Consider the following 1,153,433-nt stretch of genomic DNA (forward strand, 5'->3'; position numbering starts at 1 on the left):
CTGCCCCCTCCTGCCGCAACCTCAACCTGCTGCTCACACCAACAACAGCTCTTCCTCTGATGCCACTTCCTAGGTGCGGGTCCAGGAAGTGACATCAGAGGAAGAGCTGATGTAGTTTGGGGTTGCTGCTTGCGCCAGTAACATTAAAAAGATACGGGGAAGGGAAGGAGCACACGCATGCTGTAGTGGGGGGATGGGGAAGGAGTGGGGGGCCGAAAGGAAGACGGGTGTCAGCTACTGGGATAGTCTGATTCCCCCCCCTTTACTAAGCCACTGCAGTAGAGTACTAAACAAAGCAAGAACTTTTCTACAACCTAGACATTTTGGGAAACAGGTATAAATCCTAATATTGATCTTTTTGGGGGGACACATGCATTTCCTTTCTGAAAAGTGGAATGCACCTTTACTTTTTCACCCCTCACCAAGTTCCACCCAAACATGCCCAAACCATACCCTCTTCCTATCTGCACATTTGTTGAGTTTTAGATGTACATGTCCCGGCTTTGTAAAATTGAGATTTAGACGTGGATGCAATATCCATGTCTAAGTGCTGGGTAATACCACACCAAACAAGTTCTTATACCCCGCATGTTATCTGCAAGGATTCACTGCGGCTTACAAAAGATTTCCAGGGTTTTCTGTGTAATTTCAGTAAAATTCCTAGGTTAACGAAAAATACTAAGCTTGAGCATTACAGAAGAATAGGAATGTTTTTAACATTTTCCTGAAATGGTAACACAAAGTGATCTGGCAGAGACATAATGGTTGGCCATTCCATATTTTGGGACCCTGATATTCAAAGGTGGATTCAAATAACTTTTTCTGTTGAACTTGGTAGGGAGATAGAAAGGTCAGTTTGAAGCATTAGGTAGTTCTTATATTAAGGAAAGAGCTTATAACCTTTATTTCAGTTCTCTTAGAATTGACTCCATATATTGCCTTGAAAACATGCAGGTAATCTTGAACTGTGTTATTTTTGACTTAGTCTCTATATCAACCTGGCCGCGATGCTTTGGAGTCACTGCAATCTCCTGTATTCCCAGTAGTCAAAAAATGGGAGCAAAACAGCCTATGCTACTATTCTGAAACTAGTTTGGCTTAAAACAGGTTTTATTGCTCTTAATTGTCTTAACCTGAAGAAGAATTTTTATGACTAAGGAATCAATCTGGTACGTTAGGAATCCAAAACAACGCCTGGAACGTTTGACATTCTTTCAATCTTAAGTTTCTCTCCTCTTATCAGTGTCAGATCTGTATGTGGCAGAGAGTTGTAGTTACCGAACCAGAGCACCTTGCTTTTTAGTTTATTAAATTAAGGAAATTCCTCTGTGCCCAGGCATTCAGGTTTTCAATAATCCTCGTTAGGTAATATGCATATGGCTTCTAGAATAAGCACCATTTAAAATAAACCCTGCAATCAATTTTGAAATGAGGCTGAGATCATGAAAAAGTCAGGGATATTATTCAGTATGAGTTAACTGGAATGAGCATGAGTGCCTCCTACCTGGTTAACTCACACTGACCAGGTCCTGACTGTCTGCTCAGATGACCTCAGTACTTTCCCATTAATGGGTGATGGTGGGAGTTACCCAGTTAGTGGCAATTTTCAGCCTGCTAACTGGGTAACTACATGGGTAAAGTTAGGACAGTAAAAAGTAGGGCAATACTGAATATTTGTATTTGATTTGGCCTCAAATAGTGCCAAATCCAGGGCTCTACTGATTTGGTCTCAGTACAAATAATCTGGGACTCTACTGTGCTAAATCCTTCTGAAATAAATACTTTTATTATTTGCTATGTTAAAACTCAATGCCCATTATTTGCATTTGTGCATTTGTTCCAGTCTACTGGAACAACAGACTAAATCAATCCACCTCAACCAGACACAAGAGAACCCACGCACCAAAAACGTGAAACGAAAAAAGCTGTACGACAACCTCCTAGCCACTCGAGCAGCAAAGCTGGACCACCAACTCTCCAGTCTACTGACTTCGACCATGGACTACAATACCTTCAAAAAAGAAACAAAAACCCTACTATTCAAAAAATACATAAAACCAAACTAACACACCTCAAACATCACCTGCAATACGCTCCATTCCTTGGCAATCTAGAAAATATCCAGACCACTCCTTATGTACTTCTAAATGTCCTGACAATTCATATGTAATCCGCCTTGAACCGCAAGGTAACGGTGGAATAGAAATCACTAATGTAATGTATTTGTATTTAACCGAAGAGTAAAATCTGTTATTTGGTACAGCTCTGGTAAAAAGATTGTTTTAACTTTGGTTGGTTATCTGGGTACTGGTCTCCATATCACCAGTCCCTGGATAAAGGCCAGCAGTCACCCAATCCTGTAGGGGTGGGTGGGATAGAAAACTAAAGTAGGCCCTGATCTAGGCTATCTGTTAATGTTATATGACAGTTAAGTTTCTATCTCTAGCAGAAAGTTCAAGTTTAAAACTATGGAGAAAAGGCTTTTATACTAGGAATACTAGCTAATAAGCACAAAGGAACCTACAACTTATCTTTTGTCCCCAAATTATCCAAGCACAAAGCAAAATATTGTGCACTTACTAGGAAGAATATCCTCTTCTCTACTTTCTTCTGATCTCAGAAAGACTCTTAAATTTATTGACAATGTCAACTAATTCATGGTACTGCCAACGCTTTGTTTTATTTGCAATTCAATGAAGAAACCAGACTATTTGCAATGCTAACTCTATATTATAATTTTGCTCAAATTTGAAAATACTTTTGGTTTTTGTACTTTTGGAAATTGTAAATAATTGATTCACTCCTCTTTCCTCATATGAGAGTTCCATCCCCTTTATTATTTTGGTCACTTTTATTTGAATCTTTTCTAATTCCACTATATGTTTTTTGAGATACATCTACCAAAATTGTGTACAATACTCAAGGTGAGGTCGTACCATGAAGTGATATAGAAGCATTATAATATTCTTGGTCTTATTTACCATCCCTTCCCCAGTAATTCCTATCATCCTGTTTGATACATGAAACAAAAATATATATACAGGTACAAACGTGAATAAATGTGAATATGAAAATATAAATATAAGAATACAATGTTATCCTGAAAGCATAATGAAATAAAATGTGTTCTGCCCCCATATTACTGGGAGCAAACTAGTTATACTGAAGTATATGTTTAATATTATTTTATTATTGGCATGCCTTTAAGAATGAGTCCTCCAGCTCTCCCTGTGTATTATGGGATGCTTCCTAGGTGGCTACTGACCTTCTAGCACACTGGACTGGTTGCCTCTGTGTTATTCTCTATGCTCCCTTTCTCTGTTGAGTGGGGCAGACTCCATATTCAGGCAGCCACATGTAATTTGGTTTGTGTTCATGCAGGTGTATGCTTATGGTATATGGTTTGGAGAGAAGATTGGCTATATCTGGTGGTGTAGTCTTGATATTACTGTGCATTAAATTAAATTACAAGTAGTGTGGATACTAGTGCTGCCCGATTCGTGATTCTAATCGATTCACCGATTCACTTTGGATAAGATTCACTTTGAATGAATCGATTCTAATCTATTTGTTTTGGCAAAAAATCAAACTTACCGATTCATTGGCCCCCCTTTGCTAGAGACCTGTTTGGGCTTTCCCTCTGCCACTGGAGTCCTTCCATCTAATGTAACTTCCAGTTTTGTGAAACCGGAAGTTACATCAGAAGCAAGGACTCCGATGGCAGAGGGAAAGCCCGTACAGGTCTCTGCATGTAGATTGGCGGCAGCAAGGTTCTCTCCTTCACGGCCAGAAGTATTTCTCCTCTACTCCCCGGCCAGGCAAAAGTGGCGGTAGCAAATGCGATTCACTACCCTGCTGCTATTCCAGGCGTCTTCTCTCCATTCGGCCACCCAAGCGGATACAGAAAGTTTTCACTGAGGGCAGACCACAGTGGAGAGAAGATGCAAGGAGTGGTGGCAGGAGTGAATCGCTAAATAACTACCACCACTGGCAACATGTAACGTCAAAATAAAGGTAGATGGGGCAGAGGAGAGATGGACTTGGGGGAGTTGGTGGATTGGAGGAGAGATGGATGGGAGAGATGAACTTGGTGGAGGGGGAAGATGGATGTGGAGGGGGGAGATAGACTTGGGGAAGATCATGGAGAGGGGAGATGAACTTGGGGGAGGGAGAGATGAACTTGGGGGAGATCATAGACAGGGGAGATGGGGAAGGGATAGAAGAAATAATGGATCTAAAAACAGGAGAGGGAGAGAGATGGTGGAAAATAGGATTTAGGGAGGGAAGGAACAGAAAGGGAGAGAAGTTGGACACAAGGGATGGTGTAGATGGGAGGGTAGTGATACTGGATAGGAGGGTAGTTAGAAAGAGAAAGGGAGAGCTGGTGGGGAAGGAGGGAGAGATACTGGATGAAAGGGTAATTGAGAAAAGGGATGGTGGGGTCCATCGCTCCAGCTACAGGAATAAAGATAAAAAAAGAAAGATGCCAGACCTCCGGGGGAGGGGAGGGAAACAGAAGGGGAGGACAGAGATGGAAGATGGATGGTTAGCACAGAGAAAAAGAAAACGACAAATGGGCAAGAGACCCTGTCAAGCAAGTTATCAAAAGAAGTTTGTTGCAGAGCCTGGGACCAAAATGATTTGAATAATGAACAGACAACAAAAGGTAGAAAAAATAATTTTATTTTCTGTTTTGTGATTACAATGTGTTAGATTTGAAATGTGTATCCTGCCAGAGCTGATATTAGACCATGAACGTGAGCTAGGATTTAACAGAGAGAGGAAAATTCTTTTTTGTTTGTTTATTTTGTTTACACCACAGTGCCAGTATGGGTAGGAGAGGGCAAAGGGGGTGAAGAGGCTATAAAATAAACCCACCAGGATGTTTGAAAAAACACCCAATTGGGCAGGAAAATCGAATCGAAAAATCGATTCAATAGGCTGAATCGAATCAATTTTTTTTTCCTGAATCAGGCAGCACTAGTGGATACACTTAGGGCCTGATTCTGTATAGGACGCTGGTCTCAACAGACGCCTAAATGGTGGCTGAGAATCACATACTGGCATCCTATACAGAATAGCATCTGCCCACTCCCTCATGCTGGCACCCTCATCATCCCCGGCAGGAGGGATGTCCACTCTCTCCTGCCGGCACTCCCCCGATCCTGACAGGTATACATATTTGTGCATATGAGGGGCTGCTGAAAAGTTCTCAGCCCAATCAAGCAGAACATGATGTGGAGTCATGAAACCTACAAGTTGTTCCACACTTTTCTTGATACTTTTTGTTTCAATGATATGAAATGAAACAAAAAAAAGTGACAAGAAAAGTGTGGAATAACTTGTAGGTTTCATGACTCCACATCATTCTCTTTTTGGCTGGGCTGAGAACTTGTCAGCACCCCCTCATACATATGCTAGTTTTCTGCATATTTGCGTACATCATTGGCTTATATATTCTACTTTAAAGAAATACTCTCAAAATATATTTCAGCAAGGAAAACCATAAATCATTTATGAATAACCCCAACTTCATTGTAATGTCTCTCCAGCACTGATATACCCAGTTTCTCCAGCACTGATATCGCCCTTCTGGCTGCCCATAAATAAAAAACTGCATTTTCAAAGGCCTAGTGTTTGCAAATAAATCCCTCTACAACAGGGGTGTCCAATGTCGGTCCTCGAGGGCCGCAATCCAGTCGGGTTTTCAGGATTTCCCCAATGAATATGCATGAGATCTATTAGCATACAATGAAAGCAGAGCATGCAAATAGACCTCATGTATATTCATTGGGGAAATCCTGAAAATCCGACTGGACTGCGGCCCTCGAGGACCGACATTGGACACCCCTGCTCTACAACATGACACCCAAATATTCCTCAGACAAACTTCCTCTCTATATCCCAAAGAGAACGCTACGCTCCCAAGATGAAATTCGCTTTACATACACTATCAGGACACTCCCTCCAACTCCAGACAGCATACAGATTTGTTACTCAGGAAACTACGAACAATTAAGAAATATTTTGATAGTTTCCTTTCGTCTGTTGGTTCAGTCATCGATATTGAGTATCCTTGACTATTGCAATATAATTTCCTTGGGTGCCTATAAGACAATATTCAAAAAACTAAGAGTGGTTCAAAACACTGCTGTTCGGTTGATTTTTGGTTTGAAAAAATGGGAACATGTTACTCCCTATTACCAAAAATTATGTTGGTTACCGAAAGAGGCCAGAGTTTTATTCAAATTTTCATGTATCTGCTTCAAATCAATTTTCGGTATGTCTCCAGGTTACCTTGTTTCCTCTTTCTCCTTAAATTACTCAAACAAGCCTACATGTAAAGTCCAGTTATTTACATACCCTCCTGTCAAATTATGTCGTTTTAAGATATTTTTAGAGCGCACTCTCACATTTCAGGCAGCTAAATTGAATACCTAGTTTGGCAAAATTATGCTAGTTCCATCTTACTATAATTTTAGAAAATTACTAAAAACATAACTATTTGATAAATTTTTAACTTAAGTGTTCTTATGTTAATGCTTTTAATCTATAAGCATTATTTATCTTCTAGAAATAGCTTTTCTTGTATTGTAAATTGGCTGGATGTTCAGCCTTATCTTGCTGTGAACCGCCTAGAACCTTTTACTGGTCTGGCGGTATACAAGAAATAAATTATTATTATTATTCCCATTTCTTACCAAACCTTTGGAACAGCCTGCCTCCTTATTTCAGAGCCCTTAAAGGACTTCTTAACTTTAGAAAAGCTGTAAAACCTCACCTTTTGGCCTAGTCATTCCCTCAACCCTTTATCAGCATCAGTAAGTAATCCTATATGAAGATATATTGCAACACACTGTATGTAAACCTTATATTGTAACACTGTGAATATAAACTATAATCCATTCTGAGCTCTTTGAGGAGTATGGGATATAAATTTAAATAAATAAATAAATACATGTCTGAGACTGAAGACATCTTTAGAATATAAAAATCGCAGGATTCTGCAACATAAAAAGGGATTCAGCTGAAGGCCCAGAATTGTTTTGATTGGTGTCCACTACTGCTTGGTCCTTTCTTTTGACCATCATATCTAAGGTGGCAATTCTAGAACTGGGCCCCACAATGCTGGTGTCTTGATAAAGCGCCCCGAGTGCTAAATTTTTATGCGCAAAATCTTTGAATATCTTAATTCATTCATTAGTAATCTCCAAAATTGATTATTGTAACGCATTGTTTAAGGGTCTACCACAAAAAGAAATCAGACGTCTTCAAATTATCCAGAACGCCTCTATTAAAATTATCTATAAAGCCAAAAAATTTGATCACGTCTCCCCATTACTTAAAAAGGCACATTGGCTCCCAGTTGCACACCGTATTTTATTCAAATTATGCTTGCTTACTTTCAAATCATTATTATTTAAAACCCCTGCTTTTATTTTTAGAGTCCTAATTCCTTATATTACCTCTAGACAGTTGAGATCACAAGACCAACACTTGTTGGCCATTCCTTCGTTAAAAGTTATCAATACGAGGCGTCACACTATTTTCTCAATAACCGCTCCTCAGTCTTGGAATGACCTCCCATTATTTATTAGAGAGGAAAAGAATTTGGAGAAATTCAAGACCAAACTTAAGAGTTTTCTTTTTATAGATGCTTTTAGTGAATAAACTTAAAGATTCTGTCTCTTTTTATCTTATATTTTATGACAAACTATATTTGTTTCCCCTCCTACTGTTTTTTCCCTAAACATATTTAAACTAAATATTGATTGTAATACATTAATAATTTTCCCTTTGTTTTGATATTATATGTATAGGATAAACTATGTATAGGAATGCTCATATTAGTGATTTTAATTTGACATGATTTTTGTATGTTTGATTTGTTACCTGTATTTGATTATTTAAAAACTGTACATCGCCTAGAAATTGTAATAGGCGATTAATCAAATTATATAATAAACTTGGAATGGCATCTACGAGGGGTGCTGAAAAATTCTCAGCCCAACCAGCTTCCTAAATTCTGAGCGTTATTTTGCCACTGAAAAAAGTGTTTATTTTGTAAAGTGCCAATTTGCAGAACTGTAATGCTATGTTTTGACACTGTTTCAGATCATTGATTGAACCATGTCAACGAAACGTATGGAATTTTCAAGTGAGGAGCTCTGAGCCATCATGAAGTTCCTATTCATGCAGAAGAAAACTCCAAAGGAAATCCATATGTATGATGTAAACACCGAGTAACAAATGTGTATCATACTACACAGTGAAGAATTGATGTGCAAACTTTCAGTGTGGAGATTGAGACTGAAGATGCAGCAAGGTCTAGGAGGCCTCAAATGTTGTCAGCTCCTGAAATTGTTGACCATGTCCATGACCTGATTTTTGACAGATCAATGAATATTGGCTAAAACAATTGTTGATCCACTACAGGTATTGAGGGAACATGTTGGGTGTATATATAGAAGCTGTCAGCTAAGTGGGTGCCTAAATGTTTCAATGCCGATGAGAAATGACATCGAGTGAACACTTCCAAATTGATTTTGCAGCATTTTCAGAGAACTGGCCCCAACCTTTTGGAGCGACTACAGTTACTGTTGATGAAACATGGTTACATCACTATGGTCCTTAGACAAAAACAGCCAATCCAATGGCAGCACTCAGGTTCTCCAAGGCCAAGGAAATTCAAGACCCAAAAGTGTGCAGGAAAAGGTCATGACCATAGTGTTTTGGGATCAGGAAGGTGTTGTAATGACTATCTTCCAAGGTGTCAGTTAATGCAGAATACTACTGTAACTTGCTGGGTCGATTAAAGGAGGCATTGAAAGAAAAAAAAAGAGAGGGAAGCTGCAGAAAGGAGTCTTCTGTTTGCAAGACAAGGCACCTGCTCACAAAGCTGGTAAAACGATGGATGTTTTGATACAGTTGGGGGTTTCAGTACATAGACCCTCCACCCTCTCACCAGATCTTGCTCCATCTGACCATTTTCTGTTTCCAAACCTTAAAAAGAGTTTGAAAGGATGACAAGTTTCAAGTAATTCAGAGGTGACTGCAGCAGCCAAACAGTATTTCAGTGACCAGACATCAGCGTATTTTTTGGAAGAGTTACTGAAAGTTCAGACACGATGGGCCAATTGTGTTAAACTTAGGGGTGAAAGTGTGGAATAACTTGTAAGTTCATGGTTCCACCTCATTCTGTTTTTGGGTGGGCTGAGAACTTTCCAGCACCCCTTCGTAGGTACCCAGATTATGTTACAGAATACTAGCCTATGTCAACTTCAGCGTGCTTACTTATAGTTACACTCATATATGCCATCTCCGTAGCAAGCATAAACGAGCATGCCTAAATGCACCACTTAGGAATTCAACTTACAATATTCTTTAGATTGTGTACATCAGTTGGAAAAATTCCCACTTTCCACTCACTCTGCCCACATGTATGCCCCCCTCACATTTATGTGCTAGGGTACTTGCACACTCACTCAGAATACCACAGAGTGCACAGATCACACTTACACACATAATTGTGCATTACGGGCAGGATTCAGTAAATGGCATTCAAAATTTGGCACTGTAAAAAAACACACAAACTGGCAATCACATAGAGTAATGCTTAGTGCCAATTCCCATCTCTAACTTTAAGTGCCAGACTTCCACCTGCTGAAACCTGGTGGCACCCTGGTGTAAACTTTGGCATTAATGATTGGTTGTTAACATCTATTTATTGAGAGTTAAGGGCTTGTTAATTAATTTGCACATGCAAATCTAGACACCATATAGGGAATACAGGGATAGAGGTACATATATGCTAGTCTATAACATTGTGACAGATTAAGGGGGTTTCCCTCTCCCATACAAATATTAGACCCCCCCCCCGGGCAGCAGGGGCCACTAATCAGAAAGATAATGGACTACATGTCCCAGAATACCCTGAACTTTGGGGCTCAGTGCTGAGTCAGAGGGGCGGGATTCAGGGAGGAGTATTTCTGCCCAGACTTTAATCAAGGAGGAGAAAGTTCCAAAGGAGAGGTCCCTGGAAGAGATAGGAGCTCCCCAAGTTTTTCCTGGATGTGGGCTGAGGCAGAAGCCCTGGGGAAGCTGACTGAACGTGAGCTGAGAAAGAGAGACTGTCCAGGTGAGACAGTTACTGATAGCCCGGCTGAGCTAAGCCATTTGCTATATTCAAGTTGTGGATTGCATTATATTGGAGTGTGAGGCAAAACTATAATAAATAAAACTTTTGGTTCAGTTACAGTGTGTTTGGGCTGTGTGTGTGAACCAGTTCTGTTACAAACATAAATGCACAAAAGGCACTTAACTTTAGGCCAGTGGTCTATCCTTTGATGTAAGTCAGGACATAACCGTATTCACAGAGTAGATAGATTTTGCAGTTTGTTTTATTTGTGCTTTTTTTAATGTTTATTGTTGTTGATATATGAATTTTTTTTAAATGGAAGTTTTTATTGCAATCCACCTGGTGTTTAGGCAGAATATAAATTTATGAAAAGAAATAACTAAACAAACCAACCCACTCCATAGGGCACACCTATCTAGTTGGATTTTCAGAATATCCAAAGTGAATATGCATGAGAGATTTATATGAATGCACTACCAAGGAGGTAGTGCATGCAAATCTGTCTCATGCATATTCATTGTGGTTATCCTGAAACCCCAACTGGCTAGGTGTGTCTGCTTTAGGCACCTTGATATAAAATAAGAGGATAAAAATACAAATGAGGCATTGGGGTATGTAAACTGGTGTCTTCTAGATCAGTGGTTCCCAACCCTGTCCTGGAGGACCAACAGGCCAATCGGGTTTTCAGGCTAGCCCTAATGAATATGCAAGAGAGAGATTTGCATATAATGGAAGTGACAGGCATGCAAATCTGCTCCCTGCATATTCATTAGGGCTAGCCTGAAAACCCAATTGGCCTGGTGGTCCTCCAGGACAGGGTTGGGAACCACTGATCTAGAAGACACCAGTTTACATACCCCAATGGTTGGGAACCACTGTTCTAGATCCCCTAGTCTGCTGCAATAAAATTGTTTCAACTGCGTAGGTAAAATATATCAGTCTTGTATCTGAAAAGCAGTTCCCATGTTGGTAGAGGGAAAGCAAGAACAGTTATTAGCCTACCTAAATATCAGGTACCTAAGCAAATCTTTATAGAGTGGAACTTTCTATTTCATCGTTCATTATACTGTATATTAGATATTAAAGTAAGGTGGTGTGTTACGAATTTAGGAAGAAGAAACCCTAGTATAATGCAGCTCTAGGAGATTTGACAAAAGTACAAGTTTGGCTTTGGGGAGATGTACAGAAACCTATTTCAGATTCATCCATCAACTATTATAGGCAATGTTACATTTTTCCTGCACATTATTTACTATTAATAGAGTATGGGAGTGTTTTTATTTATTTATTTATTCAATTTTCTATACCGTTCTCCTAAGAGAGCTCAGAACGATTTACATTAATTTATTCAGGCACTCAAGCATTTTTCCCTATTTGTCCCGGTGGGCTCACAATCTATCTAATGTACCTGGAGCAATGGGGGGATTATGTGACTTACCCAGGGTCACAAGGAGCAGCATGGGTTAAAACCCACAACCTCAGGGTGCTGAGGTTGTAGCTTTAACCACTGCGCCACACACTCCCCAATTTCTGGGAGTAAGGCTGAAGTGGGGACCGGCAATGCTGTAATTTTTTTTTTTTTTTTTTAATTAATTTCCATGCACTTTACTTTGATAAGAAACGTACTAGCGTCCTCTCCACAATTTTACTGCCTTCAACCGTCAAGTTTATCCCGACAGTTACTTTGACTGTCAAAACACCAGTGTTCAGCTCTTACATTAAACCGTGTTTGTCTTTTTAATGATAAAAGAGCTTCCAGGGCTTCAGCTGGCATAAAACATGAGGAAATCTCCCAGTAAAACCCGGGAGGAACAATAGGGACTAACATGCAAGAAATAGAATGCAATTGCTGGCAAGTGGGGGTGGGGGGATCATGTTCAAATTTGAAAGAACAATGTAAGTCCAATTTGGGAAGGGGTAAAACGCGGACCTCACGGATCTAAACAATTTAGTGCTGACGGATCCGTCTCAGCATAGGGAGGGAAAAGTATTAGGATCCGTCAGCGCTACAATGTCACCGAGGTCTGTCAGAGCCAGAAACTAACTACAAACGGCACTGACCTCAGATTTTTAAGGCCGTGCGGGTTTAGATCCGTCAGGTCCGCGTTTTACCCCTTCCCGTCCAATTTCTCTGAGCAACATTCAGTTGTGTGCAAATCCCACTTCATATCATGCTCACCGCCTCAAATAAAATGCTTTCCATACTGATCAAATTACCTTACAAAGCTCATGTGGGATTTATAAAACGAGGTAAACTTTTATAGTCAGGAAGCATGTATATAAATAACGTTATGGTTTTATTTGTAGTTCATCAAAACGAATATATCTCACAGCACTGCATTCGAGAAAATATGGTCTCAATGTTCGGTAGGAGGGGGGGGACCTCAAAAACAAAAAAAGCAAGCAAAATACCTTGTCTGTTTACCTGATGGATTCATTTTAAAAAGATGGGATTATCCTGAACTGTATTAGGAATGACAAACGCTGTCTTTCTTGAAATGTATTTTTTTTTAAAAACGAACTTCTTCTGCTTTAACTTCGGAGAGATCAGAAGATGAACTTTGAAAAGAAACAAGGGAACCCTCGTTTAGATATGAAAAAAAAAAGTCCTAACAAAAAAACCCAACCAATTTTAGAATTCGTCAGCCCTCAGTTTCCGAATAGGCAGCGCTGACCTTTGCTACAGTTTTACGTTACTGATGATAATTATGGAGGAGTTTTTTTTTTTGTTTTAAATTGGCACAGCTCAGTGAGACTCTGACATGCCAGCAGTCTCTAGATCCCAAGGCGCCAAAGTCTGCCGAGCGCGGAAGGACACCAGACGAAATAGCGTCAATAGCGTCGCTCGGCCGAGCTGCTGGGCAGGAGGTCGTATCTGCTGTTGTACATGGCCGCCCCGGGGGGGTAATAGGCGAGGTCGGGCTCGGCCGGGCTCAGGGGCACCATGCAGTGCGCCTGCTCGTCCTGCTCGGGCTTGGTGGTGGCGGTGAACGGGCGCATGTTGGTGAGGGAGGGCGAGGTGATCCTCCAGAAGAGGCTCTTCAGCGCTTTCCTGAACTCCCGCCTCATCAGGCAGTAGAGGATCGGGTTGAGGCAGCTGTTGGAGTGGGCCAGGCACACGCTGATGGGGAAGAAGTAGGCCTGGCTGGCGTAGAACTCGTCGCTGAAGCGCACCGCGTTGAGCTTGATCAAGATGCCCCACGCCGTCAGCGCCTGGTTGGGGAGCCAGCAGACGAAGAAGGACAGCACCACCACGGTCACCGACTTGGTGACCTTCGACCTCCGCCGGGTGGTGGAGGCGCACGCGCTCTTGTCGGCGATGAAGCGGATGAGCATCAGGTAGCAGGCGGTGATGATGGCCAGGGGCAGCAGGAAGCCCAGCAGCACCTTCTGGGTGTGGTAGAGGCCGAGCCAGAGCTGGGCCCGGTCGCGCTCGAACGGGAACTTGACCAGGCAGAGGACCTCGTCGGACACCGTCGACGCCGTGGAGAAGACGGCGCTGGGCAGCGAGGCCAGCACGGCGGCGAGCCAGATCAGGGCGCTCGCCCACTTGGCCGAGCAGCCGGTGGGCCGCCTCTTGCTCTTCAGGGCCGAGGCGACGGAGTGGTAGCGCGCCACGCTCATGGCGGTCAGGAAGAAGACGCTGGCGTACATGCTCATGGCCGTCGCGTAGGACACGATCTTGCACATGGCGTCCCCGAAGAGCCAGGCGAAGTCCAGGGCGTTCTCCACCGCCCAGAAGGGGAGCGTGAGCACGAACTGGAAGTCGGTGACGGCCAGCACGGTCACGAAGAGGTTGATGGGCGACTTCTTCCAGCCCTGCTTCGCTTTCATGAGGTAGAGGACGAGCACGTTGCCGACCAGCCCCAGGGCGCACACCACCGAGTACACCAGGGAGATGACGATGCGGACGGCGGCGAAGCTGTCCCCGTAGCCCTCGGCTTTGTCGTAGTCGAAGAAGTCCCGCAGGGAGTCGTTGGTCCGGTTGGGGTGCTTTTCGGGAAGCGAATTCGGCCACGTCCCGAACAAGTCCCTCCGCTCCGTCTCTTGCATGCTTGGCGCTATGGAGGAGTAAGTGTGGTTGCGGTCGCCGTCCATCCCATGGTCTGAAAATCAGGGCACTTTTTGCTCCTGGGTTATAATATGTCAAGGTAGCAAAAAACAACCAAAAAAACCCAACACCCCAAAACAACCCTCCCCCCCAAAAAAACCCTAGCAAACCCGCAGTCCGATGTTGCTTGGAAGTAATAAACCTGCGGTAGCAACCGTCTGATCCCCAAAGCAATAGATAGATGGCAGCTGAATTGAGTTGTTTTATAATCTCCCCAAATCAAGTTTCCGTTCGAGCGCACAGTTGGAAAGCTCAGGTTTACCTCGATGAAAAAGAGCAGGAGAGCACGAGGACAGACCACAAGAGCCCTTTTGGCTTGTGCGTTTGCTTTACTGACACGAGCTTCACTTTTCGGCTGTCTCTCGCCTTTTGGGAGCTTCCGGCTGAACCGTTTCGGAGTGCTTCCATCCCTTTATACTTCTCGTACTGCTCGAGACCCAACTGGCCATCCCTCCCCTCCCCCCCCACCCCACAAGTCGGCGTTAGGGGTCTGGAGAAGCATGCGCCGTAGCGCGATTGGGAGCTCGCCGTGGTGCTGAGGACCAGATGCGTTGCAATTTGTCGCCAAATCGCAGCATAGGCATGAACTTTGGGCGCTGCGTTACCTTTTCAATTCGGGAGCAGTGGGTTTCATTGTTTTAAGCACTTTAAAGTTTTGTGCACTCATTAAAATGCACAGGAGTTCCTAGGATGTTTCGCAGATGATATACCATTTTTGGGGGGTACTATTGTGGCAGCAGTGCTTCAAGGAGGGTTTTATTGATCAATTTGGTGATTTTGTCCGCTGCTATCCGCCTTGAAAGGGGTTGGGGAGATTTTCTAGTGGGGCAATGCAGCGGCTCTAAAACGAATCCTTTAAACTGGTTTCCTGCAGCCCCAGTAAATCGGCTCTGACAGATCTCGATGACATTGTAGCGCTGACGGATCCTAATACTTTTCCCTCCCTATGCTGAGACGGATCCGTGAGCGCTAAATTGTCACCGAGGTCTGTCAGAGGCAGAAACTTAACTACAAGCGGCACGGACCTCGGATTTTTAAGGACGTGCGGGTTTAGATCCGCCAACTGTTCTGATTCACACACAATATTAAACGCTGGTATATCTTTTTGCTCTCTGTGGTCAGGATACTGGGTTGCATAGGAGTCGACTCTATGGGTGCCAGTGGGTGCTTGAGCCCGCCTAATACTGAGCAACCCCTTCCCTCCGGGGTTGCGGTTGGCAGTCCCGAGGCTTTCAGTAGCGGTTTGTGTGAAGTCTGACAGCTGCCAATGGTAAGGAAAATCCCCAAGGGAGCAAAAATATCATTAAATGGAACCTGAAAGTGTTTTTGCTACTGCGGGGGGAGGGGAACAAACCTTCATGTGTAGTGCTGTAGCTTATTTTCTTGAATTTCGAATTAAAACTTAAGATGTATCTTGCATCCTGGGCTTACTGAAAATACTTTAAAAAAAATTAAATGTTGGATTCTTTTTCGTCGAATAATGCACTCAGTCAAATACTGTTGCTGACATTATCTACCCAGATATTAAATCTTAGTTAATAGTAGCAGAACTACGGGAACTTTGAAACTGTCAACTAAAAACCAGCAACTTGTAAATGCTGAGATCGTGATAACCATACTAATTAGAAAAAGAAAGAAAGACAGAGAAAACAAAACAAAAACCAACCACTAGACTGTGTGTTTGCAACTGAGAGTTCAGACATTTTTGTGAAACGATTCTTTTATAATAACATTCAGGTTTTGGTTTCAAGGAGACTACTGTATTTTGGAGGGCAGTGATTAAAAGAAGAAAGTTATAATATTGACCACTAGAAGGAGCTAATGTTCGGTTCTATAGAGTGTGATCTAGTATTAGCTATTAAGAGTATTCTTTGAGGGCAAACACATACAGTACTTTTTTTATTTTTTACTTTTTTAAAATGATATTATACAGTACTAGCTGATGCCCCGGCGTTGCACGGGTATTTAATTATAGCAATAACACTGTAAATGGAATCAAATAAAGATACTTTATAGTGGTGAATGAAATTATTTTTTAACAGCTTTATAAAAAGTACAATATTCAAATTATAATGTGAAATATTTGACAAAATGAATACAATACAACTAACGCAAAACTTGATTATAAACAACATTTTTAGTTTCACCTCCAGGAGCAAGAACATATAAATTCTTGGGTGAACCCACCCTTGAGCAAGCAACATAGAGTTGTCCATGGGAAAAACAGGGGGATCTTAAATCCACTCCACAGTATGTAATAGTCTGTCCCTGTGATTTGTTGATTGTGATAGAGAATGCAAGTCTCACTGGAATTTGCAATCTCTTAAACTGAAAAGGAAGATCTGTTGGAATAAGTGGCATCCAAAAGTTTCAGTATTGATTTAAACAACTCAATATGTGGAAACTCAGGTTGAAAAGAAACTCCATGCAGTTTTTTCCCGGTTCTGAATGGAACCTGTGTTCCTAGTTCAGCATATGTGAGTACTCATGTAATGTAATAACATTATGAACTGGGGTGCATGAAGGAAACAGTTATAAACACAGTTAGAACATACAAACTCTATATGTATGGTGTCCGTGGTAGAATAGAAACGATGTCCCTAGTGGTTATAGTGTCATAGAAAGTGTTTTATAGTTGGAATTACTGTGAGAATGGCAACTTTTTACATCCTTTCCATTGACATGAATGGGTGAAATCTGATTTTATGTTTGTAGCTCCGCCCATGTGTGCAGGTGGGCCGCGAGACCCCCAGAACATATCACCCCAGGTAGTGAGGGATCTGCATACCAAGTTTCGTTCAAATCGGTCAAGCCGTTTTTGAATTACTGTGAGAATGGCAGCTTTTTACATTTTTTCCATTGACATGAATGGGAGAAATCTGATTTTCTGTTTGTAGCTCCGCCCACGTGTGCAGGTGGGCCGCGAGACCCCCAGAACATATCACCCCAGGTAGTGAGGGATCGGCATACCAAGTTTCGTTAAAATCGGTCAAGCTGTTTTTGAATTACTGTGAGAATGGCAGCTTTTTACATTTTTTCCATTGACATGAATGGGTGAAATCAGATTTTCTGTTTGTAGCTCCGCCCACGTGTGCAGGTGGGCCACGAGACCCCCAGAACATATCACCCCAGGTAGTGAGGGATCTGCATACCAAGTTTCGTTCAAATCGGTCAAGCCGTTTTTGAATTACTGTGAGAATGGCAGCTTTTTACATTTTTTTCCATTGACATGAATGGGTGAAATCAGATTTTCTGTTTGTAGCTCCGCCCACGTGTGCAGGTGGGCCGTGAGACCCTCAGAACATATCATCCCAGGTAGTGAGGGATCTGCATACCAAGTTTCGTTCAAATCGGTCAAGCCGTTTTTGCGTGATCGCGGCACATACACACACACACACATACATACATTCATACATACACACATACATACCTCCGATTTTATATATATAGATTTAGTTTGTCTAGTCCATTTCAATACCTTTGATACTGGCAGCTTGAACAGAGGAACAGTTTCAACTGTTTATTTAAATATTTTGTTATTCAAAAGTTTTTAATAAATATTGTGTATGCCATAACCCCCCCCCCACACACACACACATGAAAAAACAAGTCCTTAATACATTTTAATTCTTGATTCTGTAATGGCCCTCCCGGTGTTTATCATTCCCCCCACCCCTCCCTTTCTAATCTTTTTCTTTCTTCACCATTCTCTCTCTCCCCCCCTTTTTTCTCCCTGCCCCCATAACCCCTTCTTTTTTTTCCCTTATTGATCTAAGCTTCTTATTAACAAATAACAACCAATAATGACACACAAGTTGTAGGTATAAAACTAGGTCAAACTTTATTATGATAACAGTAAATCATAAACTTTGATACAAAACAGATCACTCTACCCAAGCTACAACAGTGTAAGAATGATCATAAGTAAATATCCTATTCCCCTAGCCCCTGACGGGTTTAAGGATGGCACAAACCTCAATGCCCCCTGATGGGTCACCTGACCCATCTATCCCCTGCTCAAAGAGCTTCAATAAATATAACTGTTCATCCCCTGAAGCTCACATTTCTTCCACAGGCCAGTAAGGAAAATGACTCCCCGGCTCCCCAAGTTCCTACAAAGCTGCAGCCTAATATACAGAAGGAACACAAACTCTTTCCAACAATTCTCATAAGTCATTTAAGAACAAATCCACATCAGAAGGAATGAGCTCTAAACCTAGCTGGATCTTCCCCTATCACAACTAATGCCTTACGCCAGGGGTGTCCAATGTCGGTCCTCGAGGGCCGCAATCCAGTCGGGTTTTCAGGATTTCCCCAATGAATATGCATGAGATCTATTAGCATACAATGAAAGCAGTGCATGCAAATAGACCTCATGTATATTCATTGGGGAAATCCTGAAAATCCGACTGGACTGCGGCCCTCGAGGACCGACATTGGACACCCCTGCCTTACGCAGAATGGCCAGGTAACAAGTGGGGTGCAAGCTGTTTTCATGAACAAATAGAGTGAATGAAAAGGGTGGTAAATACATGGAAATGCTTCTCGGTGGAGGTTAAGGGGACAAAAAAGTGTATCGAGAGGAGGGGATAGTAGATGGAATGATTAGACAGACTAGATAAGCCATATGACCTTTATCTGTCTTAATTTTGCTATATTTCTGTGCTACATCAGCCCATTCGTGTCGGTTGCAGCTGCCCCCTGTGCCATCAGCCACAGCCCAATTTATCTATTAATCCTGATTAATCCCCTGCCCCACTTCCTACTGGTGAAGCATTGGGATCTTGGAATGATATCCAACCACACAAGCGGTCTCAAAATTAACCGCAAGTTGTCCACTGTATTAATAAGTATTTTGCCTGTCAATGAATCTATATATATAAAATCGGAGGTATGTATGTGTGTATGTATGTATGTGTGTGTGTATGTGCCGCGATCACGCAAAAACGGCTTGACCGATTTAAACGAAACTTGGTATGCAGATCCCTCACTACCTGGGATGATATGTTATGGGGGTCTCGCGGCCCACCTGCACACGTGGGCGGAGCTACAAACAAAATCAGATTTCACCCATTCATGTCAATGGAAAAAATGTAAAAAGCTGCCATTCTCACAGTAATTCAAAAACAGCTTGACCGATTTGAATGAAACTTGTTATGCAGATCCCTCACTACCTGGGGTGATATGTTCTGGGGGTCTCGCGGCCCACCTGCACACATGGGCGGAGCTACAAACAGAAAATCAGATTTCACCCATTCATGTCAATGGAAAAAATGTAAAAAGCTGCCATTCTCACAGTAATTCAAAAACGGCTCGACCGATTTGAACGAAAGTTGGTATGCAGATCCCTCACTACCTGGGGTGGTATGTTCTGGGGGTCTCGCGGCCCACCTGCACACGTGGGCGGAGCTACAAACAGAAAATCAGATTTCACCCATTCATGTCAATGGAAAAAATGTAAAAAGCTGCCATTCTCACAGTAATTCAAAAACGGCTTGACCGATTTGAACAAAACTTGGTATGCAGATCCCTCACTACCTGGGATGATATGTTCTGGGGGTTTCGCGGCCCACAACTCTATGTTGCTTGCTCAAGGGTGGGTTCACCCAAGAATTTATATGTTCTTGCTCCTGGAGGTGAAACTAAAAATGTTGTTTATAATCAAGTTTTGCGTTAGTTGTATTGTATTCATTTTGTCAAATATTTCACATTATAATTTGAATATATGTGTGTGTGTGTATGTATGTATGTTCCAGCATAACTCTTCAATGAATGGACAGATTTCAACCAAACTTGACATACACATTACTTACTATCTGAGGACAAACACTGTGGGGGTGGGAAGGGGGGATATGTAAAAATGATTGAAAATGACAGATTTTAGTTTCTACCCCATAGTGTTTTCAGGCTCACAGATGTATACTCAGCATAACTCTGAAACGCATGGAGATATTTCAACCAAACTTGGTACACATATGACTTACTATCTAGGGAAAAATATTGTGCAGGTGGGACGGGGTAAAATACTGTGGGGGTGGAAAGGGGGTGATATGTTAAAATTATCAAAAGCGACAGATATTAATGTCCAACCCATACTTTTCGGGCTCGCAGAGATGAATACCGACACTCCCGATGCCGTTTAAGTCTAAGTTCAGCCCCATAGAGAGGGACATTCCTTTGGGACATGTGGAGGGTAGGGTGTTGGGACATGGGGGTGGGGCATATGGGACATGTGGGGGGGGTAACGTAGGGGGTGGGACATGTGGGACATAGGGGGGTGGGACATGTAGGGGGTTGGACATTTTGGGATAAATAAATATCCGGGCAACGCCGGGTAATCAGCTAGTTAATAATATTATTACCCCCTGTATGCAAAGATCTGGATGCCATGGCATGCAACTTAGATAGTAGAGCAAAGGTAGAAGCTGGGACTAGTGCATGTTGCACTTTCCCAGCCAGGATATCCATACTCCGCGATGTGCCATTCCTAGATGTAGTCCACCTGGGCGCTGAGATGATTTATGTCCTGCCCAATGGACATTAGAATGACTGATAAATTAATAATCCACACAGTGAACACCTATGCAGCTGGAAGAAAGGAATATGACTGGGCTCTATGTTTGTCCAAATAAAGAAGAGAGATCGGAACTGGCAGAATGCACGCCAACAACCAAATGGAGCAATGGGTTCCTAAAAGACAAGCAATCAACACACACTTCCACTGCAGCTAGGTCCAAAGCTATACTGCTAGCCTGCTATCAACCCACTACTCCCTACAGACAGTGTTCCAGGACCTAGGGACAGAATAGCTGCTCATAGCCTGACTAATTAAGTCCATAAGTTTAAGGCCACTTTGACAGACACAGACCTGTTCCATTACCAGTTATCAGGGCAAATAGAACATCTATATGCCTGCAGCTTCCATCTCCTTATATTTTGAATCACCTCAGCACCCAAACCTGCCTCTGGAATCATTGCAGCTTCAATGTGAAAGAATAGCTGGATCTTCCCCTATTACAACCAATGCCTTATGCAGAATGGCCAGGAATTGGTAAGGCGTGAAGTGTGAGCTGTTCTCATGAACAAAGTGTGTTTTGCAAGCTATGCAGCTAGAGCAGTAAGCTGCCGTACGTCTCATGCGTCATGCCTCTAAGTTTGATCATATTACACCAATTCTTCGAGATTTTAACTGGTTGCCAATCGGTGCGCAGATTGAATTTAAGGTTATCCCAGGACAAGCAGGCAGCATATTCCCACACATGGGTGACGTCACCGACGGAGCCCCGCAGCGGACAGCCTCGAAAGCAAACTTGCTTGAAGATCTCGAGCTTTCGAGTGCTGCATCGCGCATGCGCGCGTGCCTTCCCGCCCGAACTAGGGGGCGCATCTCCTGTGAGGATCCTCAGTTCAACGTTTTCCGCGGAGCTGAGCAGACTTGTCGACTTGGTCTCCGTAGCGTTGTGCTTTCTCTTCACCGCAGCTGAGTAGTGTTTATTTATTTTCGGTCGCTGTGTCTTTTCTTCTTTTATTTATCAAAAATAAAAAAATATATATATATTGTTATATTTTCTTTGCCGTCAGGTTGGGAGATTGAGGCCTAGGCCTCTCTCCCTCGTTCTCGACACGGACTTTGTCCTATCTATGTCCCGGCCTGTTACCGGGTTCAAAAGGTGTTATCAGTGCGGCAGAACTATCTCAATCACCGACCCCCATAGTCGGTGTATGCTCTGTTTGGGGACGACTCATCGCCCAGAAGATTGTCTTCGCTGCCTCACTCTTCAACCTCGTGCCTTTAAGCGCCGCTGCGACAGGTTCTTCGAGCTTTTCCCTCGAATGGAGCCTGATAAAGCTGTGGCCTCGGCCGAGGCATCTGCTAAACCCTCGACTTCGGGACAATCCTCGAGTGCCAAAACCTCGACATCGCCTCCTCTGCAGGCCTCGGCCTCGAAGACCTCCGGGTCCTCGGCCTCGAAGGCTTCGGCGGTGTCCTCGAAGCCTGACTGGGGGGTAATTCTCCTGCTTCCTTTTCAGGTACCATTCCTAAGAAGCCGATGGAGTCTACTTCCATGCAGCCTGGGGCTCCAGGTTCGACTCCATCTTCTCGAACATCCTCGAAGCGTGCTTCCAAGTCCAGGGAATACTCTCATTCGAGGTCGCCCTCATTGGAACGCACGAGACCGCCTGGGACTCCGAGTCCCTTGGTCTCTGTCCCCATGTTTGAGGATATGCTTAAGTCGATTTTGACTAAGCAAATTTCCTCGATAGTGGCTCAGTTGGTCCCGGCCTCGACCGTGTCTTCGCAAGTCCAGCCTGAGCAGCAGCATGCGTCTCGTCGGCCGTCTCCTCGCCACAGGTCTCGGACTCGGGTCTCCTCGTCGGACTCTTCTCCTGAACGAGCTTCTAAGATCTCTTTGCCTCGATTGAAGCATCGGTCCAAGTCTTCGAAGATCCCTCCCTCGAAGAGTTCGAGGCCTTCGGATCTTCCTTCGAAGCATGTGCCTCGCTCTCAGAGTACTGTTGCCTCCTCTGTTTCATCGAGGCATTCGAGGTCGAGGACTCCGCCTTCGAGACTTTTATCTCAGGATCTGTCTCCTCTTTCTAAACCTCGCACTCCGCGCACTTCTCCGTCTCGGAGTCTTAAGCGGAAGCATTCCACCACTCCACCTCTGACTGGCAGTGGAGCATCCTCCATCACTTTGCGTCTAGACTCGGAGCCAATCTCTCAATATTCACGTGAGGCTTCCCCATCATTTTCAGTGGCGCCTCGTTCTCGTTCGGCCTCCCCTGAGGAAGCCTCAACTTCGAAGTCTTTTTCCTTTGCGAAATTTGTTTTCGACATAGGGCAGGCTCTTAACATCGACTTGCATTCTGATTCCAAGTACACGCCGGAATATTTGGCGGATATGGAGCTTTCCCATCCTCCTAAGGAGACTTTGCGTCTGCCCATGACACCAGTGCTGAAGCAGACTTTCCTGCGGAATATGGAAACTCCTTATTCTGTGACGGCGATCCCGTCGAAGCTGGAGTCTCGGTATCGCACTGTCCCCTGCAAAGGGTTCGAGAAATCACAACTTTCTCATCAGTCTTTAGTGGTGGAATCGTCCCTAAAGAAGGCTCATCCTTCTAAGGTGTCTGCAACTGTCCCCCCGGGGCGTGAAGGTCGCACTATGGACAAGTTTGGGCGCAGACTATATCAAAATTCGATGATGACTAACCGAATTTTGAATTACAACTATGTCTTTACTTCTTATTTTAATTACTTTTTGAAGCAGTTGTCATCTTTTTGCCCAGACTGGCCCAGAGAACGCCTTTCTGAATATAAACATATTATACAATCTCTCTCTCAATTGCGTCTCTTCATGTTGCAGGCATCTTATGATGCTTTTGAGCTTTCTTCTAGGGTCTCGGCGTTTGCAGTGGCCATGCGCCGTCTCGCCTGGCTCAGAATAGTGGACATGGATCCCAACTTACAGGATCGTTTAGCAAACCTGCCGTGCCAAGGTTCTGAACTTTTTGATGACTCGATCGAGGCGGCTACAAAACGGCTCTCCGAGCATGAACGCTCCTTTGCCTCTCTTCTTCGTCCTAAGCCGAAACCCTCTGCGACTTGAGCTTACAAGCCCCCTGCTCATCGCTATCCTATGAAATCCACGCCAGCTTTCTCTAGGCCTCCGCCTAGATGGCCCCAGCAACAACGCCCTCAGAAGTCCCAGGCGCCTGCTCCAACCAGTGGTGAGCATTCCAACCTCCTTGCATCCAAACTCCCTACCCATCGGAGGTCGTCTTTCCCTTTTTACATCTGTCTGGGAAACCATTACATCGGACCTCTGGGTTCTCACAGTCATCTGCGAGGGATACTCTCTGCGCCTACTTCAGGTGCCCCCAGATCACCCTCCAGGAGAGTGTCTTTCCAGTTTCTCGCAACTCCCCCTTCTTCTTCAGGAGGCTCAGGCACTTCTTCACCTTCGAGCGGTGGAGGAGATTCCTCCTTCCGAGCACAATCTGGGGTTTTACTCCAGATACTTCCTGGTTCCAAAGAAGACGGGGGATTTGCGACCCATTCTGGATCTCCGAGCTCTCAACAAATTTCTAGTCAAAGAGAAATTTTGCATGCTCTCGCTTCCAGTCTTGTACTCCCTCATGGATCAGGGAGATTGGATGTGCTCACTAGACCTCAAAGAGGCTTATACTCACATTCCTGTCCATCCGAATTTTCGCAAATATCTCCGGTTCAAGGTGGAGAACCTTCATCTTCAATATAGGGTTCTTCCGTTTGGCTTGGCGACCTCTCCCAGGGTCTTCACCAAGTGTCTAGTCGTGGTGGCTGCAGCCCTCCGTGCTCGGGGTCTTCAGGTTTTTCCTTACCTCGACGATTGGCTTATCAAAGCCCCTTCTCTTCCAGGGGTTACTCAAGCGACCCTTCAGACTATTTCTTTTCTTCAAAGTCTGGGGTTCCATATCAACTTTCCAAAATCTCAGTTGGTTCCAACTCAATCGATCCAATTTATTGGCGCCGTGTTGGACTCTGTTCACATGAGAGCTTTCCTCCCCCTCAATCGTCAAGAAACTCTCTTACGGCTTTGTCATCGCGTAGCTTCCCTTTCGACTCTCACGGCTCGTCAAATGATGGTCCTCCTCGGGCATATGGCATCTACGGTTCATGTGACTCCCTTTGCAAGGCTCCACCTTCGCATTCCTCAATGGACCCTGGCGTCTCAGTGGCAACAGGCCCTAGATCCGCCTTCTCGTCATATAGTGGTGACTCCTTTATTCAAGAAGTCTCTCCGCTGGTGGATGCTCTCTTCCAATCTTTCCAGAGGTTTGCAGTTTCACCATCTTCCTCATCAGAAAGTGCTCACAACAGATTCGTCCGAATACGCATGGGGAGCCCACGTAGATGGTCTCCGTACACAAGGGTTGTGGACGACCACAAATCGTTGATGTCACATCAATCTGTTGGAACTCAGAGCGATATTTCTTGCTCTCAAAGCTTTTCTTCACCTCCTTCACGACCAAGTAGTCCTGGTTCGGACGGACAATCAAGTAGAAATGTATTATGTCAACAAACAGGGTGGAACGGGATCCCACTCCCTTTGTCAGGAAGCTTTGAGGTTGTGGCATTGGGCGATTTCTCACAACATCCTCCTTCGCGCTGTCTATATTCAGGGTCAACAGAATTGTCTTGCAGACAAATTGAGTCGTCTGCTTCAGCCTCACGAATGGACGCTCAACTCCCCCACACTTCGTCAAGTCTTTGCTCGATGGGGAACTCCTTGGGTGGACCTCTTTGCGTTACCCGACAACTTCAAACTACCTCTGTTATGTTCCCGCATTTTCTCGCTTCTTCGTCTCGAGGTGGATGCTTTTCTTCTGGACTGGAGGAGTCAGTTTCTTTATGCCTTCCCTCCATTCCCTCTGATTCTCAAAACTCTTGTCAAACTGAAGTCGGACCATGCCACGATGATTCTCATAGCGCCTCGGTGGCCCCGACAACCTTGGTTCTCTCTTCTTCTTCAACTCAGCATCAGGGAACCTCTTCTTCTACCAGTTTTTCCTTCTCTGCTCACTCAGAGTCAGGGTTCTTTACTTCATCCCAACCTGCAGTCTCTTCACTTGACAGCATGGTTCCTTTCTACATGACAGATCCTTCTCAATTCTCTCAGTCTGTTCAAGATGTTTTTCTGGCTGCCAGGAAGCCGTCCACTTGTCAATGTTATGGCCAGAAGTGGACCAGATTCTCGACTTGGTGTTCCAGTCGTAGTCTTCAGCCGAAATCTTCCTCTTTGGCTTCAGTTCTGGATTATTTGCTTCATTTATCTCAGTCAGGCCTTCAATCCACATCTATTAGAGTTCATCTTAGTGCGATTGCTGCTTTTCATCAACCTCTGGATGGGAAACCGCTCTCGGCACATCCTCTGGTTGCTCGTTTTATGAAGGGCCTTTTTAATCTCCATCCACCTGTCAAACAGCCTCCTGTTGTATGGGATCTTAATGTTGTTCTGGCTCAACTGATGAAACCTCCATTTGAACCTATTGACTTGGCTCATTTTAAATATCTTACTTGGAAAACTGTATTCTTGATTGCCCTCACTTCTGCTCGTCGAGTCAGTGAGTTGCAAGCTTTGGTTTTGGACCCGCCTTTCACAGTTTTTCACCATGATAAGGTGATTCTCCGTACTCATCCAAAATTCTTACCTAAAGTAGTGTCAGATTTTCATATCAATCAATCTATTGTGTTACCGGTATTTTTTCCTAAGCCGCATTCTCACCCTGGTGAGGCGTCACTGCATACTTTAGACTGTAAACGTGCGTTGGCGTTTTATCTTCAACGTACTCAACCTCACAGAACATCTCCTCAACTTTTCATCTCTTTTGATCCAAATAGGTTGGGACGTCCTGTCTCGAAGCGTATCATCTCCAACTGGATGGCTGCTTGCATTTCTTTCTGCTATGCTCAGGCTGGTCTTCCTCTGCAGGGTTGAGTGACGGGCCACAAAGTTAGAGCTATGGCGGCATCTGTCGCTTTCCTCAGATCAACACCTATTGAGGAAATTTGCAAGGCTGCCACTTGGTCCTCGGTTCATACTTTCACCTCTCATTACTGTCTGGATACTTTATCCAGGAGGGATGGCCATTTTGGCCAACCTGTTTTGCAAAATCTTTTTTCGTAAATTGCCAACTTCCCTCCTCCCCTTTTATTTAGCTTGGAGGTCACCCATGTGTGGGAATATGCTGCCTGCTTGTCCTGGGATAAAGCACAGTTACTTACCGTAACAGTTGTTATCCAGGGACAGCAGCAGATATTCCCACAACCCTCCCACCTCCCCTGGTTGGCTTCTTGGCTTGGTATCTGAACTGAGGATCCTCACAGGAGATGCGCCCCCTAGTTCGGGCGGGAAGGCACGCACGCATGCGCGATGCAGCACTCGAAAGCTCGAGATCTTCAAGCAAGTTTGCTTTCGAGGCTGTCCGCTGCGGGGCTCCGTCGGTGACGTCACCCATGTGTGGGAATATCTGCCTGCTGTCCCTGGATAACAACTGTTACGGTAAGTAACTGTGCTTTTTGTGCATAATTTTCAGATTGCTACAGAACAACTGTCTGGTGGATTTACGTTCTATTTTGTGGCTTTACCGCCCTATACATGCGTTATGCACTTCAGATAGGATGTGTTTGGAAGTGCCTTCGTTGATTGCTGTTAGGTTCTCAGTGAGTCGCAAGACTATGCTATTGGTACGCTTTACTGTTGGAATTAAGACAGCTTCCTACATTTCTGCAGTTCAGAAAAGAGTTGAAAATGGCTTTGTTTAAGCACTGCTTTGTGCAGTGACAGGTGAGAGTGTGGAGGGAATGTATGATTTTTCTAAAAAAAAATTTCCAGTGCGCTTGATGGGCATTTTTAAAAGATTTTATTTTGTTGATTTTAAATTTGTTTAGTTTTGACAATACCACCAGCAAGGACACGATTGAATTTAATAATTTCCGTACCTCTCTAGATTTCCCCTCACCTACCTCTTCTCCAACCCACGAAAAGGGGCACACACTAGACTTCACCACTTTCTTCGATCTTACCGCCTTCAAAACTTCAACCGATGACACTCGTTGGGAACAAGTCCCTTGGTCTGACCACTTCTTAGGGGCTACCTGTCTCCCCATTTTCATGTCACACCTTGAATCCCTATCCCGCTCCTCCCATTCCATAACCTTCTGCAAAAAAAAAACTTCAAGCGATCTATTCTGGTCCAAATTCCTCAACCAACTCTCCTCCAATCCTAAGCCTACAGACTCTGAATCCTAAGCGTGCCTCCTCACGTAGGAAATACTCTTCCTCGAGGTCGCCCCCGAAGGAGCGCACTGCTGCATCTCTGACTCACCTACCTATGGTCTCGGTGCCTATGTTCGAGGACATGCTTAAAGCTATTATTACCACACAGCTTTCCTCGGTGGTGAGCCAATTGGTCCCGACTTCGACGCCTTTGACTTCGACCCAGTCGTAGTATGACCAGCATTTGAGTCCCCTTGATTCTCCCTTCTGTTGCAACTCAGTTCCAGGGAGCCTCTTCCTCTGCCTATTTTTCCTTCTTTGCTTACACAGAGTTAGGGTTCTCTGCTTCATCCCTATCCTTCCCTAGTGCTTTCTGCACTTAACAACTTGGTTCCTTGAGACTTAATGCCCTCGTTCCAGCTCTCCCAGCCTGTGCTGGATGTTCTGGAGGTGTCCCGGAAGGAGTCCACTCACCATTATTACCATCAGAAGTGGACCCACTTTTCTTCCTGGTGTGCTACTCAACAGCTGGAGCCTCTGTCGGCCTCCTTATCTGCTGTCTTGGATTATCTGTTGCATTTGTCTGGCGCTGGCCTCAAGTTCTCTTCGGTTCGAGTCCACCTCAGTGCTATCGCAGCTTTTCATCAGCCGATTAATGGGATGCCCATCTCGGTTCATCCTGAGGTTTCCTGCTTCATGAAAGGCCTTTTCCACATTCATCCACCCCTTAAACCTCCTCCGTTGGTTTGGGATCTTAACGTGGTCCTTGCCCAATTGATGAAACTGCCCTTCGAGCCACTGGTGCAGGCTCACTTGAAGTTTCTTACTTGGAAAGTGGTGTTTCTTATTGCTCTCACTTCTGCCCGTCGGGTCAGTGAGCTTCAGGCCTTGGTTGCGGACCCACCTTTCACGGTCATCCATCACGATAAGGTGGTCCTCCTTACCCATCCTAAGTTCTTGCCTAAGGTTGTGTCAGAGCTTCACATCAACCAATCCATTGTTCTTCCTGTATTTTTTCTGAAGCCCCATTCTCACCTGGAGAAGTGGCTCTGCATTCTCTTGATTGTAAGCATGTGCTGGCCTTCTACTTTAAGCGCACCGCTCCTCATCGTTATGCTCCCCAGCTGTTCCTCTCTTTCGATCCTAATCGCATGGGTCGCTCTGTTTCTAAGTGGACCATTTAACTGGTTGGCCGCTTTTATCTCTTTCTGTTACGCTCAGGCTGGTCTCTCCCTGCCGGATCAAGTTATAGGCCACAAGGTCCGAGCGATGGCGGCGTCTGTTGCTTTCCTCCACTCGACTCCCATCGAGGAAATCTGTAAGGCTGCCACTTGGTCCTCGGTTCATATGTTCACCTCACATTACTGTCTGGATGCTTTCTCCAGGCGTGATGGCCATTTCGGCCAATCTGTTTTGCAAACTCTCCCTCCATCCCCTTTTAGTTAGCTTGGAGGTCTCCCAAATGTAGAGAACACGCTGCCTGCTTGTCCTGGGATAAAGCACAGTTACTTACCGTAACAGGTGTTATCCAGGGACAGCAGGCACATATTCTTGCTACCCACCCACCTCCCCATGGTTGGCTTCTTTGCTTGCTATCTGAACTGAAGACACGCTGAGGAGACGCATAGAAACATAGAAAATGATGGCAGAAAAGGCCTCGGCCCATCAAGTCTGCCCACTTTAATGACCCACACCCCAACTTCACCCCCCAAGAGATCCCACATGCCTGTCCCATCTTCTCTTGAAATCTGGTACACTGCTGGCCTCGATCACCTGCAGTGGAAGTTCATTCCAATGATCAACCACCCTTTTGGTGAAGAAATACTTTCTGATGCCACTATGAAATTTCCCGCCCCTGATTTTCAGCGGATGCCCTCTTGTGGCCGTGGGACCTTTAAGAAAGAAGATATCATCTTCCACCTCGATACGGCCCGTGATATATTTAAACGTCTCAATCATGTCTCCTCTCTCTCTACGTTCCTCGAGTGAGTATAGTTGCAATTTACTCAGCCTTTTCTCATATGGGAGATCCTTGAGTCCCGAGACCATCCTGGTGGCCATTCGTTGAACTGACTCAATTCTCAGCACATCTTTTTGGTAATGTGGCCTCCAGAATTGTACACAATATTCCAGATGAGGTCTCACCATGGATCTGTACAATGGCATTATGACCTCGGGCTTCCGGCTGACAAAACTTCTGCAGATACAGCCCAGCATTTGTCTAGCCTTGGAAGAAGCCTTCTCCACTTGATTGGCAGTTTTCATATCTTCACTAATGATCACTCCTAAATCTCATTCCGCTGCAGTCCGAGCTAAGGTCTCACCATTCAGGGTGTAAGTTCTGCATGGGATTCTGCTGCCAAGGTGCATGACCTTACATTTTTTAGCATTGAAGCTTAGCTGCCAAGTTGAGGACCAATGTTCCAGTAAGAGTAAATCCCGCGTCATACTGTCGGGCAAAGTGCTTTTATCTACTATGTTGCATAGTTTGGCGTCATCGGCGAATAATGTTATTTTACCTTGAAGCCCCTGAGTCAGGTCACCTATGAATATGTTAAAGAGGATTGGGCCCAAGACCGAGCCCTAGCGGCACTCCACTGGTCACCCTCAACGTTTCAGAGAGGGTACCGTTAACCACCACCCTCTGAAAGTCTACCGCTTAGCCCAGTCGTTGACCCATGCAGTTAATGTTTCTCCTAATCCCATCGAATTCATCTTGCCTCAACAACCTGCGGTGTGGGGACACTATTCAAAAGCTTTACTGAAGTCCAAGTACACGACGTCCATGGACTCCCCCATATCCAGCTTTCTTGTTACCCAGTCAAAGAAGCTGATTAGATTGGATTGGCAGGACCTTCCCTTTGTGAATCCATGTTGATGGGGATCCCGTAAATTCTCCTCGTTCAGGATCGTATCCAATTTCTGCTTAATTAGTGTTTCCATGAGTTTACTCACTATTGATGTGAGACTGTCTGTAATTTGCAGCCTCCGTCCTGCAACCCTTTTTGTGGAATGGAATGACGTTAGCTGTCTTCCAATCCAGCGGGACTTTTCCTGTATTCAGGGAAAGATTGAAGAGTACAGATAACGGTTCCGCCAGGACATCACACAACTCTCTAAGCACCCTGGGGTGTAGATTGTCCAGTCCCATGGCTATGTTCACTTTGAGTTTTGATAGCTCACAGTAGACGCTGCTGGGGGTAAACTCGAAATTCCGAAATGGGTCTTCCGAGCTTTGCCTTGACTGAACTGTGGACCGGACCCCGGTGCCTTGCAGGTAAAGACTTAGCAGAAATATTTATTTAGTAGTTCGGCTTTATCGGAATCCGATTATACATATTTCCCGTCCGGTTTCCTAAGGCGTACTATCCCATCTGTGTTTCTTTTTCTGTCACTAATGTACCTGAAGAAGGATTTATCCCCTTTCTTAATGTTCTTTGCTAGATTTTCTTCTATTCGAAGTTTGGCCTCTCTGACTGCTGTTTTGACAGCTTTAGACCTGGCCAGATAGTATTCTTTTGTCTCCCTTTTTCCTGATCGTTTTGCAGGATAATAAATGCTTTTTTTCTTTTCTTTAACGAGGTCTGAGATCTCCGCAGTGAACCACTGGGGTATATTGTTTCTTCTCCGTCGTTTGCTTACTGTTTTTATATAGCGGTTTGTAGCTTCGTGTAGGGTAGATTTCATGGTTGACCACAGAGCCTCTACATCATCGGTTTCAGCTTGGTTTTGCAGTGCACGATGGACGAAATCTCGCATGGTTTGAAGTTAGTGCCCTGAAAATTGAGGACCTTTGTTGCTGTGTTTGATCTAGTGAAGCCTTTCCTGAGGTTGAACCATACCTTGTTGTGGTCGCTGGAGGCTAGCTTATCGCCTACCGAAACCTCTGAGACGCTTTCTCCGTTGGGCAGGGCAGGATAGGAGGGGCCACGCACATATGCGCGGGGCCAATCGCAAGCCTGAAGGTCTTCGAGCAAGTCTGCTTGTGAAAAATGTCCGCTAGGGGGCTCCGTTGGTGACGTCACCCACATGAGAGAATATCTGCCTGCTATCCCTGGATAACACCTTTATGGTAAGTAATTGTGCTTTCTGAGTTGGATGTCCTTTCTAAAATGCCCCTCCATATATTGCCACTAAATGGGCAGCTTCCAGTTCTGTGCAAAGTCTGCCCCTGGACTGTCCCAGCACTGTTCACATAGTGCTAAGGCAGTCCTATACCTTTCTGCCAGATGGCATGTTATTTTTATGCTGTTAAGGTAATTTAAACACAAAAAGAAATGTTACTCAATCTGATAGAAAGTCTTTTCCAATTCAGATGAATAAAGTAAAAGCCTGAAAAGCAAACCATGCATGAAATTAAGTTTGTCTAAATACTGGGACAGATGGTGTATTTTGAACAAAGTCAGTTTGGATAGTATGAGCAAAATTCCAGATGAAATTTTATCTTTAAGCTTGGATTTTAGATAATTACTCATTAGAGAAATAGTTTAAATAACCCAGACTCCAAAATATTTTAAAGTTTTTAATGATCACAAAACTAGCCAATCAATATAGTTGTCTTCTGAGATTCAACAAATACCTGTAATAATAATGAGCTACTAAGTTTGTTTTTTTTTTTGGGGGGGGGGTTTGTGGGGGAGGTGGAGGGGGACAAATGTTTTATAAAAAAATATTTGGAAATGTAATAGGACCAGAAGTGTTGATATAAAGTTCTTTTCCACTTTAAATTAGAATCAAGACAGCCGGTGTTCAGTTAGTGGCAGTCAGTGGTTTTTTAAACATTGGCCGTTGCTGGTTACATCAGCCCCGGATATTCAGTGGCAGGCTAGTGAAAATCTGGGCCTAACTGTAAGGGTCCCGGCTGATATTCAGTCAGGGTCTGCATAAGACAATTGTGAGCGTCTTGGCTGAATGTCAGTCTGGACCCTTATAACTTTGTTTTGTTCTTTTAAGCTCCTCATTCAGGTACTCTAAGGGCTCCTTTTACAAAGCCGCGTTAGTGGTTTAAAGTGTGTGTTAGTGTGCACTAATTTGCCGGCTGCGCTAGCCACTACCGCCTACTCTTGAGCAGGCGGTAGGTTTTCGGCTAGCACGGGGGTTAGTGCATGCTAAAAAGTTGCGTGCGATAAAGCCGCTAACGCGGCTTCGTAAAAGGAGCTCTAAGTATTTCTCCCTGTCTTTCCCAGCAGGCTCACTATCTAAATCTAGTACATGGTGATGTATCTTCGCTAAGCTATTAGCGCTGGCCACGCCTACTTTCTCTCCCTAAACACGTCCCCGGTGCTAAAAAAGAAAAAGTATCTTATATGGGAAGTGCGAGCAGATCTGAAAACTTCTGTGGGATGCTTGAGCATGCCCCCCGGTAGTGGATTTTAACCTATGGTAAGCACACTTTAGTGCTTACTGCAGCTTAGTAAAAGGGCCCCAGCATGGCTGCACTTTTCAAGACTGTATCTTTTGTTCCCCTGATGAGCCAAACATTGGTGAAACAAGGTCACTTCTTGGGAAGATTGGAGAAGACGTGACAGCTTTGGAGCTCAAGTCGTCTTTTGTCAGCTAAGTCCTTGATTGTGCCTCCGGGTGACTTTGTCCTTTTCTAAACCTGAGCTGTTCTGTGAGGGAGTTTTTTGCCAGTGAAAGTATCAAAAGCAGTTTTGACTTGTACCTTTTGGTTCTATACTGCTACATTAGTCTGAGGCTTTTTCTCTCTCTTTTTGGGTGCATGCTGGGTTTGAAGAGGTGGAGACCTCGGTGCCACGATCACACAACATTTTGAATCATTATATGAACATATTATATGTTGTGCATCCTTGTATAATTTGTTAACACATATATATTCCCTTGGAAACTACACTACATTGGCAACAGGAAGATAAAATTTAACATTGACACTCAGGAATATGTGTACCAGTGTCGTAGTGAGGGTGAGAGGCACCCAGGGCAGTGGCGCCCCTGCCCTTGTCTCCGCTCCCCCTGCTCCTTCCCTGCTCTGCACATGCCCCCTTCTCTTCTCGCATACCGCTGTGAGCAACAAGAACTTCAACATGCTCCTCATGACCCCAATGACTCTCTCTCTGACGTTACTTCTTATGCATGGCTCTCAGAAGTGACATCAGGGGAGAGACAATGTGGTTGTGAGGAGCATGTTGAAATTGTTACTTGCAGCAGTGAACAACTAGAGGTATATTGGAAAGGAAGGGGTCACTCGTGTGGCGAGGGGAAGAGTGGGAAGAGATAGGGGTGGAGAGGAGGAGGGGAGCTGGCGCCCCACCAATATGATGCCCAGGGTGGACTGCCCCACCTTACTATGCCACTGATGTGTACCGTATATATAGACACAGTGGCATCATGAGAGGGGGCGGACTGCCCCAGGTGCTGTCTTGGTGGGGGCACTGGCACCTCTCCCCCATGCTATGCTCACCTTCCCTTTCCTGTCCCCCTACCTCTTTAAAATTTTCATCAGCGCGAGCAACTACTCTGGCCTGGTTCCCTCTTAAATCACTTCTGGGTTGCAGGGCCAGGAAGTGACATCAGAGGGAAACCCAGTGCGAGCAGCAGGCTGGAGAAGGTGCTCACACTGGCGAAGATATAAAGAGGTACGTGGTGGGAAGGGAGGGTGCAAGTGGGGGAGGGTGATGGGTATGGCGAGGAGGGCATGGGGAAGTGGCGTCACCTCCCTGGGTACCTCCTATCCTTACTACGCTACTATTTAGACAGATTGTTGACTCACCTGTAGTGACACGTTGCATTGAGAAAAACGTGGTTCCTTTTACAAAGCCACAGTAGCAAGTTCCACGTGGCAAATGCGACACAGCCCCAATATCAAAGGATTGCATGAAGAGGGCAATACCCTTAAAGAGCTGTGCAGTGTGCAGACCGCATCTTGCTGTGTATACAGAATAGGGAGTAAAGTTGAAGGCTTCTGCAGCATTAAGTGACCTGACTTATGCACGATTTTATTTATAAAAGGGTTAATTTTGTGCATACCGTGACAGGGAGAAGGGTTAATCCATTGCATCCAACAGACACTGCACAATACTTGGACAATACTTCAGTTAAACAACACATGGTAAAGCTTTAGACACTTCAAAGAAGGAAACATCTGGACTACAGGTTTAAGTGCTAATGGTTTCACAACATATGCAAGCCTCCATGCTGTTGCAGAAGTACACTTTTGGAAGCCTTTTGGTCCAATCAGGGGAGGAGGTTGAATGGACAGCTTCAATCCGGAGTCAGATAGACATGCAGGTGTCGGCATGCTGCATACCCAATCAAATAATTTAGGACTGCTATTTGGGCAGTCCAACACACCCGATTAGCTATGTGGGGGCTGTCGCTGAATATTACTGGCATCCATATACAATCCATTCTTGTTATTCACGCATTCCTAATGCGTGATTTTGCGCATCTACAGTTGCACCTATTGTGACCAATATTCCCCATTCATGCGGCAGTGTTTGCATATTCATGGACCTGCTCTTGGAAAACAGCTTCCTTTGCTTCTGGTGTTTGTTTCCAGATATGGCCCCCAAGTGCCCAGAGAGTGAATTACAAGCATCTACAATGCAGTTCCATGCAGGAACCTAACCCTATTTTCACAATAGGATCCACAATTTTGAGGCACAGCGTGTACTGCTGGAACCTAACATTTATTTTCCCATAGACTTATCATTTCATTATTCACGGTTCATGAACGTTATCAGGGACTATACTACCGCGAATAACGAGAACAGACTGTAACTCCTGGCTTCTGCTCAACTCTGCCCCTGGAACATCCCAGGTTTGCCCACTTTCAAAATGGCTGCTAGTACCAATATTCAATGAGACTGCCTTGTGCAATTTAAATAGACAAAAGTCTCTGCTATCCTCTTAAACTGATTTGAATATTGGGCTCTATGGGCCCAATATTCAGCCTTTGGGAGGCAGCCTGGATAACTCTCTCAATTAGCACTGACCACGGATATTCAATGCTGGACCATTTCCGATGACTGGCATTGAATATTTGGGGATCATTTTGACTGCTACAAAGTTAACTAGCTAAGTTAATATTGTGACTAGTCAGGCACGGGGACTGATGTGGCCCCTGTGAGAGCGGGCAGAAGGGGTGACAGGCCCAAAAAGAGGGTTGCCAAGGCCAGTTCCCAGCATCAAGCTGGCCCTCCTGAAGATGACACAGACCCGGAATGGGGAAGTGAGGAAAACTTACAAGTACTACCATTCACATGGCAGAGCTAAGGACACAGGTTTTAAACCTTCCAGGGATAGTGAGGAAGGCTATTTCCCTAGTGTCCACCGGGGGAGCCAGAGAGAAGCCCAGGTGAGAGCAGGCTCAATCATAGCAGGGTGGGGCTCTCCTCTTGAAAAGCCAGTAGATGTTAGTAAGCTGCTAGCTGGAAGCAGATCAGGAAATGCCAATGGAGTTGCCAGGAGAGCTGGTCCCTGAGGATTTGTATGTAGCTCCTGAGCTGATGGAAGTAGGCTTGGCAACCATTTTCAAAGAGTGAGCAAAGAACTGTGAGTTTTTTCTTCTGTTTGTTGTTTTGGCTGAGTTTTTTCTTTCTCTCAGTCAGTTGCATTGACTGCCTGAACTGTGGGATTTTTCTTTGCTATTTTGATTATGTGCATAGTTTGTTAAGCTGGAAGTGTTTTTGTGGGGAGAAGTTTGCCAACAACTGGGAGGGATTTTGTAAGCTGTTTTTGAGCTTTTGTCAGGCAAACTTGAGGCACTCCCTTGGACCCAACAGTATTATAAGCTGGAGGCTTTCCTATTCAAGACTGATTGAATACACTTCTCCCTCCGGATTCGCGGGGGATAGGGGCAGAGCTGGACCGCGAATGGCGAAAAAACGCGAATATCCGGCTCTGACCCACCCCCCTTTCCGGCTTTACCTGGTGGTCTAGCGGGCTTTCGGGGCAGGAGCGATCTTCCTATACTCCTGCCCTGTGCAGATCGCCATTAGGAAATGGCTGCTGTGAGTTCCCGTAGTCTCTCGAGACTACGACAGGAACTCCCTACAGCTATTTCCTAATGGTGGATGCCCTCCTGCCTGAAGGAAAGCTTATCAAAACCTGGACAAAGCGCCGAGTTTTGAAAAGCCGTCCAGACCCGAGGACATGTCCTCAAAAGGAGGACATGTCCAGGGAAATCCGGACGTCTGGTAACCCTAACAATTGCCCCATGTGACTCATGATTCTCCCACTCATGGGCTGCTTCAGGAATATAATACTAAAAATGGGAAGGCTAAAGGGGGAGAATGTGGCACAGTGGTTAAAGCTACAGGCTCAGTACTCTGAGGTTATGGGTTCAAACCCATGCTGCTCCCCGTGACCCTGGGCACGTCACTTAATTGCCCCAGGCACATTAGATAGATTGTTAGCCTGCCGGGACAGACAGGGAAAAATGCTTGAGTACCTGAATAAATTCATGTAAACTATTCTGAGCTCCCATGGGAGAACAATATAGAAAATTGAATAAATGAATAAAGGATTTGCAGTCCCAACTAAAATGTATAAAAATGCTGTTGTTGGCAGTGAGAATAGGGTTACCATATGGCTCCTGAAAAAGGAGGACAGATTGACATATCCAGGTTTTACTTCCATTGAAAGCAATGGAAGTAAGGAGGACAGCGTGATACATCTGGGCTTTATTTCCCCTGAAAGCAATGGAAGTAAAACCCAGATGTCTCAGTCCTTCCTTATTCTGGAGCCATATGGTAACCCTAAGTGAGAACAGTCTGCGTCCGTGCTGTTTTGATCATTGAAGGCTGCTGAGCATTTTTGTATATTTTAGCTCGGATCAAAGATCCTTTAACCTTTCCACTTTTAGTATTCTACCCCCATAGCAGCCCAAGAATGGGTGAAACACGGAACACGTCGGGTGATTGTCTTAATAAAGAGATTTTGTTCTGGAGCATTCCATCAGGGATCTGTTTCTTTTGCATCATCGCTGGTGCAGATCTGAAGAGCCTCTCTGTGGTTTCCATGAGAAGAGTATGCATGCACTGAATGAAAGAGGGGAGAGGACCTGGAAAGAAATATGTTATTTAAAAAATACCCTTCAGGGTAGCACTTATATAAATTAGGGATAGGGAAGTCATTTCAAACAAATTGTAAAACATTTCTTTAAGGTGTGTTTAAATTCAGGTATCAATTACATGTCAATGTTTATAGAATACTAGGAAGATTGGTGCCCTTAATTGATAAATACATGAGTAATTCTTTTTTTTTTTTTAAGAATATTTTAAATTTGTATTAAAGTTAATTTTTATTATTGATATTTGATTGTTACAGAATTTTATGTATTTGGGAATAAAAAGTTCTTTTTTTTACTTTCCTTTTCTTTTCTTGAATGGAGTTCTTTTCTACATTGTTTTGTAATATATATTGTAAACCGCTTTTTTGGCTATTATGCAGTATATAAAGTTTTTAATAAACATAAACATTGCTATACCAAGAATACCAAAGCTTAAAATTAATTAAATGTTTAATTTATTAATATTTTTAATTTAATTCATATCCTAAAAACTAACACAATTTATTTCATCTACATTTAAAATCTACAATGACAAGTAATACAAAGTGCAAAATGCTACTAATGACAAAATCATAGGCTAGGAAAAGCTACAGGTACTATCTAAAGCTTTGAAATAGTGTCCATCAATCAATCTTCAAGGTTCTTAATGATGTTAAGTGTTGAAACCATTGAGACCCAATGAAGCTCACTTAACTTGATGATGATGATGAGTCAATTAAAGTCCCAGTATCTCCTTGAGTTGTAATCTGTCCAAACCAGTTGTTCATAATCCAATAAGAAATGCTAAATCAGTTCTGAGGTTCTCTCTTCTTAATCCTTATTGTTTTCCAGTTTAAGTATTTATATTGTTCAATCAGAGTAAGCCTCCAACTCCAGCTGAGTTTCAGTTGAATCCATCATCAGGGAGGTTGAATATATAAGTACTAAGACAATAAGAAGAGTTTTCTAAATACTAAAAGCTACAACTAGTGCATTTACTATAGTCAAATACACTCCAGTAACCATTAGTCCTCAGTTCCTAGTTATGAATACTTATCTTACAACTATTTAATTAATTTTAAGCTTTGGTATTCTTGGTATAGCAATTTAATGAATTGAATATCAGTAATTGATTATATTTACCCTATTTTGTATAGTTGAATAAACATAAACAAACATAAGTGCTAGACGTGCATGTAACTAATTGCTCAAATGCAAGTAGGCTGTACCCGTGGGCATTCCACCTAGCGATGTGAACAATTTATAGAATACTGTGCATCGCATCCGAGGTGGCGGTGCTATTCGGGACCGCTCCGTTATACGAGGTTGATGGCTTCATTGTTTAACCATCGCCCTGCCAGCTGACAGCTTCATTTGGCCTGTTGCTTTTTCATTCATATGGATCCCCGCTCCTGACGAAGGTGACGAAACGGAGCTCTGTTAGTGGAGATTTCTACCAGCAACAGCAATATTCGCTATTTCTTGTCAAGCTAAGTATTCATTCTCTTGAATCTTGGGGCTAGCGTGCAATAAGGTTGAAACGGGTGTTATTTAAAACCCTTTGAACTGTTACAGGACACATGTACTATCATAATTCGAACCTGAACAGGTGTTCTCTTTTGATTGAATTGATTTCCTTCAAGTTCTCTTCAACCATTATCTAATGAACTGCTAGTCCTTTAAGGCATTGACTTTGTATACTTGGACTTATTTTATACTCACAGGTTTATATATTTTTCTTTTGGGCAACTTTATATTTATTTTTTATTTTTTGCAATCGCTATTGTGTATTTATCGATTGATACACTGCTTTTTAACCGTAGCACAGGCACTTTTTATGCCATTGTCACTTTATCAGGACAAGCACTACTGTCTCAAAGCTCAGAGACTTGTAACTCTGAAGAGGGGAAGATAATCCTCTCTTAGGAGAAGAGTTTTGCATCCAATCATAGCCAGAAATGCAGTAAGGGCAAGTCCAACTCAAGAAGGCAACTGTTTGTAATGCTTTCAATGCTAATATATAAGTTGATTCGTTTTTTGAAAAAAGTACAATAGGAGATTGCATTCAGGTTGTACAGAAAGTGAACTTATCTTGTAAGCATAAAGCTATACTCAGGGTCCCGACGCGGCCCCGTTTCGGCGTCTGCTTCAGGAGACCCCCGCCACACACACAAAATGCTTGCAAAAGAATCACACTAATAAAGGTGTTCAAACTGCGGTCGGTCAAACAATAGAAAAATTCTGTGCAACCAGAATTTCTGTGGTTGCACAGAATTTTTCTATTGTTTGACCGACCGCAGTTTGAACACCTTTATTAGTGTGATTCTTTTGCAAGCATTTTGTGTGTGTGGCGGGGTCTCCTGAAGCAGACGCCGAAACGGGGCCGCGTCGGGACCCTGAGTATAGCTTTATGCTTACAAGATAAGTTCACTTTCTGTACAACCTGAATGCAATCTCCTATTGTACTTTTTTCAAAAAACGAATCAACTTATATATTAGCATTGAAAGCATTACAAACAGTTGCCTTCTTGAGTTGGACTTGCCCTTACTGCATTTCTGGCTATGATTGAATGCAAAACTCTTCTCCTAAGAGAGGATTATCTTCCCCTCTTCAGAGTTACAAGTCTCTGAGCTTTGAGACAGTAGTGCTTGTCCTTCTCATATGTTGGCTTTACTGAGTGAGTCAGTCTTTATCTTGCTATTTAACGTTTTTTCTGACTGGCTGATACATTGTCCCTGCTGTTGTGGAAACATTGTCACTTTATTCAGCACAGGCACTTTTTGCCATCGACACTTTATTCAACAAGTCTCGGGAGATTACTTACTGTATCCCAGAAGCAAATGGTTGAAAGGGGTTTTGTTTATTTACTTAGTTCCACAGATTTTAAGTCTCTTTCTTTATATTAGGGACAACATGATGTATGAGGCAGCCTTTATCTAGACTTTGTCTAGGTGATGCAAGTCATCGAAAAGTTACTGCCTGACCCTTTAACACTTACTGGGCGCCTTTTAAATGGCTCATGCTGATGTCCATTGGAATAACGGGGTTTAAATCAGAGGTTTGTTTAACAAACCAATTAAAACTCTTCCTTTCAATCTTTTTCTTTTGGGAAAAGTTTGACTGCCAGCCAATTCTTTTTCTTTTCTGCAAATAAACATTGACATGGTTGCAATTGCATCCAGATATCAAAGCACTAAGCCTGCTTTGCGCTAATGTTCTATAATGGTTTATGTGCACCCTAATGCTATTATAGAATTGGCGCTATGTGTACCCTTTTGTAGTGCCTATATTTTAGTACAATTTTATAGAATTACCGCCATGGTGCACACTTGCGCAAAGAGTGCATGCTATGTGCACAATGTGCGCACACTTTTCTGACAGCATGAGCATATGCTCACATGTGCGATGGTTTGGCATGCGTGCTGATACGCATTCTTATTGACATTCATTTTAATCCCCCTCCCCCCAAAAAACAAAAAATGAACATGGAAACAAAATATTTCTGGGTGTCCATCCTTGTAGTAGCACTAAGAAGTGGTGTAATTGCCCTAAGGCAGGGGTGTCAAACTCAATCATATAAGGGGACGAAATCTAAAACATAGGCTAAGTCGCAGGCCAAATTTTTTATTAAGATACTTAGGGGTCCTTTTATTAAGGTACGCTAACCGATTTAGCACGCGCTATATGCGCACCTTAATAAAAGGACCCCTTAGTAGAAGTGTAGGGTTACAACCTCTCCAACCCCATGCCGGCTCTGTGATGTAAACAAAATAAATAAAAAAGACTTTTCCTCTCTCTTTTAGGTCCTAGTACACGCTTGCTGTCTAATACCAGCTCTGGCAGGATACACATTTCAGATCTGACATATTGTAATCACAATCACAAAAAGTATTTTTGTGATTGTGACATATACCGCTGGGTTGTATGATTTTAGGTTTCATATTGTAATCACAAAACAGAAAATAAAATTATTTTTCTACCTTTTGTTGTCTGGTCATTATTCAAATCATGTTGGTCCCAGGCTCTGGTTGTCTTCTGATAACTCACTTGCCAGGGTCTCCTTCTTTCTTCTTCCCTTCCATTTCCCTTCCCTCCCCCAGAGGTCTGGCATCTTTCCTTTTGGCTCGAGATTTGGCCCTCTTTTCCTTCCCTCCCTCCATACCGGATTCCCACTCTCACATTAAAGCAGCCTGCAGAGGATTGCCGGTCAGCTGTAGCGATCCTAGCAGGCTGCTGTTGCCCTCCGCAGTGCGTTCCCTCTACCGCGGGCCCGCCCCTCCTCTGACATATGGGACTGCGTCAGAGGCAACCAGCGATTCTCTGCAGGCTGCTTTAATGTGAGACCAGGAAGCCACGTGAACCTACAGCTGATGCGGCGCTTGTACCTGATTGGGTAACAAAAATGTCTGCCGGCGGGCCAGCTTAAGTGCAAATTGGTAATTGTCTGGTGGGCCAAATTTTATTACACTGTGGGCCTGATTATGACCTGTCTGCCCTTAGGAATAATTAGCACACAGAATGGGCTACATTTAGTAAATGGCGTTCAAAAGTCAGCGCGTGCACTCGCACACAAACCTTTACAATGCCACAAAAAAACACGATAGTCTCCAAATTAGGCTTCTAGGGAATGCCAGATTATATGATCATATTATGCCTCTATATAAGAGATTTCATTAGTTACCCATTCAGTTTAGATGTAAATTTAAACTGTTATGTCTAGTCCACAAAGTGTTATGGGAACACAAACCAGTCTATCTGAAGAGATGAACTACTTTGTGTGCACATTATAGAATATTATATAGCAAGATGTGCATGCAGATTCAACTTGGTGCCAGTTAGTGGAAATTAGCACACAATTATTGGTACTAATTCATTAGCCAATTTAGATGGACACGCATTTTGGGTTGGTGCCCAAATATCAGTGCCCAATTATGGATGCCATATTCAGAATCCAGAAGCATACGCCTAGGACAGGGGTCTCCCAAAGTCCCTCCTCGAGGGCCGAATCCAGTCAGGTTTTCAGGATTTCCCCAATGAATATGCATTGAAAGCAGTACATGCACATAGATCTCATGCATATTCATTGGGGAAATCCCAAAAACCTGACTGGATTCGGCCCTCGAGGAGGGTCTTTGGAGACCCCTGGTCTAGGGGTTTGTTTGTTACCTTCTATTTTTCATGGATTTCTATTTTGAATTCATTGTATTGTGAACCGCCTTGATTTGGGTGGCATATCAAGTCCAATAAATGATAAAAATAGGAGTATTCCCTGTTCAGATAAACATCTGAACTAAATGCAGACTCGTATACAGATAGGCGACTGCTCAACATATTGATATTTCTAGCCCTTAAAAACATATTACATTGCTGGAAAGACATGTCTAAGGTGAATTACAACACATGGTGGAATACGCTGTGCCTTACCGTAAAATATGAAAGTGTTGTAGCCGAAAAACATAAGGCCATAAGTTCCTATACTAAAATATGGAGTCCGGTTAACTCCTATTGCAACACAGGCTGACGACATTCAGTTCATGTGCTGAAACATGGATATCATCATCTAAACCTGGCTCTTACTTTATGGCTCACTCCCAGTGTTCCTATAGGTGTATGGCTCCGGTGTCTCTCTGTGCTCTGTGTGTTTGGATTTTACATGTACTTTTGGCTGCTTGTTGTGCTGCTATTTTCCTCCTTATAGATAGGCATAGGTCTGCCTGCTGTATTACATTATATAGATAATATTTTGTGAATCTTTGCATGCATGTTTCTTGCCTTGTTAACATTTATTGTACTTCATCTACTAAACTCAATAAAATTTTGGGAACTGAAAAAAAAATGTATCTGATTTATTGTAGATAATTATCAGCAAAATCTGCATAAGTTAACAGAGAAAAATCATTTTCTTTGGCAACAAATGAATTCTACAAAAATAGATCTGATTTGTTACACTGCACTAATGATTACTGAGATTTATAACAGCTGGATAATTCCTAACAGTGAATTCTCACATATAATAATAATAATAATAATAAAAAACCCATTACCAATGCAAGTGAGCTACTGTATATCCCAAGTCAATTAGTCTACTAATCCTTCACTTGGCAAAGAAACATGCCCAAACCATAGGAGTGATCCAGTCTCACCTTTGAGGGTTACTAAGGGCTCCTTTTACTAAGGTGCGCTAGTGTTTGTAGCGCACGGAAACCCTATGCTAAATGAAAAATAAGAACGCAAGCTCTATGGAGGCGCTAGCGTTTAGCGCACACGCTAAAACCACTAGCGCGCCTTAGTAAAAGGAACCCTAAGTAAAATAACTGTTCACTTCTTTAGGTCAGGTGGGACCAATCCTCGGCTTCAGCTGGTATTAGAACAGTGAGCCCTGATTGCCAAAGCAAGATGGTCAGGAACGCTACAGACACTTCTTTTTCCTCTGCAAAGAATGACAGATTCCCTTGGTGCTTGGGATTAGAAGCACAGCAGTAAATCTCCTTGTCTTGTGCTAACAGTACTGGTAGTCATCTTCTCGCCCAGAAATAGCTAAGAAGAAAAAAAAAAAAAAAAATTTAAATTGAATCAGGTTGGGCAGACCGGATGGACCATTCGGGTCTTTATCTGCCGTCATCTACTATGTTACTATGTTACTATCTTTTACTCTACAAACAGTCTTTACCAAGAGGCTGGAATCTTATTTATTTATGCATTCATTCATTCAATTTTCTATACCGTTCTCCCGGGAGAGCTCAGAATGCTTACATGAATTTGTTCAGGCACTCAAGCATTTTCCCCTACCTTTGCTAACATCAAAACCAGATATGTTATGTTGGATGTTTATTGATGATGTGAATGTTTTGGAGTGGGTTTTTTTTTTTTTTTTTTTGCCTAAAGTTGCATAAAATCCAGTAAGTCAGCGAGCTGCAAACACCCCCAAATCCACTTGTAACTCCTCCAAATACCTGTCAGATGACAAGCAAGACAGAAACAGCTGCTCTGACTAAGCTGAGACTCTGGATCTCCTCTGCTCCAATAAGGTGTCCGAAAGCAAGCCCCTTGATGGAGAGGTACAGACGTTTCTCCAGGGTAGTCCAGTGTGCCAGCACTGGTTCTAGCTAGTGCAGATACAGTGTTGCCTCTCGAAGCTGCCCAGGCTATCCATGGCTGGGAGCCTCACTCACCCCTATGTCCACACAGTGAACAATGGACAAAGATGGTTTTTGGTCAACAGACAAACAGCATGTCCTTGATGGACCATCATAACGTCCCAAAAACTATGTCAGTGAATCTTGTAGAAACCATGCGAGTATGGCTCAGATCAGGGGCGTAGCTACCATTGAGCGAGTCCAGCAAAATGCTCAGGGTCACCTGCAGCTAAACACTCCTGCATTCCCAGCTTTGGCACCTTCCTCCCCCTCCAGCATCGGTGCTTATCCGCCTGCCGGGCCCTCCAGATACTACAGTGGCAGAGACAGCACTAAAGGCTACCTCTCTGGCTGTTGGGGGCCTTTCCTCTGTTATGTCTCATTGCTCTAATGCAACTTCCTATAGGCGGGACATGGGAGAGGAAAGGCTCCACAGGCCTGAGAGGCAGCCTTTAGTGCTGTCTCTGCCGCTGTAGTATCTGCAGGACTCAGCAGGTGGGTAAACAGCCGAGCCCAGGGGTAGAGGTGCCAGACTCGGTGGGGGGCCCAGGGCCCAGCAATGCCACTGGCTCAGATAATGGTTTAAGGCATAAGGAAGGCCTCAGGCCCACAAAAATAGCCTAAAAACATCCTTGCATTCCTAATAGCCTACTTTGAGAACCTTCCCCCCTTTATTTTATTTTATATTTATTTATTTTCTAGGATTTGGCTCACACCTTTTTGAGTTATGGTTCAATGTGAGCTATTTTTAGGTTCAGTAGGTATAACTGTATTCAACTGAGAATAGGGTTATCAGACGTCCGGATTTACCCAGACATGTCCTCTTTTTAGAGGACTGTCCAGGTGTCCGGATGGCTTTTCAAAACCCGGCACTTTGTCTGAGTTTTGAAAAGCTTTGAGCTCGGGGCTGCGTCTTGAGGGCATCTGTGCATGCATGCAGTGCAGTGACCTCACAAGCATGCGCGCATGCATGTGATAATAATAATAATTTATTTCTTATATACCGCCAAAGCCAATGGTAGTTCGAAGCAGTTTACAACAAAAAAGGGCTGGACAATCAGTGAATGGTACGATCAGAGCAAAAATAGGAACAATCAGCGAATGGTACAATCAGAGAAAATGGTAAATCAGAGCAAAAGATAGGTACATCACATCTGTGCATGCTCGGAGGCCTCTAAAGCTTGAGCTCCGAGCTTGAGGAGAAGAGGATCTGGGGGGTAGGTCTGGGGCAGAATGGGGTATGACATGGGTGGAACAGGGTGGGGGCTGAGTGGAACTGGTCGGGGCTGGGGGGCGGGATCACGTGTCTTGATTTTACAGGCCTAAAATCTGCTAATCCTAATCATCTATGCATTAAAGTTCATTGCTTTCCTCACGCTCATGTAGTAAAAAATGGATAACAGTAGGCATGTGTGTGTCAACTCTGTAATCACAGGGTCACTGTGTTAACTTCTGTTGCAGCCTCTCTGCTATAGCAATAAGAAGCCTGCACAGCAATGTTCCCTCTAAGGATTGGCTGAGTGCATGCACATTTTTTCTTATGTGAACAAGTTCAAAAAATTTTTTTTTTCATATGAGCAATGAGTTCTAAAAACCAACAATTTTCCAGATTTGCAAGTATTTTTGTGAGTGACCATGTAAAATCTGTGAGCAACGCTTCTAGAGTGATTGCTCATATACTCAGCTTAGAGCAGTGGTCTCAAACTCAAACCCTTTGCAGGGCCACATTTTGGATTTATAGTTACTTGGAGGGCCTCAGAAAAAAAAAAATTAATGTCTTATTAAAGAAATAACAACGTTGCATGAGATAAAACTTTTTATACACTTCCCACTCCGTATTCGCGGAGGTTAGGGGCAGAGCCGGTCCGCAAATATGAAAAAACCGCGAATAATATTCAGGCCGGTTCTGCCCCTAACCCCCGCTTTCCTCGGCTATTTTAAGCCCTTAAAGCCCCCCCTTAAGCCTTACCTGGTGGTCTAGCGGGTTTTCAGGCAGGAGCAATCTTCCCGCGCTCCTGCCCCATGCAGATCGCTCACAGGAAATGGCTGCTTTGAGCTCCCGTGGTCTCTCGAGCCATTTCCTGTGAGCGATCTGCATGGGGCAGGAGCGTGGGAAGATCGCTCCTGCCCCGAAAACCCGCTGGATAACCAGATAAGGTTTAAGGCGGGGCTTACAGGGCTTAAAATAGCCCAAAAAATGAAAGTAATTTTTTAAATTTATAACCGCGAATAAGCAAATCCGTAGAATCAGAATTCGCGAATACGGAGGGAGAAGTGTAATTTATAAATCTTTCCTTTTGGCTTAGTCTTAATAATAATATTGTAATTTATAACTAAAGAGACATATGATCAAGAAACTGTTTTATTCTACTTTTGTGATTATGACAAACATACTGAGGGCCTCAAAATAGTACCTGGCGGGCCGCATATGGCCCCCCAGGCAGCGAGTTTGAGACCACTGGCTTAGAGGGAACATGGCCTCACAGACCCTAACACCCCTACTGCTTTCCCAGCCAAAGAAGGTGGCTGCCAAGAGCTCCTGGAAGTTTCTAAAACCTTCAGTATTCTCTCACAGCTCCTGGTAGTCACAAGAAGAGGTGCTTGTCTTCTGCTGGCTTGCTCAGTCTCTGTAAATCACGCCAGCTCTGCACTGCCTCATACTTTGTCCACATGCACCTTGAAGTGAATCAATACAGAGCCACAAATCTTTTTACAGTGATAGGCAAGGCAGTGGGGAGCTAAGCACTTTTCTTCGTACTAGTAGGGCGAGAACAGCTGTTCAGCAGGCTGGGACCTAAGGACAGAGGAGGGAGTTGACAGCTTGCCAGTTGTGCTAGATATTCCAAGTTTAGATTGTTTATGTACTCGTATGTTAGGTTTCTTTTCTTTTTTTGTAAATCTTTATTGATTTTAACACTTTGATAGTGCAATAGAAATGATAAATCATACAAACTACATAAAAACACACTATCAATTATACAATTATTACATTAAACACTCATTTTCTCCCCTTCTTATCTTAATTATTAAAATAATAATACATATGATATGAATTCAATATTATAATGAAATAATTTAACTCCACAAAATACATTTCCCTCCCCCCACCCACCCACCCTCCCTAGATGTGTAAGGAATCTAATGAAAAAACCCCACAAAAACAAGCAACATAACCCTAATTATAATGCAATAAAATTAGTCAATGGACTCCATATATCATTAAAGGACTTACTAGTCCCCAAATGTTCTGCCATCATCCTTTCATATTTATACGTAGTACACACAGTTACCCACCAAAAAGTAAAATTAATCCTATCATGGTTTTTCCAATTGTGAGTAATCATTTGAACCCTTATTCCTGTCAAGATCAAGAAAAGGTAACTTTCTCATGTCTTATGTTTGTGATAAAAGCCAAATAGAAAGAGTTGATATGTGATATACAGATATTTTAAAGTAAATAAAGCCCCCCCAGGACCATTATAAAAGCAGGCTTTTCTTAATTATGATAGGGATAGCCATGCAAATGGTAACTCGCAATTAGAAAAATTGTGATCGCCTTAATTTTCCTTTTTGGTGGCAAGTTTATGTTTAAGCTATAGATATGAGAAATGAATGCTGATATGGTGGGGTATAGTAAGTTATTTAAATTGGTTTGAGGCCCGTTCACATCTTTTATTACATCATTATAGTTGTCTTTTGTTTTTAATTTAGTTTATTTCCATACACATCCAGTACAGGGAGGGGGGGGGGGGGGGGGAGACACACGTCTCTTTGGTTTATTCTTTGATTAAATGTGTTGGAAGGGATGGGAGGGATATTTTTCTTCTGCATTGTTATTGATTGAATATGAGTGCTTATTTTAATTATCAATGTTTGTATAATTTCCTGCACTTTGTATTGGATTTGAAAATTAATAAAGATTTAAAGAAAATAAATCAGTGAATTTCAGAGAGATAGGAAGAAAAGAAAATGTTGCTGGGTCATAACAAATCTCTTTCTTGGTCACCAGAGCTAAACTTTGGAGCAGCTTTACTTTGAATTCTGTTTAAATGCCTATCAGTGTTTGATGGAAAACAGAATGGCTTTGGTACTCTCTGCCTTTTATTTTACAGAGTTACCAGTTGCTCTTAAAAAAAAAAAAAAAGAGCAGAAGAACATAAGAATAGCTTTCCTGGGTCAGACCAATGATCCCTCAACCCAGTAGCCCTTTCTCACGGTGGTCAATCCAGGTCAGTAGTACCTGACCAAAACCCAAGGAGTAGCAATAATCCATACTACCAATCCAGGGCAAGCAGTGGCTCCCCCCCTATCTTTGTCAATAACAGACTGTGGACTTTTCCTCCACTGGTCTTACAATTCATTAAAAGGCAGTAGGAAAGAGGGGAATCAAGCAGGGCCCACAGGCTTACAGTACAGTTTTCTTTTATTGAGACTGGATGGAAAGGACGTAGCTAGGAAGTACTGTTACTTAGGGCTCCTTTTATGAAGGTGCGCTAGCGGTTTTAGAGCTGGCATTAGTATTTTCCGTGTAGCGTGGGGTTAGCGTGCGCACCTTGGTAAAAGGAGCCCTTAGTGCTACTGCAGCTGCCCAAATTTAGCTCAGTGCCGAGGTGCAAATTCTTTAAATGGCACCGTTAGTTAGGCGGTGGTATTTGCCCTACTGTCGCCTAACTTAATCGGTTTAATTGGCTCAATTGGCGCAGTAAGTGACCGTGCTGATTAAAAAAACAATTAAAATGCTGTTAAATTTGAGGTGCCCTTTAGCACCTCCAAAAATGGTGCCTTTGTCTCGACTGAGGAGGCGCCTTGTGGCACGTAGGGCCACTGTAGGCATGGCTAACGCCAGAAGTGGTCTTAGGCCTGTAGATGCAATTCTTTTGAAAGTTAGGCACCGGAAATGTAGGCCTTTAAAATCCTGGCCTACATTTCCGGTGCCTAGCTTTCACGTAGCCGCAATTCTCCAAACAACGCTATTGCATGATTGACATGCGATCAGTGCTACTTTTGTAAGCGGCTGCCAAAGTATGCGCTGTTTTGGAGATACTGGCCCTGAAAATCTAGGTGGCTAAGTTTCAGTGGCTCAGATGTGGGAATTGACCTAAGTTAGACACACAGAGGGGCATAATCGAAAGGGACGTCTAAGTCTGTTTTCGTCTAAGTCATAAGTCTGCGACTGCATGTACAACCTGTTATTACATGACTTGTCCGGTTAATGACCAATTACTGTCTATTCCTACATGACCTGGTACTACTTGCACAACCAGTCTCAGCTGTCTTTCTTCTTATACTTAACCTGTTACCACTAGACCATACGATTATCCTTCTACCCAGATATAATCTTTCTCTACCTTCACACTGTAAGTTCTCCCCATGCTTAACCTGCTCTCGCAACTCAACTCAGTCCCTTACACTCAACCTACACTGACTACTCAACCAGTTTGTCTTTACCTCTACCCATTTCTTTTGATCGCTGACTGTCCCTATCTGCCACACCCAGTCAGGCAATAATCCCCTCTTCTCCCAACCCGAACTGCACATCTCATCTCACAACATGGCAACATACAATAAACAGCATCTACTATTAGGGATACTATACCTCCTATGATCTAAATGCTGGGCAATGAAGACAACCCCCCCAACCTATGCACACCTACCCCATCTCCTGGCTCAGAACAGTTGAACTAACTAAGCCCTCCAACCCCCTCCAACTCCTACAAAACCAGCCAAAACAAGATCTGCAGCAAATCACAGTATTAAACACCACCCGCAAACACCGCAAACCACACAGGAACAAGAACTGCAACAGAAACATAAAAAAGCTAACATACACCGAAATCCCTACAGCAAACAGTTACGAAAACATTAAGGGATACTACCTAAATATCCGTTCCGTGAGAAACAAAGCCCACATAATAAATGACTGGATACTACAAACAAAACCTGACCTCCTGTTTCTGACAGAAACATGGATGATCTCTGACACTGACACCATAATGAAAGAAATCCTACCTCAGGGTTACAAAATGATCCCACTATCAAGAAACTGGAAAAAAGGAGGAGGACTAGCAATCATCCTAAAAGAACACTTCGACTACATCAAGACCGACTCCAAATCTTCAGAAAACCTTGAAATACTAACTTGCAAAATCACTAACGCACAGTTAGAAGAATCACTAATCACAACTTTATTCTATATCCCACCCAAAAAATGGTCAAACGCAAAAGAGGAATTCGCCGAATTCCTTACCTTATCTACCCTAAAAGGATCATACAACCTGCTTCTGGGAGACATAAACACTCACCTAGAACAAAAGACAAAACCAGAAATAACTGAAATCGCCAACTTCCTAATGTCACTGGACTTTCTTAACCCAGACGCAGAAATAACCCATGAAAAAGGACACAAACTAGACTTACCGGTAATCACCTTCTCCCACAAAGAAACAATAGACCCCAAAATACAATATTACCCAGGACCCTGGGAAAAATGTATCTGGTCAGACCACTACATTGGCAAGTTCAATCTACACTGGCTAAAACAGAATACACAACAAAAACACAAAAACGTCAACACGAACACAATAACCAGCCGCGACATTATTAACCCAACCGAATTCTGGACCCACTACGAGTTACAGCCCATAACCAATGAAATTCAGGACTTCCCCACAAGATGGGAAACTTACAGCAAAGAACTCCTAGACCAAATAGCGCCATATAAAACATACAAAAAGAAAAATAGACCACCAAATGAATGGTTTGACTGTGAACTATTAACCACCAAACAGGAACTAAGAAAATTGGAGAGAATCTGGCAAAAAAACAAACAATGAGTCAGACAAGACAAGCTGGAAACAAAAAATGAAAATATACAAAAATCTGAACAAAGAAAAACGCAATAAGCATTATGCAAAAAAAATTGGTACTTCAAAAATAAACAGCAAAGAATTGTTCAAACTAGTAAAAACAATAACCGATACAACACAAATACTGAAAAAGGACAACGAGCCCACTCCATCGGCACAAACCCTAGCCAACTTCTTTCAAAATAAAATCGCTGAACTAAGAGCAACTCTACCCACAACCACAACAAATGCTCTTCAATACCTCGAACCCCACGACCAAGACACCAGAGTAGATATGATATGGGACCACTTCGAATACCCAAACTGGCATCAGTTCCTAAATTTATTCAACAAGTACACCAAATCTAACTGTATACTTGACGCATGTCCCCCCAAAATCATGACAGTTGCCCCTCCAGAATTTAAAAAGGAATTATTCGCATGGCTAACAACCGCCCTTACAAGCGGAACATTAAACAAAAAAAATGGGACACATACTAATCACTCCAATCCCTAAAGATCAGAAAACCTCTTCAGCACTGACATAAACTACCTGGACAAATTTAACATCCTTAGTGAACACCAATCAGGATTCAGGAAAGGATACAACACAGAAACTGTCTTAGCCTCCTTACTGAACCACCTCTATGATCTCTTTAGTAAAGGCAAAAGCGCACTGATTCTTCAATTAGACCTCAGCAGCGCGTTCGACCTGGTAGACCATGAAATCATGCCTTGAAATAATGGGAATTTCATGTGCCTTGAAATAATGGGAATTTCTGGAAAGGCAAAGAAATGGTTCCAAGAATTCCTAACAAACAGATCCTACCGAGTAATCAGCAATGGAAACTACTCCAAACCATGGAAAAACCCGTCAGGCGTGCCTCAAGGCTCCCCACTATCGCCCACCCTTTTCAATATCTATATCGCCTCCTTAGGTCACCTCCTAAAAAAACTAAACTTAATACACTACATTTACGCAGATGACATATCCATTCTAATCCCCTTAAATGACATCACAAAAGAAATTGTAGACAACCTCTCAAACATAATGACCGAAATCGATAAATGGACCACCAATTTCAAACTGAAACTAAACGCAGAGAAAACAAAAGTCTTTTTGGCGAGTCCTAACGACAAAATTACGAGAACATCGATAAAAATAAACAATCACGAATACCCAATATCCAAAAACATAAAAATACTCGGTATCACCCTAGACACACACCTAACTATGACTGACCACACAAACTCACTAGTGAAAAAATGTTTTTTCACACTATGGAAACTAAGGACCATAAAAAAATACTTCGACCCAACATCATTCAGGTTGCTGGTACAGGCGCTGATCCTATCCATTCTTGACTACTGCAACATCATCTACCTGGGTATCCCACAAAAAACACTAAAAAAACTGAGACTAATACAAAACACCGCCGTGCGCCTAATTTTCGGACTAAGAAAAAAAGACCACATCAGCCCCTTCTATAAAAAGCTGCACTGGCTACCAATAGAAGCGCGAATATTATTCAAATTTGCCTGCACCTGTTTCAGACAAGCCTGGGGACTAGCACCTTCTTACCTACAATCTCACTTCACCCTACACAACCCCACTCGAATAACCAGAAACAAAAACATCTTTGCATACCCAAAGATTACAGGCTGCAGGTACAAATCATTCCTGGACAGAACCTTTAAGTTCCAAGCGAACAGACAGCAAGTTTGGCTGAAAAACTACATAAACGAACCCAATCTGACATTTAGTGCATTCCGAAAATCGATTAAAACCGCCCTGTTCGCCAAATTCATTGACTAAAACTGTCCCCTCACTCACTAGGACTTCCCCCCTGTAAACGCCTTTTTCTTCCTCTCAAGAAGCTCCTCTCATGTATTCAGGTATTCTCTACCCATAGAACCCCAATCAACATGTAAGTACTACAGTATTCAGGTACTCACTAACCATAGAATTCCAATTAATACGTAAGTTTCCCTCTTAGATTATTGTTTGTATTTAGACCCATTGTATGGTATTGTACTTAGACTCATTGCATTGTATTGTATTTAGACTCATTGTAATGTATTGTATTGTATTGTATTGTATTTAGACTCATAGTACGGTATTGTAAGTTGACTTATTGTACTGTATTAAGACCTTTTGTTATTCGCTGAATGTCCAGCCTTCTTACAATGTAAACCGCCTAGAAGTCGCCTGACTATGGCGGTATAGAAAAAAAAAAAAAATAAAGTTATTATTAAGTTGTCCAAAGTAAAAAAGACACATTTTCAAAAAATACATCCAAAAAATTTTTTTGTTTTGAAAATCGTCTAACTATACGTTCTGTCGATCTGATTGTCCAAGTAGCTAAATCGTCCTTCTTTATACCACATTTTCGTCCAACTTTTCGTCCAAGTCAAAAATGCCTAGAACAAACCCTGTTGGACATGAGAGGAGTCTGCAAAGTGATGGACTGAATACCCAGACATGCCACCTAAATAGTGGGGTACTTTACAGGGCACTGCTGTGAACTTCACAAAAAGGATGCCATGTCTTCTCCTCACTACAGCTCCCTTATAGTTTATGTGGCACCCTTTCTGTGAAGTTGACAGCAGTGCCCTGTAAGGTGCCCCACTACTGTGTTGCCATGTCTGGGTGTCCAGTCCACCACTTTGCTGGCCCCAGCCACGTCCAAAAGGTCTTGTTCTAGACGTTTTTGACTTGGACGAATTTCTGGATGAGAATGGGGTATAAAGCGGTCTGGACGATCAAACGGCTGGACGTATAATTAGACGATTATTAAAAAAATATATATTTTGGACATATTTTTCAAGACTGTACTTTAGACGCTGCCAACTTTGGGCGACTAGCGACTTAGGCCCAAAACGGACTTAGACATATTTTTTTATGATGACCCTCTGATTGCCTAACTTAAAAGGTCAAATCAAGCCATTGAAAATTAGCCACCTAGACTTCCAGTGCTCAGCTAAATTCGGACAGAAGCAAAGAGATCTATGTCTGGAATCCCCCATCTGGAGAAAATCTGACCCAACACTGCCGTATTGAGAGACCACTTGTCGGGTTGAAGGAGTTTGCTGAGGTTGTCTGCTAATACGTTCTGTTTCCTTCCTAAATAGACTGCTTTGAAATCTGAATTGCCTCTATGTAGAAGGGTTAAAATCCTGTGCTCCCTTGTTTGTTCAAATGAGGACCACTTGCTGAAGGAGACGGTCCTGGAATGTCTTCAGAGCATTGCATATTGCCCAGAGCTCGAGGAGATTGATATGGAGAGTTTTCTCGTGAGGCAACCAGAATCCCTGAGTACGGAGGCCATCCAGATGAGCCCCTCCCCCTCCAACCTAACACTGAAGCATCTGTGGTGAGGAGTTTTTGATGGTGATGGGGGCTGAAAGGGAAGACCTCGGGTGAGGTTGAAAAGAACTGTCCACCAATAGAGGGAGCAATGGAAGTTCAAGGTGACTTGGATTGGAGCAGACAGAGATCCTATGGTTTGAGACCATTGGGTCAGCAGAGTCCATAGAGGAAATCTGAGTTGGAGACATGCAAATGGAATGACGTGCACTGTGGAGACCATGTGGCCTAGAAGTCGCAGCGTCTGACACACTGTTATGCATAGAGCTGTCAAGTTGCCTATTTCCAGGATCCTAAAGCAGTGTAGTATTGAAGTCACTGATTCTACCTATTGAAATTATGCTTCGGAGCCCATAAAGCAGTGGGCTAGGATTGTTAGAAATTCAGGATTGGTTTAAAAACACCCTCCTGGAAAGAGGTGATGAGAGTGATCAATGAGATCAGAGGAAGGATTTGTGGTACCATCAGAGGAGGACACTGTCACAAACGAAAAGGGTGGCAGATTTCCCAACTCCCGAGGTAGTGTTTCACAAAACTCAGCATAGGACTTGGGTGTCAGGAATCACGTGGTAATACATGACAAGGCTGTATGGATGGCTGGAGTTGCAATTATATCACTGTTGCTCAAATAGTGTTTACTGTTCTGCAACAGTGAATAATGTGCACTATTGAAAATACATGACAGAACTCCATATTTTGTTTTCGATCTTGTTGTTTGGATTAAAAAAATACATGAAATAAAGTGAGGAATATCCTTGAATGCACATCCCATTAAGAACACAAAAACATAAGAATAGCCTTACTGGGTCAGGTTCATCAAGCCCAGTAGCCCGCTCTCACGGTGGTCAATCCAGGTCATTAGTACCTGGCCAAAACCCAAGGAGTAGCAATATTCCATGCTACCGATCCAGGGCAAGCAGTGGCTTTCCCTATGTCTTTCTCAATTACAGACTATGGACTTTTCCTCCAGGAAATTGTCCAAACCTTTCTTAAAACCAGCCATGCTGTCCATTTTTACCACAACCTCTGGCAACGCGTTCCAGAGTTTAACTATTCTCTGAGTGGAAAAAATAAATTTCCTCCTATTGGTTTTAAAAGTATTTCCCTGTAACTTCATCGAGTGTCCCCTAGTCTTTGTAATTTTTGACGGAGTGAAAAATCAATCCACTTGTACCCGTTCTACTCCACTCAGGATTTTGTCAACTTCAATCATAATCAGCCGTCTCTTTTCCAAGCTGAAGAGCCCTAACCTTTTTAGTTTTTCCTCATACGAGACTTATCATCTTGGTTGATCTTCCCTACTAAAGAACTGCAGAACTGGAAGGCCAGTGGGCAGGGCCAGAGTCCAGTGGTTAGAGTGGAGCAGAGCTGGCTGTGTCCAAATTGCATGGTCAGACTTCATCCCCAGTTCTTCTACTCACTGCTATTTCCCTGTGCTTTATACATAAACCGCTTCGAACTTCACGGTATATATATTATCTTTCCAACCTGTGAGGTTGGAAAAACATTTAGGAAGAGGGATTGTGGGGCAAGTGCAGAAGGAAGGCACAGTTTCCCTCTGCATTGAGGGGGAAAATGATGGAGCACCTCAGTCTGCTTTGGAAACTAGAGTATACTTGCAAAGTCAACATTAAAATCTCAGCACCTAACTGAAATGGAATTTCATTTGGACATTTCGGTGGGTGGAATAATATAAGATGGAAAACGAATCAATTAAATAAAAAGAGTTAGCCAGCTGGAAATATGAGCTTTGTCCCCTGCTGCTGCTGTGCTTATGTGGACGGTCGGTTGATATTAAATGCCTTCCTCCCTCCTAGCCCTAGAAAATTCGTTCTGGCTGTTTGCAGACCAGTTCATTGAAATGAAGGTTAGAGCACCCAAGTGGGAATTGCTTTATGTTTGGTGGCCAAAAAGCATTTCCGTTTCTTGCATGTACGACAATGAAATATAACACTAGTCTGTCAGCACACAGGATGGATGAGGGGAGATTCTTGAAACGTCCTGCCTAAACACTCCCTCTCCTGAGAAATAAGACACTGTGAGGTTTAATCACTCCCCCTTGAAGAAAAAACAGAATGAAGAAATCCTGAAACAGTTCCTGCACTAAAGTTTCCTCGAGTCAGGCCACTGTGCCTTCTTTGTTCTGTCTGCCTGTAAAAAGATTTGCTCAAGTTTCATGCAGACTATCATTTTGTTTTGTTTTACTGAGCTAAAACCATGTTACTGGTCTATACTGAGAGAGGTTGGATTGCAAGCATTCACCTCTTGGTACAGCTCCTTTATGGATTAGCTGTGTGTCATGGCAGGGATCTTCAGTCTGGCAAGTTCTATTTTCCAGACAAGAGGCAAGGTTAGTGGCTTTCTGCATGCCTGTTAAAATGAACCGTTATTTTCAAGGGTTTTCACTGTTTTTTCAATTTTTTAAATAAATTTTACGAAGTGCTTTTAAATGTACTTTTTTAAACGTCTTACCAGTTATAGTCGAGAGTGCATGATAACTAAGGGCGCTAGCGTTTTTAGCGCACGCAGAAAATTAGTGCGCGCTAGCCCAAAAAATTACCGCCCGCTTTTAAAAAGGAGGCGGTAGCGGCTGGCGCGTGCGGCAATTTAGCGCGCGCTATTCCGCACGTTAAGGCCCTAACACACCTTTGTAAAAGGAGCCCTAACTTTGTGGCTTGGCTTCAACTCTGCAGCGTTCAGTAATATATTTCCTTTTTGAACAAATCCACGCTTCTAGGCTGCAGTTATATTTGCACCCTGGTAGCGCTTGAGATGATGCATAAAATAACGCTGCCCCTTTTCATTGGCCAAGGGCTCCTTTTATTAAGCTGCGTTAGCGGGGTTAATGCGCGTGACTTTTCATCACGCGCTAGCCTAATAACTACCGCCTGCTCAAGAGGAGGCGGGAGTGGCTAGCACGGCCGGCAGTTTAGCGCGCGGTATTACACGCGTTAAACCGCTAGCGCGCCTTTGTTAAAGGAGCCCTAAGTGTCCTAGAAATGCGGACTCTACGGTCAGTGCAAGTATCCAAATGGGCTAATTTTGCCCAGATGATGATGATGATGGGAAACCTACAGGGGTGCTGAAAAGTTCTCAGCCCAACCAACCAGCACTTCCCAAATTCTGAGCTTATTTTGCCACTGCAGCTGAAAAGAGCGCCATCTTATTTCTAAGTGCCGATTTGCGGAAACGAATTTCTCTGTTTTTGACTTAGGGCTCCTTTTACTAAGGTCCGCTAGGGCTTTAACGCGCGGAATAGCGCGCGCTACACCTTAACGCCAGCATTGAGCTGGTGTTAGTTCTAGAAGCGCAGTGCGCGGTAATTTCCTGCGTGCCATTCGGTTCTCGGTTGGGCTGAGAACTTATCAGCATCCTCTCATATGCAAGGGTAGGTTGATGAGAATACAGTATTGCAAGTTTCAGTCATGTTGATGACATTTCTGACAAAAGCCAGTCTGCAGCTTTGAATTGTCAGTAATGAGAAAGAACAGCTCAGACCTCTGATGCTCCTTCTAGGATGCCTGTTGCCTGACCCTTCTTTTGAAGACCTAGAGGATATTATCTTGAACTTACTAACCTTTCGATTGTAGCCTAAACATAAGCAGAATTGGTGGTTTTTTGGGGGGGTTTTAAGACTCAAGCATTTTGTTAGTCAAATTTGTTACAATGCTTCTTTCCTGGCTTGGAGCCTGTTACACAGCAATTGGAGAACATAAAATACCGTATTTTTTGCTCCATAAGACACACCCCAGATTTAGAATTGGGAAAACAAGAAAAAAAACATTCTGAACCAAATTCTCCCTGCCAGGCTCTGCACCCAACTCCACACTCCTTGCCAAGCTCTGCCCCTGTCCTCCCCTCCCTGCCAGGCTCTGTCCCCTGTCCCCTCCTCTGGTGGTCTAGTAGTAGACCAGGAGAGGGCACAGGGCAGACAGGGACATGGCAGGCAGGCCTAGTTGCTGGCAGGCAGATATGGACAGGGCATGCACACAGGCCTCCCCCTCTCAGTACTTCCCCCTCCCAGGCATCCCCCCGAACTTAGTTCTTGCGGGAAGCGGCGCGGGACCAGGCAGGCAACCTGGTGCGCCGCTATGCGAGAGAACGGAAGAGGAGTCAGCCAGCAGTTCTTGGAGGAAGCGGCAGGAACCAGGCAGCCAGCCTGGTGCGCCGCTCTCAGCGAGGTGCCGGGTCCAGAAGTTAAAAAAAAAAAGTACGCTCGGGAGGCGTCAGGGAGGAGGAAGAGTGGCCGTGCCTGCCTTGTGCGCCGCTTCCAGCAAGGGAAGGCGGCCACATTAAAATAAGGTAACGGAGGGGGGGGGGGCATGCTTTGGGTATTCGCTCCATAAGACGTATCCTAATTTCCACCCACTATTTTGGGGAAAAAAAGTGCATCTAATGGATTGAAAAATATGGTAATCTATCTATATATACAGTATATAAAATTGGATGTATCTGTGTGTGTGTGTGTGTGTATGTATGCATGTATGTTCCAGTATAACTCTGAAATGCATGGAGAGATTTCAACCAAACTTGGTATACATATCACTTTCTATCTGGGAAAAAATGGGGTGGGAAGGGGGCGACATGTAAAAATTATCAAAAACAACAGATATTAGTGTCTAATCCATAGTTTTCGAAGATAACTCTGAAACGCATGCAGATATTTCAACCAAACTTGGTATACATATGACTTACTATCTGGGGGAAAATACTGTGGGAGTGGGAAGGGGGTGACATGTAAAAATGATAAAAAAATGACAGATGATTGGGATAAATAAATATCTGGGCAATGCCGGGTGATCAGCTAGTTAAAAAAAAAGAAAGGGCGGATTTCAACCAGGTGATGGAACTATGCAGTACATTTTATTGCATCTTCATTATAATGTTCAGAGAAGTAGTCTCCTTATATCCCTGGATTTAAAAGAAAGAGGGACTGTTCTGTTTCATTATGCACAGTAGTATCATATTTTCTTGAAGACATGAGAGTCCACACAAAATAGAGACAAGAATCTGCCACAATATGCACAACAAAAACCAAGAAGCTGATTAGTCCAAACTGAAGACGTATGATTTATTTGCAACAAAGATCCGATGTGGCCACGTTTCTCCCTCAAGCTACATCAGGGGAAAATAAGACAGCACTTCCAAACCACAATGGAGAATAGCGAAAACCATTGTGTGAAAGAATTGCTGCCAGTTTAAAGGAAGACAGATTGATTTGCTTTGTGATTTGGAAGTGCTGACTCGTAGGGTTTGTGTGTCTTATTTCCCCTGTTGTCTTTACCCTGATATAGCCTGAGGGCGAAACACGAACACATCAGGTCTTTGTTGTTAATAAATCATATGTCTTAATTTTGGAATAATGTGCTTCTTGGTTTTTGTAGTCCACATGGGGGCAGGTTTTAAAACTGTGCAGGCAGACGCAAGTGCTCCTGGCACTTTTAGCATCAGTTCTCAAAAGGAAAGTATTCACATATTTTCCCTTTAAAAATTACTCAAGGGAAAAGAGCCTGCAGATATTTGCACCTGCTTTATCCACAGGTACTTTGTTTTTGTTTTGGCTCAAACTATGCACATTGAGGAAAATTGTCAAAATTGTCAAAAAGACACTTACCGGTACTCGTATATGTTCGACATGTATAAAAGATTTTTGTTTAAAAATCTGGTGGTATTGCTTAAATTTCTGACTAGTATGCAAATTTGCACATGCAAGTTATAGAATAAGGCCAGTCGGGCACATAAATTAATTCAATAATTGGCTGTTAATTGGAGTTAACAGTCAAAATTGCATTTGCACTAATTGACACCAAGTACCAGTTATGCATGTAAGTGCTTTTAGGCCTAGATTCACTAACAATAGTGACTCAATTGCTGTTGGCTGATTCTCTGGCCGATTTTCCAACAGCGATTGATTCATTATTAAGTTTGCAGGCAAATGCAAACCCACCGACTCAATTGCTCAGTGAGCAATTGACACATGCACAGAGCCCTAACAGTAGTGACAGGGGAAGCAGCCTCCTGTCAAAGCTGTCAGGGCTTCTGCCAGAATGTTGTTTTTTTCATGGCACAGATATTTTGCATGTATTACACACGCAAAATATCTGTCCCATAAAAAAAAATAAAAAAAATCCCCCACCACCGACCCTCCCCCAACGACCCCCGACAAACGCGCACCCCCTGACAAACTTGTGCTCCCGACCCATGGCGACCCACAAATGGCAGGAGGGATGCCCTCCTGCCATTGGCCCTCCATTGCGCCGAACTTAGATATGGCAGGAGGGATGTTCACTCCCTCCTGCCATCAGCCCCCCTGTCCCGCACCGATATGGCAGGAGGGATGCCCAGTTGCCCACCATTGCCCCCCATACCTTTCAGTCGGGATCTGGAGGGGTGTCAGGAGCAGCGCAAGGCATTCAGTGTACCAGCCTGCACTAAAAACTGCTTTTGCAGTTTTGTAAAAGGGGTGTGTGTATGTTTAGAATAGGTTTCCTACTTGCTTTCATTGTGTAGTCCCATCAAATATAGCAAAATACGTTGGGATGATTCAAGCAGCTCTGTCTTGAAGTAGCCATAACCTCAACGGTATTCGATCATTCACATACCTCTTCTACGATCATAACTATTATACAGTTAAGTTACTTACCTTTAACAATCCAATGTTTTGGATGTAAAAGTACAGATGGAAATATGTAAACACTCTCACTACATCTGCTAACTTTTATATGCAAAAACACAAACCAGGTATCAGAAACTAAACTAAAACTTAATTTTATAGACCAGGTCATCAACCAAAAGTCAAAGTTGAAAAACTGTTAGAATTTAAATCTATGTGAAACAGATCAGGTTGAGAAACCTTTGAAATACAAAATTATGTAGTCTAAGGGCTCCTTTTACAAAGGTGCGTTAGGGCCTTAACGCGCAGAATAGCGCATGCTAAAATGCCGCAAATGCTAGCTGCTACCGCCTCCTCTTGAGTAGGGGTAGTTTTTCAGGTATCGCTTGCTAATCTGGTGCATGCAATAAAAACACTAGCGCACCTTTGTAAAAGGAGACCTAAGTAACCATGCTTATTACCATCTAAAAAGTTTTTGTCATTTGATCTTTACATTTTTATGCCAGTGTTCATTATAGGAAAGGAAGTAGACGAATATTTGTGAAACAAAGGTCATTATGCACAAAAAAAAGTGGGTACTTTAAATACATAAGTTTCCCTTTAAAAAAAAAAAAGCTTATGACATCCTGATTCTGCAGAAGAGATCTTTTAAATAGCGGTAAAAAAAATCAATAAATTCAACCATATCTAAGAAACTAGAGCGGATACGGTCTATCCAATGCAATTTTCTGAATCAGCGCCTCAAATAACCCCAAGAACAGGTCAAAAAAAACCAAGGGACCAAGAAAAAATTTGCTTTTTTTGTTGGCCTGTGTTATGAATGTTATCTTGCACTTCTCTTAGATATAGGTAGAATAGATATTCATAAATCTTAAACCTGAACTTTATCCAGATAGAGGGTTGGCAATTTTCAGAAAGCCCTTTTTGTCCAGATTAATAGCTATTTAATCCCTCCCCCTCCCTTTCACTAAGGATTCTACTGCGACCCGAAGCGCTGAATGCTCCAATGTTTCTCTGATGCTTATAGAATTCCTTCTCTTCTGAAATACGATTACAAATTTCTTGAAGCAACATTATGTACATTTGTTATTCCTTTTCACCACCCTCCCTCAACTAGATTTTTCTACCATAAAAATATTCTTCATATGTTAGGGTTATTATGGTTCCATTTTTTTTCTTTTTCAAAATTTAGCTCCTCTTTGTTCTCTGGTCAGCTATTCTTACTGTAGTTGTAATTTGGTTACTTAATGATTTTAGCAGCACAATTTTTTTTTTTTTGTTAACTACAATGAGTACACCATTGCTGAAAGATTCACACAGATTATTACTGGCAATTTCAGGGAGCTTTTGTGTGACCGATCACAGTTTCCTTTGGAACTGCAACTTGAAAGCAGTATTTTCAAAACCATTATTGTAATCGACCTTTAGAGTTCAATGGAAGCATTGTGGTTAACCAGGATGGAGCGTAATTTACAGTCAATCTCTCTCAGGTCAAGTCGGTAGTGGGAAAAGAATAGCTCATGACCTAGATCACGGGAGTAAATGATTTTATAAAATGCTTGTGTTTGAAGGCTAAAAATCAAAGTGAGAGATTCAGAAAGAAAGCACATAGAGCGGGATGCTATGAACGTGTGTAAATAGTGGGACCTGCATTTAAGAAAGCTGCAATAGAGAAGGGAATACTCCCAAGACTTAAGAGCATAAGAATAGCCTTACTGGGTCAGATCAGTAGTCCATTTAGCCCAATATTCTGTCTTCATGGAGGCCAATCCAAGTCACAAGTACTTGGCAAAAACCCAAATATTCCATGCCAGCAATCCAGGGCAAGCAGTGGCTTACCCCATGTCTGTCTCAACAACAGACTATGAACTTTTCCTCCAGGAACTTGTCCAAACTTTTTTTTAAACCAGTTACATTAATTGCTCTTACCACATTCTTAGACACTTCTGAAACAGGTCTAGCTCAGAATGTCTAAATTCTGTCCAGGATATCTTGGAAAAGGTTTGCTTATCGCCGCAAGACATCCAAGTTAAGCATGTCCAAAGCCCACCCAAAACATGCACTACCATGCCTCCCAGCACGCACCCTGGAACTCTGGATGCACAGTAAGAGAAACGTCTCACTAGGCATCCAGGAATTATCCAGGATTATCCAGGATTATCGGCCCTGGATGTTCCAGCGAGTAGAATGTCCAAGTGCCGATTTAGGTGGGATTTTGGATGTTTTAGTTTTGTGATTATGAGCCCCAAAGTCTAATGAATTGTTTAAGATGTATATTTACACTTTTTATAAATCCCTATACTGTTTGTTTGGGATTCTTTTAATTGTAAATCACTTTAAGAACATAAGAATTGCCACTGCTGGGTGAGACCAGTGGTCCATCATGCCCAGCAGTCCACGCGGCGGCCCCCAGGTCAAAGACCAGAACTCTAACTGAGACTAGCCCTACCAGCGCATGTTCTTGTTCAACAGGAACTTGTCTAACTTTGTCTTGAATACCTGGAGGGTGTTTTCCTCTGTGACAGACTCCGGAAGAGCGTTCCAGTTTTCCACTACTCTCTGGGAGAAGAAGAACTTCCTTACATTTGTACGGAATCTATCCCCTTTCAACTTTAGAGAGTGCCCTCTCGTTCTTCCTACCTTGGAGAGGGTGAACAACCTATCCTTATCTACTAAGTCTATCTCCTTCAGTACCTCTCAATCTCCTCTGTTCAAGGGAGAAGAGGCCCAGTTTCTCTAATCTTTCGCTGTACGGCAGCTCCTCCAACCCCTTAACCATCTTAGTCGCTCTTCTCTGGACCCTTTCGAGTAGTACCGTGTCCTTCTTCATGTAAGGCAACCAGTGCTGTACGCAGTACTCCAGGTGAGGGCGCACCATGGTCCGGTACAGCGGCATGATAATCTTCTCCAATCTGTTCATGATCCCCTTCTTTCTTATTGGCATAGTACAATACATAAATATAAGATTAGATTAGCAACAAGCCAAGAAAGTCAAGCTTTCTATGCTAGAAAGTGGTGAACAGAAAGCAGGAGTACCAGGAATGCCATGATTCATTGTATTTCCTGGGTATTCAACTCGCCACCAGTAAGGCCCTCTTGGTGAGGTTCAATATTCAAAATTCAATCTTACAAAATATGAGTGCAAACCCCCCCACAGCAGGGTAAAAAAAAAGATTGCTCCCTTGCAAATCCAGCAAAGGAGTAGGGGTCTGACACAATATCTTCCAGCCAATGTAAAGTTTAATGAAATTGTCTTTTTGAAATCTAGTGTAAAGTTTAATCAGATCAAGACTCGACACAAATTCTTATATTGCTGCTTCATAGTGAAGCATATTGAGAGATTTTCAAATTGGTTTTCCTGTTTTTATTGGGATCATTTAATTTTTACATGATATAAGAATTGCTCTGTGTTGAGTCTTGATCTGATTAAACTTTACATTGGATAAAGAAAGACTTGATTTTATTAAACTTTACATTGGTTGGAAGACATTGTGTCGGACCCCTACACCTTTGCTTCTGTCTCACAAAATATACCATAAAATCAGTTATAAATAAAACATTGTAAGGGCTACTAAAATGCAATTAAAAACAAAGGAAGCCAATATTGAAAAGAAATTACACACCACACAGCTGAACTGACCGCATAAGTACTTTAAAAGAAATCCTGGGTGCTGAGCAATTAATTTGGACGTACAGTATATATTTTTATATGACAAAGTTAACTGTCCAAAGGGGGGAAGGGTTAGGATCTCTCTGGAGGGCGAAGGAGCGGGCTGCACCATTTAGAAGTGTGAAGGCAGATTTTATATATAACGTACACATCAGAATTGAGACATCTAGGTTGGGATGTCTTAGATTCTAGTAGAATTTCAGACATAGACCCCCCTGATATTCAGACTATGGAAGATCGCTGGTGATCTCCTACAGTCCGTGACGAACCCGGAAATTCAATGCTGGGCACCATATCCGGAAACTGGCATTGAATGTCCAGTCTATTTTTGGCTGCCCGAGACATAGCCGGCTAGGCCAATATTCAGAGACCATTTTAATGCATGGCTAAGTCTCAACAGTCAAAAAGATATACAGTACTTTTGTCCCTGTATCATGGCCTTCTGGAAATCAATTTGGTCACAAATTAATTATTTATTAGAAAACCATGTAGCTCTATCATATGATACAATCCTATTTGGAATGTCGATGAGGAAAAAGAGTCCAATTTCATCAAATAATAATAAACTTTTATTAATAATGACAGGAGTCGCCATTCAACAGATCACCAGAAATTGGAAAAATTATACAAGACTTAATCACACCTTCTGGTGGAATTCATTATGCCATATATATATAAGATGGAAAGAATAATTGCTATTCAAAAAGGGAATTATAATAATTTTAAGAAGATTTGGGGGCCATTGACAACTTATTGCAATGATTAGACTCCTTTTTACATTCAAAGCACAATTATAATTATGGGAGGGGGGTATATAGCTATAATATAGGTTTAATCAATATGTTTGAGTATAGCATATGTATGTTAAATTTTGATTATAATATCTGTGAAAAGGGTGGGTGGGAGAGAGGGAAAATTTATGTATTTAGAGGATAATAGAAAGAATTTCAAGTGATGTGTATGATGTAAAATTGTATACTTGATGAAAGATGGAAAAATGAATAAAGAATTGGGAAAAAAACCCCAAAAAGATAGAGCTGCCTAAAAGGGTGGTTTATCTGGCCAATGAATTTAGCCGGTGAGCTGCTGAATATTGTTTATTATTTATTAAATTCATTTTCTATCCCATTCTCCCCAATCAGCTCAGAACAGGTTAAAGGTTAACGTACATAATATACAGTTACAATTTGCCAGTTACAGTATAAGTTTTTATCCTAACTCGACACATACTAGGGATTAGAGAATGACACGGTGGTTGTTACTGCAGCTAGCCGCGGGTAACCCGCCAAAACGGTGACCAAAAAAAAAGGTCACCACGTTGCCTGCTGGAAAAGTCTCCTCCGACGCAACTTCCTGTTTCCGGTTGCATCGGAGACTTTTCTAGCAGGCAACCCGACGCGACTTCAAGGCTCCGGCTGTAATACAGCGCATAGCCTTATAGAAATCGCCAGTTTCAGCAAGAGAAGGTAAGGGAAAGGGAGGGAGGGAAATGCACAGCTGGCCGGCAGAAGGGAGCTGCTGGACTGCATGGAGGGTGCTGGGGGTGGGGGATGGAGAGGAGAAGACACTGAAGACGGGGACGGGGTGGTGAAAAGGACAGCGGGGACGGTGACGGGGCGGTGAAGGGGACGGTGGGGACGGGGCGGTGAAGAGGATGGTGGTCCGGGGACGGGGCAGTGACGGGGACAAAATTTTTCCCCGTGTCATTCTCTACTAGGGATCACACAACATAGTAAGTCACTGAAATCCATTAAGCTGGATATTCACTAGGAGATAGCAGTTTATCCCTGACTGAATATCTGATGGCAAGATGGTGGAAACAGAGTATCCAAGCTGATCACCTGCTTTGGCTGCAAAGTACACTTAAAAACAGTAAAGAAAGCACTTCAGACTGCGCCAACTACAGGCCTATTTCAAATCTTCCATTTCTATTAACAGAGGAAATAGTATTCAATCAGTTATCCGATTTCTTTGACCATACCCATGCTTTACACCCCAATCAAACTGGTTTTCGCAAAAATCATTCAACGGAAAATGCTTTACTAGGTCTCACCACTTCTATAAAATATTATCTGGATCAGCACAAATCTGTCATTCTTGTTTCATTAGACCTCTCAGCCGCTTTTGATACAATAGACCATTCATTGCTTCTCCAAAGACTTGCTGCTGTTGGAATTTCGGAACAAATCCTTGACTGGCTCTCTTCTTATTTTTCAAACCGTACCTCATCAACTGTATTTAAAAATAACTTCAGCATTCCTCAGGGATCTCTACTTTCCCCTCTTCTTTTCAATATCTATCTGGTCCCTTTGCTTACTTTATGCCAATCCATCGGTCTTACCGTGTATGCTTACGCGGACGATATTCAGATCATCTATCCCATTGACGCATCCGATCCTAATGACATCAATCTCATCAATTTAAAACTCGATAAGATCAGCCAATGGCTTTGTGATAATATGCTTTCACTAAATATCTCCAAAACCAATTGATTGCTCTTTCCATGGAAAGAAAATATTCACTTAACATCCCCAGTTACCATCAATGGCACATCAATAGACTTCGTTAGTTCAATTAAAATTCTTGGTGTAATGATTGACAATAAACTCTCTTATCACCTTCAGATTAGTGAGGTTGTCAAGAATTGTTTCCGGAAACTAGTGCTGCCCGATTTCCGATTTGAATCGATTCACCGATTTACTTTGGGTGAATCGATTTAAATCAATTCGTTTTAAAAAAAAATCGGCCTCCCGATTCGGTGACTGACCCTTCCCCCTCACCCCCTAAATCAGGAGCGGCTAGCCGGCCGCTGCCGCTCCTGCTTTAGGGGGCGAGGGGAGAGAGTCAGTTGGGAAGTGCTGCAGTGACCTCCGGCTTCCCCCCTGACCTCCCGCTCTTACATTTAGAACATCTGGATCTCCCGCAGTTCTTCCTGTACATCTCAGACGGACAACCGAATTTCAGCTGTCTGCAGTCCCCGCTAACTCACTTTCACCGTTTCCCCCAGCCCAATCTCCTTCCGTCTTGAGGGGGAGGGAGCTAATTGCTGCAAGAAGGTGGGGTTGGAGCGTTCAGGAGCTCTCCGAGAAAGAAAATAAAAGATAAATGGCTTTTCATCCAACCAGAGGAAACCTCGGTGGACGAACAGAAGAAAGCCACCAATTACTGCTCAGGTTCTCCACCGTCCTACTATTTGCAACCAATGGTAAGGGGACAGAGTAGGGCTACTACTGCTCCTTGTTCCAGGATTTTTACCTAGTTACAGCAGCGGAGCAACCTGTAGAGAGGATCACCGATACTGTAGCGATCCTTGCAGTCTACCACTAGCCTCCGGAGCTGTTGTTCCCTCTGCTGCGATCCTGCCCCTGACGTCAGAGAAGGGGCAGGACCGCAGCAGAGGGAACGACAGCTTCGGAGGCCGGTGGTTGCCTGCAAGGATCGCTACAGTACCGGCAATCCTCTCTGCAGGATGCTTCACTACTGTAATTAAGTAAAAGTTTGACCGGGAGGCCAGGGGGCAACATGCAGGCCTTTTTTTATTTTTTGGGGGGTGCAGGCCTTCAAGGGGGCGGCAGGCCTTTGGGGGGGACAGCCCTTCAGGGGAGGGACAGGCCTTCAGGGAGGGTTCAGGCCTTCAGGAGGGAGGACCCTTGTGTAGAAGTACATGCATGGAGGGAGGGAGGGAGGGGGGGAGTTCAAAAAGATGTTCATATGCTGGATTGGGGGGGAGAAATAATGGGTCTAAAAACAGAGGAGAGGGAGAGAGATGGTGGACAATGGGATTTAGGGAGGGAAGGAATAGAAAGGGAGAGAAGTTGGACACAAGGGATGGTGTGGAGGGGGATGGGAGATACAGATACTGGATAGGAGGGTTGTTGGGAAGAGAAAGGGAGCGATGGTGGACCCTGGGGTGGTGGGGAAGGAGGGAGAGATGCTGGATGAAAGGGTAGTTGAGAAAAGGAGAGATGGTGGATCTGGGGTTGATGGGGTCCATTGCTTCAGCTATGGGGATGGAGATGAAAAAAAGGAAAGATGCCAGACCTCTGGGGAATGGAAAGGAAATGGAAAGGGAGGACAGAGATAGATGATGTATGGTTAGCATGGAGAAAGAAGAAAGAAGGAGGCCCTGATCAGAAGACAACCAGAGCCTGGGATCAAGAAGATTTGAATAATGACCAGACAACAAAAGGTAGAAAAACTAATTTTATTTTCCATTTTGTAATTACAATATGTCAGATTTGAAATGTGTATCCTGCCAGAGCTGGTGTTAGACCGCAAATGTGGGCTAGGATTTAAGAGAGAGAGGAAAAGTCTTTTTTGTTTGTTGATAGCACCAGTATGGTTAGGAGAAGGCAAAGAGGGTGAAGAGGCTGTAAAATAAACCCACCAGGATGTTTGAAAAAAACATCCAATTGGGAAGGAAAATTGAATCGAATTGAAAAACCAATTCAATAGGCTGAATCGAATCGAATCAAAATTTTTTCCCCTGAATCGGGCAGCACTACTGGAAACTCAGAATGGTCAGATCCTTAGCCAATATTCTTGATCCATAGTCTCTTAACATTTTAATTCATTCCCTTATAATTTCCAAACTCGACTACTGTAATTCCTTATTCAAAGGTGTCTGCTAAAAAGACATCCAATACTTACAATTAATACAAAACACTGCCATAAAAATTATAACTAACAAGAAAAAATTTGAACATGTCATTCCTTTACTAAAAAGTGCAAACTGGTTACCAATCAACCACCGCATTACTTATAAAATTGCCTTAATCTCCTTTAAAACTATGGACTCCAAGGAACCTGCTTTTATTCATAAGTTCCTTATTCATCATGATCCTCTGAGAACTTTAAGATATGCCTCTCAGCACCTTCTTCATGTCCCATCCTTAAAAATCGTTAGTACACCTAGGGCAACTTCATTCGCCACAATAGCCCCTACAATATGGAATTCGTTACCATCACATTTAAGGTCTGAGAAAAATTTAGATAAATTTAAGGGCAGTCTTAAAAGCTTCTTATTTAAAGATGCTTATGATTGCCAAATGATCTCTGGTCCTTCCATGCCAAATTCTGTTTTACTTAGGGAGTCCAGAGAAGAGCAACTAAGTTGATAAAGGGTATGGAAAATCTCTCATATACTGACAGACTAAAAAAGTTGGGGCTGTTCTCCCTGGAGAAGCGGAGACTTAGAGGAGACATGATAGAAACCTTCAAGATCCTGAAGGGCATAGAAAAAGTAGACAGGGACAGATTTTTCAAATTATGGGGAACCACAAGTACAAGGGGGCACTCGGAGAAATTGAAAGTTCTTTTTCACCCAGAGGGTGGTGGATACATGGAATGCGCTTCCGGAGGCTGTGGTAGGCAGGAGCAAGTTACAGGGCTTCAAAGAAGGTTTGGATAGGTTCCTAGAGGACAAAGGTATTGAGGGGTACAGATAGGAGTAGAGGTAGGTTATAGGGATAGGAGTAGAGGTAGGTTATAGAAATAGTCAGGGACCACTGCTCAGGCAATAGGCCTGATGGGCTGCTGCGGGAGTGGACCGCTGGGCGAGATGGACCTCTGGTCTGCCTCAGCGGAGGCAACTTCTTATGTTCTTACTTATATTCAGCACTGATATGACTCCTCTCATTTCCCTCTTGTTTTTAACCTTAATTGTTATCTTTTCTTTAAAAATTGTATTTCTCCCTACCATCCTGTTGTTTTCATGTAAGTACTGTCGTGTCACTAATAAGTTTGATAATTGTTCCCCATTTTAATTTAATTTTTTTTTCTTTTCCAAGAAAGTTTATTGGTATTTCAAAACTGCAATGAACAATAAAACAAAGAAAACATAAACAAATCATATAAAGGCATATTGCATATACAGCATTGTATAGTGAAACAATAGAAATTTACATTAGATACGATCAATGTGTAAATATGTTGATAGAGGGGACCAAGTTACTGACATTTGCCTAATCTGGCCCCTATATCTGGATAGCACCAGTTCAAATTTATGATGTTGGAGCACTAAATTCCACCAATGTTGAATATGAAGGAGGTTGGATGATTTCCAATTAGAAAGAATCAACTTTTGTGCCAGAGTTAACAGTATATCAAAAAGTTTTCTATGTTTATCTATCAAAGTTATCTGAGGAGATTGCGATTTGAAAATCACTATCGAGTAAGACAATTCACAATTCAGATGGAAAATAGATTTCATAGTGGACCATATATCAATCCAAAAAGATTGAACAAAGGAGCATTCATACATCATATGTTTGAGGGAACCTTGATCCGCCTTGCAATTCCAGCAGGTGCCGGAAGGTAGCAAGCCAGTGACGTGAAGTTTATGAGGGGTCCAAACAGCTTTATGATATAGAAAGTACATAGACTGTATAGTACTAGCAGATGTTACAGCACGTAACGATTTAGACCAAAGAAGTGTCCATGTCTGAGTATTTACTTTAGAATTGCAATCTTCTTCCCATATACCTTGTAGAACAGCAAGAGAAGATACATTCCTTGCTATAGAGTGTTTATATATTTTAGAAGCAACATGTCCTAGGGTTAGGTATTGCATAGCTAAATTAGGAAGGGTAGGTGGATGTGAAGATAGTAATGTAACAGTCTGAGAACTAGACAAACAGTGGTGAAGTTGCATCCATTTAAAGAAAGCAGAATATGGTAGACCAAACCGTTCTTTAAGAATATTAAATGAAAGCAGCTTATGGTCAGAATCCAAAACATCTTGAAGCAAGAAAACACCTTTATCTATCCATTCCTTCCAGAGAAATGCTTTTTTATTGATAAGTATGTTAGTATTAAACCATATAGAGAGAGATGCTGAGTGAAGGTATGAGTGTTCAAGATGCGAGTCAAATTCTAGCAAGCATTTAGAGGTTGTCATTAAAATAGGGTTAGTAATAGAAGTAGGTGGAGCTGTCAGATATGCAGACGGTTGAAGAGGCTGCATCAGTTGTTTTTCAAGTTCAAACCAGACTGGCGAATAATCATCAGTATTTTCAAACCAGTGGAGGCCTTGATGAATAATGAAAGATTTATGGTAGGTAAAAAAATCAGGAAAGAGAACTCCATCATTCTCTTTATTCATTTTGAGTTTTTGTAAGGCTATACGTGGTTGTTTATTTTTCCATAGAAAAGAAGAGAGAAGAGAATCGAGTTTTTTATAGAAAGTGGCTGGGAAAAGAAAGGGAATCATAAGTAAAATGTAATTTACTTTGGGCATAAGCATCATCTTCAGTGCTTCAAGCCGTCCCCATCAGGATAGGTAGAGAGGGTGCCAGGAATGTAGCAGGGTTTTGACAAGATGAAAGATATGGTGCATATTGATATCAATAGTTGTTGAAAGAGAAGCTGTAAGATCAATTCCAAGGTATTTTAGTTTGTCTGGAGTCCATTGGAGGTTATAGGGTTTTATCATAGAAGAGTTGGCATAGTGATTTAGATGAAGAGACTCTGTTTTATCTTGATTCAATTTGTAGCCGGAAAAAGAGGAATAATCAGTAATAATTTGAAGAAGCTCTTTAAGAGAGCTCTCAGGGTTGGATATATAGAGAAAGACATCGTCTGCATATGCAGAGAGTTTTATGTCAATAGATTTATATAATATGCCGGAGATATTGGAATTTTGACGAATGCGAAGAAGCAGGGGTTCAAGTACCAAATTGAATAAGTATGGGGATAGGGGACATCCCTGCCTAGTTCCCCGATGTAAACGAAAGGAAGCCGAAAGTGTGTTATTCGCAATAATTCTAGCTGAAGGATCAGTGTACAGAACTTTTATAATTTGAATGAAGGAAGATTGTGCACCGAACCATGCCAGAATATGAAAGAGATAATTCCATTCTATTCTATCAAAAGCCTTCTTGGCATCTAAGGATAAGGCTATGATAGGATGTTGAGAGGATTCCACAATATGAGCCAGATGGAAAAAGAGCCTAGTATTATCAGCTATAAGCCGACCAGGCATGAAGCCTATTTGATTGGGATGAATAACTTTATGTATACAAAGTTTGAGCCTATTGGCCAGAATTTTAGCATAAAGTTTATAATCGACATTTAACAGCGAAATAGGTCTATAATTTTGTACCAGAAGAGAATCTTTGTTAGGCTTAGGAATCACTGTTATTATTGCTTCAGAGAAGCGACTTTGATGAACATTAGTAGGAGTCAAATACTGAAACAGATGATGAAGATGTTTCAATAAGTCACTCTGAAAAAGCCTATAGAATTCTACTGGAATTCCATCAGCTCCAGGAGATTTATGAGGTTGTAGTTGCCTCAATGCAGTCTGTAATTCTTCAAGGCTAATAGGTCTATCAAGAGCAGAAGATTCTGATAGAGTCCAGGTTGGCTGATCTAAGTCCTGTAGGAAGGAGGATAACAAGGAGGGTGTAGAGGGTGAGTCAGATTGGTATAATGTGTGATAGAAGGCCTGAAACTCCTCAAGAATGCCAGAGTAGGAAGTGACATTGATGTGATTACGATTTTGAATAGCAGGAATCTGAAGCTTATTTTTTTTCCGTTTCAAGTAGGAAGCCAACAATTTGCCACTTTTATTACCTTCAGCATAATATTTAGCTTCAGTCATGAAGATTTGCAGTTGAGCTTGCTTAGAAAGAATTGAGTTATATTGATACTTAAGTTGACATAAGGTATTATATTGATTAGGATCCTTTGAAAAGGAAAATCTTTTTTCCAGATCGGATATCCTGGTCTCCAGATCTACTAAGGCGGCTTGCTCTGATTTACGCTTAAAAGAAGCGATAGATATAAATTCTCCTCTCAGAGAGGCCTTAAAGGCTTCCCATGTTATTAAAGGGTTAGTATCTGTAGAGGGATTTTGTTTAAAATAATTTTCAATAAAGAGTTTAATACGGTGTACAATCTGGTCATCTTCCAAAAGGGAAGTTTGCATTCTCCATAAAGGCGAATTGGGTATAGGATTAGCATTCCAAAAAAGGACACTTGATATTAGAGCATGATCAGATATAAGTATGGGAGATATGGAAGTACTGACAAGTGAAGTCAGGAGTTGTTGAGAAATAAAGATATAATCAAGACGTGAGAAACTATTATGAGGAATAGAATGGTTTGTATACTCCCTAGCTGTAGGATGTTGAAGACGCCAGGAGTCCGCCAGTTGTAGTTGTGTTATAAGCGAATGGAAGGATATATGAGATTTTGGGTGTGTTGTTTGGAGTGTGATTGTTTATCAAAATGAAGATCAAAGGGAAGGTTGAAATCTCCAGCCATTACAATTGGTAGAGGATCAAAAGACTGAATCGTCTGTAGTAGGTTAGTGAAAAATTCAGGGGAGTCACCGTTGGGTGCATAAACATTAACCAATAGGAGCTGAATACCACGCATCTCAATCTGTGCTACTATCCATCTCCCATTGGAATCTGATTTTTGACTAAGGATACGAGGTTGTAATGATTTAGAGAATAGTATGGATACACCACCTTTTCTCCCTAGAGAGGGAGAGTCTATACCTACATCTAACCAAGGGCAGGATTTAGTCAAAGTAGAAGTAGATGAAAGGTGGGTTTCTTGCAGCATGACTATATCCGGTTTTTTCCGTTTGAGATGTAGTAAAACTTTCTTTCTCTTAATGGGATTATGCAACCCATTTATGTTCCAAGAAACAACAGTGAGTGGCGAGTGATTAGTCAGGGACATACGGAGGGCATGTTAATGCTGTAAAACAATAGTAGGATTAAGAAATTATGTTCAGGAGCACTAAGGGTATAGGAAAAAATGCAATATGCCCAATGAAAAAAAGGAAAAACCTCTGCAAAACAGAGCAAACTGCTCAGATCAGAACAATAGGCATAAAGGACTACAGTAGTCCAGCCAAAAAGAACACTCAAAAAGATCGGAGCCATTAAGCAAGAGAACAGAGGCACACAGAACTCCTCTCCCAACATGAACAGTGTAACATCACGGAGCAAGAAAATGAATTATAAAACTTGAATTAGTCATTCTAATCAATTAGATGAACATAGTTATGATATTCAAATAAGATTATATAGCAATTCTTACACATATCATAGAAGTGATGAATTATCAGAGGGAAAACAATAAACCACTAACAATAAGGCTACCTGACAGAAATGAGAGAAGGACTTGAATGAGCGGGTCAGTAGAGTGACAGTATAATTACAATTATACTTAAGAAGTCAGAAGACCTAAGAGGGTGGGTAAATAGTGTGGGCAGACTTGATGGGCTATATGGCCCTTATCTGCCGTCATTTTTCTTTGTTTCTATGTTTCTATGATGTATAATATTATGAGATAAACTGAACATAGTTGTGACAGCCGGCACTTTGTGTTTACTAGCCAGTCAAGGAGATATTATAGAGAGTGAAAAGACAATGAGAGAGCAGATAGGTCAAGTGCATATATATGGTAATAGAAAAAAAAAAAAGGCTGCAGATTACAGTATTAGAAGTGAAAGGAAATAGAAAATCAGCTAATACCAAAGTTCCATCAATATAGAGGGAGTAAAGGAGAAGAGAAGAAGAGCATAAATCTAGAAAGATTCAATGACAGCAGTATATAAGCATTGATCAGTCAAGAAAATGCTTCAGAGAGTGAGAAGGCAAAGAAACAGTAAATGACCAATTATAAATGTAAATATTGAATTGTAGAAGACTGTAAATTATCTCCTAGTAGGTTTAAAAAAAAAAAAAAAGGTAGTAAAAAGTAGATATTATATAAAATCTTAACAGAAAAAGGGTAAGAGACAGGTTTCATCTAGGAAACAACATAGGATGGCAATCTGAATCCAGTGGTCAAAAGTACTGTAAAAGGCTTTAAAGTACATTCAGTTAGATGAGATCAAACAATACCATTAGTTAGTAAACAAGGTCTCAGTATAAAAATAAAAACAATCTCAGGTTTTCAAAAAGCATAATAGAAAGGCAGTCTGAGTTCGTTGAAACAAAAAAGAGAAAAAAAAAAAAAAAGATTGCGATTTACAGTCTTGCAAGTAAAACAGTCAGTGAAAAATTAGCTAACACACATAAAGTCTGCAGAGATGATGGAGACCGTAATCATGTAAGAAGCAAAATAGAAAATCAGTTTAAGTCCGATGATTGAAGGATCTAATGAATTCAGTACACACAGCTAGGTTGGTCAGTTAAAGAATCTTTCAACAGAATGAAGAAACAAAGTCAGCATCTAGGTAGTAGAACAATACAGGAGAAAGCTGGTGAAGTTCAGTTATCCAATATCAGGAGGAGAAAAAGCAGGCAGCAAGAAGTATTTTCAAATCAGCATTCAGGTGGATGACATACCCTGTGACTGGAGGTTATCCAAAAATGATTGAAGAAGCTCTGGTGATTCAAAATGCCTCGTCGAATTATTAAGAGTTACAATCATTCTAGCCGGATATTGTAAGCCATAGCGTGCCCCCATCGCTTTCAGCCGTGCTCGCATATCTAAGAAGGATTTGCGCTTCCGTGCCATGGTCTTTGCAAGATCGGGAACGATGAGAAATTTTTCGTCGGCAAAGGTCAGATCTTTGATAGTTTTGGCAGCATTTAGGATTTGAAGAGCTTGAGGGTAACGTAACATTTTCGCCACTATCGGTCTCGGTCTTGTGAGACCAGGTTTTAGGAAAGATGGCGTTCTGTGCGCTCTCTCAAACTGAAGCAGGAGGCCCGTTGTGATGTTAAGCAGTTTCGGCAAAGAATCAGTGAGGAATTTAATTAAATCAGAGCCCTCAGCATTTTCCTGTAGTCCGATTATTCTAGTTTCAAGTTTCAAGTTTATTAGGATTTTATATACCGCCTATCAAGGTTATCTAAGCGGTTTTACAATCAGGTACTCAAGCATTTTCCCTCTCTGTCCCGGTGGGCTCACAATCTAGCTAACGTACCTGGGGCTATGGAGGATTAAGTGACTTGCCCAGGGTCACAAGGAGCAGCGCGGGGTTTGAACCCACAACCCCAGGGTGCTGAGGCTGTAGATCCAACCACTGCGCCACACACTCTGATGTTATTCCGACGATTACGGTTACAAAGATCCTCAAGATCCTGATCCAGTTTTTTAAATCTTTATTGAACTTGATTTTCAAACTGCGCAAAAGAGAGCGCCGCCATGTCAGCTCTGCTTTCCAGCGAATCAACACGTGCCGCACAAGTAGCAAAGGAGGCAGTAAGAGAGTTAATTTCGGCTTTCATTTCACAGGTAATATCATATTGTTTAGTAATGAGCTCTTTCAAAGCCCGGAGCTCATCTAGAACCGCATCGGAGGAAGCCTGCATGGACTTACTAGTCGATGGTTTCTCCGGTGAAGGAGGATCATGTTTGGTACGTTTAGACCCGTTAGATTGAGTCGGAGAGGTCTCATTTTTGGTAGATTTGTTGGTAGACATCTCATCTAATGTTAAAGGCAATTTTTACCAAAGGAAGCAGATTAGAAAACTTGCTCCGTTTCGATAATCTAGATCTCTGGATAGGAGAGAGGAGACTATGCGGCCATCTTGTTTCCCGGCTCAATAGCGCCCCTCCCCATTTTAATTTTTTAATTGTCAAACATGAGAATCTATGATTAGCGTTTTAATCAAATTTTAATAAAACTTGACTTGAAACTTGAGGAGAGAGACCCTCCTCCCCCGACTTCAGCTCCTGAAGACGCATTGATTGTGAAACATAGAACTATGTCGGGCTGAAATGATTGATCTGTTCTTGAAGAGGAAAAAAACAGAGAATCTAATAAAATGGCGAGACTTGAGAATGTATTCATGATACAGGAGTGAAACCGGAGGACTGTGGTTGAAGAAAAAGGCAAAGATTTGCAAAAGGATCTGAACAGTGAAAAAGTGAACTTTGGGGTGATTGAATTGGACAGGAGGGTTTCATTTATAAGAGTAGGGTGAATGGTTATTATATTAAGGGCTCCTTTTATGAAGCCGCGTTAATGGCTTTAGCGCACGCACCTTTTTAACGCGCGCTAAACCCCGTGCTAGTCGAAAAACTACCGCCTGCTCAAGAGGAGGCGGTAGCAGCTAGTGCGGCCGGCAAATTAGTGTGCACTATTACGCGCGTTAAACCGCTAATGTGGCTTCGTAAAAGGAGCCCTAAATGTGAATGTAATGATGTAGTAATTTATTATAAATATATTAAACGTTGCCAGAGGATGTGGTAAGAGCGGTTGATGAGCTCAGCAGTTGGGGCTGCCACATCAGCTGGTGTGTGGGCCAACGTTTAGAGGGTCCCAATGTCCCTCTTCCTCCTTCTTGTCGTCACCCTCTAGGACAGGCATGTCACTCAAGGGGTCCTCCTCCTGCTCATTGTTCACTCTTTGCTCCTGGAGTGGCACCTCCCAAACTCCGGGGTCCACCTCCAGCTCCTTTCCTAGGCTGCCGCCCTATCTGTGGCCCTCCTGTGGTGTGGCGGGCTGCTCCTGAGCAAACTGGGGTGCTGCAGGCTGCTTCTGGGTTGACTGGGGTACGGTGGGCTGCTCTTGAGCCACTTCCTGCTGCTCCTAAAGTTGGCCTCTGTGTGGGAAAGGTTTACAGTTTGGGTCACAACATGATACATGGGTTGCATCATAGTACAGCTGAGGATCAAGAGGAAGGGATGGTGGGGACAAGTTTGTGTTCTTGTTTTAGGACTAAGGAAACAGGTCTGAGGGCTGACATCAATGAGATGACATAGTAGGGAACCCTGGAAAGCAACGTGGTTGAGATTGTTAGGCTTGGGAATATGTATGCGTGAGGGACTCATGCTAGCTTTTGGGGAGCAGAGTAGTGGGGTTGGCTGCACATGAGGCAGTTGATGGGGTGCAGGGGGAAGGGGACATGTAGACATAGATGGGTGTTCCTAGAGTATGGAGGGAGACGGAGAGGGAGGTGGGTGGGTTTTGGGAGGCCCTGTGCTGGGGACATTTAATGGGCCCCGGGTTTGTGTCTCCTAGGCATGTCTCCCACAGCAGCATCCTGGCCTGTGAAGCTGACAGTGGTCTCTCCAATGAGTGTGGGTTAGGGGGTGTGAGCAGGTATCTATTGGAGGGGCCAGAGATGCTGTGAGAGCGCTCTACGACCACTGTGCGGTCCTTCATCAGTCTCCTGTTTGTCAGATGTATATATGGTGTAGGGGTTAGGGCTGAGGTGCAAAAATGTAAGGGTGGTGGTGGGGGGTGGGGTGGGGAGTGTATGAGACTCACTTGGTGTCTGTGGGGACTGCTTTTGGTTTTTTCCACAACTGCTGCTGTGACCTTTTGGATTGGTGGCTGCTGGTGGGCAGATGCCACCCCCCTCCCCTGAGCCATACCATGTCATCTAATTGCTTGGGGTTCTGGGGATTGCAGGCACACTAAAAGGAGGGTTACTGCGCACTGATGGGGGACAGATGCTGTCATGTCTTTAGACAACATATCCAGAGCAGAATGTTTTTCTTGTTCACTATCTGTGTTTAAATAAAGAATTAAAAAAAAAAAGAATACTTATAGATAAACTTGTACAGGTAAACAACATTGGTAGTTCAGAAAAAACCAATTGCCTGTATTTTAGCAGTAAAATAGACCTGTCCCTCTTCAGTATGTGTCTCCTTAGGTTCTTGAAGCAGATCAAATAACGTCTCGGAATCTGAGATTGTCCTTTTCTCCTACTTTCCTCAAAACAAAGTGAATATAAAAGTGTCTTTCTTCTCAACAATGATTCTTTTCAAAAACAAAAATACGAGGTATTATATAAAGAAGCTGGAGGCAATGACGAGGAGGCTTTGGCACCAATCCTAGCCTCTAGTAGTCCTGTCTTGTTTGCAATCAAACCTTTCACCCTTTGAAAGTGAGATGAATTGAGCATCTTCACTGTTTAAACACCAGAAAGAGGACGGCGCTGTTGGCCCCTCATTGGCCCATACCTTTGAATCCTTACATTGTGTACTTCTGCAGCAATTGTAGCCAGACAAACGCCACGGAAACACACGCAGAATTCTGCGCCAAGCTAAACAGAAATGGATATTTCTTCTTGATACAGTGCAACCCCAGGGTTTAAACACAATGAGAGCTTTCTTCTAGAAATACTATGCTAGAGTTTGAATATTTCAGCTTGCTTTTGAGAATATTATGGTAGTGCTGAGATGCCTGATTAGGTGTACGCCCCCCCCTTTTTTTTAGTCTTTATTAATTTTCAAAACTAATACAAAGTGCCAGGAATTATACAGACATTAATAATCAACGTAAGCACTTAAATTCCATCAATAACAATGCAGAAGGTGTATGCCCTTTGAAGAGTTTTGGAGGATTGTTTCAGTTTGCCCCCCCCCCCTCCCCGGCCAGGTTAGAAGCCAGTATACTGCCTGCAAAGTGCTTGTGAATTCCCTGATGCAGCTGGCCGAAGGACGAAGAGTACAGTCAAATGTCGTTTTCTTCCTCACGTCCCTGTGGATTATGTTTACTGCTCAGATGTCTATGGATTGGGGTGGCAGATCAAATAAGTCAAAGAGGAGAAGAAAATGTCATTTTGGAGAGATCACGTGATATATTAACATTGATTATTTAGATTCCTGAAAATGCGACTCTTGCTACACCAAAAAAACATGGCCTTCGTGAAGCCTGTCCTTTAGATTTCTGCTAACATGCAAGCTTGAATTGCCATGCAATTTCAATAAAGTAGAGACATTAAAAAAAATATATATAGAATTTTGAGCTGGAAGGCCAGGAGTTGAGTTGAAAATATAGCTGAGTTTCTAAAACAGGAAGACATGAGCAACTTTCAGAAAGATAAGTGCAGGTATCTTTACTTGTTTACATTTTGGATTGAATGCTCAGATATAACAACTTTGCAGAGAGTCACTGTTGGTTTGAACTGCCTTGCTTGGATTATACTGTAATTATTTGTTAAACCTTTGCAAAATGAGTGGCATTTGTTTTTCCTGTGATGTGTTGCTTTGCTTTAAGCTTGTTTAAGCTGATATATGTAAGCTCTTTGAATTACGCTAATGCTGAGGTTTTTCCTCCACTATAGTTTCTTAAGCATATGGACAATCAAATGCACTTCTTACTAGAGAATGACACGGTGACAAAATTCATCACCGTTCCCGTCCCCGCGGATAACCGCGGGAAACCATCTTCATGTCATTCTTTAAAGAGAGAGGGAAGAATCAGAGTATGAATGGCCACAACCACTGACCCACAAGCTTTGCTTTGAAGAATGCTGATGTAGAAGGACTGAGGTTGAAATAGACACTAGAAAATGACATGGGATTATTTCCCGCAGTTATCCGCGGGGACAGGAATGGTAATGAATTTTGTCACCGTGTCATTCTCTACTTCTTACCTCATTGGCTATTGAATTAGAAACAATTTGTATTTATTGATTTGCTGTGTCTGATATTATTTCATTCCAATTTGTTTTATTTTAATATTCACCTATATTTTTGGTTTCGGCAAAAAAAAAAAAAAAGCCATGTGTTTTTTGTAGAAGTTAAAAATGTATGCTTTGCCAAATTTGTCTTCCTCCCCCTTATTCCCCAAACAGGGCTTGCTCTTCCTTCCAGAACCCAAGTGCCTCCCTCCCCCACCCATAAGCCCTGGACCTATCTTATAATCCCTGGAGGTCTATGGATATAGTTGGAGCAGGAACGATCTTAGCCATTTCAGCTCTGCTCTCAAAATGGCTGCTATGACACAGGCATTCCTCCTGACCTAACTGAACCACTAGACCACCAAGTGTGTGTGTGTGTGTGTGTTGGGGGACAGCTACTCTTTGAATTCTTTTTTTTATACTGTGATTGCAAGAGTGCTCCAAATAAATGCTTCAAAACAAAGATGTCAGCAGGAACAGAACATACGCAGGTAAGGCTAGACTAAAATAGAGCAATGGTCTTTGACCTAAGGGCCGCCACGTGAGCGGACTGCTGGGCGAGATGGACCACTGGTCTGACCCAGCAGCGGCAAATCTTATGTTCTTATGAATGTAAGTCTGTACATTTGAGTTAATGAGCTCCTTAGGAATGAGCTTTTCCATGGAGTTATGACGTCAACTGTCACTCCAAATGTGGTGCAGTCAGCCACTGTTAAAACACTGTGGCTTTTAGTTTCAGTTTTCATTACCTGTGATCCATGTGTGTGTGTAGTAGGGTTAGACCCGCCCCCAGGCTCACCCAGTTCCACCCATTCTCACCCCGTTATGCCCCGTTACAAATGCGCAGATGCCCTCCTGCCTGATGCGATTTGAGGAAGCTTCTCAAAACCCGGACAAAGTGCTGGGTTTTGAAAATCTGTCCGGACCCCGGACATGTCCTCGAAAAGGAGTACATGTCCAGGGAAATTCAGATGTTTGGCAACCCTACTGTGGAGGCTATTTTGCTCGATGGTAAAATATAATCTTTCATTACTTAAATTTATATTCTGGCTTGGATAATGTTGGCCCAATATTCAGACTGCAGGAGATGGTGAAACTGGAAATTCAATGCCAGCACTGTGTCCGGTGACCGGCATTTAATTTTTTGGCCAGCTGACACATAAGCTGATATTCATTGGCTGGTTAACTAAATCCTAGTGGCCAAAGATAGATCTACAGCCAGCTAAATTCAGCAGATAGGTGCGTGTATCTAGCTGCTGAATTTAGCTGGCAAGCCAATGAATGTTGGTGATGACCAACCAATCCACCAAACAGGCTATTCAGTGGGAGATAACTTGTCGTCTCCTAATGAATATTGGCAGATAGCTGGCTATGTGCTATTTGGTCAGCCAGGAGCCATTCCTGATATATGAGGTATGATGGTTGAATACTGCTGTTTTTGAATTTAGAGAACTGCTATTGGTGTGTATTGGCTACAATTTGAGTTCTCCTAAAACCCTATTTTATTTTGATATAGTGGATTCAAATAACACTGAATATCAGGTGGTGTGGGTTTAACAGAAGGATTCAGACTGAAAGCTCAGACAATCCCCAACAGCTCTACAACTTACAGCTACCAGATTTGTGGTCTGGAAAAAGAGGACGTTTGGCCCTGCCCCACTCCACCTCCAGCGCCACCCTGTTCCGTTTCCAGCCCCGCCCCATTATGCCACAACCCCATAAAGCCTCGTCTTTCTTCTCTGACCCCCGGGCCGCATCTGGAGGGCCTCTGAGCATGCGCAGAAGCATGTGACATCATCCATGCATGCTCAGAGGCCCTCCATATGCGACCGGACAAACTAACGGGTTTTGGAATGTCCATCCGGGCACCCAAACAGTCCTCTAAAAAGAGGACATGTCCAGGTTTTCCCAGACATCTAGTAAACCTAATACAACCAAAATTGAAGTTTCAGTTTTAGCTGCGGTCGAAAGCAGGTGAGGAGTTTTATCTTCAGTTCTGGTTTTGGCCAAAAGCTTGCAGACCTCTTAGGTTTCAGCCCAAACTGAAAAGAGCAATTTTGGTTGGCCTCTAGTATAAACCTGCATTGATATGCCTAAACCAGCATGCAATACATGTTCAAGTATTCTGTATGTTATGCGTGCAAATGGGAGACCTACCCATATTCTTCAGTTTCTCCCTTTCTCTCTTCTTCCCCATGCAATTATGCACTAAAGCACTTACATGATCCCTTATAACAGTGTATCGTAAACTGTGTGCCGGAGCACACTAATGTACCTCCTGAGATTTCAAGTGTGCCACAGCACACTGGGGAGGAGGAGAGGCGCCGACGCTGGCTAACTGCTTATAGGACATGCCTCTCGTGAAGCGAGACATGTCCTGTAAACAATTGGCTGGCACCAGTGCCTTTCCTTCTCTCTAGCTAGCCCTTTTCCTTGCCAGTAACCCCCACTGCCAATGCAGGGCCCATTTGAAGGGCCTTTGCGTATGCGCGGATGTCAACGTGATGATGTCACGTGCACGCGTGATGTCATTATGGCGACGTCGCGCAATTCCGGGTGTCTCGAGCTGTGGACATTAGGTTTAGTGTGCCCCAACTCAAGAAAGATTGCGAGACACTGCCTTATAAAATAGCATGTTCTATACTTAAACACAAGTGTCGCTTTTCTGTGCAGTGACCGAGGGGTCTTTCACGCCATTTATGCGTTCCTTTATAGCATGTTGCTTTGGGCACTCGTCTGTATTGTTGTTGTTAGGTGCCATTGATTGTGCTCGAGTCCTAGCGACTTGATGAATTGCAGATCTAAAAAGAAATCGTTTCTTGCAGCTTTTACAAATGCAACACACATGGTTTATGGTTTATTGACTTATATTTCGCTTAGTACAAAGCGGGTTCCAACTGGTACATACATAGTTAAAACAGCTTCACATACAATACAGACAAGCTTCACATACAATACAGACAAATCAAACAATCAAAACCTATCAGCGGCCAGCGCTTACAAAATAAGAACTTCTTCAATAATTTATTAAAATTGTTCAAATTTCCCTGCTCATGTATACCTTGTGGGATCTCATTCCATGCCTGTGGGCCTCTACAGGAGAACATGTTTGCCCTAGATGCTTTCAATCACAAATGATTAACATCAGAATTAATATTAATAAAAAAAACAACAACAAAACAGTTCAGATCGTTAGAACACAGATGGCGATCTAATAAAACACCAGGAAATTTAATTAAATACAAAGAACAAGGGAAATACTATAGACATAAAATCAACGAGGCCAAGAAAAAATATTATTCTAATTGCATCTTTAAATCAAGAAATTTGGCAACTTCATTTTCCATCTTAAGATCCTTGACAAATTCTAGTCAAAAACAGGATGACGAATAAAGTATCCACCTTAGTGCCCAATCCCTACAAACTATTTCATGAAAAAGGTAGAAAAAAATCAGAGTTGGCATTAAATCAAAAGGGCCTACCCCATCATACAGGATCAAGATCACCAAATTCTGCTGGCTTCAAGATGCGCAAATTTCAATATACCTTCATTAGGGTATGTATTTTGGTCTTGTGTTTTTAATGCACTGTGTATATTATTTTGTTACCCGCTTAGATTTGTAGATAGGCGGGTTATAAATAATTTTTAAATAAAAATTAAAAGAACTAGAAAGACTCTTTCCAACTATTAATAGCAAGAGCTCTAAATTAGACCCAGTTCCACCTTCAATTATTAAACATTTCTTTTCCATTTTCGGACCTATCATACATAAAATTATCACAAGTAGCCTTTCTACAGGTACAATTCCAAAACTATGGAAAGAATCAACTATTTGACCCATTATAAAAGACCAATCTGCTTCCCGAGATGATGAAACAAACTATTTGCCAATTGCCAATCTACCATTTCTTTGTAAGCTTACTGAAAAATTGTTTTTCAATCAAATCACAGATTACATTGAAAAAATTCAAGCACTTCATCCAAATCAGACAGGTTTTAGACTGAACCATTCAACAGAACACTCAAAGTTAGGATTAACAACCAGTATTCTTTATTTCTTGGATCATAAGTCAGTTCTCTTGATCTATCTTCAGCTTTTGACACTATCGACCACTCTCTTCTCATTACTAGAATTGCCTCATTAGGGATTTTGGGTAATGTACTAAATGGGGTTCATTCATATTTCAAGGATCGATCCTCTTCAGCGATTCTCAAAACATCATCCTCTAACTCTTCTCCTAATACCTTTGGAATTTCCAAAGGTTCAATTCTATCGCCCCCTCCTTTTCAATATTTTCTTATCACCTTTAATGACACTCGGTCAGTCAATCGGATTAACAATGTATGCCTACTCCGACGACATACAAATCTTGCATCCTTTAGATACCGATAATCCATATGACATTACGACAATTATTGCTAAATTCAAACAGATCAGCCAGTGGTTGAGTGACAACAAGTTAGCTTTAAATACCTCAAAAACAAAACACAATACTATTTCCATGGAAGGAAGGATTTTCTTTAACAACACCGATAATTCTAAACAGCACTATTCAAGCAGTAACAACCATCAAAATTCTAGGATTAGTGTTAGACCAAAAACTTAATTATCATGCCTTATGACTTATGATGAACAGCTCAGTAGTTAAAAACTGTTGCTTCAAATTAAGGATGATAAGATCACTTTCAAAAGTCCTTCAACCAGCGACATTAAATGTCTTAATACACTCCCTAGTAATCTCATAATTAGATAACTGCTCCCTGTACAAAGGCATATCACAAAAAGAAATAAGATGTTTACAAATAGTACAAAACATGGCAATAAAAATTACTACAAACGAAAGGAAATTTGATCACGTCACTCCACTTCTTAAAAATGCACACTGGCTGCCGATCTCTTACAGAATCACTTATAAAATAGCCCTTTTAGCCTTTAAAATTCAACAGTTGAAATTACCATCTAACTTGAATAAACTTCTAATTCCACATTCAACACCAAGGACACTAGGATCTACAAATCAGCACCTTCTTTCAATTCTATCATTAAAGATTATAAATACAAGACGAACAGACTTTTTTCCCAGTTACAGCGCCCCAAATATGGAATTATTTACCATTTCATTTAAGAGAAGAGACTACTCTGGAGAGATTTAAAGGCGCCCTTAAGAGCTTTTTGTATATAGATGCTTTTAACTAATAAAAAGTTCAATTCTGACAGACAGATCCAATCTCCACAACCTCTGGAATCTTAGGCAGCGTTAACCCCACCCTAAAGTTTTAGCCTTTCTATGTTCCTTTCTTGAAAATTGTAATTCCACCCCCATCCTCCCTCTCAAGTCTGTCTGTGGTCTTTATTAATTGTCTAAATGTAACAATGTGTTTATTTTTTATTGTTAATTGCTTAGAAATTTCATATAAGCGTTTTATCAATTTTTAAAATAAAACTTGAATCAGCACGTTCCGCAGAGAGGAGTTTCGGGAGCGGAACACATGGAACTCCAGGTGCTCTATCAGCACCCAATAAAATATTGCCTTCCCTTCCTCATGAGGGTTCTGTTAACAGTTGCGGGGACCGTTCGTCCTGTTGAGAATCCAGGATCACTCTTCTTTTAGAAGACACCAAGAGGCTCATTTTTGAAGCACATAGACTTACAAAGTTATATATGTGAGTATAGAACTTTGTAAGTCTATGTGCTTTGAAAATGAGCACTCAGGGCTGAGATGTCCTAATCAACATCCAATCACAACTTCCACTCAGTGCAAACAATTCTTATCCAATGGGAATTCTGATTCCACCTACTCAAACAGAGTCAGTGGTAATGGGATTCTTCATTATTCCCCACTATTGGATAGATATTATTGTTATATTCTTATTTATTTTGAGCTTTTATAACTTATTTTATAACTTATTTATAATTTATTAAATAGATTTAAAAGTGCATCACTTATCTTAAATCCTTATCGGTTCCCCTTCCCCTTCCCCTTCCTTTGGGAAGGGGAACCGATAAGGATTTAAGATAAGTGATGCACTTTTAAATCTATTTAATAAATTATAAATAAGTTATAAAAGCTCAAAATAAATAAGAATATAACAATAGTATCTATCCAATAGTGGGGAATAATGAAGAATCCCATTACCACTGACTCTGTTTGAGTAGGTGGAATCAGAATTCCCATTGGATAAGAATTGTTTGCACTGATTGGAAGTTGTGATTGGTATTTCTGTTTAAGTAAAAGTAGTGAGTCAATTGTAGTTGGTAGACTAATCAACATCCAGCATACTGAAATCACCTAACACCCCCCCCCCCCAATACTTCATTAGGTGTAGTTTGCCTGCTTATTTTGCGGGGGACAAGGGATAGGGAGTTCAGATTAGTGGCAGATGGATAATTTTCTCCACTTCATAAAACCAAAAATCCCACTGTAGAAATTCAATGTGTGATGAACAGAAGGGAAAATGATCTCAGAAACCTGCTCAGTTATCAGGAATGAACCTTAGCCAAGACTTAATTGGTTTCACGTTTCTATCATTGATCCTGAAAAACCTCTCTGTTGATTTTATCTTTCTCTCAACATATGTTCATATGATTTTCTCTTTTTTTTCATAATTTGGCAATCTATCACCATTCCTCACATTGCTATTATCAAAATGGCGTTGCAATTCCGTGTGAGAAGCGATGATAGATTGCCAAATTATGAAAGTAGCCTTGAAAAAGCCCCGAAAAAGCCTTGAAAAAGCTGGTGAATTAAGGTGAAATGGGTCCTGCCAGGTAAAGGCTGTCTGCAATTCTTAAGATAAGTGTGGGCTGTTATAAAATTAATAATACGGTTGGACCTCTGTCGGACAACACTTTTGGAAAAACCGATCACTGCACCAGTGATTTTGTGGTAAGAATACCATAAGGGAACTTCAAAACAATCCAAGAACGTAAAACCTTTGAAACCAAAATGATAAGGTATTTTGACATCTACCAGACAGGGCTTTAGACATCTGGGTTTTCTTTTCCACTCTAAAGACATTTAAAACTGCTCTGCCACCTATCTGTCTCCTGCCCACCCACCCACCCCTCCCTCTTCCTATCCTCGAATTGCTTTCATGTTTTCCATATACAGATATCTGTCAACCTTTGCTTTTTTTCTGATCTGAGGAAGAAGGGTTACCTTTGAAAGCTCATCATAAATTACATTGAGTTAGTCCAATAAAAAAGGTATTACCTTATTTCCTTTTTCTTTTGTTTTATTTCTTCAGATCACATTTTCTGCAAGTAAAATCAGCTAATCTATTTTCTGTGAAATCAAATGCTCCCCACTATGATTCCCTGTGTGTAGGCCTGTGTCCAAGCTCAAGCATTATGGGGTATGCAGTAGCTTTTCTTACCTTTCTAAGCTATAACATTTATTTTACGCAGTTATGAAGTGTATAGCCAGGTATATTTCCTTCTATAGAATTGTGTTGCCTAGGATACAACATAAGAAGAACACATATTATGAATCGAGCTCCCCCTGAAATTTACTTCAGTGTTCTGTTTTCACAAATGACCAACAACTGATCTAAATTACCTTTTCATTCTTTCCTTCTAATCAATGCCAAGTAATTCTGACTAATCCAGTGAGTCAGACTATAGAGAAGTATCAGAAGGTTTGGCAGGTGGGAGGGAGGCACTGATCCTGGTCCTGAAACATCCTATAGTTTATTTTTTGGAATTATGAATGATGTCCCTCTGTTATTTGTGGACTGAATAACATTCAGGCATGATTATTATATACCTCTTTTCCCTAGTAGAGTTATTTTCTATTCTTTTTTTAATTTATAATTCTTGTGCTATTTTCTTTGTAAGTTTGTTCGATTGTTCAATTATATGAATTCTTAAAAATAAAATATAGATTGTGGTGATAATGTATTGATTTTTCCAGATGTGGCCCAAGCCACGCAATTGAGGAGAAAAGCTTTTTTAGCTTTGAAACCAAGAGTGTTGGCTTTGGGAGCCACCTTTTACTTAAAATTTCCTTGTAAATGCTTAATTACATTTAAAGATATTGAATATGTATATTGGGACTCGATTCAGTTGGAACAATTTTTACAACTTAATGAAGTTAGTTAGACATCACGTGAATTAATATTTGGAGTTTAAAGTATTGATGCACCATTAATGTTGATCTTTGATCAAGGATTATATTGATATTGATTGATTTCTTTAGATTACTAGGATATTTTCTCCCATTTATGTGGACTTGAGGAACTAGTGAGATGTCTTATGTTAGTAATAGTTATGTTTTACTTGTGATTTTCCTTTCTTTATTATTATCTGTATAAATGATAATGATGAAAACTTGATAAATAAAAAAAATAAAATAAAATATAGAGGAGGTTCCAAAGAAAACCATGTGAGTCCAATTCATGTTTGTCTTGAGCACAGTTCAATGGCAGTATCTCAGATTTTGATGTATTCATCATGGCCTCCCGCATGCGCTGCCTGATCACAATGCGCGACTGCTCAACATATATTTCTAGCCCTTAAAAATATATTACATTGCTGGAAAGATATGTCTAAGGTGAATTACAACACACGGTGGAATACGCTATGCCTTACAGTAAAATACGAAAGTGTTATTGCGGAAAAACATAAGCCCATGAGTTCCTACACTAAAATATGGAGTCCGGTTAACTCCTATTGCAACACAGACTGACGACATTCAGTTCATGTGCTGAAACATGGATATCATCATTAGAGAATGACACGGGGAAAAAATCTGTCCCCGTCACCGCCCCGTCACCGGCCCACCATCCTCTGCACCGCCCCGTCACCGCCGTTCCCTTCACCGCCCCGTCACCGTCACCGCCATCCCTTTCACCGCCCCGTCACCGCCACTGCCATCCCATTCACCGCCCCGTCACCGTCCCCGCTGCATCCATATAAGCCTTAGTACTGTAATATTTAGCTTATTCCTTTCTTATAAATCAAAGTTCCTGCTGCTGAACTAGAGAAAGAGATGTTCAGCTGGCAGGGCTTTGTTTATAAATTTTTATCAACACAACTAAAGCAAAAAATAAATAGAATTTTTTTTCTACCTTTGTTGTCTGGTTTCTGCTTTCCACATCTTCTCATTCAATTCCTTCCATCCACTGTGTGTCTTCTCTCTGCGTCTTCCATTTGCTGTTACTGTGCCTCTCCCTTCACTCCCCCCCCCCAATTGGTCTAGCACCCATCTTCTTCCCTCCGCTCCCCCATAGTCTGGCATCTGTCTTCTTCCCATTCTGTCTTCCACATTTCCCTTCAGGGTCTGTTCCTCTCCACCCTCCTTCAATGTCTGTCCTATTCCTTTCCACCACCACCCTTCCCTCCCTCCTTTACCATCTGTTCCTTTCTACCACCCTTCAGCTCCTCTCGCGTGGCCTATCTATCTACCTTCCTCCCTCTTATTTTCATGGCACGTTACAATGTAATTTGTGCAAGCCACTGGAGCCTGTGAGCTCGGTCCCTGTCCCATCCCCACAAACCATCTCGCTTCTGTGCTCCTATTTTCCCCATTTCTAATATCTCCCCTATGTATCTGCCATTGCCCCCCCCCTGTGTCCATATACCATCCCCATGGCATGTCCCCTTTATGTCTCTGTCCCTATGCCCCATGCACATAATTTCCCCTCTTTCTGTTACCTTCCTGTGTCCAGATTTCCCCTATCTTCCTCTTCCATACCAGTGTGTCTCTTCTTTTCAACCCCATCTAGCTTTTTTCCCTCTTTCTTCCCTCCCCCCTGCTTCTAGCATCTGGCTCACCTGCCTGTCCTTCCCTTTCTTTCCTGCTGTGGATTTTTCTTCCGTTTTCATCCCCTTGGCCCAGAATCCTTTTCCCTTTCACTCCCTCCTTCCAATTTGAGCCGGGAACACTAGCGATCACACGGTCCCCGCAGCCACTACCTGCCTGCCCAATCGATCCTAGTGTTTAGCCAGCTCTCTCCCTTCTCCTCACCTTAGTTTGTAGATTTTCTTTTTCGGCGACCCGCACGCTATCAGAGAGCCGCGCACGCGCGGCTGCTCAGTGTTCAATCTTCTGCTCTGCTGCAACTTCCTGTTTCCGGTTGCGTCAGAGCAGAAGATTGAACACTGAGCAGCCGCGCGTGCGTGGCTCTCTGATAGCGTGCGGGAAGCCGAAAAAGAAAATCTACAAACTAAGGTGAGGAGAAGGGAGAGAGCTGGCTAAACACTAGAATCGATTGGGCAGGCGGGTGTGAGCTGCGGGGACCGCGCGATCCTTCATGCCTCACTGCGGGGGACAAGACCATTCACCGCCCCGCGGGCGGTGAATGGCCTTGTCCCCGTCGCCGCAGCGACTGCTAGTTTTCTTCCCTGTTTTCGGCGGGTGACCCGCGGCTAAAATGCGGTGGCCGCGGGTAAACCGCCACCGTGCCATTCTCTAATCATCATCTAAACCTGGCTCTTGCTTTCTGGCTCACTCCCAATGTTCCTATAGGTGTATGGCTCCAGTGTCTCTCTGTGCTCTGTGTTTTTGGATATTACATGTACTTTTGGCTGCATGTCGTACTGCTACTTTCCTCCTTAAAGGTAGGCATAGGTCTGCCTGCTGTATTGCATTATGTAGATAATATTTTGTGAATCTTTGCATTCGTACGGCATGCATGTTTTTTGCCTTGTTAACATTTATTGTACTTCATCTACTAAACTCAATAAAAATTTTTGAACTAAAAAAAATATAGAGGTGGGTCTTTTACTATGGCTCGCTATCTGATTTAGCGTGCGCTAAATGCTAACGCGTACATAGAATATAATAGACGTGTTAGCATTTAGTGCACCTTAGTAAAAGGACTCCAGAGTCACTAAGGGAGCATTGAAATATCATGAGGTGAGTTTGTGGACAAAATGAATGAATTAAACTTATCCCTTACTGTTTAAATCTCTGGCAAGGGGGAATTGGCGTAATAGCGCGCGTTAAACCGCCGGCCGCGCTAGCCGCTACCGCCTCCTCTTGAGCAGGCAGTAGTTTTTGGCCAGCGCGGGGGTTAGCGCGTGATGAAACGTCGCGTGCGTCAACCCCGCTAGCGTGGCTTGATAAAGGGAGCCCTAAGTTCCTTGGTGGGGCAGGTTGCCTCTCTGAAAATTTTTATACCTTGGTCATATTCGTTTTGGCCATCCTTAATAAGATGCTAAGGAAATCGACTAGGAAGATGTTTAACTACATCTGGAGGAGGAGGCTATCCAGAGTTGCCCACCATTTTCCACATGTCGATGAGGCAGAAGAGGGTACAGGGGTATCTGCTTTGGCAAGATATTATCAAGCTGCTCAAGTGAGGGCAGCAGTGGAATGGAAGAAAGAACTTAAAAATGGTGGGCTCTGATAGAGCTGTTGAAGAAGATTAAAACAGGCTTGCCTGTACAATCTTTGTCCTTGAGAGCCACAACCCAGTTGGGTTTTAAGGATTTTCCCAATGAATATTGTACCGCCAGCTGTGGCTTAGGCTCCTGGACAGCTGGTTAGGCACAGGATTGCCATCCAAAATAAAGCATCAACAGTTCAATAATAGCTAGCAAAAGAAAAAGACAAAAATAATTGTCAGAAAGGTCACATAAAGTTTTCTCAAACTGTTACCTTTTATTTTGAGCAAAGGATCAATAACCTTTATGGCATAACATGATGGCGCCTAGCCCTGGGCTGTGCATTCAAATCAGCCTCTCCAGCAGAGAGAAAAAAAACATAGAAAACAAAACAGTCCGCTCGTGGTCCACTGGTATATCTCAGAGTTCTCTATGCTCCCAGCACTTCTCTCAATGTGAAAATACAAAAGAAGGGTACAGACAAAGCCCCGCTCTTTAGTTCATTTGGTGCTTTCCTCAAAAGCACACCAGGGAAAAAAAAAAGTCCATTAAGTGGAAATTTTATCTTCTCAATCCTCAAACAGAACAATAGCCCCCTCTCTGGGAAATCTCAGCTAATCAGAATATCTTCCTTCTCTTGTATTTATCCGTACAGCCCTCTCTGATGCCCCGGGTGCTGCAGTCTAAAACAGCACCGGGGTGGGAAAGGAGTGGATAATGAACCCAAGTTTTTACTGTGGGTGGGCAGACTAGATGGGCCATTTGGCCTTTATCTGCTGTCATTTATCTGCTGTTTCTATTCCCTCTCTCCTAAACTGAATTACTCCAGCAATCTCACTCTTCCCCCACTGGAGTTTAGGCGTGATAGGGACAAGCAAACTATTTCAAGTGAAACAAAAACACACTCTAGTGCTGACTTAATGGTTTCGCATTTTAATGTTCCTCCATTGGCACTTCACTCCCTTCTTCATTTGGAACACTGCAATCCCATTCCATTTCAATCTCTGTAGGAGAAACCTGTTCAGGTGGGGACCTCCTGTAATCATCTTTCTCCTCAGGCATTTCTATCTCAGAGCTCTCTGAGTATCTGTTGCTCCCCTCTAAGTCCTTCCTCTGGAAACCCTTACCTTGACTTTTATGTTCCCCTTTCTGGGTGGAATGTGGATCCTGCTGGTAAAGCTTTCCTTGTCTAAAGGACATGTCAGGTGTATGTCTTTTACAGCTGCCTGGTTCTTTGGGCAAACGTGTCCCTTTCTTTCTCATCCCCTGGGAAACTACTACCAAGGGCTTAGTCTGGGGAAAAGGCTTTTTCCTACCAATCAGGTGTTCTCCGCATGCTTCCCTTTGTGCTTTTGTGGAAAAATAGGCTTATTTGGACTAGGATTGTAGGACATCGTCTGGACTTTATTCCTAGAAATTGGGGTCTCAGCCACCTTTGTACTACCCCTTTTGTGACAACATGCATGAGATCTATTTGCATACAATGGAAGCAGTGCATGCCGATAGATCTTGTGTATATTCATTTTGGAAATCCTCAAAACCTGACTTGATTGAAACCTTCAAGGATCAAGGCTGCTCATTCCTGCTGTATAGAGTTAACAAAATTGGATATCAGTTTAAACGAGGGTGATAGGTGGAAAGTTGCTATCCCCCATAGCTAGCTTACAGATCATCTCTGTGGTGTTTCCAGTTTTAGATTGGGTGAGATTTGGGTAATGGATCTGGAAGTCTTCATAGTGGGATGTTTATTGGAGGGGAGATGGAGAGGGGTTGGAATTTGGGGAGTGGCATAGTGATGTCTCAATTTGTCTTCAGAAAATTGAAAAATTATATATATATATATATATACTAGTCTTTAAGCCCGTTACATTAACGGGTGCTAGAATATGTGTGTGTCTGTCTTTCTTTTTCTTTTTCTCCCTGGCCACTTTCTTTCTCTCTCTTTCCTTGGCTGTCCACTACCACCCCTTGCCTGCTCCCCCTGTCCAGCAGCACCCCTTCCCTGTTCCCCCTGTGCAGCAGGAGCCCTTCTCCCTTCTTTTTAAGTCTCCCCCTGTCCAGCAGCACCCATTCATTCTCCCCCTGCCAAGCAGTAGGTCTTCTCCTTTCCTTTTATCTCTCCCCCGTCTAAAAGCACCTCTTCCATGCTCCCCCTGTCCAGCAGTAGGCCTCCCTTCCTGTTACCTCACCCCTGTCCAGCACAACCTCTTCCCAGCTCCCCCTCACAGCACCCCTTACCTGCTCCCCCTGTCTAGTCCAGTGATCTCTAGCCTTATAGCCCGTTACATTAACGGGTGCTAGAATATGTGTGTGTGAGTGTGTGGTTTTATTTCTTTTTCTCTCTCCTTAGCCGCTTTCTGTATTTCTGTCTTTATTTTTTTTCCTTGCCTGTCCACCACCACCCTTTCTCTCTTCCTTTTTCCTCCCCTGTGTCCTCCACCACCCCATCACTGCTCACCTTATCCAGCAGCAGCCCTTTAATTGATCTTTTTATTTCATTCTTATTTCTGTTTCCGGGTTCAACTCTTAGTTTCCATTCTTTTTTCTCCAACCACGCTTTCTGCGATTACATTCTTTTCTCCTTCTAAAAATGCATTTCCTGTTGCCTGTCTCCATTCTTTTAATATTCACACCAGACCGTCTTCCTTCCACTATCCTATTCAATTTTTCCCCCTCCTTCTAGTTTTTCCATTGCTGTCTCCTAGTTCCATTTCTGCCTTTTCCTTCGGCCTCACCATCTAATTTCTCCTTCCTTCCTCATTTCTCCTTATCTGACCCTTTATCCTGGTCTTTTCTTTCCCCTACTTCATTGCTTTTTCCTTTTTCTCCATCTTATTTCTCTCCCCCTTTCCTTACCTCATCATCATTATTACCCCCAAGCCAATTCTCTTCCTCCCTTCCCAGATCGGATCCCCAATGAAGCGTAAGAGTGCTTCGTTACATGTCTGCCTTTTACAGCTGCCCAGGCCACAATTTCACTTTAACCCTAACCCTTCTGGAGGGGGCGGGACAGGCTGGTGAGGAGCTTCGGGGGCTGCTACTGTTAGCCCCGGCAGAGACGGAGCGGCCAAGCTGAGCCGGCGGCAGAGCCCTCGTGTGTGTCCCTCCCCCCTCCCTCCTCGGTGCCAGCGCCGCTCTCCCTCTCAGCGGGCCGGGCCGGACCGCGGCTTCTTTGCTCCAGAGCTTGGCAGTGGGGCGGAGCGCCCCCCTTCCGACCTGCCAGGAGTATTTGAATTCGACCCGATGCGCAGGGAGCCTCATTCCTACCCTGTCCCCGCCGGGTGTGCGAGCCTGCTCTGCTCTCTCCCGACCTGCCGGGAGAATTTGAATTTGGGTGCGCCGGGGTGGGGGGGAGCGACGACGGCAAACTCTGCCAGACATCACGGGGGCTTTCCCTCTTGCTAAATGGCTATAGGCTCTGCCGGTCTCGATCCCGCCCCTCAAAATCAGGAAGTAACTTCAGAGATGGGCGGGATCGAGACCGGCAGAGGCTTTAGCAATTTGGCAAAAGGGAAGAACCCATGGCATCTGGCTTTGTTATTGGCAGCCGGTTTAACAGGGACAGGACCGAAGGCAGGACTGGTGAGGAGCAGAGGCCGGAGTCGGGCAAAGGAGGAGACTTACGTTTGAAGGACGGCAGGACTCCGCGTTCACTCCCTCTATGACGGTTTGACTTCTGCCAGTGACCTAGTAAGCGCGCATGCGCACTCGTGCGGCCACATCCCGACAGAAAAGGGATCAGGGAACACGTTTGTCGCGAGTGCGCATGCGCGGGCTAGCATTTTATTATTTAAGATATATATATATATATATATCGTATTTTCACACGTATAACGCACACCCGTGTAAAACGCACACACAGGTATAGCGAACGGGAAAACAACATTTATGTAAATAAATTGACATATAGCGCGCATATGCGTATAAAGCGCATGCTGCTTGCCGCCCCGACTCTCCTCTCGCCGCCCTGCCCTTGAAGTCCTGTCCCCTCCCTGAAGTCCTGTCTCCCCCTGAAGTCCTGTCCCCCCCCCTTGAAGGCCCGCCCCACCCTGAAAGCCTGATGCCCCACCCCGAAGGACCGCTGGCCCCCCTACCCTGAAGGACCGCTCGCACCCCCCGACGTCCGATTCATCCCCCAGCCCCCCCGCACCGTTTGCGGTGGAGAAGCAGCCTACCGTGGGTTCGCGATGCCAGTGAGCCCTGCGCTGCTTCCTTTGCTGCGGTCCCGCCCCTTCTCTGAACTGCTTCCTTTGCCGCAGTCCTGCCCCTTCTCTGACATCATATATATATATATAAGAAGTAAATCACCTCCATACTTGTGTATTGTCAGTATACACACTTTATACTTGCTTCCTGATATAGCATATCTTGTATTTATCTTTGCAAGTGACTTTAAGGCCATATTAAAATTTAACAAAAAAGAATAGCTTAAGGGACTCATTTATGAGGGGCTCCCTCAAAACTGAAACAGCCATCGATAATGGCTCCGTTTAGAGAATCAAGCCCTTATTGTCCTATTTTCTCATGACCGTTGTTGGATAAGAAAAACATACTGACTTTCAGGAGGGCTACAGGACTGAGACTCATTTGCTTCTATTCTTGACACATGATTATCAGATTTCAAGACACAAGAGGGAATAATCATTGCCTCTTTGACTCATCTACTTTGGATTCTTTGATGCTTGCATAATTACAGGCAATAGAGATAATTAAGACTGCATTGAATTGGTTTAATTCCTACTTAAAAATCATTATCAGCAGGTTAGAGTTGAGGATGACACCCACTGCCCAGAGGAGTTCCTCAAAGTTTTGCATTATCAGTGGTATTATTTAGTATTTATCGTCAGCCAATGTGTGATTATACTGTGCAAGTTGCAGGTGAAATTTTCTTTTTAAGTAGGTGACATTATTTTGTTCCTGCCAAAAACAGGGAGCAGTGATATAACTCTTCTTGTATGCTTGGCACAGTGTAAAAATCCTTTGCTGCTAACTGGCTGTAAGATAATGGTATGCTCCTTAATTTTTATAAAACTGAGCTTATGGTGATAACATAAGACTCAAACTTAGTTGTCACTGCTTTGGCCAATGTCATAGCTCTGCATCCAGAAATGCTTTGGTTTGGCTTAAAAGGTTTAAAAACCTTATATTCAAGATTTAGTTTGTTGAGTTCTTCATTTTACAACCTGCAATCTTTGAGACACTGGTGGATTTTAGAATGATAGTTCAACAAGTTGTTCTTAAATCATTAGATTATTGTTATTCCATCTGTCAAGGGCTTTCTTGCTTGTTCATCAAACCCCTCCAGGTAATACAAAATGTTGCTGCTCAGATACTTATTGGCAGTAGGAAGTTTGATTTGATTACACCTATTCTTCCAGCATTGCGTTGGCTCCCAACAGAAAGGAGGATACAGTTTAAGATTCTTATGTTGAGATTTAAGGGTTTGAAATTCAAAGTGATTTAACCAGCCCAAAAACAACTCAAGACTGGTTAAATCACTTGGCTGGGGCTAACTGCTCATTTTAAGCAGCATTTACTGTAACTGGTTAGTACCAGCAAAAATGTGTCTCAAATTGCACAGCATGCAACTTCAAGAGGATATGAACCTAGAATGGGCATGGGTGAGTTGGGCCCGTATTCTCTAAACGGTGCCGTTGTCGGCAACTGCCTTAAAAGCGGCCGCCGAATGCAAGTCAATCACGCAATGGCATCGTTTAGAGAATTACGCCTCTGGTAAAGGTAGGCGACGGAAATGTAGGCCAGGGTTTTCAGTTGAATGTCAATAAAACTGAGGTGATGATAGTGAGGAGTGATAAAGAGAAGAGAGATTTGCAATGTGTAAATGTGATGGGGATTCAGTTGCCAGTGAAAAAGGAGATGTTGGTGTTAGGGGTCTGGTTAGATTCTTCATCAAAAATGGGATATCGGATAGGCTATGTGCAATTGCACATGTTGCATAGATTGAAGCCGATGTTAATACCATATAATTTTTGAACTGTGTTGCAAGTGTTGATATTAGGTAGGTTAGATTATTGCAACATGTTATACTGACCACAATGCCCAACTACAAAACATTCAGGAAAGAACTGAAACCATACTATTCAAAAAATTTGTCAAATGATCTAACCAAACCGTGTCAACCATTTCCAGATCCCAACGCATACTATTGCTATCAACCTTGTAATCTCCCTGGGAATGCCCAGGCTAATTTCTCGTTCTAAATCGCCTAGAACTGAAAGGTATTGGCGGGATAGAAGACATCAATGTAATATTTAGGTGTTGTAAAAATGAAGAGTAGGACATTGTAGTTTTCTATGAACTCTGTAGCAAGATTGATTACGGGTGCTTCACGAACGGCCAATATTATGCCGATTTTGTAGCAGCTGCATTGGCTTCCTATACAGCAAAGAGTGCAATAGAAAGTGCTATCAATAGTTCATCAGGTTCTGTATTAATTAACCCCTGGATGTTTTCAAGGTTTGTTATAGTTGTATTGTCAGGAATGGAATTAAGATCTGAAAATAGCATGAGACTATCAATGGAGAGAGAGAGGAATGTGAAGCATGCTAGTGTTGGAATTCTATGTTTTCAGTACCAGGGGTGAAATTTTGGAAAGCATTGCTAGTCTGCTGCGTTTATGCAAGCAAGATTAGAGCTATCTTTAAAAACTTTTGAAGACACAGTTATTTGTTGATGTGTTTATTTGAGTAAAATAAAAATAGTCAGTAGGGTAGGTGGCAGGACAACTTTTAATGAGCGTGTGATGTGTTGTTTTTAACTACTTTGTATGTTGATTGTATACTGCCCAGGATTTTTAGGCAGTATATATACATTTTGAAATATTAATAAATAAATATCTTTGACATGAATTGCGCCTCCATAGCCACTTTATGACACCTAATGCCACTTTGAGCATTAGCCATGCCTACATTGGCATTAAGCACCATAAAGTGTCTACAAAGACGCAATTTCAACGCCGTTGTTGTAGGTTCTGCCAGGCGCCTTGAAAATCATTTTAAAATGTCGTTTAAATGGTGTTTTTCATTTAGCTTAGGTGCCTAAAATACTGGCGATGTTTATAGAATATGGACCTTGGGTTTTTGAATAGTAGCATTTACACACGTAACAGCCTACGGTTAGGCGTGAGCATTTATGCCTTCCATTGAGCTAAAGCTCAGTTCGTAAATGCAGACTTACACCAATATTCTATAATGAAAGTTGTAGAAAGTTCTATAATGAAAATTGTAGAATTCATGCTTAGCTCACATCATCCTGGTACCTAACTTTAGGTGATCTACAGAGAATTACCTCCAAGATGTTTTAAGGCAGGGGTGCCCACACTTTTTGGGCTTGCAAGCTACTTTTAAAATGGCCAAGACAAAATGATCTACCAACAATAAAATTTAAAAAAACACAAAGCACACTGTATGCAGAGAAAATGTTAATTATCATTTATTTTCCGCGGGTTTTCAAAGAGGTCAAGGCAGCTGAAATTATGCAATGTCACCTCAGTAGCAACTATACCTTTTGGGCAACCCTGTTTTAAGGGGTATCTTTGCTAAAGGGGATTAAGCCCTCAATGCACACTAACAGGGTTATCGCATGATCACATTAAGGGGTTCTGCGGTAATATACTTGTTAGCGGGCACATTAGGGGATTTTTCTGGGAGAAGGAGTGATGTGGGCATGGCATGGTCATCTTTGCTAATGTACACTAATGGAAAAACAGCTAAGTTAATGCTGGATTATTTAGGGCCTCCTACATAGGAGTTGCTAACTGCTCCTGTGTTCAGATCTTATAGTTATCGCATTCTAGTGGTTACATTAGTGCATGACCTGCTTAAAACATTCCACCCACCCCCCCAAAAAAAAATTGTGTAGATGCATGAATCGAGTCTCTTTCATTTGAAAGGAAGATCTGAAATGAGAGGGCATAGGATGAAGTTAAGAGGTAATAGGCTCAGGAAGGATTCAAGAAAAGGTTGGATAAGTTCCTACTGGCACAGATCATTCGCAGGTGAAGCTAGACTCAAATAGGGCACTGGTCTTTGACCTAAGGGCCGCCACGTGAGCGGACTGCTGGGCACGATGGACCACTGGTCTGACTCAGCAGTGTCAAATCTTATGTTCTAATGCATGAAACAGTCTCCTGGAAGAGGTGTTGGAGACAAAAACTGGGATAGGCACAAAGGATCTCTTAGAGCAGGGGTGCCCAACGCGTCGATCGCGATCGACAGGTCGCTCGCTCAGGCGACCCCAGTCGATCGCAGAGCGGGTTCCCTTCTCTTTTTTCCCCTCCTGACTGGCCTGCTCCTGAATTCTGCTGCTGCCTCCGCTGCTCAACATAAAAAAAAAAAAAAAAACGGCTTGGAGAATTTATGCTCCGGGGGCTAACGTGCGCTTGTACTGGCTTCCCTTCTCTTTCCTCTGAAACCGGAAGTTATGTCAGGGGGGGGGGGAGAGAAGGGAAGCTGGCACGCACATGTTAGAGCCCCATTCGCGGGCTAAAGCGGGAGACTGGTCAGTGAAGCTTGCGATTTGCTCTTCTTGCTGCCAGGTCCTGCCTACTTTCTGTTTCCTCAAAGGCAGGACCCGGCAGCATTTCTCCCAATAGGTCGATCTTGGGCCGATCAGCCTTTCTCTCCCCGACATCAATTCTGCCTCGGAGAGGAAGTTCTGGCCAGCGTAACTTCCTCTCCGAAGGCAAAATTGACGTCGGGGAGAGGAATGCTGGTGCGCCCGAAGCAAGGAGAGCTTGGCCGGCGGCGGGCGGCTTTGGGGGCCTGTTATCCGGCGGCAGTGGCAGTGGCTTGGGGGAGGGCAGGGAGGGAGAAAGAGGGCAGGCAGGGAGACAGAAGGAAAGAAGAGAAACAGAAAAAAAGAAAGGGGCATGAAGAGAGAAAGAAAGAGAGGGCAGGGAGAGAAGAAGAAAACGTTTGGGGTGGGGAATGAAGTCAGGAGGAGAGGAAGCAAACAGGCTAAAAGAAGGGAAGAAAGATTGGATGCACAGTCAGAAGAAGAAAGTGCAACCAGAGACTCATGAAATCACCAGACAAGGTAGGAAAAATGATTTTATTTTAAATTTAGTGATCAAAATGTGTCTGAATTTATATCTGCTCTCTATATTTTACAATATGGTCCCCTTTTATTAAACCGCAATAGAGGTTTTTAGCGCAGGGAGCCTATGAGTGTCGAGAGCAGCGCTGGGCATTCAGCGCAGCTCCCTGCGCTAAAAACTGTTATCGTGGTTTAGTAAAAAGGGAGGGGGGTGGGTATTTGTCTATTTTTGTATGGTTATTACTGAGGTGACAGTGCATAGAGTCATCTGCTTTGACCTCTTTGAAAAAACCCCGGAATAGGAATGATAATTGACAATTCTATGCGTACAGTATTTTTTTTAAATTTTATTGTTGGTAGATCATTTTGACTTGGTCATTTTAAAAGTAGCTCGCAAGCCCCAAAAGTGTGGGCACCCCTGTCTTAGAGAGAGGAAGAGATAATGGTTACTGGATGGGGCATTTGGCCTTTATCTGCTATCATGTTTCTATTTATAGCAAACATGCACTTATATCCATGTTAACTGCAGTTCCTAATGCTCTTTAATAAACATACCCTAGGTTAGTGTCATAAAAAGTTATCATATACTTTTTTTTAAAAAAATTAACCTTTATTAACACGCTCATTCCCGGGGTCAGTCACTGCCTACCACCCCCTTTTTTTGGGGGGGGGATCCTTTCTGCTGTAGTCCATGGGCCACCAGAGTACAGGCCTATGGAATCTGTGAGATCTTTTGGTCGTTTTTGTATATTTTCTGGAGGGGGATCCGGGGGAGGGGGTTGCATTCAGGGATTCTGGTGGATGGGTCAGGTTTGGGAGTTGAGAGGATGGGTTTTCTATTTTGGCTATTGCTGGAAAACAGTGCATTGTTGGATGTTCTTTTCCTTGTTCTTGTATTCTTTTGTTCTTTTTGCATTCGCAATAAAAAAGATTTGAACATAAATCAACCTTTATTAGTCTATATTCAAGTAAGTTAGCATGACACCACACTATGTAACACAAAGAAGTTGTCCTAGACCTCAGAGTTCATTCTGCTGCCTCTCAATATCTTTTCTCTCTTCTCCCTTCTTACACTTTCCAGAGAACTCTGTTCTTCAGATAAGCCACTCTTAGCTTTACCCTTCTCCTCCACTGCCAATTCCAGACTTTGTTCCTTTCATCTAGCTGCCCCCTATGCCTGGAATAATTACCTGACTTTGTCTGCCAAGCCCCTTCCTTTACCTTGTTTAAAAGCAGACTGAAAACCCACCTTTTTTGATATAGCCTTCAATCCTTAACTCTACTCCTCTGCCCTCCAACCCAGCCAGCTGATTAACCGTTCCCCTTAACTGTATCCATGACATCCTGTTTGTCTATTTAGATGGTAAGCTCTTTTGGGAAGGGACCGTTTTCTTCTTCGTTGTGACTCTGTGCAGCGCGGCGTGCGTCTGGTAGCGCTATAGAAATAATAGCAGTAGTAGTGGTTCACCATTTCTAAACACTAAATTGTTCCTTGTGATTATTTTTCAGAGCAATTTATCAAGACATTGCCGGGATATGAGGTGGTCACACCTGTGAAAGTAGACGAAACTGGACATTTTTTGTCTTATAATTTGTATCATCACTTCTCAAGGACCAGAAGGAAGAGAGAGCTTCATGGAAAAGAAAGCTTGTATTACAAAATTAACCATAGGGGCAAGGAGCTGATTTTCAATTTAACACTCAATGAAGGCTTACTCTCCAGTCATTACATTCTGGAGAGACGTTTTGGAAATCATACTGGTGGAAAGATTATACCTCACTCAGGAGCCTCATGTCACCTCACCGGCACTGTACTGCAGCCAGGTGTTGGGACTGGGTCTGCAGCCATCAGTTCATGCAAGGGCCTGGTAAGTACAATAATCTGAGACAATGCAGTAGTCGGCCACATAGATAGGAAAACGTGCAGCTTGTTTTCTATAGAAATAAAGTCATGTGTGTGTTCATAGAGGAGAGAGAGTAGGATAGAAGGATTCTGTTATTTTCTTGCTCTGGATTCATTTTTTACGGCTTATCTTGTGAAACTGGGATTGTATGAGGGATCTTCAAAAAGTCTTCATACTTTTATTTTCTAAACATTATTTATTTAAGGCTCCTTTTACTAAGCCGCGTTAGAGCTTTAGCACGCGGAATAGCGTGAGCTACATTGCCGTGCCCGCTAGACCTTAATGCCAGCATTGAGCTGGTGTTAGTTCCAGAAGCGTAGCGTGCGGTAATTTCCTGCGTGCGCTAAAAACGCTAGCGCACCTTAGTAAAAGGAGCCCTAAATATCTCAAAAGCAAATGACATTACTTTTGCATATAATCATCCTGTTTTGCAATACATTTTTCCCAGTGTCCTATTAACTGCTTAATGCCACCAGAAAAGAATGTTTTTGGTTGAGCACCAAAATATGAAAGCTCAGAAACTTTTTGAAGAACCCAACTGCCCAACGTTGTCCTGTAATCTCGTGGTCACAGATGTTATCGGTCGTTTGCGACTAGCAAATTAAAATGCATGACCACTTTTTTAAAAAATTTAATGCTATAGTAAGTATCATTGGGCAAGACAACCATACATTTCCTCAGTGGCGTACCTAGCATATGTGACACCTGGGGCCCATCATTTTTTGACACCCCCCCTATCTGTACGAAAAACAAGCCACATGTCACACATTAGTACCTAGGAAAAGGCAGCATCTTACATACTGCAGTGAGCAGTACAACATCTATACACCCATTGTAAAACTAAACAAGCCAGACTAGTACAGATCAATACTGCAGTCAATCCTAACAAAAAACCATGTCTTTCGAACACACAGAACACAGAAAACACCTTTGCCTAGTATGGAATATGTCATCACAAACTAACCCCTCCCCCTTTAATAAAACTGTAGTGTGAATTTTAGCCATGGTGGTAACAGCTCTGATGCTCATAGAATTCTGAGCATCAGAGCTGCTACCACCACGGCTGGCGCTAAAAAACGCTCCACAGTTTTGTAAAAGGGGGGAAAAAATAGAAATACATAGACAAAGGTCAAATTGAACCAGCAAGAAGCTGGACTCTGCATACAATGCAACACCACAGAAACAGTGACACATGTCTCCTAAAGCAATAAATAAATAGAAAATTTTTGTTCTACCTTTGTCTTCTCTGGTTTCTGCTTTCCTCATCTTCTTGTTACTCTCTTCCTTCCATCCACTGTCTGCCGTATCTCTGCCTCTCCCTATATGGCATCTTCTCTCCTTCTATGCCCCTTCCAGAAACTGTATGCCTCACCCTTCCATCTCTCCTTTCACCCCCATTGGTCTGGCATCTCTCTCCTCTCCTTCCCTCTCCCACACCTATCCTCTGCAATCCCTTTCCCTTTTTTCCCTCATTTTCCTTTTCAATTTATTTTCTGCTTCTGTCTAGATTACATTCTTACTACCCTCTCATCAATGTCCTTTTTTACTGTCTACCTAAAGCTTGCCACTTCTTTCCCTCACCCCTCCAGTGTTTCCCTAACTCAATCCTTTTCTCCCCATCATGTGCCCTCCTTTTATTTATCCCCTCCATCCATCAATCCATCATGTGCCCTCTTTCTCCAACCCTTCCATCTAGTACCTTCTCCTCTCTCTGTCCACTTCCATCCAGCGTCTGCTCCCCTCTTTCTCTCCTCCCATTTCCTTCCTGCATTTGCTTCCTTATCTCTCCCATCTGCACTTCCATCCAGCATAGGCTCCCCACTACCATCCAATGTCTGCCCTTTCTCTCGCCATCCACCCCTCTTCAGTCAGCATCTGCCCCCTTTCTCTCCCTCCAATATCCTTCCCCCTTATGTCTCTCCTCTTTCTCTGTACATCAATTCTATCAGCACCACTCTTCCATATCACCCTGCCCCCTTTCTTTCCCTCCACCACTCTTCCATTCCAGCAATCCTGCTCCTTTCTCTACCTTCATACAGCAAGGTCCCACGATGATTGTAGCTGCCCGCTGCCAGTCCACCCCACTCCGATGTACTTGCTCTGGAGCGAACTCAGCAGCCGCATGCTGGAAGGTCCCGAGATGACTCGTCTGCTGACTCTGCTCAAGAAGAAGTAAGTTACGTCAGAGGGGGTGGACCCGGCAGATGCAGAGAGTTGTGGCAAAGTCCCGCAATGACTGCGTCTGCTGGGTCCACCCCCTCCGACGTAACTTACTTTTTCCAGAGCAGAGCTGGCAGACGAGTCAGCACGGGACCTTCCTGCACCTCAGCACGGCTGCCGACTCTGCTGCAGCGAAAGTAAGTCAGAGGTAACGTGACAATTTATTTTTTTCATCAAAAGGGGACATCTATTAATTGACTGTCTATCCTTTCTTTCATTTCTTTCTTTCTGCACTCAGGCCCAACAATTGTCCCTTTCTATTCCCTCCCTCCTTCCTTCGTGCTCCCAGTGCCCCCGGTCTGTGTCCTTAGTGCCCCCAGTGCCTCCGTCCCGTGTCCATGGTGCCCCCAGTGCCCCTGTCCTGTGTCCTTAGTGCCCCCAGTGCCTCCATCCTGTTTCCATAGTGCCCCCAGTGCCTTCTTCCCATGTCCATAGTGCCCCCAGTGCCTCCGTCCCATGTCCATGGTGCCCCCAGTGCCTCCGCCCCATGTCCATGGTGCCCCCAGTGCCCCTATCCTGTGTCCTTATTGCCCCAGTGCCTCCTTATGTCACCCCACTACCTTCCAGATTTTGGCCACCCCAAAGCCAGCCTGCCTGTCTATCTATCTCCCTCCCTCCCTGCTGCGCTAAAGCCAGCCATCCTGCCCTCCCATCCTGCCCTCCCTGCCTTGGGAAAAAAAAAGCGCCTCACCCCTTCCTTTCCCCCGGCCCGCACCGCTACGATCCTACCTCCCCCCGCCGACAAGAAGTCTTTCCAATGTCAATTCTGACGTCGGAGAGGACGTTCCGGGCCAGCCAGTGACTGCCTGGCTGATCCGGAACGTCCTCTCCAACGTCAGAATTGACGTCAGAAAGACTTCTTGTCGGCGGGGGGAGGTAGGATCGTAGCGGTGCTTCTTATAGAATTTGCCCTTCTGATCCTCCAGTGCCCACCACTTTGAATACCAAAGTCACAAAATGGCAGTATGCAATTCCTACATGTTCCCTTCAAAGAAATGTAGTAGATTAGTGAGTCAAGATTTCCCCTATCTAAATCCATGTTGGCTATGTCTCATTAATCCATGCTTATGTAAATATTCTTTAATTTTGCTCTTTATAATAGTCTCTACCATTTTACATCAGACTCACTGGTCTATAATTTCTGGGATCACCTCTGGGACCCTTTTTAAAAATTGGCATTACATTGGCCACCCTCCAGTCTTCTGATACCTTGCAGGATTTTAAAGATAAATTACTAATTACTAACAATGGCTTTGCAAGTTCATTTTTCAATTGTATCAGTACTCTGGGATATATACCAGACAATTTGCTACTCTTCAGTTTGTCAAATTGCCCTATTACATCTTCCAGTTTTATAGAAATTTGTTTCAGTTTCTCTGACTCGTCAGCACGGAATACCATTTCTGGCACTGGTGTCTTCCCTACTTCTTCTTTGGTGAAGTCCGAAGCAAAGAATTCATTTAATCTCTCTACTATGGCCTTGTCTTCCCTGAGTGCCCCTTTTATCCCTCGATCATCTAGCGATCCAAATGATTCTTTTACTGGCTTCTTGTTACTTTATTTGCTAAACATTTTGAAAATAAATTCTCTTGAAATTTTGTCATTATTCCTTATGGTTTTTTTCTGTTAAGTTAACTATTTTAAACCGAGTCGAGCTTTCTTAGAATGATGACTCGGTATATAAAGCCAAGCCTTAGATTAGATTAGAATATACCTAAAAAGGTTTTACTATGTTTTGTTTTTTGCCTCCAATGCAATCTTCTTTTCAAGGTCTCTCTTTGCCCTTCTTATCTGCGCTTTTCATTTGACTTGCCGTTCCTTATGCTGTTTCCTATTATTTTCAGTTGGATCTTTTTCCTCTTTCTGAAGAATTTTATTGTAGCTTTAACGGCCATATTCTATAACGGCACCCTATTTAGCACCACTGTCTAGGGACATCTAAGTTGGGATCGACACTAAACTTAATTTTTTAAAAATTGGCTTAATTCGTGTTTTCAGCCAATCAAAAAAAAAAAAACCAACCCCAAACAATTTAAGAGTTCAGCGCCAAACTCTTGGGATGCCTAGCAATGTCTAAGTGGAGGTGCCATCCAATACCTAGGGATGCCTAACGATGCCTATGTTAAAAAGTAGGCATGGTTGATTTGAGCATTATTAGGCATCCAACATAGATGCCACCAAATTAGTGAAAAGCTGGCCTAATAGCATGGTGCCTATGTCTAGGATGCTTAGTGATGCTTAAATCTGCTTAGGCACCGCTAGGTGTGATTCTATAAATGGAACCTTTATTGATTGACAGCTGCACCGAACAGCGCCTACAATGTAGGCACCGCTCAGTGCCCTTTGTAGAATTTGGCCCTAATAGCTTCCTTCTTCTCACTTGTTAACCGTGCTGGCTGTCATTTTGTTTTCCTTCCTTCTTTTTTAATACATGGAATATAGGTGGTTTGAGCTTCCAGGCGGAATGGGATTATTCATCATGGCCATTTCATCATGGGACATTTTGGCACAGCTGCGATGAAACAGCTGTGATAAATCGTTCCATGTTCCAAAATGGACTTTATTTGAAAGTGTCAAAGTTCCACATCCACATAAAATAAATTCATCCACATAAAAATAGGTTATCCACATAAAAGCCTTAAAGGACCTAGTCCGCTAGGGATATAGGACCCAACACAGTCCGCGTTTCAACAAAAAGTCTTTTTCAGGGGTCCCTGAGGGGTCCTATAAAGGTGAATACGTAGGAAACAAGTGAGACACTGCTTGCATGGTTTTCTCTGGATTTTCTTCTCTGTGGATATTTTGGGGTCAATTCCTTTCATAAATCGTTCCATTACATCTTCTTCACCCAATAATAAGGCAGACTGCACTTATTATTAAAGGGAGGGGCTTTTGGCATCTGAGCCAATCAAGGCCTTAGGTCCCTCCCTGTGCATCACTTGATGCACCGGGGAGGGGAAGGCCCACCAATTTGGACAGGCGGGTTTTGGAGGAGGAGTGACTGAGTATCCCTCCTGTTCCCAACTTCCTTGAAAGATGCAGGGGTTTTCGGGGGACCTCTGGTGGCAGAAGAGAGTGGACATCCCTCCTGCCTTTTTTGTAGGGGAAGGGGGGAGGGGAGGGGCACATGGCAAAGGGGTGGGCCTTTGGTGGCAGGAGAGAGTTGACATCCCTCCTCTTGTTTCACTTCCACAGAGGGGGAGGTGGTCGACATGGCAGAAGGGAGAGGACATCCTTCCTGCCATTTTTTCTCATGCAGAGGGTAGGGTGGGGGGTGGCATGGCAGGAGGGAATGGGCATCCCTTTTGTTGATTTTCACCATGAAGTACATCTTCGGAATCGGCGGCGTTACCAATGATGGGAAGACAACTCTTACCAACAAACTTGTCAATCAGTTACCAAACTGTTGCGTAGTACATCAAGATGATTTCTTTAAGACTCCGGATCAGATAGCAGTTGAAGATGGATTTAAGCAGTATGATGTTATCAATTCACTGGATATGGAAGCTATGATGAGTACCATCGAAGCCTGGATAAAAACCCAGTCAAGTTTGAACATTCACATGGAGTCAATAATACTGATGTTTCGCAACAGTCAGAGAAGGAAGATGAAACTATTCATATTCTTATTGTGGAAGGTTTTCTTCTGTACACTTACAAGCCACTAATTGATATATTCAACCAATGTTACTTTCTTTCTATTCCCTATGAAGAATGCAAAAAGAGAAGAAGTTTTATTTTTTAATATGCTTATTCACAATTATTTCTCAGTTCAAGAAACTACACTGTTCTTTAAACATAAGAAGATAATGGAAGATCTCAGTGTTGATGTGGTGCAATTAGATGGAACAAAATCTAGAGAAGAACTGCTTGATACATTGATTATACGGAGACATCCAGAACTGCTGAACATAAAGATTTAAGTGCTACACTTCAGCTTCTCTTCTTCAAAAAGATGTCTGTCGCAAGTTACAATGTGTTGTTATCTATTTACACTCATCTTTTCAGCTTGTGTCTATGTTTTATGTGCGATCGAAGGCGTCTCTTTTTATTCCTAAGTTTTTTTGTTCAGATAAATGGAATGGCAACTAGATGGCTCTCTACTAAAAAGCACTCCACATCAATAAAGCACCTGTAAAAAATAAATAAATAATAATATACAAAAATAGAAATATGAATTTTCATAGGCCTGCTCAAAGAATTAACTTACATTTTCAAAGACCTTTTCATAAGCCTGCTTTAATCTTTGTTCTAAATCACAGCAAGTTGTTCTCAAAAGACACAACTGAAGAGGTAAAACTTTCCACAGAAGAGGTGCAGCATAAGAAAACACACATATTTTAATTTCTACTTTTTAATTTCTACTAAGCCTTGGTTAAAAAAAAAAATAAAAAAAAAGCATGGGGGGAATTCATCAACGGGTACTAACCAATTTGGTGCATGCTAAATGCTAAGATGCCATTTATATTCCTATAAGATATTACAGAATAAAGCCTTAAAGCATCTTCCCAATGTGAAACATTGAATAGTAAAGAATGGGGCAATTAGATGATAAACACAAAAATTCTTATCAATCTCTAAACAATTTTTACCGTTATAATAACAAATATCATTGTGTATTATCCCATATGCTACTTCTGTATAGATTCTTTTATATATCGTTCTGATTTTTACTTTGAGCAAATGAAACTTGGGGTGGGCATATCATAGTTATACAGATGTCTGTGTTTAAATAAAGAATTACAAAAAAATAATAAAAAATTTTGCTGGCCTCATGCTAATTTTTCAATTAGAAAAGGGATGGTTAACATAGAAACATGATGGCAGATGAAGGCCAAATGGCCCATCTAGTCTGCCCATCCATAGTAACCATTATTTCTTTCTCTATCCAAGAGATCCCACATGCTATAATGCCTTTGTATTGCTCAATGGTGAGACCTCACCTTGAGTATTGTATTCAGTTCTGGTATCCTTATCTCAAAAAAGATATAGCAGCACTGGAAAAAGTTCAAAGAAGAGCAACCAAGATGATAAAGGAGGTGGAACTCCTCTCGTATGAGGAAAGACTAAAAAGGTTAGGGCTTTTCAGCTTGGAAAAGAGATGGCTAAGGGGAGATATGATTGCAGTCTATAAACTCCTGAGTGGTGTAGAACGGGTACAAGTGGATCGATTTTTTACTGCATTGAGATTTACAAAGACTAGAGGACACTCAATGAAGTTACAGAGTAATACTTTTAAAACCAATAGGAGGAGATATTTTTTCACTTAGAGACTAGTTAAGCTCTGGAACACATTGCCAGAGGTTGTGGTAAGAGCGGATAGAGTAGCTGGTTTTTAGAAAGTTTGGACAATTTCCTGGAGGAAAAGTCTATAGTCTGCTGTTGAGACAGGCATGGGATAGTAGCAAGGAATGCTGCTACTATTTAGGTTTTTGCCAGGTAATTATGACTTGGATTGGCCTCCACAAAGACGAGATACTGGCCTAGATGGACCTTTGGCATGATCCAGTAAGGCTATTCTTATGTTTTTATGTTCTTAAATGGCAAGGACCGTATGAGATAATAGAAAAGATGGGGCCCATCAACTACAAAGTGTCCTAACCAGAGAGGGATAGGACCAAGATCTTCCAGGTCAATTTATTAAAAAAATGGGTTCCAGTAACTGTGGTGCTAATCCAGGAGGACAGATTGAACCCAAGGTACTGACACTCCCACAGCAACTACAAGTGCCATTTGGAAATCAGTTTTCAGTCACACAATAAGCTATATAGTAATCCATAGGGCCTCTTCTATCAAACTATGCAAGCAGTTTTTAGCGCAGAAAGCCGTGCTGAATGGCCCGCACTGCTCCCGACGCTCAGAGGAACTCTATGAGCATCGGGAGCAGTGCGGCTCACCGTGTTACAAACTGCTAGCACAGAAGAGGCCCATAGTAAATGACAGCAGATAAAGACCCGAATGGTCCATCTCCTTGGAAACAAAATGGGAGAAGGATCTTAGCACATAGTAACATAGTAGATGGATGTAGCGGTATATAAGAAATAAATTACATTACATTACATGATGGCAGATAAAGACCCGAATGGTCCATCCAGTTTGCCCAACCTGATTCAATTTAAATTTTTTTTAATTTTTTAATTTTTTTTTTTAATTTTTTCTTCTTAGCTATTTCTGGGCAAGAATCCAAAGCTTTACCCGGTACTGTGCTTGGGTTCCAACTGCCGAAATCTCTGTTAAGACTTACTCCAGCCCATCTATACCCTCCCAGCCATTGAAGCCCTCCCCTGCCCATCCTCCACCAAACGGCCATACACAGACACAGACCGTGCAAGTCTGCCCAGTAACTGGCCTAGTTCAATATTTAATATTATTTTCTGATTCTAAACCTTCTGTGTTCATCCCACGCTTCTTTGAACTCAGTCACAGTTTTACTCTCCACCACCTCTCTCGGGAGCGCATTCCAGGCATCCACTATCCTCTCTGTAAAGTAGAATTTCCTAACATTGCCTCTGAATCTACCACCCCTCAACCTTAAATTATGTCCTCTGGTTTTACCATTTTCCTTTCTCTGGAAAATATTTTGTTCTACGTTAATACCCTTCAAGTATTTGAACGTCTGAATCATATCTCCCCTGTCTCTCCTTTCCTCTAGGGCAGGGGTGCCCACACTTTAAGGGCTTGCGAGCTACTTTTATAATGACTAAGTCAAAATGATCTACCAACAATAAAATAAAATAAAAAAAAACACAAAGCACACTGAAAGGCAGAGAAAATGTTAATTATTCATATTCCGGGTTTTTTCAAAGAGGTCACGGCAGATGACTCTATGCAATGTCACCTCAGTAACAAAATACAAAAATAGACAAATACACCCCCTCCCTTTTTACTAAACCACAATAGTAGGTTTTAGCACAGGGAGTTACGCTGAATGCCTCGTGCTGCTCTCAATGCTCATAGGCTCCCTGCGCTAAAAAACGCTATTGCGGTTTAGTAAAAGGGAGCCATAGTGCAAAATATAGACAGCAGATATAAATTCTCAAAACCGACACATTTTGATCACTAAATTGAAAATAAAATCATTTTTCCTACCTTTGCTGTTTGGTGATTTCATGAATCTCTGGTTGCACTTTCTTCTTCTGACTGTGCATCCAATCTTGCTTCTTTTCTTTCAGCCTCCTGTATGTTTCCTCTCCTCCAGACCTCATTCTCTCCCCCAACTTTTTCTTTCTGTCTCCCTGTTCCCCCTTCTTTCTGTCTCCCTGTCTGCCTCCTTTCTTTCTTTCTCCATGCCCTCCCCCAAGCCACTCGGTTTGCTGCCACCGCCATCGGGGAACAGCCCCCAAGCCACCGCCGTCCCAAGCTTTCCCTGCAGAAGCATCGCACTGACCAGCATTCCGCTCCCTGACGTCAATTCTGACGTAGGAGAGGAAGTTCCGGGCCAACAAGACATTTCTCCTCATTCCATCCAGCCTGAGCCCCATCTCTCCTTGATCCAGCATTTCCCTTCTGTGTCTGTCAGAATTACCATTCCACCTATTTTCCAGCATCACCCTTCTTTGTGTCCATCTCACCTATATCCCTATCTCACCACTTTTTCAGAATCTTCATTTGTCTCTGTCCTTGTCTTTACCCCATGTTCACCATTTGCCCTTTCAATGTCTTTATCTCCCCCCCCACGCACACTTTTTCAGCATTACTTCTATGTCTCTATTTCACCTCCTCTTCATGTCCCCTCTGTATCTCTATCCTTATTCAGTAGGTCCTGCTTACTCTTTCTCTTCTTTGTGTCACTATCTCCATTTTCAGCTTTCCCCCCTTTTCCTTTGTTAATGCACCCTGTAGCCAGAATCTTTCCAACCAGAATTTTTCCACCCTCCCCCCACTCCGGCCCAGCCCAGTATGAAATATTTCCTTTTGTTTCCCTCCCCTCTCTCTTTCTCTCTCTCTTCTGCTCCCTCACCCACGAGTCCTGCATCTGGCCCTCTCCCTTCTACCTGCACCTGGCAAAACCCCCCTGCTCCGCGGCTCTCTTAAGCAATTCATCAGCAGCGGTGATCAAGACAAGCTGCCGACATCGAGGCCTTCCCTCTACGAGTTCCGCCTTTGTGGAAAAAGGAAGTTGAAACAAGCGGGACTCGCAGAGGGTAGGCCCTCGACGTCAGAAGCTTGTGTCGATCGCTGCTGCTGAGTTGCCGAAGAGAGCCGCGGAGCAGGGGGTGTGGCCAGAAGCAGGTAGAAGGGAGAGGGCTGCTGGAAGAGGTAGAAGTTCCGGAGTATGACACCGACACGGGCCAGGATGATTTCTTTTTCAGGCTGTTGCTGCTGCTGCCGCCACGCCCCCCCCTCCCCGAAATGACAAAAACAGCCTAATGCCCGGCGTCGGCGTCTTTGACGTCGGGGAGAGGAAGGCTGATAGGCCCGGTAGATCGGGACGGCAACACGAGTCTATCACAGAGCCCGGGATGGGCTCTGCGATCGACTCACGTTGCCTTCCTGAGCTACTGGTCGATCGCGATCGACGCGTTGGGCACCCCTGCTCTAGGGTATACATATTCAGGGCTTCCAGTCTCTCCTCATACGTCTTCTGGCGCAAGCCTCCTATCATTTTCGTCGCCCTCCTCTGGACCGCCTCAAGTCTTCTTACGTACTTCGCCAGATACAGTCTCCAAAACTGAACACAATACTCCAAGTGGGACCTTACCAATTACCTGTACAGGGGCGTCCACACCTTCTTCCTTCTACTGACTACGCCTCTCTTTATACAGCCCAGCATCCTTCTGGCAGCAGCCACTGCCTTGTCACACTGTTTTTTCGCCTTTAGATCTTCGGACACTATAACCCCAAGGTCCCTCTCCCCGTCCGTGCATATCAGCTTCTCTCCTCCCAGCATATAAGGTTCCTTCCTATTATTAATCCCCAAATGCATTACTCTGCATTTCTTTGCATTGAATTTTAGTTGCCAGGCATTAGACCATTCCTCTAACTTTTGCAGATCCTTTTTCATATTTTCCACTCCCTCTTCGGTGTCTACTCTGTTACAAATCTTGGTATCATCTGCAAAAAGGCACACTTTTCCTTCTAACCCTTTAGCAATGTCACTGACAAACATATTGAACAGGATTGGCCCCAGCACCGAACCCTGAGGGACTCCACTAGTCACCTTTCCTTCCTTCGAGCGACTTCCATTAACCACCACCCTCTGGCGTCTGTCCGACAGCCAGTTTCTGACCCAGTTCACCACTTTGGGTCCTAACTTCAGCCCTTCAAGTTTGTTCAACAGCCTCCTAAGAGGAACTGTATCAAAGGCTTTGCTGAAATCCAAGTAAATTACATCTAGCATATGTCCTCGATCCAGCTCTCTGGTCACCCAATCAAAAAATTCAATCAGGTTCATTTGGCACGATTTACCTTTTGTAAAGCCATGTTGCCTCGGATCCTGTAACCCATTAGATTCAAGGAAGTACACTATCCTTTCTTTCAGCAACACTTCCATTATTTTTCCAACAACTGAAGTGAGGCTCACCGGCCTGTAGTTTCCTGCTTCATCCCTGTGACCACTTTTATGAATAGGGACCACATCCGCTCTCCTCCAATCCCCAGGAATCACTCCCTTCTCCAGAGATTTGTTGAACAAGTCTTTAATAGGACTCGCCAGAACCTCTCTGAGCTCCCTTAGTATCCTGGAATGGATCCCGTCTGGTCCCATCGCTTTGTCCACCTTCAGTTTTTCAAGTTGCTCATAAACACCCTCCTCCGTGAACGGCGCAGAATCTACTCCATTTTCTCGTGTAACTTTGCCAGACAATCTCTGTCCTTCTCCAGGATTTTCTTCTGTGAACACAGAACAGAAGTATTTGTTTAGCACATTTGCTTTCTCCTCATCACTCTCCACATATTTGTTCCCAGCATCTTTTAGCCTAGCAATTCCATTTTTTATCTTCCTCCTTTCACTAATATATCTGAAAAATTTTTTATCTCCTTTTTTACATTTTTAGCCATTTGTTCTTCCGCCTGTGCCTTCGCCAAACGTATCTCTCTCTTGGCTTCTTTCAGTTTCACCCTGTAGTCCTTTCTGCTCTCCTCTTCTTGGTTTTTTTTATATTTCATGAACGCTAACTCTTTCGCATTTATTTTCTCAGCCACTAGGTTGGAGAACCATATCGGCTTCCTTTTTCTCTTGTTTTTATTGATTTTCTTCACATAAAGGTCTGTAGCCATTTTTATCGCTCCTTTCAGCTTAGGCCACTGTCTTTCCACTTCTCTTATGTCCTCCCATCCTAACAGCTCTTTCTTCAGGTACTTTCCCATTGCATTAAAGTCCGTACGTTTGAAATCTAGGACTTTAAGTATCGTGCGGCCGCTCTCCACTTTAGCCGTTATATCAAACCAAACCGTTTGATGATCGCTACTTCCCAGGTGAGCATCCACTCGAACATTAGAGATACTCTCTCCATTTGTGAGGACCAGATCCAATATCGCTTTTTCCCTTGTAGGTTCCGTCACCATTTGTCTGAGCAGAGCCTCTTGAAAGGCATCCACAATTTCCCTACTTCTTTCCGATTCCACAGACGGAACATTCCAGTCCGCATCTGGCAGGTTGAAATCTCCCAACAGCAGAACCTCCTCTTTCCTTCCAAACTTTTGGATATCCACAATCAGATCCTTATCAATTTGCTGCGATTGAGTCGGAGGTCTGTAGACTACACCCACGTAGATAGAAGTTCCATCTTCTCTTTTCAGAGCAATCCATATCGCTTCTTCCTCTCCCCAGGTCCCTTGCATTTCGGTCGCTTGGATATTGATCTTTACATAGAGAGCTACTTCTCCACCTTTATGACCATCTCTGTCCTTCCTAAAAAGATTATATCCCGGTATGTTTGCATCCCATCCATGTAATTCACTGAACCATGTCTCTGTGATAGCAACAATATCTAGATCTGCCTCTAACATCAGGGCTTGCAGATCATGAACTTTGTTGCTTAGACTGCGAGCATTTGTGGTCATCGCTTTCCAGCTATTTTTCAGCGATAATCTCCTTTTTCGTATGGATTTTTGTGTCGTTTCACTTTCCGTTGCAATACTAAGAAATGAGTTGCTGATATTGCTTATGTTGCAGCCTTTACTACTATCACTTCTTTACTACATCTTTTCTTTTGCCGGGGGTGGTCTCTATAATTGTCCTTCGTACATACACCTTCTAGTTTAAATGCCTAGAAAAATATTGTCTAAATTTCTCTGCAAGGTTTTTTTTTCCTGCTGTAGTAATATGTAGCCCATCAGTGCAATATAGCTTCTTGTCCTTCCATGTATTTCCCCATCCTCCTATGTACCTGAAGCCTTCTTGATGACACCAGGCTCTGAGCCATCTATTAAAGTCCTCTGTGTTTTTCACTCTTTGCTCTCCCTTTCCATATGCAGGCAGTATTTCAGAAAAAGCTAAAGTCTTTACAAAAGGTTTCAAGCCCTCACCAAGCTCCCGAAAAGCTTTCTGTGCTGCAAGTGTGGAGTTATTGGCCAGGTCATTTGTTCCCAGATGGATAATAATAATAATAATAACAGCTTATATACCGCAATACCGTGAAGTTCTATGCGGATAACAACATCAGTGTTAAAATCCTTAGTTTCTTTCTTAATTATAGTCAGTATTTGCCTGGAACTCCTGGTAGCTGAGGATCCTGGAAGACATTTCACTATTTTGGTCTCCTCGCCCTGTGTTCCAAGGTTAATGCCTCTAATGATGGAATCCCCCAACAGTAATAGTTTTCTGTTTTTGGCTTTTTTATTTGTACTTAGGGTGCGCTTGTTCTCTTGAGTTACCTTCATTGGTTCCAGTCCCACCTCCCTTCTGTTTTCTTGAGTATCGCAGTGCACTAGTGGAGTGAAGGAATTCTGTAGAGGTAATATTAGTGAAGGTGGATGTTTCTGTGTTACATGTCGCAGTCTTCCTGAGCCTACTGTGACCCATTTATTCCTGGGCTGTTTTATTCTTTGAGATAGAGGTGGTAAGTTGGTATGATTTTGTGGAGTAATGGAAGCTGCTTTAATTGTATTCAATTCCTGTTTAAGTTTGCAGAGCTCCTCCTTAATACTGGCAAGTTGAAGACAGATGGGGCAAGCCTTAAGCCTCCAAATAGTATGTCTTGGAATTAAAGCACCACAGTGATTGCATAGAATAAAGGTCATCTTGATTGGTTGTGAAGTGACTTGCTTTGAGTAGTCCTGATTATATGGGTCTCTATATATGAATAATATAGTCCTGGGGTTGGTGGGTTATAAATCTTACCCTTATTCCTATGAAGGGAAAGGGAAAGAGGAAATAAGATTTAACAGAGGAAAGAGAAAGGTTTATTTTTTTTGTGCTTTTTTTTTTTTTTTTAGTAAGAAACAGGGATGAAAAGAGAAATTAAGCAGATATAATGCTGAAAACCAGTGAAAAGAGCAGAATATGAAATGCAGAGCAACTTATCTTATTTAAGTTCCAGGGCAGCCTTGTTCACAGCAATGTCCCAAAGATAATGCAATTAACCTTAGAAGTAAAACAGAGCCCCTCCCTTCTCCACCTAATCAGCAGAAAACAATGGCTGAATACTAGTAAGACAGAAATATAGGCTCTATACCACCTAAAACACAGTATTTTAAACAAAAATGCAGGTTCTATCAGTGCTACCCTAAAAGATAGGATTTATAACAGGATTTTCCCTACTTTAGTCACCCTGAGCCACAGGCACCAGGATTTAATTAGAGTTAACAAAGTCTTACCCTTTTTCCTATGAAGAGGAAGAGGAAATAAGATTTAACAGAGGAAAGAGAAGGGTTTATTTTTTTGTGCTTTTTTTTTTTTTTTTTTTAGTAAGAAACAGGGATGAGAAGAGAAATTAAGCAGATATAATGCTGAAAACCAGTGAAAAGAGCAGAATATGAAATGCAGAGCAACTTATCTTATTGAAGTTCCAGGGCAGCCTTGTTCACATCTGGCCCTATGTCTGATCTGATCACAAATGATTTTGCACAGCCACAGAACAGGATATATTCTTGACATGAACACCAATGAAAATTTGCATTTTCCATTCATTTTGATGGCTTTTAAAACTTATGAGCATTCATTAAAAACATATTTTACAAAGAAATCATGCCTTTAACTAACGGCTTTTTTTTCTGTCCTGCTTTGCATTTTGAATCAGTTAGTAAATCAAAGCCTAGTTTTCAAGAGGAAGTGTCCTCTTATTAATTAAAAAGCTGTAAATATTTTTTTGTTTGCCTGTTTGGCTTGTATAACTTTGTCTGTATCCCAGGTGATTCTCAGATATTTTGCAATGCAACAATTCCAATGATCTTCCCAAAGATACTGATGAACGAAGCTGCATAAAGCAGTTGTGATAGCTATAAATCATGGTGAACTGATCAAATTCAATGGAAAACATACCTGGACATTTTTTCAGATTCTCCCATGAGCAGGAGGTTTCATTTTTTTGACTCAATATAACACTGCATCCCACCAGTAACAAAAGTGCAATCCGGTCATGAGTGTTATTAAAAATTTGATTAAACACTTATATAATTTCTAAGCGATTTACATTAAAAATATTAAAATAGTAATTTACAAAGAAAACATATAAACAATACTAATATTGATACTGACTTACAAGAAACAAAAGGAAAGAAAGGGAAAAACTATAATTTTTAAAAGCAAAGAAACATTCAAGGTAAACACATTAAGGGTGAGATTTTTTTTTTTTTTTTGCCTTATAAGGCTAGTTTCTGGTATTTGAAGAATCTATCTGAATATCCCTGTTATTAAATAATTTCAACTGTTTCTGAACTTAATGCTAAAAAGCATCATCCTATATAATAAAAAGCTAGCCGCGCATGCGCACTCCTATTTGCGTGTTCCGTGCGCTGTAGGTCTGTGGCCGAAGGAGTGCGCATGCGCGTTTATACGTCACCAGCCGATCGCCTCCACAAGCCGGACCGCAGCCAGCCACCGATCTCCATTCCTCCTGCACCATGGCACGCCAGGCATGTCCCTGCCTCCCCCGCCGCCGGCCTCGGGCTCCTGGGGGCCGGCGGCGCAAGCCACCCGGCCGGTGCTGAGGCCCCGCCTCCCTGCTTCCGCCCTACACAGCGCCGCCAGACCCGGACAGCTTCCCACAAGGAAATAACAAAACGGCCCTACACTCACAGACTCGCGAGCAGGGTTGCCATGGAAACCCAGCCGGAATAACATGCAGTCGCAAGGGTCAGTGAGAGGGGATCAGGAGCTAAAGAGAGATTGAAAAAACAAACAAACAACAGTGGACAAGGAGAGACAGACACACAGACAGTCACAGAAGGACAGGGGGCTAAAGAGACAGATTGAAAAAATAACAAAACACAGAGGACAAGGAGAGAGAGACACACAGACACTCACAGAAGGACAGGGGGCTAAAGAGACAGACTGAAAAAATAACAAAACACAGAGGACAAGGAGAGAGAGAGACACAGGAAAAAAATGAGTAACAGACATACAGCAGCCAAGGAGACAGACAACAAAAAAAAAATACAGACATACTTACATACAGCGTCCAAGTAGACAGACAGAGAGACAGTGGGCAAGGAGACAGCAAAAAAAAAATACAAACAGCCAAGGAGACAAACAGAAAAAATAAGAAATACAATGCCCAAGGATAAATTCAGGAAAAAAAGACATACAGAAATACAGTGACCAAGGAGTTAGACTGCAAAAAAGACATACAGACATACAGCAGCCAATGATACAGACAGACTGACAGCGACCAAGTAGACAATCAGCAAAAAAACACAAACAAACACAGAAAGCAAAAAAAAGAGAAACATACAGCGGCCAAAGAGACAGGCATGCAACAAATAGGAAAAATATAAAAACTTTTAATAAATCAACCATACGTGAAGAAGGAATAAAAAAAAAAAAAGGAAGAGACACCTACAGGGAAACACAGGATCAAGAGCATACAGAGAAAACAGAAGTTTGCAGGAATCAGGAACATATAGAGAAAGGAGAGCAGACCCCTGCAAGAAGAGAAAAATAGCAAAGAGACTGGGGATGAGAAAGAGAGCAGAGATGCTTGCAGGGAGAAAAAGCTAAGCAGTAATGTTACAGCTTGAGAGTGCAGAGTGAGGAAGAAAGCAGAGACAGCGCTACACAGGGAAATGGAGGGAGGAAAGAGACAGAAAGAAAAATACAGACAGACATAAATTCTAGCACCCGTTAATGTAACGGGCTTAACGACTAGTTAAATATAAATGTTTTGAGAGCGGTTTTAAATTTATCTAATTGTCTTTCTTCCCTCATGAAAGACGGAAGTCGATTCCAAATTTGTGGAGCTGTTATAGGAAAAATCTCTGTTCTTCTCGTATTTATGATTTTCAATGATGGAATTGTCAAAAGATTTTGTTCTGCTGATCTAAGTGTTCGTGAAGGAACATAGGGCAATAGGAGTCTGTCAAGGAAGATAGGTTGTTGTGTTTGCCGAATTTTAAATGTCAGGAGTGCTAATTTATAAGTTATCCTGTGTGGAATTGGTAGCCAATGGGCACTTTTTAGAAGGGATGTGACATGATCAAACTTTTTTGAATTGGTAATAATTTTTATTGCCGTGTTCTGAATAATTTGTAAACGTCGTATTTCCTTTTGAGGCAAGTTATTGTATAAAGCATTACAGTAATCCAATTTAGAAATAATCAGAGAGTGTATGAAGACCAAGAGGCAGCTCTGTTTTTCTCTGCTTTAAAACTAAGGGCTCCTTTTACTAAGGTGCGCTAGCGTTTTTAGCGCACGCTAAAGATTAGTGCATGCTAAACGAAAAATACTAACGCAAGCTCTATGGAGGCATTAGCGTTTAGTGTTCGTGGCATTGTAGCTAAAACCTTAGTAAAAGGAGCCCTAAGTATCTAAAGCCACAAACCTAAATGAAGAGAGAAGCAACCCGGTCTAAACCAAAAATCTACTCTCTCATTAGGCTTTAATTCTGGCTCTATGTGTTATACAGTGGGTGTTGTGCCGTCATTTGGTCAGAATTAAAGCCTAACGTGAGAGCAGGTTTGTGGTTTAAACCTGTGTTCTTCAACTGCCGGTCCATGGACCAGTGCCGGTCCACAGAAATTTCCTGCCGGTCCACAGGGCCGGCATGTGCATCAGTCCCAAAACAGTGTTCATCAACTGCTGGTTTGCGGTGCGACTGATGCGGCGTTATCTTTGGGCCGGCTCCCTCTTCCTCACTGACTCAGTGCACAAAGCCACGGGCAGCGGCTTCCTACGCACGTCCTGCGCCTGTTGCAACATCAGAGGGAAGGCTTCCAGATGGCCCACAACTTAGCTCAGTGTTCTTCAACCGCCGGTCCGCAGACTGATGCCGGTCCACCAAATAATTCTTTTATTTCTGCCGGTCCATAGGTGTAAAAAGGTTGAAGAACACTGGTTTAAACTAAGTATCAGCATCAATTTCATTTTTTACAGGGGGAAAAACTCATTAAAATTGCATATGCCTCTGATAAGATGAATAGAGACACCATGTAGTGAGTAATTTTACCTTCTGCTCATCTGAGAACTCTGTGCAATACAAACCTATTTTTAAATTGATCTTATACCAAAATGCTTTCATCAATCATATAACACAGCTGGAATAACACTGGAAAAAAAATCACATGTAGATGTGAAGCTTGCTTCTATACTAAGCATTTTGCTGTTCCTCAACTCAAGTGTGGTAAGTTTTTGCACCTTTTTTTTTGCTGTTAAAATGCAATAACATATGCAATTACTACACAGCCTTTGAACTTACCATGCTCTCTGCCTCTCCACCCTGAAAACTGCCCCACCCCAACAAATCTTTCCTTATAGCTCAAAAACCTCCCCACCACCCCAGTCTTCCACCTTGACCTAAAAACTACTTCCCACAATTGTGCCGCCAATTCGTAACTGTCCCTTCCAAAAGGGAAAGGGACTTGTATACTGCTTTTGGTAGTTTTAAAACCCACTCAAAGCAGTTTACATACAGGTACTTCAAGCATTTTCCCTATCTGTCCCGGTGGGTTTTACAGTCTATCTAGGTAGGGAGAATTAGAGGGCACTCTCTAAAATTAAAAGGTGATAGATTCCGTACGAATATAAGGAAGTTCTTCACCCGGAGAGTGGTAGAAAACTGGAACGCTCTTCTGGAGTCTGTCATAGGGGAAAACACTCTCCATGTATTCAAGACAAAGATAGATAAGTTCCTGCTGAACCAGAACGTATGCAGGTAGGGCTAGTCTCAGTTAGGGCGCTGGTCTTTGACCAGAGGGCCACCGCGAGAGCAGACTTCTGGGCACGATGGACCATGGGTCTGACCCAGCAGCGGCAATTCTAATGTACCTGGGGCAGTGGAGGATTAAGTGACTTGCCCAGGGTCACAGGGAGCAGCGTGGGGTTTGAACCCACATCCTCAGGCTGTAGCTCTAGCTACTACACCTGGCTGCCTGACCCCTGGGGATAATACTGTGAGGGGTTGCTGGTGTCATTTTGACATTAGGACTTCAACAGAGCAGGAGTGACCGGGGCTCCCTCGTGCTCTCAACTAGACGCCAGGGATCTCCAAAACTATCCCTTTGCAACTGAACCAGAATGCTGAAATTGGCCCATCCTCACCCAACTGCCTCTCAGCCCAATTATTCCACAATCCTCAACTACCCATAACCACAAAACTACATCTATACAACTACCCCATCACTCCACAAACTGCCCTATTCCCATAAACGAATCCCGCAACTGATCCCTGGAAAAGACTGTTATTTGCCACGCAAGAAAAAGAGAAAAAGATATTTTTATGGCTGAAGGTAAAATGGCTCTAGCGTGAAGAAAAGACTCATGTAGGGGCATGCTAAGACCACTTTTTATAATGGTGATTGAAATAATTTCTTAAAAGGGGCTGTGCAACAATTTTTCAATAAGCCACCTTGGCACCAACAGCAATGTAAAAATTAAATTTTTTTTTAAAAACCCAAAAAACAGAAATTATCAAAAGTTGTAATTCAGTATAATGATTGGATAGATTTTAGTAAACCAAGTTGGGAAATCTGCAAAAAATCTCACACGGGGACATAAATGCTAAAATATAATCTTCATGTTTTGGTTGGTTGGTTGGTTGATTTATTTATAATCAGCCTTTCACAAAACAGAGCACAACATAGCATACATAGTAAAATCAACATACAACAATTAAAAGTTCCACATAGTAATAGGACATAAAAATAAAAACATAACAACAAATTTGATACAGACATCAATCTTTCCTTACCAAAGCCTACCACACTGATCATATAGTGAAACAACTCCACTCCAACTGCCCAATCAGCTCAAATATTTCATAATACAGAACAGGTGGCGTTTCGACAGTTTCTTAAAAGCACCCAAATTTCTCTGCTGCTTGATGTAAGATGGGAGCTTATTCCATTCTTCAAGTCCTAAACATGAAAAAGCTTGGCATTTCCTCTAAGGGCTGTAGAATTTCCCCTGTAGCCTTTGGAAATCTCTCCCCTTGAGATGCTGAGGGTTTGTTCTCTATTTTGGCGGCTGCTGCTTCTATCCTTCCTCCCATTGCTGCCCCTAATGGGGCATAGGGAATAAGGAGTTTGTCGAGAAAGGCTGGAGAATTTGTTTGTTTAATCTTAAAGACAAATAGGAGAATTTTCTATGTTGTTCGATGTGATATGGGGAGCCAGTGTGCTTCGCAGAGTAAAGGAGTGACGTGATCATATTTTCTTGCCCTAAGTATGAGTTTGATGGCCATATTTTGAATGAGCTGATGCCGTGATATAAAGAATTACAGTAGTCAATTTGCGAAATGACCAGTGAGTGAATCAGAATTTGAATAGAAGAGGGGTCAAGGAGCGATGTAATTGAGCAAATTAATCTGAGTTTATAGAAACATTGTTGGGTTATCGCACTAATTTAATCATGATAATTGAGGTCTGTGTCGAGGATGACCCCCAAGAGTTTGATTTTAGTATCGGTTTGAATGGGGCTGGAGTCTGTTCAATACAATAGCTCTGCTCAGATTTTCTTTGTCAGAGGCAGGGAATAAGATAACCCTTGTTTTTGCTACATTTAGATAAAGTTTATTGTGGATCAGCCAAGACCTAATTTTGTCAAGTTTTGTGTTTATTTCCTGGATATCATCTGTGATTGTTGGGTTGATAGGGGTGGAGTAATTGGATGTTGTCAGCATATGTGTAGACGGTAAATCCAATTGAATGTGCCAGAGTTAGTAGGGGATTTAAGAATATGTTAAAGAACAGGGGGAAAGAATAGAACTCTGTGGGACTCCGTATGTTTGTGAGATGGGAGCAGAAGTGGAATTGTTGAAATTGACTTTGAAGTTTTGATCAGAGAAGTAGAAGGAGAACCAGTCTAGTACAGAGCCAGCGATTCCATTACTTTGTTACAGTATCCAGGGATATTTTAGGCCTCTGAATGCTGCTGTGCACCCCAGAACTGGTGAGATCGAAGAAGCAACGGCTTAGTGAGTAACATCATTTTATATGATTATGGACACAAAAGTGAAATACCATTCATTAAATTATTTTATAGAAGTGTGAAAGGCAAATGAAAGTCTGGGAGCCCTGAAGAAATGGCTAGCACCCGTGAAACGTTGGCTGCTTGTGGGACATCATAAAAATCTAGCAACACACCAATCAGAACTGTTGTTTAAAATCTCAGTTCCTATTAAGAACCTTAGTGACATAGGGTCATTCTAAAGGGAAGTTTTTTGAGCCAATGATGTGGGCGGAGATGGTTTGAGCTTTAAACTCTACCAGATGAGACCTGAGGCTTTATCTTCCATTAGATTTGACCTTTCAGCTAATAAAGTGGAGAATCTGTTAATTATTTATGATATTTAATCCCACTTTCACCTAATGGATATTTATTAGTCTACTTCTCAATCACAGCATGTTGTTGAAAATGCCCGTCTTAAACGGTAGTAAATTTTTAGTATTTCACACTGTTTCACTTATCTTTTACTCCATTGCTGGGTTCTGACATGTTTTGTCAAAGCTGCTTCAGAAAACCCAAATCCCGAACAATTCTTCAACCCCCTCCTCCCCCAGTTTCACTCTTAGAAAGTTTGCAGCTGTTCGGGATTTGGGTTTTCAGCACAGTGAGCTACTGCATTATTGGGCCATTTTATTAAGCTGCACTAGTAAATGGGCTTAACACACCCTTTTCCAGGTGCTAAGCCCATTTTTAGCAAGGCCATAAAAAAGCCTTTTTTCTAATTGTTGAATTACTGTTACCATTAATACACATCAAATATATAAACCACCATTAGTCAAAATAATACAGTCTTTTATAGATAAGGGAACAAGCCTCAGATCATGGAGTTGCACCCATTTCGGGTTTTCTCAAAGAGACAAGCCAAATTGTTCTCTTACTCCTGCTTACATCACCGGCTTGAGCCTTGAACCCATCCTACCTACCTTTTAAACTCAATTAATACTTCAATACTTTAATTCATTACTTTTTCTTTTTTTAAAATATTGCATAAAATTCATCTAATGTAAATCTTCTAATTCATACTAAATTCACTTGCTCAATCACCTAACAGCTCATTTTGGAATTCAGAACCGACAGAAAAAAGTACTTATCTTAAGAAAGTGCACTGGTGCTTTAAAAGTGCTGTGTTGTAAAGTGCATTCGTGCTGTAAACTTCTTTAATTCATTTCTGCTTGTAAAGCTCCTGCTTTAGATAACCAAGGCCGTTGCTTGTTACTTTTGATCATCTGACGTGGCCTGCGTTTCACGGGATACACTACGTCCCCGCTGCATCATGGAAAATATCTCTAGCAATGCTTCTTTTGGCTGAACGCATACTTAATGAATTAAAGTACTGAAGTATTAATTGAGTTTAAAAGGTAGGTAGGATGAGTTCAAGCCGGTGATGTAAGCAGGAGTAAGAGAACAATTTGGCTTGTCCCTTTGAGAAAACCCGGAATGGGTGCAACTCCATGATCTGAGGCTTTCAGTATTATTTTGGCTAATGGTGGTTTATATATTTTATTTAATTAATAGGTAACCACCGGGTTTTTCTAGTTTACCATTAATACACAGCCATTTTAAAATATTAACTTGGGAGACCTTACTATGCTCCTGATTTAAGTCTGCAATATACAGTGGTGCCTCACACAACGAACTTAATTGGTTCCAGGAGCAAGTTTGTTATGCGAAAAGTTCGTTATGTGAAACGCGTTTTCCCATAACAATACATGTTAAAAAAAATAATTCGTTCTGTAGCATAAAATATGCTAAGATGACATAAAAAAAGATAAATTTTTTGTTATTATTTTTATTTAGATACATCTAAAAACATAATTGTTTTTTAAAACAACACACATTTTTTAAATTTAAAGACAGACTAAGTAGAGTCTAATTTTACAGTGAGAGAGGGCAGAGTCTCAGCGGCAAAAACTGGGACTTAACTGTTCATTTTTTTTTTTTTCTAGCATCGGGGAAGCGGCGAGAGTAGCTCCGCCCCCCCAACGCATCAGCAGTAGGCGCCGGGCCCCTGCGAGCCGACGGTCCGCCACTGCACAGGGAGCCAGGCGGAGAGAGGGCAGTTAAGCGCAGTGCCTGCACGGAAGGATGCAGCTCGGGCGACTTCGTTGTGTGAAATGAAGTTCGTTGTAGGAAGCAAGACATGAAGTTCGTTGTGCGCAGCGTTCGCTGTGCGAGGCGTTCGTTATGCGAGGCACCACTGTACTTCCCCCCTCCGTATGTGTGATTTCATTATCCGCGGTTTCAGTTATTCGCGGTTGATTGAACGCAGTCTCCGCCCCCAAATTTACATCACAGGAAATTAGAGGAATCACCTGAAACCTGCAGCCGAGGTGGAGGCCGATGAACTGATAGGATCCAGCGCTGTTCCCAGAGGCCCTAGCCCGCCACCGAGTGCACGCGTTGACTCTGTACCTGGCATTTGCCAACGCCAGGTGCGCAGTCTGATCCGGAAGTCCTCTGCCATACCACAGCAGGTTACTGCTCTCTCCCTCCTGCAGTGGTAGCCCTGCGCTCTGTTCTGGAAGCAGTTCTCAGGATCCAGACCCATACTTTCCTTTACAGTCGCACAGTAACGGGTCAGGTTATTCACGGTTTTGTGCCTTTTCTAGGGTTTTTTACAGAAAACCCGCGAATAGCATACAAAAAAGTTATTTGCGTTTTTTCTGTATTCGCAGCCATGCTGTTCCCCTATCACCGCGAATACGGAGGGAGAAATGTGTTCAGTTAGTGCAGGGGCAGGCAATTCCGGTCCTCGAGAGCCATAACCCTGTCGGATTTTCAAGATTTCCACAATAAATATGCATGAGATTGATTTGCATACAATGGAAGCAGTCCATGCAAATTAATCTTGTGCATTTTCATTGTGGAAATCTTGAAAACCCGACTGGGTTGTGGCTCTCGAGGACCGGAATTGCCTACCCCTGAGTTAGTGTATGCTAATATCAATGTACTAGCGGAGTAGCACTTCCGTGCCCATTCTCTTCCCCTGACGCGCTCCCTCCCAAAAATAAAAATAAATGAATAAATGCAATGCATTTAGGGCCGGATTCTACAGGCGGCGCCAATATCAGCGGCCACCTTTAAAACAGCCGCCGATCGCATGTCAATCATGCAGTGGCGCCATTTGTAGAATCACGGCTAGCTCAAAGGCGTCAGAGCTGTAGGGCAGAGTTTTGAAGGCCATACATTTCCAGCCCCTATGTTTGACATGAATTGCGTCTACGCAGGTGCCTAAGAACGCCTAAGATTGTGGCGTTAACTATGCCCAATTCGACCTTAGGCATTCTAAGGCACCTCCGTGGACACGATGAAGGTGCCATTTTTGTAGGCGCCTACATTTTTTAAACAATTTTTAAATCATTTTTTCTTACAGCTTTGTCAATTGCTAGGCGCCATAAACTTAAGCACCGTTTATAGAATTTGCCCTTTAGTGCATGCAGATGTCAAAACTAATGCAGAACATGCACATCAAGTTTCAAGTTTAGTTAAAAATTTGATTTGATCGCACTATCATAATCCAATGCGATTTACAAAGAGTAATAAAATCAGGGTAAGAAAAGAAAAAAACAACAAAAACAAAACCCACACAATTGTTAAAACTACGACACTACAGGACACGAGGAAGATAGGTTTAATTACAATTCATAAACAAATAAAATGAACATAGGGGTTAAAACAATAGGATGGGAAATAGTTACCCACTTAATTTTCATTTAGAGGATTTTAGTCCACTATAGGATGTTTGAGTTATCTAGAATAGAGAATGACAAGGTGAAAAAATTGGTCCCCGTCACCGCCCCGTCCCCGTCTCACCATCCTCTGCACCGCCCCGTCACCGCCATTCCCTTCACCGCCCCGTCACCGCCACTGCCATCCCATTCACCGCCCCGTCACCGCCACTGCAACCCCATTCACCGCCCCGTCACCGTCACCGCTGCATACATAAAAGCCTCAAACGGGTACGATTTTATATACTTTTTTTTATTTACGTATAAAGGAAACATTCTGTAAAACTTTAAAACTTTAAAACTTAGTTAAATATTAGTTAATAACTATACAAAAACACGAATATAGGTGAAGCAAAATTCATCGTGCCAATTTCTCCACTTCCACGATTCTTTCCCTACACTCACCCCCAAGCCAGCAGCCGATTTCACCCTGCTCCTTCCTCGATGTCCTGCCAGCAGCATTCACTATTCACTTCTGTTGCCCGCTTCAGGCCTTCCTCTCTGTCGGGTTCTGTCTTCATGAAAACAGGAAGTAGGCAGGACCCGGCAGAGAACAAGGCCGAAAAAGAAAACCGGCAAACTAAGGAAAGCTGGAGAGCAGTAGCGTACCAAGGGGGGGGGGGGGCGGGAGGGGCGAAAAAGGTAATGGCGCCAGGCCTTGGAGCACCGAGGCAGACCGAACCCCCGAACCTCCTCCCAGCCGAACCCCCGCCGAACCTTTCCGACTTTCCCAGCGAAAGCAGCAAACCTCCCAACAGTAGCGTCATCAGTGACGCGTCAGAGGGAGGAGAAAGCCGCGAATGAGGTTTAATTACAGGTGTGGCAGTAGCGATTGGTCCTCTTCTTAGGGGGCGGAGTCAATGCGGCAACGTGCAAGTCGGGTTGAGGAGACAGACCACGCGAAGACAAACATGGCCGCCGGGAAAAAAATGACACCCGGTCACGACCAAAGACTCACGGTAAAGACACGGTAAATAGCGGTTCTTTGAAGGGGGTACATTGGCCTGCGGGGACAAATCTTTTCACCTGCGCCTGCGGGCGGTGAAAACTTTTTTCCCCGTGTCTGCGGCGATTTGAGTATAGAGTCTCTGAAGCCCGCAGCCAAACCGCAGGCTCCCCGCGGCTCACTGCGGGGATCTCTCCCCGTGTCATTCTCTAATCTAGAATTCAAGCAACTCAGTTGAAAGCGTCCTTAAAGGGCCAGCTTTTCGAGAGACCTTTGAACTTACTAAGGGCTCCTTTTACGATGGCGTGCTAGGGCCTTAACGCGTGGAATAGCGCGTGCTAAAATGCCGCACGCGCTAGCTGCTACCGCCTCCTCTTGTGCAGGCGGTAGTTTTTCGGCTAGTGCGCGCTATAGTGCGTGCTAAAAACACTAGCACACCTTCGTAAAACGAGCCCTAAGTGATTTTTTTCTTCCCTAATATAAATTGGAAGCGAGTTCCAGGTTTGAGGTGCTGTAACAGAAGATCACGTCCCTCCTCGAGTAAATGAATCTAAGTGAGGAGGCTGAGAGGAGAGATTTCTCCTCAAATCTTAAAGATCTTGTTGGAACGTAAGGGAGTAGAAGTCTTTCTAAAAATGCAGGAGCTATTCAGTAAAGTTTTGTGTGTAAATGATGCTATTTTGTATGTAATTCCATAGTTTATGGGTAACCAATGTGCTTCTTTTAGTAGGGGAGTAACATGATCAAATTTTTTTTCTTTTGGTAATTATTTTTATTACGTTAGGCCATTTTTGCTGCATTAGACACATGCTAGCGCTTAATGCAACTTAGTAAATTGGCTCCAATATTATGGCAGCAGGGAAGAAAAACAGAATTGGTTTATCATGAGAGCTGGATCAGAAAATATGAAAGAGGTGTTGCAAGAAATAATAAAATAAAGAAAAATACAACTATAAATTACTGTTAGACAGGAATAGAACTGTTATCCTATGGGAAAGGTGCCATCTTATTTAAACGTATGATAATGATGTATTAGGATGATAAAATTTATTTTTCTGTAAGAATTATTTTTTTTATTTTGCTACAGCCTGAACAGATTAATCACATCTGGCAAGATTCTTGCCCAAAAGTGATTGAGTATTATTTGAAGATGGCATTCATTTGTCAAAGAGTAAATATCTGTCATTGTACAGCCTGAAGCTAAGGTGGTGATTAAGGTTTCTGTTTGCACCTCTGAGCATAAATTTCTAAAACTGATGGATTTTTAAAGCCATCTTCCCATAATCTTTATCTAAACCAAATACAGTATAACCTTCGGCCAAATATTTAAATGCTTATACAAACAGGATTAATCTATATATATAAAATTGGAGGTATGTATGTGTGTATGTATGTGTGTATGTATGTGTGTATGTGCCGCGATCACGCAAAAACGGCTTGACCGATTTGAACGAAACTTGGTATGCAGATCCCTCACTACTTGGGATGATATGTTCTGGGGGTCTCGCGGCCCACCTGCACACGTGGGCGGAGCTACAAACATAAAATCAGATTTCACCCATTCATGTCAAAGAAAAAATGTAAAAAGCTGCCATTTTCACAGTAATTCAAAAACGGCTTGACCGATTTGAACGAAACTTGGTATGCAGATCCCTCACTACCTGGGGTGATATGTTCTGGGGGTCTCGCGGCCCACCTGCACACGTGGGCGGAGCTACAAACAGAAAATCATATTTCACCCATTCATGTCAATGGAAAAAATATAAAAAGCTGCCATTCTCACAGTTATTCCAACTACCTGGGGTGATATGTTCTGGGGGTCTCGTGGCCCACCTGCACACGTGGGCGGAGCTACAAACATAACATCTGATTTCACCCATTCATGTCAATGGAAAAAATGTAAAAAGCTGCCATTCTCACAGTATTTAAAAAACTGCTTGACCGATTTGAACGAAACTTGGTATGCAGATCCCTCACTACCTGGGGTGATATGTTCTGGGGGTCTCGCGGCCCACCTGCACACGTGGGCGGAGCTACAAACAGAAAACCAGATTTCACACAGTCATGTCAATGGAAAAAATGTAAAAAGCTGCCATTCTCACAGTAATTCAAAAACGGCTTGACCGATTTGCACGAAACTTGGTATGCAGATCCCTCACTACCTGGGGTGATATGTTCTGGGGGTCTCGCGGCCCACCTGCACACGTGGGCGGAGCTACAAACAGAAAACCAGATTTCACACAGTCATGTCAATGGAAAAAATGTAAAAAGCTGCCATTCTCACAGTAATTCAAAAACGGCTTGACCGATTTGCACGAAACTTGGTATGCAGATCCCTCACTACCTGGGGTGATATGTTCTGGGGGTCTCGCGGCCCACCTGCACATGTGGGCGGAGCTACAAACATAAAATCAGATTTCACCCATTCATGTCAATGGAAAAAATGTAAAAAGCTGCCATTCTCACAGTAATTCAAAAACGGCTTGACCGATTTGAACGAAACTTGGTATGCAGATCCCTCACTACTTGGGATGATATGTTCTGGGGGTCTCGCGGCCCACCTGCACACGTGGGCGGAGCTACAAACATAAAATCAGATTTCACCCATTCATGTCAAAGAAAAAATGTAAAAAGCTGCCATTTTCACAGTAATTCAAAAACGGCTTGACCGATTTGAACGAAACTTGGTATGCAGATCCCTCACTACCTGGGGTGATATGTTCTGGGGGTCTCGCGGCCCACCTGCACACGTGGGCGGAGCTACAAACAGAAAATCATATTTCACCCATTCATGTCAATGGAAAAAATATAAAAAGCTGCCATTCTCACAGTTATTCCAACTACCTGGGGTGATATGTTCTGGGGGTCTCGCGGCCCACCTGCACACGTGGGCGGAGCTACAAACATAACATCTGATTTCACCCATTCATGTCAATGGAAAAAATGTAAAAAGCTGCCATTCTCACAGTATTTAAAAAACTGCTTGACCGATTTGAACGAAACTTGCTATGCAGATCCCTCACTACCTGGGGTGATATGTTCTGGGGGTCTCGCGGCCCACCTGCACACGTGGGCGGAGCTACAAACAGAAAACCAGATTTCACACAGTCATGTCAATGGAAAAAATGTAAAAAGCTGCCATTCTCACAGTAATTCAAAAACGGCTTGACCGATTTGCACGAAACTTGGTATGCAGATCCCTCACTACCTGGGGTGATATGTTCTGGGGGTCTCGCGGCCCACCTGCACACGTGGGCGGAGCTACAAACAGAAAACCAGATTTCACACAGTCATGTCAATGGAAAAAATGTAAAAAGCTGCCATTCTCACAGTAATTCAAAAACGGCTTGACCGATTTGCACGAAACTTGGTATGCAGATCCCTCACTACCTGGGGTGATATGTTCTGGGGGTCTCGCGGCCCACCTGCACATGTGGGCGGAGCTACAAACATAAAATCAGATTTCACCCATTCATGTCAATGGAAAAAATGTAAAAAGCTGCCATTCTCACAGTAATTCAAAAACGACTTGATCGATTTGAACGAAACTTGGTATGCAGATCCCTCACTACCTGGGGTGATATGTTCTGGGGGTCTCGCGGCCCACCTGCACACGTGGGCGGAGCTACAAACAGATAATCAGATTTCACCCATTCACGTCAATGGAAAAAATATAAAAAGCTGCCATTCTCACTGTAATTCAAAAACGGCTTGACCGATTTGAACGATACTTGGTATGCAGATCCCTCACTACCTGGTGTGATAAGTTCTGGGGGTCTCGCGGCCCACCTGCACACGTGGGCGGAGCTACAAACAGAAAATCATATTTCACCCATTCATGTCAATGGAAAAAATGTAAAAAAAGCTGCCATTCTCACAGTTATTCCAACTACCTGGGGTGATATGTTCTGGGGGTCTCGCGGCCCACCTGCACACGTGGGCGGAGCTACAAACATAACATCTGATTTCACCCATTCATGTCAATGGAAAAAATGTAAAAAGCTGCCATTCTCACAGTATTTAAAAAACTGCTTGACCGATTTGAACGAAACTTGGTATGCAGATCCCTCACTACCTGGGGTGATATGTTCTGGGGGTCTCGCGGCCCACCTGCACACGTGGGCGGAGCTACAAACAGAAAACCAGATTTCACACAGTCATGTCAATGGAAAAAATGTAAAAAGCTGCCATTCTCACAGTAATTCAAAAACGGCTTGACCGATTTGCACGAAACTTGGTATGCAGATCCCTCACTACCTGGGGTGATATGTTCTGGGGGTCTCGCGGCCCACCTGCACACGTGGGCGGAGCTACAAACAGAAAACCAGATTTCACACAGTCATGTCAATGGAAAAAATGTAAAAAGCTGCCATTCTCACAGTAATTCAAAAACGGCTTGACCGATTTGCACGAAACTTGGTATGCAGATCCCTCACTACCTGGGGTGATATGTTCTGGGGGTCTCGCGGCCCACCTGCACATGTGGGCGGAGCTACAAACATAAAATCAGATTTCACCCATTCATGTCAATGGAAAAAATGTAAAAAGCTGCCATTCTCACAGTAATTCAAAAACGGCTTGACCGATTTGAACGAAACTTGGTATGCAGATCCCTCACTACTTGGGATGATATGTTCTGGGGGTCTCGCGGCCCACCTGCACACGTGGGCGGAGCTACAAACATAAAATCAGATTTCACCCATTCATGTCAAAGAAAAAATGTAAAAAGCTGCCATTTTCACAGTAATTCAAAAACGGCTTGACCGATTTGAACGAAACTTGGTATGCAGATCCCTCACTACCTGGGGTGATATGTTCTGGGGGTCTCGCGGCCCACCTGCACACGTGGGCGGAGCTACAAACAGAAAATCATATTTCACCCATTCATGTCAATGGAAAAAATATAAAAAGCTGCCATTCTCACAGTTATTCCAACTACCTGGGGTGATATGTTCTGGGGGTCTCGCGGCCCACCTGCACACGTGGGCGGAGCTACAAACATAACATCTGATTTCACCCATTCATGTCAATGGAAAAAATGTAAAAAGCTGCCATTCTCACAGTATTTAAAAAACTGCTTGACCGATTTGAACGAAACTTGGTATGCAGATCCCTCACTACCTGGGGTGATATGTTCTGGGGGTCTCGCGGCCCACCTGCACACGTGGGCGGAGCTACAAACAGAAAACCAGATTTCACACAGTCATGTCAATGGAAAAAATGTAAAAAGCTGCCATTCTCACAGTAATTCAAAAACGGCTTGACCGATTTGCACGAAACTTGGTATGCAGATCCCTCACTACCTGGGGTGATATGTTCTGGGGGTCTCGCGGCCCACCTGCACACGTGGGCGGAGCTACAAACAGAAAACCAGATTTCACACAGTCATGTCAATGGAAAAAATGTAAAAAGCTGCCATTCTCACAGTAATTCAAAAACGGCTTGATCGATTTGCACGAAACTTGGTATGCAGATCCCTCACTACCTGGGGTGATATGTTCTGGGGGTCTCGCGGCCCACCTGCACATGTGGGCGGAGCTACAAACATAAAATCAGATTTCACCCATTCATGTCAATGGAAAAAATGTAAAAAGCTGCCATTCTCACAGTAATTCAAAAACGACTTGATCGATTTGAACGAAACTTGGTATGCAGATCCCTCACTACCTGGGGTGATATGTTCTGGGGGTCTCGCGGCCCACCTGCACACGTGGGCGGAGCTACAAACAGATAATCAGATTTCACCCATTCACGTCAATGGAAAAAATATAAAAAGCTGCCATTCTCACTGTAATTCAAAAACGGCTTGACCGATTTGAACGATACTTGGTATGCAGATCCCTCACTACCTGGTGTGATAAGTTCTGGGGGTCTCGCGGCCCACCTGCACACGTGGGCGGAGCTACAAACAGAAAATCATATTTCACCCATTCATGTCAATGGAAAAAATGTAAAAAAAGCTGCCATTCTCACAGTTATTCCAACTACCTGGGGTGATATGTTCTGGGGGTCTCGCGGCCCACCTGCACACGTGGGCGGAGCTACAAACATAACATCTGATTTCACCCATTCATGTCAATGGAAAAAATGTAAAAAGCTGCCATTCTCACAGTATTTAAAAAACTGCTTGACCGATTTGAACGAAACTTGGTATGCAGATCCCTCACTACCTGGGGTGATATGTTCTGGGGGTCTCGCGGCCCACCTGCACACGTGGGCGGAGCTACAAACAGAAAACCAGATTTCACACAGTCATGTCAATGGAAAAAATGTAAAAAGCTGCCATTCTCACAGTAATTCAAAAACGGCTTGACCGATTTGCACGAAACTTGGTATGCAGATCCCTCACTACCTGGGGTGATATGTTCTGGGGGTCTCGCGGCCCACCTGCACACGTGGGCGGAGCTACAAACAGAAAACCAGATTTCACACAGTCATGTCAATGGAAAAAATGTAAAAAGCTGCCATTCTCACAGTAATTCAAAAACGGCTTGACCGATTTGCACGAAACTTGGTATGCAGATCCCTCACTACCTGGGGTGATATGTTCTGGGGGTCTCGCGGCCCACCTGCACACGTGGGCGGAGCTACAAACATAAAATCATATTTCACCCATTCATGTCAATGGAAAAAATGTAAAAAGCTGCCATTCTCACAGTAATTCAAAAACGACTTGATCGATTTGAACGAAACTTGGTATGCAGATCCCTCACTACCTGGGGTGATATGTTCTGGGGGTCTCGCGGCCCACCTGCACACGTGGGCGGAGCTACAAACAGATAATCAGATTTCACCCATTCACGTCAATGGAAAAAATATAAAAAGCTGCCATTCTCACTGTAATTCAAAAACGGCTTGACCGATTTGAACGATACTTGGTATGCAGATCCCTCACTACCTGGTGTGATAAGTTCTGGGGGTCTCGCGGCCCACCTGCACACGTGGGCGGAGCTACAAACAGAAAATCATATTTCACCCATTCATGTCAATGGAAAAAATGTAAAAAAAGCTGCCATTCTCACAGTTATTCCAACTACCTGGGGTGATATGTTCTGGGGGTCTCGCGGCCCACCTGCACACGTGGGCGGAGCTACAAACATAACATCTGATTTCACCCATTCATGTCAATGGAAAAAATGTAAAAAGCTGCCATTCTCACAGTATTTAAAAAACTGCTTGACCGATTTGAACGAAACTTGGTATGCAGATCCCTCACTACCTGGGGTGATATGTTCTGGGGGTCTCGCGGCCCACCTGCACACGTGGGCGGAGCTACAAACAGAAAACCAGATTTCACACAGTCATGTCAATGGAAAAAATGTAAAAAGCTGCCATTCTCACAGTAATTCAAAAACGGCTTGACCGATTTGCACGAAACTTGGTATGCAGATCCCTCACTACCTGGGGTGATATGTTCTGGGGGTCTCGCGGCCCACCTGCACACGTGGGCGGAGCTACAAACATAAAATCAGATTTCACCCATTCATGTCAATGGAAAAAATGTAAAAAGCTGCCATTTTCACAGTAATTCAAAAACGGCTTGACCGATTTGAACGAAACTTGGTATGCAGATCCCTCACTACCTGGGGTGATATGTTCTGGGGGTCTCGCGGCCCACCTGCACACGTGGGCGGAGCTACAAACAGATAATCAGATTTCACCCATTCACGTCAATGGAAAAAATATAAAAAGCTGCCATTCTCACTGTAATTCAAAAACGGCTTGACCGATTTGAACGATACTTGGTATGCAGATCCCTCACTACCTGGTGTGATAAGTTCTGGGGGTCTCGCGGCCCACCTGCACACGTGGGCGGAGCTACAAACAGAAAATCATATTTCACCCATTCATGTCAATGGAAAAAATGTAAAAAAAGCTGCCATTCTCACAGTTATTCCAACTACCTGGGGTGATATGTTCTGGGGGTCTCGCGGCCCACCTGCACACGTGGGCGGAGCTACAAACATAACATCTGATTTCACCCATTCATGTCAATGGAAAAAATGTAAAAAGCTGCCATTCTCACAGTATTTAAAAAACTGCTTGACCGATTTGAACGAAACTTGGTATGCAGATCCCTCACTACCTGGGGTGATATGTTCTGGGGGTCTCATGGCCCACCTGCACACGTGGGCGGAGCTACAAACAGAAAATCAGATTTCACCCAGTCATATCAATGGAAAAAATGTAAAAAGCTGCCATTCTCACAGTAATTCAAAAACGGCTTGACCGATTTGCACGAAACTTGGTATGCAGTTCCCTCACTACCTGGGGTGATATGTTCTGGGGGTCTCGCGGCCCACCTGCACACGTGGGCGGAGCTACAAACATAAAATCAGATTTCACCCATTCATGTCAATGGAAAAAATGTAAAAAGCTGCCATTCTCACAGTAATTCCAACTACCTGGGGTGATATGTTCTGGGGGTCTCGCGGCCCACCTGCACACGTGGGCGGAGCTACAAACAGAAAATCATATTTCACCCATTCATGTCAATGGAAAAAATGTAAAAATCTGCCATTCTCACTGTAATTCAAAAACGGCTTGACCGATTTGAACGAAACTTTGTATGCAGGTCCCTCACTACCTGGGCTGATATGTTCTGGGGGTCTCGCGGCCCACCTGCACACGTGGGCGGAGCTACAAACAGAATTTCAGATATCACCCATTCATGTCAATGGAAAAAATGTAAAAAGCTGCCATTCTCACAGTATTTAAAAAACTGCTTGACCAATTTGAACGAAACTTGGTATGCAGATCCCTCACTACCTGGGGTGATATGTTCTGGGGGTCTCGCGGCCCACCTGCACACGTGGGCGGAGCTACAAACAGAAAATCAGATTTCACCCAGTCATGTCAATGGAAAATATGTAAACAGCTGCCATTCTCACAGTAAATCAAAACCGGCTTGACCGATTTGAACGAAACTTGGCATGCAGATCCCTCACTACCTGGGGTGATATGTTCTGGGGGTCTCGCGGCCCACCTGCACACGTGGGCGGAGCTACAAACAGAAAATCATATTTCACCCATTCATGTCAATGGAAAAAATGTAAAAATCTGCCATTCTCACTGTAATTCAAAAACGGCTTGACCGATTTGAACGAAACTTTGTATGCAGGTCCCTCACTACCTGGGCTGATATGTTCTGGGGGTCTCGCGGCCCACCTGCCACGTGGGCGGAGCTACAAACAGAATTTCAGATATCACCCATTCATGTCAATGGAAAAAATGTAAAAAGCTGCCATTCTCACAGTATTTAAAAAACTGCTTGACCAATTTGAACGAAACTTGGTATGCAGATCCCTCACTACCTGGGGTGATATGTTCTGGGGGTCTCGCGGCCCACCTGCACACGTGGGCGGAGCTACAAACAGAAAATCAGATTTCACCCAGTCATGTCAATGGAAAATATGTAAACAGCTGCCATTCTCACAGTAAATCAAAACCGGCTTGACCGATTTGAACGAAACTTGGCATGCAGATCCCTCACTACCTGGGGTGATATGTTCTGGGGATCTCGCGGCCCACCTGCACACGTGGGCGGAGCTACAAACATAAAATCAGATTTCACCCATTCATGTCAATGGAAAAAATGTAAAAATCTGCCATTCTCACTGTAATTCAAAAACGGCTTGATCGATTTGAACGAAACTTTGTATGCAGGTCCCTCACTACCTGGGCTGATATGTTCTGGGGGTCTCGCAGCCCACCTGCACACGTGGGTGGAGCTACAAACAGAATATCAGATATCACCCATTCATGTCAATGGAAAAAATGTAAAAAGCTGCCATTCTCACAGTAATTCAAAAACGGCTTGACCGATTTGAACAAAACTTTGTATGCAGGTCCCTCACTACCTGGGCTGATATGTTCTGGGGGTCTCGCGGCCCACCTGCACACGTGGGCGGAGCTACAAACAGAATATCAGATATCACCCATTCATGTCAATGGAAAAAATGTAAAAAGCTGCCATTCTCACAGTAATTCAAAAACGGCTTGACCGATTTGAACGAAACTTGGTATGCAGATCCCTCACTACCTGGGGTGATATGTTCTGGGGGTCTCTCGAACCAAAACTTTATGTTGCTTGCTCAAGGGTGGGTTCACCCAACAATTTATATGTTCTTGCTCCTGGAGGTGAAACTAAAAATGTTGTTTATAATCACGTTTTGCGTTAGTTGTATTGTATTCATTTTGTCAAATATTTCACATTATAATTTGAATATTGTACTTTTTATTAAGCTGTAAAACAATAATTTCATTCACCACTATAAAGTATCTTTATTTGAATCCATTTACAGTGTTATTGCTATAATTAAATACCTGTGCAACGCCGGGGCATCAGCTAGTAGCTGATAAAAGCTGCATGGCACAGAGGCTCCTGAAACTGTCTGACAAATCACTCATCATAATTTCCCCCAGGCTGCCCAGTGAAACTACCTTGTGCTCAGATCACTGTCTTTTGGTCTGTGCTGGGACAACTACTTTTTAACATTTTTATCAATGATCTAGAGATGGGATTAACTAGCGAGGTAATTCAATTTGCTGATGACACAAAGTTGTTCAAAGTGGTTAAATCGCAAGAGGCTTGTAAAAAATTGCAAGAGGACCTTGTGAGACTAGGCTTCAAAATGGCAGATGACTTTAGGGCTCCTTATACTAAGGTGCACTAGTGTTTTTAGCGCACGTACAAGATTAGCGCGCGCTAGCTGAAAAATTACTGCCTGCTTAAAAGGAGGTGGTAGCGGCTAGCGCGCGCTATTCCACACGTTAAGGCCCTAATGCACCTTTGTAAAAGGGGGCCTTAATGTGAGCAAGTGCAAAGAGATGCATGTAGGAAAGAGGAACTCGAACTATAGCTACATGATGCAGGGTTCCACATTAGGAGTCACCGCCCAGGAAAAGGATCTAGGTGTCATCGTTGAGGATGCATTGAAACCCTTGGCTTAGTGTGCAGCAGTGTCTAAGAAAGCAAATAGAATGTTAGGAATTATTAGGAAAAAAAATGAAAACAAAAATGAGAAGGTTATAATGCCCTTGTATCGCTTCATGGTGCAGCTGCACCTCGAACCCTGTGTGCAGTTCTGGGCATCACATCTCAAAAAAGATATAACAGAGTACATAGAATGGTGACAAAAATAATAAAAGGGTTGGGATGATTTCTCTATGAGGAAAAGCTAAAGCAGCTAGGGCTTTTCCGCTTGGGGAAGAGATGTCTCAGGGAAAATACGATAGAGGTCTTTAAAATACCGAGTATAGTAGAATGGGTAGATGTGATCGCTTGTTTACACTTTTCAAAATTGCTATGACTAGGGGGCATGTGATAAAGCTACTAAGTAGTAGATTTATTATAAACTGGAGAAAATAGTTCTTCACTCAATGTGTAGTTAAATTCTGGAATTGATTTCCTGAGAATGTGGTGAAAGCAGTTAGCTTAGCAGGATTTAAAAAAGAAATGAAAACAAAAATGAGAAGGTTATAATGCTCTTGTATAGCTTCATGGTGCAGCTGCACCTCGAACCCTGTGTGCAGTTCTGGGCATCACATCTCAAAAAAGATATAACAGAGTACATAGAATGGTGACAAAAATAATAAAAGGGTTGGGATGATTTCTCTATGAGGAAAAGCTAAAGCAGCTAGGGCTTTTCCGCTTGGGGAAGAGATGTCTCAGGGAAAATACGATAGAGGTCTTTAAAATACCGAGTATAGTAGAATGGGTAGATGTGATCGCTTGTTTACACTTTTCAAAATTGCTATGACTAGGGGGCATGTGATAAAGCTACTAAGTAGTAGATTTATTATAAACTGGAGAAAATAGTTCTTCACTCAATGTGTAGTTAAATTCTGGAATTGATTTCCTGAGAATGTGGTGAAAGCAGTTAGCTTAGCAGGATTTAAAAAAGAAATGAAAACAAAAATGAGAAGGTTATAATGCTCTTGTATAGCTTCATGGTGCAGCTGCACCTCGAACACTGTGTGCAGTTCTGGGCATCACATCTCAAAAAAGATATAACAGAGTACATAGAATGGTGACAAAAATAATAAAAGGGATGGGATGATTTCTCTATGAGGAAAAGCTAAAGCAGCTAGGGCTTTTCCGCTTGGGGAAGAGATGTCTCAGGGAAGATACGATAGAGGTCTTTAAAATACCGAGTATAGTAGAATGGGTAGATGTGATCGCTTGTTTACACTTTTCAAAATTGCTATGACTAGGGGGCATGTGATAAAGCTACTAAGTAGTAGATTTATTATAAACTGGAGAAAATAGTTCTTCACTCAATGTGTAGTTAAATTCTGGAATTGATTTCCTGAGAATGTGGTGAAAGCAGTTAGCTTAGCAGGATTTAAAAAAGAAATGAAAACAAAAATGAGAAGGTTATAATGCTCTTGTATAGCTTCATGGTGCAGCTGCACCTCGAACACTGTGTGCAGTTCTGGGCATCACATCTCAAAAAAGATATAACAGAGTACATAGAATGGTGACAAAAATAATAAAAGGGATGGGATGATTTCTCTATGAGGAAAAGCTAAAGCAGCTAGGGCTTTTCCGCTTGGGGAAGAGATGTCTCAGGGAAGATACGATAGAGGTCTTTAAAATACCGAGTATAGTAGAATGGGTAGATGTGATCGCTTGTTTACATTTTTCAAAATTGCTATGACTAGGGGGCATGTGATAAAGCTACTAAGTAGTAGATTTATTATAAACTGGAGAAAATAGTTCTTCACTCAATGTGTAGTTAAATTCTGGAATTTATTTCCTGAGAATGTGGTGAAAGCAGTTAGCTTAGCAGGATTTTAAAAAAGGTTTTGATAACTTCCTAAAAGAGAAGCCCATAAGCCATTAGTAAGATGGACTTGGGGAAATCCATTGCTTATTCCTAGGATAAAATTTATTTTACTCTTTGGGATCTTGCCATGTATTTGCAACCTGGATTGGCTACTGTTGTAGTAGTCCACAGAAAAAAGGAAAAACACAACCCCATGTATAATAATACAAAACAAAAAAGGAGTGGGGAAGAGTCACAGTCACCCAACTTGAAGGGCAATCAATTTATTGATAACATATAAATAGCTAAAACAAAAACAAAAAATGATGCAAGCTTAACAGAGAGTATTTTAATCCTTTTAGTGCTGGATCCCAACACGGTCCATGTTTCGGCTTAGAAAGCCTTCCTCAGGGGTGTGTAAAAGAAACCCAGTAGATGGTATCAAAGTACTTGTTAAATTACCAAAAAGGAATGCTCTCAATATGTAATCAAAAGCATGGAACTCAACGTGATACCAAGCCATTCAGCTTATGCTATAGCTTGGAGCATTTTCAGATTGGAATCACGTTGAGTTGTAGGCTTTTGATTACATATTGACAGCTTGGCTTTCAAAACCTCCTTCCCACATTTTCCTATGTCATTGGTACCTACATGTACCAGGACATCTGGCTCCTCCCCAGCAATATCTAAAATCATATCTATGTGACGCGTGAGGTCTGCCACCTTCGCACCAGGCAGGCAAGTGACCAGGCGATCCTCACGCCCACCAGCCACCCAGCTATCTACATGCCTAATAATCGAATCACCAACTACAGCAGCTGCCCTAACTTTTCCCTACTGGGTAGAAGCCCTAGGAGACACATCCTCGGTGCGAGAGGATATTGCATCTCCTGGTGGGCGGGTCCTAGCTACAGGATTATTTCCTATTCACCAGGGTGATGCTCTCCTTCTAGGAGACCTCTCTCCTCCAAGGCAGCTCAGAGACTACCAGACTGGAGGTGGGACTTCTCTACAACATCCCTGTAGGTCTCCTCGATGTACTTCTCTGTCTCCCTCAGCTCCTCCAAGTCTGTTACTCTAGTCTCAAGGGAATATATTTGTTCTCTGAGAGCTAGGAGCTCTTTGCAGCAAGCACACATATACCATATATACTCAAATATAAGTCGATCTGAATATGTCGAGACCCCCCTTTCCCCCCCAAAATGAGGAAAAATGGTTGACTTGAATATAAGTCGGGCGGCTTAATATTCAAATATCCTGCCCCATCAAGCTGTGTACCCAGCCCCCTTCCTTCCTCCTCTGTCAGGCTCTGCGCCCAGCACCCTTCCATCCTCCCCTCTCCTGTCAGGCTCTGCACCCAGCACTCTTCCCTCTCTCCTCTGTCAGGCATTGCACCAGCCCCCTTGCTTCCTTCCCTCCCCTATCAGGCATTGCACCAGCCCCCTTCCTTCCTCCCCCCCGTCAGGCATTGCACCAGCCCCCTTCCTTCCTTCCTTCCCCCCTCCCTGTCAGGCATTGCACCAGAGAGACCCCTTCCTTCCCCCCTCCCCTGTCAGGCATTGCACTAGCCCCCTTCCTTCCTTCCTTCCCCCCCTGTCAAGCATTGCACCAGCCCCCTTCCTTCCTTCCCCCTCCCATGTCAGACTCTGCACCCAGCACCATTCCTTCATTTCCCCGTCAGACTCTGAACTCTCCCAGTAAGGATGCCTCTCAGTACCGAGCAGCAGCGCAAAATCGCGCTCTTGCTCGTGTTGCTCAGCGGCTGAAGAAACTCTGGCAGCCAGTTAGCAGCAGGGCAGAAACTTGGAAAGTTCGCTCCTGCCCGCTGCACCTCCACCGCGGATCCCCAGATCCGCTAGGGCAGGGAGGGAGGCGGAGTCAGAGCCTGGTGGCAGCCTGAAAAAAATATTCTGGGAGGGGTCATTGACCTGAATATAAACCGGGACCCCAAAATTGGCCCTCAAATCCCGGTTTATATTTGAGTATATACGGTATAACTTCTCTCCAACCGGGAGAAAGTCATACATGTGTCACTTAATGCAAAAGACTGGATAGCAACCCTCTTGCTGCTGGACTACTGTCTGCATCTTGTTATTGAGCTAATTAATTCACCTTACTAAGCTACTAGGAATATATTAGACTAATATAGAGAGCCTTAGGATTTTATTAAAAGTTTGTTCTTTTAAGATAAACTGTCTTTAGAAGGGAACCTACAATTGAGCTTTTCTCCCCAAGCCTATCAAAGCTCAGAGCAAAATAACGTATACTTACCCAAAGATATGTCTTCTACTTTTCTCCTCTCCTGTTAAGCTTGCATTCAAGTTTCAAGTTTCAAGTTTATTAGTTTTTCATATCCCGATCATAAAGTAAATATCTGACCGGTTAACAATAAAAATTTAAAATAGAAGAGTAGGAACGAGTTGGTAGTGTATTAAAGAGTATAGGGGAAACATATTAAACATATACAGACAAACACGATCGTGAGGATAGATGGGGAGGAGGGGAAAAGTTACATGATATTAGAAGAAATGATATAGTGGGAAGGGAAAGAACATGAAGGGTAATTGTGCGTGATGTTATGAGATGCCCTAATGAAGAAAATAAGAATCGAGAGAGTGTTGAAAGATTAATAGATGAAGTAAGGATTAGGATTTGGTAAAGGCATCTTGGAATAGGAAAGTTTTAAGATTGGTTTTGAATTTTTGTAGATGATTTTCGTCACGGAGAAATTGAGGGAGAGAATTCCATAAGGTTGGAGCAGTAATAGAAAAGTTAGTTTTCCTGGTATAGTAGGACTCTTTTAGGGACGGAACAAAAAGAAGTTTTTGATCGGTGGATCGTAAGGATCGGGGAGAACTTTTGGGAATTAATAATTTATCGAGAAATAAAGGTAAGTGAGATTGTTTGATTTTGAAGATAAGCAGTAAGATTTTGTAGGTTATGCGATGTGTGACTGGGAGCCAATGTGATTCTTTGAGAAGAGGGGTGACATGTTCAAATTTACCTATTTTGTAGACTAGTTTTATTGCTGTATTTTGAATAAGTTGCAACCGTCGAAGTTCTTTTTGAGGTAATCCATTTAACAAAGAGTTACAGTAATCCAAATGTGAAATGACTAGGGAATGAATGAGGATGTTAATTGAATCATTATTTAGAATAGAACTAAGTGAACGGATAATGCGTAATTTAAAGAAACAGGTTTTTACTATTGAGCTTATGTGGTCATGAAAGGAAAGATCTTGGTCGATAATTACTCCTAATAGTTTTACTTTAGTATCCATTGCTAAAGGTGTGGATTTGATATAAACAGTTCCAGGTAAAGTTTCAGATTTTTTGATAGGGAGCAGAATACCACAAGATTTATCAATGTTTAGTGATAGTTTGTTAGAAAAAAGCCAATCACTTACAATATCTAGTTTAGTATTTAGATCTTTTATTTCTAATGGGTTTGAAGTGTTTATCGGGAAGAGTAACTGTATATCGTCGGCATAGGCGAAAATTGAAAATCCCAGTGATTGGGCGAGAGAAAGAAGAGGGGAAAGAAAGATATTGAACAGTAGTGGTGACAAAATAGAGCCTTGAGGAACTCCAAAAGTTTGAGTTATCGGAGAAGAAGTTTGATTTTTAGCGTGAACTGTAAAGCTACGTAGATGAAACATTATCTTTTGTTTATGTTTTAGCTGTTTATATGTTATCAATACAACTCTTGCAGGCTGTCCGTCGACTGCCTGCCTTTCGTAAGTACACTACCTTTTGGGAACAGCATTTTAAGTTGATTTTTCGCTTATATGTCTCTCCTAAAAGGGCTTATTTGTCCCACTTTCGTCTTACTGCTGCCTGCCTTCGCTGCCAGGCTCCAGAAGCGGGCTTGGGACACATGTTTTGGTCTTGCCCTAGGGTTCAACTTTTCTGGACTGCTATCTTTGCTTTTGTGGAGGGCATTTGGCATTCGCCGCTCCCCTTTGCTTTTATTTGGGACTGTTCCTCATTACTTTCCTCGCTCGAAGGGAGTTGCTGCTTTCCTCAAGTGGACTGTCCTGATTGCTCTGAAATGCATTTTGTTGAAATGACTTGAGGCTGATGCTCCGGACTACTCCCTCTGGTGCTGCCGAATGATTTCTCTCCTGATGTGGGAGAGGAGGGATGTGAAGGATCTTTCTTCTCTCCCAGGCCACATTTTTCAGCGCACTTGGGAACCTTTTTGGACTACCTTGACCAATGTTCCCTCTAAACTGAGCGCATGAGCGATCGCTCACTATTTTCAGTGGCGTCGCTCATACGTTTTCTCGTGTCGCTCAATCGAGGGTCTGCCCTGCTCGCCTTAGTGTATTTTAAGTTGAAAGATGCAGCGGCGGCTCCTCTCAAGATCCCCGACTGCATCGGACTTCCAACGCAGGTGGGGATTCGTGAGAGGAGCCGCTGCCACGTAAAGATACCAGAAAGCTGGCGAAGCAAAAACTTTAAGTAAATTGTTATTCTTCTAAGTTTTGAGTATTTAACCCTCCCACAATCTCACGGGCACTCGTCCTCCGCGCCTGCTCATAAATTTGTGGAGTATGTAACTTGTCGCTCATGCACATTTTTTTTTGCACACACCTCATCAATCCTTAGAGGGAACATTGACCTTGACTCCTCTGGCTCGTAGCTGAGTGCTTAACTGTTGATTACTGTTTTGTGATTCCTTCTGTTTTGATTGGTACATTAATTTTCTTTTCTTTTCTTTGATACTGTGTATTTGGATGGAGGACCCGGGGGGTGGGGGTGGGGTTGCTTGGGTTGGGATGGGGGCGGGGATGGGGGGATCTTTGGGGGTATTCTATAAACTGCTGAGCTGTTTTGGTTTCCTGTATCATTGCTTTGTTGCAGTCTTGTTTGCTCAATAAAATATATTTGACTATATGTTATCAATACATTGATTGTCCTTCAAGTTGGGTGACTGTGTCCCTTCCCCGCTCCTTTTTTGCTCTGGCTACTGTTGCAAACAGGATATTGGGCTTGAAGGTCCTTCGGTCTGTCCCAGTATGACAACTCTTATGTTCACATGTACTGAGAAGGCGCTAAGTGAATCTGCACTAGATACAAAAGAGATGGTACTTGAACACAGTACATTTTATCATTAAGGTTTTCAAGGCTAGTTAGCAAAATATTGAAGTTTATGGTTTATTTAGCTTACTTAATATAATGTCAATTTGTATATACTATACAGAAATGCAGTTTACAATACTAAAAATGACAAATACACTGCAAACCATTTATATATTAAAAGAAAGAAACAGGAACTCCTTTGCATATTGAAAGACTAAAAGGATAGAAAAATAATCAGGAAAACAAAAAAACATAAATGGCCGATATTCAGACGGTGAGAGGCAGGCTGGCTAACTGCCATGCTCAGCACTACTCCCAACCCTTCTGCAACATATTTTCTTCTCCTCCAACCTCAACCCCAGTCACAAATATGCTTTTTCTTGCTTCAACAGGCCAATGGCGATTTCTACAGTTGCCTGCCACTAACCCAGAAGCCTCTCTTCTGTCATGTCCTGCCCAAGCAGAAACAGGAAGCTCTGACAGAGGGCGGGACATGGCAGAGGAGAGTCTTCCGAGTTAGTGGCAGGCAGCTGTAGGAATCGCTGCCACTAACCCATTGAAGTAAGAGAAGAGCCACAGTCACGTGCTGAAAGAGCCGCATTTGGCTCACAAGCCGCGGGTTGCCGAACCCTTTTCTAAGCCCATATGTTGCCACTGCAGGTGATGGACTATTGCCAAAGACATGAACTTTCATTGTGTATTCTACAATCTCCTGATTGAGGTCATGGTTTTGATACCACAGGAATCTCAAGTAGTTTCTGTAATTTGAATGCACCAGAAAGCAGTAGAACATTTGCTGGATGTTTGCTGTTATGGAGATAGATTCTTTCCTGAAGCGATTCAAGACTCCCAGTAAGCTGTTGATCATGTCAGGCCTAGAAAGAAGCACATTGTTGAAGGAGACTCCTTGGAATTGAGCACTGGAGTATATGCCAAAGACAGGTAAGTACCAGCATTCTTCATTTTCTTTTAGTGGTGGAGCTAGTTCTGCATGGTCATTAACATAGTAATTGATGGCAGATAAAGACCCTAATTGGCCATCCAGTCTGCCCAACCATACATGCTCCATAAATTAATTTAGTTTAAATGGTCTTTTTTCTTAGATATTTCTGGGCCAGAAACCCAGAGCCCTGCCCAGCATGTTCGGCATGAATGTTAAGAAGTGCTGTTTTGTCTCTGGTTTCTTTCACAGGGTCTTCTTCAGTGAAGCAAGACAAGATAGAACTTGCTCCCTGTTGTTGGAAAGTTGTGTTCTGGATGTCCAAAAGGGCAGAGGAACCACCTAACTGTTGGACTCATCTCTGAAGAATTCCTGGTCCATGCTATTCAGGAACACCCTATCCTCAACTGAAAGAGCTGGTTTGTCATCATTCTTGGTGACTTGGAACACTGTATCACCCAGATGATCTTCTGGCTCTGATGGTGAAGTGTTCTGATAGGTGATGGAGTTAGGTTCTGGTTCTTCCCCAGCTGTAAAGTTCTTTTACTTGCAGATGGCTCTGCAAGACTTTCCAATGCAAGTAGCCCAGATGTCCTAATCCACCCTCCTTTTTTTGGAGCCATATTGTAACCCTACTCTTTCTTTCTTTCCAATCTGTCTGGGCTGAGAGAATCTTCTCTACCTACCAATTTGTCAAATCCCACTCTGATTGGTCTAGGACAGGGGTAGGCAATTCCGGTCCTCGAGAGCCGGAGCCAGGTCAGGTTTTCAGGATATCCACAATGAATATGTATGAGATGGATTTGCATGCACTACCTTCTTAAGATGCAAATCTATCTCATGCATATTTATTGTGGATATCCTGAAAACCTAACCTGGCTCCGGATCTCGAGGACCGGAATTGCCTACCCCTGGTCTAGGACACAGACAGTACAATCCTATGCAGTAATGACAGACTGAGGCAACCATGAGGGTGAGAATGACAGGTAAACTGATGCCACACTTCCACAAGATTCTGCCTGCACCTTGATGCCAGGCATGACTACAGGTTACAGAGTGCAAGTGAGGAGGGTTCACCATTTGAGTGTGTATACACAACTTACCTTGAGATATTGAAGACAACATTTGGGCCTTCACTCCTGCTACCCCATACTCCATCCAGCTGCTTATCAGATGCTGGGGAAGTCTGCAGCCCATCTGCATTTTCTTCCAATTATCATCCAGGGCAGTGTTTCTCAACTCGGTCCTGGAGTACACCTTTGCCAGTCAGGTTTTCAGGATCTCCACAACAAATCTGCATAAACTCGATTTGCATGCATTGCCTCCTTCATATACAAATTTCTTTTATGCATTCATTATGGCGATCCTGAAAACCTGACTGGCAAGGGGGTACTCCCAGGATCGAGTTGAAAAACTCTGATCTAGAGTGACTCTTAGGTTTTTCTCAAACCACACTTGCTAAAAGGCAAGTGCCTGACAGCACGTAGCATATCATGTTAGCTTCACAAATTTGTATTTTCCTTTTTTAAAAAATTTCCTATGGTTTCACTACACTTTGTGTTCCTGATCATAGCTTTCTCCTTCCACATCTCAAACCACTACATAGTGTGTGCTTCAAAACTTCACTGTCCATTCTCTACTTTCATCATCTCTTCAGCCATTTTGTCTTATAGCTTCTCATCAGCCATCTCTATTTTTCTCTGAGTATATCTAATTTTTGTCACTGCTGTCATGCCTCTCTCACTCATTCCTATATTCTCCTGTCTTTTTCCCTCTCAGTTGGAAATATCAATAACATTCCTGGCTTTCCAAGGCAGATCAAACTAGAAATCGGGTTGAGTTGAAATAAAGGCAACAATGTTCTTTTAATATTATTGGACCTGACAGCAGTATTTGACATTATAAATCATCATCAGTTGCTAGTAAGAAGATTAGTGGATTTAGGTTTTCATGGTAAAGTTTAAAATTGGATTATTTCATTTTTGTCCCAATGTTCTCAAGCAGAATATGGAATTTTCTAAAGAAACAGATTTGAGCTTTGGTCTCCCACAAGGATTATAGCTTTCCATGTTGCCTTTTAATTTATATTTGAGTCCGATTATTGACATTGTTGAGAACTGTGAAATTTCTAGCCATGATATATGTATTCAGTTATGGATTGAGGTGGGAAATGAAAAAATTGAGGATTTGGGCATTTCATGTACTTATTTTGCTAAGTTATCTGTATGTTTTTAAAAAAAATTGAATTAGAAACAGAAATATGATGGCAGATAAAGGCCAAATGGCCTATCCAGTCTGCCTGCCCACGGCATCCACCATCTCCTCCTCTACCTAAGAGATCTCATATGCTTGTCTCATGCTATTTTGAATTCAAAGGCTTTGTCTTCACCACCTCCATATATTTATAAATGGTCGGCAAATTGTAACAACAAGTGAGGTAATTCAATTTGCAGATGATACAAATCTACTCAAAGTTGTCAAAGCACATGAGGACTGTGAAAAGTTGCAGGAAGACCTTAGACTGGGCATCCAAATGGCAGATGAAATTTAATGTTGACAAATGCAAAGTGATGCTTATCGGGAAGAATAGTCCAAATCATAGTTACCTTATGCTAGGGTCCATCTTAGGAGTCAGCATCTAAGAAAAAGACACTATGCTGAAATCTTGTGCCCGAGTGTGCAACTGCAGCAAACAAAGCAAACAGGATGCCAGGAATTATTAGGAAAGAAATGGTAAATAAGGCCAAGAATATTACAATACCTATCAGGCTCATAATCAAAAAACAAAGGCATCTAAAAAGCATCCTAAACTGGCACTTGGACGTCCTACTCAGATTTGGATGTCATATCGAAAATGCCCTTCCACTTCACTTGCGACCACCTAATAATTTCTAAGGTCAGAGGTTAGGTTAAATTCGATTATAAATTGTGATTCAGTGCTTCAGACAGAACTTAAAATCATTCTTTCCCCTTGTTTTCTTTTGATCTAGATCTCATGTGTAAATATCAATCCCAAGCACAGAGCAGAATGTGGTTCATGTTAAAAATAATCTTTCTTAGGTCCCTATCAGTGCATTTGCATGAGCAACAGTCTCTTGGCATGGTTCCCAAAAATAATACCCCAGTTATCATTCATGTTGGTTGTTGGTTGATAGAAGAGTCACCTTGCATCACTTGCTGATGTAATTGATAGAATGGTTTCACTTATATTTGTCTTACAGCAATAGAACTAATATACTAGGGGAAGGCATGGTAAAATCAAGCTTTCCTTCCTGTTGCCTAAGACTTTAGAAATAATTATCTCAGTACAGACGTCAAGTCTTTGAATGGATTGTGCCCTACTAGTCATGTTCAGAATTTGAATTTTTTTAGGTGCCTGCATGCTTCTTGTTTTAACATAACATTTAGATTGGTCTTTCTCACTATGAAGAATGTTTGTTGTAAATCAAAGTTGGAACATTCTTTTTCTTTTCAAGATTCTAAAATTTGGAATACTTTTCCTATTAAATAAGACAAATTCAATCCTATTTAAGTTTTCAAAAGGCATTAACATCCTATTTTTTCTGATTGGATTAATAATTGTTTAACAATTAGTATCATTTAGGTATGTGCGACTCACAAATGGAAGATTAGATTAGATCATTGATTTATTTAAGCTTTTTTTAAAATACCGTTTACAATAAAACTAAATGGTTTGCACCAACTAAAATAAAAACAAACCATGTCATAAAACAATTTCTTCTCTTCAAATGTCACCTAATAAATCACAAGATTACAATAGCAAACATGATTAAACAGATTCTGTTCTTCAAATACCTAATAGATCACAAAAATTGAAGTAACAAACAGATGAGTTTTTAACTGTTTCTTAAACTGAAATCGATTTACACACAGTCGCAATTGCCCACCAGAGCATTCCACATTTTAACATCAGCAATGCAGAAATACTTCGCTCTAGTGTCTGCTTAATTTCCCTGTGCTATTGGAATTAATAGCTTTTGATTTTCAGATCATAAAGATCTGTTAGGTTTATAGAGTGCCACAACTTGTCGAAAGCACAATAGGGTGGTTGATGGTAGATAGTCTGGTGGACCACAGAAACAACTTTATTTTGCATCATGTTGGCTGATGTTTCATCTCTTTGTTAATCTGTACTCCACCTTGAATCTTCTCATGGAACTAGGAATTTATTATACGTAACATGGAATTTATTATACGGAACATGGAATTTATTATACGTAAATTGCTGAATAGAATAGAATTGATTGCTGAATAGAATAGAATTGATTGGAATGAAAAGTTGTCTCAGCTGTTTGTTGTAGTATTCATTGTCTAGGCTTGTGGGAGAGGGTGAAGATAGGGATAAGACTAATGGCAAATTCTCTGTGGTTGAGATATGTACAAGCAGACGTTAGGACAGAGCCAACTCCCAGTGACAGAGACCGTCTGTTTTCATCTTCCTTTGTGTCTGTCTGTCAGTACTGGATAAGCCAGTGGCAGAAAATGTATGGTTAAGGACTAACCTTATCTTTTGTTCCCCCGACCTTGAAAAAGATCCGAAACGCGTCGGGAAGGGGAACCGATAAGGATCTTAAGCTAAGTGATACACTTTTAATTCCTTTTCGATATATATGCTTTTTAAGCTATTATAAGTTATTGGGATGTAGAATATACAAGGATGTAAAAAGAAAAAAAGAACAAAAATGTATCTCCACAAAAAATATTTTTCACTCTCCATGTAAAGGGAATGGTGAAGAATTCCAACACCACTGACTTGTTCTGAGTACAGTGGAATCTGAATTCCCATTGGAGTGTGTAAGGTTTCCTGAGCACTACTTTTTGGTGTCAGTACTGTAGGCATGTCTGATCTCTCTTGTTGCTATGTGTCTGAATTCAAGAAAGCCTGGGATAGGGATGTGGGATCTCTTAGAGAGAGGGGGAAATAATGATTACTGCAGATGGGCAGATTGAATGGACCATTTGGCTTTTATCTGCCATCATGTTTCTATATAGAATGTGACATTGGGAATTGACATGTCCAAGTCAGGACATGGAGAATTCTCACTATTTTACAGGAGCTTCTTGTAACATAGGCTCAAGACTGCATGGCAAAGTCCCTCCATGTACAGAGGGAGGAGTAATTTCAGAAAGATGCATGTGGGGGAAAATGTAGACATCCCCTCAACATAGATGTGGAAGCAGCTTTCTAAAATCACTGCTCCATTTTCAAAGGGCCCTAATTCCAGCATCCTGATGCAAGCCCTCCTACCAATTGTGGCTCTGCTTCAGTGACATCCCTCACCTGAATCAGGGTCTTTCCATAGAACCTTGCTCTCCTCCTTCTATAACACACTTCCTCCTGATCATGCCCTCCTTGCAGCATATTCCATGATCAAGGCCTTCTTTTTGGCATAGACCTCCAATCAAGGATCCCTCTCTGGCACAGATGCCCAGTCAGGATCCCTCCTGCAGTGAAGACCCCATGTGTGAGCAACCAGTGTAAATGAACTTCAAACATCAGCCCCCTCTCCCACAAATCCAACCTACTCCCTGGTCTTACTAGGGTTCCTTTGGGTTTAGTGTGGCAATCATTTTGGGTGACCCAATCCTTGAGGAGGGGGGGAATGAGTGAGCATTGTTCTCGTTCTACTAGACCACAGACATCTCCAGTAGGCCTGAGAAAGTGGGTCAGATGCTGGGGTAGTAGGTTGCTAGGGTAGGGCCCCATTTACATTAATTGAGGCTGTGAAGTCTAGGGAGAGGCTGGCGGACCTTAGGAAATTGGAAGACTGGGCTTCCAAGTGGCAGATGAAATTTAATGTGGACAAATGCAAAGGGATGCACATTGAGAAGAATAACCTGAATCACAGTTACCGGATGCTAGGGTCCATCTTGGGGGTTACCGCCCAAGAAAAGGATCTGGGTGTCATTGTAGACAATACAATGAAACCTTCCGCCCAATGTGCGGTGGCAGCAAAAAAAGCAAACAGGATGCTGGGAATTATTAAAAAAGGGATGGTTAACAAAACTAAGAATGTTATAATGCCCCTGTATCGCTCCATGGTGCAACCTCATTTGGAGTATTGCGTTCAATTCTGGTCTCCTTATCTCAAGAAAAATATAGTGGTGCTAGAAAAGGTTCAAAGAAGAGCGACCAGGATGATGAAGGGTATGGAACTCCTCTCATATGAGGAAAGACTAAAATGGTTAGGACTCTAGTTTGGAAAAGAGACGGCTGAGGGGAGATATGATTGAAGTCTACAAAATCCTGAGTGGAGTAGAACGGGTACAAGTGGATCGATTTTTTGCTCCGTCAAAAATGACAAAGACTAGGGGACACTCGATGAAGTTACACGGAAATACTTTTAAAACCAATAGGAGGAAATCTTTTATCACTCAGAAAATAGTTAAGCTCTGGAACGCGTTGCCAGAGGATGTGGTAAGAGCAGACAGCATAGCTGGTTTTAAGAAAGGTTTGGACAAGTTCCTGGAGGAAAAGTCCATAGTCTGTTATTGAGAAAGATATGGGGGAAGCCACTGCTTGCCCTGTATTTGTAGCATAGAATATTGCTACACCTTGGGTTTTGGCCAGGTACTAGAGACCTGGATTGGCCACCGTGAGAACGGGCTACTGGGCTTGATGGACCATGGGTCTGACCCAGTGAGGCTATTCTTATGTTCTTATGCTACGTTTGCCAGTTATCCACACATAGAGGCCTTTCTTGGGAGTAGGAAATGGAGCCTTGACTAACAGGATCTATACACAAAAAGACCTTGATTGGAGGGATCTGGGTCCCAGGGGCCCTTCATTGGTGGTTTTATGCCACTGTGTAAACCTTAATTAGGGGAAAGTCTGTGTCATGCGAGGTACTTAGATTGAAGGGGATCTGTGCCATTTGGGGGTGACTTGACTGGGGATTATTATTGTGGTGGGGGGCCTTGATCTCTCAACTTCTGCAAATGTATAATTTCCATTTGGCTGGTCCAATGTCCAGACCTCATGTTGCTATCAAAGCTCCCAACCTTATACTTTTCTTTGGATTTTAAATGTAGGTTTATTCCAAAAGGACATTTTGATGGGGTAGCAATCATCTTTGTTGATCATTGATCCTAGTATCTGGAAGACCCATCAGAAAGGCAACAGTACCAATGTATTCCTACTTTGAGTAGGAATCTGCATTCTTGGGGCCAGATCTATGAGAAGAGGAGTTAACATGCTTCTTCCAAAATCAACTAAATTGGAGACTTTCAAAACCCAGCTTGGGAGGAGCTTGCACCTATAGTGTTGGCAGTCAGGACTGAAAGAGGCTAAAAAAGGCCAATTCTCGGTAGATGCTTATCCAGATACAGTTATCATATCACATTTCCAGGGAGTTTTGCTTACTGGTTTTCATCAAGTATTCCCTGAATAAGTCATAGTTCTCAGAAAACAACAAACAGACTGCAGACAATGTACAAGATGCAGGCGTTGTTTATTAGTAAATGCAGTAACATATACAACCTTATAGCCAACCAAGGGACCCGACACGGTCCGTGTTTCGGATGACGCGCCTTCCTGAGGGGTCCATGGTGGTTAAGGTATAAAGCAAACTGCGTAAAAGATAACAAACACACGCCAATCACGATCAAATGGGGTCAAGCAAGTCTTACACAATGGTTAAAAAAGTTGTGTAAGACTTGCTTGACCCCATTTGATCGTGATTGGCGTGTGTTTGTTATCTTTTACGCAGTTTGCTTTATACCTTAACCACCATGGACCCCTGAGGAAGGCGTGTCAACCGAAACAAGGACCGTGTCGGGTCCCTTGGTTGGCTATAAGGTTGTATATGTTACTGCATTTACTAATAAACAACGCCTGCATCTTGTACATTGTCTGCAGTCTGTTTGTTGTTTTCTGGTTGCTGTTGTTTACTGCAGACTACGTTGGATTTTCTTTCTCCCTTTTGTGCATAAGTCATAGTTCTGCCAGAACATGGTAGGTCCAAACCACATGTTCACCTGATTGCAGGTGCCATTTCAGACTGATTCATAATGCAGAACAGACTTGTTTTCACTGCCTGCAGACTGGTTTTATGAACCATATGATTTATTACATTGTCGAACAGATGAGATGTGTACCTGAGCCTCACTGCAGTGCCCTTATAGGGTGTCCCACTGCTCTGCTGGAATGTCTGTGTGGCCAGTCTATTAAAAAATGCTGGCCCCTCCTACATCCCAATGGCTTGTTTTATATGTTTTTCTTTTGGATGTGGGTTTCCCCCCCCCTCCTACTATCTTTTTGTTTTCATGTAAGTTATGTCTTGTCTATAACAAGTACGGTACGTTAGTTGTGCCCCTTTTTAATTTTTAATTGTTAAACACTTAGAATTATGATTAGTGTTTCATCAAATTTTAGTAAACTTGAAACATAAAAATTGCCATACTGAGACAGACCAAAGGTTTATCAAGCCCAGTATCCTATTTCCAACAGTGGCCAACCCAGGTCACAGATACCTGGCAAAGTCCCAAGGAGTAAAACAGAAAGACACACTAAGAATAAGCACATCTGAGAAACTTATTTATTCAATCTTTACATTACATTACATTACATTACATTACATTAGTGACTTCTATTCCACCTGTACCTTGTGGTTCTAAGCGGATTACATTGGAAGATAACTGGACATTTCTCGGAAGTTACATTACATTGGAAGATTGCTGGACATTTCCAGGAAATTACATTACATTGGGAGCTCAGATCTTTACATGAATTTTTTCAGGTACTCAAGCATTTTCCCTGTCAGTCCTGGCGGGCTCACAATCTATCTAATGTACCTGGGGCAATGGGGGGATTAAGTGACTTGCCCAGGGTCACAAGGAGCAGCATGGGTTTGAACCCAAAAACTCAGGGCGCTGAGGCTGTAGCTTTAACCACTGCGCCACACAGACATTTTTCTGTTTTGAAAATGGTCATGTTTGCTGCTGGATTTTTGTGCATGTTTTGCCAAACGTCATATTGAAAATACCCCTCTTAGTATGTTTTTCAATAGATGGTACAACATTAGAGTCTGACATACTGTCATCCAGACATAACATCTCCTACTAAATGCCACCTTTAAATTCTTTGATGCAAGACATTATGTACTTTGAAAAAATTCCAATGTTTCCTTAAAATAGTCATAATGTTTTCAGTCCCAGAAGAATGCCAACGGACACAATTAGATGTCCATTCTTCATCAGGAAATCTTCCCCATATAAAACTGAAAAGTTCTCCTGGCCTCCCAGCACATAGAGAGACTTTTGAAGAAAGCTCGAATATCTGCTATTGGAACATAAATTGTATACAAACGATATTAAACCCCAGCTTCCTATAATTGCAGACAAACCCAAGGACCCTCAGTATCAGACAGTTGAGATCCTACTGCCACTTAGTAATATTGCTACCCTGTTCTTATTTACCACACCCGCTGAGAAGGATTTGTAGATATGTTCACTTATAGTATGTACATATGTTTTTAGTATATACCATACCCCTGAGTCTACAGTGTCTATGGGACTCGTAATTGAAACAGAAATATCTCTAAAAACCCACCCAAGTTGGCACTTGGATGATCAGAAAGACAGGTTGTCCAAGTACCAATAATCGATATGGGTTTTTAGACGTATCCAGGGATTTTTTAAGCCTCTGAACCTGCTGTGCGCCCAGAGCTGAAAGGGGCATTTTTGAAGGAGTGGTTAGAGTGGGAGGTGGGCCGACCTAGACTTAGTTACTGCAGGGATAATAGAAAGTTTTATGAGGCTGCCTGGACGGAACTCAACCTGTCATATGCGGACAGGTTGAAAAAGCTGGGGCTATTCTACCTGGAAAAGCGGAGACTTAGAGGAGACATGATAGAAACCTTCAAAATCCTGAATGGCATAGAAAAGGTAGACAGGGACAGATTCTTCACACTGTAGGGAACCACAAGTACAAGGGGGCACTCGGAGAAATTAAAAGGGGGCAGGTTTAGAACAAACGCTAGGAAGTTCTGTTTTACCCAGAGGGTGGTGGACACGTGGAACGCGCTTCCGGAGGCCGTGATAGGACAGAGCACGTTACACGGCTTCAAAGAAGGTTTGGATAGGTACCTAGACGATAAGGGGATTGAGGGGTACAGATAGGAGTTGAGGTAGGTTATAGGAATAGTCAGGGACCACAGCACAGGTGATAGACCTGAAGGGCCGCCGCGGGAGCGGACCGCTGGGCAGGATGGACCTCTGGTCTGACCCGGCGGAGGCAAATTCTTATGTTCTTGTGAGTTAAACGATCTAAAACCAGGTATAAGTGCCCAGAAGTTATCCAAAGTGACCAGATACCACTGCAGGGACAAAGTACAGACCCCTACACACTCCTCCAGTGATCACTGACCCCCTCACACTTCCATAAAAATTGGAATAAAAACATACATACCTGCCTCCAGAACATCAGCACCTGCTATAGGAAAGCCTAGTAAAGCTTCACAGAGGTGGTTTAAGTAGTCTGGGGGGTGGGCTAGTGAACCATAGAGAGGAGGTCCCAGACCCATAAGCAACTCTAACCACTGCATTTATAGTTGAAAATGTGAGTCCACCAACCCCCCCCCAAAAAAAAAATACAACAACCCTACTGTACTGCCATATAGGTGCCACCTGCATCCATAAGGGTTATTGGGGTTATAGACAGGTGGGTATAGTGGGTTTTGGGGGGGGGGTCAATATTACTTATATTGGAGGTCTGGTAAGATGTTTATGTGGTACTCTTTTTGTGAAGTTCATAGCGCCCTGTAAGGTGCCCAATTGCTGTGTTGCCATATCTGGGTGGCCAGTCCAACACTTTGCAGGCCTCTCCCATATCCAAAAGGTCTTGTTCTAGGCGTTTGGGACTTGGACGAGAATGTTGTATAAACATAGACGTACTAGTAGTCTGGACGATCAAATGGCTGGACGTAGACAATTTTCGGAAGAAAATATTTTGGACATATTTTTCGAGAATGGACATTTTTAAGCTGTAGACGTTTCTTATGATTATACCCCTCCACATATTTTGAATAAACTTTGCTTTCTACCGTACTGAAATCTGCATGTTGCTTTTTTTTCTTCTGATTTCTCTGGAACAAAACTCTTTATTGTTTGCTTGCTAAACTATTTTTTCTCTATGCTGGACATTTATTTTCCATAGTTTTATACTGCTATTACAGGTAGATCAACTAGTATTTCCTCTTACCTGGCAAATATTCACTAAGCGCTGGTATCTGTAGAGAAAATTGTACATGTCTTTTAAATTTTGTGAGGAGAAAAATAGATGGAACACCATTTTGCCTTTTAGAAAATATTTGAGGCCATTTTATGGAGTGGAAGCTGAACTTTAATCTTCTCTGAGTTGATCACAGATTAGCAATCAATATCTCTTTCTGGTTCAACTGTATAACTACTTTAACTTTTGAAAAATATAATTTTCTAAGTATATTGATCTGCTTTAGCAGAAAAATAAAAAAGGTTTAATGGAGGTGATTTCAAAAGCTTTAATGTCCCTTGAGGGTTTATAGTGTAAAACCATTCACAACCTTGGGTCATTTCTGGTTAGAAACACCAAAGAACCCTTTCCGCTGACTGTGCTTTAAGGGTACTAAGCTGTGTTATTTGCCAATTAACATGTTAGAGGTCTCAAACAGTTTGTGCTCTGTAATGCAAGGCAATTTTGGACACTCCAATGTACACAGTAATGAGATGCAAATGCAGGCAAAACACCTCATTGCTATATAATTTATATAAGGCAGATTTATTGCAAGCCATGTTATAGCCAGAAAAATAACCCTAGCATCTTAGAGGGACTAGCTTCATTCAAAATTAGTTAATTCTTGCGAGCTCCCCCCCCCTCATCGCATACTCGCCTCCTGAAGAGTTCTCCCCAAAACAGGTCCCACCTAGCAAGCACCCTCTCAAACAAGCCCCTCCACACCAATCAGGGTTTCTCAAGGCAATAACACCAACCAGAATTTTCATCCAGAATTCTCCCTCTTTCAAATAGCCCTCCTGCCACTGATAGGCCTCCAAATATAATAATGGGTGATTTTGTTGGAAAGTGAATATCATTTACCCGGGTAGTTACCTCCCCCCTCTTCCCCCCCCACCCCCGTTCTTAGTAGGGGAATTCTCACTGAGTTGCTAAGAGAGAGAGGCATACCAGGCACACACAACTAGAATCATAGAAACATAGAAACATAGAAATAGACGGCAGATAAGGGCCCATGGCCCATCTAGTCTGCCCACCTTAATGTCCCTTCCCTTACCTTTGCCCTGTGAATAGATCCCATGTGCCGATCCCATTTGGCCTTAAAATCAGGCACGCTGCTGGCCTCAATCACCTGTAGTGGAAGACTATTCCAGCGATCAACCACTCTTTCAGTGAAAAAGAATTTCCTGGTGTCACCTCGTAGTTTCCCGCCCCTGATTTTCAACGGATGCCCTCTTGTTGTCGTGGGACCCTTGAAAAAGAAGATATCTTCCTCCGCCTCGATGCGGCCCATAAGATACTTGAACGTCTCGATCATGTCCCCCCTCTCTCTGCGCTCCCCGAGCGAGTATAGCTGTAATTTGTCAAGCCGTTTTTCGTATGGTAGATCCTTGAGTCCCGAGACCATCCGGGTGGCCATTCTTTGCACTGACTCCAGTCTCAGCACATCCTTGCGATAATGCGGCCTCCAGAATTGCACACAGTATTCCAGGTGGGGCCTCACCATGGATCTATACAATGGCATAATGACTTCCGCCTTACGACTGACGAAACCCCTTCGTATGCAGCCCATGATTTGTCTTGCCTTGGACGAATCATATAATAAATCGTAACTGAAGCTTCAGGGAGATTTCTATCTGATGCTTAAAGCATCATCATCAAGAAATGACTCCCCGAGGCATACAGCACTGATTCCTTTTATTGAGAAATTTGGAGGCAATGTTGGTAATGATTACATATGTCACAAAATGCAAGCCATAGATCATATAGTCAGTGGACAAAAGATACATTACACATGTCATAAATCACAAGGTCATAACGTCATAAAACCCTTTATCTTCAAGCAAGGATGTTTTCTAGGGCAGAGTGCAAGCTTTCTACCATAGCAAGGCTTAGCTGATATATCAGAGCAATATTCTTTATACCTATATTTCAGTATATAGGTTTTCAGGGGGGGGGGGTGTATAATCCTCACATAGCCCCTTTCAGGTTCTACAATTTCAACTACCAGAAGGAAAGAAAAAAGATTATGTTTGACACTGTCTTGATTGCCCCCACTGAATCCTTTATGACTCGATACAAACTGGGAGAGTGTTGCTGTATAATAGAATGAGCACAAATACTGTGGAGAAAAAAGCCTCAGTTAATGTTTCATGGGCTCAAAAACACTCTACAGAGGATTATTCTGTAAAGGTATCCCACAGTCAGTGTATTTCTAGGTCCACAGATTAAATCGGCATCTATTCTAGCCAAAATACTTCAAGACAAGCTGGAAGGCCCAAAAGCACCCAAGGAGAGCCCACTCAGCAGCAAGATAGGCTGGAAAGCTCTATTAAAGGTTTTTCCCAAATTTCTTAATGCCTTTAACTTGAAATATCACAAACTTAGATCCAGTTGCTGCATGAAAACCAGAACATCTTGCCAACTGCTTTTTTTCCATTTTTAAACTACAGTGTATTTAAATCCATAGACTATTTTCACCCTCAGCTATATAAGGAAATATATCTGTAGCACTGATATACCTGTATACCAGCTTTGCATATCAGAAGAAGGCTGCACTAAAGAGTCATAGAAAAGCTGCTCATGAATCACATCCAAATGTGTTGTGTATGTTGTTTAGGAATTTCATTAGGCTACAAATGATATGGGATAATGAAAAAGGCAGAGGCATGTCTGGGTTTCTCGATACTATGATTATCTGTTTTCCTTTTTTTTCTTTCAGCCTCTGTTAATAAAAATGCAATATTGAAATCCCTTAAGCTGCTCCCAGACCATGCTTTTTCACTCCAGGGAGCAGATCTGATCAGAGTGGTATTTCAAATGGCCTCACACCGAAAAGGATTTGATTAAATGATTTCATACACTCCAATCTTGCCTATTTCTTACATATAAATATTTATGTCAGCAGTCCTATAGTGCCACTCTCGCTGACCCAACCAACCTGTTCTCTAGTTTCCATTGTGGGAACTGTTATCCCTGTGCACCAAAACTGATTAATAATAATAAATAATTTCTCCTGGCTTCTCTCTTCTGCTGCTGCCTGAGCCACTTTGGCTGATGCTTAATTGCATTCAAACTCGGCTTGCATGCGTGTTAGCAATGTTCAGTTCAAAACCATAGCTTCTAGCACAGGGGTGGTCAACCGTGATCCTCAAGCCCAGCCAGGTTTTCAAGATTTCCACAATGAATATGTACAAGATTGATTTGCATGCACTGCTTCCATTGAATGCAAATAGATCTCATATCTATTCGTTATGCAAATTTTGAAAACCTGACTGGGATGCGGCCCTCAAGGTCTGTGATTGCCCACCCCTGTTCTAGTATTGCAGCTTTAGGTCTGCAGGATAACAGACAGCTGTGTTAGCATAGCTTACAGATGTGTCATAATATAGCCTTGGAAACTGTTTGTATTAATTTGTCCCTGAAAACCCCATGTATGCTCTAGTTGTTTTAGCTGGTCAGGCTGTGTTTTTACTGGAAAGATATATAAACTATAAAGAGTTTTACCTTATGCAAAATTGTCATTTCTTTAATAAGACATTGACTATTTTTTCTGCGGCCCTCCAAGTACTCTATTTTTTCTGCAGCCCTTACATTAAAGTTTAATATCTTTTCTTTTTCAAAACTGACACATTTCAATCACTATATTGAAAATAAAATCATTTTCCATACCTTTGTTGTCTGGTGACTTTATTTTTCTGTGCTTTCAACTATGTTTCCAGGCCTTCTTGTCCTTTGACTGTTTTTCTCTCCGTCTTCACTTTCTGCCTTGCATCCATCTTTGGCATTAACTTAATATTCAATTTTTCTGCTTTCTTTTCAAAATCTACGTTTCCATGTCTTACCTTCCCTTCCTATCTCTCTCTTCTTCCGTCCTATTTCCGTGATCTGGCATCTCTTTCCTTCCTTTCTCTCCCTCCCTCCATCAGAGAGGCTTCCGATGCAGGAGTGGATAGCGCGAGGAGCCGCCAACCCGCGGCTTTGAACGGAACGATCGACTGAGCCGGCCAGACACGCTGCTGCTCCAAAAGGAAGGGAAGGGGGAAGAGAAATGCTGTTTTGATCGCGTCCAGACCGCGGGCCGCAAAATAGCACCTGGAGAGCTGCATGCGGCCCGTGGGCCGCGTGTTTGAGACCGCTGCTCTACAAGGTAATGCAGGGACAATAAAAAACCAGTTCTGCAGCAATAAAAAAGGAAATCAGATAAGGATGGAGTCAGCATCCACAGCAGGTAGCTATATCATTCTTAAGTTATCTTTTTCCCTTTAAAATCTTTTCTGTAGGGCATTACATTTTTCTGACACCTCCAAAATATGCTTTCTAATATTTTTGTTACCATAAGATTAACAGGAAATGTATTTCTAGTACAGTGGTGCCTCGCATAACGAACGCCTCGCACAGCGAACGCTGCGCACAACGAACTTCATGTCTTGCTTCCTACAACGAACTTCGTTTCACACAACGAAGTCGCCCGAGCTGCATCCTTCCGCGCAGGCACTGCGCTTAACTGCCCTCTCTCCGCCTGGCTCCCTGTGCAGTGGCGGACCGTCGGCTCGCAGGGGCCCGGCGCCTACTGCTGATGCGTTGGGGGGGGGGCGGAGCTACTCTCGCCGCTTCCCCGATGCTAGAAAAAAAAAAAAAAAAATGAACAGTTAAGTCCCAGTTTTTGCCGCTGAGACTCTGCCCTCTCTCACTGTAAAATTAGACTCTACTTAATCTGTCTTTAAATTTAAAAAATGTGTGTTGTTTTAAAAAACAATTATGTTTTTAGATGTATCTAAATAAAAATAATAACAAAAAATTTATCTTTTTTTATGTCATCTTAGCATATTTTATGCTACAGAACGAATTATTTTTTTTAACATGTATTGTTATGGGAAAACGCGTTTCACATAACGAACTTTTCGCATAACAAACTTGCTCCTGGAACCAATTAAGTTCGTTGTGTGAGGCACCACTGTACATAGAATAGTGAACCAAATTGTGGGTAGAGTGTTGCGCAGTGGTTAAAGCTACAGCCTCAGCATCCTGAGGTTGTGGGTTCAAACCCACACTGCTCCTTGTGACTCTGGGCAAGTCACTCAATCCCTCCATTGGCCCAGGTGCATTAGATAGATTGTGAGCCCACTAGGACAGACAGGTAAAAATGCTTGAGTACCTGAATAAATTCATATAAACCGTTCTGAGCTCCCTTGGGAGAACAGTATAGAAAATTGAATAAATAAAATGGCATGCAGGAACTGGTCCAAATTTCCTGCAGCTAGGCGTTGCCATTGAGGAAATATGGAAAAGGTCTCAAAAATCATTGCATGATACCATGCTTCCTTTTTCTCCCAGATAGTTCCTCTCTTCCTTCAGTGGTATATGGTAACTAAGTAAGGGGCACGCTAATAATAATTTTTTTTTTTTTATATACCGCCCTACCAAAAAGGTTCAAAACGGTTCACAACAGGAAAAGTTGGTACATACAGTGCAAATAGATAACATACAGATAAAACAGGCAGATATTATTAAAATACATCAATTAAAAAGCGAGATAGTTTAAAACAGAATGCATTAAGATGTCAACTGATTTAGTGCGCACTAAATGCTAAGGCATCCATTATATTCTATTAATAGATAATTTTACATGGGTGTCTTAGCATTTTAGCGCATGCTAAATCGGTTAGCACACCTTAATAAAATGACCCCTAATTGTAACTAGTTAGTTGGGGTTTTTTGGGGGTTTTTTAAAATCATGTTTAGTCTCAATACCATTACTGAGTACCTTGTACTTAAGTTAAAGTTTTGTTACTTTTACTTGTGAAGGCGTGCAGGATAACGTGTGTTACTTTTACTGACTTAATTTTACCCATTTTTTTCTACTTTTTACTCAGTTACATACGATGCTTGCAATTAAAAATAAAAAGTAAAAGCAGAAGCAAGATATGACAATTCCACAATAACCCCAAATCTAACAGCACTTAACCAGTTAAGATTACCACATAAATAGTACGGCATAAAACACAGCTCTGTCTTTATGTGTTTCTTCATAGTTGATTAAGGGCTAGATTCACTAAGCAAACCGATCATGTACCGATCAGTTTGCGACCCGATTTCCCTCTGACCCGATTCACTAACCTCTCCTCCGATCCGATTCTGATCTGTGCATGCAAATGAGAGGAAATGGGACACCGACTGGGCTGGCCGATCAACAGAAGAAGCGACTTCTGGGGACCAGTCGCACACATCCCTGATGACTCTCCTGCTCCATTACCATCCTGAAATCACCTGCGTTTGTTGTGGGGGCGGGGGGGGGGGGGCATTTTTTTACAGGTCTGCCTGTCTTATCATTTTTTTTCCCCCATGGCACAGATATTTTGCGTGTATTACACACGCAAAATATCTGCCCCATAAAAAAAAAATGTGAAAAGACAGGCTGACCTGTCAACCCAGCAACTGCTGGGGACCAGTCGTTCACATCGTTTCCGACTGCTCTCTGCTCTGTCCCCTGTCGAATCTCCTGCTCTCTGCTCTGTCCCCTGCCTCCTGTCTGCACCATAAAAATTAAAAAAAAGACAGGCAGACCTGTCAACCCAGCGACTGCTGGGAACCAGTTGTTCATGTCGTTTCCGACTGCTCTGCCCCGAATTTCCTGCTCTCTGCCCCGAAGCTGCGATTCTCCTGCCACCCTGCCCTTTCCCACTGTGCAAGCCCACGAAAAAGTAAATAACAGTAAAAAAAAAATTTAGCTCTGCTGGGCATGGAGGGCCAGCGCATGCGCAGACCATCTACAGATGGTCTGCGCTTGCGTTGGGATCGCTATAGAGCGATCCGGGCAGGCGGTTGGGGGCGTGATTCCAATCGCCCTCATTTGCTTGAGGGCGATTCGTGAATCAGCCCTCCGGACACGGATCAGATCGAATCTGTGCCCTTAGTGAATCTAGGCCTTAGTTATCTCTCTTCTTGTTTTCTATTCTCATGTTGCAAACCACTTTGACATTTACATGAATTGTGGTGTATCAAGCCAGTGAATAAAAAATAAACAATATTCTGCAGTTGCAGTAGTTTAGGGAACAATTCTATAACTAGGCACTTCCATTTAGGTGTCCCAAGGCCACGCAGTAGGAGCCTATTGTATAATGGAGTCTATTATATAAAGGTGCCTAGGTTCCATTATAGAATATTAATGTACCCCAGTATTGATGCACCTAACATTTAGGGATCCATAATTTCATCAGCCAGAGCAGTATTCTGTAATTTACATACCTAAATGGAAGCTCCATCTCATGCTCCATTCCTGTGAATGCTCCCTCTTGCAAATAGGCGCTGTCTGCATTAAAAAAATGTATGAGTAAATTCTTGAAGGTAAGGTCCATAAACCATGATTACAGAGATACCAATATATACTGAGCACAAAAACATATAGGCCTCTTTTAATTAAGCTGCGTTAGGATTTTTTTTATCATGAGTCACTGCAGTAAAAGCTCCAGCACTCATAAGAATTCTATGAGCATCGGAGCTTTTACCGGAACAGCCTGTGATTTTTAAAAAAAAATCCTAATGTAGCTTGATAAAACATAGAAACATGATGGCAGATAAAGGCCAAATGGCCCATCCAGTCTCTCCATCCGCAGTAACCATTATCTCTTCCTTTCTCTGAGATCCCACATGCCTACCCCAGGCTTTCTTGAATTCAGACACAGTCTCTGTCTCCACCACTTCTTCCAGGAGACTGTTCAATCCATCTACCACCCTTTCTGTAAAAAAGTATCTTCTTAGATTACACCTGAGCCTGTCACCTCTTAACTTCATTAACTTCATTCCAGAACTTCATTAACTTCATCCCAGAGCTTCCTTTCAAATGAAAGAGACTCAGCTCATGCGCATTTACATCATGTAAGTATTTAAACGTCTCTATCTTATCTCTCCTCTCCCGCCTTTCCTCCAAAGTATACAGATTGAGATCTTTAAGTCTGTCCCCATACACCTTATGGCGAAAACCACGCACCATTTTAGTAGCCTTCCTCTGGTGCTAGAGGTTTTTAGCACGGGCTGGCGAGGTAAATGCTCTGACGCTCACAGGCCACTCGTCTACTCCGTTTCTGAGACGATCCCTGCTCATTAGAACTTACAATCTAATCAAACAGGAAAACTCTGAATGCCAGACTAATACCTGCTAAAACCTGAGGTAAATTCCAGCACCCAAATTGGGCACAGAAACCCAATAATTTATAACACTGTGTGTGTAACGTTTTAGAATGACTCTTCCGTGGCCATGCCTGCTATTGTGTTGCATGTTTTGTGATTTAGGTTCCCAGTGTTATAGAATGCACACAGCAAGATGCACGCAAATCCTAATTGGTGCTGATTAACATCAATAATTGGTTGTTAGCGGGTAGCGTAGCTGGTTTTAAGAAAGGTTTGGACAAATTCCTGGAGGAAAAGTCCACTGCCACTGCCACTGTTATTGAGACAGACATGGGGAGAGCCACTGCTTGCCCTGGATCGGTAGCATGGATTGTTGCTACTCTTTGGGTTTTGGCCAAGTACTGGTGACCTGGATTGGCCACTGTGAGAACGGGCTACTGAGCTTGATGGACCGTTGGTCTGACCCAGTATGGCTATTTTTATGTTCTTAATTTGCACATGCATCTTAAAAAGTGCACCTACGTAGAATCTGGGGATTACCGTAGTACACCAATTCTGAACCCTGTTGTAGAGTCACACCTATCTGATGAGTTTTTCAGAATATCCATAGAAAGAACAAGACTGATTTGCCCATCTCTGTTATAAAATCCTGTTCAGGAATCCTGTAAGTCAGACCAGTTAAGTGTGTTTCCAGGACAGGGTTGGGAACTATGAACTCTCTAGCCATACTGATGAAATCCAAAACTGTTCTCTTAGTGCAAAGGCAGCTCATCATACTTCTTCCCAAAGGAGCAGGATGAATTTGTTCCAGAATAAACCAATGTAAATCACCAAATGAATGGCACCGTTCCACACAATGTGTAACCAGTGGTGCAGATGTTGACCGTGAACTGAGGTGACTCTTGTGTTCCATAGGGCTGATTTGCATAGGACATGAAGTATGACTCAACACAGATTTTCTGGCCAAAACTAATAATACGAGTATAGAGATGAAGATGTAGTGTCGCTGAAAAGAGGTTTTTTTTGAGCTGTAGGATTAGTCTGCTCAGTGCAGTGATAAGCCTGAAGGCAAACGCAACATTGTCCACAAGGGTAATGCTACGATAAATACTAGTTGACAAATGTCTGTATGAATCAGAAATTGAATGATCCAAAATATCTCATATTTCTGTTCTGGGAAGAAGATGTGAAGTTCATATTTGAAAAGAGAATAAAACCAAGATGTGCCATTATTCACGTAACATCTTGACTGCAAAATTACTTGCTTTTTTTCTGAGGTCTTTCAGCAGTGGCAACAGTATTTTTTTAGTTCAAAAATGTTTTATTAAGTTTCCATAATTGATAACTTTAGCTGGCACAAAGAACAACAGAGCTTTTGTTCTGATTAAACAGCAAGAGAAAGGTAACTTAGAAGGCTGTGTTCTTTGCTGTAAACAGGGCATATTTTAGACTTGCTCTGTGATTTTAGTCTGAAATACCGGGCATGTCAAGTCCCATTTATACCACAGGAAAAACAGAGAAACAGAAACATTGACATTTTCTCAGTGGAATGGAATTTCAGTATCACATACGTTGACAAATAGTAAGCATTGTACAGAGGTCTGTTTCCATTCATCACTTCTCCTGCCTCTCATCCTTGTGCGCCAAGGGGTGAGGGACATAAGCAGAGAATTGAAGCAGCAGGCACAACACCTCCCACTGGCAGCTCAGCTTAGAAGGAACTGTGTATTTTGCCTTATAAATGACACTAGTGAGTGCATATGGCACCTGTTGCTCCATGCTATATGCACAGTCTCCTACTGCTCATAAGAACATACTGGGACAGATCGAAGGTTCGTCAAGCCCAGTTTCCAACTGTGGCCAATCCAGGTCCCAAGTACCTAGCAGAAACCCAAAGAGTAGCAACATTCCAGAGCTGAGATTGTGCTGTCATAATGCCTTGTTCCACCAATGCCTAAGAGTCAACTTCATCAGTGATGTAACAATCCTATTCTTGGCTTACATAAGAACATAAGAATCGCCATATTGGGACAAACCGAAGGTCTCTCAAGCCCAGTATCCTGTTTCCAACAGTGGCCAACCCAGGTCCCAAGCACTTAGCTAGATCCCAAGTAGCAAAACAGATTCTATGCTGCTTAGCCTAGGAATAAGCAGTGGATTTTCCTAAGCCATTTCGATGGCCTATGGACTTCTCTTTTAGGAAATTATCCAAACCTTTTTTAAACCCCGCTAAGCTAACTGATTTCACCACATTCTCTGGAAACAAATTCCAGAGATTAATTACACGTTGTGTGAAGAAATATTTTCACCGTTTTGTTTTAAATCTACTACTTAGTAGCTTTCTTCGCATGTCCCCTAGTCCTAGTATTTTGGGAAAGAGTGAACAAGTGAATCACATCTACCCCTGCCACTCATCCCAGTTTTGTCCCAAATCTCCCTTTGCTTGACATATGGCATGCGACATGGTGAGAAAATTCATCACCATTCCCGTCCCTGTGGATAACCGCAGGAAACCAGTCCCATGTCATTCTTTAAGGAGAGAGGGAAGAACCAGACTATGAACGGACACAACCACTGACCCTCAAGTCTTGCATTGAAGAATCCTGGTGTAGAACAACTGAGGTTGAGATAGACACTAAAGAATGACATGGGATTGTTTCCCGCAGTTATCAACGAGGATGTGCCATGCCATGTGTGGCCCTTTAGCAAGGGCGAACAATTGCACAGGTAAACTCCATAGAGGCATTTGAATAATAAGACAGACAGACATACGGATGCACCCTCCACAACTTGTGTGCTTAATTTAGTGAAATATGCCAAGTAAAAAAAGAAAATTTGTAAGAAACACACTACTTAAAAAATGTATTTGCCTAGGCACTGGCTCTCAGACCTCTCGCAGAGGACTCCAAGTCAGTCATGTTTGCAGGATAGCCACATCAAATATACATGAGATAAAATAAAATGCACTGCCTCTGTTACATGCAAATTTATCTCATGTATAGGCAAACAGCGCCATAGCGTGATTGACACATGATCAGCGGCATTTTTTAAATGGCGGCCACCAATGTATGGCACCGTTTGCAGAATCTGGGCCTACGTATGCACAAGCCTTTGCACTGCTTATGAGCTTCTCAAAAACAATTGTTGGATATTCCTTCTTTTAGACAAATTAAATTATTTATTTATAGACAATCAGTGTTTCAGATTGAAGGAGCAAGGAGGTGGAATGAACTGCCTGTGGATTTACTTGCTTTGGTAAGTTTTTTTTTTACATTTTTGGAAGCAGCTAAAAACATTATTATTCACTCAAGTTTATTTTCCTCTAGTATATTCCTCTAGTTTCATTATAGTACAGTGCTGCATGCCAGACTGCATGATCTATTTAAGTATTAGTTATCCAAAGCAGTGTAATCTTTTGATTTTTTTTTTTTTTTTTGTACGTCTTGTCTTGTGTATTGTTTTATTGTGTATGTATTAATGATTTCTACTCCGCTTAGAACTGTGAGGTATAAATATTTTTAATAAATAAAATATGCAGTTGACTTAGAGCAGTGGTCTCAAACTCACGACCATATGCGGCCCACCAGGTACTATTTTGAGGCCCTCGGTATGTTACCATTGTTCTCAAACGTTGTCCACCTCACGCAAGCGTTTTCCTGCATCTGTACGCGATTGTGAGGTGGAGTGGAGAGGACAATCGCGTACAGATGCAGGAATGCGCTTGCGTGAGGTTATAGCAGTGAGGCGGGCAACATTCCAGAACGTAAGGTCACCATTGGAGGCAGTGCAGCTTGTGCGCGTGTACGTAATCTCGTGAACGCTCGTGAAATTTGGCACCTCTCCCGGCAGTGACTGCTTGATGTAAGATGGCGGTCGTGTCTGGTGCTGAAGGAGGTGAGGGCTGAAGGCGGTTGCGGACGCGACCACCGGACACTTAAGCCACAAGTTTTCCAGGCACAAGTGGGATATTGATTCTCCCCTCTACAAAAAAGTCTAGAGGACTACACCAAAATCTTGTCTCTTGCAGTTGATACTTTAGAATCTAAATCACACTTTTGCATGAGGTAAAACTTTTTATAGTTTATAAATCTTTCCTTAATTGCTTCTGATAAGTTCAGCTATACACAGTTGAAAGCAGTGCAACATGCAGAAAGTGACGTTTAGATAGTTTTTCACTATCCGCACGTTGCGCTGCTTTCAGCTGTATATAACTGAAATTATCAGAAGCAATTAAGGAAAGATTTATAAACTATAAAGAGTTTTACCTCATGCAAAGTTGTCATTTCTTTAATAAGACATTAACTATTTTTTCTGCGGCCCTCCAAGTACCTACAAATCCAAAATGTGGCTCTGCAAAGGGTTTGAGTTTGAGACCGCTGACTTAGAGCTTATCCTGACCCTCTTCGGCTGAATCGTAGCATATTAAACCTATGTCTGAACGGAGTTGTCCAGTGGCTAGTTCAGAATAAACTTGAATTTCATCCGGAAAAGTGTGAGGATATTTGGTTTTCCAAGAAATCTCCTGTCCCCTCCCCCTCTCCAGGTATGCAGGGCTCTTCCTTAACCTTGCACAGCTCAGTTACTGACTTTGCATTTTCATCTTGACTCTTTACTTTTATTAGATATTAAGATTTCCTCAGTTATGAAATCTTCCATTTTTGTACCCCGTCAAAGTAATTTTATGAGATCATTTTCGGGCATCAAAGATATTCAGTTATTACTTTATGCTATGATATTAAACCAACCTGACTTTAAAATGCCCTTTATAATAGCCTTAAATGTTCCTCCATAACCTGATTAATGTTAATTCAGAACACTGCAGTTCATTCACTTTATGGTGCTCATAATATGAACTAAGGCTGGTTTCCAATTTTCTTTAGAATTAAGTTTAAAATACGTATTGCAACACACTGGACCTTTTACTCCTGGTGGAATTCTGTGCAACTGCGCAGTACAGAATTTGCGTAGAATCCCCATCTGTGCAGAATTCTCCACATGCTGTGCAGAATTCTGCATAAGCCTTCTGTTCTGTCCCTCCTTCTTCCCCGCGTGGGTCTGGCCTATCTCCCTCCAACTGACAACCCGCTGTGAGATTCAAAATACCTAAAGCCTCCCAAAGAAGCAGCAGTGGCAGCAGCTGGCCAGCAGAGGCAGCACTGTGAACAAGCAACATTACTTCCTGTAAATGGATGACATGGTAAAGGTAAGGCTCTGGCACAGCCAGCCACGAGCAGCCTGTTCATGGCACTGCCCCTGCCGGTTGGCTGCCGCTGCTACTGCTGCTCTGGGAAGCCTGTAGGTATGTCGAATCTCACAGAGTGGGGGGGGGGGTCAGTTGGAGAGAGGCCAGACCCATGCGGGGGAGCGGGAATGGATGCTAGACCACCATTTGAGGGGGGAGGAGAGAACATGGATGCTAGGTCCAGTGGGGGGGGGGAGGAAGAGGAGGGTACATGGATCCTGGACTGCAAGTGTGTGTGTGAGGGGGGGGGGCAGAGGAGGAGGAGGGGACATGCATGCTAAAAACTGCAGGGAGAGGAGAAGGGATGTGGATGATGGACCAGTAAGTAGAGGGGAAAGAGGATGAGAAGGAAACCCAGAAAGAGAGGTAAGAAGGAAAAGAAAGAGAGAGAGAGAGAGAGAGATGTCAGATCATGGGGAGTGGGAAAGGGATTCAGGGTGCAAGTGAGAGAGGTGGTGGGTGGGGTGAAGGAACATGGATGCTTTACCCGCAAGGGGGGGTTAGGGGTGGTAGAGAGAGAAAGGCAGAGTGACCAAGACCAGAACCAGGGGGGTTGGGGGGGGAGGGAAGGGAGGAAGAAATTCTTAGCCAGTGAAGAGAGATGCCAGACTATGGGTGGCCAAGTAGGAGATTCAGGGTGCAAGTGAGAGAGGGGTGGGATTTAGAGGGAGACAGAACTACAGTTGGAGTGAGAGAGGGAACTGAGGAGGCTGGAACCTGAGAGAGGAAAAGGCAGGAAGGAATTTCAAGCCTCAGGATGGGAGAATTTGACGCAAAACACTACAAATAAACTGCAGAATTTTTAAATGTGCGCAGAATTCCACCAGGAGTAGCATTTACACAGACCTTCCTAAACATGTGAGCTAACTCGCTTACTTTCTGCCTAGTAGGGATGTGCACACAACAAAGACTTTTCAGTTCATTTTCAGTTTGTGTTGACTTTTTTATGATTTTTCACCATATTCAGTTCATTTCAGTTATTCATTCTGTAATTTTTTTAATGTAAGTTTTTTTTTTTTTTTTTTAACATGCGCACATTGGCTTTGTTGTTAGAATCCAGTGACTCATGTTCGGGTCCTAGTGATTCGATGAACATCATCAAATTTATGTGGCAAAATGCAGAAGTAGATTGCTGGGCCTTCTGCGCAGTATAAATTCAATGTTGTCGCCGTTGTTGCACCAAAAGTGATCCCCCCTCCCCCGCCTCCAACACTGCCCATCTGCTGCTGCCCAGATGGGTGGTACATCAATAGTCTGGTACCTCGGCTGAAACCTGTCCGCCTTGGGAGGCCCTGCTGGTAGTGAAAGTATTGAAGACATAGTTTTCAGCTTCTCGGAGGTGTGTACACCCCAGTGGCATGACAAGCCCATGTACTATAGACATCAGCTTTACATGCATTCATTTGAAGGTTGGAATGCACTAAATTGACATACTGCTCACAAATTTTTTTTCAACGTGTACTGCCAAACCAAGGGGCAGTGGCATAGCGTGGATGGGAGTAACCTAGGGCAGTGGCGCCCCCTTGCTCTCTTCAGTGCCCCCCCCCCCGCTCCTTCCCCGCCCCCTCCTACTACGCACGCTCCCTTTCCCTTCCCTTATACCTGTTTAGCTTCCCTGGCATGAGCAGCATCTCTGACTTCTGCCTGCACCAGCATCGGCTCTCCTTCTGATGTCACTTCCTAGTCGTGGGACCCGGAAGTAGCGTCAGAGGAGAGCACCGAGGCTGGCATGAGCAGCAGGTTGGAGCTGCTGCTCGCGCCGGCAAGAGCTAGAGGTACGATGGTGGGAAATTGAAGGCGCATGCACGACAGAGAAGGAGTGGAAAGGGGCAGAGAGGAGGAGAGGCACTGGCGCCCCCACCAAGATGGCACCTGGGGCACTCTGCCCCCACCCCCCTTATTACGCCACTACCAAGGGGTAAATTCTCTAAAGTAGATGCTAACTTTTACAAATTAGTTATGTGCTTAAATGTTTAGAATACTAGTATATACATGTGAAAGTGTGCACAGACAAACATATATGCTGGATATGAAACTAGAAAAACAAAAAACTTATGGAGAATTGATGTCCAAGTTGATGACTTTATTAAAACAAATAAGTAATCCATATAAATACATCTAGAGCCAGAACTTCTAGCGCGATTTTCTGTCTGTTTGAGCGCGTCAGTTTCCCGCAGAGACTATTGCTTTAATCCACAAGTTCATTTTTAGGACCAGTAGGGACCCCTGAAAAAGACAATTGTGTCGAAACACGGACCGTATTGGGTCCAAATGTTTCTAGAGATTCCAGCCCTAGATGTATTTATGTGGATTACTTATTTGTTTTAATAAAGCCATCAACTTGTGTAATGTATGTTTTGTGTGGGGTTTTTTTTTTTTTTTTTTTTACTATGTATGTGTTTTTGGAACCCGCTTTGTATAAAGCAGGATATAAATAAAAAATATAAACCGCAAACTATTTAGTGGGAGATAGCAAGTTATCTCTCACTGAATATTGCCAGTTAGTGCTTAGCAGATAGCTGGCTATATTGCATGATATAACGTCTATCATTCGATATTCAGCGCATTACTGGCTAACCTCCCTCCCCCCTTTTATCAAGGTGTGCTAGAGGTTTTTAGCGTGGGCTGGCGAGGAATATTCTATATGCATCGGAGCATTTACTGCGATGGCTCACGCTAAAACTTCTAGTGCAGCTTGATAAAAGGGGCCCTAAGTTTGGCACCCAAATTAGGCTGTTAAAATAGCTGGACTATTTATTTGTTCATTTTTTTTTTAGTCCATCCTCCCAAAGGAGTCCAGGACGGGTTACAGGAATACATACACAGTATAGGTCAGGACATGACAGACAAGACATATTCATGTAGATAGAGACACACATCTGGTTTACAGATGGTACAGTTGGGTTAAACTAAGAAGAGCATTTGAGTTCTAGTGGGTCAGTTTATGGAGCTACTGAGTTCTTTTAGTTGCGGGACCTTAAGGCTCTGGATTTATAAAGAGGAAGGTTTTCACGGCCCTCTTGAAGTTTCATTGTCCATCTTGCATTTTGATGAAAGAAGGGATGATGTACCATAGTCTAGGAATGTTTGCGTGCAGTTTCAGTCTTGAGGGAATGTCCTGCTGGTAGGATCAGATGTCTCTCTCCTTGAGATCTCAGTGGTCGGTTGGGGCATAGGTTTGTAGATTTGTTGCCATATAGCCTGGTATCATCTTATGGAAGTATTTGAAACCAAGAACCAGGGCTTTGAAGGTGCAGCGTTTATTAATAGGTAGCCAGTGCTTGGAAGCTAGTGCAGGGATAATGTGGTCATGGATGCCCAGGTTTTTCAGAAAGCGAATTGCAGCATTTTGCACATATTGGAGGTGGGAGAGGGTTTTTGCAGGTAGGCCCACTAGTAGAGTATTTCAGTAATCCAAGTGTGATAATACAAAAGCGTGCAATAGTTGGGCGAATTCGGGTTCTGAAAAAGTATGTACGGATGCACTTTAGCTGATGGAGGTAGAAAAAGGATGACAACACCAATTTGGAGACATGGTCTGTGAGTGTTAGGCTTGAGTAAAGTGGTTTAGGATATACAGTATCATGTTAACTAAGACTAACCAAGTGGGTGTGGAAATCACTCGGTAATTAGACAACATAGGATAGTAAAATCATTTAACACCTTGATTAAGTATAAATGAATTCTGATAATGGACAAAATTTGGTGGTCGGCTATCAGCCCAGATATTCAATGCTGGGCCATTTCTGGTGACCATCATTGAATATCCAGGTGTTTTTTTAGCTAGTTTAAATTTAGTCGACCAAGCCGATATTCATCACTGACTTGTTGGGAGGCTAGGAGTTTCAGCAATTGCGGTTTCGATTATTCATGGTTTTTAGCTTGCTGTCTCCTCCCCCCAAATTACATCAGCTTGCATTGAGAAATTGCTGATTTCAAGTGTTTACAGAGAAAATTGCTGATTCCCAGCACTTTTTTCGCCCTGTTTTACCTCTCCTTCAGGAACAGGTCAGGTCTCCTACCATGTTATTCATGGTTTCATCATATTCACAATGGTTTTTAAGAGAAAACAGCGAATAACATATGAAAAAGTTATTTGCAGTTTTTTTTTATTCGCGGGTCTGTTAATCCCCTATCACAGTGAATACGGAGGGAGAAGTGCAGTATGGATTCTCCTCTAAGATGAGTTGGGAGTGAGTTCCATAGCTGGGGAGCAGTGATTGAAAAGATCTCATTACATCTGCTGCTGATGATTTTTAGTGAGGGTACTGAAAGGAGATTTTGATTCATCCCTTACTGACACACAATTCTCTAAAAGGTTGGATACATTCAGGACTTTCACCTGAAGTCTCAACTTCCTTGCTCGTAAGTTAAAAGACCTGATAATTGGAGGGATAGATTCTGGAGGCATGTTAAGTACCTTCCTGCAATATCTTCACAGCATTTATAAGGGACACACTACTGTTTAAGGGGGTCTAGGCCACATAGGGCCCTCACCAAAGACTCATACAACAGCACTATCATCTCCTTTTTTCTACTGGCCATTCCTCTCCCTATGCACCCAAGCATCCTCCTGGCTTTGAACTATTTCTCTAACTAAGCCCTTATTTTTAGCCATAATTTCAGTTTAGGGAGCGGAATGACAGTGCACTAGATATATGGCCAATCAAAGCAACATCCGTCCCTAAATCCTCTCCATTTTAGTTCATTTTAAGGTCCAAATATTTGTTACCATGTACAGTACTTTCAAATGTTAAATAAGTCCAGTTTATGCATATGTCTGCCTGCTTTGCCTTCTTGTTCAATTGTCATAATCAATGTTTAATTATGGGGCAAATAAGTGATAAAATATTGCACATCATAGAAACACAGTAGTTTATTATGGCATAATAGACGGTGAAATTGTCAAAAATAGCATAGCAGCCATATTAGCTCTGGTATGATTAGATAAAGTAGCTCCTAAGCTTGAGCTGGATTATCATGTGATTTCATAATTGTGGTAAGTGCTCTGTTTAAAAGAAATTGCAGAGGAAATAGAGAGTGATTTGTATATCTGTCTTTCAGTCTAAATGTATGTGTATATATCAGATATGTGTCCTCTTAATTTGATGAAAGGGTCATCATAGCACTGGATATTTCATATTTGTTGAAAAAGCATGATTTAATCTAGAGCTGGATGACTAATTATCTACTTGCTGTTGATATTGTTCCTATGCTGGCATTCTTTGATGCTACATTGTTTTATAATAACAGAAACTTTAATTTCAGAGGAAGAAATAAAAATGAATTCCACGTTTTGTTTACCTTCAGGCATGTAATTAATAAGGACATTATATATAACTGATTCAATACAGCATCTGCAATAACTGATTCAACACAGCGTCTGCACCATTTTCCCAAGACAAATAAACAAGACATTCCACACAGAGATGAGCCAACTTTCTGGAAAATGCATATTTGAACATAAGAATTGCCGCTGCTGGGTCAGACCAGTGGTCCATCGGGCCTAGCAGTTCGCTCACGATGCGGCCCCCAGGTCAAAGACCAGTGCTCTAAATGAGAGTCTAGCCTCACCTGCGTACGTTCCAGTTTAGCAGGAACTTGTCCAACTTTGTCTTGAATCCCTGGAGGGTGTTTTCCCTATAACAGACTCTGGAAGAGCGTTCCACTTTTTTACCACTCACTGGGTGAAGAAGAACTTCCTTACGTTTGTACGGAATCTGTCCCCTTTCAACTTTAGAGAGTGCCCTCTCATTCTCCCTACCATGGAGAGGGTGAACAATCTGTCTTTATCTGCTAAGTCTATTCCCTTCAGTATTTTGAATGTTTTGATCATGTCCCCTCTCAGTCTCCTCTTTTCAAGGGAGACGAGGCCCAGTTTCTCCAATCTCTCACTCTCACTGCTATGAATAAAGTATAATCTCATTATAACAGACTCGCTTATAACAGAATCTTGCCTATAGCAGATGAGGTCCACTGGTCCCGGTCGTGCGCCATTATAAACATACAGAAAATCATCGCATATAGCGGACTCGCATATAACGGACTTTCGGATATAACGGATATAACCAATTTGGTCTCCAGAGCCACTTTTTGCTGTAATTTTCTTTGGCTATAACTGACATGCAGGCTCTGCCTACAGGGCGCGTGGCATGCTGGTGATATAGTATCAAAATGCAGCCCAGAAGAAAATGACAGAGTATTTTTCTTTCCAGTACAGTATGATATAATGCTTTAGAACATCTTTTAGTGTTCTGGTTTTGCAATCATTTCATGCCATACCAATGTTTTGCTGAGTTTTGTTCTTGATGTTGCTGATATGGTTGTGCAGTGACTGTTGTTCATTGATTGAATGTTGTTTCAAGTTGACCCAAATAAAGTTTAAAAAATGCAACTCTGGATATAATGGACCATTTTTCCAGGTCCCTTGAAGTCCCTTATAACAAGATTATACTGTATATCTTAAAAGAACTTCACTCATGGTGGAATCCTCATGCTACTTCACCACCATTGCCACCACCACTTTTTACCATGACATATCCTAAAAAATTGGTGTGGATAGGAAACCATTTATAGGAGGAGGGCTGCCATCTGTGAGATGGCATAACTTGGTCTGGCAGGCAGAGGGGAACCCACAGGGGCATTCTCTGGAAGTTCCAGCAGACTGTGGAGGAGAGTTGTGAGGTGACTTGACCTCTGTTTTTGATAAGATATCGCAGCAATCTTACACTTGCCAGCAGGAATAAAACCCAGTCTCCCCAAAAAGGTTTGTGAGGAGAGCTTCCTTCTGTGAGTGGACATACCCTGGTATTGAAAGTGTACAGAAGCTGACCAGGGTATCCCAGAAGTTCCAGCAGACTATGGAGAAGAGTTATGAGGTGGATTCACCCTTGCTTGAGATGTCAGCCACCTGCTGGTGGTAATAAAACCCAATATCCCTGAAGCACAGCTGGTGCTTGCATGGCCAGGCTGTAAGTGCATGCTCAAAGGGTATATGACCAAAAGAGAACACACCTATTTGGTACCCCTTAGATGTCAGTTTGGGGCAACCAATTTCTGATCCATCCATGTACGTCTCCTTCCATCAAATGGTTCTTCAGTTTCCGAAGTAGGCGTTCATGGGGATACCTTGTCAAAGGCTTTTTGGAAATCTAAGTATACGATGTCTCTGGGGTCCTCTTTGTCCATCCATTTATTAATTCCTTCGAAGATGTGCAATAGGTTCGTTAGGGATGATCTCCTCTTGCAGAAGCCATGTTGGCTTGTTATCAGAAGTTTATTTCTTTCAAAATGCTCATCGATGCTGTCTTTTATCAGCGCTTCCGCCATTTTCCCCGGAACCGAGGTCAGACTCACTGGTCTGTAGTTCCTCAGGTCACCTCTCGATCCCTTTTTAAAGATGGGCATAACATTGGCTATCTTCAAATCCTCCGGGATCATGCCTGTTTTCAGGGATAGATTGCAAATTTGCTGTAGTAGTTCCGCTATTTCCTCCTTTAGTTCTTTCAGAACCCTTGGGTGGATTCTGTCTGGGCCCGGCGATTTGTCAGTTTTTAATTTTTTTATCTGCCTGTGTACGTCTTCAAGGCTTACTTCCATGGATGTTAATTTTTCTGCTTGGTCTCCTTTGAAGATTTGCTCAGGTTCCTGGATGTTGGATGTGGCCTCTTTTGTAAATACAGACGAAAAGAACATGCTTAGTCTTTCTGCCACTTCTTTCTCTTCCTCTCTTGGTTTCTAATGTAGTATTTCCATCTTACAGTTGTATTATGTGACTGCTCCTTTAAGTAATCAAGCCACTGCTGCCTCAGTGGGAAATGATCCTTCTGTTTCAAATTTAACTGATTTTTTGGATTCTTTTCTGGATCTGATTTCTTTAAGGGCAACACTGGTTGTTACTTTTATGAAAGAGTGTGATAAAATAACAGTTTTTAAGGAATATTTCTTTTTAAAAGATTTTCTTTATTGTAGTTATAAAGAAACACATTTTCAAGATGTCTCTAAATTGGCTTAGTCGAGGAGGAAGTAGTCCCTAAAGATGCTTCCTTTTTCTTATGTTTCCCATCTGTTATATTTCCTTTTAGGTACTAATTCCGGCATATTTTTCTTGATCATACCCATCTCAAAGCCTTTTTGTTAGATAAAGTGTCTGTTATTAGTTGAAATTGTTTATTTCCTTGTTCTAGGGCTGCTTTATGTCCCAATTTGAGATTATCTTCACCTTTGCCTGTAACTCCTTCCAGTTTGGGTTTGGGGAGGGGGGAAAAGGCTTAGGTGTTGTTAGTTCAATCCAGGACACCTCCTCCTTTTTTGGTTTCTTCCTTTGACACCAGAGAGGAAGCCATTTCCAATTCTTATTATCTTTCCAGTAGATTTGGATGGACATATGGGGACAGACTTAAAGATCTCAATATATATACTCTGGAAGAAAGGAGGGAGAGGGGAGATATGATAGAGACGTTTAAATACCTACATAGCATAAATGTGCATGAGATGAGTCTCTTTCATTTGAAAGGAAGCTCTGGAATGAGAGGGCATAGGATGAAGTTAAAAGGTGATAGGCTCAGAAGTAATCTAAGAAAATACTTTTTTATGGAATGGGTGGTAGATTCATGGAATAGGCTCCCGGTAAAGGTGGTGGAGACAAAGACTGTGTTTGAATTCAAGAAAGCGTGGGATAGGCATATGGGATCTCTTAGGGAGAGGAGGCGATAGTGGATGTTGTGGATGGTCCATTTGGCCTTCATCTGCCATCATTAAACCCAAGGTATTTTTATATAAACATACAGAGGTTCTGGAAAATAACATCAAGGCTAAGAATTTGAGACTGCTTTATTTCCACAGAACTTTTCTTATTTATCTGTGGACAAATGATTTTCAGCATGGGTACCTGGATAGCTATCCAGGCAACTTAGGATAACAAAGACTGTCCTAAGTATTGTTCCCTCTAAGCTGAGCAGTGACCTCCACCTACAGTCCAACCAGTGGGATGGGTTGTTTCACTACCACATTTTCAATAGTGAGGGACAGGCAATCTCTCTGTCCTTAGCAACTGAAAACACCACTTCATACTATCAACAATTCAGTAGGAGGATTTTTTAAAATTAATAATTTATATTTTGCTTATACTACAATTCTATGCGGATTACAAATTATTCAGGTATTCAAGCATTTTCCCCTAACTAATGCACCTGGGGCAATGGGGATTAAGTGACTTGTCCAGGGTCACAAGGATCAGTGTGGGATTTGAACCCACGACCTCAGAATGCTGCACCATTGCACCACACACTCCCAGCTTAGAGGGAATAGTGGACTCCTAAATTGTCTAGTTAGCTGTCTGGATTTTGGTGCAGTATAGTGCGAGCAGTCAGGCAATGCCAGTGGCCACTGTTAGATATTGGCCGATTGATGAATATTCAGGTATATCCTTAAACAGTACGGTCACAGAGTTATCAGCCCATGACATTTTTATTTCATCTTAAATATTCCTGGGGACAATTTCTTTGATGTTAGGAGAGGAAATTAGTGGGATTTTGGCACAACTGTTGTAAAATGAGAATATTTGGTTGGTATTCTTCGAGAAAAAAAATTGACATGGCCTGAAAAAGATATTTAACCACAAAGGTAGAAGAACCACTATCATTATGAAAGAAGTAGATTGGTGGAGAACAGAAGTGCAGAGCACTGCCACTTGGTTAACTTAGCTGCTGTTTTATAATTTTATAATTTATAGTCAAGTATCCAGCCCCAGAAAGCAGAAGAATAGTGACAGAGTCTGGAAGAAGATGTAGAAGAGCTTGGGCCTTTCCTCCTCTGCACAGGCCTACACGTGTAGCTTTAGAGAACAAAGATCCTCTCTTATGTCCTGCAACATAGGTGGATCTCAAGATATATACACTTCTGTGATAGGTACAAACTGTGATGTTTGATATATTGAGTTTTCATGGCTATAGTTAATGGTGCTTGTGAGAGGTGAGAGGCTAGAGGCAGATGCTGACAGATGGAGAGATAAAGAGGGGCAGATGCTGGGAATAACAGAGAAAAACCTGGGGCAAATGATGCTGGAGGAGGGAGAGAGGGAGAAGAGAGGTTGCTAGAGTAGCCTAGTGGTTGGTACAGTGTACTGAAAGCAGGGGACCCAGGCCCATCTTCCATTCCAACCGATACACTTGTGAGTGCCCCCAATACTACTACTATTAATTATTTCTATAGCGCTACCAGATGTACGCAGTGCTGTACAGAGTCACAAAGAAGACAGTCTCTGCTTGAAAGAGCTTACAATCTAAACAGTACCACAGAATATCTACTGAACCCACAATAGGTGACACCTATACAGTAATACAGTAAAGGAAGACAGACAATGACCTTCATAGTCCATCCAGACTGCCCAACAAAGTGACCAGAGCTTTGCCTACCACACTCTATGTAGACTCGGGTCACCCGTGTTTAAATGCTGACTGTGAAGTCACCACCATGCCAAACATGATTGGAATGATATCTGGTATACTGCTGACAGTATTCAACTTGCCAGCCAAGATGCCTTCCCCTCCATCCAAAGCTGCACAGTTCCCCCACTTGCAGTATATTGCAATAAATGATCCAAGACTGTGGAGTTTTCAAACCTTCACCTTTGTCTCTCTATTTGCGGGACATGGAATATACAAGTCTATCCGGCATCGAGCTCCACTCCCCCTGCTGAATTTTCATTTTCTCTAACCATGTGCGGGACCCAGACCTGCCAGGCACCGGCTCTGCTTCCCCGTGCTGGATTTCGTTTTCTTTCACCACATGATGGACACAGACCGCACAGGTTTGTCTGTCTGGCATCAGGCTCAGCTTCCACTATTCTCGCTCAAGGTAACACCTCAACAGCCATATTGCTTTTTCATCTTCTTTTTTAATTAAGCGTCCCCTGTGTCTGTCCCACACATTTTTTAATTTATTCACAGTTTTAGACTCTACCATCTCTCTCGAAAGGGTGTTCCAAGCATCCATCACCCTCTCTGCAGGCATAAGGGCTATTGGTGGTATTCCGTTAGGTGCAGTATATTTTTTTGCTATTCCAGAAGGGCTAACCATTCAATATATGGGGATAACAGTGAGATGTATATCTGGGACCCTTTATGTGAAGTTCACTGAAGTAGTGCTGCCCGATTCGAATCGATTCACTGATTCATTTTGGGTGAATTGATTCAAAACAAAAAAAATTGGCCTCCCGATTCGCTTACTGACCCTCCTCCCCTCGCTCCCTAAAGCAGGAATGGCAGCGCTGCCTCTTGCTGGCCGGCCGCTGCCACTTCTGCTTAAGAGGGCGTTGGGGAGGGTCAGTCGGGAAGTGCTGGTTTCTGGCTTCTCCCCTAGCCTCAAGCGCATCCAGGGCTGGATTAAAGGGTGGGCCCGATGCACTGATACGATGACTGCAGGCCTCGATAAATGCTTCTGTTGGTCCTTGCCTGCTTGCGACCCGCCCGCCGGCTCCATTTAATTCCACTTGCTGCCGCGCATGCAGCGATTGCACGCCGCCGACCCATAAGCCTTCTCTTCATCAGAATTGATGTCGGGGGAAGGCTTATGGACTGGCGGGTGCAATCGCTGCATGCGCCTGGCCCTTTTGGAGTTGCGCAGCAGCAGGGGGATGTGTGTTAAATGGATTCAGCTAGCAGCGGCAGCGGGCAGCGGGTGAGTGGCAGGAGGCTGAAACGGTGGCAGGTCGGCTTGGAGGAAGGCAGGCAGGCTTCGGGGGGAGGAAGGGAGGCCATAGAAACATAGAAACATAGAAACATAGAAATAGACGGCAGATAAGGGCCCACGGCCCATCTAGTCTGCCCACCTTAATGTCCCTCCCCTACCTTTGCCCTGTGAATAGATCCCATGTGCCGATCCCATTTGGCCTTAAAATCAGGCACGCTGCTGGCCTCAATCACCTGTAGTGGAAGACTATTCCAACGATCAACCACTCTTTCAGTGAAAAAGAATTTCCTGGTGTCACCTCGTAGTTTCCCGCCCCTGATTTTCAACGGATGCCCTCTTGTTGTCATGGGACCCTTGAAAAAGAAGATATCTTCCTCCGCCTCGATGCGGCCCGTAAGATACTTGAACGTCTCAATCATGTCTCCCCTCTCTCTGCGCTCCTCGAGCGAGTATAGCTGTAATTTGTCAAGCCGTTTTTCGTATGGTAGATCCTTGAGTCCCGAGACCATCCGGGTGGCCATTCTTTGCACCGACTCCAGTCTCAGCACATCCTTGCGATAATGCGGCCTCCAGAATTGCACACAGTATTCCAGGTGGGGCCTCACCATGGATCTATACAATGGCATAATGACTTCCGCCTTACGACTGACGAAACCCCTTCGTATGCAGCCCATGATTTGTCTTGCCTTGGACGAAGCCTGCTCCACTTGATTGGCAGACTTCATGTCCTCACTGACGATTACCCCCAAGTCTCGTTCTGCTACCGTTTTTGCTAGGATCTCGCCATTAAGGGTATAAGACTTGCATGGATTTTGGCTGCCCAGGTGCATAACTTTGCATTTTTTGGCATTGAAGTTGAGTTGCCATGTCCTAGACCATCGCTCCAGTAGGAGTAGGTCGTGCATCATGTTGTCGGGCATTGAATCTTCGTCTGTTGTGCATTTGCCCACTACATTACTCAGTTTGGCGTCATCGGCGAATAATGTTATTTTACCTCGAAGCCCTTCTGCCAAGTCTCTTATAAAGATGTTGAATAGGATTGGGCCCAAGACTGAGCCCTGTGGTACTCCACTAATCACCTCCGTCATTTCGGAGAGGGTGCCGTTCACCACCACCCTTTGGAGCCTACCTCCAAGCCAGCTCCCAACCCATTTCGTCAATGTGTTACCTAATCCTATAGAACTCATCTTGCTCAGTAACCTGCGGTGTGGTACGCTATCGAATGCTTTGCTAAAGTCCAGGTACACGATGTCCAGGGACTCCCCAATATCCAGCTTCCCTGTCACCCAATCAAAGAAGCTGATCAGGTTGGATTGGCAGGATCTCCCCTTAGTAAATCCATGTTGTCGGGGATCCCGTAGATTCTCCTCATCCAGGATCTTATCTAATTGGTGTTTGATTAGAGTTTCCATTAGTTTGCTCACTATCGATGTTAGACTCACTGGTCTGTAGTTTGCTGTCTCCATCTTTGAGCCTTTCTTGTGCAGCGGAATGACGTTAGCCGTCCTCCAGTCCAACGGGACGCTGCCTGTACTAAGGGAGAGGTTGAAGAGCGTGGACAGTGGCTCCGCCAAGACATCACTCAGCTCCCTAAGCACCCTGGGGTGCAGGTTGTCCGGCCCCATTGCTTTGTTAACCTTGAGCTTTGACAGCTCACCGTAGACACTGCTGGGCGTAAACTTCTGCTGCCATCAGATTGCTACACGATAAAAAAAAAAAAAAAAAAAAGAGAGAAAGATCAAGTGTAGGCAGCCTGAGAGGAAGGAGGCAAGGAGTGAAAAAGTACTGAATGAAGGATTGGAATGAGAAAGGAGACAGGGAGAGAAATATAGAGTTGGAAAGAGGATAAAGAGTATTTGGAGAGAGGGATGGAGTGAGCAGAGGAAAAGGTCTGGTGGGAGAAAGGGAAAGAAAGAGAACAGTGAAGAGGAGAAGTAGAGAAGCAAGAAGGGGAAAAGAAGTAAATAAGAAAATGGGTACATGTGGGCAGGGCATGTTGGGATAGCCTGTGCAGGGGGCTGCAGGCCTAGAAGGGGGGGCAGACCTTCAGGGATGGTGGCACAGGCCTTCAGAGGGGGGGACAGGCAGGCCTTCAGGGGGGGCCCTGGTGTAAAATTACACAGAGGGAGGGAGGTGGGTTCAAAGAGACGTGCATATGCCGGACTTTGGGGGGAAGAAATAATGGGTCTAAAACAGAGGAGTGGGAGAGAGATGATGGACAATGGGATTTAGGGAGGGAAGGAACAGAAAGGGAGAGAAGTTGGACACAAGGGAAGGTGTGGAGGGGGGATAGAGATACTGGAAAGAAGGGTAGTTGGGAAAAGAAAGGGAGAGATGATGGACCCTGGGGTGGTGGGTAAGGAGGGAGAGATGCTGGATGACAGGGTAGTTAAGAAAAGGTGGATCTGGGGAGGGAGACGAAAAAAAGGAAATATGCCAGACCTCCGGGGGAGGGAAGGGAAAAGGAAGGGGAGGACAGAGATGGAAGATGGATGGTTAGCACGGAGAAAGAAGAAAGAAGGAGACCTTGGCAAGCAAGTTATCAGAAGACAACCAGAGCATGGGACCGACAAGATGTGAATAATGACCAGACAACAAAAGGTAGAAAAACTAATTTAAATTTTTGTTTTGTGATTACAATATGTCATGTTTGAAACGTGTATCCTGCCAGAGCTGGTGATAGACCACAAACGTGAGCTAGGATTTAACAGAGAGGAAAAGCCTTTTTTGTTTATTTATTTTGTTTACACTGAATCGGGCAGCACTACACTGAAGTGCCTCCAAGGCAGCCCCACTGCTCTGCTGGGATGTCTGTGTGGTTAGTCTAGTAAGACTGCTGCTCTCAGACATCCCAATACATGTTTATTGATATTTTTTTTTCTATCCCATTCTCCCCAAAGAGCTCAGAATAGGTTACAGGTTGACATACATAATATAAAGTGAACAGGTTACAATTTGCCATAGTTTGGACAATTTCCTGGAGGAAAAGTCCATAGTCTGTAATTGAGAAAGACATGTGGGAAGCCACTGCTTGCCCTGGATCAATAGCATTGGAATGTTGCTAACTGTGTTTTGGCCAGGTACTAGTGACCTGGATTGGCCACCATGAGGATGGGCTACTGGGCTTGATGGACCATTGGTCTGACCCAGTAAGGCTATTCTTATGTTCTTACAAGTTTTTTAAATATGTTTTTTAATCCTAATTTGACACATACTAGTAATATAATACCAATATACATAATATAGAGTTTACATGATGAATCTGACATAGTTACAGTGCAAGACTTATGAATATAAGTTTTTGTTCTAATGTGACACATACCAAGGATCTAGTGCCAATACACATTAATATTTCTTTGTAATCTATTGGCCTTAGGCAGGAGCCATCAGGATGTCCAACTTTAGAATGCCTAACTTCCCCCTTTTTTACGAACGCATAGTGCAGAATTTAGCACCGGCAGCGGCGGTAACTACTCTGACCCTTGTAGGAATTCTATGAGCATTGGAACAGTTACCGCCGCTGCTGGCGCTAAAACCTGCACTATGAATTGGTAAATGAAGGGGTTTATTTGCCATTTTCGACCACAGAAACGTCCAAGAAATGTCCAGTTTTTTTTGCATTTTTCTTTGGATGTTTTTTGTTTGATAATGACCCTTAAAAAAAACACTGAGCATAAAAATGTCTAAAATAGGATGATTTTTTAATCAAAAAGATAAAATGTTTTGGACGTGTTTTTTATGGTACAACAAGTTTTATTGGTTTTCAAAATAAAGTACAGACACGCACTCAGGGCACTGCAACAGCAATTCCAAAGAAAACCGACATCTCGAAGAACCGAACTATAATGCCCCCACCCAATTCCATCTCAAAGTGTTACCTTAGCAAAGAACTCAGAAAACTATGGACTCTGCTAGTCTTTTTTGGACGTGTTTTAAAAAACATCCCAAATCGGATTTGGATGTCATATCAAAAATGTCCCTCAATAGTTATCGTTTATTATTTATAAACCACCTTTATCCAAGGCAGGGTATAAAATTATATACATTATCATAAAACAAATACAAACAAACAGAAGAATGGCTTGTCACAAAACCATCTAAAATAAGGGCCAAAGTCTCTTGTCTTACCAAATAGGCTTTTCTTTGGCAGCTCACAGGTTCTATTTAGCTCCAGAGACATCTGTATAAGAAGCTCGAATTCTCTGAAAGGTTTTCAGTGTTCCGGTTTATTGGGAAAGAATCCAACTTCAGGACCAAATGTTTAGAATCACAGGCAGAGCAGAATATTCATAACTGACACCAGAGCAACATACAACAATGTTTGAATAATATAGTAAATGTTTTCATCTTGGTATTTTTAAATCACATACAAGCTGTTGTGAATGAATTTGATGTGATAGAACAGCCACAGGTTAATTGCTAGTTGTTTTATCGGTACATTGCTGTGTGCTCTGTCTTTCTATTATGCAGAATGAAAAGCCTAAAGATCATAAGAGTGTGTTTTTCAGAATATGTGGCAAGAAGCAGACCTGTTTTATGTAATATTTCACTTAGGTTCATTTTAGACAAGTACATATTGTATGAGGTTCAAGAAGAAGTGAATATTATTTTTAAGAGGCTTTTTGAAAACTTTCTGGTCAGTTGTTAATTGAAATGTATGTATTAAACAGATGTATATATTAAAAATCTAAAAAAAAAAAACACATACACAGTTGCACAGCATTCTATTAATATAGGAAATATATACAAGCTGAAGTGTATAATAAGTAAGCCACTGAGGAGCCTTTTACCAAACAATGGTATAAAGTGGCTGTAAGGCTGGTTGAGAAGACAATGGCATGTTGGATACATCCTGAGGGGGGGGGGGGTGTTGTTGTTCCTTGCAAGTCTGTGGATTTATTAGGGCAAAGTTTTTTTCTTTTTCTTTTTTTTTTAAGTTTAATAATGTTTATGGATCCTGGTGCGGTTCGAGAGAGGAGTCGTGGCGGCGGCTTGAGCATAAGCGCGATTGTTGTCCCCCTACCTAGCGGCGAGGCTGTGGCGGCCTTCCTCTCACGGCTGGCGGCCGGCGAACCCTAATGCTGACATTGAATCCAAGTAAACAACCGGGGCTGCCTAAAGAAACATGGTAATCATATTCTGTTCTGAAAGCCCCCGCCGCAGCTCCTAGGCGGTTGAGGGGGGAAGGTTGTGGTCGGAGTTGCTAGGCTGCAGCGGATGTGTGAGTTGCGAGTGTGGGGCCTGTAGCGGCGCGAGGTGGAGAGCAGGCTGTGGTGACGTAGTAGGCGCGCATGCGCACTCGTGTTTCCGCTACGGGACCAGAGAACACGATTTTTTTAGTGCGCATGCGTGTCCTACCATTTTATTATATTAGATATTCATATGAACCAAGAATAAAAAACAAATATAACATTAAAAACATTCTTAAAGTTTTTAAGGTTTTTAGCAATCATATCCTATACATCATATTAAAAAAACAAAATAAATACATAAAACACCAGGAAGAGAAAATATGTAAGCCTGAAAAGCGTTATAATGACATTGTCCATACAGGAAACAAAAATGTAAGTACAGGAATATAAAGGAACAATTATGTCAAAATGAAAATATACTGCCGAAGACACATAAACTTGTAAGGATCCGTGCATGCCTCATATATAAAGACAAACACTAGACAAGATCTAATAGAGAGACTTATAAGCTGAAAACGTTATATGAGAATGCACATACCTTAGGTTTTGCAGAAACACTGATAAGATATACCAATTCAATAACTTGGCCCACTATATTTGATACATAGACAAAGATGTGATCAACATTGTCTACTAAATCAGCAGTGTAAAACACAATTCCATTAAGTCATGATCATCAACTAGATGAAAGGTCTTAAGTCCATTTCCATATTTAGTCCATTGGGTATTACAGTATTAAACTCGTGTATGAAATGCTGTTCCTCTTTAAGTAGAATTGTATCGGGATTGCCACCTTTCCACCTCATTTTAATCACCTTCAAGACATAAAAAAGCACAGATCTTCAATGGAGTGACCCTTTTCATACCAATGTTGGTCAATAGGGGCAATCTGGATATTTTTACTAATTCAACTTCTATGTTCAATTATACTTGTTTTAACCATTCTTTTCGTCTTACCAATGTACCAATTTTTACAGGGACATATTATGGCATAGACGATGGTGCTTGAGTTGCAATCACTGTAGTCTCTGTAGACCATCTATGAATTGTTATATTTCTACTGCTGCTCCTCCAAGTGACAGTCAGAAACCCTTTCTTATTTTCTGATGCAACACAGAAAGAAAAATGTTTTTAACTCTCCTGTACACAAACACCTTTCATAAACCTACCTTCTTTGGGGTGGGGGGGGGGGCGAGGGATTTCAACATTCTCAATCTAAGTTTATACTTTGGTTCAATGTGGATATGTCATTCTTCAGAAGTTGCGGGCTATTGGGGGCTAGTTTATCAGAAGTTCTTTTTGACTGTTTTATGTGCTTTATTTATGGTACAGCTAGATTAGGTTAATGCCATTTTGATTGGATCAGCAGCTGCGGATCTGTGTAAACTTCAGACATCTCAGAACTCAGCAGTTAAACTTTCAGGCGGTGCAAGTCAGTATGATCATGTCATTCCATTATATATTTTTTGGTTTGTTTGTTACTTTTACCATTGATTACCTCTATACTTTAGGATACAGTTTTAAGATCTTGTTGGCCCATAAGGTGGTCTTTCCTCTGCACTAAGACCATTTTTACCACTAGGGAAAAGTGGCTCAATTTTCTATTTTATTTTTTTTATTATTATTATTGATCACACACTAATTTTGTCATTAGCATGTGGTCATTAGCACTGAGTCCCTAACACCACCCAATATGTAGACCAGTGTGTCGCAAACTGTGTCCTATGGCACACTAGTGTGCCACCCAAGATTCCAGGTATGCTGTGAGACACCGAGGAGGAGGAGAGGTACCGGCGCCTCGTCCCCTCCCCGACATCGCACGGCAAGAGGCACATCCTGTAGGCAGTCAGCCAGCGCCTCTCCTCTTCCGCGGTGCCTCTCTGTGCCTCTTCCCTTCCAGCACCCCTCACTGGTGGCTTAGGGCACCATCTGGAGGGCCTTCATGCACGCGCGGATGTCGATGTGATATCGCACATGCGTTGATGTCCATGCACTTCCAGATGCCCTTGAGCCACAGCCACCGGTTTAGTGTGACATAGCTTCACAAAGTTTGGAGACACTGATGTAGATAGAAAGGGTTCACATTCTAAACATACGCTAATTGGTTAGCGCAGAACATACCCACTCTCTGTCTATCAGACATGCCCCCCATTTAATTTTTTAGCACATGAATAGTGCATGCACTGTGGGATGCCTCAGTGTGCCCCGCAGTACACCATTTTTTGTTGTGGTAAACTTGGGTTAGTACTTACCATGGCTTTGTAAAAGGGCCCCTGAATGTTTAAATAAAAACTGATTAACCAAAAGTTGAAAGATGCCATGTGAAAAGCCTGTTCTTCCATTCTATCAGTATATTTATTACCCTGTGACATCTCATTTAAATATTTCCAGGCTGGATTTTTCCGTCTACCACATGGAGAATATTTTATTGAACCTATCTGGAGTTTTCCAGTTGAAAAGGGACAACATCAACCTCATATCATCTACAGGAGAGATATATCCCAGGATTTCCACAGACAGCGGAGGAGCTCCAGAAAGGACACGCATTTATGTGGAGTAACGGGTATGGCATTTTAAGTTTTCCATTTTACCACTTTTATGCTTATGTGTTTGTCATTTTCTTTACCACAAATCTATTGCTGTCTGACTTTTTTCAGAATATTGTAATCTGAAAATCTTATATATATTATAAGTGAAATATCAAGATGTGTGTTATGTGTACAGTATGACTTCGGATTTTAAGTTTTAACCAATAAACAGTGATCAAACACCCTGATTGAAAAAAAAAAAAAATCAAATAGGTGTTTGCTGGACAAACCCTGAAAATACATTGCATTAGCTAATACTCTCTCTCCTTTTCCAAGCTTGTTTTGCATTCTTTCTCAATTTTGATGTCTTTTATTTGCCACAAAGCTTAAGTGATGCAATGGATATACAGTAAAACCTTTGTTAGCGAGCATAATTTGTTCCAGAAGCATGCTTGTAATCCAAAGCAAATTTCCCCATAGGAAATAATGGAAGCTCAGACGATTCTTCCACAATCCAAAAATTTTAATACAAAATACATACGTACGTATTTTTATTGCAAGACCTCGCTTGTTTAGAACAGTTACTACACTCCTGCAGCGTCAGAGAGAGAAGAACCATCGGCTCAGTTGTGATGTGTGTAGACTGTATGTACTTGTATTGCAAGACATTGCTTGTATATCAAGTTAAAATTTAATAAAATGTTTTGCTTGTCTTGCAAAACACTTGCAAGCCAAGTTACTTGCAATCCAAGGTTTTACTGTATTTAATTTCAGCAGAAATTGTAAGGGGGGTTGCCCCAGGGCACCGGCACCCCTCCTCTCTGCCCCCCTGCTCCTTTTCACTCCTCTCCCCCTCCCCCCCCGCCGAGGCACACCTTCACTTTGCTCCCACCTTACCGCTATCTAAACACTGGCATGAGCAGCAACTCCAACCTGCTGTTCGCGTCAGCGTCGGCTCTCCCTCTGACATCACTTCCGGGTCCCGCACCTAGGAAGTGATGTCAGAGCGAGAGCCAACCCAAGCAGAGAATTGGTGATGCTGCTCATGCCGGGGAAGTTAAAAGAGGTACGGGGTAGGGAAGGGGTGCAGACACGCTATGGGTGCTTCTCACCCTCGCTCGCTTCGCCACTGCATCAAGGAGCTGGAGCAGTGCTTGTTAACTTATTTATAAATCTGGAAATGGGAACAATGAGTGAGGTGATCGGATTTGCAGGTGTCTCAATAGTATTCCGAGTTGTTAAATTGCATGGATGCTCCTTTGGGAAGTCATTTCACCCTCCATTGTTTCAAATGCAGATTTTCAGTTTGATACGTCACGGTCAAGTGGTTTTATTGTTCTAAACATCAGCCAAAGCGTTTAAATAATTCTGGATGCATGGCACTGCTATCCAGTGTCACTGAATATCCAGGGAGATTTGGCCATTTTCAGACAGCCATCTGGATAAAGTTAGGACAGCTTCATCTGGGTAGTTTTCTGTATAATGACATTGTTGGATAACGTGATCTTCTGTCCTTGCTCCACTTACACGCAGCTCCGGCACTATCCAGATAATGGTGAGGTGGTAACTGTAGCAGGTGACGCTATAGGGAAAGTTCTGCCTGTATCTGCAACGTAACTTGCCTTGAATTTGACTTTGGAAAGGCAAGTTACCATATTCAAGCACCTAGGAAACACAAGTAGCCTTGTTTTCTAAGGTTTCCACGGCTGGCTTCATGATTGTTGCCGTGTCTGAATAAGTGGAACCGTTTCAGCTATCGTGCTGTGGGTTTCTTCAGGGTATGCTGTGAGGTTTACAGTTTGTCTTTATATGTAGTGCATCCTCAAACCTGATTGGCTGGGGTTTGAGCTGCTTCAGTAGTGATTTTATTTTGGCGGGAAACTAGCGTTGTTGACCTTGAGTTCTGTGACATTTAACCTTTGTACCATTGTATGGCTGGCTGGCAGGGTTTGCCACAGTCAACTTCCATCCTTTCCTCAGCTTAAAATGTATTACTTTCTGTGGTAAAATCAAGTCCTGCTGCCCCACTGCACAGACAATGGAAACTTAAGCATGCAGCAGCAAACAGTGTTTGATGGTTAAAATACAGATCTGTAGCCCTGGAGATTCTAGTTTACCTGTCTGAACTAGAAAGTCTTTTAAATCCTTCACTCCCAAGAAGATTTGTCAGTTTTGTAGCCTGCGGGTTAAAAAAAAAAATTTTTTAAAAGAGGGTGTGTGGGATAGTAAAATAGGGATAGGCAGCCCCAAACTTTTCAATTCAGTTTGGTTTGGTTTGGTTTCTCTTCATTTTTTGCTTTAGGGGCAATGTTGTCAACAGTGCGCCCTCTTTGCAAAAAAGGCATCTGTATAGATAGGTGACGGCATAATCGCAATTCGGCGGAAGACAGAAGCGTGGGGGAAAAAATAATTTTTAAAGAGCTCCGACTGGGGATTTGGGGTGGCAACCCCCCCACTTTATTGGTTAGTGTTCGCGCTGCTGTTGCAGGGTGGTGTGGGGGGTGAAACCCCCCCCCCATTATAGAGAAAACAGAACTTTTCCCCCCCAAAATCAGAAAAAGTTCTGTTTTCACTATAATGGAGGTTTCCAACCCCCTGAACCCCCCTCCAACAGCAGCGTGAACACTAACCAATAAAGTGGGGGGGGGGTTGCCACCCCAAATCCCCCGTTGGAGCTCTTTAAAAATTACTTTTTCCCCCGCATGCTTCTGTCATTAGGTTAGATGTTTGATATATGATATGGAAGTTTTGTTGACTGTTTTAGTTTAATGGATTCCACTGCCAATTTTATGGTTTGATAGCATCCCCTCAGTCATCATTGATCATTACTTGGGCTCAATTGCCCATTCGTCATACGACAAGAAATGGATTTTATGTTTACTTATGTTGCTAAGCACTTTAATATATCAGTCTGGAAAGTGTTAAAAGAATGGAGGCTGATTGTGTCTTCACAGCTGCACAAACTCTTACTGCACAAAACAGAAATATTTTAGAATGCACACAAGAGAAAGGTTAAAAGTTACAGGAGCAAATGACTACAATGTCCCCAAAATTTGGATAAAGATATAATTGCAACATGCTAATTGCTTGTAATGTTTGTGTGTGTGTGTGTATATATATATATATATATATCTATAATAATAAAATGCTAAGCGCGCATGCGCACTAAAAAAAACGTGTTCCCTGAGATGTCCCGAAAATACGACTGCGCATGCGCGCCTACAACGTCACCACAGCCTGCTCTCCGTCTCCACCTCGCGCCGCTGCAGGCCCCACACTCGCAACTCACACATCCGCTGCAGCCTAGCAACTCCGACCACAACCTTCCACCCTCAACCGCCTATGCCGGCTCAGGCTGGCGCGTTGAGGAGTCGGAATGCAGACCTGGAAGAGCGAAGGAAGCCTCACACTGAGCAACTTCTGCCACGGTCCCGGGTTCCTCTAAGCCTACCCTTCTCGCGGTCTGGCCGGTTACCTTAGTCCTTTGCCGCCGCCCGCCACCCCCCTTCCCTTCCCTACCCGCGGTCGACAAAACTCTTGCCTCCAGCAGCCGACGCAGCACTGTAAACACGCTGCTTCGCGGACTCTACTGCCTTCATTTGCTCTTCCGTTTCTCTGATGACGTCATCAGGGACATAGAAGAGCAAATCGGGGCAGTAGAGGCCGCGAAACAACGTGTTTACAGTGCTGCAGCGGCTGCTGGAGGCAAGAGGTTTGTCGACCGCGGGAAAGGAAGGGGGTGGCGGCGGTGGCAAGGGACTAGGGGAGCTGGCCAGACCGCGAGAAGAGAAAATCGCGTGGGCCACGAAGAGACAAGGAGGAACTGGGAAGAAGGAAGAGGGAAAGGGGCCTGCTTTGGGGTAAGGGTGTGCTTGGAGGCACACAGCTTTGCTTGGGGGGGAGACAGAAGGGGGCCACGGAGAGACAGGGAGGAACTGGAGCTGGAGAGGGAAAGGGGCCTGCTTTGGGGAAGGGCTGTGCTTGGAGGCAGACAGCTTTGCTTTGGGGGGAGACAGAAGGGGGGGCCACGGAGACACAGTCAGGGAGGAACTGGAGGGCCAGAGGGAAAGGGGTCTGCTTTGGGGGAGGGGTGTGCTGGGAGGTAGATAGCTTTGCTTGGGGGGGAAAAAAAATGGGGGGCCACGGAGAGACAGTCAGGGAGGAATTGGAGGGGTAGAGGGAAAGGGGTCTGCTTTGGGGGGGAGGGGTGTGCTGGGAGGCAGACAGCTTTGCTTGGGAGGGGAGACAGAAGGGGGGCCACGGAGACACTGGCAGGGAGGAATTGGCAGGGTAGAGGGAAAGGGAGCTGCTTCGAGGGGGCAGATCATTTTGCTTAGGGGGGAAGACAGAAGGGGGGCTACGGAGAGACAGGGAGGAACTGGAGGGGGAGAGGGAAAGGGGGCTGCTTTCTAGCACCCGTTAATGTAACGGGCTTAAATACTAGTATATATATATATATATATATATATATATATATATATATATATATATATATATATATATATATATATATATATATATATACACTAGTCTTTAAGCTCGTTACATTAACGGGTGCTAGAAATAGCCTCCTTTCCCTCTCCCCCTCCAGTTCCTCCCTAACTGTCTCTCCATAGCCCCCCTTCTGTCTTCCCCCCTAAGCAAAATGATCTGCCTCCCAGCACATCCCTCCCCCCGAAGCAGCCCCCTTTCCCTCTACCCCTCCAATTCCTCCCTGACAGTGTCTCTGTGGCCCCCCTTCTGTCTCCCCTCCCATGCAAAGCTGTCTGTCTCCCAGCACACCCCTTCCTCCCAAAGCAGACCCCTTTCCCTCTGCCCCTCCAATTCCTCCCTGACTGTGAATCCGTGGCCCCCCTTCTGTCTCCCCCCAAGCAAAGCTGTCTGCCTCCAAACATACCTCGCCCCCAAAGCAGGCCCCTTTCCCTCTCCCGCTCCAGTTCCTCCCTGTCTCTCCTTGGCCCCCCTTCTGTCTCCCCCCCCCAAGCAAAGCTGTGTGCCTCCAAGCACACCCCTCCCCCAAAGCAGCCCCTTTCCCTCTTCCTTCTACCCAGTTCCTCCCTGTCTCTTCGTGGCCCACCCGATTTTATCTTCTCGCGGTCTGGCCAGCTCCCCTAGTCCCTTGCCGCCGCCACCCCTTTCCCTTCCCGCGGTCGAAAAAACCTCTTGGTTCCAGCAGCGGCCGCAGCTGCCCCGATTTGCTCTTCCGTGTCTCTGATGACGTCATCAGAGACACGGAAGAACAAATTGGGGCAGTAGAGGCCGCGAAGCAGCGTGTTTACAGTGCTGCGGCCGCTGCTCGAGTCAAGAGGTTTGTCGACCAAGGGAAGGGAAGGGGGTGGTGGCGGCGGCAGCGGCAAGGGACTAAGGTAGCCGGCCAGACCGCGAGAAGAGAAAATCGAGTGGGAGGCTCAACGGGGATTGGGGGGAGGGGCGAAGACGACGACGAAGACTGAGGCCTTGCTTTCTCCCTAGCTCCCAGTGCCCTACCGGTCTGTACACCGCGATCTGGAGAGCAGGGAGTACAACGGTTGTGGCTGGCAAGCAATGCGGCTGGGAAGCAGTAAGCATGCGCATGTCTGCAAAGCCACGGACATACATCTCAGGGATTTCAGATCACGCAGATCTGAGTGCGCATGCGCGTCTAGCGTTTTATTATATTAGATATCCTATATAATAAAAGCTTACCGGCGCATGCGCTTTGAAAACAGCATGATCCCTGCCGCTGTGGTGTGTGATCTGTGGCCGTGTTCCATTTTAGAACCCGGCGGCAGGGAACATTCTGGCTGCTCCCCTCCTCCTGCCCTTACTCACCAACCGCTGGAGGAAGCCAGCCATATTCGGCGGCTTGAGGAGGCGGTGCGGAGCGGTGCTGGCGGCGGCTGCCGGGAGGAGGGCTTTGTGCAGCGGCGCTGGCGGCGGCTGCCGGGAGGAGGGCTTCGTGCAGCGGTGCTGGTGGCGGCTGCCGGGAGGAGGGCTTCGAGCCACTGAGGGTCGGGCGCTGCTCCAGTGAGGATCGTGGCCGGCCCTACTAAACTTCGCTGGTGCACAGCACCTCAGTAGAACGTTTCCTCTGACGTACGCAATCGCGTCAGAGGGAACGTACTTCTGAGGGGCAGAGCGGCCTATGAAGTTCGCAAAAGCCGGCCGCGATGCTCACAACGCTGCATACTGGACCGGGGAAACAGGGAAGAGGTGCTACTGGGCCAGGAGAGCAAGGAAGAGGGATAGGGAGCAGGGAAGAGGTGCTATTTGACTGGGGGAGCAAGGAAGAGGGACAGGGGGAGCAAGGAAGAGGGACGGGGAGCAGGGAAGAGGTGCTACTTTGCCGGGAGAGCAAGGAAGAGGGACGGGGAGCAGAGAAGAGGTGCTATTGGACCGGGGGAGCAAGGAAGAGGGAAAGGGGGAGCAGGGAAGAGGTGCTATTGGACTGGGGGAGCAAGGAAGAGGGACAGGGGGAGCAGGGAAGAGGTGCTACTGAGCCAGGAGAGCAAGGAAGAGGGATGGGGAGCAGGGGAGAGGTGCTATTGGACTGGGGGAGCAAGGAAGATGGACAGGGGGAGCAGGGAAGAGGTGCTACTGGGCCGGGGGAGTAGGGGGCAGGAGGGGATAAAATTGGTTTGGAGCTGGGGCTGAAAATAGGGGACATGTGAGGGAAGGAGGCTTTACTAGCACCCATTAATGTAACGGGCTTAAACACTAGTATATTTATATATATATATATATATATATAAGTGTTTAAGCCCGTTACATTAATGGGTGCTAGTAAAGCCTCCTTCCCTCACATGTCCCCTATTTTCAGCCCCAGCTCCAAACCAATTTTATCCCCCCCTACTCCCCCAGTCCAATAGCACCTCTTCCCTGCTCCCCCTTTCCCTCTTCCTTGCTCCCCCGGTCCAATAGCACCTCTTCTCTGCTCCCCGTCCCTCTTCCTTGCTCTCCCGGCAAAGTAGCACCTCTTCCCTGCTCCCCGTCCCTCTTCCTTGCTCCCCCTGTCCCTCTTCCTTGCTCCCCCAGTATATATATATATATATATATATATATATATATATATATATATATATATATATATATATATATATATATATATAAATATACTAGTGTTTAAGCCCGTTACATTAATGGGTGCTAGTAAAGCCTCCTTCCCTCACATGTCCCCTATATACATACACACCAGGGTTCTTCAGAACGTTTCTGCAGTTTCATAATGGTTGGGAAATGGTTGGGGTGTGAGAAGTGGTAAGAAGGCATGTCATAGAAACATAGAAACATAGAAACATGACGGCAGATAAAAGCCAAATGGCCAAATGTCATGTGACGTCAGGCAAAAGGGTGATTATGTGGAAAAATGATGTCATTTGCTTCTGTATTTCTGCAAAGCAAATGCACAAAACTAAAAAGGTAATTCAAAGCATTCCTGGTATGCTGCCCAAGCCTTCCCCAAGTACTGGGCACAATCCTGCCCCAAAACAGCTGCACAGCTAAAAGACCCATAGACAGCATTGGGGGACTTTTGCTTCTAACATCTTGCTCTCAGAGTTTTAGCATCAAACATAAGTGAGAAATTGACTGACTTACTTTCTGCCTGGTGATACAACTTATTAAAAATGAATTTCCCCCATTCTGTGTTTGTGGAAACAAGTTCATGACTAAGGCACCATACAAATTACTCTGTCATATATTCACCTGCCTGACAAAAGGATGTGAAGCATGCAGCACTAAACACACAATCAATTGGCACAAACAGTTGGGTGCAGTAGCACTGTAGAGAAAGCACCCACTGTTCAGCCTCATCTGTATTTACATATTAATTACTTACCTATCTGTCCCACAGCTGCTTTCCCTATCTCACTCACATGCCTGTTGTTTTTTTCAGCAATTAGGTCCTGAAACTGAATTCCAAGGGAGATCTTGGAAGTCGGAAAAAATATTTTTAATCTTCTCGTTTTATAGACCTTGGCAACATCCGTAGAGAGCTCTCTTTTTGTTTTCTAGATCAGTGTTTTTCAATCTTTTTATACCTATGGATCGGCAGAAATAAAAGAATTATTCTATGGACCGGCATCGGTTCGTGGACCGGCGGTTGAAGAACAATGGGCTAAGTCGTGAGCCAGACCCCGTCCATCTCTACCCAATCTCCACCCCAGACCCCGCTCCCATAATAGTACTAATTGTAGCACTATTTTTTCCATTCATTTTTCACAGATACACAATATAATCTTATTAACAACACATAATGGTTAACCACAAAATTAAACTACACAAAGCACACTGACAGCAGATGTAAATTCTCAAAATTGACATAATTCAATCACTAAATTCCAAAATAAAATCATTCCCCCCTACCTTTGTTGTCTCCCTCCCTCCATGCTATGCCTTACCTTCTGGCCTGTTCCCGCCTGGACATTTTATGCCGCCCCCGGTATTATCTTCAAGCCGGCTCCCTCTTCCTCACTGATGCAGTGCACAAAGCTGCAGGCAGCAGCTCCTTGCACGTCCCGTGCCTCATCTGGAAGCCTTCCCTCTGACATTGCAATGTCAGAGAGAAGGCTTCCGTTTCAGGCGCAGGATGTGCGTAGGAGCCACTGCCCGTGGCTTTGTGCACTGAATCAATGAGGAAGAAGGAACTGGCTTGAAGATAACACCGCATCGATCACACCATGGACGGGCGGTTGAAGAACACTGTTTTGGGCCTGATGCATGTGCTGGCCCTGTGGGCCGGCAGGAAATTTCTGTGGACCGGCACAGGTCCACGGACCGGTGGTTGAAGAACACTGTTCTAGATGACACCTTCTGTTTATACTGAGGTAATTATTTAGCTACAAGGTGACATAATCACTTTAAATCAAGGGTTCTCAACTCAGGGCCAGGTGCATTAAAGCCAGCAATCGTTGCTAAGCCTGTTTTAACAGCTTTAGCGACGATCTCATTTGCTGACCTGGTGCAGAAAACAGCTTACTGCCTGGTTTTCTGCACGATCGCTCATTCCCTGATCCGACCATGCAAATAAAGCTAATTAATATTAATATTAAAATCCATGTAAACTAGTAGAGCGCTTGAAGCTCTAACATGACGTCCCAATACACTAAAAAAAAGTGTTCGCTTTTAGCAATCCAAAAAAAAAAAAAAGCGACTGGTCAAGACCAGTCTCTTACTTGTCTAACCTTTTTTTTTTAAATGGGCACAGATGCTGTGCACATTACACATGCACAATATCTGTCCCAAATAGAAAAAAAGAAAATAGCACCCTCTCCCCCCCCACACCGATGACGGCCCTCCCTGACGAACTGGCATCACGAACTGCTCTCCTTCCCTGCACCAGTGAAAACGGTAGGAGGAATGCCCATTTTCTCCTGCTGTGCCGAACCCACCCCTGCTAAAGAAAATTGGCAAGAGGGATGCCCACTCCCTCCTGCCATGGCAACACCCCTTCCCCGCGGCAGCAAAATGGCAGGAGGGGAGCAATTGAGGGAGCATACAGATACAATTGCTCCCCTCGACCCTGAAGAAACTTTCTTTTGAAACATGCATGTCGGGAGAGGTGGTAATGATGAAATTTGGAGAAACCAAAATTGAAGCTAAATGGTTTAAACTCAATTTTATGTGAATAGTTGCACAAATATAAAAAAAAACTTCATAGAAATACATAAAAATAAGAAAAAGCTTGAATTATGAAGACTGCTGGGTATGATGGACCGCAGGTCTGACCCAGTGGAGGCATTGCTTATGTTCTTATGTTAATATATAAATGTTTTCAATAAAAGTTGGACTGACGAAGACTTTAGCAGTTGGAAGGACACATTGCCCAGCTGTACTCTGGAGGTCCATACAAAAATTTCTTACACATGCAGCTGCTATATATTAAGCAGTGTACATGAAGGTCCATGAAAATATAATAAGATGGCAGTATGTAAATTAGTATTTCTATTGGAAAGTCCTACAAAGATAACATCCTGGTTGATATTGCAATGTTTAATATAATATATGTGTAGATTGATCCTAGTCTATAGCATCTGGCTTGTTTCTCCCATGTAACACTCTTCTTTACACTTTTTGCATTGAATGATATTTATCACATTAGAAGATGTGCATGTGTAGAATCAATTTATGTATCTACTACTATTATTGCTATTTATCATTTCTATAGTGCTGAAAGGCATACACAGCGCTATACATGTGACATTGAACAGATAGTCTGTGCTCAGAAGAGCTTACAATCGAATTTGGACAGACAGACTCAGGGTTGGGGAGTTCCTAGCAGAAATCCTTTGATTATGTTAGTTAAAATCTTACTGCTCCATTCAGGATCATCTGTAGTGAAGTATTTCGTGAGGAAATTATTAATATCGATGATAAATTACTAGTTGTCTCAAACTCAAACTCTTTGCAGGGCCACATTTTGGATTTGTAGGTACTTGGAGGGCCTCAGAAAAAATAGTTAATGTCTTATTAAAGAAATGACAATTTTGCATGAGGTAAAACTTTATAGTTTATAAATCTTTTCTTTTGGCTAAATCTTAATAATAATATTGTAATTTATAGCTAAAGAGACATATGATCAAGACATTGTTTTATTTTACTTTTATAATTATGATAAATATACCGAGAGCCTCATAATAGTACCTGGCGGGCCGAGTTTGAGACCATTGGTAAATTATTGTTCCAGGTCTTTTAAAGTAGGATATTGCCACATTCCTTATAAGGAAAATTACTCTGTCATGCATTACAAAGTAGTTTGCTGAGGTATATATTACAGAGGACATGCTGCTGAATAAGAAACATCAGGAAAGCAGGGTGGCTGTGTGAGTGTTGTTAGCAAAGCAGCAGTAGTAAGAGAACACTGCTTGTGCTGCTCAGATTATAAATCAATTCTTCTATTGAAGTGAAAGGGACCATCAGACTAAAGGGCAATAATAAAGCTGAAATAATCAGCCCAGAATTGGCAATCATGAATTCCAATAAATTTTGTGAGAAAAAATGTATAATTGAGTCCATTAACCACATATTATCATAGAAAATCAATCTCACTAACAGCATCAAACCACTGTGAATTATCCTGAGTTGAAAACCTATTATATGCTAGGCGCAGACCATAAAAAGAGGCACATGCAAAATATACCTATATAAGGAACAAAAATAAAATGGTGTGTGTAGTAATCTCGCACTGATGTAACACAGTCAGCTATAATACCTGCTCATGGGATTCTATAGGGAGCACTTACTGTAGAGAGAGAGGTTATTTTTTTTATTGATTGATTTAAAATATTTATAATCTGCAGGCCTGCTGTTGATACCTTAAGCCAGTGTTTCTCAGTTTGGTCCTGGAGTACCCCCTTGCCAGTCAGGTTTTCAGGAAATCCACAATGAATATGCATGAATGAGATTTACATATAATGGAAGTTGTGTATGCAAATCAAGCTTATACAATATTCATTGTGGATAACCTGAAAACCTGACTGCCAAGGGGGTACTCCAGGAACGAGTTGAGAAACACTGCTTTAAGCTGACTAGTTTCAGGCCATGTTCTACTAAGTCAGTGGTCTAAAACTTAAACCCATTGCAGGGCCACGTTTTGGATTTGTAGGTAATTGAAGGGCCCCAGATAAAATAGTTAATGTCTTATTAAAGAAATGACAATTTTGCATGAGGTAAAACTCTTTATAGTTTAAAAATCTTTCCTTTTGGCTAAGTCTTAATAATAACATTGTAATTTATAGCTAAAGAGACATATGATCAAGAAACTGTTTTATTTTACTTTTGTGATTATGATAAACATACCGAGGGCCTCAAATAGTACCTTGGGGTCCGCATATGGACCCCGGGCCGTGAGTTTGAGACCACTGCTCTAAGTTGAGCTGGAGCCCTCTTGCAGGTGGCGCTGTTTCATAATCACATTTTCAATAGTGAGGGACAAGCAAGCTTTGCAGTACTCCAGGGAACTTGCCTGTCCCTTGCAATTGACAACACATTTAAGCGCCTCCCCCGACTGGCAGCAATGCAGTTGGAGGACTCCTGGATGAACTTGTACTGCTTTATTCTTGAATACTGGTCTTTGTGCAGTGCCATATTTGGATCTGGGAAAGATCTTACCTGTGTCTTGAGACAATTGTATTGCCTCCCTTTCCTAGTCACTTGAAACACCTGTTCTAAAATCTATTGATCAAAAAGATAATCTCCCCTGCACCAAAAATATAACAGAATGAGAGGGAGAGACAGCTCAAAACAATACAGCGCTAATGAAACCAAAAATTATAATAAAGGAAAAGCCCTCAGTCATACAGTTTGCACGGGGTAATGGCCCCTGAGACTTCAGCTGTCACAAGTATAAACCCAGAAAGGGTATTACCGGTAACTGTGAAACATCCCTGGGCTAACCTTATATAAATTAAATGTGATAAACCAGTGTACTAAAAATGAACCTTCAATATTGCTAAATATACTGTGATTGTAAAAGCTATCTCTACCCCTCATTCGGGGAAGGTGAGCAACCAGAATCAGCTGAGCAGGCGCAGGTGCAGACAAAATCAACTGAAGGAAGTACTTAGCTTTTCCAACATGTCAAAAAAGGATAGCCAGCCAAGATGAAATTCTGAAATCTATTGAAGCATAGAATAAAGCAAAGGCCCTTGAGTGTGTCGGCTTTCAGTTATCTATTTCAGTACCATATAGACCATCCTTGATCCTTGGTATTACTTTCCTTTTATCCATAATTCCAGTTGAGGCCTCACCAATATCCTCCAGTAACCTTTCAAGAATCATTCTCGCCTTTCCAGTCAAGAAGTATTAGCAGAGCTACTAAGTTACCCAGTTTGAAGAGGGAAATTATAGGCTAGCTCTAGCTTCCTGATAATCTTATCTTGGCAATTATGAGGCCTGCGGCATAGATTTCAATGGATAGAATCAGGGACTTTAAACCATACCCTGTGTTGAGGTGTAAGCTCAAAAGGTTTCCCTCTTGTAACTGGTAACTTAGCAGTTCTGCATTAGAGAGCTTCCTTTTTGCAGCGTTTCCAGTGGTTTCTGGCATATCATTAGGAGGTTCTTAAAGAAGAGGCCCAGGTGGGTTTTATTTGCCTTCTCTTCAAAGGGAAAAAAAAATGATGGTGAGTTACTTCCCTGCTGAATATGAATAGTTCACGTCTGTGTGTCCTGAAAGACTTTGAACTGCCATAACCTCAGGTTTGGAATGCCCTCACCTTCTCCAAAGATTTCTAAGTCTGTGGCTTTAAAGCAGTGTTTCTCAACTCGGTCCTAGAGTACTCCCTTGCCAGTCAGGTTTTCAGGATATCCACAATGAATATGCAAGATGAGATTTGCATACAATGGAGGCAGTATAAACAAATCAACCACACGCATATTCAGTGAGGATATCCTGAAAACTTGATGGCCTGGGGGTACTCCAGAACTGACTTGGGAAACAGTAGTGTAAGGGTCCAGCAAGGTAAACAGATATTGAGGTGTGCCTGTATACAAAGCATTAGAGTGGAAGAGTTGACTAATGGATAGTGCAGGTTCAATTCCCACTGCAGGTCCTTGTGACTCTGGGCAAGTCACTTGACCTTCCATCGCCTCAGGCACAAAATAAGTACCTATATATAACATGTAAACCACTTTCATTGTAGGCAGTATATCAAATCCCATCTCCTTTCTCTTAAAGGCTCAAAACAAGGATCTCAAACTTAATCCTATATAAAACAAGAAGCCAGGTTTCTCATCTAACAATGAACATAGAAACACAACACAAACGGCTCCAAATCCGCTTCATGGACACCATCCTGTGGTGTTCCACAGGGCTCTCCCCTATCCCCTATTCTCTTCAACATATATATGACCTCCCTGAAGCTCCTTAAACTATCCCCCCTTGAAACAATTTACACATATACAGACGATATCCTCATTCTCCTTGAAACAGATCCAAACCTTACAAACCTCCAAGAGAACATCACATTATGCATAATGAGACTTCACACCTGGTCCCTCTCAGTACAGATGAAATTAAATGAATCAAAAACAAAATTACTCTGGCTCGGCCCAAAATTAGCTCACCTGCCCGCCCTCTTCACCCTACCCACAGGCCCTGCTCTACACCTTGAGTTCTCAAGCAAGGTCCTTGGCATCACTATCGACTCCTCCCTTTCCCTCAATGATCACCTGAATTCCCTGGCAAAATCTTGTTTTTTCAGCCTCCACATGCTGAGGAAAGTTAGATCCTATTTTCACTAAAAGCATTTCACCGTCCTTGTACAATCCATCATCCTATCCAAACTCGATTATTGTAACGCCATCTACTTAGGCCTAACGAAAAAAAGTCTTCGCAGACTCCAGCTTATCCAGAACACTGCGGCTAAGCTGATGTTTGCTAAACGCAAATATGACCACGTCTCCCCTCTACTTACCAATCTTCACTGGCTCCCAGTACTTTCCAGAATTCATTTCAAATGCTCCTGCCTGGCTTTCAAGATCATTCACGGCATCCTTCCGCCCCTAATCCCTCTATCCTTCCTCGCCCCGACACCAACTACCACCAGATCTTTCCACAGACATAAACTATCCTTCTCCTCTCTACACGGCATCCTCCACGCAGGTAAACTAGGTAGATCCCTCCTCTCCAAAATCACCGGCCTCTGGAACGACCTCACTGTCCCGCTGCGGAACCTGGACTCCCTCCAACTATTCCGAAAACAACTGAAAACCTGGCTTTTCTCTAGCATATAATAATCCCTTCTCCTGATAACATCCCCTCTTTTTATGCTTTGTAAACTCTTTCTCTTCTCTCTTCCCATATTTTTTAAACTCTGTAAACCGTGTCGAGCTCCACTTCAGTGGAGAAGATGCGGTATATAAACCTAAGGCTTAGTTTAGTTTAGTAACAGAAAAAATGACAGCAGATAAAGACCGTATGGCTTTTATCCAGTCTGCTCATACATACTATCCACTATCCCTTCCTCACTTTTAGATTTGCCTCTTTGCGGATGATACCAAAATCTGCAATAAAGTAGACACCCCGGATGGTGTGAATAACATAAAGAAAGATCTGGTGAAGCTTGAAGAATGGTCTGAAATTTGGCGGCTAAAATTTAATGCTAAGAAATGAAATGTCATGCATTTGGGTTGCAAGAACCCAAAGGAACGGTACCGTTTAGGGGGTGAAGAACTTTTGTGCATGACAGAAGAGCGAGACTTGAGTGTGATTGAATGTGATGATCTTAAGGTGGCCAATCAGGTAGAAAAGGTGATGGCGAAAACTAGAAGGATGCTAGGGCACATAAGAACAGGTATGGCCAGTAGGAAAAAGGAGGTGTTGATGCCTTATGATGAAGACCACACACCATTTTAGTAGCCTTCTTCTGGACCGACTCCATCCTTTTTAAACCTTTTTGAAGATGTGATCTGCAGAACTGTACACAATAATCTAAATGAGGTCTCACCAGAGTCTTATACAGCTACAGCCTTAATGCCCTGAGCATTTGGGTTCAAACCCACGCTGCTCCGTGTGACCCTGGTCAAGTCACTTAATCCCCCCACTGCCCCAGGTACATTAGATAGATTGTGAGCCCACTGGGTCAGACAGGGGGAAATGCTTAAGTAGCTGAATAAATTCATGTAAACTGTTCTGAGCTCCCTTGGGAGAACAGTATAGAAAATTGCATAAATAAATGGTGTGAAAAGTTTCAGCCTCTGATAACCAGAACTTGTATTGTGATATCACAATGTCTCATTCCACCATTGCCTAAGAGCCAACCTCATCAGTGATGTCACAATGGCTTGATTGTCCTGTACTTGGCTCACTTTTACTGCACTTTCATTTCTAGAGTGGCATAGTGGCTAATGTTATAGCTTTAAATGCCCTGAGATTGTGGGTTCAAACCCACACTGCTCCTTGTGACCCTGGGCAAGTCACTTAATCACACCATTGCTCCAGGAACATTAGATAGATTGTGAGCCCACCGGGACAGACAGAGAAAAATACTTGAGTATCTGAATAAAATTCATGTAAACTGTTCTGAGCATTCCTGGGAGAACAGTATAGAAAATTGAATAAATAATAACTGCTGTAATTTAGCTGTTTTGAAGACTTTTAGAGCTCCTTTTACTAAAGTGTGCTAGCGTTTTTAGCATGCGCTGCATTGCCCTGCGCGCTAACCCCGCGCTACACACCAAGAACTAATGCCAGCTCAATGCTGGCGTTAGTATCTAGCGCACGAGGTAAAACCGCTAACGCAGCTTAGTATAAGGAGCCCTTAATATCAGAAACACTGAGACCACTATCGACTGAATACAGGACTAACATCAGAAAACTATTCTATAGATAAAGGGTGGCAGTAGATGCAAGAGTACAGTAATGTACCGTATTTGCCGGCGTATAAGACGACTGGGCGTATAAGACGACCCCCCAACTTTTAGTTAAAATATAGAGTTTTGTTATATACTCGCCGTATAAGACTACCCCTTCTTCCGCACACCTTCTCTACCGCCCCGGGTGCAGCACAGCCGGCCAGGTCCCCTTACTTTTGTGGCACTTCCCCGACCGACCGATAACAGCCCGGGTCCGACAAACCTCCCTGCCCTTAACCGCGAATCTAAATTACCTTCTGACTACCCCTTCTTCCGCACACCTTCTCTACCGCCCCGGGTGCAGCACAGCCGGCCAGGTCCCCTTACTTTTGTGGCACTTCCCCGACCGACCGACAACAGCCCCGGTCCGACAAACCTCCCTGCCCTTAACCGCGAATCTAAATTACCTTCTTACAGCTGCTGTAAGAAGGTAATTTAGATTCGTGGCTACAGGGCAGGGAGGATTGTCGGACCCGGGCTGTTATCGGTCGGTCGGGGAAGTGCCACAAAAGTAAGGGAACCTGGCCGGCTGTGCTGCAACCGGGGCGGGGCGGCCGCCCCTCTCCCTTGGTAGCCACTCGAACCGCGAGGCTATTCTCCTTCTCCTTATCTGCCCTGCCTGCAGCACAGAGCCGAACGGAAGTCTTCCCGACGTCAGCGCTGACGTCGGAGGGAGAGAGGGCTTTGTTTAAGCTTTGTTTAAGCCCTCCCTCCCCTCCGACGTCAGCGCTGACGTCGGGAAGACTTCCGTTCGGCTCTGTGCTGCAAGCAGAGAAGGTAGGGAGAAGAAGAGCCGCGTACATCCAGAAGACTGAGCATCCAGCCCCGCAGGAGCCCCGCGACCCTCGGAGGCGTCTCCATGGGATCCCCGCGACCCTAGGGGGTGTCCCCAGGGGTCCCCGCGACCCTAGGGGCGTCCCCGTGCAGCTCTCTAAACAGTACCCGGCGTATAAGACGACCCCCGACTTTGGGGAGGATTTTAAGGTACTGAAAAGTCGTCTTATACGCCGGCAAATACGGTAATTTTTAAAAATGCCATTAGCAGGGGCTAAGTTAGGATTTCAATCAAGTTATTTGTAAGAGCCTGAACAAATTGAGGGTTAAACCTTGGGAACATCCAGTCCTATAATTGTGGTGTCAGTGAGGAAGTACCCCTCACTCCGTACAGTATTATATTAGAGTAGATAAGTATAAAGATAAATAGTTGTTTTCATCTGCTGTTAATTTCTCTGTTTCTATGTAATTTTTCTAGTATGGTTATCTAATAATTTGCATGAGTTTACCGAGTCATAACTTGGAAGTTTCACTGAAGCTACATAGATTATGAGAAAGGGCAGGTTCCCTTAAAAACTGGGTAAGGTTAATGGCAGAGGCCTTCTTTTAAAAATCAAGGTAAGAGCTTGATTGTTGACAGCTGACATTTATTAAACTATTAATTTGTGAAGGGATCTATAATTTGTTTTCCTTGGCACCTTACATGCTGACTGATGTTCTGTCTCAGTGAGGGGCAATGCATACTGAATTGTTGAATTTTCAGCCTTCAGCCAGCAGGCTTTCAGAATATAATTTCTAAAGCACAATTTCTTTCTGATAAATATTTTATTTGATACTGTTTTATGTTTAATTTCCTCCTCAAAGGATATATCTTATGAGTTGTACCAGTATGTATTCCTGGGTTTTTTTCACATGCCCTATCATGGGCGTCAACATTTCAAAATGATTGGTGATATCAAAATAATTAAAAATTATCTTCCCATGGAAACACTTAAGGAGCATGCTCAATATTGGGGGTGCTCAGCCTCCAATAGCACCCATACTGTTGGCTCCTGTATTTCCTATAGGGATGAGAAGGGCCCAGTTCTGTAGCCTAGTTACTTGGTAATGTCATCCCTTTTTCCAAAGATTAGGTGGGACGCTGGTGTACTGTTTACTTACTTTATAAATTTAAGTGGATACTTTGCTCTGAGTTTCTATGCAGGAACTTTCACAGTCAACATTTTGGCTTCCAGTGTATGTTTTAGACAGTAATGTACAAATCAATCAGTTACTATAACTCCAGTAGTAAATTTGCGCTGGTAGCATAAATGCTCAAAAGCTTAACCCCTTATGGTCACTGGACATATTTTGAATGAACTGCAAAATTACACATATAATGGGGGAAAACGCCTCAGAAGTTGCAAGGCAAACGTTGCTCTGGAGCTATGAAGGGGAATTTAAATTACTCATTAACTCCCCTCTAGTCATCTGTCATAGGCGAAGCAACCCCTTAAATGTGACTTAAAAGATAGTCCAAAATCAAAAGCAAACAACACTTATCTTTGCTTTAAAGTGGAACAAAACTTCACATTGTGATGCTAGCTTCTCTTCAGCTTCCTCACTGAATTAATATAAAGCCGACGATGGCCAAGGTTTCATGATCTGCCAATCATTTCTTCAGGGCTCTTAAGTGTTATTAAAATAAAACCCACATGTTTCTAAGTATATTCCAAACTTAATATACTGCTTATGACAAATCTATCAAAGTGGTTTACAAATTTGTTAAAAAAGAGGAGAAGAAGAAGAAAGGAACTACAGTGGTATAGGAAAGAAAAGATTAGACACCATAGAGGAGAACAAATGAGATGTGGAAGAGGCGGGTAGGAGGGGGGCAGAGAAGAGGAGGGATGCTGGTGCCCCCATTGACATGGTGCTTGGAGCAGATTGCCCCTTCACCCCCCATTACTACGCCACTGAGTCTATCCACTTAGGTTTAAGTGGTATATGAATACTAAATAAAAATAAATAAAAAAGATACAGGCCTCAACAGGAAGCCAGGGTAGGCTGCATAGCACTGAAGACGAACTATCTTGTTTCTTAAGGTGGAATAGAAGTTTGGCAGCCCTGTTTTGAAACAACTGAAGCTTCATGCATAATTTAACTGGAAATGAGGAGTTAAAACTATTACAATAGTCTAAATGAGGTAAAACAAGTGATGTAAAATATTCATCAGTTTAATATTGTTTCTGGTTGCACAGTTGATGGAGCCTGAAAAGTACAGTTTTTACCACATGGTTTATCTGGGTTTCAAAGAACAGGCCGGAATCCAAAATAACTCTTAGAATTTAGTTGTGTGATTTTACTACCAAAGCTTGCTCTGGAAGCCATTTTACAAGCTTAGATATAATGAAATCAGTTTTTACAGCACCAACTTCTTGATTGCACCTTTGTGGGGAACTCAAGGTTCTATACAAGCTTTGTTCTCCAGGCTTCTATAATAGCCTTCTGGCTGGACTCCTGGATTCTGCATTTCTTTCTCATTAGCAACTTCAACATGCTGCAAATCGTGTCCTTTCTGATCTTGCACACCACTCATGTTATTCCTCTAATCCAGGAGTAGCTCAAGGCAATATGCTGCCTGAGGCGAGGGATGAGCTGACGCACCCTCCCCCAAAGCATGATGGACCTTTGGTCTGTCCCAGTATGGCAATTCTTATGTTCTTATGTCTTTTCCTCCAGGAACTTGTCCAAACCTTTTTTAAACCCGGTCATGCTAACCACTGTTACCACATCCTCTGTCAACAAGTTACATGACATAACATAATAGCAGATTTTTAGACCGCATAGCCATGAGTTCAGTGCAGTTAACAAAAGATTATACTATGAAACGATACAAGGAATAATATAATATACATAAGGTCTAATTGGTCAGAAATTTAGAGAAAATAAAGGTTTTCAACAGTTTTCTAAAATGTTCACAAGACATGGATCTAATTAATAATAAAACGAGAATCTTTGTCATAGTAAGCTACTTGGTAAGAAAGAAAATGCCCATGATGTTTCTTACTTTTACAGTTCTTGACTGACAGGAATGTAAATAGAGCATGATATTTTCTACTATTCTTATGCGCCATAATAAAAAAATCTGTCGACAAGGTATAATGGGGCGACACCAAAGGCAACTTTATAATATAAGCATCATAACTTAAAGATCACCCGGGCCTTGCCCAGAAGCCAATGCAGCTCACGATAATAAGGGGTTACGTGGTCATACTTCCTCAGACCATAAATAATTCTTACTGCTGTATTGTGAACCAAGGTCAATCTAGCCAAATTTTTCTTAGTACTCATCAGGTATACAATATTACAATAGTCCAGTAAATTCAGAAGTAGTGTCTGAACTAGAATTGTGAAAGCAGCGGCATCAAAATAGGATCTGATGGTACGCAGTTTCCATAAGGTATAGTACCACTGCGTCAATCTGATTTTTCATGCTCAACAACTCCCTGGATTTAATTGTAGGACTTATTTTATGTGACATTGAATTGATCTTAATTATTGGTTCAAAAATGATCTTTTGTGATGACACAAGGAAGAATTTTGTTTTTTCCTGGTTTAATTTTAGTTTAAATTCCTGCATCCAAGATCCCATCATGTTTAGCACAGACTCAATAAGTTGGGTAATGTTGGATAGCGTTTCACAGCATGGGATGACTATTGTGATATCATCAGCGTAGCTGAACAACCTCAGACCTAGGTTGCTCATCCAATGGCCTAGTGAAAGAAGATACACATTAAAAAGTGTAGGAGAAAGTGGGGAGCCCTGTGGGACTCCACATGGGTTTTTCCAAATAGCTGAGATTATATCATTAAATTTAACCTGATGAAGTCTTGATTCAAGGAATCCTTTAAACCATGAAAGTAGTTTACCATGGATTCCTTAAGAATCCAGAAGTTCCAACAGTTTGTGGTGGTCTACTAGATCGAAAGCACTACTCAAATCAAACTGAAGTACCAGCGCATTGCTACCCTTGCTTAGAAGGCTGTTCAAATAATCCAGTAATGTAGCTAATACCGTCTCTGTACTATAGTGGGATCTAAAACCTGATTGAGAATCGTGTAACAAAGAATGGGATTCTAGATATTTTGTTAATTGAATTTGCACCATCCCCTCCATGATCTTTGTAAAGAAAGGGATGGACGCTATCAGTCTATAGTTTGAAGGTAAATAAATTGATTTCTTATTGGTTTTAATAATAGGTGTAATAATTATATTACCCTCTTCTTGCAGAAAAATGCCTTTATCTAAAGAGTCGGTAATCCATTCTAACACTTTCATTTAAAATTCCAGAGGTGCACAGGACATAAGGTTAGCAGGAGAAGAGTCCAACATGCAGTAAAATTTAGAGTATCTGGAAAATTATTTTGAAGAAATCTGTCCAATCTGGGTTGTCAAAAGTGGACCATATTAGGTCTACTGGAACTTCTTCTTGTGCCCTCTCCAAATAATCTCTTATACTTCCTTGGCTTGGTGGGCATGAGATTTGTAGACCCGTGATTTTAGATCTAAAGAATGTTGCCAGGTCGTTTGCAGTTGGTAATGACATTTGAGATACTTGTAAATTTTTTGTCGTATCAAACACCTTATTGACCAAATTAAACAATTTTTTGGTGTTAATGTTAGTAGTGCCTACCTGAATTGAATAGTAGGCCTTTTGTTTCTCTTTTATTTTTAATTTATAGCTTCCTACCTCCTTTCGCCATATTTTTTTATCTGCAATTAGTTTAGATTTGAACCATTTTCTTTCAAATTGTCTCACTCTCCGATTCATTTCTAATAATTCAATATCATACCATTTGTTTCCATCATCTAAGCGTCTTTTTATGGTATGTTTAAGGGCAATTTCATCTAAGATGGAGTTAGATGCACTTTTCCATTCTGATGGAAATTCATTGACATTACCGATTGGAGTTAGATCTACATGTTTCCAAAATTCAGTTGCTTCTAGTCTTTTTCTAATTGAAAATTCTTGTTATGTCAATTTAGGCTTTGAAATACAATTTTTAGCCCAATTCAAGTTAAAATAATAAATGAAATGGTCTGACCAAAGTGTAGGTTGCCACTTGCATCCTTCAGATAGATTTTTGCTGCGATTTCAGATTTGGAGGCAAGCGAAACTAAATCTAAATGATGACCTCCTAGCTTAACTATTCATTGAGTGAAAAAAAAAATATTTCCTCCTATTTGTGTTAAAGTATCTCCTTATAATTCCATTAAATGTCCCCTGGTTTTTGTTCTTTTTGAAAAAGTGAAAAATCTACACCACTCAGGATTTTGAAGACCTCAATCATATCCACCCTCAGCTGTCTCTTTTCCAAGCTGAAGAACTCCAGCTTCTTTATCCTTTCCTCATATGAGAAGAGTTCCATTCCTTTTATCATTTAGGTTGCTCTTCTTTGAACCTTTTCAAATTTTGCTACATCTATTTTGAGATACGGCAACCAGAACTGAATGCAATACTCAAGATGAGGCTGCGCCATGGAGCAATACAGAAGCATTACACTGTAATGTTCTTGGTCTTATTTGTCATCACTTTCCTAATAATCCCTAGCATCCTGTTTGCTTTTTGGGCTACTGCTACACAGTGGGCAGAAGATTTCAGCATAGTGTCTACAATGACACCCATCTTTTTCATGGGTGCTGACTCCTAAGGTGGACCCTAGCATCAGGTAACTAATTTGGATTATTCATCCCAATATGTATCACTGCATTTGTTCACATTAAATTTCATCTGCCATCTGGATGCTCAGTCTTTCAGTTTCCTAAGGTTTCCTAAGCACTAGGGGTCACTCGGAGAAATTGAAAGGGGACAGGTTTAGAACAAATGCTAGGAAGTTCTTTTTTACCCAGAGGGTGGTGGACACATGGAACAAGCTTCCGGAGGAGGTGATAAGCCAGAACTCTGTACAGGGGTTCAAGAAAAGTTTGGATAGGTTCCTGGAGGATAAGGGGATAGAGGGGTACAGATAGAACTTGAGGTAGGTATGGAAGTGGTCAATAACCACTTCACAGGTCACAGACCTGATGGGCCGCCGCGGGAGCGGACCGCTGGGCAGGATGGACCTCTGGTCTGACCCAGTGGAGGCAACTTCTTATGTTCTTATGTCTTCCTGCAATTTTTTACAGTCTGCATGTGTTTTAACAACTTTGAATAATTTTGTGTCGTCTGCAAATTTAATCACCTCACTTATTGTTCCAATTTCCTGATCATTTAGAAATAAGTTAAACAGCGCCTGTGCCAGTGTAGAACTCTGTGGCATTCCACTATTTACCCACCTTCATTGAGATAAATGACCATTTAACCCTACCCTCTGTTTTCTGTACAATAATTAATTCCTAATCCACAAATGAGCATTGCCTCCTATCCCACAATGTTTTCATTTTCTGAGGAACTGCAAATGCAGTAATCTTGCATAGTGTTCATTTTCTAACATTGAAAATGAAGTGATTAATGGAAATAATTTGGCACACGGCCTGATAACATTTTAAAGCAAAAGCATTTCAATTTAAAGAAGTTTCATGCCTCAACTGGAAGCTAATGCAACATCCAGTAGGACTTTGCCACATGCTCTGATTTTTTTTTTTCAACTTGAAAATCAGTCGAACAGCTGTATTCTGGATAAGCTGCACTCTTTTGATATTCATTTTATGTGAGGCTAAATAAATAATATTTCAATAATACCATTAGCACTCACCAAGCCCATTTCCTAGCGCCCTTAAGTAGAAATACTCGTCTTCAATCAAGTTATCACAAACTCCGTTTTGCAACCCAGAGTTAATGAGCTTTTTCTTGTTTTCAGGCTTTTTCTCTGCTAGCACCATGTATGCAAGCAAACTCCTGACTGATGTTCAAGAGGCCCCTTCCCTAGCCTCCTTCAAAAGGAAATTAAAACTCATTAATTTAACTAGCCTTTCCATGTCCCTAAAGCTCCCTATCATTTATTCTAATCATATTCATTATATTATGCACTTTAAAAAAATCATTATTATTACAGTAAGCTGTTCTGGGCAGTGTGCCATTTAAATATTGTAGTAAATAAAATAGATGAAAATTCCAAATGTGCAATTGGCCTTATATGGATAACTGCTTTTGAATATTAAACTCTATAAGTTTGCTATTCAAAAGCAGTTGTCCATCTAGGGCCAGATTCTATAAATGGTGCTTAAAATTAAGCGCTGGAAAAAAATTGGCTCTGAGCACTATTTTGTGAAGGGCACACATGCTTTATAGAATAAGAACATAAGAGTAGCCTTACTAGGTCAGACCAGTGTAGGGTTACCAGATGTCTGAATTTCTCCAGACATGAGGACATGTCTGGGGTTCCGGTCAGCTTTTCAAAACCTGGCACTTTGCCCGGGTTTTGAAAAGAAATTGCATCGGGAGGGAGCATCCATGCACGAGCGTGACATCATTGCGTCGCATCCGTGCATACGCGGATGTCTTCTTGCCTGACGAACGGGTAGTGGGGGGCGGAGCTGGGGTCGGGTCTAGGGGGTCAATAACAGACTATGGACTTTTCCTCTAGGAAATTGTCCAAATCTTTCTGAAAATCAGCTACGCTATCTACTCTTACCACAACCTCTGGCAATGTGTTCCAGAGCTTAACTATTCTCTGAGTGAAAAAAATATTTCTTCCTATTGGTTTTTAAAGTATTTCCCTGTAACTTTGTCAAGTGTTCCCTATTCTTTATAATTTTTGAAGGAGTAAAACATTGATCCACTTGTACCCATTCTACACCACTCAGGATTTTGTAGCCTTCAACTATATCTCCCCCTCAGCTGTCTCTTTCCTCATACCAGAGGTGTTCCGTCCCCTTTATTATCTTGGTCGCTCTTCTTTGAACCTGTTTTAGTTCCGTTATATGTTTCTTAAGATAAGGCGACCTGAATTGAACACAATACTCCAGATGATGTTGCACCATGGAGCGATACAGAGGCATTCTAACATTCTTAGTCTTGTTAGACATCCCTTTTTTAATAATTCCTAGCACATTGGGTCGAAGGTTTCATCATATTGTCTATGATGACATCCAGATCTTTTTCTTGGGTGCAAACCCCCCAAGGCGGACCCTAGCATCTGGTAACTATGATTTAGGTTATTCACCTAAGCATGGATTTTGCATGTAACTTTGGGCACCAGAGTTATACCTGCTCAAACCTGGTGTAAATGCTGGCGCCCAAGTTAGGCACTCTGATCGAGTATTTTTTAACTATGCCTATAACTTTTTAGAAGGCCCCTGACATACCCACGCTTCTTCCACGACCATGCCTCCTTTCAAAATACATGCTATGGGAGTTTGGCATACTGTCTTATAGAATAGCATGCAGTCAAATATTAATGAATGCCAATTAACATCAATAACTGGTTACTAGCACCCAATTATGGATTTCATTGAGCTCACAACGCCATTAATTTGTGTTGCATCTTGGCTGCGCAAATCTGGGCACCATGACTCTTTTTATAAATGGTGCCTTAACTTAGGTGAATTTCATTGCCTACCATCGCCTAAAAAAACAGCACAGGAATTGCGACTACAGAGACGCTTTATGGTGCCTAATGCCTTTGTTGTAGGCATGGCTAACATCAGAAGTGGCATTAGGTGCCATAAAGTGCTTCTGTAGATACATTTCACATCAAAGGTAGGCACCGGAAATGTAGGCCTTGAAAACCCTGGCCTACATTTCCGGCACCTGTCTTTGCCAACGGCACAATTCTATAAACGGAGCTGTTGCGTGATTGACATGCAATCAGCAGCCACTTTTAAGGCAGCTACAATCAATGGCACCATTTATAGAATCCGGGGGGATAGTGACAGTTGCTCTACATAGAAGTGTCCTATCCATGTATGACTTTTCAGAACTATCTGGATAGTGCTGCTTAAACTTCTAAACAGATTGCCCGAACTAGGGTTACCATATGGCTCCAGCAAAAGGAAGACGGATTGAGATATCCGGGTTTTGCCTCCATTACTCCATTACTCCACTACCTGGGTAGCTCTGGGTGGAGTGAATGAGGAGTGTGGATGCGCCATTTAGCATAACAGATAGTTGGCAATTTTCAGATGCTATCTGTATAGCTCTGGTTTAATTTAGGTAAAAAAAAAAAAGACTGCCCTAAATGAAATTGTGTAGCTATGTTAATAGCAGTTGAATCGTCTCACTAACTGTCAGTACGTACAGTCGGTGCCATGCACCCAGTGGATAACCACACTGAATATATGTAATTATTTAAATTCCATGGATAGTATTTAAAAATACATATCACAAAAGAGTATTGACTTGTAGCATCTATTGTTTCTATTGCTGTAGTCTTTCAGTGGTGACAAGGATACTGAGCTGAGCCCTGAGAAACTTCTTGCAACTTGGGCAAATACTTATACAATCTGTTTTTATTATTTTTTTTTTACATGAAAGTACATTTGTACCATGACAAACTCATGCTGTAGTGTTTATGCTTAATGAAAATTTCAAAAAATGGGTGATCAAACAGGTCGATAGAGGAGGGACGCTAGATGTAGTGTACTTGGACTTTAGCAAAGCTTTTGACACGGTGCCACATAGGCGATTGATAAATATGCTGTATGGACCGTAAAGTGACGAACTGGATTAAAATCTGGTTAAGTGGAAGGAGACAAAGGGTAGTGGTAAATGGAGTTTGCTTGGAGAAAAAGGATGTTAGTGGAGTGCTGTAGGGATCTGTCCTTTTTGTGAGTGATACCAAGCTCTCTAAATTATCTCTCTTCAAGTGTATTAACTTAGAAACGTTGAAAAATGAAGACAGCTAGAGACCATATGGCATATCCAGTCTGCCCATACATGCCATCTACTATTCCTTCCGCTCCCCTATGTACCTGTCTCAAACTTTAAGGAATTCAGTTACAACTTTCATCTCTCTCTCTGGTTATCTGTTGCTGGATTACAGGATGCCCCTTTGACTGTTATGTAAGATGGAGTTTCAATTCCAATACATCAGGAAATTAAAAGTTCAGGGGTGCTCCTTGATTTAGCTCTGTCTTTCAAAGGGCATATTGCTGCAGTAGTGAAAACAGTTTTTTTTTTTAAGATTCACATTGTATTACACTGCATAACTCAAAAATGATCTGGGGCCAAAACGAAGTCAGAAAATGTAGCGAGGGCTGCAGGTAGTGGACACAGCTTGAGGCACACGGAAGAACGCAGATATTGCCGTGATGACATCACGCGCATGCGTGACATCATCATGTTGACATCCGTGCATGCACAGAGGCCCTCCAGACGGGCCCTGAGACACCAGTAGGGGGTGCCAGCAGGGAGAAGGAGAGGAGAGGCACTGGCAACAGCTGATTGCCTACAGCAGTGTTTCTCAACTACTGTACTTTAAGCTAAGTACCCCCAAACCACAGACCTCCCAAGCTCCGCCTTAAACCCACCCAAGCCCCAGATCCTGCCCCCTTTACTAATTGTAATGCAATTTTTTCCTTTCATTTTTCAAATACACAGCAGATATAAATTCTCAAAACTGACACATTTCGATCACTAAATTGAAAATAAAATCATTTTTCCTACCTTTATTGTCTGGTGATTTAATTAGTTTCTGGTTGAACTTCCTTCTGACCGTGCATCCAACATTTCTTTCACAATCCAGCTCAATCCCCTTTGGGTCCAGGTCTCCTGCTCTCTCCCTCCTCTGTTATGATCTTCCATCTCTCTATTCTTCCGCAGGGTCTCTCCCACTCTGTCTGCACCTCCCATAGTTCAGCATCTGCCTCCTGTCTTTCCCCTTTGGTCCTGTCTTCCTTCTGCTTACAACCCCTCCCCCCCTAGCATTTGTTCTCCATTCTTCCAGGTCTTTCTCTGTTTCTTCTTCCTCCCTCCCTCCCTTGTCCAGAATCTTTCCACTTCTCTGCAGTCTTTCTCTCTCTCTCTCTTCCCTCTACAGCATACACCCCCCCAAGTCCAATATCTGGCCCCCCTCTCTTCTGCCTCCCCTTTGTTTCAGGTTTTGTCCTCTCCTTATCTTCCTTCTGCTAACATTTTAAGTCCTCCCACCTTTGATCCAGGTCTTTCTGTCTCTCTCACTCTCTTTGTCGTCCCCCTCCCCAGGGCCTGGCATCTCTCTCTCCTTGGTTCAGAGTGTTTCCCCTCTCTACCTCCTCTAGTCCAGCATATGCCCTGCCTTTCCCTGATTTCAAGTGTATTTTCCTGCCCCTCCTCAAGGTCCTTTTCTGTCTGTGTGTGTGTGTGTGTCTCTCTCTCTCCCCCCTCCCTAGTGTTCTGATCCAGCATCCCGCTGGGGCCCTCATGACGGGTGGAGTCTTACTTCTGTTGCTTTCCGCACCCAGCGAGAGAAGTCATCTTCCATGGCCCACCGCTAAGCTAATTATGGCAGGCTGCAGAGCAAACCTAGCAGGCTGCCGTTGGCCTCCAAACCAAGTTCCTTCTGCCACGGTCCTGCCCCTCCTCTGACATCAGGGGCGGGACTGCGGCAGAGGGAACATGTGTGGAGACTGACAGCAGCCTGCTAGGTTCGCTCTGCAGGCTGCCTGATTAGTTTGTTGGTTCTCGAAAGCGGCAGCGGCAGCACTTTTAAAGGTGAGACTAGGAGGGAAGAGCAGGAGCAGGAGAGTGGAGTGAGAGCTGGGCTGGGCTGCAGTGAGAGCTGTTTTGGACCACATACGGCTCGGGGCCATATGTTGTGCATTGCTGTATTTTTTTATTTTTTTTTTAATTATTTATTTATGAGATTTTCCATTTTAATACAAGCATTACTTTTTACAATGCAAAAGATCCAATAACAATATTCAACAAAATTTATAAAGAAAATATAATATCTTATTTAGTCCACAATTTGAAACCACAATTAAAAGGTCAAGAAAGGAAATAAACATCTAAATATAATCACAAATCAACTAATCAAGGTCATGGCATTAGCTTCCCCAATTACAGCCAGCTGGCAGGTCATACATTACTAGGCATGGTTACCATTTTCTCCTTTGATTCAATAAATTCCAAAAGTTGTTTGGGCTCAAAAAAAAGAAAATTTTTATCTTGTAAAGATACATAACATTTTGCAGGAAATTTAACAAGAAAAGTAGCCCCCAGAGCCAGGGTCCTTGACCTCAAGGACAAAAACTCCTTCCTACTTCTCTGGGTCCTCTGAGCTAAATCTGGAAAAACTCGTATATTAGAACCCAAAAACTTATCATTTATATGTCGAAAATACATACGAAGAATAAATTCCCTGTCACTCTCCATGGCTAAAGTCAACAACATGGTAGTTCTTTGAGTGACAACCTCAAGGGAATTTTCCAGAAATGAAGACAAATTTAAGTCCTCAGCTTTATCCACTGGGGTTTCTGTAGGTGTGGATTCCCCTTGTGTTGTCCTTAAATTCAAATAGTAAGCTCTAACAATTGGAGGTAAATTTTCTGATGGGATGGCTAAGGTCTCTCGGAAATATTTTCTAGCCATCTCAACTGGTGAAATAACAGGACATTTAGGAAAATTCAAAAATCTTAAATTATTTTTCCTCAGTTGGTTTTCAAAATTTTCCATCTTGCGGGAAACATAAGATCTTTCCTTAACCAATTCTACTTGAATCTTTTTTACTTCACTCAAATTATTTTCCTGTTTCTCCAACCTTTCAGTAACATTAGTTAGAAGCACCCCTTGTTGTTCCACCTTGGAGAAAACAGTTCCATAATCTGTCTTAATTGTAGATAAAGTCAATTTGAGATTGGAATCCATGACTGATATGGCCTGCCATAGCGCTTCCATGTCTATCTTATCTGGTTTCTTCATCTCCCCAAAACAGATAGTATTCCCTCCCGAGGCACCTCTCACCTCTTCTTCTAAAATGCAGGGGGATTCTTGGTGGTTTCCGTCTCCTCCTTCCAATGAAAGGCTTGAAAGGGATGTCCCTCCGATGCTGGAATCACTCTCTCCCTCTCGGGGCTGTCGGTTTCCAGGCAGTCCCTGCACTTGTGCACTTCCGGGTTGGGGAGGAACCAGCCTCTGGTCCGGACTTAGAGTAGTCCGACTCTCTGCGCTGAGGTCCGCCGAAAAATCCGGGTTCCCTCCCGAAGTAGCTGGGGTCGCCTCACCCATGCGAGCAAAAGCGCTCATTATCGAAGTCTGAATCAACCGTTGAAGAGGTTCAGCCGCCGGAGGGACAACGCGGGAAACTCCTTTTCTCTTCCCCATGTCACCGCCAGAGAAGAGACTACAACTCAGATTCAGATACGAACGAGCGGAGAGCTCGCTCAGGCGTCCGCTCCCGACGCCATCTTGATCCCCAGTCGTGCATTGCTGTATTAAAGTTATGTAAGTTGCTTTCTTCAGAGAATTTTTGACAAGTCATGCAGTGCTTTGTACTGCCACACTTGGATTATTGGAATGCCCTTTTCTGTGGACTTCCAAAGAAATCTTTAAGGGCATTGCAAGTTGCACAAAATGCAGCAGCGAGCATAATTGGTGGCATTTCCTGCTATGAGCATGTAACTCCATTTTTGGCCAAGTTACACTGGCTTCTGATATCTTGGAGAAATCAGTTCAAGATCCTGATGCTTCTGGCAGAATTCATTTGAAGATCCTGGTGCTTCTGGCGGTTCTGGCAGCACCTTGATAAAACCATCACACCTTCGGTCAGCTTGTCTCAAGTGGTGAGAAACAAAGAGCTGGTAATTTTCGAAGACGTATAAATCACTTCTTCACATAAGAGTATGTATGTAGACACCAAAGGCAATCAGTGGTTTGGGGATCCTTTTACAAAGCCGCGCTAGCTGTTTTAGCGCACACACCGGATTAGTGCGCGCTAGCTGAAAATCTACCGCCTGCTCAAAAGGAGGCGGTAGCGGCTAGTGCGCGGGGTTATTTAGCATGCGCTATTCTGCGCATTAAGGTCCTAGCGTGGCTTTGTAAAAGGAGCCCTTGGTGTCTACATCCTTGCCCTCTCGAACTTTTAGGTTGGAGTTGCAATATTTGTTGGAAACTCCTTCATTGAAGTAGAAAGGCCAGCTGCAAAGAGCCCTTCACAGAATAAATAGTGACCACACAACGCCATATTACAGTTCTCGAATTCAAGTGCTTTATTTTATCAAAGGAATGCAGTCAAATACAAAAAGCAAATGAAACGTTAGTAATTCAATAAGCCATAATAGGGGAGGAAGTTTTTATCCTTGCAGCTAGCATACAAGGCACAGCATATTTCTCTCTATCCCTACCCTCTTACACATGGTGCTTTATAATAATAATAATAATAATTTTATTCTTATACCAGTGGTCTCAAACTCAAATCCTTTGTGGGGCAACATTTTGGATTTGTAGGTACTTGGAGGGCCGCAGAAAAAAATAGTTAATGTCTTATTAAAGAAATGATAATTTTGCATGAGGTAAAACTCTTTATAGTTTATAAAACTTTCCTTTAACAGTTAAAAGGAAAGATATATAAACTATAAAGAGTTTTACCTTATGCAAAATTGCCATTTCTTTAATAAGACATTAACTATTTTTTCTTCAGCCCTCCAAGTACTCTATTTTTTCTGCAGCCCTCAAATTCTTTGACCCAGCACAATTCAGGCTAATTGTCCAATCCCTAGTCATAGGTCTACTGGACTATTGCAATTCCCTCTATCTACCTTGTCCTGCCAACATGATAAAACAACTTCAGACTATACAAATCACTGCCCTCAGACTGATCTACTCCCTGAGAAAATATGATCATATTACAACTGCCTTCCTAGACTCTCAAGCCCTGAATCTACATAGTGCGTCCCGATTTTAGGCAGCTGTAGGCGTCCTACAGCTGTTTAATCAGCCAATCGGGATGCACTTTTTTTAAAAAAATGCTCCCGAGGCAGGCTTTCTATATTGAAGGCGAGGCCCGCAAGACACCTAAGCTCGCCTAAGGGCCTTAGACGAGCCTAGGTGGCCCTACGCGTCTCCCTAGTAGAGGAAGAGACGCTTACAATGTAGGCCAACAAAATGCTGGTCTACATTGTAAGTAGACGCGGCCGCTATACTTATTGCAGCAAGGGATCTCTCTGCTGCTATAAGTATACCGACCGCCCCCCCCCCCCCGACACTACCGATCGCTGGCAGGAGGGTGCCCAATCCCTCCTGCCAGAAGATGCCCTCCCCCCCGACACTACCGACCGCCCCCCCGACACTACCAATCGCTGGTAGGAGGGTGCCCAATCCCTCCTGCCGGAAGACGCACCCCTCTGCACCTCCCCCCCCCCCACACTAACAGCTCTCATACCTCCCCCCAACCAAACTAACCATTCCTTGTTGGCCAGACGGGACTTGCCCGTCCAGACGGCAGGCCCGTCTCGTCGAAATGAGGCGGGCCCGCCCCTTCCCGGCCCATCCTGCCGAAGCCTAAGGTCTGATTGGCCCAGGCTCTAAGGCGCCTGGGCCAATCAGGCCTTAGACTTAGTGGGGATGGGCGGACCCGCTATGCCTAAGGCCTGATTGGTCCAGGCTTCTAGAGCCTGGGCCAATCAGGCCTTAGGCTTCGGAAGGATGGGCCGGGAAGGGGCGGGCCCGCCTCATTTCGACGAGACGGGCCTGCCGGCTGGACGGGCAAGTCCCGTCTGGCCAACAAGGAAAGGTTAGCTTGGTTGGGGGGAGGTTTGAGGGCTGTTAGCACGGGGGGGGGGGGGTGCGGAGGGAGTGCGTCTTCCGGCAGGAGGGATTGGGCACCCTCCTGCCAGCGATCGGTAGTGTCGGGGGGGGAGGGCGGTCGGTATACTTATAGCAGCAGAGAGATCCCTTGCTGCAATAAGTATAGCGGCCGCGTCTACTTACAATGTAGACCAGCATTTTGTTGGCCTACATTGTAAGCGTCTCTTCCTCTACTAGGGAGACGCGTAGGGCCGCCTAGGTTCGCCTAAGGCCCGCCTAAGGCCCTTAGGCAAGCTTAGGTGTCTTGCGGGCCTCGCCTTCAATATAGAAAGCCTGCCTGGGGAGCATTTTTTTTAAAAAACGTGCATCCCGATTGGCTGATTAGACAGCTGTAGGACGCCTACAGCTGCCTAAAATCAGGACGCACTATGTAGAATCAGGGCCTCACTGGCTACCTATGCAAGCACGAATTCAATTCAAATTCTACTGTATATTATTCAAAGCATTAAACGGCTCCGCCCCCCCATCTAAACAACCGCCTAAACCAGATCCTCACCTCAAGACAAAGAAGAACTCCGAACCCTTTTGCCTTCCCTCCACTCAAGGGCACTCAGCGCAAAAAGATGTTTTATAACCTTCTGGCGACTCAAGCAGCAAAACTTAACCACTCCATCTCCAACCTGTTGACGGCAACGGGCGACTTCAAAACTTTTCGATAAGAAATCAAAACTCTACTTTTCAAAAAATTTATCCAGATATCTTAACCCAACCCTTCCCCCTCCTCCTAGATAAATTCTTCCCCAAAACCTCCACTTAAATAATCTCTTCCTCCCCAAAACACCAACCAAGTATTCAGATCCCTGAAATGTAACGTAATCTTATTTGTACTCTAACTGTAATCTATTTGTTATATCACACAGTAACGTACAGTCAATTTAATATCCAATTTGCAAGTTCTTCCGGAATTAATCCAGCTACCTCTCCTCCCTTGTAACCAAAAAAAAAAAAAAAAACTGTTGTAACTTCACTGGAAATGTCCAGTTGGCTCTTTTGTAATCCGCCTTGAACTGCAAGGTATGGGCGAAATAGAAGTCCCTAATGTAATGTAATGTCATTTAAAGTTTAATATCTTTTCTTTCTCAAAACTGACACATTTCAATCACTATATTGAAAATAAAATCATTTTCCCTACCTTTGTTGGCTGGTGACTTTATTTTTCTGTGCTTTCAACTATGTTTCCAGGGCCTTCTTGTCCTTTGACTGCTTTTCTCTCCGTCTTCACTTTCTGCCTTGCATCCATCTTTGGCATTAACTTAATATTCAATTTTTCTGCTTTCTTTTCAAAATCTACGTTTCCATGTCTTACCTTCCCTTCCTATTTCTCTCTTCTTCCGTCCTATTTCCATGGTCTGACATCTCTTTCCTTTCTTTCTCTCCCTCCCTCCTTTCCCCTGGTCTGGCATATGTCTCCTTCCCTCCCCCCATGCCCTGGCATCTCCCCCTCCCCCTCCATGGTCTGGTATCTCCTTTCCTTCCCTCTCTCCCATGAACTTAGCATCTCTTGTTTCTCTCCTCTCCCTTGTCTTCCTTCTCCTTCCTTCCATTTCTTTCCCCAATTGGGTGCAGCAGCAACAGAAGCAGCATTTCTCTTCCCCCTTTCCTGTGCAGCAGAAGCATTTCTCTTCCCCTTTCCCTGTGCAGCAGCAGCAGCATTTCCCTTCTCCCTTTCCTGTGCAGCAAAGGCATTTTTCTGCCCCTTCTTTCCCTCGCCTTTTCCCTGTGCAGCAGCAGCAGCAGCATTTCCCTAGGATCCCCCTTTCTTATGCAGCAGAAGCATTTATCTTTCCCCTCCCCTTCCGTTCCCTTCCTTGTGGAGCAGCAGCGTGTCTGGCTGGCTCCCTTGCTCGGTTGATTGTTCCGTTCAAAGCCACGGGTGGCGGCTCCTCGCGAGATCCGCGCCTGCGTCAGAAGCCTCTCTGATGTTGTGACGTCAGAGAGGCGTCCGATGAAGGAGTGGATAGCGCGAGGAGCCGCCACCCGCGGCTTTGAACGGAACGATCGACTGAGCAAGGGAGCCGGCTAGATATGCTGCTGCTCCACGAGGAAGGGAAGGGGGAAAAGAAATGCTGGTGTGGATGGCGCGAGGAGCCGCCGCCGGCCGCAGCTTTGACTGGAACAATCAACTGCAGCAAGGGAGCAGTTGATCATCGTGTCCAGACTGCGGGCCGCAAAATAGCACCTTGAGGGACGCATGGGCCCGCGAGCCATGAGTTTGAGGCCGCTGTTATATATCGCCAAACCCAAAAGGTTCTAGGCAGTTCACAACAAGTAAAACTAATACATACAATGCAAATAAAATACATCAAATTATTAAATGAAAAAACTATAGAGAATTAATACCGAATACTTTAAGATACAAATAGTTGTGTCTAACAATTTTCTAAAATCAAAATAAGAAGAGACCTTTTACATAATTTTTCCAAGCCATACATTCAGTTTGGCGGCCTGAAACGAGAGGGTTCTCTGAAGGAACTTCTTATAACGACAGAATTTTGTGGAGGGATATGTAAACAAATGCACCCTGCGTGTACTCTTATTAGAGTGGCTCAAAGAGAAATGAGAAACATTTATCTACTTTATTACATAGAAACATAGAAAGATGACGGCAGATAAGGGCTACAGCCCATCAAGTCTGCCCACACTATTGACCCACCCTTTTAAGTCTACTGACCCTCTTAAGTATAATTGCAATTATACTGCCACTCTACTGACCCTCTCTTTCAAGTCTATACCCTAGTGATCCTATCCCTTGGCATGACTCTCATAGGGATCCCACATGGGTATCCCATTTGTTCTTGAAGTCTGGGATGCTGCGTGCCGCGATCATCTGCACTGGAAGCTTGTTCCAATGCTCAATCACTCTTTCCGTGAAGAAGTACTTCCTGGCGTCTCCATGAAACTTCCCTCCCCTGAGTTTGAGCGGATGTCCTCTTGTAGTCGAGGGTCCCCTGAGAAGAAAGATATCATCTTCTACCTCGACCCGTCCCGTGATTTACTTAAATGTCTCAATCATGTCTCCCCTCTCCCTACGCTCATCGAGACTGTAGAGCTGCAGTTTGCTCAGTCTTTCTTCGTACGGAAGACCCTTTAGCCCCGAGACCATCCTGATGGCCATCCGCTGAACCGATTCAATTCTGAGCACATCCTTACGGTAATGTGGCCTCCAGAACTGCACACAGTATTCTAGATGAGGTCTCACCATGGCTCTGTACAATGGCATCATGACTTCAGGCTTCCTGTTGACGAAGCTTCTCTTGATACAACCTAACATCTGCCGTGCTTTAGATGAAGCCTTCTCCACTTGAGTGGCAGCCTTCATGTCGGCACTGATGATTACTCCTAAATCTCGTTCTGCCGTAGTCATGGTTAAAGTTTCTCCATTCAGGGTGTAAGTTCTACATGGATTTCTGTTACCGAAATGCATGACCTTACATTTTTTGGCGTTGAAGCCAAGCTGCCATATCGAGGACCAACTTTCTAAAGTATGCAGGTCCTGCTCCATAGTATCCTGTAGATTGTAGCTGTTTACTATATTGCATAGTTTGGCGTCATCAGCGAATAAGGTTACCTTACCTTGAAGCCCTTGAGTCAGATCCCCAATGAATATGTTGAAGAGGAGTGGGCCCAGGACTGAACCCTGCGGCACTCCGCTTGTCACCTCCGACATTTTAGAGAGGGTACCGTTAACCACCACCTTCTGAAGTCTGCCACTAAGCCAATCTTTAACCCATGCAGTTAGAGTCTTTCCTAACCCCATCGATTTCATCTTGTTCAGCAGCCTGCGGTGTGGGACGCTGTCAAAAGCCTTGCTGAAGTCCAGGTATACGACGTCCAAGGACTCTCCTGAGTCCAGCCTTCTTGTTACCCAGTCAAAGAAGCTGATAAGGTTGGATTGGTGAATCCGTGTTGACTGGGATCCCGGAGATTTCCCTCGTTCAGGATCGTATCTAATTTATGCTTAATTAGAGTTTCCATGAGTTTACACACTATTGAGGTGAGACTCACCGGTCTATAGTTCGCAGCCTCAGCCTTGCAACCCTTTTTATGCAGAGGAACGACGTTGGCTGTTTTCCAGTCCAACGGAACTTTCCCCGTACTTAGTGAGAGATTGAAGAGCACTGCCAACGGTTCCGCCAGAACATCTCTCAATTCTCTGAGCACTCTTTGGTGTAAATTGTCCGGTCCCATGGCCTTGTTTACCTTGAGCCTTGTCAGTTCGTTGTAGACATCCCCAGGTGTGAACTCAAAATTCTGAAACGGGTCTTCCACGTTTTGTTTTGCCTTCAACTGTGGTCCGTGTCCCGGTGCCTCGCAGGTGAAGACTGAGCAGAAATATTTATTTAGTAGTTCGGCTTTTTCGGAATCCGCCTCCGCGTAGTTTCCATCCGGTCGTCTAAGGCGTACTATACCGTCTGTGTTCCTTTTCCTATCACTGATATACCTAAAGAAGGATTTGTCCCCTTTTTTAATGTTTTTTGCCAGAGTTTCTTCCACTCGAAGTTTGGCCTCCCTAACTGCTGTTTTGACCGCTGCAGATCTGTTCTTATATTCTACTTTAGTTTCTCTACTCTGCGCACGTTTGTAGGAAAGAAATGCTTTTTTCTTTTCTTTAATGAGGTGCGAGATCTCCTCAGTGAACCATTGGGGTTTGTTGTTTCTTTGCCGTTTATCTACCGATTTTATGTATCGATTAGTTGCTTCGTGTATGGATGATTGTTCTGCTGTAACACAGGATAGCACACAGATTCTTAGGGTGTGCCAGGTGACCCTAAAGGACCAATCAGACCTAGACCAGCAGTGGCTTTTTTCATGCAGTGGAATAATGAATAATGTTTTTGTGCAAGGTCCTCGGTAGACGACAGCAAGACGGGCTAAAGATAAGAGCATAAAACACAGTTCATAACCATGATGAGAAACTAACTCTCCTCCACATTCACATGGCAACGGACATCCAGAGATGGTAAATGTCCTTGGCTGTACACACACAGATCCTGTAAACACATCCAGAATGCTTTGGGGCAATCAAAGATGGTTCTTGGCCTAACACAACTCTAGTTTCCTGACTCTAACCTCCCCTACTTATATTACTATATTAGGTTTGTTATGTACACATTTCTTCAGTGTTTTACAGCACGGTACTATTCCTTTTGCATTTACAAAGAGACTACAGGGGTGACAATTAAGGAAATGTGCTTTCACTTGACAGCCCCTGTTCATAGTTTACATCTGTAATTCCCTGCGGGTCAAGTTCCTCTTTGTCTGTTTCAAAATGTTCCAGTCTCAGCCAGTTTTTGTCAAACCTTGCTGTTAGATTGTCTTTGTCTTTCTGTACATAATCAGATCACATCCGTCACCTGCACTCAAACTGCACACAATATCTCATATTCAACAGGGCCACTAGTCAAGTGACCACTAGGCCACCTTGCTCAAAGTCTGTCGCCAAAACTATAATACATTTGAGAATTTTTTGTGATGCTGGACCGCGCATGTGAAATTCTTTACCTATTAATATTCATCAGATTCCGTGCTATTATACTTTCGCAAGTCATTGAAGGCTTATTTTTTTTCAGAAAGCTTTTGCAAATGGAGATCTGTTCAACTGAGCTGTTAAATCATTAGTTTTGCTCTCTTAAATATGATTCTAGCGATTTTAAGAAATTGTGCTGTTTTATGTTTGTGGGATTTCTCAGAGAGAGAAAGAGATAATGGTTACTGCGGATGGGCAGACTAGATGGGCCATTTGGCCTTTATCTGCCGTCATGTTATGGATAGGCACGTGGGATCTCCCAGAGAGAGAAAGAGATAATGGTTACTGCGGATGGGCAGACTAGATGGGCCATTTGGCCTTTATCTGCCGTCATGTTATGGATAGGCACGTGGGATCTCCCAGAGAGAGAAAGAGATAATGGTTACTGCGGATGGGCAGACTAGATGGGCCATTTGGCCTTTATCTGCCGTCATGTTTCTATGTTTCTATGGATAGGCACGTGGGATCTCCCAGAGAGAGAAAGAGATAATGGTTACTGCGGATGGGCAGACTAGATGGGCCATTTGGCCTTTATCTGCCGTCATGTTTCTATGTTTCTACTGATTTGTGCATGTAGTTTTGTTTGATTGTTTGGCTATGCGGGATAAAAGTGTTTTTAAATAAATAAAATAAATCTCCCCCACTTCCATAGGAGGCCATTCTACAAATTTGCCACCCTTTCTATAAAGAAGTTGTTTTTTTTTTTTTTTAGGTTACTTCTGAGTCTGTCCTTTTTCACCTTCATCCTATTATCCTCATAATATGCTGGTGCTGAATATACAATTATGCTTAGTAGAACTTGCTAAAGCTATCAAACTTTCTTAGTGAGTCATGTTGCTGTATCAAGCTGTAGTAAATTGAGCAATAGCATTTTAGGAATGCTTTCATTTTGTTACAAATGTTCAGTGCTTATCTTGTGCTCCAGAGAGAGCCAGACATCTGCAGCCGCAGATAAGCTGTCCATGAGGAGGTAGAGAGACGGACGCCAAGCACTAGATGAAGAAGTGATTTATACGTCTTCGAAAATTACCAGCTCTTTGTTTCTCACCACTTGAGACAAGCTGACAGAAGGTGTGATGGTTTTATCAAGGTGCTGCCAGAAGTCCAACAGTGCAAGCTCATTTTGAAATAAAACTGTTTCATTGCACTTTTAGTTGGAGCTTTGATGTTTTAATAGTTTTACTAAATGTTTGTCTATACTTTTTTTTTTTTTAAATAAATCTTTATTGAGTTTCAAAACCAACAAAAATGCAATACAGTATCTATACAAATAATATTAATCATATATGCATTTATAATCAATCAAAATCCATACAACAATAAAAAAAAACCCCACCCAACCAACATTTCATAAGGGAATAGAACAGGGGTCTCAAAGTCCCTCCTTGAGGGCCGCAATCCAGTCGGGTTGTCAGGATTTCCCCAATGAATATGCATGAGATCTATTTCCATGCATTGCTTTCAATGCCGGGAAATCAGATCGCAGGAGGATAGAGAGAAACTCCAGAGCGACTTGTGTCGGTTAGAAACATGGGCGGAGAAATGGCAGATGAAGTTCAATGTGGAGAAATGCAAGGTAATGCATTTAGGCAATAAAAATAAGGAATACGAGTATACAATGTCAGGTGCAACTCTGGGGAAGAGTGAACAAGAAAGGGACCTGGGTGTACTGATAGATAGGACCCTGAAGCCGTCGGCACAATGCGCGGCAGCGGCAAAGAAGGCAAATAGAATGTTGGGCATGATAAAGAAAGGAATCTCGAGTAGATCGGAGAAAGTTATAATGCCGCTTTATAGGGCAATGGTCAGACCACACTTGGAATACTGCGTCCAACATTGGTCTCCCTACCTAAAGAAGGATGTAAAACTACTGGAGAGGGTGCAGAGACGAGCAACAAAACTGGTGAAGGGTATGGAGAGACTGGAATATGAGGATAGACTTATAACACTAGGATTGTTCTCCCTTGAGAAAAGGAGAATGCGTGGGGATATGATCGAGACCTTCAAAATACTGAAAGGAATCGACAAAATAGAGCAGAGAAGATTATTTACACTGTCCAATTTGACACGGACTAGAGGACATGGAATGAAGCTAAGGGGGGACAGGTTCAGGACTAATGTCAGGAAGTTCTGCTTCACTCAGAGAGTGGTTGACACCTGGAATGCCCTCCCAGAGGAGATTATTGCGGAATCGACCGTCCTAGGCTTCAAGAGCAAACTAGATGCATATCTCCTTAAGAGAGGCATATAAAGATATGGTGGACTATAAATTACGCCAGGTGTACACCTGGCGGGGCCTCCGCGTGTGCGGATCGCCGGACTTGATGGACCGAAGGTCTGATCCGGAGATGGCAGTTCTTATGTTCTTATGTTCTTATTGGGGAAATCCTGAAAACCCGACTGGATTGCGGCCCTCGAGGAGGGACTTTGAGATCCCTGGAATAGAACCATATAAAGAAATACCTCCAAACCCTCCCTCCCACCCCCTGGGTGTGTGTGCAATATACCAACAGGAACAAAGGAAAAGACAACTACAATGAATCCATAAAAGATGTCAAAGAGCCCCAGATTAACTTAAATCTCTTAGTATGTCCCAGCATATCCTTATAGCATATGTCTATGCTAGGTTATAGAAACATAGAAATAGACGGCAGATAAGGGCCCACGGCCCATCTAGTCTGCCCACCTTAATGTCCCTCCCCTACCTTTGCCCTGTGAATAGATCCCATTTTGCCTTAAAATCAGGCACGCTGCTGGCCTCAATCACCTGTAGTGGAAGACTATTCCAGCGATCAACCACTCTTTCAGTGAAAAAGAATTTCCTGGTGTCGCCTCGTAGTTTCCCGCCCCTGATTTTCAACGGATGCCCTCTTGTTGTCGTGGGACCCTTGAAAAAGAAGATATCTTCCTCAGCCTCGATGCAGCCCGTAAGATACTTGAACGTCTCGATCATGTCTCCCCTCTCTCTGCGCTCCTCGAGCGAGTATAGCTGTAATTTGTCAAGCCGTTTTTCGTATGGTAGATCCTTGAGTCCCGAGACCATCCGGGTGGCCATTCTTTGCACCGACTCCAGTCTCAGCACATCCTTGCGATAATGCGGCCTCCAGAATTGCACACAGTATTCCAGGTGGGGCCTCACCATGGATCTATACAATGGCATAATGACTTCCGCCTTACGACTGACGAAACCCCTTCGTATGCAGCCCATGATTTGTCTTGCCTTGGACGAAACCTGCTCCACTTGATTGGCAGACTTCATGTCCTCACTGACGATTACCCCCAAGTCTCGTTCTGCTACCGTTTTTGCTAGGATCTCGCCATTAAGGGTATAAGACTTGCATGGATTCTGGCTGCCCAGGTGCATAACTTTGCATTTTTTGGCATTGAAGTTGAGTTGCCATGTCCTAGACCATTGCTCCAGTAGGAGTAGGTCGTGCATCATGTTGTCGGGCACTGAATCTTCGTCTGTTGTGCATTTGCCCACTACATTACTCAGTTTGGCGTCATCGGCGAATAATGTTATTTTACCTCGAAGCCCTTCTGCCAAGTCTCTTATAAAGATGTTGAATAGGATTGGGCCCAAGACTGAGCCCTGTGGTACTCCACTAATCACCTCCGTCATTTCGGAGGGGGTGCCGTTCACCACCACCCTTTGGAGCCTACCTCCAAGCCAGCTCCCAACCCATTTCGTCAATGTGTTACCTAATCCTATAGAACTCATCTTGCTCAGTAACCTGCGGTGTGGTACGCTATCGAATGCTTTGCTAAAGTCCAGGTACACGATGTCCAGGGACTCCCCAATATCCAGCTTCCCCGTCACCCAGTCAAAGAAGCTGATCAGGTTGGATTGGCAGGATCTCCCCTTAGTAAATCCATGTTGTCGGGGATCCCGTAGATTCTCCTCATCCAGGATCTTATCTAATTGGTGTTTGATTAGAGTTTCCATTAGTTTGCTCACTATCGATGTTAGACTCACTGGTCTGTAGTTTGCTGTCTCCATCTTTGAGCCTTTCTTGTGGAGTGGAATGACGTTAGCTGTCCTCCAGTCCAACGGGACGCTGCCTGTACTAAGGGAGAGGTTGAAGAGCGCGGACAGTGGCTCCGCCAAGACATCACTCAGCTCCCTAAGCACCCTGGGGTGCAAGTTTTCTGGCCCCATTGCTTTGTTAACCTTGAGCTTTGACAGCTCACCGTAGACACTGCTGGGTGTAAACTCAAAGTTGCTAAACGGGTCAACTGAGCCAACCCTTGTCTGTAGCTGAGGGCCGAGCCCTGGCGCTTCTCGGGTGAAGACTGAGCAGAAGTATTCATTTAATAGTTGGGCTTTTTCCGAATCCTTTTCCACATAGTCTCCGTCTGGTTTCCTAAGACGTACAATCCGGCCTGAGTTTTTTCTTCTATCACCGATATACCTGAAGAAGGATTTATCTCCCTTCTGGATGTTCTTTGCTAGAGACTCCTCCATGAGGAATTTAGCCTCCCTGACTGCTGTTTTGACGGCTTTTGATTTGGCCAGGTAGTCTGCTCTAGAGTCCTGCTTCCCTGATTGTTTGTAAGAGATGAATGCTTTTTTCTTCTCCTTGATCAGGTCTGAGATCTCCGCAGTAAACCACTGTGGCTTATTGTTCCTTCGCCGTTTACTTACTGATTTTACATAGCGGTTTGTTGCTTCTTGTATGGTTGCTTTCAAAGTCGACCACATGTCTTCCACGTTATCGGTTTCTTCTTGGCTTTGTAGCGCATGGTGAATGAAGTTTCCCATTTCTTTGAAATTTGTGTCCTTGAATTTGAGGACTTTGGTTAGTGTACAGTTTCTTTGGTTATACTGTACAGTTTCTAAGCAACGTGAATCAGAAAACATTATAGAACTGTGGCAAGTAGTTTTCAAGCTTTTCAAGTTTTATTAAGTCTTGATATACCACTTGACCTCCCTAAGCGGTTTACATAATACAATTTTTTAAAAAATTAAGAAAATTAAAAAGGGATTAGACATACAAGATTCAAATATTAAAAAGGACAACTGCACGAGACATAAAAGTAGATCTTCTAGGTAGAAAAAAAAAAAATCATGAAATGAACATGCTGGTGCCATGTCTCATTAATTTGTGAAACAGAGAAACCAACACGTTCGATACTATCCCCTGAGGAAGGCGATGCTGTCGCCGAAACTTGGATCCTAGTCGGGACTTTGTTTGTTTTTACATATTTTAGAGACTTATTTTTCAAATAAAAGATTCGTGACCATCAGTTGGCTGTGACATCTACGGTGTCTCTTTTTTGTTCTCTTCATTCATGAGGAAAAAAATAACTATTAACTTGTTTTGAACGAATATACTTTTAAATGTTTCTGTTCAGAACTTAATATTTCTTGAAAAAGGATGATCTTTATCTAATACTAAGAGACAGTATAAGCACAGGAGTCAAAACATTTGTGGCATACAAAATCCCCACGCCTGCTGGACCTTTGAAGTCATTGGTAATGATTTCTAGATGTGACATTCACTATAAGAAAAGGGTTAGATTGACTTGTATGAGGGAGCCACTGAAAGGTTCTCAGCCCATCCAACAAAGTTGGGGCAGTCTCCATCAAGGGCTATATACTTATCCCTCCTTTGACTACCATGGCCCTGCGTGCTATGGCCCAAATTCTGTAACCGGCGAGTGTTAGGCACCTATTTTGGAGGTGCCCAACTAGATAAGCGCCTATCTAAATTGAATAATTAAGCATTTTAATCAGCAATAGTTGAAATTTAGGCGCCTTTCAAGAAAGCGATTCTGTAACAAGGCAACTCTAAAAATTTAGGCGGTTTTCAAAAAAAAATAGGTGCTATATATTTTAGGCATGGGCGTAGCTTTGTGCTAGGCGCCTTGTTACAGAATCGCTACTCTTAATCCTACTTAAGTGCTCGCATGGCCACCTAACTTTTAGTTGTGCCTAGAACTGGCCTATTTATTGGGCGCCTCCAAAATAGGTACCGCTCAGCGTGATTCACTAAACAGCACCCGATTTTACTTGAATCGCGCTGAACAGTGCCTATGTCGGCACCTAACTTTTGGGCGCTTCTTATAGAATTTGCCCCTAAATGCTCCAATGCTGCTCAGATGCTCATAGAATTCTTATGCGTGTCGGGGCAGACTGGGAAGACGTGAACATGTGTCAGAATACTAGATTAAACTGTATTGGTTGAAATGCTACAAACCTAATAGTATTCTGCCATATGTTCCACTTCCGAAATTGCGTTCTGGGAAGCGTGCTGACCTGTTTGGTTCACCTGGTAGGTAATTGCAGTTGAAAGTGTCCAGGGTAAGCATATTTTCCTGTATTGGACCACAAGCATGGAATGAGATTCCTAAATACATACGTGAACAGGGAAATATATGGAATTTTAAAAAATTACTGAAGAAGTTCCTATTTTGTAAGATGAAATATGGGAATTGAGTTTTTATGATAACTTTAAGCGCTGGTCGCTGAAAGGTTTTTATTGTCTGATTTGTTTATATTGTAAGTAAAGCTGCTAGAATTGTGTATGTATGAACTGTAACCCGCTTTGTAAAATGCGGGATATAAATCAATAAACTATTTGCTCATTTCTGATCTGAAAAAGAAGGGTTGCCTTCGAAAGCTAATCAAAAATGTATTAGCCCAATAAAAAAAGGTATCATGTTGTTTTTTATGTTTTGTTTTATTTCTATTTATTACCATTAAACTCTACAGTGAGCACAGAATGCGGTGATCCACCTCTTAAAAAATCTCTGTTTCCTTGATCCTGCTTCATCTATATTACACATAGCACACTGGCTACCAATCAACAAGCGTTGTGCCTTCAGGGGACTCATACTAGCCCATAAAAATCTCTACAACAAAGCACCCTACTAAGTAGCTGCCAAATTGCACCCCTATATAGAAACATGACGGCAGATAAAGGACAAATGGCCCATCCAGTCTGCCCATCCACCGTAACCATTATCTCTTTCTCTCTCCGAGAGATCCCAGGTGCCTTTCCCAGGCCCTCTTCAATTCAGACAGTCTCTGTTTCTACCACCTCTTCCGGGAGACTGTTCCACGCATCTACCACCCTTTCCTTTAAAAGTATTTCCTCAGATTACTCTGGAGCCTATCACCTCTTAATTTCATCCTATGCCCTCTCATTGCAGAGTTTCCTTTCAAATGAAAGAGACTTGACTCAAGCACATTTATATTACATAGGTATTTAAATGACTATCATATCTCCCCTTTCCCGCCTTTCCTCCAAAGTTTACAGATTGTCCCCATACGCCTTATCACAAAGACCACACCATTTTAGTAGCCTTCCTCTCGACCGACTCCATCCTCTTAATATCTTTTTGAAGGTGCGGCCTCCAGAATTGTAGACAATATTCTAAATGAGGTCTCACCTGCGTCTTATACAGAGGCATCAATACCTCCTTTTTCCTACTGGCCATACCTCTCCCTATGCAACCTAGCATCCTTCTAGCTTTTTGCCGTCACCTTTTTAACCTGTTGGGCCACCTTAATATCATCACATACAATCACACCCAAGTCCCACTCTTCCGTCGTGCACATAAGTTCTTCACCCCCTAAACTGTACCGTTCCCTCAGGTTTTTGCAGCCCAACTACCCCCTCCGCTCCGAAACAGAGAAATGACTCGACAGTCCCCCAGGAAGAACCGTTTAACTGGAAACTGCACGTAAACGCTCCTACAGTCACTTCATCCCTAAGTTATGGAATCATTTGCCCACACAACTCAGACCCTGGACTCCCTGATGACCTTCTGGAAGGCAGTAAAAACCTTCCTCTTCTGTTAACTGCCCCAGACTTGAAATGAGGCTCTGGTTCCCCTCTGTACATGATAACAAGTTATCCATGCACCTGGATCCCTGCCTACTGTTCCTTGACTATTATTTGTTATCCTTAATTATTGTACTAGGTTCCCTCCGTTTCTATCACCCTCCCAGTTTCTCTGTTACCCCGTTCTCAAAAAGTGTGCTTGTTCTACTGTTACTGCCCTGAGCTTTCAGGGAGGGTGGGAAAAAAATTTGAAATAAATAAATAAGCATGCCCATTTACGCCAGCCATTGACTTACTGTGAGTAGGTGCACATATATTTTGGTACACCAAAGCCCATTTGCACTAGTATTATATGACAGAATCTGGGCATCCTGATGACATTAAAGAATTGGCATGAACTGCAGTGTGTCGAGTCACCAATTTACAGTAAAACCTTCAGCTGTCATCAAAAAGAAGCCTGCATTCCAGAGAAGACCTAGAACAAATGAAAAATGATTTGCATAATTGATTCCGGACTGCGTGCATTTCAACGTTTTGCTCCAAAAGGCTAAATCAGCCAATTATGAAATCTCTGGCAAATAAATCTGAGATGGACAACATTTCAGTTAAAAGCTGGTTCAGCTTATAATAAAATAAAAAAAATGTAAAGAAACTGAGCCATTTCAGAAAAAATATAATCATAAAAAAGATTTAAAATAAATTGGGAACTTTATTCACGTAGCTTCTACATTTCCTCCTCTGCAATAAACTTATAGCATTGCCTTCCACAGACTAATGAGTTCAAGTTCTCCTAGGGGCTACTGTTCAGAGCTGTGGAGTCGGAGTCGGAGGAAATTTCGGGTACCTGGAGTCGGAGTCTGAGTCGGAGTCAGAAGTACAAAAAACTGAGGAGTCGGAGTCGGAACATTTATCTACCGACTCCATTTTTGAACTTGGCATACCAATCACAAGCGATTCTTTCAGCTATAGCACCCGCAATATACACAGCACAAATGTTGCGAGCAGCTTCTGCGGCCTTAGAACCTTGATTAAAAGCAAAAAGAAGGTGGTGTCGAAAATGCTCATTTCTCTCAACTTGACATTCCATTTTAACGATCTGAAAATTAACCAGTGCTGTGGAGTTGGAGTCGAGGAGTCGGAGTCGGAGGAAATTTCGGGTACCTGGAGTCGGAGTCGGAGTCTGAAGTACAAAAAACTGAGGAGTCGGAGTCGGAACATTTATCTACCGACTCCACAGCCCTGCTACTGTTGCCGTGGAATGTTTTGTTCTTTGGATAAAAAACAAAACAAAGAAAAGCAGAAGCTATAAAATGTGTATTGCCATTAACAAGCTATTGCACGATAAACTCAAAAAATATGTTCTGACCTTTCATTTAAGGAAAGCAACAGAAACTGAAAATAAGTTTACATAGAAATCTGTGCAATTGACTCTGCAAGGTAGTAGCGTTAAGAGCATTAAAAATGAACCTGGAGTGCAAACAAGAAAATAGGACTGTCCTTCAGAATATTGCTGTGGAAAGTCTGATGGCACGTAATTGAGTGATAAGACTTCACGATCAGGGGAGAAGGCTAATCTCACGATCCCTACTACATACTGTATAACCGCTTTTATGACTGCTGTTTGTCAACATGAGAACAACAAGAGGAAGAAGAAGCTGTCCAAAGGAGAAACAAAATAGAGCAAACAATGGAGGCCAACCGATGTGCTTTCATAAAATTGATGGCAAAACCCGAAGGCATCTCCACAGTTTTTCAGTGAATAGATTGGTTACAGGAATCACTCTATTTACCAGTACGTGACTTCTTGATGTGCACTGAATAGTTGATTCATTAATCTTCAGAACACCTGAGGCAGGCCTTTTGGCTGAAACAGGGCCCGTATTGGGTTTTGTCATCAATGTTATCAATGCGCAACAGTTGGCCTCCATTGTTTGCGTTGTGTTGTTTGCAAACATCTATGTCTTGGCCACACTCACAACCAGGCAGCATGCGGCCCAGATCTCTCAGATGAAGCAAATGTGCAGAATGGGGGTAAGGAGAAGACTGTAGCCAAATGGCTAGTAGAGAGATACGCAGTACTGAAGGAGCTAAACCGTGGGAAAGATGAGGTAAGAGGGACAACGTCTAACTTGGGGATGGGTGCTCAGGAGAAAAGAGGAGAAGCAAAAAGGATTGGAGCGTTCAAAATGACAAACTTAGGCCTCCACTTATATCCATTGCTTTCTCACTCATGCCCCATGGACATATTCTTCCCACTAATTCATAACCTTTCACACATATATCTAATGCACACATCCCATACATATATAGTCTTACTTTCACTGCCTCATCCTTATCTCTTGTACACACATATACCCCACATCCATTCACAATCAATGCCCTCCCTAGCCACTCGCAGGGTGTCATGGGCTCACAAATAGTCACATAAATGAATTATATATTAAATGGGGGTCCCAGTGGACAAGATTAGATTTCTCATTATTTTTCCACCTATTCACCCCTCCCTCCTCTCCCCCCCCCCATTCTCCCATACATGTTTTCCATTTTTGACCTAGTGGATCACTATCTTCTGATTTCTCAGCTGCAAGGTTTAGGAGTAGAGGAGTGGCCTAGTGGTTAGGGCCGCAGCCTCATCACCTTGAGGTTGCAGTGATGTGTTTATTCAGCTTATTATTGTAATCCACAATGAACTGGTGGAATAGAAATAGATATATTGAATTATATTGTATTGTATCCATAGTATCAGTTCTGTATCTTGGGTTGGACCATTTTGCTATCTTATTTAACCCCCTCCCTTTTACAAGATTGCACAAGTGGTTACTAGGGCTGGCTGGCGTGCTGAATGCTCTGCGCTGCTCCTCTATGGAGGCTCAAGCCCAGCAACACTCCTTTTGACCCTGAGCAAGTCACTTATTACTTCATTGCCCCAGGCGCATTAGTCAGATTGTAAACCCACCAGGACAGATAAGGAGAAATACCTGAATGTAAACCACTTAGGTTAAAAGCGATACAGAAATACTAAAATTAAATAAATAGGCATCTCACGGTCAGTTTTAGATTTGGTTTATTTCTTCTTCTTTTTTCTGTTAATGGCAGATTTCATAAGCACGCAAGAGAAAATTATTCTGTGGGTCCCTAAAGGGGTAGTTCTCTCTCCCTTTCTCTAATTCAGTCCCGAGGCATCAGTTCATATTTTTATATTTTGGGTTTTGCTGAGTTTTCACCTCCTGGAAATTCCCTCCTTCAGAGACATCAAATGCAAAAGCATCAGGAAAAGAATGTTCTCAGTGATGGCTCCAAGGTGGTGGAAAACCCTCCCGAAGGAACTAAAACTAACAAAGAATACCGGAAAGTTCAAGAAAGGGATAAAGACCATCCTCTTCACAGATTATTTTAGCCAGTATAACAACGTAGAGGAGACATTTGGCTAGTCCCCACTTCCCCTTCCCCCCAATCAAGAACACAATAGGATGAACACAATAGGGATATAAATAGACAAAGCCCAGAAAACTAGACTGAGAAAGATATTTCAAAGATAAACATAAAACACAATACAGGTACGTGTATATAGATTATAGTTAGTTGAATTGGCCAACCTCCTTAGGAGGTGTGTAAATATTGTGTACTTGGCTGCAAAAGTGAACCTAGTATTATATGTGAATATACGTAGGACAATTGATTTGATATAAACATATGTATAGAAGTAGGATGATCAATGTGCCGGTAACATAAGTAGGATGATTATGGCATAATTAAGCCAATATTAACATCTCTGTATTGTAACACTGCTACAGAAGCCCTTGTAACTCTATATAGAGCCCTTGTATTGTAACACCTCTACAGAAGCTCACTTATTGTAACACCTTTACAGAAGCTCATGAAAACCGCTCTGAATTGACTCCCCAGTCATTAGTAGTGGTATAGAAGCTCACATTAACACATGAGTGTAAAATTCATGTCCATAAATTCTAGTATTCTATATTTTTAGCAGGCAAATAAAGCTTACATTTGGGAACTAAGGTTATAGAATTAAGCGGATAATGTCTATATTAATTTTTCCAGGTGATATGCTATTCATCTGTGTACACGCTGTTTCTTCTTCCAAGAGACTTCAAGCCAGCCTGATTGAGGAGGGAAAAACAGAAGTGTAACTATTAGTATAATCAATGTCTTTTTTGTTTCATGGTTTTAGATAATGGAAATGTTACCTTACAACAGGAAGATCAGAGAGAGAAGTGGGAGAGACAGCAACCAAAAAGGAAAAAGATTTTCCAGCGCTCAGTCAGTAAAGAGAGATGGGTGGAAACACTAGTAGTTGCAGACTCTAGAATGATTGAATACCACGGTACAGACAATGTGGAATCCTATATCTTCACTATTTTAAACATGGTAAGTGTTAAATTTAAACTAAATTGACAAACGAGGTTAATAGGGAATTTCTTTTAAAATATTTTTATATTCAGCCAATTTCCTTTTGCCTGCTGGAATTTGGCGACCGAAAACTTTTTTAACAAGTGTATTTTCACTGGAGTGATAACACCTATAAACTAGGGTTGGGTTGTCGACGTATTTGCTCTTTCTCAAATATAAAGCATAGGAAGCTTAGCGAAATGAATGCAGGTCACTGTGAACATCAACTGATTGTGCCACAGGGATCACTAGCCACCTGGCCAGGAAAAAGAGGCCTAAAACATATTTAAGATCTATTTAATGTGTTGTGAGGGGCCTAAGCTCTGCAGCACAGGAAGGTCTAGGGCAGGGGTAGGGAACTCCGGTCCTCGAGAGCTGTATTCCAGTCGGGTTTTCAGGATTTCCCCAATGAATATGCATGAGATCTATGTGCATGCACTGCTTTCAATGCATATTCATTGGGGAAATCCTGAAAACCCGACTGGAATACAGCTCTGAAGCACCGGAGTTCCCTACCCCTGGTCTAGAGACTCGATGCACTAAAGCAGTGGTTCCTAAACCTGTCCTGGGGTACCCCCAGCCAGTCAGGTTTTCAAGATATCCCTAATAAATATGCATGAGAGAAATTTGCATACCTGTCACTTCCATTATATGCAAATCTCTCTCATGCATATTCATTAGGGATATCTTGAAAACCTGACTGGCTGGGGGTACCCCAGGGCAGGTTTGGGAACCACTGCACTAAAGTCAGTCGGTAATACCGACTGGATCGCTGTTGGCTGATTCTCTGGCCAATTTTGGCTGAGTGATTGATGCACAACCGAGTTGACATGCAAATTATTTGAGTGGAGGTTCACCCTAAACTCATTCGATTGATCACTTTGAGAGTGATTTAAACGCATGATCAGAATATTCCTGTTGGTTCTTGCTGCATGCCCCTGCTGCAGTCATAGGTGTGGTTTATTTGTGCGTGTCATATGTGCACATCATCGGCGCATGTCATCGGCCGCAAAACATTGTTGTTGTAAAATGCAATATAAAGGAATGCCGGTAGAGATTTCCCTTGTTTTGGGAGTTGTTGGAGGTAGCTGTTCAAAGCTGTTGGTCAGAGCTATTGAAAGGAGCAATTGAAAACCGTTGGATGGCGCTGTTGTAAAAGCAAGCAGTGAGGCAGTGTTTCAACTTTCCCGCTAAGTTCCACTGCATATCTATGTTTGGTTTTATAGTATAACTTCGATACAGATTCTATTACTTTCAGAGCAGAAGAGCCGACAAGGATAGTGAGGTACTGGTCTTCACCAATTGCTCTTTCTTGGATCAGCAAACACAATCGGTATTTCTTCTACTGGCAGAAGCCATTTTGTGCATCAGTCATTCGACTAGTTTGCATGGCATTTCAATACTAATCCCCTCATTTACATGCTCGGATCGGAGAATGAGTGATCACTCAGAGAAACACGTGGACAGCAGTTTTGTGCATCGGGTCGGGGAATCCGATCAATCGCAAAACCAAACTGGTTTAGCGACGATTGCTAGACTATCGGTAAGTTTTAGTTCATCCCCCTAGTGAAGATCAGATGATTGTGTTACTGTGATCCCAAGCCTTGTGGCACAGGATGAAGAGACTTGGATCATACAGAACCACACCCTATGGCACAAAAAAGTTGGTCAGCAGTATTCAGAGCTGTGGTGAATAGCTGTGCATTGTGGGAAGCCAAATCTCATTGGCGGAATAAAGTTGCTGGCTGGACCTAAAAGTTAACACTAAAGTGGGGGGAGGGAAAAGGGAAGGATTTTGGATTTACAGTAGCTCATAGTAAGGGAAAGGGAGTGGAACTTGTATACTGCCTTTTTGTAGTTTTACAACCACACTCAAAGCGGTTCACTTACAGGTACTTCAAGCACTTTTCTATCTGACCTGGTGGGCTCATAGTCTAATGTACCTAGGGCAGTGGAGGATTAAATGACTTGCCCAGGGTCACAGGGAACAACGCAGAGTTTGAACCCACATCCTCAGCGTGCTGAGGCTTTAGCTCTAACCACTACGCCACAGTCTCATCTAGTAGGTATTTTCCTGTCCCTGAAAGACTTCCAGTCTAAGTTTGTACCCAAGGCAATGGAGAGTTAAGTGATATGCCCAAGATCACAAGAAGCTGCAGTTGCATTTGAACTGAGCTTCCCTAAATTCTCAGCCTGCTGTTCCTTGAGAGGGCATTGTACAACCCCAAATAGATACCCAAATCTAGTGGCATAGTGAGGGTAGGAGGTGCCCCTCCTCTCCACCCCTGCTCCTTCCCTCCACCATGCCCTACTCATCAATCAGCACACTGAATATGTCAAATCCTCCTCTATACTGCACCCCCATTAAACACTTTCTCCACATCTTCACATACTGTACATGTCCTTACATATTCTCCCCATCCCACTTCTTTGCAGCCATTTCCATCTCACAGAACCCTCCTAATTCTCCCTGACACCCACATGCACACCTGTCATAAGTACCTATGAAAACAATGCAGACACAGTACTCAGAGACTTACCGTATTTTCACGCATATAACGCGTGCGTTATACACGATTTTACAAACCGAGTATAACCATGCACGTTATATGTGTGAGCGCGTTACACAATTTTTTTTTTCTCAGTGCGATCCGGCATCCCCCCTGCGAACCGGCATCCTCCCCCCCCCCCCGCTTGCATCACCCCCCCTCCCTCTCAATCCTACATCCCCCCCAGCACTGCAAAGACATCGCTTACCCGATTGGGCACCAGCACTAGCACCAATGCACAGGACGTGCTAGTGCCAGTGCCCGAAGATCCTCCCTCACCTGGGCTGGGCTGGGCTGGGCTGGGCTGGGCTGGACTGGGCGGTGCGAGGGAGATCCTCCCTCTTCCCTGTGCTGGGCTGGTCTGGGCTTTGAGCATTTGCGTATGCTCAAAGCCTTCTGGTCTCGCTCTCTCCGAGATTCTGAATCTGAGAATGCTCAAAGCCCAGACCAGCCCAGCACAGGGAAGAGGGAGGATCTCCCTCGCACCGCCCAGCCCAGCCCAGCCCAGGCGAGGGAGGATCTTCGGGCACTGGCACTGGCACGTCCTGTGCATTGGTGCTGGTGCCCAATCTGGTAAGCGATGTCTTTGCGGTGCTGGGGGGGATGTAGGATCGAGGGTGACGCGAGCGGGGGGGGGGGAGGATGCCGGTTCGCAGGCCAGAAGAGGGAGTAAGCGGGGGTGGCGGGAGGAGGTTATAGCAGCATGTGCGGTATACACGTGTGCGTGCTATATAAATTTTTTTTTTACAGCAATGCTTTGTTCCCGTGCGCTATACGCGTATGCGTGTTATACACGTATGCGCGTTATATGCGTGAAAATATGGTATATCAGCAGTCACAATGCACAACTTCCATATTCTTATTCCCACCCATCAAAGCTGTCCCTGGCACATTATTGAGACCTCAACACAGATGCCCGAGCCTATGAAAAGAGGCAGGAGATATGTCATTGTGTTGCATTGTAATAGGGAGGACAATTTTCCAAGATTTTCCATTGGTAAAAAAACTGTTTAAGTAGAAAATGTGCATCTCTTGTTTGGTAAATTCAGAAGCGGAAGAGCAGGAGGAGAGTGAGAGCCTGCCACTCACCAGTGGGAATTTTATTTTGAAATCTCCACAAGTCTTTTTTGGCTGCAGACTCTGTCCCTGCTGAAAAACAAGTACTGTACAAAGCCCAAGGATGTGACTACGTACTTTTAGTTTGTCTGACCCCCTTCAGTTTCAAAAGGATACCCTGGCATGGGATTTCCCTTGAGTATGAGCTAGCACTTCCAGCAGGATCGCAGGCTCCTTGTGGAGGTTTCAGAATCTATTTTTTATCTTTATCTTTATTCACATTAACTAGGCCTTCTTTAGCGGCATAGACATCAAGGTGATTTATAATACTAAAATAAACACAGAGCAGGAAAGGAACTCCATAGTTATGATGGGAAAATAATCACAAACAGAGCATGGAAAAAATATAGCAAAGTATGATCTCAGTCATGTGACTAAAGAGTTGGAATATCCATTCGCAGAAATACCCCCTCCCCCAATCTTACTAAATTACAGAGCATATGCATAAGCATGGATTAATAAAACAAAGCCAATGTGGATTTAGTCAAGGGAAAATCTTGCCTCACCAGTCTACATTTTTTCAAAGGGGTGAATAAACGTGGATAAAGGTGAGCCGGTCGATATTGTCTAGCTTGATTTTCAAAAGGCATTTGACAAAGTACCTCATGAATGACTTCGGAGGAAATTAGAAATTAATGGAATAAGAGGTAATGTCCTATTGTGGATTAAGAACTGTTTGCCTAACTTTAGGCAGACTTTATAGAATCAGAGCCTCAGTGTCAATATTCAGTATTCCTGTGGATATCCAGCCATAAGCAATTTAACCAGGCAGGAGCTTATTCTGCCCAGTTAAATCACTCAATATCAGGCCGTATATTTTTATTGAGTTGTTATTTTTTAAAAATGAACAGGGGATTTCTATAATGTCAGCTAATTAATACAAGCCCAGGGAAAACACATTGGGCTCCTTTTATTAAGCAGTGTAAGAGCATTTTACCGCGGGCCGGTGAGGTAAATGCTCTGACACTCATTGAATTCCTATGAGCGTCGGAGTATTTACTTTGCTGGCCCGCGGTAAAATGCTCTTATGCTACTTAGTAAAACCCATCGATTATGATCTATAGATTCATTAAAACACAGAAGATAAATTCAGATTCAGTCAGTCTATTTACTGCAGTATGGCAGACTCTACTTGATCTAATATATGATTTTTTTTTTCTCTAGCATATGCTCTTTTGGGTCTTAAAGCATCAATTAAATTCACACTTCTGGCATTTAAACAGGTCACTGGATTATTTCATGATCCAAGCATTGGCAATGCAATTCATATTATGCTGGTCCGACTTATTCTACTTGAAGAAGAAGAGGTAAGGTTTCTGGAATTATAAATTATAATTAAAGGCACAAGCCTGGGACTTACTGATAATACATTTGTCCTAATTTTTTTTTATAAATATGATCCATGGAATGCATTTTTGAATAATAAAAATATTGATTTATTTTGGGTATATGAATAATTACCAAGTCTGAAATGTTCCTTGCAACTCACGACTGCTTAAGCTAAAGCATTAGTTGATGGCATATGCTGTTGATAATTCCATTGTACAATATTCTAATGTATGCCATTTATATTGTCATCATATTTTCAGAATAAGAACATAAGCCGTGCCTCTGCAGGGTCAGACCTGAGGTCCATCATGCCCACTAGCCTTCTATCCCCTTTTCCTTCAGAAAATTGTCCAACCCCTTCTTGAACTTAAATACTGTCGACTGTCGGCTTTCCCCTTCTTCTTAGTTTAAAGCCTGTTCTATTCCTCTCTTGACGTTGTTTGCCAGAAGTCTAGTTCCCGCCGTGCTCAGGTATAGTCCATCTCTCCTGAAGAGCTTTTCTTGCTCCAAAACGTTGTCCAGTTCCTCAAGAAGTGGAACCCCTCTTCCTTACACCATCTCCTCATCCATGCATTTACTGATTGTAGTTCTGTCTGCCTCTTCACATTTGCCTTCGGTACTGGTAGGATCTCTGAAAACGCTATCCTCTGAGTCCTCATTTTCAACTTCCTTCCCAGAATCTTGAACTGTTCTATCTGTGCACTTCTGCTATAGTCCCTCCTGCTGACATCATTTGTTCCGATGTGGATCATTACTGCAGTCTCTTCCGTCTCTGCTCCTTCTAGGATCTTTCCAATTTTGTCCGCAATGTCCTTTGTTCTCGCTCCTGGGAGGCAGGTCACCAGTTTATCCTCTCTCCCACCTGCTATGTGGCTGTCCACTTGCCTGAGGACAGAGTCTCCCACTAGTATCATGGACTTCCCCTTCTTCAGTTTTCACTCCGGTCGCAGGTCTATGTCCTCGGAGTGCTTCGCTGCTTCTTCTTCTATGTCCTCGGTGTGCTTAGCTGCTTCTTTTTCTGGGCATCGACTAGACCATTTCTCCCCTTCCTGCAGGATTCCTCTGTGAGTATCTTCCTTGGAGTCGTCTTCCACTTGTTCTCCCTTCCATGTTGACGTGTCTTCATCTTTCCTCTGATGCTCATGTTCTTTCACCCTCCTCCTGTATGCCTCTTCAATGAATTCCTCGAGTTCTCTGACTTCTTCTTCAATGTGTCTCCCTCTCATGAAGTCCTCCGCTGTCCTGAGTGGGTCTTCTGTGATGTAGAGTCCTTCCAGTTCATGAATCCGGTCCTTCAGTTGCCTGACTTCCCTCTTCAAGCTTTTCAGCTCCTGACACCGACTGCATACATATGACTGCCTCCCCAAGGGGAGGTAGTCATACATATGACAGTCTGTGCAGAACACTGGAAAGCTCATCTTCTGGATTCCCTCTGCTTCCATTGCTGTCCGCCTTTCTGGAGTACTCTCTTTTCTTTTACTGTTCCTTATTGCTTGTGTGAGTGTGTGTTCTCTTCTGTGCCTGCTGCTTGCTACTTCCTTATTTCCTTGTTATATGTTTTCCCCTGTATCCACTCCTAATGTGCCGCGTTTGTCTAGTGTCGACTAGTGTTGTGGTGTTCTGTGTTGGTTGGTGTTCCTAAACGTAGGATAGCAGTTTGAGTCCTGCTGTTACATATATATGTGCACTTGTTTGGTTATTTGTTAGCTTCCTTACCCTGATTGCCCCTCCTTGGTGTCCTTGGGTGTGGTGACTCTGCCCTTCTTGAGGCCCTTCGCAAAGGCGCTCTCGCTAAGACAAGAGCTTTTGCCGCTCACCTTTGCTGCGAGCCAAATGGCTGCGCGCTGTTGGCTCCTCCCCTTTTAAGGGGGAGCTCGCATTATAAGAAAAGAATTATTGAATTCCTTTTTCTGCTTGTCTTTTTCTTGCTTAGTGTGACACTTACTTTTAATTCATTACTTTTTCCATTTGAAGGTAAATCTATAAACTAGTAATCATCTTTCCATGGGCCTAATATGCATTTGTGTTTGTGTTTATAAGATTCTTAATATACTGCCTTTCTGTGGTATGACAAAAGCAGTTTACATATTACATACAGGCAGTGGCGTAGTGAGGGTGAGAGGCGCCCAGGGGCGGTGGCGTCCCTTCCCTGTCCTCTTCTCCACCCCCCCACCTCCACACACTCCTTCCCTGCCATGCGCATGCTGCTTCCCTTCCCTCGTGTCTCTAATGTTCCTGGCGTGAGCTGCAACCCCCAAGTTGCTGTTGCGCCAGCATCGACTCTTCCTCTGACATCACTTCCTAGGTGTGGGTCCAGGAAGTGATGTCAGAGAAAGAGCCGATGCTGGTGCAACAGCAGCTTGGGGGTTGCTGCTCGTGCCAAGAACTTTACAGAAGTACGGGGGAAGAGAAGTGGTGTGCAGGCGCAGCAGTGGGGTTGCGGGGAAGGAGCAGGAGGATGGAGAGGAGGACGGGTACCTGTGCTCTCACCAAGTCGGCATCGGGGGTGGACCACCCCCCCACCCCCACCCCCACCCCCACCCCCTTACTACACCACTGCATACAGGCACCATAGGGATTTTCCCTTCCCCAGTGTGCTCTGTGACCAGCCAGGTAGTCTCCCTGTCAAGGTCCCAGCTAAGTTAAAAGATAAGGTAAAAATAAAACCCCGGAAGGAAGATTCCAGGATCTCCCAAGAGGGTATGTTAAGGGATAATGTCACTGTCCACCAGGAGGAGCCATACTTAGCTGAAGATGAAATGGGGGAATTGTGTGTAAGTCACCACCGGGGGAGCTCTAGAGGTCCCTGGGCTTCTGCTGACTCACCTAGACCAGGGCACGCCCCTAAGGTAGATAAGCCAGCAGTGGCATTCAGACCAGCAAGCCGGTTAGGGAGGAAGCTTAAGCTTTGTCTCCCTAGGGATCCTACCGAGCCAAACAGGGGCGACTGGCCCCAACCTATGGAGTTGTCTGAGGTTGAACAGACAGAGGATTCGTCTCACCTGGATGAAGAATCTATGGACTTCCAGGAGAGTTGTGCTGGCTTTGAGGATAATTTGCCTGAACCAATGCAGGTGAACTTGACTGTGAGCCACAAACAGTGAGTGTGTTTTGGGAACTGTTTGTGTGCTGTGTTTTCTTTTGAATGCTGTTTTTTTTGTGAGAAAGCTTTGAGAGAGTGGGGAGAGGTTTTGCTTCCAGCTGGGAGGGAATTTGAAGCCTACCTGAAGGCCTGTATTTTTGCAAAACCTAATACTCTCTCTTGTTCCTGGCTTCCATGCACTGATTGCCAGAGGCTTTCTTACCTTTTTTTTTTTTTTCCTTCAATGGACTGAAAATTAAGGTAAAACTGAATGCTGAACTGTTTTGTTTGGATCAAGTGAAATATCTGCTTTGCAGCAGGCAGAGTAAGCGCTGCAGTGAACTAAGGTCTCAGAAATTTGTGAGACTTAGGAAGCAGCATAAAGAGAAAGTTAAGAGTTAATTGTGACTGCTTTATTTTCTTTGCCTTTTTGGCAGTTTTTGGTTTTTGTTACTTGAATGCTGTATGGAATCCTGACTGTTGTGCCTAAGTTGTGGAAGGCATTACTTACCTGTTTGGAAGACTTAAGTAAAGAAAACTATTTAGTTAACATATCCAATTGTTGGGACTTTATTGTGAGTTTTTTTAATATAAGTTTCAGGACTGCTGGAAACCCAATCCTGCAGGGTGACTCCAGGCCGGGTCACACGTAAGGTACTGTTTGTTGTGGTCATCAGGATTTCTTCCAAGCCCTATCCTGGGCTGTACTGGAGGCCACAGCTCGCAATCTAAGTTTTGTACCTAAGATTGAGCAGTAACTTCCAGATAAGGAATAAGGGACTAAGAACATAAGAAATGCCTCCGCTGGGTCAGACCTGAGGTCCATCGCGCCCAGCAGTCCGCTCACGTGGCGGCCCAACAGGTCCAGGACCTGTGCAATAAATTTCTATCTATACCCCTCTATCCCCTTTTCCAGCAGGAATTTGTCCAATCCTTTCTTAAACCCCAGTACTGTACTCTGCCCTATAATGTCCTCTGGAATTGCATTCCAGGTGTCCACCACACGTTGTATAAAGAAGAACTTCCTAGCATTTGTTTTGAATTTGACTCCTTTCAACTTTTCCGAATGCCCTCTTGTTTTTTTATTTTCTGAAAGTTTGAAGAATCTGTCCCTCTCTACTCTCTCTATGCCCTTCATGATCTTGTAAGTCTCTATCATATCCCCTCTTAATCTTCTCTTTTCCAGGGAAAAGAGTCCCAGTTTTTCCAATCTCTCAGCGTATGAAAGGCTTTCCATCCCCTTAATCAGTCGTGTCACTCTCCTCTGAACTCTCGAGTAACGTCATATCCTTCTTAAGAAGTAGCAGATGTAGACACCTTTGTTCATCTTGGAAGAAGGAACTTTCTTTATGATGTTGGTGTTCTGGTTTTCTTGAAGTTCCATTTAAGAACAGGATGCTGATCAGTTGACTAAAGGGCTCATTTTCAAAAAAGAAAAATGTCATATGGACATTTTTCTCGACTAACCCATCCAATTCACTATACAGTGTTCCTCCGTGAGAAATGGCCATTTTCGCAAAAAAATAAAAATAAAAAAAAGCAAGATAGAAGTTTTGCAGTTTTGAAAATGGGCATGTTTGATACTGGATTTTTGTGCGTCTTCTGCAAAACATCCAAACTCCGATTTGGACGTCATGTCGAAAATGCCCCTCCACATGTGGTTTTATGAACACAAAGGAGGGAATTCTGTATAGGCTGTCCAAATTAGGCGCTGGGATGATCGGCACTAAGCTAGTATTCTATACAAGTCATTCCATGTGAAACAGTCTTTATAGAATACTAACTCAACGTGCATGTTCATGCCTGGGCACAAGCATTTACACCTGCAAAAGACTGGTGTAAATGCTCACACCCAACTAATAACATCAACTACCAACGGATCTCAATGTTTTTGGTTGGTTTTTTTGGCTTTATGTATGTTCACATGGAAACCGTGGCATATGAAGTTTTTAAATAAATCAATCAATCTAATATACAGAGTAACACTGTTCATTTCTCATCTTATCCGCCATAACCACCATAGCGGAGGAGGCAGCAAATGTGGTTAAAACAGGGGTGTCCAATGTCGGTCCTCGAGGGCCGCAATCCAGTCGGGTTTTCAGGATTTCCCCAATGAATATGCATGAGATCTATTTGCATGCACTGCTTTCATTGTATGCTAATAGATCTCATACATATTCATTGGGGAAATCCTGAAAACCCGACTGGATTGCGGCCCTCGAGGATTGGACACCCCTGGGTTAAAACAAACTCTTTACTACCTTGTGTTTGATAAACAAAAGAGTGCCGCTTCTGATGGGAATGCTGCTTTTTAACATATTTATCAGTGATCAATATTCATCGGCACTGTTCAGTTAAGTGTTGCTAAATATCTGTGGTTGAGTGGCCCCAGGAGATTTAAGTGAGCTGGAGCCTCTCCTACCCACTTAATTCACTTTGAAATATCAGGCCTGTAGTGTTTAAGAATGAATAACATTAACTTCTTTTTTTTTTTTTTTTCTTTTATTCTAGCAAGGGTTAAAAATTGTTCACCATGCAGATCATACACTAGCCAGTTTCTGTAAATGGCAAAAGAGTATCAACCCAAAAAGTGATGCCCATCCAGTACACCACGATGTGGCAGTACTGCTCACCAGGTATTCCAAAAACTTTATTCAGCTGTTAAGTTGATGTATTTATGAATAAGTAGAAAAAGTACTGTTGCAAGGTATTACCATTAGTTTGCTGATTAATTTAAACATCTCTGGAATTTCTTCCAAGGATTATTCTTGTTGTAGGAAATGAGAAGCAATGAAGCTGGATATTGTTGTGGTATTGAATGTAACATAAATTATGATATTAATTATATCATGTATTTAATGATTTATAAATTGTACTGTAAAGAAAACTCAGGGTGCTTGCTCTTTATATGTGAATTAACAAATAGGGGTAATATCATAGACACAAAAAATTCAAATCAAGACAATCCAAAAACAACCCCCCCCCCCCTCCCCACACACACACACACACACACACACAATATAGCAGAAACACTATGCAAGAAGGAAAAATATCTCAGTGCTAGGGCTGAACTGAATCAATTATAGATATAAAACAAACTCCTTGCTCTTTACTATTTTATCAGCCTTTTAGTCCAAATAAAACACACTTAGCTTCTGAAAGATGTTCTGCTCAAGTACTATGAGACTACCACTAGAGGGCATGGAAGCCATTTTGTAAAAGGAGCTATGACAGGCAGCAGTGAGTGGGTATACCCCCTAGACCACCAGGGCTCTACTAGGTACGCCAGGGTTCTACTAGGTACGTCCGGGGGGATAAGGTGGGAGGTGGGCCGACCCAGACTTAGTCGTCTGGTAGCCATACCCCAAAAGGTTTGACAGGTTGCCAGATGGAACTTATATGTTTTGACTTAGACCAAGTCAAAACAAGTATAAGTACCTAATCGGGCCGCTGAGATGATCGCGGCTGCTGCAATCAGCTCAGCAGCCCAGGCAACCTGTCCCCCCAACACCAGTAACAATCATGGCAGGAGAGATGCCTGATCTCTCCTGCCGTAATCCCCTACCCCCATCCGAAACTCCCCAGCAGGAGAGATGCTCAATCTCACCTGCCGACACAACTCCCCCCTGAACCTACGATCTCCAACAAGAGGGATCCCAAGCCCTCCTGCCGACACCCCTACCCGAACCCGAGATCGCAGCAGGAGGGATCCAAAACCCTCCTGCTGACACCCCTCCCTGAACCCATGACCATGGCAGAAGGGATCCCAAACCCTCCTGCCGCCAAATCTCCCCCCCTGGAAACAACCCCGAACCAGCAGGAGGGATCCCAAGCCATCAGGGGTAGTAGGGGGAGGGTCTTGAGTAGTAGGGGGGGGGGGTTTCCGGGATTGGGTATGGGCCGATCCAGGGGATCCCTCCTGCTGTTGACGAGTTCAGGGGTTGTAGGTTTGCTGGCAGGAAGGCTTGGGATCCCTCCTGCCAGTTCGGGGTTGTTTCTGGGGGGAGGTGTGGCGGCAGGAGGGCTTGGTATCTCTATCTCTCCTGCAGGTTCCGGGTTGTTTCCAGGGTGCGGATCACAAGCCCTTCTGCCGTGATCTAGGATTCGGGGAGGGGTGACGGCAGGAAGGCTTGGGAATCCTCCTGCCAGCGATCGTGGGTTCGGGAGGGGATGGGTGTTGTGTTGGTAGGAGAGATTGGGCATCTCTCCTGCCGGGGAGTTTTGGGCGAGGAAGGGGGATCAAGGCAGGAGAGATTAGACATCTCTCCTGCCATGATTGGGGGGGGGGAACAGTAACAGGATTCTGTAACGGGCGTTGTTTATGACAGACGCTGGTTACAGAATCCTGCTTTTAGGCGAAGGACTGTCCCCTCCTTTGCCTAAAAGGTCTGGTTTTGGGCGTTTGGGAGTTGGGCGATATTTTGGTCAGGAATGTGTTGTAGGGATAGATGTAGTGGCAGTCTGGGCGAGTAGATTGCTGAACATGGAGGTAGGCCATTCTCAAATAAACCCTCATTTTGGATGTTTTTTTTGAAAATGGACATTTCCCTGCTGCCTTCTTTCAGCGTCTAGTGACTTAGGCCAAAAGGAGAATTAAGACTTTAAAAAAAAAAAAATTATGCCCCTCTTAGCGTCCTTTCTTCAATTCCCCTCTAAATCAATTTTGCATGCAGTAAAATGTTAAGGTACCTTAAAGAACCTAATGAATGCATATTGCTATTCTCCTCCACTAGCTCTTTCCTCTACTTTTCTACTGTTTCTCCTCCACCCTTCTGCTTCTTCTGCGTGTTCCTGATGTCCTTGGCTGTTTTAGTATGTGTGGTGTGAACAAACAGAGAGACAGAATAACCTTCATCAATAGGTGGTATTGCCTATTATAACAGTATTAGAATAATTTATGAAGCAACCTTAACAAAAGAATGTCAACAGATTAGTATCCAGAGATCATAAGGATAGCACCAGAATTCAATTATTAATTAGGCCTCAAAATCCAGAGGATAAAGGCTCAGGAAGTAGACACTTCACTAAAGAGTATATATCTATCACAGGTCTGTTCCGGAAAATAACCAGAAGGTAAAAGCTGTTTTACAGGAGAAAAACCATTCTAGCAAAAAACAAAACAAAACCCCAAAAACGGGCATGTAATAAAATGCTCCAAATTTCCTTAGTTGACCACTGAACACTGAGGGCCTGTTTTATAAAGCCACGCTAGCGGCTACCACGCGGCAACAGCCCTGAAGCCCTTTAAATCTCTATGGACTTCGGGGCCGTTACCGCAGCAGCCTGCACTAAACGACTTCGTAAAAGAGGCCCTAAAACAATCAAAGAGAGGGGCAGAATTTAGTTAATGATCTCTGGATACTAATCTCTTGACACTTTTGTTTATTGCCTATTATAAAACATGACTATATATATAAAAAAAGAATAGTTAAGACCCCCAAGTATGTAGCTGCAAATGATGGCTCATGGCACTTTTGCTCCAGCTGAGACATCGTCCAGTTGAGATGAAAGCCCAGATTAGAAAAAGAAGTTGACATTTGAAAATGACATTTTAAGACTTAACATACTGCTAAAGTAGCACTTTTTTAGTAGAAGCCTGTTTTTCTGGAATACCAGTAATTTATTTCTTTGACGTACATAAATATTTGTCAATATGAATATCAGTTTGTCCTTAAAATGTTATTTTCTTAGGGCTGTGGAAGGATACACTGAATTTAAAATAACATCCTAAAGCAAAGAATAAAAACTGATTGAAGAGGTGTCAGGGTGGATGTGGAATAACAATTATAGTCTTCATATATTTATAAGAGATTGTTTTAAATTAGGGCAAGAGGGAAGAAAGAGAAGAAGGTGCACATGGAATGCACATTAATAAAACAAGATGCAGGGCAATTTTGTACAAGGAGAAAACTCCAAAAAACTGCCACAAAAACTTAGAAAGAAACCAACAACAAGGCAGAGCTAGTCAAAAGGTTCGGAGAGTGGTAACTCAATGACAGAAATCCTCTGTGATCACAACACAAGTATAGCGTAAATAATAAAATAATAAATGTGGGTGTAATAGGGTACCCTCAGAGTGAAGGAACAGCGAAAGGAGAAATACTCCAGCGCTTCACATTATCAGACAGAGGCAACCATGCCCCCGCCTACACACCATCATCGAGTAACTCAATGTGTGCTTTAAATCAAAAAGTGTGAATCAAACCACAAAATAACAAGTGAAACACAGGTGAAATCAATCAAAGAGACCACTCTGAGAACCCCCCCAGCCAACTCCCAAAAGCAAAAAATCAGGGCAGCGAACTTAGCTTAAAGGTCTTTACAAGTCATCCACACGAAGCAGGGCGGGCCAAACGATGGAGCACCACTGGATACCAGGTCCAACCAAGCCTGGGTTCGGGAACACAATGTCCCTTCCTCAGGAACCCATGAATAAAGGAATCACTGGCGCAAGTCCGAGCCAGCTGGAGGGAGGGCGGAGCAATTTTGTACAGCAGGCATTATTTGCAATGTGGACACGCTAACACACATGCATTGTCATGAGTTTTTAAACAGAAAACTTATGCTGGCTTTTACAAAGCAGCGGTAGAGGTTTTTACTGCGGGCTGTCACAAACCCTCTGCAGCGGCGGGCTGTCGTGTGACAAACACAAGGATTCTGGCGTGTCCCCTCTAACCAGGGGTACCTTCAGGACTTTTCAGGTGGCTCTAGGCGACCGCCTAAGCCTATGAGAGACAAGGCAAGCAAAGAGTTTCCAAATATCACCAGTGAAACCAAGTTCTTCAAATAGGAATATGATGTTTATTCTGACCCAGAGGTCAAAAAGATGCAGCATAAAACAAAAATCACTTTTGCATTTCATTCAAAAATAAAGTCAATTGTAAAATAAAGATATCACAAAAACAGCAATCTCCTGTAGTTGATTATTCCTGAGGTCATGTGCTCTGACTCAGGATTGCTTTACACTGGTGTTCACTCATAATTCAAACTTTCTCTCAGCATTAATATCAAAGGCATGTAACAGCAGATTTCAGCAGCCAAATAAAGTTTGAAATAAATCTTTGTTGTAAATCCAAATTAAACCAAAACTCTTTAGGCAATATAGCTCTTGCAAACGGATCAGCTTTTCCCTCAGCTCCCTGTGCAGACAAAACAAACAGCTGAGAGAGATAAGCTAATTAGCTTCAGGAACAGGAGTCACAGCAAGATTTCCAAAGTTCAAAACCACAAACTTAAATATTCTCTCTTGAGCTTCTTGTTCCCAAACTTGACTTTAAATCACTTCCATAGTTTAGGATTCCGGTAAGTATTATTCTTAAACTCAAAAATACTCATAAAGCCCAAACATATCTCACATTCTTCAGGCTTGGTTTGCAGAGAAGGAAAGCACAGGCAAAAAGGAAGAAAAAACACCAAACCACTAATTGTTTCCCAGTTACTCACTTCCTTCATTCAGTGTCCATACATTCTGTCTGGCTCTCTAGCATAGGGTCAGCTACTTGTACCTCCATGCCTTCCACACAATCTGGACTCTGGAAGTTTGAAGTGGGGAGGATTTCTTCCAAATCCTGCATGGGCCAATCTGGCACGGTTGTCTCTGCTGCTCTGCTCCACAGCTCCTCACCTGCCTTGGGCTGTGAGAGTGATTCCCCCTGGTCACTCGCACCTCCTCCTCCTGTTTGTCTCAGCTTGCTTTTAAACAGCTCAGAGCCAATCCCCTTCAGCCTGTAGCGGGGGATGGGCTTTGGCTCTAAAGCAGCTTTTCTCTGCCTGGGTTTATCTAATGCAGCTATATTCCTTGTGGCTTCTCTAGCTGCCCTAAAGCCCGGAGGCTGCTGTTGACAGTCTGCCTGCCTCTGCTCCAGATCACTACTGCTCTGATCATAGGGGCAAGGGAGGTCAGCCTCAAGTTGTGCGCCAGAATCAATCTGATCAGCTCTTCTGCACCCAATCCTATTAGGGACCGAACTAGTACTGGTGCTGGGTTTGTCACAGGGCCCACAAGGAAAATCCTCCGACGCTCATAGAATTCCTCTCAGTGTCTTGCTTTAAGAATTCCACTAAGTCAGAGGCCTGATTTACAGAGTTAGGAAACTTAGGTTCTACAGCAAGGATGCCCACACTTTTTTGGCTTGCGAGCTACTTTTAAAATGACCAAGTCAAAATGATCTACCAACAATAAAATTTTAAAAAACACAAAGCACACTGTACGCAGAGAAAATGTTAATTATCATTTATATTCGGGGGTTTTTTTTCCAAAGAGGTCAAGGCAGATGTCACCTCAGTAACAACTATACTAAAATAAACAAATATACCCCCTCCCTTTTTACTAAACCATGATAGCGGGTTTTAGCGCAGGGAGCTGTGCTGAATGCCCCGCACTGCTCTCAACGCTCATAGGCTCCCTGCGCTAAAATCTGCTACTGGTTTAGTAAAAGGGGGCCATAGTGCAAAATATAGACAGCAGATATAAATTCTCGAAACGGACACATTTTGATCACTAAATTGAAAATAAAATCATTTTTCCTACCTTTGTTGTCTGATGATTTCATGAGTCTCTGTTTGCACTTTCTTCTTCGGACTGTGCATCCAATATTTCTTCCCTTCTTTCTGCCTCATGCATGCTTCCTCTCCTCCAGACCTCATTCTATTCCCCAAACAATATCTCTGTTCTTCCATGAGTCCAACTTTTTCTTTCTCTCTCCCTGCCTGCCCCCTTCCACCCGACACACTCCACTCCCTCCCTCAACTTTTTCTTCCTCTCTCCCTGCCCCCTCCCCTTTCTTTCTTTCGTTCTGTCTCCCTGCCCCTTCTTTAATTCTCTCTGTATGTCTTTCTGTCTCCCTGCCCTCTTTTCTTTCTTTCTCTCTGTCTCCCTGCCCCCCTTTCTTACTTTCTGTCTCCCTGTCTGTCTTTCTGTGTTCCTGTTCTGCCTCCCTGTCTTTCTGTCTCCCTGTCTTTCTTTCTGTCTCCCCTTTCTTTCTTTCTCTCTGTCTGTCTTTTCTTTCTCCCCAAACTACCACCGGGGCCGTTGTCTGAGAACAAGCCCCCAAGCTGCCTTCTCCACTGAGTTCTCCCTTTTCCTCCTGGCCCGATGTCGGCAGGGGGGTCGCGGCTCGCTGGGGCAAGAGGGCTTGGGCTCCCTCTTGCCCCGATCATTGTCAGTGGGGCCAGGAGGGCTTGGTCTCTCTCCTGGCCCAATCGGATCAGGGGGAGGGGTGTACCGCTACAGGAGAGATTGGTCCTCTCTCCTGCTGCTTTAGCAATCCCAAGTGCTGTGTTTGGCGACACTTGGTGGTATTGCTATTGTGACAGGGGAGATGAGGCATCTCTCCTGCCCCGATGGTTGCGGTGGGGGGTGGGTAGGTTGCCGGGCCACTGAGCTGATCGCGCCAACCGCCATCAGCTCAGCGGCCCCTTTTTCGGCACTTATACCTGTTTGACTTGGTCTAAGTCAAAACGTATAAGTGCCGACTAGGCAACCTGCCTAAACTTTTGGTTATACCTGCTGTACGCCTAGGTGTAGGTCGGCCCACCTCCCACCCTTTCCCCTCCTCTAAAAATGCCTCTTTTTGCTTTATGCGTTTAGAGGCAGGGGAAAGGCCTAAGCTGGTTTTAGATACGTCTAAAACTGAAGGTACCTTTTAGGATAAGGCCCTCCGTTAGTAGTGCAGAGACTTGAGCCAGAGACTGAAGAGATTTAAAAAGGCTTTTATTAAACAAGCATATATGCTGGACTTCTGGGCAGAACTGGCTGCATAAACAGAAGACCCTGAGGATCTCGGACACAAAGGTTATATAGGGTCCTAACCAGTCCAAACCAGTCTAACCAGCTCTGACCAAAAGGTAAGAGCAGAGAGAAAAACAAAACCATAAATCCATCCTATAATCTATACATCAAGGCTAACTAACATCAACATCCTGTTGCCTCCTGGCCGTGCCTGGCACTAAGACAGATACATAGAACAGGCCTGTATGTATACGTGATTTCTCAGAGCAATAAAATGGAGTCACAGGTTGTTCTTTGTACTAATTATGACCCACTGATCTAAAATGGAGTTTCTTCATCTACACCGTGACCCAGCTATGTCAGCTAGCTAGGGATCCTTCATTACGCCTAGGTGTAGGTCGGCCCACCTCCCACCCTTTCCCCTCCTCTAAAAACGCCTCTTTTTGCTTTATGCGTTTAGAGGCAGGGGAAAGGCCTAAGCTGGTTTTAGATACGTCTAAAACCAGCTTTGGTTATGGGTACTTGGACGATCAGGCTTTTTGATCGTCCAAGTACCCATTTTGGCCACTTTTTAGACATTTGGTTTTTTTTATTATGAGCCCCTTAGAGTATATATTTTTTGGAAATAAAATATAAACAGTTTAAGAAATAACAAAAAAAATCCCCAAACAATATTAAAATATTCGGAGTAACTGGGAGGTGGAGGTTGAAACCAATGAGGATAGTCCCACTGTGGTTTGCAGACTTAGCCAAATAGCCATCAGCAAACTGGGACCTGAGGTTCTTCCTCCGAAATATGAACATATAACAGTTGTTCTAACCAAAGTAGAATCGTCCCATTACATCTGTTTTCACTTATTAAAAAATAGTGAAAAGAAAGTAAAGGTGAAGAGAGTATTTTTTAGAGGGATTAAAGGGCAAATTTTATAAGAAGCGCCCAAAAGTTAGGCACCTAATTAGGCACTGTTCGGCACGATTCAAGTAAAATTGGGTGCTGTTTAATGAATCACGCTGAGCGGAACCTATTGTGGAGGTGCCCAGGAAATAGACCAGCTCTAGGCCCAACTAAGGGCTCCTTTTACAAAGGCGTGCTAGGGCCTGTGGAATAGCACGCGCTAAATTGCCAGGCACGCTAGCCGCTACCGCCTTCTTTTGAGCAGGTGGTAGATTTTTGGTTAGCACGCGCTATGGCATGTGCTAATCCGGTGCACTAAAATACTTAGTGCAGCTTCGTAAAAGGAGCCCTAAAAGTTAGGCACCTAGCCGAGCGCTTAAGCACGCTTAAGAGCAGTGATTCTGCAACAAGGCGCCTAACATGTTGCCATGCCCACACCCAGGGCCGCCATCAGAAATTTCTGGGCCCCTTACTGAGCAATCCTATTGGGCCCCCCCCCCACGCACTCCTTCCTCCCCCCTTTTGTCCGGGGGGGGGTGCTATCAGGAAATCGGCAGGGGACAAAAAAAAGTATGACAGCAGTGTTTATTGTTTATTGTTGTGCACAGCAGAAGCATAATACAGGAATTTGTGCTATGGTGTCCTAGGACCAATGTTTCCTCTAAGGCAGGGGTGTCCAATGTCGGTCCTCGAGGGCCGCAATCCAGTCGGGTTTTCAGGATTTCCCCAATGAATATGCATTGAAAGCAGTGCATGCACATAGATCTCATGCATATTCATTGGGGAAATCCTGAAAACCCGACTGGATTGCGGCCCTCGAGGACCGACATTGGACACCCCTGTTCTAAGGATTGATGAGGTGTGTGCAAAAAAAAATATGCATGAGCGACAAGTTACATACTCCACAAATTTATGAGCAGGCACGGAGGACACATTTTTAAACAAATGTAGTTTATCCTTTTACTCCTTATGTATTTTTAATAATCTATGGATATGTTTGTATGTTTATTGTTCAAATGGTTTTATTTATTTCCCCAAATTTATTTTTGTTATACGCATTGAAAATATTTGATATTGCGTTTAAATCAAAATCTCAATAAACTTGAAACTTGAAACGAGTGCCCGTGAGATTGTGGGAGGGTTAAATACTCAAAACTTAGAAGAATAACAATTTACTTAAAGTTTTTGCTACGCCAGCTTTCTGGTATCTTTACATACAGTGGCGTACCTAGCATATGTAACACCCGGGGCCCATCATTTTTTGGCACCCCCCCCCCATCTGTAAGAAAAACATGATTTTTAGTAACAAACCACACGTCACACATGAGCACCTAGGAAAAGGCAGCATCCTGCATATTGCAGTGAGCAGTACATCAATACACCCATTGTAAAACTAAACAAGCCAGACCAGCACAGATCAATCCTACATCGTCAATCCTAACAGAAAACCATGTTTTTCAAACACACAGAACACAGAAAACACCTTCGCCTAGTATGGAATATGTCATCACAAACGAACCCCTCCCCCTTTTTCAAAACTGTAGTGTGGATTTTAGCCACGGTGGTAACAGCCCTGAAGCTCATAGAATTCTGAGCATCAGAGCTGCTACCACCACGGCTGGCGCTAAAAAACGCTCCACAGTTTTGTAAAAGGGGGGATAAAATAGAAATACACAGTTTCAACGCTCTAGCTCAGAGATGCCCAAACTTTTTGGGCTTGCGAACTACTTTAAAATGACCAAGTCAAAATGATCTACCAAAAATAAAATAAAAAAACACAAAGCACACGCTGAGAAAATGTTAATTATCATTCCTATTCTAGGTTTTTTCAAAGAGGTCAAGGCAGATGACTCTATGCATTGTCACCTCAGTAACAACCATACAAAAATAGACAAATATACCCCCCATCCTTTTTATTAAACCACAATAGCAGTTTTTAGCGCAGGGAACTTCGCTAAATGCCCAGCGCTGCTCTCGACGCTCATAGGCTCCCTGCACTAAAAAACACTATTGTGATTTAGTAAAAGGGGGCCATAGTGCAAAATAGACAGCATATATAAATTCAGACACATTTTGATCACTAAATTGAAAATAAAATCATTTTCCTACCTTTGTTTGGTAATTTCATCTGGTTGCACTTTATTCGTCTGACTGTGCATCCAATATTTCTTCCCTTCTTTCAGCCTCCTGTATGCTTCCTCTCCTCCAGACCTCATTCCCTCCCCCAACTTTTTCTTTCTTTCTCTATGTCTGTCTTTCTCTGATTCTGTGCCCCATTTTTTTGCTTTGTTTCTGGTTCCCTGTTCCCCCCTCCCCCTTCTTTCTTTCTTCCTTCCTTCCTCCGTGCCCCATTTTTTGCTTTTTTTTCTGGCTTCCTGTCCCCCCCCCACACACACCTTCTTTCTTTCTTCCTTCCTGCCTCCCCCATGCCACCACCGCCACGGAATAGGCTGCCACAGCCGCTGCCGCAATTGGGAACAGGACGAACTCTCCCTGCTTCTCTTCTGCACTGGGCCGATCAACTCTCGCCGCCCGACGTCAATTCTAACGTCGGAAAGGACGTTCCGGGCAGCCAGGCAGCGATTGGCTAGCCAGAACATCCTCTCGACGTCAGAATTGACATCGGGCCGCCGCGAGAGTTGGTCGGCCCAGTAGGGAGATCAAAGACACGGTGCCGGCCTGATCCCCGATGGCAGCAGTGAGAAGGGAAGGGAAGCAGGTTGGGCACCACTGCTCTAGACGAGCCGCACGCTAAGGAGAACAGTTGACCGCCCCCCCCTTGGTACGCCACTGGAGCAGCAGCGTGTCTGGCCGGCTCATTCGTTCAAAGCCGCGGGTGGCGGCTCCTTGCGAGATCCGCGCCTGCGTCTGAAGCCTCTCTGACGTTGTGACATCAGAGAGGCTTCCGATGCAGGAGTGGATAGCGCAAGGAGCCGCCAACCCGCGGCTTTGAACGAACGAGCCGGCTGCTGCTCCAAAAGGAAGAGAATGATCGCCTCCAGACCGCGGGCCACAAATAAAACCTGGAGAGCCACACGTGGGCTGCGTGTTTGAGACCGCTGCCTTAGAGGGAACACTGCCTAGGACCCTGGGGGAGCCCGGGCCCCCTGTCACCTCCGGGCCCCTGAATGCAGGACTGATAGTACTGCCCTGATGGCGGCCCTGCCCACGCCTAACATGCATGGCGCCTTTTATTTTTTTTTTTTGAAGGCCGCCTAAATTTTTAGAGGCATCTTGTTACAGAATCGCACTTTCTTGATAGGTGCCTATGTTTCAATCAGTGCTGCTTAAAAAGCTTAATTGAGCTTGTTATTCAATTTAGATAGGCGCCTATCTAAACTAAACTAAAACTTAACCTTATATACCGGGTCTTCAACCAAAGGAAGTGCGACGCGATTAACAATAAATTTAAAAAAATTAAGTGAACTGAAATATAAGAGAGTTAGTTTTCAAAATGTTTAGCGAATAAAAAAGTTTTTAGAAGTTTATGGAAGAGTTGGCAGGAACTGGGACACCTCAAAATTAGGGGAAGTTTATTCCATAACTGGGGAAATTTAAACACCAGAGAGCTGCTAAAATTCTTAACTTCTTGAATTCCTTTCCTAGAAGGAAGAGAAAGTTTAAATCGATGAATGCCCCTCACATATGAAATTCTATAAACATTCTGTAGCAGAGGAACAAGAGGAGCAAAGATACCTTGTAAAATCTTAAAAACTATACATAAACACTTAAACTGAATTCTAAAATAAACCGGGAGCCAATGGAGAGAGAAAAGCAAAGGAGTCACATGGTCGAATTTGCTCTTTCCATAGATCAACTTCGCGGCAGTATTCTGAATCGGTGTCAGGTCAAAAGCGCGCTGGGACAAAGGCGCGCCCAGACAATTGAGCGCAGCGTGAAGGCGCGCGCCGCTCTAAATTACTATTTTTAGGGCTCCGACGGGGGGGGCGTGGGGGGGAACCCCCCCACTTTACCTAATAGACATCGCGCCGCGTTGTGGGGGCATTGTGGGGGGTGCGGGGGGTTGTAACCCCTCACATTTTACTGAGAACTTCACTTTTTCCCTGTTTTTAGGGAAAAAGTTAAGTTTACAGTAAAATGTGGAGGGTTACAACCCCCCAAGCCCCCCATAACGCCGGCGCGATGTCTATTAAGTAAAGTGGCGGGGTTCTCCCCCCACGCCCCCTTGTCGGAGCCCTAAAAAAGTAATTCAGAGTGGCGCGCGCCTCCGCGCTGCGCTCAATTATCCGGGCGCGCCTTTGTCTTTCGCGCCGTTGTCTATGAACCTTCTGAATCAATTGTAGTCTTTGAAGGCAGTTCTAGTTGGATGCCTCCAAAATAGATGCCTAACTTTAGTCTCTGGTTACAAAATTTGGGCCTAGGAGACTTGTCCATGGTCACAAAGAATGGCATGGGATTTGAACCCACGGCCTCAGGGTGCTGAAGCTGTAGCTCTAACCACTGTGCCACATGTAATTGAGATTAATGAAACATGATCACTGTCCCTGTGTTTAACTTGCTACTTCCAGGAAGGATATTTGTGCTGGCATGAATCGACCCTGTGAAACCTTAGGTCTGTCGCATCTGTCTGGAATGTGCCAGCCACACCGCAGCTGTAATATAAATGAAGATTCTGGACTGCCTTTGGCTTTCACTATTGCACATGAACTTGGACACAGGTATCTGTATGAGATGTCGCATTTATATAATGTGAAAGCCTTAATGGAAAGGGTTTATTCTGAGTTTTTGGTTTGCGATAACTGTATTTATTTATTTGGTTTTATGTCCCGTCCTCCCAGAAGAGCTCAGAATGGGTTACATACTTAATAGAGCGCATTTACACAAAGTGATGGCAAACATAGACCTCTTTTATCAAGCTGCGTAATGTTTTTTTATCGCAGACTGTTGCAGGAAAAGCTCCGATGCTCATAGGAATTCTATGAGCATCGGGGCTTTTACCTCAGTTGCTTGTGATAAAAAAAACCCTTATGCAGCTTGATAAAAGAAGGCCATAGTATGGTTAAAAAAATAACATGGCAAAACATAGTTAAGAAAGCATGGTAAAACATAATATGACAAAATATGGCATGGTGAGACATAGCATGGAAAACATAGTATTACTGTATCATTTTCAAAATGGGTACTAAAACCTCCCTTATCCTATATCATAGAAAATCTTTTGTTTTCTGTTATAACACCTTTACAAAATATTTCTTCTAATAAATTTTTCTGTGGAACATCCCCAAGCCCCAAAAAGTATACTGTATTTATATGCAAAGGAGATGAAATGACGATGAAGGAGAGAAACATCAGAACTTAAATTGGATTGGGATCATGGGGCCTCTCATAGCACACAGCTATTTCAGTACCCACTTCACCGGTCTCAAATTTGTTTAATCATTTGTTTCTCCCCTCCACCACCCTACCCTTTCTTCACACAACTTGAATAAATATAATATCAACTTTCACTGCAATGGACTCTAAAATGGCAATAAACAACGTATGAGTCTTAACTTAATTGTCCTCAAAGGCTCCAGCGCTGCTCAAATTATTCTCTCGACGCTTGGGTACAGCTAATATACTGACCCTCTAGAAGTGTTTCGGTCAATGGACCTGCATCGGGGGATTCACCTGTACACACGTCTGCAAAAACAAACAATCTCCTAAACAAGTCTCAAACCAGCCCATAATTTTTTTTTCACTCGGAGAATAGTTAAGCTCTGGAATGCGTTGCCAGAGGGTGTGGTAAGAGTGGATAGCATAGCTGGTTTTAAGAAAGGTTTAGACAGGTTCCTGGAGGAAAAGTCCATAGTCTGTTATTGAGAAAGACACAGGGGAAGCCACTGCTTGCCCTGTATTGGTAGCATTGAATATTGCTACACCTTGGGTTTTGGCCAGGTACTAGTGATCTGGATTGGCCACCGTGAGAACGGGCTACTAGGCTTGATTGACCATTGGTCTGACCCAGTATGTTCTTAAATAAATATTAGCATACCAAACTCTCCCACTATACATAAAACCCGACACCCATATGCACTCACATGTTAAATGGCATCTCGCTCAACAAAAGAACTTGCTTCCAAACGTGCTGTAGCAGATTCAATGTTCCGCCTTATCCGCTCAACCATTCACACTAAATACTCTATACACCAGTGGTCTCAAACTCGCGGCCCGGGAGCCACATGCGGCCCGCCAGGTACTATTTTGAGGCCCTCGGTATGTTTATGATAATCACAAAAGTAAAATAAAACAGTTTCTTGTTCACATGTCTCTTTAGCTAAAAATTACAATATTATTATTACGACTTAGCCAAAAGGAAAGATTTATAAACTATAAATGCAAAATTGTAATTTCTTTAATAAGACATTAACTATTTTTTCTGCGGCCCTCCAAATACCTCCAAATCGAAAACGTGGCCCTGCAAAGGGTTTGAGTTTGAGACCACTGCTATACACCCATTAGTATAATCCCAAACAGACGCTCCACTTCAACCCAACATGCACCACACCACTGAAGTAACTCAAACTAACCTAATCACCCACTCTAAATGTGTCGCTTAGACGACCGAGCTAGAGCACGCCCACTTGTGATGTACAAGGCACTGACCCAGACTACCAACCAAAAATTCAAAACCAGAGTCGAAAAGAAGAAAACTTCACAACCTAAGGCCATGGAATACACGCCTCCCACAGTTACTCACAAAAAGCTAACTCCTCCCTCCATGCCAGTCGTCAACAAAGCAGCGCTTACCAGGGTCAAAAGGCACCAAACTTACACCCACTAAAACCACTCCATGCTCCGCCCCTCAACCCTGCGAACGATTATAAATTTTTTTTACTCAAAATAGTGGCATAAACATGCACAACAGCTACTGTAAAACGTAAATCATTATATTAATGACCAAAATCCAAACAATGGGATACTAAAGGGGCATTGATGTCCTGCTGTTGTATACGTCCACGGTGTTCTATCATTCTTAATTTCAGCATCCATACAGTTTTGCCTATAAATACCAGAGCACAAGGGCACCAATTGGCATAAATCACCTGAGAAGAAGTACATGACGTTAAGTTTCTCAACCAAATAATCCACCCATTAAGCATCAAAGACTCATCCCCAAAAAAGGCTCCGCACATACTACATTGACCACTACACTGATCTGCCCACACTACATTGACCACTACATTGACCAGGAAAATGTCCTTCTCTAACAGTGCCATCTGGTGCCTTTGTGCTCTGGTATATATAGGCATAACTGTACAGATGAGGGGCATGGAGTGGTTTTAGTGGCTGTTTGTTGTTTGAAGGTTCGGTGCCTTTTGACCCCGGTAAGCGCTGCTTTGTTGACAATTGGCGTAGAGGGAGGAGTTATCTTTTTGTGAGTAGCTGTAGGATGCGTGTATCTAATTTAGTGTGTTCAGCAGTTCATAGCCGTGAAGAGTCCTGCTTTTCAGTACAAAACCTGAGGAGATTTCAGTGAAATTCTGTGGTAAAGATTGTACAGTATAGCTGTTTCCAGTGCAGTGAAAACCTGGGTTCAACATAGGAGTGGACTTGGTTTGGTAGATCATTATATGATGGGCAATACAATGTAAGACAGTAGAAGGTCAGTGCCCTTTCTCAGAAGGTCTAAGGAATTTGGGTTAGCACACTCTCATAGAGGGTCAAAGGAAGAGGCCCTAGCTCTTCTCTCATGTACCTGTCTCTTTTTATGTATTGTACCATCAATATGAGATCACCAGCAGCCCAAAATTTCACATAAGCGCAGAATTGAATCAGTTCAGCGGACGGCCACCAGGATGATCTCGGGGCTCAAGGGTCTCTCGTACGAAGAGAGACTGAACAAATTGCAGCTCTACACTCTCGAGGAACATAGGGAGAGGGGAGACATGATCGAAACATTTAAGTACCTCACGGGTCGTGTCGAGGTGGAAGATGATATTTTCTTTCTCAAGGGACCCTCGGCCACAAGAGGGCACCCGCTCAAACTCAGGGGCGGAAAATTTCATGGCGACACCAGAAAGTATTTTTTCACAGAGAGAGTGGTTGATCATTGGAACAAGCTTCCAGTGCAGGTGATCGAGGCAGACAGCGTGCCAGACTTTAAGAATAAATGGGATACCCATGTGGGATCCCTACAAGGGTCAAGATAAGAAAATTGGGTCATTAGGGCATAGACAGGGGGTGGGTAAGCAGAGTGGGCAGACTTGATGGGCTGTAGCCCTTTTCTGCCGTCATCTTCTATGTTTCTATGTTATAGCTTTACACCAGCTGTTTATTTTTGTTAGCATTATTACAAGTGACTGCTGCTGCAGGAATATTTAACAAACATATGTCTAACAATTGATATATTTTAAGTAGTTTTTTGCCTTATATACTAAACATTTCCACATAGATATAGAAGGGGAGTAAATAGGCCCCTTAGAGAGTGATTGCAGCATGGAATAAATCTCATTACATGCACTTAAAGCAAGATGAAATTAAAAGAAGCTGTTGTAATGAGTTTGGAGATTCATTCTACAATTCTTTCCAGAATTTGCTTAAAACGTATATGTGCAAAGTTACAAACGTATATGTGCAAAGTTAAAGGGATATTACTAGCCAAAAAGATTACACAAAAATGCCACTGGAGAAGTGATGCTATTTGCAAACTGAAAATTTGTTCCCATAATGCTGTGTGGCAGAGAGTAAGAACAGTGAGTAGCTGGACTTTGGTCCTCAACACTGCACCGGCCGAGCAGATTCTGGAGTAGCCAGATATGATTGCGATCTCAAAATAAAAAGTACTTCAATGTAAAAAGTGTGAATTTTTATTTTATTTTTCTCCACTCAGGGTCATTCGGGAAAATCAGAAATTCACTAAGGTGTCTTCACATTGCACCAGCTTAGTTCAAAAACCTTTAGCTTCAAAAATCAAATCAACAACTTCCTCCATTATTATAAGCTGCTTCCCCAAATAGCAGTCTAAACATAGTCCCCAAAAATAAACAATTTCTTCTGAGCTTCACAAAACAGTAATTGAATACAGTTCCCTCAAATATTGGGTTCTTTAAACACTGTGGCTTCTGGCCAATCTCTGTTCAACAAGCTGTACAAAACAGTTCACTATGGCTTTCAAACTCAGCCTCTTGAGGTTCCAGGCTTGGTCTGGTCTGATGTGTTCCGTTTAGCTCCTTTTACTTTCTTAAAGGTAACCTGCCGCTATCTGAAACTGCAGGGCATTCCTATGCTCAGCTAAACATTCTTTCACCATAATGTGCACTGAGCCTAAATACTCTCATTTCATACACTGACAAATCAGTGACCACTGAGCCTTAATGATATCTCTGAGCTCAGTGGGAAAGGGGCAAACCTCCCAAAGATGTGTTCCTCCCAGCCTCTCTAATGAGATTTGGAATCAAGTGTTAGGGTTTGTATTCTTAAGCCTTAGCACTGCTACAGCTAACACAACAGAACTAGAGGTGGGAAAGAGTTAAGGATTCCCTTCCCCCCACTATGTAGCTTCCAGTCACGTAACTGAAACACTTTTGGAAACGTGTTAGCCTTACTTCAACATAGCATAACACTATTGTATAGCATTTATACTGAATACAACCACACTTCATATATTAGCTTCTGGCTCTCACTGCATTTCACTATTTCCCTTAGAGCTTATTGAAGCACATTCATCACAACTCATACATTCATCAAACCATGGCTCAGCTGTACTTCCTTCAGATACTGATAGCATGTCTATCTAGTAATAAGTTTATACCTTGGATAGACTTATCTGCTGGACTGGGTCTTGAAAGTTTCTTAGCCTGGTTTTCTTTGTCAGCCTTTATCCCTTCAGTGGCTGGAAATGCTGAGACATATGGCAACTGCCCTGCTGCTTCTGTTCCATTCTAGAAATGAAGCTTTGCCTCGGAGTGAAGCTTCCTCTCCCTGGCTTCAGATTCCCATATCTGTTTAATTATACCCACAGGTGCAGTTTCTCCACCCCACCCACCCCCTACCTTGTCTCTACCTGGACCAGGACATGTGGATCATGGGAATGGATTCTGACTTACAGGATTCTCAAACAAGGGCAAATAAGTTTTTGGGACAGGAATACTTTTGATTCCTGTAGCCTTTTGCTGAGCCTGAGTGATACTATTCTTGGGCTTCTCCTCAGTGACAGGGGTTGATTCTTTATTCTCAGGCTGAAATCTGAGCATTATGTTGGTTTCTGGCTTTTCCCTATTACAACACACATTATTAGTATGCATGTTAACCCCCTAACCTTAGCATACATATGTTGTATCATCTAATCAATTGGCTCCAAATGGTTCAGAACGTTGCTATCATGTTTCTCTGCCATGCTTCAGAATTCAGCCATGTGAGCTCTCTTCTTTGCAACCATCATTGGCTTCCTATCTTTTATTGCAGCCATTCCTAACCCAGTCCTTGGGACATACAGTACCTAATACCATACCAGATTGATTCTTGTATCCCACAAATATCAGCTAGGAATCATTGCAGCTTACATAATATTAGAAATGAAACACAGGCATAGACATCATACAAACAATTGCATAAGAATAGGTCTAATCCCATCAGGTTTTCTTGATATCCACAATGAATATGCATGAGATAGATTTGCATGCATTGCCTCAATTATACGCAATTGTAACTCATAAATATTCATTGTGGATATCCTGAAAACCCAGTGAGACTAGGCATGCCCCAAGGACTGGGTTGGGAATGGCTGTCAGAGGTGGTGGTGGTTTGCAATAAATATACTTGTAAATACTTGTATATAGTAAGATAGCATTAGAGTTGCAATCACAATGTGCATAATCCTGACTGTAGTCCTTTGACAGATGTTGACTGCAGATGTTAGGGCTCATGTTTTTGATGTGTTTTCTAGTTTTGGTATCCAGCATGATGGGCAGGGAAATGACTGTGAACCTGTTGGAAAGCGTCCATATATCATGTCTCGTCAACTGCAGTATGATCCTTCACCACTGACCTGGTCCCAGTGTAGCAAACAGTACATCACACACTTCTTAGAGTGAGTAGCTGCAATACCTGTTTGAGTTTAAAAGGCATTGGTCATCAGCTCTACTTAATCCTAAACAATAATACTGTATTTGTTGAAGCACTATGGACTAAATTCTATATACTGCACCCAAAAAAATGGGTGCTGAAAAAAACCTCCTAAGTGTTATTCTATAAACGGCACTTAAAATTAGGCATGGTTTCTAAAATAGCACATAGTAACATAGTAAATGTTGTCAAATACAGACCTATGTGGTCCTTCCAGTTTTCCCAACAGTCACATTTATTATCAAGGCAATGTTGAATCAACGATCCAGTATATTATTACATTTTACTTGATAAGATCCACTATAAGATACATAAGACCTGTTCTCAGACAGTACTTTCTTCCAATCCATCCTAGCCATTTCCAGGTCTTAGTCCATAAAAAGTCAGCCCTGCACTGGCCCTTTTTCCCTAGCTACAGAGGTGCCATCAAAACCTACTCCAGTCCCTCCTGATCTATCTTCCCACATATGGGACACAGACCATAGAACTATAACTCCAGCCCTTCCTGATCTATATACAGCTAATCAATACTCCACTAAGATATCAATAATAATAACTTTATTTGTAGATTGCAATGCCTCACAGTTCAATGTGGTTAACAACAAGAGGGAAACTACAAATACAGCAATAATACAACAAATTAACATTGTCAATATCACCAATACAATAAAATTGGGAAAATCTTTGCACAAATTTACCAAAGAGATTTTCAGTGATTTTCTGAAGTCTTGATAAGAAAGAAAAGACATAAACAGACCACTTAAATTCTTATTCCATTTCCCTGCTTGGAAGGCTAAAGTCCATACCACTATAAAGACTGTTTCACAAACTGGTTCTATTTATAAATTACATTACATTACATTACATTTATAAAAGGAGGAAAAGATTTCAAGTGCTCATAGATACAAGTCTTTTCTTTGCCTTGTTTCCTTATTTATGAGCTATCATTAGTCATAAAAACCTCCTTTACTTATGTTGTATTTTTTCTTATGGCTTGCCGAAAAATGTTTTTAACAATACACCATTCTCTCAATTGAACTTAGGTAATATTACCCTCACCTATTGTTTTCCCTCTTACTGTGCTCTTTTCTTTAAAGATTGTAGTTCTTGCCCTTTTTCCCATTTGTGTGAAGTAAGTTTATATGGCTTGTTATGTGTCTTATTAAGCTACCCTGGTCTTGTTTAGTATTTCTAATTTTAATCTGTTTTTATGGAATTTTTTGCATTGTACACAGCCTAAAAATTTGATTAAGCGGTATAAAATTTTTTTATAAACTTGAAACTTGACATTCCACTTAACTGAACATGGGTAATGCATGCTGTGCCCTATGGAGTTTCCCCGTTTCACTTGTTGCTTCCTCAGGAGCTCATCACCCAAATTCAAATTTAGTAAGAACCAGACATGAAAGCAATAATAAATAGTCAGGCTGTTACTACATAGATAAAACCAAATTGAATTGAAATGCAGATTAAACATAGATTTTAATTGGTAGATTTACCTGCTAGCAAGAAGATTATTACTTCTTTGTTTATTCTTTAACTTTTTCATTTCTGTAGGCATTTCAAGATGGCTTTGCGGTGTTTTTTGAAGCTAGATATATTGCTGGTGGTTCACGTAGCTGGCATCATCAGGTGTTGATGTATTTGCAATATAATGAACTGTATTGAACATCCATTCTCAATGCTGAAATCACATTCGATTTGTAGTCGTTAATTCCCGGAATGCTTTTAAATAGATTTTTTTTTTAAAGAAACATTCATCTAATGCGATCTGCCCATGACTCTCCCATTTCCACAACTCCTTTTTGACATGTTTAAATTTTAGGCCTGGATCCTGCATCTAAATTTATGCAGATAAATTTAAATTAAAAACAATTAGCGCTAATGGGCTTGTTGTTCAATTAAATTGTATGCACACAACTCAGTGCCATTTATAGAGTTCTGGGGGTATATAGCCTGTTTTTATACAAATTACCAAAATAATTCCATTTCATTGATAGATGGGTGTAAAACAAGTTCTAAGCCAAAGAGATAGTTAAAATGGTCATCAAACAGTTGTACTTTGGTCACTTATAAATATAACAAACTTATAAGAATGCATTATTTAATTCCCAACTTTCCAAGTTAAGTAGCGAAGGGGAATCAAAAACCTGTTAGAATTTGTTACAATATTTCTGAAATAGAACAGAGAAAATTGGATGCAAGTCAAGTTGAAAATGTCACTGATTTTTGGAGGTGATTTATGGCCCCCTCTTCACTTTTGAAAGTGTTCAGATCTAATCTATTCCAGAGAAAGGAAAATGGTAAAACCAGAGGGCATAATTTGAGGTTGAGGGGTGGTAGACTCAAGAGTAATGTTAGGACATTCTTCAAAGAGAGGGTGGTTGATGGTGTGGAATGCGCTTCCGAGGGAGGTGGTGGAGAAGAAAACGGTGACAGAGTTCAAACAAGTGTGGGATGAACACAAAAGATCTCTAATCAGAAAATAATGGGTATACATTGAAGGAACTAAGGCCAGTACTGGGCAGACTTGCATGATCTGTGGTCTGTGCCCTGTATATGGACATTCAGTTGGGGACAGGCTAGGGAGGGCTTCGATGAATGGGATGGTTAAGGTGGGCTGGAGTGAGCTTTGACGGAGACTCCAATAGATAGAACCTAAGCACACTACTGGTCAGGGCTTTGGGTTTCTGGCCTAGAAATATCTAAGAAAAAGGACCATTTAAATTAAATTAATTTATGGAGCATGTATGATTGGGTAGACTGGATGGACTATTCATGTCTTTATCTGCCGTCATTTACTATGTTACTATGTAATCTGAACTGATTCAGTCCCAAAGATCATCAGGCATTAAAGGATATTTATCAGTAGGCATTATATCTTAAATCTGTGAAATAAGTATTTTTTTTTTCAAAAGTATCCTAATTATATTCTTAAATAACAGATGTTTCTGTATTATGTAATAATGTAGATGCCTCCAGGAGTTTCAATAACACGTCACCTTGAAGAAGAGAGATTTTAAAGCTATTTAAAATCTCTGTTTTCTTGTATCAGTAGCAACACATTTTATGTGATGTACTGTATATTTGGCTATTGTATAAGAATACTTTATATTCCAGCGTCATATAGCAGCAGCGTGTTGGTTAGGAAGATACCATATTATTTAAAAAAGGAAACAATATGATCTGTGAATTAATTTAGAATAAAAAAAGATGCAAGTTTTCTCGGGGGTCAAGGATCTGCTGAAATAGGTTTTTTGTATCAGTCTTGCAAAGATAAAAAGCACTGCTATCTCAGTCATGAATGGAATGGTCTTCCATTTAGTGATATAGAAATTTCTAACGAGACATGAATATGACTTCAATATCTTTTCAAACATTACTGCTGATATTTAAGCACATTGTTTCATTTGAATTATTTCAGCCACATCCTAACCACAAATGAAGAGCTATCTAGTCTATTGTCACAAAAAGGCAATATCAAATAGCTGTAGAATAGAACTAAAATATTTTTACATTCAGGATTTTATTTCCTCCATGCCATTCTTTGTATTGTAATTTGAATATTTTTACTGCTGCAATTGTCTATTGCATATGTTTGACTTATTTTTGCTGTACGCCACCTTGAGTAAATTCCTTCAAAAAGGTGGTAAAAAATCCTAATAAATAAATCGCTCACTCAGGGTAATTTGTGTGCAGAGATCTTCTATTTCATTTTCAAAGGGAAAGTGCAAGCATAATTTTCCTGTGAATATTACCCATGGATATATTTGGATATGCTCTTTCTATCATTGGTTTTGTTGTTTGTTTTTAAAAAAAATCATTTACTGTAAAATAATGCATATACATTTAAAAATCTAATTTGCTTTTTTTTTCTTTTTTTCAAACTTCACTCTAAATAAATTCCCAGGAACAGTTTCCTTCATGGAATTTTATCTGTATCGACTCAAGTAGATTGCTATTGAAAATACATGATCCTTTATGGGGGTAATTCGATATGTGTTTTCCACTTGCAAAGCATGCTTTGCACCCTGAAAATAACTCTTATAAAATTGCACAGGAGCATACACTCATAAAAAAGCAGGGGCACTTGAATCAGTGACCTTTAGGTTAGAAAGTACCTGTCTTCCAGAAGGAGCTGTTCTGACTCTTATGAATCTGATTGTAGCCAGCCCATGTGCCTTATAATTCTGGTAGTCTTAGTAGTTCCTGTGCTCTGGTTATTTCTGTTCCACCTCTGGGGTTGTTCTCTGCTGCTTCAGGTCAGGTTTTTTTTTTTCTGGTCCAGGTTTACAGTTGGTTGGTTCAAATCACTTAGATAAAAAAAACTGATAGAAGGACTTGGCTAAATGCGAGTGCCCAGAGCAGAGCTGTCAAGTTGCTCAGTTCCTTGACCTACCAAAAGGCTCCCAAATCAAGCCCCCTTGCTATTTGCATAGTCTTCATTTTTAGATGTGTATATTCAGCTTTGCAGAATTGGAACTTGGATGTTTATGCGAGAGAAAGTACTGGCTTGTGAGTGAATGGTACTTCTAAAGTAAGCACCAATGTGTTCTAAACTTCCTAGTGATAAATTTGTTCTGGAAATATGAGGGTTAAATGAAATGTAATGCTTCCATCTCCATAATTCATCAACTGATGTGCTACATGTATTCGCTGTACTTTGAAATCTCTTCCTTCGCCTTAGCTGGCGAGAAATGTTTGTGCAAAGAGGCTGTTTTGCTTTTGCTTGTGAAATGGAAGCAGGCAATGAGCATTCATCAGCGCAATTTAAGCAATATATCACGGTAGAATTTCTAACTATTGGAGTCCCTCCATTAAAATTTACCACCGCATGCATGTTATTTATGGTGATTGATTGATTTTATTCATTATATATTCCGTCTGCCCCAGAGAACTCAGAACGGGTTAACATGCATAACAATTAGACAAATCAAGTTTTATAATAATTAGTCAAACGGGTTACAGTGATATTCATACAATATAGTTTGTTCATCTGTACTTGATCATGTGATTTAGGAAAGATAAGATGCAAATCTGTTTTTGTACCGTGCTCTTTTATAGGCTCTCTTAAGTAACTTCCTAGAGTATCTTGTCTTTTCTAACTTTTGCATCAAATTGTGTGTTTGAATTTTTAAGTCCTTCAAATCTGAACAGTTTCTTCTAATTCTTAACATTTGTGAAAATGGCAAGCTCGGTTCATTTGATAAGGATGACAACTTGAATAGGACAAAAACTCATTCTTATCTGTCAGATTCTCAAAAGTTCTTGTAATGAACTCTTCATTCAATGTTGTTTTTATGCCCAGAAAATGGATTGCAACAAACTGATTTCAATTTTCACAGCTATTAATCCAAGCTGTGAACTAATGCAATTCATCCTGAATTGTATCAGCATTCTCCCCTTGTTAAAAAAAAAGCCACAGTTGGCAGAGAGACATTGATACAAAATCCCAGAACAAAAGCAGGAACTATTTATGATCCACTATTTTGTAAGAACTGTTTTTTTTTAAATTTTTTAGAGTAATTAAGAAGAGCCAACTTATTAGGCAGTTCAGTCATGGAACAGTCTTCCTTTAGAAATAGGAAGCATGAATTTGTATATTATTTTTTGTAAAGTTTTAAAGACCTACTTTTTTCATAAAGTTTATTCTTTGTATTTTATTTCTTTGTACAATAATTTTTAAGGTGTATATGCTCCCCATAATGTAGGGTTCTTTTTGTTATAATCTGCTCTGAATCTGAATTGAAAAATAGCGGAATATAAGATTGCTGATTACATTAGATTAGAATAATCAAAAATGCTAAATTTATGTCTATATAAAACATGAAATAGAAACCCTCAGACCGAGCGGATAAAACAACCTTTGCACGGCGCTATATGTAGGATCTTCGAATGAGATTATAGGGTGATAATTTCTTTTAACGGGACTATTACCATGAGTTTTTCACAAGTTTCACTTTTTGGACTGTGGTTAATTTGGAATAAGCAATCCACTGATGTATCAGAGGCTGTATAAATCCCATTAGGAGGTCTTACATATTGTCACCACCACTGTAGCCCAGGGCTGGGCTCTATAGCACTCCTGGTGGTTACAATAAACAGTGCACTAGCGTGTGACCCGGCATGGAGTCACCCTGCAGGACTGGACACTCAGCATTAATCCAAAATTCAAGTCAAACAAAATAAAGTCCCAACAATTGGGTTTATTTATAAAAATAGTTCATTTTATTCAGTCCTTCATGTAGGTAAGTAATTCATTAGACTTTTGCAACATTAGTCAGGATTGCACACAGCAATAAAGAACTACTGTCAAAAATGGCAAGAAAATAAAACAGTCCAAAATAAAGTCCAAACTTTCTTTCAAACTTAGTTAAGTCTCAATTGCTCTTGAGACCACAGCTCTCCACAGAGCTTGTACTGCCTGTTACAAAGCAGGTACCTCAGCAAATCAAAATAAAGTTCAGCATACTGGTTTCCACCATTCCCAGTCATTAAGGAAAATGAGGAAAGCCTCTGGCAACATTTATATGCTTGCCAGGAAAGGAGAGTGACACAGGTTTTGCCAAAAATAAAGGCCTTAAGACAGGCTTTCAAAATTCCCTCCCTAGGTGGTAGCAAAACCTCTCCCCACACACTCCTAGCTTTCTCAAAACCCACACCAAAAAAAAACCACGGCAAACAAACAGTTCCAAATAATCCACACTCACTGTTTGTTGCTTGAAGCCAAGTCCACCTGCATAGGCTCAGGAGAATTAGGTTCACAGCCTGCACAAGCTTCTTGACAGTCCATAGGCTCTTCATTCAGGAATGACAAGTCTTCCGCTTGTCCAGCCTCAGTCAGCTCCATAGGCATGGGTCTGTTGCTCCTGTTTGGCCCAGGTGGATCTTTAGGAAGGCAAGGCCTGAACTTCCTTCCTAACCGGCCTGCTGGTTTGAATGCCACTGCTGGCTTACATACCCTAGGGGTGTGGCCTGATCTGAGTGAGTCAGCAGAAGTCCAGGGGCCTCTTGAGCTCCCCCGGTGGTGACTCGAAGAAAGCTCACCTACTTCCTCTTCAGATGAATCCAGCTCCCTCTGGTGGTCAATGGCATTATCTCCCAAAATATAACCCTGGGAGATCTTGGAATTTCCCTTCCATGTTTTTATTCTTACATTTTTCCCTGGCTTAACTGGGACCTTGGCAGAGCCCGGGTCTGACTGGTCACAATATAAAGACATGTTTTATCAGCTTGGTCTCTGTTACTGGAGGTTTCTGTTCCATTTTTTACATGCACATATATTTTGCATTTTTGATTATTCTTACGAAATAGTGGATCATAAACAGTTCCTGCTTATTTTCTGGGATTTTGTTTATTTTTGTGAATCTTTCTTGGAATTTGGGTTATTAAGAGTGGAGATACACTGATGCCATTTTTATGTTGTGGACAGGAATCCGGGATGAATTGTACCAGTTCAAAGCTTGGATTAATAGCTGTGAAAGTTGTATTCAGTTTGCTGAATATCATTCATCTTTTGAAATGCATTTTTTTTGGACATACAAATAACATTGAATGAAGATGGGTTCATTTCGAGAACTTTTGAGAAGGAATACCTTTTTGTTCTATTCAAGTTTTCATCTTTATCATCTGAAAAAGAGCTTGCCATTTTCACAAATGTTAAGGATTAGAAGTGTTGCTCTGTTTGGCCTTGTTGGGACATGTTGTGGGCTCCTTTTACAAAGCTGCAGTAGTGATGCTGCCACGATAAATGTACTGAAGCCCGTAGGAATTGAATGGGCTTCAGCCATTTACCACGGCAGCATCACTACTGTGGCTTTGTAAAAGAGTCCCTATATGAAGACTTATATGATATTTAAGGTTTCTTAATGCAGCACTTGTTAAAAAAAGGTGGGAGTTATTTATAGACCGATAATAGAGATACAGCATGAATCGGGAATGATTTTCAGCAATAATCTCCCAATAAGGCCTCTGAGGTCCTTTTCTCCCATATAGAATCAAAAAAATCAGCTTATCAAGTTCAGAGTTCTTCCACTAGGTGGCACCTTGCTTTGTATTGTGTACTGGTATATATTTTTGCACCAGTGTTTTCCTGTCTGTTTTATAGGCATCTCACAGTCTTATCTCATGTGCTATATGTCATGGGCGTCGGAACGAGGGAGGCCACAGGGACCAGGGCCTCCTCAAAATTTGGTGGTCAGATGAGTCAGTAATGGTTGACTTTATTCCCTCACCCACCTCCTCCTAGTCACTGTTATTTTAAGTCTTTGGGCTGCTGCGGCACAGAATCAATGAGTGTCACTGCAGAATGAGCACTTACAAGGCAGGCCTACTCATTGATGCTGCGTGGTGGCTGCCCAAAGACTTAAAATTACAGCGCTCAGGAGGAGGTGGATGGGGGAGTAGGGAGCTGGAGAGAGACATGCTGCAGAATTCTGCTGGGCAGAGCCTTTGGGGCCCCCACCCAAACAAAAAAAACGTTCCGCTGCCTATGCTATATGTTGTCTAGGCTTAGCACCAAGCAATTTCCATTTCTTTTCCAAAATTGAAGGAACACCTTTGAAGGACTTTGTTTGATTTGGATGAAGAGGTAGAAAGGACTGTGAGTGACTGGTTAAAGAGACACGATATGCAGTTCTTTTTGTGACGGCTTTCAAAAACTCTTCCATTGTTGGCAGAAATGTTTAGTGAACAGTGGTGACTATATAGACAAGTAAATAAATGTATTAAAACAGCAAGTTTCAAACAATATTTTTGGTTTTTTTATTCATTAAAATATTTTCATTTATGCAAAAGTTATGCAAGTGGAAGCATTGCTTTTCATTTAACCTTTGTACATCCATCAACATCCATTTATTTGTTCAAGCTTTTTTAAGCTAATATTCTGTTTCTTGAGTTAATATTTTACTTTCTGAATATCATTTTTTGCAGGTTATTAGATTTATGCACCTTGATTGTAGTAATGTGGTAAATGAGCGGTTGAGATGTAATTTATAGGTTGAGATGATATAATCGTATGATTTTTGCTGATGTTTGGGATCTTTATGTTATGGAAATCCTGAAATATGTATGTAATACTGTGAGCCGCCTTGGATAAAGGCGGATTAAAAATGTTTTAAATAAAATGTTGCTGAGAATGGAGAAGTCCTGACCTGGATGTCTCCACTCTGACTTTTATGTCCTTTCTAAATTTTGACTGTAAATATGATTTCAGTGATTTTGCAATTAATAAATAAACAATTCCTTTATTGATCTTAAGCCGAGGCTGGGGATCCTGTCTTGATGATGTTCCAGCGAAGAAAGACTTGAAGCCACCACTCGTTGCCCCAGGGGTGATATATGATGTGCATCACCAGTGTCAGCTACAATATGGGCCCAATGCTACCTTCTGTGAAGTAGTTGATGTAAGTTCTTGTTTTAAAGTTACTGTATGTACTTGAATATAAGGTGATCGAGACCCCCTTTTCCCCCAAAAAAAGGAGGAAAAATGGTTGACTCGAATATAAATAGAGCGGCTTAATATTCAAGTCCCCTGCCCTGTCAGGCACTACACTCAGCACTCTTCCCTCCCAACCTGTCAGACATTGCACCTAGCCCCCTTCCTTCCTTCCCTCCCCTGTCAGGCATTACACCCAGCCCCCTTCCTTCCCTCCCCCATAAGACTCTGCACCCTTCCTACCTTCCAGGCTCTGCAACCTGCCGCCCTCCCTGCCGTAGCCTCAGGCTCATACCTCTACTGCTGATTGACGGTGGAGGTGCAGCGGGCAGGAACAAACTTTCCAAGTTCCTGCCCTGCTGTTAACTGGCTGCCTGTGAACATCTTCGGCTGCTGAGAAGAAACACGAGCAGGCGTGCGATTTGTGCTGCTGCTCAGTGCTGAGTGGCTTCCGTAATGGCTCCTGCGAATTCTTGCGAGATCAATAATAGCTTGATATGTCATGTGAAAAATAAATATGTGAAAAAATTATTTTCTACTAGCAAAACTTTCTATCGTGAAATACAGATTCTAATCAGAATCTGGGTCAATGATTTTTTCGTGGCGTTCTGCCACTGCTTCAGGCCCACAGAACCTGAGACAAGCGCCAACGATAGAGCATTATGTTTTTTGCTTCTTAGCTTAGAATGCTAAATTTTATACCACAATACATTTATCTGTCGCGGAACTAGAGAATGTGTAGGGAAACTTAAGAATTCCCAAGTTGGGACATGGGCATGCCTTTAGGCGTGTTTAAGTGTCCCTATGTGTCTCTGTAGGTGATGGACAGTTGCTTAAAATGTAGGCTTGCAAAATTCTGACCTACATTTCTCAAACATAAAAGTAGATGCCGCAGCCGGCTGAGATAATCGAGGCATGGAAATCCATGGTAAGCTGACATGACAGGACTCCCCAAAAACATGGCTTCATGGAGTCCTGCCAGCTCAGTTGATCAGGGGGAAATTCCCCTGCTTCGATCAGCTCAGCCAGTTATGGCAGGCAGAGGACCCCCCCTGGCCCCCTCCCCCTGAGATCAGCAGGAGTGATGCCCACTCCCTCCTGCTGCTGAGCTCCCTCAAACCCCCAACATCCCACCCACATATCAGTTTAATAATGAGAACATAATATAACAATAGCCTTACTGGGTCAGATCAATGGTCCATCAAGCCCAGTAGACTGTCCTCACAGTAGCCAATCCAGGTCACTAATATCTGACAAAAACCCAAAGAGTAGCAACATTCCATGCTACTGATCCAGGGCAAGCAGTGGCTTCCCCCATGTCTTTCTCAATAACAGACTATGAACTTTTCTTCCAGGAACTTGTCCAAACCTTTCTTAAAACCAGCTACGCTATCTGCTTTTGCCACATCCTCTGGCAACGCGTTCCAGAGCTTAACTATTCTCTGAATGAAAAAAAATTTCCTCCTATTGGTTTTAAAAGTATTTCCGTGTAACTTCATTGAGTGTCCCATAGTCTTTGTAATTTTTGACCGAGTGAAAAATCGATCCACTTGTTCTCTGTTGAAAATAAGTTTTACAAGTTTTTACTTTGGAAACTATGGGGCTCATAATAAAAAAAACCATCTAAAAGGTGGCCTAAATGGGTACTTGGATGATCAAAAAGCCTGATTATCCAAGTACCCATAACCAAAGCTGGTTTTAGACGTATTTAAAACCAGCTTAAGCCTTTCCGCTGCATCTAAATGCATAGAGCGATAAGAGGCGTTTTTAAAGGAGGGGAAAGGGCGGGAGGTGGGCCGACCTACACCTAGGCGTACAGCAGATATAACCAAAAGTTTAGGCAGGTTGCCTAGTCGGCACTTATACGTTTTGACTTAGACAAAGTAAAAACAGGTATAAGTGCCGAAAAAGGGCACGCTGAGCTGATGGCGGCTGCTGCAATCAGCTCAGCGGCCCGGCAACCTACCCACCCACCCACAGCAACCATCGCGGCAGGAGAGATGGCTCATCTCCCCTGCCGCGATGGCAATCACCCCTCTACCCGAACTGCCGCGACCCGCAGCAGGAGAGATGCGGTTTGTGGTAGTTCGGGTAGAGGGGTGATTGCATTGCAGCAGGGGAGATAGCCAATCTCTCCTGCCGCAATAACAATCCCAAAGTGCTATCTCCCCTGCTGCAATGCGCTCACCCCCCCCCTCGACAAGATCGGCAGGAGGGAGTCCAAGCCCTCCTGCCCCGGCGAGCTGCGACCCTCCCCCGATAGCATCAGGGCAGGAGGGAGCCCAAGCCCTCCTGCCCCAGAAAGCCGCGACCTCCCCAACAACATCAGGGCATAAGGTAGCCCAAGCCCTCCTGCCCCAGAGAACTGCAACCACCCCAATGATCGAGCCAGGAGGGAGCCCAAGCCCTCCTGGCCAGGCGACCCCCCTACCCGCCACCCTCACTAAGATCCGGGCAGGAGGGATCCCAGGCCCTACTGCCCTCAGCGCACCCCGCTCCCATGATCGCCCCCCGAACCCCAGATCGGCCCCCACCCACCAACCCTGTGACCCCCTGCCGACCCCTCGAACTCCCCCACCCCCATCCCCCTCCCCGTACGTGTAAATGCATTGGCCGGACGGATGGGTCCCTAGCCCATCCGTCCGGCAGGCCTGCCATCCGTCGAATGGTAGGCCTTAGGGCCTGATTGGCCCAGGCACCTCAAACCCTGCTCACAGGTGGGGCCTGAGGCGCCTGGGCCAACCGGAATCGGCCCAGTAGCCATAGGACCCTCCTGTAGACGGGGCCTAGGCACATGGGCCCAATCTACAGAATCCAGCTTTTAGGCGAAGGACTGACTCCTCCTTCGCCTAAAAGCTCTTGTGTTGGGCATTTAGGACTTAGGCTTTTTTGGGATGATTATATGTTGTTAGTGTAGACGTAGTGGTGGTCTGGGCGTTTAAACAGCTGAACGTAGAGGCAGGCCATTATCAAAAAAACCTCCTTTTGGATGTTTGTTTTTTTTTTTTTGATAATGGACATTTTCCCTGCTTCTACTTTCATCATTTAGGGCCTTAGGCCAAAAGGGGACTTAGACTTTTTTTATTATTATTATGCCCCTTCTACGTCTTATTGTCTTATTTTTCCCATCCACAGAATATCTGTCAGACACTCTGGTGCTCTGTAAAAGGTTCCTGTCGTTCAAAACTTGATGCTGCTGCAGATGGAACAAAATGTGGGGAAAACAAGGTGAGAATGAACTTTTAAACGGTGGATTAATGAGTTTGCATTTTGTTACTCGTTTGCTTTCATTTCCTTACAAAACTGGCACCAGTCAATGAAAGCACTGGCACTATCAACTCTCTTGCTTGTCACATTCTCATTTTCCAGAACATAGATTGTACTTACCAAGATTTATAGGTTTGGGTTTAAACTTTCATCTTTCTGTGCCATGACAGATCTTGCTTAAAGAGGGTAGGCTGAATGATTCAGTGATGTGCGCTTTTAAAAAATCTGTATTATGAACATAAGAGCATAAGAATTGCCGCTGCTGGGTCAGACCCGGGTCCATCGTGCCCAGCAGTCCGCACACGCGGCGGCCCTCTGGTCAAAGATCAGTGCCCTAACTGAGACTAGCCCTACCTGAATACGTTCTGGTTCAGCAGGAACTTGTCTAACTGTCTTGAATCCCTGACAGGTGTTTTCCCCTATGACAGACTCCGGCAGAGTGTTCCAGTTTTCTACCACTCTCTGGGTGTAGAAGAACTTCCTTATGTTTGTACGGAATCTATCTTCTTTCAATTTTAGAGGGTGCCTTCTCGTTCTCCCTACCTTGGAGAGGGTGAACAACCTGCCCTTATCTACTAAGTCTATTCCCTTCAGTACCTTGAATTAGCCGTGTTGGCCCAGAGATAATGCTAATGCTTGAACTGTATGTGATAATTAACATCTGCGCATAAGCTCTCAGTAAAGTTCCATGACTAAAAGATATAGTGGCACTAGAAAAGGTTCAAAGAAAGGCAACCAAGCTGATAAAGGGGATGGAACGCCTCTGGTATGAGGAAAGACTGAAACGGTTAGGACTCTTCAGTTTGGAAAAGAGATGGGGAGATATGATTGAAGTCTACAAAATCCTGAGTGGAGTAGAACGGGTACAAGTGGATCGATTTTTCGCTCCATCAAAAATTACAAAGACTAGGGGACAAAACAGCAGTTAGCGTAGCTGGTTTTAAGAAAGGTTTGGACAAATTTCTGGAGGAAAAGTCCATAGTCTGTTATTGAGAAAGACATGGGGGAAGCCACTGCTTGCCCTGGATCAGTAGCATGGAATGTTGCTACACCTTGGGTTTTGGCCAGGTACTAGTGACCTGGATTGGCCACCGTGAGAACAGGCTACTGGGTTTGACCTGACCCAGTAAGGATATTCTTATGTACCTGATGAAAGATTTTTTTTTTTTTGGGGGGGGGGGGTGGATAATTCATTTAGAAAATAGCAGAATACATTACTTACTGTAGATGATTCATCTCAGGGATGGCCAAAAATAATCACTGTTCATATCATCTGCTACTGAGGTATAAAGAAGTTACTGATGGTGATAAATAATAAAATAATCGTGGTATATCAATTACAATGAAAAATAATTTATATTAGCATTGGCATAAGATCAAATATTAGTTTCATGAAAAGTGTTTTAAATGATCATATGTTCCACTTATGGTACACTTTTTTAAATTACTGTATTTAGCCAACAAAAAGTTAAAAACACAACTGATATAATTATTGAGCTAAGATCCTCTGACACATATGCACATCTGGAAGCATAACTTCCCTTATTTCATAAGGTCAACTACTACTACACAGGTACTTTCTCTGTTCCTAATGGGCTCACAGTCTAAGCCATTTTTTTTTTGTAGCCGGAGCAATAGAGAATTAAATAACTTGCTCAGGATCACTTGAAACCACTTCCCCAAGATCAGAATTCAATGTGCTAACCATTAGGCTACCCCTCCACCCAAGTAAAATTGAATAATTTTCAGAGCTTAGGTGACATATATGCTGCCATCAATGTAATTGTCTTCAAACTACACAAACATTGTCCATCTTTTTCCACAGGAAATTTTTCATTTAAACATGACTGTAATTCTTGCTTTTAACAGACAGCAAGCTTATTCTTCTTCCACATCGGCAGGCACAAAATTGGTGTGCTTGAAAGAAATTCTTACTTGAGAACACAGAATATTATATGTGTCTGTAAAACTAGGAGAGATGGCAGTTTGCGAAAAGCTATCTGTAATGCTGAAATATTTTGTCCTCTGACAACAATCATTATTAATCTGATGCGGGTTGTCTGTACCTGCCACAAGATTAATGACCCATAATGATATCTGTGACAAGCTCTATCTACCCTTTCAGATATATGAGTTGCTCACTGTCCTGCTATCAGTCTCATTGATAAAGTAGGTTCACAGGATTGCAGGTACACCAATAACGGCTGAATTCGATAAAATATTGCCAAAGCTCTTTGTCATAATAATAAATTATTTGAAACGAGGAAGAGCCCTTATATCACTAGAAGCTCCTTTCCTGCTGCCACCATTTATCCTAGATGTGCCTTTGCCCCAACAGCATGGTCACTGCAAAGAAACATCTGGAATCAACAAATAGCACTGTGGAAAATAGTACCAGTGGGGCAGGAGTGTCTGGTAAGTATGAGGAGGGCTGTAGAGGTGGGGGAATGTGTTCTAGTGGAGCACAGGTTTTTTTTTCCAGAAAAGGGGAAAGCCCTTAAAAAAAAGACACCATTTTCTTTTATTTATAGATTCAGATGGTAATGCAAGGAAGAGAACAAGAGCTTCCTCATATGCCATCAAAGCAGTCTACCGTAATTTTAAGACTGTAAATATTGGCTAAAAAGTCTTTCAGAGGGTATAATCACAAAAAATAATCAAATGTGTAGCAAAGGGATGCTGAACTCATGTGTGCAATCCACTATCACAATTAAAGAAAATCCACTTGTGAGTGAACAAAATCTGTAATTGGTAGCCACAGTTCACTTAGGGCCTGTTTTACAAAGCCGTGTGGCAACAGCCCCGAAGCCCTTTAAATTTCTATGGGCTTTGGGGCTGTTACCGCGCTGCAGCTGCTAGCGCGGATTTGTAAAACAGGCCCTTAATAACTGCCTTTTGAGTCAAGGAACTTCCAGACATGGCTCTGTCCCACAAATTATGGCTATCTATAGATAGATATGGATACAGTCATATGAAAAAATTAGGACACCCCATGAAATACAGTATTCAGTTCTTTCTTAATAAATGTTCACATATCAATGTCAAATCTTTTTTTTTTTTAATTTGTCTCTGGAAAAGAAAGTGATTGTAATTGCAAGTAAACAACAAAATTTTCCTTGATTTACTCATGAAACAAAAGATATCAACACAAATGTATATTCTAACTGAGGAATAAATTAGGACACTTTAATAACTAGTGTTACCCCCTTTGGCTGAAATAACTGCAATGAGACGCTTCTTGTAGCCATCTACCAGTCTCTGACATCGGTCTGAGGAAAGTTTGGCCCACTCCTCAATGCAGAATTCTTTCAGCTGTGAGATGTTTGAGGGTTTTCTTGCATGTATAGCCCGTTTCAAATCACCCCACAGCATCTCAATGGGATTAAGATCAGGGTTTTCACTTGGCCATTCCAGGACCCTCCATTTCTTAGTTTTCAGCCAGTCCTTGGTGGATTTACTACTATGTTTTGGGTCATTGTCATGTTGCAGGGTCCAGTTCCGCTTCAGCTTTAATTTTCTTACAGTTGATCTAATATGTTCCTCAAGCACCCTCTGATACACAATAGAATTCATGGTGGATTCTATGATGGTGAGCTGGCCAGGTCCTGCTGTAGCAAAGCACCCCCAAACCATGACACTTTCACCTCCATGCTTCACAGTTGGTTATGAGGTTCTTTTCCTGGAATGCTGTATTTGGTGTACGCCAAACATGTCCTCTTTTCTAGTGTTCAAATAATTTAATTTTACACTTATCTGTCCATAGAACATTATTCCAGAAGTCCTGGTGTTTGTCTAGGTTCTCTCTGGCAAACTTCAGTCTGGCCTTAATGTTTCTCTTAGAGAGCACATGTTTCCTCCTTGCACAACTCCCATGCAGATTAAATTTGTGCAGTCTCTTTCTGATTGTAGGGGCATGTTCTTTCACATCAACAGTAGTAAGAGCCTGCTATAGGTCCCGTGATGACATTTTAGGGTTTTTGGAGACTTCTTTCTGAAGGCCTCAGACAGCTCTTTTGATCTCACCATGGTGTTCACTCTCACCACAGCCATGAGCACACCAAACTAAATGTCTGAGGTTTAAGTAGGATAAACCTCCTTCAAAATGCTGAGTAACAATGTTCTAATCATGTGCACCTGATGTGATACACCTATGTGTATTTGAGCCACTTTAAGTGGGAGGATATGTTGAGGTGTCCTAATTTATTCCTCAGAATACACATTTTTGTGAATATCTTTTGTTTCATGAGTAAATCAAAGAAACTTTTGTTGTTTTCCTGCAATTACATCACTTTCTTTTCCAGAGATAAATAAAAAAATGATTTGACATTGATATGTGAACATTTCTTAAGAAAAAACGGAATATTTCATCGGGTGTCCTAATTTTTTCACATGACTGTATATAGATAGATATAATTGAAAGGGTGGTAATTCTGTCATTATCAGGTTGTGTATGGGGGGATGGGGCATATCTTGTTCATTGTTACTGCGCTGGAGTTCACACGTACATATTTTTCCTGAGGGATGGGAGGGGATGAATTGTGCATTTTAAGTGTTATATTCTGGGCTGGGTTGTCAGTCAGCATGTACTTTAATAATGGCAAAATTTATATAAATTCTGAAACCTGTCTGTTCATAGGAGCTCTCCATAAGGTTCCGTGAATGTACATCTCATAAATAAAGCTAGTTCATCTGTTTACTCATTAGTCTTAGTAGTAGTAATGTGTCAGACCTTTTTCATGGCTTACCCTTCAAATGGTCCCAAAAATATTTTTATTAATCTTTGAGGGATTTCTATAGTACTCTATTGTAGTGTTGATCCTTATTGTCATTGTAAACATCTATCTATCTATAACCCCAGATTCTATATACAGTGGAACCTCGGTTTGCGAGTAACCCGGTTTGCGAGTGTTTTGCAAGACGAGCAAAACACTCAACAAACTTTCGTCTCGCAAAACGAGTGTTGACTCGCTACACGAGCTCTCACTATGGTGGCCCAGGGGTGGGTACCTGCCTGTGGGTGCTGCAGCCCTTGCAGTGTGGTGGTTTCCTTTCCCCGGGGTCCCCGTGTGGCTCTCCTCCCTCTTCGGCCGATGCCTCTGCCATCCACCAGCACCTCCCGGCCTCCGATTCAAGCCGGCCATCCTCCAGACGCATGCGCAGGACCTCTGAACTCCCCCGTCAAGCAGGACGTCCTCTGTGCTTGTACGTGGTGCGCGTGTTGTTAGAGTGGCGCCGGCTTGACGGGGGAGTTCAGAGGTCCAGCGCATGCGTCTGGAGGATGGCGGCCGGCTTGAATCGGAAGCCTGGAGGCGCTGGTGGATGGCAGAGGCATCGGCTGAAGAGGGAGGAGAGCCGCACGGGGACCCCGGGGAAAGGAAACCACCATGCTGCAAGGGCTGCAGCACTCACAGGCAGGTATCCATCCCATAGTAAACCTTGGTTGTGGAACAAATTGTTTCAGTTTACATTGTGGCCTATGGGGACATGTGCTTTGATATACGAGTACTTTGGATTACGAGCATGCTTCTGGAACGAATTATGCTCATAAACCAAGGTACCACTGTATATATATAACACCCAGATTTGGGCACTTAAATTTGTCCACAATCCTGAGATAGGTGTGCAACTTAACTGGCTAGCTGTTAATGAGCGATAATTGGCCGCTAACAACCAATTTTTTACCCTAATGAGCACCAATCAGGATTTGCATGTACATCTGGCTGCATGCTGTTCTATAATGCATACCAAATAGTATTTTCATGTAGCCAATGTTTTAAATACTGTCATTAATCCATGCAAATATTATCAAGGCAGCATCACACAATTTTCATATAGGTCATAGATGTTTACATTTTTTTTGTATTTTGTTCAGGGACTTCAGAAGTGCCAGTAATAGCCAAGTGTTTTCAATAGCTAAAGTACTTTTTCGGCACTGGCCTCGTCATCAGACTCACTTTAGTTTTATGTGTATATCGCTATTTTTAAAGTGCTCTGTGCTCATTAAAGTTTTCAAAGTGTATAAATACTAAAACTTATCACTTATCTTTTCTTTTTTTAAGTTTAAACTTATCTTTTGTTACATTGCTCGTGCCAGTTCTTTTCATTATGAGTGTGACGCCCTCTGGAAAATGTCTCTGCCATCAGAACAATGGTGTGGGATTTTCCAGGGGGTCTCCAGGGCAGGATTCACTAACCTGCCTGATCGGGCCGATCCAGGTAGGTTTGACAAATTCATGAAACTCTAGCATGCAGATGAGGGTGATCGGAGGAACGTCCCCATCTGAAGGCACGGATCACGCTATAGCGATCCCTGCGCATGCGCAGACCATCTGTAGATGGTCTGAGCATGCGTGGGACCCCTGGGTCATTGGAGTTGTTTTGGGTTTTTTTTTTTTCTTCTTCTATTAGCGCAGCCAGGGAACCTCACTGAAGCCCTCGAAAAAGACAGCCAGCCACTTCCTTCCCTGTTTCAGCTGAATGCTTCCTTGCCTTTTAGTACTAGCCAGTCTCAAATTATCCAGCTGAAATACCTGTTCTCTCCCCCCGATGAGAGAGTTTGCTTTGCTCCTCTAGATCCCTCGAACTGACACACCACCAGGAGCTTTCGCTCAAACAGAGCTTTCACACATGACTACAATGCGCCCGAGACCTCAGATTTTTTTTGGGGTGATCGAGGAACTTTTGGGAGCCCGTGGTTTTAACCAGCTTAAGCCCGCGGATTAAAACCATGGGCTTGCAGTGCGGAAAGGGTAGGAGAGTTGGGGCAGGCAGGCAGGGTGTTTGGGTTTGGGGCTGGAAGGCAGGCGTGTTCGGGACAGGCAGGCAGGCACATTCAGGGCTGCAGGAGGCATTCGGGGCAGAAGGAGATAGGGGCTGACAGGGCAGAGAGCAGGGCTGCAGAAGGCAGGGCAGTCGCAAAGGGCTTCAGCGACTGGTCCTCAGCATTCACTTTTTTTTCATCGACCAGCCCAGTCAGTGTTGCAGGGTTTTGTTTAGTGAATCGTGTCCCTGCCTACATTTGCTTGCCGTTGCCCTCATTTGCATGTGCGGATCAGAGGATGGGCGGAAGACAGGTAAGTGAATCAGTGCACGATCGGTTTGCTTTGTGAATCTAGCCCTAAGTTGGAGAACTAGACTAGGAGAGTCTAGTGGGAGGAGTAGGAGGTCTCTTTTCCCAGGAGGGAAGGGGGAGACTTTAAAAGGGAAGGAGGCTTCTGGATGTTCCTTTCTCCCGTCAGAGCCCTGAGACCAAGGGGGACTCCTGAAGAAATTTTGGAGGGAACTGAGAAGAAAACAGGCTTTTGGTTATCCTTTTCTCCTACCAGAACCCATGTACCAAGGGAGACTCCTGGACTGAGAAAGTCCTAAGGAGGGAAAAGTCTAATAGCAAGAGTCTGCCTCCTGGTGAGGAGATAGAGGGAACCCAGAGTAGTTCAACAGAGGAAAATTGTAGAGACTTAGCTTTGTAAAAGGTTTCCCAGGTGAGGACAGAGATTATTAAGACATTGAGATTGATTGCTGATCTAAAACCCTTTTGAAACTTGCTGACTGCCAACACACTTGAGCTCCGATTCTCAAAAATTTAACACGGTCTCTAAACTGATTTTGGATGGTTTAGCCCAGTGGTTCCCAACCCTGTCCTGGAGGACCACCAGGCCCTTCGGGTTTTCAGGCTAGCCCTAATGAATATGCATGAGAGAGATTTGCATATAATGAAAGTGACAGGCATGCAAAACTGCTCCATGCATATTCCTTAGAGCTATCCCGAAAACCCAATTGGCCTGGTGGTCTTCCAGGACAGGGTTGGGAACCACTGGTTTAGCCTGAAAGCATTTTAGTGGCGGATTATCAAAACGGATTATCTCAGACTTTAGCAAGTTTCCTAGCAGTCTCCGACACTGCCAAGCAAATGGGCTCTTCAACATTGAAATGAGCATTCCAGTGTATTCTTAAAAATCGCCAAGCCATTCTCCAAGAGTGGCATCGGCTTTTGGCGACAAAAATCAATGACTGGTCCGGGAGTTCCTGGGACAGTGACAGCACTGTTAAAGTGCATCTTGTGGCATATGGTTTGACTGTACACTGTAGCTCCCTTTGGCAGCAGGAGAAATGCTGTCTCTCCTGCTACCAACTGACACACCACCGGCACCAACCAACACCCCCCCTCAGCAGTGGGAGAGATGCCCAATCTTTGCTGCCCAACCGACAACCCACCCACGCAGCGGGAGAGATGCCCAGTCTCTCCCGCCCAACTGACACCCCCCAACTCCCCTCAGCAGCGGGAGAGTTGCCCTCGCTCTCCCGCCACCAGACAAACCCTTCACCGTGCCTCCAACAACCCCCTACCTTATTTTCAGATGGCTAGCTGGAGGGATGCCTAATCCCTCCGGCCATCTGGCCCGCCTCTTCAAAATGGCGGGCTTTCCCCTTCCCAGTGCATCGTGGGCCGTATAGTCTGCTAAGATAAGTTATTGAATGCATAAGTTATAATACTTGGAGTAAAGTACAGGGAGACCGATGAGGAGGCTTGCTACAATAAGCTCGAACTTTACATGAAATATACTATTCGAGTGTAGCCGTTGAGGTCATGCTTAGAATAATTTGAAAGCTGGCCTAATCGATGTATACAAATAAGAGAGAGAGAAGATTTAAATTAGTCAAAGTAGATATGGAGTGAAGCTGTCTATGTGGTTGGATTACAAGTTTTGCTTCACTTTGATTATAGTATAATATTTGACAATGTATCTGTTGACTGTCTTTTTATTATCAGGCACCTCTAATCTGGAATGATTTACCATTTTTAATTAGATCAGAAGTTCGATATATGGTTTTTAAGAAGTTTTTAAAAAAACATTTTTATTTAAGAAATTTTTATCTTGAAATTAGATTTTGATTTGTGTTTATTAAGGAATTTACTGGCATTGCACTGTTTAACTGGGTCTGTTTCCAGTAGCTAACTTATTGTGATCTGCCATGAACTCATAAGGGCTTTGGCGGAATACAAATGATAATGTAATGTAATGCAATCAGCACTCTGTCAATATTTATTAGCACAACAAAAAACTTTAAAATGTTGGGATTTGTGTTTTTGAAACTAGATAGCTATCAGCCTTTTCACTGTGTCCCTAAAGCAGACTCAAAGAAGCATTTGGCATAGAAAGCATTTGAATGGCAGTGCTTTTGACAACAGCACAGTGGATTAATTTGAGCAACACGAGCTGAGGAAAAAATGAAGTTTCAGAGACGTTTGACACATTTGATGTCATTGTGAAATTGATTGCCCTTGGGACTGAAGAAGCTGCATTTAAAATATTGAGATATGGATCTAAGTACTATTGATCAAGTTTTATATAAAAAGATATTTAATTAACGCGATTCTCAAGTGAAAGTGTTGTGCTTAAACTTTTACAATATTAAGGAGGAAATTGATTTTGTGAAGTCTGGATTTAATTTACAGTAGCTGAATGATAAAAAAAATATGTATGTAAATAAAATTGTGGCTTTCAGCACTGATGAGTGACAGTGCAGCTCCAGTATAACCCCCCTTTTATGAAGCCGCGTTAGGCTTTTTTATCACCGGCCATGGTGGTATTAGCTCCGACGCTCATAGGAATTCTGTGAATGTCAGAGATAGTATTGCTGTGGCCGGTGATAAAAAAGCCTAACACGGAAAGATGAGACTGAGGAGGGGACTGAGAGGGGACATGATCGAAACATTCAAGATAATGAAGGGAATAGACTTAGTAGATAAAGACAGGTTGTTCACCCTCTCCAAGGTAGAGAGAACGAGAGGGCACTCTCTAAGGTTTAAAGGGAATAGATTCTGCACAAACATAAGGAAGTTCTACATCACCCAGAGAGTGGTAGAAAACTGGAACGTTTTTCCAGAGGCTGTTATAGGGGAAAACACCCTCCAGGGATTCAAGACAAAGTTAGACAAGTTCCTGCTGAACTGAAACGTACGCAGGTAAGGCTAGTCTCAGTTAGGGCAACAGTCTTTGACCGCAGGAGCAGACTGCTGGGCACAATGGACCACTGGTCTGACCCAGCAGCAGCAATTCTTATGTTCTTATGTTCCTATAAAGGGGGGGAGGGGAGGTAATGTTAGCTGACTTGGATATCCTATGTTCTATTGGTCCATTTTATTCATATATATTCCAGGAAAGGAGAACTCCCCTTTTTATGTCACATATATTAATGTGATGGTTATTCAATGAGATATTCTGTATAAAAAATAAAAATTCTAGGCATAATATTTGAAAATTCGGCACACTTTGGGACCTTTTAAACAAACGGCAGTAAAAGGTGGTCTTAGCATGTCCTTATACAGGTCATTCCCATGCACTGAGGTCATTTTTTTCCACTAGGATAAAATGGCCAATTTTTTCTATTTTCTGTATTAATGGCCATGTGCTCATTTTCCCATTAGCATGCCACTGTTAGCATATTGAACCCTTATTGCCACCTTTTGAATAGGCAGTAAGGGGCTGGTTCTATAAGTAGCGCCTGAAGCGGAGGATGCCTAGAAAAATTGTGTCAATCCTGTTCAGGCACCACTTAGAGAATTGTAGCTATCGGCAACTAATGATGAACTTAGGCGCTGGTAATGTAGGCCATGGTTTAAGGCCTACATTTCCAACCCCTAGGTTCACTGTAAAATCGTAGCTCATGGTGCCTAGTGATGCCTAAATCCAACTCCACCTCTAAACACGCCTGCTTATGTAGGTGTGCGGCATCACTAAGCACCCGAATATTAACCACTTGTCCTGGGTGGCACCTAGCAGCGCCTAGGTTTTTTTTTTTTTTTAATTGTTTTTAGATTAGCTTTTAATGGCACCATCAATTATTGCGCTACTTAAAGCCAATTAAAACAATTAAGTTAGGTGCTGGCAGGCCGCGATCTAGGTGCCTGCTGGCACCTAACTGTAGTGATCCTGTATTTTCCAAAGTCCTAGTCCTGGCATTCAAAACCTTCAAGAAATTGGTACCAGGCTATATGATTCCTAAGCTACCAATCTATAACCCAAGCTGACCTTTAAGATCACAGAAAGAAAGATGGCTGTCCCTACCCCCTAGACGCACCCTCAAAACAGAATCAGCCCGCAGGCATGCCTACTCACACTTCATGCCCAAACTATGAAACCTCCATCCCTCCATCTATCAGATCTATGGAATTTTACAAAGGCAATGAAAACCTTCCCGGAAACGAGGATAGACATCTACTACCGACCCCCAGGGCAGTCCGAAGAAATTGATGAAGAAATGACAGATGAGATGAAACGCAAGGGAGGCAATGCAGTTATCATGGGTGACTTCAATTATCTGGGGATAGACGGCACCTCCGGCTGTGCTAGAGCAAGTTCCTGGAAACGGTAGACGATTGCTTCCTGGAACAACTTGTCAAGGAAAATACGAGAGGAAACGCAATTCTGGATCTAATTCTAAATGGATTGCGAGGATCGGCACAAGATGTAGAAGTAGAAGGGACCCTGGGAAACAGCGATCATAATATGATCTGCTTCAACCTGGAAACAGGGGCAAAACGTCGGTCCAGAACGATGGCCATGGTGCTAAACTTCCGAAAAGGGAATTATGAAGGGATGAGATGCATGGTGGGGAAGAAGATTAAGAAGAGGATAAACATTGTAAAGACGCTAGAGCAAGCTTGGTCTCTTTTTAAGGATACGGTCACCGAGGCGCAAAATATATATATACCGCGTATCAACAAGGGATCAAAGAGGAAAAAGAATAAAGAACCAGCATGGCTCACTGTAGAGGTAAAGGAAGCGATCAGAGACAAAAAAAAAACTCATTTAAGGAATGGAAAAAATCAAAAACAAATGAAAACTGGAATAAGCCCAAACAGCATCAACGCAGGTGCCATAAGGCGGTAAAAGGGGCCAAAAGAGACTACGAGGAGAAAATAGCCAAGGAGGCGAAAAACTTCAAGCTGTTCTTTCGATATATCAAAGGGAAACGACCCGCAAAGGAAGCGGTGGGACCGTTTAATGACCAAGGAATAAAAGGAGCGCTAAAGGAGGACAAAGCAATCACTAACAGACTGAACACGTTTTTTGCGTCTGTATTTACCGAAGAGGATATACACAGCATACCGGAACCCATTAGGCTATATGCTGGGAGTGAAAATGGGAAACTGACAGAGTTAACGGTCAATCTAGAAGAGGTATGCAGGCAAATTGATAGGCTTAAGAGCGATAAATCCCCGGGACCAGATGGCATCCATCCGAGGGTCATCAAGGAACTGAAAGGGACCATAGCTGAACTGCTTCAACTAATAGCCAATCTGTCGATCATATCGGGAAAGATTCCGGAGGACTGGAAGGTGGTGAATGTTATGCCAATCTTCAAAAAAGGTTTGAGGGGAGACCCGGGAAACTACAGACCGGTGAGTCTGACCTCGGTACCGGGAAAGATGGTAGAGGCGCTGATAAAGGACCGCATCATTGATCACCTTGACGAACATGGGCTGATGAGGACCAGCCAGCACGGTTTCAGCAAAGGCAAATCTTGTTTGACAAACTTGCTGCACTTCTTCGAGGGAGTAAACAGGCAGATAGACAAGGGCGACCCGATCGACATTGTATATCTGGACTTTCAGAAGGCGTTCAGAAGGCGTCTGCATGAACGACTACTTCGGAAAATTGCAAGCCATGGAATTGAGGGTGAAATACTCACGTGGATTAAAAACTGGCTGGAGCATAGGAAACAGAGAGTGGGGGTAAATGGACAATACTTGGACTGGAGTGTTGTAGGGCATGGTGCTTGGACCCGTGCTCTTCAACATCTTTATAAATGATCTGGACATAGGTACGACGAGGAGGTAATTAAATTCGCGTGCGATTCGAAGTTATTCAGAGTAGTGAAGACGCAGGGGGATTGTGAAGATCTGCAACGTGACATAATCAGGCTCGAGGAATGGGCTTCAACATGGCAGATGAGGTTCAACGTGGATAAGTGTAAAGTGATGCATGTAGGTAACAAAAATCTCATGCATGAATACAGGATGTCCGTGAGGGGGTACTTGGAGAGACCTCCCAGGAAAGAGACTTGGGAGTTCTGATCGACAAATTGATGAAGCCGTCCGCGCAATGTGCGACGGCGGCAAAAAGGACGAACAGAATGCTAGGAATGATAAAGAAGGGGATCACGAACAGATCGGAGAAGGTTATCATGCCGCTGTACCGGGCCATGGTGCACCCTCACCTGGAGTACTGCGTCCAGCACTGGTCGCCATACATGAAGAAGGACATGGTACTACTTGAAAGAGTCCAGAGAAGAGCAACTAAGATGGTTAAAGGGTTGGAGGAGCTGCCGTACAGCGAAAGATTAGAGAAACTGGGCCTCTTCTCCCTCAAACAGAGGAGATTAAGAGGGGACATGATCAAGACATTCAAGGTATTGAAGGGGATAGACTTAGTAGACAAGGACAGGTTGTTCACCCTCTCCAAGGTAGGGAGAACGAGAGGGCACTCTCTAAAGTTGAAAGGGGATAGATTCCATACAAATGTAAGGAAGTTCTTCTTCAACCAGAGAGTGGTGGAGAGCTGGAAAGTTCTTCCGGAGTCTGTCATAGGGGAAAACACCCTCCAGGGATTCAAGGCAAAGCTAGATAAGTTCCTGCTGAACACGGACGTATGCAGGTAGGGCTGGTCTCAGTTAGGGCGCTGGTCTTTGACCTGAGGGCCACCGCGTGAGCGGACTGCTGGACATGATGGACCACTGGTCTGACCCAGCAGTGGCATTACTTATGTTCTTATATTACCACTACTACTACTACTACTATTAATTATTTCTATAGCGCTTCCTCTTCATAAATCCAGCTCTATGAAAAGACCAAGCCTAACTGATCTCAGATAAACTTTTCAACTAGGCCATAACACAAGTTCCTCACCACAATATATGTAGTTAATTAGAGTATTTAAGACGTTTATATCTACTATAGTTGATTAGTGTATCTCGGAGGTTTACTATAGCATGTATAGTTAATTAATATATCTCGGCTGTTTATTTCTACTATAGCATATATAGTTACCTAGGATATCTTAGATGTGTTCTATTTACCATAACTCGGTCATTGTATCACTAGCTTCCAAATATGTCTTGTCCATATTTGTCTTGACTATACTGTATATGCACTCCTGTAACTCATTCTGGGCTCTTTTGAGAGGGCGGGCCAAATAATAGGTCATTTTATTAAGGTTCGTTAACCGATTTAGCACGCGCTAAAGATTAGCATGCCCTAAATGCTAAAGCATCCATTATATTCCTATAGGCATCTTAGCATTTAGCATGCGCTAAATTGGTTAACGCACCTTAATAAAAGGACCCCTAAATAAATGAATAAATAAATTTCCCTCTAAGGGTTCATGTGCTAGCCCACACCCACTCTTCATCTCCAGATCTGCCCTCAGCACTAAAAAACACATTTTATTTTTTAGCATGTGGATAGTGCATGCTAATCCCCAAATTACTACAGGACATAAGAACATAAGAATTGCAGCTGCTGGGTCAGACCAGTGGTCCATCCCGCCCAGCAGTCTGCTCACGTGGTGGCCCCCAGGTCAAAGACCAGTGCTGTAAATGAGTCCAGCCTCACCTGTGTACGTCCCAGTTTAGCAGGAACTTGTCCAACTTAGTCTTGAAACCCTAGAGGGTATTTTCCTCTACAACAGACTCCGGAAGAGCGTTCCAGCTCTCCACCACTCTCTGGGTGAAGAAGAATTTCCTTATGTTTGTATGGAATCTATCCCCTTTCAACTTTTAGAGAGTGCCCTCTCCTTCTCCCTACCTTGGAGAGTGTGAACAGTCTGACTTTGTCTACTAAGTCTATTCCCTTCAGTATTTTGAATGTTTCGATCATGTCTCCTCTCAGGCTCCTCTTTTCAAGGGAGAAGAGGCCCAGTTTCTCCAATCTCTCACTGTACGGCAACTCTTCTATCCCCTTAACCATTTTAGTCACTCTTCTCTGGAACCTTTCGTGTAGTACCTGAGCATGCCCCACAGTAAGGCATTTTTAGGTGCAGTAAGCTTACCATCACTTATTAAAAGGACCTTTTTATATGTAATTTTCTTCCATTATTTATAATTCCTTCCATTATAAGAGCTGGCTTCTTCCTAGGCATGAAATACCCCCATTATTGTCACCATAATTTATTTCTTAGCTTATATTCCTTCATTTCTCTCTTAGCTTATATTCCTTCCCTTTCTTTCTCTTCCCTGCACCCCAGAACATTCAGCTCCCAACTTTCTCTACCCTTTATTCCAGGGTGAATATCTCACAAAATTTTTCCCCTCCCACATCCCCTTTCTTTTCACTTCGACCCTCTAGCAGTTCACTGCCCTTCCCATTCCCCTCCCCCTATCCCTCAACATTAAGTATTCTCTAAGTCTTTCTAACTCCCAGCGAGACTCCTGTTCTGGTCTCTTACAAAGTCTCTTCCCCCCTCCTCCAGTCAACTCCTCACCTTACTTTTCTATAACTAGGGTTACCAGATTTTTGGGAATGAAAATTTGACCTATGGTTTGTGTCCCCCTCCCTTTCCATCCAGAATTTTTGTCCCCCCCCTATCTCCCCTTCTGTCTAGGCTCCTCCTTCTCTCCCCTCCTGCATCCAGCTACTCCCTCCCACCTAACTATGGTGATGCCCCCACTGCTGTCACAACTACCGCTGCTTATCCCAACTAACAGCAGTAGCAGTGGAAGCAAAACAAAAATAAAACCGTCGTGTGACTGTTCCTTTCATCCTCATGGCCGCTGGACTTGCCTCCCTCTGACATCACTTCCAGTTCAAGGGCAGAGCCGGCAGCCATGAGGATAAAAGAAATGGCCCCGCAATGGCTTTATTTTTGTTTTTTCACCACCACTTCTGCTGTTAGTTGGGGTAAACAGCAGCAGTACCAGTGACAGTGGCAGATGCTTCCCCATTACTGTGGGAATGTTGTGAGAATAGTTCTAGTTCCCATGGCACTACCACTAAATGGCCCACAATTCCCATGCCATTCCCAGGGGACTTTCCAGGGTTCTTCTCATTACCGTGGTTATTACTAAGGTAACCTCAGTGTTGCCACGGTAATGATCCCCGTGCCACTTTCTAATGCAACCATCTTGATCTAATCCAGTTTGTTATTCCAACAGAGCTGAACCACATAGAACATCAGTGTACCAGACCACTGTCAAGACAACAGTACATAGTTCGGAACAAGGTATTTTTGAAAGATAACACCAAAGCAGGAAAGTTAGGGCATTCCCAATAGTGAGGTTGCAAGAGACCATAATAGACCAGGTATCCTTAAATACAGAGCAGACTGTTTTCAAAGATTGAAAATTATCCTTTTCATATGCTAAGCAAATAGTAAATAGAAATGACAAACATTGTTTGAAATGTCTGTATGCAAATGGAAGAGTTAAAATATATTGCACTAAATGAAAAAGCAGATATAATAGGCATCTCTGAGACCTGGCTTGAAGTAAGATAACCAATGGAATACTGTGATACCAGGATACAAATATCATAGTAATAGGGTGGATCAAATTGGTGGAGACATAGCATTATATGTTAAGGAGGGCCTTGAATTTAATAGATTAAAACTTTTACAGGAACCACAACACTCCTTGGAATCCCTATGGGTAGAAATTCTATGTGTAGAGAGGAAAAGTATAGCAATAGGAGTGACCTTCTGCTTGGCCAGGATGAACATACAGGTGGTGTTTTCAGAAATTAAGGGAGGCTAACAAACTGGGTAACACAATAATAATGGATGATTTCAATTACCCTGATATTAATTGGGTAAATGCAACATCAGGGCATGCTAGGGAAATAAAATTATTTAATGAAATCAAGGACTGCTTTATGGAACAGCCGGTTCAGGAACTGATAAGATGTGAAGCAATTCTAGACCTAATCCTTAGTGAAGCACCTGATTTGGTAATGGTGCTGGGACCACTTGATAACAGTAATCATGACATGATCAAATTTTATATAATCTCTGGAGTAAGTACACACAAAAAATCCAATACACCACTCTAAGAGGTAAAAGTGGAAGTACACTATGACAACTGAAGATATAATGGACATTCCTCTTAGAGTAGTGAGCAGGTCCCTGGAATTGCCTAGTGGTCATTGCAGTGGACTGTAATGAAGGGAACCCAGGCTCATATCTCATTCTAACTGATACAGTTGTAGTGGAAAGTTTAAGTGCCCCAGATACCACAAGAAATCTACTGAACCCACATATGTGTAGGCGACACCTGCAGGCAAAAGGGCTATGGTAGTGGTAGTGAGTACATTACATTTTTTTGGTTTTCCTGGAGGGCTCACAGTACACTATAAGAGGTTATGATGTGATATATCCCTGGTACTCTTTATGTGAAGTTCACTTCAGAACCCCAAGACTGCCCCACAGCTCTGCTGGGATGACTGTGTGGCCAGCTTCTCGTAGTAAGACTGCTGGCCCCCAAACATCCAAATGGCTTATTTTTGTGCATTTTTTAAAAATAGCCCTTAAAGACACACTGAGCACAAAAACATCTAAAATAGGGTGATTTTCAAACTAAAAAAGATAGACCTTTTACTGGTTTGAAAATAATGTTTTACAAAACATCCAAAACTGGATTAGGATGTTATATTGAGAATGCCCTTCCGCACGTCCTCATAATTATTGCAGTCCTGTGAGATGTACTCAGAATTCAGTTTAGGCTTGTCAACTGTCTGCAAGAAGTAAGAAGAGTTTTACATTAATGCCTTCAGACACTGGGAAGATAGTGGGGGGCAGAGGATTTGCAGGCTCTCTAGTCACAGGAAGGGAGAAAGTGACTTGGAGGAAAAGTATCTGTGCTATAGAAGTGAAAATGTTGCTTATGATGGGGAAATGGGAAAAAGAGAAATGGCACTATATACCATAGTGAAAACATTATCTACATAGCAGAAAGAGTCACAATTGACTGTACAACTACTCTCTGCTCAAGCCATTGCCTCTTATTTTATTATGAAAGTTCAAAATATCAGAAGATGCATTCCTAAAACAAGTGCTGTCAGCTCTCCTTGTTCAGTGGACTTTGTTAATAAGTTTCTAAATAAATCCAAATTTACAAACTCTTCTTTTAATCTGGCTGAAATTACAAACCTTCCTCTTTCTAACTGTTCAAGATTTAACCTATCTACTCTTCAGGATCTACAGAGAACCTTAAATACACTAAACATAAAAGGTTCCAAATCAGAGATTATTCCTCCACTCTTTCTGAAATGCTTTTTTTCATTCTTTGGTTCAGAATATTTTAAATCTGATATGCACTAGTTTAACTACAGGAACATTTCCAAAAGCTTGGAAAGAAGCAATCATTTTCCCAATAATTAAAGACTACAAAATTAGTGCACATGAAGTTTCAAATTACCAATCCATTTCAAATACTCCTTTTTTGGCTAAGCTTACAGAAAAAATTGTTTTCCACCAAATCTCAGACTTTGTTGGACAAACAAATGAATTACATCCAAACCAAACAGGGTTCCGCCAACATCATTCCACAGAACTTTCACTTATTGGGTTGACTACTAAAATTCTTTATCATCTTGATCACCATCAGTCTGTGTTGCTCATTTCCTTAGATCTATCATCTGCATTTGATGTGATTGAACATAAACTTCTGCTGGCGCATCTGTATGACATTAGAATCACAGACCAGGTCTTGGATTGGTTCTCATCTTTCTTTACAGATCGATCTTCCAAGGTAGTTTTCAATAAAACATTATCAGACCGATTTACAACTGATTATGGTATCCCACAGGGTTCGATTTTATCCCCCTTACTGTTTAATATTTTCTGTGCACCCCTTTTAACATTAGGGCAATCCACTGATTTTACAATGTTTGCCTATGCAGGTGATGTGCAATTAATTCATCCTATAGACTTAAACAACTTAACTGAAATAAATCTGGTAAATAAAAAATTGGAAAAAATCAACTCCTGGTTAGATTTACACATACTCTCTTTGAACATCGAAAAGTCCAAACTAATGATTTTCCCCAACAAGTAAGGACTTTCTTTATTAACTCCTATTACATTTAAAACTCAATCTCTTCAAGTTGTGCCTTCTTTAAAACTATTAGGAATCACTTTCGATAGTAAGCTCAATTATCATCTTCATATCAGCACAGTGGTCCAGCGGGCTACGAATGATTAGGTCCATATCCAAATTGTTAGAACCCACTTCTCTGAATATTTTGATCCACTCTCTTGTGATTTCCTGTATTGTTTATTGCAATGCGCTCTATAAGGGCATAACTAAAAAAGAAATAAGAAGACTCCAAATTATACAGAACACGGCTGTAAAGATTATATTTAATGCAAAGAAGTTAGACCATGTCACTCCCCTCCTTTATAAAGTTCATTGGTTGACAGTAGAACACAGAATCACAGTGTGACAAGGCAGTGGCTGCTGCCAGAAGGATGCTGGGCTGTATAAAGAGAGGCGTAGTCAGTAGAAGGAAGAAGGTGTTGATGCCCCTGTACAGGTCATTGGTGAGGCCCCACTTGGAGTATTGTGTTCAGTTTTGGAGACCGTATCTGGCGAAAGACGTAAGAAGACTTGAGGCGGTCCAGAGGAGGGCGACGAAAATGATAAGAGGCTTGCACCAGAAGACGTATGAGGAGAGACTGGAAGCCCTGAATATGTATACCCTAGAGGAAAGGAGAGACAGGGGAGATATGATTCAGATGTTCAAATACTTGAAGGGTATTAACGTAGAACAAAATCTTTTCCAGAGAAAGGAAAATGGTAAAACCAGAGGACATAATTTGAGGTTGAGGGGTGGTAGATTCAGGGGCAATGTTAGGAAATTCTGCTTTACGGAGAGGGTAGTGGATGCCTGGAATGCGCTCCCGAGAGAGGTGGTGGAGAGTAAATCTGTGACTGAGTTCAAAGAAGCGTGGGATGAACACAGAAGATTTAGAATCAGAAAATAATATTAAATATTGAACTAGGCCAGTTACTGGGCAGACTTGCACGGTCTGTGTCTGTGTATGGCCGTTTGGTGGAGGATGGGCAGGGGAGGGCTTCAATGGCTGGGAGGGTGTAGATGGGCTGGAGTAAGTCTTAACAGAGATTTTGGCAGTTGGAATCCAAGCACAGTACCGGGTAAAGCTTTGGATTCTTGCCCAGAAATAGCTAAGAAGAAAAATTAATTTAAAAAAAATCAGGTTGGGCAGACTGGATGGAACATTCGGGTCTTTATCTGCCGTCATCTACTATGTTACTATGTTACTAACCTTTAAAACTAGACAAAATAGTCAACCTGAATTTATTAATAATCTTCTTATTCCCTATAGTTCTAAGACTTTAAGATCGTCTTCTAAAAATCTTTTATCTATCCTATCTTTGAAGTGTATCAACACAACGAGATCTACCATTTTTTCTGTTAGTGCTCCATCTCTTTGGAATAATATTCCGGCCCACTTATGAGAAGAATCAACTCTTCACCATTTTAAGACAAAATTAAAAACATTTCTTTTCCTTGATGTTTTTGAGATCTAAATGTCCTTTTCAGGGCTACATAGTTTTATTCTACCTTTTAACACCCCTCCTTTTGTCTTTTCCCTATATGTTCTTTCTTTTTACTTGATAATTGTAGTTCTACCCTGTTTCCCTTTTTGTTTCTGTTTGGTTTTAAATTGTTTTTAATAACTATTATTATTTTAAATGATGTATTGTTATCTCATATATGTTTTTAAGACAGTGTACACCGCCTAGAAGGCTGATTGGGCATATACATATACACGCACTTACATGGAGAGGTGTTTGAAAGAATTTCATGGGCTCTCCATGCTTTTCCCACTTTTGGCAAATTGCAACCTTATCTAACATAGTAAATGATGGCAGATAAAGACCATCCAGTCTGCCCAATGTACCCTCTCTTTAAATTACTGATTTAATTTAAATTGTCCTTTTTCCTAGCTATTTCTAGGCCTGAAACCCAAAGCTCTGCCTGGAAATGGGCTTAGGTTCCATCTACCGGAGCCTCCCTCAAAGCTCACTCCAGCTCATCTAAACCATCCCAGCCATCGAAGCCCTCCCCAGACCATCCTCAACCAAATGGTCATATTTACAGACCCAGGCCTTGCATGTCTGCCCAGTAATGGCCTTAGTTCTTACACAGTGTTGTACATAGTATATGCAGGTACTTTGTCCCAAGAGGGCTCACAATTGAAGGTGTTTTTTGTACACGGGCAATGGAGGGTTAGGTGATCTGCCTAGGGTCACAAGGAGCTGCAGTGGGAATTGAACCCAGTTTCCCAGGATCTCGGTCCACTGCATTAACCATTAGGCTACACAGGTACAAGGAAGAAAATGCCTGTACAATTAGCAAGGAATTTGGTAAATGGCACTGAAAAATATAGATCCAAGAAAAGGAGCAAAGTGTGCCTGGTCTTCTTTATTGGTAACAATTAAAATATGTGCAGTCTAAAAAAGTCACATAAATATGGCGGATAATAATTTCAAATCATGTTTCGGCTATAGTGCCTGCATCAGGAGTCCCAAGTAATAAAAACAAACCATTAATGATATCCAAATTCCACCAAAAGATATAACTAACCGTAAATAAAATCCAAATGCAGAATGATAGTTGTGCCACCCTGCTCCTTTTCTTGGATCTTGCTGCTGCGTGTGCAGAGGGGACAGTCTCTTTTGAGGTGAGAAATAAGACCTGCATGAAAATATAGGCAATGAGGAAGAATCAGGAATAAAACCTGCATGAAAATGTAGGCGGAGACCACACAAAATAAAGTTATACTTCTAAGAGAGACATTGTGCTTATGAATTGAAGCCTCTGGATAATCATATTTCTGTATGTCAACAGGAGACAATATGCTCTATGAGAGAATCACCTTTGCTCTAGTAACTGGCAGAGATCTGCTGACTGTGACATCATTGGATAAACTCAAGCAACAGTACAGGATAAAATGTCCTATCAAAGAATTATCAGAACTATTGACAGCTCAGGACAGAGGAGGCCTGTCCTCAGCAATTATTGCCTTAGTATTAAGAATGCAGTGTCAGGGAAATAGAAAGGTCAGTTTTGACATTAGGTGATGTGATGTTTCAATATGGCTCCATGATAAGTGTATACAGCCAATAGAAATGATGCATGTGACAAACCAATGGAAAGTGAGTATGTAATCTGTAACTAGGTGATACCCTAGGCTACTGAACTAAAGTATATAAGTGGCATGCCAGCTGGCATAGCCCGGAGAGGCGGAGGGAGGAGAGAGGGAGAACGGATCCTTGAACAGAAGCTGGACACTTTTAGCCTAATGTGCTGTACTTTGTTGTTTCATGTGAGCTGCCTTTTGCTTATTGCTAATAAACCTAAATTATAATAGCAATTGGATTGTCACGAAGTCAATTTGTTTATGAAAAGATTTGCAGCCTGTCTTTTCAGAGGTTGATGAAAAATTTAGCACTCTATTAAAAGGTGCATGCCTTATGAAGAATGGCGTTTAGCATGGATCCCAAGCCTAACTTTTGGGTATAGGATTTGCACCTGCTGTAACCTGGTGTAAAATGCCAGCAGCCAAGTTAGGCCTAGATGGGCAGTATTCTATAATTCTATGCACAACTTTTAAGAATGTCCTTGACCTGCCCATGACCACACCCCTTTTGAGATGCACGCTAATGGAGTCAGATGTCATGTCTTACACAATAATACAAATTTTAATGAGTGCCAATTAACATCAATATTTGGGTTTTAGTATCCAATTATTGATGGTTCAGAGCTCATTCTCCAAACTGGGTATACAACTTTAGGCGCCATATTTAGAATCCAGGGGTTAATGAATATAAGTTTGTGCATGTGCTTATCCTTCTCAATTTTCTGCATGTAAAATACCCAGAACCTTTACTCTTGTGTGCATAGCTGTCCCATTGGATACAAGTAGAATTGGGGGGGAAATATTTGGATAACTTTATTGAACAGACAAAAATAACGTGCTGCCCATGACACCCAGATTAAGTTGTATTTGTTGCCTTTATCTCAGTCTGAAATGAGAGTGACTTACTCAAGATCATACAGAAAATAAATAGTACAAAACAAATCTTGAAATCAGGTCCCTGGATTTCTCCTAAGTCATAGGAGAATGTTGTCATACTTCTGTTTGATATTAATCAGGACTTTTTTTTAACCAATTCATTTGCCTCCTTGTTCTGCAGTGGTGTTTGTCTGGTGAGTGTATCATTGTGGGAAAGCATCCAGAATCTATCAATGGGAGATGGGGTGCATGGAGTGCATGGACACACTGCATGCGGACCTGTGGAGCAGGAGTTCAAAGCGCAGAAAGATACTGCAATAACCCAGAGTAAGTTCAGATAATACCATAAATTCTAAATAGGTTCAATCTGTTTTTAAAACTTCCTTCTGTAATACCGTCAAGTTTTAAGAGACTAGGAACCAATTTGGTTTCACAGTTTTATTCATTGGCTTCAATTGGGTAGCTTCAATTGGTATTTTGAGGGTTCTACTTGTACAGTTGCTGCAAATCTTGCCATGATTTCAGTGGAAGAAATTTCTTTCTGCCATATAGAACAGGCCATATGCTTGATTTATTCTCTGTTTCAAGAACAGGAATATCATACCCTTTAGTTAGGCCATGTAATGCTGTCTTTTGCTTGGTTTATATATGTCCTCTGGGACCCTCAACAACTTGGAAAGAAACTGATTTTTAGTAGATGTCCCACTGGTCTCATTGACTTTAAAGAACTTGTTTTGTTAGGAATAGAGAATATTACTGCTGAATCTGTGAACGATCAAGTTTCCAGATGAAATATTATTACTGATTAATTCTTTCAGTGTATTAGCCTATGAAAAAAAATTACATATAGAGTATGCAAGCAATTTCCCTTCTGGTTATCAGAGATCTTGATTCATCCAAATGTAACCAGAGGTTAAAAATAAGTTTTTATTGTACTTGGGGAGGGGGAGGTGCAATTGTGGGTCTTGCGATTTTTGTGGCAGTCATGGCAACTGGAGGCCAATTCAGGCCATTTCCAAGCAGCAGAAGGCTCATTGGAAGGCTCATTCCGAGCAGCAGAAGGCCTCATTGGAGGTATGGGAGAATAGCAGGAAGCAGCATCATGGGGTAAAGACCTAGAACAATTGCTTTCGCCCACTACTTATGAGGAATTTAGGAAATGTCTGAAAACACACCTGTTCCTAAAGTATCTAGACAACTGATCCTCTCTTCTCTCTCCCCTCTATAGCGATTAACTTGTTCTATTGATCACTCTCTCCTCAAAAATGGATTTCCTGTCCTATTAACCCTCTTTCTTCCTCCCCTCTTAAAGTCAATCAATTTGTACCTTTGCTTAATCTTTGTAAACCGCATAGAACTTCACGGTATTGTGGTATATAAGCTGTTATTATTATTATTATTATTATTATTATTATTACTTGAGCCTCAGGGCCAGGGTTGGTGGTCACCATGCATGCATGTGATGTCATTGCGCATGCATAATAATGATTTCACAGACCACACATGTGCATGAGGCCCAAGATTAGGCCCAAAGCTAAAAAGGCCCAAAAAGAAGATTTTGGAGGGTCCAGGGTCCAAATAGTTAATATTTAATGGCACCAGCAGGGCAGTGGAGCAGGAGAGGCATGAACAATAGCAGCATGGGAGGGCCATGATGAAATTGTTATTGGACTGCACATGCGCAATCGCGAGAGCTATAGCTGCAACAGTCTCAAGGGATACTGGGAGAAGAAGGGGGTTTATAGAGGGTGCTAATAAAGCCAGTTTCTGGTGTAATTTATAGATCTTCCCACCTGCCATTACTACCACACATAAACCAATGTTAAATGACTTCTTTATATACAAAACATAGACAGGCATTTACCAAATACAGAACCAAGGAAAAGACCACACCTGAGAGGAACACACAGCAGCAGCCATGAGCAGCAGTAGAATTGTAAACCTGCTAGCAAGCCACATTTGGTTAGGAGAGCAAATTCAGTTTCAGGAGAGCAGCAGAACAGACCACATTCAGAATCACAGGTAGAATTCCATGTCTCTGTACTTAAGAATTCTGAAGCTATGGAAATAGATGAAGGCTTGGGCTCTTATACTAGCAATTATTTACCTACAGAAAGCACTATGGGCATGGACATTGCTTAAATGGTCTAAAAATTTACTGCTGAAAAGAGAAGTAACTTTAAATGCGGCATGTTTTCCTTGACCTAGTGAAGGCAAAGTTTGAGAGGGAGAAGCTTCAAAAGGAACTGTTTTTGTGAATAAGCTAATCTTGAGAGGATTGTATTTCAGTGCCACAATGTAAAAGTAGCACTTTTAATCTAGTGGCAAGAAGTAAACCATTGTTTCTTCCAGGGAGAGAAGAAAGACTGCTTGATAACTTTATTGAGCAACGTATGCCATGTCAAGCCTGCTACAGTGAATATAGAAATATAGAGTACACTGAAAGGAGAAAGAGAATGAATGGGATATTTTGTGTGGGATCATTGTAAGCTGATCATTGTGAGCGGTTAGATCCCATGTCACTGAGTTCAATCCAGTAGTTAAACTCAGTGGTCCACTTCAGATGCTATACTGCATGGATTGTGACCATAAAAGCAGTGCTTAAAGTTAGTGGTGATATTAAGTAGAGGTGTGGATGAAGTATAGTGGCCTGGAGCAGCTGGTATAGTCCAGGCCTCAAACCTGCATGAATGTAGGAAAGTATTTTAAACAGATAGAGGAATGTGGAGGTTATTTTTTTCTTTTTCTGTGCTGTTTGGAATTCAGACTGAACCAAAAGTCTATGAACTTTATTAGGACTTACTGGTCTTAAAATACTTGTGGTAGAGAAGATCCGATTCATTATTTTTGTTATGATATGATATTTTGATGAAGTTCATGAAATGCCAAAAGGGGAAAGATACACTTTAAAAAAAAAAAAAAAGCATTTTGTTCATCAGATCTTGGATCACCTATTTTTGTTCACAGTACCTGGTTCCTACCAACTCTACAAATACGCTCGGTCGGGTTTGTGGCCTGGCAAGTGCAGGTTTGACACTAGCTGCAAACCCAAACCCGGTCACAATATGTATTTCTTTTTGTACTAAACACACAGGGGTCCTGGTCCCTTGCTGTGGATAAGGATCCTGAAGCCCTTTTAGCTGAAGATCACCTCTTCCAGTCCCCAAGCTGCCACCAGCTGAAGAGCTTGGAGAGTTCTGGCCACCAGACTGGAAGAAGAGGTCTTCAGCTGGTAGGGCTTTGGGATACCCACCAGCTTAAGTATCAATATTTTGTATTTGGGCAGGGGGTATGGGGGAGGGCAGGGGAAAAAATTTGGTGCCTACCTATCCACTGAGCACAGGGCCACTGCCTTCTCCTTCCTCCTCCATCAGCTGTCTGGTAAGCCACTGAACACAGTACAACGATTTGTGATGCAGATATCCCAAAGTTAACATATTCTAGTTAATACAGTCAAATAAAAAACCTTTTTCTACCTTTGTTGTCTGGACATTTTATTTTTCCATCATGTTGGTCTCATTTTGTCTCTTCTGCTTTCCTGTGTCTTCTGATAATTCCCTTTCCAGTGGTCACTGTCCATTTGCTGTTTCTCCTCTCTCCTGTCATTTTTCATTCCCTTACTACTACTACTACTAATAATAATAACTTTATTCTTATATACCGCCACAATCTTGCGACTTCTAGGTGGTTTACAATGAAGAGAAACTGTACAGACAGCGAATTAAAGAGAATAGCATTGAACATCCAGTGATAGTAACAGGAGAGTTACAGGGTCTGTGTATTACACGGTTTCACAATGAGTAGCATTATACAATCGACGGTATTCAGAGCATAAGTAGGAGAAGAGAAAGGAGATTGCGCTTTGAGTTACAAAGGTGCAAGACTGCAAAGGTGAAAAAGATAACATAAGATGTTGATGAGAAGTAAGTTGTTAACTTGGTACGTTTGAACGAAGGACGGGCACCAATGGGAAAACTGGTAACAATTAAAGGTAGAAATTTTGGTGGACTGGTAACAATTAAAGGTAGAAATTTTGGTAGAGAGAGGGTAGACGGACACCTTGGGATGGGAGAAGGCTCCAATTTTAGGGGAGAAGTCTGGTTAGGTTATAAATTTCTTAAACAAGGTGGTTTTTAGTTCTTTCCTAAAGATACACCGGTCTCTGATATACTGATCTTTCCTTTTTAGCTCTTCCCTCCCTTTTTTTATTTTCTGCCTCACAATCTACTCAAATCTCACCCTTCTCCTTTTTACTTTTCAGCTACCTACCAACTTTCCATCTCTCCTTCTCATGCTCTAGTTCTCCCATTTCCTATCTCACTCTCTCCCCAGCTTCTTATCCCCTTATATCTTTCATTTACTCCTCATTACCAAACTTCTACCTCTGTACTTACTATCCACCTCTCATTCATTTCCTTGCTGCTACCCCTTCAGGCTCTCCCATATGATTCTACAATTTCTAGTATATCCCCTCCCTCCATTCTTATAGCCCAGCAGCCCAGCATGTCCTCTCCCTCTTCCCCCTCATGACCTGTCTCCCTGTCCTTTTTCCTCCACTGTCTTCCTCTCCCTTTTCTCTTCCCTTCTGTCCCTTCCCCCCACATTCCATCATCTCACCTCCTCTCTCCTCTACATCATGGTCCAACATTGTTCCTAATCTCTTTCTTGCTGTTCTTCTCACCTCTTACCCTATGATCTAGCATCTCTCCCTCCCTCCCACCCACAGACCAAACATTTCTCATTCTCGCCCTCCCTTTCATCCCCTGTTCCAATATATTTCTCATTTTTCCTGTCAGTTCTTCCAAACAACATCTTTCCTTCCCAAGGCCTCCCTCTCTCCTCCCCTTCTCTTCCTTCACCCCATTGTCCACCATCTATATATCTATCCCTCTCCCCCCACTGTTTCTGGACCCATAATTTCTTTATCTAGTTGCCCACTCCAACTCTGCTCTGGCTTAGAGAGTTGCACGGGGACAGAAATCCCACCCATCCCCGCCAGAATCCTCTCCGTCCCTGCAAGGAATTACCTCCATCCCCGCCCATCCCCATAAAAAGCAGCAATTACTTCTGACAGGATCATCAATTCCACAGTTTCTTTTGTGTTTGCGCTGCTGTTTTCCTTGTGGAATCTCTTTGGTGGAACCATTTTTTTGTTTTCTGTTCAGGTAATTAACTTATAAACCCCCACTTTTACTAAGGCTGACGTGTCCATTATATTATATGGACGAACCCTGCTTCCAAAGCCTTCCATCCGCTGGGAGTCCCATGGGCCAGAGGGGGGTCCCCGTGGGAGTCCCGTGGGTTAGGAGGGTTGTGATTTTGTTGAGACTACTTTTTGTGTACAAAATGTTGGAAATCAATAGTCACCCATTTGGGAGTATTTGGAGTATTACATAATTCAGTGAAGCACATGTTTGGGACATGATCTCTGGGGTTTTTAAAGGAAAAACAAAAGTTTTATATATTTATTTCTATTTAAATTACAGTAACAGAATGTATGTTAGCTTGAGTATGTTTGTACACTGTGTCCTGACTGACTGCAGTGGTCAGAAAAGGAACCTTGACAGGAAACATTTGGGCGGGAGAGCAATGGACACCGTTGGATAGAGTAGAAGTGCTGCTGAGAGTGTGAGAGATTGACTGGTGTGACAGAAAATATTTGAGATTGAAAAGAAGGTGTCTGTAGTAAAATAATCAACTTTGAAGTGTTTGACATCTGAATGAGATATTTTAAAGAGAATGTCTGAAGATTTAAAATTGAGCTTGAGGAAAGTAAGTTTCTGAGAAAAGTACCTGAAACTAGATAACTCTGAATCTATTCATGAAAAGGAACAAGGAAGGGATACATTTACTGGGAATCTGAACTGTTGTATAATTTTCAGTTCAGAGAAAAAATATTCCCTCATGCCATGCGGCTCCCCCTCCCCCACTTGACACACGTTTAGTATGCCATGGCTCGACAAAGTTTGCGGGACACTGTTCTAACCCCTAGACTCCTCCTCCACTCTCAAGCTGTCATACCCATCACAATGGAATATGTAGATATTTTTTGTAGGCTTTGTTATTGTTACTTCCATGGTATTGCGGTATACAAGAATAAAGTTATTATTATTATTATTATTATTATTATTGCTCTTTATTTGGTTTAAGCAGTTCTATATGCTTAACGATGGTGTATCCTCATTTTAATTTTTACTGAACTCATCAGTATTGGATATAGTATAAATTTTGAGGACTGTTTCAAGAATGATTTGTGTGAGTAAAAATGGTGTTTGCCTATGGAAATTCCCTTTGAAAATTACTCTGTACCTTCCACAGGTGAAACTTGAGAGCTCTGGGGTAAGGCTGGGGCTGAAGTATGTGCAGGGTTTTATTTCTAATATCTGCACTTATTTCAGACTCTTCCCTCCCCCCCGCCAAAAAAAAAAATAATATATATATATATATAAAATGTTCCTTCAAATGTATGCAAGGGTAGCATTGCCACAGTACCCACAATTAAGCAAATTTTGACAGAAAAAAAACTCCATGGGGACTTTTCCTTTCATAATCGGCTTGCAAGACCTCAGTGGTGGAATTCATTGCCCCAATACATAAAAATTGAAAAAGACATTTCCTCCTTCAAGAAATCCCTGAAAACATTTCTTTTTAAACAGGCTTTTAATATATAAAATTTATTTTATTATATCAATTTTTTTTAAGAATCCCCTTGCTCCTCAATGTTTTTCCCTTAAATGTGTTTCTCAATATAACAAATGTAACTTTAACCCCCCTTACCTTCCAATTGTTGTTGGTCTTGTCTTACTTCTAATGTTTATATATATACTGTATGTATTTTAACTTAACTTATTTTATTATTATGTACATCGCTTTGTATAAAGATATAGCGATTCATCAAATATTTAATAAACCTTGAAACCTTGATACAGGTGACAACTGCCTTCTTGTGCATTTCGTTACAAGAAGCTGTTAAGAAAGCAAAAACATTTGCAACTGTCCAGATTCGGTGACATTTCATTGTCTCTTCCCAGACCTCGGTTTGGCGGAAAGTATTGCACTGGTGAAAGGAAACGGTATCGAGTGTGTGAAATCCTTCCATGTATCAAGGAGACTTCATCCTTTCGGCAAATGCAGTGCAGTGAGTTTGACACTGTTCCCTATAAGAATGAGCTACACCAATGGATTCCAATTCTTAATATGGGTAAGAAATGAACACAGGGCACATAATGATTGACTTCATCCTCTCTGTTGATAATAACTGGATAAAATAAAAGGATTTGAACCTGTAACCACACCAATGAGAGGTGGATGTGTTACCAGGTGTGTTTACATATATCTGAACACATTTATTTATGTTTATATACCACTTATAGCCTAAGGGCTCATTTACAAAAGTGCGCTAGCGTTTTTAGCGCACGCACCGGATTAGCGTGCGCTAGCCGAAAAAAATACTGCCTGCTGAAGAGGAGGCATTTTAGCGCGCGCTATCCCACACGTTAATGCCTCGTAACGCGCCTTCGTAAAAGGTTTACATTCAGATACTCAAGCATTTTTCCCTATCTGTCCCAGTGGGCTCACACTCTATCTAATGTACCTGGAACAATGGGGGATTGAATTCCTTGCCCAGGGTCACAAGGAACAGCATGGGATTTGAACCTGCAACCTCAGAGTGCTGAGGCTGTAGCTCTAACCATTGCACCACTGTGCCAAATGAAAAATAAGATTCACCTTTCTGAGGCTGTATTTAAATCCTCCTTATGTTCATATCAAATTTAACCAATATTAAAATAGCTCAGGGCAAGCTACATTCAGGTGCAGTAGATATTCTCCGGTTCCTAAGTGACTTACAATCATGAAAGGCAATCGTATAACCATTAGCATGCCAAAGTTATAGAATATTAGCACTTGGGTAATTGGTGCCAAATGGCAAGAGCAAATCAAGATCTAGAATGCATATACCATATGCTATGATATTATCTTGTTGGGCAGACTGGATGGATGCTATAGGTCTTTATCTCACATCATCTACTCTGTTACTACAGTATGTTGCTATGCAAAAAGCACTAATTACCTGTGTAAGCGCTAGCTGCTATTCTCTAAATTTTACACACAATTTGCTTAGTTTGCAACTGAAAGTGGGTGTATACATGGATGGAGCATGGGGGCCATGGACGTGGTATTGACTTATCTATATAACTTATAGTTGCATGCATTATATGATGTACTTAGGCATGCTCACTTATGCAAGCTATCAGCAATCTAGACAGGGATTCCACATGTACAGTAGTTCTTTGCATGACTCTTTAGCAAGGAGCAAACAAATCCCCATCAGATACCAATTGCGACTGAAAACATGTATCACATTGCAGCAGTCTCTTGTCTCCTCCAAATATTTCTTCTGCTCTCTTCCACTTCCGACCTCTGTCCTCCTCTTTCCCCCATCTGCAATGCAACATCACCCCCTCCCCCTCCCCCCTGTGCCTACTGTCTTAAAGGTGGTCTTCTGTTGATCCTCACCAGGATTGCACAGTAAATGATGCTCAAAAATCGATGCTGAAAAACATTGGCTTGCAATTCTATTCCATAATAGACACTCAAAATATGAGCAAACGTTATAGAATTAGCATTGAGTGGTGATTTTTGTACACAAATTTGGGCACCAGGATTTATGCCTATTGAAAATGCTCTAATCCACCTTCGCACCTTCCATGGCCACACCCTTTTTTCAATAGCGTGCTATTTGGGCACACATTATTACAGAATAGCACTTAGCAAGATGTGCATACAAATCCAATTTAGTATCAATTATTGGCACTATTTGGCTCATTAGCCAAATTAGTTGTGTGCACATCTTAAATCAGTGTCCAAATATCGGCATCCCCAACTGTCACCTTCCCTTCGCTCCCATTGGCACCACTAAGGTCTTTGGCTTCTCGGGTTGACGGCAGTGTCAAAAGCAAATGCGAAGACATGGAGGGCCAACTTTCTCCGTCCGTCACCACTAGCTGTGCTGGTCACACTTCTTCAATACAGGAAGTTTACATAAGAGGGTGAGGGTGAGCTTGCAGAGCGGTGGCATGCAGAGCAAGCTGGTCCTGCACTTTTTCACATTACTTTTGACATTGATTGCTCTGACCTGCACCTAAGAGACAACTCTACAAGAAGGAGAGGAGAAAACAGGTGATGCTGGACTGGGAGGAGAGGAAAAATAGAGAATGAGAGAGAGACGTGCAGAAGAAGATTAAGAAAAAGAAAACAGGTACTGCCAGATGGAGAGTAGAGAGAGAAAACAAGTAATGCTGGATGGATGACAAGAGATATACAGAGAGAGAGAGACAGGGTAACATTGGATGGGGCAAAAGACAGGGAGAGAAAGAGAGACACGGGATAATGCTGGTTGGGGAACAAGAGATGCAGCGGCCAGTAAGGGAGGCATTGAGAGCGGGCAAGCACTGAACCTCAGATGGGGGTAGGGGAGTGAGCTGCATAACCATGAGAACTGGAGGGGCCACCAATGGAAGTTATGGCTGAAGCAGTGAGCTCCAGCAGCCATGAGAAGACCTTGGTGCTGCTCACTACCAAGTTTGTTTTGCTGTTCATGGAGATGAGGAGAATTGGAAGGGCCACCGATGGAACCTAAGGCCGAGGCAGTGAGCACCAGCAGCCATGAGAAGAGCATGGAGAGCTTGGTGCTATGCACTGCCAAGTTTGTGTCGCTGCTCATGGAGATGAAGAGGAGGGAGGGGGAAGGGAAAGAAAGAGAGAGAGAAAGAGAATGGACCTCAGGAAAGAAAGAGAGATAGTGGACCTAGGAGACAAGGAGAGGGAGTGAAGAAACAGAAAGGGAGAGATATTGGATCTGGGGGTGGGAGGAAGGGAGATTATCAGCCCATTAGAGGAGGGAAAAGGGATGGAATTTGCTATACCACCTTTCTATAATTATAATCAAGTGGTTTACATATTACTATTGTACAGGTACTTTGGGCAATGGAGAGTTAAGAGACTTCCCAGAGCCATAGCCTGGTTACCCAAACAAGAGTCACAAAACGCTAACAAGCAGTCTGGGGAGGAAGGAGAATAAACTTTTATTTACACAGAATTAGGGGTCTGTTTTCCTCACAAGTCTCCCTTCACAGAATCCAGCTGCTTTCCCAAAATATACTGCCCCTCTCAATATAGTTTAGTCAGTCCAGAGTTCTGGGTGACAGTCCTTCGGATCCAGCCAGAAGCACAGTTCACGCAACCCCGCCTCTGAGAGTTTTAAGATGCAGCCTTTTTACTCATTCTGTATAACCAAAAAACCTTCAGTTCAGTGGGTTCATCGTGGCTGGCTATTGTTTCTATTTATTGATGAAGCTAAGTACTTCCTATAACTGATTTAGCGTGTATCTGTGCCTTTTGGCTGATTTTGATAGCTCCGGCTCCCCGGATGAGGGGCAGAGACAGCCTTTACAACTTATTAACTCACATTATTTATTAATTTGTTCACTTTTAGCACCCAGGTTTGTGCACTGGTTTACATATTTATTGTACACAGGGTTAGCCTGAGGATGTTTCACAGTTATTATCCGTGAGTGGGTTATACTTGTGACAGCTGGTGCTTTTGGGGTATTTCCCCACTGCAAGCTGTGTGACTGAGGGCTTTCTCTCACCACTATTATTATTGGTTAGATATAGTTGTTGGTGCTGTCTCTTCCCCCCTCTCCCCACACCCTTTTCTTTCCTGGGGCAGGGGAGATTTGTTTTTGTTTGTTATGTAAAAAGACAAAGCATACAGTATGGATCGTACTTTTTTCAGACAGGAGCTAATCAGAAAGACAGAACCATGAAAAAAAATTGGTTTCAACAGACATGCAGGCTGCAGTGGGAAAGTAGAGATATTAGATGAAATCAAAAATAGGGAATAACAGACAAATTATCATAAATACAAAAAAAACATATAGCAAGCATGGTGTCACACATTTCAGCCACAAAAAGAGGGAAGAAAATAGTTAAAAATGCTCAGAATCCTGAACTTTTTTTAATGCAAAAGCTTCAGTATGTCAAAGGAAATCATGTTTGGCTTATCCCAAAATAGGTTTTTTCTCCCCAAAAAAGCAGAGTCAAAGAAACAATAAATAGGAAATTTAAAATTTTTTTCATGTATCAGAGCGTCTTGGAATAAAAGGTCAAACAAGACAAAAAATAAATAAACCCTCCATAGAATGTGGCACCACATATACTCAATTTGTGTTCTCAAAACTATCCATAATTGTGCCTTGTCACCTTACTTAGAGCTAGCGCTAACACATGAAAACACTGAAAGCTGGAGAGATCAGCAATAATAAACAAGCTATAAAATGCACTTATCCCATCAGTTGATCTCTTTAAACTCACAGATGCTGCTTTTATAGAAGGAAGTGTACCTCTCCAAAGGTTATTTCACTTGGTTGCCTTTATCTAGATTTTTAGCTATTTTGAAACAGCTGATTGGACAAAATGTATCTGGAGAGAATTTAAGAACATTAGCGTTGCCATACTGAAATAGAGCATTAGGCTCTATTTCAAGCTGCTTCCAACAGTAGCCAATCCAGGTTATAAGTACCTGGCAAGATCCCAAAAGAATAAAACCAGATTTTATGCTGCTTATCACAGTAATAAGCAGTGGATTTTTCCAAGTCCATCATAATAATAGCTTATGGTCTTTTCTTTTAAGAACATGTCAAAAACCTTTTTTTTTAAAACCCTGCTGAGATAATTGCTTTTACTACTTTCATTGGCAATGAATTCCAGAGTTTAATTAAATATTGATAGAATAAATATTCCTCCAATTTGTTTTAAATTTACTGATTAGTGGCTGCATTGTTTGACCCTCTAGTCCTTGATTCATGTCTACCCTTTCTACACTATTCAGGGCCCCTTTTACAAACCTGCGGTAGCAATGCACCAAAGTCCATTCAATTCCTATGGGTTTTGGTGCATTTAAAGCTGCAGTTCTGTAAAAGGGGCCCTCAGTGTTTTATAGATTTCATATTATATCTCCCCTCAGCAATCTCTTCTCCAAGCTGAATAGCCCTAATCTTTTTAGTATTTCCTCATAGGGAAGTCATCCCATCCCCTTTATCACTTTTGTCACCCTTCTCTGTACCTTTTCTAATTCTGCGATATCTTTTTTTGAAATACAGTGACCAAAGTTACGCCCAATTTTCAAGGTGCGATTGCACCATGGAGCAGTACAAAGGCATTATAATATTCTCTGTTTTGTTCTTCCTTCCTTCCTTAACAATTTGTGACATTCTATTTACTTTCTTAGCTGCCATTTGCACACAGAGCAGAGGATTTCAACGTATCATCCACAATGATACTTAAATCATTCTCCTGGGCAGTGGCCCCTAATGTGGAACCTTGGATCGTGTATCTATAGTTTGGATTTCTTCTCCCTACATGAATCACTTTACACTTGCTCACATTAAGGAATTAATTCTATAAATGGCACAGAAAAATTGGTGCTGCCTATAAAACCACACCAAGCACTATTTTATAAGTAGCACTCAAAGTTAGGTGCTAGTTATACAATAGCACCTCGCAATGGGATCCATGCCTAACTTTAGATGCAACCATTTACAGCAACTAAACCCTGGTGTAAACCTTTGTGCCCAGACTGGGTGCAAATATCTCTTATTCTACTATGACAAGGAGACATTGTGATGGTGTAGAACAGTGTTCTTCAACCTTTTGACACCTATGTACTGGCGGATATAAAATAATTATTTTGTGGACCGGCACCAGTCCGCGGACCGGCAGTTGAAGAGCACTGGGCTAAGTCGTGAGCCAGACCCCGCCCATCTCCGCACCAGACCCCGCCCCCATAATAGTACTAATTGTAACACCATTTTTTCCATTCATTTTTCATACAATATAATCTTATTAACAGCACATAATGGTTAACCACAAAATCAAAATACATAAAGCATACTGTATGCTTCTCAATATTCATTCCTACCAGAACACAGATAACCCCATGCAAATACGGGACCATAAACTAAAAGTACTAATATATACAAACAAACCCTAAGGTGCAAGACTCTGCATGCAGTACAAGCCCAGAGGAAAAGAAACAAAGGCATTTCTTCCTGAACAGACAGCAGATATAAATCAATCACTAAATTCAAAAATAAAATCATTCCCCCTATCATTGGTGTCTCCCCCCCTCAATGCTGTGCCTTGCCTTCTGGCCTGCCCCCCGGTGTTATCTTCGGCCATGGGCACAAAGCCATGGGCAGCAGCTCCTCGCGCGTCCCGCGCTTCACCTGGAAGCCTTCCCTCTGATGTTACGATGTCAGAGAGAAGGCTTCCGGTTCAGGCACAGGACGCACGTAGGAGCCTCTGCCCATGGCTTTGTGTACTGCAGTACTGAGGAGGAGGGAGCCGGCCCGAAGAAAATGCCACATCGATCGCACCACGGACCGGCAGCTGAAGAGCACTGTCTGGTGCCTGACGCACGTGCCGGCCCTGTGGACTGGCAGGAAATTTCTGCGGACCGGCACCAGTCCACGGACCGGCAGTTGAAGAACACTGGTGTAGAGTCACTGTCACCCCAATCACCACCGAGAGAAAGCTGCACGGAGAAGCCCTATGCTAAAACCTGCTGTTTATAGGCTCTTTCCAGCAGGTCAAAGGGTTTTGGAAATGCTGAATTTGAAATGAGAGTTAAAGGTTCAAGAGACTATAAACCAAGGGTGTGAATATCTGAATAGTATATAAACGCTGCTGAATTAATTGCACAAGTATTGGTTTAAGTGTGGAAGTATTGGAATTGTTGAAAGCTATTCTTGACAATTTGTTTTATGCTTAGGCCTATGTACATAGTTCAAATAAATCAGTTTAATTTATTAGCTAGCCTTGTTCACAGAAGCTTTTTTGGATTTTTCCTGGGGAGGCACTGAGCTCTAACTGAGTGAGGGACCAAAGGAAACTGCCTTCAGGGAACTCCAGCCAGGTTGGGACCCAGAGCCGCCCTAAAGGCGATGTTACATAAAGAAATAAAAACAAAAAAATTAAAAATAAGGAAATACCATTTTATTGGACTAATCTATTTTTCAGTTAGCTTTTAGAGGCCAAACCCTCCTTCCTGCTGTTACGGAATCCTGTCCTGACTTGAGGAAGGAGTTTTTGGTCTCCAAACATTAGTAAAAAAATGTATTAAAATTGGTCTAATAAAAAGATTACCTTATTTTCATTTTCTATTTATAAATGGTTATCAATACAGCTACAATGTTACTTTATTCTAAAGCAGGGGTCTCAAAATCCCTCCTTGATGGCCGCAATCCAGTCGGGTTTTCAGGATTTCCTCAATGAATATGCATGAGATCTATTTGCTTCCATTGCTTTCAATGCATATTCATTGGGGAAATCCTGAAAACCCGACTGGATTGCGGCCCTCAAGGAGGGACTTTGAGATCCCTGTTCTAAAGCAACAAAAAAATTCTTTTTTCTACCTTTTGTCATCTCTGGTTTCTGCTTTCCTTATTTTCTCTTCACTCTCCTTTCCATCCAGTGACCGTCCTCTTTCTCTTCCCTTCTATTCACTCTCCGCCCTCCCTCCTTCTGTATGGCATCTTCCCTTTTTCTGTGCCACTGCCATAAACTGTCTCTCCTGTGCCTCTTCTCTCCTTTATACATGATTCAGCTTCACCCCCTCTCCATTTTACTCTTTCTGTCTCCACTCCTTCCCCCATGCTCTGGCATCTCTCTTCTCCTTCTTTCTCTTCCCCAAGGTCTAGCATCACTCTCTCCTCTCCCTTCCCTTCCTTCTACCTCCCCTCCAATTGGACAGCTTTCTTCCTTACCCCTCCCTCCCTCCAATGGGGTGCAGTATTTCTCTCCCCCACCCCAATGGTTAGCTCTTTCTCTCTCATCATCATCAACCTTCACAACTCGCTGCTTTGCTGGCATTGGGCCTTCCTCTCTGCCAGATCCCGTCTACTTCCTACTTCTGCGAAGACAGGACCTGGCAGAGAAGAAGACCTGACGCCGTCAGAGCAGCGAGTTCTTAAGGCTGCCACTGACGGAAGGGGAAGTTCCCGGAACCACAAAGCTGACCCTGGGAGCACCCCTTATTGTCTGCATCTGGTGCGAACTCCCCCTCCCCATTTGGTACTGAGTAGTGGTGGTGAAGCACTTAGATTATAATACTAACAAACTGACCATGTAACTATTTAACATCAAATGCCAAATTCATTCAAACAGGTAGTGTGATAAAATACTAACGGAGTTAATGGATCAGGTAAGCAGACATTTCTAATGAATTAGTTTCAATAGAAGATTAATTATGAAAACAGATTTTTTTTTTTATTGAAGCATGCTAAGACAAAGACATTCGTTACTGAGCTCATCAGTCCATTTGTCCAGACATTTGTTCATATATCATCAAGTCCAGGAGACTACCATCATGAGTGGTAGATAAATAAAAGTGATAAACTTCCACAGTTACCTACGTCTATCTAGAAGAACTTCATATTGCTTTTGTTTGTTGCAATTTGAGATTATCTCTTCATTCTTGCATTTAAATCTTTTTCTTCAGTATTAATTCACTGAACGTGATTGATTATATTTCCCAGTAGTTCTTTGTTCTTCTTTCTTCCCAAAATGAAAATTTAATATTTAATGTTCCCTTGTTATTTCAGGCAGTAGATTGCTGTTATGAATATAGACTCGTTTATCTGACTTTTCAGATTGTGCTTTGAGGTTGAATGTTGTTATAATTATTTCCCCTCTATCTTTGTTATTAATTTTTAGCAATTAGCCCCCTTGTCCACCTGGTTGTTCCTTTCCACACCAAGCAGATATACCAATGTCAGTTCTCAGAGTTGGATTACATGTAGCAGAGCGTTCTTCCTTATCTAAGTCAAGTTGTATTTATTTATTGGGATTTACTAACAACCTTTATGAGATTCACCCAAGGTGGTGTACAGCAGGTTACAATTTTGTTAACAGCATAACAATAATAAAGTGACCAAATATGAACATAAATATAGGCAGTCCTTGAGTTACAGATGCCCGACTTAAGTACGACTCGTACTTAAAAACGTGGCTGTAGTTTCATTTGATTTCACTGCGCAGTAGTTCCAGTGGCATAGACTCCTACACTTCTCCTGCAGCAGATTCAGGAATGATGCATGGCCACATTAAGAACAGTGTGTGGTTGTGCATGCTGAACCTTAGAGGGAGCATTGGTAGGGGCAGTTGGCCCTTTTGTCAGCAGGGAGCAGAGGTAAGCAGCAAGAATCTTAAAATCTACAAGTTCTGAGTTACATACATATCTGACTTAAGAGCAGCTTTAAAAACGTAACTCGTTCTTAACCCGGGGACTGCCTGTACATTAAATGAAATAAACTCAAAATAAGCAAATTGAAACTTAATAATAAGACTACTATGAATCAGTGAAGGGATGGGCTGTTTGCCAAGACGTACCCAAAGTCATGGCTTGTTGTGATTACCAAATGAAAGTGAATAGGAAAAACTATTTTCTCATGTTTTGTTGTTTGCTGATAATAACATGCCCTCTTTGGAAACAGAATGCACTATGGGCCAGATTCTGGTTAGTGCTGAGTTTTTAGGCACCATATATTCCATTGGGGGTATTTGGAAAGAGGACGCATTATTTTGGGGAAAAAGTGTGTACTCTCTCCCAATAGTGGAACCATGCTTGTGCAAACTATTGTACATGTGTTACTGGGAAAAGAGTGCACTCTCTTTCCACATAGCGAGCACCATTTCCAAAGACTGCACACTATTATCACCAACTGACAAAATGACAACATGGCAAAACAAAAAAATGAATAAAACACGCATTCCCATAACCAACATAAGAACAACATGGAATAAAATATCCTGACTGCCCAGTCCTATTTTTTACTCTTTGGTTCTGTTGGTTCATATACAGTAATTCTATTTGGCTATCTATTCTATTTGACTTTGTATTGCCCTATACTATGTAGTTGAGCATATGGAATTGCCATACTGCAGTTAACAGTCTATTACATCGTACAGCAACACAGTGAATGACGGCAGAAAAAGACCCTCATGATCCATCTAGTCTGCCCAGCAAGGTGGCAAGAGCTGCACCTGGCACTCTGTGCAGGCCTCAGACACCCATGTTCAAGTGCCGGTTGTGACATCACCACTATACCAACCATATAGGCAGCCAAACATGATACGTGATTATAACCAAGTAGAGAATGGCATGGTGACTGTTACCTGTGGCTAGTTGTGGGTAACCCGCCGGAGCAGGGGAAAAAAATCAATTGGTTTCTGCAGGTACGGGGACAAGGCCATTCACCGCAGTAAAGGATCTGCCGCGAGCTGCCTCCCTTCCCACTCCTCCGGGTCAGCAGCCCCCCTCGCAATCGCAGGTGCAGAAGCAACCCCCTCGCAAGTCCAGTAACCAATCCCTATCATGGGTCGAACAGTCCCCCACCCTCGCACCCAATGTGTTCGACGCTGCTGGGGATTCCATTTATAAACAGGCCCCCTGCCACTGAAGCCGACCCAGAAGGCTTCCCTCCGATGTCAGAGCTGATGTTGGAGAGAAGCCTTCCAGGTCAGCTGTTGATCCCAGTTACCTCAACAGTCCTCCTTCCAGCTGGGATGCTCCTACCTGCCTTCAGCAGCTCTTGCACGCTGCACGTGGCTGACCCTAAACCCATCTCTGTCATAGATCTGTCACTAAGACTCGAGCATGAGTTGATGGCACCTAACCAATATAACTGTACAGGAGAAAATGTGAGGGGACACTTTATGCGATTAATTGTGCAATTAAAAATTGTAATCATGTGGGGAGTGTGTGGCACCGTGGTTAGAGTTACAGCCTCAGCACCCTGAGGTTGTGGATTCAAATCCCTCAGTGCTTCTTGTGACTATGGGCAAGTCACTTAATCCCCTCATTGCCCACCAGGACAGAAAGAGAAATATGATAAAGTACCTGAATGTAAAACCACTTAGGATATAAGTGGTATATAAATTTAATTAATTAAAAATCTTAATCGATCTACAGCCCATATAGCCCTAATATATTCTGGTAGTAGGACAATGGTTGGTGGAGATGAAGGAGAAAGTAAGATTTCTGGTAGTACAGCAGGCAGACAAAACTGGGTATATGCCAATGCCTTCCTTGTGTCTAAAGACTATCATTAGGGCCCAGAATATGTCTAATACCACTTTAGAGATGATTCATAGTAGTAATAGTAATGTGCTCGGCTGAAGCCAAGGTCATCACATGGGCTGTCCTACAGCCTGACTGAAGGTTTCTGATTTTTGCTTCAGGAAACCCATGTGAACTGCATTGCCGACCCCTAGATGGCCACTTCTCTGAGAAAATGCTGGATGCAGTCATAGATGGCACGACCTGCTTTGAAGGAAACAACAGCAGAGACATCTGTATTAATGGCATGTGTAAGGTATTGGGTATGTTTCCTTCATTACAATTTCATGGTGTAATTTAATCCTCCCTCAAAATAGTATTGAACTATTATTAATCATATTAGGGAGCAAAGCAAAACATACCATATGAAAGCAATGTATGATTAAAATTAATATTTTAAGTTTTCTATATTTTCCAAAACGGTGTGATAACAATAATTCTTATTATAGGTATAAACCCACATCTTTCAGGATTTACAACATAGTTATGATCATCTCACAGCAGCTTTATTCTGGAAGAAATGTTTAGGTAACTGTATACACTCTATAGCAGTGGTCTCCAACTCAAACCCTTTGCAGGGACACATTTTGGATTTGTAGGTACTTGGAGGGCCTCAGAAAAAATAGTTAATGTCTTATTAAAGAAATGACAATTTTGCGTGAGGTAAAACTCTTTATTGTAATTTATAGCTAAAGAGACATATGATCAAGAAACTGTTTTATTTTACTTTTGTGATTATGATAAACATACCGAGGGCCTCAACATAGTACCTGGCGGGCCACATGTGGCCCCCGGGCCGCAAGTTTGAGACCACTGCTCCATAGGCATTGTGTATGTTTTCCTGGAGACATGGTTAATAATGATTCAATTCTGTATTTTGTGATTTGATAGACAGATTGTTCAGTATGACGTTTCCCTAGTTTATCTATCTATCTCACCCTAGGATGCATGTCTTGATGACTGATTAAACAGAGTGGATGGCTCTGAAGGAGTCTCACTCAGTTATGGCTGGTACTGAGAGGGAACAGCAGTCTTCCAGCTATTTCTAACCCCCCCCCCCCACCCCCCAAGAATTAGCACAACTTAACTCTATGAGAGCCTTTTCCTACAATAACTGCAATTCCCACCATTTCCCCTAAAAGCCAAACTTTTACTGTAGTTATAACAAACAGAAAATACAAGGCTTAATTCCTTGTGTCTCATTAGAGGATTTCAATAATACATAATAGGCAAACACAAAAATCCAACAGAACAGCAGTGATATATCGAACAAGGAACAAAGAAAAAAACCCAGCAGGAATGGTGTACATGACGACAAGCCTTTAATAAACAAACATTAAATGAACATGAAACAGTTTGTATCCAAAAGGGTTAGAAAACCCGGACCCAACACGGTCCATCTTTCAAAGAAACACTCCTTCCTCAGGGGTCCAAAAAGTGTGTCATATACTGGGGAACCTTATGGATAACAACTGAAGACAACGATGTGTAGAACAACTGAGCAAGCTGGGTGAGCTCCTACGCAGTACGGGTGCGAAAGCGAAAAAACAAACAAACATAAATAGCAAAATAATAATATTTCCCCTTTTCTTTACAGACAGTAGACATCAAGCATGTACCTGTGAGAAACCCCTACTACCAATGTTCCCTCTATGGTTCCACAACACTAAGTGATTTTAGGCACTCCACTCCTCTTTCAGGTTCAGCTTGCCAGTGCTGCCTCTTGCATTTCTCTTTTCCTCCTTCTCTAGGGTTTCTATTTTTGTGAAGACAAAAGGAGAACACATGACCCCTGCCCTGAGTTTCACCCATAGCCCACTCATACCCAGCCTATGACCCACCCCTGCCTCCCACCAGTCCCACTCCTCCACCTTTCTTCCATTTCCTTAGTCCCCCCTTTTATCCTCTATATCTATACCCTTTTAGCCGTCATCTACCCTCCACTGCGTCTCATCACCCTATCAGTACCAGCTCCATCCCTAGCTCTCCTTCCTTGTCTTGCTTCCAAGGCCATTCTTTTATCCCTGTCCCCATATTCTGTCCCTTGTCCACCTTCTTCTCCTTCTTTCTCCTGTCTCCTGCACTTCCACCTCAGGACCAAAATCTCTTTCTTTCCTTCCCTCCCCCCTCCCCATGGTACTGCATCTCTCTCTCTCTCCCATCACCTCCCTGGATCCACCATCTTTCTCAATCTCACCCCAATCCCAGCAACTGCCTCTCTCTCCCTCTTCACACTCTATTCCCCTAAAGTTTCCCCATGGTAGCATCTTCCCTTCCCCCCAGCTATGTGTGCTTCTCTCTTTCTCTCTTTCCAGCCAACCCCCCTACCCCATGGGTGCTTCTTTCTCTCTGTTCCTCCAACCCCTCCCCCCAGATGCTTCTCTCTCTCTCCCTCTAAACCCCTCTCATGGGTGATTTTCTCTCTCTCTCTCCCTCCTTCCAAACCCCCTCCCATGGGTGCTTTCTGTCTCAGGTCTGATAAGCAAAGTAGTCATGGGGAATATAACAAAAACATAAATCCAAATACTAAAGCAAATTTGACCTTCTTTTCCAATAGTTCTCTCTGATTCTCCTGCTTTCTTCCTATTAGAGAATGAGATGGGGAAAAAATTATCCCTGTCTCTGTCCCGTCCCCATGAGCTTGTCCCTGTCCTATTCCCCGCGAGCTCAGTCCCCGTCCCCGCGAGCTCAGTCCCCATCCCAATGAGCTCGGTCCCCGTCCCCACACACCATCTGATCCCATCTACACAAGCCTCAAATAGTTTTTTACTGACCTTATTTTATTAAAGTATAAAAAGAAACAATATTCTGTACAATTGTCATTTATAAATCAAAGTTCTGGCTGCTGAACTAAAGAAAAAGATATTCAGCTGGCAGGGCTTTGTTTATAAATGTTTATCAACACAACTAATATACTAATTTATCCTAAAGCAAAAAAAAAAAAAAGAATAGAAATAGAAAATTTTGTTTTCTACCTTTGTTGTCTGGTTTCTGCTTTCCTCATCTCCTCCTCATTCAATTCCTTCCATCCACTGTCTGCCTCTTCCATATATTCTGTTATCCCAGGACAAGCAGGCAGCATATTCTTAACGCATGGGTGACGTCACCGACGGAGCCCCGGTATGGACACTTTTAACTAGAAAGTTCTAATTGGCCGCACCGCACATGCGCGAGTGCCTTCCCGCCCGACGGAGGAGTGCGTGGTCCCCAGTTTCTTCGTTTCCGCGGAGCGAAGAAGACGCATGTGTTTTCAACGACCGTTGAAAACTCTACTTTTTGCCTTCCCGCTCGCGAAATTCTACACTTTTTTGATCTTCTTCCCTTCGGGTTCCTTTTTCGTTCTAAAAAAAAAAACAAAAACAAAAAAACACACTTTGCTTTTGTTTTTCCCTTATTTTTTAGGCCGGCCCCGGCGGGGCCTGTTGCCACCATACAGGCCTCCGGTTTTGATTTTGCGGAGGCCGTGTTTCCCTTCATGCCCCCTCAGCCGGGCTTTAAGAAGTGCCAGCGGTGTGCACGCCCGATCTCTCTCACTGACCCACACAATTGGTGTCTACAGTGCTTGGGTCTAGAGCATCGGGCTGACACCTGCACCCGCTGTGCTACTCTTAAAAAACGCACATTAAAAAATAGGCAGATCCAGCAGAATATCCTTTTCGGTATCGGATCTACCATGGAATCTGCCGCGCCGTCGACGGCATCACAAAAGTCGGCACCGACTACTTCGACGACGCCTGATCCTTCCTCGGGGTCGCTGGCACCAGGTAAGCCGGCTAAGAAGCCTTCCACTTCCCTTGAGCGCCCTCCTGCCACAGCGGCGACGCCGGTCCTCCTGGCATCACGCCGATCCCGCAAACGCTCCGCCCCGATTTCGGTGAGTGCCTCGTCATTGGCCTCCTCATCGCCGGGGCATGGAGCGGCACCTATGGTACCGAAAAAGAAAAAAGCGGTACCGGTGCCTCCTCTGGACGACCGCATTGCGGCCATACTCCAAAGCCAATTGCAGGAGCAACTACAGCAGCAACTCCAACACCTGTTGCCAGCAATGTTGGCCCCACTCCTTCCGGTACTGGACCGGCCCGAGCCTCGCACCATACCACCGGTGTCGACCCCATCGGTACCGTTGAACACGTCCATGCTGGTGCTCGCGGCTGAACCACTCAATCCTCCCGTGCAACCACGCTCTGATGCCGACCCTCCCCGACATCAAGAACGACACCGGTCCCACCGAGACCGGGACCGGCACCGATCTTCCTCCCCCGGTATCGTCTCCATGCGCTCAGGCAAGTCTCTCTCTAAGACTCGCCACGCTGAGCCATCCACACCACCGTCCCGTCCTGCACACCCCGACGTCCGGGACCTTGACTTGTGGGAAGAATCCCCACCCGGTACCGAGGATGAGGCTTCGTCAACGGACGAGGAATCCTCGATGGTCGATACCGGTTCCAAACCTGAACAATCCTCATTCACCAAATTTCTTCGGGAAATGTCGGCGGCTCTTTCTATCCCATTAGAGTCCGACTCTAAAAAGTCCCAGGCCTTTCTCGATGCCCTAGACTTTGAACAACCCCCCAAGGAATTCCTTAAGTTACCCGTCCACGACATCTTACGGGAAACTTTTTACAAGAATTGGGAAAACCCTCTCACTGTACCGGGAGCCCCTCGAAAACTGGATAGTTTGTACAGGGTTATTCCGATCCCGGGGTTCGACAAACCTCAACTACCCCATGAATCTCTTCTAGTCGAGTCAACTTTAAAGAAGACCCAGGGCTCCAGTGTTTATGCCTCCACCCCTCCTGGCAGAGAGGGCAAAACTATGGATAAATTTGGCAAGCGACTTTATCAAAATGCAATGCTTGCCAGCAGGGCTAATAATTACACCTTTCACTTCTCCTTCTACATGAAGCATTTGGTGCAACAACTTTCATCCTTGCAAAAATATATCCCTGAGCGTAAGGTCCCCCTTTTTCAACAACAAATTTCCAGCCTACTTCAACTACGGAAATTCATGGTTCGCTCCATTTATGACTCCTTTGAGCTGACCTCTCGAGCATCTGCCATGGCTGTTGCCATGCGGCGTCTGGCCTGGCTGAGAGTTTCTGATCTCGACATCAACCATCAAGACTGCCTGACGAACGCACCTTGTCTTGGTGATGAACTCTTCGGGGAGTCTCTGGACTCCACAACTCAGAAACTCTCGGCTCATCGAAGAGGTACCCTCAGACCAAAGGGGTCAGGGATTCTACTCCCGCTACTTCCTGGTTCCCAAGAAGACAGGAGACCTCCGTCCCATCCTCGATCTCCGGGACCTCAACAAGTATCTGGTCAAGGAAAAATTCAGAATCCTCTCCCTTGCCACGCTTTACCCTCTTCTCTCTCAACACGACTGGCTATGTTCCCTAGACCTCAAAGAGGCCTACACTCACATCCCAATCAATCCGACTTCACACCGCTACCTACGGTTTCAGATACAGCACCATCACTATCAGTACAAAGTGCTACCCTTTGGCCTCGCATCATCACCCAGGGTGTTCACCAAGTGCCTTATTGTGGTGGCGGCCTCCCTCAGGTCTCACAACCTCCAGGTGTTCCCTTACTTGGACGATTGGTTGGTGAAAGCACCTACGTCTCCACTTGTGCTACAAGCCACTCAACACACCATCTCTTTCCTCCATCTTCTGGGGTTCGAGATCAACTACCCCAAGTCGCACCTACTTCCCACACAGCGACTTCAGTTCATTGGTGCAGTTCTCGACACCACTCTGATGAGGGCGTTTCTCCCCTCCGACCGCCAAAGGACTCTGCTCCACCTCTGCCGTCAAGTGCTCCTTCATCACTCCATTCCAGCTCGGCAGATGATGGTCCTCCTGGGCCACATGGCATTGACGGTCCATGTACTTCCTCTGGCGCGACTCCACCTCAGGACACCTCAGTGGACTCTAGCCAACCAATGGTCACAGACCACAGATCCTCTTTCGCATCCCATCTCTGTGACATCGTCTCTTCAGCTATCTCTTCAATGGTGGTTGAACTCCTCCAATCTTTCCAGGGGTCTACTCTTTCATCTACCCCCTCACTCCATGATCATAACCACAGATGCCTCCCCCTATGCATGGGGAGCTCACATGGGAGACCTTCACACCCAGGGACTCTGGACCCCTCAGGAGCGTCAACATCACATCAATTTCCTGGAACTCAGGGCCATGTTCTATGCTCTCAAGGCCTTCCAGCACCTCCTCTACCCACAGGTTCTTCTCCTGTGCACAGACAACCAAGTCGCCATGTACTACATAAATAAACAAGGCGGCACCGGATCTCCCCTCCTTTGTCAGGAGGCCATCCGCATCTGGACCTGGGCCACGGCCCACAGTCTCTTCCTCAAGGCTGTCTATATCCAGGGCGAACAGAACTCCCTGGCCGACAATCTCAGCCGCATCCTTCAACCTCACGAGTGGACTCTGGATCCTCCCACACTCCGCTCCATCTTTGCTCGGTGGGGCACTCCTCAGGTAGATCTCTTTGCAGCTCCTCACAACCATCAGCTGCCCCAGTTCTGTTCCAGACTCTTCTCTCCTCATCGTCTGACACCAGATGCATTCCTGCTCAACTGGACGGATCGATTCCTCTATCCCTTTCCCCCGCTGCCTCTGATGTTGCGGACGTTATTCAAACTCCGCAGGGACAGAGCCACCATGATTCTCATCGCCCCTCGGTAGCCTCGCCAACACTGGTTCTCCCTCCTGCTCCAGCTCAGCTCCAGAGAACCCATTCCTCTTCCTGTGTTTCCTACTCTACTTACACAGCAGCATCAGTCTCTACTGCATCCCAATCTGTCCTCGCTCCACCTGACAGCTTGGTTTCTCTCGGCCTGACCTCTCCAGAGAATCTGTCTCAGCCTGTCCGTCGCATTTTGGATGCCTCCAGGAAACCGGCTACCCTCCTATGTTACCATCAGAAGTGGACCCGGTTCTCCTCTTGGTGTCTACTACATCACCACGACCCCACCTCATTGGCGGACTGTACTGGACTATTTGCTCTCTCTGTCCGACGCTGGCCTCAAGTCTACCTCAATCAGAGTCCACCTCAGTGCCATCACTGCGTTCCATGAGCCTATCCTCGGAAAACCTCTCACAGCTCATCCCCTAGTTTCCCGATTCATGAGAGGCCTCTTCAATGTCAAACCACCTCTGAAGCCTCCTCCGGTCGTCTGGGACCTGAATGTGGTTTTATCAGCCCTCATGAAACCTCCTTTTGAGCCTCTTGCCACAACATCGCTCAAATTTCTTACATGGAAGGTGCTTTTCCTCATTGCCATCACCTCTGCCAGGAGGGTTAGTGAGCTGCATGCCCTGGTTGCCGACCCACCTTTCACTGTTTTTCACCATGACAAGATGGTTCTGCGTACCCATCCTAAATTCCTTCCCAAAGTGGTCTCGGAATTTCACTTCAACCAGTCCATTGTTTTGCTTGTCTTTTTCCCGAAGCCCCATTCTCATCCTGGGGAACAGGCGTTACACACGCTGGACTGTAAGCGTGCCCTTGCATACTACCTTGACTGTACCAGGGCTCACCGCTCGTCCCCTCAGCTCTTTCTGTCCTTCTACCCTAACCGTCTAGGTCGTCCTGTTTCTAAACGGACGCTTTCCAACTGGCTTGCTGCCTGCATTGCGTGCTGTTATGCTCGGGCCGGTCTCTCACTGGAAGGTGCTGTCACGGCCCACAAGGTCAGAGCTATGGCTGCTTCTGTGGCTTTCCTCTGCTCCACGCCCATCGAGGAGATCTGCAAGGCTGCCACTTGGTCCTCAGTTCACATGTTCACTACCCACTACTGTCTGGATGCCTTCTCCAGACGGGATGGACACTTCGGCCAATCTGTGTTACAAAATTTATTTTCCTAATGGCCAACCATCCCTCCTCCCTCTCTGTTAGATTGGAGGTCACCCATGCGTTAAGAATATGCTGCCTACTTGTCCTGGGATAAAGCACAGTTACTTACCGTAACAGGTGTTATCCAGGGACAGCAGGCAGATATTCTTACGTCCCACCCTCCTCCCCGGGTTGGCTTCTTAGCTGGCTTATCTTAACTGGGGACCACGCACTCCTCCGTTGGGCGGGAAGGCACTCATGCATGCGCGGTGCGGCCAACTAGAACTTTCTAGTTAAAAGTGTACGTACCGGGGCTCCGTCGGTGACGTCACCCATGCGTTAAGAATATCTGCCTGCTGTCCCTGGATAACACCTGTTACGGTAAGTAACTGTGCTTTACTGTGCCTCTCTCTTCTGTCTCTTCTTCCACCCCACCCCCCATTGGACTGGCACCCATCTACTTCCCTCTGCTCCCCCATAGTCTGGCATCGCTGCCTTCTTCTATTCCATCTTCCCTTCCCTCCCCCAGGTGGTTTTTAGCATCTCTCTACTCCTTTCCTTCCCTCAGATCTGGTATCTATTTTCCTAATCCAGCATGTGCCTTTTTTTTTTCCTTTATCCCCTCCTACCATCCAGTTCCCTTAAGTGTCTGTTCCTCTCTGTCTTCCCCATTTCCCTTCAGGGTCTTCTCCCTTCTCTCTCTTCTCCCATTTCCCTTCAGGTCTTCTTCCCACTCTCTCATCCTCATTTCTCTTCAGCTCTTCTTCCCACTCTTTCATCCCCATTTCCCTTCAGTGTCTTCTCCCCACTCTCTCGTCCCCATTTCCCTTCAGCGTCTGTTCCTCTCCACCCCCCCTCTCTCCACCCCCCTTCAGCATCCTTTGTGCGGTCCAGCAGCCCCATCCCTCCCTCTGCTCGCAGCAGTCTGAGCTTCTCCCTCCCTTCCCCTTATCTTCGCTGAAAATATTTTTATTTTCTCTCAACAAGCAGCCAGAGCCTTAAAGTTGCGTGTGGCTACCGAAAAGTTCTCCTCTGATGCAACTTCCTGTTTCTGGTTGCATCAGAGGAGAACTTTCTGGCAGCCGCATACGACTTCAAGGCTCAGGCTGCTTGTTCAGAGAAAATAAAACATCGCCAGCAGAAGGGGAAGGGAGGGAGGGAGATGCCTGGATGGTGACGATCATTAGGAAGGAGGGAGGGGGCTGCTGGACTGCACGATTGGTGACCGCGCATGTTCATTCTCTTAACTGCGGAGAAAAGTCTATTCACTGCTCCATGGGGAATGGCCTTGTCCCGTACCTACTTTTTTTCTCACACCGTTTCGGCCAGTTACACATGGGTAACAGCCACTGTGTCATTTTCTACTTCCTATCTTGCTTTCCACTTTATCTTTTTACTAGACCATAGGCATTCTTTTCCAGAAGAAGTGTGAATGACAAATTTGCAAATGGCTTTCCGTCCATGCTAGAATTTTTCTGCACATTATTAAAACCCAAAAGTCAAGAGGAGTCATGAATATTTTGATTTGATTTTTCAGGCCTGGTAAAAAGAAAATCCTATGAATTTTGAAAGATTCACACACCTTTAGAGACAGACACAAATAATACAGATTCTGTCCTGAAATCTTTAGGGGTAGTTTTATAAGTGAGTGTGTACAGATGTGGAATATATGTACTTTTTTGAGGGGGGGAGAGCAATAGCTCCAAATAATTTAGGGGTCGTTTTACTAAAGCGCACTAACCGATTTAGTGCATTCTAATTGTTAGCGCACGCTAAATCGATTAGCATGTGTTAAATCAGCTAACACGCCTTAGTAAAAGAGGGGGTTAGTTTCACACATACTATGGGCTAGATTCACTAAGCAAACTGATCATTTACCGATCAGTTTGCGAGCCCTTTATGACCAGATTTCCCTCATGCACTATTCACTAACGCCTGTAGCGAATTACTCAAAAATAAAATTGTAGGCCTACTATTAGTAATTTGTAAACCATCATTAAAATAGTCTGACCTGACAATTTGAGGATGACAATTGACAATTTGAAAAAGGGTTCCAGAAGTGATCTGTTGAGTCTCACAACAGTGCCAGGCAAAATGGTAGAAACTATGATAAAGACAAAATTATCGAACGTAAAGATAATTCATAATTTAATGCAGTGTTTCTCGAGCCGGTCATGGAGTACTCCCTTGCCCATCAGGTATTCAGGATATTCCCAATAAATATGCATGAAATAGTTGCATACAGTGGAGGCTTCCTCATGTCTTTCTCAATAACAGACTATGGACTTTTCCTCCAGGAAATTGTCCAAATCCTTTTTAAAACCAGCTACGCTATCCGCTCTTACCACAACCTCTGGCAATATATTTCCCTGTAACTTCGATTGTCCCCAAGTCTTTGTAATTTTTGACGGAGTGGAAAATCGATTCACTTGTACCCGTTCTACACCACTCAAGATTTTGTAGACTTCAATCATATCTCCCCTCAGCCATCTCTTTTCCAAGCTGAAGAGCCCTAACCTTTTTAGACTTTCCTCATACAAGAGGAGTTCCATCCTCTTTAATATGCCTCATACAATTTGCCATGGCAAGTTTGAACTACCCAAAATGGAGCTCTATATTGGCTTAAATCTGAAACAACATCAGATAAGTTGTAAACATATATCAACATGGTTCTCATTTATTATTTGGTATTAAAGATGAAATTATCCATCAAAATTATAGCTGAAGATAACTTTCACAACTGTACCCGTCAAAGGAAAGGATCTAAAATGCCAATGAATGAACATGCTTCTAATTAAAATAAGCTAAACCCTCTAAGCCCACTGATTTATGTCGACTTTTCAAATGAACATTATTTCTGAATAAACACGTACTATATTATTAACCTGCACCACAGAAATAGTATAGCATAAAACAAGATGTTAGAGCCTTCTGTTCTCCTCCGCAGAGAAAAATTATTTACAACGAAAAATGCTAAGGAATAACTCAACATTATGAAATCAAGGCTAATATATATTACTGGGCATTCAAGGACTTGAAAAGGTAAAATATATCCCAGTATGTATTACTACCATGAGACCCGAAGCGTCTAACAATATTGCAATGGATAGTTTGTGAAAAATGAGATACTCAAAACATTAGAAAAAAGGAGGTGGAATGGTAACTTCTCAGTATATGGCGCTTTTACATAATAAATTACAAATCAAACTATCTATTTAGGCAGAGAGTGGGCACCATGCAATGATGGTCATTATCATTCATCATTTGGCAGCATATTTCTGACTTGACAGCTGATGAGTTCCAAGATGTCAGTCAGCTCAGGGTTCTCTCTAATTATACAGCTATCATGAGACCTGCAGCCTCTAACAATATTGCAATGGATATTTTGTAAAAAATGAGCACAAATAATTTATAACCAGTGAATCCTGATGTATTAAAACATGAACCTATTGCTTGTAAAGTTTTAAAACTTTGGCGTATGTTTACTAAGGAGTGATAATAATAATAATAATTTTATTTCTTGTATACCGCTATACCATGAGGTTCAAAGCGGTTTACAGTAGATACAGAAGAGATGCAATTAAGTAAGATAATTAAAATGAAGAAAAAGTACTTAGAGTTGACTGTCCCAAAGGCTCACAATCTTGCTAAAGTACTTGAGAAAAATAAATTAACTAGGCTAGAAACATAGAATAGAAGAAGGCAAGAAAACAGTACATAGGAAAATTAATTTAGAATACATTATATAGGAGTTTTTTTTCGGATACGATATATGGGAAGGATTTAACATAATAAACATAATAAATTATGTATCATTAAAAAATTAAATCTAGTAACATTACAAAGATTCTAAACTGAATTCCTTATATTGATTGAGTAAATGGATTAGTAAAAGAATTTAGAAATTGAAATTGGTTACATTGATTAAGAAAATTGAACCAGGTAGTAGACTAAACTTGGGAATATAAAGAGGAGATAGAAGGAGAAGAGTTTAGGTAGATTGAATATGCTTAGTGAATAAATGGGTTTTGATTTCTTTTCGGAAGGCTTTGAGATTAGATGTTGTGATCAGCAATTTAGAGATTGAAGGATCAATTTTAGCTGCATGTGTCGCTAGGAGGCCATGATAAAATTTCTTACGCAGGGTGCCTTTGAATGATGGGTAGGAGAATAGGGTCTGGGACCTCCTTGTTCTGGTTGGAAGTAGACAATTTAGGCGATTGTAAAGATAGGAAGGTGCCGTACCGTAAATTACTTTGAAGAGTATACAGTATAACTTGAAATGAATTCTGGCAAGAAGGGAGCAATTCTAGAAATGTAGACACCTTGATGCTGTGTGCTAATTTTGGGGCCGTTTTATTAAGGCGCACTGATTTAGCACACGCTAAATGTTATGGCATCCATTATATTCTACGGGTGCCTTAGGATTTAGCACACGCTAATCTTTAGCGCACGCTAAATCAGTTAGTGCACCTTAATAAAAGGACCCCTTTATAACAGCATCTGAGTGCCAAGATGCTTACACAAATTGACATGGTATAAGCAGGTGGCTACATTTTGGCGTGTCTGCCTATACCATGTCAATTTGGCATAAATGGGCACATCTCAATGTAGCAAACTACACACAAAAGGGGAAATTCCATACATGGCGCCTAAACTTAGATGGACACATGCAAAGTGATGCACATTGGGAAGAATAACCTGAAACATAGTCACTGGATGCTAGGGTCCACCTTGGAGGTTAGCGCCCAAGAAAAGGATCTGGTATCATCGTAGACAATACGATGAAATCTTCCGCCCAATGTGCGGCGGCGGCCAAAAAAGCAAACAGGATGCTGGGAATTATTTAAAAAGGGATGGTTAACAAGACTAAGAATGTTATAATGCCCCTGTATCGCTCCATGGTGCGACCTCATCTAGAGTATTGTGTTCAATTCTGGTCTCCTTATCTCAAGAAAGATATAGTGGCGCTGGAAAAGGTTCAAAGAAGAATGACCAGGATGGTAAAGGGGATGGAACTCCTCTTCAGCTTGGAAAAGAGACGGCTGAGGGGAGATATGATTGAAGTCTACAAAATCCTGAGTGGAGTAGAACGGGTACAAGTGGATCGATTTTTCGCTCTGTCAAAAATTACAAAGACTGGGGGACACTCGATGAAGTTACAGAGAAATACTCTTAAAACTAATAAGAGGAAATTTTTTTTCACTCGGAATAGTTAAGCTCTAGAACACGTTGCCAGAGGATGTGGTAAGAGCAGATAGCGTAGCTGGTTTTAGGAAAGGTTTTGACAAGTTCCTGGAGGAAAAGTCTATAGTCTGTTATTGAGAAAGACATGGGGGAAGCCACTGCTTGCCCTGTATTAGTAGCATGGAATATTGCTACACCTTGGGTTTTGGCCAGGTACTAGTGACCTGGATTGGCCACTGTGAGAACAGGCTACTGGGCTTGACCCAGTAAGGCTATTCTTATGTTCTTAAGTTAATTGAGAAATAGTGTTTAAAATGGCAAAAAACATTAAAGTGCCTACTGGCGCCTAAATAAAAGGCGCTGGAATCAAACCTACATAGGAGCTTTATGATGTTCAATGCCACTAGGGTGTGGCTAACACCGATCGTGTCATTAGGTGCCATAAAACACCTACGTAAGCACGATTCACAACGCACCAGAAATGCAGGCCTGGAACATCCTAGCCTACATTTCCAGCACCTATCTTTCCTAGAGGCCTGATTCTTTATATGGCACTATTGCGTGATTGACATGTGAGCAGATTCTGCTTTTTTAGGTAGCCGCCAATATCGGCGTCGCATAAAGAATCCAGGTCACAGCTTATAGTACAGCAAATCACAAGGCCATGTTTCGGCCCCCTCTTGGGGCTGCCTCAAGGGCTGAATCACACCAGAAAATGCTAATCCAAGATCTCATTAATCTGGCAGTAACTGGCTGTTCTCATATATCTGTATGTTATATAAATTAGGTAAAAATATACCTTCAGACTATCTTTCTTTTTATTTAATATTTCATAACCTTTTTATCTTTTATATACACCCAGTTACTAAACCCTCAAATGATAAACTAGGAGGATGGTATATTGAACACCAATGAAATATAGGCACACATCACTAAAAGAAATGTGCCAATAAATAATCAAATAAGGGAAGGTATGGAGGTAATGGTATAAGGCAGTGGTTCCCAACCCTGTCCTGGAGGACCACCAAGCCAATCGGGTTTTTAGGCTAGCCCTAATGAATATGCATGGAGCAGATTTGCATGCCTGTCACTTCCATTATATGCAAATCTCTCTCATGCATATTCATTAAGGCTAGCCTGAAAACCCGATTGGCCTGGTGGTCCTCCAGGACAGGGTTGGGAGCCACTGGTATAAGGGATTAAGTATAGATTTTAGTGTGTGCTAACATAAGCGCTGGACCCTAATGCGCATTAAAACAGCCACTGAAATAAAAGTTTGATGCTAACTACTTAGGGACAGATTCTGAAAATGGCATCTAACTCATTAGGCACCTAGAAAAGCAGCGCTTACCGCATGTTAATCAAAGTTAGGTGCCATTTGTAGAATCACACCTACTGATGCCTAAATTGGCTGGCACCAGTAAGCACTGGCATATTAAGCCAGGGTTTTCTTGGCCTACAATACCAGCACCAAACTCAATTCATGCCCAAACTCTGCCCCACATCCACTCCTAATCATGCCTACTTACCGGTAAGTGTCTTGTTGTAGGTGCCTACCTCAAAGTGGTAAGTGCCTACCAGCTAATTTGCCAATCATTTTTAATTGGCTTTTAATGGAGCTTTCAATTAACAGCATCAATTAAGCCAATTAAGCCAATCTTGGCACATAATTTTAGGCATCACTTATAGAAACAGGGTCTTAGTGCGGAATGGGGCAGGAAGTGGCAGGGTATGGGCTGCGTCTGGGAATACCGTGGTCAGTGTGTGCAGTTGGTATTGTGTGCAGTTGACACAAGTTCATGTAATGCTATCTCAGTTGCTAGCATTAGGTGCATCCAGCTCTCAGCACTTGAAAGTAATGCATAGATACCCCTAATTGTATGCAGAACTTTTTTATGCATATTCATTAGGGGTACGAGTGCGCATGTTAGAGAGCTTGTCTGTGCAGAAATTGAACAAACCTCTAGCAGCTGTCACAGACCCTGTGCTCTTAAGACATGTTGTTTTGGCTGTTGGCTCACATTAAGCACAATAGAAGTTACGAGGTGATAGGCTCAGGAGTAATGTAGTGAGGAGTGTGTGGCGCAGTGGTTGGATCTACAAAGTGAGGAGTGTGTGGCGCAGTGGTTGGATCTACAGCCTCAGCACCCTGGGGTTGTGGGTTCAAACCCCGCGCTGCTCCTTGTGACCCTGGGCAAGTCACTTAATCCTCCATAGCCCCAGGTACGTTAGATAGATTGTGAGCCCACCGGGACAGAGAGGGAAAATGCTTGAGTACCTGATTGTAAAAACCGCTTAGATAACCTTGATAGGCGGTATATAAAATCCTAATAAACTTAAAAAACTTAAGAAAATACTTATTTACAGAAAGGGTGGTAGATGCGTGGCATGGTCTCCCAGTGGAGGTGGTGGAGACAAAGACACTATTTGAATTCAAGATAGCATGGGGCAGGCATGTGGGATCTCTTAGGGAGAAGAGAAGATAATGGATGGTGGGGAAGGGCAGACTGGATGGGCCACTAGGCCTTTATCTGCCATCATGTTTCTATGCTTCTATGTCCCTTCGTTATGTCATTCTAGCTAATGCTATTTCCTTGTTCAGCTAACAAACCAAGTGCTCCAGCCATCATAGGGTGTTCAGATCCTAATCAACTCATCAGCGTCATCCTGTTGGCATTTTACATATTGTTCTATTTAGGACTAGACAAAACGTTTGGTTTGATCAGTTCATATTTGTTCATTAAATTCTCAGCCTGCATTCATCAGAAGGATTTTTGATTTGGTGGTATTTAGTAAAGGAGCAGCAGTCAGTCTAAAGGTCTTTCCTATTTTCTTTACAGAATGTTGGATGTGACTATGAATTAAATTCCTTTGCAACTGAAGATCGATGTGGAGTCTGCCTTGGAGATGGTTCTACCTGTCAGACAGTGAAGAAGACATTCAATCAAACTGAAGGATCTGGTAAATAATGTAGATTGTGAATCTTTTATTTATTTATGTTATTCATAAGCCACCTTTTAACTAGGCAAGGAACAAAATAACATCTACCGGTAATCAAATGTTTTCTTCAACATAGCAGTAAAAAGAAAGATTAAACCTGGGTTCCCCTGATCCCAAGGGTTCCTGGGCTGCAACCCTGTAAAACAGACTTTATGACCTTCAGTATTGTGTCTGTAGAGATTCCTCTTCTCCCTGAATATGAATCTCATAAGAACATAAGAATAGCCTTACTGGGTCAGACCAATGGTCCATCAAACCCACTAGCCCATTCTCATGGTGGCCAGTCCAGGTCACTAGTACTTGGCCAAAACCCAAGGAGTAGCAATATTACATGCTACCGATCCAGGGCAAGCAGTGGCTTCCCCCATGTCTTTCTCCTTGTTATACTAACTGGTCAAGTCAGTGTACTACTTTTTTTTCCCAGTAAAATCACAGTGGATTGCCGTATGGGTTCCAACAATCTGGAATTCATGTTCCAAGAAATTCTTTCCCTCCCTGAAAACTATTAAGCCAATTCTTGTGATACTCAAACTGCTTCTAGTCCTCATTTTTGGAGGTTAATGAAAACTTTAGGAATGGAAAGGTTCTGCCTTATATTTCCATTTCCAGGAAGCACAGGTAGGCAAATCCAATCCTTGAATCTAAAGGCTGGTCAGGTTTTTCCAGTATCCAAAGAGAATATGCTGGAGATTCAATTGCATACATTGGAGACGGTGCATATGAATGCATCTTGTGCATGTGCAGTCTACATATTTTGAATTTTTGATTGGCTTAGGATACTTGAGAATCACAGTTCCCTACCCTTGCCTCTGAACCTGCTGCTGCTGCTTCTTCTAATTGCTATGGAGAGAAACTGACTGAACTGTCGAACACTAGGAGGCCAGCATTCATCTGCTTAGGGATTGGCATACTTAGGGGAAAGTTATCAACATGGGCTACTGTTATGTCAGGTTATTTTACTTTAAGTTAGGTTATTTAAGCACAGAGTCTCTCACTGCATAAAATGAGACCCTGTGGTAAAATTACCTGACTTAACAGTAGACCATGTTGATATCTACCCCCACCAGGTATCTTTATCTGGTTAACTTTGCAAAACTGTAGAATATGTGATAATTGGTTAATGTTAACCAAATAAAGATACCTTTGGCATGACCAGAGTGGCCTGCTTACATTTAGTGAGATGTTCTGTACTGCCCAGTTAAACTGTTACCATACTTCTGAAATGCCTCTGACTCTGCTTCATTGGTGGAGACTAGACAGTGCCAGGCAAAATTTAACTGGTCAGAAGGGGAAAAAATGTTAAAATCTAAGATTTGTCCAGATAACTCATGAAGGGCCCTTTTTACTAAGCTAAACAGTTTAGCAGTTGACCGTGATCTACACATCACCCTACTAAGCAGCCAAGGTCCCCTGGCAGGCAGGTAGGGACAAGGCATGCATCCCCCTCCCAGGCAGCCCCCCAGACAGGCAGGCAGGCCTCCCCCCTCCCAGGCAGCCCCCCCAAGCAGGCAGGCAGGCCTTCTCCCTCCCAGGCAGCCCCCAGGCAGGCAGGTAGGCCTCCCCCTCCCAGGCATCTCTCCCAAGGCAGGCCTCTTGCTTCCCAGGCACCCCCCAGAAAGCAAACAAACAGGCCTCCCCCCTTCCAGGCAGCCCCCCAAGGCAGGCATCCCCCCTCCCAGGCAACCTCCCCAGGCAAGCAAGCAAATAGGCCTCCCCCCTCCCAAGCAGGCAGCCCTCCCAGGCAACCCCCAAGGCAGGCCTCCCTGTAGGCAGGACTAGCCTCTCCCTGCTCGCTTCCTATTTTTAATTTGGCAGGGCAGCGGGAAGGCAGGCAGCTGCATCTAACGAGGGAGGGCGATGGCATGAAAAAAAGGTAACAGGGGGAGGTTGGGTATTTGATCCATAAGACGCACCCTTATTTCCACCCCCTTTTTTGGGGTAGGAAAAGTGCATCTTATGGAGCAAAAAATTTGGTAATTATTATTCAGCTTCAAACTAAAAAAAATATTTTTATGTGCTCAGAAAATATTTATGCGCCAAAATCAGTTTTATCAATTGTGAGGTAATCTTTATTCTATCATCTCGCATAAGCCCCTGAATTCTAAAAATCCTGGTAAAACTTGCATGCAAAAATTTGGGTACAATTTAATTGAATAATTAGTACCAATAATAGCGCTCAAACAATTAATTATCAGTGCTAAGTGTAATCAAATGTTACATTCGTATATTTGTGTGGCTTCCAAAAGGGGGTATGGCCCTGGGAGGGTCATGGATGGATCATAGGCATGCGCGGATCGGAGGATGAACAGGACACAGGTTAGTGAATCGGGTTGGAGGGAAATCGGGTCGCAAAGGGGTCGCAAACCGATCTTTACATGATCAGTTTGCTTAGTGAATCTAGCCCTTTGAATGCCCTTTAAAGAATAGAATTTAGCATGTTTTTTAATTGGTGCTGATTTTTTTTTTTTTTTTTTTTGCACCATTTATAGAATTTAGTGCATGCTGCAGAGTCCAATAGACTTTCACAAATATTATACAAGCAGTCCCTGGGTTAAGAACAAGTTTTGATGTGTAAACCTTTCTTAAGTTGTACAGTACACAGTCTATAAAAACATTAAAAAACAGTCTTCAAAATAAAGTACAGTACTGTAGTTTAAATAGAAAGAAAAGATAGGAGGTTTACACTGTTTCTTTTCCACCACCACATCTAACATTTCTCCCTCCCATTTCTTCCCCATGCATCTGTAACTCACGCCTCTCCCACCATCATGTCCAGTATTTCTCTCTCCCTCCCTTTGTCCAACAATTCATTGCTTTATTAATTTCCCCTTGTGCACCATCTCTCTTTCCCTCTCACTCAGACACCCATACCCAACAATTGTCCCTTTCTATTCCCTCCCCACCCCAGCATCTCTTTCCCTCACTCCCTCCATTCTTCCATCCTATGTCCCAAGTTCATGCTTCCCTCCTTCCTTCCATTCTGTGTCCCAAGTTCATGTTCCATCCTTCCTTTCTTCCTTCCTTCCATCCTTTGTCCAAAGTTTGTGCTCCCTCCCTTCCTTCTGTGTCCCTTCCTTCCTTCCGAGTCTGCTTCTCCCTTTCTGTGCCTCTGTGCCAACGTGCCCCTTCTTCCTCCCTTCCTTTCCCAATACAACCCTCCTCCTCCCTTTGGTGTCCCAACATGCCCCTTGTCATCCTTCCCTCCATTCTGCATCCCAAATTCGTGCCTCCCTCCCGTGCGAATAAACATGTGGATAAAGGTGAGCTGGATGATGTAGTCTATCTAGATTTTCAGAAAGCTTTTGACAAAGTTCCTTATGAGAGGCTCCTAAGAAAATTAAAGATAGGTGGCAAAGTTCAGTTGTGGTTTAGGAATTGGTTATCAGATAGAAAACAGAGGGTAGGGTTAAATGATCGTTTTTTTTCAATGTACCATTTCCACTGCTGATATTATCGAGGATCTAAAAAAATTCAAAACTCTCAAATCATTCTTCCTCTGATAATTTTCCATATATTGCAGCTTTTTTTTGTATTAGCTGTCCTTCATGCTTTTCAGTACTCTCACCTTGCACCCACAAGGTCTCTCTTTGTGTATCCACACTGTAGGCGATAGTTCCACAATCACTTCTCAATACAGAAACAGCTTTCTTAAGGTTAGAGTCCATGGCCTCAATAGCCTTCAACAGGACATCCATATTAATGATAGCAGGCTTAACCATCTCCCAAAATTGCAAGATTTTACCTCCAGAAGCCTCTCCTTCTCCACCCTGAATGCAGGATGACAAAACCATAGCCTCATCATGACACTCCTCCATGGGCCATCTCACTGCTAATCCTTCAGGGCTGACTGCTTCTAGCTCCTCATGGGAGAGCAAATCTCCAACCGTTTCTGCACAGGTTACACTTCCAGGTTGGGGGGTAGTCTGTCTCTGATCCGAACTCAACAAAGCTCATTCAACACTAAGGTCAGCCGTTACATCCAGCATACCTCCTGAAGCTGGCATCGCCACCATCTCTTCTCGAGTTATTGCTCCTGGGATGATCATCTGAACAAGGCACCTCAGGGCCGCCGACACTGGAGGACAAGTCTGCAGCATCTCTTTCTGCTTCCCCAAAGCGAACTTCGCAGAGGTAAGCCAAACTGCCAAGTTAACTCCAACCGAGGAGAGAGCTCCATTCATGCATCCGCCCTCGATGTCATCTTGGCCCTTTGAGTTGATTTTTACACTTGTTTTGTCTGTATTTTAAATGTGATACAGACCCTTGGTGCAAGCACTGTCACTGAAACATGGGTTGTGTCGGGTCCTATGTAAGTACAGTTGTTATAGTTCACCAACATTTTCCATATCTCTCACCTTCCTTCCTATTTATTCCTGTGGACAACTTCCCTCTCTTCTGCTGATTTGAAAATTGTACTCCTTGAAGACAATTTTCATATTGTTTGCATAGCCACAACTTATGGGCTTTGACATTTTCCTGAGGAAATCTCTGTTTTTGTGGGTCCTTTTTCCAAACAAAATAATGTATTTTTGAACAAAACAAGAGTGATAATGTGTGAATCATTTTAATATTCACTTTAATCCCATCTCCAGAAATATTTCCACTAAATGTCAAGAAAAGTGCATGTATTATTTGACAACATATGTACTTTTGTCTGTGCATATTGGAGAAATTTTTCACACAGCCCATTTCCATAGGTGAAAAAAAATATTTTTCTTACGGAAAATTGTTCCCTCCCCCCCCCATGTACCAATGTTGTTGCTGTATTTGTTCAAGGCAAGCAGATAACAATTTCTCCTGCAAGAATTTAATAAAACTGAGGACCAAAGGAAGTTATAGATCAATAATACACTATTTGTTGGTGAAAAGATCATGAGGATCTTTAATTGAAAAGTTCTTTTAGATTCAGTGGAGCAGTCAGGAGTCATCATGATATTAATTGTGTTCATGACAGATGACATTGATTCTAATTATAATTTCAGCACCACTGCTTCTACCAAAAATTATATATATCAAATTGACTTCTAGTCACTGTCATTGGAACAGCAGTCTTTCTCCTGGCATAGCTCCCTAACAGCATACCAGTGAACTTGGCATCTAGTTTTAGTACTTTTTGATGTCTGGTATAGTAAAGTTACTTTTCTAGAACTTAAGATTGATTCTTTTGCAGCAAAATCAAGAAATATAAAGTTACTATTAATAAAACATAGCTAACTGGATTAGGGAAAAGTGATCAAGCTGCATTAGGGCTTTATTTGTCCATTAACGCAAGTTGAAGGACACTAATGCAGCTTGTCTTGCCTTAACATGGCAATATTTAAGTCACCATGGGTTACATAGTAATGAGATGCAAATGCATGTAAAAGAACTCTTTACTATATAAATTCTATAACACAGCTTGCAGTGAACTTCGTGTACCCACTGCAAGTCGCATTGTGGCCCTTAAATATAGTAAATCAACCCCAGCTTTTAGAAAGGACAGTTTTATCACCTAGGAATATTGGGCCACCAAGCACTTATAATAATAGGCAAAAGAAGCACTTGTTTGGGATCCATTTTGGATCCCGACACTGGCAAGGCAGGAGTGACTGGGATTACTCCTTCTGCCCCAAGACCACTTTGGACACAGATATTTTAAGGCACTGTGAGAAGCAGTCATGGGGGAAGGTGTTGGGGGTCTTTCTGAACTTGGGGGAAGGATATTGAGGGAGGCCCATGTGAGGTCTATTGCTATAAGTGCTGCCTCTTTAACAGATGGTCCAGAAGCATCAGAATGTGGCTTGGTGGCCCGATGCCTTAGGTACCTGCTGGTTGAGATATTACTTTTGCAGAGGGTGAAAACATTAATCAAATATTTCCTAGGGGTATGAGGTATAGAAAAGGTTGGGAACCACTGGTCTAACCAATTAAGCAGATATCACTATATAACAATTTATTTATTGTTCCTGGGTAATAAGTGTTCTTTCTTCATTGCCTATGCCACAAAAGTATAGAAAATAGCTATCATTCCTCTCAAACTTTGCTTATGTGACCAGGACATTGATATTTTGAAATTTACCTTTTTTGCAGAACATTCCAGATTGATTCCAAGCTGAGTAAACTTAAGGGCCCGGGCAGTAAAACTCACCGTAGCTGTGGGCAGAGATGGGCGCTTTTAAGTATGATGAGTTTGGCTGGGAGGTCATTGAAGACTTCAAAACGGTGGCATTCCTAATGTGTCTCCAAGGCAGTTTTACAAAGTTTTCCTGCTATCTCTGCCTTTGGCACAGCAGGGACACAAAGGCGCACTACTAAAGGCGGGATTGGCCACAGTGGACCGAGTTCTGTCTGGGGAGAAATAATGTCAGATGGGAACCACTGGTGGACCCCCAGAAGGGTACAAATCTAGGCTTAACAGTGACAGGTCCAAATGGAAGGAACTATATGAAGAATATTAAAAAAAACCACCCTAGAGGCTAAAAAGAAGTACTATTCTGAACAACTATTACAGACCTCCAATAGATCAAAAAACCTTTTTAAACTAACAAAAAAGATACTCACAACATCAGAAGGAGACAATCCGTACCTTAACACTGAACTCGAAGCGAAACGTTCTCAGACTACTTTGCTAACAAAGTTGACAAAACATGATCTCACCTTGACTCCACCACGCTACAGACATTGTCCCCCAGCGACTCAGACAAAATAATTAAAATCACAACTGAGAACCGAACTTCAAAACTGTCTCCCACGGCGACATCACCTGGTTATGCAGCCAGATGCTGCTCTCCAGTAACTAACTTTGAATATCAGGCCCTAGCTTTTCTCTGTTTATTAACCTAAGTGGTTTGCATTCAGGTGCTCAAGCATTTTTCCCTATCTGTCCCAGTGGGCTCACACTCTATCTAATGTACCTGGGGCAAAGGAGCATTAAATGACTTGCTCAGTGTTACAAGGAGCAGCATGGGTGCTGAGGCTGTAGCTCTAATCACTGTGCCACACACTCCCCTAGATGCTGAGATTTTGATAAAGGTGGACACACCTGAAGGGATAGATAAAAAAAAAGTGGTAGCTGAGTTTTAAGGCTATGATTCTAGGAGTGAGATAGAAAATTTTAATAAACTTGGAACTTGGATTTTATGCACTTTGGGAGTCTTGTACAATGCTGCCACGGTAAATGCACCAAAGCACGTTCAATTCCTATGGGCCTTGGTGCATTTGCTGCGGCAGCATCGCTACCATGGCTTTATAAAAGGGGCCCATTGGTTACAGAAATCCAAGGAGGGGATACTAAATAAGGGAAGAGAGACCTCAAGGTGATAATATCCATCGATATCAAGACAATGACTCAAGGTAAAAATCAGAGCCAAAGGGAATAAAAGTAGTAGAAGAGAGGAGCTAATGATACTGTTGCACAAGTCTTTAGTGAGTCCTCACTAAAATTATGGGGTCATTTCACGACAAGTGGACCAATTTTGAAAATTCTCCACGCTTGACCTCCAAATTGAATAAAATTTTGTATGGGCACTCACTAGGGCCTCAAACTAAATCATGAAAAAATTTTCAGTTCGATCTCTATTGGTTTGAGACTTACAGGTAGCTAAATGAAGGTAAAATGTTACATCTCTAGCTCGTTTGCATGTTGCACAATAGGGCGCCATAACATATTGTACCTGCGCATGCATACGATGCATGTTTTGGAGACCTTAATTCTGATCAAAGCAAGGCTGGGTTCAAGATGAACAGGGTGACTTTTGTAGCAAAAAAAAAGATGCTGTTTCAAATTATATTTAAAAATTGCACAATAGAGATATTTATACCTAAACAATGGCAAACATTTACATAAAAAGTGACATCACATCTTTATGTTACTCTGTCTTTGCTTCCAGTTGGCTGCAAAGCCTTCTAGTGCAAATCCTAGATGTACATGGGCCATGACTACTGGTCCTGTTGTGGCCTGAATCAAAGTATAGGTCAGAAGCAATGAAGGGTCAAAGTAGGCCTTAAATTTCTAATTGCAACAGTTTTCACATAGTTTTCTGGCCCATAAAAAGGAAGGCAAGCTCATGTTAGATTCCACACTTTGCCCAGGAACTTGGTACCAAGTGTTGTACTAATCTAAAAAATGACATTCCACTGACAGGTTTTGTTGGGCTGTAACGCTTAGACAAAGAGGTTGTTTTGTGTTATGTGGAACATAGTAGCACTCTGAAGGTGACCATGCAAGTCTCGAACCAATAGAGATCCAGCCAAAAAATTTAGCATGGTTTTGTTTGAGACCCTAGGAAACATCAACATAAAATTTTGTTCAATTTGGAAGAGGATGAGTGTGAACCCCTGGTCCACTTAATATGGAATGATCCTATTGTATCTAGTTCTGGAGGCATTATCTCCAGAAAGATATATAAAGAGTTAATACAGTTCAAAGAAGGGCTACCAAAATGGCATTGGTGTAGTATTTATCGGAAGCTGTATCTAAACATGCATATCCTAGTTACTGAAAGTGGGGAGAGCCAAAATTTGACCTAGCAGCATGTGTTTAAGTGCTTACAGATAAAGAATGTTGGCTTTCACCAGAATATTCCCTGGAGGGAGGAGCTTTATATAGTCACATAATTAAGCCACACCTGGGTGGGATCGCAGGCATTGCTGTGGCCTTGAACATGTGGTTATGGCCAGAATAAGATTGGGTAACACTGATTTAACTGATTTAACCAGCACCATTTTAGATAGAACATAGAAATCAGAATTGATATATCCAAATCAGGATGTGTATAATTCTGGTAGTATTTTAGAAAAAAAAAATCTAAAATATATGTAGGAATGTATGTGCATTGGGAACAAAATTTTACAAAGATACATGCTGAAAATCTGAACAAAGGAAGTTAACAACTTACACATATAAATAACGCATTCACGTTGGTGTTTCACAGCTTACACATGCTGGTTTGCAAAATGGCAATCATGCATGTGTCACAAGTTGTGAAACACCAATTTGCATGTTTAACTTACACTTGTAAACTGAGTATATGTTTGTCTGCCAATTTGCAACCCTAAGTAAGCATAGACAGGTCGCTAATTAGCAAGAGAAGCTGCAATCCTTTTTTTTATTTTGGAGGGATAGGTTATTAAGGAGTAGAATTCCCTTCATTCCTCCACAAGGAGTGCTGGAAGAAATGAACAGTATTTTACATAGTTACATGTGAAGGGGAACAGCTGTAAATCCTGATATTTTATATTGTGACATAGACGTGCATTCCCTTTTTGAAACGGGAAATACACATTAGAGAATGACACAGTGACAGAATTCATCTCCGTCCCTGTCCCCGTGGATAACCATGAGAAACCATCTCCCTGTCATTCTTTAAGGAGAGAGGGAAGAATCAGAGTATGAATGGACACAGCCACTGACCCTCAAGCCTTGCATTGAAGAATGCTGATGTAGAAGGACTGAGGTTGAGATAGATACTGATGAATGACAGTCTCTGGTATCCAGAGCAAATATTGTGATGTCATAATGCCTCATTCCACCAATGCCTAAGAGCCAATCACATCAGTGATGTCACAATGGCTTCATTATCCTATACTTGGCTCACATAAGAATCAGAGTAGGAATGAGCACAGCCACTGACCCTCAAGCCTTGCATTGAAGAATGCTGGTGTAGAAGGACTGAGGTTGAGATTGACACTTAAGAATGACACAAGATGGTTTCCCGCAGTTATCCGCAGGGACGGGAACAGTGATGAATTCTGTTACCGTGTCAATCTCTAATATACATGCAGATTTTGGTTTTGCCCAAGCCCCACTCAAACTCCTCCCGATCCATGCATCCTTGCAATCCACACAAGGGCAATTGACAACCTACTGCCCTTCCGGAAGGCAGTGAAGACACTACTATTCACGAATCAGCACGCTCCTGGTCTCAAACTTTAACTGACCATGACTTGGTGCACCTGTAATTCAGGACATCTGAGTGTTTCTGTCAGCCAATACTTGTTCTCTTATGTACCGCGGCCATGTTGATACCATTCTTAGATTCTATAGAACAAGTGTGTTCTTAGATTCACTAAAGCATGTGTGTTCTTAATTTCGCCATAGCATGTGTATTATTGATACCCGTCTTCAGTTTTCCGCAGAATATGTTATTGATCCTGATGACTTCTGTGTACGCATCTTTGTAGCCCGTTCTCAGCTCCTAGGGAGGACAGGCTATAAAACGAATTAAACAAATAAATAAATAAATACAGGGAGTGTGTGGCACAGTGGTTAGAGCTACAGCCTCAGCACCCTGAGGATGTGGGTTCAAATCCCACGCTGCTTCTTGTGACCCTGGGCAAGTCACTTAATTCCCCCCATTGCCCCAGATACATTAGGTAGTGTGAACCCACCGGGACAGATAGGGAAGAATGCTTGAGTACCTGAATGTAAACCACTTGGGCTATAGGTGGTATGTAAATATATATATACAGGTATACACACGTAAGTTAACTTTCTAAAATTGGGGTTTGCATGTGTATATTCACATGTAAATGCTGAAATTTACATGCGTAAATATGAATAGGATTTCTAAAATAAGGGCCAAAGTCTAGCATCATTCTAGAAGACTGTTTATGAATATCTGTTTCTGCGTTCTTATCAGCATGTTTTATTTTATTCTTTGAAAAAACGAAGAAGCGCAATTAGCATTTCCATGAGATGTAGCAAACTTTAAGTTGCATTATGGTATAGTATAAGGGGCATTTAAAAAAAGGGCATCTAAGTCCCCCCCCAAATAAAAAATGTCCTGCTCATAACGTCCAAAAAAACTCCTGTTTAATTATGGCTGTGAGATGAGCATTTTTGCACTGAAAACGTCCAAAATGAATAGCCATTTTCCAAAGTGAAATGTCCAAATTTGAATGGCAAAAAACCCAGCAGATTTCTGTAACTCAGTGGTCATGGATTTGGACTTGGAGGATGAGATGTACAGCGTCAGCATCTATGAGACAAACTTGGTTCTTTTTGTTACATAGAATTTTTTGGACCCCCAATTCATTTGCAAAAGTTAGATAGTTCAAAGTCTAATAGATGCTGGCACTGTCATCTTGATGTAGGGACACTGGATCATTTGTTGTTCTATTGTCCCTTGATACTCAACTTCTGGAAATTGATATGGGCACAAGTTAATTTGATACTGGGAACTAGGATTACTGTGTCCTATGAGGTGGTTATTTGTGGGACATTATTGTATGCTAAACCTATGTTGGACAGATATAAATGCAGACTTTTGATTATTATGACAGGGATTACCATACAGATGATTACGAAAAATTGGGACCGCCTTAATTTTTCCTTTTGGTGGGAGTCCTTGTGTCTATGCTATAAATTCGAAAAAATGTATTCAGAAAGAGTGGGACATAAATTTTTTTAATTAACATGTAGCCCATTAATTGAGTTTATGAGATCTGATTAAGTGGAAGAACCCTAAATTCCTATAAGATTCCAATACACATCCAGGGAAGGGGGATATATATTTTATATTATCTCCTATTTGGTTGTAAGTGCTGTTTATTATGTTATTTGTTTAATAATTTTCTGCACTTTGTATGCATGTTGAAAATTAATAAAGTTAAAAAAAAAAGAAATGTCCAAATTTGATTGACAAAAAAACCAGTGACATGAACGTCTGGCTGGCATCATTTTCCAAAATATTACCATACAGGTATTCCTACAGAATAGAGGGTCAGCCTGGTGGTTAGTGCAGTGGGCCATAAATCAAGGGGCACAGGTCTAAACCCCACTATAATTCTTTTTTTGTAAAGGTGATCCCTCCAAGGCCTCAAAAATACCTATTGTCCTGAATGGACACCATTTCAATAGCCTTCAGGCTTGCAGGTGTGTTATATATTTAAATACAGGAGGCATTTTTTCTATTCTGGAAGGCTCAGCATTAGTTTTTCTATTTTCCATGCTTTATTATATTGACATTGTAGGCTAGAATTCTACAGAATTAAGTGCATGTATTTTTTTTTTAATTCTTTATTATTTTTCAAATTGAATAGCAAGTGCACAAAAGAATATATTATACAAATTATTCCACAATAGCACATTAATATCTACCACATAAAAATCTAGTGATGCAATAACTCCCCCCAACCACCCATCCTTTATCATATTTTCAATAGGAATATACACATATTATATAGCATATTATAACATATTATGTAAAATTATTCCCAACTCCCTCTCCCCTTTAGTGTGCTAAAAAAGAAAAGGAAAAGAGAAGAATTGATGACTATTCACCACAATATTTTGCCAATGGCCCCCATATTTTTATAAAGTTAGTATATGTCCCTCTTTGTACTGCTATTGCTCGTTCCATTTTAAATATATGACATAATGAATTCCACCAAAATGTGTAACTAATGTTTCTGTGATTTTTCCAATTATTGGTTATATGTTGGATGGCAACCCTATCATAACTAATAAAAGCTTGTTGTTATATGATGATATTTGACTCTTTTTTCTCATCATCATCATTTTCTCATCATCATCAAAACTGTATCGTAAGAAAGTGCAACATGATTTTCCAATAATGAGTTTACTTGAGACCAGATTGAATTCCAAAATATCTTAATATAAGGACAATAATAAATTAGATGATCTAATGTCTCAGGTTCCAGATTACAGTGCCTGCATTTATTGGACTTAGAACTATCTAGTTTTTGTAACTGAACAGGGATCCAAAACACTCTATGTAACAAAAAGAACCAAGTTTGTCTCATAGATGCTGACACTGTACATCTCATTCTCCAAGACCAAATTTGTGGCCATTGAGATGCAGAAATTTGATGCTTGATCTCAGTGCTCCAGATGTCTCTCAGACCATTCTTTGGTTTTTTATTCAAGTATCCAGATAATAATTTATACCACAGTGCGGCTTGATGTCCTAGGAAATCTGCTTGGAGGCATAGGAACTCCAGACTATATTGACTTTTCAAAGTCTTCCATTCAGGGAACCCTACCTGAATAACCTGCTTCAACTGCAACTGTTTAAAACTTTGTGTTTTACTAAGACCAAATCTATGTTGCAGTTGTGAAAATTTAAGCAGTTTACCATCCGAAATAACATCATTCAGAGTTCGAATGCCTGCAATAATCCAGTTCTTCCAAAGGACTTGGGCTCCGCCGATTTTAATCTTGGAGTTTATCCATAAGGATTGATTAGTTGACTTATTAATTAGGATAGGTGTTAAATTACTGGTATATCTCAATGTTTTCCAAGTATCCATTAAAATTTTATTATTTTTTAAAAAAACAAAAGAGTTGAGAATCTGACCTCTGACCTGCTTGCTGCATTGTTCAGAATGTTCTTAATACTTCCAGCTGACCTAGAGCCTGGTTTCTCTTTCCAGTTTCTTTCAGGGGGAGAGGGAGGGGGACAGCGATCACAGGGGGGTTAAGGAGAGATCATGCACTAATTCTTCCAGTAGTTAGCTGCTCAATTACAGCAATGTTTTGTAACTTGGATGTGACTGAAACAGTTCTAGATAAATGCATCCAGTTTTTAGACATGGATGTTTCTTCCCATTCAGAAATCCCTGTTGGACCTCCAACTTTTAGGCCCTCCCTAGTCCCACCCACAACATGCCCACAACACGCTCCCTTTGCAATTTGGACAAACTGCAATGTGAACTGTCAAAATTCTGACTTTCCAAAATCAGGATTTGGACATTTTTAGCAGATGGAATTTTTTTTAGGCATTTTAAGATATCCATCTGCTTTGAAAATGAGCACCTATATCTATAAATGTGTTTGATATTTTACAAAAGTTAATTCAGTGAAAAACTTTTTTCTTTTCATTTACAAAGGTTATGTTGACATTGGACTGATTCCAAAAGAAGCAAGGGATATTAGGATAATGGAGGTAAAAGAAGCAGGGAATTTCCTTTCAATAAGAAGTGAAGATCCTGAGAAATATTACTTAAATGGTGGATTTATTATTCAGTGGACTGGAGATTATAAATTTGCTGGAACAACATTTCAGTATGAAAGAAAGGGAGATTTGGAAAACCTTGCTGCACCTGGCCCAACCAATGAATCACTGTGGCTACTGGTAAGTGCAACATTAGAAAAACTTCTCATTCACATATGTGGTGAAACATACTATCATAGGGCCCAATATTCAAAGAAAGCTAATTGTGAGCCCTATTTTCAGCCAAACGTACGAACCTAAGTTTTCAACTGAAAATTAATTTTAATTTAGGAATTTAGAAGTTATGCTTATAAAGTTAGAACTGCCTTTCATTTGCTTAGGCTTATGAGCCAAGTGTTGAAAATCAGTGCTAAGTTACTAACCTTTTTCCCTTTCCTAAATCTGCCTCTGTTGATATTCATTTTTTATGTGCCTAAATCGCCTGTCCAGGGCTAATGGGGGATATTCAGCAGCATCTAACCATCGAGTACCAACGAATGTCCCATCTGACCACTCATGCTGAAAATGGCTACTGTATGGGCAGTGTGGAGGTGGGGTTAGGGCAGAGCAGGATGGCGTGGAAGGCTAGCCAGTTAACAGAGATTTTCAATCTGCTAACCAGCTGACCAACCACATAAAGTTAGGACAAAAAAAGTCTGTCCTAACTTTATGCTGTGAAGGCAACCATGCACCGTTCTGAATATTGACTGGTGTCTAGTTACCTCCTGGGTAGTGGCTTCAACTGCCCCCTAGCCAATCTCCCCTCCCCCTCTCCTCAGAATGGCAACACTTTCCTGACCCCGTAACCTAAATACCTCCCTCCCACCCATCCCCAATGACCTTCTACCCCTCCATCTTGGTAGGCCCCCAGGTCCTACCTCCAATTCCTGGTGGTCTAGTGGGGGTGATGGGGGCAGGAGTGCACCCCCTTGCTTCTAACCCTAGCAGCAGCATCTGGAAAATGGCTGTCATAGTACCATCTAGCCCAGTATTCCGTCTTCACGGAGGCCAATCCAAGTCACAAGTACCTGGCAAAAACCCAAATAGTAGCAGCATTCCATACCAACGATTCAGGGCAAGCAGTGGCTTCGCCCATGTCCTTCTCAACAGCAGTTTATGGACTTTTCCTCCAGGCACATGTCCAAACCTTTTATTTTAACCAGCTACATTAACCACTCTCACCACATCCTCTGGCAATGCATTCCAGAGCTTAACTATTCTCTGAGTGAAAAAATATTTCCTCCTATTGGTTTTAAAAGTATTACTCTATAACTTCGAGTGTCCCCTAGTCTTTGTAAATCTTTGATGCAATAAAAAATCGATCCACTTTTACCCATTCTACACCACTCAGGATTTTGTAGATTTCAATCATCTCTCCCCTCAGTAGTCTCATTTCCAAGCTGAAGAGCCCTAACCTCTTTAGTCTTTCCTCATACTATTCAGGAATGCTAGGATATGCTATGTAAAGTTCTGTTAACAGTGTCATATAATTTAAATGTAACACACCAGCACATTAGTAACGAATGTAATGAAGAAAGAATTGCTTTAATATGCTCAAACTGAGAGGCTCCAGTTAGCAAACAAGCAATGGAATTCTGAATTAATTGTAATCCGTTAAACACAGATGAGGTAGGCCTAAAAACAAAGAATTATAGCAATCCAAATGTACTAAGGTCTGTAAGAACTGCTCTAAAATGAACAGATGCAAGAATTATTTATAATTGCCTGCAAAGATGTAAAAATATGAAGTCGATATCAGGTGTTCAGAAAAAGGCCTCAGTACTTGATATACGCATTGCCAATTCAGAAACCCATTCAGAGCAGTTTACATCCTAAAAATTCAAAAGTAGGAGAAAATGAAAGGAAATTACATCATAAATAGGAAAGGAGAGAAGAGGTGCAGTCCAAGCAGTGGGTGATACTCTCAGCTACCCTACCAGGGAGCTGGCAAAGAAGGGGGTGCTTGGTGGAGGCAGAATGGTGCACCTTATGAAAGCGAGTCAAAATTTTTGATCGGTAACCAATGTTCAGCATGAAGGGGGTCATGTGATCATATTTTATAGAATTGGTCAATGTTTCAAGGCAACATTTTATAGAATTTGAAATCTTTTGATATCCAAAATGCATATCCCATTGAGTTTGGCTTTACAGTAGTCAAGGTGGAATACCCACCAGAGAATAAACCACTATGTGAAGTGCAGACTTGGTAAAGAGGTTCCTAATTGAGGAAATATTCTACTTGTAAGTTTAAAGAAGCAATACTACACCATGTTGGACACAGGTTGGCTTTTTAGATGCTGTTCTAAGGTAACACCCAACAAGCATAATATTGTTACAAATGGAATATTAGCATTCCCAATCAGAACTGAAGCAGCCAAGGCTGAGGTCTCTTTTCAGGAGAGGAGAAACCCTTTTGTCTTTTCTGGATTCAACTGTAATCTGTATCTTTGTAACCAATCCATTATACTTCACAATTTATGATTTTGGACAGTTGGAGAGGCATTTTTAAAAAAAGCGTCCAAGTCCAACTTGGACATTTCCAGCTGACTGTCCAAAGTTGGAGATTAAAAAATGGCCATTTTCGAATGGCAAACTGCTGGACGTCCAAATATAATTTTTTTGAAAATCATCTACTTAGACATTTTGGATACGGGGACGTCTAGGCCACCAGTAAGTCTAACTTTATACTGGAAAAACATCCAGGTTGAAAATGTCCTAATCCTGACCATTTAGACATGGGTGAGGCCAGAATAGTAATGGACTGGCCACATAGTCATCCCAACAGAGCAAAGGGACACCTTAGAGGGCACTGCTGTTAACTTCACATAAAGGGTGTCAGCTGTACTGTATATCTTCCTTTATAATTTAGGATGATCCCCCTTATAATTTAGGATCTCCCCATATAATTTAAAATGAGCCCTCCAAAACTTACTATACCTTCCTGAGTACCACTCCAATAGCATTTGGCTGCAGGTGGCACCTATATAGCAGTATAGTAGGGTTTGGGTGGGCTCACATGTTCTTCCATAAATGTAATAGTTAAAGTGGCTTATGGGCCTGGGTCCTCTCTATAGTTCATTAGTCCACCCAGCAGGCTACTTAAGCCACTTGTGTGCAGCTTTACTAGGCTTTCCCATACCAGATGCTGCTGTTTTAGAGCCAGGTATGTACCTTTTTGATCTCATTGTTGTGTGGTGGAAGGGGGTCAGTGAGCACTGGAGGGAGTGTGGGGTTGTCTTATCATCTTGATGCATGCAGTGATCATCTGGTCAATTTGGGCACCTTTGTGATCCCTAGACCCTTCAAAAACAGGTTTAGTTCCAAAAGTATAAGTTCCATCCAGGATATCTTGCAAAATGTTTGATTATCGCTGCAAGACATTCATGTCTAACCCATCCTTGAGGCCGCCCAAAGCCCGCCCATAACATACCTCTACCACGCCCATCTCATGTTCTGGACATGCAGAGGCTGGAATACCTCGCTAGAAATACAGTATTGATTATCGGCACTTGGACATCCTGGCGATTAGGATGTCCAAAGTGATGATTTAGGATGCTTTTTGGACGTCTGTTTTTTTATTATCTAATCTAATCTTCTATTTCTGCATCGTTCATACCTTGGTAGGTTCAAGGTGACTTAAAGAGGGTGCAAGGAAGGAGAAGGGGGGAGGAGGGGTGGGAGAAGAGGAGGGTAGGAGGGGGTAGGGAGAGGATACAGGATACAGGTGATTAAGTGTCAAATAGATGAGTTTTCAGTTTCTTCCGGAATATGGTGTAGTTAGGTTCTGTCCTGGTCATTTCAGTAAGGTGAGCATGGAGTGGAAAACACGTTTGTAATGCAGATTTTTTGTGGAAGGGAGATTTAGAAGTATTCTGTTGAGGGTTCTGCGGGAAGTAGACCATGCCTTGGAGAAGAGTTGGATGAGAGGAGCCGCGGAGTTTCTGTAAAGTATACAGTGAATGATGCATGCAGTTTTGAAGGTTATTCGTGATGGGATAGGTAGCCAGTGCAGTTGCCTGATGAAGTCAGTAATCGAGTCATATTATGAGCCCGATAGCATTTTTGTCACTACAAACAAGTGAACCAAGAATATGGATGTCATCTGCATAGAATGTCTATTTTTACCAAATTAATCACCAACCAATAATGTACTGTATCATCCAGGGTGGATTTGATTTATGAAATCAAATTGATTTAAATCACTAGTCTGAAAGACCTGATTTAAAATCATAGTTTTCTATCAAAAGATTCATTCTTGCTGGTATAATCTGCCGTCATACTCTATGTAATCTATGGGGAAGGGTTCTTTTAAGGGGAGGGTTCTTTGAGTGGGCAGACTTTTTTGCCATCATACTCTATGTAATCTATGTAATATTTATAACTAGATGAAGGTTTCATTTTTTGAAAAATAACTTTACAGTTATATCAAGAAATTACTGATTTGGTTATACTATTAGAAATACATAGATAGATTATTGCATGGTGAACTGTCTCCAGTTTAATAGGTTAATCATTCATATTTGGACAACTTTTCAGCTGTACTTTATTGAAAGGAGAAAATAATCATTGCCTTAATAACAATTTAAATAGTTTTATTTAACTAAAACAATAACAATATAGCATAAGTATTCTTACATTTTTTTTATTTCAATATTTTTATTGGTATATATAACAATAAAACAGAAATGAGATAAGTAACAAAGAGAATAACATGATAATATACTCATTGAACCAAAGTCCGAAAGGCAATGGGAGAGAAAAGAAGAACACTGTATGTACATCAGTAAAATAAAACAAAACGACCAAGTACTGAAGAGACAAAGCAAATAAAAAGTAGATGAAATAAGCTATATAAGTAGGTAGTACATATCGTAACAATGAAGGAGCTAAAGAAGTCGGAGAAATACCATTCATGTGTATACAATGAGAACAAAAAATAATACCAGTAAGTATGGATAAGGTGACAGAGCAGGACTAGCTATGGAAGGTACATAAGGTTCAATAGTCAGACAATGCATCCCATATCTCATGAAATATCCTCAGAGAACCAAATTTTTCTGTATATATTCTTTCATATTTAAGGGTAATGGAAACATAAGACCACCATACAGAGTAATTAGCAGAGGATAGATCTTTCCAGTTGGATAATATGACCTTTATAGTCATGGTCAAGAGGGCATTTAGCAACAAAGAAGCGGGTTCAGAAATGGGGCGAGGTATCACCGCAGCACAAAAGATAACCAAGGCATAAGTCAATGGTTGACAAAGTTCCAAAATATCTTGGATGGATGACCACACCTGAGTCCAGAACTGAGAGAGCAAAGGGCAGTCGAACAACATATGACGGAGTGTATCGGGCGAGCTCCTGCAAGACCAGCACTCATTAAGATGAGATGAACCAAGTTTGGTTACCTTAGTTGGAATCCAGAATGCTTTGTGCAAGGTGAAAAATGCAGATTGCATCAAAGAGGACGAATGAAGGGCTTTACCGACATTGATCCAAATTTTCTCCCAGCAGTCATCGTCAAAATTCAGGCCCAGTTCATCGTGTCAAGATTCTCTGACAGAAGCGATGGCCTTATATTTATGTGAACGCAGTAGTTTGTACCAGCGGGATGCGACGTGCTGCTGAGTCGAGAACTTATCACAGTAGGATAAATAGGAAGGATAGCCAGAGCAGGAGGATGATGGAAGGAGATCCTTTTTGATAGTGTGAGTAAGTTGAAGCCAACGAAAGAACTGTGAAGGCGGTAGGTGGAAGGACCTACATATATCAGCAAAGGTATGCCATTGACGACCATCATAAAGGTGACCCACAGCCCAGATGTTATGATCCTGCCAAAGTTTTCAACAGCAGGGGAATACAATACTGGTAAGGCCAAGGGAAAGATAGTTTCATGGAGTCAGCAGCAGATAGATGTGATTCCTGCAAAAATAAGACATCAGGTTGTAATCTAATAACATAGTCCCATACTTTTGTTTTTTCAAGGGGCTATTCAGTCCTTTCACATTTAAAGAACAGATATTAAGCGACATAACTACACATGATGAAATAGTAGGCAAACAGTAGATCTAGAGGTAATAATGTAATGCAATAGGAACGAGAATAAGGAGCTCCAGAAAGAGCATAGCTGGCAGAGAGTACCTGGCAAATAAAAGCAAAAAGGTGGGCCAAAGAGCCATGGTAACCAGAGGAGAATAGTCAAGAAACTAAATAGTGATCCTGTCTCAAAGACTGCTGAAATAAAAATAGTATCATCCAGAAGCAGAAAAGAGGAGAAATCAGACATAGGTTCAGGACAGTATTAGAGTGGGTTAGTAAAACCACAGGGGCTGCAATGAGTAGAGCCAGCCAACAGTACAAGACAAAAAATAAGAAATGCTAATGTAAGCTGCAATCAGCAGAAGGAAACTACAGGAATGTAGAAAAACACAGAGTAATACTACAATACTCCTGCCATGAAAGCATATACATGAGGGTGGAACAATCATGCATAAATCATCAGGAGCAGATATAATAATATCCTAGTATAGGGGCCTGAATAAGGTATAGTAATTATGAATAACAACAAATTATATAACAGTAAAACATAGATCGTCTAATAGCAGTATAAAACTCAGTCCAAAGGAAAAGCCAAGGATGATCCCGAAGCCAGAAAAAGCGGTGAAAAATGCTTCAGTAAGTAGTGAGTAGACACAGCCATCAGGTCTTGTCAATAGCGCTAGGAGCAGCACGTTCGATGTAATCGGCTAATTCCAAGGGATTCACAACATTCTTTGTAGTATTATTGAAAGTGACCCACATCGTGGCAGGACATAGGAGGCCAAACGTGGTGCCGATAGACTTGAGTCTGGGGCGATACTCCAATAGCAACTTTCGCCTCTTAGCGGTCTGTTTGCCGGATTGTGGCGGAGGGGTACGACATGAGCGGGGGGGATGGCGGATCAGCGGGGGGGCCTTCATAGGTGGGGGGGGGCAATGTCGGTTCTTGGGGGGGGGGGGTAGAGCAGCGCCGCTACCCTCGGGGGGGAGATGGAATGAATCAAGTGAGTTTCCCTTAGATCCTATGATATACAAGTACTTTGGTTTACGAGCATGCTTCTGGAATGAATTATGCTCGTAAACCAAGGTTCCACTGTATTTACAAGAAAATGAGCTGGAGACAGTGCTTGTCCCATTCATTTTTTAATGCTTTTAATTTAATTCTGTCATTGTGCAGTTCTGTTTGTAAGTGCTCACTCAGTCCCCTTTTTATTAAGCCAGGATCCACACCCAAGGGGAGAAGTGGCCTAATGGTTGCGAGTTTGATCCCAGCCTGCCTCCTGTGATTCTGGGAAAGTCACTTAACCACACCTTGATTTACCATGGGAGCCACCAACCTGCAATATCTGAGTACTGCAGGATGATGACTCCCACGGTAAATGCATAACACATATTGTGATTAACCTAGAAAGCAATGTTATGCCACGATCTCAGAGCCATAGGGCTGCAAATGTGCTCCTGAGCCACTTTTTTCAAGGGCTCCCCCATGATGAACCCGTTACCCATCTGAAGTGCTCCCCAAACACTCCTCTCAGATCTAGACTGCTTTCCAAGGAGAAGACCCTCTCAGCAGGAAATAGCCCCAGGGCCGCCATCAGAAATTTCTGGGCCCCTTACTGAGCAATCCTATTGGGCCCCCCACACACCCCTTTCCCCCCCGACCCCCACTTCTTCCATGGGCCGAATACACACATACTTTTCTCTGTCGCCGCACTCTTTGACCAAAAGATTTGTAAGCCTGCAACCACGTCAAGGTAGACTCTTTCAGCAGGGCCCTAACCTAACCTAAACTAAACTAATCTATACCTATCTACTCTAAACTAACATATGTCTAATACTGAACTAATAACAAACTAACAAACATCTGCATAATAAATAACTAATAAATAATAGTGCTAGTAGCTATAATTCACTTTTGAATGTAAAATCTCAATTAAGGATTTCTTTTGACCTTTGTAGGCCAGAAGTAGATCACAATTGCACAATATTTTTTGTAACAAGTATTAAATGTGTTTTTATAAATACTGTAAGCTTAATAAATATATCAGAAAAAACTACACATCTGAGCGCATATCTGAACATACACATCTGTATGATCCCATCCTCCTCAGCTTGACTATAGCTGCATCATGCATGTTAAAAATGTACGATATGTTGATATGTGCACCTTCCTTCCTTCCCATCCATCCTCCTCAGCCTGTACTTACACATCCACAGCTGCAAGTTAATGATGATGTATATGTTATGATGATAAATAAGTGCATATGAGCACATCATTAACATGCAGCTATGGATGAATATTAAAAAGAAACAATATTCTGTACAATTGTCAATTTATAAATCAGCGTCTTCTCCCCACTCTCTCTTTCCTATTTCCCTTCAGCGTCCTCAGCCCACTCTCTCTCCACTTTCCTTCAGTGCACGCACATAAAACCAAGCAAGTAATTTATATCATTTTCATTCCATTCATTCATAGAAATTAAAGTCTAAATAATGCCAGTCACATAACAAAACATGATTTTACAAAAATAATTCCCTGCACAGTCAAGCCTGCAAGGATTACTAGATGTCTTTCAGCAGCTCCCCTCCCTCCCTCCCCCTTACCTTTGTGGCCAAGTCAAAATGATCTACCAACAATAAAATTTTAAAAACACAAAGCACGCTGTACGCAGAGAAAATGTTAATTATCATTTATATTCCGCGAGTTTTCAAAGAGGTCAAGGCAGATGACTTTATGCAATGTCACCTCAGTAACAACTATACAAAAATAGACAAATATTCCCCCTCCCTTTTTACTAAAACGCGATAGCGGTTTTTAGTGCAGGGAGCTGCGCTGAATGCCCCACGCTGCTCTCAACGCTCATAGGCTCCCTGCGCTAAAAAATGCTATTGCAGTTTAGTAAAAGGGGGCCATAGTGCAAAATATAGACAGCATATATAAATTCTCAAAGCAGACACATTTTGATCACTAAGTTGAAAATAAAATCATTTTTCCTACCTTTGGTAATTTCATCAGTCTCTGGTTGCACTTTATTCTTCTGACTGTGCATCCAATATTTCTTCCCTTCTTTCAGCCTCCTGTATGCTTCCTCTCCTCCAGACCTCATTCCCTCCCCAAACTTTTTCTTTGTTTCACCCTGCCCCTTCTTTTTTTCTCTCTCTCTCCATACTCCCTTTCTTTCTGTATGTCTGTTTTTCTCTCTCTCTCACCCTGCCCCCTTTTTTCTTTCTCTCTCCACACCCTCTTTCGTTCTGTATGTCTGTCTTTCTCTCTCTCTCCATGCACCATTTTTCTTTGTTTCACCCTGCCCCCTTTCTTTCTTTCTGGCTTCATGTCCCCCCCTTTCTTTCTTTCTCCCTGCCCTCCCCTATGCCACCACCATTGGGAAAATGCTGCCACCGCCACTAGGGAATAGGCTGCCACTGCCACCATTGGGAACAGGCCGGCGCCGAGTTCGCCCTGCTTCTCTTCCCCGCTGGGCCGACCAAATCTCGCCACCCGACGTCAATTCTAACGTTGGAGAGGACGTTCTAGGCCAGCCAGGCAGCGATTGGCTGGCCCAGAACGTCCTCTCCGACGTCAGAATTGACGCGAGTGGCGAGAGTTGGCCGGCCCCACAGGGAAAAGCAGGGAGAACTTGGCGCTGGCCTGTTCCCGATGGCGGCGGTGGCACTCAAGTGGCTAAAGAGCCGCAGTTTGCCGGCCTAGGGAGAACACTGGAGGGTGGCCAGCTGTGCACCCCCTTGGGACGTAAACCCGGGCAGGGCGGACCTCCCCCCCACCCTCCCCCACCTTGGTATGCCACTATCTGTACCTCACTCCCTCCCTATGACCAAAAATTCTCCTTTCTTCTATTCCCCGTGTACACAACCATCTCTTTCCCTCCCTTCCTCTCTCCCAAGTCCATGCTTCTGTGTCCAAAAACCCATTCCCTCCTCCACCTCAGCATCTCTTTCCCTCCCTTCCTCTTTCCCAAGTCCATGCCTTCTGTGTCCAAAAACCCATTCCCTCCCCCACCTCAGCATCTCTTTCCCTCCCTTCCTCTCTCCCAAGTCCATGCCTTCTGTGTCCAAAAACCCATTCCCCCCCACCTCAGCATCGCTTTCCCTCCCTTCCTCTCTCCCAAGTCCATGCCTTCTGTGTCCACAAACCCATTCCCTCCCCCACCTCAGCATCTCTTTCCCTCCCTTCCTCTCTCCCAAGTCCATGCCTTCTGTGTCCAAAAACCATTCCCTCCCGCACCTCAGCATCGCTTTCCCTCCCTTCCTCTCTCCCAAGTCCATGCCTTCTGTGTCCAAAACGCACTCCTTCCCCCCTTTTGTGTTCCGCGTTTGCCTCCTAGCCCATCTTTGCAACTTTCTCAGCAAAACGGAGCTCGAGCCGCGAGGCTTGTCTTCTGTTTCCTGCCTGCACAGCCGCGCACAAATAGCAGACCGGAAGTATTCTCCAACATCAGCGCTGACGTCGGAGGGTAGGCTTTGCTTAAGCCCTCCCTCCGACGTCAGCGCTGACATCGGGGAACACTTCCGATCAGCTATATGTGAGCGGCAGGGCAGGTACGAACAGAAGATGAGCCTCGCGGCTCGTATTGAACTCCGCGGGTTCCCCGTCCAGCTCTCTCCTGTGCACCTAGGGCGGACCGCCCCACTTAGACTATGGCCTAGGACCCTGGGGGAGCCCGGGCCCCCTGTCAGCTCTGGGCCCCTGAATGCAGGACTGGTAGTACTGCACTGATGGTGGCCCTGAATAGCCCACAGCTCAAGGCTCCCTTTGACCTCTCTTTCTCTATCTCAATTAAGGAATAGCTTCACTACTTTGAAAATTCTCACTTCTGGCTTCAGCTATGAATTCTATTTCTCCAGATAAGGCACATCTTCAGCAAAGCACAAGAAGCATGAGAGTTGCTTGGATTGCATCTTTTATAACATTGTGTTCTCTTAATCACCAAATCTTCCCTTGAGATTCATTTGAACTGCAAATTAACTCCTCTCCTGGAGGTCCAAGTGCTCCATTCTTGATCTCTAGCATACTCCTGGATACAACCCAGGAAAAGGATGAGGAAAGGAAGAACAAGGACCAAAATTGGCTACTGGATTTTATAAAAACATACTCTTTGAAAAATAAATTCTATAGGGGAATGTCTTAAATACCATACATTCCTCCTTTCTGACTTCATCAACCCTGATGTAACTACCGTGTTTCTCCGAAAATAAGACCTACCCTGAAAATAAGCCCTAGCATGATTTTTGGGTGGGTCTTAATATAAGCCCTACCCCATAAATAAGTTCTAGTCGCCGGCAGCAGCGCTTCCCCTGCCCCCCTCACCTCCGCCCCTGCTGCACAGCCAAACCCCCATTAACTCTCCAATCTTTCCATCTCTCTATCCTGTCCGAACCTTACCGACCCTCTGACCATGAGACCTACTACCTCCTCCACAGAGCAGCATCAGCAGCACTCTAAACAGGCGACTTCATGGCCTTCTCCCGCCGGGGCATTCCCTCTTCCGCATCACTGATGTCATCAGCAATGCAGCGCACGGAAGGCCACAGTAGGAGAAGGTCGTGAAGCAGCCTGTTTAGACTGCTGCCGATGCTGCTCTTTGGAGGGAGGTATGTAGGTCTCGCGGTTGGCGGGGTTCAGATGGGAGGGAGAGATGGAAAGATGGGATGGCCAGTGGGAATTCGTCTGCGCTGCGTGGGGGAGAGAGCTGCTCAAGGGTTCTGCTGCAGCTGCATGGAATGGAGGGATAGAAGCTGGGCAAGGGTTCTTCTTCACAGGAGGATGGGAGGGAGGGATAGAAAGATGCTGCAGAGGGAAGGTACAAGGGGATGGATGAGAGGGGAGGAAAGATGCTGCACGTGGGGGATAAAAAGTAAAGAGGAAGAATTGGGGTGGAGGAGAGGAAGGGAGAGATGATCATTGTAACGTACATGAAAAAAATAAGACCTACCCAGAAAATAAGACCTAGTGCGTTTTTTGGGTCCAAAATTAATATAAGACACTGTCGTATTTTGGGGGAAACACAGTAGTAAAGGACATTTCTGTGACATAAAATGCCATGGCTTTAACAAAAGGAAGAGGTGGGTAGAGGGTATGAAAGGGAATATTATTCTAAGGGAAAAAGTAGATTAGAATAATTTTCACCAAGGTTAGTTAATCCTACTATTAATAAAAGGAGAATCCTTTGTGAATATCAATGATTATCTTAAAGATCACATTTTTCTGTTTCACTTGAGTCATTATGGTGGAATTTAGGTTTTGGAACAGCAAAGATTCTGATGTAGGTTTGTTTATTAGATCAAGAATATTATATAGCCATATTTATGCATGACACTTAATAAAAACACATCTTTTCTATTCAGCTTCTTTTTCAAGAGAATAATCCAGGAATAAAATATGAATACACTATACAAAAAGACAGCAACACTGAAAATGAGATAGATGACCAGGAGTATTACTGGCAGTATGGAGGATGGACAGATTGTAGTGTAACATGTGGGACTGGTAAGTAGAATATTTATCTCCATATTTATTATCCTTTTCTATTTTTATTCCATGATTCATCTTTTTTAGCTTTTACACTAATCTGGGTGGCCAGGATTTGGCTGAGAAGGCAATTAATTAATATTTTAATACATATATAAATAATGATATTTAAAATGAATTTCCCATCCCTTAATTGCCAGATTTAAAGACAGATTCAGATTTTTTTATATTGTTTTTGCAAATTCACGATTGAGAGACGTTTTAAAAGCAGAACAAGGCAATTTCATGAACGGCAGAGGTTTTAAAAGCAGAACAAGGCAGACTACTTAAGTCAGTGGTCCTGATTTATAAAGCCATTACTTTATAGTTGCTGGAATGGGAAAAAGCTTATAAACTAGGCCTAATGATTTGATAGGTCATTAGGGAATGTACAGGGTGAGGGAAAAAATGTACGGTAATCTCCTACAGGTTTTTTTGCTGGTTTCATAGCAACTGCTTTGAATTTCAATGAGAAATTTTACATATGTGGAGGGGCATAATCAAAAGAAATGTCTAAGTCCCCTTTTGGTCTAAGTCCCTAGATACAGAAAGTAGGCAGCAGGGAAATGTCCATTATAAAAAAAAAATGTCCAAAATGAGATATTTTTTTTAGAATGACCTACCTCTACGTTGAGCAATTTAATCACCCAGACCACCACTACGTCTATCCTTACCACACATTCCCGACCAAAAAATTGCCCAAGTCCCAAATGCCCAGAACAAGACATTTTAGGCAAAGTCCTTCACCTAAAAGCAGGAATCTGTAACTGGCGTCTGTCATAAACAATGCCGGTTTCAGAATCCTGGAACTGCCCCCTGTGATCACGGCAGAAGAGATGCCTAATCTCTCCTGCCGTGATCCCTCCTAACCTCCCCGGCAGGAGAGATGCCCAATCTCTCCTGCCGGACACAAAGCATCCCCCGCAACACCTGCGCGATTACCGGCAGGAGAGATGCCCAATCTCTCCTACTGAAGAACACCACCCCCCCCCTCATCGGCAGGAGGGAGCCCAAGCCCTCCTGTCGAAGGAAACCACCACCACCCCGATCCCCGCCAATGACCGTCAGAAGGGAACCCAAGCCCTCCTGCCATTAGGAAACCACCCCCACTGAACCACCACAATAACTGGCAGGAGGGAGCCCAGGCCCTCCTGCCGGAAGGAAACCACCTCTCCTGAACCCCCACGGTGACCAGCAGGAGGGAGCTCAAGCCTTCCTGATGGAAAGAAACCACCCACCGAACCCCCTAACTCCCCAACTGCGCACCCAATCCCCCCGACTCCCTAATCTTCACCCTCCCCCAGACCTCCCCCCTCTAACCTCAAAAGATGGACGGACGGATGGGTTCTCCCTCTGGCCGGCCAGCAGGAACCGCCTTCCTCCAAATGGCAGGCCTGCCCCTTAAGATTCGGTTGGCCCATGTGTCTAAGACCCTGTCCATAGGAGGGGCCTTAGGCAACTGGCCCAATTTCGGTTGGCCCAGGTGCCTAAGGCCCTTCCTATGGGTGAGGCCTTAGATGCCTGGGCCAATCAGACCCTAGACCCCTCCCCAGTGAATCCCACAATGCACTGGGAAGGGGCAGGCCTACAATTCGGAAAGAAAGCAGGCCTGCCGGCTGGCTGAAGGAAGGACCCATCCATCCGTCCATCTTTTGACGTTAGGGGTCCAGGGGGTTTTGGTTGCGCAGTCGGGGGGTTAGGGGGTGGTTTCTTTCTAGAGGAGGGCTTGGGTTCCCTCCTGCCAATGAGCCATGTGGTGGTGGTGGGGGAGGATGTTCTTTGGCAGGAGAGATTGGGCATCTCTCCTACCAGGGAGTTTAGGAGGGATCGAGGCAGCCGCGATCAGCTCAGTGGCCCGATTTGGAAATTATACCTGTTTTGACTTGGTCTAAGTCAAAACATATAAGTTCTGTCTGGCAACCTGTCAAACTATGGCTGCCAGATGTCTTAAGACTAGGGTGGCTCACCTCCCGCCCTATCCACTCTTCCAAAAACGCCCCTTTTCATTCTAGGTGTACAGAGGCAGGGTTAAGGTCTAAGCTGATTTTAGATACTTCTAAAACCAGTTTTGATTATCGGTACTTGGACTATCTTCTTTTTGACCGTCTAAGTACCAACTTAGGCCACTTTTTTGTACTTTTTTATTATTATTATGAACCCCTTAGTCATACTTACATATTATTATTATTATTATTATTAAACAATATTTAATTATCTTAAGCTATATTCATGTTTCTGACATTTTAACATTACTACCTAGCAATTTATGCATGTTAAAAATGTTCGAGCTAAAACATAGTAAAATAACATCATTCAAATGATAGAATTAATAACGTGTCCACCCCCAGCTTTAACAGATGCTTTCAGTTGCTTTGGGAAGCTTTTAACAGCTTTGTCGATCAGTCCCAGATCATCTGCCCGTGATTGATAATTTACAGACAATTTATTTAAAAGCATTTTGGATCAGAATAGCATATTAATTTCTATGAAATATTCTATGGCATATAGGAATTTTCCTCGAAATATTCTAAACTAAACTAAACCTTAACTTTGTATACCGCATCATCTCCGTAAAGATAGAACTCGGCACGGTTTACAGGTAAATTCAATAAATGAGGGAAGGACATAATAAGAAATTAGGTTAGCTAGCTTTATGCATGCTTCTCTCTTCTCCACTCCTTCCTGCCCTCCATAGTCCTCCCTACCCTCTTCTAACCCCTTCCTCTGTAATGTTGCCTAGAGCTTGTATAGGTATGTGCGACGCACAAATGGAAGAAATAAATATTAAATACAATTTTTTCAAATTTAAAATTATTGCTTACAAAAGTCTGTCACTGTGACTTCATTAACAGTAAGCTGGTATCCTATTTTATTTAGATAATGGTAGTTTTACGGTCCAACATTTTATGAATGTACAAAAATCTGTGGATGGTCATGCTAAAAAGTCTGTATCACAGATCAGATCCCTTGAAGGTCTCCTCAGCTTTAGAAAAACAATAAAAACTAGAAAAACAATGAAACATACCTCTCTACCTAAACCCCTGCTGTTGTCTGATGGTCTACAAAGAAATGTAGATTGGTACCAGAACCAGTATGTGTCACATAAGGAAAACTTGTACAGCAGACCCTCAATATTCACGGGGATTAGGGGCAGAGCCAGCGCCAGGAGCATGCTGCAGAAGCCACTTGCGAAGATTTAGAGGTACGGGGGAGGGAGAGTGTGAAGTGGGGGTGGGCAGGAAGGAGTGGGGGTATGGAGAGGAGTGTGCAGGGGGGACATGGGGGGCACCACCTTCCCAGGCACCTCCTTCCCTTACTACTACTACTACTACTACTAATTATTATTTTATTTTTATATATCGCCAAAGCCATGAAAAGTTTGAGGCGGTTTACAACAAGAAGCGCTGGACAATCAGCGAAGAGGTCAACAATTCAAAGACATCTATACAATCTTATATAATGGAAGAAGTAGAAACCTATATAGCTTGGCGATCCCAGCAATCCCTCACCTGCCCGACATTATCGGGGCCAGGAGGGAGCCCAATCTCTACTGGCCCAGCGGCACCGCGCTCCTCCACCCGTCCAACATAATCAGGGCCAGGAGGGAGCCCAAGCCCCTTCTGGCCCAGCGATCCCCAACCCCCCTCCCCCCCCCGCTGATTCTGATGGGGCCAGGAGGGAGGCCAAGCCCTCCTGGCCCGGTGACACCCCATATTCCCCACCCCCACTAAAATATGAACCCCCCGCCGACCCCATGACAACCCCAATCCCCCCTACCTTTAAATCGTTGATTGGACGGACGGGTGCCAAGCCCGTCCATCCGACAGGCCAGCCATCCGTTGAATGGTTGGCCTTAGGGCCTGATTGGCCCAGGCGGCTCAAATCCCGCCCACAGGTGAGGCCTGAGAAGCCTGGGACAACCGGAATAGGCCCAGTAGGCTTAGGCCCCTCCTGTGGGCCCTAAGGCCAGCCATTCAACAGATGGCTGGCCTGTCTGACGGACGGGCTTGCCACCCGTCTGTCCGACCAATGATTTAAAGGTAGGAGGGGATTGGGGTTGGGGGTGGTCATGGGGTCGGCGGGGGTTCGTATTTAGTGGAGTTGGGGGGCATAGGTTGTCACTCGGCCAGGAGGGCTTGGGCTCCCTCCTGGCCCCATCGGAATTGGCCGGTGGGGGGGTGAGGGTGCTGCCGGGCAGGAAGGCTTTCCCGATTGTTGTAGGGGGGAGGGCTCATCGCTGCAGGAGAGATGGATCATCTCTCCTGCCGTGATGATCGCCCACCCCCCTCCGAACTGCGGCACTTCGGGGTGAGCATCACCGACAGGGTAGATGCCCTGCCCCGATGCTCACCCTGAAGTGCCGTGGTTCAGATGGGGGTGGGCGATCATCATCGCGACAATAGAGATGAGCCATCTCTCCTGCAGCGATAGGCAGGTTGCTGGAGCCGCTGAGCTGCAGCGATCAGCTCAGCGGCCCCTTTTTCGGCACTTATACCTGTTTTGACTTGGTCTAAGTCAAAAAGTATAAGTGCCAACTAGGCAGCCTGTCAAAGTCTTTGGTTATACCTGTTATACGCCTAGGTCTAGGTCGGCCCACCTCCTACCCACCCCCATCCTTTCCCCACCTCTAAAAATGGCTCTTTTCTCTCTGTGCATTTAGAAGCAGGGGAAAGGCCTAAGCTGGTTTTAGATACGTCTAAAACCAGCTTTGATTATGGGTCAGGCTTTCTGATCATCCAAGTACCTATTAAGGCCACTTTTTAGCCGTTTTTTTATTATTATTATGAGCCTCATATAGTATATAGTTAACAGGTTACAATTTACAATAGATTTGCCATAATTTCAGTACAAATTTCCAATACAAGTTTTTTCCTAGCTAGACACATATTAAGGGTCTAATACTAATATACATAAAGCATAGTTACTTACCGTAACAGTTGTTATCCAGGGACAGCAGGCAGCTATTCTCACATACGGGTGACGTCATCGATGGAGCCAGGATGCGGACGCCTCACAAGCAGACTTGCTTGAAGAAACTAGAAGTTTCAAGGAAGGAAAGGGCCTGAAATAAAGATAGGCCTATACTATCGTCCACCCGGACAAACCGGAGATATCAATGAAGAAATGGAAGCCGAGATGAAGCGAGAATGCAAAAGCGGTAACACGGTTATTATGGGAGACTTCAACTACCCTGGGATAGACTGGAGTCTTGGAAGCTCAAGATGCGCTAGGGAGACAGAATTCCTGGAGGCTGTACAAGATTGCTTCATGGAGCAACTCGTTAGAGAACCGACGAGAGGAAATGCCACTCTGGATCTAATCCTAAATGTACTAAGAGGACCTGCAAAGGAAGTGGAAGTAGTGGGACCGTTGGGAAACAGCGATCATAATATCAAGTTCAAGGTGGAAGTAGGAATTCTGAAAGGAAAGAGAACCATAGCGACAACTTTTAACTTCAGGAAGGGAAACTACGAAGCAATGAGGGGAATGGTAAAGAAGAGACTTAGGAACACTTCCAAAAAATGGCAGACGGTAGAACATGTCTGGTCCTTTTTCAAGGACACGGTGAGCGAGGCGCAAAATCTGTATATCCCCAGATTCAGAAAAGGTGCAATAAGAGTCGAACAAAAGACCCAGCGTGGATAACTAAAATAGTGAAGGAAGCGATAGGCAATAAGAAAAATTCATTCAGAAAATGGAAAAAGGACAAATCTGAGGGAAACTGGAAAGAGCACAAAGAATGTCACCGTGTGATTCGAAAAGCCAAAAGAGAGTATGAAGAGAGACTAGCCAGGGAAGCACGAAATTTCAAACCGTTCTTTAGATATGTTAAAGGGAAACAGCCGGCTAGGGAGGAGGTGGGACCGCTGGACGACATTGACAGGAAGGGAGCAGTGAAGGAAGAGAAAGAGGTCGCAGAAAGACTTAACATGTTCTTTTCGTCTGTATTTACAAGCGAAGACACAACCAACATACCGGAACCTGAGCAAATGTTCAATGGAAATCAAGCACAAAAGTTAACATCCATGGAAGTGAGCCTTGATGATGTGCGCAGGCACATAGAAAACTAAAAACTAACAAATCCCCGGGTCCGGATGGAATCCATCCAAGGGTTCTGAAGGAACTAAAGGAGGAAATAGCGGAACTACTACAGCAAATTTGCAACCTATCTCTGAAAACAGGTGTGATCCCAGAGGATTGGAAGATAGCCAACGTTACACCCATCTTTAAAAAGGGATCAAGAGGTGACCCAGGAAACTACAGACCGGTGAGTCTGACCTCGGTTCCGGCGAAAATGGCAGAAGACCTGATAAAAGAAACCATCGATGAACATTTTGAAAAAAACGAACTTCTGATAACCAGCCAACATGGTTTCAGCAGGGGGAGATCGTGCCTGACTAACTTATTGCACTTCTTCAAGGGAATTAACCAACAGATGGACAGAGGAGACCCCATAGACATCATATACCTAGATTTCCAGAAAGCCTTTGACAAGGTGCCTCATGAACGTCTACTCCGGAAACTGAAGAACCATGGGGTGGACGGAGACGTGCATAGATGGATCAGAAACTGATTAGAGGGTAGGAAACAGAGGGTAGGGGTGAAGGGCCACTATTCAGACTGGAGGAAGGTCACAAGTGGTGTTCCACAGGGCTTGGTGCTCAGGCCGTTGCTTTTTAATATATTCATAAATGATCTAGAAACAGGAACGAAGTGTGAGATAATAAAATTTGCAGACGACACCAAACTATTTAGTGGAGCTTGGACAAAGGAGGACTGCGAAGAATTGCAAAGGGACTTGGACAAACTAGGGGAATGGGCAGAGAGATGGCAGATGAAGTTCAATGTTGAGAAGTGTAAAGTATTGCATGTGGGAAGCAGAAACCCGAGGTACAATTATACGATGGGAGGGATGTTATTGAATGAGAGTACCCAAGAAAGGGACTTAGGGGTAATGGTGGACATGAAAATGAAGCCGACGGCACAGTGCGCAGCGGCCGCTAAGAGAGCGAATAGAATGCTAGGTATAATCAAGAAGGGTATTACAACCAGACGAAAGAAGTTATCCTGCTGCTGTACCGGGCAATGGTGCATCCGCATCTTGAGTACTGCGTCCAATATTGGTCACCGTACCTTAAGAAGGATATGGCATTACTCGAGAGAGTTTAGAAGAGAGCGACACGTCTGATTAAGGGGATGGAAAACCTTTCATATGCTGAGAGATTGGATAAACTGGGTCTCTTTTCTCTGGAGAAGAGGAGACTTAGAGGAGATATGATAGAGACTTACAGGATCATGAAGGGCATAGATAGAGTAGAGAAGGGTAGATTCTTCAAACTTTCAGAAAATAAAAAAACAAGAGGGCATTCAGAAAAGTTTAAAGGAGACAGATTCAAAACGAATGCTAGGAAGTTCTTCTTTACTCAACGTGTGGTGGACACCTGGAATGTGCTTCCAGAGGACATTATAGGGCAGAGTACGGTACTGGGGTTTAAGAAAGGATTGGACAATTTCCTGCTGGAAAAGGGTATAGAGGGGTATAGATAGAGGATTACTACACAGGTCTTGGACCTGATGGGCCGCCGCGTGAGCGGACTGCTGGGCACGATGGACCTCAGTTCTGACCCAGCGGAGGCATTGCTTATGTTCTTATGTCCACACCGCGCATGCGCGAGTGCCTTCCCGCCCAGCGTAGGGCGCGTCTCCTCAGTTCAGATAGCTAGCAGAGAAGCCAACCAGGGGAGGTGGGTGGGTTGTGAGAATAGCTGCCTGCTGTCCCTGGATAACACCAGTTACGGTAAGTAACTGTGCTTTATCACAGGACAAGCAGGCAGCCTATTCTCACATATAGGTGACCACCAAGCTAACCAGAATGGGATGGTGGGAGTGTTGGCAATTTAGGAGAATAAATTTTTTTTAATACTGTTTGGCCAAACTGTCCATCCCGTCTGGAGAAAGTATCCAGACAATAGTGAGAAGTGAAGGTATAAACCGAGGACCAAGTAGCAACCTTATAAATTTCCTCAATAGGTGTAGATCTGAGAAAAGCTACTGAAGCTGTCATTGCTCTGACTTTATGGGCTGTGACCCTACTGTGAAGGGGTAATCCAGCCTGGGCATAGCAGAATAAGATACAAGCAGCCATCCAGTTGGAGATGGTACGCTTAGAAATAGGATGTCCCAACTTATTTGGATTGAAGGAGACAAAAATTTGAGGAGCAGTTCTGTGTGGTTTGGTGCGTTCCAAATAGAAGGCCAAAGCACATTTACATTCCAGAGTATGAAGAGCAACTTCTCCAGGATGAGAATGAGACTTTGGAAAAAACACTGGAAGAACAATGGATTGGTTGAGATGAAATTCCGAGACCACTTTAGGTAGGAATTTAGGATGAGTACAAAGAACCACCTTGTCATGATGGAACACCGTGAAAGGTGGATCAGCAACTAAAGCTTGCAGCTCACTGACTTGTCGAGCAGAAATGAGGGCTATGAGAAACACCACTTTCCAAGTGAGATACTTCAGATGAGCCTTATCAATTGGTTCAAATGGAGGCTTCATCAGTTGAGCAAGGACAACATTGAGGTCCCAAACCACAGAAGGCGGTTTGAGAGGAGGTTTGACATTGAAAAGTCCTTTCATGAATCTGGAGCAGAGAGGAGTTTCCCTTCAGTAGGCTGATGGAAAGCCGCAATTGCACTGAGATGGACTCGGATAGATGTAGGCTTGAGGCCAGAATTGGATAAGTGCAAAAGATAGTCCAAAACAGAAGATAAGGAGGAATGCTGAGGCTCCTTATGATGAGAAAAACACCAAGTAGAAAATCTAGTCCATTTTTGGTGATAGCATTGTCTAGTGGTAAGCTTCCTAGAAGCTTCTAAAACATCTCGTACAGATTGAGAAAACTGAAGAGGGGTTATGTTGAGAGGTACCAAGCTGTCAGGTGTAAAGACTGCAGGTTGGGATGAAGCAGAGATCCTTGACTCTGTGTAAGCAGAGAAAGAAAAACTGGTAGAAGGTATGGCTCCTTGCTGCTCAGCTGAAGTAGAAGGGAGTACCAAGGTTGTCTCGGCCACTGAAGAGCAATGAGAATCATGGTGGCATGATCGTTCTTCAACTTGACCAGAATCTTGAGAATGAGAGGAAATGGAGGGAATGCATATAGGAAGAGATTCGTCCATTCCAGAAGAAAAGCATCTGCCTCGAGGCGATGAGGAGAATATATCCTGGAGCAGAACTGAGGCAGTTTGTAGTTGTGGGAAGCTGCAAAGAGGTCTATCCGAGGCGTTCCCCACTGTGAAAAAATGTAATGAAGAGGTGAGGAATGGAGTGTCCATTCATGAGGTTGCAGAAGACGACTCAAGATGTCCGCCAGGCAATTCTTCACCCCTTGAATGTAGACAGCTTTGAGGAAGGTTTGTGGCGGATTGCCCAGTCCCAAACCTTCAGAGCTTCTTGACAAAGGGAGGCAGATCCCGTCCCTCCCTGTTTGTTGATATAATACATGGCGACTTGGTTGTCCGTCCGAATGAGGACTACTTGGTCATGAAGAAGATGTTGAAAAGCGTTGAGAGCTTTGAGGATCGCTCTGAGTTCCAACAGATTGATATGACACTGACGATCCGTACTGGTCCAGAGGCCTTGAGTACGGAGGCCATCGAGATGAGCGCCCCAAGCATAGGTCGAAGAGTCTGTCATGAGGACCTTCTGATGGGACATTTGAAAAAGCAAGCCTCTGGAAAGATTGGAAGAGAGCATCCACCAATGGAGAGTCTGCTTCAAAGAAGGAGTGACTGTTATGCGTCAAGAAAGTGGATCGCAAACCTGCGTCCATTGAGAGCCAGAGTCCACTGAGGAATTCTGAGGTGAAGTCTGGCAAAAGGAGTCATGTGTACTGTGGAGGCCATGTGACCTAGAAGTACCATCATGTGTCTCGCTGAGATGGTAGAGCGGGAAGACACTGTAAGACAGAGTTGAAGAAGAGCTTCCGGTCGTTGTTGTGGGAGGAATGCTGGACAGTGTCCAGAACAGCTCCAATGAATTGTAGATTCTGTGAGGGCTGAAGGTGAGATTTGGGAAAGTTGATTTCGAATCCCAAACTTTATAGGAACCAGGTAGTCCGTTGGGTCACTACAATAACCCCTTGAGATGTTGAATCTTTGATGAGCCAGTCATCGAGATAGGGAAATACCTGCAGACCATGATTCCTTAGAGCTGCTGCTACCACTACCAGGCACTTGGTGAACACTCTGGGAGACGAGGCCAGGCCGAAGGGTAGTACTCTGTATTGATAATGCAGATTCCCCACCCGAAATCTGAGATATTGACGTGAGGCGGGATGAATGGGGATATGAGTGTAGGCCTCCTTGAGATCCAGAGAGCATAACCAGTCATTCTGCTCGAGAAGGGGATAAAGGGATGCCAGGGACAACATTCGAAACTTTTCTCTGACTAGAAATTTGTTGAGAGCCCTGAGATCCAGAATGGGTCGCAGATCGCCCGTCTTCTTCGGAACAAGGAAGTAACGGGAGTAAAACCCCCTGTTCTACTGTTCCAAGAGAACTGGTTCGATGGCTTGGAGACGAAGCAAAGCTTGAGCTTCCTGAAGAAGAAGGGCAGTCTGGGAAGGAGTGGAAGAATACTCTCTTGGAGGAAGCTCTGGTGGAATCTGAACGAAATGAAGATAGTATCCTTCCCTGATGATGGTGAGCACCCAGAGGTCAGATGTAATAGTCATCCATCGGTGATAAAAATGATGGAGACGACCTCCTATAGGGGGAAAAGAAGACAGAGTCAGAATGGTGGAGGTTATGCTCTGTTGTAAACAGTCAAAAAGGCTTGAGTAGCCTTAGGTGCAGCAGAAGGTTGAGGTTTCTGTTGCTTCGGAGGTTGCTGCTTTTTAAGAGGAGGGCGATTGTAAGGAGCCGTCCTTGGAGCAAAACGCCGTTGATAGATAGGAGCAGGGCATGCAGGCTTGGCAGGAGCTGGCTTTGGCTTAGGTCTGACAATAGAAGCAAAGGATTTTTCATTGTCAGACAATTTCTTGGTGGCTGCCTCGATAGATTCATCAAAGAGGTCATTGCCCTTACAAGGAATATTAGCTAAGCGGTCCTGAAGATTAGGGTCCATGTCAATGATACGAAGCCAGGCAAGGCGACGCATAGCTACAGAGCAAGCAGCTGCCTGGGCAGACAACTCAAAAGCATCATAGGATGACTGGAGGAGATGTAATCGGAGTTGAGATAAAGAAGCAAGGACTTCTTGAAATTCAAAGTGCTTTTGAGTATCTAAATAAGTCAAAAACTTCGGTAATAGAGAAATGAGGAACTCAAAATAAGTAATAAAATGAAAATTATAATTGAGGACTTTAGAGGACATCATGGCATTTTGATAGATGCAACGTCCGAATTTGTCGATAGTTTTCCCTTCCCTTCCAGTAGGAACGGTGGCATAAACCTTGGAAGGATGGACCTCTTCAAGGAGGACTCGACAAGGAGGGATTGATGAGATAACTGCGAGTTGTCAAACCCCTTGCGATGCACAGTTTTATACCTAGAGTCCAATTTTCCTGGAACAGCTGGTATGGTATAAGGTGTCTCCAGGCATTGACCAAAAGTCTGATTCAAAAGCTTATGAAGAGGAAGCTTAAGTGACTCTGCCGGAGGTTGAGGAAGATGCATGACTTCGAGGTACTCTTTAGAGTATTTGGAGCCAGTATCTAATTGAAGATCCAAGTCCACAGCCATCTGACGAAGAAAAGATGAGAAAGATAGCTGATCCGCCAATGCTTTGCCTCGAGAAGGACTTGAGGACATCGAGGCAGCCTGGGTCGAAGATGAAGCTTCGGCAGGAAAAAAGGTATCAAAAGAATATGGAGACTTGGACGAAGCAATCGTAACCGCTGCATCTTCGAGGTTCGGCATTGGAGATCTCGAACGAGGAGTCGGTAGTCTAGTCGAGGTAGGGGTAGAGCGAGGCTTAGTTGAAGAAGTTCGTTCTTTAGAAGAAGAACCATGCCTGGAAGGATGCCTCGATGAAGGCCTCGATCGTCGGTGAGAACTGTGCCTGGAAGCAGATCTCGAAAATTGAGGAGACTTCACCTCGGAGACGGAAGCAGCCGATGCTATCAAAGAATGGATAGGACTGGAAGCTGTAGAGCGAAGCTCCAGAGGCTTGGTGGAGGAACCTCGATGCACTACCAAAGACTCTGTATAGAGTGTGAGGATTCCTGCCGAGGCACTTGCAAAGATTCTGCTCCTTGCTTTACGTGCTTGGATGCCAGACCAGACACTCGCAGAGACTCTGCTCCCTGCAAAGTGTGTAAGCTCAGACTGAGGCAGGGTAAGCGGCTTGACCTCGCGGGAGTCTGCTGAATGCCCAGGCTGGATGAGAGGAAGAAGCTTCGGTCCCATATAAGTAAGGAACTGAATAAATTGCTTCTCCAAGAAAGACGCCGGCAAGGATGGGTCCGTGTCTGAAACCTTACCACCTGCTCTGGCTGGAGGTTCCAAAGAGGCAGTGTGAGTGTGCTTCGACTTGGAAGTCTTAGGCACTTTAATCGCTACCGCTGGAACTGTCTACTGAGCTATCTGACCTGAGGAAACAGGGGAAGATATAGCAGATGTCGTCGAAGAGAGAGTCGCTGCAAATGACGAAGGTCTGATGAGGCTTGAGGTGGAAGCAGGAGGGGCCTCGGTCGAAGTCGAGGCCTCAGTCGCCTTTGAAGTCGAGGGATCAGAGGAAGAATCCATCTCAAAGAGTTTATCCACCAAAATACAACGACTATTGAAGGCTCGAGGCTGAAGCGTAGCACAGCGCAGGCACGACTTCGGATGATGTTTCGGCCCAAGGCACTTGAGGCAGCGACGGTGTGGGTCTGTAAGAGAAATCGCACTCTGACACTTGCTACACTTCTTGAAGCCCGTAACAGGCCGGGATATAGAAGGAAAAATAGCTGCCGCAAGATCGAAGCTCTCGGGCTGCGGCCGAGCGGCCTGTCCCAGCAAACGGACGGAAGATGAAAAAATTTTTTTTTTAAACAAGAAATAAAAGAAACACAGCAATTCGTGAAGAAATAACACAAAACTGCAGTGAGAGAAGGCACAAAATTAGTTAGTTAAACACAGAGAGTCAAAGACGGACTTCTCGACTCCGCAGAAAACTGAGAATTGAGAAAACAAGCCCTACGCGGGGCGGGAAGGCACTCGCGCATGCGCGGTGCAGTCGACTCTGCTTGTGAGGCATCCGCATCTGGGCTCCGTCGATGACGTCACCCATATGTGAGAATAGGCTGCCTGCTTGTCCTGGGATAATATACAGTTTACCGGTTATAATTTACCCTGGTTATTCTTACAGTGCATGTTTTCCAGTACAAGTTTATCCTACTTGACATACAGACAGTGTATAGGTTGGATTTGCCATAGTTATAATACAACGAGATGGCCGTAGACTGTAAAGTCTGGTATTGTCCTAGGTTCCAAATGCTGAAGTTGCCGTCCAAGCTCACTCCAGCCTATCCAATCATCCCGTTGTTTGCAGGATATCTACCGTAAAGTCTGGCCAGTAGTATCCTCATGTTCCATATTAGTGGAGTTCCCATTAATGCCCACCCCACCCCCACCCCAGCGCCCTCTGTTTTGTTTTCTTCTGAAACTAAGGGCTCTTTTTACTAAGGTGCGCTAGCGTTTTTAGCGCGCGATGAAGATTAGCGAGCGCAAACCCCCGCGCTAAACGAAGAATACCAACGCCAGCATCTAGCGCCTGCGGCATTGTAGCGCATGCGCTAAAACCGCTAGCGCACCTTAGTAAAAGGAGCCCTCAATCTTTAAAGCGGCCTGTTATTGACTCCATCTGTATCGGAGTTGATTTCGGCTGGGAGCTCACTGAACGAGATATATTGAGTGGACAGTTCAGTAGAGCTACTGCGGTGAAGGCAATCTTACAGTATATAAAACAGTTAAATCTGATTGATATAGGGAGAAAGAGCCTTTCAAGCGAATGAGACTATTCCTTCAACTCAGCTGCTCATAAAATTTACTAACGGATAGATTATTGGCTCATTTCTCAGGGCCTTATGTATGCCATAGGGCAGAGTAATATTGGGAATATCAGTCTTTCAGACTGTGAAACTGTAAGTTTTCATCTAAAAGATATAAATGTAGAACGTAATCCCCAAGAGTGGTCCATTGACAGGCAATTACGGACTAGCCTGCTGTTCATGGAAAAGCTGTCAGCTGCCTGGTCAGAATATATTTAATTTAACTACACTAAGGATACCCATATTTTCACAATATGGGAGACAGCAAAGCTAGTCCTTGGAGGACAAATTTCTGCAATGTCAGCTCAGATAAAACAACAGAGGGCGGCAGAAATCTTAAGCCTGCAATTTGACCTTGCTAGGCTTGAACAAAGTCCTAAAAATGACAGAAGGGAAGCTATTGTGCGACAGCTGGTTTGTTGTTTTGGTTTTTTTAAAATCTTTATTAATTTTCAAAACTAATACAAAGTGCCATGAATTTTACAAACAATAATCAACATAAGCACTTAAATTCCATTAATAATAATACAAAGAAAAATATCCCACCCCCCACCTTTCCAACAGTTAATCAAAAAATAAACCACAAAATATCCCCCCACCCACCAACCCCATCCTGGATATGTATAAAAATAGACAGAAATTAAATAAAGACAATTACGTTAGAAACATAGAAATAGACGGCAGATAAGGGCCACGGCCCATCTAGTCTGCCCACCCCAATGACCCTCCCCTACCTTTTTCTGTGAATAGATCCCACGTGTCTATCCCATTTGGCCTTAAAATCAGGCACGCTGCTGGCCTCAATAACCTGAAGTGGAAGACTATTCCAGCGATCAACCACCCTTTCAGTGAAAAAGAATTTCCTGGTGTCCCCGTGCAGTTTCCTGCCCCTGATTTTCCACAGATGCCCCCTTGTTGCCACGGGACCCTTGAAAAAGAAGATATCTTCTTCCACCTCGATGCGAGATACTTGAATGTCTCGATCATGTCACCCCTCTCTCTGCGTTCCTTGAGTGAGTACAGGTGTTTGAAGTCAAAAGAAAACTAGCAACTCTAAAAGCATCTAAAATAGCTTATTATGGGCCCCTTTTACAAAGCCGCAGTAGCGAGTCTTGGTGCAGCAAATGCGATGCAGCCCATAGGAAATGACTGGGCTGCATCACATTTGCCATGTGGGAATCGCTACCACGGCTTTGTAAAAGGGGCCCTATACAATTTAACTAACCCCCCTCCTTTGCAAAGCTGTGCTAGCATTTTTGGTACTAGCCGCCGCGGTAACAGCTCCGACGCTCAAAGAATTCCTATGAGCGTCCAAGCTGGTTCTGCCGCAGCCGGCACTAAAAACGCTAGCGCGGCTTTGTAAAAGGGTAATTGAGCCTTCTACAGAAAGACCAATATAGCTAACAAGATCTTACCATGGCAACTGTATCATAACGAACAAACAAAAAAAAAACCCCAAACGATTTACTAGTATTTAAAAAAAAAAAAAATCAATCTTCTGCTCTTGTTTAAAGGCCCCAAAATTCTCTCTCTAAACAGCAATCCATTTTTGCTGTTTTCCCCTTTCCTTATTTATAATCAAGCTTGACAAGGTGTCCAAATATTCAGCAATTATTAGGCTCTATCTGAAGTTGTCCTATAAGTAAAGGCGGGAGAGGGGAGATATGATAGAGACATTTAAATACCTACATAATGTAAATGCGCATGAGTCGAGTCTCTTTCATTTGAAAGGAAACAGCAATGAGAGGGCATAGGATGAAGTTAAGAGGTGACAGGCTCTGGAGTAATCTAAGGAAATACTTTTTTACAGAAAGGGTGGTAGATGTGTGGAACAGTGTCCCGGTAGAGGTGGTGGAGACAGAGACTGTGTCTGAATTCAAAAGGGCCTGGGATAGGCACGTGGGATCTCTCGGAGAGAGAAAGAGATAATGGTTACTGCGGATGGGCAGACTAGATGGGCCATTTGGCCTTTATCTGCCATCATGTTTCTATTTTTCTCTATATATGGTATCAAGACAAGTGGCACAGAAATTTCTATTAGTTGCTATGATTTTATTTTGAAAGTGACTTGTGACGCATATTGTAATGAAATTAACTTATTTACCTATTAACTTACTATTGCAGGCCCTGAATTATTATTTGAATATATTTACTGCTATAATTATCTGTTTCCTGAGTTTGATTTATTCTTGCTGTACATCGCCTTGAGTGAATTCCTTCAAAGAGGCAGTAAATAAATCTTAATAAATCTTATGCTATTACATGCGGACGAAGCTGCTCTGAACATAAGGGGATAAACATTTTTCCTGATATTTACAGGGCTTTTCAGTCACTTCTAATTATTTCATTTTGGGGGTCGGGGGGACAGGGAGGAAGGGAGATTTGGCTTTTTCATCCTGTTGGACCAATGCAAAGAGCATGCTACAAAAAACGGTTTCTAATAACTATTTAGCTTTGTTCTCAACAGAATATTAAAGTGGAATAAATGTATTTTGTGATAGCTATCTAGTCTCAATCATTCCATATACAGCTCTCCCTCCGTATTCACGTGGGTTAGGTGCAGAGCTGGCCCGCGAATTGGAAAAAAAAAAAAAAAATCGCAAATAAGTTTTAGGGATGGCTCTGACCTACCCCCGCCTCCCTCCTGCATCTCTAGACCGTGAGTTCCTATTGTAGTCTTGAGACTACATTGGGAACTCACGGCAGCCATTTTGATGATGGCTCTGCACGGGGCAGGAGCATAGAAAGATCACTCCTGCCCCGCATCACCGCTAGACCACTAGGTAAGGTCTGGGAGACTCAGACAGCCTAAAAATAGAATAAAACTTAGACAAAAAAATCATGAATAACCGAATCCGCGGATACTGAAACTGTGAATTCGGAGGGAGAAGTATACTAGATAAGGGTTGTCAGCACTTACCTTTAGAGCCAAAATTATCCTAAACTATAAATATCAAATCAGTTCAAGTTGTACAGGATGGCCATGTACCTACCACAACTGCTACATCTATTTGTTCAAGAATTATCTCAACTGGTATCTTGCTAGCTACTAAGGCCCTTTTTTATAAGCTGTGGTAGAGGTTTCTACCGTGCCCGGAATACGAAATACTCTGACACTTCATTGACGCTCATAGAAATTCTATGAGCATCGGAGCATTTAGCACTTTTGGCTGCGGTAGAAACCTCTACCATGGCTTAGTAAAAAGGGAGGGGGTAAATTAGAAACTGAAGGTCTCTATAATAGACATTCTCAGCAGGGATGGCTCTGTTACTAAGAAGAGTCTGATTTGCTTCTTTCTGTGTCCTATAAGAGGCTGACTCACTCTTGAATGATTTCCACTTCCAAGCAGGGTTTTATTGTGCTTAGAGGGCTTCAATCTGCTGCTCAGGTAGAGTATATGTGAGTCAATATTGAACTTCTGTTTATTCAAATCAGCTTTTCTACCTTCTTAAAAACTATTTCTTTTTCTTCTTGAAATATACAGGTTAATTATTGAAAAATCCAAAAATATCACTCCAAGACAAAAGCACCACACAAGCCAAGAAAGCTAGCTTTTTTACTTAAGCAAAAGAAAAGCCTCAGACAAACGGAGAGGGGTACCCCCATACTCTTCCACCCAAGCATCATAGGCAAAAAACTTTTGCACAAGTTTCAAGCAGCAGTTAGGATCTGCGTACTGATAGCCTGGATTTGGCGCTAAGACCCTAAAACAGTGGTTACCAGCCATGAAACAATCGTCGGCCTGGGCCTGTTTGTGTTCAGTGATTTTTACCATTAATCATTCTTGGCTATTTTTTTGCTCCCACCTGCTAACTTTAAACTTGTGTGAAAGTATTTTTGCCTATGATGCTTGGGTGGAAGAGTGTGGGGGTACCCCTCTCCATTTGTCTGAGGCTTTTCTTTCACTTAAGTAATAAGCTAGCTTTCTTGGCTTGTGTGATGCTTTTGTCTTGGAGTGATATTTTTGGATTTTTGTACTACACTTCTCCCTCATTATTCGCGGGGGATAGGGGCAGAGCCGGACCGTGAATGGTGAAAAACTGCAACTATCCAGCTCTGACCTACCCCCGCCTCCCTTCCACCTTCCCCTGGCATCCCGGCCTTATCTAGTGGTCTAGCTGGTTTTCGGGGCAGGAGCGATCTTCCTACGCTCCTGCCCTGTGCAGATAGCCATTAAGAAATGGCTGTGGGGAGTTTCCGTAGTCTCTCGAGAGACTACGGGAACTCCCCACAGCTATTTCCTAATGGTTATCTGCACGGGGCAGGAGCATAGGAATATTGCTCCTGCCCCGAAAACCAGCTAAACCACCAGGTAAGGCCAGGATACCGGGGGGAAGACAAAAATATGGGGGGGGGGGTTCCCTCCTCCCCCCCCAAAAAAAAATCACGATTATATGAAATCGCGAGTAGGGAAACCGCGAATGGGGAGGGGGAAGTGTACACTTCTCTCCATTCCTCCCTGTTTTTTGTGGTTGTATACAGGTTAATTATTCTACATACACACACACAAAAAGGAATACATGCCTTCAGAAAATAATATTTATAGGTTTTTTTAAGAGGACTATCAGAGTTAAATCCTCACTGGTTGCTGAAAACAACTAAACATGTGGTTATTGTAATGTTAAACAATCAATCTTATGACAATTGAATAATTGGATATGCTGTTACAGGGTGCAGTGATGCACAATGATAAAATAACCTTCAATTTCCCAAAAGAAGAGAGTGGAGGTTATTTGTAGCACAGCAGCTTTATTATATCAATAACTTAAACAACAAAACACAATCTATGCACAGCCTGATGAGCTGAGCCACAGAGGATGGTCCAGGAGACAGTTGGAAAACATGTTTCAGGAGACAGTTGGAAAACAAACATTGTTCTTGGACCAAAGAAAAAAAATGTTCAACTAAGGAAAACAAAAAGAGAAAAAGGAAAATCATAAATACACATATACCCTGTAAATTAAACCAAAACAAAATATGCTAATTTTAAAATAGGTTAGCCCTACAAAATCCAATTTGACTGTATAATCCAGGGGTAGGCAGTTTTGGTCCTTGAGAGCCACAGGCAGGTCAGGTTTTCAGGATATCCACAATAAATATGCATGAGATAGATTTGCATCTCAAGGAGACTGTGCATGCAAATCCATCTCATACATAGTCATTGTGGATATCCTGAAAACCTGGCCTGCCTGTGGCTCTTGAGGACGGGAATTGCTTACCCCTGGTATAATCAAAAGGCAGGAAACATTTACCTTTATCAAAAATGGAGACCCTTCATATATAAATACTCCAAATCTAATATAATCAAGTCTGGTCTTCGGTTTATATACCGGGTCATCTCCTGAAGGAGCTCGACTCGGTTCACAAGTGATTAAGATCAGAATATATAATAGAATATAAACCTAAAAGAATAAAAATGCTATTAATGCATCACTTACATAAATTCACTAATAATTAAGATCGAGATATAAAAATGAATTGGAAAACTATTAATGCAGTACCTCAGTAGGTAAGACAGTAAGGGCTCCTTTTACTAAGGTGTGCTAGCGTTTTTAGCACACGCTGGCATTAAAATCTAGCACGCGTGGCAATTTAGCGTGCGCTATTCTGCGTGTTAATGCCCTAACGCGGCTTAATAAAAGGAGCCCTAAGGTATTGCGAGAACAGCCAAGTTTTTAGATCTTTTCGAAATTGTTGTAACTGACCTATCAGTCTTACAGAGTCAGGAAGTATGTTCCAAATTTCTACCAGTTTGAACACAATAGATTTGCTAAGCTTCCCAACAGATTTAAGTCCTCTAGAAGAGGGAAACAACCACATATGGTAAAAACCTAAAAAAAAAAAAAAAAACCAACCATTTCAAAACATACAGTATATAGATACTAATGCCAACCAGAAAAGCAAAAGAGCCAACTATTAAAAATTTATAGATATGTAGAAGGGCAAAATAAAAAAAATACATCTAAGTCCGTTTTGGGCCTAGAGCGCTAGTTGCCCAAAGTCGGAAATGTCCAGAGTCCATTTTCGAACAGTACTTCCCAAATATCTTTTTTTTTTTTTTGAGAATTGTCTTCTTAAACATCCAGACGTTTGCCACTAAGTCGTCTATCTTTATACCCCATTCTCATCCAAAAATTTTTCCAAGTCCAAAATGCCTAGAACAAGACCTTTTAGGTGAAGGAGGGGCCAGTCGGTTAGAGAATCGTGGAACCATCTGTCCCCCCACAATCGATTACAGCAGGAGAGATGCCCAATCTCTCCTGCTGCCACCTGCTGCAATCCCCCCCCCAACACATCTCTCCTGCTGGAACCCCCAAACCGGGGTACTCTTCACCTGCAGGACAGATGCCCAGTCCCTCCTGCTGGACATGCCACCCCCTTCTCTCCCCCCCCCCCGAACTGGCGCACTCTTCACTAGCAGGAGGGATGTCCAGTCCTCAAAAGGAGGACATGTCCATGGAAATCTGAATGTCTGGTAACCCTAGATTATGACTGCGAGATGGCTATTTTTGCACTGAATGGTAACTCTATTCTAATTAGCTTTCTAGAAGCCTGTGCCAGAAAAGCATGTGATTTCCTGGTTTCCCTGAAGTCAATGAAACATATTTCAGATCCATGCATTCAAGTGTTAGCAAGCTGTGAAAGTAAATTGAAGTCTTCTGCATTAAGAAAGGCAACAGCTTCAATTAAAGTATCTGACCATTCTTTGAGATTTTTTGGAGCACCTTACAATCCAATTATCATCAAGAATGCTTTAAGAATTACACTATTACATTTAGATATACTGTAACTCAGGGCTAGCCCAAGGTTATTATATGATGCCTTAGGACAACATGAGGGAGGGGACGGGGACAGAAACATGGATGCTGGACCACAGTTTAGGGGGAAAGGAAACTTCCAACTACTCACCGAACATGAAAGATAGAAACATGATGGCAGATAAAGGCCAAATGGCCCATCTAGTCTGCCCACCTGCAGTAACCATAATCTCCTCTTCTCTCTAAGAAGTCCCTTGTGCCTATCCCATGCCTTCTTATATTCAGACACAGTTTCTCCTGAGCCTATCACCTCTTAATTTTATCCTATGCCTCTCATTCCAGAGCTTTCTTTCCAAATGAAAGAGACTCGACTCATGCACATTTACGCCACGTAGAATTTTAAACGTCTCTATCATATCTCCCCTCTCCTGCCTTTCCTCCTAAGTATACATATTGAGATCTTTAAGTCTGTCCCCATACACCTTATGTTGAAGACCACACACCATTTTAATAGCCTTCCTCTGGACCGACTCCATCCTTTTTATATCTTTTTGAAGATGCAGTCTCCAGAATAGTACACAATATTCTAAATGAGGTCTCACCAGAGTCTTATACAGGGCCATTAATAACTCCTTTTCCCTACTGGCCATACCTCTTCCTATGCACCTTAGTATCCTTTTAGCTTTCACTATCTCCTTTTCAACCTGTTTGGCCATCTTAAGATAGAAACATAGAAAATGACGGCAGAAGAGGGCCATGGCCCATCTTAATCTGCCCACTCTAATGACCCACCCCCTAACTTCCTCCATGAAGAGATCCCACATGCTTATCCCATTTTTTCTTAAAATTTGGCATGCTGCTGGCCTCAATTATCTGTAGTGGAAGATTATTCCAGCGATCGACCACCCTTTCGGTGAAGAAATATTTTCTGGTGTCACCATGAAATTTCCCACCCCTGATTTTCAATGGATGCCCTCTTGTTGCCGTGGGTCCTATAAGAACAAATATGTATTCTTCCACCTCGATACAGCCCGTGATATATTTGAACATCTCAATCATGTCTCCCCTCTCTCTGCGTTCCTCAAGTGAGTATAGCTGCAACTTACCCAGCCGTTCCTTATACAGAAGATCCTTGAGTCCTGAGACCATCCTGGTGGCCATTCTCTGAACCGACTCAACTCTCAGCACATCTTTTTGGTAATGTGGCCTCCAGAATTATACACAGTATTCCAGATGAGGTCTCACCATGGATCTCTACAACGGCATTATGACCTCGGGCTTATGGCTGATGAAACTTCTATGGATACAACCCATGATTTGTCTAGCCTTGGATGAAGCTTTCTCCTCTTGATTGGCAGTCTTCATGTCTTCACTAATGATCACTCCCAAGTCTCGTTCTGCTGCAGTTCTTGCTAGGGTCTCACCATTTAGGGTATAAGTTCTGCATGGATTTCTGCTGCCAAGGTGCATGACCTTACATTTTTTGGCATTGAAACTTAGTTGCCAAGTCATTGACAAAGGCTCCAGTAAGAGTAGGTCCTGCATCATAGTGTCGGGCACTGGGCTTTTGCCTACTGTGTTGCATAGTTTGGCGTCATCGGAGAATAATGTAATTTTACCTCGAAGCCCCTCAGCCAAGTCTCTTACGAAGATGTTAAATAGGATCGGGCCCAAGACCGAGCCCTGCGGCACTCCACTGATCACCTCCATCGTTTCGGAGAGGGTACCGTTTACCACCACCCTCTGAAGTCAGTCCTTAACCCATGCAGTTAATGTTTCACCTAATCCCATCAAACTTATCTTGCTCAATAACCTGTGGTGTGGGACACTATCAAATGCTTTGCTGAAGTCCAAGTACACGACGTCCATGGACTCCCCCATATCCAGCTTTCTTGTTACCGAGTCAAAGAAGCTGATCAGATTGGATTGGCAGGACCTTCCCTTTGTAAATCCATGTTGATGGGGACCTCGTAGATTCTCCTCGTTCAGGATCGTATCCAATTGGTGTTTGATTGGTGTTTCCATAAGTTTATTCACTATCGATGTGAGACTCACCGGTCTGGAATTCGCAGCCTCCGTCCTGCATCCCTTTTTATGGAGTGGAATGACGTTAGCCTTTTTCCAGTCCAACGGGACTCTTCCTGTACTTAGGGAAAAATTGAAGAGCACGGATAACAGTTCCGCCAGGACGTCACTCAACTCCCTGAGCACCCTGGGGTGTAGATTGTCTGGTCCCATAGCTTTGTTCACCTTGAGTCTTGATAGATCATTGTAGACACTGCTGGGCGTAAACTTGAAATTTCGAAATGGGTCTTCCGAGCTTTCCCTTGTCTGCAGCTGTGGGCCGGATCCCGGCACCTCGCAGGTGAAGACTGAGCAGAAGTATTCATTTAATAGTTTGGCTTTATCGGAGTCCGATTCTACATAATTCCCGTCTGGTTTCCTAAGGCGTACTATCCCATCAGTGTTTCTTTTTCTATCACTAATATACCTGAAGAAGGATTTATCGCCCTTCTTGATGTTCTTCGCTAGATTCTCTTCCACTTGGAGTTTGGCTCTCTGACTGCTGTTTTGACTGCTTTCGACTTGGCCAGATAGTCTTCCTTAGACTCCCGCTTTCCTGATTGTTTTTCGCCGTTTACTTACTGATTTTATATAGCGGTTGGTTGCTTCGTGTATGGTTGATTTCAGAGTTAACCACATTACCTCTACATTATCTGTTGCGGCTTGGTTTTGCAGCACCCGATGGACAAAATCTCCCATGCTTTTGAAGTTAGTGCCCTTAAAGTCCTTGGTTGATGTGTTTGATTTAGTGAAACCTTTCCTGAGGTTGAACCATGCCAGGTTGTGGTCACTGGAGGCCAACGTATCGCCTACCGAAACCTCTGTGACACTTTCTCCATTGGTGAGTATCAGGTCCAGTATCGCCTGATCGCTAGTGGGCTCTAATACCATTTGTCTGAGTCTTGCTTCCTTTATGAAGGTTAATAGCTTTCTGCTGCTGCTGGTCATAGCGGAAAGTTTGTTCCAATTAACGTCAAGCATATTGAAGTCATCTAACAATACTGTGTCTCCACGCAAAGTGATATTCTTCGATTAATTCTATATCCATGTCATCCTGTTGTCTTGGAGGTCGGTATACTACGCCAAGATACAGGCATTTGTCATTCCCCCTAGCCAAATTCACGTAGAGGGATTCCCTGGTGTACTTGACATCTGCGATTTTGGTAACTTTAATATCCTCTTTAGTGTATAGTGCTACCCCTCCTCCCATTTTGCCCTCTGTGTCTCGACGAAGTAAATTGTATCCCGGTATAGCCATATCCCACCCATGGGAGTCCGTGAACCAAGTCTCGGATATTGCCACCACATCTAGGTCGGCGTTCCTCATTTCCATCTCCAATTCCAGAATTTTATTACCCAAACTGTGAGCATTAATGTACATAGCCCTCCATACCTTATGTTTGCTAGGTCTCTGTGGAGATTTTCCCGCTTGCGTTAATTTGACTCCTATATTACTGTTTGCAATGTGTGTACATACCTCAGACTCAGAAATGGAGTATGTACTTACCTCGCCAGGTTGGTTACTTACGCTAGTACGCGAGTGGGTACCCTCTCCCAACTTACCTAGTTTAAAGCCCTACGAAGCAGGCGGACTAGTCGGTGTCCAAAGACGTTCTTTCCCCTTTTGGTCAGGTGGAGCCCGTCTGGTCCCTGTAGTCCTTGCAGTGCCTCTCCATGGTTCAGGAATCCGAAGTTCATCTCCTTGCACCATCCGTGCAGCCAGTCGTTTGTCCTCTAGATACGATCCTCCCTGGCTCTTCCCTTACCCCTCACTGGGAGGATCAAGGAGAAGACCACCTGCGCTTCCATCCTCCTCAGCTTCTCACCTAGGGCTCCAAAGTCTTCAGGTATGTTCTCTGAGGTGTTCCTGGCAATGTCGTTCGTTCCAACATGGATGAGAAGCATGAGGAAGTGGTCTTGGGGCTTGATGAGCTTGTTTAGGCAGGTGGTTACATCTCGGATCCTGGCTCCCGGCAGACAGCAGACCTCTCTTGATTGCATATCTGGTCTGCAAATTGGTCCCTCAGTGTCCCTCAGCAGAGAGTCCCCAATGACTACCACTCTGCTCTTCTTTGGGGGGAGCTGATCTGTTGTCCCCGGAGCCGGAACCATCTGTTGGACAACTTCTAGTACCTCATTGGCAGGTCCTTCCTGTAACAGCTGGAATTTATTCCTCAAGGTGATTTGTGGAGTCGATGTAAAACTGCCCTGTATGCAAGAGAAAAAGACAGAAGAAGAGGAAGGTCTTCTGTGTTTGCCTGTGGAGGAGGTTACCAGCTGCCAGGAGTCAGCGTCTCCAGCCTCTTCTTGTACCCCAATCATTGGTTTCAAGGTTGCAGGTTTGGTCAGTTTGGGCGTCTTGAGGATGGTCTTGTCTGGCTCCTGCTCGGTGATTTGGGACAGCTCCTGGATGACTCCGTCGATGAAGGCCTCGTCTTCTCGGATGCTTCTCAGCTCCTGCAAGATGTCTCCGTCTAGCTTGTCCATCTCTTCTGTCTGTGTGGAGACTGTAGTCTTCTGCTTGGGGATGGCCTCGGTCTGTACAGAGACCTCTGTCCTCCGTCCTGGCTCTCCCTCCGTCTGCACGTGGACTGTGGCCATCCCCTGGATCCCTTCGGTGACTGGACTGCCGTTCATGATTGTAGTCTTGGTGCTTCTAGTTCTTCCTGCCATTTTTTTTTTTTTTTGTTAGTTATTTGTTAGTTATGTCTGCCTGTTCGTCAGTTAGTTAGAAAAGTCTGCCTGTTAGATAGTTTGAAAGTCTGCCTGTCAGATAGTTAGAAAAGTCTGTCTGTCAGATAGTTTGAAAGTTTGAAGGATAGAGTGACTGGTAAGATCTGCCTGTTGTTTAGTTTGAGAGGTCTGTCCTCTTGTTGACTAGTTAGAAAGGTCTGCCTGGTTTGAAAGTTTGATAGAAAGTTTAAAAGATAGTCAAAAAGTAAATTAGCTAGTATGTGCCTGGTGGTTGTACTCCTTACCTTGGCGGTTATCTGGAGCCCTTCCCTGAGGCCCTTCTTGAGGCCCTTCGCAAAGGATCATCACATACAATTACACTCAAGTCCCACTTTTCTGTTGTGCACATAAGTTCTTCACCACCTAAACTGTTCCTTTGGGTTTTTGCAGCCCAAATGCATGACCTTGCATTTCTTAGCATTAAATTTTAGCTGCCAAAATTTGGACCATTCTTCAAGCTTCGCTAGGTCTTTCTTCATGTTATTCCCACCATCTGAGGTATCTCTCTGTTGCAGATTTTGGTATTATCTGCAAAGATGCAAGTCTTACCTGACAGCCCTTCAGCAATATCACTTATAAAAATGTTAAAAAGAACAGACCCAAGAACAGAACCTTGTGGCACACCACTGGTAACATCCGTTTCCTCAGAACGATCTCCATTAACCGCTACCCTCTGTCATCTTCCACTTAACCAATTCTTGACCCAGCCCTTCACTTTGGGGCCCATCCCAAGGGCACTCAGTTTATTTATTAGACGTCTGTGTGGAACACTGTCAAAGGCTTTGCTAAAATCTAAATACACCACATCTAGCGCACTCCCTTTATCCAATTCTCTGGTCACCCAGTCAAAGAAATTGATCAGATTTGTCTGACAAGACCTGCCTCTAGTGAATCCATGTTGCCTCTGGTCCTGTAATCTACCGGATTCCAGAAACTTCACTATTCTCTGATTTAAAAGCATTTTCATTAATTTGCTAACCACAGAGGTCAGATTTACCGTCCTGTAATTCCCTACTACTTCCATTTTTGTGTAGAGGGACCACATCCACCCTTCTCCAGTCCTCCGGTACCATTCCCGACTCTAGAGACTCATTGAAAAGGCCAATCAGCGGAACCACCAGAACGTCCCTAAGTTCCTTCAGCACCCTCCGATATACATCATCTGGCCCCATCGCTTTGTCTACCTGTGGAAATACAGTGTCAAAAGTCTCATTAAATTGGTTTTCCTTATTTTCTATAAGTACTTAATTCATATACAGTATACCATATCACTTTAAAAAATCGTATCTTAAACTCCCTCCTCTACTCATTGTGGTTCTTTGTATGTCTTGGGTCAAATATTTAGGATAAAATGGCTCTTTGCTCTAGAAAGTTTGCCGACTCCTGTCCTAGACACTATAGCTAGGAAGATTAAAGCTACATCATCTTGTTTTGTGCATAATTGTTTGAGAATTAATCTTTGTAAAGCTGAGTTAACAGTTATGGAACAACATTAGCTTTTAGATGTGCTTGAGTGGATGTCTGTTGGCAGCCAGAAAATTGAAGATAAGTTATCTGTGAGTTTTACTAGAGAATATTATTTATGCCACACAGATAAATAACTAATAGGTTGTTTTTTCAAGTTTTGCTTACTTAAAAATCTAAAATATCATCTAGGGTCAGTTGATTTTTGAACAGTTTTGCAGATAGTTATTTTGCTCTCACTATGAAAGATCTTGTGACCGGGCGCAGCTCAGCAAGTGACCTTACCCAGTGCATACAAACCTTGGCTGAGCGGTTTTGCGAGGTTCTTTTTGTAGCTTAGTATTGGTATAAATAAAGAGCTCCAAAAACAATGATGCAGTTTCTTTGTATCATTTATTGTTCATAAATTATAAAACAAACTTTCAGACAGGCTTTTCAGGTTTGTATCACCTTGTGTATTATTTCAGCATTCAGAAAACAAAATAATTTTCAGTTCCAAGCTCTCAATCTCAGAAAAGAAAAAAAAAAGCTTGTCCAAACTGCAACGTTTTCTTCTGCCAGGCACAAACTCCCCTTGAGGTTAAGCTTAGTGGCCCAATGAAGAGATCCTCTCCTGTAGTTCCCTTAACAAAAATGGCTGCCTGGTGGCTTGGAAGGATTCAACAAAATTTCAGCCTTATATTGATCTGGTGCACAATCCAATTTCTCCCAGCCCTCTTTATCATGAAAAGATTAACTTATCTCCATTCTTTCCATGCTGGGCAAATCCATTTCTTCTACCTCCATATTTCAAGCAAGGTCATCATCAGCCATCTCACTATCTTGCCAACCTCTGCCTGGGCTGGTTGTCATGAGGTGGACTGTGGCTTTCTGGTTCTCTGCGCTTGCAATCTGTGGCTTGCAGCCTGCTAAATGGCTCTGGCTTGCTGGGTCTGGAGAAGGTGTGTACTCTAAGGCTGGCGCTGGAACTGGATCTGGCTCTCGCGAGTGGGGCCGCACCAAATACTTCACAGGGCCGCATGCAGCCCTGATTTAGGCTTTCCCCTCCTTATATTATTCTCATGAGATAGAGTATTATTGCAATTTGCATTAAAGGATATTTTCTAGATGTTTTGATTTTTTTTTTCTGTTTATCTGTTAACTCTTCTTTTAATTTTTGATTTGGGATTTGATTTAATTAAAATATAAACTTAATAAAGATAAAATTAAAAATGCATGGCTGATCAGCTCTTTTTTTAATATTTAAATTTCTTTATTAAAAATGATACAAAGTAGAAAATGAGCATTAAATTGCTTCCCCCCCTTTTTTTTTCCACCCCAAACATGAACAGAACCCCTATCCCTGCGAAACCATTCAACTCCAAACTAGAATTAACTGACATAGATCAAATTTAACCAATCAGGTATAGATAGTTCAATCCCCTACTCTTCATACCATTTCAGCACTTGCCTGCTATAATCTTTTTGGGGCAAAAAGATGTTAGAAACATAACTGACATAATTCTGAGGTCCTTTTTGTAAAGAAATCTTCAGGCTTTGAGAATAAGCCTAATGTTGGGTTCTCCCTATGTAGAGTTACCATATGCCTGCACAGCCATGTTATTTTTTTTTATTTATTTCAAATATTTATTACCCACCTAATAACTAGGCGGTTCACAATAAAAACTTTCACAATCACAAACAATAAAAATACAATCTTCAAGACTACATAATTCAATGAAAGCAGACATTAACTCTTCCTTCAGTATGTTAAAAGCTTTGTCCGGACCACAGTTTAACCACTTTAGCAGAATGCTTGCACAAAAAAATTAAGGGTCCTTTTACTAAGGCGTACTAACCAATTTAGCATGTGCTAACCATATTGGTTAACGCGCCTAAGTAAAAGGACCCCTAGGTTTTTACAATTTCTTATGGTATCTCCTTGGTTTATCCGAAGGGGTCTGAACTATAGATATATAAATGCCACATTTAGGAATTAATATTTACACCTGGTGTAAATGTTAAGGTCTAAATGTAGGTGCAGTGATGCTGACTTACGACAGATTTGAATTAGCTAGTAAATGGGTAATTGGCTTCTAAGAGATTTTTAATTTAATTTAATTCTTATATACCGTTAATAACCGTGAGGTTTCGAAGCGGTTTACAGAAAATATACATTAAGGAATACAATAAAATAAAATAAGTAAGATAGGTACTTAGAAATTCCCTTACTGTCCCGAAGGCTCACAATCTAACTAAAGTACTTGAGAAGAACAATTAGTAAATAGTATAGAATTAAAAATAAAGATAGTGGTAAAATAAGATTTGAAACATCCTAACAAGAATACATTGATCTCTCTTCAGCTACACTTTTAAAGCAAAATGTACATCCTTAACAATACAATGGAAAAAACTAAAATTAAATTAAAATAAAAATATAATAGTCCGTTAGACAATAGAATTCTAAAGAAATTTGAAATGAAGAAAATAAACTTTAGAATTTCTAACAAGAAGTGTATACGAAAGCTCTTTGTTAGTGTTTGTAACAGTGGACATGAGATTTAATTATAAGATTTGCGCTGAATGTTCTCTTGCTTTGAGTCTCAGAGTCACGAAGTAAGACATTTTCCTCTCAGCCGCTGCCAGACAGGTGAAGGTGGTCAGAGACGGGTCTGATGCAGGTTCTGGAGCTTCTATTAATATTGAGGCGGTCGTCATGAGAGTTTCCAGAGCAATGAGACACCTGCCAAAAATAGGGACCCAGAATGTGACCTCCAAAGAAGGATGTCCGGATGAGGCCACTGAGGCCAAGTGGGCCCAAGACAGCAGTCCTCTCCCGTTTCCTCCTTCTGGCTCCCCGGTCCTGAAGCCAAACCTGCACTCCAGACCCTGCCATATCCAGGCTCACCGCCAGTTCCTCCTCCCACTCCAGTACAATCCAGCAAGCACATCCGGACAGTGGATCTTGCGGAAAACTCCCTCCAGCTCCTCCAACTGCAGGCTGTCGACAGTAGTGCGGCATCTGCGCTGCCCTCGCTTCAGGAGCCCGGCTCGATCGTAGCTTCCGGCCGCCCGCCCGGGATCCGCCTCCTCCTTCTTCGCTCCCAAATAGGGGCAAATTGCAGCACGCAGTCGTCGGCACACAGGAGCAAAGGATTCAGACCAGGTCTTCCACAACCTCAACCAGGACAAGGTCTCAGTCCGGTCTCTCCCAGCCGCCACCATAAAGTCCATCGAACTACAAGTGCAGGGCCCTTCAACTGCCGAGCTGGATCCAACGGTCAGATCATAAAACAGAAAGTAATTTGAAAAATAAATATATTACAAAGGAAAAGAAACTCAGAAAAAGAAACTTAAGATCAAAGACAAAAGCAAAAATTAGAAATCAACAATAAAAATTATATAAGACAAAAGAAAAGAAAAAAAACAAAAAAGTAGTCAGAAGGAGACGGAACAGTAGATGACTTAATTGTCCGCCATCTTGTTAGAATTGTTAGCATTGCATATCAGTAGGGTATAAGAACCATACAGCTATATATGAGTTTGACAAGAATCTAAGGTGAATTTGGTGCTTAGATCTAATCACTAAGGAGAAACCCCAAAAGGCCTTTACGACAAGGACAACAATCCAAATAAGAGAGTTGTGAGGAAAAGATGTTGATCACTCAGCAGTGGACTATTCAGCATGCTCTCTTATTTGGCTTAGATCTAATCAGCATAACCATCTTTAACAGAAATGAGAATTTCATTTGTAAAACCAAGTTTAGATTCCAGTTATTAGGCCACTGAGCGTGGATAATTCTGTAGTTTTAAAGCTCATTAGTAATCTGCTTTGTTCCAGAATCTGAATTCAATGGTTTGACTTTAGTTGGCTTTAGTAAGCAAACCAAAGGAAGTCATTTTGGAATTTCCATGCAAATTCTTGACTAGTTTGCCAAGTGTGCAGGGAGTATGATAATTTCTCTGAGCAACTTTCTTGCTTAGTCTTCAATTTTGGCAATAAGCTTATAACAGTTAGACCTAGTGAGAATAATTAAAGAATAAGCTATTTAACTTAAGTGGCGGGTATGCACCCAAGTTACATCCATTTTATGAGGAAAACTATTCACACATTAACCAACTTAATATATGTTCACCCATAAAGTCAATTAAATCAATTTATCATGCTCTAAATTATTTAAGATGTGCTAATGAGCTGAATGCACATTACCAAATAAACATCCCTATTTAAAATCCTTGTTCTTGCATTTAAATGCGTGCACACCACACTGCCTCCTCAATTTTTCACTATGTTGATTCCACATTCTCTTCCATGTCTTCTACAATCTCAGGGTGACACATTTCTTGCCATTGCTCCTCTATGTCAAGCTTGTCTTGAAGAAACTCACAACTTTGCTTTTACGTTTTGGTCCCAAAATATCTATAAACTAAAGTTTCTTTGCTTAGAGTCAAGTCAGGCCTTAAGGCCTATTTTTTCTCCCAAGCTTTTGGGGACTGAAAACTTTGAGGTGGCACTAGGTGCCCATGGACTTGCAGCTTTTAGCTACCTTTGATGTTTTTCATCTAATTTTAGTATATATGGGACTCATAATCAAAACATCCAGACACCCACCTAAGTCGGCATTTGGACGTCCTAATCAACAGGACATACAAGTGCCAATTTTTGAAACCACCATTCTGGACGTCCAGTAGGACTTCTAAGTCACTGTGCATCCAGAACTCAAAGGGCTACATTAGGAGGAGTGCTATGGGTGGCCTTTGGTCAGGCTTTTAAACTCAGACATCCTGCAGGGATAATCAAATGTTTTGGCAGATGTCCTGGATGGAACTTAAACATTTTGAATTAGACCTGTTTTAAAAAGATATGTGTTAAAAAGTGACCACATAACCATTGCAGAGATAAAGTAAAGATCCACACGCACTTCCCCAGAGCTCACTGACTCCTCACACCCCAGAAAGATTAAGAACATAAGAAGTTGCCTCCGCTGAGGCAGACCAGAGGTCCATCTCTCCCAGCGGTTCGCTCCCGCGGCGGCCCATCAGGCCTATTGCCTGAGCAGTGGTCCCTGACTATCCCTATAACCTACCTCTACTCCTATCTGTACCCCTCAATCCATTTATCCTCTAGGAACCTATCCAAACCTTCTTTGAAGCCCTGTAACGTGCTCCGGCCTATCACAGCCTCCGGAAGCTCGTTCCATGTATCCACCACCCTCTGGGTGAAAAAGAACTTCCTAGAATTTGTTCTAAACCTGTCCCCTTTTAATTTCTCTTAGTGCCCCCTTGTACTTGTGGTTCCCCATGATCTGAAAAATCTGTCCCTGTCTACCTTTTCTATGCCCTTCAGGATCTTGAAGGTTTCTATCATGTCTCCTCTGAGTCTCCGCTTTTCCAGGGAGAACAGCCCCAGCTTTTTCAGTCTGTCAGTATATGAGAGGTTTTCCATACCCTTTATCAGTTTAGTTGCTCTTCTCTGGACTCCCTCAAGTACTGCCATGTCCTTCTTGAGGTACGGCGACCAGTACTGGACACAGTTCTCCAGATGCGGGCGCACCATTGCACGATACAGTGGCAGGATGACTTCCTTCGTCCTGGTCGTGATACCCTTCTTAATGATACCCAACATTTTGTTTGCTTTCCTTGAGGCTGTGGCGCACTGTGCCGATGCCTTCAATGTTGTGTCTACCATCACTCCCAGGTCTCTTTCAAGGTTACTTACCCCTAGCAGTGATCCCCCCATTTTGTAGGTGAGCATCGGGTTCTTTTTCCCTACATGCATGACCTTGCATTTCCCTATGTTAAAGCTCATTTGCCACTTTTTGGCCCACTCTTCCAGTGTCGTTAGGTCCCTTTGGAGATCTTTGCAGTCTTCCGTGGTTTTAACCCTGCTGTAGAGTTTGGTGTCATCCGCAAATTTAATAACCTCACATTTTGTTACCGCCTCCAGGTCGTTAATAAATTGAACAGGAGCGGTCCCAGCACCGACCCCTGCGGAACTCCGCTCGTGACCCATTAGAATACAAAAGTACATACGGAACACCTGTCTCCAGAACAGCAGCATCTGGTTTAGGAAAGCCTAGTATACACAAGTGTCTTAAGTAGCTTGGTGGGTGGGCTAGTGAATCATAGAGAGGAGTAGCAAGGCCCATAAGCCACTCTAACCACTATTTTTATGGTGAAAAGTGTGAGCCCCACAAAACACACACAAAACCCACTGTACTGCCACATAGGTGACACCTGCAGCCATAAGGGCTATTGGGGTGGTAGACAGGTAGATATTGTAGGTTTTGGGGGAGTTTGGGAGGGCTCATCATATACTAAAAGGGGATTCTGGTTAAATATGTCTGGATTAGAATATTTTGAATTTGGAAGGTTTTACGATCAAAAATGCAAATAAAGTTGGACATCCTAAGGGTTGGACATCCTGGCAGCCCAGACATCTAAGTAGATGATTGTAGTAAAAAAAAAAAAAAGATTTCTCCGCTTTTGACTTTGGACTTCTTGCAGGAAATGTCCAAAGTAAGACATAGATGTCTTTTCATAAATGGGCCTTTACATCTTTTTTGAAATGCGGTGACCAGATTTGCACACTCATTTTTAGGGGTATAGCACAGAGGTGGGCAACCATGGTTCTTGAGGGCCACAACCCATTTGGGATTTAATGATTTCCATAGTGAATACGGATGAGCTTGATTTGCATGTATTGCTTCTATTATATACAAATAGATCTCATGCATATTCATTGTGGAAATCTTGAAAATCCAGTTGGGTTGCCCGCCCTTGGTTATATCTGCCAAAATGCTTTAGAAAATTACCCCTTTATATATAAGTGCTGAGCTCCATAATTGAAGTTATAAATGGTGAAAAGGACTTTGAAGTTGTCATGGACAATACAGTAAAATCTTAAGCTCAATGTGCAGCAGTAATCTACAAACAAATAGGATAGTAGGAATTATTTGAAAAGGAATAGAAAACAAGTCTGAGAATATCCTGATACTTCTGCATGGTTCTGTGGTGTAACCACACCATGAGAATTGGTTATGGTTATGGTCCTCACAACTTAAAGAAACAGGAGAACTAGAAAAGGTGATGATAAGGTCATTCCATAGCCTTTATGTTTTTGGTAGCCTGAGTTATGAAGAAAGGTAATTCGATGAAGAGACAGCTGAGAAGGGGATATAACAGAGGTTTGTAAAATCATGAGTGATGCTGAAATAAATTAATATGGAATGGCTATTTAATCTTTTAAATAGAAGTAAATGTCATTTCATAAAACTAATGGAGAGCAGATTTAAAATAACTTTCAGAAAATGTTTTTACACTCAGAGAACAAGGCTAGCAGTGTATCTTGCTCTAAAAAGGTTTGGGAATATTGTGAAGGACAACTTCATCAACAATTAGTCAGGAAAATTTAGGAATTAATATCGTATATTTCTGAGTAAGCAACTGGCAATGTGCTTTTTTGTTTGGATCCATTGGGTACTTCCAAGTCATTCAGATTATCCACTGTCAGCTACAGGATGCTGGGTTTGATGGGCCAATAGTCTGACCTAGTATGACACATTCCTCATAATCAAAAAACAAAAAAGAACTGTGGAAAAGATGTTCCTGATATGGTCATTTATACAATCAATCAAATGTTGCAATGTTACAAACACAAAGCAAAATCCATATATGAGATGGTGCAGACCCAACACAGCTCGTGTTTCGACTAAGATGCCTTCTTCTGGGGTCCAAGTGGATGAGCAAAATGTGGAGAAAGCTTAAATATATTGGACCAACTGGTCCTAGGACAGCACATGAAAACATTACAAGACCAGGCAAAGTTGGACACTCCTTATTTACTCCATTTTAATAGGCTTCCAAAAAAATCTTGTGTATTAGAAAATATAAAGAACCGAGGACAGCTGCAAAAATACATATGTCCATTAGATTTCAAATATTGACGGTTTCTTGAGTTTTTAAAAAAATAAAATCTAGAAGCCTGTTTACCCAAAAATAGCACTTGCTTCAACAGTGTAAAGTAGATTAGCTGAAGATATTGTAACAACCCCAGCCCTAGAGCTAGGTTTGTCCCAGGTAGGAATCCCCAAACTACTAGACTGCAGCTAAAAAGAGCAGATCAGTGCAGTAGTTCTGTTAGCCCCAAAGTTGCTGAGCATAAAAAGTCTGACTTTGTGCAGGGACTCAGGGGGGAGGGGGAAGGTCATAGGAACAGCCTCAAGGAACCTGAGATAGCCGGTAGGAAGGAACAGCCCAGAAGTCAGCCTAATGCTGGAATTGCTCAGCTGCTGAAACTAATTAGGGCTCAGGAGAAAGCCCAGCAATCCAGGAAGCTTAAATTAGTAGCTCCTGAGCCAAGGGAAGAGGAGGTCTTCAGAGCCAGTTCTCCTCCCTCTCACCTGGAGAATGAGATTGAGATGGAAGAACTAGAAACCTTCCCCTGGCTCCCAGCGCCAAGCCTAAGACCGCCTTCAGTACCCCGCATGGCTTATACCAATTTAAGCGGATGCCATTTGGACTCCATGGCGCTGCTGTGTGTGACATGTCAACGCGGAGTCACGGAGGTCCTAAGGGGACACCACCAGTATGCAGAGGCCTACTTGGATGATATAGTCATATTTTCCCCAAGTTGGACTCAGCATCTGGAGCATGTAACAGCTATTCTAAAATCACTGAGGAAAGCAGGTTTCACTATTAACCCAAAAAAATGTTATTTGGGACAGAGGGAGGTGAAATACCTGGGTTATGTGGTGGGGAGAGGTCAGGTCAAACCTCTGATAAATAAGGTACAGTGTGTGAAGGACTATCCCTTACCAAGAACCAAAAAGCAACTCCGGGGTTTTCTGGGGCTCATTGGTTACTATAGAAGGTTCATACCTGCGTTTTCTACGAGGGCAGCCCCTCTCACTGATATGTTAAAGAAGGACAGGTCAGATATTCTCTGGTGGGAGGACAAGGGGAGACGGGCTGTGGAGGACCTTAAGGAGGCCCTATGTACAAACCCGGTGCTAAGTTCTATTGACGTCACTAAGCCTCTCATTTTGCAGACTGATGCTTCGTGTAGCGGGTTAGGAGCAATACTCAGTCAGGAGGGGCAGGGGGTTGAACATCCGATTCTATACCTAAGTCGTAAACTATACCCCAATGAGAGAAACTATGTGACCGTTGAATTAGAATGTTTAGCAGCCAAGTGGGCAATGCAGACCCTTGAGCACTACTTACAAGAGCGTGAGTTCACCCTGGTCACGGACCACGCCGCTCTGAAATGGCTCAATACCATGAGAAATAATAACGCTCGACTGACTCGTTGGTATTTGGCCCTTCAGACCTTTAGGTTTAAGGTACTGCATCGACCAGGACAGTTAAATACAAATGTTGATAGTCTGTCCAGGATGCAGGACAACCCAGAGGTAGACGTAAAAGTAAAAGACAACCAACATTTAAAGGTGGGGGTATGTCACAAACCCGACACCAGAGTGAGGTTTGTGCCAGAGAAGGGACAAAAACCCCTGTCTGTTAGGAGAGCAGATCAGTGTAGCAGCTCTCCTACAAGCAGATCCCAAAGCTCAGTCATGGGTAAGGGCGCCCAAGAGCAGAAGTCCTGGGGAGGGGAAGTTGAGAGTGGGAATAGCCCGGTGCAGCAGGAGGTGCCTTTAAAGAAAGAACAGCCTAAGAGGCAGGCTCACAGCACTGCTAAAGCACAACTGCTGGACCCAATTAGGGCTAATCAAAAAGCCCAGCAGAAGCCCCAGATTGCCCCTCCCCCTTTCAGGTTAGGGCGTAGCCAGCTCAGGACTTTAGAGGCTGCACTAAGGAGAAACAAATCAGTCTACCCTGGGTCAGCCCAGGAAGGAGACTCGAGGGACTGGGCTCCTGAAATCCCACCAAATCAGGACATTGAAATGGCAGATGTTACTAGTGTCCCTGAGGCAAACCAGCCAGCCAGCCAGGATGCCAGAGAGCTGATGGATACCTCCATGGAACCTGAAGAAATCCACATGGATGAGAGTTAAGTGGAATTTCTTGACTGTTTGTGATTTAAATTTTTGGTTTTTCTTTTGGGCTGTCTGAAAGCACAAGTGTGAGCAGTGCTAGGCTCACTGCTGCAGCTGTGCCTTATTTTGGGAACAGTGAAGAAAGTGTTTGGTGCATTTTTACTTTTGCCTTTTTCTATTTTGAGAGGACTTTGTGATTGACTGTGTGAAAGGGGTAGTAGCACAGGGAGAATCCACACAAGATCCTCAGGGTGGGATTGTGGGGCCAATTCTTTGGCAAGCTTTAAATAAAGTGGATTCAGCTACTCCCCTCCCCCACCAACTGCCTGTGAAGTTGGCTGGGTAGGCTTGCTAAAGACTAGGCCTAGGCAGCACGTTCTGAGAGTGTTTGCAAACCATAGTGAATGACCAGTATAAAGGCTGGGTAATTCTTGTAGCCATAGTTTGCCCTTTTGACTGTGGAACTGACAGGGCAAGGCTACACTAGAACCATTTGGACTCTTACCTGTCAGAAAGGTGTGGGCTGTATTTTTGTAAGCCCAAATTTTATGTTCATGTTTTGTGTGCAAAGCCTAAACCGTAGCCGTTTGCTACCTAGGAAATAAAGTTGGACACAAGTTCTTTTGCTAAGCTTTATTGTTCCTGACATTTATTTTTCATTATACTCATAAGAACCAGCAGGACCTTCAACTTCCTTTGAAGGCACGACAAGTTCGGTAATTGCTGAGCACTGGTCGGTGGCCATTTGCAAATCCCGGCACCGGCAGGCTCACAATATGCAAGAGCGAAGTTGTACATAGTACAAGGATTATGAGGCTTGCAGGGCAAACTTTTCTTGTCTAAATCCAACATATTTTGTATTTCATGGGAGATTTTGTCTTTTCTTTTGTTTGTGTTTGGCAGTTAATCAAGAATTGTGCTATTTAATCTTTATCGTTCATGACTATTATGAATAATTCCAGTGGGTTTTATATCAAACTCATACATTTGCATTGTCTGATTTGCTTTTTGAAAGTTTGCTTTTAGGAGATAAAAGCACAACCAAATATGAATAATTGTATTTGGCCACAGGTGTTAAGCGACAAGCTGCCCGTTGTGTGAAAAAGGGGAGAGGTGTAGTTAAGAAAACGTTCTGTGATGCAGAAACACAGCCCAGCACAAGACAAAAGAATTGTCATGAAAAGGATTGCCCACCCAGGTAACAACTTCCAGACAAAAGCAAATTAGCAGTGTGTGCATGCGTTCCCTTGCATGCTTTGTGCAATAAAAAATGCAGCACCATGTGTGCAGGTGGAAAGGATGGATAGGGCTTTCTGTGCATAGTGAAGAGTGAGCACCTATCAAGCGTCTGCTGGAAGTCACTGATTTGTATCAAAGTATAGTGATGTACTCTTAGGGGATGCAAATGGCCAAGAGCTATGAATGAGACGACACTGATGTGTTAGTGATAGCCTAAATGGTATTTTCTAAAAGATTTCAAAAATGTTTGGCTGAAAATAAACCAGAGAAACTGCTACATATGTGACTTAGTTTTTAGTATATAGTATATAGCTCACAACTTGGGTCCATACAGTGGTGCACCCAGCTTGCTGGCTACCCGAGGCGGCGTACTCCCTCCTCTGGTTGAATTTCTCCCTCCTCCAGGCTATAGGAGGTGCATGGATTGGTGGCGTGGCTAGAGTCCACATGCAGGTGGTCTTCGGTTCTGTCAGTCCCCTCCCCCAGAAAAGGAAATTGATGCCAGAGAGAGTGGTGGAACTGATGGCCGCAGGCATGCAGCACCTTAACTCCCTTCAACCGGGGTGAACTGCCTCTACCACCCCACCCTTGGTAAGCAAGAGGGTCTTCATGTCCTAAATGTTCTCACCCTTTACATAACTCCTTCCCTACCTTTATTCCATAATAACATACTAATAAAGTAAATGTCGGCAGATAAAGACCTTTACAGTCCATTCAGTCTGCTCAACAAGGTGGCCAGAGTTGAATTTGACACTCTGCATAGGTTCCACTTCTTTGTGATTAAACACTGGGAGAGCCGGATTACAGGATAGGCCCAGCAAGCACATGCCTAAGGCCCAAAATACCAGGGGGGCCTCAGGGCCGGCTTTGGGAGAGGAAAGCAAACAGGCAGGGGACCTACCGACTGCCTGGTGAGGACAGCTTCCCTCCCTTCCACTCCCTCACGGCCCTGTTGCCCACAAGCAAACTGAACTCAGGCTGCGGGGCTCTAACACTGTCCCTTCTGGTGTTGCATTGTATGCATAGTCTTGCATCTTAGGGTTTCATTTTTATACATTAGTACTTTTAGTTTGTGGTCCCGTATTTGCCTAGGGGTTAGTCTGTGTTCTGGTAGGAATGAATGTTTAGAAGCATATAGTGAGCTTTGTATAGTTTAATTTTGTGGTTAACCATTATATGTTGTTAATAAGATTATATTGTATGTATATATGAAAAATGAATGGAAAAAATTGTATTACAATTAGAACTATTATAGGGGCAGAGATTGGGTGGAGATTGGGGCAAGGTCTGGGGCAGAGCTTTTAGACCCCACCAAACAAAAATGGTATTAATCTACAATAAAGGCTCCTTTTATAAGGTGCGCTAGTGTTTTTAGCACATGCACTGGATTAGCGCACGCTATAGTGCACGCTATCCGGAAAACTACTGCCTTCTCAAGAGGAGGCAGTAGCAGCTAGCACACGCGGCATTTTAGCGTGCGCTATTCCGCGCGTTAAGGCCCTAACGCGCCTTCGTAAAAGGAGACCTAAATCTTTTCCTAAGACGGAGAAATGGTAAAACTAGAGGACATAATATGAGGTTACAGGGTGGTAGACTTTTTCATGGAGAGGTTGGTGGATGCCTGGAATTACCTCCCTGTAGAGGTGGTGGAGGCAAAAGCAATGACTGGGTTCAAAATGCGTGGGATAAAAGGATCCTTAAACAGAAAGAGGAACATATAGGCACAAAACTCAACAGATCAACAACTATAACTTTGCTTGTGTTGCACAGGAGTAGTGCTTAAATCAAAGCCCCAGCAGTGGGAAAGTAAAGTTGATGTCCAGTATATGGCAAGACAGATTGGCACTGGCTGGAGTTCGCTTTGATAGCGACTCCAGCAGTGGGGTAGGAGCACACTTAAATTGAAGCCCCAGCAGTGAGCAAGTGAAGCTGATGCTGGATGGACTTATATGGTGTCTGCTTCCAGATTGGGACAGGCTGGTGTAGGCTTTGACGGTGACTCAGCAGTGGGGTGGTATAGCTGATACCAGATGGACTTCTACAGTCTGTATCCATAGGCGGCAAGATGGATCTGGAGCAAGTATGTGTATTTTATACTACAGCTGTATATAGTAAATCACCATTCAGTGAGCCTCAGAACACCACCCCGGGCTCACACAGTTCACAGCCCTAAGCTTTATGTGTATGTCCCTCACAGGTTCCGAATGTACTTTATAAATATGTACTTTTAACATTAAATATTATTTAAAGGTTTTTAAAGTGCAAACAGTGCCTAATTTCATTGTAAAGCTGTTTTAAAGTACTTAGCTTAATATAGAACTGAAGTGATCTGTGAAGCTGGCGGAAAGTTAAATGGGGATCTTGCCATGAAAAAGCTCCAGCGAAACATGTCAGCGGCCTGAAACGATCCTGATAATTTGAGATCACATATTAAGCTAAGTAATTTAAAACAGCATGGTTTTAGCAAAGGCAGATCGTGTTTGATGAACTTGCTGCACTTCTTTGAGAGAGTAAACAGACAGATAGACAAGGGCAAACCGGTCGACATTGTATATCTGGATTTTCAGAAGGCATTTGACAAGGATCCACAATAACGACTACTTCGGAAAATTGCAATCGAGGGTGAAATACTCATGTAGATTAAAAACTGGCTGGAGCATAGGAAACAGAGAGTGGGAGTAAATGGACAATACTCGGATTGGAAAAGCGTCACCAGTGGGGTGCCATAGGGCTCGTGCTTGGACCCGTGCTCTTCAAAATCTTTATAAATGATCTGGGCATTGGTACGATGAGTTAGGTAATTAAATTTGTGGACGATACGAAGTTATTCAGAGTAGTGAAGACACAGGAGGATTGCGAAGATCTGCAACGTGACATAATCAGGCTCGAGGAATGGGCATCAACATGGCAGATGAGGTTCAACATGGATAAGTGTAAAGTGATGCATGTAGGTAACAAAAATCTCATGCACGAATACAGGACGTCCAGGGCGGTACTTGGAGAGACCTCCCAGAAAAGAGACCTGGGAGTTTTGATCAACAAGTCGATGAAGCCGTCCGCGCAATGTGCGGTGGCGGCGAACAGAATGCTAGGAATGATAAAGAAGGGGATCACGAACAGATCAGAGAAGGTTATCATGCCGCGGTACTGGGCCTTGGTGCGCCCTCACCTGGAGTACTACGTCCAGCACTGGTCGCCGTAAATGAAGAAGGACACGATACTAGTCGAAAGGGTCCAGAGAAGAACAACTAAGATGGTTAAGGGGCTAGAGGAGTTAAGGGGCTAGAGAAAGATTAGAAAAACTGGACTTCTTCTCCCTCAAACAGAGGAGATTGAGAGGGGACATAATCGAAACATTCAAGGTACTGAAGGGAATAGACTTAGTAGATAAGGACAGGTTGTTCACCCTCTCCAAGGTAGGAAGAACGAGAGGGCACTCTCTAAAATTGAAAGGGGATAGATTCCGTACGAACATAAGGAAGTTCTTCTTCACCTAGAGAGTGGTAGAAAACTAGAACTCTCTTCCGGAGTCTGTCATAGGGGAAAACACCCTCCAGGGATTCAAGACAAAGTTAGACAAGTTCGTGCTGAACCAGAACGTACGCAGGTAGGACTAGTCTCAGTTAGGGCGCTGGCCTTTGACCAGAGGGCCGCCGCGTGAGCAGACTGCTGGGCACGATAGACCACTGGTCTGACCCAGCAGCGGCAATTCTTATGTTCTTAAATGAAATTAGGCACTGCTTGCACTTTAAAAACCTTTAAATAATATTTAATATTTAAAAATTAAAAATTAAAGTACATATTTATAAAGTACATTCAGAACCTGTGAGGAACATACACATAAAGCTTAGGGCTGTGAATTGTGTGAGCCCGGAGTGGTGTTCTGAGGCTCCAAGAAAACCTTTTGATTGGCTTGAAACTTGGTACTCACTGAGTGGTGATTTACTATATTCAGTTGTATTGTGATTATTCAAGCTAAAGAATTTTATGTGCCTAGAATTTTGGTTATTTTATACTACATTCATAGCATCTGAGTACAGGTCCTGCCTATCTCGGGGGGAGGGGAAGATATCTTATAGGGGAACTTAGCAAGTAAAATGAATAATTATTTGATTATTGGTAGAGGATGACACGGTGACAGAATTCATCACTGTTCCTGTCCCCAGTATATGAATTAAAGATATAAAAAATATTATCAAGCAGGGCCTCCACTATTTTCTCTCTTGTATCCACTCAGGAATACAGTTTTAATTAGCTCCCCAATGTTCCAGTTGCAGTTTCTCACTGCTAATTTTCAACATTTTATGAAGCCTTATTAATTTATATCACAAAAACCTCTTCTTATCCATAGGCTTGACCATACTACAGAGCAATGAATTACAGTTGTTACTTGATCATCAAAGTTCCAATCCATCTTCCCAGATTCATGCTGCCGAACCAGGAAACCTGGCAGAACCAGATTAACTATCCTATATACATATTAGTTCTGAATTGGATCAAACAGGCTAGAAACTCTGATTTGGTGTGAAGAAGCTTCTGAATACCATTTTCAATGCATAACGAACATGAGCTTTGACCAGTGGGTTCTTCACCTTTACCCACAAGTTTTGCAGAAGGAATCATCCACAGCTTTTCAGTTCTGCTTCCTTATGTCAGTGGGTATTTCCCCATCTCCTCAGTTTTCCCTTCTGCAAGTGAGTTGAGAAGGTGTATTTTCTTCTGCTCTGCAAGGGATTTATTATTTTCAGGTTTTAATCTTTACACTGAGTTTAAAAACAGTTTCAGGTGCATTCCGAAATAAAGGACACCTTAGATTTCTAGCTTAAAGCTATTTTGAACCATCTTAAAAATTATAGGCCTGGATTCTGTAAGCGGTGCTTGCGGTGGCAGGTGCCTACAAAATAGGTGCCTGTTAGTATGTCAATCACCAACAGGTGCCAGTTCCAGAACTGCGGCTCCAAGGTTTTACAGGCCTACATTTTTGGAGCTAGGGTCCTTCCTGAATTGTGACTAGCACCGCCTAGTGACGCCAAAGCTTGGCACCGCCCCTAAACATGCCCATTTCTGGGCTTCAATGTCACTAGGTGACGCTAGGCATCATGGACCTAGGCACCAGTCCGGGAGGCCACCTAGCATTGCCTAATTTTTTGTTTTGATTGGTTTTTAATGGTGTGACCAATTATCATGTCATTTAGAACCAATCAAAACCCTTAAGTTAGTCACCGGTAGGCACAATCTAGGTCCTACCGGCGACTAACCTTTTTGAAAATCCGGACCATAATGTCTAAATAGGCTCCATAAATGGTTTATCATGACTTATTGTAGATTCAACCTTTTTCCTTTTTGATGCTCTTTATTCTTAATGGTTTGCTTATAGATGGTGGGTGGGAAATTGGCAGACCTGTTCAACAACATGTGGACCCACAGGTGAGAAGAAGCGAAACATTCTGTGCATTCAGACAGTGGGCTCAGATGAGCAAGCTCTGCCTCCTAAGGACTGCCAGCATCTTCCTAAACCCAAGGCCCATTTTTCATGCAACAGAGACATTCTGTGTCCATCCAATTGGACAGTAAGCAACTGGAGTGAGGTAAGACACGCAGAGGATTAGCCTAGTGGTTAGAGCATCAGACTGACAACTAGGAAAGCCCAGGTCAAACTAAGGGAAGATTTTTTTCAGCCGATGAGTTTACCACATTAAAAAAGGGACTTGTATACTACTTTTCTGTGTGGTTTACTTATTTTAGACAAGTACTTCTTTTGTACCTTGGGCAAAGAAGTGTTAAGTGACTTGCCCAGAGTCACAAGAAGCTGCAGTGGGAATTGAACTCACAACCTTAAGGTGCTAAGGCAGCAGTTCTAACCACTAGGCCGCTTCTCCACTCCGCTTCTCCACTATCTTTCCCCTTGCTTAAAGGCGTTCTCTATGTTCGAAAAATTAGGGAAATCTCTTAACTTCAAAATTACTGAGCTTTGGAATCATTTTCCTGCCCAGCTGTGAAATTTGGGTTCCTTCCAATTATTCCAAAAACATCTGAAAACTTGGCTATTCTTAAAAATGTAAATCTCGCTGCTCTCTATACAATCACTAATTCTTATTATGTTTTTCCTTCTTTTAAAATTTTCCTGTAAACCGTGCCGAGAGAAGATGCGGTATATAAGCTTAAGGATTAGTTTAGTTTAGGGCTCCTTTTACTAAGCTGCGTTAGGGCATTAACGCATGGAATAGCGCGCGCTACAATGCCACACGCGCTAGACGCTAATGCCAGCATTGAGCTGGCGTTAGTTCTAGCTGCTTAGCGCAGGGTTAGTGCGCGCTAATCTGCTGTGTGTGCTAAAAACACTATCGCACCTTAATAAAAGGAGCTCTTTGTTTTCCAAACTGGGCTCTTGATGCTTTTTCCTTTCCTTGTTAGTTATATTGAGATAAACTATCTATTTCAAGTACATTGTTTATGATGGTGTATTTCAGTGGAATATATTGATTGCATTGAAGCCCAGTTTGAAACCTATGGCTGCTCCTTATGATTTTGGGCAACTCACTTAACTCACTATTGCCTCAGATAAAAACTTAAAACTCAATTCTATAAGCAGGTGCCAATAGTGTGTCTGGTTTATATTTATTCAATTTTCAGAACATGAACTTATTCAGGTACTCTACTGTATGTGATTGGCTGTGCTCAATGGCCCTTAGTCACTTGGCATACACATGGGTGAAGCATGAGTGTATTGCCAAGTGTGTCACCAAGCAATGCACACAACTTATGGATCAGTTGTGCACGTTGCATGACATGCATAGGTATGCCAGCCACAGATTTATGTATTTCTTTCATTTTCTATCCCATTCTCCCCAACAGACATGCTTAACATTTGGAATGCTACTGCAGATTTAGGGCTAGATTCACTAACCTGACTTCCAGCAGGCCCGACCAATTCACAACAGCAAAAAATTCAAATGAGGGCAATCGTAGGAACGCCTCCCTCCGACCGCACAGATCACTAGTGTGCGATCCTGACGCATGTGCACACCATCTGATTTCCCTGCAGATGGTCTGTGCATGCGTTTTGTGTCCGTTTTGGGGTTTTTTTGCTGGGGGGTTTTTTGGGGGGGTTTACGGGCCCCGACTCCTGCTCTCCCAGAGAAGGGCTATCCCCGGCGGCAGCAGCCTCTTCCCTTTCGCTGACACTGCCATTCACTGGCCCGTTTACTGTAAACAGGATATAGGGGAGGGTCAAGAAACATCGCTGCAGAAACATCCCGAATTCATCTGCTCTCTGCCCCTTCCAGCCAAGCCCTGCTCTTACCATCCTGATTCTCCTGCTCTCTGCAGCCCTTCCCTGCAATGCAGCCCTGCTTTAAAACCATGAGCTTGCACTGTGGGGAAGGGCGGCAGAAAGCAGGAGAGTGGGGGGTGGCATCTGCATTATCGTAGTGGTCTGCTATCTTGTTTCCACTGGCGCTGCTTTGGACAGGCCTTGCTTCCATTTTAAGGACATCTGCCCAAGCTGAAGACCACTATTCTTGCTTTTCTTTAGCGTTGTCTGCTGGTTTTTTGCAAGTTCCATGGAAGGGGCAGAGACCAGAGTAGAGCAGAGAGCTGGGATTTCAGGCCGAGGACAGTGGGAAAGGACGTTTGCGACTGGTTCCCAGCAGCCGCTTCTTGTGTTGATCGGCCAGCCCAGTCGGTTTCAAAAATTTTTTTGGTGAATCGCTTCCCTGCGTACTTTGCAAGCCATTCCCCTCATTTGCATGCACAAGATCGGAATCGGATCGGCACAGAGGTAACTAATCAGGCCGGAGTAAAATCGGGTCGCAAAGGGGTCTCAAACCGATCGGTACACGATCGGTTTGCTTTGTGAATGTAGCCCTTATTGTAGGATACTACAATGGCTTGAGTATGTCCTTAGGCCATACGGAATTGGTGCTAAATGCGCCCCTTTGTGATGCCTAAATGAAATGTCAATTTATAGAATTGCCACCTTAAATTGTAAGTCCTCCGAGGAGAGGCAAATACCTAGTGCTTCACCTTGAACTACTACTGAAAAAAAAGGCAATGCAATAAATTCAAAGGGCCTGATATCGAGACTGCGGGAAGCAGCCTGGCTATCTTCTGCAGTTGGCGGTAAACCCTGAAATGCAATGCCAAGCCATATCTGGCAACCAGCATTGAATTTCTGGGTTAATTTTGACCATGAGAAATAGCTGGTTAAGTCGATATTCATTGGCTGACCAGATAATTTTTAGTGACCAAAGATAGACCTGCTATTTATGGGGGTTTCCGACTCAATCGCAGCAAATTGATAAGGATCTGATTGTGGATATCCAAAAGTTTGGAAGGAAAGAGGAGGTTCTGCTGTTGGGAGATTTCAACCTGCCGGATGCGGACTGGAATGTTCCGTCTGCGGAATCGGAAAGAAGTAGGGAGATTGTGGATGCCTTTCAAGAGGCTCTGCTCAGACAAATGGTGACGGAACCCACAAGGGAAAAAGCGATATTGGATCTGGTCCTCACAAATGGAGAGAGTATCTCTAATGTTCGAGTGGGTGCTCACCTGGGTAGTAGCGATCATCAAACGGTTTGGTTTGATATAACGGCTAAAGTGGAGAGCGGCCGCACGATACTTAAAGTCCTAGATTTCAAACGTACGGACTTTAATGCAATGGGAAAGTACCTGAAGAAAGAGCTGTTAGGATGGGAGGACATAAGAGAAGTGGAAAGACAGTGGTCTAAGCTGAAAGGAGCGATAAAAATGGCTACGGACCTTTATGTGAAGAAAATCAATAAAAACAAAAGAAAAAGGAAGCCGATATGGTTCTCCAACCTAGTGGCTGAGAAAATAAAGGCGAAAGAGTTGGCGTTCATGAAATATAAAAAAACCCAAGAAGAGGAGAGCAGAAAGGACTACAGGGTGAAACTGAAAGAAGCCAAGAGAGAGATACGTTTGGCGAAGGCACAGGCGGAAGAACAAATGGCTAAAAATGTAAAAAAGGGAGATAAAAATTTTTTCAGATATATTAGTGAAAGGAGGAAGATAAAAAATGGAATTGCTAGGCTAAAAGATGCTGGGAACAAATATGTGGAGAGTGATGAGGAGAAAGCAAATGTGCTAAACAAATACTTCTGTTCTGTGTTCACAGAAGAAAATCCTGGAGAAGGACCGAGATTGTCCGGCAAAGTTACACGAGAAAATGGAGTAGATTCTGCGCCGTTCACGGAGGAGGGTGTTTATGAGCAACTTGAAAAACTGAAGGTGGACAAAGCGATGGGACCAGACGGGATCCATCCCAGGATACTAAGGGAACTCAGAGAGGTTCTGGCGAGTCCTATTAAAGACTTGTTCAACAAATCTCTGGAGACGGGAGTGATTCCTGGGGATTGGAGGAGAGCGGATGTGGTCCCTATTCATAAAAGTGGTCACAGGGATGAAGCAGGAAACTACAGGCCGGTGAGCCTCACTTCAGTTGTTGGAAAAATAATGGAAGTGTTGCTGAAAGAAAGGATAGTGTATTTCCTTGAATCTAATGGGTTACAGGATCCGAGGCAACATGGCTTTACAAAAGGTAAATCGTGCCAAACGAACCTGATTGAATTTTTTGATTGGGTGACCAGAGAGCTGGATCGAAGACATATGCTAGATGTAATTTATTTGGATTTCAGCAAAGCCTTTGATACAGTTCCTCATAGGAGGCTGTTGAACAAACTTGAAGGGCTAAAGTTAGGACCCAAAGTGGTGAACTGGGTCAGAAACTGGCTGTCGGACAGACGCCAGAGGGTGGTGGTTAATGGAAGTCGCTCGAAGGAAGGAAAGGTGACTAGTGGAGTCCCTCAGGGTTCGGTGCTGGGGCCAATCCTGTTCAATATGTATGTAAGTGACATTGCTGAAGGGTTAGAAGGAAAAGTGTGCCTTTTTGCAGATGATACCAAGATTTGTAACAGAGTAGACACCGAAGAGGGAGTGGAAAATATGAAAAAGGATCTGCAAAAGTTAGAGGAATGGTCTAATGCCTGGCAACTAAAATTCAATGCAAAGAAATGCAGAGTAATGCATTTGGGGATTAATAATAGGAAGGAACCGTATATGCTGGGAGGAGAGAAGCTGATATGCACGGACGGGGAGAGGGACCTCGGGGTGATAGTGTCCGAAGATCTAAAGGCGAAAAAACAGTGTGACAAGGCAGTGGCTGCTGCCAGAAGGATTCTGGGCTGTATAAAGAGAGGCGTAGTCAGTAGAAGAAAGAAGGTGTTGATGCCCCTGTACAGGTCATTGGTGAGGCCCCACTTGGAGTATTGTGTTCAGTTTTGGAGACCGTATCTGGCGAAAGACGTAAGAAGACTTGAGGCGGTCCAGAGGAGGGCGACGAAAATGATAGGAGGCTTGCACCAGAAGACATATGAGGAGAGACTGGAAGCCCTGAATATGTATACCCTAGAGGAAAGGAGAGACAGGGGAGATATGATTCAGACGTTCAAATACTTAAAGGGTATTAACGTAGAACAAAATCTTTTCCAGAGAAAGGAAAATGGTAAAACCAGAGGACATAATTTGAGGTTGAGGGGTGGTAGATTCAGGGGCAATGTTAGGAAATTCTACTTTACGGAGAGGGTGGTGGATGCCTGGAATGCGCTCCCGGGAGAGGTGGTGGAGAGTAAAACTGTGACTGAGTTCAAAGAAGCGTGGGATGAACACAGAAGATTTAGAATCAGAAAATAATATTAAAGATTGAACTAGGCCAGTTACTGGGCAGACTTGTACGGTCTGTGTCTGTGTATGGCCGTTTGGAGGAGGATGGGCAGGGGAGGGCTTCAATGGCTGGGAGGGTGTAGATGGGCTGGAGTAAGTATTAACAGAGATTTCGGCAGTTGGAACCCAAGCACAGTACCGGGTAAAGCTTTGGATTCTCGCCCAGAAATAGCTAAGAAGAAAAAAAAAAAAAAAAAATTTTTAAATTGAATCAGGTTGGGCAGACTGGATGGACCATTCGGGTCTTTATCTGCCGTCATCTACTATGTTACTATAGGTGCTAATCAACTATCTCATATGGTGAACAGTGGGCCACTGACTGTGAATATTCAGCAGAAATAGCTGTCAATCTCCCACTTGTACCAAGCTGCTCACTGGAATTCTGAATTCGGGCCTCTGATCAGACAATCTATAAATTATATTCATTTTAGAAAACTTGTATAAACTTATTTATTTTTTGTAGACTATCCTTTGTTACTGTAATTGATCTAAATGTAATTTCCTGTTCAGTTTTTTTCTTTTGTACATCACATCAAACGGCAAGGTATTTGCAACATAGAAATACATTTTAGGGCTCCTTTTACGAAGATGAGGTAGCGGTTTAACGCGCGTAATACCGTGCGCTAAACCGCCGGCCGCGCTAGCCACTACCGCCTCCTTTTGAGCAGGCGGTAGTTTTTAGGCTAGCGCATGATGAAAAGTCACGCGGGTTAAACCCGCTAGTGCGGATTTGTAAAAGGAGCCCTTAATATTTTGCTTCTTGCTTCTTGTTATTCGCTGACTGTCCAGCCTTCTTTCATTATGAACCGCCTAGAAGTCGCTTGACTATGGCGGTATAGAAAAATAAAGTTATTATTATTATTATGTTTTGTTATATGTACAGTTGGCAGGCTTAGCACTATTGAACCAGCCAGGAGCCATTCCTGACCGGTTAAATAGCGTTGAATATTGGGCAGAAAATAAAGGGGTCCTTTTACTAAGGCGCGCTAACCAATTTAGCACGCGCTAAATGCTAAGGCCCCCATTATCGATTAGCGTGCCTTAGTAAAAGGACCCCAAAGAGCTTCTCTTCAATCATCTTTCTTGTAAAGTTCTCAAACAACTCTTAATTGTGGAATCTTCGGTAATGTTGCCTATTTTTTGAAGAGAGAAATTCAGAGCCTGTTTTTCAAAGCCGCGCAGCAACAGCCCCACAGCCCATAGAGATTTAAAGGGCTTCGGGGCTGTTGCCGCGCGGCTTTGTAAAACAGGCCCTTAGTATAATCCTCTCTGTTAAAAAACAATCCATCAATCAAAAAAAAACAAAACCAAAAATCACCAAACACCAAACAGACTTGTTTGAAATCTTGCAAGCTTTGTTCTAATTAAAATTGTCCATTGTGGTTTTAAGTGCTTATAAATAGCTCATAATTGCTTTATGAAGAATATATTTATGTCCTAATTTAGCTTTTCTAAGCAAGAGATTTTACACTAATGAATTCTAAATGAACGTTGCTTCTTCTTTGATATATAGCTATTAGTTCCAACATCATGTTTGTAGCCCCAGGAGTGAAGAGTAGCACAAAGTTAGAAACTTAGAAATATTCGTTCATGACAGTCAATGTATTAAAGTTTGATAATGTGTATTTTTGCATAGTAAATACATTGCCCAAAATATATCTATTACATTTAGTAAGCAGCAATTAATGAGATCTTCAGAACCAAGCTAAAGGGCACAGCGACATGGGTAAATATGTTCTTCAGCCCTGTTAAGCAGAATAGTGTGGCTGGAAAGGATCCCCAGTCTCCACCAGCCACAGAATGAAAGAGGCAGGAACCTGTACTGTGTCTCATCAAGACTCCATCTTCTCAATGTGACAGGAAGGCCCATAATTTCAGCCCATTTAATACAATGCACCCATCTTCTCGTACTCACCCAACTGCCAAGATTCCATTGTTCAGTCAAATCTCTACTTAGTCTCCATTTCTCCCCTCCCCCCATCCCACTTTGGCTGCCTACCACTGGCATTAATCCCGGATATTCAATGCCAGGTCATTTCCATCAACTCTCATTGAATATTTGGGAGCTTTTTGGCTACTACACATTTAACCACTTAAGCTGAAATTCAGCTGCTATTTATGCAGTCTGACTTAGGGCTAGATTCACAAAGCTTACCAATCGTGTACTGATTGGTTTGCAACCCCTTTTCGACCCCCAACCCGATTCACTAACCTCGTGGCCAATCCGATTCCGATCCACGCATGCAAATGAGGGAAAATGAGGAGAAACGGCATGCAAAGCAGGAAGGTTGCGATTCACTAAACTTTTGCAGGAACACCGACTGGGCTGGCCGATCAAAAAAAAAGCAACTGGTGGGGACCAGTTGCTCATGACTTCTCCTGCTTTGCCGCCTGGACTTCTCCTGCCTTTCAGCCCCGACTTCTCCTGCTGTTCAGCCCGGACTTCTCCTGCCTTTCAGCCCCGACTCTCCTCTCGTTGCACTGCTCTCTGCCCCAACTCACCACCCTGCACCCTGAATCTGTCTTCCCGCCCCAACTCTCCTGCCCTTCCCCCGCAGTGCAAGCCCATAGTTTTAACCCGCGGGTTAAAACCAAAGGCTCGTGAAGAATTAAAAAAGGAAAAAAAGAAGAAAAAAAAAGCAGCTTGCAGCTCTGTAAGCATGCGCAAACAATCTACAGACATAGAAGATGGTCTGCGCATGCTTCAGGATCACTCACTAGCGATCCGTGTGGTTGGTGGGGGGCGTTCCTCCAATTGCCCCCATTTGCATGACGACCCTTGGTGAACTCGTTGGCCTGCTGTGGATCGGCCAGGGATCGGGCATGATCAGGCAGCTTAGTGAATCTAGCCTTTAATGTCTAGTCTTATCTGGTCTGGTGCTGAATATCTGTACTTAGTCAAATAAATCAAGCAACAAAGCCAGTTTAGTGGTAGATGCTAACCACAAATATTCAACAGGAGATAGCAGTTATCTCCTATTAAATATTTGCAGTTAGTCATAAAAATGCTATTAAAGGGCTAGATTCACTAACCTGCCTCTCCGTGCCCGATCCGTGGCTGATCCGCAGCAGGCCGACCAATTCACGAAGGGAGATTAGTCAAATGGCTTGGATCTGTCACAAACACAGTCATGCGTGCAGGGTTTGCAAGAAAACTGAAAAAGACTTCATTGTTATGACTCAACATGTGCACCTACATTACCTCAGAGGCTTTAGTCCAGCACAAGCCCAGTCTCTAGTTCCCTCTGGTTCATCACGCTTCACTGTCAACACTCTCCCTCTAAGGCAGGGATCTCAAAGTCCATCCTTGAGGGCCGCAATCCAGTCGGGTTTTCAGGATTTCCTCAAAGAATATGCAAGAGATCTATGTGCATGCACTGCTTTCAATGCATATTCATTAGGGAAATTCTGAAAACCCGATTGGATTGCGGCCCTCAAGGAGGGACTTTGAGATCCCTGCTCTAAGGCTAGCTCCTAGCCTAGCCCAATATGGTGTAGTGCTTAGAGCAGCAAAGGAACAGGGGAAACAAAACCACAAACACAAATAGACAAAATAAGGAGTGGAATTGTCCTAAAACGACTGGTGAACAAAAGCTGTTGTAAAAAGTCCTTTGATTCATCCAATGATTCAAATGGCTTTATTCATCCAATACCTCAATGACTCAACATGTACATGTTTCGGCCAAACTGGCCTGCCTCAGGAGTCTAAAAATATACATACGTGAAAAACACATTAAAAACACCAAAAAATGCATTAGATCATAAATAACATGCATATGAATAAAAATAAATTCATGCAACCAAAACATGTCATTAAAAAATACAAATAATATACTTTAAGAAACTTACATAACCGGAAACAGGAAGTTGCAGCAGAGCAGAAGATTGAACACTGAGCAGCAGTGGGTGCGCGGCTCTCTGATAGCGTGCGGGTCGCCGAAAAAGAAATTCTACAAACTAAGGTGAGGAGAAGGGAGAGAGCTGGCTAAACACTAGAATCGATTGGGCAGGCAGGTAGTGGCTGCGGGGACCGTGCGATCGCTAGTGTTCCCGGCTCAAATTGGAAGGAGGGAGTGAAAGGGCCAAGGGGATGAAGACGGAAAGAAAAACCCACAGCAGGAAAGAAAGGGAAGGACAGGCAGGTGAGCCAGATGCTAGAAGCAGGGGAGGGGGAAGAAAGAGGGAAAAAAGCTAGATGGGGTTGAAAAGAAGAGACACACTGGTATGGAAGAGGAAGATAGGGGAATAGAACAGATAGGGGAATAGAACAGACATTGAAGGAGGGTGGAGAGGAACAGACCCCCAAGGGAAATGTGGAAGACAGAGTGGGAAGAAGACAGATGCCAGACTATGCGGGAGCGGAGGGAAGAAGATGGGTGCTAGACCAATTGGGGGGGGGGGTTAAGGGAGAGGCACAGTAACAGCAAATGGAAGACGCAGAGAGAAGACACACAGTGGATGGAAGGAATTCAATGAGAAGATGTGGAAAGCAGAAACCAGACAACAAAGGTAGAAAAAAAAATTATATTTATTTATTTATTTTTTGCTTTAGGATAAAATAGTATATTAGTTGTGTTGATAAAAATTTATAAACAAAGCCCTGCCAGCTGAACATCTCTTTCTCTAGTTCAGCAGCAGGAACTTTGATTTATAAGAAAGGAATAAGCTAAATATTACAGTACTAAGGCTTATATGGATGCAGCGGGGACGGGGACGGGGCGGTGAATGGGATGGCAGTGGCGGTGACGGGGCGGTGAAGGGAACGGCGGTGACGGGGCGGTGCAGAGGATGGTGGGCCGGTGACGGGGACAGATTTTTTCCCCGTGTCATTCTCTATTGGGAACCACTGCTCTAGAGTCTAGATGTACATCAAGAGTTAGTACTTTCTGAATATAATTCAAGGTTGTCTCCTACCTTCAGTCTTCCCACACAGATTTTCGACCCTTAAGCTTGAACCACACCATTTCCCTGGTCCCCTCCTCTGGTACTATATCTCAGCTTAGAATGGAGTCCTCTTCCCTCGGAACCTCTCTCCTGGAAGCCCCTACACTCAGAACTTTTCTCAGTCTACACCAGTGGTCTCAAACTCGCGGCCCATGGGCCACATGTGACCCACCAGGTACTATTTTGAGGCCCTCGGTATGTTACCATTGTTCTGGAACGTTGCCCGTCTCACTGCTGTAACCTCACACAAGCGCTTTCCTGTATCTGTACGCGATTGTGAGGTAGAGTGGAGAGGACAATCACGTACAAATGCAAAAAAGCGCTTGCGTGAGGTTACAGCCTGGGGAGCATTTTTTTTTTTTTTTAAACGTGCATCCCGATTGGCTGATTAGACAGCTGTAGGACGCCTACAGCTGCCTAAAATCGGGATGCACTTTGGAGAATCAGGCCCTTAAGGCACAAGTTTTCCAGGCACAAGTCAGATATTGATTCTCCCCTCTACAAAAAAGCCTAGAGGACTACACCAAAATCTTGTCTCTTGTAGTTGATACTTTAGAATCTAAATCAGAATTTTGAATGAGATAAACGCTTTATAGTTTATAAATCTTTCCTTAATTGCTTCTGATAATTTTAGCTATACATAGCTGAAAGCAGTGCAACATGCAGAAAGTGAAAAACTATCTAAGCTTTACTTTCTGCATGTTGCACTGCTTTCAGCTGTGTATAGCTGAAATTATCAGAAGCAATTAAGGAAAGATTTATAAACTTTAACAAGTTTAACCTCTTGCAAAGTTGTCATTTCTTTAATAAGACATTAACTATTGCTTCTGCGGCCCTCCAAGGATCTACAAATTCAAAATGTGGCCCTGCAAAGGGTTTGAGTTTGAGACCCTTGGTCTACACTAGTGCTGCCTAATTCAGGAAAAAAAATTTTGATTCGATTTGATTCAGCCCATTGAATCGATTTTTCGATTCAATTGGATTTTTCTGCCCAATTGGGTGTTTTTTTCCAAACATCCTGGTGGATTTATTTTATAAATAACTCAAAAATTATCACCCAAAGTGGCTCAAGAAATATTCTACCAAAAATATAAGATAATACCACTTATGAAGAAGCTGCAACCACCAAAACTTATTTTCCCAAACTTTTCTTCCCAACTTTTTCACAGAACTTTTTTTCTTCCAAAATAATTCACTCAGGAAAAGGCCTCAGAATAGGAGCCCATGCTCAGTCCTATCACAGACTTAACTTTCAGCGTGGTTTTTATTTGCTCCGTAGCTCCAATCATTGGCCAAAAAACCTGAGAGTAAATACTTTTTATAATAAATAGTTCAAATAATTTTTATAATAAATATCTTTACATACTTTTTAAATAATTTTTATAAATAGTTTTAAATATTTAAGATAACTGCTTTTTTATAGCAATGGATGCAACACTTCCTTAGTCTGAAAAAACTAGCAACTAGGCTACGGAGCAAATAAAAACCACGCTGAAAGTTAAGTCTGACCATGCCTCACCACTCCTTGCCAAACTTCATTGGCTCCCAATAATCTCCAGAATCCATTTCAAATGTTTCTGCCTGGCTTTCAAGATCATTCATGGAATCCTGCCTCCTCTTATCCCACTGTCTTTCAACTCCTCCAGTCCCGACTCCTCCAGAACTGCCCAAAGGCTTAAATTAGCCTTCCCCTCTCCACGCAGCATCCTCTATTCAGGCAAACTGGGAAAATCCCTTCTCTTCAAAATCACAGGTCTTTGGAACGACCTCACCACCCCGCTGCGGAACCTGAGCTCCCTTCAGTTATTCCGCAAACAACTGAAAACCTGGCTTTTCAGCAAATTGTAGCTCTATCCTTCCCCCCCTTTCTCTTCCCCCTTCTACACATAAGTTCATGTAATCCTTTTTCTTCTTCTCTACCCACTATTTTAAGTTCTTGTAAACCGTGTCGAGCTCCATTCTCATGGAGATGAAGCGGTATATAAACTTAAGGTTTAGATTAGATTAGATTAGTCTGTGATAGGACTGAGCGTGGGCTCCTATTCTGAGGCCTTTTCCTGAGTGAATTATTTTGGAAGAAAAAAAGTTCTGTGAAAAAGTTGGGAAGAAAAGTTTGGGAAAATAAGTTTTGGTGGTTGCAGCTTCTTCATAAGTGGTATTATCTTATATTTTGGGTTTATTTTATAGCCTGTTCACCCCCTTTGCCTTCTCCTAACCACACTGGCGCTGTAGTGTAAATAAAATAAACAAACAAAAAAGACTTTTCCTCTCTCTGTTAAATTCTAGCTCACGTTTGCGGTCTATCACCAGCTCTGGCAAGATACACATTTCAAATATGACATATTGTAATCACAAAACAGAAAATAAAATTAGTTTTTCTACCTTTTGTTGTCTGGTCATTATTCAAATCTTGTGTGTCCCAGGCTCTGGTTGTCTTCTGATAACTTGGTTGCCAGGGTCTCCTTCTTTCGTCTTTCTCCGAGCTAACCATCCATCTGCCATCTCTGTCCTCCCCTTCCGTTTCCCTTCCCTCCCCCGGAGGTCTGGCATCTTTCCTTTTTTTTGTCTCCATCCACAGATCCACCTTTTCTCAACTACTCTTTCATCCAGCATCTCTCCCTCCTTCCCGACCACCCCAGGGTCCACCATCTCTCCCTTTCTTTTCCCAACTACCCTCCTATCCAGTATCTCTATCTCCCCTCCACACCATCCCTTGTGTCCAACTTCTCTCTCTTTCTGTTCCTTCCCTCCCTAAATCCCATTGTCCACCATCTCTCTCCTTCTCCTCTGTTTTTAGACCCATTATTTCTTTCCCCCCAAGTCTGGCATATGCACGTCTCTTTGAACCCCCCTCCCTCCGTGTAATTCTACACCAGGGCCCCCACTGAAGGCCTGCCCCCCACCCCTGAAGGCCTGCCTGCCCCCCGTTAAGGCCTGTGCCACCATCCCTGAAGGTATGTCCCCCCCCTTGTAGGCCTGCACCCCCATGCACAGGCTATCCCACCATGCCCTGCCCGCATGTACCCATTTTCTTATTTACTTGTTTTCCCCTTCTTGCTTCTCTACTTCTCCTCTTCACTGTTCTCTTTCTTTCCCTTTCTCCCATCAGACCTTTTTCTCTGCTCACTTCATTCCTCTCTCCAAATACTCTTTATCCTCTTTCCAACCCTATATTTCTTTCCCTGTCTCCTTTCTCATTCCCATCCTTCATTCAGTACTTTTTCCACTCCTTGCCTCCTTCCCCTCAGCTCTCGTCTCAGGCTGCCTACACTTAATCTCTCTCTTTTTTATTTTTTTTAAATCGTGCAGCAGTCTGATGGCAGCAGAAGAAATGCTGTGCTGCTGTGGGTACAGTCATGGCCTTCCTTCCTCCCCCCGAAGCCTGCCTGCCTTCCCTCAAGCTGACCTGCCACAGATTCCGCCTCTCGCCACTCACCCGCTGCCCGCAGCCGCTGCTAGCTGAATCCATTTAACACCCCCCCCCCTGCTGCTGCCGCAACTCCAAAAAGGCCAGGCACGTGCAGCGATTGCACCTGCCGGTCCATAAGCCTTCCCCCGACATCAGTTCTGACGGAGAGAAGGCTTATGGGCCGGCAACGTGCAATTGCTGCACTGCCTGGCTCTTTTGGAGTTGCGGCAGCGAGCGGAATTAAATGGAGCCAGCGGGTGGGTCGCAAACAGGCAAACACCAACAGCAGCAACACAGAAACACCACTGCCACTTGCACTTATCGTAGCAGCGTATCGGGCCCACCCTTTAATCCGGCCCTGGATGCGCGGGAGGCTAGGGGAGAAGCCGGAAACCAGCACTTCCCAACTGACCCTCCCCCCTCGCCCTCTAAAGCAGAGGCTGGCCAGCAAGAAGCAGCACTGCCGCCCCTGCTTGAGGGGGGAGGGTCAGTAAGCGAATCGATTTTTGTTTTGAATCGATTCGAATCAATTCACCCGAAGTGAATCGGTGAATCGATTCAAATTGTGAATCGGGCAGCACTAGTCTACACTGACTCAGGGTGCTTAACTTCAGCTTGGTCTGAGCTCTGCCTCTCTCACATTTGCAGACTCGGCATGCTAGTGCCACCTGCTGTAGGGTGGCTGAACTGCACCATCAGTGAGGGAGTGCTCTTCACTATACTACCCATTCCATCACAGAAACCTTTGGGCAATCTTAGCACAGAGCAGAAAAAGTGCCAGTAGTAAGTACTTAACACATAGACTTGATTGAAACTCTTCACTTAAATGTTACACTTGGGACAAATATTGTACCATGCATTACTTGTCTTGTTTTATTTCATATATTCCAGTGAATCATGGAAAAATGTTGCCATTTTTTGCATTCATTTACCTATTTCATTTTATGCAAAGCTAATAATAATAAGGTATGACTTCTTTTCCAGAAAGGTAGGTAATAAATCTAAATAAACTGCCCAAATCAAGCAGTATTTCACTTTTTTACTCCACATTTCTATATCAGCCCCTCAGATGATTGCAAAATGTGGCTGTTAGTGTATATGTATCATGTTTAATGTACAATTTCCTTCTTTCCTTTTGTTTTTTTCAAAAATTTCAATAAACAAATTTTTTTAAATGAAATGAGAATGTTTGTCATTGTTAAGTTGGTCTCCGAGTGCCTTGATAGTTTTTAGATATAAAACATTAAATTTTCTGTACTTTCACATCATTAGGTTAGCATTAAAGTTAATCACACTGAAACATCACTATTTGAATAAATGTCTGTGAGATGAAATTCTGCTTTATCAGGTCTGCAATTGCAATGAGAAGTTGCACATTGAAATTAGACTGAATTGTTTCTATTTATTTTACAGTGCACAGTCACATGTGGTGGTGGGTTACGGAGCCGCAATGTCACATGTACCAAAAGCAAGACGGAGCCATGTGATAGCTCAAAAAGGCCTAATAGCAAAGCTCTATGTGGTCTCCAGCAGTGCCCGTTCAGGACAAAATCAGTGCCTCCTCAAATAGAAACTAAAAGAGGAAAACCAGTTCCTCGGAAAGATGTACCAGTCCCCAAAAGAGGACCATTTGGCAGAACACGTATGCCAAAAATCAACCCGGAAGTACTGGCCACAACAAAGCTGCCGGAATCTTTGATCACAACGGCTTACTCATTCACAAGCTTCAGCTCTCTACAACCACCTGGAAAAGATGACCAAAAAGAGAGGACATTACAGACTAACTCTCCCTATTTAAATACTGATGACAAGTTTAATGTTGTCTTGATTGGAAACACCACAACAGAGAAAAATATTACAGCACCCAATGGAAACAAAACTGCTTTTAACTTAGAATCAGGAAATACGACAGACCTGCACCTTACGGACATACCAACAAGTGATCCAAATGCTACATTTGCCGTGGACGTATCAACAAGTGATCCAAATATTACATTTGCCGTGGACGTATCAACAAGTGATGCAAATATTACATTTGCCATGGACGTATCAACAAATGATCCAAATATTACATTTGCCATGGACGTATCAACAAATGATCCAAATATTACATTTGCCATGGACGTATCAACAAGTGTTCCAAATGTTACATTTACCAGGAATCAAAGAACATTGGAAGTAACCCTAAGCTATGGTTATTTCACTGAAGACTCAGATATGGAAATCGATAATGAGAATACCAATGGTTCAACAGATACTTACCCCACTATCAAAAGTACAAATGCAGTCAAGTCCAGCACTACAGAATATAAGGAGAGATCCTTTACTAGTAAAAACGACACCACTATGTTACCTACATTTCCCCAAGATCAATCTTTGTTTTCGTCTACCACACCTGCAGGAGGATTACTTTCTTCAAATACAACAGGAAATCCTCAGATTATTAATATGCAAGTCACAGAACCACAAGCTGAAGTTACAGAAATGTCTGTTACCAAACAACCTACCTTGCTAGAAAAGGACAGCAAATTACTAAACTACAGCTATGTGACACCACCTGGGACTGATAAAATGACTGAACTCCAGGACTCAGAGGCTCATATTGCTGAAGTTAGCCCAAGAAGTCACACGCGCCATTCTCACAATATTTCATTAAACTCAATGGAGTATGATAGTCCGCCAGTTCTATCTAATAACATAACCAGATCAGCTTACTGGATAACAGGGAACTGGAGTGAGGTAAGAAAACGATAAGCCTGTATTCATTAAAATAAATTTAAGAGATAACTACAATGTATTCTAAAAGGAAAACAGAGAATGCGGGGTATATTTTATAAATTTGGAAGGCATTATACTCCCTGAACAGGAACTATATGGAAATACTGTATGAAAAAAGTCAACATTTCTTAGTACATGTCGTGTTTATTTAGCATTGTACAATGGGTCAAGATAACAAACTCTTTTGTTATGACATTCTCCTGCTGTGTAAAATTTTTACCTTTTTATCTATAAAAGATTATTGGCCTAGTTTATAGTTTAATTGTATTTTCTATACTAGTTTATCTGATGGGCAAGTTAAAGGGTGTCTAGGCTAGTCAAAAAAGGAAAAGACCTCCCAATTTCAAAATAGAAAAGATCCAACCAAATAGCCACACATCTACTGTAGTAAAACAGAAAGAAACAATATTAATTATACACCATTTCGACAAAGTCTAGACAATGATTCTAGTATTTCCAGGACAAATGTTCAGGGCCATATCAACCATTTGTGATTCTTTAAGCCTGTTTAAAACCAGATGTTTACTGCAGCTTTAAAATACTCAAATGATACTATGATTTGCCGGGGCTATGAAGGTAATCTATAGAAATAAAACAAAACATAAAGGAGATAAGATACCTTTTTATTGGACTAACAATGCATTTTTTACAATTATCTTTATAAGGTAGCCCTTTGAAAGCTAATCAAAAACTGAGTTGTTAGAATCCAGTTGCTTATTGCATATTTATAGGACTAACTGAGCAATCGGTGGCAGGTCAAATACGCGCAAGACAAAAGTGTGCGGACAAAAGCGCCAAGACAAGTGAGCGCAAGACAATTGAGCGCAAGGATAACAGCGCGCAAGATAATTGAGCGCAGGGACAACTCAGCGCAATGACAATTCAGCGCGCCTCACAATGGCACATGGCGGAAGTCACGCGCACGTTCACCACATCACCACGTTATTAGTATGTTATCAGTATGGTTACCTTGCCTCTTTGTGCTTTGAATATAAGTCACGTGAATGCATTTTCGTTACTATGGTTACGTTTCTTCTTTATATATGTGCTCAGAACAGCCCGCCTTCCGAGCAATCACTGGTCTGAGAAGAACTAGCCAATGGTCATTTAAGGCAGTGTTTTTCAACCGCTGTTCCGCGGCACACTAGTGTGCCGCGAGATGTTGCCTGGTGTGCCGCAGGGCCGCCGGGCCCGGAGCTGACAGGGGGCCCGAGGCAGGGGCGCCAGTAGCTCGCCAAGGCAAAGTGAGTCGATCACCCAGGACTCACTTTGTCTTGGCGATCTAATCTATCGAGCCGATAAGTCTTCTCCCCGACGTCAATTCTGCAGGCGGAGAGGAAGTTCGGGCCAGCCAATCGCTGCCTGGCTGGGCGGAACTTCCTCTCCGGTTGCAGAATAGACGTCAGGGAGAGCATGCGTCGGCGTCGGCTTTGGGGCCTGTTATCCATTGGTGGGTCCTGTTCCCCGATGGCAGCGGCAGTGGCTTGGGGAACGGCAGGGAGAAAGAAAGAAAGGGGGCAGGCAGGGAAACAGAAGGAAAGAAGAGAAACAGAAAAAAAGAAAGAAAGGTCAGGGAGAGAGGAAGAAAAAGTTGGGGGAGGAAATGAGGTGTGGAGGAGAGAAAGCATACAGGCTGATAGAAGGGAAGAAAGATTGGATGCACAGTCAGAAGAAGAAAGTGCAACCAGAAATCACCAGACAAGGTAGGAAAAATGATTTTATTTTAAATTTAGCAAAGTGGAGGCAGTATCACCACAGTTTTCAAAGGAATTTGCCCAAATAACTTAATAGTTAACTGGGTAAATTCCCAGAGATGAAAACTTCCCTTCACTTACTATGCACAGTTCTGAATTTATATCTGCTGTCTATATTTTACAATATGGTCACCTTTTACTAAACCGCAATAGTGGTTTTTAGCACAGGGAGCCTATGAGCGTCAAGAGCAGCGCTGGACATTCAGCGCAGCTCCCTGCGCTAAAAACTGCTATTGTGGTTTAATAAAAAGGATGGAGGGTATATTTGTCTATTTTTGTATGCTATAAAAACCAAATACAGAGAGAGACTGAGAGCTGTTGACGAAGAGCTACGTGTGTGTCTTTCTTCGATTCCAGCCAGAATATCAGCTTTGTGTTCAGCCAAACAGGCCCAGGTTTCGCACTGAATAAAGTATTTTATAATTTTTATTTCGTAATAAAGTAATTATAAAATACTTTCTTTGTGTTTATTTGATTCCTATTCAAGAGAATTACTTTATATATAGTCAATATAGGCAGAGAGTTAAATTTTTTAACATTTTCTAATGGTGGTGTGCCTCGTGATTTTTTTCATGAAACAAGTGTGCCTTTGCCCAAAAAAGGTTGAAAAACACTGATTTAAGGAATGGAGAATTCAAATAGGTGGATAAGGAATAGTGAATGAGGACAGATAAGGCAATGTTCCCATCCACATACCCTTAAATATGAGTCAATACCTTAAACTTTATTCTATATTTGAGTGAGAGCATATTATTTGCATATTAAAAGAGAGATGTCTCTTTACCAATTTTTCTTCTGTAATACATTACTGTTGGGGTCTTTTACTAAAGTGCACTAGCCGATTTAGCATGCGCTAAATGTTAGCACACGCTAAATGCTAACGCTCCCATTATATTCTATGGACGCGTTAGCATTTATCGCCTCTTCTACGAAACTACGCTAGCGGTTTTTAGCGCAGAGCCGCGCTGAATTGCCCGCGCTGCTCCTGACACTCATTGAGTTCCTATGAGCGTCGGGAGCAGCGCGGCCCCCATTCAGCGCGGCTCCCCGCACTAGAAACTGCTAGCACAGTTTCGTAGGAGAGGGGGTTAGCACGCGCTAAATCAGCCAGCGCGCCTTAGTAAAAGTAAAAAAAGAAACTTGTAACCTCACTGGCGCCATTGCCTTCATTCTTTTTTTTTCTCATAAATATTTTATTGAAATTTTAAAGAAAACATCACAAACAAGAAAAATATTAACGCAATATTAGAAAAAGAAATGTCATAGTGTGTCGTAACATATAATCCAAACTGAATATAATAGCATTAATCATTAAAATTAAGCAAGCAATCCCATACTTTCCTAAATTTCCTCAAATTACCATACTTAGGGGTCCTTTTAATAAGGTGCGCTAACCAATTTAGCGTGCACTGAATGCTAAGCTGCCCATAGGAATATAATGGATGCCTTAACATTTAGGGCCTGTTTTACAAAGCCGCGCTAGCGGCTGCCGTGCGGCAACAGCCCCGAAGCCCTTTAAAGCTCTATGGGCTTCGGGGCCATTACCGCGCAGCAGCCGCTAGCGTGGCTTTGTAAAACAGGCTCTTAGTGTGCGTTAAATCGGTTAGCGCACCTTAATAAAAGGACCCCTTAATTGCATACATTTTTTCATTTTTACTATATAAACATAACATGTTCCAACACATATTATATTCCAATTAGAAAAATCCTTCCAATTACATAAAATTGTTTTTATTGTTATCATTAAGGGCTCCTTTTACTAAGGGGCGTAGCATTTTTAGCGCACGCTCAAGATTAGCGCACGCAAACCACACGCTAAACAAAAAATATTAACGCAAGCTTTATGGAGGTGTTAGCATTTAGCGTGTGCGGCATTGTAGCACACACTAAGCGTGTGTTAAAACCACTAGCTCACCTTAGTAAAAGGAGCTCTAAGTTTTTCAATTACTGCATTTTATAAGAATTTAATGTAGAATTTAACACACACACCCCCCTACGCACACACATAAAATTATTGGGTAAGTTAATGGTTCTGATATAAAGAGCAAGGTTGAAATTGTTGACCAAACTTTACTCCACCGAAGGACATTTGAAAACCATACTGTTGGTTCCATTTTTCCAGATGTATCCTTACATGACCATGAAGTATCTATTTTTGATAACTTAATCGGGGTCCATAACGCCTTGTGCACTAAGAAGAAGGAAGATTGCATTAAACTTTCTTTAGATCAAATTCCCAAGTTCCCTATATCCCCTTAGGTGTCTTACATACATTTAACTTCAAACGTTTGTACCACTGAGCAGCAGCACTTTTACAGTTTGATAGAGTAGAACAAAGTGATATACAGTCCAGTTGTCCCTCTTGCATATTAATTTGAGGGTGAGTTGCTTTAATACACAGTGTAAAAGCTGGATCCACCTATAGTATTGTTGTTTAGGTAGCCTATATTTTTCTATGAGATCAGAAAATGGCATCCACTCCTGTTGATATATTAACATGCCTAACTTGCCAAATACCTGCTCCTTTCCAAATTTTCCAATCGACAATTGACCCTTGTATTTTATATATTGGATTCCATATTGAAGCCCAGGATGTTTCATTCCATGAAGATTGACAGTTTTTTCTAATTCTTAAAAGGCAGATTTAGTGGCAGTGATCAATAGGTTTTTACCCAGCTCCTCCTGAATTGCTGTAAATGGTATCATCCATAATGGTGTCTTGAATGTTACTTCTTCATACTTGATCCAAGCAGGCAATAATGTTTGTAATTCTGTTAATATCCACTTTGAACTCTGTCGGAATATAAAGGCCAAATGATATTTGTAAAAACTAGGAAAGTTGACTCCTCCCCAATCCTTATTACACTTTAGGTTTTTTTTACTTATCTTAAGAGGTTTATTGTTCCATAGAAACTTTGTAAGTAAACTTTCTGTCTTATGATATATGGATCATTCTAATAAAATAGGCAGCATACCAAGGTTATAATTACAGGTACAATCATCATCTTAATTGTGTTCATTCTTCCCCACCATGATAGCCTACAAGGCGATCAACATGTTGTCACCTTATTTATGTGATCAAACATGTATGTAATATTATATAACATTGTTTCTTCTACCATTGGTCCAAAGTAAATTCCCAGGTGACCATTGAAATTCCAACTCTTTAGAAGGAGAGATTCAGATCAAAATGGTGTTGAGGACAGACGCCTGAGCGAGTCGCGCTGCTCGTTTTGTTGTCGGCGAAGTCTGAATTGAATCTTTCCTGGTTTCCAGCAAGGGAAAGAGGAAAGGAACCCCCCCCCCCCCCGCTCTAACCCTCTGGCAAGTGGAATCCCTCAGCGCCTTGTACAGACAACTTTAACGAGCGCCTTTCATCATTTGAGTGAGGACACCCGACCTACCTTGAAGGAGAGCCCGGAATCCTCGAGCAATCTTGGCGCGGGACTGAGCCGGGTCTTGTTGATCCCAGAACAGCGACTGGTTTATCCCCCATCCCGAAGTAAATCAGTGCAGGGAGCTGTCGCTACTCTGTCGTCCCCGGAAGGAAGGATAGATCTCAGCACAGGAAGGATGGCTACACCGAACTCGAAGGAAGAAGGTGAGGTCAAATTTGACCAACGAGCTCCAAGCACCACAAAGGAAGAGGTGAGAGGTGCTTTGGGGGAAGTTGACATCAGTTATGGGGAGTTGAAGAAACTAGAAAAAGTGGATATGGAAGCACTATGGCAGGCCATATCAATCATGGATTTCAACCTTAAATTGACTTTATCTGCTCTTAAGGTTGATTATGGAACTGTCTTTCCTAGGGTGGAGCAATAGGGGGTATTGCTATCCAATTTGAATGAGAAGTTGAAGAAACATGAGGAAAAGTTAAAAGAGATTTTAAAAAGTGGAGGTGGAAATGGTTAAAGACCAAATGTATACTGCACATAAGATGGGAATTTTGAAAATCAATTAAGGAAAAATAACTTAAGACTTTTAAAAATTTTCCAAAGTATCCCATCATATCTCCTGCTGAGATGACTAGAAAATATTTTCGAGAGGTCTTAGCCATCCCACCAGAAATATACCTCCAATTGTGAGAGCTTACTATTTAAATATTAAGAGACCTCAAGGTGAATCGACTCCAATAGATATTCCTGAAGAAAAAGTGTTGGAAAAGAATTTATCTTCATATCTGGAAAATTTATTTGAGCTGGTGATGGATAGAACCATGTTTCTCACACTGGCCCTAGAAAGTGATAAGGAATTTATTCTACGATTGTATTTTCGGCATCTTAATGATCAGTTCTTAGGCTCTAATGTATGAATAGTTCCAGATTTAGCTCAGAAAATTCAAAGACTTAGGAAGGATTTCTTGGCCCTGAGACCAAGAGTTCTTGCTCTCAAGCTACGTTTCTCCTTAAATTTCCTGCAAATGTTATGTATCCTTCCGTAATAAGAATTTTCTGTTTTTTGAGCCTAAGCAACTGGTAGAATTTGTAGAGTCAAAGGAAAAGTTGGTAACCGTGACAATGATAATTGACCTTCCATACAGCTGTAGACTAGCTTGTCCATTGTCGTTACCCTAATTATAAATTTTATTTTCTTCCAAGATTGGAAGTTTAATTTCTTTTCTTGATCTCTTATTACTGTACTGTATATATACTTTTTGGATCTGCATCAAGTAGTGAAATGCTTGTAATCTGAAATTTAAAATCTTCTAAATTAAAAAAAGAAAAAAGAAATCCCATCTCTAATCAAATGTTCTACATCTAGACAATTTGAAGGCATAACTTCAGTTTTTGTAGCATTCAACTTATAGGGCTCCTTTTACGAAGGTGCGCTAGGGCCTTAACGCGTGGAATAGCATGTGCTAAATTGCCCCGTGCACTAGCTGCTACCGCCTCCTTTTGAGCAGGTGGTAGATTTTTGGCTAGCATATGCTATAGCATGCGCTAATCCGGTGCGTGCAATAAAAACGCTAGCACACCTTCGTAAAAGGAGCCCATAGTCTTCAAAATATGCTGTATCAAATCCAGAGTAGTATATAATAATATATCATCAGCATACGCCAATAGTTTAATTTCATGCACTCCACATGGTACTCCTTTGATATTAGAATTACTATGTATTGCTATCAATAAGGGTTCCAAGGTCAAATTAAACAGCAATGGTAAAAGAAGACATCCTTGCCTTGTACCACGAGCCAGATAAATGGGATCTGACATCTTAGGGGCTCATAATCGAAACAGAAAAACATCTAAAAACTGGCTTAAATCGGCACTTGGATGATCTAAAAGACAAGTCGGCCAAGTGCAGATAATCGAACCGGGTTTTAGTCGTATTTAAAAACGACCTACGCCTTCACAGTGCTGTTGAATAACCAGAGCTAAAAGGGGTGTGTCAGGAGGAGTGTCGAGGATGGGATTTGGGCAGGACATAGGCCATTCTAGACTAAGTCGTACTGCATGTATAACTGAAAGTTTTACAACACTGCCAAGATGGAACTTGGATGTTGTGACTTACGCCATGTAAAACCAGGTCTAAGTCCACAAAAGGTATCCAAAGTGACCAGATAAGCACTGCAGACACAAAGTACAGACCCCCACACACTGCCCCAGTCATCACTGCCCTCCCCCCCCCCACCCTATACAAATCATAATAACAACTTTACATATCTGCCTCCAGAACATCAGCATCTGGCAGCCTGGCATAGGAAAGCCTAGTAGAGCTGCAAAGAGGTGGCTTACGTGGTCTTGGGGGTGGGTTAGTGAACCATGGAGAGGAGGACCCAGGCCCATAAGCCACTCTAATCACTGCATTCATGGTGAAAAATGTGCACCCTCCAAAAAAAAACCAAACCCTTTTGTACTGCCATATAAGTGGCTCCTGCAGCTATAAGGGCTATTGGGATGGTAGATAGGTAGGTCTAAGATTCTGTAGGTGATTTGGGGGGGCTCACCATGACCTATAAGGGAGCTGTAGTGAGATATGTGGGACCCTTTTTATGAAGTTCACAACAGTGCCCTGTAAGGTACCCCACTACTCTGGTGCCATGTCTGGGTGTCCAGTCCATCACTTTTCTGGCCCCTCCCATGCCCAAAAGGTCTTTTTCTAGGCGTTTGTGACTTGGACAAATTTTTGGATGAAAATGGGGTATAAAGATGGATGACTTAGTGGTCTGGGCGATCAGATGGCTGGACATACAGCTGGATGATTTTCAAAAAAGAAAATATGCTGGACGTATTTTTCAAAAATGGACCTTTTCCCGTGTCCAACTTTGGGCGACTTGCAACTTAGACCAAAATGGACTTAGAGGTTTCTTTTAATTATGCCCCTCCACTTGTTTATACATATCTTTGTGACTGACGCAGTATATAAAATTTTAATCATCGTGATAAATTTTTCAGGGAAGCCAAACCATCTCAATACCTTGAAAATGAATATCAATTCCACTTTCTCAGCATCAAGACTCATCACTAATAATCGCTGAGTATCAGTCTTAGATGCACATAATATTATATTAGTGAAAATCTTCTATACATAAAGCCATTCTGGTCCATATGAATTAAAATGGGCAATATTTTCTATAATCTGTTTACTAACACGTTAGCGTATATTTTAGCATTTACGTTAATGAGGGATATGGGTCTATAATTTTGAACATGAAGACTATCTTTTCCCAGTTTTGGTATCATGATAATATTAGCTTTAGTGAACGTACCTGTAATTATCCCAGTGTTAAATAGATATGAATAATAGTCTACCAAATGAGGTATTATCAAGTCCTTAAATGCCAAATAAAATTCTAAGGTTATACCATCAGGTCCAGGAGATTTATATTTGGCCATGCTACTCAATTCTTCATAAACTTCTTTACTATTTATATCATTAGATAGCATTGCACAGAAACTATATGATAAAGTTACATGCTCTAGATTTTTTAAAAAAGGTAGATGGATCAGTATTCTCACTCATCTCAGAGGTGCATAATAATTGATAAAATTTCAGGAAGCAATGCACTATTTCAGAGTCCAATTTAATCACTACTCCCTGACTACCCTGTATAGAGCATGGACATAAGTAGTGGTCTTCTTAGCTTTTAGGTATTGTGCCAGTTGATGTCCACATCTATTATTATTTGCATAATAAGCTTCATGATGCATAAATATTTGCCTACTAGCTTTCTTAGCTAGAGCAAGATTGTAAGAATAAGTTTCCTTATGTAATCTATTCAAAATCTCCACGTTACTTGAATTTTCCTGGTACTGTTTCTCTAAGTCTTTAATAAGAATTTCCATATTATCTAAACATTTAATGCTTTCTTTATTCAAGAATGCAGAATAAGATATGATAATCCCTCTAATATAGGCCTTGAAAGAGTCCCAAATAAAATACCAAGGAGAATCAGAAGGCCTGTTTAATCCAAAAAAGAATTGCATCCTTCACTTTAGCAACAAAATCTTCCTTAAGGAGTAAAGAAGCATTAAATCTCCAAGGTCCTTTTGTCTGAATTTTACACAGACTTTTAAACTGTAATATTACTAAAGCATGATCAGACATAGAAATCTCTTTAATTTCTGCAAAATTAACATAAGATGTTGATTTGCTAATTAAAAATAAATAAATTCTGGAAAATGTTGCATGTGGAATAGAGTGAAAAATAAATTCCTTCTCAGCAGAATGGGTAGTTCTCCAAGGATCAATCAAATTGAATTGTCCTAGTAAATCTTGTAACTTTTACCAAGATCGATTTTTCTTAAATGAACAGTGAGATTTTCTATCCAAGGTTGGATCCAAAATAGTATTTAAGTCACCTCCTATAATTAATGACGACTCACTGTCCACTAATAGTGCATTAGCAATGTCGTCATAGGAGATGGGAACATCACTATTAGAGCCATAAATATTTAAAACTGAAATTGCCTTTTCTTTGCTAAGCAGGTCAACTTTAATCCATCTACCATTTAAGTCATTGTGATGAGATAAAACTGTTATATCTGGATGGTCATGTATTAACATAGCAACCCCGTTCTTAATGCCATCAGCTGGGGAAAAATAGATTGGTAATGACCATTTTGATTTAAGCTTAATAGATTTGACAGATGACAAATATGTTTCCTGTAAAAGCACTATATCTGAATGGAATTTAGATATATACCGTATTTTCACGCATATAACGTGCATACGTGTATAACACGCATACGCGTATAGCGCGCGAGAACAAAGCATTGCTGTTAAAAAAAATCTATATAGCACGCACACGCGTATACCGCGCATGCTGCTATAACCTCCTCTCGCCACCCCCGCTTACTCCCTCTTCTGGCCTGTGAACCGGCATCCTCCCCCCCCCCCGCTCGCGTCAACCCCCCTCCCCCGCGATCCTGCATCCCCCCCAGCACCGCAAAGACATCGCTTACCCGATTGGGCACCGACACCAGCACAAATGCACAGGACGTGCCAGTGCCAGTGCCCGAAGATCCTCCCTCGCCTGGGCTGGACTGGGCTGGGCTGGGCGGTGCAAGGGAGATCCTCCCTCTTCCCTGTGCTGGGCTGGTCTGGGCTTTGAGCATTTGCACATGCTCAAAGCCTTCTGGTCTCACTCTCTCCGAGATTATCAGATTCAGAATCTCGGAGAGAGCGAGACCAGAAGGCTTTGAGCATGCGCAAATGCTCAAAGCCCAGACCAGCCCAGCACAGGGAAGAGGGAGGATCTCCCTCACACTGCCCAGCCCAGCCCAGCCCAGGCGAGGGAGGATCTTCGGGCACTGGCACTGGCACGTCCTGTGCATTGATGCTGGTGCCGGTGCCCAATCGGGTAAGCGATGTCTTTGCGGTGCGGAGGGGATGTAGGATCGCAGGGGAGGGGGGTGACACGAGTGGGGGGGGGAGGATGCCGGTTCACAGGGGGGATGCTGGATCGCAATGAGAAAAAAAAAATTTGTATAACACGCTCACACATATAACGCGCATGGTTATACTCGGTTTGTAAAATCGTGTATAACGCGCGCATATATGCGTGAAAATATGGTAATCCAGAATCTTCCTTCTTTTAATCAAGTTGTTTAAACCTTTAACATTAAGGGCTCCTTTTACAAAGCTGTGCTAGCGGTTTTATCGCACACACCGGATTAGCGTGTGCTAGCCGGAAATCTACCGCCTGCTCAAAAGGAGGCGGTAGCGGCTAGCGCCTGAGGAAATTTAGCACGCACTATTCCGCGCATTAAGGCCCTAGCGCGGCTTTGTAAAAGAAGCCCTAAGTGTGAGACAAGTTAAAGCCATATTCAAGATGTATGATAAAAATTTGCATTAGTAAAAATAACATATTGAGGTCTATAATCAAAAAATCTAATAAACAAAAAGTTACGACACTGCTGACTAAACAATAAACGTAATACAAATATACAATAATATATTCAGCAAAACAAAATACAATAATATATTCAGCGTCCAAAAGCATTGGGCGAGCAAACCACGAAATTGCAGCACAGAAATTTCACATCTCAGGACAGCATTTCAAAAATGTATCATCACCTTATAAATTCTAATCTCCACCTCTTCCATTCAAGCTTCAGTTTCTACTCTGTCTCCTCATTTGGTTTTAATCCACATGCATTCTCTCTCATATTCATATCTTTTCCTTCTCATTTTCCATACTTCTACATCTCTCCCCATGCCACAATATCATTCAGTCATATCTTTCAGTAGAACAAATTTTAAATAAACATTGGAGCTAGACTTGAATGTCTCTATCCCCCCCCCCCTTTTCCCTTTTTAAAAAAAAGTTTTCCCTTTCTTCCCATTCCCCTTTTATTCAACTTAGAAACCCATACTAGAGCTACAAATACATTTAAGCAAAATATCAACACCTACATATGTTAAATCTAAAACTCAGTGTTAACAACAGTATGAGTGGGAGATATAAGTGAGGGGGTATGGCCAGGTCCCTCGTTTACCTACTAATTCCCACATAAGTAAGTTTCAATGTTCAAGAGTAATTATCAAGCTATTGCCAAATTGAAAAATTTTACTTCATATATAGACTATGGAAATCAAGTGTCTGCGGATATTACCATCAGAACTAGTCTTGGTGAATAACCTTAATGCAGACTATCATCAATCCAATTGTCTATTTCATAATTTTATGAAAATTTTTGTTTAATTATTTAATTTTTTATTTTGTCTAAATATATAAAGTGCTGTTATTGCTATACAGCTTTGATGAAATTTTGTTTAAAACATATGTAAATCATATATTTAAATTAACTTGTTTTCCTTTTAGGTCAATAGTATAAAGTAATGTTTCTTAGCTTAGGTGTAGACTTTTACCCAGCTATCCAGAGGTAATAAATATGAGAGAACGAATGCGGAACGTTTGAGGTCTAGTAATTCATTTAATAAAGTGTGGAGTCCATTGACTGCATTTGTTACCTCGCAATAAGGGTCATATATCTTTCCTTTTCTTAGATTTCCTTACACATCCAGGGAGGGAAATGTATTTTGAGAATTTAAATTACTTAATTATAATACTGTAATCACATCATATGTCTTATTGTATTAATAATTGGGAGGAGGATGAGAGAAAATGATTGTTTTATGTATTACTTGTGTAGTTAATAGTGTGTTTTATGCAGTATTTTATGTTTAATTGTATTGCACTGTCAAAGTTTGAAAATCAATAAAGATTTTAAAAAAAAAATGCCAGGCCATTTCCAGTGACTGACGTTGAATATCCAGTCTATCTTTGGCCTCTAAAACTTAGCCAGCCATGTCAATTTCCAGCGCTAGCCAGCTAAACTAAACTAAAGCTTAACTTTGTATACCGAGTCATCATTCTGAGAAGGCTCGACTCGGTTTACAGCAATTAAATAAACAGGGAATGATTTACAAATGATAAATAGAAGATAATAGCAAAATTTCAAAAGAATTAATTTTCAAAATGTTTGGCAAATAGAGTAGTTTTTAAAGATTTACAGAAAAATTGAAATGAACTGGAACTCCTTAAAAAAAGGGGGAGATCATTCCAGTAGGGAGAATTTAAAGACCAAAGAGGAGACTTAGAGGGGACATGATAGAAACCTTCAAAATCCTAAAGGGCATAGAGAAAGTGAATAAGGACAGATTCTTCAAACTGTGGGGAGCCACAAGCACTAGGGGTCACTCGGAGAAATTGAAAGGGACAGGTTTAGAACAAATGCTAGGAAGTTCTTTTTTACCCAGAGGGTGGTGGACACATGGAACAAGCTTCCGGAGGAGGTGATAAGCCAGAACTCTGTACAGGGGTTCAAGGAAGGTTTGGATAGGTTCCTGGAGGATAAGGGGATAGAGGGGTACAGATAGAACTTGAGGTAGGTTATAGAAGTGGTCAGTAACCACTTCACAGGTCGCGGACCTGATGGGCCGCCGCGGGAGCGGACCGCTGGGCAGGATGGACCTCTGGTCTGACCCAGTGGAGGCAACTTCTTATGTTCTTATGTTCTTAAGATTGACTGAAGATCTTGACTCCTTTAATCTCTTTTTTAGAAGGAAGGGGGAGTTTAAATTGTTGGATACCTCTTGCAAAGGAGAATCAGTAAATGTTCCAAAATAAAGGAATAAGAGGATTAAAGATATTATGTAGAACTTTAAAAGAAATACACGCGCACTTAAATTGAATTCTAAAATAAACCGGGAGCCAATGAAGACCAGCCATTTGAGCAGCTTAATTTGGCCATTCAAATTAGCCAGCCAGTGATCTGATTTTCATAGATAGTTGGCTATCCATTTGCCAATAACCACTTTTCAGTGGTCATCTTGCGCTGAAAATTAGCACTTAGACGGTTTTGTGCTATTTAGCCAGCCAGGATCTATTTCTGGCTGATTAACTAGCTCTGAATATTGAGTGGAATATATTTAAAAACGGAGAAAGTAAACAAGCTAAATCATTGTGACTGAAGGAGTTTAATACTGTATTATGTTTTATCTCTGGTTTTTAATACTATCTATCTGTTCAAAAGAACATATGAGAGCAATAATCAGTTGTGCCTGTGGGTATTTTTGTTCTCTGGATCTACATCAATAATCAAAGCAAAATGAAAGCTTCTTTCTCCGACTACAACAGGAGAACACTCTTAGTTTGGGGAATAACCAAAGCTATTCATATTTCCCCTCATTCTATCATGTGAGTACCTGAGGGGCTCATTTTCAAAACACTTAGACACGTGGAAGGCCATTTTCAATAGTGCATCTAAGTCTGACTTTAGACATTCTGAGAAGGGCGTCCAAAATTCGGATGCCAAAAACAACCTTTTTCAAAATTGCTAAACGTCCAGATATTTTGGGGGAAATCACCTATTTGGACGTCTCGGCCATCAGGACACCCAACCTTAGGATGCCTAGCTTTTTGGGCCATTTTTGACCACAAAAGCATCCAAGTTCAAAAAGTTCAAATCCAGACCATTTGGACATAGGAAGGGCTAGCATTGCAATGGACTGGCCACACAGACATGCTAACAGTGCAGTTGCCTTAGAGGGCATTGCTGTGAACTTCATATAAAAGTGTCAGAAGTATATCTCACCATAACCCCCTTATAAAGTACTAGTATTTAAGCCCGTTACATTAACGGGTGCTAGAATAGATGTGTAGACTTTTAGCACAATGGGTCGCTGAGGCGTTTCTTTCTTTCTTACTTTATGTTTTTTATCTCTCTCCCTGCCCCCCTTTCTTTCTGTCTCTGTTCCCCTGTCTTACTGTCTCTCTCCCTGGCTGTCTGTCAGTCTTTCTTTGCTTCTGTATCTTCTCCCTTCGTGAGTGTGGGGTAGTTGTAGGCGCGCAAGCGCACTCCTTCCAGCCACGGACATACGAAACACACAGGTAGGAGTGCGCATGCGCCGCTTAGGGTTTTATTATGTAGTCATTAAGCCCGTTACATTAACGGGTGCTAGAATATATGTCTGTCTGTCTGTCTCCCTCCCACTGACTCTCTCTCTCTCGCTAGCCCCCCTTTCTCTGTCTGTCTTTCTGTCCCTCTCCCTGCCCCTGTGTCTTTCTTTCTTTCTGTCTCCCTCCCTCCCGCTGTCTGTCTGTCTGTCATTTTTCCCCATTTCCCTGTGCAGCAGCATTTCCATCCCACTTCCCTATGCAGCATTTCCATCCCACTTCCCTCCTACCCCCCACCCCTTTCCTGTGCAGAAGCAGCAGCGGTATTTCCCTTCCCCTCCAAGTCCCTGTATAGCAGTAGCAGCATTTTCCCTGGCACCCCCCTTTCCCTTTTCTTATCGCGATCTGCTCTTCTCTTACCTGCTCCGTTCGGCCCCTCCCCCTTCTTTTACTGCTGTTGTTCTGCTGATCTGGCCTGCTCCTGACCCTCCCACTGCCGATAAATCTTCGGGCTCCAGCCGCGTAGGCAGCACTTTAAATACGCTGCTTCGCGGCCTTCTACTGCTGATTTCCTCTCTCGCATCTGTCTCTGATGATGTCATCAGAGTCGCGGCAGAGGAAATCGGCAGTAGAAGGGCGCGAAGCAGCGTGTTTATAGTGCTGCCTACGCCGCTGGAGCCGGGAGGTTTGTGGAGGGTCAACGGGCAGAGCGGGGCTGCTCTCCACCACTCAGTTGCTGCCACTGCCCCACAGGGCCACGATTGTGGGGCAGTTCTAGTCACGCATGCGCACTTCTTCAGGCCACGGACATACGGAACACGCAAGTGGAAGTGCGCATGTGCGGCTTAGGGTTTTATTATAGAGATGGTGAGCCCTCCAAAAGTTTCCCCAAACCTATTATACCCACCTCTCTACCACCTCAATAGCCCTTATGGTTGTAGGTACAGGGTTTTGATGGACTCACACTTTCCACCATAAATGTAGTGATTAGAGTGTCTTATGGGTCTGAGTCCTCTTCTTTAGGGTTTAGTAGCCCACCTGCCAGGCTACTTAAGACACCTGGGTGATGCTGAAGAATGCTTTCCCATACCAGCTGCTGACGTTCTAGAGACAGGTATGTACTGTTTCATTCAGACCTTTGGCAGGTAGAAGGGGGTTAGTGACTACTGAAGGGGATAGACTTAGTAGATAAGGACAGGTTGTTCACCCTCTCCAAGGTAGGGAGAACAAGAGGGCACTCTCTAAAGTTGAAAGGGGATAGATTCCGTACAAACATAAGGAAGTTCTTCTTCACCCAGAGAGTGGTAGAAAGCTGGAACGCTTTTCCAGAGGCTGTTATAGGGGAAAGGATTCAAGACAAAGTTAGACAAGTTTCTGTTGAACAAGAATATGCGCTGGTAGGGCTAGTCTTAGACCAGAGGGCCGCCGTGTGAGCGGACTGCTGGGCATGATGGACCACTGGTCTGACTTAGCAGTGGCAATTCTTATGTTCTTATGTTCCATCCAGGACGTCTTGGGAAATGTTCGATTATCACCACAGGCCGTCCAAGTCTAAGCATGTCCAAAGCCCACCCAGAACACATCTCCAAGATGCTGTCTTTTGCTAGTCCTTTATTTAGACCAGTAGGCAACACTAGCGGGGACTACCGTAGGATCGGGTGTGTTCCCCCCTGGAAATGGGGAAGCCCTTCAGGTAGATACTGACTAGGTCTACGCCCAGTTCAACTGACTGTACTGTGGAGTTAAAGGTGTGTCACCAAAAAGTACACTGCTCAAGATCAGTTCTGAATCTTTTATTCTGACCTCTGGTCACAATTCAGGTTAGCAAATTTCTAACAAAAGAAAAAAAAATTCCTTTCATTGTACCAGGGCTTTCAGTCTCTATCAAGTAAGTCCTCTTCACCCCGCAACCTCAAATTATGCCCTCTAGTTTTACCATTTTCTCTTCTCTGGAAAAGGATTTTGTTCTATATTAATACCTTTCAAGTATTTAAACTTCTGTATCATATTTCCCCTGTTCTTCCTCTCCTCCAGAGTATATATATTTAGGTCTTCCAGTCTCTTCTCATACTTCTTTGTGGTTCAAACTCCTTACCATTTTCGTCGCCTTCCTCTGGACTGCTTCAAGTCTTTTTATATCCTTCATCAGATACGTCCTCTAAAACTGAACACAATACTCCAATTGCAGCCTCACCAACAACCTATACAGGGGCATCAACACCTCCTTTCTTCTGCTGGTTATTCCTCTTTCAATACAGCCTAGAATCCTTCTGGCTACAGCTACTGCCTTATCACACTGTTTAGATGCCTTTAGATTCTCAGACACAATCACCTCAAGGCCCCTCTCTCTGTCAGTATTTATCAGCCTATCACCTCCCAGCACATACAGTTCCCTTGGATTTCTACCCCCCACCCTCCACACACACACACAAATGCATCACTCTGCACTTCTTCACATTGAATTTTAGTTGCCAGGTGCTAGACCAGGGGTCCCCAACACGTTGATCGTGATCGACCAGCAGCTCAGGAAGGCAACGCGAGTCGATCGCGGAGCCCAACCTGGGCTCCTGATAGACTCATGTTGCCATCTTGATCTACTGGGCCGATCAGCCTTCCTCTCCAGTGTTCTCTCTAGGGCCTTTTAGCTGGGCGGTCCGCCCAGCTGTCATCTGCTGCTGCCGCCGCTGCTGAACATTAAAAAAAAACAAACAAAAAAAACGGCTTGGAGATTTCAGCCCATAGCGAACTTATGCTCCGTGGCTCTAACGTGTGCGTGCCGGCTTCCCTTCTCTTCCCTCCGAAACCGGAAGTTATGTCCGGGGAGGGGGGGGGAGAAGGGAAGCCGGCACGCACATGTTGAGAGCCCTGAAGCAAGCGTTCGCTATGGGCTAATGCGTGAGACAGGTTAGTGAAGCATTTGCTCTTCTTGCTGCCGGGTCCTGCCTACTTTCTGTTTCCGCAAAGGCAGGACCCGGCAGCATTTCCCCCAATAGGTCGATCGCGATCTTGGGCCAATCAGCCTTCCTCTCCCTGACGGCAGAATTGACGTTGGGGAGAGGAATGCTGGTCGGCCGAAGCAGGGAGAGCTTGGGGCGTCGTCGGCTTTCGGGCCTGTTATTGGTGGCGGTTTGGGTCCTGGTCCCCGATGGCAGTGGCAGTGGCTTGGGGGAGGGCAGGGAGAAAGAAAGAAAAAGGGCAGGCAGGGAGACAGAAGGAAAGAAGAGAAACAGGAAAAAAAAAGGGAGGCAGAGAGAAAGAAAGGGCAGGGAGAGAGGAAGGAAAAGTTGGGGGAGGGAACGAGGTCTGGAGGAGAGGAAGCATACAGGCTAAAAGAAGGGAAGAAAGATTGGATGCACAGTCAGAAGAAGAAAGTGCAACCAGAGACTCATGAAATCACCAGACAAGGTAGGAAAAATGATTTTATTTTAAATTTAGTGATCAAAATGTGTCTGAATTTTATCTGCTGTCTATATTTTACACTAAGGTCCCCTTTTACTAAACCGCAATAGAGTTTTTTAGCGCAGGGAGCCTATGAGTGTCGAGAGCAGCGCTGGGCATTCAGTGCAGCTCCATGTGCTCTAAAAACTGCTATCGTGGCTTAGTAAAAAGGGAGGTGGGTATATTTGTCTATTTTTGTATTGTTGTTACTGAGGTGATAGTGCATAGAGTCATCTGCTTTGACCTCTTTGAAAAACCCTGGAATAGGAATGATAATTAGCATTTTCTATGCGTACAGTGTGCATTGTGTTTTTTTAAAATTTTATTGTTGGTAAATCATTTTGACTTGGTCATTTTAAAAGTAGCTCGCAAGCCCAAAAAGTGTGGGCACCCCTGTGCTAGACCATTCCTTTAACTTTTTCCCACTCCATCTGGGGTGTCCACATCTTGGTATCATCCATAAAAAGGCTAACCTTACCTTCTAACCCTTCAGCAATGTCACTCACAAACATATTAAACAGAATCAGTCCCAGCACCGATCCCTAAGGCATTCCACTAGTCACCTTTCCCTCCTCCAAGTGAATTCCATTAACCACCACCCTCTGGCATCTGTCTGTCAACCAGCTTCTAATCCAGTTCACGACTTTGGGCCCTAACTTCAGCCCATGGAGTTTGTGTGGAGCCGTGTCAAAGGCTTTGCTGAAATCTAATTAAATTACATCTAGCGCATGTCCTTGATCCAGTTCTCTGGTCACCCAGATTCAATCAGATTATTAATTTGGTCCCAAATTGATTTCCAAAAATTCATAATATATGGGCAATGAAATAATAAATGATCTAAAGTTCCTGCTTCTAGATGACAATGCCAGCATCTATTAGACAAAGAACTATCTAATTTATAAATGATAATTAATATTTTCTCTGCATACAGTGTGCTTTGTGTTTTTAAAATGTTATTGTTTATTGTTGGTAGATCATTTTGACTTGGCCACAAAGGTAAGGGGAGGGAGGGAGGGAGGGGAGCTGCTGAAAGACATCTAGTAATCCTTGCAGGCTTGACTGTGCAGGGAATTATTTTTGTAAAATCATGTTTTGTTATGTGACTGGCATTATTTAGACTTTAATTTCTATGAATGAAAATGATATAAAATTACTTGCTTGTTTTTATGTGCGTGTGCTGAAGAAAAGTGGAGAGTGGGCTCAGGACACTGAAGGGAAATGGGGAAGTGAGAGTGGGGAGAAGACGCTGATTTATAAATTGACAATTGTACAGAATATTGTTTCTTTTTATACTTTAATATAATAAGTTCAATATAAAACAATTCAAGGCTTGTGTGGATAGAATCAGGTGGTTTGCGGGGATGGGGACTGAGCTTACGGGGATTAATCCAATAAAATGGTATTTTCTTATTTCTCACTAGCTGATGCCCCGGCGTTGCACGGGTATTTAATTATAGCAATAACACTGTAAATGGATTCAAATAAAGATACTTTATAGTGGTGAATGAAATTATTTTTTTTACAGCTTAATAAAAAGTACAATATTCAAATTATAATGTGAAATATTTGACAAAATGAATACAATACAACTAACGCAAAACGTGATTAGAAACAACATTTTTAGTTTCACCTCCAGGAGCAAGAACATATAAATTGTTGGGTGAACCCACCCTTGAGCAAGCAACATAGAGTTGTGGGCCGCGAGACCCCCAGAACATATCACCCCAGGTAGTGAGGGATCAGCATTCCAAGTTTCGTTCAAATCGGTCAAGCCGGTTTTGATTTACTGTGCGAATGGCAGCTGTTTACATTTTTTCCATTGACATGAATGGGTGAAATCTGATTTTCTGTTTGTAGCTCCGCCCACGTGTGCAGGTGGGCCGCGAGACCCCCAGAACATATCACCCCAGGTAGTGAGGGATCTGCATACCAAGTTTCGTTCAAATCGGTCAAGCCGTTTTTTAATTACTGTGAGAATGGCAGCTTTTTACATTTTTTCCATTGACATGAATGGGTGAAATCTGATGTTCTGTTTGTAGCTCCGCCCACGTGTGCAGGTGGGCCGCGAGACCCCCTGAACATATCACCCCAGGTAGTTGGAATTACTGTGAGAATGGCAGCTTTTTACATTTTTTCCATTGACATGAATGGGTGAAATCTGATTTTCTGTTTGTAGCTACGCCCACGTGTGCAGGTGGGCCGCGAGACCCCCAGAACATATCACCCCAGATAGTTGGAATTACTGTGAGAATGGCAGCTTTTTACATTTTTTCCATTGACATGAATGGGTAAAATCTGATTTTCTGTTTGTAGCTCCGCCCATGTGTGCAGGTGGGCCGCGAGACCCTCAGAACATATCATCCCAGGTAGTGAGGGATCTGCATACCAAGGTTCGTTCAAATCGGTCAAGCCGTTTTTGAATTACTGTGAGAATGGCAGCTTTTTACATTTTTTCCATTGACATGAATGGGTGAAATCTGATTTTCTGTTTGTAGCTCCGCCCACGTGTGCAGGTGGTCCGCGAGACCCTCAGAACATATCATCCCAGGTAGTGAGGGATCTGCATACCAAGTTTCGTTCAAATCGGTCAAGCCGTTTTTGTGTGATCGCGGCACATACACACATACATACATACATACATACCTCCGATTTTATATATAGATTATTTGTTTTATTTTTTATTTGTTAATTTGTAAAGTGGTGATTGTTATGTATCAGTTTTTTCAAATTTACATCTACTGTCTTTATATTTTGCACAGTATTAGAGGACATGTGTTACTGTTTTTGTGGTGTTGTGGTGTTGCATTGTATGCAGAGTCTGGTTTCTTGGCAGTTCAGTTTAACTTTTGTCTACATATTTCTATTTTTAGTTTGTGATTATTCCATATTGGGCAAGGGTGTATCTCTGTTCTGTGTGTATGAAAAGAACATAGTTTTCAGTTGGCATTGACTGCAGGATCAATTGACTGTGCGGGATCTGGCTTGTTTAGTTTTACAATGTATGAGTTGGTGTTCTAGTGCTCACTGCAGTGTTTAAGATGCTGCCTTTTCCTAGGTACACTCTTGTTGTTCGACATGTGGATTGTTACTAAAAATCATATTTTTCATATAGATGGGGGGGGGTCAAAAAATGATGGGCCCCGGGTGTCACATATGCTAGGTACGCCACTGTTAATTAGTGATTTGCTGAGAAAATCTGATCTGAAGAAGGGTTACCTTAGAAAGCTAGTCAAAAATGTATTAAGTCCAATAAAAAAGTTATTATCTTTTTTCCTTTATGTTGTGTTTTATTTCTATATATTACCTTTAAAAATGGACTAACCACTACCACTTTACTGGCTACCACACCATTTTACTGAGAATTTATCAATTCTGTTTTCAAACACATTTCTTCCTTAGTGTAATAGTTGTGCAATTGATTTTAAGGCAAATTAAAGTGCCATCGAAGTAGTTAAGTACTAGTTAACTACATATTTGCAGTAGTTGTCTCAAGTAGTTAAATTACTTTTAAAGTAATTGGTACCCAGTAGTGCATAAAGCTGTACTCAGGTAAATAATCTTCAATCATGGTTCTTGCATGTCCCATGACTCCAGAATAAAACATTCAGATTTCCACGTCAACATGTTCTCTGGTACACCAGCTTGGATCGATAGTGCTGACAGCTCAGTTCTCACAATGATTGCAGTTCAAAACCACTAAAGAACAAGTCCTAATTTGGCCTAGCTTTCAGCCCCCGAACCACTCCCAAAAATAACCCTCAGAAAACTACAGGATCATGAGCAGCATTTCAATTCACACACTATAAAGATACAGGGGATCAGAAAACAACTGTACAAGACTGTGGCTCTAAAGTGTTGGCTGTGCAGTCTTTGGAGGCAGCATTAATGTAGGATAACATGGTTCTTAAATCAATTTTAAAGCTTTAGAAAGTACAGCAAGGGCAATTAATCTGTGGTTAATTAACTTTCCCAAGTCACCTATGAAGTCACCATAAGAACCTAAGAATAGCCTTACTGGGCCAAGCAAATGGTCCATCAAGCCCTGTAGTCCATTCTCATGGTGGCCAATCTAGGCCACTTGTACCTGGCCAAAACCCAAAGAGTAGCAACATTCCATTCAGAATCCTAAAGAATAGCAAGATTCTGGAATCCCAAAGAGTAACAAAAGATTCTGGAACATTCCATGCTACCAATCCAGGGCAAGCAGTGGCTTCCCCCATGTCTTTCTCAATAACAGACTATGGACTTTTCCTCCAGGAATTTGTCCAAACCTTTCTAAAAACCAGCTATGCTATCCGCTCTTACCACATCCTCTGGCAACATGAAACCTTTATTTGATGTTTAAGGGAGGTAATGGAAGTTGCTCCTAAACAATAACACCTGCTACTAGGGTTACCATATTTTCTATTTGGAAAATCCAGACCCCCTAGACCCGCCCCCCAGTTCCACCCATCCCCGCCCTTTCACACCCCAGCCCAGCCCCCAATTCCAGCCCACTGCCTGCTCTCATCGGGCATAAGGACATCCGCGCATGTGACGCGCTGACATTATACGCACATGTGCGAGACATCATCGCGTGACATCCATGCATGCGCGGATGCCTTCCTGCCCAACGCGTTGTAGAGGAATGCTTTTCAAAACCCAGACAAACTGCCGAGTTTTGAAAATCCGTTCGGACACAACCTTCCCCACCTCCCCTCCCCCTCCCGGACATGTCCTCAAAAGAAAGGAGGACATGTCGGGGGAAATCCAGATGTCTGGTAACCCTACCCACTACTCAAATATATGTGACAGTCTCTGAGAAAAGGTGACTAAAGTAGCAGATCCAAATGTTGAACGAGTTCTAACTATTTACTTATCTTGTATGTGAATTTTGTGGGACCGCTGTTCTTAATACGTGTCACATATTGAGAGCAGCTTTTTAAAAAGCAAATACAGTAAAACCTTGGTTTGCAAGCATAATTTGTTCCAGAAGCATGCTTGTAATCCAAAGCACTCGTATATCAAAGCGAATTTCCCTATAGGAAATAATGGAAACTTGGCTCAGTTGTGATGTGTGTATACTGTATGTACTTGTATTGCAAGACATTGCTTGTATATCAAGTTAAAATTTAATAAAATATTTTGCTTGTCTTGCAAAACATTTGCAAACCAAGTTACTTGCAATCCAAGGTTTTACTGAATAATCTATCTATCTATATATATATATATATATATATATATATATATATATATATATATAAAACCCTAAGCGCGCATGCGCTGTTGAAAGATCGTGAGTCCTGGTGGCGTGAGCTGTGCTTCTGTGCCGGTCCTCACGGCGCCTGCGCTAGCTGGAGGTGTGTGTGCCAGCGACTCCTCCCTCCCGCTGCCACTCCTCTTCAAAGCGGCCTGCTGAGGTTCGCCAGCCGCTGTAGCGAACCTTGCAGGCCGCTCTCCACCTTCCCGACGGCGAGCAGTACCAGGGCAGGACGCCGGGCCTGCTGCACGACGATCTGCGCCGAGAGGACCAGCTCCAGTTGGAGGCATGGAGGGAGGGTAAGAATGGGAGGGGGGGTGGAAACGGAAGGGGGCCACGGAGTAGGCAGGCATTGCACAACAGGGGACCAGGGGGAGAGGGAAAGGGGGCTACTTTGGGGGGAAGAGGGCCACGGAGCACGCAGGCATGGTAGAACAGGGGACCAGGGGAGAGGGAAAGGGGGCTGCTTTGGGGGGAAGGGGGCCACGGAGCACGCAGGCATGGTAGAACAGGGGACCAGGGGAGAAGGAAAGGGGGCTGCTTTGGGGGGAGGGGTGTGCTGTGGGCAGACAGCAATAATCGGGGGGGAGAACAGAAGGGGTCCACAGAGCACGCAGGCATTGCACAACAAGGGGAGAGGGAAAGGGGGCTGCTGGGGGGAGGGGTGTGCTGGGGGGCCCAAAACAATCATGCTTTGCTCTGGGAAGGGGGGGACATAGAAGGGGGCCACAGAGATATAGGCAGGCATGGCGCAACAGAGAAATACAGGTAGGCAGGGGGCCAGGGAGAGACACAGAAAGAACGAATGACAGACAGACAGCGTTCAAGGAGAGAGAGACAAAGAAAAAAACCCAGTCAGACAGACATCTCTAGCACCCGTTAATGTAACGGGCTTAAAGACTAGTAAACCTTATAATGAACCATAAGTCATAATCAATGAGCCAGTCCTACCTCCACCCTAAGCTTCCCAAAATCACAACCCAGCTCCACCCTAACCCTCTTACATCTAGGATGCCAGTGCTGAGCAAACTTGTTGAAGTCTTTGACGATTTCATATTTTCTTCTTTTGGTTCTGCTTTCCATTTTTTTTGTATGATGCCCCGTTGGTTTTAATTGCTTCAGCTTCTCATTTAACCATGCTAGCAAGCCTTTGGTTTTCTTTTGACCTCTTCTAATGCATGGAATCCATTTGATTCGGGCTTCCAAGATAATTTTAAATTGTTTTCATACTACATGTAAATGTTTACTTTTGCAATAACTAATTATATTTTTTCCTAAGTTTAGGGCAGTTTAAATAACGTCCTTCCTCCAGTGATTATGTTGATAAATGGCGGACCAGGGGAATAGCTCTTTTCATACGCAAATGATGTCTTTCTACTAATCCCTTCAAGTCTGAACCAAGCAAGCATGACTAACATATTGTCCAGAACGTTAACTAAAGTGCAAGAATGGGCAGAGAGATACCATATCAAGCTAACCAGTGAAAATCCAAAGTATTATGGTATAGGTGAAATACACACTTAATAGGCTACAAAGAACCAAAATGTTCACCAATACAAAAGGGAACTGAACGAAAAACAATTGGCAAAAAGCTTTAAACTCCCAGTGAGCATAGACACCAGCGTCTAAGCTAATAAGAAAAAAATCTTAATGATAATAACAATGGGACTTCAGTACGGGCTCAATCGGCCCTACGATTCACATTTAGCCCCAGACTAGCACCAGACTGATATAGCCTAAATAAGCACTGCCCTGTACATCATAATGTCCCCAAAAATATTTTCAAAAATAAATAATTATGCTAGTAAATGCAAAGATGCTGAATGTAAATTCAAAATAGGAGAAAAAAGACTGAGAAGCACTTTAAACCCCCCAGAAGACAAACTTCAAAAATGGTCTATGTAAATAAGGAATAATAATTGAAGAATGCAAAAATCAATACATAAACAATGAACCAATATTGCTAAGATATAGTTCAACTTATCTGAGTCCCATTGGGTTCATAGCGCCACTCTATCTCCACTTGACAGAGCCCCGTTTCGGAATCTTCGTCAGGAGTAGGGATGATAAATGCTGGAGAGACGAAAAAGCAGCCAGTCCACTCGATAAAGACGGGAAGCAATAAATCCTGCAAACAACAGCTTGGCACAATCACACTGGAGCTGAAGGTAGTGAACAACAATGACATCCGGGGCGTTTAAAGATGCCCCGGAGCCCTGCGAAAGGCAACACAATCGACGTCAGAACGTATGCAAAAATTTTGGGAACATTACGATGTACGGGGCAGTGCTTATTTAGGCCATATCAGTCTGGTGCTAGTCATCAATAAGCACTTTGCCTGGGGCTAAATGTGAATCGAAGGGCCGATTGAGCCCGTACTGAAGTCCCATTGTTATTATTATCATTAAGATTTTTTTCTTATTAGCTTAGATGCTGGTGTCTGTTCTCACTGGGAGTTTAAAGCTTTTTGCCAATTGTTTTTGGTTCACACAGACTTAGGGCTCCTTTTATCAAGCCGCGCTAGCGGGGTTAGCGCGTCGGACATTTCATCACGCACTAAACCCCCGCGGCCGGCTAAAAAACTAATGCCTGCTCAATGCAGGCGTTAGCGGCTAGCGCGGCAGGCGGTTTAACGCGCGGTATTACGTGCGATAAAACCCTTACCGCAGCTTGATAAAAGGACCCCTAAGCTGTGATAGCGGTTATAGCGCACGCTAGACGCTAATGCCGGCATTGAGCTGGCGTTAGCTCTAGCTGCGTAACGCGGGTTTAGCGCACGCGACAATTCTGCACGTGCTAAAAATGCTATCGCAGCTTCGTAAAAGGAGCCCTTAATCCCATCTATTGTTGTTCTGACAACCAGCACCAGCTTCAACATTGAGAAAGCCTCCAAAGTATTAGGAGTCACTTTAGATAGCCATTAAGTTTTGAAGATCGTGTTAACAATTTAGTCCGGAAATCCTTTTTTACACTACAAAAACTAAGTAGGACAAGACCCTACTTCTTCTAACAGGATACGAGTGCAGTCGACGATATTGTTATTCCAATAGGCTCTACTCTCAGATTTTGCCGTGAAACTCATGAAAAAGCTCTACTGCAGCAAAACATATATTACAAATCAAGATTTGATCATGTCACACCACAGCTCATATGTGTATACTGTATGTACTTGTATTGCAAGACATTGCTTGTATATCAAGTTAAAATTTAATAAAATATTTTGCTTGTCTTGCAAAACATTTGCAAACCAAGTTACTTGCAATCCAAGGTTTTACTGTATAATCTATATATATATATATATAAAACCCTAAGCGCGCATGCGCTGTTGAAAGATCGTGAGTCCTGGTGGCGTGAGCTGTGCTTCTGTGCCGGTCCTCACGGCGCCTGCGCTAGCTGGAGGTGTGTCATCAACTATACCGGTTACTGATAGAAAAAAAGAATAGAATTCAAACTTTGCTGTTATTCAAAACGCTATACGGTGACATCCCCAATAGCTTCCCCAGATTTACTGAACTTTTAGATAGATCTGCTGATCGACGTAACTCTAACAGCCTGATCCTATCATTCCCAATTCTGAAAGATATAAAAAATATTAAAAACACAAGATATCTCACAGCAAATCATTCAACTACCAAATAGCAAAAGTGTGGTACTCACTTCCTATTGAAATTCACAGAGCCACTGTATTTATACTGTTTTGCAAAAATCTAAAAACATGTTGTGTTTTTTTTAAGAAATCACCATCAGAGAAACCCAAACTAATAATGCAAGTCACTTGACATAAAGACTATGGGCTCCTTTTACTAAGATGCGCTAGTGTTTTTAGCGCACGCAGGAAATTACCGCACGCTACGCTTCTAGAACTAATGCCAGCTCAGTGCTGGCGTTAAGGTCTAGGGCGCGCGGCAATTCAGCGCGCGCTATTCCGTGCGTTAAAGCCCTAACGTACTTTTGTAAAAGGAGCCCTATGTTAATGGTCAGCTGCTATTTGTGATGTATTATCTCAGACTGCATGTGTGTATATGCCTGTGATGTTTCAAAGCAGAGTACAGGAGTGGTTTGCCATTGCCTTCTCCCATGTAATGTGTGGCTCTACTCTTTTGTTGTGGTCCAACATGGGGCCCTGCAGTCAGGGCAGGATTAACCAAAAGGCCAAGTAGACACGTGCCTAGGGCCTGAAATGGTCAGGGGGGCCCTATGAAGGAGGGCATCAACCTTGTTTTTTTCAAACGGCGATGGCCCCTCCAGCATCGATCGGCAATGCAGGCCCCCACCCCGATTGGCAACGCGGCCCCCACTCCATCGACGGAAAGTAAGACAAGCAAGCAACGTGGGTAAGAAAGGCAACGGGAACTGTAATTGTGCAAGTAGTGCTGCTTGCCCAAAGTTTCCCTCTGACGCAGCTTCCTGTTTCCGCCTGGGTGCATGGTGGGGTGGGGCGGGGCAGGGGGCCCTGTGTGCCTAGGGGCCCTCAACGAATTAATCCTGCCCTCCCTGCAGTATCTGGTCCCTCATCTATGTACTAGCCAGGCCTGACCCTGCTTACCTTTTATTAGTGAGAGTGAGCCTACCCAGGTCAGCCAGGCCATACTGTATGTACAATTTGATAATGTATATAACTCTTTGTAACATGTTTAACTCTATACTCTGATGGATAGCATTCTGCCATATGAACCGCAGCGCATGTTGCATTCGGTGAATCACGATGACCTACATATTCAGAGAGTGAAACAGCTGCGGCTAGCTGTGTCTAGAGCTAGCATGTCTTCGGGTCCTCGTGAGTGGAATAAGCTTCCGGGATATTTAAGACAGCAAACAAGTTTGAGTAGTTTTAAGAAAATATTGAAGAAACACCTCTTCTGTAAGATGAAATATGGGACTTGCTCTATAGTGTTTTGATGTGAGGCGCTGGTAGCCTTTTTGTCATTTGAGGCAGCTTTACATTATCATTCTTATGCTTTATTGATGTTCTATTTGTTGTAATGTAGGTGATTCTGTTTGTGTATGTACTTTATTGTGACCCGCCTTGGGAAAGGCGGGGTATACATAAAGAAATACAAATATACAGAATTATATTTATCAGTAGGTTACTTGTAACCCACCTAGAACTCTGACTTGTGAGGATTCAGCAGAATATAAGATTGTACATAACAACAAATTTGGGCCACATTATATCAAGCTGCATTAAGGGTTTTTTTTTATCACGAGTCACTGAGGTAAAAGCTCCGACGTTCATAGTTATTCTGTGAGCGTCAGAATTTACACCGCAGCGGCTTGTGATTTTTAAAAATCCTAGCGCAGCTTGATAAAAGGGGGCCTTGATTTTATTATGATCATTACTGCCATTGCCAGTTGGCCGAAGACAAAACAAAGCAAGGAGCACTGCAAACCCTTTTACTGCAGATTGTAGTGGTTCTTCCTTTTTTTGTTTGTATTGTCAGGTGGCCCCTACCACCTTTGTTTCCATGCTGTGCTATCTTCCTATACTTTTTCCTTTGTTCATTTTCTCGTGTGGCTGCAATAGTTCGGTCCTGGGATAAACAAATCACTCAGGGCAATCACGTTTTCTTGCAAAATGTTCTGATCATTTGAAAGTTGGAAAGGTTTTTATGCAGCAAATAATACACAGAACATAATGAGAGCTTGCCTTGTTAATTTCATGTAATTATATTCACTGGGACAAAATGCTGTCTCTGGAGATTCTCCAGAGACGCACAGTCCAAATCTAAGTTCTAATTTTCTCCTGGAATAGTGTTTTTGTAATGGAATAAAGAAGGAAATAATTTAAATTTCAATAAGCATTTTCTTTGTTGATGAAATGGAATTTGTTCTTTCTGAAGCTCTAGGGGTCAAAGCAGGGTGACAGGAGCAAGACATGAGACAATGAAAATCCATACAATCTGTCAACAATTTCTTGCTGCTTGAAACCATGTCTACATGGTATAATGAAACTGGCATAAGCTATAGTCTAGTAGAGCAATGATTCAAGGAGCCCATTTAAAAATGAAATGTCAACTGGAAAGGCAAACACATTCACTGATCCCCTTGTGGATAGTTTAGGTGTGTGGGGAAGCGGAGAAGCACCCTGAAAATCATTTGTGCTTTTAATCCTTACCAGCTGATCCCTTACTAGCTGATCACTTTTCAATTAAAAACAATCTCCTAATTAGATCATACTGCATAGAAGGGAACAATTGTCAGTATGAATAAGGCACAGATTTTCTGCTAGTCTATTCTTAGAATACTTTATACAGGGTAAGGATACTGGAATATTCTAAACAACTTTTATGAAACCAAAATATTGACTGATATGTTATCATATTATAACTCTTTGGTTTTGGCTAGCTGTCCTAATGGATATATTTGAGATATGTGGGTCTAGCAGGCATTCCATGTTCCCTGGGTTCTAGCGACCTAAGGGAACGAAAAGAAATCACACTGCACATTAGTCTAGGGGAGGGGGTTGTCAAAAAACATTTACCTGGTTAGTTGATACAAGTCAGTTTAATCTCACAGTGCATTTCCTCCGGTATAATCTATTATATAGAAATTAAAGAAAAATAGAAATTATCGTCCAAGTGATTTGTTATCACCACAGCCTAGATTGTTATCTTCCACCACCTTCTCATTCAGGTATCTGAACTGAAGACCACTTGTTAAAACCCAAATTCTTCTGATAACCGTTGACATCTTTTATTACTTCACTATAGTCATCTTTTGTCTTTAATTTTTGGTTTATTTCCATACACATCCAGGATGGGAGGGGATGAGATTACATTACTATTTTAAATAAGGGAAGGTTATTGAAAGTATATATGCATTTGTGTTTTTATTGATCAATCAATGGGAGGGTGGGTGGGATAAAATGGTTTCTTAAGTATATCTGCAAGATGATTGTGCTTTTCTTGATTTATTATATGTTTATATACCTGTGTATTGCACTGTTAATATATAGAAAATCAATAAAGATTTAAAAAGGATTCCGGAACTTGGAGGCGAGGAGGATGGCAGCTTGAGTGCAGAGCTACTCTCCCTGGACATTCTCACTAAAGATTTTAAGACTATTTGAATCCCTTTAGTTTAACCAAAGTGATTTCAGATGGCTTCAAGAAAACAAATTACATTGGATACTGCATTTGCTACAAATGGAAAAAGTAAAAGATTAAAACCAAACCCAGTAACACCATCTAAAGTGCCTTTGCCTGTAGAGTCTATGGAGATCCTTGAACAGTTAAGGGAAGGAATGGAAAATTTGCAGGTAATGATGCAAGATAACTCAAAAACGCTTGAGGACAACTCCTTAAAATTAATCTCACTTCAGGAAGAGATGACAAATTTAAATCAGCAAATTCAAATATCTAATTCTAGGTTGGAAAATTGTGAACAGAGAATATCAAGCTGTGAGGCAAAGCTGATCCATGCTATCCTTAATTTAACCCAAAAAACCTGGAAGATCTAGAAAATCAGGAGAGAAGGAATAATCTCCAGATTCTGAGAGTGCCTGAAAATATTGAAGTACTCTGAGCACTTCAGCAAATTTTTAAATTTTAAATCTTTAGTTAATTTTTGAGTCACCACTCACCACCTCAAAATACTTTCATCATGGCAAGCTTTAAGTGGTTATTTCCTCATTGGCTCATTCTACTTTCTACTCTTTTCTTTTTTTCAACTATTTTAAAAGTGCCTTGTGCCTTGTATTATTGCACATTTCCTAATATTTATATATCAAAGTGCTTAGTGCTTACTTATTTCATCAACCTCATATATATATTTCTTTTATAAATAAATAAATAGATATAAATAAAGCAGATAACTTAGCTTTATATCATTTAGTTCATTCACTCATCTAGCTTCATAAACCTTCAATTTTAGTTTGTTCAGTTTGGGAGGGTTGGACCCGACTTGTTTCGCCCACTGCTGTTTCAAGGGTCCTCCCTATTACAACAAAAAGAATTTATCAAAATTCATTCATAAAATATGTAAGCCTCAGCCACTTAACTATTCATTTCGTAATCTTCGAAATACTTTACCACAACTGCCAGAATCGGATGGAGAGTGGGAACCTCCTATGATTCAGAACCCAGAGTATAAGGGTAAAGAGTAATGAGAAAGGATTCAGTGTAATTAAATATAATTGTATCAGACTAATAGCATGTATGAACTTACTTAATAAGATTGAGGTCAGGAATTCTAATATATGTGGATTTACATAAGTCGTTGGTATTAATTGATATTTTATCTTCCTTAAAATATGCTTTGTAGAGTAAAGTTCTGCATAAATTGACTTATTTAATTGTTTAATTTAGCTATGATAGATACTGAACTATTTATCTTATTTATACACTTACACTTGATAAGAGTTAGACGATGTTTTTTTTTTTTTTTAAAAAGATACTAAAAAGAGGGAAAATGTATAAATAACATGAATGGACTGTATGAATAGACTGTATGAATGTGTATGAATGATAAGAAGATGTGTTGGTTTTCGGATAATTCTGAAAACAAATAGAAATATTTACAAAATTTTTCATGACATCAATATTATGAATGATAAGGAAGCACGTTTAATCTCAGATATAAAGGAGAAGCCTAGGGTCTGGTTATGTAAATTTATGTATGTAATAGTTTTGAAGTGGAATAATTGGGAATATATGTTCATACATAGGGGTAATTATGACTGGCAGTGATTCAATATGGAGATGGGTAAGAATGGTAAGATAATAGGTTTAGTTTTTGGAATGAATGGGGAATAAATTCAAATAAATTTTAATAAGAATTCTATTGTATTAATGAATTTTGATTCTTTTAACATTGTAATGATACACTTAATAAGAGTTAGATAGTCAAAAGAATACAAAAAAGAAAAAGGCATGAATGGTATGATAGTATGTTGATTACATTTATGAACGGGACGCTTAAGTTCTGGTTAATATTTATTTCTACCGTGGTTTTAATTTTATTCTATGTATTTCAAATGTTTACCACTACTAAAACATAATATGATAATTGATTAATATTGAGGCAGTAAATAGTTTAATGAATTTTTATTTACTGAAGAGGATATAGAATGGTCATCAGAATATTATGACAGTTATTAATGAACTATCTTACTTAAGGGAATTTTGTTAGGGGAATTTATAGAGTGTCTAGGGAGGGAGGGTGGTTGCTAGCCGTCATGAACGCACCCAAGTTTATGAGGTACTATATGGGAGGGATTTGGGATGGAAGGGGGAGGGGGAGGGGGAGGGGGTTTATATTAGGTCCTTGGATGTGTGGGAAACTTTTATCTTGTTATATGCTTAAAGGGAAAATAGTAGAACATTTAACAACATGGTATAACCAATTAAAATGGCTTTTAAAATATTTTCTTTGAACGTCAACAGGCTCAACCATCCAATTAAAAGGAAAAAAAAAACCTTAATTTCTTAAAACAGCAGGGAGCGGACATATACTTTATACAGGAAACTCACCTATCTGCTGTTGAATCGAGGAAGTTGGAAGTGGGATGGGTTAAACATTGTTTTTTCGCTTCTGCTATAGGATAAAAGGCTGGGGTGGCCATACTGGTAAATAGAAAATGCCTTATAAAATTTAAAATACTATCAATAAATCCCATGGGACAATGGATACAGGTACACATGAGCTCAGGGAAAGATATCCTGACACTTTTTAATATATATGCCCCTAATTTGAATCAAGCAGAATTTTTTAGGGCTCTTCAACAGTTAATTTTACCACTGGCTTCTTCTAATTTAATAGTAGCTGGGGACTTTAATGCTGTTATGGATCCAATGTTGGACAAACAACCAGGTAAGCAAATAAAATCAATGGGCTTAGATAATCTAGTGCAGACCTGTGGTTTGAAGGATATATGGTGGATTCTTCATTTTAATGCTCGAATTTTCTTTCTGCTTCCATGTACATAAATCATTTTCAAGAATAGATTATATTTTTATTTCAGATCAATTAACTCAGCAGATTACAAAAGCCAGCATAGATCCAATCATTTTATCAGATCATACTGGAGTTTGGATCGAATTTAATTCAAGAGAACATGATTCTAATAGCCCTGTATAGAAATTCAATAATACATTGCTTGCAGATTGAATTTTCTTGCAGAATTTCAATTAAAAATGAATAAATATTTTTCAAACTAATGTCTCAGGAAATCTCTTTAGAAATATTATGGGACGCTTTTAAAGCTACAATGAGAGGGCAAATCATTTCATATTTGGCACATGTTAGAAGACAACTTAAAATGGAATATGCTAATTTGGAACAAACTATTAAGGATTTGGAGTCAAAATTGGTCTTAAAATGGGAACAAATTACTTTACAGGCCCTCTTAAAAGCAAAATATAAATACAATGAGATTTCTTCTCAAATGGCAAAGAAAGATTTGTTTTATCAACAGGCTCTATACTATGGAAACTCGAATAAAGCGGGAAGCTTATTGGCTAACTATCTCAAAGCAAAAAAAAAAAAAAAAAAAAGTAAAGATTGTGGCAGTTAAAGATGAGAAAGGTGAAACTCACTCTCAAATTGGAGATATTTTAAAACAAGTTTTGAATTTTTATAAAGCCTTATATTCTTCTGAGCTTTACTCAAACAAGGAACTTGAGGGTTTAGACTTTTTAAAATTAAAGGACCAAAAATTCCTGAGCATATAAAGAGAAGTCTCGAGGCGACTATATCACTGAAAGAACTTCAAACAGCGTTGAAGTCCCTTAGAGTTGGATCTGCTCCATGTGGTGATGGATTTACTGTAGAGTTTTATAAATCATTCCAAATCATACTCTTACTCCATCTTTTAAATCTATATCAGACTTAACTAACTAAAGGATGCATTACAGGTACTATGACAGAATCTTTAAAAATTATTTTACTGAAGCCAAATAAAAATCCCTTATTGGTTTCAAATTTAATTAATAAATGTAGATGGAAAACCTCTGGCTAAGTTATTGGCATTACGCTTGGCCAAGGCTCTCCCTTATATTATCGATATGCACCAAACGGGTTTCATTGCTCAAAGACATTCTTCAAATAACACCAGACTGGCTCTTCATATGCTAAATTTAACAAAAGCCATGGATGATCCAGCCTTCTCCATGTCCTTGGATGCAGAGAAAGCCTTTGACCGGGTGGAATGGACTTTTATGTATCAAGCAATGGATTGGTTTGGTATTGGTTCTGGAAATATACAAATCAAGTTTCAAGTTTTCAAGTTTCAAGTTTTATTAAATTTGATAAATCGCTTATTAAATACTAAGCGAGTAACAATTAAAAATATGTTATATACAACCTTAAGAAGGGGGTAAGAGACCACTAACAGACAATACAGACGAACTGAGGTACATGAGGAAGGAACAAAGGTGGGTAAAAGTTACAAATTGCAGTTTCTCAGGAGAGAAGAAAACGAAAATCTAGTAGAGGAAAAAGACGTTAGGATTGGGTTTTAAAAAATTGTTTTAAAAAGTAAAAGAAACTTTACAATGAAATTTTTTATAATCAAATTAAACTGATTTAAAAGAAGAATGTGTTCTAGATATTAAAAGAAGCTTTAAAAAGGAATGTTTTTAGGTTGGTTTTAAATAAGTTCAGGTCTTTAACTTCTCTGATATATAAAGGGAGAGTATTCCAGGTAAGAGGGGCCATAACTGAAAATATGTCGTGACGTCTGGTTCCAATGATCTTCAAAGAAGGAACCGTAAGCAGCCCTTGTGTTGTGGATCTTAGGGAACGAGTTGAGTTATATGGAATTAAAAATCGGTCTATGAATTGAGGTTCTTTATTGGATAATGTTTTAAATGTTAGAAGTATTATTTTGTAGGTTATTCGTTGGTTAATAGGAAGCCAATATGAGTCTATTAAAAAAGGTGTTACGTGATCATATTTTTTGCCATTGTGAATGATTTTAATTGCAGTATTTTGAATTATTTGCAAACGTTTTTTTTCTTTTTGAGTGATATTTAACAAGAGTGAATTACAGTAATCTAATTTGGATATGACTAGGGAATGTATTAAAATGTTCAATGATTTCGGTTCTAGGAATTTAGACATAGAGCGGATTAAGCGCAAACGAAAAAAGCAACATTTAACCACATTACTGATGTGCTCATGATACGAGAATTTGTCATCGATGATGACTCCTAGTAGTTTTAGTGATGATACTATCTCAATTGGTGTATTGTTTATTAGAAAAGGAGCCGATAGTTTTTGTCCCTGCTTCATTGGAAAGAATAAGGCCTTAGTTTTTGTGATGTTTAATGCTAGTTTGTTTTGTGAGAGCCAGTTTTTTATTTTTTCTAGTTTTTGGTTAATTAGGAATATGTCGTTTGAATTTTCGGGATTGAATGGGTGAGTCAGCTGAATATCGTCAGCGTAAGCGTAAGTAGTGAAACCTATGGATTGACTCAAATCTTGAATAGTTCCCCTTCTGCCAGCCTATATATTAATAATACTTTTTCAGAACGTTTCTATCTAGAGAGGGGAGTTAGACAAGGGTGTCCATTATCTTCTTTGCTGTTTGACATTGTTCTGGAACCCTTGCTATTAGCTATCCAACAGGCAAAGCCCATATATAGGCCGCGGCCTATATATGGGGAAATACGGTATTCCTCAAATATGTAACTTCTTTCAGCAAACTATGACTAAGATGGCGCATATGGAGTCTAAAATTTTAGTATTTGATAAAAACTTTAAACAAAATTACTCCACAATGCTAATTCTTCTATGATTAAAGATAGTCTCAGTATGCATCAGCATTTAGAAGCTGTGATGGAAGATGAGTTGTGATCAGAGACATGGTTCACAGAGAACCATGACTGGGATGTAGACAGGATAGGAAGAAAATGAGGGGGAGTAGAATATTAAAGCCACACAATTGCAAGATCTGCAGGGCAAGGAAGAGGCACTGTGGATCAATTTGGAAAGAGGGAATAGTTAATATATTTACATTGGTGTGATATGCAGGCCTCCTTCGCAGATGGAAGAAGTAGACAGATTTAATAGTAGACATTCAGAATATATCTAAAAAAGGGGAAGTTTTACTAATAGGTGATTTTTAACATGCTGGATATTGATTGGGGAATCCCTATTGCAGGGTCTTTTAAAAGTAGGGAGATCCTAGCTTCTCTGCAAGAACTGTTCCAGCAGTTGATAATGTAACACATGTGGGATGGGGGTCATACTGGACTTAGTACTTACAAATGGTGAAAGTGTTTCTGATGTTACAGTGGGTGATCATTTGGCATCCAGTGATCACTGCATGGTATGGTTAACGTGACCATTTATTTTTTTAATCAAACAGGACATCTATTAATTTTCAGTCCCGCCTCCAATCCCGCCCTAGCCCCGCCCCAATTTCTTCCATTTATTTTTCATGTACACATAATATCTTATTAATTCATAATGGTAACCATAAAATTAAAAAAAACCCACAAAGCACACTGTACTCAGAGAAAATGTTAATTATCATTTATATTTGGGGTTTATTCATAGATTAAACAATCCTCCAAAATCTTGTGAAACACACTAGAATCCACCTTTTTTGGTTGTATATGGACTTGTGTTATAGCCAGGTTCTTTGGATTCTAGTTTATTCATAGATGTCAAAACAGATGACATTAAAATATGCAATTACACCTCAGTAACTATAGAAAAATAGACAAATATAGTGCAAAATATAGACAGCAGATATAAACATTCAAAACTGACACATTTTGATCACTAAATTGAAAATAAAATCATTTTTCCTACTTTTGTTGTCTGGTGATTTCATGAGTCTCTGGCTGCACTTCCTTCTGACTGTGCATCCAATCTTTCTTTCTTTCTTTCGCATACATTTCTTTCACAATCCAGCCCCATCCCTTTTAGGTCTAGGTCTCTATCTCTTTTCCCTCTGTTACCCTCCCCATATCTAGTTTCAGTTCTCCTTTGTATCTTTGTTCCAGGTCTCCCTCTCTCTCCCTCCTCTGCTATGATCTTGCATCTCTCTGCTCTTCCTCAGGGTCTCTCCCTCTCTGTCTGCACCTCTCATAGTCCTGCATCTGCTTCCTGTCTTTCCCTTTTGGTCCAGGCCTTTCTCTCTCTAATCTTTCTTCTGCTTACAACCCCCCCCCCTTTTCTGCCTCTTTCTCTTATTCCTTCTGCCCTCCCTCCTTCCTATGTCCCCTTACTGCCTTCCAGCCTTTGTCCCACCCCCTCCCTCAAAACCAGCCAGCCTGACTGCCTACCTCTCTCCCTCTCTGCCATGCCAAAGTCAGCCTGTCTGTCTGTCTTCCTCCCTCCCTCCAGCGCCGAAGCCTGGCCTACCACCAATTCAAACCCATCCCCCGGTCCGCCATCACCGCCGCCCGCTGTAACTGAAGGAAAGGAAGGTCCAGGCGCTGGAGAGAAAGTTCTGGGCCAGCCAGGCAGCAACGCTCAGGCATTGTAGCACACTGTCAGTCTCTCCCATGCCTTCCTGTAACATATATAGGTCCTCCTGTCCTTGCAAAGGAATAGCCTTGCCAACACCAATATATCCCCAGTATTGAAATTTAATGGTCTGTGTCTTGTAGCCATGTTTTCTAATATGTCCCCGCATGCATAAAATCATGATGTCATAATACGGTGCCCCGTTAATTGAGCGCTCCGATAAAGACACGCCGACAATCGCACACAGGACATATGCGTGCCGCTGGTCCCTCCGCTTTAAACCCATTACGTTAGCACTGTGAGGAAGTGTTACATATATGAGTCCTCATGCTCCCGTTGGGGGTGTGTTGGGGGGAACCCCCCCCATACACACACACACACTACACTGAAAAACTCTCAAACTTCAAAACCTTAATAGAAAACTGAACTTTTAAGTGTACTTGGGGAGGTTCACCCCTCCAAACCACCCCCCAATGGGAGCACGAGGACTTCGACATGTACTGGGGGGCTTCCCCCCATACTCCGCTCACAGCGGTAACATTACCAGTTTAAAGTTGCGGGACCGGTGGTGCGCATACGCCCTGCACGCAATTGTCAGCGCGTCTTTGTCGGCGCACCAATGATATATGGCATGGTTCTCTAAACAGTTCACATAAAACTATGCACCACCTACCTTACTAAATACAATTATATAAAAAGCACACACAAAAGTATGCACCACCTATCATACTATGCTTCGCTAAGCTCGATTCTGTAAAAAGCGTGTGCCTTGTCCACAATCGTGCTACGCTCCGCAGTACTCGATGCTGAATTTTCAGGCAACAAATATAGAATCGGGGCCTAAATGCCAAGGAGCAAAAAAGAAAATTCTCAAATTGTATGTACAAGCTCTGCTGTTGTGACTGTGTTTCTGTTCCTCAGATAATGTTCGTTCTAACGATTCCACTTTATAATTGTTATGGTAACCAACCTGTCATGCCATGCTTCAGGGTCATTATGCCATCATCATTATATCCACGATAATGCTACTTCTTCCTTACGAAATCTCCTTCCTGTAATTGCACTGTTCATCAATATCTCTTCTGGGATGCTGTTCACAATTCTAACTGAAAGAGAATCAAATTAACAGAGTTTTTATGGTACGTATTTTGGAAGTATCTAAGTAATGGGGCAGAAAAAGGAAGTACAGCCTAATTGGCACCATAGACGGAGTGGTAACTGGATGGAAAGAGCAGGCTACTACCCCCAGAAATCAATTGTGTTTAAAGCCAGCTGACAAAATAGCTTTTCTGTGACCATACTGAAGTTTGACTCCGTGTAGCTTTGATTCACCCATATCTAAAGGAGGAAGTTATGGTAAAATAACTTATCTTAACAGTAGTCCACACATGAATAACTACGCCCCTAAATGCAATGTCTGCGTCAGGGGTCATGACCCCCGACAGAGGCATGAAACTGATACAGGTAATCTGCTGAGTCTTTATTTATTAATCACCTTTATTTTTTATTCATTCATTCAATTTTCTATACTGTTCTCCCAGGGGAGTTCAGAATAGTTTACATGAATTTATTCAGGTACTCAAGCATTTTTCCCTGTCTGTCCTGGCAGGCTCACGATCTATCTAATGTGCCAAGGGCAATTAAGGGTCTTGCCTAGGGTCACAAGGAGCAGCGTGGGTTTGAACCAACAACCTCAGGCTGCTGAGGCTGTTGCTTTAACCACTGTGCCACACTCTCCTTACGATCTACTATCCTTGGCGATTACAATCAAAACATGCATAAGGGAAGAGTAAAAACATTGAGATAAAGTACAGTAGGCACAGCTTAACATAAAACTTATAATTTTGTTAACAGCATAACAATAGTGAAATGATCAAACATAAACATAAATTCAATCAATGAGATAAACTTGGAGAAAAACTAGAATTGATGGCAGAAAAAGACTTGATACTGTAACCCTCTGGTCTCCCGGACAGGGGACACATAAAGTCCTATTAGTGTGAGTATTGAGGACCCAAAGCAGGAGCCAGTCTTCACAGCTGAACTCCAGAGCAAGCATGCGCCAGACTTTCAATCTCTTTCTCTATAATGGTCGACCACACCAGAAGGTTGCTGAATAACTCAAACCTTTACTTCTTCTTTAGGAACTCAGAAGAGGCAGTACACTTCCCCCTCTGTATTTGTTGTTTCGTTGTCCGTGGTTTCGGTTATTTGTGGGTTTTTTATAGAATTGCGTTTAGTTAAGATAGGTGGTGCATAGTTTTATGTGCTCTACCCCCAAATTTACATCACAGGAAGTCGCTGCTCCCAGCGAATCACAGAGAAAATTGATCCTCCCAGCAATGCACAGAGAGAATCAATCCTCTCAGTGTTGTACAGAGAAAATCACAGCACTTTCTTCATAGGAACAGGTAAGGTTATTCGCGGTTTTGTATCTTGTTTTGGGCTTTTTACAGAAAAACCATGAATAACATACTTAAAGTTATTCACGGTTTTCTGTATTCACGGCCATGCTGATTCCCTATCTCCGTGAATACGGAGGGGGAAGTGTACACTTGAACACCAACAGTTTCTTTCAACAACTCCAACATATGTAAAGTCCAGATTCAGGAGTAAATGATTCAAAAGCTCAGAAATCCTCCTTGTTGGATGGATTCTGTAATAAAGTCCAACATAGACCTATTTTTGCAGGCTAGATCTGACAGCACAGTGACTTACCGCAACAGGTGTTATCTGGAGACAGTAGGCAGATATTCTCACATGTGGGTGACATCATCCACAGAGCCCCAGTATGAACAGTGAAAAGTATCACTTTAAGCTTTTGCAAGCTTTAAGACTGCCCGCGCCACACATGCACGAGTGCCTTCTCACCCAACGCCAGCTCGTGAGGTCATCAGTTCTGTGCCCAAGTGAAGAAGCCAACTAGAGGAGGTTGGTGGGATGTGAAAATATCTTCCTGCTGTCTCTGGATAACACCTGTTATGGTAAGTAGCTGTGCTTTATCGTAGGACAAGCAGGCAGCTAGGGACTCCCTAGCTTTAATAAAAGGGATGGAGGGAGAGTTGGGTTCCAAGAAACTCCGAAAATTTTGAGTTGCCTCGCAAAAACCTAGTCTGATACGAGAGTGCAGAAGCAAGGGAAAGAACATAAAGGAGAAAAATAAATAGAGGAACCCCATGCTCTACTAAAAGTAAAAGGAGGATTCTGAAAAATAAAAACAACTATATGCAAGGAGGTTGAAAATATAATAAACGACCTCCTAGAGGTAGGTGAATCTAAACATAAGCAATGAAAACCATAATGATTCAAGAACAAAATAAGGAAGGACCACTGTCTAATGCACCAATATGGAGCAGCAGACCAAATGAACAGTTGAAACCAATCATGTCCCTGAGTAAATACAAATGAAAAGGGAAAGGAATTTCGTAATCAAACAAAAGCATGATTTTCTCAAAAAGAATAGCTTTAGAGGATAAAAAGGAGGAACTATCCTAGAAGGAAAGAAAAGCCGATGCTATGGAGTATAAAATTAGAACAACATATTGGCTTACTGTGGAGAAAACAACCTCTTGATAAAAATATTTTTATTATATCTCACGAAGGCTTACAATCAAGTAATGTCAGTCAAGGAATGTAATAGGCCTTAAAACAGGAAAATCAGTAGAAAACAGAAAGAGGAAACATATTACTGAAGCAATATGCCAGTAAGCATGAAAACCCCTTAAAGATTTAACAAGGAAAGTGTGAACAGATTTATTTAATCTCCTTGTAAAAACCAAGAAGTCGGTCAAGTGTTTGTTTTTTTTTAATCTCCTCATGTTCTGAAAAATGAGGAGCTTAGTAAGGATAGAACACTACTAAAAAATGGGATCTGAACCCCTGAAAACATATGTCTAGAAGGAAAGAAACTTGGAAATAAGGAGAAACAAGCCTTGATATATGTAGCCCCTAATATAAGTGCCATATGAAACACGAGTACCTAAGAAGATGAACAAGAAAACCAAAGTAACAAACCCACATCATTGAACTCCTGTACCCTCTTACTTTATTATAGAAGAGGGAATATGGGTAACCTGGGCTTAGCCATGTGTTACCCCCCCAAACTAGAATAAATTACTCCTGAGCCAGTGGCATCAACTGAAAGTAAGGAGATACCGAAGATTTGAGAGTGACATAACTAAACAACAAGAGACAATGTGCCTGCAGTGTTAAGGTGCTGAATAGAATCTTCTTAGGAAGCAGTAGAGGTACTTCAAGAAAAGCAGTCACCAACATCAGAAAACACGAGAGAAAAGGCAACCAGGAGAAAACCTCAATGTTGCACAGAGAAGTATGTAATGGAGAAAAGCAAATGAGGAGCACTAAAATTTCTGGATGCTCTGCGCTGCTCTGACGGTCAGAGAGTAACTATGAGCATTGGAGCAACCCAGAGCATTCAGCACACCGGCCACTGCTAAAAGCCTCTTCTGTGTTTTTGTAAAAGAGGAGTGTAAATTTTTGAACAATTGCAAAGAACATAAAAATTGCTATGCTGGGACAGACAGAAGGCCCATCAAGTCTAGGCCACAAGTACCTGTCAAGTTCCCCAAAAAGTAAAACAGATTTCTCTCCCCCCTTCTACACATAAGTTCATGTAATCCTTTTTCTTCTTCTCTACCCACTATTTTAAGTTCTTGTAAACCGTGTCGAGCTCCATTCTCATGGAGATGATGCGGTATATAAACTTAAGGTTTAGATTAGATTAGATTAGATTATCCTAGAAATAAGTGGATTTTTCCAAGTCTATCATAATAATGACTTATAGACTTTTATTTTAGAAAATTATCGAAACATTTTTTAAACCCTACTAAGCTAACAACTTTCACCACATTCTCTGGCTAGTAATTCCAGAGTTTACTTACATGTGCAGTGAATAAATATTTTTACAGTTTATTATAAATTTACTACTTAGTAGCTTCATTGCATGCCCTCTAGTCCTATTATTTTTAGAAAGAGTACTCGTAAACAAGTGAGTCAGATCTACCCATTCTACTCCACTCAGTATTTTATAAATCTCTATCATCTCTTCCCTGAGCCATCTCTTCTTCAAGTTGAAGATCTCCAGCTGCTTCAGCCTTTCCTCTAAAAGATGTTGTCCAAGAACTGTACACAATATTTTGAAACTATGAGGGGTTCCAATTTTTTTTGGACAATGTTTAAAAGAGGTCTAATTCCAATTTGTCCATCCTTTCTAAAATTCACCATACAATGTTGAAAGATAATGGTGTTGTTTGTCAACAGACATGATTGAAGGAGTCAGATGGAAATGAATAATAGCCAATGTATATTTTTTAGTAAAAATAGGATTATTTAAATATATTTTGCATTGTATATTGAATTAGTTTTATATATTGTTGATGAATTAACTGTAATCAGCAAAAAATGATTAAATTGGTAGAATATACATTTTTTAAACTTAGTTATGGGTGGGAGTACGTACACACATTTATACTTTCTTTAAAGTATAATTTGTGAAAGACAATTTGTGTGCTACTGGGGGAGAAGGGTAATTATAAGAGCCTATTCTATAGCACAGATGCATTTTGGGGAAATGTTTTAGGTAGAGTTCTATAGACACAAAGTTACTTCCTATCAAATTTTGTAACAAGCTTAGCCGTGCCTCAGAGACCGAGTCATCCACCAAAATAATAATTATTATTTATTGCTTGTCATTGGTCAGAGTCTCATTCATTGGCATCAGGCTTATGCTTGCTGCATCTAATTTTTTAATTCTTTTTTTAAATTCTTTTTAATTCTTTTAATTCTTTTTCGTTGTTTGAAATCTTTTTGTCTATTTTTTTAAAGTTTTATAATTATTTATGTTTTTATCTTTAAGAAATGAATAAATAGCATACAGTTTAATAAGATAGTGCCTGTATTTAAAAAGCACTTATCTGGTAGAAGCACTGTTAAATCCCAACGGGGCCACCGTTTCACCCGATGTGGCTTCGTCAGGGGAAAGGTCGACAGTGCCTAAAACACAGAAAGTAAATTCAAAAACTCTTGAAAACCTTAAAAAGTTAAATAGAATGCATAAATTTTTAAACTCAAAATTCACTTAGCAACTTACGGAACACAGTTATTCTAGCTTCTCATTCTGTTTTGCGCTTTGCAAATGGCGGCGAACCGCGGGAACGCCGAGATTTTTAAACTTTAAAGAACCTACCAGGGAATACGTACTTTACGTCGAAAACGTGAAGAACGTGATGAACAAACAACTTGATGTATCACATGGTTCTCTCTAAAGTTGTTTGTTCATCACGTTCTTCACGTTTTCGATGTAAAGAACGTATTCCCTGGTAGGTTCTTTAAAGTTTAAAAATCTCGGCGTTCCCGCGGTTCGCCGCCATTTGCAAAGCGCAAAACAGAATGAGAAGCTAGAATAACTGTGTTCCGTAAGTTGCTAAGTGAATTTTGAGTTTAAGAGTTTTAAAAATTTATGCATTCTATTTAACTTTTTAAGGTTTTCAAGAGTTTTTGAATTTACTTTCTGTGTTTTAGGCACTGTTGACCTTTCCCCTGACGAAGCCACATCGGGTGAAACGGTGGCCCCGTTGGGATTTAACAGTGCTTCTACCAGATAAGTGCTTTTTAAATACAGGCACTATCTTATTAAACTGTATGCTATTTATTCATTTCTTAAAGATAAAAACATAAATAATTATAAAACTTTAAAAAAATAGACAAAAAGAATTCAAACAACGAAAAAGAATTTAAAGAATTTAAAAAAAGAATTAAAAAATTAGATGCAGCAAGCATACGCCTGATGCCAATGAATGAGACTCTGACCGATGACAAGCAATAAATAATAATTATTATTTTGCTGGATGACTCGGTCTCTGAGGCACGGCTAAGCTTGTTACAAAATTTGATAGGAAGTAACTTTGTGTCTATAGAATTCATCTCATACTTCCTTAAGTACTTGCATTTTGGTTTTACGAAATGTTTTAGGTACCCTGTTATGAAATTGCCCCACTACTCAATACAATTCACAGAACTGCCTTTAGATCTGAGCACTTTTTAATGGCTAAATTTGGCCACTGTGGGGACCGTTAAGGGGAAATTTCTCCTTGAAGAATTCAGCTACAAAACCATAGTTAAGAGGCTAAGTCCAGTTGAAAATCCTGCTCATAACTGTTTGTACCAACAGATGTTTTTAAACACTTCTATAGCTAAGGGCATTCTACTGCTAATAAGAATGTCCTTATGCATTATGAATTTCTGCATTGTAAAGATTGCATCCATCACATATTGTTAGGGGTTCCTAGATGTTTATTTTTAAATCACAAAATGGATGTAGCATCATAATTCAACTTGACAGGGAATCATGATTTCTCATCATAAGCCATCAAAGTTTCATCAGTCCATCTCCACAGGAATCCATTTGAGCATAAAGCTCTAGCTTTTGAGAATTTACTGACAGCTGTATTTATCTCAACTGTAAAAGCTTCAGATTGGGAGCTATTTTTAAAAAAGAAGGTTGACACCCCTCCCCCCATGAGAAACTGTTTTTTAAAATGAATTCTAAAACTTTTCACTACCTCTCTAATGCAGTGTTCTACCACCTGTGGTCTGGGGGCCGTTTGGAGACACGTGCAATGCAGCACTACGACTGAATCTGATTGTCAACACATTAAAAAGCTTGATCCTGCTCAAAGATGTCATCTGCGTCCTTGTGCTACCTGGACAACTGGGAATTGGAGCAAGGTACAGAGTAATTTATAAAGTGCATGATCGTCTTGTTAGAAAGCAAATTTAACATGTGAGCACCTCTAGTTAGTTTATTAGATATAATATGCCTTTGTCCAAGACAAAAGAACAAAAAAAAGCATACACAATAAATAAAACAATCAATCAAAAACACAATCGAAGAATACACAAGTACCAAAAGTGTTTCAGAATGCCAGGGCAAACCAGTCCAGTATAAATTCACTGAGCGAACTTAAGAGCCTCAGATCTGAGCGAAAGCCTCACATAAGAAAAACTGTTGAAGCTGTCAGTTAAAAGAAGACAAGTTTGTTTTTTCAGCTCTGAAGGCAACTTATTTCGCTTCAGTCACAGAAAATATTCTATTTCTAGTCCTATTCAATTGTCATTGGTGATAATCAGGTGCACCAAAAGGATAATACTTTCAGTGAGAGGCTTTTTGTAATGAACATTATAGATATGACAACAAAGAGGAAGCCAAAGGAGGCCACAACGATGAGACAATCAAGGCACAATAATGGAGTCATGAGGAGGAGATGTCAATAATTCAGCCACGGGTGTGCAGTTCAAAGTTCACTTTATTGATAGTAGCACTGCAAGGACTTGAAGACTCATGGCTGAATTATTGACATATTGTCCTCACGACTCTTTGGTTGTGCCATTTTAGATATGAAACAGAAGCAAAATGCAGCATGATAGGTTGGAGATTAATAGTGGGTCATGAGACAGGCTAAAGGGTTTCAATGATCTACTGATAATCAATACTGCAATCTCACTCTACTTCCTAATATCACACTCTCGAAATTCCCAAAATGCTTTTTACTTTTTTTTTTTTCAAAATGAAAACAGTGAGGGGAGCCTTACCAACCCAAGAGCTGGCATTCACACAGCTTTTTGCTATGCTGTATCCCATGTTGGGCTTTTGGTCCCAGCATGGTGTTGGCCTGCTGCTATATGGAAATCAGGACACCAAAACAGAAGACCAAAAAACCTCTGCAAACCAAATCCAACACCAAACAATAGTGGTGGAGACAAGCAGTCAGGATGGCAATGAGTATAGTACTTATAAATGTCTTTATTGCAGTAACTAATGGATGACACTATAATATAGCAAACAAAAGACGGGACACGATTTGTGTTTCGGCCTATAAGGCCTGCATCAGGAGTCCAATTGTTATGCTTGTTGCACAAAGCTATGTTTATTCAGACTAGAAAATTTTAGTGTTTAGAAACATGAACAACATGTTGAAATGCGATGAATCAAAATGACAGCATAAACGTGTTTGACTGTTAGCATGCACTACTAGCGTCAAGCGCATTTGTGCTGTCATTTTGATTCATCGCGTTTCACCATTTTGTTCATGTTTCTAGACACTAAAATTTTCTTGTCTGAACAAACATACAGGCCTTATAGGCCAAAACATGAATCGTGTTGAGTCTTTTGTCTGCTATATTATAGCGTCACCCATTTGTTACTGCAATAAAGACATTTATAAGTACTCATTGCCATCCTGACTGTCTCCACCACCGTTGTTTGGTGCTTTATGGAAATCCCCAGGAGAACTCTGAGATCCATGGTGATCTGACCTGCCTCCAGGATGAGATTTGATAGTGGCTGAAGATGCTGAGAGGGCCTAATTTTGCAATCCAGACACTGCCACATAATTTTTTGTAGACCCATTAGGCCACAAAACCAAATGACATTGAGGTTGATTTTGAAAGTTGCTGTCTTAAAGAGACTACAGAATAGATGCTGTGGCTAGTGAGAACACTAAGGCAGGATTTGGGCAGTACTCATTGCTTTGAATAAATTTACAGTCCTGAATATGGTTGGATGGTCATCCTGCTAGTAGTTCAGCAATTTTTCTGGACAAGAAGCTAGGTTTGGCTCTTCTAAGAGGTACATATGCAATAGGTACATATATAATTGAACTCTGATGCCCTATTGTTCCAATTTAAATGAGAAGCCAATTTATTGCTGGAGCATTGGAGTGAGAGACGGATTAATGAGAGATTGTATTAATGTTCATTGTATCTTGAAAGTATTACTGCAAGCAATTATGAATTTTCGTACCTTATTAAGAAGGCTGTCTGTGATGTGTTTGAATTTTGTAACACTAAGAAAGCAATTTCATCAGGATCCCCTTACTCACCTACCCCATAGTCTGCTTATCTTACAGAGATAAGTTCATGAGGAAAGATTTCAAAGCAAATTGCTAATCAAGCAAACATATTATCTTCTTTACTCCAAAGCACCCCCTCCTCCGATATTCCTGCCTTCCTACTGTTTTTCTATTTAAAGGAGTAATAAAATAAAGAACTGTTCTATAATCCAAATCCCAGGGTGTCATTTATTCATTATAATTGCAAATGTCACCTACAGTTTGTGTTACTAGCCTCTCTGAAACCAAATTAGAGTTACAGCAGATAAACTACAGTGTAAGTATCCATATTAAATAGTTTTTGTTTTATTGTACTTTTACTTAGATACCCTGGTGTGGTAGTTCCTATTGCACTCCTCTGCCTCAGCGTGTGGTGCCACAGTGGGGGTTATCAGCCACCTCCTTTACATCTCCGTTACATGTATGAGATGGAAGGCAGCATATATCAGTCAAGTGTTAGAGTAGTAGTGAGCTGTGGTGAGTACATCATGGTTGTCCATGTGTTTTGAGAGGAAAATGGTGGTACAAGGAGCTATGCTTTTGGACAAGTCACATAACCCTCCACGAAAACTTAGGCCTCAATATTCAGAATGTGGGAACAGCCTGACTACTTTCCGTAGTCCATGGTGATCCTGGATATTGAATATCCAGGTCAAAGTTCACTGCCTCAAACTTAGCCTACCAAAATGACATATCGCAGTGATAGGGTAGATTGAATTGGTGGAGGCATAGCGCTATAAGTTAAGGAAGGTCTTGAATCAAATGGACTGAAAATTGTACAGGAGCTGAAACACACCTTGGAATCCGTATGGGTAGAAATCCCACGTGTAAACGGGAAAAGGATAGTGATAGGATTGTACTATCATTCACCTGACCAGGATGAAATGACAGATACTGAAAGGTTATCAGAAATTATGGAGGCTAACAAACTGGGTAACACAGTAATAATGGGTGAATTCAACTATCCCAATATTGACTGGGTAAATGTAACATCAGGGTTGGAACCCAAGCACAGTACAGGATAAAGCTTTGGATTCTTGCCCAGAAATAGCTAAGAAGAAAAAATTAAAAAATTTAAATTGAATCAGGTTGGGCAGACTGGATGGACCATTCGGGTCTTTAACTGCCGTCATCTACTATGTTACTATGTTAGAGTATGCTAGGGAGATAAAATTCCTTGGCGAAATCAAGGACTGCTTTATGAAGCAGCTGGTTCAGGGACTGACATTTGACGAAGCAATTCTAGACCTACTTCTTGGTAAAGTAAATGACTTGGTGCAAGAAGTAATGGTGCTGGGGGTCACTTGAAAACAGTGATCGTAACATGATCAGATTTAGTATAATCCCTGAAACAAGCAAACCAATACAATAGCATTTAACTTTGAAAAAGGAGACTATGATAACATTAGGAGAATGGTAAAAAAGACACTTAGAGGAGCAGCTACAAAGGTCAGCATAGAGGTGATACTGGAAGCCGTGGGATTAGAGCACCAAGGGAAGAAGGATAGATGGAGAAAAGAAGAGGTCCCAGGACAGAGCCCTGAGGTACACCAATCGATAGCAGAATGGCTGCAGAGAAGTATCCTCCAGAGTTTACACTAAATGTGACGGGAAAGGTATGAAAACAATTTAGTCTACAACATTTCCATACCTGGCAGCAAAATGGTAGAATCTTTTACCAGCACAATTAAGGAACACCCCCTCCTAACAAAACCTAACAAAACCTAACTATTTGGAAAATATCTTACTCCCTCCACTCCAAACAACAGGCTATGACTAACAGAGAACAAACAAGAGAAAAACCACCTCCCCCATCTTCATATATGATCAAGCTCTCTACATACCTATCGCCCCCACAAACCAGGAAAGTGACACTCATACCAGAACCCATAATGTCAAGATTATAAGCACCAGATATGGCCAGTCTTATCTACCAAACCATATACCATAATTATATGCCAACACAAACACAAACCAAGAAATCTATGTCATGAACTCTAATGAACTAATGTAAATCCTGAACATGGCCAAGCTCTTCTAAATTGTAAATTGTATTGAACTCCTTCTGGGGCATATTGGTGATCCATAAATTCTCATGTAATTTAATAAGGTCTATTGTGATGTACAGTTGGATCCAGTAGGTTTGGGTGGATTGTGGAGGGCTCACCACACAATCCAAGGGGGATCTTTTATATGACCACAACATGGTGTGGTTTCTCCTCAGGAAGGATTTCACTAGGTCAAACACATCCACAAAGGTCCTTAACTTTAAGGGCACAAAATTCAAGAGCATGGGAGATTTTGTCTATGAGGCACTGCAAAACCAGGACACAACAGATAGTGTGGCGGTACTGTGGTCGGCTCTGAAATCTACCCTACAGGAAGCAACCAACCTCTATATAAAAATAATTATATAAGAATAAACAACGGAGAAATAAGAAACCCCAGTGGTTCTCCGTGGAGATCTCGGAACTCGTTAAACAAAAGAAAAAAGCATTTGTATCCTACAAGCAATCACAGCGACTAGAAGCTAAAAAAGCCTATCTGGTGAAGTCTAGAACTGTTAAAACAGCAGTCAGAGATGCCGAACTTCGGATGGAAGAAAATTTAGTTAAGAATATTAAAAAGGGGGATAAATCCTTTTTCAGATATGTTAGCAACAGAAAAAGGAACACAGACGGGATAGTGTGCATGAGGAAACCCGACGGTAACTATGTAGAATCAGACTCCGATAAAGCCGAACTACTAAATGAATACTTCTGCTCAGTCTTTACCTGTGAGGCACAGCTGCAGACAAGGGAGAGTTCAGAAGACCCGTTCCGGAATTTTGAATTTACCACCAGCAGCGTATACCAAGAATTGACAAGGCTCAAAGTGAACAAAGCCATAGGACCGGATAAACTGCACCCCTGAGTGCTTAGGGAATCGAGAGATGTCCTGGCGGAGCCGTTAGCTGTGCTCTTCAATCTTTCCCTAAGTACGGGAAAAGTCCCATTGGACTGGAAAACAGCTAATGTCATTCCGCTCCACAAAAAGGGATGCAGGTCGGAGACCGCAAATTACAGACCGATAAGTTTCACATAGTGTGCAAGATTATGGAAAAGTTGATTAAACACAAATTAGATACGATCCTGAACAACGAGAGACTGAGGGATCCCCACCAGCATGGATTTACAAAGGGAAGGTCCTACCAGTCCAATCTGATCAGCTTCTTTGACTGGGTAACAAAAAAGCTTGATATGGGAGAGTCCCTGGACGTCGTGTATTTGGACTTTAGTAAGGCTTTTGATAGTGTCTCAAACCGTAGGTTACTGAACAAGATGAGTTCGTTGGGACTAGAAGAAACATTGACTGCATGGGTTAAAGACTGGCTCAGTGGCAGACTTCAAAGGGTGATGGTAAATGGTACTCCCTCCGAAATGTCGGAAGTGATCAGCGGAGTGCTGCAGGGCTCAGTCTTGAGTCCAGTCCTATTTAATATCTTTGTACTGGACCTGCCTAAGGGACTTTGAGGTAAAATTGCATTATTTGCCGATAACGCTAAACTGTACAACGTAGTGGGCAAGGGCACCATGCCCGACACTATGACACAGGACCTACTTTTACTGGAAGAATGGTCCACAACTTGGCAACTGAGTTTTAATGCCAAAAAGTATAAGGTTATGCACCTTGGCAGTGGAAACCCATGCAGGACTTACACCCTGAATGGTGAGACCTTAACAAGAACTGTAGCAGAACGGGACCTAGGAGTAATCATTAGTGAAGATATGAAGACTGCCAATCAGGTGGAGAAAGCTTCATCCAAGGCTAGACAAATGCTGGGTTGCATCTGAAGAAGTTTTGTCAGCCGAAAGCCTGAAGTTATAAAGCCACTGTACAGGTCCATGGTGAGACCTCATCTGGAATATTGTGTTAAATTTTGGAGGCCACATTATCAAAAGGATGTGCTGAGAATGGAGTCGGTTCAGCGAATGGCCACTAGGATGGTCTCAGGACTCAAGGATCTCCCATATGAAGACCGTCTAGGTAAGTTGCAGCTATACTCTCTCGAGGAACGCAGAGAGAGGGGAGACATGATAGAGACGTTCAAATATGTTACTGGCCATATCGAGCTGGAAGAAGATATCTTTTTCCTTACAGGACCTAAGGCAACAAGAGGGCATCTGTTAAAAATAAGGGGTGGGAGATTTCACGGTGACATTAGGAAGTATTTCTTCACCGAAAGGGTGGTTGATCGTTGGAATGATCTTCCACTTCATGTAGTTGAGGCCAGCGACGTGCTCGATTTTAAGAAGAAATGGGATAAACATGTGGGTTCACTTCAAGGAAGTGCTTAGGGGGGAGGGTTCTTCGAGTGGGCAGACATGTTGGGCCAATGGCCCTTTTCTGCCGTCATATTCTATGTTTCTAAGTTCATTGCAGTGCCCTCTGAGGTGAGCCACTGCTCTGCTGGGATGTCTTTGTGGCCAGTCTACTAAAAATTATAGCCCCCCTTCTACATCACAATGGCTTGTTTTGTGCTATGTTTTTTGACATTGTTTCAGATCATTGATTAAACCATGTCATATCAACTGAAGAACTGATATTTAGAAAGGAGCTAGGTGGGGGTGAAATTCTTTAATTTTAAAAGAGTATCACTTTGCCTATCTGTTTAAATCAGTGATTCAGTAGCAGATGTGAACTCTATATGGCTTTTATTAAAGCGCACATTAGCTGTCCTTATCTCTTACATTTCCTCTCTGCTACACACAAATCTTTGAGCAATCAAGAGGCAAGGATAGGACGAGTTACTGGTCAGGTAATAAATTGCTTTTTGACTTGGATTGAAACTACATGGCAAGAATCCCAGAAAATGCCTCTTTCCTATAATCCACTGATAAAATTAGTAATTTTCTAGTTGGTTGGACTCATTGGCAATTGAAAGGTGTTTGTACTTTTGCCCATCTGATGTGAGATGGCAATCAAGTGAAAGTCTGAAACTCACCTTCAACGAATGCAAGTACAACACTGTTTAACATATTATTTTATAGATTTACCTGCAATAAATGAAGATTTCAACATTTTCAAATCAGTCCTCTCCTGTTCTAAAACTCTTCCTAATTTATATAAGTTTATTAAAGAAGCCTTTGAAGAACCAAGCATAATTTAAGTTAATATGGCACTTACAGTATGTTCTGCTGAGCTGGTGAATGAATGCAAGGCAGGTTTCAACAGTAAATCTTTGCATATAACACCAGAACATAATTAAAATCACAAAAGCGCATAAAACTATCATGAAAGCAAAAAATCATAAATACAGGGAAGGTCTGGAAACCTGATGTTGACTTTCGTCTATCCATAAAAAGTGGGAATATTTTTAATTCAAATCTCTGCAATCCTTTTTCTCTGCTGCAATTTCACAGTCTTCGAATTTTGTAACTCAAAGCGGACTTTGGATACCAGGTGGCGAAACTTTCAGGGAATATTTCTACTAAATGTTGGTCTTATAAGTTGTCAGCTGGCATCTTAGCTCATATGTTATTATAAATAATTTAATGCTGTTCCGATGAAGGCAACTATATATATCAGATCATTTTTTCTTATCTGTGGGCAAGCTAACTAATAATAATAAGCAGTTAACATTTTTTTTAAATGTTGAGGAGAGTGCTATTTTTTTTCAGTATTTTAATTATTTAATTCATTTTCTATCCCGTTGCCCCCCAAAGACCTTAGAACGGGTTACAGATTAAACATACATAATTTCAGTACAAGTTTACAATATAAGTTTTTATCATAACCTGACACATACTAGGGGGTCTAATATCAATATACATAACTAGTATTTTAGCCCGTTACATTAACGGGTGCTAGAATATATGTCTGTATGTCTTTATTTCTGTCTCTCTCTCCCTCACGCTGTCTTGTCTCTCTCTCTCTCCCTGGCCCCCTTTGTCTGTCTGTCTTTCTATGTCTCTCCCTGCCCCTGTGTCTTTCTTCTTTTCTTTCTATCTATCTGTCTCTCTCCCTGCCTCCTATGCAGCAGCATTTCTCTCCCACCACTTCCCTGTGCAGCAGCCACAGCAGCATTCCCTCCCCCTCCATTTCCCTCCCCCCACACCATTTCCCTGTGCAGCAGCATTATTTCCCCTACCCCCATTTCCCTTCCCGCGGTCTGGCCAGCTCCCTTAGTCCCTTACCGCCCCCCCCTCTCTCCCGTGTGGGTCGCAACTGTTTGTTAGATGCAGATAAAAATCAGGCGCACCCAAATAGCTCGAGACTCTTAGTGCCCATCAGTCCGGAACAAAAGATCTGTGAAATTGTAGTAAAAGACTTAGAGAATAACCGAATCGTTTACAGGAGAAGCAAAAGCACAGACAATTTAAACTTTCTAAGGAAGAGCTCCTTCAAACGAAAGTCTGCCTCAAATCTTACAGACATCATAGCTACAAATGATAGCCAAACGCCCCAGTGGACATTAAGTGGTTCTTCTAATGTCTCAGATAAAATCAGTGGAAATCCAGAGAGGAGATCAAAACGCTGGCGAACTCCTATCAGAGCCAAGGATTTTGACAGAGTGTTAAAAACAGTAAGTAAAGTTACAGAAGTTGCTTTGAAGAGAGAGAGTGCCAAGGCCACAAACTCCCCTCCTAGAGAACAAAGAGTTTCTCGAAGCACTGAAAAGGACAGGAGAAGGTATGTCTCTCCCACATGTAGCCCAAATCTCCCCCATTCAAGAACTATTGGTCTTAGCCCATGTCTCTCTCAGGTTACTATCTCAAGTTTTGAAAATGATTCGCTTACTGTTGAGGCTAAAGGCCACAGGGCATCAGAGAGCGCCCCCCAGAGCTCGCTTTGGGTCCGGCAAGGGCTGCGTGTCCTGAAAACCTTCCGATTCCAGCAGCGTCTGGAGCACTCTACACACGCTGCTTCGGGGCCTTCTACTGCCCTGATTTGCTGGGCAGTAGAAGGCCCCGAAGCAGCGTGTGTAGAGTGCTGCAGACGCTGCTGGAATCGGCAGGTTTGTCGGGACCACAGGAAGGGAAGGGGGGAAGGGAATAAGGGAGCCGGCCAGACCGCAGAAAGGGAAAGGGGGTAGGGGAAACACTCTTTCCTGCTGCGGGCGTCGGGTTAGGGGGCGCGCCAGAGAGATCAAGAGGCTCGGGTTCCTCCACTGTAGCTTTGGTTTTACCTGCTGTGGCCGTCAGCATCGGCGCACAGGGCAGCGGCGGTGAATGTAGCAGTGGTGGAGTGAGGCAAGACAGTCGGCAGTGTGCGGCCGTGGCCGGAGGGTGCGGTATTTGGTTGGTGTGTCTCAGACGTGCGGGCGTGAAGAGGTGTCGTGTGGTGTTGCTGAGGAGCAGGAAGCAAGCAGTGATTGGGTGGGGGAGCATCCTCCTGGGCAGTGATTGTGCAAGCCGCCGTGGCCTACAGGCTCCACGCCACCATGCGCATGCGCCCTCCTACCTGTGGGTCCCTACAGCTCACGGAAAACGAGAGCACGCAGGTGGGAGTGCGCATGCGCGCTTAGGGCTTTATTATATTAGATATACAGTTTACCAGTTACAACTTGCCATAGTTATCTTTAAAGTACAAGGTTTTCAGTACAAGTTTTATACTAATTTGACACACATCAGTGTATTTTATATAGAGGTATCTATGGCGTCCTTTTACTAAGTTGAAGTAAGCACTAAAGCATACTTCCTGCAGCTGGAAATGTCTTACCAAGGAAGAATTCTCAGACAACCCGCAGTAATTTTGGCATCTTTGTGCTCTTCCCATGCACTAAAAAATGTATTTTATTTTCTTTAGCACTGGGGCTATGGGGAGCTTGGAATGGTTTATATGAATTTGTTCAGGTACTCAAACATTTTTTCCTGTCTGTCCCGGTGGGCTCACAATCTATATAACATACCTGGAGCAATGGGGGGATTAAGTGACTTGCCCAGGGTCACAAGGAGCAGTGTGGGTTTGAACCCACAACTGCAGGGTGCTGAGGCTGTAGCTTTAACCACTGCACCACACTCTCCCTGGTTATCTATATCAGCACAATGCCACGTACTGATGCTAACTGATTAGTACGTGTGCGTATAAACCCTTACATAACATAACAAAGTACTTGTATATTGCACCTACGTCTTAGTTCTGTACAGTTAACAGAATAAAATGTTACTGTACATTCACAGTGAATTATAATCCCTGGTTAGAAAATGTATCAAAGAAATATGGTTTTACCATAGATCTGCAATCCCTCCCATCCCCCGGAAGCCTCCCCCCTATAATGCTCCCCCATTGTAGAAAGTCCCCTCCAAGGCCAAATATCGTCCCCAGGGATACTTTGTTGCTGGTCCTTGGTAGGAGGTGGGGGGAGGGGTGAAGGGGGGCTTGGGATTTTTTTGGGGGGGTTCTTTATTCCTCTTTGTGAAGCTGTATAGCCTTTTGGTATTCTATTGTATTATTCTGGGGTGTTGACTTGTGGTCTGATTGACAGCTTTTGCTTCTTTTTGTGATGTGCTTCACTTTCAATAAATAAACAGTTACAAAAAAAACCCAAAAAATCAAATATGGTTTTAGCAATTTTCTGAATGCAAAATACATGTTAGAGCTTAGTATAAAATTGCCAAAATGTTTGGCATTCTAAACATATCCCCTTGTAGAAAAAAAAGCAAATAACCGCAAAAGGGAAAAAGTGAAGTTTTCTGTATAATGTGGGGGGTTACAACCCCCCAAACCCGCCCCAACGCCGGCGCAATCTCTGTTAAGTAAAATGGGGGGGTTCCCCCCCACGCCCCCCGTCGGAGCCCTTTAAAATACTGTTTTTCTTCGGCGCGCTTCCACCTTGCGCTCAGTTGTCTGTGCTGGGTTGTCGGCTCGTCTTTGTCGTCGCGCACTTTTGACCTGTCACCGAAATTTTAAATAAACTTGAAACTCAATAGTGTGGGAGGAAAAGCCTCAGATCGCCGTATTCTGCAAGTACAAGACTGGAAGAAGCATCCTAAAGAGGGAAAGAACTTCATAGGCTCAAAAACCTCCCACTTGAGCACATTTCAGTATTCACAGCTACTGTGCATTATCAATTTTCTTTAGCTCTTTAAGTTCAAATCTGTTTTATTGTGAACGTGAAAAGAACAGAGAACAAGATCAAAGGAATCAACATCCAACAATATAGAATTTCAGAAACAGGCAAAAAAGCAAATCCAGCCTCCCACCTCCCCCAAACCACCAAACCCCCCCCCCAGTACATCTTCCCCTTGGAGACCCCCTCCAGAAATATATAAAAGACGACCAAAAGGTCTCCCAAATTGCAAAGGCCCGTACTCTTGTGGCTCTTGGGCTGAGTCAGGAGGAACCCCCCCCCCCAAAAAAAAAAAAAAAAGAAGAAGAGGACAGGCAATGACTGATCATGGGAGCAAGCGCGGGGAACATTAGTAAGCTAAGCAAGAGGATTCAAAAGGAGGCTACGACCTCGAGGAGGTAAGGAATCCAGGTAGACTCCCCATAGCAGCAAGTAGGTGCACCGCCACCGAGGGCGACCAACCGCCTCTCGGGCTTCCCAGACAGCCAAATTAGGCACCAGAGACTGCCAAGTCCAATAAGAGGGAGGCTCAGAAACAGTCCAGGATTGCAAAATGCACTTACGAGTTCTTTAGCTCTTTATAACTTTTGTAACTTTGTTAGTTCTCAAAAACCATAAACATTAGTACTGTGAAACTTAAATTCAAAAACCACTTATCTCTGTTCAAGTTTGATACAACACATCAGGGCATAAATTCAAAAACCACTTATCTCTGTTCAAGTTTGATACAACACATCAGGGCATAAATTCTTATCATGGGTCAAAAACCTTGTTTAAGCAACTACTTATGAAATTATCTTATTTTTTTTAGTATTGTTTTACTTTTTCTTTTCAATACCAAGCAGCTTTTCAACAACTAAAAGAGCACTTATCTTCTTCCCAATGGTGGCCTGCACCTTTTCACATCAAAGCTTTTTCAGGGGAGTGCTTCTTTATAATGTACATTAGCTGTTGAAAATAAAAAAAAATAACATCAACAGAGTGAATGGAGCACTGTTTAATTTGTATATAGCGTTTATATTGTCATATTGAATTGTATCTTTAACATTTATGATCCCATGTTAGTATCTATTAAATGACTCACAAAATATGACTTATGTAAAAGTAAAATTGTGCCTAAATAGTGGTTTTTGATTTTTAAGTTTCACGGCACTAATGTTTATGGTTCAGCTGTGAATACTGAAATCTGCTCAAGTGGGAGGTTTTTGAGCCGATAAAGTTCATTCCCTCTTTAGTATTAAATTTGTTATTATGATCTCCCAGATCAAGAGATGGTAAAAAGTATTACGATCTTTATTGGAACATACATGAACTTTTTCAGTATCACTTCATTTAAAACTGTCCCTCCAAATTTAACCTTGATGTTCATTCTGGATGGCTATTCATTATCACTTAAACAAATCAACTGGTTATAAAAAAAAAATACAGCATTCCTTTATTATGGCCAATGAATTTGACACGCTGTGTATTTGGCTGAATGATGCACTGTAATTCTGACATGGACTATAACTGCCACGATGTATCTCTTAAACATGGCGTATTATTCTATAAGAGCAAATTGTTGTAATTAAACAATGTTAGTAAAGTCCAATAGCTCACCTAAAAAGACAACGCTGTGCTGCATCTTTGAAAAGCCGATCTGAAGATGGCGCTATAGTTTTATTCATGGCATCTTGACAAAACAGCTAATCAAAACCTGGCAAACAGTAGTGATCAATCATTGGAAGATGTGATTGTCAATCATTCTGGCTGACTAATTGCAGCATGTTACTAAAGGACTGACATTAAAACCAACTATTTGCATTAAACCAAAAGTTCTGCTTGTCCAGTCAGCAAAAACATCCTTGTTAAAGCTTTTCATCAATATATTTATTGTAAATATTTTCAAGTCCTAATTGAACAGCTTGATGTCAACAATATAACAAGTGAAGGTCATTAAGAATACAAGAGTTTTCATTCTTTAACGCATTCTATAGGAGTTATTTGTTATGTTCATAAAAATGCCTTCCATTCAATAGAATTATTGAGGCCTTGAGGCTCAAGAGAATTTAAATGAAAGATCTAATGTTCCATTTGTAATAGGCTTCTATCACGATTACTGCCTCTCCTATTCTTGATAGCCATATCTGGACCTTTAAGTATAGCTATGTTATAACAGATGCAAAAAAAACCCCCAAACAAACAACAAAAAAACAGTTGAACATTTTAAATGCTGTAATTTTAATATATTACACTAGTCATTAAGCCCGTTACATAAATGGGTGCTAGAATATATGTATGTCTGTCTTTCTGTCTCTCTCCCTCCCACTGTCTCTCTCTCCCTGGCCCCCTTTCTCTGTCTTTCTGTCCCTCTCCCTGTGTCTTTCCTCCAGGTATTTCCCTTCCCCTCCAAGTCCCTGTGCAGCAGTATCAGCATTTTCCTCCACCCCCCTTCCCTACTCTTAGCACAATGTGGCCTGCTCCTTTTGGCCCCTCCCCCTTCCCTCCCGCTGTGTAGCCTGCTCCAAGGGCCCCCCCCACCTTCCCTTATCGTGTTTCCCGCAGGCAGGCCCAGCATCTCCCTGCACGTACCCTTTTTTTTCTGTTTCCCTCCCTCGCGTGGCTGCCTGCCTGGTCCCACTGAGCAGCTCGCAGCTGGAGTCTCTTTCGGTGCTTCCCTGCCCAGCCGGCGGTCTGGCCTGCTCTGGGCGAGTGTGGCAGGGCTCCTCTCGATCCCTGCCAGCATCGGAAGCCTTCTCCGACGCTGGTGCAGCTCATGAGAGGAGCCGACACGGCGAACTGGAAAGCAGGGAGTCCAACGCTGGCGGCTGGGAAGCAGTAAGGCTGGGGACTCGCGCATGCGCACTCCTACGGCCATGGACCTACATCTCACAGATCAGAGATTACGGAAGCATGCAGTTGAGTGCGCATGCGCGGCTAGGGGTTTTATATATATAGATTACATTACATTGATGTCTTCTATCATGCCAATACCTTTCAGTTCTAGGCGGTTTACAACAAGAAATTAGCCTGGGCATTCCCAGGGAGATTACAAGGTTGATAGCTATAGTATGCATCGGGATCTCGGAATGGTCGATACCGTTTGGTTAGATCATTTGACAAATTTCTTGAATAGTGTGGTTTTCAGTTCTTTCCTGAATTTTTTGTAATTCAGTGTCGTGGTCTGCAGATTTGAGAGGTGGTGGTCTATTTTTGCTGCTCTGGTGGCTAGTAGACCATCATATATTTTTTTGCTTTGTTTGCATGCCTTTGATTGGGGGGTGGGTAAAGTGTGCTTGAGTTCTCCTTGGTCTGGATGTGTTTTGCCAGATTAGGCAGTTGTTCAGATAGCTTGGTCCATTTCCATTTAGGGCTTTGAATAGGGTGCAGTAGAATTTATGTTGTATGCGTGCTTGTACTGGGAGCCAGTGTGAGTCTTGGAAAGCTGAGGTAATGTGGTCGTATTTTTTTCAGTGAGTATATTAGTCTTAGGGCTGTATTTTGGACTGTTTGTAATTATTTTAGTATGTTGGCGGGGCATGACAGATATAGTATGTTACAGTAATCCAGGAGTCCTCGGATTAGTGCTTGTACTATGAGTTTGAATTGTTCATTGTTGAAGTATTTTCAGACTTGTCTTAAGTTGCACATGGTTGCAAATGCCTTCTGAATTGTTTTGCTGATTTGAAGTTGCATGGTGCAGCCTTTGTCTATCATTATTCCCAGCACTTTTAGGTTGGGTTGTAAGAGATATGTGATGGAGTTTATTTCTAGGTTTGTTATGGTTGGGGTTTTGTTTCTTTCTAGAAGTAAGAATTTGGTTTTGTCTTGGTTCAGTTTTAATTTGTGGTCTCTCATCCATTTTGACATTGTTTCTAGTGCAATGTGTAGTTTGTTTGTTGTGTTGGGGGTGGTTTGGTTGAAAGGCAGGAGGATGTTTGTCTAAACATGTGCCAAGTATGGTTATGTAAAGGTTGAAGAGTGTTGGTGATAGTGGGGAGCCTTGAGGAACTCCGCAAGGGTTGTTCCAGGATTCTGATTGTTCATTGTTTGCTTTTACTCTGTATCTGCTTGAGCGGAGGAATCCTTCAAACCAATTGTAGACTTTGCCTGTGATTCCTATTGCCTCCAATGTTTGTAGTAGGATGTCGTGATCTACTAGGTTGAATGCCACTGTGAGACTGAGTTGTATGAGTAGCATTTTTTTGCCTTTGCATAGGTGTTGTTTGGCTTTGTCTAGGAGAGAGACTAGTAGTGTTTCTGTACTGTAGTTGCCTCTGAAGCCTGATTGTGAGGGGTGAAGAATGTTGTGGGTTTCTAAGTATTCGGTGAGAAATTTTGCTAGGGGGCCTTCCATTAGTTTAACGTATAGCGGTATTGAGGCTATAGGTTTGTAATTGGATGGCTGATTTGTTGCTCCCTTTGGGTCTTTCAGAATAGGGGTTATGATGATTTCGGTGATTTCTTGTGGAAATTGACCCTCTGTGAGCTTGTAACTAATCCACCGCATGAGATGGGCGCGGAATCTAGTGCTGGCAGCTTTTAACAGGTATGGGGGACAGTGGTTGAGGTCACAGGCTGCATGACTGTATTTTTTGTAGAGTTTGTCTAGGTTGTGTCATTGTGTGTCTAGGAAATCTGACCAGTTTCTGTCTGTTGTGTAGGCCTCGTTTTCTTTAGGTGGTATCAAGATTTCATTGAGGTGGTTTGGGGTCCCGGTGAAGGTGTTTCTGGCTGTTGAAATTTTGTTTCTGAAGAATTCAGCCAATTGATTGGCTGTAGGGGGAGGGGTGGTATTGGTAGCTAGGTAGGGTTTGGTGTCTGTGAGTTCCTTTAGTAGTTTGAAATGTTTTTTGGTGTCTTGGATTTCTATGCCTATCTGATTGGTGTAGTATGCCTCTCTTTTTTTTCTTATTTGTAAGATTACGCTGCAAATTAAGGCCTCCTTTTATGAAGCTGCATTAGGGGTTTTTTTAATCAAAGGCCGCTTTTACCACAGTGACTCATGATAAAAACCCCTAATGCAGCTTCATAAAAGGGGGGTATAGGGTTTTGTGAACCCATAAGGTGGCAAAAAATATGACTAACTGTAAATATGATTATTTTGGTTTGTATTTTGTATGTCATTTTATACTTTTGTATGTAAGTTTGTAACCCACCCTGGATAAGGGCGGGATATAAATAAATAAATAAACCAAACCAATGGAGAAAGATAAATAGTGGGGTTCCCCAGGGGTCTGTTTTGGGACTGCTGCTTTTTAACATATTTATAAATGATCTAGAGATGGAAATATCTAGTGCTAATGACACAAAGTTATTCAAGCTTATTAAATTGCAAGAGGATTGTGAAAAATTGCAAGAGGATCTTGCAAGACTGGAAGACAGGGCATCAGAAGTAGTGGTTGATGTTTAATGTGAGCAAACGCAAGTGATGCATGAGGGACAAAGGAACCCGCACTGATGCAAGGTTCCACATTAGGAGTCACCACCCAGGAAAAGACGATATTACATTACATTACATTACATTAGTGATTTCTATTCCGCTTGTACCTTGCGGTTCAAAGCGGATTACATAAGAAGAAGCTGGACATTTCCTGTTGAAACCCTCTGCTCAGTGTACAGCGGTGGTTAAGAATTCAAATAGGATGTTAGGAATTGCTCCATGGTGCTGCTGTACCTTGAATACTGTGTGCAATTCTGGCCACCTCATTAAAAAAAAAAAAAGACCACGATAAAATGGAATGAGAAAGAGAATAGAGAAGGGCAAAGAAAATGATAAATGTTTTCTGTGAGTTTGTGCCTTCCCTTGCTTACTTTCCAGCAGATGATATCTGCTGCCAAAATCCAAATCAAATGTTCTCTCTCACCCTTTCAATTGCACCCATAGTTTATATACCGCAGGACCATGAAGTTCTATGCGGTTTACAATAATAAAAAAAGTTACAGATTGAGTAGTACTAACAGAGTTAAGATTTAGCGGTCAGTTATTGTGGGGAATGATTGGCCTTTGGCCTTCTCCATAGGCCTTTGGCCTTCTCCATAGGCTACTCTTCGTCCTATGCTGCTTTTCTCCAGTCATTAGTAGCTCCTCAACCACAGTCATTAGTAGCTCCTCAACCACAGTCATTAGTAGCTCCTCAACCACAGTCTTCAGATTGTGGTCCTCATACTGCTTTTGCCTATCAATATGTCTCAAAATTGGCAGAGAAAGAAATGTGGACATTCCAAAGGCTCTGGCTGCCTTGATGAGCAGACTGATGGACCATGCAGGTCTTAATTAGAGAATGACACAGGGAAGAAATTTGTCCCTGTCCCATCCCCGTCAGCTCGGTCCCCGTCCCCGCCCCCACAAACCATCTGATCCCATCCCACCCACACAACCCTTCGTGCGATCCAGCAGCCCCATCCCTCCCTCCCACCTGCCCGACCGCCTGCTCGCTCACCACGGTCCGAGCCTCTCCCTCCCTCTCCTTCCCCTTCTCTTCACTGGCTTCTTTTAATTTTCTCTTAACAAGCATCCGGAGCCTTGAAGTCGCATGTGGCTGCCAGAAAGTCCTCCTCTGACGCAACCGGAAATAGGAAGTTGCATCAGAGGAGGACTTTCCAGCAGCCGCATGCGACTTCAAGGCTCCGGCTGCTTGTTAAGAGAAAATTAAAAGAAGCCAACGAAGGTAAGGGGAAGGGACAAGGCCATTCACCGCTCCATGGGGCAATGAATGGCCTTGTCCCCGTTCCCTGCGGCAACCTTTTTTTTTTTTTTTTTTACATCCCCATTTCGGCGGGTTACCCTCAGCTTCATGTCATTCTCTAGCCATTATTTACTGTGTTACAAATTAAAATGTGTTTGATTTTCAAGGTCCTCAGACAAAATGGGCCAGAATACTTAAAGAATAAGTTAGCCCTTTACACACCTTTGAGACCTCTGAGGTCCTCTCAAGGAACATCATTCTCTGTACCCTCATCGAAAGAAATAATACGATGTGATACCCTCCAGTGAACCTTCTCAGGAATAGCCCCCATGATCTAGAATTTACTCCCAGAAGGGCTATGCCTAACTCGAGATTATATCTACTTCAGAAAGCAGATGAAAACCTGATTCTTCTCTCAAGCCTTTAATACATAGGGCGAGTGACTGTACACTCATTCTGCCCCAGAACTAGCTTGCTATATGCTTATGTTTATGTTTATTTTATTAATTTGATTAATCGCCTATTCATAATTTTCTAAGTGATTTACAATAAGATACATAAGCATTTTAAAAAACATACTAATAATATTAAGATACAAAAGCATTTTAAAAAACATACTAATAATATTAAATAAAAGATAAAAAACAGACTCATGAACGGACAAACACAAGAACACATAATGATAAAGGGGAAAAGTTACATAATAAATGTTTTAAAAAGAAGAAAGGGAACATTCAAGGAAAAAACATAAGGAGGGATGACTTAACTACAGTAATTAAAAGTATTTGTATTAAAGACTAAAAGCATCTTTAAAAAGGAAGGTTCCTTAAATCTTGTTTAACTGTACAAACAGTTTGCCATGAGTTTAGCCACCAATCCGTTTATCCCAACAGGCTCTGAACCATCCATCTTGTCCCAATCTAATATCTGCATTTGGCCCCTCAACTATATGATAAGCTGTATTGTAGAAAAGCATTAATATCATATCTATGTTTCAGTGTTCTGATGTGTGCTTATTAGGTGTTTCATAAGTATTATGCTGGTATTGTATTATATCTTTCTTATTTGAATGTCAGTGCTGCTAATAAGTATATTTTTGAAACTGTTTCATGGTAGTCCTATTAAGTTTCAGTTTGCTGAATTTGAATTTACCTCTTTCATTGTATTTATGTTTATATTTGGTCTTTTTACTACTATTGTGCTGTTAACAAAATTTTACATTTTATGTTGAATTGTACTTGTTATAAACCATGGGCCTTGGGTGAATATCTTCATAGAGGCGGTTGATTAATCCCAATAATAAATAAATAAATATAAGGCTTCTGTTTGAACCAGCTTGCAGCTGGGCACAAAACAGTGAAATGTCATTTCTGCCTGTAAGATACATCCTGGATATACAGATATGGCTGGTGATGGCCACACAAAAATTGCCTTTTGGTTGCTCCTGATAGTCAGTGCCCTGGAGTTTAAGGCACTGTTAGATAAACCTCTTCATTACCCCATGATTTATAGGGCTCCTTTTATGAAGCCGCGTTAGCGGTTTTAGCGCACGCAGCTTTTTAGCGCGTGTTAAACCCGCGCTACGCGGCTAGAACTAATGCCAGCTCAATGCTGGCGTTAGCGTCTAGCGCGGCTGGCAGTTTAGCACACGCTATTACGTGCGTTAAACCGCTAACACAGCTTCGCAAAAGGAGCCCATACTATATGTGTTGCTGATCATTGGTTTTTTTTATTGATAAATATACTGTATATCTATGCTTGGTTAATATTAAAAGACTCATCATTTATCAAATTTACCAATTGTACAGATTTTCTTCTTTTTTTTTCACTTTCTTTTTCCATTTACAGTGTTCCAAAAACTGTGGAGATGGATTTAGGACCCGTGAAGTCTACTGTATAAACGCCCATGAGAAACGTCCTCTAAGACCTTTCCACTGCCAGTTAACAGGACATCAGCCACAACAAAACATTACTTGTAACATGGAGCCTTGCTCAATATGGCTTATGGGACCTTGGAGTGAGGTATAGTATGGCTATATGAGTAAATTTTCCCTGTGACTGGTAAACATTTAAATGATCCATTTATGGATAGTGCAAGGTTGAAATACTTAACTGCCCTGACATTATCTATATAATGAGGAGCAATGGAACGGCAGAGAGAGGATGACAAATACTATACAGTACATAAAGCAATGATGTTCAGCTGCTATTTGCATAATTTATATGTTTAGAAAAGGCCTGTTGAATGTATTTATAAATTCAAATACCACAGGCATAGTGGTTAGAGCTACAGGCTCAACACCCTCAGGGCTCTTCAACCTGGAGAAGAGACGACTCAGGGGAGATATGATAGAAGTCTACAAAATACAAGTGGAAACATAGAAACATAGAAACATAGAAACATAGAAATAGACGGCAGATAAGGGCCAAGGCCCATCAAGTCTGCCCACCCCAGTGATCCTCACTATCTATCTTTGCGGATAGATCCCACATGTCTATCCCATCTGGCCTTAAAATCCGCCACACTGGTGGCCTCAATAACCCGAAGTGGAAGACTATTCCAGCGATCAACCACCCTTTCAGTGAAGAAGAACTTCCTAGTGTCACTGTGCAGTTTCCCGCCCCTGATTTTCCACGAATGCCCCCTTGTTGCCGCGGGACCCTTGAAGAAGAAGATGTCTTCTTCCACCTTGATGCGGCCCGTGAGATATTTGAATGTCTCGATCATGTCTCCCCTCTCTCGACGCTCCTCGAGTGAGTAGAGCTGCAAATTCCCCAACCGCTCCTCGTACGGGAGCTCCCTGAGTCCCGAGACCATCCTGGTGGCCATTCTCTGGACCGACTCCAGTCTCAGCACATCCTTGCGGTAATGCGGCCTCCAGAATTGCACACAGTACTCCAGGTGCGGTCTCACCATGGATCTATATAGTGGCATAATGACTTCAGGTTTACGGCTGATGAAACTCCTGCGTATGCAACCTATGATTTGCCTTGCTTTGGATGAAGCTTGCTCCACTTGGTTTGCCGACTTCATGTCTTCCCTGACAATCACTCCCAAGTCTCTTTCTGCTACAGTTCTTGTCAGGATCTCGCCATTTAGGGTGTAGATCTTGCATGGATTCTGGCTTCCCAGGTGCATGACTTTGCATTTTTTGGCATTGAAACTGAGTTGCCAGGACCTAGACCAGTGCTCCAGCAGCAGTAAGTCATGCACCATATCGTCTGTCATTGCTTTTTTGTCTGTTGTGCTTTTGCTCACTACATTGCACAGTTTGGCATCATCGGCAAACAATGTTATTTTACCTCGAAGCCCTTCTGTCAGGTCTCTTATATAGATGTTGAACAAGATCGGGCCTAGGACGGAGCCCTGTGGCACTCCACTTATCACCTCCGACATCTCGGAGGGAGTGCCATTCACCATCACCCTCTGAAGCCTACCTCCAAGCCAGTTCCCAACCCATTTTGTTAAAGTGTCGCCCAAACCTAAAGAACTCATCTTGTTCAGCAACCTGCGGTGTGGCACGCTATCAAATGCTTTGCTGAAATCCAGATAGACGATGTCCAGGGACTCACCAACATCCAGCTTCCTCGTCACCCAGTCAAAGAAGCCGATCAGGTTGGATTGGCACGATCTCCCCTTAGTAAATCCATGTTGGCGGGGATCCCGCAGATTCTCCTCGTCCATGATCCTATCCATTTGGTGTTTGATTAGGGTTTCCATTAGTTTGCTCACTATTGAAGTGAACGGGTAGATGTGAATCGCTTGTTTACTTTTTCCAAAAATACTAGAACTAGGGGGCATGCGATGAAGCTACTAAGTAGAAGATTTAAAACAAACCGGAGAAAAAATTTCTTCACACAATGTGTAATCAAACTCTGGAATTTGTTGCCAGAGAATGTGGTGAAAACAGTTAACTTAGAGGGGGATTTTTTTTTTAATTCTATATTCATTTTATAACTTACATCAAGTGTAACAAAAAGTATCAACCAGTTTGACTTAAATACATCACTTGAATTCTACAATTATTCATATTAAATAGAATTATCTCTTTCCCTCATCTTTTCAACATCTTATAACGCTTATACCACATAATAAAGTCCTCCCCCCCCCCATCACATTCTTTCATTTGTACAAATCAGGGAAAATAATACTTATTCATTGCAATAATTTGTTAATGGCCCACATACATCCTGAAATTTATTACAATTTCCTTTCTGAATAGCTAATGTTCTTTCCAGTTTATAAATATCTCCAGCAGTCCTCCCGGCCCCATCGAAGCCTCAGACGTCAGGGCTCCAAATCAGAACGCTTTTCCAATCCTTCTCTGTTTCTCCTCACTCTCTCCTCTTCGGTTTCCTCTGACGTCGGGTAATTTTTGAATACATTATTTACATCAGCTTATCAACTCAGAGGGTTGGTTTTTTTTTTTTTTTAATTTCATTATTATCGATACATAATTCAAAGAATATTCTAAGGCAAACGTGGAGGGGCATAATCAAAAAAACTGTCTAAGTCCCTTTTTGGCCTAAGGCCTTAAACGTTGAAAGTAGAAGCAGGGAAAACCGTCCAAAAGAAGATATTTTTTTTGATAATGGCCTGCCTCTACATTCAGCTGTTTAAATGCCCAGACCACCACTATGTCTACACTTATACACCCATAATAAACCAAAAAAACGCCTAAGCCCCAAACGTCCAACACAAGGGCTTTTAGGCAAAGGAGGAGCCAGTCCTTCGCCTAAAAGCTGGATTCTGTAACCGGTGTCTGTCAAAAACAACACCGGTTACAGAATCCACCCCCCCCCCACGACATCAGGGCAAGAGGGAGTCCAAGCCCTCTTGCCCCGCGGCACCCCCGAACCCCCAATGAAGATCGGGGCAAGAGGGAGCCCAAGCTCTCTTGCCCCGCGGCACCCCCGAACCCCCAATGAAGATCGGGGCAAGAGGGAGACCAATCCCTCTTGCCCTGCGATCCCCAACCCCCCCGAATCCGATCCAGCCAGGAGGGAGCCCAAGCCCTCCTGGCCTCTCACCCCCCCACCCCCTACAAGATTGGGCAGGAGGGAGCCCAACCCCTCCTGCCAGGCGAACCCCCTACCCTCCACCCCCCACTACAATACGGGCAGGAGGGATCCCAGGTCCTCCTGCCCTCGACACAACCCCCCCCCAACGACCGCCCCCCTGCCGACCCGCGACCTCCCCGCTGACCCACCAAAACCCCCCAAACCCCAATCCCACCCCCATACCTGTTAAATGTTGGCCGGACGGACGGGTGCCAAGCCCGCCTGTCCGGCAGGCCAGCCGGCTCTAGAATGGGGCTGGATTGGTCCAGGCGTCTGAAACCCCGCCCACAGGTGGGGCCTAAGGCGCCTGGGCCAACCAGAATAGGCCCGGAAGTCTTAGGCCCCTCCTGTGGGCCGGGTTGAGGGTTAGGGGGCCGATCAGGGGTTCGGGGGCAGTCGTTGGTGGGGTATGTCGAGGGCAGGAGGGCCTGGGATCCCTCCTGCCAGTATTGTAGTGGGGGGTAGGGGGTAGGGGGTCCGCCTGGGCAGGAGGGGTTGGGCTCCCTCCTGCCTGATCTTGCAGGGGGGTGGGGGGCGAGAGGCCAGGAGGGCTTGGGCTCCTTCCTGGCCTGATTGTAATCGGGGGGGTGCCGCGGGTGCCCGGGGCAGGAAGGCTTGGGCTCCCTCTTGCCCCGATGTAGTCGGGGAACATCGGGGTGCTGCGAGGCAAGAGGGCTTGGGCTCCCTCTTGCCCCAATGTTGTGTGTGGGGGGGTGATGTATTGCAGCAGGAGAGATACCTCATCTCCCCTACCGCGATGCCATCACTCCTCTACCTGAACTGCCGCGACCCGCAGCAGGAGAGATAGGGCATCTCTCCTGCCGCAGGTCGCAGCAGTTCAGGTAGAGGAGTGATAGCATCGCAGTAGGGGAGATGAGGTATCTCTCCTGCTGCGATCATTGCTGTAGGGGGTAGGCAGGTTGCTGGGGCCGCTGAGCTGATCGCAGCAGCCACGATCAGCTCAGTGGCCCCTTTTTCGGCACTTAGACCTGTTTTGACTTTGTCTAAGTCAAAACGTATAAGTGCCGACTAGGCAACCTGCCTAAGGTTTTGGTTATACCTGCTGCACGCCTAGGTGTAGGTCGTCCCACCTCCCACCCACCGCCCGCCCTTTCCCCTCCTCTAAACACGCCTCTTTTCTCTCTGTGCGTTTAGTGGCAGGGGAAAGGCCTAAGCTGGTTTTAGATACGTCTAAAACCAGCTTTGATTATGGGTACTTGGGCAATCAGGCTTTTTGATCGTCCAAGTAGCCATTTAGGCCACTTTTTAGATGTTTGGGGTTTTTTTTATTATGAACCCCATAAAGTCCACATCAAGGAAGTGAAAGAAAACAAATATTTAAATCTATTCAAATCCATATAGAAGACATTGCCTGTAATACAAAAAGTTCAGTTCATACTTTGAACACCCGCCTTCTTTATCTAACAGGAATCTTTCTAACTGATCAGGTTAAAAAAAAGCATAAGAAAACTAAGTAATGGTTCAACATTTCCCTAGGAGTTGTTGTAGCAATCCTAGGGAAATTAATTAATCTAAGATTGTTACTTCTTGAAAAATTTTCTAGTGATTCAAGTTTTCTTCTTAGATTGATATTATCCTTAATTAGTGTCTCCTGTATTAATTTTGAGGATTTAATGTCCTGTTGCTGATTTTCTACTTGCGATTTAAAGTCACAAGTTATTTTTTTCAAATCAGAAATATCTCTATCATGTTCTTTAAGTCGAACTTCCATATGATGAAATTGAGGGGCTATAGTTTTAGGTATGTTAGCCACCAAGTCCCACAGGGCGTCCAAAGTTACTTCCTGGGGCTTATGAAATTGAGGAATTTGTAAATGTAAAGCAGGGGTGCCCACACTTTTTGGGCTTGCGAGCTACTTTTTAAATGACCAAGTCAAAATGATCTACCAATGATCTACCAATAAAATAAAATAAAAAAACACAAAGCACACTGTATGCATAGAAAATGTTAATCATCATTCCTATTCCAGGGTTTTTCAAAGAGGTCAAAGCAGATGACTCTAAGCACTATCACCTCAGTAACAACCATACAAAAATAGACAAATATACCCCCTCCCTTTTTACTAAACCACGATAGCAGTTTTTAGCGCAGGGAGCTGCGCTGAATGCCCAGCGCTGCTCTCGACACTCATAGGCTCCCTGCGCTAAAAACCTCTATTGCGGTTTAGTAAAAGGGGACCTTAGTGTAAAATATAGACAGCAGATATGAATTCAGACACATTTTGATCACTAAATTTAAAATAAAATCATTTTCCCTACCTTGTCTGGTGATTTCATGAGTCTCTGGTTGCACTTTCTTCTTCTGACTGTGCATACAATCTTTCTTCCCTTCTTTTAGCCTGTATGCTGCTTCTCCTCCAGACCTCATTCCTTCCCCCCAACTTTTCCTTCCTCTTCCCTGCCCTTTCTTTCTCTCTGCCTCCCTTTCATTTTTTTCTGTTTCTCTTCTTTCCTTCTGTATCCCTGCCTGCCCTTTTTCTTTCTTTCTCCCTGCCCTCCCCCAAGCCACTGCCACTGCCATTACCATCGGGGACCAGGACCCAAACACCACCAATAACAGGCCCCAAGCTCTCCCTGCTTCGGCCAACCAGCATTCCTCTCCCCGACGTCATTTCTGCCGTCGGGAAGAGGAAGGCTGATCAGCCCAAGATCGTGATCAACCTATTGGGGGAAATGCTGCCGGGTCCTGCCTTCGCGGAAACAGAAAGTAGGCAGGACCCGGCAGGAACAAGAACAAATGCTTCACTAACCTGTCTCCCGCATTAGCCCGTAGCGAACACTTGCTTCAGGGCTCTCAACATGTGCGTGCCGGCTTCCCTTCTCCCCCCCCCCCCCACCGGACATAACTTCCGGTTTCGGAGGGAAGAAAAGAGAAGCCGGCACGCACACGTTAGAGCCCGGAGCATAAGTTTGCTAGGGGCTGAAATCTCCAAGACGTTTTTTTTTTTTTGTTTTTTTTAATGTTCAGCAGCGGCAGATGACAGCTGGGCGGACCGCCCAGCTAAAAGGCCCTAGGGAGAACACTGGAGAGGAAGGCTGATCGGCCCGTAGATCAGGACGGCAACACGAGTGCGATCGACTCGAGTTGCCTTCCTGAGCTACTGGTCGATCGCGATCGACGCGTTGGGCACCCCTGATGTAAAGGCTTTAGCTCACCCACTGACAAGTCTTCCTGTTGCTGTTCTGGCTGGGCTAATCCAGCCCCAGCAGCTGTTCCTTCCTCCAGATCTATGTTCAGGTTCCCTCGAAAAAGCTGGAAACCTGATTCTCCATCCCCTGAAGTGATCTCCACTGCCTCCGGAGGAGGAAGCACTCTGACTCCTGGAAGCTCCCCCTCCCTCGGGGAGCTGGTAGTCTGGGGATGCGAGGGCGGTGCTCGCATGTCAGGACTGAAAGTCATCTCAAGCCCCAAGGAGGACTGCTGCGTTCCACATCTTTGCAGCGTCTCCAGCGGGGAGGTCTCTGACGCTATCGGCATGCCCTGCATGCGCCTGATGAGTTCCTTGATGTTGCCAACCGTGGAAGTCTCGGAGTGTCGAGAGGCATCAGCAACACTTCTCCCTCTCCTCTTCGGCATCTCTCTGGTAGGAAATTATAGCTGCACAAATAAAAGTTCTATACTAGAAGGAAACTCAATGGAGCAAACGCACAGCCGACCTATGCTATCTCCATCTTGAATCCCTCCTTCCATTATGTCACATTGCCTATGCAGCCAAAGACTATCCTTGATTGCTGAAGTACTAGTTTGCTGTAATAAACCTATTTGAGATTCTGATTTCTTTGTAATTACTTCTAAGGCATTCATTTTCTCACCTATAACCTTCATTTTGGATACTACTTGATCTGAAAAAGTACAAAGTTTTTGCATTGGACTCTGCAATAACAATTCAGACCTCTTAACCACTTTCCATAAATCCAAAAGTGATGAAATTTTATCTCCGATGTTGGCCCCTCCATGTGATATCAGCAAGAGGCTATCGGGACCATGGGTAAGAGAATGCCAAAACCACTGGATACCTTCTCTCCTCCAGGCAGTATGCACTCCTCTCTCTCCCAGCTTAGAGGGGTTTAAAAAAGGTTTGGATAAATTCCTAAAAGGGAAGTCCATAGGCCATTATTGGCACCTAGTTGGCTACTGTTGGAGACAGGATGCTAAGTTTGATGGATCTTTGGTTTGTCCCAGTATGGCAAGTCTAATGGAAATTAGTCATCTCAATATTGGTTTTGTTAATTATGTATCCTATCCAGATTCAATAGGCATGGATGTATGGCCCATTGCTCTGGGGAGCTTTCTTATAGGGGCAGTACTATTTATATAATTTTGCCCAAACCTATGCCCTACCCAACAAACATCCCCATCAAACATCATGTGACCCTCTGTTCCACAAGGACATCTATGTGGCCATTTGACAACATGGACTTTCCTATGCTACCACAAAGATGTCCATGTCCCTTGTTTTACCCCATTCATAATTTGGATGTTCATGCTGGACATCAGCACATGGACATCCATTTCTCATGTATTTTAGAATAGACTGTCAGCATATCCTGTTCTAAGAAATGGACATCCATAGGTAACATACAGACTTAGACATCCATATGCTGAGTTGGGACAGTCTTTCTAAAATGTTGTTCCTACTGTAGTATGGGCTAGGGTTACCATAGTTGAAGGAAAAAAAAATCCCGGATGCATAGCCCCGCCCCATTCCATCTCCAGCTCCACCTAGTTCTGCCCCAACCCCACCCCATTTAACCCCAAATCCCATCCAATTCTGTCCCAAACCCAGCCCTATTCCACCTCCAGCCCTATTCCCACACTGCCTCGTCTCTTCTTTCCCACCGGGTCTGGAGGGCCTCCGAGCATATGTGGATGCATGTAATGTCATCCGCACATGCTCAGAGGTCCTTCAGATACGTAGGGCTTTCCAAAACCCGGATAATCTGTGGGTTTGTGGAACCCCATCTGGGCACACAGACATGTCCTCTGAAAAGAGTGCTATCTTATTATCCCAGGACAAGCAGGCAGGTATTCTCACTAGTGGATGATGTCATCCGACAGAGCCCCGATACAGACATCTTGCAAGCATGTCTTGCTTGAAGAAACTCAGAAGTTTCGAGATGCCCGCACCGCGCATGCGCCAGTGCCTTCCCGCCCGATGGTCCGGGCGTGTCTCCTCAGTTCTTTTTCTTCCGCGGAGCTGAGAAGTCTATCTTCAATTTGCGCCCATTGAATCTCTTTTTTTGCCTTCTGTTTTGCCGCGGGTTGAATTCTTTTGGCTCTCCTGTGCATTTATTTCTTTCTTTGATTTCTTTTTTCAAAAAAATTTTTTCCTTCCGATACCGGGTCAGCCGCGTGGCTGGGGCCCCGCGCCTTCGACCTTGCGGCGGAGCTTTTCCGGCCTATGTCCCGGCCGATTACCGGTTTTAAAAAGTGTAGCAAGTGCCAGCGCACGATTTCGCTCACGGACCCTCATCGACGCTGCTTACAGTGTCTGGGACCGGATCACTTCCCGAAATCGTGCCGGCCTTGCTCCACTCTGACGGCGAGAGCGTTTAAGCGCCGCTGTCTACTGTGGGAGTCAATGTTCAAGATGGAAGCTTCATTGGATCCTGCAGCTTCGACATCGACATCGACGGGTGCTTCGACTCCTTCAGCGAAGCCCTCTGCCTCCCCGGTTGCTTCGGGCCTCATGAAACCGGCATCGTTCACACCGGTTTCGGCCCTGGCTTCGGCGCCGGTGCCTTCCTCCGTCTCCTCGGAGCAGATATCGACCCCTACAGTTCCACCGGTGGTGCTCAAGGTGCCGAAGACTGGCAAGCAGAAGCACGCAGCACCGAAGGAGCGCGGAGACCGTGCGGAAGGACCCCTTTTGGTGCGGATCCCTCCATATCGGCTTCGTTGCGGTCCCTTCTGGAGGCTCAGTTCGTGGAGCTCATGCAGACCATGGGGCCTCGGCTGATTGCCACCATCCAGGGTAACCTCCCAGCTTCGGCTTTGAGGGGCGGACCGCCCCCTCCTCCTCCTCCTCCTCGCCACACGACCTCGTTGCTCGGCGAGGAGGAGCGGCGAGCGGTGTCCGGGTCCTTGAGAAGGTCCTCTGTTAGTGCTGTGCCTCCTTTGGAACCGATTCCCTCGAGGAGGGCCTCCCTTGTAGCCCATCACCTCGAGGAAAGCCTCGTTTAGTGACCTGCCTCCCTTGGAACCGGTTACTCCGCCCCATGACTCAGTGTGGCGTCCACCTTCGGGGCCACCCAGTCCTGGGCATAGCAGGAAGCAGGACGAGTTCTTCCGAACCCCCTATCAAGCCTGGGCGTCGTCGGGGGAGGCGCCGACTCTTCCGCCTCTGCGATCGACGGCATCGAGTCCGATCTGCTCCTTGGAGGCGTCTGACCCAGTTTCTCACAGATGGGCTCGATCCCCTTCCAGGCATCGAGAGGGGCATCGATCCAGACATTCTTCGAAGCATTCCTCTCGGCACTCGACCGTCTCGCCTCAGAAGAAATTGCCTCGGTTGGGGTATGCTGCTTCGACTGGGTCTCCTCCTCCGGGCCCGGAGTTCGAGGGCCCCGAGGTTTTCTACTCGTCCTGTTGCTCGCAGGCCTTTCTGGAGCCTGAAGCCTCTTCTTCTTCTAGTCCGTCTCGCAGACCGGCGACGGCGGACCAACTGTCCTTTTCATCGTTCCTCAGGCAGATGGCAGATGACATGGACATTACTCTCGATGCTGGGTCTCGATATTCCAAGGAGTACCTCGATACCATGCACTTGCCTCGTCCTCCGGCAGAGTCCTTGCGGCTTCCCCTGCACAAGCTCCTCGACCAGACCTTCATGCGATGCTTCGAGTCTCCTTACTCTATCCCTGCGGTCCCTGGCAAATTGGATGCGCGGTACCGCACGGTGCATCATAAAGGCTTCGAGGGTCCTCAGCTTTCTCACCAGTCCCTCCTGGTCGAATCCTCGCTCAAGCGGTCTCATCCTGGCCAGGTCTATGCTTCAGTGCCTCCGGGCCGCGAGGGCAGAACCATGGATAAGTTTGGTCGACGCATCTATCAGAATTCGATGATGACGTCTCAAGTCCTGAATTACAATTTCCACTTTGCAGCCTACTTGGAATTTTTTCTACCTGTGCTTCGGAAGTTCACACCATACATCGAGTCCCAGGCTAGGTTTGAGTTTGAGGAATTGGTTGCTTCGCTGTCCCAACTTCGGCTTCAGTTGATGCAATCTGCCTATGATGCATTCGAGCTCTCAGCCCGAGCGGCGGCCTGCTTGGTGGCGATGCGCCGGTTGGCCTGGTTGCGGACCATTGATATGGACCCGAATCTTCAGGACCGCCTGGCGAACGTCCTGTGTGCTGGGGCGGATCTTTTTGACGAATCCATCGAGACTGTCACGAAGAAGTTGTCTGACCAAGAAAAGTCCTTCCAATCTATCCTTCGGCCGAAGCCTAAGCCTCAGCAGTCTCGACCTTCTCGCCCGCCGTTGATTTATCAGCGGCGTTATCAGCCGAGGCAAACTCCACCTGCGAGGCAACCGGCAAAGCGACAGCCTCCCCAGAAGGGTCAGCCTAAGTCTCAGTCGCCAGCTGTCCCTAAAACCACTCAGCCTTTTTGACTGTCTCGTCGAGGGCTTAACCAACCTTGTTCTGCCTCCCCCTGTTTTTCCCATTGGAGGGCGCCTCCATCATTTTTATCATCGCTGGGAGGCCATAACAACCGACCTCTGGGTCCTTACTATCATCAAGGAAGGATACTCTTTTCATTTCCATCGGGTCCCTCCGGACCACCCTCCAAGAGAGTATCCTTCCAACTTGACTCAGACCGCCCTTCTTCTTCAGGAAGCTCAGGCTTTGCTCCGGCTTCGTGCCGTGGAGCCGGTCCCGACGGACCAACTGAACCAGGGGTTTTACTCCCGGTACTTCCTTGTTCCGAAGAAGACGGGCGACCTGCGACCCATTTTGGACCTCAGGGTCCTCAACAAATTCCTAGTCAAAGAGAGGTTTCGCATGCTGACGCTTGCTTCTCTCTACCCCCTCCTCGAGCAGAACGACTGGTTATGCTCTCTGGATCTCAAGGAGGCCTACACTCATATTCCCATTCATCCGGCCTCTCGCAAGTTCCTCAGATTTCGGATGGGAAATCTCCATCTGAAGTATCGAGTGCTTCCATTCGGCCTGTCTTCGTCCCCCAGAGTCTTCACCAAATGTCTGGTGGTGGTGGCCGCGGCCCTCCAGAACCAAGGTCTTCAGGTATTCCCCTACCTCGACGACTGGCTGATCAAGGCTCCCTCGGCCTCAGGGGTCATCTCAGCGACCCTGTCAACGATTCTGTTCCTGCAGAGTTTAGGATTCGAGATCAACTTTCCCAAGTCTCATCTACAGCCGACCCAGTCTCTTCCCTTCATCGGGGCTGTCCTGGATACCATACGTCTCAGAGCATTCCTTCCTCCTCAGCGCATGGATGCTCTTCTTCATCTCTGCCAGTCTGTGTCTTCTCGCCAGACCATCTCAGCGAGACACATGATGGTCCTCCTGGGCCACATGGCCTCTACAGTTCATGTGACGCCGTTTGCCAGACTCCACCTCAGAATTCCTCAGTGGACCCTGGCATCTCAGTGGACTCAGGTGTCGGATCCGTTGACTCGACACATCACAGTCACTCCTGCTCTTCGGCAGTCTCTACTCTGGTGGATGACCTCTTCGAATCTATCCAGAGGTTTGCTGTTTCATTCTCCTCCCCACCAGAAGGTTCTCACAACCGATTCCTCGACCTATGCCTGGGGAGCGCATCTGGATGGGCTTCGCACTCAGGGATTCTGGACCTGTGCGGACCGACTCCATCAAATCAATCTTCTGGAGCTCAGAGCCATCTTCAGTGCTCTTCAAGCTTTTCAACATCTGCTTCACGACATGGTGGTCCTCATTCGCACCGACAATCAGGTCGCCATTGTCAACAAGCAGGGGGGCACGGGCTCGGCCTCCCTCTGCCAGGAAGCTCTCAGAGTCTGGGATTGGGCGGTTCGCCACAAAGCCTTCCTCAAAGCTGTCTACATTCAGGGGAGGGACAATGTCTTGGCGGACAAATGTCGTCTTCTCCAGCCTCACGAATGGACACTCCATTCCAAGCCCCTTCATCAGATCTTTGCTCAGTGGGGAACGCCTCAGATAGACCTCTTTGCGGCTCCCCACAATTTCAAGCTGCCTCAGTTTTGCTCCAGGATCTACGCTCCTCATCGCCTCGAGGCAGATGCTTTTCTGCTGGATTGGGAGAATCGCTTTCTGTATGCGTTTCCGCCATTCCCTCTCATTCAAAAGACTCTGGTCAAGCTGAAGTCCTACCATGCCACCATGATTCTGATAGCTCCTCAGTGGCCCAGGCAACCTTGGTTCTCCCTTCTACTTCAACTCAGCAGCAGGGAACCGTACCTACTTCCAGTGTTTCCTTCACTGCTTACTCAGCATCAGGGGTCTCTGCTTCATCCCAACCTTCAGTCTCTCCACCTGACAGCTTGGTTCCTCTCAACGTAACTCCGCACCAGTTTTCCCAGGCGGTGAGGGATGTCTTGGAGGCTTCCAGGAAGCCTGCTACTCGTCAATGCTACTCCCAAAAATGGACTAGATTTTCTTCATGGTGTATTTCCAATTCTAAGGAGCCTCAGCGAGCCTCCCTATCCTCTGTTTTGGACTATCTTTTACATCTGTCTCAGTCTGGTCTCAAGTCGACATCTATACGAGTCCACCTGAGTGCTATTGCGGCTTTCCATCAGCCTCTACAAGGGAAACCTCTCTCTTCTCATCCTGTGGTTTCCAGATTTATGAAAGGACTTTTTCATGTCAATCCTCCTCTCAAACCGCCTCCAGTGGTTTGGGATCTAAATGTTGTCCTTTCTCAGCTTATGAAACCTCCTTTTGAGCCTCTGAGCAAGGTTCCACTAAAGTTTCTCACTTGGAAAGTGGTTTTTCTGGTGGCCCTCACATCTGCTCACAGGGTCAGTGAGCTTCAGGCCTTGGTGGCGGACCCACCTTTCACAGTATTCCATCATGACAAGGTGGTCCTCCGCACTCACCCGAAATTCCTGCCTAAAGTGGTCTCTGAATTTCACCTCAACCAATCCATTGTGCTTCCAGTGTTCTTTCCAAAGCCTCATTCTCATCCTGGAGAATCAGCTCTTCACACTCTGGACTGTAAACGTGCTTTGGCTTTCTACTTGGATCACACCAAACCACACAGAACTGCTCCTCAACTTTTCGTCTCCTTTGATCCAAACAAGTTGGGACGACCTGTATCGAAGCGCACCATCTCCAACTGGATGGCGGCTTGTATCTCTTTCTGCTATGCCCAGGCTGGATTACCCCTTCCCTGTAAGGTCACAGCCCATAAGGTCAGAGCAATGGCAGCCTCTGTAACCTTCCTCAGATCGACACCGATTGAGGAGATTTGTAGGGCTGCCACTTGGTCCTCGTTTCATACGTTCACCTCTCATTATTGTCTGGATACTTTCTCCAGACGGGATGGGCAGTTTGGCCAAACTGTGTTACAAAATTTGTTCTCCTAAGTTGCCAACTCTCCCTCCATCCCATTGAGGTTAGCTTGGAGGTCACCCACTAGTGAGAATACCTGCCTGCTTGTCCTGGGATAAAGCAATGTTACTTACCGTAACAGTTGTTATCCAGGGACAGCAGGCAGCTATTCTCACGTCCCACCCACCTCCCCTGGGTTGGCTTCTCTGCTAGCTACCTGAACTAAGGAGACACGCCCGGACCATCGGGTGGGAAGGCACTGGCGCATGCGCGGTGCGGGCATCTCGAAACTTCTGAGTTTCTTCAAGCAAGACATGCTTGCAAGATGTCCGTATCGGGGCTCTGTCGGATGACATCACCCACTAGTGAGAATAGCTGCCTGCTGTCCCTGGATAACAACTGTTACGGTAACATTGCTTTTTGTTAAGTGCCAATTTGCAGAAACAAAATTCTATGGTTTTGGCATTGTTTCAGATCATTGATTGAACCATATCCACGACATTCTCTTCTTGGTTGGGCTGAGATCTTTTCAGCACCCCCTCATAGCCAAGAGATGCATTTGAAAGTTGAAGATGTCATGCTAAATATTTAGAAATTGATGACTTTTTTGAATCTGTATAAATAAGTTGAACAAGGATGACAAGTATGGATTCTCTGAGGGCAGTTCTATGATGGTGTACCTCCGTTTAGGTGCACCTCCGTTTAGGTGCCTATAAATTGACAAGCTGGAGTATGTTCTATCAAGGAGAATAGGTGCCTATTTTTTCTTTATAAAATATAAGCCTAACGGGTAAAACACATGTTTATCATTTAGGTGCAAAACTTATACCAGCTATAGAGCGAGTGTAAATGCACCTAAATTTTTAAAATATGCATGTAAATTATATAATTCTATACTTTGTACATATAGCTATGTACCTTGCACATGCTCCACCCAGATTCTGAGTAGCCTAGTGGTTAGTGCAGAGCAGTGGCCTAGGAACTGGATTTGATTCCAACTGCAGCGTCTTCTGATTCTGGGCAAATCGCTTAGGCCCAGATTCTCTAACTGGTGTCAATTTTTTGGTGACGGGACTAAAGAGTTCCAGACAATCACGTGTGGACAAAGGAGCTCAGACAAACGCACGCAGGATGTCAGTGCGCCGGATTAAAAGTTACATTTAATGTACTCTGAGGGTGGGTGAGGGGACCCCCTCACCCCCCACTTACAGAGGAAACTGTAATTATTCCCTAAAACGGAAAAATTACACTTTCCTCTGTATTGGGGGGATTCCTCCCCCAAACCCCCAATGGCAGCGCCAACACTTCTAAATAAACTGGGGGGTTCCCCACACACACACACCTTCAGAGCGCTTTAAATTTAACTTTTAATCCGGAGGACTGACGTCCTGTGCTCATTTGTCTGAGCTCCTTTGTCTGCGTGCGATTGTTCCGTGCGCTTTCATCTATGAACCAATTTTTTAGGTGCCGGTAGGCACCCAAGCTCAGTAATAAACACGATTTAAACAATATTTTTAACCAAGTTTCAATGTGCTGGAATCACACCTCTGTAGGCGCTTTAGGCTGACTAACGCCACTGTGGGTGTGCCTAATGCTGGAAATGGCGTTAGGTTAGGAGGCTCGAGTCACATCAAAGGTAGGCACCGGACATGTAGGCCTGGAAAACCCTGGCCTACATTTCCAGCCCCTTCCTTTGCCCAAGGCATGATTCTGTAATCAGTGCCATCGCATGATTGACACACGATCGGCGGCCTCTTTTAAGGACGCCGCCAACAGCAGCGCTGGTTACAGAATCCAGGCGTTAATCTTCCATGGCCCCAGGTACAAAATAAGTATCTGTATATAATTTGTAAACCACTTTGATTGTAGCCACAAAAAGGCAGTATATCAATTCCCATACCCTTTTCATATGTATGTCTAACTTCAAAGTACACACACCATTGCATTTTGATATCTTTTTATAAAATATCACATAGCTCAAATATTGGTATTTATCCACCTATGTTCATATACGCATGTGTATGTCAGTATTTTGGTCATTTATATACCTACTTGATGTCTAAACATTGACACCTACTTTATTGAATTACCCTTATACATCCGTCACTAGGACTGTGAAATAGTGATAGAGGACTGAGCTCAATACATTGTAACAAACGATAGCACATAAGAAAAGGATCTGGGTATCATCATAGGCAATACGATGAAACCTTCTGCCCAATGTGCGGCAGTGGCCAAAAAAGCAAACAAGATGCTAGGAATTATTAAAAAAGGGATGGTTAACAAGACTAAGAATGTTATAAAGTTCCTTTATCGCTCCATGGTGCGATCTCACCTGGAGTGTTGCGTTCAATTCTGTTCTCCTTATCTCAAAAAAGATATAGCGGCACTAGAAAAGGTTCAAAGAAGAGTGACCAAGTTGATAAAGGACATGGAACTCCTCTCATATGAGGAAAGACTAAAAAGGTTAGGGTTCGTCAGCTTGGAAAAGAGATGGCTGAGTGGAGATATGACTGAAGCCTACAAAATCCTGAGTGGAGTAGAGCGGGTACAAGTGGATCGATTCTTCGTTCCATCAAAAATTACAAAGACTAGGGGACACTCAATGAAGTTACAGGGAAATACTCTTAAAACCAATAGGAGGAAATTTTTTTTCACTCGGAGAATAGTTAAGCTCTGGAACGCATTGCCAGAGGTTGTGGTAAGAGCGGATAGTGTAGCTGGTTTTAAGAAAGGTTTGGACAAGTTCCTGGAGGAAACGTCCATAGTCTGTTATTGAGAAAGACATGGAGGAAGCCTCTGCTTGCCCTGGATCGGTAACATGGGTTTTGGCCAGGTGCTAGTGACCTGGATAGGCCACAGTGAGAATGGGCTACTGGACTTGATGGACCATTGATCTGACTCAGTAAGGCTATTCTTATGTTCTAAAATAAGCAGTTAGTAAGTATAATTAAATGCTTGCTGATGAAAGAGAAAGAATATGATGTCTTTTGGTGGTGGTTATTTTTTTAATTTTGTATTGATTTCATGGCAGGGACTGGCCTACAGAGTAGCCCAGGGTCAGACATGACTGATTGGATTAGTAGTAGTAGTAGTAGTATTGACTTCACGAGACGTATGCTATAATATCCCATTCAAATAAGACTATGACAAAAATGCAGCAGTATGTTAGGAACCTGTTTGTCTATTTGTGTTCTACCATTTTTTTTTTTTTTTTTTTCAGTTCAAAAAAATTTTTATTGGTTTTTGGAAAACATTAAAAAAAACCTGAAGTACAAAAAGAAGAGCTTCCAAGGAAGCACAGGTTATAAACCGGGTGATGACACCCATCCAGTATATTCAATTACATAATAAGAAGTGGTAATAACAAGATAAATGAACAGTAAACAGTATATCAATCATGTTAGTATGCACATCATAAAAGCCTATAAGAACGAGGAACAAGCTTCGTATGGGATAGTGAAGGGAGTAAATCGAGAGAGATAAGATACAATATAGTCCACGCTAAAACAGTGCACATGTGACTGTATATCGTCAGCAGACAATGACAAAATAGTATGAAATAAAATAAAGAGAAAATAAAGGAAAGATCAAACCAGAATACTATAGGTAAATGATCCGGTTTATGGTCAAGGGTCTAAGTGCTGATGTTTGCCAGAATCGACCAAGTTTTATCAAAAGTCGCTCTAGATTTATGGCGGTCAGCCATATGTCGTTCAAATTTATTGTGGAGGCACATTGAATTCCACCATTGGTTATAATCTAATTTTGTAAAATCTTTCCAATTATGTAAAATAAGTTGAATGGCTAGAATTAATAAAAGGGTTAAAAGGCGGTCATGATACACAGATAGATGGGCAGTGAGTGCCGAGGAACCCAGAATCAAAATATCAAATGAGAAAGGATCAGTGATAGAGAAAATTTTAGAAATCGTGTGCCAGATCGAATTCCAGAAAATCTGCAAATGGGGGCAATCATAGAGCATATGCCGCAAGGAGCCTTCAGATGCTTTGCAAGACCAGCAAGAGTTAACTGAGGACTTCATTATTTTGGCTGATTTAATAGGAGTCCAGAAGGCTCTATGATAGAGGAAAAGAGCTGTTTGTCTATGAGAGGCTGAGTGAAGGGATTTAAATAATCTGGGCCATAACGCCAACCATAATTGCTCGGTAATAGGGGATTGCAACATCGGATCCCATTTAGAGATGGATTCGACGAGGAAAGGATATGATTTTGCCTGCATATACTTGTACCAATTTGAAGATTGACCTTTGGAAGCAGAGAAAAGTTGTATCTTTGAGTGGAGGTCAGGAGTAGTATGCAAGGATGCGGGAGATGAGAACCTCGCAGTAAGACAATGATGCAGCTGAATCCAATTAAAATATTGGGTGGGAGGGATATGGAATTTTGCCATAATGTCCGAGAAGGTAATCCATTTATTCGCGTTGATAAGATGCGCAATAGTACAGAGACCTTGCTGTTGCCAAGATTTCCAAAGTACCACGGAATTGTCAATTTTAAGTTTGGGATTATGCCAAATAGGTGCCGCTAATGAATCAGCTAATTTGTTCTCTGAGATGGAGTCAATATGGTTAAGTGTTTGCCAAGTACTATGTAAAATCGGATTGCGTTTGGCCTCTGAAGTCAGAGGAATGGCAGGAGCATGTTGCATGATGTACGGATCGAGTAAAGAATGCTCTAAGGATAACCACGTAGGCGGTGTGCTTATGAGGAAAAGATTAGACCATAGGGAGCCTTGAGATAATAGAAAAGCATAATGGTATTCCCGAAAGCTAGGGAAGTTGACACCTCCCTGGTCCCGAGGACACTTTAATTTACGCAAGGCAATCCGGGGCTGTTTGTTGTGCCACAAGAAGGAAGAAAGGAGACGCTCAATACGAGAATAGACAGAGGGAGAAAAAAGACATGGAAGCATACTGAGAACATAATTTATTTTGGGAGTTATCATCATTCGTATTGTAGAGAGTCTGCCCCACCAGGAGAGGTTGAGGGGGGACCATTTGGAAGTACAAGTGTGAATGATAGAGAAGATGAAATCAGAATTAAGTTTCAATGTGGATTCGAGAGTAGGACCAAAGAATAAACCAAGGTATTTAATTTTGGTAGGGGACCATATGAAGCCAGAGTTAATTGCATCAGTTTGGACATCGATGCAATTTAGCGGAAGTATTTCTGATTTAGTTATGTTTAGCTTATAGCCAGATATGGCTGAGTACTGTCTAATTTGTTCAAGAACAGGAGAAAGAGAGTCCGGGGTAATGTAGAGCAGGATATCGTCTGCATAGGCCGAGAGTTTAACTGAAAATTGGTCAGACTGGAAGCCATTAATTCTATGGTCGTGTCTGATAGCCGCTAATAACGGCTCCAGAGCGAGATTAAAAAGTAATGGGGATAGGGGACATCCTTGTCTGGTGCCACGGGATGGATAGAAAGGTTGCGAGGTACGGCCATTAATCATAATCCGAGTCGTCGGGTGGGAATATAGAACTTTGATCATATCAATAAAAGGATCTGGGAATCCATACCAACGGAGAATATGAAAAAGAAAATGCCATTCTAGGCGATCAAAGGCCTTTTCAGCATCGAGGGCCATAATCAAGAGTCTGTCTGGATGAGATGTAGTGTGGTGGATGATATGTGACAAAAGGCGGGTATTATTGGAGGAGTATCGGTTATGGATAAAGCCAGATTGATCAGGGGAGATAAGAGATGGAAGAACAGATTGGAGCCGGGTAGCAAGAATTTTAGCAAAGATTTTAGCATCCACATTAATTAGAGAGATAGGTCTATAGTTTTTGACATCTTGGGAGTCTTTGCCGGGTTTGGGAAACACAATAAGGGTAGCCTCTGTAAAGGAGCCTGAAGAATCGCCCTGATTGCAGAGAAACTGAAAGAAAGATAGCAAATGTGGAAGCAGAGTAGGAAGAAAGGCCTTGTAAAACTCAACAGTAATGCCATCGGGGCCTGGTGATTTATTCGAATTTAGAGAGTTAATGGCGTCCTGGAGTTCCTGAGCAGAGAAAGAAGAGGAGAGAGGAGACGTCTCGGTAGGTAAGAGTGAAGGATGGGGAAAAGATAAAAATGAGGTAAGCTGAGGAATAGAGGGGGAGGTTTCTGATGAATATAGTTGTTGATAAAAATCATGGAAGGCAGAAGAGATGGAGGAATAGTCTGTAGATAACTGCCCAGATACATCTTTAATAGAAGATATGGTAATCTTATCTTGAGATTTTTTCAGATAGTTTGCAAGTAGATGACCCGGTTTATTATTGTCGGCGTAATATGTGGATGCTTGAACAAAAACAGAGTTGGCAGCAGAGGAGCTTAAAAGAGAGTTGTATTGCAATTTAAGATTGCGAAGATCAGTTAGAGCTTGTATATTAGATGTATCAGAGATATGGATGGACTCAGCCAAACGAATGCGGGATTCCAGATCCCGTTGTGCAGTTTTCTGAGAAGAATGAAGTTTGGCTGAGAATTGAATAATAGTGCCACGAATAAATGCCTTAAAGGCGTCCCAGGTAACAATCCAATTAGTATGTGTGGGAATGTTGAATTTGAAAAATTCTTCAATGGCAGCACTAATGCAATCCGAAAAATGGTCCTCAGCAAGGAGTGAAGAATTAAACCGCCATTGCTTACTGCGAGGTTCTAGGGAGAAATGTGTGCAATTTATTGTAATGGCAGCATGATCTGAAACAGTTATGGAGTGAATGTCAGATGAAAGAATGTGCTGACAAGGAAATAATCAATCCTGGAGTATGTGGCATGGGGGGCAGAAAAGAATGTAAATTGTTCATCATCCCTATGGTGGATTCTCCAAGGATCTGTTAGTTGTAACTGAGTCATAATATCATGCAATGCATACCATGATTTTGATTTTTTATAGGGGGCGTGTGATTTCCGGTCCCTACTAGGGTCCAAAATGAGGTTAAAATCCCCCCCTATTATTACGGGAGTATCTGGATCCTGCAATATATGGTTGGCGATATTATGAAAGAAATCTGGAGAATCAATATTAGGTGCATAGATGTTAATGATTCGCAATGCATGATTGGAAATAGAAAGCTTAGCACTTACCCATCTACCATGTGTATCATGAGAGCTAAAAAGTGTGGAAATGGAGGGATGTTGTCTCACCAGAGTAATGACACCATTCTTACCATCCTCAGCAGGGGAGAAAAGGGGAGGAAGAAAACCACGTTTGGTAAACTTGGCAGAGTCAGCAGAATTAAGATGAGTTTCCTGTAGCAGAATAACATCAGATTTAATATCATCCAAATATGACATTAACTTCCGTTGTTTTATTACATTATTAAGACCCTTGACATTCAAAGATGTTATTGATAATGACATTTGAAGATAATAAAAAGAATCTGATAATTGTCTGCATATAAAATATAAGGAATGAAATACCCATCAGAAACTGCATACATATCTGTAGTAAATAGAACAGGAGTGATAAATATCAGTGAAATACCAATAAAGAGAGAAAGAAGTAAAGAGCAATAAAATATACTGGAAAAGGTGAGAAAGCCCCCTGCTAAATAGCAGCAGGCCATAAAATATGGGTGGGCTGAGAAGCCAAAGCCAAGGCCCAGGCCGAAGGACAGCACACACCAGCAAACCTATTGACAAAGACTGTGAAAACAGGAGCTCTTGCTGCAGGAAAACAAAAACAGGATATCAGCAAGTTCAAGCAGTAAAACCTTGAGTAAACAACTGAGCTATTAGGCTAATTGAAAGATAACCAGTCATAACAATCCAGGTAGCAAAAACAGTTGAAGCAGAACTAACAGGGCTGAACAGATACAGGAGCACGCTGTGAGTGAAAACAAGGTGTCAGAGTGACCAAGGAGAAAGCAGAAGGCAGCCGCACACAGTGAGAGGCTAGAGAGAGAGAGCTGAAAACGGCTCCAGAGACAGATGCAGGCAGCATTAAATCTAATGATGCAGAGGCCCAAGGCGGGAAAGGAAACAAACAGAGAGCACATTGTCAGCTCGTGGTGCAGAGGAGTGCAGTAGAGGTAAGGAGATTAGGCAGACATTGTGCAAAAAGAAAAAAACTAAACTAAACACTTGAGCCATAATTACAAAAGGAAGTAATGCATCGTGGTGAGGAAAATTCCATTGCTCTGAAGTAGAGAGTCACTCTTTAAAGCACAGCCATGCTTCTGCTAGCAGAGCAGGGCAGATCAGACTCACACATTGTCAATCGGGGTGGGCGAAGTTTCTTCTATGTAGGTGGCCAAAAGCTCTGGATCGGTGAAGTCTTTTGTTTGGTTTAAATATGTCACCCGCATCCGCGCCGGATAAAAGAGGCCAAAGCGGGCGCCCATCTTCTTTAGCTGGGGACGGAATGCTAGGAGTTGCTGCCGGGTTTTGACTGTGTTCTTATGAAGATCCGGGAGAATAAGAATCCGGTTACCCTCATAAGTAATGGGAGCCATAGATCTTGCTTTTTGTTGTATAGCAATAACTTGAGGGTATCTCAGGATTTTCATCACGATGGGTCGCGGTCGACGGTCGCGTGGGAGCCTGGAAGATGGCGACCGGTGGGCTCGCTCAATCTCGAAGTCGTGGGTGAATGAAAGATCCAGCAGTTTGGGGATGAACGCTTTGAGGAAGGTGACCATATTGTTTCCTTCCTGCCCTTCCGGGACCCCCAAAAGACGCAAATTGTTCCGGCGAGAACGATTACTCGCGTCTTCCATATCTTTCTCCAGGGCCAGCGTGCGTTTCACATGGCCCTGAAGTGCTTTAACATTAGCCTCCGTAGTTGCCGATTTGATTTCTAAATCAGCCAATTTGGATTTAAATGAAGACAAATCAGTGTGAATCACTGCCAGATCTTCTTTAAGCTCCGATATTGCATCTTTGGTGTCTGTCATAAGTTCTTGAACTGTTTTAATTGCTTCCCACAAGTCAGACATGGAGGGAGATGCAGCAGTATCAGAAGTCTCTGAATTGGAGTTTTTCGCCGGAGAAGGTGGGTCTGGCTTGTGTCTCTTGCCCTTAGTAGTTGAAGCCATAGTTCATACAGCTGAAGGTGGTAATTAGAGGGGTGAAAAACGAAAATATTGCAGCAAAAGAGCAAAAAGTAAAGAAAGGTTGCTGGAGCTAGTTGTTCAAGCGACCATCCCAGTCGGGCTCAACAGCGCCCCCCCTACCATTTTAAAATATTCATTTGCACTTCAGCTAGTTTGTGACTCTGTTACCACTGGGAAATCTCATGAAAATGAGAAGTTACAATCTCTCGCAGTCCTATCGAATTGAAATTTCATTGAGCATTTTACCTGCATGCTGCAGCATTGTAATTATTTTCTGACCTTTTTATCTTGTAAGTTATTGCCAATTTATCAAAACTAAGTTGTGATATATCCTCCTCATTAAAATGTTACAAACACATTACTGAAATTCTGCCTCACGGTAGACGCTAGAAACCAACACCATGCAATTAGGAGAAATCATTCAAACCTGATACAGCATTCATTGTTACTGTGTTAGGGAATCATTAGCTTTAAAATTTATGCCATATTGTGTTTTATGATCCTGTATTATTATTAGAATGGTGTTTTACAATGAGCAAGCTGGGTACTGATTACATCTCTTTAAAATATTTTATTTTTTGAATACTAATGTTATATTACCACTAAATGATCACGCCACCTTTCACATAATACAGTAACATTTTATATTTTGTAGTGCTAAAAGACTCATGGAGGCGGTTTTCAAGAAAGACTTGTGTATTTTCCAAAAAATCATTGTAACTAGAAGAATAGACCAAACTATACTGTTTATTACAGGGATGTAAAGCTTCAGTCCTAAATGCCAACAAACTAAACTTGGTTTTCAGATATCCCATATGAATTTCATCAAAAAGTCTGGTCAACAACCCATCAGGGAGATGGCTTAAGGGCTTTTTTTTTCTTGGCTTAAGGGGCAGGGTCTAGTCCCAGCCTCTACAGAGCTAAGGGCTCCTTTTACTGAGGTGCACTAACATTTTTAGCACACACAGGAAATTACCGCGCGCTACGCCAGCTCAATGCTGGCGTTAAGGTCTAGCAAGCGGGACAATGTAGCATGCACAATTCTGCACTTTAAAGCCCTAACGTGGCTTAGTAAAAGGAGCCCTAAGATCATGGATTTTGCCTTTAATAAAGGACTCAGAGACAAGTTACAATTAGCTTATTGTTAGCAATAATATTCCATCTTCCATAATAACTTACTCAGGGTGAATTCCTTACCACTGGTCAAACTTCCACTCCCACTAGTGACTACTACGCTTTCTTGGGGAAAACATAATACTTTTATTAATAAGTATAACTGATACTTCTGCTGGCAGAATAAAACACGAAAACACAGTGTTTAAGTTCATGGTTCAAGTTTATAATTCCTTCCATAGACTGCAAAGTAGCTAGCACATCACCTGGAAGGGGGGGGGTTGTCTTGCCAGCTTTCCTTTAAAATAAGCTTTAAAAAATACCAGACTGCCTCCTTTGAGTAGGTACTAGGAGTTTCAGTCTAACAGCCTCCTCATTCTGGACAGGATAAAACTCAACCTAACTTGACTGTCTATCCTCCACCTCTGGCTGTTAATCTTAGTTAAATCAAACTTCCAAAACTCCATGATTCAATGAGGTAGCGGTAAATAACTTGCCTTTTTGACCATGTTCCTTCATTCTTTAGAGATACGTGTCCCGAGGTTATCAGGCAAATCTGTCCTTCTGGTTATGGATTCTTCCTCATCTCCCTACCTTCTGCTTTATGGCTTCCAGGATACCTTTTATGGACCTTTGGGTCTAAACTTCTTCCTTCTCAGGAAGCCCTCCACCAACACATAGACTTATCTTGTTTGGCTCCTAATTAGGACAAGTGGCTGAACTCCACCTTGTCTTCTCTAATATGAGCAATGTTTCCTGACGAGATTACCTGTTCTACTGGCTCCCACCCATGAGAACAGCTCCCCCATTCAACTTCCAAATAGGCTAGTCCCTCCCTAGGTTTTCCTTCTCTGTCTGGTTTCTTAGAGATAACAACTCTAGCCCCTTAGCCTTTTGGGAATTGGTTCCTTATGGGGGGGGGTTTCTCCTTAAAGGGAAATACTTATGTGTATTTTGCTTGTATTTCCGTTTAGGTATAGGTCGGTTATTTATATGTATTTCCATCTAAATCCTACTTTAAACCAAAGTAGGTTACAGTAAAAATTCATCTTAACAAACAAAACAATCACATAAAAATCCTAACAAATCCTCACCAGCAAACAATATAAATAATATAAATAAATAAGTAGTTATTTGATACATTTAGGAGGAACTTCATCAAGGTGTGGCAACCAATTTAGTATATGCTAACGATTAGCGTGCTAATCGCTAAGACGCTAATAGGAATATAATGGGCATCTTAGCATTTAGTGCATCTGCCATTTTGATATCCTGCCATTTTGATATCCAGTCTTACAAAGACTGCTTGCAATTTTTCACAGTTTTTCTTGACAGGACGGTGCCTGACACAATATAGAGCTGTACTGAATAGCATATTTTACTATTTGGCTGAATACAAACAATGAAAAATATTATTTGGCCAAATACAAATACCAATAATGGGCATTGAGCCGTAACATTACAAATAATAAAAGAAGCAATCAGAGATCAAGTATTTATTTCAGTAGGATATAGGGCACCTTTGACGAAGGTGCGCTAGCATTTTTAGCGCACGTACCAGATTAGCGCGCACTATAGCGCGCGCTAGCTGCAAAACTACCGCCTGCTCAAGAGGAGGCAGTAGCAGCTAGTGCGTGTGGCATTTTAGCGCGCGCTATTCCACTTATTAAGGACCTAACAAGCCTTCGTAAAAGGAGCCCATAGTACAGTAGAGCTCTAGATTATTTGTATTCGAATTTAAATCATTATTCGACTGAATGCAAATAATGTATGTGGGGCACAATTTGAGGCCAAATCAAATACAAATACTTGATATATCCCTAGTATTTACATTCATTATCTCCATTATGTGCAAATATATCTCATGTATAAACATTATTAAATATTACTCAAAAAAGCTATTTATTTTCAATTTAAATAGTTAATCATTTATTATTATTAGAATTTTCATAAAATTATTTTATTACATACAAACTTATACAAATCTCTTCAACTACACATAATATATCACCAACATAGAGCCATCCCAGTTTATTCACCCAATAAAATATACTGTTAAAACTTCCATGAAATGTTTATCCATACAAACGGGTACAGCAGCAACCATCTAAAGATGTTCTTGAGTTTTCAGTTCTTTATCAGGTATATCCAAAAGTCGCTGTATTTCATGCATCCAATAAATATCATAGCAGATGGTGTCCAATTCATCCAAGAAATCAAGCTTGATACGATTCTGTGTTTCACCACTAGGTGTCTTCAGGAGCTAGATCTGATAACAGCTCTGTTTCGTTCAACACACTAAAATATATAATAATAAAACTCAACCCCACATAATGATTACAACATTCTTATCATTATTCAACTAACAATATTAACCTCTTCTTACCTTGTTATTCATTATAGTAAATCTTATACAGCAGCATACATGGTCAGAGCATTCAAACCAGAACCACACAACCAACTTCAGCTGAAAGATAGATCATACTGATCTGAAAGTCTGACTAGTTTGCAGCCCTCCAGTATGGCAGTTTGACACTCCAGGATTATTAAATACAGAAGCACTCAGTGAGTTAAAGTGCTAAGTGAAGCATCAGGTCTTAGTTGTTGTAATAACTAGCCTGTCAGTGTTTATCAGATGAGGAATCTTCTAGCAATCAAAGGTCAAAGGCTAAAGAGGTTAAGACTACACCACTGAGCTGAAGGGAGATAAGATTCAGGTCTACAAAATCCTGAGTGGTGTAGAACAGATAAAAGTGAATCCATTTTTTACTCTTTCAAAAATTACAAAGACTAGGGGACACTCGATGCTAGATTCATCACTCGCTCTGATCCTGCAAATTCAAACAACTTACTCTATCATCAATGCCAGCTATGAAATCTCTCTTCATATAATAGAAACATAATGGCAGATAAAGACCAAATGGCCCATCTAGTCTGCCCATCCGCAGTAACCATTATCTCTTTCTCTAAGAGATCCCATGTGCCTATCCCAGGCCCTCTTGAATTCAGACACTGTCTTTGTCTCCCCCACCTCTTCCGGGAGACTATTCCACACATAAGAACATAAGAAATGCCGCTGCTGGGTCAGACCAGTGGTCCATCCTGCCCAGCAGTCCGCTCACGCGGCGGCCCCCAGGTCAAAGACCAGTGCTCTAAATGAGTCCAGCCTCACCTGCGTATGTCCCAGTTTAGTAGGAACTTGTCCAGCTTAGTCTTGAAACCCTGGAGGGTGTTTTCCCCTACAACAGACTCCAGAAGAGCGTTTCAGCTCTTCACCACTCTCTGGGTGAAGAAGAACTTCCTTACGTTTATACGGAATCTATCCCTTTTCAACTTTAGAGAGTGCCCTCTCGTTCTCCCTCATACCACCCTTTCTGTAAAAAAATATTTCCTCAGATTACTCTGGAGCCTATCACCTCTTAACTTCACCCTATGCCCTCTCATTGCAGAGTTTCCTTTCAAATGAAAGAGACTCGACTATATTACATAGGTTTTTAAATGTCTCTATCATATCTCCCCTCTCCGCCTTTCCTCCAAAGTATACAGATTGAGATCTTTAATGAAAAGACAAGTCTGACTGCAGTGGTCCATGCCACAATAATATCACAACTACGCTACTGTAATGACCTGTACACTGGTTTAACCAAAAAAGAGTTTGCTGCAGCATGACTATGAAGAGGTTGCAAGCAGCATGATTACATTCTACTCTTCCTAATCTAATCTAATTCTTAGTCTTACATACCGAATCATATAAAAATGGGAGTTTGATTTGGTTTACATAATTAGATCACAAAAAAAATCCGTTAACATTCATTCCTGCAAAAATTACACTGGCTACCAGTACCTTACAGGGATACATTTAAAACTCTGATTTTCAAGGTCCTCAGACAAAATGGGCATGAATATCTAAAGAATAATCTAACCCTTTACACATCTTTGCAACCTCTGAAGGCCTCCCAAGGAGCATCTGTACCCTCATCAAAAGAAATTGTGTGATGTGATGCCCGCTAGCGAGCCTTCTCAGGAGTAGCTCCCATGCTCTAGAACTTGTTCATGCACTCATTTTCTCAGTAGTCAGTTATGGATGCGAAAGCTGGACACTGCGGAAACAAATCAGAAAGAAGATTGCCTCATTTGAGCTTTGATGCTGGAGAAGGATTTTAGCTGAGCCATGGACCTCCAGAAGAACTAAGAAATCGATTCTGGAAGAGATTAAACCAGCTATGACACTTGAAGCCCAAATAATGAAGTTACAACTGTCTTATTTTGGTCACACCATCAGAAGAGAAAGATCACAGGAGAAGGACATCATGTTTGGGAAGATCGAAGGAACCAGGCGAAGAGGGTGACCAGCAATCAGATGGCTGGACACATTGAAAACAACCATGAGGATGATGCTGGATGATCTTTCCAGACTAGCACAAAAACTATTTCTTTTTAGATCTCCAATTCATCAAGTTGCTAGGACTCAAGCACGAGTCAATGGCACTTAACAACAAGGTCCATTGTAGAGATCAGAACCCAAGAAAAAGATCAATGTGCAGCAGCAGCCAAAAAGGGAAAACAGGATGCTAGGAATTATTGGGAAAGAGATGGTCAATAAGACCAAGGATGACATAATGCTGTTGTATGGCTCCATGGTGCAACCTCACCTAAATATTGCATTCATTTCTGGTCACTGTGTCTCATAAAAGATATATAATATAATCTCATTATAATAGACTTCAAGGGACCTGGAAAAACGGTCCATTATGTCCAGAGTCCGTTATATTCAGAGTTGCATTTTTTTAAAACTTTATTTATGTCAATTTGAAACAACATTCAATCAATTTGAAACAACAGTCACTGCACAACCATATCAGCAAGAACAAAACTCAGCAAAACATTAGTATGGCACAAAATGATTGCAAAACTAGAACACGAAAAGATGTTCTAAAGCATTATGTCATACTGTACTGGAAAGAAAAATACTCTGTCATTTTCTTCTGGGCTGCATTTTGATACTATATCACTGGCACGCCACACGCCTTGTAGGCGAAGCCTGCATGTCCATTATAGCCGAAGAAAACTACAGCTAAAAGCGGCTCTGAGGACCAAATTGGTTGTCCGTTATATCCGAAAGTCTGTTATATGCGAGTCCACTATATGCGATGATTTTCTGCATGTTTATAATGGCACACGGCTGGGACCAGCAGACCTCGTCCGCTCTAGGCGAGGTTCTGTTATAAGCGAGATTATACTGTAGTGAAATTAGAAAAGGTTCAAAAAAGAGCAACCAAAATGGTAAAAAGGATGAAAATCCTCAAAATCATAAATACCAGAAGACAGTATATTTTTTCTGTCACAGCCCCGCAAACATGGAATTCCCTCCCACTTTATTTAAGGGAGGAGAAAAAACCTCGATAAATTCAAAAGTCAACTTAAGAGTTTTCTTTTTAAAGACGCTTTCAATTCTTAATTGAAATGCCAATTACTCTTTACAACTCCCTTTCACTTCAGTCAGCTATAAATATTTTGTTTTCCCATCCATTCTATGTTTTTACCCTATCGTTCCCTCCTTTCCTATTATAAATTGTATTTCTTCCCCCTCTATCCCAATGGTTCCCGTCTATATTTATTTAGTTTTTTTTAATGATTTTTAGATTTTTATTACATTATTGTTAATTTTATCATGTATTTTCTGTAAATGTAAATCGCTTAGTAGTTATGATAGGCGATTAATCAAATAATGAATAAAACTTGAAACTTGAAGAAAGGCCAAAGAGGTTAGGGCTCTTCAGCTTGGAAAAGAGATGGCTGAGGTGAGATATGATTGAGGTCTACAAAATTCTAACTGGTATAGAAAGGGTAAAAGTGAATTGATTTTTTTTTTATTCTTTCAAGGTAATATATACAGAAATAAAACAAAACATAGAAAATAAGGTGATACCTTTTTTATTGGACTAACAATGCCTTTTTTGAGTTGCTTTCAAAGGTCAAAAATAAGCAAATGTTGACAAATTTCAGAATATATAAGTGAAACATAAAAACATTCCAATGGCATTCTCACAAGAAGAGGGCAAGGTAGGTAAGGTGAGAAACAGGGAGAGATAAGAACATAAGAAGTTGCCTCCACTGGGTCAGACCAGAGGTCCATCACGCCCAGCAGTCCGCATCCGCGGCGGCCCATCAGGTCCATGACCTGTCAAAGTGGTCCCTGCCTCATCCTATAACCTATCACTACTTCTGCCGTACCCCTCAATCCCCTTATCCTTCAGGAATTTATCCAAACCTTCTTTGAATCCCTGTAGTGTCTTCTGCCCTATAAGAACATGCTTTATTCAGCACATGCAGAATAGACTTCCGAGCACCAATCTGGCAGCTTCAGAAGTGCCGAGAATCAGGAAGTGCAGTGACATTTATTCATTTCCTAACTAGACAGCTTCAGACTACCTAAAAGCTCTTATTTGCTATATCAAAAACATGGGTAGATGGATGGGTGATAAGCAGGTGTCAAAAGCGGTATAATTTTATGGTTTGTAATGCAATAAAAAAACAAGATCTTTGTTAAGTCCTGCCTGGTGGGTGTCAAAGTATTTTATCATTTTGATTTCAAAGGTCTTATGTTCCTTACATTGTCTTAAAATTTCCTTTTAGTATTCTCCACCATAAAATCATTGATGCAGTGTTCTGGTTTTCTGATGAGTTGTCTGACAGAGGTGATAGCCTGATTGGCAATGCAGGGTTTAATATTATAGCTGTGTAAATCGATCCTAGTCTTTAGCATCTGGCTTGTTTTTCCAATGTAGCACCCTTCTTTACACTTTTCGCTTCAAATAATATTTGCCACATTTGAAGGTGGGCATATGTAGGATCTCTTTATGTTGAATGTTTTTCCCCATATGAATGATTGTGGGATCCTGTAAATGTGTTGGCACAGTTTGCAGCTTGTTATATTGCAGGTACACAATAGTTTCAAGTTTCCAAGTTTTATTAGTGCTTGATAAATCGCTTATTAAATACCTAAGCGATGTACAATTCAAGTAAAATAGAAATACAAATACACTGACCATTAAATTAAAAAACATATTGGGTTAACACACATGAAACAAGAGGGTAGAGGGGGAAAGTTACAATATATTTGTAGAGGAAAATATACATTTAAGGGAAAAAAGTCTGAGGCAAAAAAGAGGAAAATATACATTTAAGGCAAAAAAGTCTGAGGATTCAAAGAGTGTAAAATGCTAACCAGTCACCCCTAAAGTAATAAATAAATAAGATAAGAATAAATAAATTTAGAGTAAGGGGCAATCTCAGTGTGAAGGTTCAGCGACAGGAGTAAAACTCCAGCGCTTACACTCAAGAGACAGAGGTGATTCATGTCTGCCTGCACACCATCATGGATTGCCCCACGTGTGCAAAATCTAAATACAAATCAGTGCTAAACCACAATAAAGTAAAGTATAAGTGACACTGAGAGTGAAAAAATAGCAAAAAACACTCAAAGAATCCTCCCCAACCTACTCCCCAAGAGAGAAAAAAAAAAGGCCACAGCCGACTTAGCTTGAATAAGCCTGGAAAATGCAGGTGACAGACGCAACCAAAATGGTAAAAAGGATGAAAATCCTCTCATATGAAGAAAGGCCAAAGAGGTTAGGGCTCTTCAGCTTGGAAAAGAGATGGCTTCTCCCCTATTTTTTCTCATTGGTCCTTTTTGCTCCGACGTTACTTCTGCTCAGCTTTTTAGCGCGCTTACGCGTCTCTTCAAGTTCTCCTTCCCTTCCCCAGCCAGCTCCGACTCATTTCAACATTCCTGATGAAGGGGTATTATTCTCCCGAAACCGGGCTTGGTTGAACCTGATATTGCGTCTGTCACCTGCATTTTCCAGGCTTATTCAAGCTAAGTCGGCTGTGGCCTTTTTTTTCTCTCTTGGGGAGTAGGTTGGGGAGGATTCTTTGAGTGTTTTTTGCGAGAGGAGCTGAAGGGTGGTAGAAAGGAACAGATGGTAAAGGAGGGAGGGAGGGAAGGGTGGTGGTGGAAAGGAATAGGACAGACATTGAAGGAGGGTGGAGAGGAACAGACCCTGAAGGGAAATGTGGAAGACAGAATGGGAAGAAGACAGATGCCAGACTATGGGGGAGCGGAGGGAAGAAGATGGGTGCTAGACCAATTGGTGGGGGGGGGGTCAGACCAAAGGTCCATCAAGCCCAGTATCCCGTCTTCACAGAGGCCAAAACAAGTCACAAGTACCTGAAAAAACCCAAATAGTAGCAGCATTCCATGCCACCGATCCAGTGCACATTTAAAGAGACTCCTACCAAATCATCCTTCTGTGTGCACATTCTACATACTACCTAAAATCCATAAACCTGACGACCCTTGTAGAGCAATCATATCTGGACTTTCATTTAATATTGGACTTATAGAAGGGATTCTTAAACCATTACATCTGGATTCTGTAAATGGCACCATTATCGGTGGCCACCTTAAAAATGGCTGCCGATCACATGTCAATCATGCAATGGTGTTGTTTACAGAATTGCAGCTATGTGGAAGATAGGCGCCGGAAATATAGAAACATAGAAACATAGAAAGATGACGGCAGAAAAGGGCCATAGCCCATCAAGTCTGCCCACTCTATTGACCCACCCCATTAAGTCTGAATGCTAATGACCTAGTTCCTTAACTCGACCCTCGTAGGGATCCCACGTGGATGTCCCATTTATTCTTAAAGTCGAGCACGCTGGTGGCCTTGATCACCTGCACCGGAAGTCTGTTCCAGTGATCTACCACCCTTTCTGTGAAGAAATACTTCCTGGTGTCACCACTAAATTTCCCTCCTCTGAGTTTGAGCGGGTGCCCCCTTGTGACCGAGGGTCCTTTGGGAAAGAATATATCGTTTTCCACCTCGACACGACCCGTGACGTACTTAAATGTCTCAATCATGTCACCCCTTTCCCTGCGCTCCTCTAGGGTATAGAGCTGCAGTTTGCCCAGTCTTTCTTCGTATGAGAGACCCTTGAGCCCCAAGACCATCCTAGTGGCCATCCTCTGGACCGACTCAGCTCGAAGCACATCTTTCCGGTAATGTGGCCTCCAGAATTGCACACAGTATTCCAGATGGGGTCTCACCATGGTTCTATAGAGTGGCATTATGACTTCAGGTTTACGGCTGACGAAGCTTCTATTGATACATCCCATCATTTGCCTTGCCTTTGATGAGGCCTTCTCTACTTGTTTGGCAGCCTTCATGTCTGCACTGATGATTACCCCCAAGTCCCGTTCCTCTGAGGTCCTAGCTAGCGTTTCTCCATTCAAGGAGTATGTTCTGCATGGATTTCCTCTGCCGAGATGCATGACCTTACATTTTTTAGCGTTGAAGCCTAGCTGCCATGTCGAGGACCAGTTTTCTAACGTGATCAAATCTTGTGTCATACTATCCTGTAGGTTGCTTTCACTTACTATGTTACACAGTTTGGCATCATCGGCGAACAGTGCTACTTTACCCTGAAGCCCCCGGGTCAAGTCCCCTATGAATATGTTGAAAAGGGATGGTCCCAGGACTGAGCCCTGCGGCACTCCACTAGTCACCTCCGATGTCTCAGAGAGGGTGCCGTTGACCACCACCCTCTGAAGTCTTCCACTCAGCCAATCACTGACCCATGCAGTTAGTTTCTCACCCAAACCCATTGATTTCATCTTGTTTAGTAGTCTACGGTGTGGGACACTGTCGAAAGCTTTACTGAAATCCAAGTACACTATGTCCAGAGACTCTCCCAAGTCTAGCTTTCCTGTCACCCAATCGAAGAAGCTTATAAGATTGGATTGGCATGACCTGCCTCTGGTGAATCCATGTTGACAGGGATCCCTTAGAATCCCTTCATCCATTATCGTGTCTAATTTACCTTTAAGTAGAATTTCCATGAGTTTGCACACTATTGATGTGAGACTCACCGGTCTGTAATTCGCAGCCTCTGCTCTGCAACCCTTTTTGTGCAGAGGAACGACGTTAGCTGTTTTCCAGTCCAGAGGGACTCTCCCCGTACCTAGGGAGAGATTGAAGAGCATGGCTAACGGTTCCGCCAGAACATCGCACAGCTCTCTGAGCACTCTTGGGTGTAAATTGTCCGGTCCCATGGCTTTGTTCACCTTGAGTCTTGAAAGTTCTCTGTAAACATCAGCTGGTGTGAACTCAAAATTCAGAAATGGGTCTTCCTTGCTTTCCTTTGCTTCCAGCCGTGGCCCGTGCCCTGGCGCCTCGCAGGTAAAGACTGAACAGAAGTAATCGTTCAGTAGTTTGGCTTTTTCAGAATCTGTTTCCACATAATTCCCGTCTGGCGTTCTAAGGCGTACTATCCCGTCTGCATTCTTTTTCCTGTCGCTAATGTACCTGAAGAAGGTTTCAGGTACATTAGTCCATGGAAGCGCTTTATGATGCATAAAGCGCCACTGTGGATAGGATATTGGTGGCCTTTTAGGTGGCGTCCTTAGATGCTTCCATTTTTTTGAAAATCATGGTTTAATTGTTTTTTAATTGACTTAACCGATTAGTGTGCCAATTAAGCCAATTAAAACCAATTAAGTTAGGTGCCGGCAGAGCACCTCAAAACACAAACATCTCAAAACACTGCCTAACTTACTGCACACTATTGAGAATTTAGGCCTTAGTGCACAAGAGAAACAGCTTCATACAAGACACTACAGATTTCCTGAAGAAATTAAACAAACATCAAGCAGCTACAAATAGTGTTTAACTAGATAATCGCACATATTCAGCATGAGACGGCTGGTTATCTCCATTGAATACTCACAGGTAGTAGCTAAAATATAACCAGCTATATTGCGCAATAATTATTAGTAATATTCAGCGCTGATCAGCCAAGTGTAGTTGCCAAATAGGACAATGTAAATAGCAAGCCTATCTTTGGCCAATATTTACATAACCAACCGGTGCTGAATATTGGCTTAGCTGGTTAAGTTAGCACCAGCCAAAAAAAAATACAACGCTCCACAGAAACAGCCCAGCGTTGAATATCCAAACTCACTATCAACCATGAAATTTATGTGGTCTGCCTCCTACAGGCTGAATATCAGCCACAGAGACTGCAATCACTAAACATAATCAATATTAGGGGGCAACACTGGGGGATTAAGGGGGGCAACCTCCCTTCTCTCTTCTGTAGAGCACTGCCCTAAAGGAGCACTTTTACAAAATCTATACATAACCAGCAGTGGCTGTAAATCCCAATTGCACTTTTTGGGTCCTGTCTAAACCCTACCCAGACTACACCCCCTTGCCTTATGCACATATTGCAGATTTATACATGTAAATCCTAGCTTTCTAAAATATTTTTCAAAGTTTATTCATATGTAAATGACAGTGTTTATGAACATATGAATTGCCATACTGGGACAAACCAAAGGTTTCCAACAGTGGCCAATGCAAGTTCTAAGTACCTAGCTAGATTCCAAATAATAAAACAGATTTTATGCTCTTATCCAAGGAATAAGCTGTGGATTTATCTAAACCTTTTTTAAACCCTGCTAAGCTAACTGATTTCACCATATTTTCTGGCAACGAATTCCAGCATTTAATTATACGTTGTATGAGGAAATATTTTCTTCGGTTTGTTTTAAATCTACTACTTAGGAGCTTCATCACATGCCCCCTATTCCTAGTATTTTTTGAAAGAGTAAATAAGGGATTCACATATATCCTTTCCATTCCACTCAGTATTTTATAGACCTCTATCATATCACCCCTCAACTGTCTCTTCTCCAAGCTGAAGAGCCCTAGCCACTTTAGCCTTTCCTCATAGGAAAGTTGTCCCATCCCTTTTATCATTTTCGTCGCCCTTCTCAGTACCTTTTTTAATTCAGCTTCATCTTTTTTGAGATACAGCGGCCAGAATTGTACACAGTATTCCTTTCCTGATAATTCCTAACACTGAGCTAAGGGTTTCAACGTATCCTCGGCGATGACACCTAGATCCTTTTCCTGGACAGTGACTCTTACTGTGAAATTCTGCATCACGTAACTATAGTTGGTGTCTCTCTTTCCTACATGAATTACTTTGCACTTGCTCACATTAAATGTCATCTGCCATTTTGATGCCCGGTCTTCCAGTCCCACAAGGTCCTCTTGCAATTTTTCACAATTCTTTTGTGATTTAACAACTCTGAACAACTTTGGGCTCCTTTTACGAAGCAGCTTTATCGCACGCACATTTTTAGCGCGGGCTACCTACCGCCTGCTCATGAGGAGGCGGTAGCGGTTAGCGCGGCCGGCAAATTAGCACGCGCTATTACTCGCGTTAAACCGCTAACGCAGCTTCATAAAAGGAGCCCTTTGTGTCATCAGCAAATTTAATTATCTCACTAGTTATTCCCATCCCTGATAAATATATTAAAAAGCACAGACCCCTGGGGAACCCCACTATTTAAACCCACACAAAAAACTCTCCAATATTAAATGAAAGTTACTTATATCATAAAATTATACCTATTTCAAAATAGAGGAGGAAAAGCTTCAGACCCCCCGTCTGCTGCCTGATACTCTCATGCAAAACAGACTTGAAAGGGGAAATACCGCACTGGCTGACAGACCTACTCCTACTCACTTAAAGTGTCCAGTTCAACTGATGTATATATAAATACGCAAGTTATAGGGCTCCTTTTACTAAGATGCACTAGCGGTTTTAGCGCACACAGGGTATTACCGTGCGCTAAGCGGCTAGAACTAACGCCAGCTCAATGCTGTGTGTTAATGCCCTAACGCAGCTTAGTAAAAGGAGCCCATAGTGTACCATTCAAAACCAGTAAGTGAAAATACGTTCAATGAAACTTTAAATCCCAATGAAACTTTAAAACATTCCCCAAAGTCAAAATCATAGTCACAATTTTTTTTACTTATCTTCCCACTGCCAGAGTGACTAGATCAGTTGTTATCCACACTTCAACTTCTTCAGTGACAAGATCTTCCAAAAACCACTTTCTCCGCTGAATTTTCACTCTGTGCTGCATCAGGTTATAGGACCTCTTAATAATCTAAAAACAGCAAACGTATATTTATAAATTGCATATTTATATGTACTCAGTTGACCTGGACACTTTAAGTGGGTAGGAAGAGGTTTTTCAGCCAATGAGGTATTTCCCCTTTTCTAATCTGTTTTGCATGAGACGGGGGGAGGGGGGTCAGAAACTTTTCCTCCTCTATTTAGAAATAGATATATTTTATGATATAAGTGCCTTTCATTTAATATTGGAGAGTTTTTTTGTGTGGGGTTGGACTAAATACAACCTTTCTATCTGCTTTGTTTCGGTGAACCCCACTATTTACCCTTCTCCACTGAGAATATTAACCATTTAAACCTATTCTCTGTTTCCTGTCTCTCAACCAGTTCTTAATCCATAATAGGACATTACCTCCTATCTCATGACTTTCCAGTTTCCTCGGAAGTCTTTCATGCGGTACTTTGTCAAATGCCTTTTGAAAATCCAAATACACAATATCAGCCGGCTCACCTTTTTCCACATGTTCATTCAAAGAAATGCAGTAGATTAGTGAGGCAAGATTTCCCTTCACTCAGCCCATGGTGGCTTTCTCTCATTAATCCATGCTTGCATATATATGTTCTGTCATATGATTCTATATAATAGTCTCTAGCATTTTGCCCGGTACCTACATCAGACTCACTGGTCAATAATTTCCTCTATTACCTCTGGAACCCTTTTTAAAAATCAGCGTTACTTTGGCCACCCTCCAGTCTTCCAGTACTATGCTGGATTTTAGAGAAAATTACAAATTACCAACAATAGATCTGCAAGTTCATTTTTCAATTCTATCAGCACTCTGGGATGTGTGATTATATTGGTAAATCATGAATAGGGCCTAAATAACTGCAATTATGGAACAATGAGGCTGTGAATGAGGCTATTAAAACCAAAAAGGCATACTTTAGAAAGTACTAATAAGGAATTCTTAAAGAACATAAGCACTGGCCAAGGCAAAATTGAGGAGAGAAATTGAAAATACTTTATCATGCAGACCAGGAGAGAATTGGAAAGGAAACTTACCAAAGCAACCAAGGCTAATGAGACTGCAAGGAAGTCCAGTGGTGTAGTAAAGGGGCGTGGGGGTGGGGTATGGGGTGTGGACTGCCCCGGGCACTGTCTTGGTGGGGGCACCAGCACGTCTCTGCCCCTCATGCCACGCTCGCACCATCCCTTCCCTCTTTAAAATCTTTGCCAGCGTGAGCAACTGCTCTAGCTTACTGCTCACACCGGCCTGGCTTCCTCTTCCTCTTTCGGGTCGCGGGGACAGGAAGTGACATCAGAGCGAAAGCCAATGCCAGCACGAGCAGCAGGCCAGAGAAGCTGCTCATGCTGGGGAACATTTTAAAGAGATATGGGGTGGGAAGGGAGGGTGCGAGTGAGGCATAGGGGTGTGGAAGGAGCAGGGGGTGGAGAGGAGGGTACAGGGGAGCACTACCATCCTAGTGGCCTCCTACTCTCACGATGCCACTGAAGGAGCCGGTTATATCATTAAAGATGAGCTGGTAAGATAGCTCAGAGAAAAGCTAAGGACTTGTTTACTAAAGTGTGGTAAGATTTTGCACTTGCCGTATGTTAGTTGCAAAACATAACATGCAGTATGCGTAAATCTTATGTGGTAAAATTAGAGGGATGTGGCCAACATCTGTCTTGCATTTACCACATAGGGCAGACATTTAGGCCCAGATTCTATAAACAGCGCCTTAAAATCGGCCACCAATCACTTGTAATTAACGCAACGGTACCATTTATAGAAAGGGTAGACAATGGAAATATAAGCCAGGGTTTTCAAGGCCTACATTATTGGTGCCTACTTTTTTATGTGAATCTCACCTACGGAGGTGCTTTATGACACCTAGCACCACTTCCAGTGTTAGCTTTACCTACAGTAGCATTAGGTATCGTAAAGCACCTCTGTGAGCATGGTACAGGTGCTGTTTATTAAGGCACTGGTAGATGCTTTTTAAAATGATTTTTTTAGTTTTTAAAACGGTGATTTCATAAGAACATAACAATAGCCTTACTGGGTCAGACTAATGGTCCATCAAGCCTAGTAGCCCGTTCTCACGGTGGCCAATTCAGGTCACTAGTACCTGACCAAAACCCAAGGTGTAGCAATATTCCATGCTACCAATCCAGGGCAAGCAGTGGCTTCCCCCATGTCTTTCTCAATAACACACTATGGACTTTTCCTCCAGGAACTTGTCCAAACCTTTCTTAAAACCAGCTACGCTATCCGCTCTTACCACAACCTCTGGCAATGCTTTCCCCAGTCTGAGTGAAAAAAAAATTTCCTCCAATTGGTTTTAAAAGTATTTCCCTGTAACTTTATCAAGTGCCCCCTAGTCTTTGTCATTTTTGATGGAGTGAAAGTTAGACTCTAGTAGGGTGCCGTTTATAGAATATGGGTCTTAGGGCTAGATTCTGTAAATGGCGCCCTAGTTAGGTGCCACTAGGCACCGTAATTGAGACCGCTTAGCAGTGCCCAAGTAAAATCAGTACCTATCCTAAATTAAATCAATTAGCTTAAATGGCAAATTGTGCAGTTAAAGTTAATTGAATAATTTAAAGTTAGGTGTGGAATTCCATGTGATGCCTAGCAACACCTAAGTGAAGGCACTTTCAGACACTTAATGATACCCACGTGAAAAGTAGGCATGGTTAGGGGTGGACAATAGGTATGGTTGACTTAGATGTCACTAGCCTTTTGAGTTAGATGCTGGTAAATTAGGCCCAATGAAACTTGTTCTCTTAGCGGCTCTAATTGCAGGAGACAAAGGGCACGGAGCACTTTTCACTACACACAAAATATATTCTTGCAATAAATTTATTTATTATTTGGAAAAAAATATGCTTAAATTTTGAAACTAATATCTCAGCGCCTACTTCCAGGATGCCTAGCTACACCAAAACACATCTAGGTGCCACTAGGCAAGATTCTATAAACTGCAACTAGAAGTTGATTGACAAACACGCTGAACGGTGCCATTAATAGAATCAGCCCCATACTTAATGTGACCGTAGGTCCCGTTTTGAATGGGACCATCCCATTTTTAAGTAGCCTGTCCCATTGTCCCCAAGCACAGCTTGGGGCCCGCTGAAGAAACAAGTACCGTAGTGAATACGCCCCCCCCCTCCCCCATACCTTTTTTTAATCCTGGCGGCTGCCTCCTGTCTTGATGTCTTCCAGCAGTGGCAGAGCGGCGTGCCTGCCTGCCTGGTCTCGCACCGCTCACTGAATGGATGCCGTCAGTTCTTGCGAGTTCCTCGAGAACTGACGGCAGCCATTCAGTGAGCGGCGCGGGACCAGGAAGGCGCGTGAAAAGCTCACACCTGCCTTGTGCGCTGCTCTGCCACTGCCAGAAGACATCAGGACAGGAGGCAGCTGCCGGGATTAAGAAAAGGTACGGGTAGGGGGGGTCCTGCCCCTTTTGAGGAAAAAAATTAATGGTCACGTTATGCATGCATCAACAGTGTGGGTGCACCTGTGTTATCTGTCAATGCATGTACTGGTGCCCTATAGGTATTAAGGAAAACCCACCCATTCCTCTCCCTCCACCCTCCCAGGTGACTTGAGACAGACCCCTCTATCCCCCCTATCCCCCCATAGTGACAAGGCAGATCTGTCCTCTCTGCTCACTTGTCCCAAGTGACATCTGGATGATACCTCTTTCTCTCAAACCTGCAAAGTGACATCAGAAAGACCCCTCCCAAAAGGCAGGTAACCATCTTTCACCCCCCACCACCATCCCCCCAGGTACCTGTGTCTAGGGTCTAAGGGCAAGAGCAATCACAAGTCGCTCTTGCCCTCTTCAGTACCAGATTCGAAATGGTGGCTTTGACCCCCCAGTAGTAGTCTTACAATTCTACACTAGAAGTCAAACTGTCAATTAAGAAGTGATTGCCTATAGTTTACAGATTGAACCCTAGCAGTAGTACCACAAGGCTACTGGCAAACAGCTAAGCCATTAGAGCAGGGATCTCAAAGTCCCTCCTTGAGGGCCGCAATCCAGTCGGGTTTTCAGGATTTCTCCAATGAATATGCATCGAAAGCAGTTCATGCACATAGATATCATGCATATTCATTGGGGAAATCCTGAAAACCCGGCTGGATTGCAGCCCTCAAGGAGGGACTTTGAGATCCCTGCATTAGAGGTAGTAAAACAGTGACTAACTAGTGAGGTGGCTGGTCTTCAACATTTGGACATTGTTCCCTCTAAGCTGAGAGGGAGTCCTTCGCCTATAGTCCTGCCAGTGGAGGGTGATGTTTTATTATCGCATTTTCATTAGTGAGGGACAGGTAAGCTCTGCAGGACTCCAAGTAACCTGTCCCTAGCGATTGAAAATGCAATTTTTTTTTTTTAAAAATCTCCCACTGCCAGCAATGCAGTCGGAGGGCTCCCGCTCAGCTTAGAAGGAACTGTGTATTTTGCCTTAAAAATGCCACTAGCCAGTGCATACGGCACCTGTTGCTCCATGCTATATGCCTCCATCCCATTTTTAACATGGCTTCTTTTTCACTTTGTATCCCCTACTGCTCTGTGAAATAGGGCAACATCTGGGCCCATGCGTCTGTGCAGCATGGATCAAGTATGCCACTACTTGTGCTAATGAAGGCCCTGCTTGCTCTTCAGCCTTTACTGCTCCTGCTCATATTTTTTAAAAACCTCATACTTATAATTCACCCCCCTTTCTACCTTTGAATCTGCTGCCTTCACCCCTATCCCTTCCTTGGCTAGGTCTAGGCTTTCTTCAGCAGTGATAAGAGAGCAAGTAGCACCTGTCCTCTACAAAATCAATATATTTCTTCTGTCACCAGACTCAAGTGGAACAACAGCAGGAGATGGTTCATTGACACGTCTACTACTTAGCTCCTCTTCCTGACACCCAGTTTTTAAAAAATCGCTTTGAACAGAAAAAGTGACCATCATCACCATAGTCAAAAAAAGTAGAGTTGAAAGAAAAGAGTCTTCATATTTTCTGTGGTTGTGATGGCTTCACAACAAGAACAATTGATTTCCAATTAGCCTGCAGGCAACCGCAGTCTTGCATTATATCACTGTGAGAATGTTCCTAAGTCCTTGGACGGTCGCGTTTTGAAATCTGTTTCTGTTTTGGATCCCAGCTTGACATCTACACAGTTTGAATGTATGTCTGATATTGAGAAACAAATTGAAATTCTACCTGTAACAGCGGGACCAGCAGCTAGTAACAGCATTGGTCCTGAGACAAAGTCACTGAAGCAAAAACTCTGGTAAAAAGAACTAAATTTAAAAAAAAAAAGTTTGTCCTTTTTGGTTCTTTTGCTGCATAAATTCAAATAAATAAATAAAGGGTTACTTACAAAATTAAAAAATGAGCCTGGTAGTGAAAGAAGTATAGTACAGAGAAGGTATAGTATGTGATATATTTATTTATTCAGTTTTCTATACTATTCTATACTCAGAACAGTTTCATGAATTTATTCAGCTACTCGAGCATTTTCCCTGTCTGTCCTAGCAGGCTCACAATCTATCTAATGTACCTGGTGCAATGGGGGGATTAAGTGACTTGCCCAGGGTCACAAGGAGCGGTGTGGGTTTGAACTGACAACCTCGGGGAGCTGAGGCTGTAGCTTTAATCACTGTGCCACTCTAGAAATCAAAATGCAGCAGAAGTGAGCCGAGTATAGGACAATGAAGCCATTGTGATGTCATTGATGAGGTTGGCTCTTAGGCATTGGTGGAATGAGACATTATGATGTCACAATATCAGCTCTGGTTATCGGAGGCTGATATTTATTCAATTTTCTATATTGTTCTCCCAGGGGAGCTCAGAATGGTTTACATTAATTTATTCAGGTACTTGAGCATTTTTCCCTGTCTATCAAGACTCAAAGTAAACAAGGCTATGGGACGGACAACCTACACCCCAGGGTGCTCAGGGAATTAAGTGAAGTCCTGGCAGAACCATTGTCTGTGCTTTTCAATCTTTCTCTATGCACAGGAAGAGTCCCCTTGGACTGGAAAACAGCTAACGTAATCCCACTCCACAAAAAGGGCTGCAGGACAGAGACGGCAAACTACAGACCAGTGAGTCTCACATCTGTAGTGTGTAAACTCATGGAAACTCTGATCAAACGGAATCTTGACACAATCCTAGACGAGGAAAACCTACGTGACCCCCACCAACATGGGTTCACCCAGGGTAGATCATGCCAATCTAATCTGATTAGCTTTTTTGACTGGGTTACTAGACAACTGGATGCCAGAGAATCACTGGATGTGGTATATTTGGATTTCAGCAAGGCATTTGATAGTGTCCCACACCGAAGGCTATTGAACAAGTTGAAAACGATGGGATTGGGAGACACTCTAACTACATGGGTTGGGGACTGGCTGAGCGGTAGACTTCAGAGGGTGGTGGTGAACGGTACCCCATCCAAGGCATCGGATGTGATCAGTGGGGTGCCGCAGGGCTCAGTCCTGGGCCCGATTCTATTCAATTTATTCATAAGAGATATGACGCAAGGACTTAAAGGAAGGGTAGCACTGTTCGCTGACGATGCCAAACTTTGCAACATAGTAGGCAAAAGCGTATTACCTGACAATATGACACATGATTTACTGCTGCTGGAAAGATGGTCAACTACTTGGCAGCTAGGCTTCAATGCTAAAAAATGCAAGATAATGCACCTGGGCAAGAGAAATCCGCGTAGAACTTATGTACTGAATGGTGAAACATTGGTTAAGACCACGGCAGAATGCGATCTAGGGGTGACTATCAGTGAGGACATGAAGGCTGCCAATCAAGTGGAGAAGGCTTCCTCCAGGGCAAGACAGATGATGGGTTGTATCCGCAGAGGTTTTGTCAGCAGGAGACCTGAAGTAATGATGCCGTTATACAGATCCATGGTGAGGCCTCACTTGGAGTACTGTGTTCAGTTCTGGAGACCACACTACCATAAGGACATACTGAGGATCGAGTCGGTTCAACGAATGGCGACAAGGATGGTCTTGGGGCTCAAGGATCTCACGTATGAAGAAAGACTAAAAAAATTGCGGCTGTATTCACTTGAGAAAAGAAGAGAACGGGGAGACATGATTGAAACGTATAAGTACATCACGGGACGTATCGAGTCAGAAGATGATCTCTTCTGTCTCATGGGACCCTCAACCACCAGAGGGCATCCGCTGAAAATCAGGGGAGGGAAATTTCAAGTGACTCCAGGAAGTACTTCTTCACCGAAAGAGTGGTGGCTCATTGGAATAGACTCCCACTGCAGGTGATTGAGGCCAGCAGCGTGACGGATTTTAAGAGGAAATGGGATATTCACGTGGGATCTCTAGGGGAGTGAACTCTGGGGGGCGGATAATTGGAATGGGCAGACTTGGTGGGCTATAGCCCTTTTCTGCCGTCATTTTCTATGTTTCTATGTTTCTATCCCAGCAGGCTTACAATGTCCTGGGGCAATGGGGAGATTAAGTGACTTGCCCAGAGTCAAAAGGAGCAGCATGGTGCTGAGGCTGTAGGTTTAACCACTGCACCACACACTCCCCACTTGAGGAAGCTCAAATTAAGCGCCGGTCCCAGAGGCCGCCTAGCGATGCCTAATTTTTTTTTAATGAGTGTTTAATTGGTTTTTAATGGCGCAACCAATTATCACGCCACTTAAAACCAACTAAAACACATTAGGCGCCAGTAGTCACAATCTAGGCGCATGTTGATATTGCCTAACATTCAGCACTTCTTTCAGAATCCAGCCCAAGATGTATCATAAGATCAGCAACTGCAGATCTTGTAGCTAGCAGCTTAGTGAAACTTTATAACATAACATAACATAAAAATTTATTTGTATACCACAGTACCTTAGGAGTTCTATGTGGTCTACAAAAGAAAATTGAAACAGTGACAATAAAAACAAATGACCTAGAAATTACAAAAAATTTCTTAAATAAGTAGGTTTTCAATAATTTCCTGAACTGCTGATAAGAGACAGAGCTAACTAACAGATTTACAAACTCTATCCTAAAAGATAGGAGTCGTTGAAAATACCTCTTGTAGAAACGACCCCTTGTAGAAACAAGCCTTTACCGATGAAAAATCAAACAAATTGCAATTTTGTCTTGGGCGTTGTGAATTAATTGATCCACAAGATAATCAGGTGCTAAACCATGTAAAACTTTATAGCAGATACAACCAATTTAAATCTGACTCTGGCCTCAACTGGTAACCAATGTAGTCTTTGGTAATAAAGTGCGACTTGGTCTGATTTTTTCAGATTGAAAATTAATCAACTGCTGTGTTTTGTATGATGCAGAGTCTATGAAGATTTTTCTGATAACCCGCTAAGTAAATTATATTACAGTAATCCAAAATACTTAGAATTAATGACTGTACCAACAGTCTAATAGACCGTAATTTGCACAACATATAGAAACTTCATGTACACACACAAAAAAATGCACCAAATTGCAAAACAAAAGTATGTGCACATTTCTGTTGACAATTACCTCACAGTTTTACCTGCTTTTTAGCACACCCAAATTTTCTGGGTTAATTTACTCACATATAAGCAAATATTTCCAAATATGCACATACAGTAGATGCAGAGGTCTCCAAAAACCTGCCCCTGTGAATGTTTCCACTTAATGGGCAGGGTCTTAGGAGCTAAGGCTCCTCCCCCTTGTATCTGGGATACAGAGGGAGCCTAAGGGAATCCCGATTGGCTCAGATGCCTAAGACCCCACCCAAGGGTGGGGTCTTCAGGCATCTGAGCCAATCAGGGCCTTAGGCCCCTCCCCATGCATCATATGATGCACGAGGCAAGGCCTAAGGCCTGCATTGCAGACAGCGGCAGCCGGCAGAGGAGCAGGAGGGACTCCTGCTCCCAACGAAAGGTAACCAGGAGGAAGGGGGCCAAGGGGGATAGGAGGCCAAGGGAGGGGGCACTCCACTGGCAGGAGGAAGAGAGCATCCCTCCTGCCATTCATTGGCGTTGGGTGTCTGGTGGCAGGAGGGAGTAAGCATCCCTCCTGCCATATTTAATAGTTTGATGGCATCGGCGGGCAGCAGCGGGGGAGGGGTGTCTGGTGGCAGGAGGGTGTGGGCATCCTTCCTGCCATTCATTTGCTGCAGCGGCTGGTATCTGGTGGCAGTAGGGAGTGGGCATCCCTCCTGCCATTTAGGGCGATTTGCGGGGTGGGGAACGGTCTGTGGATCAGAGGTGCTAAAGCAGGGAGAGGGCTTTTTTAATGGGATAGATGGCCACGCAGAACATCTGTCCCATTAAAAAGAAAAAGAAGCAGAAGTCCTAACAGCAGTGACAGGAGGCTGCTTCTCCTGTCACTAGTGTCAGGGTTCTGCACCGACCCAATCGCTCACTGATTCACTTGATAGTGAATCAATCGATATTTGCAAATCGGCCAGAGAATCGGCCAACAACGATTTGAGTCGCTATCTTTAGTGAATATAGGCCTTTCTCCTTTTCTCCAACCTTTCATTACTCTGTAATGCATACTCCTATAGCCACTGTTTCCATCTTTCACTTGTCTTCTTATCTATCCTAATCTAATCTAACAATTTATTTATGTAGATTTATATCCCATCCTCCTCTAAGAGCTCAGAACGGGTTACAGTTTACATTCACAGTGTTAAATCTGCTTTACTTGTATTGTAACTACCCTCACTATCCCAAACGGGCTCACAATCTAACTAAAATGCCTTAGAGAAGCCCATCAATTAGATAAAGTTAAATAGAAAGGAAGAAAGAAGATCTCCAGAGACACTTGAAACATTGTTAACAAGGAACCCAGAAAATCCAAGAAGAATGAAATAATATGGGTAGATTAGTAAATCTAACAAAATAAATATAATATCAAACAGAAATTAAAAGAAATAAAAATAAAAGAAATAAAATTAACTAAGTTCAAGGTGACGTACAATTCAAGAGACAAAGAGAAATACAAAGGACTGTGGCTATTATAAAGGAAGTATAGAGAAGACGTTAGAGGTAAAGTTTACCCAAATTGAAGCGATGTTCGTTGCTGTTGGGCATACTACTGATTGTCAATGGAATGTATTGGCTCAAAAAGAAGAGTTTTTAGTTTCTTTCGAAATTGATGATAGTAGGATTCCGCTTTGATGGTTGTCGGGAGGATGTTCCAGATCTTTGTGCTGATATAGGTGATAAGCGTATTAAATATGCACTTGTATTTGATTCCTTTTGGTGATGGAAGAATCAGAAGAAGTTTCTCAATGTTTCTGGCTGAATTGGACCAAGAATTGATTAAAAGGTATATCCAAGGCTCAGCTGAGCTCGCATGTACGATGTACGGCAATGCATATTTTGAAGTTAATGCGTGCAGAGATGAGCAGCCAGTGAAGACTGCTAAAATAGAGTGATATGGATTCAAATTTTTTTCAGTTTGAAAATTAGTCGTATTGCTATCCTGTCTAACCTGGTTGCTCTTAGAAACTTGTGGAGATTAATTTTATGACAGGATGCCTAGGTTCAAGAGCCAAGTAGGCACCTACTTTGAAGCTATGTTATAAAGATTCATAGGTCATCTATGTATCTTTATAAAGTAGCCTCACAAAAGCTGAAGAAATCACTGCTAAAATGCTCAGGATTAGGTGTAAAGATACATGGGTGAAGTACAGTATGTACATAGGTGCTTATTTTACAAACACTGTTTCCTCTGAGCTGAGTGTGAGTCCTCCATTGTAGGTGGTGCTGTTTTACTATCACATTTTCAACAGTGAGGGACGGGCAAGCTCTCCAGAAATTCAGGAAACTTGCATGTTTCTAGCAATTGAAATCACAATAATGACCCCACTCCTCCCCCCCCACACACAGACACGCTGTCAGCAATGTAGATGGAACAGAGTTTATAAGCCATGTATGTAAATCTTGATGCCATCCAAGCCCTGTCCAAGCTCCTCCCCTGACCACACCTACACACAGGTTTTATAAAAGTACATGCAATCTTGTTACTTTGAGTTCTTTTGCATTCATAACCTATAGGGTAATTTAGAAAGACACTGCATGCATAAAAAAGCTGTACATGTGAAAACTCCTTTATAAAATTATCCCCTGCATGTTTATCCTGATTTTCCATTTTACCAGTGATAGCAGTGTACTAATGCTGCCAGTGAGCGAACATATGGACAATGAACAGTGATTGCAATTGTTGACCATGATTCTTCAGCCCATCTTTGGAAAATACTATTTTCTGCTGTAAATTACCAAGCCAAGTACAAGTTGAGCAAAAAACGAAAATGAGGTTGAAAGTTGTTTTCCAGGCACTTCTGATTTTACCAATCCAAACTAAAGTAAGATAGCATTAGGCAGCGGATGGAGGTGACTCAAGGGTCATTTTCCTTCTGAAATTGGTTTACCTGGGAAAAAAAACCATGTAGAAAGTAATTTATAAATATAATTTCCTCTACCATATAGCAGAAATCTGCTGTCCAATTTCTACATATCATAACTTAGGCCAGTGTCCATCAAACTGTGTGCCACGGCACAGTGGTGTGCCCTGAAGAGATTCTGGGTGTGCCACGAAAGAGTCCACAATTTTACTTTATTTTTATATTCCAATAATTTTCAGCTCTGACAGAAATGAAATCGAAAAAAGAGAACAACTGCAGATAGTGGATGATGAAATGCGTGTTTGCTTGTCGACTATTGAATTGCATTTTAAGTTAATTTGCACACAAAAACAAGCACATCCATCGCATTGATTAGCAATTCTATTCTATCTACTTTAGTTTCACCATTTTTACAGTTAGCCATACATAGCTTAAAGAACTTTTTTATAACTTTATTGATTTTCAAAGTTAAAACACAGTGCCATAAATTATACAGACATGAATAACAATATAAGCACTTAAATTCCACTAATAACAATGCATAAGATAAATATCCCACCCCTCCCCTCAATCAATTTAATTAAAAAAAAAAATCCAAAAAGATATCCCCCACCCACCCACCCTCCCCAACCTGGACATGCATAAAAATAAACAAAAGATTTTTAAACTTAGATAACTATATTAAATTAACAAAGGATGTCAACAGGCCCCAAACCAAATTAAATAATTTGCTATGCTCCAACATATCCGCATTCATCTTTTCATATTTGTCCCCTAAACATAAACTGGCCCACCAAAACGGAAAGTTGAGGCGGTCGCAATTTTTCCAGTTGCGGGTTATCATATACATAGCAATCCCTGTCATACTTAAGAAAAGCCTACCCTTGTAGCAATCCATGGGAGGTTTGACATGCAGCAGCGTTCCACATATAATTGCCTCATACGTCAAAGGGATTGTTGATTCCAGTATGAGGTTAATCTGTCCCCATATTGACTTCCAGAAGCTAAGTATCCAGTGTCCCAATGTCTAATATATATAAATAAGTATCCAGTGTCCCAATGTCTAATATATATAAATAAGAATAGTTGGGAAAATTACAAGGAGGTCTCAACATTGACCAACCTTTCATAATTTCTGTAAATGACAGTGCCAGCATCTATTAGATTTAGAACTGTCTAACTTATGTAACCTAACAGGGGTTCAAAAAGATCTATGTAACAGAAAAAAACACGTTTGTCTCATAGATGCTGATGCTGTACATTCCATCCTCCAAGTCGAAATTAACTCTCAAATTTAATTTTTTGTTGGTTTTGCAATTTTATAATTTCAGTTATAATGTGCCATGAAAAACACTTGCTCCATTTAGTGTGCTGAAGCTAAAAAGATTTGAGAGGCATTGATATAGGCGCTGCACGCACTTGGCTTCATTTATCAACCTACTGACCTTCTCCCATCCATACCATCAACACACCTTACTCAGGTGCACTAAACAGGATCGGTAAGACCCCGTGGGTCCACTCCGATCCAATTTTTGGCTGATTTTAAAAGAGCTATTGATGCACTAAAAATTTTGCATGCAAATGATTTGCGCGGAGGTTTGTCATAATCCCTATCTCTCCCGTCCAATTGATCGCTGTGAGAGCGACTCTCACACATACGCAGAGCAGGCAGGGGAGGCTCGAACAGCTGAGAGGCAGGAAATGCATCCTGCCACTCAGCTGTTTGAGCAGGAAACTTTTTTTAAAGGGCACAAATGCTGTATGTATGTTACACACACACAATATTTGCTTCATTAAAAAAAAAAAGAAAAAAATACCGCCCACTGATGATGGCCCTCCTCGACATCCAAATTAAACTAAAACTTAGTTTTATGCACCGGGTCATCAACCAATGTGGAGCTCGACTCAGTTAGTATTAAGAATAGAGTAATACAAAAGAACAGAACAAAAGAAATCTAATTTGGGAAAAGTAGAATAATTAATTTTCAAAATGTTTGGCAAGCAAGACTGTCTTCAGAGCCTTCCTGAAAGATAAGAAGGGGCCTAAGTTTCTTAGCAAGAGTGGCAAGTTATTCCAAAGCTCGGTGCCACTCCCCGCCACCAGATGCTCATCCAAACCTGCCCCCTGAATTCCCCCTCCCCCCGTACCTTTTTTGTGAAGAGAGCAGGAGGGAGGCTCATTCCCTCCAGCTCTGAGGCCCGCCGATCTAAAATGGTAGGCCTTTCCCTCTTCAGTGCATCATGTGATGCAGAGGAAGGAGCCTAAGGCCCTGATTGGCTCAGACACCTAAGGCCCCTCCCAAGGAGTCTGAGACAATCAGGGTTTTAGGCTCCTCCATCTGTATCCCAGGATATAGAGGAAGGATACATACCAGGGTTGGGAATTCTATGTTTTCAATAGTAGGGGTGAAATTTTGGAACTCATTGACAGGTCATCTACCTAAACAACCGCCTAATCCAAACTACCTCAACCAGACACAGGAGAACGCACAAACCGTTCACTCATCCCCCCAATCAGAGACTTCAAATGAAAAAAACTGTACGACAGCCTTCTAGCTACCCAAGCAGCAAAACTAGACTACCAACTTTCCAATTTACTGATAACAACTACAGACTACAAATCGTTTAGAAAAGAAATAAAAACCATCCTATTCAAGACATCCTTTAAGACAAACTAACACCGCAAGACTCATCCCAATTCTCTGTAACAAACCGCTCTACTATTCAATTCCTCTGGAAATGACCAGATAACTTCTTTTGTAATCTGCCTTGAACTGCAACTGCCTTGAACTCTCCCTCCCATACGAACCACGAGACAGAAATAAATACTTTATAACAAACCAGCAACGTCGGCAGCAATCTAGACAGGCTGCTTCGTAGCCTTCTATTGCCTCACTGATGTCCTAGGTTCCAAATGCTGAAGTTGCCATCCAAGCTCACTCCAGCCTATCCAGCCTGTTTGCAGGATATCTACCATAAAGTCTGGCCAGTAATAGTTTCAATGTCCAAGTTAGAGGAGTTCCCAGCCCAATCCTACACCAAATCATCACATATGGGACACAGACCGTGCAAGTCTGTCCAGTACTGGCCTTAGCTCTTTAATTTACATTCTTTGTTTTCTAATTAGAAATCTGGCAATACAGCGGGGTAGTTTCAAGAAATTTCAAGATGTTTGGGAGCCATTAACAAAGTATTGTACTGATTAGATGAAATTTTCTTTTCCCTTAAATTTACAAGTTCAATTGTGAGGGAAGGGGGGGAATTTTATAGTTATGTATTGTATAAATATTGATTATTTGATAGGTAAGGAGGGGAAGGGGGGGAGTTAAGTATTTATCACTGTTACCATTGATGATTATTAAGTGATATAGATATTGTTAATTTGTTTGGACATTTTATCACACTTATTGTAAGTTTGAAAATGAATAAAGAATTAAAAAAAAAAAAAAGAAATCCTCTATGTTTTTCCCACGCTTTTTTGAATTTCATCACCGTTTTTCTCATTGTTCTAATCTGAATTGTAGAAGCATTAAGATTTGTATAATGAAGTCTATGGGACCTCTTTGCCATCTTTAAAACAATATTAATTTATAAAATGTACGTTTTCAGATTACTGATCTTAATCTTTCAGTGTTCAGTGTCATGTGGTGATGGCATTCGGCGTCGATCCATAGCATGCATCAATAAGGAAAATATGAAAACTGAAGACTCTGGTCTTTGTGAACAGGATGAGCCCAAACCTCAGCAACTTCAGAAATGTAAAATGCAGACATGCCAGGAAAATACAGGTATTTCAATCCATTTTGTTGCAGATTTCTCAGAACCGTTCAAATATTATCTGTGTAGAGAGAGGCAGCAGGATGGATAAGCTCCCTCACAATTCAGAAGTTGCAGACTAGAGGCAGGATTTACTAAAGTTCACTGCGATATCTGCATGCACTAATACTATATTCTGTTGTCCAAGAGTTCTTATTGAAAAATTTATAGTGTACGTGAAAAATTGACATTTGAGTGGACAAACCATATAACTTTGAATAAAAATGCAAAGTATACAGTTTATACCAAAGTTATAATTTGCTAACTATAACAGTAATAAGGAAAATAAAATAAAATGAAAATCTATGAAGATGGTGAATCTTCAGTATAAGATTGAAATTTAAGCAATTAACTAAGGAGCCCTTTTATCAAACTGCAGTATAAAATAGCCTGAGTGCTCCCTTACATTCCTACATGCTAAGGGGCTCATAATTTAAAAAAAAGTCTAAAAAGTGGCCTAAATGGCTATTTGGACGATCAAAAAGCCTGATCGTCCAAGTACACATAATCAAAGCTGGTTTTAGACGTATCTAAAACCAGCTTATGCCTTTCCCCTGCCTTTAAACGCACAGAGAGAAAAGAGGCATTTTTAGAGGAGGGGAAAGGGCGGGCGGTGGGCGGGAGGTGGGCCGACCTACACCTAGGCGTACAACACGTATAACCAAAACATTTGACAGGTTGCCTAGTCGGCACTTATACGTTTTGACTTAGACCAAGTCAAAACAGATATAAGTGCCAAAAAAGGGGCCGTTGAGCTGATGGCGGCTGGCGCGATCAGTTCAGTGGCCTGGCAACCTACCCCCCCCACCGCAACCATCATGGCAGGAGAGATGCCTCATCTCCCCTACCGCGATGCGATCACCCCTCTACCTGAACTGCTGCGACCCGCGGCAGGAGAAATGCCCAATCTCTCCTGCCGCGGGTTGTGGCAGTTCAGGTAGAGGAGTGATTGCATCGCGGCAGGGAAGATGGCTAATTTTTCCTGCCATGATACATCCCCCCCCCCCCCGCCGACAACATCGGGGCAAGAGGAAGCCCAAGCCCTCTTGCCCCGCGATCCCCAAATCTCCCCCCCCCCCCCCCGCTGAGTCCAATGGGGCCAGGAGGGAGCCCAAACCCTCCTGGCACTGCGATTTCCAACCCCTCTCCCCCCCCCCCCCGATCTGGCCAGGAGGTAGCCCAAACCCTCCTGCCCAGACGGACCTCCCACTAAAATACGGGCAGGAGGCATCCCAGGCCCTCCTGCCCTCGACTCAACCCCTCCAAGACCGCCCCACTCGAACCCCTGATCGGCCCCCACACCGACCCGTGACCCCCCCCCGTTGACCCTCACGACCCACCCCCAAACCCACCCCCATACCTTGAAAGCATTGGCCGGACAGACGGGTGCCAAGCCCGCCCATCCGGCAGGCCAGCCAGCTCAGGAATGGGGTCGGATTGGCCCAGGCTGCTCAAACCCCGCCCACAGGTGGGACCTGAAGCACCTGGGCCAACCAGAATAGGCCCAGGAGACTTAGGCTCCTCCTGTGGGCAGGGCCTTAAGCACATGGGCCGGATTGGCGGGGCTTGGGCTTCTTCCTGGCCCCATCGGACTCAGCGGGGGGTGTTTTGGGGATCGCGGGGCAAGAGGGCTTGGGCTCCCTCTTGCCCCGATGTCGTCGGGGGGGGGGTGGATTCTGTAACCGGTGTTGTGTTTGACAGACACCGGTTACAGAATCCAGCTTTTAGGTAAAGGACTGGCTCCTCCTTCGTCTAAAAGCCCTTGTTTTGGACGTTTGGAGCTTAGGCTTTTTTTTAGGTTGATTATATGGTATAAATTTAGACGTAGTGGTGGTCTGGGCATTTAAACAGCTGAACGTAGAGGCAGGCCATTATAAAAAAAAAACCTTTTGGATGTTTATTTTGATAATGGACATTTTCCCTGCTTCTACTTTCAACGTTTAAGGCCTTAGGCCAAAAGGGGACTTAGACGTTTTTTTTTTATTATGCCCCTCCACAGCTATATTTACCACAGGGGCAAAATGACCAGTTTTCCAAATTTTCTTATTGACTATGCTCTAATTTTTCTATTGATTCATGGCCATTAGTGCATGAGCCTGATTTGTAGGTATTAGAGACTCATATGTAGAGAATGACACAGTGACAAAATTCATTACCGTTCCCGTCCCCGCGGATAACCGCGGTAAACTATCTTCATGTCATTCTTTAAGGAGAGAGGGAAGAATCAGAGTATGAATGGCCACAGCCACTGACCTGCAAGCTTTTCTTTCAAGAATGCTGGTGTAGAAGGACTGAGGCTGAGATAGACACTAAAAAATGACATGGGATTATTTCCCGCGGTTATCCGCGGGGACGGGGACGGTGATTAATTTTGTCACCGTGTCATTCTCTACTCATATGCTAAACCTGCACTAATCAGCAATATGCCCATGCACTAATCAGCAATATGCCCATGCACTAATCAATTAGGGCCTAATTCTCTAAAGAACAGCGATCTTGGTGGCCTCCTAAGAAGCGATCACCAATCACGTGTCAATCACGCATTGGTGTCCTTTAGAGAATCGCATTTTTTTTTTTCTAACAGATGCATTTAATGTAGGCTAGCATTATACAGGCCTACAGATGTCTGTCTCATACCTACAGAGACACCTAGGGATGCTTATGGACCTTGGCATTGGTAGGCATGCCGAGACACCTCAATAGGTGCAAGTCAGACACCTATATTGTAGGCGTCCTTCGCTGCGTGGATTTTTTTTTTTAACGTGCGTCCAGATTGGCTGGTGAGATGGTGGTAAGATATCTATCGCTGCCTACAATCGAGACACCATTTGTAGAATCAGCCCCTTAGTGCAGGACACACGCATTTTCTGCTCCCAAACTCATTCCCAGTGCTAAAGGATAAATTTGGGGGGCCTTTTTACCAAACTGAAGTAGAAAGTGGCCATAGCACATCCTTACATGGGTCATTCTCACACGCTAAGGCCATTGTACTGATTTTTCTATTTTCTGTATTAATGGCCACATGCTAATTTTTGCATTAGCATGTGGCCATTAACATGTGAGCCCCTGCCACCACCTATTTCATAGGCAAGAGGGACTCATACTAAACCTGCACTAATCAGTTAGCACATTTCTCCCTACTCCACTCTACTAAATATAGATGATATAATATATAGATCCATTGTGAAATGCAGACTATCAAGCTTAAATAGAACTTGAAAATTTAGGTAAGTTTTTTTGCATATTGTCTCGTGAATTCGATCAAGTTCTAGAAAAGTTCTAGTATTAGTATGCATATTTGGTATTCTTTGACTAAGAAATTCTTTTGAAAATATTTGCCAAGGAAAGCAAGACAAGTGATAAAGAATCTTCTTCAAAGACATGATAAATACCACTTCAAATGAAGCCTTACATACTGAATTTTATTCAATGACAGCATTTGTGTTAAAATGGCAACATGCAAAACAGACACTAATGGATAAAAGATTGATAAGCCACAATTAAACGTTTGACATACTGAAGAGGTAAATTATGTTCAAACTTACAAAGCTTCACAAAGTTGCTTAGTTTCTAAATTTGTTTTTATTCTTTCATAGTGAATTTCTGTCCTAATAATTTCATAAAAACTGGCTAAGTTATATAAATATTGGTTTTGTGGGTGACGCAAGAAGAACAGGGGAAAGCAACACCACAACCACAAAATTGCACAAATCAGAGTGGAATTGTCCAGAAGACAATGATGTGCATTAAAAAAGTATCCTTCAATATATTGATGATTTGAAGATCTTTATTGTTCAGACATCAATAAAATACATTCATCGACTCAACATATACATGTTTCGGCCATCAAGGCCTGCCTCAGGAGTCTTGAAAGTACGGATGACGATTTGAGAAGTATGCTCGTATTCGTGAAAATATATGACCAAAATCAATCAAAGAGAGATATCATCCCGCGCATAACACGGGAGATGTCGACTTCCACCTTACGTCTTACGTGTTATGCGTGGGATGATATCTCTCTTTGATTGATTTTGGTCGTATATTTTCACGAATACGAGCAAACTTCTCAAATCGTCATCCATACTTTCAAGACTCCTGAGGTAGGCCTTTGTGTTTGACGTACATAAAATGTTTGTCTTTTAATTGTACGTGTAAAAAGATGAGCTTAATAAATTAAACCAAGCAGCAGATGAAGTCATAAGAGCATAAGAATTGCCATACTAGGATAGACCAAAGGTCCATCAAGCCCTGTATTCTGTTTTCAACACTGGCCAATCCAGGTCCCAAGTACCTAGCTATATCCTAAGTAGTAAAACAAATTTCATGCTGCTTATCCTAGGAATAAGTCATGGCCTATGGGCTTCTCTTTTAGGAAATCATCCAAACCTTTTTTAAACCCCGCTAAGCTAACTGATTTCACCACATTCTCTGTCAACGAATGCCATAGTTTAATTACACGTTCTCCGGTTTGTTTTAAATCTACTACTTAGTAGCTTCATCGCATATCCCCTAGTCCTAGTATTTTTGGAAAGAGTGAACAAGCGATTCACATCTACCCTTTCCACTCCACTCATTTTATAGACCTCTATCTTATTACCCCTGAACTATCTCTTCTCAAAGCTGAAGAGCCCTAGCTACTTTAGACTTTCCTCATAGGGAAGTTGTCCCATTCCTTTTATCAATTTTGTCACCCTTCTCTGTACCTTTTCTAATTCCATTATATCTTATTTGAGATATGGTGACCAGAACTGCATACAGTATTTGAGGTGTAACTGTACCAAAGAGCAGTACAAGGGCATTATAACATTTTCATAAGAACATAAGAATAGCCTTACTGGGTTAGACCAATCCAGCAAAATCAATGCACACATTCGACAGATTAGGGGCTGATGAATCTATCCCAAATGATTTTAATCAAATTGAGGGGTTTTGAGGCAGAAATAAAATTTTCAAAAAAATAAAAAATCAATAAAAATCCAAGATGGCTACCACCAGTGAATTTGTGCCACAAACAGCAAAAATAAAGAAAATTCAAAAATAAAAAATAGTGATTTGGGGTTTGAGGAGGTGGGAGACCTGAACTCTACCCTCAGAAACTTCAAAAAATACATTTTACAGAGAACCTTTTGGAAAATTCGGACCCCTGGACCTACCCCCAGTACCTCCCAGTTCCACCCATCCCCACCCCATCATGCCCCAGTTCCGCCCCAAATCCCACCCCCTGCTGCCTGCCCTTCTGGGTCAGGACATCCATGCATGCGACGTAATGACATCACACACACACACATGGCATCTGCGTATGCACGGATGCCCTCTTGCCCAACATGATGTTGAGGAAAGCTTTTCAAAACCCGTACAAAGTGCCAGGTTTTGAAAAGCCATCCAGACCCCTGGACATGTCCTCAAAAGGGGAACATATCTGGTAACCCTACCACAGACCACCCCCGAAGCTCCCATAGGAAATAATGGAGGTGTACTTATAGTCTGTGAAGTGCCTGCCTGTCAGCTCTGATACACTGCAGCTGAATGGAGGAAAAGGATTTTCTGCCTCAGAAAGTGCTCCAAATGATCAAACTTGAAGATCTTCGGACTGCCAGTTGGATGGACACTGACTGTAATCTCCACTCCCATGAAAACTCCAAGTGACCAGGGGCGGTAAACACAGCCTGCACCCTTAAACCTGGAGAGATATTTTATTCAGGATGCATACATCCTGCACTTAAACACCTGACAGGGTCAGAGGGCAAGCAAACTCCCAGGGAATGGACCCCAAGTCTGAGAAGGGTGGCACAAGCAGGCTGGCTCCATAGATCCACCAAAGATTCTCTGTGAAACAGTAGTCTGGCTCCATGGGACTGCATTCTTTCCTCTGGCAGAGGACACGGCAAGGTATCTCAAGGCACTTAAGCCACTGAAAAAAAAAAAAAAAAGAACTTTAAGTGAAAAAATAAGAAAAAGATGCAGAACATATCCAAAAGACTTCTGTAAGGATTGTTTGCAGAAATTGAAACTACAGGGGTCTCTAACTCTCTCTTTAAGGTAGTAGGATCATGTGCTCAGAAAAGTGTTTGGATTTCTGCAACTCCCGGATTGCGGGAAGGGATTGAACACCTAGCATACTGAATCTGGAAGGGAAGTAACAGAAGTTTTCCTGCCCATTACATTTGCCTTACTACTCCACCTAGAATACTGAAAATTAGGCTGCTGCACAGGAGGCTATATGGCACAGCTCTTGCATTCTCTCATAATAACATAGTAAATGACAGCAGATAAAGACCTGAACGGTCCATCCAGTCTGCCAATTAGTTATACCATTAAAAATTAATGATTAGATTAATTTGTCTCTTCTTTGATATTTCTGTAAGGTCCACCTGGTATTGTCCTAGGTTCCAAATGCTGAAGTTGACGTCCAAGCTCACTCCAGCCTATCCAACCATCCTGTTTGCAGGATATCTACCATAAGGCTGGCCAGTAACATCCTCATGTTCCAAGTTAGTGGAGTTCCCATTGATGCCTTCCCCAGCCCGTCCTATACCAAATCATCACATATGGGACACAGACTGTGCAAGTCTATCTAGTACCGGCCTTAACTCTTTAATTTACATTCTTCATTTTCCAATTAGAGATCCTATGTTTATCCCAAGCTTTTTTGAATTCCATCACCGTTTTCCTCTCCACCACTTCCCTCAGGAATGCATTCCAAGCATCCACCACCCTTTCCGTGAAAAAGAATTTCCTGACATTGCTCCCGAGTCTTCCTCCTTGCAACCTCAAATTATGCCCTCTAGTTTTACCATTTTCTCTTCTCTGGAAAAGATTTGGTTCTATATTAATACCTTTCAAGTATTTAAACATCTGTATCTTATCTCCCCTGTCCCTCCTCTCTTCCATAGTATATATATATTTAGGTCTTCCACTCTCTTCTTTTGGTTCAAACCCCTTACCATTTTCGTTGCCTTCCTCTGGACCGCTTCAAGTCTTTTTACATCCTTCACCAGATACGGCCTCCAAAACTGAACACAAGTGCGATCTCACCAACAACCTATACAGGGGCATCAACACCTCCCTTCTTCTGCTGGTTATTCCTCTTTCTATACAGTCTAGCACAGTGGTCTCAAACTCAAACCCTTTGCAGGGCCACATTTTGGATTTTGAGGTACTTGGAGGGCCTCAGAAAAAATAGTTAATGTCTTATTAAAGAAATGACAGTTTTGCATGAGGTAAAATTCTTTATAGTTTATAAATCTTTCCTTTTGGCTAAGTCTTAATAATAATATTGTAATTTATAGCTAAAGAGACATATGATCAAGAAACTGTTTTATTTTACTTTTGCAATTATGATAAACATACCGAGGGCCTCAAAATAGTACCTGGCGGGCCGCATGTGGCCTCTGGGCCATGAGTTTGAGACCACTGGTCTAGCATCCTTCTGGCTACAGTCACCGCCTTATTACACTGTTTAGATGTCTATAGATCCTCAGACACAATCACCCCAAGGTCCCTCTCTCCATCAGTGCTTATTAGCCTCTCACCTCCCAGCACATACGGTTCCCTCAAATTTCTACCCCCCAAATGCATCACTCTGCACTTCTTCGCATTTTAGTTGCCAGACATTAGGCCATTCTTCTAACTTTTGCATATCCTTTTTCATGTTTTCCACTCCCTCCTGGGTGTCCACTCTGTTACAAATCTTGGTATCATCCACAAAAAGGGCTAACCTTACCTTCTAACCCTTCAGCAATGTCACTCACAAACATATTAAACAGAATCGGTCCATCACCGATCCCTGAGGCACTCCATTAGTCACCTTTCCCTCCTCCATTGAATTCCATTAACCAACACCCTCTGGCATTTGTCTGTCAACCAGCTTCTAATCCAGTTCATGACTTTGGGCCCTAATTTCAGCCCATGGAGTTTGTTTAAGAGCCTCCTATGAGGAACCGTATCAAAGGTTTTTGAAATATAAGTAATTACATCTAGTGCACTTTCTTGATCCAATTCCCTGATCACCCAGTCAATCAGATTTGTTTGGCACAATTTACCTTTAGTAAATCCATGTTGCCTCAGATCTTGTAATCCATTAAGAGTCTAAGAATTTCACTATCCTTTCCTTCAGGAACGTTTCCATTATTTTTCCAATAACCGACTTGAGGCTTACTGGTCTGTAATTTCTTGCTTCATCTCTGCAACCACTTTTGTGAAGAGAGACCACATCTGCTCTTCTCCAGTCTCGCTAAACCTCTCCTGTCTCTAAAGATTTATAGAACAAATCTTTAAGAGGACCCGCCAGAACCTCTTGGAGATCCCTCAATATCCTGGGATGGGTCCCATAGCTTTGTCTAGCTTCAGTTTTTCAAGTTGTTCATAAACACTTTCTTCTGTGAATGGTGCCGTATTCACTCCATTCTCAGGTGTAACTTTGCTATCCAATCGCAGTCCTTCTTCATGCTTTTTTCTGTAAATACCGAACAGAAGTATTTGTTTAGCATATTTGCTTTGGCCTCATCACTCTCCACATAGCGGTTCATACCTTCTTTCAGTCTCATAATTCCATTTTTTGTCTTTCTTCTTTCACTAATGTAACTGAAAAATTTTTGTCTCCCTTTTTTATATTTATAGCCATTTGCTCTTCCGCTTGCACTTTTGCCAGATGTATCTCTCTCTTGACTTCTGCTGGTAGATGGGCACAACCCACAAGTATATGAATTGATCTGTTGGGACTAATGGAAAGAAAATTATCAGGTAAGAACTGTTTTCTCCATTTGCGAGGTAGATGGACACATGGGTGGAGCATGGGCAGGACATAGGCAGAGCCTCCACTTATATGTGTAACTTACAGAATCATCAGGCTTAAGTACAAGCATCTAAATGTTAGTCTTGCTGATAGTGGAGTTGTCCAAAGAAACAGGTGTGCTGATTTCAAAACTTTGCTTTATTCAATCAATGATTGTTTGAATAAAGCAGAGTTTTGAAAAAAAAATCAGCATACCTGTTTCTTTGGACATCTCCACTGTTTTCTTGCTTGCTACTGACTCGAGAAGATGACTCTTCTGTTTTTTAAGTGGTTATACTAGTATTCAATAACCAAATCTAGGCACGGATTATCTAACCGTTGCTGATTTTTTAGACACCGATAGGTATCCAAGTTCAATGAAAAATGACATTTTTAACTGAGTTTCAAGGCACCTACTGGTGCCGAAAAAAATCAGAAACGGAATTGCGCATCCGTAGGTGCTTTAGGCCACCTAACACCACTGTGTGTGTGGCTAACACCGGAAGTGGCATTAGGCGACCTAAAGCACCTACAGAGGCACGATTCACATCAAAGGTAAGAAAACCTACCTTTGCCAGAAGCACAATTCTGTACCCGGTGCCATCAGGTGATTGACACGCGATGGGTGGCTGCCGATAATGGCGCCGGTTACAGAATTCGGGCCCTAGGCTTTGTTATAGAATAGGATCCTACCACCCTGATTTCAGAGTGCCTAAATAGAGGTGCACAGTTTTGTCACTATAGCGCATAATATATTATCATTTTCAGACATTTTTGATAGTTGAAATAAAAGAATATCCTTTTTGGAGGGGAGCCAGGTTGTTAATTTTAATGAGTACTGAAGATTTTTTTTATGGTTCATTATTTCTTGCTATTCAGTTTGTTGAACTAGACATTGATTACCAGCCAAGCATACCTTATGAGCTCCATGCTCTGTGTTTAGAATTCATTGCAGTTGGCTTATACTAGTACCATAGGTGTGCTATGAATAACCATGCTCCCACTGGGAAAAAGTTACATGAAAGCGAATGGGTACTTGTATACCGTCTTTTTGTCACTTTGGCATTTCAAAGCTGACATTCAAAGCAGTGGGCGCTTGAGGATTAAAGTCCAAATTCTGTAACCGGCACCTATTTTGGAGGCGCCCAACTAGATAAGTGCCTATCTGAATTGAATAACAAGCCCTAATTAAGCTTTTTAATCAGCAATAATTGAAACTTAGGGCTCCTTTTACGAAGGTGCGCTACGGGTTTTACCGCACGCACCGGATTAGCGCGCACTAGCCAAAAATCTACCGCCTGCTCAAAAAGGAGGCGGTAGCGGCTAGCGCATGCAGTATTTTAGCGCACGCTATTCCGTGCGTTAAGGCCCTAGCGCGCCTTTGTAAAAGGAGCCCTTAGGCACTTATCAAGAAAGAGCGATTCTGGAACAAGACGCCTCTAAAAATTTAGGCGACCTTCAAAAAAAAAGAGGCGCTATGCGTGTTGGGCGTGGCTTCGTGTTAGGCGCCTTGTTACAGAATCGCTGCTCTTAGGCGTGCTTAAGCGCTCGCATGGGCGCCTAAGTTTTAGTTGTGCCTGGAGCTGGCCTATTTATTGGGCGCCTCCAAAATAGAGGCCGCTCAGCGTGATTCACTAACCCAATTTTAATTGAATTGCGCTGAACGGTGCCTAAATCGGTGCCTAACTTTTGGGCGCTTCTTATAGAATTTGCCCTTAAGTGATTTGCCCAGGGTCTCAAGAAACAGCACCAGGATTTGATCTCATAACCTCTGGGTGCAGAGGTAGCGGCTCAACTAGTGAGCCACATTATAATGTAACTAGTCTTTAAGCCCGTTACATTAAGGGGTGCTATAATAGAGTATCTATCTGTCTGTCTGTGTTTCGTTATCTCTCTCTCTCCTTGGCTGTTGTCTGTGTCCTTCTGTCTTCCCCCCCCCAGCAAAGCTGTTTGCCCCCAGCACACCCCTCCCACCCAAAGCAGCCCCCTTTTCCTCCCCCTATCTCTCCATGGCCCCATTCTGTGTCCCCCCAGCACACCCCTCCCCCAAAGCAGCCCCCTTTCACTCTCCCTGTCTCTCCATGGCCCCTTCTGTCTGCCCCCAGAGCAAAAGTGTCTGTCCCCAGCACACCTCCCCCCCAAAGCAGCCCCTTTTCCCTCTCCCTATCTCTCCATGGCCCCTTCTGTCTCCCCCTAGCACACCCCTCCCCCAAAGCAGCCCCCTTTCCTTCTCCCTGTCTCTCCATGGCCCCTTCTGCCTTCCCCCCAGTAAAACTGTCTGTCCCCAGCACACCTCCCCCCCAAAGCAGCCCCTTTTCCCTCTCCCTATCTCCCCCTAGCCCCCTGAATTAATCACCCTGCTTACCTGGCCTGCTCCTATTCAAAAGCAGGCCGCGGTCGTGGTGGCCGGCCCAGCGAACTTCGCAGGCCGCTCCCCAACCCGGAAGCACACTCCCCCCGACGCGATCCCGTGCGTCAGAGGGAACGTGCCACCGAGGCCAGAAAGCGGCCCGCCAAAGCCGGCCAGGATCGCAGGCTGCCCCGAAGAGGAGGATCAACGGCAGCGACAGCAACGGTGAGCGAGGGCGGGAGGTCTGCTGAGCTTCCTTCGGGTTGGTGAGGGCAAGAGGAGGGGAGTGGCCAGAGTGATCATTGGCCGGGTTCTAAAATGGAACACGGCCATGGATCACACACCACGGCCGCAGTAATCATGCTTTTAAAGCGCATGCGCCACTAACCTTTTATTATATAGGATGTTACTTGTGTGTAACTGATATTCTCCAACTTCAATTGTTTCATGTTGTTGTTTTTCTTTCTTTTTTTTTTCTTTATATGTATCCACAGTGAAAACCAATATTCACATTTTTAACACTGCGACCTGCTGTAAAAACTCTCTAATAACACTTATTTATCTCTAATTCAGCAAAGTGATTGTGTTTCATTGGAATGGAATTGCTGGTGACTATGGGTCACATTTTCTGAACTTCAGCTGTCTGTCTCTAAGCCATAAAGGAACATAATTAACAAGTGTCAGGAAAGAGAGATAATTTCTCAAGATGAAATAAAAATAGGGAGAGAAAGATTTGTAGCTTAATTTGCTAGGACAGGAGATTGCCTTTTTAATAAAAGCAGGTAAGATGCTAGAGGGTCAGTAATGAAAATTCACTACGTGATCAGATGAATAGGTTTTTTTTTTTTATCATCAATCATATTTCCTGGAAACTTGAAATTAATTTTATTTGAACATCAAGCAGTTATTTATGTTCTATTGGAGATAATAACTTGATTGCTTTTAGTTAACTATTATGCTACCGAGCCATAAGCGATGGTTTCTAAATCAATATCTCTTAATCAATTATCCCAGGTACATTAGGTAGAATGCGAGCTCACTGGGACAGATAGGGAAAAATGCTTGAGTACCTGAATGTAAACCACATGGAGGGGCATAATCCCCAAAAAAGTCTAAGGGCTCCTTTTACTAAGGTGCGCTAGCGTTTTTAGCGCACGCAGGAAATTACCATGCACTACGCTTCTAGAACTAGCGCCAGCTCAATGCTAGCGTTAAGGTCTAGCGCGCGCAGCAATGTAGCGTGCACTATTCCACGCATTAAGGCCCTAACGCGGCTTAGTAAAAGGAGCCCTAAGTCCCCTTTTCGCCTAAGTCCCTTAACGCTGAAAGTAGGCAGCAGGGAAATGTCCATTCTCAAAAAAAACGTCCAAAATGCCCTACCTCTGCGTTCAGCAGTTTAATCATCCAGACCTATCCTACCTATCCACCTCCCCTCTCTCTCCTCCCCTCCCTCCCTCCCCATTCTCTCCCCTCTTGCCTCTCTTTAAAGTTGCCTTGAGCCTGTATAGGTATGAGTGACGCACAAATAGATTAGATTAGACCATCTAACCTTCAAACACATTCCCAACCCCAAAATCGCCCAAGTCTCAAATGCCCAAAACAAGACCTTTTAGCCGAAGGAGGGGCCAGTCCTTCGCCTAAAAGCAGGATTCTGTAACTGGTGTCTGTCAAAAACAACACCGGTTACAGAATCCTGGGGACTCCCTTCCCCCCCCCCACCCAGCAACAAGTGCGGCAGGAGAGATGCCTAATCTCTCCTGCCTTGATCATAATCCCTCCTGAACTCCCACGAACCGGCAGGAGAGATGTCCAATCTCTCCTGCTGGCACCCCCCCCCCCCCGACACACCTGAATACCGGCAGGAGGGAGCAAAGGTCCTCCTGCCAAAGGAACACACCCCATCCTGACAAACCTCCCTGAATACCAGCAGGAGGGATGCCAAGCCCTTCTACCGAAGGTGTACTCCCGCATCCCACAATGCACCGGGAAGGGGCAGGCCCGCCACTCCAAGGTTAGTTGGGGGGGGTCTGGGATAGGGGGGGTCCAGGGTAGTGGAGGGGGGGTCGGGGCACTAGGAGGGCATTCAGGGGTTCAGGGGGGATTTGCAGGGATTCACGGGGGTGGGGTGCACCTTCGGAAGGAAGGCTTGGGCTCCCTCCTGCCAGTATTTGGGTTTGTCGGGATGGGGATGCACCTTCAGCAGGAGGGCCTGGGCTCCCTCTTGCTGGTATTCGGTTTTGTCGGGGGGGGGGGGGTACCAGCAGGAGAGATAAGGCATCTCTCCTGTCGGTTTGCGGCAGTTCAAGGGGGAGATCGTGATCGTGGTAGGAGAGATTAGGCATCTCTCCTGCCGCGATCATTGCGGTGGGGGGTGGACAGGTTGCCTGGGCTGGAACTTAAGTTCCGTCTGGCAACCTGTCAACTCTTTCTGGTTATGGCTGCCAGACGACTTAAGTCTAGGTCAGCCCACCTCCCACCCACCTCCCACCCTTTCCCCTCCTCCAAAAACGCCTCTTTTCGCTCTAGGCGTTCAGAGGCAGAGTAAATGCCTAAGCTGGTTTTAGATATGTATAAAACAGAACTTTGATTATCAGTACTTGGACGATCTGTCTTTTTGATCATCCAAATATAAACTTAGGCCACTTTTGACCTTTTTTATTATTATTATGAGCCCCATAGGCTATAAGTGGTATATAAATACTAAAATAAAGAATTTTTTTTTTTTTTTTTTAAACCCCCTTTTATCAAGCTGCACTAGAAGTTTATAGCAAAATAAATTTGAATAAAAGCACATCCCTACTGTATTCTTTGTTCAAGCTGTTTCTGTAACCTAGAGATTTAGACATTCTGATCTTGTCATCTTGAACACTTGAATTTGGATTTAACTCACACATTTCCAATGAGAACCCAGCAGAACAGGGCCACATTTCGATAACCCCAATCATAAAAAACACGAAAGAACCACACAATTCACCGTCTAATTACAGACCAATTGCAAGTATCCCACTATTCACCAAAATAACCGAAGGGGTAGTAAATACCAAGCTAACCACATATCTGGAAAAATTCAACATCCTAAATGACAATCAATCAGGCTTCCGCTCTGACCACAGTACCGAAACCATCATAGCCTCTCTACTAGACAACTTACACACACTCTTCAGCCAGGGCTCCAGCGCATTGATCGTACAACTCGACCTGAGCAGTGCTTTTGACTTAGTCGACCACAACATTCTCCTAGACTGCCTTGCATCCATCGGCATCTCCGGCCAGGTCCTCAACTAGTTCCAGGGATTCCTAAGAAACAGATCATACCGAGTATTCAAGAATGACTCCTTTTCATACAGCTAGGACAACTCCTGTGGTGTTCCGCAGGGCTCCCCCCTGTCCCCTACCCTGTTTAATGTCTACCTCGCCTCCCTGGGTAATCTTCTACATAGCCTCAAGCTCAGATTCTTCATATACGCTGATGACATCACAATAGTCATCCCGCTATCCAGTTTCACTCCAGAATTCCTCACCTCCCTTTCAAATACACTCAATCAGATAGAACTTTGGATGCAATCCTACAGACTAAAACTAAACCCCGACAAAACAAAATTTTTCCTGGCTAGCCCTAAAGACAAAATCATAGACACCACAATTCAAGTAAAAGGATCGACCTTTCCCCTTGAACAAACCCTAAAAATACTAGGAGTCACACTAGATAAATACCTAACCCTGGAGCAGCACACTGACATTACAGTTAGGAAAAGCATCTCGGTGCTCTGGAAACTACGCACCATAAAAAAATATTTCGACGACACGTCATTCCGCCTCCTAGTGCAATCCGCCATTCTCAGCATACTGGACTACTGTAATATCATTTACCTGAGCTCCACGAAAAAAACTATCAGAAGACTCAGAATGATCCAGAACACCGCTGTCCGCCTTATATTCGGCCTGAAAAAATGGGAACATGTTACCCCTTTTTACCACAAACTTCATTGGCTACCATTGGAATCCAGAGTCCTATTTAAATTTACCTGTTTTTGTTACAAAACAGTATTCGGCCTAGCCCCAAACTACATCAACCCACACTTCATCCTGAATCACAGAAACAAGAACTCCCGCAGAATCCAGCTATTTGCTTTCCCCTCCCTAAAACTCTGCCACTCCAATATATTCTTCGGCAAAACCCTCGCCTTCCAGGCCGCCAAACTAAACCCATGGATAGCCCAATCAATCCTCGAGGCTCCAACCTACCTCAGCTTTAGAAAACTACTCAAAACACACCTCTTCCAACGCCACGACACTTAATTGCCCCCTCCCCAAAGAACCCCGCCCCACCCCCTTTTTATCTCGCCCCACCCCCACCCCCCGATCCATTCTATCCTTCCCCCCAATTTCATCTACTTCGTTGCCCGCATCCCTATTTAATTGAACACTTAACTCTACGTAAATCTGTTCAATTATTACTTAACTGCATGTAACTATGTTTAAATAATGTGTACTGCATGTAACCATGCACGTAACTATGTTTAATTAATGTAAATCTGTTCAATTAATACTTAACTGCATGTAACCATGTCTAATTAATGTGAACCGCCTAGAACTCACTGGGTATGGCGGTATACAAGAATAAAGTTATTATTATTATTATTATTATATATCATCAACTTGACTCCCCATATATACATTGTATAAAAATATGTGCTCTTCTGAAAGAAATTTACACGTAGATCCCCCATCTTCTAGAATTGGTCTGGAAAGCACTTGAAACTCTTCTTTCTCCTACTTGACCCCATTCCTATAGGTTGAAATTTTATATCCCAGATTTAAAACTGGCCTTGAAATCTGGTTCATCACCCAGTAATGTGTAAATTAAAAGGTAGTAACTTGGTCCAGCAATGTTTATAAGTGTCTGTGGCGCATCCTTTGGTTCTACCTCTTATTATCTTCCTCTCCTGTCTTGTGCTTTCTGCATTTTTCTCTTTATTTACCTCATCCACTGTCTGTTTCTTTTATTATTATTAGTCAAAATATTAAACTGAATTCCTCACAATTTCAAACTTGTGCTCTAATTGAGATACAATTTAGGAAGAGCCTAAAAAGTTAAGAAAATCAGCAGCAGTATTGTGGATCCTTATGTATTGATGTACAGTGGTCTCCCACGAATTTGCAGTTTGTGAAACGCGGACTCAATAATTCACAGTATGCTACAACCGCCTCTTCCTGTACTAAAGTCAGGCTACACCAATCAGGATCTGCGTGTCAAAGCAGCTCCTGATTGGTGTAGCCTGACTTTAGTAACAGGAAGAGGCAGTCGAAGCATACCGCATATGATTTTCTGCACCCGCCAGCGCCCCAGCTGCCCTCTCCTGTCTCTCCTGCCTTTTGACAGAAGCAAAACTGCATTTGCGGTTTTTCAAAATTCACAGGTGTCCCTGGAACGGACCCCCGTGAATTTTAGGGGAGTACTGTATATAAATTAAGTGGGTTTGCAAATAGAGCACCTCAAAAACTGGGAAAAAAGGAGATTGCATTTCTTTGTAAATCAATTATAGTATCATAATAAAACCCTAAGCACGCATGCGCACTTACAACTTCATAATCCCTGCCTCCGTGATCTGTAGCTCCGTGGCAGTGTTCAGCGGTTTGTGTGCGGCAGACCCTTTTCCTTTTGGTTTAGTTTCGGCGAGTAGTGGCGGCGGACCGGGGGTGGGGTTCAAGCATTGGTAGGTAGCAGCAGTGGAGGCCGGTACGGGGGGGGGCAGGCTTCGGCTTCGGCTCTGGAGGGAGACAGGCAGGCAGGCTGGCTGGCTTTAGCGCGGCAGATAGGGAGGAAGGTAGGCTGGCTAGCTTCGGGGGAGGGGGGTGGGACAAAGGTTGGAAGGCAGTGAGGGGGGACATAGGAAGGAGGCACTGGAGCACTAAGGACATGGGAAGAAGGCACTGGGGGCACTAAGGACATAGGAAGGAGGCACTGGGGGCATTAAGGACATAGGAAGGAAGGAGGGAGGGAATAGAAAGCGACAATTGTTGGGCCTGAGTGTAGAAAGTGGCCGACAGAGAGACAGACAGATCAAAAGAAGACCAGACAGCAGAAAAGGAGAGAAAGAAAAAGAAAGAAAGACAGACAGACAAACAGACACATCTACTCTAGCACCCATTAATGTAACAGGCTTAAACACTTGTACTGTATAATTGCATGAGGAATTAATGGTGCAAAAGAAATGAATACATTAAAATGAGCAAAAAAATGGTATAGGTTCTCAAACGGCTCAATGCCTTCTACAAGTAGCAGTACCACAAATTATTGGTGGAGATGCAGAACAAGAGCATCTGCATATGGAGTTGCCCATAAAGAGAGAGAGGGCTGATTAGAGAAACTTGTGACAAATATGAAAAAAAAAAGAAACATGAGCTCTTTGGCTTATTGCTTTCAGAAAATGAGGCAAGCGATAGAGCAGGTAATAGAAAGGATAAGCATAGCTAGAAAAAGCACACACAAATGGTAAATCTAGCTTTCCACTATTCCCCCCCTCATAAATCTTCACACTGATGGCTGAAATGTTTGCCGGCTGCTTAGTAAGGCATGGGATTTGCACAATATTTAAAGATTAGACGTCTCTAGTGCTCACTGAGATCTGTGGTTATCCCATGCTGCAGAGCTTGCATTGTAATGAAGAGATTCTGTCACTGATCTATTACCATTCCTTTCAGACTCTGATAACTCACCGCTTCAAGCTACTTCTTTGTCAAAGTAATGTTCTGTCATAGCAAAGGCAGTCGAATGGGGTGGGCTGCTGGGCCCATAGCCATAATAATATTTTGCCTATCTTGGCATCGGCAGCTAGAGAGGTGGCAGGGCTAAAGACTGGTTTGTTTGGCCCCTTCAACTGAAAAAGATGTTTCACTGCTCCGTGTCACAGAATGCAGAGCAAGAGAGCAAAACAGAGGGCGCACGTGAGAAATTAGTTTTCTTATTAACGACAAAATGTGGGTTGTTATAGCACTTCACTTATTTATTTATTTATTTATGTATTCAATTTTCTATACCATTCTCCCAGGGGAGCTCAGAACGGTTTACATGAATTTATTCCGGTATTCAAGCATTTTTCCCTGTCTGTCCCGGTGGGTTCACAGTCTATCTAATATACCTGGGGCATTGGGGGGGGGGACCAAGTGACCTGCCCAGGGTCACAAGGAGCAGAGAGAAATAAAAGCACAAAAAGTTGAAAATGGTTACATATTTGTTGAAATATATACCTTTATGACTAGCTTTCTGTTTTATTTAAAATACACTTTCACAAGAAAAATATAGAATGTCAGGTGGAACATGAACAGCACAGCTTAGGTTTGGATGTAATGTGCAGTAAAAAAAAAAAAAAATGGAGGAAAAAGCCTCAGACTAGGACCCTCCCACCTCCACAAAGGTGGTTAACAGGTGGTTAGGCGTTAACCTCATTGGCAAAAAACCTCCGCTGCACTCCAGAAAGTTAAAAACTTTAAGCAGAGCTGTGAGTGCTGAATGATAGGAGAAATAACTTTCAACTTATCTTCTGCTGATCGGTACACCAACGGTGGCCAGCGTTTCCCAAGTCTGCTGCCTCAGGGTGTAAAGTATCCGATCAAGCTTCAGTCGGGACGCCAAAATGCATCTCCTGCATCAAAAGACTTTTATTGCACATTACATCCAAACCTAAGCTGTGCTGTTCATGTTCCACCTGACATTCTATATTTTTCTTGTGAAAGTGTATTTTAAATTCTATTGAGTTTTTCACAAAATCCGAGTTTCTCCAGCTTTCTGTTTTATACATTTTTTTCTCACGATCAGCATAAATTGCATTAAAGATTAGAGTTAACATTCTAAAGTGTACAGCCAGCATTAGGACTTGGCTGCATAAATGCACTTATTCAAATTTCATGGCATGCTAAATTCGTACATTTTGGCCATATGTTTATAGACAGTCAAAGTGTATCTGTTTAATAGTGGTGGGGCTTGAGAAATCTTTATAAATTTAGAAGCACACATTGAGCACTCAAATTTACATAGATTGTGTTTCAGAATATATACAGAAAGGGTTAGATAGATTGTGGGCCCACCGGGACAGATAGGGAAAATGGGCTCACAATCTATCTAATGTACCTGGGGCAATGGGGGGATTAAGTGACTTGCCCAGGGTCACAGGAGCAGCGTGGGTTTGAACCCACAACCTCAGGGTGCTGAGGCTGTAGCTTTAACCACTGCGCCACACACTCCCCCTTATATAATTGACACAGAAATGATTACTGCAAAAATTTTAAGCAATTAAGTATGAAAATTACTCACCATTTAAAATCTGTTCTCCCAGTGAAACTTGGTCAAGGGAAAACTTCCTACAAATATTTTCACCTGATCTTCCTGTGGGTACTATTTTCAACTAAAAAAAAGGCATAATTTTGAAAATACAAACTATGTATTCTTGATTCCCCAGCCTAAGCTCTCCTCCTTTCCCCCAGGATGCTCCCATGACAGTTGAGGTAATGGGCATCCTTTTACCTGCATACAGAGTGCACACTTTTCAAAAAAAACATTTATCCAAATATTGCCATTTATATAGGTAAATGGGTGGATTTATTTTTCCTCCCTCCCTATTATGACTTCTGTGGATGATTAATTATGTGAAAAGAATTGCAAATCAACATTTCTAGTGCAATAGATGTGTCTTTCTGGAGAGTAGGGTATTCTCCCTATGTTTGCGAGCAATGCAAATTGAATCCACACCAGCTTTTCAACTCCACTTCCTTATTCCAAGGGCTCTACTGCCTGCTTCAGGTTTTCCTTTTGCTTGTGAGCCAGAAGGTGTCTTTATGATCTGCTCTGTATATTTTTTTATTATTTTTGGAATTTTTCATAGTTTTTGTGGCTATCGGTGCACCAGTTCGGGGGAGAATTTTGCCTGCGTGGAGAAGAGACAGATTTGAGTCTTCAGCCCGCAGGTTAATCCCTTGGGGATCTGTTTGGCCAGCCTGCAGCCTTAGCTCACCTACTGAATTGCAGGGGCTTGAACACAGGCTGCTAGGCATCCACAGGGGCTCAGCAGGGCACCAGGAAGGAAAGAAATTGGAGCAATGCCAGACCCAGGCATGGGGAAGGGGAGCTGTAGAGATGCCAGAAAAAATGCATCCTGGTGGTCCACACTTAGAGAGCTCAGTGGTCCAAACTGCAGACTGCAGTCCATTGTGTGAGTAGTTTGGTGTATGTATTATAAAGGGTACAGTGGACGTTCTGGGTAAGGCTAAGTCATTTGTAAGAGAAAAGTATATCAATCTTCACTATATGATACTGTTATTTAAAAACAACATTTACATAGGTAGAGGTTGATAATGTGGGAGTGTGTGGTACAGTGGTTAGAGCTACAGCCCCAGCACCCCAGCATTTAGGGCTCCTTTTATCAAGCCACGCTAGCGGGGTTAACACGCGCGACGTTTCATCATGTGCTAACCCCCGCGCTGGCCAAAAACTACCACCTGCTCAAGAGGAGGTGGTAGCGGCAAGTGCGGCCAGCGGTTTAATGTGCATTATTACGCGCGTTAAACCGCTAGCGCGGCTTGATAAAAGGAGCCCTTAGAGTATTTTTTTTGAAATTATATATAAACAGTGTAAGAACAAAAAATAAAACTAATAATAAAACAGTCGTTGGAATTGGGAGGTGGAGGTTGAAACCAATGAGGATAGTCCCACTGAGGTTTGCAGGCTTAGCCAAATTGCCGGCAGCAAACTGGGACCTGAGGTTCTTCCTCCATTAGTAAGAACATGTAACAGTTGTTTGAACTTAAGTAGAATCGTCCCAGTACCTGTACTGTACGTTTTCACTTATTAAAAAGTAGTGAAAAGAATGAAAAGGCGAAGAGAGTATTTTTCAGAGCAAGTCACTTAATCCCCCAGTGCCCCAGGTATATTAGATAGAGTGGGAGCCCGCCAGGACAGATAGGAAAAAATGCTTGAGTACCTGAATAATTTGTAATCCGCATAGAATTATAGGATATGCAGAATATAAATAAATAAATGTTTCAAGTTTCAAGTTTATTTAAAAAAAAATTTTTTAACCGCTTAATCAGGTTTCTAAGTGGTGTACAATATAAAAATTACATAAAAACAGATTAAAAGTTAGGGATACTAGACAATAGCAAAATAGCTTAGTGAAACACATAAAAAGACATATGGGCATGTGGATTTACTTCTAACAATAGGAAAGAAAAGGAAGAACTGCAATCGTGAAAGAAATAGCACAACAAAAAGGGGAAAGAACAATAGGTTAGGGTAAAAAGTGATAAAACTTGTTTGTTTTTGTCCTTAAGAGGACAGTTATTGTCCAAAGGCATCCTGGAACAAAAATGGTTTTAATTTTGATTTGAATTGTTTTATTACGGATTCACTGCGCAAATAATTGGGCAGTGAGCTCCAGAGAGAAGGGACAGGGACAGCGAAATTATTGGAACGCAACATGTGGATTAATTTTAATGATGGTATGACAAGGAGGTTTTGTGACATTGAAAGAAGTGATCTTGAAGGATTATAAGGAATTAAAAGTCTGTCAATGAACTCTGGTGGTAGGGAGGTAGTTATAGGCTTTGCATTTTTACCCTAAAAGGAAAATTAAAGTGTCAAAAATCATGTTTGCTTTGAGACCTGTGCAGCTGCTGCAATATTTGACATGGAGCGATTCCAATTTGATGCAAGAGTAAATATTTGGGTCTAAAGTTTTTTGGAAAAGTGAGTAAAAGGCACACAGTGAGTAAATAAACCCCCTGTGTGCACTGTCTATGGATAGAGAAAATGTTAACAATCTTTCTATGCCTTTGCCACCTCAAGCATCTCAAAAATATTTCATTCTAATACAATTAGAATTTTAGAAAACACAAGTATCTCTAGATATTCAGCCTAGCACTGCAAAAATCAGCGAGTAAATCAATTTTCATGTGAGTCAGAGAGATGGAGGAAGAAGATGAGAAAAATAATGAAATGGAGAAGTAGGAAGAAAGCAAGAAAAACGAATACATAACAGAAAAGTCCCTTCTCTCTTTTGATCAGCAATTAAGAGATACATTTTTATACTAGGCTAATTTGTGCATTAACAAAATTATCATCAAGTCTCCTATAATTCTCTCTTAATTGTGGGTGTTCTAGGTGTTTCTTTGATTAAAAGTGCCATCCTTAATGTTTTGAAATGACCTTAATTTATTTTCCCCAAACAGAATAGCAAACAAGTCTTCCTACACCTTTTTTAAATATCCTAAGGTTGTAGATAAAAATGATGGTGAGAATGAAAGTAATTATAATAATCATCATAACAGAGCACTAATTAGAAGTGTTTCTGAAATGCCTTGTAACTACTTTTCAGATGGCATTAGGAGAAAAATGGAAAACAAAATAAAATGTAGTGTCATCTTTTCCATGACAAAATATTCAACAAAGATGCTAACGTATTTCTCTGTGTTTATGAATATTCAGAGCAAGCTATTTGTGTTCACCAGTGACTGGTGAACATATATAACTCAGATTTAAATTTTAAAAACACACATATGGATAATATTTGGTCATTTAAATCGCTAAAGACCCTTCTACTAAACCCTGCTATATCCTTATACCCAAATTCTGTAAGGTGCCGAAAGCTGTGTACGCACATCGGTGCGAGTAGCCAATGTGCATGTACAACTTAATTAATTGGCCTAATCAGCACTGATAATTGTCAATTAACACCTTATAACTAATGCTAATTGTAACTAATTAAACGTAACATGCACAACTCAGAAAGCACAATTCTATAAAAAGTATGCGCCAATTTCAGTGCGTGAATTTGAAAGGGGCCGTGGCTAGGGGTGGATTGTGGGCGTTCCTAAAAAGATATGCATATAGAATTAAGTGACTTACCCAGGGTCACAAGAGCAGCAGGAGTTTGAACCCACAACCACAGGATGCTGAGGCTGTAATCTTTAACCACTGCACCACACTCTCCCCCAGTGCTAAGCACAATCCTTTAAAAGGAATGCAAAGTTTGTAGAATTGCAGTAAGGGCTAGCTTCACTAAGCAAACCGATCGTGTTCCGATCGGTTTGCGACCCAATTTCCCTCTGACCCGATTCACTAACCTCTGTCCCAATCATCCTCCAATCCACACATGCAAATGGGGGGGAACAGCATTGAAATGTAGGCAGGCAGCGATTCACTAACAAAAACCCTGTAATACTGACTGAACTGACTGATCACAAACAAGCAACTGCTGGGGACCAGTCGTTCACTGCTTTCCGACTGCCATCTCCTGCTCTCTGCCTGCTGTTTACCCTGACTTTCCAGCTCTCTGCCCCCGACTCTCCTGCTCTTTGCCGTGATTTTCTCCTGCCGGCCTGCTCTGCCCCAAATCTCCTCTCCTGCTCCCTACCCCGACTCTCTGACAATTTTCTCCTGCCGGCCTGCTCTGCCCCGAATCCCCTCTCCTGCTCCCCGCCCAGACTCTCTGCCAATTTGCTCCTGCTGGCCTGCTCTGCCCCGAGTCTCCTCTCCTGCTCCGACTCTCTGCCAATTTTCTCCTGCCGGCCTGCTCTGCCCCGAATCTCCTCTCCTGCTCCCTGCCCCGACTCTCTGCCAATTTACTTGTGCCGGCTTGCTCTGCCCCTGACTCTCCTGCTCTCTGCCCCAAGCGTTGCCCTGGCCTTCCCCCGAAGTGCGAGCCCGTGGTTTTAAACCGCGGGTTTAAAGCGGGTTAAAACCATGGGCTCGCTGCGGGTTTAAAGGGGATTAAAATGAAGGGCTCACTGGACTAAAGTTATTTTAAAAAGTGGCTGCTCTTCGACGCATGCACAGACCATCTACAGATGGTCTGTGCATGCGTCGGGATTGCTACAGAGCAATCCGGGCGCTTGGTTGGGGGCATGATTCCGATCACCCTCATTTGCATGAGGGCGATTCGTGAATCAGCCCCCCGGAAAAGGATCGGATCCAATCTTCTGACGTCAGAGGAGGGGCGGGACCACGGAGGAGGAAACAGCCGATGTAAGCAAAGATCGCTGGCATCGCGCGATCTTGCTGCAGGCTGTTTCCCCAGGGAAATGAAGCGGGGAGGCCGGGGGAATAAGCAGTGCTTCGTGGTGGTGGGGCCGAGCGGTCCTTCGAGGTAGTGGGGGGGGCAGCAGGCCTTCAGGGTGGGGCGGGCAGGCAGACCTTGTGGAAGGGGGGGAGACAGGCCTTAAGGGGGACAGGCCTTCATGGAGAACAGGCAGGCAAGCCTTCAAAGGGGGGACAAGCCTTCGGGGGGTTGCAGGCCTTCGTGGGGGGGACAGGCAGGCCTTCGGGGGGGGACAGGCCATCGGAGGGGGGTGCAGGCCTTAGGGGGGGACAGGCCTTCCAGGGAGGGCACAGGCCTTCAAGGGGGGGACAGGCAGGCAGGCCTTCAAGGGGGGATAGGCCTTCGGGGGGGGTGACAGGCCATTGGGGGGGGACAGGCCTTCTAGGGAGGGCACAGGCCTTCAAGGGGGGGGGGGACAGGCCTTCAAAGGGGGGTGTAGGCCTTCGGGGGGTGCAGGCCTTCAAGGGGGGGGGACAGGCCTTCGGGGGGGTGCAGGCCTTCAAGGGGGGGACAGGCCTTCGAGGGGGGTGTAGGCCTTCGGGGGGGTTCCAGGCCTTCGGGGGGGACAGGCCTTCAAGGGGAATAGGCAGGCAGGCCTTCAAGGGGGGGACAGGCCTTCGGGGGGGTGCAGGCCTTCAGGGGGGGTGCAGCCCTTCAAGGGGGGGACAGGCCTTCAAGGGGGAGACAGGCCTTCAGGGGTGGGATGCAGACCTTTAAGGGGGACAGACCTTCAGGGGAGGGGGGGCCCTGGTGTAGAAGTACACGGAGGGAAGGGGGAGGGGTTCAAAGAGACGTGCATATGCCGGACTTTGGGTGGGAAGAAATAATGGGTCTGAAAATAGAGGAGAGAGAGAGAGAGATGATGGACATGGGTTTTAGGGAGGGAAGGAACAGAAAGGGAGAGAAGTTGGACACAAGGGATGGTGTGGAGGGGGGATAGGGATATTGGTTAGGAGGGTAATTGGGAAAAGAAAGGGAGAAATGGTGGACCCTGGGGTGGTGGGGAAGGAGGGAGAGCTGCTGGATGAAAGGGTAGTTAAGAAAAGGTGGATCTGTGGAGGGAGACAAAAAAAGGAAAGATGCCATACATCCGGGGGAGGGAAGGGAAACGGAAGGGGAGGACAGAGATGGCAGATGGATGGTTAGCATGGAGAAAGAAGAAAGAAGGAGACCCTGGCAAGCAAGTTATCAGAAGACAACCCCAGAGCCTTGGACCAACAAGATTTGAAAAATAACCAGACAACAAAAAGGTAGAAAAACTAATTTTATTTTCTGTTTTGTGATTACAATATGTCAGATTTGAAATGTGTATCCTGCCAGAGCTGGTGTTAGACCGCAAACGTGAGCTAGGATTTAACAGAGAGAGGAAAAGTCCTTTTTGTTTCTTTATTTTATTTACATCACAGCGCCAGTGTGGTTAGGAGAAGCCAAAGGGGGGTGAAAAAGCTATAAAATAAACCCACCAGGATGTTTGAAAAAAACACCCAATTGGGCAGGAAAATCGAATCGATAAACCAATTCAATAGGCTGAATCGAATCGAAATTTTTTTTTCCTGAATCTGGCAGCACTAGTTTGCGCTACTGTCTTAGACTTTAGGACCTGGGATTGGGGAGAGATGGCATCCTCAGTACTTTATAATTCAAATGAAATGAGGATTTGGTCAGATTTTTGAAGGGTCTGCACTCTGCAGAAGAAAAATATTGTATAGGACGGGGACATGAGACAGCAGGAAATGGGAACTTTTCTTCCTTCTATTTTTGTGAATGGAAAGGCTGAGGATGTCAGAGAGTTCAGTTAAAATATGTGCTTTATAAGAAAATATAATAATGTGTTTTATAAAGTTTATAGCATTGCTGGCCTACCCGGTAAGGTGTTCCTAGTGGTGGTGGCGGCAGCGTATCAATGTGTTGAGAGGAAGAGGTGATCTGGGAAATTCTGCTGAGCAAACTCCGGGCCCATTTCCACCCCCCAGTTAGTCCACTCCACTCAACTGGTTCACACACTGAGTGGGTCTTTGGGTGTTGTTCCTGGGTAGTTGTTTTGGGATCTCTTCCAGTGGTTTGTCAGTATCTCCTTCTGGTCCAAGGAAGGAAACTTTGTTAACCTTAGCACTGACCTACAGAATATGTTTGTAACAGCGCTGCTTGTGTGGCATTAGTCTATGTAGTGATCGAAAGAAAAAACCAGACCTTTGCACATTTTTGCACTATATGGTGGGTGTATGAGGAGATTCACATTTCCTGCACAGCTAAGTCCGTGTGAAGTTACCTTGTGCTGTATTTGACATCTAGCAAAGTCTCTGTTTGGAAGGAAAGATCTCAGCTTAAAAATGAAGTGGCCAGAAGTTATGGTAAAAGCAGATAGCGTAGCTGGTTTTAAGAAAGGTTTGGACAAATTCCTGGAGGAAAAGTCCATAGTCTGTTATTAAGACATGGGGGAAACATCTGCTTGCCCTAGATCGGTAGCATGGAATGTTGCTACTCTTTGGGTTTTGACCAGGTACTAGTGACCTGGATTGGCTTCCATGAGAATTGGTTACTGGGCATGATGGACCATTGGTCTGACCCAGTTAGGCTATTCTTATGTTATGTTCTCATCTGTAAGGGCCTTTGTTTTCACTTCTTATTTTAATGTATTTTTTTTCTGAGAACTTATCAGTGTTTTTTATAATGGGAACAAAAATGGAAGAGAATTAATGTGTGTGGAATGGGGGGGTAATTAATTTCTTCAGCTAAATAATTCAATCCACCTCAACCAGACATAGGAGAACTCAAGCACCATTCACACACCCTCCAACCAAAAACGTCAAAAGAAAAAAACAGTTCGACAACCTCCTAGCCATTCGAGCTGCAACACTCGACCCCTAACTCTACAACCTATTGACCTCGACCACAAACTACAAAACCTTCAAAAAAGAAATAAAAACTCTTCTATTCAAAACACACATAAAACCGAACTAACACAATCAGAACTGTCCCAAGCCTCACCTGCAACTACTTCATATGTACTTCTGATGTCATGACAATTCAGACATAATTTATGTTATGTTATGGTATGTTTGGAATAATGGTTACATATATGAGGTTCAATAAAAGAAAATTTTCACTGCCTGTTTCTATTATGACCATTTATTCAGTTTCATGGTTATTACAAAAAATATTTTTTTACATGGAGGGGGGTGTCAAAAAATTATGGGCCCCAGGTGCCACATACCCTAGGTACGCCACTGGACAGGGTACAGAGCCTGGCAGGGAGGGAGGGGGACAGGGTGTAGAGCCTGGCAGGACAGGGAGAGAGGGAGGCGGTCTGGGTGCAGAGCCTGGCAGGGGACGTCTCCAAGGGTCGCGGGGTTCCTGCGGGATTGGATGCGAGGCTCATCTTCTCTCTACCTGCCCTGCCGCAGCACACACACACACAGCCGATTGGAACTTAAGTCTTCCACGATGTCAGCGCTGACGTCGGAGGGAGGGCTTAAGCAAAGCCCTCCCTCCCTCCGACGTCAGCGCTTACATCGGGAAGACTTCCGTTCCGATTGGCTGTGTGCTGCGATCGGCAGTGGCGTATCAAGGGGGGGCGGGGAGGACAGTCCACCCCGAGTGCAGCCATAGTGGGGGGGGGGGTGCACAGCCGGCCAGGTCCCCTTACCTTTGTGGTGCTTCCTCTGACCGACCGACAACAGGCCCGGTCTGACAAACCTCCCTGCCCTGTAGCCGCGAATCTAAATTACTTTCATACAGCAGCTTCAATACTCCAGCTGCTGTAAGAAGGTAATTTAGATTCGCGGCTACAGGGCAGGGAGGTTTGTCGGACCGGGCCTGTTCTGTTGTCAGTCAGGAGGGGAAGCGCCACAAAGGTAAGGGGCAGGGAGGGAGAAAGGGAGAAAAGGTGGAGTGGAGAGGAAAAGACACTTAAGGTAAAACTGAGGGGGGAGAAGGACGCTGAAAGCACTGGGGAAGAAAAAGGGGTGGAGAAGTTCGCTGAAAAGACATGGGGAAGACGGGGGGAAGGATGCTGAAAGGACATGGGGAAGACGGGGGGAAGGATGCTGAAAGGACATGGGGAAGACAGAGGGGGGGAGAAGGACACTGAAAGCACATGGGGAAGACAGAGGGGGGAGAAAGACACTGAAAGCACATGGGGAAGAAATAGGGGGGAGAAGGATGCTGACAGGACATGGGGAAGATGGGGGGAGAAGGACGCTGAAAGGAAATGGGGAAGAGAGAGTGGGGAGAAGACGCTGGCAGGGAAGAAGACAGAGATGCCAGACTATGGGGGGAGCGGAGGGAAGAAGATGGGTGCCAGACCAATTTGGAAGGGGGGAGAAAGGGAGAGGCACAGCAACAGAGCAAATGGAAGACGTAGAGAGAAGAGAGATAGTGGATGGAAGGAATTGAATGAGAACATGAGGAAAGCGGAAACCAGGCAACAAAGGTAGGAAAAAAATTCTATTTCTTTTTTTTTTGCTTTAGGATAAAGTAGTATATTAGTTGTGTTGATAAAAATTTATAAACTTTAGAGGCTCTGGTAGAAACCCATTTACAAAGTATGTATTCTTCCCAATCAATATTTCCAAATTAATAAAGTCTTTTTGCTTATTTGTAAATGGGTTTCTACCAGAGCCTTTAATTCAGTAGCATAATTAAATGAAATAACTATTTCAGTAGTTTATAGGGACGGGTGGAGACGGAGGGAATTCCTCGCGGGGACGGTGGGGACGGAGGGGGATTCCTCGCGGGGACGGGTGGGGATGAGGGATTCCTCGCGATGACGGGTGGGATTCCTCGTGGGGACGGGTGGGATTTCTGTCCCTACGCAACTCTCTACTCTAGACTTCACATCTCATCTCACTGGAATGGTTTAAAAAATATCAACCTTTTCTCGGTAGAACACAGGATTATTGCAAATTCTGCTAGTGAGGAACATTCTAATGATTGTGAAAAGAAAAGCAGATGTAGACTATTAGCTGAGATAAACAATGCCTGAATACATTTTCCCAGACAGTCATTAGTGTAATCCTCTCTTCATCATATGTCAAATGCATTACATTACTGGATTACTGTGAAACTTGTCTTAAACGCATTGCAAACTTATTTCAAAGAAAGATACGGCAAATGATAACTGTATTACATATAGCTAAACAATGTCATATATTGATAGGAAAGTAGAAAATAATGCTATCAATTTCTGTAAATAATATATGCTCATTTCATTTTGTTTTTTTGTCATAGGTCTCTCTTGCAGGAAAGATAAGATGTCAGTTAATTTCTGCCAAACTGTGAAATCTATTGGCAAATGTTCTGTGGCGGCCATACAGACTCAGTGTTGCTTCACTTGCTCCCGGCAATCTAACGCTAAACTCAGAAGACGTACTACAATCAGCTAGGCATCCATGGGGAAAAAAAATTACTCCTTATGAAAATCAAGGAATAGACAACTCACTGGTCTTGCATTGTTCAGGGACATAGCTGATATAACGTAATATTGTTTTCTTTGCTGTCTTAAGAAATGTCTGTTGCCATGAGAACAGCAAAACTATGGGCTCCTTTTACGAAGGCGCGTTAGGGCCTTAACGCGTGGAATAGCGCGCGCTAAAATGCCGCATGCGCTAGCCACTACCGCCTCCTCTTGAGCAGGCGGTAGTTTTTTTGGCTAGCGCGTGCTAATCCGATACGTGCGCTAAAAACGCTAGCGCACCTTCGTAAAAGGAGCCCTATGTGTAGCTTTGTGGTAAGGAGTTACTTTGCATTTCTTATGACTTTCAGCTATTGGTTGTTACTATTATAGTTCTAAAGATTTTATGTATGAAATTCATTTGACATTTTAATTAAGAAGAGTTGAAGTTTTAAACAAAATCCATACAGTATCTTTTTTCATGTTTCTCCTTGATGGATGACTCAACACCTACCTTCATTGCGTTTCTATTTGATCTTGACTTCTTTTAATGCTCACACACTGTACTTATGCCTAAAGCTGCAGATCCAATTTACCTCATCAACATTAGCATTACAAGATACAATGAGCCAATGTTTCAAATTGCTGTATAAACCTAACATTAAAACCAAAATGGCCTCCAGATAGAGAGACTATCCCAGGCTTTCTTGAAATCAGACACAGTCTCTGTCTCCACCACCTCTACCGGGAGACTGTTCTATGCATCTTATCACCCTTTCTGTAAAAAAGTATTTCCTTAGATTACTCCTAAGCCTATCACGTCTTAACTTCATCCTATGCCCTCTTATTCCAGAGCTTTCTTTCAAATGAAAGAGACTCGACTCATGTGCCTAAGAACAAATATTTGCAGAGTAAAGGAGGAAGTTATCAACATAGGTTATTGTTAAGTTGGGTTATTTTACTGTTAACCTGGGTTATTAGTAATAAGGGGCTCGTTTTACAAAGCTGCGTTAGCAGTTTATCGCACGTAATAGCGTGTGCTAATATGACGGCCGCGCTAGTCGCTACCACCCCCTCTTGAGCAGATGGTAGTTTTCCAGCTAGCCAGGGGGTTAGCGCGTGATTAAAAGTCGCGTGCGATAAAGCCGCTAACGAGGCTTCGTAAAAGGAGCCCTAGGTCTCAATGCCTAAAATGGGGCCTGTGCTAACATAGTACCATGTGATAAAATAGCCTATCTTAATGGTAGCCCACATTGATAACGTCTTCCCCACAAACCACCCAGCATACAATTAGCATTAATGAAGCAAAAATCATTAATGATCTTTAATAGAGAAATAACACCAGCATTCCGAAGAACTGCTGAGTTAGTATTTTCTGATAAATGTTACTGTAAAATATAAAATAAATTGTGCTACAATGAAATAAGGGGCCCTTTTACCAAGCGGCAGTAAGCACTAGACAGGGGTAGGGAACTCCGGTCCTCGAGAGCCGTATTCCATTCGGGTTTTCAGGATTCCCCCAATGAATATGCATGAGATCTATGTGCATGCACTGCTTTCATGGCATCTTCATTGGGAAAATCCTGAAAACCCGACTGGAATACGGCTCTCGAGGACCGGAGTTCCCTACCCCTACGACTAGCACATGCTTTTTGCTGCTTGAAATCCACGGGTGAGGATATGCTCAGGCGCCACACAGTAATTTCGGGCTTGGTGCACGCCATGTTTGGGAACTGTGGGCACTGGCTAGTGCTGACTAATTAGCACAAGATTAGCGTGGGGACCCTTACTACCTACAAAATAGGTGTTGGTGCAGGCTCAGGTGCTAATGGCCACGTCCAATTCTGAAATTGGCTTGTGGCCATTAATGGGGAAAAAGCCATTTTAGAGTCATGCTAAAAAGCGGCCATAGCGTGTAGGAAGTTCATGCACTGAAAATACCACAGCCCACTTTTTGGCACAGTTCTATAAAAGGGCCCCTAAATTTGCAAAACTGTGCATACATCATTCTCATTCAGAAATCTGTTAAGGTATGTGGGTTTTTTAATGGCTCTACAGATTTTGATTTCTGAAAAGCTGAATGTTAGCTGTGCATCTGAGTGGTAAATGTTGGGGAAAAAAAACCCACAGTAATGAAGACACTTTTTCATACATATCAGTGAGCTGCACAGCCAGTAAGCACTAATGCAAAAATTATACATTGGTCCATTGTATTTATATGTGTTAACAAAAGTTTTACGTTCATAGCAATTGTTCAAAAATTTGGTGCTATTGTATGATGGTGCTATTGTATTTTTTAATACCATGCAATGAAAATGATTTTAAAAAAGCATTCTGGCTGTCCTGTCATGATGTTTTGTTTATCAAAGACCGATTCGAGAAAGGATGTTCCAAATCAGTGAATCGCAAACTGTGTGCCGCAGCGAGATTCCAGGTGTGCCAACAGGGATTAAAGGACACATGATGCATACCGAGTATCACTTCCAGCATCGGCACCTCTCCTCATCTCTGCCCACACACAAACCTCATCTCGTTTTCCCTGAGTTAGGGGTTATGTCTGGAAGGCCTCTGAGAATGGGCAGATGCTGACATGATGACATCATGTGCATGCGTGCAACCTCAATCGTGTCGATGTCTGCACATGCTCAGATGCCCTCCAGACACGTGCCGAGGCACTGAATGCTTTATGCTGCTTCGATGCTCATAGGAACTCTATGGCCATCAGAGCAGCGCAGAGCATTCAGCGTGCTGGCCGGCACTAAAAATCTCTTCCATGCTTTTGTACAAGGGTGGGGGGGGAGTACGTTAGGCATCTAGATCGGCTAGGCATGTAAATATAAGTGCCTAGTGCCGGTACTCGGTACCCCTGAGTACCCACTAGAAAAAAAGTCCTGGTCCCAATAATGTACTTAAATAAAGCACTATCTCTGACCAAAACTGTTATTTATGCACACAATCCCCTACCCTGCTTATTTAGCAAAGTCAGAATCGCTTTTAAAGTCTCTGTTAGGTTTTATATAGAAAGTATCAAGATTGGTATTTTAGAGTAGATTTTAGAGCTTAAGATAACATCAGTTTAGAGCACAGATAGCAGTTGAGGAAAGCATCTGTTTTGTGCAGTGATTCTTAACCTTGTTTGAGTCACGGACTCCTTTAGGAATCTGATGGAAGCTATGGACCCCCTTCGCCAGAAATATTCACATAAACACAACTTTGCATGCGAGGAATATAGTGTACTTTATTTCAGTGGCGTACCTAGCATATGTGACACCCAGGGCCCATCATTTTTTGACACCCCCGATCTATATGTTAAATATGATTTTTAGTAATAAGCCACATATCGCACAACAAGAGTGTACCTAGGAAAAGGCAGCATCTTAAACATTTCAGTGAGCACTAGAACACCAACACATACATTGTAAAACTAAACAAGCCAGATCCCGCACAGTCAGTTGATCCTGCAGTCAATGCCAACTGAAAACTATGTTCTTTTCATACACACAGAACAGAGATATGGAATAATCACAAACTAAAAATAGAAATATGTAGACAAAAGTTAAACTGAACCTCCAAGAAACCAGACTCTGCATACAATGCAACACCACAACACCACAAAAACAGTAACATGTCTTCTAATACTGTGCAAAATATAAATTTGAAAAAACTGATACATAACAATCACCACTTTACAAATTAACAAATAAAAATAAAACAAATAATGAGAAATAAGAAAATACCATTTTATTGGACTAATCCCCTTAAACTCGGTCCCCATCTCCGCAAATCACCTGATTCCATCCACACAAGCCTTGAATTGTTTTATATTGAACTTATTATATTAAAGTATAAAAAGAAACAATATTCTGTACAATTGTCAATTTATAAATCAGCGACTTCTCCCCACTCTCTCTTCCCCATTTCCCTTCAGCGTCCTCAGCCCACTCTCTCTCCACTTTCCTTCAGCGCACGCACATAAAAAAAGAAGTAATTTTATATCATTTTCATTCTATTCATTCATAGAAATTAAAGTCTAAATAATGCCAGTCACATAACAAAACATGATTTTACAAAAATAATTCCCTGCACAGTCAAGCCTGTAAGGATTACTAAATGTCTTTCAGCAGCTCCCCTCCCTCCCTCCCCCTTACCTTTGTGGCCCAATCAAAAGGATCTACCAACAATAAAATTTTTAAAACACAAAGCACACTATACGCAGAGAAAATGTTAATTATCATTTATATTCCGTGGGTTTTCAAAGAGGTCAAGGCAGATGACTTTATGCAATGTAACCTAAGTAACAACTATACAAAAATAGACAAATATACCTCCTCCCTTTTTACTAAACTGCGATAGTGTTTTTTAGCGCAGGGAGCTGCGCTGAATGCCCCATGCTGCTCTCGACGCTCATAGGCTCCCTGCGCTAAAAACCGCTATTGCGGTTTAGTAAAAGGGGGCCATAGTGCAAAATATAGATAGCATATATAAATTCTCAAAACAGATACATTTTGATCACTAAATTGAAAATAAAATCATTTTTCCTACCTTTGGTAATTTCATCAGTCTCTGGTTGCACTTCTGACTGTGCATCCAATATTTCTTCCCTTCTTTCAGCCTCCTGTATGCTTCCTCTCCTCCAGACCTCATTCCCTCTGCCAACGTTTTCTTTGTTTCATCCTGCCCCCTTCTTTCTTTCTCTCTCTATGCCCCCTTTCTTTCTATATGTCTTTCTCTTTCTCCGTGCCCCATTTCTTTCTTTCACCCTGCCCCCTTCTTTCTTTCTCTCCATGCTCCCTTTCTTTCTCTATGTCTGTCTTTCTCTCTCTCCGTGCCCAATTTTTTTTCTTTCTTTCTTTGTTTCACCCTGTCCCCTTCTTTCTTTCATTCTCCATGCCCCCTTTCTTTCTCTATGTCTGTCTTTCTCTCTCTCTCTCTCCATGCCCCATTTCTTTCTTTCTTTCTTTCACCCTACCCCCTTCTTTCTTTCTCCATGCCCCCTTTCTCTATGTCTGTCTTTCTCTCTCTCCGTGCCCCATTTATTTATTTCTTTCACCCTGCCCCCTTCTTTCTTTCTCTCTCCATGTTCCTTTTCTTTCTCTATGTCTGTCTTTCTCTCTCTCTCTCTCTGTGCCCCCTTTCTTTCTTTCTCCATGCCCCCTTTCTTTCTCTATGTCTGTCTTTCTCTCTCTCCATGCCCCATTTCTTTCTGTCACCCTGCCCCCTTCTTTCTTTCTCTCTCCATGCCCCCTTTCTTTCTCTATGTCTATCTTTCTCTCTCTCCGTACCCCATTTTTTTCTTTGTTTCACCCTGCCCCCTTCTTTCTTTCTCTCTCCATGCCCACTTTCTTTCTCTATGTCTGTCTTTCTCTCTCTCTCCCTGCTCCATTTCTTTCTTTGTTTCACCCTGCCCCCTTCTTTCTTTCTCTTTCCATGCCCCCTTTCTTTCTCTATGTCTGTCTTTCTTTCTCTCCGTGCCCCATTTTTTCTTTCTTTCTTTGTTTCACCCTGCCCCCTTCTTTCTTTCTCTCTCCATGCCCCCTTTCTTTCTCTATGTCTGTCTTTCTCTCTCTCTCCGTTCCCCATTTCTTTCTTTGTTTCACCCTGCCCCCTTCTTTCTTTCTCTCTCCATGCCCACTTTCTTTCTCTATGTTTGTCTTTCTCTCTCTCCGTGCCCCATTTTTTTTCTTTCTTTCTTTGTTTCACCCATGCCCTCTTTCTTTCTGGATCTCTGTCTCCCCCATTTCTTTCTTTCTCCCTGCCCTCCCCCATGCCACCGCCATTGGGAAACATGCTGCTGCCACTGGGGAAAGGCAGTCACTGCTGCAATCGAGAACAGGCCGGCGCCAAGTTCTCCCTCCCTGCTTTTCTTCCTCGCGGGGCCAACCAATTCTTGCCGCCCGACATCAATTCTAACATCGTAGAGGACGTTCCAAGCCAGCCAGGCAGCGATTGGCTGGCCCTGAACGTCCTCTCTGATGCCAGAATTGACGTCGGGTGGCGAGAGTTGGTCGGCCCCGCAGGGAAGAAAAGCAGGGAGAACTCGGCGCTGGATTGTTCCTGATAGTGGCAGTGGCAGCCTATTCCCCTTGGCCAGTTGTGCATCCCCTTGGGGCATGCACCAGGGGCGGATCGCCCCCATCCGACCCCCCTTATTTATTGAGATTTGATTGTCTCATACATATATGAAATACACAAAGTATTATTAAACTGTAAAGTAAACAATCTAAAAAAAAAAACTCCACTCCTTTTTTATGCAAAAAATAATGGCCACTCATAATTCTGAAATACAATCATCTTGTGCAAATTAAAATATATCTACTACTACTACGTTTTCAAATATCATTACTACTACTGCTGCAACTACTACCTATACTCTCGTTATCTGCAAGAAAAATCAACAGTACAGGCTGTATAGTGAATATACATGTTAATTTTTATCTGGCCTTGGTTTAGTGCTTAACATTGTTCTAGAGCAGTGGTTCCCAACCCTGTCCTGGAGGACCCCCAGGCCAATCGGGTTTTCAGGATAGCCTTAATGAATATGCATGAGAGAGATTTCCATATAATGGAAGTGACAGGCATACAAATCTGCTCCATGCATATTCATTAGGGCTAGCCTGAAAACCCGATTGGCCTAGGGGTTCTCCAGGACAGGGTTGGGAACCACTGTTCTAGAGTACAGCTTAGTCTATAAAAAAGAATAGAAATCTCCATTAATTAAAACTGGTAAGCAAGGTAGGGTCACATTTGTGTTTATCAGTTTGAAATTATTTGTTAGAGAAAGAGACCCTACAGAGTACATTTTGCAAAGGTCTTTCTGTTAGGAAGGAAGAAAGACATTGCTATATTGTTCAGTTATCTGTCAATTAAATAATAATGACTGAATAAAAAGAAGAGTTGAAATGGCAGAATAAGCACAGTGTTAATCATCAAGAAGGTAACAGCTGACTTTAGAAGCACAGTTTCATAAAATTAACCAGAGCTTAGTTCATCCTAGTATGAAGAGGTGCAGAGTGAGGACAGTGAGGAACTCCAGAACAACTTGAATCAATTGGAGAAGTGAGCAGATAAATGGCAGATGAATTTTAATGTGAAAAAATGCAAAGTGATGCATTTAGGCAGAAAAAATAAAGATCACAAGTATAGTATGTCAGGTGTAACTCTGGGAAAGACCGAACAGGAAAAGGACCTGAGTGTACTGATAGATAGGACCCTGAATCCGTTGGCGCAATGTGCGGTGGCAGCGAAGAAAGCAAATAGAATGCTAGGCATTTTAAAGAAGGGAATTATGAGTAGATTAGAAAAAGTTATAATACCGCTCTACAGAGCCATGGTCAGACCGCACCTGGAATACTGCGTCCAGCATTGGTCTCCATACCTAAAGAAGGATATAAAACTGCTAGAGAGGGTGCAGAGACGAACAACAAAGCTAGTGAAAGGTATGGAGAATCTGGACTACGAGGAATGACTTAGGAGACTGGGGTTGTTCTCCCTTGAGAAGAGGAGACTACGAGGGGATCTGATCGAGACTTTCAAAATACTGAAATGATTCAACAAAATAGAGCAGGGAAAGAAGTTATTTACAATGTCCAATGTGACACAGACAAGAGGACATAGAATGAAGCTAAGGGGGAACAGGTCCAGGACGAATACCAGGAAGTTCTGTTTCACGCAGCGAGTGGTGGACACCTGGAATGCTTTCCCAGAGAAAGTAATTGCAGAATCCACCGTTCTAGGATTTAAGGGTAAACTAGATGCACATCTCCCTTGAGAAGCATACAGTGATATGGGGACTAAAACTATGCCAGGGTATACCTGGCGGGGCCTCCACGTGTGCGGATCACCAGACTTGATGGACCCAGGGTCTGATCCAGAGATGGCAATTCTTATGTTCTTATGTACCTGCTGAGGGGATGGAAACTTCAATGGAGTATTTACCTGCTGAAAATTGAAAAAGGTAAACTTGGGGTTTAATAGGTAATTATCTTTATTCTCTTCATTATCTATTCTTAAGTACGCTGTTTATTTAATAAAATCAGTTTAGAAAGTAGGGCAACCTTTATTCTGACCAAACTCTGCCAATGGCCCAACCATGACCTTGCCATTTAGGGATTGGTCATTAAGAGGAAATATTCAACAGCAGTTATGTGCTGTCCAGTTAAATGCTGCTGAATATTGCCTCTTAACCCCAACATGGAGCTTCTCGTGACCATTTAAATCATTTTGCATATCAGACCCAAGCTGTCTAATTCACTAAGGGAGTAGTTACTAAGGTGCATTAGCTGAGCTTTTCAATCTTTCCCTACGCAAGGGAAAAGTCTCCTTGGACTAGAAAACTGCCAACGTTATTCTGCTCCACAAAAAGGGATGCAGGTCAGAGGCTGAAAATTACAGACCGGTGAGTCTCACATCAATAGTGTGTAAACTCATTGAAACATTGATAAAAAACAGATTGGACACAATTCTAGATGATGAAAAATTAAGGGATCCACACCAGCATGGCTTTACGAAGGGAAGATCTTGTCAATCCAATCTGATAAGCTTCTTTGACTGGGTAACAAAAAAACTGGATGGGGGAGAGTCCCTGGACGTCGTATACTTGGACTTCAGCAAGGCCCTTGATAGTGTCCCACACCTTAGGTTATTGAACAAGATGAATGCAATGGGCCTAGGAGCAACACTGACTGCATGGGTAGAAGACTGGCTTAACGGCAGATTTCAAAGGGTGATGGTAAACTGTATTCCCTCAAAAACATCGGAAGTTACCAGTGGAGTGCCGCAGGGCACGGTTTTGGGACCAATACTATTTAATATCTTTGTAAGGGATCTGCCTCAGGGACTTCGTGGCAAAATTACATTATTTGTCGATGACGCTAAACTCTGCAACGTTGTGGGCAACGCAGCAGAACCAGATAGCGCAACAATACCTGACACTATGAAGCAGGAACTGCTTTTACTGGAACAATGGTCCAATACTTGGCAACTGAATTTTAATGCCAAAAAATGTAAGGTGATGCACCTTGGTAGCGGAAATCCATGCAGAACATACACCCTGAACGGTGAAAACCTAACAAGAACTGTAGCAGAACGGGACTTGGAAGTAATCATCCGGGAAGATATGAAAGCGGCCAATCAGGTGGAGAAAGCTTCTACAAAGGCAAGACAAATGCTGGGTTGCATCAGAAGGAGCTTTATCAGCCGAAAGCCTGAAGTTATACTGCCATTATACAGATCCATGGTAAGACCTCACCTGGAGTACTGTGTTCAGTTTTGGAGGTCACATTATATAAAGGACGTGAAGAGGATGGAGTCGATTCAGCGAATGGCCACTAGGATGGTCTCAGGACTTAAAGATCTCCCATATGAAGAATGTCTGAGCAGATTACGCTTATATTCTCTCGAAGAACGCAGAGAAAGGGGGGACATGATAGAAACATTCAAATACATCACGGGCCGCATTGAGGTGGAGGAGGAAATCTTTTTTCCTACGGGTCCCACGGCGACAAGAGGGCATCCGCTAAAACTCAAGGTGGGGGAGGTTTCATGGGGACACCAGGAAATACTTCTTCACCGAAAGGGTAATTGATCGATGGAATGGTCTTCCACGTCAGGTAGTTGAGGCCAGTAACACGCTCGACTTCAAGGGACGATGGGACAGACAGGTGGGGTCGCTCAAGAGGAATGCTTAATAGATGGATTCTCGAGGGAGGGTTCTTGAGTGGGCAGACTTGGGTCGTCGGCCGTCATATTCTATGTTTCTATGTTTAATTGGCCCCTTAATGCACATTAAGGGAGGAAGTTATCAATGTAGGCTAATGTGCTATTTTACTGTTAATCCCAGTAATTAGCAACTAGGCCTCATTACATGAAAAGGGATCTCTGTTAAAACTGCAAGAGTTAATGGTAAATAACAGTATGCCCTTAAATGACTGCTAAGCAGATGCTCTTGGAATGTGCTGGGATCGCTATAGAGCGATCCAGGCAGGCAGATGGGGGCGTTCCTCCAATTGCCCCCATCTGCATATTGGAGTTTTGTGAATTCATCGGACCTGCCCGGATCAGGCCTGATCAGAGGGAGCTGGGTGAATCTAGCCCTAAGCAAAGGTAGTAGCTTTGGTGCTTCAGTTTGATCTTAGCAGTGCCTTTGATCTTGTAGATCATACTAATTTGTTGATTTTTTGTCTGGACATGTCAAGGAAATGTCTATTCAAGGTTTAAAGGATTCCTGGAAACCAGACTTTACAAAGTTAGGTTTAAGACCCAGCTCTCCTCGATCTGGAAAAATCCATGTGGTGGATCTCCTCTTTCACCCACATTGTTTAATATCTACCTTTGATCGTTAGGATTGTGTCCGAGCGGTTTGGATATTAAAATGTTTAGCTACACTGATGTCATCATTATCGTGATACCCTTCAACTCAGTTCTGTCTCAGATTACAACCAAAATTGAGACTATAATGAAACAGATGTCCACTTGGATGCAGCAATTTAAACTCAAACTCAATCCTGACAAAACAAAGTTTTTTGTGGCGTCTTCTTTCTGCACCCTCCTTTAGTATAAATTCAACTTCATATATAATCCACCCAACAATTAAAATATTAGGAGTTGTTTTAGATCAGCATCTTACTATAAAGACACAGATAGATGCAGTAGTACGTAAGAGTTATTTTACCTTATGGAGGTCACGAACGATTAAATTTTACTTTGATTTTGCTGCTTTCCAACTATTAGTACAATCACTACTACTAAGTCTTCTTGATTATTGCAACATTGTCTATTTGACAATTACTAAAAAAGAACTTAGGGAAACTGATACTAATACAGAATACAGCGGTCAGGCTGATTTACGGCCTGAAGAAGCATGACCATTTCATACCTTACTATCGCAAACTGCATTGGCTACCCATGGAGGCTTGGATATTGTGTAATCTGGGTTGTTTCTGTTATAAGGTCCATTATGGATCAGCTCCTCCTTACTTGGTCACTAGATTCTCTTTAGCAGAAAAACTCATCCTTTGTTTAGTTTTCCTTCTGTTCAGGGCTGTAGAAGCAAAAAAATGTCTTGATCACACTTTAGCCTGCCAAGCAGCTTCCCATGACAAAGAATTTTGAGCATTATTCTTCACAGCCGATTCATATAAACATTTCAGAACACAGCTGAAGACCTATCTTTTCTCCAAGCATTTGTTTAACTAACATTTTCTTTTGTATTACGTTTACTGTTAATAGTCTTGTGAACTTGTGGTTAACAAGCACAATGTAATGTAATGAGGTTGAGACCACTGTCTTAACTGGTCTGTCCTACACAAAATACACATAAAAAAACCAAACCACCCCACTCTCACATACAGAACTTACTCACATGCCACAAGTACCCACCCCTGTCTCTTTATATCATTTATACATTCAAGTTGTAAAACTACATTTTCTTCTCTCTTAGCGCCCATATTTCATCTGACAAAATGGATTATGTTTCAACAAACATTCTTAAACTTATTCCTCTCCATAGTTGAGACAATAGCAAGGAAAAGAATGGATATAATCTTACAAAGCTTATTGAGGGTCTGATTTATTAAGCGAAAAAGAAGCTTGGTGAAGGAAGTTATACTAGTTTAGACTATACTGAGTCATACTAATTCATACAGTCTAACTCTTACTCTGATTTGTAATTAAGGGAATTGTATTTAATTTTAACCACTGAGCCTGTTATTTTTAAACAGGCAAGAATGTCAGTTCTTAAGAACTGCATTAATGTGTTCTACATCTATGAATAAAACCAGATTTTATCCCTACGAGGTCTGATGTAAGATATTTAGCAGCAATTCTATTTGCTCCGTGATTTAACAAATGAATCACTGAAATGTAGAAACCATTATAAGAAAAATACGGCTAAAGAGCCAGGATACCACATTTCTATATTTCATTACGAGCTTCATTTTTAGGGACTAGACAGTAATATCCGATATATATGCTGTCAAACAACAAAAGGGCAGAATTAACATCATTTTGGTATGACATCAAGCTATCATAGTGAATCCTCTAATGGATTTGCATTTTAATGTATTATCAGTTTTATAAAACGCATTGCTTTCATTTCTTAAAATACTGAACCTTCTTAGAATTAGTCAAAGACAGAATTTGTAGCTATAGAGCAAAACTCAAGCTGCATTTCAAATATATTCTAATGAAATATTTCCTGAAGGCAGTGGCATAGCGAGGGTGAGTGGCGCAGCTCCCCTCCCCCATTCTCCCGCTTCTTCCTAACCCGCCACGCACGGGCCCCCCCTTCCCTTATCCCATACCGCTTTACTTTTCACGGCAGGAGCAGCATCACAAACTTGCTGCCCACATCATGTCAGCTCTCCCTCTGATGTCACTTCCTAGGTGGGGGGTGGGGGGTCATACAAACCAGGAGAAAGATCTCTGCAATCCAAGTAGATACAAACAAACTCAGTTGTTCGTGTATGCAGAGACCCATATGGTATCTTCAAATGAACTTAGAATACTTGGATGAGGTGACTTACCCAAGTAATTGATCCTTTTAAGAAAGGCTCCTGAGGCAGGCCATATTGGCCGAAACACGTGCGTGTTGAGCCACTGCACAGACTTTTCTATTTCATGAATAAAATGCACACCAACATTACTGCGTATCTCCACTGTGGTGTGTTTGTGACTTCCTAGGTGGGACCCGGAAGTGACATCAGAGAGAGCCGACACCCACATGGGCAACAAGTTCAGAATGCTGCTTGCACTGGGAAAATTAAAGAGGTATGAGAAAAGGGAAGGGGAGCAGGTGCACAGCAAGTGGGGGCAGAAAGGAGTGGGGGGCGGAGAATAGGACGGGTGTCAGTGTCTCCCCCCTTACTATGTCACTGCCTGAAGGTTATTGTTTGAGCTACAAAGCACTCATTAGAGTCTACAAAATCTCTGAAAGGCCCCTGAGCTCTGTAAAAACAAGTGGCAAGTGACTGCATTTCTCATAGCCAAAACCGCCTTTTTTAAGTATTTTGATGTTTCTATTGCAAAGCCCACTGGATATACAACTAGCAAGAAATTCAACATACAATATATATATATAACTATGGTTCAAATATGGGAAGTCAAACTAGATATAAAGCAAACTAGTAAATATAAATATTCTGTTAACTAGAATTGTGAATGGATCCTCTCTATCTGCCTCTTCCCCCTCTACCCCCCTTCTATTTTTCCTGGGCGTACTCCCTTCTGATGACCAAATGGAAGGAATTTCATCTCTCTTTTGTGTTGAGAAATTCATCTCCAATTTACACCCTTATTCCTCTTCCTCTCTTCTTATCCCTTGGCCCATCTTCCTCTTTCTAAATCTAGCCTCCCATATTCTCCCTCACGTCTCTAACCCTATTCTAGGGTAGCCTTTCACAGGGCTATGTACCTCCAACTTGGAAGCATGCAAAGCCCATCTGGACCCTGCTGATCCAACTAGCTTTTATCCTATAATCTAGCCTTCCCTTCTTTTCTAAACTTCTGGAAAGAGTAGCACCTGACCCAGCTCATCTCTTTCCTGGATCATTCTTTGGCTCTGCACCCCTGGAGAGTTTGGTTTTTGGTCTGATCATAGTACTGAATTTTTATTGCCATGATTAACATGATAGAAACTGCTCTGGGTCACTGTAACTCAGTCATACTCATCTATCTCTGTCTGGGTCAGACTAATGGCCCATCAATTCCAGTAGCCCATTCTCATGGTGGCCAATCCAGGTCACTAATACCTGGCCAAAACCCAAGGAGTAGCAATATTCCATGCTACCGATTCAGGGCAAGTAGTGGCTTCCCCCAGGTCTTTGTCAGTAACAATGGACTTTTCCTCCAGGAACTTGTCCAAACCTTTCTTAAAACCAGCTATGCTATCTGCTCTTATCACAACCTCTGGCAATGCGTTCCAGAGCTTAACTATTCTCTGAGTGAAAAAAATTTCCTCCTATTGGTTTTAAAAGTATTTCCCTGTAACTTCATTGAATGTCCCCTAGTCTTTGTCATTTTTGACGGAGTGAAAAATTGATCCACTTATGCCCATTCTACTCCACTCAGGATTTTGTAGACTTCAATCATATTTCCCCTCAGCCGTCTGCTGCATTTGAAGGATATGCTGCTATATCTCTACAGTACATGTATTTGTGGGATTTGTTTGCTTAGTGGTTTTACCTATCTTTGGTTGTACAGTAGAATTTCAGTTAACCGGCTCTCTGCTAGACCACACTCTTGTCCATCTGGCAAAAAATATGATAGGGGAAAAAAAATTAAAGTCCCCCGAAGCACCAGCAGTAGCAGTCCTGAGCCGCAACCCCCCCCCCTCCCCCTTCCCTCCCTCAAGCTCTGAAGCACTATAAGCGGCGGCAATTTTGAGCCGTGAACCCCACCTCCTTCCTGACCCAAAGCACCAGCGCGGCAGCAGTCCTGAGCAACAAATCCCCACTCCTCCCTTAAATACCCAAGCTCTGAAGCAGCTGAGATGCGTACCCCCTCCCTCCCTGAACCACTGGTCCCGAGCCACAAAGCCCCCTCCCTCAAATTACTCTTTTCTTTTTTAATATTATAATTACCAAACTTACCCCCCCCCCCCTTTTTTTTTACAAAACCATAGCGTGATTTATAGCGCCGGCCATGGCGGTAACAGCTCCGACGCTCATAGAATTCCAATGAGCGTCGGAGCTGTTACCGCCATGGCCAGTGCTAAAAACCGTGCTACGATTTTGTAAAAGTGGGGGGGGGAGGGGGTTAATGGCAGGAATTTTGATTTGCTTAACAGTGCTCTACAGTTCAGAGCTGCATAATATACTCATCTCTTGTCAGATTTTGGTCTGAATTCCACAGCTCAGCTCAGCTCCTGCTAGACTGAAGCATTTAACACTCCCAAATTGTTCAGAGTCAGCACAAATTCTAGTTGTCGGGAACTAAAGTCCAAAGTAAGGAAAATCTGTTTTTAAAGACGCTAAGAATTTGTTTTGATGTCTTCATTTTCTTGTGCTGGAACCCTTTTATGAATTTCCTTTAGTTTTCTGACGATAGCAGAATTCTTTTTCTAGCTTATTCAGGCATATTCCTCTTCTCTTCACCTCTGATTTTACTGTAGCAGAAATGTTTCTGCACAATTCTGCTCAAAACTGAAAGTGTCCTTATCTCACTCACCTGAGCAGATAAGGCTAGCAATGCCTTTCTTTCTATTTCCTTTTTACAACACACTCACAAACTCAGGGACCAGTGCAGAAAGCCATATAGAGTTGTAAGCTGAACATGGTGAAATTTTGCTCACCAATGCCGTAAGCTAATCATAGGCACATTTTAAGTTTCAAGTTTAATTCAAATTCAAATATACTACTGTGGAGTAACACTATAAAAGTAGTTCACAACCAATTTGAAAAAGAAAAGCAAGGAAAATAACAACAATAATTTAGAAGAAAAAGCTACTAAGTAGTAGATTTAAAAAAAAAAAAAAAAAATGAAATATTTATTTACACAATGTGTACCGTATTTTCACGTAGATAACGCGCACCCGTGTAAAATGCGCACACGGGTATAGCGCGCGAAAAACACAAATTTATGTACTGAAATTTTTATATACCGCGCACACCCGTATACCGTGCATGCTGCCCGACTCTCCTTTCGCCCACCCCGACTCTCCTCTGGCCACCCCGACTCTCCTTTCGCCCGCCCCGACTCTCCTCTCCCCCTTGAAGTCCTGTCCCCACCCTGAAAGCCTGATGCCCCCCCACCGACATCCGATTCACCCCCCCCCCCCCCCGCAGGACACGATCGGGGCAAGAGGAAGCTCAAGCCCTCTTGCCCCAGCCAACCGCGGCACCCCCGACACGATCGGGGCAAGAGGGAGCTCAAGCCCTCTTGCACCCCCCGACTCCCCAACACGATCGGGGCAAAAGGGAGCCCAAGCCCTCTTGCCCCGCCGACTCCCCAACTCCCCGACAATATCGGGCCAGGAGGGAGCCCAAGTCCTCCTGGCCCTGGCGACCCCCCCCCCGCTAGTTGTTCGGGCCAGGAGGGAGCCCAAACCCTCCTGGCCACGGTGACCCCCTACCCCCACCCCGCACTACATTACGGGCAGGAGGGATCCCAGGCCCTCCTGCCCTCGACGCAAACCCCCTCCCCCCAACGACTGCCCCCCCCAAGAACCTCCGACCACCCCCCCAGCTGACCGGCGACCCCCCTGGCCGACCCCCACGACACCCCCATCCCCCCTTCCCCGTACCTTAGTGTAGTTGGCCGGACAGACGGGAGCCAAACTCGCCTGTCCGGCAGGCAGCCAACGAAGGAATGAGGGCCTGGGATCCCTCCTGCCCGTAATGTAGTGCGGGGTGGGGGTAGGGGGTCGCCGTGGCCAGGAGGGTTTGGGCTCCCTCCTGGCCCGAACAACTAGCGGGGGGGGGGGGGGGGGTCGCCAGGGCCAGGAGGACTTGGGCTCCCTCCTGGCCCGAACAACAAGCAGGAGGGGGGTCGCCAGGGCCAGGAGGACTTGGGCTCCCTCCTGGCCCGATATTGTCGGGGAGTTGGGGAGTCGGCGGGGCAAGAGGGCTTGGGCTCCCTTTTGCCCCGATCGTGTCGGGGAGTCGGGGGGGGCAAGAGGGCTTGAGCTCCCTCTTGCCCCGATCGTGTCAGGGGTGCCGCGGTTGGCTGGGGCAAGAGGGCTTGAGCTCCCTCTTGCCCCGATCGTGTCCTGCGGGGGGGAGGGGTGGTGAATCAGACATCGGGGGGGGGGAACTATGTAAAAAAAATTTTGTACAACGCACTCACGCGTATAACACGCAAGGGTATGCGCGGTACGTAAAAACCACGTATAACGCGCGCGTTATATGCGAGAAAATACGGTAATTAAACTCTGGAATTCTTTGCTGGAGAATGTGGTGAAATCAGTTAGCTTAGCAGAGTTTTAAAAAGGTTTAGATAATTTCCTAAAAGAGAAGTCCATAGGCCAGTATTGAGATGACCTCCCAGGAGTTCTGATCGACAAATTGATGAAGCTGTCTGCGCAATGTGCGGTGGCGGCGAAAAGGGTGAACAGAATGCTAGGAATGATTAAGAAGGGGATCACGAACAGATCAGAGAAGGTTATCATGCCGCTGTACCGGGCCATGGTGCACCCTCACCTGGAGTACTGTGTCCAGCACTGGTCTCCATACATGAAGAAGGACACGGTACTACATGAAAGGGTCCAGAGAAGAGCGAATAAAATGGTTAAGGGGCTGGAGGAGTTGCTGTACAATGAGAGATTGGAGAAACTGGGCCTCTTTTCCCTTGAAAAGAGGAGACTGAGGGAGGGACATGATCGAAACATTCAAAATACTGAAAGGAATAGACTTAGCAGATAAAGACAGATTGTTCACCCTCTCCAAGGTAGGGAGAATGAGAGGGCACTCTCTAAAGTTGAAAGGGGATAGATTCCGTACAAATGTAAGGAAGTTCTTCACCCAGAGAGTGGTAGAAAACTGGAATGCTCTTGCAGAGTCTGTTATAGGGGAAAACACCCTCTAGGGATTCAAGACAAAGTTAGACAAGTTCCTGCTAAACTGGAACGTAAACAGGTGAGGCTGGACCTGGGGGCCACCACGTGTGCGGACTGCTGAGCACGATGGACCACTGATCTGACCCAGCATCAGCAATTCTTATGTTCTTAAATCTATTTTACTACTTGGGATCTAGCTAAGTACTGTACTTGGGAACTGGGTTGGCCACGGTTGGAAAGAGGATACTGGGCTTGATGGACCTTCGGTCTGTCCCAGTGTGGCAGTTCATATATTCTTATGGAAACACAGCAGAGCAGAACAGAAAATCTAAAACAAAGACTGAAACCGACACTATAAGCGCCAAGTACCCAGTTGCCATGGAGACAGCACTTGGCTTCTAGGGCCCACATGGCTTACAGAACAGATATATTTTAAGATTAAATATAAAAATAAGCAAAGAAAGTTTCAGATGGAGATCTAATGAAATAGAATTCTACATGGAAGGATTGGAGAAGTGGCCTAGTGGTTATAGCAGCTATCTCAGCACCCCTGAGGCTGTGAGTTTGATTCCCACTGAGAAATGCCGTCCAAAACCAAGAACATGTGGCAGAAATATTTGCTATCTTTTTGGGTGCCAAAGGCTTGATTAAAAAGAATATTTCCAAGCACATTTGGATAGGTTGCACGATGCAAGTACTATGGTGAGCATTAGCAGTACATTTGAGAGACCAAGATCATACTCCAAAAGCTGTGACTTAAGAGTAAAATCTATTATTGTCATGGTAAGTGCAAATCTAACCCCTTTGGCGACACTACCCCCATGATAAGCAACACATAATGGGACTGACATTCAGATGGTGGAAGTTAGCCAGGCTGACTCCCTCGGTTGTCGCTGAACCTGGCTATTCAATGACAGCCATTGACAGGCCTGGATATTCAATGATAGCATTGAATATCTGGTCTATTTTTGGCCACTATAAACTTAGCCAGCTAAGTTGATTTTCAGTGCTGGGCAGTTTAAGTTTGTAGAGGCCAAAGATAGACCACTATTTACATGACCTGATTTGGCTGCTAAACTTACCCCTTCTTCTATTAAACCGTGTTAGAAGTTTGTAGCGCAGAGAGCCGCGCTGAATGGCCTGCGCTGCTCCCGACGCTCATAGGAACTCTATGAGCTTCAGGAGCAGCGCAGGGCATTCAGCGTGGCTCACCACACTAATAACTGCTAGTGCAGTTTAATAGAAGAGGGGGTAAGAGTACTAGAAATTCTGCTCTTTTATACTCCTCCTAAGCTTTGGAATATAGTCTACCACATTCTCTTTGTAATCAGCCATCTTTACTGAAATTTGAGTCCTTTTTGAAAACACAAACGAAAAATTAACCCTTAATTCCACAGAAAATACAAATCCAGCGAAGCCAAAAGACTATGTGGAGATGGCAATGTTCAAGATGCAGGCTTTATTTAAAAGTACAATTAAATAATCCACATAAATTATATCTAGGACCCACACCATTGAGAGCTATGGACCCAACATGGTCTGTTTTTCGACAATGCTGTCTTCCTCAGGGGTCCCTAAAGGTCCTGATAAGAAATCACGTGGATTAATTACTAAAAGCGAAACTGAATCATAACACTGGGCAGGTGAGGATTCCTTTTTGAAAACCCATTATTTGGAGTCGGCTTACGGAGCACGGGCCACAGGTTGGTTAATGGTTCTGTTGGGAACTGCACACTCTGGAGTTGATCCTTTAAAAGTTATTTTTTTTTTTAAGTGTGATTGCTAGGATTCACTCTATTCGTAACTAAACTACTATAATGCTAGGTGCGCATGAGGCCATTCTTTTCTGTCAATGAATGGCTTTCTTTTTTTCTGTCTTTTATTTTTCTACACCACTCCTCCCTTTGTGCCAGAAGGAGTAGTATATGAAATGATAGCTTAAAAAATGCCACAGCCATTATTGGTAACTATAGCACTTTTTGTCAAAATCACCTTGAAACTTTGCAAAGGTATGTGTAAAATCTATGCACTAAGGGCCTCTTCTATCAAACTGCGCTAGTAGTTTTTAGCGCAGAGAGCCACGCTCCCAACGCTAAAATAGATAAATTTGATAGAAGAGGCCCTAAGTATATGCATTTTTAAAAGTTAACTTTAAATAGTACACTGCTTTTATCTTTTCAGGGGATTTGCCTTGAAACAGCCTGGTCAGGGCGAAACAAGGTTTCTTGTTGGCGCTAATATTCCCCCTCTCCCCCTCCCCAATATGTTTTCAAAACATAAATGCTTTGACTTCACATTATAGGTTTAAAGAGTGTGCAGTAATGTTTAAGAAATTCAAAAAAATCGTTCAAAATATAGACTAATGAAGAAATGAGGTTCATGCATTAGGTTATGCTGAACAATATGGAATGTGGTATATGCACTGTTTGTTTTGATTGGTACATATGATAATAAACATGATTTAAGTGACTGGGAGGCTGAACGACTCCATTTGCTGAAGCTGATGTATGGCAGAGAGATGTACCTATGAGCCCTGGAGCAGTTATCACCGCTGCCGGCGCTAAAACCCGCGCTACGCGGTAGTAAAGGAGGGGGTTAACTTTTCTAGTCAACAAGTAAACATAAGAACACGTTGGGTAATTAATGACACTGTTCCGAACAAGCATGATTCCAGGAAGGCAGGGGAATTGCAAGTTATGTAAAACTTATCAAAAATGATGCATTAGCAGTAACATTTGTAATTGATGCGGAAAGAAGAATAATGATCTTTAACTGTGTGAGGAAAAAATGACTTATTTACTTATAATGAATTGTGAGGCTGCTAGAGAATAAGCCCCAGAGACAAAAATTTAAGAAAAAATAAACACACACAATAAAAAAAAACCCAAAGAGAATATGAATTTTAATGCCTGTAATCTGTTCAGTGAACTTGGGAAAACAATATTCGGGAAAACATTAGGTTGTCCCGTAGTAATTCAACATCTAATCTAAATCTAAATTACAACAATGATAAGACAGGACGTATAAAATGATTTTTAACTCTTCAAGGTGCTTTGGAATATTGATAGATAGCGTGCTGTATGCATGCCTTGAAATTCAAAGTGGTTTTGAGATGTTGCTAACCCTTTAATTGGCAGATGGTGAAACGGCTGCTTTACGTAACTTGACGTTGAACGAGAGCAACAGTGCCAAATAACAGGCATTTGGAGATGCAGACCTCCCTTAAGAGCCATAGAAGACACGTGTTGCATCTGAGCAATAATGCCTAATAAAGGGCTAAAATAGAACATTCTCAGGAAGTCCTGTAAAAAATGACACAATGGCAAAGTCCTATCCCAGAGAGACTACTCAGAGATAGGAAGGTGTTCTTTACAAATGGGAGTTCAGACATTATGCTAGGAGATGACAGCGACTCAGGACACATATCATAGCTCAGTACTATACCATGATAGTGGAGCTTTGAGGCACAGCTAGCATCCGGTAGCGTTGATTACCCACCAATCTGCAAAGTACATTAGGCACTAAGGCCCTGAGTCGGTGACGGCAGGGCTGGATTTAGATGAAAAGAGGCCCTAGGCTATTCCACTTATGAGGCCCTTTCACCTCTCATTGAACCCCCCACCCCCCTCCGATGCCAGCCTTCCTGCCTCCCATCCCCCTTCCACTGAAACCCCCCACCCCCCCCCGATGCCAGTCTGGGCTGCCCTGTCCTGACGGATCCACGTTTTGCCTCTCTCCCCGCGGGGCTGGGCTTTGCCCAGCTGTTTCCGGACTGACGTCTTTCCCTCCCCGATCCTCCTCCCAGGGCGAGAAAAAGAAAGGGAGAAGCCGAGTCGGCGCCCCGTTGCAGCCGGAGCCGGTTCCGATCCCGAAGCAGAACCGAGGTAACCGGGGAGCGGCTAAAACCTGAACCGGAGGCAGGATCGGACCGGGGACCGGTGCGTGCCCCCACCCGGGGCTGAGACCTATTCCCCTCCGGAGCCGGGAAACGGGTTGGGGGGAGAGAGAAGAGCAGCGGGATCCAATCCGGAGCTGGAGCACATGTGCAATTCGGATTCCCCACCACCGGCTGAATTTTGATGAGTCGTTGGCGCAGGCGCCATGAGGAGTGACACAGAAGCACACCTCACGTCACCAGGACTCACGATATTTCAACAGCGCATGCACACTCTAGGATTTTATTATTTATGATATAATCAAGAAAATATAAAATAAAGCACGTAATATACATTTTAAAATATGCAAATTAAAACATATGTTAAGAACTTACTTAGAATTCCGCGAAATGAAGATATTGTCACAAAAAAATTTTTCAATTGTCTATAAACACTTCACTAAAGTATTGAACCTACTGAACACAAAAGGCGAGAATCAAATGATCGTGTATGCAATCCTAAAATAGGAATCTTTTCTAATAAAATTAACATGTGTTTCATATTATCGAAGTAACACGAATATAACCGAACGTCGGGATATCAATAGGTCTGTTCGTTTGTCTGTTCCAATCTACACCAATCTGCACTTTATTTATGCAAGAACAAACCAGAGCTTAGTAGCATAAGGCACGTCAATATTTGCCATAGCAATCAGTGAACGTATGAACTATACTTTGGTGCAATCTAGTACAGTGGTGCCTCGCACAGCGAACGCCTCGCACAGCGAACGCTGCGCACAACGAACTTTATGTCTTGATTCGTACAACGGACTTCGTTTCACACAACGAAGTCCGGGGTTCCTGCGGGGTTGGATCGCAGCGGGGTTGGTCGAGCCGCAAGGGTAGTCTCCTTCTCCTTACCTGCCCTGTCGCAGCACACAGCCGAACGGAAATCTTCCCGATGTCAGCGCTGACGTCGGAGGGAGGGCTTAAGCAAAGCCCTCCCTTCCTCCGACGTCAGCGCTGACATCAGGAAGACTTCCGTTCGGCTGTGTGCGGCTGCGGCAGGGCAGGTAGGAAGAAGGCAATGGCGAACGAAAGAGGGGGGAGGGGGCGGTCCGCCCCGAAGAATGTGCACAGCTGGTCAGGTCCCCCGATCGACCGACAACAGGCCCGGCCGACAAACCTCCCTGCCCTGTAGCCGCGAATCTAAATTACCTCTTACAGCAGCTTCAATAATCCAGCTGCTGTAAGAAGGTAATTTAGATTCGCGGCTACAGGACAGGGAGATTTGTCCGACCGGGCCTGTTCTGTTGTCGGTCGGGTGCAAAAGCGCCACAAAGGTGGAGGCAGGGAGGGAGGAAAGGTGGAGTGGAGAAGAAAAGACGCTTAAGGGGGGAGAAGGCCGCTGAAAGCACATGTTGGAGCAGGGGATGAGAGGGAGGGAGAGAAGGGGAAATATTGGACAAGGGCAGAAGGGATGCTAAATCATAGGGTGACAGGCAGAGAGAACAACAGGAAAAAGAGTGGAAGCAATCTTGAACCCTGAGGGTGAGGGCAGAGAGAGGTGGTGAGATGATTGATCATGGGGAGAGGGACAAAAGGGAATAGAGATGGGATAGGAAGATAGTGGAAGTAAAAGGACAGGGAGATGTATGTTTTTAGATGTATCTAAATAAAAATAATAACAAAAAATTTATCTTTTTTATGTCATCTTAGCATATTTTATGCTGCAGAACGAATTATTTTTTTTTACATGTATTCCTTTTTTTTTTTTTTAATTTTTTATTTATAATTATACAATCTTATTTTACAAGAATTAATTCTTGTACATTGAATACAGGAAAGAAAATTTTAACGCAATAATACTTTTGCCACAATCATCATAATAATGATGATAATAAACCCCTTCTTAGACCACAATAAACAGGGGTTGACCAAAACTAAAATTAGAGAGAAATTTAAAGGAATAATACAAAAAAGAAAGGCATAATGTATCTAGCGCCCAATTATTATTATCCCTTAATCCTTAATCCTTGATGATCTGCTTAACATCTAGAAATTCCTTCAGATGGTTAGGAGAGAAAAAAACATATTTAACACCTAAGTACCTAACCAGGCATTTGCAGGGATACACCAATAAAAATGTTGCTCCAATATTTATAGTCTGTTGTCGCATTGCAAGAAAATCTTTCCTCCGTTCTTGTGTAGTCTTAGCTACGTCAGGATATATCCATATTTTCCGTCCCCCAAATAATTTTTGGGAATTTTTGAAAAACAATTTCATAATCATATTCACATCCTGTTCAAAGACAAATGATACTAGTAATGTTGCTCTGTCCATTTCAGATGTTATCGTTTGTTCCAATAAAGCCGTCACATTTGCAAAATCTATCACATTTGTCTCTCCTTCTCTTACTTTCCCAATCTCATTTCCATCTTCATTTACCTTTCCTTTTCCATTTCCATTTCCATCAGGCATCTTTTTATTTGGTAAATAATAAATTTTATTAATTGGAGGAATACAATTTGAAGAAATTTCCAAATTCTCAATGAGGTATCTTTTCAGCAAATCAATAGGTAACATTCCTGAAATTTGAGGAAAATTTAGAAAGCGGAGGTTCAAACGCCTGTTAAAATTTTCAAATTGTTCTAGTTTCTTATGAATGATAGAGCTATCTTTAATTGAAGCCAATTTGAATTGTTGCAATTGTTGTATGTCCCCCTGCATTTGCTTGGCTTGGCCTGTAAACTCCATTTTCATAGATTCAACTGACCCAGTCAAAATTTCCAGTTTTTCATTTAATTTTGTTACCTCATCAGTTGATTTTTCAATTTTCCCTTCCATCCTCTGCAACAATTGCCAGATGCTGTTCAAAGAAACCTCCGTTTGAGAGAGGGAAAAATCCCCTCTCTCTGCTGTTGATTCCATCTGCCGTCCCGCCGACAACGCTGAGCCCTCGCCGGGAGACCCCACGCTTTCACTTCCGGAAGCGTGTGTCTCTCGCCACAGCGTTTCGGCTGTAGCCGGACACGGAGGCGTCGTGGGAGCTGAAGGAGACAACGATGTTTCAATGCCCGAAAGGGCCAGTGACTCCCTCCCGTCACCGCCCAACGCCGAGCTCTCCACTCCAGCCTGTGTGAGCGCCGGAGAAGGCGCAAAGAAACGGTCCATCGTCTGCTGAATCGGGGTGGACATCAGGGCCGACGAGGCAGAAGCCCTAAGCACCCCTTTCCTCTTAGGAGGCATCCGTGTAAGGTATTTGAAAAACGCAGATTAGGAACTTGTTGAGAACGTCTCTCGCAGCTCCTCTACATCGCCGCCATTTTGGTCCGGTAGGTCAGTACCTTTACATGTATTCCTATGGGAAAACGCGTTTCACATAACGAACGTTTCACATAACAAACTTGCTCCTGGAACCAATTAAGTTCGTTGTGTGAGGCACCACTGTATATACAAACGAACAGACCCAATGAGCCGAATGCGTTGATCTTAACCAATACATTTTTATGTTTGTTTATTAGTCATATGCGTAGAATTTCTCCTTATTTTCAGTTCAGTGTTTTAGTGTTCACTGTTTTTAGAATAGTGTAATTTTAATTTTGCTAACAATTTGAATGTAGGCCCCTCTTGATCTTGAGGCCCTAGGCTGAAGCCTAGTTAGCCTATAGGAAAATCCGGCCCTGGGTGACGGGACAATCATGCGCCAGACACCAACGCGCTGACAATCGAGCGCCAACAATTCGGCGCAAGACACAAGCGTGCCACGGGAAAACTTAGTTTTAAAGAGCTCTGACGGGGTGTGTGTGGGGAACCCCCCCCCCCACTTTACTGCATACTGTTCGCGCTGCCGGTGGGTGGTATGGGGGGTGCAACCCCCCACATTATAGAGAAAATGGAACTTTTCCTGAAAAAAAATCAGAAAAAGTTCAGTTTTCTCTATAATGGAGGGTTACAACCCCTTAAACCCCCCCCCATAACAGCAGCGCGAACACTATGCAGTAAAGTGTGTGTGTGTGGGGGGGGGTTCCCCACTCACACCCCGCTTCGGAGCTCTTTAAAACTAAGTTTTCCCTTGGCGAGCTGGTGTCTTGCACTGAATTGTCTGCCCTCCATTGTCGGCGCGCTGGTGTCTCACGCGCGACTATGAACCCCTAAGTCTATAAACGGTGCCTAACTTCTAAGTGTCACTGAGCATAATTGTCAATCATCTGCTAGGTGCTGTTTAAAGAATCGTGCCTAGTGGCGTCTAAGCACTCTTAGGCACTGAAAACTTAGCCAACTTCCATTTAGGCCAGGATTGAAACCTTAGGCACACTTTCATTTAGGCCAGAATTTTCTTGGCCTAAATGAATGCTCTTAAGTTAGGCCTACTAGCGCCTAAATCAAACCACATCCCAAATCCACCCAGACTCTGCCCCTAACCAGGGCCAGATTAAAGGGTAGGCCCAGTAGGCATGGGCCTAGGGCCCGAAATTGTCAGGGGAGCCCGCCAGTGTGGTGCTGTAGGGCCATTTGGGTCCTCGCAGTCTGGGCATGTCTCCCCCTAACTAGCCCATCTCCCTCCCCCTCACTGGATTCACCGGCAGCAACGTTGACCTAGGCGAGGGGAGCGGAGGTTCAATGTTAGGTAGTGGCAGCCTGCAGCTCCCCAGGGTGGGCAATTTCTGGCACGAGGACTGCAGCGGGGCCCCCTGCCAAGCGGAGAATAACAGGGGGGGGAAGCAAGAGAGGAGCAGCAGTAGCAGCAGGAGGATGACAGTGGCTTATGTGATCAGAGGTGAGCCCGGCGGGACTGCAGGCATGCATGGCAGTGGTGCTGTAGTGCCTGCGGGAGGCAAGTGAGAGTGTGGCAGCTGTCCTGGAGCCACTGCACTTCAGCAAACTGGACTTTGGCGAGACCGGTGTGCTCAATCCCTTCTACAACGCAGGTGAGCCTGGTGCGCGGGAAGCGCGACAGTGGGGATAGAAAGTGGCCTGTGCGAGAAGGTGTGAAGCGCCGTGGGGTTGTTGGGGTGTATATGGAATTTTTATTATCTATAACCAGCTGAGTTTCAAAAAGAAAGTGTGAGCAGAGTGGCTGTAATGCAATAAATATATACACTTAATAATCCATAATTTGTTTAAAAAAAAAAAAGTGCACTAACGAATTGCCATCTTAATGGAAATTCTTGCAATCCCCCTTGTTAGTACAAGAAATCTTTGAGTTTTGCATGAAAGTCAGAGTTAAGCTCTGCTGTTTTCTTGGTAATTTCAGCTGGGGGGGGGGGGGGGTTTGGCAGCTCAGAAGAGCCAAACTGAGCAGTTTATTTTTACCTCTCCTTTACTGTCACTACAGTATTTTCTTTTTCTTTTTCATGTTCAGAGCCCCCACTCTCCTTCCTGCTCCTCCTTTTCACAGCTGGGCCTTCCTCCCCCCCAAAAAGACAAACGGTGAGTGAGAGAAGTGTCACCACCACATTGTCCTGTCAAGGAGGCCTAGACAATCTTCCATGTCTGCTTTCAAAGGTTGTCCAGAAAAATCTCAAGTTGGAAAAACTCTGTGAATTGAAGTTTTTCCCATGAATTTGATTGTACTTGATCCTGGGGTCTCTCAAAGTCACTGATTACAAAGCTCCATTTTTCTTAAAATTTGCTATTATTTTTGATTAATGAAGCAACTTTCTTGGTATTATAGCTATAACTTTTATGTTTTCACACTCAGCGATGATAAAAGGCATTTTATGTCATCTGTTTTATTGAAAAGGAATCAGTACAGAAATAACACTGTGGAATCTCTTATTTGTGTATTATAACAAGTAGGGTTGGATTCCTGAGAACCCCACTAATACAGTGTTACAACCACAAAAGAATAGGAAAACATTCTCTTGTCATCAAATAACGATAAAAAGACATTTTATGCAAAACGCCTAGCAGTATTTTATTAAATGAACCTTCGATATCTGCACTTTATTGTGGAAAATAACAGAAATTTAACATTCTTCGCTACAAACCTCCCTCCAGCAGCACTCTACACATGCTGCTTTGCAGCCTTCTCCCGCTGCTGATTCCCTCTGCTGCTTCACTGATGACATCATCGGCAACACACAGATGGAATAACCAGCGGAAGAAGGCCGCAAAGTAGCTTGTTTAGAGTGCTGCGGCTGCTGACACTGCTGGAGGGAGGTTTGTCGGTCATCTCACGGTGGGAGGATCAGCGGGGTTTGCATGGGAGGGAGAGATTGGAAGGTCAGTGGGGGTTCAGCTGCGCTGGAGAGGGGGGAGAAGCGGTCTGCCCCAGGTTCTCCGAGGCCTGGTGTCAATGTCTTCAGACAGCAACGTTTACAATTCACTGCTGTTGCAGACTTCAGGCCTTCCTCTCTGCTGGGTCCTGCCTACTTCCTTTTCCATGAAGGCAGGACCCGACAGAGAAGGCTCAAAGCCGGTAATAGCAGCGAATTGTGAATGCTGCTGCTGCTCAAAGAAGTTCATGATGCAATGCCTTGGAGCACCCGCTTAGGGGCTGCACTGCCAACCGGGGACAGGATGACAGAACGAGGAAAGGGAGCAGAGGGGGAGAGAATTGCTGCACCCAACTGGAGGGAGAAAGAGAGGGAGAAGGAAGATGGGAGGGAAAGGAAGGAATAAAAGGAGATGCCAGTGTTTGGAGGGAAGGGAGGGAGGAAGAGATGCCAGGGCAAGGAGGGAAGGAGGAAGGTATGCCAAACTAAAGGAAAAGGAAGGAGGAGATGTCAGAGCATAGAGGGGGAAGGAGAGATGGAAGTAAAGGAAAGGAAAGAGATGCCAGGGAATCAGGGAAGGGAAGGAGACAGAGATGCCAGACCACGGGGTGGGAAGGAAAGAAAGGAGAAGAGAGAGAGCATAGGGGAGAGGATGGTGACAGAGCGAGAAAATGGAGAGGTGGCAGAGCTGAAATCAATCATGTACAAAGGAGAGAAGGGGCACAGGATAGACAGTTTATGGAAGGAGCATAGAAAGAGGTAAGATGTCATATGGAATAGGGAGATGGCGGACATAGAAACATAGAAAGATGACGGCAGAAAAGGGCTACAGCCCATCAAGTCTGCCCACTCTTCTGACCCACCCCATCAAGTCTGAGTGCTAATGACCCAGATCCTTAGCTCGACCCCCACAGGGATCCCACGTGGATGTCCCATTTATTCTTAAAGTCTAGCACGCTGGTGGCCTTGACCACCTGCACTGGAAGTGGACAGTGGATGGAAAGGACAGAGAGAGAGCAGAGTGGATGGAAGGGGCTGATGCTGCATGGAAGACAGAGAGTGGACAGATGCTGGTTAGAAAGAAGAGAGTGAAGCAGAAATGACAAAAGGTAGGAAACATGATGTTTTTGTTGCTTTAGAATAAAATAGCAGATAGCGTAGCTAGTTTTAAGAAAAGTTTGGACAAGTTCCTGGAGGAAAAGTCCATAGTCTGTTATTGAGAAAGACATGGGGGAAGCCACTGCATGCCCTGTAGCAGTAGCATGGAATATTGCTACACCTTGGGTTTGGGCCAGGTACTAGTTTCCTGGATTGGCCACCGTGAGAACGGGCTACTGGGCTTGATGGACCATTGGTCTGACCCAGTAAGGCTATTCTTATGTCCTTATGCTATGTAGTTGTATCGATAAAACTTTTATAAACAGAAAATAAGGTAATCTTTTTATTGAACTAATTTTAATACTTTTTTTTTTTTTTTACTAACTTTTAAAGATCAAAACCTCCTTTCTCAGGTCAGGACAGTATAATGTAACAGCAGTATACTATAGTGACCTGAAGAAGGAGGCTATGGCCTCTGAAAGTTAATTGAAAAAAGGATTAGTCCAATAAAATGGTATATTCTTATTTAAAATTTTTGTTTTATTTCTATATGTTAATTTGTAAAGTGGTGATTGTTTGTCAGTTTCTTCAAATTTACATCTGCTATATTTATATTTTGCAGAGTATTAGGGGACTATTTGTCATTGTTTCTGTAGTGTTTCACTGTATACAGTTTGGCTTTTTGGCAGTTCAGTTTAACCTTTATCTACATATTTCTATTTTTAGTTTGTGATTACTTATTCCATACTGGATGAGGTTGTATCTGTGTTCTGTGTGTATGAAAGACATGGTTTTCTGTTAGCGTTGACTAGCCTTGTTTGGCGAAATGCATCAGGCCTGGTTCTTGGGAGCACCTTGAATAAACCTGATTTGAATCTCCTTATTTTCTGCCAATCTTCTTTTGTTTCATGTTGGATTCTTTGGTGGACTGCTTGCCTTGTTGTTTCAAGTTAACATACATGGAGTGGAATGTACTAGAAGAGTTACAGATTTGGTTGTTTGTACATACATATTAGTTACAGTTGGTTGACGTAGAGGCAGTTGAGAAGCGTTGTAAACTTGGTTATTAATATAGACTTATATTTCGGGTAGTATTACTGCTTTACAATATATTTGAACACTTTTATATATGTATGGAAAAGGGCTCAGAGTTAAAATCCTGGGTAAGTAGGTGGGATGGGGGATTTGTTCAGAGATGTTTCGGGGTTGCATAGAAGAAAAACTGTGCACTGGTATGCTAATCTTTGTTTTGAATTTAAAAAAAAGAAATAAATACATGTGGAAATAAAGAAGTAAATAAGAAAACAGATAAATGGGGCAGGGTGTGGGGGCCCAGTGTACTCGTATGCCTAGGGGCTCTCGAAGAATTAATTCTACCCTGCCCCTAACTATGCCTACTTTCTGGTAGACGCCTCAGAGTAGACTCTTACCAGCTAATTAACCTTCAATGATTTTTTTTTTTTTTGGGGGGGGGGGGTTAAAATGCAGAATAAGGGGGATTCAAGACAAAGTTAGACAAGTTCCTGCTGAACCAGAACATACGCGGGTAAGGCTAGTCTCAGTTAGGGCACTGGTCTTTGACCTAAGGGCCTCTGCGTGAGCGGACTGCTGGGCACAATGGACCACTGGTCTGACCCAGCAGTGGCAATTCTTATGTTCTTATCTAATTAGTGTAAATGCTCTAACCTAAGTTAGGTGTGGATCCCAGTGCCAAGTTTCATTCTATAAATGGCACTTAACTTGGAGCAACGTTTACAGACTATCGCTTAGTGTGTTTTTAAGTCATTGTGATTTTTTGGCATCATTTCTAGAATTCAGTCCTAAATGTACACGCGAGACACTTGTTGCCACATTGGTTTAACAGTATTTGCTGAGGGATGCACAAAACTTACCGATCGTGTCCTGATCATCGCTACACTGATTGTTGCAAAATATCTGTCCCATAAAGAAAAAAATGAAGCCCCCCTGACAAACGCGCCCCCCACCCCAACCTCCCAAAAATGGCAGGAAGGATGCCCGCTCCCTCCTACCATGAAGGAACTCCACTCCCTCATCCTCCATCCCACCCCCAAAAAAAGGAGGGATGTCCACTTCTTCCTGCCATGAAGGCCCCCCTGCCCTGTATCTTAAATGTTGGGAGCAGGAAGTACTGAAAACACCTCCTACTCCTCCTCTCTCGACGATGACACTGGGCTTTAGGCCCCTCCCCAGTGCATCATGTGATGCATGGGGAGGGGCCTAAGGAAGTCCCTGATTGGCTCAGATGCCTCCCTTGGGAGGGGGCTTGAGGCATCTGAGCCAATCAAGAACTTTCTTAGGCTCCTTCCTAAGGAAGTCCCCGAGAAATCCCAAGGATGCGTCTGAGCCTATGGCCCAGTGTTGTCATCAAGAAGCAGGTAGTGTTTTCAGTACCTCCTGCCCCCAACATTTAAGGTACGGGGCAGGGGGGCCTGGAGGGAGAGTGGGCACCTTCATGACAGCAGGGACAGGTTGTGCATGTTTAACTCGGGCACATCTGTTCCATTTTAAAAATACAGAAGCACTAACAGCAATGAAAGGAAGCTTCTTCCCCTGTCACTACTATTAAGGTTCTGCGCATGTGTCAATTGCTCACTGAGCGAATGAATCGATGCATTTGCATGCAAATGATTTGTACCTCCATGACAAAAGTTCATAAAACAAATTAATAATCTTGTGTGTGAAATTGAGGTCTTTTCCTCCACTATGAGAAATTAAAGTACTTTAGACATTTCAATATGTTAAGTTATGTTTTTGTTTGGGCTCATCTGTTATGAGATACATTATTATATATATAGTGACATCACAGTCAGGTATAATAATAATAACTTTATTCTTCTATACCGCCACAATCTTGCGACTTCTAGACGGTTTACAATCAAGAGTGCTGGACATTCAGCGAAATACAATAAGTAGATATTCAGAGGAAATACAGAGATCAGAGACCTCAGGAGGCAATAGTATAGAAATACAATTTGCTGAGCGAAAATGTAATATGTACATTTTAGTAGGTAATGTCCGACAGGACCTGTTGGGGATAAATAGCAACGTAAAGTTACGATAAGATGAAGATAGCAGATTATATTTATAACAGTGCTGTAAGTTCAGGTGGAATAGGGAGGGGGAGGGAGAGGGAGCGCGGGTCAATTGTTTAGGTATTTCTGGAACAGGTATGTTTTTAGGCATTTCCTGAATTCCCCATATGTAGTGGGCGAAAGCAGTTGGTCTAGGTCTTTGCCCCATAGGACTGCTTGGTGAGAGAGAAGGTGTTCGTGGTGTTTTTTCATTTTGCAGCCTCTAACTGGAGGGGAAATGAGTTTTGGGTGTGTGTTTCTCTTGAGTTTGTTATTAGAAAATGTGAAAAGGTCCGTTATGTACTTGGGGGTCAGGCCGTATAGTACTTTGAAGCAGAGGCAGGCAAATTTAAACCTTACTCGGGCTTCCGTTGGTAGCCAGTGCAGCTGCCGATAGTAGGGTGTCACGTGGTCGAATTTCTTCAGTCTGATAGTTGAAAACTGTATGATATAGTGGAATCACATATTCAAAAACTACCATGCGACACTGTAGTACATTCCACAGTAGCCCATTTTTTACTGTTTTAGGTGCGCATAAGTGCACAAGACAGCTTAGTAATCAAAGGCCCTTACCAACTTCATTCGAGTTTTTGTACGTTTTGAAAGAGTAAACCAACTGACTGTTTACCTGTTCCAGTTCACTCATGATTCATCTACTGCTTTTCCCCCCAAAGATATTCACCACACTCAATATGCAATTACTAAGCCGCCCATGAAAAATTCCACCACAATTTGTAACTGACAGCAAATGCATTTTTATGCAAGGTCAAGCTTAATGTTTGCCTGAAAGCAAAATCTGATGCATTTTATTTGACACTGAATGATTTATTTCAAAATGCTACAGCAAATACTGATCAAATACAATAACAGTCCTTTTAAGATGTCATCGTGTGGCGCCAGTAAAATTTTAAGGAAAAAAAAAAACAACTTCTGTTGAAGTAATGCTTTCTTCCATTTTATCAATGAGATCCTGCACTTTGAGAACTACTGAGCAGCTCTGGTTTAACGCTGCTTTTCATCCTGAAATGTCCAACATTCTTTTCCTATTGCATATGTTTGATCATGCGCCTTCATCCATTCAAAGGAATGACCCAAATGCAGGCAGAAAGCTTCACGTCTCAGTGTAGAAAAAAAATGGAATTTCAAGGACCACTGAGCAGGCACATTTAGCATTCAAGAAAAGGAAAGGCCTTTACAATGTGTCATAAGCATCTACACAATTTCAATAATGCATTAAGGAGGTCTTTTACTAAAGATTAACTTGTTATCTACAGAAAAAAAACCTCTGTGGAGTGATGATGTTCCTAAATGGACTTTATTTGAAAGTGTCAAAGTTCCAGAGGTACACTGAAATCATCCACATAAAATAATTCCATCCATATAAAAGCCTTAAAGGACCTAGTCCGCTAGGGATACAGGACCCAACATGGTCCGCGTTTCGACAAAAAGTCTTCTTCAGGGGTCCCTGGGGGTCCTATAAAGGTAAATACGTGGAAAACAATTGTGTGGTGAGCCGGAAGTGAGACACTGCTCATCAATTCCTTTTGTTTTTAACTTGTTATCTACAGCAGGGCCCATAAGAATAAATGGGTGCTGTGGCAGATAAACAAACATTAGTTAATCTTTAGTAAAAGATCTTCTGAGGAATCTATGTATAAAAGATCAGTCTAACCATTGCTATGTATGTTTAGACATTTGTTTTAACCCCTGAGAGAAAAGCACATCTTAATGAACTATAAAAACCTATTTGTCAATCCATAAAACATTTTCAATAGTTTTGTTTTAGCTGGCTCATTCTTGTAAAGTGACTTTTCAAATGTTACACAGTCCCAACAGGACGTCCGCTTTTACAGTACAGTAAGATCATGGCTACCCTGAACCTTCATATGCATTATAAAACTCAACAATTAAGGGATAAATTGTCATGAATGTTTAAAATATTCAAAACAGATGGGCTGCTCACAAACAAAGGTGGAAACTATCAACACTATGGCAGGCAAATAAACTGGACATACAAAAAAAAAAAAAAAAGCCAAGAGCTTACATAAAAATGTTGGTTCCACAGGAATTACTCTCTCATTTGTTTTTGACCCTGGCAGTTTTTTCTGCTTCTTTGGACTTTCAGCTCAATTATAACCGACTTTCAAAACAATCCTCCTTGAGCAGAGGACACAACTGGTAGGTGTCTACTGCTACCATGTGGCACTTCTTTCCTCACTCCAGGGAGACAGTGAGGAGATCATCTGCCTACCCAGCAGAAGTCAGGATAAGGAATCTTTCACGTGACTGTTACTGATCAGTCACTGAACCAGCCTCTATCAGGGTTACTTTGATGATGCTTTCCAGATGGAACTGAACTTAGAAACATAGAAAGATGACAGCAGGAAAGGGCTATAGCCCATCAAGTCTGCCCACTCTACTGACCCATCCTCTTAAGTCTATACCTAGTGACCAATTCTTCAGATCGACCCTCGTAGGGATCCCACATAGGCATCCCATTTATTCTTAAAGTCCAGCACACTGCTGGCCTCGATCACCTGCACCGGAAGCTTATTCCAACGGTCAACCACTCTTTCTGTGAAGAAATACTTCCTGATGTCGCCATGAAATTTCCCGCCCCTGAGTTTGAGCGGATGCCCTCTTGTGGCCGAGGGTCCTTTGAGAAAGAAGATATCATCTTCCACCTCGATACGTCCTGTGATGTATTTAAATGTCTCAATCATGTCCCAACTATTTTAAACAGCCCATACTAATATACATCAGAAAACTAAATCAGGCAATATTGTCCGCAAATGCAAGCTAGCAAGGAGATTATGTGGAAGAATAGTTTAGGTTTTTTGCTCTTTGTCTGGGGTGTGAGATACAAACAACTTGTCTTTGTACTTTACACTATGCAAGAAGAGAAACAGAATCAATGAATACATTATTTGAAACCCCCCCCCCACTCCCCTTTCCAACTCATGGAGAGCCTCATTCATGTACCAGATTCTGACTACATTTGAATATTTTTAACTCACTCAAAATCAAAAGTTTACTTCATAAGAGTTAAAAAAACAAAAACAAAAACACACACACTTCTGTCATCTGTCATTCAATCACAGCACTCATATGTTGCTCTGTAATGGAAGGCATTATGAATACACATATCCAGATAAAACTAAAATCAGATTGTACACAATTATTATTGTCTTTTAAATTACAGCATATATTTTTCAGAATTCCTCTTCTGAATGTTTTGAACGAGATGTTTTCAACTGCAGAAGTCTTTTAATAGTTTCCGATACAGCATGTTCCCCATGCACCTTGTTATCTCTTGTACGGATGTTTACTGTTTCACTGTTTTTCTCCTTTTCTCCAACAACTAAATAAAACAAATTTGGAAGAAAAATGAATCAATCCAATGTTTGCACTGTAAGTCATAAAGAGTAACTTTTAAAAGCCATTTTCATGGAGAAAACAGTGTCCTATAAGCAGAAATGGGCTTTTTCTAAGCTTCCCTGCCCTTTGGGCGGGTAACCAATCTGTTATCCATCACAGGGGAGATGCTCCAGGAGTGGGTTTAGAAATGAAGACAAATTTTTGCATTTTCAGAAGTATGTATGCACTGTAACTACAGTAGAATCTCAGTTAATAATAATAATAATTTTTATTATCCCAGGACAAGCAGGCAGCATATTCTTAACGCATGGGTGACGTCACCGACGGAGCCTCGGTACGGACATTTTTCACTAGAAAGTTCTAGTTGGCCGCACCGCACATGCGCGAGTGCCTTCCCGCCCGACGGAGGAGTGCGTGGTCCCCAGTTTCTTCGTTTCCGCGGAGCGAAGAAGACGCATGTGGTTTCAACGGCCGTTGAAAACATCCTTTTTGCCTTCCCGCTCGCGCTTTTTTCTCGTTTTTTCTCTTTTTCCCACTTCGGGTTCTCTTTTTTATTCGATTAAAAAAAAAAAAAAAAATCTCTCGATTTTCTCTATTTTTTGAAACCGGCCCCAGCGGGGCCTGTTGTCACCATACAGGCCTCCGGTTTTGATTTTGCGGAGGCCGTGTTTCCCTTCATGCCCCCTCAACCGGGCTTTAAGAAGTGCCAGCGGTGTGCACGCCCGATCTCCCTCACTGACCCACACAATTGGTGCCTACAGTGTTTGGGTCCAGAGCATCGGGCTGACACCTGCACTCGCTGTGCCACTCTTAAGAAACGCACCTTAAAAAATCGGCAGATCCAGCAGAACATCCTTTTCGGTACCGGATCTGCTATGGAACCTGCCGCGATGTCGACGGTACCGCAAAAGACGGCACCGACCACCTCGACGACGCCCGATCCTTCCTCGGGGTCGCTGGCACCAGGTAAGCCGGCTAAGAAGCCTTCCATCTCCCTTGAGCGCTCGCCTGCCACAGTGGCGACGCCGGTCCTCCCGGCCTCACGCTGACCCCGCAAACGCTCCGCCCCGATCTCGGTGAGTGCCTCGTCATCGGCCTCCTCATCGCCGGGGCGTGGAGCAGCACCTATGGAACCGAAAAAGAAAAAAGCGGTCCCGGTGCCACCCCGGGATGACCGCATCGCGGCCATACTCCATGACAAATTGCAGGAACAGCTGCAGCAACAACTCCAGCACCTGTTACCGACCCTCTTGGCACCACTTCTTTCGGTACCAGATCGGCCCGAGCCTCGCACCATCCCACCGGTGTCCACTCCCTCGGTGCCACTCATCACTTCCATGCCAGTCCTCTCGGCTCAACCACCCCGTTCTCATCCTGTGGTACAGACCCGCTCTGAGGTCGATCCTCCTCGGGACCAGGAAGGGCACCATTCTCGACACCACTCTGATGAGGGCGTTTCTCCCCTCCGACCGCCAACGAACTCTGCTCCACCTCTGCCGTCAGGTGCTCCTCCGTCACTCCATTCCAGCTCGGCAGATGATGGTCCTCCTGGGCCACATGGCCTCGACGGTCCATGTGCTTCCTCTGGCACGACTCCACCTCAGGACACCTCAGTGGACTCTAGCCAACCAATGGTCACAGACCACGGATCCTCTTTCTCATCCCATCTCTGTGACATCGTCTCTTCAGCAATCTCTTCAATGGTGGTTGAACTCCTCCAATCTTTCCAGGGGTCTACTCTTTCATCTACCCCCTCACTCCATGATCATAACCACAGATGCCTCCCCCTATGCATGGGGAGCTCACCTGGGAGACCTTCGCACTCAGGGACTCTGGACCCCTCAGGAACGTCAACATCACATCAATTTCCTGGAACTCAGGGCCATGTTCTATGCCCTCAAGGCCTTCCAGCACCTTCTCTACCCTCAGGTTCTTCTCCTGTGCACAGACAACCAAATCGCCATGTACTACATAAACAAGCAAGGCGGCACCGGATCTCCCCTCCTCTGTCAGGAGGCCATCCGCATCTGGACCTGGGCCATGGCCCGCAGTCTCTTCCTCAAGGCTGTCTATATCCAGGGCGAACAGAACTCCCTGGCCGACAATCTCAGCCGCATCCTTCAACCTCACGAGTGGACTCTGGATCCTCCCACACTCCGCTCCATCTTTGCTCAGTGGGGCACTCCTCAGGTGGACCTCTTTGCAGCTCCTCACAACCATCAGCTGCCCCTTTTCTGTTCCAGACTCTTCTCTCCTCATCGTCTGGCCCTGGATGCATTCCTGCTCAACTGGACGGATCGGTTCTTCTATGCCTTTCCTCCTCTACCTCTGATGTTGCGGACGTTATTCAAACTCCGCAGGGACAAAGCCACCATGATTCTCATCCCCCCTCGATGGCCTCGCCAACACTGGTTCTCCCTCCTGCTCCAGCTCAGCTCCAGGGAGCCCATTCCTCTTCCTGTGTTTCCTACTCTACTTACTCAACAGCATCAGTCGCTCCACCTGACAGCTTGGTTTCTCTCGGGCTGACCTCTCCAGAGAATCTATCTCAGCCTGTCCGTCGCATTCTGGATGCCTCCAGGAAACCGGCCACCCTCCAATGTTACCATCAGAAGTGGACCCGGTTCTCCTCTTGGTGTCTGCTTCATCATCACGATCCCACCTCATTGGCGGTGGAAACCGTACTGGACTATTTGCTCTCTCTCTCCGACGCTGGCCTCAAGTCGACCTCCATCAGAGTCCACCTCAGTGCCATCACTGCGTTCCATGAGCCTATCCTCGGAAAACCTCTTACGGCTCATCCCCTGGTTTCCCGGTTCATGAGAGGCCTCTTCAATGTCAAACCACCTCTGAAGCCTCCTCCAGTCGTCTGGGACCTGAATGTGGTTTTATCAGCACTCATGAAACCTCCGTTTGAGCCTCTTGCCACAACTTCACTCAAATTTCTTACATGGAAGGTGCTTTTCCTCATTGCCATCCCTCTGCCAGGAGGGTTAGTGAGCTGCATGCACTGGTCGCCGACCCACCTTTCACTGTTTTTCACCATGACAAGGTGGTTCTGCATACCCATCCTAAATTCCTTCCCAAGGTGGTCTCGGAATTTCACCTCAACCAGTCCATTGTGTTGCCTGTCTTTTTCCCTAAGCCCCATTCTCATCCTGGGGAACAGGCATTGCACACGCTGGACTGTAAGCGTGCCCTTGCTTACTACCTTGACCGTACCAGGGCTCACCGCTCATCTCCTCAGCTCCTTTTGTCCTTCGACCCTAACCGTCTAGGTCATCCTGTCTCCAAACGGACGCTTTCCAACTGGCTTGCTGCCTGCATTGCGTTCTGTTATGCTCGGGCCGGTCTCTCACTGGAAGGTGCTGTCACGGCCCACAGGGTCAGAGCTATGGCTGCTTCTGTGGCTTTCCTCCGTTCCACGCCCATCAAGGAAATCTGCAAGGCGGCCACTTGGTCCTCAGTTCACACATTCACTACTCACTACTGTCTGGATACCTTCTCCAGACGGGATGGGCACTTCGGCCAATCTGTGTTACACAATTTATTTTCCTAATGGCCAACCATCCCTCCTCCCTCTCTGTTAGCTTAGAGGTCACCCATGCGTTAAGAATATGCTGCCTGCTTGTCCTGGGATAAAGCACAGTTACTTACCGTAACAGGTGTTATCCAGGGACAGCAGGCAGATATTCTTACGACCCACCCACCTCCCCGGGTTGGCTTCTTAGCTGGCTTATCTTAACTGGGGACCACGCACTCCTCCGTCGGGCGGGAAGGCACTCGCGCATGCGCGGTGCGGCCAACTAGAACTTTCTAGTGAAAAATGTCCGTACCGGGGCTCCGTCGGTGACGTCACCCATGCGTTAAGAATATCTGCCTGCTGTCCCTGGATAACACCTGTTACGGTAAGTAACTGTGCTTTTTGTATACCACCATACCCAGGGAGTTCTAGGCGGTTCACAGCAGATAGATTCAGTACAAACAGTGCAGTTGAGGTTGACAACAAAAAGAGCAAAGCAATTATAAAAAGTAACATGCTGGTTATAAGTCTACAATTTAAGTGAAGGGAGCAAAATAAATACATGCAACATGTACAAAGAGAACAAAGTACAATAAGTACAAGGAATAAGGACATGCATAAGTACATGAAGTAGTACATGCAGCAAAATACATGCAATAGATACAATAAGTACATGCATACAGTTTAAGAGAAGGAGAACTGCTTACACGCCATAAGGAAAGAGCCTATAAGGAAAAAGTATGCAAGCCGTAAGAAGGGAGCCACAATCTTAGCAAAAGAAATAATCGCCAGTGGGAAAAAAAAAATGTCCCCCGAAGCACCAGCGGCAGCGATGCTGAGCCACAAACCCCCTTCCTCCCTCAAGCCCCAAAGAACTAGAAGTGGCAGCAGACTGAGACTGGAACCCCACCTCCCTCCCAACCCGAAGCACCAGTGCAGCAGTGTCCTCAGCAGGGCTGAGTCGGAGTTGAGGAGTCGGAGACTATTTTGGGTACCTGGAGTCGTGGGTACCAGAAACTGAGGAGTCAGAGTCGAAGGATTTATCTACCGACTTCACAGCCCTGGTCCTGAGCTGCAAATCCTCCCTCCCTCCCTCAAGCAGCTTATACACAAACCCCCCTTCTTTCCACCACGAAACAGCAGGGTGGTAGCGGTCCTGAGCCGCAAAGCCCTCCTCCTTCCCTCAAACCGTGAAGTGGCAGGAGCAGGCGGTGGTCCTGAGCCATGAACCCCCCTGGCTCCCTCCCTTCCTTACCCAAAGTGCAGTCGGTCAGCAGGAGGCAGCATCAAAACAGGCTGCTCGCGGCCTGTGGCAACGCTGGGGCTGGTTGCGGGCAGCCTTTTTTGAGGCTGCTTCATGGTGACCGGCTGCACTTCAGGTAAAGAAGGGAGGGAGGGAGCCAGGGGGATTCGTGGCTCAGGACTGCCACCTGCTTCTGTCACTTTGGGACTTGAGGGAGGAGGGCTTTGCAGCTCAGGACCACTGCCACGCTGGTGCTTTGGGAGAAGACATTTGAGATCTGTGTTCTAACATGGCACTCTCAATCAAACAAGAAAACAGTTATCCGGATTCCACCAATCCCTGTGGGTGCCGGATATCTGAGATTTTACTGTATGTGGATATACTTTTCCTGGGATAACTTTTACCCGTAAATTTTCACCTGTGCGGGCAGTAATAAAATTACTCTTAATGATAGTTTGAATGGATAAGACCTCTTGATGCAGGATGGAAAATGCATTTCTCAAAACATGAAATGCTAATCCAGAGAACTGAAAGAAAAACTGAGGAAACAAACAACCAAAATTAGAAAAAGTACCAGTAGGACTACTTTATAGCTAACCCAACTAATTGGACCAATATGGAAAAATTAGTCTTGCACACCAGTACAGAACATAATTTATGCTCTCCTGCTAGCATATGGAAATTTAGAACCACTGGTTTGATGACATCACCCTATATAAGGAACTATGCAGTCCACAGCCAGACAATAATTCTAAAGCAGATCACTAATATCTCTTCTCAAAGAAACAATAGAATCACAAAAATACTGCCAGCTGAACCAGTGAGGAAACAAGTTCCTTCTTTTTCCCTTTGTTTAAAAAGGTATCCAGCTACGCTTCTGTCATAACCTCATATGCTTTACAACAAAGTAAATATACCAACATTGATCTGCAGGACATGGACACAAGGGCAGGGATCACTCCATAGATAGCTTCCTGTTGCCCTCAGGTAATGGAGCCTCCACAGTTCTGCCCTTCTGTTGGCCAGTCTGAGATTTTCAGCACCAAAAGGATCTGAGATAAATGACACCAGCTCATCCCTCTGGAAATTACAAACTACTGTAGCATCCTCAGCCAGCAAGATTTCCCCTTCAAGGGGTTCTTCTTTGATTCCTGACAGGATGACTGCTCTCACCCTAGCCCATTAGATTATCAAAAAAGCCCTCAGATGAGTCTGGGGAAGGCAGACAGTTATCCCCCTGAGGCTGGGCAGGATGACTGCCTGCTAAGTTGTCAGAGCCAGATCAGAAGCGGGATCCCGGCTGCAAGGGGAGCTGATGTGATGGCACCAGAATAGAGAGGGAGCAGTCCTCTCAGCACCAAAACTTTTCAGGTGCTGGAAATGTCAATGACACTGTGAATCGAAGGGAACCAATGCCGATGCTTCTTGGCCTTCATCTGATGCTTGACATCAGGGTTCCTTGGTGCTGATCAGGACAACGTTAAATCCACACATATCCTCTGTGTTGGGTATGATGCGGATTGGTCCCGGGGTCTGCTAGTGGTGCCTGATGTCAAAGAAGGTAGAAACCACCTCAATTTCAGTGCACTCCCAGTGTTCGATGGTGTCCTGGGAGATCCAAAAAGTTACTTCTGGTAAGTCTGATGCATTTCAGTGTTCTTTTCTGCATTTTTAAACAGAGAACACAGATGGGTCATGGTCAAGCCCAAAGCATCCCAGACCTCAATTGTGTGAGTAGATATCACCCGATTGAAATGGGTGTATCTTCTGAAGCCACTACTAGTCTTCTGGGGAATGTTAAAAACAAAACAAAACTAAAAACTGGTTAAAGAGGAGAGTGTGGTGTAGTGGTTAGAGCTACAGCCTCAGCACCCTGCGGTTGTGAGTTCAAACCCCGTGCTGCTCCTTGTGACCCTGGGCAAGTCACTTAATCCTCCATCATCCAGACGGTGAGATAGGGAAAATGCTTGAGTACCTGATTTGTAACCCATTCTGAGTTCCTTTGGGAAGACGGGCTAAAAAACTGAATGAATGAATTTAAAAAAAAAAAAACATACGGAGGAGATCAAGAGAACGTAACCTCCTAGCTCCATGGAGAAAACAAGACTGAGGGTACCTCACATGTGCATGCACAGTGGGGCCACTGCTAAAAGCCTTGTAAAGTTCTAGAGTGCTTGGCAGATTCCTCACCAAGCTTTGTCAGGATGACATCATCCATACGCAAGTATACCACTGTCCTGCTTGTCCTCAGAGAATTAATACTAAATAATGTAGGGCCATGCATTTGAGCTGCAAAACCCCAAGGGAACAGTACAGTTTAGGAGATGAAGAACTTTTATGCACGAAAGAGGAGTGGGTCTTGGGTGTGACCAAGACCCACTCAAGGTGGCCAAACAAGGTGGCCAAACAAGTGGCCAAACAAGTAAAAAAAAAAAAAAAGTGATAGTGAAAGCTAGAAGGATGTTTGGATGCATAGAAAGAGGAAAGGCCAGGAGGAAAAAGGAGGTGATGATGCCCCTATGTAAGACTCTGGTGAGACCTCATTTAGAATACTGTGTATAATTCTGGAGACTGCACCTTCAAAAAGATATAAACAGGTGGAGTTGGTCCAGAAGGTAGCTACTAAAATGGTCAGTGGTCTTCATCATAAAGTGTAGGGGGGGACAGACTTAAATATTTCAGTAAAGAGGGAAGATATGATAGAGACGTTTAAACATCTATGTGGCATATATGCACCGGAAGAGAGTCTCTTAAAAAAAAAAAACTTTATTGATTTTCCAAACTATCAAAGTGCAATAAGCAATTGTACATAGAACAATTTTGTTAGAAAAATAATTGAAAGGAAGCTCTGGAATGAGAAGGCATTGGATGAAGGTGAAAGGGGATTGACTCAGAAGTAACCAGAAGAAATACTTCATGGAAAGTGTAATTATTTGTGAAACCTGTATCTGAATTCAAGAAAGCTTGAGACAAGTGCATAAGATCTCTAGGAGTGATGAAGAGATAGTAGATGGCACAAATGAACAGACTGGATAGGCCAAATGGTCTTCATCCATCTTCATTTTCTAGGTTTCTTCTTGCCAAAATACACCTGGATGATCCCCAAGCCTTTTGGGATAATGTTCTAAGGACAGATGAATCAAAAATGGAAATCTTTGGACAACACAGACCATTTTATACCTGGTGTAAAGCAAATACAGCATTCCATGGTAAGATCATCATACCAATAATCAAACATTGATAATAATAATAATAATAACTTTATTTTTCTATACCGCCATAGTCAGGCGACTTCTAGGCGGTTTACATTGTATGAAGGCTGGACATTCAGCGAATAACAAAAGGTCTTAATACAATACAATAAGTCTACTTACAATACCGTACAATGAGTCTAAATAACAATACAATACAATACATTACAATGAGTCTAAATACAATACAATACAATAAGTCTAAGTACAATACCATACAATGAGTCTGAATACTAAACAATAATCTAAAAGGGAAACTTACGTATTAATTGGAGTTCTATGGGTAGAGAATACCTGAATACATGAAAGGAGCTTCTTGAGAGAAAAAAAAAAGGCATTTACAGGGGGGAAGTCCTAGTGAGGGAGGCGACAGTTTTAGTCAATGAATTTGGCGAAAAGGGCGGTTTTGATCGATTTTCGGAATGCGCTGTATGTCAGATTGGGTTCGTTTATGTAGTTTTTCAGCCAAACTTGCTGTCTGTTCGCTTGGAACTTAAAGGTTCTGTCCAGGAATGATTTATATCTGCAGCCTGTAATCTTTGGGTATGCAAAGATGTTTTTGTTTCTGGTTGTTCGGGTGGGGTTGTGTAGGATGAAGTGAGTTTGTAGGTAAGAAGGTGCTAGTCCCCAGGCTTGCTTGAAACAGGTGCAAGCAAATTTGAATAATATTCACGCTTCTATCGGTAACCAATGCAGCTTTTTATAGTAGGGGCTGATGTGGTCACTTTTTCTTAGTCCGAAAATTAGGCGAACGGCGGTGTTTTGTATTAGTCTCAGTTTTTTTTATTGTTTTTTTTGTGGGTGGTAGTGATGGTGAAGGTATGCTTTACTGCCTCAGGACCAGAAATATTTGCCATTTTTTAAAGCAACCGTGAATTCTGCACTGTACTAGAAAATTTTTAAAGAGAATGTCCAGTTATCTCTCCATAAGCTGAAGTGTAGTTGGGTTACACAGCAAAGCAATGATCTGGGGTGCCTTACATCTATTACTGAACTCACTATTGCAATTCTTTATTTCATCGAATAAAATCATCCCAAAGATGATGACTTCAGACCATCCAAAATATCTCTGTGAATCTACTCTTTGAAGTCAAGAAATTTGACAGACTCACTCTATTATGATGTGAAGATCATTGGCTACCAATCTCATACCGGGACTCTTGTAATAGTCCACCAAGTCTGTTCTGGTATGCCCCTCTTTCTCTTTAATATTCAACTTCCTTACAAGCCCTCCCATGCTCTTTCATCTTCACAACAAAATCTGTTACTTATTTCATCCTACCTGATATATTATCTGGCTTGTACCTGTGAATCATGTTTCAGTGTCGTGGCAATCCATGTTTGGATAAGTTATCAATTGACATTGTTACTGAGACTTCCCTTAAGAAATTCAAAAGAATGCTGAAAGCCTATTACAGTGGAACCTCGGTTTGCGAGTAACCCGGTTTGCGAGTGTTTTGCAAGACGAGCAAAACACTCCCGCAAACCTTAACTCGCAAAACGAGCACTGTCCTGCTAAATGTGCACCCCCCGGCTCGAACCGGCATCGCATTCCCCGCCTGCGAACGACCCCTGCAAGAACCCCATCGCTTCCCCATACTGGAAGCGGCATCCGCCCGCCCGCCCACCAAAACAAGCTCCTTATCCCATCTGCTGCTTGCAGGTGCTAGTTAAGGAAAGATCCCGCCTCTTGCCTGGGCTTTGAGCATCTGCGCATGCTCAAGGCCTTCTGGCTCTCGTCTCTCCAGAGATCTCGGAGAGAACGAGAGCTAGAAGGCCTTGAGCATGCGCAGATGGTCTGACCCAACAGCGGCAATTCTTATGTTCTTAACAAGTATGCATCCAAATGGCTGAGAAGCAAAATTAAAATTTTAAAGTCCTGCTATGAACCCAACATTGTCGCTATGGAAGGACCTGAAATGAGCAGTTCATGCACAAAAACCTACAAATATGTCTGAATTAAAGCAGTTCTGCAAAGGTGCATGGGCTAAAACTCCTCATGTGACGTGAGAGACTGATATAAAATTATAGGACGCATTTGGTTGCAATTATTGCTGCTAAAGTTGGTGCAACCATTATTAAGGGGCAGTTACTTTTTCATATTGGTGATATGAGTGTTGAGCAACTTTGTTTCTTGAATAAATGAAGTAATTTAAAATTCATGTTCTGTGTTTACTCAGGTTCCCTTTGTCTAATACTACATTTTGTTTAAAGATCAGAACCATTCAGTACGACATACTGTATATGCAAAAACAGAGGAAATAAAGGTGAAGGTAAACACTTTCACATCACTGTATAACCTGGGAGATGAGGAGGCCGAAATATTGTCCAATAGTGACACCCAAAGGCCAGACTAAGGATATACATGTGCCTGAAAGAATATTTTAAAAAGTAAAAATACTAGCTATGGTCCAGATAGATAAAAAAGAAAGCTCATGTCATCATAACAAGATATCAGCCCTTCCAATATTGCTAATCTAGAAGCCCAGAAAAGGAACTTCTGGGCCAAAAATTTCTGATCTGGTAACAATATTAATCACCAAACAAAATGTCTTAAAAGAACATTTGTCTTGAAGTAGACCAAATTTATGGTTATAATACTTTTCATTGGACCAAGAATGAAAATTTGATCTAATTTTAAGACTTTAAGAGCATAAAAGATGCTTCTTATAAGAAGTTCTCAGCATCTACAAGAGGAAGACATAAGAACATAAGAAGTTGCCTCCACTGGGTCAGACCAGAGATCCATCGCGCCCAGCAGTCCGCACCCGCGGCGGCCCATCAGGTCCATGACCTGTCAAGTGGTCCCTGCCTCATCCTATAACCTATCACTACTTCTGTCCGTACCCCTGAATCCCCTTATCCTTCAGGAATTTATCCAAACCTTCTTTGAATCCCTGTAGTGTCTTCTGCCCTATAAACCTGAAAGCTTCATTTATTACATTAGATTTTCTTTATTCTTAATAAGTACAGTAAAACCTTGGATTGCGAGTAACTTGGTGCGAGTATTTTGCAAGATGAGAAAAATATTTTAACTTGATAAACGAGCAAGGTCTTGCAATACGAGTACGTACAGTAGAAACATAGAAAGATGACGGCAGATAAGGGCTATAGCCCATCAAGTCTGCCCACACTATTTACCCACCCTCTTAAGACCACTGACCCCCTAAAGTATAATTGTAATTATACTGTCACTCTACTGACCCGCTCATCCAAGTCCTAGTGACCCTATCCCTTGGCATGACCTCGTAGGGATCCCACATAGGTATCCCATTTGTTCTTGAAGTCTGGGATGCTGCGTGCCTCGACCACCTGCACTGGAAGCTTGTTCCAATGCTCAATCACTCTCTCCGTGAAGAAGTACTTCCTGGCGTCTCCACGAAACTTCCCTCCCTTGAGTTTGAGCGGATGTCCTCTTGTGGTCGAGGGTCCCTTGAGAAGAAAGATATCATCTTCCACCTCGACCCGTCCCGTGATGTACTTAAATGTCTCAATCATGTCTCCCCTCTCCCTACGCTCTTCGAGAGTGTAGAGCTGCAATTTGCTCAGTCTTTCTTCGTACAGGAGATCCTTTAGCCCCGAGACCATCCTGGTGGCCATCCGCTGAACCGATTCAATTCTGAGCACATCCTTACGGTAATGTGGCCTCCAGAATTGCACACAGTATTCCAGATGAGGTCTCACCATGGCTCTGTACAATGGCATCATAACTTCAGGTTTCCTGTTGACGAAGCTTCTCTTGATACAACCTATCATCTGCCGTGCTTTAGATGAAGCCTTCTCCACTTGAGTGGCTGCTTTCATGTCAGCACTGATAATTACTCCTAAGTCTCGTTCTGCCGTAGTCCTGGTTAAAGTTTCTCCATTCAGGGTGTAGGTTCTGCAAGGATTTCCGTTACCGAGATGCATGACCTTACATTTCTTGGCGTTGAAGCCCAGCTGCCAGATCAAGGACCAACTTTCTAAAGTACGCAGGTCTTGCTCCATAGCATCCTGTAGATTATAGCCGTTTACTATATTGCATAGTTTGGCGTCATCAGCGAATAAGGTTACCTTGCCTTGAAGCCCTTGAGTCAGATCCCCAATGAATATGTTGAAGAGGAGTGGGCCCAGGACTGAACCCTGTGGCACTCCGCTAGTCACCTCCGACATTTTAGAGAGGGTACCGTTAACCACCACCCTCTGAAGTCTGCCACTAAGCCAATCTTTAACCCATGCAGTTAGAGTCTCTCCTAATCCCATCGATTTCATCTTGTTCAGCAGCCTGCGGTGTGGGACGCTGTCAAACGCTTTGCTGAAGTCCAGGTACACGACGTCCAAGGACTCTCCTGAGTCCAGTCTTCTTGTTACCCAGTCAAAGAAGCTGATTAGATTGGACTGGCATGACCTACCCTTGGTGAATCCATGTTGGCTGGGATCCCGGAGATTTCCCTCATTCAGGATCGTATCTAATTTATATTTAATTAGTATTTCCATGAGTTTGCACACTATTGAGGTGAGGCTTACCGGTCTATAGTTCGCAGCCTCAGCCTTGCAACCCTTTTTATGTAGAGGAACGACGTTGGCTGTTTTCCAGTCCAACTGAACTTTCCCCGTACTTAGTGAGAGATTGAAGAGCACTGCCAACGGTTCCGCCAGAACATCTCTCAATTCTCTGAGCACTCTTGGGTGTAAATTGTCCGGTCCCATGGCCTTGTTTACCTTTAGCCTTGCCAGTTCGTTGTAGACGTCCCCAGGTGTGAACTCAAAATTCTGAAACGGGTCATCCACGTCTTGTTTTATCATCAACTGTGGTCCGTGTCCCGGTGCTTCGCAGGTGAAGACTGAGCAGAAATATTCATTTAGTAGTTCTGCTTTTTCTGAATCCGCCATCGCGTAGTTTCCGTCCGATTGTCTAAGGCGTACTATACCGTCTGTGTTCCTTTTCCTATCACTGATATACCTAAAGAAGGATTTGTCCTCTTTTTTAATGTATATACGCATGACAACTGAGCCAATGGTTCTTTTCTCTCTGACACTGCGGTAGTGTAGTGACTGTTCTAAATGAGCGAGGTCTTGCAATAGGTGTGTCACGTCATAGTGAAAGTCGTTCTACACAATAACCCTCATCCTCTCCCTCTCTCTCGTCTCCCTCACACCAGCTATGATTCTTTTCTAAAGTAAAGTGCAGGTTAATATATTTTTACTTTATACAGTACAGTATTTTGTATTAAAGTTTTTGGATGGGGAACGAATCGTCCGAGTTTCCATTATTTCTTATGGGGAAATTTGCTTTGATATATGAGTGTTTTGGATTACAAGCATGTTTCCGGAACAAATTATGCTCGCAAACCAAGGTTTTACTTTACTGGAAAAACAAAAGACAGAGATTCTGAAAAAATAAATGACATTTTTAAAAGATGACTGCTCCAAAGATTAGGTGCATCTTTGGTTTTGTTACCTAGAATGAAGTTATACTGGGCCAGCTGAGCATTTCTGATCTTCTTGTTCAGTGTGCAGCCTGGGTCCAGATCAACATCAGTCATAAATCCAGCTGCATGGAACTGTTCTCTGACCTACAGCAGACAAACGCAAGCATGTTTTAACATCCTAATGTCACATAGACTCTTGCCTTTCTCCACATTTAAATGTATACCCTTTTCCTTGCTCTCTTATTGCTCCATTCAAGTACATGTTACCACCAAGACCCACAATACAACTTTAAGCACAATTCTGCTCTGAGTCTTTTGTTGTGGGCATGTGTGTTTATGAAATGTTATAAGGAGATATGAAAGGCTTTTCTTATTTTAGAGTCTCCCCATGCATGTGCAGAAGCAGGGATTGCCAATTCATTCATCCAGGATTTGCCAAGTATACCAATAGTTTTGAACTGCTAGGTAGTGGTTACGATACAACACAAAAAAACAAAAAGAAGACCCAATGTTCCACAGTAAAAGCAATCCAATGATAAAAACAAAAAAAGACTGTGGATGTGGATGTTCTGGAAGATAATTTATTATTCGCTCTTCACAATAAAAACATAAAAATACAAATAAAAGTCTGAGTTTGTAGTACACGTGTGATTGTCCTACTGGACCCTACACGGTCTGTGTTTTGGCGAAACCGCCTTCCTCAGGGGTCCAGATGATGTATGAACTAAAAATAATGTATGTGTCTTTGAGCAGAAAAACAAAAATAGTGCTACTCTGCTTCTTTCAAGCCGTTTTCATTTTTCTGCTCAGATACGTACATTGTTTTTAGTTCATACTTTTATCTACATCATCTGGACCCCTGAGGGAGGCGGTTTTGCCGAAACAGGGACCGTGTAGGGTCCGATAGGACAATCACAAGTGTACTACAAACTCACGACTTTTATTTGTATTTTTATGTTTTTATTGTGAACAAATAATAATAAATTATCTTGCAGAACATCCACATCTACAGTCTTTTGTTTTTATCAATGGTTAGGGTATAGTCGTGTGACCTAGGATCAAGGTCTACCCATGGATGCATGCACCTAAAAAATAACACCATATCTCTCCTGGACAAAACTGTTATTTTCTCTAGAACTCATGTTTTTAGTTATTACCAAGAAATATCTGTTCCTACAGTAGCACATGGATACTCAGCAGGACATGAGAGAGCAGTTAGGCATGGGCAGTTGTGGTGGTTTTTGTAGCAAAAAATTTGTGGGACTGTTTGTAGCAAAAATTTTTACATAAACCAGGATTCTCAACCCAGTTCTCAGGTGGCATCTAGCCAATTAGGTTTTCAGGATATCCTCAATGAATATGCATAATATGCATGAGATGCATTGAATGGGGTAGTGCAAATGTATCTCTCTCTCATGCATATTCATCTGAATGGCTAGGTGTCTCCCGAGGACGGGACTGAGAACCGCTATTCTAAATCCTACTGTCTACTTCTGAGGACACGGTAGATAAAGCTTTGGCTAATATTTTGACAAAGCTGACATCCTTGAAGATTCATTTCATAAGCTCAGTAGAGGACGGGGTTGTTAGGTGCCATCGACTCAGATTTGAGCCCTAGTGTCTTGATGAATTACAGATCCAAAAATAAATTGGGCTTATAGCGCTTGATAGGGACACATTGATTAACTCACAGTAGTTCTGCTGGGGTTATCTGTAAACCTCCAGGGCTCAGTGAAAACTGAGCCACAAGTTTTCAAACTTCCATGTCACAAGATATTTTAAGTAGGATGCCTTTCAAACAGAAGTTGCAAACATTACATTAGGGACTTCTATTCCGCCTATACCTTGCAGTTCAAGACGGATTACAAAAGAGCCAACTGGACATTTCTAGTGAAGTTACAACAGTTTTTTGGGGGTTTTTTTTGGTTACAAGAGAGGAGAGATAGCTGGATTAATTCCGGAAGAACTTGCAACTTGGATATTAAATTGACTGTACGTTACTGTGTGATATAACAAATAGATTACAGTTAGAGTACAAATAAGATTATGTTACATTTCAGGGATCTGAATACTTGGTTGGTGTTTTGGGGAGGAAGAGATTATTTAAGTGGAGGTTTTGGGGGAGAATTTAACTAGGAGGAAGAGGAAGGGTTGGGTTAAGATATCTGGATAAATTTTTGAAAAGTTGGGTTTTGATTTCTTTTTGAAAAGTTTTGAAGTCACCCATTGCCGTCAACAGGTTGGAGATGGAGTGGTTAAGTTTTGCTGTTTGCGTCGCCAGTAGGTTATCAAACATCTTTTTGCGCTAAGTGCCCTTGAGTGGAGGGAAGGCAAAAGGTTCAGAGTTCTTCTTTGTCTTGAGGTGAGGATCTGATTTAGGCATTTGTTTAGATAGGGGGGGGGGGGCGAGCCGTTTAATGCTTTGAATAATAGGCAGTAGAATTTGAATTGAATTCGTGCTTGCATAGATAGCCAGTGAGAGTCTAGGAAGGCAGTTGTAATATGATCATATTTTCTCAGGGAGAAAACCCTGAATCCATGTTATGCCTACAAAACATCTTCTAGAAAATACATTTAATCTGCTTTATTGAGCACAGGATTTCTCTTGTAACTTTAAGCATGTAGAATTTTCTTGCTAAAATATTATCTTAGGGATGGAGCATCAGAAAATAACCAATTTAGTGGACTTTGATTTTAGGGCAAGTTGACATTACATTTTTACCTTTACCTTTCCTTCTGTAGGATTAGATTCTATTTTCCTGATTTAGCCCTAATATTTTCTTTCAAGTGGTATTATTTCACTTGTTAATGATTGTGAGTATAATACACATAGATCAATTGTATTTCCTCCATGTATTCTCTTCTGAACTAGTCATGAGAAAGGAAGAAATGGGAAAGATATAACTAATGCATAAGAAACAAAATATTATTCAGTAGAGAGGAAATTCTAGAGCATAAGCTGGGAATATGAGATTCTAAGGGTATAGACTCAGGAATAATATTAGAATATTTCTTCACAGAGAAGTTAGTGGATACATAGAATTGTCTCCCAGTTGAAGTAAGGGAGGTAGAAACAGTAACAGAGTTCAAAGAAGAATGGGACAAGCACAGAGGATCCCCTGACTACAAAAAAGAGAAAGGAAAGCAAGAGATCATGTGAGATCTATGGTATTGTAATAGAAATAAACTGAGCAAATGTGGTAGGCTTTATGTTCTTTATAAGCTATCTTTGGTGTCTTCAAAAGGAGTTTTATTGGCAAGGGGGAAATGGTATGAAATTCAAATACTGATCCTGTTCAGAAGGGCATTAACACTTTAAGCATGCCAGGACACACACCAAGCATGCGCTTCATGGGTCCAGATGTCCGACTCCTCAGAACATTAAGATATACCATACCAACTGTTGTATCCCACAAATGTCATCTAGGAATCATTGCGGCTTCAAAATATTAGCATTGCTACAGAGACATAGACATTATAAAGAAAGTGCATGGAAGATATCATGGGAATGGGTCAATGCACTGAGGAAAAAAGGTGAGTTTTCAGTGCTTTCTGGAATTGGAAGTATGTGGGTGTTTGTTGAAGTCTGCCCCGGGAGGTTGTTCCAGATTCTGGGCCCCTGAAACTCGAAGGTGGTCTCAAAGACAACATGCAACAGAACATCCTACAGCCTATGTTGGCACCCTACCCCAAATTCTTGTGAGTTCATGGCCGCCAGTTGCATAGAGAGTGGAATTGCAAGGTTTCTTCCTCGGCAGTGGGCTATCTGAGTCAAAGTTTACTGCACTGAATATTCTGCTTTGAGTCTGGTTCTGGAGGGGTGGGGAAGGAAAGGGGGGAGGGGACGGGTTGGGGTGTTGGATCTGTATCATTTGTATCTTGGTTGCAGTTGGTTGTATTCCATGATTGATTGTATTTGGGGGGTTTTTAAATAAAAATTGATTATACATGTTATTACATTACATTACATTAGGGATTTCTATTCCGCCATTACCTTGCGGTTCAAGGCGGATTACAAAAGGTTAATTTAAATAAAAAACAGAGTTACAATGATTAGCTAGAGAGGTAAGTTGTAGATCTTATAAACATTTAACGGGTTGTTGAGGGTGAGGTGGTTTGTAAAAGAATTAATAGGTGGTCATAGTGGAGGTTCTTTTGTTATTATTAGTGCAGTAATGGGTAGCTCAGATGTCAGTTTTAGAGTTACTAAGAGGTCGTGATGTTATTGATGCTTCAGGAATTTCTTGAAAAGTGTGGTTTTTATTTCTTTTCTGAACGTCCTGTAGTCTGGGGTGGTCATCAGAAGGTTGGAGATCTGGTTGTCCAGCCTTGCGGCTTGAGTGGCTAGGAGGCCGTCGTGTAGTTTTGTCCTTTTTACTTCCTTGATTGGGGGGGGTATGAATGGGGAGTGCGTTTTTCTGTGTCTGGTAGTGGGTGCTTGGATGATGCGATTGTTCAAGTATGATGGGCTGTCTCCGTGTAGGGTTTTAAATAATATGCAGTAGAATTTGAATTGGATTCTTTCTTGGATTGGAAGCCAATGTGAGTTGATGAAGGCTTCAGTGATGTGGTCATGTTTTCTCAGTGAGTAAATGAGTCTCAAAGCTGTATTTTGGATTGTTTGGAGTTGTCTAATCGTAGTTGCAGGGCAAGGAAGGAAGAGGATGTTGCAGTAGTCCAGTATACCTAGTATTAGGGATTGTACTATAAGTTGGAATTGTGTTCTTTCAAAGAATTTTATGTTATTATTATTATACATATTATACATATGTTCTTATAAGCAAATCTGTTATAACGACATTATACTGTACATCGCCTGCTACTGCTTCAAATACAAAATGAGATTGCAAGCCCTCTAGGACAGGGCTACTGTACCAAACTTTACTTGCCCTTCCAAATCCAAGCTTAAGGCATCACATCAAAAATCTAAAATTTAAGTAACCTAATTCTTTACGTTCACATGTCACAAGAAGAAAGCAATTTTAATGGATGGCAAACAAAGATATCAATCAGCTTTTGGGATAAAATTAACAAATCATCAATAAGTACCTTTTCGGCATATTCATCACAAGTTGGTCCTACTGGCACTACCATCACTTGCAGAGGAGATAGCCAGAGAGGCCTTAGGGGAAAAAGTACATGTATCAGCAAATTACATATTTAAAATTAAATTATTATTTGAAAATAAAGACATGTTAATCACAATACTCTAAAATTATTATTCATGAAACTTTCAGCTTCAGTCACAATTCCAGAGGTTTCTAGCACCCGCTTCTATTCTCTCTGTTTAGCCTAGGCAGTTTTTCCTCTTTCACTCTTAGTACAGAACTATCAGAAAGCTGAGCCTGAGGGAGAACAGGACTGATGCTAGGCTCAGACTACATCACTAAATATAAGGGAAGGAGAGGGGAAAGAAGTCACCACTACAGCATAGGCAACTTCCTCAAAATGCTTTTTCAAATACAGTGCCTTGTGAAATCTTTATATCCTTGTACAGTTTTTACATTTTGTGTTGATGGAAGCCCCTTTTGCAGCAATAGCCATGAATGGGACTGGGACTTGTATACCACCTTTTTGTGGTTACACATTCAAAGTAGTTTACATATATACAGCGATGGAGGATTAAGCAACTTGCCCAGGGTCAAAAGGAGCAGCACTGGGATTTGATTCAATAACTTCTAGGTGCTGAGGCAGTAGCTCTACCACTAGGTCATTCCAATTTTGCATAGTGGAATGGGTACAATTTTAACCCTAAATGTAACTCACCTCCATGAACTACTGAAAAAGCATGAACTAGATTGAGAATCCCCTTGGAATACCGGGGACCTATTGTTCACAGACCCTGGAAGGAGTGAGTCATCACTCAAGTGTAATACCTAGACAATGGACTTAGAGAGGATTCTTATAACAGGGAGCCTGGAACCCTTGAAAATGCATTTTTTCTGCTTATTTTATAAAGGTCACATAGGCACCCTTATGCCTTTGTAAAATAAGCACCTAGAAGGTGTATAAACAGATATGCACAAATTTATTCTTGCTCCAAGGCCGTATAAATATATGCATGATCACATGTAGAGTTCACGCACACATTACACAGAAACAGACACATGATGGCAGTTAAAGGTCAAATGGACCATCCAGCCTGCTCATCCACTATCTCTTTCTCTCCCTAAGAGATCCCAGATGCCTGTTCTACTCTTTCTTGAATTCACACATAGTCTGTCTCCACCACCTCTACTGGAAGATTACTCCATATATGTAATGTAATGTAATTTATTTCTTATATACCGCTAATCCGTTAGGTTCTAAGCGGTTTCCAGAAAATATACATTAGGGTGCATTAAAATTATAAGTAAGATAGGTAATTAGAAATTCCCTTACTGTCCCGAAGGCTCACAATCTAACTAAAGTATCTTGAGAGTAATAAAGAAGTGAAAAATAGAGATAGAGGAAAAGATAAGAAAATAAACATTCTGACAAGACTACGATCTAAAGGACTTTGGAAGGTTGAAGAGAGGAGAGATAGGAATAGATGCAGAAGGGAGGAACCGTTGAACAATAGAATTCTGGGGAAATTTAAATGATAAAAATAAAACAAAACAAGTGGCAAAACAATAAATGAGATTAAAATAATTCATAAACTGGAAAGAAAAATAAAAATAAAATCAAAACATAGTCTTCAATCCACGGTTTCAGCGTCAGTGATGGAGTGGAGCAAGTAAGTTTTTGGAGGAGCGATGACGTTCCCAGAAAAAGGGCTTCTTCAGGGGAGAGATTTGGTTGATAGTCCCAGGGATGCCCATGTTTCCTGCTATGCAATGGTCTCTTCCATGCATTCCTCCCCACGACATATTGCCTGTGCTCCAGCCGCTACCCTGATGGCTGCTCCAAGGAGACTGCTTCAGAAGAGGTTGATGGTGATTGTAGGAATTTCTCTGCTGCGGAAAAGCCGCCTGGTGCTGGTGCTGTTGGGGGCTGACAGGGGACCCCTGCTTTGCTGCTGCTGCTGAAGTAATGAGATCTGAGTCGAAAAGGGGCTACTGAAGCCGGGCATGTTCGCAGCGCACGGCTTGTGCGACACCGGCGAGAAACTCTGGAAAAAAGCCGGGCTAATGGACGATGGGATCCCAGGGTAGAAGTTCTCAGTCTCCGGGCCGGGCAAAGCGTTGATCTGGCCGCTGTCACCAGGGTTAGGTGCGCCGGAGACAGGAGGAGGCGGCGAAGAGGTCTGCACCGACCACAGGGTGCTGAAGCTGGACATAGGGGGTGAGGCGGAGCCTCCCAGGGCTGGGGGACCGGCCATCTTTTGTCTCGGCAGTTCGCTGAAGCCGGCGCTTCCTAAGCCTCCGCCGCCACAACTCAGCAGGTGATTCCCGGGGGGCTTCAGAGCGATCTTGGCTGTGGCCTGAAGATAGGCAGACGACGGCGGACGACGACACCACAATGGCCTCCATGCCGGAGAGCTCGTCGGCCGTGTGCAACAGCATCTTGTCGGGGCTGTTCAGCCTCAGCTCGCTGTTGTGTTCGGGTTTGGGCGACAGGTACTGCGGATTCAGGTGACTGAAGTTCCTCGGCTGCTGCGGAGACGATTTGCCACTAAACCTCAGTCGCTGCCAACCTCCGACCTCGACCACTGTAGAAGGCCACCAAGACCGTTGCATGCGGGCCAAACCGCCAAGAAAAGACAGTAGGCTCCAAATTTATAACAATAAGATCAATAAAAAATTAGAAAAAAAAAAAATTACAGGAGTGTAAATGTAGACAATAAAACCAAATTAAATAAGAAAAGAAACAAAAAACATAAACATAAACAAAGAAAACGGCGGGAGGTGCTATAACAGCAACCTAACCCGGCGCCATCTTGAAAAAAAAAAGTATTTCCTTAGATTACTCCTGAGCCTATCACCACTTAACTTTATCCTATGCCCTCTCTCTGGAGTTTATTTTCAATTTAAAGAGACACTTGCCTCATGCATATTTATGCCACATAGGTATTTAAATGTCTATCACATCTCCCCTCTCCCGCCTTTCCTCCAAAGTATACATACATATTGAGATCTTTAAATCTGTCCCCATACACCTTATGACGTATATCACCGACCACTTTAGTAGCCACCTCTGGACTGACTCCATCCTGTTTATATCTTTTTGAAGGTTTGATCTCCAAATTTGTACACAATAATCTAAATAAGGTCTCACCAGAGTCTTATACAAGGGTATCAATACCTTTTTCCTACTGGTCACCCAAGAATCCTTCTAGCTTTTGCCGTAACCTTTTCAACCTGTTTGGCCACCTTAAGATCATCACATACAATCCAAGTCCCGCTCCTCTTGTGTACAAAAGTTCTTCACCCCCTAAACTGTACCATTCCCTCAGGTTTTTGCAGCCCAAATGCATGGCCTTGCATTTCTTAGCATTAAATCTAACTGTAAAATTTCAGACCATTTCTTAAGCTTCACTAGGTCCTTCCTCATGTTATCCACACAATGCTTGTTTAAGTACATGCATTGTTTCAAAACACATATGTGAGTCATATGGTCTTATAAAAAGTTTCTTTTCCCCTATGCAGAAGAGGTTTTACACGTGGAAAATTATTTCTAAATGACCTTCTTAGTGTCCATTAGCAGACATGCAGAGGCAGTTGCCATTTGAAAACCAAGGAGTGTTGCCGAGAGGGCGGAGTTGAGAGGCAAATATAAAAACATGTCATAAAAGCTAGAATGTTGAGCATGAAGGAGTGCAGAGAAATATCAATAGGAGGAAGACATTAAAAACAAAAATAAAAGATGCAGACACTTTAAAAGCAGATAGGAGTAATTTAACTAGAATGCTTCCTCCCACTTTACCATTTTCCTCCATAGTTTTCAGTCAGAATGGCAATCATTCGTTCCACAGATCCCAGGATGGCACGGTGAATAATAACTGGTCTTCTCTTGTCATCACCATCATGACTGAAAAAAGAAAAAAAAAAAAAGGACATGTTATTTTTAGGGGTATGTTTATTTATTTATATAACTAAAGAAGTCCAGATATTTGCTTCACTTACTTGCTAAAAAGATGCGACACTAGAGTGTGACTTATTATCAATGACATCATATAACTAGCAGTTTTGCAGAAAACAAATACAATTTATTATCTAAATTAAAGTTCAAATTAGATGAACATTAGGTCAACAGCAATTCTTTTGTTTTTAATGACCTGCAGGAAACAGCAAAGAAATCAAGTTTCAAGTTTATTATAAATCAGATTGATCACTTATTCAGGATTCTAAGCGATGTACAAAACAATAAAATTACAAATTTCTGGCGGAAACAGAACAAACGAATAGAGCTAACCTGACAAAACATATTAAACAAAAGGAAAAGATGGAGAGAGAAATACAAATTGTTGATAGTAAATAAGACACGTATGGGGAAAAAAAACAATAGGAAGGGAGAGAGGAGTGTGCTTCAAAAAAGTTGGGAAATAGGATTCAATTGAGGCTCCTAATCAAGCTTTCTAGCTATTAAATGCATATTTAAAAAGAAAGCTTTTTAACTTGCTCTTGAATCTGTCTAGATTGCATTCTTCCCTTAAATAAATAGGGAGGGAATTCCATGTTTGGGGGGCTTTGACAGAAAAGATGAATTGTCGCCGTGTGTTAATGTTTTTGAGTGAGGGAACAACCAATAGATGTTGGTCGTTTGACCTCAGTAATCTTGTTGAGGTGTAGGGAATCAATAATTTATGAATGAAGGCGGGAGTTTTATAAAGAAGAGATTTGAGAGTCAGCAGACTCAATTTATATGTTATGCGGTGAGCAACTGGGAGCCAATGCGCTTTCTTAAGGAGAGGTGTCACATGGTCTAATTTCTTAGCTTTCATTATAAGTTTAATTGAAGCATTTTGGATAATCTGTAAACGTCTGGTTTCATTTTGGGCTATTCCCTTAAATAGAGCGTTGCAATAATCGATTTTTGAGATTACTAGTGAATGAATGAAAAACAAAACAGTTATGAAAATGTACTATTCTTGTGGTAATATGCTAAACAGTGCTATGCACCTTCAACAGTAGACATGGCAACTCTATTGAACTTAATGTTCTACTGGCAGGCAGCAAGGTGAATACAGTTCAGAGGATTACCATTGTTAGTTACAGCTAGGACAGAAATGAGAAACAAACTGTGCAAATTAGCTCTCTAGTAAAATAAAAAAAAAGGAAGTTTCTTCATAAGAACATAAGCTATGCCTCTGCTGGGTCAGACCTGAGGTCCATCATGCCCAGCAGTCCGCTCACACGGCGGCCCAACAGGTCCAGGACCTGTGCAGTAATCCTCTATTTATACCCTTCTATCCTCTTTTCCAGCAGGAAACTGTCCAATCCTTTCTTAAATCCCAGTACCATACTCTGCCCTATTACATTCTCTGGAAGCGCATTCCCGTGTCCACCACACGTTGGGTAAAGAAGAACTTTCTAGCATTTGTTTCAACTTTCAACTTTTCTGGATGCTCTCTTGCTGAGGAAAGTCAGGTCCTGTTTTCATCAGCGACATTTCTCTGTTCTTGTTCAATCTATTATCCTTTCACGGTTAGATTATTGTAATTCAATCTAAGTTTAACCAAGAATAGCCTGCAGAGACTCCAGTTAATTCAGAACACTGTGGCTAGGTTGATTTTCAGTAAGGGTAAATTTGAGCATGTAACGCTGCTGCTGGTTAAACTTCACTGGTTTCCGATATTTTCCAGGAGGCATTTTAATGTGCCTGCTTAACTTTTAAGATTCTATTTGACATGCTCTCTACTTGTTCCTCTCTCCTGGAACTCTCAAAAACTGAGCCTGGTTAAGACTATGCAAAAACTTAAACTGTCTTTTCCTTCCCTTAAAGGCATTGTTTCTATTGGTAAACAAGGGAAATCCTATTCATTTAAATTAACAGAAATATGGAACGATATTCCCCTAAGGTTAAGAGAATTAGGTTCACTTAAATCCTTCCGCAAAAAACTTAAAAACTTGGTTACTCTCAAAATTGTAAGTGTAAGTTTATTTCTTCAATTTTGGGGGTAAGTTATTGTATACCGAGTCGAGCTTTATTATATGAAAATGACTCTGTCTATAAATTCAAGTTTTAGTTTAATTTAGCTGAGACAGCAATTAGAGAAATATTAAAAATATGAAATGCTATTACAGAAAGAGGTGATATAATCTTCTTAAATATACATAATATTAGCTGACTCACTAATGTGTAGTAACCTGTAACAACCATCATTACTGAAGCAACATGCAATTTTCGATTTATAAAAAATGCTTAAAATGTATAAAACGAAACATGCAGTATTTCAGAAGCAATGAGAAAAATGGAATAAACTGAAAACAAAGAACAATTCCATGTAATAAGATATAGAGTCATTTCACAAATAATTCAAGAATATCATAAAGAAATAATCAATTTAATCAAGAATAAATAAAAAAAAACCTGCAAAAATAAAAACTAATAGAATAAAAAGGGAAATTAAATCAAAGTAAGCAGAAATGTGTTAATCTCATGGAAAGTTTTAACTGCCTTATTATAACAAGTAAAGGTAGACAAGGATCTTATCTCTACAGAAAGCAAAGAAGAACAAGAAGGAGCTAAGTAACAAAAAGAAGTTTGAAAGGTTTTCTTAAATTGTACTTTCTTAAACTTGGAAAAGATAGTAACTTGGATGAATAAGATGTAGTCTTGTAACAACCAGTCTGCTAATCAACTCTATCAAACAAAGGGAACTTAATCCATATAAAATCTTAAAATTATACATGCCAGCTTAAACATGACATGATCTTCAGTAGGCAATCACTGCAAGATCACATGGTATGGAGTGACATGATTAGATCATTTTTTTTTAAAGTTCAAATATTTTTATTAAGGGCTCCTTTTACTGTGACAGCGGTTTTAACGCGCGCTAAATTGCCACACGCGCTAGATGCTAACGACAGCATTGAGCTGGCGTTAAGTTCTAGCCATGTAGCGCGGGGTTAGCGTGCACTGCAATGCAGTACACGCTAAAAACGCTAGCGCTAAAAGGAGCCCTAAGTTTATAAAACAAAGGGCTCTTTTTACTAAGGTGCGCTAGCGTTTTTAGTGCACGCAAGATATTACCGCACGCTATGCGGCTAGAAATAATGCCAGCTCAATGCACGCACTTTTAACGATATTCTGGATCTGGCTCGTTCTTCTTCTGATCCTCTGATTAGAAACATAGAAACATAGAAAGATGACGGCAGATAAGGGCCATATAGCCCATCAAGTCTGCCCACACTATTTACCCACCCTCTTAAGTCTTCTGACCCCTTAAGTATAATTGTAATTATACTGTCACTCTACTGACCCGCTCATTTAAGTCCTAGTGACCCTATCCCTTGGCATGACCCCGTAGGGATCCCACATGGGTATCCCATTTGTTCTTGAAGTCTGGGATGCTGCGTGCCTCGACCACCTGCACTGGAAGTTTGTTCCAATGCTCGATCACTCTCTCCGTGAAGAAGTACTTCCTTGCGTCTCCACGAAACTTCCCTCTCCTGAGTTTGAGCGGATGTCCTCTTGTGGTCGAGGGTCCCCTGAGAAGAAAGATATCCTCTTCCACCTCGACCCGTCCCGTGATGTACTTAAATGTCTCAATCATGTCTCCCCTCTCCCTACGCTCTTCAAGAGTGTAGAGCTGCAATTTGCTCAGTCTTTCCTCGTACGGGAGACCCTTTAGCCCCAAGACCATCCTGGTGGCCATCCGCTGAACCGACTCAATTCTGAGCACATCCTTACGGTAATGTGGCCTCCAGAATTGCACACAGTACTCCAGATGAGGTCTCACCATGGCTCTGTACAATGGCATCATGACTTCAGGTTTCCTGTTGACGAAGCTTCTCTTGATACAACCTATCATCTGCCGTGCTTTAGATGAAGCCTTCTCCACTTGAGTGGCTGCTTTCATGTCAGCACTGATGATTACTCCTAAGTCTCGTTCTGCCATAGTCCTGGTTAAAGTTTTTCCATTCAGGGTGTAAGTTCTGCAAGGATTTCCGTTACCGAGATGCATGACCTTACATTTCTTGGCGATATCCCTAGATGCGGAGAAAGCGTTTGATATGGTTGAGTGGAATCATTTATTTTCCTCCTTGTCATGGTTTGGTTGTGGGTCAAACTTTGTACAGTGGGTCCGGCTCCTCTATACCAAACCTTTCTCCAGATTTCGGATCAATGATTCTTTATCTTCTCCGGTTCACCTTCACAGAGGTACATGACAGGGTTGCCCTCTATCCCCTCTTCTTTTTAATTTAGCTCTTGAACCTCTTTTACTGGTTATCCGTCAACATCCCCGTATACTGGGTGTTCAGGTAGGTTCTCTACAAGTCAAGACCTTGGCTTATGCTGACGACTTACTTGTATTCCTTTCCAAACCTGCCTCTTCTATTCCTATTTTACTTCAACTGGTTTCTGACTTCTCCTCTAGCTCTGGATACCGTATTAATTGGGATAAGTCTGAAATTCTTCCTCTTAACGATGTCACCTCTTTATCTGATTGTGGCCCAGTTTCCTTTCGTTGGGCGAGTTCCTCCCTGAAGTACCTTGGAACTCTCTTTCACCAAGACGTTGACACAATGATGTCCATCAATCTATCAGCCATAACTGCCAAAGTGGATGCTCTCTTGAGGAGATGGTCGCCTCTTTCTGTGACATGGTGGGGGAGGCTAGAAGCCATCAAAATGACCATTTCTCCGATCATTAACTATTATCTTTCTATGCTACCTAGATTAGCTCCCAAAACCTTTTATAAATCTATGGAGAGCAAGCTATCAGACTATCTTTGGTGTAAAAAATCTATCTTTGGTCTTAAATCATCCAAGGAGGAGGGGGGTATGGGATTTCCTGATTTTTTTCTCTATCATATTGCAGCATTGCTTCGCTACAGCTCGGTTTGGATTCAAGATTTGGATCTAAATAGTAACCACTCTGCCTGGATTCATATTGAACAACATCTCATTAAACCTATTCCATTATCTTGCTTACCATATATGTCTCCTTCCTCTCTTCCTTGTAAATCTATCTCTATTTCTGCGACTCTTCAGACAATACGATATTTTGATGAAATCTCTAAATCTGACAGAAGATGTACTTTATCTGCTCCTCTATGGTACAATTCCTTATTCACTATAGATAATTGTTTTATTCATTGGCATTCCTGGATTGATAAAGGAATATGGACCTTAGATCACGTTATGAACAAGGACACTCTCTTATCCTTCTCTCAGATTATGAACAAGTTCAATCTTCCCCCTTCAAAATTTTTTCACTGGCTTCAACTTTCACATTGCTTGAAGAAATGCTCTCCCTCCATTTTCTCCTTCTCGCAAATCTCCCACTTCCTCACCTTGTCTCAGCAGGGATTTCTTCTAGGACATTCGACCTCTATTTTTTATAAAGCACTCAGAGCTTATCTTTTTCCTAGATCTATTAGGACCACCGGCACTTGGGCGACCTTTATCTCTTGGCACGGTTCTGACAGAGATTGGGAACGGTACTTCAGCAAAACTGTTCGACCTACCGCCTCTGCTAGTTTATCACAATCTCTATATTTTCTAGCTTATCAAGTCTTTTGGACACCTTCCAAAATGTTTCGCGCCGGTCTTAGGGACTCCAACCTCTGCTGGCACTGTTCTGCTGCACTGGGAGATCTTTACCATATGATTTATGCCTGTCCTATCATTAGCTCTTTCTGGACTAGAGTTTGGGGTATTATTCGACGCCTATTACCTATTACATCTGATTTTACTTTTGATATTCTCCTTTTTAGAGATTTAGCGGTGCTGGACCCACTTACCTCCAGTCAATACTCTCTCCTTAATATATTGATTGCCCTTACAATACAGATGATCCTCCACAACTGGAAATCTGCTGATACTCTTAATATTGTGTTCTGGTGGAATACAGTACTCATGATTCATCTTTATGAGACTAAAGCGGCTGAATACTCTAATAGGTCGCTGACCATATCTCGCATTTGGGAACCTATACAACATTTCTCTATTTAACCGCTGACATTCCGGTGAACTCCATTGAGTTTTCCTGTGCTCTACTCTTATTATATATCATCGTTTGGATGTTGATGCCCGCCCCTTTCTTTCTTTCTTTCCCTCCTTCCTTTTCCTACTTTTCTTCTTCTCTTTCATGCACATTATCTCTTCACAACATGTACCTAATTTTCCTTTCTTATCCACTCTTATTCCTTTCTCCTCTCTAGGATTCTGTTACAATCTGCAATGAGGTCTTTCTTCGTACCTTACCAATACTGTTTTGAATATGATGTATAATAATGTAAGCCATTTTTCTCTCCATGTTTATGATTTGTCATTTGATCTCACTGCATTTATTACTGAATATATTATGTGTTTTGTGTTGTCTTTGAAAATCAATAAACACATTTGAACACAATAAAAAAAAAACAACATCCAAAATGTGGCCTAAATCGGTACTTGGTCGATCAAAAAGCCAGATCATCCAAGTACCGATAATCAAAGCTGGTTTTAGACATATCTAAAATCAGCTTAGGCCTTTCCCCTGCCTCTAAACGCCTAGAACGAAAAGAGGCGTTTTTAGAGGAGGGGAAAGGGCCGACCTAGACTTAGTCGTACAGCAAGTAAACAAAAATCTTGAGCAGGTTGCCCAGTCAGAACTTATACGTTTTGACTTAAACCAAGTCAAAACACGTATAAGTTCCGAAAAGGGGCTGCTGAGCTGATCGCGGCTGCTGCGATCATTAAGTGGCCCCAGAAACCTGCCCACCCCCCATCGCAACGATTGCAGCAGGAGAGATGCCTCATCTCCCCTGATGCAATTGCGATTGCCCCACTCCCAAACTGCCGTGACCCATGGCAGGAGAGATGTCCAATCTCTCCTGCTGCGGTTCGTGGCAGTTCGGGGGAAGGGGTTATTGCGATCACAGCAGGAGAGATGCCCAATCTCTCCTGCCACGATCCACCTCCCACCCCTGAACCAATACCGGCAGGAGGGAGTCCAACCCCTCCTTCTGAGACATGAGCCCTGCGACTCTCCCCACTCCCTTAAAATACGGGCAGGAGGGATCCCAGTACCTCCTGCCCATGGCGACCCCCCTCTAAAATACGGGCAGGAGGGAGCCCAACCCCTCCTGCCCACAGCGACACGACAGATTCCTCGACCTACGCTTGAGGGGCTCATCTCGATGGTCTCCGTACTCAAGGCCATTGGTCCAGCACGGATCGTCAGTGTTACATTAATCTGTTGTAACTCAGAGCAATCTTCAATGCTCTCAAAGCTTTTCAACATCTCCTTCACGACCAGGTAGTCGTTATTCGGTCAGACAACCAAGTCGCCATGTACTAAGTCAACAAGAAGGGAGGAACCTGATCTCTCCTTCTTTGTGAGGAAGCTCAAAAGGTGTGGGGCTGAGCAATCCATCACAACACCTTCCTGAAGGCAGTCTACATTCAAAGAGAAATAAAAACTGTCTGGGGACAAATTGAGTCGTCTTCTGCAATCTCACGAATGGACACTCAATTCTTCGCCTCTTCATCACATTTTTTCTCAGTGGGGAACTCCTCAAATAGATCTCTTTGCATCTCCCCACAACAACAAACTGCCTCAATTCTGCTCCAGGATATACTCCCCTCATCGCCTCGAGGCAGATGCTTTCCTTCTGGAAAGGACGAATCAGTTTCTCTATGCGTTCCCTCCATTCCCTCCGATTCTCAGGACTCTTGTCAAACTCAAACAGGAACATGCCACCATGATTCCAATAGCTCCTCGGTGGCCCAGACAACCCTAGTATTCCATTCTACTTCAACTCAGCAGCAGGGAGTCTCTACTTCTACCAGTATTTCCCTCTCTGCTTACACAGAGTCAGGGGTATTTCCTTCATCCCATCCTGCAGTCTCTACACCTGACAATTTGGTACCTCTCAACCTAACTGCCATTCTACAATTTTCTCAATCTGTACAGGACATTTTAGAGGCTTCTAGGAAGCCTACCACTAGACAATGCTACAATCAGAAATGGAGGAAGCTGACCACTAGACAATGCTACACTCAGAAATGGATTAGATTATCTGCTTGGTGCACCATTCATCACAAGGAGCCTCAATCTACCTCCTTGTCTTCAGTTTTGGATTACCTGTTCCATTTATCTCAGTCTGGCCTCATAGCCACTTCAATTCGAAACCACCTCAGTGCAATTGCTGATTTTCATCAGCCTATCGAAAGGAAATCCCTTTCTGCTCATCCTGTGGTTTCCAGATTTACGAAATTACTTTTCAATGTCAAACCACTTCTCAAACCTCCTCCAGTGGTTTGGGATCTCAATGTTGTTCTTGCTCAATTGATGAAGCCTCATTTTGAACCAATGGCTCATATTAAATATCTCACTTGGAAAGTGGTTTTTCTCATTGCTCTTATGTCTGCTCGCAGAGTCAGCGAACTACAAGCTTTAGTAGCGGCCCCATCTTTCACAGTATTCCATCATGACAAGGTGTCCTCCATACTCATCCTAAATTCTTACCTAAAGTGGTTTCAGAATTCCATCTCAACTAATCAATTGTACTTCCAGTGTTTTTTCCAAAGCCTCATTCTCTTCCTGGAGAAACAGCTCTTCATACTCTGGACTGTAAGCGTGCTTTGGCTTTCTACTTGCAACGCACTCAACCACATAAATCTGCTCCTCAACTTTTTGTCTCCTTCAGTCCAAACAAGTTGGGACATCCGATTTCAAGCACACCATCTCCAAATGGTTAGCGGCTTGCATCTCTTTCTGCTATGCTCAGGCTGGACTGCATCTAAAGAGCCCATAAAGTCAGAGCCATGGCAGCATCATTAGCTTTCCTTAGATCTACTCCTATTGAGGAAATCTGCAAAGCTGCCACTTGGTCCTCGGTTCATACTTTCACCTCTCATTATTGTCTGGATATTTTTTTCAGACGGGATGGCCATTTCGGCCAAGCGGTATTACAAAATTTATTCTCCTGAATTACCAACACTCCCACCATCCCATTCTGGTTAACTTGGAGGTTACCCACATGTTGAGAATAGGCTGCCTGCTTGTTCTGGGATAAAGCACAGTTACTTACTGTAACAGGTGTTATCTAGGTACAACAGACAGCTATTCTCACCACCCACCCACCTCCCCTGGTTGGCCTTTCTGCTAGCTATATGAACTGAGGAGACGCACGCCCTTGCATGGGTGGGAAGGCATTCGCGCATGCGCAGTGCGGCAGTTGCAAACTTTCTAAGTTCTGCAAGTAAATCAGCTTGTGAAGCTGTCTGCATCAGGGCTCTATGGATGATGTCACCCACGTGTTGAGAATAGCTGCCCGCTGTCCCTGGATAACACCTGTTACGGTAAGTAACTGTGCTTTTTCTGCCTAAGTTATTGGTGGATTCACACATATTTTATAACCTCTTCTCCTTGAAATACTGTTTTATGCACAAAATGCTCCCCCCCTTCCCAAGACAGACAAAACAAAATATTACCTATACATAAAGCAGTTGAAGGCAGAACATTACACATATTTCAACCCTATGTAACCACAGTTTGTGCCATATACTCTGTTCCATGGCATTACATTCTATCTAGTGTTTCTCAACTTTTTAAGTAACAAGTACTACCCAACTTTCTCATAATTTGCTAATATTGTAGGTGGATAATGCCAATACCATGAAAAGCATATCACACCAAAATTTTATTCATAATTTTTAAAGATGGAAAGAGACACAAAGGACGGTGAAAACAGGAGGGTACAGCCTAACCCTACCTCATTACATCCCATCAACAAATTTTGTAGAAATCAAATCTATGCAGCTACCAAAACCAGTGATGATGTTGCCCAGATACTAACTAACCTACCAGCATCATTCTAGTTTGATTCAAGGTACTGCTAATCCTAATCCACTCAAACTGCCACACACGTATCATACTAATAGGTATAAAGTGAAAATAACATGAGTAGCTGAAGGATGGATTTGGAAAGATTTTTGTTCTACAAATTTAAGTTAAAGGTACATTTAAAAAAATGCATCATAAATAAAAATACATTAAGCCAAAACAGAAAGGAGATGCAGGAATAGATGATTCCTTCATTTAAGAGGATCAATGCAAGAAAAAAGCAAAGCACAGAAAGATATTCACAGAATGTATATATTTCTACCTCACGTAAGTAAGATTGAATCTGATTGGTAGCTGAAAGTCTAGCTGGATCGTAGCGCACTGGTGGTATCGGCCAATGGCATCCTTGATCTGAATGTCAATCTGAAAGAAAAAAAAAACCTTACAGTGCAAACATGCCATTATTAATTTAATCAGCGTTAACATTCAAATGTTATTAGTTCGAATGAAATCATTTTACTACCAATAGTGTACCATGAGTTCAAAAATCCTTTCTGCTCATTCAAAAAGGAAGCCAGCTTCCAGAACCATCTGACAGCTCTTGGTGCCATTCTTTCTGATTACGTACACTACTGCCATACTGTTGTCCAACACCACCTGAAGTGCCAGAACGTGCTGATGCACAAACCTGAGCACCATGGTGACAAGGCAACTTATAGTCCAACATGCCTCCTTAAACAACCTGGTTGACAGTGGTTTCTTGGGTCTTTCAAACTTGCACAAATGCTGAGAAAGTTCCAGGAGGGAGATATAATCCTCTCTGTAGGTTGATGATGATCACCGAAGACAGATCTCATTGTAAGCCCTGCAGAGGAATTCTGGCTTCATAATACTGGGACTGAGGAGAACCAACCAGACAACAATATCCTCTGGAGAGGACTTGTACACCCCACATTGTAGCATTAACCTGGAGCTATTGCCATGAACTCAGCTCCTGCAAACAGTCTCTCATGTGCAGGCCCACAAAGCATAAAAATGCATTGACTTGGAACTAATTTACAGATTCTATCTAGAGTCATACCTAGGAGGGAGCAGTTTCTGAGGAGCCAAACTGCTCCTTGAAAAATTCATCACTCAGTTCGGTGATTAACAGGCTCATGACCATGATTGTGGCCATCCAACTTTGTGGCTCAGCCAATTGTTCAGGTAACTGTGGACCATTACTCTCTCCTTAAAGAAGCAAGCTGCTACCACTACCACCTTGGAGAAGGTTTCAAATTTCAAGTTTAAAAATTTGATATACTGCCCAATCGGCCTTCTAGGTGGTGAACATTGTCTTAAAAACATATATGGAATAACAATACATCCTTTAAAAACACTAATCATTATTAAAAACACTTAAAAACAAACAGAAACAAAAAAAGGGAAGAAGGGTATAACTATAATTTATCAAGTAAAAAGAGAGAACATATAGGGGAAAAAAACAAAAGGGAGGGTGTCTAAAAGTAGAATAAAACTATGTAGCATTTAGGTTTCGAAAGCATCAAGAAAAATAAATGTTTTTAAATTTATCTTAAAATGGTGGAGTTGATTCTTCCCATAAGTGGACTGGAATATTATTCCAAAGAGATGGAGCGCTGACAGAGAAAATAGTAGACCTCATTGTATTGATAAACTTCAGAGATGGAACAGATAAAAAATTTTTAGAAGAAGATCTTAAACTCTTAGAAGAACTATAGAGAATAAGAAGGTTATTGATAAATTCTGGTTGACTATTTTGTCTAGTTTTAAAGGTTAGTAAGAGAATTTTGCATGTGATTCTATGTTCTACCGGCAACCAATGAACTTTATAAAGGAGGGGAGTAACATGGTCTAACTTCTTTGCATTAAATATGATCTTCACTGCAACGTTCTGTATAATTTGGAGTCTTCTTATTTCTTTTTTAGTTATGCCCTTATAGAGCACCTTTATAAGTCTTCTTTAATGAAGACCCTTATAGGTCTTCCTATAGGTCTTCTTTAATGAAGTAGCTAACTTGAGAGGTAATAACTAGAACTGAAATATTGACTCAGAAGTGAAGAGCCTCAGGAAGTAGGACTCCTGGACTACTGTAACATACTTTACCTGTCATGCCTCGCCAACATGCTAAAACAATTACAAACAGTCCAAAATACAGCTCTAAGATTGATATACTCGCGAAAAAAATACGACCACATTACCTCAGCTTTCCAAGACTTGCACTGTCTCCCAGTACAAGCACGCATACAACACAAATTCTACTGCACCCTATTCAAAGCCCTAAATGGAAATGGACCAAGCTATCTGAACAACCGTCTAATCAGGAAAAACACATCCAGACCAGGGAGAACTCAAGCACACTTAAGCCACCCCCCAATCAAAGGCATGCAAAGCAAAAAAAATTTGACGGACTACTAGCCACCAGAGCAGCGAGAATAGACTGCCACCTCTCAAATCTGCTAGCCACGACACCCAACTACAAAACATTCAGGAAAGAACTGAAAACTATACTATTCAAGAAATTTGTCAAATGATCTAACCAAACCGTATCGACCCTCCCCAGATACCGACGCATACTATAGCTATCAACCTTGCAATCTCCCTGGGAATGCCCATGCTAATTCTTGTTGTAAACCACCTAGAACTGAAAGGTATTGGAGGGATAGAAGACATCAATGTAATGTAATATAACTACTAATGATTTTCTCAAATGGGAATGTGAAGATAAGTATCAATAAGATATCAATAAGATAAGTTAGGAATCCTTTTGTACGATGGCAAATACTGATCTTAAGGTTTCCATATGAAAATAAGGTATATGCAGCACCCTATTGATGTGCTTTAGATATAGGAATTAGGAAAAATGTGTCTTCTTTCTTAGGCATCACAAAATTAAACTGAATAATGCCGTTTTCTCGCCCCTCCCCAACTGGGAAGATACAGAATGAATCAAAGAGAGCAAGACAGTGCAAATTGGCATGAACCACCACCCTCATGGCCAGCAAATGGAAGATCACAACACAAAGGTATCAGGAATTGGGAAGGTAAAGTTCATTGGGTAGTATTCCCATATGACTGAGCAGTCAGCAATCTAAGGTGATTATTTTGAAATTTGGTATGCCGCCTTTCAGAGCACATTGAAGAAATAGTTGTACTAACTAGAACACAGATGAGCAGTGTTAATGGTTGACATAAGCAGGCAGGTAAAGAACTAGCACAGAGAAAATCTAAAACACACAAGTCACAGAAGGACAGAAGAGAAGAAACACAGGCCAAGTCAAAAACATGTCAATCTATGACATCTGAAAAGGTACAATAAAAAAGCCAGGTTTAAGAATAACTTTGAATTTATTTGTTGATAGTTCATCCCAAATATGAAGTGGGAGTTGGTTCCAAAGAGAAGGCACAATCCGTGAAGAAGCTAGTATTAATTCACAAAGGGAAGGAATAAATTTGAGATGTGTCAATTTTTGATAAAAGCTCTGTAACCTGTGTGTGGAACCAAAAATGGACTTGCACATCTTTATTGGGGAGGACGGGAGCTATTGGGGACAATGGGATCTCTTTCTTAGGCTCCCTTGCAAGGACCATGGACTGTACCTGGCCTCTTGAAGCCTAGACAGGCCTGAGGGGAATATAAGGAACTTCTTATACTGTTTTAAGGAAGGTACCAATCTCAGACTCCCCTCAAGTCCTTTAACAACTTCTCTAGATTCTTGCCAAAGAGTAGCAGGCCTTGGAAACAGGATCTACCCAGTGACAGCTCTTTTTGTCTTCTCTTGGTCATTATCACTATAATTATATTCTTCGGATGCCCTTATCAAATCCTAGATTATATCTACCAGGAAGGCTACCCCCCTCTCCTAACCTGACATTTCCGCATTCCCTAAGCAGCAGCTAAAAGAAACTATGCCCTCTGAGAACTACTGGACCTGCCACAGGCAAGCTCTAACTATGTAACCAATACAGCTGACAATCTGTAAGGAAAGCCCTTGAAATCTGGAAAAAATTGTTTAAAATAGAGCTTTCATATTTTTGTCTTGCACGTCTCAACTGTTAGACACCCTTCTACTAGAATGGTGGTCACTCAATCAACTAACATCACAAAGGCATCTACTTTATTTATTTATTTATTTATTCGTTCATTCATTCATTTTTATAGCCCGTCCTCCCCAAGAGCCCAGAACAGGTTACACCGATACATACACAAAGTTTTCAGGAACAGAGATATGTACATTACAGAGTCAATAACATGCTACAGGATCAATACACAAAGCTATAGAATCAATAACTTAAAACTTATAAAGAATGTGACTAAGAACACATGCTTTGCAGAATCTAAGAAAATAAAGCTTCTGCTTCTCACTTTCATTCCCCATACAATGATATAGTTCATTCATGGTCTTCTTCCTGCCTTTGGCCTTTTCTATCCAACAAGCAATATTTTCTTCAATGTCTGATGGAGAAGGAATGCCTTAGAGGCCCTGTGGATTCCAGTCAGTAAAGAATCCTGACTTGAGCTGGCAGTTCCTTTCATTTTCTAGGGACAACAGAAACACTAATATTATTTATTTATTTTGATTTCTATCCCATTGTCCCCAAAGAGCCCAGAACGGGTTACAGGTTTAACATACATACAGAGGGGGTAACTCCTCCTTCCTGAACAGGACTGTCCACATCTGAGGGGAGAATCCTACCTCCACCATCCCCACAGGATCAATTATGTTCCAACAACCTCCCTAGAAGAGTGAACTGAGGGTAGGATGAATAGAGATCCAGCTTATTTCCATTCCAAATGGAAATCCCATCTCAGTCTCTTGGGAGTAGGAACCCCAGCCTGGGATTTGCAATATATAGCCCAGCAACCCCAAGGAGGAAGCAAAGTTATGGAAGGAAGATCCTCCTGGAGCTTATCTAATAAACCCGTACACCTAGTTCAGCAATATAAAATCAGGGGTAAAATCCAGACCATGAGCCTCAACATCCTTAGTGCTCTCCAGTTGGGCTTCCTAAGGCAGGTCAGTCAGTCCATAGGGCTTTCCCCTAATTGAGAGTTAAGATGACCACTCTACAGGATCCTAATTGGCATGTGGACTCCCTATCATGGTGGCTGTTCCAGTTAGGATCAACACAATGATATGTGCTCCTGCAGTCTTTAGATATAGCTACCCTGCACATCCACACTCCACTAGGTTTACTCTCTTGATGAAGCACTTCAGGAGGGGTAATAGTAGGACTACCAGCATAAGAACATACGAATTGCTATTTCTAGGACAGACTGAAGGTCCATCAAGTCCAGTATCCTGTTTCCAACAGTGGCCAACCCAAGGCACAAGTATCTGGAAAGATCCCAAGGAGTAAAACAAATTTTATGTTGCTTATCCTAGGAATAAGCAGCGGACTGCCCCCATGTCCATCTTAATAACTGCTTTTGGGCTTTGTTATAGGAAATTATACAAACTTTTTTTTTTTTAACCCTGCCAAGCTAACTGCTTTCACCACATTTTCCAACAACAAATTTCAGATTAATTTCATGCTGAGCGAATAAATATTTTCTCTAGTTTGTTCTAAATCTACAACTTAGTAGCTTCACTCATGCCCCTTAGTATTATTAGAAAATATAAAACAAGCAATTCACATCTACCCATTCCACTCCACTCAATATTTTATACACCTCTATCATATCTCTTCTCCAGGCTAAAGAGGCCTAGCGGCTTTAGCCTTTCCTCATAGGAACATTGTCCCATTCCTTTTTATTATTTTTATCACCTTTCTCTGTACTTTTTCTAATTCCGCTACATCTTTTTTCAAATGCAGCAACCAGAATTGCACACAGTATTCGAGGTGCAGGAGAATCATGGAGTGATACAAGGGCATTAAAACATTCTTATCTTTGTTTTCCATTCCTTTCCTGATAATTCTTAACATTCTATTTGCTTTCTTAGCAACCACACACCAAGCTGAGGGTTTCAACGTATCCTCAACAATGACACCTAGATCTTTCTCCTGGGTGGTGACTACTAATGTGGAACCCGCAGCACGTAGCTATAGCTAGGGTTCTTCTTTCTCAAATGTATCACTGCACTTGCTCACATTAAAGATCATCTGCCATTTTGATGCCCATTCGCCCAGTCTCGCAAGGGCCTCTAGCAATTTTTCACAATCCTCTTGCGATTTAACAACTTTGTGTCATCAGAAGCTAGCAAGATATCCTATATAGAGAAAGTAGGGATCCAGTTTATATAGAAAGATATCCTATATAGAGAAAGTAGGGATCCAGTTTATATAATTCCTCCTGCTTCCACATTTACTGTTCACTTTTATTGTGCTGTTAATTTAAAATATTAAAACTTCTCACAAATTAAAGAGACACATCCTATATAGAGTAATTTTTATTCATGTTCATAAGGTTTCTGTACTTTTACCCACAGATTTTGCACCGTTCTCAAAATGTAATGTATGCACACATTTTCCCTTTAAAAACTGCTTTGGGAAAAAAACAGATAGAGATTTGCATCCATTTTCTTTGGAGGTAGTACCTTTTCTTTGTAAATTACATGCAAAATGATGCACTTTGTTTTCTCCATGGATCTAACAATGCACATACTTTTAGTCATGTGGGATAATTCCATAAAGAAGCATGAATATTTTCATGCCCAGTTCAGCATAAATTTTCAAAATAAAGCCATACATGCACATATCTGCAAATGTGTGTATATGCACTATTCTGTAAACACATGCTTATCTTACACAGCAAGTATTTTAAAGGTGGACATGCATATGTGCAGATTCTGGGTACATAGTTATACACAAATTATAGATTATAAATTGCAAACATCACTGGCACTTGGGCACAAGTGTTCATGCCTAAGTGCATATGCACATATTTACCCAGTTACAATAGTATTTTATAAAGGAAAGTAAACAAACTGTTACAGAATTACTCCTTCTCCATCTCCAATAGGACAGACAATTTTCAAAAATCTTTTTACTCGTGTAATAGCTTTGGACAATTGCTCTGACCATGGACTCGACAATGAAGAAATTATTTTAATATTTCAATCCAAATGAAAGCCAAACTAGACTAATACAACATATAATTCCCTTTTTCCCTATTCTGTTCTTAGGTGTATTTTGCAACAGTAAACGTGCCTATTGCTGAAGGTGTCAGACTGTCTATCTGATGCACTAAAACTTCAAATGCTGGAAGGGGAAGGGAGGGTACTTTAGCTTTAAATTTGGGTATTTAAAATTAAGTGCAGACTATGAGCCTGTTTTACAAAGCCGCGCTAGCAGCTGCAGCGCAGTAATGGCCCCAAAGCCCATAGAGATTTAAAGGGCTTCGGGACTGTTGCTATGCGGCTTTATAAAACAGGCCCTATGTCTCATAGCAGATATTTTGAAACTACCCCTCTTATCATGGATGATTATATTGTTTGGGCTGAACCAGGGACAAAAAAACAGCTTTGATTTCTGTATAAATCATGCAACTGATAAAAACCTAACACACAAAAAGATGGGCTGGGTATTTAATCTAAGGTTAATTGCTACCTAATTATTCCTGTTTGCAAGTGTAACTCTTAATCATTAGACTAGAAGCACGAAGGCCCATGAACTTCACAGACTCTTAATAAAAATCTACCAACCTTTGGTCCATAAAAAGCACCATCGCCAGGGTTTAACTCCCACTTCTCCCCAAATTCATTAAGGCTGTTTTCAAGTTGCTGAAAGAGATGAAAATATATAATCCTTATATTCCTACGAGGACATTATGTTCCAGCCAACAAAATCTTTTAACTATTCCATCTTCAAGACAAATAGGGCTCCTTTTACTAAGCTGCGATAGCGGTTTTAGTGTGCACTTAGCGTATGCTGAATTGCCGCGCACGCTAGACCTTAATGCCAGCATTGAGCTGGCGTTAGTTCTAGCCGCGTAGCACGGGTTTAGCACACTAAAATCCTGCACGCGCTAAAAACGCTATCGCAGCTTAGTAAAAGGAGCCCATAATATATGATATTACGCATTAAGACTATATTCTCCATAACTGCTTCCACACTCTGGAACGCTCTTCCATCCTATCTACGACATGAAACATCATTAACTAAATTTAAGCCCAATCTCAAAATTTTTCTATTTAGTGATGCTTACGATTTGATACATTAAGACATCTTAACATTTTAACTATTTCACAGTAAATGGATCACGGATTTATTTATTTATAAATTTCTCTTACCCTTTATCCTCATGTAAATTCCCTCTTCCTTCTTTTCTATCAAGATATTGTAGTTCTTCCCCTGTACCTTATATTATTTTCCTTTTTGTGCTATGTGTATACTGTCATTATGTATATATAATTTTCACTTTTATGTAATCCTCTTTTACCCCACTTTTAATTGTACACTGTTCAGTTTCATAAGCAGTATATCAAAACTTAAGTAAACTTGGAAACTGTAAACTCTTCATCAATTGCCAATAACATATCTATGCATGTCTCATATTTAAGTTTGATACATGCTTGCAGTTATACTGTACCTGCTTTTTCCATTCTTCTTCTTTGCTGTATACCATTTTAATATTTAATAGAACAATTTATGTAATGGTTAAGTAAGAAAAATAAAGATATAGTTAAAAAAAATTGTAACCTAAAAATAAACATTTTCGCTACAGGCTCGGATGCTATTGTGACCAAGTTTGAAACTAAACCCCCTTCAAATAAAGCATTTTCTGTGATCTAATAAAAATGTTTGTGATAACACTGTAAAACCAGAGTACTACTGTACTCAGTATTCAGCTGTTTTATATTTATTCTAATTTAATTTCTTGTATAACACCTGTAAGCTATCAAAGTGGTGTTCATTCAGATACACTGGATATTTTTTCTATACTAAACAAGAGAAAAAGGAAGCCGATGTGGTTCTCCAAACTAGAGGCAGAGAAAATAAAGGCAAAAGAGTTGGCGTTCTGATAAGGGAGGGGGGAGAGAGAGCGAGAGAGAATCCTGTACAGGTGTACAGGTGAAGAGGTTTAAGTCCTCTATGAAACTAGAGGTGAAGATCCCCTGAAAATCCCCCAGAATAATAGGCCAATAAACACTACTAAAGGCCTAAGATGGCAGAGAATGCTCTGACTAAAACTATCAAGCCTTTGCACAATCTATGCTTGCTGAAATCAGTAAGCCAAGCCAAACTTATGATAAAATGAGCAAATGAAACGAAACTTATCCCTTTACATGGCAACTAGTGTCACATCTGCTGTAGTGCCATGAGAACAGGGAAGTGAACCTAAGAAGGATGAAAGCATGTCCTGACCAAAAATACATAATTTGTAAGAAATATCCTGGAATGGGCAGAGTCTTACTGGATCCTTTGCTTAAAATTGCTGCGTTGATATTAAAATGACATTTGACGGGAATAGATAGTTATTTTAGTAAACAGGACACGCGTATGGTATGACACAGATATTATGAACCAATTAATAAACTGATAAATGTAATGACGTTTGTAAGTGACCAATAAGAATTAACAATATGATATGTGCCAACGTGGCCTCAGGCTGTCAAGAATTGTTTAAGAGACAGCCTTTGTGATTATGAAAGCAGGACAGACATCCAGGTATACTCAAGCGCTTGAGGCATATTATCTGTCAGCTCCATATGCTGTAAAGATTTGTTCTTGTAACCTGTTATTGATTGTTAATAAAATATACATTAATTATAACAGCATATTGAGTTTCTGTGAAGCCAGGTATTGAAGGCCGTAAACAGGCAGCTTTTCAGTTCCTGAAATATTAAAAAAAAACAAGACGAAGAGTACAGAAAGGATTACCGGGTGAAACTAAAGGAAGCCAAGAGGGAGATACGTCTGGCAAAAGCACAGGCGGAAGAGCAAATGGCTAAAAATGTCAAAAAGGGAGCCAAAATTTTTTTCAGATATATCAGTGAAAGGAGGAAGATGAAAAATGGAATTGCTAAACTAAAAGATGCTAGGAACCGATATGTGGAGAGTGATGAGGAAAAAAGCAAACGTGCTAAACAAATACTTCTGCTCTGTATTCACGGAAGAAAAACCTGGAGAAGGACCGAGATTGTCTGGCAGAAAATGGAATAGATTCTGCGCCATTCACGGAGGAAAGTGTTTATGAACAACTTGAAAAACTGAACGTGGACAAAGCAATGGCACTGGACGAAATCCATCCCAGGATACTGAGGGAGCTCAGAGAAGTTCTGGTGGTTCTATTAAAGACTTGTTCAACAAATCTCTGGAGACGGGAGTGGTTCCTGGGGACTGGAGAAGAACAAATGTGGTCCCTATTCACAAAAGTGGTCACAGGGATGAAGCAGGAAACTACAGGCCGGTAAGCCTCATTTCGGTTGTTGGAAAAATAATGGAAGTGTTGCTGAAAGAAAGAATAGTGAACTTTCTAGAATCTAATGGGTTACAGGATCCGAGGCAACATGGCTTTACTAAAGGTAAATCGTGCCAAACAAACCTGACCGCTCTGAACTGTTTTATGGTATTGCGGTATACAAAAATAAAGTTATTATTATTGATTGAATTTTTTGATTGGGTGACCTGAGAACTGGATCGAGGACATATGCTAGATGTAATTTACTTAGATTTCAGCAAAGCCTTTGACACAGTTCCTCATAGAAGGCTCTTGACCAAACTTGAAGGGCTAAAGTTAGGACCCAAAATGGAGAAATGGATTAGAAACTGGTTGAAGGACAGACGCCAGAGGGTGGTGGTTAATGGAAGTCACTTGGAGGAAGGAAAGGTGAGTAGTGGAGAACCTCAGGGTTTGGTGCTGGGGCCGATCCTGCTCAACTTGTTTGTGAGTGACATTGCTGAAGGGTCAGAAGGAAAAGTTTGCCTTTTTGCGAATGATACCAAGATTTGTAACAGAGTAGACACTGAGGAGGGAGTGGAAAACATGAAAAAGGATCTACAAAAGTTAGAGGAATGGTCTAAAATCTGCCAACTAAAATTCAATGCAAAGAAATGCAGAGTAATGCATTTGGGGACTAATAATCAGAAGGAGCCATATATGTTGGGAGGGGAGAGACTGATATGCATGGATGGGGAGAGGGATCTTGGGGTGATAGTGTCCGAAGATCTAAAGGCAAAAAAAACAATGTGACAAGGCGGTGGCTGCTGCCAGAAGGATGCTGGGCTGTATAAAGAGAGGTGTAACCAGTAGAACGACGAAGGTGTTGATGCCCCTGTACAGGTCGTTGTGAGGCCCCACTTGGAGTATTGTATTCAGTTTTGGAGACCGTATCTGGCGAAGGACACAAAAAGGCTTGAAGCGGTCCAGAGGAGGGCGACAAAAATGATAGGAGGTTTGCAACAAAAGATGTATGAGGAGACTGTCTGAATTCAAGAAAGCATGGGATAGGCGCATGGGATCTCTTAGAGAGGAAGAGATAATGGTTATTGCAGATGGGCAGAATGGATGGGCCATTTGGCTTTTTCTGCCATCATGTTTCTATGTTTCTAGTTTTAATATATTGTTTCTTTTCATTGTTTTTCTTTACGCTTTTCATTGCTTTCCCTTTCCTTCTCTTCTAGGTATTCTCCCAGCTTAGAACAATGCTCCCCCCCTCTTGTAGTCCGTTTGAGCATTGTACCCTGGGTCAAGCATTTGGGTTTCATAATTCTCTTGTGCCAGAACCTGCTGCTGACTACTTCCACAGCAACCTCAAGTCTAAGCCCAGATACTACCAGTAGCAGCTTCCATAACACTCAGCCTAGGTTCCACCATCTCTATTAGCTACCAAGCCTCAAATTTTAGGTATCTAGACATCCTGGTGCTTGGGATTTTTCCAGCCCAAATTAATCGTGGTCTACTTTTGATATGAAGATAGGCAAGATAGCTGGCGCACCATAGTTGCCAATGACTGAACTGACTTTCTATATTTTTTGCTTTTGATCTTGGGCCCAACAGAAGTGGGCACACTGGTAGGATGAAACTGAGGGAGGAAGATACAGACAGGCCAGAAATACTGGAAGCTGAATCGGTGACTATGCACAGCAGTCAAGGAGGCCGAATAGGTGAGTTAGTCTAGGAATCTAAAACCAGGTTAAGAGATTCACTGCACCAGCAAAGGCCTTTATGAACTTTAACTACTATGAGGTCTGTTCAAAAAGTTCCAGGACTGATTTTATAAAATTTATTATACAATCTTAGAAACATAGAAACATGACAGCAGATAAAGGCCCCCTTCAAAGTACTCCCCTTCCCTACGTATACACTTTTCCTAATGTCGTTTCCATTTCTGAAAGCAGTCCTTAAAAGCAACTTCAGGACTCGCCAAAAGTTCCAGCGTTGAATTTTGCTTTTAAGTCTTCAATGGTGTCGAATCACTTTCCTTTCAGCGTGGATTTAAGCTTTGGAAACAAGAAGTCAGCAGCGGCCAAATCAGGAGAGTCCTTACTGGGGAAGAACTATCATCACATTTTTTGTACAAAATTTGTAAAGTTTGATGGCAGTGTGAGTGGGCACGTTGTTCTGATGCAGGAACCACAACTGCTCCCTCCTGATTCTCTCACGGAGTCATTTCAACACTTTCAGATAGTAATTTTGGTTCACATTTTGTTCTTGTGGCAGAAATTCATTGTAAAAAAAACAAAAAACAAAACTGTTATCACTTTGATGTTCGACCGAACTTGCCAAGCTTTTTTTAGGTCTTGGTGATGTTTTGCTTCTCCGTTGAGACAACTGAGCTTTGGTTTCCACGTCATAACTGTAGACCCATGTCTCATCACCGGTTATCACATTATCAAGAAATATTTAGTCTTCATTTGCCTTCTCAAGAAGATTCTGACAGATCATGATGTGGTTGTTCTTCTGGTTGTCGGTCATCAGCAGTGAAACAAACTGCTGCAATGCAAGACACCCCCAACATTCCTCTGCCAATTCTCTAACAATTAATTGCTGATTAGCATGCACAAGAACTCTCACTTGATCAACATGATCATCATCAGTTGACGTAAATGGTCTTCTAGCTCGCGAATTGTCATCCACTGATTCACAACCACTTTTGAAGCGTGAATACTATTCAAAACACCTTCCATGACTCATGACCTGATCCCCATACATTTCATAAGTTTTTGTAGTGGTCTTACCCAATTTAAAACAGAACTTCACGCTGTAGCGCTGTTCATCGAGATTGCACATGATGAAAAATAGCTGATCATGAAAACACACTTTCACAAAAACTGCTGTAGCTCGGAGATGAAAACAGATATCAACAAATTGGGAAAAAAGGAGGCTACTCATGAGATTTCAAGCTACTCAATGCTGCCTAGTGCATCTCAAAAGAACTTCCTATAGTGATTCAGGGAGTCTGTTCCAGGCATATGGTGCTGCAAGAGAGAATGAACGGAGTCTGGAGTTGGCATTAGTGGATAAGGGTACTGATAGGAGAGACTTACCCGATTAGCAGAGTTCCCAGGGAGGAGTATAGGGAGAGATAAGTGAGAAGAGATAGAGAAGCTTTGGAGTGAATGCATTTGTAAGTCATTAAGAGGCGTTTCAGTTGTATGCAGCAATGGATAGAGAGCCAATGGCGTGATTTGTAGAAAAGAGTGATAAAGGTATAGCGACTCTAGTGGAATATAAGTCATGCAGCAGAATTTTGGATGGATTGAAGGGGAGAGTGGTGGGTAAGTTGCAGTAGTTGAGATGTGAGGTGATAAAGGTTTTGGTGGTGTGCTCTGAGAGGAAGGGTCAAATTTTGGTGATATTATAGAGAAAGAAGCAACAGGTTTTGACAGTCTGCTGGATTTGTGCAGAGAAGGAGATAGGAGTCAAAGATGACTCCCTGGTTGCAAGCTGACAAGACAGAGATGATGAGAGCACCATCCACTGAAATAGAGAGTGGGGTAAGAGGAGAGGTGGGTTTAAGTAGAAGGATAAGTAGCCATATTCAGCTTTAAGTGGCAGTGGGACATCTAGGAAGCGATGTCAGATATCCAGACCCATGTCTCAGCCTGTCTACCTGTAGAGATTTCTGGTGTGGAGAAGTAGATATGGGAGTCGTCAGCGTACAGGTAGTATTGAAAACGATGAGAAAAGATCAAGGCACCAAAGGAATGAAAAGGGGTCTCATGGACAGAGCCCTGGGGTACCCCAACTGATAGCAGGATAGGAGTAGAAGAGGATCCACTACTATATATACTAAAGGTACAGTGTGAGAGATAAGAGTAGAACCAAGAAAGAATGGAGCCCTGAAATCCAAGTGAGGACAGTGTATCAAGGAGGTGATGGTGGTTTACAGTGTCAAAAGCAGCAGATAGATCAAGAAGAATGAGGACAGAATAGAGGCCTTTGAATATGGCTAGGGAGACGTCGTTACAGACTTTAGCAAGGATGGTTACCGCTGAGTGTAGGGGGGGTGAAAGCCTGATAGGAATGGGTCAAAAACAGATAGGAATGACAAGAAGTCAAGGCAATGGCAGTGGATAGCATATTCGAGCAGCTTAGATAAGAAGGGAAGGAGGGAGTTGGGGCAATAGTTGGAAGGGCAGGTTGGGCAGAGAGGGCTCCACCTTCTCTTGCTCAAATCACTCATCCATGGCAATATGCCTAGAGGATCAAATGGCTTGTCTCAGCTGTGTTAATACCACACTGAAGTCTCATGCCACTATCAGTGGCTCGATGGGAACTTGAGTTCAAGCAAGGCCCACATAATTCTTACAAATAAAAAATGGTGTACACAAAATGGACTGCCTTCTCCACAATTGTGGTAGGCAATAATGGCACTGAGGTGCACACTATTAGATTTAGTTTTGAATCTAGAAATAAATAAATGAGGTATCACACCTTCAATAAATTCCCGACAAACTCTCAGCACTCTCTTTCAATGTTTAAAGATGACATTACCCATGTATGTGATGTGCAACACCCCTGAATACAGACAAAGGGTGTTCCAAAATCACAATCCCCGACTATAATAAAAATTAGAGAGAGTAAGAAATCATGTTCTCTTAAGCTTCTGCAGCTGGCATCACAACTGTTGCTGTTGTCTGGGTCTTGCCACAACTGGGTAGGTAGAACCAATGTTTCAGCCATCATGTTCTGAAGAAAGCCACAGCATGATGGCTGAAACATTGGTTCTACCTACCCAGACACGGCGAGACATGGACAACAGCAACAATCAAAAAGAAATCATGTGGCCAATCCATACAGATAACTGACAGAAAACCATATAGAAAAATAATATGCACAAATCTTTTTTCATAATAGCAATTGAATGAATAAGACAAGGTGTGATCTGGTGGAATAAAATTTACATGATAATTGTCAAAAACATAGCTCAAATCATGTTTTGTAATGGAGAGCCCTTGAAATCTCAAAAGATAGTTTAAACAGAGCTTCCATATTTTTGTCTTGCACGTCTCATTCTGTTAGACACCCTTCTACTTGTACAGAGATCACTTAATTATACCTTCTCCTAGTGCCTGAGTTTATCCAACTCTAGGGTGATAAAAAAAAAATTAAGAACTTGTTCTTTTTGCCTACCCCGCTCCAACAAAAATTTGGTGCTTTTTGTCACCTCTTGTTATGTATGGCAGTAATTCTTGAACTTATCCAGTGGATCACCAGTTGGTCAGGTTTTCACGATATCCCTAATAGGCCCGAGAGATTTGCACGCCTACTTCCTCTATTGTATGCACCTGTTTTTTAGGGATATCTTGAAAAATCCAATTGGCTAGTGGTCCTCCCAAACAGTTTTGAGAACCACTAAAGTATGGTGCACCTGCAGTAGAACAGTATTTTCCAAGCTGATCCTGGAGTACCCACTTTCCCAGTCAGGTGCTTGAGATTGATTTGCATACAATGGAGACAGTATATGTAAATCAATCTCATGCATATTCATTGTGGATATCCTAAAAACCTGATTAGCAAGGGAGGAGGGGTACTCCAGGATCAACTTGGGAAATTGATGTGAAACACTGTTAGGTAACCTGCTTACCTTCTCTGCTTCATTCCACACTTCAACATCTCCAAGAAAATTTTCAGGGCGGGTGGAGAGATTTAGTTTGAAGGAAAATCCAAAGGCATCATATACTGCACGCAAGAAATTCAAGCAGCTTTTTATCTCCCCTTCTATCTAGATGTAAAATGCACAAAAATGCATTATTTTTCTTATATCTTTTGTATATTGAGAAATTGACAAAATTTTTTCTTTAAAGGCCCTACTTGTTCCATAGTACAGAATATGTGAGCATCATCCTGCTGGAATCGTCGAACCCTGGTGAGTCCTGTGAGAGCACCCGACAGTTCATTTCGATGCAGAACTCCAAAATCAGCTAGTCGCAGAGGCAGCTCACGCCAGGATCTCGGCCGGTGATCAAACATAAGGCTGATCCAAAAAATGTAATGATTAGTAAACTCGAGAAATGAGAAGTTTATAGAAGCATGTAATTATCACTAGCTATTCTGACCCTCAAGAAAGCACAGTTACTTACCGTAACAGGTGCTATCCAGGGACAGCAGGCAGATATTCTTGACTGATGGGTGACGGCACCGACGGAGCCCCGGTACGGACAATTTTAGAGTGATTGCACTCTAAGAACTTTGAAAGTTCTAGTAGGCTGCACCGCGCACGTGCGAGTGCCTTCCCGCCCGACAGAGGCGCGCGGTCCCCAGTTAGGATAAGCCAGCTAAGAAGCCAACCTGGGGAGGTGGGAGGGACGCAAGAATATCTGCCTGCTGTCCCTGGATAACACCTGTTCCTGTAAGTAACTGTGCTTTATCCCAGGACAAGCAGGCAGCATATTCTTGACTGATGGGTGACCTCCAAGCTAACAAAAAGAGGGATGGAGGGAAGGTTGGCCATTAGGAAAATAAATTTTGTAAAACAGATTGGCCGAAGTGTCCATCCCGTCTGGAGAATGCATCCAGACAATAATGTGATGTAAAAGTGTGAACTGAGGACCAAGTAGCAGCCTTGCAGATTTCCTCAATGGAAGTAGATCGGAGGAAAGCTACAGACGCTGCCATAGCTCTAACTTTGTGGCCCGTGACAGAACCTTCCAGTGTCAGGCCCGACTGAGCATAACAGAAAGAAACGCAAGCAGCAAGCCAATTGGAGAGAGTGCGTTTAGATACAGGATGACCCAACTTGTTAGGATCAAAGGACAAAAATAGTTGAGGAGATGATCTGTGGGGCTTAGTACGTTCAAGATAGTAAGCCAGAGCACGTTTACAGTCCAAGGTATGCAAAGCCTGTTCACCTGGATGAGAATGAGGCTTTGGAAAAAATACAGGCAGGACTATGGACTGGTTAAGATGAAAGTCAGACACAACCTTAGGAAGAAATTTGGGGTGTGTACGGAGAACCACCTTATCATGGTGAAAAACAGTGAAAGGTGGATCGGCCACTAGTGCATGCAGTTCACTGACCCTCCTGGCAGAAGTGAGAGCTATAAGGAAGACCACTTTCCAGGTAAGAAATTTGAAATGCGCTGTGGCCAAAGGTTCAAAAGGAGGCTTCATTAAAGCGGAAAGAACCACATTGAGATCTCAGACCACAGGAGGAGGCTTGAGAGGTGGTTTCACATTGAAAAGGCCCCTCATGAACCGAGAAACCAAAGGATGAGCCGAGAGGGGTTTTCCATGAATTGGCTCATGAAAGGCAGCAATGGCACTAAGGTGAACTCTGATAGAAGTAGATTTAAGACCAGAGTCAGACAAGGAAAGAAGATAGTCCAACACCAGTCCCACTGCTAGAGACATGGGATCATGGTGATGTAAGAGGCACCAGGAAGAAAACCGAGACCACTTCTGTTGATAACATTGGAGCGTGGCCGGTTTCCTGGAAGCATCAATGATAGAGCGGACAGGCTGAGAAAGAAGTGAGTGAGCCGAAGTCAGCCCGAGAGATACCAAGCTGTCAGGTGCAGAGACTGTAGGTTGGGATGCAGTAGGGTCTGCTGATGCTGATAAAGCAGAGAAGGAAACAGTGGAAGAGGTATGGGTTCCCTGGAACTGAGTTGAAGTAGAAGGGAGAACCAATGCTGCCTGGGCCACCGTGGAGCGATGAGAATCATGGTGGCTTGTTCCCTCTTGAGCTTGAACAGTGTTCGCAGCATGAGCGGTAGAGGGGGAAAAGCATATAGGAAGAGACTGGTTCAATCCAGGAGAAATGCATCGGGCGCCAGACGGTGAGGAGAGTAGAGTCTGGAGCAAAACAGGGGCAGCTGATGGTTGTGGGGAGCTGCAAAAAGGTCCACTTGAGGAGTGCCCCATTGAGCGAAAATGGACTGAAGAGTCGAGGGATCGAGAGTCCATTCGTGAGGTTGGAGAATTCTGCTGAGATTGTCCGCTAAGGAATTCTGTTCCCCTTGAATGTAGACAGCCTTCAGGAATAAGTAATGAGCTGTCGCCCAAGACCAAATCCGTTGTGCTTCCTGACACAACAGGCGAGAGCCCGTTCCTCCCTGTTTGTTGATGTAGTACATTGCAACTTGATTGTCTGTGCAAATGAGTAGTACTTGAGGAAAGAGAAGATGTTGAAACGCCTTGAGGGCATAGAACATCGCTCAGAGTTCCAGGAAATTGATGTGGTGTTTCTTTTCCTGGGCAGTCCAAAATCCCTGAGTTTGGAATTCGTTCAAGTGAGCTCCCCAGGCGTAGGGGGAGGAATCTGTGGTGATGACTAGTTGATGAGGAGGTAGATGGAACAGCAGACCTCTGGATAGATTTGAAGATGTCAACCACCAAAGAAGCGACTATCGAAGAGACGAGGTCACAGATATGTGTTGTGAACAAGGATCCGTCGCTTGGGACCATTGGTTCGCTAAGGTCCATTGAGGAGTACGCAGGTGGAGACGTGCGAAGGGAGTGACATGTACTGTCGAAGCCATGTGCCCCAATAGCACCATCATGTGATTCGCAGAAATGGTAATCCGTTGAAACACCTGCTGACAGAGATGGAGGATGGCGTGAAAGCGGTTGGATGGAAGAAACGCCCTCATCAGAACAGTGTCCAGAACGGCTCCAATAAATTGAAGTCGCTGGGTCGGAATGAGGTGAGACTTGGGTAGATTGATTTCGAACCCTAATAGTCGAAGGAAGTGAATGGTCTGATTGGTGGCAAGCAGAACCGCCTGAGGGGAATGAGCTTTGATCAACCAGTCGTCCAGATAAGGGAAGACTTGAAAGTTGTGAGAGCGGAGATAGGCCGCTACCACAATCAGACATTTGGTGAATACCCTGGGAGAGGAGGCCAGGCCGAAGGGTAGCACTTTGTATTGATAATGATGTTGATTGATGAGAAAGCGCAGATATTGCCTGGACGTCAGATGGATAGGAATATGTGTGTAAGCCTCTTTGAGATCGAGGGAGCATAGCCAGTCGCCCTGAGCGAGAAGAGGGTAGAGGGTGGCAAGAGAGAGCATTTTAAACTTCTCCTTGACCAAACATTTGTTGAGATCTCTGAGATCTAAGATGGGTCTGAGGTCTCCGGTCTTTTTGGGAACTAGAAAGTACCGGGAGTAAAAACCCTGACCTCGCTGATCTTGAGGAACTTCTTCGATGGCATTGAGAAGAAGGAGGGATTGAATCTCTTGAGCGAGAAGGAGGGACTGAGACTTGTTGGAAGCAGACTCTTTTGGCAGGCCTAACGGCGGGGGAGTCTGAAAATTGAGGGAGTAGCCATGGGCTATGATCGAGAGCACCCACTGGTCGGTGGTGATTACCTCCCATCGAGAGTGAAAAATGGTTAATCGACCTCCTATGGGCTGTGGAAGAGGACAGGAGGGAGGGAGACTGGCAATGCCCAGGAGAAGGGAGTCAAAAGGGCTGAGTCGGCTTAGTCTGAGTGACAGGCTTTATGGTAGGCGGCTGTTGCTGACGTGCTTGTTGGTGCTGTTGCCGCTGCCTCCGAGGTTGTGGAGGTTGAGGTTGAACTGGCCGAGCAGAAAACCGCCTCTGATATGATGGCTGCTGTCTAAATGGACGATGATGAGGAGGCTTCTTTTTATTTTTCAGCAAAGTATCCCACCTCGTCTCATGGGCAGAGAGCTTTTGAGTGGTGGTATCCATAGATTCTCCAAAGAGCTCATCACCCAGGCAGGGAGCATTGGCAAGGCGGTCCTGGTGGTTCACATCAAGGTCGGAGACTCGGAGCCATGCCAATCGTCTCATCGCTACAGACATAGCCGTGGCTCGGGATGTGAGTTCAAAAGTATCATAGATGGACCGGACCATGAACTTCCTGAGTTGTAGGAGACTGGAAGTGCATTGTTGGAATGCAGGAAGCTTACGGTCAGGAAGATACTTTTGAAAAGAAGAGACTTGCTGAATCAAATGTTTCAGGTAAAAAGAGAAGTGAAACGCATAATTACCTGAACGGTTGGCCAGCATTGCATTTTGGTAAAGTCTTTTACCAAATTTATCCATGGCCTTGCCCTCTCTGCCAGGAGGGACAGAGGCATATACACTAGAGCCTGCCGATTTTTTGAGGGTGGACTCCACCAGCAGAGATTCATGGGGCAGCTGGGGTTTGTCAAACCCTGGAATAGGAATCACCTTGTAAAGCGATTCCAGCTTCCTAGGGGCTCCTGGAACGGTGAGAGGAGTTTCTAAATTTTTGTAAAAAGTTTCCCTCAAGATGTCATGGAGGGGTAACTTTAAAAATTCTTTCGGAGGCTGGTCAAAATCCAAAGCATCAAGAAATGCTTTGGATTTTTTAGAGTCAGACTCTAGAGGGATGGAAAGGGTGTCCGACATCTCCTTAAGAAACTTGGTGAAGGACGAGTGCTCTGGCTTACCAGCAGGATCCTGCACCGATGTAACATCCTCCTCCGAGGAATAATCTGCCTCGGTACCGAGGGGGTCATCAGAATCATCCCACAAATCAGGGTCCCGTACCGACGACAGACGGCCCTGAGAAAGTGAGGTAGAAGGTTCGGTATGCTTGGTTTTGCGTACCGATTTACCAGACCTCATGGACACCGTACCGGGTGACTGTACAGCAGTACGGGTGTCAGAGAACGGCACCGGCTCCGAAGTCGAGTAAGCAGTGCGTCAAAGAGACTTCGGTTCCGCCGAGAGAACAGGCATAGAAACAGATTTTTGCGGTGCCGACAACGTCGATGCCGACAAAACAGGCTGTTCGACGATCGGCACCGAATGCTCAGTAGGTACCGACACTGGAAGGCTCGGAGTCAGCAGAGCCGGGAGCAAGTGTTGTAACTGCTCCTTAAGCTGGACCTGAAGGGTGGATGCTATTCTCTCATCCAGAGACGGTCCCGATGGCACCGGTACCCGCTTTTTTCTTGCTCGGTACCTGCGGTACAGCTCGACGCTCAGGCGAAGTCGATGCCGATGAAGAGGCAGTGACTTCAATAGGAGCGGAGCGTTTGCGAGGCCGGCGCGCAGTCTGCAGGACTTGGCTCACTGCTTGTTCGACTGGCGGGCTAAGGACAGTAGAGGATGGCTTCTTAGCCGGCTTACCTACAGGGTGCGACACCGAGGATGGATCTTGCGGTGTCGAAGTCACTGGTGCCGATTTGGAGGAAGATGACGGTGTCGATGCCGGGGGAACTTCCATGGCGGCACCGAAAAGAATTTGCTGTTGAATTTGGCGATTCTTTAGAGTTCTCTTTTGGAGAGAACTGCAGCGGGTGCACGTTTCTGCCCTATGGTCCGGACCCAGACACTGAAGGCACCACTTGTGCGGGTCGGAAAGGGAAATAGGACGTGCACACCGCTGACACTTCTTAAAACCCGGTGAAGGGGGCATGAAGGGAAAAACGGCCGTAGCAAAATCGAAGCCCGAGGCTTCGATGGTGCCAACAGGCCCCGCCGGGGCTGACCGGAAAAAAGTCGAAAAAAATTGACTTTTTTTTTTTTTTTTTAAATAAAAGAAAGAAACGATAAGGTGAATAAATCACGACAAGAAAATAACGCGTGAGCGGGAAGGCGAGAAAAATTTGAAAAAATTTTCCAACAGCAGTTGGAACACGCGTCTTCTTAGCTCCGCGGAAACTAAGAAACTGGGGACCGCGCGCCTCTGTCGGGCGGGAAGGCACTCGCGCGTGCGCGGTGCGGCCTACTAGAACTTCCAAAGTTCTTAGAGTGCAATCACTCTAAAATTGTCCGTACCGGGGCTCCGTCGGTGCTGTCACCCATCAGTCAAGAATATGCTGCCTGCTTGTCCTGGGATAACAGGCAAAATTAAGTTTCTTAGAAGTTTACAAATTCAACCAAATAGGGGCACACCCTTTAATAATTCCATAAAGTAGACCAAGATTTCTAAATTTTCCTAAATCTCTATTAGTATCCCCCAGCAACATGTTGTGGTGGTACTACTGGAGAGGTTTAAGAATTCCTCCAAAATCTTTTTTACCTTCATTACATAAACTTTCAATCTATCTAGTGGAAAATCTGAGCAGAGTAGGAGAGAAGTTTTGGGAGAGATCTCTCAAGTCTCTAATGATAATTGAGATGTTACCATTATTACTCAAAAGCTCATAGGAGTACACTTTTAGTAATATATGTGTTAAGAGGAGAAGAAAAGGCAGAGATGAATAGAAGTAAATAAAGATGACACAGGAGCCACACTTTTGAAACCAATTTATTGGTATGAACTGATACAGCTGTGTTTTGGCCATGTGCCTGAATCAGGGGTCCTTAATGTACTATGCCCAGTATTTTATGAGCCTGCCAAGCCCTAGATTGTCCAGATATTTTCTTGATTTAGAGGTTAGTTTCTTGGGCGCGAGAATTTATTTTCTGATAACATCAACAGCTACTTAGGCAAAATAGAAAAAAGTAATTTAAAGCAAACACAGCAACTTTAGGCCCCGCAATTAGCTCTGTGGAGCAAAGGAACTGAGTTATGTGACTAACCTTGATAAAAGATTGACGCTTGTATCGTAAGCAAGGGCCTGGTGAAGGGGACTTTGTAAGGACTAGTGAAGTCCGGGCACCTTGCTGGGTGGTGGCCTGCTGCCAGCCCAAAAACACTGTTATAGCGGGGAGGTTTTCCTTTGAGAATTGTTTTTTTTGCTGATAATTTTGGGCCTGCTTGGGAGTAAGGCAGCCCAGAAGGAGTTGGACTCTTGGGGACTTACTAAAACTTGTTTGCAGTGTTAAAAGTCAGTTAAGTTTATCTTTTTCTCTACTTTTGGGCTTGATAATGAAGCCGGTTTAAACTACATGAACTTACCTGAGAGTTTGAGCTTTTTACCTGCTGTGAAAGGTGATATAATACACCTAAACTTTTCTTTTGAAAGCCAGAACTGTTTAGGGAGTTTTCTTTATTGTTTGTGTTTAAAAAAAATATTTTCTTTTTGAAGCCGTTTGGCATTCTTACCCTGAAGGGCCATTCTCCATTTTGAGTGGCGCGCTTGTCTCGGCGTAGTTACCTGCTACGGCACTATGGCTACCATAGCAAGGGCCGGCTGGGTGACAATATCTAGAAAATCTGACTAGCTCTGAGGTCTCCAGTACAGGTTTAGATAATAGGTTTGTTCCACAATCTTCAGTAGCAGCAGCATCCACAAAAGTGGCTGAAGTGGAAGACTGTGGTACTCTGGACTAGTACTACAAGTAAAGAAAGAGCCTCTACAGCCTGTGTTTTGGCTTAGAAATTCTCTTTGCCTCTGGTTTTTATAAATCCCTTCCAACCTGGACCTTTCCTTACAACATGTTTATGAATATTTTCAAATTTAGGAATTGCCCCTGTGGCTTGTGATGATCTCTATTTCCATTTGTCCACATATTGGATTTGTTTTCAGCAAGCTTGTCTCAGATATTTCTAAACTATATAAAAAAAATTTACAAGGAGGACTAAATTTTGTCTCTCTTCCATATTAATGTACAGCGCTGAATGTGTCTAGTAGCGCTATAGAAATAGGTAGTAGTACTTGTATAACAAAATGACAAAGCACCTAGAAGCAAAAAGAGATGTGTTCTGGTGCAGATTGCTATGAAACGATGTACATCACTTTATTTAGGTCGTTATGCCTAGTGAAAAGAGGCAAGGCATAGTTCTATGGCAAATGTATAGGGGCCAAGCAGTTGTTTTCTTAGGGAATTGAAAAAGATTTTATTTTAAAAGTGCTAGTGCTAGCTTCATTTTCCCTGTGTAAAGGAGTTACCTAATCTAGCTCAACTAACATTTTCCCTATGCCTGTTCTCTGTCCTACCTACCACATACCTTAGGGGTTTTAAAGCTTCAGTTTCTAGGTTTTTCTACTAGCATGATGACCTTATGTAAATATGTAATCTAGGTCTCCTTGTATGAATGTCTATGCGTTTTTAAGAATTTTAAATTTTTATTGTAAACCACTTGGATCTATTGATCTAGCCTGCTTAGTGGTATATCAAAGTGGAAAAGCTGTAAAGTTTAAAGTCTTTCAGGTGCTGAAGCCCCTTTGAATCTCAAACTTACAGTGGGAGGAGGGGAACAATTATGCAGAAACAGTCCATCTGGTCGTCTTCTTCCAACATATCTCCAATTTAAAAATAACCGCCTACCCATTTCTGTCTCTCACCACCCCTAGGCTCCACCAGGGGGCTTACACTTATATCCCGATTGCCTTTGGGATGACACCTGATGGCCATAATACAGATCATGATATGAAGTTCTGGAAGGAGTAGTTGTTACTGGCAACCATGGGAGGCAGGACAGGTCTATTAAAATAGGAAAACAAATTTCTGGATAGTTGCACATAAAAAATTATGGTGATAGAATCCCCCGCCTTTTATTCAACTGAGTTGAAGAAGAAGAGGAGGAACCATTAGGCTAAAAAAATTTTTTTTTAAAAAATAAGCCTTGCATCTCAATTTGATTAGAATCTTTAGGACAAGTGCTACACAGTAACCATCTGTCTTACACATCATTCAGAACACCCTACTCAGAACGGCATCGTGAAATAGACACAAGACTTCATCAGAAAAATTAATTTGCCACATATAGCTTATTCAATCCAACAGTTAGCTATTACTGTACTTCAGATCTGGAATTAATGCACATACCAGTGTCCTGGACAGTTCATGGGTTTCAGAGCAAAGACTTCCTTCTCTACCTCAAAGGAAAACATGTTTTCACTGTAGTGCTGCCAGTGGCCAGAGGTCTGCCACAATTTGCTATTGTAAATGTTTGGAGTGATAACCTCCTGGAAACCTCGTTTTCTGTATTCGCTCTGGAAGAAAACATTAGCAAAAGCCCACACAATAAGATCAGGCAACGCGATAAATAGGCTGGTTATATAAAACAGCTACAGTGTGTCAGCAAAATAACACAGCACTTTAGAAGTACACGTCCTGTAAGTCTTAGCTCAGTTCATGCACTCCCTGTTTCAAAGAACTTACAATTTAATTACAATTGTAAATACTTAAAAAAAATAGTCAAGTCAATAGTGGTACCTAGCTGCCTGCCACATTCAACATTTGTTCAAAGCCAAAAGAGGAGACACCAGTGTGAATTGGGTGGCACCAGTTACCATCACACAAAATGAAGTCATGCCAGTTGCTGCCACTCACTATTGCCTCTAATCAATAGTGAGGGACAGGCATGTTCTGGCAGACTCCAGGGAACATGCCTTACCCTAGCAATTGAAAACACAATATTGAAGCATCATCCCAGACTGGTAGCAAAGTGGTTGGAGGACACCCACTACAGCAGGGGTCTCAAAGTCCCTCCTTGAGGGCCGCAATCCAGTCGGGTTTTCAGGATTTCTCCAATGAATATGCATGAGATCTATGTGCTTTCACTGCTTTCAATGCATATTCATTGAAATCCTGAAAACCCGACTGGATTGCGGCCCTCAAGGAGGGACTTTGAGAACCCTGTACTAGAGGGAACAGTGCTGCCACTGTGTAGCAGATGAAGAAAGTTGCAGTCCCATAGCAAAATAAGAGAAGCCATGTGATTGGCATGAAATAGAAGAAAAAAAGAGCTGCAACTCCTTGGGCCAAAAGAGAAGGTGGCAGCTGACTGGACTGGAAAAGACACCTTGGAAACTGGATGAAGATATGCTGGAGTGTGTGAACAAACCAAGGTTAGAGGTTTTTCAACTATATTCCCAGGTTACCACTACCACTACAGTGTTCTCCCCAGGGCCTTTTAGCCGGGTGCTCCGCCCGCCTAATTTAGATGACTGCCTGGCTGTCATCTATCGGGAATCCTGCTGCTGCCGTCGCTCAACATAAAAAAATCCCCCCCCAAAAACCACCTCTCACCAGCTTGGAGATGCAAACTCATGCTTCGGGGCTCTAAGGTGTGCTTGCCGGCTTTCCTTCTCTTCCCTCCAAAACCGGAAGTTAAGTCCAGGGGGGAGGGAGGGGAGAGAAGAGAAGGGAAGCCGGCACACACACCTTAGAGCCCTGAAACATGAGTTCGCTACGGGCTAACACAGGAGACAGGCAGAAGACTGGTCAAGGACGGATGGAAGCTTACAACTTGCTTTGGGCCTTCCTTACTGCCGGGTCCTGCTTACTTTCTATTTCCGCGAAGGCAGGACCCGGCAACGAGGAAGGCCCGAAGCAAGTTGTAAGCTTCCCTCCGTCGCTGACCTATGGAAGATAGGTCAATGATGGAGGGAAGCTTACGATTTGCCTAGCGACTTTGCCGACGGATGTGTGAGCTGGGAGGGAAGGGGCGGCTGGGCAGGGCTGATGCTGTCGATGTTCATCTCGCTGCCCTTGTTCTCGTTGCGTGGCCAGTGGCGGAAACAGTGTTGAGCTAGAGCTGGCCGCCGTGGACCGGGAGCGGGCGTTGCTGGCTCAGCGGCGGCAGTTGCACGTGCTTTTCACACGCTACGGTGACAACAGCTCGCTGACAGTGCAAGGCTTTCGGCAGCTCCTGCGCAGCATCGGTTTGGGGCAAGTCAAGTGACTACCAGGGGAAGAGGAGGAGGAAGAAGCCCGGCACCGGGACTGGCACCACAGCGACCATGGCTCTGGCTACCCGGCTCCTGTTGCCCACCGCAGCTTGGTTCTGACAGCACCCACAAGCCCTGAACCGCTAACTAGCGCAACTATCCCAAGGCCAAGCCGGAGCCCCAGGAGGTGAGACGCCGAGTGCCACTGTGACTAAACTGATTCATTATTTGCCTGTGACTTTCTGGTATTTAGGATTAACTCTTTCCATTCAACCCTTGACTTTAAACCCACAAGCCTGGAAGTCTAAGCACATTTATTTATTTGTTTACAGGTATTTGGGAACATAAAACATAGTGAAAGCTACTTCCGACTGGTGATAGGACAAAAGCGCGCGAGACTTCGGCATGCCCACATTTCAGCACAGACAAATCGGCACAAGACCCCAGTGCGCCACCTAAAAAATTACTTTTAAAGAGCTTACGGGGTGTGTGGGGGGGAACCTCTCCACTTTACTTCATACTCTTCGCGCTGCCATTGGGAGGGGATGTCATTATATAGAAAACTGAACTTTTTCCTACATTGGAGGGTTCCAACCCCACAACCCCCCCTGGGGGGGGGAGTTCCCCATTCACACCCCACGTCAGAGCTCTTTAAAAGTAACTTTTTAGGTGGCGTGCTGGAGTCTTGTGCTGATTTGTCTGCGCTGAAATATCAGCGTGCTGAAGTCCCGCGCGCGAATGACTATGAATCGTTGCGACCTTGCCCCTCCCCCCACCGAAAAAAAAAAGATTCTGCAGTGGGAGGGTCATAACTGGTGTTATTTAATAGAGCAGGGACTGGATGCTTGAAGAATGTGATAATTTTTAACTGCCCAATGTGAGCTGTAAACAGTATATAGGCGATATGAGGTTTTAAGGCATTATGGTCTTAGATATGCTGATTTTGTTGGAGGCAAGGGATGGGAAAATGTTTTTGTGCTTCGTTTTATAGTTTATCTGTAGCAGGTTGGTACAGCATGGACAAGGATGCCTGGCATAGACAAGTGCATTAGACTATGACATCTGTGTTTTGAATGGTGTACAAAGTTGTAACGTGGAAGGATAGGCTGTTGAGGGAGAGAGGAAAAACTGTAAACCCTGAGCATGTTTTTTGAAGGATGTTTTTTTTTTTTTTTCTGAATACCATGATTAGAACTAGTGTGCATCTTTCTGCTCTGCTGCACCTGAATGAACATGTTTTCTCCTTAGTATCCTTTGACTTATTCAAGGAAGGTATTGTTTTCCTAGTATGGTAGTCCTGGGGTTATTGATGCAGTTGCAGTGCTGTAGAGAAACACTTTTCTAGATTATACATCTTATTGTTTGGGGGTGTATTGGGGGAGGCTTATCTTTGCTTTTAAAGTTGGACTTATAAATGTATTCTGCGTTATTATTATTTTTGCATTAATAGGATTTTTATAATTTTGACATTGGGGAGGAGTATTTTAATGGTTGTACAGTAGGGTTGTGTGTACATGAAAAAATGAATGGAAGAAATTGCATTACAATTAGTACTATTATAATGGGAGTGAGGTCAGGGACGGAGCTTGGACTGAGGTACTCAGTTGGTATTTGTTAGACTTAGGGGGGTACTTGGCTTGAAGAAGTTGAGAAACATTGGTCTCTAGGTGACTAGTATGGAGTTCACTCAGTAAGAGTCCCTTTTACAAAGCCACAGTAGCAATTCACCCATGGCAAATGCACCAAAGTCCATTCAATTCCTATGGGATTCAGTGCATTTGCTGTGGCAGAATTGCTATCGCAGCTTTGTATAAGGAGTCCTAAGGCAGGAACTGCTGTCTCTGTGCTGTGTCTTAAAACACAGATTGCCGGGGATGCAAAGCATTAACTGATTCAACATGAGTTTGAAGTTGGTTGAATACCACTCTCAAGTACGATAGTTTTGAAAGAAATGGAAGGTTTGATACTGGCCAGTAGTTATTCGGAATAAGAGGATCTGCATTACTTTTTTTCAAGGGTGGCTTAAATGCTATTGGAACACTGCCTAAGTGTCAAACCTTAAAAAAGAAAGTCATATTGAGCATTGGAAAATAATTAATAACAATTAACTAATAAAAATAGTGCACATTTAGTGATCTTTTTACTAAGGCGTGCTAGCTGTTTTAGCGCACACTAAACGCTAACGCATCCATAAACTATAATGGACACGTTAGCATTTAGCGTGTGTTAAAATGGCTAGCAAGCCTTAATAAAAGGACCTTTTCATTTTCCCCACCACCAAATTTCCCCATCCCGCCCCACCCGGCTACTTTTTCATGCCACCTGGCAGGAAAAAATTTCTGGGGAGAACACTGCACCACAGTCTATGCAGGAAAAGGTACATTAGGTAGATTATGAGCCCGCCAGCACAGACAGGGAAAAATGCTGGAGTATCTGAATAAATTAATGTAAACCGTTCTGAGCTTCCCAGTGCATAGGTAAATGCGTATAAAATGTAGATGAACAAAAAGATAATGTCTGAAGTTGAGGTGCAATATAAGTATGTATTATGTAAAAAAAAAAAACATAGATTAAATGCACTACTTTATACTTTCTTAGGAACAAGTGTAAATTTGTGCACTACAGGATTCATTCTAATCAGCCCATTTTAAAGGCTCTTAGAAAACAGACACCTTTTGGGACATTTCTGTATGAAATTACTGTATTAATTACCAATAAAATTGGCTTTTAGGATATTTCTAATAAGCATGAGATTCCTGCATCTTGTGAACTTACATAAGCTAAAAAAATGCATGAATAAAATAAGTACTATTTACCCTGATGAATTTGATTAGTTGGTTATAGATGTAAGCTCCTTTAGGAAAGAAAAAGCAGCTTCCAGGGCTGAGCTCATGGAAGAAATACAGCTCCTGGTCCTATGGGGGAAAAAAAATCAACACATTTTTACCTATATTTTGTAGTGCAGAATTCTAGTAGTTTTATTGTTCCTGAAGGAAGCTGGAGTCTTTGCAGACCGACACTTCTTAGTGTACCAATTTTAAGAATTACCCAAAAATCTCACATCTAAGAGGTCTCAACAGTTGGTCTATGTGACTATCTCTAGGCCAGGGGTAGGGAACTCCGGTCCTCGAGAGCCCTATTCCAGTTGGGTTTTCAGGATTTCCCCAATGAATATGCATTGAAAGCAGTGCATTCAAATATATCTCATGCATATTCATTGGGGGAAATCCTGAAAACCCGACTGGAATACGGCTCTCGAGGACCGGAGTTCCCTACCCCTGCTCTAGGCAATTCTTATTTGGTTCATTAAGAATAAATTTTAGAGAATGACACGGGGACGAATTTTTCTCCGTCCCCGCGAGAACTCATTTTCCTGTCCTGTCCCCATGAGTTCTTTTCCTGTCCCTGCCCTCATCTACACAAGCCTCAAACACTTTAAAATCATAAGTGTTCGAGGTTTGTGTGGTTAATGCAGCGCTTACAAGAATGGGGCAGGGACAGCGACAAAACTCGCGGGGACGGGGAAATTGAGTTCCTGCAGGGATGGGGATAAATTTGTCCCCCGTGTCATTCACTAATAAATATCACAGTTTGCAAAGAATCTGCTTTACTTTGCTTGGCACGTATGTACATTGCTTACTCTCTGGCTCTGAAACCACGAATCAAACAGAACTCAGAGGAATACATTTCATGTTTTCATACAACCTTGTAGTTAAAAGGTACAATTCAGAATATACCAGATGAATGTAGCCAGAAGAATATACAGCTGTTTCACTAGCAATCAGGCTTGTCTCTTTGAAAGGTTGGGGAAAATAGTGTTTTGCTTGCTTTACAGCCATTCAATTAAAACCAGCTCAAAAATTACTCAGACTTTGAATTATCTTTTACATCTCAATTCAGTCTAGTTTTACATAGATATTGCTAAGTACATTTTACCAGCAGTAGCATGCAATCCACCGAGTGCAGTACTATAGAACTTTTCCTGCACGGGAATCCCTGATGCATCAATTGTTCCTCGTAAGGAGGAGAGCAGACTGTGGAACTACTTGATTTGCTTGTGCCAAGCTCCCTCCTCCGTACATATTGTATTGGTTGAGTGTAATGGTTTTTAGTACCCTCTTCTGTTTGTTTTGATTTGCATTTACTGCTCACTTATGCCTTTATAGGGAACCAATGTTATAGAGCCCCCTTGTCCAAATTATCACTACACCGTCGAAGATTTTCATCTATTGTTCAAATCTCCAGGGTCTTAGGAATGATTCTTGATTCCAATCTCTCTTTTGAACCCTAAATCAATAGCTTAATTAACCAAGCATTTAATAAGTTTAGACAGTTATTTAGACAGTTAAGATTGGTTTGCTCTTATTTATATGAAAAACATTTTGCTCAACTGGTCCAAGTTTTGATCCCCTCTCAAATGGATTAGTGTAACTCTGTGTTGGTTTTTCATGTAGGCTGCAGAAGAAACTTTGTCTCCTACAAAATACAGCTGCCAGGATGATTTTTATACTTGGGAGCCCACCTTAGCAGCAGTGATCATCATAAGAACATCAGAATTGCCTTTCTGGGACAGACCGAAGGTCCATCAAGCTCAGTACCCTATTTCCAATAGTGGGCAAGACAGGTCACAAGTACCTAGCCAGATCCCAAGGCTGTTTGGATCCCATGCAATTTGGTTACAGGAAGGTCCACAGTGTGGAACTGCTTCTAACCTCAGTTATTGAGACATTAAGGGCTCCTTTTACTAAGGTGTGCGTTTTTAGTGCGTGCTGCATTGCGGCGCGCGCCAAGAACTAACGCTAGCTCAATACTGGTGTTAGCGTCTAGCTCGTGCGCTAAAACCGCTAGCGCAGCTTAGTAAAAGGAGCCCTAAGAGAGGGCCTTGATCAAAATGTTTTATATTGTACTGTTTCATTGGATGTGTCGGGAGCTTTTGACATGGTAAATTTAGATCTTTTGATGTTAAAGCTTTTGAAATTTGGGAGGCGAGGTCTATTCGTGGTTTTCTTCCTATTTACAAGGATGCTCTTTTAGTTTATGGCAAGGTCATTCGGTGTCTGCAGAAAAAGCAGTAAGAAATGGGGTGCCTCAAGATTCTGCTCTGTCCTCACTGTTAACATATGACTACTTTGGGAAAAATTTTTGATCTTTAGGAGTAAATTATCGTCTATATGCAGACGATATTCTGTTCTTTTTCTTTATGAAGAATCTTCAGGAAGCATAATCGGATTTGAATAGATATATGAATGAAGTGACAATATGGATGGATAAGCATGGTTTACCATGCTCCAAAAACACTCATTAAAGAACTTGATATTCGGTGGCATTTTGAAACTTGATGAAAAGGAGTGCACCTTTTATTCATCTAAACACTACTACTACTATTAATTATTTCTATAGCACTACCAGACACATGCAGTGCTGTACAGAGTCACAAATCATCTTATACCAGGATTAACTATATTCTGATCGCCAAGGAACTAAGGCTCAATGCTCAAAAGATTGCCATGCAAGTAAGACTGGTTGTATCCAGTCTTACTTGCACAGCAGCTCAGCCTCAGATGCACAAAAGGATTCTCAGGGGCTTTTACCAATCGTGGTAGCAGCCACCGAGAATACAATGCAAATGCATTACAAGAAGCTCATTAATATTAAAATGAGCATTCCTTGTAATATACAGCAGGGAATGCCCACCTTTTACCATGCAAGATTTTCCAGCAGGTCTGGAGCTGTCAGTAGCTTCAGCAGGATCATTTTGGTTACACATTGCATAAATTCTTCAGTATACAGTGCGGTCGGCGGTTCACAGTCCTGGTCATTTGCGGTATTTTCCGACTGCAAATGACCGGGCAGGGGAGGGCAGCCGGAGCACCGGCAAGAGGAGGAAATCACTCGCTGTTTGCTCCGACTGCCTCTTCCTGTACTAAAGTTGGGCCTTACCAATCAGGAGCTGCGTGGCAAAGCAGCTCTTGATTGGATAGGCCCGACTTTAGTACAGGAAGAGGCGGTCGGAGCATAAAGTGAGTGATTTCCTTCACTCGCTGGCGCTCTGGCTGCCCTCTCCTGCCTCTCCAGCTGCCCTCTCCTGTCTCCCCTGCCTAAAAACCGTATTTGCGGTTTTTCAAAATTTGCGGGGGTTCCTAGAACGGAACCCCCGTGAATTTTGGGGGAGTACTATATATTGGTGCCTTGATCAATGGATATTCCCTCAATGGAGTGTATTTTGCTTGCTTGGTGTCCACACCTTTACAGCCACCTGTACTTTGCAGTGGGTAAAGTTGTAGCCTTAGCACCCTCAGGTTGTGGGTTCAAATCCATGCTGCTCCTTGTAACCCTGGGCAAGTCACTTAATCCCCCCATTGCCCCAGGTACATTAGATAGATTGTGAGCCTACCAGAATAGACAGAGAAAAATGCTTGAGTACCTGAATAAATTCATGTAAACCGTTCTGAGCTCCCCTGGGAGAATGGTATAGAAAATTGAATGAATAAATAAATAAATAAAATTTATGTTACTAGATATGTGAGATCTAACACATTCTAAACCTCTAGGTATTCAATGTCAGTGGATAGATGAGACACAGCTCTCCAGCTAAGGATGCAGACTAGGTGGACTTTTGGACCTCTGCAAAAAGACCAACTTTATTTGCAAGCCTCAAACAATCTTTTTTTCTTACTGATTCAGAGAGTTAGCTTCAGATGACAGCAGCCTGCTGGAACTGTGGTCAGACTCTGGTCATTCTCCCACCTTCTCTGCCAGTAACTCTTTTGTTCCAAAACTCACATTATTGGAATTACTGCCTAACAGGAGACTGTTTGACATTCAAATCTCTACAGCTCTGTAATAGATTCTGGGTGGCTGGAAAAGTTCTAGAGAACTTAGTGGCATTTCCTAGTGGCATACAGTTGTATTATTGTATAAATAACAAAGATCAGCTGCATGAAAATTGAATCATCTGTGATCTGTGGAAAAGATATGGCACCCAGATGAAAAAATTGTAGCTGTATCTTCCTCTCCCTACTTGTTGCCTTTTTGATCTTAAACTGCAAAGTGATTTAAGTGGTTTCACGATGACCTAAGTAATCTCTCCGAGATTTCCCTAATGTTAATATCAGATGTATTGGAGTTTTTTGAACCAAATTCTAGTTCCTGCTTAGTTGCTCTATTTTAAGTCTGCTTGTTGTTTATTTTGAAGAACCAATTGAACTAAAAAAAAAAACCAAACAAGCAAGACCAGTGTTCAAAAACATCTGGCTTCCTCATATTCACTGAAGTTTGAATTTTAACTATAGTCATTCCATGTAAGCAACCACAGTGCTATCTGGATAGCCTAGTTCAGTCATATGAACCAGTCAAGGTCACATTACTAGAGAAACCAAAGAACTTTGTTGTTTCAACTCACCCTTCCAATTTTACGGTGATCTCTGTTTTTGGCCTCCTCTTGAAATTTCTCCCATTCTTTTAGCATTTTGGGGTCAGGAAATGAAATTCCATAAAGCCTCTGAAGTGTTTCCATATCTGCTTTGCCTTCCCAGTATGTGGAGGAATTCTAGAAAACATAGATTAGCTTTAAATTAAGAATTTACAAATTGCTAGAACACAATACAAAGCCCAGACACAAGTAGCAAACAAATATTGTGCCAGTAAATGAAACTAGCTCAACTGGATGTCTACTAATAAAGTCCTTTAAGCAGAACTGGAATTGGAGGCTGAAATACTAGCAGTATCTCAGGAACCCCAGATAAGGCGCCTATTGCTTTCCAAACCCTTGCGAGATGTTATAAAAAAAACAGCACAAGAATACCAAAGTAAAACAGTCCAGGAATAACTTCCTTCATTCATTACTCCTTCAGAGTAATTAAAGAACTCAAAAATGAAGCTGCAGATTTATGATTTGTAATCTATCACTTAAAATTGTCTATAGCAGTGGTTCCCAACCCTGTCCTGGAGGACCACCAGCCAGTCGAGTTTTTGGGGTAACCCTAATGAATATGCATGAGAGAGATTTGCATATAATGGAGGTGACAGGCATGCAAATCTGCTCCATGCATATTCATTAGGGCTATCCTGAAAACTTGACTGACTGGTGGTCCTCCAGGACAGGGTTGGGAACCACTGGCCTATAATACCTGAAGATTTGAGGGTAGCCAACCTAATGCCAATTTTTAAAATAGGTTCAAGATGTTATCCAGGAAAACTACAGACTGATGGGCCTAATGTCAATTCCAGGCAAAATGGCAGAAACTATTATAAAGAACAAAATTACTGACCACAAATATATATGACTTAATGGGAAAGAGTCAACATGGATTTTAGAGAGGAAAGTCTCCTGCTATACTTTTTTTTTGAAAGTATAAACAGACATGTGGATAAAAGTAAACCAGCTGATATGATGTATCTAGATTTTCAGAAAGCATAAATCCTTTATGTGAGTATCCTGAGGACATGAAAAAGCTATGGGATAGGAGGCAATATTCTGTTGTGGACTGGAACTGGTTACAAGACAGAAAATATAGGTTGGGGTTAAATGGTCAGTTCTCTCAATGGAACAAGGTGAATAGTGAAATACAGCAAGGATCTGTACTGGGACTGATGCTTTCTAACATATTTATAATAATCTGGAAATGGGAACAAGCAAGTGAGGTGATCAAATTTGCAGATGAAACAAAATTATTCACCTGAATACAGATTCTGAAAAATTGGGCCTTGGGAGACTAGAATAGACTGAGCATCCAAATGGCTGATAAAACTTAATGTGAACAAGTGCAAAAGAAAAACCCAACGCATATACACATAACTAGGTTCCACCCAGGAAAATAATCTAGGAATCACAGATATTGAAATCTTCAGCTAAGTGTGCAGCAACAGCAGCAATGTTAGGAATTATGAGGAAAGGAATAAATAATAAAAATGCCTCTATAAAACTCCTTGAGAATTTGTGCAATTCTGGTTGCCACATCTCAATAAAGATACAGTGGAATTAGAAAAGGTATATAGAAGATTACCCAAAAGATTAAGGCGATGGTCTATTAAATGTCAAAATGTACAGCATCGCGTATGCCTTTCAGCACTATATAAGTGATAAATAGTAGCAGCAGCAGTAGTAGTAGGAGGAGGAGGAGGAGGAGGAGGAGGAGGTAGTGCTGCCCGATTCAGGAAAAAAATTTTGATTCGATTCAGCCTATTGAATCGATATTTCGATTCAATTTGATTTTACTGCCCAATTGGGTGTTTTTTTAAAAACATCCTGGTGGGTTTATTTTATAGCCTCTTCACCCCCTTTGCCTTCTCCTAACCACACTGGCGCTGTGGTGTAAACAAAATAAACAAACAAAAAGACTTTTCCTCTCTCTGTTAAATCCTAGCTCACGTTTGTGGTCTAACACCAGCTCTGGCAGGATACACGTTTCAAATCTGACATATTATAATCACAAAACCTCGCTCTGTCTATATCACCTGTCGATGGGCCGTTGCGGTATCTCGGAGTGTATTTGACCCCGGACTTATCCCTTTTGTACCAGTATAATGTTTGTCGCCCCCTTGAGCAAATCACGGCTCAGTGTGACCGCTGGCGGGAGTTGCCATTGGGCTTATGGGGCAGAGTTGCTCTCACCAAAATGGTTCTCCTGCCAAAGATCTTGTATCCCTTACAGACTCTCCCTGTGTGGCTTTCCATCCGAGACGTGCGGGCTTTTCGCTCCACTATTTCTACTCTCATTTGGAGACGCAAGAGGGCTCGTATTAGCTATGCTAAATTGATGCTTGACAGATCGCAGGGGGGCTTGAATCTTCCGGATGTTAGACATTACAATGTAGCGGCTCTGTTTCGTTTTATTCACGAGGGTTGGACCGGACATTATAAGTATGCTCCTGGGGGTTGGCTATCTTCCTGGTGTGCGCCGCACTCCTTCTTGGCCCTTTTACATTTGCCGCCTTCGGCGATTCCCGGGGGCTCCTCGACACTGACTCTTCTCCAGCCGCTTCGGTTGGCGTGGAGGTGGTGGAGGCGACAACAACAGAAAACGCCAGTTGCGTCGGTGCTCCTGCCTCTGTGTGGTAATCTTGCTTTTGTCCCGGGGATGGGCCATTCTAGACTCAAGGTGTGGGAACAGCGGGGGTGTCGGACCTTGAGGGATGTTTGGGACGGAGGTGGCGGGGGTGTATTTCCTCCATTTCCCCATATTCAGCAGAGATGGGATCTGCCCCCGAATCATTTTTGGGTGTACCTTCAGATCCGCCACTATTATACTATGTTAATTCAGAAGTAGGGGGATGCTTGGCTCTGTGGTCCTCTGGATGCATTATTCTTTCTGGTTCCATCGGCCCAGAACAAACTCTCTACGTGGGGTCGGCTGTTGCGGGCACAATTGTCCGTCAGTGCCCTTGATGGAGTGGCCTCTGTGTGGCGGGGGAAGCTGGGCTTCCTGGGGGATCGGAGCGCGTTCCTTGCGCTGTTTGGTCATCTTAGAGCCATGGGGGGGTTCCTCCGATCTTCAAGAGATGCAGTATAAGATATTACACAGGGCGTATATTTCTAGGAAGCACGGGGCTCGTATGGGCCTCTGGGAGGGAGATGTCTGCATTAGGTGCCGCCGTACTGCTGGGACTTTGACTCATCATTTTTTGGAATGCCCGTCCACTGATTTGTGGCTGCGGGCTCTCCCTTTTCTGGAGCGCATTGTGCACCGTCCCATTCCACGAGATTATGGCATGCTCTTATTGGGCGACATGAGAGTATTGGAGGAGGCTGGTTTTTCAACTCCTCAGCAGAAATTTCTTTATTTAGCCTTCCTTTTGGTGAAAAAACTTCTCTTGCAATATTGGGTGTCTGATCAGGTGGCTTCCTTTACTCACTGGCTACATCGGATTGGCCAGATAGCCCACTTTGAAATTCACCGCTCTCCCAGGGGGGGAAGGCTTGACCAGCGTTGTTATGTGGGGCTCTGGAAAGCGGTTCTGTTGTTGTGTTCCGGGGATTCGGAAGCACAGCTGGATACTTGTTCCTGATTCTATAGCTCTTTCTCTTTCTCCTCTCTTTCTCTTTCTTCTTTTTCTTTTTTCTTTGTGCTTAGGGGCTGTGGGGCAGTCCACTGTGAGGGATGTGGGTTCGTGTGTGGGGGGGAGTGTGCATGAGGAGTGTCTGTTGTGATTTGTATGGAGTGTCTGGAGCTTGTACGCTTGTGGCATGACTGGAGGGGTTCTCATGTTTTTCTATGAAACTATAAAAGTTGCGGATTGCGACTGGATGGACTGGAGCTTGTTCGCTCCACTTTTCATTTCTGTGCTTGCCAGTACGTTCTCCTGTTCGAGTTTTGTATTTTCTTTTTTCGGACCTTGTGTCCTTGTACTGCTGGTTTTCTGTATCATCTGTGTTGCATTTTGCTAATAAAAATTATTACAAAAAAAAAAAAAAAAAAATCACAAAACCTTTTGTTGTCTGGTCATTATTCAAATCTTGTTGGTCCCAGGTTCTGGTTGTCTTCTGATAACTTGCTTGCCAGGGTCTCCTTCTTTCTTCTTTCTCCATGATAACCATCCATCTGCCATCTCTGTCCTCCCCTTCCGTTTCCCTTCCCTCCCCAGGAGGTCTGGCATCTTTCTTTTTTTCGTTTCCCTCCACAGATCCACCTTTTCTTAACTACCCTTTCATCCCGCATTTCTCCCTCCATCCCCACCACCCCAGGGTCCACCATCTCTCCCTTTCTTTTCCCAACTACCCTCCTATCCAGTATCTCGATCCCCCTTCACACCATCCCTTGTGTCCAACTTCTCTCCCTTTCTGTTCCTTCCCTCCCTAAATCCCATTTTCCATCATCCTTCTTCCTCTCCTCTATTTTCAGACCCATTATTTCTTCCCCTCCCAAAGTCTGGCATATGCACGTATCTTTGAACCCCCCCTTCCCTCCCTCCCTCCCTCCGTGTACTTCTACACCAGGGCCCCCCTCCGCTCCCCTGAAGGCCTGTACCCCACCCCTGAAGGCCTGCACCCCACCTCTAAAGGCCTGCCTGTCCCCCCTGAAGGCCTGTGCCACCATCCCTGAAGGCCTGTTTCCCCCTTGAAAGCCTGTCCCCCCTTGAAGGCCTGTCTCCCCTCCTTGAAAGCCTGTTCCCCCCCCCCCCGTTGAAGGCCTGTCCCCCCACTTGAAGGCCTGCCTGCCTGTCCTTCCTGAAGGCCTGTCCCACCCCCCCCCTGAAGGCCTGCTTGCCTGTCCCCCCCCCCTTAAAGGTCTGTCCCCTCCTGAAGGCCTGCACCTCCCCCTGAAGGCCTACAACCTACCCCTGAAAGCCTGCCTGTCTCCTCTGAAGGCCTGTACCCCCCCAGTAGGCTACATCCCCCCCCCCAGAAGGCCGCACCCCTCCTCGAAGGACTGCACCCCCTCCTCCCCGGAATGCCTGTGCTGTCCGTCTTCCCCACTGGCCTCCCGGAATCCATTTTCCTAATTTCAGCAGCCTGCAATAAGATTGCTGGCGCTAGAGATCTTTGCAAGCTGCTGTACGGCTTTGGAGCTCTCTTCTCTCTGCCGCGGTCCCACCCCTTCTCTGATGTCAGAAGAGGGGCGGGACCACAGCAGAGAGAAGACACTCCAAAGCCGTATGCCAGCTTGCAAAGATCGCTAGCCCCAGCGATCTTATTGCAGGCTGCTGAAATTAGGAAAATGGATTCCGGGAGGCCAATGGGGAAGACAGACAGCACAGCAACGGGAGGCCAGCGGGTAAGCCACTTCCCGACTGACCCTCCCCACTCGCTCTCTAAAGCAGGAGCGGCAGGCCAGCAAGAGGCAGTGCTGCCGCTTCTGCTTTAGGGGGAAGGGACAGTCAACGAATCGGGAGGCTGATTTTTTGTCCTGGTAAATCGATTCGAATCGATTCACCCGAAGTGAATCAGTGAATCGGTGAATCGATTCGAATCATGAATCGGGCAGCACTAGTAGTAGGAAAGGCTATATATAGAGAGAGGCTGGGGCTCTTCAGTTTGGAGAAGAAACAACTCAGGGGGGTATGATAGAGCTCTCTAGAATCCTGGGTGGAGTGGAATGGTTAAATGCAAATTAACTTGTCTGCTTTTGCAAAAAGTACAAAAGATGTGGTATAAGCAGTGAGTGTAGCTGGGTTTAAAAAAAGGCTTGGACAAATTCCTGGAAGAAAAGTCCATAAACTGAAATTAAGATAAGACCTGGGGAGAAGCACTTCTTGTCCTTGGGGTTAAGTAGCATGAAATCTTGTAATTTTTTGGCTTGGCAGGGATTGGCCACTGTTGGAAACAGAATGCTGGACTAAACAATCTCTAATCTGACACAATATGACAATTCTTTTTCTTACCCTTATGTTCCTTTGGTAAAAAAGAGAGAAATTAGGTCTTACCTGCTAATTTTCTTTCTTTCAGTCTCTCCAGATCAGCGCAGACAGATGGGTTTACACTCCTCTACCAGCAGGTGGGCACATTTAATTCTAACAGTACAAGTGGGCTGTGCAGTCCCTCATAGAATCAGTCTGACAAATAGCCAAGCAGAAACAATACAAACATCCCAGCTGGAAGAACAGGCATGCCAAACTAAAATTTATTTATTTTTTTGTAAAGTAAAACACAAGTATTGGAGAAGGATCTGAACAGGCAATCAAAACTGTTCCATGAGAAGCGTTGCCTCCTGTGCTACCAAATGACTATTAGTTCCCCCCTGATTGACGTAAGCCAACACTGTGGCAGTGTCGGAGAGAACCCGCAGCTTTTTCTTCCTGGAACAACTGGAAGCGCCAACCGAATAGCTCTGGTCTCCAGAACGCTGATCGACTAGGAGGCCTCCTCTGGCGACCAGCTGCCCTGAGCTGAAGACTGGCATCCGATAGAAGCAATGTCCACTAGGGATGATCTAGACTCACTCCCTGGACCAGATTGTGGGACTGAAACCACCAGCAGAATGCAACAAACTAAATCTGCAAAGAGGGACCGAAGTATTCAGCTCATGTTGAAGAAAAGAATACTGAAGGGAGTGCATATAAACCCGAGACCACCTCCAAGGAGGCCACCATCGATCCCAAGACCTGAAGAAATTCCTGCACCTGAGGTCAGCAAGAACCCATCAGGGAGCAAATCTGTGACTGCAACTTCTGCACCTGGGCCTTGGGAAGAAAAACTCTCCTCAGAACAGTGTCGAACAGAACTCCGAGATACTCCAAGTATTGAGACAGAGTCAACCGACTCTTGGAAAAGATAACCACCCAGCCCAATGACTGAAGCAACTCCACGACACAGGCCATGGCTCGGGAACTCTCCTGAAAGGACTTTGCATGAATCAAACAGTCGTCCAGATAAGGATGAACTAAGATGTCCTCCTTGAGCAAGGCTGCCACCACCACCACCACAATCTTGGTGAAGGTATGCGGTGCCCTGGCCAGACCAAATGGAAGCGCACTGAACTGATAATGCTTTCCCAAAATCGCAAAGTGAAAAAAATGCTGATGAGAATCCCGAATCAGGATATGAACGTAGGCCTCTTCAGGTCGAGAGAAGTCAGAAACTCTCTGGGTTGAACTGCTAAGATCACAGACTTTAGGGTCTCTATATGAAAAGAAGAGACTCGGAGCACCCGGTTCACACCCTTTAGAACCTGGACAGGCCAAAAGGACCACTCCTTGGGCACCACAAAGTAAGTGGAATACCTCTCAGTGCAAATCTCTTGAGAGGGCACTGGAACCACTGCTTTGAGCTCCACCAACCTCTGAAGCATCTGACATGAAGAAGAGAGAAAAAGATCTGGCAAGAGCTAGTCGAACTCAAATCACCTCTAGGACCCACTAATCTGTTGTGATCTCAGTCTACCCTCCAATAAAACTGCCGTAATCGGGCTCCTTCTTGAACCAGGGGAAGGAACCAAATTCAGTCATTGGGCAGGTCGAGAGGAGTTGTCGTCCCTGGTGAGCGCCCTGAAAGGACTGCACATTCTAGAAGAACCAACCCCATGAGGAAGAACCCATAGTAGATACTGCGAGGCCTATACTGGCAAAATTCATGAAGACGATCACGGTCCAATCCTCCTCTATCAGACTGCCGAGGCCTGTCCACTGGCAACCGAGACACCTAAAAATTACTAAACTCTGCACCAGCTTGTCCAAGTCCTTGCCAAAGAGAAAACAACTCTTAAAAGGAAATTAGCCGAAGCACGCAACAAATCATACATGATGTATGAAAGAAACAAAGAGCCAAGCTCCATTTTAGCAACCCCCTGATCCACCAGAGATCAGTCATTAGACTCCCTATCCCAATACATGCTCAACCCCCCAGCAACAGGCTCTGGCTACCAGAACATCACAAAATTGCCACCTGGACTGCCAGAGGCGACACATTAAAAACTCTGCTTAAGAAGGAAACTTCATCCTACTGTTCTGGGGGTCCCTCAGAGCTGAATCCCCCTCCACAGGAACAGTATGCCTCTTGGCAATGGCCAAACCTACTGCATCCACAACTGGTGGCCGAAAGGAGTCTCTATCAGCCACAGGAATAGGGTACAGACAGGATGTCGACTGCGCCAGCCGAAAAGGGGTATCAGGGGTCTTCCACTGAGCGTGCACAATATCCCGGAGACCCTGATGCATCGGAAAAGTTTTGGAAGTCATCTGAATCCCCCTAAAAAGAGCAACACAGCAGACACCTGAAGAATGAGCTCCTGCAGCTCTTCCCGGTAAAAATGTGTACCACTGAAGTATCTTCCCCTGTGAGCAGCTCAGACAACCAGCCACTCGTATCATCGCCTCGCCTCCCCTCCCCCGAGAGTCATGAAGGTCCCCAAAGAGACCCAGGTCATCATATGGTGATAAATTGTCATCCAGGAAAGCCTGTTCTCCAACGAGAAATGCTGACTCTTAGGTGGGGGAGAGGGGGGGCACAGAGTATGGGCTAACTTCATAAACAAAGACCCCCTGGATGAAGGTAAGACTACAGGGGGGGTTCAAGAAAGCATCAGCCGCATGCAAGCAGTACGCCTTGTATATAGCCAGCACAAAATCTGGGACAATCCCCCTAGTGGGACGGAAACCCACTCACCCACAGAGGAAGAGGCCTGTTGGACCTATTCCTGCCTTTCTAATCTAGGCAGGAGCTCAGCTGAAGACTCAGCTAAAATGGCAGAGATTCCCACCAAAGAGGAAAAACCTGCTGAAAAAGGCTCCCCTGAGGTTGAAATCACTGAAGAGGCCTGAAAAGAACCAGCTGCGAAAAGGGAATCCCTAGAAGAAAACCCAACGCAACGGCAAGGGAATCCCCAATACACATAGTGGTTAGAGAACCTCGGGCCTCCCCGCCGGCAGCAGCCGCAATAGCTGGGGAAGCCCCAGAGCCGTTGGCAGTTGGGAAATCCTGGGAAACCCCATGGACCAAGGTTGACTTTCCCTTCGTGGCTGCCATGGAATCCCTCCTGTCGGCACCTGACCCTGACCCTGACCTGGGTTCCCCTTCACACGGCTGCGAGCAAAAGGAGCACACACTGGCCACATTGAGACCTTGATGGGAGCATACTGAGCACTTCTTAGGCCAAGAAATGCTCATTGTGAACCACAAGGCAGACTCAAATAAACCACCATTTAGCTAGAAGGGAGAAAAATAAATGAATGAAACTTCCCTTCAGACCAGCACTAGTAGAAAGCAATGGCTCTGCTTTAGGTTCTCTTTTTTTTTTTAATTTTTTTTTTGGGGGGGATTAAACTTTAATGCTTAAAGGAGCTGACCTCACCAGCTCTCCAAGCTGTAGTCTTTGCCCCCTAGCAAGGTGTACAGTTGAGGCACCTCTAAATAAAAACTGGGGAGGTCAGGGAATGGGGGGAGGGACTTAGCCACTCGAATGCAACACCCCTGAGGTTAATGGGATCCAGACAATAAAAGACCAGAAAAAGCCCAGAAAAAGCCCCTGCCTATCCTCTCCAAATGTTCCTAAGTAAAGTCCTAGAAAATCCACCTGCTGGATAGAGAACAGACCGATTCTATGAGGGACTGCATAGCCCACTTGTACTGTTAGAATTCAGTGTGTTCTCAGTCTCCATCTGCTGGCAGAGGAACGTAAACCCATCCGTCTGTGCCGATCTGGAGAGATGCTAAAGAAATTTGTAGTTACAATACTATATATAGTCCTAAGCATTATTTGGAAAACCGGGCAAGAAAAATAAATACTAATATCTCACTGGTCTCACAGTGGAGCCCTCTATGATATGCATATCGAAATCTTTTATTATTCTTTGCTATAATATATACTGTATATCTACTAGTTAGGTGGGAACTTGGTCCTTCTATAATCCACATACGGGGCCAGATTCAGTAATTCGTGCTCAAAATTTAAGCCCAGGGAAAAATCCTTGCTAAGTATTATATTATAAAGAGCATTCCGGACTGAATGCTCTCTACAAATGAGCACTCAGCATGGATTCCCCAGCCCAACTTTGGGTGTGAAACCTGGTATAAATCCTGGCATATAAATTGGGAATGTAAATCCAGTATTCTACAGCAGTGTTCTTCCGCTGGTCTGTGGACTGGTGCCGGTCCGCAGAAATTTTCTACCGGTCTGCAGGGTCGGCACGTCCATCAAGCCCAAGACAGCGTTTCTTCAGCCGCCGGTCCACATTGCAATCAATGCGGCGTCTTCGGGCCGGCTCCCTAAGTGCTGCAGTGCACAAAGCCATGGGAAAAGGCTCCTAACCGCATCCTGCGCCTGAACCATGGACCCCTGACGAAGGTGTGTTGTCCGAAACACGGACTGTGTTGGGTCCCTTGGTTGGTAAAAAGGTTTTATATTACTGCACTTCAACTTTGGTACAATAAATACTGCCTGCATCTTGTACACTGTCTGCAGTTTTTGTTTGGTTTTTCCTGTTTTGGTGGATTTTACTGCAGATTTCGTTGGATTCTCTCTTTTGTTGCTTCAAATCCAAATTAGTGCCAATAATTGATTGCTAATACCTCATTAATCCCCTCCCCCTTTTACTAAGCCGCAGTAGAGGTTTCTACCATGGTCTGGAAAGTTAAATGCTCCGATGTTCATAGAATTCTTATGAGTGTCGGAGCATTTAGAGCCCTGAACCACTGCTTAGTAAAAGGGGTCTAAGTCATTAATTTGCATACACATCTGTGTTTAGAGGAGACTGTACTGGCAGAATACCAAAATTGTAAATAGACTTGTTAAATTTCAAGCTGTGGCTTCTGATTGTCCATTCTTCATGCATTTTAAAGTAAAGGCACAATAAAATATTTAATCCTTTCACCTCCCAATAAAAGACAGCACAAAAAAAAGCCCCTATAAAACTCTTGAGAAGTGAATAAGAGATCTAGATGCAAACAGAAATAAATAAATCTGTTGTGCCTGATTATACTGGGAAGGCACAACATAGAAATATAGAAATATGACGGCAGATAAAGACCAAATGGTCCATCTAGTCTGCCCATCCGCAATAACCATTATCTCTTTTTCTCTCCGAGAGATCCCACGTGCCTATCCCAGGCCCTCTTGAATTCGGACACAGAGGAGGTATTTCCTCCAAGGGTCTTCATTTCAGCAGAAGAACTATAATATATATTTCTATCAATGCAAAAACTATCTACATGGACATACCATACATGGAGAAAGTATTTTAGCCAACATGCCTTCACAAAAGCTTAAGTACCCTTCAATTTTTTAATGGACAAAAAGAATGTAATCATAACATACCTTGTGAATTTTTAAAGCTTTTATTTTGCCTGTATGCCTGACATGAGGCCCTCTACACAAATCTATCAAAGGGCCACACCTAAAAAAGAAAGACATTTAAACAATAATTTAAATATAACTCAAATTATATTTGTAACCAATTTTTACTACATATAAATTTGAATGGGAACTTCATTTATGCTCAGTGACTGTACCAAAGTTAGATTACTGAAAACATTTTGCATATAGATATGGGGAACTGAGGAGTGGTAGGTGTGAACTTGTGGGCTCATCTGCCCAAGATGGGAGAGTACAAAAAAGACGGACGAGGAAACCCACCCTCGACAAGAAGTAATATTTAGTGGTTATGATCTGTTGCTTATACCTCAAGGGAATTTACTTATCCAAAGTGATATACTGAACATATTCTACTAACTCACTTTGTTTGTTCAAAACAATGTCATATCAATCAATCAAATAACTGAAGTAATTTCGTGAACACTCAGACCCACAGCTGAGGTCTCAGTTGTGGGTCTGAGTGTTCACGAAATTACTTCAGTTATTTGATTGATTGATATGACATTGTTTTGAACAAACAAAGTGAGTTAGTAGAATATGATCTGTTGCTGTCAGCTGAGGTATATCCTTAACAGTTTGGATAAAAATAACTGAGCAGATATGGCCCAGATTTTGTTTTCTCCAGTGATCAATTATCTTACCATATGACGACTAATAAGATATGAATTATTATGGTTGATTATAATTGATTCAGTTTTAAAAACAATGACCTGCATATGTTTCCGAGAAAGAGTATATACAGTGCAATAACATCAGCAATGTCAAATATTCATCAGACTCAATCAGCATCATTTTAAGAACTACAAACAATACTGAGACGTGTAGATGCTTACGTGTAAGGGGGATATTTTGTAGATATCAGGATATATCAAATACAAGAGCGAGTGACATGGCAATAACGAAGAACTAGCTCTGCATTCCCACAGTCACTACCTCAGAAGTTCTCTCGGCTTGATACAGAACTAAGAGTTAACACTTTGGAAAATGGTTTATTCTGCCTCTACAGTGTACCTTGATTACAAGCAAGCACCTAGGATTTCTCTGTCAAAATGCAGGTAGGATCAACCACATAAGAGGGGACTCCCAAGCAGAGAGTATAGGAGATCTTGAAGAACTGCTTGCCTATATCCACTATGCTTTTGAGAAATACTGTCTCAGAAAGCTAAGATGTGAAGGTATAAATAGATGAATATAGAGTTTACCTGTTAATTTCCCTTCCTGGAGTTCTGCTAAACCAGAGGTTTGTACCAACCTGCCAGCAGATAGCAACAGGGGACGATACTTTTTGAGAGATCATCATTGAAATATTGGCACAGTGTAGACTAGATAATTGCCAATACACCAGTGTCATTCTTGCGAGAATTCGCGGGAGCCAGTAAGGAAGTCGCTCAGCGCCAAGAAGCAGCATCACATCGCGCTGCTGCTCGTGCTGCTCAGATGAGGAAATTGGATCACGCAGCCAGTTAACAGCGGGGCAGGAGTTTGGAAAGCTTGCTCCTGCCCGCTGCACCTCTACCACGGATCGGCAGAGGACCCGCTGCACCTGCACCTCCACCACGGATCGGCAGAGGTATGATAGGGCAGGGAGCAGAGCCTGGCGGCGGCCTTAAAAAAAATTCTGGGATGGGGCACTGACCCAAATATAAACCGGAACCCCTATTTTTGGGTCAATTTTTTGGCCCAAAAATCCCGGTTTATATTCGAGTATATACAGTAATTAAGAATAAGATAGAAATTTTAAAAGCCAAAAAGATAAAATATATTTCATTACAGTTTATCAGTTGATAATCTTGAAAACTATTGTGTAAACAGCCAAGTTTTTAAATCTTTCCGAAATTGCTGTAGCTGGCCTAACAGTCTTTAAGAGTCTGGGAGTTTAGCAAATTAGCAACACTTATCTTTATGGTGGTTTCTACCTCAGCGCTGAAAATATAATAAGAATGATTTCCCACAGTTACTGACAGGTCTAGAGCAATCAGTTTTTACGATTGCTAAAACCCCATGCTAAATTGCCAAGCGATGTTAGTGCATCAATTGCTTGGCTATTTTGCAAGGGGTTTTAGCTAATTTGCATGGCCAGATCGAAAAATGGGCGATAGAGGGGAAAAACACACAGTGGGCTCTTCGGTAAAAACGATCGTCACTAAAGCTGTGAAAACTGGTTTAGCGACAATCGTCGACTTTAGTGCATCCCCCAGTGAATCCCTAAGGCCAAGACTTCAACTTGCCTCTTGAGGAGCAAATCCTGTTTACAGTCCTGAGAATCTTTTAACATCTACCTCCTTCACTAGGCAGGGATGTGCATTTGGTGACCAGCGCCAACAGTGAATCCATCCATCGTCTGAACAGCTGCTAGAAATCTAGAGCCATCAGGTAAAGTTTGGCCATAGCCTTAGCCACCCATAGGGACCCCTCTGAAGACTCCCAGTGGTCCTTGACCAGCTTTCTGATGTCTGAATGTGAAGGAAAACATGAGGTCGGAGCAACAGAGCTGCTTTTAACTGAGCATTGAGATGAGGGAACTGGAGGAACTTCCAGCTTCAATTCTCTCAGTGAAGTAGAAATAATGCCTTAGAGCACAGAGACCTTGAAAAGCCGTGCATCGTGGGGGTCTTCTCCCTGATCCAGGGCTATTGCCGCTTATTGATCTCTCATGCAAAGAACCATACTCTGCCAGCGAAACTTCCTGGAACAACAGTGGCATGAATTGGACTTTCCATCCTTTCAGTCTATGTCAAACTGAACCTCCTGGTCCAAGCCTGTGTCCTTGTCTGGTTAGGGAGCATGATGAGAGGAGTTCCCCTGCGCCACCGCCTCTGGTGTGCTGCAAGAAGGCACTGAGGACCCTTGGCAGTTCAAATAGACATTCCACATGAGGTTCACAAAATCCAGGAAGCCGTATATTAGGGGTCTTGAGGACCCTAGCAGGGACACCTTGCCAGTCCTCCTGGGCTTCACAGCCTTCACGCATCTGTGCTTGGCCAGTGCACCTTAGGAGAGCTCTGGAAAGGGCTCTTCTCCTGGGAATGTGTCTTCTGCAGATCCCTGGCCCTGGAACCCCTCCCCCCACACAGGACATGGACGCTTCTCAGCTGTCCATCCAGCGCAAACCTGGCATGATATGGGGGTAGGAAAGGCTGAGGGGTCAATCCCTGTCAATTTTAATCAATGGGTTTTGAGGAAAATTAAGGCTTTAGAAAAAAAGATTGTTTAAAGTCCAAGACGGCTGCCGCTAGCAAAATTGTACCAAAAATGGTCCGTGGAGACTTCTCTGAAGGACAAAAAATGCAGGAACAGGGATTTTAGAGGAGGGGGGATCTAGGTTCTGGGTGCAGAAACCTTCAAATTTAATTTCTGAAGACCCCCTCAATTTTCCCCATAAACTCTAATAGCCATACTTATTGTACCATGTGGTACCTGCCTGCCTCAGCATAGGAATTCAGCTTGAACAAATGGAAAACAAATTTGCCTCACAGATTTGCTGGATGAACCTGGTCTTTAGGCTGCCAGTTGGACCGAGGTCAGACTGAGCTTCAACCTCATCACGAAGGGGGGAGGGGGGAGGATCATGCAGCCAGCCCACTATTAATCCTAGCTGAGCTGAGAAGGAGTCAAAACAGCCTGCACTCAAGCTCTGAATAAATCAAGGATGCGAGCAGATACACAGTGGACTGGCCCTGAGCTTTAAAAATAAAAAAACAGGCTGGTTAGCTAGGTGTCCCCAAGGGATTATCCTGCTAGCAGTAGACTTCAGTTTGCATCTTCTCCCAGGCAGAGATCCCAACAAATGGGAAATTCTGGGCACTGAGTCTCCAATGGAACATTTAGAAAAATACTCGAAAATAATACCACCACAAAGCAGAGCAGAAACACTTCTGAGCAACTTGCTTGCAGAACACAAACTAGGGGTCAGGAGCAGCTTTCTGGGAAGAAGGTGGAGTTGAAAAGATGACTGACAGTTTTCTGCATGCAATTTGTGGGTTCAGATGCAAAATCCTATGGTTCAGGACCACTAGACACATTGTAATAGAAGGTGTTATTATTAATTTCCAATCTGCGTGTTTCCTTTAATTACTTTCTCATTTAGGCCCTGATTCTGCAAAGTACATCCCGATTGTAGGCAGCTGTAGGCGTCCTACAGCTGTCTAAATTTTCTAAAAAATGCTCCCCAGGCAGTCCGCCTATATTGAAGGTGCCTCTGGGAGCCTAGGGAGGCCCACAAGCCTGTCTAAGCTCGCCTAAGGCTAGGCGATAGCCTTAGGCGAACCTAGGCGGCCCTGCGCATCTCCCTAGCAGAGGAGACACTTACAATGTAGGCTAGCAAAATGCTGGCCTACATGGTAAGTAGACGCGGCCGCTATACTTTATCGTGGCAAGGGATCTCCCTGCCGTGATTAGTATAGCGGCCGCAGCTACAGCCTCCAGTCGCCCCAACCCCCCCAACGTTCGTGGAAGGAGGGTGCCCAACCCCTCCTACCAAAAGAACCCGCTCCCCCAAACATCACCGGCAGGAGGGTACCCAACCCCTCCTGCTGGACCCCCCCAAACAAAATGCCCTAACTGCCCTCCCCAACGCCCCCTGAAGATCACCAGCAGGAGGGTGCCCAACTCCTTCTGTCGGACCCCCAACCAATGAATCCCCCACCCAAGAACCCCCATGAAGCTTACCGCCAAGTTGACCGGACAGGTCTTCGTACCGTCCAGCCAGCAGGCCCGCCTCTGTCCAACTGAGGTGACCTCTGTGATAGCAATGTGTTCTGGAGGGGACATATATGAACCTTTGCCCATGGGACCACCTCTATCGTGGCTGTCATGGATCCTAGCACTTGTAGGTAGTGTCATGTGGATGGAGTTAGTTTGACCAATAAGCTCATTATCTGGGATACAAAGTTTCTGTCTGCATGCCTCTGAAAACCAGACATGACCTTCTGTCATGTTGAAGAAGACTCCCAGGTATTCTCAGGCTTGGGACAGAACCATTTGGCTCTTTCAGAAATTCAGTATCCAACCCAGTGAGTAGTTATGATCCACCCATATGGAAATATGGAAGCCAGCCTCAGAGATCCAGAAAAGACTGGCTTTTCCCTACTATCAATGCCATAACAGAGTTAATAATGTCTGCATATGAAAATAGGAAACTCAGAAACAGCTGCTGACAATTCTGAGAAGAATTGGTCAAAAGTACCTGTCTATAATAGTTGTAAACCACTTTATTTGTACCACAAAAAGAAGGTGTTTCAAATCTCCTTACGCTTAGAATGAGCTGTCTTTCTTTGAAAACAAGAAATAAAAATCAGGGCTATAATTGATATTCTGATGGGACTGGAATTTCCAATTTCCCAGTGTCAGAATATAGTTTCTATACATTCATACAATGGAGCTTTACCGGCACAAATAAGATTAGATATCACAAAACAGAATTAATGCCAGCTTTCTAAGATTTTTTTTTTATAATCTACATTTGCAATAATTTACCTGTATATTGTAGTTGTAGGTGTGTTGACTTTTTCATTCAGGATGCGACACTTGAATTTATTATACTAAGAAAAATAAAATAAAAATATTTTAAGTGCAACCACTTTTTCGTATCAAATTGCATTATTTGAGCAACTATGTATAAATGAATTTACCAAGAGGCACTAACCGATTAAGCGTGTGCACTAAGGGCTCCTTTTACGAAGGTGCACTAGCGTTTTTAGCGCACACACCGGATTAGCGCGCGCTAGCCGATAAACTAATGTCTGCCCTAAATGCTATGGTGCCCATAGGAATATAATGGGCGTCTTAGCATTTATCCAGCGCTAAATCAGTTAATGCCCTTTGATGAATTCCCCCCTTAGCAGTAACCTATACTTGTATTTTATTTGCTTGAATTATGAATATTTGGGGTACAGTAACTATTGTGTATCTTATTCATCTGCATTTCCTGGAATAAGAAATACAAAACTAGGAGTGCTAAGAAATCCTAAAATCATAATAGATACCACTTATATTAGCTTCACTACCACAAGCTGGCTCCTCCTGTTTAAAATCACAGATTATTAATGGCTAATCGGATTTCCTTACCTTCAGTGTAGTTTTTACAGTATAATTAAGTAAGCAGACATGAAAAAACAAAGAAGCACAAGAGCAATCTAGAAAATTGGGGGGGGGGGAATGTATGCATCTTTGCTGCTATTTTCGAGGAGGATGAATTTAGTTTTGTCTGGGTTCAATTTCAGTTTGTGATCTTTCATCCAGGTCGCTACAGATTTTAGTGTTTGGTGTATTGTGTCTGTCATGGAGGGTTTTGGTTGATCGAAGGGTACGAGAATGGTGATGTCATATGCATAGCTGTTTGAGGTTATGCCTTGTTTGTCCAGGTGGGAGCTGAGGAAGTCTGTATAGAGGTTGAAGAGTGTAGGAGATAGAGGGGATCACTGGGGAACTCCACAGGGGTTTGACCAAGGTTCAGATTTTTCTTTGTCTGATTTAACTCTATAGGTTCTTGATTTTAGGAAGCCTTCAAACCACGAGTGTACTTTATCTGTGATACCTATTGTATCTAGGATTTGTAGTAGGATGCTATGGTCCACCAGGTCGAATGCAGCGGTCAGGTCTAGTTGTATGAGCATCATTTTTTTTTTCCTGTGCTGAGATGTTGTCTGGCTGTGTTTAAGAAAGATCCTAGTAGTGTTTCTGTGCTAAAGTTTGTTGCTTTGAAGACTTCTGTGCCTAGTTCTTCAGATAGCTGTGCTGCTTTCTCCATCAGCAGAGGTCCACTGATTGGCAGTTCTCGACTTCTAGCTTCAGCAAATCATCGCAGCAACGCCTGTTCAATGTCTCCAGCTTTCCCAATTCTTTCCTGTTTTCTGGTAGGATTGCTGTTATTTTGCCAGTCTTTCAATATGGCTTGTTTTTTTTTTTGTAAATCCAAGAAATCTGGCTAGGATGAATGCTGTAATGTTTTGCAATAGAGACCCAACTCTCCTGTTGGTCAAGTTTCTTTAAGACATCGACACGTTCAGCCAAAAACAATGACTTTTGTCCACGTGATGCCATGGTGCTGTTCCAAAAGTTCGAACACCTGGCCAGGCCTAGACTGCTGCTCCGAAACACATCAGAACGTGATTGCTCATCCACGTCAGAACGTGATTGCTTTTAATCAGCGTGAATGTAACGTGAACAAATAGAGGTGGGACCTATAACATCAGTGCGCATAAGTAGATTGTGTGCTTATCAGAATTGTAATTATCTGGAGTTTGTCTATTGACTTTAATGTAAAAAAAAAAAAAATGGGACCATGGTGGTAGGCTGTGGTTAACCGAAGTGTGCGCTTAACCGACATGCACTTAGGTGGAGTCGACTGTACTTGAATGTAAACCAAGATAGTTGAGCCAAAAAAATGACCCCAAAATGGGGTCTCTGTTTATATTTGAGTCCTTGGCTCTGCGCCCCCTCCCTCCTGGACCCATTGCAGGCCTGCCTGAAGCCCTAGTGGTCCAACGGTGAGCCAGAACAGGAGCGAGCTCTCCTGCGTCTTGTGCCAGCTGACTCTGAACCGTCCCACCTCTCAGACTCTTCTGCACCTTATCTTTAAAGAAGTGATGGTCCAGCGGTGAAACGGGGCATGAGCGATCTTCCTGCGCTCCTGCCCCATGCAGAGGCACAATCAAAAATGACTGCCACAAATTCCCGTTGGGGTCTTCTGATTACGGCTCTGCATGGGGCAGGAATGTAGGAAGATTGCTCCTGCCCCGCTTCACTGCTGGACCACCAAGACTTTAAAGGTAAGGTGTAGAGGGGTCCAGGAGACAGGAGGGAGGCTGATTGGTTCAAAGTTGGCTGAGACAGGATGCAGGAGGGATCACTACTGTCCCGACTCATCACTGGACTACCAAGGCTTAAGGCAGGCCCATGGGAAGCCTGCAGTGGACATTAGGGGCTGGGTACAGGGCAGGATACTTGAATATAAATCCCAGTTTATATTTGAGGCAACCTTTTTCCCCCCTTTTTTGGGGTTACTTCAGTTTATATTTGGATAGGTTTATATGAGATGCTACCCAAAAGTTCAGGGAATTCAATTGTTAAAAAAATAAAAATAAAAATTACTTACCAAAACTCCTAGTTTCCACTGTCTCCTTCGAAGTAGTCTCCTTGAGAATGTATACAGCGATCCCGGCATTTTCCCACGAGTCCATGCATCTACGGAAGTCATCTTCGGTGAGTGTCTTAAGGACCTCCTGCGATTCTGCCTGGATTTCTTTAATCGTGTTAAAACGGCGCCCTTTCAGTAATAATTTCATTTTGGGGAATAGAAAAAAAAAATCACAGGGGGCAAGGTCAGGCGAATAGGGAGGGTGCGTAATCACTGTAATATTTCTGGAAGTCAGGAATTGTCGAACGAGTGATGGTTGCTCCACCATGACAACGCGCCCGCTCAAACAATTTTTGTTTTTCCACTTGTCTGGGCGTTTGCACCGAATGCTCTCATTCAACCGCTTCAAAACCTCACAGTATGACTGTCCTACTATCTCATAACCATCGTGGATGGTTTGCCTACGATCTGTGTTGTGCTTGTTGACGGTCGTCCAGAACGCTCATCGTCGTAGACAGATGTTCATCCATCCTTGAAGCATTTGTACCAAAGAAAGGTTTTGCTTTAAAGGCTTCCTGGAGCATATGATGGGTTTCTGCAGCAGTTTTTTAAAGTTGAAACAAAATTTGATGCAGATTCTTTGCTCAGTAAAATCCATTATATCGAAATCCGCCAAGTCACTAAAATACAACCTTACAAAATCGCACAGAGCAAAACAACACAACCACTCAGCTGCATGACTGTTGGCACACTGATTCACAAAACATACATGCTAGACACCTCTAGCAGCAGAAGGGCATACTAGATCCAGTTTGTGTGCACAGTTCACATTCCCTGAACTTTTGGGTAGCACCTCATATTCAAGTATATAATGCATATTTAAAGCAAGATGTATACAACCAATTGGAACTGAATAAAGATTTAGTTATCAGCAAAAGGGACTGAAGATTTACTAGGACTGAAGATTTACTACAAGTGTACTTTTAGACTGTGCTTTTTTATATTAAGGTAATAAATTTAGTAGTCATACTATTGGATCATGCTCTTCCAGGCAAATGGTAGGATAAATGCAGGCCACACCAATGACCTTTTGTCTGGCTCTCGGTACAAAGTGAAGTTAGGTGAATATCTGGCTGAACCCTTTACAAGGTCTGATTATTTTATGATAGGGCTCAAAATTTTAAAAAGGCATCCAATGATGTAAAATCTAATTTTAAGAGAAAAAAATGTCATAGCTTAGGGGCCAAATAGATCTAGTAATTCTTGTTAACTCTTGTTAACCCTGCAACTTAATGGCTTAACGTATCCAATCAACTCTACTATAAAAATCCTCGGAGTCATCTTGGACCGATGCCTCACTTTAGAAGAACACACTAACACCCAGGTCAAAAAATGTTTTTCCACCCTGTGGAAACTCCGCTCCATCAAACATTACTTTGATTTTCCCACCTTCAGATTGCTGGTCCAATCCCTAATTCTAAACTCCCTGGATTACTGCAATATCATATATCTGGGCTCCTACAAGAAAACCATTAAACGACTACGACTTATTCAGAATACCGCCGTCCGCCTCATCTACGGGCTCAAAATATCAGACCACATCAGCCCTTTCTACAGGAAACTTCACTGGCTACCGTTCGAAGCAAGGATCATCTTCAAATTCGCCTGCCTCTGCTTCAAAACCCTAACTGGCTCAGCCCCGATATATCTTTCACGCCACTTCACCTTCCCAGGCTCTAACCGTACACGCAATGCACACCTGTTTGCCTACCCCTCCCCAAAAGGATGCATCCACAAAAGATTCTTCGACAAAACCCTCTCTTTCCAAGCTGGCAAATGGAATGACTGCCTGTCCACTCTCATCTCTCTTGCCCCAACTTATCAATCCTTCAGGAAATCTCTAAAAACATACCTCTTTGATAAATTCCTCTAACCCCCGCCCCCCCCCCCGACCAAACTAATAATCCCTTGCCTCCCTCCCTACCCTTCCCCTCCCCCCATGCAACAATTATTGGATCATTTTGTAATTGTCACTGGTTTATACCATATAATTGTTAACTAATTCTCTGCACCTACATTGTATAAATCGCTCTGAACTGTTTTTCGATATGCTGTAACCTCGATGTAACTTCGCTATAACTAAGCTGTAACTTCGCTGTAAATGTACAGTCTCTTATCCTGTAAACCGCTCTGAACTGTTTTGTGGTATTGCGGTATAGAAAAATAAAGTTATTATTATTATTATTATTATTAAGAATCCATATACAATATATTATTTCAACAAATGCCACTAGTTAGATCAGTCCTTAGGGACCAATATTTTTTTTAAAGTGTGTGTGTGGGGAGGGAGGTGTCAATATTCAAAGCAATTTAATAGGCCAGAGACAGCTTCTGGCTCGTTAAATCACTTGTTTGAAGCTCACTAGTCATTTTCAGCGGTTAGATGCTCAGCAGGCCTAAACTTTGGTGAATCAATAATAAAATGATTTACCTTAAACATTTCAAGTAAAGTCTCCTTCTTTACTTCTAATCTTTCAAATTGTTGTTTCTCCTTCATGATCTTCTTGCACAAATTTTCCAAAGCAGTGAAGTCATTACTAGACATGCCTCTACAAATAAGAGTAGATATTTTAAAATTTCCTTAAATTATCCCTTTTATTTTACACAGGTATGGATCAAAATGTTTAATACGGTATTATATGCAGTTCCAATGTTTTAGTGAACACCTAGATCAATGGCAGACATAAGCTGGTATGCCTAAGTTCACCTTGCAATGCACACTGCTAGGCAGGAGAACTCTTGCTCTGCCACTGGTACAGCCTATTTGCTAATAGCACACCAACATTATAGAATAGTGTTGTACATGTGGGTGTAAATGTCAATTTATGTGCATGAACGGCATCAAAGTGTGACTATTCTATAAAGTTGTTCTCAAAAAAGGGAAACCATTTCATATGAAAAGGATGCTTGTCTTTCAGGCTCATAATAAAAAAACATAAATGTCCAAAAAGCATCCTAAATCGCCTAAAACTATTTAGCATCCTAAATCCCAAATCTATTTTGTACTTGGACGTCCTAATCGCCAGGACATCCAAGTGCCGATAATCAAAACCGTCTTTCTGTACATCTAGCGAGGTGTTGCAGCCTCTGTACATTCAGGGTTCATAGACATAATCGCGGAAGACAAAGGCGCGCGCCGACAACTGAGCGCAAGATGGAGGTGCGCGCCGAAGAAAATTACTGTTTTTAGGGGCTCCAACAGGGGTTTTTGTTGGGGAGCCCCCCCACTTTACTTAATACAGATCGCGGCGGCGTTGTAGGGGGTTGTAACCCCCCACATTTTACTGGAAACTTAACTTTTTCCCTAAAAACAGGGAAAAAGTGAAGTTTTCTGTAAAATGTGGGGGGTTACAACCCCCCAAACCCCCCACAACGCCCCTACAACGCGGCGTGATCTGTATTAAGTAAAGTGGTGAGGGTTCCCCCCCACACACACCCCCGTCGGAGCCCCTAAAAACAGTAATTTTCTTCGGCGCGCGCCTCCACGCTGCGCTCAATTGTCTGCGTGCACCTTTGTCCCGGCGCGCTTTTGACCTGACACCTACATTCAGAGCACAAGATAGATGTGGTGGAGGTGTGTTATGGGCAGGCTTTAGGTGATCTCAAGGGCGGGTTAGACATGGACGTTTTTCAGTGATAATCAAACATTTTGCAAGACATCCTGAGTGGAAAGTATACATTTGGAATTAGACTTGTTTTAGAAGGGTTTAAGTGTCACAAAGGTGCCCAAATTGAACAGATGACCACTGCATGCATCAAAGTAAGACACCTCCATATTCTCCCAGTGCTCACTGACCCCTTCACACCCACAAAGATCAGAATACAAACGTACATACCTGTCTCCAGAACATCAGCACTTGGTATAGGAAAGCCTGGTAGAGCTGCACACAGGTTTATTAAGTAGCCTGGTGGGTGGGCTAGTGAGCTATAGACAGGCGTAGCAAGTCCCATAAGCCCCTCTAACCACTACATTTATGGTGGAAAATGCGAGTCCCCCAAACCCCTACTCTACTGCCATACAGGTGCCACCTGTAGCTATAAGGGCTATTGGGTTTGTAGACAGGTAGGTATAGTGAGTTGGGGGGGGGCTCACCATAACCTTTATAGGAGTTCTAGTGAGATGTTTATCTGGCACCCTTTATATGAAGTTCACAGTAGTGCCCTCTAAGGTGTCCCATTATAGAACTGGCCCCTCCTATGTCCAAATGGATGTTTGGGACTTGGACAAAATTTTGGCTGAACATGTGATATAAAAATAAACATCCTGGCATTCTGGTGTCTCAATGGCCTGGATGTCCAGATAGAGGATTAAAAAAAAAAATTATTTCTAGATGTACGGTGGTTTGCTTTTCTAAAATAGGAATTTTCTTACTGCCAACTTTGGACGTCTAGCACCATATGTCCAAATCGGACTTAAGATGTATGTTTTGAAAATATGTGCTCCCTATGAAGGAGTTTCTGTAGATTATACAACACCCTTAATAAGCTCCTCAATTAAGAACCATTAAGAAAAAAGCAGGGGCTCTTTTGGTGAGCACCATGTCTAAACAATCAAAGAAATTAAAAAAATCATATTTTAATCCCCTAAAAGTAAATGGCTTCTCCAATGTTCTAAAGGTAACATTTGTCTCCTATCTCTCCAAATTATTTCCATTTTTGCATATAAAATGGCCCTCTGAAACCTTGCTTGCATGATAATACACCCAGCAGCAAAAAAATAATAATCTGGATTTTTAGCCTGCCTTTTCAAAAGATCAAAATGGCTTCCAGCATTACTAGTAATTCAGGTGCCATCAGTCCTGCCCATAAGAGTTCACAATCCAGGTCAGTGGTTTCAGACACAAACCAGGACAGATGACAGGATTAATTGGGAGCAAATTATGTTCCCTCCCCAGGGAATCTTAAGTTAACTAAAGCAACCAGTTTTGCAGGTGAGATCAGTTTTGTTGTTTTCACTAAGTATTTTTTTCTTTTTTTATATGCCCAAATCTTGAAGGAAAATAAGGAAATAATGTCATTTTGATTAATTTTCAATCTCCTACAGACATCGTGCACACTATGGTCCAGATTATCACCAGTGGCTTCAAGCAAGCATGTCTGTCTTAGAACAGCCACCTTCACTTCAAATAGGAAGAGTCACAAAAATGCATCAAGAGAATAAAAAGTGTGGCCACAAAAAAATAATTAAGCACCAGACACTAAAAGCTGGTATCAACTGAAATATCAGTGCAACTGCTTAATGATTTGGATAATGAATCCAACTAAACAAGATGGCATCCTCAGCAGGCAATCGAGGATGCAGTGATTCATAAAATCAAAGGAACGGCTGCCTAAATTTTAAAAAAAAATTTTAGGAGTCCTTTGTCCTTAGCACATCTTTATATGGGTCTTTCTTGCTCGCTAAGGCCATTTTTACAGCAGCCAAAAATGGCTGTTTTTCCCATTTTCCAGAAATAATGGCCACACGCTAATGTTGCCATTAGTTTACAACGTTACAAAAAATTAGTACGTGAACCCTTACCACCATCTATTTTGTAAACAGTAAAGGCTCACACACCAATCCTGTGATAACGTTAGCGCATCTACACTGCCTATAGTGCATAAGAACATAAGAATTGCTGCTGCTGGGTCAGACCAGTGGTCCATCGTGCCCAGAAGTCTGCTCACGCAGCGGCCATTAGAGTCTAGCCTTACTTGTGTAAGTTCTGTTCCAGTAGGAAATTATCCAACCTTGTCTTGAATCCCTTAAGGGTGTTTTCCCCTGTAACAGCCTCCGGAAGAGCATTCCAGGTTTCTACCACTCTCTGGGTGAAGAAAAACTTCCTTACGTTTGTACGGAATCTTTTCCCTTCTAACTTCAGCAAGTGCCCTCTTGTTCGCTTCACCTTGGAGAGGGTGAATAGTCTCTCTTTCTCTACTAACTCTCTGCCCTCCAGATACAACCACTCCCAGAAAAGTTTTTAAAATATTTTGAAGTGTGCTTTGCAAGTTCAAATTTGGATCTTACCAAGGGGTACCTCAACGCATCCCGCAGTAAGCCCTTTTAAGATGCAATAAACATGGCACTAGTGCTTACCACAGCTTAGTAAAAAGAGCCCTTAGTAAGGGAAAAAAATCAGCAAGATCAGTCTTTCGTATACATTTACCCAATATTTCATTGAGTGTGGCCTAAAGAGGAAGTTGCAATTGGAGAAAGAGACTTTGCAACTTGAAAAATTATAAGCTTGAAGCTCTCTTGAACTTACCCATCATCTAGGTACATATCATAATAAAAGCCATTCTCTATTGGTGGACCATAGCACAAACATCCTCCGTAGAAACGCTCCATAGCTTCACCCATTATGTGGGCACTTGAGTGCCAATAAACCTGTACCAGTACAAGAAAAAATAAATTTAGCTCAACTTCAGGACAGGTTTTCTGTTCGGATTATAATCCATCACTAACCAATTTTCTAAACTAAAATGGCTACTTCAAGTGGGTAGCCCCAAATTGCCTTATTTTCTCTTCATATGAAAATCAAATCTAAATTCATTCAAGAGGATGCTTTAATTCATAATTTCTTGTTTTCAGACATGTTAATATTAGGCATGTTGGCTAGCCTCATGCCTCAGAACAGTGATGCACAAATAACTGCATTTATTTCCTAAGCCCGGTTTCTGTTCTTCAGGCTAGCTGAGGCTGTAAATGCTACAAAGACATCCAAAAAATCAAGAAAAGGATGCCCAAAATAAATCACAAAAAATTGCACCCTCCAAAATACAGGACAAAAGAATCACCTTTCCTTACAAAAAGGGAGAAAAGACCTCAGTGTCTAATAGGGGCTTTTTAAGCTTCCCATATAGACAGGCTAGTTTTAAACAGAATTTAATCCTAGCAGACACATCCTTGGTCAGAAAAACTCCCAATTAGTGCGTGAACTTCTATTCTAATTTTCTTATAGTTTCATATATTTTCTTATAGTTTTATATATTTTTTTATACTTTTCTTCAAACAGCAATTGTCAAAAATAGAAGTCACTTATCTGAGTACTTTGATATTCAGGCGTGGTCCTGGAGTAAAGAAAGCAGGAAAAACTGCTCTATGGAAAAAAGCTATCAATCAAACATTCTTCCAAAATATCCAACAGGGGCCCCTGTTTCGCAACAAGATGCTTCTTCAGGGATTTGAGTGATCACACACTCCTGTCAGGCGGTAAAGGCCAGCAGCGTGACGGATTTTAAGAAAAAATGGGATACTCTTGTGGGATCTTTAAGGGAGTAAATTCAGGGGAGGGGATACTTGGAATGGGCAGACTTGGTGGGCTGTAGCCCTTTTCTGCCGCTTTTTCTATGTTTCTATGAAGTCAACGTAGCAACTGATTTAAAAAACTTACTTTGTGAATCACTTTTTACTGGCGTAGGTCCAGGGCTTGTTTTATAATATTAAAAGTGGAAATAGCGATCCTTTTCAGATGAAGAATACTCCCTAAAATCTTAACATCTTTCACACACACACCCCTAAACACACAAAAAATACTGAATGCAAAAGGGAAGGCAATTTGGAAATTAATTGAATTTTCAGTGCCCCTAGTGCCAAACCAAGAGCATTCAACCGTGTCAAAATTCCCTTTTGCAAGTGCACCCAAAAATCTAACAAGCACTTACCGCCTGTGCCTCTTCATCATCGAACTTGAGCAGCTCTAAGGTGCAGTCTTCCTCTAGTGGGCGGTCAAGATCCCAAATCACTTTGTTAACTTTGGCAATGATAGTGTTATCAGCCAGACCCCGACTGTGATTTAAAACAAATTCTGATTAAACTGCTCCCAAAGCATTTAACAAATGATTAATTTAATTCAGAATTTGACCACGGGAAGACACAGCTGGAAGAAATTTCTGAGTTATAGCTAAAGCTACAAGTCATCACCTAGATCCCACTGCATAAAATGGGACCTGCTCTAGAATATATATTAACAACGTCTCTAGTTGCTAAGGCAGGGAATTTTAACCAGTGGGGGGTCTACACTCCCAAGGGGTGCAGGAAGAGCTCAAAAGGCTATTGGGTGCAGGAAGAGCTCAAATGGCTATAGATAAGGTTTCTGAAATCTGAGAAAGTGTATTCAAACTTTCTAGACAGAGTGAATGAAGGCAGTTATTAAGATATTTATTGGCAGCATTCCATTTATGTAGGGTCCAGGGACACACATTCCCTCTCTTCTCCCTCCCCCATAGCGTTAATTTCTACCTTCACTAGCAGTTCGCTGCCCAAGCCCTCCTTCTGTACTACCTAAACAGTGAAGAAGTTGGTAGAATATTCTGCCAATGATGCTGGCACTCCTGCACATGCTTAGCTCATGATGAGTTGAACATGTGTGGGAGTACCAGCCGAAGTATGCCACACCTACTTTTTCACTACTCAGGCTGCACCGGGCGGGGGGTGAGGGGAGGCGTGCTCAGGCAGTGAACTGCTTCAACTGGCAAAGCAACCCACTATTTCATGGGTGCCACAATGGAGAGGGCCTAAACCCAAAGTGAGTGGATCCAGCACTGAAAGGTAATTAACAGTGATATATGAAAAATCAGTAGTCACTAGTGGGTGCATGGTTTAGGAAGGGGGAGCAAGAGTTTCACTGATCAGATAGGAGTGTGGGAACCAAAAATGGTTAAGAACTTCTATGCTAAGGTCTGGATTGTAAATCCATGCCAGATTCTTCAGTGCTGGAAGCAAGGCTAAGAACTCGTATACTGCAACCTAAAATGGACACTTGTGAAAAAATGGACAATTTTTGCACTAGATGTGTGGGACAATATCACAGACACCTTTACACCTGCTCCTTTTTTTTACCTATAAATTACAAGAAGCGTGCGACATTGCTCTAAGACAGGGCTGCCCAATTCCGGTCCTCGAGATCTACTGGCAGGCCAGGTTTTCAGAATATCCACAATGAACATGCATGAGAGAACATAAGAACATATGAATTGCCGCCGCTGGGTCAGACCAGTGGTCCATCGTGCCCAACAGTCCGCTTTCGCGGCGGCCCTCTGATCAAAGATCAGTGCCCTGAGACTAGCCCTACCTGAGCACGCTCCGGTTCACCAGGAACTTGTCTAACTTTGTCTTGAATCCCTGGAGGGTGTTTTTCCTATGACAGACTCCGGAAGAACGTTCCAGTTTTCTACCACTCTCTGCGTGAAGAAGAACTTCCTTACGTTCGTACGGAATCTATCCCCTTTCAATTTTAAAGAGTGCCCTCCCGTTCTCCCTACCTTGGAGAGTGTGAACAACCTGTCCTTATCTACTAATTTTATTCCCTTCAGTACCTTGAATGTTTTGATCATGTCCCCTCTCAATCTCCTCTGTTCAAGGGAGAAAAGGCCCAGTTTCTCTAATCTTTCACTGTACGGCAACTCCTCCAGCCCCTTAACCATCTTAGTCGCTCTTCTCTGGACCCTTTCGAGTAGTACAGTATCCTTCATGTACGGCGACCAGTGCTGGAAGCAGTACTCCAGGTGAGGGCGCACCATGGCCCGGTACCTTCTCCGATCTGTTCGTGATCCCCCTTCTTTATCATTCCTAGCATTCTGTTCGCCCTTTTCGCCGTCATCACACATTGCACGGACGGCTTCATCGACTTCTTGATCATAACTCCCATGTCTCTTTCCTGGAAGGTCTCTCCAAGTACCGCCCCGGACATCCTGTATTCATGCATGAGATTTTTGTTACCTACTTACACTTATCCACGTTGATGCCCATTCCTCGAGCCTGATTATGTCACGTTGCAGATCTTTGCAATCCCCCTGTGTCTTCACTACTCTGAATAACTTCGTATCGTCCTCGAATTTAATCACCTCACTCGTCGTACCAATGGCCAGATCGTTTATAAAGATGATGAGCACGGGTCTAAGCACTGAGCCCTGCGGCACCTCACTGGTGACGCTCTTCCAGTCCGAGTATTGTCCATTTACCCCCACTCTCCATTTCCTATGCTCCAACCAGTTTTTAATCCACGTGAGTATTTCACCCTCGATTCTGTGGCTTGCAATTTTCTGAAGTAGTCGTTCATGTAGAACCTTGTCAAACACCTTCTGAAAATCCAGATATACAATGTCGACCGGGTCGCCCTTGTCTATCTGTCTGTTTACTCCCTCAAAGAAGTGCAGCAAGTTTGTCAAACACGATCTGCCTTTGCTAAAACCGTGCTGACTGGTCCTCATCAGCCCGTGTCCGTCAAGGTGATCAATGATGTGGTCCTTTATTAGCGACTCTATTATCTTTCCCGGTACCGAAGTCAGACTCACCGGTCTGTAGTTTCCCGATCTCCCCTCGAACCTTTTTTGAAGATTGGCGTAACATTCGCCACCTTCCAGTCTTCTGGAATCTTTCCCAATTTGATTAACAGATTGGCTATTAGTTGAAGCAGTTCAGCTATGGTCCCTTTCAGTTTCTTGATGACCATCGGATGGATGCCATCCGGTCCTGGGGATTTATAGATCTTAAGCCTATCAATCTGCCTACACACCTCCTCTAGACTGACCGTCAGTCTTGTCAGCTTTCCGTCTTCGTTTCTAGCATATAGTCTGATGGGTTCCGGTATGCTGTGTAGACCTTCTTCAGTAAATACAGATGCAAAAAAATGTGTTCAGTTTGTCGGCGATTGCTTTGTCCTCCTTTGGCGCTCTCTTTATTCCATGGTCATCCAATGGCCCCACTGCTTCCTTTGCGGGTCGTTTCCCCTTAATATATCGAAAGAACGGCTTGAAGTTCTTCGCCTCCTTGGCTATTTTTTCATTGTAGTCTCTTTTGGCCCCTTTTACTGCCTTATGGCACCTGCGTTGATGTTGTTTGTGCTTGTTCCAGTTTTTGTCTGTTTTTGACCTTTTCCATTCCTTAAACAAAGTTTGCTTGTCTCTGATCGCTTCCTTCACCTCTACAGTGAGCCACGCCAGTTCTTTGTTCTTTTACCTCTTGGATCCTTTGTTGATACATGGTATATATAGATTTTGCGCCTCGGTGAACTAAGCTTGCTCTAGCATTTTACAGTGCTTATCCTCTTCTTAATCTTCTTCCCTACCATGAGTCTCATCCCTTTATAATTCCCCTTTCGTAAGTTCAGTGCCGTGGATGTTTCTCCCCTGCATCCAGCATCCCTTCTACTTCTACATCTTGCGCCGGTCCTCGCAGGCCATTTAGAATTAAGTCCAGAATTGCATTTCCTCTAGTATTTTCCTTGACAAGTTGTTCCAGGAAGCAATCGCCTACAGCATCCAAGAACTTGGTCTCTCTAACGCAGCCAGAGGTGCCTAGGTTCCATACCCAGAAGGCAGTGCAGGCAAATCTCTCTCATGCATGTTCATTGTGGATATCCTGAAAACCTGGCCTGCCAGTAGATCTCGAGGACAGGAATTGAGCAGCCCTGCTCTAAGATGTGCAGAACACTATGGCCTAGGAGCAAGGAGGAATCATGTGACCAAAGGATTCTCAAGAGCTATGCCAGTAATTTGTGAGACTAAAAAAACAGATTAGGTTATTACCTTACTAATATCTTTTCTAGTAGATAGGTGTGTCATTCTGGACAAGCGGGTAATTTCCTCATAGCCACAAGCCTTACAGAAAGAATCCATTGCAGATTTTATCCCTCCTACTTCAGAGGGCTCTGCTGCCACCTATAGTTAGTTCCCAAGCAGGCAAGTGCCCTTCCAAAAACCTAGGTGAAGTAGGAGTATTACATTACATTACGGATTTCTATTCCGCTATTACCTCACGGTTTAAGGTGGATTACAAAAAGAGTTATAGAATGTGGATTACAGAAGATGTCTGATCATTTTCATGGAGAATAAAGAGTAGAGTAGGTTATTTATGGGGGTTGGGGAGCTAGAGGAGGGAAGGAAGAGGACTTGTGGGACGTGTTAGGTATTTTTCCAGGGATTTCTTGAGCAGTATGTATGTGGTATTAGGTCTTTTTCATGAATTTCTTAAACAGTATAGTCTTTTTTTTTTTTTTCCTGAGTATGGAGAAACGTCTCGAATCAACAAGTCTGTTCCGCTCTAAATAAAACAAATATATGAACCATCAATAATTAAACATGGAAGCAACATGCCAACAGAAGCAGTAGAGAGCTCAATTAGTACCCTAAATTAAGCCAGAAACAGACTACTCTTCATGGCCCTAAGGGCCGACTGGTATCTAAGTTACAGGCTTAGAGAAGACCATACTGAGTGAAATAGTAGGCAAGCGCAGGAAATAAATGACAAGGCAGGGGTCCAGAATGACACGCCTATCTACTAGAAGAGATATTAACAAGGTAAGAACCTAATCTTTTTTTCTAATGCAATAGGGTATGTCATTCTGGACAAGTGTGATTAGCAAAAGCAATCCCAGAATTCTAGGGCAGGATGACTGCACTGGCATGTAGTACTGAGGACCCAAAGGCAGAGTCCTCCCATGCCACCACATCCACTCTGTAAAACTTAGCACATGTAAGTAAAGTGGACCAAGTCACTGCTCTACAGATCTCCTAGGGGGAGACTGCCCTATCTTTGACCCACGACAAAGCCTTAATGGAAATGAAGGACTGTTTCCCACAAACGATGTATACTGATGAAATGGGCCTACAGATCCACCTGTAAATCATGGCCTTGGAAGCTGGCACACCTTGCCTTGCAGGATTGATCAGCGAGCCTAAACTCATTGGTGACCTCAAGGTATCTAAGAAGCACTCTTCTCACATCCAACTTCTTTAGAATCCGGTCCTCTCTCTTTGACACCTGTGGACTGGAATATTGGCTTGGAATCTGACTTCTCGACTGATATGAAATGCTGAAACCATCTTCAGCAGGAAAGAAACACTGCATAAAGAGACTTCAATGTCATAGATTATAAGGAAAGGCTCGCTGCAAGAAAGCCTGGAGTTCCGAGACCTGCCTTACTAAGGTCACAGCCACCAGAAAAATGTTTGAGCGTCAGATCCATTAGAGTCGCTTCCTTCAGTGGATCATAAGGTGCCTGGCTGAAGCCCTGTAAAACTACGTGAAGGAAGGTTTCACTGGAGGCCTAATACGTAGTGCACCCTTCAGAAATTTGGCTATGTCTGGATGAGATGTCAGTGTAGATCTGCAGTCTCAAGCTCTGAAACAAGAGAGACCTGCTATTTGGACCCAAAGGGAAGCCACTGTAAGCCACTTGTAAAGGCCGGTTTGGAAGAATGGCAGCACCACAGAAACCACCTTTTCCTGGGTGCACCAATATTGGAAAGTCTCCCACACTTTAGCATATGCTAACAACGTTGTCAGCTTCTTAAATAGGAGAGTGGCAGTGACCACTTCTGAGTACCCTTTGCACGCTAACGCTTTGTGTTCAATAGTCATTCCATAAGAGCAAAGTGACCCGGATCTTCTATGACCACTGGACCCTGGAAAGTAGGTTAGGTTGCACTTATAGACTGAGCATGGGTACTGTTCGAAGATGCACCAGATCTGTGTACCATGGTCTGCACAGCTAGTCTGGAGCCACCAGAATGACCTTTCCCCTATGACTTGCAATCCTTTGCAGGATTCGGCCTATGGGCCACAGAGGAAACAGGCATAACAGCACGCTCTGCAGTCACTGCTGGACCAGAGCATCCAGACCAGTGCTCCCAGGCTCAGATCTTAGACTGAAGAACCTGTTCTTTGCCACTGCCATGAGGTTGAATACTGGCTGACTCCAGCAACAAATAATGACTTGGAAGACTGACGCCAACAGCATTCACTTGCCCAAATCCAAGGTCTGTCTGCATTGTCCACTCCCACTACATGCGCCGCTGAGAGCGCCTGAAGATTATGCTCCACCCATTGGAAGAAACCCACCAAGAGGCAAGCGGACTTTCAGTTATAGCATTAAGAAGAAGTGAATTGAATGGCGAAAAAGCACAGTTACTTACCGTAACAGGTGTTATCCAGGGACAGCAGGCATATATTCTCACATGTGGGGTGTCGTCATCTACGGCGCCCCGATGCGGAAGCATTTTCAAGCAAACTTGATTGAAGATTTAAGTTTGCTCTGCTGCTCCACGCATGCGTGCCTTCCTGCTCCACTAGGGGGTGCATCCCCTCGTGGTCTCCAGTTCACTTAACTAGCCAAGAAGCCAACCTCGGGGAGGTGGGCGGGTTGTGAGAATATATGCCTGCTGTCCCTGGATAACACCTGTTACGGTAAGTAACTGTGCTTTATCCCAGGACAAGCAGGCATGATATTCTCACATGTGGGTGACCTCCAAGCTAACTGAAAAGGGATGGAGGGAAGTTGGCAATTTAAGCAAATAGATTTCGCAGTACCGATTGGCCGAACCGGCCATCGCTTCTGGACAGTGAGTCCAGACAGTAGTGGGAGGTGAAGGTATGAACCGAAGACCACGTGGCAGCCTTGCAGATTTCCTCAATAGGTGTGGACCTGAGGAACGCTACGGAGGCAGCCATCGCTCGGACTTTGTGTCCCGTTACTCGACCATGCAGCGCGAGACCAGCCTGAGCATAGCAAAAGGAGATGCAGTCGGCCAACCAGTTGGACAAGGTGCGTTTGGAAACTGGGTGACCTAACCGGTTTGGGTCGAAGGACAAAAACAGTTGTGGGACTTTCCGGTGTGACTGAGTGCGTTGGAGGTAAAAGGCCAACGCTCTCTTGCAGTCAAGAGTGTGGAGCGCCACTTCTCCGGGGTGAGAGTGGGGCTTGGGAAAAAACACAGGTAAGACAATGGACTGATTGATATGGAAATCAGACACTATTTTAGGTAAGAACTTTGGATGGGTGCGGAGTACCACCTTGTCGTGATGGAATACCGTGAAGGGTGGGTCCGCTACCAGAGCTTGTAGCTCACTAATCCGCCGGGCGGACGTGAGCGCGAGTAGGAAAATTACCTTCCAAGTGAGGAATTTTGGATGGCATTTGTCTAGTGGCTCAAATGGAGGTTTCATGAGTTGAGCCAGAACCACGTTAAGGTCCCAAACCACCGGGGGAGGTTTGAGAGGGGGGTGGACGTTCAGCAGACCCTTCATGAAGCAAGAGACTAAGGGATGGAGCGAGAGGGCTTTCCCTTCCAGGGGCTGATGAAAGGCCGCAATCGCACTGAGGTGTACTCGAATGGAGTTGGTCTTTAGGCCGGAGTGAGATAATTGAAGTAAATAGTCCAGGACCAGAGGGACGGGGACCGACACCGGGTCCTGGTTGTGGGAGGAGCACCAAGTTGAGAATCTTGTCCACTTTTGGGCGTAGCAGGTTCTCGTCGAGGTTTTTCTAGAGGCCTCCAATATCTCCTTGACTGATTGAGACACGGGGAGAGCAGTCAGGGGGAGAGAAACCAAGCATTCAGATGAAGAGACTGAAGATTGGGATGTAACAGTGAACCCTGACCCTGTGATAGTAGAGAGGGAAACAGAGGCAGAGGCAGTGGATCTCTGACACTGAGTTGAAGTAGAAGGGAAAACCACGGCTGGCGTGGCCAGCGGGGGGCAATCAGGATCAGGGTGGCTTGTACTGTTTTCAGGTGGACCAGCGTCCGCAGTATCAGCGGAAATGGCGGGAACGCGTACAGGAATCTTCCCTCCCAGTTGAGGAGGAAGGCGTCGGCCTCGAACCGATCCGGGGAGTGTATCCGGGAGCAGTAGAGAGGCAGCTTGTGGTTGTGAGGGGACGCGAACAGATCTATTTGAGGCGTCCCCCACCGTTCGAACACCCATCGTAGGGTCTGAGAGTGTAGTGACCACTCGTGTGGCTGAAGGAGGCGGCTGAGTCTGTCCGCCAGACAGTTTTGTTCTCCTTGTATGTACACCGCTCGAAGGAAGGTGTTGTTGGAGATTGCCCATTTCCAGAGGCGCAGGGCTTCCCGACAAAGGGGCCAAGACCCTGTCCCCCCCTGTTTGTTTACGTAGTACATCGCTACCTAGTTGTCGGTTCGGATGAGAACCACTCGGTCGTGGAGCAGATGTTGAAAAGCTACAGCTGCGAGATAGATGGCCCGAAGCTCTAGCACGTTGATGTGGCAGCGACGGTCTTGTGCTGACCACATCCCTTGGGTGCGTAGGCCGTCCAGGTGGGCTCCCCAAGCGTACTCCGACGAGTCCGTGGTGAGTACCTTGCTGTGGGGTGGGGTGAGGAAGAGCAAACCTTTGGAAAGATTTGAAGAGTCGGCCCACCAGAGGAGCGATCGTTGCAATGAAGGAGTCACTGTCACGGGACGGTCGATCGGGTCCCGGTCTTGACGCCATTGAGACGCCAGGGTCCATTGAGGGATTCTCAGATGGAGGCGGGCAAAGGGTGTGACGTGGACGGTGGAGGCCATGTGGCCCAGGAGAGTCATCATCTGTCGGGCTGATACCGAGGTCAGCCGGGAAATCCTTCGACTCAGACTTACTAACGCCTCTCGGCGCAGAGGGGGGAGGAAGGAACGGAGGCGAACTATGTCTAGCGTGGCCCCGATGAACTGTAGGGACTGCGAGGGGCGTAGTTGGGATTTTGGGAAGTTTATTTCGAACCCCAGACTTTGTAGGTAGGTAATAGTCTGTTGGGTCGCTGAGATAACCTCTTCCCTGGACGGGGCTTTGATTAGCCAGTCGTCTAGGTAGGGGAATACCTGGAGGCCCTGGGACCGTAAGGTTGCTGCGACCACCACGAGGCACTTGGTGAAGACTCGAGGTGACGATGCTAGGCCGAAGGGGAGGACTCTGTATTGTAGGTGCCAGTCCCCCACCTGAAAACGCAAGAACTTACGGTGGGCGGGGTGCACTGGGACATGTGTGTACGCCTCCTTGAGATCGAGGGAGCAGAGCCAGTCGCCCTCGTCGATGAGGGGATAAAGTGTCGGTAGGGAGAGCATCCGAAATTTTTCCCGTACCAGGAATTTGTTGAGGCGTCTCAAGTCTAGTATTGGGCGCAGGTCTCCCGTTTTCTTTGGTACTAGGAAGTAACGGGAGTAGAAGCCCTTCCCCCGTTGGTCGAGGGGAACCTCCTCCACTGCTCTCAGGCGAAGCAGGTCTCGCGCTTCGGAGAGGAGTAGGGGTAGCTGAGTCCGGTTGGGAGGGCAATTCCTTGGGGGATTGTCCGGAGGAATGGCCCGAAATTTGAGAGAGTATCCTGATGAGATCACGCCAAGGACCCATGCGTCCGACGTGACTTGCTCCCAGCGAGGGTAAAAGGTTTTGAGCCGACCCCCGATGGGAAGGAGGCCTGGGACTATGGCGGAGGGGGCTCGCCCCCTTCCACGTATCCCGTCAAAAGGACGGGGGTGGTTTTGTAGTCGCAGGCGGTTGGGACTTGGGCATGGCCCGGTGGTGGGTTTGCGGACGCCTGGGTGGGGGCCGCGAAAAGGCCGGGGTGGATTTCTGTGGGTAGCGGCGCGGAGGGGCCCTGTACGGCCTGGACGCGGGCGGTTTTGGTTTTTGTCGGACCAGGGAGGCAAACGAGCGTTCATGTTCGGAGAGGCGTTTTGTAGCTGCCTCGATAGTGTCATCGAACAGTTCTTTTCCCACGCAGGGGAGGTTAGTCAACCGGTCCTGTAAGTTGGGGTCCATGTTGACCAGGCGTAGCCAAGCTAGTCGGCGCATGGCGATAGCAAAGGCTGCCTCTCTGGAGGAGAGTTCAAAGCCATCGTAGGCCGCGTGGAACAGATGAAGGCGCAGGTTGGAGAGGGACTCCAAAAGTAGGCCGAACGTTCCTTGCCGAGGGGCCAGTAGGTCCGTCTCAAAGGCTCTCAATAGTCCAATGAGGTGTTTGAGGTAGGATGTGAAGGTGAAAGTGTAGCTTTGCACCCTAGAGGCCATCATTGCGTTTTGATATAGTCTCCTGCCGAACTTGTCCAGGGTTCGGCCTTCTCGGCCTGGGGGGACCGCAGCTGAGATCCGGGATGGGTGAGCTTTTTTCAAGGAGGATTCTACCAGCAGCGATTGATGGGAGAGCTGTGGTTGTTCGAATCCCGGGTAGGGGACTGTGCGGTACTTAGCCTCCATTTTGGAGGGTACGGCTGTGACCATATAGGGGGTCTCCAGGTTCCTGAAGAAGGCCTGTTGGAGTACCGGGTTAGGTGGTAAGCGAAGGGACTCTCTGGGCAGTGATGGCATATCCAGCTCCGCCAAGTACTCTTTAGAGTATCTGGAGTCGGACTGGAGGTCTAAGTCCAAGGCGTGGCCCATGTCCTGGACAAAGCGAGTGAAGGATGGGCGAGATGTTCCCGGGGCCCCGTGCGGGGTCGGTGAACGAGACCTTCGTCGGGTGGAGAAGGATGGGGAGGCTTCCCTCGAGTATCGAGGTTCCTGCTCCGACCATGCTCCGAGGTCGGGGAAGCACTGTGAGAGTGTTCCGGGGTTGTCGATCTTCGGCGTCTCGAGGAGCCCCTCGGAGACGATGCCGGGGTTCGGGGTACCGATCGATGTCGAATCGGTGACCTCGATCCGGACCCCCTCGGGGGAGTTCGGAGGATGTGCGGGTTGGAGAGTGATAACTCAGTCACCCTTAGTGGTCCTGTACGTGGTGTGGGAGAACGGCCTCGTAGGGTTGGTGAACCTCAGGCCTTCTTGGAGGTACGGCGGTTTGAGGTTTCTGTCGTTTTAGCCCGACGTTTTGCCCCTCGGCGGTCTGCGGAGGGAGAACGTCTCGGGCGCCTCGGCGAGGAGTCCGAGGAGGATGGGATGCGGCGGGGATTGCGCACCTTTCCTCGAGGTTGTTCGATGCGAGGCTCAGGCTGGTCCGGCACAATCGGGGTCGAGGTCGATTGGAATTGGGCCATTGCAGCGGACAGCTCCGACGTGATCATCGCTTGGAGTAGGTCCTGGAAGACGGGCACGGACAGCATCGAAGGCATGTCCACTGCCTCGGTGCACTCCACCGGGGGCGACCTCGTATCAGAGTATTCCCGTGTGGTGGAGGCACGGCCCGAAGGCTTGGAGGGCTTAGCCGGGGCTGTAAGCATGGGGCTTCCGCCATGCGTCGTTGTTGTCCCCGAGGCCGGCTTCTTCGATGTTGAGGAACCTGAAGAGGGAAGAGGGGACTTACCCAGGGCTGAGGCTTTCTGTTGTCCCGATGTCGAGGTATCCGGGGCCGAGGTCAAGGCCGGGCCCGAGGCCGGGGCCGACCTCGAGGCCGAGGTGGAGGGTTGGTCCGGGGTGAAGAGGTCCGCCATGCGGGCTTTTCTTCGACGGAGGGCCCTGTTCTGGAAGATAGCGCACTGGGGGCAGGAGTCGGTTGGATGAGCCGCCCCCAGGCAGAGGATGCACCGGCGATGCGGGTCTGTGAGGGAAAGAAGCCGCTCGCAACGGGTGCACTTTTTAAACCCGGTCAAAGGCCAGGACATTAAATCGAAAGTAGCCGCGGCTCGATTAGCCACGCGGCCGTGGGGACCCGGAAGCCTCCGGGTCGACACAAACGAAGCAGGAATCAAGTTAAAAAGGTAAAGAATTCGCGCACAGCGACTTAATCGTGAAAAAACAAGAAAAAATCGCGGTGCTAGAAGGCAGTTGGGGCAGAGCCTGAAAAACGCAACTTCTAGGCTCGTGGAAAATTTTGAACTGGAGACCACGAGGGGATGCACCCCCTAGTGGAGCAGGAAGGCACGCATGCGTGGAGCAGCAGAGCAAACTTAAATCTTCAATCAAGTTTGCTTGAAAATGCTTCCGCATCGGGGCGCCGTAGATGACGACACCCCACATGTGAGAATATCATGCCTGCTTGTCCTGGGATAATGTGATTTAGTTTGACGCTACATGAGACTTCATTACCCTACGTTTTGAGGTGACGTAGCAGTACAATGTCGGTTCCCTGAAGCAGTACCAAAACGTATCACGTCGGAACCAGTGATTCTTAAGTTAAATTCTTATAACCTCTATTTAGAGTCATTAATATAAGACACAGAGTTTATAGCTTGTTTAGCAATAGCAAGTGTTATACTTACCATCGTTATCACTTTGACACTGTATTGGACAATGCAATGATTGGGTGGTGAAGCGGTTACATCTGCCTTCATGTCTCTGAGCATTAGTTCCAACAGTAGTTGGATACCTCCTCAAGTTTACTTTTGAGGATAACGGAGATGAACTGGCTAGCAAGGTCAGAGCATAGCTTCCATCTGCATGCTTCTAGAAGATAGACATGGCCATCTGCCATGTTGAACAAGATGCCCGGGTATTCCAGGAACTGCGTTGGTGACAAATGGTTCTTCCACTAATTCAGAATCCAACCCAGGCTTTCTACAACTCAGAGGACCTGAGCTACCAAGTGCTGCCCTTCTATGAACAAGAGAGCCCTGATCAGTCAGCTGTCCAAGTAGGGATGCACCTGTAAGCCCTTCCTCTACAGTTAGGCCACAATCCTGGTATGAAATAGGGACAAAGGAGACTGAGGACTTCATCCAAGCCATGTTTGATACAAAATGACGCAATTTGAACCTTTTGGAGAACTTTGGAAAAAAAAAATCTGGAAAAATCCAAGATGGCTGCCGGCAGCATTTTGATGCCAAAAAACACTAAAAATAAAAACCAGCGATTTTAGAGTTGGGGAAACATGTGGGAATATTCAGAAACTTTGAAAAGTCACATTTGCAGACATCCCAAACCCCCACCCCTCCCTGATTCCCCTCATAGGCTGTAACAGCTTTACTCACTGTGTCCTGTTTGGCAATCTGTCTTAGCTTCAAAGATAGATGGATCAGGGAGATCACTGTTTCAAAGAAAACATTTTTCCAGCGCTGCATTTTTGGGCTACCAATCAAACAAGCATTTGACCAAGCCTCCTCCTCCACAGACCGTGACACGTAAAAAGGGGGGAAGGCAAGACACAGCCAGCACCCTGCAAGATACCGCTGAGCCTCTTAGGGAAGCCTAACAGCCTGCACTCAAACCCCTGCAAGCAGTAGGTGAGCAAGCTACAAAGGAACAAGCCCGAGCTCCAAAAATGCTTTTGCAGGCTGGCTAACAGGTACCACAAGGGATTGGCCTGTCAGCTGCAGACCACAGTCAGCTTCTTCTCCATGCAGGCAGAGCTGAACCCTTGCACAGGGAAGCTCTTAGCACCAAAAACTGAAGAAAGAAGCCACAAAAACCAACTAAAATAAAGAAAAAGGCAGAACTGAACAGAAACACTCCTTCAGGCTTGTGCGCAGAAGGGAAAAACTAGGTCAGTGTCTCAAACTTTTTCAAGCTATGGCTGGAGGCCTCTGGGCATGAGCGGAGGTAGATGTGATGACATCACATGCATGTGTGATGTCGTCATGGTGACGCCCGTGCACGCGCGGAGGCCCTCAGACAGAGCCCTGAGCTTGCTAACCCTGAAACTGATACACCAGTGGGGGGGGGGGGGGGCATGGAGAGGAGAAGCGCCGGCTTACTGCTTACAGGATGTACCTCTCACCATGAGAGGCATACATGTCCTATAGGTAGTCAGCTGGCACCGGCGCATCTCCTATTCACCAGCATCTCACAGTACAACCAGAATCTCACCGTGGCACACAGTTTGCGATACAATGCTGTAGGTGGCAGCAAAACCCTCTAAAGTAGGAAGGATACAGAAAAAAATCTGGAGTGGATTTCTTCTGTAAGGCTCGTGGCTAAGGGGAAATTACCTGCTTGTCCAGACTGACACACCTATTGCTCTAGAAAAAATGGATAACTTATCTGGATGCCTACTATGTGGCTGCTACCGCTTGAATGATTAAGTTATAAAGGGTGTTGCTCTATATAAAATTTTAAACACAACCCTCAAACTGCCCAAAATTGTGGCCTTTCAGTGGCTTTAACAGTCAGAATTTATGCATCCTGCAGCTCTTCAAACTGGAAAAAAAGAACTATGTTAGCACCAGGCACCCACTATAACCAATACAAATAAGCAAACCTCTTGTAACATTAAAGCCAAACCATAGGATAAGGAAAATAATTTTTTTAAAAAGGGGGGGAGGGAAACACAAGATAAGACTTTACGCTTGGCCCAACCCACCAATAGTTAGGGATCTAAAATAAACTTGAGAATTAAGAAAATATTAAAAAATAGAAAACCAGAACATATGCCAACTTCAAAAGCATTATTAAAAACAAACCTGTTTAACCGATTTGTATCCTAAGACCTCTTATGCCCGACCTCTTGTATCCCAAGATCTCTTATGCCTTCCTCTGTTATCCTGCTCACCTTGATATATTGTACCTATATCCTGCTTACTTATATAAATTGTATCTATATTCGCTGATTGTACCTATTCGCTGATTGTCCAGCCCTTCTTTGTTGTAAACCGCCTTGAACTACTACGGCTTTGGCGGTATAGAAGAATAAAATTATTATTATTATTATTAATGAACTCCTTTTTTGAGTAGTCCCCACATAAGTAGTTATTAATACCAGGCCCCTCCTACAGAAGAAACATGTTGAAAACAAAGGTGCATTCTGAAGCAAGAGCCAATCCTACCTGATTCCACAAGCAATCTGATAAGGTGTGGTCTTCCAGGACTCAGCATCAATCTGTTTACCATCGGGCAAAATCACTTTAATAGTCTTGCTCTCTTTTGCAGCTCTCTCTGCCAGAAGATTATCATGTTCTGCTTTCAGCTTACTGTATATCTCTAGACGCTCTACAATATATTCAGGCCAAGGATTTAACTGTGGAACAGATTAAGGTGAAAAGATTTTTTTTCATATGTATAGTTACATCAAAAGGAGGAGGTAGCTGTCTGCACTTCAATTTTAGGATATTTCCCAGAGGGTGTACTGAAGCAAAAAATTATTATCCTTTAAATATTATTCACCAGTATTTGGAACACATAAATAAAACATTAGCCTTGGAGAAAACTATTCAAATCATGATGATTGAACACTTCCCTATACCTTGCTAAAGCACACTCACATTTGCACTGCAGTGATCATTAAAGCCTAAAGATGCCTAGAATGCTAAAGGGTCATGCTTATTTGACAGTCTAGTTCATATGTGTCAAACACAAGGCCCCTGGGCCGAATCTGGCTCATCTGGCCTTTTATTTGGCCCATGGCAACATTCCCGATTTTCCCCTTCTAAGCCCAGCGTGTCCTCCCCTCCGTGCCGGTCCGATGATGCCATGCCGGAAAATCCGCTGGTCTCGGCAGTGCTGTTCGTGGCTCCCCCCCTCTTGCCCTCCATCCACCGCAGTCAACCCGGGTGGAAACAGGAATGCGCGTCATTGGAGACAGACCATGGCAGGCAAAAAAGCAGGAGGAGGAGCCACTCACAGCACTCCCGAATCGCTGAGGCCAGCAGATTCCCCGGAACGGCAGCAATATTGGACCGGCATCGGAGGGAAAGGCACAACGGGCTATGAAGAGAGCGAGATGAAGGGAGATAGGTTGGACCTGGGGTAGTGTGGAGAAAGAGGGAAAAAGTTACTTGAAGGGAGAACCGTTGGGAAGAGAAAGGGAGAAATGGTGGACCTGGGGGGAGGGAGGCAGGAAGACAGGGGGAGAGATAGGATAGGGGTCAGTTGGGAAGAGAATGGGAGAGAAGTTGAATCTGGAGATGGAAGGGGATGAAGAAATGTTAGGCCTGGGGGTAGAAGGGAGAGAAAGACGAGTCTCTTTTTTTTTTCCTTCCATCTCATTGTTCAGCATCAAGGGAGGGAGGGAAGAAGAACAACAGAAAAGATACGGAGCAAAATGTTGGATCAAGAGGAGAGAGGCGGATAGACAAAAGGAAATAGGAGGCTGGGAAAGGAGTGAAATAGGAAATGGGAAAGCTACAGAATAAGAGAAGATGGAAAATTGATAGGTAGCTGAAAAGGAGAAGGATGAGAAAGAGGACAAGATTTGAGTGGACAAAGGTAGAAAAGAAAAAAGGAGAAAAGTTGAAAAGTAAAAATCAATATGTTGGAGACAGGGACTGGAACAAGAGAGAAGAGGAGAAAAAATGGACAGCAGACACTGGAAAGAGAATTAGAAGATAGACAAAATCAGAAAGAGAAACTGGGACCAAAAGCAAAATGACTAGACAACAAAAGGTAGAAAAAATAATTTTATTTTCTATTTTGTCATTACAATATGTCAGATTTGAAATGTGTATCCTGCCAGAGCTGGTGTTGAACAGCAAGCATGAACTAGGACCTAAAAGAGAGGAAAAGTCTTTTTTATTTATTTTGTAGCCGGCGTGGGGTTGGAGAGGTTGTATCCCTATATTTCTACTAAGACTAACCCCCTCCTTTGTTGGTGCGCAGGGTAGGTTTTGGTACCGACGATTGATCTGACGCTCACAGAAGTCCTGTGAGCATCGGAGCCGCCACCGGTGCTGGGGCCCACACTGCGCGTCAGCAAAGGAGGGGGCAAGTATCTTAATAAAAAATCCGGCCCACGACTTAGCCTGCGTTTTAGATTTCGGCCCCTTATGTGATTTGAGTTTGACACCCCTGGTCTAGTTGCTGTACTAGATTTCAAGTACTAAATATACAGTAGGCGGCTAGTTATCCGTAAGCTGATTTTTTGGATGTCCAATTATCCGGATTGCTTTGGGGGGTCTTAGTTTATATTTGAGTCCCCCCCCCCCAAAGTACCATTCCTATCAGCCTCCATCCCATTAGTGTTCCTTCTCTGCTTCTGCCGCCACTGCCATCAGCCCTTCTCAGCACCCTCCTCCCGAAATAGAAAACTTTCCCCCCACTGTCAGAAAGCCCCCTACAAGAGAAGAGAGTGTTCTCCCTCCCTCACCAAACAGACACCATCAACCCCCCTCGCGGACTCAGAGGAAGAACCCCAGGCCTACCTTGTGTCCCTTGTGGTCTAGTGGCACACTGGGGCAGGAGCAATTCCTACTCGCTCCTGCCCATGCTCTTTGAGTAGCATGACTATGAGTAGCCTCGCAAGACTGTTGCTGAAAGTCTCGGCAGCTATTTTTGTCACTGAAAGAGCATGGGCAGGAACAAGTAAGAATCGCCTTGATACCAGCACACCGTTAGACCACAAGGTAGGCCTGGGGTCTTTCCTCTGGGTCCGGGAGGGATTTGGTGGTGTTTGTTCAGGGAGGGAGGGGGGGGGGGAACACTGTCTTTTCTTGTGCAACTACTCATATCCACTGAACCAGATCTACCCACAGCTTTGAGTAAAGTGGCTGCCTGTCTAACCGCAACTCAGGAATAGGCAAAGAACCAACAAACTGACTGAATCCAAAACACAACAGAGATTCTTTGAGTTCCTAATACAAGTGGACAAATACCCGACTTCAAAATGCCTTTTAGGAGGTATGAACTCCCACTAAAATCAGAAATTAAAACAAAAAAAAGAGCAACGACTGCAGATGGTGAATGATAAAATGCATGCTTGCTTGTCGACTATCAAGACACATTTTGAGTTAAATTTGCACTCAAAAATAAGCATATCCATCACATTGATTAGCAATTCTATCTTATCAACTTTAGTTTCATCATTATTACAATTACCCATATATAGCTTAAAGAACTTTTAATAAATAACTCTCAAATTTCAATTTTTTTTTTGTTTTTGCAATTTTATAATTTAAATTATAATTTGCTGCAAAAAACATTTGCTCCGTTTAGTGTGCCGGAAAGTTTGAGAGACACTGCAATAAACAGCTCTGAGTGTAAATAAAGATACCACAGATTGCATCATCATTCAAGATATTTACCTCAGCCAGACCTCCGTCACCAGATCCTTCTTTGTTTTTCTTCTTTCCACTTTCTTTTCTTTTCTCTTCCATATTGCCTTTCTAAAGAGAAGAAACCAAGATGAACCTTCCAACAACCACAAAAAAACAGGCTGTACTAGAATTCTTTAGAAGAGCACAGATGTCTACATTCCCTTATACAAGGGTGGCTTGAAAAGTTTGATTAAAAAAAAACAAAAAATCAAGTTAAACAAATATTTTTTTTTATTGTGACAAAACCTATTTTTCTGACGGGATGGAAAAACTGGATACTCGCTGGACTATGGCCTAGATGCACTAAAGCCAGTGATCGTTGCTAAACCTGTTTTAACAGCTTTAGCAATGATTGCATTTGCCTACCCGATGCAGAAAATGGCTCACCACATAGTTCTCTGCACAATTGCTCATTCCCCGATCCAACCATGCAAATAAGCTCATTAATATTGAAATGCCATGTAAACTAGTAGAGCGATTGATGCAGTATGGCTTCAAAATGCACAATAAAAAGTCAAGACCAGTCACTTACCTGTCTAACTTTTTTTTTTTTTTATAATGGGCACAGATGCTATGCATGTTACAAATGCACAATATCTGCCCCATTAGAAGAAAAAAAGCCTCTTCCCCGGAACTGACCTCCTGCAACAGCGAAAACGGCAGGAAGAATGCCCACTTCCTCCTGCCAATCTGACCCCACCCCCACCAGCTGAGAAAAAATGGCAGGAGCAATGCCCACTAGCAAATTCTATATAATCTGCCCAAAGTTAGGCATATAACCAAAGTTTCCAAGTTTATTAAAAATTTGTTATACTATAATATAATATATAAAATGGAAAGATTTATTGCAATACAGTGCAGTTTTTCCAGGAAATTTCAGGATGTGTGGGAGCCATTTACAAAGTATTGTACCGATAAGATGACATTTTATTTTTTATTTTTTCCCTTAAATTTACAAGTTTGATTGTGAGGGGGGGAGGGGAGGGTAAATTTATTGTTACATATTGTATAAGGTGTTGATTATATGATAAGAAAGGGTGGGAGATAAGAGCATATAATTTGTACCATTGATGATTATTAAGTGTTATATTTATTGTTAATTTGTTTGGATATATTGTTACACTTATTGTAAATTTGAAAATGAATAAAGAATAAGAAAAAAAAATTGTTATACTGACAAATCAAAACTTCTTAGCGGTTTATAGAACATTAAAAGGGTACATAATGTGAGTAACAATGCTAATAACTTAACAAAAAACCCCAAAATAGTAGGCTCATAACAAAACAGGAACAAAAAGAATTAAGGTAGAACTACATTATTGATAGGAAAGAAAGGACAGGAAAAGGGAAATACAATTGGTAGGGAAGACACCGATAATTGGCTTGAAATGGACTTAATTGAAAGTTAGGAACCTAACTCGAAAAAACACGGAGTCTATAAAAAAGTAGGCACATAGTCTTTAGCACCTACCTAAAAGTGGGTGTGGTTCAGGTGGATTGTGTAACTAGAACCAAGACTTCTCTATATATTCACAAAGAAGTGCCTAACTTGAAAACATGCCCACAATCCACCTCAGTCAGAGATAATAAGTAGTGAGATAAATGCTCTCAAAGTATACAAAATAGAGAGGTCAAAAACAATAACAAAAGTGTAACTAGAACCAAGACTTCTCTATATATGAAAGTCAAATATGAGTCTTAAATATAGGTGTTGAAATAAGGTAATACAATTTTCACATACAAGTGGGCATACATGTGAAAATTGTATTACCTTATTTCAACACCTATATTTAAGACTCATATTTGACTTTCATATATAGAGAAGTCTTGGTTCTAGTTACACTTTTGTTATTGTTTTTGACCTCTCTATTTTGTATACTTTGAGAGCATTTATCTCACTACTTATTATCTCTGACTGAGGTGGATTGTGGGCATGTTTTCAAGTTAGGCACTTCTTTGTGAATTAGATGCAGGTATTTAGGCAAAGAAAACCCTGGCATAAATTAGGATGCCTAATGACGCCTAAGCCCGTAATAAGCATGATTCAGTTCAGTTCAAGTTTCAGGTTTTATTAATGACTTGTTATCCCACAAAATGAAATGAGCCTTCTCGGTGGCTTACAAGTTAAAATTTTTTTTAGGGAAGGCAAAAGGGTTAAGTGAGAATGACACAAACATTAAAAGGGGGGGGATAAGGGTAGGGTTACCAGACGTCCAGGAAAACCCAGACATGTCCTCTTTTTAGAAGACTGTCCAGACTTTCCATAATCTAATATAATCTAATCTAATCTAATCCTTAGGTTTGTATAACGCATCATCTCCACGTTCGTAGAGCTCGATGTGGTTTACAGTAGGAGAAATAGGAAGGAACTACAACAGAGGGTTAGAGGTAGAAGTGTGAAGAAAATTTAGAGGACTTGGGATGCCAAGATATAAGAGTTTCCTTGATTCTTAAGTTGGAGGGAGACTTACATTTTTTGAGAAAAGCCAGGTTTTCAGATGTTTGCGGAAAACTTGGAGAGAGCTCAAGTTCCGAAGAGGGGAGGTAAGGTTGTTCCAGAGCTCAGTGATTTTGAAGTGGAGGGAGGTCCCTAGCTTTCCTGTGTGGGAAATGCCTTTTAGCGAGGGGAAGGATAGTTTTAATTTGTGTGAGGATCTGGTGGTATTAGGGTTTGAGGAATTCCAAGAAAGAGGGATAAAGGGAGGGAGGCTACCATATAGGATTTTGAAAGTTAAACAGGCGCATTAATCTGGCAGTTTGTCCGGGTTTTGGAAAGCCCTGAGCTCCGGTTGCATCTGGAGGACCTTCAACAAACATGCGCGGATGACATTACATGCATCCGTGCATGCTGGAAGCCCTCCAGATGTGGCCTGGAAGTCAAGAAAAAGAGAAGCAACTTTTGGGGGTGGGGCTGGAGGCAGATAAGGGCGGGCCATGTCTTTAGGTTTTTCCTTCTTTAAATCTGGTAACCCTAGGTAGGGGGATACAACTACAATTTATAATAATAAAGAAAGGGAGGGGGGAAAAAACACAAGGGGAATCTGTATCTATCTGCAATGTCCGGTACTATGCTATGATGGAACAGTTAGTCGGTGTCGATTGGCTGTTCTAAGGGATCCAGTGGGAGCATAAGGAATTAAATGTCGTAAAAGGTGAAGAGGTTCTCCTGATGTCAGTATTTTGAAAGTAAGGACCAGTGTGTCTAACTTTTATAGAATTGTGTTTAGTGCTTTACTAGTTGGTGCCGATTTTTTTCGGCAGATTATATAGAATCAGGCCCAGAATGTGTGCTAACTAAACTGATATTCTATAAAGGCCACGCCATACATTATGAATCATCCTGGCGCCTGAGTAACCTAAACAGAATTGTCCCAAAAAAGCTTTTTATGCAGTAATTGCTATAGCAAAAGATATTTTAAAACTTCCCAACAAAAACCCATCAAGTGGCACATAAATGTTGTTGGTGACATATCTATATTTGGTCTAAACAGTCTAAGTGCATCCTTAAGGATTGCTACTACTCTGATTTCTTGCCTCAAGTCCACCCTCCCTCCATAGACTGCTGCACCTACCTTCTTTCTTGCAAGGAAATTTTGGAGGCAGCTCCTAGACCTGAAGCAAGAGTTGACGAGGCCTGAGTATACTTAGCAGCTAAAGCAATTATGATGCCCAATTTTCCTCTGGCTCCTAAAAATTGTTGCAAGTCTTTTCAAAAATAAGTTTTCAATTCCTGCTGATAAACACAAGATTTCAGAAACCATCCGGAAATCTAGCTGTCGGTTTTGATTCCTGGGAGGTTTCAAAAGGGAGGAAAGAGCATTAATAATAATGCTACTAACCCACCTATAATTGAACAATGACACATAAGGCAACTTAGAGGAGGTCACCCTGACAGTCAGTACAACAGGGTTTAAAATTAACCTGTCCCACAAATTACACCTGCGAGATCAAACACACCTTAAAAACCACAGTAGTAAAGCAGATGCTCGTAGTCGGGGAAGGTTAATTAAACACAAATTTTAAGGGCACCACAGAATGAGTAGCTGAAAACTAACAGCAGAATGCAGGACTTCAAAAAGGCAGTGAATGAGATAATGAAGAGGAGCTGTTTCATGAACCGCATAACATACAGAATGTATTCTGTGGAGTCTGAAGGAAGAAATCACCAGGACAAACAATTTTAATTACATAAGGGGTCGATATTCAAAGCGATTTAAATGGCCAGGCGAGGCTTTTGCAGATGAGGACAGAGCTTGCAGAGGTGAAGCAGAGACAGAGAGATTCAGAATGGATGGAGACAAATTTGTCCCCGTGTCATTCTCTACGGCAGGGGTAGGGAACTCCGGTCCTCGAGAGCCGTATTCCAGTCGGGTTTTCAGGATTTCCCCAATGAATATACATGAGATCTATTTGCATGCACTGCTTTCAATGCATATTCATTGTGGAAATCCTGAAAACCCGACTGGAATATGGCTCTCGAGGACCGGAGTTCCCTACCCCTGCTCTACGGGTATATTCTGTGACACTTAACCAGATAGTGCCACTGAATATACACTTCGTGCGTAAATTGAAACTGGCTATTTTGTGAGTGGTCCAGTTTGGCAAGAAAAAGAACGATATCCTAAGGACATTTGTCAGAAAACTTGAATCGTAACGCGTAAATGGAAAAAACAGATTAGTGTATCAGGATGTTAAGAGATTGCAGCGGAAATTCCAACCTCAGTTCGGATGCTTAAAGACCCTGATGGATTGATTCTTAAAGCGTTAAAAAGAGATGGAAAGAATATATGGAAAATTTATACAAAAAAGGCAACGAGGATAACATTGGGGAAATTGAACTGGAAACTGACGCCGAAGAAGAACCAGATATTTTTAAAGAAGTCATAGTAGCAATTAAAGTCACTTGGTATCGACAGTATTCCAAGTGAATTAATCAGAGGCTCCGAAGGTGATATCATGGAACTCACTTAACTGCATTAATAGTTTTGCAAGGAAAAACCATGGCCAACCGATTAAAGATCAGTGTTCATACCTATACCGAAGAAAGGCGATGCCAAGGACTGTAGCAACTACAGAACAATTGCATTAATTCCACAAACCAGCAAAATATTGCTGAAAATAATACAAGAACTACCGGAAGTTCAAGCTGACTTCAGAAAGGTTGAGGAACAAGAGACATTATTGCCAATGTTAGATGGTTATTGGAGAACAGCAAAGAATATCAAAAGCCCCTATACTATTGCTTCATCGACTATTTATTTTATTTATTTGTTCATTTTTCTATACTGTTCTCTCAGGAGAGCTCAGAAAGATTTACATGAATTTATTCAGGTACTCAAGCATTTTTCCTTGTCTGTCCCAGTGGGCTCACATTCTATCTAATGTACCTGGGGCAATGGAGAGAATTAAGTGACTTGCCCAGGGTCACAAGGAGTAGCGTGGGTTTGAACTCACATCCCCACGGTGCTGAAGCTGTAGCTTTAACCACTGCGCCACACTCTCCCCCTTTCTCCTCTCCGCCCCCTCCCCCGCTCCTCTCCTTACCTCACGAATGCCCCTTGCCTTCTCCCATACCTTTTTTTATTTCCCCAGCATGAGGTTGCTGCCCATGTCAGCATCGGTGCTACCTCTAACATCACTTCCGGGACCCACACCTAGGAAGTGACGTCAAAGGGTGAGCCAACACCGATGTGGGCATGTTGCTTGCACTGGAGAAATTAAAAAGGTAGGCGGAACGGTAAGGGGGTGGGCACCACCACCCTGGGCGCCTCTCACATTTATTATGCCACTGCTTGGCACTCTTCAATTAAGACTCAACAAAGTATTTAAAAGCAAGGAAATAACATTCCAAACGAAGATCAGATTTATCCACACACTCATTTTCTCAATGGTCAATTTTGGATGCAAAAACTAGACACTACGGAAACAAGACAGAAAAAAGATAGACTCATTTGAGCTTTGGTCCTGGAGAAGGATTTTTTGCATGTCGTGGACTGCCATAAGAACTAACAAATCGATTCTGGAAGAGATCAAACCAGCTATGTCACTCAAAGCCCAAATGATGAAGTTACGACTGTCTTAATTTGGTCACACTGTCAGAAGAGAGAGATAATTGGAGAAGGACATCATGTTTGGAAAGATCAAAGGAACCAGGTGAAGAGGGCAACCTGCAATCAGATGGCTGAACACATTGAAAACAACCATGGGGATGTCACTGGAAGACCTCTTACTAGACTAGCACAAAATCTATTTCTTTTTAGATCTATAATTCAAGTTACTAGGACTCAAACACGAGTCGATAGCACCTAACACAGTGAGAATGCTTTGCTGCCTCAGGAACCATAAATTCTACACTGCACTAGAAAATACTTAATGAGAATGTCCAGTTAACTTTCAACAGCTGGAGCAGAAGTGTAACTGACCCAAACATGTAGAGGTTGGTGCAATTCCTAGATAGAAAAATAAGACACAAGGTTGGACAGGTGTAGCCTAGGGATTAGAGCTAGGATTCCATTTCCACATCTCTCACTGACCCTCCTTGTCACCACTGGGCAAGTTACAAGGAGGATCTATGAGTTCTTGGTTTGGAAAGATGAGTAATCAAATCGGGGTTTATTTGTAGACAAAAAGAAAGTAGAACTCTAGAGCCATTGGAGGAGTGGGCCAGCCTGCAGCAACAGAAGAGGAGCTGGATTTGAGAGCAGATTGAACCTAGAGGAGAGCAGAGACCAAAAGAAAACAGAGAAGGTGACCTGTGGTGTTCAACGTCTTTATTTTTCAATCAATTACATTAAATATCAAAAATACAGAAAATACATGTAAAACCATTCAAAACGTAAATATAAACATAATTTTGTAAAACCATACAAGAAATACATCAGAAGAATGAACCAAATTAAAAACATGAAAGGCCGCGAAGTAATCGTAACACAAAAGAAAAATGCAAGCATTGTATTAAAAAAAGAGGATAAAGGGGAAGAGGGGAAGGGATGAGAAGAGGAAAAAAATGGGGAAAGGAGAGGGGAGGGGTGGTGGGGGAGATAATGAGAAAGCAAAAGGGAAAGGAAATGAGGGGGGAGGGGAAGGCGAATAAAAACAAACCACCATGACAGAAAAGCATAACATATACAATTTTTTTTTTTTTTTTAATAAAACAAATTTTTAAGGAGGCATCATAAAAACATAAAAAATGTAGGAAACACCCGTTGTAGTTACAAAATGAAACCAAAGTTTCATGAAGAGAAACATATATTGCAACAGTGTAACTTCTCTTTGTAATGACATTGTTTTCTCTGTTTGGAACACGGAGCAGTGATTATATGCATATGTTGCAATGTTACCTCTAAAGGTGTCTAACAAATGAGTGAATAATTCAGTACTAAAGCCAGCTCAAGCCTAATTACTTATAAATACTATGTAATATTTAAAAAGTACTAACAATTAGAAGCACAAATGGGAAATAATTACTGCTAAATCCAGCTAAAGCATAATTAGTTGAAAAATATATATAGTACAAGAACATACACCAGCAGCTGCTCCAACACTCATAGGAATTCTACGAGCATCGGAGCAGTTACCACCGCTGCCAGCGCTAAAAGAGGATAGTCAATATAAGTAATAAACATGTAAAAACATCAGACCGCAATGCAAAAGTTGTAAGCATACCTGATTCTCAATGTGTAGTGCCTTATCATAACAGTCTTCTAAGTGAAAAAATATATACTTCAGTATCAATGTAGAAATAAAAACAGAAAAGAAAGGAACAGATAGGAAGGACCAAGAGGAAGAGCAGAGACCACCACCTTCCTGCAGGCTGCTTGGAAGGGCCAGAAGCAGAACACCCATGCTGCTCTTGAGTCTGAAAATTATGGCAGAACTGCATTCCAGACTGTTCACTTAGAAATTAAGCCCTGAATCACATCCTAATTATCTAAGGCGGACACAGTATTAATTTTGATTATATCCTCAGCTGCATATGCATTAGTATTACCACTAGGGAATCAGGAGGCAATATACATATGGAAGAGTTCATTAATACCAGCAGAATAAGGACATTAACGCCCAAGTTTAATGCAAGCACTGGCACCCATGAGATAAAATCAATGGCCTAGAAAACAATTTAGTGAAAGTCAACTGATATGGCTACAGTCATTGAATCATAATTCAGTGATAATCAGGACTGGGTAGTGAGCACAATGGATTATATATATAAAAAAAAAAAAGGACAAAGAGAAACAAGGAAACGTGACAGTATTTCACAATGCCTAGTTTCCTTCTTCGATAGTGAAATTTTCACATGGCAGGAGAGCTTTCAAAATGGTTGATGGCATCATATGTTCCTTATCCTACCTGAGTTTTTAACTAAACTGGTCAGTTTCCCTTCAGGGATTCAAGGAAAGGTTGGATAACTTTCTACTGGAACAGAACATATGCAGGTAAGGGTAGACTCAAACAGGGAACTGGTCTTTCACCTAACGGTCGCCGCATGAGCGGACTGCTGGGCACGACGGACCACTGGTCTGATCCAGCAGCAGCAAATCTTATGTTCTTATGTACAGGATATTCGACAAGCACATTTTGTCCCTAGCAAGTAATTCCCAAATGAATTTAAATATCCCTGCTCAGATGCATAAAGAGAGGTACAGTAGACTCTCAGTTAACCGACACCTTTGGGGACTGGAAGATGCTGGATAAATGTAGTTTCTGGTTGCTGGAAAGTTACTATTAAAAATAGGCCTAACTAATACTATACCCTACCATAAACTGTTCCAGAAAATGCAGGAGATACTACCTTCACAGGGCATGAAAGCAGAAGGAAAACAATGAGGGTGACTGAACACGTTTATTGACTATAAAGACTTGACACGATCATGTTTTAGCCCCAACCGGGCCTGTCTCAGGAGTCTACAAACATAATGTTAAAAAATATATAATAATAAAAAGATATATATATATATATGATAAAATCATATAAATTTACATATACATATCAAAACATGAATATACATTTACACATCCAGTTGGATCAAATTGAATCAGATAAAAAGAGGAGAGAGAAAAGAAATGAATGTATATGCTTGGTGCTGAAACACAATCGTGTCGAGTCTTTATATTCAATAAAAGTTAGCCTGAGCGCTAATCTCGATGGGCGTCAGTAACATGGGGCTGGAAGGCCCTCGTGTCGACCCGTCAGGATTGGCTCTCGATGGGAGGGAGGAGGGTTAAGGGAAGAATGGGGAGATAGGATAGGCTAGAGCTCGTCCTGCCGGGGTTAAAGCTGCAGGATTGGTTAGCGGCAGGACGCTGGGGCGGGCCTGTATTTAGCGAGCAGCTGCCGAATGTCGGGTCTCTTCTTGTCCTCGGCGGCGGCTTTCTCGCCCTCCCTCCCTTTGCGGGGTGGTTGGTCCCCGGGTTGGGAGCTCAGGAGTTGCAGGCAGGGTTCGAGCTACCTTCGGTGTCCTGACCAAAGGGGCAGGGTGTCACCTGCCACCCCCCAGACCCTTGCTGACAGGGGCGGGGTCACAGGGCCAAAAAGCTGTTTATATGTAGTGGTGTGGTAGCTTGATGGTTGTTTATAATGATGTTATTTTGTTGTTATAATAAAAAGAGCTGCGACTATTTTTTCGAAGATGTTGTCGTGTGACTTTATTAATGGTTATCTAAGGTAGAGGACTTTGGGGGGGCTACATGGGTGGGGGTGGGGAAAGAGACCGATGGGCCTTTCCAGGTCCAGCTGTTAACGAGATTAAACACCAATCAGTCACCTTCATTGTTTTCCTTCTGCTCTTCAGAAAGCTACCAGACATGTAGTAGGCAAAGCATGGGCTTACTCAGGTGAGGCATGCTAGGTTTATACTTAGGGCTTCTTTTACGAAGGTGCGCTAGCGTTTTTAGCGCACGCACATGATTAGCGTGCGCTAGCTGAAAAACTACCTCCTGCTTAAAAGGTAGCGGTAGCGGTTAGCACACATGGCATTTGAGCCCGTGCTAAAACCGCTAGCACACCTTTGTAAAAAGAGCCCTTAAATTTCCAGAAATTATTTTATTTTCATTTTTATTTAAAGTACTAGTCTTTAAGCCCGTTACATTAATGGGTGCTAGAGTAGATGTCTGTCTGGGTTTTTTTTCTTTGTCTCTCTCTCCTTGCACGCTACCTGTCTGTCTGTCATTTTTTCTGTCTGTCTCTCCCCCTATGTCCTTAGTGACCTCAGTGCCTCCTTCCTATGTCCTTAATGCCCCTTCCTACATCTTTAGTGCCCCCAGTACCTCCTTCCTGTGTCCATAATGCCCCCAGTGCCTCCTTCCCATGTCCTTAGTGCCCCCAGTGCCTCTGTACTGTGTCCTTAATGCCCCCAGTGCTTGCGTACTGTGTTCTTAATGCCCCCAGTGCCTCTTTCTATGTCCTTAGTGCCCCCAGTGCCTCCTTCCTATGTCCCCATCATTATCTTCCAGACTTTGTCCCACCCCCACCCCCGATGCCAGCCTGCCTGCCTCCAATCCCCCTGAGAAGCATGTTTCCATTTAACCCCCCTCCCCCCGATGCCAGCCTGCCTGCCTGCCTCCCATCCCCCTGAGCTTCATGTTTTTAAACCTCCCCCCCCCCCCGTGCCGACCCTACCCGGCACACCAGAAACCCCCATTGACCCTCCCAGCCAACCCTCCCACCGCTAGATGGCCGACAAACCTCGCAGCTCCAGCAGCATCCCAGGCACAGTAAACACGCTGCTTCGCGGTCTTCTACTGGCCTAATTTCCTCTGCTGCGTCTCTGATGATATCATCAGAGACGTGGCAGAAGATATCATCAGAGACGTGGCAGAGGAAATTAGGCCAGTAGAAGACCACGAAGCAGCGTGTTTACTGTGCCTGGGACGCTGCTGGAGCTGCGATGTTTGTCGGCCGTCTAGCGGTGGGAGGGTCTGCTGGGAGGGTCAACAGGGGTTTCTGGTGTGCTGGGTAGGGTCGGCGGGGGGGGGGGGGAGTCGCGGCGTGTTACCTGCCACCAGTCCTTAGATGCGCGCATGAGTACTCTTACCTGCCACAGCCCGACAGATCAGGGAATACGGGGTAAGAGTGCGCATGCGCGCTTAGCATTTTATTATATAGGATTACAGTATTTCTTTGATTTTTTTTTTTTTTTGCTGGTTGCTTGAGAGTTCTGGTTGCTCAAGTTCTGTATCACTATTATTAAAAAGAGAAGTTATATTACTTCTGCATAGATCTCTAGCAAGACCTTACCTAAATACTGTGTAGAGCTCTGAAGACCATATCTCCAAAAAGAAATTGGAAACAGTTCAAAAGAGGATCACTAAAAAGTGGTGCATGCCTCCACTATAAGAACAATCCCCCAGATTTTATACTTGATACCGGGATTTGGTGACGAGATTTGCACACAGATCAGAGATCCGTGCACAAATTAATTACCTTATGGGCCAATTAATTGCAATAAATTGTTGTTAATCATGCAGTTAATTGGCATTATTTAGTTTGTACATGTATCTGCCCCTGCCCTATTCTAACACCCCAGGTGCCTAAATCCCTTGTGCGCAACTTAAAACCAAATGCCATGAGTTGGGCACCAGCTTTTATATCAGGCACAAATAATAGAGCCACGACGAGGGACTGGAAATGGACTAAGGGCTCCTTTTACGAAGGTGCGCTAGCGTTTTTAGTGCATGCTACCAAAAAACTACCACCTGCTTAAAAGGAGGCGGTAGCAACTAGCGTGCACGCTAAAACCGCTAGCGTACCTTTGTAAAAGGAGCCCTAAGTATTATTCCATAAAGAATGCTTAATTCAGCGTGTCCTTTATAGAACAGCACTATGTGTTTATTTTTCTTGGCAACCAAACTTAGGCACCATTTATTGAGTGTGGTCCTATGAGACTAAATATTTATTCCTCTAGAAACAACCAGAGAAATGGGGAGATACAGTTACTTTGGAGTTAAATTTAAAAAGCTTTTTCTGTGTTTAACAGCTCATTCTACAAAAAGAAATTTTTTTATAACATCGCATAACTGCATGTGTGTGTAAAGTATATGCAAAGATTCTTTCTGGACCCTCACTAGCCCAGTATGCTCCTACATTCAAGACACTACCAACTTGGAGATGGGTACCATTTGAGTAATGTGTCCTCATTTTGAGATGGCTGCTGAGGTTCTATCTATCTGCCATTAAATCAGAAGTCAGAGAAAGTCCTCAAGTAAATTTAAGATTTGCTTGGTAGGTTTGTTATTTTCATGTATGAATTTCTTTGAGAATCTGATGATAGAAAAAGTGTGTATGTAAGGCTCAGCCTTTGAGCCTAGTTTATATCCAGTATAGAAACCCAGAAACATGATGGAAGATAGTGGATGCTGCAGATGGGCCATTTGGCCTCTATTTCCTCCTCTCCCTAAGAGATCCTCCCATATGCCTGTCAATACACATGTTTTAACAACTTTGAATAATTTTGTGTCATTGCAAATTTGATCACTTCATCAATTTATAAATACTGTATGTTAAAAGCATCAATTCCAGTACAGATCCCTGGGGCACTCCACTTTTCACCTTTCTCCATTGAGAGAATTGGCTATTTAACTAGTTCTCAATTCACCAGTAGAATATTTCCTCCTACACCATAGCTTTTTAATTCTCAGTGTTTATCATGAGGGACTTTGTCAAAAGCTTTCTGAAAATCCAGATATACTAGAAACTGACTCACATTTATCTACATGTTCATTCATACTTTAAAAAAAAAAAAGTAGCAAATTGGTGAATGAAGCCCTGTCTTCACTCAAGCCATGCTGACTATCACAGTAGGTGATGTTTGTCTATGTGCTTATTAATTTTGTCCTTTATAATAATTGCTACCATTTTGCCTGGCACCGATGTCAGGGACATTGCCTCTCTGGCTAGCCTCTCTTCAAATTCTCATTTAAACTGAACTTTCTGTATTTATACTACTTCCTGTTTTTTTTCAACAAGATTATTTTTTACATATTACTATTTTCCTGGGGGCAGCTAAGTCAAGATTCAACAACTGTAATAGTTACCTCATTACAGATTCACCCATGGAACCAATTCTACAAGGAGGTTTACCTAAATAGACATAAGAAATCCTTACTGATCACTCTTAGTCAGTTTGCCAGTCCTTTATTGTGTATTAGCGCTATACAATGTACCGGTAGTATCCATACTATACAGTATCAGTATACCAGTAGTATCCAGATAACCCCAACCAGGTCTATACAGAAGAGATAATAACAGCTTAATGTCACGTTACCCTCTTTTGTTTTCTTTAATATTACATTACCTTTTCTTCCACTTCCAGCTTCTCCAATTGCTCGGTCATACTCTGAGCCATAGTTACAGTGTACAGTATCTGTCGTTACTTCCACGCTGTCCCACGCCTTCCACACCCGGTTCCCTCTACCGGCTTCCCAGACTGCTGATGCAACCGGATGCAAGAAACCAACCAACCGCAGTACGCAATCTAGGAGGCGGGACCAAAAGCTGACAGCCCACCCAGCCAATGGCAACAAGAGTGCGTCCTGTAGTGTCATGTTTAGGCTGTGCCCGGAAGGAGGCGGAGAAGGATTCCCAATTTCGGTTGAGGGGGGCTGGGCTGTGAAAGGAGGGGAGGTTGCGACGCGAGGTAGAAATTGAGGTGGGGGTGAGCGTGTGTTTGCTCGCGCATAAACAAATACTGGTCACACAAAGGAGTACGAGCTTAGCGTACTCTTATTAAGAGCCCCAGCCTAAGTGGTGTGTTTTTAGGTGGGCGCTGGAGGAGGGTGGAGAAGCTAAACAGTTCGTAAGCGCGTTCAGTGCCGGAGAAACATGTTTGGTTTTCTCTAGTGCAAGGTGAAATACATGTGTTTCAGAGATAAAAACACCCCCCACCCCAAACCCTCTGGAGAACGGAAGAAAATATATCTACTGTAATACCAGGGGTCTGCCTGAGTTTGGAAGAAAGTAGCAAGCGTGTTGAAAACAATTCTGTGCATGTTGTGACATTCATGCACAGTTGCTGATCAATGTGAGTCCTGTAAGGGTATATTCTTTATAAGCTTATTTTGCTATGCAAGCAATCACACAAAAACATTGTCTCTTTTTGTTATCTGTAACTATGACTACTGGCTGTGGCATTTCCAACCTCCCTCCCTATGTTCTTGAGAAACGAAACCTATAAGCTACACCGATTATTAGCTTGTGGCTGGGCATGTACAAAGGGGGGGGGGGACTATAAATATGTGATGTTGGTCTGAATAAACATATCTCTCTTTTTGGCTATCTGTGTGTGTTTTCTGTCCCCGGATGCATATGTAGTCAGGACAGCAGAACAAGGCTAATACAAATTGGGTTTCCACAACAGCAGGGACAATGTATCAGCCAGAGTCAGAAAAAACGTTAAATAGCAAAATAAAGACTGACTCACTCAGTAAAGCCAACATATGAGAAGGACAAGCGCTACTGTCTCAAAGCTCAAAGACTTGTAACTCTGAAGAGGGGAAGATAATCCTCTCTTAGAAAAAGAGTTTTGCATCCAATCATAGCTAGAAATGCAGTGAGGGCAAGTCCAACTCAAGAAGGCAACTGTTTATAATGCTTTCAATGATAATATGTTAATTCATTTTTGAAAAAAGTACAATAGGAGATTGCATTCAGGTTGTACAGAAGTGAACTTATCTTGTAAGCATAAAGCTATACTCAGGGTCCCGACGCGGCCCCGTTTCGGCCTCTGCTTCAGGAGACCCCGCCACACACACAAAATGCTTGCAAAAGAATCACACTAATAAAGGTGTTCAAACTGTGGTCTGAAATACAAAAACCAAAAACAAAATGAAATGCTACAGATACAGACGCAGACACTCAAAAAGCTACTGAACCTGTGCAAGTTTCATCAAAATTAACAGCTGAAACGCATAAGAGGCACATAAATCATACATACCGGACCGGTACATTTCTGTGGAAGTTGCTTCCATAGGATGTCCAGTATGAGGGTCATCTTCAATGGACTTTCTACCCTGCTTAAACTGCTGGCTCCAAAATTTTACTTTGCAGAACGATGGTGCAGACTCATACCGGACCGGTATGTATGATTTATGTGCCTCTTATGCGTTTCAGCTGTTAATTTTGATGAAACTTGCACAGGTTCAGTAGCTTTTTGAGTGTCTGCGTCTGTATCTGTAGCATTTCATTTTGTTTTTGGTTTTTGTATTTCAGCCACAGTTTGAACACCTTTATTAGTGTGATTCTTTTGCAAGCATTTTGTGTGTGTGGCGGGGTCTCCTGAAGCAGACGCCGAAACGGGGCCGCGTCGGGACCCTGAGTATAGCTTTATGCTTACAAGATAAGTTCACTTCTGTACAACCTGAATGCAATCTCCTATTGTACTTTTTTCAAAAATGAATTAACATATTATCATTGAAAGCATTATAAACAGTTGCCTTCTTGAGTTGGACTTGCCCTCACTGCATTTCTAGCTATGATTGGATGCAAAACTCTTTTTCTAAGAGAGGATTATCTTCCCCTCTTCAGAGTTACAAGTCTCTGAGCTTTGAGACAGTAGCGCTTGTCCTTCTCATATGTTGGCTTTACTGAGTGAGTCAGTCTTTATTTTGCTAATACAAATTGGGACCTAGTCGTTTCAAGTCTAACATTCCAAGACACAGGATGTCAAGTAAGAAACTGCTAGATTTGGAGCATCTTTCAGTGATAAAATTTCTCACAAAAGAAGGGAAAAAGCCAAAAGAGATCCATGAATGCATGGCTGCAGTTTATGGTGAGTCTGCACCATCGTTCTGCAAAGTAAAATTTTGGAGCCAGCAGTTTAAGCTGGGTAGAAAGTCCATTGAAGATGACTGGACATCCTATGGAAGCAACTTCCACAGAAATGTACTGTACAAAAAAGTTGAGGATTAAATTTTGTCAAACAAATTAAGGTTTCCTGACTAGCTGAAGAAATGGGCATCTCGGCAGGTACAGTTTAGAAAATAATTCATGAAAAGTTGGGCATGTCCAAGGTTAGTGCAAGATAGAAGAATGCTGACACCAGAAGGCCACAAGACTCCAGTGCTCTCAGGAGAACTTGAAGATGCTCTGTGAAGATCAAGTGAATTTTTTTCATCATTTGGTGACTGGAGATGAGACTTGGGTCTATCACTGAGATCCTGAGACCAGAATAGAGTCAATGCAGTGGAAGCAAGGAAGAAATGGTATCCTAACCAGGAATGATGTAAACTTGCACAGAAACCACTTGATGCACTATGCCAAGTTATTTTACCTTCAATTAAATTTGGGGGGTTTTACTAACCATTTGTGAGACTTTTCAATGCTACAGAGGATCCCACTCTTGGGACAGCTCTGACTACGGGAGAGCGCAGACTCGGAGGTTGAGGGTCTGCTTCCAAGGGGCAGACTGCTTTGCAGTACAATCACTTGGGCAACCCCAGGTTTGTACTTGGTGGGCTTGAGCACAGGCTGAGTGGCTCTGTGGCAGTTTCCTTTATTAAAAAGAGAAGTTACTTCTTCTGCACAGATCTCTAGCAAGATCAGCTGCGTTCTTCCTCCTGTTTGTGTGCATGGGATTGAGGTCTCCGGCCAGTTCGTTGGGCCTGAGAGGCTGTCCGAAGATACAAATGGTCCAGATGCCATGCTTGTTGAGGCAGAGGTTCTCTCTGTTAGCTGTTTACAGCTCCAGGAACACAGCATGGCGCATGAGTAACAGAATGACAGCCTAGAAAACAAAATTGGAGGTCTTTAAAATTGATTTTTTTTTTAATGTGGGTTCTCTGCTTCTAGTTTTTAGTCCCTAGTATAGCTCCCTCGGGCCATTTTTGGCGTTAAAATTGCTTTGGTGGCCATCTTGGATTTCCTGATTTTAAAAAAGCCTCTGCCTCGGAACAGCTCAATTTTCCTGAAAAATAATAACTTTATTTTTTCTATAGAAACATAGAAACATAGAAATAGACGGCAGATAAGGGCCACGGCCCATCCAGTCTGCCCACCTCAATGACCCTCCCCTACCTTTCTCTGTGAAGAGAACCCACATGTCGATCCCATTTTGTCTTAAAATCGGGCACGCTGCTGGCCTCAATCACCTGAAGTGGAAGGCTATTCCAGCGATCCACCACTCTCTCGGTGAAAAAGTACTTTCTGGTGTCACCATGCAGCTTACCTCCCCTGAGTTTCCATGGATGCCCTCTTGTAGCCGTGGGACCTTTGAAAAAGAAGATATCTTCTTCCACCTCGATACGGCCCGTGAGATATTTGAACGTCTCGATCATGTCTCCCTTCTCTCTGCGTTCCTCGAGAGAGTATAGCCGCAACCTATCCAGCCGTTCCTCGAGTCCTGAGACCATCCGGGTGGCCATTCGCTGGACCGACTCCAGTCTCAGCACATCTTTGCGGTAATGAGGCCTCCAGAATTGCACACAGTATTCCAGATGGGGTCTCACCATGGATCTATACAATGGCATAATGACTTCAGGCTTATGATTGACGAAACCCCTACGTATACACCCTATGATTTGTCTAGCCTTAGATGAAGCCTGTTCCACTTGATTGGCAGTCTTCATATCTTCACTGATGATCACCCCTAAGTCCCGTTCTGCTACAGTCCTTGCTAGGATCTCGCCATTAAGGGAGTAAGTTTTGCATGGATTTTGGCTGCCAAGGTGCATGACTTTGCATTTTTTGGCATTGAAACCTAGTTGCCAGATCCTAGACCAGCGCTCCAATAGGAGTAGGTCGTGCTTCATATTGTCGGACATTGAGTTTTTGACCGTTGCACTCCTTTCTACTACATTGCATAGTTTGGCGTCATCTGCGAATAACGTTATTTTACCTCGAAGCCCTTCTGCCAAGTCTCTTATAAAGATATTGAACAGGATCGGGCCCAAGACCGAGCCCTGCGGCACTCCACTGATCACCTCCGTCATTTCAGAGGGGGTGCCATTCACCACCACCCGCTGACGCCTGCCTCCAAGCCAGTTCTCAACCCATTTTGTCAAAGTGTCACCCAATCCTATAGAACTCATTTTGCTCAACAGCCTGCGATGTGGTACGCTATCGAAAGCTTTGCTGAAGTCTAAGTACACAATGTCCAGGGGCTCCCCAACATCCAGCTTCCTCGTCACCCAGTCAAAGAAGCTGATCAGGTTGGATTGGCAGGATCTCCCCATAGTAAATCCATGTTGACGGGGATCCCGTAGATTCTCCTCGTCCAGGATCGTATCCAATTGACGTTTGATTAGAGTTTCCATCAGCTTGCTCACTATTGATGTGAGACTCACCGGTCTATAGTTTGCAGCCTCCATTCTGCCACAATCTTGCGACTTCTAAGCGGTTTATAGTGAAGAGAGCTGTACAATCAGCGAATTACAGTGATTACAGAGTACAATTAGTGAGAAACATAATATTAGCATGTTACAGTGAAGAGGACTGGACAGCCAGCGAATTTCAGAATACAAATGACGAAAATGTCACTGAAGAGTCAGTGAAAAACAGAATACAATTTGTGAGAATACGCAATATCAACATGTTGGATAATAGTTTTTTTTTAAAAAGGAGGGGGGTATCTGTCTAGGACACAGTTCTTCAACCGCCGGTCCGCGGACTGGTGCCGGCCCGCAGGAAATTTTTGCCGATCCGCGTAGGGCCGGCAAGATTGACTCACTTCAACTTCCTGCAGGGCCGGCAAGATCAACATCTGAAGTCTGCGCTGGGCCGGAGAGATCTTGGGGAGCCTCTGACAGTGGCTTTCTCCCCTCTCTGCAGCTCTCCTTTACTTCCCAGCGCAGCGATTCACGAAGGCAGCCTCGGGGCTTTTGCTGAGTCGTGGCTGCCTCTGATGATGCAACTTCCTCTTTCCTCAGAGGTGGCGCGACCCAACAAAGGACCTGAGGCTGCCTTCCTGAATTGCTGCGCTGGGAAGTAAGAAGAGCTGCTGGGAGGGGAGAAAGCCACTATCAGAAGCTGCTGGGCAAGGGAAAAAAAGGGACAGCTGCTACTGGAGAGGAAGAAGGAGAGATGCTGCTGGGAGGGGAGGAGGGAAAGGAATCTGGGAAGCTGCTGGGCAAGGGAAAAAAAGGGACAGCTGCTACTGGAGAGGGAGAAGGAGAGATGCTTCTGGGAGGGGAGGAGGGAAAGGATCTGTGAAGCTGGTGGGCAAGGAAAAAAAGGGACAGCTGCTACTGGAGAGGGAGAAGGAGAGATGCTGCTGGGAGGGGAGGAGGGAAAGGAATCTGGGAAGCTGGTGGGCAAGGGAAAAAAGGCACAGCTGTTACTGGAGAGGGAGAAGGAGAGATGCTTCTGGGAGGGGAGGAGGGAAAGGAATCTGGGAAGCTGGTGGGCAAGGAAAAAAAGGGACAGCTGCTACTGGAGAGGGAGAAGGAGAGATGCTTCTGGGAGAGGAGGAGGGAAAGGAATCTGGGAAGCTGCTGGGCAAGGAAAAAAAGGGACAGCTGCTACTGGAGAGGGAGAAGGAGAGATGCTGCTGGGAGGGGAGGAGGGAAAGGAATCTGGGAAGCTGCAGGGCAAGGGAAAAAAGGGACAGCTGCTACTGGAGAGGGAGGAGAGATGCTTCTGGGAGGGGAGGAGGGAAAGGAATCTGGGAAGCTGCTGGGCAAGGAAAAAAAGGGACAGCTGCTACTGGAGAAGGAGGATAGATGCTTCTGGGAGGGGAGGAGGGAAAGGAATCTGGGAAGCTGCTGGGCAAGGAAAAAAAGGGACAGCTGCTACTGGAGAGGGAGAAGGAGAGATGCTGCTGGAAGGGGAGGAGGGAAAGGAATCTGGGAAGCTGCTGGGCAAGGGAAAAAAAGGGACAGCTGCTACTGGAGAGGGAGAAGGAGAGATGCTGCTGGGAGGGGAGGAAGGGAAGAGAGTTACTGCTGGACAGGAGGAGGAGGGAAGGGAGAAGGAAAAAAGGAAGGAAACAGCTGGCAGAGAGATAAGAGGAGGGGAAGGGGAGACACAGGCATGAGAAAGTAGAGAGATTGATGATAGGAAGGGGTCAGCAGAAAAATAAGCAGAGAGGGACAACAATGATAGATCTGGTGTAGGAGAGAAAAATGAGAGCAGTGAAGCTGAAATGAATCATGTAAAAAGGAGAGAGGGGGCACAAGCTGGATGGAAAGGGGCATAGAAAGAAGACAGATACCATATGGAAGGGGGAGATGACACAGTGGATGGAAGGGGCAGATGCTGGATTGAAGAGACAGAGAGGGCAGACGCTGGAAGGAAGAGAGTGAAAAGAAGATTGAAAGCAGAAACCAGAGACGACAAAAGGTAGAAAAAAATAATTTTATTTCTATTTTGTGATTAGAATATATCAGATTTGAAATATATATCCTGCTAGAGCTGGTGTTAGACATAACTGGGGAGTGCAAAACCCAGGCAGTGCTTCTTTAGCTTCCAGATGGCTTAGGGCGCTCTCTGACCAGGGGGCAGTTGCCCTAGTTTCCCTCCCATTAAACTATTCCTGTCATGTGTGACTGCAGTATTCTGTTAGCATGATATTTCTGTGTAGCATTCTGTAATAATTTGGCTTGTTCAGTTTTCTTGATAGTAGAGGGGATATATGTGAAGGGGAGGGGAGACAGAGGTTTTGTTGATCCTTGCTCTGAATTATTTGTATTTATAAAATGACAATTGTACAGAATATTGTTTCTTTTTATACTTTAATAAAATACATTCAATATAAAATCATAACTGAGGCTTGTGTGGATGGGATCAGATGATTTGTGGGGACCGAGCTCGCGGAGATGGGGCGGAAACAGGGTTTTTAAATTTTAGTCCGGTCCACAAAATAATTCTTTTTTTTCTGCCGGTCCACGGGTGTAAAAAGGTTGAAGAACACTGGTCTAAGTTTAAGTTTATTAGGTTTTTATATACCGCCTATCAAGGTTATCTAAGCGGTTTAACAATCAGGTACTCAAGCATTTTCCCTATCTGTCCCAGTGGGCTCACAATCTATCTAACGTACCTGGGGCTATGGAGGACTAAGTGACTAGGAGATAAATCTCAACCCCAGGTTCGTACTCGAGGGGCTGAGTGTCTCTGTGGCAGTTTTCTTTACTAAAAAGAGAAGTTATTACTTTTGCACAGATCTAATGTGATTGATTTTATTTTCAACGAACTGGCTGGAGACCTTATCCCCAACCAGACCTCGTGCATGCAAATGGGGAGAAAAGCAGCTGATCTTGCTAGATCTGTGCAAAAGTAATAACTTCTCTTTTTAGTAAAGAAAATTGCCACAGAGACACTCAGCCTGCACTCAAGCCCCTTGAGTACTAACCTGGGGTTGAGCTTTACTCCCAAGGGAACAGTCCCTGAGCCCCCAAACTGTTAATGTAGCTGTCCAAGTGGGTGAACTGCATAGCAGTCTGCCCCTTGGAAGCAGACCCTCGACCTCAGAGTCTGCAATCTCCCGCAGCCAGAGCTGTCCCAAGAGTAGGATCCTCTGCAGCATTGAAAAGTGTCACAATTGGTTAGCAAAAAAGACCAAATGTAATTGAAATTAAACACAAGCAGAAAAGAACGGCTCCTACCATCTTGCTTGTAAAGAGACAACTGAGGAATTGGAAGACAGCCCAAAGGGATGGGAGGCGGAGCAAGAGAATGCTAATGAAGCTCCCTATAATAATTCTCATCAAAAGGGATTGACTACCCACAGGTTCAGGAATAGAGTGTCTATCGCACTAAAATGTGAGGTTTGGTCCACAGTAGCTTTCTGCATCAGCCCTTCAATGAGATGAATATGTATTTAATTCCATGTTTTGTTCTTGTCACAGAAATTGAAGAGGTGTTTTGGTGTCAATATTTGGTCATTCGATGGACTTCAAAGGCTAGCTCTAGCTGCTAATTTTTTCTTTGTTCCATCCATCACAGGGTGATTTTCTATGGCTTGTACAGTCTTGACATAAGAGACATTCTGTGGTTTGATTAGATTGTCCAACATCCTGAGCTGCTAGTCCAGCGGCAGAAGTTATCTTATGCATTACCACATTTTGCACTCATTCAATCGATTTTTTTAATTATTGGACTTCCATTGCTTTATTAGGGGGGTCTACTGTTGGAACTAGGGTTGAGGTCAGAGCAGAGATTGAAACAGAGAAAAATGAAGGCAGATAAACACCATAAGATCAATATAGTCTGCTTTCGTGAATTCAGATACATTTTTCATCTTCACCACCTCCACTGGGAAGTCATTCTACGCATTCACCACCCTTTCCATGAAAAAGTATTTTCTAAGGTTACTTCTAAGTCTATCCCTTTTTACCATCATCCTATGCCTCCTCATTCCAGAGCTTCCTTTCAATTGGTACCTACATGGCATATATATGTATATCTCCCCTAACCTGCCTTTCTTCAAGAGTATACATATTGAGTTCTTTAAGTCTGTCCTCATAATGCTTTATGACAAACAACTCCAACCGTTTTAGTAGCCTTCTTCTGGACTGACTGTATCCTGTTTATCTTTTTGAAGGTGCTGTCTCCAGAATTGTATACAATATTCTAAATGAGATCTCACCAGAGTATTATGCAGGAGCATTACCTCCTTTTTCCTACTGGCCATTCCTTTCCTTATGCACCCAAGCATCCTAGCTTTCACAGTTTTTTGAACATGTTTGGCCATCTTAAGATCACATACTGTTCTGACTTTCCCAAAGGATCCCAGAGTCAGCATAAACTCATTAAATCTGTAATCTCATAACATTCTGTTACATATACACAGGAATCAGTACTTTAGCTGTTGATTCCCACTAACCATGAAATTGGAGAACGATATCACTTTAAGATCTTGAACTCCTCCCCTTCTGCAGTGGAGAACAGCTCCCTCTTCAGTTTTTCCTTTTGCAAGCAAACTCAGAAAGTGTGTTCTATTCTGCTGTTCTGCTTTTTGTTATTTTGAGGTATTTTTCAGTTGGTTTTTAACATTTATTTGTGGCTTTGGTGCTCAGAGGTCCCTTCATGGACTTACTCCACCAGGGAAAGGACGCAGTCCCACATGGGTGGACAACTGTTCCTAGGCCTATCTTATCGAGTACCTGTGGAGCCAGCCTGCTTTGTGTCCTTTCAGGAGTCTGTTCCCCTGGGAGCTGCTCACCCATTGTTTTAATCAGGTGCTTGAGCTTAGGCTGTGGGACCCCTCTGTAAAAACCCTCTGGGTATCATGGAGCCGACTACATAGTTTCTCCCCCATCACCATGTGAGGTAGATCAGGAGTGGGAATCAGCGATTGAGATCATTCTGACTGTCAGCCAGATTTCCTTTGGCCCAGTTCTGACACATTTCTGAGGCTAAAATCTTTTCCCTGTAGGCAGGCTGTTGCAAGCTCACAGGCACAAGAAGTCACAGCGAGTACTCCTATTATTCCCTATGGAGACAATGTGTGTGTGTGTGTGGGAGGGGGAATCTGGAAATTTCATTTTTAGGGGTTTCTGAGGTTAGGATTTAGTTTTCCCTCCTCCAGAATCCTAAAATCACTATTTTCATTTTTGCATTTAGCTCCAACAGCCCATTTTTGGCGCAAATTTCCTGACTGTGGCCATCTTGGTTTTTTAGTGATTTTTTTTTTTAACTTTATTTTTTTCTGTCTCAAAACCACTCAATTTGCCTAGAGTTTATTTCTCATGGATGCCCCAGGCCATTCTAGTGTTTTTGCATGGTTTGGAAGGAATTACTGGTTGAGCAGTGGAAGTATTCCATATGCTAAGGGGTGGGAGCTTTAAGCTTGGCCTCTATTCAGTCCTACAATTCCTTGGAACCCCCAAAAATCCAGTCTAAGGGGAAGAGATCCTGCTCAGAAGATCTGAGCAGCAATGGGTGAAACGTAAGCTCATGGTGGCAGAGGAATCTTCAGTTCCCCAGTTCGGGGTTGCACAAGAAGCCTCGGGTCCTCCGATGCAATGCTTTCCAATTTTTTTTTTGTCAGCCTTTTATGGAAAGCTTACCTAACAGGACCAGGAAACACTGCCTACAGGCGTGCCAGCTCCGCATCAGGGGGATCCTTCTCCCAAGAAGGCGTCTTCGCCTCATACCATGCCAGCTTTTAGCATCAGTGACCCTTCAGAGCAGGACTGGGATGATTGAAAGTCTCTTTCCATGCCTTTATTGTCGCATGGCTTTTCTACATCTCTGGATGAGTTGGGATCCCTGACGGGGGTCCAGTAGCCAGGGGATAGGAGTTGCAGCAGATCACTGCAATAATCCCTCGGTGCACCTTGTTAAATCACCTTCCACTACCCATTTCATTTCTGACACCTCTGTACATTGAAGCTTGATGCTGAAGGACACACAGGGCCATAAGGTGGCCATGGTCCTTAAAAGAGTTTGAAGCTCTGGCTTTGGGTATCAAAGCTATAGCACCTGCTTCCTTCATGGCACAGGCCTGTCATATCAGATTGTGGACTAGTTCCTCAGAGCTTGGGGATTCCAGTCCCTACATGTTTAAGGAAGAATTGGATTATGTGGCCGATTGCTCTTTATGGCATCAGAGTCCTGAGTAAAGTTTCAGCTTACTCTATTTCTGCCCGCTGGATGCTCTGAATCAGACAATGGGTGGGTGACTCAGCTTCCAGGGCCACTTTCATCAGATTGCCCTTCAAGGGGCAGATGCTGTTTGGCAAGGGACTGGACGACCTCATGGCCAGTGTGGTGGACCGCCGTCCCAAATCCCTCGCAGCAGAAGCAATTTTCCTGCCTTTATGAGATCACATCAATTTTCCTCTAGTTATTCATCTCGGAGGTCATTTTAGGGGTCCAGACAGAAATTTAGCAGCTACAGGCACCAGTAGCCCGCAGGCTCCCATGGTGGCTCAGCCCCTAAAAAAGCAACAATGACACCAAGATGACAGACTCCTTGTATTGGTGGGCATCTGTCATCTTTCTAGAAAGAATGGGAACAGATTTTGTCCAACTATTGAATTCTGGTTATTATATAGGAGGGGCACAAGATTAAGTTTTCTCAGCCCCCTCCAAGGCCTCAATTGCCAGGTGGATTCACATGGAAATTTCTTCTTCCCACATTGCCTGCTGGAAAAAGCCTCCTATCTCTTCACAGTGCATTTCACAAGAGATGTAGTAGCTTCCTGAGCAGAGACCTGGGCTGTCTTGCCTGATGAAATCTGTAGATTAGCTACTTGGGCTACTCTTTATACTTTTATGAAATTCTACAGAATGGATGTGGCAGCTCAGGAAGATGCCTCTTTTGGGTCTTTGGTTCTGAGGGCAGGCTCATATGTCCCTCCCTAGACGTCTGGCACTGCTTTGGTACGTCAGCTAAAGTACACTCCTGTGTATATGTAACAGAATGAAGGATTAGGTTCTTACCTCGATAATCTAGTTTCTGTTAATATATACAGGAATCACTACCGCCCACCCTGTGTAATCTTTGATTCACTTGATTTCTGCCTCAGACGTTGCCAGTGTTTGTCTCGGGACCACTTCTATGGTATCTAAGATTCCGTTGAGACATTGCTATAGAAAAAGGGGGCTCCCTTTGGGGAAGGGGGGTCTCTAGCCCCCACTACTTGCAGTTAAGAAGTTGGTTCCTAGCTCCTCATGTGCGTAATTTGTCATTCAATGTTAAATTGTTAAATGTTTATTGATCATTATTTTATTGCCTAAGTTTCAGAGCAGAACAGAATATGTTTGTTGCCGGGGAAGCCCCTCCTTCTCTTTTCTTTTGTTTCAGTGAAGTTTGATTGCTTTGGTACCAACTGGAGAGGGAGCTGTTCTCCACTGCAGAAGGGGAGGAGTTTAAGATCTTAAAGTGATTACCTTCTACAGGTTTGTGGTTAGTGGAAATCAGTATGGACTGCTATACTTAACAAGAAACATGATTATCAAGGTAAGAACCTAATCTTTTGTTATCAGACTTGACTCTGAATTCTATAAGTAAATCTTTTTAATACAAATCTCAAAACAAAGAAAATAAACTCAATTCAGTTGCTTTAAAAGGAATCTTGCCTTCTACAAACAGTTAAATCCTCTGTTACTCATAGAATTCCTTTAAACAGTGGAGAGCGCGGCTTGTGGTAGAAACATCTACCGCCATTTAGTAAAAGGAGCCCAAAATAAATTCTCATATGAATATTTTATCATTCCCTTGCACCAATTTTCACAAAAAATGTATGGTTCAGCCACAAAGTATGATGCTGAGTGTGTCATATACATGAACGTTTGCCAGATGTGTCACAACATAAGAAAGGTTGAGAACCACTGCTATACACATAGAGCATATTTTTCTTTCACCAGTAGATGGCAACTAGTGACTTTGTCATGGAGTCCAATTATATTTCACTTTTGAGTTCAGGACAGTCAATATGCTAAAGGAATTTGTAATTCAATATATATTTGACCCTCCTATTTCTACTTGTATATATATTATAGATTACATATTTTTTTTAAAAAAAATTACAGTGGGAATGCACTCAAATTTTTCAACTAGCAACTCTTTTTAGGTACCTACATGCTGCTGACCAGAGCCACCAGCACACACATGGTGCCTGTAATAGTTGGATGTACAGTGTCTAAAAGTAAGTTTCTTCCTATTATTTAGTTCTTTATTGGCTCTCATTAACATACCATTAGAGGCGCTGAGAGACCAATCAGAAAGAGGCACGTAACCTGAATTCTCCCAGGGGTCAATGCAATAAGCTTGCATTAGATCAGTACACTATGCAGTATGCAAATTGACCTGGCACAAAAAACATGTAGTAACAGACTAAAGTACATGGAATGTATGCACACACGAGCATGCCCTAGTGTTAGCTGAAGGTCCTGCAGGACCACCAGTTGACACTAGCACAGACTCCCTTATCCTCATCCACTGGATAAATCAATGTCTTTGTGGACCTCCTTCTAGATGCCCCCACCTCTAGAACCCCCCTCCCAACTCACTAGTGGCCCAGGTGGTCCTACCCAGAACCCAGCTCCTGACCCTACAAATGATCCTTGTAATCCAAATAGATTAGACCCCCACCCACTCCCTGTGCACATTAAAAGTTGTGAGGCTGCCTCCATGAAAAATGGTGGTGGTTGATCCTAAAAACAGTGTATTCCAGGATGCGGCCATTGCACTTGTCCTTCCCCCCTCCCCCAACTTTAAGTGGGATTTGGAGATTCTGAGGGGAAAAGGACTGGCAAGTGAGACACCAAGGAAATCTTCAGGGTGGGGGATGATAAGAAAAAGTTCCTCAATCACTAGGGAAATTTTGGGGGTACGAGGGTTGAGGATCAGGGAGCAGGCCACTGAACCATCTAGGATTCTTTTGTGGTTAGGGAATGGGACAGCCCATAATGGCCAACAGGGACATTTTTGAGGTGGGGGATCCGAAGGCTCAAGTCATGGGTCATCTAAGATAAAGTGCTGCAATTAAGATCAATGATATCTTTGTTCCTGTACTGCATCTTTACCCTGGCTCTGAGCTGGTAGATGCAGTGTTAGGTGTAGAGTAAAACATTACTCTGAATTTTGGAATGGTTTTTGCATCAGGAGCAATCAATAAACTGACCCACTTTGCAAGTGTTATGCATGTCCACCGCACTATTCTTTAACACAAGTTGTGCTAAAGCTGTCCTTGTGCTGTAGGGAGTAAGACTAACAGGGAAAAATCCCAAGTAAACTGCACTAACACACAGCACAGCACATGGATTCCCAAAAGTTGTACTCTCACCCCTCCTCTCAGAGCTGAAATCCCTTAGAGTAGACCTTTGGTGATATAACAAGTGTTGCCAATTATGCTGCATTTTAACTGCTTACACCAGATAATCACTCTAGGTGGAACCACCTAATCGTCAAAATTTTACAGCAGGTCTGGAGCTGTCGCTGCATGAGCATGACTTCTTGTTGGAGCATTGTGTACTTGCACTTTTTAATAGTATCTGCATACATGTTTGGGAATTTAGAGCCCGAGATTTTGTCTCAATGGGCGACCTTAACAAGGGGCTGGTTGGCCCTCGTTGTTCACCCACCAAGACCTTTTGATTTAGGGAGGGGCCTCACAAAAGGTTGAGGCTTGGGAGGTAGCAGGGAGGGCTAGAAAAGAGTATAGAGGGGAAGGTCAGCAAGCAGGGCTAGGCGGGAGTTAAAAAGTTCCCACTGCAGGCATGGAAAATGATTGGTACGAATTGGGAAGGGGGTGGGGCTTCCAGGAGATATTTAAGGTGTCGCCTCTGAGTCGTAGGTTTCTTCTTGTTCCTTGGAGGCAAATTTTCTGTGCACAGAGGTTTTGGGCAGCTGGGGATGGCATCTGGCGACTCGCCCATCAAAGCCTCTGCTGATGAGGCAACAGAGGAGGTGTCCCTGTTGGCCAGCAACTCCTTCAATGAGAATGCCAGCGAGGAGCAGGTGGGTTTGGGCGTGTCTTCTCCGGTTTGGGGCAGTAGGCAGTAGGGCCCCCTTTGCCATGGCTGCTTCAAAAATCCAAAGCCATGGCCCCAGCGGCTTTAGCCTTGGAGAGTCCTGATTTGACTAAGAAACACCCCAGAAAAGGTTCTTATGCCAGGGGCAGGAAAGGAAAGGATCCAGCTCCATATTCAGCTCCCCTACCCTCGGACAGGTGCACAGCAGGAAAACTGGGAGGTTCTGGTGGGTGAACAGGAGCAGGCTTTCCTGGTCATGGCTGAGAGTTCCCGACCTGTGTCAGCTGTGCTTGATCGGGGATTGGCTGGTGAGCCTGAGGTAGACGTGGCTTGGACAGGGCAGGCTTAAGTACCTTCCCATTGAATGAGAGCATTTATAGGGTTTCCCAGCCCCTACAGCTCCCATTCAGACACTTATTTGGAAGACCCTATGGGTTTTTGGCAGCCTGGGCAGTTTGAGTCTGTTTGGGGACCAGATTATTGGCCCACATTTTGTGGTCCAGCTCCTTACCCGGAATACAAGTTTTTTTACAAGTTTATTAGGATTTTATATACCGCCTATCAAGGTTATCTAAGCGGTTTTACAATCAGGTACTCAAGCATTTTCCCTGTCTGTCCCGGTGGGCTCACAATTTATCTAACGTACCTGGAGCTATGGAGGATTAAGTGACTTGCCCAGGGTCACAAGGAGCAGTATGGGATTTGAACCCACAACCCCAGGGTGCTGAGGCTGTAGATTCAACCACTGCGCCACACACTCCTCCTCCATAGTTCGGTCTTGGCATGCATAGAGGAGGGGGCACTGGAGCGAGCACTGGGGGCAATTTCGGTTTGTGTTTGCCAATTGGATAATTATCAGGTGTTGCAGTGCCCTCTGCTGCTCATCTTTCTGCTGTTTCAGGTACCGTAGCCCCCATCTCAGGGTCGGTAAACAGTGGAGACTGATGGCGCGGCTGGAACTTCACAATTGGCTGACACACTCTGCTCATCGAGGTCAGAGGTGTGGAGTCAGGCAGCGGTATCAGCAGCTGGCGACACAGGTGTGGTTACGGTGACAGCTTTGGACGGCACCACTTGCTTGACAGAACACAAGGAGCCGGGACCAAGCAGTTGGTTCCCCACTTCAACTTAGAATGCCCATCCAGACCCACATGCAGACAACACCTATTTAACCACCCAACACTAAAGGCCTGCCGTTACAAAAGATACCTGAACAGAACACTTGCCTTCCAAGCAGGTCAACTAAACGATTGGCTGGGTAACATTATCACGCACTCGTTTCAGAAAACTTGTAAAAACAAACTTGTTTAACCGATTTGTAACCAAGTCCTCTCAAGCCTTTCCTCTCCAACCCTAACTGAATTGTTCCCCAAATTCTCTTATGCCTCACCTCTGTATCATGCTCTCCTATATTTTTTTATGATCTTACATTGTACCTGTATTCGCTGTTTGTCCAGCTCTTCTTTGTTGTAAACCACCTCGAACTACCATGGCTTTGGCGGTATATAAGAATAAAATTATTATTATTCTTCTACAACAACGGGTAATTTAGGCAGTGGGAGAGACATGTCAGTGACTAGGATATCCAGGAAGAGGAAGCATGGAAAGGACAGGAAGCTTAGGTGAGCTTCATGCTCTTCATCCTTCTTTAGTTCTTCCTCTTCTGATTCATCCAGCGGTAGTGGGTCTTCTTCTCCTAGGGAAGCGGTGAAGGAGAAAAGGGGTCACTCTAGAGGTTAGTGGCATTATCCAAGTTATGGGAGAAAGTGCCGAAATGCTTGAGGAAGAAGATTAGGAAGGCAGGTAGGTATTGATATATTTTGGCTGTTGGGAAGATAGGATCAGCAAACACAGGAAGGTTAAGAAGAAGAGCACGCATGGAAATTATGTGGCGGTATTCCAGAACGTGGTCAATTGGATGTGTTCCTTTCCGAGGTTAGCCAATATTTGGGGTTCAGCACAGCCTAAGCAATATGGGCTGCTACTGGCTTATGCAGATTCGGTTCTAGAAACATATCAGTACATTGGTGGTTGGCTTTGATCGACTATGATGAGGCCTTCAGGGACAAGCTGGAAGAAAACTTCCACATGTCTTGGGGAACGCAGGATATTAACTTGTAGCTTACACATATGGCATCCAAGCAAGTCAGTACCTCAGCAGTTGCAGGTACTAGGCCAAGTACTTCAACACCCTCTGCAGGGCAGTCCTTTCATCCCCCATCAGGGGCAGGAGCCACCAGGAGATACAACAGAGCCGCTTGTGCTTTTCCCGATTGCAAGTTTCGACATGCCTGCTCCCAATGCGGGCAAAATCACATGACTGTTAAGTGTACCAAAAAGGGCAATGATGGATCTCAGCCCTCTGGCAAATAAGTTCCAGGAATCTCACATCGGTTTGGGTGGGTGCCATGCATCCTTAGTTAAAGAGGCATGGAAACAGGGCAGCAGCAGCTATCTTGGAAGCTGGGTCCAGGGATGGATTTGTCATCCACTATTGTAGGGACTTATGCAACTCTACAGTGGGGTATCTCTGGAAGGTGGTATGGGTTAAATTGGGTGAAGAAATTAAGAAGGGCCGCATAGCTAGCCCTTTCTAGACTCGACCTTTCCCTCAGATGATTCTGTCACTGCGAGCAATCATTCCTAAGAAGGATCCTGGAAAATTTTGCTTGATTCACAATTTGTCATACCCGGCAGGTGGATCAGTGAATGATGGCATACTATGCGAGTTATGTTGCACCCAGTATGCTTCATTTGATTGTGTGGTCCACCTCATAATTAGGGTGGGACCGGGCACATTGCTGGTGAAGGTCGACATTGAATCAGCTTTCCAACTCATTTCTATGCATCCTTCGACCTATCCCCTGTTGAGGCTCTACTTTGACAGATGCTTGCCAATCCTGTGCGTATTTTGTGCCTCGGGTTTTCCATTACCTCAATGATTTCATCCCTGGCACAGTGATTTTTGTCTCCAGTTGATGCGCAGGTTTGAACGGGTAGCTCGAGATTATGGAACACAATTGGCAGGGGATAAAATGGAAGGGCTGGTTTCTACCCTTACTTTTTTGGGAATCGAGTTGGATTCTCAGGCTATGGTTACCAGATTGGTCCTCACAAGGTAAGGTAAACCGCAGCGAAAGTTTCCTGCATTTCAGCAAGTTCCAACACGCTAGGATCTGGATTTTAAATTTGTTCCTGGAATGATGATGATCTTTAAGACACTGAAGGCAGTTTATGGATGTACTTGAAATCAGCACCCTACTCTGTAAAGCAGTACTTTATTTATTCTCGTGGCTCCACTTGGAAGGTGTTTTAATCACGCGAGAAAAAACTGCAGAATCGAACAAACCTGAAAACTCTCACTTGCACTCTTAGCCACAACAATCTTCAGTGCTCACCTGATGATTTTAAAAACGTGATTTAATCAAAGTCATCGGCATTATTTTCATTTCTTCTCTCAAGTAGTCTTGTACGATAAGACGCTACTGTACATGATTCGGCAGGTCGCTGATCACAGAGCCCTGGTGACTGAGATTATAAAGAGAATTTAGACAGAGCACCAGCCTATCAGGTTCTCGCACCTTTTTTTTTTTTTTTCTTCAATCAGCTTTAACTAGCTATAGTGTTAAGTGAAGAATACAAATCCCCAGGGAACGTTCGAGGTTTAGTACTAAGATGTACATAAGGCAAGTACAATAATAAAAAAAAACAAACTGTGGAGTTCCTGGGCTGGCTGTGGATACCGGTCAGAGGAAATTTAATGTCGCTTCCTCTCTTTCCCCCCCCCCAACAATGCTGCGACGGAAGGGGTAAAGTTGTCCGGGAGCTTGCAGCTTTAAGAAAGAGGCGGATGGCTGAGAAATGACGTGGGAATGTTAATGAGTAACTCCTGAAGAAAAATCCCTCATCCTCAAAGCTCCATGTGTGGTAACGGGCTTGGCTGCCACGCTATTTAAACAGAGGATAGACCACGAAAAGAGGAGACTCAGTAAGATCAAACGGGACGATGCTCCGTCAATGAAACTACTGGACTGTTAACTTCAGAAACACCTTAAAAAAAAAAAAAATCCCCCACAACCCTGCTACTTTATTTGCAGTCCGTGCATAGGCATACATCTAATTGTTTTTCCATTTGTTGTGACTAGAGGGCTCAGAGAAAAAAATAGGCCAGTATTAAGTGCAAAAAAAAAAAAATGCCATCCTTTTTACTGTATATCTTCTCATTTTGCCTAACTCTGATACTTGTGGCAAAGAGCAATCCGGCGGATGAAGACGCTATCAACGTGCTGGTGCTTTTGCCCAAGGACAACGTGTATATGTTCTCACTGGCCAGAGTCAAGCCCGCTATTGACTACGCCCTGCACACCTTAAAGGAGAACGGGACGCCCTGGTCCGGCTTCAGCTTCAAGGTCCACTACGAGGACTCCGAGTGCGGCAACCGGGCGCTCTTCACCCTGATGGACCTGGCCGTCCAGCAGCGGAAGCCCGACGTGATCCTGGGCCCGGTGTGCGAGTACGCCGCCGCTTCGGTGGCCAGGATGGCCTCCTACTGGGACATCCCCGTCCTCTCGAGCGGGGCTCTGGCCACGGGCTTCATGCCGAAGAGCTCCGAGTACTCGCACCTCACCAGGGTGTCGCCCGCCTATTCCAAGATGGGCGAGATGTTCCTGGCCATGTTCCGCTACCACCTGTGGAACAGGGCTGCCCTCGTGTACAGCGACGACAAGCTGGAGCGGAACTGCTTTTTCACGATCGAGGGAGTCGAGCGGGTCTTCCACGAGGAGGGCTTTCACATGTCCTACTACAGTTTTGACGAAACGAAGCACATAGACGCCGATGATATCGTGCACGCCGTTAGCTTCGATCGAGGTGAGTGAAACTTGCCCCTGTGCATGGGGGAGGGGGGGGAGAGACAAAGCACGGCTGTTAGCACTATGCCAGTGGTCCCAAACTCAAACCCTTTGCAGGGCCATGTTTTGGATTTTTAGGTACTTGGAGGGCCTCAGAAAAAAATAGTTAATTTCTTATTAAAGAAATGACAATTTTGCATGAGCTAAAACTCATTATAGTTTATAAATCTTTCTGTTTGGCTAAGTCTTAATAATAATATTATAATTTATAGTTAAAGAGACAGATGATCAAGAAACTGTTTTATTTTACTTTTGTGATTATGATAAACATACCAAGGGCCTCAAAATAGTACCTGGCGGGCCGCGAGTTTGAGACCACTGCACTATGCTGATACTCATAAGAACATAAGCAATGCATCTGCTGGGTCAGACCTGAGGTCCATTTGTGCCCAGCAGTTCGCTCACGCGGTGGCCCAATAGGTCCAAGACCTGTGCAGTAATCCTCTATCTATACTCCTCTATCCCCTTTTCCAGCAGGAAATTGTCCAATCCTTTCTTAAGCCCCAGTACTGTACTCTGCCTTATAACATCCTCTGCAAGCGCGTTCCAGGTGTCCACCACACGTTGGGTAAAGAACAGCTTCCTAACATTCGTTTTGAATCTGTCCTCTTTCAACTTTTCCGAATGCCCTCTTGTTTTTTTTATTTACTGAAAGTTTGTAGAATCTATCCTTCTCCACTCTCTCTATGCCCTTCATGATCCTGTAAGTCTCTATCATATCCCCTCATGGCATTAGATGTTACTGTAAAAATAAATAAATGCCTTAGGACTAGAGAGTTGCGTGGGGACAGAAATCCCACCCAGCCCCGCCAGGATCCTTTCCGTCCCCGCAAGGAATTACCTCCATCCCCGCCCGTCCCCATAAAAAGCAGCAATTTCTTCTGACAGGATCATCAATTCTACAGTTTCTTTTGTGTTTGCGCTGCTGTTTTCCTTGTGGAATCTCTTTGGTGGAACCCTTTTTTTGTTTTCTGTTTAGGTAATTAACTTATAAACCCCTTCTTTTACTAAGGCTGACGTGTCCATTATATTATATGGACGAACTTTGCTTCCAAAGCCTTCCATCCCCGTGGGAGTCCTGTTGGCTAGAGGGGAGTCCCCATGTGCCAGAGGGGGGTCCCTGTGGGAGTCCCGTGGGTTAGGGGGGGTTCCCATGGGACTCCTGCGAGACCCGCAGGATTCCCGTGATCCCCGTTCCTGTGCAGACCTCTACTTTGGACCCCAGGAAACTGAATGTACACAAAAGCAGCAATACATACATGCAATCGTTTTGTTCGCCCCTTGGAACGTAATTGGGAACTTCCACACAACACGAAAATCAACATTAGTGTAAGATAGGGCATTTCAAAGTTTAAACATAGTAACATAGTAGATGACTGCAGATAAAGACCTGAAAGGTCCATCCAGTCTGCCCAACCTGTTTCAGTTTAAATTTTTTTTCTTCTTAGCTATTTCTAGGCAAGAATCCAAAGCGTACTAAGAGAGAAAAGTTAATTCAAGTCTTTTAACCCTTATGTATCAATTTAGATTAGTAATATTATACATGGATTGCATGAAATTGAAGTCCCTGCAAATTATTGTGGCAGAGTGATCTGCATTCATTAGCAAACCTGACAAATCACGCCAGCGTTTGCTCTATTTCGCATCTGTGGTTAAAATGTGTAGCGTAAAGGGTAAATTTATCATGGATTTCATAAACTGTAGTACTTTTAGCAGTAGATATAATGGTTACAAATCACTAAGAGCGCTTGCTTTCTTGTTGATTAATGTATTTCCTGCTCCCCACCCCCCACCGCTTGCATATACAGAAGTGGAATGAATTCTTAAAAAAAAAAAAAAGTACAAGATGCCGGTATGGCAAAAGTAAGCTTCCCTATATAGTATCCAAGCATTTTGTAGGGAATGTAAGTAGGATCTGCTGGAAGGCATAAAGTCAAACCCCCCCCCCCCTCCAAGACTCCAAGATTAGGCATGCTTTTTTAGCTTAAAACTTGCAAAGTATGCATGTAATGTGAGATATTGCTGTCTGCCCACGAATGATGAATAAACATGAACTCTGGTGCTGAAGATGATAGTCATACCTAACTGCCTTTGGCTATAAAGTTAACTCTTTAGTCTCAGCATTTTACATACAGTATACATGTCCACCTATTTATAAAGTTTTTGTTGGTCATGAAAAATGCTTTCATTGCTTTGTCTAAAGTTTGAGACAGTATTTTTGAACAGGGCACTTTGAAAATTTGAATATAGGGGCCATGGAAATAGTCCCTTAAGGAAAAAAAAAATGAAAATACAGTATAACGGAAAACGTTTCACCTCTTTTCCTACAAAGTCATAACCCACCTGATTTAGCCATACTGTTCATGAGAATGTACATTATAGTTTGTTCTCCCATGTTTCTTAGGTATTTGTTTGTGAAAACTTCTACCAAGGTCAGAGTCTAACTTTGCTGGCAAGACTTTATGCAAAATCTTTTCAAGACATGACCAACCATACCAAGTTCTACCAAAATTATTCATGCAGATGAGAAATAAAAATTTTGTTGCACTCCCTAAGGTCTGCATATTTCCAGAAATCTTGTTCTCGGGTTTGTTTGTTTTTAAATATTCAAAATGATTTCCTTCCCCCTCCCCATATTTTGGGGCCAATTTTTTTTTTTTTGCTGTTCCTCATTACTGTGTTGTATACAATATATTGCTCACTTTGAGAGGTTTCGGTCGTAGTTTAGAAAACTACGCAAGTTAGATATTATTTTCTCTGTGTAATGCAGTCCATGTGTTCAGTTTTACATGGAAGCCACTTTAAAGACAAATTCACTGGATCTCTAGTGATATGTTACATTTTACAGAAGTTAAAAATATTAAGCCAATTTGTTATAAAGAAGTTGAAATTAGCAGCCCACATGCTTCTTATTCATTTTCTACAGCAGGGGTCTCCAAAGTCCCTCCTTGAGGGCTGAAACCAGTCGGGTTTTCAGGATTTCCTCAATGAATATGCATTGAAAGTAGTGCATACACATAGATCTCATGCATATTCATTGGGGAAATCCTGAAAACCCTACTGGATTCAGCCCTCAAGGAGGGACTTTGGGGACTCCTGTTCTACAGTATGTTTATGTTACATACCACAGTCACTGTGCAAGGCTATCACCATTTCTGTGGAGCTAAAGGCTGTACTGGGTGCTTTTATTCTGTTTCTAGTAGACTCATGCTTTTACTCTGTTTCTAGTGGATGCACACTCAAGTTTTGTACCTGGGGCAATGGAGAGTTAAATGACTTCCCCACACAAGAAACTGCAGTTGGAATCAAACCCAACTCACCAGGATCTAAGCCTTCTATATGAGCCATTAGGCCAGGAGTGTCAAAGTCCCTTCTCGAGGGCCGCAATCCAGTCGGGTTTTCAGAATTTCTCCAATGAATATGCATGAGATCTACTTGCATGCACTGTTTTCATTGTATGCTAATAAATCTCATGCATATTCACTGGGGAAATCCTGAAAACCCAACTGGATTGCGGCCCTCAAGGAGGGACTTTGACACCCCTGCATTAGGCTGTTCCTTCAGTCAGATGATCAGAAGGCTTTACCTATGAAAAGAATTTACAGACCAAATATGTGCACAAGAAGGTTAAGTAATTCATTCAAGGTCACACAGTCCGAGTTGGCAATGAGGTTTAAATGGGAGGAGGGGATATCCAGACTCTACAGCTCTGTGTTGTAACCAGTAGGTTACACTAGAAGTCTTGTCGTTTAACCCTCATGCACTTTCAAAACAAGAGAGAGAGAGATCATTGTTCTGGATGCTCTTATGCATTACTAAATCCACAAATGCTACGAGAACTGCACTGGTTGCCTATTGAGGCAAGAACCATGGTTTTCATCGCTTTTCTAAAAAGCCCAATATTAGGCAAGTTTCTTATTTCACTGGGCAGAAAATTCTAAAACTCTGCAGCTCTTCCCAAGAGTGTTCTCTTCCCAGAGGAGAGCAATCTACAATCTTTACAAGATGGTATTACCATTAACAATTCTCAAGAAGAGCATAAAATACCTGGTTGAGTAATATACTGTTATCAAATAGTCTGGACATAACCCATATAAAATAAAAAACTAAAATAAAAAAGCTTTTACATTCAATTATTTCAGAAATATTTTTGATTAATAGGGTAGATATTATGAATACAACATGTATTTACACTTAGATGTACTAGAACAGAGGTGCCCACACTTTTTTGGCTTGCGAGCTACTTATAAAATGACAAGTCAAAATGATCTACCAACAATAAAATTTTAAAAAACGCAAAGCACGCTGTATTGTATTCCGGGGGGGTTTTCAGAGGTCAAAGCAGATGACACAAAAATATGCAATGTCACCTCGGTAACAACTATACAAAAATAGACAAATATACTCCCTCCCCTTTAACTAAACCACGATAGCAGTTTTTAGCGCAGGGAGCTGCGCTGAATGCCCCTCACAGCTTCCGATGCTAAAAACCACTATCGTGGTTTAATAAAAGGGGGCCATAGTGCAAAATATATACAGCAGATATAAATTCTCAAAATGGACACATTTTGAAAGCTAAATTAAAAATAAAATCATTTCATGAGTCTCTGGTTCCACTTCCAATATTTCTTTCTTTCTTTCTTTCTCTCTCCCCCTGCCTGCCTGTCTTTCTTTCTCTCTCCCCCTCCTAAGCAAATGCACCGATTTTCACTTCCCCAATTCTTTCTCTCTCCCTGCGGCCCCCCAGCCACCACACCGATTTCTCCCTGCTTCCCAGAGCCAGGCCTGGCATGTACAGACGCCAGGCTCACAAGCCTTCACATCCGACGTCAATTCAGATATCGGAGAGGAAGTTCCAGGCCAGCAAGGCAGCAATTGGCTGGCCCAGAACTTCCTCTCCGACATCAGAATTGATGTCAGAGGTGAAGTCTTGTGGGTTCGGCACTTGTACGCACCTAGCCTGGCTCGGGGAGGCAGGAAGAACAAGATTGCAAAGGCAATGCGATCGACTCGCATTGCCTTTGCGATCTACTGGTTGATCGCGATCGACCATTTGGGCACCCCTGTACTAGAACATAAGAATAGCCTTACTGGGTCAGACCAATGGTCCATCAAGCCCAGTAGCCTGTTCTCGCAGTGGCCAATCCAGGTTCCTAGTACCAGGCCAAAACCAAAGGAGTAGTTATATTCCGTGCTTCCGATCCAGACCAAGCAGTTTTCACCCATGTCTTTCTCAATAACAGATTATGGACTTTTCCTCCAGGAACTTGTCCAAACCTTTCTTAAAACCAGCCACGCTATCCGCTCTTAGCACAACCTCTGGCAATGCATTCCACTGCTTAACTGTTCCCTGAGTGAAAAACTATTTCCTCCTATTGGTTTTAAAAGCATTTCCCTGTAACTTCATTGAGTGTCCCCTAGTCTTTGTAATTTTTGACGGAGTGAAAAATTAATCCACTTGTACCTGTTCTACTACACTCAGGATTTTGTAGACTTCAATCATATCGCCCCCTCTGCAGCCTCTTTTCCAAGCTGAAGAGCCCTAACCTTTTTAGTCTTTCCTTATACGAGAGAAATTCCATCCCCTTTATCATCTTGGTTGTTCTTCTTTGAACCTTAGCGCTGCTATATCTTTCTTGAGATAAGGAGACCAGAATTGAGGTCTTACCATGGAGCGATACAGAGGCATTATAACATTCCTAGTCTTGTTAACCATTCTTTTTTCATAATTCTTAGCATGCTGTTTTCTTTTTTGGTCACCACTGCACGTTGGGTAGAAGGTTTCATCGTATTGTCTACAATGACACTCGGATCCTTTTCTTGGGCGCTAATCCCCAAGGTGGACGCTAGCATCCAGTAACTGTGATTTGGGTTATTCTTCCCAATGTGCATCACTTTGCATTTGTCCACCTTAAATTTCATCTGCCACTTGGATGCCCAGTCTTCCAATTTCCTAAGGTCTGCCTGCAATTTTTCACAATCCGCATGCATTTTAACAACTTTGAACAGTTTAGTGTCATCTGCAAACTTCTTTCTGACTCTTTCTTTCTCTCTCCCCCTGCCTGTTTGTCTTTCTTTCTCTCTCCCCCTGCCCCCCCTAAGCAAACGCACCGATTTTCACTTCCCCAATTATTTCTCTCTCCCTGCGGCCCCCCAGCCACCACACCGATTTCTCCCTGCTTCCCAGAGCCAGGCCTGGCATGTACAGACGCCAGGCTCACAAGCCTTCACATCCGACGTCAATTGCATAAAATCATGTTTCTGCTTTGCGGAAAGAAAATCATGTTTCTGCTTTGGGGAAGAAAATTAAGATGGAGGGGGGACAGGGAAGGGTAAGCGACAGGGATGAATTATTGTTCCCCCATTACTCTCTAGTAGGTAATTCTGCAAATAAAAAATTAATAAACAAAAGCACAAACTTTAAAATGTAACCTAGCTTTAACTGGAAGCCAAAGTGATCTTATCAGTAGAGGAGTTATTGAATCATATTAGACACAGAACAAATCAATCTGGCTGCTGAAATTTAACCTAAGTGAAGTTCAGATTTCTGAGACTTGGTACAACCTAAGAAAATGACATTACAATGGTCCAGCTGGGAAAGGCATAAAGACTGAACAATACTCGTATGTCTAAATACCTGTAGTTCAAAAAAAACTTTCTAACGGCTCTCAATTTTTTCAAGAGTATATCTACTTGATTTCTCAATGAGAGTAAACAGTGGAGTGCTGCAGGGGTGTGTACTGGGACCGGTGCTATTTAACTTATTTATAAATGATCTGGAAATTGGAACGACGAGTGAGATGATTAAATTTGCAGATGACACTAAACTGTTAAGTTGTTAAAACGCATGCAGATTGTGAAAAATTGCAGGCGGACCTTAGGAAATTGGAAGACTGGGTTTCCAAGTGGCAGATGAAATTTAATGTGGGCAAATGCAAAGTGATGCACATTGGGAAGAATAACCCAAATCACAGTTACTTGATGCTAGGGTCCACCGTGAAGATTAGTGCCCAAGAAAAGGATCTGGGTGTCATCGTAGACAATACAATGAAACCTTCCACCCAATGTTTTTCATAGTGCTGTGCACACACAGGTTATCTCCACGTTTATTTTTCTCATCCAATCTGATTCTCTGATATTCTAATTATCAACGATTGGTACCCCTGAGGAAGAAGTGTTTCTTCAAAACACGGACCGTGTCAGGTCCGGTCCACGTGAACATTGGGACCAGTTCTTTGGATGTATTTTATGTGGTTTATGCATTTGTCTTGTTTTTAATTTTTTGTTATTTTAATAAAATTCCTGTCCCTGTACATTTTCCTGCAATTTTGTTTTGTTTTCTTGTTGTGCACCTTTTCTGCAAGTTTTTGTTGGTTCTTTTTTATTTTGAAATGCAAAATGATGCACATTGGGAAGAATAACCTGAATCACAGTTACCAGATGCTAGGGCCCAACTTTGGGGTTAGCGCTCAAGAAAAGGATCTGGGTATCATCGTAGACAATACGATGAAACTTTCTGCCTAATGTGTAGTGGCGGCCAAAAAATGAAACAGGATGCTGGGAATTATTAAAAAAGGGGTAGTTAACAAGACTAAGAATGTCAATGCCCCTGTATTGCTCCACGGTGCGACCTCATTTGGAGTAATGCATTCAATTCTGGTCTCCTTATCTCAAGAAAGATATAGTGGCGCTAGAAAAGGTTCAAAGAAGAGCGACCAAGATGGTAAAAGGGATGGAACTCCTCTCGTATGAGGAAAGACTAAAAAGGTTAGGGCTCTTTAGCTTGGAAAAGAGACGGCTGAGGGGAGATATGATTGAAGTCTATAAAATCCTGAGTGGAGTAGGACGGGTACAAGTGGATCGATTTTTCACTCCGTCAAAAATTACAAAGACTAGGGGACACTCAATGAAGTTACAGGGAAATACTCTTAAAACCAAAAGGAGGAAATTTTTTTTCACTCAGAGAATAGTTGAGCTCTGGAACGTGTTGCCAGAGGATGTGGTAAGAGCGGATAGCATAGCTGGTTTTAAGAAAGGTTTGGACAAGTTCCTGGAGGAAAATTCCATAGTCTGTTATTGAGAAAGACATGGGGGAAGCCACTGCTTGCCCTGGATCGGTAGCATGGAATGTTGCTACTCCTTGGGTTTTGACCAGGTACTAGTGACCTGGATTGGCCACTATGAGAACAGGCTACTGGCCTCGATGGACCATTGGTCTGACCCAGTAAAGCTATTCTTATGATTCTGTATTTTGCATCAGCTTTATACAGTAAGAAACTACTTTGATAACTCCTTTTCATCCAGGCCTTATTAGTTTTAAGATTTGATTCCTGTAACTCTGTCTATACAGGAATAACAGTATGTAATGTGAAACAATTACAAACACTTCAAAATATAGCCATCCATCTTCTATATCGATTGATTCTACAAAACAATTGATTCTATAAAACAATTGATTCTATGTCGATTGATTCTACAAAACAATTACTCCCCATTCAGTACAGAATACAGTTTAAAATTTTATTCTTTATACACAAAGCAATTCGTACTGGTGCCCCTTCATTGGGTTGCCAGATTTTCCAGCTGGAAAATCCGGACTCCCTAGGCCCTCCCAGTTCTACCCTAGCCCCGCCCCCCGCTGCCTGCTCTTGTCGGGCAGGGAGGAAGTCCGTGCATGCCCGACGCAATATGAGGAGGCTTTTCAAAACCCGGACTTCTGGTAACCCTACCCCTTCAAACTTAACTTCACAAATTGATAGCTTTACTACTTTTTCTGAACATAAACTCACTACCACTGCCATCAGTGGCTAGACATGTTAGTACATCTTATAGCGCTTTCTTTCTTTCTTTCTTTCTTTTTTATAGCACCAGTCACTGTTCGCTCTAAGCTGAGCAAGAGTCCTCCAGCTGCATTGCTGCCAGTGGGAGGTGATGCTAGAATCCTGCAGAGGTTGCCTGTCCCTCACTACTGAAAATATGATAGTGAAATAGCACCCCCTATTGGCCACTTAGAGGGAACAGTGGCACAAACTCACTGAAACGTTTTCCCGGAACCTTAGAGCTGAACCCCATCCATAAATGATTTAGGACCCTCTTAAAAACACATTTTTATACACAGGCTTTTGGTTTCCAAAAAGGTGGAAGGAGGAAGATCTGCTGTACCATAACATGGATGTATTATTTGTGTTGGGTGACCTAATTCAGTTCCTGGTTGAGTGTGAGTGCTAGATGGTAGTATGTGTATGTGACCTGTTTCTGAATTATGATTAAATACGAGCGTGCGCTCTGGTATGAATGGTTAGGTTCTTTAGCTGACTAAAAATGGAGTTCTTTCCTTTCTTTTAAATATTTCATTGATTGTAAACCATTCTGACATGTTTATTGAGAACGATACATGAAACACTAATAAACCATAATAAAAAAAAGTACATATTAAGGTCTGTGTAATTGAGAAACATAATTTACTGCCAGTCCATCTCTGTACTGAGATACCATATATAGAGAACAAGCGTAGTCTGCACAGAGTGGCATTCATAGGTATGCAAAAAATTATACACAGGTGCAAATCTTCTTGTGTTAGAGTCAAATAACTACCGTGCCATAGCAAATAGAATTTTTATCAACGTGGCTTAGAAAATGTGTAAAACTGAGGCCTTTACGTTTTAACTTATTAAACACCAAATAGTAAAAATGTTGAAAAAAAGTGATATAGGCATAGTAAGGGTGAGCAGCACCCGGAGCAGTGGCGCCCCGTCTGTGCCACGCGCACAATTGCGCGCCTCCTTCCCTTTCCCTTTTAAACCTCTCCGGCGTGAGCAGCATGCTGCACGCGTCGGTATCGGCTCACCCTTTAATGTCACTTCCTAGGCACAGGTCCTGGAAATGACGTCCGAGAGAGCACCAATGCTGACGCAGACAGAAACCTTGCGCCAAAAAGGTATGGGGAAGGCAAGCAGCACACATGGCAAAGAGAAGCATGGGGAGGCAAAGAGCAGGAGGGTACCACTGCGCCCTTAGGAAGACTGTGGCTAGGGCGTTTCGCCCCCCCCCCCCTTCCCCCTCTTACTATGCCATTTGATTGCTTTACAAGTGCTTGCAATGGACAATTGTCACATGCTTAAATCTGTTATTGTCCAAAAACCCATTTTTTTTGCCTGAAGGGAAGAAGTTCAGCTATTTTCTTTTTAAGCATTTTACTAGAAGAGAAGCCAGCAAAGGCATTAGCTTGTTTGTAATTGGGTTCTGGAAAGCAGACATAATTGCTACTGACAGTGTCTTCAGGCTAGGATTTCACGGGTACCAACTATTGCAAGATTAAATAGGACCAGCTGAGACAAGCAAAGGGAAAAGAATCGGAGAGAGACATATTTGAGTACTGCAGTATTTAGAAACTTGAAAAATTCCTGGCTTTCAGCTTTCTTTCAGAGGACTTTCCTCTTCTGTTGTGCCTGTGGCAGTGTTTGTTAGTGAATGGGGCCCCTTTATGCTCCAAGAGATACAATGACTTGGTTTGAAGCACAAAACAGTATGCTGAGCTTTTGGTGAGAGAGAGATTGAGAGAACAATACTTGAAGTTGTATGAAACATGGCAGGAAAATCTTGTAACGAAGGACCAATTAAGCAAGTACTGTTGAGTCCATTTTTATTTTGTATTCTGTTTGATCACTGTAGGAAAGAGGAGTAAACATTTTTCCAACACACCAAATTTTTTTGTTTCAGAGAATATAAGATGTGCAGAAAATAAAAAAGAACAGATTTATTACAAAACAAATTATAAGGCATGTTACTGTAGATCAGATGAGGATGAGAGGTCGTTCTTTAAGAAGCAACCCTACTATGGGCTGTCACCATTTTGTGAACTATCTGAAAACTGTTGACGGACTAGTGCAGTGAAAAATGTGTAATGCCTATGAATCCGGCCCTGAAGCAGCGGTTTAGAGTACATCTCCGTGAAACGCTGACCGCGTTGGCATCTGTTGAGAGGCATTTTTGTGATCTAACATTAAGTTAAATAATATTCTAGTCACTTTTTTCAGTCTAAATGGAGCTGTGCATGCAATAAGAGAGAAAACAAAGTATACCTGAATTATATCAGTTTAAAAAAACGACAAAAGTATTTTAATACATTATGATTAAGTTAATATATTTTATGGCACATTAAGTGAAAAATATTGAAAAAAATAAAAAAAACTAACGGGTTTTTTGTGGCCGATGACTGGAGCAAGGAGCATAGTAACTACGCTGATTTCCACAGTCTGTGACTGTGCGTAGGCTCCATTTCTGAAGCTTTTTCCCGTATTAATAATCAAACCGAGATAGATAAAAAATTAAGTTAGATAGTGAGTGCACGTCTCTGAATAAGTGGGAGTAATAGACTCCTTTTACAAAGCCATGGTAGCGATACTGCTGTGGTAAATGCAGCAAAGTCTGTAGGAATGAAATAGGCTTTGGTGCACTTACCACGGCAGCATCGCTACCACAGCTTTGTAAAAGACCCCCTGTGTAGAACTGTTTCCATTAGCTTTAAAATAAGCCTCTTAGGAAAATGTTATTTCATGCCAGTTAAGGGACCTGTTTTCAATAAAACCACTGGCTAATAATGTGCACATGCAGTTTTCAGCTTGAAATCGCAACCTGATAGTCAAAAAGCCTGTACAATTTCTTTTGAATTGGGACTGCTATGCAAATAAGGAGTACATGCAGACCTTAAGATGTGTCAAATGAGTTTGCAAGGTATAGCCACTAGCAGTGTACCTGTGTTTTTAAAAAATGAAATGTGCATGCAGACTTTCCTTTTTTTTTATAAATTCTTTATTCATTTTTAGGATTACATTAAGTGTTACATATATTCAATCACATTAACAATAAATATATCACTTACATACTATCATTTGCACATTACTTAAAATCTTATCCCTCCCCCCTACCATATAATCCAGTATAATATAAATATGTATTAATAAAATATCCCCACCCTACCCTATTAATACTTTCTAAACTCTTTTGTGATTTGATTAATTTTGGGAGTTTCTTTTTATAATGCAGTCACAAGTATCCAGGTTGTAAGAGAATGGATTTTTTAATTTATTTACTCAATTTTTTTAAACCATCCTCCCAAAAGAGCCCAAAATGGGTGAACATAAGAAATGCCTCTGCTGGGTCAGACCCGAGGTCCATCGTGCCCAGCAGTCCGCTCACGCGGCGGCCCAACAGGTCCAGGACCTGTGCAGTAATCTTCTATCTATACCCTTCTATCCCCATTTCCAGTAGGAATTTGTCCAATCCTTTCTTGAACCCCAGTACCGTACTCTGCCTTATAATGTCCTCTGGAAGCGCATTCCAGGTGTCCACCACACGTTGGGTAAAGAAGAACTTCCAAGCATTTGTTTTGAATCTGTCCCCTTTCAACTTTTCCGAATGCCCTCTTGTTCTCTTATTTTTCGAAAGTTCGAAGAATCTGTCCCTCTCTACTGTCTCTATGCCCTTCATGATCTTGTAAGTCTCTATCATATCCCCTCTAAGTCTCCTCTTCTCCAGGGAAAAGAGACCCAGCTTCTCCAATCTCTCAGAATATGACAGGTTTTCCATACCTATTATCAGACGTGTTGCTCTCCTTTGAACCCTCTCGACTAACGCCATATCCTTCTTAAGATACGGCGACCAATATTGGACGCAGTACTCCAAATGCGGGCGCACCATCGCCCGATACAACGGCAGGATAACTTCTTTCGTTCTGGCTGTAATACCCTTTTTGATTATACCAAGCATTCTATTCGCTCTCTTAGCGGCCGCAACTCTTAGGGTTGCAGATCAATATACACAGAATACATCAGTAAAAGGAAAATACAGTCACATACTCTTAAAACAAACTGAGAGAAGCATACATTATCTGACAAATAAGTTCATGAACATGCCACCGTGCGCTTACTTTGGCAGCACTATACAAACAGCTCAGTAAGGTTTCATAACCTTGGTATATCAGTGTCTCACAGCTATGTTTGTGTCGACGTGTGGTGGTGTACTGTAGTGCTGCCTGATTCAGGAAAAAAAATTTCGATTCGATTCAGCCTATTGAATTGGTTATTCGATTCGATTTTCCTGCCCAATTGGGTTTTTTTTGGGGGGGGGGTTTTTTTTTTTTTTTTTTTTCAAACATCCTGGTGGGTTTATTTTACAGCCTCTTCATCCCTTGCCTTCTCCTAACCACACTGGCGCTGTGGTGTAAATAAAATAAACAAACAAAAAAGACTTTTTCTTTCTGTTAAATCCTAGCTCACGTTTGCGGTCTTAACACCAGCTCTGACATGATACACATTTCAAATATGACATATTGTAATCACAAAACAGAAAATAAAATTAGTTTTTCTACCTTTTGTTGTCTGGTCATTACTCAAATTTTGTTAGTCTCAGGCTCTGGTTGTCTTCTGATAACTTGCTTGCCAGGGTCTCTTTCTTTGGGACTCAGTTTATTTATTAGAAGTCTGTGTGGAACACAGTCAAAGGCTCTACTAAAATCTAAACACCGCATCTAGCGCATATCCTCTATCCAATTCTCTTGTCACCTAGTCAAAGACATTAATCAGATTTATCTGACAAGACCTACCGCTAATGAATCTGTGTTGCCTCCGGTCCTGTAATCCACAGGAATCCAGACACTTGACCATTCTCTGTTTTAAAAGTGTTTCCATTAATTTGCTAAACCACAGAAGTCAGACTTACTGGCCTGTAATTCCCTACTTCTTCCTTACTTCCACTTTTGTGAAGAGCGACCACATCCGCCCTTCGCCAGTCCTCCGGTACCACTCCTGACTCTAGAGACTCGTTGAAAAGGTCGGTCAACGGAGCTACCAGAACTTCCCTAAGTTCCTTCAGCACCCTCGGATGTACACCATCCGGCCCCATTGCTTTATCTACCTTTCTTTTAGCTAGCTCCTCGCGAACACAACCCTTTGAAAACTGATCAGGGTCTATTACTCCTGCATCCCTATTCACGTTTGTCTTCTGTGGTCCCGCTCCCTGCGCTTCAGTCGTGAACACAGAACAGAAATATCTGTTAAGCAATTTGGCCTTTTCTTTATCAGCTTCTACATATTCCTCCCCTTCACTTGAAGCATACCAAATATATGCATACTTATATGTACTAAGCCAATTGATTGAATGTATACCTTTTTTCTTGCAAGTTTGTACTTAGATCATTTTCTGTTATTTTTCCTATGTTTTGTTCTGTTATGGAAAACTTCAATAAAACTTGTTGAACTTAAAAAAATATTAGAGAGATGTATCATAGGAATAAATTAAAGTAGTTAAGCTGTTATATTAGGGTAAATCAAAAAGTAAAGGCAAAATACATTTAATGGCTTTAAAGAACTAACTTAACAACTGAGCATATCATTTTTCCATATAGTCCCCTTGCAAGACAACAAACGCATTGTTGTATTGTTCAACTTGCTTCTGCATTCCTGCAGAGAAGTAGTTTTTTGGCTGCTCTGAAACCAGATGAGCACTGCTTTCTCGTATGTGAATCTGCAACCTCGCAGCATCTCCTTCAGTGGACCGAAGATGTAATAATCGCTAGGCGCCAGATCCGGGCTATAAGGAGGATGTGGAAGATATTCGAATCCAAGCTGTTGCACCGTCTCTTCTGTCACTGCTGTTGTAGAAGGATGTGCATTGTCATGGTGCAACAAGACTGTTTTGGGCAACATGGTTCATAGACAACGGCGTGAAAGACAAAGGCGCGCCCGGACAATTGAGCGCAGCGCGGAGGTGCGCGCCGCTCAAAATTACTGTTTTTAGAGGCTTCGATGGGGTTTTTTGTTGGGGAACCCCCCCCACTTTACTTAATAGACATCGCGCAGGCGTTATGGGTGGTTTGGGGGGGTTGTAACCCTCCACATTTTACTGTAAACTTAACTTTTCCCCTAAAAACAGGGAAAAAGTGAAGTTTTAAGTAAAATATGGGGGGTTACAACGCCCCCACAACGCGGCGCAATGTCTATTAAGTAAAGTGGGGGGGTTCCCCCCCCCATCGGAGCCCTAAAAACAGTAATTTTGAGCGGCGCGCGCCTCCACGCTGCGCTCAATTGTCTGGGCGCGCCTTTGTCCCGGCGCGCTTTTGACCTGACACCGAGCAACATTCCTTTTCTTTTGCTGTGAATTTAAGTTCATTTCGCAGCAATGCAAAGTAAATTTCACTGTTCACCCTTTGTCTTTGCTATGTCCATATTGAGTCAATATCCACCAGTGAATTTCCACAGGTTTCACTCCCTCTGCCCAAAGAAAACACACTACTGCACGTTGTTCTTTGATGGTGCAATTTTGCAATGGAGCGTCCATGTTTCTGACCTCGTGGCTGCCACACAACTAAAACTGAGCGCTGCGCTGTGCGTGGACGAACTATCCAACAGACAATGTACAAGTACATATGTTGCATTGCACTATCTCCATTCCGGTTATCGTGTAATTTAACAGTTGCCTTTAATTTTTGATTCGCCCTCATATTACTATTAACATTACGTCTCCTCCAAAACACACCTTAAGATCATCACAAAACACCAGCCCCTTTCCTCTTTCATGCACAAAAGTTCTTCACAAGTGGTCTCTAACCAGTGGCCACAGTGTGAATATGAGAAAGCTCTGAGGGCCATCAAAAGATTTCAAGCTTACATATTTAAGCCTATGCTAATTAAATACATCATTGGGAATTCTGTTTTCATCATGCACTCTTCTTTGTTTTAGCAAAACTTTGGTGTGGTTTCCATAATTCTCCGAATACAAGTGTTTCATGATTGCTCTAGCTTATGAGTCAATTGCTCATTAGTTGATGTTGACTAAGATGAGTGCGGTGGGTGTGAACTGATTTCAGATTTTTTTTTTTAACCAAGAAAGCTATTGTGTAAATGTCAAAATTAAATTTTGTCTTTTTGGGAAGCTTAGTGCAGTGTTCTACAGGGCTCCTATGCTATATAAAGTTCTTTGGGTGAATTGTTGTCAAATTTAGGAATATTTGTGTTATTTTATATAGATGATATTTTTATTTTGAGTCATGCATTGGAGAATTTTGAAGAAGCTCATAGATTTGCTCAGAATGCAATCCAATTAGTAGATTGGACATCCTAAAAAAATTTTGAAACTTAACAAACTAAATTAGTTTGTTTTGGAAATCCATAGGGGGTTTGTTGGAAAAAGGATTTTATTATACTCTGGGAATTGCTTGTTGTACAGAAAAAAAATCCAAGGTTTAGGGGATAATCCTTAGATTGTATTTTGAGAATCAGATAAGAGAATTAAGTAGGAAGATCTTTTTTTGTGTGTGTCAACTGCAAGCAATTCGCCCTGTTTTATCCTCTGAAAGTTTTCGAATTGTGATCCAAGCAATAGTTCTACCTTGACTGGACTACTGTAAATTCTTTTTATAGAGTTACAAGATTGAACTTGAGGAATAGATTGTAGTTGCTTCAAAATACATCTCATCTGATATTCAGAGCTAAAAAATATGATCAAGTTACTCTGCTCTTACAGTAATTATACTAGCTCCTGATTGAGAAAGAGTCAACTTTAAAGTACTGGTAGCTACTATATGAGTAGTATATAAACTACTATATGGTATGGATCCAGAAGGTTTGATGAGTTATTTGTCTTTTCCAACAAAAAATACCAATTCTTGATTTCAATTATCTTTGAAACTCAGTTATTCATCAGCAAAGCATGTTTGGTCATTAACTGATAAATCTTTCAGGTATCTGGATACTAAGCTGTGAAACGATCTCCTAAAAGAGTACAGATAAATTTTTTCTTACTATGTTTTTCATAAAGTTATAAAGACTTATTATATTTAATTATTTGTTGCTTTTAACTGATTTATTGATTACACTGTAAAATGTATGCTAGAGGAATCTTTGATTTGTTATCTGCCTAGAATCTAATGTTGAGAACAGAATAGAATAGCTTTGTCATATCATTGTAGTACATGTGCATCTAAATATGAATCCTGACCTTTGGCGTGTCATATGGCCTTAAATACTTATGGAAAAAGCATAGTAGGTCCTTCACCTGCCCTACACTGACCATCTTTTTTTTTTTTTTTTTTTTTTTAAGATCTTTAATGCACTATCCAAGTGGGCAGCATTGAACTTAGCAAAGATGCAGGACTTGAGGGTGACAATGAAGGACTTTGGGGGTTGTGCATTCAAGACCACTGTCCTAAACGATATTATTCCCTCAATTCTTATGCAGCCCAAATTCATACCCCTGCATATTTTTAGCATTAAATCTTAGCTGCCAAATTTTAAACTATTCTTCAAGCTTTGCTAGGTCATGCCTCTTGTTGTTTTCATGTTAATCATTCACTCATAATTTCAAAAATAGATTATTGCAATTCGCTTTTAAAAGGTATATTTCACAAAGATTTGAAACGTCTGCAACTAATTCAAAATACGGCAATTAAGTTAATTTACAGAGCAACAAAGTATGACCACGTTACTCCTCTGTTAAAAGATGCCCACTGGTTACCTATCTCACACAGGATAACTTACAAAATTGCCCTTTTGACATTTAAAACTATGCAGACTAATTCCCCAGCTTTTATTGATCGAATATTGATTCCCTATGATCCACCAAGATCTTTAAGATCCATAACTCAATCCAATTTAAATATCCCCTCCTTAAAAATAATCGGTACACGTCGAACCTCTATTTTCTCTGTAACAGCTCCTACTATTTGGAATGCTCTTCCGCTTTATCTAAAAACAGAAAATAATTTAAAAACGTTTAAAAGTAGCTTAAAATGTTTCCTTTTTAAAGATGCTTTTAATTGAAGTTGTGATTTCATTATTTTTTTTTTTTTTCTCTTCTTTTCTTTTCTCTTTTCTCTCCTTCTTTTTTCTCCATTAAGTCCTGCCCTTTTGTTTTTTTCCCTTAATGTCTCTCTCATTTACTATAATTATTGTATTTCCTCCCTTTTTCCTTCATGTATCGTTTGTTAGTGCGTCCTTATTTAACCTAGTACGTGTTGTAGTTCATCTAATAATTTTGTATTTTCGTTTTTTTTTAAAAAAAGTTTGTTTTAATGGTAATTCTGTTTGTTACAATGTTATTTTATCAAGTGCTTTGTACAACGCTTTGCAGAATCGATAAAGCGTTTAATCAAGAAACTAATTAAACAATAAACAATAAACAAACAATAAACAATTAGCACAAAATTTTGCACCTAGCAAAATTAGGGTACATGAATTATCACACGGTCATGCTAACAGCTAACATATTGGTAAGTGCTAGTGGCCTGGTTTAACTGTGTAGCATGGAACAGAGTAAGGAAGGGGCATGCATGCCTTCACCTTGCAGTTAAAACATGGAACTTTATGACATGTAATTTATTAGCACAGCAGATAGGACAGATCTGTTAATACCATCTCAGGTGGCAATAAGTGCATTTGCATTACGAGTCATACATTTAGAGGCAAATTCTATAAATAATGTCCCGATTATAGGCAGCGGTAGGTGTCCTACCACTGTTTAATCAGCCAATTGGGATGCACATTTTTTTAAAAAACTATATTGTAGGTGTTTTCACAAGCCTAGGGTAGCGCGTAGGGCCAATTAAGCTAGCCCAAGGCTAGGCGTGGGCATGGTTTTGCCCAGAAGTGGCCTTAGATGAGCTTAGCCGCTGAGCCAATTGCAGTAAGGGAATTTCCTTAGCAAAGCAGCAGATGAATCCAGAGACAAGTGGGATAGCTCACATCGACCAGCAGGTGGAGATAGAGAAACTGATTAACAGGTGGCCTTATATACTGGTATTCCTCCTGTCCATTCAGTTTGCTCTATCTCCCAGCAGGGTTCGTAGCTATACCTCTAGCTCCTGGATTCTGGCTGTACCCGGTGAATTTGAGTGAATTTATAGTCTTCTGTTGAGACTCGTTCTCTTCAGAGAGACAGGGGTGCCTGGCTGAGCGGTGCCGGCTTTGGGAGCTACACCTGGGCCTCCCCAGGTCCCTTCTCCACCCTCCCCTCCGGTTGATCGAGGGGTTGACTTGGGCTCTGTATTTTTCTTCTTTCCAGTAAAAAAAAAAAAAATTCTGAGCCTGCCTATGCTGTGCTGTACCTTTTGGTCAGCTTTCAGTACAATTACCAGCCATAACCTTACTTGCTTGCTGTAGTGTGATTAGGAAGTTTGTTTGGGTGAGTAAGAACTTTGGTTTTCTGGGGTTTTAGTGCGTGTTGTGTGGTCCCGGGTGCCGGTTTTGTGGAGGGCTGCGTCGGCAATTTTGGCGGGCTTTCTCCGTTTGAAGAAAAAAAAAAAAAATGGCGGCAGAGGCTGTTAAAAGGTGTTCACGCTGTGGGAAGCACAGCGGGTGCGCTGATACACCAGCAGAGGATTCATTCCTGCCGGCGTGCGACTTAGCAATTTACCGCGCTGGGGAGGCGCGATCGAGCTCCTCTTCCCTCGCGGTCGAGTCGGCCTTGATTCAGGGCGCTCCAGCGTCTGAGGGGATTTCGGCGGCTGTAGCTGCGTCAGGAGCGCTGGGGGAAGCCGCGGTTCCGCTAAACTACTGCACAGGACAAATAGGGTCAGCGGGATTCGGGCTAGGCTCGTTTTCCCCAGAGTTTGTAATGTTAATGCACCGTGCCTTTGTTTTACAGAGCTCTCAGCCTGTTCAAACGGTGCCTTTGAATTTTCCTGTGCTGCCTATTCCCTCTACTTCCACTACTACTACTACTAATAGTTTTACTGGTACTGCTGCTGTTAATGCTGTTTCCCCTCCGGTGAAGTCTCAGGTAGCGAAGAGGCGCAGGCTTGCGGCCGTGGACGAAGGGGACTCTGACCCTGTCTCCCCTTTATCTCTTACTCTTCCTGAGTCGCTGGAGGAAGGTGAGGTGCTGGACTTGGAAGCGGAGGAACCCCCGGGTAGGGACGTGGATGATCCTTCCGCTCTCCGGCTTTTTCACAGGGAAGAAATTTCTTCTTTAGTTTCTAAGGCGTTGCAGGGATTAAACATCTCGCAGGAGGATACTCAAGTTTCTGGGTCCGCAAACCCCCTTATGGCGGGGACGCGTAAGCCGACTAGAAACATAGAAACATAGAAATAGACGGCAGATAAGGGCCCACGGCCCATCTAGTCTGCCCACCTTAATGTCCCTCCCCTACCTTTGCCCTGTGAAGAGATCCCATGTGCCGATCCCATTTGGCCTTAAAATCAGGCACGCTGCTGGCCTCAATCACCTGTAGTGGAAGACTATTCCAGCGATCAACCACTCTTTCAGTGAAAAAGAATTTCCTGGTGTCACCTCGTAGTTTCCCGCCCCTGATTTTCAACGGATGCCCTCTTGTTGTCGTGGGACCCTTGAAAAAGAAGATATCTTCCTCCGCCTCGATGCGGCCCATAAGATACTTGAACGTCTCGATCATGTCCCCCCTCTCTCTGCGCTCCTCGAGCGAGTATAGCTGTAATTTGTCAAGCCGTTTTTCTTATGGTAGATCCTTGAGTCCCGAGACCATCCGGGTGGCCATTCTTTGCACCGACTCCAGTCTCAGCACATCCTTGCGATAATGCGGCCTCCAGAATTGCACACAGTATTCCAGGTGGGGCCTCACCATGGATCTATACAATGGCATAATGACTTCCGCCTTACGACTGACAAAACCCCTTCGTATGCAGCCCATGATTTGTCTTGCCTTGGACGAAGCCTGCTCCACTTGATTGGCAGACTTCATGTCCTCACTGACGATTACCCCCAAGTCTCGTTCTGCTACCGTTTTTGCTAGGATCTCGCCATTAAGGGTATAAGACTTGCATGGATTCTGGCTGCCCAGGTGCATAACTTTCCTTTCCAGTGCATGAAGCCATGCAAGAGCTTATTGCGACGCAATGGGACACTCCAGAAGCTAGTCTACGGGTGTCGAAAGCCATGCGGCTCTTGTATCCTGTTGCCCCGCACAAACTCTAGAGATTTAAGTTATCCAGGGTCGACGCGCTGGTGGCCGCGGTTACCAAAAAGATTACCTTGCCGGTTGAAGGAGGTGTTGCGCTGAAGGATGTCCAGGATAGGAAGATTGAATCTTCACTGAAAATGTCCTTTGAAGTGGCTGGAGTCATAAGAACATAAGCAGTGCCTCTGCCGGGTCAGACCAGAGGTCCATCCCGCCCAGCAGTCCGCCCCCGCGGCGGCCCAACAGGTCATGACCTGCCTTAATCACCAGAAGGGGTCACCTTACAAGCCGCGATTTGCAGTTCGTATGCGGCGCGGGCTTGTCTGCAATGGTCTCAGCTGATGGCGGATAATTTGATGGAGTCCGGGGGCTCTGTTCCCTCGGAACTGGCTGATTTGGAGTCTGGTCTAGCGTATTTGGCGGACGCCTTATATGATATTATTTGCACTTCGGCAAAGCAGATGTCTCTTTCGGTGGTTTCTCGCAGATCTTTATGGCTCCGTAATTGGGCGGCGGATGCGGCCTCCAAACTGCGGCTAGTGAAACTCCCTTTTAAAGGGCGTTTGTTGTTTGGGGAAGATTTGGATAAATTGGTGAAGGATTTTGGTGATACCAAAACACAGCGCTTACTGGAAGACAGGCCTAGGCCCCCATTAAAATCCTTGGCGGCCAGACCACGTTTCCGTGATGTTAAGAGATATAGACCTGGTAAGCCCTCCTTTCAGCCCGCCTTCACTTCCTCGAGACCTAGGTTTCCGCAAAAGAGTTCCTTTCGTACGGCGAAACCCCCATCAGCTCAGCCAGCCCGTGCTCCAGCAAGTCGCACCCCACAATGACGGGGTCTTGGCTCCCTCTGCCATCCCCTTGGGGGGGCGGCTGTCTGCCTTTCTGGCGGAGTGGGCCAAGATCACGTCGGATCAGTGGGTTTTGGATATTATTCAAGAAGGTTACAAGTTAGAATTCGCCTCTCCCGTCGCTGATTCTTTCTTGGTGTCCCCGTGCAATGGGGCAGCCAGGGGAGACTCGGTCTGCCTGACTCTTCAGGTGCTTCTGGATCTGGGGGCGGTGGTGCCGGTGCCTCCGGAGGAGGTGGATCTCGGCAGATATTCCATTTACTTCATTGTGCCCAAAAAAGGGGGGTCATTCAGACCTGTGCTGGATCTCAAAAGGGTCAACAAATTTCTCAGGGTTCGCCATTTCCGTATGGAGACAGTGCGCTCAGTGATTGCGGCGTGAAACCTGGGGAGTTCCTCACGTCCCTCGATCTCAAGGAGGCGTACCTCCACATTCCGATCTGGCCTCCGCATCAACGATTTCTTCGGTTTGCGATCCTAGGCCAGCATTATCAATTTCGGGCGATGCCCTTTGGTCTTGCAACGGCTCCCCGCACCTTTTCAAAGGTGATGGTGGTGGTGGCAGCATTTCTGCGCAAAGAAGGAATTCGTGTGCACCCTTACTTGGACGACTGGTTGATCCGCGCCTCTTCCAGGCGGGAGAGTTTGTCGGTGACTCAGAGAGTGATCTCTCTCCTTCAGTCTTTGGGGTGGATCATCAACTTTCCCAAGAGCTCTCTGTCCCCGTCCCAGTCGTTGGAGCATCTGGGAGTGAGGTTCGAAACTTGACTGGGGAAGGTGTTTCTACCCCGGGACCGGGGAGAGAAGTTACAGTCTCAGGTTCGTCTGCTTCTCAGTTCGCCCAGGCCTCGGGTTTGGGATTATGTACAGGTTCTGGGCTCGATGGTGGCGGCTCTGGAGGTGGTCCCTTGGGCCCGGTTCCACATGAGGCCGTTGCAGAAGTCGCTACTTTCCCGGTGGTCCCCGGTGTCGCAGGACTACGATCGGCGTCTACAGTGGAGTCCTCAGGCGGCCCGCAGCATGGGGTGGTGGCTCAGCAAATTCAATCTATTCCGGGGCATGCCGCTGGCGACTCCGGATTGGGTCGTGATTACGACGGATGCCAGTCTTCTGGGCTGGGGAGCACAGTGCCTGCAGGCGTCGGCACAGGGTGTTTGGTCCTCGGAGGAGGCCCAGTGGTCGATCAATATGCTGGAGTTGAGGGCGATCAGGCTTGCGCTTCTGGCGTTTCAGTCCATGATTCAGGACCATCCGACCAGCGTTACAGCAGTGGCGTATATCAATCGCCAGGGGGGTACCCGGAGTCCTCAGTTGGCCGAAGAGGCGATGGTTCTATTTCGATGGGCGGAGGTGCATGTTCCTCTTCTCTCAGCGGCACACATTGCGGGTCACGAAAACGTTCTGGCGGATTTTCTCAGCAGAAATCTTCTCGATCCAGGCGAATGGGAGCTGTCCGCTCGGGCGTTCGATCTGCTGGTCCTACGGTGGGGTCTTCCGGAGATGGATCTTATGGCCTCGTCCCGCAATGCGAAGCTTCCTCGGTACTTCAGCAGACGCAAGGAACAGGAGTCGGAGGGGGTGGACGCGTTAGCCCTCCCGTGGCCTCCGGGTTGCCTTCTGTATGTATTTCCTCCTTGGCCGATGATAGGTCGGGTGTTGCACCGCATCTCTCGCTTTCAGGGCAGGGTGATCCTGGTGGCTCCGGATTGGCCGCGTCGGCCGTGGTACGCGGATCTGATACAGTTGTCGGCGGGCGATCGTCTGACATTCCCAGTGACTCCAGACTTACTAACTCAGGGTCCAATATCCATGGAAAATCCGTCCCACTTTGGTCTTACGCCCTGGCTCTTGAACGGTCGCGGCTGAGATGTAGGGGCTATTCGGAACAGGTTATTTCAACTCTTCTTCAAGCTAAAAAGATTTCTACCTCTGCCTCCTATGCTAGAGTCTGGAGAGTTTTTGAGTCCTGGTGTAGGGGGCAGGGTATTTCGCCCTTCCAGGCGTCTCTGTCGGCTATTCTTTCCTTTCTACAGGAGGGCGTTGCTAAAGGGTTGGCCTATAATTCCCTGAAGGTTCAGGTGGCGGCCATTGCTTGTTACAGGGGTCGGGTCTCTGGTTCTGCGCTCGCGTCGCAGCCAGACGTGGCTCGATTCCTCGAGGGGGTTCACCATATCCGGCCTCCTGTGAAACAACTGTCCCGCGTGGAGTCTTAAACTTGTCCTTGGGGGATTGCGGGCGGCACCTTTTGAGCCTTTATCTACTGCTACTCTGAAAGATGTCACGTTGAAGACGGTGTTTTTAGTGGCTATGGCTTCGGCTCGACGGGTGTCGGAGTTGCAGGCGCTATCTTGCAGGGATCCCTTTTTGCGCATTTCGGATGCTGGGGTGTCTGTTCGGACGGTGCCATCCTTTCTGCCTAAGGTGGTTTCTTCCTTTCATGTGAACCAGTGTTTGTTCCTCCCGGCTTTTCGGCAGGAGGATTGGGGGGAGCGCTTTTCGTCTTTGCGTTTCCTGGATGTCCGCCGGATTGTTCTGCATTATTTGGGGGTGACTAACGACTTTCGGTCGGATCACCTGTTCGTGTTGTTCGCGGGCAAGAACAAGGGCATGGCTGCATCTAAGGCTTCCATTGCTCGTTGGGTCAAAGAAACGATTGCTTCGACTTATTTGATAGCGGGGAAACGGTTGCCAGAGCAGCTGCGTGCTCATTCGACTCGAGCGTTGGCCACATCTTGGGCAGAGTCCGGGGGCCTTTCCTTGGAGGAGATTTGCCACGCGGCTACTTGGTCTTCTGGGAATACCTTTTCGAAGCATTACCGATTGGATGTGGCGGCCCGTGAGGAGGCTAGTTTTGGCGCGTCAGTTATTGCGGAGGTGGCATTGGCTTCCCACCCGGTTTGAGTTTTGCTTTGCTACATCCCACTTGTCTCTGGATTCATCTGCTGCTATGCTAAGGAAGGAAAAATTATGTACTTACCTGTTAATTTTCTTTCCTTTAGAAGCAGCAGATGAATCCAGAGCCCCACCCTTTTTGTGTACGATATGCCTATGGTTTGTGTGCCAGTTTCGGTTGGGTTATTGTTGGTAGTTGAGTTCTTTAGTTTGATGTTTGAATTTCGCTACTGGAAAGAAGTTTTTTGGATGCTCATTCTCCTATATCTGGATGCTTGGGCAAGGAGCATAACTGAATGGACAGGAGGAATACCAGTATATAAGGCCACCTGTTAATCAGTTTCTCTATCTCCACCTGCTGGTCGATGTGAGCTATCCCACTTGTCTCTGGATTCATCTGCTGCTTCTAAAGGAAAGAAAATTAACAGGTAAGTACATAATTTTTCCATCCATGCCACGATCAGTTTAGTGGCTGCAGCAGGGAGCCCGTCCCCCAATCCCCCCATGAAGTCGACTAGAAGGGATTCCCATTCCCTCCTGTTGAAGCCCCCCCCCTCCGAATGTCCACGGTAGTAGTAGTGCCCAATTCCTCTTGCCCCTGAGACATCCCCCGGCAGGAGGGATGCCCACTCCTTCCCCCGAAGCCCCTCCCCCAAATGTCTGCAGCAGGAGGAGTGCCCATCCCTCCTGCCGGCCACTTCACAGCTGGGGGGGGGGGGGTTTCGGCTAATGCCACTGAGCTGGTCACAGCAGGGAGATTCCCTTGCCGCAATCAGCTCAGCGGCAATGTGATTCTCTAACTGGCACCTGTGACATGAATATTGGTTAGAGAATCAGGTGGTTAGATGGGGTTAGGCGTCTGAACATGAGGACAGACGCGATTGTATATAGGACGCCAAGGTGCGATTCTCAGCAGCCACTTAGGTGGCTGTTGAGACCAGCGTCCTATATAGCAGTGGTCCCCAACCCTGTCCTGGAGGACCACCAGGCCAGTTGGGTTTTTGGGATAGCCCTAATGAATATGCATGGAGCAGGTTTGCATACCTGTCACCTCCATTATGCAAATCTCTCTCATGCATATTCATTAAGGCTATCCCAAAAATCCCACTGGCTTGGTGGTCCTCCAGGACAGGGTTTGGGGACCACTGCTATACAGAAATTCCCCCTTAGTATCTAATTATTTAAATAGCACCTAACTGCATCAAATAGGTGCCAGTCCACTTGGTTGTCAATCAACCACTAGGGGCTCCTTTTACAAAGGTGCGCTAGCGGTTTAACGCGCGTTATAGCATGCGCTAAACCGCTGGATGCGCTAGCCGCTACTGCCTCCTCTTGAGCAGGTGGTAGTTTTTGGCCAGCGCGGGGGTTAGCGCATGATGAAAAGTCACGTGCGTTAACCCCGCTAGCGTGGCTTTGGAAAAGGAGCCCTAGGTGTCCTTTATACAATCATGCCTAACTTGGTAGGTGCCTAGAAAAGCAGGCGCTGTTTGTAGAATCGCACCTAGCGGCGCCTAAACTCTTGGCTACCGCTAGGCGCATACACCTGAGGTGCCGGTATATTAAGCCAGTAAAACACTGACACTTTACTCGATCCAAGCCCAAATTCTGCCCCAAATCCGCCCCTAACATGTCTACTTGCTGGTAGACACCTCGGTGTAGGCACCTACAAACAAATTAATTTTTTTAATGGTGTTTTTAATTATCAGCACCAATTAAAAACATTTTTAGGTTCCTCGATCAAGATCTAGATGCCTAGTTATAGGCTTCTTTTATAGAATCAGGGCCTTTGCGCCTAACCTGGGTGTAAACATTTGCATCTGCCTAAGGCTGGTGTAAGTATTTGCACCCGATTAATGGCCGTTAGGTACACAAATGCAGGTATTCTATAGCATTGTGCTTAAATTCTGGGAATGCCCCTTTCCATGGCCATCCCTCCTTTGGAGTTGTTCGCTATGAAATTTAGGTGAGCATGATATAGAATATAAGTCATCTTAAAATGCAGCAAATAAACTAGTGTTGATATTTGAAAGGATTTATGCAGTTAACTTTGAAGTAAACTATGTAAGTCGACTTTAAAAAAAAAAAAAATTAGTCCCAGTGAACACAGCTTTTTGGCTGAACATCTTGTGATGAATTCAGCCACTATCTGGTTATATAGAACTTCATAAATATCCAGCTTATCTTACGTATAATTATGCATTTTAAATTTCAGAGGCCCTACATGAACTGATATTACAGCTGAAAGTTTGCAAAAAAAGAACTGGATAAGTTATCAACTTATCTTTTTGTAGAGACTTCCTTGCACAGTATCAACCTCATCTTTAATATGTGACAATCTTAACTGCCTTAAAATATCGAAAGAACCACTTCTTACCTGTAATTTTTTTTTTCCTTTCTTTTCCATTAGTTGTGATAATATGTGCCAGTGCTGACACCGTAAGGACCATTATGTTAGCTGCACATCGAAAAGGAATGACAAAAGGGGGCTATGCATTCTTCAACATCGAACTCTTCAACAGCTCGACATATGGTAACTGGCCTTTGTCTTTTCTGAAAAGCCCATACCATAACAATCTGTAAACACAATGCAATTTTAACTGTCCCTTTTCTTTTGAAATTGATGCTACTTGTAAGATGTTCTTATATTATCAGAGCATAGAACATACACTAGAAAAGTACAAAGGGTCTCGGAAAGAGAACTGGAAAAACTGAGGAAGCCGCAATGGCACAAGATGAAGAACAATTGTATCTAAGAAAATAAAACCAGGCGATAAACTTTTTTTTTTTTTTTTTTTATAGCCAAACCAGTGAATAAGGATGTGCAGAACTAATAAGGAATATGAGGAAGGTGATTTGAAAAAGTAGAAGCACTAAATATTTATAATCGGCATTAACCCCAGAAGGGATAGGAAAATAGCAATGTGTGCATGGCAAAAATTGTTGGAGAGATGTCAGTTCATTTCAGCTTTTTTTTTCCCCCTTAATGTTTATGATTTGTTTCATACCAGATAATTGGATAGAGGGGAGGAGTATGCTAGATTAGATTTTAGCAAAGCTTATGACAGTGTTCCACACAGATGTCCAATAAATAAACTGAATGCCCTCAGGATGGGCCCCAAAGTGATGGGCTAGGTCAGGAACTGGTTGAGTGGAAGGCGAGAGAGGGTAGTGGTCAATGGAGATTGCTCTGAGGAAAAGGATGTTACCAGTGATGTGCCTCAAAGTTCAGTTCATGGGCCTGTTCTTTTTAACATTTTTATAAGTGATATTACTGAAGGGCTGTCAGATAAGATTTGCCTCTTTGCGGATAATACCAAAAATCTGCAATAGAGTAGACACCCAGTATGGTGTGAATAACATAAAGAAAGACCTAGCGAAGCTTGAAGAATGGTCTGAAATTTGGCAACTAAAATTTAATGCTAATAAATGCAAGGTCATGCATTTGGGCTGCAAAAACCCTAGGGAATGGTATAGTTTAGGGGGTGAAGATCTTTTATGCACGACAGAAGAACATAAGAATTGCCGCTGGGTCAGACCTGTGGTCCATCGTTCCCAGCAGTCCGCTCACGCAGCAGCCCTTAGGTCGAAGGCCAGTGCCCTAACTGAGACTAGCCTTACCTGCGTACGTTCTAGTATGAACTTGTCTAACTTTGTCTTGAATCCCTGGAGGGTGTTTTCCCCTATAACAGCGTCCAGAAGAGCGTTCCAGTTTTCTACCACTCTCTGGGTGAAGAAGAACTTCCTTACGTTTGTACGGAATCTATCCCCTTTTAACTTTAGAAAGTGCCCTCTCATTCTTTCTGCCTTGGAGAGGGTGAACAACCCGTCTTTATCTACTAAGTCTATTCCCTTCATTATCTTGAATGTTTCAATCATGTCCCCTCTGTCTCCTCTTTTCAAGGGAGAAGAGGCCCAATTTCTCTAATTTCTTACTGTACGGCAACTCCTCCAGCCCCTTCTCTGGACCCTTTTGAGTAGTACTATGTCCTTCTTCATGTACAGCAAACAGTGCTGGACGCAGTATTCCAGGTGAGGGCATACTATGCCCTGTACAGCGGCATGATGACCTTTTCCGATCTGTTCATGATCCCCTTCTTAATCATTCTTAGCATTCTGTTCGCCCTTATCACTGCTGCCGCACATTGCGTGGATGGCTTCATTGACTTGTCGACCAGTACTCCCAAGTCTCTTTCCTGGGGAGGGGGTGTCTCTCCAAGTACTCCACCACACATCCTGTATTCGTGTATAAGATTTTTGTTACCGACAAAGACACAAGTTAATTTAATCATGCATTTTTAATGGATATAACTTATGGGCAGACTGGATGGACCGTTCAGGTCTTTATCTGCCGACATTTACTATGTTACTATGTTATGTTACCTTACACATATCCATGTTAAACCTCATTTGCTATTTCGTGGCCTATTTCTCGAGCATGTTTGTCACATTGCAGGTCTTTGCAATCCTCCTGCGTCTTCACTACTCTGAATAACTTCGTATCGTCTGCAAATTTAATCACCTCACTTGTCTTACCAATTTCCAGGTCATTTATAAATATGTTATGTTACTATGTTGAATAGCATGTGTCCAATCACTAAACCCTGCGGCACTCCACTAGTGACGCTTTTCCAGTCCGAGTGTTGTCCATTTACCCCCACTCTGTTTTCTATCCACCATCCAGTTTTTAATCCACACTGGGGTGTGATTGTATGTATTGTGGCCAAACAGGTTGAAAAGCTGACGAGGAAAGCTAGAAAGATGCTAGGGAAAAGTATGGCCAGGATGAAAAAGGAGATATTGATGCCCCTGTACAAGACTCTGGTGAAACCTCATTTAGAATATTGTGTACAATTCTGGAGACCACACCTTCAAAAAGATATAAAAAGGATGGAGTTGGTGTAGAAGCCTCTTAAATGGTGTGTGGTCTTCATCATAAGGTATATGGGAACAGACTTAAAGATTTCAATATGTGTAATTTGGAGGAAAGGTGGGAGATATGATAGAGATGTGTAAATGCGCATGAGTCGAGTCTCTCTTTCATTTGAAAGGAAACTCTGGAATGAGAAGGCATTGGATGAAGTTAAGAGGTGATAGGCTCAGGAGTAATCTAAGGAAATACTTTTTTTACAGAAAGGGTGGTAGATGCATGAAGGGTGGTAGGTGCATGGAACAGTCTCCTAGAAGAGATGATGGAGACAGAGATTGTGTCTGAATTGAAGAAAGAGTGGGACAGGCACGTGGGATCTCTTGGAGAGAGGAAGAGATAATGGTTACTGAGGATTGGCAGACTGGATGGGCCATTTGGCCTTTATCTGCCATCGTATTTCTATATATTAGAATGCTTTACCACCTCTTTTACAAAACCACACTAGTAGCTGCCGTACAGTAAAAGTCCTGAAGCCGTTTAAATCCCTATGGGCTTCGAGGAAGTTACCGCAGCGGCAACTGCTAGCATGGTTTTGTAAAAAAAAAAAAGGAGGAGGGTTAATATGTACTAATCCATGTATAACAAAAGTCAGTGGTCTCAAACCTTTTTTGTGTAAAGGGCCGCAACTTGACTTCAAGAAATGTCTGAGGGCCACCAAAAGATTTCAAGCCTACACATACTACTAATTTTGTAAATTGCCTTGACCTGCTTGTTCAGACTGTGTATTAAACATTAAAAATAATGCTAATATTGATTCTACAACACTTCAAGGATATGTTCTGAAACAGTGTTCTTCAACCTTTTTATACCTATGGACCGGCAGAAATAAAAGAATTATTTTGTGGACCGGCATCAGTCCACAGACCGGCGGTGGAAGAACACTGGGCTAAGTCGTGGGCCAGACCCTGCCCATCTCTACCCAATCTCCACCCCAGAACCTGCCCCCATAGTCCTAATTGTGTAACACTATTTTTTCCATTCATTTTTCATATATACATACAATATAATCATTAACAACGCATCGATCGCACCACGGACCGGCACTTGAAGAACACAGTTTTGGGCCTGATGCACATGTCGGTCCTGTGGACCAGCAGGAAATTTCTGTGGACCAGCATCGGTCCATGGACTGGTGGTTGAAGAACACTGTTCTAAAACTTTATTTTGGAATGTCAACAGTAACAAATTCAATAAATGAGATACCCGGGTAACATACTTAAGATTGTTTCCAGTTACCATATCAAGTGGGCAAAATTAAAATTAATGCATTTACAGAATTTGAAGAGAATTTCAGCCAACTGTTTGAGGGTCACAATGGAAGATTTGGGGGCTGCATGCAGCCCTAGGGTCACATGTTAGAGACCACTGACGTACGTAGGTTAAATTGATTTATCACACAATAATTGGTCAATATTCAGTCAGTGGCAGTCAGCATTTTCTAAAATGCTGCCCATCACAAGCTAAATTAGCCCCAGATGTACAATTCCAGGCCATGTTCAAGCACTGGCATGTTGAATATCTGAGCTTGAATAGACTGAAGCTAGCCACCACAATGGGTCCCAGTTGAATTTTGGCCTTGACCTGCATAAGAGGAGTCCATATGATCCCCTCTCCCACCAATCCCACTGAATCCCAGCAGAAGATCACTTCCTCCTCCCCCCTCCCCACCACCTGCCACTCCCCCCTGAGCCTATCTACCAGCCCTAGCAGTCTAGTGGTGCTTGGGGGTCAGTGGCATAGTAAGGGAGGGCGGAGAAACGAACCGCCCCAGGTGCCGGCACCTCTCCGACCCCCCCCCCCCACACACACACATATCATGTTCATGTCCTCCCTTCCCCCACCCCGTACCTCTATAAATCTTCACCAGCATGAGCAACTACTCTGGCCTGCTGCTCACGCCAGCCTGGCTCCTTCTGAAATCACTTCCAGGTTGCAGAATAAGGAAGTGACGGCAGAGGGAAAGCTAACCTCAGTGTGAACAGCAGGCCAGAGAAGCTGCTCACATTGGCAAAGATTTAGAGATGTATGGGGGTGGGAAGAGAGGGTGCGAGTGTGGGGTGGGGGCACAGAAGGAGTGGAGAGGAAGACACGGGGGGGGGGGGTGCCACTGCCCTGGGTGCCTCCCACCCTAGCTACCCACTGCTTGGGGCAGGAACAAAATCCCACTTGCTTCTGCCCCTTGTAGTTCCTAAAGGATGTGCATTTGGCTTACCACCATGTCTTGAAAAAATTAGGGCCTGATGTTCAAAGTGATCTAAACAGGTAGGAGAGGCCCCTACCTGCTTAAATCACGCTCTACCTGCTTAATTCACTGAGACTTAACTAAGCAGTGCCACTGTATATATCATCACAAAATGATTACTGGGGCAAGCTCCACATGGGTGTTATAGGGGCAGAATTGGGGAGGAACTGGCTATATGTGGGTGTACTCTGTTACTCCAGCTGTAAGGCTGGGATATAACTGAGGCAGATAATTTAAGGTGCATCAATGTTGGCTTATACTAATAGTCTAAAATGAAATCTGGGTGCCTAGATGTTGTTAGAGAATAGGCACTCCCTGTGTGGTATCAGAGTTCTTTCAAGGAGGTACCCACTTAAGGGATTGTCACACTAGTCTAAATGTCTGAATTTTGTCTTGCTCTAAAGCAGTGGTCTCAAACTCAAACCCTTTGCAGGGCCACAGTTTGGATTTGTAGGTACTTGGAGGGCCTCAGAAAAAAGTAGTTAATGTCTTATTAAAGAAATGATAATTTAGCATGAGGTAAAACTTTTTATAGTTTATAAATCTTTCTTTTGGCTAAGTCTTAATACTAATATTGTAATTTATAGCTAAAGCGACATATGATCAAGAAACTGTTTTATTTTACTTTTGTGATTATGATAAACATACCGAGAGTCTCAAAATAGTACCAGACGGCCCACATGTGGCCCTCGGGCCACGAGTTTGAGACCACTGCTCTAAAGCATAAGTTATTAAACAAAAGGACCCAGGTACCAATACCACCTTAATTCCTTTATATGTTATTGTGAGCCCTCCAGGAACAGATAAAAACCTACTGTATCTAATGGTACACCACTACAGTAGGTTATACAACTAGATGTATAAAGGAATTCAATCGTGTATATCAAAATGTATATGAAAAGTATTGAAAATAATGTTTTAGCAGCAGGGAATCATTCATACCACATTAACAGAAACTGTTGACATCACACCATCAATATAATAAAGTATAACACAACGGAGAAAAATAAACCTCAATTGCGAGAGGCCGGGACTACACAAGTACCCGAGCCAACTCCCATCATCACTGATTTATTTAAAAAACTCCGTGTACATTTAAATAAATAATTTTCATTCATGCACAGTTAATATTTTTCAATGATTTTTTTCAAAAGGTTTTTTAGTGTGAGCAATATAAGCAGAGTCCAATATATTAGAACATATTCATAGCATGAACAGGATCCCAAACTAACTACAAAATAGACGAGGGCTACAGCTCAACTTTACGGGTAAAAGCAATTGTTGAGGCATGGAGTTTGGAACAAAAGTAAGAGAAAAACATCCACTCATTTGAAGATGCGAAGTGACTCAAAAGATTCTCAATTCCTTATCCCGACAGAAAAGTCTTTCTGTTTCGCCTAGAAGGCTACTTCAGGGGAAAAATCCAATGTCCAAATGTCTCCCGCTTCTTCCAACGCCACAATTGTAAAGCTGGCTCCTCTCAAAATGGTTCTGGGACTGCGAGACGCGCCCGGCTCGAACAAAAAGACGAACGAACCGGGCGACTTGACGTCATCACAAAAACGTGATGTGTGATAGGCTAAACTTCAGCTACTAACAAACCAAATTAGGTTGCAACACAGGACTTGCAACCTAATTTTCACAAAGTAGTGTTGTGGTGCAGTGAGAAATATTTACAACATTTTACATCAACTTCATTCAGGACATGATGCACTAAATCTCATAAGAATCTGACGAGTTCTATGGAAGATACGACAAAAAAAATTTTTGGTGGAGGGGTTCACAGTTTAGATAGATAAGATAGAGTAGCAGTAGTAAGAAAATAAGGAAACTAATTTAACAAGTTACATATAGGTCAGATTGGTGCTTGAAAATTCTTAGCTAGTGTAGGGTTGGATGACATGCCCTGGTATAATTCGAGAGTGGTTTGAAAAGTTTGTTAAAAAAACAAGTTAAACAACGTAACCTCCATTGAGGGCTAGTTTTCCTAGGATATGAAAAAACTGAAAACTCTCTGGACTAACGGCCTCTTTTACAAAGCCATGTGGCAACAGCCCCGAAGCCCTTTAAATCTCTATGGGCTTCAGGGCCGTTAGCACAGCCGCTAGCATGGCTTTGTAAAAGAGACCGTAAGTGTATAGCCTTCAATGGAAACTACGTTGTTTAACGTGTTTTTTAACAAACTTTTCAAACCACCATTTCACTCGTGTGTGTGTTTCAGGGAGTGCATTAGTTCACTTGTCTAAAATTTGCCCTCTCTCAATGCAATGAAAATGCTAATAATACCGATACATAACTTTTTTTAATATACTGTCACTCAATCAAAAAAAAGCATAGAGATCAAATGATAAAACAAAATAAAATTATGTAACTAAAATTAACATACTCGTTAAGAAGATATTTCTGAAATAGCCAAGTTTTTAGTGCAGGCAGTCCCCAAGTTAAGAACGAGTTATGTTTTTTTTTTTAAACCGTTCTAATGTTGAATTTGTATGTAATTCAGATCCTGTACAGTACACAGTCTATAAAAACATTAAAGAAACAGTCCTCAAAGCAAAATACTGTAGTTTAAATGGAAATAAAAAATAGAAAGTTTACACTTTTGTTCTTCATCCATCCCACTGTTCCCTCTCCACCACCACATCCAACATGCATCTGTACCTCGCGTGTCTCCCACCACCATGTCCAATATTTTTCTCCCCCCCTCCCTATGCCCAACAATTCACCACTTTCTTCATTTCCCCATGTGCAATCTTCCCCTCTCATTCATTCACCCATGCCCAACAATTCACCTTTCTATTCCCTCCCCTACCGTAGCATGTCTTTCCCTCCCTCCCTCCTTTCTTTCTTCCTTCCATCATTTGTACGAAGTTTGTGTCCCATGTGACCCTGCTTCTCCCCTTTCATGTCAACACTCCCCTTCTTACACACTTCCAGTCCAGATGCGACCCTTCTCCTCCCTTCCGTTTCCCAACATGCCCCCATCATCTTTCCCTCCATTCCAAATTTGTGTCTCCCGTGGGTATTTATCTCTGGCCAGCTCCCTCCTCCCATCGCAGTTCTCTTTGCAAAGCCAGGGCCATGGTTCCTGTACGCAGCTGACCCTTCGTGCCTTCTGTGGGTATTTACCTCCTCTAGCTGGCTTTCTCCTCCCAGAAGCACTTCTCTTTACGAAGCTGCGGCCGCTGGTTCCTGAACACGGCTCATGGCTGACCTGGAAGCCCTCTGACGTGAGGGAAGGCTTCAGGGTCAGCCGCGAGCCTCATGCTGGAACCAGCGTCTGCGGCTTCATGAAGAGAAGTGCCACTAGGAGAAGAGAGCCAGCCAGAGGAGGTAGAGACACCTGTGGGAGGCATGAGGCTTCCGGGTCAGCCACGAGCTGCAGCTATGCAAAGAGAAGTGCGATGGGAGGAGGGAGCTGGCCAGAGGAGGTAAACACATGCGGGAGGCACAAATTTGGGACACAGAATGGAGGGAAAGACGATGAGGGGCGCATTGGGACAGGGAAGGGAGGAAGAAGGGGAGCACTGACACAGGAAGCGAGAGGCCGGACTCCGGTTCGTAAATACGAGTTTGACATAAGTCAGGTGTTCTTAAACTGGGGACTGCCTGTAGTTTATGAAAACAAATATAATATGATACCACCCAAGTTTCAACAGAAGAGAGTTCAGTAATTACAGTGCTACTTCACAAAACTTTCTTCTGGGACGATGATAAATGAGCCATTGTAAATAAATAAATAAATAAAAGATCCAGTTTATTCACATGAAGGTGTTTACCTAGTCTATCAGTAGAGCAAAGACAAAAATTTACAGTCAAGTGATTTGGGCTCATACAATATACTAAATTGTATCTATTTAAATTGCATTGTAAGTCGCCTTTAATCTACTGTATTTAGGCATAATGTGACTTGGAAATCTCAGATCAGATTAAATAAAATCTTAAAAAGAAAAACCTGAATTGGGTTTTACTAAACTGCAGTAGAGGTTTCTACCACGACCTGGCGAGGTAACGGCTCAGACGCTCATAGAATTCCTATGAGCATTGGAGCAGTTACCTCACCGGACCACATTAGAAACCGCTACCATGGCTTAATAAAGGTAGCCCTACAATCTTAACTTCTGTTTGCACTTTAATTGATAGCTAGTGCAAGGACAGAGAAGTTATCCTCTCAAACTTTGATCTATTCATTATAAGTGGCTGTATTTTGAATCGATTGTAAATGAACAATGAGTACTAATAACTACTAGTACTGCTCTGTAGTGATTAGTTGAGGAATAAATGTCAGTCAGTTAATAAATATATAAACACATGGACTTGAAGTTGCATTCAAAGGATGCATTCCATGAATGTGTACTTCGCCTCCTCGGAACACTGATGTAAAGCCAGTGAGTTAAAAGTATGCATTGGCTTTATCCTGATGAGAATAGTTTGAAAATTGCTCTCAATTATCTAAATAAAGGATAAATATTCAAGGGAAAAAATTGCAACCACATACACATGTGCAAGGTATTAAAATCATAGCAATATCCTTTGTTTGCAATTCAGTACAGATCTTTATCAAGATGTACCCAGCAGTCAGTATTTGGGCTCCCTGTCCACCTATTCTATATCTCTTATATCAGGTTGCTATGTTAGCAGGTTGCTATGGTGAACCAAAAGGTGCACTTATTTATTATATTTATTTATTTATTGGGATTTATCAACTGTCTTTATGAAGAGATTCACCCAAGGCAGTGAATTAGCAATTTCTGCTTTGACTCTACATTCCTTTCTTATAATTTCAACAAAGGGGCTTTATATTGTGTCAGCTAGGACTGTGTGAAGGGAACTTTAGCTTAATACAGCTTCAAAATTCAGTTTTTTTGACATTTTCCTTAGAAATACAAACTCATAAAGATTACCTTTAGAGGCCAACCAAATTTCAATTTTGGTTTCGGTTACCATGCCAAAACTGACCTGCAGTCCTTTTTCTGTCTTATTTCAGTTTCGGCCAAAAAGCTAAGGCCATGATATTGTTTTAGTCAAAACTGACCATGTGGTTTCAGTGGAAGCTTTATCCTGTTTCTCTCTCTCCCGTCCTCCTCTTCCCCTCTGAACAGATGCTGCTTCTCACCCCTGTCTACATGTAGGTGAACCCCCCCCTTGGGTCTATCATACAAGCCCTGGCAGATGTGGTGGTCTAGGAGTATAGTCAGGGCAGGAGTGATTCCTAGTTGCTCTTGACAATGCTGACTCTTCTCTCAAAATGGCTGCCATGACTTCTAGTGGCAATTTCACGAGTCTGTTGCAAGAGGTCACTGATGTAGACGCTTCAATCTCAGGTGGTATCTTCCTCATTTTACTATCTGCAAAAACTCCGAAAAATAAAGAACTACTTGCCTTAGTCCTCTCTGCATGAACTACTGCAATGCACTATTCAACAGTCTCACAGCGAAGAACATACAATGTCTTCAGCATGTACAAAATGCGGCAATCAGACTTCTTAAAAAACCTCCATGCCCATGACCCTGTCTCCCAGGCTCTATCATCTGTTCACTGGCTACCCGTAGCCAAACGTGTCATCAAAGGCCTGATGCTAGCATTCAGATACTTGCATAACATGATGCCAGGCTACATGACAACCAAGCTTCCTCAGTAAGTGCCGAACAGGTGCCACCATTCCTAGGATGAAATATACCTCAAAATGCACCTTGATTATGCCCTTAAACTGCCAAACGACATTCCTACTCCCACTTCATACCAAGCCACTGGAATCAACTTCCCCCCACAGATCAGATCCCTTGAAGACTTCTTGATTTTAGGAAAGCAGTAAAAGCATACCTATTCGCCTAACTCCCCCGCCATGACCAATGGATTACAAAGAAATGTTTATTCGTACTAGATCCTTGGTATGTGTCATGTTAGGATAAAAACTTGTATTGAGAAATCTTGAATTGTAACTATGGCAAATTTAATCTGTAAACTGTATATTATGTATGTTAACCTGTAACCCATTCTGAGCTCTTTAGGGAGAATGGGAGAGAAAAATAAATAAATATTCCCGCCCCCCCAGCCCCTACCTCTCTAGCTCACCCCCCTCAGACCTATCTGGAATCTCCCTGGTAGTTTAGGGGGTTCTATGGACAGGACTGATGCTCACTCACTCCAGCTCATCACAAGTCATAGAAACATAGAAAGATGACGGCAGATAAGGGCTACATAGAAACATAGAAATAGACGGCAGATAAGGGCCAAGGCCCATCCAGTCTGCCCACCCTAATGTCCCTCCCCTACCATTGCCCTGTGAATAGATCCCTCCTCTTCTTTTGCCCTGTGAATAGATCCCACGTGACGATCCCATCTGGCCTTAAAATCAGGCACGCTGCTGGCCTCGATCACATGTAGTGGAAGACTATTCCAGCGATCAACCACCCTTTCTGTGAAAAAGAATTTCCTGGTGTCAGCTCGTAGTTTCCCTCCCCTAATTTTCCACGGATGCCCTCTTGTTGTCGTGGGACCCTTGAAGAGGAAGATATCTTCCTCCGTCTCTATGCGGCCCGAGAGATACTTGAACGTCTCGATCATGTCCCCCCTCTCTCTGCGCTCCTCGAGTGAGTATAGCTGCAATTTGTTTAACCGTTCCTCGTATGGGAGATCCTTGAGTCCTGAGACCATCCGAGTGGCCATTCTCTGAACCGACTCCAGTCTCAGCACATCCTTACGATAATGCGGTCTCCAGAATTGCACACAGTATTCCAGGTGGGGCCTCACCATGGATCTATACAATGGCATAATGACTTCCGGCTTTCGGCTGACGAAGCCTCTGCGTATGCAACCCATGACTTGTCTTGCTTTGGATGAAGCTTGCTCCACTTGATTGGCAGCCTTCATGTCCTCACTGACGATCACCCCTAGGTCACGTTCTGCTTCAGTTCTTGTAAGGATCTCGCCATTTAGGGTGTAAGTCTTGCATGGATTTTGACTGCCTAGGTGCATAACTTTGCATTTTTTGGCATTGAAGCTGAGTTGCCAGGACCTAGACCAGCGCTCCAGTAGGAGTAGGTCGTGCATCATGTTGTCGGGCATTGAAACATCATCTATTGTGCATTTGCCCACTACATTACTTAGTTTGGCGTCATCGGCGAATAATGTTATTTTACCCCTAAGCCCTTCTGCCAAGTCCCTTATAAAGATGTTGAATAGGATTGGGCCCAAGACCGAGCCCTGTGGCACTCCACTGATCACCTCCGTCATTTTAGAGGGTGTGCCGTTCACCACCACCCTTTGAAGCCTACCTCCAAGCCAGTTCCCAACCCATTTCGTCAATGTGTCACCTAATCCTATAGAACTCATCTTGTTCAGCAACCTGCGGTGTGGTACGCTATCAAATGCTTTGCTAAAGTCCAGGTACACGATGTCCAGGGACTCCCCAATATCTAGCTTCCCCGTCACCCAGTCAAAGAAGCTGATCAAGTTGGATTGGCACGATCTCCCTTTTGTAAATCCATGTTGACGGGGATCCCGTAGATTCTCCTCATCTAGGATCTTATCCAATTGGTGTTTTATCAGAGTTTCCATTAGTTTGCATACTATCGATGTTAGACTTACTGGTCTGTAGTTTGCTGTCTCCATCTTGGAGCCTTTCTTGTGGAGTGGAATGACGTTAGCCGTCCTCCAGTCCGACGGAACGCTGCCTTTGCTAAGGGAGAGGTTGAAGAGCTTGGACAGTGGCTCCGCCAGGACATCACACAGCTCCCTTAGCACCCTGGGGTGTAGGTTGTCAGGCCCCATTGCCTTGTTAACCTTGAGCCTTGATAGCTCACTGTAGACACTGCTTGGCGTAAACTCGAAGCTACTGAACGGATCAACTGAGTCAACCCTTGTCTGTAGCTGAGGGCCAAGCCCCGGCGCTTCTCGGGTGAAGACTGAGCTGAAGTATTCATTTAATAGTTGGGCTTTTTCCGAATCCTTTTCCACATAGTCTCCGTCTGGTTTCCTAAGACGTACAATCCCGCTTGAGTTTTTGCTTCGGTCACTGATATACCTAAAGAAGGATTTATCTCCCTTCTTGATGTTTTTTGCCAGAGACTCCTCCATGAGAAACTTAGCCTCCCTGACTGCCGTTTTGACGGCTTTTGATTTGGTCAAGTAGTCTGCTCTAGAGACCTGTTTCCCTGACTGTTTGTAAGAGATGAATGCTTTTTTCTTCTCCTTGATAAGGGCCGAAATCTCTGTAGTGAACCACTTCGGCTTATTGTTCCTTCGTTGTTTACTTACTAATTTAACATAGCGGTTTGTCGCTTCCTGTATGGTGGTTTTCAAAGTTGACCACATTTCTTCCACGCTATCTGTTTCTGCTTGTTCTTGTAGCGCCTGGTGAACGAAGTCTCCCATTTCTTTGAAGTTTGTGTCCTTGAATTTGAGGATCTTGGTCAGTGTGGTAGATTTAGTGAAACCTTTCCTAAGATTGAACCATACCATGTTGTGGTCACTGGAGGCCAATGTGTCGCCCACCGAGACCTCTGTGACACTTTCTCCATTGGTAAGTAATAGGTCCAGTATTGCCTGATCCCTTGTTGGGTCCAACACCAGTTGCTTGAGACCAGCTCCCTTCATAGCATTTAATAGCCTCCTGCTGCTGCCGGAAGCAGAGGTAAGTTTATCCCAATCCACATCAGGCATGTTGAAGTCACCTAACACTACTGTGTCCCCACGCAAGGTGATATTTTCTATATCACTGATTATTTCCATATCCAGGTCATCATGTTGTCTTGGGGGTCTGTAAATTACGCCAAGATACAAGCATTTGTCCTTCCCTCTGGCCAAATTAACCCAAAGGGATTCCCCAGTGTACTGGACATCTGCGATTCTTGTGACCATAATGTCATCTTTAGTATATAATGCTACACCTCCCCCTATTCTGCCCTCCCTGTCCCGGCGAAGCAAGTTGTAACCTGGTAAGACCATGTCCCACCTGTGGGAGTCTGTGAGCCAGGTCTCAGATATTGCCACCACATCCAGGTCGGCATTCCTTATTTCCGTTTCTAATTCCAGGATCTTGTTTCCCAAACTGTGTGCGTTGACGTACATAGCCCTCCACGTTGTATTTTTATTACGACTCAGTGGGGGTGTTCCTGCTTGAGCTACAGCCCATCAAGTCTGCCCACACCATCGACCCTCCCTTTTAAGTCTAATGTCCCATTTAAGTAGATTTGTAAGAATGCCATTCTACTGCCCCGCTCTTTCAAGTCTATACCCTAGTGATCCTATCCTTTGGCTGACCCTCGTAGGGATCCTACATAGGTATCCCATTTTTTCTTAAAGTCTGGGACGCTGTGTGCCTCTATCACCTGCATTGGAAGCTTGTTCCAATGCTCAATCACTCTCTCCGTGAAGAAGTACTTCCTGGCATCTCCACGAAACTTCCCTCCCCTGAGTTTGAGCGGATGACCTCTTGTGGTCGAGGGTCCCTTCAGGAGAAAGATATCATCTTCCACCTCGACCCGTCCCGTGATGTATTTAAATGTCTCAATCATGTCGCCCCTCTCCCTACGCTCCTCGAGAGAGTAGAGCTGTAACTTGCTCAGTCTTTCCTCATACGGGAGACCCTTTAGCCCCGAGACCATCCTGGTGGCCATCCGCTGAACCGATTCAACTCTGAGCACATCTTTACAGTAGTGTGGCCTCCAAAATTGCACACAGTATTCCAGATGAGGTCTCACCATGGCTCTGTACAATGGCATCATGACTTCAGGCTTCCTGCTGACGAAGCTTCTCCTGATACAACCTATCATCTGCCGTGCTTTAGATGAAGCCTTCTCCACTTGAGTGGCAGCTTTCATATCAGCACTGATGATTACTCCTAAGTCTCGTTCTGCCGTAGTTCTGGTTAAAGTTTCTCCATTCAGGGTGTAAGTTCTGCAAGGGTTTCTGTTTCCGAGATGCATGACCTTACATTTCTTGGCGTTGAAGCCCAGCTGCCAGATCGAGGACCAGCTTTCTAGAGTACGCAGGTCTTGCTCCATAGCATCCTTTAGATTATAGTCGTTTACTATATTGCATAGTTTGGCATCATCAGCGAATAAGGTTACCTTGCCTTGAAGCCCTTGAGTCAGATCCCTAATGAATATGTTGAAGAGGAGAGGGCCCAGGACTGAGCCCTGTGGCACTCCGCTAGTCACTTCCGACATTTTAGAGAGAGTACCATTAACCACTACCCTCTGAAGTCTGCCACTAAGCCAATCTTTGACCCATGTATTGGAGTCTCTCCCAACCCCATTGATTTCATCTTGTTCAGCAGCCTGCGGTGTGGGACGCTGTCAAACGCTTTGCTGAAGTCCAGGTACACGACGTCTAAGGACTCACCTGAGTCCAGTCTTTTTGTTACCCAGTCAAAGAAGCTGATAAGATTGGACTGGCATGACCTACCCTTGGTGAATCCATGTTGACTGGGATCCCGGAGATTTTCCTCGTTTAGGATCGTATCCAATCTATACTTAACCAGTGTCTCCATGAGTTTACACACTATTGAGGTGAGGCTTACCGGTCTATAGTTCGCAGCCTCAGCCTTGCAACCCTTTTTATGTAGAGGAACGACGTTGGCAGTTTTCCAGTCCAACGGTACTTTCCCCGTACTTAGTGAAAGATTGAAGAGCACTGCCAACGGTTCTGCCAGAACATCTCTCAATTCTCTGAGCACTCTTGGGTGTAGATTGTCCGGTCCCATGGCTTTGCTCACCTTGAGTCTTGCCAGTTCGTTATAGACGTCCCCAGGTGTGAACTCAAAATTCTGAAACGGGTCATCCACGTCTTGTTTCTCTTTCAACTGTGGTCCATGTCCTGGACATCAAAATGGCAAGACTGCCACTAGGGTTTTTGGCAGCCATTTTGAGGAGCGAGTGAGCATTGCAGATGCCTGTAGGACTGCTAGATCAGCAGGGAGATTCCAGGTAGGCATGGGGAGGCTACATGAGTAGGGGTGTAAGGGTTTGGGGAGGAAGAGAGGACAGGGATGGAGGGAGGCACTCATGTCTTTTGCCACTACCCAGAAATGGTTTGGGCAATGAACAATATTCAGTTAAAGTTAAGACAGCCTATCTGCTGTCCTAACTTTAGCTGCATACTTAACTGGTTAGTGGTCTAAACATTGGCTGCTTACTGGGTAAGTTATTAGTTCCCTCCAGACTTTGCCCAAACTCAGCCCATGGACTACCCTGGCACTTATTGGATTAGTAAGGATATTCAATGGCATTGTCTGGTTAAGGGCTACAGAATATCTGTGTTTTGGCAGCCAAAACCAATTTAACAAGGCAGGATCTTCTCCTGACCTGTTAACATTGCTTTGCATAGCGAGCAGTGGATGTGCAAGATGATCCAATTAAACAGCCAAATTAAATAACCGTATTTTTTTTTTTAAAGCTGGATATGGTTTTATGCACCAAAGAGGAAAGCACAACTGGTCGCTCAATAGCTGGAATAAACCCACAGGTTTAAATGCCGACATCCACATTTTATAATGTATACATGTATTCCTATTATAGAATTGGAAATATACCCATACTTTAAGTTCCCATTTAGACCTTGTCTCCAACCCACTTACAACATGTCCCCTTCCAAACCATGTGTCTTGTGGCTTTATCGCTTTGAAACATGGCAACATAAGGGCAGATAAAGGCCAAATGGCCCGTCCACTCTGCTCAGCTGCAGTATCCACTATGTTCTCCTCTCCTTAAGAGATCCCACTTGCCTGTCCCATGCTTTCTTGAATTCAGACACAGTCTTTGTCTCCACCGCCTCTACTGGGAGACTATTCCGCACATCTATGACCCTTTCTGTAAAAAAGTATATTCTTAGATTAGTCCTGAGCATGTCACCTCATAACAACATCCTTGCCCTCTCGCTCTGAAGTTTTCAATTGAAAGAGACTCCCCTCATGAATATTCTTGCCAACAACGTACTTAAACAGCTCTATCGTATCACTTGTAAATTGTAGCTCTGTAAAATTACCATCTACATGAATTGGAGTTATTTGTTATATCCACTTGTAAAAGCTGTTCAATGCTTCTAAAACCTCCTCCCGAGTAATATGATTAATGTTGGCAGACAAAGACCAAAATGGGCCATCCAGTCTGACTAGTTTAGGTTTGTTCTCTTGGTACAGATTGCATAAAAAAATTTCCAAATACAACCCAACACCAACTCCCTTCTAGCTCATATTTCCAAATAATCCCTCATCTGTACTCTCATTTCTGTCCCATGCATGACCAAAATGCATCACAGTGCTGGCTTCTCCCTGCAATCTTTTCAAACCCTGATGCAATTGTACTAGTGTTGTTTTGAGGCTGAGACTACTGCTCTGTGCATATTACTCCTGATGTGCTTTATTTCCATCCTCTGTTTATCCCTGCTTTTTGAATTTTGTTAAGAATATTCGAGGCATCCACCATACTTTTGTGAGGGAAAACATTTTCTTCTATTGTTCCTAAGTCTTCTTTTCCCCCCCTTGGAGCTTTATATTGTGACCCCCCCTGATTCTATAACTTCCCTTCTGCTGAAAAGGTTTTCCTCTTGTATATTAATCTTTAGGCATTTTAATCAAAGCTTTCTCATTCAGTCCTGACTTGGCATCGTTTTGCCTATGTTATCTTGAAAACTCATAAAATAAAGGCTTCTGGTTTCCTGTAATTCCTTGGCTGCTGACAGAAACCACCAAATCCAGCCTTTGCAGCAGGATTGATGTATCACTGTGTAATTGTGGAAAATTAGGATTTAGTTGAGCCAATTTGAGCTGAGTTGATTCGGGGTAATATAGAGCCAAACTACAGTACGTAGATAACTAGATGGACATGAACACATCGTCTCTCTTGAGCCTTTTTCCTTTTTGAACATAAGAATTGCCATACTAGGTCAAAGAAAAGGTTCATTTAAACCCAGTATCCTGATCTCCAGCAGTGACCAACCCAGGTCGCAAGTGCCTGGCAGAGACCCCAGAAGTAGCAACATTCCATACTACCGATCCCAGGAGCAAGAAATGGCTTTCCCAGTGTTTCCCTTAATAGCAGTTTATGGACTTTTTCTCTAGGAACTTATCCAACCCTTTTTTTTAAACCCAGATATACTAACTGCTGTTACCACGTCCTCTGGAAATGAGTTCCAGAGCTTAACTAGCCTTTAAATGTAAAAAATATTTTCTCCAATTTGTTTTGAAAGTATTGCCGTGTAACCTCATGGCGTGTCCCTTTTGTCTTTGTACTTTTTGAAAGAGTAAACAATCAGTTCACATTTGCTTGTTCTATTTCATGCAGAATTCTGTAGACCTTTATCATATCCCCCACAGCCATCTCTTCTCCAAGCTGAAGAACCCTAACCTCATAAACCTTTCTCCATATGAGAAGGGTTCCATCCCCTTAATCATCTATCAAAGAAGGGAAGAAATGTCTTCAGCAGCAGAAGGGCTAACCTGCTGAAGAGGGCTTTAAACTAGAATTGTCGGGGCAGAGTAATCAAAGCCCTCAGGTAAGTTAATCAGTAAATGAGGAAAAGGGGCAATGTCTGGAAAACAATATATACTAACGCTTGAAGTATGAGAAATAAGGTTCTGGATCTAGAGGCTGTGATAGAAGAGGCTGCGTTGGATTTAGTGGCGCTCACAGAGATGTGGTTCAAGGAGAGCCATGACAGGAATATAGTTATACAGAGCTATAATCTGTTCAGGAAAGACAAGGTAGGAAGAAAAGGAGAAGGAGTGTCATTATATGGTAAAGATCATATTAAATCCACACAATTGTAGTATCTACAGGTTAAGGAAGAGGCTCTGTGGGTCAAACTGTAAAGAGGGAATTGAAAATGTATTTATTTTTAAAATTTGTAGACCGCTTACATCTAAGCGATGTCCATATAAACATATATAGTATTCCAACAAACAGCACATAATATTGGTGTGATATTGGACTCCTTCACAGATGGTAGAAGCAGACATAAATTTAATAGAAGACAGTCAAACTATATCTGTTAAGGTGAAGTACTACTAATAGGAGATTTTAATATGCCAGATGTTGACAGGGATATCCCTACTGCAGGATCTTCTACAAGGAGAAATGTGCCAACAGTTGGTAATGGAACACACTCAAGATGGGGGCCATACTTAGTACTTACAAACAGGGAAAGTGTTTCTGATGTTACAGTGGCATCCAGTGATCACTGCATGGTGTTGCTTAATCTTAATACAGGTATAGAGAGGGCTCATTCAAAAGTGAAGACTCTAAACTTAAAAAAAAAAACCAGCAACTAATGGAGGATTATGTTAAGGAATTGGCTGGATGGAAAATCTGGAAGAAGTAGGAAAGCAGTGGGCAAAACTGAAAGGAGCTATTGTAAGGGCAACAAAAGATTGCAGAAAGAAGAAGACAGGCAAAAATATCTGGAAAAATTAAGAGGCTGATTGAATAGTCAAGAAAGCAAAGACGCAAATGAAAAAAATAGCAGATAGTAAAATGGAGGGACAAGACTTCTTGTAGATGTATTAGTGATAAGAGGAAGTACAAAAGTGGCATTGTGAAACTCGAAGGGGAGAAATATGTAGAAGATGATAAAGATAAGGCTGAATTGCTTAACAAATATTTCTGTTCTTTGTTCACAGCCGAAGCGCTGGGAGCAGGACTGCAGAAAACAAAAGCAAATAGGGCTGGAGATGTGGTAGAACCTGATCAATTTTCAGAGGATTGTGTTTGTGATAAGCTTGCTAAACTAAAGGTGGATAAAGAATGGGGCCAAATGGTGTACATCAAAGGGTACTGAGGGAAGTTAGAGGACTTCTGGCAGCTTCACTGGCCGACCTTTTCAATGCTTCTCATAAGTCGGGAGTGGTACCTGTAGGGGTGTTTCCTTATTCACACCTGAAGGTTAGGCCTCTTTGACGTCATAAAGCCTGAACCATTGTCGGCAAGAAATATTTCCAGCCTGAACCATGCAAGAAGAGAGAGAAGAAAACATCTTTGCGGTTTATGATGCCTGATGCATTCTGGGTATGTACCAGAACTGTATTCTAGTCAAGGACATCCAGCTATGCCTACATGCTCAGCCTGTGTGAATCTTGGGGGAGGCATTGCTCCTGTGCTGTTCTTATCTAACGAAGGTGCCTTTGTTACACAGCCTGTGCAAGACTCTATACAGAAAGGCTATTCATCTAAGTTCTGTTTCTGGATTGGTCCTGAGAGGTCATCTGATGAGAGCCAAGTAAAAGGTGCCTAATTATTGATGTCTGTTAGGATATAAGGAAGCTTGCATCTTATCATAGGTTTCTCTGCACATCTTCTATAATAATTGACCTGAAAAGTTACCTCTTGTGACTCTCTGCCTGAGAGAGAGAAACCAGACTTTTATCCAGATCTGGATTCCATCACATAAAGGAAACCTTTGCTGCCAACCTAATTTACAGCTGTTCCAGTGACTGACAAACTCTTATTCATGTACCAAGAGAATTCATATCTTCCGTGCTGAGTAGAAGACAAATTCCTTCCCTCGGATTCTGTGCTAAGGCCTAATCGGATGGTGAGATAAGGAAATTATCTATCTTATCAACCGGGGCTGGATAAAAGTATTCCATTGTTGTATAGGATAAGGAGATGTAAAGTTACTCGGGGTGATAAGCTGTATTTTTAGTTTGCTGCTAATCGGGAATTATTATTATAAGGAATTATTTACTGTGTAAGAACTAGTTTTACTCATTTATCTAGCAAGTGTGGTGTGATAATTATGTACTGAGTTTCATATATGTATTCAGATATTTTGTGAACAATAATCAGTTATTATTTACAGCTGGCTTGTGAATTATATATTTTTATATTTCTATAATAAAGTATTTCACATAGCCTGGGTCTCTGTGTTGTGTAAGTAGGCAAAGCTTGCTGGACCTGGATGAGGTATTATGGTTTTCCCTAGCACCTGACTAAGATATATGTGCAACTTGTTTATGTAACTGATTAGTCATCCATAAATCTACCTACATACCAGAGGATTGGACTAAGATATATGCGCAACTTGTTTATGTAACTGATTAGTCATCCATAAATCTACCTACATACCAGAGGATTGGACTAAGATATATGCGCAACTTGTTTATGTAACTGATTAGTCATCCATAAATCTACCTACATACCAGAGGATTGGAGAAAGGTGGATGTGGCCTCTTTCCACAAAGTAGAAATAAGGAAGAAGCAGGGAACTACAGGCCAGTAAGTCTGACTTCTGTGGTAAGTAAATTAATGGAAATGCTTATAAAACGGAGTATAGTGCAGTTTCTGGAATCCAGTGGATTACAGGACCTGAGGCAACATGGATTCACTAGAGGCAGGTCTTGGACAAATCTGATCAATTTTTCTGACTGGGTGACCAGAGAAGTGGATAGAGGGAATGTGCTAGATGTATTTAGATTTTATGTGCTAGATGTATTTAGATTTTATCAAAGCCTTTGACAGTGTTCCACACCGGCATCTAATAAATAAACTAGGTGTCCTCAGTATGGGCACCAAAGTGATGAACTGGGTCAGGAACTGGTTGAGTAGAAAGTGACAGAAGGCAGTAATCAATGGAGATTGCTCTGAGGAAACTGATGTTATCAGTGGTGTACCTCGAGGTTCGGTTCTTGGGCCTGTTCTTTTTAACATTTTTGTTAGCAATAATGCTGAAGGATTGACTGGTAAGATTTTCCACTTTGCCAAAATCTAGGATATAAGTGGTATATAAATAAATAAATAAGTCTGCAATAGAGTAGACAGCCCTGATGGTGTGAATAACATGAGGAAGGGCATAACAAAGCTTGAAGAATGGTCTGAAATTTAACAGCAAAGATTTAATGCTAAAAAATGCAAGGTCATGCATTTGGGCTGGAGGAAGCTGAGGTAACGGTACAGTTTAAGGGGTGAAGAACGTATGTGCATAACAGAAGAGTGGGACATGGGTGTGATTGTATGTGATGATCTTAAGGTGGCCAAATGAATTGAAAAGGTGATGTTGAAAGCTAAATGGATGCTAGGGTACATAGGGAGAGGTATGGCCAGTAGGAAAAAGGAGGTATTGATGGCCCTGTATGAAACTCTGGTGAGACCTCATTTAGAATATTGTGTACAATTTTGGAGATCACACCTTCAAAAAGTTATAAACAGGATGGCAACTAAAATGGTTGATGGTCTATGTCATAAGGTGTGCGGGAACAGACTTAATGTCTCAATATGTATGCTTTGGAGGAAAGGCGGGAGAGGGGAGATATGATAGAGGCATTTAAATACCTATGTGACATAAATACACATGAGGTGAGTCTCTTTCAGTTGAAAAGAAACTCCAGAGTGAGAGGGTATAGCATGAAGTTAAGAGGTGATAGGCTCAGGAGTAATCTAAGGAAATACTTTTTACTGAAAGGGTTATAGATGCATGGAATATCTCCAAGTAGAGGTGGTGGAGACAGGGACTGTTTCTGATTTGAAGAAAGCATGGGACAGGCATATGACATCTTTTAGGAAGAGGAGGGGATGCTGTAGATCAGGGGTGCCCAAAAGGTCGATCGCGATCTACCAGTAGATCGTGAAGGCAACGCAAGTCGATTGTGGAGCCCATCCTGGGCTCCTTGATAGACTCGCATTGCCTTCGCGATCTACCAGGCCAATTAGCTTTACTCTCCCCGATGTCAATTCTGATGTCGAAGAGGAAGTTCCGGGCCGCCAATCGCTGCCTGGCTGGCCTGGAACTTCCTCTCTGACTTCAGAATTGACGTTGGGGAGAGGAATGCTGGTCGGCCCAACACTTGGGAAGCAGGGAGAGCTTGGGACGGCCGCAGCTTGGGGGAGGGCAGGGAGACAGAAAGAAAGAAGGGAAACGGAAAGAAAAGGGAGACAGAAAGAAGGGAAACAGAAAGAAAGAAAGAAAGGGGGGACAGGGAGAAAGAAAAGGGAAGGGGCAGGGAGAGAGGAAGAAAAAGTTGAGGGAGGGAATGAGGCCTGGAGGAGAGGAAGCGTACAGTAGGTGAAAGAAGGGAAGAAATATTGGATGCACAGTAAGAAGAAGAAAGTGCAACCAGAGACTCATGAAATCACCAGACAACAAAGGTAGGAAAAATGATTTTATTTTCAATTTAGTGAACAAAATAGTCGGTTTTGAGAATTTATATCTGCTATCTATATTTTGCACTATGACCCCCTTTTTACTAAACCGCAATATATGTTTTTAGTGCAGGAAGCCTATGAACATTGAGAGCAGCGTGGGGCATTCCCTGTTTTTAACTGCTATCGCGGTTTAGTAAAAAGGGAGTGGGGTATATTTATCTATTTTTGTATAGTTGTTACTGAGGTGAGATTGCATAGAGTCATCTGCCTTGACCTCTTTGAAAACCCCCCAGAATATAAATGATAATTAACATTTTCTCTGTGTACAGTGTGCTTTGTGGGGTTTTAAAAAAATCTTTATTGAGTTTTTAAAGCTAACAAAACTGCAATACAATATCTATACAAATAACAGTAATCATATATGCACTTATAATCAATCAGAATCCATACAACATTTAAAAAAAAAACCCTACCCAACCAACAGCTTTGTGGGTTTTTTTTTAATTTTATTGTTGGTAGATCATTTTGACTTGGTCATTTTAAAAGTAGCTCGCAAGCCCAAAATGTGTGGATACCCCTGCTGTAGATGGACAGACTGGATAGACTATTTGGCTTTTATCTGCTGTCATGTTTCTATTTTGGTTGCTCTTCTCGAATTGTGAACATTTTCTAAATCTGCTGTATTGTTTTCGAGATGTGACAACCACAATTACACCCCGTACTTAAGATGAGATAGCACCATCAAGTAATACAGAGGTATTAAAATATGCTTTCTATTCCTTTCTTAAGTTCAATTTCTTTTTTCAAATATCAAAAGTTATATAAGTAGGTTTAATAACAACACTGTTAGCCAGGTTAACAACCAAGCCTGGCAAAACTGAAATAAAACAACAATTAACAAAATGAATATCTCGGTAATAAACATAACCAGGTAGAAATACAGAAACATAGAAACATGAAGGCAGATAAAGGCCAAATGGCCCATTCGGTCTGCTCATCCATAGTAACCATTATCTCTTCCTCTCTCTAAGAGATCCCACGTGACTATCCCTGGCTTTCTTGAAATCAGACTCAGTTTCTGTCTCCACCACCTCTTCCGGGAAACTGTTCCACACATCTACTACCCTTTCTGTAAAAAAGTGTTTCCTTAGATTACTCCTGAGCCTATCACCTTTTAACTTCATCCTATGCCCTCTCATTCCAGAGCTTCCTTTCAAATGAAAGAGACTTGACTCATAAACAATTTTACATCATGTGTGTATTTAAACATCTCTATCATATCTCGCCTCTCCCGCCTTTTCTCCAAAGTATATAGATTGAGATCTTTAAGTCTGTCCCCATACGCCTTATGACAAAGAGCATGCATCATTTTAGTAGCCTTCCTCTGGACATTTAAAAGGCTTTGGTACACGTCACTATAACCTGCTTATATTGTATGGTGAGCCATCCAAAACATACCCAAATCTTACTGTATCACAATAGTCCTTATGCCTGCAGGTGTCATCTTTATGTACGAACAGTAGGATTTGGGTGGGTTTGGAGGGCTCACTATACAGTATAAGCAGGTTATAGTGACTTGTGTACTTGGAACTTTAAAATGTGACATTCACTCCAGTAACCCCTAGCGTGCCTCTCAGCTGTTCTCTGCTGAGCTCAGCTGTAAGAATGGAGCTGTACGAATGGGTGCTGAAAAGTTCTCAGCCCAGCCAAGAAGAGAATGACATGGATATGGTTCAATCAATGATCTGAAATAATGTCAAAACATAAAATTTTGTTTCTGCAAATTGGCACTTAACGAAATAAGATAAACACACTTTTTTCAGCTATAGTGGCAAAATATTGCTCAGAATTTAGAATGTTGTTTGCTTGGGCTGAGAACTTTTCAGCGCCCCCTCATAGTATAGGCTAGAATGTACCTTTTTTTCATTTCTTTGGGTGGTGGGAAGGAGTCGGTGACCACTGAGAGAGAGTAAGGGGGGAGGATCATGCCTTAATCTCTCCAGTGGTCCATCTGGTCAGTATGGGCACCTTTTTGACCCTTCTTCGTTTTTAAAACAGGTCTGGCTTCAAACATCTTTAAATAAAAAAGCTAGATGTTTTGTTAAAGGTTTGATTATCCCTGCAAAACATCCAAGTTCTAGGCCCGCCCAAAACACGCCCCCCCCCCTTAAGATTTAGATGCATTGGAGATAAAACAACCAGAAAGACGTCTGGAAAATCTGCTTTTGGAATGCCCATTTGGACATTTTGAGTAGTAAGTCGTCCAAATGCCAGTTTATGTTTTCTTTTGGATGTCTATCGTGTTTGAAAATGAGCTCCCTAGTGTATGTTCTAATGTGTCCAGTACCGTGTTTCCCCGAAAATAAGCCCTACCTTGATTTTTTTCAGGGTAGGACTTAATATAAGCCATACCCCAAAAATAAGCCCTAGTTAGATTAACCTTTTCCTATTGTGTGTCCCGGATGGTGGGACATTCAAAAAATGTCATTGCCATCGTGGATAAACAGTCTGTATGGACTAATAAAGAACCAGGAATATTTGAATATTTGAATTTACAGACGTATGACTTATTTACATTATGTTTACAATAGCTGTAAATGATAACGGTGAATAATACAAAACTTTGCTAAAATAATTACGATTGGAACCAGCGTAACGTAAAATTTATTACAATTGGAAAAGGTTAACCCCCAAAGCCCCTCCTGAATGTCCCCAACACTCACTGACTCCATCCCTAGATTCACTGGCAGCAGCACTCTACCCCTCCTCCCCCCCACCCCCTGCAGCCAAACACCCACTGACCCTTCCATCTCATCCTCCCATCCGAAGCCTGCTGACCCTCCCACCACAAGACTAACATACCTCCCTCCAAACAGCAGCAATGGCAGCAATCTAAACAGGCTGCTTCACGGTCTTCTTCCGCCGGGGCATTCCCTCTGCCACATCGCTGATGTCATCAGCGACTCGGCAAAGGGAAGGCCCCGGCGGGAGAAGGCCACGAAGCAGCCATAGCTTCATAATAAACTATTAAATTGCCACTTAGCTTAGAACAGTTCTGCCTTAATCCCCACCGACGCGTTTCATTCTTCCTCAGGGTCGGGGATGGAGAATACAGGACAGTTCAAAACCTTAGTGTTTAGCTAAATGCATAATGTTCTCGCCGGGACCATAACTTCATGAGGCAAAACAGGTGTCGTTTCAACAACCTTAATCTTATTCTTTCTGTCTGCAATGAGCCGTGTTTAAGGACTATAAATTCATATTTCTGTTTTATGTATTGTCATGCATGCTGTTTCATTTCTCTAGTTTAAGTAATGCATTTTTGCGTTATGGGTGCGGATTAAGGCAGAACTGTTCTAAGCTAAGTGGCAATTTAATAGTTTATTATGAAGCTATGGCTATTTATTTATAATTAAACACTGGTACTTTATTACAAACAGACATAAGCAACATAAGAATGTCCAAGTGAAAACTTTACCTTATCAAGTAGAAAATTTCACCGTATATAAGTTCCTATGAGGACGGCTACCACACTAAGTAGTTAAGATATCTACAGATTTAGTGTGGCATTCTGAGGAACATGGTGATGCTAGATATTGGACATATTTAAGGTGGTAACTAAAGTATTAATAAAATGTAGGTATTTAAACATCTCTATTATATCTCCGCTCTCCCGCCTTTCCTCCAAAGTATACATATTGAGATCTTTAAATCTGTTTTCATATGGCGTATGCTGAAGACCACTGACCACTTTAGTAGCTTTACTCTAGACTAGTGGTCTCAAACTCAAACCCTTTGCAGGGCCACATTTTGGATATGTAGGTACTTGGAGGGCCTCAGAAAAAATAGTTAATGTCTTATTAAAGAAATGACAATTTTGCATGAGGTAAAACTCTTTATAGTTTATAAATCTTTCCTTTTGGCTAAGTCTTAATAATAATATTGTAATTTATAGCTAAAGAGACACATGATCAAGAAACTGTTTTATTTTACTTTTGTGATTATGATAAATATAGTGAGGGCCTCAAAATAGTACCTGGCGGGCCGCAAGTTTGAGACCACTGCTCTAGACCAACTCCCGCCATTATTCGTACTGTAGCCCATTTTAAAAACACAAACTGGATTAGAAATTGGTTGATGAACGGACGCCAGAAGGTGATGGTTAATGGAATTCATTTGGAGGGAGGAAAGACAAATAGTGGAGTGCCTCAAGGATTGGTGCTGGGGACAATTCTATTCAATATGTTTGAGCGACATTGCCAAAGGATTAGAAGAAAAGGTTTGCCTTTTTTGGATGATATCAAGATTTATAACAGAGTGGACACCTTGGGGGGAGTGGACTACATGAAAAAGGAAAAGCAAACTACAGTTTTCCAGTTAGAGGAAAGATCATTAAAAACATACTTGGTTTCTTAATGAATTATCAAACATCTACACGTAAAGTGTAGAAAAAAAAAATAGCACCAATATTCAGCACTCTCGACTTAAACTTACGAAACTGCTTCCTTCTCAGCTAAGTTACCCTACTACATCTTTCTTATAAAAATAAGCTTTTAAAACTGATAATTTATCCTTTTCAGTTTAGTATTGCCTCAGAAGAAATAACCTTCTGAGAAGTTTCCAAAAACTGAGTCAAATTAAAAGTTGTAGGGTCCACATTAACCTGCCTTTGAAACTTTAGCTGGACCAGAAATATAATACAATTTAGACATGAAAATATTATCTGTATCAAACATTCGCAAGACCTGCTTAAGATAATTCCTAAACAAAATCTCTGGTGTCAAAAGATTGGTTTATGGAAAATTCAACAATCTAACCCCCTTTTTAATAAAACTGCGCAAGAGGTTTTTAGTGCCGGCTGGCGCACTGAATGCTCTGCGCTGCTCTAATGATCATAGAGTTCCTATGAATGTCGGAGCAGTGCAAGCATTCAGCGCGCCAGCAGCCACTAAAAACCTCTTGTGCAGTTTTGTAAAAAGGGGGAGGGTTAAGTTTCTTCATCCTTAGAGAATTATCAAAGTATTCCATATTCTTATGAAGATTCAAATTATCTTTAACCTTTGCTGCCCGTAAAGACTGTAATGAAGATAATTGAGAGGTAACTACATCGCATGATTCCTCAATCTTCTTAAGGCTACCATCCACCTCTCCCTTTTCTCAACAGTGTGACAAGGCAGTGGCTGTAGCTAGAATGATGCTAGGCTGTATAGAGAGAGGAGTAGCCAGCAGAAGAAAGGAGGTGTTGAAACCCCTGTACAGGTCATTAGCGAGGCCCGACTTGGAGTATTGTATCTGGCAAAGGATATAAGAAGACTTTGAAGTGATCCAGAGAAAGATGATAAAAATGGTAGGGGATTTGCACCAAAAGATGTACAAGAAGAGACTGGAAAACCTGAATACGTATACGCTAAAGGAGAGGAGGAACAGCAGAGATATGATGCAGGCATTTAAATACTTGAAATACATTAATATAGAACCAAATCTTGCTTTTATCCTTATGGTTCTTGAATATAAATGTACTGAACATCATGGGCCCCTGAGGAAGAAGTGTTTTTCGAAACACAATAGGCCGTGTCGGGGTCCGTACCATATAATATCTAGGACTAATTTTGGTACAAAACTTTTTATTGATTTTTATTTTATTGTTTTGAATAAAATTCCTGTACCTTGTACATTTCCTGCAGTTCTTTTTTTGTTTCTGCTTTAACCACTGCGCCACGCACACTATTATTACACATCTTTTCATACTAAGCACCAATAATCTAACCACAACATAATTCTGAAAAATAATACAAACTCAAACTGACATACTTCATGAGGCAAAACAGGTGTCGTTTCAACAACCTTGATCTTATTCTTTCTGTCTGCAATGAACCATGTTTAAGGACTATAAATTCATATTTCTGTTTTATGTATTGTCATGTATGCTGTTTCATTTCTCTATTTTAAGTAATGCATTTTTGTGTTATGAGTATTATAATTTGCCAAGAGCAAGTACTTTGCAAATTTAGGGCCCCTTTTACAAAGCTGCGGTAGCGAATCTGCTACAGCAAATGAACCAAAACCCATTCAGTTTCTAGGGGCTTTGGTGCATTTGCTGCGGCAGACTCGCTACCGCGTAGAGAATGATATGGGGACAAATTTTTCCACATCCCCGCAGGAACTCATTTTCCTGTCCCGGCGAGTTCTTTTCATTCCAGCAAGCTCTGTCCTCATCTGCACAAGCCTCAAACACTTTAAAATCATAAGTGTTTGAGGCTTGTGAGGTTAAGGCAGAGCTTACAAGAATGGAGCAGGGACAGCAACAGCGACAAAACTTGCAGGAACGGGACGGGGAAATTGAGTTCCTGCGGGGACAGGGAAAAATTTGTCCCCATGTATCCTATCCAATCTTGATATATCCTATACAATCTTAATACATTCTTATTTTTTATCAATTTTAAAACTCTTCCCAATCCTTTTCCCTTCCTTTCTTTCCTCTGTTTTTTTTAAATTTTTTTTTTTTAAGAATTGTACTTTTTCCCACACTTCCCTTTTTGTTCTATTCCAAGTTTCAAGTTTATTTTATAATTTGATTAATCGCCTATTCCAAATTCTAAGCGATGTACAAATCAACAAAATACATAGTTAAAATAAGCATACATAACTAACAAATAGACTAAGATTACAAAACATAATAAAAAAACTCATTTTCAAATACAATGAAACAAAAGGCAAGGAAAGAAATACAATCTAATTAATATAGGAGCAAACAATTAGGGATTGAGAACAGCAGGAAGGGAAAGACAAAACTGATTAAAAAGGTTTAAAAATAAACAGAAGAGCAGTAAGCAATTCAATTAAGTATTTAATGCATCTTTAAAAAGAAAACTCTTGAGTTTGCTCTTAAATTTTTCCAAATTATTTTCCTCTCAAGTAAGTTGGGAGAGAATTCCATGTCTGAGGCGCTGTGATAGTAAAGATGGATTGCCGTCGAGTGTTGATAATTTTAAGAGAGGGAATGACCAATAAATGTTGGTCATTTGATCTCAATAATCTAGAAGAATTATACGGTATCAATGCTTTATGAATAAAAGCTGGGGTATGTCTGTTTCTGTATTGTTTTTGTTCATTATTTATTTTTTATTTTAATTGTACAACGCTTTGAAATGTAATGTAAAGTGTTTTATAAAATTTTTAAATAAACTATAAACTATTTACTACAACAACTTTGTAAAAGGAACCTTTAGGAGACCTTTTACAAAGCTGCGATAAGCACTAATAATAATAATAACTTTATTCTTCTATACCACCATAGTCGAAAGACTTCCAGGCGGTTCACATTCGAAGAAGGCTGGACAATCAATGAATTACAGGATGCAAGAAGTGTGGGGTTACATAAGAAATAGGTAGAGGACAGCAAATTACATCGAGGTAGAGAGAGGGGGAATATATCATTGTGAGTGGAGAGACTTCTGTTTAGGAAATGAATTTGTCAAGAAATGGCATATGGCAAGAAATGGAATACTAAGAGGCAAGCCGAGAAGCCCCATGATAAGTAAGCCATGTGCACGTATTTTTTATTTTTTGGTGCAGGAGGTATGTCTAGAGATGGAAAGTGGGTGTGTTCTGTGCTAATCCTAACGTGCTAACTGATTAGCACAGATTCAGAGTGTGAGTCCTTAGGGCCATGTGAATATTATTAGTCTGTGGTCATTACTGAAAAAGTCAGAATATCAACCATTGTACCCCAGTGTTAAAAATGGCCTTAGCACACAGGAATGACCTACATAAGGGTATGCTAAGGCCGTTCTTTACCCTTTTTTAGTAAAAGGGCCCCTTAGAGGCTATCAATCCTACATCAATCTACTACTACTATTTATCACTTATATAGCGCTGAAAAGCATACGCAGTGCTGTACATTTTGACATTTAATAGACGGTCCCTGCTCAGAAGAGCTTACAATCTAAATTGGACAGACAGACATGACATGCAGGGTTGGGGATTCAGAACCCAAGTGAGAGAAGTTAGGAGTTGGAAGCACTATTATACTAACAATGTAATCAAAATTAAGATAATTTTTACCTATGCATTACTGACACATTTATTTGAGATAGGAAAGTTAGGATCTCTATATTGCTGCAATTTTTTTAAACATGAATGTTTATGTATACTCCTTTGCTGGTCAGGCACACTTTTTAGCAGTGAAGAATGAAGTGTCAGAAATTCTGTTCCAGTTTTACTTTATTTTAGTTTGGTGTATGATTGAGTTGCTCAAAGCTCCCTTAGATTAGCCATGTGAGAATCACCTTTCCATATAACATTAGTTAAAAAGAAATCTGTTTTTTTGTTTTGTTGTTTTTTTTTAAATATGAAAAAGTCTTCTCTGATCCCTTCCCATGCAAGAGGAAATCTGTGCTTGTCAGCACCCGTGGCCCAAGCAGACTTTCAGGGGCCAGTATGGGTTTGCTGCTAACCTCCCTGTGTTGGTATTTAATCAAGTGCTGATGTAACCTTTGGATAAGTCCCTATGGTCCCATGACTTACATCGTCAAACGCCCCGGGGTCTTACAGGTCCATTTCCCATTTATGTTGGCACTGATCTGTAGGGAGAGTGCCAGGAAAAACAGACATGCTAGATAGAAGCAAGGTTTAATGTGGACACCCCTTCCTCCCTCTCCCACCTCCCCCCCCCCTCTGGGTTTTGGACTGAAAATACTGGAAAAGGGAAAGGATGTCCAAGTGTTAACCTTTGAGATATTGTAGTTCACAGAGTTCAGTTTTTCAGATGTTTGCGTTAATTTATGAAGTTTGCTTGTGTCTATGCAGGCTTCTGAGCGCCATCAAAAGCATCTCTTGGTTATGCCTGGTATTTATTAAATCACTGAGAAGATGCTTAGCAGCAAAGTTCTTTGATCATCTATCACATTTGGAGTCTGGCCAGGACCCAACACAAATTAACTGAGATTCCAGTAGAATCCCCTGGGAAATCCTTTGGTGCTTGCTTTTTTTTTTTTTTTTTATGAATAAAAGCTTGACCATGTTTCTTGTTACCCATCTTGTATCCTATTTCCTGCATTCTTAAAACATTTTTTTTCTCTTATTGGAAGCAGTAACTTGCAGTTTTAAGAGGCACTAACATGTCCCTTTTAACTCAGAGGAGATTTCTCTGTTTTGTCCCCTGGATGGCCCTTTTGATGTTTTGCTCTGCAAACTTCTGCATGGTTTCCTCTTTATTATGTATTCAAATCACCTCTTTAAAGCTGAGGCCTTTTGGACAAAAAGAACAGTGGGATAATAGAACTTGCTAGAGTTTTTATACTGGGACAAATTAGTGTATGACTGCATTGTGTGGCACCTCTTTTTAACATAAAATAGTAAAGAAAATAAGAATAGCCTTACTGGGTCAGACCAGTGGTCCATCTCGCCAAGTAGTCTGTCCTCACAGTGGCCAATCCAAGTCACTAGTATCTGGCAACCCTCCCCCCAAAAAAAAACAAAACAAAAAACCCAGCAACATTCCATGCTACCGACCCCGGTGGCCAATTCAGGTCACTAGAACCTGGCAAAAAAACAAACAGTAGCAACATTCCATGCTACCGATCCAGGGCTGCCCCCATGTCTTTCTCAAAAACAGATTATGGAGTTTAACTCCAGGAAATTGTCCAAACCTTTCTTAAAACCAACTTTGCTATCCGCTCTTACCACACCCTCGATCAGTGCATTCCAGAGCTTAACTATTCTCTGAGTGAAAAAATATTTCCTCTTATTGGTTTTAAAAGTATTTCCCTGTTACTTCGAGTGTCCCCTAGTCTTTGTAATTTTTGACAGAGAAAAAAAAAATTGATCTACTTGTACCCATTCTACACCACTCAGGATTTTATAAACTTCAATTACCGGTATATCTCCCCTCAGCTTTCTCTTTTCCAAGGTGAAGAGCCCTAATCTCTTTAGTCTTTCCATATATGAGATGAGTTTGTCCCCTTTATCATCTTGGTCACTCTTGTTTGAACCTTTTTTTAGTTCCGCTATATCTTTCTTGAGATAAAGCGACCAGAATTAAACGCAATACTCTAAGTGAAGTCGCACCATGAAGTGATACAGAGACATTATAAAGGAATATGAAAGCCCTTTTAATATAGGATATAACTTGTGTTGATGTTTGCCTGAGTAAGATGCTCTTGATTTTGTTGCCTTAGCACATTGACTATTTTGGGAAATCCATACTCAAATTAAAAAAAAGTTAGGTTATTCAGAAATGTATTCGTCATAAGCAACCTAGGCATTTTTGATTTTCAGCTGACAATAATAGTACAAAGTAGATCAACATTCTGCTGTGTTAATATTGATGTTTTTAATGTGCCAAGTTTTCTAATTCAAAATTTGAATGTATTTTAGAGGTGTTTTGTCATTTAACTTCTGATACTGCAAGTAGTGCAATAAAACATCTCTCATAGGAAAATAATTATAAGCTAGTCATTTCCTCCCTCATATTTTCAGAAAGTTTTAGAAAAGACAACCCTCTTCCTACAATATTTAAACTGTGTTTAAGTGAATTCATGCATGGCACCTTAATCCTAAGCAATGAAAGGGGCTCAGACACTTCAGGGGAAAACCTATTAATCATTGTCAAATAAATGAGTTGTAACTGCTCATTATTACCCTGTGCCATGAGCCTCTCACAAATAAGCATGAAGCCCTCTGGGCTACTAAATTAGCACCTACTTCTGACTAGGACATAAATACATAAGCATTGCCTTTATAGGAGAAAATGTTTTATACAGAAAGGCACAACAAGGTGGTACATCTCACGCATTGGACACCCTTATAAGCATTACAGTATCAGTGTAGTGGAAAAGCATTGGGATCATGACCCTAAGAGAATTGTGGAAAATCACCTGGGACCTATGTCCCTTCTAAGCTGTGCATATGAGCAAACTGCTCCTACATTTTAGGAGCGTCGCTTACAGAATTTAACAGTCGCTCACAAAAATACTTGCAAATCTGGAAAATTGGGTTTTAGAACTTGTTGCTCACACAAAAACTTTTTTTTTAGAATTTGTCACTCAACTTTTTAAAAAAATTTGCGTGCACCCAGCCAGTCCTTAATAATAATAATAAATGTATTTATATACCACAATACCTAACGGTTCATTGTGGTTTATAATAAGAGGTAAGAACTGTAAAAACACAGTGAATTTACCACAAAACACAGTACATTATATAACACAGTATATAAAATATAACATTAAGAAATTATTAACGTATCTAAATTATACATATTTATCAAACAGATAATTTTTTTATGATCTTCTAAAGGCCTGCTAAGAAGAAGAATTTAAAATCAAGCCACTAAAACATTTGTTCCAAAATCCTGCCTTTAAAAGGATAGGATTCTATTAAGAAATAAGGGTTCTATTAAGAAAAAGGGAAATATTAAGGAATAAGGAAATAAGGGTTCATTTAAGAAATAGAGAAAAAAAATAAGTTTGTGTTTTGTGAAGAACATCTATTTTCTACTGGTTCAAAATGATCTAAAAGGTAACTTGGTATAAGACCATATAGGGCTCCTTTTACGAAGCCGTGTTAGCAGCTTTATTGCATGCACATTTTTAGCACATGCTAAACCCCCGTGCTAGCTGAAAAACTACCGCCTGCTCAAGAGGAGGTGGTAGGGGCTAGCGTGGCCAGCAAATTAGCGTGTACTATTACGCGCGTTAATTGCTAACACGGCTTCTTTAAAGGAGCCCATAATGTTTTATAACAAATACAGGCCAATTTAAAAATTATTCTTGCCTCTCCCGGAAGCCAATTCAACTTTCGATTGTGTTGTGTTACATGTTCTGATTTTGCTAGATTGAAAATTAGATGTACAACCATATTTTGGATGATTCACATCCTCCTAATAATTTTTTGATAAGAACCTAGATAAATGTTACAATCTAAAATACTCTGAACCAAGGACTGCACAATCAATCTAAAAGATGAAAAGTCAAAATAAGTTTTAATTGTACGAAGCTTCCATAGTGTGAAAAAAACACTTCTTTACTAAAGCATCAAGTTGAGCATCGAACGATAAGTTTTGGTCAAGATATACTCCTCTAAGATTTTAATAACACTGGACTGAAAGGATAATTAATTCCATGTAACGTTAAAGAATTTTCTTTAATCTTATTAACTTTAAAGAATTTTCTGTAATCTTATTAGCTGGACTTGCCAAAATAATCTTAGTTTTATTAGTTTAATTATAGTCTAAATTCTTTTGACCATTGCTCAACAAACATAATTATGGATAATGTTGAGTATCTGATGTTAACGAAGAAATAGGGACTACAATAGTTATATCATCTGCATAACTATATAATTTCAAGCCTAGACTTGTTAGTTTATTGTCTAAGGATGCCAAATAAACATTGAACAGTGAGGGAGAAAGTGGAGAACCCTGCAGAACTCCACTTGTGTTACTCCAGACATAAGAATATTACTCATCACTATGAACCTGTTAGTTCAATATTTTAAAAACCCTTCAAACCATTGGAGAACACAACCTGAAATACTAATTGTATCTAAACATTTAATCAGAATTCCATGATCCACAAGATCAAATGCACTGCTTAAATCAAACGGTAAGACCAATGCACTCCTACCTATACTGAATAATTTGTGAAGATGATCCAGTAAAGAAGCTAAAATTGTTTCCATACTGTGGAGGTGACAAAAACAGATTGGGAGTCATATAAGATAGAAAATTGATCTAAATAATTCATCAATGCAATGTTAACTAGACCTTCCATCAGTTTTACAAAAAAATGGAATACCTGCAGTTGGTTTATAATTAATAATTAAAGACAAAGATTAATTTGGATTTTTTGTTATTGACATAATAATGATATGATCTAACTGTTTCAGAAGTTCTACGTTATATAATAAAGTAATTATTCATTCATAAACTTCATTTTTAAAACTGACAGGAGCTGATTTCATAATCACTGGAGGACAGGATATCTAGTGAACAATATGATTTTGCATTTTTTGTATAGTTTAATAAATTGATCCCAATCTGGAATTTTTAAAGAATTCCAGTTTAAATCTGCAAGAAAGATATTTTTTGATGGAAATATCATCATAGGATCTGTAACAACCATTCCCATAGACCAGGGGTGTCCAATGTCGGTCCTCGAGGGCTGCAGTCCAGTCGGGTTTTCAGGATTTCCCCAATGAATATGCATGAGATCTATTTGCATGCACTGCTTTCAATGCATATTCATTGGGGAAATCCTGAAAACCCGACTGGACTGCGGCCCTCGAGGACCGACATTGGACACCCCTGCCATAGACGTTAATCTTAAATTAAGGACTTTGTACTAAAGTATAATGCTAAATCATCTGAAGAAGGGAGAATATCTTGTTGGATTTGCCTAAATTGACTAACATCCCCATTCTTACTGATAAAAAGCTGGATATAGTGGTAAAAGAAATCTGGATATAGTGGTAAAAGAGAGAAAAAACATCAGAATAGAATTGATTATAGAAGTGTCAGTCTCAAGTGATTAATTAGTGAATCACATGGAGAGAAGGAAGATCATCAATACCAAGAAATGCAGTGTGAGACTAACACGATCTGTTGATACTTTCTCAGTGCTGTGCTTTATATGTACTGTATATGTAGAAAGGTGCTTAGGATTTAAAATTGGCTTTATTTAGCTCAAATCAATAGTAACTAACATAGATCAATAATTTTAATTAAGGTCAGATTAAAGAAATATATAGAAACTTACAATCTCTGTGTCTCATTAGGATGGTATGTTTAATCTGATTTAAAACTGAATCTTGCTGTAGCATCATTTCTCACCTTTGCCCAGGAAGAGATTGTTGCCCCCTCCCCCCCCCTTTTCCCGGCAAGACATCCTTCTACATGGCTTATCTTTCCAGTCCCTCTGCAGGGCTAGAAGACACCAGTTCTCTCTCACAGTCTCATTCTATTCCTTCCCGTCCTCCTTCATGTCCAGAAAATCCATTATTATATAGGATTTGTCTCCATAGCCATTAATGGTAAGTCTTGTCATTGGCTGTTGACAGGCTAACATGGACGTAATGGAGTTTAACAGTTCATGATTGGTCCAGCTTGATGAGGATTAAGTCATGGGAATTGGTCCTATGATGCAAAGGCCAAGTCAGCTTAAGCATATACAACCCATTCTCTGATAGGCTCATAAAGGGGATTCTCAGCAGACCTGCCCTCTGACCACCACCATGGGTGTGCAGAATTGTTTATGGAGCCTATGCATGTAAATATGTAAACCGCATAGTTAATATGCAGTATATAAATTTTTTACTAAATAAATTATCGTGACCTAAATGGACTTCCACCATGATTCTTCTGTCCCATGATCTCATCTACAATAAACAATCCAGCTCCATGTTGCAATGTTTTTCAGTATACTAGCTTGGATCAATAATGCTGACAGCTTAATTCTCTTTAAAAAAAAAAATACAGTTCAGTCTGGTTTGGACAACTATACAACAAAGCCCATGTTTAACCTAACTTCCCTATAAGCCCAAAACTACCCTAAGACTAACCTTAACAATATTAATAAAATGTGACAGAAAAACACACAAATTTTTCCCATCATTTTGGGTGCCATAGGCTTGATCAAAAAGAACTTCCAAGCACACCTAGATAAGTTGCCCATACATGTTACATCTTTTGAACTCCAGAAAGAAGTTCTCTTTGGCACAATGCAAGTATTATGGCGAGCAATAGCAGTAAATTTAAGAGACTGAGATCATACCCACATGCCCTGGCTTAGGAGTGAGGTTCATTTGTGTTACGATATGCACAAAACTTTTCGTAAGACTTTAAAAGCAAATCTTTTTCAGAAGGCTTTTAGTACTACCTAAGAAAGGAGGAGGGTTAATTTGTGCATTATGGTTTTTTTTAATTTGCCAAAAGTATTTTGTCATTGTTCTACTGTAATTTAAACTGCCTGGGCTGTCGTTTGTTTATTACCATATTTTTTGGTCTATGAGACGCACCTGACCATAAGATGCACCTATGTGTAGAGGAGGAAAAATGAAGAAAAAATAATTTGGTTCAGAATTTTTTTTCTTGGTTTTTCCTCCTCTACATGTAGGTGCGTCTGATGGTCTGGTGCTGGAAAGTCTGAAGCCCACAGCCCTCCAATTCCTTTTTTAACAGGCGGTGGTCCAGCACAGTCTTCTGCTGGACAGCAGCCTTTATTGCTGCAGAGCGGCGCATAAGGCAGGAGCGCAACCTTTACGCTTCCTGCCTGGTCTCGCCCCACTCTGTGGTTGGCTGCCATCAGTTCTTGCGATTTGTATAACTCTATTTGATCACCTCACTCATTTATTCCAGTTTCCAGGTCATTTACAAATATGTTAAAAAGTAGCGGTCTCAGCATAGATCCCTGGGAACTTTCCAATGTACCATTTCCCATTGAGAATAATGATCATTTAACCCTTTGTTTTCTGTTAACCAGTTCTAAATCCACAATTAGAAATTGCCTCCTATTCTAAGATGTTTTAATTTCCTACATATTCTTTCGGTGCTATAACTTTTTGAAGTTCCTCCCCTCTTCCATCCTGTACCAGTACGGTTTTGTATGTCTGTCTGAAATTTGTCCATATATATTATTGTCTCCCTATTTTGGAATTGTAATCACTTTGAAATAATTGAAAATGCATGTATATCAAATTTTAAATAAAACTTGAAACTTAAAAACTTGTACCTTGTCACCTATTTTCTGAAAGGCCAGATATATAATATCAGCTGGCTGATCTTTATCCACATGTTTATTCATGCCTTCAAAAAATGTAGCAGATTGGTGAGGTAAGATTTCCTTTGGCTAAATCCATGTTGGCTGTGTCCCATTAATCCATGCCTTATGTATGTGTTCAGTAGTAATTTTGTTCTTTATTATAGTTTATATCATTTTTTCAAGCACTGACGTCAAACTCACTGGTCTCTAAGAGTGTGGAAAATAGACTTCAAGATATTGATATAACTTTCAGGATCTTTGCTATCGCTGCTGTGGAAATTCTGGTTTTTGTGCATTACAGATAATTGAGGACTTCATTAAGAAACAGCAGTGTCTTTCATGGTAGTAATGGTGTGTTGGAGGAGCTGGCCCACCAAGCCCTGCCATACCCCTAATTAATGGGGAAAAAAAGAGAATTTCTATGCAGGGAGCTCCTCCTAGAGCAACGGTCTCAAACTCAAACCCTTTGCAGGGCCACATTTTGGATATGTAGGTACTTGGAGGGCCTCAGAAAAAATAGTTAATGTCTTATTAAAGAAATGACAACTTTGCATGAGGTAAAACTCGTTATAGTTTATAAATCTTTCCTTAATTGCTTCTGATAATTTCAGCTATACACAGATGAAAGCAGTGCAACATGCAGAAAGTGAAGTTTAAATAGTTTTTCACTTTCTGCATTTTGCACTGCTTTCAGCTGTATATAGCTGAAATCATCAGAAGCAATTAAGGAAAGATTTATAAACTATAGAGTTTTACCTCATGCAGAATTGTGATTTAGATTCTAAAGTCAACTGCAAGAGACAAGTTTTTGGTGTAGTCCTAGGCTTTTTTGTAGAGGGGAGAATCAATAGCCAACTTGTGCCTGGAAAACTTGTGCCGTAAGTGTCCAGTGGTCATGTCCGCAACCGCCTTCAGTTCTTACCTCCTCCAGCACCGGACACAACCGCCATCTTACATCAAGCAGTCACCGCCAGGAGAGGTGGCAAATTTTGCAAGTTCACAAGATTACGTACACATGCACAAGCTGCACTGCCTCCAATGGTTTCCTTACGTTCTAGAATGTTGCACGCCTCACTGCTGTAACCTCACGCAAGCGCTTTCCAGCGTTTGTACGCTATGGTGCTCTTCAAACCACCTCACAATTGTGTACAGAAGCAAGAAAGCGCTTGCGTGAGGTTACAGCAGTGAGGCGGGCAGCGTTCCAGAACGTAAGGTAACCACTGGAGGCAGTGCAGCTTGTGCATGTGTACGTAATCTCGTGAACTTGCAAAATTCGGCACCTCTAAATAGTACCTGGCGGGCCTCGAAATTGTACTTGGCGTGCCGCATTTGCCCTCTGGGCCACGAGTTTGAGACCACTGTCCTAGAGGCATTTCGCAGTCTTTGCCCCTTCCCTAGAAAAAAAAAAAATCTACAAAGCAAGCTTCCATAGCAAACTAATAAGACAAAGAAGCACAGATGAGAAAGAGAGAGAAGGAGGTGACAGAGGAGACATACCGGCAATACTTAAGCACTTCAAAAGTAAATGTACTTTCCATTTCTGAGGAATTTTATTAGTTATTGGATTAAATTTAATCTAGAAATAACATCATATGCAATGAGACCTAGCTACTAATAACTGGAGTTCACATCTTAATGGTAGCCCAGATTAATAATTTTCCCCCTTAATCCATATTAAAAGAAAATAACTAAGACTTTAGTTTCTTTTTGGCGATTTTTACTTTCCTTTGTGAGTGATACAGGCAATTTATTTAACACCTTGGGAGCCCTTCAGCTGTTGCAATCATGACACCAACCATGGACGCCTAGGTAAACAATGTTAACACATTGAAAAGTGCACACTTATGATATAGCAAAATTGGTGTGTGTCCCCTTCCTCCATTTGCATATCTCTTTGGGAACTGGGTATGTAAAACTATATAGTAAAATGTGTTTCATTAGGATGGCAGGCACTATATAAAGAGTGTATCTTTGTGTGTGTCTGTAACCGTGCGAGCGGGGTTTGGGATTTTGAGCCTGCAAACACACAACCAGACACAACCAGCAATATTGCAGAAAAGTTCTTTGACTCAAATGCAAACCTCTTTGACAGTGGCGTAGCAAGGGAGATTGCCACCCGGCATCATCACACCATGTACCCCCACTCTTCCCCGCCACTTGAGCTCCCCTCTCCCTCTGTGCACCTCTTCAAATGTTCCCCAGCACGAGCAGCGTCTTCCACCAGCTGCTCACACCGACCTGGATTCTTTTCTTATGTCATATCATAACATAAGAATAGCCTTACTGGGTCAGAACAGTGGTCCATCAAGCCCAGTAGCCGTTCTCACGGTGGCCAATCCAGGTCACTAGTACCTGGCCAATACCCAAGAGTAACAACATTCCATTCAGAATCCTAAAGAATAGCAAGATTCTGGAATACCAAAGAGTAACAAAAGATTCTGGAACCCCAAAGAGTAGCAACATTCCATGCTACCGATCCAGGGCAAGCAGTGGCTTCCCCCGTGTCTTTCTCAATAACAGACTATGGACTTTTCCTCCAGGAACTTATCTAAAAACCAGCTACGCTATCTGCTTTTACCACATCCTCTGGTAACGCGTTCCAGAGCTTAACTATTCTCTTGAGTGAAAAAAAAATTTCCTCTAATTGGTTTTAAAAGTATTTCCCTGTAACTTCATTGCGTGTCCTCCTAGTCTTTGTAATTTTTGAAGGAGTGAAAAATCGATCCACCTGTACCCGTTCTACTCCACTCCCACAACCAGGAAGTAATGACAGAAGGGAGACGAGGTTGGAGCAAGAAGCAAGTGGAAGATGCTGCTTGCACTGGCGAAGAGAGACACCAGCGCCCCCACCCCATTAAGACAGCACAGGGGGAGGTCCACCCCCTCCTTACTACGCCACTGCTCCCTGAATCCTGTTGCTTCACAGGATTTGACAAATAAAAATCCCGGTACTGAATACAAGTAAAATGATGTAACTGACACAAAAACTTTACACTGATATTATTCATGACATCTATAAAATGAAAAGAAATAATGAATAAATACTGTATACTTTAGAATACTTGCAGTTGGCTATTAGGGACAACCATTCACAGTAGCCTTTGAGCTAGCATAAGTGCTCATTCCTAAGATTAGGGATATAACTTTGGACTTACACTAGCATTCTACCGTATAACAGCAGTTGCACGCTCAATTGCTAATACAGTATTATCCTGGCACCTAACGTTAGGTGGTGTATAGAAAATTACCCCCTGAACTAGTACCACTTGGGAGGTGGGAGAGGGGATATAAAAGTCATTGTGAATAAAGACTTGTGGCACAATATGAGCCCCAATTCTGACTAACTTGTATGTACACAAGGGCAGGAGGAAACTGCTGATTGAAAAGAAAGTTTCTCATTTTTTACTGTCTTTATGTACTTGCTGTTGCTATAAAGCCGAATTACATCACTTCTCACTTTTTCTTACATGCAACAAATATCTTTCTTCAGGAAAACTGATTGCTTGGCAGGGCATTTTTTCAGCATTAAGTCCTTTATCGGTATGTGTTAGACTTCTCTATCCATCTGCAGTGTGTCTAGCCAAAGTAGCTCACAGAAAAGACCGATACCGGTATGAGAAAAATTAGTCCTTTATGGTGCCTGGCTTTCTAAATATTTTTATTTCTCCCGTAGGAAATGGTTCCTGGAAGAGAGGAGACAAAAATGATGCCGAAGCTAAGCAGGCCTACGCATCCTTACAAACAGTTACCTTACTGAGGACAGTGAAACCTGAGTTTGAGAAGTTTTCCACTGAGGTGAAAAGTTCTGTTGAAAAACTGGGACTCGAGGATAATGATTACGTAAGTATTGCTTATAAGTGCAATGATTTAGCATTCTGTAAACAATATTATGATTCAATTAAAGTTGATACAGTGCCTAATTCTGCCAGACGCACACTTCCCTGGTCAATTCGAAACATTCAAGATACTGAAGGGGATAGACTTAGTAGATAAGGACAGGTTGTTCACCCTCTCCAAGGTAGGGAGAACAAGAGGGCACTCTCTAAAGTTGAAAGGGGATAGATTCCGTACAAATGTAAGGAAGTTCTTCTTCACCCAGAGAGTGGTAGAAAACTGGAATGCTCTTCCAGAGGCTGTTATAGGGGAAAACACCCTCCAAGGATTCAAGACAAAGTTAAACAAGTTTCTGTTGAACAAGAACGTGCGCTGGTAGGGCTAGTCTCAGTTAGGGTGCTCGTCTTAGACCAGAGGGCCGCCGCGTGAGCGAACTGCTGGGCATGATGGACCACTGGTCTGAATCAGCAGTGGCAATTCTTATGTTCTTATACTTTGAATGACAAGGATCTTTTTAAAATGGTGCCACTTCTGACTACAGAAAATGATCATCTTTTTGCTTCTCTAATATGTGACATGGAACTAAGTGAGATGGTAAACTGTGGTCCTCTTTGACATTTCCTGAAATGAGATCCATCCCTATGTTGTCTTTTGTATGTTTGGTTTTTTTAATGAAAAAAGAGACTAAGGGGATGATTCTGTAGGTGGTGCTTGCCGTGGTAGGTGCCTAGAAAACAGGTACCTGATGTGCGTCAACCATAGCCAGTTGTCGCTTACAGAATCAGGGATACTGGTGTTGCAAAATTATTATTAAATGGATGGAACTCCACCAATAAACCATATCCATTCTCAAAGAGAGGAATATAATTTATAAAGAAATATTAATATGGGGACAATTAGCTCGCTTGATTAAAACTTAGCTCTGTAATAGTAATGTATTAAGTTAAAAAGACCAGGATTCAAAACATTTGCAAATAAACTAGAATTTTATTTCTTACCAAGCAAGATTAAGCATAAATTAAAATCAAGCAGGTAAAGCAGTTAAAGATAGGATCTTTAAGCAAAGATAATAGGATACACTAGACAAAATTTTACTAAGGTCAAATGATTAAATTTACGCACAAATGCTGGTTGAAAAGTCCTTAGAAGACCACATTGTAGGGTCAAGCACATGGTTTCAGCACCCCAGGAGAAAAAAGAGAGTGTCCAGCCTTGGAGTCCAGGAAAAAGAGAGCAAAGGCAGAGCGTGTGTCTGGCTATATTGATGTGGCTGGCTTGAAAACTGGACCCATCATGCATAGCAATTGTCCCATCCCTGAGGCTGGTATCGCATCCAATCATAGAGCAGGGCATTGCATCCAATCATAAAGCAGTCCTTCAATTCCCTCTGTTTGTAGGTGATGTCAGGATTGAATTACAATGGCTTAAAATGGTGTTCCAGTACAGAGTATTGTTACTGTCCTTGCTGAATGTGATGTGAATCTATGTCTGAGTGACTTAAAATGGTGTGATGAGCTTCTATTGTTCTTGAAGACTAGAGTAGTCCAGAGATGAATTTGGTGTGAAGAGATGCTGGCCTACATTCTGTTCCACTGAAACACCTATTATGGGGTAGTAGAGTTCTGTTTAGCTCTGGTATCCACCCTGGCCATATCTTTGTCTTATCTGAATAGGTGTACTTAACACTTTCTGAAGGCAAATGGCTCAGTCTTTCGGAATAACTCCAAGATTAGATTCAAGTCTGACTCCCGGGTTCAGCTGAGATAAGTATTTAACAGCTATTTAGATGAATATACTTATTAACAATATAAAATGTAAAGCTGTTTAAAAATTATTTATAAAAAGAGTTATTTATTTATTCACGAAGACAACATATAAGCCACAAACTAAAATGAACACAAAAGTAAATCAAACAGACAGCCAATGATGAAGAGCCGCAGTGAACTTCCCACAGTATAAAATTATTACAGTGGTGGAGAGGTGGGGCTGAGGCGTCTTTTTGACAACTATACATTGACATTATACAAATCCAGTATATATTGAGAAAGACATATTTAAACTCCAGCACAATTAATATATCATGCTACACTGGCACCTAGCAAGGACCCTAGGTGCCGGAAACATAGGCCATGGTTTCACAGGCCTACATTTCTGTCACCTACGATCTTTGCAAATTCGCAGTTAGCGTCACCTAATAATGCTGAAGTCCGACACTGCCCTTAAACATACCCACTTCCAGGCTTCAATGTCATTAGGCGCCGGTCCCGGAGCTACCTAGCATCACCTTTTTTTTTTTTTTTCTTTTTTTTTTTATGAGGTTTTATTTGTTTTTTAATACTGTGACCAATTATTGCTTCCAGTCTACCCAATCCACATCACACTGAAATATCTACAGGTAAATAGTAGCTTTCTTAAAATTCCTATCTGTATTTGTAGCTAATCTACACATGTACATTCTACTGCTTCCACTTGGAGATGCCTCTCAAATAACTCCCATATTGTTTAATATATTTGACAGCATTAAACTACTGTGATGAGGCAGTTGCTTAAAAGCCATGTGTCTCTTTTGTCTAATGTGTTGTGATTTGTTCTAATTTTGTTTTTATGGTTTTAAGTATTGTAAACTGCTTAGATGCTGGTACCATGGGTAATATATCAAGTAAGTAAGTGAAATGAAAAGAATTTATTTATTTTTGAAGCCTTCCATGATGAAATTCAAAATGTTGCTCAAGACTTAGCTATTTGGTAAATTCTACCCTGCTTACCCTGATGCGAGTTAAGTGCACGGTTCAGACTGGAACCCTTTTTCTTTCTGTTCTCCTTTCCTTGTGTATTCCATTTATCAGAAGCTTTATTGTTGTGTAATGCTTCCCCTGATTTCTGTTTGGTGTTTGGTTTTTTGTCAGTTGTTTGTTTCTGGTTTTGATTTGTATCCTGCCATGATGTATGTCAAAGAATGAAGGTATATGAGTGGTATCAGTTTACTGGAGGATATGTAAAAAGAAGACTGCTTTATGATTCAAACTTGGTGAATATTGTGGAAATGGGTAAAGGTTATGATGGTAAGAGTGTTTGTTTTTTGTGTTATGTTGATTTATGTTAAGATTATGTATGTTTGAACGTGTTACCCACCAACAATGGTGAGATCAATTGGGATATAAATATTGAAAGTAAATAAATAAATAAATGTGAAGGTAACTCACTGAATAAATTCAATGAATCAATCAATTTTGCCAAAGAGTACCCTGTTTATTTTTCTTAACATAGAGGTATGGGTAAAGTCAAAAAGTAGATGAGTGGCTACATTTTAGATGGTTGTTGTAGATGGAAAGGCACATTTGTATATGCATACATGGCCACTTTTACTAATGGGCAAAAGAAACAGCTGGCCCAGGCCCCTGCAAAAAAGGGACCCAGCCACACAATTGCCCATTGGTAAATTTAGCCCTGTTTCTGTCTTTCATTTCCCACTGCCTGGTGAGTCCTGCATGTGTCCCTCTCTCTTCCTTCTGATTCCCCCCACCCCCCTTTCCCCACAGTCTAATCTGATAATCAGATCGCAGAGTCCTACTAGGAAAATCCTTATCTGAATTCAAACCACTCCATTATGGAGTGCCTCAGGGAGCTTTACTTTCACCTCTCCTCTTCATCCTCTATGTCAAACCAATACTGGACATAGCGGGTAAACACCGCATCAGAATCCACTCTTTCGCTGACGATCTACAACTCTATCTTCCCCTAGGCTGTCACCGAGACACACAAATCAAATATCTCCAGTCTTGCTTAACTGAAATAAAGTCTTGGATGACTGTAAACAAATTACAGTTAAATGAATCCAAGACAGAACTTCTTTGGATCCACAAAGATTTATGCGTATACCCCCGTCCGTCCTTTTCTTGGGCCACAAACACCCTTACACCCAAAGACAACGTCCGCAGCCTAGGAGTAACTCTTAACTCTAATTTATCAATGACAGATCACGTATCCAAACTAGTATCATCCTCCTTCTACTACCTCTGCCAGCTAAAAACCATATGTGCCTACTTCTCAGAACTTGAATTTGCCCAACTACTCTACGCTTTTGTTCTATCCCGCATAGACTATTGTAACACTCTACTGGTGGGCCTGCCTACCAAAACTCTCTTCCCCCTCCAAAGGGTGCAAAACGCTGCAATCCGCCTTCTGAAAAACCTAGGCATCTGCGACCATGTTACCCCTGCATTAGCTTCCATGCACTGGCTGCCCATTCAAAAACGCTGCACCTTCAAGGCCCTGCTCCTCGCTTTCAAAACCTTCCATGAAATAATTCTGTACTACATGAAAACTAAACTACAAATCTACTTCCCAAAACAACCACTGAGGTCCCAAGGAGAAAAATGACTGACCATACCTTCTGGCCGCTCCCTCAAAACTGAAACTGCTCGCAAACGCTCCTACTCACATTTCATACCCAAACTTTGGCACACAATCCCTCCATCTGTCAGATCACTAGAAGGACTCTGGAACTTCAGGAAGGCCGTGAAAACCTTCCTCTTTACTAACCCAGCGCCTTAAAGTCATTCACCCTGAAATGCCACCCAGTCAACGCACTTATGTCACTTAATCTCACCAGATGCTACTTAGTACATATGTTTTATTGTCATGTCTATATTGTAATTTATGTAAACTGTCATCTCTGCTCTGTCTGGATTATTATGGATGTACTTTGTAACCCGTTCTGGGCTCCTTTGGGAGGACGGGCTAAAAAAATCGAATGAATAAATAAATAAATAAATTTCTGAATGCTCTATGCCAGGGGTCTCAAAGTCCCTCCTTGAGAGCCGCAATCCAGTCAGGTTTTCAGGATTTCCCCAATGAATATGCATGAGATCTATGTGCATGCACTGCTTTCGATGCATATTCATTGGGGAAATCCTGAAAACCCGATTGGATTGCGGCCCTCAAGAAGGGACTTTGAAATCCCTGCTCTATGCCTATCTAGGTTCAAGTCGACTTACAAATCAAGAAGTTTACATTATGTTTAGGAGTTACAACAATGAAATATAAAGTAAGCAGTATACTATGAGGTAGTTAGTTGTGAAACCATAGGACTTTAGTTTTTGTTGTGTTTGAGTTTATTGATTGTAGCCCAGGTATGTATTTTGTCTGTACCATTGGATATTTTATGAGAAACATCATGTGCATTGTTTGATTGGAATGAGCAGGAGGATGTCATCTGCCTACGAAAGTAAGCATTCATTGTTATTGAAATTAATGTGACCCAAGGAAATCATGAAGAGGTTGTATAGTATTGGAGAGAATGGTGATCCTTGAGGAATGACGTAGAATGCTTTCCAGCTTCTGGAGAATGTTCCTTCTTTCCAGACGAGGTAATTCCTATTCTGTAGGAAATCTTTGAAGCAGCTCAGAAGAGTGCCCTCATTTAGTTTGGTTAAAAGTAGATGGTGGTTGACAAAGTCAAAGGCGGCTGATATATCAAATTGGAGTAGAATGTCTAGTGTTCTATGCTTAAGATTTGTTTGATTTTAGTGATTAAGGTTAATAGAAGTTGTTCTGTGCTATGTTGTAAGCGAAACCTGAACTGTGAGGGATGGTGGCAGGAGAATTTTTCAATATATCGAGAGTTGTTTGCAGACATGCACTTCTACAATTTTAGTAAGAATAGGGATGCCCGCGATAGGTCTGTAATTTGAAGGATTTGAGAGGTCTGTGTTTTGGGTCTTGGGAATATGACCCATCTAAGATGATAGTTGGCCATTCTGTAGTAGGTTGTTTTAGGAGTTTGACCAGCCAGAATATGATGTGATCCAAGGCATCTCCTAATAAATGAGTGAGACATTTGTCAAGGATGCTGCTTTGAGTAGATAATTTTTTTTTTTTAGCTGGGAGGCTGTGTCAGATGTTATTAGAGGCTTGAAGGTATTACAAATTCAGTCAGCCATAAAGGGGTCTGTTGTCCTTGGGTGTAGTGTGTATTCTGGTGCTGAAGTGATGGTTGTCTTATCATCCTTAGTTTGTACATTTTTTATCTTGTTTACGAAGAAGTCAGTTAGTATTTGGGCATTGGCTGGGAATTAATATAACATAGACCTAATTTTGGAAGTGTAGTCATGGTTCGCATTAAGTGAAATAGTTTTCTGATATCAAGATTTTTGTTTTTTATTTTGCGAACATAGGGGGGGGGGGAGTTGGCTTCAGCAATATTGAATTTGTATTTATTGATTGCAACTCTCCAGGCTGTTATGTTCTGGTAGGTTACTTTTTTGCCATTGCCTCTCAAGCCTTTTGGAAGATTGTTTTTCAGCCAATAGATTCTCGGTAAACCAAGGCAAGGGTTTGGTAGTGGCATGGTGGGGCTATTGCGTCCAGCGTTTATTCAGTTGTGTTTGTTAGTAAGCATTGTAGTAGGATTGTTTGAAGACATGTTTAATAATTCAGAGGCTTTATTTCAAAATTAGTTTGAGTTTATCCTGCCTCTTAGTGTTTGTTTTTTTTAAATTGGTATTAGTGGTGTATTTACCATGTGTAGGGTAAAATTGAAGGACAGTAGGTAGTTATCTGACCAGGGAACTGCAGTCCATTCTGTATCTATATTGAGGTGGGAGGAGCATTGGATATTAGAACATAAGATTTGCCACTGCCACCAGTGGTCCATCATGTCTAGCAGTCCACTCACACGGCAGCCCTTAAGTCAAAGACCTATTTGAGTCTAGCCTTACTTGCATATGTTCTGTTCCAGTAGGAACTTATCCAACCTTGTCTTGAATCCCTGAAGGGTGTTTTCCCCTATAACAGCCTCCGGAAGAGCGTTCCAGGTTTCTACCACTCTCTGAGTGAAGAAGAACTTCTCGTTGTATGGCAACTCCCCCAATCCTTTTTCGTGTGTGGGGCTTTGATAGTTTTTGATCTAGATGCAGACATAGCATAGGTTAGTGAGTTCTAGCAGGAGTGGGCCTGAACTTCTTTTTGTTTGTGGGCTGGTTGCTGGAGATTGTAGCAACCAGCCCACAAACAAAAAGAAGCTCAGGCCTGCTAGAACTCACTTCAACCTATGCTAGAGCAAAGAGGAGTAGCTCTTAAAGTACAAGTTATAGGTTTGTGAAGAGGGTCAATGTGGTTTGGAGTTATGATTTGTTGGGTACCAAGTTTGAAAAGGTTTACTTATTGTTTGGCAGTCTTCTATTAGGTTTAAAAGCCTAGAAAGATTAGGAATAGTGCATGGCACTACTTCATGATTGAGATTTTTTCCTGAATTATCTGTTGGAAGTGTATAGAATGGGAGGATTTAAAATTAGCTGACCGGTGATTACCTTGGTGCAGTGTGATGATCTTCACTGGTTGTTAAGTGGAACATTCATGGGTTCCAGATGGTTGATTGTCCTCTGGTCTACTGATGTATGTTGTATTGTGGATGTGAGGGTAATGTAGCTCTTGTTCTCAGTTTGGATTTCAGTTGCTTTTGTAATCAGCACAAAGAACTGCGCAAAGAATTGTGCTAAGAAGCATACCATTGGCCTGCACCTTAGACACATAGCAGGAGCAGTGGGGGAAGGTGGAACAGCTCTCCCATGCTGGCCTGACTCACTCCCCTCCTCTTCCAATGCTGGATCCTGGTGGGACAGCTTCTAGTGGCAATAAAACTGCTTTGTCCTCCCTCCCTCCCTCATTTATTTATTTATTTGTTTATTTTATCATCAGTGACTTGGCAGCCTGTAGTAATGTGTCTATAGTGTTGAAACATAGCCTTCATCAAACACAGTCAGACAAGGATAAAAAGTGAAATAAAAACCCTTTATTAAACAATTGCTGGACACTGTTACCTCACAGGTACAATAAATAAAGAATAAGGTCTCTCTAAGTTTAGAAGTAGACAAGGCAAATTTTGCATAGCCCTCAAACCCACAGTACATACAGCTACCTGGAGGGTTGAACAAACACAGGCCTGGTTCCAGCCAGACCTTCAGATCAGGATTCTTCTATAGCTTGTTTACCTTAGCCAACTTCTGATGACTTACACTTAAGCAGGGGAGTCCCACACTGCAGGACAGCTTCCATCCTCCCAGGGTCGCCCTGTTCTATGCTGCCAGAGGATTTTTACTTCCTGCTATCTGTTGAAGCCCTACATTGAAGCCATAGGACGGACCCTAACTACACCATATTCCGGAAGAAACTGAAAACTCATCTATTTGACACTTAATCACCTATATCCTCTCTTTTCCCTCCACCCCTCTCCTTACCTCCCTACCCTCCTCTTCTCTTCTCCCACCCCTCCTCCCCCCTTCTCCTTCCTCACCCCCTCTTTAAGTCGCTTTGAGCCTACCTAGGTATGAGCGACGCAAAAATACAAGATTAGATTAGATTTCTGGCCAGAAAGCTTAACATTCCTATGCCTTATTTTGGCTCTGCTTATAACATAAGAACATAAGAATAGCCTTATTGGATCAGACCAATAATCCATCTAGCCCAGTAGCTCATCCTCAAGCTGGCTAATCAGGTCACTAGTACCTGGCAGAAACCCAAAGAGTAGCAACATTCCATGTCTGTCTCAATAACAGACTATGGACTTTTCCTCTAGGAAATTGTCCAAACCGTTCTTAAAACCAGCTATGTTAACCGCTCTTACTACAACCTCTGGCAACACGTTTCACGGCTTAACTATTCTCTGAGTGAAAAATTATTTCCTCCTATTGGTTTTAAAAAGTATTTCTATGTAATTTTGTTGTGTCCCCTAATCTTTGTAAATTTTTATGGAGTAAAAAAATTGATCCACTTGTACCCGTTTTACACCAGTCAGGATATTGTAGACTTTAATCATATCTTCCCTCAGCCGTCTCTTTTCCAAGTTGAAGAGCCCTAACCGCTTTAGTCTTTCCAGATATGAGATGAGTTCTGTCCTCTTTATCATCTTGGTCGCTCTTCTTTGAACCTTTTTTAGTTCTGTTATATCTTTCTTGAGATAAGGTGACCAGAATTGAACACAATATTCCAGGTGAGGTTGCACCATGGAGCAATACAGAGGCATTATAACATTCTTACTCTTGTTAACCATCCCTGTTTTTTTAACAATTCCTAGCATTCAGTTTGCTTTTTTGGCCGCCACCACTAGTGCTGCCTGATTCAGGAAAAAAAAAATTTGATTCGATTCAGCCTATTGAATTGGTTTTTCGATTCGATTTGATTTTCCTGCCCAATTGGGTGTTTTTCTCAAACGTCCTGGTGGGTTTATTTTATAGCCTCTTCACTCCCTTTGCCTTCTCCTAACCACACTGGCGCTGTGGTGTAAACAAAATAAACAAACAAAAAAGACTTTTCTTCTCTCTCTTAAATCCTAGTTCACGTTTGCGGTCAAACACTATCTCTGGCAGGATACACACTTCAAATCTGGCATATTGTAATCGGAAAATGGAAAATAAAATGACCAGACCTTTTGTTGTCTGGTCATTATTCAAATCTTGTTGGTCCCAAGCTCTGGTTGTCTTCTGATAACTTGCTTGCCAGGGTCTCTTTCTTTCTTCTTTCTCCGTTCTAACCATCCATCTGCCATCTCTGTCCTCCCCTTCCGTTTCCCTTCCCTCCCCTCCCCAGGAGGTCTGGCATCTTTCCTTTTTTTTCATCTCCCTCCACAGATCCACCTTTTCTTAACTACCCTTTCATCCAGCATCTCTCGTCTTTGTCAATAACAGACTATGGACTTTTCCTCCAGGCACTTGACCAAACTTTTCTTAAAACCAGCTACGCTATCCACTCTTACCTCATGGTGAACATGGGTAGAGGGTAGGGATAAGGACACAGATGCTGGAAAAGGGGTTTAAATAGGGGCCCAGGAGGAAGAAGCTAGAAAAGAGGGAATGGGGACACTGAGGACAAATGATGGATGGGGAGGGCAGGTTATGCATAAGGACATAGAAAGGAAATACTGGACAGAATGAATAGGAATGCAAAGGGAAAATGGATGGTGGCCTTAGAAAAAATGGCAGATACACAGAGCCCCTGCAAATACAGAATTAAAAACAAAGGAAAGCAGAAAGAGAGACTGGAACCAAGTAAATGGAAAAAAATAATATATTCAGACAACAAAGAATATTGGAATATGTCAGATTTTGAAAATGCACATCTTTGATATCTTAAGAACATAAGAAGTTGCCTCCGCTGGGTCAGACCAGAGGTCCATCGCGCCCAGCTGTCCGCTCCTGTGACGGCCCATCAGGTCCATGGGCTGTAAGGTGATCCTTTGTCTAAAACCCTTCAATCCCCTTTATCCTTCTATCTATACCCTTTCATAATCCTATCTCTACCTCTATCTGTATCCCTCAATCCCCGTATCCTTCAGTAATTTATCCAATCCTTTTTTGAAACCCCGTAATGTACTTGCATTTGAGTTTCTATTTCTCCTTGTTTGCTGTGTTGAGTTTGACTTCTTGAGGTTCCAATTCAGTCTTTTGCCATCTATTATTGATCTGTAAACCAGTCCAGAACCTACCTTCTCTTGCTCAGATCATATCTTGTACTATATTTTAAGAGGGGGTGGGGGATGGGTGCTGAGATGTGTGTATTTATTCTGCTCTGTCTATAGATGCAGTGAAATTCTATGCATGTTTAAATAATGTGGTGGTGTCTGTTCGAAAGTTCATTGGTTCTTAATGGAGTTGTGTTAATTAATTGTTAATTATGATAAATACTGGCTGGCCAAGGGACTGCACTGGATTCTTAAGGGATGACATCACACTCAATAGTTCTTGGTTTCCACTTGCTGGCTATAGAAAAATTATCAGACAAGGACTCATTTACCCATTTTAGCCATGTTGAGTTAGTTATACTACAACTTATTTCTATAGCACTGCCAGGCGTATGCAGAGCTGTTCAGACCTACAGAAGAGATAGTCCTTGCTCTAAGTGTGTACAGTGCAGATAAGACACATAGCTGAAAAATAAGAGGTTCTAGGCGAATAAGTTATAGAGAACAGGTCAAGATATAACAACTTGAATTTGAAAATGACTTGAGGAAGGGAGTATGATGCACTCAAGAAAGGGGAGATTAATTAGTTAAAAATGTAATGCTTGTAGGTTATTTGAACTTAAAGAATCTGCAACTCGGTAATGCTTATAAGTGTCTGGTTCACGTTTTGTGCCTTTCCCTGCATTTTCGTTGGAATTTGTCAGTTGTACTGCAATTCATGTTTTTAAAAAAAAATCACAATTTTCAGTAGGTCTCATTTCGGTGAACTGAGGCGCACAGTCGTTGTAAAGCCTGGTACAGAATCGGCCAAGAGAAGCAGTGGGTTTTTTTTTTTTTTGGCACATTTTGAATAGGGTTAATGGATTGGATCCGGCCACGGTCTGACAAATGTGGATGTCACTTACAAAAGGACCCCCTGCTTAAGTTGAGGACTGGATATAATCTCCACTGTTTCTCCCTCTGGGCAACTTTTACAGGAATAAAAGGTTTGTTGTGTCTCTAAGACAACTCCCATTAAAAATCTATCAGCTTCTTGTGAAGGGAAACACTGGGAGCTGTCATTTGGAGCTAGGCAGCCAGTAGCCAGGGAAGGTTACTAGATTCACAAGCAGCATAATAATTCTTGTCAACTGGAAAAGTTTGAATCGGTATCGAAAGAGACAGGGCTACAAATTCTATAAAACCAGCTCAGCAGGAAGATTAATTATAGAATGAAACCCTAAACAACTAAATGTTGGCCAGTTGGACGTGTCGGAGAATTACAAATAAAATACAAGGTTCATTAGAATGCAATAAAAAGTACAGTCATATGTAAAATTTGTGACGTCTCGGGCTTTGGCAAGCCGATGAGAATTTGATTTATATGCAGTTTTTACCTTGGAGCTGGAGAGATCCTTCAAGTTCAACTATATTCTTGGTGCAAATGGGTAGTCGTTTGTTAGGTTCCATGCGCCAAAGCACATTATTCATGCCCTTCCCTCCATAAAGCAGTTTATGGTTCCAGAACCCGTAATGCATTTTGTACATAGTTGAGAAAAAAAATGTGATCCTTTTTCTTCCCCCCCCCCACAAGGTTTTCTCCTGCTCTGTGCCTAAGGCAAAACTTCTGAAACCATGAGCTTGGCTATCTCTCCTGCCGCGATAGTGATCACCCCTCTACCTGAACTGCCACAAACCACGACAGGAGAGATTGGGCATCTCTTCTGCCATGGGTTGCAGCAGTTTGGAGTTGGCCCGATAACCATCGCGGCAGGGGAGATGAGCTAGCTCTCCTGCTACGATCGTTGGGGGGGGGGGGGTGGATTCTGTAACCGGTGTTGTTTTTGACAGACATCAGTTACAGAATCCAGCTTTTAGGCAAAGGACTGGCCCCTCCTTCGCCTAAAAGGTCTGGTTTTGGGCGTTTGCAACTTAGGCTGTTTTTGGGTTGATAATGTGTTGTAAGTGTAGACGTAGTGGTGGTATAGCCATTTAAACAACTGAATGGTAGGCCATTCTCAAAACAAACCTCATTTTGGACATTTGTTTTGATAATGGACATTTTCCCTGCTTCTACTTTCAGCATTTAGGGCCTAGGCCAAAAGGAGACTTACGGTAGTTGTTTTTTTTTATTATTATTATGCCCCTCCACGTGCCCAGAATATTTTAAAAATTACAAAGACTAGGGGACACTCGATGAAGTTACAAGGAAATACTTTTAAAACCAATAGGAGGATTTTTTTTTTTTTCCCACTCAGAGAATAATTAGCTCTGGAATGCGTTGCCAGAGGTTGTGGTAAGAGCGGATAGCAAAGCTGGTTTTAAGAAAGGTTTGAATAAGTTCCTTGAGGAAAAGTCCATAGTCTGTTACTGAGAAATACACGGGGAAAGCCATTGCTTGCCCTGTATCGGTAGCATGGAATATTGTTACTCCTTGGGTTTTGGCCAGATACTAGTGACCTGGATTAGCCACCGTGAGAACGGGCTACTGGGCTTGATGGACCATTGGGCTGACCAGTAAGGCTATTCTTATATTATGTTCTTATAATCCTGAACATGACATTTTCTAACTTCTTAATGCTTTCTTTGGCTCTGAAATCACTGAAGAGGAAATTGCACATTTTCTTTTCTCCTCCAAACTTACTACCTGTTCCTCTGAACCTATTCCCACCCATCTACTCGGCACTATCTCAGTACTATTGTCATATCCTCAATCTTTCACTTTTCACCACAACTCTTCTCATACCTTCAAACGTGCCACGGTTATATCATGTCTCAAAAAAAACCTACATTGGACCCTACCTGCCCTTCCAACTATCACCCCCGTCTCCCTCCTCCCTTTCTTATCCAAGCCCTTGAAATTGCTGTTCACCACTGCTGTCATGACTTTCTTTCATCTCAAGCTATTCATGACCCACTTGATCAGACTTTTGCCCTCTACATCTAGCTGAAACAGCCCTTGCTAAAGTCTCCCGATCTTGGCCAAATCCAAAGAGCTATATTCTATCCTCATCCTTTGTGTTCTATCTGCTGCTTTTGACACTGTTGATCACCACCTACTCCTTGATACACTGTCCTCACTTGGCTTTCAGGGCTCTGTTCTTTCTTCGGTTTCTTCTTATCCTCACCCTTCACACTTTAGTGTATGCTCTGGTGGATCCTCTTCCACTAGCTTACAAGAACAGGACAAATCCCCACAATACAAATATCCACTGAGAACAGTAAGGATGGGAAAGTACATAGCTGGATATAACTTGTCCAAGTATTTATTATAGCAATAAATAAAATGTCTGACCAAGTGGTCAAATTAATATTATCTCTAGATATAATACCCACTCAAGTTGTAAGGTCTCTTAGCTAATAAATCTTATTAATCTTATTAAAATCTTATTAATAAATCTTATTAATAAATCTTATTAAACTTATTATTAAATCTTATTAATCCATAGTTGGATTCTGGAGCCCTCTGTACAGTCAAGATATTCAATCTGTGCTATCAAAATATCCAGCAAAATTTGCTTAATTTGCTCTGTTTTGCAGTCATTGGCAACCTCCTCCTCCCCCTCCCTCATTTATTTAAGTTTATATTTATTAAAAAAAAATTCTTTGAAATTATTTATTTATTCTTCAATTTTTTCAATATTCTGTTAAAATCAAAAGTTCCTTTAAAGCTTTTACTGTCAGATCAAATCAGAACGTTTTTATTTTTTCTTCTTTTTACTTTTAGCCAAAAGGGGCCAACAGCTTGTTACTATCAGCAATTTATACGGTGCACAATTATTTGCTTTTAAAGTAACACTTACCTTGCAACTTTGTATTCAGAGAGCTACATTCTTCCTCGAGCCAAGCTTCTTATGCCGTTTCAATCAGATCGGGTTATCTGTGTCGCTAACTTCAAAGCCGACACGGCCAGAATATCACAGATGTCCTCCTTATTTTAGATCTGCTGCATTGGGGTGAAATTTAATTGGCACCCCCTCTTTTAAATCATTCGGTACTTCTGCCGATATACTCTGGAATGATCAGTATAATAAGATTTATTAGCCAAGAGACCCTACAACTTGAGAGTGGGTATTATATCTAGAGCAGGGGTCTCAAAGTCCCTCCTCGAGGGCCGCAATCCAGTTGGGTTTTCAGGATTTCCCCAATGAATATGCATGAGATCTGTGTGCATGCACTGCTTTCAATGCATATTCATTGGGGAAATCCTGAAAACCCGAATGGATTGCAGCCCTCGAGGAGGGACTTTGAGATCCTTGATCTAGAGCAAGTATTTATTATAACATATAATCAAGACCTGACACGGTCAGTGCAGTAGCATAGTAAAGGGAGGGGGAGAGCCAGCACCACTCTCCCTCTCCACCCTTACCTCATCCCCCTCCTCCCCTCATCATGTGCGCGCCTCCCTTCCCACCTCATCCCACTCCTCCCCTCACCATGTGCACGCCTCCCTTCCCTTCCCACCTCATCCCACTCCTCCCCCTCACCATGTGTGTGCCTCACTTCCCCCATACATCTAGTTGTCCACCGCCGTGAGAAACAACTTCAACGTGCTCCTCACTAGAGAATGACAAGGGGAAAAAATCTGTCCCCGTCACCGCCCCATCCCTGGCACAAGAGGTAAGTCTCAAACGAAAGGAAGCTCTGGAATGACTACAGAACTCATTGATGACCTTCCGGAAAGCGGTAAAGACCCTCCTCTTCAATTAAAATTCAACCACAGTCTACGCCTTACCCCCCTTAAACCTCCCTCCCCTCTACCCTCTCTTCTCCATTCGAAACTTCTACTTAAATTGCTGTACAGTCCATTCTTAACCTGTACTTAAATTACTATATAGTCCTTGTATTTAAACTACTGTATAGTCTTTGTATTGTCCAAATGTACTCCACTATGTACGTGAGCTTATAGACCGTTCTGAGCTACTGGGAGGAAGGGATAAAAATCTAAATAAATAAATAAAGTGAAGGGGACAATCAGGAGTAACCTGAAGAAATATTTTTCATGGAAACGGTGCTCAATTTGTGAATTCGGTGGAGGTGATAAAGAAGAGAACTGGAGCTGAAAGTGTGTTTCCCCAAAAATAAGCCCTAGCATGATTTTTAAAGATGCTCCTAATATAAGCCCTACCCCAAAAATAAGCCTTAGTTAAGATAGACACTCCCCCAAATCTCCCCCCCAAATCTCCCCAACACTCCGACTCCATCCCTGACACTAGTGCTGCCTGATTTGCAGAAAAAAACGGACTCGTCGATTCAGCAACTCCCACTCCTGCTCCTTTAGGAGGCCTCGGAGCGGAAGTCTCACGGCGGGAGGGTCGATGGGTTTCTGCTGCACAAAGGGATGGGTGAAGGGGAGGAATGATGCTGCACATGGGGGGGGGAGAAAGGAAAGAGGAAGAATTGGGGTAGAGGAGAGGAAGGGAGAGATGATTGTTGTACATGAAAAAAATTAAGACATCCCCAATATAAGCCCTAATGGGTTTTTGGACCCAAAATTAAGATGACACTGTCTTATTTTGGGGGAAACATGGTATGTCGAATCTCTTAGGAAGAGGAAAAGATAGTAGATGCAGTGATGTAGCGGGGGTGAGCAGCACCTGGGGAAGTGGCGCCCCTCTCCTGCCCCCTATCTATGCGCGCATGCCCCTTCCCCATACCTTTTTATCTTTGGCACAAGCAGCCACTAACTTGCTGCTTATGTTGGCTTCGGCGTGCTCTGTGTTCCGGAAGTGACATTGAGAGAGTGCCGAAGCCGACGTAAGCAGCAAGTTCGTGGCTGCTCGCGCAAAAGTTAAAAAGATATTGGGGGAAGGAGTGGGTAGGGGGGGAGAGCAGGAGGGGTGCTGGTGCCCTGAGGAAGACCACGCCTGGGGCAGTCCACCCCCACCCCCCTTATTACACCACTGAGTAGATGGCCTTTATCTGCCTTCAATGTACTGTTTGTGACTCGGGTCCTGGATGAAATGAGCATGTTTTAATACATATCTGGATTTATGGTACACCTCCACCATGATCCCTCAAAATCTTTGCATCCTGGTCATCTCTTATGAAACTGCCATTTACACGTGGAGATTTATTCAAAATAAAAGGCAAAATAATCTTCTATTAATGACTCTCACGTAATCCAATAAAATAACTTCCAGTGGCGTACAGAGGGGTGGGCGGGAGGGGGGGGCAGTCCGCCCCGGATGCACGGCACAAGGGGGTGCACAGCTGGCCACTCAACAGGGAATAGGCTGCCGCCGGGGAAAGGCTGACACTGCCGTCATCAGGAACAAGCCGGCGCCGAGTTCTCCCTCCCTGCTTCTCTTCCCCGTGAGCCGACCAACTCTAGCCATCCGACGTCAATTCTGACATCGGAGAGGACGTTCTGGGCCAGCCAATCGCTGCTTGGCTGGCCCGGAACGTCCTCTCCAATATTAGAATTGACGTCAGGCAGTGAGAGTTGGTCGGCCTGCGGGGAAGAGAAGCAGGGCGAACTCGGTGCCAGCCTATTTCCGATGGCCAGTGGCACCCTTTCCCCGGCGGCGGTGGCAGCAGCATGTTTCCCAATGGCGGTGGCATGGGGAGGGCAGTGAGAAAGAAAGAAAGGGGAGGGGTGACAGGGAGCCAGAAAGAAAGAAGGGGGGGCAGGGTGAAAGAAAGAAATGGGGCACAGAGAGAGAGAGAGAAAGACAAACATAGAGAAAGAAAGGGGGCATGGGGAGAGAAAGAAAGAAGGGGGCAGGGTGAAAGAAAGAAAGGGGGCACGGAGAGAGAGAGAGAAAGACAGACATACAGAAAGAAAGGGAGCATGGAGAGAGAAAGAAAGAAGGGTACAGGGTGAAACAAAGAAAGTTGGGGGAGGGAATGAGATCTGGAGGAGGGGAAGCATATAGGAGGCTGAAAGAAGGGAAAAAATATTGGATGCACAGTCGAAAGAATAAAGTGCAACCAGAGACTGATGAAATTACCAAATAAAGGTAGGAAAAATGATTTTATTTTCAATTTAGTGATCAAAATGTGTCCGTTTCGAGAATTTATATATGCTGTCTATATTTTGCACTATGGCCCCCTTTTACTAAACCGCAATAGCAGTTTTTAGCACAGGGAGCCTATGAGCGTCGAGAGCAGCGTGGGGCTTTCAGCGCAGCTCTCTCCACTAAAAAACGCTATCACGGTTTAGTAAAAAGGGAGGGAGTATATTTGTCTATTTTTGTTTAGTAAAAAGGGAGGGAGTATATTTGTCTATTTTTGTTTAGTTGTTACTGAGGTGACATTGCATAAAGTCATCTGCCTTGACCTCTTTGAAAACCCGCGGAATATAAATGATGATTAACATTTTCTCTGCGTACAATGTGCTTTGTGTTTTTAAAATTTTATTGTTGGTAGATCATTTTGACTTGGCCACGAAGGTAAGGGGGAGGGAAGGAGGAGAGCTGCTGAAAGACATCTAGTAATCTTTGCAAGCTTGACTGCAGGGAATTATTTTTGTAAAATCATGTTTTGTTATGTGACTGGCATTATTTAGACTTTAATTTCTATGAATGAATAGAATGAAAATGATATAAAATTACTTGCTTGTTTTTATGTGCGTGCGCTGAAGGAAAGTGGGGAGAGAGTGGGCTGAGGATGCTGAAGGGAAATGGGGAACAGAGAGTGGGGAGAAGATGCTGATTTATAAATTGACAATTGTACAGAATATTGTTTCTTTTTATACTTTAATATAATTTCAATATAAAACAATTCAAGGCTTTTGTGGATGGAATCAGGTGGTTTTGTGGGGATAAGGATCGAGCTTACGGGGTTTAGTCCAATAAAATGGTATTTTTATATTTCTCATTATTTGTTTTATTTTTATTTGTTAATCTGTAAAGTGGTGATTATTATGTATCAGTTTTTTTCAAATTTACATCTACTTTCTTTATATTTTGCACAGTATTAGAGGACATGTATTACTGTTTTTGTGATGTTGTGGTGTTGCATTGTATGCAGAGTCTGGTTTCTTGGCAGTTCAGTTTAACTTTTGTCTACATATTTCTATTTTTAGTTTGTGATTATTCCATATTGGGCGAGGGTGTATCTGTCTGTGTGTATGAAAGGGACATGGCTTTCTGATAGCATCGACTGTACAGGATCAATTGACTGTGCAAGATCTGGCTTGTTTAGTTTTACAATGTATGTGTTGGTGTTCTAGTGCTCACTGCAGTGTTTAAGATGCTGCCTTTTCCTAGGTACATACACTCTTGTTGTGCGATATGTGGATTGTTACTAAAAATCATATTTTTCATATAGATGGGGTCAAAAAATGATGGGCCCCGGGTGTCACATATGCTAGGTACGCCACTGATAACTTCCATAATTGCTACAAGAAAAAAAATAATACATTTATCAAAGCCTTCAGAAAAGGGAGAAAGTTCAAGTTTAATAAGATTTGTTATCTACGTAGTATCATATATTTCAATGCATATAACAATTTTCCAATGCATAAAAAAAAAAAAAGTGGACAAAATATGACATTACATACAAATCATGTAAGTTCTAATACAAACTGATACAAACTAATACAAAAAGGGTAAATAGGATGGACTACAGTCTTTAATTTAAAAAAAACAAAAACAAAAAACATTTAGGGAGGAACATTGGGATCACATAAAATCCATTAGGATCTGAAGATTTTATATTTGGGAGGTTAAGCTGTCTATGTATTGAATGCATCCTTATACAGAAAGCTTTTTAAGGAGCGCTTGAATTTTTCTAAGGATGGTTCATTACGTAGGTACAGTGATAAGTTGTTCCACAGCTGAGGAGCTACGACTGAGAAAATGGTAGATCTCCTGGTCCCTATTATTTTTAGAGAAGGAATACAGAAAAATGAGTCTACATTCACAATAGGTAAGGAGACAAAAAAAGGCTACAGTCTGAACAGCGAACCCACAGATTTCAGATGATATCATAGCCTTAGCAAAACACCTTGAACAACAAAGTTAAAACTCTGAAACAGGGATCATGGAGTTTTGGGCTTCAAAAAGACCACACTTTGTTCTGGGTCCAAAAAGTATAATTGTCATATCAGAGGAGCCATACAATAAAAATTGCTCACATATGGCAAGTACCTCAGACTGGAGTACTGTATTTTCTTTAGTGCATGCCTCTGACAATGCCAGAGATACCTGAACTTTACATACACCCCAAATAGGGTATCCTTATTTATAGAGAATCTTAGAAAGGCTTCTTTGGCAGATTTTTAAAAAGCAGCATTACTGAGTGTCTCTCTGGAATAGCTTCAGCTTTTTGCAGAGCTTTTAAAAGATGTGTGAGGTCCAGACTCTGAAAGGACAAATGACCTTCCCCTCCTGCTGCCTGGCCCCCTTCTTTCCCTCTAAAAAAGCAGAAGATAAAAAGCATTAGTAACAGGGGTTATAGCTTCACTTTGAGATGTTAATATCTTACTGAGAAAACAGAGATATAATCGTAGCAGCTGCATTTGGCAAATAAAGGAAATTATTCACTCTTAACTTGTTTTTCCTAACAATACATTCCAGATTTTCTGTTTTCCTATAAAGTATTGCGACCAGCTTAAAAGCATGTTAGTAAATTTTCTTATTGTCTTCAATTCCAACCATAAACTAACGAATACCTCTCTGAACCTAAACGGGCTAACTTACCCAATCAATTCCACCATTAAAATCCTTGGAGTCATCCTGGACCAATGCCTGACTTTTGAAGACCATACCAACGCTCAGGTTAAAAAATGCTTTTGCACCCTCTGGAAACTCCGTACCATCAAACACTACTTCGACTTCCCCTCCTTTCGATTGCTGGTTCAGTCTCTAATCTTGAGCACCTTGGATTACTGTAACATCATATATTTGGGATCCTTCAAGAAAACCATCAAATGTCTGAGAATCATCCAAAATACCGCTGTCCATCTCATTTATGGTCTCAAAAAAGTCAGATCACGTAAGCCCGTTCTACAGAAAACTTCACTGGTTGCCAATGGTGGCAAGGGTCATCTTCAAGTTCGCCTGCCTTTGCTTCACAACCATAACTGGTTCATCCCCAATTTACCTATCGCATCACTTGGTGTTTCCTGGCACCATCACACGTAGTGCCTATCTATTTGCCTTCCCCTCCCTGAAGGGCTGTGTATACAAGAGATTCCTTGATAGAACACTGTCATTCCAAGCTGAAAAATGGAATAATTGTCTAGCTACCCTCTTTTCATGTGCCCCTTCCTACCAATCCTTCAGGAAATCAGTTAAAACCTAACTCTTTGATAAATTTCTCTGACTCCTTCCTACCTTGCCATATTTCCGGTTATATCTAACCTTTTTCGGTTCACTAATGTAATTGAAATTTGTTACCAGTGTACTTGACAATATTCTCTGTATCATTACTGTATATGCACAGCCTCTTCCTCTGTAAACCGCTCTGAACTGCATATGGTATTGCGGTATGCAAATAAGTTATTATTATATTATTAGTATTATATTCTTTGCCTTTGCTATGTAAGGGTTTTCTCCCTTCTTTGATTTTTCATGTTCGCCCTTTAAAGAAGTATCTATAATTCATATTCCATCAATACTAGTTTCATGTGGTTGCTTCCGTAATGAAATTTAGGCCAATCAGTACCATAGTGGTTATAGATTAGAGAGCAGAAAAGAACATCCTGTCTGCAAGGCATATTTACTAGCTCTGAACCTAAAATTGCCGAAGAGGCAACTTTTAGTAACTTCCCACATGATTGAAAGTAAACAGATTTGATGACTCCTGATGCAGGCAGTTTCTCTGAAACACAGTTCTGTGTCAAGTCCGTTTGTGCTTATAAGTATACTTCTTGACAAACCTTTAAATCTTTGTTTATGAGCCTTTTATTGAATTGTATTATGTGGGACTTTCATTTGCTAGTGGCCAGTTTAAGCCTGTTTTTATATACTAATACAGGGGTAGGCAATTCCTCAAGAGCCATAGCCATAGACATAGAAACAGACGGCAGATAAGGGCCACGGCCCATCTAGTCTTCCCACCCTAATAACCCTCCCCTACCTTTGCCTTGTGAATAGATCCCATGTGCCGATCCCATTTGGCCTTAAAATCAGGTACGCTGCTGGCCTCAATCATCTGCAGTGGAAGACTATTCCAGCGATCAACCACCCTTTCAGTGAAAAAGAATTTCCTGGTGTCACCTCATAGTTTCCCGCCCCTGATTTTCCACGGATGCCCTCTTGTTGCTGTGGGTCCCTTGAAAAAGAAGATATCTTCCTCCGCTTCGATGCGGCCCGTGAGATACTTGAACGTCTCGATCATGTCCCCCCTCTCTCTGCACTCCTCGAGCGAGTATAGCTGTAGTTTGTCTAATCGTTCTTCGTACGGGAGATCCTTAAGTCCCGAGACCATCCGGGTGGCCATTCTCTGAACTGACTCCAGTCTCAGCACATCCTTGCGATAATGCGGCCTCCAGAATTGCACACAGTATTCCAGGTGGGGCCTCACCATGGATCTATACAAAGGCATAATGACTTCCGGCTTACGGCTAACGAAACCCCTGCGTATGCAACCTATGATCTGTCTTTCCTTGGATGAGGCCTGTTCCACCTGACTGGCAGCCTTCATGTCCTCACTGACGATATCCACAATAAATATACATGAGTTAGATTTGCATCTCAAGGAGGCAGTGCATGCAAATCCATCTCATACATATTCATTGTGGATATCCTGAAAACCTGACCTGGCTCCAGCGCTCAAAGAACGGAATTGCCTACCCCTATACTAATAAATTTGTATGTTTATCTTCTAGTGTCCACATTTTTGATGGTGGTTCTGGAAAACCATTGATCAACTCCAACTCTCTTTTGCCTATATACATTAGAGAGCTGCTTGGGGACCGAAATTTCATCTCTTGCCACCCGTCCCCACTGGAACCCAAACCATTTCCACTTATACCTGCAGTTACTTCCAGAACTAAGGATACAAACAAAAAATAAGAGATGAGAAATCTATTTTTAGAGCAGATTCAATTCTTAAAGGCCCAAACTATTTCACATTAGTTTTTTGGCACTGTATGCTGGTTCTTAGGGGGGGCATTCGTAGGTGGGGGGAGCAATGCTCGCAAATAAAGTCAACTCTCGATTTGCGAGAATGTTTTGCTCATCTTGCAAAACACTCGTAAACCGCGTTACTCGCAAACCGAGGTTTGACTATTTGTGTACTCCAGTTCCTCCTAGCTTTTTAAGGTTTGTGAGACCAAAATAAGCATACACAATAAAATGGAAATGGGATGAGACTTGATATACCACCTTGCTGTGGTTACAATAAAAGTGGGGGTTTTTTACATATTATATACAGGTACTTATTTTGGACCTGGAGTAGAATCAGAAGAAGCTACAGTGAGAACTGAACCCAGTTCCCCAGGTGTTAAAAAGCAAACTATATAGTAAAGCAATACAAAAGATCAAAACTGCCCAATTCTATAAAAATAAAAAATCCTAACACAATGCTGTCACTTATCCTGTGTCTTAAAATCACATCTAAACGAATGTGTTTGCTTTGGAATTCTGTGCCGGCTGCTTTACGTACAGTGACACACTTTCCATCTTTTTTTGGTAAGCAATTGAAAAGGGGCAGCTACAGAAAACACAGCTGCATGTGTCCTGGAGAGCACCAACAGTACAAACAACAAATGTGACGTGTCCGAGTACAGCGAGCGTCTGAGAACATAAAGAAGCAACACATCAAGGGGCCCTTTTACTAAACTGCATTAGGCGCTAACCGATGCCTAATGTAACTTACAATGGCATATCGTGGTAATCAAATAGGCGCATGCTATAAAATATTTATACATTTTGGGGAGGGAGTAGATCTGGGGCAAAGAGTGGGCGTTCCTATGCTAACCAGTTAGTGTGGCTACATTTTGGCCTATTTCAGCTCTGACATTTGAGAGCTTCCTTGCATAGATAACTCAGTTTTAAGGGCACAATCCAAGTGCAGATAATCAAAACCATTTTCTAGGATGTCTAGCGGGACGTTTTGTCCACTGTACATCCAGAGTTTAAAGGGGGGTGTTATGAGGCATGCTTTGGGCGGGCTGTGGGCATGCTAGACTTGAATGTCTTGTGGGACTAATCAAACTGTTAAGAAGATGTCCTGGATGGAATTTAGACGTTTTGGGCTAGACCTCTTTTCGAAGCGTCTAAGTACCAAAAAGGTATCCAAACTAAGGAGAGTGCCATGAGAACTGGCGGCAGTGTTTCAATGAGCGGCGCGGGAGGGAGTTCTAAAAAGCTCACTCCTGCACTTGCCGGCCTGGGTGAGCTGCTGGCTTCTGACAGCTGACATTGGTAGGACCATCAGGGAAAAGGTACGCAGGGAGAGTTAAAAAATAGTGTAGTTAGTATGGGCTGGGGAAACGCGTCGTAAAGTCGAATTGTCGCAAGTCGCATAGGTCGTAAGTCGTCAAGTACCTGTATACAGATTGAGATCTTTGTCTGTCCACATACACCTTATCACAAACACCATTTTGGTATCCTTCTCTGGACCGAATCCATCCTTTTTTATATCTTTTTGAAGGTACGACCTCCAGAATTGTACACAATATTCTAAATGAGGTCTCACCAGAGTATTATACAGAGGCATCAATACCTCCTTTTTCCCTACTGGCCATACCTCTCCCTATGCAACCTAGCATCCTTCTAGCTTTCGCTGTCACCTTTTCAACCTGTTTGGCCACCTTAAGATCATCACATCCAATCACACCCAAGTCCTGCTCTTCCGTCGTGCACATAAGTTCTTCACCCCCTAAACTGTACTGTTCCCTCAGGTTTCTGTAGCCCAAATGCATGACCTTGCATTTCTTAGCATTAAATTTTAGCTGCCAAATTTCAGACCATTCTTCAAGCTTCGCCAGGTCTGTCTTCATGTTGTTCACACCATCTGGCGTGTCTACTCTATTGTAGATTTTGGTATCATCCACAAAGAGGCAAATTTTACCCGACAGCCCTTCAGCAATATCATTTATAAAAATGTTAAAAAGAACAGGCTCAAGAACAGAACCTTGAGGCACACCACTGGTAACATCCCTTTCCTCAGAGCGATCTCCATTGATCACTACCCTCTGCCGCCTTCCACTCAACCAGTTCCTGACCCAGCCCGTCACTTTGGGACCCATCCCAAGGGCATTCAGTTTATTTATTAGACGTCTGTGTGGAACACTGTCAAAGGCTTTGCTAAAGTCTAAGTACACCACATCTAGCGCACATCCTCTATCCAATTCTCTGGTCACCCAGTCAAAGAAATTTATCAGATTTATCTGACATGACCTACATCTAGTGAATCCATGTTGCCTCCAGTCCTGTAATACACAGGATTCCAGAAATTTGACCATTCTCTGTTTTAAAAGCGTTTCCATTAATTGGCTTACTACAGAAGTCAGACTTACCATCCTGTAATTCCCCACTTCTTCCTTATTTCCACTTTTGTGGCGAGGGACCACATCTGCCCTCCTCCAGTCCTCAGGTACCACTCCCAACTCTTGAGACTCATTGAAAAGGTCAGTCAGTGGAGCTACCAGAACTTCCCCAAGTTCCTTGAGCACCCTCAAATGTACACCATTTGGAGGAGTTTTAGAGGGTTCAGCATAAATTATAAGGGGTATATGGTGAGTTATATATTTATATTTATGTTGTTGTATCAGGTATTTATATGCCACCTATCAAGATTATCTATGTGATTTACAGTCAGGTACTCAAGCATTTTCCTTATCTGTTCCAGTGGGCTCACAATCTAAGTGACGTACCTGGGGCAATGGAAGATTGAGTGACTATTATTAACTATTTGTATTGAACAGGAACTCATTTTGTGCCAGGGGCAATGAAGTGTTCAGTGACTTGCCCAGAGTCGCAAGGAATTGCAGTGGGAATCATAGTCACAACATTAGGGTGCTGAAGCAGCTGCTCTAACCACTAGATCGCTCTTCCACTTGATCTATCTTCCACTCTAACCACTAGGCCACTTTTCCACGTATGTGTGTAAAAAGGCAAATTTACCGTAGGATACCAATACATGTCCTATGATAAGCCTTTTTAAGTAAGTACACACTAGCATTTACTGCTAGTGCTGCCCGATTCAGGAAAAAAAATTTCAATTCGATTCTGCCTATTGAATCGATTTTTCGATTTGATTCTATTTTCCTGCCCAATTGTGTGTTTTTTTTCAAACATCCTGGTGGGTTTATTTTATAGCCTCTTCACCCCTTTTATAGCCGCTTCACCCCCTTTGCCTTCTCCTAACCACACTGGTGCTGTGGTGTAAACAAAACAAACAAAAAAGACTTTTCCTTTTTCTGTTAAATCCTAGTTCATGTTTGCGGTCTAACACCAGCTCTGGCAGAATACACATTTCATATCTGACATATTGTAATCACAAAGGTCATTATTCAAATCTTGTTGGTCACTGGCTCTGGTTGTCTTCTGATAACTTGCTTGCCAGGGTCTCCTTCCTTCTTCTTTCTCTGTGCTAATCATCCATCTTCTATTTCTGTCCTCCCCTTCCGTTTCCTTTCCCTACCCCGGAGGTCTGGCATCTTTCCTTTTTTTCGTCTCCATCCACAGATCCACCTTTTCTCAACTACCCTTTCATCCAGCATCTATCCCTCCTTCCCCACCACCCCAGGGTCCACCATATCTCCCTTTCTTTTCCCAACTACCCTCCTATCTAGTATCTCTATCCCCCTCCACACCATCCCTTGTGTCCAACTTCTCTCCCTTTCTGTTCCTTCTCTCCCTAAATCCCATCTCTCTCCCTTTCCTCTGTTTTTAGACCCATTATTTCTTCTCCCCACCCCAAAGTCCGGCATATGCACATCTTTGAACCTCCCTTCCCTCCCTCCCTCCATGTACTTCTATACCAGGGCCCCCTCCCCTGAAGGTCCGTCCCCCCTGAAGGCTTGCCTGTACCCCCCCACCAAGGACTGCATACCCCCCACCCCTGCGTGTTCCCCCTGGCCTCCCGCGTACCATTTACCTAATAGCAATAGCCTGCAGAAAAGATCATGGTGCTAATGATCTTTGCAAGATGCCTTAGGTCTTCGGAGCTGTTTCCTCTGCCTTGGGTTATAAATGAGATATAGATGTAGAATGGTTGAATCAGATTATAAAAGAAGAAATGAGATTTAAAAGTACATTTGTGACTAATTTCAAACAATATAAGGCAAATTTAATTGTTTCCTCTAGCGCTATTTACTAAATACTCCTTGGGTTTTGGCCAGGTACTAGTGACCTGGATTGGCCAGCATGAGAACAGGCTACTGGACTTGAAGGACCATTGGTCTAACCCAGTAAGGCTATTCTTATGTTATTGTGTGTTAGCGCTATGACATCATTAGAACGGCAATTTTATGCTGCTTTTTTATATTAAAATTGGATGTGGTAAAATATTGGCACCGCTATTATTTGTTATCTATTTATATGCCACCTATATCCTATGTGGTATTTAAATTTGGCTCCTTTACCATATATCTCTTCTGTTCTGGTTGCAAGGAGTTACAAGGAGCAGTGGGGAATTTGAACCAACATCAGGGTGTTAAAGCTGTAGCTTTAACCACTGCACCACACACACTCAGATAGTAAACTTCATGTTAATTCCAAAGCCAAACTTATATCCTCTTGATTTACAAGCAATAATTTCTCTAGGATAAATATCAAACATGTACCTTCAACACTTGTCCAATTCCTCTTTTGGCCTCTGTTTCTCAATCAAAGCACATGAAAAAAAATATATATATTGCATACTAAATCCTCTGTTTTTTTGTAGAAATAAGATTCCTTGCAAAAGCAGGTCTACTTTTGAGCATGAGTTAGGTGGACACGACTTAGGCGTTAGATGTGCTTAGGAGTCACTTAGGCGTGAATGGGGCTTCTATTTTGGGGGGTATGGAGGACTCCAATTAGATATTAAGGTCAAAATATGTTTAATAATGCATTACTCAAGCAAAGCACATGAAAATATATAGCATACTAAACCTTATTCCAAAAAGGCTAAGAAAATAAGAAAATCCCTACTCCCATCGTCTGTGGTTCAGAGCAAGTGGACATCGTCAGAGGAGGAGGTGGACGGGACGCGGTGGTAACTCCGCCCACCCCACCCCCCTCCCCCCCCGACGTCACTGCAGATCTCCCCCATACAAGGGCTCGAGCCAACGGCTCGCGGCCGTTCGGTGCGCGGCGATGGCGAGCAGCAAAGGCGCTCACCTTAGCGAGAGCGCCTTTGCGAAGGGCCTCAAGAAGGGCATCAAGGAAGGGCTATCAATTTCAGCTGGTCTCTAAAATCCTACAACTAGCTAAATTACCAATCAACTTCAACCTTTCTTCAATCTTTCCCTCTTCCAGGTCTTTCAACTTTCAACTCTCTACTCCTACCTAACCAACAAGCACACTTAACAGGCAGACCACACCAACCACTCTATTCTAACAGGCAGACACACTACCATCTATCCTCTAATATTTAATAATATTTGAATTGGTCTGTCCTCTCTAGCTCACAACAGGCAACCTTAACTGTCAATTAACATTCTACTATATCCCTCTGACCAAGAACAAACTAACTAATTTATCCCTCCAACCTCAACACATTCTGACCAACTCCTAACAGTTCCCATTCTGACAAAAATCTAAAAAAAAAAAAAAATAATTAAATAAATAATAATAATAAAAAACCTTTATATATGGCAGGCAGAACTAGAGGCAGCAAGACTTCAGTCAAGACAGGCAGCTCAGTCGCCGAAAGTACCCAGGGGATGGCTTCGGTCTTCGTACAGACAGAGGGGGAGCCTGGACAGAGGGTAGAGGTCTCTGTACAGACCGAGGCCATCCCCTCAAAGATGTCTTCAGTCTCCACTCAGACGGAACCAATTGAACAGCCAGATGAAAGCCTTCTGATAGAGCTGAGGAGCCTGAGAGAGGAGATTCAACGCTTAAGGAGCATCCGTGATGACGAGACCTTCATTGACGGAATAATCCAGGAGCTGACTCAGATCGCCGAACGAGAGCCTGACAAGACCATCCTTGAGACTCCCAAAGCTTCCAAAACTTCAGGCTTGAATCCAACCGTCGGAATTCAGGAAGTCACTGGAGACGCTGATTCCTGGCAGCTGGTGACTTCCTCCACAGGAAAACGCAGAAAACCTCATTCTGTTTCTCTCTCTCACATACAGGGCAGCTCTACATCGACACCACATATCCCCCTTAAGAACAGATACCAGCTGCTACAGGAGGATCCTGACAACGAGGTACAAGAAGTGGTTGAGCAGATGGTTCCGGTTCCAGAGTCAACAGGTCAGCCCACCCCTAGAAAGCGCAGTTGTGGTCATCGGGGATTCGCTGCTAAAGGGCACCGAGGGACCAATTTGTAGACCTGATCTGCAATCAAGAGAGGTCTGCTGTTTGCCGGGGGCCAGGATCCGGGATGTAACCGATAGCCTGGACAGACTCATCAAACCCCAGGATCACTTCCCTATGATCCTCATCCACGTCGGAACCAACGACACTGCCAGGTGCACCCCGGAGAGCATACCCGAAGACTTCAGAGCCCTGGGAGAGAAGCTGAGGAGGATGGATGCGCAGGTGGTCTTCTCCTCGATCCTCCCGGTGAGGGGCAAGGGCAGTGCCAGGGAGGATCGAGTCCGAAGGGCGAACGACTGGCTGCAGGGATGGTGCAAGGAGATGAACTTTGGGTTCCTACACCACGGAGAGGCACTGCAAGGACTGCTGGGACCAGACGGGTTACACCTGACCAAGAGGGGGAAGTACGTCCTTGGACACCGTCTAGCCCACCTACTACACAGGGCTTTAAACTAGGTAAGTTGGGGGAGGGTACGGGCACAAACAACCCACCTGACGAGTTAAGCTACCAATACTCTTGAGACTGAGCTAAGTAAATACCATATTTCTGGGACACATTACAATTTTGGGTCTAGGAGGAGGATACATAGCAATTCTGGGTTTAGAGGGAGTACACATTATAATTCTGGGACCAGAGAGAGTGCACACGTTGCAAATTGCACTAAAGGAGCTCGAGTAGCCCAAACGGGAATACCCCCACAGGGTACAAACATTACCGAGTCTGAGATAGGAGCACACTATAGTCATGGGGAGACCGAGACAGGTTCAAGCTTTAGCTATGGGTCTATGGAGTGTAAGAGACATGCGAATAATGCAAATGGGGTCCTAGTTGATAAAGAGGGATCGTCCCTACTGAGATACAACAAACACACAACGTGGAGGGCTATGTACGTCAACGCCCACAGTCTGGGAAATAAGATCCTAGACTTAGAAACAGAAATGAGGAATGCCGACCTGAATGTAGTGGCGATATCTGAGACCTGGCTCACAGACTCCCACGGGTGGGACATGGTCATACCAGGTTACAACTTGCTTCGCCGGGACAGGGAGGGTAAAATGGGAGGTGGTGTGGCATTATATACTAAAGATGACATTAAGGTCACCAGAATCACGGATGTACAGTACACTGGGGAATCCCTTTGGGTAAATTTGGCCAGAGGGAAGGACAAATGCCTGTATCTTGGCGTAGTATACAGACCCCCAAGACATCCAGATGACCTAGATAAGGAATTAATTGGAGATATAGAAAATATCACCTTGCGGGGTGATACAGTATTGGTAGGTGACTTCAACATGCCTGATGTGGATTGGGTCACACTTTCCTCTGCTTCCAGCAACAGCAGGAAGCTATTAAACTCTTTGAAAGGAGCAAGACTCAGGCAACTGGTATCTGAACCAACAAGGGATCAGGCAATACTGGACCTAGTACTTACCAATGGGGAAAGTATCACAGAGGTCTCGGTGGGTGAAACTTTGGCCTCCAGTGACCACAGTATGATATGGTTCAATCTCAGGAAAGGTTTCACGAAATCTACCACAATGACCAAGGTTCTCAAATTCAAAGACACAAACTTCCAAGACATGGGAGACTTCGTTCACCAGGCGCTACAAAGCCAAGCAGACACCGACAGCGTGGAAGAAATGTGGTCAACTCTGAAAGCCACCATACAGGAAGCAACAAACCACTATGTTAAATCAGTAAGCAAACGGAGTAGGAACAACAAGCCACAGTGGTTCTCTACGGAGATCTCGGACATCATCAAAGAGAAGAAAAAAGCATTCATCTCTTACAAACAATCAGGGACACAGGACTCTAGAGTAAAATATCTGGCCAAGTCAAGGGCCGTCAAAGCAGCAGTTAGGGAGGCCAAATTCCGCATGGAGGAGTCTCTAGCAAAGAACATCCAGAAAGGAGATAAATCTTTCTTCAGGTATATCAGTGACAGAAATAAGAACTCGGGCGGGATAGTACGTCTCAGAAAACCAGACGGAGACTATGTAGAAACGGACTCGGAAAAAGCCCAACTGTTAAATAAATACTTCTGCTCAGTCTTCACCCGCGAGGCGCCGGGAATCGGCCCTCAGCCACAGACAAGGGTTAAATCAGTTGACCCGTTTAGTAATTTCAAGTTTACACCCAGCAGTGTCTATTGCGAGCTGTCAAAAATCAAGGTCAACAAGGCAATGGGGCCTGACAACCTACACCCTAGGGTGCTCAGGGAGTTGGGTGATGTCCTAGCGGAACCACTATCCGCGCTCTTCAATCTCTCCCTTAGTACAGGTAACGTCCCGATGGACTGGAAGACAGCTAACGTCATTCCACTCCACAAGAAAGGCTCTAAGATGGAGATGGCAAATTACAGACCAGTGAGTCTCACATCAATAGTGAGCAAACTAATGGAAACCCTAATCAAACGCCAATTGGATAGAATCATGGACGAGGAGAAACTACGGGATCCCCGCCAACATGGATTTACTAAGGGGAGATCCTGCCAATCCAACCTGATCAGCTTCTTTGACTGGGTGACGAGGAAGCTGGATGCTGGTGAGTCCCTGGACATCGTCTACCTGGATTTCAGCAAAGCATTTGATAGCGTACCACACCGCAGGTTGCTAAGCAAGATGAGTTCTTTAGGTTTGGGCGACACATTGACAAATTGGGTTGAGAACTGGCTTGGAGGTAGGCTTCAGAGGGTAGTGGTGAATGGCACCCCCTCTGAAATGTCAGAGGTGATAAGTGGAGTGCCACAGGGCTCCGTCCTGGGCTCGATCTTGTTCAACATCTACATAAGAGACTTGACAGAAGGGCTCCGAGGAAGAATAACATTATTCACCGATGATGCCAAGCTAAGCAATGTAGTGAACAAGAGCACAACAGACAATAATTCAATGGCAGATGATATGATGCATGACCTACTTCTACTGGAGCACTGGTCTAGGTCCTGGCAACTCAGTTTCAATGCCAAAAAATGCAAAGTCATGCACCTGGGAAGCCGAAATCCATGCAAGATTTACACCCTAAATGGCGAGATCTTGACAAAAACTGAAGCAGAAAGAGACTTAGGGGTGATTGTCAGGGAAGACAAGAAGTCTGCAAATCAAGTTGAGCAAGCTTCATCCAAAGCAAGGCAAATCATAGGTTGCATACGCAGGAGTTTCGTCAGCCGTAAACCTGAAGTCATTATGCCACTGTATAGATCCATAGTGAGACCGCACCTGGAGTACTGTGTGCAATTTTGGAAGCCACATTACCGCAAGGATGTGCTGAGACTGGAATCGGTCCAGAGAATGGCCACCAGGATGGTCTCGGGACTCAAGGAGCTCCCATACGAGGAGCGGTTGGGGAAGTTGCAGAGGAACGTAGAGAGGAACGTAGAGAGAGGGGAGATATGATCGAGACATTCAAGCACCTCACAGGTCGCATCGAGGTGGAAGAGGATATCTTTTTCAATGGTCCCGCGGCAACAAGGGGGCATCAGTGGAAAATCAGGGGCGGGAAACTGCACGGTGACACTAGGAAGTTCTTCTTCACCGAAAGGGTGGTTGATCGCTGGAATAGTCTTCCACTTCAGGTTATTGAGGCCAGAAGCGTGCCAGATTTTAAGGCCAAATGGGACAAACATGTGGGATCTATCCGCAAAGATAGATAGGGAGGGTCACTGGAGTGGGCAGACTTGATGGGCCGTGGCCCTTATCTGCCGTCTATTTCTATGTTTCTATGACATGTCTGATGCACAATCTTGACATCATCAATATGCACCTAGATACAATCAATAATAAAACAATCTTTCCTTATGATGAGAAAGCTAAGATAATCATAAAATATTCAAAACAGAGGTCTTCCAATCTTAGTGCAATCCCTAATCATATCTCGACTAGACTAATCTAATCAGTAGTCTTATATTCTGCTGTGTTTAAATTCAGATTCAGAATGGATTACAAGAACTACCCTACATTAAGGGGAGTACATATACTTAAAAAGTAATACTCAAAGAGAAAATATCAAGAAAAAAAAGTAGGTCTTTAAAACTTTATGAAAAATAATATACAAATTTGGTCTTCTTATTTCTAAATGAAGACTGTTCATGTCTGAACTACCTGGTAAGAAAATGATCATACCAGTTGACGCTTTCTAATTACTCTAAAAATATTGGAAACTGGAGTTTAAAGCTACAGTTACGCCGTGTAATAATAATATTAGCTGGAATACATAAAAGAAATGTTAATTGTTTTGGAACATTACCATATAGAGCTTTATGTACTAAACATGATACCTTAAACTTAGTTGTAAGCCAGTGCAATTTGCGTAAAAGAGGTGAAGCCCTTTCAAATTTTCTAACCGAAAAGATTAGTCTTTAATGTAACACTAGTTCCTTTGCTCTAAAACATTGCTATCAACGTCTACAAATAGTTCAAAATTCAGCTGTAAGACTTGTATATGGATTATGGAAATTGGAACACCTATAGCCCTACTATATGAAACTATATTGGTTGTCCATTACTGCAAGGATTAAGTTTAAATTAGGCATTACTATGTTTAAGATCCTGACAGGCAATGCCCCCAACTACCCATCAGCGTCCTACTCCAGGGCGCCTCCAATTGATATTCCACCAGAAATCTTTTCCACGTAAAATTCCCAGCATGCAAGAATGATAAAGTCTACCTGGCAAATTACCTTATCCATCCAATATCAATTAGTAAAATGCTGGAACCAACTACCACTTACACTACAATCTTGTGACCACAATCTTAGATTCAGAAAACTTTTAAAAGCATTTCTATACCAAGACATGGAGCCAACCCTGAAGTAACTGAAATGGTAATTGTAAAAGCCCTTTTCTAAACGGTCTAATGCAACTCCTGGTTAAATCTTCAGTCAATGGCTTCAAAACATCTACCCACAATATCCAACTAAAATCTTCCCAATATCATTGGTGGCTATCAAAAACTCATGTTAATTATTGTCCTCATCTCACTACAACTTCTCCAGCACTGCATTACTCATTATATTCTCTCCAGTTTCTGAAGTCAATTTATCAGCTGTTCAACCTTCTGAATGACATGGTACTCGGAGATTGGAGGTGGTTTCAAACAATCAATTTCTTCACTTAAGCCCTCCGGAGTAAGCATATTTAAGTGGAATATCCAACATTGTTCCTTGACATATAAATGATGTTCAGCATTACCACCCTCCCACCCTACTTGGAGTGAATCAATTATTTGTAATGTAATTTGTAATTTATTTCTTATATACCGCTACATCCGTTAGGTTCTAAGCGGTTTACAGAAAATATACATTAAGATTAGAAATAAGAAAGGTCATTTAATGTCAAAGTATGCTCTTGTTGTTTCCAGTGATTGACTGTGGGGGCAGTATTGATTTCAGTGTGAACTCTAAATTTATGTTCTGTCAGGCGCATCTTGATAGATTGAGTGGTGCACCCCATGTATAACTTATCACATGGGCATTATATTACATAAATCACATACATGGTGTCACAAGTTGTGATGGATCAAGCCCATATTACTTCCTTCATCCTGGGATGAACCCATGTATTCCCTGTCATAGATAAAGAGCACCATTGACAGTGCCTACAGGTACCATGATAGCTTATCACCCGTGTATCACTAGGGGGCTTAATCATGGATTTCAATAATTCCCCTATATTTATTGTTCTCTGATATGCAAACATTGGGCATTATTGAAAGGTCTCCAACAATTGGAGAACATGCCAGTGTCATAATATTATTTGGTTAAATTGGGTGGACGATTGTGTGTATTTCTTTACATATATCAATTGGTTATCTACTTCTTTTCCTGCATCATGTAATAAATCTCAGTAAGCAAATTTAGCTCTAAGATAGGCTGATTTTAAAATCTGATGTTGTGTGAGTCGCATCCATAGATTTTTTTGCATGCCGTTTATGTTCATCAAGAGAAAAACAGATTCTTCTAATACGTAGAAACTGACTAATTGGGAGACTGGCTCTCAGTCTATAACAGGGGTAGGGAACTCCGGTCCTCGAGAGCAGTATTCCAGTCGGGTTTTCAGGATTTCCCCAATGAATATGCATTGAAAGCAGTGCATGCAAATAGATCTCATGCATATTCATTGGGGAAATTCTGAAAACCCAGCTGGAATACGGCTCTCGAGGACCGAAGTTCCCTACCCCTGGTCTATAAGGATGAAAACTATGGACCCTTAAGAAACTGTTTGTCAGCAGTTTTACAATATAATATGGGGTGTAATTTATTCTCTTTTTTTATAGATGTGAATATCCTGGGACATAATGATAAGCCAATGATGACCCTCTTGAACTTGTAACTATGACCTAACTGTATTAGTAATTGTACTGATCTACCTGTACTAGCAATTCTATTGAATCTCCTTGTCAAACTGCCCATTATATCTTCCAGGGTAACTGACGTAACTTTTTGTAATGTAATCTGACCTTGAACTGAATAGGTAAAGGCGGAATAGAAAACCTTATTAACATAACCTAGTGTGAATAGGCAAATGTTATCGGCATCGTATCATCTTTTTCATAAACTTCTAATGACATATCTATTTGGTAGATGGGGGATCTCAAATTTTTTGATAATCTTTTAGGCCCCCTTTTTTCAAGGCGCGTTTGAGTTTGTTTGTTTTTTTAATAACTGGCCGCTGCAGTAAAAGCTTTGATGCTCATAGAATTCCTATGAGTATAGGAGCTTTTACCGCAGTAGCCAGCGATAAAAATCCCAATGTAGCTTGATAAAAAGGGGGCCTTTGTCTGAATAGACTGCTTTAATTTATTTATTTATTTTTATTATTGTAGATCTTCTTGCTGTAATCCATGCTGAATCCTTTGGAGATGAGGCAGAACATAAGACAAATTTAGCATAGCAAATAAAATCGTCTTACAAAAAATATTAACATGGGAGCACATGTTACCTTCTACCTAGGATGTACAAAATGCTCCTCCATGTCTATATTATCCAGTTAGCATGTGCTAATGCAAATGCATAAGCTGCATAATGTTTACACCCCCATTTCACACTCATGATATACCCCCTCCCCCAAAAAATAACAAAAAATTACCACAAAACACTTTAAAGCATTTTGTGGTAAACTTTCTTCCTCACATTAACATAGTAACATAGATGATGGCATATAAAGACCCGACTGATCCATCTAGTCTGCCCAACCTGATTTAATCTAAAAATTTGTTGTTGTTTTTTTTCTTCTTCTTCTTCTTCTTAGCTATTTCTGGGCAAGAATCCAAAGCTCTGCCCGGTACTGTTCTTAGGTTGCAACTACTGAAGTCTCCGTCAAAGCGCACATTGCTACTTAACAAGGTGTATTAAAAGGGCCCTTAAGTCAGGGGTGTCCAATGTCGGTCCTCGAGGGCCGCAATCCAGTCGGGTTTTCAGGATTTCCCCAATGAATATGCATTGAAAGCAGTGCATGCACATAGATCTCATGCATATTCATTGGGGAAATCCTGAAAACCCGACTGGATTGCGGCCCTCGAGGACCGACATTGGACACCCCTGCCTTAAGTGCATGTACTTAGCTGCATTTTAGTATCTTTAACGTTTTCCATAGAACAGCCCAAATTTGTAAGATCTCAAAACTAAGCAGCATTAGACCTGACTATTATCTGCCCAACCTACCACAGAGCATGTTTCCTCGAATCTGTGTGTAGGAGCATGTTTGTGTTAACGAAGCTTTTTCCTGCATGTATATCCTCTTGATAGCATGACGCTCTTCTAAAATCGCCTCCACCGTGCCAAACAATAATCTTGTATTTTCTCCAGTACAAAAACCTTAATGTTAGGAGTCCTGACTAAGAATACTGCAATGTCTGTATCTGTAAGTAATACTCCCTCTTAATAACAGAAATATTTTTGACAATCTACATTCAACAAGTGTTATTAATGGCCAGCAATTGTGGTAATAGTTGGCAAGCTTGCTGCAGTTGAACAGAAGGTATCAGTACTAATTAGAGTCTTCAGAATGTCACCGTAAAGGCTTTGTGGGAGCTATTGCTTCCCATCTCGGTTTTATTTCCAAGTCTCACGTTGTTTAGATTGCATGTTGACAAGTGTGACAAGGGCTCCAATGAAAGTATGAGAGCAAAATAGCTTGCTGGAATGATGGGAATGTCTACATAGGATAAGCTTTCAGTAATCTTAAGTATCAGTATTCCTTCAAGAATGGAATGAGAATCTGAACAAAAATAGCAGTCACCATGATTTTTTTTTTTTTTTTTTTGGTACATCCAAAAGATATCACAAAATGGATTAACAAAGAAAACAGAAATATTCGATCAACCCAAACAATCCATTAGCCCACATTACAGGATATGGCATTACAAGTGGAAAACTAAAAAGAAATACAGTTAGTGCAAACCCTAACAATCAACAAAAAAGGCACAAATAATTATTACACTCCTTAATCCTTAAAAAGCCTTGAAAAGTTATTTTTCATGACTCTTTAGGAATGGTTCTACTGTATTTGTAAGGGATCCCAAAATATGTGGAAGGCCATTTTCGATAGTGCATCTAAGTTCGATTATGATGTCTTGAGAAGTGCATCCAAAAATCAGGTGGAAAAAATGTCCATTTTTGAAACTGCTTGATGCCTTATCTTTTTTTAATTGCCTATTTAGACGTTTTGGCCCTTAGGATGTCTGACTTTTTTGACCATTTTCAAAACAAAAATGCCCAAGTTAAAATTGTCCAAAACTAAGCCATTTGGACATAGGCGGGGCCACCATTTATACTACACTGGCCACACAGATAATGCTAAAGACAATCCAGTTCATCCGTCTCTCTAAGGCCCCTCCCAAGGGATTGGACTGGTGGACATCGGAGCAGAAGGGACCACATCCCTCCTGCTCTCAACTTCTCACAAAGATACGGGGGGTTTAGGGGGAACATCCGGTGGCAGTAGGGAGTGGGCATCCCTCTTGCCTTCTTTTGGCAGGGAAGCAGGGAGGGTAGAGGATGGTTCATGGAGAGGTGCCTTGCAAGGTGGGGGTCTCTGTTGGCAGGAGGAATTGGACATCCCTCCTGCCATTTTTTGCTAACATGGGGAGGGGAGTTCAACTGGCTGGTTTAGTGGGCATCCCTCCTGTCTCTCGTGGGGTCAGTCATCATTATCAGGGGGTTTGAGGACCCACGGTTGTCATCGGGATGTTTGTGCGATGGCTGTGGTCAGAAGGGGGGCCAGCACAACTTCTTTTTTATTTTTTTATTTTTTATTAAATGGGGATGGATATTGTGCATGGGTAACATGCACAACATCTGTGTCCATTAAAAAAAAAAAAAAGGTTTTCTGCCCCGGGCAGCTGCTTCAGGGCAGAAATCCCCGGAGTCTGCTTCAGGGCTCTCAGCTGTTTGGGCTTCCCCTGCTGGCTCTACGCATGTGTAAAAGTCGCTCTCGCAACTATTCATCAGTGGGATTGGATGGTGATTACGACCAACCTCTGCTCAAATCATTTGCATGCAAACTTGTTTGAGCATCGGTCGCTCTGTTGGAATTGGACTGCAGCAGACCCACGTGGTCTTACCAATCCTGTTTAGTGCATGTAGGCCTAAATTATTTGTCCAGAGTCCCAAGTAGCTGCAGTGGGAATTGAACCCTATTTCCCTGGTTCTCGGGCTACTGTACAGCTTTGAATAATCCATTACTTTTTTTTTTTTTTTTTAGAATTACTTAGGTTTCCATCATTTTTTCTTCGATTATAAACAATAGTAGAACATGAAATATGATGTTACTAAGTCAGACCAAAGGTTCATAAAGCCCTGCAATCTTGTCTCTGACAGTGACTAATCCAGGTCACAAGTACCTAACAGAATCCTAAGTACTAGATATATTCCTTATTCTTCATAAAATAAGATAATAGGGGTTGTTCCCAACACTAGATGACGGAGGTAATCAGTGGAGTGCCGCAGGGCTCGGTCCTGGGCCCAATCCTATTCAACATCTTTATAAGAGACTTGGCAGAAGGGCTGCAAGGTAAAATAACATTATTCACCGATGACGCCAAACTAAGCAATGTAGTGGGCAAAAGCACAACAGACATAAATTCAATGTCCGACAACATGATGCACGACCTACTCCTACTGGAGCGCTGGTCTAGGTCCTGGCAACTCAGCTTCAATACCAAAAAATGCAAAGTCATGCACCTGGGCAGCCAAAATCCATGCAAGACTTACACCCTTAATGGCGAGATCCTAACAAGAACTGAAGCAGAACGAGACTTAGGGTGATCGTCAGTGAGAACATGAAGACTGCCAATCAAGTGGAGCAAGCTTCATCCAAGGCAAGGCAAATCATAGGTTGCATACGCAGGAGTTTCATCAGCTGTAAGCCTGAAGTCATTATGCCATTGTATAGATCCATGGTGAGGCCCCACCTGGAATACTGTGTGCAATTCTGGAGGCCGCATTATCGTAAGGATGTGCTGAGACTGGAGTTGGTCCAGAGAATGGCCACCCGGATTGTCTCGGGACTCAAGGATCTCCCGTACGAGGAACGGCTGGATAAGTTGCAGCTGTACTCACTCGAGGAACGCAGAGAGAGGGGTGACATGATCGAGACATTCAAGTATCTCACGGGCCGCATCGAGGTGGAAGAAGATATCTTCTTTTTCAAGGGTCCCGTGGCAACAAGGGGGCATCCATGGAAAATCAGGGGCGGGAAACTGCACGGGGACACCAGGAAATTCTTTTTCACTGAAAGGGTGGTTGATCGCTGGAATAGTCTTCCACTATTGAGGCCAGCAACGTGCCTGATTTTAAGGCCAAATGGGATAGACACGTGGGATCTATTCACAGAGAAAGGTAGGGGAGGGTCATTGGGGTGGGGAGACTAGATGGGCCGTGGCCCTTATCTGCCGTCTATTTCTATGTTTCTATGTTTCTAGATGGCTAACAATGCCTTATTTCTCTAGAAAACTTTCTAATCCCTTTTTAAACCCAGCTGTTCTAAAAAGCTTTGTCCTCAGCTTCTGGCAACAAATTACAAGGGGTAACTACCATGTACTTTTAAGTTTGAAGATTTGTGGATGATCTTCAACCTACTCACAGGCTGAAAATTTCTCCTTAAGAGAAAAACTCCTATATAGTTTATCAACAGCTGGCTTTCAGCCTCAAAAAAAGCATCCAAATCCTATCAGGTGCTGATATTACCGGACTCCAATCTACGTCATCACTATTGGCTAAATACCAGGTAAGGTCACTGGGGAAGGGGAATTAAGGCGATACTGTGGATGTGTATACAAAGGGAGTAGGAAATTAGAAGGCCAAAGATAGCGCTGCCTATCTGAGATAAGAAAACAAATGTTCTGTCCTAAGTAGAGAGTTGAGTTTAGGCAACTCTCGCAGAGATGCAATATATAACATTCCCTTGTGCCTCTGCCAGCTGACTGCTGAGAATTTAGACAAATTACATCTTGTAGCATCCTTCAGTGAAAATGGAAAAGAATGCAGAAAATTATATAAAATCAAGAAGCAGATGCTTCTTATATGGTTGATAGACACAACGCAGTGCATCCCAGAATGCATGGGCAGGGTGCCATCATTTTGAAGACGATAATACTGAAGGCAGGCGCGAATGAGAATAACTCCTGCTTATATAAGATATGGGGAACTCAAGCAAGGGATCAAGGAGGGGTGGTCCCTTGAGAGTACCAGGGAATTTTTTGGAAGAGAGGGAGGGAGCGAGGTCCACTAGATTTGCAGGTCAATTTTTGTAATATTATTAATGAAGTTTTGAGGGAAAGGAGTTAGGGTTGCATTGGAGAACCCTAGCAATCCAGGCAGGATGGTCAGATTAAAAAGAGAAAGGGGATGTCACTAGACACCTGCTCCTCTTATCCAACCCTTGTATATTGACAAAAGGTTTCCTGCGCATAATTTGTCAGAATTTTTTTTGGGGGGGGGCATGGCTATGGAATTGTTAATGACTGCATTATTAGGGCATAAGGGTGGGCAACCTGGCTGCCCGGAGCTTATATGAGCCTGGCCAATACTCAGCTGAGGGCCACATAAGTGACCCCGGCTGAATATCAGGCTGTGATCACATAACTTTTTATTTGTTTAAAAAATAAATGAGCCCTGGAACCAACATATTCTATTCACAAAAAAAGAAAATAATTTTTTTTTCTAACTTTTTCTGTTCTGGTCAATTTTATTTTTCAGATCATATTGGTCCCAGTCTCTGGATTCTGCTTCCCTCTGTCTTCTCAACTCACTTGCCAGGGTCTTCTGTCTATCTGCCATATCTTCTCTCTCCATGTCCACCATCCATCGTCTATCTATGTTACTATATTTTATTATTCAGTTTCTCCCATGTTCATATTCTTATATCTATCATCACCCCTCTATGTCCCTATGCCCCTCATTCCAGCATCTCCCTTCTGTGCTCCTATTCTCCCTGTGTTTAGTATCTCTTTTCTGTGTCCAGCATTGCTTCTCTATGCCCATGTTTTTCCCATCCCACCCTGCACCTTCCATGTCAACTATTGATGTATGGGGATGACGTATTGAAACAGAGGGGCATCACCCCTTTGTGTCCCAGTCCTTATGCTCCCACCTAATACACATCATCTCCCCTCTGTTTCTATATACCACCCTGTGTCTAGATGCTCTGCTGTCTACTCCCACACCAATGTGTCCCTTTCCTCTTTGATCCCAACCCATCCAGCTTTTCTCCCTCTCTTTCTACCATCTGGTTCTCACTCCCATTTGACCCCTTCGTCCCCCTGGTCAGGCATCACTTTCCCTTCCCTCCAGCCCTCCCATCCACTGCAGATCCAACACCTCTCTCCCTTCATTCCAGCCCCCTTCTCTGCAGGTCCAGTACCACATAAGAATATAAGAATAGCCTTACTGGGTCAGACCAATGGTCCATCAAGCCCAGTAGCCCATTCTCACGGTAGCCAATCCAGGTCACTAGTACCTGGCCAAAACCCAAAGATTAGCAATATTCCTTGCTATCAATATAGGGCAAGCAGTGGCTTCCCCCATGTCTTTCTCAGTAACAGACTTTGGACTTTTCCTCCAGGAACTTGCCCAAACCTTTCTTAAAACCAGCTACGCTATCCGCTCTTACAAAATCCTCTGTGCAATGATGTGGCAAATAGAATGATGTCATCAGCCGCGTCATCCGTTTGTGTGTGGTGACCAGTGAGCAGCCACAATCCCCCCCCCCCCCAGGAAGCTCTGATCAGTGGAACCAGCGAGCTGAATCGGCATGGTCCATGGCCTTCAGTCTCCTGCCACTTCCAGCATAAGACTTCTGAGGGTTGACATGGCTCCTTGCTCTCTTGCCACCTACACCTCTCTGCGATCCAGTGTCGCCAAACCTCTGCGGACCCGATACTTCCAGCCCCCAGATATTTTTATTTTAATTCCTTTGGGTTACATGAATCGCTGCCTGGTATCGCTGTCAAGGTAAGATTTAAAGCACCATGACAAGGCTTCAGGGAGAGAAAGGGGAGGGAGCATGGATGCCAGACCTGCTTTTTAAATGTGATTAATTTGTTAAAATTGTTAATGTGCATTAAAATGTTAGTGTAATTTTCACATTAAAAACACATTAAATATGCAGCCCGTTTTTACAGTTTGTACTTGTAATTAATGAATTGCTTTGTTTTGTTTATTTATTTATCTGTTTATCTATGACTGACTTGTTGAAATTTAACCCCACCCACCCCTTTTTTTTTATAAAACAATAGCACGGTTTTTAGCAATGGCTGCGGCATAACAGCTCCAATACTCATAGAATTCTGTGAGCATTGGAACTGTTACTGCCGTGGCTGGAACTAAAAACCGCGCTATGGTTTTGGACAAAAAAACAACAAAGGAGGAGGAGGTTAAATTTCAACAATTCAATCATAGATAAACGGTATCCATTCTGGGACCATTGCTGCAGTTTGCAGGTGAAAAATAGGAATGTTTTACCTGCACACAGGTTAGGTTGTAAAGTCTGCCTAATGAGCAACCGTTGGGAAATATTAAACTCAGTAAATGAGTTAATCTGGTACACTACCGTATATTTCAAATCAGCATCGGTGTGGCCCTGTATTTGCCATTAAGAAACCAAGGGGGCTTGCTCTCGATTTCTACTAATATTACTAAGATGTTCAGCAATTTTTTATTTGGTGGCTCTTTTGGTGTGATCATTAGGTAACCTTTTGCTTCCTTTTAGCAGATGTTTGTAATGTGCAATAAATTATTTTCTATGGCTTACTGGATTCTGGGAAAGTTCTGTGTGCAGCCTATAGGTCAAACTCTCATGCAATGGGGTCCTTTTACTAAGCTGTTCTAAAAAGTAACACTCGCTGTCAGTTTCTAGCATGGTGTTTTACAAGAGAACTCATTACATTTATTGAGCATTTGGAGCAATTTACCTTTATCACGATCTAATATCAAGAGTCCTGAGGCAGGCCTTTCTGGCCAAAACACGATCGTGTCGAGTCTGTAACAAAATAAAAAATAATTCAGCACCATCTGGTCTCCTTCGTTGTTGTTTTGTGCTTTTCCCTTCTGTGAAGGCAGTTTCTCCTGCTTGTTTTCTGAACAATCCTAAAACTACTGCAGGATGCCTGAGTGCGCCATGCAGTAATGCTTTTTGCCCTGAGGTAAGCATGCGTTAGTGCTTACCTCAGCTTAGTAAAAGGGTCTTGACGTGATTAAGAAAAATGCACAAGTAAAATATAAATTGGATTACAATTGTAAAACAACAAAGTGGAAGGCATAAAATTAGAATTTGGAAAACTCTATATACCCCCCACCCGCCTCCTCCGCTCTGAAACAGAGAGATGCCTCTGCATGTGCATCCCCCCTCTCCCAGGTCTCTCCCTGTCAGAAACTGCCCGCAGACGCTCCTCATCCCTCAACTTTGGAACCAACTCCCCCCTTCCCCCCCCTGCAAATGAGATCACAGAACTCATTGATAACCTTCCGAAGAGCAGTGAAGACCCTCTTCTTCAACTAAAAGTCCAGCTGCAATCAACCCCTCCGATTCCTCTCCTACCAGCAACCACTAATTGCTGACTCTTAGAACATAAGAAGTGCCATCTCCGGAACAGACCCTAGGTCCATCAAGTCTGGTGATCCGCACACGCAGAGGCCCTGCCAGGTGAACCCTGGCATAGTTTTAGACCCCATATCACTCTAAGCTTCTCTTATTTATTTAATTTATTTGTATACATTTCTATCTCGTTCTCCTGAGAGCTCAGAACGGGTTACAATTCACATTCACACTATAGTTACAGGACAATAAAATTAAAGGCAGTATCTGCTCTTCCAAGCTTGTGCTTAAGCTACTATATTGTCAGTTGTTCTGTCCAATGTAATTCCCTACTGTGATGCAGGTGTAAATGTTTGTACCCATTATTTTTCAGCATGTGTACAGATCAATGTATTTTTTTTTTAATCCATGTTAGTGATTCTCAAATTTTTAACCATGGCGGAACCACTAAACAGTTTTTTCAGACACTCAGGACCCACCAGTCCCATCCAGCTTCTGACGCCCTTCTTCATCCTCCCACCCCTGATTCCCATTTTTTTTTCCCTCATGCCCTCCCTCTTACTCTAGCATTTTGGGTCACTCTCCACCCTGGGTCCAATGTCTTTCCCCTCACTCCCATTACCCCATCCTTGATTCAGCATCTCCCCTTTTCTCTGACTCTTTGCCACACCCTTGATGTGGCATCTTCCCATTCCCTTGACTACCTCATGCTGCTTTGGCATGGCCTACCTTTGCTTTAGTTCAGCCAAGAGATACATGCCCATGCTGCCTGAGCAGTGAGGAGATCAGTACTCCCACATATGCTCAGTTCATGCTGCTGAACTGAGCATGTGCAGGATTGCTGGCGTTGAACGCTGAAGCACACTGCTGAAAGAACTTATGGAAGCTAGTTTGGGAATTGCTAATCTTTATGCATGCTTGTGAACTCCACCCATGCTCCACCAAACTCTTTCCCTGTATATGCCTACTAGCAAAGCGTGCATCATCTTGCAGCAGTGCACACTTTTACACCAGCCAATGTTTTATCAGTCCATTTTCATGCATATGTCGCCACATATGCACACAAATGACTTTATAAACTTGCCCTCTTAAATTACTTAAAAAAAATAACCCATTTTATCTTCTCTCTTTCACTCACTGATTAATACATAGTTATGCAATAAAATTTGAATGTCTTGAACAACTTAAGTGGTCTGAAATTTATGGGTGGAATTTTTCTTCCAGTTATAGATCTAGAATTCATGGAACAGAGTGAATAAGGTTTGCTTTTCATTTTGTTTGCGGTGTCAATGAATACTTTTATTTTACTTTTTAGGTTAACATGTTCGTTGAAGGATTCCACGATGCTATTATCCTATATGCTTTGGCCTTACATGAAATTCAGAAAAGTGGAGATAGCAAAAAGGATGGGAAAAAACTTGTTCATCAGATGTGGAACAGAACCTATGAAGGTACTGGTTAATATATCATATCATCATAGATCGATTGATTATATCACATGCAGTTGCAGATGTCTGGATTTCCCTAGGCATGTCCGGGGATCCAGATGGCTTTTCAAAACCCGGCACTTTGGGTTTTGATAAGCTTCCTGACATAATCATGTTGGAAAGGAGCATAGGCAGATGCAATGCAGTAACATCGCGTGCGAGTGATGTCATTGCATCGTGTCCGCATATGCGTGGATGTCGTCTGAGGGTGGGAAAGAGGCGGTCCTGTGGGTGTGGCCATTGGTCCAGATTTTCCCGAAGGAAAATCTGGTAACCCTGCAATACACTACTGGAAACCCCTGCCCTAATTATGTTTTATTTTGTCTCACCCCACTTCTTCAAAAACATCAATGAACGACATTACTCTGGATCCAAGATGTAGAAATTCAGATTCTTAAAGGACACACACTAGTCAGATTGCCATACTTTCCCTAATAAACATGTTTGAAAGAGATTGTACCACAACTAAAAATACGCTCTCAAAGCACTACCTTACACTCTCAAAACAATACACCAAAAATTAAAGAGTAGTACACCTGACACCTCTATTGCTTATATCTTTAAAAAAATTAAAAAAAAAAAATTAAAAAAAAAAAAAATATATATATATATATATATATACATACACTAGTCTTTTAGCCCGTTACATTAACGGGTGCTAGAATAGATGTGTCTGTCTGTCTGTGTTTCTTTCTCTCTCTCTCCTTGGCCACTGCCTGTGTCCTTCTATCTTCCCCCCCCTCCCCAAGCAAAACTGTCTGCCCCCAGCACACCCCTCCACCCAAAGCAGCCCCCTTTCCCTCTCCCTGACTGTCTATCCGTGGCCCCCCTCTGTATTCACCCCAGAGCAAAGCTGTTTGCCCCCAGCACAGACCTCCCCCCAAAGCAGCCCCCTTTCTCTCTCACTGTCTCTCCATGACCCCTTCTGTCTTCCCTTAGTGCCCCCAGTGCCGCCTTCCATGTCCTTAATGTCCCATTCAATGTCCTTAGTGCCCTCAGTGCCTTCTTCCTATATCCTTAGTGCCCCCAGTGCCTCCTTCCTGTGTCCTTAGTGCCCTTTCCTATGTCCTTAGTGCCCCCAGTGCCTCCTTCCAATGCCCCCCTCAATGCCTTTTAGACTTTGTTCCACCCACACCCTCTCACCGAAGCCAGCCTGCCTGCCTGCCTCCCATCCCCCTGTGCAGTAGAACCTTTAATTTCTACCCCCCTCCATTCTCCCATACAGTAGAATTCGCCATTTACAGCATGTTTATATCTACCCCCCGCCCCCCCATGCCAGTACCGCTGCCATGCAGTCGACCCCACTGACCCTGCCATCGTGAGACAAACACAAACCTCCGGCCTGCAGCAGCTCCACAGCACTCTACACTTTCCTCGGCAGTGAAAATCAAGACAGTAGAAGGCTGGAAGCAGAATGTTTACAGTGCTGTGGAGCAGGCCGGAGGTTTGTGTTCATCTGGCGGTAGGAGGGTTGGATGGTAGGCTCAACCCGTCGGGCCGAATGGTACCGTGTAGACACCTCCTTGGGCAGCAAGTTTCGGACGCGCACCGCCACGCGTTTTCGTCGACCCGGGGCTTCGGCAGCATCGACGAAGCGAACCGCTTCATATTGTTTCTTCGGAAGCTGCCCCCCTCCCCCGGAGCGACTCCGACCTGTACCGGGCCCTCCAGTAGGTCACACTCGCACATCCGAGCTCTCTCAGCAGGGAATTTTGAAAGCTGCGGCGGCACGAGGTGGAGAGCAGGTGACGTAAAACCCGCGCATGCGCACTCGTGTTTCCGCGACGGGATCAGGGAACATGATTTTTTTAGTGCGCATGCGCAGCCTATCATTTTATTATATTAGATATATATATATATATATATAATACAATACCCCCCCCTCCCGCTTTTATGAAGCTGCATTAAGGTTTTTATCACAGGCCATGGTGGTAAAAGCTCTGACACTCATAGAATTCCAATGAGCATCGGAGCTTTTACCACCATGGCCAGCAATGAAAAACCCTAACGTGGCTTCATAAAAGGGGGAAACAAATTACTTATTTAATAAGTGTTTCAGATTTCTTTAGACTTTGTCAAGGTTATTGAGGGTCAGATTCTCTAAGGGGTGTTTAAAGTTAGGCTCCTAACTTAATTGTCAAAATCCCCTTAATAGCTTCAATAATCGGGGGGAAAAAAAATGTAATTGGGTGAAAGGCACCTACCTTTTATAGAATTGGGTAGGTGCCCAACGCTTAAGTGGGTGTTTCTGTGGACAGAGCGTGACTTAGGCGCCACTAAGCGAGATTCTCCAAAAACTTAGGTGCCTGAAATGTAGGCCATTAAAACTAGGGTTACCAGATTTTCCTTCAGAAAAATCCAGACCCATGGCCACACCCCCAGGACCGCCCATTCCGCCTCTGTTGTGCCCTTTTCCACCCCACCCCCAGCCCCAGCCCCAGATGGGATCTGCGCATGCACGGACATGATGTATTGACGTCATGTGCATACGCGTGTGGGTGTGACATCACCACATTGCATCTGTGCATGTGCAGATGTCCCCCTCACAACGTGATTTTCTCGGGAAGGTTTTCAAAACCCGAATGGACTTATCCTCAAAAGGAGGACATGTCCGAGGAAATCTGGCATCTGGTAACCCTATTTAAAACCCTGGCCTACATTCCTGGTGCCTTAGTTTATACAAAGGCACCACTAGAAAAGATTCTGTAAACAGCACCTAAGCGTGATTGACATAATATCCCGATATTTAGTACTATCAAAATATTGGGTGTTATGTTAGATCTTCATCTAATGATAAAGAAATGTTTTTCTGTTATTTGGAAATTCCGTACCATTAAGAAATACTTCGATCTAGCGTCTTTTAGGCTATTGGTTCAATCTTGTCCATCCTGGACTATTGTAATATAATTTACTTGGGATCTCATAAAAAAAAAATTCTTAACAGATTAAGAATAATACAAAACTCAGCAGTTCACTTGATCTTTGGTCTAAAAAAATATGACCACGTTATCTTTTATTATAGACAACTTCACTGGTTGCCGTTTGAGGCAAAAGTTCTGTTTAAATTTGGTTATATCTGTTTTAAAGTATTATTTGGTTTCGCCCCAGCTTATCTTGTATCTCATTTTGAATTTCATAGAATGAACATGAATACACGCAAATCTTACTGGTTTGCGTTTCCATTACCTAAATCTTGTCGTTATACAAGATTTTTTTGAGCAAACGTTTGCATTCCAGGCTAGTAAAATGAATACCTGGTGGAGTACTCTTAATTCCTCAAGCTCAATCTTATCACTCTTTCAGAAAAGTATTGAAAACCTATTTGTTTGATAAATTCATATCTTGATCATTTAGTATTGTATTTATGATATGTATATGCTATGCATTTATATGATTCGCTGACTGTTCAGCTTTTCTTGATGTGAACCGTCTAGAACTCAAGGATATGGCAGAATACAAAAATAAAGTTTATTTTTATTATTTATTATTATTATGACATGCAGCTAGTACCATTTTTCTAGGTGCCGGCCAATTTAGACAGTCTACAGAACCTGTGTCTCTGCTTCTTATGGGACTTCACATAAATCTACAGATCTTTTCTTGAATAAGTAATTTGGTTTTTGTAAATGTATAAATGAAACAGCATTCAGAGTTTGTGGTTCTAGTGTTCTTTAATTTTTGGTGCCAGGTTACCCAGTTCAGGACTGGAGATTTAGGGACAGTCCTGGATTTCTGACAACTCCATCCTGTTGCATTATGGTACGTGCAGCACTGATTTCAATGGGTAGGCTCAGGCACTACAAAGTCCACATTGCTTTGGTTTGTAAATTCAAAACAAGGACTGACCTAAAGCTCTCCAACCTGGAACTGGGTAACTTGACAACTCTGTATGTGTAAATATATTTCTACACTATATAGTGTGGATTATACAAGTAGACATTGTAGTGAGCTCTGAGTGCTGCTGTTTGTACACTCCTGAGTGCTTGAACTCAGTGACTACTAGTTAAGTGTCCCCTGAGGAAGGCGCTGTCATATGCCAAAACTGGGATCCTTGTTGGGACTTGATCATTGGTTGAAAAGATGCCTCCCTTGCCTTTATGTTTGTCTGCATATATCCCAAGGCGAGGTGGTGTTCTATTTGCCTGCTTCCAGAAAAAGGAGGACAGATTTAGATATCTGGGTTTTACTTCCTTTGCTTTCAATGGAAGTAAAACCTGGATGTCTCAATCCATCTTCCTTTTTCTGGAGCCATATGGTAACCCTAGAAAGATGGCTTCTAAAGGAATTACAATTCCCAAGAGGCTGTAGGAGGTGGAGCTGGAACTCGGCAAGGTTCACTGAAACACTGCAGAGAAAGAGAGGGAGAGAACCTGGATGAGGCATTCTGAAATCAGACCCTATGGAAGTCCACTGGAAAGTAGGGAGTGACCTCCAGAAATGAACACTGAAACAGGCTTTTCCCTATTCCTAAGAGTTGGGAGTAGGAACCCTTAGAAATACTGGAAGCTGCACAATGGCCAAGGAAGAAACAAATTTGGGCTTTATAAATTGTTTTATTCTGATTGTTTTTTAATATGCAAGCATCTAGGGAGTGCCACTAGGATTGTGTGCTTCAAAAGAAAAATTCAGGGACTTTCCAGATATTTGATTTATTGCCCCAGCAAGCCTGTTAGGGGAGGGGGGTTAAAACCCTGGTGATTTGAAGCCAGTATGAAGCTGCCTAAAGTGTATTACTGTATTTTTCGTTCTAAGACACACTTTTTCCCCCCAAAAAAGTGGGTGGAAATAAGAGTGTGTCTTATGGAGCGAATATCCCCCCCCTTACCTTACCTTATCTTCCAGCGGTCCATCGCTGTAGGGCAGGAGCTTTCAGCCTCCTGCCCTTCCTTCCGGCTGACTCCCGAGCGGCAGCAGCAGACTTGAGCAGTGCAGAAGGCAGGCATGGAAATCTGTCCCGTTCATATTATTTATTATGGCTATCCTGAAAACCTGACTGGCTGGTAGTCCTCCAGGACAGGGTTGGGAACCACTGGACTAGAGTGTTTTATGTAGGCTGAAAAGTATGCATGCACTTCCATCAGGTGACGTGTGGAGAATTTGACCCATATAGAATCCTTGATTACAGATTAGTGTCCTTATTTCTGCCAACATTCCTTTTGTTAGAGATAAAAATATACTAATGGTTTCAGGTTTTATAATTTGATGACATGGTGAATAATTATAAATTGCCAATTAAAACTGTGTAGCTAGATACTTTATTAAAAAAAAAAAAAAAAAAAATCAGGCCAGTTATTAAATACATTTTGAATTTCTCTGGTAATAATTGTTCAGCTTTAATTTTGGAGGGATTTCAAGTTTTGTTCATGAGAATGTCTTTAGGACCAGTGATCTTGCATAAGACATTTGGAATTTTCTCATAATGTTCCTAAGGTTATAAAAACAAGTTCATTTTTTTTTTTTTTTTTTTTTTGACATACTGAGATTGTCACATGCTGTAATTCTAAAACTGATTTATTTTAGTAATTTTGCTCAAGATCCCAATGACCAAAGTAAAGTTAGCAATATAAATAACAGTATTAGCGATATACTTCTTAGCAAGGCAGCAAGTGAAACTAAACAAAAAATTATACAAAAAATGAAATTGCTACTGAAAGGTATCTGGAAAGCAATGACCACAAATGGTCACAGTCTAGGCAACAAAAATCGTGATCTGCAAACCCTAAGGTTAGAGGCAAACTTGTATATTGTTGCTATCACGTGGAAGGACAGAGATGGTTGAAAAGGTGGAGGAGTAGCTGTCTATGTAACGACCAATATCCAAGTGACTGAAATGCAGGGGACCTGGGGAAAGCGGGACCAGGACGTGACATCAGAAGGAAGCTGATGCCGGTGCGAGCTGCAGGTGGAAGATGCTGCTCACGCCGGCGAACATTTCAAGAGGAATGTGGAGAGTGGGGTTCTCACAGCGTGGTGGGGAAGAGTAGGAGGTCACACGGCAATGCCGACACCACCATCCTGGGTGCCAATCTCCCTTGCTATGCCATCAGTCAAAAGTACCTGGCAAAAACCCAGATTGTAGCAAAATTCCTTGCCACTGATCCAGGGCAAGCAGTGGCTTTCCCTCAACAGCAGACTATGGACTTTAACTCCAGGAACTTGTCCAAGCCTTTTTTTTTAAACCAGCTACATTAATCGCTTTTACTACATCCTATGTCAACTCGTTCCAGATCTTAACTATTCTCTGAGTGAAAAAATATTTCCTCCTATTAGTTTTAAAAGTATTACTCTGTAACTTCGAGCGTCCCCTAGTCTTTGTAAATCTTGAAGCAGTAGAAAATTGATCCACTTGTACCCATTCTACATCACTCAGGATTTTGTAGACTTCAGTCATATCTCCCTTCACGTACATGTATCGCTCATATGTGTTCCTGGGGCTGATGTTTGGATGGAGTGGAGGTGGAGTTCTGATGTACATGTGAACTTTATCAAGTAGCTGCAAATCTAACATAACACACAAAGGGAAAGTCTATAATTTAGGTGCTGTATTTAAAAGCCCCTTGCATGGATAAATGTATTCTAAAGTACTATACATGGCTGTGTAAATGCTTTCAGGCATTTATGATGAGGTCTATAAAGTAATGAGTGGTGTGGAAAGGGTAGATGTGAATCACTTGTTCACTCTTTCCAAAAATGCTAGGATTAGGGGACATGCGATGAAGCTATTAAGTAGTAGATTTAAAACAAACTGGAAAAAATATTCTTCACACAATGTGTAATTAAACTCTGGAATTCATTGGCAGAGAATGTGATAAAATCAGTTAGCTTAGCAGGGTTTAAAAAAGGTTTGGATAATTTCCTAAAAGAGAAGTCCATAGGCCATTATTGAGATGGATTGGAGAAATCCACTGCTTATTCCTAGGATAAGCAGCATAGAATCTGTTTTGCTACTTGGGAACTAGCTAGGTGCTGGGAACCTGGGTTGGAAACTGGATCCTGGGCTTCATGAACCTTCAGTCTGTCCTAAAATATAAATAACATTTTCTCTGCGTACAGTGTGCTTCGTGTTTTGTTTTGTTTTTTAATTTTGTGGTTACCATTATGTATTAATAAAATTATATTGTGTGTATATGTAAAATAGATGGAAGAAATTGCATTACAATTAGTAGTATTATGGGGGTGGAGTCAGGGGCGGAGTTTGGGCAGGTCAGGGGCAGGGCTAAGGTGGGATTTGGGGGCGGGACTGAAAATTAATAGATGTCCCGTTTTGAGGTATTCAGGTGGTACATTTCCAATCTGCACGCACAAAAGAAATATTTTTTTCCATGGAGGGGGCATGTCTAAGAGCACAGAATGTGTTTTTTTTCTATGGTAGTTACTGTATCTACATTACCATATGCTGACTAGTACAGAATTAACACATGAGCCCTTTACTGCCAACAAAATAGGTGTGAGTAAGTACTCATGCAATAAAACGCTGGCCTACATTTCATATAGATGCAGCCGCTGAGCTGATCACAGCAAGGGAATCTTTGCTGTGATCAGCTGAGCGGCGGCGGCTGTGGCAGGTAACACTCCCCCCCCTCCCCCAAGAATGTCCACAGCAAGAGGGATGCCCACTCTTTGCCCCCCTACTCCAACTCAACTTAAAATATTAAATACTTGAGTTGGTGGAGATTCCCAAGCCCCGCCTGCAAAAAACATCCTCAAATATGGCCAGGACTCTCTCCAATGCAGCTCCACAGTTGCCTGAAGCTTTCCTGAGCCCCCTGACACCAGAACCCAACTCATGTTTTCGTTTTGGTGTACCTGGTGCCAGCATTGGGCAACTATGTAAAACTGCAGACAACTGCAGAGCCACATTGGTGAGATTTGAGGAAGTTTTCAGTTGTCGAAGCTGGGGGATCCTTGCCAGCTGAGCCAAGATTAAGCTGCTTTGTGGGTGGGCCTGAGTCAAAAATGAGTGGACCTCTGCCCACCCATTGCTATACCACCGTACTAAAGGCCATGAAAAAAAAAAAAACCAAACAAAGCAATTTAACCCTCATGGTGAGTGCAGAGGACTGAAATGCAGATTTGCCGCCACTCTCCTGCAAACCTGTAAATGCTCTTTATACCTGAAAATTAGATAAATAAAAAAGAGCCTTGGCAAGATCCGCTTGGACTAACATACTATACCTTCAAACAGGGTCACATATTTTACATTACTCTGGAATTTAGGAATGTGGATTCTGGGAATGGGATTGCAGTTTGTATTGGAATGATAAAATTGCTAGGTAAGTGATGAGAGATTGTGATTTCCTTCATAGCTCTGGTAAAACTGTTGGGTCATTTTCTTGTTTACAGTAGCTTGGCCAAAGCAGGTATTGAGGTTCTAATTTCTCCCGTGCCATTCTTTAGGCATTGCAGGGCAAGTTTCTATAGATGCCAATGGAGACAGATACGGGGATTTCTCTGTGATTGCAATGACTGATCCAGAAAGAGGAACGCAAGAGGTAAGAAACTGTTCTTTCTGGTTTTTTTAATTTGTATAACAATAATAGTAATGATAGCACCCCAAAATCTGGAATTCTCTACCTATCTATCTAAGGGAAGAAACAAACATTGAAAAATTCAAAGGTAACCTGAAAAGTTTTCTCTTTAAAGATGCCTTCTCTATTTAATCCTCTCTACACAAATTAACAACACTTCTTTTACCTCTAATCTTCTACTGAAATACTCAGCTTTTCTTTTTTTTCCCTTCCTTATGTATTTTTCCCTACCTGTTTTTTCTATCTTTAACATATATTGTAACTTTTACCCCCCCTTTCCTTATGTATCATGTTTGTCCCGTTTTGTATTTTTTCTGTCAATAATATGTTCAGTTTTATTTAGTATATGATTCCCCTTTTTTATTGTAATTTTATTAACATGTACATCGCTTTGAATGTAGATTAAGCGATTAATCAAACTTTTAATAAACTTGAAACTTGATAGCTAGTATGGTTAAAATTGAATTGTGGCCAGAAAATGTCTTGATAACATTTGTGGAAAGTACTGCAAGATTAATTTATGCAAAATGCAGAAAAATTCTCTCCAGTCCTGGAGAGAGAGCCATTTAGGTGGTTGAACAGTGTGAATAATGAGTCTGTTCTATAAGGACATGTGCATAGTTGGTGCCTTAGCGAGATTGGAGTTGCCCCACCCTCCTCTCTGCCTCCCTGTTGCATCCACGCCCTACACTCCACACTCGCATTCTCCCTTCCCACCCTGTACCTCTTTAAATCTTCACCAGCAAGAGCAGCTTCTCCGGCCTGCTTACCATGGGATGCACTCAGGATGCGTCCTGCAGTAAGATCACAGCCTCCGTGCATAAACCACACGCTAAATAATTTTTTTTGAGGGGAGGAAGGGGTGTGTTTGGGGACGGAGAGTGGGTGTTTCTATGCTAATCACTGCATCTTCATTACTGTATAATAACTGATTAGCACAGGATTAACGCATAAGTGTAAGTGCTCACCCACTAATGGCAACATTGGCACATGGCCATTAATTAAAAAAATAGAAAATCAGCCATTTTACCGCTGCTGTAAAAACAAGCTTAGAGCCCAGGAAAGACCCGTATAAGGGCCCACTAAGACCACTTTTAACTACAAATTAGCAAAAAGGGCCTTTTAGTCTGTAAATGAAAGGAGGAGGAGCACAGGCGGAACCAACATTTATGCATATAACTTACAAAATACTGTAAACCAGTGTTTATCAACCTTTTTACACCCGTGGACCGGCAAACTACTAGGACTAAAATTTTAAAACCCCGTTTCCGCCCCATCTCCACGAGCTCGGTCACCTCAGTAACTATAGAAAAATAGACAAATATAGTGCAAAATATAGACAGCAGATAACTTCTCAAAACTGACACATTTTGATCACTAAATTGAAAATAAAATCATTTTTTCTACCTTTGCTGTCTGGTGATTTCATGAGTTTCTGGTTGCGCTTCTTGTATCCTTTCTTTCATTTCTTTCTTTCTGCACTCAGGCCCAAGAATTTTCCCTTTCTATTCCCTCCCTCTTTCCTTCCTATGTCCTTAGTGCCCCTAGTGCCTCCTTCCCATATCCTTAGTGCCCTTTCCTATGTCTTTAGTGCCCCCAGTGCCTCCTTCCCATGTCTTTAGAGCCCTCAGTGCCTTCCAGACTTTGTCCCACCCCCACCCCTGAAGCCAGCCTGCCTGCCTGTCTACCTTCCTGGCCAAAGCCAGCCTGCTTGCCTGCCTACCTGCTTCCCTCCCTGCTGTGCAAAAAAAAAGCCTCCCTCCTTCCTTCCTTTCCCCGGTCTGCTGCTATCTTACCGCCCTGCTGCTACTACTGCTAAAGCCGATACGAAGTCTTCTTTCCAACGTCAATTCTGACGTCGGAGAGGACGTTCTGGGCCAGCCAGGCAGCGATTTGCTGGCCCAGAACGTCCTCTCCGACGTTAGAATTGACGTCGGAAAGAAGACTTCCTGTCGGCTTTAGCAGCAGCAGCCGGGTGGTAAGATAGCAGCGGCACGGGGAAAGGAAGGAAGGAGGAAGGCTTTTTTCTTTTTTTTGCGCAGCAGGTAGGGACAGGAAATGATCGCCTGTCCCGTTGTCCCCGAGCACAGCTTTGGGACTCTGTCCCTGGAAATGGGACATTTCGGCATCCCGAAGCTGTGTGTAGGGACAACGGGACAGGAGGTCTGAAAATGGGACCTATGGTCACTTTAATCTTGCCGGCCCTGCGCGGACCGGCAGAAATTTCCTGCGGGCCGGCACCGGACTGCAGACCGGCGGTTGAAGAACAGTGCTGTAAACTATTTTGTGCTAAAGTGCTGCATTTTGGTGTGTGCATTTATGCTTGCCATTGATATGGTGTAAATGGAGAGGCCTAAATGTAGGCACATAGATGCCAACTTATGTTAATATTCTAAACAGCATCCTGGCTAATGTTACCAGATGTCTGGAAAAACCAGAACATATCTTCTTTTTAGAGGACTGTCCGGGTGCCCGGACAGACTTTCCTAAACCCATCAGTTACCTGGGTTTTGGAAAGCTCTGGCCATATGTGGAGGGCCTCTGAGCATGCGTGGATGATGTCACATGTATAGGCACATGCTCAGAGGCCCCTGGATATGGGTAGGGGCAGGGTATGGAAGGGGGCGGGGCTTGAGGCAGAACAGGGGCTCGACATCTGAGATTTCGCTGAGAAAAATATGGCAACCCTAATCCTGGCATCCTTCTGGTTTAATAGAATTCACACTTTGTATGCTACATCTAGGTGCCTAATGTGTGGTGCCTAGTTATAGTTTTGCCCCCAAAGAGAACAAGCATGCATTAATGCTTTCAAAGGAGGTGATAATTTAAATATACCGTGTTTCCCCGATGGTAAGACACTGTCTTATTTTTTTTGGAAGGCCAAAATATGCTCTAGGGCTTATTTTCGGGGGGATGCCTTATTTACCCTTTCATGTCCCCTCTGTATCTCTATCCTTATTCAGTAGGTCCTGCTTACCCTTTCTCTTCTTTGTGTCACTATCTCCATTTTCAGCTTTCCCCCCCTTTTCCTTTGTTACTGCACCCTGTAGCTAGAATCTTTCCACCCTCCCTCCACTCCGGCCCAGCCCAGTATGAAATATTTCCTTTTGTTTCCCTCCCCTCTCTCTTTCTCTCTCTCTTCTGCTCCCTCACCCACGAGTCCTGCATCTGGCCCTCTCCCTTCTACCTGCACCTGGCAACACCCCCCTGCTTCTCGGCTCTCTTCAGCAACTTGTCAGCAGCGGTGATCAAGACAAGCTACCGACATCGAGGCCTTCCCTCTACGAGTCCCGCCTTTGTGGAAAAAGGAAGTTGAAACAAGCGGGACTCGCAGAGGGTAGGCCCCGACGTCAGAAGCTTGTGTCGATCGCTGCTGCTGAGTTGCCGAAGAGAGCCGCGGAGCAGGGGATGGGGCCGGAAGCCATGCTGGGAGAGGGAGAGGGAGATAGGAAGGCTGTAGATCTCCGGAGCATGACACCGACCCCGGCCAGGATGATTTCTTTTTCAGGCGTGCAACTTACAAGTCCGGCGTCGCGGCGGGAAATAGCCATGCTGAGCAGTGAGCTCAGCACTACACAGATGAAAGCCTTGCTTGCTGATTGGTCCGGCGGCACGGCCGCCGGACCAATCAGCAAGCAAGGCTTTCATCTGTGTACGTGCTGAGCTCACTGCTCAGCATGGCTATTTCCCGCCGCGACGCCGGACTTGTAAGTTGCATGCCTGCGTGACACACTACCGGAGCCACGGCAAAGGTGGAAAAGAGCCGCATGCGGCTCTGGAGCCGCGGGTTGCCGACCCCTGCGGTAGACGGAGGGACCACACGGAGTCACCCACCATACCACCCGATTCGGGTAAGCGCAGGTATCGGTGGGTGGCTTATTTGCGGGGGGGGGTGCCTTATTTTACAATTTTTTCTAAAAAGGGGGGGCTGTCTTATTTGATGGCCCTGCCTTATCATCGGGGAAACACGGTAGTCATGTGGAAAAAATGAGGACCCCCCATGAAATATTCAGTTCTTTCTTAAGAAATGTTCACATATCATATTTAAGGAAATTTCAAGATGTGTGGGAGCCGTTAACAAAATATTGTAATGAATGGATGCCATTTTTTCCCTTAAATTTATAAGTTCAATATTCAGGGTGGGGGAGGGATAATTTTTAGTATATCATATAAAAATATTTGTTATGAAAGGGTGGGAAGGGAGGGAGTTAAGGTTATATGATTTGTATTATTGCTGAATATTAAGTGATATATTTAATGTTAAAATGTTTTAACTTACTGTCACACTTATTGTAAGTTTGAAAATGAATAAAGATTTTAAAAAAATAAATAAAAGAAATGTTCACATATCGATGCCAAATTTATTTTTTTTTAATCTCTGTAAAAGAAAGTAATGTAATTGCAGGTAAACAATGAAACTTTTCTTTGATTTACTCATGAATAAAAAATATCCACAAAAATGTGTATTCTAACTGAGGAATAAATTAGGATACCCCCACATATCCTCCCACTTAAAGTGGCTCAAATCACACACAGGGTATCACATCAGGTGCACATGATTAGAACATCGCTACTAAGCATTTTGAAGGAGGTTTCCCCTACTTAAACCTCAATCATTTAGTTTGGTGTGTTCATGACTGCAACGGTGAGATTGAATACCATGGTGAGATCAAAAGAGCTGTCTGAGGCCTTCAGAAAGAAGATTGTAGCAGCTTATAAGTCTGGTAAGGGATTTTAAAAGATCTCAAAAGAATTTGACATTAACCATTCCACAGTCCAGAAAATAGTGTACAAGTGGAAGATTTTTGAAACAACTACCAACATGCCCATGTTTGGCCGTCCAAGCAAGTTGACCCCCAGAGCAGACCTCAAGATGCTAAAAGAAGTCTCCAAAACCCCTAATATGTCATCACGGGACCTACAGCAGGCTCTTGCTACTGTTGAAGTGAAAGTGCATGCCTCTATAATCAGAAAGAGACTGCACAAATTTAACTTGCATGGGAGGTGTGCAAGGAGGAAACCTTTGCTCTCTAAGAGAAACATCAAGGCCAAACTGAAGTTTGCTAGAGAGAACGTAGACAAACACCAGGACTTCTGGAATGATGTTCTATGGTCAGATGAGTCTAAAATTGAATTACCATATTTTTCACTCCATAGGACACACCTGACCATAAGACACACCTTAGATTTAGAGGAGGAAAACAAGAAAAAAAAAACCATTGACCCAAATTCTCCCTGCCAGGCTCTGCACCCAACCCCACACTCCTTGCCAGGCTCTGCACCCTGTCCCCCTCCTTGCCAGGCTCTGTACCCTGATCCCCTCTCTGGTGATCTGCAGTGGTAGGCCAGGGGAGGCAGGCCTAGTGGCAGTCAGGCAGGCCTAGTGGCCTACTGGCAGGGAGGGAGTCCTAAATGGATGGCCTTCATCTGACTTCTGGACGGCCTGCAGAACACCTTTGTAAATCCTAAAGCTGATCGTGACAGAAAGCAGAACCAGGGCAATGTACGCAGACATGCTCACAATGCTGAACACAGTAAAGGAAAGGAACAAGAAGAGGCTTGCCCCAAACACTATACCCGTATTCTTTATGTCTTACCAATACAGCAGGTCAACAACTGCGGATCCGGATTGGCTCCTGCGATGAGGCAGGTCAGCCAGACAGGGCCGGCTTGGCAGGCTCCTCTGAGGTGCTACCGGGCACCGGGGTTTGATGCATGGCTCCGGACTCCAGTTGGGGATTTTTATGCTTGGAGGCTCAGGGCTTTTCTCAGGACTATCTCTGGGAGCTTCATGTTCGGCACCTTGGGTGCTGGCTGCGGGCTTATCTCAGGGAGTTTCTGAGCTCCCTCTGATCTCGAGAGCAGGGCTGGGAAGTGAAGGGCGGGTGGGAATGATTTCCAGCACCGCCAATTAAACCCAGCACCTCGCCGTCATCATCTTGCTCCCAGAAGCGCGGCTTGTTTTCCTTCTCCTCATTCTCATCCTCCATCAAAGCAGAGCAGCTCCTTGCACATTTTGTACTGCAGAGCCGCTGCAGCAGCTTGTCTTCCATCCGCCTGCCCAGTCTGTGAGCACGCTCCAAACGGACATGGCCAGCGGGCAACGGCAGCTCTGCCTGCAACCAAGTCTCTAACGTGGACAAGGGACGTGCATCAGATAGCGTTTCAGGGAGGCCAGTAAGACGAAGATTGTCCCTCCTGGGGGGGGTGGATGTTGTTATATTTGGTCCATAAGATGCACCCTTATTTCCACCCACTTTTTTGGGGGGAAAAGTGTGTCTTATGGAGCAAAAAATAGGGTATTTGGTAACCAGAAAAGAGGACATGTTTGGCATACAGCATTCCAGGAAAAGAACCTCATACCAACTGTGAAGCAAGAAGGTGGAAGTGTCATGGTTTGGGGATGCTTTGCTGCAGCAGGACCTAGCCAGCTCATCATCATAGAATCCACCATGAATTCTACCATGTATCAGAGGGTGCTTGGGGAACATGAGACCATCTGTAAGAAAATTAAAGCTGAAGCAGAACTGGACCCTGCAACATGACAATGACCCAAAACATACCAGTAAATCCACCAAGGACTGATTGAAAACTAAGAAATGGAGAGTCCTGGAATGGCCGAGTCGAAGCCCTGATCTTAATCCCATTGAGATGCTGTGGGGTGATTTGAAACGTGCAAGCAACCCCTCAAACATCTCACAGCTGAAAGAATTCTGCATTGAGGAGTGGGCCAAACTTTCCTCAGACCGATGTCAGAGACTGGTAGATGGCTACAAGAAGCATCTCACTGCTGTTATTTCAGCCAAAGGGAGTAACACTAGCAATTAGGGTGTAAGGTGTCCTAATTTATTCCTCAGTTAGAATACACATTTTTGTGGATATCTTTTGTTTCATGAGTAAATCAAGGAAAAATGTTGTTGTTTACTTGCAATTACACCACTTTCTTTTCCAGAGATAAATTTAAAAAAAAGATTTGACATCGATAAGTGAACATTTCTTAAGAAAGAATTGAATATTTCATAGGATGTCCTAATTTTGTTCACATGACTGTATTTACCCTAGTACAAACAAAATAAATAAATCAATAATAGCATTAGATGTTCTTCCTCTGTTTTAGGTTATTGGCGATTACTATGGCATACATGGCTATTTTGAAATTCGACCAAATGTGAAACTTCCTTGGGGACATGGACGATTAAAGCTGATTGAAAAGGTACCAGAGCAAGCAAACACACCTTCTTGTAAATCATGTAAGTTTATTAGCTATTAGTTTGGAAGCAAACATAACTGTCCTAATATTCCCCCCCCCCCCCCCCCCCAATTTTAAAGCTCTTACAAGTACAGTGCTCTCCCGGTCATTCGCGGTCGGTCATTCGCGGAGCCAGTCATTCGCGGTATTTTCTGACCGCGAATGACCCGGCAGGAGAAGGCAGCAGGAGAGAGCAGCTGGAGCACCGGCAAGTGAAGGAAATCACTCACGGTATGATCCGACGGCCTCTTCCTGCACTAAAGTCGAGCCTTACCTATCAGGGGCTGCGTGTCAAAGCAACTCCTGATTGGTGAGGCCCGACTTTAGTGCAGTCAGAACATACCACGAGTGATTTCCTTCACTCGCCGGCACTCCGGCTGCTCTCAGCTGCCCTTTCCTATCTCCCCCGCTGAAAACCATATTCACGGTTTTTCAAGATTTGCGGGAGTTCCTGGAACATAACCCCCGTGAATATCGGGGGAGTACTGTACATGCAAGTTAACAAAAGTTCTGATCATTTATTCTTTGCATCTCAACATGCTATTTTCAAAGTGGGAACGGTTGTTGGAAATTATAACATTGTGCTTCAACATCACCTTCCTTTTTCTCCAACTAGTCAAAGGCACTTTGTGCATTAGGACTAGTCTAATGGTTAGAGCAGCAAGTTGAGAACCATGGAAGGAAAACGGGAAGAAAAACCCTCTGCACACGTGAATCACACCAAGGAGTCCTTTTACTAAGGTGAGCTAACAAATTAGTGTACGTTAAGTGCCATGCATAGGTATACAGTGGGCTGCGTAGCATTTAGCGTGCACTAAATCCATTAGCACACCCTCAAAGGAGTGGAGGAAGGAAGAAGAAAGTGCAATCAGGAGATTTCATCAAAGCATCCTTTATTTATTTTTATTTTTAAGACAGTCTAAAAATACAAATTCTTGTGCAGAACAAAACCATGGATAATAAAATGGACAGAAACGCATCATTAGGAATTTGTAAGGAGGCAATGCATTGAGATCTGACCCAAGATTTTGCTGATTTGTGCCAAAAACTTTCCACATCTATTACTAAGGAGTGGAGGAGTGACCTAGTGATTAGAGCAGCTGCCTCAGCACCCTGAGGTTGTGAGTTCAATTCCCACTGCAGCTCCTTGTAACTCTGGCCAAGTCACTTAACATGGGTATAAAATAAGTACCTGTCTTAAATATGTAAACCACTTTGATTGTGTAAATCGCACAGAAAAAGCACTATGTAAGTCCCTTCCCTTATCCCTTTACCCTTTATACAACTTATACTTCCAATACAGTAGTGTGGTATAGTTTAGAATAGTGTTTTGCAAACTTGTGAACCGTGGCACACTAGTGTGCCTCCTGAGATTTGACGCAAGATGCTGGGAAGGAGGAGAAGCACCAGCTGACTGCCTACAGGATGTGCCTCTCGTGGTAGGAGGCATGTCCTGTAGGTAATCAGCCAGCACCTCTCCTTCTCTCTGTGCATGTGTGCATGTTCCATGCTGGCGCCCCCCACTGGCATCTCAGGGCCCATCTAGAGGGCCTTCGCGCATGTGCCATTGTCAACAGTGACATCATGCATGCACGTGGCATCATGGCATCGACATTGGTGCACTTCCAGATGCCTCAAGTCATGGCCACTATGTTTAATGTGTCACAGCTTGACAAAGTTTGTGGGACACTGGTTTAGGGGGTAAAGTATATCTGTGATTGAAAAAGTGGAACTTGGGGGGTGTTCATAGCTGATGATCTTATGGTGGCCATACAGATAGAAAAATAAAACATACTAATGATCCATCTAGCCCAGTTCCTGTCTCCAACACTAATCAATGCAGAAACCCAAATATGTAGTAGCAACATTCTATGCTATCGATCCAGGTCAAGCAGTGGCTTCCCCCTCATCTGTCTCAATAGCAAGCTATGGATTTTTCCTTCAGGAACTTGTCCAAACCTGTCTTAAACCCAGCTATGCTAACCTATGTAAACACATCCTCTGGAAATGGGTTCCAGAGCTTAACTATTCTTTGAGTAAAAAAATATTTCCATGTAATTTCATTGAGGGTTCCTTTTACGAAGCCACGTTAGCGGTTTAACGCGCGCTAATTTGCTGGTCATGCTAGCCACTACCGCCTCCTCTTGAGCAGGCAGTAGTTTTTCAGCTAGCGCAGGGGTTAGCGCGCGATAAAAAGGTGCGTGCGATAAAGCCGCTAACGTGGCTTCGTAAAAGGTGTCCTTAGTGCCCCTTCCTGATTTTTGTACTTTTTGAAAAGATGAAAAATCAATTTACTTTTACCCGTTCTACACCAGTGAGGATTTTGTAAACTGCAATCATATAATAATAATAATAATAATAATTTATTTCTTATATACCGCTATACCGTGAAGTTCAAAGCGATGTATCCCCACTCAGCCATCTCTTTTCTAAGCTGAAGAGCCCTAACTTCTTTAGTCTTTCCTCGTACGGGAGAAAGTCCACTCCATTTATCATTTTGGTTGCTCTTCTTTGAACCTTTTCAAAATCTGCTATATCCTTTTTGAGATACAGTGACCAGAACTGTGTGCACTCAGAGTGAGGCATTATAGCATTCTCAATCTTATGTATCATCCCTTTCCTAATAATTCCTAGCATCCTTTTTGCTTTTTTGCTGCAGCCACACACTGGGCAGAAGATTTCAGTGTACTTTCTGACACCCATATCTTTTTCATGGGTGCAGACTTCTAAGGTGGACTCTAGCGTAAGGTAACTATGATTTGGATTATTCTTACCGATGTGCATCACTTTGTATTTGTCCACATTAAATTTCATCTGCCATTTGGATGCTCAGTCTTCAAATTTCCTAAGGTCTTCATACAATTAATCACAGTCCTCATGTATGTTGACAGCTCTGAATAGTTTTGTGTCATCTGCAAATTTAATCACCTCACTCATTGTTCCAATTTCTAGATCATTTATAAGTATGTTAATTGGGAGGCCAAGATGGCGGCGATGTGAGGAGTCAGGAGAGACGCAGTGAGATCTCTCTGTGCCTGCTTTCCTCGATTTAAAACATACCTTGGTTCCAGATGCCTTACACGAAGAGGAAAGGGGTGGTCAGGATCATTTCCTTGCCAGCCCTGGCGTCCACTCTGGTTCAGCAGACCATGGATTGTTTCTTCTCGGCCCTCCCGGCAACTGTGCATTCCGGAGTGGAGAGCCTGGCGCTGGGCAGAGACGAGAGGGAGTCGTTTGCCCTTTTTGGCATGGAAATATCTTTGTCTCCTCCGGGTTCCCTCATATCTCCGTGTCCAGCGACCACCGAGACACAGAGGCAGGAGACACGCGATCCCGGAAGTGGAGATACGGGGTCTCCCAGCGAGGGCACGATGTCTATGGCAGGACAGTTGATGGAGGCAAGCAAGAGAGGGGAGTCCTTATCCTCTTTGACAGAGGTTTCCATGCATAGCATCTGGCTTCTTCTTCAGCGGATGGAGGGTAAAATGGAAAAATCAACAGAAGAGGTAACTAAAATAGCTGAAAAACTTTGACTCATTAACTGAAACAGTTGAAGCAATGAAATCAGATTTTATAGTCCAAACTAAGCAGATGCAGGATGAAATACAGCACTTGCAACAGTTTAAGATGGCTTTAATTAAAGATCGTTCCTCTATATATAAGAAATTGGAACAATTTGAAAACTTTAATAGACGTTTAAACCTCCATATCTTAAATTTTCCACAAATTCCGGGTGTGTTACCCCTTGATTTATTGAAAAGATATCTGATTGAAAATTTAAAAATTTCTTCAAACTGCATTCCTCCAATAAATAAAATCTACTATCTACCAAATAAGAAGATTCCCAGAAGAAAAGGAGGTGAAAACGGGAATGAAAGAGGGAAAAAGAAAAAAAATAAGATAGACTTTGCTAATGTGACTGCTCCTCTTGAACAAACAATAACAGCTGACACTGATAGAGCCAACCCTCTTAGTATCATTTGTATTTGAGCAAGATGTAAATATGATTATGAAATTGTTCTTTAAAAATTCACAAAAACTATTTGGGGATCAGAAAATATGGATTTATCCCAACGTCGCTAAGACCACCCAAGAACAGAAGAAAGAATTTCTATCTATGCACCATAAGACTATTAAATTAGGAGCAACTTTTCTTTTAGCATATCCCTGCAAATGTTTGGTTAGGTATTTAGGAGTTAAATATACATTTTTCTCTCCAAATCATCTGAAGAAATTCTTAGATGTTAAGAAGATCGTCGGAATGAGGGATAATGGAAGTAAAATAGTTGTTTAGATACATTAAGCCTATTTGTTTTAACTAAATTCCTCTTAATTTTCTCTCATAAATCATTGCTTGACCATCCCCCCAGTATAGTGGTCTAAGAAAAGGGATAAAAAAAGATATTTGGGTTATGTGAAAGGGAAATGTAGATAGATTTATGGATGCACTAATTAGTTACATAAACAAGTCATGTGTTTCTTAGTTTTCTAGGGGAAACCATAAACTCCTTACCCAAGGTTCGTTATCTTGCCAATTTATACTAAGAATAGAGACCAAGGCTATAAGAAGTATCTTTATTATAGAAATATAAAAATATAATTCACAAGCCAGCAGTAAATAATAACTAATTATTGTTCACAAATATCCAAATACGTAATGAAACTCAGTACATAATTATCACACCACACTTGCTTGATAAATGAGTAAAACTAATTCTTACACACTAAATAATTCCTTATAATAATAATTCCTGATTAGCAGGAACTTTAAAAATATAGCTTATCACCACAGGTACTTCACTTCCTTGTCCCGTACCACAATAGAATTCTATCTAACCCCAGCTGATAAGATAGATAAATTTCCTTATCTCACCATCCGATTAGGCCTTAGCACAGAATCAGATGAAAGGGAAGACGTCTTCTACTCAGCACTGAAGATATGAATTCTCCGATCAGGAACAAAGTCCAATAGACACGGGAACAGCTGTAAATTAGGTTGGCAGCAAAGGTTTCCTTTATGTGATGGAATCCAGATCTGGATAAAAGTCCAGTTTCTCTCTCTCAGGCAGAGAGTCACAAGAGGTAACTTTTCAGGTCTTAATTATTATAGAAGATGTGCAGAGAAACCTATGATAAGATGCAAGCTTCCTTACATCCTAACATAGACTAATCAATAATTAGGCACCTTCCATTTGGTTCTCGTCAGATGACCTCTCCGGACCAATCCAGAAACAGAACGAATGAATAGCCTTTCTGTATAGAGTCTTGCACAGGCTGTGTAACAGAGGCGCCTTCGTTAGATAAGAACAGCACAGGAGAAATGCCTCCCCCCAAGATTCACACAGGCTGAGCATGTAGGCATAGCTGGATATCCTTGACTAGAATGCAGTTCTGGTACATACCCAGAATGCATCAGGCATCATAAACAGCAAAGATGTTTTCTTCTTTCTCTTCTTGCATGGTTCAGGCTTTATGATGTCAGAGAGGCCTAACCTTCAGGTGTGAATAAGGAAACACCCCTACAGGAAGGTCCAATAGTCATCTACAGTCTAGACAATGATAGCTCACTAAGTTATTTAAAGCTTTTATTCACCTGCTTGTGAAGTGATTTTTAAAACACTTCTTTTTGTGAAGCATGTGTAGCCAATGTACTAACATTTGAACATGATCACAAAGGTGATTTTGCAAGGAAAATTGGTACATAGTATGCATTATTATATTTGCAATTTTTTTTGTATAGTATTTGCCAATATTCTACTCACATTGTTGTGTTTGTGAACCATTCCCAAAATTATGCAGCATTGCTTATAAGCCGACTAATCCTACAAATCAGCTCCTTTGCAATTCCATGTTTACCAAATTTTAGATTTAAAAATGTCATAAAAGCTAATATTTTTGCAAAATATATGTTGTTGTTATGCAAAAATGTCTACAAATTTGTGCAAGAAAAGGTTTTTCCATAAGAACATAACAATTGCCGTACTGGGACAGACCGAGGGTCCATCAAGCCCAGTATCTTGTTTCCAACAGTGGCCAACCCAGGTCCCAAGTAACTAGCTAGAGCCTAAGTAGTAAAACTGATTTTACGCTGCTTATCCTAGAAATAAGCAGTGGATTTTCCCAATTCCATCTTAGCAATGACTTATAGACTTTTGTTTTAGGAAATTATCCAAACCTTTTTAAAATCTTGCTAAGCTGCTTTCACCACATTCTCTAGCAACGAATTCCAGAGCTTAATTACACATTGAGTGAAGAAATATTTGCTCCAGTTTGTTTTAAATCTACTACTTAGTAGCTTCATCACATGCCCTCTAGTCCTAGTATTTTTGGACAGCATAAACATGTGATTCACATCTACCTGTTCCACTCCACTCGGTTTTCTTAAGAGACGTTGATGTGTTTGCACTTTTCTAGGCATTTTAAGTTATTTTTCATAAAAAGTGCACTTTAGGCTCTTTGAAAAAATTCTATGAAAAATGTTTGAGTAGAAAAAAACCCTTTTGACCATCACAAATTCTAGGGGATTATTTGTAGTAAAAGTGTATTCATATTTTATGTAAATCAAAAATCCCCAACCTTTTTCCTGTGTGGTGTCTAATGCAAAACATTTTACATCAAAGTAACCAGGTTCTCTTTTCTTAAGCAGGTGGTCTAGGAGAATCAGCAGTTACAGGAATTGTAGTGGGTGCTCTGCTAGGGGCAGGGCTTCTACTGGCCTTCTACTTCTTTAGGTTAGTAGAATTTACTTATATTGTGACTATATATTTGTTATGCATCCCTATCATAAAAGCAGTGGCATCAGGTGTTGGGGGGCGGTCTGCCCCGAGGGCAATAGCAGAAGGAAAGTTTCCGGGCTGCCAAAGGCAGCATGTTTATCTCACACATCTGGTACCCCAAAGAGTGAAAGAGCAGCTGCCAGAAAGAAAATCCTACGAGGGTGGGGCTGGAACCCCAGCCAGCTATGCAGGCCGCCCAGAAGGTCTCCGCGGGCCACCATTGGCTCATGGGCCTTGCAATGAAGACCACTGTGGTAGATGCGTGGAACAGTCTCCCGGTAGAGGTGGTGGAGACAAAGACTGTGTCTGAATTCAAGAAAGTGTGGGACAGGCACAGGGGATCTCTTGGGAAGAAGAGGAGATAGTGTATGCTGCAGATAAGCAGACTGGATGGGCCATTTGGCCTTTATCTGCCACCATGTTTCTAAGATGTAAGCGATTTACCTGAACTGGAAATGGTTTTCTAGAGTGATGATGTGGAGTAACTGAAAGAAATCTCAGTTAACTTAGAAGATGTACTAAACTGAATTGACAAGTTAAAGAATAATAAATCACCTGGACCAGATGTTATATATTCCAGGATACTGAAAGAACTAAAACATGAAATTGCTGATCTGCTGTTAGTGATCTGTAACATATTGCTAAAATTGTCTACAGTACCTGAAGATAGGAGAGTGGCTAATGTTATGCTGTTTTTAAAAAGAGTTCCAGGGGTGATCTGAGAAATTACAGACCACTAAGCCTGACTTCAGTGCCAGGCAAAAGAGTGGAAACTATTAGAAAAAATAAAATTATGGAACATGTACACAAATATGGCTTAATGGTACGGTGTGGGTTGAGCCAAGGGAGGTCTTGTCTAACAATTTGCTATCTTGGTGGGGGCATCGGCACCTCTCCTCCTCTCCATAACCCCTCCCCCCGCCCCATACCACTCCTCCCCCATCGTGCATGCATCTTCGATTTTCCAACCACCGTACCTCTTTCTCTTCGCCGGCATGAGCAGAAGCACCAACCTGCTTCTCATGCTGGCCTCGGTGCTCCCCTCTGACATTACTTCTGGGTCTCGCGACTAGGAGGTGACATCAGAGGGAGAGCTGACGCTGGCTGGCGCAGGCGGCGAGTTAGAGATGCCACTTGTGCCAGGGAGCTAAACCGGTATGGGGGAAGAGAAGAACTTAAGAATTGCCGCTGTTGGGTCAGACCAGTGGTCCATCGTGCCCAGCAGTCCGCTCCCGTGGTGGCCCTTGGTCAAAGACCAGCACCCTAGCTGAGACTAGCCCTAAGAGGAGTGCATGCGGCAGAAGAGGGTGAAGAAGAGGGTGAGGGGGGACGCCACTGTCCCTCACAGTGCTATTGCATAAAGGTAGAACTGATGAATAATTTCAACTTAATTCACATTATGGCAGCATTTAGTATCAGAATGCGAATGTAGCCAGCAACTTTTTTTCCCCTATAATATCCTCCTTCCTGTCAGCATGTGTGTCAGTTACTGCTTATGTACTGACAGGAAAGAGATAATCTAAATCATAAATGGTGGTTAGAGCTCACACATTCTTAAACAGGAGGAAAAAGCCTCAGGAGTCCCAGTGCACGGTCATCTTTGCATGCCTCATGCACCATTGAGGGACTAATTCTCATTCATTGGCAAAAAAAAACAACAAAAAAACCCTCATGGCAACACTAATTCTCATTTGGTACATAACGTTCACTTTGCAGGCTGAGTATATAAGTATGCAAAACAAGCAAGCACTTATAAGCAAGAGATAAGTGCTTGCTTATAAAGTGCTTATGCAATATGAAGATGATCTATGAGCTCATTTGATCTGTTTTTTAATAGAAAAATTGTAGGCATCCTGTAAGTACAGTTTAAGTAGTTCTAGGGGAAATAATGGGGTATTTCAGACAAAAATCCCTAGATTTAGTAGCATGCGCCAAGAGCTCAGTCTGATGGTGAATAATAAGCTGTCTTTAATGTGACACAGTCCTGCAATTTTCAAGGAAGACACTTGAGATTCCAAACTAGCCAGAAAACGCTCCATTTGTTCGGCTGTCATTGAAAAACTAAAAAAAAAAAAGATTTATGTAGTTGTTAAACAAAAACGTACTTATTTTCAACTTTAGAACATAAGAATAGCCTTACTGGGTCAGATCAATGGTCCATCAAGCATAGCAGCCCATTCTCACGGTGGCCAATCCAGGTCACTAGTACCTGGCAAAAACCCAAAGAATAGCAACATTCCATTCAAAATCCTAAAGAATAGCAAGATTCTGGAATCCCAAAGAGTAACAAAAGATTCCGGAATCCCAACGAGTAGCAACATTCCTTGCTACCGATCAGGGCAAGCGAGGCTTCTCCCATGTCTTAATAACAGACTATGGACTTTTCCTCCAGGAATTTGTCCAAACCTTTCTTAAAACCAACTACAAGTCTATTGTGTAATAAATGTTTCTTCTATACCAATAATGATACATTTTAGAAGATTTGTATGGTTTTAAATGGGTAAGTAGCTAAATTAACACATGTAAGTGCCCTGTGGCACTCCGACAAAATAACCCCTGTAACACAGATTGTGAACCCACCGGGACAGACAGGGAAAAATGCTTGAGTACCTGAATAAATTCATGTAAACCGTTCTGAGCTCCCCTGGGAGAACGGTATAGAAAATTGAATAAATAAATAAATAAAAATTCTCTCTGCATCTCTATCTGTCCTGTCCAGAATCCCTCCTCTGTGTCTCTTCAGCATCTGCCATCTTAGATGTCTTTTTACTAAGGTGCAATAACCAATTTAGCACACACTGATGATTAGCACATACTAAATGCTAAGACATCCATAGGAATATAATGGGCATCTTAGCTTTTAGTGCACCTTAATAAAAGAACCCCTTAGTGTCCCTATTTATTTCTTTTCTAGCATTTCCCTATATCTGTCTCTAATTTAAAAAAATAATCATCTTCCTAAGGTTGCCAATTCAATCGGAAAATCTGGACCCCCTAGACTCACCACCAGGCCCGCCCAGTTCTGCCCATCCCCTCCCTGTAACGCCCTAATCCCGCCCCCAGTTCTGCCCTTGCCCCGCCCCCACTGTCTGCTCTTGTCGGGCAGGAAGTCCACACATGCGAGGATGCCATGTGATGATGTGCCACACGATTTGAGGATGCTTTTCAAAACTGGGACATGCTTTTCAAAACCGGACCCCCAGACATGTCCTCAAAAGGAGGACATGTACTGGAGAAATCCAAACGTCTGGTAACCCTACTTCTTCCTCCACTCTTTCTTCTCTTTCTTCCACACCCCAGAGCCAGCATGTCTCCCTCTCTCTTTCCTACCTCCTCCCATGATCTGGTATAACTTCCTTTCTCCATCGGTGAGTCCAGCATCTCTCTTTCTCTGTTCCATCCCCCACCCTCCAACCCAGTTTCTGTCTCTTCCTTCTTCCAGTCTGCGTAAGACTGGCCCTGAGCAAGTACCTCAGCTCACAGCAGCAACAGCATGGGTAAAATAGTCAGGGGTGGGCCTTTTTGTCAGAGGCCAAATTATGAGTGAGCCCTTTTATCAGGGGCTATATTGTCGGGAGCATTTTTGTCAGGGCTATTTTGATTTGGTACCATGCCTTGCACATGCAATTGATGATTTTAGAAAACCTCTTCTATGTTGACGAGTCTTCGTTGGCTTCCAGTTCAGTTCAGAAGGATGTTTAAGATTTTATCATTAGTTTCTCAGTTGAAACCAGGAATAGAGCCAAACTGTCTGTCTGATTTGTTAGTCCCACATGTGTGAACCAGTAAGTAAAGACTGACATAAGGGGACTTTTTGAATTCTGTCATTTTCTTCTGTCTGAAATCCGTTGCTTAAGGCATGCCAGAAGGAGTCAAATTCTTTACATTTTTGGAAAGAAGTTAAAGCCTAGCTTTGCAGGAAAGCCTTTAAGGAGGTTAAGGATAAAATTGAAAGCAGCATAAGACTTTGTTGTATTAGTTTAGATGATTTAATTGAGTTTTATGTTGCAAATCACTTTCAGGACTTGCTAGAAGAGAAATATAAATCTATAAATAGATAAATGCATGTCTAAAGTCACAACAGAGGCCAGAAAATTATGCATGCATTTCCAGTTTACCGCAACAACACATGTATACTTAAAAAAAAATCAGCATTTGCACCCTCTCCAGCTAACTGGTCATTTGGAACCAATTGAGGGTGACACAGAGGCAGATTTGTCCCAGTCCCTGTGGTATCTAACTCCATTCCTGTCCTACCCCCGCAAGTTCTGTCCCTGACCCATCCCTGCAACACTTCTCAAGGCTTGTGCAGATGAAAACAGAGCTTGCAGGGATGGGATGGAGATACTGTAGATCCTAATGTGGATATCCTGAAAGATAATTTTTAAACATAGAAAATGACGGCAGAAAAGGGCCACAGCCCATCAAGTCTGCCCACTCAATTGACCCTCCCCCTTACTGTCCTCTTGGAGATCCCACTCTGATGACCCCTCCCCTTAACTCTACCCTCTTAGAGATCCAACATGTGCATCACATTTATTCTTAAAATCTGGCACGCTGCTGGCCTCGATCACCTATACTGGAAGCTCATTCCAATGATCAACCACTCTTTCGGTGAAGAAATACTTCCTGGTGTCACCATGAAATTTCCCGCCCCTGATTTTCAATGGATGCCCTCTTGTAGCCGAGGGTCCTTTAAGAAAGAAAAAGTCATCTTCCACCTCGATACGACCTGTGATATATCAATCATGTCTTCCCTCTCCTTACGTTCTTCAAGGGAGTATAGCTGCAATTTATTCAGCCTCTCCTCGTACGAAAGATCCTTGAGCCCCGAGACCATCCTGGTGGTCATTCGCTGAACCGACTCAACTCTCAGCACATCTTTACGGTAATGTGGTCTCTAGAATTGTACACAGTATTCCAGATGAGGTCTCACCATGGTTCTATACAAAGGCATAATGACCTCAGGCTTCCGACTAACAAAACTTCTGCAGATACAACCCAGCATTTGTTTAGCCTTAGATGAAGCCTTCTCCACTTGATTGGCAGTTTTCATGTCTTCACTGATGATCACTCCTAAATCCCGTTCTGCCGTAGTCTTAGCCAAGGTCTCTCCATTCAAGGAATAAGTTTTGCATGGATTTTTGTTGCCAAGGTGCATGACCTTACATTTTTTAGCGTTGAATCCCAGTTGCCAGGTCGAGGACCAATGCTCTAACAAAAGCAGGTCCTGCATCATACTGTTGGACAAATTGCTGTCACTTACTATGTTATATAGTTTGGCGTCATCGAAGAATAATGTTATTTTCCCTTGAAGCCCTTGAGTCAGGTCTCCTACGAATATGTTGAAAAGGATCGGGCCCAAGACCGAGCCCTGCGGCACTCCACTGGTCACCTCCGACGTTTTAGAGAGAGTACTGTTAACCACCACCTTCTGAAGTCTACCACTTAGCCAATCGCCGACCCATGAAGTTAGTGTTTCTCCTAATCCCATCGATTTCATCTTGCTCAATAACCTGCGGTGTGGGATGCTATCAAAAGCTTTACTGAAGTCCAAGTACACGACGTCCAGGGACTCTCCCAAATCCAGCTTTCTTGTTACCCAGTCAAAGAAGCTGATAAGATTAGATTGATGAATCCATGTTGGTGGGGATCACATAGCTTCTCCTTGTTCAGGATCGTGTCCAATTTGAGTTTGATTAGTGTTTCCATGAGTTTACTCACTATCGATGTGAGACTCAACCGGTCTGTAATTCGCAGCCTCTGCTCTGCAACCCTTTTTGTGCAGAGCACAAATACAAATAAAAGCCTGAATTAGTAATACACGTATGATTGTCCTGACGGATCCTACACGGTCCGTGTTTCGGCAAGACCGCCTTCCTCAGGGGTCCAGATGATGTAGGCTGATGAACAAAACAATGTATGTGTCTTTTGAGCATAAAACCTGAAAATGGCTTGAAACAAGCAGAGTGGCGCGTAAAATCGCAGTGAGAAACCACCACACTAAACTGAAACTTTATATTTTTGAATTATCTTCTGATCAAACACAATCAGATTCATGGAAGAAACTTCAGTTTGCACCGTTTTTCTGGACAGCCCCTAATGTCCTCTATACATATTCTACAAAAGGCATCACATTTAATAGAGCTTTTTCTGAAAAACACAGGAAAACGTCCTGACATAAATATCCCATTTCTCATCTAGACCCCCTATGTAAAACAGGGCTTTTGCCCCTCCCCTTTCTTTTTACAAAACTGCAAAGTGCCAGCTGGCACCCTGAATGCTCTGCACTGCTCCGACAGTCATAGAGTTCTTATAAGTGTCGGAGCAGCGCAGAGCATTCAGCGTGCCAGCCAGCACTAAAAACTTCTTGCACGGTTTTTGTAAAAGGGGGGGATTAGTTTGCATAGGGCTCTTTGACCTCACCCAGTACTAAGTCATCAATGGTCCACAAGATGATGTTTACTTTATTGTTATTTTAGCTATCATGTGGATTACAGTGATACCTTGGAATCCGAACACCCCAGTACTCGAATAACTTGGAATCCGAACAAAAAATGAACACCCTGCACGTGGTTCGCGTGTGTTTGTGCATACGTTTCCCCAGCGCTCGGGCCACCCATACGTCGTTCAGTTCATTGTCAGAAGCTGTAGTGAAAGCATCTCATGTGATTTTTGCCTTTGGGTAGAGGGAAATACTGTACTGTATTATTATAATTTGTTAATATTTTACCTTAAAATCCAGTGCATTTACTATTAAAATTTGAGTTAGTGGGACCCAGAAATGGATAAATCCAGTTTCTATTGTTTTAAATAGGAAAAATTGTCTTGAAACTCGAATGTGGTTCTGGAACGGATTAAGTTCGGATTCCAAGGTATCACTTGTATCGGCTCTTTTTTTTTTTTTTTTTTTTTAATCTGATGTGGCCAAGACCTACTATTTAGTATTTGGTTTCACCTTTACAAAGGAGTCAATATTTTATTACTCGCATTATTAAAAGTAAACCCCCCTTTTACTAAGCAGTGGTAGCGGTTTCTACCATGGCCCAGAGCGCTAAATGCTTCGATGCTGCTCTGACGTTCATAGAACACCTACGAGTGTCGGAGCAACATCAGAGCATTTAGTGCCCTGGGTCACGGTAGAAACCTCTACCTCAGCTTCGTAAAAGAGGACCAAAGCAATATGACATTCTCTGTAAGCTAGAAATTGTATTTTCCTAATTAAGTATAAAAGCATGTCATAAATTTTCCACACAGTCTGGCATAAGTCTATCAGGGCACCTAATTTTCCTTAGTCTTTTTGGGCATGTACCTCTCTCAAAGTCTGCTAAGCAAGTGTTGAAATAAAATCTCTAAGTCTTCCCATTTCTTAAATCTTGTCTTCCATACTGATCAACTCTTCTACATGTGATCTTTTCAGGAGAGAAAATTCTGGAATCTTCCTCTTTCCCTTGTCACTTTCTTTCCTAAAGTAGGCTCTCTTCAAAGCTCTCACAGTCCCTGTCTCTTATGGCTTTTCTTTCCTCTTGTCTTATTTTCACCATTCCGCTTGTCTTTCTTCCTGTGTATGTGCACTGCTTGACCAACATGGTTTGCCTTTCTCAATATCATTTTTTTTCTCACAATTTCTTCACTGTTGACTCTTTCTTCATTCTTTCTAATACTCCTTTCCCTTCATCAGATAATACAACATTTTTTAAAGATTTCCTATGACTTTTTTTCTGTTTAGTGATGAACGTTGGAGGAAGATTTTTTTTTTCCTTTATCATTTACAGTTTGTAGTATATTAATGAATGGGTTCCTATTTATGCTGTAAAACAGTATTCTGGCTCCATTTCCATGTTATAAAACAGAACTTTGGTTATGTTCCCATGCTGGGCCATTCATGCTTCCAAAAATGTAATTTTGCAAATTGTCGAAGAAATACGTGATTCAGTTATGCTTTAATGCTTTAAGAATGTATATTACATTTTACCAAGGCATCCCGGGTTAGGGTAAAAGGCCTCATCCAAACTACTTTAATCTTTGACTGGGGTTTCACATGTTGCCAGTTCTCATTTATCAACAGAAACTCAGACGTCCCCTAAAGGCATTCTTTTGTAAGCAGAGGAGTGGAGTTGCATTATTCTCTATCCCACTATGATTTCTTAAAACTGTGCTCTTTTTTTTTTTTTTTTTCCTTTCATGTAGGAAGAAATACAGAATAACTATTGAGAGAAGACATCAACAGGGAGACTGTAACGTCGGCAAACATCGGCAGTTACGCGAAGACTCGATTAGATCTAATTTTTCTACCGCATAGAGAAGATGAAAAATCACATTCTTCTCGAAAACTTTTAGCAACATGCTACCAAAGACCAGAGTGTGCGCCAGAAGAACTTGCCCTTTTAAGCAATAGAGTCTTTTTATTCTTAAATAACCTTTCAGAAGCTCAGGAATGATTTATTAAATCTCATTGTGCCACATGGCCTTTCATCTCACGGAAAAGGACGACAGAATTTGATCACGAAGGAGATTCCTTAAAAGGGTTTTTAAAGTTTAACGTTTTCAAAGACGTTCATCAAGGATACCTATTCTTCCTCCCCAGCCTGCCGATGCCTTCAAACATTTTTTTTAAACTGTTGATATCCACCTCTTTAAAATACTTAGTTTTTTCAGAAATTTTTTTTTTTTTTTAAATGTTGTCACTGTTATGCAAGATATTACACATTACAGCATATTATAACATAAATGTTAATATGTCGCTGATCAGGTGTCTGAAGCGACAATAACACATGCCACCATTATCTAATCCGTTGCTTATCAAACCTTTCTTTGGCTGTGACCACCAGAGGCTGACCTTTCTTCCCTGCTGCTGCATCCAGTCTCCCTACAGCATTGCAGCTGATGCTGCCATCATCCTTAGCCTTCCATGGAACTAGAGAATGACACAGGGACAAATTTTTCCCCGTCCTCGCAGGAACTCAATTTCCCCGTTCTGTCCCCGTGAGTTTTGTCGCTGTCTCTGTCCCATTTCTGCAAGCTCAGCCTTAACCACACAAGCCTCGAAAACTTATGATATTAAAGTGTTTGAGGCTTGTGCAGATGAGCTTGCAAGAATGGGGCAGGGACAGGAAAAGAGCTTGCGGGGGCAGGACGGGAAAATGAGTTCCCGTGGGGACGGGGAAAAATTTGTCCCCATGCCATTCTCTACATGGATCCTTTGCAAGCTGTACGTGAGGCACGAGCTGAGAAGGTGCTTATTTTTGGCCTACCTGAGTTGCAAGCCCAAACACAGGTTTTGTGATTCCATTTGGGGGTCACAAACCCCAGTTTAGAAGACCTTGCTTTAACCCTTCCTCCAATTCCTGATGAACCTGCTCTCTCCTGACATGAACCTTTGATCAAATTTTAATATCACTGTGACACTTCAGAAGGTGCCAGTAATTGATATTTTCAAATTTGTAAATATGATAAGATGGAAGTCTTTTATTGGTTTTGTATGAAGAATTGTGTAAATAATTTGTGCTAACCCTGTCGTGCTATACTGTTCAATTAATACTGAGGAGTTTATGAACAGGTAAAAGCCAGTACGAGTGAGCTCTCACTTTAATAAGGACCAGGAAAGAATTATTGTTAATACCAGTGAAAATAAGTGATGAAATTACATTCCTGGATGTAATCTTAGGTGAAACTGGAAAACATAAGTGGAATTTGTTTTTCAAGTTTGGGAGGAGGGTGGCAAATTAGTACTGGAATCCTAAAATATTTGACAGCTATTACTGAATTTGATTTGAGGTACAGTTAAGGAAACTTGTCATTCCCTAGTACCTTAATCAAGCTACACGTAAACACAAAAGTATAGAGAACATGCATATTAAGCCTTTTGAACAAAGTTAATTTTTCTGCTGTTAATTTAGCCTTGCCGATCCGCCAGATGTGTATTTTGATAGCGAAAGGCCACTGGTAACTGCAATGATGTGAAATTATTTTTTTTTTTTTAGGGTGGTAGCACATTAATCCTTCTAACAGTGGGACATTCGTAAAACGGGTCTTTCTTTTACATGGCTTTTTCTTTCCTCTAGAGACGTTTAAATAACTACAAGGCGTAAATGTGCACGAGTCGAGTCTCTTTCAATTGAAAGGAAGCTCTGGAATGAAAGGGCATAGGATGAAGTTAAGAGGCTCAGGAGAAAACTAAGGAAATATTTAGGCTCAGGAGTAAACTAAGGAAATGCTTTTTTTACAGAAAGGGTGGTAGTTGCGTTAAACAGTCTCCCGGAAGAAGTGATGGAGACTGTCTGAATTCAAGAAAGCCTGGGATAGCCACATGGGATCTCTTAGAGAGAGGAAAAAATAATGGTTACTGCGCATGGGCAGACTGGATGGGCCATTTGGCCTTTATCTGTCATCGTGTTACAATGTTTCTAGAAATATAGAAACATAGAAATAGACGGCAGATAAGGGCCACGGCCCATCTAGTCTGCCCACCCTAATGACCCTCCCCTACCTTTGCCTTGTGAATAGATCCCATGTGTCGATCCCATTTGGCCTTAAAGTCAGGCACGCTGCTGGCCTCAATCACCTGCAGTGGAAGACCATTCCAGCGATCAACCACCCTTTCAGTGAAAAATAATTTCCTGGTGTCACCTCGTAGTTTCCCGCCCCTGATATTCCACGGATGCCCTCTTGTTGCCGCAGGTCCCTTGAAAAAGAAGAGGTCTTCCTCTGCCTCGATGCGGCCCGTGAGATACTTGAACGTCTCGATCACGTCTCCCCTCTCTCTGTTCTCCTCGAGCGAGTATAGCTGTAGTTTGTCTATAACCATAAAGTTCTATAACATCACAATGCAGGTGTAAAGAACCTTAGCCAATAGGTAGAGGAGGAGATAGTGGATGTTGCAGATGGGCCATTTGCCCTTTATCTGCCATCGTGTTTCTATGTCTCTATCTAACTTCTCCTTTGAAGATTTATCTTGCATTTGAACTCACTGCTGTTGGGGGGGGGAACTTTGGCTGAAAGTAACCCCAAACAGATGTACAAGTGTGTATATGCTAATGAATTCCTTTTCTAATATTTTAGAGATGAAGAGTGAGAATCCACTCTGCTGAAATGCCAGATCATAACAAAATAAGCACTTCTGCTCTGTTTCCACATTGCTATTAATCTGTCAAGCAAGTTTAATTTGCAGGGAGGAAGAATAGAATTGCGTGTTGCCATGAGACTGGGCTGCAGGAGGAAAGGTCAGAATGGCACTGCATGTCTCATCTGCAGAAGCCAGGTTTTAAAACTGAAGCACACCACAGTTTGTGTACACTCTCAGAAAAGCAGACTATCATCTAAAAAATGTGAGAGATAGTCCTTGTATGTCCACCAGTCTGGTCTAACTTACTGTATAAACCAGGGTGTCGCAAACTTTTTAAACTGCGGCACAGTAATCTCGGGGCCGTGGCTGGAGGGCACCCGGAAATGTGCAGACGTTGAAGTGGTGATGTCATGTGCAATGTCATCACATCGACATCCACGGCCCTGAGCCTCCTATTACCATCATTGGGGGAAGGAGGGGCTGCAGAAGGAGAGGTGAGAAGAGACAGAGTCACCGGTGAGGAGGAGCGGCACAGGTGCCGGCTGATTGACTACAGGATGTGCCTTTCACCGGCGCCTCTCTTGCTCACCAGCATCTCAGGGTGGTGACCTCGTCAAATGCGTGCGCGACAATTGTGCCCCAACAAAATGGGAAGTGACCCGTCAAATGTACCCCAATGGTGGATACTATTTTGTCTTTTGAGGGTTACAAAGTAACCCTCTTTTTTGAGGGGGGACCCCCCCCACACACACACACACTACATTTAAAAGATTCACTTGGTATCTAGTGTTAGGGTAAGGATATCTGGAAGGCCCTGATTTGCTCAGACGCTTCAGGCCCCTGTGGTTAAAGCTACAACCTCAGCACCCTGGGGCTGTGGGTTCAAACCCACACTGCTCCTTGTGACCCTGGGCAAGTCACTTAATCCCCCCATTGCCCCAGGTACATTAGCTAGATTGTGAGCCCACCAGGACAGACAGGGAAAAATGCTTGAGTACCTGAATAAATTCATGTAAACCATTCTGAGCTCTTCTGAGAGAATAGTATAGAAAATTGAATAAATAAATAAATATCCACTTATGGCGGATTCAGTCACGGGGCATAATTGACGGGCTGCAATTGTCATGCATACACTTGTCCGTGCACGCAATTGGCAGGGCGCATTTGTCAGAGTGCAATTGTTGTGCGCGGATTTGTCAGTGTACCTCTCGGAGCACACCTGGAATCTGCCAGGGCACACGGTTTGCGATACACTGGCATATACCAAGGGTCAGATTCTGTATAGGACATCTAGCTTAGGCGCCAGTAAGCATCTTAATCAAGAACACCTAGTGATGCCTAACTTTGGAATCTGTGCACAACTTTTTTAAAAAATCTGCTTAATTGGTGTGGTAATTGACCACGCTGGTTTTCAGCCAATTAAAAAAAATAAATAAATAAAATTAAAAATAAAATCACCAATTAATAGTTTGGCGTGAAATTCTTAGGATATCTAGCAAGACTTAAATCAAGGCACCCTCCTTAAGCCATGTGAAAAGTAGGCGTGGTTAGGGGAAGAGAATAGGTGTGATTGACTTAGGGCTCCTTTTACTAAGGTGTGCTAGCGTTTTTTAGCGCATGCAGGAAATTACCGCACGCTATGCTCAATGCTGGCGTTAAGGCAATGTAGCGCGCGCTATTCCGTGCGTTAAAGCCCTAACGCGGCTTAGTAAAAGGAGCCCTTAGGCATCGCTAGGCGTCTGAATTAGGTGCCGTAAAACCCGGCCTAATGTACCGGTGTCTATGTTTAGGATGTCTAGCGACACCTATGCACACCTAGGTGTCTCTAGGCAGAATGAAGGATAACTAGCGGTGGATTGACAGCGGCAACTACAATGGAGGCACGCTTAGGCGCCATTTATAGAATCTGACCCCAAAAGCAAAATTTGAAGACAAGACAAAATATAGTAAAATTGTGTACTGCAGTATGTATCTAATGCATTTCACATTTTATGCCAAATTTAGGGCCCCTTTTACTAAGCTGGTGGCCTGTTACCCATGCACTGAGGACACTGTAGCATGGCTCTAAAATGGCCACAGTTTGTCTTTCCCTATTAATGGGTATATGCTAATTTTGAAATTTGTCCTTAAGCCCTTACCGTCACTTATTTTATAGGTGGAAAGAGCTCCCACGCTGGTCCTGCAGTACTCAGTCAGTTCATCCCAGTGTCCACTTGCTAACCAATTAGAACAGGGTACACCTACTCTCTACCCCCAAACACATACCCCCTGTTAAAAAATCTATATATATTTTTTAACTCTTGGGTGGCGTGTGCTGAGCCTGCAGTTAACACACAACTCCTGAGCACAGCCTGCTAGCGCTATTTTTAACTGGCAGTAATCACGCATTAGTGCTTACCACTGCTTACCAAAAGGGCCCCTAAAGGTTTAAACAACTATCCTGTAATTTCTAGCACTACTTGCCAAAGAAAGTTGAACAAAAATTTTGCAAAACTGGTACAAATCCTTTGGCATGGGCTGTTCTGAAATAGCCAAGTTTTGCCTATCGGCTGAGCTAAAATCATGCACATGTTAAAGGATATGCAAAAAGCACAGCAGGACATTTGTCAGATCCTTAAATCTGGCTGTATAGCCTTGCTGTAACCAACATGCTCATTGCTGAATGGTAATATTATAGGGATCTTTTTACAAAGCTGTGGTAGAGGTTTCTACTGTGGGCCAGTGCGGTAAATACTTCGACGCTTATAGGCATTCTATGAGCATCGGATTATGTACCTCGTCGGCTTGCAGTAGAAACCTCTACCGAAGCATTGTAAAAGCCAGTGATAATGACTTAACATTAGCTTAATTCCTAACTCCACTGAATTATAACCTCGGTTTAATTTTTCTTAATGAGAGGGCCGTTCTGTGAATACTATTTCTTAATTGTCACCCATAAAATGAAGAAGTTTGGAAAAATGTAGGCTGCAAAGCAAATTTCATGGATGCACAACTAGTTAATGTGATACTTGTGATTTTGTATTGTACCCAGTGGCGGACCAAGGAGGGGGGGAAAATCAGCCCCGGGAGCAGGCTTAGGGGGGGTGCACAGCCGGCCAGGTCCGGAAAGTTCAGCGGTGAATTTGAAACAGCTGCCTTTCTCCCTCCCTGCCAATTACCTTCGTGGCTGCAAGTCTAAATTACCTTCTTACAGCAGCTGGAGTTGCGTGTGGCTGCTGTAAAGGTCATCTCTGACGCAACTGGAAGTTGCATCAGAGACGACCTTTACGGCCGCCATACAGCAGCCGGCTGCTGTACGAAGGCAGTTTAGACGTCGCCGGCCACAGGGCAGGGACGTTTGTCGGACCAGGCCTGTTGTCCGGAGGGTGGGGGAAGGAAGCACTACGAAGGTAAGGGGCAGGGAGGGAGAAAGGGAGGAAAGGTGGGGTGGAGAGGAAAAAACGCTGAAGGGAAATGGGTAAAACAGAGTGTAGGATTGATCTGTACTAGTCTGGCTTGTTTAGTTTTACAATGGTGGTATTGATGTACTGCTCACTGCAGTATGTAAGATGCTGCCTTTTCCTAGGTACTCATGTGTGACGTATGGCTTGTTACTAAAAATCATGTTTTTTGTACAGATGGGGGGTGCCAAAAAATGATAGGCCCTGGGTGTCACATATGCTAGGTACGTCACTGATTGTACCAGCTCATTAGCTATTACTGTAATAAGAACAGAACTTGGAAAATTAGGTATATGAATTTTATTCTTTGCAAGGGAGAAAGATTTTAAAAATACACAACAGCAAATAACAAGGGAGCCCTTTTACTAAACTGTGTTACGCACCAGTGCACACTTAACGGGAGAATAAAGGATTATTTGTCTGTCAGCACATGTGAATCGTGCACTATTTATTTTTATAATTTTTTGAGGAGGGGGCCCGTGGTGTAGCGAGAGAAAGAGGCACCTGGGGTGGTAGTGCTCCCTATGCCCTCCTCTCCACCTCCCCCCCCCAACTCCTGTGCCCTCCCCTACTACACTCGAGCCCTTCCATCCCACCCCTGTATCTCTAAATTTTCACCTGCATGAGCAGCTTCTCTGGCCTGCTGTTCATGCTGGCATGCCCTCTGACGTCACATCCATGGAAAATCAGGGGTGGGAAATTGCATGGCGACACCAGGAAATACTTTTTCACCGAAAGAGTGGTTGATCGCTGGAATAGACTTCCACCTCAGGTGATCGAGGTAAGCAGCGTGCCTGATTTTAAGAAGAAATGGGATCGTCACGTGGGATCTCTGCACAGAGTTAAATAGGGGAGGGTCATTAGGGTGGGCAGACTAGATGGGCCGCGGCCCTTATCTGCCGTCTTTTTCTATGTTTCACTTCCGGGCCCAATGACCCAGAAGTAATTTCAGAGGGAGCCAGGCCGGTGCGAGCAGCAGACTAACATAGTTGCTTGTGCTGGCAAAGATTTTTAAAGAGGTACGGGGGGCGGGTAAGGGAGGGTATGAGTGTGGCTTGGGGGGATGGAGAAGTGCCAGTGCCCCCACCACGATGGTTCCTGGAGTGATCCATCTCACCCCCTTACTATGCCACTGGAGGGGGCATGTAATGGATGGAGAATGGGCTTAGAAGCATTATCCAGCCAGCACATTCATGTTAGCACACATTAACTAGATAATGCAGATTTATGTAGGGTGAGGATCACTTAGTGCCTTCTACTTTAAGTGCTCTGTGGTTAATATTTTTGCAGGGCTCCTACACTAATGGAAAAATTAGCACTGGACCTGCAAAAAGAAAAAAAGGCCTATTTGTGGACCATGTTAGAAATGGGCTTAGCACATGAGAAAGACCCGCGTTAAAACAATTTAAGCCTGCTTCATAACACTTATTTATGAAATGGTCCCAATGTGCATTAAAAATCTAGATTTCTTTATTTGTTAGGTGCCATTGACTCATGGTTGTTTTCAACGTGTCCAGCTATCTGATTGCAGGTCACCCTCTTAACCTGGTTCCTTTGATCTTCGCAAACATGATGTCCTTCTCCAGTGATCTCTCTCTTCTGCAGAGTTACTAGCTGATTGGCTGCTGTGAACTCATAGCAGAAAATCAGTTAGCGGCTCTGCACAGACAGGAGTGACCTTCCTTCGCTCCTACCCATGCATAGCTGCTTGCTTATTGGCTACTGGGAGTTCTTGCAGTCAATTAGCTAGCGGCTCTGCACGGGCAGGAATGAAGGAAGATTGTTCCTGCTGCGGTTCACCCCTGCACTACCAGTGACTTAACAGCTATGTGGAGGGGGCAGGAGGGAGAAAAAAGTTGTTTAAAGTTGACCAGGGCAGGAGACTCCTTTCCCAGCCCACCACTGGACCACCAGGACTTATGGTAGGCCTGGTGGAGGTCTGTAAGTCATTGAGAGGGAGGGGGACAGGGTATAGCACCTGTCAGGGCAGGAAGGAGGGGAGCTGGGTACAGAGACCAGTAGGGGAGGGGGGATGGATGCAGAGCCTGGCAGGCGAGGGATGGGGGTGCTGGAAGCAGAGCCTAGCAGGACAGGGTAGTGCACTTGAATATTAACCCCCCTCCCTGGTTTATATTCATCAACCTTTTTATCTCATATTTTGAGGGGGGGGGGCAAAAAGGTTACCTCGGTTTATATTCAGCTCAGTTTATATTCCAGTATATACGGTATTGATGGTTAAGAGCTTATTAACCAATTAATTTGCATGCACAGTGTAGAACAATTTGGGCACTATATATAGAACCTGAAGAAAAATCCATAATAAAACATCTTAAAAATGCAAGAGAGTATTCAAAATCTATATTGCGAGAGGCTATATAGATGCTTCCAACTTTTTCTTTTGTGCACTATTCTGATGCTCATTGATTCTAATGAACATGGCCCTACTTGTCTAACCAATGGACATTTTATTACACAAGCACATTATTACTTAGATCACATATTCAGTATTACAATTAGTAAAAAATATTTCATTTTATATGTCTAATCCACTGAATTAGTGAATTCCTTCAGTTGTAAAGTAATATGCATTTGACATTTACCATGGTTAAAATGTCCAACCTCTGGGGATACTCCAAACCTCTTCCCACTTAGAAGGGTTATGTTTTTCTATTAAAATTTGAATCCCTACTGTAAGCAACATTTCATTTCAAATCTGCAAATACTGGGTGCAAAGATCAAATCGTTTAATGTGTTTGCAATACTTTAACTATCCTGTTGGCACAATGTACATATTTTATAGCACAAGTCAAAAAATTAATTATCTTATCTGCTATTCTAGGGGTCCTTTTTCTAAAATCTTGCAAAAAGTGGCCTTAGCGTGCACCTTAACCTGGTTTTTCCCACTCACTAAGGTTGCTTTTCCTGCAGCCAGAGAATGGCTGATTTTTCCATTTCTTGAATCTGACCATGAGCTAATTTCAAACAAGCAGAGAAAACCTTGCCTTGCTATGGAAACAGAACAACCTAGAAGGCAAGAGAGATGTCCTTCCAACCAGCAGCATCTTTTTTTTTTTTTTTCCTTAAATGTTTTGTCCCAACAAAGATCCAGGTTTTGGTTTGTGTATATGTCTTCCTCAGGGGGGACACTTATTTTGTGTATTAATCACAAATTTGGGTGTAGAAAAAAACCCAGCAAAATCCTGAAAACCGCTTTAGACCAATGACAAACTCAGTACCCCAAATAGTTGCCCGCTCAACCCGGGGTACTGGACTATTCCCTGTCCTTAGTGTGTTGGTCTAAAGCTGTTTTCAGGATTTTTTTTTACACTGAAATTTGTGATTAACACACAAAATAATTGTCCCCTGAGGAAGCTTATACACATGCCGAAACCTGGATCCTTGTTGGGACAAAACATTTTAAGAAAAAAAAAGATACTTCTGGTTGAAAGGACATCTCTTGCCTTTTATGTTCTGTTTCCATGAGCAAATTTTGCCATGCATGGCCATTAAAAAATTTGTGTGTGAGCCCCTACTGCCTCCTATTTTGTAGATAGTAAGGACGCCTGCTTTATTAGTGCATGGCAACGCCCCACATGCCAACTGATTTGCACTGTCGCGCCTACTTCCCACCCTCAGACGTGCACTCTTTCAGGAAAATAAAATTGAATTTTTCTGCATGTGTATTTTCCCATGGGACACCAGAGCACGTCCCACAGTGCCAGTAAGCTGCTTAGGAAAAGGGCCTCTCAGTCCTTTGAAACAGCGTATCTTTATTATTATATAATGTCCTCTTATATGTTCTATGTACAATGGATTCTGAATATCTTTTTTTTTTTTTTTTAAACTGACGGTTTTTGCTTATATTTTGTATTCCTCTAATACCTAAAAATGTGTGAGAAAAGATAAAACTTTTCTTTGAAGCTAGTGAATGACAGCTAGAATAATGTAAAAAAAAAGATTTACCTTACCCTTTCTCTTTTGTATAAACTGTTGTTGAAAACAAATTATCATCCTTATTGACCACTAAAGTGAAATAAGATATTCTTTTTAAATGATATTATAAGGTAAACTGTATATTTATATGATAAGAATTAATCCTTCAATGAAAGCATATTGAAAATGAAATCTGTCTGTTTAACACACAGAAGAATGCATTCTGTACATAATGAAGTTCGTACCCATTTTTCTTCAAATGAATCCATAAATTGGTTAAATGGGGGTGCCACTGTGGCAGCCATAGCTGTACCAGTTGTCTATAAATACAGTTGATTCTCAAACAAACAAAAAAAATATATTTCTCAAAACTGTAGGTGCAAACTCCACTATGAAATGGGTAGGAACTATCCCTACCCCCACTTACTTTTACAAAATCGTAGCACGGTTTTTAGCGCTGGCTGTGGTTGTAACTGCTCCAGTGCTCATAGGAATTCTATGAGCGTCGGAGCTGTTATCACCATGGCTGGCGCTAAAAATTGCACTACGGTTTTGTAAAAAGAGGGGGGGGGGTATGTGTGGTATTATCCTTAAATCCATAATTTTGGCATTCACACTGAACCTCACATCAACTCGCACCACTGCCATATACAGGCAGTCCCCGGGTTATGAATGAGTTACATTTTTAAAGTTGTTAAGTTGGATTTGTATGTAACTCTGAACTTGTAGATTTTAAGATTCTTGCTGCTTACCTCTGCTCCCAGCTGACAAAATGTCCCTAGTCCAGTGTTCCCTCTAAGGTACAGCATGCACAACCACACACTGTTCTTAATGTGGTCATCTATCATCCCTGAATCTGCTACAGGAAAAGCCTAGGAATCTATGCCTCTGGAAATACTACACAGTGGAATCAAATGAAGCCATGTCCGCGATCTTAAGTACAAGTTGTACTTAAGTAGGGTACTGTAATCTAAATATCATAACAAAGGCCCAGATTCTATAAACGACACCGATGTCGGTGGTCGCCTTAAAAATGGCTGCTGATTGTGGGTCAATCATGGGGACGACACCATTTGTAGAATCATGGCTTTGGAAAAGGTTGGCGTCTGAAATGTAGGCCAGGGTTTTCAAGGCCTTCCTTTCTGGCGCCTACCTTTTACATGGCCCAAGATCCCACAGATGACAGGTGCAGCCCAGAATTCCAAAAGTTGCGGAACCAGAAATGCAGCTTTTGCACATCTAAATATTAATTCTCCCTCAAAAATATTATTTTCCAGAAATTAATAAAATGCACCTCTTAATCATTACCAGCCAGAGCCTTCTGAGCTTCCCTGAAACAACAGGATGCAAACTTAGATGAGCAATCTTTTATTTAGATTTATTTTTTTGTATCCACTGGTTACTTTTACATTTAGACACTTTTTGAAAGCATATCTGTATGATTCTTATCTTTTTTGAGGGACTAAACTTCCTGTATTGGGGCTGTTGATTTACATTTTATATGTAAATGTGGGCTTTTAGCCTATTTTTATAATCTGTAATCTGCCTTAAACTATGGAATTTAAATGGCACAATTAGCTTATCTGGCCACCAGTCTGAATATCGACGCTACCCAGATAAGTATTGCCAGAAAAGATATATCTTCAATGTTTACCAGTATAATATAGGGGTAAATTTAAAACTCTGTGTCTGATCTTCAAGACTCTTAGGCCCAGATTCTTTAATCATTACTGTGATTGGCAGCCATCATGTGTCAATCACGCAACAGCACTGGGTACAGAAATGCCTAACACAAGTTCGAGAATCTGAGCCTTAAAGGAAATGGTCCAGAGTGCTTGAAGAACAGAATCTCTCTCTACACACCTCTGAGATTACTAGGATCCTCCCAAAAAGTATCCTTAACCATACCATCTCCAAAGGACATCACATGATGTGATACCCAATGAGCCTTCATTTTAGAGAACTGTTCGGGCGCGTGGAGGGATTTCCAAAACGTGGCAGTTTGTCCTGGTTTTGGAAGTCCTGAGCTCAGAGGCCACTTTTTTCTAACTTTCTGTTTTCTTGTCTGTCTTTTGCTAATTCTCTTTCCAGTGTCTGCTGTCCATTTTTTCTTTACTCCTCTTTTCTCTCTTGCTCCATTCCTTACTATGCCTATCCCTAAAATATTGATTTTTCTTTTTCAGCTCTTTCCTCCCTTCTTCCTGCCTCTGTCCAAGCAAATTTCACCCTCTTTCTCACCCTTCTCCTTTTTAGTTTTCAGCTACCTATCAATTTTCTATCTCCTCTCAGTCCCTTATCTCTCCCAGTTCCAATTTCACTCCTTTCCCAGCCTCCTATTTCCTTCCATCTATTTATTCCCCATTATCATATTTCTACCTGTGTACTTACTATTCTCCTCTCACTCATCTTCTTGCCACCCCCTTTAGAACTCTCCCACATGGTTCCCCCATTTCTAGAATTTCTTCTCCCTTTCTCCACACTTGTAGGTCACCTTCTCATTGCATGACTTCTCCTCTCTTTCTTTCCACCCCCTAGCATTTTCCTGTCCCATTTCTCTTCCCTCCTTCCTCCCTCCCTCCCCCATAGGTCCATCTATCCTCCCTTCTCTCCTCCCCCTCCCATGGTCCAACATTACTCTTTCTGTTTTCTGTTCTTCTTCCCTCTCTTTCATGCTGAACAATGAGATGGAAAGAAGAAATAAATGCTTCATCTCTTCCCCCCTTCCCTCCCCAGATCTTGCTTCTCTGTTTTTCTTCCAGGCTGCCCTCTCATCTAGCATCTCTCCGTTCCTACCTACCAACCCCAGATCCATCATCTTTTTCTTCCAAACTGTCCTTCCATCCCATATCTCTCCCTCTTCTCCCAGGTCCACTCTCCCTTTCTCTTATCAACTGCCCTCCCATCCATCTCTCCCCTTCTCTCCACAACACCACCCCCCTTCCCCTCTCCCTTTCTTATCTCTCCCTCCATCTCATTGGCAACCGTCTCTCTCTCCTCTGTTTCCAAGCCTATCATTTCTGCCCCTTCACTTTCCATACCTCCAATCTTGCATTTTCCCCCTCTCAACCCCCTATTTCAGGGGGCCTGACATGTCATCCCCTTCTTTCCACCCACATCCTCCTCACCTTCCTGTTCCATTTTCAAAAGGGTATTTTGCTGTGCAGGGATCACTGACAGTAGGACTCTAATATACTACCGGTGGCCTTTCCAGTGCTGTCCCTCTGCTGCAGTCTGTCTCTCTCTGGTGTAACTCTCTGTTTCCTGGACAGACCGCAGAAGGATTTGGCATAATAAAGAAGCATTAATATCCAGGATTCAAATAGCAATATCCTTATCTATGAAAAGGCAGCACCTTTGAATACCAATATAGTCCCTACTGGAAAATCAAACAGTTATAGCTTCCTACCTAGAAACTAAACACTAGAAGAATACCTCACAGAAAATATTTGCTAACTTAATACTACACCTTGGCAGGGCAGGATTAATTCTTCGAGGGCCCCTAGGCACATAAGTACACTACCCCCCCCCCCCCCCCGCCTTGCCCTGCCCCCATTTATCTGTTTTCTTATTTACTTCTTTATTTCTACTAGTATTTGTTTCTTTTTTTAAAATTCAAAACAAAGAGCATACCAGTGCACAGTTTTTTTTCTTCTATGCTACCCCCAAACATCTCTGAACAAATCCCCCTTCCTTCCCTTCCCACCTACTTACCCAGGACTTTAACTCTGAACCCTTTTCATACATGTATAAAAGTGTTTAAATATATTGTAAAGGAGTAATACTATCCAAAATATAAGTCTATATTAATAACCAAGTTTACAACGCCTCTCAACTGCCTCACTCTATGTTGACCAACTATAACCCATATGTATGTATAAACAACCAAATCTGTGACTCCTCTAGTTAACATACTCCATGTATGTTAACTTGTAACGAAACAGCAAGGCAAGCAGTCCACCAAAGAATCCAACATGGAACAAAAGAAGATCGGCAGACAATAAGGAGATTCAAATCAGGTTTATTCAAGGTGCTCCCAAGAACCATTCCTAATGCATTTCGTCAAACAAGGCTAGTAAGCACTAACAGAAATCCATGTCTTTCATACTAGAGAATGACACGGGGGAAAAAATCTGTCCCCTTCACCGCCCCTGCCACCGGCCCCTTCACCGCCCCGTCACCACCCCATCACCATCACTGCCATCCCATTCACCGCCCCGTCCCCGCAGCAGCCATATAAGCCTTAGTACTGCAATATTTAGCTTATTCCTTTCTTATAAATCAAAGTTCTGGCTGCTGAACTAGAGAAAGAGATGTTCAGCTGGCAGGGCTTTGTTTATAAATTTTTATCAACACAACTAATATACTACTTTATCCTAAAGCAAAAAATAAATAAATAGAATTTTTTTCTACCTTTGTTGTCTGGTTTCTGTTTTCCACATCTTCTCATTCAATTTCTTCCATCTACTGTGTGTCTTCTCTCTGCGTCTTCCATTTGCTGTTACTGTGCCTCTCCCTTCACACACCCCCCCAATTGGTCTAGCACCCATCTTCTTCCCTCCGCTCCCCCATAATCTGGCATCTGTCTTCTTCCCTTCCAGCTCTTCTCCCCACTCTGTTTTCCACATTTCCCTTCAGGGTCTGTTCCTCTCTACCCTCTTTCAATGTCTGTTCTATTCCTTTCTACCACCACCCTTCCCTCCCTCCTTCACCATCTGTTCCTTTCTACCACCCTTCAGCTCCTCTTGCATGGCTTATCTACCTCCCTCCCTCTTATTTTTGTGGCACGTTAAAATGTAATTTGTGCAAGCTGCTGGAGCCTGCGAGCTCGGTTCCTGTCCCATCCCCACAAACCATCTCGCTTCTGTGTTTCTATTTTCCCCATTTCTCCTCTATGTATCTGGCATTGCCCCCCCCCCACGTGTCTCATATTGATATGGTGCCATGTTTTAGATTTGTTGAGTGGCTGTTGTCTCTGTCCCTGTGCCCCATGCACATAATTTCCCTACTTTCTGTTACCTTCCTGTGTCCAGATTTCCCCTATCTTCCTCTTCCATACCAATGTGTCTCTTCTTTTCAACCCCATCTAGCTTCTCTCCCTCTTTCTTCCCCCCCCCCCTGCTTCCAGCATCTGGCTCATCTGCCTGTCCTCCCCTTTCTTTCCTGCTGTGGGTTTCTTTCTTTCCCTCTTCATCCCCTTGGCCCAGAATCTTTTTCCTTTTCACTCCCTCCTTCCTAGTGTAGCCGGGAACACACACGATCGTGCGGTCCAGCAGCCCCCACCTGCCCGATCGCAGTGTTTAGCCAGCTCCCTCCCTTCACCTCACCTTATATGCTGTTTGCCGGCTTTCTTTTTCCCGAGCCGCACGTGTTCAAAAAGCCACGCACGTGCAACTGCGCAAGTTGATCAATCTTCTCCTCTCCTGCAACTTCCTGTTTCCGGTTGTGTCAGAGGAGAAGATTGATCAACTTGCGCAGCCGCACCTTTTTGAACACATGCAGCTCGGGAAAAAGAAAGCTGGCAAACCGGTGGAGGGAGGGAGCTGGTTAAACGCTGTGATCGGGCAGGTGGGAGCTGCTGGACCGTGTGATCCTTGATGCCTCATGGCGGAGACAAGACCATTCACCGCTCCACGGGGCGGTGAATGGCCTTGTCCCCGTCCCTGCAACGACTACTATTTTTCTTTCCCCGTTTCGGCGGGTTACCCGCAGCACTTGCAGCTAGCCGTGGGTAACAACCACCGTGTCATTCTCTATTTCATACACACGGATAACAGATACACCCTCACCCAGTATGGAATAAGTAATCACAAACTAAAAATAGAAATATGTAGATAAGGTTAAATTGAACCGCCTAGAAGCCAAACTGCATACAGTGAAACACCACAGAAACAATGACACAAAACCCCCTAATACTCTGCAAAATATAAATATAGCAGATGTAAATTTGAAGAAACTGGCACATTTTGATCACTATTGAAAATAGAATCATTTTTCCTACCTTTGTTGTCTGGTGATTTTATGAGTCTCTGGTTGCACTTCCTTCTGATTGTGCATCCTTTCTTTCTTCCTCCTGCAAACTTCCTCTCCTTCAGACCTCATCCCAACCAACATCTCTCTTTCTGTCCCTCCATGAGTCCAACATTTTCTTCCTCTCTCCCTGCCTGCCCCCTGCCACCCAACACACTCAATTCCCTCCTCCAATTTTAAACTTTTTCTTCCTCTCTGTCCCTTTCTTTTCTCTCTCCCTGCCCCTTTCTTTCTTTCAGCCCCCTCCCCTTTCTTTCTTTCTCTCTCTGCGCCCGGCCCCCCACGGCAATCCCATACTCTACGGGGTCCTTTTACTAAGGTGCGCTAACCGATTTAGCGTGCGCTAAATGGTAAAATGTTCATAGAATATAATGGGCACCTTAGCATTTAGCACGTGCTAATTGATTTAGCGCGTCTTAGTAAAAGGACCCCTATGAGCATTGGGAGTAGCGTGGAGCATTCAGCGCAGCTCCCTGCCAGTCTCAACAAGCCTTGGGTTTACATTCATCTTCAGTAAAGCTAAATTTTCAGAACGTTTGACGTATAGCTGGACATATTAGTTTTAAACGATTCTGGGATCTCTTCACTGCCTGGTCCAAAAGGTATGGAAGTGGCACTGGAAACTGTGGCAAAGCAGCAGTAACTCTAGCTTTCATGAAAAAGCCTCTGGGAGTTTGTCAGCTTTCGATGGATACTAGTGCAAAGTCTGGTGGATATCATTTTTTTTTTTTGCTGGTGTGAAAGTTTGCTATAAAGCTCATTTATATTTGTAATAATCCATGTGAAACCCCATGGCTTAGTACATTGGTCTCTGTTAGTTTCTGGAAAGTTGCTGTTTTGAATAAAGCACAATAAATTTTATTAGGGAATACAGCTATACTGGAGACAACCGAACTTAATAGTGAAACTCGGACTTCTTCCAGTCCAAAGTACAAACCATCCACAATAATCTTGACACCAACACCAACCCCCCCTCCAGCATACCCCCAGCCTAACCCAAGAACCCCATCCTCTACCACTCTCCCCCAACTTCATATGGCCACCCATGGTGAGGTTCTTGAAATCCTGAGAGAACTCAAGCCCTCCAGCACCATCCTCGACCCCTGCCCATCCAGCCTCCTATTGTCCACAGAAGACGCCATGGCAGAATCTATCCTCCCCATCATTAATTCCTCCCTCTCCACAGGGTCAGTACCTCTCAGCTGGAAATTGGCTATTATCAAACCCACTCTCAAAAAACCCACCCTCAACCCTAATGAACCCGGCAACTACCGCCCAGTCTCCAACCTCCCATTTGTCTCCAAACTCCTAGAACAAATAGTGCTCCACCAATTACACCCTTTCATTGAAGAACAAGCTGCCCTGTCCCCTGCACAATCCGGCTTCCAAACAGGCCACAGCACAGAGTCAGTACTCCTGGATATCATCGATGACAGCTGGTTGATACTCGACAAAGGCAGAGACGCCTTACTAGTCCTACTTGACCTCAGCGCTGCCTTTGACACTGTCGACCACCACCTCCTCTTATCCAGACTCTATGGCCTTGGAATTGAGGACTCTGCCCTCCAATGGTTCACCTCCTTCCTTCACCAAAGAACCCAAACAGTCCTACCAGGGACACACAAATCTAACCCCAAGCCTATCAAATACGGCGTTCCTCTTCTATCCCCCTTCCTATTTAACCTCTACTTTAGACCTGTCATTGATATAGTCCAAAAGTACAACATTAAAATCCACTCCTATGCCGATGGCATCCAGCTGCTCCTCCCACTAAGTGAAAACTGATCATCCCAAATCGCCAGCCTCCAACACTGCCTCTCTGACATGAAAACCTGGATGACAAACAACAAACTACAGCTGAACGCCTCCCAAGACCGAACTTTTATGGATCAGGAAAAAAAGTACCAAATACACACGCCCAACACTATCATAGGACTCCACCTTACTAACTGCAGCAGATCAAATACGCAGCCTAGGAGTAACATTAGACGGCCACCTGTCCCTGTCCACCCACATATCTCAAGTAGTCTCTACCTCCGCCAACTAAGAAGGATTAAACCCTACATCTCCACACCTGACCTATCCCAACTCCTCTACGCTTATGTCCTCTCCAGGATGGATTACTGCAACTCCCTATTTAATGGAGTAGCCAAAAAAAGATCTCAAGCGCCTCCAGTGGGTACAAAATGCAGCAATCCGCATCCTACACAGCCTCAACTACCACGATCCCATCTCCCCAGGACTCTGCGCTGAACACTGGCTTCCAATTAACCAACGCTGCGCATTCAAGGCCCTGGTAATAGTGCACAAAAGAATATACGCCACTACCCCTGCCTACATAAAATCCAAGCTAACCCTGTACACCCCCACCCGCCCCCTCCGATCGGAAATGGAGAAATGCCTATGCATCCCCCCAGGAAGGTCCCTCCTGTCAGAAACCGCCCGCAAATGCTCCTACAGCCACTTCATCCCCTAACTCTGGAACCAACTCCCCCCCGCAAATCAGATTACAGAACTCATTGATGACCTTCTGGAAAGCGGTAAAGACCCTCCTCTTCAATTAAAATTCATCCACAGTCTACGCCTCACCCCCCTTAAAACCCCCCCTACCGTCTACCCTCTCTTCTCCTTTCTAAACTTCTACTTAAATTGCTGTATAGTCCATTCTTAACCTGTAATTAAATTGCAGTACAATCCATTCTTAACCTGTACTAAAACTGCCATATAGTCCTTGTATTTAAACTACTGTATAGTCTTTGTATTGTCCAAATGTACTCCACTGTGAATGTTTGCTGTAAGCCATTCTGAGCTACTGGGAGGACGGGTTAAAAATCTAAATAAATAAATTCTTAGTCAGAAATTGCACTGATTGATGTATCCAAGGACAAATTATCAAATGAGAAAAGAATCTTGCAAATGAGGTAAGACGTATGAATCTGATCATGCTGACTAGCACTGAGAATTAACACAAGACTTACCTGCTGCTGTAATGTATTGTGACAGAATATAGGTCTTATCAAAGGCCTAATAGCAAGGAGGAGCAGTTAAACCTTGCTAAGGTAACCAAATCTGACTAAACTGGAATAAAAAGGGAGAACTACATTCTGAGCTGTCAAGTTACCCTGTTCCAGGAGGGAGAGTTTGAACCAGGCCTGGATTATTGACAACCCAATGCATTATGGGGCTTGCTGCATTGATTTCAATGGATAGAAGCAGAGACTATAACTACCAGAAACTGCTTTGAGATATAAGTTCAAAACCAAGACTAACTAAAATAAGTCTCTGTCCTGGAATGGGGTAATTTGGCAGCTCTGGATATTTTCCAGAAATGTAAAGAAAGGCTGAATGAATCTATATATATAAAATCGGAGGTATGTATGTGTGTATGTGTGTGTGTATGTGTGTATGTGCCGCGATCACGCAAAAACAGCTTGACCGATTTGAACGAAACTTGGTATGCAGATCCCTCATTACCTGGGATGATATGTTCTGGGGGTCTCGCGGCCCACCTGCACACGTGGGCGGAGCTACAAACAGAAAATCAGATTTCACCCATTCATGTCAATGGAAAAAATGTAAAAAGCTGCCAACGCAAAAACGACTTGCCCGATTTGAACGAAACTTGCTATGCTGATCCCTCACTACCTGGGGTGATATGTTCTGTGGGTCTCGCGGCCCACCTGCACAAGTGGGCGGAGTTACAAACAGAAAATCTGATTTCACCCATTCAAGTCAATGGAAAAAATGTAAAAAGCTGTGGGACCGATTTGAACGAAACTTGGTATGCAGATCCCTCACTACCTGGGGTGATATGTTCTGGGGATCTCGCGGCCCACCTGCACACGTGGGCGGAGCTACAAACAGAAAATCAGATTTCACCCATTCATGTCAATGGAAAAAATGTAAAAAGCTGTGGAACCGATTTGAACGAAACTTGGTATGCAGATCCCTCACTACCTGGGGTGATATGTTCTGGGGGTCTCGCTGCCCACCTGCACACGTGGGTGAAGCTACAAACAGAAAATCAGATTTCACCCATTCAAGTCAATGGAAAAAATGTAAAAAGCTGTGGGACCGATTTGAATGAAACTTGGTATGCAGATCCCTCACTACCTGGGGTGATATGTTCTGGGGGTCTCGCGGCCCACCTGCACACATGGGCGGAGCTACAAACAGAAAATCTGATTTCACCCATTCAAGTCAATGGGAAAAATGTAAAAAGCTGTGGGACCGATTTGAACGAAACTTGATATGCAGATCCCTCACTACCTGGGGTGATATGTTCTGGGGATCTCACTGCCCACCTGCACACGTGGGCGGAGCTACAAACAGAAAATCAGATTTCACCCATTCATGTCAATGGAAAAAATGTAAAGAGCTGCCATTCTCACAGTAATTCAAAAACGGCTTGACCGCTTTGACCGAAACTTGGTATGCAGATCCCTCACTACCTGGGGTGATATGTTCTGGGGGTCTCGCAGCCCACCTGCACACATGGGCGGAGCTACAAACAGAAAATCAGATTTCACCCATTCATGTCAATGGAAAAAATGTAAAAAGCTGCCATTCTCACAGTAATTCCAACTACCTGGGGTGATATGTTCTGGGGGTCTCGCGGCCCACCTGCACACGTGGGCGGAGCTACAAACAGAACATCAGATTTCACCCATTCATGTCAATGGAAAAAAAGTAAAACGCTGCCATTCTCACAGTAATTCAAAAACGGCTTGCCCGATTTGAACGAAACTTGCTATGCTGATCCCTCACTACCTGGGGTGATATGTTCTGTGGGTCTCGCGGCCCACCTGCACACGTGGGCGGAGCTACAAACAGAAAATCTGATTTCACCCATTCAAGTCAATGGAAAAAATGTAAAAAGCTGTGGGACCGATTTGAACGAAACTTGGTATGCAGATCCCTCACTACCTGGGGTGATATGTTCTGGGGGTCTCGTGGCCCACCTGCACACGTGGGCGGAGCTACAAACAGAAAATCATATTTCACCCATTCAAGTCAATGGAAAAAATGTAAAAAGCTGTGGGACCGATTTGAACGCAAATTGGTATGCAGATCCCTCACTACCTGGGGTGATATGTTCTGGGGGTCTCGCGGCCCACCTGCACACGTGGGCGGAGCTACAAGCAGAAAATCAGATTTCACCCATTCACGTCAATGGAAAAAATGTAAAAAGCTGTGGGACCGATTTGAACGAAACTTGGTATGCAGATCCCTCACTACCTGGGGTGATATGTTCTGGGGGTCTCGTGGCCCACCTGCACACGTGGGCGGAGCTACAAACAGAAAATCATATTTCACCCATTCAAGTTAATGGAAAAAATGTAAAAAGCTGTGGGACCGATTTGAACGCAAATTGGTATGCAGATCCCTCACTACCTGGGGTGATATGTTCTGGGGGTCTCGCGGCCCACCTGCACACGTGGACGGAGCTACAAGCAGAAAATCAGATTTCACCCATTCAAGTCAATGGGAAAAATGTAAAAAGCTATGGGACCGATTTGAACGAAACTTGATATGCAGATCTCTCACTATCTGGGGTGATATGTTCTCGGGGTCTCGCTGCCCACCTGCACATGTGGGCGGAGCTACAAACAGAAAATCAGATTTCACCCATTCATGTCAATGGAAAAAATGTAAAGAGCTGCCATTCTCACAGTAATTCAAAAACGGCTTGACCGCTTTGACCGAAACTTGGTATGCAGATCCCTCACTACCTGGGGGTGATATGTTCTGGGGGTCTCGCGGCCCACCTGCACACGTGGGTGGAGCTACAAACAGAAAATCAGATTTCACCCATTCATGTCAATGGAAAAAATGTAAAAAGCTGCCATTCTCACAGTAATTCCAACTACCTGGGGTGATATGTTCTGGGGGTCTCGCGGCCCACCTGCACACGTGGGCGGAGCTACAAATAGAACATCAGATTTCACCCATTCATGTCAACGGAAAAAATGTAAACAGCTGCCATTCTCACAGTAAATCTAAAACGGCTTGACCGATTTGAACGAAACTTGGTATGCAGATCCCTCACTAACTGGGGTGATATGTTCTGGGGGTCTCTTCACCCAAGAATTTATATGTTCTTGCTCCTGGAGGTGAAACTAAAAATGTTGTTTATAATCAAGTTTTGTGTTAGTTGTATTGTATTCATTTTGTCAAATATTTCACATTATAATTTGAATATTGTACTTTTTATAAAGCTGTAAAAAAATAATTTCATTCACCACTATAAAGTATCTTTATTTGAATCCATTTACAGTGTTATTGCTATAATTAAATACCCGTGCAACGCCGGGGCATCAGCTAGTAATATATATAAGGCTCCGCTGGTGGAATCTCTTGAGAGTAGGGTGTGTGGAGATTTACAAACCTGATAAAGAACATGATAGTTGGCATTACTGAGGTAGCAGGCAGACTTTACACAGAACTGAAAAGATATAAAGGCAGCAAAGTGAGACTTTTCTCAGAAAGCTGCTTGTATGAAGCATTTACTTGCATGTGGGAAGGAGCTGGGAAAACCTGCCTGAAGCTGAAGATGTCAAATGGCTGACATAGCTTCTTTTTTTTTTTTTTTAAACAGAATGTCATTTTTAGGTTGAATGCAGTTGCATTTAGTGAGGGAGGGGCTAGGGGAAACCTATTTTGAACTATTGTCAGAAATATTTAGGCACTAAGGTGAGAGATATTTTGAACTGCTGACAGGCCTTTTTTCTAAGCTGCATTTGCTTGCATTTGGAAAGAGTGCACAAAAGTCTGAAGCTGTTTTGAACTGTTGCCAGATATAGTTGAACTGCTGCCACATACTTTTCACACAAAAACCCTTGGCAGGCAGTATGTGCTGGCATTTAGGGAAGGTGAAGGAGAAACAGGGCATTCTTTGGTGGAAGGCCTGATATCTACACTAGAGAATGACACGGGAACAAATTTGTCCCCATCCCCGCAGGAACTCAATTTCTCCGTCCCCGTGAGTTTTGTTGCTGTCCCTGCCCCATTCCTGTAAGCTCAGCCTTAACCACACATGCCTTGAGCACTTATGATTTTAAAGTATTTGAGGCTTGTGCAGAGGAGGACAGAGCTTGCGGGAATGGGGCAGGGACAGGAAAAGAACTTGACGGGACGGGAAAATGAGTTCCCGCGGGGACAGATAAAAATGTGTCCCCGTGTCATTCTCTCATTTCTACACCTTAAGTAACATCTAATTATGGGGCCCTTTTACTAACCTGCAAGAAGCACCAAGAAGTGGATAACACAGGTTAAAATGTACTACCTTGGGGTGTGCTCATTCATCTCACGGTGGTTTTGGAATCAATGTGTGCTACCCTTGCACTAAAAAATAAAATTTACATTTATTCAGGTAGTATCATCATATCCCTGCCCATTGTGCTATGTAACTTCCAAGAGCTAATTAAGAGTGAAGGAGTAGCCTAATGGTTAGTGCAGCAGCCTGAGAATCTGGGGAACTTGGTTTAATTCCTACTTGAGCTCCTCCTTATGACTTTGGGCAAGTCATTTAACCCTCCGTTACCTCAGGTTCAAAATAACTACCTATATATTATTTGTAAACTACTTTGATTGTAACCACAAAAAGGCGACATATCAAATTCTATCCCACTAAGATAAAAAAGTCGGTGATGAACACAGAGGATTGCTAATTAGACTATGAATGGGCAAACTTTCATGGTCTGAATCCCACAAAGGAGATGGATTGGATAGGCTGGAGTACGCTTCAATGGTAACTCCAGTACAGTGGAACCTTGGTTTATGAGTATAATTAGTTCCAGAAGCATGCTAGTAAATCAATTTATTCATATATCAAAGCGAGTTTCCCCATAGGAAGTAAGGGAAACTCTCTTGATTCGTTCCACCTCCCCTCCCCTTCCCCCTGATGCCACCGGCGCTGCTCCGTTTTACCCACCACCCCCGAGGCCACCTGCGCTGCTCCATTCCCCCCCCCCCCCGGGCGATCCAGCATCCCCTCATGCTCATTTTGCCCCTCCCCCCACCGCAATCCGGCATCCCCTACTCACCCACCCACCTACCCAAACACAATAGCTTACCCCACTCTGGCACCAGCACCAGCACCAACGTACAGGACATGCTGGTGCCCGAAGATCCTCCCTATTGCTTGTGCTGGGCCTTGAGCATCTGTGCATTCTTAAGGCTGGGGGGGGCAACATGAGTGGGGGGGGATGCCGGATTGCGGGGGGATGCCAGATCGTGGGGGAGCTCGCAAATCGAGGCAAGCTCAGTTTCCGAGGCGCAGATTTTGCAAATGTTTTGCTCGTCTTGCAAAACACTCGCAAACCGCGGCACTCATAAACCAAGGTTTGACTGTAGTTGGAAACTAAGGTCAGTACCGGGTAGACTTCTGAGGTCTATGGCCCAGAAATAATGAAGAAAAAAGACATTTTCATTTAATCATGAATTTGTGATTACAGGGCAGACTGGATGGACCATTCAGGTCTTTATCTGCCGTCATTTACTATGTTACTATATACAAAGTCAGTCTAATAAAAACTTAAATTTTACAGTTGGTCTGCACATTCAAGGGACTAATAGCCCCGAGAAAATTCAAAACACAATAAGAGTATTAATGAATTATTCTTTTAGGTTACAGCTTGCATAGCGTCCAGTGGATCTCAAACCCATCCTGGGGGACCACCAGCCAGTCGAGTTTTCAGGATATCCCTAATGAATATGCATGAGACATATTTCATGCCTCCCAACTCCATTATATGCAAATCTCTCTCATGCATATATTCATTAGGGATATCCTGAAAACCCAGCTGGCTGGGGGTTACCCAGGACAGGTTTGGGAACCAATGGTGAAACTTTTATAAGGCCCGGATTCAGTAAAAGGTGTCTTTGGGAAAAAAATTGGCACAGAATGCTACTATATAAAAAGCACTCCGAGTTGCACGGTCTTTACAGAATAGCACTTAGAGCCCATTCCCATGTCCAAATTTAAGCGCCAGTATTTATGCCATCTGAAACGTAGTGTAAATGCCAACAACGATTCTGGCATTTGGGCATGGGAATGGTGGTATTTTACAACTCTGGGTGCAAATTTTTGGAATGCCTGCTTATTAGTTGCACACTAGGAGATTTAAGCATGCAGGGTTATAGAATAGTATGCAGGAAGATGTGCTCACAAAATCTAATTAATTCAATGCTGAATTACACTCAGGCTCTATACCTTATATTCTTATCTCCCCTCTTTTTTTCAACCTTTCAAAGTCCTTTAGATCATTGTAATCTTATTAGAATGTTTATTTTCTTATTTTTCTCATCTATTCTCTATTTTATTTCTTCATTACTCTACAAATTGCCATTTTTCCAGGTACTTTAGTTAGATTGTGAGCCTTCGGGACAGTAAGGGAATTTCTAAGTACCTATTTTATTTATAATTTTAATGCACCCTATTGTCTATTTTTCTGTAAACCGCTTAGAATCCTAACAGAGTTTAGCGGTATATAAGAAATAAATTACATTACATTACATTATATTAAAAAATCCACTATATGTAGTGTATAATCATGAATAAGTTAATCAATCCTTTGCCTAACCAAATAATTGTATGTGCTAAAGACTGTTCAGATCCACATACCTCAGTGCCCAAATGAAATCAATGTGATATCTAGAGCAGAGGTTGCTGACTGGGACCATCATAACCACAGTATAGTCCCATAAAGTGCATCATGTATAACTTTTAAAACTCAGATAAAAAGGTGTACTTATCTGGGAACGATGCAACATTTCTCTGATGAAAATCCTCTGTTGTAGAAGTGAACAAAATAAAGCAAAAACACCTCAAAATCAACAGTGCACACCCGACGGTGCCTACACCCGGTCCCTCAATTATTTGGTTATGCAAAGGATTGACCAACTTATTCATGATTATACACTACATATAGTGGATTTTTTAATATAAGGTATAGAGCCTGAGTGTAATTCAGCATTGAACTAATATAAAATCTCAGGAAATTTTTATTGCTACACTCCATATAGTTTATGATTGCAAAATCTAATTAAAGCCAAGTAACTACAATACTTGATTAACATCAATTTATTGCTAGTTAATAGCATATTAGCTATTTCATTTCCATGTGCGTCTTCAATCTATTCTATCAAAAGCTTTTTCTGCATCTAAAGATAAAACTATTAGCTGATCAGGCATACCAGTTGCGACTGTAAGAATATTCCAAAAGATACATGACTTATCAGACGAGTATCTACACATTGCATAGTATTGTATCTAGTCTTATTTTATTGTATTGTATTTAGACTCACTGTATTGTACTGTACTATTTTGTATTGTATTGTATGTAGACTTATTGTTTTGTATTAAGATCTTTTGTTATTCGCTGAATGTCCAGCCTTCTTACAATGTAAACCGCCTAGAAGTCGCCTGACTATGGCGGTATAGAAAAATAAAGTTATTATTATTATTATTATTATTATTGAATAAAACCACTTTGACCCACATGAATTAGAGATGGCTGAAATTGTCTAATGCCTATGTCTGACGTATTTATTTATTTATTTTTTAAAATCTTTATTCATTTTTAAAATTTACAATAAGCATAACACAAAATACAATCATTTTATACTTTAACATTACTTGTTATATCATCAAATTATTGCTCTCATCAAATATCCCCCCTCCCTTATACCCAACAATGAATCATAATAAAAAATCATAAAATATTCCCCCCCCCACCCTGGACATGTATAAACAAAAGGGAATTAATATTTATTCTATGCATTAATTTCAATCTGATTTATCTAATATAATAAAATGGTAGGACGCGCATGCGCACTAAAAAAATCATTTTCCCTGGTCCCGTCGCGGAAACACGAGTGCGCATGCGCGCCTACTACGTTACCACAGCCTGCTCTCCACCTCGCGCCGCTACAGGCCCCACACTCGCAACTCACAATCCGCTGCAGCCTAGCAACTCCGACCACAACCTTCCCCCCTCAACCGCCTAGGAGCTGCGGCGGGGGCTTTCAGAACAGAATATGATTACCATGTTTCTTTAGGCAGCCCCGGTTGTTTACTTGGATTCAATGTCAGCATTAGGGTTCGCCGGACGCCAGCCGTGAGAGCCGGGTGAGGAAGGCCGCCGCAGCCTCGCCGCTAGGTAGGGGGACAACAATGGCGCTTATGCTCAAGCCGCCGCCACGACTCCTCTCTCGAACCGCACCAGGATCGAGAGAGGAGCTGCGGCGGGGGCTTGAGCATAAGCGCCATTGTTGTCCCCCTACCTAGCCGCGAGGCTGCGGCGGACTTCCTCACCCGGCTCACATTGAATCCAAGTAAACAACCGGGGCTGCCTAAAGAAACCGGTGCTTGGCCCGCCAAACAATTCCTGCCGTTGCCGAAATTTGCCCCACCGTTCCTTCCCTTCCTCCATCACGTCAGTTCAGCTCCGTCTATGTTAAAAGCAGCTGCTTTGAAATTGGAGCCCTGCCGCCACCGTAACACCTTCCCTCTGCCGCGGTCCCATATGTCAGAGAAGGGGCGGGACCAAGGCAGAGGGGAATGTGCTACGGCAGTGGCAGGCCTCCGATTTCGACGCGGCTCCTTTTAACATTGGTGGATTAACTGCACCTGATGGAGGGAGGGAAGGAAAGGTGGTTGTGCGCTGTTGAGCCCCTCTTTGGCCTCAGACCCTCTCCTTACTGCTCCCTCCTGTCTCAGACCACTAGGGGGAGGTGCCTGTCTTCAGCTGCAGGGATGGAGGGAGGGAAGAAGAAGGAAGGGGCCCTGGCAAGCGAGTTATCAAAAGCCAACCATAGCCTGGGACCCCTACATGATATGAATAATGACCAGACAACAAAAGGTAAGAAAAATAATTTTATTTTCTGTTTTGTGATTACAATATGTCAGATTTGAAATGTGTTTTGAGGGAGGCTGCCGCGGCGGCTTTGGACAGAGGGGTACCATTTTCGTGGGAGCCGGCCTTCGGAGAGGCTTGGGACGCGGGGACGGATGCGGGAGGGGCTGCCACTGTGAAGGGCTTTGGTGGGGGAGCCAGCCAAACCGTGAGTGTGGGGACGTTGTAAGCACGGATTGGTCAAGGAGCCGCCGCTTCCGAGTCTTTGAAATTGCTCTCTCACCGTCACTCCCTCCCGCCCCGGCTCTGCCTCTGCCCCTGCCCAGGTTCAAAAGCAGGAGAGGCGGTCATCTAGCACCCGTTAATCTAACGGGCTTAAACACTAGTTCTTGATAAAACGCATGCCTTAAAAAAGGCAGTAAATAAATCCTAATAATAAATTTAAAAATATACGAATTCATGTGTTTATGTATTTAGCTCCTTTTCAGCTACAATAAAAGGGGTATGGCAGTCTTAACTGTAGGGCTTTTAACATAATAATTCTTTGCATGGTTTTACTGTGGAGTTTATACAGGTCCGTGCTGATAATCTCCTGGGACCTGCATAAAACACCTAAGTGGGCCCTAGCTGACTGTCCACATAAGGTGTCCTCTGTTCCTCCAGACTTGATGTACATAATCAATTTTCATGATTCCAGGTCCAATCATATGGGATTTATTGCCATCAGATTTGCGACACATTGAGGATTTACTTCTGTTTTGAAAGCTGTTAAAAGCCTATTTGTTTCAACAAATGTACTGCCGATATAACAGAATATGATTTTCTTTCTTTTAATATCCCCCCTTTTATGAACACATAGTGCGGGTTTTAGCGCCAGCAGTGGCGGTAACTGCTCCGATATTCATAGGAATTCTATGAGCATCAGAGCAGTTACCGCCGCTGCCGGCACTAAAACCTGCGCAATGCATTCGTAAAATAGGAGGCAAGTTTCGAGTCGGGGGTAGTTGCACATCATAAGTATGGGCCACATTGTAATTCTGGGTCTTTGGGGAATACACATTGTAGTTCTGGGTCTAGGGGGAACACAAATAACGTAAATAATGCTAAAGGTGTTCAAGTAGCTCAAGCAGGAATATCCCCACTGAGATGTAACAAAAATACAACATGGAGGGCTAAGTACGTCAACGCACACAGTTTGGGAAACAAGATCCTGGAATTGGAAACAAAAATAAGGAATGCCGACCTGGATGTGGTGGCGATATCTGAGACCTGGCTCACAGACTCCCATGGGTGGGACATGGTCATACCGGGTTACAACTTGCTTCGCCGGGACAGAGAGGGTAGATTGGGAGGAGGTGTAGCATTATATACTAAAGATGACATTAAGGTCACAAGAATCTCAGATGTCCAGTACACTGAGGAATCCCTTTGGGTTAATTTGGCCAGAGGGAAGGATAAATGCTTGTATCTTGGCATAATTTATAGACCCCCAAGACAACAGGATGACCTGGATATGGAAATAATCGGAGATATAGAAAATATCACCTTGCGTGGGGACACAGTATTGTTAGGTGACTTCAACATGCCTGATGTGGATTGGGATACACTCACCTCTGCTTCCGGCAGCAGCAGGAGGCTATTAAACTCTATGAAGGGAGTTGGTCTCAGGCAACTGGTGTTGGACCCAACAAGGGATCAGGCAATACTTGACCTATTACTTACCAATGGAGAAAGTGTCACAGAGGTCTCGGTGGGCGAAACATTGGCCTCCAGTGACCACAACATGGTATGGTTCAATCTTAAGAAAGGTTTCACTAAATCTACCACGATGACCAAGGTCCTCAAATTCAGGGACACAAACTTCCAAGACATGGGTTCCTTTGTTCACCAGGCGCTACAAAGCCAAGCAGAAACTGATAACGTGGAAGAAATGTGGTCGACTTTGAAAGCCACCATACAGGAAGCGACAAACCGCTATGTTAAATTAGTAAGTAAACGGCGAAGGAACAATAAGCCGCAGTGGTTCACTGCGGAGATCTCAGATCTCATCAAGAAGAAGAAAAAAGCATTCATCTCTTACAAACAATCGGGGAAACAAGACACTAGAGCAGGCGTTCAATTCTGGTCTCCTTATCTCAAGAAAGATATAGTGGCGCTGGATAAGGTTCAAAGAAGAGCGTCCAAGTTGATAAAGGGGATGGAACTCCTCTCGTATGAGGAAAGACTAAAAAGGTTAGGGCTCTTCAGCTTGGAAAAGAGACGGCTGAGGGGAAATATGATTGAAGTCTACAAAATCCTGAGTGGAGTAGAACGGGTACAAGTGGATCGATTTTTCATTCCATCAAAAATTATAAAGACTAGGGGACACTCGATAAAGTTACAGGGAAATACTTTTAAAACCAATAGAAAGAAATTTTTTTTTCACTCAGATACTAGTTAAGCTCTAGAACGCATTGCCAGAGGATGTGGTAATTGCAGAAAGCATAGCTGGTTTTAAGAAAGGTTTGGGCAAGTTCCTGGAGGAAAAGTCCATAGTCTGTTATTGAGAAAGACATGGGGGAAGCCACTGCTTGCCTTGGATTGGTAGCTTGGAATATAGCTTCTCCTTGGGTTTTGGCCAGGTACTAGTGACCTGGATTGGCCACCCTGAGAACGGGCTACTGGGCTTGATGGACCATTGGTCTGACCCAGTAAGGCTATTCTTGTGTTCTTATGTTCTTAAAACTGCACCCAGGGCGGACCGTCCCTCCTGCCCCCCCTTACTAAGCTATTGATGCCTATGATGGTGTGTGTCAAAGGGCTGAAATAATCCCTTGGATAGTCTAAGCAATTAAAAAGCAATAGAGCTTTAACTCTTATGGTTATTTTGCTCTCATAGCTTATGACTACACACTGAGGGTACACATACAAAAATTTATTAATATTGTAGTTGAGAAACATAGGAGTTAATTATTGTCAGCTGTGCTCCCTGTGAATCAACACTGTCAGCACTGAGGATCCATTGGTTATAGTTCTACACGTCCCTCTAGAGAGTTTTCCTTTGACGTGTAGAGTCTGACATTTTAAGGTTTCCTTTTCAGTTTTTTACTTTCATGTTTCTATTTCTGAACTGAGATTCCTTGGTCACACACTCAAAACATAGACAGAAACTTAACAAATGTGTAACAAAATATGGTATTCTATGAACATGTAGTGTCTGTATAGAGATCTTGTCCTGTTTGTTTTGCTTTTTCATTAGGTGGCGTTTTAAGGCCTGATGTAATACTTATAGTGCTGCCTTTTCATGCATAAGGTTGTTCATTGAGTCCTAGGAGTTCATGTGTTATTGTATGGATAAAGGTGAACCATTTGACATTGTGTATTTGGATTTTCAAAAAGCATTTGACAAGGTACCTCATGAAAGACTTCTGAGGAAATTAGAAAGTCAAGGGATAGGAGGTAATGTCCTATTATGGATTAAGAGCTGGTTGAAAGACAGAAAATAGAGAGTGGGTTTAAATGGTCAATATTCTCAAAGGAGAAGGGTAAATAGCGGAGTTCAAAACAATGTATGTGATGTCACATGTTAGCAGCATAAAACTGGGCAGTTCAAAGGGGCGGCCTCTTTGCCATTTTGAATGTTCATACATTCGCCGAGTAAGTAGAAGTACGGAGAGAAGTATTCTGGCATTGGTTTTACTCTAACAGCGCTGTTTTTTGCATTATTTTCACAGGAGTCCACTGCCCTGATGCAGCTATACAGCGAAACGCCAGCTAGCTTTATGTCGGCAGAAACGGACCATCAAGCAAAGAAAACAGAAGCTGAGAGATAATTTATGATGGGATACAATAAGAATTCATAAGAACTCCCTGCCTAATTGAAGCTAAGTTCATTATTAGTTTTTTGAGAGTTTTTTTTTATATATATATCATCTTAAAATTAGGCAGGAAGGGGAGAATGTCAATGAGGTTAGTTCCCTATCTAGTGTTGTTGTATAGTTAATCACTGGCAACGCACGGGGATCTGAGGCTTCTCCTCTATAAAGAATTTCAGGTGTGTGATTGGTGGAGATAAGTCTGATATGAGAAAACTTCACTGTTTCTAATTAAGAATTTGGAAATTGAATACAAGGGAGGTATTTTTGTAAACAGCGGAGTTCCCCAGGGGTCTGTGCTGGGACCGTTGCTTTTAAACATATTTATCAATGATCTACAGATGGGAATAACTAATGAGATAATTAAATTTGCTAATGACAAAAAGTTGTTCAAAGTTGTTAAATCGCAATAGAATTGTGAAAAATTGCAAAAGGACCTTGTGAGATTGGGAGGCAGGGCGTCAAAATGGCAGATGGTGTTTAATGTGAGCAAGTGCAAAGTGATGCATGTGGGAAAGAGAAACCTGAACTATAGCTACATATGCTGGGTTCTGTGTTAGGAGTTACTGCCCAGGAAAAGGATCTAGGTGTCATTGCTGAGGACACGTTGAAACCTTCAGCTCAACGTGCGGCAGCGACTAAGAAAGCAAATTGAATGTTAGGAATTATAAGGAAAGGAATGTAAAACAAAGATGAAAATGTTATAATGCCCTAGTATTGCAAATAATTCACATGCAAAATTTTTAGTGCATCAATAGCTCTTTTAGGATCGACCAAAAATCAGATCGGAGCGGACCCATGCGGTCTAACCGATCCTGTGTAGTGCATCTGGCTCTGAATGACTACTTAGCCTTTTGTTTATGGCATTCCTTTCTCATTGATTTTATTGAATTGTAAATCAGCTTGACCTGAGCCTCAAATAAGGCAGTATAGCAATTTTTTTTTTAAACCTACAAGTATAAGCTAAACTATCTATTGCACTACCAGATGTATGTAGTGCTGTATATTACATTAACTATGGGGTTTGTCTCTTACATTAACTATGTAAGAGACACACTCTGCTGGACAGAGTTTACAATCTAATCAGATAAACAGGACAATTGGAGGTAGGGAATTACAGAGGAAGTGACAAAACAGACTTGGGTACTTTACAAGCAGTTCAGAGTTAGGAGTTAAATGACTTCTAATACGGACCCATAGCTGTTTTCTTGTTTTGATGTCCACGAATACACCCTCCCCCCTTTTAGGGTTTTTAGCGCAGGGAGCCACACTGAATGCTCCACGCTGCTCGCAACGCATATAGAAACTCCTTTCGCTAATAACCGCTATCATGGTTTAGTAAAAGAGGAGGGGGGGGGACGACAGTGAAATATTTCATCCTTCATTTTTTCTGCTTTATTCTTCCAAGAGAACTTTTAAGCAATTAGAACCCCCCCCCACCCCAACCCTTCAGATATACAGTATGGAGCTGGTTAAAAATTGGCTAGTTTGAAAAGCTTAACATACAATTCATTGTTGGTTAACTTTGAATCTTTAATGGAAAATAAATTAGAACACTGACGTAAAATGACCTTATATGAATGAATTTTAATGCTTGTCTAGTCTAGGTGGTGGAGAGACAGGGTTTGAGCTCACCTGCTCCAACAGAAGCCTCATTGAGATCAGAGCTGCAGGCTGCACCTCATCCAAAGTAAATGAACACTGAGTAGCGCTATGTTAAAAAAATGTTAAAAAGTCTGATGCTTAACGAAAACAAGAGGTTTTTTTAAAAATGAAAATTCTAAAAGTTTTCAGAGTTGGTAAAGGGATATACTGTAAAGATATGGGCTGCTATCCAGTAACATCTGAGGTTATGAGTTCACATTCTCTGCAGTGCTGTTGTGCATTGATCTTCCTGATATGAGCCTAGTTCCTAACCTTCCCTAAGCCAACCATCAGGTCATTTTAACACTACATTGAAGATGCCACTGGTGATGTTTCAAGTTTATTTAAGCTTGTTAAATCAGTTTAATTACTGTACCAAAGCGGTGTACAATATACAAAATTTATATATAATTTATATATATGCTGTGATGAACGAAGGGAACGTGAAGATTCATATAGGATCAGCAGTCTATTGATAAATAAAGGGGTGTGATTGGTTCGGACCATGAAGGCAAGGAAAAGAATTTTGAATATAATTCTGTGGGTGATGAGCAACCCGTGTGCTCTTTTTCTTGGTGTTAGAGATGATTTTTATTGCAGTGTTTCATATGAGTTGTAATCTCCTAACCTCTTTTTGAGTTATACCCTGGTAAAGATTGCACAGTATACTTACTATCTGAGGGGGTGCTGAAAAGTTCTCATCCTAATTAACCAGCTTCCTAAATTCTGAGCTTCCTAAATTATTTTGCCACTGTAGCTGGAAAGCGTGCTATCTTATTTTGTAAAGTGCCAATTTGCAAAAACAAGATTCTCTTTTTTTGACATTGTTTCGGATCATTGATTGAACCATGTCCATGTCATTCTCGTCTTGGTTGTGCTGAGAACTTTTCAGCACCCCCTTGTAAATTATATTCAGTGGACATTATCCATAAGAGTGTTACTATAATACCAAATACATCTATTTAACCAGGCATAAGACCTGTGAATTTATAATTGAGACAAATCATTGCTGTGGAACAGATACTATGCTAAATACAGTAAAACCTTGGCTTGCATTCCAGAAGCATGCTTGTAATCCAAAGCACTCATATATCAAAGCGAATTTCCCCATAGGAAATAATGGAAATGCAGACGATTCATTCCAGAACTCAAAAACCTTAATACAAAATACTATACGTACTTGTATTGCAAGACCTCGCTCATTTAGAATAGTCACTACACTCTTGCAGCGTCAGAGAGAGAAGAACCATTGGCTCAGTTGTGATGTGTGTATACTGTATGTACTTGTATTGTAAGATTGCTTGTATATCAAGTTAAAATGTAATAAAATGTTTTGCTTGTTTTGCAATTTACTTGCAATCCAAGGTTTTAAAAAAACCCACCCTTCCTTATATCCTACCTATCTAGGCGACTTACATTCATAATGAATTTTGACAATGTGCAAAACCCAAAATTAAAACATCAAACTTAGAAACATAGAAACAGACGGCAGATAAGGGCCACGGCCCATCTAGTCTGCCCACCCTAATGACCCTCCCCTACCTTTGCCTTGTGAATAGATCCCATGTGCCGATCCCATTTGGCCTTAAAATCAGGCACGCTGCTGGCCTCAATCACCTGCAGTGGAAGACTATTCCAGCGATCAACCAACCTTTCAGTGAAAAAGAATTTCCTGGTGTCACCTCGTAGTTTCCCGCCCCTGATTTTCCACGGATGCCCTCTTGTTGCCGCGGGTCCCTTGAAAAAGAAGATATCTTCCTCCGCTTCGATGCGGCCCGTGAGATACTTGAACGTCTCGATCATGTCCCCCCTCTCTCTGCGCTCCTCGAGCGAGTATAGCTGTAGTTTGTCTAATCGTTCTTCGTACGGGAGATCCTTAAGTCCCGAGACCATCCGGGTGGCCATTCTCTGAACCGACTCCAGTCTCAGCACATCCTTGCGATAATGCGGCCTCCGGAATTGCACACAGTATTCCAGGTGGGGCCTCACCATGGATCTATACAAAGGCATAATGTCTTCCGGCTTACGGCTGACGAAACCCCTGCGTATGCAACCTATGATCTGTCTTGCTTTGGATGAAGCCTGCTCCTCCTGACTGGCAGCCTTCATGTCCTCACTGACGATCACCCCCAAGTCTCGTTCTGCTACCGTTCTTGCTAGAATCTCACCATTGAGGGTATAAGTCTTGCATGGATTATGGTTGCCTAGGTGCATAACCTTGCATTTTTTGGCATTGAAGCTAAGTTGCCAGGTCCTAGACCAGCGCTCTAATAAGAGTAGGTCGTGCATCATGTTGTCGGGCATTGAATCTTCGTCCGTTGTGCATTTGCCCACTACATTACTTAGTTTGGCGTCATCGGCAAATAATGTTATTTTACCTCGAAGGCCTTCTGCCAAATCTCTTATAAAGATGTTGAATAGGATCGGGCCCAAGACCGAGCCCTGTGGCACTCCACTGATCACCTCCGTCATTTTGGAGGGGGTGCCGTTCACCACTACCTTTTGAAGCCTACATCCAAGCCAGTTTCCAACCCATTTCGTCAATGTGTCACCTAATCCTATAGAACTCATCTTGCTCAGCAACCTGTGGTGTGGCACGCTATCGAATGCTTTGCTAAAGTCCAGGTACACGATGTCCAGGGACTCCCCAACATCCAGCTTCCCCGTCACCCAGTCAAAGAAGCTGATCAGGTTGGATTGGCATGATCTCCCCTTAGTAAATCCATGTTGACGGGGGTCCCGTAGATTCTCCTCATCCAGGATCTTATCCAATTGGTGTTTGATTAGAGTTTCCATTAGTTTGCTCACTATCGATGTTAGACTCACTGGTCTGTAGTTTGCAGTCTCCATCTTTGAGCCTTTCTTGTGGAGTGGAATGACGTTAGCCATCCTCCAGTCCAACGGGACGCTGCCTGTACTAAGGGAGAGGTTGAAGAGCGCTGACAGTGGCTCCGCCAAGACATCACTCAACTCCCTAAGTACCCTGGGGTGAAGGTTGTCAGGCCCCATTGCCTTGTTAATCTTGAGCTTTGACAGTTCACCGTAAACACTGCTGGGCGTAAACTCGAAGTTACTAAACTGGTCAACTGAGTCAGCCCTTGTCTGTAGCTGAGGGCCAAGCCCCGGCGCTTCACGAGTGCAGACTGAGCAGAAGTATTCATTTAATAGCTGGGCTTTTTCGGAATCCTTTTCCACATAGTCTCCGTCTGGTTTCCTAAGACGTACAAACCCGCCTGAGTTTTTACTTCTGTCACTGATATACCTGAAGAAGGATTTCTCTCTCTTCTAGATATTCCTTGCCAGAGACTCCTCCATGTGGAATTTAGCCTCTCTGACTGCTGTTTTGACAGGGGCATTATGACATTCTTAGTCTTGTTAACCATCCTGGCACCCGTCCTCATCTCTGCCCCCCAGCTCCTTCCCGAGCCGCACATATGCACCCCTTCCCTTCCTGCGTACGTCTTTCATTTTCCCTGTGCAAATAGCATTACAAACTTACTGCCCACGTCGGTGTCGCCTCTCTCTGATGTCACCTCTGAACCCTGCGCCTAAGAAGTGACATCAGAGGCACATCCGACACAGGCAGCAAGTTCATAATGTTCCTTGCACCTGGAAAATTAAAAAGGTATGGGGGAAGGAGGTGCATGCACAGCAGGGGGGTCAGGAAGGAGCGGAGGGGTAGGGAGGGGCATCACTGCCCTGAGTGCCACTTACCTTCATTATGCCACTGATGGGCATACACACTGTGTGTGAAACATTGTAAATGAAATGTGAATCGGTGAAATCAAAATTTGGTCCCTGTGAAATAACATTCCAATTATAGACTTTGCGCCATCAAAGTGCACTTATCTCAAGAATTATCCAATGTTTGTTCTTCAATGAGCAGCTATACCGGTTCTGTAAAGCAGCGTGCAATCGAATGAAATGGCTTGACACCAGACTGTACTAAATCCCCTGGTTCTACTGAGCTCGGTTTCGAGGCAATTTTCCCATTCTTCAGGAACCCAAACTGGTCACTAACGAGAACCAAAATTGTGAGGCTCGCCGTAGGAACTAAGATTGGGTCCCTACCTGTTTATTTTATCCTTTCATATCTGGTCTTTTACATGGTGTTTTGATAGGTCTGGGACTGTTATCCCCTCTTTTACTAAGGTGCGCTAACCGATTAACGTGTGCTAAACGCTAACACATCCATAGACTAACATGCAAGCATTAGCGTTTAGCACACGTTAATCGATTAGCACAACTTAGTAAAAGAGGGCCTTAGTGTAGCCACTTAGGGCTCCTTTTACTAAGGAGCGCTAGTGTTTTTAGCGCACGCAGGATATTACCGAACGCTACAACGTGCGCTACGCGGATAGAATTAACGTCAGCTCAATGCTGGCGTTAAGGTCTAGTGCGCGTGGCAATTCAGCACGTTAATGACCTAACGCACCTTAGTAAAAGGAGCCCTTATTTATTTAACTGACTATAACCTTATATGATGGCTAGATCTCCCTAATGAATATTCCTTATTGTATGCTTTTAAGTATCTTTTTTAATATAGAATTTATATATTGTGACATTTCCGCCCTGCGCGACGGTCATGTCAAAGTGAAACCCCAGTCTCAATCCTGTATTAGAGACCAGAGTCTGCCTAAGGACGATCAGGATGAAGATCCCGAAAACCGTGCTGCCTGTCCTGAGCCTTCTGAGCCGGAGCAATACCCAGAGTATAAGTTAGCTCCACGACCCAAGAGAAGCCTGAGTCACACTAGGAGGTTAAACCAGGTTCCCAGTAGTATTCTGCCCGGCAACCTGGAGGGGAGCCCAAGAGCACGCAAGCTAGACACACACACACTGAGTGCAGGGCGTGGCCAAAAGCCTCTTAAGCAGCTCTCCAGAGCATTAAGAGAAAAAGCACACCAGGAGCTGGCAGAGAAGGTTCTCCGGGCCAGGCAAAGGCCAGACCCCGCTCCAGAACCTATGGAGTGCGAGGATTCCCTGCCTCAAGAGCCAGCCGAGCAGCTAGGTATGGTGGAAAACATGGAACTGGATGAATGGGGCATGCCTGAGACTGATACGGAGGAAGCCATGGATGTAGGCTTGGCAGCTTTCCACTAAGGGTTGCAGGTACGGAGCTGCATAAGAATAATAAGGGAAAAGATTAATGGAAAGCTATTTTTGATTGTTTTGTTGGAGTAAAGACAAGCCCAGAGCAGTGCTGCAGCAGCCTGATTAACTCACTACACTACAGCTGTGCAGAAGCTCAGAGGAACTGGAGAAGGGTTGCTGGCTTGTGAAACAGTTTCCCAATTAAGCCACCTAAGTTCTAAGGACTCACAGAATCGGGGTAGGAACCCCGAAGAACCAAGGGTTGGGTTTCAGAGGGAGCTTATTGAAGCTAGATATTGAAAGGGGATCCAACCATTCTGTGGCCCAGCAGTGGGAAAGACTGTAAGCTAATTAGGGCTGAAAGAACAGGAGCCTGCAGTGAGGCTAGAGTTTTTTTTTTTGCTTTGCATGTTTTAAGTTTACTTTATGATAGAACCTGTAAATACCTGGTGAAGAAACCGGATTGTCTTGAATTGAAAGTCCAGGGTGCAAGCGCAATTCTTAAGGACTTACTATGGGACTAATTTTGATGTGTTTCTTCAGAGACTGTGTTTCCATGCAGGGAGAGCAGTAAAACCGGGACTGTGAATTTACCTGATAGCAGCCCTGCTCTGCTTTCACAGAACTGAGTGTAAGACAAAAGTCTTTTATTTGTGTTTGGTTTTTTTTGAACAGGGAAACCTGGACTTTAATGATTCCTTATCTGTATTTTGAGTTTTCTAAGGATTATGTGTTAGGCGATAAAGTAAAACTGACACATTATTTTTGATTCAACTAGGCTCGCTATGCTTTATTTGAGCGAGGACTAGGATATTGAGATACCAGTGAGGTCTCCCCCTTTGGGAGCCACGCCAGGGTTGTGCTACCCCCTATCGGCGGTCCTCCTTAATCTTACAGAGGCCCCGGCAGGTGACAATATATAATTCCTTGTTATGTGCTTTTTAGTGTCTTTTTTATATATAACTAGTGTTTAAGCCCATTACATTTGTTACAATAATGGGTGCTAGAATAGCCCCACCTATACCCTGAAGCCACCCATGCCCAGCCTGAACCATGGCTGGATCGTGCCTCCCACTGATCCCAGACCCACCACCTCACCTTTCACCATTTCCTTAGTCCTCTGTACCCTTTAGACCCTCATCACGCCCTTTCCCTCTCTCACACCCTCTACCATCTCTCTCTGACCCTTTTTCACCCCTTTTGCCATCTTTTCCCTTCAGGTCCCTTTTGTCCTTCCCCAAGGCCATATGTCTTTCTTCTACAGCAGCAGCATTTCCTTGCCCCCACTTCCCTGTGCAGCAAGTACAGTAGCATTCCCTCCCCCTCCATTTTTATGTGCAGCAGCATTTCCCTCCCCCACCCCACTTCCCTGTGCAGCAGCAACAGCATTTCCCTCCTCCCACTTCCCTTTAGAACAGCAGCCGCAGCAGCATTCCCTCTCAGTCTATTTCCCTCCCCCCACACCACTTCCCTGTGCAGCAACAGCAGCAGTATTTCCCTCTCCCTGCACTTCTCTGTACAGCAGCAGCAGCAGCAACATTTCACTTCCCCTCCACGTCAATGTGCAGCAGCAGCAGCATTTTCCTCTACCCCCCCCCTTTCCCTTCCCACGGTCCTGACAAACCTCCCGACTCCAGCAGCGGCTGCAGCACTCTTAACACGCTGCTTCATGGCCTTCTACTGCCCTGATTTACTCTGGCACGTCCCTGATGACATCATCAGAGACGTGGCAGAGCAAATCAGGGCCGGGACCACGGGAAGGGAAGGGGAAGAGTGCAGCAAGGGACTACGGGAGTTGGCCAGACTGTGGGAGGGGAGGGTCGGATGGGAGGGTCAGACCGCGGTGGGAGGGTCAGATGGGTTCGTTGGAGTACTGTGTGAGGCCGCGATTCACTTTGGGGTTCAGCTGCCAGGTGTGGGGCCGTTGTAAGCGCACATGCTCACTCCTGACTACCACGGACATATGGATCATGGAACATGCAGGTAGGAGTGCGCATGCGCGCTTAGCGTTTTATTATAGTAGATTTATTTACAAAACGAACTGAATTTTTACCCTTTATTGATTGTTGCCCTTGTGTTTAGCGCATATATTTTTTTTGTCATCATTTTTATAGGTTGTAATTATTTATTGTTGCATGGATGTATGAGTTTATCTTTTTTTATAGATTGTGTTTCAGATTTAGTCCATTTATTACTTCTTTTTTTGTATGGTTTTTTTATTCATTTTTATTAAACAGAGCAAAATAAAGGCAGATAAAGACCATATGGCCTAACTAGTCTTGCTCACTTGTTGAGCTGCTGCCTCTGCACCCAGAGGTTGTGAGATCAAATTCCAGTGCTGCTCCTTGTGACCCTGGGCAAGTCACTCAATCCTCCAGTGCCCATTGCTTTGAATGTCAGCTTTCAAATGCCAAAGCAACAAAAAGGCAGTACGCAAGTCCCCATTCTCCTTTAGAGATCCAATGTACTTGTCTCAAGTGTTCCTGAATTTAGATGCATTTTTTTAATCTCCACCACCTCCACCAGGAGGCTATTCCATGCATTCACTACCCTTTCCATGATAAAGTATTTTTTTGAGGTTACTTCTCGGTCTATCCCCTTTCACTTTTATCCTATGCCCCTCATACCAGAGCTTCCTTTCAGTTGAAAAAGACATGCCTCAAGTGCATTTATATCACTTAGGTATTTAAATGGCATGTGGGGACTATGAATCCTAAGCTAAGTGAAACTTTTTGGGTTTTCTTTTCCTGTGCACAGTGATGGGTTTTTTCACCCTTTGATAAATATATGTCAGTGGTGGTAGAGTTTTTTGCCTATGATAGTAAATGAAGCAGATTTGAACGTTTATCATTTTTGATTGTTGGCTGCTGATATATGAATTTTGAGGCTTTTTTTCCACCTGTTGATGAAATGTTTATCGGAATGTGTAGCCCATCTCTGGCGAGTAATATTTATATTTGCTTCAACTGCAACCATTTATAAATTTGAGACTTTAAAATACCAAAAGATTGGTGCAGTCGTGAAAAATCAAGCATTTTCCCATTTGATATAACATCATCTAGTATACGTATGCCTGCCTACATCCAGTGCTTCCAGGTGCTCTTAGACTCCCCAATTTGAATCTTGGAGTTTAGCCATAAAGATTGACACGTGGAATTCTCTACTGGTATTTCTGTTAAATTGCTTGCAGGTTCTATACTTCCAGACAGATTTGCTAGGACATCAGGCCGCCCAGTGGTATAAATGAATATCTGAATTCTTAAATAAAAAGCCAAAATCTTGCCTTAGAGGCATTTGGAGCATTGAGATAAAGCAGCATATTTCTGCATCTCAATGACCACGAATTTGGACTTGGAGGATGAGATGTACAGCATCAGCATCTATGAGGCAAACATGGTTTTTTATGTTACATAGAAGTTTCTGGACCCCTGTTTGTTTACAAAAATTAGACAGTTCTAAATCTAATAGATGCTGGCACTGTCATCTTGATATAGGGATACTGGATCATCTGCTGTTTTATTGTCTTTTGATACTTAACTTTTGGAAGTCAATATGGGGACAGATTGATACCATACTGGAGGTATCAATTCCATTGACATATGAGGTAGTTATATATGGAACGTTATTGCATATTAAGCCCCCTTGGACCGCCATAAATGCTGGCTTTTCCTAATTATGACCGCGATAGCTATGCAAATGATTACTCGCAATTGGAAGAATTGGGATTGCCTTAGTTTTCCTTTCTGGTGGGTGAGCTTATACTTAACTTATAAGTATGAGAAAATGAATGCTGACTTGCTGGGGCATAATAAGATATTCAAATTGGTTTGGGTTCCATTGACGTCTGGTTCATAGTCAGATGCGCACAAGACATAAGCGCATGGACAAATGGGAGCAGACAAATGAGCGCAAAGACAAGTGAGCGTAAAGACAAGTGAGCGTAAGATAAGTGAGTGCAAGATAACTGGGCCAAGACTCCACCTGTAGGTTACTGTAACATACCTGGAGTGTTATGCAGATTCATCCTGACAGATCGCACCCAGGCTGGGTGATGGAGCCTGAGCTCCCTCGCCTTTTTTTTTTCAAATCCTCCACCTATTATATAATGGACAGAAATGTGTCACATTACACATGCGCGTAAACTATTTTACAACGTTGTATTTTCATAATAAAAATTTTTTATTTGAGCTATTTATGATATTTTGCGTGCAAGTGAAATGTTGGTGTGCAATTTTCCTGCGGGTGGATGAATATGAAGTGCACGATTTCATGGAATGCGGATGAAATTTGCATACATATTATTATTGGCTTCCGCGCAAAAAACATGCTGATTACAAATATATATAAACCGCGTATGTATTTAATAGGTACTTACAGAGCGCAGTGTCAGGGCACTGGCATTGAACAGGTGCTGGAGTTTCCTCCATGCCCTGTCCATTTGCACAATGTTCCTGTGCCTGCCCCTTATGGGAAACAAAAGTTTCTTATTTAGAAAGAAGTACTCCGTTAAACGGAGTACTTCCCTCTCAGTGAAATTGGGCTTTCGCCCTCGCGCTTCTTGGGAAGCCATATTCACTGTGCATCTATGACGTTTTTGCGCAGCTTATATACCACTCACATGACTGATTGGGAGTGAATATCGTGAGATTTCCCCTTCCTGCGCTGCTATTGGTTATCTAAAACAGTGGTTCCCAACCCTGTCCTGGAGGAACACCAGGCCAATTGGGTTTTCAGGCTAGCCCTAATGAATATGCATGAAGCAAATTTGCATGCCTATCACTTCCATCATATGCAAATCTCTCTCATGCATATTCATTAGGGCTAGCCTGAAAACCCGATTGGCCTGGTGTTCCTCCAGGACAGGGTTGGGAATCACTGATCTAAAACACGTGTTATATGGTTAATCGTCATACATTATTGATTTTAAAGGTCAAACACAGATTATATTATGTTGAGAGCACGCATTCGAATAGTGAAATGCGCATATTAATTGAGCATGTGTGAATTGTGAAGTATATATTGTTTTGTCTAACTTTAGCGAAACACAGAATTTGCGTCAGCGTGGCGCGCATCCATTGTGCATGGCGATGACGTCTGTCCTCATTTTAAAGTTATTGTTGTTTTGCGCGCAATTGACAGATTTTCCCAGCACACACTTGACGGGTTAAACATCAAATGCGTGCAATTTCTTTATGTTTGTCTTCCAAAAACAAAGTTTACTGAGAACTCAGAATACATAGGTGTCAACGTGGGGGGCCCGAACTGCGCATGCGCAGATGATGTCCGAAGTATGCATGCGCTGGCTTATTGCTCCTTATAATACTAATGTGAGCCGCGTATATATGAATGTGCAGCAGGGTTTACTATCAAATATTCACAATTGTTTTGCGCATATTTGTTTGAGACCCAATAAAATAACTATGGAACAGAACAGTGGCAAGTCAGATGCGTGACAGAGACTTACGCATCTGCGCATGCACAGAAGAAACATTGTTTTAAGAGGGGTAGCACAATATGTTAATCAGTAACTATAATAGTGTAGTAGTTAAAACATGGGGGTGAAATTTTGTGCATGGCTTTGAAGTGATTGCATGACGATATGTGGCATACAGTTCAAGAGGGCTAAAAGCGCCTGAAAGATGGACATGGGGCTATTGAGGAACGCAGAGAGAGGGGTGACATGATAGAGACGTTCAAATACGTTACTGGCCATATTGAGGTGGAAGAAGACATCTTTTTCCTTACAGGACCTACGGAGACAAGAGGGCATCCGCTAAAAATCAGGGGCGGGAGATTTCATGGTGACACTAGGAAGTACTTCTTCACCGAAAGGGTGGTTGACCGTTGGAATGATCTTCCACTTCAGGTAGTTGAGGCCAATAACGTGACTGACTTTAAGAACAAATGGGATCAACCTGTGGGTTCACTTCAAGGAAGAACCTAGGGGGGAGGGTTCTTTCAAGTTTCAAGTTTTATTGATTTTGATATACCAACCATCAAATTAATATCTGGCCGGTTAACAATCGAATTAAAAAGATAGGGAAAACTGAGAAAAATAAAAATGTGTGAACATATAAAAAAAACAATTACCAGACGTACTGGAAAGTGAGGGTGGAATAAAGGGATGGGTAAAGTTACATATTTGAGAAGAAAAAGGAGATAGTAGGGGTTTGGGTAGTACATAAAGGGAGGGGTTGCTTTGTCAAAGAGATTGTTGTGAATAGGAAGAAGAGGAATAATGGTTCTAAAGATTATTAAATGCATCGCAGAATAGGAAAGTTTTTAGACCAGTCTTAAATTTGTCAAGTCGAAGTTCATCACGGAGATGCTGTGGTAGGGAGTTCCAGAGAGTAGGTGCAGTTACTGCGAAGTTTACTTTTCGTGTATAGTAGAAATCTTTTAAGGAGGGGATGAAAAGAAGTTTTTGGTCGGTTGATCTTAGTGTGCGTGGAGAACTTTGAGGAATGAGAAGTTTATATAGGAACGAGGGCAGATGATAGAGTTTTATTTTAAAGGAAAGTAGGTGATGCGATGAGTGACAGGAAGCCAATGTTCTTTTTTTAAAAGAGGAGTGACATGGTCATATTTACCTATTTTATATATAAGTTTTATTGCAGTATTTTGTATTAGTTGTAGGCGTCTGATTTCTTTTTGAGGGAGACCATTAAGGAGTGAATTGCAGTAATCTAAATGGGAAATTACTAATGAATGAATCAGAATAATGATTGAACTGGTTTCTAGTACAGAAGTTAGAGATCGGATAATACGTAATTTAAAAAAACAGGTTTTAACAACTGAACTTATATGGTCATGAAAGGAAAGTTCCCTGTCAATAGTAACGCCTAAAAGTTCTTTGAGTGGGCAGACTTGTTGGGCCAAAGGCCCTTTTTCTGCCATCATATTCTATGCTTCTATGTTTCTAAGTGCAGAATATATTACACACAAGGGGATAATAGGAAGATAAGCAAACTTTCATATGTATGGAGAGGACTGTAGAGGCCATGTATGCACAACATTTCTTGAATGTTGATGGAGATGAACTTCGGCTTCCTGGACCACGGACAGGCACTACAGGGACTACAGGGATCGGATGGGCTCCACCTAACCAGAAGAGGGAAGAATGTCTTTGGTAGACGACTGGCTCACCTACTCCAAAGGGCTTTAAACTAGGTGAGTTGGGGGAGGGTAAGGCAAGTAACCATCCTGGTATGGTAAGTAAATACTCCATTACTGAGTCTGAGGTAAGTACTTACTCCACAGTCACTACCGCAGGGGACATACCTACTCAGAAGGGACGAACTAACTCAAACAGGGAATTAAAGGGAATACTGAGTCAAGCGGGAAAATCTTCGCACAGACCGGGCATACACGAAGTATGGAAGGCTATGTACATCAATGCCCGCAGTTTAGGCAATAAAATATTGGAATTGGAGACGGAAATGAGGAGTGCTGACCTAGATGTGGTGGCAATATCTGAAACTTGGTTCACAGATTCCCATGGATGGGATATGGCTATACCAGGTTATAGCTTACTCCGCAGAGACAGAGAAGCTAAGAACGGAGGAGGAGTGGCACTATATATCAAGGAAGAAATCAAAGTTACCAGAATCACAGGTTTCAGGTATACAGGGGAGTCCCTCTGGGTGAACCTTGCCAGGGGAAGTGGCAAATGCCTATATCTGGGCATTGTATACAGGCCTCCTAAGCAACAGGATGACATAGACAAAGAATTAATTGAAGACATTGAGACCTTCACTCTGCGTGGAGACACTGTACTGTTAGGAGATTTCAACATGCCAGATGTAAACTGGAACAAGATTTCAGCCACAACCAGCAGCAGCAGAAAGCTGCTAACATCTATACGGGGGGCAAAACTCAAACAGATGGTTCTGGAGCCCACCAGGGATCAGGCGATTCTCGACCTGATACTCACCAATGGAGATAGCGTCACAGATGTTTCGGTAGGCGAGGCGTTGGCCTCCAGCGACCACAGAATGGTGTGGTTTCACCTCAGGAAGGGATCCACGAGGTCGAACACGTCAACGAAGGTCCTTAACTTTAAGGGCACTGACTTCGAGAGCATGGGAAATTTTGTCTATGAGGCGCTGCAAACCCAAGACACAACAGATGATGTGGAGGTCATGTGGTCAGCTTTAAAATCTACCCTACAGGAGGCAACCAACCTTTTTATAAGGTCTGTGAGTAAACGGCAGAGAAATAACAAACCCCAATGGTTCTCTGCAGAGATCTCAGAACTCATAAAACAGAAGAAAAGAGCATTTGTATCCCACAAACTATAACATCGACCAGAAGACAAAGAAGCTCATCTAGAAAAATCTAGAACTGTCAAAACGGCGGTCAGATACGCCAAACTCAGGATGGAAGAAGATTTAGCTAGGAATATTAAAAAAGGGGATAAATCCTTCTTCAGGTATGTTAGTGATAGAAAGAGGAATACAGACGGGATAGTGCGCCTAAGGAAACCTGACGGCAACTTTGCAGAATCGAACCCCGATAAAGCCGACCTACTGAACAAATACTTCTGCTCAGTATTTACCTGTGAGGCACCAGGATCCGGCCCACAGCTGCAAACAAGAGAGAGCTCAGAAGACCCGTTCTGGAATTTTGAATTTTCCACCAGCAGCATCTACCAAGAATTATCAAGGCTCAAAGTGCATAAAGCCATGGGACCAGATAATTTGCACCCCAGAGTGCTTAGAGAATTGAGAGATGTCCTGGCAGAACCATTAGCCGCGCTCTTCAATCTTTCCCTGGGCACGGGAAAAGTTCCACTAGACTGGAAAACAGCTAATGTCATTCCGCTCCACAAAAAGGGATGCAGGTTAGACACTGCAAATTACAGACCGGTAAGTCTCACGTCAATAGTGTGCAAGCTTATGGAAACATTGATTAAACACAAATTAGACACGGTTATGGATGACGAGAGACTGAGGGATCCACACCAGCATGGATTTACTAAGGGGAGATCCTGCCAATCCAACTTGATCAGCTTCTTCAACGGGGTAACAAAAGAACTGGATAAAGGAGAGTCCCTGGATGTGTTGTATCTGGACTTCAGCAAGGCTTTTGACAGCGTCCCACACCGTAGACTTTTGAACAAGATGAGTTCATTAGGGCTAGGAGAAATATTAACTGCATGGGTTAAAGACTGGCTTAGTGGTAGACATCAGAGGGTGGTGGTAAACGGTACCCCCTCTGAAAAGTCGGAAGTGCACAGTGGAGTACCGCAGGGCTCAGTCCTGGGCCCAATCCTTTTTAATATCTTCATACAAGATCTGCCTCAGGGACTTCGAGGGAAAATTGCATTATTTGCCGATGATGCTAAATTGTGCAACATAGTGAGCGGAGATACCAACATAGTGAGCGGAGATACCAACATAGTTAGCGGAGATACCATGCCCGACGCTATGACACAGGACATACTTGTTCTGGAACACTGGTCTACTCTTTGGCAGTTGAATTTCAATGCCAAAAAGTGTAAGATAATGCACCTTGGTGGCAGAAACCCATGCTGAACCTACACTCTGAATGGTGAGATCTTAACCAGAACTGTGGCAGAACGAGACCTGGGAGTAATCATTAGTGAAGATATGAAGGCAGCCAATCAGGTGGAGAAAGCCTCATCTAAAGCTAGACAAATGCTGGGTTGCATCAGGAGAAGCTTTGTCAGCCGAAGGCCCGAGGTGGTGATGCCGCTGTACAGGTCCATGGTGAGACCACATCTAGAATACTGTGTACAGTTTTGGAGGCCACACTATCGGAAGGATGTGCTAAGAATGGAATTGGTTCAACGATTGGCCACCAAGATGGTCTCAGGGCTCAAGGATGTCCCTTATGAAGAACGACTAGGTAGGTTGCACCTTTACTCTCTCGAGGAACGCAGAGAGAGGGGTGACATGATAGAGACGTTCAAATATGTTACTGGCCGCATTGAGGTGGAAGAAGATATCTTCTTCCTTACAGGCCCTACGGCGATAAGGGGGCATCCGCTGAAAATCAGGGGAGGGAGATTCCATGGTGACACTAGGAAGTACTTCTTCACCGAAAGAGTGGTCGACCGTTGGAATAATCTTCCACTTCAGGTAGTTGAGGCCAGTAACATGACTGATTTTAAGATCAAATGGGATCAACACGTGGGCTCACTTCAAAGAGGAACTTAGAGGGGAGGGTTATTTGAGTGGGCAGACTTGTTGGGCCTTAGGCCCTTTTCTGCCGTCATATTCTATGTTTCTATGTTTCTAATGTTCATAGCAACATTTGAAGGTCGGTGAGCGCAACCACACTAACGTGGACAGGAGTAGTTAGATTTTTTTGAACTCCACGTTTGGAGTGTTACCATGTGCACATTTATTTCCAAGGTTTAATAACCACTTTTAATAATTACCCAATTATGTATAGGTTTCATTGGATGTGCACAGCTGTTATGTGATGACTTTATTCCACTTACCTACCATGTCAATTCTTGTCTTTATAACTTATAAAAGTAATCACCTAACAGCTGAAAATCCAGGGAAGATTTTAGATGTGTTTACTTCATTGTTTAAATTGTATACCTTATTAGTTAGTTTGTGAGATTGCACGTATAAAAGTAACAATAGACGCCATGGTTATTTATTTCATACTAAGATAAAACAAGAGAAAAATATTTTTCAACAATGTTTATTAACATATTCCATAGGTATGAAACATGTAATACACACATATGTTCAAACGTTATGTCAACACCATAAAACCTTTCAGGAGCAGAACCACAAGCATATGGCACAAGGGAGGACTAAGAGCAATGGGTGTGTGGAGAAGGAGAAAGCAGTGGATGTTAGTATATCAACAGTAAAACCTGAACTTCAATATCAAACTCTAAAGTTCCAGATTATATGCTATACCTCTGAGATATTGAAAAAGAGGTCTCTATGTCCATATGTTGGCAGCAGCGCTGTTAGTCTTTGAGTCACTCTCACATACACGCTCTTACTGCTGGGTGCTGCACGGTTACCAGCATGGAAATGAGCAATCAGCTGTTCTGTGTGATCTTGCTCGCGCTGTATATGCTCAAGGAGTTTAAAGATGGTTGGATGATGACATGAAACCGAAGATTGGAATGCATGGTGCCAACCCTCCACTGAATTGTTAGTCTGAGGCAGTCCATCTTCAACACGGGAGCGCATATTCCACAGAGAAATAGCAAAATGTGGGGCACCTCTCCAATTTCGCCACCATCTACCGATGTATTGTCTTCCCAATATTCATACACCGGGTGCAGTTCAACTGGTCGGCACTCACTAACATCTTCAACAGGAACAAAACTTAATGCTAACAGCATTTTGGTGTACAATCTTATTGTCTCATCATCCCTGTAGTTAGCGATCAATCCCTCATCTTGAATTTTACGCCACAACGATTGACCCAGATGGAACAGACAGCCAGAAACTGCAGCATTTGGAAATACTCTGTTGGCAGCTTGCAGGCTTGCTCTCTCAAAATCCATGAGAATAATCAATGGTGCCAACGTGTTTCTGGTTTCTACCAGTTTTCTTAGCACACGTTCATAGTCCTCCTCCGTTTTATTATTCAACAACACATACACCATGGGAAGTGCACGACTGTCTACAAATGCATGGATGGTAAACACTTGTACAAACAAATGGGGAGCAACTTTAAATGTCCCATCCATGAACCAATGGCCATGTTGCTCCAACACCTCAAGATTGGCTTGGGTTGTGAACATGAAAATGCGTCTTTCATCATTTTCACCAGAATCCCACAAAAGCAATTGTTCACCACGCGTGGTTCTTTGCAGCTTCTCAGGAACTTGGATCTCTCTTAGTGACCTGGGATTACCCATTGCTAGATGTTCTGCTTTTCTTTTTCGATTGATTGTTCTCTGCATGGATGAGTATGCAGGCAATAATGTAGATGCTTCTAACGTGGAACCCGCTGTTGTCCCCAGAATGATCTGTCAGGGCTTTTCAACTGTGGTCACAGCCCTTGCAGCTATTCTGGCATTGTTGGGTGCATGCACATGCGCCGTTATCTCGACAGAAGATCCATCCATCTGCCTTTTTCTTCTGCCTACACAGTCACGACGCACACACCTCCAGGACGCGGAACCATCTGCCATAACTCGGTCACGACGATAACGATGTCCTTTATGAACCCAGTGTTCTTTCCCACGCTGTGAAGTTATTACTTCCATCTCTATGGCAGTTCACTCCTGAAACCATACAATTTATAATTATTATATTATTATTATTATATATTGCAATTCACTAGCGCACATCTTATATAGCTTAAACCGTTAGCATAGAAGGACACACTCCCTCCCTCCCTCCCTCCTTCCCCCTTTTCTTCCCCCTCCAAGAAAAAAAACAAAAAAGAAAAAAAACAACTCCCATCCCTCCTCCCTTCCCCTTCCACACTCCCTCCCCTCTTCTGCCTTACCCCTCCTAGATCTGCACTTTTCTACAGTGCCCTATTACTTGCTACACTCGTTTATCTTGCAATTCAGTAGCACACATCTTAAAAGCACCCCATGGGAGTTGAAATTATGCGGGTGCACTCGTGTCAAAACTTTGATCTGCGCATCTGCACTCATAGTTCCATTATTATATATAAATAAGCGTGTGTTCAGGGTTTCATTAGCGTTTTTCTACAGCGGCCTATCATTGCTACACTCGATTATCTTGCAATTCACTAGCGTGCATCTTATATAGTCAGAAACTTGAGCGAAACTTGAGATACACAGTGTTTTCTTATACCCTCACTTATCTAGCGGTTCTGTTGCACGCATCTTATATAGCTTTCAACGTTAAAAAGTTAGCAAATGAAAATATAAACATACCTTGGAAATGAAGAAAGTTGGAAGTAGTGTCGCTCTCACCAAAGGCGAGTTAAATCTGTGCAAGAGAAATACTTGTTATAGAGTTCTAGACCAGACCTATAACGGACACAGTCAGACAGCGAAAGGAAGGCGGGCTGTTCTGAGCAAGTATAAAAGGAGCAAACGTAACCAATCACAAAGATGCTAGTGAAAGGAGGGCGGGCTGTTCCGAGCATGTAAAAAAGGAGCTAACGCAACAAATCACAAAGAGGCTAGCGAAATGAAGGCAGGCTGTTCTGAGCACGTAAAAAAGAAGCTAACGTAACCATAGTAACATGAACGTGCACGTGATTGTCGTTGCGCTGATTTGTCCTTCCGCTCAATTGTCTTGCGCGCAATTGTCTTCTCGCTCAATTATCATTGCGCTCAATTGTCTTGCGCGCAATTATCATTGCGTTCAATTGTCTTCTCGTTCAATTATCATTGCGCTCAATTGTCTTGCGCGCAATTATCATTGCGTTCAATTGTCTTGCGTGCAATTATCATTGCACTCAATTGTCATTGCGCTCACATGTCTTGCGCTCACTTGTCTTCGCGCATTTGTCCGTGCACTTTTGTCTTGCGCGCATTTGACTTGCCTCCTTGACGTCTTTTGTAGATTTGTTTTAGTTGCCCTTTATCTTTATTTTCCATTGTATTGCACCCACATATCCAGGGGGGTGTGAACGGGAGGGGGGTATATCTTTTGTTTTGGTATTATTCCTGATGGTAATGTTGGATGGGGGAGGGAATTTTATTTTTTTGTATAGATTCTGATTGTTTATAAGTGCTTATTTGATTATTATTATTTGTATGTAAATTGTATTGCACTTTTTGTTGGCATTAAAAACTAAAGAAAGTTAAAAAAAAATAAAAATTGCCTCCAAGGCTTTCTGTTGGCAAAATAATACAAACAGATTAAGAGAAAAAAAAATCAAAATATCCAACAATATATGGATATCTCAAGAATTGAAACAGGATTGTCTGTTGGTCCCTGTATGGACTTTGGGCTCCTTTTACAAAGGCGCATTAGCGGGGGTTAACGCGCGTGACTTTTCATCACGCGCTAACCCCCCGCTGGCCAAAAACTACCGCCTGCTCAAGAGGAGGCGGTAGCGGCTAGCGCGTCCGGCGGTTTAGCGCGTGCTATTACGCGTGTTTAACCGCTAGGGCGCCTTTGTAAAAGGAGCCCTTTGTCTCACTGCAGAGCCTGACAAATTCCCCAACGAATGTTCTGTGTGCCTGTGCATGAATGGCAAGACTTCTTTCCCTCTGAGTGTGTGGCTTCTTGTTCAGAGTCAGGGACTCAGGCCACTGCTAATTTTTGCCTGCCATTTCATCCTTGGGGCAATGTGTATCTTTCAGCTGAATTCCTCGGCCTGCTCCCACTGATTTGCCTGCACTGCCTTCTTGGTATGCAAATCTCTCTCATGCATATTCATTGTGGATATCCTGAAAACCTGGCCTGCCAGTAGATCTCGAGGACCGGACTTGGGCAGCCCTGATCTATCCTGAGTGCAGACTTCATCAAATTGCCCCTGATTTTTGTTTTTTGTAGCTTATATTTTTTTTGCAAGATTCTTTTCATTTGCGGGAGGGTTTAATTATAATTTTATACTTGACAAAATTTGTGTAATTTTCTATGTCATCATTTGAGAATAGTATGGTGAAGGTTTTTTTTAAGTCTTTGTTTATTTATTTATTTTAATCTCTTATTATACTCTTTGTTACTCACCATTAAACTATACTGGCTTATTTTTGGAATGTTGATATCTTCTTTAATTAGTGGTGCACATTTATTTCCAACCTCAATTATGGTCTTTTCTAGGTATACTTTACAAAAATATTGCAAATATTTACATAAGGCCATATCTATTCCAGCTCTTTCCACTGTGCTGTCCTGTTTGTGTTCAGTGACCTTTCAAATTACAAGGTTGATTTTTGTTTTTACCGTCATAAGACCTTTCTCTATGCAAGAAAATTTTGGTTACAAATTTAGGCCCACAGTTGATGAATATGAATTTTTAAATACATTACTTCGTTTCTAAAATAATTTTCCGTACAAGCAATGAAAGAAAACAAACAATCTTTGAATATTTTTTTCTGAATTGATTAATTTTAAATGTTCATGCGACATAAAAATCTCTTTCTCTCTCTTGATGAAGTCAACATATGCGAACATTTTTCAAACACACACGGCTGTGTTAGCACTAGGGACAAACCCATACTGTTCTGTTTTTTTTGTTGCAGTAATGTTTTTGCCATGGAAAGCTGTCACTTCCCAAATGCAAACTACCATACCAAAGATATGTGTACCTAGGACAGGTTTAGAGTTCGGCACCCATCTCCCCTGGGTTTTACAGCAAGTTGGGAGTCCATGAGGAATCTTTCAGCCAGGTTTCATGTCCTTGTTTATTCATAGACTTCCCTTGCAAGAGAGGATTTATTCTCTGTGATGCCTGCAGAACCAAAGGAATATTTATTTTGTATGCATTCTTTACCCTTCATATTTTCACACTTCGATCAATCATGATTTCAGAATTGAATGCTAAAGAAGTAAGAGTTTGTTTACTTTCCCAAAGGAAAAAAAAAAAGGTTCTTGGTTCCACATTGGTTAGGTTTCATTTTAAGTTTTAGGGATTTGACCGTCTCACATCCTGTCATCTTGGAGTCAGGATACAGATAAAATTTCAAAGGTTGTAATTATTATTTTTTGCTGAGAAATGCTCTACAATCATAGTATCATTTGGACTAATCGTGTTTCATATTACCAGGAAGCCAAAATGCCCTTTGAAAAGCTCATTTCCATTGTATTTCTGTACAAAATAGAATTGTCCTGATCTTCTCTGGTAATCTGTGTATCTAATTTCTGTGAACTTACTACTTTCAATTTTTCATTTAGATGTATTATTTATAATTCACCCTTATTCAAAGCAGAGAATAAGAAAACACAACCTACTAGCGACGCAGGCAGCGAAACTTGACCGCTCCATCTCCAACTTGCTGACAACAATGAACCACTTCAAATCATTTTGAAAAGAAATCAAAACCCTGCTATTCAAAAAATATATCCAGATATCTTAACTCTTCCCCTTGTCCTTTCCCCTCCCTTGTAAATTCCCCCTCAAAATCTCACCCTCTCTTGTAATTTTTTCTCTCCAAAATATCAACCATGTATACAGCTCCCTAAATTGCAAATCTCCTGGAAACGTCCAGTTATCTTCTTTGTAATCCTAATTCCTAAATTGTAATTTTCCTGGAAATGTCCAGTTAGCTTCTTTTGTAATCCGCCTAGAACTGCAAGGTACGAGCGGAATAGAAGTCACTAATGTAATGTAAATACATAATTAAAGCCAAGAAAAAAATACCACAAATATTTACAATACCACAGACATTTGGAAATGTGAGCGTCCTAAACCTTTAGACTAAGGGGGTGAAAATAAATCAGACCCTTCTCTTTTTAGAGCTAGAGAGATCCCTCCCCCACCCCTGTTACTAAACCGCAATAGCGATTATTAGTGCAGGGAGCCGCGTTGAATGCTCCGCGCTGTTCCCGACGCTCAATGGGAACTCTATGAGCGTCGCGAGCAGCACGGATCATTCAGCACACCTCCCTGCACTAATAATCGCTATTGAGGTTTAGTAAAAGCGGGGGGGGGGGGGGGTTTGGTGCAGCTCAGACTTTCTGAACTGTAACTGGTACAGGTCCTGAGCCGACCTGAGCTGACTCTAGTGGATTCGCAATCGAACAATAATTCTTCCAAGGAGCCACATAGAAAACTGAACACAGTATTCAGTCATGGCGAGAAGTGTTTGATTTACACGCTGACCACTGCAGGTTTCCTACCCGCAAATAGTCAATATTAGTATCTGGATAATGGCTGGCACTAACCCCCTCTTTTACTGAGGTGCGCTAACCGATTTAGTGCGCACTAACGCTAATGCGTCCATAGACTAACATGCACAAGTTAGCGTTTAGCGCACCTTAGTAAAAGAGTATAACTTAGCCACAGACGCTTATCCTGACCCTGGGTAATGTTGGGACAGCCTTTATCTGTCTTTTTTTTATTTTTTGGTTCAAATTTTTATTGAGAATTTCAGTCATACAATAGAACAAATCAGAACTTGTTACGACGACACGAAGCTAGAAAATAATGGATTAAAATGAGAGACAAATGGGGAATTACAAGTGGAGGGGCATAATTGAAAGGGACGTCTAAGTCCGTTTGCGTCTAAGTCGCAAGTCGTCCAAAGTAAAAAACAGCCTAGGACACATTTTTGAAAATTACGTCCTAATTTTTTTTGTTTCGAAAATCATCTAATTATACGTCCTGCCAATCTGATCGTCCAAGCCGCTAAATCGTACATCTTTATACCATATTTTTGTCCAACTTTTCATCCAAGTCAAAAACGCCTAGAGCAAGCCCTGACCGCGTGCAGAGGAGGAAGCAGGATCCAGAGGGCAGCCGCCGGAGGAGTCGGGTAGAGGCAGGCAGGCAGGAGATTTCGCTGGGGTAGCGGCGAGAGGAAGCTCCGCCCACCCCCCCGCGTCAGAGGCAGAGTCAGCGCCCGGGCTCCCCCTTAAAGGAGTCGAGCCGAGCGCGACCTGCACTCTGACCGCGTGCAGAGGAGGAAGCAGGATCCAGAGGGCAGCCGCCGGAGGAGTCGGGTAGAGGCAGGCAGGCAGGAGATTTCGCTGGGGTAGCGGCGAGAGGAAGCTCCGCCCACCCCCCCGCGTCAGAGGCAGAGTCAGCGCCCGGGCTCCCCCTTAAAGGAGTCGAGCCGAGCGCGACCTGCACTCTGACCGCGTGCAGAGGAGGAAGCAGGATCCAGAGGGCAGCCGCCGGAGGAGTCGGGTAGAGGCAGGCAGGCAGGAGATTTCGCTGGGGTAGCGGCGAGAGGAAGCTCCGCCCACCCCCCCGCGTCAGAGGCAGAGTCAGCGCCCGGGCTCCCCCTTAAAGGAGTCGAGCCGAGCGCGACCTGCACTCTGACCGCGTGCAGAGGAGGAAGCAGGATCCAGAGGGCAGCCGCCGGAGGAGTCGGGTAGAGGCAGGCAGGCAGGAGATTTCGCTGGGGTAGCGGCGAGAGGAAGCTCCGCCCACCCCCCCGCGTCAGAGGCAGAGTCAGCGCCCGGGCTCCCCCTTAAAGGAGTCGAGCCGAGCGCGACCTGCACTCTGACCGCGTGCAGAGGAGGAAGCAGGATCCAGAGGGCAGCCGCCGGAGGAGTCGGGTAGAGGCAGGCAGGCAGGAGATTTCGCTGGGGTAGCGGCGAGAGGAAGCTCCGCCCACCCCCCCGCGTCAGAGGCAGAGTCAGCGCCCGGGCTCCCCCTTAAAAGGGGGCGAGCCAACGGCGCGCGGCCGTTCGGCGCGCGGCGAAGGCGAGCGGCAAAGGCGCTCGCCTTAGCGAGAGCGCCTTTGCGAAGAGCCTTAAGAAGAGCCAAACAAGACACCGTAGGGCAAATCCTTCATTCTAAACACCCTACTGCTCAGATCTCTCTAACACCAAACTTTTCAACTTACCCCTCAGAGGCCCTAACCTCATATAATTTCATACTATCTCTCACACTCTCATACTATCTCTCATACTCTCTCTTATACTCTCACATTTACTCTCCCCTTTTGTTATGGCAGGGCGGACAAGGAGTGTGAAACCTACAAGCAAGGTCGGCATCCCATGTACCGAGGTAATCCGGGAGATGACCTCAATCTACATACAGACGGAGGAGAACACAGCACCAGGAAAGGACGTCTCCATGCAGACCGAGACCATCCCACAGCAGTACATTTCGGCCTCCACACAGACAGAGGAGGTTTGCCAGCCAGGTGACGACATCATGCAGGAACTGAGGAGCCTCAGGGAGGAGGTGAAACGTCTGAGAGGCATTAGAGAGGATGAGGCCTATATCGATGGGATAGTGCAGGAACTGTCCCAAATCACAGAACAGGCCCGTAACGGATCTCCCATGGTGACACCAGGGCCGTCGCCACAGAAACCAACTGTTGGAGTTCAGGAGATGGATGGAGACACTGACTCCTGGCAGTTGGTGACCTCCTCCACAGGTAAGCGTAGGAGACCACCCCCCCCATTTACAATCTCTTCACCTTCTTACTCTTTCTCTCACCAGGGCAGCTCCACATCGACTCCACATCTGAACCTGAAGAACAGATTCCAAGTCTTGCAGGAGGAGACTACCGACGAGGAGCAAGACCAGGTCCAACACATATCTCCATCCCTGGGAACAATGGATCGACACACCCAAAAGAAGCGTAGAGTCATAGCCATTGGGGACTCCATGTTGAGGGGCACCGAGGGACCAATATGCAGACCGGATATGCAGTCGAGGGAGGTCTGCTGTCTTCCTGGAGCCAGAATACGAGATGTGACCACCTGTCTTGATAGACTTCTCAGGCCCCAGGACCATTTCCCCATGCTGCTCATCCACATCGGAACGAATGACACTGCAAAGAACACCCTGGAGGACATAACCAGTGACTTCAGAGCTCTGGGAAAGAGGCTGAAGCAGACAGGAGCACAGGTAGTATTCTCTTCAATTCTTCCTGTTAGGGGCAGAGGAAGGGACAGGGAAGAACGTATCCTGAAGACGAATGAGTGGCTACAGCGATGGTGCCGGGAAATGAACTTCGGATTCCTGAATCACGGAGAGGCACTACAGGGACTACAAGGACCAGACGGACTCCACCTGACCAACAGAGGCAAGAACGTCTTTGGACACCGACTAGCCCACCTACTTCGAAGGGCTTTAAACTAGGTAAGTCGGGGGTGGGTACCCACTTTTACACCGGAGCAGTAAGTAACAATCCTGATGTGGCAAACCAAAACTTCGATTCAAAGTATAAGGTAAGTACCCTTACTGCAAAAGAATCGCTAGGGGACACTTTAACTCAAATGGGTTGCTCTCTACACGAGCTAAATAAACAAAAAGAGTGGAGAGCTATGTATGTTAATGCACGCAGCCTGGGGAACAAATTTCTAGAACTGGAAACAGAAATAGTTAATGCAGACCTAGACATAGTAGCGATTTCCGAAACATGGTTCACAGACTCTCACGGGTGGGATATAACTATACCAGGATACAACCTGATTCGGCAAGACAGAGAGGGTAAGTTAGGAGGAGGGGTAGCACTTTACCTCAAAGAAAATATCAAAACAACCAGGATCACGGATGTCAAGTATACTGGGGAATCCATCTGGGTAAACCTGGCCAGAGGCGGAGAAAAATGCCTGTACCTTGGTGTAGTGTACAGACCTCCAAGACAATCGGAGCTCAAGGACGCTGATTTAATTGATGACATTGAAAATATCACCTTACGGGGGGACGTTGTTCTATTGGGGGACTTCAACATGCCTGATGTAGACTGGAACACACTCTCAGCGACAACTTGTGATAGCAGGAGGATATTGACGTCCATAAGGGGAGTACGGCTCAAACAATTGGTACTAGAGCCCACTAGAGCCCAGGCCATCCTGGACCTGGTACTTACGAACGGGGAAAGTGTCTCAGAGATCTCGGTGGGAGAACCGCTAGCCACCAGTGACCATAACATGGTTTGGATTAACCTTAGGAAAGGCTTTCCTAGATCACAAACAAAAACAAGGGTACTCAACTTCCGGGGTGCTGACTTCGCACAAATGGCAGACTTCGTCCATCAGACGCTTCAGGTTCAAGAAAGAACGGATAATGTGGAGGTTATGTGGTCAACCTTGAAATCGACCCTTCAGGAGGCAACTATCCGCTACATAAAATCAGTAACTAAACAACAAAGAAGAAAGAAACCCCAATGGTTCACTGATAGGGTCTCGCGCCTCGTCAAGGAGAAGAAAAGAGCATTTCTCTCATACAAACGCACCGGGGAAAAAGAAGCAAACATTGAATACAGGACAAAGTCTGCAGCAGTCAAAACGGCAGTTAGGGAGGCCAAACTTCGAAGGGAAGAAACTCTAGCGAAGAACATCAAGAAAGGGGACAAATCATTCTTCAGGTACATTAGTGACAGGAAAAAGAACGCAAACGGGATAGTACGCCTTAGAACGTCAGACGGGAATTATGTGGAAACAGATTCTGAAAAAGCCAAACTACTGAATGATTACTTCTGCTCGGTCTTTACCTGCGAGGCACCAGGACACGGGCCACAGCTGGAAGCAATGCAAAACAAGGAAGACCCATTTCAGAATTTTGAGTTCACACCAGCTGATGTTTACAGAGAACTGTCAGGACTCAAGGTGAACAAAGCCATGGGACCGGACGAGTTGCATCCAAGAGTGCTCAGGGAACTAGGCGATGTTCTGGCAAAACCGTTAGCCATGCTCTTCAATCTCTCCCTAAGTACAGGGAGAGTACCCCTGGACTGGAAAACAGCAAACGTCGTTCCTCTGCACAAAAAGGGTTGCAGAGCAGAGGCAGCGAACTACAGACCTGTGAGTCTCACATCAATAGTGTGTAAACTCATGGAAACTCTACTCAAAGGTAAATTAGACTCGATATTGGATGAAGGGAATCTAAGGGATCCCTGTCAACATGGATTCACAAGAGGCAGGTCATGCCAATCTAATCTTATAAGCTTCTTTGATTGGGTGACAGGAAAACTAGACTCAGGAGAGGCTCTGGACATAGTATACTTGGATTTCAGTAAAGCTTTCGACAGTGTCCCACACCGTAGACTATTAAACAAGATGAAATCAATGGGGTTGGGTGAGAAACTAACTGCATGGGTCAATGATTGGCTGAGTGGAAGACTTCAGAGGGTGGTGGTCAACGGCACCCTCTCTGAGACTTCGGAGGTGACTAGCGGAGTGCCGCAGGGCTCAGTCCTGGGACCATCCCTTTTTAACATATTCATAAGAGACCTAACCCGGGGGCTTCAGGGTAAAGTATCACTGTTTGCCGATGATGCCAAACTGTGTAACATAGTAAGTGAAAGCAACCTCAAGGACAGTATGACGCAGGATCTGATCACGCTGGAAAACTGGTCCTCGACATGGCAGCTGGGCTTCAACGCTAATAAATGTAAGGTCATGCATCTCGGCAGCGGAAATCCATGTAGAACATACTCCTTGAATGGAGAAACGCTAGCTAGAACGTCAGAGGAACGGGACTTGGGGGTAATCATCAGTGCAGACATGAAAGCTGCTAAACAAGTAGAGAAGGCCTCATCTAAGGCAAGGCAAATGATTGGATGTATCAATCGAAGCTTTGTCAGCCGCAAACCTGAAGTCATAATGCCACTCTACAGAACCATGGTGAGACCTCATCTGGAATACTGTGTGCAATTCTGGAGGCCACATTACCGGAAAGACGTGCTTCGAGCTGAATCGGTCCAGCGGATGGCCACCAGGATGGTCGCCGGACTCAAGGGTCTCTCATACGAAGAAAGACTGGGCAAACTGCAGCTCTATACCCTGGAGGAGCGCAGAGAACGGGGCGACATGATTGAGACATTTAAGTACGTCACTGGTCGCGTCGAGATGGAAAACGATATATTCTTTCCCAAGGGACCCTCGGTCACAAGGGGGCACCCCCTCAAACTCAGAGGGGGGAAATTTAGTGGTGACACAAGGAAGTATTTCTTCACGGAAAGGGTGGTAGATCACTGGAACAAACTTCCGGTGCAGGTGATCAAGGCCACCAGCGTGCTTGATTTTAAGAATAAATGGGACATACACGTGGGATCCCTACAAGGGCCAAGTTAAGGAACAGGGTCACTAGCACTCAATGGGGTGGGTCAATAGAGTGGGCAGACTTGATGGGCTGTGGCCCTTTTCTGCCGTCATCTTTCTATGTTTCTATGTTTCTATGACATGGGAGGGGTCTTCAAAGTGATGGACTGAACACCCAGACATGGCCCCTAAATAGTGGGGTACCTTACAGAGCACTGCTGTGAACTTCACAAAAAGGGTGCCATGTCTTCATCTCACTACAGCTCCCTTAAAGGTCATGGTGAGCCCCCCAAACCACCTCCAGAATCCCTTAGACCCACTTATCTACCATCCTAATAGCCCTTATAGCTGCAGGAGCCACTTATATGCCAGTAAAAAAGGATTTTGGGGGTGTATAGGAGAGTGCACATGTTTAAGTATCAATGCAGTGATTACAGGGGCTTATGGGCATGGGTCCTCCTCTCCATGAGTGCCTAACCCACCCTCAAGACGGCTTAAGCCGCCTCTGTGCTAGACGACTAGGCTTTCCTATGCCAGGCTGCCAGGTGATGATGGTCTGGAGACTGAATTTTAAAGGTGTGATTAATATTTTTATGGGGGTGGGGGTGGGGTCGGTGATCACTGAGGTAGTGTGGGGGGGTCTGTTTTATGTGTTTCCAGTGCTTATCCGTTGATCCTGGGCTGTATAACTTTCGGTTATACATGCTGTACAACTAAGTCTAAGCCGGCCCACGTCCCGCCCAACTCCCACCCTCGACACTCCTTCTGAAACGCCCCGTTTATCTTTGGTCTTTCAGCGGCACTATGAAGGCCTAGGTCATTTAGAAATACGTCCAAAACCCGTTTTTTTTATCGGCACTTGGATGTATTTGGACAATGTTTGTCCAAGTGCCGACTTAGGCCAGTTTTTGAACGTCTTTCTCTTTCGATTATGAGCCCCTTAGATTTTAGCTTAAGTTTTAGTTTTTTCAACTACCTGGATCTTGTGATGTCTAATCAAACAGACATGATTCCACCAAAACACGGTATTTTTTTTTTACATAAATATTTTATTGAAATTTTAAAGAAATCAGTACAAACTAAAACACAAAGCATTAATAATATTAATACAATATAAATATAGTCATAGGGTGTCACAACTCATTGTATAAAACAAGAAATTACCAACAATTACTCCTTACATTTAAGTAAACAATCCTATACCTTCATAAATTTTCTCAAATTACCACACTTAGGGCTCCTTTTACGAAGCTGCGTTAGCAGTTTAACACGTGTAATAGCGTGCGCTAAACTGCCGGCCGCGCTAGACGCTAACGCCAGCATTGAGCTGGCGTTAGTTCTAGTTGGGTAGCGTGGGTTTAGTGCGCACTAAAAAGCTGTGTGCGCTAAATCCACTAACGCGGCTTCATAAAAGCAGCCCTTAATTGCATATATTTTCTCATATTTAATGTATAAGCATATCATAAGAACATAAGAACATAAGCCATGCCTCTGCTGGGTCAGACCAGAGGTCCATCATGCCCAACAGTCCGCTCACGCGGCGGCCCATCAGGTCCAGGACCTGTATAGTAATCCTCTATCTATACCCTTCTATCCCCTTTTCCTTCAGAAAATTGTCCAATCTCTTCTTGAACTCCAATACCGTACCCTGTCCTATCACGCCCTCTGGAAGCGCATTCCAGGTATCCACCACCCGTTGGGTAAAGAAGAACTTCCTATTCATATTCTACCACATGATATAATCCAATGTAGAAAAATCCTTCCAATTAGATAGAATTGTTATCATTGTTAAATTCTTCAGTAGTAGTGATTTGTAAGTGTTCAATGTAGAGTTAAGACCTTAACCCCTAGAATAACTATCGAATAAGTTAATGGATCTGTTATAGAGAGCAAAGATGACATTATTGACTCCAATATGAAGCAACATATGGGCATTTAAATATTATATGTTCCATAGTTCCAACTGTATCCTTACAAGTCCAGCAAACTTTTCATTTGGAGTCATCTATTTTTGACAGCTTAATTAACCGGAGTCCATATCACCTTATGCATTAGAAAAAAGAAAGATTGCATTAAGCTTGCTGAATGTAATGAAGATGTGCAGTAACTGAATGTATTGGGATGGAGGCCTAAGACTCTGGTTGGCCAGTTACCTAAAGCCTCTCCTATTGGAGGGGCCTTAGGAGCCTGGGCCAATCAAGGCCTTAGCCTTCCCCCCACCAGTGCATTCCAGGATGCACTGGGAAGGGAAAGGCCCATCATTCTGAAGAGGCGGGCCTGCCAGCCGTAGGGAGTAGGTAACCCTCCAGTCGGACTTGCAGATAAAGGTATTGGGGGTCCATGGGGGGTCAGGAGGGTGTTCAGTGGGTCATGTGATTAGGGGAGGTGCCAGCAGGAGAGAGTGGGCAACATTCCTGCCAGGGATGTTAGAAGGGGTGGCGGCAGGAGGGAGTGGCCATCCCTCCTTCCGGTTGGGGGGTCTCTGTCTGCGGCAGCTGGCTCAGCTGATCATGACATGGGAATTCCCCTCCCCGCCCCCCCCATATCAGCTGAGTGGTAGGGACTCCCAGAGCTGTGATTGTCAGGCAATTTGACTTGGGTGCCGGTCACAGAATCATGGCTTTGGGGAGTCCCTGCCACTTAGCTGATGGAGGAGGGGGAATTCCCCTGCCACAATAAGCTTTTGTGGTCTAGTGACAAAGATAAGCGGCTGAAATGTGAGCTAGGATTATCCGGGCCTGCATTTCAGCTGCCTATCTTGACTGAATAAGCGCGATTCTGTAACCGTGCTATCAAATTATTGGCAGGCAATCAGCGGCCGCTCTTAAGATGGCTGCCCTCTTGGGCGCTGGTTACAGAATTCGGCCCTTAATGCCCTCATGAATTCCTTCCTCAGTTGTTGCAAGCATTAAGCTTTTTGTGTTAACATTGAACCCCATTACACTACAGTAGGAACAACAGTGCATCTCATTTGGAACATAATATGCTATCATTGACACCCATTGTCGTTCCACTACGTGGCCACTAAATTTTGTATCAAATATCTTTCACATTCAGTGTATTTTCATTTATTGTGTACCAGTAGTTTTTGTTGATTTTTCAAGGCATTACAATCACATCAATTACGAAGGGGTGATGAAAAGTTCTCAGTCCAACCAACCAACTTCCTAAATTCTGAGCATTATTTTGCCACTGCAGCTGAAAAGAGTGTTGGGACTTGATTACCGCCTTTTTGTAGTTTTACAACCACACTCAAAGTGGTTTTGAATACAGGTACATCAGGAATTTCCCTTTCTGTCCTGGTGAGCTCACAATCTATCTAATGTACCTGGGACAGTGGAGGGTTAAATGACTTGCCCCATGTGTTATCTTATTTCATTAAATGCCAATTTGCAGAAACAAAATTCTATGTTTTTTGACATTGTTTCAAATCATTAATTGAATCATATCCATGTCATTCTCATCTTGGCTGGGCTGAGAACATTTCATCACCCTCTTGTACAGGAGACTTTGATCTAGCGCAAGATAAGCAAGAAGCTGGTCGTAATGGTTCATTTAGCAATGTATGTTTATGTTTAATTTTGAATGCATTTTATTTGTCAGACCACATTAATTCAGAGCAATAATATTCATTTGTTAGCATGATTTGGTTTTATCAAGTTTCAAGTTTATTGAGATTTGATAAAATCGCTTTTTTCATAATTACAAAGCGATGAACAATAAAAAATAAAAATGGTTCATGTATGATACTTTTATAATTATACATAGGGCTCCTTTTATCAAGGTGTGGTAGGCGGTTAACGCGCGGAATACCACGCGTTCAACCGCTTGGCGCGCTAGTCGCTAATGCCTCCATTGACGAGGTGTTAGCTTTTAGGCTTGCCGTGGGAGTTAGCGCGTGATGAAATGTCCGACGCGCTAACCCCCGTAGTACGCCTTGATAAAAGGAGCCCATAGTCTTTGTGGCATTTTGATGTTCTTAGTGTAACTGATGTATTAATCATTTTTTAGTTTAGATATGATTTGTTGATATTCTAGATGCAATTATTTTACTTGTAAACAATAAGGAAATCCAACAGTGTCTGCAATTCAAGAACAGCAAACAAAAAACGGCAGCCAGTATGTACAAGAGAAAACTGCAGCCAGTATGTACAAGATGCAGGCTGTGTTTATTAAACCAAATATAAAATGCGGTAACTATTGTCACCCTTTGTTTTACAAACACTGGGACCCGACACGGTCCGTGCTAGAGTATCTCGCATTTGCGGTGTACAGTTGGATTGCATTGATTGCTTTAACACAGGCGCTTTGCTTATTATCAATTTATATTGCAGTTTGTTTTAACCCTTACAACTCATGGACCCCTGAAGAAGGCGTGTTCTCCGAAACATGGACCGTTTCGGGTCCCAGGGTTTGTAAAACAAAGGGTGACAATAGTTACCGCATTTTATATTTGGTTTAATAAACACAGCCTGCATCTTGTACATACTGGCTGCAGTTTTCTCTTTTGTTTTTTATTATTTTACTTGTATTAATAATTATGTATTTATTTTGTATATGTTTTTTAGATTTCTGATGCAGATTTCACCACATTCTCCGGAAATGAATTCCAGAGTTTAATTACACATTGTGTGAAGTTAAACTCTGGAATTCATTGCCGGAGAATGTGGTAAAATCAGTTAGCTTAGCAGGGTTTAAAAAAGGTTTGGATAATTCCCTAAAAGAGAAGTCCATAGGCCATTATTGAGATGGCTTGGGGAAATCCACTGCTTATTCCTAGGATAAGCAGCATAAAATCCGTTTTACTACTTGGGATCTAGCTAGGTACTTGGGACCTGGGTTGGCCATTGTTGGAAAGAGAATACTGGGCTTGATTGACCTCCAGTCTGTCCCAGTATGGCAATTTTTATGTTCTTAAACAATCACTTGTGAAGCTGCTGGTCCTGCAGAACACTGCAACTAAAATGGTGTTTAAGAAGCAAAAAATTTGATCACCTGTTTATACATTAGCTTCTTATAAATACCAGAATATAGTTTAAACTGGCTTTTTGATTTATAAGATATTTGAAGGCTCTAGTCTGGAGTATTTGATAAAATTATTTTCTTTTCCTCTATCACCTTCTAAGTCTGGTGACTCATACCTTATTTATTGTACATCCTTCACAGATATTCAATATAAAAAGTCATTGCAATTATCTTTTCCTTCCCAAACTGTTAATTCTGGGATTCTTTGTCAATTAAACTTAGAATACTACCAAAATGTTTGTTTTTTTGTAAAGCATTGGAGCCCTGTCTGTTTGAGAGAACACTTTTGTAATTTCTTATTGCTTTCTAAGATGTTAAATGAATTTTAATCTGCTTTCAACCAAAACATTGGGAGTTGGCAGGCTATAAGTATCATCATATCTCCTCACCAGTTAGGCAATTATTTTTCTCTTTTATAACACAAACTGCCTCTGCACTTCCATCTAGTGGCAATTTTATGGTACTGCTCTCCAGTGCATTCTTTTCTAGCATAAAAGGTGCTGGTGGGGCGATCACTGAGCCACCTATCCCACAATAGCCACGCACCCTACAATCAGTCACAAAATGTATTGCAGAAAGGCTGCATTGACGTGCAGCACCTGGACTCTTTCATTAATCCTTGGGGATCAACGGTCTATGCAATGAGCATGGCTGGACAGACTTGGATGGGCTGGAGTGGGCTTTGATGACAACCTCAGTAGTTGGAGAACAAGGCCATTGCCAGTAGACCTCTACAGACTTTCCCCTGAAAATGGCAAGGATAAATCAAGATCAAATATGAATATGTAATATCACATAATATCTTATGCTATGAATTTATTTTGTTGGGAAGATTGGATGAATACTAGAGGTCTTTATCTGCCATCAACTACTATGTTACTATGGATCATGTGTCAATTTTATCAGACAATGGAAAAGGTACTGGTATTCAATACCCCCTGAAAAATTCTTCCTGCTCTCAACTATTAATATGTACTGAATTTATTGATTTTTCCTTCTTTACCACTAAGCTTCGTTCTTGCGGCATTTCTTCAGGTACTTCTTTCCAAGCACAGACAGGACATTATACAAAAAAATAGGATAGGAAGTAGAAGAATCAATAGATCTTTTATGAACCCACCTACGGTTACCAGATTTTCCATTTGGAAAATCCGGACTCCCTAGACCCGCCCCCAGGCCTGCCCAGTACATGTGATGTCATCGCATGGCATCCGCGCATCCACGGATGACCTCCTGCCTGATGCAATATGGAGGAAAGCTTTTCAAAACCCAGACATAATGCCGGGTTTTGAAAAGTCGTCTGGAACCCTGGACAGGTCCTCAAAAAGGAGGACATGTTTGGGGAAATCTGGACGTCTGGTAATTCTAAACCCACCACCACCACTACCACCAGGGCAGCTGCTGAGATCTCATTCTGCTTCTCTACCTACTGGGATGAGACTTCTCCACAGAAAGCTGTCTCTTCACAGTTTGGAAGTAAGGTTACCAGATGTCCGGACATCATTGTGCATGACATCATTATGTCACATCCACGCTGCGCAGATGTCCTGCCTGACAAGATAAGGCAGTGGGAGGTGGGGCTGGGGCAGGATTAGAGGCAGGGCTTGGGGCGTGACAGGGTGGAAGCGGGGCATGATGGGGCATGGATGGGTGGGATGGGGGCGGACCTAGGGGTGGGTCTAGGGGGGTCCAGATTTTCCATGCAGAAAATCTGGTAACCCTAGACATACATGTCATCTCTTCTAGTGTATACCTATGAAGGGAATTTTTAAAAATAAAATAAAATTCTGGAGTCTCTTCGGGGCACACCACTGTGCCTTGGCACACAGTTTGAGAAACACTGCTCTATAGCATGTTCCTTAATCCACTTATAATAGTTTTGGTCAACACAGAATCTAGGCCTCAATTCCACAGCTGGGCTCCTCCATTGAGGCTGCTTCTTTGTTTATTTTTCTATTATTATGGTTTCTGTCTTATCCTTCACTTGTTTGTTTATTTTTTAAATTTTGTTGTTGTTGTTCATAATTCATTGCTAGGTCAATATTAGAATTATCCAAAGATATTTTTGTATCCCAGTTTTCTAATTCCCAGTGTTTTCAGAGCCAGAATATGCTGTAATGGAAGCTAGGAGACTAGCACTGCCCCTGCTATTTCTGGATGACACAGGCATAGATCAACACTGCTTTTGTTTTATTTTCATCGAGGCCAGGATGAACCGTCCTGTGTTTCCCTGTGGGAAACACAATGTACTATGTGTAAAGAGCACAGGGTTTGTTTTTTAGTCTGAGTTATTAGAATACTTCTGATAACAAGGAAGCTATCGAGATAGCAGGAATCCAAATAAGAACTGCGTCAGCATAGCAAATAAAATACAGGAAAAAAAAACCCTATCTGAAATGCCTGCTGGGAAAGAGAATAATACCCTGGCCTCTTGAATGTGAATAACTGTGCATTTAGCAAGAAGCAGAACGATATTTATATTTGTTCTTTATTTACTATCCCGCAAATGTAAAAGGTCAAAACGGCGTACCCCCCAAAAAAGTACCATAAAATCAAAGTGTGACCAGGACCACCAATCATAAAAGGATAAGACAGGGTTTACTTCACTCACACAAACACGAACCCTCATAAGATTTCAAGAGCTAATAATAATAATAACTTTATTCCTCTATACCGCCATAATCGTGAGACTTCTAGGCGGTTTACATTGACGGGAGCTGGACAATCAGCGAGTTACAATATGCAGAATCTTTACATGCAGTGAATTACAATATACAGATTGTTAAAAAAATTTCAGACATACGCAGGGGTGGACATGTTAGAAATAATAGAATTTGATTTAATGTTTGGTGTAGTTACTGTTTAGGTGATATATCTGCCGAATAAGGCAGTTTTTATGGCTTTTCTAAAAGCGTCATAGGTCAGTCTAGCTCCATTAATCTAGTTGTCTAGCCAGTTTTGACAGTTCCCTTGACAGTATCCAAGCTGAAAAATTCCATGACAATGGAATATTAAAGGCTAACTGAAAAAAATTAGAGAATGACACGGGGACAAATTTTTCCCCGTCCCTGTGGGAACTCATTTTCCCATCCTGTCCCCACAAGTTCTTTTTCTGTCCCTACTCCATTTCTGAAAGCACCGTCCTCATCTGCGCAAGCCTCAAACACTTTGAAATCATAAGTATTCGAGGCTTGTGCAGTTAAGGCAGAGCTTACAGCAGTGAGAGAGATTTGCATACCTGTCACTTCCATTATATGCAAATCTCTCTCATACATATTCATTAGGGATATCTTGAAAACCTGACTGGCTGGGGGTCCCCCAGGACAGGTTTGGGAACCACTGGCTTACAGGAATGGGGCAGGGAGAGCGACAATGACAAAACTCACAGGGGAAATTGAGTTCCCGCGGGGGCGGAAAAAATTTGTCCCTGTGTCATTCTCTTAAAAAAAAAAAAGTGCCTTCAATAACGATTTAAACTTTGGAATGGCCTGTTCATTGCAAATAGATGGTGGAAGATTGTTCCATAGCCATGGGGATAGGAAACGAAATGCCACGGCTCTGGTTGACATGTAAAGGGGAGATTTAGGGGAAGAGAGAGCCAACTTATGGGAGTCTACAGAGCATATGAAACATGAAGGAATGTAAGGTATTGTAACACAGGATAAATATGATGGAGTGCTAAGGTGAAAAGTTTTAAAGTAGAGAATGACACGGGGGACAAATTTTTTCCCATCCTCACGGGAACTCATTTTCCTGTCCTGCCCCGTAAGTTCTTTTTCTGTCCCTGCACCATTCCTGCAAGCTCCATCCTCATCTGCACAAGCCTCTAACACCTTAAAATCATAAGTGTTCAAGGCGGTTAAGGCAGAGCTTACAGGAATGGAGCAGGGACAGTGACAGTGACAAAACTCGCAGGGATGGGACGGGGAAATTGAGTTCCTGTGGTTATGGGGAAAAATTTGTCCCCGTGTCATTCTCTACTTTAAAGGTCAGGCAAAGAATTTTGAATTAACCTCTATATTGTATAGTTAACCAGTGGAAGCATATCAGCAGAGGAGAAACATGGTCATAGGATTTTGCCTTACATAGCAAATGGAGCTGCAGAATTATGTAGCGTGTGTAACCTCTTGAGGTGTACTGTACAGGCAAAACAAAATAGTATAACTCATGACTTTTGAAGAAAAAAAGTCATTGGGATTAATTTTATTATATTGGCAGTAATGTTTATGTGCTAATTATTCATGTAAATGTTTAGACCAGGGGTGCCCACACTTTTTGGACTTGCGAGCTACTTTTAAAATGACCAAGTCAAAATGATCCACCAACAATAAAAATTTTTAAAAACGCAAAGCACACTGTACGCAGAGAAAATGTTAATTATCATTTATATTCTGCGGGTTTTCAAAGAGGTCAAGGCAGATGACTTTATGCAATGTCACCTCAGGAACAACTATACAAAAATAGACAAATATACCCCCTCCCTTTTTACTAAACCATGATAGCAGTTTTTAGTGCAGGGAGCTGCGCTGAATGCCCCACGCTGCTCTCGACGCTCATAGGCTCCCTGTGCTAAAAACCGCTATTGCAGTTTAGTAAAAGGGGGCCATAGTGCAAAATATAGACAGCAGATATAAATTCTCAAAACGGACACATTTTGATCACTAAATTGAAAATGAAATCATTTTTCCTACCTTTGTTTGGTAATTTCATGAGTCTCTGGTTGCACTTTATTCTTCTGACTGTGCATCCAATATTTCTTCCCTTCTTTCAGCCTCCTGTATACTTCCTCTCCTCCAGACTTCATTCCCTCCCCAAACTTTTTCTTTGTTTCACCCTGCCCCCTTCTTTCTTTCTTTCTTTCTCTCTCTTTCCATGCCCCCTTTCATTCTGTATGTCTGTCTTTCTCTCTCTCTCTCTCCGTGCTCCATTTCTTTCTTTGTTTCACCCTGCCCCTTCTTTCTTTCTCTCTCCATGCCCCCTTTCTTTCTGTATGTCTTTCTCTCTCTCTGTGCCCCATTTCTTTCTTTGTTTCACCCTGCCCCCTTCTTTCTTTCTCTCTCCATGCCCCCTTTCTTTCTCAATGTCTGTCTTTCTCTCTCTCTCTCCGTGCCCCATTTTTTTTCTTTTTCTTTGTTTCACCCTGCCCCATTTCTTTTTTTTCTGGCTCCCTTCCCACTCCCCTTTCTTTCTTTCTCCCTGCCCTCCCCTCCCCCATGCCACTGCCATTGGGAAAATGCTGCCACCACTGCTGGGGAATAGGCTGCCACTGCCACCATCGGGAACAGGCTGGCGCCGAGTTTGCCCTGCTTCTCTTCCCCACGGGGCCGACCAACTCTCGCCGCCCGACGTCAATTCTAACATCAGAGAAGACGTTTCAGGCCAGCCAGGCAGCGATTGGCTGGCCCTGAACGTCTTCTCTGACGTCAGAAATGACATCGGGCGGCGAGAGTTGGTTGGCCCCGCAGGGAAGAGCAGGGAGAACTCAGCGCTGGTCTGTTCCCGATGGTGGCGGTGGCACTCAAGTGGCTAAAGAGCCGCAGTTTGCCGGCCTAGAGAGAACACTGGAGGGTGGCCAGCTGTGCACCCTCTTGGGACGTGCACCCGGGGTGGACCGCCCCCACCCCCTTGGTACGCCACTGCTTTCATCCATTACCAGCCCTCCCATCGTATAGCGGTACTTTGGGTTCCTGTTTCCTATATGCAAGACTTTACATTTCTCTACATTAAACTTCATCTGCCATCTCGTCGTCCACTCTTCTAGTTTGTTCAGGTCCCTTTGTAAGTCTTCACAATCCCAACTCCACTAAATAGTTTGGTGTCGTCTGCAAATTTTATTACTTCGCACTTCGTCCCTGCTTCTAGATCATTTATAAATACCCTGCAACATCTTCAGTTCTGCACCTGACCTGTATACAATACAATACAATTTTTATTTATATACCGCAAATACCTCAATGAAGTTCACCGCAGTTAACATAAAAAGAACTGGAGACAATGTCCAGAATTACAATTTATAAGTAGCATGAAGTTTAACACATATTCATTAAACAAAGAAGTTTTCAAAGACTTCTTAAAAATCTCATTGCTTGCTTGCTTATGTTAGCAAACAGAAATATTATGGTTGATAGTGATTTAAATGTTTTTATCTTGCAAAGGGAAATGTCATTTCGATGAAATCAAACTAGAAGTAGATGATGCCATTCTGGTCTCCAGATAATAATTCATACCAATTTCTTCATACCATTGTTTATTCAATCCATTTATGAAAAGAATTACAGCTTTAATCTCGTTTCCTTTTTAAATTTTGCTTTACATTTGTTGCATTAATCCCATCAGAGAGTTGCTACAGGCGTCATCCAAACTGTTAAAGAAACCTCTCAAAATTAAAATGCAGTGGCTAATTTAATTATCGGAAACAAGTCATCAGTGAATTTCTTGGTAGATGTTGAGGAGCTCTTGATAATGATCAGAAACTATTAAGCTGAAGAGGAGATAATTCCTGTGTTGACATCAGAGCCCTTTAATTGATGTGTTTCTCTGTCATGCTTTCCTGTTTAGATGTCATCAGCTTTTGAAGACTGATATGGCAGAATGCCACCCAGATTTATTTCTCACATGGCGCCAAATATAGTTCTCAGAGTACAAGAACAGGAGCTGATTGTAATCCTAATCATGGGTGTCATAAATAAAATAAATAATTCCCTGAGACAGACAAAGAAAAGCATAAAATGAAGTTTTGTGGTAAAAGAATCTAAATTCACAACAAGTAAAAATCATATTATAATACTAAGTGATGATCAATAGCTTGACATACCCCAAGAAGACGATACAGAGAATGGCAAGACCGCAGTTCTTTTGGATCGCTTATTAAAGGAAGTGGCAATAGAGTTTATTAAAATGCTTCCTGTGTACTGTGCCACTTCCCATAGCTGGTCACACAGTAGTACCATAGTAACATAGTAAATGATGGCAGATAAAGACCTCAATGATCCATTATAAATTCATGATCAAACCAACAACAAATGTGATATAAAATACTTGATCTTTGTCGTCCTTTGGCATATTTGGGGGTCATAGATCTTAAATGTTTCTTTATTTGCTAAAGTGTTCTGTGAAGAGGATCATCTTTATTCCTTTCTTGAATTTTTTGGTGTCCTTTTCTAGTTTTAATTCGGAAGGGAGTTTCACCACATTAGGGCCATCACTGAGAATATTCTTTTCCTGACGTTTTATATTTGATGTCTCTGAAGGAGAGTATTTCCAGTAGGCATTCTTGACTCAAGTATAGGGCGCGTGTTAGTTTATGATTGTCTAGTCTAGTTGCTAGATATAGCAGTTCTGATAGATGACTGATTTTGTGTGTCAGCAACATGATCTTGAATTTCACCCTGTTTTCAATTGGGAACCAGTGTAATTCAGTAGTGGGGTGGCACTCGTCTGCCTTGATTTTCTCAGCAGAAATCTAGCTGCTGTATTTTGTACTATTTGGATCTGTCTGATCATGTACTTTGAAACGCCCAACAGGATTGCATTGCAGTAGTTGAATATTGAGAGTACCAGGGATATTACTATGTTAGACAATGCTTGATTGATTAGGTAGGGTTTTAGTCCTCTGACCTAGTAAAGTTTGCCATAAGCATTTTTCACAATGCATTGGGTGTGTATTGTCATGTCCAGGTTTGGGTCTACCCATACTCCTAGGTTTCTTACTCCCTCCATGAATGATTTTATGGTGTTGCCATTCAGAGTTAGCTGGTAACTTGGGCTGTTTCTACCCCATTTGTTAATTAGAAATAGTTCAGGTTTTTCCCTGTTGGCTAATAGTCCGTTTATAACTAACCTTCCAGTCTCTTTTTACACATCTTTTTGGTGCATACCCCCATACCATTTTTGTTGCTTTCTTCTGGACCACTTCAGTGATATCCTTAACAAGATATGGCCTCCAAAACTGAACACAATACTCTAAGTAGGGCTTCACCAATTACTTGTATAGGGGCATCAACACCTCTTTTCTTCTGCTAGTTAGTTTCTCTCTATACAGCCTAGTATCCTTCTTACTATGGCCACTGCCTTATCACATTATATCATTGCCTTCTGATCTTCGGACACTATCACCCCAAGGAATCTCCCTGTATGAGAATGTCAGCCTCTCACCTTCTAGCACATATGGCTGCCTTGCATTTCTACTCACCCAATGCATCACTCTGTACTTCTTTGCATTAAATTTTAACTGCCAAACACTAGACGATTCTTCTAAAGACTGCAGATCCTTTTTCATGTTTTCCACTCCCTCCAGGGTGTCCACTAGTGCTGCCTGATTCACGATTCAAATCGATTCTCCGATTCACTTTGGGTGAATCGATTCGAATCGGTTTGTTATTGCATAAAATCGGACTTACCAATTCGTTGGCCCCTTGCTACCACCGCAGAGCCGTTCGGGATTTCCTTCTGCCACCGGAGTCCTTGCTTCAATGTAACTTCCAGTTTTGCAAAAATCGGAAGTTACATCGAAGCAAGTACTCCGGCAGAAGGAAATCCCGAACGGGTCTCTGCGTACAGATCGGGGCAGCATGGCTCTCTCTTTCCCGGCAGCAAGGCTCTCTCCTCTCCTCCCTGGCCAGGCAAAAGCGGCGGTAGCGAATGCAACTCACTACCCTGCTGCTACTCCGGACGTCTTCTCTCCATTCGGCCGCCCAAGCGGAAACAGGAAGTTTTCACTGAGGGCGGGCCGCAGTGGAGAGAAGATGCGAGGAGTTCTGGCAGGAATGGATTGCTACTGCCAGGGCAGACCTCTTACCAGATGCGTCCCTCCTGCCAGACTGTTTGGGAAAGGTGCGGGGGTGTGGTGGTGGTAGAGGCTTAGGTGTGCCATAAAAAAAAACAAAAAAGGCAGATGAAGGGAGAGGGGAGATGGGGAGTTGGTGGACTGGAGGAGAGATGGGGAGAAGATAGATGGGAGAAATAAACTTGGTGGAGGGGGGGAGATGGACTTGGGGGAGATCATGGAAAGGGAAGATGAGGGGAAGGATAGAAGAAATAAAGATCTAAAAACAGGAGAGGAAGAGAGATGGTGGACAATGGGATTTAGGGAGGGAAGGAACAGAAAGGAAAAGAAGTTGGATACAAGGGATGGTGTGGAGGGGAGGGATAGATATACTGGATAGGAGGGTAGTTGGGAAGAGAAAGGGAAACATGGTGGACCCTTGGGTGGTGGGGAAGGAGAGAGAGATGAAGGATGAACGGGTAATTCAGAAAAGGTGGATGGAGACAAAAAAAGGAAAGATGCCAGACCTCCAGGGGAGGGAAGAGAAACAGAAGGGGAGGACAGAGACAGAAGATGGATGGTTAGCACAGAGAAAGAAGAAAGAAGGAGACCCTGGCAAGCAAGTTATCAGAAAACAACTAGAGCCGGGGACTGATAAGATCTGAATAATGATCAGACAACAAAAGGTAGAAAAAATAATTTTATTTTCTATTTTGTGGTGTTAGACCATGAACGTGAGCTAGGATTTAAGAGAGAGAGGAAAAGTCTTTTTTGTTTGTTTATTTTGTTTACACCACAGCACAAGTGTGGGTAGGAGAGGGCAAAGTGGGTGAAGAGGCTATAAAAGGGGTGAAGAGACTATAAAATAAACCCACCAGGATATTTGAAAAAACATCCACTTGGCCAGGAAAATCGAATCAAATCGAATTGAAAAATCGATTCAATAGGCTGAATCGAATCAAATCAAATTTTTTTTTCCTGAATCGGGCAGCACTAGTGTCCACTCTGTTACAAATCTTAGTATTATCTGCAAAAAGGCAAACCTTAACTTCTAACCTTTCAGCAATGTTACTCTAAAATATATTGAACAGAATTGACCTCAGCACTGATCCTTGAGGCACTCCACTACTCACCTTTCCTTTCTTCCTTCCAGTGAATTCTATTAACTGCCACCTCTGATGCCTGTCTGTCAACCAGTTTCTAATCCAGTTCACCACTTTGGGTCCTAACTTCAGTCTATCAAATTCATTCTAGAGCCTCCTATAAGGAACTGCGTCAAAGGCTTTGCTGAAATCTAAGTAGATTACATGTAGTACACACCCTTGATCCAGTTCTCTGGTTGCCCAATCAAAGAATTCAATCAGATTCATGTGGTACATTGGTATGTTGCATTGTACAGTATGAGAAGGAAAGAAGGGAAAGATGAGTAGACATGAGCAAAGAAGGGAAGTGAGGGAGAACAAAAGAAGGATGAAGAACAAAGCTAAGAAGAATAGAAGAACAAGAAGAAAACAGAGGGAGCAAAGGGGAAGAAAGGGATTGATTAAAAAAAAAAAGAAGCAGTAGTGATTGGGCAAGAGGAAACGAAGACGGAGAAAGAGAGAATAAAAAAGGAAGGAACTGGAGATAAGGAGTTGAGCCCTGCACTGTAGTGGGGAGAAAAAGGGATGGTTAACAAGACTAACCCCCCTCTTCTAATAATCTGCGCTAGAAGTCTTTAGTGCAGAGAGCCATGCTGAATGGCCCCAATGCTCTTAGGAACTCTATGAGTGTTGGGAACAGCGCAGGCCATTCAGCTTGACTCACTACGCTACAAACTGCTAGTGCGGTTTAATAGAAGAGGCCCTAAGAATGTTATAATGCCTCTGCATTGCTCCATGGTGTGACCTCACCTTGAGTATTGCGTTCAGTTCTGGTCTCCTTATCTCAAAAAAGATATAGTGGCATTAGAAAAAAGTTCAAAGAAGAGCGACCAAGATTATAAAGGGAATAGAACTCCTCTCATATGAGGAAAGACTAATAAGGATAGGGCTCTTCAGCTTGGAAAAGAGACGGCTGAGGTGAGATATGATTGAAGTCTACAAAATCCTGAGTGGAGCAGAATGGGTACAAGTGGATCGAATTTTCACTCCGTCAAAAATTACAAAGACTAGGGGACACTCAATGAAGTTACAGGGAAATACTTTTAAAACCAATAGGAGGAAATATTTTTTCACTCAGAGAATAGTTAAGCTCTGGAACATATTGCCAGAGGATGTGGTAAGTGCAGTTAATGTAGCTGGTTTTAAGAAAGGTTTGGACAAGTTCCTGGATGAAAAGTCCATAGTCTGCTGTTGAGACAGATATGGGACGGTAGCATGGAATGCTGCTACTATTTGGGTTTTTGCCAGGTACTTGTGACTTGGATTGGCCTCCGCAAATCTGGGATACTGGACTGGATGGATCATTAGTCTGGCATATTAAGATTATTCTTATGTTCTTACTTACTTCAGAAAAGAGAGGATGGTAAAAGCATATCTCAAGTAGGTAAGAAAAACTTAAGAGGGAAAGAAACAGAAACATAAAAACATGATGGATGATAAAGGCCAAATGGCCCATCTAGTCTGCCCATCCCCAGAAGAAAGCAAAAAAGAGGGTGAATGAGAGTAGTATGGAGAAATAGTAGGATATGGGGAAAAATACATACTGGGGTCAATATTCATCAGGATTTAACTGAGCAGGAGCAGATCTTGCTGGTTAACTCCTGCTGACCGGGTCCCAACATGATATTCAGTCTTACCTAACCAGAAAGTGCTGCTGAATATCATATTTGGAAAAACCAACAGAAACTGCAGACAATGTACAAGATGCAGGCAAGATTTATTGTACCAAATTAAAATGCAGTAATATAAAAACCTTTTTACCAACCAAGGGACCCGACATGGTCCGTGTTTCGGACAGTACACCTTCGTCAGGGATCCATGGTAAATAAGGTATAAGATATACTGCAAAGAATAAGGGTAACGACAAATGCCTGTGTGTTCAATTCGCTAAGGGTCACTGCCAGAAGTGAAGCGCCTCAAAAAATGATAAGGTTTAACAATCAGTTAAAATCAAGCTACACACAGCATGCAAGAGATATGCTGAAAATGTAGTGTGAATGAGCTGGCAAATGGATACCACACCGTGAAGCAGCTACAGCGAAACTTTGGCCTTAGTCAGTTTTGGGGTGTATCGCCAGCAACGGCACTTTTAAGTTGTCACTTTTTTTTATTCTTGTTGGGTTACCAGTATTAATATATGCATTGCATAGAGTCTTGCTACACATATATGGGGAGGGTTTTTTTTTTTATGTCAGTGACATGAACTCACCCATTAATTCTTATCACTATAATGTAAGTGAAGGTTGGGTTCTGAGGCTTTTTCCTCCCTTTTGCTCTTTTACTTTCTGGCATAATTGATTGTTAAAGTTTCCAAGTTTATTAAAAATTTGTTATACCGCCAAATCAAATATTTGATTGTCAGCAATACCTAGTGTTAGTGAGTGACAGTTGTTATCCTAGGTTCTCTTTTTATTGTCATTGCTATCGAGTTTGTGCCAGACTACCCTGGCGGCAGGGCATAAGTATATGTTTATGTTTTATGTTTATTTACTAAACTAAACTAAAACTTAATTTTATAGACCAGGTCTTCAACCAAAAGGTGCTCGACTTGGTTTACAATTACAATTACAGTTACAATAAAGTACATAAATATAGAAGAAGAATGTAATCTAGAATGGCTTAGTTTCCAAAATGTTTAGTAAACAAGAAAGTTTTCAAAGCTTTCTGAAATAAAATGAAGGGGCCTAGACTTCTAAGTGAAAGCAGTAACTCATTCCAGAGCTCAGTTAGTTTGAAAATGAAAGAGTGGCTGAATCTCTTGAAAGTTCTGTTTTTACCCCTAAGGGAAGGAAATGTAAGTTTTAGTTTATTTGAACTCCTAGCAAGATGAGATCTGTGTACATTCCAATCTAAAGGAACCAAAGTAATAAAAAATGTGAAAGAGAATTTTAAATGCAATACAAATGCACTTAAATTAAATTCTAAGATACACTGGAAGCCAATGTAATTCCCTGAGCAATGGGGTTACGTGATTGAATTTACTCTTACCAAAAATGAGCTTGACAACAATGCTCTCTATCAATTGTAGGCTCTGCAGACTGACCTTTGAAAGACCCAGGTAGATTGAGTTAGAATAATCTAACCTTGACAGGACAATTGACTGAACCAATACAGAGAAGTGTTGCTGATGAAAGAGCGCTCTCACTCGTCTCAGAATACGGAGGCTAAAGAAACACTTTTTAACAAGAGAATTTAGCTGATCCTTAAATGTAAGAGATGAATCAATAACAATACCCAATATTAGTGAGGAAAACTCAATTTTCAAAGATTCTCCAGAGTCTAAGGTCACAGCTTATTTGCATTTATAGACCACTTTTCACTATAACATCAATGCGGTTTACAAAAATAAAACCAAAAGAAAAAGAACTCCATTATCCATCATTTTTTGTGTATTGTTAACTAATCTTGTGCAAACCGCATAGAACTTGAAGGTGATACGGTCCACTGCACCCGATCAAAGGCCTTCTCTGCATCCAAAGATACAGAGAAGGCCAGATCTTCCATGGCTTTTGTTAAATTTAACATATGGAAAGCCAATCTGGTGTTTTTTGAAGAATGTCTTTGAGCAATGAACCCCGTTTGGTGCATACCAATAATATAAGGGAGAGCCTTGGCCAAGCGTAAAGCCAATAACTTAGCCAGAAGTTTTCCATTTACATTAATCAAAGAAATAGGCCTGTAATTTGAAACCAACATGGGATCTTTATTTGGCTTTGGCAAAACAATAGTTAGAGATTCTGCCATAGTATCTGAAATGCAACCTTTAGTTAGTTGAGCCTGATATACATTTAAAAGATGAGGTAATCGGGTAATTTGAAATGATTCTACAGTAAACCCATCACCACCTGGAGCGGATCCAACTCTAAGAGACTTCAATGTTGCTTGAAGTTCTGTCAGTGATATAGGCGCCTCGAGACTTCTTTTTAAATGCTCGGGAATTTTTGGTCCCTTAATTAACTTAATTAAAATGTGTCTGGTTTGAGAATTCATATCTGCTGTCTATATTTTGCACTATGGCTCCCCTTTACTAAACCACGATAGCGGTTTTTAGCACAGGGAGCTGTACTGAATGTGCCGCACTGCTCCCGACACTCACAGGAACTACTGTCAGGGTTTGGCCCCAACTCAATCGCTCACTGAGTGATTGAGTTGGGAGTTTGCAAGCAAATCATTTGCACCTCTGAGCAAATCATTTGCATGCAAAAAAAGATAGTGAATCAATCGCTGTTTTAAAATCGATCGGGAATCAGCCAATAGTGATTGAATCGCTATCTTTAGTGAATCTGGGCTTAAGTTAGGTTCCTAAATGGCGCCTAACTTTAAACGCCCTTTAGAGAATCTGGCCCTTAGTTGTGAAGATTTAAGCTCTGATATAACTACTTTCCAGACCACCTTGCCATCTGACTTGGGAGATCACTTGGGTTATGTTGGGATATGATTAACCTACTCTCTCCATAGAAAACAGAGAAAGGCAACAAAAATTCTAAAAGGATTAGGATAACTTCCCTATGAGGAGAGGCTAAAGCGGCTAGGGCTCTTCAGCTTGAAAAGAGATGGCTCAGGTGTGATATAATAGAGGTCTAAAAAATAATGAGTGGAGTGGAAAGAGTAGATGTGAGTCGCTTGTTTACTCTTCTCAAAACTACTAGGACTAGGGGGGCATGCAATGAAGCTACTAAATGGTAGCTTTAAAACAAATTGGAGAAAATATTTCTTCACTTAGCTTAGCAGGGTTTAAAAAAGGTTGAATAACTTCCTAAAAGAAAAAGTCCATAAAGCCATTTTTAAGATGGATGTGATGAAATCCACTGCTTATTCCTAGAATAAGCAGCATAAATTCTGTTTTACTCTTTGGGATCTTGCCAGGTACTTCTGACCTGGATTGGTCACTGTTAGAAACAGGATATTGGGCTTGATGCACCTTCAGTCTGTCCAAGTATAGCAACTCTTATGTTCCTATGTTCTTATGTACTGAAATATTTCAAACAGTATGAGAGAAAAAAATACTCATTTAGGACCTTGCCAGGTATTTATAATCTGGATTGGCCACTATTGGAAACAGGATGTTGGGCTTGATGGACCTTTGATCTGTCCCACTATGATGACACTTATGTACTTTAGTAAAATGTGACCCACATCCTAAGTGTCTGAGAAAGGGAATTTTATAAACAGATAGTTACTAAAGATGAATGTACCAAAGGTGCTGATTCAGAGCTGCACAGATGAAATGAGCTAAATAACAAGCACAATGTCTAAGCAAGGCTTCAAAAACCAGATAGCGTAGCTGGTTTTAAGAAAGGTTTGGACAAGTTCCTGGAGGAAAAGTCCATAGTCTGGTATTGAAAAAGACAGGGGAGAAGCCACTGCTTGCCCTGTATCAGTAGTATGGAATATTGCTACTCCTTGGGTTTTGGCCAGGTACTAGTGACCTGGATTGGCCACCGTGAAAACAGGCTACTGGGCTTGATGGACCATTGGTCTGACCCAGTAAGGCTATTCTTATGTTCTAGAATGAAAATCTCAAAGATTACCCTCTCGTTTACAAAAGACAGCAACATGGGCTGGCGTGGTAAATGCTCCAATACCCATAAGAATTGAATGGGCGTCGGAGCATTTGCCGCGTGGCACTCAGTGTCGTGGCTTTGTAAAAGAGAGCCTTAATTTGAAAAAAAAATGCTTTTTCAACTGTAAAGGTGTGAAGTCATATTTATTGGCATCAAGTCAGCAAGATTTTAACAAATGAAACAGTTATAGAAAGCTGAAATTTTGTTTTCAAATTATGGGGAAAACTGGAGATATTTTGCAATTCTTCCAGGAGCTCAATTGATTCAAATGCTTTTTGGCCTCAGTTGGACAAATAGTGGGGGGGAAAGTAATAGCTGATGTCATTAAAAAAAAAAGATATGGGACAAAAAAAAAAAAAAGGAAAAAGAAAGAAAATATTCATTCTGGCATGAAAAAAAGAATTCAGGCCATGAGGAAAAGTTACCACAGACATTCCATTAACACCTTCCACTCCACCCACAGAAATGCCCACAAACACCAGTTCTCCCAAATAAATATTGCCCTTTTATTTGTCTCTGGCAGCAGTCAGACCTGAGTTCATTTATTACTTCCTACGTCTGAGCCACAATGCTGCCATGAAGTATTTCCTATAGAAGTTATTTTAACACCTTTAAACATTTTTTAGGTTGTTGAAAAACAGGAAATCTAGTTTGAACAAAACCATCTTTTCATTTTATCAGATAGACACTGCCTCAAATAGTTTTTGCCCTATTATTTTAATACTTTTCCATGCATAATGTTGGAATGTAAGAAATGTGAACAGAAACAGGATCAGAACAGGATTTTCAGAAATATGATAAGCAGATCTATGTGAAAAAAGGACCCCTAGGGACCCTTTTTCTAAACTGTGACAAAAATTGGCCTTAGTATGTCTTTGCTTGGTTCTTTCCTGTATGCTAAGGGCATTTTTGCCACAGCTACCCCACTTCTCATTGGCTTCCAATAAAATTTTGACTAATGCATAAAGCTTTGACTTTAACCTTTAAAGCATTATAGTCGGGTCACCCTGATTATTTAGCAAAGCTCCTTGTACCAGTTCAAAATCTGTGTTCATAGTAACATAGTAGATGACATCAGATAAAGACCCGAATGGTCCATGTAGTCTGCCCAACCTGATTCAATCTAAAAATTTATTGGGTTGTTGTATTTTTTTTTTTTTGTTTCCTTCTTCTTCTTAGCTGTTTCTGGGCAAGAATCCAAAGCTCTGCCCAGTACTGTTCTTAGGTTCCAACTACTGAAGTCTCCGTCAAAGTTCACTTCAGTCCATCTACACCCTCCCAGCCATTGAAGCCCTCCCCAGCCCATTCTCCACCAAACGGCCATGTACAGACACAGACCTAATAATCAGTTGTCCCTACCTTCAGTTCATTTGGAAAGACTGACTTCCACATGTAATTCTGGTTTTTTTGCTTCTGCACCTTATCTATGGAATTTTCTTCCAATAGAGCCACGTAGTGAATCTTCTTATATTAAATTTAGAAGCTTATTAAAAACTTATTCCTCTGACTACCAGCTCCCCATGGGCGGAAGAGCTCCCGGAAGTAGGAGCTCTCCTTGCACCGGAGGTTGGAAAGATTACTGAGGGGAGTTTGGAGCTAGACTCCCTGTATTTGCAGGAGAGCCCAAGCCTGGATATCAAGGAAGAAACAGCAGAAGGAGCTGACAGAATCCAGGAAGGCAAACGACGAGAGACTGAGCGTCATTGACACATGGCCAGCGCCATTTTTGAAGGTGCCAACCGATATAGGCGCCATTTACCAAATCCAGGCCTAAGTGTATTTGTGCTAATTGCTAGCATGCTTACTGCATAGTAAAATAACTTTTCTGTGCAATAAATGTTTGAGGACATGCTTGAAACACATCCAACAGTTATCTCACAGACTTTGCACTTACTACATTCTAATTTTTGTATTTAGCATATGGTGTGTTTTATATATGCAGATGTATTTTTCCCAAATACAAACTTCACAAACATAAGGATACGCTTAGACAAAAAAGTTGGCTTGTTTTTGGAATTTTCTGAAATGTTCTCACTTTTCAGATATTTGGTTTGATTTATTTCATACATTAAGTTTAATATTATTTTTTAGTGATGGTTAGAACTTTTTAATGCATACAGATTGATTGTACATGTATTCATTTGTAGAGTAATGTGGATTTAAATCAATTTTGCTTGCACTAAATTGTTTTAAGAAGCACCAATGTGTGTACCCCTAGAGATCCCATATATGAGTGAGATCATATTAGACAGATTTTTCCAGGAAAATATACTTTTAATTAAACTGGAGAGTCCAAAAAGCCTGAACAGAATTAAACAAGCTTTAAGATCTAAAGAATAAGATGGCTGTCATGTCAGGATCAGTGCCAATATATGATTCTTGTATACATTTTGTGATTTGTAACCTCAATCTGCTACTTTTTAAAATGCACTGCTCTCTTAGACCCACCAATTCCCCCTCCAAACTCATCACATTCCTCTGTAAACTGATTTTCCCTTAAAAGATTGCAGCCAAGTTGGCTGGCTGTTTCTAAACCAAATATGGGTGAGTATGTGATGTACTCTCACTTTAGAGCAAGGGTTCGCAACCCAGTCCTGAGAACTCACCAGCTCATTGGCGTACCTAGTGTTCTGGCTATCCAGGGAGGAACACCCCCTCCTTCTATTGAAAAATTAACCACCTCCTTTACTTTATAGCAGAGGTGTCAAATGTCAGTTCTCGAGGGCTTCAATTCAGTCAGGTTTTCAGGATTTCCCCAATGAATATGCATGAGATATATTTGCATGCACTGCTTTCATTGTATGCTAATAGATCTCATGCATATTCATTGGGGAAATCCTGAAAACCCAACTGGTTTGTGTCCCTCGAGGACCGACATGTGACACCCCTGCTTTATAGTAACATAGTAACATAGTAGATGACGACAGATTAAGACCCGAATGGTCCATCCAGTCTGCCCAACCTGATTCAATTTAAATTTTTTTTTTAAAATTTTTCTTCTTAGCTATTTCTGGGCAAAAATGCAAAGCTCTACCCGGTACTGTGCTTGGGTTCCTACTGCCGAAATCTCCGTTAAAACCTACTCCAGCCCATCTACACCCTCCCAGCCATTGAAGCCCTCCCCAGCCCATCCTCCACCAAATGGCCATATACAGACACAGATTGTGCAAGTCTGCCCAGTACTGGCCTTAGTTCAATTTTTAATATTATTTTCTGATTCTAGATCCTCTGTGTTCATCCCACGCTTCTTTGAACTCAGTCACAGTTTTACTCTCCACCACCTCTCTCAGGAGCGCATTCCAGGCATCCACCACCCTCTCCGTAAAGTAGAATTTCCTAACATTGCCTTTGAATCTACCACCCCTCAACCTCAAATTATATCCTTTGGTTTTACCATTTTCCTTTCTCTGGAAAAGATTATTATAGAATAAGTATGAAAGAGGCACTTGCTTAAGCTCTTATAGAATTACATGTGCATTTATTTTTCTATACAGAAGAATGAAATCTGGCCTACTAGCTTTTTATAGAATTGTCTGAGCAAGTAGTTCTGGTAACAATGGGCTTGTCAGATTTTTTTAAATTTTTTTAATCATCATGATCTCTATGACGGTGAATTTTTGAACATTCATTTGGCAGTTTATATTTAAAAGAATTTCTATCTGTTGCCCTCTGGTGTTCATAAATAACAGACAAATACGAATAAGGAAAATTTTGATAAATTTCACCATGCTATAATAATGGCCCAATGAAAGAATTTTAGCTAGAGATTTTATTTTTTAACTGAATATATCTTTAATTTGGGCATTTTTTAATTGCCATAATTTTGTCATAATTTTACATCTTTGCATTTGCAACTAAGCTGTCATTAATACAGGCCTGATAAACCAAAATGTTAAAGTACCATGTCTATCATTGTGTAACCTGGAACAATTAGGCCAGGATTCTCAATAAACTGCGTTAAAAAGTAAAGGTCTGCTAATGCAGCTGTTTTGATAGCAAATCAAAAAAGCGAGACATTCTCAAAAAAATCACACATGCATATGAGGCCAGCAGACAACAGCAAAGATTCACTAAATTTGCATATGCCCGTTGCTAGTGATAGCAATGGGCACATGTGCAGAAAAAAAAATGTTAAAAAAAAACCCAAAACACAACAGTGGGAGAGATAGTCGATCTCTCCCGCTGCCAACCAACCTCCCCCCCCCCCCCAGCTGCAAGCTGCACTGGTGTACCAAGGGGGGAGGATGGAGTGAAAGCAAAAGCTAGAATGATGCTATAAAACTAGGACTTATGGGGACAGACTCAATGATCTCAATATGTATACTTTGGAGAAAAGGTGGGAGAGGGGAGATGTGATACCTACATGGCATAAATGTGTATGAGGTGAGTCTCGATCATTTGAAAGGAAGCTCTGGAATGAGAGGGCATAGGATGAAGTTATGAGGTGATAGGCTCAGGAGTAATCTACGGAAATACTTTTTTTAGAGAAAGAGTGGTAGATGCATGGAGCACTCTCCTAGAAGAGGTGGTGGAGACGGAGATTGTGTCTGAATTCAAGAAAGCATGGGATAAGCACATGAGATAGATCTCTTAGGGAGAAGAAAATATAATGGTTACTGAAGATGGGCAGACTGGATAGGCCATTTGGACATACTCTCTCTAAAGTGGGAGCTGGACTAGAGAGAGTGTGTCGAAAACCCAGACATACTCCTTCCATTTCAGGAAGACATCCAGACACCCAGAAAATCCTCTATAAAGAGGACATGTTCAGGTAAATCCAGACATCTAATAACCCTACTCTTTGCACATTTCCCTCCTTTGTGCCCAACCCAGGTCCCAAGTGCCTTCCTCTCCTACTTCCAAAATAGTGGTGCTCTCTCTCAATAAAGAGGCTGACCAGGAGTTACAATAGAGTCAGCCAGAGAAAAGTTAGGCTGTCTTCTGCCCATCATCATGCTGCAGTTTCTGTGTCCACGCTGATGGCATCACGTGCGCTGACATCACTAGGCGCTTATTAGAGCACCTATCTAGGTGTTTCAGTAAAGGGTACCCTTGATCAGAGCGCCTTGAAAATAGCCGCCTAAGCACGCTTGAGATAGGAGCTTTGTGATTAGCTCAGCACCATTCAGTGCGATTCACTAAGGAGAAGCCATTTATCCCTGAATCAGGCTCGGTAGCGCCTATATTGGCACCTATCTTTTGGGCGCTTATAGAATTTGCCCCGTAGGGTGTGGACTTGGACCTAAAAGGGCTGATTTGTGTGATTCAAAATGGATGATCTATGACAGCAATAGACAAGTTTCATACATATGAGATAGGTTTCATACATATGAGATAGGTCATAAAGGACAACTGAAGGATCGCTCACAGCATTTTATATTGCAATCCTGGAAATTTTGAAAGAATCTTTATCTTTGTCGCAAATTTATATACCGCTTATAATGACTAGGAAGTCAATTCAAAGCTATGTAAATGAACATCCATAGTTTAGAAACAATACATATAAACAGTGTCACAAATACTACAAATTAAATTTTACATAATGGTGTACAATGAAGATCTGAAGTTTAGCAAGAATATGAGGGAGCGCTGAAAAGTTCTCAGCCCTACCAACCAACTTCCTAAATTATGAGCGTTATGTTTTTGACATTGTTTCAGATCATTGATTGAACTATATCCTCCAGACAGCTGTGAAAACTTGTGGTCTTTCAGCTTTAATAAAAGTATCGACTTGCACATTACATATAGTTTTACAGTGCGGGTTGGATGTTTCTCTATATCCATTAGTGCTGCCCGATTCACGATTCGAATCGGTTCACCGATTCACTTCAGGTGAATCGATTCGAATCAATTTAAAAATCAGCCTCCCAATTTAGTGACTGACCCTCCCCCTCGCCCCCTAAAGCAGGATCAGCAGCGCTGCCTCTTGTTGGCCAGCCGCTGCCGCTGCCGCTCCTGCTTTAGAGGGCGAGGGGGGAGGGTCAGTCATGAAGTCCTGCTGTCCGGCTTCCCCTCTGGCGTCTGGCTTCCCCCCTGGCCTCCTTCGCACCATTTACCTCATAAGAGCAGTCTGCAGAGAAGATCGAGGTGCTAGCAATCTTTACAAACTGCTTCGAAGCTGTTTCCTCTGCCGCGATCCTGCCTCTGATGTCAGAGGAGGGGCGGGACCATGGCAGAGGAAACAGCTCCGAAGCAGTTTGCAAAGATCGCTAGCACCACGATCTTCTCTGCATGCTGCTCTTATGAGGTAAATGGTGCGCGGGAGGCCAGGGGGAACACAACAGGCCTTCCGGGGGGGGGGGGGGTGAGCAGTCCTTCTGGGTGGGGGTGGGGGGAGGCACAGGCCTTCAGGGGGGACAGGCAGGCCTTCAGGGGTGGGGTGTTGGCCTTCAGGGGGGACAGGCAGGCCTTCAGGGGGAAAGTCTTTAATGGGGGGACAGACCTTCAGGGGGGACAGGCAGGCCTTCAGGGATGGTGGCACAGGCCTTCGGGGGGACAGGCAGTCCTTCAGGGGGAGGTGCAGGTCTTCAGGGGGGACAGACCTTCAGGGGAGGGGGGCCCTGGTGTAGAAGTACATGGAGGGAGGGAGGGAAGGGGGTTCAAAGAGATGTGCATATGCCGGACTTTGGGGGGGAAGAAATAATGGGATTAAAAACAGAGGAGAGGGAGAGAAATGGTGGGCAATGGGATTTAGGAAGGGAGAGAAGTTGGACACAGGGGATGGTGTGGAGGGGGGATAGAGATATTGGATAGGAGGGTAGTTGGGAAAAGAAAGGGAGAGATGGTAGACCCTGGGATGGTGGAGAAGGAGGAAGAGATGCTGGATGAAAGTGTAGTTGAGATGAAAAAAAGGAAAGATGCCAGACCTCCGGGGGAGGGAAGGGAAACAGAGAGGACAGAGATGGCAGATGGATGGTTAGCACGGAGAAAGAAGAAAAAAGGAGACCCTGGCAAGCAAGTTATCAGAAGACAACCAGAGCCTGGGACCAACAAGATTTGAATAATGACCAGACAACAAAAGGTAGAAAAAAATAATTTTATTTTCTGTTTTGTGATTACAATATGTCAGATTTGAAATGTGTATCCTGCCAGAGCTGGTGTTAGACCGCAAATGTGAGCTAGGATTTAACAAAGAGAGGGAAAGTCTTTTTTGTTTGTTTATTTTGTTTATAGCACAGCGCCAGTGTGAGTAGGAGAGGGCAAACGGGGTGAAGAGGCTATAAAAGGGGTGAATAGACTATAAAATAAACCCACCAGGATGTTTGAAAAAAACACCCAATTGGGCAGGAAAATCGAATCGAATTGAAAACTCGATTCAATAGGCTGAATCGAATCGAATCTAAATTTTTTTTCCTGAATTGGGCAGCACTAATATCCATCAATTTAAGGGATATTGGAAGTAGTGTGAACTATATCCACGTCATTCTCTTCTTGGTTGAGCTGAGAACTTTTCAGCACCCCCTTGTACCTATATCAGTGTCACATATAATAGATTAAGGAAATTTTGTTGCAACATGACAACGCTAGGCCCCACACAGCATGAAACACCACAGGAACAATTGTGAGGATGGGTCTCAGAGTCTTATACCATCTGTCATACAGCCCAGACTTAGAACCATGTGATCTCTATCTTTTTCCAAGACTGAACGAATACCCTTAGGGACATCTATTTCACTCAAATGAAGAGACAGAAAGGGTGGTGAGCAACTGGTTGAAGAGAGAAGATGTGAAGTTCTTATGCGACAGTTTTCAAAAACTTGTCCTTCGTTGGCAAAAAATGTATGACAAATGGTGGCGACTATGTAGACACATAGATACATGTAATAAAAGCATGCTTCAAGAATTAGTTTTGTGTTTTATTCATGCAAACAAACGTTATAGAGGTGGAGGCATTACTTTTTATTTAACCCTCATATAAAAGCATATAAATACCTAGGTTGAATTTATAAATTAGGGTATATTAGATGCCCTGTTATAAAATTACCCCAAAGTGGTCTGTTGCTGCTGAATTCCTAATATATTTTTATTTGAGAGAGACTTATTTTGGCAAAATATTTCACCGGCTCCTGATGACATGTAAGGGCAAAACAGCCCATTGCTAACATGGATTTCTCTGTTCTCTGCCTTGTGGTTTCAGCGAATACTTCCATGGGCTGAAATTTTCTCATATTAGTGTTTTCATTGACTCTTGACTTTGTGGCAGGCTCTGTGGTGTGTGGTTTAACACACTTCACCACTAACTTTTGGGAGAAATTCAATCTTTACTCTCTCAATATTTTTCCAACGGATGTTTTGCAATCCTCTCCTCAATGAGCCTTCTTTCGTGTCACCTCTGAACACTCGTCACGATATGGTGCTTTTCTTATTTACAAAAGCTCACGTTCCTTTTTCTTATTTATTCTCTTGTATGTTCATCCTAATGCATTTAAAATACCCTTGAGAAGTTTCAGAACAAAATTGCACTTCTGTGATCTTTTGCATAATTTACATGATACTGGAATGTGTTCCTTTTGGGTTAAGGAACAAAAAACCTTTAGGTTATGCAAATAAATGAAAGCAAAAATATAAACATTTTAGAATGGCTTTCGGAAAGACGGTAAGGGACAAAAACAGGTCAGAATTCAGAAGAGCTCGTGATGACTTCCAAAGTTGATAGCAATGTTGACCACAGAAGGGCTTTAAGAAAATACAGGGCATTTGAATGGATAATTTTGGAATCATTATATAGCCAAAATTATCCATCTGAAAAGAGAGTGGGATTTCACAAGTTACAGAGGAAGTGAAATTTAACTAACATATATACCAGTAGTGATATTTAAAAGGTCACTCTGAATCTCACCAACAAGAAATCCCGCAGAATCCAGCTGTTTGTCTTCCCATCCCTAAAATTATGTCATTTCAAAAGATTTCTCGACAAAACCTTTGCTTACCAGGTGGCCAAGCTGAACCCTTGGTTTGCCCAAATGATACTCGAGGCCCCCTCTTACCTTAGTTTCAGAAAACTTCTCAAAACGTACCTCTTCCGCGAACAGGTCCCTTAATCCCCCATGCCCCCTGCTTCTCCCCTTTCCTAAAATGCATCTTCTCCACGAACAGGCCTTTTAATCCCCCTTGCTCCCTGTTTTCTCCCCTCTCCCACACTCACCCCGTTCCTTCTGCTCCCCTATTCCCCCCTCCCCCGACTTTATCTCTCTCTCGCTATCTCATACCTTCCAACCCTTCCTTCTGTATTACCGTTACCTCTGCTAAATCTCTATCTAAGAGTTTCCACCCCCCCTCTTCATTGCCTATAACTTTGTCAAAATTTTGTAAATCCGTGTGCCATCGCGGACCTTAATTAACGGATGTGAACCGCCTAGAACTTTATGGGTATGGCGGTATACAAGAATAAAATTATTATTATTATTATTATTTCTATAACTTGGTGCCTACTAAGAGCATACATACCTACAAAGGAAAATATTGAGTATATACTGTAGATGCTTAACATTTCAATTTATTTATTTATCACATTTATATACCACCTTAAAATCTAGGCAGTTTCCAGTATCAAACTATTCATAAAACATCATAAAATCTACAAACATAAATAATAATCAGTATCTGCATAGTTATAAGGTTCATAAACATGAACATCCCCTAATTGTGCATATATGGCGGTCAACATGGAGAGATATTCCTAGACTTTACATATAGGCATCGACGAATAGTTGTGTCTTTAGCAATTTCTTAAAGTTGACACAATCTTTACATAGTCTCAAATGTCCAGGCAGATTGTTCCACAAATGTACGCCAGCAATACAGAACATTTTTGGTTTTGAAGTCACATATCGAATGCCTATTTCCTTAATTGCTGTAAGTCTCATCCTCCCCCCCCCCCCCCCCACCGCCTCTGATCCAAGTGTCCTCCCTCGTTTATAGATCTCCTACAATGCATCAAAACATGCCGGGGCCGACCTATATAAAACCTGGTGGACTCTCGTGAGAACTTTGTGTTGTACTCTTTGGGCTCATAAGCACATAAGCAATGCCTCTGCCGGGTCAGACCTGAGGTCCATCGTGCCCAGCAGTCCGCTCACGCGGCGGCCCAACAGGTCCAGAACCTGCGTAATAATCCTCTATCTATACCCCTCTATCCCCTTTTCCAACAGAAAATTGTCCAATCCTTTCTTAAACCCCAGTACCGTACTCTGCCCTATTACATCCTCTGGAAGCACATTCCAGGTGTCCACCACCCGCTGAGTAAAGAAAAACTTCCTAGCATTTGTTTTGAATCTATCCCCTTCTAATTTTTCCGAATGCCCTTTTGTTCTTTTATGTTTTGAAAGTTTGAAGAATCTGTCTCTCTCCACTTTCTCTATGCCCTTCATGATCTTGTAGGTCTCTATCATGTCTCCTCTGAGTCTCCGCTTTTCCAGGGAGAAGAGCTCCAGCTTCTCCAGTCTTTCTGTGTATGAAAGGTTTTCCATGCCCTTAATCATTCGTGTCGCTCTCCTCTGGACCCTCTCAAGTATTGCCATATCCTTCTTAAGATGCGGTGACCAATACTGAACACAGTACTCCAGGTGCGGGCGCACCATTGCCCGATACAACGGCAGGATGACTTCTTTCGTTCTGGTCGTAATACCATTTTTAATAATACCTAACATTCTGTTCGCCTTCTTCGCGGCTGCTGCGCATTGCGCCGTTGACTTCATTGTTGTATCCACCAGTACACCCAAATCTCTTTCAAGGTTACTTCCCTCTAATACTAATCCCCCCATTTGGTAGCTGAACATTGGGTTCTTTCTCCCTATATGCATGGGGAGAAAGAACCCGATGTTCAGCTACCAAATGGGGGGATTAGTATTAGAGGGAAGTAACCTTTTATCAAGGCGCGCTACGAGGATTAGCGCATCGAACATTTCATCACGCACTAACCCCCACGTCAGCCTAAAATCCTAATGCCTCATCAATGGAGGCGTTAGGTACTAGTGCAGCAGGCTGTTTAATGCGCGGTATTCCGTGCGTTAAACCGCTACCGCGCCTTTGTAAAAGGACCCCGTTGTCTTAATGGGAGCCAGTGAAGATGTTTCAAGGAAGGTGAAATGTACGCCAACTGCAAGGCCTTATTCTTTACATGTGTCAATCCAAGATATAATGAATTACAATAATCCAATTTTGGCAGGATTAAATCTTGTACCACCATCCTAAAATCATAGTGGTGGGTTTGTTCCTGTTTAGAAAATTTGCATTTTGCCAAGATGTCGTTTTTTTGCCAGTGATAAGATTTGCATCGGCTAGAAATCCTTGAGGTCGCCATGCTTTATATATATATATATATATATATATCTTGAGACTTTTTCTCTACCTGTTTGATTTAAATGAGTGGTTCTGACAGGTACCTCCACCGCTGGCTGATAACATTTCTTGATTTTTGAGAATTTAAACATCTTTATCATACCTCTCCTCTCCCAAAGTATCCATATTGGGATCTTTAAGTCTGTCCCCATGCACCTTATGGCCAAGGCCACTAACCAGTTTTGCCAGAATGACTCCTAGGAGCTATTCTGAAAATACACACTTAGGGACAGATTCTGTAATTAGTGCGTAAAAAAGATAGGCAGCTAAAGTTGGGCACCTATTGCATGCTATTTCCTATGCCTGGAAAGCACCGTGGTATTTACCACTTCATAGAGAGTTAAAACATAGTAACATAGTAGATGGCAGCAGATAAAGACCCGAATGGTCTATCCAGTCTGCCCAACCTGATTTAATTTAAATTTTTTAAATTTTTTTCTTCTTAGCTGTTTTTGGGCAAGAATCCAAAGCTCTACCCGGTACTGTGCTTGGTTCCAACTGCCGAAATCTCCGTCAAAATCTACTCCAGCCCATCTACACCCTCCCAGACACTGAAGCCCTCTCCAGCCCATCCTCCCCCAAACGGCCATATACAGACACACAGACCGTGCAAGTCTGTCCAGTACTGGCCTTAGTTCAATTTTTAATATTATTTTCTGATTCTAGATCCTCTATGTTTATCCCACGCTTCTTTGAACTCAGTCACAGTTTTACTCTCCATCACCTCTCTCGGGAGCACATTCCAGGCATCCACCACCCTCTCCGTAAAGTAGAACTTCCTAACATTGCCTTTGAATCTACAACTCCTCAACCTCAAATTATGTCCTCTGGTTTTACCAGTTTCCTTTCTCTGGAAAAGATTTTGTTCTACGTTAATACCCTCCAAGTATATGAACGTCTGAATCATATCTCCCCTGTCTCTCCTTTCCTCTAGGCCGTCTAGGGTATACAAAGCTGCACAAAATGGGAACGCAAATGGAAAAAAATCAAGCTCTGACGCAGACAAAAAAAAAATGGAAGAATATCATTAGAAAATATAATCTAGAATTGAAGAAAGCAAGGAAGAACTTCTATGGGAGTAAAATTGCTAATTCTAACAGTCAAAATAACACTCTATTTAGGCTTTGGCGCACACTGACTAATGTTGGAGATAAACCATTGCAGGTCTCATCACCGAATGCTGATGTGTTTCTCCGAAAATAACAGTGTCTTATTTGGGGCCCAAAAAAGGCACTAGGTCTTATTTTCGGGTAGGGCTTATTTTTTCCATGTACATGATCATCTCTCCCTTCCTCTCCTTCACCCCAATTCTTCCTCTTTGCTTTCCTCCACATGTGCAACATCTTTCGTCCCCTCTCACCATCCCCTTGTGCCTTCCTTCCTCAACATCTTTCTATCACTCCATCCCTCCCATCCCTCCTATCCCTCTGTGAAGCAGAACCCTTGCCCAGCTTCCATCCTTCCCTCCCTCCTTTCCTTGTGCAGCAGAACCCTTGAGCACCCACCGCCGTACCCGCCAAGCAGCCAAACCGCTAATGACTCTCCAATTTCCCTCCCAAGCGATCCCCGCTGACCGCGACCATAAATTCCTCGCTGCAGAGGAGCGTTGGGCCAGCAGCACTCACAGGCTGCTTTGCGGCCTTTTCGCTGAGGCTGTCTCTGTACTGATGATGTCATCAGTACACAGAAGGCCCCAGCGAGAAGGCCGCGAAGCAGACTATGAGTGCTGCTGGCCCAATGCTCCTTTGCAGCGAGGAATTTATGGTCGCGGTCGGCGGGGATAAGTTGGGCAGGAAAGATGGAGGGTCAGCAGGGATTCAGCGGTTTGGCTGCACGGCATGGGCAAGGGGAAGTGCGGCTGCCTATGACTAGGGCTTATTTTGGAGGGTAGGGCTTATATTAAGACCTACCCCAAAAATCATGCTAGGGCTTATTTTCGGGGTGGGTCTTATTTTCAGAGAAACACGAAAGCAAAATTCTTTAAAGATAAAATTACTGCTAGCACTGCACGAGGCAGAAGCAGGCATCGGAGAGAGAGGAGAGCAGAGAAGGAGGCAAGGGAGAGCTGTGCGAGGCACTAGGGGAGCGGAGAAACGCCAGCACAGTTGAAGGAGGCATCGGGGTAGCGGCGAGAGTAGCTTCGCTCACCCCCATCGCTTCAGCAGCTTGCGACCGGGCTCCTCCATAAAAGGAGGCGAGCCAACGGCGCGCAGCCGTTCAGCGTGCGGCAAAGGCGAGCGGCAAAGGCGCTCGCCTTAGCGAGAGCGCCTTTGCGAAGAGCCTTGAGAAGAGCCTAATTGCAGACTCGCAGACAAAATTCTCTAGCAGACAGTGTTTTCTAATCTAATTTTTTTTTTTTTTTCCTGTTTTGTTTACAGACAGCCCCATGCGACACAACTCGGATATGGCAGGGAGAACAAGAAGCGCCAAGACCACAATCAAGACCAGCAGTCCGGTTACCGAGGAGACTCAGGAGGCGAACCCAGGGCAGTGGACAGAGGTCTCTGTGCAGACCGAGGCTTCCCCCGGCAGTACACTACAGTTTCCACGCAGACGGAGGAGGTGGACCAGCTGGACGGAGACTTTTTGCAGGAACTAAGGAACCTAAGGGAGGAGGTGAAGTGCTTGAGAAGCATCCGAGAGGATGAGGCCTTCATCGACGGAGTCATCCAGGAACTGTCCCAAATCTCCGAACTGGCGCAAGACAAATCCATCCTCGCAACGCCAAAACCTTCAGTCATGAGACCAACGATTGGGGTACAGGAAATGGCTGGAGACACTGATTCCTGGCAGCTGGTAACCTCTTCAACGGGTAAGCATAGGAGACCCCCCCCCTCCCTTATTCAATTTCTTCACCTTCTTCTTTTTCTCACCAACAGGGCAGTTCTATATCTACCCCACAACTTACCCTGAAGAACAGATTCCAGATCTTACAGGAAGAGACCAACAACGAGATGCAGGATGAGGTCCGATTCACGGCTCCACCTCTGGAAACAACTGATCAACTCCCCCCCGAAGAAGCCCAGAGTAGTGGTCATTGGGAACTCCATGCTGAGGGGCACCGAGGGACCAATCTGCAGACCAGACATGCAGTCGAGAGAGGTTTGTTGCCTGCCGGGAGCCAGGATCCAAGATGTCACCGCCTGTCTAGATAGACTTCTCACACCTCAAGACCACTTCCCTATGCATCTAATCCACGTCGGAACAAATGACACGGCCAGGAACACCACAGAGAATATACCCAGAGACTTCAGAGCCCTGGGTGAGAAGCTGAGGCGTTCGGGAGCACAGGTGGTCTTCTCCTCGATCCTGCCATTCAGAGGCAAGGGCAGAAACAGGGATGAGCGTATCCAGATGACCAACGAGTGGCTACACGAGTGGTGCAGGGAGATGAACTTTGGATTCCTCAACCATGGAGAAGCACTGCAGGGACTTCAGGAATCAGACGGCCTCCATCTAAACAGGTAAGAATGTCTTCGGACATAGACTAGCACGACTGCTTCGTAGGGCTTTAAACTAGGTAAGTGGGGGGAGGGGACCAGTACAGTAACTAACTATTCGGAGAAGGGGAGTCGCAACCCCTCTCCTGGGCCCGAGGTAAGAAACTATCCGGAGAAGGGGAGTTGCAACCCCAAACCTGAGCCTATGGTAAGTACTCACATTGCAAACAATTCTTTAGGTGCTGCCTCAGTCCAGATGGGAAACATCTCAAGGGGTCCCAGCAATCATAAGGTATGGAAGGCTATGTATGTTAATGCACGCAGTCTAGGCAATAAAATCCTGGAATTGGAGACCGAAATAATGACTGCTGACCTGGACGTAATTGCGATTTCCGAGACTTGGTTCACAGACTCTCATGGGTGGGATATGGCTATACAAGGTTACAACTTACTACGTCAAGACAGAAAGGGCAAGTTAGGAGGAGGAGTGGCACTATACACCAAAGAAACCATCAAAACTACGAGAATCACAGATGTCAAATACACCGGGGAATCCCTCTGGGTAAACCTGGCCAGAGGCAATGAAAAATGCCTGTATCTTGGTGTAATATACAGACCTTCAAAACAGCTGGAAGACAAGGACACAGAACTAATCAATGACATAGAGAGTATCACTTTACGGGGGGATACGATACTGCTGGGGGACTTCAATATGCCCGATGCAGACTGGAACACACTCTCAGCAACAACCAGCAGCACCAGAAGGCTGTTATCCTCACTAAGGGGAGTACAACTCAAACAATTGGTATTAGAGCCCACTAGGGCCCAGGCGATACTGGATCTGGTACTCACCAATGGAGAAAGCGTCTCGGGGTCTCCATAGGCGATAAGCTAGCCTCCAGCGACCACAACATGGTGTGGTTCAACCTCAGAAAAGGTTTCCCTAAAACTAACACGACAACAAAAGTACTCAACTTTCGGGGCACAGACTTTAAACATATGGGAGACTTCGTCAATTGGGCACTGCAAAATCAAGCTGTATCTGACAATGTGGAGGCTATATGGTCAACATTGAAATCAACCCTACACGTAGCAACAAACCGCTACATCAAATCGGTAAGTAAACGGCGAAGAAACAACAGGCCCCAATGGTTCACCGCAGAGATCTTGGACCTCGTTAGGGACAAGAAATGAGCATTTATTTCCTACAAATGCTCGGAGGATAAGGAGGCTAAAATACGATATACGGCCAAGTCTACAGCTGTCAAATCGGCAGTCAGAGAGGCCAAGCTTCGAGTAGAAGAAAGCCTAGCAAAGAACATTAAGAAAGGGGACAAATCCTTCTTCAGGTATATTAGTGATAGAAAAAGAAACACAGATGGGATTATACGTCTTAGAAAACCTGACGGGAATTATGTAGAATCTGATACAGATAAAGCCGAACTATTAAATGAATACTTCTGCTCAGTCTTCACCTGTGAAGCGCCAGGGTCCGGCCCGCAGCTACAGGCAAAGCAAAGCTCGGAAGACCCATTTCGGAACTTCGAGTTCACACCGGCCGAAGTCTACGGCAAGCTATCAAAATTCAAGGTGAACAAAGCCATGGGACCAGACAATCTACACCCCAGAGTGCTCAGAGAGCTGTGTGATGTCCTAGCGGAACCGTTATCCATTCTCTTCAATCTCTCCCTGAGTACGGGAAGAGTCCCCCTGGACTGGAAAACAGCCAACATCGTTCCTCTGCACAAAAAGGGTTGCAGGGCAGAGGCTGCGAATTATAGGCCATTGAGTCTCACATCGATAGTGAGTAAGCTCATGGAAACGTTAATCAAACGTGAATTAGACACGATCCTGAACGAGGAGAATCTACGCGATCCTCATCAACATGGATTCACCAAGGGCAGGTCCTGCCAATCCAATCTTATCAGCTTCTTTGACTGGGTAACAAGGAAGCTGGACTCTGGAGAGTCCCTGGACATCGTGTACTTGGACTTCAGTAAAGCTTTTGATAGCGCCCCCCATCGCAGGTTATTGAGCAAGATGAAATCCATGGGACTAGGGGTTACTTGACTGGCTAAGCGGTAGGCTTCAGAGGGTGGTGGTATATGGTAACCTCTCTAAAACATCGGAGGTAACCAGTGGAGTGCCGCAGGGCTCAGTCCTGGGTCTGATCCTCTTCAACATATTTGTAGGAGACCTACCTCGGGGGCTTCAAGATAAAATAACACTGTTCGCCGACGATGCCAAATTATGTAACATTGTAAGTAAAAACGATTTGTCCGACAGCATGAAGCAGGACCTACTTTTATTGGAACACTGGTCCTCGGCCTGGCAGCTGAACTTCAACGCAAAGAAATGCAAGGTCATGCACCTAGGCAACAATAACCCATGCAGAACGTACACACTGAATGGGGAGACTTGGCTAGGACTGTGGCAGAACGAGATTTAGGGGTGATCATCAGTGAAGACATGAAAACAGCCAATCAAGTGGAGAAAGCTTCATCCAAGGCCAGACAAATGCTGGGTTGTATCCGTAGAAGCTTCGTTAGCCGGAAGCCTGAGGTCATTATGCCGTTGTACAGAGCCACAGTGAGACCTCATCTGGAATACTGTGTACAATTCTGGAGGCCACACTACCGTAAGGATGTGCTGAGAGTTGAGTTGGTTCAGAGAATGGCCACCAGGATGGTCTTGAGGCTCAAGGATCTCACATACGAAGAAAGGCTGGACAGATTGCGGCTATACTTTCTCGAAGAATGCAGGGAGAGGGGAGACATGATCGAGACATTTAAGTATATCATTGGTCGTGTAGAGGTGGAAGATGATATTTTCTTTCTTAAAGGAACCTCGGCCACAAGAGGGCATCCGCTGAAACTCAGGGACGGGAAATTTCATGGCGACACCAGGAAGTATTTCTTCACAGAAAGAGTGGTTGACCATTGGAACAAGCTCCCAGTGCAGGTGATCATGGCCAACAGTGTGCCTGATTTAAAGAATAAGTGGGATGCCCACGTCGGATCACTACGAGGGCAGTGTAAGGGTATCACCACCTGAGTGTGATCTAGGAGGGTAGTTAGGGAGGGTTAATAGAGTGGGCAGACTTGATGGGCTATAGCCCTTTTCTGCCGTCATTTTCTATGTTTCTATGTTTACTCTTATAAGGTATTCTTTTCCTGCAGTAAACTTTAATAATCTTATCCTGGACCCAGATATTCATTCCTCGGGGTCCCCTTCTGACAGATTCTGGTGTGTTTTCAAGTTGGTAACCAAATCCCAAGTTGCACAACTATGCAATAAATTAAGGAAATGTAAATGTACTCTGGATCCTTTTAAAAATATTCCTGCGCAGGCCATTAAATGGGTAATTGCTTTAGTAAATCATGTGTTGGAAAATTGATTTTTTTCTGTTGATATGGGACAATTCATCCTTACACCTCTCATGAAAAAAGTTGATTTGGATCCCACTATTTCTTCAAATTAGAGGCCAATTGCCAACATACCCTTATTAACAAAATTGATTGAATCCATTGTTGCTAGCCAACTTTCATTTTACTTAGAGAACTTTTCCATCTTATGTCCATTTCAACACGGATTTCGCTCCAATTTCAGTACCGAAACTCTTTTGATCTCTCTACTTTCAAGGGTTCAGCAGTTGCAAGTGCGTAATAAGTATGCTATACAACTGCAGTTTGATCTCTCCGCAGCTTTTGATGTAGTACACCATGATATCCTGATCCACCTACTTTCAGATCTAGGTCTCGATCAGGTAGTTTTGGATTGGTTTAATAAATTTTTAGTACTATGTTCTTATATAGTAAACATGGATGGCGTAATGTCAACATCATGGAGATCTACTTGTGGGGTCCCACAGGGATCCCCTTTGTCACCAATCCATTTTAATATTTACATGAGTACTTTGAAGAACTTTAAGCTGTCAGCTCTGGAGATTCTTTTTACGTATGCTGACGACATTTTCATTTTGCTTGAAGTAGATCCGAATCTTTCAAACCTCGTCTCCAATATAAATCATTGTATTTCCAAGCTTCAGAATTGGGCATTATCGGTACAAATGAAATTGAATGAAGCAAAAACTAAACTTCTGTGGATAGGGCCAAATCTTGATTACCTCCCTCCTATGATAACACTAACCTCAGGAATTAAATTACAAATTGAATCTTCTTCTAAAGGTTTGGGAATTCTCTTAGATTCTTCATTTACGTTTAAAGATCAAATAAATTCTCTGGTCAAGAAATGTTTTTTTAGTTTGTGTATGCTAAAGAGAGTTAAGGCATTCTTTCATCATCAACACTTTACAGTTTTGGTACTGTCTGTTATACTAGCGCGGTTGGATTACTACAATGCTATTTACCTAGAATTGACTAAGGGCAACTTGCAAAGATTGCAATTGATACAAAATACTGTGGCCAAGCTGAGTTATGGGAAATGGAAATTCGACCACGTATCTCCTTTGCTGGAAAGACTACACTGGCTGCCTGTCTGTTTCAGGATTCAATTTAAATGTGCTTGTATTGTTTTTAAACTCTTGTTTGGTATTTTCACGCTTTTGGTTCTGTTAATCTGGAATGCTCAAAGATCTTGTCTCTTGCGAAATATACAAAGATTAAAACTCTCTTTCCCTTCTTTTAAGGGAATTAGATCAAAAGGAAAATGATGAATTCTTACGTGTTTAAATTAACGGAGGTTTGGAATTCAATCCCATCTATGATAAGAGACCTGAACTCCCTTCAATTATTTCGTAAAGAAATAAAAAAACTTTTTATTTTCTAAGTATTTAGCAATTCGCTGTGCTTAGATTTATTTTTTACTTGTATATTTACATGTAGGTTTATCTGATTTTTTTTCCCCCGTTTTATTTTTTTGTTGTTTTATTATTACTGGTTCACCTTATGATTGTTAACCGAGTCGAGCTTCATTTTTTGAAGATGACTCAGTCTATAAATTTAAGGATTAGATTAGATTAGATTACAGACTCATGCCTAATTTAAAACATAGGCGCCTGTAATGGAGGCCAGGGTTTTAAAGGCTTGCATTATATGCACCTAAGTCCTTTAGAGAATCATGCCTAGCGGTGCCTAAGTATTTCTCCTCCCCTAAACATGCCTACTTTGGTGTTAGGCACTGATAGCTGTCATACAATAGGTGCCTATCTTTTGTAGATAGTGCCTAAGATGATAGGTGTCTATCTCCCAATTACACTTTTTTTTCAGTTATGAGCTTGTTAGAGTTCATTATTGAAGCCAATTTAATAATTATTTATTTAGGTGCAAAACTTTAGGCAATTCTTATAGAATTTCCCCCTCAACTTTCATAGAGCATATTTGCAAAGGAGACATATACTGTATGGCAGATAGTTGCATGGGGGAATATGGATGGGACAGAGGCAGGGCTCTTACATGCGTAATTTGCATGTATACCTTTTTAATGCTTTTTTGTAGCCACTAAAAGAAATTGTCCAATCTTTCTGAAATCTATATTTGTGCATATGCAGATGTACAGTTGGACAAGAATGCAAGTGGGAAGACAGCAATCCCCTAACATGGGATCCCAATGGATGCAACCATTTAGTTATACCAATGACTATGTGACTAACATTTTAAAAAGTTCATCTTCATGACAAAACGATTGCATACATTAAGGTTCATTCTATTAAAGTTTATTGAATATGTGCCTGTAAAAGAGTCAGAGATTCTCCCTCAGTAATATTGTCATTATATCACTGGGCAGTAGAGGGCGCTGGCCCAGCAGTGCAGAAACTAAAGCTCCCAGAATGCACTGGGCTCAGCAGTCTTGTTGAGTCACAGGGGTGGTGCTCAGGCAGGGAGGAGAATATATACCTGAGCCTGGGATCAGTTCGGGGAGGTCCCTGAGCGAGAGAGGTGAACTCCTGATTTTTCCCCAGACATCAGCTGAGAGCAGAGCTATGGGAAAAGGACTAATGCCTATACTGCTTGGCTGAGGTAAGCCAAGGTATCTGTAAACTAAAAAGAATAAAAGTGTTTTCTTCATATGAGACTGTTTTGTATCCTAACCTCTCCTCTCCAACACATGTGCTTACTTATCACAGTCAATTATATCAGGCTCTTATATTTGGAACCTCTCCACGAGTTCAAATAGTAGTAAATTAGTGGTTAGAGAAGCTCTAAAGTTTCTTAACCCACTGACCTCAGAAATGCCTAGGGGTATGTTCATAAATCTTCAAAGAACATACGGACCCAAAATGGCACCCATAGTCGTCATAGGTCTCTATATTCTTAATTATTTTTATTTATTCAATAGTTTATATAAATATTTAAAGTATCAAAACAGTACTCATCTTTTTGCTTGTTTTCATCTACGCGGGTGGGGGTAGGCACTCCGACATAGACTATGTTTCGCCCATACGGGCTGTATCAAGGAATCCCCCTTAGATCCAGCGTTTTTTCCTGATATAAAACTCTACAGCAGGAAGCATGAGTCGCTGGATCTAAGGGGGATTCCTTGATACAGCCCGTATGGGCGAAACATAGTCTATGTCGGAGTGCCTACCCCCACCCGCGTAGATGAAAACAAGCAAAAAGATGAGTACTGTTTTGATACTTTAAATATTTATATAAACTATTGAATAAATAAAAATAATTAAGAATATAGAGACCTATGACGACTATGGGTGCCATTTTGGGTCCGTATGTTCTTTGAAGATTTATGAACATACCCCTAGGCATTTCTGAGGTCAGTGGGTCAAGAAACTTTAGAGCTTCTCTAACCACTAATTTACTACTTATCACAGTGCCATATACAAGATTTCAATATGTGTGAAAGGTTCCTGAGCTTCAAGCTGCCATAACTGTTGTAACTTCACTGGAAATGTCCAGTTAGCTCTTTTGTAATCCGCCTTGAACTGCAAGGTATAGGCGGAATAGAAGTCCCTAATGTAATGTAATAGCTTTTTTCTGTATCATGCCTCACAAGCCTGTAGACAAAGCAATTTGCCTTAAATTAATGGCAGCAGCAGCAGCTGTGTAGGTGAAGGTTACTGTAAGGAGCGAGGCCATTAGCTAAGCTTAAATTAATCCCTGGAGTACTGTCATGGCAAGCATATCTAAAACAAACTTAGGTTTATTAGTTTACAGACGAGTGCATAGTTTCCTAAAAATGTTTAAATTCTCCTAGTGTTAACTGCAGGAGAAATCTTGTATTTATTATAAAAGATCATTAGGGATGTGTAGGGTAAACATTATGCTGCTATATTAGCAGTTGATGGATTTAAATATTTTTCTGAAGCAGTTTAGCAAAAGGAAAATACCATGGGCCAGATTCAGTACATGGCACTCGAACGAGGGGCCACTGAAAAGTTCTCAGCCCAACCAACAGATTTGGGGCAATCTCCCTTGGGGGATACGCACTTAGTCTGGTGATTTTTCCATCTTTTTTGTTCCGTATTTCTCCAATGGAGTAAAAAATGTGGAAAATCGCTGGACTAAGTGTATAGCCCTCAAGGGAGACTGCCCCATATTTGTTGGTTGGGCCGAGAATGTTTCAACGGCCCCTCGTATATAGGTGCAGGGAAAAATCCACACTAAGCACTATGTATGCCTTTCAGCACTTATATAAGTGATAAATAGTAGTAGTAGTATTCAATAAAGGCCATTCTGGGCTGAGTATCTTTTACAGAATAGCACATACTGCAGATTCCCATGTTCAACTGGTGTAAATCCTGGCATGCAGGTTGACTGTGTAATCCTGGTATGTATTCTATAAGACTGCACCTAAATTCTAGGAATGCTCCTGATTCACTCATGCCACGCCCATGGCCACGCCCCCATGTGCAATGTGCATGATTCTATTTAGGCATGTGGTACCATAGAATAGCAACACAACAAAATCCAAATAGCACCAAAAGGTTCCACAAAGGAAATGAAGCCGCATAAAGCTCATTGGTTGCCAGTAGAACACAGAATCACTTACAAAATTATTTTACTAACTTTTAAAACTAGACAAAATAGCCAACCCAAATTTATTAATAATCGTCTTATCCCCTATAGTCCTTCTAAGACTCAAAGGGGTCCTTATATCAAGCCGCGCTAGCGGAGTTAGCGCATCGGACTTTTCATCACGCGCTAACCCCCACAGCCGGCTAAAAAACTAACGCCTGCTCAATGCAGGTGTTAGCGGCTAGCACGGCAGGCAGTTTAACGCATGGTATTATGCGCATTAAACCCCTACCACAGCTTGATAAAAGGACCCCTAAGATCATCTGCCAAAAATCTGTTATCTATCCCGTCTCTGAAGTATATCAACACAATGAGGTCTACCATTTTCTCTGTCAGCGCTCCATCTCTTTGGAATAATATTCCGGCCCATTTATGGGAAGAATCAATTCTTCACCATTTTAAGACGAAGTTAAAAACATTTCTTTTCCTTGACGCTTTCGAGACCTAAATGTCCTTTTCAGAGCTACATAGTTTTATTTTATTTTTTGCCACCCTTCCTTTTGTTTGCTTCCCTATATGTTTTTCTCTCTAGTTGATCATTGTAGTTCTAGTCCTTTTCCCTTTTGTTCCTGTTTGCTTTTGTTTTTAATTGTTTTTAATAACTATTATTGTTTTTAAAGATGTGCTGTTTTCCTAGATATGGGGTTTTTTTTTGTCATTACATGTTTTTATGACATTGTACACCACCTAGAAGGCTGATCAGGCAGTATATGAAATCTTAAATAAATTTGAAATAAATAAATAAAATAAAACTTGAACAGAAGATCGGATGTACCAGTTTGCAGTTTAATAAGCATTCAAATAACTTAAAAACAATAATCATAAAAACAAACCACAAAGGGTGTATGCAGTCACAAGAGATCCACAGGATAGAAACCAAATAATGTATACAATAAAAATGACCCAACACGGGCACCCTACTTTAGGCAACCTATATAGAATCTGGGGAAAGGTGTCAAGCATAATCAGGAGATTCAGGAGAGCCTACCATAATTTGCTGGAGTTATGCTTTGTCTTGATTTTCAAACCACCTAGACAGTTGCAAAGTCTGTGTGCACTTTTTACTTGGTGTCTGTACCATGGTTCATAGAAAACGGCGCGAAAGACAAAAGCGCGTGTCGACAATTGAGCGCAGCGCGCACCACCGCGCTGCTCTAAATTACAGTTTTTAGGTGCTCCGACGGGGGGTTTTGTTGGGGAACCCCCCCAGTTTACTTAATAGACATCGCGCCGGCGTTATGGGGGGTTTGGGGGTTGTAACCCTCCACATTTTACTGTAAACTGAACTTTTTCCCTAAAAACAGGGAAAAAGTGAAGTTTTCAGTAAAATGTGGGGGGTTACAACCCCCCACACCCCCCACAACGCCCCCACAATGCGGTGCGATGTCTATTAAGTAAAGTGGGGGGGTTCCCCCCACGCCCCCCTGTCGGAGCACTAAAAACAGTAATTTAGAGCAGCGCAGCGGCGCACGCTGCGCTCAATTGTCTGGGCGCGCCTTTGTCCCAGCGCGCTTTTGACCTGACGCCCTGTACCATAGTTAACCTAGCAACATAGTAACATAGTAAATGACAGCAGATAAAGCCCTGAATGGTCTATCCAGTCTACCCATTAGTTATATACCATTAGTTATATACATTATAAATTCATGATTAAATTAACTTTCTTTTTCTTTTTTCTTTGATATTTCTGAGCTACGGACCGTAGTACTGTCCTAAGTTCCAACTGCTGGAGTTGCCACCCAAACATTCCCCAACCTATCCAACCATCCCATTATTTGCAGGATACCTACCGTAAAGTCTGGCCAGTAACATCCTCTTGTTCCAAGTTACTCAATTTCCCAGGCCATCCTACACCAAATCACCATATATGGGACACAGACCATGCAAGTCTGTCCAGTACCAGCCTTAGTTCTTTAATTTATACCATTCATTTTCTAATTAGAGTTCATCTGTGTTTATCCCAAGCCTTTTTGAATTCTGTCACCATTTTTTTCACCACTTCCCTCAGAAAGGCATTCCAGGCATCTACCACCCTCTCCGTGAAGAAGAATTTCCTAACATTGCTCCTAAGTCTTCCTCCCTGCAACCTTAATTTATGCCCTCTAGTTTTACCATTTTCCATTCTCTGGAAAAGATTTGGTTCTATATTAATACTTGTCAAGTATTTAAATGTCTGAATCATATCTCCCCTGACCCTGTTCTCCTCCAGAGTATACATATTTAGTTCTTCCAGTCTCTTCTCATACTTCTTTTGGCTCTTACTCCTTTCCATTTTTGTTGCCTTCCTCTGGATTGCTTCAAGTCTTGTTATATTTTTCATAAGATACAGCCTCCAAAACTGCACATAATGCTCCAAGTGTGGCCTCACCAAAGACCTATACAGGGGCATCAACACCTCCCTTCCTCTGCTGGTTATTCCTCTTTCTATATAGCCTAGCATCCTTCTAGCTACAGCCACCAGTTTCCAAAGAAAAAAAATTAAGAAGTTTTACTTTGAACATTGTCATGGCCACTTGCCTGGTAAGGCACACTGAAACCAACAGTTAAGAATTTAGAGGTTCACCCCATCAAAAGTCTCTCAGACTCTGAGCCCCCTGTAGGGTGGCAATAGAACCTCAAATAGGCATTTGAGGCTTCCTCCAAAGGGGGGGGGGGGGGAGAATGGATTTCACATGAGTTAGGGATAAAGAAAAGAGAGAAGAATCACTGAGCTACTAGGGCTTTTTTAGCTGTCTGTTGAGGAACACTGGAAGAGCATTTTTCAAATAACATTAACCCCTTTAAATGATAGGGAATAATGGATAGGGAATGCTATCCCATGCTATTGTGGCCAGGAATACACAGTGTTTCTACCCAAAGTACTGTTTATTATCATGGGGCTTTACTATCCAGTGGTATAAGATTCCAAAGCTTAATAGGCTTTTACATATAGTAAAATGGCCCTCATTTACTGCCCTATAGTAACTTGGGGCCCTAATCTTTAGGAATGTGCATTTATTTTTCACTTTATATTTCTAATGTCATTTCTAATCTGACCCAAAATTCAAGGTTTTTTCCAGTGCTGTTAATAGTGTAAGCAAGAGCCAGCCTCAAACCAGCGACCCTTAGGTTCGATGGCATCTGTATTCCAATAAGAACTATTCTTCCTCTTGGAAGTCTGACTTTAGCCAGCCCATTCCTAGCTGTGTCTTGTATTTCTGGTAATCTTTGTTTCTGTTTCCTGATTGGCCCAATGGAGACAAGCCCAGAGCATGCTTGAATATGTTTACCCCACCTCTGGGCTTATTCCTTGCTTCTTCAGTTTTTTTTCTTCTTTTCCATTCATGCATTGGGTCCCTAATGCATCAGGGATGTGTGTCTTGTCAAGCTTTTTGCTTCCTGTAATCTTTGTTTGCCCTTATGTGTTAGATGACACTTCTTGGAGAATACAATGAAATTAAAACTTCCTTGGGCAATCCTAGTTCTCATCTTGTGAAGAGTGTGGCACAGTGGTTAGAGCCTCAGCACCTGAGCTTGTGGGTTCAAACCCCACGCTGCTCCTTGTGACCCTGGGCAAGTCACTTAATCCTCCACTGCCCCAAGTACATTACATAGATTATGAGCCCCCCAAGACAGATGGGGAAAATGCTTGAGTGCCTGATATGCAATCTGTTCTGAGCTCCTTTGGGAGCACAAGCTAAAAAATTGAGTAAATAAATTGTTCTTGTCTAGTATTGAGAGTCTCTGTCTAAGAGTTACTCCTCCCCCCAATACAAAGTAAAGGTACTCATAAGATCCAGTTCTATAAGTGATAGAAGGACACTGAGCACCCCCAATATTGAGCTAATTCCGTCACTGTATTTAGCACCCCAAGTCATTTTGAAATGTTGTTACTTATACACTATCAATCACCTAAATAAAAAAAGCTGATAGAAGGACTCAGCTAAATTGAGTGTCCATCTTTGGCCAATTATAGTTTTGAACATACACCCTAAAGTAGTGTGGCATTTATAAAATAATTTATTGAGATTTAAAATAGCAATACAACATAATAAAACAAAAACAATATCAGTACAGTAAATCAAAACAAATAAACTTAAAATTAACCCTGAAATGATGTCATACAATACAAACACAAAATCCCTCAAAAGACTTGTGAAACACACTACTCCCTTCGAAAAGATAGGCTAATGCTAGACCCAAAGGTCCATATACTTAATTTGAATTAAATTGAATTAGTGACTTTGGATCTCAAGTGCCCGCAGTTATTAGCCGGTAGAACTAGTCTTGGCTCATAACTATCTTGCGAGCTATCATCGGTCCGTCTTTTATTATTCAATTTAATATATATGGAAATTTTCTTTTTGTACCATTTTCTTTTTGTACCATTTTTTATACCATTCATTTATAATTCATCTTCTTAAGTCCATTTTATATCCTTATTTCAACTTTATAATGTAACCATAATAATACTTAGCTCGGGTGTACGTTTTTTACCCGGCCCTCTGAACACAACAACGACGGAAGATCTCCGTTTCGCTCTCATTTAGAGTAAGAGAGCTTTATCAGGACCAGAGTAGGTAATGCTTATTAATACTGTCCAAATTTCAGGTCCCGTGAGGGAAAATGGTACAAAAAGAAAATTTCCATATACATTAAGTTGAATAACGCATAAAAGACTTAAGGACTGATGACAGCTCGCAAGATAGTTATGAGCCAAGACTAGTTCTACCGGCTAATAAAGGCGGGCACTTGAGATCCAAAGTCGCTAATTCAATTTAATTCAAATTAAGTATATGGGTCTTTGGGTCTAGCATTAGCCTATCTTTTGGAATACAAACAAACATTTAATCACCATATTTACGTAAGAATTCCCTTATTTTCTTAAATTTTCTCAAAATGCCACTCCTAACCGCAAATATTTTTTCATACTTAACACATAAACACAGCATATTCCACCAGTTGTTATAATCTAATTTGGAAAAATCTTTCCAGTTAGATAATATCAATTTAACCGCAATCATTATTAGATTTTTCAGCAACTGCTCTTTATAAGTATCTAACTCATAGCTGACTAAGAGCACCTAATATACCCCCCTTTTACTAAATTGCGATAGTGGTTTTTAGCTCAGGGAGCCGCGCTACATGCTCCACGCTGTTCCTGATGCTCATAGAGTTCCTATGAGCATTGGGAGCAACATGAAGCATTCAGTGCGGCTCTCTGAGCTAAAAAACGCTATCATGGTTTAGTAAAATGGGAGGTAATAATTTGAAAGGCTAAAGGTTCTGATATAGATAGTAATGCAGAAATAGTTAACCGTACTTTGTTCCAATATGAGACAAATATAGATCATATGTTCCATGGCATCCTCTTCCAATTTGCAAGACCAACAAAAATTATTCTGTCATCAGTTTGGGACAATTTCACTGGCATCCACACAGCTTTATGCATTAGAAAAAAAAAAAAAGATTGCATTAAACTAGCCGAGTGGAGTGAGATTGTAATTGACAGTCAAATCAACTTCCACTGTGAGTCATTCAACTTTATAACCATATCATACTCCCAAGTACTTTGCATCACCTGTGGCGGTTTACATGTAATCTTTCTTAAATGTTTATATCCATTGGGAAGCTGCTCCTTTACAATTCAATAAAGAGGAACACAGTGACATACAATCTGGCTGATTGTCCCATAATTTATTTTGCAAATGAGCCAATTTAATACTGTGTAAAAGCTGAACCCATCTATAATATTGATGTCTAGGCAAGCCATATTTGTCCATTAAAATATGGAAGGGAATCCAATCTTGTTGACATAGTAGGTGCTTAACCTGCCAAATATCCGCATTTCTCCATATCTTCCAATCAATGATCATTCCTTGTATTTTATACACTGGATTATTCCATATTGGAGCCCAAATATTTCATTCCATTTAATATTAACTCTCTTTTCCAATTCTTAGAATGCAATTTTAGTAGCCAGAAATATGCTTTTCCTGTTTTGATCACAGCCTTGGTAAATGGAATTGTCCACAAAGGCACTCCAACAGATAAAGACCCTTCAAACTTGACCCATGCAGATGATAGCAACAATTGATTTGAATGTAACCATTTTGAGCTCTGGCGAAGAATAAAAGCCAAGGCATATTCATAGAAGCTTGGAAATTTGACCCTCACCCCTCCCCGTTGTCTTTATCATATTTTAATTTCTTTAAACATATTTGAGGAGGTTTATTATTCCACAATAACTTTGTTAGCATTGTTTCAAACTTGTCATATAGCACAGGCAACATACTGAGCATATAATTAATTACAGGCATTATCATCATCTTAATCGTATCTAAGCAACCCTACCATGACAACTTCAGTGGCGACCACCTCACTGTCATCTTGTTTATATACTCACTCAAATATGCGATGTTGTAATCAACTGTTTCTTCCACCGTCGATCCGAAGTAAATGCCTAAATACTTAATCTTATAGGATGACAACTGAAATCCCATTCCTTTGAAAGAATTAACAATCTCTGGATAGTTCAATGGCATAATCTCATTCTTTGTAGTGTTTAATTTATATCCAGAAACACATGACTAAGCTTCAATCATGTTCATTATATGCTGTATCGATTCAGGTGTGGTATACAACAATATGTCATCAACATATGCAGAACGTTTAACTTCTGAAAGCCCACGAGTGTGCAATTTAAGTCCCTGATTCTACCCATTGAAATAAGTCCTGCAGGTCCTATAATACACTAGGATTAGGATGTCAGAAATCAAGGACTGGCCTCAGTCTCCTTCCTGGAACTCCAATGCAGACTTACATTGAAGAATTTTTATGTACCATCATGCTAGCACTGTAGATTCTGAGGAATGCACTCTGAAACCCCTGTTGAAATGTTTTCCTTGTTGAATTCTTGAATCTGGAACTTGTTTTACAGCAGGAATTTGTGCAATCCTATATCCTAACGTGAAGTTCCCAGTTACTCTTAGATTTCAGAGACATTTACAAGCCTACGCAACAACCTGGTTGTCCTGTTTTTCTTGTTTGCTGTCCTGTTACTGACCCAGTTTGGAAATTCTATGAAATCATGTCTAAGAAAGTAAAAACATAAATTAGCCTCATGCCTAAAAACCTCTAGAATCCATTCAGGAACTTTCTTAACCTTGCCCTGAAAAGTTTGATAGCACTCCCGTAGGAGGACAATTTTCAAAGGGGTCAATAAACCATATCATACAATTTCTTATACCCCACAAATTTCATCAAAGATTGATTGCAGTTTAAAATAAGATTCCTAGACATATATTGTAGTTACAGTAGGCGACCCAAACTATAAATGAATGAGGATCTGGAGAATTGCAGAGAGAAGAGATATGTCTTTAACAATTTTTTGAATTGATAGTAAGAAGAGGGCTTGACATAAACATAATGGCAGGCTATTCCAAACCTAGGGACCTTGATATTCAAAGTTAGACTCAAATAACTTTTTCCAGTGAGCTTGTTGAGGTGAAGGAAAGGTCAACTTAAAGCATTGTGTTTTAGCTGGTGATTGTCAACTTTCTTTAAACATGATCCATCATTAGCTACATTACACTCAAATATGTGGTGCTGGACTCTGTTCAGGAGCTGGCACTGTATATGTGGCTCTCTGATGGTGCCTGGAAGCTATGGAGCTCATTTTCAAACCACTTAGACACACAAAGTACCATAATAACCTATGGAACTTTGTGTGACTAAGTGCTTTGAAAATCCACCTCTATATGACTATGGCTGATATAGCTAACCAGACATAGTTAGGACTCTTATTTATGTGGTCCAACATGACTGGTTAGCTATACATGTACAGATACTGACACTGAATATTGCCATTGCCTACACAACTCACTGCTCTGCCCCAAATCTGCCTTTGGATCAACACGATATTAGCTGGAGAAAGCCATGGTAGTCAAGAGTCAATATTCAGTGGCACTATCCAATTGTGACATTGTTTAGTAGTGCCACTAAATATTGACCCCAGAGTCATCCAACTTGATTTAAATAGGCAGGAAACCCTCCTACCCAGTTAAATCACTTGTTATATTTACTCCCTATGGATTGAGATAGGTTAAATAGTTGATGAAATGAATCATCTTAAACTTAATAAAAAGTAAGCTTGTTTGGTTTGGCAAAGCCAGACCCACAACTTTGAATAATATTGTATTAGGCAAGGGAGAGATTCTGTCAATGGACTCTCGGTTATGGGCTCTTGGCATTATATAAAAAAATTCCAATTTGACCTTTGAGGCCCAAATAAATAATCTTGTTAAGAAGATTTTCTTTAAACTACGTCAACTACATAGTATTTGATCACCTCTGACTCAAGATAATTTTAGAAACGTGACTCAAACTGTTCTTATTCCCCAGTTTGATTATCATAGTTTGAGTTTGTTATACAGTACAGTGAAATTTCAGTTAAATTTTTATCCAAACTGCAGAATACAGCTGCCAGACTGATTTTTAGGAAAAAGAAATTTGAACGAGCCTTGTCTTCGATCAAAGAGTTGCATTGCTTGCCAAATAAAGTTCATATTCAATTTAAGAATAATTCTATGTCTTTACATGTTTTTATGGGATGACCACCTTTCCTCTTTCAGAAATGCTTGAACATTTGACAGCCCTTCCAGATCATGCTAAACTATTCAAATGAAATTAGCTCCCCTCCCCCATTAGGTAGATTCTTTCTTAATCTGTTTTTGAGAAGTCTTAAAGATATCAAGTAATCAAGATCTGGAATTGACTTCTATTTTTTTTTTTTTTATTATCTCTATATCTTCATTCTCTCTGTTTCAAAAACCTCTTAGGCCTGAATTCTGTAAGCAGCACCATTAAGCACTCTACCACTGCCTATCTTTAATTGCTTTAATCAGCTTTAATTAGTATGGTAATTGATCGCACCGTTTAAAGCCAATTAAAAACTCATTTAAAAAAGCAGGCACCAGAATTGCACCTACAACTTGACATCTAGCAGCGCCTAAGGTCAATGTAGGCGTGGTTAGGGGCGGAGTTTAACTTGGGCGCTGCTATGCACGACTCTCCATTAAACTTAAGCACTGGAAATGTAGGCCTTTGAAAACCCTGGCCTGCATTACTGGTGCCTAAGTTTTTTCTTATGCGCCGACAGCCGCGATTCTGTTAACGGTGCCTAAGTGTGAATGACACACGGCTGGCAACATTTTTGTAGGTGCTGGCCAATTTACTGTAGGTGCTGTTTACAGGATCCAGGCCTTAAGGCTTATCTATTTTCTTTATCATATGGGTCCTCATAGATCATCTTGTGGGAGGATGAATTTTTAAGAAAATGCTGAAAACTCAATTGTTAGCACAATCCTGTGTTAGTTCCTTTTTTTTTTTTCTTCTTTTTTATGAGAGCTGTTTGCAGTTGGGCCTGTATGTGGTGTTTAACCTGTTATGATTGTAATCTTTGTAACCAACTCTAACATGCATTCAGGTGCCACAGTGCAATAGGAAAAATGCCACAGATATTTTTTAAGGAAGTGGAGAAAAGACCTCAGCGTCACAATAGGATATAAAATATTGTAATCCTCTGGACAAAACAACTTCAAAACAATTTTTGGAGGTGCAGACACATCCTCGGTCTCAAAAAACTCCACATTTTATTATCATTCATTGCTTGAGTCAAATTAGTAGTCATATGAATAATCTCATAATAAATAGTATCAAATCATCTAAAAAACTCACAGATAAGAAACAAAAACTTATCTGTAGCAGGAATTTCTTCCACATGTTCTGTGAGCAGGATATTGCAAAGAGGTGTTTACTCTGAGTCTGAACGTCTCCAAAGTAACATTTTTGTGACCTTCAACAATAAAGATTTTTCATTTACTTTCATCATTTCTTCCAATATTTTTTGTATCCAAATACCTAAATATTTTATTATTATTATTATTATGTTCTTGTATACCGCCATACCCAATGAGTTCTAGGCGGTTCACATCAATTAATTAGGATCCGATCTGAACACGGATTTACAACATTTTGTCGGAGTTACAAGCAACGAGGAAGGAAATGTTGGAACATTTTACCAGAAATTTATCAGAGTTACAGGCAACGACAGGTTGGATTGGCCGGAAAGAGGGAGGGAGAGAGAAACACAGGAGGGGAGGGAATGTATCAAATAATCCTTTTGTACAATATACATTTAGTGGAAGAACCTGATTTGCTCCAGTTTATTTTGTAACCACTTCTGACATCATTACGTTTTTTGACGTTATTGGCAATCTATTTCCAGGACGCCGAGGGGCCATTTTGATGTACTTTCATGGGGTATTTTCTCCACTACTAGGCTAATAATAATTTTTTTTGCATATTGTATTTAAACGTCTCTATCATATCTCCCCTCTCACGCCTTTCCTCCAAAGTATGCAGATTGCGATCTTTAAGTCTGTCCCCATACGCCTTATGATGAAGACCACATACCATTTTAGTTAGGTCCCGATATTCAAATCTAACTGCCAGGCTTAACACATAAATAGCTGTCCTATCTTTATGCACTAAGCCATGGTTGGTTATGTCTGAATATTAACTTAACCATTAATGCACTAGTTGGCTAAAAAAAAAAAAAGGGAAATTAATTGTGAAGTCCATACAGGGCCCAGCATTGAATATTCGGTTTTATCGCCAATGGCAAACACTTACTGGCTGATTATTAGCTGGTAAATGCTTTACTGTATTCCACATTATACAACATCTGTTGAAAGCAGTGGGTTACAAGTCTTTGAATTAAATGAAGTGGTCTTATCCCTTGCAGAAGAATTTGAAACCGTAAGCATATCACCTACAAAAAACTCATACATTCATGAGCGATTTTCACTTATGCACATCACATATGCTTTATCTATATAAACTGAGGGGGAAGTTGCCTGTACTTCGTACACTCAGCTGCGCTGAAAGCAGGCATTTTAGAAAATGTGTCATGTCAGGATAAAAACTTCTACTGAAAAATGGCAAATTGTAACCTCTAAACTACCATAAATATTGGTATTAGATCCCTATTGTGTGTCGATTTAGGATAAAAACTTGTTTTGAAAAAACGTATACTGTAACTATGGCAAATTGTAACTCATTAACTGTATATTATGTATGTTAACCTGTAACCCGTTCTGAGCTCATTGGGGAGAACATAGTAACATAGTAGATGACGGCAGATAAAGACCCGAATGGTCCATCCAGTCTGCCCAACCTGATTCAATCTAAAATTTTATTTTATTTTATTTTTTTCTTCTTAGCTATTTCTGGGCAAGAATCCAAGGCTCTGCCCGGTACTGTGCTTAAGTTCCAACTACTGAAGTCTCCGTCAAAGCTCACTCCAGCCCATCTACACCATCCCAGCCCATCCTCAAACAGACGGCCATATACAGACACAGACCATGCAAGTCTGCCAGTACTGGCCTTAGTTCTTCAATATTTACTATTATTTTCTGATTCTAGATCCTCTGTGAATGGGATAGAAAATGAATTGGCCTCCAGTGACCACAATATGGTATGGTTCAATCTCAAAAAGGGGTTCGCCAAAGCTAACACATTGACCAAGGTCCTAAGCTTCAAGGACGCCAACTTCGAGGACATGGGGGAATTCATCCATCAAGCGCTACAAAACCAAGCGGTAACAGATAACATAGAAGAAATGTGGTCAGCTCTGAAAGATACCATACAGGAGGCAACCAACCGATATATAAAATCAGTACGTAAACGGCGAAGGAACAATAGGCCACAGTGGTTCTCTGTGGAGATCTCGGGCCTCATAAAAGAAAAGAAAAGAGCGTTCATTTCTTACAAACAATCAGGGAATCAGAACTCGAGAGAAGACTACCTGGTCAAGGCAAGAGCCATCAAAACAGCAGTTAGAGAGGCCAAATTCCGAAACGAGGAGACGTTAGCAAAGAACATCAAGAAGGGCGATAAATCCTTCTTCAGGTATATTAGCGACAGAAACAGAAACACAGGTGGGATAGTACGCCTTAGGAAACCAGACGGGAACTATGTAGAAGCGGACTCAGAAAAGGCTAAACTTTTAAACGAATACTTCTGCTCGGTCTTCACCCGCGAGGAGCCGGGATCTGGCCCTCTGCTACAGACAAGGGATTTTTCAGTAGACCCGTTTAGTAGCTTCGAGTTTATGCCAGGCAGTGTCTACTGTGAGCTGTCTAAACTCAAGGTTAACAAAGCGATGGGGCCAGACAACTTACACCCCAGGGTGCTCAGGGAGTTAAGTGATGTCTTGGCAGAACCACTATCCGCGCTCTTCAATCTCTCCCTTAGTACGGGTATAGTCCCGTTGGACTGGAAAACGGCTAACGTCATTCCACTCCATAAAAAAGGTTGCAAAATGGAGGCTGCAAACTATAGACCGGTGAGTCTCACATCAATAGTGAGCAAGCTGATGGAAAATCTAATCAAACGTCAATTGGATACGATCATGAACGAGGAGAATCTACGGGATCCCCATCAACATGGATTTACTATGGGGAGATCCTGCCAATCCAACCTGATCAGCTTCTTTGACTGGGTGACGAGGAAGCTGGATGTTGGGGAGCCCCTGGACATCGTATACTTAGACTTCAGTAAAGCTTTCGATAGCGTACCACACCGCAGGCTGTTGAACAAAATGAGTTCTATAGGATTGGGTGACACTTTGACAAGATGGGTTGAGAACTGGCTTGGAGGCAGGCTTCAGCGGGTAGTGGTGAATGGCACCCCCTCTGAAATGACAGAGGTGATCAGTGGAGTGCCGCAGGGATCGGTCTTGGGCCCGATCCTGTTCAATATCTTTATAAGAGACTTAGCAGAAGGGCTTTGAGGTAAAATAACGTTATTCGCAGATGATGCCAAACTATGCAATGTAGTAGAAAGGAGTGCAACGGTCAAAAACTCAATATCCGACAATATGACGCACGACCTACTCCTATTGGAGCGCTGGTCTAGGATTTGGCAACTAGGTTTCAATGCCAAAAAATGCAAGGTCATGCACCTTGGCAGCCAAAACCCATGCAGAAGTTACACCCTTAATGGCGAGATCCTAGCAAGGACTGTAGCAGAACGGGACTTAGGGGTGATCATCAGTGAAGACATGAAGACTGCCAATCAAGTGGAGCAGGCTTCATCTAAGGCTAGACAAATCATAGGGTGTATACGTAGGGGTTTCGTCAATCATAAGCCTGAAGTCATTATGCCATTGTATAGATCCATGGTGAGACCCCATCTGGAATACTGTGTACAATTCTGGAGGCCTCATTACCGCAAAGTTGAGCTGAGACTGGAGTCGGTCCAGCGAATGGCCACCCGGATGGTCTCAGGACTCAAGGACCTCCCATACGAGGAACGGCTGGATAAGTTGCAGCTATACTCACTCGAGGAACGCAGAGAGAGGGGAGACATGATCGAGACGTTCAAATATCTCACGGGCCGCATCAAGGTGGAAGAAGATATCTTCTTTTTCAAAGGTCCCACGGCTACAAGAGGGCATCCGTGGAAAATCAGGGGAGGGAAGCTGCACGGTGACACCAGAAAATATTTTTTCACCGAGAGAGTGGTAGATCGCTGGAATGGTCTTCCACTTCAGGTGATTGAGGCCAGCAGCGTGACCGATTTTAAGACAAAATGGGATCGTCACGTGGGTTCTCTTCACAGAGAAAGGTAGGGGTGGGTCATTAAGGTGGGCAGACTAGATGGGCCGTGGCCCTTATCTGCCGTCTATTTCTATGTTTCTATAAATAAATAAAAAGGAAAAGATAAATGTGAGTACAGAATGCATTTTCAAATAAGTGCATAATTCTACTCATTCAAAACGCAAGCCCAAATCAAACAATGTTCAAAGTGAAAGTGCTTAAGTATTTTGCCTTTGAAAATTGGTGCAAACCAGATGGTAAAAATGTTCATATCGACTTTGCACCTATGCAAGCAGTTTTGAAAATCACCCCTACAATGCACAACTCTTGAAAATTATGTTCTGGGGCAGATCTCAGCGTGAATCCACTGTTGTCTTGCTAAATTGAATTGCTAAATTGAATTGCTCCAGAAAAAGATTTAAAACTCAATTGATGTTAAAGCAAGCTAATGTTTACCCTAAACTTCCTTAATTATTCTTTTATAATAAACACAACATAAGAACATAAGAAATGCCTCTACTGGGTCAGACCTGAGGTCCATCGTGCCCAGCAGTCCGCTCACGCGGCGGCCCAACAGGTCCAAGACCTGTGCAGTAATCCTCTATCTATACCCCTCTATTCCCTTTTCCAGCAGAAAGTTGTCCAATTCCCTCTTAAACCCCAGTACCGTACTCTGCCCTATCACGCCCTCTGGAAGCGCATTCCAGGTGTCCACCACACGCTGGGTAAAGAAGAACTTCCTAGCATTCGTTCTGAATCTGTCCCCTTTCAACTTTTCTGAATGCCCTCTTGTTCTTTTATTTTCTGAAAGTGTGAAGAATCTGTCCCTCTGTACTCTCTCTATGCCCTTCATGATCTTGTAAGTCTCTATCATATCTCCTCTAAGTCTTCTCTTCTCCAGGGAAAAAAGTCCCAGTTTTTCCAATCTCTCAGCATATGAAAGGTTTTCCATCCCTTTTATCAGACGTGTCGCTCTCCTCTGAACCCTCTCGAGTATCGCCATATCCTTCTTAAGGTACGGCGACCAATATTGGATGCAGTACTCCAGATGCGGACGCACCATTGCTCGATACAATGGCAAGATGGTGCGTCCGCATCTGGAGTACTTTCTCCTATAGATAGCACCAAGAGAATTTAAACAATTTTGGTAAACTATGTGCTCATCTGTGATGATAGTAAAGTAGTAAACCTTAATTTGTTTTAAATGGACTTGTCATGACAGTACTTGAAGAATTTACAAACTTTGTTCATGGCTTCCTACACATGGCAGTACTCGACAAGTGTTGCCGAATGTAGTTCTAACCGTACTAGTGATTTATGGGTACGTTGTATATCCTCCCAATCAGTAATTGACTCAATTGACTCATTGTTGAATAATCGCGTCCCTGATAGCAAAGTTGTAATTCTTTATTTTAAAGAACACGATTAGGAAATGGACTGCATAGCACAATTATATTTTGGGGACAACCTTTACCAGAAATGGACCTCACTTGAACTTTAAACATCATCGCGGAAGACCAACATTTAAGATAAGTAGAGACTTTTGAGTCTATTTTGCCTGCTTATACACTGTTACGATTAGGAGGCAATTTAAAGGCTTATTTAACCTGTTTAGATGGGAACATACGTGTGCGATGGGAACATACGTGCGCGATGGGAACATACGTGTGTGTGTGATGGTTCCCTACAGTTCTAATGATGGTCTTTGCATATTGTTAATGACCTGGGTGGAGGGAACTGAGCACATTGTATAGAAATTGCACACTTCTTAAACTATATAACATTTTAAAAAAAAGGAAAAAATATTTTAGGAACAATATTTAAGAATAGAGATGAAAATAATTTAAGAACCCGTTGAAAATATATAGTCAGCATTATATTTTTTTTAAATACAATCACAAATGCTATACATTTAGAAATAAATATCCCAAGCTTTGTTTAGCATCTTTTTTTCAAACCAGCATATTCAGTTTATCAAACATTTTATGGATTAACTTCTGAATTAATACTTGATTTGATAAGGGTACCAGTCTCTAGCTACTCCTTTCACTTACAGAATCAATTGTTATCACATTCTTTAAGTCGTAATGGAGTCCATTATTTACGGGTGTTCAACACATTTATTAAGGTTTCTGTGGTCCCTTTTTGAAACTCCTTACCGGCTTTTATTAGACTGGAATCTATTGCTGGAAAAGATTGAAAACTTGGCTATTTGATAGCGGTGTCTAGGTTGTTGAAATTTGATTTGTTTGATACTTCTGTAACTGCACTGAACCTTTGTTGACATGTAGTAATCAATACCATCATGTTGATATTAATATTGATATTGATAAGAAAAGAAAACCAGAAGGGCCATCATTTTAGAAATATGTATATGTGTAAATAGTAATTTTCTGAAATCAGTATTTAGAAAAGTATATGATACCTCTCCTCGCTCATCTTCCCCTATGCTCCCACCCATGATCTCCGCTCGTCGGGCAAACCTCTCTTATCTGTACCCTTCTCTTTCACTGCCAACTCCCTTCTTTCTTGCAGCGCCGTATGCCTGGAACAGGCTTCCTGAATCAATACATTGTGCTCCATCCCTGGCAGTGTTCAAATCCAAGCTAAAGGCCCACTTTTTTGAAATTGCTTTCAACTCTTAATTCCCATTCACTGCTGTCAGATACCTATACCCACTATAATCTCCCCAATCCTGAAATGTCCTGTCTAAATTAGATGAACTTGTGTTCATGAACTGTCTAAATTAGATGAACTTGTGTAAGCTCTTCTAAGCAGGGACTGTCTAATGTGTGTTAGAATGTACAGTGCTGTGTACGCCTTTCAGCGCTATAGAAATAATAAATAGCAGTAGTAATATGTGCATTTAAAATAAATGTGCCTATTTACATGTGGAGATCTATACCAGTGGTTCCCAACCCTGTCCTGAAGGACCACCAGGCCAATCAGGTTTTCAGGATAGCCCTAATGAATATGCATGGAGCAGATTTGCATGCCTCTCACTTCCATTATATGCAAATCTCTCTCATGCATATTCATTAGGGCTAGCCTGAAAACCCGATTGGCCTGGTGGTCCTCCAGGACAAGGTTGGGAACCAGTGATCTATAGCATGCAGAGACTCCAAAAGGGGGGGGGACTACAACCCCCCTCCCCCCCATTTTACAAAGAAGATACACAAGTTCACAGTTGTGGCTTCACTACTTAGGGCTCCTTTTACAAAGGTGCGCTAGCATTTTTAGTGCACGCACAAGATTAGTGCGTGCTAGCCGAAAAATTACTGCCTGCATAAAAGGAGGCGGTAGTGGCTAGCGTGCGTGCTAAAACCGCTAACACACCTTTGTAAAAGGAGCCCTTAATTGGCGGAACGTAAAAGTAGAGTTTTAACAAATGGAGCAGCTCCAAGTGGAAATGTTGCCATTTCCACATAGAAACTGCCTCTTCCACTTGTAACTGCCGATAGCTTTGCATCAGCAATGCCAAGTCTTTGCTGTTCATTTGTTTCCAAAGTGTATAGTTGCAAAATGGTGTTTCCACTGTGTGTGCTGGTAAATACAGCCAGGCGTCCCTGCAGGTATTTTAAGAAAAGACTCTTCTTTTCTAAAATATCACTAGAACTGAGCATGCCCCCAGCCTGGTTGTCTCAGTTCCAAAATTCACATTCTTTGCAAAATGATGTGCACAAAAATGACTATGCTTGTAAAATTTAAAAGGCAAATAAAAAGTTGTTAGCTCCCCCTCCCCCCAGTAAGAGGATCCCTTTGATTAAAGCAAAAATTAATTTGAATTGTAGGCCCTGCAATTAAAAAAAACAACACATTAGCTATGTTGGCATGTGCTGTTAATACATGATCTTGCATAATTACTAACTTCTTCAGCACTGTAGATTATGTCTGTCTCAACAACGGATCTAAATATACAAAAGAGGTGACCCCATATATCATGTAACCAACAAATCTCATTTGTAAGAGACTTCTTGTAAGATATATGATAAACATTGATGTTCAAAAAATGTGTAGTTTTATAATAAAAGGGAATTTCATTAGTGGGAACTTACCACAAGGTAAAGTATCCCATAAGAACATAAGAATTGCCGCTGCTGGGTCAGACCAGTGGTCCATCATGCCCGGAAGTCCGCTCACGCGGCAGCCCTCTGGTCAAAGACCAGCGCCCTAACTGAGACTAGCCCTATCAGCGTACGTTCTTGTTCAGCAGGAACTTGTCTAACATTGTCTTGAATCCCTGAAGGGTGATTTCCCCTATGACAGACTCCGGAAGAGCGTTCCAGTTTTCTACCACTCTCTGGGTGAAGAAGAACTTCCTTACGTTTGTACGGAATCTATCCCCTTTCAACTTTAGAGAGTGCCCTCTCGTTCTCCCTACCTTGGAGAGGGTGAACAACCTGTCCTTATCTACTAAGTCTATCCCCTTCAGTACCTTGAATGTTTCGATCATGTCCCCTCTCAATCTCCTCTGTTCGAGGGAGAAGAGGCCCGATTTCTCTAATCTTTCGCTGTGTGGCAGCTCCTCCAACCCCTTAACCATCTTAGTCGCTCTTCTCTGGTACACGGAAGAGCATAGCCACGGAGATTCCATCAAAATGAACGCTGAAGCAATCTATCTTTACGTACTCTGCTTCCCATCGTTGGAGAGACAAATTCGACTTTAAACTGAGTTAGCGATTAAATAAAACAGGTGTCTACCCCTGATAAAGAGATGAAACAGAGAACACTGTCGCGGAGTTTCAGGCCATACCCCATGCTCCAAAAAAATCAGCTAAGTGATTTTTCTACTAGATATCATAATAGTGGTGAATAGCGAGTAGAAAATTGATTTCCTGAGCAAAAAGTTATTTTCTCAAATATATCTATATAAAAAGATTTCTTGAGTTAAAAAAATAAAGGGGTCTTATAGTAAGGCGTGATAATCATTTAAGCGCATGCTAAATGCTAATGTACCCATTGTATTCTAAGGGCACGTTAGCATTTAGCGCGTGCTAATCTTTAGCACGCACTTAATTGGCTAGCGTGCCTTAGTAAAAGACCCCGTAAATCTAAGTCATATATAAAAATTTTCATTAAGAGAAAGAATGATGTAGTGGTGGACCCGTACAAATTTTGCCTTACGGCACTAAGGGCTCCTTTTACTAAGCTGCGATAGCGGTTTTAGCGTGCACTTAGCGCACGCAGAATTGCCACGCACACTAGACGCTTACACCAGCATTAAGCTGGCATTAGTTCTAGCCGCATAGCGCGGGTTTAGTGGGCGCTAAAATTCTGCGCGCGCTAAAAACACTATCGCAGCGTAGTAAAGGGAGCCCTAAATGTGTGGTACCACCAGGATGCTTTACCTTGTGGTAAGTTTCCACTACTGAAATTCTATTTTATTACAAAACTAAACATTTTTATGAACATCTGTATTTATCATATTTCTTACACCAAGTCTCTTACAAACGAGATTTGTTGGTTAACTTCTTCAGCAATCATTTATACGGAAGGGGTAAAACGCAGACCTCACGGACCTGACGGACCTCGCGGATCTAAAACCACATGTCCTTAAAAATCTGAGGTCCATGCCACTTGTAGTTAGTTTCTGGCTCTGACAGACCTCGATGACAATTTAGCGCTGACGGATCCGTTTCAGCATAGGGAGGGAAAAGTATTAGGATCTGTCAGCGCTAAAATATCATCGAGGTCTTTCAGAGCCAGAAACTTGTAGTTACAAGTGGTACGGACCTCTGATTTTTAAGGACGTGCGGTTTTAGATCCGCAAGGTCCGTCAGGTTCGTCAGTTCCGCGTTTTACCCCTTCCCTCATTTATACACAAATGTTATACCATATTTTGCTCTGAGAAATGCCTCCTACTCCTACTACCACAACACAGAGAACTGGGCACACTGGAGTCGCATCTCCATTTGTGTTCGTGCATGCTCCTGAACGCCAAGCACCAACAGGCCAGAGTTTACCTCCAAACCTCTGTAATACTCAAATGCTCTGATGCTTATTTTGTGTATTAAAAAAAACAACCCAGAAGCTTTGATGATTTTTGGCAGGTTTCTACTTGTCTCAGAATAGCTGTCTTAAATGAAAAGTGATATTAAAAAAAAATCATTAAAATCGGTAACCAGCTGCTAATTGAAAGTGGATTATGTTCACTGCTTTGTTCTTCTGGACCCAGAGACTTGTCTTGGTATTTTCATGAAAAGAAGCTAAGAGGCTTTGTGTAAGATGCTACTTGTAAGCCATGAATTTAATTAATATGTATTGAATGAGACAGCTCAAAGGACACAGTGTGCTTTAATCACTTGCATGCTTTATTGGCAGTCGGTTCATGAATATAAGCTTTCAGAATATTTTAAATAAACAGCAAAGTTAAACCCCAGTAGAAATAACTTTGCTTATCATATCTGGATTAGTATTATTAGATTAGAAGTAATTCATATGGAATTACCATACATAAAACAACATTCATACCTTATTAACTTGTTGAAATTTGGCAAAGATATTACATTCCTGCATTCAAAAGAAAAACAATGGATGCTGTTTAATAGAGACAAGGAAATATCTGCTCTACCTGAATTCAGTGGTATAGCGAGGAAAGTTTATGCCTGGGACGCAGGTGCCTCCCTATACCGTGCAAACCCTTGCCCATCGCCCTGCCCATGTACCTCTTCAAATCTATGCCAGCAGTGAGCAACAGATCTTACCCACTGCTCGCACCAACTTCATCTTTCCCTCCAACTTCACTTCCTGGTCCCCGCAAACAGGAAGTAACATCAGAGGTAGGGATGAAGCTGGTGGTGAGAGAAGCGGCTAAGAGATGCTGCTTGCTGCCGGTGAATATTTGAAGTATGGGGGGGGGGGGAGAGGAGAGGTGTCAGTTCCTGGGGTGCTATGCTCCCCTCCCCCCATTATGCCAGTGCCTGAATTTAACTTGCTTTGAGCTAAACATGAACCAAATATTAAGGAGGTCGAAAAGGCACCACTGCGGGACATGCTCAAGCATTCCATGGTCGTTTTGGGATCAGCATGTGCTTCCTACACACTAAAAAGTTCATTTTCATAAAAGATAGTCGTCCAAAAGGCAGCATAAACCAGCGCTTAGATGTCTTACTAGACAAAAACGTCCAAGTGGGCATTCTCAACGGTGACTTTCTGGATGTCTAACAGGACTTCTTTTTTTTTTATTAATCTTTATTGGTTTTCAAACTTTGACAGTGCCATACAATTAATTTATATGTAAACATTACAGAAAAGGCACATTTAACTACACAATTAATACAGAAAACAATCATTTCCCCCCCTCCTCCCCATAACTTGTTATATTAATTAACCTTTATTCATTTTTTAAAGCTCCCAGTAAGTGTAACATATAATACAATCATTTATACTTAAATCACACTTAATATAACATCAAATTCTAAACTATATCGAATAATCCCTCTCCCTTGTATCCTATATTTATTCATAACATAATATATTTATAATATAATTTATAATAATATATTTATTCATATTTATTCAGTCTAACAGGACTTCTAAGCCACTGTGCGTCCAGAGTAGAAATGGATTTGTTGGGAGGCAGGGAATGGGTGGGATTAGACTTGGACGTCCTGCAGCTATAGTCAAACCTTTCCCTGGATGTCCTGGATGGAACTTTAGATGTTTTCAATTAGACCTGTTTGAGAAGCGTCCAAGTGCCAAAAGGATACTCAAACCGACCAGATGATCACTGGAGGGATTAAGTAATGACCTCCACACACTCCCCCAGTAGTCATTGCCCCCCTCCTCCCACCCCCAAAATACTTTGAATAAAACAGTACATACCTGGCTCTAGAACAGCAGCAGTTGGTATGGGAAAACCTAATAGGGCATCATACAAGTGTCTTAAGTCAGGTGGGTAGGCTAGTGTTTCGGCTGATAACCTGAATTAGGGTTCAAGACATGATGTACCTTCAATTGTTACCTCACAAAAAAACAGAAATCTTTAAGATACAGTCCGCACATTCGGCGATCATTCCTCAATTTTGTGAATAATTGCTTTCTTGCGGCACATTCTTACTAGTACCGTATTTTCACGCATATAACGCGCGCGTTATACGCGTTTTTACCTACCGCGCATACCCCTCGCGCGTTATATGCGTGAGCGCGGTATACAAAAGTTTTAAAACATAGTTCCCACCCCGCCCGACGCCCGATTCACCCCCCCAGCAGGACCGCTCGCACCCCCACCCCGAACGACCGCTCGCACGCGCTCCCACCCGCACCCGCATCCACGATCGGAGCAAGAGGGAGCCCAAGCCCTCTTGCCCGGCCGACTCCCCGACGTCCGATACATCCCCCCCCCCCGGCAGGACCACTCGCACCCCCACCCCGAAGGACCGCCGACTTCCCGACAATATCGGGCCAGAAGGGAGCCCAAACCCTCCTGGCCAGACCGCTCGCACCCCCACCCCGAACGACCGCTCGCACGCGCTCCCACCCGCACCCGCATCCACGATCGGAGCAAGAGGGAGCCCAAGCCCTCTTGCCCGGCCGACTCCCCGACGTCCGATACATACCCCCCCCCCCCGGCAGGACCACTCGCACCCCCACCCCGAAGGACCGCCGACTTCCCGACAATATCGGGCCAGAAGGGAGCCCAAACCCTCCTGGCCACGGCGACCCCCTAACCCCACCCCGCACTACATTACGGGCAGGAGGGATCCCAGGCCCTCCTGCCCCCGACGCAAACCCCCCCCCCCCCCAACGACCGCCCCCCCCCAAGAACCTCCGACCGCCCCCCAGCCGGCCCGCAATCCCCCTGGCGACCCCCACGACCCCCCCACCCCCCTTCCCCGTACCTTTGGTAGTTGGCCGGACAGACGGGAGCCAAACCCGCCTGTCCGGCAGGCAGCCAACGAAGGAATGAGGCCGGATTGGCCCATCCATCCTAAAGTTCCGCCTACTGGTGGGGCCTAAGGCGCGTGGGCCAATCAGAATAGGCCCTGGAGCCTTAGGTCCCACCTGGGGGCGCGGCCTGAGGCACATGGGCCCAACCCGACCATGTGCCTCAGGCCGCGCCCCCAGGTGGGACCTAAGGCTCCAGGGCCTATTCTGATTGGCCCACGCGCCTTAGGCCCCACCAGTAGGCGGAGCTTTAGGATGGATGGGCCAATCCGGCCTCATTCCTTCGTTGGCTGCCTGCCGGACAGGCGGGTTTGGCTCCCGTCTGTCCGGCCAACTACCAAAGGTACGGGGAAGGGGGGGGGGGGGGTCGTGGGGGTCGCCAGGGGGGTCGCGGGTCGGCTGGGGGGGCGGTCGGAGGTTCTTGGGGGGGGCGGTCGTTGGGGGGGAGGGGGGGTTTGCGTCGAGGGCAGGAGGGCCTGGGATCCCTCCTGCCCGGAATGTAGTGCGGGGTGGGGTTAGGGGGTCGCCGTGGCCAGGAGGGTTTGGGCTCCCTTCTGGCCCAACTACCAAAGGTACGGGGAAGGGGGGTGGGGGGGTCGCCAGGGGGGGCGCGGGTCGGCTGGGGGGCGGTCGGAGGTTCTTGGGGGGGGGGGCGGGCGTTGGGGGGAGGGGGGTTTGCGTCGAGGGCAGGAGGGCCTGGGATCCCTCCTGCCCGTAATGTAGTGCGGGGTGGGGTTAGGGGGTCGCCGTGGCCAGGAGGATTTGGGCTCCCTCCTGGCCCGATATTGTTGGGGAGTCGGCGGTCCTTCGGGGGGGGAGGGATGTATCGGACGTCGGGGGGGGGCATCAGGCTTTCAGGATGGGGACAGACCTTCAAGGGGGGACAGTGCACGGAAGTCAGGGGGGGTGAACGGAGAGTCGGGCAGCATGCGCGGTATACCAGTGAGCGCGGTATACCAAAGTTTTTGTACATATCATCGTGATTTCTGCGCGCTATACCCGTGTGCGCGTTTTATACGGGTGCGCGTTATTTGCGTGAAAATACGGTACATTGGAGTGTTTTATCTACATGCGGCTGTATCTTAAAGATGTCTGGGTTTTGTGAGGTGATAAGTAGAGAATGACACAGTGACAAAATTCATCACCGTTCCCGTCCCCGCGGATAACCGCGGGAAATAATCCCATGTCATTTTCTAGTGTCTATTTCAACCTCGGTCCTTCTACACCAGCATTCTTCAAAGCAAAGCTTGCGGGTCAGTGGCTGTGCTTATGTGAGCCAAGGATAATGAAGCTATTGTGACATCACTGATGTGATTGGTTCTTAGGCACTGGTGGAATGAGGCATTATGACATCACAATATCTGCTCTGGATACCATAGACTGTCATTCTGTAGTGTCTGTTTCAACCTCGGTCCTTCTACACTAGCATTCTTCAAAGCAAAGCTTGCGGGTCAGTGGTTGTGCCCAATTATACTCTGATTCTTCCCTCTCTCCTTAAAGAATGACATGAAGATGGTTTCCCACGGTTATCCGCGGGGACGGGAACGGTGATGAATTTTGTCACCATGTCATTCTCTAGTGATAAGTGAAGATACATCCTGTCTTGGAACCCTGACGCATGCTATCAGCTGAAGCACAAGCCATGTTGGGTCATTTCAATAAAGCACTGCTACACTCCAGTTCTTAAAGCCAATTGTGCTATTTATGTGCTTCACACACACAAAAACATAGATTTTATGTTTTAGTGTGGAGTCGTGCTTGGGGATAGAGAGTAGGCATGCCATTTTCCAAACATCGTGCACAGCTACATCACCATGCGCTAATGAATTAGTGAGTGGTTAACATAGGAGCACTTACTGCCTAGAAAAGAGATGGTGGTAAGGGCTCACTTGCTAATGGCCAAGTGCTAATTTGGAAACACAAAGGAATCCTGTATGGAAAGAGAATGGAACCAAACAAACCTATCGGCAAATAGAAAGCAATTCTGGTAATTTAGAAAATAGCATATGGCCATTCATTCTGAAGATGGAACATGTGTTGGGAGTGTGTGGTGCAGTGGTTAGAGCTACAGCCTTGGCACCCTGACATTGTGGGTTCAAATCCCACACTGCTCCTTGTGACCCTGGGCAAGTCACTCAATCCCCATTGCCCCAGGAACATTAAATAGAATGGGAGCCTGAAATGCCTGAGTACCTGAATAATTTGTAGTCCACATAGAATTGTAGTTTATGCAGAATATAAAAAGAAAAATTATAAAGAAAGAAAAAAAGTAGCCTTAGCACATGAGAAACCCATGCACTAATAAAAGCACAAGCCACATTTTAACGCAGCTTAGTAAATTGGTCCTTAAATGAATATTTGCACTTGCAGTCAGGGACCCACTTATTGCAATAAGTCATGACAAAAAACATATACATGTTCTAAAGATATGATGAACTGTGAAGTAACAAAAAAGTTAAAATGAAAATACGTAGGAAAAGGCATATCCATAGAGTTACTACTATTACTACTACTACTTATTGCTTATATGATGCTGAAAGGCGTACACAGCGCTGTACATTTTGACATTTATAGACAGTTCCTGCTCGGAAGAGCTTACAATCTAACTTGGACAGACAGACACAACATATAGGGTTGGGGATGCAGAACCCAAGGTGAAAGGAGTTAGGAGTCAAAAGCACTCTCAAAGAGGTGGGCTTGTATGTCCAAACATTTAAATCTACTGTATAATCTTTTATGTCCAATTACACTCCATTGTGAATGTTTACTTGTAGACCGTTCTGAGCTACTGGGAGGACGGGATAAAAATCTAAATAAATAAATAAATTTTAACTGGGCCTTGAACAATGCAAGAGACAGAGCCCGCCGTAGGGATTCGGGCAGCTTGTTTCAAGCACACATCACAGCAAGGCAGAAAGGATGGAGTCTGGAGCTGGAGTTGAAGAGAAGGGCACAGATAGGAGGGACTTACCAGCTGAACAGAGTTCACAGGGGAGGGGGGGGAATCATAAAGGGAGATAAGTGAAGAGAGAAAATGAGGGGCGGCTGAGTGAGTGCATTTGAGTGAGTCGTCCCCCTTCACTGCACCGGAGGAGCCCACGCGGTCGGCGGTTAGCCGGCTCTTCATCTGGCCTGCGTTTCAGCCCTTTTAGGGGCAGAGCAGACCAGACCTTTTTGAAAAAAAAAAAAGAAAAGTTTCACTCGCAGCACAGTGAAGGGGAAGGGAGATCGAGTTGTCCCCCTTCACTGCACTGGAGGAGCCCACGCGGTCAGTGGTCAGCCCCTGCCCCCCTAAGCCGGTCTCTCAGGTCTACCTCCTCACACCCAAAATTAAAAAAAAGGGGCTTATTCCAAGCTCCTCGCTCCTAATTCCTTAAGGGCCAAGCACCCTATTCCTTGCCTCTTACTGAGACCACTCGGACCAAAGCACCTTCCTTTAAATCTTATAGATCTATAATTGTTAAATGCCCAGGACTCTCACTTACTCGTTCTAGTCATTATACTACTTCGATTTATTTTGTATAACTGCTCATGCCTTTAATCTTGATTGCCTAGACCAGGGGTGTCAAAGTCCCTCCTCGAGGGCCGGAATCCAGTCGGGTTTTCTGGATTTCCCCAATGAATATGCATTGAAAGCAGTGCATGCAAATAGATCTCATGCAGATTCATTGGGGAAATCCAGAAAACCCGACTGGATTCTGGCCCTCGAGGACCGACTTTGACACCTGTGGCCTAGACCAATATTTCATCTTATAGATCTGTTCATTGTCTCTTACACACTCCCTGCCCCTCCAGTCTGCCCTCACCCCTCTCCCTGCCCAGTCCCCCTCACCACCCTACCTATCACCAAACATGTCTAGCCCCACTCACAAACTCATTGCCTTTCTCCTTCTTTATCTGCTTACCACAAGAGGCTGGATCTCCAAAGCTCTAGCCTTCGAACCTATACCTACATACATCGCATGGGCTAGAATCCCGGGACCCGACAAAATTCCCCGATCCCACCGGCTCATTCAGGATGTCACAGAAACAGGTCCTTTCCCCATCCCTGTAATCCACACCTCACGCCACCCACCAAGACCAACACAAAACAAAAAACGATCCCTAAAAAATATACAGCTCACGGAACCCTCGCCCCCTTAGAACAATCCATTCTTCCTGGTGCCTACCTGAACATCCGCTCGGTCAGAAACAAAGCCCAACTCTTCAAAGATTGGCTTGAACAATCCCACCTAGACATTGTACTTCTAACTGAAACTTGGCTCATTTCCGACCAGGATGCCATCATAGCTGACATTCTCCCACCACACTACAAAATTATCCCCCTCTCAAGAAACTCAAAAAGGGGAGGTGGCCTGGCCATCATACTACGCGACCACTTTCACTTCCAAATCCTAGATTCCAAATTAACCAAAGACCTAGAAATCCTCACATGCAAAATCTCCAAAACCGACCTCATCGATAACCTCATCGTCACACTATTCTACATTCCCCCTAACAAATGGAACCTTGCAAAAGAAGACTACTATGAATTCCTTCTCTCGAATTCGGCAGCTGGCACCCACAACCTCCTAGCAGGAGACATCAACCTTCACCTCGAGCAAGAAGAAAACCCCAATGTTGCAGACTTATACTCCTTCCTCACATCAATAGGCTTCACCAAGCCCCCCCCCTACCATAACACACAACAAAGGACACCAGCTTGACATGGTCACCTTCCTTTCCAACTCCCCCACTACCCCCAACATAAATCTCACAAAACAAAATTGGTCTAATACCCCCTGGTCCGACCACTTCCTATGCCACTTCGAACTATCCTGGTTCAAAAAACAACCAGACAGGAAACACACACACAACCAAACAAAGACGATGACCTGGACAAGAGAAAAAATCAATCCAGTAGATTTCTGGTCCCATTATACCCTCCCTCCTAACCCCGACCCCAACCCCAACTTCCACCTTGACTGGAAAAACTTCAGCAACCAAGTCCTCAATACCATCGCCCCCCTAAAACTCCGCAAGAAAACCCCTCGGCCCCCAAACAAATGGTTTGACGCGGATCTCTCAGCCTTAAAACGCGAAGTAAGGAAACTTGAAAGAACATGGCGTAAATCAGGGACCGACAATGATAGGCTTATCTGGCGACGAAAAGTCATCGAATACAAAAAATTAATTACCGAAAAACGCAGCAAGTACTACTCCCAACTCATCAACACCCCTTCTCTAAATAGTAAAGCACTTTTCAGATTAGTTAACTCCCTTCTAGACACCGATTCATACAAACGGTCCAGCTCAGAACTCCCGCCTCCTGCAACATTCCTAGCTGACCACTTTGCCAACAAAATCCAAACCTTAAAATCATCTCTTACTACCCCCAACACCGAGACAATATTCAACCTTCCAGCAATAGACACAACTGGTTCAAGGTCCGACATGTCCTGGAGCTCCTTCGAAAGCCCAGACAGGAGCCTTTTTCTCAAACTCCTCTCCAAATACGCCAACTCCAACTGCCTGTTAGACAACTGCCCACCTGCCATCATTAAATCCGCCCCCCCCCCCAATTCAAAGCCGAACTCTTCAATTGGGTCACACTATGCTTGTCCACCGGTCTCTTCCCGACCGAACTCGGACACATTCTTATTTCCCCCCGCCTCAAAAACAACAAAGAACCCATCACCGCCGCTGCCAACTATAGACCCATCGCTAATATACCACTCTTCCAGAAACTCATAGAAGGCCTCATTAACCATGACCTCACGAACTACCTAGAAAAGTTCAACATCCTTCATGATTCCCAATCCGGCTTCCGCTCAAACCACAGCACAGAAACGGTCATAGCTGCTCTAACCAATTACCTCCTCCACCTATTCTCTCTGGGCAAAAGTGCCCTCATACTCCAATTCGACCTAAGCAGCGCTTTCGACCTGGTCGACCACGACATCATGCTCCGCTGCCTCGACTCCATCGGCATCTCCGGCCAAGTACTTAACTGGTTCTCAAGCTTCCTAACCAACCGCACCTATCAGGTCCACAGCAACGGAACCTTCTCCCATCAATGGCGTAACTCCTGCGGAGTCCCACAAGGCTCCCCACTATCCCCCTCCCTTTTCAATATTTACTTGGCCCCTCTAGCAAGGATACTAGCCGACCTAAACCTTAAATCATTCATATACGCCTATGACATCACCATTATCATCCCCCTAACTTCATTCACTCAACAGACGGAACTACTTACCTCCTCTATCCTCACCAAGATAGAACAATGGACCTCACAATTTAAACTAAAATTAAACACAGAAAAAACCAAAATCTTCCTGGCAAGCCCTACCCATAAAATAACAAACACTTCCCTGAAACTAAATGGCCTAGAATACCCCATCAACCCCACCATAAAAATACTCGGAGTCATCCTAGATAGAAGCTTGACCTTCGGAGCCCACACCAGTGCCCAGGTCAAAAAATGCTTCTATTCCCTCTGGAAACTTCGCACCATCAAACACCACTTTGACCACCTCTCCTTCCGTTTACTGGTCCAATCCCTAATCCTTAGCATACTGGACTACTGCAATATCATTTACCTGGGAGCCTATAAAAACACCATCAAACGTCTCAGAATAGTACAAAATGCCGCTGTCCGCCTCATTTTCGGCCTCAAAAAATATGACCACGTCAGCCCCTATTACTCCAAACTCCACTGGCTGCCGGTGTAGGCTAGAATCTTCTTTAAATTCACCTGCCTCTGCTTCAAAACCTTAGCAGGCTCTTCTCCAATTTACCGATCTGAGCACCTTGAAATTGCAGGCCCCTCTCGTACTCGAAATACCTACCTGTTCTCATTTCCCTCCCCGAAGGGCTGTCTCTACAAAAAATTCCTCGACCGATCCCTAGCATTCCAAGCGGGCAAATGGAACAAATGCCTCTCCACTCTCATCTCCAATTCCCCCCCTATCAAACTTTCAGGAAATTAACCAAAACCTACCTTTTTGACAAATTCCTCTGAACGTTTCCCCTCTCCTCCCTCCTCCTCCTCTGACCTTGACTCTCCCCAGACTCTTTACCGCCTTATGTAACACTTCTACTTGTAATTCTGATGTATGTAACTCATAGCAAACATAACTACTCTGAATATATTACCTACCTGAAAAAATTAACTTCTCCGTAAATGTATCGTCTAAAATGTAAATTCAACTTGATTGAAAATATGCATTATCTAAAATATCAATGTAACATTAACGAAACTGTATCTTCGCTATAATTGTACAGTCTCTTCTTCTGTTAACCGCATAGAACTTCCATGGTAATGCGGTATACAAGAATAAAGTTATTATTATTATTATTTGTAGGTCAGTAAGAGGAGTTTGAATTGTGGTCTGAATGTAGTTGGCCCTTCCACCTTTCGCAATCCTTCTTTGTCCTCACTACTCTGAATAACTTTGTATTGTCTGCAAATTTAATCACCTCACTCATTGTGCCAATTTCTAGGTCATTTATAAATATGTTGAAGAGCACAGGCCCAAGCACCAGGCCCAGCACTCCACTCGTGATGCTTTTCCAGTCCGAGTATTGTCCATTCACTCCCACTCTTTGTTTCCTATCCGCCAACCAGTTTTTAATCCACAGGAGTATATCACCCTTGATTCCATGGCTTGCAATTTTTCAAAGTAGGCGTTCATACGGAATCTTGTCGAACGCCTTCTGAAAATCTAGATATACGATGTCAACCGGGTCACCCTAGTCTATCTGCCCATTTACTCCTTTGAAGAAGTGCAGTAAGTTTGTCAAGCAAGATTTTCCTTTGCTGAAGCTGTGCTGGCTGGTCCTCATCAGTTTGTGTCCATCAAGGTGATCGATGATGCAGTCCTTTATCAGCGCCTCTACCATCTTTCCCGGTACCAAAGTCAGACTCACTGGTCTGTAATTTCCTGGATCTCCCCTTGAACCTTTCTTGAAGATCGGCGTAACATTCGCCACTTTCCAGTCTTCCAGAATCTTTCCTGATTTGATCGACAGATTGGCTATTAGTTGAAGAGGTTCAGCTATAACCCCTTTTGATTTGTCCACATTACCTGCCCTGCTCTTGACATTTACCCCCCTCTTCTACAAAACTGTGCTAGCAGTTTCTAGCTCGGGGAGCTGTGCTGAATGGCACGCACTGCTCCCGACGCTCATAGGAACTCAATGAGCATCAGGAGCAGCGCGGACCATTCAGCACAGCTCTCTGTGCTAAAAACCGCTAACGCAGTTTCGTAGATGAGGGGGTTAGATATAGGCTGGTCATTCACTACTATTTCTTTGCTGGGCGAGGGGGAAATTTGTTGTAAGTGTGGAGGGGCATAATTGAAAGGGACGTCCAGGTCTGTTTTCATCTAAGTCTCAAGTCGTCCAAAGTAAAAAGCAGCCTAGGACAAATTTTTCAAAAAAATACATCCAAAATTTTTTTTCTTTAAAAAATTGTCTAATTATACATCCTGCAGATCTGATCATCCAAGTCGCTAAATTGTCTATCTTTATGCCACATTTTCAACCAACTTTTTGTCCAAGTCAATAACGCCTAGAACAAGCCCTTTTGGACGTGGGAGGGGTCTGCAAAGTGATGGACTGAATACCCAGACAGGGCACTGCTGTGAACTTCACAAAAAGGGTGCCATGTCTTCTCCTCACTACAGCTCCCTTATAGGTCATGGTGAGCCTGCCAAACCACCTCCAGAATCCCCTAGACCCACTTATATACCACCCTAATAGCCCTTATGGCTGCAGGAGCCAATTATATGGCAGTACAAAAGGGTTTTGGGGGTGTATAGGGGAGTGCACATGTTTAAGTATCAATGCAGTGATTACAGGGGCTTATGGGCATGGGTCCTCCTCTGCATGAGTCCCTAACCCACCCTCAAGATGGTTTAACCCGCCTCTGTGCTGGACGACTAGGCTTTCCTATGCCCGGCTGCCAGGTGATGATGGTCTGGAGGCTGAATTTTAAAGGTGTGATTAATATTTTTATGGGGGTGGGGGGGTCGGTGATCACTGGGGTAGTGTATGGGGGTCTGTTTTATGTGTTTGCAGTGCTTATTTGGTGACTTTAGGTGGGTTTCTGTGACATAGTTTTACATGGTCTAAGTCACAATGTCCAAGTTCCGTCGATCCTGGGCTGTATAACTTTCGGTTATACATGCTGTACGACTAAGTCTAAGCCAGCCCACGTCCCACCCAACTCCTGCCCTCGACACTCCTCCTGAAATGCTCCATTTAGCTTTGGTCATTCAGTGGCACTATGAAGGCCTAGGTTGTTTTTAAATATGTCCAAAACCCGTTTTTATTATCGGCACTTGGACGTTTTTGACTTATGATCGTCCAAGTGCCAACTTAGGCCGATTTTTGGACGTTTTTATCTTTCGATTATGAGCCCCTTAGCGTTCAGCAACCCCCGATCATTTTCAAAAGTTGACTCCTTTGTCTTCAGCACATTACTTAACCCTCTGCTGTACAAAATTAGATTGCGAACTTGATAGGGATCAAACTGATGCTGAAAAAGATGAAAGCATAATCAACAATTTGCACATCGGGGCAATGCTAAATGATCTGCACTCGCTATACATTTTGCACTCTGCCACCACAAGTGGCACGAGATGTTTTCTTCTGCAAGCACTGAATACACACCATAGACATGGCAGAGACCTCACGGATGCTATATACTTGATCTATGGGGGCAAGACATGATGGTGTGAGCTCATGTTGGCTATAGTCAGATTCATGGGCTTAGGGGGGATGTTTCACATTACTATTGATGTGTTATATGTTTTATTTGTTTATTTCTCACCCCACCCTTATCCAGGGCGAGTTACATATTAACATACAAAATTTAAAAATTTACATTTATCGTGCTAAAACACTTCAGAGATACACTGTAACAAATTGCATACATACATATCATTTAAGGCCAAAACTGGCCAAACCCACACATACATCAAAATATAAAATTCCTTATCATACAAGATGCCTCAATAACAGACATCAATAAACCAAATAAAACAAACCAGACCATCGAACGCCTCTGTGACCAGCACTCAGTACTCAAGAGTCATCACTCCTTCTCCCTCAGCCAAACTCAGACCCTATATTTACGATGTCTTTTCAGCAGTTTCCTAAACTTCTGAATATTTTGCTGCTGGGAAACATTTCCTGGAAGGTTGTTCCACTCCCAGGGGCCGATGCAGTGAAAGACACTGTTATATGTTTTTGAACGCTTTTAGGATGCTTTGGTTAGAGGGCAGAGATACGATGATTTTATACTAGGCTTCTATATTTTGTCTTGCATTTGTAAAATATGGCACAGGCTTTATATGTTTTGCCTAAAACTTCTATATGCCGACATCTACTTCTCTAAAATGGCACTGCACATCTTTTGGTTCAGAGAGACCCCAAGTCTGACCTGGACAGAATTATTCAGTGCTGGTAAGGAGTGTAGAACCTGGTTTAAGCTCCTTAGTTGACCTGGATCCATACTCTGTATATGACAAAACTAACCCTCCAAATCAGTGTTACCTCACTGAGGGTGTGGATCTAGTATGCCAAACATCATGTAGAAACCCGGTAAGAACACCTCAGACTAGCACAAGTATATATGAAGAATTCAACTGTAACCTTATCTTATGCCAGCGAGGTAAGCTAAGGATATCATTTGTTGATACAAATATTTTTATTTGGCTCCGAATTGTGGCTTGACCAGCTTTATTTTATGTGTGGGGCCTCATCACAGGCCCAGAACCATGGCCACTTGCTGATGTTTTTACAATCTGTCCACCTACTTTGTAAACATTGTGGCGGGGCCGGGGGTAAGCCTAGCGCTGGCAACCCGGCTCCCACCCCAGGCGTAAGGACGGAGCGCTCCCAGGAGGACTCCCACTGGATAAGCAGTAGAATAATTAGTGGAGACTGCGTTCTTGGTAAAGTTCAGCTTTTATCTTTATTACCCCTAGTTCAAAGCACTAGGATTCCAGTAGTCCCTCGGGTCTGAGGAGACTTAAAACAAAACATACTTTCATAAGGTTTCTTCCTTACAATACAGTCCAGCCTGCTGCCCAGGCAGAAAAGCCAAAAAAATAACCAAAATGTTTTCTCCTTAGTTTTGCTCCTTTTGTTTGGAAATACTTCAGGAAGCTCTGTGACCTAACCCACCCGAAGTCCAATGCCCCCCAATACCCTATGCTCCTGGGTAGGGGCTAGGGAACTTTATATAGCGCAACCTTTTATGACTGGTGTAAGTCCCCTCCCGAAAGTTCCCTGCTTCAGGGTTGCACAATGTCAGGTCTCTGAGTTCCGTTACACTTCTCGGGGAAGTTAATTAAAGGTTCTCACCTCCTTCCCTTTATCTACATGGCCTCCCTCTCAGGCTCTAAGTGATTCATTCACACATGCTCACAGTTCTGGAGAAAGAACGCTACACAAAGATACATTCACTTTCATTCCCCTCCCCCATTCATACCTTGTTAAATGTGATTCTCCAGGAGATCCCATACTGCGAGACTGCACTCCATCTCACTGCTTTCAGATAGCTCTCCCTCTAATTCCATTAGGGAATCTCCGCTTTCTGAGGCAGGGTAAGAACTCCCTTCAGGGACAGCTAACGGCCAGCCCTGCCCTGGAAGTCTTTCTACTCCCCAGCACTTCTGCTTAGGAGTCAGAAGTCTGTTAGCTCGGGAGGGTTGTAAGACCAGCTGTGCTTTAGCTAGGGTCTGGGACAGAGACCTCCTAGCAGGCTCTTTCCTGCTTAGCACGGCATGTCTCTCTCCTGCATTCCTCCCTGCAGTCTTCTCCCCAGTGTTCTCCCCTGCAGTCTTCTTCCCAATCTCCCCCCTAATCTTCTTCCCAGTGTTTCCACCTGTGCTCATTTTATGCTGTAAGCCTAATCCCACTATCCCTCTGGGTTCATCCTGCTTGCCAGCCACACCCCTCTCATTAACCATGCCTGTGCTGGTTTTCTTTACCAGAGGTTTTGTTGGAGTTTTGCCCAAGGTATTATAAAAGGGATTATAGTGCCCTAAACCAGATGTTATGGTTTCTGCCCTTCTCTCTCTGCCTTGCCCTGCCTGTTGGCTCTTGGTGATAGGTACAGGATTATTAGGCAGCTTCCTGGGCTTAGGAATAGGGGCCAGCCTTTGCAAGGCAGGGTTTAAAGCTGGGCTTAAACTGCTGACAGGCTCTTTCTTCCCTGTCACAACATATACGGTATGGTTGGTCTCAATTTTATAAAAGACCTTGAGTGTGGAAAATGTTATTCTTTGAGCTCATGTTCATTAGAAAATTACCCCCTTACTGTACAATTCTACTGTATTAATCCTTCATATGGTACTTACAAAACATAAGTAAACAGAGATGACAGCCATTTTGAACTATGCCATCATCCAAACACATTTAATTAGCTTTCATAAAGCTAATTTATGTCTGGGATGAAAAACTGCACAGTGTGCCAAATCTTGGTTTGAGGCAAATTAAAACAGTCATGTTATGAATACCTTAATATCAAAATTTTAAATGGAAATGTTGACACAAAGCTAAACATCACAGAACTATAGCATTATAGAGCTGTACTAGGGATTAGACATCTGTTGAAAAACTGGGTCAAGTTGAAAAATATTAATGATAGTTTATTCTTAAAGAAATGTTTCTATCCATAGATTATTAGACATTTTAAGAATTCCCATGCAGAAAAAAAAACAATAGAAACACATTAACAAAAGATTGTCATGCCATACTGTAATTATGGCACAGGAATTCCATTTTCTAACAATAATTTGCATTGATTGTAAACACTAGGGCACCATTTTGATGTGAGTTTTTTTTTAGTAAAGAAGTTGAGTCAGATAAGATGGCTGCTTAACTAAGGGACTCATCCCTTCCATCTCTACAAACTGTTAAATAGTTAGCACCCATCAGTCAGTTGGTGATTTTTTTCTTCTTGCTCAGGATGTCTCATGGTAAACCTGGAAAAACTGAATCAATGTTTTAGCCAATGTGGTAGTAAACATATAACATAATACTTTATTTATAACTTTTGACATAACCAAGAAAATACAATTCAAACCTACTCACAAACAGAATTCAAACCCCAAGTTATACCCACCCTAAGTACCAAAATATTTTACCAAATACTTTCTAAGACAATGCTTAAAAGCCCTATAAGTTTTTGCAGGTAGGAGGCTAGACAATATATCCTTCTCCAATCTCACTGCCAGGCTGAAAACTGATTACTTCCACCCACTCAACTAGCCAAGCCCAGACACAATGAAGATCCCATGACAATAATAGCCAATTATCTTCAGGCTATCTTACAGAGAATGCAGAAGATTTAAAAGAGGTAAAATTTGAGATTCGACTCACAAATTCTATAATGGCTACCATTCAGTTCAAGCTGGAAGAGCTAGAATTGTAGACAATTGTGGAGCATGTAATCTAGGAAGAAACTTCTGAAGACTTAAACAGTTGCAACCACCAAAATAATATTAAACTTATCAGAATACTGGAAGGCAAGGCCCATATGCCACCTTATTTATAGAGCAACTTATCCCATAATTCTATAAACTTTCCTTTTTGTAGCTCTTTGAATCAGAGTGAGCCCATAGGTTGGCTGTGGTCCCACCACTCAGATCTGTACATAAGAACATAAGAACATAAGAAATGCCTTCACCGAATCAGACCCTTGGTCCATCCAGTCCGGTGATCCGCACACGCGGAGGCCCAACTAGGAGCTTCATAATGAGACCTTGTTTACCTGTATCCCTCAATGTGATTTGCAAGGAGGTATGCATCCAACTTGCCCTTGAATCCTATAATGGAGGTCTCCGTCACAACGTCCTCTGGGAGAGCGTTCCAAGCGTCCACCACTCGCTGTACGAAACAGAACTTCCTGACATTTGTCCTGGGCCTGTCGCCTCTCAACTTCAGTACATGACCTCTCGTCCGAGTCACATTTGACAACGTGAATAACGATGCATCTTGCTGGATTTTATCTAGTCCTTTTAGTATTTTAAACGTCTCTATCATATCTCCACGCATTCTTCTTTTCTCCAGAGTGAACAAGCTCAGTTTTCTGAGGCGTTCTTTGTAGCTCAAATTTCCCATACCTTTTACTAGCTTTGTAGCTCGCCTTTGTACCCTTTCCAGCAGGGTTATATCCTTTTTTAGGTAGGGAGGCTGTGTGTACTCAAAATCCTTAGATTACTTCATGTGGCAGAACTACTGCATAAAGCCAGATCTGGCATAGCATTGAAATGAAAAGATTATTGGGTGATTATTACCCTGCAACTTCACTAAGGCAATGGCTGGCTAGTATTAGGACTTTTTAGCCTCGTGCTCCTAATTGAAAACACTGGATATGGAATGGGGAAAATTATGTCCATTTGCATTACATATCCTTTACTGGTGTGAATAACATGAGGAAGGACGAAGCAAAGCTTAAAGAATTGTCTGAAATTTGGCATCTAAGACATGCAAAGTCATGCATTTGGGCTGCAAAAACCTAAGGCAATGGTACAATTTAGGAGGAGATGAATTTTTGTGCACCAAAGAGGAGCAAGACTTGGGTGTGATAGTATGTGATCTTAAGGTTGCCAAACAGGTTGAAAAGGTGAGAGCAAAAACTAGAAGGATACTAGGGTGCATAGGAAGAGATATGGCCGGTAGGAAAAAAGGAGGTACTCATGCCCCTGTTCTAGTGAGACCTCATTTAGAATATTGTGTACAGTTCTGGAGACCTCACCTTCAAAAAGATATAAACAGGATGGAGTCAGTCCAGAGGAAGGCTACTAAAATGATTGGTAGTCTTTGTCATAAGGCATATAGTGGACAGCCTTAAAGATCTCAATATGGAGGAAAGGCGGGAACCACCCAAATCCCACTGTTCCTACACATAGGTGACACCTGCAGGCATAAAGGCTAATGGATGTTTTGCGATGTTGCCGGTTTGAATATGGCCATTTCTCCACCTCCGATTTTGGAAGTCTAATGGGAAACGTCCAAAGTCGGACTTAGGGCTCTTTTTACTAAGGTGCGCTAGTGTTTTTAGTGCACGCAGGAAATTACCATGCGCTATGCTTCTAGAACTAATGCCAGCTCAATGCTGGCGTTAAGGTCTAGCGCACACGGCAATGCCCTATGCGGCATTAGCCGGCAAAGCCCTAACGCGGCTTAGTAAAAGGAGCCCTGAGACTTCCTATCAAAAATGACCCTCAGAGTGTCTTAACACTAGCCCACATTGATAACTTTCCATAATTTATACATGCAAAGAATGAATATTAAATCAACTTGCATACAGTTTCTGAATTGATGTCCATAAAGTTATTCATTGTAGGTACTGTTAATTTTATATCTTGTTGATCAAATTCTACACTTATGGTTTCTGAAATGAACCAATAAAATGTATGAAAATGCTCACAAAAAGTTTCAAAAATGTGTCTAGATTTGAACTGCAGATTTTTTTTTCTATGCACATCCCTAATTACTGTTTACCTTGTCTCTTTTTGACATCACATAGTAGACATCTATAGGTACAGCTTTATGTTAAAAAGGACAATTTTAACTCTTCTTAAATTTTAACCAACTAAAGAGAGTATTTTAACAAGGTAAAGTGTTCTTTTGGTTCCTACAACTCAGAGACCTAATTCATGACCTGTCCATGATTTTCAGTTTTACAATCACAGCTGTCCACTCAGATTATGTATACTGGAATCACGCCATGCGTTCATCCATGAATAAAATAAGAAACTTTGTTTATCATGTCACTTTCTTGTGCCTCAAGTAAAATGGAAGAATATATATGTTCACAAGTCCATACAGACTTCTTCCAAAGCAGAATTCATGGAAACAAATGTGATCTTAGGGAGGCTACAGTCATGTTTCCATTCCTATCATGTTATATAATATTTTAAACTGTGTGGGTGTGGGTGTCCTTTTACTAAACTGCAGTAAGGGCACACTAAAATAATTTTTCTTTCCTCCCCCCACCCTCTCACATACACACACCTTTTACAAAACCACAGAAGAGGATTTTAGTGCCGGCCAGCACAGTGAATGCTCTGCTCTACTCTGACACTCATAGGAACTCTATGACCAGGGAAGGATTAATTCGTCGAGGACCCTTAGTACACTGGGCCCCCTGCCCCGCCCCACCCCACCATGCGCTCAGGTGGAAACAGGAAGCTGCGTCAGAGGGAAGCTTTGGGCAAGCAGCACCGCTTGCACAATTACAGTTCCCGTTGCCTTTCTTACCCACATTGCTTGCTTGTCTTACTTTCTGTCGATGGGGGGTCCATGTTGCTGATCGGGGTGGGGCCCGTGTTGCCGATTGGGAGGACCCACATTGCTGAATGATGCCCTCCTTCATCGGGCCCCCCTGACCATTTAGGGCCCTAGGCACTTGCCTACATGGCCTATTGGTTAATCCTGCCCTGTGTATGACTGTCAGAGCAATGCAGAGCATTCAGCGCGCTGGCCGGTGCTAAAAAACCTTTTGCACGGTTTGGTAAAAGGGAGGGTTTAATTTTGTCTAAGGGTGCATATTTGGGGGTGGTGAGTTGGTGTGACAACACTAATGAGTTAGCATGTGAAGCACTGCCATGCGCTAGGAATACTTCTTGATTGCAACCTGTCGCTTTCCAACCATATCTCTCAGGTGGTATCTTCCTCATTTTACTACCTGCGACAACTCTGAAAAATAAGGAACTACTTTTCAGAGTCTTAACAGTGCCCAACTACTCTATGCCTTAGTACTCTTCCACATGGATTAATGTCTCACGGTGAAGAAAGTACAACATCTCCAGCGTGTTCAAAATTTGGCGATCAGGCTTATGAAAAACTTCCGTGCCCGCAACCCTGTCTCCCAAGCTCTAGCGTCGGCTCACTGGCTGCCTATAGCCAAATGTTGTGCCTTCAAAGGCCTGATTCTAGCGTTCATATCCAGGCATGACATGGCGCTGGCCTATATGATGACTAAGCTTCCTCTGTATGTACTGAACCGGTCCCTCCTCTCCCAGGATGAAATACGCCTCAATACACCCTCTGGTCATGCAAACCAGAAAGTGTTGGCCCTACTCCCACTGAAATCGACTGCCCCCACAGATCAGATCCCTCGAAGGACTCCTCAGCTTTAGAAAAGCAATATAAACATACTTCTTCACCTAAACCCCTACCCTTAACTGATAGACTACAAAGCGATGTATATTGGTACCCGAACCAGTATGCGTCACATAAGGATAACTGTATCATAAGGATAACTGTAACATTCCGTGTGTCGAATTAAGTACAACTTGTATCGTACACTGTAACTTTCTGCGTGTCAAATGTGTACTGGAAACCTTGCATCATAAGGACAACCAGAGCAAATTGTAACCAGTAAATTGTATAATTATCATTAGCCCCTAGCATGTATCAAATTAGGATAAAAACCTCTAGTGTAAGCTTGTACAGGAATGATGTATGTTAAACCTGTAAACCGCTCGAAAACGAATTAAATAAATAAATAATTGATTACCATGGAGGGGGGTGGGGGTGGAAGAGGTGGTGGAGATGGAGACTGTGTCTGAATTCAAAAGAGCTTGGAATGGGTAGATGGGATCTCTAAGAGCAGGGGTAGGGAACTCCGGTCCTTGAGAGCCGTATTCCAGTCGGGTTTTCAGGATTTCCCCAATGAATATGCATTGAAAGCAGTGCATGCACATAGATCTCATGCATATTCATTGGGGAAATCCTGAAAACCCGACTGGAATACGGCTCTCGAGGACCGGAGTTCCCTACCCCTGTCTTAGAGAGAGGCAGAGATATTGGTTACTGCGGATGGGCAGAGTTGATGGCCCATTTGGCCTTTATCTGCCATCATGTTTCTATGTTTCACCTATAAAAATAGATGTCGATAAGGGCTCACACAGTGACTCATTTTAATGGGCACACGCCAATGGTGAAATTAACACATAAAAAACAGGGAGGAATGGAGAGAAGTATAATCCAAAAATATCACTCCAAGACCAAAGCACCACACGAGCCAAGAAAGCTAGCTTATTACTTCAGCGAAAGAAAAGCCTCAGACAAACGGAGAGGGGGTACCCCCACACTCTTCCACCCAAGCATCATAGGCAAAAAAAACTTTTGCACAAGTTTAAAATTAGCAGGTGGGAGCAAAAAAATAGCCGAGAATGATTCATGGTAAAAAAAAAACCCACTGAACACAAACAGGCCAAGCCGATGATCGTTTCGTGGCCGGTAACCACTGTTTCAGGGTCTTAGCGCCAAATCCAGGCTGTCAGTAGGCAGATCCTAACTGCTGCTTGAAACTTGTGCGAAAGTTTTTTGCCTATGATGTTTGGGTGGAAGAGTGTGTGGGTACCCCTCTCCGTTTGTCTGAGGCTTTTTTCCCCCCATTTATGTAATAAGCTAGCTTTCTTGGCTTGTGTGGTGCTTTTGTCTTGGAGTGATATTTTTGGATTTTTGAAATTAACACGTGAAGGGGCATAATCGAAAGGGACGTCTAAGTCCGTTTACGTCCATTTTGCAAGTCATCCAAAGTCAAAAAGAGCCTAAGTCCCATTTTTGAAAGAGACGTCCAACGTCTTTTGACTTTCGAAAATCGTCCAATTATACGTCCTGAAGATCTGATCGTCCAAGCCGCTAAAACGTCGATCTTTAAAGCACATTTTTGTCCAACTGTCCGTCCAAGTCCAAAACTTCTAGAACAAGCCCTGATGGACGTGGGAGGGGCCTGCAAAGTGATAGACAGAACACCCAGACAGGGCACCTAAATAGTGGGGTACCTTACAGGGCACTGCTGTGAACCTCACAAACAGGGTGCCATGGCTTCTCCTCACTACAGCTCCCTTATAGCTGATGGTGAGCCCCCCAAACCACCTCCAGAATCCCCTAGACCCACTTATCTACCACCTCAATAGCCCTTATGGCTGCAGGAGCCACTTATATGCCAGTAAAAAAGGGTTTTGGGGGTGTATAGGGCAGTGCACATGTTTAAGTATCAATGCAGTGATTACAGGGGCTTATGAGCATGAGTCCTCCTCTTTATGGGTCCCTAACCCACCCCCAAGATGACTTAAGCTGCCTCTGTGCTGGACGACTAGGCTTTCCTATGCCAGGCAGCCAGGTGATGATGGTCTGGAGGCTGAATTTTAAAGTTGTGATTAAAATTTTTATGGGGGGGGGGGGTCGGTGACCACTGGGGTAGTGTGTGGGGGTCTGTTTTATGTGTTTTCAGTGCATATCTGGTGAGTTTAGGTGGGTTTTGTGACTTAGACCATGTTTCAAATGGTCTAAGTCACAACGTCCAAGTTCTGTCAATCGTGGGCTGTATCACTTTTGGTTATACATGCTGTACGACTAAGTCTAAGCCGGCCCACATCCCGCCCAACTCCCGCCCTTGACACGCCTCCCGAAACGCCCCATTTAGCTTTGGACTTTGAGCAGCACTATGAGGGCCTAAGTCGTTTAGAAATACGTCCAAAACCCGGTTTGATTATCGGCGCTTGGACATTTTTGAGAAATGTTCATCTAAGTGCCGACTTAGACCGACTTTTGGACGTTTTTCTCTTTTGATTATGAGCCCCATAGCCATTAATTAGGAAAATGGGAAAGTTGGCCACTTTCCGGCCATGGCCATAGCATATGGGAAAGACACACGTAAGCGGCTTACTAAGGCCACTTTTGCCACAGCTTTAGTTAGAGGAACCCATAGACCCCAAAATCAGAAATTGTGATAAATTTAGAATAAAAAAATATTTTCTCAAAAGTGTGTTAGATCGGATGCAGCTATGTTTTTATAAAGTAGAGCCACTACAATATCAGTTCCTTTCCAAACTATTTAGATTGATATCAATATAATTTTGTCACAATACTTTGCAATTACTGGTAAAAGTTTGTTTTACTTTTAAAATTGTTTATTAATTTTATATAGCAAAATATAGCTGATGCACAGCGTAAGAAAATTTACATAAATTAGCAATATGTTCATAAAACGCTAAGGGCTCCTTTTACTAAGGTGCGCTAGCGTTTTTAGCATGCGCTGAAGACTAGTACACGCAAACCCCGCGCTACATGGAAAATATTAACGCAAGCTCTATGGAGGCATTGGCATCTCGTGCGCGCAGCATTGTAGCGTGCGTTAAGTGCGTGCTAAAACCGCTAGCGCACCTTAGTAAAAGGAGCCATAAGAAACTATACATATATAACTTGAGACTAACTCCCAACCCCCAAAAATATGCCCATCCCCCACCTACCTCCTGTATGTGTATAAAAGATCTTGAACTGAAACCAAATCCAAAAGGGCACATTTTATGCGAGTATGTTTAAAGAAAATTAACATATGTATCTAGCAGACCCCCATGTTTCTTGACATCCTTCTTTCAAACCGAAAATACTGACATAAAGTTTCCCGATAGAATGAGAAATTCAAGCAATCCCAATGTTTCCAATTTCTCGTTATCATCTGTATTGCAATTCCAGTCATAATTAGTAACAGTTTGTCTCTATCTGCTCTAAGCGGATTTTTAGACAAAGAAATGCTGAAGATAACCGTACTGTAAGACAATGGTAAAGTCATAATTTTGCTCCAAATAGACCTCCGAAAAACCTTTATTAAAGGACAGTGAAACAAAAGATGATCTAAAGTACCTGCTTCAATTTGACAGTGCCAACATCTGTTGGAGCGTGTACTATCTAATTTTTGTAATCTCACTGGAGTCCAAAATATTCTGCATAATAAAAATTAAGTATTTGTCTCATTGAAGCAGAAGCAGTATAGTAGATTCTTTTATTCCAAAGCCGGGGTGGGGGAGTTGCACATAGCAGGAGAGATATTATGTTGTATTTCCGAACTCCAGATATCTCGTAGGCCCCCAGTAAATTTTTTAGGTAAATAATTGTTTATTAACTTACTAGCTGATGCCCTGGCGTTGCACGGGTATTTAATTATAGCAATAACACTGTAAATGGATTCAAATAAAGATACTTTATAGTGGTGAATGAAATTATTTTTTTACAGCTTAATAAAAAGTACAATATTCAAATTATAATGTGAAATATTTGACAAAATGAATACAATACAACCAACGCAAAACGTGATTATAAACAACAATTTTAGTTTCACCTTCTGGAGCAAGAACATATAAATTCTTGGGTGAACCCACCCTTGAGCAAGCAACATAGAGTTGTGGGCCGCGAGACCCCCAGAACATATCACCCCAGGTAGTGAGGGATCTGCATACCAAGTTTCGTTCAAATCGGTCAAGCCGTTTTTGAATTACAGTGAGAATGGCAGCTTTTTACATTTTTTCCATGGACATGAATGGGTGAAATCTGATTTTCTTTTTGTAGCTCCGCCCACGTGTGCAGGTGGGCCGCGAGACCCCCAGAACATATCACCCCAGGTAGTGAGGGATCTGCATACCAAGTTTCGTTCAAATCGGTCAAGCCGTTTTTGCGTGATCGCGGCACATACACACATACATACCTCCGATTTTATATATATATAGATACCATGCAGAGGCCTTGTGTCCATGAAATGTCACTTGGAAACAGAAAAATGGTAAAAGTTTGAAGGGCAACTAATTAGAAATCAACCGTGAAAAAATGTTCTGCTTTCTCAAGAGATGCTCTCAAAAGGCTCCTACTACAAAGCAAGGAAAGCATGAAATCTTTTACAGCTCCCCAGCAGGTACCGTCAATTAGAAAATTCTAAGCAGCACTATGACATCACTAGGGAGCGTGACTTTGGTCAAGAGCTTGGCAAGAGGTTTTGGCAACTGCTAAATCAACAGCAATCAGACCTGGAAAACCAACATACTTGCCACCATAAAATTTAAAAGAGAGCTTATTGTGACTCAAACACAGCAGCAGGTTTAATGGAAGAGCAGACATGTTTATAGTCCCAGATTTACAACATGACTTATAAACACCTTATTACTTAGATTCCAGTCTGCTGCCCTAGAAACTAAGAATGTTACTTTGTGGAGAAGGAAGATTTGTTGACAGAAATGTCTTGAGTTAGGTTGCCATTGTGGTTAACCAAAATGCATTTACTACTGAGAAAGTAAATAAAAGCAAACAAGATGCCTCTTATAGTACAATGCAGCAAGTTTCAAAACGAACACACTTAATGAAATGACAAATATGCTGCATGTTTATGGAATTTTTTGGGAGCAATTTGCCAGGTTGGGTTTAAAATCAAGTTAGTTTTACTGAATGGGAATGTGTTTTCAGAATTACACCCACGTAAAGACTTTATCTAAAGAATTCTGAAAAATCTGCCATGAATGCTGTAATTGACCATGCCATAACTAAAACGGATCAAGGCCTATCCTCAGAATAACTATTCTACGCACTATGTAATAGTTACAAGTTAAAACGACAACATTTAAGCACAATGGTTAATGCAAGTCAAACTTTCATTCTTTACTCTGTGGGGGTAAGCAGGAAGACTTGAAGAAGCTCTCAGACCTATCACACGAATTCTGACAGCAAGTTTAGAATAGTTAAAAGGTCAAAGGGTTATTCAAATCCACTGCATCCTTGCCATGGTTCACTGAACTAGTTGAAAAATGGAAAGCTACGTTGTGCTGCAGTTGACTCGTATGTAGAGAAGCTGAGTCGCTCAGGATCAGATTTAATCCAATGTCCTCATTGTACCTTGCTGTTATACGAGGGGCCTTCTGTCTTGCGGTGATATTGATTGGGCTTGAATTATCGCCTGCACACGCTTCCTGAGGAAGGGGTTCTATGCCTTGTGACCAAGCCTGGTTGAACTTTAATAGCTTGAGCCATGAATTACGAACAGCCGCCAGAGTTTTTTATACAAGCAGAGAAAACCTCTCCCGGCGACACAGCTGTAACCTGAATTTAAAAGACCCTTTGAAGGCTTCATTTAGGCATGTTAAGTTTTCTCTCTCCATTTTCTCTTTATATCCTATTGGCTGGCCTATAGCACAGGGAAGAGTGTCGCATTAGTTCACTTTATCTACACTACTTATTTTAAAAAATTTTCTTTAATTTTGGTTTTCATGAATTAGAGCACACAAGTGTGCCCAATGATGGTGTGTGGCTGAATATTTGAACGGTTTGGTTGGCCTTCAAAGCCTGGGTTGAGTAAGCATTGGAACCTAGGTTCTTTTGAAATGGCTTCTCAGAGCTTATCATCTCACACCGGGGACACACTATACAGTATATTTAAAATAATTTGAACGCATTCAAATAATTTGGACATTGTTCGTGTTTGGTTTGTGCCTCTCTCCCTTGTACTTTCTAGCATTGCTGCTTTCTATTGGGACTTTCAAGCATCGTTGGCAGCCAGTTTTGGTTTATTGTTTATTGGGTTATACGAGGGGCCGTTAAAACGTTCTCAGCTCAACCAAGAAGAGAATGATGTGGAGCCATGAAACTTACAAGTTATTCCACACTTCTTGACACGTTTCATTTCATATCATGTCCTTCACAGACAAGAAGTGGACAGAGATTTAATAGTAGACATTCAGAATACAATTGTAAAAGGGAAAGTATTACTAATAGGTGATTTTAACATGCCAGATGTTGATTGGGATATCCCTACTGCAGGGTCTTCTAGAAGTAGGGAGATCCTGGATTCTCTATAAGAACTGTTCCAGCAGTTGGTAATGGAACCCATGCAGGATGGGGCCATGCTGGACTTAGTGTTTACAAATGGGGAAAGTGTTTCTGATGTTATAGTGTGTGATCATCTGACATCCAGTGATCACTGCATGGTGTGGTTTAACAGGTGTAGAGAGGGCTCATTCAAAAGTAAAGGTTCTACACTTATAAAAAACTAACTTTGTTTAGATGGGGGATTACTGCAAGGAATTGTCTGGATGGGAACATCTGGAAGAAGTAGGAAAGCAGTGAGCAAAACTGAAAAGAGATATTGTAAGGGCAACAAACCATTTTGTAAGGAAAGTAAGTAAAAGTAAGAGGAAAAGAAGGCCTCTTTGGTTCTCAAAAGTAGTAGCTGAGAAGGTAAAGAAAAAAAAGTTAGCTTTCACAAACTACAAAAGATCGCAGAAAGAGGAAGACAGGCAAAAATATCTGGAAAAGTTAAGAGAACTTGGTCAAGTAGTCAGGAAAGCAAAGATGCAAACGGAAAAAAACTGACAGTAAAACAGGGAGACAAGACTTTTTTTTTTAGATATATTAGTGATAGGAAAAAGTGCAAAAGTAGCATTGTGAGATTCAAAGGTGAAGGGTAGAAATATGTAGAAGCTGTTAAAGATAAGGCTTAATTGCTTAACAAATATTTCTGCTTTGTGTTCACAGCTGAAACGTTTGGAGAGGGACTGCAGAAGACAAATGCAAATAGGGCTGGAGAGTAGACTATGATTGATTTTCAGAGGATCGTGTTCATGAGGAGCTAGCTAAACTAACGGTGGACAAAGTGATGGGGCCAGATGGTGTTCATCTGACAGTACTGAAGGAACTTAGGAAAGTTCTTGCAGTTCTGTTGGCTGACCTTTTCAATTCTTCTCTAGAGTCAGCAATGGTACCAGAGGACTGAAAAGGGTGGATGTGGTCCCTCTCCATAAAAGTGGAAGGAAGAAGTAGGGACCTACAGGCCAGTAAGTCTGACTTCTGTAGTAAGTAAATTAATGGAAATGCTTTTAAAACAGAGAATAGTGACATTTCTGGAATCCAGGAGGCGACATGGATTCGCTAGAGGCAGGACTTTTCAGACAAATCTGATCAATTTCTCTGACTGGGTGACCAGAGAATTGGATAGAGGGAGTGCACTAGATGTGATATATTTAGATTTTAGCAAAGCCTTTGACAGTGTTCCACACAGGCGTCCAATAAATAAACTGAGTGCCCTTGGTATGGGCCCCAAAGTGATGGACTGGGTCAGGAACTGATTGAGTAAAAGGTGACAAAGGGTAGTAGTCAATGGAGATTGCTCTGAGGAAAGGGATGTTACTAATGGGGTGCCTCAAGGTTCGGTTCTTGGGCCTGTACTTTTCAACATTTTTGTAAGTGATATTGCTGAAGGGCTGTCAGGTAAGATTCACCTCTTTGCGGATGATACCAAAATCTGCAATAAAGTAGACACTCCTGATGGTGTGAATAACATGAGGAAGGACCCGGTGAAGCTTGAAGAATGGTCTGAAATTAGGCAGCTAAGGTTGCTGAATATGTCGACAGATACGTAAGGGCAAGCGACATACCTTGAAGAAGCCGCTTAGGCGAAACGGGTCCCATCGGATCAATTACCAATACAGTATCGGCAGCAACAGATAACAGCATGGCTATGTCTTCTTGTGGAGTTTACACAAATAATTGAAGATTTGAGCTAAGTGCTTCGTTTTTCTTTGTAGCAGTTTAGTTGTTTCCTTTATACGTGGTCTGTCACTTTGTTCCAAATGGATGCCTGCCACTGGGTTTTTTGGGGTTACATTGTCACAATGTTAGAAGAAGCTCTATAAGCTGTTGTTCCTGCTGCTCTTCTGCATGCCTTTTTGTTGTCTTAAATTAGTGAGTTAAAAAAAGGAAAACAATTTTCAAAGAAGAGTGTGTGGCGCAGTGGTTAAAGCTACAACCTCCGCACCCTGGGGTTGTGGGTTGAAACCCACGCTGCTCCTTATGACCCTGGGCAAGTCACTTAGGGGTCCTTTTATCAAGCTGCGGTAGGGGTTTAACGTGCGTAATACCGCACGTTAAACTGCCTGCCGCGCTAGCCGCTAATGCCTGCATTGAGCAGGCATTAGTTTATTAGCCGGCCACGAGGGTTAGCGCGTGATGAAATGTCCGACGCGCTAACCCCGCTAGCGCGGCTTGATAATAGGATCCCTTAATCGCCCATTGCCCCAGGTACATTAGATAGATTGTGAGCCTGCCAGGACAGACAGGGAAAAATGCTTGAGTACCTGAATAAACGCATGTAAACCATTCTGAGCTCCCCTGGGAGAATGGTATAGAAAATTGAATAAATAAATAGTGTGAAAAGCTTCAGCCTCTGATAACCTTAGCTGGTATTGTGATGTCATAATACCTCATTCTACCAATGCCTAAGAGCCAGCCTCATCAGTGATGTCACAATGGCTTGATTGTCCTATACTTGGCTCACTTCTGTTACATAATGATTTCTAGAGTGATGCAGTGGTTAAAACTACAGCCTCAGCACCCTGGGGTTGTGGGTTCAAACCCAGGCTGCTCCTTGTGACCTTGGGCAAGTTACTTAATCCCCCCATTGCCCCAGGTACATTAGATAGATTGTGAGCCCACCAGGACAGACAGGGAAAACTGTTTGAGTACCTGAATAAAATTCATGTAAACTGCCTGGTTGGCCCGGAAAGTCCTCTCTGACGTTAGAATTGACGTCGGGAAGCGAGAGTTGGTCGGCCCGCGGGGAAGAGAAGCAGGGCGAACTTGGCGTCGGCCTGTTTCTGATGGCCAGTGGCAGCCTTTCCCTGGCAGCAGTGGCAGCAGCATGTTTCCCAATGGCGGTGACATGGGGGGAGGGCAGGGAGAAAGAAAGAAAGGGGGGGGAGACAGGGAGCCAGAAAGAAAGAAAGGGGGGGACAGGGAGCCAGAAAGAAAGAAAGGGGGGGGACAGGGATCCAGAAAGAAAGAAAGGGGGCAGGGTGAAACAAAGAAAGAAAGAAAAAAATGGGGCATGGGGAGAAAGAAAGACAGACATAGAGAAAGAAAGGGGAATGGAGAGAGAAAGAAGGGGGCAGGGTGAAAGAAAGCAGTGGCGTACCAAGGGGGATAGGGGGCGGTCCGCCCCGGGTGCATGGCCCAAGGGGGTGCACAGCTGGCCACTCACCGGGGACTAGGTTGCCGCCGGCTAAAAGCTGCCACTGCCATCATCAGGAACAAGCCGGCGCCGAGTTCTCCCTCCCTGCTTCTCTTCCCCGCGAGCCAACCGACTCTAGCCGTCCGATGTCAATTCTTACGTCAGAGAGGACGTTCTGGGCCAGTCAATCGCTGCCTGGCTGGGCCGGAACGTCCTCTCCGACGTTAGAATTGATGTCGGGCAGTGAGAGTTGGTCGGCCCACGGGGAAAAGAAGCAGGGCAAACTCGGCGCCGGCCTGTTTCTGATGGCCAGTGGCAGCCCTTCCCCGGCAGCGATGGCAGCAGCATGTTTCCCAATGGCGGAGGCATGGGGGAGAGCAGGGATAAAGAAATAAAAGGGGGGGAGACAGGGAGCCAGAAAGAAAGAAAGGGGAGGACAGGGATCCAGAAAGAAAGAAAGGGGTCAGGGTGAAACAAAGAAAGAAAGAAAAAAATGGGGCATGGGGAGAGAGAGAGAAAGACAGACATAGAGAAAGAAAGGGGGCATGGAGAGAGAAAGAAAGAAGGGGGCAGGGTGAAAGAAAGAAAGAAATGGGGCACGGAGAGAGTGAGAAAGACAGACAGAGAAAGAAAGGGGGCATGGAGAGAGAAAGAAGGGGGCAGGGTGAAAGAAAGAAATGTTGCATGGAGAGAGAAAGACAAACATAGAGAAAGAAAGGGGGCATGGGTAGAGAAAGAAGGAAGGGGGCAGGGTGACAGAAAGAAAGAAATGAGGCACGGAGAGAGAGAAAGAGAAAGACAGACCTACAGAAAGAAAGGGGGCATGGAGAGAGAAAGAAAGAAGGGGACAGGATGAAACAAAGAAAAAGTTGGGTAAGGGAATGAGGTCTGGAGGAGAGGAAGCATACAGGCTGAAAGAAGGGAAGAAATATTGGATGCACAGTCAGAAGAATAAAGTGCAACAAGAGACTGATGAAATTACCAAAGGTAGAAAAAATTATTTTATTTTCAATTTAGTGATCAAAATGTGTCTGTTTTGAGAATTTACATATGCTGTCTATATTTTGCACTATGGCCCCCTTTTACTAAACCGCAATAGCGGTTTTTAGCGCAGGGAGCCTATGAGCGTCGAGAGCAATGTGGGGCATTCAGCGTAGCTCTCTGCACTAAAAACGCTATCGTGGTGTAGTAAAAAGGGAGGGGGTATATTTGTCTATTTTTGTATAGTTGTTACTGAGGTGACATTGCATATGTACAGTCCCCTGCATTGTAAACTGCTCTCAACTGCATAGTACATTCCCTTACATTGTATCTTCGCTGTATATGTACAGTATCTTACATTGTAAACTGCTCTGAACTGTTTGTGGTATTGCGGCATACAAAAATAAAGTCATTATTATTATTATTAAAGTCATCTGCCTTGATCTCTTTGAAAACCCGTGGAATATAAATGATAATTAACATTTTCTCTGCATACAGTGTGCTTTGTGTTTTTAAAATTTTATTGTTGGTAGATCATTTTGACTTGGCCACAAAGGTAAGGGGGGAGGGAGGGAAGGGACCTGCTGAAAGACATCTAGTAATCCTTGCAGGTTTGACTGTGCAGGGAACTATTTTTGTAAAATCATGTTTTGTTATGTGACTGGCATTATTTAGACTTTAATTTCTATGAATGAATAGAATGAAAATGATATAAAATTACTTGCTTGTTTTTATGTGCGTACGCTGAAGGAAAGTGGAGAGAGAGTGAGCTGAGGACGCTGAAGGGAAATGGGGAAGAGAGAGTGGGGAGAAGACGCTGATTTATAAATTGACAATTGTACAGAATATTGTTTCTTTTTATACTTTAATATAATAAGTTCAATATAAAACAATTCAAGGCTTGTGTGGATGGAATCAGGTGGTTTGTAGGGATGAGGACCGAGCTTATGGGGATTAGTCCAATAAAATGGTATTTTCTTATTTCTCATCATTTGTTTTATTTTTATTTGTTAATTTGTAAAGTGGTGATTGTTATGTATCAGTTTTTTCAAATTTATATCTACTGTCTTTATATTTTGCACTGTATTAGAAGACATGTGTTACTGTTTTTGTGGTGTTGTGGTGTTGCATTGTATGCAGAGTCTGGTTTCTTGGCGGTTCAGTTTAACTTTTGTCTACATATTTCTATTTTTAGTTTGTGATTATTCCATATTGGGCGAGGAGGGTGTATCTGTCTGTGTGTATGAAAGGGACATGGCTTTCTGATAGCATCGACTATATAGGATCAATTGACTATGCAGGATCTGGCTTGTTTAGTTTTACAATGTATGTGTTGGTGTTCTAGTGCTCACTGCAGTGTTTAAGATGCTGCCTTTTTGGAGGTACACTCTTGTGCGATATGTGGATTGTTCCAAATAATCATATTTTTCATATAGATGGGGGGGTTGTCAAAAAATGATGGGCCCCAAGTGCATACAGAACAGTTCCCACAGAATGAATGCTTGCCAGCAGCCACCCTTCTCTGCTCCCCACACTTCCCAGTCATAGCTGGGCATAAATAATCTCACAAGTTGGAATTGCGCTGATATGAAAACAAAAAGTAGAAAGTATGGACAGCATCCTTAAATGTTGCTTAATCAGGTGTACTACATAAAGGGTATGAATATTATATTTCAGCACAAAATCAACCACTTCCTGTATATATCGCAAAAGATGTTCTCTTTGATTAACTGGGCTCTTTTAATGGCACATTTCACCACATGGTCTGGGTATCCTCTAGCATAAAATTTGGCCACCAAGCCTGTCACTTTCTCTTGATAAATTTCAGCAGGTGTACAAATTCTAAGATAGCATATCAGCTGAGAAAAGGGAATGCTTATACAAGAACGAATAGGGTGCAAGCTAGTGAAATACAGTAAGGTATTCCGATCTGTCAGTTTAATATGAACAGAAGTATCAAACCCTGCTAACACCCTTTTTATCTGAACATCCAAAAAAGTGAAGGCCTGTGTATTCCACTGTGCTTCAAAACAGATACTAGGGAGGCGATTATTACATTACATTAGTGATTTTTATTCCGCTTGTACCTTGCGGTTCAAAGCGGATTACATAAGAAGAGAACTGGACATTTCCAGGAGGGTACATGACATTGGAGAATACAGGTTGAGGGTATAGACTTAATAACAGAATGAGTGTATAGACATAATAACATTGGAAGATTTAATTCATGAACAAAAGCCCTTAGATCCTCTTCCACCCCAGTCCATATCATAAAGATATCGTCAATGAAATGCTACCAGCAGAGAACATATGGAAACGAGGATAAAGAATACACCCATTTATTCTCAAACCATGCCCTAAAAAGATTAGCAACGGTAGGCACAAAAGGAGCTTCCATTGCCACCCCCTTCTTTTGCATTTAGAATTTATCCTCAAAAAGAAAATAATTGTTAGACTTTGCCAAAGATGTCAATGTAACCCAAAAAATCAGGGGGGGGGGGAACCAAAAAAGGATGAGCTCCTGAAAATATTGCATCTTCCACTATGTTCAATAATACTTCATCCTGAGGAGTTTTGCTGTACAACGATACCACATCCAGAGTTACCAAATGCATTGAGTCTATAATTCATAATTCTCAGTGTCAAGTTGTTGACTGGGTAAATGTAGCATCAGGGCATGCTAGGGAGATAAAATTCCATGATAAAATCAAGGACTGCTTTATGGGGCAGCTGGTTCAGGAACCATCAAGAGGTGAAGCAATTCAAGGTCTAGTTCTTAGAGAAGGTAATGGTGCTGGGGCTACTTGATAACAGTGATCATAATATGATCAGATTTGATATAATCTCTGGAATAAATTTGCTTAGGAAATCCAATTCAACCACACTTAACTTTAAAAAAAGGAGACTATGATAACACATAGGTGCCAGCTCGGTGGGTGCTTTTGGTGTCTGAGCACCTCCAATATTTTTGGGACCTCACGTGATCAGTGCAAGCATGCGGTCCAGGCATCTCTTCCCCTTCTGTCTACCTCCCTCCCTTCCACTCACCCAGGTGCAGCACATAAGGGGGTGCTCCGAGGGCCAGCATCAGAAACTTCTTCCAGCAGCAGCAGCAACAGCGTTCACAATTCACTGCTCTTGTCGGCTTCGGGCCTTCCTCTCTGCCAGCTCCTGCCTACTTCCTGATTCCATGAAGGTAGGACCCGGTAGAGAGGAAGGTCCGAAGCCGACAAGAGCAGTGAGTTGTGAATGCTGCACAGATGACCAGGAAAGGGGTGACAAAGAGAGGGAGTGAGGGGAGCGGAGGGGGAGAGAATTACTGTACCCAACTGGGGAGAGGGAGGGGGAGGGAGAGGAGAGAATAGAAGAGAAGAGAAGAGAAGAGAAAGGAAGGAAAGGATATGTCATATCATGGAGGGGGAGGGAGAGATACCAGGGCATGGGGAAGAGAGGGAAAGGAGACAGAGATACCAGACCATGGGGTAGGATGGGTAGGAAAAAGGAAAAGAAGAGAGAGATGCCAGAGCATAGGGGAGGGGATGGAGACAGACAGAGCAAAATGGAGAGGGAGTGAAGCAGAAATGAATCATGTACAAAAGAGAGAAGGGGCACAGGACTGTCTAGTTTATGGAAGATAGAATCTTACAGACCTCAGTCCAAATTTTTAAACATACAGGATGTAAGCACCAAAGTCATCATCGGTCTCAATAAATATTTTAAATATCTTTAATTATTTTTAATTATTTTATACTTTAAACATTTAGATATTTTCAAGTAGAAAAATACTCATCTTTATCTATGTGGGTGGGGGTAGGCACTCCGACATAGAACTATGTTTTGCCCGCAAAGGCTTTATCAAGGAATTCCCCCTTAGGTCAACAGACTCGTGCTTCCCGAATTCATCAGTTTTAAGCAGTTTTTTGTTTTGAATTTGAATAGATCTGAGTTTGTAGATTGTTGTAAATATAGAGCTGGTCCTGATAAGTTTATGGAAGGCCACAGGAATAGGGAAGAAAAATCTTGTAACAGCCAACTTCAAAAGAGCTACACGAGATCACAAAAAACTGAAGTGGCACATTAAATATCCAAAAAACATAAGATAACTCTCATCAATAATGCCAAACCGTGCTCAGAATATTGTATAATTTTCAGACCAAACATTGGAGCAAACCCTGTTGTTAAAATGCTATGGCTTCACACTTCAATCATTGCACAAGTTTTTCATAACAGCAAAGCTCAATAAATACAAAAAAAACCTTATCTGGTGCTTGTGAAAACTTGCAGTAAAGGCTCTGGGTCCTGATGCATTTCGGGACAGCTGCTTCGGAAAACCCTTAAGACACCATTCAAAAAATGTGGTCTACAAAACAAAAAAACACACAAATAGGTTACAATCTGACAAACTATAAAAACAAAAATCTCTACAAAACCAAATAACAACACTCTTGGCAGCTACAGAAGATACCTGTCTCTCCCATTCACTTGAATCTTCAAACGGCAGACAAAGTTCTTCAGACACGCTACTCCTTTCAAAGCCACGAAAACGGAATTGACGTCACCCGCTGAACGTGGAACACTTGAAACTCCCAATGGCTGACAAAAAAAAATCCAGTTATAGGGCTTACAGATGGTGTAAAAAAGCCCACCACTCTACTTCTTTTGTTAAGGCCCGTCGGTGCCACCGTCTCCCACTTATAAATACACTTTTGCTCCTTTCTCCATAAAACCTCCATGAGGTTACCACCCTCTGGTAACTTAGGTACTTCAAGGATTGTGTATTTGAGATTGGAAATCACATGAGCCTTCTTCTGCCAGTGAGCTGTTAAAGGGGCAGACATATTCCCTCAACGGATCTTGCTAAGATGTTCCCCCCACACAAATTTTTATGCTTCTTACTGTGTCACCTGGGCATGTAATCAAATACACAACTCCAGAGGTATTACAGTTAGATGATGTTTAAGGTTGAAATTAGTACTGTATAACACTCTCCTTAATGATGTGCACACTGAAATTTGAATGTCCAAAAACGCCACAGATTCTAAACTCATAATAGGAGAAAAAGTGAGGTTAGGGTCGCACCCATTGAGCCACTGCACAAATATCAAAAACTCAGTTGCCGATTGTAACCAGACCACAAAAATGTTATCAGTGTACCCTCAGAAAGAATTATTTTTTTTTATTTTTTTGCAGATCAAAGGTACAGCAATGGGGGCCACCATAGTCCTTACCATTGCCTGCCCTTATGTATCAGCATTTGAAGAAAAGTTTTTGTATGGCTCAGACCAGATTCCTGTATAAGCCTTTTTGGCTTTCATTTTTTATAGTTGATTTTCTGAGGATTATTAGTTCATGTTTTGTCTGATCTTGTTTGTTTTAAAGAATTATGCATGTAAATTATGTAAACCGTTTAGGTTTAAATGGTATAGAGATTTTTAAAATAAATAAATAAATAAGAATGTTTATTTATGGAAAAGGTACATTGATGACATTTTTGGGGTCTGGTTACAATCGGCAACTGAGTTTTTGACATTTGTGCAGTTTCTCACTTTTTCTCCCGTTATGAGTAGAATCTGTGGCATTTTTGGGCATTTAAGTTTCAGTGCACGAATCCTCTTTTTCTACAATTCTTTACAGAAAGCCAATTGATTGTAATAACCTTCTCCAGTATGATAGTTATCATCTGTGGCATTTAAGAGACAATATAGAGTACTCCCCCGAAAAACTGCGAATACAGTTTTTAGGTAGGGGAGACAGGAGAGGGCAGCCGGAGCGCCGGAGAGTGAAGGAAATCACTTGCTGTAAGCTCCGACCGCCTCTTCCTGTACTAAATAAAGTCGAGCGATCTGATTGGTAAGGCACAACTTTAGTACAGGAAGAGGCGGTCGGAGCATACAGTGAGTGATTTCCTTCTCTCTCCGGCGCTCCGGCTGCCCTCTCCTGTCTCCCCTGCCCGGTCATTCCCCCATTGCTCCCGGCGTTGCTGTATTTCTGTTTTGATGGCGTGTTCGCAGATTCCATGCACTGGCAAGAGATACCTTTTCATTCTGAGCACAGCACGTCAGTATCCTTACTTGCTCACTGTGGTTACAGAAGTACACCTAACATCCAGCCAGGCAGAAAGAGAAGAGGCAGTCGGAGCATATAGCGAGTGATTTTCTTCACTCACCAGTGCTCCGGCTGCCCTCTCCTTCCTCCCCTGCCCGGTCATTCACGGTCAAAAAATACTGCAAATGACCGAGACCGCGAACTGCCGACCGCGAATTCACAGGGGAGTGCAGTACCTTCCGGAGGCTGTTAAAGGGGAAAACACCCTCCAGGGATTCAAGACAAAGTTATAAAAGTTCCTGCTGAACCAGAACGTATGCAGGTAAAGCTAGACTCAGTTAGGGCACTGGTCTTTGACCTAAGAGCCACCGCAGGAGCGGACTGCTGGGTATGATGGAGCACTGGTCTGACCCAGCAGTGACAATTCTTATGTTCTTATGGGTCAATTTTTACGCTTAAGGAGGCTTTGCACGTCAGTTGATCAGTACAAGGAGTGCGCTCAAGATATGCAGTTGAGATTTGTGGAAAAGGGGTATCCGAAGTCTGTGATTAAAAAAGCATATAACTCCGTTAAGGGCCATCAATTACAACTTACTTGGGAGCCTTTCTGGGCTTCTTTGACCGGGTATTCTCGTAGCCATGTATTGAATATTTGATTGAGTAGTTATTTTCTTGTATTGTTTGTGACATTTGCTCTTCTGCTGCTCCATGCCTTTTATTTCTTTATATTCATTTCTTTTCTTATTTCTTTTGGGTGGGGGAGGTTTTTATGGTTTTGAAAATTTAGTCTATGTTGTATTATTCTGTCTGGTGTTTTTTTTTTTTTATTGTGCTTTTGACCAATAAACAATTTTGCAAAAAAGCATATAAATAATAATAATAATAACAGTTTATATACCGCAATACTGTTAAGTTCTATGCGGTTTACAATAGATTAAGCGAGGTACAAATTGATTGAATTTAAGAGGGGGGAAGAGGAGAGTTAATAGGACCGGAAATGCGTTGTTGAGGAGAAAGAGATTAATAGGGCAGAGGAATCACTGTGGAGGAGAAAGAAGATGAGTGGGTCAGTTGTCTAGATACTTTAGGAACAGTTGAGTTTTTAGACGTTTTCTGAATTCCTCATAAGTAGTGGGCGAAAGCAGTTGATTTTGCACAGTGGGAATGGCTGTTGGCTGCCTCTGCGCCAACAAAGGACAAGGGTATTTACAAAAGGAAGCAATTTGAGAAGACCAAGTCTTACAATTCTTATCTACATCATATTCTGTTTCTTTGACTAGAGAATCAAAATTAAACCTTTGTAACCTTCATGGATAGTTGTGAAATTAGAAACCATCCTCAGTCTACACGAATTTCCTCATAATTATACATTCTTCCTTGTCATGGCCATGTAAGGGAGTACAGTGCAGTTTCCCGCTTTATATTAACACCATCTAATATAATAAAACGCTAGGCCGCGCATGCGCACTCCCATCATGTGCATCCGTTTTCTTTGAGCTGTAAGCCACTGCAGATAGGAGTGCGCATGCACGCGAAGCTCTCTCTATCCCTCCCCCCGAGGTGGATGTCGGTGGTCCGAGGCGGATGTCGGCCGCGGCTGCTGCTGGCCGCCCGAAGCTCTCTCTCTCTCTTCCTCTCCCCCCCCCCCCGAGGCAGATGTCGACCACAGCGGCCCGAGTTGGATGTCAGCCGCTGCGGCTGCTGGCCGCGGCGGCTGTCGGCGGCTGCAGGCTGCGGTAGCCAAACCCGGAAAGCATTTTAGTTCAGGGCATGCAGTTCAGGAGGAAGGTATGGGGGAGGAAAATACTGCACAGGGAAGTGGGGTGGGAGGGAAATGGAGGGGCAGAAAAGGGGTTGATGGACAGGGGAAGAGGTGCTGATGAACAGGGAGGGGGACAGAAAAATGAAGACAGGCCTACTGCTGGACAGGGGGAGCAGGAAGGAGGTGATGATGGACAGGGGAAGGTAAAACAAAGGGAGAAGAGCTTCTGCTGGATAAGGTGAGCAGTGATGGGGTGGTGGAGGACACAGGGGAGGTAAAAAGAAGGGAGAATGGACAGGGGGAGCAGGCAAGGGGTGGTAGTGGACAGCCAAGGAAAAAAAAAAAAAAAAAAGACAGACAGAAATACAGAAAGCGGCTAAGGAGAGAGAAAAATTAAAAAAAGACAGACACACACACACACACATATATTCTAGCACCCGTTAATGTAACGGGCTATAAGACTAGTGTTTTGATAAACAAATAAGAATTCTCAAAGAGGTACTTTTACTAAGCTGTGGTAAAAAGCATGTCCTTATGAGGGTATTTCCTGTGAGCTAAGGCCATTTTTTCCACAGCCATAAAACCCACAATTTTCTATTTTTCCCATTTAATGGCCATGTAAAATGCACAATCTAATGTACTATACTTATCCAGGACACTTATCCAATCAAACTTTCAAACTATATTTGTGTCACTGAAGTGAATTTATTAATTGAGGTGAGCGTCACATAAATGTGTCATGAGTTGTGTGTCATGAAGATGTTATGGTGAACTAGTCCTCTTCGATCCAACATTTTCTACTTAATATGTGACTGAAGGGTTAAATAAAGAAACTGAGTGGATGACGCTACTCTGATCCTTTAAGCTAATCAGTCACTAACATCATATGTCTAAGCAGCACTTCAATGTTACCGGAGATAGAATAATAGACAACAGATCCAAGATAGAAACATAGAAAAATGACGGCAGATAAGGGCCATAGCCCATCAAGTCTGCCCACTCCACAGACCCACCCCCTAAGTCTGCTCTAGAGACGCCCCAAATGACCCATACTTAACTCCACCCTCTCAGGGATCCCACATGGGCATCCCATCTACGCTTAAAATCTGGCACGCTGCTGGCCTCAATCACCTGTATCGGAAGCTTGTTCCAATGATCAACCACTCTTTCGGTGAAGAAATACTTTCTGGTGTCGCCATGAAATTTCCCTCCCCTGAGTTTAAGCGGATGCCCTCTTGTGGCTGAGGGTCCTTGGAGAAGGAAAATATGGCTGCTGAGGCAAGCTGCTGAGCAGACGCTGAAGCGGACAACAATTGTTAGCTCATTTCGAGCATTTCCTTGATAAAATTTTTCAAACATGCCGAAAAGGAGGGGAAGGAGCACTGGTGGAGCCTCACAGCGCTCCGGAACACCTACCTCCAGAGTTAGGTTTTTTTTTAAAATGTCACGGCCATGCTTATTCCTATCTTGTAAGATGACGATAATCTAAAGAAGAGGTACACATTAATATAAGAGGAGTTTTCCCTATGAGGATGTTTAGTGAAAGTTTTTGAAACAATTATATGTAAGAGGATTTTGTTTTTATAGGGGGATTATGCCTTGAGTAAATATTACACCATCAATCCATGACGGCATATAATAAACTTCAAAGTGCCTACTTTCTAATCAATCTTTTTTTCTTCAGATAATACCTTTCTAAGTGCCTCTATGGTCTTCAGTTCCAGCCAACCACCAGCCAAATTATTTGAAGGCTTATTTCTCTTTCTGGCTTTTTTATTCATCATCAGACCTTAGTTTTTTAAGTGTTTGTGCTCTATATTCTAAGTTTTGTGCAAATCAATAAGCTTTTCTTATACAACTTTAAAACTTATGTACTTAGCTTTAGCTAGTTCTTCATTCTTTTTTTGGAACCTCGGGAAGTAGTTTATGCCATCACTTGCCCATGTGAGCTCATATATGTGGGGAGAAGTAGTAGACCAGTGTACATTAGACTAAATGAACACAAGTCACGCATCACTACAGAGAGCATCCAGGCACCTTTAGTCCAGCACTGGATGGAATTAGCTCACACCATAAACGATTTAAGATGGAGGGTCATAGATTGTATAAAAGAAGGGTGGGAGGGTGGTTACATTGAGACAGATTAAATTTCAAAGAATAACGCTGGATATATACTCTGAATACGGTGCATCCAGGAGGATTAAATTTGGAAATAGAATGGATGACACTAATTTAGGTTCCTCCTACTGAACTGATGTCATCAGTGAGGTAGTTAATGAGTCACCTGATTTAAACAGAACAAAAAATGCCGCAGCCATCTTTGCATAGAAGAATACGCGTTGGGATGCTATGGAGCAAAATAAAAGGGGTAATTATACTTCTAAAACTAGAACTGCTAAGATATTGAGTGATTAGTTTAAAGTTTTAGAACAATGAAACGGATGTATTTACCAGCCCGTGCCTCTTATTTGCAGAGGACCCGTTCTTGAAAAAGCCTTTGGGCGAAACTTGTTGAACCTTAAGCTCCTTCCCGAGGTTCCAAAAAAGAATGAAGAACTAGCTAAAGCTAAGTACATAAGTTTTAAAGTTGTATAAGAAAAAGCTTATTGATGTGCACAAAACATAGAATATAGAGCATAAACACTTAAAAAAATTAAGGTCTGATGATGAACAAAAGCCAGAAAGAGAAACAATCCTTCAAATAATTTGGCTGGTGGTTGGCTGGAACTGAAGACCATAGAGGTACTTAGAAATGTATTATCTGAAGAAAAAAAAGATTGATTAGAAAGTAGACACTTTGAAATTTATTATATGCTGTTGTGGATTGATGGTGTATATTACATAGACAACGTCATAAACAACATTGGGCTATTTTTAATACATCAGTTGAGTAAATATTATGCACAAAAGATTGGCTCAACTAAATTGATAGTAAAGAATTGTTTAACCCCCAGAGACCCAAATATAGAAAAAAACGTAAAAAAATGTTTTCGAACGTTCACATGTTGTTATAGGAGGCTTGTGATCCCTAAATCAGTGTTTTTTTTTTTTATTTTGACATTTTAGTAACTTTTGGGGAGGATGTTGTAAAATTGCAACGCTGGGCCTGTAAGGTAGCAGAATTTCAATAGTGTCACTCTCTCTCTGAACACATGTAAGGAATAATTAAAAGTTTATTTGTACTTTACAGCTTATAAAGACCCACCTAAGTTTATGTATATACACAACAACAATAGTATAATAAAGAAAAAAGTAATTTTTATTATCAATTTAATACAAAAAATGAGTATCATATAAAAACGCAAATTTTTCCCTGTGAAGCGCCCATTGACTTCTATCAGCGGTAATCAAGAAATTTCGTGTTTTTGCACAAAAAATTTCATGTTAGCGCAAATACGGGTAAAAACGGCCACGCTATGAAATAGCACTTGTGCTATTTTCATAGCACGGTTTTGTGAATCGAGCCCTATATGTGCATGTTTTATTTGTTCATTTATTCAGTTATGGTAGTTCCAAAAACAGTTATTTTGCTCTGAAAAGCACAGGCGAACATTGCACTTCCTGCAAAGTGTGTTGGTATAGCCTTTTGCACAGTGTCGGCACCGTCCTCTATCGGCTTTGATGGGAAAATGTCCAATCATGTCCTTGCAAACTTCCTTTGGAGGGTGTGCATTTGACTTTTTGGCTGTCATGGCAGCTGAAGAACCTCCATCATCTGTAAACTGCCTCTTTTGGGAAGTCAAGGTGCCCCCTCTTGATGAAACTGGGCTTGCAGATGGTCGCCCTCGCTTTGACACTGACCCAGCCGTTCCGATCAGGATAAGAGAAGATGCCAACTGGGCCTGAAACATTCTCCTGTTTAGCATCTGTTTCTTTGGGATATCCAAAGCTTTGCAGTCCCTTTTGTACAGGAGCCAAGCATTGATCACAGCTAGGTTAATGGTGTGCCAGAAGATGTAAAGGTACCAGCGGTAGGACTTCAGTGGAAACTTGTATTTTGCTGCAAATGAGTCTAACAAATCCACTCCGCCCATGAATTTGTTATAGGCAGCCACGATATAAGGCCTCTCAACTTCAACAAATCTTTTGGCAGTTTTGTCCCAGCGTTGAATCTTCTCCACTGGTTGTGGGCCAGCAAAGGAAGACACAAGTGTAACCTGTCTGTTGTCAAACCATTTCACAGCACAAATGTTGTGATTTGACTCCACTCTGACATCAAAGCTTCCTCTTCCCTTTTTCTTCAAGCTTTTCTCATCCTCAAGATTACAGTTTGGAAGGCGCACTTGTCTGGATGTTCCTGTGTAATGAATTCCACAATCCAGCAGCCTAACTATCAATGGGATGCTGGTGAAAAAGTTGTCTGCATAGATCTTGTAGTTGTGACTATGTGGAAGTGTGGAAGCAAGTTTCATTACAACATCCCCTGATAGTCCAAGTTCAGATCTTGCCCGTATTCCATTCACACTGCCTTGGTACACATCAAAATCACAAAGTATACCAGAGATTCCAGTCCTTGCCCACAGCTTGAACCCCCATGGGTTTGGCTTGCCACGCATGTACTGTTTGATGCTGCTGAATTTCCCCCTGAAAGGGATCATCATTTCATCAACAGAGTTATGTTCTTCAGGGACCACTTTTAGGCATTTCTCTCTGAAAGCATCAAGCCATGGTCTGAGTTTCCAGAGTTTGTCACTTTTTTGTTCCATCTCAGACACGGTTAGATTGTTCACAAAATGTAATGATGTCAACAGAGACTGGAATCTGTTTCGTGACATTACATCAGTGACAGGACTGTATCTTGTGTCTGCTTCCCAGTACATACGGACTCCAGGCATTTGGACAAGACCCATCTTCAGATACATGCCAATCATTTGCTCTATTTCCTTTGTGTTTGTGTTTATAGATGATCCTTTCTTCTGAAAACTGTACTGATTTGTGTTATCTGCCAGAGCGTTGATCATATCTTCTGTCACAAACTTCTGAAAGTACTCCAGTGGTGTGCAGAGGGAATGGACATCATTACTCCAAAGCAGGCAACAGGGTTGTATGACTTCATGGCCAGATAAACAGACCTATTTACACATTCAACCATCCAATGGTGTTGCAGAACTGAACAATAGGTTCTATTAGTAATGTACATGAAGTTTTAAAAAGAAAAAAAATGGGGGAGGGTTTATTTTGTAGCCTTAAATGTGATGTTGTAATATTACAAGCTGGTTAACAATCTATTCGACACCGAAACTAAAAAACGATCAAATCATGATTGTATACCATCGGCTGATTGTCTCATTCAGTTGAGATCGGAATTTAACTTGATAGGGGATATGGACGTGAGTAATATGACGCAACCAGTGGATGGACTAAGAATTGATATGAATTGGTCACATTTTAAATCCCCTGACTGGTTCCTTTTTTGTAAATTATTTGGGAAATACACTAAATCTAATTGTAGACTTGACAATTACCCTCCTAATCTGTTAAGAAATGCATCTTATACATTTAAGACTGAATTATTTAAATGGATCACTTTCTTAAAAAAGGGATATTCCCGGAAAACCTTGGTCATATTGTTGTTACTCCAGTTGTAAAAAGCTCAAAGGAATCTATTGCCTGTAAAACTAATTACAGGCCCATATCGGGTATTCCATTGTTTGTAAAACTTATAGAGGGGATGGTTAATATGGACTTAGTAAATTATCTGGACAAATTTTATATTCTCCACGATCACCAATCTGGTTTTCGTACTGGTCAAAGCACAGAAACTATTCTTGCTTCACTATTAGATTATTTATATAAACAATTTGGTCTAGGCTTAAATGTTTCGATATTACAGCTAGACCTGAGTAGTGCATTCGATTTGGTGGATCATGATCTACTATTGATATGTCTGGAATTCATCGGAATTATGGGAAATGTTCAAAATTGGTTTAACGGCTTTTTGAAATGTAGATCGTACATGGTATACTCGATGGGGACATATTCTTCTAGTTGGTGTAATTCTTCCGGTGTCCCCCAGGGATCGCCATTGTCACCTACTCTTTTTAATATTTACTTGATCTCTTTAGCTAACCTACTACAAGAACTGAAACTTGATTTTTTTATTTATGCAGATGATATCACTATTTTGCTGCCTTTGACCTCTTTTACAGAAGAGATAGCCCAGGTTACTGTAATATTGATGGATATACAAAGCTGGATGTCTAGATTTAAACTTAAACTAAATGCTGAAAAAACAAAGTTTTTCTTGGCTAGTCCAAGAAACTATTTCAGATAGGCAAATTTTAATTAATAATCAATCTTTTGAACTTGTCTCCTGTATTAGGATTTTGGGAGTTATATTAGATAGACATTTAGCATTTGAAGAGCATACGGACCTTATGATTATGAAATATTTTTGGACTCTGGAAATTTTGAGCTATTAAAAAATACTTTGATTTTGATTCTTTTAGACTTTTAGTACAGTCTTTAATTTTGTCAATTCTTGATTATTGCAATGATATTTACCTGGCATCTTGCAAGAAAAATTAAAAGCGTATTCGTTTAATACAAAATGCGGCCGTACGCCTAATTTTTGGTCTAAAGAAATATGATCATATTAGTTATTTTTACCAACAACTACACTGGTTGCCTTTTGAGGCAAGGGTCTTTTTAAAATTTGGGTGTTTTTGTTTTAAGACTCTCTTTGGTTTGGCCCCAAAATATTTATCCTCTCATTTCAAGTTTTATAACTCAGTAAAGAATACTCATAATGAATTCATGTTTATGTATTCTACTATTAAATCATGTTGTTTCAAGAGATTTCTTAGCAAAACAATTGCCTTTCAATTAGGCAACCAGAATTCCTGGTTGAGTCCTTTGATTTTTCAAAATCATTTGTATATTGCTTTTAGAAAGGTTTTAAAAAACATATTTGTTTGATAAATTTATTACATAATCATTTTTATTGTTTTAATTGTACTACCTTTTTAATGCTACTTTGTATAATCTTATTGTTTTAATGCTAATGTATAATCTTATTTTATGTAAACATCACTGATATGTCCAGTTTTTCTTCTCTGTAAACTGCCCGGATCCTCGTTGGGTAGGCGGTATACAAGAATAAAAGTTATGTTATGTTTGAAACAGCTCCCCGCGAAACATGAATTACTTTTTTGTATTAGAGATATAAGAATGAGAAGAAAGTTGCTAAAGTAGATGAGATATATATATATATTTTGTTCAATTTATGTTTTTAAATATTGTTATACTGTAGCTCATGTACACGTGTCTCTATACCCTGACATGATTTTATATGTTTTTTCTGATAGTGTCCTCTGAGGAAGGTGTCTACCACACGCCGAAACTGGGATCCTTGTTGGGACCTCTTGTTTTGAATAAAGACTCGATCATTGGTTGAAAAGATGCCTCCCTTGCCTTTTTGTTTGTCTGCTTATATTACATTACATTACATTACTGGCTTATATTCCGCCTGTACCTTGCAGTTCTAAGCGGATTACATCAGAAAGATAGCTGGACATTTCCAGTAAAAGGAATACAATTAAAGGCGTAAGGTCTAAAACAATTTTGATGAGAGGATTCTAAGAGGGGGTGAGAGGGGAGAAGGAAGGGATTAGGACGTTTGGGTGAATTTCTTGAATAGTAGGGTCTTGATTTCTTTGCTGTCAGTAGGTTGGTGATGGTGGGATCCAATTTAGCTGCATGTGTTGCTATCCCAAGGCGAGGTGTTCTTCTGCTTGCCTGTCCACTCTCTACACCTGACACACCACCTCAAAAAAAATACAAAAAAAGTTTAGAATTTAGTTAACGAACACACCTAGAAAACTGACTTTGGCACATGTTAGTACTTAATGCAGCTTTGTAAAAGGGCCCCCAAATTCTCAGTTCAACACATGCCAGAGACGTCTTGTATCTCTTTAAAACACAAGAGTAACATCTTTTCTTCATTAGAAAAAATGAGTGTTTTATTCATACCCCAGTCATACATTATTCCAAGTCATTCCCTCACCATATGTATGGCATTCTAATGCTAGAGCATTTTTTTTCTTTCTTTCTTTCTTTCTTTTTGGCCATATTTCAAAAGAGAAAAATGTAAAACCTGCAGTTCTGGGTATGTTACCAAAGGAAACAGTTTTACTTAAAAATCTTGTTTTTGCCAAAATATTTTCATAGTATCTGGAGGGCAATCAAACCACAGTGGTTCTCAGCTGTGTTTCCTTTTAGCATTTCCCCAGGTACTCTCAGCACCACCTTCAGCAACTGGATATTCTTTCAGAAAAAAGGCTACACAAGACAGTTTGTAGATTTAAGAATTATCGTCTTGGGAGCTGAAGTTAGGAATACCAGGTCTCGGAACTGCCAAACTCCAAATAATAACTGTTAAATTGGTTTTGAAGAATGCAGGATTCACTAGAATAAGCCTATCGATAATGTTCACATCTATTTTCTTTCTCATAAAGTGACAACTTTCATTGTTTTTAATTCACTGAAAGAAATAACACCTTATTTAATAGACAAAAGCTCTTACAATACTAAAGCAAAAGGCAAAAAGTGTAAAACAAAAATTTAGGTTTGTAAAAAGATGACAGATTTAGAGAATACATGTATTTGAAAGAGTGAAAAACCAATGCTAACCTTAGACACAAAGAGGTAGATTCTATAAATGATGCCAGATACCGTGTTTCCCTGAAAATAAGACCTACTCCGAAAATAAGCCCTAGCATGATTTTTGGGGTAGGTCCTAATATAAGCCCTACCCCAAAAAATAAGCCCTAGTTGGATCGACCCCCAAAGCCCTTTCCGAATGTCCCCGACACTCCCCAATTCACCAGCTACAGCACTTTCTCCCTCACCATGTACAGCATTTTTTCTCCCCTCTCATCCATCCTCTTGTACAGCATATTTCCATCCCTCTTTCCCCTCCTGCACAGCAGAACCCCGCCAACCCTCCCATCGCGAGGCCGACATACCTCCATTCCAAACAGCAACGGCGGCAGCTCTGAACAGGCTGCTTTGCGGCCTTCCCCACTGGGGCCTTACCTCTGCCACATCACTGATGATGTCATCAGTGATGTGGCACAGGGAAGGCCCCAGCAGAGAAGGCTGTAAATCAGCCTGTTCAGTGCTGCCGCTGTCGCTGCTGCTGTTTGGAATGGAGGTATGTCAGCCTCGCGGTGGGAGAGTCATCAGGGTTCTGCTGCATGGGGGGATGGGAGGGAGAGATGGAAAGATGCTGCACAGAGGGATGGGTTTGCGGGGTCATCGGGGTTCTGCTGCAGGGGAGGAATGGCTTCGTATTATCTGTTCCACAAAGATCTCAAGACTTTTTTATTTCAGAAATGTTATGACATCTAAAATTTAGTTTGTTTAAGGATGATCTGTAATTAGTTTATTTGTTAACCATTTAAAGCTCTATTTTGTAGGGAAGATGTGGCATACAAGAACAATGTTTAGATTAGATCTAACACAACACAATGAAATTGCTTTCGGGGTTCTGCTGCACGGAGGGATGGGAGGGAGGGAGGGAGGGAGGGAGAAATAGAAAGATGCTGCACAAGGGGATGGGTGAGAGATAATCGTTGTATGCACACAAAAAAAAAGACATCCTTGAAAATAAGCCCTAGTTCGTTTTTTGGACCCCAAATTAATATAAGATAGTGTCTTATTATTGTGGAAACATGGCATAGGGCACATAGAGAAATGGGCTGCGACATGACAAATGAGGTTTAACGTAGATAAGTGTAAGGTGATGCATGTGAGTAACAAAAATCTTATACATGAATACAGGATGTCCAGTGTAGTACTCAGAGAGACCCCCCAGGAAAGAGACTTGGGAATACTGGTAGACAAGTCAATGAAGCCATCCGTGCGATGCGTGGTGGCGACGAAAAGGGCAAACAAAATGTTAGGAATGATTAAGAAGGGGATCACAAACAGATCAGAGAAGGTTATCATTCTGCTGTACTGGGCCGAGGTACACTCCCACCTGGAATACTGCTTCCAGTACTGGTTACCATACATGAAGAAGGACACAATACTACTCGAAAGGGTCCAGAGAAGAGTGACTAAAATGGTTAAGGGGCTGGAGGAGTTGCCGTACAGTGAGAGTTTAGAGAAACTGGGCCTCTTCTCCCTTAAAAAGAGGAGACTGAGAAGGGACATGATCGAAACATTCAAGATACTGAAGGGAATAGGCTTAGTAGATAAAGACAGGTTGTTCACCCTCTCCAAGGTAGAGAGAACGAGAGGGCACTCTCTAAAGTTAAAAGGGGATAGTTCCGTATAAATATAAGGAAGTTCTTCTTCACCCAGAGAGTGGTAGAAAGCTGGAACGCTCTTCTGGAGGTTGTTATAGGGGAAAACACCCTCCAGGGATTCAAGCAAAGTTAGACAAGTTCCTGCTGAACCAGAACATACACAGGTAAGGTTAGACTCAATTAGGGCACTGGTCTTTGACCTAAGGGCTGCCGTGGGAACAGACTGCTGGGCACGATGAACCACTGGTCTGACCCATCAGCGGCAATTCTTATGTTCTTAAAGGGGAAGTCTTTATATGGCGCTTAAAATTGTGCATGCAAAATTGGACATGTGCCCAATTTGTGCATGCAATTTAATTAAGTAGCAAGACTATTAGCACCAATAACTGGGAGCTAACAATCAATTATAGGCATTGATTGGTAACAATATGGATTTAATGTGCACATCTTGCTAAGCACTAGTCTATAAAGATTCTATAAGGCTCCTTTTACAAAGCCACACTAGCAATTCTGGCACAGCAAATGTGATGAAGCCCATAGGAACTGAATGGGCTTCATTATATTCGCAGTGCTGAAATCAGTAGTGCAGCTTTGTAAAGGGAGCCCTTAGTGTGCAACTGAAAAGGGATCGTAGCCCAGGGGTGGCATGGACAGATAAGGGGCATTCACTAAAGATGCATGCATTATTATAGAATTCAGGGGATCTGCATCTACTTTAGGCCTGGGGATTCACACCACAGTTCAGTTGCTGTAAATCCGTGTGTCTAAAAGTTAAGAATGGGTCCTTGTGCTATGTGCTATTCTATGAACAGCACCCAAATCAGTAGTTAGTTAGATGCCATCAATTTGTGTTGATGAATTACAGATCTAAAAAGAAATCGGTTTTGTACTAGTCCGGTAAGGTTCTTCAGTGTCATCCCCATGGTTATTTTCAGCCATCTGGTTGCAGGACACCCTCTTCACCTGGTTCCTTCGATCTTCCCAAACATGATATCCTTCTCCAATGATATTTCTCTTCTGACGGTGTGACCAAAATAAGACAGTCATAACTTCTTCATTTGAGCTTCGAGTGACATAGCTGGTTTGATCTCTTCCAGGACTGATTTGTTAGTTCTTCTGGTGGTCCACGGCACGCATAAAATTCTTTTCCAGCACCAAAGTTCAAATGAGTCATGTTTCCATAGTGCCCAGCTTTCACATCTGCAATTGACCACTGAGAAAATGAGTGCTTGGACAAGTCTGATCTTTGTCTGGAGTGTTATTTCCTTGCCTTTGAATACTTTGTCAAGAGCTTTCATTCAAGAGCAACTATGTGTTATTCTGTGGAGTAGTTCTTCCATGCTAGTTGCTTCTCTGTTTACAAAAGAGCCAAGGAGATTGAAATCCTTTACAACTTATATTCTATCGCCTTCAAGCTCAAACTCTTCATCATTTTCCATGTTCACGATCTTTGTCTTGTTCATATTCAGTTCTAATCTATGACTTTCGGCTTTGACCTTTCTCAGCAGATACATCATATCTTTTTTTACTGCTGGTGATGAGCATTTTATCATCTGCATAGCACAGGTTGTTTAGATTTTGGCCACCAGATTTGAAACCAATGCTCTCTTCTTCCAAAAATGCTTTTCTTAAGACGGCTTTGCTATAAAGGAGGAGAGTGTGGCACAGTAGTTAAAGCTACCACCTCAGCACCCTTAGATTGTGGATTCAAACCCACACTGCTCCTTGTAGCCCTGGGCATGTCACTTAATCCTCCCATTGCCCCAGGTACATTCCCTGTCTGTAAGCCCACAGGGACAGATAGGAAAAAATGCTTGAGTACTTGAATAAATTCATGTAAACCATTCTGAGCTCCCCTGGGAGGACAGTATACAAAATTGAATAAATAAAGGTTGAACAAGTAAGGTGACAAGATGTATCCTTGCCTGACACCACATTTTTTTGGTGAAAACTAATCGGTATTGCAATATGCAGCTTCTTGATTTTCATAGAGGCTCTTTATCAGCTGAGGGTAGGAGGCACTCAGGGCAGTGGTGATTCCCCCTCCCCCGCACCCTTCTTTCACCCCATCCCGCCCTTTCTGCACCACCTCCTTCCCCATTCCCTCCCTTCCCTCTCCTATCTCTTTAAATCTTCGCCAGCGTGAGCAGCTTCTCGTGCCTGTTGCTTGCGACAGTGTTGGTTTTCACTCTGATGTTACTTCCTGGCCCTTTGACCCAGAGGTGATTTCAGAGGGGAGCCAGGCCAGCACAAGCAGGCCAGAGAAGTTGCTCATGCTAGAGAAGATTTAAAGAGGTATTGGGGGGGAAGGGAGGGTGTGAGCATGGCTGCATGGCCAGGCCTGGTGCAATATTGAGTAGCACTGTCTTGCTTTTATAGCAGCACTGGTGACATATCTCTCCCCGTTCGAGAACGCTGCAGGCCCATTTGTTTAATTTGGTCGGTTGACCGTGTCTTTGTCCACTGGTCAATGAAAATGATACATATTAATTGGAATGGACCTCAATCAGTCAGGTTCTCGTCATCTGAATACATCTTTGTTTCTGCAATGGGGTTTTAAATCAATAAATCGAGAGGAAGTGCTTTTGGCATTGAATATTGTTTGTGCAAAGCTCATCAGGCATTCTTTTGCTTGCATGGTCTATTTTTTTATTTTGCCATTGCCAGCTGTCAGGAGCTGTTACCACTGACCAATGAAAATGATGAGGGTAGGTTAAATTTGATACGTCAGACGCTAGCATGCCTCTTTGTGGCATGGGCAGTGAGCACTACATATGATGAAGTACCGTATGTAGAATCAAAGAGCAATGCATCCGAACGCTGTTTTTTTTCTGTTTCATGAGAGGCTTTTGATTAGGACATGGCCGTTGATTTTTGGTCTTCGGTTTCATAGGTGATCCCTCCTGATCCTTGAAGTAGCCTTCTGGTGAAATGCTATTTGGCCATCGTCGGAGGGGGCAGGAATCTGAGCCCGAACGAAGCCACAGATAAGTTTTTTTGTGTCGTTTATTTTGCATGAATCATCAATTATAATCTACTCTAATTACATTACTAATAGTGATCAATATTATGTTTGGACTGCGTTCACTTATGCTTTCTAACTTATGTTGCCAATAATCACTGAATGAGTGTGGTTGCATTGCTAATAGCAATCAACAGTATGTTTGGATTACATTTATTAATGCCTTCTAACTATGTTGTTAATAGCAACTAACACCTTGTGTGGACTGTATTCACTGATGCCTAGTTTCCTAACAGCAATTGACATCATTGTTAAGACTGATGATGTGCACTTAAATATATCAACAGTAACACAGGGAGATATTGACATCAAGAGGTGCACATTGAAACATCATCTGTAATACAGTAGAGGGGAGGTTTTTATGCCTATGACATGACCTATACTCTTTCTGGTTGGAGAAGGGTTCTTCCCTATCGGGGTTCTGAGGCTTTTCCTCCTTGAATAACTGTTTTACATGCTATTTGTTTGATTCTGTTATTTGGTTCTCAGCTTTTTCATTATTGGATTTGATTTCTAGCTGTTTGAGGGTTGTTTAGTTTGAGTCTGTGCTGGGAGTCCCAGGAGTCTGTGCTGGGACCGCTGCTTTTTAACATATTTATCAATGATATATAGAGATGGGAATAACTAGTGAGATAATTAACTTTGCTGATGACACAAAGTTGTTCAAAGTTGTTAAATTGCAAGAGGATTGAAAAAAATTGCAAGAGGATCTTGTGAGACTGGTGACTTTTAATGTGAACAAGTGCAAAGTGGTGCATGTGGGAAAGAGGAACCTGAATTATAACTACATGATACTGGGTTCTGTGTTAGGAGTCACTGCCCAGGAAAAGGATCTAGGTGTCATTGTTGAGGATACGTTGAAACCCTCAGCTCAATGTGCGGCGGCTGCTAAGAAAGCAAATGGAATGTTAGGAATTATCAGGAAAGGAATGGAAAACAAAGATGAAAATGTTATAATGTCCTTGTATCACTCTATGGTATGGCCGCACCTCGAATAATAATAATAATAATAATTTATTTCTTATATACCGCCAAAGCCATAGAAGTTCGAGGCGGTTTACAGTGAAGAAGAGCTGGACAATCAGCGAATGGGTACAATCAGAGAAAAGGTACAATCAGCAAGTACAATCAGTAAGTGGAACAATCAGCAGAATAGATTCAATTAATAGAGGTAATTTTAATTCAATTAATAGAGGTACATTGCTGGAGCAATGTAAGGGTCAGGAGAAGGTGAGCGGGAAGGGAGGAGAAAAGAGGTCTAGGGGGGAAGGGTAGGGTAGGAGTCTTGGGTTACAAATCGGTTAAATAGATTAGTTTAGAATACTGTGTGCAGTTCTGGTCACCATATCTCAAAAAAGATATAGCGGAATTAGAAAAGGTCAACAGAGAAGGGTGACAAAAAATTATAAAAAGGATGAGACAACTTCCCTATGAGAAAAGGCTAAAGCGGCTAGGGCTCTTCAGCTTGGAGAAGAGATGGCTCAAGGGTGATATGACAGAGATCTATAAAATGAAGTGGAGTGGAAAGGGTAGATGTGATTCGCTTGTTCACTCTTTCCAAAAATACTAGGACTAAGGGTCATATGATGAAGCTACTAAATAGTAGATTTAAACTAAACCAGAGAAAATATTTCTTCACACAACGTGTAATTAAACTCTGGAATTCATTGTCGGACAATGTGGTGAAATCAATTATTAGCGGGGTTTAAAAAAAGTTTGGATAATTTCCTAAAGAAGATATCCATAAGCCATTATTGAGATGGCAAGTTCTGAAATTCATACACCACGGTGTTTATGATTTTCTGCCATATTATCTGGAAAAATATTTGATGTTGTACATTCCACCGTGGAAGTTGAGATCTGAGAATCATAGGTTGCTGGACACAAAGAATGAGAACAATACTTGCTATGTACGAACGAAGAGTTCTTGTTTCTCTATAGCCAGACCATTGATGTGGAATGCCTTGTCCGTCTTTGTAGAAATCTCCTGCAGTTCATGAAGTTGCTTAAAACCCATCTGTTTGTTCAAGCCTTCTCTAAGTGAATATAAAACATCTTTTTTATTTATTTATTTATTTTTATTTATTTATTTAGATTTTTATCCCGTCCTCCCAGTAGCTCAGAACGGTCTACAAGTGAACATACACAATGGAGAGTAATTAGACATATAAGAAGTACAATAGGTTTAAGTGTTTGGACATACAAGACTGTGTAGTAATTTAAATACAGGGAGTATACAGCAAATTAAGAGTAGAGTTTAAGTATAGGTAGTTTAGATTAAGTACAAGTTATTTGAGTTCAGATACAATTTGTCAGAGTATAGACTAAGAGAGGACCATACTGAAATTTAGGGAGAAGATAGACAGGGGAGAGAGGTGGGCTTAAGGGGGGGAGTAGACTGAGTGTGATCTTTAGTTGAAGAGGAGGGTCTTTACCATTTTACGGAATGAGTATTTGAGTTATGTTTTTATTGGAAAACGGTGTAATAAATTGAAAAATGGTGTTACTTGATAATTAGTTTGGATGCAGTCTTGTCAAGGACACGATGATATAATACTGTGACTTTGTATTTTCCTCTAATTGACGTATGTCTTCTTTTAAAATGTTTATTTTATTATGTATGGAAATTTGTGAGCCGCCTTGGATAAAGGCGGATTAAAAATGTTTTAAATAAATAAAGGTGTTGAAATTCCAAGTGGCTGCTGAGAAAACAGAAATAAATATTAGAGGGTTACTTTTTTCCCTCTCCCTATATGTTAATTTAGTTATTTGAATATAGAAAATATAGTGCTCGTTTTACAAAGCCACGGCAGCTTTTCACCATGTTGGGTCTATACCACAATCCATTTACTGTGTATCTTTATATTGGATTTTTTTTAACTGTTAACAAATTATACGAAGACACACAACATATAATATGTTCATATAATGATTCAAAATGTTGGGTGATCGTGGTACCGAGGTTCCCCCCTCTTCAAACCCAGCATGCACCCAAAAAGAGGGAGAAAAAGCCTCAGACTAATGTAGCAGTATAGAACCAAAAGGTACAAATCAAAACTGCTTTTGATACTTTCACTGGCAAAAAACTCCCTCACAGAACAGCTCAGGTTTAGAATAGGGCAAAGTCACCTGGAGGCACATTCAAGGACTTAGCTGACAAAAGATGACTTGATCTCCAACGCTGTCATCTCTTCTCCAATCTTCCCAACAAGCGACCTTGTTTCACCAATGTTTGGCTCGTCAGGGGAACAAACAATACAGCCTTGAAAAGTGCAGCCATGCTGAGACCAGCCCCAGAACAAAAGAAACAGACAAGAGCACTTAAAGCCCTCCCTCCTTCAAGATTGTCTGAATAAAGGTTTTGTTCAAGATCAACAGTTCCACAGCTGCCTTTGTTTTTTTAAGCCATCTCGATAACATTAACAATTTGGTGAAGTACAGGTGTAACAAAGAAATGCCTGGGCGAAATGATAAGTTTTGAGCAGTTTTCTAAACTGCAACTGTGCGCCCTTCTTTTTGCCTCTGTCCTTGAGGGAGTGAAGGCTAGGCGGCCTGCAATACTGCCACTTCCCCACCCTGTTGCTCACCACCGTCATGTAGTATGCCCGGCTCCACGTCTAGTGCAATGTAAAGAAAGGGATAACTTCTCTAAAAGAGCCTCTTGGAAGTATTTCTATCATACTTACATCGCCATCCTGGAAACGGAGAATTATTGCAACATTTCTCTGTAGAATGCAGCTTGTGTAAACACTTTTTCTGTAAATAAAGTCAACCAGATTGTAACCACTCCTGCGGAATAGTCTGCTATTATTGGAAGTAGTTTGACAGGATTTGCAGCTGTAGCCACAAAGAGCAATTATATCCTTTACAGTAAGCAGCCACCTGTGGCTCACTACGACACCTGACTCCAAAGGTGTCCATGCATTCCCCCAGCACACTAATCATATTCACATAAGCTAAATATGTGGAATTGTTTATTGTGAACAAAGATATGATCTATCAATTTAGTGGGGGTTTCTTCTCACTTGACTGATGCTTAATATTGTGATCATTAACATAGGAGGGGCCTTAGGCTCCCCAGCCAACCGGAATCTTAGGCCTCTTCCTCAGTGCATTCTGGGATACATTGGCCTAAGACTCCGATTGGGTGTCCTAAGGGATCTGGCCAATCGGAGTCCTATGCCACTCCCAATGCATTCCAGAATGCACTGGGAAAGAGGCCTAAGATTCCAATTGACACAGGCGCTTAAGGCCCTTCCTATAGGAGGGGTCTAAAGCACCTAGATCAATCAGGGCCTTAGGTCCCTCCCTGGTGTATCCCATGATGCACCGGGAAGGGGAAGGTCTGCCATTCATTGGAAGCGGGCCTGCCAGCCGGAGGGCGTAAGTATCCCTCCGGCCAGCCAATAAAAAAGGTACTGGTGAGGTTCAGGTGGGCTTGGGGGGAGTCCAGGTTGCTAGGAGATATCTCGGGGGGAGGGAGTTCCAGCAAGAAGGATTGGGCATCCCTCCTGCCAATGATCTGTGTGGGGAATGGGGGGTTCCTGCAGGAGGGAATGGGCATTCATTGGAAGCGGGCCTGCCAGCCGGAGGGCGTAAGTATCCCTCTGGCCAGCCAATAAAAAAGGTACTGGTGAGGTTCATGTGGGCTTGGGGGGAGTTCCAGCAGGAAGGATTGGGCATCCCTCCTGCCAATGATCTGTGTGGGGAATGGGGGGTTCCTGCAGGAGGGAATGGGCATCCATCCTGCCGGGGAATGTCTTGGGGGTGGATGGGTTTGTGGCAGGAAGGAGTGGGCATCCCTCCTGCTGGGGGATATATCGAGGTGGTGGCGGCAGGAGGAATTTGGCATTCCTCCTGCTGCGGGCATTCAGGAGTCGGGGGGCTTCTGGGGTTCCAGCAAAAAGGAGTGGGCATCCCTCCTGCTGGTCATATTCATTGGGGGACAGGTTCTCTGCCACGGCCGCTAAACTGATGGTGGCAGGGAGATTCCCTGGCTGAGATCAGCTCAGCAGCAACCCGATTCTCTAACCAGTGCCTGTGACATGGATACCTGTTAAAGAATTGTGGTGTTATGCGTGCTTAGGCTTCTGTCCATGAGGACAGATACGATTCTGTATAGGAATCCCATGTGTGATTCTCTAAAGCTGCTTAGATGGCTTCTGAGGTCAGGCATCCTATACAAAATCCAGCCCTTTGGGCATGATTCTATAAATGATGGCTAAAGTTAGTCATCTAAATTGATGCGCCTAGCTAGTCTAGGTGCCTAACTTAATTATTTAAAAGGCTTAATAAGTGCCAATATTAGCACCTCATAATTGACGTAAATTGTGCTAGTAGGTGCCTAAATTGGTAGGTGCGTAGTCCAAGGTAGGTATGGTTAGGGGTGATTCGTGGGCGTGTTTTACATGTAGACACCTGTTTTGGACTTAGGCGAATTCATGTAGACCAAGAAAACTCTGGCATAAATATGATATGCCTAAGCCCAATTTAGGCACTGCTAGGTGAGATTCTGTAAAGTACACCTACCTTTTATAGAATTGCACTTCGGTGCCACACTACTTGGCACCTAAGTTTTAGGCACCATTTATAGAATCGGGCCATTTGTTCCCAGTGAATTCCCCCACTTCCACCTTCCCACCGGTGTCTACTTATTACAGTGATGTTCCTGACCTGGAACCATGCGCCCAGGCTCTTTCTGTAGCCTTGCAACCTTGGGCCCTGATTTCGTTCACTAGACATCCTCCTTATGCAGAAAATCTGATGCGCAGCACATACCAACCAATCACTGGGCTTGCCCAGTTAATGTGCTGTTTAATAATGCACTTCATGCCCATAATTTAACCTTGCACTGGAATGTCTTCTGGGACTTCCAATGTGTTTATTAAGAAAAAATGTGTCCTCCTCACCTCAGGCAGGAAGCTATTAACATTCCTTGAAAGAAAAGCTATTAAATGCTTTTAAAAACTTCAGATAGTTGAAAGAAAATAGTCTTCTTTTTTTAATAGGAACTGTGTGAGCCACTTGTTCTTTCAGCCAGTCATGTTTTAAAGTAGCATGAACATAAACATTTTTAACTGTAACTCATTCCATAAAAAGCAAAAATCCGCCTGATTCTGCTTACATCTTTTTTTTGCCACTTTTAGCAAGGACAGTATTGGAAGAATGAAGTAGATTTACCGATGTGGTGACATACTTCAGTGACTTCTGTTGCTTTTTCTCTCAGCTCTGAAAACATTGGGCGTCAAGCACTAACACAACTCCTTAATGTCATTAATGTGTATTATTTGCTTCAGGACCCATTTTATTCTTGAGCCTCATGGCAAAGCATGTATATTAATGTCTTTAGTGTACACTATTAATAAAGTACATGGGGCATCTATAATCTCCCCCACACCCCTTTTTACTAAGCCACAGGAGAGGTTTCTACCATGACCTGGTGCGTTAAATGCTCTAACGCTCATATAATTCCTATGAGCATCAGAACATTTAGCACCCCAGGCCATGGTAGAAACTAGAGAATGACACGGTGACAAAATTCATCTCCATGTTATTCTTTAAGGAGAGAGGGAAGAATCACAGTATGAATGGGCACAGCCACTGACCCTCAAGCCTTGCATTGAAGAATGCTGGTGCAGAAGGACTGAGGTTGAGATAGATACTGATGAATGACAATCTCTGGTATCCAGAGCAGATATTGTGATGTCATAAAGCCTCATTCCACCAATGCCTAAGAGCCAATCACATCAGTGATGTCACAATGGCTTCATTATCTTATACTTTGCTCAAATAAGAATCAAAGTAGGAATGGGCACAGCTACTGACCCTCAAGCCTTGCATTGAAGAATGCAGGTGTAGAAGGACTGAGGTTGAAATTGACACTTAAGAATGACACGGGATGGTTTTCCGTGGTTATCTGTGGGGATGGGGATGGGGACAGGGACAAATTCTGTCACCATGTCATTCTCTAGTAGAAACCTCTACTATGACTTAGTAAAAGAGGGCCTAAATGTAGTACTGTGAATTCTAGTGAAATTGCACTCTTTCAGATTTCAATAAACATAAAACCCCACAAAAATGCCCTAATAAATTAAACAAGAATTGTCCTCAAAGTTAAACCTTATTCATTTAATTTTGAGAACAATTTTTCATTGATTTATGATTTCTTTTGTTATTAATTGATAAACTCTTCTTGATTTTTTGCTTATATATTTATTTATGTAGCATAAAGGGTATACCATTAATTTGCCAGGTGATAAAAGATGATGTGGAAAGGACGCCTGGGTCTAGGTAACAAAGTAGCTCAGTTTCACCTCCTCGTCTCATGTGATTATCTGGTATGCAAAGGTTCCCGCTTCCTCAGTAGACGTGCAAGTTAGCAACTTTCTAGGTTCTGTTTCTTGTACTTCCCTATCACCTAAGTGCCTTTCTATGTTCCAGCTTGGGTGAGTTAGGAAAGCTTCCGAGTCCTACGGTGCTCAGGCTCTCCCTTGCTGCTGAAGGGTCAGAGGCAGGAGATAGACCTAAGACATAGTTTTAGGAAGGAGTAGGGTTATCATATTTTAAAAAAGAAAACCCCGGACACATGTCCCCACCACATTCCACCTCCAGCCCTGACCCATTCTGCCCCCTGTCCTGCCCGGTTCTACCTCCACCTCCAGCCCTGCCCAATTCCACTCTTCAGCCCTGTCCCCAGAAAGCCTCTTTTCTTTGCGATGAGCTCCGGCCATATCTGGAGGGCCTGGAGCATGTGCGGTTGCATGTGGCGTCATCCACACATGCTCAGAGATCCCTCCAGATGCGGCCGGAGCTTGTAAGGGCTTTCCAAAACCCAAACAAATGCCGGGTTTTGGGAAGTTCCATCCAGGAGCCCAGACAGTCTTTGACAGTGATCCACACAGATGTCTAATAAATAAACTGAGTGCCCTTGGAATGGGCCCCAAAGTGATGGACAGGTTCAGGAACTGGCTAGATGGAAGGCGACAGAGGGTAGTGGTCAATGGAGATCGCTCTGAGGAAAGGGATATTACCAGTGGTGTGTATCAAGGTTCAGTTCTTGGGCCTGTTCTTTTTAACATTTTTGTAAGCGATATTGCTGAAGGGGTGACTGATAAGATTTGCTCTTTACGGATGATACCATAATCTGCAATAGAATAGACACCCCTGATGGTGTGGAAAACATGAGGAATGACCTAGCAAAGCTTGAAGAATGGTCTGAAATTTGACAGCTAAGATTTAATGCTAAGAAATGCAAGGCATTTGGGCTGCAGAAGCCAGGGGGTGAAGAACTTTTGTGCACAAAAGAGGAGCAAGACTTGAGTGTGATAATAAATGATGATCTTAAAATGGTCAAACAGGTTGAAAAAGCAATGGCGAAAGCTAGAAGGATGTTTGGGTGCATAGGGAAAGGGATGGCCAGTAGAAAAAAAGTAGGTATTGACTCTGCTGAGATCTCATTTAGAATACAATTCTGGAGACCGCACTTTCAAAAAGATATAAACAGGATGGAGTTAGTCCAGAGGAAGGCAACTAAAATGGTTGATGGTCCATGACATAATGCATACAGGGACAGATATTAAGATCTCAATATGTATACTCTGGAGAAAAGGCAGGAGAGGGTCAATAGAGACAGGTCTAAAAAAGAAAGTACAATAGGTGCTATAGATAATAGGGATCTCCTTTCATCCAAGGATTAACCACAGAAATAAAAAAATACCTAACAAATTATTAATGAAAGATTAATTTAATGAAAGATTACTTTATTCACCACAGTGTGCAAGAATGAATTGCTAGCAATGGAAGATCATAATTCAGAGTGAAAAAGTGCCCCCTGAATCAGGTGGAGGAGGATTTTCGATAGAACGTCTAAGTCTGAGTTTGGACATTTTGGGAAAAACATCCAGAAATCCAGTAGAGAAAATGTCCATTCTCAAAACAGCAAGACAACTATCTTTTTTTTTTTTTTGAGAATGTAGACATTTGTCTCATAGATGCTGATGCTGTACATTCATCTTCCAAGTCCAAATTCATGGCCATCGAGACGCAGAAATATACTGCTTTATCTCAGTTTTCCAAATGTCGCGAAGACCATTTTTTGGTATTTTATTCAAGAACTCTGATATTAATTTATACCACCTGGCAGCCTGATGTCCTAACAAATCTGTCTGGAAGGAAAGGATCTGCAAACTATAATAATTTTTTAGATTTTGCCAATCAGGGAACCCCTTCTGAATGGAATGCTTCAACTGCAACCACTTATAATTTTAAGAATTAGCAATACTAAATGTTTGTTGCAGTTGTGAAAACTCAAGCATTTTCTCATTTGAGATAACATCATCAAGTGTTCGAATCCCTATTTTCATCCATTGCTTCCAGGCAATTCCAGATCTGCCTATTTGAATCTTGGCGTTTAACCACAAGAATTGATAAGTAGAATTCTCTACTGGAACATCTGTTAATTTATTAATAAATTTCAAAGTTTTCCAAGTGTCCAATAAAATACTATTGTCCTTAACCCATCTTGGCAACTTGATACTTAACAGATGAGCGTCAGCATCTATGAGACAAACATGTTTTTTTTTTTAATTACATAGATCTTTTTGGACCCCTGTTAGGTTGCACAAGTTAGATAATTCTAAATCTAATAGATGCTGGCACTATCATTTAGACATTGGGACACTGGATCATCTGTTGTTCTATTGTCCTTTGATGCTTAGCTTCTGGAGGTCAATATGGGGTAGAATTAATAATATTCTGGAATCATCAATTCCTCTAACATATGAGGCAGTCATTTGTGGTACAATATTACATGTTAAGCCACTTATAGATCAATATAAAGGTCGTCTTTTCCTTATAATGACTGGGATAGCCATCCAAATGGTCACTCGAAATTGGAAGAACTGTGATTGTAAGACAAGCAAGCAACGTGGGTAAGAAAGGCAACGGGAACTGTAGTTTTGCAAGTGGTGCTGCTTGCCCAAAGCTTCCCTCTGACGCAGCTTCCTGTTTCCGCCTGGGCGCATGGTGGGGGTGGGGCAGGGGGGCCCAGTGTACTTATGTGCCTAGGGGCCCTCAACAAATTAATCCTGCCCTACACCCCCTCGTAATACAGGCTAGAATGTACTGGTTTTTTAAACATCTTTGGGTGATGGGGGGGGGGTCAGCGACCACTGGGAGAATAAAGGAAGGGGGGTCATGCCTCAATCCCTCCAGTGTTCATCTGGTCAGTCTGGGCACCTTTTTAGCATTAAGATGCTTTTAAAACAGGTCTAGCCCAAACGTCTTAAAAAGAGCCCTGGAGCTTTTGTTACAGTTTTGATTAAGCCTGAGGAGCGTCCAAGTCCTAAACCTGCCTTAAGCCCACCGAATACATGCCTCTAACATGCCCCCTTAAGATTTGGACGCACTGGAGACAAAACAACCAGAAAGATGTTTAGAAAGTCTGTTTTGAGAATGCCGCAAGTGCTGGTTTATGTTGCCTTATGGATGCTTATCTTTTTTTAAATTGAGCCCCAAATTCTCCAACTTAGCAAAGATTTTTATAGGCAATTCTTGTCATATCATCAGGATACAGATGTTCTGCTTGTACCAAAATGTCACAACAGGTAGAAATTTTGCGATACTACTTTCTGAGTGACCATAATATTTCTTTCAGCAGCACAGTCAACATACACAAAAAAAAGAACAGAATGGGGACATTGGAGGAATGTAATTGGGGATGGAGAGGTGGAGGGGCACAATCAAAAAAAAGTCTAAGTCCCCTTTTGGCCTAAGGCTCTAAACCGTTGAAAGTAAAAGCAGGGAAAATGTCCATTCTAAAACAAAATGTCCAAAAGGAGGGGTTTTTTTTTATAATGGCCTGCCTCTACGTTCAGCTGTTTAAATGCCTAGACCACCACTACGTCTACACTAACAACATATAATCAACCGAAAAAAAAAGCCAAGTCCCAAACACCCAACAAGAGCTTTTAGGCGAAGGAGGAGCCAGTCCTTCGTCTAAAAGCTGGATTCTGTAACCGGTGTCTGTCAAAAACAACACCGGTTACAGAATCCACCTTTCCCCAGCAACGATCGCATCAGGAAAGATGAGCCATCATTCCTGCCGCGATCCACCCCTCCCCCCCAACACAGTTGGGCAGGAGGGAGCCCAAGCCCTCCTGCCCCAGAGACTATTCACCCGGGCTAGAGGGAGCCCAAGCCCTCCTACCCCAGCTAAACACCCTATCCCCCACCCCCCACTAAGATATGGGAAGGAGGGATCCCAGGCCCTCCTGCCTTCAGTGCACCCCCCTCCCACAATCACCCCCTGAACCTCCAAACGCCCCCCCCCCGAACACCCGATCGCCCCCACGCCAACCCCTCGATACACCCCATACTTGAAAAACAGTTGGACGAACGGACGGGTCCCAAGCCCGTCCAACGGCAGGCCCGTCATCCATTGAATGCTGGGCCTTAGGGCCTGATTGGCCCAGGCGCCTCAAACCCCACCCATAGGTGGGGCCTGAGGTGCATGGACCAACTGGAATTGGCCCAATAGCCTTAGGCCCCTCCTGTGGGCGGGGCCTTAGGCACATGGGCTGGGTTGGGCACATTGGTCCGGTTGGCCCAGGTGCCTCAGGCTCCATCTGTGGGCAGGGTTTGAGGCGCCTGGGCCAATCAGGCCCTAAGGCCTGCCATTCGATGGATGACGGGCCTGCCGGATGGACGGGTTTGGGACCCATCCAGCTGGCCAACTGTTTTTCAGGTACGGGGGATGTCGAGGGTGGGGGGTGGTGTCGTGGGGTCAGCGGGGGGGTCATGGGGTCGGCAGAGGAGCAATCGTGGGAGGAGTGTGCACCAAGGTCAGGAGGGCCTGGGATCCCTTCTGCCCGTATCTTAGTGGGGGTGGGGGATAGGGGGTTTAGCTGGGGCAGGAGGGCTTGGACTCCTTCCTGCTCTGATCGTTTTTGGGCGGGTGGGTAGTCGCTGGGGCAGGAGGGCTTGGGCTTCCTCCTGCCCCGATCTGATCAGGGGGAGGAGTGGATCGTGGCAGGAGAGATGGCTCATCTCTCGTGGTATCACCACCGTGGCAGGGGAGATAAGCCATTTCTCCTGCTGCGATCATTGGTGGTGATGGTAGGCAGGTTGAGGCAGCGCGATCAGCTCAGCGGCCCCTTTTTCGGCACTTATATCTGTTTTGACTTGGTCTAAGTATTGAAAACAACTTTATTTGTGGAGGCTTTTTCTTGATTTATTATTTTAGTGTTTTTAGATTAACGTATGCTGTCTATTGTTGTTTTGTTATATTGATGATTATGTATGTATATTGTGAACGGCTTAGGATTAAGTGGGTTAGAAAATTTTTAAATAAATATATTTTTAATAAATCCTATTAAATAAAACTGAATGACTGGAGTGGCACAATTAGCTGGATCCTCATTCATTCAATTCACTTTTGGTAGCAAAATGTGGCCAAGGAGCAGGCACAATGATGTAGCCACATTATGAATTTGATAGGGGGAGGCAGAAGCATGAGGCATTTCACCATTCATGTTGAAACTTTTTTGAAAAGCCCTCAAACAACCATATTCTTGCCTCTCTTCTGCCATATCCTATGCTTGATGACATCATCAACGGCTGACTAGAAAAGTGAAAAAGCAGAGTACAGCACCATTTTGCTTCTCCATTCAGACAAAATGATTCTAAATTCCTCCATCTGAAATTTAGTTTGCTGAAGCACAAAAGCTGTAAAAATAGTAAGAAATCATCCAGAGATTCAGATAGAGATGTGGGACGTAGACCAGTGTTTCTCAACTCAGTCCTGGAGTATGCATGAAAGAAATTTGCATATAATGGAGGCAGTGTATGCAAATCAAGTTTCTGCATATTCATTGTGGATATCCTGAAAACCTGACTGGCCAGGGGGAACTCCAGGACCGAGTTGAGAAACACTGACGTAGAAAACACTGTATTTGTCAGAAAAGCACAGAGAAAAGAGATTTAATAATTGCACACTTTCTCTAGCTTCAGAACCAAGAAAGACTCTTGTCGTCACTAGTTGGAGTCATATAACTGAACTGTATGTATCTCAAAGGCGGAGAGAAGTGAGCTTTAAGAATCTCTCACCCTCTCAGGAAATATTGCATAGAGAAAAAGAACCCAGAGAGTGTATAGACAAGACACACAAGCAGAGGGAGTTTACCACAAACATTTCTAAGGAACTATCGGGCATATACAGTACCAAACAGGCACATAATAGAGGCAGACTCTGCTCCACAGAGCCTACAATATAAGAACATAAGATTAGCCTTACTGGGTCAGACCAATGGTCCATCAAGCCCAGTAGCCCGTTCTCACGGTGGCCAATCCAGGTCATTAGTACCTGGCCAAAACCCAAAGAGTAGCAACATTCCATGTTACCGATCCAGGGCAAGCAGTGGCTTCCTCCATGTCTTTCTCAATAACAGATTATGGACTTTTCCTCCAGGAAATTGTCCAAACCTTTCTTAAAACGCTATCCACTCTAACCACAACCTCTGGCAATGAGTTCCAGAACTTAACTATTCTCTGAGTGAAAAAATATTTCTTCCTATTGGTTTTAAAAATATTTACCTGTAACTTCATCGAGTGTCCCCTAGTCTTTGTAATTTTTGTGGAGTGAAAAAATCGATCTACCTATACTTGTTCTACTCCACTCAGGATTTTGTAGACTTCAATCATATTTTTCCTCAGCTGTCTCTTTTCCAAGCTGAAGAGCCCTGACTTTTTTAGTCTTTCTTCATACGAGAGGGGTTCCATCCCCTTTACCATCTTGGTCGCTCTTCTTTGAACCTTTTCTAGCGCTACTATATCTTTCTTGAGATAAGGAGACCAGAATAAAATGCAATACTCCAGATGAGGTCGCTCCATGGAGCAATACAGAGGCATTATAACATTCTTAGTCTTGTTAATCATCCCTTTTTTAATCATTCCTAGCATCTTGTTTGCTTTTTTGACCGCCACCACACATTGGGCAGAAGGTTTCATCATATTGTCTATGATGACACCCAGATCTTTTTTTTGGGTGCTAGTCCCAAAGGTGGACCCTAGCATCTGGTAACTGTGATTTGGGTTATTCTTCCAAATGTGCTGCTCCTTGTGACCCTGGGCAAGTCACTTAATCCTCCACTGCCCCAGATATGTTAGATAGATTGTGAGCCTGCTGGGACAGATAGGGAAAATGCTTGAGTACCTGCCTGTAAACTGCTTAATACACCTTGTCTAAGCTGTTTATCAAATCTCAATCCCTTTCCCAGTGGGCAAAACTGAAAGGAGCTTTTGTAAGGTCAATAAACCATTCTGTAAGGAAAAGGAAAAGAAAGTTGCTTTGGTTCTCAAAAGTTGTCATATCATTGAAACTTACTTATCACACAAGGGTATCTTGGAATGAAAAACCTCAAAAGCTAAAAAGAAACCCATAACTGTCTCGACTTGATCAAGCTTTCAATTATCAGCATAAAAACCTTCCTTTTGGCATCTCCATTTATATAATATACTTAGCAGTGCTTCAAGGAAGGTTTTTATGCTAATTGAAAGCTTGGTCAAGTTAAGACAATTATTTTTTTAGCTCTAGGCGCCTGGGCCAATCAGACCTTAGACTTAGTGGGGATGGGCGGACCGGCCGGGAAGTGGCGGCCCTCCTCATTTCGACAAGGCGGGCCTGCCGGCTGGACGGGCAAGACCTGTCTGGCCAAAAGAAAAGGTTAGTTTGGTGGGGTGGAGGTTTGGGGGCTGTTAGCGCGGGGGGGGGGAGGGTGCGTCTTCGGGCATGAGGGATTGGGCACCCTCCTGCCAGCGATCGGACAGGCGGCCGCGGCCCGCTATACTTATAGCGGCAGAGAGATCCCTTGCCGCAATAAGTATAGCGGCCGCGTCTACTTACAATGTAGACCAGCATTTTGTTGGCCTACATTGTAAGCGTCTCTTCCTCTACTAGGGAGACACGTAGGGCCGCCTAGGTCCGCCTAAGGCCCTTAGGCGAGCTTAGGTGTCTTGCGGGCCTCCCTAGGCTCCCGGAGGCGCCTTCAATATAGGCGGCCTGCCTGGGAAGCATTTTTTTTTAAAATGTGCATCCCAATTGGCTGATTAGACAGCTGTAGGATGCCTACAGCTGCCTAAAATCGGGACGCACTTTGTAGAATCAGGGCCTCTGTGTTCATTCTCTCATATTTATATGTATTATATGCATTTGTCCACCAAAATGTATAATTTAACCTGTCATGATTTTTCCAGTTTGGTGTGATCATTTGAAACGCAATTCCAATTTAAGTGTTGTGGAAAAATCCATGTTAGGTTGCTATTCTATAAAGAACGTGCCATGCTGGGTGCCCTTTGTAGATTAGCTCTTAGTGTGGATTCCTGCAGCCAACTTTGGGCATGAGGACTTAGGTCTCCTGAAACCTGATGTGAGTCCCGGTGTACAAGTTGAGCATATAACCCTAGTATTTTATAACACTGTGCCTAAATATTTGGAACACCACTGCCTCTCCCATGGCCATGCCCCTTTGGGGCTGCATGCAAGACATTTTGGGCATGCGGTGTTATAGAATAATGTAGGCAGATGCTTGCGCAAAATCACATTGGTGCCAATCAAGTGCCAATCAACTCCAATTAATGACAAGAATTGGATGTTACCACCCATTTGACTAATTAGTTTACACACATCTGGGCTCTGCACCCAAATTTGGATGTTCAACTTTGGGTGAGTTATACAGAATTGGGGGGACAGTGCATAATTACAGCTTAGTACTGTTCTAGTTTTGGGTGTCAGTTGTATATGTTGTCTTTATAAACCAAGCTTAAAATAAGCAGCTTCTTGGAACTTTTTAGGTGCCCTGTTATAAAATTACTCTCTAAATGTAGTATACTTTCTTCCTACACGACACAAACCTTTCATTTCAAGCATTACTCCTTGAATATGTATACAGGGCTGCCCAAGTCCGGTCCTCAAGATCTACTGGCAGGCCAGGTTTTCAGGATATCCACAATAGATATGCATGAGAGAGATTTGCCTGCACTGCCTTCTTGGCATGCAAATCTCTCTCATGCATATTCATTGTGGATATTTTGAAAACCTGGCCTGCAAGTAGATCTCGAGAACCGGACTTGGGCAGCCCTCGTATACAGTATTTATATTTTTTCCAAGCCTTCTATGATAATATATGCAAATGTACAGTAAAATATATACATTTAAGGGAAGGTCTAAAAGTGGCAAGGAGCCGAGTTCAGCATCAAAGCTAAAACAGAAAGGTATGTGCAAGTTGTATAGAAAGCTGCCTAAAATTGTCTAGCGTCTGAGAAGACAAGAGGAATGTTGATGAAAGCAAAGTAAATGATGGGAGAGCAGTATGCCAGAAACATAAGAGAGTTTGTGAACCAGTGCAGGACAAATATGAAATGTGGAATATATCTCGGAACCCTCTGAAGAAAAGAAAGCTTGGATGCCACAAAAGGAAAGACGAGGAAAGAAAAACAATACCTCACTGCAGATGGAAACTGAGTGATTGACAGTGCAAAGATCATTAGGAACAGCGAAGAATCCTCTGCAGAGCCTCCCTTAAGTAGCAACCGGACCAACAGAAAGGACAGTCTACTTCATGAACATATCTTTGGAATGAAGTCACAAGAGAAGTTCTAAATGGCAGCAACAATGGTTCCAATTTTCGAGTGTTTTGTCAGAGTTAGAGAATGTGAAATACCCTTTTGAAAATAGGGTTCATTGTACTTTATAAATGGTGTGCAGTCAGCAAGCAGAGTTGCTAGGCTTTTCACAAAATATCCTGAGAAGTGGGATGGAGTTTGTAATGAAATAATGATGTTATTGTTCGGAATGAGAGGAGAGAAGGACCTTTAGAAAATGCATGACAAAGTTGGTCTATTATCAGACTTGTGAATTTTTTTTTTTTTACAAAATCCTACATCCTAATTTCTTTAGATTTTGATCAGGTTACAGTTACATGAATTCTGATGAACATTAATGGCTGTAAAAATACATATTTAGGTTGGAAAAATATATTTATAAGGCATGCTACATGCTATTCTGTAAATATGCGTCTATCTTTAATGGTGTGTTCTTTGCGTTACGGAGGATGTTCACATGGGCCGAGCAAGAACATAAGAACATAAGTCAGACCAGAGGTCCATCATGCCCAGCAGTCCGCTCACGCGGCGGCCCATCAGGTCCAGGACCTGTATAAAAGCATTTTCCCAATCTAGGTACAAGGATTTTACACCAGCTCTGCAAATGCTTGTGTGTAAAAATACATACATATAAACCCAATTACACTAGTATTTTAAAAAGAAAAAGTCATGTACCTGCTTTTCTTTATAGAATAAGGTCTAAATAAGTGCTTTCTTGGTGCCTTTACCCTCCATGTGCAGATTGTTTTATGCAAGCATATTTTTGAATAGAAAACTTTTACCATAATTTAAATGTTAAAAAAATCACAGATTTAAGTTGAAAAAAAAATCTGACATTTAAAAGGAAAAATTTGGGTTTTTAAATTTTATCCAACCTATTCATAGTGAAAACCTAGTACTCATGAGGTCGAGTCACAGTTCTATCATGGATGACATGTAATTAGTTATCTTCCAATTCTTTAGTTCTTCCTGTTCTATTAGTGATTCTTCCTAAGCTAAGGCAAATCACTTTTTCCCTGCACCTCAATTTAATTCACAGTAGCTAGCTAATAATGGTGAAAAGACACTGCATTTAGTTTTCAAATGGAAGAGTTATGGTGAACATTTGGGCAAAAAATTTACCCCTTGAGATGACTGCACTTTAATTATAAAGCATATCTGAATCAAACAGCATTGTGTTAATAATGTAAATGTGTTGGCTTGCAAGAACAGTTGCAGTAATTCCATGTCATTACTGTATTTCATTCAGGAATACCATGTCATTACTGTACCTCCTGTGGGTTACATATATCACTTGTAGAATACTGTAAATTATGCATGTATCTGCAGAACATAGGCACTAAAACTTTTATGCCAGCTCTGTATATGTTCATGCCTAAATGATAAGCAGATATATCTATCTATAATGAATCTATACATGTATCTAGCTATACACACCTAGTTAGGCTAGTACTCTATAAAGGAAAAGTGGGTGTCTACATTCATTTATAAAATAGACTCCTACCTTGTTATATAGAGTCGCCCTCACTTTGTATTTTAATGGAGGACTTGGTATAGAAAACTGCCTAAAATGTGTCTGGCATGAAAATGCAGTTTTTAGCAGGTTTTCAGGTCAGATAAGTTAAATGAAGAAAAAGTAACAATATAATTTTGGCAGTATTACGTTTAATCTAATAGATGCCAAAGAGCAGAGGAGTAGCCTAATGGTTAGAGCAGAAGGCTGGGACCCAGAAAGCCCAGGTTCAAATTCCCCAGCTTCTTGTGACATTGGGCAAGTCACGTCACTCTCCATTTCTCAGAAGAAGGCAATGGCTAACTAAGCCTGTATCATGTCCCCTCATTGTGTGGTCACCAGGAGATAGTTCAACTCAAGGGCACATCTGGATTTGGAACTTAATCTGTTCATCATTTACTCGTAGACTTATAAATTGGTTTATGAAATCCTATACTCATTCTCAAGTATCAGCAGAATGACAGCAAGCCTCAAAAATTTCCAGTGCTGTAGTTTACAAAGATTCATTAAACCAAAGCAGCTATGCATAGTTTAACATGATTATCTTTTCATCTGGTGCTGTGAATGCTCTCTGGATAAGATACCTACTAGATCCTTGATTCTGGTACATACAATTCCCTTCAATAAAGAATCCACTGAATTGAGCCCTGACAGAGCCAGGCCATCTCCTAGAACTGACACATTGAATGTCTGGACTCTACTGACCGCCCAGAATTTGAGTAGGTGAATGGGATATTCAGCCCGGCACCCAGCTAGCTAGCTAGCTACCTAATGGGCTGAATATTGGGCATGTTAGTTTGGATGATCCCCCACTCCAAGCCCAGCCTAATAGTATTTCTACCCAAAGCTACTGCTCAAAATATCAGCCCCCCTCTCAAATGTACACTCCCAAAATTAAGCCTCTTCTGAAAGTAGCCCCCTCCCCAAGTGCATTGCACTCCCCTGATGAACCTCTCATTCCCATGTAGGCTCCTTGTTATGTTGTTTGTTTTTAATGTTTGTATGTCAAGTTATGATTATGTTTGTATTTTGTAGAAATTTTTAAAATAAATAAATTGAAATGCACCTTAATACACCCCTGGTGGTCTAGGATTGTCCTGGTAAGAGCAATCCCCACTCGCTCCTGCCCATACTAGCTCTGAGTTCAAAATGGTTGTCGCAACCTCTTGACATTTTTTTGGCTACTGTGAAGCAAATTTGAAATCTATGTGTGCTTGTCATGGCTGAGATCCCTTCACTGGCTTCCTGTTTACTGGAGGATCCAATTTAAATGTGCAAGTGTAATTTTCAAAATCTTATATGGTATTTTTTTCTCCTTTGGTTCACTTGAAATCTCTAATTCTAGGAGCTCTCAGAAATATAAACTTGGCTTTGCCACTGTTAAAGGACTAAAAACTATGGCCAATTTTTGTCAATCATTTTCTTTTTTTATTCGTAAAAGTTTGGAATGACCTTCCTTCGATAATTAGAGTTCTCTCTCATCTACCTACTTTTTGTAAAGTAATGAAGACGTATTTATTTCAAAAATTTACTAAGGATCTTTCTTTTTCAAATAATCAATCATAAAAGATAAAATTCTGGCCTAAAAGATATAGGGCTCCTTTTACTAAGCTGCGATAGCGCAGAATTTTAGCGCACACTAAACCTGCGCTATGCAGCTAGAACTAACGCCAACATTGAGCTGGTGTTAGTTCTAACTGCGTAGCGCAGGTTTAGCGTGTGCTAAAATTCTGCGCTATCGCAGCTTAGTAAAAGGAGCCCATAGTTTCTGTTCTAATCTCCTGTATAATTCTATTCATATTTTGTTAACCTGTTGGGATGAATCGGTATAAAAAAAATCAAAGATTAGATTAGATTAGATAACATGGGATGCAGAACCCTAGGTGAGAGGAGATAGGAGTTGAAAGCAGTCTCGGGCTTTTAACTCGGACTTGAACACTGCCAGAGTAAAGCTATTGCCACCGTAAATCAGTGGCTGGCTCTGGCGAGTAGTACTTATCTGGATGCTGAATATCAATCCCAAAGATTATAGAAACCCTGCATATCAAGATGTTTGTGGGGACAGAAATTAACTTAGAAAATGGAAATGCTGCTTAGGATTTTTAAGAGCAAAAATGTAACCAATAACTTGTCTTAGTTGATGTGACGGGTTGAAATGAAAGAATGGGGAGTGGAGGTACTCTTATTTATGGTTTTTACATAAGTGTGTAATTAACTGGAAGGAATAAATGAAGGTTACATCCCTTCGATAGAACACAGCACTTCCCGAGACAGGATGCACGCACTTGGGTGGAGAAGTAAATAGCTGTCTACTGTTTATGTTAATGATTTCATAGATCTGTTTTCCCTTTTGGCAATCCTTTGGTCACTCACTTAGTTTTGGTTTTTTTTAGTTTTCAAGCCTGCTACCTTCTTTAATCGTATATGCTCTATAAAAACAAAATTGTTCAGGAACCCTACCAACAAAAGGCATGATTTAGTATGCCTTTTTTTCCTTCCCCCACCCCCTATACCAGTGTCTCTTAAACTGTGTGTCAAGGCACATTGGTGTGCCCCAAAGAGATTCTGGGTGTGCCACGAGAGATTCCAGAATTTTACTTTATTTTTTTAAAATTCCCTTCATAAATACACAGTAGCATAGATGACATGTATGTTGCATACGCAAGCATTTGTCAATGTTATGAGCATGTGTGCATCCGTCAGTGTTATGAACATCTGTGTGCATAAGGATACAAACGCCCAGACACGCTTTGACGTGATTGGTCCTTGAAAACTAATGGCAAGTAATTTTAGGGCTCCTTTTACTAAGGTGCGTTAGCGTTTTTAGCGCGCACACAAAATCACCGGGCGCTAAACTGCACGGTATGCTTCTAGAATAACGCCAGCTCAATGCTGGCGTTAAGGTCTAGCGCGTGTGGCAATTTAGAGCACGCGTTAAGGCCCTAACACACCTTTGTAAAAGGAGCCCTTTTTTAATTTTTTTATGCAGAGGTTATCCTAACTTGAGCAACAAAGCAATCAAGGCTTTGTTACCGCTTGGATCTTCTTAGGATTTTCTTTGGATCTTTGTTACCGTTTGGATCTTCTTTGGATCTTCTTAGGATCTTCTAGGATTTTCAGCTCTGATAGAAATTAATTTTTTTAAAAAAAGAACAACTTCAGATGGTGAATGATGAAATGGGTGTTTGCTTGTTGACTATCGAACTGCTTTTTGAGTTAATTTGCACTCAAAAACAAGCACATCCATTGCATTGATTATAGCAATTCTATCTACTTTAGTTTCACCATTGTTACATAGCTTAAAGAACTTTAAATAAATAACTCTGAAATTTAACTTTTTGTTGGTTTTGCAATTTTATTATTTCAATTATAATGTGCCGCAAAAAACATTAGTGTGCCGGAGCTAAAAAAAAGTTTGAGAAACACTGCCCTATGCACACGAAACAAGATCTATTATTTCTAAAAATCCCAACCTTAGTGCTATATTTGAAAGTAACATTTGCCATTCTATGGTTATGTAAAAATTCTAGGGGGCACTGCAGTGAGCTTCACATAAAAGGTCCCAGGTACACATTTCACCACAACCCCCTTACACTATCTCTATGGCTGGTGCACACATGCTTGCTCCTAATTACACTAGTAATCACATCAGTGTCAATCGCAACCCTTCAAAATTGTGAAATGGATCCGCAGATAGCTGCCATGGATTTTGAATTTTTTAATCCACTCCTGCTACCCAGTTCTTCATAGGTTCATATTTTATTATTTATTTTAGTATTTATATACTGCTTATAGTCTAAGTGGTTTACATTCAGGTACTTAAGCACAGGCAGAAGAACACAAACGGGATAGTACGTCTTAGAACAGCAGATGGGATTTATGTGGAAACAGATTCCGAAAAAGCCAAACTACTGAACGATTACTTCTGCTCAGTCTTTACCAGCGAGGCACCTGGACACGGGCCACAGCTGGAAGCAAAGCCAAGCAAGGAAGACCCATTTCAGAATTTTGGGTTCTCACCAGCTGATGTTTACAGCGAACTGTCAAGACTCAAGGTGAGCAAAGCCATGGGACCAGACAAATTGCACCCACGAGTACTCAGGGAGCTGTGCGATGTCCTGGCGGAACCATTAACCATGCTCTTCAATCTCTCCCTAAGTACAGGGAGAGTCCCCCTGGACTGGAAAACAGCTAACGTCGTTCCTCTGCACAAAAAGGGTTGCAGAGCGGAGGCTGCAAATTACAGACCTGTGAGTCTCACATCAATAGTGTGTAAACTCATGGAAACATTGCTTAAATGTAAATTAGACACGATTTTGGATGAGGGGAATCTAAGGGATCCTAGTCAACATGGATTCACTAGGGGTAGGTCATGCCAATCCAATCTTATCAGCTTCTTTGATTGGGTAACAGGAAAGCTGGACTCGGGAGAGTCTCTGGACATAGTGTACTTAGATTTCAGTAAAGCTTTCGACAGCGTCCCACACCGTAGACTATTAAACAAGATGAAATCTATGGGGTTAGGTGAGACACTAATTGCATGGGTCAAAGATTGGCTGAGTGGAAGACGTCAGAGGGTGGTGGTCAACGGCACCCTCTCTGAGACATCGGAGGTGACCAGCGGAGTGCCACAAGGCTCGGTCCTGGGTCCACTCCTTTTTAACATATTCATAAGAGACTTGACCCAAGGGCTTCAGGGTAAAGTAACTCTATTCGCTGATGACGCCAAACTATGTAATATAGTAAGTGAAAGCAATCTGCAGGATAGTATGACGCAGGATCTGCTTACGTTGGAAAACTGGTCCTCGACATGGCAGCTGGGCTTCAACGCTAAGAAATGTAAGGTTATGCATCTCGGTAGCAGAAATCCATGCAAACCTTACACCTTAAATGGAGAAACACTAGCTAGGACTTCAGAAGAAAGAGACTTGGGAGTAATCATCAGTGCAGACATGAAGGCCGCCAAACAAGTAGAGAAGGCCTCATCCAAAGCAAGGCAACTTATGGGATGTATCAATAGAAGCTTCGTTAGCCGCAAATCTGAAGTCATAATGCCACTGTACAGAACCATGGTGAGACCTCATCTGGAGTACTGTGTGCAATTCTGGAGGCCACATTACCGTAAAGACGTGCTTAGAGTTGAGTCGGTTCAGCGGATGGCCACTAGGATGATCTCGGGGCTCAAGGGTCTCTCGTACGAAGAAAGACTAAACAAATTGCAGCTCTACACTCTAGAGGAGCGCAGGGAGAGGGGGGACATGATTGAGACATTTAAATACATCACGGGACGTGTCGAGGTGGAAGAAGACATCTTCTTTCTCAGGGGACCCTCGGTCACAAGGGGGCATCCATTCAAACTCAGAGGAGGGAAATTCGATAGTGACATAAGGAAGTATTTCTTCACAGAAAGGGTTGTAGATCACTGGAACAAGCTTCCAGAGCAGGTGATCAAGGCCACCAGCGTTATTGACTTTAAGAATAAATGGGATGCCCTAGTAGGATCCTTACGAGGGTCGAGTTAAGGAACTAGGTCATTAGTACTCAGACTTAATGGGGTGGGTCAGTAGAGTGGGCAGACTTGATGGGCTATAGCCCTTTTCTGCCGTCATCTTTCTATGTTTCTATGTTTCTACCTGGAGCAATGGGGGGGGGGGGATTAAGTGACTTGCCCAGGGTCACAAGGAACAGCATGGGATTTGAACTCACAACCTCAGGGTGTTGAGGCTGTAACTCTAACCACTTGGCGTGAACGGAAAAGCTCATACCTGTGGTTTCTATTTCAATCGAGTCTGAGTCCTGAAGATATCAAGTCTTCCTCCTGATGAAGCATCAGCAGTGAAACACAATCGGTGTAGAGGAAGAGAATATCGCGGATTGAATATGAATTTTTATGGTTAAAGTTTTCATTTTGCTTTTTCACCGTTTGCATCACATTTTTGGTTGGTTGAGTTATGGGCACGTGATTTGGTAACGTGCACTTCACAGCAGCGGAAAATTAGGAGAGCATATTGAAATGACCACTTTCCTGGAAATATACCAACTGATTATCACAAAGATAAGTGCTACAGCTCTTATACTGTTTTGATTTTTGTGGTTATTATGAGTCAGCATTTAGATCTAGATATCGGCAGGTAGGAGGGAGCTATGATGTTCTAATTAACATCTACATAATCACATCTCTGCCGGTGTGGGATAGGTGTTACATGACTGAGCACATTTACATATATGTAATTATATTATCACATCGTTTTACACTTTTTTTTGATATAAAGACTGTTGTGAATTCCAATATAAGTTGAAATTGTTTCATTTAGGGAATTCAATATGAAACTGAATAAGCTCCCAATCAATTCTGTATTTGGAACTCTAACCATTGGGCCAAACACTATTTTCTTAACATTTTTTTAACTTCATTAGTACTTATCTGTATTTTTCCTTAATATCCTTTTTTTTTTTTAACACAATTCACGTATCTTATCTTCCTTTCACAACGTATTCCCAAATGTCTCTCCCAACATGACCATGTTTCAAACTCCTTCAGGGTCGAGGCTCATCACATTGTTATTATCTAAGAATATGATTGTTTAAATCCTCCAAGGATCCTATTCATAAATATTTTAACTACATAATCTTTAAAGATTACCAGGAGCTGTAATTACTTTATTTCAACTTTTTAGCGTTATATGTATATAAAACTATCAGTTATGAAACATTTTTATTCTACTGCCTTCCGTAGCACCAAAACATTAAAAACAACTTCATGTCTGAACCCTCCCATGTAACTATAATTACTACTGCCCATCGATCAAAAAAGTTTTCTTTTAAACATTTTTTATATTTATTCCTTTTTTCTTTTATAGAGAACTCATTGTGTTATAGCTTTCCCAACGCGGCATTGCTTGTTATGCCACTCTTCACGCCTGTCTATATGATGTGGCACCAAAGGATTGGATAATACTTTTAAGACCACCATTTCACAATTTTGAAGTAATCACTGATGTGATTATAGGTGTAGAGTTTGGTCAATCAACTTTAAGTCATTTATGCCAGCATATGAAAAAGTGCTCCTAAATTATAGGCATGTCCGCTCTGTCAGAAAAATAAGGAATGAAAAAAGTGGAAAATCGCTGGACAAAGTGGTAAATTCCATAAATGGCTTCCCGTTTGTAGGTGGTGGTAGGCATCCTACTGCTATCTAACCAACCAATCGGGATGCACGATTTTTGTTTTTTTAACACCCTGAGGCAGGCAGCCTACATTGTAGACATTTTTGTGAGCCTAGGGAGGCATGTAGAGCTGCCTAAGCTTGCCCAAGGCTAGGTGTAGGCGTAGTTTCACCAGGAAGTGACATTAGGTGAGCTTAGGCAGCCCTAGACATCTCCCTATGGCTGCGTTAGACGCCTGAAATGTAGGCCAGCAAAATGCTAGTCTACATTTCAAACAGACGTGGCTGCTAAGCCGATCACTACAAGGGAATCTCCCTGCCATGATCAGTTTAGCAACCATGGCAGGAAACCCGTCCCCCCCACCCCCGAAGTTGGCCGACAGGAGGAATGCCCACTCCCTCCTGCTGGAACACCCAAAGCCCCACCCCCCCTTAAATGTCCATGGCAAGAGGAGTGCCCAATTCCTCTTGCCCCACGGGAAAGGGGAAGGCTGCTATTATGTGGAGGTGGGCCTGCCAGCAGGAGGGAGTTGCCATCCCTCTTGATGGCCATCAGAGATAGGCATAGGATGCATACAGGGGGGTGGTGGCTGGGGGATCTTGGGGGCATTCGGGGGGTAGCAGGAGGATATTGGGGGGGTTTTGAGGGATGATGGGGCCAGTGGTAGGAGGGAGTGAGCATACCTCCTGCCCGTTAATATCTCAGGGAGTGGCGGTAGGAGGGAGTGGGCATTCCTCCTGCCGAGAGATGCCATGGGGGAGTGGAGGCAGGAGAGAGTGGGCATCCTTCCTGCCGAGGGATGTCTCAGTGGTGGCAGGAGAAACTGGGCACTCCTCATGCCACAGACATTGGGGGGGGGGCTTTGGGGGTTCTGACAGGAAGGAGTGGACATCCCTCCTGCCAGTCAGCTTCGTGGGGGAAGATGGGTTCTCTGCCACGGCTGCGGCAGCTAAACTGATTACCGTAGAGAGATTCCCTTGTGGCGATCAGCTCAGCAGCAACTCGATTCTTTAACCAGCACCTGTGACATGGATGCCAGTTAGAGAACTGGGGTGGTTAGGCAGGGTTAGGCGTCTGTCAGGACAGGCGCGATTCTATGTAAGACGCCTGTGAGCAATTCTCAAAAGACTCAGACTGGGATTCTATACAGAATCCAGACCTTAGTGTATATCCCTCAATGGAGACTGCCCCAATGTTTTTGGTTGGACTGAGAACTTTTCAGCAACCCATCGTAATACTGGATTAGGAAAAAAAATAAGGATGGATGGATCAATGAAGACTTTGGTTTGGTAAAGAGTTTGCAATAGATCTAATCACTGCTTTAAGCATTTTTTATGCTTATTTAGCTATCTGAGGATACACTATCTAAAAAAAAAAAAAAAAAAAAAGAATTCACTGATGTTGATTGAGTTACTATTTTCAGGGCATAGACCATAGAAATATGATCAGCACTGGCTTTGTGGATACCCCCCCCCCCCACTTCCCCCCCAAAAAACCCAAACAAACCCAGAATCTGTGACTTTAGCATTTGGAAATTTATAGAGAACTTTCATGCCTCTCTGTCCCAAAGGATAGATCTAGCAAGCAGACAGGAATTAATAATAAAAGTAATAAATTTTATTTTTATACTGCAGTACCTCTCAGTTCTATGTGGTTAACAATAATAAAAAGCTGAACAAAACAGCAGTAGTACAGCAGTAGCATGAAATTTGTGATAACACATCAGACAAATTTATCAAAAAGATAACTTCTTGACTGGATGCTGCTTTTAAAATCATTGAACAAAAAGCAGACAAACGGATTTCAGAATTTTGCACCTCAAAGTGTGTCCAGAAGAGGTATCGTATGATGTCAGCTGATCTTTCCCTTCAGCAGAATCAGGATGCATGGTCATTGTGAACTATTCTTGGTGCTGCTAAGCACAGAATGAATGCACCTAAAACAGATCTGAAGCCCTTACCAAAAACGTACTTTTTAAAACTAGCATCTCATAATGATTTTGCTCACATTAATTAGCTTGCAGATTGTCTTTAAAAATTCTACATGGACTAATCAGAGCTCTCTGGCCATGGAGAGTATGGTCGGTTGAGATATTAGAAATTGAGCTCCGACTGTTATGCTTGCTTCCATTGTATTGTTTGGAGTTTGGAAAGAAGTGAAATTTTCATGTACAGTATTAGTTTTATTATGCACTCTATTCCAGCTCCATAGGGAGATTGGGGGAAGGACAAAATTATACTAGAGATTTATGTATTGATGTATTATGTATTTTGTATTACAGGCTTCCTGGTTATTTACAACAGCAAACAACTTTTGAGTAGTTTTAAGAAAATGTTGAAGAAACACCTTTTCTGTAAGATGAAATAGTTTTTTGATGCGAGGCACTGGTAGCCTCTTTGTAATTTTAGGAGGCTTTACATTATCATTATTATGCTTTATTGATGTTCTGTTTGTTGTAATGTATGTGATTCTGTTTGTGTATGTATTCTATTGTGACCCACCTTGGGAAAGATACCTATACCCACTATAATCTCCCCAACCCTGAAATGTCCTGTCTAAATTAGATTATAAGCTCTTCTGAGCAGGGACTGTCTATTGTGTGTTAGAATGTATAGCGCTGCGTACGCATTTCAGCGCTATAGAAATAATAAATAGTAGTAGTAGGTTTTAAATAAATAAATACAAATACAAATTTATATTGTATGTTGCACTTGATGATTAAAATTTTTATATTGTATCATTGTACTGTATGTTATTAGACCTGTTATGCCCACAGTACAAATTACAAATTAATTCCTACCAGGTTGGACTCTAGAGTTCTCTCTTACAGGTGGGTGGCACAAAACTGTCTGTTAAATTTTACTCAACATTTTACAACTTGTGCTTAAAGGAGAGGAAAATTCCTATTCTTAGCTCTGTAATATACAGTAGCTACAATATTGCATGACTGGTTTTCTGTTCATTTTCAAGATAGGAACTACAGTAGCTACAAATGAGTCAAGTGTTAAGAAAAGAGAAAAAGGCATTGAAATAAGCCAGCAAAGAAATCAACCACAGATTCAAATGCCACGACTGGAAAATAATGGTAAATGACTTGATGTCTAGGGCCTACAGCTGTTAAGATGTTGCCTTCTTTTAGATAGCTGAGCTTTGGTGGAAAACAAACCAAGTTAAAAAAGCAAATCCCACACCACCATTAAAAAGAAACGTACCATTAACTGTTGCAGTCACATATACCATATTCTTTCTAATAGCCCAGCCCTCTGTTTCAGCATCTAAAAATCCTGTAAATCTCATCTTAAAAAACAAACTTAGATTCCTCCAATAGCCCATCCCCCCAGAATTCACAGTAACCAGCATTGCTCTCTTCCACCCTCCACCCCTCCCCTCTTCAATGACCGGATCCCTCTTCTTACCTTTTCTCACAGTTCTGGCACTGGATCAGGCTCTGAGCATGCACAAGTGCTCAAAGGGGCTTCACCTGCCAAGCATCATAGCCACGAGCAGAGGTAAGAAGAAAAATCTGGTGTTTTTAAGAGAGAGGAAAGGAGAGCAATACTGGTTACCATGGGGGAGCAGGGTGAAGGAGAGAAATTTTTCTTGCATTAATAACCCTAGACTTTAGAAAACCTATTGTTTCTAACATTAACCTGAGTGATTATTAGAGAGAATGCAATATACTGCCAATAGACAGTGTTTTTTAAGATCTGATTGGTATCTTTGACTTGGTGAACCATGAGATTCTGTTGGGTTGCTTGGATGCTATGGGAATTTCTGGAAAAGTTCGAGACTAGTTTCAGGGTTTCTTAGAAAAAAGATCGTATCACATCTTTAGCAATGATCAGGGGATAGAAGGGTATAGATAGAGGGCTACTATATAGGTCCTGGACCTGATGGGCTGCTGCATGAGCGGACTGCTGGGCATGATGGACCTCAGGTCTGACCCAGCAGAGGCACGGCTTATATTCTTTTTTTTTTTAAGTTCAATAAATTTTTATTGATTTATATATAAAGACAAAACAAACAGGAAAATATCAACAGGATAAACATCATACAAATAACCATTGTCTGTACACTGGTATTACATACTGGAAACAGATCTATGTAAGCGATATACACATACAAAAATTGAGAATAACACTTAACTACTAAGTTTGTCAGAAACAAGGAGAGTGTATATAGACCAAGAGAGGTTAGTGCAGGTAAGTATATATCTAGAGTAAGATTATTATTATAGGACATCTTTTGTACAGTATTGTAATATTGGATCCCAGATCGCATGAAATTGAGGCAAAGAATTCCTCTTCTGTGCATAAAGAGATTCATATTTGATGATGGTATGTAAATTTGACCACCATGCCGCATGTGATACTACGGTAAAATTCTTCCAATTAGAAAAAATGATCCTGAGGGCAATCATCAAAAGTGCTCGCAGTAATAAACTCTTAGGACCCCCAGTTTCAACACAGTATGCAGGAGATCCAACAATAAGCAAGATATAAGTAAGGTTTTCATTAATTTGAATCATCCTGCATATATCCGCCCACACTAGGGACCAATAAGATTGTAATAATGGGCAGTCGAAAACCATATGGCGCAAGGTAACGGTACGTGTAGATTGCATGACCAGCACAACTTGGACTTAGATGGGTCAAGTTTAGCCAGTCTACACGGGGTCCAATATGCTCTGTGGAGCAAAAAATAAGCTGATTGAAGCATAGAGGAGGAATGTAATGCTTTGCTCGATGATATCCATATCTGTGACCATTCAGTCTCTTCCATAGTAATGGATAATTCTCTATGCCATACATCTCTGTTTGATAAGACAGGTGTGTATTTATAATGTTGAATTAGTTTATACCATTTAGAGGCCACTTTGCCAGAATCAGCGATTGAGCCGCAATACGTAATATAAGAAGGCAAGTTAGTAGTATAATCAAATATTGACATAGCCTTTTTTAAACAATGGGTTAATTGAAGCCACCAAAAAAATTGAGAAAGAGGTAAATTGTATTTTCTATGTATTTCTTCAAAGGTATACCACATTCTGCCATCATATAAGTGGGAGATACACCATAATCCCTGATTCTGCCATGACTTCCACGACACCATTTTATTCTGAATCTTTATATTGGGGTTATTCCAAAGTGGGGCAGATAGGGAAGTGGGCCATTTAGTCTCAGTTAGATTGTCAAAATTCCTTATTGCAGTAAGTGTAGAGTGTTTAACAGGATGGCGTTCCAGTGAAGATAGGCCATGCATAGCAGGCGCATATTTTAGAAATGAAGGATCGCCATTCGATTCTAAAGACATCCATTTCGGACCATTATCAAATTGAGATGAGTCTGTCCATCGCATACCTTGTCTCAGAAGGAAAGCCAGATGATAATCGTATACGCTTGGAAAATTCACACCACCATTTTGTTTAGTGCATTTAAGTTTTCGGATGCTAATTCGAGGAGTTTTATCATTCCAAAGAAAAGAGACTAATAGATTTTCTAGTTTTTTATAATGTTGTTTCGGAAGCAGGCAAGGGAGCATGGACAATGTATAATTTATAATTGGAATAAGCATCATCTTAATGGTGTCCAAGCGGCCCCACCAAGTAAGTTTTAACGGTGACCATTGAGAAGTAAGAGTTTTAAGTTTAGACAGTAAGTGTTCTAAGTTATAATCTAAAGTAATTTCGATAGATGTACCAAAAAATATACCCAAATATTTAAATTTAACAGGGGACCAGATGAAATCATAACTAATAATATCTTCTTTCATGTCAGGGCAGTTAAGTGGCATAATCTCAGTCTTAGTTTGATTTAATTTGTAACCAGATATCGATGAATAGGACGAAAGTAAGGTCAGAATATGAGGAATAGATGAAGGGGTCGCATATAGTAAAATGTCGTCCGCGTATGCAGTTAATTTAACATGAACAGTTGGGGTTTGAAGACCTCTAATATTGGGATTAGTGCGAATCGCTATTAGTAATGGTTCAAGGGCAATGTTGAACAAAAGGGGAGACAGAGGACAACCTTGTCTGGTGCCCCTAGAGGGATGGAATGGAGAAGAATAAAGATCATTAATATACAATTTAGTAGTGGGCGCAGAATACAGGAGTTTAATCAATGAAATGAAATATGGGGGGAAATCATACCATTGTAAGACCTGAAATATATATTTCCATTCGATACGATCGAAGGCTTTTTCAGCATCCAATCCCATAAGTAATAAGGGGTCTTGTAAGTCTTTGGCAATACTTATAACATCAGTCAATAGTCTGGTATTGTCACATGAGAGGCGTCCTGGCATAAACCATGTTTGATCTGGAGATATTATTTCTTGTAAACTAGGCATGAGTCTATTAGCAATAATTTTAGCGAAAATCTTGGCGTCAGTATTGATTAGTGACAATGGTCTGTAATTAGTGACCAGCAACGGAGATTTACCAGGCTTAGGAAGCACTATTATAGTAGCCTCCGTAAAGGTTCCATAAATATTGCCAGATTGAATAATAGAAGTAAAAAATGAGTGAATGTAAATTGACAGTTGGGGGAGGAATATCCGATAGAATTCCGCCGTTAGCCCATCCGGACCAGGGGCTTTATGTTTGGCTAATTGGCTAACAGCTAATTCAATTTCGTCGCGCGTAATGGGTGAGGAGAGTTTCTGACGAGACAACGTCGGAATCGGTGTATGAGGAAGAGAGTTCAAGAATCTATTTGTAGAATCCAAGTCGCAACCCTCAGTTGAATAGAGAGAAGAATAAAAGATGTGGAAATGCGAAATGATATCTTCAGATTTAGTCACAATATGATTGGAATCAGTAGTTAGGGCTGCAACGTAGGTTTTAAATTGTCTCCCTTTCAAATATTGAGCTAGTTGGTGCCCACAACGATTATTTTCTGCATAATATGAAGCATGTTTAAGTAGTATCGAGTTAGAGGCCGTTTTGCTCAGAAGTAAATTATATTCTACCTTAAGGGCTCTCAGTTTCAGTAAAGCGTGAAAATCATGAGGATGAGCCACATGATATTCTTCATTATGTTTTATCAATGTCTCTAATTCTTCAATTTTTTTCAAGCGTTTGCGTTTCATAAACGCTGCTTTTGATATTATTGTACCCCTAATAAAGGCCTTAAAAGAATCCCATAAGTTTATCCAGTTAGTAGAGGAAGGACTATTAATAGTGAAAAAGTCTTGAATAGCTGCAGAGATATATTCTAAGAAGTCATTATCTTGAAGGAGCGAGTTGTTAAATCTCCATTGCTTAAATGGAATAGTCTTGGATATATTATTAAAGTATATCAGGATGGCAGCATGATCGGATATAGCAATTTCTCTAATTGTGGCGGTGGAGAGGTATGTAGATAAAGCAGAGCTGATTAAAAAATAATCTATGCGTGAATAAGTTGAGTGCGGAGGTGAGTAGTAAGTAAATTTTCGGTCTTCAGGATGGGTAACTCTCCATGGGTCTATTAAATCAAATTGTGAGATTAATCCATGTAATTTGTGCCAAGAGCGAGATAGATTATAACGGGCGTGGGATTGACGATCACATGCAGGGTCTAATATAAGGTTAAAATCAACTCCTAGGATGAAATGTTCATCAGGTGAGGCAGAGAGTAATTCAGCTAAGTCATCAAAAAATATAGGCATATCAACATTTGGTGCGTATACATTCAAGCACAGAATAGGTAAATCATTAATCTTAAAATGTGCTATAATCCACCTGCCCTCAGTGTCGGTGGAATGAGAGAGCAGTGTAATATCCTTCCTGCGCTTTATAATCATCATAACCCCATTTTTTTTATCCATAGCTGGAGAATATAAAGTAGGTAAAGCCCATGGAAGAAAAAATTTGGATGAAGCAGTCGTATTTAAGTGGGTTTCTTGCAATAGCATGATATCAGGCTGTATTCGAGAAATATAATCTCTTATTTTTTGTTGTTTGACTGGGTTATTAAGCCCCTTTACATTCAGAGCACACAAGGTTAATGACATATCAGGTCAAAAATAATAACGGTAATAATTATAGGCATATATGAGTAAGATAAGACAACGTGATGCATAGCCCTATACTAAGGTCGTGTAAAATAATCAGAAACATGATAAGGGAATAGAGATGAACTGAAAAATCTAGTTCTAGGAACATTTTCAACAATAGATAGAATATCCACACTTGAGCATAAGATAGAAATCCACAGTAGCTATATACACAAGCCATCAAAATAAAAGATTGTAGTAATATAAAATATAATTAACCATCATAATAATCCTGAAATAGGAAAAAACTGTCCTGTAGAGCTGGAACCAAAATGAAAGGTTAGACAGCCTAGTATATGAAATACTAATCATATTGGCAGTAGTTAAAAAGAAAATAAAAACTATTAGTGTACCCATAGAAAAAATTAACTTAAAAAGATCTGTTACTGTATGATGTACTAAGAAGGAACATACAAACATAGGAACTTGAAGAAATATAGGGATAGTGAGGCCACACAGACAGATAGTGGTAGTCTCAACGCAGTCCAGAATCTCCAAAAAGGAATCTTCGGCAGAGTGAAATCAATGTCTGTGTAGGGTAAATCATTAGAGCGAGAAAACAATGTTGAACATGGCAAAAGTTGCAAAAGATTGGCAAACGATCATCAAACGAATTAAATTGCATGTCTATGCAATTCAGATGCATACATAGTGTGGGATCAGGAACAAATTTTTAACTCCATGCAGGCAATAGTATCCGGATGGCAAAACAGAAATGTGTACCAGAACAGAATTGTACAAGTCAGGTGGCATCAATAGTACTTGGTGCTTGAGCTTCCAGAAAATCAGCTAGCTCGTGGGGGTGATGGAAATTCTTCGTGGTGTTGTTTACCGTGACACGCAGGGTGGCAGGATAAAACATGCCATATTTAGCTCCGATGTGCTTGAGCTTAGGTCGGTACTCCAAGAGCTGTTTTCGTCTCTTAGCTGTCGGTTTAGACAAGTCAGGCACGATGAGGATATTGTGGCCCTCAAACTTGAGAGGGTGATGAAGTTTTGCATGGCGCATAATTTCCATTACTTGAGAATATCTCAATAGTCGGGCGATGATAGGCCGCGGATATTTTGCATGAGCATCGAGCACGTGCGTCGGAGAACGGTGAGCTCGATCGATTTCTAATTCAAATTTGAACTCAATATTCAAGAGTTTCGGAAGGAACATTTGTAAAAACGCAATAGAATCTTTTCCTTCCCGTGCCTCCGGAACACCCAGAATTCGCAAGTTGTTTCTACGCGAGCGATTCTGGGCGTCCTCGAGTTCTTGCTCTAAAATGGCGACTTTTTTGAACTGCCGCTGAAGAGCTTTAATGTTATTCTCACTGACCTCTATTTTTTGTTCTGCTGTGTCAAGCCTGGAACGGCATACCGCGATCTCCACGGTGAGGGAAGCAAGCTCAGATTTAATTTCCTCAGTGTTCTGGTTGGTGGTAGTCAAGAGCTCGCGCATAGAGCGCAACTCCGCCATTACAGTTTGCAAGGGGTCGGTCTCCTCTTTCGCCGAAGCAGTTTTCTGTGGAGATATCGGTTCCACATTCTTGCGCTTGCCGGTTTTGGTCGCAGACATTATTAGTTAGGCGTTTCGCAACTTTTCGTAGTGAAGCCCGCCGAGGAGGGGGTGAATAAAAACTTTTTAGTAATCCAGGCTGCGGAGCTCATCCACTACGCCGCCATTTACTGTGGTGCTCACTAGCGCCCCCCCACGGCTTATATTCTTGATTATAAACCACTTAGATAACATGATAGGCGGTATATAAATACCTTAAATAAATAAATAATGTTTAGGAAGACTAAAGGCAACCTACAATCAGATGGCTGGACATGTTGAGAAACAACATGACAATTTCCCAGGAGGACCTTACCAGAATAGCACAAAACCGATCTCTTTTTAGATCTGTAATTCATTAAGTCATTAGGACTCGAACACGAGTCAATGGCACCCAGCTAACTAATAATAGGATAGCCAATGATGAAGGTATGCTTCAAAGAAGATTATCATTTACAGTCTTTGTAGCTAGATGTGCTGGGAGATTCAGGGATTCTGAAACTCCAGAGTAGTGTTTAAATGATCAAGTGGAAAGTGTATTATGCTTCTGGAGACTTTGCTCTAAGCAGTTCTTGTTTCTTCAGCCTTAGGAGCTGTTCTAGGAACCTAGGTAGATGATGGATGCCCTTGTCACATGACTAGAAATACACAACTATGCCCAGCTTCTAGGGCTAAGGAGTAAAAGAGGAATGGATACAATAGGTGCCCTTGTTCCCACCGTCCATCACAGCACAGAGCTTGAGTGGTTGCTGTCACTGCGGTATCTCCTAGACTTTTCCTTACAGATTATCCTGAATAGGGTAGCCAGGTATTTCTATCTCCTTTAACTGTTGGGGCTCAGAAGGCTAGAGCCTTTGAACTAGATGTCCCTCCCCTCATACGCAAGTCATTGGGTTGGGAGGCTAGGAGCCAAAAACAAAGATTTCAAGTTTGCATAATGTTTTATACCCTGGGGAGGTTCCCTTCATAACAAGTGTCCTCCTCTCATTATAATATTTATCACTATGAAAGATACTTTCTTCTAGCAACCAGTGATGTCATGATGGTGTAAAAGTATATTATTCAGTACAGTCTCTAGGTGTTATTACTAAGGAAGATATTAAATGGATATAGGATTGAATACGAGTCTGGTGGGAGTTTTTTTGAGTGTTATTTATTTTGCACAAAGAGGGATTGGACCATTGACAAACCCTGACATACAAGTTCAGGCTTGTCTTTTAAAGTCACCATTATGATCTGTTCAAGGAGCTGCGTGTCAAAGCAGCTCCTGATTGGTGAGGCCCGACTTTAGTGCAGGAAGAAGTGGTCAGAGCATACAGCGAGTGATTTCCTTCACTCGCCAGCGCTCCAGTTGCTCTCTCCTGCCTCTCCAGCTGTCCTCTCCTGGTCGGCGGTTCACGGTCAGAAAATACCGCAAATGACTGGGACCGCGAACCGTCGACCGCGAATGACTGGGGGAACACTGTAATACCAATTCAAGTTTCAAGTTTCAAGTTTAATCTTTATTTGATAAATCGCTTATAATAATATCTAAGCGATGTACAATATAAAAACCATCAGATTGTGGTAATACATTTAGATAACAAAAGTCAATTAAAAGACAGACAGTATTGGACTGACACGAGGGGTTGGGAAAAAAGGGAAAAAGTTACAATGTTGTTTTACAATAGAAATTAACATCAAAAGGAAAGCACATTAGGTAATAATGGGTTAAGAAAATCTAATAAAAATGTGAAAACTTGAAAAGTTATGTTCTATGAGTCGTATGCATCTTGAAATAGATATGTTTTTAAAATTTTCTTAAATGTGACAAGGTCTGTTTCGCTTTTAATATAGTTTGGAAGAGAATTCCATAATGTAGGGGCTTTCACAGAAAACATATCATTTCGTCTTGTACCTATGATTCTTAGCGAAGGGATTGAAAGTAATTGCAATGAGGAGGATCTTAACGGACGAGAGGATTTGTATGGGACAATCATTTTTGCAATGAATTGGGGTTCGTTAAAGGTCAGCGTTTTGTAAACCAAAAATAAAGTTTTAAAGGTAATTCGATGAGTTATGGGAAGCTAATGTGATTTGATTAATAAGGGGGTAACATGATCGAATTTCTTTGCTTTATGAATTAATTTGCATGATGTATTTTGGACGATTTGGAGACGTCTATTTTCTTTTTGAGTTATGTTGATTAGGAGAGAATTACAGTAGTCCAGTTTAGAGATGATAAGAGAGTGAACTAAAATATTGAGTGATTTATCATCCAAGAAAGTAGAAATTGAACGTAAGAGCCGTAATCTGTAAAAACATGATCTTACTATTTCACTAATATGATCATGAAACGATAGATCTACATCTATTATTACGCCAAGGATTTTCAGCTTTGATACTGATTCTATGGGAGTGTTATTAAGTATGAAAGGTATGTTTTGAACTATATCTCCTTTCCAATTGAAGAGCATAGTTTTTGTTTTTTGGATGTTCAGGACCAGTTTGTTGTTGTTTAACCAGTTATTCATTTTTTCTAATTTACCGTTGATAATTTTTATTTCATCTGCATTTTCTGGATTGAAAGGATGCATGAGCTGAATGTCGTCAGCGTAAGAAAAAGTTGTAAAACCTAGAGACTGTGACATGGTGATAAGCGGGGAAAGAAAAATGTTAAATAGAAGTGGAGATAATATTGATCCCTGTGGAACTCCAGAAGATAAAGAGAAGTTTTGAGAATAGGAATCATTAAATTTGACTCGCGAAGTACGATTTGACAGAAAAGAAGTTAACCATTGTAAGACTTGACCTTCTATCCCTAAAGATTGCAGACGATTGAGAAGAATTTCGTGATCTATAGTATCGAAAGCTGCGGATAGGTCGAGAGAAAAGAGAGCTACAGATTTATGATGGTCAAGAAAATAGTGAATATTTGTGACGAGACCAATCATAGAATATTCAGTACTATGATGCTTTCGGAAGCCTGTTTGATTGGGATGTAATGCGTTAGATGACTCGATGAATTCTGAGAGCTGTTCAAATACTAGTTTTTCAGTCAGTTTCATTAAGAATGGTAAGTTTGAAATGGGGCGGTAATTGGATGAGTCATCTGGACTTGATTTGAAGTTTTTTAATAATGGTGTGACAATAGAGGATTTCCAACCGGAAGGAACAGTAGCAGAAGAGAAACTTTTTTGTATAATCGATTGGATAAAAGGACCAAAATAAAAAAAGAATTTTTTTAAATAAAACGGCGGAATAGGTTCAGTAGAGGAACCTTTTAAATTGATAGATTTAAGATGTCTTTCGATATCGTTTAAGGTTGGAATTCTGAAGTTTATACATTTGGCTGTTGGAATAAAGTTGTTAGTGGTAGAGATTTCTAAAGCCGAAGGGGTAGAAGTGTTAGTTGAAAATTTTTGTCTAATTTTAGCTATCTTTTGGCAGAAAAAATCTTTGGCCTGGTGTTAATTAACTGAGCATACACCTGAAATCTGCCGGGGCACATAGTTTGTGATACACTGATTTAGAGCATGCTAAATGGCTGTTAGCATGCACTAAGCTTCAGTAAAAAGGCCCCTTAGCTGCCTGTTCTATTTTCCCATGAACACAGAAAAGTTTTTAAACCAATTGGAGGAAATTTTTTTTTCACTCAGAGAATAGTTAAGCTCTGGAACGCGTTGCCAGAGGATGTGGTAAGAGTGGATAGCGTAGCTGGTTTTAAGAAAGGTTTGGACAAGTTCCTGGAAGAAAAGTCCATTGTCTGTTATTGAGAAAGACATGGGGGATGCCACTGCTTGCCCTATATAAGTAGCATGGACTATTGCTACTCCTTGGGTTTTGGCCAGGTACTAGTGACCTGGATTGGCCACCGTGAGAACGGGCTACTGGGCTTGATGGACCATTGGTCTGACCCAGTGAGGCTATTCTTATGTTCTTATGTTTTAGAACTTATCGGAATTGTTCCCATAAAAAGTGGTGGGAGTTGTGCAGCTCTGGCAGCGCTCTGCCCTGAATTTACACTAGCCTCAAGCAAGAGCAAATAAGCTCGTATCTGAGGGCTTTTGTAGGTAATCACCGAAGATGACAAAGAACAGCTGCAGTCAAAGCTTTTGCTTTGACACATTACCCCGTGAAATATTTATTTCACTCAGTCAGTCAGTCATCATTGGCATGTCTGTGAGTAGTGTGGGGGTGTAAATAAATAGTTTATATAATGGCTCCTATTCCTACCCAGACAGGTAGTCTTTCTTTTTCTGCTGACTATATACCACCCATCTGCTTTTATGCCAATTGGTTTTGAGTTCTTTCCATTATTCGCCCACCACAGACCAAAGAAAGATTGACTGAATTGAACTCACCGTGGTAACTCATTCAATTGTGGGGGTTTGACAGCAGGTTTCATTTCATATTAAAATGCTGGAATTCAGTCTTGGTCCCAGGATAAGAGTGACTACTTTAGAGGTTATCTCGCTGTTTTAGCACATTTTATTGCTGTCGGTTTCTAAAAGGTATTGAATCTGGGGGGGAAAAAAACCCACAACTATGAAACCCTCTGAAGCACTCAGGTTTAAATGAGACAAAGGTTTGATTCTGGTATACCATACTAGCAAAAATGTTAAGGAGGTGAATATTTAAATCTCCATGCAAAGGAAAACTGTTTGTATTTGTATTTCTTTATTTATACCCTGCCTTTCCCAAGGTGGGTCACAGTAAAGTGGTGGCATGTCAAATCCGTGCAAGACAAATGCGCGCAGTCAAATGCGCGTAGACAATAGCGTGCAACACAATTACACACAACCACAGTTACATGCAACAACAATCACACGCACGATAACTGTGGGCGACACAATCACGCGCAGGATAATTGAACGCGAGACAATACAGCGAGAGACATTCTTGCGCGAGACAATCGCACACTTGAAGCACGCACATCGTACGTACGCCATGCCTCAGAAATCTATATTGCTGGGTCATGTGAGTGCATTTTCGTTGCTATGGTTACGTAGGCTCTCTGAGTCACGTGAGTGCATTTTCATTACTATGGTTACGTAGGCTCTCTGAGTCACATGAATGCATTTTCGTTACTGTGGTTACGTGGGCTCTCTGAGTCATGTGAGTGCATTTTCGTTACTATGGTTACGTAGGCTCTTTTTATATGTGCTGAGAATAGCATGTGCCCTTCTTTCTCTGCATGACTTTGTCTGTTGCAGGTAGTACATACACAAACAGAATCACATACAATACAACAAATCAAACATCAATATAACATAGTAATAATAATGTAAAGCCTCCTAAAATTACAGAGAGGCTACCAATGCCTTGCATCAAAAAGCTATAAATGAAGTCCCGTATTTCATCTTACAGAAGATATGTTTCTTCAGCATTTTCTTTAAACTTCTCAAACTAGATTGCTGTCATAAATATCCCGGAAGTTTATTCCACTCGCGAGGACCCACACACGAGAATATGTTAGCTCTAGACATGGCTAGCCGCAGCTGTTACTAAAGAGACTCGAATTTAATTTCTAAAACAAAATATTTGTTCTGTAGGACTGCATTCTTGTCATACCAAACTTCTTTCAGTGGGGGCAATGCATATGGTTTAGCAAGTGGCGTACAAAGGGGAGGGAGGTCCACCCCGGGTGCACGCCCCAAGGGGGTGCACAGCTGGCTATCCACCGGGGAATAGGCTGCCGCTGGGGAAAGGCTTCCACTGCCATCATCGGGAACAAGCCGGCCGAGTTGTCCCTTCTTTTTTCCCTGCAGGGCCGACTAACTCTCGCCGCCCGACATCAATTCTGACGTCGGAGAGAACGTTCTGGGTCAGCCAATCGCTGCCTGGCTGGCCCGGAACATCCTCTCCGACTTTAGAATTGACATCGGGCAGCAAAGAGTTGGTCGGCCCCACGGGGAAGAGAAGCAGGGCGAATTTGAAGCCGGCCTGTTCCCAATGGTGGTATGAAAGGGACATGGCAGCCTATTCCTCAGCGGCAGTGGCATAGGAGAGGGAGAAAGAAAGAAACGGGAGGGGGGATCAGGGAGCCAGAAAGAAAGGGGGCAGAGTGAAACAAAGAAAAAGAAAAAATGGAGCACGGACAGAGAGAGAGAAAGACAGACAGAGAGAAAGAAAGAGGGCATGGAGAGAGAAAGAAAGAAGGGGGCAGGGTGAAATAAAGAAAAAGTTTGGGGAAGGAATGAGGTCTGAAGGAGAGGAAGCATACAGGAGACTGAAAGAAGGGAAGAAATATTGGATGCAAAGTCAGAAGAATAAAGTGCAACCAGAGACTGATGAAATTACCAAACAAAGGTAGGAAAAATGATTTTATTTTAGATTTAGTGATCAAAATGTGTCCGTTTTGAGAATTTATATATGCTGTCTATTTTTTGCACTATGGCCCCCTTTTGCTAAACCGCAATAGCAGTTTTTAGCGCAGGGAGCCTATGAGCGTTGAGAGCAGCGTGGGGCATTCAGCGCAGCTCCCTGCGCTAAAAAACGCTATCGCAGTTTAGTAAAAAGGAAGGGGGTATATTTGTCTATTTTTGTATAGTTGTTACTGAGGTGACATTGCATAAAGTCATCTGCCTTGACCTCTTTGAAAACCCGCAGAATATAAATGATAATTAACATTTTCTCTGCATACAGTGTGCTTTGTGTTTTTAAAATTTTATTGTTGGTAGATCATTTTGACTTGGCCACGAAGGTAAGGGGGAGGGAGGGAGGGGAGCTGCTGAAAGACATCTAGTAATCCTTGCAGGCTTGACTGTGCAGGGAATTATTTTTGTAAAATCATGTTTTGTTACGTGACTGGCATTATTTAGACTTTAATTTCTATGAATGAATAGAATGAAAATGATATAAAATTACTTGCTTGTTTTTATGTGCGTGCGCTGAAGGAAAGTGGAGAGAGAGTGGGCTGAGAACGCTGATATGAAATGGGAAAGAGAGAGTGGGGAGAAGACGCAGATTTATAAATTGACAATTGTACAGAATATTGTTTCTTTTATACTTTAATATAATAAGTTCAATATAAAACAATTCAAGGCTTGTGTGGATGGAATCAGGTGGATTGCAGGGATGGGGACCGAGTTTACGGGGATTAGTCCAATAAAATGGTATTTTCTTATTTCTCATTATTTGTTTTATTTTTATTTGTTAATTTGTAAAGTGGTAATTGTCATGTATCAGTTTTTTCAAATTTACATCTACTTTCTTTATATTTTGCACAGTATTAGAGGACATGTATTACTGTTTTTGTAGTGTTGTAGTGCTGCATTGTATGCAGAGTCTGGTTTCTTGGCGGTTCAGTTTAACTTTTGTCTACATATTTCTATTTTTAGTTTGTGATTATTCTATATTGGGTGAGGAGGGTGTATCTGTCTGAGTGTATGAAAGGGACATGGCTTTCTGATAGCATTGACTGTACAGGATCAATTGACTGTACAGGATCTGGCTTGTTTAGTTTTACAATGTGTTGGTGTTCTAGTGCTCACTGCAATGTTTAAGATGCTGCCTTTTCGTAGGTACACTCTTGTTGTGCGATATGTGGATTGTTACTAAAAATCATATTTTTCATATAGATGGGGGGGTGTCCACATATCCACATATCCACATATCGCACAAGAGTGTACCTATGAAAAGGCAGCATCTTAAACACTGCAGTGAGCACTAGAACACCAACACATACATTGTAAAACTAAGCAAGCCAGATCCCGCACAGTCAATTGATCCTGCAGTCAATGGCAACTGAAAACTAGGTCCTTTTCATACACACAGAACAGAGATACACCCTCGCCCAATATGGAATAATCACAAACTAAAAATAGAAATATGTAGACAAAAGTTAAACTGAACTGCCAAGAAACCAGACTCTGCATACAATGCAACACCACAACACTACAAAAACAATGACACATGTCCCCTAATACTGTGCAAAATATAAAGACAGTAGATGTAAATTTGAAAAAACTGATACATAACAATCACCACTTTACAAATTAACAAATAATGAGAAATAAGAAAATACCATTTTATTGGACTAATCCATTTTTCAATTAGCTTTCAGAGGCCAAATCTTTCTTCAGAACAGTACAGTATACTGCTGTTATGGTATCCTGTCCTGAGGAAAGGGGTTTAGTCCAAAAAATTGCCTTATTTCCATTTCCTATTTATAAACTTTTATCAATACAGTTATAATACTACTTGATTCTAAGTAAAGCAACAAAAAAATCTTTCTACCTTTTGTCATTTCTGCTTTAATCATCTTCTCTTTGCTCTCTTATTTCTATACAGCGTTTGTCCTCTCTCCCTTCCATTCAACATCTGCCCGTTCTTTGCCCCTTCCACCCAGCTTCGGCCTTCTCTCTCTACCCCTTCCATCTACTGCCCACACTCTCTCTGCCCCTTCCATTTACATAGAAACATAGAAGATGACGGCAGAAAAGGGCTATAGCCCATCAAGTCTGCCCACTCTGCTTACCCACCTCCTGTCTATGCCCTAATGACCCAATTTTCTTATCTTGACCCTCGTAGGGATCCCACATGGGTATCCCATTTATTCTTAAAGTCTGGTACGCTGTCTGCCTCGATCACCTGCACTGGAAACTTGTTCCAATGATCAACCACTCTCTCTGTGAAGAAATACTTTCTGGTGTCGCCATGAAATTTTCCGCCCCTGAGTTTGAGCGGGTGCCCTCTTGTGGCCGAGGGTCCCTTGAGAAAGAAAATATCATCTTCCACTTCGACACGTCCCGTGAGGTACTTAAATGTTTCGATCATGTCTCCCCTCTCCCTACATTCCTCGAGAGTGTAGAGCTGCAATTTGTTCAGTCTCTCTTCGTACGAGAGACCCTTGAGCCCTGAGATCATCCTGGTGGCCGCCGCTGAACCGATTCAATTCTGCGCACATCTTTACTGTAATGTGGCTTCCAAATTTGCACACAGTACTCCAGATGAAGTCTCACCATGGCCCTGTACAACGGCATTATGACTTCAGGCTTTCGGCTGACGAAACTTCTAGCTGCCAGGTTGAGGACCAACTTTCCAATGTAAGCAGGTCCTGCGCCATATAATTCTGTAAACTGCATTTACTTACTATATTACATAGTTTGGCGTCATCGGCGAATAGTGTTATTTTACCTTGAAGCCCTTGAGTCAGATCCCCTATGAATATGTTGAAAAGGAGTGGACCCAGGACCAAGCCCTGCGGCATTCCACTGGTCACCTACGATGTTTTAGAGAGGGTACCATTAACCACCACCCTCTGAAGTCTGCCACTCAGCCAATCATTGACCCATGCAGTCTCTCCTAACCCCATCGATTCCATCTTGCTTAGCAGCCTGCGGTGTGGGACACTGTCAAAAGCTTTACTGAAGTCCAGGTACACGACGTCCAAAGACTCTCCCAAGTCCAACTTTCTTGTTACCCAGTCAAAGAAGCTGATGAGATTGGATTGGCAGGACCTACCCTTGGTGAATCCATGCTGACTGGGATCCCGAAGATTCCCTTCATTCAAGATCATGTCCAATTTGCTTTTAATTAGTGTTTCCATGAGTTTGCACACTATTGATGTGAGACTCACCGGTCTATAATTCGCAGCCTCTGCCCTGCAACCCTTTTTATGCAGAGGAACGACATTAGCTAATTTCCAGTTCAGGGGAACTTTCCCCTTACTTAGGGAGAGATTGAATAGCTCAGCCAATGGTTTTGCCAGGACATCGCTCAATTCTCTGAGCACTCTTGGGTGCAAATTGTCTGGTCCCATGGCTTTGTTCACCTTGAGTCTTGCCAGTTCACTGTAAACTTCACCTGGTGTGAACTCAAAATTCTGAAACGGGTCTTCTGTGCTTTGTGTTGCCTTCAACTGCGGACCGTGTCCCGGTGCCTCACAGGTGAAGACTGAGCAGAAGTATTCATTCAGTAGTTCGGCTTTATCGGAATCTGCATCCACGTAACTTCCGTCCAGTCTTCTAAGGCGTACTATCCCGCCTGTGTTCCTTTTCTGTCACTAATATACCTGAAGAAGGATTTGTCCCCTTTTTTAATGTTTTTTTGCCAGAATTTCTTCCACTTGAAGTTTTGCCTCCCTAACTGCCATTTTGACCGCTGTAGACCTGGTCCTATATTCTACCTTTGCCTCTCTTTTCTCCGTGCGCTTGTAGGAGAGAAACGCTTTTTTCTTCTCCTTAATGAGGTGCGAGATCTCCACGGTGAACCATTGGGGTTTATTGTTTCTTTGTCGTTTATTTACTGATTTTATGAAGCGGCTAGTTGCTTCAAGTATGGTTGATTTCAGTGTTAACCACTTAGCTTCTACATCATTGGTCTCTGCTTGGTCCTGCAGCGTCCGATGGACGAAATCTCCCATGCGTGCGAAGTCTGTGCCCCAGAAATTGAGTACCTTTGTTTTCGTGTTTGATCCAGGGAAGCCTTTCCTAAGGTTGAACCATACTATGTTGTGATCGCTGGAGGCTAGCGTATCTCCTACTGAGACCTCCGAGATGCTTTCCCCGTTGGTGATTACCAGGTCGAGGATCGCCTGGGCCCTAGTGGGCTCCGTTACCATTTGTTTGAGATGTGCTCCCTTTATGGAGGTTAAGAGCCTCCTGCTACCTCTGGTTGTCGCTGAAAATGAGTTCCAGTCTGCATCAGGCATATTGAAGTCCCCTAGCAGTACAGCTTCTCCTCATAGAGTGATATTCTCTATGTCTTCAATTAATTCTGCGTCCATGTCTTCCAGTTGTCTTGGGGGTCTGTATACCACACCTAGATACAGGCATTTTTCTCTGCCTCTTGCCAGGTTTAACCAGAGGGACTCCCCGGTGTACTTGACATCTGTGATCCTGGTGATTTTGATGTCCTCTTTAATGTATAGAGCTACCCCCCCCCCCCCCTTCTAACCTGCCCTCTCTGTCCTGACGAAGTAGATTGTAGCCTGGTATAGCCATATCCCACCCATGTGAGTCCGTGAACCAAGTTTCAAATATTGCCACCACATCTAGGTCGGCATTCCTTATTTCAGCCTCCAATTCTAGAATTTTGTTACCTAAACTGTGTGCATTGACATACATGGCCCTCCATATCTTGTGTTTGCTAAGTCCCTGTGAGGCGTATCCTACCCGAGTCGGTGTGACTCCTAAAGATCTGTTTGCAATGTGGGTACTTACCTTGGACATGGAAGCGGAGTTTCGACTCACCTCATCAGGATAATTCCTTTCTGCACTAATATGTGAATGGGTACCCTCCCCCGACTTACCTAGTTTAAAGCTCTGTGAAGCAGGCGGGCTAGTCGGTGTCCAAAGACGTTCTTACCCCTACTGGTCAGATGGAGACCGTCTGGTCCCTGAAGTCCTTGTAGCGCTTCCCCATGGTTTAGGAATTCGAAGTTCATATCCCGGCACCATCCCTGTAGCTACTCGTTCGTCCTCAGGATACGTTCATCTCTGGCTCTTCCCTTGCCTCTAATTGGGAGGATCGATGAGAAAACCACCTGCGCTCCTATCCGCTTCAGCCTCTCACCCAGTGCTCCAAAGTCTCTGGTGATGGTCTCCGGTGTGTTCCTGGCAGTGTCGCTGGTTCCTATGTGGACAAGAAGCATAGGAAAGTGGTCTCGGGGCGTGAGTAGTCTATCCAGACTGGCGGTGACATCTTGTATCCTGGCTCCAGGCAGACAGCAGACCTCCCTAGATTGCATATCCGGTCTGCAAATTGGTCCCTCGGTGCCCCTCAGCATGGAATCCCCGATGACTATTACTCTGTGCTTCTTTGGGGGGAGCCGGTCAGTTGTCCCTGAAGATGGAGCTGTGTGTTGGGCCTGCTCCTGTTCCTGCTCCTGTTCCTCATCGGCAGTTCCTTCCTGAAGAATCTGGAATCTGTTCCGCAGGGTGAGTTGAGAGGTTGATGTATAGCTGCCTTGTTTGTAAGAAGAAGGAGAAGATGAAGAGATTGAAAAAAGGGGGGGTGTCTCCTATGTTTGCCCGTGGAGGAGGTCACCAGCTGCCAGGAGTCAGTGCCGCTAGCCATTTCCTGTATCCCAATTGTTGGTTTCAAAGCTGATGATTTGGGCGTCTCAAGGATGGACTTGTCATGGGCCTGCTCGGTGATTTGGGACAGCTCCTGGACGACTCCGTCGATGTAGGCCTCGTCCTCTCGGATGCTTCTCAGGCGTATCACCTCCTCCCTGAGGCTCCTTAGTTCCTGCATGAGATCTCTATCCAGCTGCGTGGCCTCCTCTGTCTGTGTAGAGACTGTAGTGTAGCGCTGGGGGATGGTCTCGGTCTGCACAGAGACCTCTGTCCACCGTCCTGGGTCCTCCTCCTTCTGCACGCAGTCCGTGGTCGCTTCCTGGATCCCCATAGCGATTGGAATACTGGTCTTGATTGTAGACTTTGCGCTTCTTGTCCTCCCTGCCATTGCTGAGTTGTAATTGAGGACTGCCTGTCAGTAAGGTAGAGAATTAGGAAAATTAGAAAAATCTGTCTGTGAGCAGGTGTGAGATTTTGAAAGATTAGGGTGTCTGAGAGTTGGAAGATTGGGGTATCTACTGTCCACCCTCTCTCTCTTCCATATGGCATCTTCCCTCTTTCTATGTCCCTTCAATAAACTGTATATCTAAGGTCTTTTCTCTCCTTTGCACACGATTCATTTCAGCTTCACCCCCTCTCCATTTTTCTGTCTCCACCCCCTCCCCTATGCTTTGGCATCTCTCTCTTTCTCTTCTCCTTTCCTTCCTTCCTTCCCATTCCACACCATGGTGTGGTATCTCTATCTCCTTCCCTTCCCTTATGCCATGGCATCTCTTCCTCCCCCTCTATGGTCTGGTATCTCCTTTTCTTTTTTCCTTTCCCTCCCTCCCATGGACTTGGCACCTCTGGTTCCTCTCCCTTGTCTTCCTTCTCCCTCCTTCCCTCTTTCTCCCCCTTGCAGCAGCATTTTCTCCCCCTTCCCTGTGCAGCAGCAGCATTTCTCCCCTCCCCCTTGCCTGTTAAGCAGTAGCATTTCTTCCCCCTTGCCTGTGCAGCATTTCTTCCTCCCCTTGCCTGTGCAGCAGTAGCATTTCTCCCCAATTGCCTGTGCAGCATTTCTCCCCCCTTACCTGTGCAGCAGCAGCAGCAGCATTTCTCCCCCCCCCCCTTGCCTCTGCAGTATTTCTACCCTCCCCCCTTCCCTGTGCAGCATTTCTACCCTCCCCCCTTCCCTGCCCAGCATTTCTACCCTCCCCCCTTCCCTGCCCAGCATGTCTGGCCGGTTCCCCTTCTGAAAGCCGCGGGCATCTACACCTCACTGATCCGCGGCTGCATCGGAAGCCTTCTCTCTGACGTTGTGACATCAGAGAGAATGCTTCCGATGCAGCCGCAGATCGCACGAGGAGCGGACGCCCGTGGCTTTCAGCAGGGGAGCCGGCCAGAAGCTGAGCAACACCGGTGAGCACCTACGGACACCCCTGTTTACTGCCGCCGCTGCTGCTGGTTAAGGAAAAGCAGCAGCGGCAAAATAAGGAGGGTGGCCAGCTGTGCACCCCCTTTGGGTGTGCACCCAGGGCGGACCGCCCCCCTTGGTATGCCACTGGGGGGTCAATGCTGAATATTAATGATAAATTTGGTAGATAAATTGGAGCAGTCAACACCATTTTGCCTGCAGTTAATGTGCATTAATTAATTTATCTCCATGCTGGTAACATCCCTAACAGTTAATTCAGAAAATTGTTTGTTGCCAATATCTTCAATGTGAAAATTGCTTGCTACCATGCATCAATTTTGGCAATTATCTTGCAATAACAGCAAAACCTTAATGCAGTGTAGTAATTGATTATTGTAATTCACCAAACTTAGGAATTGTGAAAGGGAAGTTGAGGGCTTTGCAAATGCTTATCAACTCCGCTGCAAGATTAATCACAGGGGTTCCTAGGAGTACCCATATAACTCCTGTGTTGAAGAAACTACACTGGTTACCTAGGCAACAAAGAGTGCAGTTTAAGATTGTTGTGATTATACATCAGCCATTGTATCATGCTTTCCCAAAGATCTTACATGAATTCTTTGAGATCTATAAACTGAGAAGAGAGCTTAGAGATGTAAATGGGATGAAATTAAGTTTGGAGGGTAGAATGTTGACTATGAATGCTAGGATCTGTGGATGGCGTAGAACTTTGGAATGCTTGCCTGGTATCCTGCGGTTTTGTATGGGGAGGATGAATTTTAAGAAAATGCTGAAAACTTATTTGCCAAAGCCTTTTTATGCTAAGGTATATTTCAGTTGATTATTGTCTTTTTGAATTTTTCTGACATCAATGTATGATTTAAAGCTTGCTTGTATTTCTGAGTTGATTGAATTTGTGCTCTATCTCTGTTATAACAGGTACGATTAACGATGTTTAGACATGTCTATGTTATATGTGATAATCACAGGGAAACAAGATTTTATGTATGTGATATGGAAACCACAGAGTTGTATGCGGTATATAAATTTTGAAATAAACAAACAAGTAATTTTATGAATGTTGTATGCTTACCTATTGATTCGAATGCCTCATCAAAGCCATCCTGTTTGTCTGTCTTGCCTGTTTAGATTGTAAGCTCTTTCGAACAGGGACTGTTTTCTTATTCTTTGTGACTCTGGTCAGCACTGTGTGCGTCTGGTAGCACTATAGAAATAATTAATAGTAGTAGTAGTAGCCTCTTCATCTTTTTATAAGAAATATTTTGCAGTGGGTCAGGCTTTGTATTGCTCCACTTGGCATTCTGTCAATTTATGTACTACCGGTATGTTATTTTTGGTTTGATAATAACTGATTTAATTTCTAAGTTTGATTTCAAAAATGGATTAACTGCAGCCTTTGTGTATTGGTTTGCTCTTCCCAAGGTATTGGCTTAAATAGCCAACTGATGCTGATCTTAGAGAAATGCGGAGCAGTGGTTTACCTTTAGTCATCCTGGTTGTCTGGTGTCAGTATTTGTGGTTGATTCTGCAGGTCCATGTATTTCACTTGATTCTGTGCTAATCTCAGCTCTTTCCTCAGAAGTTTCTTCTTTTCTACTCTACTTTAATTTTTGTCACTTTGCTCTGTTTCTCTTCAATGGGCAGGTCATTTTCTAAAGATGGAGGACCCCAGAATTCTAAAATTTATGCTCTTTAATCCACTGAAAAATGGACAGAAGAAACACCAGACCTCAGATTCAAGCATTCCCTCAAGCAAAACCTTAAAACATAGAAGATAGGCCCAATTGTCGGGAAGACACAGACTTGGGCAGGTAAGGGGACACATGGAAACAGCTTTATTACTTAGCCACTCAATATATGCTGAAAACCAAGCAAACGCAAGCATAAAAAGTTAAGAATAAGAGATGAAAGGCCAACTCCACAAATTTACTACCTGCAAATTTTTTCACCTGCATTACTGGTAGGTCAAGTATTGGTCTTATATCACAACAAAAGACAAATAAACTTAGACAAAACATTTGTTGTCACTAATGGATGACTCCATCAACATGAGACCTCTCAAGATCAAAGCCCATTATTTAGCAAGGCTATCATCAATTCAAGCTATCTGGACATAAAAATCAGCCTGGTTTTCTAATGAAAAATTTCAACAGCAGTTTCTGGCACGCTATTATTTTAAAGGCACTGAACTTAAAAGCACCTGCCTCTACTCTCAGTCAAGGGATCCTAGAGCTGTGTTGGCCCACTTTTGAAGAGCAAAATAAACGTGGAAGGAGAAAAAAGTAGGAAGTAAATTTCCCATATTTTTATCACATTTTCAGTTTGGTAAAATGTTCCCTTTTTCCTGAGGTTGCACATTCTTATGATTACCATAACTGTATTTTCAATAAAAAAAAGAAGACAAAAGAATGAAGGCTCTTTCAGCCTACTGATTGTGTTTGCTGGCTAACTGTGGTTCACTGTGCCTCATAATACACTCAAAAATGTCAAATGTCAACATTTTTGTATGTTTAAACTGGAGCCAAACCCCTGCCCTTTCAAATATTCATTGCAGATCCAGGTCCCAGATTTAAGGATGCATTGCTGTTCTGTGTTCTTTATAAATAACTTATAATCCAACTTTTATGCATTTCAATGATTCTTTCTCTCCTTCTTTGCGTATACATCTTATGCAGAAGTAAAAGAAAATAAAGCATTTGATTCCTGGATTCAGTTTCAACTCTTTCGGTCAGCAAGATCTGAGGGCACTGTGAAAGCAGTATTCCCAGGTTGTACATTGCACTAATATTTAACACACTTAGGGCTCCTTTCACTAAGGTGCGCTAGCGTTTTTTTAGCGCACGCGGCTAAAACTAACGCCAGCTCAATGCTGGTGTTAAGGTCTAGTGCGCGCGGCAATTCAGCGCGCACTATTCCACGTGTTAATGCCCTAACGCAGCTTAGTAAAAGGAACCCTTAGTCAATCCCCAGCTGTAAATGTCACTGCAGACCACTGTATTAATGGGTGTGGACAAGAACTGAACAGAATGTAATGGACAGCATGGAAAACAGAGAAGCAATGAAGATACTCAGAACTTCATGGAGAAAATAAATGGAAGGGGAGTTGAGATAGATAAAAAGGAGTAAAGGACCTAGAAGAAGAAAAGAGCAGAAATGCAGAAGGGAATAGCAAACGGAGGAATACAAGTGATTCTCTCAATGGAGAAAGAGAAATAGTGGTGTTTCTCTGGGATCTGTAAAGGGAACGGTGTTTTTAAACCTATTTATAAGTGATCTGGAATGAGACCAAGTGAGGTGATTATAGTAGATAACACACAATTAAATCCACATTCCACAAGGTACATAAAAAGGTAGAGAAGAAGGAGAAAGGAGAGGAATAGAAATAAGATTGGTGACACTGCAATGTGACATGCACAGGTAGACTGAGATTTGATTTTAAGGGCCAAGATTGGGATTGATATCCCCATCAGAGAGCAGGAGGAGCAAGAGAGTACAGAGAAGTATAGGGGATGCACGAAGGCAGTGACAAAAATGAGATGGGTTCATACAGAATGGAGATGGTTGAATGAAAGTGCACATTCAGGCCCATACTGATGCGTCTCACATTTATTTATTAACATTTATTGACTATTTTTGATTGTTTGTTGCTGGTGAACACCCTTTGAGCATTTAATATAGGGTCCTGCCATTATATTTTTGTTTTCTTGAATGAAAGTGTAACAGGAAGAAAAAATAATAATAAATTTAAAGCACTTATAGGGGAAAGGCAGGAGGGAAATGCTGAGAGCTGTTCCGAGGCTGGGAGCTACAAGGAGATCAAAAAGATAAGAGACAGAGAATCTGAGGCAGGAAAATTGGAGGAAGCTGCACTTAATAGCAGCTGTCTCATTAAGAACCTCAGGACAATTCTTGTGAGCTTGAGGGAAATAGAGAGCTTAGGACAAGTACCAAGAGTTGGTGAGGAAATGGTATGTGGCTGCTGAAGAGTGTGTGTGTGTAGTTATATTTCAAAGGATAATTGATAAGAACTTTTAAAGTGCGTTTCAGAATTTAAACTGGAGTATTGTGACTCCTGTTGGTAAAAAAAAAAGTGTTAGGTATTGGGAAATAGAGAATTTTAATCTCTTCAGTGTGTAAGACCACTGATTCAACTCAGACTGCCTAATATTATTGGTCCATCCAGTCTGCCCATCTGCAGTAACCATTATCTCTTCCTCTCTCTAAGAGATCCCACGTGCCTATCCCACACTTTTTTGTATTCAGACACAGTCTGTCTCCACCACCTCTTCTGGGAGACTATTCCATGCATCTCCCACCCTTTCTGTAAAAACAGAATTCCTTAGATTAGTCCTGAGTCTATCACCTCTTAACTTCATCCTATGCCCTCTCATTTCAGAGCTTCCTTTCAAATGAATGTGTCAGAAGTTCTGTTGCGGAAGGAACAGCAGTTAATTTACCAATGGGAATCTACAAAACCCAGAGGACTTAATAAGGAGGTTGAGTGGAATTCTTTGTAATTCCAACGGGTGGTAATTAAGATCAGGTAGGATAAGAAGATGGGTTTTGCAGCAAGGAATTATAAAAGCAGGGACAGGTGTAGGTTTAGACTATTCCTCTTTTCAGCAATGGATTTTAGTCAGTAAGAAAGGATCTCCTCTTTGCTGTTGCCTTATGATAAATGTGGAAATGAAAAGGTAATGGAGTGTTTTATAATAATTATTATGCAGTGTGATGATTTAAAATATGATAATATATTGTGAATATTTAGAGTTGATTGGGAACCCTATGCAGTCAAAGCTCCTGACAACACCGGGGAGGCAAAAGACAGTTCTGTGTCGGGCTGGACTTGATACTTCTAGCTTTGGCTAACAGCAGATGAAATTTGCAATGGGCTGGACTAAGAAAGTTTAGCTTTGACTAGCAGTGGATGAAATCTGCAATGGAATGAAGACAGTGGACTGATAAGTAATCTGATTAATATGAATTGTATTGAAAAGACTTTCAGCAGTTCATGTTAGTTTGGACAACAGGACTCTTGGTTACAAAATAATCTTTCTAGGTGGTGTTTGTGATGATATATATGTGATTATCATATTAGATATATATGAAATAAAATAATTTTTATGAAAATAGTTTATATTTATATAAATGGATTCTTTATGATTAAATGATGCATAATCATTAGGGATATCCTGAAAACCTGACTGGCTGGGGGTCCCCAGGACAAGGTTAAAATCCACTTCTTTATAGTACCGTGTTTCCCCAAAAATAAGACCTACCCCCAAAATAAGCCCGAGCAGGATTTTCGGGGTAGGTCTTAATATAAGCCCTACCTCCGATAATAAGCCCTAGTCACCGGCGGCAGCAGCCGACCCATCTTTCCCTCCCATCCAAACCACAAGACAGAAATAAATATCTTATAACAAACCGACAGCATTGGCAGCAATCTAGATAGGCTGCTTCGTGGCCTTCTATCGCCCGGCCGTTCCTCTGCTTAATCACTGATGATGTCATCAGCAACGCAGCAGAGGAACGCCCGAGCGATAGAAGATCGTGAAACAACCTGTCTAGATTGCTGCCGAAGCTGCCGGTTTGTTATAAGGTATTTATTTCTGTCTTGCGGTTCATATGGGAGGGAGAGATGTGTTAGAGGGGGCAGGAGGTACGCGGGGAAGGTGGGGGGATAGAAAGATGCTACATGGGGGATGGGAGGAAGGTAGGGATAGAAGCTGCAAGGGTTCTGTTGCACAAGGGATGGAAGGGAGGAATATAAGCTGCAAAAGTTCTGCTGCACAAGGGGATGGGTGAGGGAGGGAAGAAAGGATAGAAGCTGCAAGGGATGGGAGGGAGGGATAGAAGCTGCAAGGATTCTGCTGCACAAGGGATTGGAGGAAGGGATAGAAGCTGCAAGGCTTCTGCTGCACAAGGGATGGGAGGGAGGGATAGAAACTGCAAGGGTTTTGCTGCACAAGGGATGGGAGGGAGAGATGGATAGAAGCTGCAAGAGTTCTGCTGCACAAGGGATGGGAGGGAGGGATAGAAGGATACTGCACAAGGGGATGGGTGAGAGGAGAGGAAAGACGCTGTACATGTGGGGGAGAGAATAGAAATAAGAAGAATTGGGGTGGAGGGGTGGAGGAGAGAGATGATCATTGTACATGAATAAAATAAGACATCCCGAAAATAAGACCTAGTGCCTTTTTGGGGCACAAAATTAATATAAGACAGTGTCTTATTTTGGGGAAAACACAGTATATAGTGCAGAAAACTATATAGAATAGCATATAGTGTAGATCTCTTCCTAACTGTTTGGTGCTGGACTTGGCTTGCCAAAACCTGTTATAAATGTTGACAGCCAAATTAGGTGTGGTTTGGCAGTATTCTGAAATTCTGTGTGCAATTTTTTAGAATACCCCAACACACCCATGGCCATGTTACCTTTTGAGATAAATGCTATGGGAGTTAGGCATCTTACCTTATAGAATAGCGAATGCCAATTAACATCAATAATTGATTATTGCACTTAATTACTGATGGTTCAGAGCTCATTATCCAATTTATTTGTGCATGTAATTTGGGGTGCCATATACGAGTAGAATCTGGGGACGGAGTGTAAATTCCATGTGCACAATTTATCCTCATAGGAGCTGTTTCTCTAAAGGAGCTCCAGGGAGTAATAGAGGGGTTTGGGGGGCAACCTTCTAGGATAGCTATTGTTCTGGAAGGTTGCAGGTGTTTTGGAAAAAACCCAGCATAGATAATGGATGGCAGGAGAAGATCAGTAGTTACTGGGGATTGCTCCTGAAGACTGCCAATCAAGTGGAGAAAGCTTCATCCAAGGCTAGACAAATCATGGGTTGTATCCGTAGAAGTTTCGTCAGCCGAAAACCCGAAGTCATAATGCCGTTGTACAGATCCATGGTGAGACCTCATCTGGAATACTGTGTACAATTCTGGAGGCCACATTACCAAAAAGATGTGCTGAGAGTTGAGTCGGTTCAGCGAATGGCCACCAGGATGGTCTCGGGACTCAAGGATCTTCCATATGAGGAACGACTGGGTAAGTTGCAGCTATACTCATTCAAGGAACGCAGAGAGAGGAGAGACATGATTGAGATGTTCAAATATGTCACGGGCCATATCGAGTTGGAAGAAGACATCTTTGTTCTTATAGGACCTAAGGCAACAAGAGGGCATCCATTGAAAATCAGGGGTGGGAAATTTCATGGCGATACCAGGAAGTACTTCTTCACCAAAAGGGTGGTTGATCGCTGGAATAATCTTCCACTACAGGTAATTGAGCCAGCAGCGTGCCAGATTTTAAGAAAAAATGGGATAGGCATGTGGGATCTCTTCATGGAGGAAGCTAGGGGATGGGTCATCAGAGTGGGCAGACTAGATGGGCCGTGGCCCTAATCTGCCGTCACTTTCTATGTTTCTATTTGGACTCTGTAAAATAGGATATATAACTGGGAAGTTTGAGGAGGTCCAGAAGGGGTACAATGATGAGTCCAGAGAGGTTTATTTTTTGTTTGTGTGTTTTAGAACTTGATTTGACCAGCTGGAACGGGGTGCACAGCTGAAGGAAACAAAAATAAGCAAAATGTAATTCATGTCTGTTTGTTTACAAAATTAAACAGGAAATGTGACTGACATTTCCTACCACACTTAAAACAAATGTGCATCCCCAGCTCACATTGATTCTAGGAAATGTCTTGGAAGAAGGGAAATCAAAGGGCCACCAAGAATTCATACTACTCATCTGTACTTTGTGTTTCTACTCGACTGTGTTTCTAGTGAAAGAGGATTTCTGTCATTTTCCTACACTTTATGCCTGTCTGCTTCAATACAATTTCCTTTATTGATTGAAACAACTAACCAGCATGTGCAGGGCATTGTTTGAATGGCCGTCTGCAAAACTGATGGGTCAACATTCAAAGCTCATGCCCAGTTAAACTGCACAGTGTGGATCAAGGGCAGATATTCAGTGGCTCCTAATCAGAGAGTGCCTCTGAAGATCTGTTCTGATCGCTGCAGCACTCTCCAGCCAGTGTTCAAATAATTATCTGGACATGCAGAAGAAACAGTGCTGTCCAGTTAGTTCTCCAGGTATGGACACTGAAGGTCAGCCAGACCTGGATAACGTCCAGTGGCCACATAAGTCCTGGATATTCGGTGACGGTATGCAGATTAGGCTAAGCACTGAATAGCTGACACCATTATAATATTTAGGGGTTCTTACTAATCTTCATTACAGCAATAACACATGGATTTTGCCCTATACTATGCATTAAATGGCAAGATCAGGCACTATCCTCTATAATAAAACCCTAAGCACACTTAGGGTTTTGTGATCCCTGCCACTGTGCTGTGTTCATCTGTGCCAAATTCAATTTCCAGTGTGTGGGGCAGCTTGCGGTGCATGGGGCGGCTTGCGACGGCGATTTCAGCGACGGTTTGACTCCTGTGCTGCCGGGACACCTCTTCTCACACACACCCTCCCCCAACCATCAAACGCAGCAGCCGCGGGGCATTTGGTAGGCTGGCCCACTTCGATAATGCAAGGTGGGCCGGCCTAGCAAAAGCCCCGAGGCTGCCCTGGCTAGCAGATGCTGGACAGGGGGAGCAGGGAAAAGAGAAGGCCTACTGCTGGAGACGGGGGATCAGGGAAGAGATGCTGCTGGACAGGGGGGGGCGTAAAAGGAAGGGAGATGGCCTACTGCTGGACATGGGGATCAGGGAAGAGGTGCTGCTGGACAGGGGGGGGGGGGTAAAAGTAACATAGCAACATAGTAGATGACGACAGATAAAGACCCGAATGGTCCATCCAGTCTGCCCAACCTGATTCAATTTAAATTTTTTAATTTTTTCTTCTTAGCTTTACCCAGTACTGCCGAAATCTCTGTTAAGACTTACTCCAGCCCATCTACACCCTCCCAGCCATTGAAGCCCTTCAAAGCCTATCCTCCACCAAACGGTAATATAGAGACACAGACCATGCAAGTCTGCCCAGTACTGGCCTTAGTTCAATATTTAATCTTATTTTCTGATTCTAGATCCTTTGTGTTCATCCCACGCTTCTTTGAACTCAGTCACAGTTTTGCTCTCCACCACCTCTCTTGGGAGTGCATTCCAGGTATCCACCAACCTCTCCGTAAAGTAGAATTTCCTAACATTGCCTTTGAATCTACCACCCCTCAACCTCAAATTATGTCCTCTGGATTTACCATTTTCCTTTCTCTGAAAAAGATTTTGTTCTACGTTAATACCCTTCAAGTATTTGAACGTCTGAATCATATCTCCCTTGTCTCTCCTTTCCTCTAGGGTATACATATTCAGGGCTTCCAGTCTCTCCTCATACATCTTCTGGCGCAAGCCTCCTATCATTTACGTCGCTCTCCTCTGGACCGCCTCAAGTCTTCTTACGTCCTTCGCCAGATACGGTCTCCAAAATTGAACACAATACTCCAAGTGGGGCCTCACCAATGACCTGTACAGGGGCATCAAAACCTTCTTCCTTCTACTGACTACGCCTCTCTTTATACAGCCCAGCATCCTTCAGGCAGCAGCCACTGCCTTGTCACACTGTTTTTTCACCTTTAGATCTTCGGACACTATCACCCCAAGATCCCTCTTCCCGTCCGTGCATATCAGCTTCTCTCCTCCCAGCATATACGGTTCCTTCCTATTATTAATCCCCAAATGCAATACTCTGCATTTCTTTGCATTGAATTTTAGTTGCCAGGCATTAGACCATTCCTCTAACTTTTGCAGATCCTTTTTCATACTTTCCACTCCCTCTTCGGTGTCTACTCTGTTACAAATTTTGGTATCATCTGCAAAAAGGCACACTTTTCCTTCTAACCCTTCAGCAATGTCACTCACAAACATATTGAACAGGATTGGCCCCAGCACTGATCCCTGAGGGACTCCACTACTCACCTTTCCTTCCTTCGAGCGACTTCCATTAACCACCACCCTTTGGCATCTGTCCGACAGCCAGTTTGGGTCCTAACTTCAGCCCTTCAAGTTTGTTCAACAGCCTCCTATGAGGCACTGTATCAAAGGCTTTGCTGAAATCCAAGTAAATTACATCTAGAATATGTCCTCGATCCAGCTCTCTGGTCACCCAATCAAAAAATTCAATCAGGTTCGTTTGGCACGATTTACCTTTTGTAAAGCCATGTTGCCTCGGATCCTGTAACCCAGTGATTCCCAACCCTGTCCTGGAGGAACACCAGGCCAATCGGGTTTTCAGGCTAGCCCTAATGAATATGCATGAGAGAGATTTGCATTTGATGGAAGTGATAGGCATGCAAATTTGCTTCATGCATATTCATTAGGGCTAGCCTGAAAACCCAATTGGCCTGGTGTTCCTCCAGGACAGGGTTGGGAACCACTGCTGTAACCCATTAGATTCAAGGAAGTACACTATCCTTTCTTTCAGCAAAACTTCCATTATTTTTCCAACAACTGAAGTGAGGCTCACCGGCCTGTAGTTTCCTGCTTCATCCCTGTGACCACTTTTATGAATAGGTACCACATCCGCTCTCCTCCAATCCCCAGGAATCACTCCCGTCTATAGAGATTTGTTGAACAAATCTTTAATAGGACTCACCAGAACCTCTCTGAGCTCCCTTAGTATCCTGGGATGGATCCCGTCTGGTCCCATCGCTTTGTCCACCTTCAATTTTTCAAGTTGCTCATAAACACCCTCCTCCGTGAACGGCGCAGAATCTACTCCATTTTCTCGTGTAACTTTGCTAGACAATCTTGGTCCTTCTCCAGGATTTTCTTCTGTGAACACAGAACAGAAGTATTTGTTTAGCACATTCGCTTTCTCCTCATCACTTTCCACATATTGGTTCCCAGCATCTTTTAGCCTAGCAATTCCATTTTTCATCTTCCTCCTTTCACTAATATATCTGAAAAAATTTTTGTCTCCCTTTTTTACATTTTTAGCCATATGTTCATCCGCCTGTGCTTTCGCCAGACGTGCTCTCTCTTGGCTTCTTTCAGTTTCACCCTGTAGTCCTTTCTGCTCTCCTCTTGGGTTTTTTTTATATTTCACGAACGCCAACTCTTTCGCCTTTATTTTCTCAGCCACTAGGTTGGAGAACCATATCGGCTTCCTTTTCCTCTTGTTTTTATTGATTTTCTTCACATAAAGGTCCGTAGCCATTTTTATCACTCCTTTCAGCTTAAACCACTGTCTTTCCACTTCTCTTATGTCCTCCCATCCTAACAGCTCTTTCTTCAGGTACTCTCTCATAGCATTAAAGTCTGTACGCTTGAAATCTAGGACTTTAAGTATCATGCGGCCGCTCTCCACTTTAGCCGATATATCAAACCAAACCGTTTGATGATCGCTACTTCCCGGGTGAGCACCCACTCGAACATTAGAGATACTCTCTCCATTTATGAGGACCAGATCCAATATCGCTTTTTCCCTTGTGGGTTCCGTCACCATTTGTCTGAGCAGAGCCTCTTGAAAGGCATCCACAATCTCCCTACTTCTTTCTGATTCTGCAGACAGAACATTCCAGTCCGCATCCGGCAGGTTGAAATCTCCCAACAGCAGAACCTCCTCTTTCCTTCCAAACTTTTGGATATCCACAATCAGATCCTTATCAATTTGCTGGACAGGGTGAGAGAAGGAGGGAGATGGCAAGAAGGTAAAGCATGGAAGCTCTGGAAGAATCCCTACACTATGCTGTTTCTTTCTTTTAACCCATTGTAGGCTGTGTTAGGAAAAAATCATTTGTCTAGTTTTAATTAATATGTAGGATTTTATTTGGTTTCTTAGCAAAAATATATTATGAGTCAAACAAAATTGAACCCATGATTTGATAGAATCCCATGGGAAGGACATTTCTCCCATAAATCCTATTTTATTTTAATTTTGGGGGTTTATCCTCTTTATTTTAGTATGTTTCAATATAACCTATGTGTTAATATGTTTAAGGCTATAGCTTAGCCATCCTTTTGCTTGGGTTTGACTCTTTGCTAATTCATATTTATAAGAACATAAGAACATAAGCAGTGCCTCTGCCGGGTCAGACCACAGGTCCATCCTGCCCAGCAGTCCGCTCCCGCGGTGGCCCAAAAACAGGTCAAGACTTGTCTGAATCATCAGAAGGGGCTCCCTTGCCACCTTGGTTTCTCATTTAAGTCCTGCCTTCCTATCGAAGTCCTAGCCCTCCGGTCTTGCACATGCACGACCAGGTTGGTTTATACTCATTACCTGGTTAACTTCCTATACTTGTGTTACATCCCAGCTCCTCCCTCAGTATCCCACGATCCCTTTATCCCTCAGGAATCCATCCAATCCCTGTTTGAATCCTTGTACCGTACTCTGCCTGATCACTTCCTCCGGTAGCGCATTCCAAGTGTCCACGACCCTTTGGGTGAAAAAAAACTTCCTTGCATTTGTTTTGAACCTGTTTTCCTTCAGTTTCTCAGAATGCCCCCTCGTATTTGCTGTCCCTTTCAGTCTGAAGAATCTGTCCCTATCCACCCTCTCTATGCCCCTCATGATCTTGAAGGTCTCTATCATATCTCCCCTGAGCCTCCTTTTCTCCAGAGAGAAGAGCCCCAGCCTATCCAGCCTCTCGGCGTATGAGCAGTGTTCCAGCCCTCTTACTATTTTCGTTGCTCTCCTTTGGACTCTCTCAAGTACCGCCATGTCCTTCTTGAGGTGCGACGACCAATACTGAACGCAGTATTCCAGATGTGGACGCACCATCGCTCGATACAATGGCATGATGATTTCCCGTGTTCTGGTTGCTATGCCCTTCTTTATGATGCCCAGCATCCTGTTGGCTTTTTTCGAGGCTGCTGCGCACTGTGCAGATGGCTTCAGTGATGCATCCACCAGCACACCCAAGTCTCTCTCGAGTCTGCTGTCTCCCAACAATACCCCCCCTAATTTGTAGCTGAACAACGGGTTCTTTTTCCCTATATGCATGACCTTGCATTTGTCCACATTGAAGCGCATTTGCCATTTGTTTGCCCAGTCTTCCAGCTTGTCCAGGTCCCTTTGTAGGTCCTCACACTCCTCCCTGGTCCTAACTCTGCCGCACAGTTTGGTATCGTCTGCGAATTTTATAACCTCACACTTTGCCTCCTTTTCCAGGTCATTGATGAATATGTTAAAGAGTAAAGGCCCCAGCACCGATCCCTGTGGCACACCGCTCGTGACTCCCCACCAGTCAGAATATTGACCCTTTACTCCAACCCTCTGCAGTCTACCCGACAGCCAGTGCTTGATCCATCTGTGCACATCCCCTCCCACCCCGTGGTTCCACAGCTTCTTAAGTAGCCTTTCATGTGGCACCTTGTCGAAAGCCTTTTGAAAGTCGAGGTAAATGATGTCTATGGGCTCCCCATTGTCCACCCGACTGCTTATTCCCTCAAAGAAGTACAGAAGGTTCGTTAGGCACGACCTTCCCTTACAGAATCCGTGCTGGCTTGTTCTCAGTAGGCCATTCCTCTCGATGTGCTCGCAAATGCCGTCCTTGATCATAGCTTCCACCATCTTCCCTATAATTGAAGTCAGGCTTACCGGCCTGTAGTTCCCGGGGTCACCCTTCGATCCCTTCTTGAAGATGGGTGTGACATTTGCCAATTTCCAGTCCTCTGGCACCTCACCAGTTTTCAAGGATAGGTTGCAAACATGTTGGATTGTGCCCGCTATTTCCTGTCTTAGTTCCTTCAGAACCCTTGGGTGGATCCTGTCCGGGCCCGGTGATTTGCCGCATTTTAACCTGTCTATCTGTTTGAGGACATCCTCCCTACTTACCTCTATGTGCTCTAATTTTTCAGCCTGTTCCCCACTCATGAGCTCCTCTGAGTCTGGTATATTAGATGTGTCTTCGCTCGTGAAAACCGACGAGAAGAACGTGTTCAACCTCTCAGCTACCTCTTTATCCTCCTTAATCACTCCCTTCCTGTCCCCATCGTCCAACGGCCCTACCTCCTCTCTCGCTGGTCGCTTCCCCTTAACGTAACTGAAGAATGCCTTGAAGTTTTTCGCCTCCTTGGCCAGCCCCTCTTCGTATTTCCCTTTTGCTTTTCTAACCTCCCGGTGGCATTCCTTTTGGCATTTCCTGTGCGCCTGGTGATTTTCCTCTGTTGGGTCCTTTTTCCATCTCCGGAAAGATACTTTTTTGTCCTTTATCGCCCTCTTTACTTCTATTGACATCCAAACCGGGTCCTTTGATCGCTTGTTCTTGCAGCCTTTCCTGAAATTGGGGACGTACATTCTCTGTGCTTCCTGCAGGGTGTCCCTGAATAGGGTCCAGGCGCTTCCCACAGTCTCCATCCTAAAGATGTTTCTGAGCTTCCTCCCCACCATTTCCCTCATAGCAACGTAGTTCCCTTTCTTGAAGTTCAGCGCAGTTGTTGCGGTCCTCCTAACTACGGGTGTCCCTCTTTCTAATGTGAATCTGATCGTGTTGTGATCACTGTTGCCTAGTGGTCCTCCCACTTCTACCCCTCTTGCAGGCCCCCCTAATCCATTTAGGATGAGGTCAAGAGCAGTGTTCCCGCTAAGCTGCGTTGACGTGCGCACGCGCACAAAATATTACCTCGCAGCGCACAAGTTTCTCGTCGCAGCGCACACAGTGTAGAGCACAGTTCTTCAACCGCCGGTCCGCAAACAAAATCTTGCCGGTCCACGAAGGATTCGGTCCCCGCCGCAACGAAAGGCCGGCGTCAGCTGACTTGCAACTTCCTGTTGCAGTCGCTGTGCCGGGACTCCTGCCTTCGCCGGGACTCCTGCCTTCGCCTTCCACCGCGTTTGCCTCCTGCCTTGTCTCCGCATCTCCAGACCAGCAGCGGCAGCTGTGTATGCTTTTAACTTCGGCACAGAGCTGCCCCTAATCAATAGTTTAGCGCGGTTTCATAAGGCAGCCTCGGGGCCTTTGCTAGGCCGGCCCACATCGCATCATCGAAGCGGGCCGGCTATCAAAGGCCCCGAGGCTGCCTCATGAAACCGCGCTAAACTATTGATTAGGGGCAGCTCTGTGCCGAAGTTAAAAGCATACACAGCTGCCGCTGCTGGTCTGAACTCTTGGGCCGCTGAAGGAGGGCAAAAAGCAGCTGTCCTGGAGGTTTCCCTTCCTCTCGCCTTTACAGGTTCCTTTTTTCCACCTTTTTTTTTTTTCCTTCAAACGGCAACGGGCCCCAGCATCGACATCAATCAAGTAAGTTCCACTGTCAATCAAGCGGTTCTGCTCGGCCAAAGCTTCCCCTGTGACATGAGCCACCCTCAGGGGAAAGAAAGTGACCCACAAAGGTGAGGGGAAGGGGGGCAGATGATGGAAGTTGGGGGGGGGAGAGAGAGAGAGAAGGGGCAGATGATGGAATGGAGGAGATGAGAGAGAGAGAGAAGGGGACAGATGATGGAAGTGAGAAGAAGGGAGAGAGAGCAGAAGGCAGATGGATGTCAGTTGAGAAGGGAGAGCAGATGCTGAATGGAAGTGGGGAAAGAACACATACTGGATGGAAGGAGGAGATAAATAAAGGGGGAAGAAAATAGTAAGATAATGGAGGGGTGAGGGAAAGGGGTGACAAGCTGTGTGTAGACACAGTGAAAAGAGGGAAACGGGACTAAATAGTAAGAAAGAATTTAATTTAGATGGAGGCAGAAAATAGAGAAGGAAGACCAGAGAAGAAAAGGGAAGAGAGAGCAGAGAATGATCAGATCTGAGTGGAGGAAATGAGAAGAGAGATATGCTAAAAACCACAGGGGGGAGGGAAGGATAGAGATGCCAGACCATGAGGGGAACAGAAGGAAGATGATGGATGCTAGACCAAATTGGGGGGTGGGGGGGGGCAGGAGGAGAGATGGCAGGGAAAGACAGACAGTGAATGGAAGGGGCAGATGCTGGACTGAAGAGACAGAGAAGGTTATCATGCTGCTGTACCGGGCCATGGTACGCCCTCACCTGGAGTACTGCGTCCAGCACTGGTACTTTAAGAAGGACACGGTACTACTCGAAAGGATCCAGAGAAGAGCAACTAAAATGGTTAAGGGGCTGGAGGAGTTGCCGTACAGCGAAAGATTAGAGAAACTGGGCCTCTTCTCCCTTGAGCAGAGGAGATTGAGAGGGGACATGATAGAAACATTCAAGGTACTGAAGGGAATAGACTTAGTAGCTAAGGCAGGGAGAACGAGAGGGCACTCTCTAAAGTTGAAAGGGGATAGATTCCATACAAACGTAAGGAAGTTCTGTGGTAGAAAGCAACATATTTATTTGGCTCATAACTTGCTGGCGCCCGATATTTTTAGCTCACAGTGAAAAAAGTTTGCTCACAACACCCGCCCGCTTAGAGGGAACACTGGTCAAGAGTAGTACCCCCTCGCGTCGGTTCTTTGACTAGTTGCTCCATGAAGCAGTCCTTCACAGCTTCTACAAATCCTGTCTCCCTAGTGCAGTTGGAGTGACCCATACTCCAGTCTATCCCTGGGTAGTTGAAGTCCCCCACAATTGTTACACTTCCAGTCCTGCACTCCTGTCTCAATTCCGCTTCCAAGTCGTGTCCGACTCCCTCTGGCGTACCAGGTGGTTGATAGTACAGCCCCAGTTTTATGCCTGCACCCCTGTTTCCCGGTAATTTGACCCACAGCGATTCCAGCCCCTCTGCCTTCGTTGCCATATCCATCCCGACCGAGTGGATAGAGTCCTTTATATATAGTGCTATGCCTCCCCCCTTTTTGTGGGTCCTGTCCCTCCTATAGAGCTTGTACCCCGGCAGCGCTACATCCCATTGATTTTCCTCTGTCCATCAGGTTTCTACAATTCCAATTATATCCAGGTCCTCCCCCTTGGCGACGACTTCTAGTTCACCCATCTTGGCCGTGAGGCTTCTTGCATTTGCGTATAAGCACCGCAGGTCCCGTCGTTTTTCTTCCACCTCTGCATTTACCTGGGCCACTTGCCCTTGGATTTCTGGCAGTTTTCCCGCTCTCTGTGTTTCTGCTTTACCCTCAGCCTTTACCCTCTTAGCTTTCAGCTTCCCCACATTCCTGCCACCCCACTTTCCTGCTTTTCCTCTGGGATTTCTAGCCCTACCGGCCCCCTCCTGGGCTGTCATCCCTTGAGCCTCTGTTTGATCCCCCTCGCCTTGTGGTACCTCTATATTACCCTCGGCTTTCGCCCTTATGCCACCCAGTCCCCCTGTATCCCCATGCCCCTTAGTCTTCTCCCAGCAAGCTCCCTTTACCTGATGTTTCCCTCGCTGTCTGATTTGTAGATCTTCCGGTCCCTCTGTTTCCTCCCTGCAGTCAGCCCGTTCAGCATCTGTTCTGGATGCTGTTGTCCGAAGCGTCAACATCAGATCAGCTGTCGGCTTTCCCCCTCTCTTCAGTTTAAAGCCCTCTCGATCTCCTTCCTCAAATTGGTTGCCAGTAGTCTGGTTCCCGCTGTGCTCAGGTGCAGGCCGTCCCACCGGTAGAGCTTGCTCTTTCTCCAGAAGGACGTCCAGTTCCTCACAAAGCGGAAGCCCTCCTCCTGGCACCATCTCCTCAACCATGCATTCACAGCTTGGAGGTCTGCCTGCCTCTTTGCATCTGCTCTCGGTACAGGCAGGATCTCCGAGAATGCTATCCTCCGTGTGCTCCGCTTCAGCTTTCGTTCCAGGACCCTGAACTGGTCAGTCAGTGCGTCCATGCTGAAGTTCCTCCGGCTCACATCGTTTGTTCCGACGTGGATTATTACCGCAGTCTCCTCTGTCTCTGCTCCGTCCAGGATCCTCTCGATCCTATCAGTGATGATCAGTCTTGGCCCCTGGGAGACAAGTCACTAGCCGGTCCTCCCTTCCTCCAGCTACGTGACTGTCTACCTCTCTCAAGGGTAGCGTATGTTTAGCGTATTACTCCTGTCCTTTGAACATCATATGCCATTGTAACTATAACTCCCTTAGGCTGACAAATATAATTCAGCCAATACATATATTAGACCTTAGCCTATCTGAATTAAAGCAGAAAAGGTTTTGTTCTCTTTTGTATGTCATCTTTTAACGCTGTACCTATCCTGTTAGTAATATTGCTCAGGTATTGTTGGAAACAAGTTAGATGATATATACAGTACAGATATTTTTGCCTTATTAATTGTGGCTCACTTCACAAAGACATATCAGAGGAAGCTGTATGCTACATGAGAATCCGTGTTTACATCTTTTTAATGTCTATTAATGACTTATTTGCATAATTATGGACTAATGCTATTTGAAATATCATCGCTGAAAGATTTTCGGCCATATGAAACCCCGATGACGGATGAGCCCCTACGGAAGGATCTTGCTACCAGAGAAGGGACTGGATTAGCGCCTAGACTTACCAGCAAAGACTTCCTGACTGTTAATACCAAAGACTGAATGACCTTTATGACCTTGAACTTCTACAGCTTTAATTATGGACTTATTAATTTGCACTTTAACTCTTTTATGGACTCATGCAGTATTAGTACATATATATATTTTCATGTGTTGATAATTATTTCTAACTGCCCTATTGCAAGTTCATGTGTTTTTCTTGATTGTGACTTTCTGCATTTTCATCCTGTTTTGATTCCCACAATTGCTCCCTAGTTATTTTCCCCTCCAGTTAGATTCTTTCCATTCCCTTTCTTGCTGCTAAGCTGAGGAGAAATGCAGTGAAGAAGAAGTGATGAGCCCAGCTGAAGGATGATGACGTAAGATTTGATGTGGTTACCTGGACTTTCACCCCTGGCGTCTGGACCCAGCCGAGCCTGCACTGATCCCAGCTATTTTGGAAGAGCATGGAAATAATCTAACTTGTTAATTTATCCCTCCATCCCTTTTGGATGTAGTATGCTCATAACAGGATGAAGCCATAAAAAGAGAATATACTAAAATGTATCAGGTTAAATTATGGACACCTGCAGATGCCTAGTTGCCCGAACTATCTCAAATGTTGAAATAGAGACCCCTACACAGACCCGTACACAACATTTTTGATAATCTTGACTTGGCTGATTTTTAATGTACCTCCCTATGAAACGCCAGCAGCTGATTTCCCCTCCCACGAGCCAACACCTATCACCACTACATCAGTAATCTATGCTGATGTTTCCAACACAGCAATATAACCCTAAAGGTATAAGTCATTTATTAGAGCTTAAATGCCCATGTAATTTCTGCTTCACACAATATCTGAATCATTGACTGTTTATCCTAGTATTGTAAGTAATAAGTGCACTGCGACATGTTATGCTGCTCTGTCCTTGGTAGTATAGTAAGGGTGGGCACTTGTCTCTTTCACTTATCATATACAATTCCTAGCACATAGCCCTGGGCCTAGGCTGTATAGTCTCTGACACAATCTAACCCTTCACCAAATGTCCGGATGTCAAAGCCACCTGGCGGGGCTTTGAAGAGGGGATGAGAGAAGGAGGGAGATGGCAAGAAGGTAAAGCATGGAAGCTCTGGAAGAATCCCTCTGGAAGAATCCCTGTAAGTCCTGACATTATTAAACCAGGTGAAGTAGGATAAGGAAAAACCATAAGCTCACAGAAACTGTTCTCTCTACAAAAACCTTTCTCTCCCCCTGCAATTAGTATCTTATCTCTGCAGCTGATGGAAACAGTAGATTAGCTGTGAAAAGATATTTCACATCATTGACTAAAGAGCATGCAAAGATGGGGAAATGCGCTGTTTTTAAGTTCAATTAGCTACTGTATCAGTAAAACTAGAGAAAAAGCAACAGGTCCTGAGGCTGTGGATTTGTTGTGGTGCACCAAGGCCCACCCAGCCAGATACCATGAAGAGATAAACAGACCATGGTCAGAAGGCAGAATTCTCAGAAGATAGAATTCACAAGAAATATCATCTAATAGCAAGTGTCAGAGATATTTGCAGATTGGGAGGAGGTCTTGTGCTCGGAAATGCTAATATGGTTCGGAAACAGACATTTCGGGGAAAAAGGTTAGGTCTTACGGGAAACAGAGTGAACATATAACATGATGCAGGTGAACCAGCCAATAAATGAATGTAGTTAGGCAGTAGTGCATAGGAAAATAGCCAATAAGGAGGTATCATGTGATCTAGGCCAACGTGGTGTTGGCCACTAAGAAATGTATAAAAACCAGGCCTTTAGAAGGGAGAGGGCAGAACAGACATCAGAAGATCTCTAGGCCTGGAGATCACCTTCTGTTACGCTATATGCTGAATGATTTATTCCTGTAAGCTGTTATTGATTGACTAAATAAATATATACTTATTGAAACCAGTATATAGCGTTCGAGGTCTCATTACCGAGGTAGGCCTGGACAGCTGCCTACATCAAGGGGGAGCAGGGAAGAGGTGTTGCTGGACAGTGGGGGGTAAAAGGAAGGGAGAAGGCCTACTGCTGGACATGGGGTCAGGGAAGAGGTGCTGCTGGACAGGGGGGGTAAAAGGAAGGGAGAAGGCCTACTGTTGGACAGGGGGAGCATGTAAGAGGTGCTGCTGGCAGGGGGGAGGTAAAAGGAAGGGAGAAGAGATACTGCTGGACAGGGGGAGCAGGCAAGGGGTGGTGGTGGACAGCTGAGGAAAGAGAGAGAGAAAAAAAGAAAGACAGACAGAAAGCGGCTATTCTAACACCCATTAATGAAGCGGGCTTAAAGACTAATTTTACTAATAATACAACAAGCAGATCAATCAAAATGAAAACTGTGGCTTATTTAGTACTGTAACCCAACATGGTCATATTTTTCCCAAAGAGGCTGCGTCAGGGGTAAAACTATAGGGGCTTTTTATTTTAAAACCAAAAACGCTATGAGTGAAAAACACACCCAACCCACATCTTTCTCTCTCCCTCCCTGAGTTCAACTGTTTACTCTCTGCTCTCTCCCCATTCCCCTGACATTTCTCCTTCCGTCCTTTCTTCCCTCCCCATCCATCTCTCCCACCCCCTCTACTGCCACATCCAATATTTCTCCCTCTCTCATCCCCCAGATCATGTGCAGCATTTTTCACCACTGCCTATCCGCCCTATGCCTATTTCTCCTTCTATCACAGCACTTTCTACTCAGAGCAACAGCAGCTTCACATCGGATTACGGTCCTAAATAAATCACACTCAATTTCATTTGGTTGATCTGCTTGTTGCATTATTATTCTGCTGATTGGCAGATCTTTGCCTCCTGTCGTCAATACTATTTTATTATAACTTTTGTGACTTTTGTGCAAGTCACCACTTGCAGGCTGATGCATATCAAATAATGCAGCTTGTATTGAATTATACGAGTTGTATTATTCGTGGAAAATAATGCTAGCTCAAAGCTCCTAATGTGCAGCTTGATGCTTCAGATACCAACTTAAAGTGGTCCGAGCTGCACAAAGCTGAATAGTGCTCTCCCTTTTCTCCAAAGATCTTCTTGAAGACACTGTTGCAAAGAACTCTCCTGAAGACCCCTCCACTCTGCCTAGGTCATCCCACCCCCTCCACATTTACCTCTGTCAGTTTTTGGTGATCTAGGCCACAGGTGTCAAAGTCAGTCCTCGAGGGCCGCAATCCAGTCAGGTTTTCAGGATTTCCCCAATGAATATGTCTTGAAAGCAATGCATGCAAATAGATCTCATGCATATTCATTGGGGAAATCCTGAAAACCCGACTGGATTGCAGCCCTTGAGGAGGGACTTTGACACCCCTGATCTAGGCAATCTGGGGTAACAGCAATCCTGTCATTCCTGCCCCTGGTAATGTTGGCTCAAAATGGCACTGGCTTGGCCCCTAGCAGTAGTACTGTGAGACTACCACTAGGGGGTCACTGGTATCATTTTGAACCCAAAACCAGCAGGAGCAGGAGTGACTAGGGATTGCTGCTGCCTCAGACCCCCTAGACCTCCAGAGTTTGATAGATGTAGTTCCAGGTATGATGTCTTTTGGGTGTCTCTTTCAGGGGGGTCTTTGCAGAAGAAGTACTGTTCAGCTTTGTGCATCCCTTTAAGAAGGTCCTCTGGGAGCATTGGGCCATGTATTGACAATCCCATGCTTCCTTGGAGCTGAATAACACTACTTGTGAGATTGATTGCAAGTTGTGTTATTCCGTTACTCTGAGTGATTGCAAGTTAATGACTCCCAAGGTAAACTAAGCAGCAATAAATGCTTTATTTTACCAAAGCTTAGAAACTTCCCCCTTAATTTCCAGGGAGCAAAATTTAAGAATATTTTAACAGTGCCAGAACACATTGTAATCAGGAAAATGCATTTGATCAATGTAAATTATTCATAGTGCACTAACAAGGAAAAGGATCTTACTGTATGAATCCATATTAAGCAGAATAATTTTTTTATTTTTAATATTCCACTTGTATTCCTTCTAGTGCTATAAATCTGAAAGATGTAAGAAACTGAGCTCGAAGGAAGATTTATCTCAGTCATGAGAAGGTCTGGAAAGATTTTCCACTCACCCATATGAATAAAATATTTTGTCGTACTGTTATTTTAATATTCACTCTGCAGAAAAACCAGTGCTTAAAGGTTGTCTCATTTTTTGAGACAAGAACCTCACTATTCGTCACTCATCTAATTCGTCACTCATCTAATTTGGTCTAATTTCATCACTCATCTAATTTGGTCAGAACATTGTTAAAGAAAGTCCAGCAGATTTATAGGAAATTAAAACAATTTGCTATATAAACATGGAGAGGTATAAAGTATGATAAGGTATTTATCCTGCAGCAAAGCTGTTTGCCACATGGCAAATGCCTCCTCCTTAAAAATAGCAATTTATTAAGTTACTTAACATGAGATACTGTAAATGGGGCTAGCACAGCTGTGATAACATTTATCACAGCTGCCTATATAAATATGATTAAAGCAGACATCTCTGACACCTGTCTTCTCTGGATGTAGCCAAAGGCTACAGTTGTAAAGGGAGAAATCAAAACATTCTCATTACCTTGTAGGACCTGAGGGTTGAGGGGAAGGCGAGCTTCTCTCTCTTTCTCTTTGATTTGATTTATTGACGTAATATATTGCTTAAAACAGCAAGGTTTTAAATCAGTTTAAATGATAAAATACAATGTGATGGTAATAATAGATCTGTGCTGGGTCACTCGTATATCTGCAACTGGTGAAGCGCCACAATAACTTCCTTCATAGTCTACGTAAAGCAGTTGTAGTAATTCACTTTGCTCTGTGCCTACTTATAATCAAAAACATTCCAATGCTAAGACAAAACTTCTAAAGAATACAAACAGGGGTAATTTTATTAATAGGATGTGTAGTAACAATCCCAACCTGCATTATCATAGCTGAAGAGGTGTACACCTGGTTCTGCCGTTCTTATGTTCTTTTTCCAAAAATACTAGGAGTAGGGGGCATGCGATGAAGCTGCTAAGTAGTAGATTTAAAACAAACTGGAGAAAATATTTCTTCACCCAACGTGTAATTAAATTCTGGAATTCGTTGCCAGAGAATGTGGTGACAACAGTTAGCTTAGCGGGGTTTAAAAAAAGGTTTGGATAATTTCCTAAAAGAAAAGTCCGTAGGCCATTATTGAGATGGCTTGGGGAAATCCACTGCTTATTCCTAGGATAAGCAGCATAGAATCTGTTTTGCTACTTGGGATCTAGCTAGGTACTTGGGATCTGAGTTGGCTACTGTTGGAAACAGGATACTGGGCTCGATGGGTCTTTGGTCTGTCCCAGTATGGCAATTGTTATTCAAGGCTGCTATACATCATATTGCATGAGGCTTTAACAACATTTTTACACCATACTTTGAAGCAGAAAGTGCTGCACTCCTAAAACTGTATGAAGACAGTGGCTGATAACTTAATTGAATTGCTGAATGCCAGTCATCAAGCTAGATGGGACATGTCAAGAACAGCTTGACTTTACTCAATCAGGTCAAAAAAGATCCTTCTTTGGCACAGAACAGTATAGTGTTTTTCCCACCCATGAGCAGTTAAGAGAATTCCAAATCAGACCACATACACCTCCCGAAGATGGTTAGATCACCTCTGAAAAAGACTGTCAATACCAAGTTCATGACTGGTAGAGAAAACTGAAATACCAACATAAAGAATTGTCCACTGTAGACTTAAAGTCTTAAGTGCCTCAGATCTGTCACTGCCCAGGTTGTAATAACATATACAAAGAATTCCTGAAACATCATAGACCAAGAGCTAGAGTATAGATGTGCTTCATCTCCACAAGAATACTAGAGGAGCAAGCCTTTCCAAAGATTTGTCAGCAGTTGAAAGTCATGGCACTGCTAAAACCGGAGAAGGACACTGCTCTAGCATCCTACTCCAGGTAAACATCTCTCTTCATTGTGTGTGTCACGCTGCTAGAGAGAGGCAACCTACAAAGAGTCTCATCAACATTCACATCAATCCTATCAGTAGACCAAACTGGTGATTAGATGCTGGTCTTAACATTTATTGAAAATTGATTAGAAAATAACTTTTAAAATGGCACAGTGTGTCTCAACCTCACAGCAGCCTATGACCATCCAGCTCTACTGATGAAGCTGGCTGAAACTCTCTGTTTGATATGTCAAAGCAGTGGAACGACTACTTAGTGATCATCAATTTAGGGTGTATTTCGATCAAGTGAAAATGTTTTGGAATTGGTGCTTTTACCAGCACTTTTGAATTTATACACAAATGATCTCCCAGTTACCCAGTCCAGAAAAACTCATTTATACAAATGACGTGGAGGGGCATAATCAAAAGGGACGTCTAAGTCTGTTTTTGTCTAAGTCGCAAGTCGTCCAAAGTAAAAAACAGCCTAGGACACATTTTTGAAAAATACGTCCAACATTTTTTTTGTTTCGAAAATCGTCTAAGTATACGTCCTGCCGATCTGATCGTCCAAATTGCTAAATCGTCCATCTTTATACCACATTTTCGTCCAACTTTTCATCCAAGTCAAAAACGCCTAGAATAAGCCCTGTTGGACATGGGAGGGGTCTGCAAAGTGATGGACTGAACACCCAGACATGGCACCTAAATAGTGGGGTACCTTACATGGCACTGCTGTGAACTTCACAAAAAGGGTACCATGTCTTCTCCTCACTACAGCTCCCTTATAGGTCATGGTGAGCCTCCCAAACCATCTCCAGAATCCCCTAGACCCACTTATCTACCACCCTAATAGCCCTTATGGCTGCAGGAGCCACTTATATGCCAGTAAAAAAGGGTTTGGGGGTGTATAGGGGAGTGCACATGTTTAAATATCAATGTAGTGATTACAGGGGCTTATGGGCATGGGTCCTCCTCTCCATGAGTCCCTAACCCACCCCCAAGATGGCTTAAGCCGCCTCTGTGCTGGACGACTAGGCTTTCCTATGCCAGGTTGCCCGGTGATGATGATCTGGAGGCTGAATTTTAAAGGTGTGATTAATATTTTTATGGGGGTGGGGAGGGGGGTCGGTGATCACTGGGGTACTGTGGGGGGGTCTGTTTTATGTGTTTGCAGTGCTTATCTGGTGACATTAGGTGGGTTTTTGTGACTTAGACCATGATTTTCTTTTCTTTTATAGCTATTTTAATATTTTATGTAAGCCGCTTAGACATCTTTTTGATAGGCGGAATATCAAATCTTAATAAAACTTGGAAACTTGGATCAATTATGTGCATTTGCATCCCTAAAAATTACTGTACACCCTATTATAGCATAGTAACTGCAAATACCACACTATAGTAAAAGGGACCTTAAGAGGGGGGTTTTTCCTACTCCTGTTCAAATTCTTCTGGGATCAACTTAGCTACAAGTGCCCTCATATTTCAAATACTCCCAGGACTCTGGTTGTTTACCATGAAGGTAACATATGCATAAATCCAAAATCCAAATGGTTAAGTGCGTGCAAAGCATATGTGCACTGACATCAGACTTATGATGACGCTGGCAGCAATTTCTTCCATGGCTATGCAGCCTAGGAGAATATCTTGTACTCATTTCTGATGTCCAAACTGATTAGACTTTGATTCCAATCATGAAAAGGTTTAAGTGTGAGAGTACCATAAGGATTTCATATAGTATGGGCTCCTTTTACGAAGGTGCGCTAAGCGTTTTAGCGCACGCAGCAGATTAGCGCATGCTGTACCGCGTGCTAGCTGAAAATCTACCGCCTGCTCAAAAGGCTTCGGTAGCGGCTAGCGCGCGGGGTAATTTAGCATGCGCTATTCCGCGCGTTAAGGCCCTAACACGCCTTTGTGAAATGTCTTTGATGTGGAATCTCTTATAG

At 42.8% G+C, this 1,153,433-nt stretch overlaps 4 protein-coding genes, 1 long non-coding RNA gene and 1 pseudogene across 14 annotated transcripts; 4 read left to right on the plus strand and 2 right to left on the minus strand.

Moving 5' to 3' along the window:
* Nucleotides 1–12,866: 12,866 nt before the first annotated feature.
* Nucleotides 12,867–14,236, minus strand: RXFP3 (relaxin family peptide receptor 3). The gene has a single exon (XM_033948225.1). The coding sequence runs from the start codon at nt 14,234–14,236 to the stop codon at nt 12,971–12,973; it is 1,266 nt and encodes a 421-aa protein (XP_033804116.1). The 3' UTR covers nt 12,867–12,970.
* Nucleotides 14,237–57,451: 43,215 nt separating this feature from the next.
* ADAMTS12 (ADAM metallopeptidase with thrombospondin type 1 motif 12) lies at nt 57,452–578,876 on the plus strand. Of its 3 annotated transcripts, XM_033933191.1 has the most exons (23): nt 57,452–57,723; nt 103,885–104,243; nt 193,385–193,556; nt 243,844–244,040; nt 248,950–249,033; nt 254,649–254,773; nt 267,292–267,441; nt 273,651–273,794; nt 283,089–283,233; nt 286,401–286,493; nt 309,753–309,898; nt 316,603–316,772; nt 327,875–328,008; nt 343,646–343,766; nt 357,636–357,880; nt 370,146–370,287; nt 408,413–408,539; nt 413,958–414,168; nt 429,087–430,412; nt 475,738–475,890; nt 495,621–495,794; nt 547,572–547,728; nt 577,200–578,876. In XM_033933191.1, the coding sequence occupies exons 1-23, from the start codon at nt 57,591–57,593 to the stop codon at nt 577,352–577,354; spliced, it is 4,863 nt and encodes a 1,620-aa protein (XP_033789082.1). In that variant the 5' UTR covers nt 57,452–57,590; the 3' UTR covers nt 577,355–578,876. The 3 variants fall into 3 exon arrangements, with proteins under 3 accessions (XP_033789082.1, XP_033789093.1, XP_033789103.1); XM_033933202.1 differs by lacking the exons at nt 547,572–547,728; nt 577,200–578,876 and adding an exon at nt 502,055–502,177; XM_033933212.1 differs by lacking the exons at nt 57,452–57,723; nt 103,885–104,243; nt 193,385–193,556; nt 243,844–244,040; nt 248,950–249,033 and adding an exon at nt 251,635–252,129.
* On the plus strand, nt 109,820–110,422 carry LOC117356838 (annotated as a pseudogene).
* Nucleotides 578,877–612,299: 33,423 nt separating the features above from the next.
* Nucleotides 612,300–756,004, minus strand: TARS1 (threonyl-tRNA synthetase 1). Of its 3 annotated transcripts, none has more exons than XM_033933234.1 (19): nt 755,889–756,004; nt 724,128–724,208; nt 720,939–721,129; nt 706,194–706,317; nt 704,795–704,916; nt 700,981–701,098; nt 695,888–695,952; nt 690,356–690,434; nt 679,072–679,218; nt 674,486–674,584; nt 669,823–669,989; nt 661,030–661,192; nt 660,803–660,940; nt 652,472–652,549; nt 645,129–645,229; nt 634,790–634,894; nt 630,992–631,064; nt 625,972–626,086; nt 612,300–612,497 (listed from the first exon to the last, which is right to left on the minus strand). In XM_033933234.1, the coding sequence occupies exons 2-19, from the start codon at nt 724,197–724,199 to the stop codon at nt 612,349–612,351; spliced, it is 2,106 nt and encodes a 701-aa protein (XP_033789125.1). In that variant the 5' UTR covers nt 724,200–724,208; nt 755,889–756,004; the 3' UTR covers nt 612,300–612,348. The 3 variants fall into 3 exon arrangements, with proteins under 3 accessions (XP_033789125.1, XP_033789116.1, XP_033789132.1); XM_033933225.1 differs by lacking the exon at nt 755,889–756,004 and adding an exon at nt 737,432–737,588; XM_033933241.1 differs by lacking the exons at nt 612,300–612,497; nt 625,972–626,086; nt 630,992–631,064; ... (1 more) ...; nt 645,129–645,229; nt 755,889–756,004 and adding exons at nt 649,070–649,365; nt 737,432–737,589.
* On the plus strand, nt 737,900–753,978 carry LOC117355158. The gene is made up of 3 exons (XR_004538310.1): nt 737,900–738,157; nt 750,588–750,662; nt 753,392–753,978. It is a non-coding gene; the product is annotated as an uncharacterized LOC117355158 (long non-coding RNA).
* A 175-nt stretch (nt 756,005–756,179) lies between the features above and the next one.
* NPR3 (natriuretic peptide receptor 3) lies at nt 756,180–903,822 on the plus strand. Of its 6 annotated transcripts, none has more exons than XR_004538306.1 (8): nt 756,181–757,359; nt 784,480–784,602; nt 826,750–826,916; nt 872,065–872,200; nt 880,634–880,728; nt 887,882–887,977; nt 888,630–888,754; nt 894,660–894,744. XR_004538306.1 is itself a non-coding variant. In XM_033933263.1 (8 exons), the coding sequence occupies exons 1-8, from the start codon at nt 756,684–756,686 to the stop codon at nt 903,089–903,091; spliced, it is 1,527 nt and encodes a 508-aa protein (XP_033789154.1). In that variant the 5' UTR covers nt 756,192–756,683; the 3' UTR covers nt 903,092–903,822. The 6 variants fall into 6 exon arrangements, 3 of the variants coding, with proteins under 3 accessions (XP_033789164.1, XP_033789154.1, XP_033789146.1); XR_004538307.1 differs by lacking the exon at nt 888,630–888,754 and adding an exon at nt 902,980–903,043 and having other exon boundaries at nt 756,182–757,359; nt 894,657–894,744; XR_004538308.1 differs by lacking the exon at nt 888,630–888,754 and adding an exon at nt 902,980–903,043 and having other exon boundaries at nt 756,183–757,359.
* Nucleotides 903,823–1,153,433: the final 249,611 nt, after the last annotated feature.

This window comes from Geotrypetes seraphini, chromosome 1, assembly GCF_902459505.1.
Source record: "Geotrypetes seraphini chromosome 1, aGeoSer1.1, whole genome shotgun sequence".
NCBI classification, from domain to species: Eukaryota; Metazoa; Chordata; class Amphibia; order Gymnophiona; family Dermophiidae; genus Geotrypetes; species Geotrypetes seraphini.

What these genes read in the sequence shown, in the direction of transcription:
- RXFP3 (XM_033948225.1), bottom strand. Translation starts at nt 14,236, where the DNA reads ATGGACGGCGACCGCAACCACACTTACTCCTCCATAGCGCCAAGCATG.
- TARS1 (XM_033933225.1), bottom strand. Translation starts at nt 737,482, where the DNA reads ATGGCTCAGAGTATGACCGAGCAATTGGAGAAGCTGGAAGTGGAAGAA. An exon ending in GTGACGGAGGTCTGGCTGAG is followed by an intron (nt 721,130 to 724,127) that starts GTAAATATCTTG and finishes TCTGTTCCACAG; the next exon opens with TTAAATCCTTGGCCTGAATA. An exon ending in CCAGTATAACTTCATTCTAG is followed by an intron (nt 612,498 to 625,971) that starts GTAACAAAACCA and finishes TGTTTTATTTAG; the next exon opens with TTGTTGGAGAAAAGGAGAAA.
- ADAMTS12 (XM_033933191.1), top strand. Translation starts at nt 57,591, where the DNA reads ATGTTACTGGTCTATACTGAGAGAGGTTGGATTGCAAGCATTCACCTC. An exon ending in TCAGTTCATGCAAGGGCCTG is followed by an intron (nt 104,244 to 193,384) that starts GTAAGTACAATA and finishes AAATATTTCCAG; the next exon opens with GCTGGATTTTTCCGTCTACC. An exon ending in GCACATGAACTTGGACACAG is followed by an intron (nt 267,442 to 273,650) that starts GTATCTGTATGA and finishes TGTGTTTTCTAG; the next exon opens with TTTTGGTATCCAGCATGATG.
- NPR3 (XM_033933255.1), top strand. Translation starts at nt 756,684, where the DNA reads ATGCCATCCTTTTTACTGTATATCTTCTCATTTTGCCTAACTCTGATA. An exon ending in CGCCGTTAGCTTCGATCGAG is followed by an intron (nt 757,360 to 784,479) that starts GTGAGTGAAACT and finishes CTTTTCCATTAG; the next exon opens with TTGTGATAATATGTGCCAGT. An exon ending in CTTCAACAGCTCGACATATG is followed by an intron (nt 784,603 to 826,749) that starts GTAACTGGCCTT and finishes TTTCTCCCGTAG; the next exon opens with GAAATGGTTCCTGGAAGAGA.